Genomic DNA, 1,153,433 nt, shown 5'->3' with positions numbered 1-1,153,433 from the left:
GATGCACAGCAATAATGGCTGCAATAACATATCATTTAACAATATTTATAGACATAAAATTAATAAATGCAATATATGATAGCATGTGATGTTACGTGATAAGAGAGTGTATATTAATAGTGGAGGCATGACTCATAATAATGGCTGTAGAAGGTCGTGTCGAGCAGGATCACGGCATCGGCGCAATCAAGGCCCATAACACAGGCACAGCCTCAGACAGGACCACAGCAACAGCACATCCAAGACAACAATCCAGGCGAGCTGGAGGTACAGCATCAGTGCAGCCACAGCACGAGCGCGACCAAAGACAGAACACAGCAACAGCACAGCTATCACCACGATCCAGGCGCAGCTAAGATCCGGAAAACTACGAAACAAGGGAGCACAAATGCTCCTGAGAAGAAACCAAGTTAGTGTAATGCAGTAAAAAGACATGAGTGTTTGCAGATGGAAGGAGGCAAGAGAAGGAAAGAGGAGCTCAGTGTATCATAGAAAGCCCCATGGCAGACTAAACCTATGTCAGCTTAACTAGGGGCTGGTCCAGGGAACCCGAGCCAGCCCTAATTGTTAGCTTTATCAAAGAGGAAAGTATTAAGTCTACCCTTAAAAGTGGAGCTGGTGTCTGCCTCCTTGACTAAAACTAAGAGTAACAAATGTGTGCACTAATTTTTCAGCGTCTGTTTGAGACAGGATATGCCTAATCTTTGCAATGATACGCATGTGAAAGAAAGCAGTCCTTGAAGTTTGTTTTATATGGGAGGTAAAAGATAAATCTTGATCGGATATAACTCCGAGGTTCCTTACAGTTGTGCTAGAGGCCAAGGCAATGCCATCTGTAGAAATTATATCTTTAGAAAAATAGTTTCTGACTTATTATTTTAACATCAGGAAATTGCAGCTCATCCAGGCTTTTATGTCCTTAAGACATGCTTGTAATCTAAAAAACTGATCAGTTTCATCTAGCTTCATAGACAGATACAGTTGCAGAGGCATAAATAAGGTGAAACTGATTGGTCCAAGCACAGAACCTTGTGGTACTCCAAAGCAGACCTTAGTATGCATGGGGGATTGATTATTAATATGTACAAACTGAGAGTGATCTGACATGTATGATTTAAACCAGCTTAGTGCCATTCCTTTAGGGAAGCGCTGGAATTGAGGTAACACACTTACCGCAGTACGTCAGCATGTCAGCAAAGACACTGTCGACCACTATAATGCATCCATACTGTAGAGCCGTGTTTGATGCGGTTTGGCGTGGTTCGACGTGGATTGACGTGGATCGACATGGATCAACGTGTTGGCGCTTTGTAGTCTCATTTTACCACTTGTTAGCTACGATCTTTTTAAAGACATACAAAAGCTTAAAATTTTGTAAGCAGGGTATTTACATACATTTCATATTGTAAAACAAAATGTGAAAGTCTCTTAATCTTGTGTTAACCACAGACCTTATTTCAGGCTTCTAACCGAAAAAAAAAAAACATTCAAAAAACCCATTGAACCAGAGGTGCTGAAATAGTAATACATTTCTGGGTTTTAGGATTCATTACTGGGGTTCTCTATTAACCAAAAAGTATTTTCCTGTGTTTACACATACATACATAAAGTAAAAAATGTACATTCAGAATTTAAAATTGATGTCATTTGTCTCTATTTAGGCAAATGTACATTTTCAGAAATTCAAAGCCAAGAAAGGATGCCTCTTTACTTAATCCAGCTCTTCCACTTGATTGCCAGGTTGCCATCTATCATACAGCTACTAGGTATGTAAGCAGCATGTGCACAGTTCTCTGTAAGCATGGTCTGTAGTCGTCATGGAGCACAGACAGGGTTTCTCCTCTGAGGCCATGGTGCTAATCTCCTGCAGCCTTAATGTGATTATGGTAATGATCACACAAATGACCCCTGGGCTTTGGGGGATCCGTGGTTCACACATCCTCACACAGCGGCTGCACAGGCGCTGTGACTCCACTGGCCTGCATACGAGACCACCAGACTGAGCCAGTCCTGGTGGCCTGCCCCTGTTCTTCTGTCCTCGCTGGGCTTGGAAGAGTAGAGTGAATGACCAAATAAATTCCAGCCGGCAACAAAAGAGCTGAACCGCCATGAGAGAGATGGATATCTTTTGTTGTCTGACACTCAATGCCGTATTCCAATCCAATTACCTCAGCCTTTTGCAACCCCTCCTATCGCAGTGCATGGCATTGAAGCCTGCCTGAATTCAGACTCGGACTCCTAACAAGAATGTGGTGGATTAGGTGCTTAGTGAGCATTCCCTTCCCCCTACCTTTACTACAATCTGTGGTGCACTCTTTCCTAAAAAGATTTACAACTGCTGGCCTACTATTAAACTTTATCCTATTTATTTTAATGTCATTATTGACTAGCTCCCAACGACAAAGAACAGAATAATTTCCTCCGGTATTCTTATATGCAAAAGTGACTGGACTATGTTGCATCAACAAGGACCTCTATTGTGGACAGTCAACAATGAGAAGCAAGAAAGCACCGTGTGACAGAGTAAAGGAAAATTTATTTTTCTGCATCAGGGCAAGCCGGAAGTGATGTATGTCAGTCGTCACACCTCTTCTGTTCCTAGTTGAAACTTTTGACAGTGAAGTCAATGTGGGGCAAGTTTAATTTCTCTCTGACTCTGGTATGTGTTCTGCTTTTTGTTGCTTCATCTGAATGTTTGAAGTTCACTGTGCAGAGGTATGTGTGTGCAGAGTCTGACATCAAATGAATGTGGTCACATTTATCTACTGAAAGCAGAAGGTTTCTTTGTTCTCAATTTATATCTGAGTTTAACTTGTGGACGCATGAGCTGACTCTGTGACATCACAACTTCTTTGGAAGCTAGTTGTGGTCCATATGCAGTTTACGCAATTGTCATGTGGAAACTTGAAACACATACTCCAAGAATGGACTTTTCAGTGAAGTAGGAGACTTCTTGTGTCCAGGAGTTACACTTGAAATGAAGAATATTCTGCTTATGCATTGATGCATCAGTATTAATTATGTACTTTATTCTAATAATAATATACCAGTCACAGGGCCAGACATTTTGCAAATGGCTACTTTGACTTAAAGGAGCTGGAGGCAGAATTCAGAGCATATCTATAGCTTCTTTTTCACTGCCTGTGCTAGGTGGTTGTATTATGCAATTATACTGCCACACTGTTCTTATTGCGGAATGGGGAGCATGCAAGAAAAAAACTGCATACATACACTATGTATGCATATGCACTACATATTTATGGCTAATAATCATAATTACATATTTAAAATTATGCTACAGAATTATTATAATATTATGTTTTTATTTTTAGACACTAAAAAAAAAATATTTTTTAAGTAAGTCATTTTTGATGAAGACTCCATCCTCACCACATTTGCCTCATAACAACATGAATGAAACATATAATCATCACAGCTTTACAGTGAATGAACGACACAGCCTGGTAATGTACTCATATATCTAGTGTGGTGTTATAATGATCAAAAGCTAAATTCTATGATGAACTACAGTCAAAGTACAATAGTGGGAAAGCCAGAGATGTGAAAGCATTAAGAAATAAAGTGAATTAGAGGATTTACACAGTAAAGTCAGTCTTTCTGCATGAGAGAAAAATGTGTGAGGTGAAGTAACCCATCTGAGGAGGACAGGAGTGTTCAGACCACTGCAGAGAGGGAGGATCTCTCTGTGGCTCAGTGTTCGTCCCATTTTAAAGTATCACAGTGTTTACACGGTGTGTTTATGGGAGCTGCTTTTACAGAACATGTCACAGATGGTATCAGCAATCGGCGCTCGGATAAATATTATTTTCCACTGTTAAAGGTGGCCACTTTGTTATTTTCAACGTTTATTCGAGAGCCCAGTTCTGTGAGGTGATGGTATTTTTTGTGTCTGAGTGTGTTTGTGGTTAAGAACCTCAGTGCGGTGCGTGTGCAAGGAGTCCAGCTGCTATGTGGAGGTTAAGTAAAAATTGGATTATAGAGGTTTTGGAGCATTGGTTTGATTTTTATTGGTTCAAACTGTGCTTAATTGCTGTGGTGATGCTGTGGGTGACTCATTTATGTCATGTTTATTCTAGCTGTCTTTTGTTTTCCTTCCAAAAGTGGTATCATGTATGTCAATGACACCGGGGAGCTACAGGGATTTACTTTTGAGCGTGCACATCAACAGCGTCATAAGAGACGACTGGATCAGCACTCTGCGTTAAGAACCTATGAATGGATCATCAGTCTGTGTGTGTGTCCTTTATGGGCAGGGAGGTGTTTGATCCTCTGAAGGGAGGGGAGGCCAGAGGGCTGCAGTCAGTGAAACAAATCAGATTATCCCCGCTTAGGCTAGTAGCCTACTACTCACCAGCATAGTGTTTCCACCTGGCTAACAATACCAGGTCTGATACTGCTGAGCTGACCCAGGTGATCATGTGATGAAGCAATGTGTGTGTGAGTTTATAATATGTCGTAGCTGTGATCGATTAGATTTGTCGTCACAGTGGAAAAGGCAGCTGGTATGCTGAGGAATGTTTACGGCTTAAATCATTGATCAGTGTGACAGAGTCTCAGGTGGGAGGATGCAAACTATTCAGGCAGGAAGATTAGATCCTTCACCCATCACACCATCCAAGGTGGTCTTCCAAAGTTCGGAGGGCCTGTGTGTGTCGCCCTCTGGGTCAGTGAGTCAGAAGAGTGCTCTCTTCAAACAGGATGTTGGCCCTCGCTTGAGATGAGAGCAACTAATTACCTGAACTTCCTATCTGTAGGAGGTGACACTGATAAAACTCTTCCCCTCTTTTGTCCCTGTTTGTCCAACACTTTGGATCACGTATGGGAGGAAAGAAAGAGAGACAATTATTGTCTTATTGCTCAGAAAATGATCTGCAGACTTGTCGAGAGGAACTTGATTTACATGAGCCCAGTCAAAACGACATCCTCTGCCAGCCTCGAAGGAAAATATTGATGCTGGCAAAGCCTTGACGTCCCTTGCACCATGACGTAGCGGTTTTTCCATGACACATTTGATGATTGCTTCCAAATGGGCCTGTCAGTTTTAATATAGGCGACCTCGGCATTTCACTTTCCTCTAAAGTAAACAAAATCCACCGGCTCTCTCACACACACACACACACACGCGTACAGAATGTGTGATCACACACCAGGAATGAGTCTTGAGATAGAACAGGCATTCACAGGCTGATATATGTTTTCATGTTCAATCTTCTCACTCTTGAGTGAGCGGCTTGAATTGATGTTGTTTTTGTACGTTTGCAGATTGAAAGCCGCAATGTTATTTTTGGAAACTGGATGTATGACATTAAAAAGTAATATGCGGTGTTAGGAGGTAAAAATGTGAGCAACATGAGATTTAAATTCAAAAGAAGAAGCCTGTCAGAATGTTTACTTTGCACATTTCCTCACAGTAATTAATTATTACATCGTCAAAGTGTGCTCTGATAACTTTATACAACAATAAACTCACTTTTTGTCATATTTAGTGCTGGGCTAAGACCCAATGCCAACATTTAGTGAGTCAATATACTGACAATTAGATTATATAGTGTCACAAAGAACATGGAAATAATGTGGTAACAGCTCAATTACAAGACACATGGCAAAGCTGAATATTGGACGGGTCCACTTCACTGGAGCATGTCAACTACCTGTTAATGTTAAACTAATGAGCCCACTTTCATTCTCATTGTGAATGCGCTGCCAGTTTAAATGGTGTAAAACACAATGAAATCAACATGTACAAGTGTAATGGTAGAGCAGAGCTCAGTGTTGCTCTATGCGTTTCCCTCAGTTTCCTTTGTCCCAACTTTAGATAGGCCTCGCTACTACAATCATCCATTACAACTTTATAGAAATAGTTTGATATTTGGGGAAATATGCCTATTTGCTTTTATTGTTGAAGATTAATACTAAATATGAAGCTGGAGCCAGAAGGCGATTAGCTTAGTTTAGCCTTGCTCACTTTAGCTTACCATAAAGAACAGGGAAACAGCTAGCCTGTCGAAAGGTTTGTGTAGGCTACAGACTAAACTAATGAAATGTAATGTGTTAAGTAGCACGTTTTAAAGATGGTGAGTTGATTTAGATACTTTTGGACAGAGCCAGGCAAACTGTTCCAATCTTTTTCAGTCTAATCAACTGCAACCACTAGCTCTCTATGCAAAACAATCCTTATGTGGCCAGCCCTGTGTTCCTTTGGCATCAGAAACAACTTTCTCATAATTGGGGTTATACATTTTACAGTCTGTCTATAACCTTTTTGTGATATCACTCTACTAATATTGATAACAGACAAACAAACAGACAGGATGGGGAACACTACTTAACTGACAGAGGTACTTATCTGAGGGAACATTATATGGTTAAAAAAAAAAAAAAGTCATCCAAAATATCACAAAAAAGTGAGAAAACATAAGGCTGAAGGGAAAATTAGGTCAAGGAAACATAGGGCTTTGAGAGCAAAGCATTGAGGGGACATAGATGCACTCCTCACACATACCCTAACTGATTTTTGGGCCACTTAGGAACAGGAAAAATGATCACTTGCAGTAATAACCTGATACTTGACTCAGTATTTGTGTTCTTGCACTGAAGTGCACTTTTACTTTCAGGATACAGCAACCATAGCTTCCAAGCATGTTGACAAAAGTGTTCATTCAGTAATAATCTGATTTTAATATGACGGCCAAACGTGATAAACAGGCCAATAAGGAAACACTTGATCATTTTATTTAAACTGTGTTTGCAGACAGGCAAAGACGTTAAACAAACTCGCAACTGAATAATGTGCAGCCTCGGCCAAGTTATGAAAGCTGCAATACAAACATTTGAGTATTAATGTTTCTAACTTGAGCTGACAGACTTAGACCGTAGATGTCGTTACCATATTGTGTATCGTAGACAAATTAGATATTTTTTAGACAGTTTGTGAAGACAAAGAAAATGTAATGCCTCTGTTTGGTCTGTACAATAGGATCCTGTGACACACAATCAATGGTAAACCTCAGTATGGTTACATGTCACTATAGCTTAATAGGCAACAGGAGGGTTTTATTGCCATCGCTTTTTTTTTCTTGGCCATGGCTCTCAAAATCCTGTGTGAAGTACTCATAAAGCTGTCAGTCGGAGCAATATTTTCCACACAGCATGATGACAAATGGCATGTAGGCAATGTGCTTGTGGGTGTCATACAGACAACATACTGTACTGTTAAGTGTAATACTTTTTCAAATTATCAGATTGGCTCATAGGGTTGTGGTCTACAGGCTGCTTGTTTTGTCGGTGTAGTAGAAAATAAATAACTATCTGGTTAAACTATCTACTGCATTACTGCAGTTTTTTTTATCTTGCTCTTCTGATCTTACTGGCTGAACTGAGACCAAGGTTATAGTTACTTAATCATAGACTATATAGTTAGCTAAAAAGGCATGTGGTCAAGAGCTAAATATAGGTTAATATAACTTGGTAAACATAGCTTTCCCACCTTTTAGCAGATCACTAGAGGAGACATACACATCCATAATTTTTAGCAGTTTCTGGGTAAAAATAATCTGCACAAAATGTATGAAGAGATATCTGCACACATTTCTTCTTTAATTCTTTTAAGGAAGCCTGGAAATCAGGTCAGCTCTCACTGTTAAAGATGAAAAATGGGTTTTATCCTCAAGCAAATCCTCCATGTTTCTGCAGTTGAACATGTTGGCTACATATTTTTCCCTACATCACGTGAAGGCAGGGAAATTCTGCGCACAACAGCACTGCATCCAAGACACCATGAAAAGTGAGAAATGGGAATGTTCAGGCTCATAATTTCCTTCTTCCTATACCTCACAGTGTTCCAGTGGTTGAAGTGGGAAGAAAATAGACAGAAAAAAAGTTGCATTTATTTGGCTGCTACACAGGTACAAAAAACACATGAAGACTGCAAACCTATTCCAGTATTCCGCTCTATTAATTTATCTTGAATAAAGCCACGCAAAGATGCTCAAACATGTTTAAAACATGCTGCTATTTCTTCCTTTATAGCATTGTCAAGCTAAACATCCGATCACCTTTAAGCGTGAGAGCGACTCATGCCTTTTGAACTCAGGTCAGAAAGAGGATACCTCTGCATGCTTGGCAGACTTGCGGCTCTTTGAAGAGGTGTCAGTTTGCAACAAACTGGCATCTCTGCCTGGTTCTGTCCTCTCGTGGTTACTCCACACTAAATGGTCCAAAACACCAAAGCAAACTGTTCCAATTTGCAGCAAACGGGACAGAGAAAACATCATACTGAAGTATTGATGAGCAAAGGCGAAACGTGACAAGGCCGCACACGTTAATAGAGTGACTCAAAGTTTTAAAATAGTTACACTTTTAAGTGAAAGTAGTTTGGAAAGAGGAACTAAAAAATAAAGGCAGCAGAACAGCCTCACAAACCATTTAACAGTATAGATATATGAATGTGACTGGGCTTGGCAGCTTAGCTGCCTCACAGTTATGATACATATCTCTCTTTTAATACATTGCATATGTTGTCATACATAAGAACATAATGTATATATAAATATGTTTGTGATGTTGAGGGTGACAGTGTAGCTGTGCCTCGCTGCATGCTGTCTGGTGCCGGCTATAGGCTGGCAGCAGCAGACAGTGTTTTGACATGAGGGTGCCTGTCTGTCACTGGCTGAGTCGACTTGTGCTGAAAGAGAGCGAACCGCTGGCAAGTCTCACAGGATCTGCGAATCGAGGTCAGCACAGCAGAAGGGGCCCAGTGTTTTCTTAATTCACTGACAGACACAGCTAACTCTGTTTATGATGACGGCTAAACAAAAACAGTCTGGAAACCATACACCCCAAACCTTGTTTTAATTATTTTCATTTGATAATGCTTTTCATTCTGAACTAATCAGAATCCCAGAGTGCGTTTTAATGTGGTGTGCAAATGCTTGAATGTCTCATCTCCCTCAGTGCATTATGCTTTATGTAAATCAAGGGGGGGAAAGGGAGATCTTTTGTGTCAGCACATCTGACATTCCTTTGTGCGAAGTTAAAGGCTTGTCTTGTGAAATCATGCTTCACTGCTATTGTGGTTTGTGCACGTTCATTACGAGGAGTTTGCGAGTGACATTATGTTAGCTATAGTGTTGAAAGTGAGAGGCTGTGCTCATTAACAGACTCAGAATGAGTCCCAGTCTGGGACCAGTTGGTCCAACCTTAACTGTCATCCACCACAATAATGTCTGCTATGCCAAAGCATAAATGAATGAAGGACAACATGAACATTGATCCATGGTTACTGGATGCCATTAAAAAGTTTCCTTGCCAACTCATAAAAAAACGCTAAAAACTTCATATTAATTCTGGCTCAATTAATACGGACTGCATTCATGTTAACCAGCAATCATTACGCTCCAGTGATCTAAAGGCCATTGTCACACAGGCACTTGAAGAAGTCTTTTGTGTAACAGAAGAATGGCAGAGTGACCCCCGGCAGTGCAGAGCAAGGCCAGGGAGACGTTTCTTCAGCCCCACCGCCGAGTAAAATTTCAGGGTCCGAGTGGCCATGAGTGTTGCTGAGTGATAGGCACAGAGAGGAGACCCTAAACCCAATAGCTTTGATGATTGAAACAAAACACAGAGTCCCCCCAGACTATAGCCTGCAGGTCTGTGACTAAGCACACCGTCATGCTTGTATGAGGGCTGCAGCTCCCAGAGTCTGGGTAGCTGAACCCCTTTTCGTACTGTATGTGTTTAGTCTAGATGTGTGTACATCAACATCTCACTCCCAAAGCTACAAGCACTCTTATATAGAGTGCACTGTCATCAATCATCACATGTTGCAGCAGCTTCATTGATGGCACAGAGAGGACCAGACAGTCTTGACAATGACAGTGATTTTGTGAGGTCAAAGGTGGATCTGCTGGGTCACAATTCTTTGACCCTCTATGAAATAAAAAGCCATTTTTTGTGTATCGGCTCCATCTCCCCCATTCACTATCAGTAAAGCACATCCAGGAGCCACCATGTCTCCTACAAATTAAATGTATGTCCTATGTACAATTGCTCCACTAAACTTAGATTACATTCATGCTACGTATTTTATTTGGTTTCACATGGGACATGATCACTGGTCTCCTGGGCTTAAGTCCTATGTTTGTTTGACCTGCCTGCTCACACGAACATTCACTCTTTATACTACTTCCTTCTTGATCACTTGATAATGTGGGTTATACACACATTCTGGCGCATTACTTTTCATAAGTAAACATACAAAAAGTACATGAGAATAGCCTGCGCTGCATGGCTGTACATGGTTAGATTTAGGCTTCAAAAACTTGAGGATAAGGTTACCCATAATTCAAATCAGCATTGGCTGTTTCTTTATTTAATCAATAGCATGATATTTTCATACCTGACCATTTGCCTGAACATCATTAAAAAATAAATTATGTAACCCTTAGTAGCCAGGAGCAGACATTGTGGGAAAAACAAATAAAAAACATCCTGCAGACTTAGTGTAAACATTTTAGAGCAGCAATGGATGGTCATGATGTACCAAAGTTTCAGATACGCTCAACTTTTTTTGAATATTGAACTGTATAGCTGATGCTTTTTTGGCCACTAAAGTATTTGTTTATGCAACACATGGATGTGGAATAATTTCAATATTTTGAGGGATAAAGCATGTCCTGTGGGAGTGTTTTCTATTGGTGTGGTGACCAGCACTCAGCTGGGCTGTGGCTACTGAGGCTAGCGGCCGCAGAGTTGGGAAACCATTAGGCAATAACACAAGCAGGAAGAAAAAAAATGAAGCAAAAAGATTAGTATGACTTTACCTCAGCCTCATGCTAGATGCTGATTCAAAGTTGACAGCTTATCAAGATAAGTGGTGTGTTGAGGTGGGAAGGGGGAGGGAGAGACGTAATGATAGTAAGGATAAGGATCTTGCTGACTCATAGTGAAAAGTTGCTAAGGAGTCTTGAAAAAAACAAAAAAACTTACCAGTTTTTTGTATGTTTGGTCATTTAAGGTAACAAAAAAACAGTTAAGCTCCTTTAAACATGAGAAATAGGTTTGATTTCATTCAAAAACATGGGTAGAAGGCAACAGCTTTACAACACATGGCACAAAATAAGCAAAAAAAAAAAAAAAAAACAAGTAAGAGAGTTACAAGAAAATGACTGAAAACAGGCAAAAAAGTAAAAAAACAAAAACAAAATTGTGTAAAAAAAAAAAAAAAAAAGGTGCTGAAAATAAAATAAAAAAATATATGTTTGTATTCAATTATATTTTTGGGAACATATTTTTAAATCTAAAATTATTATTACGGTTATTATAAGTATAGTTTTCTGAACATTTTTCCCAATTTTTGGATAGTTTTCTAATAATTCTCCCTTCTTTTATACAACTAATTTGAAGGTAATTTTGTTGCCAAATTGGTCACTGCTTTTTTCCCCATATTTTAGAAAGAAATCAAACCAATGTGCTCAGGTTTCAAAGGGTCAAATAGCTTGTAGAGGCATCTGAACGCAACACAAGAAAACTGACATCAATCCAGGGTTTAAAGGGTTAATATAAATGCTTCCTTGTTATGTCAACAAAATACCTGGGTGGAATTAATGGTTAACAGAATGTATATGATATGCCAATAAGTTTTATTAACACGATTTTAGGGCGTTTATTGAAGGCATCTGTGATTACCAATGTAGCTTTTTCATCTGTAGCTCTCAGTCATGGTTTCAGTCTATAGTCACTGTTACTACATGATGAATGCTGGACATCAAAGGCTCAACAAATCTGAATCTCCTTGAGGGTGGACTCTGCCTTAAAAAGAAAATAATTCTCTGAGTCTTTCAACTCTGTTGCATGCTCAATGTCTTCAGGATGTACGGGACAGAGAAAACTCTGGATGGTAAAATGTTCCAGGATCATGGGATGTGTTTAAATCTGGCGTTGCTCAATCAAAGAGCAGATAGCGGCTCCTTCTCATTTTATTACCCTTTAGAAACATACTCGCAGTATTATGTTATCAAAGTGGGGAAAAGGGAGGGAGTGCACAGACAGCTGAACAAAGGCAATGCAAACAGCTGTGCCAGTGCAAACAGCAGTCAGATTATTTGTAAGTGAAAAGTTAGGCAGGCCTCACGAACACAATACTGCCATCAAATCATAACAGCCATAAAATGTTCTTCAGCTGTGTCTGTTTGTGCTTTAGACATTTTCATTTTGCCTAAACATTTTTCCAGAGTTGACAGTTGCACTGAGTTGTGATTTGTCATCAAACTAGTCTTTGGTTTCAAACCCTGATTAGTTTCTTATCCCTCTCAGCTGAATGACAATGTCTTTGCCTCATGTCTGCTCAACTGCACTCACAGGACGGTTCTCAGACTCGATGGTTTCTCACTTGAGGTGGCTGGCTGCAGTAGGAGGACCAGTGTTGATACAGCTGATCTCTGTTATTCCAAGTGAAATATATGGCCCTGTTTGTTTTCAGAGATAGACCCAACGCTTTGCTTCAAGTTCATATTTATCTATCGAGGGAAATATGTCAGTGCAGATCCAGTTTGTGCTTTTTACACAGTCACTTCCCCTCATTATGCTACCGAACAGGAATGAACCTGTCTTTCTTACAGTACATCCGATTTGGAAGTTTTGCAATGTGTCACATTTCTTAATGGGAAGGATTATATATCCACTCAAACTGTGACTTCTCACCTCTTTCTTCACATCATTTAACTTAAAACATAGAGTAAAAAAGACACACTTACATACAATTATGCGCCATATGATGAGAGGTGGTTGATTTTATGAGCCATGTTCAAACAGATATGAACATTGCTACCCATGATTACGAATTATGCCTCTAAGCACCCCAGAGGTGTTGAAAGAATGCCAGCAACAGTAGATAGCAGTAATTTTAGAGTTGCGTGCAAGAGAATATACCTCGTGGAGCTGCTGCACACCCATGTGATGGATTTTCCCCTTAAGAGGGTTTGATTGGTATCTATCGTGGAAAACACGAAAATGACTAAAAGCATTGTTCGATCCTCTTGGCAGGAGTCAAGGTAATGCTTTCTGTCGGAGAACTCTCAGCAGACTAATGTTACAAACTTTGCTACACAGCACCGTGAGATGCATTTAGATGCAACATTAATCCAAGAGTTATGGAAATGTCATTGCTTTAAAATTTCTTTGGACAAATTGGTCTTTGCATATACTCTCACACAGTGTGGTTTGGACACTTTAGACGATATTCAGGTTAGACTTTGCTGAAGTAATGATATTACCTCAGTGGTGCATGAGGCAATACAGTATTCCTCTACGTCTTTGGAGGGAAAGGGGAAGTCCCCGTGTCTGTGTGCTGTTTGACTGGACTGGTTGAGTAATGCAGCCTGGGATTAGGTGGAGCAGCCTCACAGCAGCAAACCCTCCCTCACACTGATCTGTCTGGACCCACACAAGTGAACGGCTGGATCAGAACCACAGCTGGCCTTCGTCTGTCCACTTTGTCAAACCATTCATGTGCTGGTCTTAAAGCTGAAAAAAGTTTCAAAAAGAAAAGAAGCTATAAATGAACAAATGAGCTTTTACAATACAATATGAACCATTGCCAAATATGTATGAGAGGACATTTGATTTATGATCACTGGCTATGTTTTGTTCCTTTGCAGGAAGTGTAACATTTTTGACAGTCTTGTCAATAAAACATGTAATCACAGCATTATGTGTCCTACAAAATGGCAAAACAAATTAGTTGATTATGAACGTAATTTTTAGGAGACAGAGTTGACATTAACGTGCTGTGCCTCTGTGACTCTGTGTGTACATTTCTAACTCCCCTGTCGACCATAAAATAGAGTGAGTTACCACCTGTTTTATGAGCATTTTAAATTTCATGTAAGAAAGCCTGGCTGGAAATGCTAGAGTGGTTGTGAGGACACAGAGTTTGCATATAACAGAAAAGTGCTTTTGCAAAAACAAAGACTTGCAGAGATAAAAGAGGTGACATGATAGAAGTTTCATATGAGACAAGATGTAGTAGATCAAGTTTTTTGTTTTTTTTTTTACATTTTGCAATATTTTGTTTAACATGGTTTTCCAACAGAAAAAGAAAAAGAACAAAAAAACAGAATCAAATCTATTCTTTCTCCCTGATTGAGAAACCAATGCTGCTGCACTATGTTTCGCTTACCGCTTTCTCCAGCTCTGGCACATTGCTAAAACAAAGTACGGAGATCTGGGTGTAGGAGTCTAGCACTATGTTGATTAGTGAGAGAGCAGTGCACATCAAGATGGCTACCGTTAGCATTAGAGCATTATTACCACCCTCGGGCCAATGGAGGCCCTCTGAAACATTTTGTGGTCCATTTCAATATTTTCACTTTAAATCACTTACATTTAATACACTATACGCAACTGCATCAAAAGCCGTGTTTCCATCAAAGGCTTGGTACAGTACCTGTGGAACTAAAAGTAACACCTACATAGAGGTACCTAGATACTAGATCTGTTCAGCGTTTTCACCACAGACATAATTTTTTTACATGTTTACATGTCTGTCCAGCAGCACTCACTGTATTTCCTTGTTCACCAGTGATACTAAGTGAAGTCTGCACCCTGTTTATTGTCCACACAATGGGGCTGCAGACAAGAGTGTGAGTCTCTCTCAATGGGATATTTCTATATAGCAGGTTTGTGCATTAACTCCTTTTCAGGCAACCATGGAAGGTTTAGTGCTCTGACAGTCCGACATGTTTTTTTCTCCAAGTGAGGATTAGAATATATTTATCTATGACATTAAACATGTGAAGAGCTATCCTTTACTAAAAGTACATGTCATCTAAGAGAGACAATAAACACAGATAGAGTGGTAAATATTGTCATATTGAAATTAAAGGTGTACTGATTCATTCATGTGGTCATCTCATGCACTGAGTAACATTACAAGTAAACGTTTCACCTTTAAAGTTGCCGGCAGTTGGGTCAGAAAATGAAATAATTTTTTTCAGTCGACAGCTTGAGCTAGAGTTTACAAATGTATGTAAAAAAAACCTAAACTAAGATGAGGAGTCTGCCCCCGATTTTGCAAATGTACCTATTATAAGGAACAGCAAGGCGGAATAAAAGTGTAAAATATCTGCCTTGAACAGGCAGCGTTAGGATCAGTCATTTTAAGGGATATAAACATTAGAAAACAAATTCTTGAGTGAAGGATCTTTAACATAAGTTGATGCATTTTTTTGGCCACTTAAATATTTGTTTACCCAACACATGGATGTGGTCAATGTTTTCAATATTTTGAGGCATAAAGCATGTCCTGTGGGAGTGTTTCCTATAGGTGTGGTGACCAGCAGTCAGCTGGGTTGTGGCTTCTGAGGCTAGTGGCCACAGAGTTGGGAAACCATCAGACAATAACACAAGCAGAAAGCAGTACGAAGGGGGAAAAAAGGGCAAGGATTGACATTTCTTTACCTCAGCCTCATGCTGAATGTTAATTCAAAGTTGACAGCTTATCAAGATAAGCGGTGTGTTGCGGTAGGAAAGGGGAGGGGGAGCTAATGATAACAGAGATAAGAATCTTGAACATTCTCTTGTCTTACTCAGCAGTCTGGCCTTTCATTGTGTTTCCTAAATGAAAAGTTTTGCTGTCAATGATTTGGTACTTTACATGTTTTTAGAAACCTAAAACCAAAATTTAGTATAAAAGGCGGTGCATATTTTCTTGGACTGACTCTATGAACAAGCTCCTCACACAATGTGCCTGAGCCTCACCATATCAAATCTAATACGACACGGAGCACTAATTTGGTTAAAATGAATTACAACGCTTCACTGCATCAAAGCATCAGAATATATCAGTGGCAGAAAAACAACTCACTGTGTAATGTGTCAACATTAAATCATTAGACAGATGTTGAGGGTGGCAGTTTAAAGGCACAGTTAAAAAATGATTAATGCTGGGACGTGACAGAATGAGAATTAATGAGCAATCCAATCATATAAGTGGTTAAACAAACTGCCAAAGACAGAAAACACCCCTCGTTTAGTGCTGAAAGACAGCAGCAAATATGTGACAGCCCCCTCCCTCCTTTACCATCTTCATTGCTTTCTTGCAACATCTCAATGGAAAACTAATCAGAGTGTAATGTACAAATGTATAATTGCGTATACAAAGAGCCGTGTTTGTCTAATTAAAAAAGAAACAATGATCAGTCTGTGAGACAAAGGAGCGGGTAGGAGAAATATGCAGAGCATCTTGATGAGAAGCGTCATTACTTGATTGTTTGTACTGTACCGCCGGGACATGTCACATATTCCTCATAAAGTGGTGTGATGCTGAAAGAAGGCGTGCACTGCTGCACTAACTCTGCACCAATCAGCTGTATATATCAGGGTGGAAATTGGCTGTATATTATCAAAAGATTACAATCTAAGCAGTGTGGTGTGTGCATGTAATTCATGCCATATCCTGCGAGGGCCTGGGGTTAAACAGGCAGACTGAAGCTACGAATGAGACTTCAATCAGTGTGAGGCCCCAACAGCATAAAGAGGAAAATTCTCTGCCGGCAGTCTGTTGTGAATGACATGACGTTTAGACGGAAATGGAACCACGTTTATTGAGAAAATGTGTTACAGTTTTAGGGGGTTTTGATAGAGAAATCACATTTTTATATGAGATTTTAGTGTAGTAATGGCAGGATGAATGCACTACACATCAGTGAGAGCAGGGATGTGAAGACTGAGGTGATGGATTGGGTGTGTGTGGCACACAGCTGGTTTGAGTGTTTCTCCTGAGGCGGCAGTGGCAGCCTCTCTGGGGTGTCTACAGCTTAGTGTCCTTGGGAAAGGCACAGATGGACTCCCACGTTCAGGCCCAGGCTTTAGTCCCAGCATGCAGTGGTGTGGAGTGACAGATTGGAACGTTGAGGGAAGTGTTTAACCCCTGCCACCCCTCCAATTAGCCAACTTGTGTCCCATTTCCTAAAAGATCTCGAGAACATATTTATTGGAGGGTGGCTTTATTTGGGCATGAAAGAGTGAGACCTTCCTGTCCCAGCTAAGGTTCACTCACAGTGTTTGGCTGCTAACCACATGCTTTAGCATCTTTTACATCCTCAGTTTTAGGTTTGTAAAGAAGAGTCAAACTTAAATTTGTTGACCTGCTGCAAGTTTTAAAATGATTTAAAAAGCTAAGTTTCAAATCTCTGGGTGTTTGTAAATGACTGTTGCTGATCAACATGTGGGGGCTGCCGCTGATAGAAAAAACTACTGCAAATATTTGTTGTGCACTATTGACTCGAGAACGCCACATGTACGGATGCTACAATTTAAGCTACAAACAATGGATGATGTCTGACTGTTCTTTTCCATCCACAAAATAGAAGCTAGTTAGTACTAGCATTGAATCCCGCTAGCTTTTTACTTTTCATTCATAATATTTTAACTTCTGCTAAGTCATTAACAGATTCTGTACACTCAGCGTTGTCTTTTGCCCTGCACTACAGACAGAGTAGTTTGCTAACATTCTCTCTTTTACGGGTCCAGATATGGTTATAATCAGAATCAGAATCAGAAATACTTTTTTGATCTGACTACTTAAATTTATGAAAATGTATAATGTCCAGCGTGTTTAAGTGTGTAAAAATATAACACTATGTGCCTAATGCTACAAAACATTGTATAAAACTAGAATGTTAAGAAAGAAGAATAGAAATATAAAATATGAAATGACAAGACTGTCATATTTCATCAAGAAATCCTTTCCCTGTAACCTCAGCACCCCTTGATTCAAATCACAGTATGGAGTAAGGTAAACAGTTACAGAGCAGGCTATTCTATGGAGTGTTAAAATCACAGATGGGGCTAAATGAGTCATCAAGATTTTTTTTGCGTTTTCCAGAAAATTACAAACTCTAAAATACCATAAAGAATACCTACAAAATGTCTGTTTTGTCATTGTTGGGTGAAATACTGGCGTTTAGGTTATACGTGTGATAAAAAGGACATAAACATTTTTTATTTTCATAGGATTTTTAAAGAAACAGGAGCTCTGTCCTAGGTGTTCCTAAACTAGGATAAAGATGAAACTGCATCTTTCACCAGATCTCAGTGCTGCCACTGACAACAAGGAGGAAATGCAGTGGTGTTTAGGGATAATGATGCTTTTCTCTACAGGTTTTCCAAACTCTTAAAGGCTCCCAAGCTGCCAATCAGCACCTGATTAACACCAAAGGCCTTCCCTTTCCACTCCCTGCTTTCATCTCTACAGTGATCTACCCTCTGAGTGAAATGGAGACTGTGGACTTGTCAAAACCGAGTCTGTGGACAGTCTGCGTCTTGTTATTAGCACCTCAACAGGTTTTAGTGAAGCCAAGAAGGAATAAAACTTGGAAGAGCTCAGTCACCTTTTTTTTTTCCTTTTCTCCTCAAAGCTTAGAGCGGAAAGGAAATGATCATTATGCTCCATCATAACCCCATCGTGGTTCTTTTGAAAAATGTTCAAACCAGCTCTTAAATTCTATTATTTTCTTGGACCTTTCTGCCTACTCGACATGATTGCTTTGAACTTGAATTTCAGAAAAGGAGAAATTCAATCTGACCCACTCGAATGCTTTTCACTGACAACTGAAGAAAATCCTCACAGGTTAACGATAGGTCAGCACTAAATGGGAGACGGAGGCCTATACATTTACACAGTCTTGAGAGAGGGGCTATCTGATGGTCCATCTGGTTAGAAGGTATAATAGGACTGGGTCACAGGTGAGCCACAGATTGTAGATATATGTGTATCAGTGTGTCTAAATCTTAGTGGCCCCAGTGATTCATTAACTACTGTGGGTATGACGTAGGGTCATATTTAACAAAACCATCTTACAGTATATTACTAGCTTTGTCTTTATTTTCACAAGGATTATGTGTTGATGTCCTTCCGATTACCATACACCTTTTGGTTTCTGGGGTCATTCTGACCCTGCCTGGTTTGAGTTTTTAAACCATATTGTATAAATTGTCAATTGATTCTGTGTTACACCTTTAGTCTTACTTCAGTCCAACCCCTTACCACACATTTTTTCCTTCATTTTGGAATTTAGGGCCAATAGACCGTGTTTACATAAGTAGAAAAAAAAAATAAAATAATAATAATCGTACACAACTTTTACATATAACCACAAATAAAAGGTTGATCTGAGTCCAAGTTTTATGTCTAGCCTCTGAGGTATTATTTTCAATTTTACAATACAATACCATTGACAAAAAAACCCAAAAAAACAAAAACGACAATCTTTGCCCTATAGTCATCATAAATCTGTAAGATTCCGGTTGCTTTGATCCTAAAAGGGGGGCAGTAACAGTACACATCCACAAGTTACAATTATGATATAATGCTATACACTAAAAACAATACGGCTTTTTCATACACATGTGCTGGCTTGACTTTGTTTGAATCAGTGCATTAGCCAGTCACGGCAAGGATTACAGGGCTTTCCAAGTGAAGGTGTGTGTTTAACTAATGATGTGCTTGTGAATCAATGTAACAACATCACAGTTTTCATAATCCGGTTGATATTCAAATCCATTTTTTATGTGACTGAAGAGCCAGTTATCACTAAAGTGCCTGTCATGCAAAAGAGCTGAGGGAAAAAAAAGGAATGATTTGAGTTATCATATTGGCATTCAAAACGTGTTGACTGATTTATGACATTAACTTATGCAGTGAGAAACATGCAAGAAAATGTTCCATCTTAAAAGTTGCCAGTAGACTTTGAGCAGCAAAGTGAATTCATTTTTTTTCGTGTATAGCAGCTAACTTTATATGAAATATGTATCACTTCCTCTGATAGCTTCTTCATTTGTGATGCATTTTATTTTAACATCACTGCACAATTTAACTTAAAATGCACACGTTTTTACTTACAAATTTTACTGGAGTTGCTTGTATGATTTTGTAACAAATAAATTCATTGATTATTGACATGTTACTGAATGTTGGCAATGATTAATGATGATAAAGCCTTTCTGATAGCACCGGAACCGGATTGTCCATCACAACTTGGCACATCTCTGCATGTTTAAATTGGCAATGGAAATGCAAATAGACAAAGCATGGTTTATCTCAGTGTAGCCAAAAACCCTTGTATTGTAACAGTGGCAAAAAAGAAGAGTTACACTGTAGTTAAGTTTGGTAACACTGGCTACTGACCATACTGGCCAACACTGTGGCAGTCCCCCTTAAATTGTGCAATGGAGAGTTTTATCACTTACGGATACAACTTTTCAGCTGGAGGAGGATGAATGTGTCAGCTCTTCTGTCAAAGTTTTCATTGTTTCGGTTTAAAGCAATAAAACAAAATATCAGAGCTACTGTGTTCCAACTTCAGTTGCTCAATATTAATTGCAGGTTTGTTTTTTGCAGCCTCATGCTCCCATGCTGACTTCAAAAGTTAAAAACATAGAAAGTGTAGAAGAAAGGAGTCATGTTCTTTAAGTTGTCTACATTGTAGTATTCCCATATGTGACTTCTCCTTCATAAAAACCTCTTCAAAGCACGTGCGAGGGTGAAGCAACACACACTCACACAGTGTGAGGGATATTTCTGATGACAAGGCACTTTCTGTAGGTTTGCCACACTTTGGTTTATTAGCAGCGTGTTTATTTGAGTCCGGCTCAACAACATATAGTATTTTATTACTAAAGCATCGCCATAGGACTTTCAGGGGAGATTTGGGTGTGCTTTGAGGAAAACACAACCACTTATTAAAGTCTAGACGCAACATAAAACCATCAGAAGTCCTGGAGTAAGCACTCACAGGCTCTCATGGACAGAAGTGTCAGTGTCTGCTCAACCACGTTGGTTTTCTGCAGCTGTCTGTGCAGCTAGGAGAGATTTAGAGTAAACATCAGTACACTGATCATAGTAAATGGTGACAGAACTAAAGGAAGCCACTTCGTTACTATATTATACACAACAAGACGAGACACAACACCTGGGTCATTCTCTTATCCATCAGTTTATGAGTTCTGGTGATAAAAATGTGAATGGTCTTCAAGATTTAACACAAAACAAAGTAGCTTGTGAAAGTCTTTGGCATGCAAACACAGAAGCGAAAGTCAATTTTTCTCAGAGATTACTCATGTTCACTTGTAATACTTACAACTCTAACAGATAGTTTTTTTTTACTAATGGTTTCCTCCGCAGCAGAGCCAAGACATTCCACAATATCCAGAGGTCTCCCACCTGCAGCACAGTGAAGATATCCAGGCTAGATTTACAAGCTCTGACACTGCATTCTGGTGGCTAAACCTGCATGCAGAGGAAAATAAACCTGCAGGCAGGGCTCAAGGGAGGAAGAAAGTTTTAGTTTTAAAACAATTTCCTGTCCTAGTCATATGCTACAGGCAAGTACACGGCGAGCTATATCCTCCACACAACGGATTCTCTCATAAAGATAAACCCACGAGTTTAAACAGATCACCCTAATATCATTAGAATTAGTCACGAAAGCAGGAACTTATTTTGGAGTCTCAGTAGAGGGGTGCAGCCATTAATTTGTGAGCTGCTTATGTAACCAAAACACTTAGGTGTCCTTATTGGTGATGCTACTGCAACCTAAAGTTCAGCCAACAAAGGAGCAAAGAGATTTTACTACAAGTGAAGCGCACGTGATGAGCCTGTAAGTATGAGTCTTGTCATTTTGAACAATGACTCACCAGGGCGATAACCATGACTCGGCGACCTTTTTACAAAAGAGAGAAGAAAATTTGAGGGCTGCCTGGCTCGGCCTCGGGCAGTATCTTGACATTCAAAAGAGAAATCGTGAGCACTTTTGGAATGAAAGCATTTCTCTAATCTTTTAGCGAGACATTGAGATAGAGAACATAGCAAGGTGAAAGGAATGGGGCTGCCTATGTCTGTGCACAGGAACAGGTCTCAGGAGTCCGGAGGTCTGGCCCGCTCTTCAAATGGCACAGTGTTTGTTGGGGAATGTGCAATTATGGAGGCCAGGCCTTTGATCCGGGTTTTCCATCAGGGCTAAATTGTCCTCACATTGAGCGCTGCAGTGTATCCTTGGGCACTCCTTTATATTCTGCTACTCTTTCATGTGCACCCCTCTGGAACTCAAAGCATCCCCTCTTGAAAAGTGAGCTTTGGCCTGTCCATGCTCCAGTGCAGGACGAAAGGAGGGAAAAAAAGGCCAGTGTGCCTCTGTGTGTGTGTGTGTGTGTGTGTCTGTGTGCAAATGACCGTACAGTATGTAACAAGTCATCTTACAGAAAGAGGGGAGAGTTTATTTGTGCAAGAGGAGAGTTGTGCCGTAAAACAGGATATAAAAGTGCTGCCGTATATGGATGCCTTTGGATGGATTGAATTTCATATTGCATGTGTTTAAAGAAGTATTACACTGCTGTGAAGATGGCCTTTTAATAAAACTAGGATGTCTATGCAGTAGAAAGAGGCGAATACTTTTGAAATCGGTGCTACATGACCAGAGAAAACAGAGTAAAAGGGGCTGTAGCATTTGCTTTTACTCGAAAACCTGCGACTACCAAAATGCACTGCGCTGCACCAGGCAAGTTAACGCTCCCGCTGGTGGGTGATGTAATGCAAACTTGTACATGTGAAACAATGGCGACTGGCCCGCAAGAAATTACCTCGTAATACAGTTAAATGGTAAGTTAAGACATGTTTCTGAAAACATCTGAGGTGAGAAGTAGGCAACGCAGTAAAAGAATCTTGGCTTATATTTAATCAGGCACTGCTTAGTTTTACTGATTGCGCTCAGTTTTTTGGCCTCTGTTTTCAATAAGCAGGTAGCAGTATAGGGCCCACTTCCTGTTCGCAAACTGTGAATATCTATGCTCTAGCTAGATGGAGGGAAGTTTATCACAGTTCATTTACACATACAAGCCCAGCTGTTTTGATACAGAGCTGGTTGAAAACCTGCTAAGTATCCCTTTAAGTGTGTGTGCAAGTAGTGTTTGTGACAGGAAGTTTGTGTGCCTATGCTAGCGTGTGTTCGAGTCAGCGATTGTGATTCTTTCCACATGCTCCCATGTGTTATCTGTCCTCATAATAACCACCTCTGTCAGATTAACCAGAGGGACTTTCTCTGTTTCTTTTTTCTCCCAGAGTGACCTCAGTTACTCTTTTTGTTTAAACATCAAGGTCGAATGCTTCTTATGTTTTCCCCTCAAGGATTCCTTCATAAAGTGAACATACTTTGAGGTCTTCTCTGCAATCTCAGCAGCTACTGATACCTCAGATCATTAGAGTGGCTCACTGACAGAATATGTGTTATGTACTGTCCTCTCTGTGTCCTCATGTGACTTAATCGTCGGAGATGACACTACACGTAAGCCTCCATAATAATCAACCCCAAAGTGAGAGCAGATGTTTTAGAAGTAAGTAAAATAACAGTGCCCATAGAGGTGTTAAACTGGAATGTTCTATTTGAAGCCTTAATGTGTTGTACACTTTCATTTCTAATTACAATCATTCGTAGTCTCAACTTGCTGTAACTGTGTGTGCGATGGAATAATTTGCTAGGTCTACACGCATCTGCGAAGGAATAAAAACATTTCTTGAGCTCATCGAGCCGTGAATAATTCAGTTTTATTCAAAGTGTCCCTGAGAGAAATGGAGCATTGGTGTGTTATGTCTTTTCCGCTCAGAAACAGTTCAGAGGAATGATTTAGTCTTTGAGGCAACACTGGCCAAAAGTAATAGCTCTGTAGATGCTGAACTAAAAATCTTGATCACAGTAAAAAAAAAAAAAAAAAAGTACAAATTTAAAAAGTTAAAACATCCAACTTCAGAGATTTTTTTGCCAAATGGTTGACTAGTGGCAAGGCTCTGGGAATGGCACTCTCAACAACTATTCGATGAATAGCCATTTCATTTTGCGCAAACATTCGTGGTCCCCAGTGGATAAATACTGATGCCTTTGGTGATCCGCTGACTTTTACTCTAGATCAGAGATACTCAACTTACTTCCTTTGGGGCCATTTTTTTCAAACTGACAGAAGGCCCGGGGCCAGTGGCTGCAGCCCCATACATGTTTCTAGAATTTGACAACATTTTCATGACTTAAAGACTTTTCTGGGATTTTAGAATGTTTCTATGAATTTAGGACATTTCTAGGATCTCAGGACATTTTTAGCATTTTAGGACATTTCTCGCATTTTAGGACATTTCTCACATTTTAGGACATTCCTCGCATTTTAGGACAATTCAAGTAATTTAGGACATTTCTAGTCTTTTGGGACGCCTCTAAGATTTTAAGACATTTCTAGGATTTCAGGGCATTTCTAGGACTTTAAGACATTTCTAGTTTTTTAGACGTTTCCTGGATTTTAGGACATTAGGGGCTTAGCTAGGACCTCTGTTGGGGGATGAAGACGATCCTCCACTGGCAAACAAGCTCGATTTTGATAATGCTTGTTGCACCCTGGCACCCAATGTATACTAAAAGTACAAAAATAATTCCCAGTGTGAATCACTTCATTTTTCTTTTGAATTAGAAAATGGTTGGGGTGCCAACCGGCACCCTATTGGGGACCAGTTTTTGCCCGTGGGACGCAAGTTGAGTATCACTGCTTTAAATGGTACATGGACTGCACTTGTATAGCCCTTCTCAAGTCTTTCCGACCACTGAAAGTGCTTTCACATTACATGTCACATTCACCCATTTACACACACATTCACACACTGGTGGCCAAGGCTACTGTACAAGGTGCCACCTGCTACTTTGTCACCAGTCACACACACTCACACTCAGATGACGCAGCAACAGGAGCAATTTGGGGTTAAGTATTCTGCCCAAAGAAACTTCGACATGTAACCTAGAGAAGCCGTGGATAGAACTGCTAACCTTCTGATTATGGGACAACCTGCTCTACCTATAAGGCACAGCCACCCCTTTAGATATTACACCACCTGCTCATATGGTTGTTATTACTTTTTTTCCATCAATAAAAAATAAGTCTATTACTGTAATAAGACTCTATCTGATGTACCTGTCTGTGGTATTAGAGAGCATCATCCATCACATTTTCATTGTGGAATAAATTGCACACAACTTGACTGAATATAATGTGCAAAGAAAAGCCTGTGAACCATGATGTTAATCTATAGGTGTGTCAATGTACAGTATATGACTGCAAGGTGAGTACACATGGAACCATGTTTGACAAGCTTGTACTTGTCCTGGACATAAAACTTTTATGCTACCATTCAGATTGCTTACCTCTGCAGTTTTAAAGACAAGGACATCATGTACAAGAGGTAGGGCTAGGAATCAAGAACTGGTTACAAATAAGAACAGGTTCCAACATTTGTTTTTGTTTTGTTAAGACACCATGGGAAGACCAATAACAGCTGTGAGCTCACAGGTCGGGGTAAGGGCGTGAGCCATGGACAGCAGGTTCTGTTCTCTGCTCAGATCGCCAACACGTATTTCCTGCCATCAAAGCAACCTTCTCCCTGTCGCTCAATCACAAACTTGCTACACCCAAAGTATGCACACACTAGTGACACTACGCACTGCTCTATTCCTCAAATCAGCCACATAACTCTTATACCACCAGCCATTATTTTCAACCCAATTTCTAAGACACATTGAATGTTCTTATGAGTTTTAACTCATGTTTTTTATATTTAACATCATTTCGTAAACAAGCCTACCTCTGTCCGTCTTCACAGGACTTTTAATCACATTCCCAGAATTGTGAGTAGAAACTTATGGTCAAAATACATGGGACACGGTCATGCTATGACACATTAGTCGTGGCATGCCCACACAGACCACCGTTATTATAATCAACTGAAGCTGCTACACTTACCAAAGAAGCCACGCTTGCCAGTAGGGGCACCACACTACTCAACTCTAATATTGTGCTGCTGGTCTATTTTTTTCTCCTCTGCCTGGCTCCACATGCCTCCAATGGGTAAAAACTGCATAGAACTGTGTAGAAAATAAGTACAATCTGTTTAAAAATACAAAAAACACCTCATTGTACCAGAGGAAATGCAAAGCATCAGAGCAACCTTGAGGGTGTTTTTACATTTCACGTTAAAATAAATCAATCAAATCAATTCATCCTGTTTTTAAAATAATCTAGTTGATAAATTCAGTATCAGCTGAATGCTTTCAAACTCTCCATACCCAATTGTATTATCACTTGGCAAAATTTTATACACACAGTGAAGCTGGCAGCAGCCACATGCTGCAGTGATGCAGTCTGTGTTGCAGGAAAAAATAAAAACCCACTTCACTCGGAATAAAAAGTTTTGTTTTGTTTTTTCTTTTACTGGCCTGGTCGGGCAACTGATTAACTCTACTTGTCCGACCAACCCCAACCAGAGGGATGGCCTCTCATAATCATGGTTTCTACTAATTTTATATCACTCTTCATCTGATGATTCTTTGCAAGCCTTAGTAAAGAGATGACAGTGATGACTAATGGTGTCAAGAAACTTAGGCAAAAAAGACCTGTGCAGAAACAAACTCACATACTACAACAGGAGGGTTGGTGGAATTCATAGGCATCATGTTTCATCTACTTCCTGTGGTTAAGGTAATAGCTTAATCCCACAGCCCCCCACACTGTATCAACCTTCTGCACCTCGACCCCAACTGGTTCAACTGCTCTCGTTGTTAGAAGACCTCAGCTGTTGAGCTATGTTGAGCCTCTGTGTTAAATAGCTGCAGGAATGTGTTTTAAGTGGTCTCTGCGTTTTGGATGAGGCGAGGCCGGGCTCCGCACTTAAAACCCCCTCTTCCCTCTGCACTGGCGAGGTGCCAGGCTGTGCTGCAGGGTGGTGGGTCCCCTCTGAAGGTGATGGTGTGAGAGTGTGTGTGCCTTACAAGCATGTTGTGTGGGGGCGAGCCTTCGTTAGCGGCTCCCACTGTGGCGAGGGGAGCTCTGACGTGATGTCTCCTGTCTCTGGAGTCTGGGCCTTCGCATTTGTGTTCACTGTCACTCAACTCCAAAATAAACATGTATCTCCTACACACCCAGAGACCACGGGTAACCTGCACCATGTCAGAATATCCACTTGGCCCTTCAATAGATTTTTACTGTGTTTTATCCACCGCCAGCTGCTCATTACACTCTCCAGTACTGCAACAGACGGAGAACTTGGCGTTTTATCTCTCAGGGGAATAAGCTACTCTGAGTATTAAATAACAATTAAATGATTTTGACATCACACAAACTTCAGATGACTGAGACTCATCTTGTTTGGATTTACCGACACAGCCACACAGACCAAAAGAGATCCTTCATGCCTTTGCTGCTGCGCTGAAGGTTTCAGGAAGCCTGAGTGGAAAGAGATATTTCAATCCTATGAGACACATTCCCTTCTGATAAAAGTGCATTACCACAGACAAAGGGAGGCGCTTGGTAGAATTAGATGGGACTGGGACTGGTGCCGATGTGAGCTTGGCTGGCTGCCCTCGAAAGCCACACATGAGCGTATTTAATTGCCAGACAGACCAGAATAATTCTCCCATAATCTGAATTTATACAGTCACTTGAGTGGGGCCATAACACACTGACAGTGTGTGTTGGGTATCAAGACAGAGTGCCTGGCGCACATCAGAAGAGGCAAAGAAGATAGAAAGACGGATAATGTGGGTATTGTGGAGTCGAAAGGCCCCATCACTGTACTCAGCAACTGTAATAGCCATGAACAAGCACTCCTTCAGAGCCGACCTTCCGCGTCTCTGTCAGACAGCGACAGGGAGACATAAAAACAGCCCTCAGCCCTTGACAGAGCACACTTGTCTGGAGACAGCTTTTCAATCTGGTTATCTTGTGAAACGCAGACATGCGTGGGGCCTCTGTGTGCCCTGCAGAGGCCGTGGTAGGAGTAAGAGCAGCGTTGCTTCCTCTCAAGGGTCCTCTGAGTGCCACATTCATTAGAGATCTCCAGTCACGAAAAGAGGATAGACAAGTGTGTGTATGGGTGATATCTCCATGCATGTTCGGGCATGTGTATATGTGTGTGTATGTCTGCTGAGGTGCCAACATCTTCAGTGAGTGATAGGTACCTCCAGTAAGGTCAACACTCTCCCCCCAAGCGTCCCTGTGTTTTTTCCTTGACCTCTCCAAGAGGTCGCCTTGCCTTGTTGCATCTGTCCCACCCTTGAGACACTCAAGGAGAGCGAGTGCTTTTTAAAAGGCAGGATGCAAGGCTAGGCTTCTCTTCCAGTTGTAGATCTTTCATGCCCGCGTGACTCCGTCCTTGAAGAGCAGTGAAGGATTATTCTGTGTGGTCCAAACTTTCTCTGATGACATGTCTGTCAGCGCAACATTTTCTCTTGGTTCCTTGAAGTGCAGCGAGACGAGATTCTTAGGGCAAGATTTTAGAAGAACTTTAAACTAAGGTTTGGCTAAAGGCACATGCTCCTCATTTAGATTAAATGATATTCAATTACAGTCAAACTCCAACCTGCTGGCATTTCCGAAAATCCTGGAACACTTCTTAGAGGGTCTTGGAAACGTTCTTATTTCCTTCTTAACTTCAGCTATTTGCATACAGGGCTGCAGGAGCACATTATAGTCAAAAGTAAACACAATTATTTAATCATTCCTAGTCTGAGTTTGAATTTACTTTTCTTTTAGCAAGCTGACAGGCGAAAGCTGACACTATGATTTTATTTTACCTTACCATTGCTGCTTTAAATTTTTTTTACTTAAATCTTAAAACTTTTTCCTACTATCTGGCTGAAATTAGTTTGTGCCGTACTATTTATTTAATATATGAATCTTACCAATGTTACTATGATGACCAGTACCAGGTTATAGCTTACAGCTAATTCGCATCTGCAGTCCCTTGGCAAGTCAGAACAAAGACATAGTGTAATAATATGACAACATAAAGATGTACATTAAAAAAAAAAAGACAAAAATAAAAACACAAAAGACAAATACTACACGAAATAGCACATAAAGTGATGCAAAGAAGATATGAGACAAACAATGTAACATAAAACTACACAAAAAAGCACATCACACACAAAACACATAATAAAAAGCTAATATTGCCAATCTTCCAAAGGTAATTTCTCTGAACATAGGTTGCTTAACAGTGCAATTGAGAGTTTTGAATCTGTGGGTAAATCCTGTCATCTGGAAAGTACATAATAGAGGTGCATCTGCAGGTCCATCTGCTATCTACATCCAGCCCATGCACGACATTAGATATTATCTTCCGGATGAGGTGGATGTGTTTTGGGTTTAGAGGCAATCTGATGATTTTTTGACTTACTGAATGTATTCTCTCCTTGACCAGGGGGTATGTTTTCATCCATCCCTCTTTTCTGTGTGATGAATGGTTCGGCCCCAAGTGAGTAGTAAGTAGTTTTCATTGCTGAGGGCGGTGCAGAGCACCTACAACCCGGCATAGCTGTTTTTGCTCAACGCCGGGTATTCTGCAGTCTGCATGTTCAACTGAAGGTGAAGGATAAACAAGCATGCATATACCTCCCCCCCATTGCATTTTCAGGACTAATCTGTCCCCCGAGTACCGGTCCTAATTAGAGCTAGCTACCTCAGCTGGCCCATCAGTAACATAATCCCATCCAAAATCACCACAAATTGAAGGTGGGCAACCAGAAGTGACTCCTAAGCTCAGCTTTTCCAATAGAAATTAATTTAGCCCACCATTAAGCAATTGCATAATAACAAACGCAACCTTTCCAGCTCAATAACAAATTCAATTCAAGCTTTCCATTTTCAAATTCTAATGTTATAACTAAGAAAATATCAAATGTACTTGATATTCCTATTATTCTATTATCGTGGTTTGCCATGAAATCGCAAACTGTAACACAGAATTTTCCACAGTTGTACAACTACATTATAAATGTGACCGACACATACAATAGCTTAGCTCTTGGAAACTTCCATGTAACAGCAGAAACTTGAGGCCTCAGTCGTGAAGTGATGAGCAGGATGCTGCAGAGGAACCCCCTGCTTGGAAACAATTAAGGCTGAGGAGATGCACTCTAAATCATCTGTCTGCAACAAAAGAAAAATGGACTCAGTACCGACAACCCTCTCATCTCTGCAGAAATGTTACTGACCTTCTTTCTTAAGCTAATAATAACACAAAGAGATGTTTCTTTCCTGTGTTTGGTCTGTGCATCTGTATGAGTCAGCAGAACTACTAATGTCAGTAGACACTGCAAGGATTTCCAAATACATAATGTAAAGCTCTGCTACCGCGAGACTAATAGCCTCTGTTTGATTTGTTGAATTAAAAGAGAGCTGAGACAAGAATCAACAGCACATGAAGGGAGAAATAACACATAAAGGATTGTGGAATGTTTTAATTACAGTAATTTGGATGAGGAATTACATGTGGCCACTACGCTCTGGGTGAAATGTATTGTACACGCTCCATTGCTAGGCTGTCATTAGTGATGTGTGGGAGGACCTTCACAGCACGGAGCTGACCTCACACTGTAATCACGTGGATCCATAGGTTAATAAATATTCACTGCTGAGGAGCAAAACAAATGTGGTTTGCAAACTTCTGATGCTACTTCTGAATCCCTGCTTTATCATTATGGAAACTGTTGAGTTTTGTCTGCTGCAACACTTTTGCCACAACGTTTTACAGCCCTGATGTGTCGTATGTGACAGTGTCAGGGTTTAAAATTGGTCACAGGATGTTGGGCTGTGAGAAATCTGTGTATGGGTGAATACATGAAAGCAAAGCAGGGTACTGCGGTTCACAAAACTACATATTGTCATAGAGATTGAGAGAATGAGGACACAAGCAAGGAAATTGGAGAGAGGAGGGGAGAGTTCAACAGTGAGGGAGTTAGTGGGGAGGGCAGAGGGAGGGATAAAAGCAGGAGGCCCAGACAGGCTAGAACAAGAAAGCAAAGAAAAATATCTAATTGGAATCAAGTGTCCTGACAGAGTGCGTGGGCGACTGAATTCCGCAAAGCGTGCTGCTTTTCCACTTGCAAAAAAGAGGTAGAAAAGTGTAAGAGAAAAAGGAAGAAAAAAGAAAAAGAAAATCCCCTTGCATTTGAGTAATTTTTATTTTTGGGCGGGTTTGGTCAAGACAAATGATAGAAGGGTGTGGAGGGCTGCCACAACAGTATTTCCATTTCAAACTCCTTTTGGCTAAGAAATGTTAGACACCACTCTGCTTGTGTGGTTGGCCCTCAGACAGAGGAAATGCGACCCAATGACAAACTGAAACCACTAATTAAATTTCCAATTTCTAATGAATCCTAACGGCTAATGAGGGAAAGGAGTGTGTGTTTCTGTGTGTGTTGCTGTGTGGAAGGATGGAAGGGGTCAAAGGGCACTGCTGCCTTTAAAGGGGTCAGTTTTCTCTAATTCTAAACTCTCTGCTGCTCATCTGGACAAAAGCTGAAGAGACAGGATTTGTAGGGTTATTCCTACATTCATACATCTTTGGATGGAATTCAAAACGGCAAGTGGGGCTAGAAAATTAAGTTAAGACAAAAAAGAAGCACTTGACCAGAATTTTGGTAACGAGCCAACTCCTTGCAAACCACTTACTTAAAGGGACAGTTCACCCTAAATTCAAAAATACAAAATTGTTCTCTTTCCTTTACTGCTTTTTATCAGTGTGGGTTGTTTTGGTGTGAGTTGCAGAGAGTTGGAGATATCGGCTGAAGAGATGTCTGCTTTCTCTCTGCAATAATGGAACTAAATGGCACTCAACTTCTGGTTTTCGAAGTGCCAAAAATACATTTGAAAAACTCAACATCAATGTCTCTTTCCAGAAATCATGACCTGGAACTATCTTCTGTCTACTGAACTACACCCTCATGCCATATCACAGCACAGAAAGAAATATGCATCTACTCATGGACGAGAGGGTCCTGCTTGTGACAGCACAAGATGTAAACATTAATGGCGTCCTCCTCAGCTGAGCTGTGATGTTAGCTAGCTCAGTGGTGCTAGGTGAGCTAGCAGAAGATGCTTCTGTCTGCACTGTGAACCATTTAGTGGGTGTAGTCCAGCAGAAGGAAAATAGTTCTTCCATGAAGCTGTTCACATCCAGTTCTGTGGATTATTTTTGAATAAGCGGGTCATGATTTCTGGAAAGAGACATTGCTGTTGAGTTTTTCTCTTTTTTTTCTGCTTTGAGCACCACAAGCTGAGTGTGATCTAGTTCAATTATTTTTGAGAGAAGGCAGACATGTTTGGCAGATATCACCAACACTCAGGAGCAATCTAGATTGATAAATAGCACTACAGGTAAGGTGAAAAAAATGTATTTTTAATCTGGGGTGAACTGTTCCAGTAAAACAAATAATTTAGCATTTTGGTAAATAAGCTTATTTGCTTTCTTCACAAAAGTTAGATGAGAAAATGCATGCCACTGTCCTTTTTGTACATTATATATGAAGTTAGTGCCAGCAGCCAATTAGCTTAGCTTAGCATATAGACTGGAGACACAGGGGAAACGGCTAGCATGGCTCTGTCCATAAGTAACAAAATCTGCCCACCAGTATCCCTAAAGCTCAATAACTAACTATTCCTTACGAGTAATAATGGATGAGCGTTTTAATGTGGGAAGGTGTCAAACTCTTCCATTAGGTCAAAATGATATAAAAGACTCTGACATAAACTTGCAGCCTCGTTTCTGTTTGTTAAAAAAAAAAAGACCTAAGGATGATGTGTATGCAAGGTCACTGCTAAGTATCTGATCCTTCATGGCACATCGATAAGTCTTCATGTATTCCCTCATGTTGTTAAAAGAAGGCTAGATCAAGGCTTGCACTGTGAAGATATCTCAGCCAAAGGGACGACCCCTCCTCTGTCCGTTGACCTTCGCCTGTCCAAGGTAAAGCTTACATTTTGCTTCCAAGTCTTGGTAAGGGATTTGGAGGCCCCCACAGACACTCTGCCTGACCACCAGGCAGAACCACAGGATATAGTTTTACGCATGACATATCACAAAGGAAGCTGGCCAGATTTGAGCATGATATGCATGTCAGTGTTTTTCTTTTTTTTTTCTTCAGAGTTTCTATTATAACTGATGAAAATCAATCTGGGGATGTTTTCCCATCGCGCTGTACTGCACTGTTGTTCCTGCTGTGTGGGCTTCCCCTTTAGAGTCCTCTTGTGAAGCGTCGTGGTTCTCTGGTTTAGGAGTCCAGACACAATGTTCTCTGTCTTTGTCTCTTGCTCTGAGTCTTTTTCTCTTGAACACAAAGCTTCTTGAGAGAGGACTGGTGTTCTAAGTAGGTGGCTCGCTGCCCCCCGAAAAACACATGTAGTACAGATGAGTGTTGAGAGAGAGAAGGGTGGGTGGGACTTATTAATATTGTGTACAGCAAGACCGCCAAAGCAATATGGGGCCACCTGGGTAGATGCCTACCCCAAAGTGACAGAAACTGACAGAAAGAGTGTTTAAAATCCAGTTTAGTTGAGATTATTGAACAACTATGAACTTGTAAACATCATGAAAAATTGCATCAATTTTTGCACTGAGTTCTATATTTACATACAATGTAATGTGTAAGTGTAATATAATGACAGCCAAGTGTATTCTTTGGTTATGCTATGTGTTTATTAGTCTTCTCTCTGATGACGGGCTGAGCTGCTGTAATTAGTGGTTAGAAGCTGAGCAGAGACATTGTTAGTTGGGGGTGACGTTGGCACAGTAGGAGTTACATCTGTGACCATAAAACATTCCAAACAAATCGGGCTCCGAGTCAGTTTTTCCCACATATTTCTTAAATGGAACACCAGGTTTTGCCCCTCCACTTACATCCTACCACCTGTGACAGGGGGAGCGATTGGGGACCACTTTGAGAGTGTAATTGAAAACCTAAGGCTCTCTCTGCGGTGGACACGCTATTTGAGGCTCACAGGGCACAGAGGGAAACTTAACTCCAGTTATTGTTTGCTGTATAACCATAATCAAGGGAACACCCTTTCTCACTATAAAGTCAAAAATAGTGGTATGAAGTGAGAGTCCTCTGCTGATAAAATGCATTAAGTGCAATATATAGTTATTTGTGGACCTTGTGGTTAGTCTGTAAAAATAAACAGAATGGAAAGTGAGTGTTTTAGAGCAGCTCTGTGGGGCCACTTGTGCTCCAGCTGCAGACAGGAGGACATTTTTCATTACAGACGGTGTTGGCGCTGTATTGTTCTGCAGCGTATCTATACTTGACATTCAACTCGAGCTGTGAGGCAGGGTGTACCTTCCTTTCTCTCAAAGAATCTCAGCCTAACACTCTCATCCTGACACACCCCTCAAAGCATAAACATTACGAGATTCCAGGCTGATAGCTAGACAGTCCTTCTCTGGGAAGGCCATCCTTCACAGGTCGTTCATCCTGTTCAGTCAAAAGGTTGAAGCAAAGCCTTTGGAGGCTGGCTGTAGGTCATGTAATTTTAGAAAACTAGCTGGGAGGCTGCTGGGAGAGAAAAAGGAACTGTGCTCAAGGGTATTTAAAGAGAAATGAAACATGCTCCTTATTTATAACTAAATATTTAACACTATGTGAAAGAAGACATTGTTACACTCAATGGCACATTCTTAAATCTGCATAACTGCATGTGCATCTACTGAGCGTTTACGTGCATGTTCATCTTGAGGAAGAAAAACGACTTCCTGCTTCATGTAGACCTGCCTTTGCAAAAAATCCAAAACCAACTCAACTGTGCCTCTGTCACAGATCTAAATTATCCTATACAATGTAATATAACTTTTTATATATTTGACTTAAACTGACAGCACTTTATTTTTGCTGCCATGGGTCTCTTAATTAAAGAAACATAAAAAGACAGGCTTTGATGACATTGTGGGTCAGTGTAGGATCACAGGATCACCATCATCGACGAAAATCTGCCTGACCTGACACAGGCAGAAATCACGTTCATGGACAAGGTCAGGCTGTTTGCATACACTGTTTGTACTCATATCTAAATAAGTAATGCAGCACAATTCGTATATAACACATGAAGCCAGTAATTTGGGTATATCCCATGTAAGGCTGCAATCATGTAACCAATGTGCTAACAGGAGTAAAGAAGGAATTAGTACCCTATAAAGAGTGAAAGTCTATGTAAGGAAGCAGGTTGGGGTGGTGGATTCGTCAAACAAATACAGGACTTTTCCCCATACCCCATTGCGTCGCATATGGGTCTAAACATTGTTGGAAACATTTAGGATAATGTTCCTACACAACTCACAAAAATGTATCTTTTAGAATAGATTTTAAGGCGCCTTTACTTGTTTTTGAAGCTCTTCATGGTTTGGGACTGGCCTACATTGCAGAATCTCTGTTGTTTTATAATCCTTCACGAGCTCTCAAATCTTCTGCTGCTGGGTTTTAAATACACACAACTATTTGCACAAGAAAACAGGCAGTGCAGCTTTTGTTAACTTTGCTCCAACATTATGGAATACCCTTCCAAAAGCTATGAAAGAAGCGTGCTCTGTGAACATTTTTAAACGACAGCTGAAAACCTATTTATTTAGTCTGCCTTTTAATAAATGACGTTTTTGTAAATATTATTTTTTTTTATCAATTCTCTTATTTTTACTGATCTTACTGGTCTCTGTACTTTTTTCTTTGACTTTTATATCTTGTTTATCCTCGCCTGTCTTTTGATTGTCTAATCTTATTTTTGAGTTGCATTTTTTACTGTGAAGCACTTTGAGCTGAATTCCTTTTATGAAAAAAGTTTATTATTGTAAGTTTATTATTATATGTATAACATCATGACATTCTTTCATCTTTTGGCTTTTATTTGGTAAGATAGGGAGTATGAAAGAGGAGGACATGCAGCAAAGGGACACAGGTCACACTTGAACCCAGGCTGCTGCTAAGGTTTCAGTGTCTACAGGCACCCGAGAACTGACTATTTTGAGACATTTTAAAGCAGAAATGTTATATATTATTCCTTTAGACATTTAAGTGTGCCCTCAAGACACACATTTCAGTACACCACAGTTTAATACAGGGTAACACTTATCTGATGTGATAACACATCAGTGACCAGCCCATGTTCAGTGTCTACTATTTTGATGAAGAGAATTTTTCAAATGTTTTTACTTTTAAATGGAGAAAGTGATTGTGAATACCCTTGTTTCGTACAGTAGACCTGTTGCGCGGCCTAATTTACTTTTCCTCCGTTTTCCTGATCACAAACACAGATATGGGAAGTTCTCATTTGATGATCTGACAGCAATCTCACCTTGCAGAAGCACTACTGTATTTTCATAAACAGAAAGGTCCGTTTGAAGTTTTGAACCCATCCTCTACTTTTAAGACATCTTTGTCCAAGCTTATCAAACAATCACACGTCACCTCTTGCGAGCTGTTTACCAGGCTGAACTCATAATCTCCACCATGCCATGGTACATACACAAGTATGATGTTTTATTTTCTGACCTCTGAGGAGAGCTCACGGCGTCTGTTACTGTAACTAATGGCAAAGAACTTGCGCTGCCTTGCGCCCTAACCCTGTCCAGATGGGACGTCTGAACACTGGTTTGGAAAAGTTAAAAATAGTCCACAAAGTAACACTTCATCTATCATTTCTCGGCCCCTGTGGCAACCAGCTGAAAGAGAACAAACCACGTCACTTTTTTTCTCAACAATGGAGGAGATGCTGGAAGAGCTCTGACATTTACAGGGATGTTGTTTTCTTTTTTGTGGAGCAAAGAAAAGAAATTTTTAAAGCTTTTAATTCGGACCATCCCTCGTTTAAAATGTCAGATTCAAGCATGTAGAACATGGCAGCATTTTTTCCAGCACAGTGCAGTGGACTCATTCATTAAATCCAACATGGAACTGGGATTATTTTTCTTTGCTGTTAACACTAGCAGCTTGTAGGGTAAAGCACCGCTGCCAAGCTGATTATATTTAAGTAACTGTTAAATTACATGATACTCTAAAAGGGAATCAGGACCATTTTTGTTCTCAACTTTACATGTAAGATGACTCAGGCAGAAGGTTGTGTGCACAGGAGTTTCACAGAGGCTCTGTTTTAGCTCAGGTGCCATGGTGATATGTGCCTTAGGCCCCGAAAGTATGCTATTTTCAACAGCGTGCATGTCGTGACATATTTTTGATACTTGGTTGGGTGGTTGTACATGCAAAACGGCTGTTGCAGGTGTGTGTGTGTGTGTGTTCCATGTGTGGGTGCGTTTTAACGTGTTATCTTGCAAGAGAGGAGGGAGGAAGAGAAAAAGGAAGTGAGAGAGGAAAAGCAAGAGTCGGCTCGAGCTCAACACGGTTCACCACAGATGGTTATTGTTTAGAATTCCAGGGTCATGATCTCATGCTGCGCTCTCCTTCTATCTCACAGACCCTGTAGGCTATGAATTAATCAAACGAAACACAAGCCTTGATATTGTAAGTACTCTCCTATCAGATTACCTACTACAGCCCCTGTCAACAGAAATCGGATTACTTCAGCAATAGGCAGAGACACTTGTGATTATAGTCGCAGCCAGGAGCGCTTTGCAAAAGAGCGCCAGCCTTGCCAAAGTTTGGGAACTAATCTTTAATACATCCAAGGACATCTGCAAGCATCTCACGTTGAGTCTGTGTTGCAGAGGTAGACTTCCCTTTCTCTCTTTTCTACTGTGTTTACTTTACTGTTAACCAGGGGGGATATCCTGTTGATGCGCGCTCTCTTTCTTCCGTCTCTGTCTTTTCAGCCAATTGCAGCGCGCAGTAAGGATGTCAGCAGGAGAAGCCTCTGATAGATAGCGCTCCAAAAAAGCCTCTTTGTTTGCACAAGGCGACCGGCAAAAAAAGCCTTTGATGGGTTGAAGTGTCCCGCCTGTCACCCACCGCCTCACACCTCCCATTATCTCAGTCTCCTCCTCCCTGTGTGTGATCCCCATGCGAAGCGATGCGGGACTGAAGCGTTTAGCTGCTGTCAGTCAGCGAGAGCGGGGCTGCGGAAGAGGACATAGAGGAGCTGTCTTGGCTGACTGCTGGCAAACGAGCCACAGAGGCCCCATTACTTTCCCTGCTTGTCAGGAAGGAGTTAACCCCAGGGGGGGAGGCCAAACATTAGGCTCAATGGTAACTGAGTGTGTAATTAATGCCGCAATGTGTCCAGTCCCCAGGACCTTCTCAACCTCGGGACCCTTTCTCAGACTCTGGAAGAGAGGGAGAGGTCAGCAGGAGGAGAGGGGGGCATCCGGGCCCCCCTTATGCCACTGCATCTGTCCAGAGAGGGGATATAGTCTCCATCGGAGCCTCAGGCGAATGACCCTTGTCAGCCATAAAGTTATGGGAGACAACAGATTGGTCTCCGATGACGGATGTGTGGAAGGAGGGCATTTCATAGTCCTGAGATTTACACCAATTTCTTGCTAACACTAGTGATTTTTGGAAGAAAATTGATTTAATAGTTTGACCAGAGCATAACTGACCCAAATTAAATCACTTTAGTAATTGTTTTCTTGTTGTTGCTTGTGAAACAATTTTTTAAATTCCATTTGGTGTATAATTTATGCCAGTGTTTATTAAGCTCTGTTTCAAAAAGCTATTTAAGGAACAGGCATCATTTTGAGAATGTACGGTTACAGTATGAATAATGGATCCATAGAAATATTTTGGCACAATTGCAGAGGGTAACAAATTACTTTGGCCCTATCTCTCTAGACTATTGATATTAAAATAACAGACAGCCCAATCAGTGTGACATCAATCAGGACCAATGTTTTTCTTGTTGTTGGGGAAACTGCTATAAAACAGTTTCTGGTGTACATCAATTTACACATCGTAGATATTGTTCGTTTTGTCTGACAGCCAGTTTGATGGAGTAGAGGAGTTTGGATGGGTCTGTTATAGCTTGGGAGGGACAGGTGATGACTTGTCCAGTTCTATCAAAGTACCAGAGGAGGAGTGTAGCAGATGATTAGTTGGCATTATCTGTCAATGGCTGTGGTTGGTTTGGCTGCTTCTGGGCGTAAACGTCTTATTGATGAATGTCCTTACAGCTAAGACCTGATCTTATCATGGCTCATATTATGTTTGGCGTCTTTGCACAGATTCCTAAACTTCTTGCTTGTTTATTTTTTGGCCAAATCCTACATCAGGCCAAACTCGCTGTATCTGAGTTAACTTTGGCCTCATGGAGGTTGTGAGAGCATTTCTGAGTTGTATAAATAAATATGAAAAGACGTTCATAGAATTACACTTGATCTGGGAAATATTGCTGTCGACTGTGTCATTCCATGTTTGTTGCTAACTGGTGATTAAGTACATTTTTTGGCCCCAACCAAGATCAGCCAGCCAGTAAACAATGGCGTGATTGGTTGCTTCGTCAGAGCTTGGAGTAAACAAATAACACGCTTTAGTAAGAGACTTGAGCCAGAAAGGAAACTGGCATCTGCAAACCACGGCCTCAAGTCTTGAAGTCAAATGGCCTCCTATGTAGCTCTCCCCACCAGGAATCTTGATGACCAAAAGCCATCTAACTCTCTTGTCAATGGTGGTGAGAGCCGCTCCGCCACATGTGAGCATTCCTGGGGCACCGCGGCCTCGCCACAAGCTCATATTTATCGTGTGTGGTTAAAACGCCACGGAGGAGCCCACAGCCAACACATAGCTCAAGGAACACACACACATGCTGTATGCTGTCTGGCCTTGCTCTGCTATGTCTGTCCAGCTCATCTGCTCTGTAATATAGTCAGAATCAGCAATATTGTCAAAGTCAGCATTCTAACTCCTGTAAAACAAGTCTGGCAGTCATGAAGTCATGATATGAGCCGCCTCCCATCAAGATCAGTGTGCTGTAACTTCCTCAAAGGGTGACCCACCAGCCCGGTACAGGGTAATTACTGCTCTTCTAAGTCTTTTGTATTTTAATTAACCCAAAGTTAATGGAGTTTAATCACTAACACCAAAAAAGTTCCCCGACTTTACAACGCATGGAGTGTGTGTTACAGGAGATATAACGACTGTCAGATTGGTTGTCTCTGACACACACAGGCCATTAGCAGCCAGTAAGAAGTGCGGGGAGTCCTTCCTCTGGGCCCTTTGATTGTTGACTGTCTTAGTAGTTTTAGTGGTGCTCGGCTATTATCATCCTCCAAGGTAACATGCAATGGTGCTTTTATGTCTTCCCTGAACTTTGGACCCAGCTGGATGTGTTTAGAACTGTTATAATATAACAGAGGTTCAAAAGATTTCACTACCTTCCATTTAGCTCTCCTGCTGACACTGTTGGGCCACTTTAATATGCTTCCACACAGAGTCTGGATCTCATCAAGGCCATATGAGGGAAGGGGGAAAGGTGGGTGGGTTGACAGGGGGGCTGGCTTTACAGGGAAGAATCAATGTGATAAAGTGCGGATCCATTAGCCGCAGTGGTGGTGAAGCCTGACAGACACAGCTGGCTTGTGGGCTGATTAGAACAAGTTGAGAGCGCGACATTACATGATGGACATTGTGATAACTGCTATCAAATGTGGTGCAATCCTTTGTTTTGACTAGGTTTTAGCAACTTATTTCTGATTTTAAAGTGTGATATTTGACGACGGTAACATTTAGAGTCCTTTGAAAGAGACCAGAAACCACAGTCTCACAGTTTCAGGATACCTCAAAGTCCCCGACTCTACTGCACCAGAGTGTCAAGCCAGGCATGAGTACAGAGTATTTTCCTAGGCTATGGCGTCACTTTCCCCTGGCCTCTCTGGAGAGAGTGTGGTGGGATGCTGTAAAACTTTACTGAGGGGAGTAGTGCGACATGGGAGTGTCTCACCTCCATTAAAGTCCTTGCCAGGGTGCTGTGGCATTTAAGCACTCATAAATAAATAACGGTGAGATCTACAAACCCTTAACATGGAGCTACCCAGTCTTAGGGGGAACAGCAGGGGGGACCGCAAGGGGTACGACAGAGCGGGAAGGGTCATTGGAGGCGTACTGGTCTGATACCAAACTAAATTACTCCCAAAAAAACTTTGCAGTAACCACTAATACCCACTGGCCCTCTGTAGTCGCACAGAGCCTCAGCCAAGCCTCCGCTCCCTGGGAGAACGAGGCCACCAATATAGTCATCATAACCAGGGTGTTTTTCTTGCTCTTGTTTTACAGGCGAGGGGTTAAGTCACCAGCATCTGGAGGCCCATGCTGCAATTGAGGGGAGGTCAGTGCAGGAGCAGGCTTTTTCAATACTGTGAAATAAATTGCTGAACCAAATAGTAATGTTGGAGTGGGTGAGGGCAGCTTGCACAATGTAAATGTCAGTCAGGTGTGACATTAATAGCCTATATCCTGCTCTTGGCAGTATGAGTTTGTGGCTGTTGTTTGAAGAGTGATGAGTGCATGGATGGCAGTGGCGGCGGATTAATCTGCTGGCGGAATTGACGTACAGAGTGAGAGGGAGAGCTGGGAGAGAGTGGCAGAAAGCTGTTAGCAGCAGAGCGGGCTGACATCACCCAAACTGATACAATCAAAGTTCTGGTTGTAAACGAACCCACCAGTCCAGAGCGGAGGGGCTGGGCTATGTCAGCCTCCTGAGGTAATGCACACTGCTGTGAGTCCTGCTTGCTCTGCATGAGGAGGATTTGGAGGGATTTTGGGTGGGCCTTTTTTGACGTGGCGTCCCCGTGGTGTCTAGATGGACAGTGCTGGTGAGGTGAGATTGATCTGACAGTGAGCAGAATGAAGAATGAAGACAAACGGAGGCCCAGAGAGAGACACACAGAGAGACAGAGAGCGAACAGGACAAGAGCTAGAGCATAGTGTGTTTACCCAGGTGTGTGTTGTAGCTTGCCAGCTGCTCTGGAACAATATTGAAAGCAGACTGAAAGCTTAGCTGTATGTACAAACCTGAGCGTGTCCTTTACAAAAATGGCTCAGTTTATTATTTTCTGAAGGCAAATCAAGGCTGGGCTCTCCCTCAGTAACATGCTTTCCTCACAACCCCTGCTCTACATTCCCATACTCCTACCTCTCCTTATCTCGGTAAAGAAATTTTCCGCAATTGAGATGATTTAGATATGTATGTTACGAAAGGAATTACAGTAAGTTTGGTCTGACTGTGCACAGGACCTTCAAAGTATTCACGAGAGAGACATAACTGTGTAGTAATTTTAATTAATCCAAGCAGTTTGGCTCCTTATTTTAAAAACCTTTTTTTTTTTTTTCCACAGAACGTGTATTAACACTTCAGTTGAATAGAAGAGATGGCTTTGCAGAAAAGTTTCTGGCTTGCCTACTTAGTGTATATCTGCAAGACTGGATTCATATTCCCAACCCCAAATTTTCACTCTGCATGAGAGAAGTATTGCAACAGCTATTGGCAAAAGATCCTGAATACAAGCTCTTTTTTCACTTCAGTGTATAAAAGTATTAGTATGATAGGCATGCCAGGAAAAGTAAATCCTCAAGAGCTCCATGCATGCACATACAAGCGTGTGCATACACATTTGCACATGCACAAGTGTGTACTCATAGATGTGTGTGCGCAGACGGAGACACAATCAATCTCATCAATTCAGTGGGGTATTTCCAACCAGCCCACTGCTTCTAATTACAATAGACCTTGCAGTCATTGTCTATTTTCTCTTTCTTTCATTGGTCTGCCATCAGCTTCATATGGTTGTAGTTTGCATTAATTCATATGTGGTCCACATTTGTGTTTGTAGCCTCAGTAGTTTAATCTCAGCCCAATCACAACAGAAAGGTATGTTCCAGATGCTTCTAAGAGTCATCCCATTCCTGCCCTCTGGATATAGAAGACTAAGCTATATTCTCACATGCCTATGCAATAATAGCATTGCTCAACGCGGCACAGCATAATCATCAGCACCCCATGCCAGAACACACCCACACATACACACACACACACACACACACACACACACACACACACACACACACACACACACACCCACACACACTGTCTTTACACAACAGAGCATCACAATATAAAATTGTTTAAAACACAAAGATTAGAAATTGAAATTAGAGTAGTCAAGGTTTGCAATCTGAAAAAGTATCCATATGGTACAGGCACTGGTTCTTTGTGTTTAAGAAAACAATGTACAGAATGTTTTTCATTGCAGAGGGGATCTGAAAGCTGCAGACATGCAGGGAGGTCATGCCATCTGCATGCAAAGGAACCTACAAATTAAAAACAAACTTTTGGACAGGCAGTGTAAACTGAAAAGTATCTTTTTTAAGGCACTGCAAACATACATTTAGAGTGTGGTGTTCATAGTTTGTCTTCCATATCCCTGAACACTGTATGTGAGGTCCTGCTGTCCTCGTTCTACTGTATGTCTGGCAGTATGATCTGTTAAACTCTGTATATTGTCCATCTGCCTCAGCACTTAATAGTGCCAAGAGAAATTCCTGTACATTTATTTTTCTTGGCAATTAAAGTGTCTTTGCTCCTTTATTCAGAAAGTGGTTGTCAGTGCAGTGCAGTCCAGAAATGGAATTAATCCCCTGGCCAACAATTGAATTTGACAATGAAAAAGAAAATGCAATATCTGTATGATTAGTGGGATTGTACAGAGTCAGTTCACGTTATTGCTCTCCTAATGAGGACCAATCAGGGTAATAATGAGTGTTACTGGAGCTGGTGTGGTGCCACATGCTGCAAATGTGACAAATTGGCTCTTGTAGTTGGTGTGGTTTTCCACAGAGCTGATGTGACTTGACACTAGAGAGGGTATTCCTTCTTTGGCAGGGACTGTGGAAGATAATGACTGCCATATTACATCAACACAGTGCCATGCCAACTGCTCGACTGATGACACATCCCATGATGCAAAGCCTTAATGCGCTTCCCGTCAATGGTTGTCATACGGCTCTCAATATTGGTTATTTCTCAAACTGTGTTGTAACACAATAGTTACACAATCATTCTTTTTTAACGGGCACAGAGAGAGCTCCAAAAGGATTATAAAGACATTAGTATAGATTTCATATGTCCTTAATTTGTCTTTGTTAAAACAAGTATCAATGTTAATATGTCAGACTTGGAAATCTCATATGACAGTCTGCATATCAATTTACATCATGTGTGGTCCAAAATAAAAAAAGAGGCCATCAGTGATGAGACCCAAAATACATATATCTGACGAAACAGACATCCACATTCTTTAGGAACAGATTTGCATTGTATTGCAGAACTTGTGTGCAGAGTTTTGATTTTCATTTCAGATAGACAGAAAGTATTTGCACAAGGAACCAGGATATGACTAAGTATAAACTGGTGAATATATGGAAGTCTTTTCAAAGCTTTTGAAGTTAATTCATAATCATCATGCCCCAAATGGACATCTGTCTCCTTATCTGCATCCCTAACTAACATTCCCCTGAACTGAATTCATAGTCAACTCTGAAACTAGTGAGCAAAGCGGTTATTCTCTGGAGCCGTATATACTTTAAATCAATTGGATCTAATACAACGTCCTAAAACAGAGCATAAAAGTCCATTGCTTTAGTTCACTTTGTGTACAGTAATTGCACTGCTGTATTGCTGGTTAACAGAATCAGTTTTGAAAAGAGTTTATTCAAGGTCTTTTTCCACCCCAGAAGAACTCTGCAAAAAGAAGATTATTCTATTTACTTTACCACATTAATCCTCCCAGCACCCTTGTGGGATTGATTCTCCTGGAAACTATCTGTCGTTCAGCATTTTGCTTCCCTCCTGAGCCAGACCGCCATACATTGTTTACTATTGTTAGGGCAAAAATAGCCTTCAAACTCTGCGGTGACTTTTCAAGAGTCAGTAAGAAATAAAAAAATAAATTCCCATTTCACATTATGCCTTCTTTTTTTTTATTGGATAGTACCCTGGATTGTCAGGTGTGGGTGGGCTTGGCTGTTCCGCAGCCTATTAGCTTCAAGCCACAGACTCCCATCTTGCCAGTTTCTAAGTCACAGCCAGCCAAGACAAGGTGGTGGTCTAGATTTCCAGAAATCAAAGCAGATTGTTGTAAATCGTGATCATCACTTCCTTTCTGCATCCAAGGAAAGCATTTTGGAGGTGGTAGGAGATTATTCTACCAGACGCTGGTGTAATGCAGTATGTTTGGCTTTACCTATTCATCTGGAACACATTACACAACACAAGGTACACACTGTCATGGCAACATGGGCAACATGGTCCCAGGACCGCAGCCAGATCATCGAGGTTGACGCTCAAAGAAAACAACTGATGTCACTAAAAGTGTGGAACAGAGAGGCCTGCTGAACTTTGCCAGGTACATTTAAGATTTGTGAGAGGATCAACACTTGTGCGCAGCGTTATCTTCGGCTCGCTTATACGGTAAATGCAAGAAGGAACCGAAAAGCTGCATATAGCGACTGCCGACTGCGCTAGCTCAGTGGCTGTGGTGAGTCCCTGCTAGGGCCTGTTGGGAAGGGGCCACTCTGTGGTTAATTAGCGGGCAGTGATTTGGCCCCAAGAGGGCCAGGTCGGCCCACCAGTGAGCTCACTTCCCCTCGTCTTCACACTCACATGCACGGCCGCTCCCCAGCTATGAGTCAGCCCGTGGAGAGGGAGAGAGCGAGAGGGAGAGCGAGAGACAGGAAGTCATTTTACCCACATCGGGCCCATCTCCAGTCTCATCGCCTGCCAACTCTGAGTAGTGTGATTACAGGCGAAACTGATTAAAACAAAACAACTTAGCCTCGTACACCCCCTACTCCTCCACACATATACAGTACACACACACACACACACAGTCAGGAGAAACAGGATGTTAGCAGGATCCTGGACGTGATCTTTTTAGACTCTAATGGCATCCTGATGGAACACAGGTGCCTCCTGAGAGTTGCAGCACTTACGCTGAATACACATGAGATGACTCAGTGCCCGCTTTCCTGGTTTAATCATTTAATGATTATTTTGTCTTTAGGTATTTCCTCATTCTCAAGCTTTGGTACATCTCAGGAGTTGCAGTCTGGTTTCTTACAGATGGAGTTAAAAGAGCTGATAATAAAGTGATGAGAAAGCAGCTCTCTGTGGCAGCCACATAAACATGCCTCTGACTTTTAAAGGATTTTCCCTGAGACATCGGATGCAGGTGCTCTGCAGAGATCAAAGAGGCCAAGTAAAACCTACTTAGTTTGAGAACTCCAAGAGAGCTGATTTATTCAGCCAGTCGCACTGTAAAAAATGCCCTGTAGTTTGGTTGAGGACCTCCAGCTAATGATGTTGTATTCTTTCGGAGCAGTTAAACAGGATGATGCATTTTCTTTCACTGTAATGGAAAAAAAATCCCTTGGCATAAACATAACCTGGTCACCTGTGTTGCATTTCAAATCTTTAATGGCTGTGTATGAAATACACCATAATTTTGGGCGTCAGATCTGATACCTTGTCCTACATTTTCTTTCAAAAAATACAGTGCATCATGGCACATATGGCTTTAATTATAGGTTATGTGGTACTTAGAGCATGCATCAATATACTACAGTACCTATCACTGCCATGTGCTCAAGGCTGGGGAATTTTGCATTTTGGAAAGTAAATGGAATGCACTCAATGAACGCAAAAATGTCAAACACTTCTTTTTTCATTATGTCTCCAATGACCCTGCCACACCAGTTACAGTATGTTTTTTTCAATATGGCATTTCAGCTCACACTGCAGAGCGGAGAATTGGGTCAGAAATGGAGCACTTCCAAAACGCAGTGAACATTTGCTGTTCGCCCATCAAATCCACCAAACATGCGAGTCAAACCCAAAGCAGCGAACCAGTGAGGGTGAGGAAACCATCAGGCAAACAAACAAGGCTTTTACTGGAGAGCCTCACCATTGCCATGGGTACTGTTAGTTTTACTGTGCAAATCAAACATAATAAAGTAGAATAAAGTGGGTTAATACAAATGCACAGCACTGCATCAGACCAGAGTGGAGAGCAGGGCAAAGAATAGGGCAAGGTGACCCAAGAGGGTTTGTGGTTTCAGCACAAAGACAGAGGTTGGGAATCTTCCGTCATTGACTGATTTTTTACTTTTTTTTTTAACAGTGATGGAAAAATTGAAAGGCCGTCCATCACTGTGACAGATGAGAACACTGAGGACAATCTCCCATAACGTTAGGTAATTCACACCCTTGTCCAGTTAGTCATATGTGCACATTATCTAGCTATTATCTAATCTTGTCTTTATCTCACATACATGACCTTGTCGTCTAGCTGGCTTTAGCCAAAGAGGTCACCTCTGGTTAACTCTTTACTTTAGCTCTCATACTGGTTGGTTATATCATTGGTTGGCTATATAGTTACCATTGTAAAATATCACAGCAGCTGAGTGTCCGAAGTTTCTTTAAAAAGCCTAATAATTGTGATAGTATTGATAAATGAGGTGAGAAAAGTAGGGCTGGTCAGTTTAACACCTGTCCTGCTAGCACGAGGTAACACAGCAGCAACGGCTAACATTCACCATTGTGCTGTTAAAATTTACAGCCTATGGTCCCAACAAACGTACAGTTTGACACCTAAAAGGCTTGAGTCTGTCTTTAAATCTTTTAATAACTGTGAGGTAATGTTAGCCATGTGTTGTTAAGAGTTAGCTTTGTCACCATTAATTTGCGGGCAGACTCTCACAAACTGACCCTCTTGCAGAGCTCACACTCCTGCAGCAGTCGCATGATAAACAGAGCAAAACCAGGGCAAGGATGGGCTGAGCAAATCAAAATTCTGCCCACAGCTTCACAATGAAATAAGATTTTACCCACTTTAAATTGCAAAATAAATAAATAAATAGAGCAATCATATTCAGCAACACTTCTGAGGATGCAGCATCAAAAACTTGCTGTTGATTACTAATGTTACTGTCTAAAAAATTGAAAACAGGGAGGCCGATAAGGTGGAGTATGAAGGACAAACATGCAGCTACTGATAAAGTTTATCAGCGAATAGCAACTAAAATTAAAATCATAGGTAAATATAGATTAGGACTTTTTTTTTTTTTACAATCCTTTCCATCAAAATAACAAACAACCGGAAAGTCTAACGCAACCTCTGCAAAGACATATAACTTAACAAGCAAAAATCCACTTGTGTGGGTGTTACCTTTGCCTAAAGTTGGCACATAAAAGGTGCTATGCAGAGGTATCTATGTTGAAATCGTGTGTTGTGAAAGCCTTCTGAGACTTCCAACTAATGTTGCATGAGAAAGTTAAATCCTGAAAATATGATGTCAGCACTTTAATCAAAAGGACCCTGAAGGACATTAATCACCTAATATGATGATCATCTGTTTTTCAGTCCCATCCCTGGGGTGATACTGCCATGCCAGTTGTGACTCTTGGTTTTGGCAAAAGTTGACATGCCATTATTTTTGACCTGTCACTACATGCTTGATTCTCCACTGATTCAGTGGATTTACTGTCTCATTGCATCATAGGCAGGCAGGGTGGCAGAACCAGCCCTGGTGATGGGAACATTTAGGTTCAAGCAATTGTGGCATGCACTAGCACTGCTGGATTTTTTTAACCAGGGCACTGAAAACCTAAACATTACACTGGTGTCGACTGCCACTGTACATACTGTATGCATTTATGTATTTCGGCATTGTGACATCCTCATGTCTGCTTTTTCCAATAATGCATGTTTTCATCATGCTGCCCATTCACAAACTTGCTGTTCAAAGCAAACATTTAAAGTTCCTTGAAATATTCTAAACCATGCTTCTCATTCTCTGCAAAAGAAAAAATCCTCTCACTGTAATGCTAAGCAGCTTTTTGAACTAGGATTTATCCTCTTGGTGTGTTTATGCCAAGCACTTGGAGTTGGCTTCCGTGTGCACAGTTCCTGTATGAGCATCTGTCAAAGTGGCCATAAATAACATTTATTCAGTGCTGAAACAGTTTTTCCTCCTGGAGGCTTCCACTAGGAGATAAATGCCTTGAACAAACTCACAACTCTGAACCAGTGACATGCAGAAACACAAATATGAAAAAACACGTGGTATTCACACACACACATGCACGCACGCGCACACACACACACACGTACCTTTAACCTGCATGTTCACCTGTGTGCTCTCCACCCAACACTATGGTTGCACATTTCACTCAATGTGCTCACAAATCTAGATACACCCTTCTTCACATATAACGATAATGAAGCTGGAAAGATTCCAGACACTCCCTCAACAATGCTTTATATTGTACTCAGTGCTACTATAGAGAGCAGTTGAGAGCAAGAGGATCACAGACCTAAACAGTGCAAACATAAATGAGATCAGTCTCCTATGGATGACATGCACCCAGTCATTACAGAGCTTAAGGATCAGAGCTTTGGCTTTGTTCTCTTGTCATGGTGTTTTAAGGCTGAGATCCTCAAGACCATGAGCTGTGTCTTCTGATGAGGCCTCCTCACCTCAAACACCCACCCAGTCCCATATCATGTCAACATACCACATCTAATGGTCACCCCATGGATGAGTGGATTTTCTGCCTGGTTTGTCCCCAATGCAGCCTCCTGTAACTGCTTGTATCCCCGCTGAGTGAATGTTTCACAGACATCCTCATAGGGAGTTGACACAGGACGACACCAAGCTCGCACTACAACACAAACTGTTTTACAACGAAGGGCGACCCAGAGGTGAAGTGCTGCTGAGAGGATTTGGGGTAAATAGGGGACACAAAGCAGCAGCTAGCAGTGCAAATATTGTGGTAAGAAAGAGAAGAGGCTCGCACGATCATTACCTGCAAGGACTGAGCTTCTTGTTTTGACATGCAGTGCACAATACATACCCCAGAAAGGAATATGCAGACATGAGGGTGATGTTGAAGGCTGGAGTGATTGAGCACCTCCATACAATGTACAGTCACCTGAGCATACACGCTAGAGGGAGGAGTATGCAGTTAGCCATCTATTTACTGTTTTTTGTCTGTCTCTACACATTATACACAAGTTCATGAAGACACAAATAGAGACCACATGTAAATATTTATTCTATGTTTACAAACTGAAATATATCTGGTGATGATGTTCATTCGATACAATCAAAAGCTGAGAAACAGCCACTAAATTTGCAAAAAAAATTGCTTTAAAACTTATCTTTTAAGTCCTTAAAGTGTTCAGAAAGAAAATCTAACATTCCTTGACAACTGAGTGACTCTATCTGCAGATAAAGATGGTGAATGTACATGCACAGCACTTTTCTAGTTGTTCCACAACTATTTGTCCCATTCATCTATTCACACATGCATTCATATGCTGGTGGCTGAGGCTACCATGTCAGGTGTCATATGTTTTGTTTTACATTCATACACAAGCAAAGTAATTTGGTATTCAGCTTCTTGCACAAGAATACTTTTACATGCAGACTGGAAGAGCCGGGGATCAAACAACCAACCTTAGGATTAGACAACGACCTGCTCTACCTCATGAGCCATAGCCACCGGCAAGATCATGTAAAATGATTGAAAGCTCCAGAACAGCCACTAAAAGAACTTTTTGATGAAAATGTTTTGTCAGTATTAGGTAATAATTTACTACAAAGTGGAAGAGCAGTGTTGAGAGGGACACTTAACCCTAGTCTTAAAACATGGCCTAAATAAAATGATATATGTATGATTCATGATACATCTACTTATCCATGTATTGTTGACTGCATCAACGTCATCATGTTTGTACTGTACAGAATAACAAATAACTAGCTTGAAATTGTTATAGTTTGAAAAGATATGCATGAGATGGAAACACTAACTTTTCTAACTTCTTTCCAACACCTCTTATTAAGAAATAATTCATATAGTGCAAGATTGATAAACGGTATAACACGTTGGTTAGAAAAATGCTGATGGTATCTTTCTTCTTAATTTATCACTTTTGATAACTGCTACCTGCGCTATACAGTATGTAACAAACTCTAGCTGCAAATACTTCTACCATATTTATCTATTTAACCTTTATTTAACCAGGAGTAAAATACTCACTGAGATGAAAAAAATCATCTTAAAGAGTCTCCTTTTTTTTCCACGTCAGTACTGAATTTAGAAATAGTTCACAAAAATAAGTGCTAGGAGTGAAGGCAACAATTTCCTATACTTTTTTGTAGGATGTAGATCTGTAAGTAAGAAGGTAGCAGAACAAAATAGCCTTCTTTATAAGAATGTGCCATCTGACAACAATTTAGCTTTACATTAGCTTTTTTGTTATAATTTTATTTGAATACATATGTAGATATGTTTATAGAGAGTAGCTGAAATGACAGCTGAACAAGTGAGGAAATCTTGGTTTGGATACAAGCTTGCTAGACTGGGACCCCCCAAATGTTGGCGATAACCCCAAAAGCTTTTATCATCATCAAACCAATGGATTATGAGATTATGCATACTATGCATATATATGCGTGTATAAACTGCACTGTACCCTGTAATGGTGTCCCGTCTCATGTGTATCTCCTATAATGTGTGTGTGTGTGTGTGTGTGTGTGTGTGTGTGCATGCGTGTTGGTTTGTGTCCGAGCATTAATATCACCAAGTCACATTGCTTGGCGTAAATGCATACACGGCAAATAAAGGTAACTCTGATTCTGCCTCTAATTTATCATATTTTGTAAACAGATTACTGTAATCCAGTTACATTCATTTGACAATTCTGAGAATAAAAGAAAGGGGACTTTATGGCCTGAATGACTAACAGCCTCAAACTGGATGAAATGACAAACACTCGAGCTTGTTCCTCAGTTGTGAAACACAGACTCAGAGGATGCAGAGTCCAGACCTAATAGCCAATGAGACTGGGCTTGGCTACAGCCACTAATTTGTACTATAGTGGTCATTACTGAGAGACAGCAGCCAGCTGCGGTGTACTGCTGCTTATCTGGAGGTAATGAGAGGTAACATGGGTGTAATGTGGTTCCATGCGCGCATACTGTCTCCAGATCCAGAATGTCTCTTGACTCTCCCTCGCTCTCCTTTCTCCCTCTGTTAAATAAATCCTCTGTGGCTGTTTTGAAAAATCCCTCCACCTTTTTTTCTGCCAAACATTCTTTTCTCCCTCTCTTTCTCCGATTTCTCATTAAACTTGCGAAAAAGAAAGCGTGTTTAGTGCGAGCTCGGGGCCCCCCTGGCTCAGTTGTGGGAAGGGAACTGTAACGGTTAATGGAGGGAGGTCTCGCCCAGGGAGAGAAGACACCCACATTTAACACACACACAGATCAGAGAGCAACAATGTTTTCGGGTGATGTCAAAGGCGGCAGATGAACAGAGCATGTTTCGAGGAGCAGCGGGATTCCTGATGGGACTCACGTGATGGAGGGGAGAAGGAGAGAGGAATAGCCCAAGGAGACATGGCGCTTGTCTGGCCTGTTTCCCGGCCTCCCGTGTTGGAGCATGAAAAGGAGCAGGTCGTTTACACCCCAGTGAAAAAAAGCCACCATAGCCACAGCAGCACCTGGATGTTATTTGGGCTAATGGACTCGGGGCTTACTCAATAGTAATCAACTTGGGGGGGCTTGTCGCTTTGTTTCATGCGCCACCTTTCTCCAGCGCTCTTTGTCTTACACTTTTTTCCCTCCTACCTGCTCTCTCCCTGTCCTTATCTCTCCCCACCCTCTCCTTTCTCCCTCTCATGTGTTTATTTTATTTTGGAGAGAGCTGTGTTATGACAAAGACTTCACTCCCCGGATGTATGCACAGTGCTTGTGTCATGCCCTTATGAGGTATGGGGACCCTCACAGCTCTGCCAGCCCCACCCGGCCTGCCCTCCCCAGGCAGAGAGGGCTAGGAGGAGGGGCTGGAGGAGGGTGGAGGGGGTGACTCCTGCCCACACCCTGTCCTGTCCTGCCCGGTGTCGATGGAAACTTTACACACACACAACCACATAAACAGATAGAGGAGATTCACCCTGTAAGATTTCGTTTTTTTCTTTCTCTTTTGTTTTCATGGACAGCTGAAAATGCTGACATGAGACTTCCTGGCACAGTCCGTTTTCCTGTCTCACTGCTATTACCTCATTCATACAAGATTCAGAGAGGCTCAGGATTGTTTACCATCCATCACAAAGTCCTGGAGGGCTAAAACCTTTAGCTGAAGTCATGTAAGGCTCGATAGCAGCGTAGCATAGTTTATCATGCAGCAGTCTCATTTATCCTCTGCCGGCTCTTTTCATTCAAATCACCAGAGGGGTATTTTTAAGGGAGAATGCATGCCTTTTGCCACAGAGTGTTTTCTATTACAGCATTTCATTCTCAATGGCTATCGCTTTCATCCTCCTTGACAAAATGACAAACACATTTCTTTGTTCAGCATGAAATTCACTTCATTTGTCATATCATGTAAGAATCTCTCACCCCGAGACACAAAGAGCAGAGTGAAGGGGGATTTATGATCTCTGCATAAGGCAACTTATGAATGGAGTCAAATGGAAAGTTGAGGTGAAATAATGATATATTAAATTCCTCCAAAATTGTCCTGTAAAAATATTTTGTTTCTCACGTCTTCTTCACTCGAGTGGTGAGACAGTTGGTTGATCTTAAAACCGAAGATGCCACCCAAGACATACCACTCAACACGCACTCTGCAGAGAGCTGTTTAAGGGGAAACAAATGGGACCGTACATGAAAAATAAACTCTGTGTGATAAAAGTTGTCAAATGTGTTTCCATCCGTCTCATCTTCTCTCCCCTTTTTTGCCTGAATGTGAAAAAACCCAAAGCAAAATGTTACATTTCATCATTTTTCCATTCTTTAATTTTCACCACAAAGCCTGACATGTTTTAAGAGGTGCAACCTAATATTGCCTGAACTCCAGGACCTACCACAAAGATCTCTGGGTAAATGGGAGGGAAGGAAGTGCACAGACAGGAGGACGGGCGTGGATGGAAAAGTGCGCAGTAACTTGGCTGCAGCACACCCTTAAGTAACAACACATGGCAATGGAGGAATTCCACATTCGCGGACACTCTACATGAGCAAGAAGGATGGGAAAGGCTGTCCGACTGCTTGCACCGACCGGTTCCGAATGGGAAGCTGATAAGGCTCTGCCATACCTAATTCCTTTCCATGTTCTCATCCTGGGTAGGCATCACAATGGGCATGATTCATGGGTGTAATTCCGCCAGCTACTGACTTGGCTCCTGCCTGCATTTGGGAAGAATGTGACCTCACAATACGCCTCTTTCAGGCCCATCCCTGTCTGACTTCGACCAGCCTCTCCTTGAAGCCCTCTTCTGTTAGAGACAGCAGAGTGAGGACAAGGGAATGCAGCAGAAAGGCAAGGAAGAGAGACTAAGTTGAGGGGAAAAAAAATCTTGCAAACATACTCTTCTTTCCCCATCTACTCTCTTCCTACATCACTCTCTCCTTCCCAAGTCTAATAACTAAATGATGTGCAGTGAGGAAGGGGAATTTAAAACAATGAACTTGAAATTCAACCACCGTGACAACCACAGAGACAAGCTCTGATTGCATGGGGGGAAGTTGTAGGTGTGATGCCTGTTTTATGTTTCCATATATAAGTGGGAGAGACTACCGCAAGTCTAGTCTAAGTGGTGATCTGAACAAGAGCACGTGATGCAAAACAGTGTTTTGTAACATGAGCCCTCTGAAGCGCTCTCTATCTTGTGCTTAAACAAACTGCAATCATCCTGGGTAATTATTTAGCTGTATTAGGCCATTTGAAGCTCGGTTAATTCCTGGTTACATTCCATCTGTCACAGACACAAAGGCCCTTGTCTTTATCTGCAGTCAGTGCTGAAATATAAATTACTCTGCGGAGTGGCTGAAGCAAAAGTAAGCTTACAATGAATGGAACATAAAAGTGCATAATCACAATCGCTGCCAATTGTGAGTTAAGGAAAACATGTGGTCTTAAAAAACGATAAGGCTATAATAGTATAATAGTGTTCTTTAATGGCCTAAACCAGTGCATTCTTCATTTCTAACAAGATTAACTGAACAGCCACGAGACATGTGAAGCTGAACAAGGTATACATTTGTCATTTAATTATTTCAAAGATTAAGGCTAAATGAAAAGAAATCACAAGAAAACCAATTTAAACGGAACCGATATGTGGCGTCTCCGAGGGAAGGAGGGGTGGGGGTTGCTGCATCCATTAGCATAACTATTCTAGTGTCTTGAGCTCTCACCTCAAGATATCTGAATGAAAATGGGTTGTATGAGCACTGACCAAGAAGCAACCTCTGAGGCTGAAAAATGCCAAAAAAGGCAATTTTTTGAATGGCCACTTGAGGCTGGCTCCAGAAGCAAATAAATCCCCAAAGAGACCCATGGTCAAATGCCAAACTTTACAACAGAAATAAATAGGTTTACAGCATGGTACAAACAACAGGTTTGGTCCCTTTTACTAATTTCACCAGTCATGAAAATGTACAGCGGGTGAAATTTCATATAACTCACCCATTTATATTTCATTAAGGCTTGAAGTCATGCATGATTAAGGGCTTGCTTTGAGTGACAGGCTGTCTGCCGATAGTGTCCTCGGCTTCTCAGTCAGATCCACCCCTCACTCCTCCAAAGCATCAGCCTGTTTGCCCAAATATGATCACTTCTGGCTCCGAAGAAACAAAAGGCAAAATGTTGAACTTGAAGCTTGAAAAGTCCACAAACCCATGGGTGATGTCACTTTAGCTACATCCATTATTTTTATAGTGTATAGTACCAGCAAGTCTTCCCTAAACTTCAGACAGCTGGTTCCCTGTAAATGTTTCGTTCCTCAAAATCAATGTACTCCTTTAAATTAAAGTTACGTATTTGTCTTCTAAAGGTATCTGAAGAACAATGAATTGGCTAACATGTAAAGATACACATTAAAAGAGGGTTGTTGTGGAACTCATAATGTTAACTGCACTGGGTTTAGTCTATGTGCATCAGTTAATAACTAATATTAAAAGTAAAATAAGAAATCAAAGTATGTCAGGATACACCTACTTAACTCTTCAATGTCATAACTAGCCTATGAACCTAAACAGCATAAGTGAATTCCTGAAATTTAGTTATGGCTTTTGGTTTTGGTGTGCCGCCCCAACATTTCCAGTGGCCCCATCTGGCCACCCCTTCGAAACACTTTTCAGGGCGCCATTGCCTCCATTGTAGAATGTAATTTGCAAACACACCAGGCATAACCCTAGTCATCAACGGCTCTTTCTTGGAAGTAGATCTCAGAAATATGAGTTATTCTACCTCTTTAAAAAAAGTTCAGAGAAAATAGAATAATGCCTCAGCGGTCCAATAAATCTCTTTTTTATTCCAGCAATTCTCCCCTTCCTCATTTAACTTTGCTACAGAGGAAAGCAGCTTAACAGACCTGCACCACCATCAAACGTCAAACACACATGATCATTAACACGTACAATCTGGCACAAGTAACGGCATGCTCACACTGGCACACACACTCTCACACCGCACACATAAAAAGGGCGTTGACACGTACATGTTCGTAAGCAGAGGTGGTTTTGTCATGTCACCCTCCTTAACATCCTGCTGCAGTCTGCCTCATAGGAGGAGAAAATATGGTGTGATGTCACCTCTGGCATGGCCCTGGTGTCTGAAAACTTTTCATGCGCCGCCCAAACGAATGAGAGGCAGACATTACTCAGAAAAAGAGTGGAGACTATCTGTTCTCCACGGTTAAAGCTGGTATTTGTTAGCGTGGCGCGTTGCCAGAGCTGGGCCACTGTCTGTTGACTGCAGATCAACACAATGCAGATCACATCAATCAGACTCCACAAAACATCCTTAGTATGTAGCTGTGCCACTTTTCCCTGTCACTCTTACTGGCGGGGGTCACACTGCTCCACCATCACCACTGGTACTCCTAAAGCAGCCCGGCGGCACCGTCTGAAAACCACCAAGTGGGGTTAGTCATAATAGACCTTCATCTAGCCATCAATCTTCATGCTCTCCCCCTGTTAGCAGCAGCGACCACGTCTTGTGTTGCAGTTAAAAGCCTTGGCACTGCTCTACCACGCCTGTGATAAATTGATTGCTCTATGAAGCCTGTGGAGAATGTTTGGAGATCCCGATCCATCCTCGCTGTTTGTCACTGTGCATTAGCAGTGAATGAGGGGATTCCTGAACCCTGACTCATAAGATCCCTGAGCAAGAACCTTTCAAATAAATTTTTCAGCAAGGAAAAGTCGACTGGAAATAAAAATTGCAGACTGATTTGGAACGTTTTTGATTTTTTTTTTTTTTTCCAAAGTATGAGTGAAAAACAAAAAGCCAGAGGCATTCTGGGCAAACATTGTGTCAGCAGTTGAAAGAAATAGACTATTGAAGCACCAATAAAATAATAGTTTTTGGACTATTTATCAATTGCACGCACTCCCTGCTTCTCATCTCCCAGAGACGCAAAGGAGAATGCTTGCCCAAGTCTGCTCCTTTCTCTTGTTTCTGCAATCAGTCTGCTTCCAACTATTGTTCCCCAAACTACAGTTTTTAAAGAAGTATTTTGCCAATAAAAAAAAGGACCTCACATAAAACTAGGCTGTCTCTGCAGTAGAAAGGCGCAAATACTTCAAATTGGTGCTACATGACCAGAAAAAACAGAAAAAATATGCTTTTGCTCAAGAGGTAGAAAACCTACAACTACCAGAATGCTACGCTTCCACTTGTGGGTGACGTAATGTGAAAGGATCTGTGTGAAACAGTGACAGCCGGGTGGATCTCGTATTACAAACATTTGAGCTGAGAAATAGGCAACTCAGTAACAGAATTTTGGTTTATATTTGATCAGAGCTGCTTAGTTTTATAGTTTGAATTTCTTTTTTTTTTTGTCCACGGATTTCATTGTTCAGGAAGCTGTGTAGCACCCACTTCCTGTTTACTAACACTCACCATAACATAACCTTAATTTATATTCGATCAGTACTACCGTTTTTTACCATTTGATCGGAGTTTGGTTCAGTTTGGTTTGGTTTGGTCAGAGTTTGAGAAAGGCAGGTTTGTCTCTTGATCAGCTGTATACTCTTTGAGGTGGTGGCTGGTGGGTAGAAATTGCAGCTAATAAAATGCAGAAGTACAGCTTGTAGTCCGAACAACAGCCCCGAGGGCCAACGACCTAAATTATGTAATCTGGAGGGGTTTTGTTGGGGTGAGGAGGGATATCCAGGTACTGGTTAGGTGGAAGAAAGTCTAGCAAAGTTCATCTATACATACTAATCACATTGTTGATACAAAGCTGGTCGAAAACTGGCAAAGTATCCCTTTCACATCCATGTCAACACAAAAAATATGGTGGCAACATTACGCTTGACTCAATTCTTTGCTAACATATTAATTCCATTCCTAAAGCCCACAGGCCTATTATACAATTGCATGAGACCTTTATTGTTTTGTTTATGTGAGCTTTTACTTTGTTTAAATGTTTGAATTTAACATTTCAACATTACTCTATTATCCTCTGTTGTTCAGTGTTGCATGCATGCCTGTAAAATCTGGATCAGATATCACTGTAATCTCGTACGGCTTTATTGCTGTATCAACATTTCTATTCCAGCTGACAGGTCTTTTGAGCTGTGAGGTCAAATAACAGAATGGAAGAATGCTTTTTTTTCTACTCATGAGAAAGTACACTGATCTTGCGGGTAGAGTTGATTCTCAGCTAAATCCATTCAGTGTTTCTATTTTGGTGCGATGTCTAGACATAAAAGCATTTTACTAGGGACCAAAAGCCACAGCATGGGCTCTGCAAAACTGGACTAAACTCTGACCAGCGAGAAAACATTGAGCTACATGGTGGGATGAAGCAAGTGTCTGCTATTGATTTTCTGCCAAGCACCTTGCAGGGTGTATATCTTAACTCCAGAGATAAAATATAGATGATGAAGTCATGTGTTTACCTCCTGTAATGTCTTAGTGCTGGGGGAAAGATTGTCTGCAGTCATAAAATGTTTATATTAGTGCTTTTTATGGGATGTTCCTTGTATATATAATTGTTCGCAGCGTCATAAAAAACAAAGCCGACAAAGTGCAAATTAAGGGGTTTGTGGGGGTACTGACCACCTATTTTCCACACTCCAAGTCACAACATCTGTAAACAAAGTAAATGTGTTCAACCGGCAACACACACCCTTAAGTGTGACCACAGATGATGTAATTTTAGGGTAATGAGCATTTGGAGTTGAGAAACAAAAACTGTGCATTTAATTAAAAATGGAGGTTGCTTATTACAGTACTTCCATGTAAAGTCTGGTCCACTAAAAATCTATTATTGGCACAATAAACGAAGTGTGACAAGAGCCAGAATCCCAAGTGAATGTAGTTTAACTTCAAATTGTATTTTATAAGAAATTTTTATATGAAATTTAAAGATGCATGCAATGTTTTATACTTAAACGAGTTCATAGTTGTAAGATTTATTTTTGATTAAACTCATCAGAAAGAGCAGAAAAAACTATTTAAAAAATGTTCACATTTGAAAGATGATCTCTCCATGATGATGAAATAGTTTGGGTGCTTTATTTAACAGCCTTTGTGAATCATCAGCACGATTATGCCGACTGCAACACTTCCCTTTTGGGGCTTCCTCTGCTTCCTGCAGCTGCTGAGTCAGTTTCAAACCTTGACTGTACACTTCCCCATGTATGCATTCATAAAGTGACCCCATTCATGCCTGATGGACCATGATGGACAGCGGAGCATGGGACACATCAGGGCCTCAGTATGCTTCAAATGGAGTACTTGTCAGATTGTCAGAGAGTGTCTGAAACTGTAAACTGTTCTGAATCTGTTTTTCCCAACACCTCTCTGATGTCAGAGTGCGTGGGTGTAGGTCTCAAACTAACCAAAACCAAACCAAAACTGTCAATCTGACTAACAGCCCCACTTAACAGGGACATCAGGGACGCAGTGTGATGCAAGAGGGGCATAAGAAATGCTTCTCATTCTGCCTTTGAGGCTACATTCACACTTATGCGTTTTTGCTTTAAAATGCACAACTATGGCTATGTTCACACCGTGCATCCACACCACTCCGGTGGGTTCCAGCCCCTAAAAAAAAGACTTGAGAAAAAGCTGCTGACCCCATTTTAGTTTAAAAAGTTCTTTGATTTACAGTTTAACCTTGTAAGTCCAAGCAAACAAATCTCTGGTCTTGCTTTTTGCCATTGCCATTGGTCTTTGCCCCCCACAATAGGATACTCAGTTAAGAAAAATACAAGTATGAATGTTCTTCCTCATTATTTTCTGCAACTAAGCATCCAACCACAGAGTAGACAATCTGCTTCCTGTTCACACCAACATGCCAAGTACATTTTCAAGCATGTGAGTATGGATGGAGACATTATTTCTGAAACAATTCTTGTGTAGCAAGACACTGTGTTAAAATTAAAACATATCGGGGCGTCCGGTGACTTAGTGGATAAAGCAGGTGCCCCATGAATAATGGCACTGTCCTTGCCGCAGCGGCCACAGGTTCAAGTCCAGCTCTTGGCCCTTTGCTGCATGTCATCCCCTCTCTCTCCCCCTTTCACACTGTTGATCTGTCCTATCTAATAAAGGCAAAAATGCCAAAAAAATAATCTTTAAAAAAATTAAAACATATTAGTGTGGATGTAGCCTGAATGTGACCATTTAGAAATGCTTTTGCTCTCTGAAATTATCAAAAGACGTCATATATTGGTCTGTTTTATGCGTACTCAATTATTAAATTTTTAATGCTTGTGTATTAGAGAACTACCTCCTGGAAAAAAGGGCATTTCGTAACAACACACAAAATTATGAATCTACAGCCATGCAAGCAGCTCTGTGAAGCTGTTCATGTTAAATGCTAACCTCAGCATGCTAATATTCTCACCATGACAATGCTAATATGCTGACATTTACCAGGTAATGGTCACCAACATAGTTTAGACTCTTGCTAATTTGTAATAAACATAAGTACAGCAGAGGAAGATAATGACATTTTTGCTTTGCTAATACTTGGTCATATTAGTCAGTCAGTAACCGCTTGTCCTCGTAAGGGTTGCGGGGGGGCTGGAGCCAATCCCAGCTGTCATTGGGCGGAAGGCAGGGTACACCCTGGACAGGTCGCCAGACTACCGCAGGGCCGACACATATAGACAGACAACCATACACGCTCACAGTCACACCTAAGGGCAATTTAGAGTCACCAATCAACCTGAGCTGCATGTCTTTGGACTGTGGGAGGTAGCCGGAGACTCCGGAGAGAACCCACGCAGACACGGGGAGAACATGCAGAAGGCCCAACCAGGATTCGACCAGGGACCCTCTTGCTGTGAGGCAACAGTGCTAACCACAAAGCCACCGTGCCGCCCCTTACTTGGTCATATTAGACTAATTAAATTTAATCTTTTACTAGTCCCAAAATTAATGTCTTGGGATCACAAACAGCATTCAAAACAACACATGATGATCCTTATAAATATTCATTCAGGGAATCAGGACATTAGGATATAACGTATCTTCTGCGAAACAAAAAGATATTCAACATGTTCAAACAGGACTTGTCAAATATATCACCTTGGTCAGTGACCCTACACTTTAAACTATGACGCTCTAGGTGCTAATTTATTGTCAGTTTTGGATGCTCAGAGATGGCCTGCCGGTTTCTACTTGTTACATCCTGGGTGCCTTTTCAAAATAAACTTCCGTGTCCAAAGGAAATGTTGGCTTTGTTACTAATACAACTTTAGGTTTAAGCAACAAAACTACTTGGTTAGCTTAAGAAAAATAAGATCAGAGTTTGAGTTAAAATATCTATGTATGTTACACAAATTGAGAAAGTTAATGACTATGCCACATGATGTATGTGACATATTTCACATTATGTTAACTACGCCTAAATGTTTTACACTGGATATGAACAGTGGTCTCCTAGGTGAAAGAGTGTTTGTTTGACCAATCCATAACCTCTACTTGGACTTTCTTGCTCTTTAAATCATGCCATTGCCGCAAAAGCCTGCTATATCTCAGACCGATGCTAAAGGGTGACTTATGCATTGAAATAAGATGCTGACAGCCAAGCTGCCTTATTTGATGGCCTGGGAATGAAAACAGGCTTAAATATTTCAGTCTGGAACAAAGCGGTGGACCTGAAATTGCTATCCAGTTTTCAGATGCAAATGTGGCTAAATACTAATTCATATTCCTCAAAATTCTTCTTCTTCTTCTCAAAATTTCTTAAAAGTTTTTCTTCTTAGTTTTGTTGTTCAACGCTTTAGTAAGACCTACCATTGTTGAGATCCAAATGCAGGTCATGGAAATTAAACAAATTCTTTGCAGATCCACTGCCACTCCAACATCAAACACACTCAGTTTGACTGATTGCTTTCCTCCAGTAGAACCAATTCTATTTTTTTCTTCTAATCTTCAGGAAACATATTGGTGTGAGCACCCTGGTTCAGCACAACAATAATCACTCAAAATCCGGTCTTGATTAAAAAAGCGACTAAATTAAGCCAAAAGAGTCAGCAGGAAGAAAGGACCTCCATTAGCCTTCACTGCAGCCGCTGATGATTGATATGATAGCGAGCCCATTCAAACTGCAAATTTTACACATGATTGAGGCTCTATTGGATGTAATGAAATGGCCTTCCTGAATATTGCACTTGAGTGACTGTGTGACCACCAGCACAATAGCTGCTATTATAGTTTTGGGCCTTCAACCCATTTTTCATTGTACCAGGTCCACTGTGTTATTATTGCAGAACTCAGAGTGAACCTGAGGCTTTGGTTTCTTGCTGTTACGGATGTGACCGTTCTCTCCACTGGGAGCAATTCACAGAGTGTTAATTGACCACCGCAATCACTCAACAGATTTATGGAAAGTCTGAGGGGTCACCGGAGACTTCCAGAGGAGGCCGTCCAGGGAGCAGGGCCGGCCCCAGAGCTGCAGCTAGAGGACTTCTGGCCTTTGTAACTACACTACAGGTTCATAAACTGAGCCTTCCTACAATGAACTCAGAGGAAATGTAGATTAGATATTAAAATATATATTTAAATGGGCCATAGAGGAAAATCATCTTGTGGGTATTCTTCTGTGAGATTTTACACTGATTATCTTGCAATTGCCCTCTAATAGTTCCACAGTGCTTGTAATGCAGAAATCTGGAAAAAAAAATACAGTACTCACTCAGTCTCATGACCCAGATGTGTATCCTTCACTGAAGAGGGGGGAGGAGGAGGAGGGTGACACAGAATAGGCGTGGACACAGGAGTCCATCTGGCAGACCATAATCAGCTTTGAACAACAGACCTACGGACAGTGAAATGATACAAAGCGCATGTGTAAAAGCAGAGATCCAACTGTTAGCTACAGCAGCCAGCATCCCACGTTATTAAAATGCTTTGAGTTTTGCAGATCCAATGTGCAAATATTTATATGGAATAATGAGAATGGCGTACTGGGTTCTGAGTGATGAGATAATGGTTTTGATCATTGTTTATCCTCCAGTGCAGTGTGTCAGTATGTCGAAGTATTAGTTTGAACGAATGTGCATGTGGCCCTGCATCTGGACACTCTTAATACGGTTTAATCCCTCTCTGTCAGCCAGCCAGACTTGTCCTCATGCCAACGCACTATCTACAGAGTGTCACGGATCTTCAAACAGGGAAAGTCAGGGTTCTTCAGTTTAACTGCATACTTCTGGAATAATGATGCTCGAGAGTCTTTATGTATCAAGGTAAGAGTAAACCTTTGATAATGATGCATTAACCTTTTTTATCCAGTCCTGAGATGCAGAATTGTTTACATTTTTTATGTGCAGAGTGTAATGAAAATAGAAGGAAAAACAATGCGGCCAGTTTTCTAAAGTGGGGTGAAGGCAGTGCACTTCTTCTTGCAATAAGTTTCAAACACTGGCATTATTTTGGATTTAATGGATCGTTTTTGTGGACAGAATGGTTAGGAAATTGCTCCTACGGTTTAACATGAAGCACTTGAGAGTAATTGCCTCGGGCATGCCAATAATTTTACAGTGATTATGTGATAAGCTGTATCATTTCTTTTGATGAAATGCGTAACTGCCTTTTTGTGCGAGTTGCCCAGACCTGATGATTTACGAGGGCTATAAGTCTGTGTTTTGCTGCATGGAGCCTGCATGGTGCATGGAGTCTGAATGCCATGCTTGCTTACACAGAAACGCTGCACTAATGGGTTTGTGTTACACTGCTAAATCAACTCGAGCTGTGAAGCGGCTCCCAGCAAACCTTTATGATCCATTAACCACCAGGCATGGTTTTGCCAGGCCGCCTGTGCCAGCTGGCAGATACTGACAAGCCTGTATCATAAGCAGCCTCTGCCAGCGATAGCTTTACTGAGGTTTGCAGAATTCCCCCCGTTCTCTCAAGCTGATTACATACATGTTGTTTTCTCATTAGCCGAGGCTCCTCGTGGTCCTGTCTTGTGGAAATGCTGGATGGAATGAAGGTGAAGGCAGCGTGTACAATATGTTAGACTTGATGTCTGCAGACAGCTTCGGGAAGAGAGACAAGTCTGTGGAGTGGTTTGAGTTTGGGTGGAGACAGCAGCATTTACTGTAGAACTGCAGACAAATATGCATGGACCCCACCCTAGGCTAGTGATCAACTCCTCTGTCATCAGTGTCTTTATCACGCAGACAGAGATTGATATCCAAGGATCGAATTCCTCGAGATTCCTCTTGCGAAAGAAAAGTCCTATTTTTCAAACATTTGGAAATCTGAACAATCTCTGTAGCGCTGTTTGACTGTTTTATTGTGTTACTCATGAAAGCTGGCAGCGCTCTGCAATATCCACACACAAAATAGGCTCCCGCTTTTCCAAGCTGCCTTTCCTTTCGACAGTTGTCAGTGCATGGCTTATTTCTGAAAATGCATAATGAAATTTTTATGACTCTTTTTGCGACCATGCAGTTATGAGGCTGTTATTGTTAAATATTGCAATGGTATTTGCCAAGCTTTTCTCCTGGGCACACTTGTATCTAAGCGCTTTGTGGATGACTTATGTTTCATGGCTCATGTTTAATGGCCGAGTAAAGGCGGTAAGGAAAGACAATTGAGCCACAAAAGGCATGTATGCAAAGAATGAGAATTTTATAGGCTTTTCTTTACGTTGTAATTGATAATCACTTGGATTACATGCTATCCTGTTCATGTCCGTTATTCCCAAATCCTGCTCCTTCCTCTGGAGTGAATGTAATCTACCTACACACCCATGGTTTCCAAACTGCATTAGTTTTATGACCCTGCAGTCAGATGGATGTAGGGGAATTCCGAGTTGACTTTTATCAGATTAAAAACACCAGTGAGCCAGGGTGAAGGCTGTTGAATCTATGAGTATTCAGCACCGTTATCTAGGTCACAGGTAGACGAGATAGGCAAATCAGTTATTTCCTCCCCCTCTAGAATGAGGCACTTTCACTAAGTTGGATAGTTAGTGAGATATCGGGAGCAGAGGAGGAGCAGAGGGTCGTGGTGGTCATGAGCAATAGAGGGAAAGGGAGTTGCAACAATAGTTCAAAGCCTCTTGGTTTGTATTTGATCCATTGTCCCCGCTGGTCTTTAGAGACCACCACCAACAAGGCATCGTCTTACTCAGGCTGACAGGGTTTTGTATAGCTGAGATGCCCTGTGAGATTAGGTTCAGGTGAAGCCCAGGGTCAGAGGAGAGAGGGAGGAACTGTATTTGAAGCTGTTTCTGTGAGAACAGATGACAGTTTGGTGAGACTACACTTGTTTAAATGATCAATTTAGAGTTTTATCTGCAACAGAAGTTGTAATTACACACATTGTTTTGTTAGAAAAAAAGGTTCTAATGAAAAGGAAGCCAGATAATCAAATGGCTGCGTCTTTATCTGATAGGGATCGTAAATCCCTCCTAGAGGATTATCACAATGGCCCATTTTATTCCTCACCAGATTTCCCTCCTGTGTAATTACTGTTTGCCTCTATCTCTCTCTCCGTGGCAAAATTGATGGGTGGAATATCTTGAGAAATATGTGCGTAAAAGCCAAAGAGGGAAACATCTCAGAGGCACACCACAATGAATGAGAATTTGGAGGATGCTAATTAAACAATGTCGTGATTTATTGTCAGTAACAAAACATTTACTGTTTCAATCCCAAAGGCTTGGTTTCCTGGAAAATGCATAATTTGGTCACAGCTCTGTTAACTTCTTCGCCTCAGTTCGAGTTGTAACTGAGGGTTTAGAAGACCTAGACCAATATTATATGGCCTGTGTCAGGGGACCTACATATACTGTATTTATTTAAACAAAAACTTGGACGTAGATTAAAGCCTCTAGGTATGCTTTTGCCCCATTTCTATGATTTTTTTTTTTACCTTTAAGGTGTGTTTTGATATCGAAAAACAATTCAAGGTTTAGGAAGTCCGACCATTTTAAGCACCCAGTGAGTTATGACAAGCCGTCGAGAAAGTTTTCTTATCTTTTACAACTCTAAACTTGCTACTTTTGGTAAATCCTTTGTCTAGTGTTGCATATTCAAGTTGAATAAACTTCCTAGAAAGCCTCTTTGCATCAACATGAGCAGAAGCCCAGCTTCAGACCAGCCGGCTCATGAATGCACAGGACAGAGATGTTATCTGGCCTTAGGGAGGATGTTTGGGGAGTGGGAGTGGGAGGGCTGTGGGGCTTCAGTGTGCTAATGCAGCTAACAGCCAGGAAGGCAGAGTGTTGACTCTGCAGATTTAAGCCAGCTACTGATGGCTATGGGGCTAAATACTGACCCCATGGACTAATAAAGAAAATCACCTCAGGCACGAGCCGCAGGGGTCAGAGGTAACGGCATGGCTGGGAAAAACACAGGCCGTGGCTTTCGATCACTACTCTGCCTAATTGAAATGACAGTTGAAGACCAGTGGGGGTAACAGTGTTTATTTACGTCTTTGTTACACGATGAGCAAGCACAAAGATATGCCTGGCCCGGCCAGGGATGACATCGCTCCCGTATGCTGTCTGGCTCCGGGATCTCTGCACTAGTACAATAAGGACTTCCTGTCTGCCATCAGATTCCCCTGCATTCCACCCAGGCCCGGGATGAGGCGAGGGGGCTGCTGGGGACAGTGTTTTGTGAAAGAGAAAGAGTCCTAATCAAACTGACAATATGGACCTGTTACCTTCTTTTGACCCCCAAGCAGACCCTCAGTCTGAGCTGCCGTCTGTCAGGGAGCTGGAACAGGCTGTGTTTTGCTGAAAGTGTAGTGAGGTTGGTTTCCTGTGCTTTAACAGATGTTTAGAGGTGGTCGACACCCTGTTTCACACTGCTGACACCGGCTATTTCTATAAAGGCTATATGCGCCTGGTCTTATTGCATGGTACTCGCTTTACATAATGGCAGGATGGTAGAGATTTTGATGACAATTACCGCCAATTAAAAGAATATTTTATGATTTTTTCTGTCCAACCAATGCATTTATTAGTAATATTTAGGTTATTATATTTTCTCTCTTTAATTGTAATTTAGTGTGACACAATATGGTGATATTATATTATTACTGTATATTTTAACATTATATCTATAGGCATCATATTTTATATTGGGAAAAAAGTAGCGCCTGCACACTGACTCCATACCACACAAGTTCAATGAATATAACATTTCCATCCGAATAGGATCTTCAGCAGATCAAAATATTTGAAAAGCTATAATTATACATAATATGCACCACATGTGGATCAATGTCTATGCTGCAATGAGCACATAGCAGCTCCTAATGACCCAAAAGTATATTGCTGATACAACAAACAGTGGGATGTAGGATGGCTACACCGAGCAAGAGGATTAACCCCGTACTGCGCTCAATAACAACCAGGGAAAATATAGAAAAGAGGCAAAGGATACAAAAGAAAGAACAACAAATGATGGAAAGTGATACATATATTGTGATTATATTGAATACACAGAAACAGTTACTTTGCGGTTGCTTTGACCCTACTATACTGGTGTAAGACTAAAAAAAAACCCTGATGTTGCTATTTGAAGATATGGGGGAAGACAGTACTCAAGCTCTCCTGTTTCAGCGGGGTCAAGGTGAGAGAGCAACCTTCAGCAACCTGAGTACTAAAACAGCCTGCCGCTGTCTAGCGTGACTAGACATGCAGCATTAATGGCCTCCTGAGAGGACCGTCAGCACAGGAGGAAAAGAACACAAATACTCCCCTCTCACACCCCAGCACAACAGCAGACAGAGAGGAGTATATGTCTGTGACACGAAAGATTACACCAAGATTTTAGAGAAATGGTCGACTGGTCAACTCTTCATTAAAATTAGAGCATAGACATAAATATTTCCAGTAAATCACTGGTCAGATGCTCCTTTGGCAGAAAATATTTTCAACAAGGTCATTGGAATCAGTGAATCTGGTAAAAACCAACGTAGATCGTTGCCAACACAAAAGATAACCCTTGATGTGATGAGTTACTGGTATTTTTAAATTGATAAACATCAGACAAAGCATTTACATGGATAGTAATTTCCTGTGCGAAAATGACAAGAACGTCATTTCCATGAAAAGGACCATTACAAGTTCCAAACGGGAACAGCACTTTGTGTCATGCTAATTCTGATAATGGTAAAAGGATGAATAAGCTTGAGGTCATTTCAAAAGTCTATTCAGTGCAGGAAATGAGCAACTATTGTATTGCCTTTTTCTAATTTAGCCGCTGAGAAGGTTCAGGTTTCTATCAACACTTCATTCTGTGAAATTAAAGGATCACTGCCCCGGTTCTTCAAATGTTGGCAATCTGCACCAACACTGACGGTTGTCACAGGTGATTAATAAGTATACAGTACATTTGATCCCATTGTGTTTCCAGGTTTTTGTTAAAGCCATTCAAGGCGCTGATTACTACTGATACCATGCTCTCAAAGGTGGCCTTTGTGCCATCCTGCATCAGCACTGCAGGACCTTCATAAACACTAGCTTCCAGTGAGAGATGGAGGGAGGAGAGCAAAATTAAGTGCCCCTTTTCTATTCAGAGACTTATCACATACAGATTTTGTCCATTCTGTTGTTTGTTTCCAGTCTTTAATAGTCTCCCCTCCCCCTGAGATATAAGCAGATCAGCATGCAAACACACACTACAACAAAGTGTGTATGTGTGTTGAATGTAATATGCAAAATTCTAAAAAAAAAAAAAAAAAGCAGTCAAATAAAATACATATTTTTTAGATGTTTTCAATAAACTGAAGTTGCTAATGTTCCAAAGAGAGTAAAAGCAAAATACCACATCAGCTGTCACAGCACGTGCTGTCTTTAATGTTTATGGCATATCGCAGCAATCAGACAGGTTTGTACAGTGAAGTGGATCAACAGGCTCAAACGTCTTACATGAAACGGAGCATTTATTTTTAGTTCTGCTCGGATTTCACTTGTGTGGGAACAAAACAGTGGCAGAGAAAAATCTGCAGTTCACGCCTTACTTTAACTGTAAACACTCCTCTCTGATACTGTTGTGCACCACAACACACACATTTTAATAGTGTTATTTATGTTGGCCCAATTAAAGGGACAATTCACCCCCAAAATCAAAACCACATATTTTCCAATCTTACCAGTAGTGCTACTTATCAGTTTAGATTGTTATAATGCCAATTGCAGAGTGTTGGAACTAGATGGCACTCGACTCGGCACTCAAAGGCAATGTCTCTTTCCAGAAATCATGACTTGGTTACTTAAGATAATCCACATATCTTGTGAGCAGTTTCATGTTGGAACTATTTTCTTTCTACCAACCTACACCCGCCAACCATATCACTGCACAGAAGGAAGCGTGCATCTCCTCATTAACAAGAGGCTCGTGCTTGTGACAGCGGGGTACGTAAACTTTAACGGGGTTCCCTCTGGTTGAGCTGTAATATTATTAAGCTCAGTTGTGCTAGGTGAGCTAGCAGTAGATGCATGCCTCCTTCTGCACAGTGAAAAAGATGACAGGTGCTAGTTCATCTAGCAGCCCTCAGCGAGCACCTCACACTGTCATGATAATCTATGAATGAATGCACACTTCCTTCTGCGCAGTAATACAGTTAGTGTAGTACAAAAGAAAGAAAGTAGGTCCTACATAAAACTGTTTACAGCAAGGTTTGTGGATTATCTTGACTATCCGGGTCATGATTTCTACAAAGAGACATTACTGTCAGACATCTCTATAGCCGATAACTCCAAAACTCGGCAACTCATATAAAAACAAATCTAGATTATTAAATAGCACTACAGCTTGTAGGTAGGAGGAAAATATGCATTTCTATCTTGGTGTGAATTGTCCCTTTAAGGGCAGAGATACAAGGCACAGAGCAGAACTTTGCAAACACTTGAGCATTTTCCTTAAGCACCCCTTTAAAAAATTATAGTGGCAGTGCACATACACTCCCAATGTTGACAATAATGAGTTATGATCCACAATAAGTATTAGACTGAAGAGTGTTGCACAGGCTGCTGTTTACATTCAACCACTGTTTATTACTTAAAGCCCTGGCATCATGTTAAAGCCAAAGACAAAGGGAGCTACACTATTAAAGCAGGGCTAAACACAGCATAATAGCTGCTCTATAAACAGTTGTAACCCACTTAAAAGTCTTTTAGATAACTTGTCTGTTAGAGCCCTTTGAATCTTTCTTTACTTCTTCCTCTATAAAAGTTAAAGTATTTTTCCCAGGTCCCATTTGTTTTATTCGTGGCTATTTCCAAAAAGCAAACACATTCCCTTCTCATTCAGCCATGGCATGAATCTAATTAGGAGTTTAGCCTGTGCTCCCTCAAAAGGGCCACTGCCCTTCCAACAGATCAGATTTGTGTACCCTTAAATGGAGGTCATTTATTTGTGTTAAAAAAACTTGGTCGTCAGTCAAATATGGTTCTCCGCTCTGCTCCCACAGAGGTAGCCAGCAGACAAACTCAGACTTGCCTCCAAGTCTTTGTCTTCATAAATTTCTCCCATGAACTGTATAAACTACAAATTAGTCATCTCATGACCCAATCAATCATCATCACAAAGCCTTGTAACTGGTTAGCGGCTATTTATGCTCCTTTTGTTCATTATTCATAGCATGACATTAGGATATTTTTTTCCTAAATGACCTCCATGTTGACATAAATAAATGTTGGTCAACCATGTCAATAATTACTTAACATGAAATGATATACAGCCAAAGAAGTAACAGCCCATTTCCTGTCCAAAAAAAAAAAATCACTTTCCACCAAAAAGAATCAAACTGACAAAATGCAAGCAGACAAAGCAAATCGTTTATGGAAGGGGTCTGGTGTCAGAGGGAGTTTAGATAAAATATTCTGATGCTTTGGACCTCTGTCATGTCTCTAATGCTATTGACCTGTTGGCAAGCTTCACCTCCTAGTGCTAACACTTCAATGAAAACCTCATGAGGCCATGGTAAATTTGTCCCAAAGAAAAGACGTCCGTGAACTGTGCTGATCGTGGTGAAGCCCGTGACTATTGTTGCCATCTGCTCACTATTTCCTCCAAAGAAGATAATTGAATCTGAAATCACTTTTCTCTTTTGGTTTAAGAGTGAGGGTCGTGTCTGTCACTGAAAGCCTTCACCACAATGGTTTGGGCGCTTGTTTGTGTTCTTTATAGAGCTATTTCCCCCTTGCTGTCTCTTGCAACATCTGCCCCTAACCCTCTAGATCAATACGGACCATCTAATCACCTGCCACACTTAATTAAAACCCCATCACTGCCTTTATGAGACGCATCAAAGGACACCGTACCCAAAGGGGGGGGGTCATGCAGATAAGACTTCAATGGTGTGCTTTGCACGGCCTTTGCACAATAGAGGATACTAAGAAATCTTTAAGCTGTTTTGGTGAAAATAGGTCAGTGTTGGCAGCTGTGGGTAATGTGTCCCAGGCCTGGCCTGTGGTCCAGCATGCTGCTCGCCATATTTAACACCCTTTGTGCCATCCTCTCGGCACTAATCTGTCTTTTCACTGAGTGTTAAAATTAATTTGCAGTGATTTCTATGAGGGCACAGGCATCGTTAGGAAACCTCAAAGGGGCTACAAAATGGACAAGTTGCCAATAGTCGGCCTTTGTCCTTGGTCTGCCCCTTTCTAAATATCCATGACAGCAGCTTTGAAATGCCTGCCTGATGAGGCTCAGATGCTCTGGCAGCGGACATCACAGTGACCATACTTGTCTGGCTGTGAAAAACATCTCATGACAAAGACAAACCCCGAGCAGCAAACAATACCACGGACTGCCCGAGTCAGAGTCCAGCCTGCATTGCTCAGTGATGTATCATGATAATCCTTGTTGGCCCTGAAATTAGAGATAAAACTTAATTTGATTTTGGTTTATTTCCTCAAAGCGATCTCAACAGCGCGAGTCCCAACGGAGAACATCAGTGAGAAAAGATAACCGAATCACTTCAGAGTGCTTGGCATCGACACAAAATGGTGTTCCCATGGGAAAAGTGTAGACACAACTGTTTAGTTGAGGCTTTCCAGTGGTGCTCATAATGCCATTAATTGTGTGCAGGGAGAGTTGGAGAAAGGGCTAGCCATGGAGAGCCCCGGAGGAAGCGGCATCTTGTAAAGCAGGTTTGTGTGAGCCATGTTGAAGGTCTTTTATTCTTTCTTTATTTAATCTTTCTGTCTGTTTATCTCTCTCACTCTCTCCCCCTCACACATAAACTGTCTCTCGCTGTCTTACCCCTGACCATAAAACAAGAGGAGGAGAATTAATGACACAAACATTTCTGACGTCTGCAGGAGTGTGGGCCTCTTTTCTCTGTCAGCCTCACTCTCACTCTATAAAAAAGATAAACCTATAAACTTAAAGGAGAGTGACAGAAGAATCAGAGATGGAGAGAGAAAAGAGAGCGAATGAATAAAAGTGAGAGGAGGCTGGCTGTGGGTGTGGTGGGAGAGTTCCTCTCATCAAATTAAACTTCCATCTCAGTCAAAGACATACTCAGATTCCAGCAAACCAATCAGCCAATCTAAGACAAATGATTTTGTTGAGCTTTCCTGCCACACTGGGCGTGGGAACAGCACAGATTCTCATAAAAAAAAAGAGCCTGTAAATTATGTCCCTCCTGCTTCAAAGACCTGAACAACAAAAAAGGTTTGTGTTTATGTGCGGTGTTTCTGTGTTGTTGTCTTTGAGCCTGTCCGTCTCGGCTGGTTTCTACTGTGCATGTGCGAGTGTAAACAACATTTGGGATCTACAGCTGTCCGCTCACGTGCGACAGTCTGAGAGACAAAATACAAAAGGATGCTGTCTTTCATTCTCATAGATAAATAAAACTGTTCAAGGGTCATTTAAACCAGGGGGGTCCTTTTGCATTACGCTTTTCTCGAGGCAGCATTTTTGATCAAAGCCGTTTGCAGGACCTCTTTCCTCTGCTTTTCCCCCACACGCCAGCCTCCCAGCCTCCCACATCCCACACTCCAACCCCCAAACCACGTCTGCCTTGCTGCTGCTAATCATTGGTGGTCTCCTGACTGCCAACAGTAATTGATTAGGGAGCACAGGACTGGTGGGTAAAGGGGGGGGAAAGTTCAACCCAGAAGTTCTCAAGGTCACTGCCCTCTCCCTCCCCCCGAAAAAAAATCCTTTTCTCATGCTATTAGGTATCAGCCACAGGGGGAAACTGCAAATATTTGGCACACTTGGTCCGACTTCCAAGAGGTTCGGTGGTGGCGTGCACAAACAGGAAGGTCTGTGTAAGCAAAAGGGACGCATCTGTTTAAGAGAAACTCGGTGGTGAAAAGGTCCGGTTTGTGACGTGTTGATTTATCTGTTGAAATGCGGACTCAACATCCACGGGTGAATATGCTTATTTTTGCAGACCCCCCTTGTTGCTCTAAGAATGCCGCCCGGTTGTTTGGCCCTCCGCGGTTGCTCAACATCCTCGACAATATAAAGAAGGTTGTGGATGTTATTCTGCAGTGATAGCTCCCACCAATCCTCCTGGTTTCACAGGAAGAGGTGACATTCCTTGACTCTGGAAAGTGACTCATGCTGCTGTCTTGTTTAGTAAATGCAATTACAGACTGGCTGAAGCATTCTCCTCCTCTGTGAATTAGAGCGGAGGAAAAGCTTTTTTTGTGTGTGTGAGTTCTCTGTATGGCCAAACAGGGTTATGTTCACCACAGAACACGCTGCTGACTATGGACCCTTGATGCCTATGGAAACTTGACTGTCACAGGAAATGTTCAACATGTTTCACTGTGCTGCATAAGAGGTGAGGGTGTTTTAGAGAAGAGCCCTCCCAAAGCTGAGGGCTGCTGTTGATGTTGGCTGCACAGCCGTCTGGGGGCTGTCCAGAATCTACCACTCTCTGGTAGTGAGACCAGTAAAAACACACTCGGAGCATGCTCAAATACTCACAGACCTATGTCTGGACATGTAGAGTAAGTCACCAAGTGCAATGAAGTCCGGTGATATAACTGCACAAATGCACCTTAGTCAAACAAACCCAAGAGGCTACACTGAAGACAAACAATTAGGAGAGATTGAAATTTACATTGTCACTCAGAGAGTGGAGACTGGTGGGTTTCTCTGTCTGCCTCAGTCATCTCTCCCACAGATGGCCCCAGGCTGTGGCAGCTGTGAAACATTCATTTTTGTCTGTCTGTCACTTACGCTGTCTCTCTACATTTATCATAAGGAACTCATTTTTCATAAATCTGCCAGTAAGGTCGCAGATTTTCAGCTAATTTCAAACATATCCTGTATAAAGGAGATGGAACATTAACCCTACATATATCTTTTTGTTCCCCTACTGCTTATGTATATTCAAACAACATGTAAAAAGGATTATGACAAAACTTGATATTCTTGCAAATACCAGATCAAGATATCATAAAAGCCGGCCTCACTAGGCTGCGAATGAAAAGCACTTGTGTGGTTTAACTTTATCCAGACTTGTGAATACCAGAGGAGGTCGTTCTAAGAAGTGGTGGGCTCTGTTTTATGTCCTGTCAGTGCTGCGCATCTGCTCTCTACTGCCCCCCTTTGCTGGGCATGTAGTATTGACCAGGATGATGTCACAGACCCCAACTTTCAATTTATACAATCCTGCAATGTTTTAACAATGGACAAATGTTCTCAAAACTGCACAATCACACAATTTACATACATTATATATATTTTTCTCTTGAACGTTCTACTCTAAAAATGGTTTGCAGCTGTTTTTAAGTGGAGGGCTGGTTTCCTTTTTCTAATGCATGTCCTCCTCACCTCTTTAAATGTGCTGTAACTCTCACCTTGTGTGTGTGTCTTGGCCTTTTAGCTTTGCTGTGTCATGCTCAAATCTGAGGTAAACTGAACCCCAAATTGTTTCTAAGCTGCCATTAATTCTGAGGCCGTGTTATTCACTTCATATTACTTTTTCTCCCAGTGAAAACCATCATGCGGGTCTGTGAGTGACATGGGTATAAAAGCACTTTTCACTGCACTACAAAGAGCCTTCAGCCCTGCACTAAGTCTGTCAATAGTCAGCTGGCCTCCCACTGAAATCACCTTGAGGTGCTGTAATTTGTGCCTAGCAACTGAGTCTCTCAGGAACTTAACCACCTGAAAAGCTCAGGGTATCTAGAAAAATAGAATTTGCTTCTATCTACTGCCAGTGTGCAGAAACTATTCTAGTGCACGCCAACAAATTGTTTATCCTAATTTGAGAGTAGTAACTGTGTCTGAGGTCAGCTTTTATTTGGGAAAAAATAGTCAGTGCTGTTAAAAGCCCAATTAAGGCAACCTTTGTGGTAGATTTTAATTCAAATATAAAGCTGAGTTTTCCATAAGAATGTGGGTAATATATTGCATCTGTGCTTACTTTTATGACAGTAGAAATACATGTAGATTAAGTTTAAAAAAGGTAGGAGGTTAAGATAGATTTTATGCACTTTAGGCAGGTAAATGTCTTGCCTGCTGGAAACTGGCATGTTGACTACATTTCTCAGGAGAACCAAATGCTGATGGGGTTAGAAATGGAAAAGAGTAATGACAGAGTTAAAGAAACAAACAGTAGCAGCTTCCTTTCACTCCAAAGAGAGACTGCAAGATGAGAGGTGGATACTGGCGGAGGAGTAATTATCCTCATCACTCCACTGTCGCTTCATGGGCGTGAGAAAAACACACGGATATCATCTTTTCATGCAAGCCCTCGATGTGGGTGGTGTGGCAAAAAGGTTTTAAGCTGATGCTGGATGACTTATCATGTAGCAGAGAACAGGACTGGGCCTGTGGAATGAAGGAAATGTCATCCGATGCCATAGGGGATGTATGAGCCAAGCATCCGCCAGCCCATATTCTCACCGGTTTCCATACATGCTGTAAGTCCCAGACAGATGACCCACATAGAAATCGAACACTGAGATGTAATAATATAATCACATGTCTTGACACATGCAAGGACACGTGCACAAACACATACAGTATAATCATACAGATATACTTTTCCTGTTATTATTTACATTACATTTGCCAACATTTTATTTTGGCAGGGTGTTACTGTATTATTAGAGCCCTTTGAAACCAGAGCTGAATCTACAATGATGCTGCTTAACATATCAAAGCCTGCTGATTAAGCCCGGCATTCATTTCAAGTGTTCACCTGACCTGGAGCATGAATTGTGCCATTTATTTCACTCCTCTCCTGAGCAACAAGTGTTGCAGATGTGTGTTTGTGTTGTGTGCAGATGCTCACAGGGCTGTGTTATATCTCAGAGGTGCGGATGGTTGTTTAGTCAGTGTACGGTCAGGCCGCTATGGCAAGTGCAAATGCAGAGAAACGGCAGCCTCACAGGAGCCCATGGAGAAAGAGCACTCAGCGACTTTCACGCAGGTTATTCTGCTGCTCGTGTTTTCAAGGCGAGAGGAGCGATCCTCTGCAGGAGCAGAGAGAGAAGATTAATGGGGGCCCTCAGCATCCACACTTGGATCAATGGGGATCAGGTGAGAGGGAGGCTATCCAGATTACAGTAGAGGATCTGGGGATAGTTAACACCAGCTTCAGCGTGTTTGACGAGTACCCCCTGACCTCAAGGAACAGCATGGCTCGCTCAGCCAGCTCTGTGTCTGCCTGCCCGGGGACTCTGAAAAAGAAACGACTGAAGCCTCTATCTTCACTCCCCATAAAGCCCCAGGCCATCACTTCTACCAGTGGAAAAGATGATGAGGAAGAGGAGGAACACTCAATGCTGTTTGAGAGTGGCATCGATATTACACCAACTTCTGCAAGCCTCCTGACACCACCTGTCATTAATCTGATCCCGCCCACTCCCTCTGACGTCATTGACGAAGATCAGTTCTTTGACATTAATTCAGAAGAAAGTGTGGCCCATACATCTGGCAGTGATGGAAGTGTTGTTGCCGGTGACCAGGAGAGTTTTGAGGAAACAATGGAGAGTGTGGAGGTGGAGGAGTCAATGGAGGAATTCAAGCTGACTGAGAATATGGTCAGTGCTGATAAAGCAGTTGAGCCTAAAGATGGCCTCAGAGATGAGTCTGGAGAAGAAAAAGAGGATGTGACAACCAAAGAAGGGCATAAAGAGAAAACAAAGCTCAGGTTCTTGCGTAGCGCCTTCCAGGTGGCTCCTCTTCCTGAATATCCTCAGAAAAGTGAGTCAAACAGTGATAAAATCTCCAGTGCAGTTTCACTGAAATCCACAACTAAAGCAAAGCTCTGGTATTTTGGGAAATATGCTTGTTTGCATTCTTTGTTATGTGTGTTCAATAGCCAGGTATCTCTGTGATGTTTAGCTTTGCTTAGCGGAAACACTGGTAGCAGCTAGCTTAGCTTTGCCATATGTACCCTGTAACAAATCCAAAGCTGCCCTGTTTACTGGTTGTGTGTTTAACTGGTGTAGAAATAGAAAATGAGGCGCTGTGGTTTAACAAGCAATTAGCAGCAGCTGTTCCCTGTGACTGCGCACAACTCCAAAGTCTCACTCTATCTTACATTGTACATTTAAACTATACCCACAGACTGAACAAGACCCAAGAGATTTTATTTTGCAAACAAAAACAAATTAATTAGACAAATTTTGAGCTGTGGGAAAGTATGATTTCTTCTTTATAAGCTAACTGTTATGATGGGATAAACACACCCTGAAACATTGGGCGTTTTTTCACAGGAGGTATTTTGACATGTCACAGCCGGATGTAAATAATTAAGTTAATGATGATTCAGTTTAAGGGTCCTGATATTATCCTGCATTCATGTGGCGTCGAAATAATCGTAAAAATGAGTTTCCCATTGGGAAAATTCATGTGAATGACCCGAGCTGACTTCATATGGGCCGAAATATGGCGGCCGAAAGTAAACGTCTTGTTAATGAAAATAAACTTTTGATTAATTCACAACTTGCACATCAGTTTTTTGCTCATGTGTAATTTGTAATACAGTGTTACCTTGTAACCGCTGATTTCCACATAGAGTGACCTCAATTAGTTGGAAAAGTTATTTACAGCATCAGTCGGTTAAAGCAATATTGCAATAGTTGTTTTTAGGGGATATATGGGTGCGGCAATAAGTGCATGAAATCACTTTCTAATATAAAGCTTCAAACTGTTATCCACCTGTTGTTAAATGCTCTGAGCAAAAAAAAAACTGACATATTTCTTTGTAATGTCCATGTTATTTTCACGTTATGAACATGACACAGTCTGAAAAACAAATTTCCAACTCACTAGGGCACTTAAATACAACTAAGCCATTGATTATATAAGTAACACCTTTGCTTTTACTACTTTGACAAGTCAAAATGTCTGCGATGGAAAAAGGGCCATCTCTTGAACAAATAAAGATATAGATGACACTTTTCTCCTCATCTGACTTGAGGTTAAAAAAACAAGCATATTTGCCAACATTTCTGTTTAATGTTCTTTTGTATATTTAAGAGGAAATTGTCACAGTGGTTGTTCTTGGCTTCTGTCTTTGTCACAGGGAGCTTCAACACTGGAATAAATCTTTTGTCATTTACTGAGCACAATCTGGGTGAGTTTTTTTAAGGCAAATTTAACTTTTCTGTGTCCACTTAGGTAAACTATAGGTGAGAGGTAAATGGCACCAGATGATGGTTTGCTCCATCCTCTTTGCTTCTACGTCCTCTTCGTTTTGATCTCAGTTGCCCAGTCATATGAAATTGCAGTCATTATGTGACATGGCTACAGTACCTCCAACGCCTCCTTTGGGAGTTGCAGAAGTTCCCCCTTTGTTAGAATCCCTTTTTAGCCATTGTGTGTGTATTCCCAGTGCGTGGCTGAGCAGGCGGTTCCCAGGTTTTGGGTTCCTGTGACTCAGCATGCTCTCCTCCCTCGCTCGTCTCTCAAAGAGCTTAATTTCTTTTCAAACCAGAGGAGGACAATAATACTGGAAACGATAAGCATCGCTTTTGCCTATCCATTACATAAATGTGCTGAAAAGTTCTGACTATAGCTTTGCTTTGTCATTAACCCTGTGTGTGTCTGTGTGTGACTGGATGTCAAACTTTGTGGCGCACCGAAGTGTGTTTGTTGGTGTGCGTGCGAGGATCCAATGTGTTTGTATGTGCTAACCAGTCAAGGGTTTAGACAGCTCACTCATGCTTTGACTTGTCCTGACTGAACCAGCTTAGACTGGGAATGATGTCCATCTCTCAGTTGCTGGTGATTTCACCGTTTAAGGCAACATGAGGCTGTGTCCCTAAGCCTGCCCAAAATTTCCTGTCCTTTGTTTTGATTGAGCTTTTCCTGGACGACGCAGGCTGTGTGAAGTCTGAACATGGCTGTGGTAGGGGTGGGTGTGCTGCTACCCTCCATTAGCATTCTCAGACAAATCTCCATCTTATGTCCCTTCTCCCATGCTCGGTGAAAAGAAGTCACGGAGCGAGACTGGAAATGATTTTCTCAGAATTTCATAGACACACTGTTGTGTCTGAGGTCAGTTAGAGGAGGGTGCTCCTACATGTCGTCACGTTGAGCCAAGACTCATCGCTTTCCTCACTTGACTGGTCTCGTCAAGACGGTCGTGTTTTGCATGGAGTGTTCTGAATTTGCTTAGCTGTGGGCCAGACTTTATGATCCTCTCTAGAGTGACTCACAGGCCAGCCAGGTGATGAAGAGAGTGCCAGCTCGCTGCCCCCCCCTCGCTGTACTCCACTGTCTGTCCGGGACCAGACAAGATTCCACTGCTGACACACATAAACCAATTACACCGTCTTATCTGATTCTGCCTCCATCTAAACTCTCATCCACGTCAAACCAGCCTTTCAGAAACAGGCCCCTGAAATGAAAAACATGTGTTTAAGAAATTAGGCTGATTTTTTTTGTTGGGTAAACTATTTGAAAAGACTACTGTTTTAAACTGTAAAGGGGCTTGTTATGCTTTAATCTGTGAAGATATAAAACTTAAAGTAGTTACAACTCAGGACTGCAAACATTCCAACATCTATCTCTGCCACATCACAGTGTTGTGTTGCCTGAGAAAGCCGGGGCCTAGCTTGAATGCCGTATTCTCAGCCTCATTCGTCTTGCTTGTTATGATAGCAGAAAAAAAAGATATCTGCTCGCTGACCAAGTGACATTTGGAAAATGTAAGAATATGGGCTTTCTGTGGGAAAGAACTTGGGTTGTCAGAGAAGTATGTCATCAACCAGACGGACATTAGTGTGCATGACGGGTTGCCAAGCAACCCCATCAAAGCTGCGTCCAGTATCAGCACCAGCTAATGCACTGTAAATAGACCTGGTGACCTGTACGCCAGAAAAAGGCTGAGAAGGCCTGAAACCATAAGAACAGAGTGCCATAAAAGGGTGAAAACAAAGACTTTGCTCAACAGTTTTTTTTTCCCATGCAGTGATGAACTACTATAGGACTAACTGGGATCAATGCCTATTCATTTATTTACTCACTGTCTCTATTACTTTACAGATGACTTGAGCAACAGGGACATGAGCTACTCAGACATGCTGAAAGCTGAACTTTGTCTGCTTCCTCAAGCCGCCAACGGGGACACATTTAATCACCAAAAGGTTTAAAGACTATTAACTTTTGTTCCCATGATCACTTCATGTTTTATATTACATGTTCTATGGCCCATCTTTAATGTGTTTAAAGGTTCAGTGTGTAGGATGTAGGTGCATCTATTGGCAGAAATGGGATATAATATTCATAATTGTTTTCATTAGTTTATAATAACCTGAAAATTAGAAGTGTTGTGTTTTAATTACCTTAGAATGAGCCATTTATGTCTACATACAGAGCAGGTCATTTTCCATGGAGTCCGCCATGTTGTTCTACAGTAGCCCTGAATAACCAAACCAAACACTGGCTCTATATAGGGCAATTAGCATTTTTGTGAGGGTCAGCTTAGTTTCAGCTCAAGTTTCAGTTCTGCAACCTCACCACTATATGCCACTAAATTCTACACACTAGACCTTTAAATGTATCTACAGAGAGTCACTATACATTTCTGGATGATATGAACTTTATCTGATTACTACTGTAGTCCTTTTTACAAAGATCTCACAATAGTGCAGCTATGAAGTCCCTGCTTCATGTCCCCGTCCTGCCGGCGCCGTGTTTTAGCAAGAATTTGGCGCTATCACGATACTGGGTTACGATCCAATATATTGCAATTTGTTGCAGTTTTTTTAGAATCTAATTTAGATACTTGGCAGCTGTGAATTGCTTACTCTAAGCTTGAATTTTTAGTCTGATGTTGACTGCAATCTATGTTATGTGACAGAGGCCAATAACTCGCTCCTGCAGTTTTGGGGATACACTGACCAGGAGCGCCACCTTCCACGCCTTAACCCAGACCACAGACCACCAGGAAGAGGAGGGGTCGCCACGACAAAGACGCAGAACCGTTGGTGAGTGTGGTAATATAGTATCATGGACAAACAGGATTGTTAAACATAATACTACTGTTCCAGTGTATAATTTCTGAAATTGCTTTACATGTTTTTGTTTTCTCTGCCTTCCATGCAGCATCATATATGCCTCAGTCAAAGGATCAGAATGGAAACTTCCCTGAGAAGGTACTGTAAACCATCAAAGCAGGGCCTTCAGGGTGGCATCAGCACACAGCCCAGAGCTGCCGCAATTACAGAATATGCTCTGTTTATATTTCCCAGCTCCCTTGATCTGTCAAAGCAATGACTCTGCAAATAGTCTCAGGATTTTCATCTTTGTGTCCAGGATTTGCCAAGCAAGATTGCTCGTATCCTTAGCGATCCATGTGTTAGCTGAAACACAAAACAGAACGTTTTTTTTTTTTTTTCTCTAAAGCAAATTGCTCACGTCCTGCACTTATTATCTCCATGCATTATCAACTGTTTTATTTCCGTCTGGTAACCCATCAATTACATGTGAGTAATTTATGCATCACATAGCTTAAGCAGCCACGCCTCACACCAGAGTCCCACACTGGGACCCCAAATTAGACAAAATGTCTGAAAATGGCTGTGGATTATTATTTATGTGGTTTTTGTAAAGCGTGATCTAATAAGATTTTTTTTCCGATAGCCTCTCACTCTCTTAAAAGGTAATGGTGAAAACCCTCAAACAAAACAAACCCCTCACCAATCTATCTAATCATTGCACAGTCACCTTGTAAAGCTACTGCTGGCAGCAGGAAACTCTGTAGTTTTCTTCCCAGGAACATCATAAACAGAGAATCTAAGGCAACGATTACATAGAAACCTGCTTTAAACATTTATTCTTCGTCCTTTTTAAACTTTTGTTTACAGTTAAACACACAAATGAGTTTACTTGCTTTGATATGTCGAAACATGGATACCAAACACAGTCATACTTTGATACTTTGAATGAATCAGTGACACAGACAATGACAAAGTGTCTCGGAGTTTAACCACGTTTTGTTTTGATGTCTTGCCATCTACTTAATAGACTTTCTCATGCAGCAGTTTGAGTCTGAATCATCTCTGTGCGTCATGTGCCCAACCTTTGCTTACTTTTTGGATTTAGAGCATTAAAAAAATATCTCAAAACAATGCTTTAAAGAGTATGTTGCTTGTGTGTGGAGAACTATGACATAATGATATAAGACACTACACGCAGAGTTTTTGTAGTGTGGTTTTCCACATGCCACTGTGGTATAAGCAGCAGGTATGTAACCTCTCCTTCTCCTCAGGACGTGGACAGGCAAGTGGCCAAATGTCTTGGGGAGTTCAACACAGATGAAGTCTGCCAGTGGTTTACCAGTATTGGACTGCAGAAATGTCTCCCTTTCATCAGAGGTAAAAAACATTTTTCTGCCAGTCTCCTCTCCCAGCCCTGTGGTTACACAACAAAGACTGACACTGCCAATCTAAGTTATCTTTACCACAGATCAAATTGAAACAGGTTATTTTATGAATGTCATTAACTCAAGAGGAAAGGGAGATGTGGATTAAGATAAACACAATATGAAACCTTTATGCATCATCGATGCATTAATCATATTTTAATTGCAATATGTAAGAGTTTAATTCAATAATAAACTTGTCTAATTGTCTTCAATATGTCTTGAAGGTTAAAATATTAAGCATTTTCATTTTCTTTTTTCACCCTCTGTTACATTTTGGCCTTTCCTCATAAAACAGGTTCAGTCATGTAATATCCCTTCAGTGCAACTCTGACACAAGCAGACGCCCAAGTTTAGATTTATAAAAAGTTTTAAAAAGTTGCCCCTCACTGCACAAACTAACCCTAACTAAACTAAAAGCAAAAATGCTGACATAAAACTTTAAATCTTTATATATTTTTTGTAAAACCTAAATGTTAAATTATAATTTTCAGGCTTGTTTCTGTTTTCTGCTCATATGATGGATGCCTCTTGTGAATTACTACATGTCCAATTTGCATTTACCTTTTTCCACAAAATTATTTTTTAAAAATAATTAGTATTTATCAGTTATATAAAGATTATTGCCTGTGGTGCATCTAGGGTTGCAAAGAGTCAGGATATAGAAGTTGATTTGGAGGAATTTTTGCATAAATTTTAATATGAAATGAATATAAACATTTAAAATTACAACTGAATTGTAACCATGCACTGCATTTAGCAGCACACTCTTCCACTACATGCACAGATCATTTGCCAGATACGAATTTAGTAAAATTACAACCCTCTGCACGTGTAGTGCATTCTCCCATTACATGTGCAATCCACACTACTGCAAATAGTACTGTATATACTATATAATATTTCAGTTAACCAGTAGATGGTTTCTTGTTAACACCTTCAGCTACTTTATGTTAACTCGTTACCATGTGGGATGAAGCTGGTTGAGCATGCTAAATCAAGAGTTTAAATGAATCTATTTCTCATCATTCTTTATTGTAAAACATTCCTTTTAAGTGTTGCTCACTTAAGACCCTACGTTCGCACACAGTCCACATTGTCTGCTTTAATTTTCATAAATACCTTTCCCCATTAGTTTACATGCTAGCTAACTCATCACATGGCACATTTCACACTGTGTATATTTTGTTGTATATGTATTCACAAATTAACAGATTTATTTGTCAGACTAAGGTCTGATTATGGTATGGTAAAACTTTTGTTTCGATCTGCATATGACACGTTGAATACAGCCTGAGGAAATAATCTCTAAAATTTGTCACTTCCCAATAAAAGTTTCCACCTTGAATATTCCTGAAATTTAGCAACCCTACTGCTGGTACATCACTACGACATTTATTAAATGTTTCTCATTCAGAAGCCAAACTGTGTGGAGCAGACATAGCTTCAGTGGACCTGAACACTCTGGACATCCTCCATATCTCCACACTGGAAGATAGGGAGCTGTTACTGTCGGCCATTTATAATGAGCTGCACCCTCCCAGTGCCATCACCCAGAGAATCGACTCTCTGCTCGGTAACCTTTAATCATCACAACATGACGCATGAAAATTTGCCTGGACAGTTTGCAGACAAAGTATGTCGAGGAGGTTAAAGTGAACTGATGTTTCTTTTTTCAACAGAATCCTTAGGCCCTAATAATGTCGAGTCATTCACTGCGACATTAGTGTCGATGAGCAAATCTACGTCCTCTCCTCATGTGAGCTGCCTGAGCATGAATCGGCGTTCCCTTAAGCTCAGGTACAGCCTCTCATATATATATATATATATATATATATATACACACACACACACACAATGAATACAAACAAACAAGCTTTGTTTTAATCTATTTGCCTTTTTCCACTATAGAAACAACTGCCAAAACTACACAGCACAGAGAAATTCTCAACTGATAGAGATTACAATTAATGGTGAGTAACTGAATTATGCAATATGTTATAAATGAGACCCTACAAAGACATTACAAAATGTAAAGTTACATCACACAGTGGATGTAAGTATTCTATATTCATTGATGGCAACATATAGCCACATCATGCACTGTCTGGCCAGTGAGGCCAGAGGGGCTTTCATACTTAAAATGGACCCTTATGTGAGAATAAATTACTCCTCTATACTACATATGATTGTTGTGTCATGTTGTGTTGCAGCATCAGAGCGGATAGTCCATCTCAGAACCCCAAAGGAAACAACAGTGGGAAAAATCATGGATTCATGTATCAAAATGTTGGGAGTGACAGAAGATAAAAGTCTCTTCGTACTGAAAGAAAAGCAAGGTGCACAACACAAAAACAAACGTGTTTTTATACACAGTACATGTGCTTTGGTTTTATGCAAGCAGCATGTGACTATAGGGTCCTCACTAGGGCTGTATCTGCTATATCGGTATCAATAGAGTATTTCACTTGATACCCATCATGTGAATGGAGACATTCAGTTGTGTAAAATGCCACCAGATGCCACAATTGTGCCGTATAGCCATAGTTTTCCATGTTTTGGCGGCATCTTGGCACACTAAACTACCAACTCGCAGCACTCAACTTCACCACAGCACATTCTGTACTGGCTGTAGCTTCTGCGGCAATGGGCTAGTTACACATTGCATTAAGTCGAAGACTGCCTGCTGTGATTGGCTGCAAGCAAAACCATACAGTCTTAATTTTCCCATATCTTGGTAAAAAAGTAACAAGGAACAAATGTAGGCACAAACTGACTGGGGAAGTTTCATTAAAAGTAATTTTGTACCAATACCCACTCCTAGTCCTCACACAAGGCCCAGCTCAAAATAATATGACATGTTTGGATGTAGGGTGTACTCTGTGTGTGTGTGTGTGTGTGCGTGCGTGCGTGCGTGTGTGTTTGCATGGAAAAGGATAGGCGCATTTTTATCAGATGTTGCTTATATCCTATCATGTCTTTTTGTTGATTGCTGAAGGGTGACGTTCCAGATGTTTTTATATTAGTCTATCAATTGTTTGGAGCATACAATGCCAAGCAAATTTCCATGTGAATGGACAGCAAAGTGTCATTTTATCTTATCTTACTATTTAAGATTCATCAGAGGAGCTTCCACCAGATCAGCAGATTGGGAGTTTACTGACTTTGACATCAGAGAACAGACAGTTGGAGCTGCACTTGTGTAAAACGGTAATCATTTGGTCAACATTTCAATGTAATGCTGTCAAGCTTTCCATGACATTTAGCATTTAACATGATACCTCTCTGTATGCTTCTACATAGGACAAGTCATCAGATACTGCTTCACAAAATAATCCAGAGGTCAAAAGCTCTAATGAGAATGGCAACGTCAACAAAATTGTGCAGTTGAACCAGCCAGCTAAAGAAGAGAGGATCAGGGAGCTGAATCAACAGGTGGACTCGCTACAAAATGTCATTCTTCAGGTCAAAATCTCTCTTCAGCTACATCTTTTTTGAGAAAAACTTTCATCTAATGGTGCCATAACTGTAGTGACTGTATTAACTTAGTAGTGAACGCAATCACCACTGAAAACTCATCTTTTGAACTCAAAGGTCCAGGAGCTCCACCACGGCCTGGTAGCATTTTGCTCCGAGATCAAGAACATGGATGGAGATGTGGATGTAGACAGACTTGGCTCTGCTGAACTGAAGCAGAGGCTGGAATCGCTTAAAAGTCGACTGAATGACAAGAGGCAGAGCCTGCAGACCCTCAGAGACAACATTAACAACTCCACTGCTCACAAGAAGAAGTAGGTGAACTGCCTCTGTTAATCAGCAGCTTGTTTAACAGTGCATAAAACTTTCCCTCAACTTTCCAAAGACATAAAAGGCAGTTAGATTAGAGACACCAAAATGCCCACTGATCTGAATAGACTATAAATTTGAGCCACTGTCTAATGTCTTTTGACTGCCATCCAAACAAATATAGAGAAATTAAATAACTAATAATATTTTGTGGGAACATGCTTTTTGTTTGCCTGGAAAGATCATCTTAATGACGTGAGCTCAACACTCTGCTTCACTCTGCATCAGTCTGGACTCTCTGCCACCCCAAACAATTTTCAAGAGCACAAAATCAAAGAGGATCATGTCACATACAAATGGTACATATAAATAAATTGGTTTTTTTTTAGATCATTACTGTCTGATGTATTTGAGTAGTAGAGATTAGTGCAAATGTCAGCATAGGCTGAAGACATTTGTCTGTCAAGTCGATTACTCCCGCCCACTGAAAGTGTTAGGGGCGGCATAGAGTCTAGACGGATACAGAGAGAAACAGAATGTTCAGCTCATGTTATCCGGATGGTCTCCCCAGGCTAGTTTTGTGTTTCACCAAATTAAAAACAAAAAAACAGTAACAATTTGAATCATATCTGCACGTCTCCACAATGTATTAGGGGTGGGGGAAAATATGGATACAGCATGATATTGTGAAATTTTGTGTCAACATCAAGTTGTTTTTGACAAAGTTGTTGACAAAGTTTTACCTTGAGGACATAACCTGCAGTTGGAAAAAGGTAATAAATCGCAATACATGTTATATATTCTCAGCATATATTCAGCATACTGCAATGATACTGTATCGTGATAACAGTGATAGTATTGTATCATGAGGCCTCTGTTATTTACCATCCGTACAATGTATAGCTTAAGTTAAGTTGCGGATATGGTCACCCTACTCTACATAAAATTCAAATATGCTAAAGCATTGCTACTCCAAGTAAAATAAACCATCTGCTATGTTTTTTTAACTCTGTTGAAATTCACATAAAAACCTTAACTACATTTAAACCGCATAGAGTATTTCATAAACCATGTCATGCATGCATGACCTTTTGTAAAATGTGGTCTCTTGCCATTCAGACAGTTGGACGTCCGTCTTTTGGAAAAGATGAAGCTGAACTGCCAAGTGTTTAAGGAGGAAATTTCCATGGTACATCTCAACCGGCAGGTGGCTCACCTCCAAAATGCTTTGCAAGAAAGCTACGTTAAGGTACTACTGATCAGAAATCACTAACACCTTTCATGGCTTATTTGAACTGCAGGAGAATTTAGCCAACAAGTTAAGGGTATGGAGCTCAGTCAGTGGGGGTTAATCAACAGCATGTGAAAAACAGTTACACTAATATGTGGGAAAGCTGTATAATCTGAGTCAGAGAGTGTTTTGATTTGCTAAAAATAAACAATGAGAAACTGAGATTTGCACTGAGAGAAGCATGTGTGGTATGGGATACTAAAATCAAATCTTTGCTGAAGGAAAAACAAAGTCAAATTTACCGTTTTTGGCCAATGCTGTTTCCCTCTTGTCTTTTAACCATATCAGAACAACTTATGCACACACTATAACTGGGCCTTTCTTTCCTGATGAAAGCCACACTGTGATAATCACAGACCTAGAGGATCTATTAATCTACAGAATATGTGAAGTTCATATATCTGTTCGTTAAATTCTCCAACAGTAGAATTGGCACACCCTCAGAGAGGTGATGACAGCTTCCTGATGTTGTAGGTCATTACTTGACACTATTATGTCCATCATCTTTGATCTCCTCCTCACTGTTCTCCTGAGTGACAACACAATGCTCCATTCAATCCACTCTGTTTCGTTAAGCTGTGCAGTTAGCCCCGCTGTGAGAGTGGGTATACAAGGCAGAGTAAAGTCCTTTGCATGAACATGCACTTTTTCTGAGAAAATGATGTTTAGCGCTGACATCCGAGAGCCTGTGACCATACCAACAATGGAATGTGTGTGACAAAAGCCACTGGGAGATTGCAATAGAGAAGTGGGCCAGCATGTGTAAAACTATCTCCATCTATCCCCGGAGGAGCCTACTTCTTTTTTAATGTGGCTCTTTTATCCCGTTGGAGAAGCCCTAACGAGGTGCCATGAAAGGACACACGCGGCTTCAGCTTTGAAAGGTGCCCCGTGTCACGTTGCCGCCCTGGGGCCACGCTTTTTTAGGTGCTGAGTTTGTGGGAAAAGCAGCAGCGCTAATGTTTATCATATGACCTAATCAGAGTTAACACACAGGTCAGAGCTGAGGAGCAGCCTGGGAACTGATGGAGCTGCTGCTCTAATAAGGAGCAGACCGCCCTGTGTTTGGTCTCGTAGGCTGCCCCGCATTACAGACAATAAGGAAATATTTCATCATCGACAGTCTAATCTCTGGGATCTATTGCAACTAGAGAGCATCAATAAAGCAGCCGAGAGGGAAGGAGAAAGAGAAACAGAGGGATAGAGTGAAGGGGAAAGACAACAAATGGCGGAAATGATTTTAAATAAGCAGTTTAGCTTGGACGACTCAAAAACTTCAGACGGACTCTTAAAAAGGGGAAACTGGAAGAATTTGCCCACGCTTAAGTCTCACGTGTCTGTTAAAGATGGATTGAGTTCTGAGAAAAATCTGCCACCTCTTTATCTTTGCCATGGTATGCCCCCTGAGTTTAAGAAACGGATAGGGTGATGCCAGTTGTGGTTGATCAATGTGGTCAGCCTGTCTCTCATTACTATGTCCTCCGTTATCAAGGTTGATTGTGTTAAAGATCCCTGCAGCGGAGCAGCCTAGGCGTCGGCATTCAGAATGACAGCACTGATTTTAGAACTACCAACACCCATCATTATAAATGAAATGCAATCCCTTCCACTTAGCATCTACGTTGTTGGAGCTGTCAGGAAGTCATTTCTCACACTGGCTGAAACCGAGTCCTTTCGCAGATCATGTTTTAGCTTCCTGTAATGGAGGCAAATTATGGTGTTTATAGGATTTGCAACTTAAATCACCTTTTTTTCTCATTATAGAAAAATATGGTGTGCCATTTTCCTGAGTGTCCTCTGTGATCTTGAATAGCAGTGTTTTAATTGTCTACTAGCGTCTGATGAGTATGTGGGATATGTGCCCTGTGTCTGGCCCAGGTAGGTTAGGATTTGATCACATCTTGTGGATAAACAAGAAGAATATGAAAAGAAAATTCCTCTGCCTCTTGGCGTGTGTCCAACATCGAGGCAAACTAAAAGGGAAAACGATGCGCATTAGAGTGACTTTCTCAAGGGGCTTGGGCTGCGTTTCCGTGGATATATCCTGTCTGGCCAACTTGTCTGAGGAGAGAGAAGCCTTAGCTTTGACCCCTGAACCTGGCAAGGCGGCATCTATTGCTGCGAGGCATTCACATGCTGTTCGGGGGAGGGAGGGGGTATGCCAAGAGGCTGGATAAGGGAACATTGGAATTCAGTGGTCAGACTCACAAGTTATTCCTGATCCCTGCAAGCTACTTGTGGTGTGATCTCCTCCAAAGCTAATCATTACATCTTGGTGGTCTTCTGGCTTTGACGCAGCCTCAGTCTTATCTCTTGGGGACCTCCATGTAGTGGTATCTGTAATCCTTTTCCAAGAACTGTTTAAATCTTATATCACGGGAATGATAAAACTTAAATGTTGCAGAGGCACAAAAACACACATTTGAAAGTTTTAAAGATTCCATGTTTAATAAGGTTGTGATAAGGATGAGGATACAAGAAGTTGCACTTTTCAGTATCTTTAACTGCCATTACAGCACCTTAAAGGAATAGTTTAACTTTTTGGAAAACAAACTTGATCGTTTTCTCGCAGAGTTAAATGATAAAGGCTGGAAACAGGGAGAATCAGCAGTCTGGCTCTGTCAAAAGACAAAACACCTGCCTACCAGTAGGGGTGTTGCAATAACCGCAATATTGCAATACCGTGCTTTTGACAAGCCAAATGCATGGGATGGCACGTAACTGCCCCAACTGCTATGCTCATGTTCTTACTGTTTTTTAAAGGAGTGCCATCTTTATACACTCCCCTACAAATGCCTTCAGCGTGACAAGGCAATGAATATCTCCTCTGCGCTGAGCACTGCACTATTGCTGTTCTCTCTTTTCTGTTTTTTTCTGCTTGCCAAGAGTTGTGCAACTTCACACACAATCACAGTGGAGGAACGGCAGGACAACTAGCCTACCACAAAGACCAACCATCACATCGTTGAACAACAACTACAGCGGAGAACAAATTAATACTTAACCCACAAAGGCTGGTGGGTCTTTCCTCTCTCCCTACGTTCTTCAGCCTTCCCTTTATCCAAAGCAAGGTTTTAACTTTGGGCTGGCATTTTTGTCTCTGCAGCTATACTGTATCATAGCAACCAGATGCAACCAAAGCATCTCAGTTGAAAAAATGCTGAGCCCTTTATTGTGCCTCATTGTCCTTAGCTTTCTGCAGTACACCCAATAACAATCTAAAAAAGGGTTGTTTACGAAGCGCTAAACTCAGTATAAATAAAGTAATTTTCAAAGGCAACAAAACATGGTGGTAATGCCGCACATTGTGTTGTTGAGTCACCCTTAATTACTGCAGGGGAAATTCCTACACCATTACAGTCCTACCAGCAGCTCTAAAGATCTCTAATGAACATGGTACGTATTCTTTGTATAATCCCTAAAAAAAATAACATAAAAACAAGAAGTTGTGGTTTTACAGGGGGCTTTGCATTGTCACAGTATTGTTGTCAAACTCAGTTATGACAAGACTTAAGAAAGTCACTGCATGTGGTACATAACTTTTCATGAAGCTACAACTTCGTTTTTGCACTTTATTTTTTGTACTGAACCAACAAATTAGATACAAAGTGTTAATGAGTGCAGCTTTACAGATGATGGTGGTCTTTGGAAAAACCCAGGCGAGCTTTTCCCCCTGTGTTCAGTCTTTATGATAAAGTAACCCCTTTAAGATATAATAGTGGTATTCATCCTTTGATCTAATTCTCAGCAGGAAAATAAATAGGTGTATTTTCCAAAATGCTGAACTAAAATGTATTATAGGTGAACAGTAGAATAGTCTTCATACTATTATATAGGGAGAAAAATATGACATAGGTAAAAAAAAAAAAAAGCATGAAATGGGCCTAAAAAATACTTTATCTTTCACACACACAGTATATTTTCAATGATATTTATATCAATCCACCAAAAACAGGTCATTTCTAAAAATCTGCACAGTTTGCATTGGAGCAGATTTGTCAATATGTTCTTGCCTGTTTCTTCATTTAGGAGAAGGCTCGGAAAAAAAGTTTGGCCATTGGCAGCCTGAGCCAGCTGGTGTCACCACAGTCTCCTGCCATGCTGCTGGTTGTGCAGGAGAGCCCCAACCCTGATGGTCATTACAGCTTTACGTGTCGCTACAGAGAAGGCAGTGGACTAGTGGTGGTGAAGGTGGATGACTCCCACCTCTGTGTGGATGACAGGTAACACATCAATGTAAAAAGGACACCAAGTTATTAACCAGGCTTAATGATGATAATGAAATACTTGGTTAGTGTCCACAGAGGCCACCTAGATAGAGAAAGTACTATTCAGTGTGTCACTCATCCCACCCATTTCTTTCATCACTCTATTTCTCTATGCTTAGTGACTATGGAAACCCATCAGGTATTGGCCCCAAAGCAACCAAACATTGTAACGTAATACTTGGATGCAGAAGAGAGTGAAAAGCGGCAGATAAAAGACCTCATGTAATTAAGCAATTACTGCACAACAAGTACATTCTTAGAAACTCAGCACGCTCAAACCCCTGAGTATTCACACACGGCAGATACACACAGGTAGTGCAGATGACATCCCTCTTGGAGACAGTCCTGCCAAGTAAGAGAAGTCGGCATGACAGTGCAGAGACGGAACCACAGAAGCTGAAAAGAGTCTTTGAGCCTCACTGTGTGTGTTCACTTATCACAGCATCTGTGCCAATGCTCTTTACACAGCTAATCAAAAAATACAAAGGCTTGCTATTTCCCTGTCAGCTTTATCCGCCTGGCTATAAATAAAAACTAATGAAGGGAAATTTTTAATGAGCTCTGTGTAAAGGTGATGTTTTTAATATTTCATGCTCTGTGATTTGTGAATTCTTTGATATTATTTGTTGCTTGTTTAAAAAAAAACATCATACAGGTCCTGCCTTTACCTGTAGGGAGAATCCTGCCAAATAAACAATTTGATATTTTGAAGGTGACAGGGAAAATTTCCTTGTCAGCTTTTGTTTATGCTATTAAGGAAACTCTGAGGAACACTAGAACTTTTTCTCGAACTTGATAACTTGAAATGAGGAGACGCCGGACTGTACATTTTAAGGTCCCTGTTTCTTCATAGTTTTCCTGATGTGTGTATGTGTGTAATTGGCTTTGTAGACTGGTGGAGGTGAATGGTGTGCCAGTGGTCAACTCCACACGGGAAGAGTTGGCTGACATCCTGCTGCAGGGACCCAGCGCTAAAATTGTTGTCCTTCGCCAGCCCCCGCCCTCCCCCACCTACCAGCAGTACCCTGTCCTCCTGCAGCATATGAGCAGCCCTGACCCCATGCAAACAATCTGCCCAGAAAAGGATGTAGTCACCATGGAAACCCCTCCGCAACGGAAGGTGATGGCCATCTGATGATACGAAGGAGAGAAAAGAGACTACAGGCACTGTGAGAAACAGTGGTGCTGAGGTTGGAGCAAAGTGTTGATGATGTCTGACTGTAATCATGATATAAAATGTTATGTCATCTTTTGTAAGTCAGTTTTTTTACCTCCATATCTAAATATTTTTGTCGTGTTGATGAAATGTTCTTCATACCCTATTAGTTAGGAACATCATTAGTAATTTGTGTGTGTTTTTATGTGACTTTTTTCCACTTTAAAGGGAAATCCAAAAATCAATAATACATATTTTCCTCATACGTGTAGGTAGTACTATTTGTCAGTCCAGTGTAAGAAATATCGGCTATAGAGATGTCTGCCATGTCTTGAATGTGATAGAACTACAGGCAATCGGCTTGTGGTGCTCTAAGGGTCAAAAACATAAAATCTGAAAAACTCTACAGCAATGTCTCTTTTTGAGCAGCTTAATGTAGGAACAATTTTTTTTACTGAACTACATCCACCAACCGTATCACCACGCAGAAGGAAGCATGCATCTACTCTTGGATGAGAAGTATAGACGAAATATAAAAATGAATGGTGCCCTCATCTGAAATGTAACATTAGCCAGCTCAGTGGATCAAGGTGAGCTAAAAGTAGATGCATCGCTTCCGCAGCTCAGCCGAGGAAGACGGCATTAATGCTTTCATCTCTTGCAATTCTCGAAAGCGAGTCTCGCATCCATAAGCATATGCTTGCTTCTGTGTAGTGATACAGTTGGTGGGTGTGGTTTGTACAAAGAATAAAGTTCCTACATCAAACTGTTCACAACAAGGTCTATAGATTATCTTGGGTAGCAAGATCATGATTTCTGGAAAGAGACATTGCTGTTGAGTTTTTCCAAGTTTAATTTTGGGCACACTGAGCATCAAAAGCCAAGTGACATCAATATACATTGCATATGGGAGAATGTAGACATCTGTAGTGCCGATATCTCCAGCATTCATGAACTCACACCAAAACAATCTAGACTGACAAATAGCACCACATGCAACAGGGAAAAATATGTATTTTTTATTTTAAGTTGAACTGTCCCTTTAAAGCCTAACTATATGTACAAAATGTTGTTCTTGGTAGACAGTAATGCAAAATCCATATTGTTTCAATGTATGTGCAGAACAATGCCTTTGAAAATCATATTTCCAGAAAAAAACCCATTGTGAACAAAAACGGCATTCACTTCTTTTTTCTTGTTGTTTTATAGCACATTTGTGGCATGGGGGAAAATGAAAAGTAAAAAGAAGAAACACAGAGGCAGATAGAGCTTTGCTCCACTGGATATGTGATAAGCATTTCCTTTTTTTAGAGTCCAGAGTCATTCCTGAGGGTACAACAATGTAAGCCTGATGAGGACACAGCATGCTTCACCTTTTTAAAATGCAGATAGAGCAAGATATAGTCAGAAAATATGTGACGTAGTCTAGAGACACATTCAAAAGCTTAGTGTCTAATCTTTACAGAGAGATTCAGCACACAAAGATGGTCTGGGACTGTGCTCAGAGCAGAATATTTCTTAAAAAATGACTCACGTCTCCCCTTTGTATTTGGTAATGTAATCCACTGTGCTGTAGGAATAAAGCCTTGGGCCCGGAAATGCCTCATTTCTCAGCCTTGTTCTCCCTCTTTAAGTGGCAGTGGATCATGCAAGTCTGACAGAAAGACAGCACAAACACTACCAAACCCCTGACCCAGACCCCTGGGGTCCAAAGAGCCTGAGAGGAGATGTGATGAGACTGGTTTCGCTTGTCATTTGATGAGAAAGGTCACAGGTCAGTCACCAACACATTTGTGCATTAATGGTTTTGCAATCAAAGGCAAATGAGCTCCATATAATCCCAATGATGAGAGAGATGGTATTTTCTGGTTGCCAAAGAGACACACAGGGAGGGAGGAGTATGATACTGGCAAGCTGGAGATTTGGGAGACTTAGTCGCAGACGTGGGAAATTGAAGTTCACCATGCCACAACATGTTCATTTCCCCACTGACATAGATGAACCATAATGACATACCTCAGGAAGTGTAACAATATAGTGAAGAGTTATCCAGAACCACAAAACAATGCAATTGCAGGGTGTAGACACGTAGGGCCGAAGGGAGAGACGGAGAGAGGTAGCGAGGAGAGACACAGAGAAATTGACAAGGATGATGATGCTCATTGTCAAAATAAGCATGCAGCAGTGACTGAGGTCAGTCCGGTCCTTTCTTCTAGTCAGCACAGAGAGACTGGGAGAGAAATTCATAGCTCAGTAAAGTAAAGCCACACAGAGACAGAAGGCAGAGGAGAGAATGTGTCATGGCTGCCTTTATGGAAATAAATTAACACTGGAGAAAATGAGACAAAATCCTATAAACACTGCTGCTGGCATGAGTAGAAAGACACCGTGGGATTCTCAGTGACCAACACACCCCAGAGCACACACTCACACGCTTTGATACTTCGGCTATAAACCACTGCAAGTTGTCAATCTAAAATGCAGAGGAAATCCATCGGGGTGAGTAATTGAAGTGACACCATGAAACCTTCTAAACTTTTCAAAGATGCTGTCGAGTCAAGAGGATGAACCGCAGGACCCTGACACTCTACTGTATGCTTTAGTAAAGAACATCTGCAGTGAGTTTGAACTGTACAGTGGCCTCCTCCTATACTACCAAGGCGCCTCAGGTTGACCCAGGCCGTACCTGACACGTAGTGGCACAGAGCAACCTCCACTGCATCTGGTTTTTCTTAGCAGCCTCGCTAAAGCTACATCCAGCACACACTGATAAGCTCTGAGGCGAGCAGCGGTGTGGCTGGATTTCTCTCTTTCACCCAGCGAGCCCCAGCTCCTCACTCCTCAATCCCCCTCTCCCTCCCACCTCCTTCAACTCTCTAACCACCCCATGACATTTAAGGGTGCCTGGCATCCGTTTGAAGTGGGAGAGGGGGCATTAGCTCTGGTTTCCTGCCCAAATCCCACACAAGCCAATAAAATGCATGCAGGTCTGAAGCGAACCAAAGGAATTCCTGTCCACTAAACGTTAAACAAACAAGACTGGCATTGGCCTTATATTATACTGTACAGTAGAAAGGATTGTTGCTTAATGCAGATACTATTGTATCTTTCCGTTTTTATAATAATCCCTTTGTGCTAGTGTGGCTTCATGCTCAGTGAGACTCGAAATTACAGTTAATGAGGTAGTTAGTGAGATGTTAATTAGAAGATAATTATTAATACATGTAAATCACCTCACATTTTCATGTAGCTCTGTCCTGTAAACCCTTCTGTGCCTACACCTCCTGGCCTCTTATATTTCAGTAATCACTCAGCAGCAGTGAGAGTCAGGAAGGTCAGACTCAAATCCCAGGGGCTTCTGATTTCATTTTGCCGAGGTGGAAATAGGACTTCTGCCTTTTCCTCTGGCAAATCTCACACTAAGTAGCCGTACTAGGCACTTGAGAAAGTCCCCGGAGATATTTATGTGTTGACCCTCTCTTGGTCAACAGCGCTGTGTTATTTGACCTTTGTTCCTGGTACATTCTCACTGCATTCACTGCCAGGCCAGACTAGCTAACATAGTACTGCCATCTACTGGCCCTCTCACAAACCAGTGTGTTGAATTGGTGTACAGATGAGGATGTCTCTTGGGGTTGATTATGAAGTGATTCTGATTAGATCCTATTATTCATACAGAGCAGGCTATGTATCACAATTATCTCTCAAGTCTGGATGAATACCCAAGGTTGGAAAATGCTTCGGACTGTAATCAGTAATGTAATCCTGTGGTAGATTTATCTGATTAATGTGCAAAACACACACAGCTTTCCTGTCCAGGTGCTGAGTCCATAACAGTAATTTCTGCTGACCAAGAATTTACAACACTGTTAAACACTCTTTAAATCTTCTGCTTTATTACATCAGGAAAGGTTTGGAAATTGGCTTTGATTTCTGTGCCTAACATTCATATAAAATGCATTCAAATACTTTAACACTAAAACACTGATATTAATTTATGTTTTTTAACTGCTATTTGTGTTATTGTTATCATTAAGAAACTATATCTATCACTGTTTTAAAAATAAATAAATATGTTTAGCTCATAAAAGTTAAAATATCCAGGAATTGCTGGTTACTGTTGTAAACATACTTGCCAGTTAAAGTCAAAGCCAACCCCAGATTAACTTTTGTTGTTCGATTGTTTCCTCTTGAATACATGCCACTTCCAGTTTGACACCTGGTTAGATCTAGAGATGTTCCCAGCAAACAATATCTTTTATACTAAAGTGTAAACTTAGTTGAGGCTAAAAGTAAGAAAACACCAGAAACAGTCCAAATGAGCACAATTTTATCTATAAGGTTAAACACTGTCCCAAAAAGTATTGTATATATTTTAAGAACCATTTGAAATCGTGAATCACATTTCTGCTGAGCAAACTGTATTTGAGATGCTGCTGATAAGTACACAACACTTATCGTATACAGTTTTCTTAAGGAAAAGAAATCTTTCGGAAATGTGCCTGATTGTTATAATAGCAATCTCACTGGGTGAAAGCAATTGCATAAAGTATTTTGTTTAAAATAAGTTTAATCAACTAGCATTTTTGGTGTCAACCAGCAAATGGAACATTTAATCAATTTGTTGACTAATAAAACACATTTCTAGCCGGTGCATTTTTATACAGTCCCAACCTCACCTGTGGGCTATACCAGGGAATGTCTTGAATGCAAAGGAAAACAAAAAGAAAATAAGAAAATGCAGGCAAAGGGCAGAGTCCCTGCAGATAAATACTCTGCAGCACACTTCTAGTGGGTCATGAGTGATGACTGGAAGGGGTTTCTTCTATATATTTGCATCTTTATATTGTTTCTTTTGGAAAATCCTGCACAGTAAACCTTTAAATCTTAAAGGAAAATTAAACTACCCTAATTCCTAAAGATTTCATCATTTATTAATTCTATCATGCACCATACAATCTAAGCAATTCAGCAATTTTTACAACTTATATTGTTGTGTTTTATGGCAGCTGTACATAAAAACGGTCAGCATTATGTAATTAGATTACTGTTATTAATGTAATTACATTAATTTTCCTCCAGCCCTGTGACACATGTGGCCGATATGTAAATGTGAGCAGACTCGTTTTCATTCAGCAGGTTATTTACTATTTCACACAGTAAGAATAAAGTAGGGAGAACATGCGTGATTGATGACTACACTTGGAGGTTAACGTGAGTTTAACTACCCTAAATGAATGTGTATACGCTGGCTCTGACATGTAGCTACTCTTCAAAAGCAGCTGAGACACGTTATAACACTCTCTACGCTGCTCAATTATAAGGCTAATGAAAAGGCCATTAGGATTAAGTGTAAGGTGTGCTTTGGATGAGATAAATATGTTGGTGAAATTGCTTTGCATAGCCTTGCCAGCAGGCAGCGATTGAGAAAGGTCAGCATAAGGCATTAGTCATTTTCCAATCCATTCTCTCTGAAATATAGAGAGCATAATGGCCCGTGTCTCTGTCCAATAAAAGGTTTAATTAAAGCAAGATGAAAATGGTGATTAGAAAAATCATTGTGGAACACAATCAGCAAAGAGTGGCTGGAATATTTTGAATTGTGTGGTGGAAGCATAGTGCAGACTACAAAGGAAGAAAAATTCATAACAAGAGGAAGAAATCAAATGAAAAAGTGAAGTGGATAATACATCAAAAGAGTTTTAAGCCTCTGATGATCCCTGGCTTTCTCTCTCTTATTCTTCTGGTGGCTGGTGTTGGGTTATTTGTATAATAAAAAGAAAAATCTTCCCACACTCTGAACAACAAGTACTTCATTTATAAACCTCCGGGCAATTTCTGGCACTGGGAACTGTTCTGGCATTACTTCTGTGCTGTGAGGAGTAGGCTTGTCGAGGAAGGAGGCGGAGAGGCAGAGAAAAAGAAAAGTCCACAAAGGAAAAAAAGTCCAAAATCATATTGTCTGTTTCCTGTAAATACTGCTATCACTATATTTTATATTTGGGGTAAATAAATGCAGAATGTAAGGAGATGATGCATGTCTACATTGTGACATAGTATGTGCTAAAATACAATAGAGCTAATTAATTCCATGTATTATGTGCAAATCATTTGACACAGTAAACATGTTTAGAAATCTCTTCTATCCACCCACAGCTCTCCCATGAACCACTTTCAATCGCACGCTAGATGGCAGTAGAAGTCTCCCAGTATTCTCCCTGCCTGAGAAACACTCCTGAAAGTCTCTCAGTGAAACCCACACTTGCTGAAAAGGATGTTTCACAAGCATCCACGTTTGAGAGAGTGCCAGGCAAATCCTCAGCTCGAGCTGATTATTTGCTCCTCGATGGTTTGGAAAGTAGGCCAAGGCACCACTAATTCTGATTTGAAATAAAGGTTTGACACAAGCAACAGACATCAGATGCATCATGCTGAAGAAAACACAAGAACTACATGCAGGATATTCCATTTGATGCCATGTTTGTGGGACTTGAGAAAGGACAACTATGCCAACTTATTCATTTTAGATACATTGCCATCTGCATTAATAGAGCAGCTATACAGAAAATGCTCTTTGCCTTCTGATTCAAGAACATACTTTCACACACAAAAGACAATGGCTCTTACTAACGACAGTGGACGAGAAGTTGTCACGAAAGAAATTTACAGAGAGATGCTTGTTGCTTTCAACACGATGTCTGAAACATTGAATAAAATCTACATTTTTGCTTTGATGTGTACATAAGACAGTTTATTATCATGCCCTGTGTATTTCAAACTGATATTGCAACCTGTTTTACCCCACATCACACGCTGTGACATATCCTTCTTGTTTTGTAATATTGTAATATTATGTATAGTCACGCTGACACACACTTAAACAACAATATGTTGTAGCAGGTTACACATAATAGTATGCATATCAGTATAAACTACAGCTATGCCAATACATACTGAGGCACAAACACACACACACACACACACACACACACACACACACACACAAATAAAAGGGTTTATGGGGAGTGGTTGATGGCGAGTGAACAGGCCAGAGGAGATGGAAGAAGCACACCAGGGGGAATGATGAGAGGAAATGATGCGCATGATGAGTGCTGAATGGTTGGCCAGTGGGACAGACCCTGTCAGACTGTCTGCTAAAGGGGTGGAAGACAGAGAGAAAGAGAGAGAGAGATGACTGCAGAGAGGACAAGAAAGAGAGATAAAGCATGAGAGTGCAGGAGAAAAATGATGATCGATGTCAAAATACTATTACCCTGTGACAACCAAGGTTTTCCCTGTCTTGTTCTTCATGACCACTGCACTTCTCTGTGATTGTGCTGCTTCTCTGCCGCGCGGCTATTGCCGACCAATACGGTGATTACTAACTTGAAGGGTTCAGAGATAGAAAAGCGGGCCAGCAGCATGTTTTATTCAGCTCCTATTACATAAATTCTGTGTTGCAGTTCCGATTCCTCCTTTGCATGAGTATTTCTGTAGCCCAGAAATGTCTAGGGCTCCCGGTGCTGTATTGAGCATCGTTTGCTCCTCTTGTTTTCAAGCTTTTCATCTGCAGAGCGGGCCCTCACACAGAAACAATGATGACCCAGTTCTGAGTTTGTCTCTGTCTTACAGCCAGTTCTCTTCTGTCCTAATCATAGTCCCTCAGCTCCAAGAGCTGCGGCGCTACCAAGACAGGGGAGAGGGAGAGAGAGGGGTGGTGGGGTGGGGGGGACAAGGAAAGATAAAAAGAGAGAGCGAGGCGGAAAGAAAGTCAGCATGAGAGAGCGGAAAGAGACAGAGAGCTAATCTCCGAGGAGGAAGAAGAGAAAGGATGACAAAACATAAGGATGGATGGATAGATCTATTCACAGATAGAAACAGAAAGAGAGAGAAAGACAGAGAAGGTTAAACCACAGCACCTTCACTGATTCATTCCCTATAGAGAGCACATCTAAAGGCAGGATTGATTCCATGACAGGTTGTAGAAGAAGGGAAATGGAGGCCTGATGCACTGCGCTCCTTCATCTGCACAGATGTCTCTGGAGATACAGGAAATCAGGTCATCCTGTTCATCATCAGGTGTGACTATACATTTGCTGGCAGGGTTGAAGAACCTTGTTGTGCTTATGTAATATATAATATAGCACCTTACTTTTCCAGTGGCATGTACTCAGATTTCTCTGAGCTAAGAAAAGAAAATGTTAAGACTGACATGAAAGGTTGAAAGATTATAACACAGAAAGCAAACTAAATGAAATCACAGGATTACGGATTTTCTTGGACGCATTTGGTATGAAAAAGAAACACTTTGTATTAATATCCTGTGATGTATTGAAGTGTTTGGAAACTGAAAAGAAGCACTCATGTATACATGCACTACTGATTTTTAATTTGTCTTAAACCTTCAGTCAAGACTTATTTGTATTTGTTAGAACTTGGTTTTGGAACTAAAGGAATAGTACATCATTTTAGGAAATACACTTAATTGCTTTCCTGTCAAGAGTTATATGAGAAGACTGATACCATACTAATATCAGTCTGTTAAATTTGGGTTACATTAGCTTAGCATTAAGACTGGAGATGAAGGAAATAGCTATCCTGGCTAAGTCCAAAGTAACAAAAAATAATTCCAACCCTCAGCACCTCTAAAGCTAACAAATTAAAGGCATAGTTCAGATTTTCTGAAAAGGGTTCTTGTGAGGTTCTTATTAATAGTCAGTGTATTACAATCAATAGATGTTGGTCAGCACACCCCCAGGTCAGAGCCGCAGGTAGTTGTACCAACACAAGAACAAAGCAAAATGTACTGCTAATGCTCATTAACCTTCTATTCATTTATTATGATACTATAATTTATTATTATATTTTCGCTCACTGCAAATTGCCCCCTCTTTTTGTGTTTTTGTCATTCATGTTTTGTATATGTATTCATGCTGGGACAGCAGAATGAGAGAGATATGTATCTAATACTACTACACATGCATGCTGACCTCCTGACATTATCAGTTGTGTTGTTACACCAAAAAAAAAGTATAAAGAAATGTACCAAAGTGAAAAGGTCAGAAGCAAAACATGTTTTAGCCACATTAAAAAAAGTTGTGCCTAAATAAATAAATATCTACACTTTGAATATTTTTCTTTGAATATATATATTTTTTCCACTGTACCCTGCCATCAGATAACAATTTTTCAATGAAGCCATTATATTGCCCTCTTTAAAGCCAAACTGCATTATGAAAAACAGTGATTTTACCTCACTCATCATTAGTTGCAGGTCTATCACTGCTTCAATCAGTGAATTAGTTTTCTGTTATTGAGTGACTTTGGCATTTAAAAGGATAAGTTCATAGTTTACAATAACACAAACTAACTAACTGATTGAGTCAGTGGGAGACCAGCAGCTCCAATCTTCAGCAAGCTAAAATTACTGTTTTGTCAATGGAGTCTGGTATCTTTGAGTATATGGGAAACTGAAGCCATTAACAGATTCCCCTGCATAAAGGACTGCCTGTGGCAAGGTAAAGCAGTGAAAATATTCTTAATATAGAGTACACTTAAACTGACATTGACTTTTTTTTAATTGGGCCTTGTTATAGGTGCTTAAAATAAGTCTATCTGCTGCTCCCACCCACAGCAGTACATTGTCAGACTTCTGTGGTGGTACTCCATCCTGCTTTTCCAAATTAGGGGGCATGCTGCCCACCATCTACGGTATACACCAACTGCACTTAAGTATCTCATACGACCCCAGTTCCAAAGATCTGAACTAAGAAATTGTGTCTTCTTTTCTTTATCAGTACCAAAAAACCCCCCAAAAAACCACTAAAAGGTCAAGTTGTGGTTTTACAAGTTAAAATTAGAATTGCCGACTCGGAGTTGTTTGCCTCCATAAACAAGTCGAATGTTGCACTTACAGTTTACATCCATGCCTGTCCAGACTCATGTAGCCATGACAGTTAACAAGGATTTAAATATGGCTGTTGCTACAAAGAATCTACCAGTTATGAAACATGAATGCTTCACACACACCTTCAACCCAGCAGCACAGAAGATCACAACAGTTTTAAGCTGGGAACCCAAGATTGGTGTCACCAAATTAGTATGAAACCAAATATCTCCTCTTCAGCCAGAAAACATTTTTTTCAGAACATTAAGACGTCAGAGTGAAAATCACCTTTGAAATCTGTGTGAAATTTTGTCATAACTAGCATGCGAATTCTCGAGTTACTGCCAGAAACAAGTTTTGTGAGGTCACAGTGACCTTGACCTTTGACAGAATGGGACAGGCAACCTGAAAACATAATGCCTCCTGCCACGGCTGTCACTGGCATGGAGGCATAACAACATCGGGTTATTGTACCTTCATGGTGTGTTTTTGGTCTTATTGCTAAGCTAATATTTCCCGAATGGTGAACTATTCCTTTACAATTAAAGTCAGGTCTTGGTTACAGCAGGTTTTTAAGTTAGACATGTAAAGTGGTGATAGTTTACCTTGGAGAGTAGGTGTCATCAATAAAAGGTCTGCGTAATACAAAGATATTGTGCATGTACACGTTTGTACTGTACTTGCATGCCGTGAAATCAGTCATGCATCATGAGCAGAATCTGGTGGAGGATTTACTGTGTAACCAAGAAAAAAAAAAGCAATAGCATTCTGTGTCTGTGGCTTCATGTTGATGTCACTCAGGTCTACAGTTGGTGATGCAAATGGACAGGAGAGTAAACACTAGACAAATTGTTCATCCAGCATGAAAACATCTCCCTCTACCAGACACCCTTGTCACTGGGGTTAGTGCCAGCTGGGGACTGTGGGGATGGATTTGACCTTGCCAGTTTCCTCATATCTGGCACAGTACCAAGCAAAAGGGTGATATTAGATGAAAAAAACTGTGTTTAGTGGAAAAAAGGATAAAAATGTGAGCAATCTGAGAATGCAAGATGCCCCCTTGCACAGCCGTTCTATTAAACTTAAATTGGATGGTAAAAGACAGGAGGGTCAAAGAAGATGTGGACCATACACTGCCACACTGTATCCTGTGTCTGGGGGAGGGGAGGTGTGAATGAGATATAGTCAACGGTCAAGGGTACCAAAGCAGGAAAGGCACAGAGTTGGCTTTGTGCTGGCAACGAGTTGGTTTTTGGGGGAGGGGGATTCCTTGCCTGGCAGCGTCTGCCAATCAGAGTAGAGGGACCACATCTCAATGACTCCTAAGCTGTCTGTATTATGCTAAGACATGTATCCTTGAGGGAGCATGTCTTGGAGTTGAAAGTCACACAAGGACGGAGAATTAGCAAGAAGATACCAACTACAAGTCCAAGATGACATACAGCACCGCATCTGCAAAGATTTATCTGAACAGCTCTGTTTATATTGTGCTTTGCCTTATTAACAAATCAATACTAAATGATACTTTTTATAGAAGATGCAGATAAAAGTGCAACTACAATAAATGATTTATAGGCTAAACAGAGTAGACAGTCTTTAGATGTATGGTTTAACAGGCTCATAAATACAGACATCTGTGCTATGTTTGTGTTTGCGTTATCTGGGAGTTTAACTGCGTGTTTCGATTTCTGCCATGTGATATATATCTCTGACACGAAGAGATGAATTACCACCTCAGCTCATTTCCTCCTCCTTCCCAACCTTTACACAAGGTGACCTTGCATGTAACATAATTTACAACTGAATGACATGTTTGCTGTTCACGGAGCTGCCAGGCCTCACATCAACAGCGCTAGTGTGGTGACACATTGCTTAGACGGTCTGTAGAACTAAATGGTACAATTCAATGAGGGGGGGAATTGTCTTTGCTTCCATATGCCTTCCATCTGCTTTGCTTACACTGATCCTTTCTTTCTACAATGAGACTGCAAACAGTTATGGCATGTTTGGGGGGGATAAACAAAGCACAGATGTCATTTCAGTGTGATCAACAGCCGCCAACTCATCTCGCCGTGAACTGTGAGCCGAACTGCTGCAGAACAGAGTGACAGAATGTAGATTCAGCACTGAAACAGGAAGAAAAGCCCCCTGATGATCCTTGGGTTTTGATTACCTTCACAATACCTTTAATACAAGTGTAAGATGCAACTGCTATTCCCTAACTGGACTTCCTTGACTTCTCTTCTGCGTTCTGAATCAATGACAGTATTGGTCGCGCCTCGTCATCCTGTCCCCGTTCTCCACCAACCAGTGGCTGATGATGTGAAATATTGATTTGCATGTCCACCCATATCACCACGCCTTGGCTTTGCTGTCAAGTTTATTTAAGCGAAGCCTCTTTAATGGCCCTTTGATGCCAAGCTTGTGGCAGTAGCCAGAGCAGAGGTGCAGAAGGAGGGAGAAGAATTCCCTCTGGATAGAAAACACAATGCAAAAATGCATAATGCTGTGTAGAGACTTCATAATCTCTCACCAGGTTTAAAGTCAACAATACGCTGGCTGCGGTGGATAAGAAGCTACGCACACAAGAACTATATTTAGGGTATAAACCTGCAGTTATTCATGCAAAGGGAATAAGTTGCTCAGTGCATCAAATGAGCTTGTTCACTTTATTTCCCAATTAGTCATTTCAGCATGGATACACTCTTCTGCTTCATATAAACAGCCAACAGCCTTGCCTGAACTTGGACACACACACACACACACACACGCACACACACAAACAAACACAAATACATGCATACATGAATACACACAGGCACATACAAAGAGAGAGAGAGAGAGAGTAAGAAACACTGGTTTATGAGTTGCTTAGAGACAGGATGGCCTTTGCAGAAAACATGAGGTTAAAGGTTACTCTCCTGTTACAGAGTGAGGGTCGGCGTTACGTCCTTTCAGTGGTCTATAGACAGATTTCCGGCTGAAGACGAGTACCACGTGAGACCATGTGAGAGATAACGAGGTGACCTTTTTATGTACAGGATTGAAATGACAAATTGATGTTAATGCCTCAACTCCAAACCCCTTTTACTCTTCCCGCAAACAACCAGGGTTTCACTTCTAACAAGAATAACTACCGCAGCCTGAGCTCAACAACTCAGCCTGTGAAAGTTTCACACAAATCAGTCGCTGTTGATGGTTGATGGGTTTGTTTTCCACTCGCTCTCTCTCTCTGTGAATTTTAGAGGCTGCTTCAGTCAGACAGCGACAGTTCATCATGAAGCGAGAGAAAGCAGTGGCCTTTATTTCTCACTGCAATGGTCCCTGACATCATGTGAATGGCAGAGTGAAGAAGAAACCTGAGACAACAGAGGGAGTCAGACAGGGTGGGGTGGTGCGGGGGAGAGGAGCATGAAGAAAGGCAGAAAAAAAGAAGATAGACAGACACAGTCTAGGGACAGAATGAAGGAGAAAGGCCACATCACCGTCAGTAAGACAAAGACTCCAAAAACCACCATGTGTCAATGTCCCGGCACTAGAAAAATACACCGCTACATTAAAGCAAAGGCATTCTCTCTGCAATCCTGAAGAGTGCAGAGAGAGGTGAGTCATAATATACACTTGAACTGGGAGAGGCCAATTCAAACACAGCCATGCTGGGACAGATAGTGCAGGCGGCATTGTGGGATAGACTGATTATTGGCCAAGAGCAAAGGCGGGGGTGAGGGAATGAGTAAGACAGGATTGGTCTCCATTACGCTCTCAGTGTGAAATCTAAAGTCTTATTGTTATAATGTCATTAGCTCATCCTGTGTCCCACTTCTGAAGATTTGCATCATCCTCCCTAAACCCCTGTTTATTTATTTATTTGCATGGAAAATATAGGTCATGCATTCATACAGAACATACATTTTTAATAGTTTTGCAGCCTTAATTCAAATGTCTGCAAGCCGCCCCTGTGAGCCAATCTGCCGCAGACGCTGAGTATGAATTAAGCACAAACAAGGCGCACAATGCACAGCAGTGCAGGTTGTCTTTTCAATAGCTTGAGGTATTTACAAATACCCCAGTTAATACGTCTGTGGCACTGACTAAAAACATCCTTCTCTTCAAAGAGTGTGCTATGATATTGAAGGTGAAGAGAGGACAGAAATCTTAAAACTCTGACTGATTAACAAAGCAAAGATTCTCAGCCCATGGTGGACATGCTTCTCTTAATGTGAGTCACTTCAGATGACAACATCAGGCATGAAGAGCAAGCAGCAACTTCCAAGGCTGAAAAATAACGCCAATGCCAAAGTGCCAAAAAATACAATTTACTGAATAGCCACTTAAAACTGGCTCCAAAACAGAGTAAAGCTTCATAGACCTTCATGTATAAATGTGCAACTTTATAGCAGAAATGAACATGTTAACAGCCTGGTACAAAGAATGGTTTTAGTCACCATTCATAACTACTGTACAGGGAATTAATAATTTTATAACTCACCGTTAACTAATCATTAAGGCCCAAAGTTACCACGGTTCAGTGATGTAAGGTAATGAAGTAAAAATACCTTGTTGGTTACTTGAGTTTTATATTTATGTAAGCTTTCACATTTACTCCACTACATTTCCAATATAAAATGTATCCTTTTACTCCACTGCTTTTATCCTAAATATTTTAGTTACTTACTATAAAATAGGGAAGGAATGAAGGGAGGAGGGGCTCGCCAGCTGAATGAAGGAATGGGAGGGGAGGGAAAAACTGGATTTTATTCTTTAAATCCTTTAAGATGTAAAAAAAAAAAAAAAAGATCCTGTTTTTTTTGTCAAGTGTAATGTGCCTTCCATTGTTAAGGTGGTGTACGTTATGGAGATACAAAGGTCATAATTATCAAAATTCAAATCTTTTTATTATAAGCATTTCTATTCTTTTTCTATTTCTTCTATTTTTGTCCAATACTTTAGTTCATTTTGTATCATAAAATTACTTTTGACACTAAAGTTCAGTAAAATATTAGATACTCTAAGACTTTTACTTCAGTAATATTGTAATAGGTGACCTTAATGTTTACCAAAGTCATGTTCTGGTGAGAAATCTGTACTTTTACTCAAGTAAAGCCTTCAGCCACCACTGAGACTTTTATAGAAATGTAAAATGTCTGTGCAGCTACATCCTTCAAACCTGGCAACCTCCCAGGGATCACCTGGACTAAAAGCACTGATACATATCTAACAGGCTCAAATTTTGGGACACAACCACACATCATTTGATCTAGCTCCATTTCTAGGAGGCATAAGGGAGCCCAGGGGCTGTAACTGGCCTTTTCCCTCCCACAGCATGCTCTATCATTTCCACTCTTATATCAATCACTGAAGGGAAACAGAGAAAGGGCACTTTGTCTGCATCTTCTGTACCAGGCATCACTACTGTGATTATATGAGTCGAACATGGATGCTCAGTCAAATAAGCACCCTGAAACTGACACGCTGAGGATATATAGAGACAGTGTAAAGGAAATATTATCTTTGACTCAAAATTTCACGTGGTTATTAAAATCCTGAAAATCATGGAGACCTCCTCAGGCAGGCTTATATTGTCTGTCTCAACCATAAAAATATGGGCAAGAAGCAAAACTGCACAAACTAATTTCATATGGTAGATCAGGCATAATAACAGCTAAAGCGTGTACGACCAGAGCAACATCTCTGAGGTATTTTTGAGGAAAGAAAGGAGCAGAATTGATATTGTGGTTCCACTGGTTCATTTTAAATCCATTTAAATTTGATTAGACTGTGATCTGAACCCCTCTGTCGGAGAATATGGGAATATTGTCTTCACTTTTAAACAAGGTTTCTTCTGGGAGACAACTAAGCAATAACTGTCTCTTGGATGATGTAACAGGAGATAAAACGAAAGTGAGAGGAAGATGTTAAGAACTATTTGATTCTTCATTTATTAATTTTCTCAGCTCAGCGGTTTGCCAAATGACACTGCATTTCAATTACCACCCATTTTCCCCTAATGGTTAACACCCATTGCTTTAAATGTCTGCCAAGTTGCACAGATTTCTGTTTGTTGCCTTTGATCCCAGTGGACTTGAATTGCATCTGTTTTAAATCTGTTTACCCCAGTGTCTTTTCTAATCATTACTGATTATATCTACTTGCAAATAAGTGATGAAAAAGTCAAATGACAATTAAGGTTGCATTGTGCATATTAACAATTCAGCAGGTTTTTTGACATCTTCATGCAGTCAAGACATAGCCTCCTTTTAGAAAACCATTATCCAAGTGCTGTAAAAATGCTCCAAATGAAATGTAAGCTGTTAGTTATGCTTGATAAGAGAAAGATCGACAGGTTCCTCAGCTGAGTGGAGCCACAATATTATATCTTGAACGCATTAAATGGGCAAAATCAATAAATGTCTGCACTGTCAGCCTGCCAGACCGGAAAAACACATTTTTATTTCACGCTCTGTCTAAAAATGAAATTGCCAAGAGAACAGAATTTAACCATGGTTAAGTTAAGACATTAAGAATGGTTACTCTCTCTGCGAGGCAATGGTCTCTGCCCGCCACTCTGTTTATAGCCCCCAGCTCGGGTCTTTAATGCACAACATAAGAGGACAAGTACAATCGTAAAATCAGGTGGCATTGACCGTCAATGATTTGATTAAAGTTGCATGTCATAAATAGAACTAACCTGCGATACAGTACAAGAAAAGTCATTTAAGTGACATGATGAAAAAAATAATAATCCATTCCACAGTATATGTGACAATGTTTGTTGTTTTCAGTCTCACGAGCAGTGACATGAAGATGCTGGCCAGTTGTACCATCTTATCTTAGCACCAGCAGCAGGACAAACTTTCCTCTTGCTTAACACTTAAATTCAAGATCAAATCTGTAAAACTAATACCCATGTTTCCCACATCCACCAAATTACTTTTGGTAGACAAAGTGTGATGAATAATATTATTATAATTTTTAGATGGTTTAATGCCACTGATACAATGAGAATATAATAGCATAATAATGAAAGTGCACCCTCTCAAAAAAGCAATGAACTTTTAATCCTTAACAACTGTCAGAAATTGGAATGTGAATGTGAATAATAATTTAAAAAAAACAAACAAACCACACAACACAAAAAACAATAATTAAAGTGGACTCTCGGGTCCTGTTTACAGATTTTGCACTCAAATACATATTAACTATTTGGCACAGGGGTAAAGAGAGTCATTCCCTAACAGGCAATATTCTGCCAGTCCAGTTTCTCATTGGTTAGGACCTTTGTTGACATAGTGCAAAGTAACAACATACCTATATGCTAGATATAAGTAAGAACAGGAAGCAGAACAAAGTAACGTGTTTAACATAAGCTTTTAAGTTACTTATTACCAGTGTTTTTAAAGAAAGTGGACATAGCAACGTATTCACGTTAATGGGCTCTCTTGTCTTATTTGGCTTAAACCCAAAATGTTCCCACACCAGAGATGCGGAGTGCAGCTTTGAAACCAAGTCCATTTGAACCTGTTCTACCAAACTTTCCTGCTGGTCAGGAGCTGTCGGGGGAAAAAAATGATCTTTTATCCTGAACATTGTCTGTGCCACTGTGTGAGTGTGACATCGACAGCAGATGAGAAGAGAGAAGCAGCACGACTAGAGATGACAGCAAAACGTTTCTCAGCATAGTTTTTTTTCTGTTTATTCCACTTAGTCACAGTGAAAAAAAATGCTGTGGTGCTGCACCCAAATCTTCGGATGATATCGAAAGCCCTGCTGTTTATTTCTGGCATCATATTGGCTAAATGTTGTTGACATTCTCATTTAAACAAATAAGCATGTAAATGCAAGAGCAAAATCACATGACACATGGACATAACCTCGATAATTTTGCTGACATCGATAAGTCAATAACGTAATTTTCGTTACAGACCTACCTATTGGCCTCACCTGTGATGCTGCCATACCATACTAATATGATACCCCAGGGGCCAGGTTACAACAGGTATGAACTACTTTGTACAACTTGTCTTCCGATCATTGTAAGGCAACAGTGTTTACAGCTGTCCTGGTTAAGCGTCAAAACCCTTTTTAACTCACTAAGGTAAGAATGATATAGTCAGGTAGGTTTTTGTTGTCATGCACTCCTCAGCAGCATGGTGGGTTCCCAGTGCACATAGCATCGCAGCTGTTGTAAAAGCAAAATAAGGTTTAGCCAGCTGGGCTAACAATTCATTGGGTTACAGTATAATGCCATTATATCATAAGTTAGTGGGAGCAGCTGGAGAGGAGATGTCAGGAAAACGGTGGAGAGAGATTGCACTGATGAGGCACAACACTAATGCACTGTTGAGTCAGGGCTCTGATTAGGTGTGCTCTCAGTCTGAAAGTACAACAGAGCGTCATCTTCTAAAAGTCATTCACTGCAGAGGCTTCTCTGAAGTCCCATGTGCAACTACAAAAGTATCAAAAGTGAACTGGAGAGGAGGTATTGTTTTGTTTGCAAAATGAAAAATTAACATCATGTTATATGTAGGAATGTGCCCCAAATGACGTGAAAAAAATGTAGAAATCACATCAGTGCAATGCAATGTAAAATTTGGGATTCAAGATATGGAACATTGATGTCCATGCAGACTAAACACTACATGCACAGTAGAAAGCGCTTGAAGACAGTAAGTGTGGGAATTACTATAAAGGGCACCATGTGATGCAAAAAATAAACAAATAAACAAATAAATAATAATAATAAAAATATTAATATATCTGTATCTTATATACTATTCTTCTACCTGGCTGTGACGTGAATTATTATTTCTCATGTTTCCAATTTTACATATAATAGATCATGATTACAGATCTCATTCCATGAAACAATGGGGAAAGACAATGATGTATTTCATTTGGTGATTGTGTTCGTGGCAGCATGCGTGTCGCCATGTGTGACTGTGTGGGTAAGCATGCATGTGTGTATATGTTTTCGTCTCAGTGAGCGCTGCAGTAAAACAGCAGAGCTGACAAGCGCACCATCGGCCCTTGGTGGCACATCAGGGACAGCTGGATGTTGTCAGGCAGCCATAACGCTGATGGAAATGGGCTGATTGCAGCTCACGGGCCCCTCCCTCTTATAAATCAGCTTCACAGCACTCAGGGGTGGAATACAGCAGCGACAGGCTGCACCACACCTACTGTACAGTACAAGAAACCCTGCAGCAAACACTGTGTGCAAATGTTTGTTTTACTCTCCTGGCAGATGGATAGGAGTTACTGCATCAAGTATTTAAGGTGTCATACTTTTATTTTAAATTGACTTTGAAATATTTTTCTGATGGATATTTTTGGGCTTTCTAAATTGTCATTTTGATTTAATCTATGACATGAAAAACACAAATTTTGTACCATCTTATAATGTGACAAAGATTCTCTTATAATAAGTATGTGCAGTCTTTTCTCTTGGCGTGTTGGATGTGAGCTGCCAGGCATTTACACCACCCACATGGGCTGCGCCACTGTCAGACAAATCTGAAATTAGAAAGTAGCATGCAGCTCCAAAAGCAGTATCATTCTAATTAGTCAGCTCTGGCATTTCTTCCAAAAGAAATGAAGATGTGAAAGGTCTGAATAGAATATTCTGGAGCCATAGCGGCATTAGATTTGATTGACATTAGCACTTTTGAGAATATGAAGGTTTTTCAATCCACAAATATGACATTGCTTCAGGGTGAAATCACTTGTTATCCTGTGTACCAAAATCTTTTTGCAGTCAGGAGTATAAGTCTTTTAATGTGCATCAGTGCAGCAACACATACCTCAGTGAGATGCATACAGCATGAGCAAACAGATCCAAACTATTTAACATTTTGTGTCAAATAAGGAACATGGAGAAAAATGCTCTGCATTTGTGTTGACTCACTATCTCACTTTTAATCGCATCACAGAGGGGGGAAAAATCTTAATTAGAACAAGCCATAATCCATCATTCACTGCTGACCTTTTAACAAAGTTTACTCAAATTAATGGTGCTGAGAAATTACCGGATGCCCTGGGGTTTAGGACATGCAAAAAAGAAGAAAAAACCAAGAATCTTTTAGATGGCAGTCTAATTGGCACTGTGCATATGTTTGATTTGCATGCAAGTAAAGGTTAGTCTATGATTGTCCAAAGTGACATTCCTAACTCTTTCGTTGTGGGTGGTTGGGATTTTGGATCAGAAAAAAATATGCAGACTGGGAAAGGTTTCAGGAAGTATTACACCTCACCAGTAAAAACAACAGCATAAACAATCTATGTTGACATTTACCTGACAGGGGCCTTTCATGGATGAGCCAATTTTTGTCTTTTAGATGCAGCTTTGACCCCAGTATTTCCCAGTTTTGGTACCTAAACCCAGTCCCGGAAACACATGATCTCATATGTCACATGATGTCATATGAATCCTTATTGTGGCAATGGTATGGGTTTTTTTAAGCCACTGACAAAAGATGTCATGCTGCCAATAGGGACCCGGTCTGATAAAACTCACATGGGTCATTTTGGAAGGCGATGACAAATGACCTATTTTAGCAATTAGTCTGGAGGACTTGTTGGGAGATGCTCTCCATCTGGCCCTCAGGACTCTTAAAGTGGCTTTAATAACCTCTGTTTCTAATCCTCCTTGCAGCCCTGCCCCAACTGATTTGCTCACAGTAATTCCACTCTTAACTCAGCCATAAACTGCCATTATGACTGACAACCTTGACTATTAACATAGGCTATTTTCCTGGTAAATAAGGTAGTTATTACATTTATGAAATTCATTTGAAACTTTTTTGTCTGCTCTTCTTGTCACTTACCCTTGTTTTTTTGTGAAATTGTCACATATTACAAGGTTGTCAAGAGCACAGGAGTCCTTTTGTCTAAAATAGCTATTATTTTGTCTTTGCCAGGAGCAACAAACCAAAGGCTGTCTCAAAGATAACAGTGAGTGGCTAGATGGACAGAAAAATCAACAAAAAAATTTCAGTCTTCTACGGCAATCTCTGCAACAGGTTTAGTGCTTCAGTGGTTCAAACCCTGTGAATATAACACACCAGCCAGCTGCTTGATGACAAAAAACAAACAGAAAAAAGTATTCAAGGTTTCTCCTGCTTAGAGAATTACGAGGCTCCCGCCTACAGAAAATTTAATCCCACCTCCACCTCTCAACAAACTCTGACAGGTGTCAACAGGGAAAACACTTTTCTAACAAGCATTGCTATTGGTGGATTTCTATCATTTGTAACTGCAATCACGGCATTATGTCACTGTGGTGCCGCTATTGTAATCTGCCCAGTGCACCCACAAAGGCACCACCAAAACTGCCAAAGAGGAAGAAAAGAGCCATCTGTTGTGGACTGTAGTAAATCAGAAGTCAGCACGGCCACCACCACCACAACAACAATAACAAAAAAAATTAAAAAGACAAAATGGCAGGGAAGAGGAGCACATGCAGGGTTTTTTATCACCAGTTGCAGTTTATAAATGCCGCTGCAAACAGTAGTTCCACTCTGCGTTAGTGAAGATGACTCCATGTGGCTCTGTGCGTGTCTGAATGCTGTTTCTAACTGAGACTACAATGTTTACACTGGTGAAATTTTAGGAGATAAAGTAGGGTTTTTTAAGAAACTTTTCTCCAATTTATCAGAAAAGGTCAGAAAGACATCTGTAAAACCTAGTTATTACAATAGATCTAAAACATGATTTCCACATAAATCCATATAGTTTAGAATACCAGGTAAAAAGGACAGGCTGTATTATAAAAGTGTCTTGTAAAAGTGAGTGAGATTATTTAGAATACATTTTTTTGAATAAATTAATTCTTAAATACTTAGAAAACAGGAGGAGATCTACATTTGTGTAAATAATATTTTGCCAGCAGAATAAAATTATTTTACAAAGTGTTCTTCATATAATTGTTGTCATGTTTTCAGTCTAAAAAAACAAGGTGATGTGATCTACTACTTTAGTTCACACACAGATATGACTGGTACCACAGACACTATAGACACAACTGACAACTAACTTGATCCATGTAAAATTTTGGCCACAATTTTTTTTCAGTCATTTTAGTAGTTCTAGGTATAAAATTGAGGTAGTTGGAGGCATGGTACACATGCTCATGTGTGCACAGGATGGTACCACCTCCACCTCATTTTGAGCCAGGAAAGGGAAAACAGGAAAAAGTATTGAAAATAAAGCCAAAGAAAATAGACCTTTCTACATATGGTCAATCTTCATTATTGTCATCTAAAAAAATGCTACAAATTGAAATGGAATGAAATGCTTTTTAAAGGTGCCATCACATTATCCTGATTAGCGTCATTTTGTTTGTGTTGCCAATAATAAAATAGGAAAAGGTCATATTTTGCCCCTGTGGGGCTGGGTGCGGCTTTGGAGAAATCACGAGAAATTAGCTGTGAGAAGGTTAAACCATCCACTCCCACCCCAGCAGTAGGTAATTAGTGAAAATGAATAAATCTAGGTGGTCATGGCATACACTAGATTCAAATTGCTGTGAAAAATTAAAATGTTAATGCAGTGTCAGAGATTAAACTGAGGGAAGGAGAAGGGAGGAGGTCTGGGGTAGAAAAGGATTAAGAATCAGCTTTGAAGGGCTTTTCCCATGTGCTCCACAGAACCATATCTCACTTTTTGCTTTTCCACAGCTTTCTATAGGGACTGTTTTCACTTAGTTCAGAAAACCCAATCTCCTTCCTGACCTTCTCTTGCCCAGCGGTTTCTGTTGATTAACACTTAGACACACACACGTACACACACACACAATTTCATGTTGCAGTATGGAACATTGGGGTCTCCTGACAGCATGCACATTGCAACAACCTACAGCATCTGACCACAATGCTACAGCATCTTAATAGCAGCCCCTCACTGTGAAATTAGTCCAGTATCTACAACATGCAACATCCACTATATATTCTAGGGAACATTTAGCTAAACAACATGTACAGTATGTTTAGATGTCCCTGTTCTGTGTCACTCACTCCCTCTCTCTCTGTATAAATGCCCTGGGTATGACAGCTGAGCACATCATTACTGTTATCCCAATGTCATTCTCCTCTTGTTTTATTAAGACAGTAAGGAGACGTCCCCACCTCCCTCGACAAAAGGACCGTCATTACAAACTATCTCTATATCTCTTTTCCATCTGTCTGCTGCCTCCCCTTCTCTCTCTTTGTTTTCCCTGCATGTGCGTGGTCAGCACTCTGCTCCTCTGGGGCTCCTTTGGCGCAGCTTTAACACATAAGGAGTCTGTTTAGATGTTCATATAAATATTTATCACAATCCAAGGCAGTACAAGTACCTTGGTAATATGCAGCTCAAAAATGTATAAGCTGAAGACACAGTTAAGTGTACATTATGACTGGATTCTCATAAATACATGAGATTTTCCTGCATCTGCATGGGCTGCAGACATGTTACTGTAAATCACATCACAGGATGAACCATATGGTCAGCCTTTCCAGCATCAGTGGGACTCCTGCCAACACTGAAACAGCTTTGTCAACACCTTGCCTTCCATATTTTAGTTATAGCAGAGCATGGTGCTTAACTGCAGGATTAGGCGCCCATGTGCCATGTAGTCTTAAGAATATGCAGGTTTTAGCTTCTGAAGATCACTATAGAGCATAATTTTTAAAAATATGAAAAGCAGTTTCTATTGTTGACATTTTGTTTATCAGTGAAATCATCTGCTGCGATTACAACCCTGTCTCAAACATTTTACATGTAACAACTGATCTGTGTTGCAGGTGAGTTTATGTGCATCTGATAATAGACCAGAAGTTTGTGAAAGCTGGTGCTGAACCAACTGAAGTTCTGCATACTGGTGGCGGTGGGGGTGAGGTTAAGGTGAGTGCATGATGACAAGCATATGCAGTCCTAGCATACAGTATGAGCAGGGAGGTTGATTTGTTAAATTAGTATAGTAACCACAGAGACAAAGGGATTGCACTGATTGGAAAAAAAAAATTGGAAAGAATGTAATGTAAACTGGCAGTCAAAAGTTATGGAGACCTAAAAGTTGCATGTGGAGCATCAGGGTGATGGTTGAACCCCCGTGTGTCATAATTACTAATTCACTACCAAAACTGGTAATACCATCTTGCGGGTGTATGCTTCTGCGAACCAGTCAAGTTGCAGTAACAGTTTTATGTCTGTGAAAACATGGATGCTTCACATCTTCCCCGGCAGCAAAGAAGATTACTGTTGCAAGTCACTTACTTGGTGACTTTATTATCTGACCAACTGTCTCCCCTTCTGCTCCTGAGCTGTGACATTGAGTGATTGCCAGAAAAATGTTTTGTGGAACATTATGATGTGACCAAAAACATATTTTGTGAGGTCACAAGGACCTTCGAACACAAGATTCGAATCAGTTCATAACTGAATTCAAGTCAATGTTTGCGCCAAATTTGAAGAAATTCCCTCAAGATGTTCTTGAGACATCGCCTTCATGAGAATGAGACGGATACAAGGTCACAGTGACCTTGACCTTTGACCACCAAATTCCAATTAGTTAATCCTTGACTCAAAATGGACTTTTGTGCCAAATTTGAAGGAATTCCCTGAAGGTGTTCTTGAGATATCATGTTTATGAGAATGAGAAAGAAGAGGTCACAGTGGCCTGTGACCACCAAAATCCTAATCAAATCATTGTTAAGTCCAAGTGGACGTTTGTGCCAAATTTGAAGAATCCCCTTCAGTTCTTCTTCAGTTTGTTTCTTCTGCTAATAACAGTTTTTAGTGCTTTTAGTGCTTCATAACTAAAAACAACAGATAAGAGACAGCTCATGGGACCCCAAAAAACATGAAATCCTCAACTTGAGGACTTCCATTTGAGACAGCTGATCCCTCTCCACCTGAGAGGCAAAACAGTACTTTGCACATATGCAATCACAGTCAAATGAGGCTAAAATGGACACTCCAAAACCTTGGCTGCACCTGGATATCTGTTTGTGAAAATCATTTTCTGAAACCGGGACCAACTTTGAACAAGCTCTACTGAAAGCTGAATATTTAAAAGCACCTCTCACTCCAAGTGTAAAAAGAACTGGATAGCTCCCTGCATCAGGCCTGGCACTCACACTTCAGTAGCATCTCTTCGTGGAGATTTCAGGGAACACAGTCCTCATCTGACAGCAAAACTCATGTCAACAGAACATCAAGCATTTCCACTGCAGAGCTCTGGTACTGTCTCAGTGATCTATGCAAAGGAGATAAACTGTGTCCAAACTGGATTAGTATTGCAGCACAATCAATGTTGGTTATGTTATTTAGTGCATTGCACGTCAGTGATTTTAATGAACGATATGGGCTCATAAAGTAGTACTTTATTACTCTCATAAATTAGTGAAGAAGCATATCCTACCAGTAAGACTCTAGAGCAAATCTGCTGCCTAAAGTGTTTGTAATCTATGAATCACATATTGATCTGGATGGTAGTAGAATCAGGAAGAAGATAAGAGAGATCCTAGTAACTGTATGTCCATAGAGGGGCAAGCAATATGTAATAAGTGCAAATAATCTTGATCTTCACAAGACCTGAACTCACTGAAAAGCACCAATAAAAGCCCACAGTGCAATAGTTTTCTACTAGCAATAAATGCCATTCAGAAGGGACTCGTAGTAAAAAGCGCACAGTCATGGAAACCTTACCACCTGATTTAAAATAACAATCACTACATAACTCAGGCACTGGCTTTAACAACAACAGAGATTTGAACAGCAAACAATGTTTGACTGCACTGTTGTATTCACTTGTCAAAGTGATGCTTACATACTGTATTTACACTTAGTTATACACACACACAACTCAATATATATCACAGCTCAATGTATACACAGTCATGTACAACACAAAGACAAGTAGTCAAGAGTCCATACACATGTGCTCTGTTGGTTCGATCTGCCCAGGTGTTTTTATCCTTACTGTTTTATTAGCTCATTTGTTTGTCTGGTTTAATCAAGATTTAAAAGCCTAACCAGGAAAGTGGGCTGCAAATTAGCTTCAGCTAGACAAATAATGAACAAATAAATAAAAAAATAAACCCGTAAGCCCACAAAATAATGTTTGTTTGCTAATTATGCGCTGTTTGGCCCTGGAAATAAGGCTATATTAGCGTTACTACTGCAAACAGCAAGCTAGTTAGGCAGACATGTTTCTAATGTTTGCAGCTTAAACTGGGTAACAGACTTTTTCATCCATTCCTTCCTCTTTTGCTTTTATAAATTGTCAAGTTTAAAGAAATAAAGGTGCCTGACTTTTACTCTGAAGTATTTCTAATCTGATACGGTAAAAATGTTTGATCCTGTGTCTGCATGTGGTTAAAGATATCCTATATGTATAACACAACTGCAACAGTCAACAAATTAAAAAATAAATTAATTTCCCTCAAAAATTAGTGGTATTTTCTTTTTAATTTATAAGAGACACATGTAACATGTTTTATACTTCTTATGAATATATTCCAATACATTCTATTTCTGTCAGCCCTGCAATAGTCTTGCTATCAGTCCAGGGTGTACCCTGCGTCTCGCCCAAGCTCTTCAGCTCTGCTGGAATATAATCAGTTACAAGTCTATCCTTCCTATTGCCTACACTAATATAAATTACCAGGTAGTTTTAGAGAAACTCTGTCATGCTACTGTATGTTTGACACTGATTTATCTATTTATCTCCTTTATTTTTTTTTTTTAGATTCCCCTGTTGAGGGAACTCCTCAGTCTTCAGCCAAAAAAAAAAAAAAAAAAAAAAACAGATCCCATCCCAGGTGACTGATCAACTTAGTTTTGGAGCAGAGCAAAAGTACTCTGAGAGAACAGTGAGTTACTGAGACATATACAAATGGTCCACCACTATACATTGAACTCTCCTCATGTCTCCCCACACTAAGATTACACTGATAATGTAGAGAGTAGCTAAAAAAATAGTCTTTTTGTTGTCTGTTTGAAGGCTTTGGGAGTTAAAAAGGAAATTTGATGAGGAGGAGGCCAAACCTTTGCTGATATTGGTAAGACAATAATCTTTTGAAGACTTACAGTAGCTTGGAGTAAAGTATGCTGATTTTGTTTTCTTAATGTCAAATACCAAAACTGCACTTCATATATAATTCCTTGTTTAAGTTGTGGGCAGTAAACATCAGCAAAAAAAACCCAAAGCTTCTTGACTCCCCCCAAGGCCTTACCTCCAAATTTTCAGGAAGTTACATTTGACACATATTTATAAACAGACTTCAGTGGTTTCAGTGTCTGAAGGGTTTTAAAAATTAGTTTTAATGACTGTGACCCATAGACATCCTGAAGTCCTCAGCGTGTTAAAGATCCTGAAAAGGAAGCAGAAGAAGGCTTCCAACCCCAGACTTCTCTGTCCTAAAGAGGAGGTGTTCCAGGTTGCTCACGGGATCCTGCAAGGCTTCTGGGTGCTTCCAACTTGCACACTTTTATATATGCCATCCCAGAAACTCAGCAAAATGTCTGTTGGGGTGACAAAGGCAGTTCTGGACAGTCTCTGATACTCTCATTAGAGTGGAATGTCAGGCCACCTTCTCTTGCTCCATCAGGGATGACATGGTCCTGTCTGTCCTAACAACAATCAGACAGAGGCTTCCACAAGATAAACTCGTGAAGAGAATCAATAGCTTTTCACCGGAGTTTCTGAGTGAAATTGTTAATGTCGCAGTGAGACAGATTTGTGAGATGTTTCAGCCACAGAGCCCCAAAGAGCCTGCTCATCTGACATCCACTGTTGAGTGCCCTGCCACCACTCCAGTCCAGGATGAGTTAAACCTGGCTTTAGCTGCAAAGCTGCCAACTCTGAGTACGGAGAAAAACTTAGTTGTGGTTCGAGCTTCTCCAACACCCCCTGAGACTCCCTCTATGACTGATGTTGAGGCCAGGGAGGATGACAGTGATAAACCTTGCTTTGAGAAGGACCCAGAACCCATCAGAGAACAAGACTCTGCTATGGATACAGCTACTCTGACACCCCCTTATGAACCTCCGTCTCTTGCTGACGTTGAGGCCAGTGAGGATGACAATGAAAAACCCTGTTTTGACAAGGATCGAGAACCTACCAAAGAACCAGCCACTGCTGTGGTTCTAGTCTCTCCAACATCCAGTGAGCCTTTGCCTATGACTAACATTTAGGCCAGGGAGGATGAAAGTGACAAACCCTGCCTTGAGATAGATCCAGAACCCATCAGAGAACCAAACTCTGCTGTGGTTCCAGCTATGACAATGGCAGCGCATGTAGATGCAGCAGAAAGTAGCTCCTCAAATCATTGCTACTTCTTGCTATATTTTTCTGTTTTTTTATTTTGTTTTTGATTCCATGGCCCCTGTTGCTGTGGCACGACTTTTCTACAATAGAGAAGCACTTATGAACATCGGGAAAAGTTGTGTGGGGTTTGGACTGAATGCAGCAGACGGTGAGAGGATCCCCACCAATGGCAATTGCAGAGTAGCCAGGCAGACCAGAGGGGAGAAGTGAAACTGAAAGTGCCAGACAAAGAGAGGGAAGAGAGCCAGCATCAGGGCGAGGCTGACCCTACTTGGACCGAGAGTTGTTCCTCTACCAAGTCTTCTTCTGGCTAATGTCCGGTCACAGGAGAATGAAGTGGATGAGATGCGATTGAAACTCACTCTGCAATGGGAGATCAGAGACTGCTCTGCGCACATCCTCCCAGAGACACGGTTAACCCCTAACATCCCGGATCAAGCTATTGCACTGGATGAGTGGACCTTGTTCAAAGCCCACAGGACACAAGACTCTGATGCACATTCAAAAAATGCACTGCAGGAATTGCATGATGCCATAAGCAGCAACTTGCCTAGGCAAAGGGATGGAATTTTCTGGTAGATGGTGATTTCAGTCAACTCATCCTTCAACTCCAAAGATGTAGCAGGATCAAGGACTAATTGTAAAACTTTGTTTAAAAAATGACAGATAAATGTACCTTGTGTGTTGTACCTTGTAATTTTAAGGCCAGGGACGATGAGAGTGACAAACCTTGCCTTACGATTGATCCAGAACCCACCAGAGCAAGCATAAATAGTAAAGAGTGGCTCTTTTGAGATATTTTTTTAAATCAACCAAGATGGCTGCAGCCGATGTGGAATTTTCAGTTTTAATATTATGATGTCAAAAACTGGCAACATTTGTTTGCATCCAAGTAGCCAAAACGACCAGGCCCAGCATCAGCCAAAACTCGGCACACCAGAAGAAATTAGACCTGCTGATCCAGTTGCCCAACTTTGCTGAGACTCGGGATGAGTGATGCCACCCAATTGTGTCAAATAAACTGGCCTGATTCTAGCTGCCAACACTGCCATCACTAGGCAGACATATTGATGCTACATCATCACACCTCATCCCTGCACGCTGTAGGTAATAAAAAATAACAGAAGTTCCTAACAAGTTAGTCTGGTGATGTCAGCCTAGGGAAAATAAGAATCTACCTTAAAGACAGACCTATATTTATGTCCAAATAAATATTTGTTAATTATTCAGTTATAACTGAAAACTTAACTCTGCAAATATGTTGAACTGTTTGCTAGCCCACACTGTCACAAAAGAACCAGGATTCCTTTGGGGGGCAACAAACTACTCTCAAATAAATTAACCAAACTGACCGCAAGGCAGATTATTTCATACATCTGCAAAGACCAATTCGTTCTGTGCACAAAGCATTTGATTAAACTGGGAATTATGGCTATCAGGTTTTATATGAGAGGAGAGAGAAGGCTATGAGTGAGCAATGTGTGGGAGTCAGTGTTTGAGCACGTGTTGGGCCATGGTTACATGGTACATGGTCTTCTCTACACTGTCATTATTGTATTCACGCACTCAGCAGCACATACTTATACATGGCTGCAAGATTGGATAGACCGTAGATAGCAGACAAGTAGATAGGTAGACAGATAGACAGACAGACAGATAGATAGATAGATAGATAGATAGATAGATAGATAGATAGCATGTGTGGGGGAAGTGTGCCTTTGTTCAAATGGCTGCTCCAGAGAATTTGGTGGCTCCTGCAGCTCTTGCAGCCCTCCTACAGTCACAGGCTTCTCTGTGCTCTCTAGGTAAGTAAAATTACCTCCATACATCTTGTGACTGTGACATATTGATTGTGAGCCAAAGGAGAGGCTATCATCTCATCTATGGTGTTGTTTTCTTCTCTGGTCAGTTAAAGTGTGTTAGGCCATTTGTTGGACAAGACATTGTTAAAAATTCCTGTCTTTCTTTCTGATTAAATTTTGATTCCATCATTGTTTAAACTCATTATTCAAATTCTTAAAATCTGAGATGGCTGAGTTTATATTGTGGTGGTCTGTGAACAAGCAGAAAAGAAAAATAGAGAAAGAGTGCAGTCTCTTCCAGAGAATTTGGAAAAACCACAAGTTTCTATTTCATAAACTCACATTTAACTTTGGGCACTTCACACATACACACTCACATGCACACACACAAGCTCCACACTGTTCTCGTGCATGACTGCCGGCTCTCTCCCAGACCCCGCTGACTAACAGTTCTCTTTTTCAAGAGTTCTAAGCCCCGTCTCTGGGCAGACGCCATCACTTCCGCCCCTTCCACCTGTCAGGTGCCCTTGCCTGCTTTAATGGCAGCAGTGGAGAGGGCAGGCGGCTGTGGGGGTGGGGGGGTGAACGCTGGACGAGCTGCTGGATCCTGTCCCTGCCTCCGTGTGCCAGGCCAGCATCACAGTTCATTTCCCAACCTCCTCTCTCCTCCGCTGTGCTCCGCCAAGCCTCTCAGCAGGTGTCTCTCTGCAGAGGAGTTCTGCCACTACACACACTTACTGCCACATCTCTGTGCTTAAACTTAGAATGGCAAGCAGTGACTTCCACACCACAACTAAAGACCTCAGTATTCAGGTGGTTTTGGAAAGAAATTTTCCCTGAAAACTTTCTATGAAATTCCATTAAGACTGCACCTCTTGTGATCTCTAATAGGGCTTTTCACACTTCATGTTCTTTGACTTTTTTGTTTGAATTGCAAATTGATGTCTTACAGTACTGTGAGTACAGGCCCGCCATTATATAGTAATTCACTGCCTGAGAGCCACTTATGCATATTTTCTTTTTAACACAATTATTACGTATAATAACATAATTATTTATGAATTATGCCATTATGAATCAATCTTGAAAGAGGAAAACAAGTATGTGCTTGTGTGAACAACAGGAGAGATTAACTGAGAGTAATATTTAAGGATTCCCCTGACATATGAGGTACCTGACTACTTTTTCTACCTTCAGTGGCTTGTATATATTTCCTGCCGGCTGCAGTTACTTCTTAAAAGATGAAGGTGTCCTAGTACAACTACTTTGAAGATAAAGGTTTGCTCTGAGTACTGTCATCAAGAAGCAATCAACAAAGGCACAGCTGGACTCCTGCTGCTTTTTAACTTCACCTTTTGAAGATAATACACAGAGGCTGGAGTTTTGCCAGGCACTGATATGCAAGAGAAATGTTTAAACTTGCATCAGAAAATAAATTGATCTATATTAGTACTACAAGTTCACAGTTTTAGTGCTATTATCTACAAAATGTTATTTAATCATATCATTATTTTAATATATGTTCATTTCTACATTATTCTATCATCAAGGACAAACTAAGGACTAACGGCCTTTGTCGACCACAATGCTGATTGCCATGCTACTACAGCCGTGCAAATGTTATCCATTCCTGTAAAAATGTGTGATTACGTGATGACAAAGTGTGAGACAAAGGTGATGTTGACGCTGTGACAACACCATCATTATTTCCTTCTCTCACTCCTAGCTCTTAATGTGTGAATAACACGATTACATTTTCTGCTGATGAATGGAGAGAAAATGCAATTAAAGAGAGCAGGAAGCCATTTATGGTGACATAACGACGTCCTATTTATCATACAGGCTGCTAGACAAGGATGCCAGATAAATCACAAAATTGTTGGTTTAACGTGTATTCTGTCAGTTTTCTAGGCTGCCTCTTAAACATCACAATCGTGTGATCAGTAATGACACTAGATTACTGTGAAATAGCAGAAATTGATATATAAATTAAGGTTACACTCAAAAGATGCAGAATATTTTGAGGACTCTTCCTTTATGATCATTGTTTTTAAGTCTTTATACTCCAAATCTGACCTGCTCTTGCTTGTGGATGTGGTTACCAAGGTAACATCTCTAGTGGCCTGCAATTTCAGAGTATGGTGCCCTGTAATGCTGGCTCCATGTTACCATAGCAAATTTCTCTGTTTTCCAGTACATACTGTATAAAGGAGCTTAGTGGGCTAACGCTCCTCAGAGCAGCAAACACTAAGACAGTTAATTAGGGTTTATGGTAAAATCAATATTGTGACAGTGGTTCAAAGAAGACAATCTCAATTAATTTATCCACCTCATCCTGCTCTTTATGTCAGGAAGATTTTCACTTTTGCAAATATAATGTGATATAATACGCAAACAAACTACTATTAATAGTAGTAATACAGCTACTATTAGCAATGCAAAGTGCAAAACAGCAGTAGAATTACTAAAGCGCAATGAAATAAAAAACATAAAACATAAAATTACATCAAATATGACAGTATTTCATAATATTTTAAACCACCACCACCAAAACGCTAAATCATCCCAGCGCTTTAAATAGAATACCCACTGTGCACAGGGCCAACTACACAAGAAGAGCAAAGGAACTGTATGCATTATACATTGTGCAAAGAGTGCATTACATTTATAGCCCCATGTACTCCCCTGAAAAGATGACTTAACAAGAAAACTTGAGCGCAAGCACATATTCACATATTGGAATTGGAAGCAAAAAAAGTCTACAGTATTTCACAATAATTTCACATATTTAAAAAGTAAAAATTGGACATTAATTTGAATCTTAAATATTTAAAGATAAAGGATTATTAGCTTTCCACAATATGCTACATTATCATGTTTTAGGAGTATAAAAGTAGCGCGTGTATGATCATTTTGACTCTGTTTTGTCTATAAATCATATGTGGACTTGCATATAAAAATGTTTTGCACTGGCAAAACTGTTTAGAGGTCATAAGTCCAATCAAAGAAGCAAAGACCTATGAATTGCAAATTCTACTGTTTGTATACATTTATGAGAAGCTTATTAAAAACCAAGTTAACTGTCAAGAGGATGCATGAATTAAGCAAATTTTGCCCTTAAAAAGAGCATGCAAGAGCATTTGCATTGCCCTTTTGAAATATAACACAGAGTCTATATTTCCTGTAGTGCAAAGTGAATGCTGTGGCTCCAGGTACAGCAAAACTGTAGATAAATATATCATTCTTATGGGGCATGGCTGTCACTTTAATTGAGACGTTGACTATTGCATATTCAAGTCTGTGCTGCACTAGGCTGCATAGCCAATCATGAATGCTGCGCGCTGCCATTGGCTGAGCGTCGAAGAGAGCCGTGTACTGAGCTGAGAGGGGCGGGGAGGGGGGCTCTCCATCTCCTCTGCGCTCTCCCATTCAACCTCTGTAGTCAGCAGAACGAGTGGCTGAGCGGAGCTACACAGCATCCACGGCTACAGCATCCTGCAGATGACTCTGCTCGGTGGAGGAGAGGGAGGAGAAAAAAACAGAACAAGTGTAGTGAGAAAAAGGCAGATCTGCAGGTAAAGAGAGACTGAGAGAAGAAGAGAAGCACAGAAGGAGTAAGAGTGGGAAATGAAAGGAATTGAGTAAACACCGCTGCCTGCCTGAGGACCACTGCAGCTGTACTAAATCTGGGGCTGTCAGGCCAACCCTCAGCAAAGCAGTGAGTGAGAGAGGCAAGGGAGCAGAGGAGAAAAAGAAGTGATTTAAAGAGCTGATCTCATCACTCCGGACAAGCAGGGATGGGAACCCCAAGAGCCTCACTGTCAGCAGATCAAACTTCACATAGGAAAAGTGCCTTTGGATCACCAGTCTCTTCAGAGGCGTGAAGAAAAGGGGGAAAAAAAAGAGTTATCCTGTTACTTCCCTGTAAGGTGAGACCTCGTACAGGAGCTCTGATTACTCCACTGCTGAGTCCAGCTCAAGTCGCTGCTGTCACCCCTCAGTCCTCCCTCACACCTGCCTGCTCCTGGTGAATGTCTTCTCTGCATGCAATCCCACTGCTCGGCAGTTGAACACACTCATGGTCGATGCCAAGGGAAGGAACATGAAATGTCTGACTTTCTTCTTAATGCTTCCCGAGTCAGTGAAAAGCAAGTCAAGTAAAAGCTCCAAGAAAGGGAATGCCAGTGGCAGCTCCAAGCTGCCCCCTGTCTGTTATGAGATAATCACTCTGAGGAGCAAGAAGAAGAAGAAGATGGCAGCGGACATTTTTCCCACCAAAAAGCCAGCGTCCACCACCACAGTGCAACAGTACCAGCAGCAGAACCTCAACAACAACAACACCATACAGAACTGTAACTGGCAAGGACTTTACTCCACTATAAGAGAAAGGTAGGTACAACCAGCAATACTCTTCCTGAACCGGGATTCATTTGGGATTCTCACAATTGTTTTCATCAACAGGAAAGATAAATCTGAAATGTATTAGTTTTCATAAAGTTAAACAGATAAGAGCTGCAGGTTTCATTGTATTTTAATTGTCAGTTTTCTGAACAGAATCTCCATTAAATTTAAACATGTATCTGAAAACCCCTGAGTACTCTTGTATGTGTACTTAGGTGTGTGCATGTGTGTGTGTGTGTGTGTGTGTTTGTGTGTGCGTGGGTGGGTGTTCCCTCTGCCCTGCCCTCAATCCACTGGGGGTATCTCTGTTTACACCCTCTCCCGCTCCTGCAGACTTTGTCGCTTTGACATAACAGAGGGCGGACAGGCACCGGGTGCGTTTGATATGCACAACAGGCAGAGACTGCTCTGGACTAAAAGCAAAATATTTACTTTGGCCTATCAGTAAAAGACCCCAGCTGTCCGGAGGAAAATGTGCGCTTTCTGACCTGGCTTTGTTGTCTCTCCAGAAACTCACGGGGCTGTTTACCCACCCCTGTGACATGTTCGACTATTCAATAATATATGAATGCAGCTTTATTGTTGGTCCCATTCTTTCACAGTGGGGATTTTCCATTTACTTCATTGTCTTGTTTGCTAGTTTTTATGTAGATCTAAAGAGTTTCAGTGGGTTTACTGTGCAATATAAGAATTTAAAATCAATTCAATGTCTTTGGTGTTGCCAGATGCAATGGGGACACTTTACGCAGAGATAAAACTCTTGTTTTAAGAGTAGCAGAAAGAATTCTGTTTAGTTTGCTAATTTTGTTTGGACTTCTGCCAAAGAATACTTGGTATGATTTAGATTTATATTTATAATAAACATATAAATGTGTTGATGTGCACTGATTCTCCTGTAATCTCAGATATGCTTTTTCTCCCCTAATCGGCCTCTCTTCTAAAACAAATGCACAGGGTAAAACATGTACAATTCATTCTCTCTTTTCTTTCATCTTTTTTAGGAATTCAGTAATGTTCAACAATGAGCTGATGGCAGATGTTCACTTTGTGGTGGGTCAGCCTGGAAGGACTCAGCGGCTGCCAGGACACAGAGTAAGAAACTTCATCAACCAGTAAAATCACGGTAGCAGGGAGGAAATTAGCAAACAAGCAATCAGCCAGCCCGGCCCAGCGTTGTTCATATCATATCAGCATAAAAATAATCTCCCCCATTGCCAGCTGCGATGGAAGTGAAATCCTTTGTCCTCCGCTCTCACTTCCGCACCATGTGTCTTTTCTAGACAGTCCTCAATTATTTATGTAAATGAGGCTGACGGATAGGGGTTCGGAGTGAGCGAAGGAGGAAGGGAGATCCTCTTCAGCAGTCATGTCACACAGAATGGATGGCCTTTGTCTCTGCTTTAGCTCAGAAACAGCTTTGCAATTACTCAATTTATAATCACACACATCCAACAGGGCACAATGATAAAGCATAGATAGAGAAAGGTTCATTCAGCTTTGCATCTCACATCCTAGTTTACTTTTTCACTTATTTACTTGATTAGCTTTTGAATTTTGAACTGACAGCACAATGAATATAGTATAAATAGCTATGATTATTATAATGGGCCCCTCATTGATTCTGTTTATGCCAGCTGTAACGTGCAGGTCGACATGCTTCTTTGTTTAATCCCCCCTCTGACCTCATTGCCTTTTCCAAGATACTCACATGAATGATTAAGGTTTATAGTTGCCTAGACCATGTGCCTCATCTAGAAGCACATCATTACATCTACTCTGTTTAAATATGATTATAACATTCACATTAAATCTGCTGAGCGATTTTGCAGCTAAGAATTTGGCTCGGCTATCCATTCCACATCTGCACCGTCAGATGAGCCCTGCATGGGTCATCTTTTTTTTGTTCTTCACATGGGACCCAAATGTATTATCTATGATTGGTAGCAGTGGTGCACTTCTTCAGGGCATTTATAGAAGCAGTTATGGAAGGGCATTGAGGATGACTCGACTGCACTTTATGCTGAGACATTATGCCAATGAGATATAATGACGCTCAGCGCAGCGATCTTTATTGTGTGCATTTGGCAGGAACTCAGATGTGCATTATGATTTAATTTACAAAGTTATATCTTCACAAGACGGAAGATGCCGTCTGCAGCTAAAAGCAGTAATTTATGGGAATATCTGTAAAATACAAAGGGTCAAGAGGTGGGACTAATCTTTTTCTAATATAGTGCATTTATATACTTGTCTATAAATGTATGTCTAAATGCAATTTTTTTTCTGTCGACCTCTCTTTATGGAAAAAGAAACATGACTTTCAGCATGTACCAACAGCAACAGCATTGTTTTAAAATGCCCTCATTTGCAAGGTTTATTTTAGATTGGAGTCACTGCAATTTTAAGAGAAAGTCTGTGCCTTTTTTGAGAAAATTTATGCCGCCCACATACCCACCTACACATACTTGTGCTTTACACACAAAACACAGACATGCACACACTAAAACATGAATGTACTTGAGTGTAATATAATTCATGGCCTTGTATGCAGCTCTTATCACTGGGATTATTAGTAGCATTGTGTTGCATCTGATTTCATCATAAGTTCAGAAAAGTCATTAATTTCGGTAAATTGAACTTTTGCCGCTCTCTGTTCAGTTGTGCTATTAGGATTTCCTGTTGTTTTTCTTTTCTTTTTTTTTTATCAGAGGCAATCTTGTTCATTAGAAATCTGCCTCCCTGTCCTCAGGGGAAATGGTAACTGGCTGAGCTCTGCTCATTATGTGAGAAACTCAACAGGTTCAGTCTCTCCAGTGATTAGAACTGAGGCATTGTTTAGCATCCACGAAGAGATTTGTGTTTTTATGTAAAGACTAAAAGCTTCATGTGAACTAATTGGATTTAGTCCCATTCCAAATAATCTTTCCTTTATCCCAAATGTTGTTACATGTCATGTGGTTTCCAGAGAAATCATAGAGGAACTGGGGCATGTTTTCATTTTTCTTTTTCACACTTTGTTTTCTCTTCTTCTTCCAACAGTATGTTTTGGCAGTGGGCAGTTCAGTGTTTCACGCCATGTTTTATGGTGAACTGGCAGAGAACAATGATGAAATCCATATTCCAGATGTGGAACCACCAGCATTTCTGGCAATGCTGAAGTAAGGACTCTCCTCTGTTATCACTCTGTGACAAAAAGTACTTCCTTCCACTGGCCCTGTCCTTCTTTGCTTTCTACAGTGCCCTTTTAAAACAAGTAGTGTTCTCTTTATGTTAATAACTGCTATTTCAATTGATGTTGTGGTGGGGAGAAAAGTGAAGTTTGATGAAACTAGTCTAAATTACGTGTGTAATGGTACAAAGAAGTCACAGTGCACTTTATACGGCAGTTAAAGAGTCATGGTTTGGTGGGAGTTATTCACAGTGAAAACAACAAAACCGAGTACCGTACATTTCTTCTCAAGTATTTTGAAGAGACAGTTGTGCAAGTGTCAAAAAAATCGAGAAAATCCTCTTTTTGGGGACTGGGGTAACATTTTGCTCTATGGCAACATTGTTAAAGTATTTTCATCATAAAAATACAGAATATTTCATAAACTTGTGAGTGATGCTGAACACTTTCCCAGAATGTAAGAGATCACAACAGGCCACAAAAGCACCTCTTAAGCTACAAAATTTAAAATACCAAAATGTTGTTGTTATAATTAGTTCCATCATGGTGATAAAGCACCCAAACATTTATCATCCCATTGACTGGAACATCTTGGTGATGCCGCTGAATGTCTGTTAGCATGTTGGATTTATATCCATTCACATATGCTACAAGGGGGGAGCAGCATGACACCTTGTCCTCATCTACTACTCTCTCTGCTGCTGTAGCTGACCAGAAACCCGCAGCCAGGTCTTCCAGCTTCAGTGTTTCATTTGCACTTGTCATAGTGGTACTGACTTGCACATCAATCCGCTTGTTGCTAACCTCAGCACATGTTGCTAACAATGTATGGCTAAAAGTTTGTGGGATGAACTCGTGTGAACTTTTGTTCTACATTACGTGCATCAATTTACATACTGTGCATGTGGCTGCATGTACCTGAAGGTTCAGTACATATTCACAAACCAATGCACCCCTAGTGTATACCCATTTCTGGCACATCTTGGACAAACATGTTTCGCACATATCCTACCAGACAAATTAAATGACGTGTTTCCTCCTCTATCTCAGGGATAGAACGTATATCTGTCTACTTAAATTTCATTCATTTTATTCTACTTCGTACTTTTCACACTTCATATTGTTCTCTACCTCCTTCATGCTGCTCCTCCATCACATTCATTTCTGAGTTCTCTTTGCTGTGTCCTTGCAGGCAAGATACAGTAGGTGGTAGATGAGGGTGTAGGAGGAATACTATTTTTTGTCCTATTTGATTAGTTTGCAGTGATTTCACTGTATTGAACAAACGCAGAGATACTGTTGCTCACAATATTGTAATATCAGTCTGTTTCAACCAACCATTTCAACTTATTTTTGTCATATTCATCTTACCCTCAGCTCCATTTTAACAGTATAATTATCTTCCTTACAAAAATGTTTACACCATCCTATTCCATGTTATTTCTGTAGTGTCTGATCTGTTTTCTAAAGCTGAGAAAGTCACGTTTTATGTCAACAGGTACATTTACTGTGACGAGATTGACCTGAGCGCTGACACAGTGTTGGCTACTCTTTATGCTGCCAAGAAGTACATTGTCCCTCACCTGGCACGTGCCTGCGTCAACTTCCTGGAGACTAGCCTGAGTGCCAAGAATGCCTGCGTGTTACTCTCCCAAAGCTGCCTGTTCGAGGAGCCAGAGCTGACACAGCGCTGCTGGGAGGTGATTGATGCCCAGGCCGAGCTGGCGTTACGCTCGGAGGGCTTCTGCGACATCGACGCCCAGACCCTGGAGAGTATCCTACAGCGAGAGACACTCAATGCTAAAGAGATAGTGGTGTTTGAGGCAGCGCTCAACTGGGCTGAAGCTGAGTGCCAGAGACAGGACCTCAACTCGTCGACTGACAACAGGCGTAAGGTTTTGGGTAAGGCCATGTACCTGATACGAATCCCTACAATGGCGCTGGATGATTTTGCCAATGGAGCAGCCCAGTCGGGCGTGTTGACGCTTAATGAGACCAATGACATCTTCCTGTGGTACACAGCAGCCAAGAAGCCTGAGCTGCAGTTTGTCAGCATGCCTAGGAAGGGCCTGACACCCCAGCGCTGCCACAGATTTCAGTCCTGTGCCTACCGAAGCAATCAGTGGCGTTACCGGGGCCGCTGTGACAGTATACAGTTCGCAGTGGATAAAAGAGTTTTCATCGCTGGCTTTGGACTGTACGGATCTAGCTGTGGCTCAGCAGAGTACAGTGCCAAGATTGAGTTGAAACGTCAGGGAGTACTGCTGGGACAAAACCTCAGCAAATACTTCTCTGATGGTTCCAGCAACACCTTCCCAGTATGGTTTGAGTATCCTGTCCAGATCGAGCCTGACACTTTCTACACTGCCAGCGTGGTTCTGGATGGGAATGAGCTCAGCTACTTTGGACAGGAAGGGATGACGGAGGTGCAGTGTGGGAAGGTGACATTTCAGTTCCAGTGCTCCTCCGATAGCACTAATGGCACTGGGGTGCAGGGGGGACAGATTCCTGAACTCATCTTCTATGCTTGACAACCCTTGTGCACAGATTTGACTGATCTTCGATGCACTTATGAAAAACAGAAATTTATCACTTTGTGCATATTGTCACTTTCTGGTATTTATTTTTGTCACTATTGTGCAAAACAAAAAAAAAAGTTCAGACCTGCATTAGGGTCTTGTGTGGTTTTGGTTTCAGTAATTGGTCCACTTGAGTAGGATCAGATAAATGTCTCAAGGTGTTGGGTTGTCCAAATGTGTGGATGAACATCCTAAAAGATTAAAAATATCTTGCACTAGATGTGCATGTAATGTATATATGAATATATGTAAATTTTGAAATGTATATGATGCCACAATTGTGGCCAATGCTGGCCTCAAAGATATCTTATATGATGAATATGCTACAGTATGTTTATTATTTCTATGCTTGCATAGAATGCACATATATAGCAGCAATACTTCACATTCTATACTCTTCGATGAGCATTTCATGTCACGACTCAGTCTGGACGATCAGCATCAAAAAGGAAGTGAAGAAAGGATGTATAATACTCAACACCAAGACACACTTTCCTTAGGCATTTGTATTTGAGTGATTTCAACTGAATCTGCAGCTTTTTGATACTCTGAATCTAGTAACGGGGCACTTAGAGAGAACGTGAGGGGTCTTAGATTAGGGGGCACTAGATATAATGAGACACAACTCATACAGCATCTCTCTCTGTAGCATGTGGCTCTGCACCTACACTCATCTCAGTCACTCCAGTGAGGTTTAATTTAGATCAATGTAATTATGTTTACAGTGAAATTTAACTTAAAGAGATCACCATTAACAGCTACATAGTAGAGTGAAAGATTTCTTTAGTTTAATCTGTCCGCACTGCAGTGCTTACAGCAGGGGCAGAATCGTTCCATTTTATCTAATGTGTACTACTAATTGTTCTGGCGCCTTGGTTTTGTTTACAGCAAAAAAGATCAATGATTGATTCAGTGTTAGAAGCTGTTTATCTTACGGACTTTTACTTCTCTTTGTTAAAAACTCTGAACTGCTGAGCACTCCCTCCCAATGTGATCATACAGTATCCGTACTTGCATACTGTATATGCTACAGAATTGCACTGATGTTGGTTTGTAATTGAATTTGTCATTTTGTTTTACTTGTTCTTTTAAATGAGGCAGATTCTTTTGATTTACTGTGCTACTGAATATTTTTGTTCTGGTGTAGGATAGACATCCACGGGCTTGTCTGCTGATAACAATTGATGGGCAAACTGGTGTTCATGTCCTGTGTTTACGTGCTACAGTGCTGGGAGACCAACGAATGTGTATGATTGTTGATGATGCAAATAAACAAAACAAGTGGTACATATTGGTTGTTCATCCCATCTGTAAAAAGTGACAATGCTACATTGTGTCGGAAATTAGGAGATGGGGACAGATGATGCCCTTCGGCAATGCAGTGATTTACGATGCCAAGGAGAGCTGTCTGTTGATTGATGATCCCTGCCGTCATGCCACTTATACACCCTGCTTTTTGTCTGTCAAACTCAAACTCTATTCTGCATCCCACTGAACTACACAACATTATACCCCCCCCCGCCCCCAATATGAATTTTAATGGGCTACAACTCTAAAGTATGGCTTTTTGATGTGCAATTACTTCCGCAAAGGTCTGAAGACACCGACAGTGTGGCAAACAACCTCTACAATGTTGAATTTTTAAAGACTGCACTCATAAATAATGGCTCCTTGACATGGCCACATGTTTCAAGAGATAGAGAGAGAATGATATTACAATCTTGAAATGTTGAATTCCCAGAATACCACAATGTTTAACTCATGGTCAATCTTGATGTGTCTGTCTGCTGATAAAAACAAAGGACAGCAAATCTCAAAAGAAGATTTCTACTCTTGAAACAATCTTTAGTAGTGGTTCTCTTGTGTTGTAGATAAAGTTAAAAGTTCCAACCACAGATACAATTGCTCAAGCACTGACAAAACCATGGATTAACAAAGTAACTATGGATTTTTGAGTTTTACTTTCTTAATGCCTGACGTAGTTTACTGTAAAACTCAAAAACAGGATGAGTCATTTGCTTAATCTGGAGACCAATCATATCTCTCCATGAACTGTATGTTCAGAAAGATAATCACTCCTGGGAGCTTATGGCAGGTAGTTGATTACCAAGGCACTCAATAACGCTGAGACCAAGTTTGACATCGCCAATGAGCATGAAGCCCTTGATGAATTGAGCTCAATATGTTGGGGGACTCAGTGCTTCTGTGCGATTTTTCATGATTGTGGCGCTAATGTTGTAAGCAAGATCATTAATTGCACTGGAGGCGGCGGGGGACTGGAATGTGCCAGGAGTCAGAAGCAGGCCTGCTTTCAACAGACACAGAGAGACACTCATAGTTTCATTGTGCAAATGTGACTGCAAAATTACAACCCAGGTATGGGTTACATACAGTAAGCATGCATTTGTTTCTCCTCTGAAGCAAAAACCAAAAGACCATTCCTCATTTTATTTTCCCAGAACAAAATCCACTCAAGCCTATACACCTGACGTTGTTTTGGTGTTGATCACAGTCAGCCAGAAGGCAGGAGTGCTGCCAGAGGCTACCAGCTCACTGCCAAAACTGTGATGGAAACACCTCTGATCTTCATGGAGCACATAAAAAAAACTGTTGGATCAATAGTGATACTTCAATCAGCACTTCTGTTGGCACTTACTATTACACAGTAGATATTCGTCTTCCAAACCCCTTTAAGCTATGAATCTATCATGGACTCATCATGTGATATATACAGTGAAAACATTTTTATTTCATAAGATGTGACAATTATTGTGGTAAACCATTTTGATATTGTGAATGAAATGCAATCAAATCTCAACGGGGCTTAGAATAAAATGCATGGTTAGGCATCTAATTATAATTAGTTTGTCAGTGATGGAAAACATAGGAGTGACTATGTATTACTGATGAGCAAGTCAGTGTGGTGACAACTTCTGTTAAGCATTGCTCACTCATATACACAGTGCTGGCATCCTATTTGATTTTGCCTCGGAAATTTGAATACATAATTCAAATTTTTTACAATCTTTATTAGAGTATAGAGGAAGCTGCCATGTACTATTCATCATTAATCTTAAATGTGAATTCTGTACATAACATAGACACGCTTTGGAATAAACATATGGTTTAGTGGGGGAAGGGAAACAAAGTTGTTGGATACTGACACAGACTGGGCAAATATCGCACAGGAAAGTCTCATTGAGGGTTTAATTACTGTTCAATACGAATTAAGGATGAAAAGATTCAGTCTGACTTGAGGGAGGACTGTGGATTACGACTGATCAAGATTCTTAATGCTCTCTCAGAATGACTGTTCCGAGCGTAGATAAGTGCGTGAACAGAACCAAAAGGTCCTACGGTATCTTTGGAGGGATGGTGTTGTTTCCTTACTCTGCAGTTATAATTCTGCACAAACAATCACATCACTGAATACTAGGCATATTAATGTGGTGCAGGGTTATACTGAATAAAAATGTCTCCTAAATCTACCTTTCAGGAAAAAAACGCCACACAAGGGAAAAGAAAATAGTGAGAGGAACCACATTTTGTTGTCTTACCATATCAAACATGAGCCTGTTCACTGCAGGCAATCACATATCTACTCCTCTACATCCTGATCATTTTCCATCCAAGCAAAATGTCAATGAATTAATAATGGCCAAAGAGAGGAGGGAAACACAGCTGTGGGTTTAAAGAATTCATCAAAGAAAATTATTTAAAAATCTGTTTTTTAATTCAACAAATCTCAAAGGAAATCGCAAAGCCCTTTTCCCCTACATCCCCTTAAACCATATGTTTTCTCTAAAGGTGTACATGTATCTATACAACTGGTGCAATCCAAATTCAAAAACTGCCCAGTAAGTGTTATGCGAGCATCAGGCAAGGGCTGCTGAAGGTTACAATGAATTACTATAATCCTGATAGATGTAAGGGTATCTAACCCCCCCCACTACCCTTATTACGTTAACCTCAGCCTACTGGCAGCCAGTCAAGCAGGAACAAGGCAGAGGGTGAGAGGAGAATGGAAAGGGGGAGACAGGGGTAAGCGACGAGTCTGGTCTGACTAACATTCAGGTGAGTCACTCTTCCCCTTGATAATTATCACATAGATTATTAGTGGACAGCCTGAGTGGCAATTAATCACACGTTAGAATGGCAAAAGGTCACAAAGTTCAGATGCAAGGTGTGGTGCGCAGACGGGAGTTTGACTGATGATAGCCACCTTCTTTGTCAACCTCATTCCCGACCCTGCGGTGCTAAAGACCTGCAAAAATGTACGGGATATTATTCCAAATAATCTCCTATCTTGAGCTGTTGCCTCCAGTCACATGCGGTCGAGACACACTGCAGGATTGAGCCCGATTGTGTGTCTTATTTATCTATTTATTTATTCATTGCTACCAGGCAGAGCTAAATCGTTTCAACAGGCAGGAGCACTGAAAGGCCAGCTTTTATGTTAGATTAGCCCGTTTATAGCGATGTCGCTCAGCTCCAGATGGATCAATATGGCTGGGATTTCTGGAGGTAAGCGCTCCGTGTATCAGGTGAATTATGATTGCTGAAAAGAGTGGAAATGCGCTTTCGGTGGACAATGGGAGCAGCGGGGCCCTATTCAAAGCAGCCAAAAATACCAGACAACATAACGACAGTGTATCGGGTACACACTGGAAGTAAATTATATTACCTTCCAATGGTGCAGAGGTAAATACCCTGTTTACATAATTGTGTGTTTGTCCTATGAAATACGATCCCAGAAGGTATATGAATGCTGTACTCAGGCAAAAAGTAGTTCTTTCACGCGCACTGAAAGCAGAATTTGTTGGTGATGCATTATGCTAATCAAGCTATTTATTCCCACAACCGTGGTCTCGTATACCTGTCACCCACAGCCATTACGGCAAGGCTTGATCAAAACCTTGAATGTTGGCAGCTCCCCACTGAGAGAGGTGATGAGGGCTGAGCATGCTACTTTTTGTATGTACTCTAGAGCCTCTATTCATACTGAAGCATGTCCTCTAAGGCAGCTCCATGGCTTTGATAGTATGTGAGTGAGAGGGTCCTTCTCTCCCCAGGGTCTGATATAATGAGGGCGAGCTTACTAAACATGATCTGCAGCTCTCTCAAATAGGCTACTTGAAACAGCTCGAGCCTGAAACAGTACAACAAACAGCACTGATTCATTTGTACACATGCTCTGGCTCTCTCCCTGTCTCTGTGAGCCGTATAAGGGAGGGCTAATGTGTTTTAATGTGTTGTAGAGAGTGATACTGAGATGGAGAAAGTGCACAGAGAGGCACGGGAACTTTGCGAGCATTCATTCAGAACCGTGAACATAGGAAAATCTGGCTTTCCAGTTTAATAATTTCCTGTGAGCACAAAGAAAAATCTGAAGTGACAGATTTGAAACGATTGCATTCACGACTCTGCATTTGTGACTATGAATAGAAATGTATTGTATAGTTATTGCCAGAATAATGCTTAAACTGTGCCATTTCTCATATTCAGTCTTAATCTACTTTTGGATCTTATCATTTGTCAGCGGGGAGTCCAGTAATCAACAGAGACATTATACTGGGGACAAGGTATTTCTTTTGTCAAACAAATCAGAAATATCAACTAGTCTGGGAGTCAGCATAATTTAACAGTGCCTAAGAAAGAAATGCATTTTATGTCCCTGAATACGCATTAACAACTGCGAATTCTATTTGCTGAATGCCCATTTCCTCTCTATTTAACCTTAAAATGACAAAACATTTCACAACACTGGTAATTTTTGTCTGGATTCTGCCAAGGAGTATAATACCTTATAAAGTGGAGTGATATTGTGCCCAAGTTCTTTGAAATCCAACAGCCTGCTTTTGTGGCCTAATTTAAGAAGTGGAGCGATATCTCCTGCCCTTTTTTCATGTCCTGCTTACCACAGGGGAAACCAGTTACTGGATCTAAAAGTCCATGCAATTAGCATTGTTCTGAAACCCATTACCTAGGCGATTCTGTCCTAATGCATACTGTTAAAGCTAGAGTTGCACAATTCATTATAACATTGAGGCAGAGATTCTATGTGCAATCAAAGAAGGATTGAAAGTAATGCACCTACATTTACAGCAACCCCACATTTCCATAATCTGTCTAAATAAACAATACCACAGCTGCATGATACTGGCCTTATTGTCAAGCTGATGATGAATCTGATGTTGGTGAAGCAAAGAATCTTTTCTCATCTTACCTTTCACTGAGATAATTAGCTGCAGCTGCCTCAACTGTCAAAGAAAAAGCGCGATTCAAAGTTGCTTTTAAGAAGTTATTTCTTTATGTTGAATCAGATAAAGAAAAGCATCAGTCAAGGTTTAAATGCGCAGTAACATGAAAATGATTTCATCTTACCTGGAAAATATAAGAAGGATATCTTGTCTAATTGGCAGGGCAATGTTCTGTTCCTTTATTTCATTTTGGAGATTTATAGTAGCTGCCATCAGTGTTCATCTGACCCAACTAAAACTCTTTCTGCCTATGCTTTTTTGGAGTCGAGCCCCAAACTATTCCCTCACTGCCCTCAATAATGGCCTCAATTTAAGCTCCACCGTGCCTTACCTTCCCCTTATTTTCGCTTTCCTTTGAGATACCAAAGCTTTTCTCACTCTGAGCTGCTGGAAATAATCACAGGACATGAGATGAATAAAAGTGTTGTGTTTTGTGAAAGTTTTCCTAGTTTGACTTGCTGTGTTTTGTATTCTCGTGCAGACAGGCCGGCTTTAACTTGACATATTATACATGCTTTGCAAAGAAGAAAGCCAGGTGACAGCTCTGATAAATAAAGCTGCTTACACTGTTGGTCCGACGAAAATAATGAAATTATATATGAAAGATAGATAAAGACAGCAACAGACCTTTATTTGAAGCGTTCATCCCAAACAGACCCACTGTCTGCACGACTGTGAGTAATGTGTATTTATACAGGCAGGCAATCATACATGCACACAGGCGTGGGATGAACGTTATATATTCATTCAGGGGAGGTGGAATAAATGCTTCACATGTTTTTCACACGGTTGTAAAGGGGGAAGAACACAATATATGATTGTCGATGTGTGGACAGATGCCATTTCAGAGGCATTTCCACTGAACTCATGATGCTGTTATATTTATCTAGTAGATGGTAGTAGATGGATGAGAATAACAACAAAGTGTATAATCATGTTTGTAAACCACAACATAAAAGTGACATTTTCATTTTCGCTATGAAATATTTTATTACATATTTGATTTTGTTAAATTAAGCTTTAAATCTTAATGTGATGGATTTGTAGGGGTGGAAATCACAGTTGGCCCAATGATACAATATCATTTGTATCATTCGTTCATTTCAAATCATTTGTTTCATTTGTATTTGTTATATTCATAATTTATATAATAAAAAAATAAATACTTTGTGTCCACATAATGATACAATATTGCCACACAAAAATATCACAATAATATACTGTATCGACTTTTCCCCATCTCCAATTATTTGGAGTCTGTTATTTGATAAATTTCACCTTAAAAGCAATAAACAGGATAAAACTGGATAAATCCTTTGCATTCTCAGTCATATAACTTGCAGATCTTGACCACCCCAAGGCAAGACAGAGTCATTACAGAGATGTAATATCAACCAACCAGTGGTGCATCTAATTTCAACATAATTTATCTGGCTATCAATTACTATGTTGTCACCCAAAGCAGCACTAAAGCAAGCAGAGCAAGAACAAAACATTTGCTAGGATCCACTGTTAAAATACAACTGTTTGCAAATCTTGCAGAATTAGCATTTGTGAAACAATAGAAAGTAGTTAAATATGCTCAAAATGTGCGAGGTCAGGAAATGTGCATTGATACTGTAAGCAAGATACTATGTGAATAATTAATATCTTTCATCAAGTACTCCTGGCACAGTCTGTAGATTCAGCTCTCACTTCCACATCCACAGAATTCTCAGTTTACAAGGAAGCTGAATTAGCTCTGAATACTGCTCTGAACATGCCCCCTTAGCATCTTCCAGCCCATCCCTCTATTGCACAGAGGAGACACGTGAAATATCAAAAGGCCATGTACGTCAGCTGAACAAGATTGGAGTGGAGGGGATTTTCCTCCAGTGTGTGCGGTGCTGCACCTCCAGCAGCACTTATGACCATGGGGAGGAGGAGGGGCAGCTGGAATTCCATTTCTCAATGATGAAATTCTTTTCATCATCCCTCTTTTGCATAACAAAGGTGCATAAAATGCATTATATATGGCAAAGTGTAACTGTGAACCACCACAAGAAGCCTGTTATTCCAACACAGTCCTCCATTTCCAGGAATAGAAGCAAACTGCACAATATCTGCCATTGCCTTTGAGAGGTTAAAAATATCACCACCCACGCCACCACCTCAACATGACAAGAGTGCACGAGTCACTAACCATACATTTAATGTGATTAGAGTGCTAATGTAATTTCAAAACTAATTCATCCAATGAGTACAATATGCGAGGATTGCAGGCGGTCTGCTGTTTCCTGATGTTATTCATACCTATTTGAATGCATTCTTTTAATTTGCTCCATCATTAAAGCCTCGTGAACCAGCGGCTTGTTTCTTTCGACCCTCCACAGTTCAGTGAAGCACAGAGAAGAAGCTGTAGGTTTGTAATATTTCATCAGCGGCCTATTATGCTGATAAAAAGGATGGGATGAAAAGAAGGGCCATTACAGCTGAGGATCCATGCCAGGTGTCACTCTAATTTAATCGAGCCACTAAAGACAAAGAGACGGCCTGAGGGAAGCCTCTCAATAACAGGCCTGACTGCAGATGACAAGTGCCACAGTAACCTGTGATTGAAGGGACAGACGGGAGGCTTTAGGGCAGCCTCAGCCTGCACAAATGACAAGACTCAGAGGATTATGGGGCTCAAGGATACAAAATGTGTGTGGATATTTACAAATAAGAAATCATTTGATTAATAGTAACAGCTCTGCACTTAAAGAATGCAGTAACTAAGACTGTATACATTTGTCATTCCCTCTGATGTTAGCTCATGCAGCGTCATAGCTTTTAAACAAAGAAGAGGCAGTTTGTTTTCATGCTAAACATTGGAGATGTGGGAGGCAGAGCATATGTGCAGGCTTCACTCAGCTCTTGATAAAGGAGATATTTTACTTTCTCTGTGCCATACTGGATTTGTCTATGGCTGAACCAACTGTGATCAATAGCTTCAGATGTTTCTTAATCTAGCTGTGTACCTTAGGATCAAGCCGATGGCTGATAAGGTCTGAACAGATTAGAGATACCCTGCATACAATAGTCTTGGTAAGCAGCAGATAAAGCTGCACAGGTTCAGAGTTTTGGAACCTCAAACATGAGGTGGACTTAATGTCACATGTTGAATTGAATCTACAAGACAATGGAAAGGTTAAATGTAAATGTAAAAACTATGGTTTCAAAACTGGTAAAAGGAAAAGTTTAAATAAGATTTGAATGTCTGAAGTAATGGCTTCCTTTTACAATTTTCACAGAGATGTTTGCAATGTTACAAATCTGTGTTTCTGAATTTTTACGGACACTAAGTATACTGAGTGTTCGGCATGAATGCTCTTAAAGAGCGTGTCCATTGAACATGTTCATAATTTTGGTGAACATAATGTATCAGTTTACAGCTAATGAATGTTAACATGCCATAAAACTCTAATTGAGCATTGGTAACTGTCACGAGAGGGAATGAGGCTCATGTTAACGACGCTCAAAAAAGGTTTTAAAGTACATGACGATGTACAGCACCCAGCATGCAGACGCAACACCAGCACGGCTAGTGCTAATGAAAGTTCACACAAAGCAGTTACCAGTGCCGCTAAAGCCACTTTTTATGGATATTTTTTAAAAAATCAGACACACAGAAAAAAAATCTCATATTTCTATGCTAATTGTGCCCACCTGTTCTAAAAATCCAAACCTCACATCGGCAAAGAATTTGAAACAGCACATCGAGCTGAAGCATCAGACCCAATCTTGAGATATGTCTGTGAGTGAATGATCACAAAAAATCATTAACACAAGGTAAGACCATGAGCCAACAGCTGCAAGGTCCTGATCATTTTAACCCCATTGTTGCTTTCTCTAAATTATGAGCACTGTATAGCTGAAATAATAATACATCTTTCACTTGGAAGTATATGAATTTTATATTTCTTTCTTTCTTTCTTTCTTTTATTTCCATTTTATTAGTATACCTTAACTGCACCTCTGTTTTACTTTCTGCATAATATGATACATTGTTTAAGTGGTAAAATACATTTATTTTCTTGGCATTTAAAATGAATCTCTGTCCGTGTTTCTATGATAGTATCCAGCAAGTCATTAAGATTTTGAAGTGGGCAGCCACAATGATTGGGGGCTGTTTCAAGGTTAACAGCCTGCCCACAGACAAGTATCTGACCAAATGTCTCCCATTCTGTTCCTGAGTTATGATGTTGAATAATGGACAGAAAAGTGCTTTTGCAGAGCACTATGACGTCACAGTGAAGTTGATCTTTGACCTTTTGAATAAAAAATGTCATCACTTCATCATTTTATCCTATTGGACATTTGTGTGAAATTTTGCCAGAATAAGCACATGTATTATTTAGTAGTGTCCAAAAACATGTAATTTGAGGTCACAGTAACCTTTGAGCACCAAATTCTAATCAGTTCATCCTTGAGTCCAAATGTTTTTGTGGATGTTTGAAGAAATTTCCACAATGCACTCTTGAGATAACCCATTCATGAAAATGGGACAGATGGACCACTGAAAACAAAAGGCCTCCAGTCACGGCTGTCATTGGCATGGAGGCATAACAACGAAAGATATTGATATGACCTAGTCAGGGAGCGGCCTGGGGTGGCATGGGCCACCCCTGAAATTGTCTGGCCACCCCAGGTGTCATTCTGTTGTGTTGTGATTGGTAGGTCTATTTAAAAAAGACAAATGTCTGAACATGCCCCTGGATCTAGTTTATTTTGATCTGTAAAAACTGAACTTTGAGTTAGCCCTTGTGAAGTGTGAACCTGCACAACACTGCACAGTCCTTTCAGAGATTCAACACTCTTTTTATAGAAAATCAAATCTGCTTTTTCAGCTTTTCTTTCTGGGATTTCTAACAGTGTTTCAACAGAGGAAACTGTTTGAAACTGAAAAAAGCCAGAGCCAAAAGACCAAACCAGCCTTGGCAGGAGTTCTTTTTTTTTTAACTAATCACATGTCTTCTTATAGAATGTAAGCCAATCAGCTAACAGCTATCTGTCTAAACAATGAATTCCCACCCACAGTCTTCTTCAGTGTTCATCCTCTTGAAACACTGTCACAAATCCCAGAATGCAAAGCTGAAAGTTTACACAACCTTTCAAATCTTTTTTTTTTGATGTTTGGCTCGTAACAGTAATCTAACCTCATACGCAATGGACACTGCAGCTAAATATATCCTGATGGGAGAAAGGTCGACTGATCTTGAACAATCAGCGGGCACTAGTGGGAATGAATGTGGACACAGGGAGACGCATTACATAAATTATGCTTAAGCAGTGCTCTCCGAGTCATTCAGATATTCAATACAGCACTTCAGGACCTCAAGAAGATTTGCAGGATTAGAGGTTGTAAGCTAGGCCAGCTCGATATATTGATCCCACCCCTCACTGAGAGCTGCATTCAATTTCCCAACAATTAGATGCACCTGAAGGTTAATATGGTGCTTTGTTAATCTGTTGTGTGTTGTGTTGTCTAAAACTAACTCTCTCTCTCTCTCTCCCTCTCTGTCTTTCCCTGTTTTTTTTTTCCCGCACACTGCATACGCTAGTGCCACTCTGCCAATCTGTTTTGCTGAAAGGGTCAAATCTCTGGCAGGGCGCTATCCATACCGGTATCACACAGGTCATTTAGTAATTAGAAATGCCATGATATTAATACATTAGAGGAGAGGCTTTCTCTCTCAACACTGCCAGTTAAGTACTTTAGATCATTTCTAGGCAACATTACTAGCCCAAGTAAATTAGGTTGGTCCCCACTATGACCTTGTAACCACACTAACTCCTCCCATGACCGCAGTATGTTTTTAATAGGTATGGCTATTATACCCGGCAGCAATTTTGTCTCCATGCATCCCTGCTGCGTGATTGCATATTCTGAGGATGTTGCAGGACTTATGGCTGTGTTACAATGAAATTTCTCTCGTGGGATCCTGGGAATGTTTCTCTGGTGTGGCATACATTGAGCTCGGAGAAGTAGAAATGACAGCAACATTACATGGTTGAAATGAAACCCCCATAATGTTATCCATTTTTATTCATAAGAAGCTATGGCATACCTCTCATTGGGGTGTGAATGCAGAGGGGGTGGAGGGGATGCTGTAGCAATTCTCTGTTATAAATCAGGGACAACTGAGAATTATGGGGTCAACAGAAATATAAAGTGATAGTGTATCCGTGGATGTGAAGCACACGTGGCTTGATACAAGGCTCACATGTGTTCATTTTATACCACCACAGCCCCAGCCAGCGCAATGGATTCATACATCCTAATCTCTGCTGAAAGTGAGCGGCAGAGCGAAGAAAAGGCTGATACTGACCAACTAGGAGGGAGGAGATTAGCTACAGAGGTTTTTGCTGCCGTCTGCTATTTTAGGGGGAAACTAATGGCAACTGAACAGGAAAACAATGAGTCCAGATCCAGTAAAAGTAGCTGAAGCGGACACAAGGGAAAGAGTCCTTCATTTGATGTGTTCCCAGGTAAAAATGTAAGATAATGCTTGTAGTTACTGTCACAAATGCTCTTCTCTATAATTCTAAGAATGCATTAAGCTAAGCACGCCTAACTTTTCCCTCAAAGAGCCCTTTTCCATCAATGCTGATATTTTAAGCAGTCAGGACTATTAGAGTGTAATAATTGGCTGTTTTAAAACGGTTTTCCTGTGTTCGGGCACAGTAAAAGGGTTTCAGGCAGCACGGTTAGGGTTCGTCTTGAGCTTCCGTGCTTGCGAACATGCTGGGAAATAATGAATAAATTAGGCCTGATGGAAAATCTATTATACTAGCTATCAATTTTATGTTCTTAAAAGCCTCTGTTTTAGAGTGACTGAGGTATAGCTATTTGTGCTTTCTCGTTCTGCTCAAAAATGCATCTCCAGTGGTCAACCATTTTGAACTGCTTACCTTATACAGAAGTGACAGAACTGCTTACTAGTAAAGCTAGTATTCATGATGTTTTTTTCCCCCAGAACAACAATGACCTCCACTTCAATCAGTGTGAAAAGGTGACAGTAAATCCAAATCACCAGTTCACCCTCCCTGCCAGGTTTCAGTCATTTTCACCTTCACCCTCCTCCCCTCAGCACCAGCTTATTGTCATCTCTGCTACAGCTGATTCGGCAAAACTGAGAAATGAAGTAGAGTGTGAGGGTGGTTTTACGGCGTGTGTGTATGTCTATGTGTGCAAGCGGTAGTGATCGACAATGTGCGTAGGTTGCGGTGGACGTTACAAACTCAGATGTCTCTAATCAGTCAATATTTCAATAAGATTGATATTACTGCTTTGCCATTTAAAGGCCGCTGTCCTCACTGATGACTGATAATCCGTGACGTACAGAATTCAATGACTCATGCAAAGAAGTATAAATCCTATATGGCTGCATGACATCTATATGCTCCGTCAAGGCTACTGATTCACACTTGCTTCAGTTGACGTCACAGCCATTTTCAAGAAGCACAGTGCATGTGAGGGGTCTCTTTGGGGAAATATCCACTGGAGTATATGTCTGTCTATGCGCACTTGGCCAGGAGTAAAAGCAAGGCTTAATGAAGGTTAGCTTTCTTAGGATGCTCACAGGACAGTTTGGTTAGATTTGGTGGGGTCATGTCTATGTATTTTTCATTTGGTTTGGTTAGCGGTAACACTCAAGCGCACCAATCATTGTAAACACACATTGCTCGACTACTGGACAAAATATCCAAGTGAAACTTGCAGACATTTCCTGGTCTCAGAAATGATCAAGCAACACCATATTTATGCAGTCTAGGCTAACTGCGCTAACGACAGGTCGAAAACACACAACATTTTTTTCTGACACCGGATATCAACAAAAGCCAGAGACTGTATCACATTAACTTGCTGTGAGCTGTAAATTCACCATGTCTTCACATTATGGTGCAGCCTCCAATTTGCCGCTGCCTGTCAATAGCTGCAAAAGAGTGGCGTGAAAGTAAAGAGCACTCATTCCGTGCTGTGGACCTAAATGTCCCCAGAGGTGCACTGCACAAAAAAAAAAACGACTGCTCGACTTGAAGCAATTACAGTCGACCGAGGGCTTCCGACTGATGATTTAAGCCTCCGACTTTCAAGGGGCAGCCAGACTGACCAGCATTTCATTCTTCAAATGAGCTGAGTGGAAAGGTACCAAAGGAAAAAAGAGAGCCCTGATGACAGAAAGAGTTTATGATGTCTTTTGGTTCACTTTCTATATTTGGGTTGTGTTGCATTCTCACCTGAAGTGAACCAGGCTCTATAGTGCACTTGGAAGCAAACTGAGACCCAAGAGTTCAGGTAGACCAGAGTTCTCTTCTTTTGTTCCTCACCAAATCTCAAATGAGCTTTTACACCTTTCCAAACCAACTGAACTATGCAACAAAGCACTCCAGGGTGTGGTTAAAATGGAACAAACAGCTCGGGTGTGAAAGCACCCTGTCACTGAAATGTGTATATAGCAGAAGTCACCTCACCTTCAATTTTATTCTATCCTGTAGGACTGTTAATTCAAGTCATTAATTCAACCTCACACTGTTCTCAGAATCCTTCCATTTTCTCATCTCCTCACAAACCCTCCTACTTTCCCCTGTGGTGGCGGATGGAGAAACGGTTGGGGGTACTGCCTCAGTAATTGGGGAAACCTTCTGAAACATGCAGATGAAGCAGGGTGAGACGGAGAGGAGCGAAAGTGGAAAAGGAAAACGGACCTGATTCCTAATTATCCGCCCCTTTTTTTCCCCCTATTCCTCTTGACAGGGTTGGAGTCGTATGGTGGAGGCTCCTTCTACTTCTCATGCTGGCCTCGACATAATTAGGCGCAGTGTACAGGGCTGAACAGGGATTGATGCTCACATAAAGGCCTTAGCAAGGAGGGGGTTCAGAGGAAAGCTGGGGCTTTGATGAGAGGGTTAAGAGCACTGTCAGCACACTCACTCTTACACATGTTACAATGAAACAGCCTGTCAGCTGACACACAAGCTGCCTTACATGGAACTTGGACACAAAGCAGCAAGAAATGTGGACACTAAAGTCACAGCATGCGCAGAATGTGGTCTGAATCATCATTTGCATTTTTGCATAAAGAAACCTTAAGGAAATCAAAGGCCAGTACATTTCAGTGCATTTCCAAAAAGGGGGGGGGGGGCAGCTCCAAATAGCATATAGACATCTGAAATAATATTACTTGCAATGAAAGAATGAAAGAGAGGCAATCTCAATGATGTGACATTCATTTCCTTTCAGGTGGTGAGAGGAGGATGAGATAGGCTGTCTGCTTTTTTAATATATCTAACAGTGTCAGAGCACAGCAGAGGCAAGTACATAGGGAGATATACTGTAGTCAAATGTATTGTTCAAATGACTGCACAGATATTATTGCTATTTGCATGAACATACAGTATAATGTGGGTAATATGTTCTGTGTATTGCGTGTCTTTAAGTTTTGCTGTTTGTGTGCTTGTCTCAGTGTATACAAAGTTTACTCATGCATATGAGGGAATGTTAAATTCAAAAGGTAAATTTTCTTTTGCTTTACGAAGCAATTAGCATGTACAAACTGTTGCTACAGTTCAGTGAGTTTGAAGGAGATGCAATTTGTGCATAAAGCAGGGATGCCAAATTGAATTGTGGTCATAAATAACCCAAATAAGGTTTCCTAATGAGTGTATCTCAATTAAAGTGCAATATGACTTGAAAGTGACAATGAATAGAGGATGCCCCTCTGCAAGTGAGATATGTTTCAACCCAAACTCTTTTTTCAATATGATATTGCATTATTTGTTTTTCTTAAAAGAGGAAATACAGTTTTATTTTCTCCATAGATCAGTCTATTTCCTGCCATATTTTTATGATAATGTCTATTCCAAAGTCTCATGCTACAGATGTTTTGGCAGTCATATTCTGGTATATTTCCCTCCAGGCAATTTCATCTTTAACAAACATACACACCTCTTTGCAAAAGCTAATTCCCACTGAAATGATGAGAGAAAAAGCTCTGTGGAGCATTCTTCCTATGGTTAAGCCACCTACCGCAGCTAAAGGAAGCTCTTGCACAGCGCCGGGCTGCTCTTATCGCCCCACCACGAGGCCGTAGAGGGGTAATAGGATTGTGACTCACAGAGAAAGTGCCATGCTCACCAAGCTAGTTGGGGGGGGGGGGCTGAGGCACAAGTGTGATGGGACTCTGCGGCTGTCCAGCATCATGAAAGCAGAGAAGCAGGTGGGGAGGATGTGTTCTCCTCGCTCCATAAATAACCCTGCTAAATTGCAGGCTTTGGAGGGTCAGTGGGACACTGGTCTGCCAGTGTATATCTGGAGGCCTGAATATAACCTGTAATCCTGCAGCCCAGAAAACGAACAGCACAGCAGTTACAGCAAAATGTCTTTTCTGCAAAATGGAAGCCTGGGTGTTTATGAGACAGAGAGAGAGAGAGAGAGGAAGACTAGAGAGTGAAGGAGAGCAAGTGGAGGCAGAGCCAGGGTGATTTTATAGTTTGTAGTCAGTGTCTGCGTGCTAGACTCCTTCCTTGGCTGGCTGAGTCCCAGCAGCAGCACAGCATTCACTTTGTACTCGAAGGAGGGAGATGAAAGTACCACTGGGTCAAAAAGGCAAAAAGGGATGTTGGGGGGGGGGTTCACTTTGGTTTCGTATGCCGGTCGGGTGCGACTGTTATCATTCAGTGAGAACTTTTGGGTTAAGCAATTATTCAAAGATTAAATACTGCCTTCAGAAGTTGCACTGATTCTCTGTGATGATTTGAAATCTGAATCCTGGGGCACCAAAGTGAAATGCTGGTTTTCCGTTTGCCCCTTTACCATGCGTTTAGTGCTGGAGGGAAAACCATTCCACCTGTCGGCTGTTACGTGAGTGGGTGTGCATTTTAGTTACATCTGCGCCCTGGTGCTCATGGGAAGGGCAGTAAAAGGCACTGCAGGTGGTGGAAGACTGAGATGTCCATGCTGGTTGTTTTGATAGCATGTAAGTGGCCTGAGGCAGTGAGCAGCGGATGGAGGACTATAGTGAAGATTTAGGGTTATTATTGAGAGGCAGGCATGGTGTAACACTCCAAAATGCACACAGGCAGGGGCTTGATATCTGTATCAGATTGGTGAGATAGGAGTCCTCCCCCTCCAGGACTGATTACTTTATCTAGAGGGCCATAAAGCAAACAACAGGCACCATAGAGCATGGTAAGAAATACACAGCCTGCACTAAGATTAGAGGGAAAACACATACAACACGACACAACACAATTTTTAATACATAGACATGATATTTTTTCACTCTCTTTCTTTCTACACCAGATAAGTATGATGAGCTTGGAATGAATGGAAATGATTGGCAATGTTACATACATTCATGTAGTAGCATAGTCATTGGCGAATATGCAAGTGAGAATTTGATTATGTTTAAGTGTCCCCTCCTCTAAATGCTGTATTACACCATAAGCTGTTGCATTGCATGTCTTATTTAGTTTGATTGATGGTACTGTTTACTGCTCACACTCCCATCAAGACAGTTTTCGTTCGTTTCACACACACTGGATGACGGCAATCCACTAGACAATGCTAAGAAAGCTACAAAAGCAGTCAGCGTCTCGCTTTCCTTGTTCTTGGGGATAAAAGGACTTTTTTTTTGGATGAATGTACAAAACACTTCTCTCACAGAGTTGTTTAATAACAAGGATTCAGAAATGCAGAGAAGGAGAGAAGGAAAGAGTTCAACAGTGTGGTTGACCAGGTTGCAGAGCTGCAGAAACAGCAGAAATCTGCATTAGCAAAAGATCACAGAATCTGCACTTTCACCCTCTGCTCATCTGGGATGGAGAAATTCATCTTTCTCAAGAATATTGTCTTGTCATTGATCAACATACTTCTGTGAGTGTGATGACTGATAACTTCAACACTCAACAGCTGGACACTATAGCCTTATTTCCATTGCTTTTTTAATGCAGTGAGAAAGCATACGATCAGCATTTACAAATGGGTCAAATGATTCTGCAGTAGACATGGGTATTTATCGCCTATGGCTCCAATCGGCATTGATGGGAACACACTCAGGTGAACATGGCAATTTCAGCTCTTTACCCAGTGAGTTGCAATGACGCACCAATGGCGCCGTCTCTGATTAATGTTCATCTCCTCCTAAGCAGCGCTAAAACACTGATCCAAATACATCTGCACTGTCTTTAAAAGAGAGACTTAGTAACTAAGAGATATATAAAGAGAAGAAACCACTGAAACATTTTGAAAGACTTCTGTTCTTGCTGTCTACTGTTCTTCTGCCTGTCTGTGACATCACACGGACACACCAACAAAACAACCCGTCCACATACCCACCCACACACACACACACACACACACACACACACACACACACACACAAAAGCTGACAGAAAGACAGACTCATCTGCTCTAGTTGTGTGTTCACTGGCAATGGGAATTCAGGTGCTAATTTGGATTGCAAAAGGGTATATGAAATATGTGCACCACTTTAAAGTGACTTAATCACTCTATCTTGGGGATCCTCCTGACTTTAAGGCGTCTGTCTGTTTCTTATTCCAATGCAAGGACACACAGGTTGGATTAACTAAAGTCCAATAGCCATAATAAATTACAATTAATCTCTTTGACTCCACTGTAAAGCAATCTTGTTCATTCCTTATGAAATCTGACCCAGTGGACCTGCCATACCACACCTGCCCACCAGCTGTTGACATCAAGCTCATCATCTGCAGGTGGTTTCTAAAAACCAATAACACTTTAACAACTGCTTGCTTGCCATAACCCCTCAGTCTGATTCCTTTCTGGTTGGTGACTCTTGCTTTTGAACCTATTACAAACCACACCTGCTGTGCTTCCTGAGTCTAACTTTGGGTACCACATCTGGAATCCAATCTTAAAAGTTGGGGTTCAACTCTTACTGGTGGGAATCTTTGTTTCTATTTTTAAGTTTAACTGATCCAAAGTATCGTAAAACTACAATTTAAAAATCAGCTGTTCAAGAGGTAAAAGATGGCATCTTGAATATTCAGTCAACAGCTACATTCACTGGCATCATTTCTGAAAAAAATTAAAAATTACTTTGAGGAAAAAATCTCAATGTTCCAAAATCATTAATCATCATCAAAAATCAATTCAATTTCATTTTAATTTTAGTTCTACTGCTTTGCAAATTAAGATTTCAGGGGCATTTACATTTGTAATGTGCAGCATACCAACATGATGGAATTTCATTATTCACATTTGTAAGGCAGCAGCATTATACCAACAAACCAGAACTGTGCATCAAACTGTAATCAATCTCAAGATGCACATGCATGAAATTGTGGGAGCATGTGGCAAAACAAGATTGTCAACCAATGTCACGTGTGTCACAAAGGACACGGCTTCTTTTTTCCTTGCGTTTGCTGTATTCTAATTTATTTCCTGACAGGCTTGATGAGATAAAGTGACGAGTGGTAGGAGATGGCTGTCAGGAGGAGACAGGGTCTTTCTTCTCGCTGTCTTTTGGTGGCTATCAGGGCTTCTGATCTGGCTGAGAGCATGTCCGCCACACTGAGAGGGTCAATAGCCCTCACAACGTGACAAAACAAGTTTTTTTCTGTGACTGACTCTAATTCACCACACATATAGATGCTGTTAAGTGTTTAAATATCTCACTGGGGAAAAAAGCTTTGCTGTGATGATCACAATAGTAATACAAAGAGACACAAAGAGCTGGTCGAATCAGAATTGTTATGCATAAAGTAAACTGAGAGATGGTAATCAATGTGGCAATGGTAAAAGAGGTCTCATAAACTTGAAAGCTTAGTGAATCACCGTTATCGGCTAACACACGTGTAGCTGTATGACAGATCTTACAATGCAAGCAGACGGGCGTATGGGCCTTTTGTGTATTATGTCATATCAAAAATATGCACTGCTGCTGGTGGAACTTATAGATTCATGCAATTAGAAGTAAACCAAAATGCGTCAGTGCTGGTTGATATGTTTATTTTTGGACCTTAAATAGGCTATCGTGTGGTAGCTGCTATCACATACTGCATTTGATTATGCAAATATACCAAAGTTTAAGTTTTATGAAAATTCCATTTGTAAAATATGTCTCTATTTTGCACATCTTGCAGTTGTTGATGGTTATTTGACAAGCTCTAGTATTTTTTGTCATTTAAGAATTCATCTTTCTTTGCTCAAAGTTGTTCTCCTCTCTGTTATTATGTATGGATAAATTCAGTCTTTTGATTTATGTCTCCAAACTTGTCACATGAAAGGCTGTTCCTCTTCTAAAGTTTCTATTGTCTAATGTCTGAATGATTCACTGGTCTGATCTGTGGGGTTACAGTCGGACTTTGATCAGTCGGATATTTCCTCTTTAGAGTGATGTTTCACTAGATATACCACATCTTATATGCGTTCTCCTCTTTCTCCTCCTGCTTTGTTTTTCTAGTCTGTCTTTCTGTTTCTCTTTTATCATTTATGTGCAAGAAGTAGACATACTGTACTTTGTCGCTGGGTGAGCTTACGCTTCAGTACACACAATCCTGTTAGGAATTGGCACAGCTATGTCCATTTGATGCCAGTCAAAATATTACAGTCTGTTCACTGATGTAATGAGCAATGGACATAATGCAGTCCATAATGAGGCTTGTTTATATGTCTACCTGGTGTAGTATGTATTGGAACAATGCCACATTGGTTAAGCACCCAAGTCTGTTAACCTTGTTTTAGTCCTGTGTGCGTACACGTTTGCGTGTGTGTGTGAGAGTGTGTGTGTGTGTGTGTGTGTGTGTGTGTGTGTGTAGTTGTTCGTGTTTGAACCTCAGCAGCAACACGCGCATGCTATCGTGACACAGTGATGGGCCTTTACTAATATGAGCCAACAGTCTGATCAGGATTCAGCAGGTGTTCTGCATAGAGGAGACTGACGTCTGCTTGGGACCATCCATCAGAGCTAAATGGCAGATGGCCCTCTCTGTGGCCAGGCAGGAAGTGCACTAACACAATCGCTGCAGAAACACAGGGAGCACTCTACCTGCTGATAATCCACTTACACACAGACAAAGCTGCTTTAATCTGCCTGCTCCTTCTATGCACACCCCCTCGCCACACGACAAGGCCAGGCTCCATGCTGGAGAATCACCATTGATCCACTGCACACATGTACACAGGCTGAGCTCTGACAGGCCATGTTATAATGAATCCCTAATCACTCTCATATGTGATAAGATCACGGATAATGAATACAAATACTTAAAATAAACAGAAAGTTGCAATTTAAAGGTGGGGAGGGCAGTTTTATTTTGGCATCACTGGGCAAAAATCCCATAATAACCTCTCAGCATTTTGTAATTGAAATGATCTGAGAGAAAACTAGACTTCTGCTCCTTGTTTTTGTTCTGTTTTCAGGCATTAGAAAATCTAGCCTATGATAGGAGACTTGGGTCAATCACAGATCATTTCAGAGAGAGAGCGTTCTACTGTATCTTCTACAAATTTAAATGTAACATTTAAATGTACATGCACATCCCTTTGAATGGTGAAAGCCTGACTTAATTTAGAAAAAAAATCATGCAGAAAAAAAATGCTGTTAAAGCATTGGTAACAACTGCCTATACTGCAAAGCAAACCAAAAAAAGGGAGGATGGACTTATCAAAAAGAGAGTCTAAAAGAAAGTCTGAAAATAAAAGTAATAAAACCAGGGCTGTCAGCATTTATGCAGTAATCACTATGCGATTAAGGATCTCACATAACACTTATTTTTTAATCGCCCTAATCGCCGACCAGCATTCACATCTTTAAGAGGCTGTACCAGGCTGAGTTTTAGAGCTATTGTGATGGTAATGGTATCACCTGAAACAAGAAGACCTGGGAAATCCAGTGGCACAAACTATCACACTATTTTCTCAAGATGCCGGCAAAATAAGACTCCAAAGTAAGGCTAAATTTTCGCAATGGTAAAGCAGCATGGTCATTTCACAGAGCCCCTTGACCTCTGACCTCAAGATATCTGAATGAAAATGGGTTTTTTGGGTATCCATGAGTCTCCCATTTACAGACATGCAGACTTCTTGCTAGTCCCATGCAGTTTTTGCTGTCATTTATTTCCTAATGAAGACAATCTAAAAAACCTTGCTTTAAAATGTGAAATAATGGAAATGAAAATGTAATTTAAAAAAAATGCGATTAATCACAATTAACTACAGAAATATTTTTTTTAAAAATCATCATGTAACAACCCTAAATAAAATGTGTAAAACTGCCATAAAAGTATTTTAGAGGTGGAGAGAAAATGTTGTGTATAGATTAGCCTTCTGCTTACCGTAACAAAACTCTTCAATCACACTATATCATTTCAAAGGGCTTTACAGCTTTATAAACCCAAGTGTCAGAGGTCTTATCCCAGTGCCCTGACTACCCATGGGATCAGGAAACTTTCTCTTGCTGCCCTTACACAGGTTAAACCAGGCGCTGGCGCTGGCCACCAGCCCGCTGTGATCACCTGTGCTGGGGTCTGGATTGGCGATATAGGATTTGCAACAGCTGCTTACTTTCTATCTCAAGAGTTGCAGTTGACTCTTCTCTTAGGGAATTAGTCTCCTAGTGGTGACCACAAATCCATCCATGTATCGAAAACACTGAGTTACTGTATAAAGTGCATGCATATGTAAGCATCTGTCTGGTGTGAGGGGCTTAGGACAGAGATGGAAACGGAAAACTGCCAACCCCAGCTTAAAATATTTTTTGCTGATTAATTAATTCTTTTTCTTCAAATTATATGCATCTAGTTCGAGTGATGAAGGGATTGATGGCAGAGATAAATTACATCAGTACTGACAATGAAAAAATGGTAAAAAAAGAGCATGAGCTGGTAGGGACCTAGAACTGGTGTGGGTGGGAGTGAACGGAAGGAGGGTTACAATGGATAAGCTCAGAACACTGATAACACTGCTGCCAATCGTGTGTATTATTATTATTTCTGTGCAAAAGAAATGAGATTTGAAGAAAGAGCAAAGGAAGTTATCAAGTATGATACATATTATTAATTGAATCCTGATTTAATTGTACATCTGCTGTATACAAACGCTACACCCAAATGTTGAAAATCAATTGAGAAAATGTATTTACAAGGAAATGTCTGTCCCCTCAAAGGTTGCGTGTTTTGCTAGGAAGCGGGAGTCACACACTCCTTAAACAATGCTTGGACATGAAAGGCATCTGCATACATAATAAATAACCTATACTATTATATCCTCAGACTCCGATATCAGTGTAAAGCATAACTAAACACAACTCAAACAAACTTAGCTCATTATTTTAAGCCACAGGTAAATATCTTGTTGTATACTTAACTGTAAATGTTATACCATGTACATGTTTTTAAATGTACTGACTGCATTGGATATGAAATATTGTTTGGACCCTGACAACTTCATTTGATCATTTAAGATTTATGTTCATGCTGTATTTATTTAATAAACTTTTGGATGGAGTGCTTCCTGAAGATGGTTGTGGTGAATAAGATTTATTTCTCTAGGAAAGGTTATTGTTTTCTCTCAACAAACAAATGTTTCACTAAAGTTCTCTCTCGGAGTGTACAAACAACCACAAGCCAATGTTTAGTCATTTAAATAACCTTTATCTTTGTAATGTACAATACACCTGCAAATTACTAAACTGCTTTTAAAAGGAACAGCCCAATGAACTGTGATGTAAGTGCAAATAACAGCATGATCTCCACTTTTTGATGAGAAACTGAAATGAACAAAGCCAGCAGCTTTGTTGGCAACTTCTTAATCATCCGTGAAGTATGAAAAATGTAAATAAATAAACTTAATACTTGTGTATTCTCATGATTTAATGGGTACAGACTCACATTTGGGTCCAGGATGCTTATTAGAAAAGCCGGACATGGAGCTAGAGTCCGAGGTGCATCAGGCCAGGACCTGAAAGTCCCAAAGGGAGTCATTAGATAAGGAGATGAAGTGTGATTGAGATCTTTTGCCAAGTTGTTCCCGCTGATTGGGCTTCATTAAACAACACAGACTTATTGAGGGTGAGTGGAGGGATGTTAGGTTTATCATTCTGGCACGAGAAGGGTCTGCTGCGCTGAAGCTCTGTCCAGTTCAAAACGGATTTATGGCAGGTTGCACTGTTTCTGTATCCCGCGGCGCAGAGCTGTTCTTGCTTATGAACTCATCTGTTTAACAGTTTGAATAACGAGTTGTCCTCTTTTCTCAAGGCGTGAGCACTGAAGCTCTACAGGGAGGAGGTGTCAGAGTCGAATAAGAGGGAAAGAGGGAATGAACAATTAGTGTGGAGCGGTGGAACAGTTCCACGGCGAGGCAGAGGCAAAGGGGGGAGGGAGCCATGAAAGAGGCCAGGTGCAATATCGCATCCTTCCTTTCAGAGGGCTTAAGAGAAGAGCAAAGGAAGAGCATTTAGCTCCAAGGGACGCATGTGGAATGCTGACCACAGGTTGAAAGAATCGACTATTCAGAGTGCATCTCCTCCATGTGCCCTATCAGGTCGGGGAGGTATCTGCCAAGTAAAAACTGTTGCCAACAGTTTCTGAGGTGCTTGGAATACCGACAAGGAAAATCAGGTCTGGTGGATGAGAGCTGACCTTGATCACAGCAACTGTGATACTCTGCTGAGACTTCATGCTCGTCAGGAAAAAAACACTTGCCGCAGTTTTCTTTTAGTACTCAATAGATATGAAAATGTTTTTAATGCTCCTTAAAACAAGGATTTTTTAAAAGAAAAAAAACATCTTAAAAGGAAATGAATTGATGTGACTTATTCACACAATACATATTTCATCTATACTCTCTGCAGTGGCTGTTTCTCTATGCGACCTCTCTTGCTTTATTTGCTCTGTGTTTCATGAAAAATCAATACAAATTACATTTCTAGTATGTCAGCAGATATGCTACAAATGTTTTCTAATGCCTCTCAATTGATGGGGTTATTGTAAGCTGCTATGTCCCAATACTGTACATCTCTGCTCCTACTTCCTGCCAAGCTTCACATTCCCAGTTTGGTTTTCATTTGCCAGACATATCTTCATACAACATATGTATCCCTGAAGGAAATGCTGATGTGTTTCTTTCTATATTATATAAAATAATAATCGAATATTTGTGTAAAGGTTGTTATTATTGCTTAAATATGGTCAAAACAACTCACAGATGCTAATATTTGAAAACTGGCAATACCAGATGTGCAAAGGTGAGAGTATAAGGTTACAAAATACAACAGGCAAGGATAATTATTCAACTGTAGACATCTGGTGAGTCAGACTGCATTATTTTTTTTATTAGATACTACCACCTATCTAGACAACTGTTTATTCTTTTGTTCATATATTGACAAGAGCGATGTGTCCTCATGCTTTCCCTTATGATTGAAATAGGGCTCATTAATGCTCTGTTGATTGATACATATCCAGACATGAAGGAAGCCTTCTGTCCCTACTCTGTATTCGTTTTGTCCATAGTTGTGCACATTTTCGGAAAGCTTACAGATATGAAGGAAACACAGCAGTAATACCAGGGATCATGGGGCCAGTGTAGTGCTGTTCAAGCAAGATAAAACCATATGTGATGACAAAGACATTTAAAAAATGGCGGAAAAGGAAGAAATGGTAACATCCAAGAGTGAAAGAATTGTCTGTTCACATGTCGCAATGTATTTAATGGCCACCACTACAGTCTGCAACACTGCCTCCATTAAAAGATACATTATTATGACATCTTCCACTGTTGCCTCATCTGATGTTGTATGAAACTTTCGATTCCGCCCTATAGTGCCATCAGTTGGCTGTTTGAATGCCATCATAAAGCATGCATAGAAGAGCCCTCTTTGTATATGGTTGTGGGCATACATTAATTTGTTTTCCCCTCATACATCGTCAGACATACTGGTATGGCTCCAAATCAAAAGGCACTTTGACGGTTGAGCTAGAAACCTGACCAAAACATTCACTATAACATTTCCTATAAAAACTGTACTTTACTGGCAGACATGGTAAATCTCTCTCCAATCCACTCTGCAATGGCCATGAGTCCAACTAAAGGCTAAAATGTAATGGTCTTTTAATTTCTGATTGCCTGTCTCTTTGATTGGCCTTAAGTGTTACCCAATCTATTTTCAGTGGTGATTACTATGGGAACTTGTCAGACTGGTTAATTGGTTCTTTTGGTCGACTTTTTCTTGAAAGGGCGTCCTGTTTCTCCCAAGGGCAGCAGGTGTTGAAAGAACAACACTGCAGCCTCTTGTTGCTGGTAGGACTGCTTCAAATTACTCTCATTAAGGCAATTCAAATATAAGGACACTTACATAATTATGTGCTATTAAAGAACTCAAACAAGTTTGATATTGGTTTATAAATACCAAGTCAAACTCATTGCTCTATAGAGTTTTAATTGTACTCTCAAGACAGGAAAAGATTTTAACTTGTCCCTCAAATGACAAAGGAGGATTTTTTTGTAATCATCAATGTGCTTTAAAATGTCTGCAGTGTCTTTTGTTTCTGTTCGAAGAGAGACCACGGGATGTCCTTGCTTGGTCCTTTTTTGAAACAGAACAAAGTCCCTGCTGAGAATTCTTGGTGTTTGTCAATCATTGATTAAGAGGTCTGTTAACAGCATGCACTTACATCTGGAGTCTCTGGTGAGATGAGTGCCAGGTTCAATATCCACCCTCTGCTCTCATAGCTGGAGTGTCTTTTTGCTTGTACTTATACTTGTCACAAGTATGCAAAGAATTGTCTTTCAGTCTTCATTGACATTTCTGTTCCAAAGTCAATATCAGCCACTTATTCACTCAGTCACAAGCAAAGAACAGGTCTAGTGGGTGAAAAAAAAAGCAAGGACACAATGTTCTTTTTTTGTGACACAAGTTTTGCCTTTTGAGGCTGCTGAACAGTTCTTGTCATTTCTAAAAAATAAATAAATAAAAAGCTTTCTCTTTCCTTGCAATCTAGGGTGAAAAATAGAAAATGCTATATTCTACAAAAGAAATGTCAGTTTCATGGCACTTGACAACGGAAGAAATAACAACAACAGGCCGACAGATCAGTGGTGCCAAATGAGAAAATGTACTAACTCACATAGCTGCTTATCCTCAGACAGAATCTGTACCTCTATTGATCAGTTGGGGGACCTTAACCAGCTCACCAATGGGGACTGACAAGGCAGAGGGCATGTTCTCTTATCAGACACGGAAGGACACTTGACTCAAGCCTTAATGTATCTCATTAGTCTCCTATTTTGGACAACAAATGTTCTGTTTGTGACACCTCCAGGCGGCCCTGTTTGTCCTTGGAGGACTCTCTCCTCATAAAGTACAACACAGTGAAAACTTTTATTTAGGATGGATGAACTGTGGCTTATTACTATCAAAGCAGGCCATACAGACTAACAACCACACTGATTTGAGGTGAGATGAATTTGAAGCTTAGCTTTGTTGGCTTCTGATTATGAGGAATGTCTCATTGATCTGCAACTTTAAGAGCATTTTTGTCTGAGAAATTAGGACATAGTTTGGACATAATAAGTAAAAGAGCAGATGTGTAAAGCCCAATTAAGCAGTTGTAGTGACTGAGCACAAAGTGAGTGCACTTTGTTTCCTCTGCAGGTAGAGCAAATGGCTTTTAACAGTAAATGAACTGTCGCTCTGGTGTGTGCCTCGAGGATGTGCAGTAGGTATTAAGGACTTATGAGAATCAGTGACACATGTGGTCTACTAATAAAAAGAAAATCAAACTGCATTGTCAATCAAAAACAGCTTGTGTTTGTCTGCAATGGTTCCAATCTGAATGTCAAATATGTGATACAACTCAAGTGCCATTTGGTACCAGATTTAATGAGCAGCAAAACATGAGAGATTTTTTTTCAGCAGCAATTGAGGTGTCTGCGGATGTTCTTTAGGGCTCTCTAATGAATAAATGGCCAGGCAAATGCTGCCTGACTTAGGAACATGCTGCTACCCGGCTCCAGAGTTAAAAGCCCAAAGTAAGATTAATCACTGCGGCTGAGGGGGATGATATTCTTTGTTTCTGTTAATTTATGGTCTCTTTACAACCAAGACCCTGAACCAACATCACGCCTCTCACATACCGTACGTACTCCGCCACTAATCATCGACAGCTCCTTAGGCACCTCTTTAGCAAATGTTCACAGCAACAAGAAGATGAGTTGTACATAAACAAGATATTGGTGCTATTACACAGTTGCCTCTGTGAAAGTAACAGTGCTTAAAGCCTTTCCTCTGCCTTCCGTCTTTCTCCTTTTATATCTACAGTGTGGCTTCTTATTCTATTCGTGAGTTATCTAATGCAAGGTAGGAACTAGTAAATGTTGGAGATCGAGAGAACAAAAGTAGTCTATATGGAACCAGCTTGGCATGTGGAGAGACAGCTTTTAGTCAGGAGGCCCAGCAGAGGATCAAAGTGAACAGCGACTCCTCTTAGCCAGGTCTGATCTGGGAACAGGGTAGTCAGGCACAGCTCTCCCTGCAGTCTGAACATGACTCATGGTATAGTGAATATTTCATGGCAGGCATCTCAGAGCTGACAGTAGTTCTGGCCACAGGGCAGCTCTGATAGACAGAAGAAAGTGTGTATAGAGGGGTGTTGGGGGGCATTAGTATTCATAGAGATGAATACTGTCATATATAGACACACATGTGCACACTATATACTGTTAGTAAGTTTCTTTCAAAGCAGCTGGGATGTCAAGCAGAGACTTACCAATAAACAAAATCCCCCTGCAGGCCTATTAAAGAGCTTCTCCTGAAAACATTCTTCCTATTGAAGGCAGAGCATACAGTACAGTTTACATGTTGTATAACACTAAGCTGTGCCATATTTATCTGGTTAATAAGGTGCTTGGTTATGTACTATTTCATTGTCGCCCACACATTTTCATTTTTGTTTAACACGGCGCTTGCATAACTGCACCACATTAAGCCAAACCATTAAATGCATTGTTGGTCTTCCAATAGTTTTACAGGGCAGCATTCAGCATCGGCTGCTCTGTGACAGGCTCTCAGGAGAGGCCAAATCATGTAGTCTTATTATAGAGGAGACAAATCAAGTGTACCAAAACCCTCCCCTCCAGCCCTACTTTCTCAAGGTTATTTTCAAAGATAGCTCATGTCTTGGTACAGTATGTGGGTTGGGCTTTAAGTAAGCCCTGCCACTGGAGACATGGTGTAACCCTATGCAGTAGAAGTGAGGGGGCTTCAGAGGCCACAGAGAGACATGGGTGTAACTAATTTAAACCCCTGGGAGGCCTGGACCGGCACTGGCTTTTGTCCCGGCAGAATAAAGTCAGGCCACTTTAGTTCTGGCCAAGTCGTGCTTTACACACACCAAAGGCACCGTCAACTTGTGTGTCAGCATTATAGCACTTAAAGGTAATGAGATTTATGCTTTCTGCATCATAAAGTATGACCGCCTTGAGAAACCCTTGAAACAATGGTGCCCGTGTTCTGCCTAGGAGCGCAAAACAGACTTACATCATATCAGAATCGCCACATTCCACAGTGAAATATGATTATGGACTCCAGAGAGGCATGTTCCCTCTGTCAGTGATATTGTAGCCATCCCACAGTATATCTCTCAACAGTGCGCTTACGAGCTCCTCTTCCGCTCGCGGGAAGGAGTGCCACTTTTACAGCTCGCTGAATTTAAAGAGATGAATTCCTGCAAACACCCTGCCCACTCTGATAAGGATGTTCTTATTTACTCAATTCAGGAGCGTGCATCAGCAATATCTCTTAATACAAACAGTCACATTCTCTATTTCTAAACGTATTGCACTGTGGATGTCAGAGTGAGCACACAGCTGCAGCATTGTACAGTATCCCATTTTGGTGGGAAGCCAGGCATCACTGACATTGATTTCTTTTATTTTATAGTGCAGTATAATGAGCTACCTTCAGTCAAGACCTGTCACCATGTATTACTGTCTGACCACACCAAATGAAAGCCATGCTCCCTTTCAGGCACATTTAAATGCATCAGCTAGATGACTACATGCAGACAGGCTGGAAAACAGGCACACTGTGCAATCGGCTTCCACTCACTCATTTGTGTTTCTTTATCTCATGTGATCAACATCTAATGTTTATTCATGTTTATTCATTCCATACGTTCATGCATAAGGAGCTATTTTGAGAGGAAAACCGAGATAAAGGGTAGAACCTCAGGGTAAGATGTATATGGATGTCCTGTTTCTAAAACATGATATCACAAGCTGTGGGACTGAGCCTGACTTCAGTTCTTCTGAAACAGCTTTCCTCCTTGCTGTATTGCACTGCAGTGGCATCAAAATATTGAATTTTGAATTGAGTAGCTCTTCAAACAAGTTATCATCTTGGTCCTTCATTCATTTTTGTAATATCAGCTTCATTTTCCTTAGTAAGTGGACATCATTTCCCTTTAATTTTTCAAGAAAGACTGCGTCAAAGACTTGAGTGATGTAATTACTATAACAATTTAATCATATGACATAAACCTGACCTTATAAAGTTGCATGCTTTTGCACGTCATCAAAATGCACAATGCCAGCGTGCCAAATCGTACTGATTAAGAGCATGAATTGGTGCACAAGAAGTATGTTTAAGAGAAGAAACTTCTCCTAAAAGGTGTGAATACAAAAACAGATGGTTTCAAAATGTGGAAGCAATAAGCATCTCGAGTGCATCTGTTATATAACTCTTACACAAAGAACAAAACCAAACTATACAGCATCTAGATTACAGCAGGGCAGCCCTTCACATCGGCCAATTTTGCCTGAGGCTTAGATCAGGAGACATCCAGATGGCAAGTCTTTTTCTCTTTCTTTCTCTTTACTTCACCCTGTTTGACTCACGACTGCTGTTAAAATCTAATTTTGTCTATCTTGGTTAATAAAAATGCCATGTAAACAAAACGCCAGTGTGAGCAACATTTTCTGAGCTGTAAGAAAGGAAACAGAATAACAAATTTCTACAATGTTGGTCAAAACTTAAAGATATCCATTATGATGCAACTACCCACTAAATGTCTGCTTCTCATATGCTCAGTCCTTGTCCCATGCTCGTGTTATTTAAAAGCAAACACACCACCAACACTCTCTTTAGTATATAAATAACATAAATGACATTCTATGATGAAATATGAGGCATATGACAATGTAAGAAGACACGCTTGACATGCAGTGTGTCTAATGGTTGCTCTATGGTTGATATTGGTGTGTGTAGTACACTGGTGCTAGGCCTCGCAGCAGATGCACTAGCCTCTTCACGTGTATGCACTAAGCAGGAGTAAAGAATCGTCATCCAGGCAGGTAATTGGCTGCTGTTTACATTGCTGTTGGCATACCCCTCCTCCCCTGCTTGACACATCTGTAGTGTTCATTAGAGCTGAGGAGCTCTGTGCTACACTGTGTTATCAAATCTGGCCTCTCAGGCTGTTCACTCTGCAAGTTCAAATTCGAGCCGCCAGATCATTGCTCAGTGCTCACATTCATGTTTGTAAAATCAAAAGTTCAAGTTGAGTAGACCTTTAGATTACTTTTGGGGGTGCAATCATAATTTAGATGCATTAAAATGTGAGAATAAATGCACAATTTGTGTTAAAACTATACAGAAATAGCTTAAGTTCACTGGTGAGCTCCTGTTTTGTTGTTTGTTTCTTTGTTTGTTTTCATTTTAAATATGGTAATGTTTTGGTTGAAATCCACACAGGAGGGTTGGGAACCAGAAGATAACTGAGAAGCAGGAGAAGAGGGAAGAAAAACAAAGCGTACAAGAAAATGGGAAATGGGTTTAGAGAGAGACCTTGGAAAGGCGAGGAAAAGCAGTTTGTAGAGGAAGGCTTACCCCAGGTGCTCGAACGCCAGATGGAGAAACAGCTGAATCAAGTCCAGGGAAATAGACTCGTCATCAGTTCCAGCCTCAAAATCTTCATTAAGACCCTAACCAAAGTGAGATAGACAAAGTGAGGGACGAGGGTAGACGTAAACGCTAACAACAGCTCGTGAAAGGACAAATTAAAATTCAAAGTGGTTTCACGGCACAGTGATTTGACTCTGAAATCCAAGGCTTAATAGATCAAATCACAGAATTATATGCAAGCCAACCTTTCCATTAATTACTGGTTTTGGAACATATTAATTATACAACCACAGTGTATGCAAGTGCAGTAATTCGAAGAGAAAGGGATGAGTGCTCTTCATTACGGAAGTTAGAATATTATTTCGCTAATGCATCCTTTAATGAATTACAGTATGTATATCATATCATTAGGAGAATTTGTCACACCACATTTCCTCTATCCTGTTTGAGAATGCAGATACTGACACTTTAGCCACAGAGGTGGCAGTAATTTGCTTATGAAGAGAGAGAGTTTTGTTTCAATCATATTTAATTTGTACTCTAAGCGCCTTCACTGTTTGCAGTCGTAGTCTGAGTAATGATCATATTGCTACTGAGCTGTTTATTACACATTATCAAATGATTTCTTCATGTTTTTCATACTTACTGCTGTTTATCTGAGCCTCCCGTTCCCAGGCTGTTCACTGTGATTATTACAACCACAAAGGTGATGCAGAAGGTATGTAAGGCAGACAAGTACTATTAAATACATTATGGCTTGTATATGGTTATCTATGACTAAAAAGCAGAACACAAATTGGAAACAAAATATGAGATGCAAAAAAGATTTGCAACAGTAACATTGTCACCAGAATCGGCAAGAGGAGCTAATAAGGCTTAAGCTTAAGAGACTCGATATGTTTGGTAAATATTTTGTACTTGCGCTCACAGTGTCAGTCGTTAACATGCATCCGCATTCTGGGTAACATTAATACCCAATAACAGAATATCTATTTAATTTCAGGCTGAGCAATATCCATCCAATCATCTGCTTATCTAGGGCTTGTTGTCAGGGGCAGCAGGTTGGAGCAAGGTGCTCCAGACATCCAACACAGGTTTTAACAGGCGACATCATATCACCCCAATCCCGGCTTCCCTCCATTGGCTCCCTGTTCGTTTCACTGATTGTTTTTAAAGCTCGTTCGGGTCTGGCCCCAAGTTACATATCAGAAATGTTGACCTCTTATGAGCCATTTCGCAGCCTTAGGTTTTCTGGCCGTCCCAAAGTCGAGGCTTAAAACTAAAGGTGACCGTGCTTTTGCCATCAAAGCCCCTTGGCTTTGGAATGACCTGCCTGAGGAGATAAGGCTGGCAGAATCAGTGACTTCTTTTTTAAATCTCCTCTTAAGACCCATTTAAAGACTTGCTTTTATGTGATGTTGTCTACTTTAATTTCTAATTTAATTTATCTGTCTTAATTAATCTATTTTATTTTGTAGTTATTTTATCTTTTAATTTCTTCTTTTATTCTGCTCCGATCATGTTTAATTCTACTATCAGTACTATTATTTCTGTGTTTACTGCTAATATTCCTCAAACAGCATTTACTCTTCTTGGTATGGGTTGTTGTTGTTATTTTTACTCTGTAATTATTCTCTCTTTTGTATGGTCTTAGATGGTATCATTGTTCGGCTCTTATTGTTATGTTTTTCTTCAAGTAACCCCTCTTGCCTCTGCTTTGCCTTGTTTGTCAAAGCACTTTGTAAACTCTGTTTTTAAAGGTGCTATATAAATAAATAAAATAAATAAAAAGTTGTTATCCCTCTCCCCAGCAATGCTCTCCAGCTCCACTTGAGGGATCCTGATTTTCCCAGCCCAGATGAGATATATAATCCCTCCAGTGTGTTCTGTGTGTATCCTGGGGCCTCCTACCAGTTGGACGAGCCAAGTATACCTCGAGAGCAATATTTTAGTGATAACGTGATATGAGTCTAGATATCGTCTTACATTCACAAGTGTTGTCTTTTCCTGGTTTTAATGACTGCATTACAGTAAAGTTGTATAATTATATGAACTTAGAAATCTTTTCTAGCTCTTCTCTTATTTGCTTTTACCCACTAAGTCATCATATCCACATTAATGATGATTATTTATCAGAATTCTCACTGTGTAAATATTTTTTTGAAAGCTTCAACAGACAACCCTAAAAAATCATCCTAATAGTGATATCAACGTATCCGGTCAAAAATATTGTGATGATTGATTGTGTTTGATTTTCTCCATATCACCCAGCCCTTGTGTAATACATACTAATTATTATCCTTCCTTAATCAAAACACATTTGGTGGTTGCAACTAACTACATTCTTTCTTCTCTTACACTCCTTCTGTAAATAACCACTTTATCTCATTAGCCTCCTCTATAAACATATCTACAGCATTTAATTTGTATCTGAGCTATGGCTGGCATGTTATCAGTTTTTCACTTCACAATGATTGTGGCAGAAAGAATTCAGAGTAATTATATTATTGTAACCATAGAAGTTTTGAAACACAAAATACTATCAGTCAAATCCATCTTTGATGTACATTGTGTCATTTTAGTAAAAATAATTACACTCAAAATAGAAGCACAGGGAGGTGGAGAAAGAGTCAGTAACCATAAACTGTGCAAAAAAAGTACAAAATTACAATAACACTTAATCGATAGTGAAAAGGCAACCAGATGACTTTGGAAGAGGAACACAAAGTGAGAACAGGAAAAAATGTATATGATTTAAGAGGACTATTTACATAATATTATCTAATTTTGACATGATATTAATATTTCATTTTTTAAATATCATGGTTATCGCCAATACTGGTATGTTGCTACACTCCTTATCTGTGTTACCTGGTGAGATTACGGTGGGTTACGTTTTGTATGTGTGATCATTATAGGCATCTTCAATGCAGTTACACCTGTAGCATGTGCTTTTTACACTATTACACTATTTACAAACTGACCACTCATTTTAAAAGGTACCCTGTGTATTTTTAATTGGAAACAAATGGTGTTTCACTGTAAACAAACAAGATTTTTTGACAAGTACTTACATGGTGCACATTTTAAATGGGTGGACTATGATGCCCACCAAGGAACGTTCCTTATCATGTACCTTACAACAGTTTCTTGGCCCACAACACATCCCCATATAATTTCTGCCTCCCTCTACCTCTCTCCTTCAATTTAAGCAAAATCATATGCAACAGACCACAGGGAAATCATTTCACCTCTGTCAGTGGAAACGTAACAATGGACCATAATAACACACGACCTGCAAGGTGTGAGGTGACACAGTCAGTACATGTTTGTGAATGTGAGAGTGTGTGTGTGTGTGTGTGTGTGTGTGTGTGAGTGTGAGTGTGAGTGTGAGTGTGAGTGAGATAGAGAAAGACAGAATGAAGAACAGAAAATAAGTGAAGGGGTAATATTAAAGGTACCATGTGGAGTTTTCATTATAAGCAGCCATATTTTCGTTCACACTTAACGTTTTAAAAAAAAAAAAAAAAAGTGTTGTGTGCGTCTTGAACATCTAACAAACACATTGGATGCTTTTCCTACCTAATAAGGAAAAGCCTTTGCTTTCTGAATACTCTGAGCCCTGCACTGTTTGCACTGGCTTGTGGTCTTCATTTTTATCGTTGTATCACTACTTCTAGAGCACATTACTGCCACCAACTGTTAACACCCTCCACAGCTGGCGGAAATGTGCTGAGTGTTGTTTTGGGATCATGATGTGCACATGCGTTCTTGTCGGTGCTTTGGTGGAAGACACAATATAAACAGTAAATTGTTATAATGAAGTGCTCTAAAGCCTCAGCAGCAGTCAAAATTAGAATTAAATACTAGCTACCTTAAGGAAAATTAGCTTCTAGGGGATACATAATACCATCTGGTATACAAATTAAAGGAAAATTAAAAGAAATGCCCGAATAAATAAGCAGAGTAAAGTAAAGTGATTGAATGGTTTGATGAGAATGAAAATAACCATTTTGATTTGGAGCTTTCACCCATCATCATCAAAACACCAAATGAAGGAACATCTTTTTAAAGAATGGTGTTCATCTCTTTAGTAGAGTTACAGAAACTTGCAGCATCTATGCCAGAGAGCACTGATGTTTTGGCAGCTCATACTGGCCCAACAACACTTTTATGTTTTCTCAACAGTCTGTATCTATTGCATCCAGAAATATCCAAGCAAAAGTCCACTGTTTTCCATTTGAATGACTTTAAAAGTTATTTCCAGGCCCACAAGATATATAAGCCAATGTGTTCCTTGTTCCCTCTCCACAAGGACAGTTTACCTATTTGTGCTCAAATGTTGCTCAGTAGTGTCACCTGGCCCCCAAACAGAAACCAGTATAATCTTGATGCCAGAGATGTCTTGCTTTCATACTGATGTCTACATTTCAATGAATGCAGATATCAGATTAGGTATTATTAATACGTGTTTAAATTTAACCACACATGCTATAGCCGTAATGACATGCATGTGGTCATTTTTACTGTGGATTTCTGGAGACACTTTTAATGCCATTCTGGTGACCAAGTAACTTATAAGAATGTGTGTGTGTGTGTGTGTGTGTGTGTGTGTGTGTGTGTGTGTGTGTGTGTGTGTGTGTGTGTGTGTGTGTGTGTGAGTGTGTGTGTGTGTGTGTGTGTGTGTATGTGTCTGGCCCCATCACCGCGATGTCAGGGCCTGGACAGCCCCACTCAGGGACCTCTCACTCGTTCTATTGCCTCCCTGATTGCCATGGGAGATTAGCTGACCTCAGGACCTGAGAGGAGCTAGTATTACTCACCTTGACCATGCCCTCTCTGCTCTGCAGGTTTCCAATCAGAACTGGCGCCAAGCTCCCATTCCCCAACAACCACACTTGGAGGTCATGGTTCTCTCAACATCTGCTTGTGACAAATAGCTGCTGGAGGGTTGGCCCCTCGGAGACAAGATGAGAAGGTCTGCGTAATGGAGAGAGGGAGAAAAGGTACAGTATGTGAACAGGACAGGCCTACAGAGCAAAGAGAGCCCCCAGGCAGTCTAAGGATCCTCCAGGCAGCCCTCATGCAAAGCGCCAAAAGAGAGGAGGAGTATCACACTGAGCAGTGCTGGCAGATTCAAAGTAAAAAGTAAAACACAGGACGGTGATAAAGTTGTGCTTTTTCAATTGCTACAATCATCAAACATTCATTTTATTTTGGTGGATTTAGGCACTGAAAATGTTTTATTCTAAGCACACAGGCCTATAATTTCAATAACATTAACCAGCATTGAATATCTTTTCTACAGTCCAACCTCCTTACTTTGATCATGCATGCATCGCGTGCTCACTCTAGAGAATTTCTGGTATAGTCCTTTCTGATTACCATCTTAGCGTATGTCTTACCTTCAGTTCACCTCAAAACTTTCAGAAAATACACTCACAGAAGGAAGCAAAGACAGAAAGACAGAGAGGGCGAGAGAGAGAGATGGTGATCATGTTTAAAACATGAGGGGGTTTTGTTGCCTGTGTTTTGCTCTCAGCCATAATTAAATTCTTAATTAGCGAGCCCTCTGGAAGAAATACATGAAGATGGAATTCAATTTAGAGCCCTAACTCATTTGGCCAACAGTAGAGGAGAAAAGAGAGGGGAAGAGACGGTGCAGAGGTAAGGAGGCAAACCCAGCGGCAACAAATGAGCACACTGTTTTAACTTTAACTAGCTGTGTTAATGCTGCTTCTGCAAATATATCTGGATCCACTATGTACTGATGAAGATCTCTGTGAACCACTGCTGCCTGCATCGCCTCCATCTTTACCAGCCCGAAGAGGGATGGAAGACAGGTGGAGAGGCTGATGCTATTTATTTCTTGGTCTTGGACTTACGCCCTTGCACACATTTTTTGTACAAGGATATGAATTTTATCACAGCACTGAGTGGATGGACTACTTCCTGTGCACCAGGCCTGTGCTAGTGTACTTCGGTACAAACTCCATAGATACAGGACATGGTTAAGTAAGCTTTATCAGAAAACTAACTTTGGGCAAAAAAGTAGTCTACAGCTTCAAATTCATTCATTACATCTACCCTGTCATACACATTTCATGATCCAGATCATCTCTCTCCTTAACCCCTCAGACTTAACCATGCCATGCTGGACCAGGACACCATCACGCTATACCCACTGGCTGGCCTGATAACTTTAACTCATCGAAGTGGGAAATAGAGAATCCATTTTTTAATATGTCTGCTAAGGTCTTTAGTCATGCCTGGCCTCTCCCTCTGCCTGTCTGGCCTACCCCAGAACAGCTGTGACATAGCTGTGAGGCTCCAAGGAGGAGTGTGGATTTGCCGTAGCCCTTTGATGTGTCAGCAGTGCGTGGGCGGCACACCTCTGTGCAATATTGAAATGTGATGCAATGACGATAGGTAAGGGTGAAGAACTGCCAGGGGCTAATTGAATATGCTCTGCCCTGTACGGTGTTTCGTGGCTCTAGGTCCTCAATTCACCCCTTGAAATTGCAGATGTGTTGTGTGTTTATGTGGCTGTGGGTGTGAGAGCGTGGTTTTGTACAGACACATGTGTTTTTTCTGCACAGAAGTGTGTCTTCGCATGTGTGCCAGTCTGTGTGGGAGTTCAGTTGCAATGAGCAAAACAATAACTAACTGTTCTTTTGACCCGTTTTCTCCTAAAAATAAACTGATGTATAAAAATAGACGCACTTATTTTGAAAAATCCTCACTGCTGTCAGAGCGTCCGACTCCATTAACTGATGGTGAGCTAGGGGGTCAATTCCCAGGTGATCCAGTGAACACAGAGGCAAGCTGACAAATTTACTCATGGTCCGACCTTCGCGGGCACTGCAGAGCTCCGCTGATCTAGAAGTAAGCAGCCGGCATCCTGGGAGAACGGAGGCCCTATGGCCGGTGGAGTGGAGCTGAGAGTGAGGGGGATGATTGTGCAGTCAGATCAGCTCTGCGGAGGCGAGGGTTTAGAGGCTTTAACGTGTACGCAGCACATGTAATCCCCGAGCCCCAGGGTAGGACTGTGTGCCAGTAGGATTCTCAGCAGTGTTGCCATTCTGATGAGGACTGAGAGAAGATTTTTTTTTTATGATAAATATATTCACTTATTTAATTCTGGGATGTACCAGTCTTCTTCTGTCCCTCCACAAAGTCCAACAGACTCAGGGCTCTGATATTTATCTTTTAGCTATATCATAAATACCCCTGGAGGTGCAGTTTATCTTTTTGCATCTTAACCTATTAATGGATTTGCTATGATTCATCAAAGAAAATCAGCAAATTAAATAAGAGTGTGTGCAGAGCCTCCTCTAACCGCAGTATGCAGCTCTGCATGACAACCCTTTCATCTAATTAACTTTTTAGACATACATACTCAAAATATCAGGGGTACTGGATAATCAATTCTTCAATTCCTCGACAAAAAACTAGAAACTCTGACATCCAGAACAAGAGGATGAGCACTTTTTGCTTATTGAAGTTTACTGCATACTGTGTTCTCCGCCTCCTCTTTCTCCTGTCTACCCTTCCCTTCCCTTGGTTCACACCTCCCACAGGGAGGGTGAGGAAACCACGCATCAGCACTGCCGCATTGTGCAGAAAAAGAGCAGACAGAAAAGGCTCTTTGCAGAATATTGCTGTTTTGTTAGACATAAGCATGGCAAGAGTTAGTCTTTATTTTGTGCAGAATCTGAGACAAAAAAAGACATATCTGATATTTAGTGCCTTTGTTAAAATTGGTCTTAAGAAAAATCAGCATTAGGATAATGGTAGAGCATGGAAGCCCATATCAGATATTCCAACTTTGACACTGAGTTTAAGAATAATAAGCAATATCACTGTTGGAAAGACTGTCTTTCCATAAAACTGGGGTGTCTATGCAATAGAAAGACACAAATACTTTTGAAACTGGTACTACATTACTAGAAAAATGATCGAGAAAAGTGCTGAGGCATTTGCTTTTGCTCATGAGGTAAAAAATCTACAACTAGAATGCACCGCGCCACATCGGACTAATAAACGCCCTGCTGGTGGGTGACATAATGCAAGCCTGGTCGTTTATCAGCAGGAAACAATATGGTGCCCGGCTGGCGACAAACAATCTTCATTTACAGTTAAACGGCAACCAAAAATATGTTTTACTTAAATCATTTAGGAGAGAATGAAGCAATGCTGCAACAGATTCTTGATTCATATTTGATCAGCACTGCTTAGTTTTACCATCTGATCTCAGCTTTTTCAGTCTCCATTCTTACAAAATAGGAAACAGCATGAGGCCCAATTGTTCACAAATCTTTATTCTCACAGCCAATCAGTGCACTAAAACATGTTTCTGAAAACGTTTTAGGCGAGAAATTGACTACACAGCAGCAGAATCTTGGTTTAAATTTCATTTCATTACAGTTTGATCTGAGATTGGTCTGAGTTACAGAAATAGAAATACTGACAGAGAGAAGGGCAGGTCTCTAGGTCTCCATTTCAATCTACTTCTGTACTGTTTGTTTCTACCCACATAGTTATGACACAAGCAAAGAAAATAGGTGAATAACTTCTTAAATACAATGCAATTTATGTTACATTCTGTTAGTGAACAAAAAATCACTATTAAATTCTTTACATTAGGCATGTTAGAAGACCTAATTGTATTAATGTAACTGTAAAAACATCTGTATTTCTCCTCCTACTGTTAAGGTGAGAATATTGTTAAAATTGAGCCAATCAGCCCCCCAGGCAGCATTCATTTTAACCTCGTTGTGGAAAACTAAACGAGAATTTGTACTGTGTAAAAGCAACTGAGAATGCTGCTTGAGATCCAGTTAATTTAACCTTTGTAAGTGTGATTACTCACTGGTGGAGTTGATCATTTCCTTTTCAAAGTAGCATTAATTATCAGTCTCTAATCATATCACTCCTCATTGCATATCCTTGAATTCATTCTCCCTTTTCTGACTAAGCAGCTACTTCATGACATACTGTGAGCATGTGAGCAACAGTTGATGTAGTTCATCATTTATGCAATCAGATACATGCATGAGCTGCTAAGAGGATCTTGATCTTCTAAGAGGCCTACAGAGGAAATCAATCTCATGAAAATGTGAAAAAAGTGAACAAAAAAATGACTGATTTGAACAGATAGAATACACATGGGTTAATGCTGGCCTATTATTATAATAACTGCATCATCCGTAAGTTGCCCCGCCATTTTGAAGAAAATGGTTTGAACGTGTGCTGTATTCCCACAACGATATGCATGAACAAGTCAACAGTCAAATTAAATCAGATTATTAGATTAAAGGCAAAGTGTAATCAGGATCTTACGCGTTAGTGAAGATTCTTAAAGGCGGCGTGTGATGTGTGTGCTCATTCACCTCAAAAGGAGATGAGTGGAGCTGTGCAGCCAACGGAAAATTATACCACATAATGTCTTACAAGTGGCTATCTGAGCAAGAATAAATGAAATTTCAATCCTTTTCAAGCCGCTCTGCGACATGCCACCACACGAGCAAAGGCCACAGTTCAGGGCATTAACTGTTTCTCTGCTATCCAATAAGTAACGCTCATTTCGAAAGCAGCTTATTTTCTCGAATTTCTGTGTTTCCTGTGAAGTACCTGTCAGCCAGGAGACTGCCTTGAGACAAACTTATTCATTCCATCACCTGTCTGCAACATTTCGCTGAGCGCTTGCCTTGTGTGCCGCCAGCTTGACATGCTGCAGGGAGTCCACGATATCTCCCTCTATTAGAAACCCAACTTTAACATGGGGAGCAGCTCCATGCTGACATGCAGAGCAGATTGATGGGCGCTGTGCTACTTTTAAATACAATTTTCTGTTGGTTTGAGGGGGTTAATTATATCTAGGTCACTGTTTTTTGATGAGATCTAAGGATGTGTACCAAACGACACAAGAGGAGAAAAAAAGCTGCACAAATACAAAAAAGAATTTGCATGTATGTGTGCATGCTCAGACAATACACAAATACGCACACACGTGTGCGCGCGCACACACACACACACACACACACACACACAAATACACACACACACACACACACACACACACACACACACACACACACACACACACACACACACACACACACACACACACACACACACATACAGTGCATAGTGAATCCAGAAAATAATACATTCAGAAGCCTCTAGAGCAACTAAGCCACTGGATGGATGCCTGGAAACTGGGTCATCTAAAGCCTTAAATGCAGTCTTTTTTTAAATTCCAAGTAATTCTTTTAATCTTCAACATCTTGCATTTGCATTTGCATTAGATGCTGGAGAATATGTTGAGCAGAGTAACAAGCAAAAACTGTCACAGATTGCAGTCTGAGCAGAACTGGAGGCCATGCCCTCAACAGCAGCGTACTGTGTGACAGAACATTTTGACCTTGCAAAAATCTGATAGAAATTGTTACCAGTAAAGAGTGCAGCCTAAGATCTCAATGTACAGAACATTCAGTGGAGAAAAAAGAGCATATTTGATAGGCATAAATCTACATAATCATCTGATGACTGCACAGTAATCCAGAAATATCGTACATAGACAGAGGCAAAATCAGGACATACCATAGACTGTAAAAGTAACTGACATAGCCACCTTGACGTCACCCACTGGTTTGTGGACATCAGTTTTGAAGCCTAGAGTTTGGTATTTTGGCCATCACCATCTTGTTTTTTGGAGCCAGAAGTGACTCTATTTGGACCATATTTAAGCCCTCAGGGCCAGACACACCAAAGCGACATCAAAGAACTAGCAGTGATGGAGCAAACAATGCATCACCTCACATCACCTGTGTCTCAGCAAAAGTTGCACATAAATACACCACAATGAGTACAACCGACTGCCAACCAGCACTTATGTTCTGCGCCTGTATGAGAGGAAATACCCCCTCATACCAGCAAATGGTGGTAGTCTGTAATCGTCATTCAAAAAGGGAAAAGCAAAGACCGTAAACTTTTCTGCTAAAGTGCTAAATGGCTAAAGGAAAACAATCTTACCTCATAGAACAGGTTTGTTTCAATCTCAATTCATTTTGACTTTAGCTGTTTGTTTATTTTCCTCACTTCCATTTCAATTTTGTGCATGGAGCTGAACTGCCAATCAGTGTGATTTCATACGGTTGGGTTCTGCCATTTTCAAGGTAGACTCAACATGCAGAATGTGAGAGGGGAAACTGACCAGCGCCAACTAGTGCCAGCTAGTGCTGACGAGGGCCAATGGTGTGAGGCACACTCTAGGAACTATGGTGACAGACGTTTACCGACGGCTCAACATTGACTAGCCCAAGTGGCATGTCAGGGTCTTTAATAAACAAAAGAAAAAAACAAACCAGGTGATTCACCCCTCATACAGCTGACATGAGTGTTGACATAAGTGATAGAGGCCAAAACCTTTTTTTTGTACCAAACTGTAAACATGTTTTGTTCTGTTGGCATTTTAACATGGTGGTCTATGGAAATTGATTCACTTTTGGAGCTGGCCTCAACTGGGAATTTGAGTAATTGCAGTTTTTAACACTTCCATGTTTCCTTAACTGTTCAGCCCTGGAGGTTGCCGCTTGGTAAACAAACAGGTGTTCATGTACACTCCTCTTTGCCATCTAAATAATTCTTAAAAACAGAGCTTTCCACGTGCACAAAAAAAGCAATCAGAAATGACATCTGTGGTAAAACCCCTTCTGGTCTCTAAAATCTCACCCCCTCTATGGTCAGCTAATTAGGTCATTCTCAGTAGGGGTTGTTATTATAACCCCTGCCACTGCCACACACTGCAGGCTTAATATTTAATAAAATCAGCATTAATTCTGAACCTTTAAATCTAAAGTAGACGTGAAACATATTCTCCTGCGTTCATAAAATGCATTCCATTGTACCGACCTCTCCCTGTGGCATGCTGCCTGTCTGAATAAACTGGATACATGTTTGTATGGTCTCCGCTGTATAACTAGCACTGTCCTCTTGAGATTAATGTGTTGTCCTGTTCCTGCTACAAAATAAAAACACATATTTTTTATTAGACTTTGTGAGCTATTGCCATGTTCCTGCACTGATGCCACCAAGATAAATCCCAGTACATTTCTCATACTGAGCAAAAAAATGCACATTCTGATTAATGAAAGCCAGTACTTTTATGTTCACTTGAGTAATTTAAAAAAAACATCTCCTGACTTGCAAGTGAGCAATTTTTAGACATAAGAGCAATGAGTACAAAGATCTGTCCTTTTGGGGAGCAAGACGCATTATTCTGGATTGTACCTGATCAAAACAGGAATCATTTCTAAAACTAGTGGTGATAGGATACGCCTTCACCCATCAAACTGTGGGGGAGGACTATGTCAAAATACATTCATTTTGGTCTTGCTGATGGCGGTAAAAGAAAGTTGCGTTACTTTAAAACACAAAGAAAGTTTTGGATAAGTGGACAAGTGCTGTAAGTACTGGTATTGTTTATTCTTTTAACCAAGTAAGTATGTGATGTCTTAAGAGAGATCTTTGAGACACCATTAAATCTGTTGTACAGTTTGTCAGGAGTCCAAACATAATTAGAGCTAAGGTAATTACAGTAGCAGATCATTTAAAGCACAAAGTGTTATGGATATTCTCAGACAATAGACAGATAGCCGTGAGCTTCCCACGTCTGGAAAACTAAATACTGAAATTATACAATTAGCCAAGAGCCAAGTTTCTTCTCACTGTAGTACTGGCCCTGTATGCCAAGAAGCACATTTTCAAACTCCGTGAAAGTGCTTAACTGGCATGAACACCAGCGAAGGTTAATTGGGAGTGCAGACAAATCATTTATTGCCTTTAACCACTGTTTGGTCCAAGGAAAACAAACTGTAAGCACGATTCAGCCATTAGAGAGGCCTAGTCGTACACTCATTCTTCTCACACAGAAACATTTTAGCATTTAACTTCGCAGCAACAATGCACCCCTTCCCAAACACTGATAGCCAACTTCATCAGCTGGAACATCATTATGCAGATACTGTTCTGAATTCCTATCTGCAATTTTCAGACGCACCCTGGAGTGTTGCATTATTAGGCTGCTGCTCTGATTTATTCTCACTGATGCTGTAGATCAATCTAAATGATGCCTTTCATTTCATGGGTTGTTTGGAATGATGCATGTTAGCGCTCTTTAATTGAGATGTTCAGCCCCTCCCCAGTGTCCCCTCCTGACATTTACTGGGGCTTCCGATGAAAAAGAGAATTTGCATATCAAACACTGGTTAAACAGTTCTCCAGAGAAATACTTTTTTTTCCCATATAGCATAGTTATTTTCTCTGTTGTTTGTTTATTATTCCGTGCATCATGATTATTTGATTATGTTAAAATGAATGTGTCAAGAATGCTTACTGCATGAGAGTAGGTGATGTGAAGAGGAGTTAGAGGGATCTGAGGGTTGCTTATGAAGTCCAATATTAGAGCAATGTTAGAGCAGTAATTTAAAATCTACAACTAAGACAAGAATACACATGCAAAGCACAAATTTCACAGCAAAAACATCTGATAATGTCAAACTGGGCCTCAAAGCACACACATGAGTGCGTACTTGTTGGATTAGAACTACACCAACCACAACCTCAATCTTTTCTCTTACAGCAAGATGACCCATCATATGTGGCAACATCCCCCTCTCTTCTCCCATCATCACAACTAGCCTTCATAAATAATTAAAGATTTAATCTGTGATATTTTCAAAAGGTCAGAGGCACAACAAAGAGAGAGAAATGCCAGTCCTTCCTCTGCAGGAGCACATTTGGTAATCACTCCACACTGGGTTTATGGTTTCACCTGAAAGCTCTATCAAGTGGGCCAACAGATATGATGATGTGTGTGGAAGGCGGGTAGAGAGGAAAGAGGAAGGAGAGGTGGGGAGGCCACCATAACCAAACAATGTTGAATCTGTCATTGTCGCAAAGACACCTCATGAATGTTTCATTCTTTTGTCTGGAACTGGGCAGGAGTGATGTCTGGTGGAACTGCTCTGTCCCTGAGACCTCAGCTACTGTACCTGGTGACAACCCAGAGAGGACAGCCCCACTTAGCCCGGCCATAGGTTTGGAGCGAAAGGCCACGCGCACTTTCATGCATAAATGTCTGCTTCATGCATTAAATGGATGTGGTCCTGATGGATTTCTTCTCCTGGTGCATTATCAATGAGACCTGCTCTCTGCATCACAGCCCCAGCCCAGACAGAAAGGGCTCTATCATCTATTTCCCTCCTCAGTGCTTTTCTCCCTTAAGAAGCAATGGAAATCTAAAGAGACGCCTCAAGGTGCAGTGAGGCGTCATTGAGGTGGGCTTTTGTATGTTTTGCAATTTGAAAGGTGCAAATAATAACTTACAGGGCACTTAGAGAGTGCAGCCCCCTGCCGATGCCAAATGCGCTATCTTGCAATGTTAAAGAAAGTGAAAAATCATTTGTGCATCCACCCCATCATTTGGATCCACTCCAAAATTGAATGAGTTTTTTCTCGTCCCATGCTATACCCTTCAACCAAGTTTTATAAAAATCAGGCCATAGGTTTTCTGTAATAATGCTGACAAATAAACAAACTGAACCAAACACATAACCTTCTTGGCAGAGGTAACTAGAAACATTTTTTTTGCCACTTCTCTTAATGTGCATAACGTATAGAAGGTCTATTCAACCGGTGGCCCGTGGGTCACATAGGGTCAAGAGAAAACCTCTGAGTGACCCAACAAACATAAATCTGATATACCCATATGACAAAATATGTACACAACAAACAGTGTCTGGAAGTAGCTAATGAGTGAGCCATCTCATCTCTGTTGAATTACGCAGTACAGATCAGGCAGCATGTACGGATAGCTATAGTGACACTGACTAGAATATCCTGTACATATCGATGTTTTCTCATGTGATGCAATTCCAATCATGCTGAGCAGAGATCCAAAACACCTGGAACCAAATGCATAATACTCTGTGTAGATTCATAACTTAAACTGACTGTACACATAAAGGCAAAAATATGCATACGCATTCTTTTCATCATATTTTCGAAGCTATGTGTATGTCTGATTCTGTTTTATAAATCTCAATAATTGTGGTGGTGGGTGCATGTGCACAAGCCTCATTTTTAATACACAGTTTACCATAAATGTATGACGAAACGCCGTTAAACATACATTTACATATCGATGTGAGCCCCTCCACCACTCATTAGACCTGTCAATGAGAGGGGTACTGTGAAGAAAAACAGAGTGTGTTGTTAGTTACTGCTATCGTCACTCTGTGTCACTCTATCTTCATTCTGTTTCTGCACTTTGTGATGTGTCTGGGTCAAATGTTATTTTAATTTCCAAAGTTACATATTAGAAGATTATTTTTTACATTTATTGGCATTTATCTAAATTTGGCAATACCAAAAACATAAAAACTGTTTAAAATAGCTAAAATGTCAGGCCCATCTACTTTTCCTGTTTGTTTTGGGTTTTTTTAAATATATTAGAATTTGTAATTGAATAACCTTGATGTATAATCATCAGGTACAGCTGATTAAAGTTGCATCTGACCTTTAAATCTCGTCCTCTTTTTCATTGTTTCCCTGCCTTTAGTCAGTGTATTATGCTAAAGTTGTAAAGTTGTCAAACTGAGTGACCATAGTTGGACTCACTGAATATGCAGGAGTTCTAAAGTAGAGAGTTTTTATTAAAATCATATTCATATGCCGTCCACTCTGTTAGTGCAGCTGACTCATCTGCTTGTTCTCTCCCTGAGATTTCAGCACAGAGCTGAAGGTTTTATCTCGTCATGCCACCCTGGCAGTTAAATGTAAGACTTAACTTGAGTAAAAGTTTTCCCTACACTTTGATGGTGCTGAAGGTAGCCTTGGTCTCTCTCTTTTCCCTCTCACACATGCTCACACTTCATGACACAGATGACTAGTATTCTCTTTGTGCTGTCTCCTCCATAAAGCTCGAAGAGTGGGACGCTGTCAGGCAGATATGAGAAGCCGATTGTGTTTATCTTGCAAACAGAGAGTACAAGACTTTGATTTGATGTTGTTTGTGCCTTTACAGTCAAAACATGGCATCAACAAACCGGTGGGATATGATGTGATTTTTGTTTTAATTTTTTTTTTTATAAATTAGGTAAAAGTTATCTCCATTACTGTCCGTCTGCCAAACAAGCACCTCTCCTCCACACATTTTCTAACAATTTCATGTGCAGACTTGATTTACTCTCAAACCTAATTATCTTTCCCATCTAATTTTAATATGATCATTTCTTTCTGCAAACTGTTACTTGCTATTGTCTTCTTTTGTACTCATTTCGAAGTGTTTCGTGACTAAAGAGAAAACGGTGCTAGGTAAAAAAATGGGAGAAAGAAAAGGTGTCAGGGGATGCAAGTTGCTGGCCAGACTGTAAAGAAGATATTGTCACAACGACACCTCACCAGCAGTGTATCTTGTTGTTCCTGTTCTTTACAAAATCCCTCTTTCATTCTCTACTTAGTCCTCACCCATGCTTTTTACCTCTCCCTGTGCTTGTTATTTGTCATTCTAGCCGTTTATTTAAAGTTCTTGATTAACATCTGTTGGCATTAATTTAATATGGGTCACAGCGCCTTTAAGAGGGTCGTTGATCCAATATAAAGAGGTCAAATGTGTCAAATGTGTGTGAGAATCAAAATGTGTAGGTGTTAGAGAGGCAGTGAAAATTGGAGTGTGTGTGTCTTTTTGCATAATTGCATTCCTTCCTCATCTCATACTCACCTGCTTTCTGTGAGTCGGAGGGGTGTTTACTTGTCAGAGGTTATGTCTGTTGTCCTTTGTTTGTAGCACCCACTGTTTTTAACCTCTACTCTGCCTTTGAGTTGGGATGTTTCTGTCAAGCAGCAAACCCACCTTGGCAGGCCCAAAACAGCCAGCCTTTCTATTAAACATTCATGAACTGCAGTGCAATGGCACCAATGCAGAAAGGTCACTCAAGAATGATCGGTTTAGTCGGGTATAGCGCCACGCATCAACACGCCTGTCTATAATAAATAAATACGTTCCCCACAGACATGCACCTGGTAACCCGTTCCTTTTATAATAGAAAAAGAAAATCCCATTGTTGCATGTTGCCCCTTCTGAATATGGTATTGAAGCAAATGATGTTGGCACAGCCAAATATAAGCCACTCACTCCTATCCAACACCTGTGTCTTTGAATAATGAGGTCACTGATTGTACTGTTAAAAGGGGCTGTTTACCCAAAAGAACAACGGAATTAATTTTTTCTCTAATGTAGAGTATGATCTGTCTGTCTATTTTTTTTGATATTCTGAGTTTTGAAGGTAGATCTGTTTTATAATTACACAGTGTTTCGTTGCAATTTTGTGTAAATTTAAATAGCACCATGTCTTTCTTAATGAAATGACACAATCACTGGGAATAAATCAGAAACCTTGTGAATAGTTTTCTCCTTCTACTCAGAGCTAAATAGCTGGCAGACATGGTTTGGTAAAAAGTACTTCTCTCACAATGGGCTCTGTGGATTACTATGAGCAACCATGGCATTGCATTTGAAAAGAGACATGCATGTCGACTATTTCTAATTTAATTCTTTGCTGCTTTGAGCACCAAAAAGGGGCATATTACATTGGTACGAAGTTCTTCTGATAATACCAGAATCCTCCAAGTCACATTGCTGAAGTGTGTAATTATGTTCAGTGGATGATGGTGAATGATGGCTACAGGCATTTAATAAACTGAAAGAGAGGACTTTCACACTGTATGATCTACAAGGAAAGTTCTCTGTGTACTTCTTCCAACTGCAGCTCTTTTTTGGTCACTTCTTCACTCGCACAAGCTTACCTGCAAGTAATTATGTAAGCACGCAAATATGGATGTGCACCAGATGCAAATGGTATTGTGCCAGCATCAGCCCTTTGGCTTTGCATCCGCTTGAAAACAGTCTTTGCGTAGTGGTGCTGTAGAGACAGTCTGTTTAAATGGCTGTTCACTTTGCATAGTGTCATTGCAGCATTAACCTTATCATTTTATCTTCAGCAGTTGTGGGTTGTTTAAAGCACACAGACGTAACTCAGGCCATTAGAGAGTAATCGCAGGGGATCTGATTCAATGGACTGGGAAGGGCTGCTTGAAGGGCCAGCAAAACAAATCACATTACACCTCAATTAACACCAGAGAGGCCTCTGGAGTCCAGTTTCATTCTCAGCAATAAAACTCTGTGTCTCTCTCTAACGCTCTGTCTGCATGCAAATAATCTGCATACTGTACGTCTGATGTAATGACAACAAGAGCAAACAGACTAGGGAGAGGTGACACATTCACTGTACATGTATGATTGCGGATGAGTGGAGCTAGTTACAGTACAGAACTGCAGTGTCTCTCTCTGACCCTGCTCGTCTCACTTGGTTAATTATAAAATGCTGCATCTGGCTCGGAGGGCAGCTAGCTGATAAGTCCACCCTGTGGAGCAGCCGGTGTCCCCATCACGAGACAAGGACAGTCCCACAGAGCGCCCACTGTACAGCTCAGGGCCAATTACCCACCTGCTGCATGACTGCGGCTCAGGGGTGTCACTTCATGCTAATACCAGTCCCATAATTGCTGTTGTTTTCCCAGTTAGAGGGTTATGGAAATGAGATCTTAGCAGGTTTTAAAAGCCACTCAAATTAGATCATATAACTGGGCAGCTTTGTTCGGATCATTAGAGTCAAGAGTGGGAATTACTCCGAAGAGACAATGCCAACTACTAGTATTAACCAGCCATTAGAAAAGAGACTGGGAATTTTTGGTAGAATATTAATCCAATTATATGGTAAATTGAGTTTAATTATACCTGTTGAGACTTAGTTTTGTAGCTACAGTATCTAACAGCAATGTTCAATTCACGTTAAAAAAAAAATGTTATTGTGTAAAATAAAACTTTGCTTTTGAATGTGGCTACAATTAGAGCTACATTGCTATTCCACTGTTCTAATCAGGGAAGACTACAAAAATAAAGAAACTGATAAACACATACAACAGTAGGAAGAGCACTTACTATTTCATTATCTGCTTCGTTATCGCTGTCACTATCTGTTTTTCACACTGGTTAAGCAGTGCGCTGGAGTAACGTGCCTCCTGTTAATTTCACAGTCAATTCCAGAGGCTGCATCTCGCTCTCCATCTCTTTGCCATTATTTCCCTCAGGACATTGCACGAAGGGTTCTGAAAGAAGAGAAAAATTCAAGGTCAGAGAAAAATTATAGATGCTTGAAGGCCAAGACCTGTACTCTATTATGAACATCATCACAATCCATGACATTGCTATTATTGCTGGAGTGGTTCACTGTTGTTCATAAAAAAAAAAGAGGGAAAAAATATCAGTACAGGGCTTGGTCTCACAGGGCTGCTCTCTGAAATTGCCTTGCAAATTAAATGTACAGATGTTCAATAATTAAAGCAGAAGCTTTGTGTTCAGCAGCACAGTGTGGTACCAATCTTATCAGTAAGCCACGTCCAAAAAAGTTGTTTTGAGTGGAAATGCATCCCTCATTCGGCTGGCCCCCGACTCCAGTGACTAATCATTCAGCTCTATGCTTCAGCTGGCTTTTGCCTCCAAACATATTAGTGAAGATGATGATGAGTGACAGGGACTTTTACATCTCGCCCCAATTAGCGAGCCACCCTTGGTCCCTCTCAACATTTACTATAGGAGGAGGGTTGACACATGCCCATCAGTCACTCACCTCTCCTTTTCCCCTCCCTCTGCCTGCACGCAACCCTCCCCCCCCTTGCCTCCAGACTCCCAGGCCTGTTGCCACCAGTGTCACAGCCAGACACCATCATTCTCAATGCTTCTTTTCCCCTTTTCAACTGCAGACTGAGACTCAGCACAGCGAGTCCAATCAGTAATTTCAATACTGGAATATATTTTTATTCATTGGGTTGTTTACAAATGTTTTTGCTGAATTAATTCAATCTTCTCTTTCCATTGGGGGGAGTTTTGAGGAGGTGTTAATCTTAAAGGGATTTCATTTCCACAGTTTCCTGCTCTCCCAAAAATAAAAATAAAAACAGACTGAAAAGCCTCACATTAGTGGCAAGACAAGTTAATATCAGTACAAGGAGTATCAGGGCACAATATTTCTTAGCTTCAACCGCAAAATATCTGTGTGACAGTGTGGTGGATGCCCATGGTGATCATAACATGAGGAGACACTGCAGGAATGCAGTTTCTCAGGTCTGTGCACAAGCAGGACATTACTCAATAAAATTGTGAGGTTTTAGCACTTCAGCTTTTCACACCAAATCAAGAGGAGATTTTCAGAGATTTTGAAAAATATCACCTAATGGTGTGAGTTTGTTCTGCTGTCGCTGTGACACGAACCATTGCGAACCACTGAGGAGTGATGTGATCAGAGAAAGACTTCAATGTTGTTGTTTTTTCCATGGTGTAGTTGAAATTCAAAACTGTACAGATAACATCTCTACACAATTCAAACTGGTAGACTCGCTTCATGCATTAAAAGCAACAAGGCAAGTCCCTACTGTGTTTCTTTAAAGGGCATTCCAGACATTTGAGGAACACTGTGTTAAATGCCTCCATTTGTTTTATTGATCTCTCTTTCATAGGGTGAAAGTGAACCATTAACTTCCTTCTTTGCTCTGGGACTTTCCTGTATTGACCCATTCTTGTCTGGGATTGTTCCAAAGTGAGAGTACAGAGAGAGTGAACTGTAGACACTGGAAAGTCCATAGATGAGTGTAAGATTCACAAAACAGAAGCTTTTAATTGTTAATATAAGACTGATTTTAAAGGGATAGTTCTCCCCAAAATCAAAAAATCCAATTTTCCCTTTACATGTAGTGCTATTTATCACTCTGGATTGTTTTGTTGTGATTTGCAATGAGTGTTGGAGTTATTGGTCACAGAAATTTCTGCTCTCTCAAAGACCCAAAAAATACACTTGCCATACTCAATAGCAATTATTTTCCCAGAACTAATCCTTTAATTCAAGATTTACAGACCTTGCTGTGAGCAGTTCTTTTCCTTTCTACCGAACCACACCCACCCACTGTATTACTGCGCAGAAGGAAGTGTGCATCCACTCATGGACAAGGGGCTCATGCTCATGACAGCGAGCAATGTCAACATTAATGGCATCCCCTATGTGAATGTGTGAATTTTTGGATATCGAAGGACTGACCTGCCTTACTATGCCTCTTTTTGGCTTACCCTGACATTTTTACCCTTACCCTCCTCTGTTGCTTTAAGCTAACCAATCCAAATAGCAGAGGTACTGAGGACTAGTTGCTCAAAGTGAAAGTAGGGCAGGGTCATTCCTTCACAATCTTAGGATTTGCAAATTGTCTCCCCCCACAGCTGAGCTGCATCATCAGCCAGGGTTGAAAATCAGCATTAGCCAACAGCCAAATGCAGGTAAAATATACAATTAGCTGCTAGATCTGCTTTAACCACCAGCCAAACAAACAATGGTAATCTATTGAGTGGCCGGTAGATTTTCGAGTCCACCAGCCAGAGAGGCAGGTGGACAAAAAAGTTTATTTCCAACCCTGATCATTAGCTAGCTCACTGGTGCTGGGTGAGCAGTAGATACACGCTTTATTCTGGGTGGTGATATGGTCGGTGTAGTTTGGTAGAAAGCAGGGTTGGAAATGAACATTTCTGTCCACCTGCCACTTTGGCTGGTGGTTTCAAAAATCTAGGTTCTGCATGAAACTGCTCAAAACAAAGTCTGTGGATTTTCTTGAGTAACTGGGTCATGATTTTTGATGCTGTCTTCATCCTACTGATGGTATGGTATGGCTTCAGGCTCCACCCCCTCTTTTTAAAAATTGCAATAATTACTTGTTTGCAAGCTTGCAGTCCTGGTTAGCACTCACCATTGTATTTGCACCCAGCTTTAAGAAAATAAAAAGCATGGATTTCAAAGCTCTTCCCATGTGTCACCTCACACAAGCAATGATAAAACCTGCAGTGCAGTAACAAGGAGTGAAAGCTCTGTGTGGCTTATAAGGCTTATTAACATTCCTCTCCAATTGAAGCTGGGAGAATAACAAATATTGAATGTGACTTTTAAATACAGTAACTGTGATATTCCCATTTGAGGACTGGCAGCTTGCTGTAAATGAGTGGAACAGCAGTGTGTCGTAATGTGGATTGATACTCTCATAATAACTGTGCTCGACTAAGCAGGCTTTCAAAAAAAAGCCCCTTCAGCTATCTGTCGTGCTCTTTTTATTTCTCTTTCATTTTTCGTACTAATGCAAATTTGATTGCGTGGCAGGCCAGCTCAAAGCACAACCGGTCCTACTTTTCTTGTGGACTGACACACTGATATGCATGGTTGTGAATGACTATACATAATGAGTTTTACCGTATAAGCATGATCATTGCTTTATATTTTTGCATATTGTTTACAGTGTCACTTTATTCTAAACTTTTGTTGAACACACAACTGTGGTTCATTGTAAAATAAACAGCCAACTACCAACCTTTTCCAACAATAAAGGCTTATTTAATCTCAGTTTCAAAAGTCATGCATTGATTTGAAAAGTGTTTAATCTACTTTTGGACAACAACATAAAAACAATTCAATATTTCAGACTAAAGGCACTGAGACAATCAACAACTTTTATCATCAGCCCCTTTCACCCTGCAACAAAGCTCAAAGACATGTTTTACTTCTCAGTCTAAATCATGTCCTTTAGAAAGACCTTTTCAACATGAAGGAAGCACAAAACCCCAAACATCCTTGTAACAATAAACAAAACATATGCCACTAGTCAATTAACCTGCTAATTCAAAACCAGATTGAACACTTGTTTTTTTAAATAGGTGGAAAGAAATGGAAAGTGAAAAATCCACATACCCATAGATTGAGAACATTGATCGCGCTCTGAGCTCTCTATACTCCTTTGTTCCTTTTTCTTACATTTTCCAAGATTGTCTATGAATTATTCTACCTGAAACTACATGTTCTGTTGCAGTATTAACCATGTCCTCCTTGCAAACAAATCATTGATCAAACTATATGTACAATACCTGCACTCACAAAACACAGAGTATACAAGTACAATGCTGAACATCTGAGTTGTAGCTAACACCTCCCACCACATATCCTCATTTATTCCTTCTCTTGACAGCCCAGCTCCCAGCTCGACAAAACTCCTTCCTTTTACAGCAGGAAAATGGTTGTCTGCACCATCTCATCAGCTGTGCGTCCACACAAGACAACATTTTCTCCACCCTATCCTGAACACGGCAAACTCCCATCTATCCTCCCAGACACATTTGCCCAGTGTGACAATGGCTTCAGAACAGCCCCACGTGGGAGGAGACACCATTCGTTAAAATCTGCCCATGACGGATCATACATCAACCACCCTGAGGAGCTAACTTCCAGGAGGCCTTGCCTGTTCCTGGCTGTCCAGCTACCTATCTGGATGGCTGAGTGACGACATCAAGGAGATTTAGTGCCGAGTGATACTCAGTGGGCCTGGTTGTGACAATCCCGGTAGATAGGAAACTGTAATTACAGCTGGGTGGGAGGCTTGCTGGGAGTCTGGAGCCTTGCAGAGATTCGATGTCATAAGGCCAATAGATTCCTTGGTGTTTGGAACAAATGGTCGCTTAAGTTGTCTGAGCAGAAAAAAGAACTATAGAGTTGGGCAAATTTGACTTCAAAGAAGGTGATTTACTGTTTTAGCTTTTTTCTTAGTGACATAATTCTACCCAGATGGGAATATTAAGACTTTAAATTCACATTCTGACTTATGCATGAGCTATTCAACATTAATAACACTTCAGCAAAGCCTATTTCACTTCAACTGACTATGCTAATAAACTTGGATGCCTATATAATTTCTGCAGCATATGAATATTTCAAATTCTCTCATGGTATTAACAATCTGCTTTAAGGATCCACATAGTAATGTTTATAGACCAAGAAGTGGATGGCACAGGGGGGAAACAATGGACATATTAATGCAAGACATACCCTAAGAAGATATTTCCTTGAGCCCTTCAGTGACTCATTCATAATATCTGCAGGATTTAATTAGGGTCAACACAGGCAATAAAGTGCCCACCTGACCTACAGTAACATAGAAATTTACAGCAGGGTCTGCACAGCCTCTGGTGATGTCTGCACCATCATCCATTTCTAAGTCTTCTTGCTTCATCTTTATTTTCCGCCATCTCCCTGCTTCACCCGACAACTCTGTCATTCTGCTGCTCCCTCTTCCTTTAACCTTTCAAGCCACAATCTCACTTTCTCCCACTCTCTCTATAAATATCTGTCTGTCTTTTCCCCCTCTCCCGCTTGCTTTTGAAGAGAACAGGGGAATCTTCCATCCCCCGTGGATGTGAACACCCACTCAAGGTTAGGAGTACTGCAGCTGCAGGAGCTAACAGACCAGGGTTTCTACTGTCATACAGGACTAATTGAAGACATTAGTACCATCCACAGCATTAAAGGCACATCCTGTCAAACACAAACTCACTTATCTGCTAATAAAACTGAAGTCAAATTGAATTTCACAGTCTATAAGGCTCACATACAATATGATATTTCAATCTCCCCCCTCTTTTCCAAAAATAATACGAAACACAATTAAAGTTTTATATCCTATTTAGCTGAGCGAAAAACACAGCCTGTATTCTTATCCCTGTCAAAGCGAGAAACAACAATGCAGTCATTTTATGCATCAACCTTTTATGATTTCCTCATTTCTTTTGGAGGTCCAAATGGATTGCGCGCTTCGCAGAACTATACATAGACACGCTTTCAGCTCTCCCTCCTGGCAGCCAACACAAACAAACACACAACCGTATTACAGCACATAATATCACGCCCCTGCCATCCCAGCATCCAAATGCATTGAATTTCTGCTTATTCTGCTTGTAAGTCTCACACGATAAGAATGTCTGCAAAGGGTTTAAGTATAAAATGTGAATGCAAGATAACACAGTAGATACAAAATTCAATATTCCTCCTCTTTATGTTTTTTTTCTTAATGCTGTCTGATGTGGATATTAAAATGAGGTCAGCCAGGCCTGACGAAGAAATTACATGATTTAATGGCACCCCAGGGGAAGTTTAAATATAGCTCTGCATTACAACTGGCCTCCAACAGCACAGCATGACGTGAGTTCATCCATAAACACTTAAATCCTGGATGGTATTAGAGTGATCAAATACTACATGTTAGTAAAGACCTGTCCATCTGCTTAGGGCAACATATTTGCTTAAAATCAAGTATTTCATTATAGGGAAAACATGGGTGGGGTGTAGGATGTGGCAACTGGGTTGTGTGTGTATGATTATAGGCTGAGGTGCTGTCCCCTGCACTGCCACTAGGTGGAGGGACAACCCATATCTCTTGTAGGCTAATCATCAAAACCATAAGTTTGAGCACCCTCAACTCTACAAAGTGTTTTATGATCACACAAAACCTTGTTTTTAATTTCATAAATATCCAGACAGAAATAAATCCATGAGGTACATGAATTCACAAGAAAAAAAACATTAGTTAAGCTAGCAAAAATGTGAATATATAAATCTATGAAAAACATGCAAGCAGATCAAATATGGATTCATCATGTATTTAAGAGAACCACTTTTACATTACATTCACATGAAAGCAATGTAGATGGAGACATCCCACTGGGCGCTGTGGGCAGCTTATTCCCTATATACACTGTTTCACAATTCATCTGTATTCAAGGTGAGAAATCTCTTTCATGGAGGTTTCAAAATAATTTGCCTAACACATCTTAAAAAGGGGAACTGCATCTAATGATCTTAAATGCAGAGAAGAGAAGTCAGGGCGAGACATACTGAGATCAATCCTGTTAGGAAATTAAAACATCAATCAATATCAAACAGGAAGCAAATAAAATGAAGTCCAATCTTCAGTCACGCTGAAAAACATGAAAGATGCTTGCTGGAGTGTAAAATTGAGAATTTCCCCCTGGAGATGAGCCTAATTTTGTGATCCTCCTTAAGCACTGATCAACTATAGTTAAACTCACAATGAAAGTGTGTTCAACAGCAGGATAAAGTTTGAGTAAAAGTTCAATGCTGCAAACTTCAAGAGCAAATCGGAATTGCCTAAATGTGCAAACTGCACAGAAGAATTTAAAAAAAAATAACATTTGTGAAGCCAAAATGAACAGTGCCATCCAGATTGACATAGCTAATGAAGCCTGACAGATGTAGGTTACATCTGGTCCCACTGGTAGAAAGCAATCCTGTAGCGAAGGCAGGGAGGCACCAGCCGCTGTGACAGCTCCATTCAGGACTCCAAGCTGAGCTAAGAGGAGGTGAGGGCTGAGGATACCTTTAATTTACTAAGACTGCGGTATGCTACCCTCCATTCAATCATTCTCTCTGTAACAGTTGGATGCAAGCCGACTACTCCGGATTCACAATGTGTCTTTTTCTCTCTGCTTCACTCAAACTGCAATACCCATGATCTCCCAGCAGTCTTGTCAGCCTTCCTAGTTTACCCTCATGCAAGTGTCAGCCGGCGCTTCCCCCTCCCTCCCTGACAAGTGGTCTTGAGTTATTAGACAACACCAACCCTCATCAGTTAGCGCGAAGTGAGGGCAGCTCTGAAGTGATGGCGGATGACATGTGTCATCCCACAGGGCCTGGGTGTTTTCAGCCAAAACATCACACGATGCATTCAAAGGCCTGATTCTACAAGCTTTGCAATTCAAATGAAGACTTAAAAACTCTAGACACATGTCAAAGAGACAGCACAATTTCCGATTGTGGTGGGTTGGAAAACGAGGAAATGATGTCTGTCAAGTGGTGAATGGTTGTGAAGGATAGAGTCCCCTACCTATAGTGATAAATGATTTGTGTTAAAATGACATGGAGGTAGAGGATTTTAAGACAGGCTGTAAAATGTCCATCTGGCAGTTCTTCAATCAAATGTGCTCCTTGTCCAAACACACACCGGCAGAATAGCCCAACAGAAAGTATATGGAGAGTGTATAGCAGATACTGTCAATTAAAATGTTTCCTTCTCCTTGGCATAATGTTCAGACATGCACATGCATTCCAAACTCCAGTTTCTCCTTAATGTTATTGTGTGCTTCTCATATTCTGCCTGTGCACGCCCACTAACAGACAAGCCCTCCAAAACAGAAACAAGCCGGTGTCAATATGTAAAGACATACCCTTATTACATTTACAGTCACAATACCGTGCACATTTCAACTTACTGTGTACCCACAATCTAAGTGCACCACAAGACCACTGAGTGGGCGTTGACCTTTTACTAACAAACAATCTCTTTGTGTTTGCCGAAGGGAAATCTCAACAATGCAGGCGGGCAACAAAGTGTCAACAGCCTGCATACAGAAGTAAGTTTACAAGGCAATTTTGATTTGACCTATGCCAATAACACCTCGTCTGATTTATGACACTTCAGTTAATCATCAACCAGGAAGACTAACTGCAGTGATGGCAAATTTTAGCACACCTTCCTGCTCTAAATGTCTGTGTGCTCTGCAAACAATGCCAGAGTGGCTGTAGGGGGTATGGAGTGTATCATTAGGCTGAGCTCGATTGTTACACATTAGTGCTTAAAGCTGGAACCTGAGGCGCAATCTATTTGGCAGCATGTAGTCAATAAAATGTTCTCATTACTTACTGTACATTTAGGCCAGCAGTCCAGCACAGTTTGCATGAGTTCAAGCCCCCAAGATAGCATCTGCCTTCCCGAGGGTGCCTTGAGCCAGACTGAGACACTCTCTCAGCTCCAGATGTTGCTGATCCTGACCTGTGAATGCATAAAAGCAAGTTCAGTATCAAGAGCAAGGACTGCATTACATTACTGCATATTATCATACACCTCAATTTTCAGCAAATCTGTGTTAAATTATATGTTTTTAGCCTTGGATGTATTTGTATATTATCTAGATGCTAGTGCATATTTTTAGAAAAAACTGTAGTATAACTGAGAGGATTATTATTTCTTTGTAATCAGATTATTGTGAGCATAAAATCATGCACACTGCTGATAATGCATTTTGGTGTGTACTCCTACCGAGTCACTGGAGTGGCCATTCTCAAAGATAAGATAAAGCTACGATAGATGACATCAGCAAACAATCACAAGTGCAACAATCACGTTTTCTATACTCTACAACCATGTATTATTGACCTAAAAGGTGAACAAATGATACTACAAACTTTTATCTCAGTAAAAGTACAAATATCTCTGTGTAAATACTCAGTTACACATTAAATATCTGTTTTCATGTTTCATTTCATGTTTGCAAAATGTACTTCAAGTACAAAAGTAAAAGTATTTGTTATGTTATAATTTCTATATCTAAATATAATAATATTTTATTAGTAAATCTGATGCATTAGTTAGAGGAGATCATTCTTACAACACATCATATGTCATTAGATCATCATCTGTTGTTTGATATTAGAAATAACAACTGATTAAAGCTGAATGTAGTTTAGTAGAGAGTGCAATTGGCTCTAAAATGCATTATATTAGAAGTATAAAGTAGCATAACAGTAAGTGAAGTTTTTCAAGTGTAGTAGTCAAAGCTCTGTTTAAGTGCTGTAATTAAGTAAATGCACTTAGTTACTAATAGAAAAGCTTGAATGCCTTTACAAGAGAACTGGTAATAAAATATATTCAACGTTTTTTTTTAGTTTTTTTTTTTAAATTTAATTCTAAAACTCAAATCAGTATAGTAATAGCAAGTTTTGCAAGTTTTGTTTGGGAATAAAGTAAAAAAAAAAAAAAAAAAAGGGGAAGAGAGAGTTGGTACATCTGCAGGATATCGGAGTAGTGCAATAATAACTGAAGTGTGACTTTTTTTTTTTTTTTTGGAGAAGCCCTTAACACAAGCGATGTTCAAACAGCAACAATTCACGAGAGGCTGAACCGAGGCAACAAAAGGAGGAAGTCACCTTTGTAAGTTCAGTAAAGCACACCGGTGGTTACACTACCTGACAGTCAAACAGAGACAGACAGTCGCTGCTGCGCTTTGAGGAATATGGCAAGAACTGAGGCCAACGGCAACTTGAAACCACTTTTGAACCAAAATGGACTAAAATGCGAGGACATCAACATAAATGGCTATCACAACAAGAGAGAGGTATGTCTGTCAGCGGCTGGATTTCCTTACAAAAAGACTTGTGTGCGCCAAGTTATGTCGTGCACCTGCTTTATTAGGGTTCCTGTATGAAGTCAGGTTGGATTTGTTTCTACAATTTTCTTGTAGATAGTCTTGAAACTGAGCAAATGTTATTTATGGGTCTCTTTACCTGAGACGACCTCTGTGACGTGGGCAGACGTAGGCTGCTCACCTACTGTATTTACACACCACAAAATCACATTAATACAACACTCGTAAAAGCTATTTACGTCATTGTGTGTTTTTTAACCTCTTATAGCAGCTCTTCGGTGGCTGCTACTAGTTGTGTCGTGTTATTTAGGCTAACTTAAAGAATATTAAAACCTAACAATTTAAATTGCCCTCTGTCGCTGTTTTTATAAGGTACTGGTTAGTTCCTCTCAAAACTTGCGTGTAAACAGCAATAAATTAACGAACGACCCCGCCCTGAAACTCTTGCAAAAGCAGGTTTCTTTTGCCTGCAGGCTGGGTCTACAAGGTGCAAGAGGTGCACTCACTGTGTGCTTTGGTGCTCACACGCTGTTTGTATACGATGTAAACCTGAAGTGAAACTGTGCATAATTATGAACGGTGTGATACCGATGGGTTTAAACGCAGGTGGTTAGTCTTTGCTTTTCAAGTCACCTGGTTTGAGGTTAAAGACTTTTTTCTAAATGAAAAATTTCCATGTAACTTAGGCTACAAGCTGTAATTTAGAAATTTACCATAACGACACTTGTGACTGTTTTACTTAGTCTAAGAATTTAACTTTTCATCTATACATTTTTTAAAATACTTTTAATGCCTGACAGTAAAGTCATGGATTTACCTTGGACCGTTAGCATCCCAGCATCATTTTTTACGTGAAAGCTAGCATTAACAAGTGTGTTTTAAAACCCAAGACAGCCACGTTAACTTTACGTTAAACAACACTCACCGCTGCTCAAAGACATTTCCACAATTCTCCTTTCGGTACAAATGGTTAAAATATATATTTATAGTCCGTCCCGAGCACAAAAACAACGTTAAAACTCGATATCCAAATCTGCGCGTGCTTCACCAAACACCAGAGTGACAGCCGGAAGTGGCGTATCTCCATGAAGGTGTCACACTAAATATTACCAAAATTACAACACGGGTTCCTTTTATCAAGGCCTATATTATTTACATTTTCCTCAGTATTAAAGTTTTAATATTTTTCGTTCATTCAAAATAAAACTTCACTTCTTTCTGCCACCTTTGGTTGAGGAAAGAGTCTTTGTACAGGTTGCATCTTTTCAATAGGTGGTTTAAATAGTATTTACTTTCACAATTAAAGTATGTAAAGTACAGTCTCTGATACTTAACAGGGTTTTTGTTTTTATTTGGGGATGTTTTTTAACCATTTTAACAGCTTGCTTATGCTGGTTTACACAGTGATTTGTTTACCAAAGACTTGCAACACTTGTTAAATGTTATTTAAAAATATAATGACTTTTAGAAAAGGGACAGCATTTTGAGCCCAAATTGGCTCTTCATCAGGCCCAGTGGTATCATTTCTGCTGGTTTATAGAACCAAAATTATCCCTCACTACAGAGTATTTTATTATTTGAATAACAATGTAAAATTGTGATGTTTTCTATCTTTTATTTAGTATAACACTGAATATTTGGGTTATTATGGGTTCAAGCCCACTGGCTGAGCCCTTCCATGTGGAGTTTGGATGATGTTCTCCCCGTGTTAGCATGGGTTTCCTCCAGTCTCTCCTGCTGCTTCCTCCCACAGTCTAAAGACATGCAGCTTAGGTTAATTGTTGACTCTAGTCAATGTAAGCATTTGTTTTCTGTCTCTTTGTGTCATCCCTGTAAATGACTGGTGACCTGTCAAGACCAGCCCACCAAAGGCTCCAGTCCAGCCCACTGGACGACTCTTTGCATACCTAAGATTGATGCACTTGTTAAAGCCAAGAATTGCCAGGCTTCAGGATCAAGTTATTGAGTAGCCTACTCCATGAAAAATGCAACTTTAGAGGCTTTTTCACCTGACCAGAATATAGTTTTCCAAAAATGCTGCTTTATAGAACCAAAAACTATCCATTACTGCAAATTATTGTCTTATTTGAATAACAAAAATTGTGTTTTTCCATCTTTTATTTAGTGTAACACTGAATATGTGGGTGGCAGTGGGGTACAGTGGTGCACTGTCACCTCACAGCAGGAGTGGTCATATTTGAAGATATTGAGCAATGTGCAAAATGATGTCCATCAGCAGCTTCAGAAACAAAAGAATCTAACAGACTTCTATCTTAAAACAATATTGCTGGTCTCATATTACCAAGGCATTGTCACAACTTTTGGCAGTTTTGGCAGCATCTGACACCCCTGCTGTGAAGGATAAGTGGTTACAGATAATGGATGGAACGGATGGACTGAATAATATGTGTTAGTCTGTAAGTGCAGCAGTAGGCCGCTGCCTCTCCTCCTCCTCTCCTCTCCCAACCCCTTTGTTTGAAATCGAGCCACTTTTATTCAAACGGTATTGTTCTCTCTTGTCTTGTCTGCAATGTAAGAGAGATTATGTGGGTCTCTTGTTGTATAGAAAAATGGCCCAGGGACTGGTGTCGCCTGCAGGCAGCAGAAGCAAGAGTCCTTTGAACAGGCCCCCATGTACGTGGCTGTCATGACATACCTGGGCTTTGGCATTGTCACGCTGTTTGGCTACCTCAGAGATTTCCTCAGAGCTGTGGGCTTAGAGAAGTGCCACCTTGCCCAGGAAAGACAGGAACAGAAGGTATGTAAAATCAGCACAAACATGGGCAAATTGCAAGCATACACACACACACTCTCGACACACACATGCGCCCAGATAGTTGGAATAGTGGGGCATGCATGCCTTGGGTGTCAACACATTTTGTTTCCCCCTAATTATTTCAAATTTTGCTCTTAAGCTCCCTCTCTGCCTCCTTCCTTCATGTTCCTCTGCACTATAATGTTGCCATGGGTGAGACAGGACACCACAGAGAATATCTGTTGAAGACCTAATTAAATCTCAGAGGACTCAAGTTCTTTCTTCGTTACGGTGCTTTAGATCCCAGATAAGGCTTGAACACTGCCACATGAGAGCCATTGTATTACCATAGATTTGATTTCTTGAATCCAAAAAAAACCACACTTACCGTAAGATAAGTTGGTGTGATTTGTTTCGTGTGGCTCATATTAAAAAAAGCTATAACCTTATAAAAACAAATGCTGTGGGCATGTTTTGTCATTATTTTGAGAAGGCGGTATGTCCATAGGCAGAGACAATAAAGCAGTCTCTCTGAGGAATAACTGGGCAGTTTGCTCCCTGTGTTTGACAACAAGCATATACAGTATGAAGAAAAAGAAAGAAGAGCTTTACTATATGTGGGCACTGCAGTAGCTGTTGCTTCAGTGGATCAGATGTACAGAGGGGGATAATGAAGGCAAGAGTTCAAATAATCTTGGTAAATAGCATTGTCAGGGGATCAGTGTGTATGAAAGCATACAGTATGTGTAAAGGCTACAGTGGTGTAGAGCCAACTCTCCAAGCAGGGTAAAAACTGAAAAGTTGATTTGAATGTTTATGAGGTAATAATAAAAGTCACCTGCCGCAAGTACAAAGGTAGACACAATCAAATGAACACCTGTGTGGGCGTCAAGAGTTAGAGCATTACACACAAATCACAGGGGCGGGTAAGAAATAGTATTTGGTAACAAAACTAAAGCAAATATTCTAAGTCTACTCTTCATCTCAAATTGGTTCAACATTGTAAAGATTTGTTTTTCTTTTTCATTCTGTAGCTAAAAGCCACCACTACTTACAACTATGAAACTGCTGTAATTCACCTCAACAACAGCAATCTTTTCTTAATATTTAGTTGTGACATGGATTGTTTGTTTTATTCTAATGCTTGGATAGCTTTCAGTGTACTTCATATTTGAGTAGTTTGTTTTTTCTTGTATTTTTCCATCACTCTGTTACATCCTCCTGGTACTGGCTTACTGTGAAGTTCTTGAGGATGTTTCTCTCTGCTCTCAGGATTTCATACCTCTTTATCAAGATTTCGAAAACTTTTACACACGAAATCTTTACATGAGGGTACGAGACAACTGGAACCGTCCCATATGCAGCCTGCCAGGACCTGTCTTTGACTTGATGGAGAGGGTGTCTGATGACTACAACTGGACATTCAGGTACTACAATACAGTCATCTGTGATAGACATACTGTGGTATAGTATACTAGATATATTCCATACACACTGCTACATATGTTTGTTTTTTTTCATCTTAAAGGGTAATTAAGGTATACCTGGACCCAATATTCCCATGTTTTTGTGTTTAAGTGACTAATGAAGACAACATTTTTTTTTTATTATTTTTTTTTAAAATTGTAAGTGGGTGATTGTGTGCTGTCAATTTATGTCCACTAAAAGTGCTTGTCTGGGCCTCTGACAAGCTCAGATTGTGATTATAAGTGTCTGACAATATTATGGAAAGGGCTTCACAGAGATAGACCTTTTTATTGAAGAGTTGCCCTGAAATTGCTGTTGCCAAACCCACCAGATTACATTAAATAAATGTTACTTTTATTACCGTAAAACACACATGATTTAAAGTCAACAGAAACAAAATAAAACTCACCAAAACAGTCTTGGTTCATCTATTGGAGGCTCAATTATTGGAGTTTGGTGGGTTTGTGGATAGTGATTTTAGGGCTGCTTCTGGTTTAAATAAAATAAGCTTACTTTTTAAAAAAAGAATTCTGTGTCCGTAGGGTCCTTTTGATAATGTTGTCAGATACTTAGAATAATAATTTGAGCGTGTCAGTGGCAAAAACAAGCACTTTTAGGCGATGTCAAATGACAATACATAAATGCTAGTGAGTGCACTGCAAAAATGGCCTGTCAAATTTAAGGCCAAACACCCTAGATTTAAGCATACTTGAACTTAAAAGAAGCAAATTTGGTTGCCAGTGCAGTAAGCAAATTTTGCTTGTTAAGATGTCTTAAAACCAGTAAAACTGTGTGACTCTCATTATAGCCCATAAAATCTTGAAATAAGATCAAAAACACTAATTTCAAGCAATTTATTTAAGCCTAGTTGGACATACTAGTGCATAAAATAAGGTTTCTATACACCTGAAGTGGATGTTTCCAGACTTGTCTCCTGTATCTAGTTAAAAATAACTCAGAAAAAGACAAAGATGCTTAACAAGACCAGGCAAGTGATATTTATTTGAATTAAGTCAAATGATCTTTCCTAGTCAGAACTAGATAATCCATTTATACTTAAAACAAGACTAACTAGATTTTTTTAATCTAAATATAAGATTATTACACTTGGTTAGATCGGCAGTTTTTGCAGTGTGGTATCATTGCAGCCTGTTTTGCTGCAGTCAACTGCAGTGCTCCTGCTCAAAAGTTTAACAGTTTCAAAGAATGGTGTTTCCATTTTCTTAACTTAGCAACAGAAGTGCCATGGGAAAAGAGGGCCCAATGTGAAAAATAACAAAGACAGTCCAGAAAAGTGTTGTTGAATACAACAATTTCTTTTCTAGTAACTACACAACCAAGAATTAATTGGCTCGATCAAGCTCCTCTTCTATGAGCGTTGTGGACATTACAGAGCTGTCGAGATAACTCTTCACCATCGTCTGTTGTGAAGACCACATTTTATTGTGGGATATCTATGTCCAGTGTTTGCACACTGTAATGCTTTACCAGAAATACGCAATTTGCATACTATTGGCTCCAAAATGTAACATATTGTTTAAGGTACTAAAAAGCATGTTAGTGTGGAATTTTGGATGCAGCCCATCTTTCATCAGCAAGGATATGTCAGTCTTGTATTCTTGGATACCGCTGAGATGCCTCTGTGTTGCACAGCAGGGTCAGGGAATATATTATGAATAGGAATATGAACAGAGCCATGGGGAGGGGATGTGACATTATGAATCAGGAAAGAGGGGTAGGCGCGGTGGATTACATGTTTTAAGAGGTTTAATGTGACTGGAAAAAGGAGAAATGGAGCAGTCAGCTTGTCTCCTGTGGTGAAGTGTGGTGATAGGGTAAAGAGACATGAGGAAGGGTTTGTAGTGGTGTGCAGGTTTACATGTGCCGTCAGAGGAAGTAGGTCAGTTGATGAAATGGAGCAGTTCTCCTAAAATACTGATAAAACTCTGATGCTGATGTACAGTGAGGCTGTGCACTCTTGACATGTGAACTTAAATCAACTTGCATATTGCAAGTATTCCTTCCATTTTTCCCAGTTTATTCTCTATGGAGTTGCATGTGTATTTACATGCACATTATAGTATGGTATAATGAGTTGTGAATATTTGATTATATACAAAAAAAAATGTCCAAGGAAATAGGAATAACAAATGCTGGTACACATTCAGCCACTACTGTTTACCTTATATAAACAGTGTTATAATTGCTCCTGAATGATCTGAACTCACTGACAAAGAAACAAGTTTATGATAACCAATTATTTTTAATTGAATTTTGATTACTTTTTAGAATATGTAATTAATTCTCTCAATGCTTGGATAAGAAAAAAACAAACTACAAGGCCATAGAATGTGATACCAAATGTTTACATGCTTGCAGGTTAACCGGGAGGACAATACACAATGTCATCAACATGGGCTCTTACAACTACCTCGGTTTTGCTGAGAACAACGCTGATTTCCTGAAAACAGTGGCAGACAAAACACGCCAGTTTGGGGTGGGAGTTTGCAGCACAAGGCAGGAAATAGGTGAGTCTGTGGTCAATGTGCAGTTGTACATATGCAAAATGTGTGGCACCTGTGTCCTTAAAGGGACAGTTCACCTCAAAATAAAAAATATATATTTTTTCTTTTACCTGTAGTGCTATTTATCATTTTAGGTTTTTTTGGTGTGAGTTGCAGAGTGCTGAAGATATCGGCTGTAGCGATGGCTGTCTTCTTTCCAATATAATGGTGTCACTCTGTCATCAACTATCCTCTAGATGTCACTCATCTTGTGGTGCTTAAAGTACCAAAAACTTAATCTTAAAAACTCAACAGCAAAGTCTATTCCAGAAATCATCATCCAGTTTACTCAAGAAAATCCACAGACCTTATTGTGAGCAGTTTCACGGAGGACCTATTTTATTTCTACCAAACTTCACCTGCTAACTGTATCAATGAGCAGAAAGAAGCATGCATCTACTCATAGACGAGAGGCTTGTGCTTGTGACAGCAGAAGATGTAAACATTCATGGCATCCTCTTCAGCTGAGCTGTCATGTTGGCTATCTCAGTGGTGTGAGCAAGCAGTAGATGCAAGCTTCCGTCTGCATGGTGATATGGTTGGCAGGTGTGGTTCGGGAGAGGAAAATAGTTCCTACATGGAACTGCTCACAACAAGGTCTGTGGATTATCAGAATCAGAATCAGAAATACTTTGTGATCCCCAGAGGAAATTGTGATATGTTGCAATTGCTCTAATGTCTCGCAAAGAAATTTTTAGGACAGTATAAATATAAATAAATATGAAAATAAAGTTTCTTAAATATAGAAAAAGGTGTATTATGCTACAATTTATAACACAATATAACATAAATTGATATAAGATTATGTACAATATGTGTATCATGTTAAATATCTCTCAAGTGTGGTGTTCATAAAAGGAAATCATGATACTGAAAAGAAAATTGCTCAGTTGAATAATTGCACACATTAATATTATGGCAGTTGAATTATTACATGGATTATTGGACAGTTAGGACAGCGTTGCACAGAATTATTGTACTTTTAAACCACTATTGCACAGCTGAAAGATCATAAATAAATTATGGAATTAGAACCACTGACGGGTGAATTAAGTCCAAGTGCCAGTTTATCGACTGGCACTGGACTTCAGTGCCTGACACTCTTAGGGGGGAGTTGAAAAGTTTCATAGCCACAAGCAGGAAAGACTTCCTGTGGCGCTCTATGGTGCATCTCTGGGGAATGAGGTTAGCACTGAATGTGCTCCCGTGTTTGACCGGCACATCATGGAGGGTGTGCGAGACATCGTCCAAGATGACACGAAACATAGACAGCATCCTCCTCTCTGACACTGCCTCCAGCTCCACCCCCACAATGGTACTAGCCTGCAGTTAAGTTTGTTGAGTTTGTTGGCATCCGTTACTCTCAACCTGCTGTCTTAGCACACAACAGCAAACAGGAGAGCATTGGCCTCTACAGACTCATGAACATCCTCAGCACTGTGCAGCAGATCCTGAAGGACCTCCTCAGAAACTAGAGACGGATCTGGCCCTTGTGGTAGAGGACTTCAGTGACCTTAGCCCAGTCAAGTTTATCAAGTTATTATCTTGAGAAATCGGGTCCTAAATTCTGGAAATAAAAATGTCTGCTGAGTTTTTCAAATGTAGTTTTGGGGGGTGCTTTAACCACCACAAGCAGGTTGCTATCTAGGTCCATTACACTCTAGAGAAGGCAGAAATCAGCTGACGGCTGATATCTCCAGCACTCAGCAACTCACACCAAAACAATCAAGACTGATTATTAGCAATACAGGTTAAAGGAAAATATGTTGTTTTTTTTATTTTGGGCTGAACTGCCCCTTTAAGATAGTTTCAACAAGGGTAATTAAGGGCATTTAATCTCATGTGAAAAAGGTCCGCTTCATAATTCAGGTTAAAAGAGCATATGGCTGCTTCTCTTTTAAATCATCCTACAGTGCTTTACATTCCCTACATGCATCTATTTTAAAGTCCCCAGCAGATCCTGATGGCACTGAATAGGTTGAGTATCAAACTGGAAATAAAACTCCATCTCCCTCATCACATATGCCATCATTTATAATCTTTCTTGTGAGTTATACTGCCCGCGTGTTTAATTATCTTTCAGTGACTGCAGTGTAAAATGAATTATTCAACCTTTGTTGAATTATGTACCATTTGGGCATAAGCTGAGATCATTACATAGTTGTCCATGCTGAGGAGTTGGGGGAAATTATATCATAGTGGAGTGCAACATTATGAAACACCCTGGACATTAGGCAGGATGCAAAAGGAATATATGTGATGGAAGTGTTAGAACAGCAAGGATAAGAAAGTGGGATCTATAGCTTCAGAGGAATTTTGAATGACGTTTTATCCTCTGAACTTTTACCTGGCTTCTGATGTTTAAGTGCCTGCAAGTGCCAGGATCTCATGTTCAGGCAGAGCAATTTTGCAGCAGTGAAATCTGATGATCATCATTCAGGTGTGTGTTTAATGGTCAAAACCTTATGGAGCTCACCGAACAGGCCACTCAAAGTTTGCTTGAGAAAAGTAGTTCCTTTTCTCTCTGTCAATGATGTTTAGTTTATGGCACTTACTGACACCCCTGTGCTGTGTATCTACTGAGAGCAGGCTTGCAGAAGGTGAGCTGACATACAAGCTCAGAGCGGCTGCGTAGTGTTTCATGATATCAGCAGTTTGACAAGAACAGAGAAAACCAGAGGAATTAAAGGGCATGTGATCATTACTTATACGTTGGTTTGTCAGAGTGCACATGTACGCACACACACATGCACGCACGCTCACACACACATACACAAACACACACACACACACACACACACACACACAAACACACTCTTCCACACCATCCATTATTCATCTATGTGATTTATTTATATGTTTATTTCTCTTTTAAAATGGGACTGTTTTTCTCTGGGTTTGTAATCCATGTTTCAGCTGGCTCACTGAGAGGGTTAAGGAATAACAAGCATTTCTCCCATGAGACCTTATTAGGCATCAATTATTAAAGACCCAAGTATCTCTGTAGTAGCAGTGACGCTATCACCAGCGTTTTAGTTCACATGCAGCGATTTGTATTGGCGATACACAGGATGTGTTTCTATTGAATCTACCGGCACTCGGTTTATTTAAAAATGATGATGATTTAAGGAATATCTCACAGTCTTCTCTTGCCATTGACATCCTCTCAAGGTTTAAGTGAAAATGTTTTTGATGCAAGGTTCTTTTTCACAATGTTTCATCTCATCCCTTCTTCTACGTTATCTGATATTAAATTCTTTTAGAAACTGCGGTTCAATTTCAGGCTTTTCGGTCAACTGCTAGTGATGATTTCTACGCAATGTCAAGTTCAGTTCAAAAGTTACAAGAAATTCCAAATAATTCCCCTTATAATACTAATTACTGCATAGAGGGTGAGTTTTCTTTATTTTATTGAATAGGCATGTTAAAGTAGATACAAAGTGCTCTGAAAGCACACCCTGTGAGTAAACTGCAATGTCAAACATTCATGGATTTGTATTAATGGATAGCTCACTCATTGCTTTTCCTACAATCATTAACACACAGTATATTAGATAATGATGTCATGCATTCAAATGAATGACAAATTACCAAGACATACTAAGTGCAGCTGCCAAGTACATAATAGTAAGTATTTTAGCACAATGTGTACACCAATATACTAATGTACAGTAATAGGGCTGGCTTTTTTGTGTGTGTACATATTAAAAACGAAGCCATAAATGTTGTACTTGTCTGCTGAGACTCCAGTCGAGGTTAATGATAGAAATGATTAACTCTTCCAGGCATGCCTTTTTTTTAACTTGCCTGGTTGTAAAGCCTTTGATGTGGAGATGTGGAAACACAATCTTTATTGTCTCTCTACAATAATGCTGCCAACCTTGGCAATTGTTATATAGTTTTGTTTTTTTTATGGTTGTGATGGTAGGAAGGTGACCTTGGTAATTCAGAGGACAGGGGACTAAGCTTAATGAGATGCATGTGTATCAAGAGCTAACTCAAGTCAGCAAAGTGAGTGGGATCTAATAAGGACTCTACGCTGTCTCTTACCTGAAGAGTATCCAGACCTCAGGCAGCCTTATGAGGTTAGCATATCAATAAGGAGGCAGGGCAACTCTATGAAGCCACGGCTGAGTAAAATGTTCTATACAGAGAGCAAATGCCGATGCAGTCTGATCAAAAAAGCTGCACATGCCAGCGGGGGCTGTGAGCCTGAGTGGTTCAGGAAATGTTTGAATTGATTTGACTGGGATCACCATAAAGGCAGAGCTGCTTCACTGTATTACGATTTTATACACATCACTCCATTTTTCAACACTTCCTAAAACATTCAGTCTGTTTGAACTTTTTGATGGTTGCTCTCTGTGGTTACTGATTGTTATTGATTGTGATTAATGATAAGTATCCTATATGAAATTCATTCACTATTTTCTTAAGGATTGCCTCAATGGCATTAAAATATCTCAAAACCTGGCTTCATTATTATTTACACTGATGGTAACTAATTTTGCAAAGTACTGCATATAAATGTTTGTTTATACTGACAGTTTTACTGTGTTTTTGTTGTGATGTCGGCAAGTGTCTTTACAATAGTTTTATACATTATTATTAAAACACTCATTAACAGTAAGAAGTTTCACAGTAAGGAGTTTCACTTCTAATGAGTTAGAAGGCGACCCTTGCGAAAACAAGCGGTTATGGACAATGAATGAATGAATGGAAAATAAAAACATTACATTTATAGTGCACAGCTATAGATGTACACAATAAAGGCTAACTGTTACCCATGAATCCTTGTGTAATCATGTGAACTATCTAATGCTAAATCTCTTTGCGGCTCATATCCATAACGGCGAGATGAGCATTTACTTACTATTCCAACATACTGGTCAATTAACTGTATTATTTTTCCAAGCATATAGATATTCTGTGAGCCCCAATGGATCCTATTGTAACTTCTCGAGTAAGAGAATCTGACACACCATCCGCCTCAGAAACCACTGAAAAACTGCAGAAGATGAGGCTAAGTCACTAGCCTGCTAGTGACTTAGCAGCCACATGCGAGCACGAACAAGAGAAGGCTCGAAATATTCATAGAGTTGTCTCAAGTGCAACCCACTTTCATACAATATTTCATATAAAACAACTGTTGTAGGGGGTCCCTGCTCTATCTCTTTTAAAGAAAATGGGTCCTTGGCCTGAAAACATTGAAGACCCCTGCTCTATAACAAGTAACTACTGTAGTAACTCTATAGTGATAGGGTGGGTTCAAATTTACTGAACCTATATGTTGTAGTATATTTCGACCATATATAACACTGCCGAGATCCAGCAGCAATAAAATACAGTATATATGATCCTTTCACTGCCCACCTCTCTCCCTGTAGCTCACAATTATAACAGTAATTCTTTTTTTTATCAGCTGACCACAAGGGCAGCACTGAGAACACCCCAGAGACACCCGAAAATCCCACTTTTATTGCACAAAATAGAAAAACACCATGTCAGGCCACAGATTACAATCTGATCAATTTTCTAAATTAATTCTGGTGCCCCACCTGTCATAGTGGGTTATAATAAACTGCCTCAGACCCAAAATGTGCTGCAGAACCATTCTAGAGTTTGCAGGACTTGCCTTGATATTGCCTGCGATGAAAAAAGGAGGTAATTGAAGTAAATTACAAATCTTGTATCTTTAGAAATCTTTTCAAATGCCCTAAGAGTGTTTTGGCTGCTTTTATTCTGGTGATGTTATATGTGGGTGTGTTGCATTTTATCAGGAGGCACTCATGTCTGTTAAAGCTTGTGATTGAATGACAAAAAAAACGATAAACCATGTACAAGATAAACAGGTATAGTGATCTTGACAGGGTGAGTCATCATTTTGTGATTTTTTTTATCTCGTAGGTAATCTGGGCATCCATGAAGAGCTGGAACAACTTGTAGCTAATTTCCTTGGAGTAGAGTCCTCCATGACTTTTGGGATGGGTTTCGCCACCAACTCAATGAATATCCCAGCACTTGTTGGAAAGGTTTGTGGTTTTACCCACTAAATGCTGCATACTGTGTAAAGGAAATCCTGTTATATATGGGCATCATCTTTGCAGCACAGCAGAAATTAATCTAATTATCTCAGCTTTTGTTCTTTTCTCACATATGGCCTAAATTAATGACTAACAGTCAACTAAACTCAGCTGCGTACAACTCCCGACCCACCCCCATTAATTAAAATCATAATTAAACATTACAGTAGCCAGGAGGATGAGGCTCTGGGCATACATAGCTGCTTTCAGTCACATAGACGAGGAAGGGCAGGTTTTGTTAAGAGCACAACTCAAGGGTATGATTACCCATACTCTGGCCTGTCGGCACACCAGCCTAGCTCACACAGACAGCCACGGGTTACCAGGGGCAACACACAGCATGAATATCTGTGATTGGACTGGACAGGAGGAAGGGGAGGTTGACTGTTTAACTGATGAGAATGGGGTCGTTTAAGCAGCTCAAGAGGTGTAGTAGCCCCTTAGGCTGCAGCCCCCACAGTCACCCTGCCGGGGCTGGGGGTCACACCACTCTGCCAGCTCTATCCTACAGGGACAGGCTGTGCCAGGACGGGCCTCGCTGTGCAGGCAGAGCTACATTAGAGTGACAGCTGCTGGTAGACTAGGGACCAGGCCAGCTGGACCCCGGGCCAAACCGAGGGTATCTGTCACCGAGATGGTGTCAACATACCCTCTACAAGAGTTCATTCAAACTAATGCAGTCAAATGCTTCGAGCTCCAGTGTTAAATATGCTAATGTTGTGGAGAGAATTTCGTGGAACAGCTGAATTAATTTGCATGCTGATTTTTATGGCATATTATGAAGTACCATACTCTCCATGAAAACTGTGATGCGTCTGTTGGTCGAAACTTTCAGACATGAAAGAAATGACTAACCTGAGCAGTACATACAACTATTATCATACACAGAGGACATAGACATAGAGGTTTATGACTGCGGCATGGAGGGCAAGAGGAGCGGGCTGACTTGTAATAGGCTATGTGAATCCTTTTAGAGCAACAGCTGTTATACAGCACATTCTACAAGGACACAGTACAAAGGAACAAAACATGCACTGAAACACATGGGAAAACGAGCAATCTCTCAGAAAACAGATACAATTGTATAGGTGGGCAGCACACACTGCTGTGATTTTCAGCCATACACAGTTAGACTGATGCTAGTGTTTACAAGCCATCTTATTTCTCCTGTTCCCAAGCCTGAATCCAATCGGCCTTCTCACTAAGTAAAGACCACTTAATCTGAAAGAACACTGTACACTATATGGAAATATCATCATCTTATCAATAATTTAAGATCACGACTTTATAGTCAGTGTAATGTACAATGAGTATATACAGGAATGTTGTGGAATTCATGAGAAATTTGGGATTTCAAGAATGTAAAAAAAAGTAAATTAGCTCTTCATTAAATTGGAATTAATAAGCTTTTAGGGGGGAGATTAAATTAATTCTTTTCTCTTTGCTGATTTCCAGGGTTGTTTGATACTGAGCGATGAACTCAATCACACATCACTCATCTTGGGGGCCCGACTGTCAGGAGCGACCATCCGGGTGTTCAAGCACAACAGTGAGTCCAGTAATGTTTTCATTTGAACAAATGTTGTAGTGCTTCTGCCTCACAACTAGCATAGCAGGTCTGGAACATCTCTTTGTTCCTTTTGTATATTTCCGATGGAGATCAGACCAAAATGGCTCTGGACACAATTGGATAGATCAACAACCAGTCGGAGCAACAAAACATGTGACGTAGCGCTGAGCGGCAGACAAATATAAACATACTACAGCATGCAGAGATGAGCTGTGATGGTGTAGCATCAGTATGTCAGTGAACAACTGTTGCAGGTTTTGCCATCAGAATTTGAAGATATTTCAACAGAAAGTTCCACATCAGTTGTAGCCATCTTGGTTGTGTTAAAAAATGCTTCAATGACACTCCTCTCAAAGCTAGGTTTATGCTCCCAGTGGTGTCCCCGCTGTGAGGGTGTTCAAGCCAAAAAGGATATCATCACATATTTAGCACGAAGGCTCAGGAAGTTGTCAGCATAGACGGTATAAATAATGGACGTAGCTTCTGTGATGTCAACCACTGGTTTGAGGACTCCCTTTTTAAAGCTCCAAGTTCGGCTTTTGGCGGTAGCCATCTTGTTATTTTGGAGCCAGAAATGACCATGTTTAGACAAGAGGGTGACACTGTGGAGGAGCGAGGGGTGGAACTGACTGAGGAGCCAAGGACACTATCTGCAGACAGCATGTCACTCAAAATGTCCCGCCCCTAATTATTCGTTACTTTAAGCCTTAATAAATGTAAACATGTGAGCTATATAAAAAAGGGAGAAATTAGCAGGAGACAAAACCTTTCTTTGTACCAGAGCGTAAACATGTTTATTTCTGTTGTAAAGTTGGGCGTTTTAACATGGGGTTTACTGGAATTGATATGCTTCCTGAGCCAGCCTCATGTGGCAATTAGAGGAACTGCAGTTTTTGAAATGTACGCATTGGCATCATTTTTCAGTCCTGGACGTTGCAGCTTGGTTATGGAATCAAACCCACCACATATCAGATAGACGGTTGTGATCGGCCCGAGGGCCAGATCGGCTGGAAATCTGTTTAAACTGGAAGGGGACCACACACATCTGTCAGAGAAAATAAAACACGAGCTCGAAGGTTGTCTGGTTCTCAGGCTACCCGACAACAGGATGCACGGCATTATTTAAGCTATAACAATGTGTTGTTCAGGTTTGCCAACATCTTTAACATTCACTGCTCTGCAAACATTGTTGACAAATCACCATATTGCATTTCGCCATAGATTATCTTTTGATGAAGTTTGAATTTCTGTTTGTGCAGCCACCACCGCACACATTATCTAGTTTTTCTTCTGTTCCTCCCAAACTGTTGCTGCTGTGAGAAAAACACATTACTTTCTGTGCGGTACAGGATTTGCCTTAGGAAAGACCTACTTAACATTCTGTGTTTAGAGTAGCAAATGTAAAAAGCTTTAATGAAATGGGTTGAGTTTACAGTCACGACTGTGTTTTATCCATGAGCAGCAGAGCAGCAAAACACACGTTTATTTATATGAAAATGTCACCTTACTTAAACTAAATGCTCTCAATTATATTGTCAAATTACATACTGTCAATGGATAAAAAGGGAGAACTCTTAGGCATGAAAAGATACAGCATTCATTGTGCTTGCATTGCAGACATCCACTGCTCTTTCAGGAGACAGGACAAATGAGTCGGTCCTCTGGCAGCAAATGTGTCCTGACAGGTACAAGCAGAGTCAGTTATGGGTCCTCCAAGCAGATCCCAGAGGCCTGTCTAAAGGCAAAGAGCCCTCAGGCACCAGAGTCCCTGACCCCTCCCTCCTTTTATCCCTCCAGGACCATGCCCTCACACACTCATTCATTAGTACAAGGCTAATATTTACAAAGAGGGTTAAACCGATCAACTTAGCCACATCAACAGATAAAAATCACTGTCTAAAACGTCCCTTGTTTTTGTTTTTTTAAATGTTTCAGTGGTGTGTGTTTAACATGGAAGAATGGGATTTCATACCAGCGAGTAGATCAACTGGTTTCTCCAGTCTAGCAGTCTAGTTTGTGTGTTATAAGTACTTCAAATAGTCATAGATAGAGGACGCTCATGTTGAAGGTTGGAATTCTCATCACTGAAATAATTACGTGCTGAGTGGAACGTCAGGTAGTGTGTTTTTTTTTTTAGCATGTTAGCATTTGTGCACCCCAAGGGTCTGCAAAGATAATAACATTTTTGCAGATTTCGACAAATGTTTGCTCATTTCTTATAGACGCAAAGACTACCATCCCCCTCGTCACAGTCATACAGTGTCACATATCAGGCGGTGTGGGTTATCTCAAATCAGTGCTTAACTGTGAAATAATCTTTTCCTCATTCTTGTCTGTGCACACAGTCTACCCACAGTGGATTTCTCTTTCACTGTCTGCTATCCTCAGTGTTGATATTGGTGAGGTGAGGCTCCATAGAGCTCTAAGAAGTGATTTTTATCAAAAGAGCTTCTGTTGACTCTTCACTAAACCTGTTTTTTTCTGTTGAGGGAACAATATCGATCATGTATGACAGATAATTAGCTGTGACAGGTTTACTCGCTGCTCGGCTGGAAATGGCTGGATTGCGGTCATACTTTGAATAGTGCTGCTTTGCAAACCACAGCTATTCAATACTGCCATCTGCTGGTTTGCATCAGAGGATCATTAATCGTGGAGACATTGTGTTCTAAACTCTAAATGCTGTTGGGAAATGATTTGGGGGAGCCAGAATCTAAATCCTAATTTTAAGAAACCATGCAGTCTGCACTAAAGAGACCTTTGGCCAAACCCACATTCAGCTCAGTTAGTAATCCACTCAGATACAGACATTGCAGGTGTTCATTTGCATCAGGCTGCAGAGGTATGTGCTGTGTAGCTTGTGGAAGGTGTTTCTGGCAGATAAAGTAGTGCTGTGTGTACTCTGTGAACTGCCCTGCCCTGTGGAAATTATGACTTTACTTACTGTTGTTTGCTTTTATTTGGAGTTTCTCGATCTGATTATTGCGCCACTCTATACAGGATGTATGTGTACATTTAAAGTGTTAAGTTGTATGTGATTTTATTGTGCAAGCCTAAACTACACTTGCAACATTATTGTGTGTTAATGTCTATGTTTTTGCCTTAATAAGATTTATTTTAATTTTAGAGTACAGTGTTGATTTTGTCTTTGTTTGTTCTTTGGTGTTTGTCTTCTTTCACTCTTTTCTCTCAGACATGCACAGTCTGGAGAAGATGCTCAGAGAGGCGGTTTGCTCGGGGCAACCACGCACCCACAGGCCCTGGAAGAAGATCCTCATCATGGTGGAGGGCATCTATAGGTCAGCTGTCATTATGCAACACAAACATGTCAGAGTTGTCACTCTCTTAGAGGCACATATCACAAGTCAGTTACATCAGTCTTTGTAAGTATAGGCTTCCAGGTGGTCTTTAGCAGAGTTTTTGCACAGCCAGGTAGAATTCTTAAATTGTAACCTAAGGAGAGCCTGTGTTTAGTACTCCCTGTAATGGTCTCTTCTTCTCCCTCTGTGTGTGTCTATGGTTGGGTACTGTTTCATTACAAGAGAGAAGGTATTGTGTGTCTCTCGCGGGCCAGCAGTGAGCTATCCTGAGTCTTAGTGACCCTCTCCATCTGCTCATTAGCTCCAAATCAAGGCCAAATGGAGCCACAGAGATTGACTTGGCTACACCCCCAGCTCCAACTGTTTATCACGGTCATTTTCTTCTCTCCTTTCTTCCCTCTTTTTACCCTCAATCGCACCATGCGTTTCAGCCTTTTTGAACCCAAACACCACGTAGTTTTTTTGGTTAAAAAACATAACTATATTTTCCTCCGCACATTTACTCAATCAGTGAAGGTTGCTTAATTGATTTATGACAACTGTCTCATCAAATGAGGAGGAAAATCTTCAACATGGTGAATGAATATGAATATGGCTATTAGTTTCACAAAAGTCCTGTTAATTTGAGAAACAACTTAATTGTGTGTAATCATACTGCAATAATATCTAATGTCAGGCTTGGACATTAAAGAAATGCCGCCTCTCTGTACAGCACCGAAAGAACTAATGCTCCAGCTATCGCCTCCCTGTAACATCAAAAGGCTCAGATAAAGACTAAGCATGCTTAGCTATATCCTGGCCCTGCCTTTGATGTCCATGTCGGTCCTGCTGAAACCCTGTCTTGTGTCATTTGGGCTGCAGACATTCTCAGCCATAGCAAGGAGAGCAGGTCTGGGATTGCTCCATTTTTGCCAGCCATATACTCACTCATGCTGTCTGTTTGTAGCCTTAAAAGGCTCGCATCCGAGGGGAGGAAGAGATGGGAGAGAGGTGGGAGTAAAATGAAAGAGGCCAGAAGAAAGATTCTTGGAAGATTGGAGCATGTCAAATCATGTAATATGCATTTACAGATGTACAGATGCTCTGCAGCGAATAACATTAGGTCAGGGGTCAGGTTCTTTTCCTTTTAAACCCGAATCACATAAGAGTCTGGCTTATTATTGATTAAATGTGCGTGGCCACGTTGTTTCTTTTGAAACTGTATTATTTTGTTTGTGTGATTCTTGTCTCATTAGCATGGAAGGCTCAGTGGTGCGACTTCCTGAGATCATTGCTCTGAAGAAGAAGTATAAAGCGTATCTGTTCCTGGACGAGGCCCACAGCATCGGAGCAGTGGGACCATCAGGGAGGGGTGTGACGGAGCTGTTTAATGTGAACCCAGTCGATGTGGACGTGATGATGGGCACCTTCACTAAGAGCTTCGGGGCTGCTGGAGGCTATATCGCAGGGAAAAAGGTTATTGTGGATTTGGGGGTTTTCTGTGTTAGCTCTCTCTGCTTTATTTATTTTATTGTAGTCAAAATTCATATATTGCATTCGAAATGTAATTTGTAAGATTTTTTTTTTTACAAATTACACACTGCACAGACACTGAAACATTTGGCTCATATGGGAAGTAAATGGGCTAAAAACAATGGGTCCTACATGGGATGGTTCACGGCCCGATATGCCAGTTGTCCAAATAGGTGGTTTACCCATGTGGGCCCTAAATAAAATGCTCATTTCGGGCCCTTACCCACATGGTACACAAGTAGCCTTAGCATAGCCTATGTGGGGCCCACTAGAGTAAACCCACCCATGCAGGCAATTTGCATAGGGCCATTATGGGACCCCTTAAACAATCCAGCCCATTTCCTACCCATGGTCCAACACATACAAATATTGGCTGGGAACTGCTAAGTAATGTTAACCATGTGATGCTAACAGTTAGCTTTGGCACAGTAGGTAAGCAGCCAGGTGGGCTCCCACAACTGTCCCAGCTGTCGAGCTCACACTCCTGCAGCAACAGCTACAACCCAAATAGTCCATGGTGTGGAGAAGTTGAGTGCTGTGCATTTGACAAAGTTGTCAGTTAAGTGTGCTGAGATGCCACAAAATTGAGCGTTTTATCTATACATTTAATCATTTTATATCTATTTTATATCAGAATTTCACTATACACTACACTGTTTTCTTCCACATATTTGTTATAAAGGAAGGCTATACTCAGAACACTTTGTCACCTGACGTCTTCTGCTTACATTACGTAACTGTCAGTAAATAGTGAATGTAAACAACAGGAAAGAAAAACAAGCAAAGGCAAAGTTTTTTGTTGCGTGCATTTCAACATGGCTATTTAGTGATTCAAATAGAGGACAAAAATAAAGCTAAAATAGTCATGTGCACAACATCCCTGTTTTCAGTGATATCCATATCCCCAGGTCATGGCACACCTGTGGAAAACTGCAATTGTAAACACTGCGGTAGACCTGCTGATTCTCCAGTCAGGCAGAAACTAGTTTGGTTGCTATGCAAAAATAATCCCCCTGGACACCAGCAGGGTCAAGATACATTTCAGAATATATGTAGGTGGGATTAATCACACTGAAACTATTCCAACAGCCGTAGGTAAGTCGTCATTCTTAGAAAATCAAATAACCAGGCAGACTTTCTGATACTTTCCTAACATTGTTTAAACAACCCAGCAACCATTATCTGTGTACAGGAACAACATTAACCCATTTGGCTTCAGAGCAGGATAAAACACGTCCTACAAAATATTTATTTCACCCCGCTCTGTTTTTAAAGATGTGTGGGACTCCATCTCACCCCACCTCTCTCACGTGTTCAACAAATGTTCCCCAGGCAGTGACTCTGGGCCTTTGTAATTCCTTTTTAACTCCATTAAAAAGTACACTTTAGTACATAACCACACTGGTTTTGTGGCAGTTGATTAGAAAGCAACAGAGGAAACGGCCATGTTGCTTGAATTAGGTATTCAGAGAGGGACCCTTCCTGCCATTGCCTTCATGTTGGCTCAGCCCTGCTCTGCCATAATAAGAAGGTAAAGCTGGCAGCGGGCCAGCCCCTTCTTGTGGCGGGCGTCGGAACTGCGCTCCAGATTTAACAGGATGACTTTTAACAAGCATGATAATGTTTGAAGTAAGAACACTGCGCCTGGTTTGACAGCTGGCTGTAGTAAACTCCTGGAAGAAACAGGCAGGAAAAGAGAGAGAAAGCGTATTTGTTGTTGTGGTGAAATCTCCCAAATCCTGTATTAAGTGGATTTGGGTTGACCGACAAAAGACTGCAGATGTGTTCTGGAAAACAGTCATGTTATAGCTATTTTATGAGAGTACCAAAAATAAATACTCCCAATAAATACACTTCAAGCTCCTTCTAATTCACTTCAACCTTACACGAAGGAGGATTTATTCATTAACCCTTCACTCAAAGCTGGGGTTGCACTGAGATTACGTTATTAAATGCATCCGTTGACTGTATGCTGCTCTGGCTCTACTCTGTGGCATAGTGCACATGTATCACCACATCAGTATTGCGGCCACCTTGCGGCTGAGGAAACACTCTAAGCTGTCACTCCACACCCACAGACGTGAGATGGATTTCGGACATGTTCTCTTAACTGGTTTATCTTGGTCGCAGCAAAATCCTGCGGGGGCCCTAAAGCGGTGAAAATCCCCCTGCCTTAAACAAAAACAGATGTCAGGTTGTTTCAGGGTTCTTATCCTACGTTTGAGTATTTCCCCTGAAATCCCCTCCCCTTATGTGTGTGAGGAAGCCGCAGCCGCTGCCGCCCAGTGGGGACAGATGGCGGTGAGTGGAAATGGTGGCCAGACAGCATCTCCGGCTACGTGTCATCACCCTGCACCCGCTGGCCACCGCACAGCCACTGAGCAGCAGCCCATCACAGCTCCAGGCCCCGATCCCAACCTCAGACCACTTACACACACGTGCTCCAGGGACCCATGACCGAATCGGTTTCCTGAAATCCTGCTCTTCTCTTGACAACCTCTCGTAGAATTAATCTCCTGCTGACATTTAGGAATAATGAGCATAGCGGTCCTCATTCTGGCTCATTTCAGCATTGGTTCTTTCTCAAATTAGTACGCTGGCTACCTCTGAGTGGAGAGCAGGGACAGGTCCAGAGCTCTTTTCCAGGCAATGCCAAGGTAGTCATAATGACAGAGAAATGACTTGAGGTATTTTAATTGATTCTCAGGTGTTGAGCTCGCTCTAGTGGTGCTGAAATAAAAGTGCAGGGCAACACTTCTGTTTCACTGAAGTTCTGAAATGAACAGTTTAGTTCTGTGAATCTATCCAATGACTTTTTCCAAGTGTTTGAACAAAAATGTCTCTGTGAAACTGTGCCCCGTATTACAGGAGCTGGTGGACTACCTGCGCAGTCACTCTCACAGTGCAGCATATGCCTCGGCCATGTCCCCTCCTGTCACCGAGCAGATCTTACGCGCCATGAAGTGCATCATGGGAAAAGATGGCAGCACAGAGGGTGAGTGCCAGAGCTCACCGTGGCTCCATCCAGTGAATGCCACCCTCAATTTCAGTCTTATTATCCACATGCTCGTCAAACCTGATGTTCTTTACACAGACAAATATTATGTCTGGCTTATAAAAATTTTTACACCTTAATATAATTTTTTATGGAAACAATAGCAAACCAAATCCAGAGGATAGCACCAATGTTAACATTAGGAGTAAGCCCAGACCTGCAGGGAAAGACAAACAGCTGCTTGGTCAGAAAATGTGGTTGCAATTACAGGGGTCTGCAGTGGGAGGAAGAGGGGGGACGTGCAGTCCCTGAGCACACGTGACCTTAACGTGGAGGAAATCATTTTCATGTGTGTGTTGTGAGGAACACTGTACCGCTGAAAAGTTTCTGCTTTAATGGCATCAGACACTGGGACAGGGGAGTAGTCATTACCAGACCAGTTGCAATACTGCCAGAGCAATTCCTCTTGAGTTATTGTAGTTGTAGTTCTGGCAGTAGTTGTAATAGGAGGAGTATTAGTGGTAGTAGAGTTAGTACATATTGTAGTGGTAAGTAAATGGCAGATGGTTACACAGTTTACCCAAATCCAAAGGACTTAAAGGAACAGTTCTCCCAAAAAATTCAAAAATACACATTTCCCCTCCTACCTGCAGTGGTGTTTATAAATCTATATTGTTTTGGTGTGAGCTGCAGAGTGTTGGAGATATTTGCTGTAGAAATGTCTGCCTTTTCTCCAATATAATAGATGGCACTTGACTTGTGGTGCTCAAAGTTCCAAAAAATACATTTGACAAACTCAGCAGCAATGTCTTAATATAATCTACAGACTTTGCTGTGAGCAGTTTCATGTAGTATATCTACTGATATACGGTATCACTGCACAAACAATTCCAATCCAAAACAATATGGTCGGTAGTGTGCATCTACTCATGGATGACATGCTCATGTTTGTGACAGCACAGGGTCGATAGATAGATAGATAGAAACTTTATTAATCCCAAAAGGGAAATTTGATTTTCAAACAACAGCTCAGATGTTCAGACATTAAAAAACGGCACAAAAAAGAGACACAGCAAACTTTGAGGATGTAAACAATAATGGCATCCTCCTTGGTTGAGCTGTAATCTTAGCTAGCTCAATGGTGCTTCTAGCAAAAAATAGAAAAAGAGACATTGCTGTTGAGTTTTTTTAAATATATTTTTGTTTTTGGTGCTTTGAGCACCACAAGCTGAGTGCCATCTAGTTCTATTATACAGGAGAGAATGCAGGCATCTCTTTAGCCAGGACCTCCAACACTTGGGATCTCACACCAAAACAACCTAGACAATTAAATAGCACTAAAATGTATTTGTAGATTTTTGGGTGAACTGTGTATATAAAGTGTGCACCATAAGGCAAAAATACACAGCCATGTAAACCATATGGCATACAAAACTAAAAGTCTGACATGGGGTTTAATGGGTTAATCGTTTCAAGGTTCAAAGCCTTATAGTTGAGGTGTTTTGCAGTTTCATGCAAAGATGAGTAACTTTCTCATCTGGCACTGAACCAGGCATGCTTTGCATCTGACGTAGCCCAGTGAAATAGCTATTGTGGAAAAATGAGTCTTGACCTGTCTTATAGAGGAGCGGAGAACACAGCAAACAGTGCAGTCTTTCACAACATCAGCTCCAACATTCATCACAACACTGTTAAAGCCATCTGAGACAAGAAATACTCTTTGCATATATACCTGATACAGTTTTATTCCTTGTTCTCTCAGCCTTCCTAAGTCACCCTCACCTTTAACATCAATGTTGAATTTCACACTTTGAAGCAAACTGATGGCAACAGCTCTGAAACAGGGAAAAACCCTGACAGACAGCAACATCCACATTCTCACCTACTTATATGATTTCTGAGTCTGGCAGCAGGTTTTTGACCTCCATGCCCTCTATCTAAGCAGAGAGGAACAATTTACAAAATGGGGCCTGTGTTTTTTGGCAGATGCCTGAATGTTGTTGTTTTTTTTCCTCCCTCCCTCTCTCTCTCTCTGCTGAGATAAGGGGATTTAAAGTGCTCTCTTACATCCCCATGAAAGAACTGCCAATCTGTTCCCAGGTAATCAGAGGGAAACAGAGCTGTGTTCCAAGGCGAGGGCCATGCCAAACTGTGCTTCAGCCACAGAGCGTTAGGCTCCCCAGTGATTCACATCATTTGGAAACACAGGGGGTTAGCAGGGCAGGCCGCCTCTGCTGTCTTTGATTTGATTTCTAATACATTTATCTGAAATACATGTGATCCTCAAGTATTATTTGTATTCCGTTTCAGTCGTGGCTACGCTCCAGTGGCGGTCCACAGTCATTCATTTTGTGCGAAATCCATCGTATCCAATTTGCAGACCCTCATTTTGGCAACGCGCGAGTGCGTATACCATGCCGTCAGACGGACAAAACTGAACCATCTGCTGCCGCAGCTGAGTTGTAATCATGAGCAAGTTCATAGCGGAGGCTGGAATGGCCCAGATGGAGGTGCAGGACTCAGGATGAGATGGCACTGCAGAGAACTCACACTACATTAGCTACCACTGACAGGTGATGTCCCTCCCTGCAGGGGACAGGAGAGATATGCATAAAAAAGCAGTGAGTTGGTGTTTTACCCATGTACATCTGGTGGTGTCCTTGTTTTAATTGGAGGCATTAGACGGATCCGCCAACTGGCAGAAAACACCAGATACTTCAGGGCCAGACTGAAGGAGATGGGCTTCATCATCTATGGCAATGATGACTCACCTGTGGTTCCAATCCTGCTCTACATGCCAGGCAAAGTGGTGTAAGTACACTTTAACTCTCACCAAAAACACTTGCCTCTTCAAGAGTAAGATTATCAGGATATCTATTCTTCACAGACCAGTTTTGAAACAATAAATATCAACTTCATTCTCCCTTGTTGGCAAAGGCAATTTCAGGTCAGCTCACTGTGTATCATCTCCAAGTGATTTGGATAGCTGCCATAAAACACACTCCAGAGTTTCCATGAATCAGTACTGTAGTCTGTGTCTGTGTAGACTGGGTTCCTGTAACCACTTAAGAGGCAACATCAGGTATTGATTAGGTATAACCCAGGACTGCTTGAGCCACTAGGGTAAAATCAATTGGGTATAAAGTGTCTTTCAATGCCAGTCAACGTTAATATCCATGAAAAGGCCAGACACACTCAGTAGCTTCTGGTTTTACAATGCACTAATGGTGATTGAGAAAAAAAGTTGAGTTTCACCAGTTTCATCCTTAAATATTATTTCTGAAATAATTTAAAAACAATTTCACAATTTTTTTCCTGAGTTTTCAAGCTCTCTTGAATTTTTTGTCTTGTAATTTATTTTGTCAGAACTTCTATGAAAGTATTCTATCTCTAACTACTTTTCTATATATAAATCTATTTGTGGCCATTTACATTTACACTTTTTGAATTGCCACTGTTCTAATAACATATAGTAGATTAAAGATGCTGTTGTTGGTTTGAGGTTCTGCACTAGCATCTGTGCACACATCAATGATCATCTTAAATATACAAAATGGTCAAAGTTTGCGGTGTCAGATTCACTTAACCACTTTCAGCGCACATTTTAAAGGGACAGTTCAACAACAACAAAAAAAACAACTTATATTCCGTCTTACATTATAGCGCTACTTATGAATCTAGAATATTTTGGTGTGAGTTGCAGAATGTCCGAACCACACCCACTGACCCTAAAACCATGCAGAAGGAAGCATGTATCTAATCATGGAGGAAAGGCCCATGCTCCTGACGGTGAGCATTAATGGCATCCTCCTCCACTGAGCTGTAATGTTAGCAAGCTCAGTGGTGCTAGATGAGCTAGCCATAGAATAATGATTCCTTTTACTCATTGATACGATTGCTAGGTGTAGTTTGGCAGAAATATATAGTTCCTCCATTAAACTGATCACAACGTGTCTGTGGATGATCTTGAGTAACCAGGTCTTGATTCCTGGAAAAAGACGTTGCTGTTGAGGTTTCGAATGTATTTTTTGGTGCTTTGAGCACCACAAGCTGTGTGCCATCTCGCTCCATTATATTGGAGCGAAGGTAAACATCTCTACAGCTGATATCTCCAACCTTCTGCAACTCACACCTAAAAATTGTCCACTGATAAATAGCACAGTTAAGAGGAAGCATATGTATCTTTTGATTTGAGGTTAACTATCCCTTTAAGGTTTGAACTCTCCAAACAATTTGCTTTACCACAAAATGAAGAAATATTCACTGCTTGGACTCATTAAAGTAAAAGCCATTAGAGAGATATGCTGTTTCAAGCCCTTTAACCTTTAAAATTGTAAGTTATGTGTTCTTTTAAATTTATCGATACCACACATCCCAGCTACATAATTAAGGACTTGGAGGGGCTGGAGGACGCAGCATTCCTCATGTATTTTAATGTGATGAGGCAAAGCGGCAAATACTCCATCATTCTTAGGTGGCTTGTGGGGCCTCTGCGGATTTTGGAGACTTCAAACCTTAAAAATGTGAGAAATGTGAGATAAGCTGTTGCACAGTTTTGGCCGCTAATGATGCGCATTTGTACGCAGATTCTCTCATCAATTGCAGTGTGCTGTCATAACGTTTTTTAATTCTGAAAAGACAAACAGAGGACACACTTATAGTGCTACATGTTAAACATTGGTAATTTGAAATGTAATATTTCAATATATATGATCTAATTGATATGGAGAAATTCTTTCTCAAAAATGTCTAAACTAAAACATTCAATCTGGGTGGATTCACCTTTTGTGTCTACAGTCATCTGTGCACCATCAGATATAAAAACTGATAGTGCTTTCTTTCTTTACTGCTGACCAGGGCTTTTGCTCGAGAAATGCTTGCAAGGAAAATTGGTGTAGTGGTAGTCGGCTTTCCAGCCACGCCGATTACAGAGGCCCGAGCTCGCTTCTGTCTGTCTGCAGCGCACACAAGAGCCATGTTGAACCAGGTACTCACACACACGAAGATTACCAACATCAAATTCCTCCCTGTGGTTTAAAACTGCATTTTTCACCTGAATTAAACATATATACGCATGCTTTGAGACTTTTCCTCCGTTCTCAGGTGCTGCACCATCTGAACGAGGTGGGAGACGCTCTCTGTCTGAAGTTCTCACGGCTGAAATATTCTCCTAGCCCTGACCTCTATGATGAGACAGACTCTGAGCTGGCCAGCTGATATGACCCTTGACACTTCATTTCACAGTGTCAATACGAAGTGTCCATGGCGCAGCAGACCCATAAACACACAACGCTGAGTAACACCCACGTCTCACGGCAGAAGGGGGGACAAATGTTTAGCAGCTGCTTTTTATATTTGTAAAACATGATGTGATTTAACACAACACTGTGCTTTTCAACAAGAGACTCCACATGAACTATTTAAATGTTTTATATCTCAGCACATTTATATGTAAATACACACATGGAATTATTGCACAAGCATTGCCGGATTGGTATGAGACTCAAGCATGTTGTAAAATATCTTGAGTCATTTAGATTTATATACAGAGATAAATCACGTATTGTTTGTTAAGTTGAGAGGGCCTTATTACTCAGCTGATGTAATAACTTGTGTATAAATTTAGCACTGAAAACTTTGCCTCTCATAATTTAATATCAGCCACTAATTACTGAAGGTCCAGTGTGTAGAATTTAGGTGAATATACCAGTATTGACAGAAATTTAACACAATATATTAAGTAGGTTTTCTTTTTTGTACTTGTGAATGATTATGAGCAGTGTGCTGCACCAACATGTCTCTACGATAGCCCAAAACTAAACACTGGCTCTAGACAGGACCATTCGGGTGTCTGCTTCAGCCACCATAGTTAGCGGCCCCTTTCTCAACAAGCCAAACAGCATTAGAATAACACAGGTTTTTTTTTATGTGAAACTGCTTTATTCAGTGTTTTTAGTGGTTTAAATGACCGGGCCCATTTGGAGATAAAGACACTTATGCAAATAATTAGTCTCTTAGCAAAAACCTCCTGAACATCTGGATTATAAGTTACCAGAGAAAAAAGGCGAGCTCACATTAGCAGGTATTGGGCTAGCAGACAGTCTTTAATGTGCCAAACAGCATAGGAGAATCATTGATTTGTCATGTGAAACTGCTTTATTCAGTGTTTTCAAGGTTTTAATCACTGGGTCCGTTTGTTTTAGAGATTAGGAGACCTCTGTAGATAATTCGGCTCCCAGTAAAAACCTCTCGAATAATGAACACTGAAGGAATTAGAAGTGGGAGATATTTCAGCTGGTTGCAATCTGCAGTCCACACCACTGGATGACATTAAATCCTACACACTGCTCCTTTAAAAATGCTGGAGGTGGTTATTATTGGAGAATGATGTACAGTCTAAGAGTTTGATGCGAGGAGTCCCACTGGGTTACTGAACATGAAGTGGTATTTATAAGTAATGTAAAGGCATTTGTAGTTTGACATTTCCCCCTGTAGTGTATTGCTGGATTGCTAAAATATTCCCAATAAAAGACAAATACTGCACATGAATACTTCCTGAATGTTTTTGGACTAGAAAGGAAAGGTTAATTATCAAGATGACAGGCCTTTGAAAGTCCTAAACCTTCCCTTTGGAATTGTCCTGACACATGATTATTTACACGACTCAAGGCTGACCCGACTGCGCAAAAGATGACGAAAATGCCTTGGTTCCGCCTCACAGTGAGCTGTTTTTATAAAACCCTCCTCGTTGCAACACCACTTTCATCTCCAAAGCAAATCATAACCCTCCTGTAAATAATAGATCATGCTGAAATTACTTAACAACTGAGTTAAAGCTCAACAGGCCTCGTGCGGAATAAAAAGGTGTTATGGCTTGTTTCGTAGTGAGACTGCTCATATTCACAGAGTCTTAACAGCTTAATTGTTGATGTTTTAAAGACCCGCTGTTCTCTTTCACACACACACTGCGTAACAATCATAAAGGTAAGCATACAGAGTATGCGGCACCTGAGCCAACAGAAACCTAACCTGGCAATTAGCGCTGAACTCTAAATTCTCGTGGTATGGGGTAATCATTTGATTAACACAGGAAGGATTATAGATGGATGATAAATGTGTTTTCACAATGTGTCGGATTGAGTCTAGTCAACACTTGTTTGCCCTCAGGACATTACCATGTTTGTGTTTTTTTCTTCCCTATAAACAGCCTAGTGATGACATTTTACAAGAGAGAACTAAAATGCAATATGCAATACTTGTGGAAAACATGCCGGATGAGCTGCAAACATAGGTGTAGACAGAAAAAAAAGTTAAAGAAACAAAACTCTAAAGGAGAAAAACACTCAAATCAGATCATTTTGTTCTGCAAGGGAATATTCACATCTGGCTCCTATAGCCAGAAACAATAGAAAACAGTTTTGTTAATCCTCAAATCTGTGATGTCATTCCAATGTACTGTTCCATAATGATCTGGAGGAGACGGGGAAAGGTGGCCTCAAATGTTGCACTGATTGTCCTCGGGGATGTCTGTTATTCATTTGAGTTTACTTTCACCTTTTTCGCTGAAATATGAACATTCTGAAAATCGTTGTGGGTTTACAGCAGAAGACAGATGTTTGTGAAAAGAAACTCAAAAGCTTGAATTCATTCTCAGACATAACTCAGCATGTCACAGACGCAGAGTGCCTAAACACTAAACTCCACTGTGATTATGCAGAAAGGCAAACTCTAACTTGCTGAAGTTTTGCCAGCAACATTTTTGTACAGATGCTCAACAGAAAGAATGCTTGTTACAGGAATCTCATTGAGAAAGAAATTACGTTTGAGGAAGATATATTGGCTCCTTTTTAAAAAGTTGTTTTTTGCTTCAGTCAGTATTCAAACTTGACATGGGCTGTGAGTAACCGAATCACAACAGCACAACTCTCGTGGACAAATTTGTATGGTTCAATTGATGGAAGCCTTATTGTGAATGTATAAATGGTATTTTTGGAAAGAAAACCACTGTCACAAAAGTGATACATTTAGTGAAATATATCTTTATCTCAAATTATAACACAGCCCAATCATCAAATGAAAATGTTGTCATTGTACATTTCTGCAATGACCATGCATATGTCAGTTTAACATGTTTCATACATATCATATCAGCATTTCTACACTGATGTAGTATTTGAGCTGACTTTGTTTTCAGTAGGTGGAGAGTAGATGGTGTGTCACCTACACGAGACACCTGCCAAACTTCAGATCACTGTTACAGACTAACAAATAACTGACCGGAGTCTTTTTAGTGAACTATTGCAGTGTTATCAGCAGGTTTTTAGTCACCAATTGTGGATGTTTTTTAAGCGATCCGTAACCGTTTTTTTCCGGTGGAAATTTAGTAGCACAAAAATAGTGGCACAAAAAGCGGTTAATTTTTTACTAAGACACTGCTGCATTTCCAGCCGCATTTTAGTCACCAAATGTGAATGTTTTTTCATGACGTGGCTTTCTTTTTTTTCAAGGGGCTTCAGCTTCGTAGAGTGGGTGTCTTTAGAAACCTATGACAGTGCTCCTTATGGCTTTTGAACCCTAAACATAAGCGTTTTTTTGGTGACCTGCTGTTTTTCCAGCAGGGATATCGCCACCAAAAGTGTGAAGTGTCAGGACACGGCTGCATTTCCTTCTGGGATAGTGGCACAAAAAGTGATTTTTTTTAACTGACTTGTCTGCATTTCCCACAGCTTTTTAGTTACCAAATGTGGGTGTTTTTTAGCGACCCGTGCCTCTGTTTCTAGGGGCTTTTCAGCCCCCAAAAGTGGATTATTTAAGAGACCAGTTGTTCTTTCTCTCTTTCCAGTGGGCATGAAAAGTGATTGTTTTTTACTGAGACATTACTACTTTTACTACAAAGCATGCCAAAACATGATCTTTTCCTTGCCATAATCAAGTGTTTTTAATGCCTTAACGTAACTATATATTAACTACACCAATGTTGAAACATGCCGTTGGGGCTGTATATTAATCATGCTGACAGTCAGGCTTGTTTCATCAGTCTTTAAAAAAAAATCTTTATCTTAAAACTTTCTGTATCTACTCCAGAGGTGTCGATTTCAAACTGGCCAGTGACGCAAAGTAACAAAATGCGGTAACACACATTGGCTGTCAGAGAAGGTGGGAAGCACGTGCCTTGCCAAACTTCCCTCCAGTCACTTCTAACTGCCCTCAGTTTTAGCAGAAGTGGCAAATGGTGTGCACTGGCATTCAAAACATCTGTGCAGCCTGACTACTGGTGGCAAGGCCCCAGAGACCTGCCTGCCTGCACCAGCCTCTTTTGAACTGCAGATCCAAATACACTGCACTTATTGGAATGGCATGTAGCTGCTATTCTGAAGGGGGATCCTCTGCTACGCCTTTGATGTCCACCACTGTGTCCAAAGCAGGCAAGCCATTCTCTCTGCTCTCTGTTTTCCATTTAGACAAGAGATTTTTCTATTCTGGAAAGGGATTTTTGAAGTGAAGCAGACAAAGAGCAGATTTACATGGTTTAGACAGCTATGCTGAGCCTGGAGTAAGTAAGACTGTAACTGAAGACTACAGCATACTGGGAACCACTTGTTAACAGAGAGCATAATGAAGTAGGCCAGTGTGGTGTTTTTCATCAGTAGAGAAGATAATTTGGAGCATTTTCAATATATTTTAAACTGATTCAGACATTTGTTGTCATCATTTCATGTTTGTGAGATAATTTGGGCAGCTTTCTGCAAAATGAAGTGGTATTACTAGCTGAATGAAATATTAGGTTGGTTATATCAAAGGTTTTGAATCACTTCATCCTGCTTATCACTATCTTCTAGCAGTTACTCTCAGACTCCGACCAAATTTACTCTGGCACCCATGGGCATCGGATGGGCACATTGGAGTTACACCTCATCTAAAGTAAGTTCAGGGCCAAAGTCGAGCAAAATTCTCTTGTTTTTCTTTGGCTTGTATTTACCACGTTTAAAACACTGACTGGTTGATATAGAAACTATGTGATGCAGGAATCTTGAAATTAAATGAACAAAACAATGTCAGTCATATAGCATCCCATAATAGAAGTCTAATTTAAGCAATGCTTTGGCTCTGCTCTTTCACTGTCATGGTCCTATTGGAACAGCGTTACGCAATTTGGCCACAACATCAAGGATTATGCATGAATAACTAATATGTGTTTATGTGGTTCTATGTGAGCTGTTATGACACTAACAAATAATCCATGACTCTAATGCGATCATGTTAGTCGTCTCAGTTATATTATGGTTCCACGTGAGCCCAAAGTGAACATATGGACTTAAAAGGTGAAAGGCAATATTAAATGCGCGGTCGTCTCCAGACCTCGATGCTCACTGAGCTGTCACCCATGCTAAAGCAGCAGCATCCCCGCTTGGTGCATAATTTGACACAGCGACCTGTCCTTTGAAGCGGACAATAAAACGTCTCACGAGGGCTAATCACATTACGCACCATTTGTCTCGCTTAAGTGAAGTGTTGCAGCACCTTCCGCAGCAGCGTTTTAATCAACGACTGAGACAAGACTGCTGCTACACACATGTCAACAGGAGACGCAGACCTCCTGCGAGGCGCCACCGGGTGTCTTCCTTCGCGCTATGACGCGCCCGTGTGCCCAGTGCGTCTCCGGGGACCGGGACCACCAAGGGTACTTGAGGTTCTGTCGGGAAGTCCTTAATGTGCCTGTATAGTGGCATTAACTTAAAAATAAAATGACTTAACTTGAAGCGTGATTAACTGTGTATTGAAATTGGCAAACTTTGGGGAATGTGCCATAATGTTCTCTGAGACATTTTGTAATTTTTAAAAGATAAATCTCTGTAATTTTGGTCTTGTGGCGTCAAATTACTGAAGTATGTCTTATATGCAACAGATAAAGTGGTATAATACACTTTTAGGCAGCTGAACTTCCACAAGTATATTTGGTGTTAACCCAGCCGGACACCAATTTGGAGAGGACCGGTTGAAGGGGGACGAAAGAGTTAACCAGGGGGAGGGCGCCTGCACAGGGGCGTATAGTATAAAACCACCTCAAGAGCGTATATCAAGAACAGCGTGTGTTTCACTAAGCCGTAGTTTGATATGGTTTGACTTGTTTCCTCCAACAGGACTGGTCAGAGACGCACGCCTTCATTTTGGTGGGCTCACGCTCCGCAGCATAATGGATGAATACTGTTTTTGAAGAGGTCAGAGCGCACCGCGAAGTCTTAACTGGAGAAGATATATTTTTAACTACCTGTACTTGTTTCTCCAGGGGTAAAGTCGCGTCGAATAAGGCTGGAAGGCGCAGAATGTGGACAAAACAAGAAGTGCGTAAAGCGGCCGAAGTGGAAGAGAGGAGCAGTGAAGTGTGAGGCTGTAGAATGTGGCGGGGACACCGCGGGCCAACTGGGCTGCAAGTTTCCTGAGCTTGGAGATTTGACGAGGGCGCAACAAGGAGGGGACGTGTTAATGCTGGATCAGCCCTGCAGTGTTACAGCAAACTGGCAGATCAGCGCATTAACTTATATCACATTTGGCGTAACATCAAACTATATGAACAATAAAATAAGATAAATCTTGATTTAGCAAAGCCCAACTGGATCCAAATCATTTTACAGCACTTTTTCCAAATTATTCGACTGCCCCTCCTCCGATCCTTTTCCCTTCACTTTTGCAATTCTGATTCCCGAAGTGGCTCCGAAGTGGTGTTGCGGCTCCTCGTCCCCGGCGGATCCGGAGATTGGAGTCTCTGCACCGGGAGGAGGCGGAGTCGGACCTCCGTCCACACCGCAGGCTCCAAAGAGCGGCCGCGTAAAAAGGATGGTGCGACTGGCGGCGGAGCTGCTGCTGCTCCTGGGACTCCTTCTCCTTACCTTGCACATCACGGTGCTGCGGAGCAGTCCGCTACCCCAGGGAAATGACACTCTGATCCTGGATCAGGACTCAGCACTTTCAGAGGTGAGTTAGGAAGTCTATAAGTGAGGTGCTTTGGAGATTTTTTTTTTGGTGGTGGGGGGGGGGGGGAATTTGATGCGAAAGGTGATATCAGAGGGGTCTCATTCGGGCGCAGATGGATTTGATAGCCCAGGTAAAACAAAGCCTCCATTCCTATGCAACCCCGTGAGTCTTTGGGGATTGTTGACATACACACGGATGTGGTCTCCCTGGGGTGTCCCCCGGGAATGGCAGGGAGCCAGCGGAGGGGTGGGAGATGAGGCAGGGTCAGAGATCAGACGCACCTCCCTATTGTTGGGGGTTAAATGCTAGCTGCAGGCACTTCTCTGTCATCATGGGCTCATCACTGTCATCCAGGGTCAGAGCTGCACCCCAGAAGGTGTCCCCACCCCTACCAACACACATGCCCCAGAGTTATGTTTGGAGCAGAGTCTGGCATCAAACTGACTTCTGCCCTGCTGCTGATCTCTGATCCTAAATCCAACTTGTTTTATTTGATTCCTTGCTACACTGTAAAATCTAGTATATTTTACTTAAAGTAATCATGGAAACTGATTGCCTTGAAAAGGGAAAGTAAATATAACTATTAATCTTAATTTATGTTTATTTTATATCTAACTGATAAGTTAACTCAAAATGTAGCTGCATTTACTTAATTGTGTGAGACTGTTGCAAGTCAAAAGGACAAGTGGAATCACCTTGTTCTTCTTACGTGTTTGCAACTTCAGTAAACCAAGTTAGTCTGACTTAACTTGATCATCACAAAGAAGATTTAGCCAATGACGAAGAGAGGAGATCTGCAAGTTCTGTTTTGTTAACTTGCGTAAGGAAATACAAATATGACTGATTAGTTTGCAAGCAGGAGAATACAGATATATAACACAGTAAACTTGGTTTACTTAAGTTGCTAAAACTTCAAAAGGTTGATTCAATAAAATTTGTAATTTTAAGTTGCAACAACTTCACAAAATTAAGTAAATATTTACTTAAAACCAATAGTTACATGTCCTTACATTTTTCAAGGCAATTGTTTCATAGATTTTGTAAAAGTAAATTCAGCTTCAGATTTTACAGATTTCAGATTTTACAGTGTATACTCACATGTGTGGGCAAGGCCACATGGACAGATGTCAGTGTTGAGGAAAAGAAATAGAATGCAATTAATAAATAAACTATTCAAAGGTTTTTAAATCTTTTGACATCAAGTCAAAATACAGTTTTAATGACACCTTTTGGGGGTTGTGTTCCAGTGAAGAGCAGCAAAATTTCACAAGGCAGACATTTGTCAACATGACACCAGGTTTAACAGTTTAACAGCCTTTTTTACATCAGCATAAAGCATACATCCAACAGAGCCACAAATCCTGACTTGAGTGTTAAGACAGGTCTGGGATCAACAGGCTTTTTTAGAGTGTTAAGCATCCTTCAGCTGCTTTTTGATTTATATTTAGCATGCTACTGAAATATGTTCATTATGTCCCAGTGATAAATGAGTATTTATGCTTACTGGTGTCCTTTTATACATTTTTATTAAGGCCTTCAGGGAAATGAATAGAAAGAATTTTAACTCAAGGAAGGTGAGGGTAATTTCTCTTATCTCTACTATCGCTGCCATCTCTGTTCACTGGCCTGCGTATATGCAACAGCAGGCCTGTGTTCAGTTGGATATTAGGGCATGCAAAGCTGAGGAAATATTCCAGGAATTTATTGAATATTTGTCACTCAGCCAAATGTTGGATAGGATGAACAGGATGAGGACCAGGAGGGAGTTTCTCCTGAGAAGACTACAGCAAAAAAAAAAAATACTAAACACATGCCACCCATTACAACCTCCAACATCCCCTTTGTCACTTAATGTACATAGAGATGCTGGCTTGTGATGAAAGAGTCACTCATGCCCCATGTTGAGAAAAGCGCTGATTTTTTTTTTTTTGCTCATGAATGCCCTGACTATGTGCAGATATGCTTCACTGGCCCGCCACTGAAGAGGGTGATGTCATCTTTTTGCCGGGCTTGTCATGGCCCAGGGGGTGTATTGTCATTCCAAGGTGTCATATTTAAAATGCCATTCATAGAAACACAAATGACAGGATGCAGCTTCTTGCACCTGTAGTGGTCCAAGGCACATTGTCATCACTGACCCAGGCAGAGTAAAGTTAGTGTATTTGTCAGCTTAGAACAAACAAATACTAAAAGTCAATAATTAATCATGATTTTCTACCGTTGAGCTTGTTTCACTCTGTTGTTTTCAAGAGTTAAACTCTAAGCAGTTTACTCCTTTATAGCAAGTCTGTTCTCAGTTTGATCCTGTAAATAAACACATACGTAAGCCCAGTATGAGGCGTGTGACAGGGGAAGGATAGTTTTCTCTTCCACCTACATAAGTGTAGTGTTGAAAAGCATCTGGCACAATGTGCACTGCCTTCATTTCCTGCCAGCCTCCCCGGGGGAAGGACCCCTGAGTTGCTCCCAATTGAAAATGGAGTCATGCCCCTTTAAGCAGCCCTCACAAAGTGAAAAAGGGGGAAGCGGGAAAAGAAGAGGAGATACTGTGAGGAGGGAGAAGGGGGTGGCTTGTGTGTGCAAGTGTTCATTCATGGCTTTTGAGTGTGTGTGTGTGTGTGTGTGGGGGGGGTGGGGGCATCCTGGGAGGCCCCAAATGAACTGAGGAATGGTGTGTCACTTTTGATCTCCAAATTAAAGCATGTTCCTTGTTGAGGAAGATCTCAGATGAGTGATAGGGACTGTAAAGCAGCCCCGCCATCATCAAAGAGGTAAACTGCTGATTTTCTAACATCTGATGAGTTACTCCTGTGCACTGTTACAGCCTGGGACATATTAGAGAAAAATGAGCACACAGCATGTTTTTGTCATTACGCTGTGTTAAAAAGCTCCAGAGAGTCACGTGGAAAAGACAGAGAGAGGTGTTTACGTCGACATTATCAGGAACTGATTCATAACTGATACACAACTGCAATTCTTTGCTGATGACTCATTCACATGTTGTGCATTATTTCCATTATTTTCAACTTGACTAATCCCCCTCAGTCCTTCTACCGAAATACTGATGGAGAAAGAACGAAAAAATCTGTTATTAGGGTGTATAAAATGTAATGGTTTGTCCTTCACATTGCTGAGCTGCCAGATGGAAATATAGATTTAGTGAAATCTCAGTGCTTATGGAGGAGAGCAGCTTAGATCTCCCCGTTTCTGTCCAAGTAATGGACTGTTTTCAGCAATACAATGTCACAGTTTTCGTATTTACAATTCAGCTCAAGGCTTTAATCAGCCACATTACATTTAAGGCTGATATTTTTCTATGTTTTGGCAATAATTTATTGTATTTACTGCGGCTGAGAAAATGAGTATATGTCCTGTTGGCAAGACAGCGAGACAGTAAACTGTATGTAAACACTGTGTACACACTCCAGTGACATCCACTGTCTCGGGTTTGACTGTTCACTACCGGGCATCTGCTTATATATATATATATATATATATATATATATAGTTAAAAATTCTATACATATACTGAAAACTGCAATTCACTCATCCGGAGATTTCTGACAGTACCATCTGCAAGATAATCTATGGCTTATACTAAAATAAACCACATTAAACTACCAAAGTTTGCCCATAAACTGACAAATCTTTGTGTATACAAGTACTCCTTTTGAAGTATCATCACAAGTGTTTCCCTAGAATTAATCAAAGTGCATTTAAATTTGACTTTAAATAAACCAAGTTTGTGTCAGGATTATGTATTCTGCCTGCCATGTGTTATACAGCATAATATGACACAACAGAAGATTCAGATAAGATTAGACTGGATAATGAAGGATTAATCTGCCTGCAAACACTGTGATTGGGTTTCACAACCCAACAGTTTGTGTATTCTGAAACATTTGTGGTGGCATGTGATTTCTTTTCATAGTCCAACTTGTGGAGAAAGTGGTAAGTCATAACTCAGTGGCAGTTATTTCTGTGTGTATGTATCCCAATCACCAGAAAAAAAAGGGATTTTAATATAATGACATTTGCATGTTAATATGTAGCTGATTCGTTGAAACGTTATGTTTCAACAAACCCATGGTTAATGTGTGGTTAGGTTTATTCACAAAAAAACGTAATTATGATTAAGAAAAAAATCCTGTTTTTGTTGAAATACCCAGTTTGAGGGTAAAACCCCTGCTGTAAAAGCAGCAATGGCTCAGTAAAAACACAACCGCTGTCTGTGCCGATTTCCCAACAGAAACACAGTAATGTTTCGGTCAAAAATAATTGCTTTCACAGCACAATTCCCGCTCGAAAAACAGAGTTGGGTCGCTACAAAACATCCATGTTTGGTGCCTAAAAAGCTGCTTCAAAAAACAGCCACATGTTGCCACAAAACACCAACATGTGGTGTGTAAAAAGGTGCCATGAAAAAGCAATAGGTTGCCACAAAACACCCATGCTTGGTGTCTAAATAGTTTCTGGAAAAAAGTGGTAGGCTGCTGCAAAACACCCATGTTTGGTGCTTTCAAAGCTGTTGCAAAAACTGGAATGTGTTACGTTTTGTGCATAGAAAGCAACTTTAAACACAGTGACAGATTGCCATAAAACAACTGTGTTTTGTGCATAAAATGCTGCTGGAAACATAGAAAAGACTCGCTAAATCACAACCAGTCTTCTTTTTTGTGGATCTCAAAACGAGGTCCAAAGTTTGCCAGGTGTCTCGCCAAGGTGACACACCATTCACCATCCCACTCCCCTTCCAATGACCAAGTCAGCTCATAAAGTATGTAACTTTTAAAAATGAAACATACACGTGTAATGTATTCATGTTTGCAAAAACGTTCAACGCCAACATTTTCTTCTGTCAACCGCGCTGCTTTGTGTAGCCACAGCATGTTTGGATTCATTTTCTTAAATGACAGGTGCTGTGAATGAAAACACCTCAGAGTCATAGCATGAGGAATCAAAGTAAGTTGTCTTTTGTCAGCAGCCGTGAAATGTGCAGCAGTTGAGATTTTTCTGGCAGCAGATTTAAATAACTGTTTGTGAACAGTGTCATGAAAACAGTCATGTATCTGGACTGAAGAGCAACTTGTGTGGTCTGCAACTAAATGCTAATATAATCCATAAAAATTTAATCCACGCAGAGGAGATCAACCACACCTGTTTACTTTATTTACGATTGTTTGTTCTGTATTTTGTGGCTGAACCTGTAGGTGTTGTGTTGGAGCTCAATTACAGCCACCGAGTGACTTCTGAAGGCAAGGAGCTTGAAGGAGGGGGGTTATCATGTGGGCATCTCAAATCCAGAGTATATGTGATAGACCCAGAGAGGGTCCTGTGATGTTTACATAAAGGCTCTAGAGCTGATGCACAAACTATGGCATTAAAATGACCTTTTTCTGGACTGAGCTCTCAGCCATAATTGTTTCGTTATGGAAAATACATTTGTGGTTTTAATCGGAGCCTACTTTTTCAGAATCATTTTCTTTAAGATTTTATGATTTGGAACATAAATTCTCATCAAAACTCATCTGAAACCTCTCCCTCTTTTTATTTGGTGGCTACAGACATAATCTACCCCCCCCCCTCAAAATTATGGTCACTAGTATAATCATTGTAATTATGGCAGCTCACATTTACGTATTTGATGTGAAAGTTCTGAAATTCTTTGAAATGCATCATATTATCACATTACCTCCATCTGGTGTTTGGTAGTGAATTAAGAAAACAGCACTGAGTGGAATTCGGGAGTCTTTCTGGGCAGCCTCTGTCTCCTTTGTGGTTGAATGCAAGTTACATGTACATTTATAATCCTTCCTCCCTCACTGTGCAGCTCCATTTACAGCTTCTATATTGTCCCAGAGTGCACCTTGGCTGGACACAAACAGCTCCACTGGGGGCTTTTATGCCCACCACAATGTGGCTGAGCTGACACTTTGTCTGTGACTGGCCACCGCAACCGTACAGCACTGCTGCCATATTCTCAGGCCTCAGCCCGGCCACAAAAACACTAGGGAGGATGAAATGGGACATGAAAAAATAAAACAAGGAACATGATTGATGGCTTTCTTTGATCTTATTTTCTGCCACCCCATAAGTATGATTGCTGAATTCTTATTCAGTCTGTCCAATTGAGGAATAATTGTTCCTTCTGTGCATACCTGACAAAGGACATATGTCCTCAACTGTCCTTTTTGGATGAATTCACAACCCCCCCTGTCAAGTCCAAATGTTTTTTCTATCATCAAGAAGGCAAATGTAATTATTTTGCTATGTTTGCTTAGGTTTCTCAGTATAGCCCCAGTGCAGAAAACCCATCAGTCTTACATGCTCTTTTCTCCCAGCATGCTAAAAATGTCCACATCATATAACTACGGTAAAGCAGAAGCATACTGTCAGTTAAAAATGGAAAAAATATACAGTCTAACTGTAACATGGGCTCTGAAGTTATATTTTGGTTGAAGGAGACAGACGCACAGAGCTCAGCGTGATGTTTGTCTGTTTCAGTGGCTCCTTCATTTTGGGCTCCAAGTAGCTGAGAGTCTGCAGGATTTATGACAGAGGTCATGGCCACATGAACCTCTGTCAACATCAATCTAATGTTGCTGAGTGTGCACCCTCTGTAGATACCAAGTGACAGGGCCCTAAAGTCTAAACTTTCACATAGAAGGGAATCAGATGTTTTCTATAAATATGCACAAAATGCACAAATAACACATAAATATTATGTTCTTTTCTCTCCTTAGAAAAATAATATAAATGCAAAAAGCAGCTCTTCTGCCCAGCTGGCTCCTGAAGATCGAACGTCTGGTTCAGAACACCGCTTGGCCCACCGGCCTGCCTCCCTCCCCTGGGCACAAGGCAGCAACGTACACAGGGACGGCCCTGGAGCTTTCCTCCTAGATCTACACAACTTCCCCGACCTCTCCAAAGCCGATATCAATGGACAGAATCCCAACATACAGGTGACCATGTGTGTCTATGCACCTGCTTTGATGCTTTCACTCACTCGTAAGACATGGCTACTCAACCACATAAGGCAGGAAGAGCAAACAGGAAGAAGGAGAATAGTTTTGTGCACATCACTACCCCCTTTTTCTCCTCCTTCCTTCCCCCGTCCCCTTTCACACTTCCTGGCTTGTAGTGAAGCTTAAGATAGACACTGAGGGCTCACGTCCATCATAATGACAGCTGAATGCCAGACAGCAGCGCCTCACTACTAACCCATGTGCAGGAAGACAGACGGCAGCTTATGTAAATGTGTGGCAAGCCCTTGCCCATAAGTCCCTCAGCGGTGCAGATGGCCGAGAAACCGCTGCCATGTTTAAATCATTCTCCTGTCTAATCCAGCAAGGGGGTCTTTCCATTTCTGAGAGCATCACTGCTAAATCCGAGCATGAACAAAGTGTATTAACATCTCAAGATGTGGGAAGAGAGCGGAGCAACCAATTGAGCAAGGGCGTGAGGCTGTGGGAGAGGAGGGGGGGCTGTCTTTGATCCTGGGATTCATCTGGCTTTCATGGTCTGGAGGAGGCTGAGTAGCCCTTTGAACTTTGTGTTTAGGTGGAGAGAGCCCGAGAGGTGGGAGGGTGACTGTGGGGCAGGGGTGGTGGTCCCCCCCGTCATCTGGGAGGCACATGTGTTAGGACAGAAAGAGGGAGGGGGTGATATTGTGTGCAGGGGTATCAGAAAGTGTCACTGCATGGCACCCTATCGACTTATTCAGTCCCAAAAATGCTATATAAGTATTGTCTTTGATGATTCTGTTGATGACTCTTTAAATTGACTTCTGTTCTCAGGTGACCATTGAAGTGGTGGATGGACTGGAGAGCCATGAGCCGGAAAAAGGCCTCCGGAAGGAGAGCAAACCCAACTGGGCGTCTCCTAACTGGAGAAACTGGTGGCCTCACACTTCTTCATCCTCCTCTTCTTCTTCCACCACTCATCAAACAGAAGAGCAAGATCGCACCTACGGGAGCAACAGCGAGGACAGCAACTTCCTCCGGCCGCCAGCAGATTGGGACAGGAGAGGAGGCACCGGGGGAGGAGGCAAAGCTCAAACCGAATATGGTGAGAATGACAGGAGGGTGTGTTTGCGAGGAAATGAGTGCACAATGCACATGGCAGAATATTTAGCTGGGTCCATAGGCTCTCATTTGAGGACCGGTCTCCAGGGTTTTCCACAGTTGGCCATAGTCTGATGTGGAATCTGTAATTTGCAGATTTGCTGATTTAAGCTGTCACCATAATAAGTGTAGTCATCCCAGGCGAGCCCTTGGGAGCCCCTGATTGAAGCCTTTAACACTTTTTTATGAGATGGATTCCTCTGTGGTGCGGAGCGAGCTACATGACACAGTTTAAACGCCTTTGCTACATCAAAGTAGCAACAGGAACGGGGCCAGAAGCTCTGTTAGGCTGCCACACCATCTTCACAGCGCTCTCCAAAACGTAACCCCACAGATAAATCTGCTGCGGAAGAATTTACACTCACTGTCATACAGTATGCGTCCAAGCCGTGTTGTAGCACGCCCAAACCAACATGGTTGCACAGGAATGCATATGCTGTGGAAAATGTCATTTTATCCACTTGCACTACGGTGGTTAGGGGAGGCGATTTCATACTCTTTTTTCGTCAAACCATTGCCCATGTGTAATGTTTTTGGCTTATCGCTGTGGTCAGCTTTCACTCATAATCTATTTCATACCACACTTTGGACAAGAAAATACTTAATCATCATTTCTGTCCTGGTTTTAAACCTAATAATCATAACTGTGGACAGGCGGTGGTCCTCCTCTCCATCATGGACCACTGGTGGTACATTCAGCTGTCTTATCTGTGGGCTGAGGGGAGGCTATTATCAAGTCAGTTCAAGTCAAATTTATTTATAAAGCCTATTATCACAAATCACAATTTGCCCCAGAGGTCTTTACAGCATACAACACCCCTCCATCTTTGGACCCTCACAGCGGATAAGGGAATAGGATTGGTCCAAGCATAGAACTTTGCAGAACTCTGTAACCAACTTAAATATGCACAGAGGACTGATCATTAATATAAACAAACTGAGATCGATCTGATAAATATAAATGAAACCAACTTAGTGCTGTTCACTTAATTCTGAGTTTTGTCAGAGCTGCCACCAGCTCTTTGGCCATAGTACGGAAGGGGGAGGGGAGCAGCGCTAGATGGCTATCTGGCCTGTAGTCATACAAAATGCTCATAATGAGGGGCAGATGGAAGTGGAGGGTTGGGGGGTGGGGGTGTATAGGAAGGTTTGGACCTTGACCAGAAATACTTCCATCTCAGCATGCCCACATTAATTCTCCTCATTGATGGAGTACTGCTTTCAAGATGTGTGTGTGTGTTTGCATGCGATAGCGATGGCGGTGGTGGGTCGAGCCCCGTGTAACTGTTTCCATGTATACCCATTACAATGATCTGCTCAATGATAATTGGAGTTAAAGAGGATTTCTTGCCATTTCACTTCCTATTTTCAAAGCAATGAATCACAGATAGAGCAACTGAATGGTGTCCAGTGCCACTGTGCCAGGGATACTGAGGCAGCGCAGGAAATTTGTATTTGTAAATTCCCCAGTCCCTGTAGCAAAGGCATAGGTTTTGTTTCAACTTAGGCAGTGATGAAACAGGAGGTTTGGGGATCATCTACAAGAGCTTAATTTTTACATTTTTATCAGGTTTCCTACTCATTTTCATGGACAAAATTTCAAAATTTCTCTAACACTTTTCAAAACTCCATAATAAAAAAATATAAAAGCCACTGCCCAGTACCCCAAATATAGCCAACATTGTAAATGTCTTTCATTATTTTATTGGGGTGAACAAATGCACATCTTAGAAATTGAGGGGGACATGTCCCTTGCGTCCCCACCTACGTCTACGCCTTTGGTCCTTTGGTCCTTTGGTCTGTAGTTCTTTTAAAATGAGCAAAACACTCCCCTGTTACTTCACTAACAGAACACACATACTGTGCCCTATGCCATGTACAACATGTGTGCATGTATGTGTAGACAGGCTTGCGTGGTATCTGCTTTGAGGGCCGAAGTCAAAGAGAACTTTGAGCTCCCCCACTTCCCCTTTCATGTCCTCCCCCTACTTATTATTAGTGAGGCATGCTAACAGGCCTGAGTAGGTTCAGCATGTGGCCTGCATCAGAGCTAAGGATCTCTCTCTCTCTTGTTCTCTCTGATCCAGACTATATGGATGGAGAGGGGGACTGGAGTAACTGGACGGCGTGCAGTGTCACCTGTGGAAATGGCAACCAGAAGAGAACCAGGTCATGTGGTTACGCCTGCACAGCCACGGAGTCCAGGACTTGTGATATGCCCAACTGCCCAGGTAAAAGTCTGGATTTTAGATCATAGAATGAAAAAAGTCCACCAGTAAAGACGGATATTAGAGGATAGTTTGTAAGTGCATAAGTTGATTAAGTAGTCTTTCATCTCTGATCCACCTTTCACTGTGCATTCATCTCTCCAAAGGTATTGAAGACGCCTTCAAGACAGCAGCCACTGAAGTGAGCCTGTTAGCTGGAACAGATGAGTTCAATGCCACGGAGCTCTTTGGTGTTGGTACGATTTTACTCTTGTCTTACTGCGGACTATCCCTCATTCAGATGTTCTTACACTATCAAAGACAGTTCATCCATCTGGCAGCAGTGTTCCTGCACACACTTAGCATTCCTCATGCTCGGGTTGCACCCCATTACTGCGCAGAGATGAAAATGTGCAGCAGTGCAGGAAGAGCACAGTATGCCACTGCCCGCTCTCTCTTGGTCTGTCTGTTCTTAATCAAGCCAATGAAAACACACCTTCATGTTAAATGTTGCACCTTCTCACACTTGTGGTTTCATCTTCAATCATCTTTTCTTGCAGACACAGACAGCTGCGAGCGATGGATGAACTGTAAGAGCGACTTCTTGAAGAAGTACATGACCAAGGTGGCAAACGACCTGCCCAGCTGCCCTTGCTCTTACCCAACCGAGGTGGCGTACAGCACAGCAGATGTACATGATGCCCCCACACGCCGGGATTTCCGCTGGAAAGACGCAAGCGGGCCAAAAGAGAAGCTGGAGATCTACAAGCCCACGGCACGGTACTGCATCCGCTCCATGTTGACACTGGAGTCCACCACGCTGGCAGCGCAGCACTGCTGCTATGATGACAACATGAAGCTCATCACTCGAGGCAAAGGGGCCGGTACGCCCAACCTCATCAGCACAGAGTTCTCAGCCGACCTGCACTATAAGGTGGACATTCTACCCTGGATCATCTGCAAAGGAGACTGGAGCCGGTACAACCAGGCCAGGCCGCCAAACAATGGGCAGAAGTGTCCCGACAACCCTCAGGACGAGGACTATTACAAACAGTTTGAAGAAGCAAGGGAATTCTAGTGAAATTACCAAACATACGCTGCTTAAATACTCAGCTAAACCTCAAAAATGGTGCTGAAACCATTTTTTAAATTCTGTTTTTGATTAAATACTAGAAGAACTTTTAGGCTCTGAGGAACAAGACTTACAGAACTGCTCTTTTGACCCAAGAGGAACAATAATCCAACTGAGTCAGAACATTTACTTGCTCACAAGGAACCTCTCTTGACTTCATCAAAACCAGGCGCAAAACATTGCTCTATTTTTTAAACATTTTTATAAATGATGCCTCTGAAAAATGGAAATTGCTTCACCCATTATAACTCTCAGATCTGGTCACCAAAGGGAGAACTGAGTATGTATTCTTAAAAAGGGAAAATTATTATTTTAGGAATGTTCGTTTAGATTGTGTCCGTGTTTGTCTCCTTAGATTGTTTATGTTTGGTGAATCTGAGAGGTCTGTGGTAATAGAATAATGAGATCCTGCAGGAATCTGTTTTGGGGGTGGGCAGGGTAGAGAATAGGGTTATCTAATTTTCTCCCATTTGTCATTCACAATACCCAGGTTCTCATGTAAGCTTGTGAGTTTATATAGCATGCACATTTTTTTTTTTTTACCATTAATTTGCAACCGTGTCCCTTGTGTCTCTGAGGCAGCCTGCATTATTTTTGTAAAGTATTTATTAAGTTGTAGCTGTGTCTGAGTTGGGTGTCTATGACTGTGGTTTCTGATTCACATATGGCTCAATGCTAACTTGAGATTCCTCTCTCGCTCAAACATTAGCATCAATGTCTCAAGTTAGGATTAAACCATAATTGAGCGTAAAGAATGTGTGAATTCAACTGTACGGACAGATTTTTGAGATATAAATCTATAAATAAATTTTTTAAAAGCCATTGAATGTGGTTGCTAGAGAAAAAAATGTTTTGCATGTATTATCTTCATGATAATATCTCTTAAAGGAGCAGCGGGCAAGATTTAGGAGGATTTAGTGCCATCAAGTGGTGAAGATTGCAGATTGTGACCGGCTGAAACTTATCGTGGTTAAAATTCCTTCAGTGTTCATTGTTTAGGTTTTTACCAGGAGCTGAGGTCTTTTCCTCTCCAAAATAAACAGACCAAGTGATTACAACCAGTAAAAGCACCGAATATAGCAGTGTCACATTAGAAATCAGCGTTTTTACAATGCTGATTTGCAAGTTTGAGACAGGCCACTAGCCTAGCACCTGCTAATGTGTGATTTCCTTTTTTCTATGATAATTTAAGATCCAGACATTCAAAAGGTTTTTTATATGAGAGCCAAAATTCTGAAGGGGTCTTTTGCTCTTAAAAACAAACAGACCTGGAAATTGAACCAGTAAAAAGACTGTATAAAGCAGTTTCAGGTTAAAAAATGTATGTATTTCCAATGCTGCTTGTAGCTGAGGTGCTGCACACTACGGTGTCCGACATGAAAACATGAATGGCCTTATCTAGTGTGTTTGATTTGTCTTTCTCTGTGCTACTGTAAAAACATGGACATGTGCAACATGGACTCCATGGACAAGGACCTGCTCCCTGTGTAGACATAAACGACTCATTCCAAGGTAACAAAAACAGAACAATTTTAATTTTCAGGTGATTATAAACTAAAGAAAAACATATTTATTATATTATATTTCTGCCAATATGTCTCCCTAAATCCTACACACTGGACCTTTAAAAGTTGTAAATTAAGAAGATTTTAAGCAAAGTTTCATCAGCTGCTATTAGATTACTCCCTTGCTGTCGAAGGAAATTCATGCCCGGGAAAAATCTCATCAATTAAACCCCTCCAACGGGCTTAAGCCTGTGCACAAGACTTCCATTAGTTCCATCCAGTGTGGCTCTCAGGCCAGGCCTTTTGAAGGGATTGCGATATTTCTTCAGAGGGCGAGGAGGGTAAGGTTCCCTTGAATGCGACTCAAATTCTTTGTCTTTGGCATGTATCCTCACATTCCTGAGTAATTTCTCAGTGTACACACGCACTCACTCACACATACACACACACACACACACACACACACACACATACACAGACTCAATACTGCCTGTCCGTAGCAGGGACCTCTGACCATTCCCTCTCCGCTGAGTGCTGCAGTCATTGTCACACAGAGAAAGCCATTCATGGTGCCCTCATTCCTACAGTCTTGTGTACGGCACAGCTGACCGGGTGCAGGGCTTGTCTTTATAATGCAGCAGGCCCCAGCACGTTCCACACCCCTGAGGCGCTACTTGCAACCGCCTAGTTGCTTCACTATTCATATGAAATTCCTCCACACGCATCCTTCGACCCATTTATGCCCAGACACAGCCTTTTATCAACAACCTATCCTCAAATACTCACTGAAGATACATTCATTTAAAATGAAGTTATGCTCCCTCCCCTGTAGATTTCAGATTTGAGTGTGTAAAACTGTTTTTAAGTATTCTGTCCCTCTCTTCAGTAAAAGCACGGACTGAGGCTAAGATTACAGTAACCGGCATGGATCGTTATCTTAGCAGGCCGTCTGCTGAACAGGCCATGAAGATCAAAGTGAGGTGTTCGTCTTTATTTTGAAACATTAGGGCCGACCTCAAATTGATGGCATACCTCCCCCTCCACCCCCTCCAGTATCTCTTCCCTAGACAGGCTCCACGTGTCTCCAGAGCAGGCAATTACTCCTACACCCTCCTCACTTTTCATCTCGTTTCTTCTCCCCTCCCCTACAAACACTCGAACAGCATGCACACTGATTCATGTGCCAAAGCATAGGTACGAATACAGACACAATGCAGATTTAGAGGCTCAGTATATGTGGTGTGAAAATATAGCAGAGGGCAGACTAACTGCGGATGAGCGAGTGCAGAGAAAACTTGTTGCCTGTGGGGCGTCAGTGAGGCCTCACTTTTTATGTTTCTATTTCCAGGGTTCTACTCTGGTATGTTTCAAAGGATGCAAAGCACCATATTAGTGGTATATTGTCAAGGATCCGAAAGGGCTCATTAAGCATCACCAAGATATGATTGTTGGTATTTTGCCTCTATTTTTGTTATGAGAAGGAAATTATGTCCAACGTATGTATGCTCTTTTAGACCGAGTTTGACAGGGCTGGCTCTGGGATTTCTCAGTAGATCTCCACACAAGCTCATTGTGGGAATAGGAAAACAAGAGGGGTTAAAAGAAGAAGAAGAAAGCAGTGGAAACTTGGATAATGTTGTAATAAATGAAGAATAAGCTCAGTTTTTCTTCAGTTACTTTCTGCAGAAATTTTAAAATAAGTCCAGGTGGCTTGTTGTCCATGCTTGTTGAGCCTCTAGTAGGTAAATAACCGCAGTGCGTGGGGACAATCAGGCATCTCTTTTGTTTGCGGTGTGGTGCACATGTGGCAGAGCCATTTTTAGCCTCTCTTCCTCACTTTCTTTCACTCACTCCCTCACGCTGCTACTTTTTTGGGTGGTGTAGCACAATGCAGGAAGTGTCTGGGCCGCAATACCGCAGGGCCCTAACTGCACGGCAAAGCTAATTAAAAGGTTTTTCTTTGGTCTTGTAATCTGGAATAGCTGACCTGGAGCAGGAGATTGCTTATCTAGCAGCTTTTTTCCCGCCTTTCTTAACCTTCTACCCCAATGTCGTACCAGCTTAACAGGGGCACACAGCTGGCATCTTTGCCATAGTGTGTCAGTGGAGGAGTTGGGGGGAGGGGGGGGGGACAAACATGCGCCTGGGTGTGCAGCTGAACAAACAGGTCAAGTAGCTGTGGAGCATCTGAGAGGCCAGGGCACCTTACTTAACCCCTGCTGCTGCCAGGATGTCGCTGAGATGCTGCAAGGATCTGCAGCCACACTGTCTATCACAGAACAGTGGGAAAGCACATAACTCTAATTCACTCGGACATAGAGAATCAGCATGCAATAAACATCATCATGTTGGATGACCTAGGGCTGTGTAGGTATGGATTTTTTCTTACTGTAATGAAAAAGCAATGTATCAGTACGAATGGCAGTAAACCGCAAGCAAAGTTGCATTTCCTTGGATAGCAAAAGCATGCACACCACTCTACCTCTGATTGGCTTGTATTCGTTGCCTTCACTGGTTGGATTGGTAAGGTTTAGGTAAGAGGAGTGAGACTGGTTGAGCAGTGGATCCCAACTGGTCCAGTCAGGGTCCAGATTTCTCCTTGGTTATTAGTTCAAGGTCCAGACCTGAGATAAATCACTACATATTTGATTTTATTTCACAAAATGTAGACGACACATTGGCTTAAAACACCAAGAAATAACACATAATGTAAGAATAAACAGAATCAGCACTTCTAAATAAAAGCTCTGTCACTTGCGGCCCATTCAGAGTAGACCCATGACCCACTTTTGAACTGCGACCCACTAGTTGGGAACCACTGGTTTAGAGACTGCACTGTGGGTGAGATACTGAGTAGGGCTGCAAAGTAGTGACTGCAGACTTTCATGATTCAAAGTCAGAAAAAAACATTTTTCAATTAATGTATTTTATCAACTCTACAAAAACTGATAAACTCATCACAAAGGTAGTTTAACATGACCTCAGTACTGCGGTGACGCAGTTATTCACAGCCCAGCCCATCATGGGCATAGTGGCTTGACTAGCACCTGTCCCTCTCTCCTTTCCTCTGTACTAGCTGAATCAAAAGCTAATTTAACAAGCACCCGCTCATAAATTCACTCACAAAGCTGTCGGACAAATTAGGACAAACAGGGGGAAAAAAACTCTACTTTCCCCCTAATAAAAAAGTTATTATATTCAGTCAGGCTTTTCACTGAGCTCAGCATATGAGTAATGTAACAGCACGTTTTATATGTTCATGTGCCACTCGAAGTGAGTGCAAATCAGGTTCACTTCAGTGCAAATAGATGATTCTGATGCATAGGTTTAGATGTCTGAATATGTTTAATATTCAGAACATGTGCATTTTTACCCCCCAATAAAAACATGAAAGTACCCTGTAAAATCTGACAAGCTGATCTTATTGAAAGTAATTTGTGAAATCGATTGCCTTGAAAAAGGTAAGTTAATATATAACTATATATAATATATATATATATATATATATATATATATATACTATAAATCATAATTATTGTTTACTTTATATCTAGGTGTTAAGTTTACTAGAAATTGAAGTTGTTGCTACTTTAAAACGACAAGTGAAAATTGCCTTGTTCTTTCTCATGTTAGCAACTTCAGCAATTCTAGTAAGTCTGACTTGGCGTGATTATCACATAGAGGATTTTGCCAGTGATGAAGTTAGGAGATTTATGAGTTCTGTTTTCTTAAAATGTGTAAAAAATTTAAATATGACTGACTAGCTTGCAACCAGCAGCATACAGATACATAGTACAGTAAACTTGGTTTCCTTTGAAAAAATAAGTAAATATAACTTCATTCTGACTTAACAATAAGATAAAAAAAGTAAAAAATAATAACTAATGAAATATATATTTATATTTACTTACATTTTTCAAGGCAATGAGTTTCCTAGTTTTTTATTTTTCCAAGTAAATCAACCTGTCAGATTTTTCAGTGTAGATTTTTATTTTGACAAAACTAAACTTTTTACACCGTAAATAGATGCATAAAAAGCATAAATCTGTGCCTAAAATGTATAAGAATGCAGAAAATGAAGTGTTTGATGCTCAAAGATTTTTGGAAGAAGCCCCTAAAACCCTAACTTGAGTTGTGCATGTGTGACTGTCTAAACGTAACCTACACCCTTGTCCTGATGTGCATAAAGGTAATACATACTGGCTCCTCTGCTGGCTCAGTCTGAGAGAGGCAGTCCTGTACACTGTCTGATTTTAACCCTGTGCGTGTTGATGTCAGACGCTGGCACAGTAGAGCTGTAACATATCGAGAGGGTTGGTGGCCCTTAGGTGGCGAGGGAGGGGGGGGCAGGCAAGCGTGTGCATGGAAGCTGCACAGCCGTGATTCACTGTGACAGCACCGCCTGGCATGTGAGGACAGCAGGCCAAGGCGGGCAAGGCTGCTGCCTTTGATCTTTATTTGCTCCACCGTCTGTTTTGCATTTAAGAGCCTTGCTGAGCGCAAGGCATTGGATACACCTTGAATGGCTCAGGACCCCGTCCACTTTTTAAAGACCCAGGATCCTTTTTCAAAGCTAAGGGGATCCAGGACAGAGAGGGATGATGTTTGAAGAGGAAGGTTCTGCGCTGAATAGGGCCGAGGGTCTCCCGGCAACACAGATTAACCCTGATGAAAAGAGAGTGCTCCATAATAACACATGATCAAGCTAACGGAGAATGGTGTGAGTGTGGGTGAGGGTGAGGGGCAAAGTTACATACATCTCCTTTTAGATTGACCGTCAAGATCAACCCCGGGTCAGGAGGCTGCAGAACAAAAACAAACACGCACCTCCCCAACCAACCCTCTGCTGCTCCTCCTCCTGACCCGTCAAATACATTTTGCACGTTAGTGATGTCGACAGATTGTGACATCTTGCACCTGAGAGGCAAACTGGCTGGATACCATCAATATGTGGTCCTATCCCAAAGCCAGGCACGGTGCACTGACAGGGAGGCATCTCTCTCTTCAAACGGTGCATAAATTTATCTCCTTGAACATCTCTATTGCACATTCCTCTCAGACACTGCAGTGGCTGCGATCCAGAGCCAGCAGCTGGACAAACTCTTGCCCCAGAGACTGATTCAAATGATATAAATAACTGCCCTCTCTAATAAGAGCCTTTATGAGGAATCAAATCGACACAACTCAGAAAAAATAAAGCAGAAACACTTGAGAGTGGAAAATGTTGGTTATGTAATTGACACTCTTTAAATATGAAGAAAAGCTTTAAAAAAAAAACTGGCTCAGGAAAGTAACAGCTTGTGCGTTTGTGTGTGTGTGTGGGTGGGTGGGACGGACAGCACACATTTTTAATAGTCATCGATGTTCCTCAACAAACACAGACTTCAATATTTCCTCTTTCTTGAAAAAATGTTTCAGCATGCTCACGTGTCCTTCTGCAGAATCCTTTCTTTCCACTCTAGGTCCTGTCCAGTGTGTCATTTATTCCCAGACTATACATTTTTGCCAGTCCTCAATTTAGATCACAATATTTGTGATGTCTGTTTGGGCTTAGACAAACTGTTCCTCTTTTCTCGGAGGAATAAAGCGGCACTCTCATTTCAAGCAAAAGAGGCCCAAATCCGATTTTTCTGCTCTCATGTGACACAAATCAGATTTTCTGGGTTTTTTTTGAGTAGTGTGGACGCAGGTATACAATTTTGCGTCTGCTGTGAGAATGGTCATATCAGAATTCATGAGTGTTTTTCTCATACATCTATAGTTTTTCCACATCGTACCTCACTGCGGGACCACATTGCTCACCATAAAGAGTCAGAGTGGTCCATTGAAACTACAGAAAGCTGCTGTTGCGATAAGTTGCCTCTGTCGCCATTCAATAGAGCACAACTGCCAGGCACTTTCTGACAGGGGCAGATTGCCTTAGTGCCGTGACAGAGTTGTCATGGGGCGCCAGTTGTGGCCCAACCACTTCTGATTCCTCTCCCGACCACACCCACACTTCTCTCTCAGCACAACTAGCAACAGCTGCTATTAGAGCTGGTGGACCAAAAGCCTGTCTGTAGGACAGCTTGTTATCCCGAAAACCAACAGCCATTATTCCGAAGGACCATTTCTCTGAAAAATAGGTTACACACTCCCAAAAAGAGGCGCAATTGTTGTCTAATTGTAATGCAGAATTATGTCGCTGAACCTTACTTCCATCATCCAAGAGTAGTGGTGGAAGTACTATTTAGATACTTTACTTAAGTAGAAGTACAAATACCACCCTGCTTTGAAAATGGTATGCAAGTGAACAAATATAAATTTTATATAATATAAAATAAATGTGCTTACATGTAGTAAAAGTCAAACCACCCTGCTTTAAAAATGGTACTTAAGTAAGGAAATATAATATAAAATGTATATAATATAAAATAAATGTGCTTAAATGTACTAAAAGTCAAAATACTCAATGCAGAAAAATCTTTAAAAAGAAAAATAACACACACAAAAACCTTCATCTTTAAAAAAAAAGGGAAGTAGGAATATGCCAAAACTCAAAATTAGTAAATAATAAATATGAAAATAAGCTAGAAAAAGACTCAAATATTTATAAAAATAAGAAAAAAATTCATTAAAAAAAAATCAAGATTAATTTTCAAAAAAGGAAAAAGATTGAAATGTTTATCAAAATAATTGTCTATTAATTCTCTGTGTATCAATAGATTGATTAGTCGACTAAATTGTTGCAGCCGTACCTGTTCCCTTTTCCCTTTTGGGTAATTTAATTAATAACAAAACACATTTTAAAAACTCAAAAATCTCAAACTCAAACACAAAAATCTTAACTTGTAAAGTAACTAAAGCTGTCAGATAAATGTAGTGAAGTAAAAAGTACAAGATTTTCAACTTAAATGTTGTGGAGTAGAGGTATAAAGTTGCATGAAAAGAAAATTTCATACTTAAGTGCAGTACTTAAGTAAATGTTACATTAGTTACATTCCACCAGTGTTAGGGAGATGAAGCTTCCTGGGTACGTCAGTCATTTCCCCCCAAGTGCGTGTTTTTAACGTGATACTTTTGTTGTTCTAATTTGCGTATGTGGGGCATTTAAGGACAGAGATCTGTTCACAGTGATGTCAGATATACGCAGGTCACTTCAAATATGAATGTGAGCAGTCTTGGCAGAATGATCATATCTGGGAAAACCATCTGAACTGAGCACTGAGTCCTGTAAAGTGAACGTAACCCATGTCTCACATCAGAGGGTTTAAAAGACTAAAGATGATACAGAATTGTAGCAACATAGATTTTATTTACTTTTTGAGCACTGTAGAGAGCTGTGCACATATTAACATTTCCATAGCTTATACCGTTTTATATAACTTGCATTCTCAAGTAAAGAATAAACAAGCTCTATTATGGTTTTGTTGAGACTGGCATTCTTAGTTGTTACTGAGAGAAACAGCAAAACCAGAGGAATTGATTATCCCAACAAAAAATTTAGGCCCTTACTTCTTTCAAGTACATTTCTCAACAGCACCAATTCACGGGCTTAATACATAAATTAGTTTATAGCGGTCCTTTTTAATAGCAAGAAAATACATGTCTCTGTCAATGTGACTATACAAATATAAATTGTCATTTTTGAATGATGACTAACAGTCACGTTTGGCGATGGGGTCAAATGCTGCTACCTGAGCACTTTATATATGTATCAGCATCACTCTGGAAGTGCATAGCTTCCTGCTTCTTCATCAACTCTACACCTGTCGCAGAACACAAAGTGGCTTACTGTAGATTTTGCACATGCAATAGCTATGTATTCACATTGTAAAACAATTAAAGCAAAGCATTCTATGGCTGAAATAGAAAAATTCATCATGAGCTAAGATGCACATTATGCTACATTATACATGATGCTGCAGGATTAATAATATGTGTGTACGAGTACATGGAAGTTGATTCGTATGTGTTAGCATTGCTTTTTTGACTCACAGCTGTAAATGCTTCACTCATAACAATTATCTGGAGGAGCAGGCAATCCACAAGGTGCAAATTTGACATCTTTTTTAAACTTGAAAAGTAGTTTAAGAACAAAATAAGGTCTTGCATTTGAAATTCCTAAACATCTGAAAATAGTCACATCTGTCCAGCGGTACAAAACAACATGAACATCCACCCTGTTTCCCTAAATCATAGCTTATATACAAAAGGAAAAAAAGAGTAGGAAAGGAAAAGAGTAACAAGGAAAAATGGTGCATCAAGGCAATGGTGCATCAAGTCTAATCCAGGTGACACTGGAGATTTTGGGGGGGCATAGAGTACATGCTGGAGGCAGCAAAAGGGAAGTTCTGTAAGTGCACTAAGTAGAAGCTAACACCCCTCCCTCCTTCCTGGGCACCTGTTAAAACAGCTAAAGCTTATTACTTCTGGCATCACAAAGGCGGCGGGTAGGTGAGGGCCGTGTGTACGCGTGTGTGGTTGTGGTAGAAGGGTTTGGAGTATTGCTGAAAAGCCCATAAGGAGGGCGAATGCAGCTCACTCCATTATGCTCATCAGTCGACACACACCGCCTTCGATGGCCAAGCACTGTCCAGGAACGGTCCCGGGTGGTAATCTGGATATGTGTGTCTGCAGGTGACAAAAGAAGACACACAGACACACAGACACAGACACACACAGACACACACACACACACACACACACACACACGCTGAAAACATCGCAAAGGAAAAGATATACAAACAGAGGAAAGACTAGAAAGGGAAAAGGAAAATGCTCAGTCTAGTTTGAGGAATACATCCATAAGATTTATGAGAAGGATTTTGGAACTCTCGAAAGTTATCACAATAACAACAGTGACTTTGTGTTAGATTGCAGCTGAAGTAGAGCAGCTTTTTTACTAAACTCTACAAACTAAACTCTACTTTTTTTTTGCTACAGGTTCTGCATTGGACCCTGATGGTGCCAAAATACTGTAGTGTTTTCATTGAAATGAAGGCTGTGGCAGTTTTGTTGTAGTTCTAATATACCCTACACAGCCACAGGCCCTATTCACACGGGACTAGTATTACCTGGGAGCTTCTAGTAATTTGTCATAATTGCAGAGGCTGTCTGTGATCCTAGCAGGATCAAGGATAAATGTAATTTTGTTTTTTAAACTTTGTTTTAAAAAATGACCAATTAATCTACTTTCTACCTTCTACCTTCAACCATGCCTGTAATTTGTAAATAAAAAATAGACTGTGAAATTATGAACCAGATTTTTTGAGAAGAAAAGCCTCTTTCCTGGTCAAAAATGATGGAGGCTGCATTGGCAATTAAGAAATAAAAGTTTTGACAGCATTCAGGGTGCAGGAGGCTCATCTCGCTACATAGCATGGAGACCTACTCACAGACTCCAGAGCACCTTTTTTTCAGGGGGGGTAATGGCTGCACCCTGACATAAACAGAGTCATTTAATGCAGGGATAACCTGACCACCTCTCCCACAGACTCTATTTTAGGTCCAATACAAACTTAAGAAACACCTGGAAGAAGATCAGCTCTGCACTCTGGATTTCTGGTAAGAAGGCTATGATATGGTGCTGTTTATGGTCACTTAGCAACCTCAGACAAAACCTGCCTCTGCGCTCATGAAAGCTGGCACAGAGTGCACACAAGAGAAGCTGTTAAAGACACAGCATGTGTACAGCCCGTTTCTCTCCTACTAGATGCATAGAAAATGTGACATAAACAGAATATATCAATAACAGTGCAAATAGAGCAAAGCTGAGAGTTAACGGCATAACCGTGGCCAAAAGATTCCTTTCCTGTATGATGCACCAGATGAGTCTATTCCTTCATTTTTGCAGCTTAACTTACTAACTTACACCCAAGGGATATCTGACAGTGCAACTGCAACGACTGTGTCAGCCATTAATAACTGGTCAAAGGTGTTCTAGAACCAAGCGCGATTGTGATCAACCTTATTTTCAAACCAGAACAGAAAAACCCCAGAAATAAACTACTGTTCAGGCTCTGACAACAGTGAAGTTTCCCCGGAAGTAGGATGGAGTCTTTTCTCCTGGACCCCACTCAGAGACTCAAAGACCATGGACTAATTGCGAGACAAAACCAAGAGCCACTGCATCTGACAATGCACAGCTCCACAAACACAGAAAGTTTTAACTACTTGCTTGGTAAGTGGATATAGCGTTAAAACAATTGAAATATTATATGACTAATATCAAAGATATGGACAGTAACTACTACACAGCAATATCCTTGTTCCAGAACACACATAGGACTGCTGCTGCTGCATCACGAGCATGTACCCCCAAAGTCCAAAGATGCCAAGCGAGTATTTATAGAGACAGAGTGAGAGGATAAAGTGAACAGACTGCTAGTGTTTTGTGTTTGAGCAGACACAGAGAGGAGTAAGAGGAGGAGGAACGGGGCAAACACAGCTGTGAAGACCAGAGTGATTCTTCAACTGAGGGGATCAAAGGTGACTGACTCTCCCTCTGCCAATAATGGCTGTCATCCTCCTTCCTCTTTCTCTCCACACTGGCTCCAGCCTTGGGGGAAAAGTCCATCCACTTATTGACCAGGCCACTGAATTGGCCTGACATCACTCTTCCAGTCACAGGAGCCTTCATCTCTACTGGCGTTCCTTTTGTGCAGGCTTGGACTGTGGCCCCTGGCACCCCGAGGGCAACTGTCACTACAATGGGACAACAACCAGACAAGGCCATGCACACATGGCAACACTCTCAGGGGCTATTATGCCTCCAGTGCCCCTTTCTGGGTTCATCCTCTTCCCTTCATCTTCTAAAGATGAGGTTAAAGAAAGGCCTTGTTTAAACTGTTTTGACTGAAGGTCCATAGCTGAGACATAATCAACTAATGGTGACATGTTAAATGTTTTGCTTTTGATGTTTGCGTGTCAGAGGGAAAGAGATTTGCGATTTTAAATTCCAACCACATTGAATACACAGCTGAAAATACACTACTGGGCACAGTTAGTGCCGAGCAGTATGACTTCATATATTTTGCAGGAAACTGTGTCTGACAATGACACCAATGTGCCCTAACCCTCACCCCAACACGCAACCTTGCGGCATATGTTAGGACCTTAATTTTTATTTCCATCTGACAGAATGGACAACTTGAGTGAGTAAGCAGGAAGAGTAAAAGGCTTACTAAACCAAACAAGTGAGTCATTACACCACCGCAGTGCTCAGAGCATCGCGTGCCTTTCACAAGCTGCTGCACTCGTTCAGAAGTCCAAGTTACAGGGGCACAGTAGTGAGGTGAGTAGTGCTTTGGGCCCGGAGGTCACAAAGCAGATGTTTTTACACTTCTGTGACATCAAATCTGGTCAGCATCAAGCAAATAATGCTACAGCCTTAAGTGTAAACACTAAATTGCTTATTCACATTCACAGTTTTTGCATCTATGTTGTGCCAACTTAAAAGATCTCTGGTTTTGTATTTGGATTTTTAATCTGCAGCACTTTTAGGAAGTTTTTCACCCCTGGAAAGATGGTCTTTTCATAAAACTGGGCTGTCTTTGGAGTAAAAAGACAGAAATTGGTCCAATATGACTAAAGTAAATGAAGAAAAAGAGCTGTAGAATTAATTTTTGCACACACAAAGATGTCGAAAACCCACATTTAATAGCATGTGCTGTGCAGCACTTGGCCTATTAAAACACTCCCGCTGGTGTGTAAAAGTTTTCTGTCTGGAAACAATATGGCGGCCAGCTGGTACCAAATGATCTCAGATTACAGTTGAGCGGTAAGTTAAAACGTGTTCAAACATTTGAGGCCAGAAACAGCCAGCACAGTAACAGAATCTTGATTGATCAGCGCTGCTTAGTTTTACCATTTGGTCTCAGTTTGTTCAGTCTATGCTTTTACAACATAGCATGTTCAGTCTATGCTTTTACAATACTGGAAACAGTATGGCACCCGCTTCCTGTTCACAAACTCTCATATTACAGCCAAACAGTGCACTAAAGTATGTTTCTGAGGGCATTTTTGTAGTGAGAAATAGGCAATACAGTAGCAGTACCTTGGATTATATTTGCCAAGCACTACCTAAGTTTCTTTTTCTCTCAATCTGCTTCTATTCTCTTTGAGTCCGTAGTGACGGGCATACAAAAATGTGTAAGTACAATCTGTAGTTGGAGCAACAGCCCAAGAGTCAGTAAAATCTGCATTTTGCATCATGCAGCAGATTTAAGTTGAGAGATGAGCAGGGAGATCTGGGCACCTGTAAGATGGATGGAAGTTTACCCAATTTCCCTTACACATACTTCCCACATTGTTATTATACAATGCTGGCTGGAAACCAATGAAGTATCCCTTTAATCTTATGGTGATTCAGAAAATGACTATAGCAATATAACATTGTACAGGACCAAAGTACTTCGACTGACACCTTGTTGTTATACTGGTCCTAATGAATGGGCTGTTACTTAAAAGGCAACTTTTTGGCCATTTCAATAGGAGCTGGTGGCCAAACATGTTGTCACTAATAGGGTACAGATTTACACTGAATTTCACTGAAAATTTAAGATTGTCTGTTTGGGGGTTTGATGTCCATCTCAACAGTGTCTTCATAATGTACTGAAACATAACTCTAAATTTCTCATTTAACAAATTCTTGTGTTGGAATCTATGTTTACATAATCAGAATAAACGTATAATAAAGTCAGTGGGTTTCAAGGTGGAGCAAAGAACTGCTGAATTATACGATAGTTGTGAAAAAAAAGTTTACTTGCAAATGTACAGTGAGCCTGTTGTCAGCTTGATACCCAGTGACTGAAGAGAACACATGACAGAACTACAGCTGAGTTAAAATATAATTTGAAAAACACAGCTCCATTGTATCTGACAGAGAAAAACAACATTCTTCGGTGATATGAATGTGTTTAGGAGCTAGAGAAGCCGCACATTAACACCACAGCGTAGGCCAAAGGATAAATTTAGCTCTATGACTGTGCCGCTGTTTTTCTGTTGTGGTTTTTCACATTCTTGTGTTTTGAAATAAAAAAAACAATCATAAGCTATTTATTCTCCACATGAGATGGATAGTAAAAACAAAATGTACCATAATAAAAGACATTTGTTGTGTGTGATATACAAAGCAGACAATAACCAGGAGGGCTGAATTGCATGCCATTTGATTTTCTCTGGCCTTACACTATTTGAGCAGCAAAAGCTTTATAGTGGTAATGATGTCCAGGAGGAGGGAAGTGAGCCATGGTGGTGGTGCTGTGGATCCTACACATCTCTTTCATCTGCCCAATCATGACAAACAATAAAACAATAGTCTAACTGTTTCAGAAGCGCCGCCACTGGCCTGCCCTTGCAGCTTTGTGCAGCTCTGTAAAACATGGCTCAATGTTCTGATGTCCTGTCCAGTGAAAACACAGGTGAGCGTTTGAATAAAACCAGATGCTCTCCCTCTGCAGAACTTTATAGCTTTTTTTTTTTTACAGTGCAGTGTCAAAAGGATTAGGACTCAACTTTCCTCAAAACAACATCTGATTGAAATGTAAGAAAAACCTCAGAGGAAGTGCCAGTAGAGTGTCTGAGAAACTGCTCTGATGTCCAGCTCATTTTAGAATTTATAGACTGAGCTCTAGCATGCTTCGTTTGTCAGAAAATATATGTACAGCCAAATCCTAGAATTAAAACGCTGTGAAAGAGAAGTAGACTTACAAGAAAAATTCAGTCTGACCTCTGTCCTAAATACTCCTGCTACTGTGTATCAGCCCTTTCATGTTCTTATCACAGAAAGCGGTGGAAGATGGACCCTGGCTGGTTAGAAACGCCCAGTGGGATGCTAATAGAAATGGGAGGAATGTTAGTAGCACAGCAGCTGATGCTGTGGACGGCTCTGGCACTTTATGCAATCTCTGCACCTCAGTGTACTGAAAATTTGTATGTGCCTAAAATGGAATTAGATATTTAGGCCAGTGGTTCCAAACTGGTGGGTTGTGGTCAAAAAGTGCCAGGTCCATTCTCAATGGACCATGACTTGCGAAAATATCACCTTTGCGAAAAACTGTCTGGAAAAAAAAAAACATTTAAGGAAACGAAAAAAACATAAAGAAAGAAAACGCCAAAAAGTTTTAAAGAAAAAAATAATCACCTTTTTTGTTGTTTTTTAAATCACTTTTTTTTTTAACCCCTGGGTTTGAAAGGCATGTGTCCAAGTCCAAGCCCAGTGGTGTATTTCCACATGTTATTTATATTTTGTCATATAAAATTGAATATTTGGTCTTTTGTGTGCGAACTTTAAACTGATGACTAAGGAGAAATCTGGATACAGTGGCTGGACCATTGATTTAGGCAACCTATGGGAACACTAATTTTTAGCATCAAGATGCACCAGCATCAGCCCCAATCTGCAGTGCAAAACTGCAAGATGGCAAAGACTGACATTTCAGGAGGACTTATCTCAACTGAAATTTGCATCAAGCACTACTTCTGCCATTCTTTTCTACTTTGCCTCAACAATTTTGATGTCTGCCATCAAGGCCATGGACATGCAGGTGTCACCGCCTAGGCCTCTATGGCTCATACGCCGATTAACAGATAGACATGACTGGAGCCTGGTCTCATTAAGGTTTCCATCTCTGGCTTTTTGAGCCTTATTCGAGAGAAAACAGATGCTCTCCTATGGAATCCCCTCAATGGATAATATGTTGGCAGTAGGTAGGGGCCAAATCTGAGCCCAGCTGTGATGAGTAAAATCTTGTTTTGGACCCAATTTGGAGACATGAAGGACAGAATGGCCAGATTCTCTGGTATGCTGACGGTGAGAGCCACGAAGGCACATGGGAGCTTCATAGAGCAGTGTGAGGTTTGGTGGAGCAGCTGTGCTCTCGGCTGCACTCTCCAATATCACTGTGTCACCAAAGCCCCGTCGAGAGGAAGTGGATACCATTTCCCATGAGATCCAGAAACCGCAACTGACAGATGATATTCCTGGATGTGCCCCCACTGAGCACAATTTCATAAAGAATATTCTACATGTATATATTAATGAAGTGAAGCTGGACAGCTGGTTCACAACAACAGATTTTACAGGTGTTTCATGCTTTTGGTATTTCGCTAAATAAAAAAAACATTTATACAACTACTTGGGAAAGTACCAGAAGAGATCAAGAAGAAAGATGCTATGCGTTCCTAATCATAAGGGCAGCAATAATTAAACAAATTACAAGGAATTGGTTAAAAAATGACAACTCAATTAATTCTCAATGGAGTGATTTTGTAAATAAAATGTATGCAATGGAAAAAATAACGAGAATTAGAAACCAGGTCCATAGAAATATGGAGAAAATGTATGACATATACATCACACAATAATTTCAATGACTCTCGTCAGATATTATAACTAAGATACATGTACTGATGTCTTTGTGTATGCACATGGACACACACACTTGTTAACATGTGTCTTTATGTGTGTATGCATGTTTTTGGCACCCATTGTGCTGATCAAATGTATCCTCTGACTCCAATTGACTAATCATTAGTAAATTATATCTTATGAATTGAAAGCTGTGTAACCAGTTAAATTTTCATTTGACCTTACATATATGTATCAGTTACTGCTATTATTATTTACTTATTTTTATATCACATGTTCTGTTTTGATTTTGAATTTTCTGTATTTTTTAACTGTTTTTTTCTTTTTTCTTTGCTATTGTGATCAGTAACTCCAGTGTTTCTATGTCATATAATTTCTTAAAATGCAAAAAGAAAAAAAAGCTCTTTTTTGGGGCTCAGACCAGACACTTATCTGCAGTTTTAAGAGATAGCCTGTAAGTGTTAAAGAGTGCTGCTCAGCTTCTATGTTTCAGAGTCTGTGGACAAAGCAGCTTGAGCCACTGTGACAAAAACTGGCAACGAAATTCTCCTCTATTATCTATTGCTTCTGCTTCACCGGTCACAGGATGTTAAATTTGATCCTTTACACCTACATCTGCAAATTATTTTTGTTTGCAGCCTACAAATGCCACAATATGCTCTGCTAGCAGTACACTGTTCACTGTGCTGTGCTCACCTCTTTACGTTGGCACCGGCGTGAAAGGGGAGCTCGCATGCTCACATTCCATCACAGAGCTCAATACACAGAGCGCATCTGACAAATATGCAGATTGATACTGATATCCCCAGTGGTGCATGACTTTCAGTAAATTTTATGGTACTTCAGGACCAGGTAGAGCCAGAGAGGGGGAGTGGCGAGAGAAGGAGGAAAGGACGTGTGAGGGGGCGGGGAGGCGGCACCAAGGACAAACACTTTGAAATCTGACCGAGGCTTTAACAACAGTGCCCCCCCTTTATACAGAGTGACAGAGATACATTAGCCAAACAAATCAGTCTGAGCTGAGACTCCATTAAGAGCCATGAGACCAGAGATGAAGGCTACTTAAAAGAGCTCTGCAAAAAATTTTAGTTGCACAATCCAAAAGCTAAGGTCACCAGCAGACTACATACCAACGAAGACGGCAAGCACAGGTGGTGCAGGAGCAAAATTCCTGACTCAGACCACGGGGACCTGAAGTTTGGCTCAGTTGTGGCCTCCAGTGACACCAAAACCTTCAGCGTTTGCAGGAGGGTGACGCTGCGGGATTATGTAACGGGTTGGGAATGAGGAGTGGGATCTGGTGGACATATCATGAACCTGTCTCTACTGTACATACAAATCTCAAAGTTAACAGTGGGGTTAGCAGAAGGGGGCCTGCAGTTTCTCAGGACTTTTGACATTACAGTGTGAAGGAAAACAGACGGAAAAACTCAGTCCAGCCTGCAGGTGAAGAGACAGGACACAGACAGCTATATGTTGTAAGCCAAATTCCCATCAGGCACAACATATTAGCAACGACTACGTTTAGCACCAAGTTGAATTAACAACTACCAAAAACGAAGTTTTAGACATGCAGTTTGGAACTTTTGTTCTGCACTCCTCTGGTAATTATTACTGTTTATGATATATGCCTGCAGGTGAGCTCACTGCAGGGGGGAGGTCGGCGTGTCCGTGCAAATAAGGGAACAGGGAAGGAACGCCAAGTTTCCCTTTTATCTGAAGCACCCTTTCCAGAAACTTTTCTCAGACACGTTTTAAGATTCATCCATCCATAGCTTCCACTATACTCTTGTTGTTCATGCTGCTCTGTCGCTAAGGTCTCCTTCCCCTTCCTGCCCCCTTTTGTTTTGGCTGGTTGACGTCAAAAAAGCATCACTTCCGGAGTGCCATCATGGGACAGTCACCATAGATACCAGAAATCCGGTACACTGAGAAATGCAGAGAGCTTTACCTGGTGGCGATGGCAAGGGCTTGAATATAACAGACATTGATTCATGTGTAAAAATTCCACATTCTAGCTTTAAATATATCTTTTGGGGATTTTTATGTGTTCAACATGCAACATGTTAGGTACGTGTCAGATGTACACATGAATAAAAGGTATGTTAGTGCTCCTGTTTTGTGGGATCTGAATGGCTGCCTCTGAGATTTGTTGAGTGCCGAGGTGAAAACAACCACATGATATTATGCTCAGCAGTCTCTGAATCGCAGTACAAATACAAAAATGATAGCTAATATATTCCCAATTCACATATCAAATCCATATTGAGTCAGTCACAGTTTTGATAGTGGCCAAGAAAGGCAAGCTGAATGATATATAACACACCTTAATAATACAAAAATATAGAGTGATTTTATCAGGAGAAATGGTCAAACAATAGATAAGAGTCAGGCTAAAAGACAGCTCATTTGGTGCATTCAGAATTCTAATTTAAATTATGTAAAGCAGTCTTCATAAAAGTTAAATCTATGGTTCTAAGTTCAAGTCACAAAGGGAGACAAACTAGTGCCCATAAATAACAAAAATGAGCAGATTCAATTTATAGCCCCTGGCACTGACCAGTGATGTATATGTATCATACAGTACATTTTATGAAATCTATAATATGAGCCAGCACTCACGCCTGCGCTGTCTTAAGGTTTTGCTAATGAGGTAAGGATGGGTATATTATTTATATATAACCCAAATGTATTTGAAACTGACTGCAATACATTCTGCTTGTCAAGCTAATTGGGAAGCTCACCTTTGCTTTGCTATCTTGGGCAGACATGTAGCCAACACACATGCTCTCTGTGGTGTGACTCCAAAGGAACTCCACTGCAGAAACACACAGATAACAAAAGATGAATTACGAAGTGAACATGAGAAAATTAATAATATAAATACATTAATAAATGTAATTATATGAATATAAAGAGCTTGGGGACAGAGCGAGGGCATGGGGAGAGAACAGACCGTTACTGAAGTTCAGTTTCACAAAATGAACAGAAATCAAGAGTTTTTCCATCTGCCGGAGGAAAAAGTTTGGCAGGTGACTCAGCATGCCAAACTGCGGTAAAGTCTGAGCGTGCCTATTATTGTGAATATATTTGACTTGCAGTTCGAACAGAGCTGCAGAGGAAGGTAGAACTTGTGAGTTGGAGTCGAAATTACAGCACCCAAAGGATGTGGTTGACATTCTGTTTATTCTTGTAAATCAACACAAAGCCTTTTGCCGTTCACAGCAAACTGAGGTACTCCACACTGTGCAAGAGGGCTACGCTCCATAAACAGCATCAAACAGGGCCTGTACATCACTGAATAAGTGGTACTCTCTGGAGAATTGCATTATTTATTATTCATACATCATGTTAAAATTACCACAAAGGGCAAAGGGCAACAATCAAACCCAGCGGTAAATCATGTGGCCTCAACTTTGGACAGCCCTCTAATTAAGTTAAATTTAATGATGGTAGTTTTACAAAAGGAAAGATCAGCAGTTCCAGGTAGAGAAACCAGATCGGCCAATACAATCAGCCAAACTGGGAAGTATTCAGAAGGCCTCCACGTAAGCATAGAGTAGTTGATTCCATAGTGGGAGGTCTGTGTTTCAATCGGAGATGAAGGGTGTGAAACCAGAGCCTGATTGTGCAAGTTAAAACACAGACCACCCGCCAGGAAAGCTACAGAGCCTCCTCCCACCCTCCTCCCGCTTATCTGATGATGGATTTTTAAATATTAACAGCCAAAATCTCTGCCTACCATAAGCTGCGGCATGGGTGTTTGAGTGCAATTATTCTTCAAACAATTGATGTCTTACCCAGTATACCCTGAATATTTTGAGATGGTTGAGCTTCGACACATCTGCAGCAGCGCAAGACAATTACTCCACCCAAAACACGATCTTCACTGGCCAGAAAGGGTGAGCCTGTACACACAAAGAAAACACCACACTTGAGATGGCTTAACTAGGTGTAAACATGGTAAAAAAAAAAGTTTCTCCTCAGTCAACAGAGTCTTCTGTATACTTATAGTTCTCCACCCTAACACATCGAACCAAGGATAGCACACGAGAAAACCAGACAAAACACAGCCTCTTAATAGATTTAAGGTGATCTATGAGAAAAAAATCCAAGTTGTTTGCCTTCCTGGCCAAGTTAAACAACTGAAAGCAATTATTCGGATGTATTTATTTCATTTAGCAGACTGTTCAATAAAAAATATATTTTACTCCATTTGTGTGGGCAGGTTTTCAGCACATAATAGGTTAATGACCCATTATTCAAAGAAAAACACCCAGCCGCATTAAAAAGCTCACTTACCAAAAAAGAAATAATAATAATTGTGTGGACTGAGAAATTCTCTTGCTCTCTAACTAAACTTCAAAAAAAGCCTTGAATGAGGTGTTGTGTACACAAAAAAAACTTGAATTGGCTGATTAGTGAGCAGCAATAAAAGAAAAAAGGAGTTTGGAAAAAAACAAACTCAAAACAGCTCCAACATGTTGAAATGTCTCTACACAGCAACAAGAAAAAAACAACAGGGCCAACTGATGTATTTGATGAAAATATTTTTGTGTCTGCATGCCTACGTTTTTTTGTTGCATTTCACACCGATTTGGTTTCATGTCGTAATGTTCTGTTCACTCTATAAAACACTTTTGAGTGCAGCTTGGACACTATTCACACAAAATCCTGGTATTTGTTTTTTTTTTTTTAAAAAAAAGGCTCTTAATTTAATTTTATGTTACACATTACATAATATCTGACATCTCTGCATGTTGTGAACATGAGAGCGGTTCAATTATTGCTTTGATGTTCACCATTATTTTATCCATAACAATAAAAGCGGAATAAATAACTGTGATTTTACTATTTTTAAGTGTATTACTCAAAAGGATCTAAAAATACTGATGGTGTTGTCATTAAAGATTTTCTATTTAGAGAACCTGACTAATGTGTCATGGAAGCTGAATGAGAGGCCTCCACATCACAGACACTGTCATCATTGCTCTTGCTAAAGCAGGATTTACGAAGCTTGTCTGACTTCATGTGCATCTTGAAAGGAAAGAGCAGAAGAATTAACTTCAAATTGACTTCATCCAGCCCGTCCAAACGTCTCGGTGTTACAGATGTCCACGACAAAGCCAAACTGGGAAGGACTTCTAAAGGAGGCCGAAACAAGGCAGAAACCGCTACATGTTTCCACATGTCCTTTCTTCCTCTGCTCTGTCTTCTCTGAGCTATCCCAGTGGTCATTCACAGGCACAGCAAACACAAGTTAACAAGACTTTGTAAAAGTGACCACTTCTGAGAATATGGCAACAAAAAATTACATCCTCACATGAACTTTCAACAAAAAAAATTGTGCCTTCCAAAATTATCCACGGCTGTCAGCTATGATGCGTGGAACATTTGAAGTGTTTAAACAGTGAAAACGATCCATAAATCAAAAGCCGTCTCCTTTGATTCTATTAGTGCCAATGTTTCCAATTGTTAGCTCATTTCTCATGTTATGCAACATCTGTTTGTTAGATTTATCCTCCTGTGCATTATTTTGTTTTCTCACAAACACCTTCTTGGCCATCAAATCTGTATGTACAGAAAGCAGTGGGGCTGCATGTGGGTGACTCACTGATGAACTTGTTTTGCATAGCCTCCAGCAGTGCTTGGTGGGCATCTTCAGACTGCATGGCAGCAGAGCATTCTCGTGCCAGCATGGTGCGAATCAGATGCTCTCCACAGCCTGGCGAAAAAACACACAGACACAGCTGAGCGTGTATCATTGACTTGCATTAACTCATTTCTTTGTTGCAAGCATGCGTGCCTTCAATCGCAATTGCACAAGGTCTCCAGTGAGTTCACTTTGTAAGAGTTGTAGCACATGTAGAACAAAAAACCACTTACGTCAAAGAATCCAAGGCATATTAAAAAAATCTGACTTTTAAAACATTAGCTGCGTATGGTACTAATCACACTCTGATAATTTACATCTTGAGGTTTAAGTGAATTTTGAAGAGATCAATATGTATGAGCACTTCCTTATTACTATTTATAATACTGTGTTTTAATATTCAAAACTTGTCAGAAAGATCACATTTTCCCATTATATCTGGTTATTAAGGTACATAATGAGAAGTATTGCAAAATGAATTCTTAGTTATCACTTTGCACAAAAGATTTTGTGCTGCTGCAGTGGTTTTAGAAAGTTCTCATCAGTGCGATTACTTTAAGCTTAATTAATTAAGGTATATATGACGACAGCACCTATAGGCTGCCAAGTACAGCTGCTTTGCTCAAGGGCACTCTGACAGTAATTGCTGAGGGAGGGTTTGTGTTTCAGATTTCCCTGCACGGATTCCCAGCTGGTCTAGGAATTTGAAACAGCAACCATCCAGTATTAATTCCACTTCTGTAAACTTTGAGCTTGAGCTGGCTCACTGTAACTGCAGTATGTGCATACTTGCATGTATCACCATAACACATTTATGCATACACTTGAGGTTTATCGGTTTTTAATTTCCATCTTGCCAAAAATATGTACTTTGTAACATCATTTTCCCAGTTAGGCTTAAATGGCCGAGCACAAAAAATATTACTCGTTTAAATGTGGAGGGTAAACAAGAAGATTATTCTATTACAGCGTTTTCATTAGACCACTGACTAACAGAGGAGAGCAGCGCATGAAACAGTTGTAGGTAGACATATGTATAGATGGACAACATATGCATTTGTCCTCCTCGATAAGAACATTAAAGTAGAATTTTGAAAAAAATTAGAAATATTTACACCATAAATTGATGCAGAAAATGAACAACTTGGTGCATAAAAATTCACAACAAAACGCTGAAAATTAAGTGCTAGATGCTGAAAATTTTCTGTTGGGAGCCCCACTTTCATATGTGTCCACCTAATCATTCAAATAAAACCTAAGTGATAAATAAAATCAAAGTGCCTGCACACTGCTCTCCAGTTGGCACCAATTAGCAGCTCAAATTGTCTTAAACTCCTCAGTTATGCAAATGGTGTATAGAAAAGTCCAGGGGGAAAACTTTTGTGTTTCAGCAAACCAGGAACCATAAAAACCATAGTCAGCCTGCCTTTCCTTACCCTCTAATACTCCCAAGTCAAAAAATAGCAGGTGTCTTTTTATATATCTTAGATAATATGTACTGCCTAAACGACTAACACTGAAAGCAAAGCTTGTTGTTGTTACAGAAAAGACAGATATTAAATGCAAGCTGCATGATTGCAATATGATATTTCTCAATCATGGAGTCTGACTGCAGTCGGGAAAAAGACAAGAAATGTGAAAGTGAAAACAAAACACATCTGGCAAAGGCTCCTGTGAAACCCCATAAAGACTGAAGAATATAGCATTGTTGTTTCTGTAAACACAAATGAAAGCCTCATAAAATATCAGGTAACTACAACAAAACCGAATTCAGGTCGGTAACTGTGGAGACCAGATGCCTGGAGCGATTTGAAGTTCTTTTTTAACGAGAGCAGACTGTCAGATTGGCCAGGTACTGTGCCTTTTTTGTACTGTGTTTACCGTAAACCACTCTGTCCCATGGGGATCTCGATATTATGGCAGCACAAATACATTTCAATTGAAACTGCAGCTTGACGCCCAGACTAAAGCAACCCAACAGAAGAGAAATGTAGAAAAAAAGAGGCCAACACTCGGAGACGCTGTATGTGACAGCCAACAGAGCAAGCAGTGAAGTTCGTGAGCTGTTCTCTCTCGGGCCACAGCAAAGTGAAGGCCAGACGAAGCAGTCAACACATATAAAACAAAGAGCCACATAAGCCGCATATTACAACACAGACGAGAATGGAGGGGGTGGTGAGGTGAGGGGAAGAAAGAGTGACATATAGGGTGAAGACCGTGCTCCTTGAGTCAGAATGAAAATGATTGTTTTTCTGTTTCTTTTGATGGGAATGCCTTTCATGTTAGGAAATTAAAAACAGGTGTCGTACTGGAACACACATTATGTTCTCCATACCCATACGGAAAGCTTTTTTTTTTTCTTTTTTTTAAGTAACATCAAAGGCAAAGCCACAATGAAGAAAGACAGGATGAGGTGGAAATACATATAGAGCAAACATCTATACTTCATCTACTGGGATAAATGGTGAGCAGTAGACTATTACTAAGATAGCATACTTATACTGCTTGTTTAATGTAATAAGTACAGGATAGATCAGTTATAATGACAATTTTATCACTTTCAAGCTGCAGATTACAGGCAACAGACCTTTTGTACCAAACTTTCATCTGTGTGATATGAAGTTAGAGTTGAAATCATGAATCACTTTTGAGGATATGTCAAAAACAGTAGATAAAGTAATAAACTTGGTATCTAAAAAGAAGTGTATTTATAATTCCAGTCCAAGTCCAAGAAGTTGTTTTCGGCTCACTATAGCTGTTTTTGCTGATACGCTTACCTAAACTTCTCACCCATTGTTGCTTATAATATATTCAGACAAGCTTTAGCGGTGCAAAATGCCGGCTATCTGAACGCTCCGAGTACATATGACTCAAGCTTCAGCCTGTCTGATCGAATCAGCTCGTCTGCACTGACATGCATTAGGCTACAGATCCACATCAAAAGGTTTTAATGTTCCCCAGAAGCTATGTCGCAGACGTCTACACATCTTAAAGAAGTGGGCTAATATAGCCCCTCGACCTTCGGATTCAAAACCATACAGCTCACAGCCAGCAATGTTGCTTTCAGCTAAAAGATGCATGCACTCTCCTTTTTTCAAACACTAAAGCACACTTGTATACGTTGTGTAAATATGTTCAAGAAGAATGCAGCTTGTTTTTGAAATGGCAGATTGGCCCTAAAAGGGAAGGATGTCTTTGTCCAATAGACTCTCTGTATTAGTTTAAACCCTAAAGAGACAGTGCCTCAGGAGATCCCCTCCCTGCTCCTGTGTGTGCTGTCAGCAGAGGACAGCCAGAAGCAGTGAGGTGGTTGCTATTGTTTCTCTACATGCAGACTTGGAAAGGCTGAAGCATTTTAAATCACCAAACTCACAAGGCTTTTGCTGCCAACAGTATATTTTCATCAGACAGACAGTCTGGTGAAATCACTTAGAAGCATATGTTTTTCACTCACCCCTTCATATTTTCTAGTTGTAGTTCTTTTTAGGTAATTCACTTTTACCTCTGGAGACTGTTCTGACAGAGGTTTTCAGTATAATAGTGGTGAATGGATTTTCATGTACAGTGCTCATAGGCATTAAAAATTTACTCTTAAAAAAACAGCAATTTACTCTAAAGGATTCAGGTTACTTCCAAGTGGTGTTAGAAGATTTCCATCCAATCAGCTGACACAATTTGTCATTACTTTGCATTATGTTTCAGTTAAAATTATTCTGCATTGTAAGTAAGTCATTTAAATTACCAGACACAATAGTGAACAGAAATTGGAGACCGGTATTGTAGCATTAACATTAAAGATTTACTGTGTGGGAATTTTGAATACATTAGACATGAATACATTAGTTATTCCCCTAAATCATCACTTATGATCCAGTAGAAGTGTGATGATGTAGTTTTCTGCAGAGACTTGGCCCTCTGTTCGGATTTTCTTACTTTTTAAATATTTTCTGTATTTGGGATGCGCTCAGGTTGAGGTCGAGGCCGGCGAAACACCAAATGAGAGTGAATCTGGGGTTGGCTTTTACTTTGACTTTTGCTGGCAGCGTGTTTACAAAGGGTAACCGCCCATCCTGCATGGTATACCTCTATAATATTGTCTGCTACATCCATGCTGAAAACATAAGAGCAATACTTTTTTTGCACCTATATGAAGTCATTTATATCATCCAACCCAAGGTTGTAGCATGTCCTCCATGTCACTGTCTTTAAGCACCATTCAATTTCTGTTTTTTATTTATTATAAAACTAGCTACTCTTATGGCCTCCTTTACTGTTCACATAATGTGGGGCTCTATTTTGTGAATACATTTGAAATCCCAAAGCAGGGTTAAAAATTAATAAATATCCTCAGAATCTGCGTCTCTGCTGTAGTTGTGAATCTATACATTTTAGGTCATTTTTGTACCTGATAAATGACTAAAAGTGTGTGTAAATGTTTGATAAATGTGACAGCATCTGCGGTAACAAGAGCTGTCTAAATAGTTCTGATTTCTGGTGACTAAGTATTGACAAGGTTTAACAGATTGTCAAACCGTTAACCTTGATGACCTACTCATCACGATGGAGACCATGCAAGAAGATCGCTAGCTGGAGTTGTTAAGCTTTCCAACTCTGCATGATGAGAAACAACAGCAGAAAGAAAGGAGAAAGGAAAAGCAGCATGTGACAGGTGACAACTATGAATCATTTCATGGCTCTCTCCACATTAATAAGGGAGTGCATTAGATCCAGGTGTACTGCACTTAATATACACATGGATATTTTAATTGTTGGCTAAAGCAGTTTTGAAAAATAATATCTGATGCTGAATCTAAGTGAACAGAACTTGTGCATTTAGCGAAGAAAAAAATAGAGAAGTTCAGTGCTTTTCACTTTGTGTTAGCAGAGGCATTTTATGATCTGTCTTTTCTAAGAAGAGAATTTGTTTAGCATTTACTGCAGAAAAAAAAGAGCATTCCGGTAATGGGAACATACCGTGAAATCTGCATGGAGTTAACAGCTTTGAAAATCATATTTTCAGTTAAGATTTGGATCTAATCATTTAAGGCTCCTTACACTGGCAGAAGTAATGACTGTGTATACCTCCCACACAAAATAAAAACCTGGTAGTATCACTGCTTGATTACTTTTGCATGTGCTGTTGTACTTAAAGCTTAATTATTTTAAATGATCAGGAAACATAAATAATACATATTAAACAAAACTACTTTATTTAACTAATAGCATTTGTGCATAATTCTTCATTTTTAACAATAAATTTTAAATACATGGATTTGTGAAAATGTTTTTATAGACCCAAATAGGGTTGCATATAATCAAATTCTAACTCATCTGACTGACAGATATAATTCCACTAGTTTAGACCAGCACAGTTATGATCTGAATATAGATGAATGCACCTGAATGGTGTAAATGTATCATCTTCCTGCTGCGCTTACAGTGGTTCTCCCTTACATGTCTACAGCAGGTGTCCCACGTCAAATGTCATTTTCAAATCCAAAGAGCTCAGCAATGCACCTGGCATGCAGCTGACTAAAAGAGAGTGGAGAATGATGACTCAATCAGCCGAGGAAGTGACTGATGAGAGTCACTCAGCAGGAATGGTCGGAGGTCATCGGAAAGTATTATCAGGCTTTTCGAGGCTTGACTCACAGAGGCTAAATAAGAGGCTCACATCAAATATCCGTTTCTGATTCATATGATCTCCAAAACAAAAGGCGAGGCTTGTGGTAAACATTAACAGTGAGGGGAAAAGTTACACACGCGCACATGCACACAGACACAAACATATACACAACTGGGAATGAGGTTGCAGAGAGTGTGCTGTGGTATACCTGAGGTACTCACTGCTGTAGAGTAAGGGTTCATATTACAGGCATTTTCAGCCCAGCAGCCACATCCATAATGAGCAGCCTGAGAAAAGAGAGGGGAACGGGACATTTTAGATACAAAGGAGTTTTGCTGTTGTATTAGTTTTAACAATTCTGTACTGGAAGTAATGGAAAATGTAAGAAATTCTGAAACTATCACTTTGAGTGAGGCATGCACATGGCTGAATCTGGGAGTTGAAAACTAACACTGGGGAGGTCATTTCAACCTGATTTACATTTTCCACATCATTAACTACACTTGAACAACATGCCATAGTCACGACTCCACAGCTCTGAGCTTTGGGTTTTTAGTGTTAATGAGGTCGAGGCATTAAATCCTACTGATTCATTCATTCTGTTCCCATTGTTAAATTGTTTTTTTTTCCGGTTAAGCTGCTGTTTATGCAGACTCATAACTTCCTGTAGCTCCCTCAAATTAAAAGACTTCCAGCACAGACATGTTTTATTTGCACTGATACTAAAAATGGGTCACATGACATGAGAATGATCAGAACGAGTTCTTCTATAGTAGGCTGTCTTATTCATTTAGACTATTAAGAAGCGAACGTTTAGCTCTATTAAATACATCAAACGGCAGCAATGCCAGATTAACGGAGCGGTAGAAATAAAAGAAGGGAATAAGAAAGCTTTGGGGCTTCACTGGCAACAGCTGCTCACTAATAACTCTTATCTGCTGCTTTCAGACTTTCTAAGGCTGGACTGAATTCATTTTTGGTCACTAGAAAGCATGAAAGCTCCAAAACACAATGCCCTGGCAAATTTTCGCATTACTAAATTGTTAGTGGTTAATGTGTTGTCAAGATATTTGCTGCAATGCTGATTCTATTAAACTAACATTTAAACAATTTTGTCCACTAAATTCATGTCAGCCTGGAGCAGACAGTTTGTCTAGCTGCTGTCTTCTCAGCTACTTAGGAGCTGCTGCTGACAGACGGACAGCTGGTTGTAAGGACGGAGACAGTCTAATGGAGGACAGGGTCAATGAGGATTGAACTCACTGAATGCGATCATAGCTTTTTTGGTAAAATGAACCCCTGCAGAAAACAGGTTTATGAACTGTGGGATGGCATTATACAGAATGTCAGGGCTTTCAAACCAAAAAAATGGGCTAAAAGAGGTGAAAAACTTCTGTATGCTGTAAAGGGGTAATAATTCCCTATGGGTTCTTCACTAACTTCATGCTACACAAAATCAATAATTCAGAGCTATTATAAATACTACTGATTCATACTGTTTTCAGTAGCACTTCCTCTCTTTGGTGCCTTGTGCTCAGGTTTTTTTCCAACTTGGTTTATGCTGTCTGTAGATGGCCCACATCAGAATCAGATAGTTTAGACACAGTTTTCAGTTGCTGTCATTCGCAGCAGCATATCATTATAATTCAACACAAACTTAATGTTGGTATACACTTCATGTAAGATAATACATTGGTGCTGCATTGGAATGCCTGAATTGGATTGGCTTCTTTTGAAAACATCGCTAGAAAGGCAATACGCAACTTAGCAAGACATGTTTCACAAACTGCAAGAAATTAGGACAAGAAAATGACCTGATAGAGAGAGCATTACCTTTTTCTTCTTTTTCTAAATTTCAGGTAATTAATTGTTAATAAAGGCCTGATTCAATACTGTATTTTTCAAGGAAGCTGTTATGTGGGTAAATATATCGACAGAGAATTAAGGAGATGAGCGCCTGTCTACCTGTCCAACCCTGCCGGGATGTTTCATGGCCAGACCTCCACTGGACACCGCTGCAGCTACATTCCCCTCCAGGTCGACCACAACGGCTCCCACTGTGTCGAGGCACCCTGAACCATTTTCCTGCATCACAGTATAAAGAAGAGTAACATGAGCAGAAAAAAATCAAATATATACATAGGGACATTTTCAAATGTGAACTGTTCTCCTTCAGGTTATATAAAGGAGAATCCAGGCTTTTGCATTCTGATGCAGAGACATCATCTTTGTCTGAGGACATTTCCAAAATTAACAGTGCAATGCATGAATTTATGAATCACTCTTCCTTGCCCATCATATTTCATCAAAAATGTGCTGTTGTGATTTCAATCAACTGCTTTCTTTCCTTGATTGCAGTTTGCTTTGGAAGTGACTTGTTTGTGAACCATCATGACTCAGACGGCATGAAAAATAGACTCCCACAGGGTAAATGTGCAAAATGGCATTATGATACATGATCAGAGCTTCCCTTCTACCAGAAACTGAAGATCTTCATTGAACCCTGGACAGAAAGGCAGAGGTTTTTTTGGTTGTTTTTTTTAATGTGTTCTCATCTGTCTCATGCTCTCATAAATTATCCCTGTCTCTGAGCTTTAGAGGCCAAAAAGAACTACAGCCAAGTGTTTCGAAATGCTACAAAGACCATCCTGTCATCCCTTATCAGAGTCCTTAAATGAAAAAAAATCCACATAAATGAGTGACTGTAAAACTTAAGGGCATCTTTGGAGTCAAATTTAAATGCTTTAGATTTTCCTAAACAACACTGCAACTATACACCATCATGAGACAGGTGTCTATACCGCACAGAAAAAAAGAAGGAAAGATTTTATTGCTTGGCAAAAAGACAGAGACATAAAAAGAACACTGTGAACGAAAATTAAAACCAGACTTGCTGCAATCATGCTTTTGTTGAACCCATAAGTCTCTAATAACCATGATACAAAAGCAGGTTATTTTCTGTTAACTGACTTTATATGTCAATGGCAGAGTACACAACTGATGCCAAATCCACGTTAAATAACCGAAAACTCTGAAAATGAAATAAATGTGAGCATTTGCAGTCTGAGTATCTGTTATGTTCAAATCGGTGGTAGGTTTACTGCACCAAGCGGTCACATATTAATCTTTAATAGGTCGAGCAGTTTTGTGTAAACATGTAGCAGACTGATGGGAACATAGGGCAACTCAGACCTTAAACTCTCATTAAGCTAACAAACCATTTGACACAAAAGTCTATCATTTAATAATATATCACTCGACTAAGTCAACAAACAGTCATCTTAGTTGTTAGTCTTTCTTTTTGTGGATATATCATTAATTGAGGATTGATGTAACTGAACTAAATAAACATTTACAGTGTTCAAAAACAGTTCTAATGAAGCGTACGGGGCTGTGGCCGTTTACACGATTTACTCCATTTAACACAATTCCCATCCGAACCAAGATAAACTTTCCCGCCCTCTTCTGCACCACTGCCAGTCTGCTCTCTTTCTACTCAGCTCATCATTGAGCCACTCTCAAGTTATGTTGCTCAGGGCACTGAAACTTTGCACTAACTCTTGTCAACACATTAATTGTTTCTTGGAACCCTCTGTGCAACCTGGTAATGCCATTTCCTTTAATGACCCTGGGAGAATGTGAGATCATAACTGGCAGGATGTATTCCTGATGTCTTAGTTGCAGAGAATTGTTGAACTCCTTTCTTGTGTACAATACCAAATTCAACTTGATGTTTCCTGCCTTTCTTTTTAAATTCAGTTTGATAGCCATATATCTCTCCATGCTTACTGCATACTTTTGAAGGTCCAAAGATACTTATTATTATGTATTTTACTTGCCCTGTGAGACTAAAATTACTTTTTGTGTAATAATTCTAAAGAATTACATAACCGTTTTAATGGCATGGTTTAATTAAAGTGAAGTTGCTTCCTTTTTTAAGTTTATTCGATTTAATTTCAGCACCATATACAGAAACGGTCTCACTTAGTTCCTCCACATAGAGGTATAGCTTTTAACTCATATAAAATTCACTTAAAAATCCTATCAAAGACATACCTAAAGTAAGCTTGCATGGAAACTGCTGATATTATGGACAGTACATGGAAAAATTTGAAACAATGCATCAGTGGATGTAATTATGTGTTTGGACTAAATATTTCACTGTTTTTGGACTGTCTTCGCCTTTGCAAATTTATGACGTATGTTTTTGTTTGAAAATTATAGATTAGTGGATTATCATGAAGCTTAATAGGTGAGTTGTAACTGTATGTTTTTGGGTTGTCTGACAGAAGAATTCATTGTAATAGCAGCAGGGGTGGGGGGGTGGGTCCATTCTGACTCAAGTGAGACAGCTGGGAAAGAATACACTGCTATTAAAATAATTTAGAGTATCTTAACCGATAATACAGTACTCACATTTTCACTTGATTGTCGTCTTTTCTTGGCCTGATTAACTCCTGTGTCCATTTTTTCTGCCAGCTCCATCTTTCGCTTGTTCCTCTTGTACGCAGATAAACTGAACTCTGTGGAGGCAAAAAAAAGTTTCAAGCCAACAAGTACATATATATTAATTAACTACTTCCATAGGTTGTTTCCAGTACTTTGATTTTGCGGTCAGTTCTGCAGCTACAGAAAATACTTTCTTAAATGATGCATATTTCTGAGTCAGTGCAACAAAACTTACTGGTGGCCATTTTCTCTGAAGGACATGGTGGGATTCCATGGCTGACTGCCCAATCGTGTGCTCCTCGCCCTACTAAAAAGCTGACAAACATAAACAAATTAACAAGTGGATATAGTCACATTAATACAACATTGAGTAATAACCATTATAATCACCAGGGTGGTATTCTGCCAGCTGATAGTTTCCCTTTCTGTGCTTCACTCAGCAGACGGTTTGCAACTAAGACTGGGTTCTTAATACCTGAGGGAGAAGTCAGAATCATCACACGGCTAGCAGTTCATTCTGTGATTTTACTGCAGTGTAAACAAGTCAAGATACTTTGCAAGCACACACATCAATATGTTACTCAAATCAAGTTTGGTAGTAGAGGTGAAATGAAAATGGTTTTGATTGTTGTCATATCTGTGCTGACTCTCTGCGTATTGTTAATATTTCTTTTGTTAATTTTCACATGGAATGTATTCAGTGAGTTGACTTTCCATTTCCTTATTTTGCCACTGACACGCCTAGTAGTGCTCAGTTACTTTTAGGCTATTTAAACCTCATGAAAAACACGGGCTGGGAGGTGTGCATTTTTTTTATATCAAAGCCAGCAAAGTTTCACTCATGCACACATTACATGGCTAACAGTTACATGATGCAGATGTGGTAACAAAAGCAATCTATTGTCTTTTGGACTAAATATTAGCTGCCTCCCCTGGCTTATTGTTTACAAAAAAATTGCTTTTGTTCAAAGCCTTCAAGGAAAACTCTCAGAGTATGCGAGCGTGTTCATATTGACATTTCTTGGTGGTTCTCTAGGTGAAAAGTGGATGCCCACCCATTGTTTATGAACCTCTAAAATAAAATCGAAGATCAGAGAAAGTAACTTAGTAAAAAAATGTCAGATAAAGGCTTGACTCATTGCCATTACTTTCAAGTGACTGAACTTCAGTGCCACAACAACACAGCTTCATGACATAAATATCAATACATGTGTAATAACTCACCGCCGATAGCCCCGACAGCACCATAATGCAGCGACTTCCCATCCATGATACTGGCATCACATTCAATTTCCCCTGCCAAATTAAGGTTGGAGCCCATGCCCGCATTTGTAAAAGGAGAGTCCTGAGAACGATTAAAAACATTCAGAGTCTAGAATAAAACTATGTTTGCAATGAACTGAACTGTCAGTGTTAATATGCTGAATAACAGTCATTCTTGTTTTTATACATTTAACCAAAAAAAAAAGGAGCACTCTATTCCTAAATGAGACAAGAGTCAATATCTGTAGTTTGATCTCCTCAGATCAACATCTTACACAATAACTGTACTACATTTATTGAAAACACTACTTTGAAACAGCTTGATTAAAGAAAAAACACTATTATCACCAACTGAAAATCAATTACAGGATGAGATTAGCAGCAGCACAATTATATATGTTACAACATCATCAAAAATTGCAGCTGGTGAACTACTTTAAATAACTAAGTAATAAAAAAAAATCTAATTATGATTCTTCATTTAATTTTGAAGCTTAAGTCTTTGTTTTATTCTCGTTTTATGTGTTTTATCTCCTTCCTCCTTAGGACCTTTGCTGATAAAGTTGTCGGTTTTAGGCAAATGAATATGAAGATTCAAAATAGCTTTGCTGGTCACACTGACATAAAAAAGGCAGTAAGAGAAATGTAAGAAATATTAATTTGTACTTAAGGCCCAATAAGACAAAAGCCCTTTATAAATATTTGTTGTTTTGTTTGTTGCTGGCTTTTGCCTCTTTCTTACTTATCAAGTTTCTTTGTTCATCATATATACTATATGTGCTATGCCATATACATGATTGATTTCTTGCTAATGACCAGATGATGGCTCTAACTTTCTGTGAATTGTATGCATATGTACAGTATATGGGTATTCTAATCCATCTTAATCACGAGTGCTTGCTGGGCTGCATTTCTGTGTACATTTTTGCAGCTGCAGAGAGTTCATCAGAGTCACTGTTCTTTATTCCAAGCCTGCCCTGAGGAAAATCACTTCTTACATCATCCAACAGGATGTGTGTACATGCATCGGAGGCTGGAGTGGAATAAAGCTGTTTTGGATAAACACATACACATGTCAAATTAGGTTTCTTATCCTTGGATGTTGATTTTCAAGTCCAATCTGGGCCTAAAATCAATTTAATCTGAAGCAATGTGTTACTGAACAATGATTTAATGAAGGTTGAATAATCAAATCTGGATCAAAATCAACCAACCTCAAGTTCAACCAGTGCTGCCGCCACTGCTTCCACTGCAAGAGCCCCAGCTTTGAGTCGGTCAACAGCCTGGAGAAGACAGATAGAGAAATCTTGTTGAAAGTGCAACAGCTTTCCAGTTAAAACACAAAAATACTCTACAGATCATTTCAGCCTTTGTACAGTACTTCAATTACCTGCCTTCATTTAAGTCAATTGCTTAACACTATGGTAAGATATGGGCTTAAAATAATTCTTTTAACATTCTCCATAGCACTTATTTTGATTTCTAGCCCTTACATAATAACACTATTATGTATATATTCTTTTATACATCTACGTAACTTAAAACACAAAGAAACATAACTGAAAACATTTACTATTTAGCACAGATAATTAGGATTTAAGCCTCATCAAAAGCTCACATTGAGAGTAAGGACAAGCGTAAAACGCGTAAAGTAAGTATCCTGGGTTGAATTAAATTCTGTATGTATGTGGGGAAAAAAGACACAGACAGCATGAAAGCAAAACCCTTTAAATTAAACCACTTGGCCTTAATTCAAAGTACTACATCCAGCGGAAACTGGGCACAGCTCATCACCCATATAACACCATTCCTATTGTAAATCAAGAGTAATAGCAGCGCCATGAGTTTGTTTTTCAGGCGTATGGATGTAAGGAACTCGTAGGGATGGAAAGAACAATGAATGAAACTAAATACAAAGACATTTTTGAGAAGAACCTGCGTCAGAGTGCCAAAGTACAAAGCCTTCATTCCAACAGCAAAATGATCTTAATAAAGCCAAATGAAAACTGGAAGGACTTCAAAACAAGAACGTTAAAGTGCTTGAATGCTACTGCCAAAAGAAAGACTGGAATCCCACTGAAAATATCTGGAATGACAGCTGTTCACAGATGCTCCCCATCCAACCTGAGCAAACAGAAAGCTTATAAGAAAATCCCAATACCTTATTGATCAAGCTGATAAAACAAGGCACTCTGTGCTCCCTGAAGACATTTGATTTTAGAGTCACATTAAGTACACTGTATACTATTAGACGTGGCAATATTAAACAGTAAAATTGGAGTACTGTCCAAGTGTTTCTTTTTTGATTATCTACATTAAAGGGATACTTCACCCACAAAATGACCATTTGTAAATCAATTAAGTCAAGCCCTGAATTCTGAAAAAAAACATTGTTTTGTTCACATGCCATCACAGAAAATGGCAAACATATCCATTTATTGACTGATTGTATTTAAAGGAATACTTCATCTGCAGAATTACCATTCAAATATCATTTATTTACCATGTGTCACCCTGAATTTGCAAAGAAAACTTTGTTTTTTGCATACCTAAATGGTGAGCAAGGAATCCAAAAAAGGCATAATTTTTTCATAAATTGAAGTCAACATGGTCAACATTTAGCAATTACGAAACTATATTAAAACATCTGACAAAGATACACATTCAACGCTTCCAGTGTAATTCAAATCTCATTTATCTAGTCATACACTCAGTACTTCTAAATCACATGCAGTTTCACAGTGCAACTTTAGCATTGGAGTCTGGCTTTGAAGAGGACATAGACGAGTGTGACTTTCAGTTCAGTTTCATATGGAAGGTTTTTTTTAGTGAAAATGTATGTGTTTGGGATTGAGCATGTGAATGGATAGATGAAACTTGGATTATCCTTCACAAGCTGTGTGAAAAATGTTCTGATATAGTTTTGCAGCTGTTAAAGGTGGTCCCCAATCATTTGAAAAATGAATATGTTTGCTGTTTTTCAGAGAAGCATGCGAGAAAAACAAAGTTGTTTTTTTTTCACAAACTCAAGGTAACACGGCATAATTGATTTACAAGGGGTCATTTTGTGGGTGGAGCATCATTTTAAGGACCCAGTACCCAGTCTTATACGTCTAACTTTGAGTGAGCATATTTTTAACTAAAAATTACAATCAACATTATGGTGCAGGGCCGTTCCTTTGGGCAAACCCTGATTGCTACTTTAATTGCTGATTATTGTCAACCTGTTCTGTTCCTCAGCAATTAATAAAAGTATTTAACAGATTCAATACTGTGAAGTGCCAAATTAACTAGGATTAAGTAATACATTTACTAACATTCCATTAAGAAAAAACAGATTGTGTACAAAGGGTTGAATGGTATGTTGCTTGTGTGCACACACATGAATACAACTTAAAATGGTAATACTCATTTAATAAACGTACTCTCTGGCAGGCTCTTTTGCACACATGTTTATACTCCTTGGCCTTCGATTCAGAATGGTATCCTGCTCCTGAAAGCAAATAATAAGGAAAAACAGTTTGATCATTTATAAAGTGACAATAAAAGTGATGACCTTCTCCAAGCAAAAACCTGTATATATCCTGTCCTACTTATCCTGTTTATAAATGATTTTGCTTATTCCTCAAATATCCTACACAAAATAGTGTTTGCGGATGACACCAATCTGTTTCTATCGCACCAGCGTCCCCTTGTATTACAAGAGACTCTAAACAGAGAGCTTGTGAAAGTGGATATTTGGCTCAAATGTAATCAGCTCTCCGTTAATGTCAGCAAAAAAATAACATAGTATTCCATTCCTACAAAAACACAATTAATGCTGAATATGTATTTATTATTCCTGGGGGTTCACATTGATGAATTTGTTTCTTTCAAATGTCATATCACAGAGATAACTAAAAAATAAGCAAAGTATTTTGGTCTGTTCTTTAAGTTAAAACACTTTCTCCCACTCTCTGCACTCACTTTATACAAACCCTTATTTGAGCATCATTTAAAGTGTTGCAATATAATTTGGTGTAACACTTACCCAAGTCATCTAAAACAATTACAGTCCTTGTAAAAAAAAGTGCCATAACCTGGTCCATAGGCAGCTCTCCATCTTGCCCTCTCTTTCATGGCCTTGGTCTGCTCAAACTTTTATTTATTTATTTGAATTCATATTTTCCACCATGCGTGTACAATGTACCAGGTTGTTCACAAGTTGAAGCTTCGTTTATGTGAGCTTGTTCCTGTTTGCTCTCCTCTACATACATATAACACCAGAACAAAAAACCTCATAACAGGTAAGAAGCGCAAGCTAAAATGCACACGCTTTAGTTTCATGTGCAGAGGGCCACAAATATGGAATGAGCTACATGACAACATTAAAACATCTCATTCCATTTGCATCTTCAAAAAGACCTTAAAGAGACACCTATCACAAACATAATGCTGTTTTGTTTTACTGCTAATTTTTTGTTATGAAATACCCATTTCTGTCTACCAAAGGAACTTTCTCTAACCTTCTGTGCCAGTATTCTTAATCCCTGAGACCATAAGTGGATCAGCCTGTGTTTTTCTTTTCTTTTACTATGGTACTGGAACTGTTATATTGGATCTATGCAGATGTAGCGAATGTTTGGGATCTTCTGTCTGTTTGTTTGTTTAACGGTAGTGTTTCTTTTGTTTTGCTTATTTGTTTTGTCTTTGATGTTACATGTTATAAGGGCCCCACTCAAAAGCTTAGGTAACTTACATGGGATGTCCCTTCACATGATTCTTATATAGAATTATATTGTATTGAACTTTATTTTGTACCATTATGTTATTTTCCTTGACATGTAAAAATAAATGATGATGCTGACGATGAAGCAGAAAAATATATTTGGAGAATTATTGTTTTAGTGCATAATAGTTGCACCACTGCCTGACGGTACTATGAATACTATACTTCTATGAATCATGTTAACTTCTTATGAGGTGCTGCTTCGTATTTCTTTCTAAAATGCTTTTTAGATATATGTATTTTTTCATTTATTTAACCGGGAAAAGCCTGATTTTGAAAATTATAATAATTACAAGAGTGTCCTGGCCGGAGCAGGCAGCAGCACATTTAACAAAGTTTTAGACACATAACATATAACAGTTATGGACTATAAAATGTCAGAATAACAGCATAAGTACACCAAAAATCTGGTCATCATATCCTTGATCACATAGAGATAAATAGCTCAAAGAATCTACAACGTGATACACCTTGCTTTTAGTCCTTCTATGTATTTTTTTAAACAGCAGCACCCCTAGACAAAAATTGGTCTGCAGCAAATTCTAACCAGCATGAGCAGGATACGCAAAAGCCTCTTTTCACATGTCAAGACAGACTTTGGGGAGAGCTAGTTAGGGTGAGTCTGAAATATACTAATCTGTGGTGTGTGCACTTACCTGCATGCACTAATACAAATCCACCAACATGTCTTGGCTTCTGATTCTTGCTTGATTCCTGATTTTTGGACCATGAGTTGGCCAGGAGAGAGGAGGGTTGCTGCTCTTCAGCAGAATTCATTACACTTTCCATAACCCCTGCATAACTTGACAAGCCTATCATGGCCTATCAAACAGTGGTGAGAAAATCATTTTTATGGCACACCTGCAACAGGAAAATAAATACAAACATTACAATTGAAGTATACTACAAGACAAGATATGACATTTTTGTTTGATAATACAGGTGTAAAGAGGCTGCAGCAAAGCACCACAGTGGTTCTCTGCTATGTACCACTGAGACCACAAAGGGGAGTACTAGACAGGTTTTAACACCAAAGCACAAGCTGATTCCACTTGCAATGCATTATGTTGTTGAAGTAATGAATATGCACATTTTCAGTATTTTCGGCACATACAGTCATCACTAACCAACTTCAGTTACCCTTCATCACTATCAGTGGTCTAACAGAGGTGGAGAACCAATAAACGTATATTCAAGTACTAACTCGAGTACAAATAGTGAATGGACATAATCTACGTTGTAGCTAACGTCATCTAAAGATATGCCGTTTATAGGTAGATCAACAATACCACATATCAAAACTTGCACATAACATAAAGCTATCACCAATCTCGTTAACCTGAGTTGACGTTGTCAACTTTCTAAACAGTTGCTACTGTTAATGTAACTTATCGTTACGTCTGTTGGTTAAACGTTTGAGTTATTAAACAAGCATTATTTCATTTTTACCTTTCTGTTTAACTGTTACAGAAGGGCAGCACATCAAATCCAAGTAAGTTGTTTAAGTTAAGCTAACAGCCCTGTGTTTTCGTTAGCTTATTAGCTAACAGTTAGCTAACACACTAAAAAAAAAACAATCTCAACTTACAGTTTTCACTCCTCTCCTACCAACGACACAACTGTCTGCTAACCGCGACGTTACCTGACATGTGTTTAATACACAAATACCCTCGCTGGACCTATAAATCTAACTGAAGCAAACTTTGCTGCCACTCAGTTTCACTCCTCTATGCTAACCGCAGCTAGCTAGCTAAAGCATAGCGAAAGTACTTCCTGGTTCAGATACACGTTGCTAAGGAAGTGCGTTGAGTGCAAACATTAACACACGTGGATAGAGCTGCACAAAATAAAGCGTGGATTTTGCAGCAGGAAAATCGAAAAAAATGCAATTGCAAATGTTTCTTTTTTTTCTTTTACCACTGACTTGCGTACACAAAATACATACACAAAAATAGCCTACGAATTTATTGTGTGGTGGAAAACACGTAAATCACCGATTTAAAACAGCAGTAATTTAGGATATATTTGTGAAGTTATATTACAGCAACTCATCATCAATGCGTGTCTCAAGCAGATGAGTTTAAAAAAAAGAACAAACTAAAGATTGTTTATTTGTTTGTTTTCATGATCTTACCCATCCTTGTTTTTTCAGGGCATCTCCTGGAATCTCCACTAAATTCTCATGTGATTACCGCTCTCTTATTGTACAGTAGCCTATATGGTATAATGGCAATTAATTACTGTTTGGATAAGAAAGCAATTCAAAATAAATTGGGCACACATTGTCCAGGGTAATTTCTCACAATAGTATAGAATGGGCTCTTCCAGGTTAATTCAAGTTTGACTGGATTACAAGATATTTGTGAATCCCTCTAACTTTATCATTATTAAAACATTTAACAGCACATAAAATATTACCATCATGGTCAATATGATTTTACATGTGAAAAAATATGTCGCTAGTACTAGCTGAGTTGCTGTAAGAGTCTGTAGATCCACTTACTTGTTGGAGAGTCCTGTGTTAAAAAATATCATTAATTATCCTAAAGAAAATCAAATAAGTAAGATAATTCAAGTTATACAGTTAAAATTAACTGTGGTTGTGAAACATAATACTCAAATGACTTGTTAGACTTTTTTTAACCAAGAGTAGTTACATAGATTTATTGTGTGTAAATGTATTTATACAGTTTTCAGTTATGCAAAATGACCAAATAATTTCTTATATAGCTGTGTGGCAGCCGTGCAACTTTATTCAAACACAGACTTCTCTCGCAGCAGATATTTCTTCTAGCATGAAGTGCACAGGTCCAGCTAATTTCTTTAATGATTGCTCAGCTCCATTAGGTGTCCAAGGAGCCATTCCAGTGAGCCAGCATACATTATAACATGACTCTGAGACTGACTCACCTAAATGGGATGCAAGTATCGTTAATGTTAAAAATGACTCTTGCATTTTTCAGCTATGGTATGCAAAAATGTCTTCAGAATATCAGCTGTCGATGGAAAGAAAACTGGTGTTCCTTTTATGTTTCAACTCAACATCTCTCCCCATATGAATATGAATGTCACTGAAAATGCATGAGTATAAAGACAAGCTCACACTCTGGATTGGTAGTACAAAAGGCTGAAAACTGTAAATGTTTGAAATTTAGGATTTTTCTCCCATCAGGATATCCAGGTTGCCCGACAGTCTGAGACATTACCATTTAACTTCGACATCTCTAGTTCAAGTCTGGTCATGGGGCTTTGTTGCGTTGCATTCCTTCTCCCTTTTATCCATTTCCCTTAACACTAACAAACAGTCAAATAGCAGACAAGATGTGCCCATCCTGATTTTTTATGTATTTATTTATTTATTTTACTGAACCTGTCAAGCAGCTGATAACTAAACCCTGAAGAAAAGTATTCAGCATTGCTTTAGACAGAGACAAATGTGTAGCCTTCATGAGTACGAACCAGTCAAAACCAAACCAGTCATTGTCTACACATGAAAGATTTCATCATCACAGCCTGTTAAGAAAAACTGCAAGGGGTATGATACATAGAAGTTCTCAATGATGGTGGACATGTACAGAGATTATTGCTCCCTCAAAATACTGTTTGAATAAACTGAAGATCTTTCACTGACATCATAATTCCTATCTCAGAGTCTGTAATAAAAGACAGCTTTATTATTAAAAATTTGAGTTACTACTGGCCTAAACTGTACAACATTTAGCGATATGTAACAAACAACACTTAACTCCAGATCATCTACATTCAACACCAGACTAATATCATCACCGATCTCAAACAGGGCCTTTTATGTTTATGGTCCAAGCAAAAGTTGTATGGGTGGACCAAAACAAGCACATTCTTTAGTCTTAATGTGCAACGTAATGTTGTTTTCTTTGGATCAAGTCAACAGAGATGAAAGAGTGCTGTTGAGCAATTAATGAGGAGAGAGCTGGGACCAGGGTGCAGAGTACTGAAGACGGGCCAGCTAGCCTTTAGGGGCCAGCTTTAGTACCACATGCCATCAGATGTCTGTGTAAACTTGTCTTGCTGTTGTTGAGAGGAAAAGTGCCAATCATGTTTTAATAGATGTGTTATCTGTTATGAATACATAGACATAATTCGTTAGAGGGTTTCATCATCTTGAGACAGAGAATTTTACATTTCTGAAAAAGTCACAGTTGTATAAAAAGGAATTATTGTTCTGGGGAAAAATAGGGGAAATATAACAGACTGATTATATGAGTGGAATTATCCCGCAAAAAATGTTGATACATAGAAGCCATAACAGTTTGGATCACTCTTTCTACATGTCCTTTGAACATCTGAACATGCTGAACATCTATCCACACTAAATCTATTCAACTTGGGTTCAGCCAGCGATCAGGAAGGAATTCCTGCTGCTTTGAGCAGGCAGAGAGCAGGCACGCTCTGGTGTGAAGAGACATGCTGGATGGGGGCTTTATCAAACAGAGTAAAATAAACAGAGGGAGCCGTTGCAACACATTTTGCCAAAGCTACAACCCACAGGAACCCTGCAGGAAAAGAATACTCACAGTGTGATGCCTTTTTAATCCAACCCCAAACCCATTCTAAGGATGTAGACTAAACAAAGTACCACTGAGTAAACCACTTTATTCACATCAGTACATCACAATGCATCTCAAGACAAATTGCTCTTACAGTGGAATTACAGATTGGAGAGGACTGTGATTTTTAACCAAAAAAATGCTTGTAATCATGAATAAAACAGTTGCCAAAACCAGAAATAAGAATTACCTTAGGAAATTAGAGGTATAAGTCTATAATCTTTAAATCTGAGATACAGGGCAGTATATACAGCCTACAGTAAAGCTGCACATAGAAGAGGAGTTTTAAAAAGAAAGGTTTGTAACTGCTCTGAGTATTCTTCACAAATCAATGGGATGGGTTTTTTTTTTGAGGTGGGGTTTTATGGAGTACTTATACACAGTCAGTGTATTACATACAGTAGGTGTCAGTTGGTATGCCCCCAGCTTGGTGAACAGGCTGGAGTCTGACTCAAAAACTAAGCATTGTACTGCTGTTGATGGAAGGAAGTAATAGTATGCATTTAGCCAACCATTTATAAAAAAAATAATATCAGTCTAATTTTGCAGTATACTGAGAATATCTTTACTGCTTTAACTTTCTATCAGGTAGCTCATTTCAACAGGGAAGCTGTTGATGGCTCCAGTTTCCCATCTATGCTCTCACCAAAGACACTATACTACACTGACAAAAGCAATAACTTTACCTCTTTAAACATGGGAGCTGCTGGTCTACAGTTGCTTTAATCCGTTAGTTAGTTTGAGTTTTTGTGTAACTTTGGTGAATTTCAAGCTAACCCTTTTAAATGCTTTAGTCACACAATAAAACAAACAAAATAACTATCCGAGGCAGCAGTACCTCTTGCTTTCAGCAATGTTAAATGACTGTTTTTCTGAATGGAGTCAAACTTTGAGTGATATAACAGCTTCATTTTCTTGTTTAAAATCACTGTTTGACATTAAGGTAAAGCAATGAAAACACTTAATATAGAGCATACTTAAAATAATATTGTAATAATATTATCATAAAGTGTGTTTTTTAAGGTGGCTAAAACACATTTTGTTGCTGACCTCCATCCACAGCAGTAGATTGCTTAGCTTCCATATCAGACTCCAGCCTGCTTCTCCAAACTATGGGTCTGCCGACTGGCATCTACTGTTTGTCTATGGGTAAGTACTCCATACAACTCCACTTCAAATAATCTAAACTATCCCTTTAATGGTGCTGCCATCAGTAACAATGAAAACTGTGCCAACATTTCCAGTGGTTTTTAATCTCTGCCTTTCTTATATACTCAGTGGATACTGAACACATAAACAAACAAAATTAATGTATAGAGGTGTGTATCAGAGTTGTGCAAAGATAAGTTGTTCTCTACTGAGGTGCTTCTTTGGGCTCCTTTCATCACAATAGAAAGCCGCTTCTCACATCTGTGGAACAGATGAGCATAATATAAGACAGGACACAATGGATGATATGGGCAGACACATGTTTGATTGGAAGGTTGAAAAGAACCCACACAAACCACCAAACGATAGTGTTTTCATGTTCAGGGCTGGCATTGCGTCAAAGACAGCACTCAGCAATCCCAGCACAGAATCTGCCAGTGCAAAAGTGCTGCAAAACTATTTCCATCTCTAATGACCATATTAGAACTATTCTGCAAATTATTTTTTTGTACAAATTTGTGTAAAAAATGGTGCATTCTTTACATGTGTATATGGCTCAGGAATTGTTTCGTTTTCCAGAAATCACCTTTACAAACCCTCTACAGGCTTTAACAAGCATTCTCTAGATTAACACTGTCAAATGTCATCTGAGGCTTTCAGTAAGAGACACTTTTGTTGTCATTGGCAAGATATGAAAAACACTAAATAAATGAAGGCCTCAAGGGTCAGTTGAACATTAATGGCTTGAGCCCAGTTTTCAACAGAGCTCCCCACAGAGTAAAAGTATTTAGTGCTACATCTATAGGCGTCAACTAAGCCCCAGAAACCACCAATTACGGCACTAAACAAATCATGTGTTTCATTATAAGCACTGACTGAGAACAGACATGATGATATAATCCCTTCACAGAAATTTACTAAAGCCAAATAGTCACTAAAAACCCATCAAAGGACTTATGGATATTGACATAAGAACACGTATAAACAACAATTGCTGAAATTCTAATTTCTTTAGTCTCGGGGCTCACTTGAAGTTATGGGTAATTTTGTGCATTTCTCTGTAGATAATTCTGTTGCTTGCTGTAATTACGTTGCTATGATTGAATGAAAAACAGCCAACAAGAGATTAGACGATGCATTGTTCTTGCCAGTGGCTTGTAGGTACAGGCATCAGCTTAATCTCCTTGTGCTGTAACCATGACAATAAAAAAATGCCTACGCAGTCCTACACAAATAGATCCTCCAATGTTTGGAATATACAGATTCAGCCCTGCACAATAAACTCATCCCTGGGAAGAGACAGCCAAGGTTGATCTTTTTGCTGCTCATTACACATCATATATTCTGCATTCCACCTTTTGCACAATGACTGAACCAAAATTATCACTAATTAGCAAAATACCAGACGTAATGTATGCTATTACTTTAATCACCCTCTGTTAAAAAGAACCCAAAAGACAGGTATCATTACCAAATCACCAAAAAAAAAGGTAATTTATTATCATATTGAGATCCTCACAGTTGCCTTCAGTTAATCTGACACTTCTACTCTGGTTGAAATAACGTGATCACCAAACTCTATTGACCAAATAGAATAATGACAAGGTAAACTGTCCTGCCCTTACAGGTGCAACAAGAGAGAAGAGAGAGAAGATTGTACATGCAAACACAGTCCCAAGGAGAGTTTTAATCAGGCAACAGAAGTGAAAACACCTGTTTGAGTTGACTGTGGTTGTGCAGAGGCTTTAATCTCATACCAAAAAAATATGACTATAGAATAACAAGTTAGTCAGCATAAACAAAGATACTTCAAGTTTTCAAGTCTTGGGTTTGCTCAGCCCTAACAAACCGTTTATTTAAACAGAAACAGAGATGTGTTGAACACCCTGTTGTGTTACGCAGGCACAGTGCCTTTTGATATGGCAAGGCTGAATTCACTTCAATTCAAAGGAACTTTTATTGACTTGGGAAAACCTGTGTCTACACTGCCAAAGCAAGTATGAAATAAAAACAAAAACTTTATGTACAATTAATAAATATCTAACAGAACTTGGGTAATACACACATCGCTGCTGATTGGATACACCTCTGACACACCCACCAAACCAGAGGAAGAAAGCCATAAAGCCTATAGCATACTGTTTTAAGGTGACATGTTTAGCCTGAAAACCGTAGGAAAACAGTGTACGCCACTCTCAGATTAAACGTACCCCTGGTCAAAACTTTGAATTTAAAGGTCAAAGTAAAAGGTCAGAGGTCAGCACAACACTATGATTCAGCCTCTTTCACAAAGATGCTACACTTGGGTGGGATGCTTGCTGACGAAGAGGTTTTGAAGCCTCTGGTTGAAGTCCATTCTCCTTCTTAACACTTCTCCCTCAGATATAAAAACACCAGAGAGAGCATATTAGATTTACAGCAAGATTGTCTAAAAACAGCAGTGCCTACATGCCTCTGTGAAATATCTGCCAATATTTATAAGTTTGGAATCACAAGCCTCTTTGAAGGTATTGTATGCAATGCCAACTCTGATCACTGGCTTTACTCAGTTTCTCAACAGACTCACTTGCTGCTTCTAATGTTGCAAGACTGACATCTAGCGGTTTGGTTTGATTAGTACAGAGAAAACTGCAATGGCCAATTCCAAGTCAGCCAGTCTTGTCTTTGTTTAAAAATAGATTAAAGAAGATACTTTAATTTGCTATTCCCAGGGCTCTGACTAAAAGTTCTTCAGATGTCCCATTGTGGTTTTAAATAAGCAGGCAATGACATGACATTCTAATATTTTTAAATCCATATTAGACAGTTAGAGTGGAAAAGTAATTAAGATATTACAAGGGCAAATTATGAATTTCTGTGCCAGATGTGAGAGCTGATTACTTTGTCTTAATTTCCTAAAAAGGGCAGCAGCTCAATGAGATAAATATCTTTAATTTGACTGGAATATGAGCTGTCTGGTGAATGCGGTGAGAGAAATTGTCCACCATGGTCCTGGAAAACATAACTCGTTTACACTTTGTAATATGAGTTCGATATAATTAGCACAAATGGGACAGGGACAAAGCGTCCACCTATACTGTCAGTTTTCTGTTAAAGTTATTGATGTAGGCTTTTTATAAGAAAGTATTTTCACTGGGCTGTAACAGCTGAGTGAATGACATACAAACAGGATGTATTTCACTAAAATAACCCTCGATTTAAAATATCTGGATCTGGATCAGAGTACAGCTTGGATGAAATATATTTTCCACTCTCAGATAATGTCAGCGGTCTCAGGAGCAGATGGGTCTGGACCGGAGCAGAGCTAACACAACAGATGACAGACGGTGGTCTCTGGAACCAGCCTCTCACATATGACGGCCGACTTACTGGTCTGATCTGGTCTATCCTGTGAGATACTGTCCTCTTCCATGAACAAGGGCAGGCTATGCATTGCTGTCCTTTTGTGCAGTTAGTCACAATTATTAAAATCACATTATAATAGCTATCTCAGATACTGCTGTTCAAAATGATTATAACGGCTATGATCCAAACAATTACACTACAATTATACTCTAGGGTCACAAGCAAGGCAAGTTCCAGGCATATTAGGAACACATATTGGGGATGCAAATTTTGTCAATTACTCACTCTTTCTTTCTTTTTACATTTTGCATTGCTGAAATTCCATTGAAATGTATCTTGTTTGATTTATTGATTTAGGGTTTTATGATTAAGAATTTTAAGATGCATGATATTACTACTACTATTAAACTGCAATGCCTTCTATGTACTGTATTTTCATATTATTTTTTGTTTTAAAACTTTATTTAAATGCCCTTTAGCACTGAATTGCCTTGCTGGCCTGTCTCTTCTATATATTTTCACGTAAAGCACTGTGCAAACAATGCCCTTATTTTAAAGCACTTTGTGCTACAGTTCTTGTATGTTAGGAGCTATATTAACAAAGTTTCTTCTTATTATTATCATAATCATTATTTTTAATAAATACTCCATCATGAAAACCTGGACATATCATGCAACTAAATCTATCTTAGCACGAGAGTTTATATGGACAGGCAATTTTTACATTTAAATTTTTACATTTGCAACATGTTACGATTTTAATGACAGAGGTTTAGTAGGTAGAAGGTTACTAGACCTATAATGAAGGCTTACAGTACAAATATACTCTATATATCCTATGATATCACTTCATCCAACACTTTTCTTTGCAATGGCATGAAACATTAACTCAAAACACTGCAAATCTTGCTCTCATATATTGCCAAAAATAAACATGAAAAAGAAGACTGATCTCCAAAGACTTTTTGGCACGAACATTTGCTAAATTTAAAATTCATAAAATAACATATTTAAAGAAACTGCCCTTATATAGCCTGCCACTTTTAAAAAAAATCGGCTCTAGATACATATCTTAAACATTATTAAACTTAAAAATATGATAATAAAAAAATCCCCCAAAATATTAATTTACGGTAATATTACAGCTTTATAATATAACTAATTAGGTAAACCCCTGTGAGTTCATACGTATGTCTATTTTATTTTATTTTATTTTATTGTATTTTATTTTATTTCATTCTGTTTGTACCAAGGCCTACTTGTCTTATTATTCTTATTTTTTGTAAATTCTTGTACTTACGGCTGGATGTATGGTTTTCAAAACTGTTGAAATGAAAAATGAAAAGATGAGAAAAACAAAACAAAAAAAAACTGCACTTTGCATCCCAGTGGCCCGGCGTTACTCGCCCATCACCTCACGCGCCAGGAGGATGAACCATAGACTTTAACAACCTACCCTGCCTCCCCGGTGCGTGGACCGTTGTTGATTGACACAACAGCTAAACCAATCGCGTGCCCACTTCCCCGTTCTCGGCAGCCAATCATCTAACCAGGACTCGTACACATAATTTACGGCGCAATCATGGTAGGTTTCGCCGAGTGAGGTCCATAGAAATTTGACAGCTTCACAGGTGAGACAACCGTCCAGAGGCTGTTTCACTCTACATTTCAGTTTTTTCCCGGAGCACTATTCACTGTGAGCCTGGGGTTGACACAGTCAAAAAACAACCATTCGAAGTCAAATCATTCCGGCAGTATGAGCAAAAAGAAAAAGGACTGGAAGACTGAAAAAGGTAAGGCTTGTTTTGGGGGGAATGAGGCTATCATCATCATCTCAATGGCAGACAGCATGAATTCAAGCATGCCAGTAGATTGACAGCCACTCTTTATGTCTCCTCCGTGTTGCTGTGACACTACTTACTATCTAGACTGTTCCGTCATCCCACACGGTGACTGTACAGATGTTATAGTCATGTTGTGCCTCTGTTTGGCTGCCGTAATGCATGTTTGAAATTCGCAACAACACTGTTCACATAGTGCATCTTGCCTGCTTATTAGCTAACATTTAAGGCTGTGGCATATTTTTACCGAGCCGTTATTTCCCTGATAGAGTACTCCTAAGTAACATAGCTCACCTAACACCTGTGTGAACAGCACTGACTTGCAAACAACCTCCTCTGCTGCTAAATAGTCCTGCAGCCAAACAGCAGACACGCCGTTACAACAAAGGAACCGGAGTGTCTAGTGGTTAAACCCGTGTCTACTTGTAATTCATTAGAGGACAAAATGACTCTTTCAAACACAAACGAAAGTTGCATGATGCTACTGCAGCTGCCAAACTTGCCTAGTTGACTCCAAGTGCTTTCAGTTTCGGAGACATGAACTTGTTGTGCTCACAGGGCCGAGAAAGACATGCTAATCTTATCAATATTCACAAGTTATTCATTTCTTGACACCGTTTTAGCGTTTTCGTTAAAGACGTTTTTACTTGCCAAAGCAGGTGCAGCACAGGTGCAGTCAATCACGCTAATTAGTGAATGGCGCCACTGCCTTAAAGCCCCCTTGTCCACACCAAATGGGAGACAGCCATCATTAATGGTATTCATTTCACCTGTGGTCTTTTTGCCACGACATCTTAAGGTGTATGCATTACTGCTGTATGTGATTAAGCTTCATTCCTTATCACATCCAGTGTGTGTGCAAGTTATAAAATTTCTTAAATTCAAATTTGATGAATAATGGAGCCTAAAAGTAATTCGATACTCATCTTAAATTTGTGCATAATGCGGTCACAGTTGCTAAAAACATTTTATATAATTTATTTTATCTATCTTCTAATTTCTTTTTGTCAAAATGAGCCAATGTCCCCTCCACAATTCTGTTATTTCTTAAAAGCTATACACTGAACCTAATACTTTTTCTATTTTACCTGTTGGCAAAATGTAGATCAACCTAACTCACCCTAATAACCATATTTCTCCATTCAAAACCTTGCTTTGCAGGACTACATACAGTATATGCTAATTATCAGCTACGATGCTTGAATAAGAAAAAGAGGATTTGCACCAAAAATTCTGTCTTAAATTTGGTTAAAAATGTCCAATACCTGTAGACACCTTGATATCACATTGGCTAAAAAAGCTTAGACAAATTTGCAGCCCTGGCCGATGTTCAGCATGGATGTGGCCTCAAGTAATAACTGAAACAAGACTTGTTTGGCACCATTGTTGATATTCTTGGCAAGTTATTGATTGGAATTTTCTGGTGGGTAGTTTTTCTTGTAATATACCACGGTTCAATCAATCAGGCCCGTCAAATCACAACTTTTTTTCAAATGCATGGGAAAATTTCTCATCATGGTCATTTAAATTCTCAGAGCAAAGGTAATAATTAATCTTAGCCAGCCGTTTCCAGTTCAAGCAGGTGGCAGCATGGAACGAACATCAAAGTAAATCAGATTTCATATTCTGAGCATACACCCCTCAAGCTCAAATTGCGTTAAGAGGAGATCAAGGCAAGTCAAAATGTTAAAGAAATTCTGAAACTTAAGGAATTTAATGTGATTATTTTTTAAATAGTGGTGTGACCCAGGGCTGGTCCGTAGGATTGGTGAAATGTCTTACCAACAAAGATAAATTATTTTAAGTTGTGTTTGGAAAATCAGCCTTATTTTAAAATAACATGCAGAGTTTTGTCAGGGTGCAGACTGAAGTTGGAGAACTTTCTTAAAAGCCTACATTAAATGATATGTTTTGTGACAGGCAGTCGCATCCCCTTACGTTTTGTTATCACTAGAATTTGGTTCAGGGATGTGATGAGTGACTGGCCTTCCCATCCAGAACTCATCAAGTCCAAAAAAATCAGACTACACTTAGCATCAGTTATGCTGCGTCTCCTGTAACACAGTCTTGTAACTCATATTTAATAAAGAACGTTTTGAGCCCATTCTGTTCTCATGGTATCTAAACTAAGCTGTGGGATTCTTCAACTACTGTGAGTTCAGCAGAGTGACGAAGCGCTTTAGTGTGGTCCAGAGAGCTTTGCTGTGTTCAACCTCAGAACTGCCTTTTTATTCATCCATGTAGAATAAAAGCAGCCTTGGGAATGACAGGAGTGGGCAAGAGAGAGAGAAAGTACATGAGGGATAGAATGGATATCCCCCACTGCGGAAATACCTTTTGATTTAAGCCTGACCCACTGCAGGATGTTGCCAAAAGATGACCTAAGGAGCCCTCTGACCAAAATATAGTCATCTCCTACTGCCTCAATGTTTCAGGCTTTCATTTGTGCAAGAGGCATATCTCATAACTCTTTCTCTCCTTTTAAGAAACAGTACAAATTTCCTTTGGCGTAGGGTATATTCAAAGCATCCAGACATTTTGTCTGTAAGAACCTAATGTAGTAAACTACCAGGATGCTTTTGTGTAGTGTCATATCACATCCTGTTTGCTCAAACTGTTTTATAGTGGGAATGTTTTAATTGACCAAAGTCCTCACTTTGTGCACTGGGGTTTGGTAAAGATTTCATTTCACAGTGAAGCACATAATTAGGATGAAGCTTGTTTTGCAGTGCAACATGAGGACACAAGCTGGGAGTACCTTAGAATGACAGAGCAGTGCAAAGGGTAAGCAGCAGCTTTGTGATGTACTAATGTCCACATTACTACAGGTGGACAGGTTTTGGTTAAACCAAATGAATGAACAACAAGAGATACTGAAGCTTCTTGCTCACAGCATTTTAGATTAACTAGCTGATGCTTTAAGTTTTTTTTTTTAATTGGTGTCACAATTCTCTATACTGAGTTCGCTCCTCCAACACTGTTCACACACTTCTCTTTACGGCCACGCAGCTCAGCACAACGTTTATTGCAACACTTACAAGCACATGCACAGAACCAATTCTTGCACGAGAAAACTGACAACAGTTGTCTGCCAACAGTAACACTTTGTCACTCATTACACAATGACATGAAAACACTAACAGTTAGCTTCACAATATATATAACTGTACCCTCTATGTTTTGATTTGCTGTATGTATGTAACAAACTATTATGCCAGCACAACAATAAAGAAGGACACTTCTTTATTTCATGGATTGTGCCATCTTATACGAAACAAACATGCAATGCTGCATCATGCTTTGGAAGACTTGTTTGCCATTTCTGCACAGAGTAATTTTAAGTTCACAAAATGAAACATACAGTACTTTTTTATTCATTTTAAAATTATTTGACCCAAATTTAGCCAGGCAAATCCTGTTAAGTTTAACAATCTACTTTACAAGGGAAACCTGGCCAAGACAGAAGCATGAAAAAGTTATGATAGACAAAAATGACAACAAGAAAAACATAGATGACATACATTAACATCTTCCAATGTTAAAATACGTAAGGAAAGTGACGACTACCAATTTATTTATTCTTATGAGAGTTTAAAAATTCTTGATGCAAGACAATTTGTATTAAATAACTGTGATCACAATATTGACCAAAATAAGCGTTATAACGATTTCTGCCACAATCTAGCAGCCCTACAATTCTTTTAGTTTCAAGTTTTTTTTAATGCTACTTCATGGGAGGGGTGCAGAGCATATTAAAATTCCCTTTCCAAACTTGTGCTTGGAACACACAACAAGACTGCATCTTGTGACCTCAGACCTTAACTACAGTCAGATTTCAGCGCTGTCAAAGTCCAAATTATTAGGGGAGTTTACCCAGAATGAGTTGATAAAAGACCAAGTACCAATGACTGAGTCTATGAAAGGTCAGAGATAGCCAACCGGTCCTGGTGCTAAGCGTACAATGATAAGTGAGGGCTATATAGTTGAAGTAGTTCTAGTAATGCAATATAGCATAACTTCAGGTATAAAAATACAACAGCGCTAGCCAGCCCTGTCCTCTGCATTTGGCAGTTCTTATCTACATCACACCTTCTGTCCTCTCTTGTAATACACCTTGGAAATAATATTTTTGCATGCCTGATCCATCCCTGGCAAATTATCTTCTGTAGATGTGTCCAGACATCTAGCATTCATTGTTGCCATGAGGGACATACGAGGAGTTCTTGCTTCTTTTTTTTGTCAAATTTCTTTTTAGATGGATTTAAATTTAGACATCTGTGTTATGTACAGAGTTTGAGTGAGAAAACCTGTCATGGAGAGACTAAATGACCATTCAGCATGACTTATACATAGTCTACTGTATATTAACAATGGACTGTTTTAATTATTTTAAGTAGAACTATTTAACAACACAAAGGCTTGTGGTAAGTAGCTTAAGTGGTATGTGAGAATTCTTAAAATAACATCAGTACAGATGTGAAGCCCTGACTAAAGGCTGATCTTCACTCACAGCTGTTGTGTGTTCGACTATAAGGCTGATATTTTTCATTTATTTATGTCTTTTGAGGGTCACGGGTGTGTTCAGCTGATTCATGCAGCTTCAAACTGATATGATGCCGATTTACATGAAAATTCATGTAGACTGAAGCCTGAAACATGAACAGAAATTACGGATTGTCATAATCGATACAATGTTATAATAGGTTACTGTGTCATAATTACAATAATTGGAGACTGTGAACAAACTGAGAAATGGATCGGGCAAGATTTGAATGAATCTGAATCAAATCTAACAGGATGTGGGTGCTTCTGTAACTTCCTGTACAGACGTAAGGCTGCTGGAAAAGTTAGAAAACTGTCTGACTTGATTGCAGCTATTTGTCAGTGCCGTGAGGCGCAGTTCAGCGTGAACGAGCCTATTGTTTTGGGTCTCCATGGCACATGCCTGAGAACCACCGATGAGAAGTGTGGTAGTTACTAGCTTCAGGCGCGCTCTGTCATTGCTCATCCTGCACTTTGACCAGGCAAGGCAAAGGGATATTTTAATGCATGAAGTAGGATCATATTGTCAGATATCACTTTCCGGAGGATCACATTTTTCATAAAGATAATTTAGAGAGTCAGGGGGTGTGGAGCTGGAGCCGTGAGGAGTGGAACATGATTGATGATGATAATCATAAAGGCAGCAACTGTCATGTGGGTGGTTGTCAGGTAAAGTAAAAGTACAGTGGGAGAGAGTTAAGGAAAAAAAAGACACAATGATTAAATTGAGTTTTTGGCTCTTATTGGAATTGAATGGTACATTTGTTATTAGCTGTGCCACTGCCAAGTCTGTTTACCTCTTTATGTCTTTGTTCTTCGATGGGACCACCTTTGTTCTTGCTTAAATGTATGGTGTCTTTTTTCCACAGAGAGGCTGCTTCGTCTAGATCGGGAGGAGAGACGCAAGGAGTATCGTCGTCAAGACTTTATATCTCTGAACAAGATCCCAACCTGGAGAGAGGAAAATAGACGTAAGAGAGACAGCTTACTGTTGCTGAGTGTCTTTTGAGTTGGCTGTGGCTGATAAATGGACACATTATGGCACTGTTTACACGGCCCAGCTTAGAAAATATTATTCAGCAATTTTTATATTTCATCTTAAATAGTTAAAGGGGACCTTTTATGCTCATTTTCAGGTTCATACTTGTATTTCAGATTTCTCATCGAACAGGCTTACATACTTATATAGTCAAAAAACACAGTTTCCTCCTACTATCTGTGCTAGAAAGCCTGAATTCACCCTCTGTCTCAGACACTCGGTTTTAGCTCCTGTCTCTTTAAACTTTCATCCCAGAAAAGCCCAGTCTGCTCTGACTGGTCAGTGTTTTAGGGTCTCCTGTATCTTGGTGTCTCTGCACTGTCATTGCAGCTGTGAAAATGACTGTAACTGAGTAAAGCAGCACTTTCTATCCTGAAAAAAATCCCAGAGGAAAGCTTCTAAACCAAATCTTCACAGCTGAACATGTGCTAACAGGAGTATGATTGAAAATCAGGGAGAAATTAACAACATGGACAACCAAAAATAATTGTTTGCTGATGTAAGCATGTAGCTACATGTAGCAATTTAGGCCAACTAATGTAAACACTTGCAGTAGAGGAGAGTATTCAGAATGGTCAGAAGCGTGACGTTTTTCCTCACATGTATTTACCTAAGTATTTGAAACTTTGGCCACAATTATTAAGAGCATCTCACATTGTCACATTCATGCATAGTGTTACACTACTGTTCAAAAGTTTTGCTTAAGAATTGCCTGCCACAAAAGCTTGATTCAGTACAGTCAGAAAGCTGGAAGGACTACTCAATACTTTTGAATGATCCTCCATGCTTTAGTGTGTAGAAAATCCTCTTTACCAATAGATGTTATTTTATGAAAGGTTTTCAAAAAATTTTTTTTTTTTAAAGCAAAAAATCTGTACAATAGTTTAACCAGACTGACAATTGAAAGGGCAGAAAGAGACAACGATACCAGTGCATCAGTTAAATAGAACTATAAGAAAGTCATTGGTAAAAGACACCGGACAGTTTGCATCAAAATGTGTGAAGATTTCAAGAGGAAAAAGTTCCTGAACATGCTATGTATGGGCTGACAAATCAGAGTAAAAACCTTTTGAATCTAACCACTGAGAAGGCTGCAGAGGGCCAAAAGTAAAACCTTGTTCCTGAAATGATTAGAGCCTAATGTCACTGTAAGGTGTGTGAATATTTCAGTATCTCACAATTCATTTCTATTTCGATTCTTGGGGTCACAATTCAATTCAGAATAGATTCTCGATTCAAAACGATTTCCGATTCAAAATATAGGAGATGTAATTTCAGGATCTACTCCAGTCTGTTTTGCTAGTGGCATATTATGTTATGAAAGCAAAATGTGTATGAAATTATGGAGGAATTGTTATGTACAAGCTTTTTTGTTGTAGGAAACCTTTCTCCCAAGTGTTTTGAATCAGAAAGTGAAAAAATAAACATTGTAATTATTATAGTTAAAGAAAATGGACACACTTTTCCCAAAAAAATCCCATTGTTTTTTGTTTGTTTTTTTTTTTGCAGTTGTTTGTGTATCCCATTATCTGTGCCATTCTGCAAAGCGTTTTCTATCTGTGATGCTGCAGAGGGCCACATCACATTCCTGTCACTTCAGAGAGGGGCCTGATTCTCCTGCCTGCTCTGCCTGCAGTCAACACAGAGTTTACATCCATATGAGGCCCTCCTGCTTGTTAGACCGTCCCCTGATTTACCCTTGTCTCATTAATATTATTATTATAAGGGCTGCCAGCGTTTATTCTAATGCAGGAGGCGCTGCCAATAACACAGAGCGATTGATACAGGAGGATTAGACCAATCACAGTGCAGTTTGCTCCAGATGACGTGTGGCATAAGTAAGCGGATACAAAGCGTCGCATCGTCTTCAGATTGGTGGACAAGACCAAAACAAACCTCTGACCTCTTCATGGAACCATGGGAAACCAATATGGCGTTTAGAGCCATATGCGTACATTTGCAAATGTACTTTTATTATCGAAATATGGATAAAATATGGACGAAAGACACCCAATATCGGATCTATCATTATGTATTTACTGAACAAGATCCCGTAAAAGAGCTCCGATGCGTCGGAGTCATCCCTCTGAACGGCACAGCCGGCAGCTTTTACTAGCGAAAAAAGTAAGACGTTCGGTCTCAAAATTATTAAGACTTTTCTAAATGATACAAATTTTAGAGGGTTAATAATAGATCTTATCTCATGTGAATCGATTTTTTCACCCACCCCTAGTCACCGTATGGTTTAATAATGATTAAGGGGCACTTACAGTTTTCTGGACTGGAAAACAAATTCAACATTGAAGGGGAAAATGGTTACTACAGTATTCTCCCCTGTCATGCCACAGTGTTTACATTGACTAAATGAAAATTTTAATAATTATATCTGAATAGCTGATTGAGATAATGTGAAAAAAAAATGCGAGACTTTCTTTCCTTGAGTGAGATTTGGTTGGACACGATGACAAACAGATTGGATCAAGCGAAAGGTAAAGAAAAATTTCTTTTCTCTCTGTACGGCCCTTTTCATAATGTTATCAGACATTCACAATAACAATATGAGCGTGTCTGTGACAAAAACAAGCGCTTGGATGTAGATTGAGCACTATTGCCCCGAATGGTTACATTGCAGCCTGTTTCACAGCTGCCGGCTATAGTGGTCTCTCTCAATACTGAACCAATTAAAAAAAATTGTTGTGTCCATTAGTCACTTAGACACAAAAAACTTGGGAAAAGGTGTTCAGGTAAAAAAAACAAAACAAAACTTTCTTTTATCATATCAAAACACAAATCAAAACAAGAAAACCCATAAGAGCATACTTCTAAATAAAAGCACTGCTTGCTTAACTGCTGACACTCACAGAGTTTTAGAAAGATTAAAAAGCCATAATCCATTGAAGACTCAAGACTAATAAGTTACAGTGTGTTAGAAAAAAAAAAATTTAAAACCAAGACCTTCAAGTATTTCTGCTTCCTAAATATCATGTTTCATTAGAAAAAGCAGTTTGGTATAGCATAAGTAAACATAACATTGAAGTAAGTATCGAGAAAGAAATAACTGGAAGCCTTAAATAAAGTTGTTGTATTTGGCTTTACATATTCTGTCCTAATTCTACATGTAGGTCCTGTATAGACAAGTATGAGGGAGTTGGTTGTATACAAGTGAGAAGCTCACAAGAGCATGAAAAACAGAGATGCTGATAATGGTATCAACTCATCTGACACTGATATAAAACCAACACAGACCACAATTCATGTTCAGTGAAGTGAGGTAGAATGACAACTTGTTTAGGAGTGCTTGGAGATATGCACACATCTGCCGTAGTATTTTTCTCTACATTAAATAAACAAGGTATAATAATTTTTTATGGCGGTTTGGGGGCTGCTTAGCTGCTGCTGCTAGAAGCTTCTCTCTTCTCTGTTGGAGAAGGTGCACTCTACAATGTAGTCATGGCTTTTTTTTCCTACAATTTGAAACAAGCAAGGTATATGATTGTTGAAGTATGGAAAATACATATTCACAGTATCCATGTTAAGACACTCTCTGGACTTTTGATAATACAGAACATTATTGTCTTATTTTTTAATGTTTACTAACTTTTTTTTAGTTTTCATCAACAACAGTACATCATACAATATATCCTGTAGATTTCTGTACTATTTAAAAAATGTCCTAAATATCAACTGCCTTGCTAAAACAGTATACAGCATAGTAGTTATATTTATACACTGTATATATGGATATATCTGTATAAATATGTCTATAGTAAGAATCAGGCAGGAAGGCTGTCCACCACCAGGTAACAAATGTCATTGTATTAATAAAGTGACTGACAGGGCTCCATTGTTTATTAAAAATTAAACAACCAAAAACATGGATTACCAGAACCATCTAGGATGTCATGTATACATGCACTGCAGCCATTCTGGAAACATGGACAGTTAGAAAGAAGCAGCTTTTTTTTTAAAAAGGCTAAAACAGAATAAATTGCAATGCACAATTAGAGGGAGCTGACAGTATCACACTTCTGCTGAGTTATACCTTGTGTGACTTCATGAAACAAATAATTGCTTGAGTGATTGATTAAAGGTGGGTTTTTGGATCCTTAATGAGTATGTTAAAAGTCTGATAAAGGTCCCTCACTTTTTGGACCCATTTATTGTATGTAGGATGGTCTGGTCTTAGCCATCTAATAGTAATACATTTCAAGGCTGCTGGAAGTAATACATTAAATGATACTTATTGACCCTCCTTTCGAAGCCTGTATTAGTCCCAGTAGTGCCACTGTGCTGTTGTTTTAGAATATCCCATTTGGCATCAAATGCCAATATCCAGAATACACTTATCTTTAGAAATGGCCTGAATATGTAGGTGTGATTTGCACACAGATTATTGTGTTTTAAATGAAAATGAAAAAGTATTGCAATATAGAAAACTGGAATAATGGATGAATTGAATCTTCATCCATCAACATCATCACATTTAACTAAAATGTTGTCTATTTAAGTGCATTTGACAACCTTTCAAGTACCTGCTTTGTATATATATTAAATGGTAAAGTAATGCCTTTACTGAGTGACATCTTAATATTTTATAGGTCTTTTTTAAGTGGAGGCAACAACTTATAGTAATCCTTTTTCATTTTAGCCAATGACAAAGAGGAAGGGAAGGAGCTGGCGGGTGGAGGAGGGCCAAGCGATAAGGTATCTCTCTACAAAGGAGATATCACCGTCCTGGAGGTGGATGCCATAGTCAATGCTGGTAAGGATCTACCCTTTGACCTCTGGGAGCTGTGGGATGGTGTTTGTTGCTTGAAGGCAGCTCGGCTATTAAACAGTCCTTGGCTGCCCTCTACTGTTAAGACACAGGAACTGCTGGTTCTTGTGGGATTACAGAAGTGATGAGTGTGATTGAGGCAAATGTTAAACTGGACATTTGCTCACGTGGATATGACTTCCTGTAGGCTGAAACACAGTGACGAGAATATTTTCTGACCTTTTCTTAACTTTTAATTTTTGGAATTACAGTGCTTTATCGTACCTTGTGCCAGTAAAACACAGGTTAATGACTCAATTAATTCTGATTTGGTTGTCAGTTATATTCATGTCATTTGTCATGATTGTGGTATGTGTGTGCTGTAATGATTAGTGGTCACATATCCAATGCGGCTGTTGGGTAAAGATTTGATATAATGTGTAAAAGAGAGCATGAATCGGAGAAGGTTAGCAGAAATGCCTTTTTTGGGGATTTGTGCTACTGTTATGTAATTTTCTGCAGTCTGCTCACAACCTACACACATAGTCAGAGGTGCTAAAAGACTGCTTTACCTGTTGCTCTGCAGCTGTTGCTCAGGTCCATTTTGCAGCTATAGACTCAGTAGTCCCACACCATAGCTGTATAGCAGGGTGTACGTTGGCTTTCAGCAGTTTTACTTCATAACTTTTTCTACCTCATGCAATATTTGCAAACACACACACATACACACATTACAGTCTACTAAGCAGTGTGCATCTCGTGTGAAATTAATACTCTATAATGTATGCGAGATTAATAGATGTGAAAAACAGACTGCTCTGTTGGATCAGGGTAATGAATTTAATCTATTATGTAAATACCCAGCCTGATGAGGAAAGGGTGACATGACATTCTGAATTATTGACAGCATCATGTAAAAGACAAATATGCGGTTTAGTACACAGACACCTGACACACACCTAAATGTCATGGCAATTGTCTTGCTTTATCCACATTTTGACCTTTTCAAATGTAGCGATTGTAGCTGGTATTATACAGTTCAAGTAGTTTGTTTTTTGAGTTCTGTGATAAATGCTGCATGTCTGAATTGCATTTTTATGTGCTATTTAGATAAATCTAAGCTCTAAGTCTAGATTTGTGTTGCATTTAGGTAAGAGTCATTGAGACCACACCTGGTGTTATAGTATGTATTCCTGTTATTCTATAGACTGATGAAGCCCTCACTTTGTTGTCATATTCTTTATTATCAATATCTAAAACAGATCAAGGCTAAGGCTGTGGATAAGGTGAACAGTGTTTTTATAAAGTGACTAGTAAAATAGGGCATATGAGAATAGGAATAACGATTTAAGGGGGAGCATTGCACACTTTTGTTTTAAACTGTTGAATACTGCTGCAGCAAAGGCAGGCCATTTACTTCAGCAGTTAATGCTGCCAGATGTCCAGCCTCTGATTGAGCTACATGCCGGCCAGGAGGTAATTCACTCTGTTTAGCAGGCTGTCAGAGGGTCTGAAAGGTTGAAGGGATTGCTGAAGCCTTTTATAATTTCCAGAAGGTCTAAGCAGTCGGCCCACTGCTACTCTATTCATACTGCAGTACCAGTTGTCTTTGTACAGGTGCTCGGACTGATAAGAACACATAGTGGTGGACTTTTCCACCCAGTTGTGTTTACCATTGATGACAACTCTGCTCAACAACATAAGCATGCTATTATTGTGTATTTAAATGGAATATTCCAGATCGTGCTCTTTGTCAGTGGTAGCAAAAGACTTTAATTTTATAGTATGACATTAATAATGGTTGCAAATACTTTTAGTTGAATTTCCTGGACATGCTCTGCCTTATAGTGGCTGCTGTCCAGATTTTAGTGACTAACACCGTTCAGAACTGCATGTGAACAAACATTGCGGATGTTGAGCAACGTCGTTTGATAAAATCTATGCCTCTCATCTATTCACTGCTTCCAATCTCTAGCCTGCAGTACTTCCATTTTCTCATGCTGTTTTTCATTCAGGGTTGGCACCAGTAGACTGCGGTCTATGAAGTGTGTGAACTTTTTGAGCATGAAGAAAGTTGAATAAACTGTTGGAAGTTCTTTTTCTCACGAGACAAACATGAAGTTCTAATTATACTAATTGTAAATAAATGCAAACATTTCTGTGCATTATGTAAGGAGGGAATACTTTTTTTGCTCTTCTGAATATCAGACTACATACTGCATCCCTTTATTGTTTTAATGTTTATTTGGATTCCTATTAGTTTCTTCAAAGGCAACAACTACTTTTCCAGGTGTTCATGTAATATATACAGACGCTTTCACATGCTTACATACATTAATACCCCTAAATCAACACCCTCTCCTCTCACCTACCCCAATTAAAACAGTATAAATACAATTACATTGCTCAGTCACATCACATCACCTGACTTAGGTTCACCTGACAGTTCAAACTTTATGAAAAACAAAGAACAAAAATATCCAAATATGATTTAACGAACACAAACTATGAGACTTAATACATCTCTCTCTATATGAATACATATTTAATATGTATTTAAGTATATATGCATACACGCACACACAAATTTACATATGCATACATACACACACACACACACATACTGTATACGAAAGTAGTATCTAACACCAATTGCCAAATGCTTCGAGCCTGAACAAAAAGGGTTTTACAGGCCTCTGCCCAAGAATGACCTCTTCATTTGCTTTTTAAAACTTTCTTTACTTGTTGCTTGAGTCATACTGTAACTATTTCAGTGAGAAATGGCTCTATATGTAACAGTTTTTTTTTCATTGCATTTGTACTTTTGTGTGTCCAGTGGACATGAGCTGTAGTACAATCACAGAGGCAGGTTTTCATAATCCTTTTCTGCCGTGCTTGCCTGCAGAGTTACTTTTGGTTCCTGCTGTTGAGGGAGGCAATTTAGCATGAGGATATAATAGTGATACTACCATAAGCCAAAAATATTGAAATTTTGGTCATGTATTATGACACAGGTTGTTATATATGATGCAACCTAATTTTTGATTTCTTATCTTTAGAAATAAATATTTAACTGTAAAAAAGATGGTCTTTACATGAAACTGGGCTGTCTATGCAGTAGAAAGTAAGAAACAAATACTTATGAAATTGGTACGTCATGGCCAAAGAGCCAATAGCCAATAAGGGCTGAAGCTTTTTTTTGCACAAGAGGTAGAAAACCTACAACTACCAGAATGCACTGGGTTGCAACAGTACAGTAAACGCTCTCATTGGTGGGTGATGTTATGCAAGTTTTTTGTCTATTAACAATATGGTGGTCGACTGGTAACAAACGATCTAGTGTTGAAAGGAAAGAGTAATCTAAAACATAAACATTTGATCTGAGTTTGACAGAGAGAGAGGGGTGGCTTAATTTGAGTGTCCCTCTAAGTGTAGCTCATGGGAATGAAAAATTACTCCAAAATATCAACCTTTCGAAAGTAAGTAAAGCTGCTTCATACTTGTTTGCAGCTGACATGTTATTTTTATTTTTATCATACAACCTTTTAAATATATTTTATGAACCAAAGGTAAAATGTTGTGCAACAAGGTTTTGTCCTGACAGCAGCAATATGTTGGTTGCAAAGGAGAAATGTCTGTAATTTTAGGGGAACCAGGCCAGCTTAGTACTACTGTTAAGGTGGCTGCCTATAGCTTTTAGAGGGTGTCAAGTTGCTTTATGTCCTCCATTAAAGTTTAATTATTAGGCTCATTGAGTTTTTAATTCTTCCTTAATTCTGTTTGGCTGGAGGTTGGACAGAAGGTGCTCAAACTGTCACCTGGGTGAGAGCCTGGAGAGCACAGGACGGGGGGGGGCTGTGGTGACAATCGGTAAACTGCAGGGGGTGGTCGGCAGGATGGCCACATCATGACAAGGTGGCTTTGGCTGCAGCATCTAGCGCTGGCAGATGGCCCAACTCAGCCTACTCTTGCCTTGGTCTGCCACCACTCTGCATAAATAGTGTTGTTAGATCCATACTCAGGCTCTCTGTAGGCCTCTCTCCATTGTCTTTAAGTAGGAAGGTATATATATATATATATATATGACACAACTTTCAGTTGATAATATTTTTTACTCAGTGTACAATCTAGATTGCATTTTAGGAGTGTAGACTGTTTTATTCTGTGTATTGATTCCCTGTGTGTGGTAGACTTTCTGTCCAGGTTCCTGTACAGGATCCATTTTCCCCTTTTGTACAATTGTTCTTGTACAATCAGCTAGCAAGTTACAATCCCGTGTTGTTGAGTAATTTTGACAAATATCCAATAATTTCCCTGATCCTTCTTGGTTTTCTATTACTGAGTAAACTGAAGACACCTGAATAAGTGAAATATTGTATGTATATTTCATAATATATTCAGTCCATGACAGTAACAGTACAGAACAACCAATAACCCAAATAGTGAGTGCAATAATTGCAGGAAGTTTGTATAAAATGAGCAATTTGGATGCATTTTGAGCAGATTATTTTCTGTGAATATTGCATTAGTGACCTTTTTAAATAAAACTTTTTTGTTCTATTTTTTTTAAACAATCATACATACTTGGTAGGCTTTTTGATGCATTCAGTGTTTTCTTCTTTCTGAATTTTGGCATTGTTCTTTTAGCTATTTGGTTGTTTTAACTGTGTACTTTTCTAATGCAGGATGAGGCTGTTTAGCAGTGAGTAAATAGAGTGAATAGTGAAACCTTCCCTTGTGGAGGTTGAGACCCCCAGGTCTGGACCTGGTGCTCTAGTAGCCCATATCTTTGAACAATCGCAGTTAACAAAGGCATGCTTCAAGGAAAATTGCCTTAAAGTCGAAAGGATGCTAAAACTTGGTTTTACATTTAATGCCTGACATTACTGTTTCTTTTACGTGGCAAACACAAGTTCACGTCTTCCACTTTTCTCTTTGTCTTTGTGCATGTAGTTCATATGAGTGTCACCATCCCTCTCAGATCAAAATGAGGTCGTAAAGATAGCGGTGCAGAGTGGAGAGGACTTCTCTTATTATGATGCCTGTGGTAATTATGCGCAGGGGTTGACTCCTAATCCATTACCCGCTGTAAACCTTTCCCATCTTTCTGTATTAGATCATTTTTTACAGGAGCCAATTCAGTGTGCACCAGGAATCTGGTTATGAACGCTATAAAGAACCTGAAGGGGTTGAGATGAGTGTGAGAGAGGCAATTGGTATTCAGTTGTAGGGGGCTGCTCGTACCGCAGTCATCACAGGTTTGATGAGAGCAGTGACCCTCGGAGGGCAGAAAACCACAATCCAGTGGAGATTGACTTTTATACGTTTTTTGATATGCAGTCCATTCAAACATTGTTTGCCTGTGGGACTGCTTGGCACACAGGCAACATTGTTTACCTTCACGGTCATTCATGTGTAATGCACAGTACAGGAGGCTACGTGCCCTGGCCTGGACTCAATAGAATACAGTGTTATTCTGTGGTCAGAGCAAGATATATGTAGAGGTACAATCCTTTCTCATGCTGTGTGGTTAATGTCAGTCATCATTGAATTCAAAATTATATCCTGATTGAATTATTGGCCTATTGAAGGAATCAAGCTTGAATGTGTTGTGCTGTTGAGAATTAAAGAAAAAGAAAATTGGCTACTAGATCACTTACTTGATATTTTTTGCTCTTGAACTACACTTCTTGTCACAGTGTTTAATTATTAGTGGAAATTAAACCAGAACAAGACATAGTTTGTTATTGGGTTATTTGAGGTAAAACATTTGAATAAGAAGAACAATGGAAAAAATGATAAAAATGAAAAATGCAAGACTTGAATCATCCAACATTATTCATGTGTAATGAAAGACAGCAGCTACATGCAGCCAAAAAAAAAAAAAAAAAAAAATCCCAGCCCTGAGCTGCATAGTATTAGCAGAGTGGTAGATTTTTGTTGAAGGCACAAAACTCCTCTTTTTTTTGCATCTCTGAGGGTTACTTTGTTTTAAGGATGAGGGGAGCACGCAGTAATTTCGGTTCATCCCTCCATACTTATTTCAAAACCTCAGTAGTTGTGGCAGCACAGCAACAGTGCAGGATAATGGTGTGTAATGTCCAGAGAATATTATATGCTTCTCTGAGACACAAGCCTTAATGGAGAGCACTGCCTTATTTATTAGGGAATGACTCTCTGAGTGCTCTGGTAATATTTTAGCCTGCAAAGCACAAGGCTCTCCAGAGTGAGAAGTAGATGTGCCATTTTTATTCTCGCTGAGCTCTCAGACTATAGACAGACTCTAAAAAGACAGACTTTTTCATTGTTGCTCTTCCCAACTTTAGAGTTGTTTTAAAGGTCTAGTAGTAATATATGACAACATATTCTCCTTTTCTATTTTGTGAAACTCAGTACTCTCCTGTGAAATTGATTTGCTGTCCAATTTCTCATTTTACAGCACCTGTCTGAAATGTTGTTGGGACACTTCATTACTGTTATGGAACAGGGACATTTTTTTTTAGCTGATACTGAATAGGATGTCTCAACAAGACACCCAGGCTAACACCAGACTCTGGCATGACTTGCCAAAAAAACTGATGTCAAATTTACAATTTACTTTTTACTTTTTCATGTCCCTTAGTGATTGATAAAGCCTATGGCTTTTGGTTTGGCTTCCTACTGTTTGGGGATCTTGTCTGTGTAGACTCTTCATTAGATTTTCTGTCAGGACATGGATGTGCTGCACAACACACTCGGCCCCTGGAGAGTCTGGCTCGATGGGTCTATCTGTCTCTCTGCAGATTCGCACCCTGTGCCATAACCTCCCTGAGTGATGCAGCTATGCTCCCAGCAATATGACTTCAATCCAGGGTCTCTCTCTGTTCTTTCACTCTGGTGCCAGTTGCGTATACATGGAAGTCCACACAGTGACACACACACACACACACACACACACACACACACACACACAGAGTACATTAGAAACCATGGCAGAGGACTGGTAACTTCTTGAGCAAACTTGTGATTGTTGCACTGTCACACCAAGAATGAAAATCAATGCTCCTGGCTGAGAGAGCTTGCTGCTCTGTTGAACAGTGAAATGACTCTGGTGAATGGGTTGCATTGGGTCCTGCACTAAAAGGTCCAGTTAATAGTATCAGCTCTGAGAGAGATACACCACAAGGCCGGGGTTTTCCCTACCATCAGGGTGTAAATGTAAACTGAGGTGACAAACCAGCTGGTGAGCTTCCCCTCCTTCCGACTTCAGCTCCATTTTTCCCCTCCCAGTGTCCAGATTGTGAGCTGCCTCTCGGCCTGCCTTAGTATTTGGTTAACGTCACTGTTGTTTACCTATAATCTCTGTGGCCTACGAGGTGCCAACATGGCCAGATAGAAATAATTTTTCACGAGGTGTAGCTAATGGAAAGTAATCATGGGAATCTGTGCTGTCAGTGTGTATCCGGCTGGCACTTAGAGAAATGTCTCCCTTTGCTTGAACTGTTAATGGTCTATGACCACATTGAGTGTTTTGGGGAACAAGCCTCTCCGTCTTTCCCAGTCATGCATTTTGTGACCCAACCCACAACCCCTTCTCTCTCTCTCTCTCTCTCTCTAAAACAAACAGTCACGCTTGCAAACAAACACCCACACAAAGTGATGTTTGGGCCATGCAACTGACTGTGTCTGTGGAGACAGTTGCCAGTGCTTGTGAAGAAGCCTATCATTCAGGTCAGGTCCTCACTTGTCTCCCCGGTGGACAGAGAACTTCAGTTAATCGTTGTCAAGGTCAGAAAGTCTCTGTTTGCACCCCTGTTTTTCTTCCCTGCCCCTTCGTCTTGCTTCTGTTCCACCACCCCCCTCCCCACCCTGAAACAAACATTTCAAAACACCCAGCCTTATGCTGCACACACGCCAGGTCTCATCCATCAGGTCTGTGAGTAATTGAGAGGCTATTCAGACGGGAACACGGGGAAAGAGTCTCTGAACACCTTCTGTTTCTCTTTTCCTTAGTCAAACACAGTTTGAGGGTTCTTTGATAAAAGTAATTACTGTAGAGGTCATTTATAGAACAAGGAAAGCTTAACAACAAATATGAGCATTGTTTTCATTTAGTGAAAAAAAAATAACCTCATAAGTATTTTAGTGGTTCAAAAAGATTTTTTGTAATAACTGCTTTCTGAGTGGATACTTATAGATGGTGGTTGCAAAGTGACTCATGGTCTAGTTCTATGCCTACAGTACCAGAAGGCCTGCATGCGCATGTGTCTAAGTGTGTGGTACGGGCTACACTCCTTGAAAGCAGATTTGCAAAATGTTTCCTACCAGTATAAAGCAGGTAAAGCTTTCATATAACAGCTAACAAATAGGCAGACCAACAGATGAGTGTGTCCAGTACTCCTGTGTATCTGATGAGCTGTAGGGGGCACTGTGGCTCCATCTAAGTATCGCTGACATCTCTGATAGCAGAGTAAGTTTGAGAAGTGAGATGGCTGGGATGGTGTTGCATTTCAGATGGATAAATCCCCTTTTTCTGCTTCCCCCTCACAGATGTTTCCTTAGAACTGTTTGAGGTGACGACTGGAAATTCCAAGGCATCTTACCGATTTCTGAGCATCTGCTCCTCCAAAAGCCCAGAAAAATATCCAATATAGTGCTGTATTTGGAAAAATGAAACAAATTCTTGGAAAATCATAAAACAGATACTGGTTTTAAAGCTCAGTCAAGGTTTTAGATGTTACACTATATTAGCATAAAGGAAGTGAGAGCGTGGTGGTGCACTTCTTTTTTAGCTGTGGTGCTGATGTGGAGATACAGCATGTGTGCATTTGTGTATGCACAAAGGAGGAAGTGAGTTCTTTTTATCCTGTGAGGGAATGTGGAGACTCTGGGTGAGACTGGTTCTTAACTGGCAGTGTGAAGCACGGGTGAAAGGAGAGGGTTGGAGAAATCAACCCCTGACTGCTGACTGTTTCTCTGCACAATCCCTGGGCAGCATGCCATGCACGGTCGTCAGCAGCCGATTCACTGGTCTTCACAATACCCCTCTTTGAACACCAGTTCATTCTCCCTGCTTCTGTCCCCGTGTTTTCTTCAGTTCCCTCATTTTAGTTTGAGTTAATCTCTACTCGGGTGAATACTGTAGACCTTTCTGGAAACAAACAAATGAAAGGAATGTACACTGAGAGCAAAAAAAGTGTGCACCTTAGCAGAAATACTGATGAGCTACTTGGTTACAGGCCTGCAGTGGCAAGGTTTTCTATAATAGCTTCCTATGTATAATGGCTAGGTAATGGTAATGGCGCAGGTAATGAGCAACATAATGTCACAAGTAAGTAACGGAATATAAAGCACACATTTTGGCGAGACTATTCTCTTTGAGAGATGTCTTTTTTTTACCACTCCAGTTAATAATTTTATGCATAAACAGTCATTATTTCTTCAGAGGGATGCAGTAGCTCAAATATATTCATGCTGTTCAGAATATGTAGTTGTGTTGTAACAGAAATAAAATAATCCAACGCAGCATTACTATGACTAAGTCTCTGTCAGAAATCCACCTAGAACATCAACGCCTAATGGAGATGTGAAATTGTGTCCTCCCTGCTATTACTCAGTTTGCTTATCAGAAAAATAAGTCTGTATAAGAGAGCCTATAAGCAACTCAAATGAAAGACTGTGATGTTTGCTGAGTGGCTTTAAATGAGAATACAATTCCTATAACCCAGGGCAGTTCATTCAATATTTGTGAAGGGGCCGTGTTCATCAAAGTGGCTCTCAACTAGCCATTTGGAATGCATTTTAAAGTAACTGTTGTTTCTCTCCCAGCCTTTAAAAGAAATCTGGCACTGTTACATTTGCAGAAGTTTATTCATGAGTCCTTCTAAGGTGAAGGTTTGTGTCTAGACATTTTACTCCTAAACCACAAAATATTCCTCTCCAAGAATTCAGGAGAGAGAGCCTGAAGTACTCAAGCTTGTACTGATCATTTCAGCAGTTTTAGTAACAATGATTATGATGCTCAGAAGCCATCTGTTGATGTTGTAAACTGCAAAGAGTCATGGCACTGTTAGTGTTTATTCTCTCAAATCCATGATGTTATCAGTCCCACAAACCTAACTTAAGCAAAATGTTCAGTTAGCAACAGTGCCTCTCGTCTTCAATTATTTTAAGACCTAGTTAACAGTTCAGTGTTCACCCAAAGTATTATATTTTGAGTTGCAGTTAATTTAGTTGTTAATGCATAATTAGTCACACAGTGATTATAGATCCACATACACAGAGCAGGTTATCAGCTGTCACCTGCAGGCTGTCTCATATCAGTTCATACTTTTATGCTTGTCATAGGCAGATGTGAGCAGATGCTAACCTTCAACAGCTGCATGTATAAACTAAATTTTCATTTAAAGAATCAGAGACCTGGGAAATTGAACACTTTTCATGACCACTGCTACAATCAGCAATATCACCACTAGACAGCATTTTTTTAGTGTTGATTTTTCAAAAATATATTTCTTGTGCATATGGGGTAATTTTGCAGTGGGTATTTTAGGTATTTTTACAACAAAACTGACAGACAAGTTAGACCTTTACTTCTGAAAATGTCCTTGATAAATATCTTGTAAAGCATATCTATCCATGTGCCTACTGAAATAATTATGCTTGTTGGTAGCTATTTAGAAATAAAAGATGGCCATTAAGTGATATCATGGACAAAAATTATAATTATTGTAAGAGTAATATTTGTATTTTGTATTTAGTTGCATTTTTAAACATTAGGCATACCTTAATCTTATTGGGCCTCCTTAAATAGAGAATAAACATTAAACTAGAAATACTGTAGGTGTCTGCTGCTTGACATACATGATGTCAGCCAACAGTGATCTATTAAAATGTGAAGCCCGTTTTGTCAGAGAAATCTATAGATTGAATAATTTTAGACTAAAATCATGTTTTATAGCAGCACCAGCAGTGCCAAACCACAAAACATAAACATTATCCTGGTGTACTATCAGAGAGACATTTTCCATCCCCCTTAATAAACCTGATTAATAACAACAGCAGCCTTTACCTAGATTAAAACAAGTAAGGTGTAAGTTTAGAAATGACTTTCTGAAACCTTGCGAAAAATACAATAAATGTGAGAAGACAATTTGTTTTTTGTGGGGAAATAATCAGGTAGTTGACAATGACAAAAAGCTCTTACCTATAATGGCCCTGACCTTAAAGAACACTGCTGAATGCTCACTAATAGAAATGAGACTGTCCCAGAGAAAACATGCTGACAGTCGGTGGTTTTATTCGTACATGTGGATGGATACAGAAACTAAATGATTCTTGATCTTATCATAATCTTATAAAGGTCCACATTACTGGCAGAGATTAAGATGAGTTTCAGACATAGACAAAAATAATCTCCCTTTTTTTGTGACATAGCTATTTTTACTTTCTTTACTATAACTCTGAAACACAGGATTACATTGTTATAGTTGTGGTGAACTGCTATGATGCAGTATGTCACTGTGACAAAGTGACCTGTGATGATTTTTAATTGAACATACTTTATCTATAGTACAGTAATAATGAAATTACTCTGTCGGCAAATTCGCAGAACTCCAGCAATCAGCAGCAGCTCTCAGGGGCGACGTGGCTGCACAGTTGTTGCCCTCGTGTATGGTAATGAAGCACTGACTGGACGTCCTGATGAAATGGATTTCCCTTTTGTTGACACAAGTGATTGTGTGGTTACTGTAGGGCTTAGGGAATGTGGACTCATTATAGACAAAGACCTCCATTCTGCATAATGGTAATAGAAATGAGGCTAGGTTCTGTTGGCTATGATGAACAGTAAGCTTTATCTGACATGTCTGGGAGATATGAGTCTATTAGGGATGATGGAGTTATTATTTTGAAAGGTCTCACAACTTACAAGTCAGTGTTTGATGTAACTACCCTGCAAACAATGAGTACTAATGAACTCCATCAGTTTTCCAAAAGCAGAACCCATTTGGGCTCATTTATGACAAAATGAACACAGTTTATTGCAGGCTTCGTTAGGTGAAGGTACTGTATGCTGAAAGATTTTATTCCTTCACTTGGTTTTAAAGACAGTTATTAGGGCAACATCTCCCATACTGAGAATATTCAGTCAGATGCTTGACATTTCATACTGTGTAACAAACTCCCCAGAAGAACAAAGTGATTTTAGGTTGACCCAAGAAGTTAGATTAGATTTTATTTCCATAACAGAGTGAGGCATGGGAAGGAATTTTTGATGAGAGGAGAAGCAGAGGAGACAGAAAAGAGAACTCTTGTGCCTTTAGTGCCAGTGAGTGAAGAGGTGTTTAATGCAGCTGGGTTCAGAGGGGTTGCTTATATAGAGTAGTTATAGACAAGCTGATGATTTGTTGTGATGTACGGGGGGGGGGGGCAGTGAGACCTGACTTGGAGGTAGTGTGACCTCAAACAAACTGCATTTGTTTAACCTCGCTCAGCTGTGGAGCTATAATGGGATGATAGCTTCTGCCATTAGCATGATGAAATGGACAAATAAGTGACTTTAGTGAAACCCATTCAAGTAAGGGGCAGCAATTTGGTTGGCCTTTGATGCTTTGGTTGGCTATGGAAACAATTTAATCTCTTTAATAGAATCTTGGTACCCCCCCTTGTGCACAAACAAAGCAGATTAAGGTTCCCAATAAGGCGAAGACTTCGCAGTCATTGTGATGGTACAGAATTCCCCATACTGTGGGTGGCATTGGTGTTTTTGTCTGTGCATTGAGATAGGTGAGAAACTCCCTCAACACAGAACCAAAACTCCAATTCTGTTCAATTCCACTTATTCAATTTATTTAACCAGGGTTAAGATCTTGGATCTTTGTTTTGAGGGTGACCCAACCAGGACAACAATAGCACATTATGCATCAGAGTCAGTTAGAGGGAATGGTAGGAAGATGTATTTCGTTGAATGAAAGAGGAGATGGCGTGAAAGATAGATTGAATGGCTTGAAATACACCAAACATGAAATATATTTATACATGGATACAAGAAGACATATTACCTTGTCTGCAGAGTGGTGAAATCTCTGTGTACTAAAAGCTATATCTAGGTTTCTGCATTGTTGTGTTGTGCTTCAGCATGATGGTGAAACTAAATATATCTCGAGTGGCTGAAACTGAGATTGAAGTGAATAGTTAGCTCTTAAGCAGCTTCCACACTGTCCTCTCTTTGATATGAATGCTAAGGAAGCAATGCGTCATCTTCCTGCCATTAGCAGGCGTTGATTGATATGTAAGAACGCAATTTGCTGTGGATGAACGTGGAGGAGGGAAAGTAGTATAAAGGAGATTGAGTGTTTTTCATGTGATTTCTTCTTTTTTTAATTTTTTTTTGTCATGGGTTGTGCCACTTAGACAAACGTGAAGACAAGGTGCAAAGAAACTGTATATTTATAGGTATGATTTGAGAAGCTGCCAGGTGAGGGGGGAGAATAAGAAGGAAGAGAGATTGGAGGAAGTTATGACAGGCAGGGGACTCTGAGGAGGTTGTTGTGTACTCTCAACAGATTTAATTTCCCATGTTCCCTGGATAATCAGGCACCACATGGCCATCCTTCAGCCACTGCAGTCCCCCAGGGGCTGTGCTCGGTTGTTGATGAAACACATCACATTTCAGTTGATATAGGTGCGTTTATCATGTCGTAGTTGGTGTCTTGATGAGTGGTGGAAAAGATGGACCAAGGCAGCTACTTACTGTGTGACCAAAGGCTTGGAAAAGTTTTGGCCAGTAGACACAATTACCCTTTGAATCACAGGGTATCTGTTCAGGATATATGGACACAAGGCAGGAGCAAAGATGCTCAGATATGTTGACTAATACATATTTTTCTTGCTAATTAAAGGGGAAATACATTTGACTTTCTCAGCCTCACAGCACAAAAACATTGATTATATATGCTGTTGTAACCAGATTATGCATGCAGGTGAGTAAGATTTTTGATTGAAAACACCACCAATCTCTTTATCTCTCCTACTCCACATGCACTCGTTTTCACAGTTTTCTTTTCCAGCACAACAATGGAGGACAGACTTATAAGTGATTGACTAGCATCAGAAAACCATCAGTTATGGCTAAAAGGCTTTACTGTCAACCTTAAAAAGAAGATGAGAAAGCAGTACTATAATTTTAGCATTTAATGTCATGATATAGGCCATTGACTCCTCAGTTAACATTTTTATTGGATCTCTGCTCTAACGAGCTTCCGTTTTTGTCTCTGCTGTTTTGAGTTTGACTTTATTGTTTAGTTGTGTAATAGACAACAGAAGATCAAGGGAGTTGAGAGAGGGTGACAAATGAGCTCCTGTTGTATAAGAGTATGGAATTAATTTTGCATTCAGTGTCTGTTTGTATGACCACAGTTCACAAAAACATTTGCAACAGCCTCATTTTTTGATGCAAGACCAAAGTGTGAATATAACTAATTCTAATTGTGGATCTGTACAGTAAAATACAGTTATTGCAGGCACCCTTTCCACGTTTACAGCTGTAGGGTATAGGGCATGGGCATTTAATTAGTCATACAATTAGTCATCACTGCACCCACAATCCACACTACACATAAATACAATTCAGCTAAGACTATGAAAACAACTCATCACAGTTTATGCCTTTGAGATTATACCACAGCCCTTAGAGCACAATTCCATGTATTTATGGCAAAAAGCAATTACTTCACCTCAATTTTAAAATATGAATATATTTAATACAGACTGTAGACTCTGTTAATCTTACTGTCATCTCACTGTGCTTTTTAAATTACTCATGAATTGAAAATTGAAATATAATTGTTGAAATAACACAAGGCAGAGTAGTGAATTAGCTGGCTTTTTTATGTATGGACATTTAGTCAAATTCCTTGTATGTGCACACATATTTGGCAAATAATGCAGATTCTGTAAACATTCTAACTGTCATTTGTTTAGCAAAATAACTTCTCAGAGCTTGCCATCTGATGCAAGTCATTGCACATAGTTACACAGCAGGTAAACAATATTTAGGAGGGTGTATCAAACTTGACTGCCCTCTGAGCTTGAATTTTGCAAAATACTAACTGTGAAATCTCCCCGCTGTCTCTTCCACTTACACAAAAAGAACCACTTGTCACATACCGAAAGTCTCTTCAACACAGAATGCGGTATTAGTGTGTGTGTGAGAAAAGAACAGATCATAGTACCACAAATCACAATATAGGTTTCTGAAGTATTGGAGTCGTTTCAAGAGCTATTTTCTGCCTCTTACTGTAGCCAATTGTATTGCACGACACTCAAGCACCAAGTCTCCAGTTTGCAATCTTTATACATTTAACAGAATAGCACTGCAGCAATGCTAATTTGGCACTATTGTTGTATTTTATTGAATTGTATTCAGTAGCCGGTCCAGTAATGGGTATGGACAAAACACTACAAACACGCAGTATGATAAAATCAAAAACAACAGCACCACTGGCTGGAAAAAAACAACAAGAGAGTTTAATCAGCACTTCTCTGATACAACAAAAACTGACCATTAAAATTTAGATGTTTTACTGCATGGCTATATTGCATTTAAGTGTTTAGATGTACCTATTAAAGTACTGCAATAACTTACAGTACCACAGCATTTCTTAACTTAGCTGTGTGGCCTTTGAGATTCATTGTCTCAAAGGGGCGAATAGATAAATCACTCAACATTTTAGGGTGATGTGGACATAGTGACGTGCAATAATTGCTTCTGTAAAGGTGTTTTACATTTCACGGTAACACAAGTATGTTAACAGAGTAAAGTCCTGAAAACAGCTGCACAGTGATTTCCATTTAGAAGACAACTCAATTAACTGTGGGCCAATTAATGCTGCCTGTGCTGCTGAAATTAATGAAGGGACATGTCAGCGCAGGCCAGCAGGATGGAAGGAGAAGCAGAAGGTCAGGCCGTATTTTCATTGATGGTTTTGTCTTGCTTGATGCCCTGTCCATTTATCATTTGTAAGCAGAATGTGTTGAAAGTGAAATCTCAAATCATGCAAAAATCGACTTTAGAAAGATAAGAGGGAGATAGGAGGTCAAAGTGAAGATGTAATTATACCTTAATGTTTGTTGAATGCCCTATCTATCTAGCCATCTCTATGCCCTCCCCTCCCCTGCAGACACGTGTTCAGAGCAATGTGAACTTTCCTAAACCTAACCACAGTGACATTACTTGCCGAAACCTAACAAAACTCAAACCATATTTCTTTTCCTAAACCTAACCATAGCAATTAATATTGTCTAAACCTATGACCGTAACTATAGGTTAACTACATAACTGTATGTCAAGGATCTGCCATTTGTGGGGGACTCATATGTATGACATCACAAAAACTGTTGTCCATGCATTTTTGTAGGATAACATATGACGCGTTCTATGAAAATAGGTTGCACACCATGCCAGTGGTCAGCTGTTGGTCAATGTCAGTGTCAGCAACTGATTCAGCATATCGAATCAATGTTGAGGACAGCAAAATCCATCAGTGAGTGAAATCACTGTGAGTGGCAGTTTATCTCAGTGCATTAGAAAAGAAAATGAAGTGACAAAAAGGAAACATATGGTTAAAGTGAAGAGGGTGTAAATTCAAAAACAAACTTGTTATACAAGTTTAGATTATTTTAGGCCATTGACTTATTTAGCAGAAACAGTTAAATCGTTTGTTATTGTTTGATAGTGCACAGTAAATTTCAATAGTTCTTTCAACATCGGGTTTTGTTGTTAATGTGCTTACTAGCTAACTGGTCTTGATTCCAGTCTGCCCATCTGCCGTTCTTCTGGTTTCACTTTTTGTAACGACATACAGCCGTCTGCTGCCTGCTGGTATGAAGAGTTATTTCCTCTCATGCAGGGGCAGAACATAAGTGTTAGTTGGCCGTTGGCTGTAGTCTATGCAGTGTCTTCAGGTGCAACTTTTTGGCAGAGACAAAGACAACATGAGGTGATGCAAGAGTCGGCTTTCTTGGCCGCCAGTTCTTTAATGTCGGTTTGGTGTGTCCGGGCCTTTAAGGGCAAATGTGATGAGCTGTAAGTAAACACACTGACTATACTTATCTTCCACATAGAGCTGACTGACAGCAGCAGGAATGAAAATAACATATAATTTATCAACAAACACCACTTGTTTTTACCATTAGTAAGTTGTGAATTAGCTTGACCCTCATGCTGTGTCTGTGAAGAAGCAGGATTCCACAGTTTGCCTGAGGCTGCCTCTCTGAGATTCTGTTATGGGATTTGCAAGTACGAAAAACTGAAGAACTGAATTTTGTGTCTTGGGACACAACAACTTAAAGGCATTTTGCTGATCTTGTTAAATTCTTGATCACAAAAACCTATCGATAAGAAGCTTTGACTGACTGGGGGCTATCCCCGAAAATGAGTGGAAATAAAATGTGTGTGATGAAACAGACCTGAAGTGGCCAAAACACATTGGTCAGAGTTGATAGGCAAGTTAAGGCTGTCGGCTGACTGAAGATTGATGTAATACAAAATAACGAGTGCAATCCACTGTCTCTTTGTTGTGAGTCAGTACAGCCTAGAGGCTGTCAGAGAGGACCAGAGTGCCATTGTTTTGGAACAGCTACTGTAATACTTGCTGTTAGCCATAATAAGCACATTTTAATTCAACTTTTTTTTATTCTGTCTTGGAACTGACTATGTCTTCTGAAGAAGCAAGGCATAAACAAACAAATAAACTATGTCCAACAGAGAGAGGGCAAAATTATGTTTACCCATTCTCAGACAACTTGGAACCCCAAAACGAACATTTTTTTGTTGTTTTGTTAGACTCATGCAAGTTGGCATCAAATCGTCAATCATTTGTTTAGCGGAACTCTCTCAAGCTGTGCAAACACACCCAGTGCCACTTTGTAGTAGCGACCAGGGAGATCTCGTGTTTGTCCCAAAAATCCATGTGTGTATGTTTCAGGTTTGGAAGTGTTAAGAAGCCAAGTAAAGCAGCATGGCATGAGGAGTGCATTGCCTCCCTCTGAGAGCTTCATTATGGTAAACTAGATTTAGGCTTTCACTCTAAACACCAGCTGGCGTCTCAATCACAACCGTCTGCTGTGGTATGTCAACATATTTAGACACTTTCTCTTTTTTTTGACAGTTTCATTCCTGTTTTGTATCTAAGACTAAAAAAAGCCTGGTATAGAGTATTGGATTTAGATGATAGTTTTGTATACTGCTGTGGTGTTATATTATTTAGCTTCCCAGCAATCTGTTAGGGGAAGTAGTCAAAGTCAACACAATATGCACAAGGATGAGTAATTGTTTATTTCTCTACAACTTTGGCTAATGAGTTACTATTGAATTTCCTCAAAACTCCAGACAGCACCATTGACAGTACTGACAATATTACTGATGTCGTTAATGCCTGAATCTGCGCAATTACCTCTGCATTGAGAAGGCAATTATCTCGTATGTCATCGAAAGCAAGGCGTAGCACAATCCAATTTTAGTTGATATCCCTCATTTATTCATGGTTTTTCTGTCAGTTAAGGTCAGACAGACCTCTGTTTGTGCCGTGCCTCCTACAGCAATATCTAATATTAGCCTGTTTATCATGAAATAAGTAATGGTGAAAGGAGTCATCTGATATTGATTCTGATGATGACAATAATGCTGTTGTTGGGTTTAATGATAATAACAATAAGCTTTATTTGTATAGCTCCTTTCATGCATAAAATGCAGCTCAAAGTGCTTTACATGCAACAATTCATGAAAAACGTGTCTATAAATCAGAATCAGAATCAGAATCAGAATACATATATAATATATATAACATATAAAATCTCATACAAACACACAACTACAATGTACATATACATGCACCCACATACGTGCAAATCCACAAATAAAATAAGATAAAATAAAATAACATCAAATCATTATACAGCACATGTATACCATAGCCCTGGCAGTGAGTTGCAGTATAGGTCAGGTGTGAGAAACAAATAAAATAAATTAAAAAAAAAAAAAGTATTATCTCTTTTATATATATATATATATATATATATATATATATATATATATATATATATATATATATATATATATATATAAAAAGAGATATTAAACAAAAAGGGTAGAATTATAAAAGCGCATTAAAAGCATAAAACACATATTTGAGAAAGTAAAAGCATAATATATGATTAAATTAATTAGATGATGGTAATAGTTAAGTACAAATTTGGTTCAATAATAACTGTTGATGTCAACAAAACAATTGTTTATTGCTACTCACCTATTATTAGCTTAAGAACTTTTACATTGCATGAATTAGCCTGGTGGCTAGTGGATATTTCCTCCACTCGTATCTGGACAAATTACATGTAGTACTTTTTCTTTCTCACTGTTGATTTAAGTCACCGCATCTACAGACAGATCAGCATAGTTTAATTTCAGCTGGCATCAACATTTTTTTTAGCGGAACATAGTTGAAACAGAGCAGCTAATATTGCTTAAGCATTGCAACAAGTTAGTGGAGTAAGATGCCCAGCTAGGTTCATTGTGTTACGGCATTTTTTACACATTGCATGTGCTTTGTCGGTTGACTCATCTTTTCTCCAAAATACAAAATATTTCTAGTTTCCACATTGCTGCGGTTATTCCTTAGAGGGGAGTAAAGATCCTTATTGACTTTTTCTTGGCTGCTTGCTCTTATCTGCCTAGCGCTGTTTGACAGAGACATAGATGTGCCAGTTCAAAATATAGAAATTGGTCGAAGATTATATAGATCACTGTTTTCCCTTGATGATTGGATCACTGATCATCGATATTTTGATCCAGATCAATGGATTGTTACATCCTAATAAGTAGCTGAGATTAAATTTTGTCTTCACTTTTACCCCTTCTTTCAGATCTGTTTGCTCCTCTCCTCTCTGAAGAATGTACCTAAGACTCTGTTCCTTGTCTGAGACGTGTTTTTCTTTCATAGTTGGGTGTTTGGTGTTCGGAGAGTAAAGTTACATGTACACACATTGTTTTTCAGGCTCATTCCCTGGCTCTTGCAACCAGAGAATTGATGGAGAGGTCTCTAAAAGCTGTGTGCTTGGAGATTAATCATCATAAAAGACAGCAGGCCCATGCTTTATACTGCCAAATGGTGCATGAGAGAACGCACCAGTCCTGCCTGCATTCTCTCGCTGCGTGCTTTCTTCACTTCCTTTTTTGTACCTCGCCAAAGTATATGTAATAAGAGCTTTGTTGGTTAAAAGTTGTGCTAAAAATCAAAACAAAGGAGTATGTTGGCATCTCTCACCAGCAGTCACAGAGGCCAAGAAGCACACATGCCCACACAATGGTTTTGCGCTTATGCAAACATTAGGGTCAGGTCTGGGCTTCATTAGGGGAATGCACTCAATTGCAATTAGCGGTAAACATATTCTTCCGTGCACTTACCCTTTGATTGCATTGTTATTGCACAAAGGCAAAATAGATGGCTGTATATTTGACGCTGTGTACTTTTTCAATTAGCTACAGACCCAGAAAACTTTGCTATGTGTCCCAGGGGCACGGTATGTGAAGCAGACAACCTGAATAGAGCAAAGTTAGGTTTGACTTCATTAACAATTAGCGTAACTAAGAGCACATTGGATGTTACAAATGAAGATTGGATAGTACAAATGGAGGTTTTTTGTGGTTTCTCCCAGTTTGTTGGCATCAAATTCACCAGCACGCTATATAGCCAGCGTTCAGGCCTGAATAAGTTAATGTACAGACTTGTCCTTCAAGAGACTGCAGTGTGGTGGCAAATCTTACAGCTTTTGACAGATGTTACATAATTATTTAATCTTCCGGAGCATGGACAGCAAAAAGCATTCGATATACAGCGTTACCAGCGGTGGCAGTGCTAATAAAACCATTTGTTGGAGTGGTGCTGGGGCGACAGGAGATTTTACCCATTCATCTGTACATTTATGACTGTGAGGCAGTTTCCTCCCAGTCAGGGCCACAGCAAGAGGCCAGGAGGCGGAAGATGAATACCTGATAGCTACACTCCCCAGACATTACCAAATGAGCAAACTGGCAGTTTACAGCTACCCCTCAACGTAACCTGCATGTTTTATAGATGAGAATAATCTGACTAACTGTCAGAGAATGAAAGCACCTCTCAGGATGGTACCATAATGGCCTCTCAGTAAAATGAGACAGGGCTTTATGGGTGTTTATCATTGCACATTTCACCAACTTCCTTTTACAGCCCCAAAGAAGATGGCAACAAAGCTTGAGAGAACGATGAGGCTTTTATTTCATTAGCCAATATGTCAGATTGATCAGAGAGCATGAGGAATGTTCCGGTGTTTTATTATTCAGGCAGCAATTAAAGCGAAAGCACTACTGTAAAAAAGATCAAGTAAATACCTACTGGTGTCTACTAACTGCTGCGTTCCCCCCACAGGACTTTTAATGTTATGCTTGTTTCATGTGCTGTTTACGTGTTCATGATTTGGAGCCTTGGTGCCTCTCTGTTTATATTGTGTTTATCGGCCCTGTCACTCCTCACTTGGCTTTATTTTGCATTTACTAGGGATGAGCAGAAATATTAACCGTGCAAGCAGCATTTCTTTTTAAAGGGTGTTATGCTAATAAAAATGTTTTTAGACTAAATTCAAAGATGGCCAGAGTTTGTTGTCAGTAATTGAAATCTTTTAATTTGTCAAATATGCAGATTTTGTCCCTGAGCTGTTTTCTTCTCAGTGTGGAAAAACAAAGACTGCATCAAACCTTGGGACAAAACTCTGAAGAGCCCTGTCAATCCAAATTAATGAAATTCTGTTTTGGTTAGCTGCTTCCTAAGATGGGGCGTTTCAAAAGAATTGTGTTATTAAAACGTTATTAAACCAATTACACCCATGAACAAAATACAAAAAACATGTTTTTCAGATGGTGTCATGGATATGAAAAAAAAGACTCTTAAAGCACCATTTCATTCACACTCTGGCCGTGTCTGCCTTAGAAACTATGTAGGAAACAGAGGTTACAGGAGACATGGTTACAACTTTCTAGACAAATGACAAGGTTTTGCAAAATTTTTCTCCTTACCACTGTGAGGTCATCAGGAGCTCATATGCCTGAGAAGTGCTGAATTAGCTTAGAGTGGACGTAGATGGAGACTGCAAGGAATTAGCAAGCAGGTGGAACAAAAGGGCTTACTTGGAAGCTAACGGGGCTCATCAGTTTTCTCAATTAGTTGGCTGCTAGGAGACGGTGACTGAAACGACTTTGGCAAAGAGGTTTTATTACAGTGACTTGGAATGGATGACCAAGGAGGCGGAGTCTTTATAATTCCTATATTATAGGGTTCTGGTGCAATTAAAGCATAATAAGTAATCAGTTATGTGGTATCACTGTATTCCAGCACTTGCACAGGTGCTCTGTGCATGCATGACACAATGTAGTCTTCGAAATGCTAATGCCATAACTTTTAATTTTAGGGGCTTAGCTGTTAAACATGTAGCTGTTTTCTTTGTTCGTGTAGACCTCACTGTTATTATTAATTAAACACCCTTAGGGAGGTAAACCCTAACATCTGTCTCCCAATGTTAGTGTTGCATGTGAAGACTGAGATTTGAATCAGTCCTTAAATGTTGTTTCAGAGTCAGGTGTGAGAGGGCAGGTGTCACACGCCTCTGATACAGACCAGGCCCTGGCGAGAGAAAGACGAGAGCTGTTGGCCATCTCATTGCCTTACAAATGCCTCAGGCCATGAAGCAAACATGCACTCCAGCCTTCCCCATCACAGTAACTCAATAGCTCTCTTCACACCCACCCTTCAATGTCTCAACACCTTTCCAAGGTTGAAAAATGCCTCACACCAGTTAGCTCCCCAGGATGTTGACCCGGCAGTGCAGGTCATCACTCTGAGACAAAGAGATTCTTATCAGTCCAGTCGTCCTCTCCTCACCCACCTCCATCCACTGCCCCTCACATGGTGAGCGATGACTTCTCTGAAACTTAATATCAGTGATATCATCAAGGTGCTTCCCTGCCCCTCTCTTAGGATTGAGAGGGGTGATGTGAAAAAATACTATCAGGCACTTGGCTGACGGAGAGCGCCTCCAGGGAGCATTGGTCAGTTTGGTGCCATTAAGCGATGTGTAATACAAGACTGAGACAGAGACAAGCTGACGGGGAGAGAGAGGGAAAGGGAGAGAGAGGAAGAGAGGGAGGCAGAGGGATAATTGTGAATGAAGAGGTTAATGCTCCATAACTCATTTTCCTTTCTTTCCCCCCAGTAATTCAACAGCACAGAGGAATTACAAGCTGCCCTCTTGCTCAATCCATTATGTTTCTCACTTAAACTGTTTTGCATTTTTTAGTATAATGCTAGGCTCTCCATGTTCTTTTTAAGGCAAAAAAAGTGATAGGTGCACATTTCATATGGAGTTCCCCAAAGTGAATTAGGTGAGGCTTGAATATTTGACACATAAACTGCATATGTCCATCATTGGTGGCTATGCCACTGTATTTTGGATAGCTACTGTGCTAAGAAACTGTATAGTATTCCTGTACATAAATTCACAAAGTTGTCTTAATATTACCATGAAATATTACCATGGAAATCATATTTGGCTGATCATAAAACCTAACAGCAAGTGGGCTAAAGTGTTTACATGCCTCAGTCTACTAGATAATAACCCAGCTTTTATATTCAAGCTTCTAGCTACTGGGATATGATCTTAACTGGGTTATTATAATCAGGACATGATGGCTGGCATATACGTGAGCCTCCTAAACATTATAGAAACTCTGCAGTGCATTTAAATGTATCTGCCATGACTTAAATTAAATTGCCTATTTACAAGATTTTTTCCCCTGTGGTGCCACTCAGGTGAAGTTATTCCTAAAAAGAATCTGTGTGGATGTAGAAATCTTGTGATTGAAGGCTGATAAGTCTGACTGCTTTGCTTAGAAAATAGATTGGTGAGGTCCGTTTTAGTGGAGACAATCGTTTGTTCCTCATAGTGATCTGACTTTGTTATGCATGATTAGTGAAGCAAAATGCAGTTTTCCATTTACTTAAATATGAAGATGTTGATGTGAGATGTTACCTGCCTTCGACAGGAACATTTTTTTCCCCCTGTTTTAACAGCTTAACAATGAAATTTCATCTTGCACCAATTAAAATTACAGTTTGCTCTTTTAGTAATGCAGGTGATGCAATCATGGTAATTGTTGGATAATATTCAAAGATGAGGCAAATATTATCAAACAATATTTGTACTCTGAGGCATGTCTGCCTCCACTGTGCATTACCTTCACAGAATATGCACATTTATATTCAGTCCCTCAGAGTGTATTCATAAAGTTTTCATGAGGGGTGAATTAATTTGATCCCTGAATGCTTAGCTATTACAACTTGTGTTGTGGCTGTCAACATGCATCGAAAGATTGACAGAGGAGATGTCTAAGACCGAGGCAACCTCATTACAAACCACTGAAATCTGCTTTCAGATATATTGTTTTTATTACTGTCATTCCCAGCAATTTGATGATAAATCCCTGAGATTGTCAACTAGTTGCTCATCAAAAGCTCAAAGGAACTCTTTTTATCATCTCTGTTCACAACCACTCACCTCCTCTGATGAAGCCACTGTCTTCTAGTCAATCAGCCAAGCTCACAGATTGTGTATCCAATATGCACTCTGTTTATAAACTAATCACAACAGAGTGCTGTAATCAAATAATCGATGAGCCATTTGACCAGAGTCAATGTCCTACCTTCCAAAACTGCCAATTTAGGTGTCCATTTATCAGCCTGATCTGACACTTAGTTCAATACAACATCCTTTCATACCATCCAGCCAGATTACATGATCAGTTTGCTTTAATCTAGCTATGTCTGTTAACAGATAATTGTCATTATGTAATGATTTGTTCTCTGCTTGAAAAAAAGGGCAGTGTGAAAAAATTGACAGACTCTTTGGCTGCCATTTACCCCCGAAGACCAGTGTAATGCATCATGGATGAGCAGCAGAATGAGCATTTAAATTTTTGGTATTAAGCTGCCGCACTTACCTAGAATGATATACAATGAGTAAAACAACAGCATAAGCTCAAATGCCTTGTTTGGCAACAGTATGAGCAGCGCAGTGTAGGGCTGTACCAAATAGTTTTAAGATTTGAAGATTCATTCATAACATTGACATTGAAATTCCAAGTCAACGTTTGAATGCTGCTCAGCTATTTTTTTGCATATCTATTCATTCTGTTTGAACTTCTCATTTCTGCTCTCAGTTGCCGATAAAGATAATATTATTAGTATTAGATTATTGTGGTGGCTGCATAGAATTGTTTCTAACTCTTGAGATCCAAACATTTCCAACATCTCCAGAGCATTGCAAGGCCCAAAAGTCAAAATTAACTGAAATGATGGAATCATTTCTTAGACTGACAATGTTTTTTATTTAACAAAATATTCTGCTTCAGTCCATAGTTGTTGGCTTCTAACCTTTCAAAAACAGCACACATTGGTCAGAAAAACTGGCCTCCAACTTGCTGCACACAACACAAAGGGAGGCTCGCCCTTGTATTAATGAGGTGGTCTTGCAGCAATCTTACAGCACAAGAATGACATGTATTAATTAAAGAAACCTGATTCAATAACTAATTTTCTCAGATGAATCACGTTATTCAAAATGAGGATTTTGCTCAAGGATTTTTTTTTTTTTAATTTTTTTTTTTATGGTTTTATAAAAAGTGACCATGGACATTTGGAGCTTCTTTCATATACCTCAATAGAAGCTTTGAATGTGTGAAAAATGGCATTTTGCACAGCCCGAGTGCAGTGATATGAGAGCAATGGTCAAAGTCACAGTCTGCAAACCACAGATCTAACAAATATATCTGTGTTGCAATATTCATGTATAATAGTACAAGGAGGAATGAATAAGAGCAGGACAGAAAGTGATGTTATTTATTTTCTTTTATCTAAACTGGTTGAGAGAAAAGTGGCACAGGACATCAAAGACATGTCTATTATTTTCCTTGGCTGTAGACAGTTTTATAAATAAAGGAACAAAGAAAGGTTCCCCATGTCATAGAGCCAGCCTCAGCTGTCTTTTTGCATGGCAGGTCATGACACTGGGGTGCTTCCACTCCCTTATAATGAACACGGCTGTCTGCTTTGGTCACGGGCCAGAGGTGGTGTGGCGTGGATGGGGAGCTGGTTTCATTAGCAGGGGTGAATAACCAAATTTCAGGTCTCTGATGGACTGTGACATGGTAGGCCAAGTTTTCCAGAGGACTGAACTCTGTGGAACTAAGCCGCTGTCAGTCCAGATGGGGTCTGGCCACAGCAGATTACCACTCCTTCACTACACTGCTATTGGCTCTGCAAAAATATTCAGAAAGTAATACAGTGTAATCCCTCACTTCACCATGACATTTGCCATTCATGGCACACAATCCCTTTGACACCTGTCAACAGCCCACAAAACACGGCACTATTGTACAGAGTGCAGCTTTTAAAATGGATGTTTTTTTGCGGATGGTTGTTTAAGATGGCAGAAAAAAAATCAGCAAGTAGTCGATTAATGACATTTTGATGTTTTTTATTACAACAAAGCCTTTTTATTTTCAGGACAGGTGCTGTATTAATGGAAGATGAGACGGTATTTAAAGAGTATATAAAGACACTCAAATTACTTTCCCCTATTCCACATCCAATTATCAGTAACAAACAGGCATAAAAACTTGGAAATATGAGTCAGATGAGAACATTACAACCAGCAGAAAAGAGCAAAAAAGGCAGATAAGGTAGATATTTTACCAAAGGGTTGACTCATATGTACATCCTTCATATATGTACAGTTCTGTAAGTTGAAAGTGACAGATGACTCACCATATTTACCCCTTGTTTACAGTGGTACCTAATGCACTAGGCAGAATGTACCAAAGTAAAGCTGAAGCATAAGATGTGACATGTTGATAACCCTTCCTACACACACCTGTACTGAACAAAGTGAGCGAGTTTAATGCTGCATTCAAAAACGAGACCATTTCTGACTCACTGTAAGCCCCTCAGGTTCAGTATGTCACCAGGGAAACTCCCACAACTCCAGATGGCCTGTCCAACTCTATTCAGTACAAAGTGAAACAGGAATTTTGAGACATATGGTTCATCTCTTGTAAATGCACTAAACAAAGATTTAAACAAAAGCTGGACATGCCTGATTGTTCCCTGAGCGAGCGCTCTTCTTTGGTTTTCTTCTTGTCACCATACACATCCAGGCAGTGGAGGACTGTCTGAGGTTAAGCTCTTCAAAACAGATGGCTCAAATCTGCTCAACTCTTGGGGTTAAATACCCTCTTTATTTCCTCAGGTACCCTAAGTGGTATTTGTGTTTTACAGAAAGCTAGTGACATGAGGGTCAAACCGTAGATGAGTTGGGTGTTTGCTTTATTTTGCTGCTTCAAGTTAATCCCTGCATTTACCTCCGCACCTCCTTGTTCCCTGAGCCATATGGCCAGGGAGAAGCATCTGAGCTAAATCCACAAAAATAGGTGAGGATTCCTTTTACCCTGAATAAATACCACCCATAGTCTTGAACGTAGAAGGCATCGACCACATCTTCAGGGAACTGTGGGAAAGTAACTCTTCTTTACAGAGGAGGGAAGCCATGGAAGGGTGGGCAGCTCAGAGCCAGGATGGGAACTAGTTAAAGGGGTTAGTGCACAGGGGAGGAGGGAAGTCACAGAGGGCGTAGATGGACTTTTACACTGCCTGAGCGTAAAGAAAAGAACCTGGAGGATTTCAAAGAAGCTCCTCCACATTGAGCGGTTCAGTGCCTTTCACTGCATCTCCTTGTCATTCACACAGCAGAGCAAACTCGACAGACAGCTGGGCTTCGGCTAAACCAGTAGCTGGGAATGAGATGGGCTGTGAAAGCGATGGGCAGACTCCTAGTCATGGTGCAGCACAGGAAAGAAAAGGAAGATGGGTAGAAGAATCAGAGGATTTGTCAGAATGGCCATTAAGCCCAATTGAACCTTTAGTTTGTCAATAACCATGATTGCTGGCGGGACCCTCAAGCATGTGGGATGACAGGGTCGTGACCTGCGCAAACGCCCTGTCTATCCAACACAAGGAGTGCACAGCAACAGTGCATCCAAAAATGCTTTTTGACTGCCTCCAGTATCAAATTCTATATCTTAAACCATGAATTGCATTGAAACATAAGTTTGTTAGAGTTTTGTTAGTAAAATTAAATTTTTTAGTCAGCAATCTGTGACAAGATTTATCCAGTTTTCCCCTTAAGCCCCTTTTCCACTGCATAAAAGCCCACCAACACCCACTAGTTTCTGGCTTTTGTTGTCTTATGCTCCTGTGACAAACAACTCTGTAGTAGTCACTGGTATTTATCGACTCCAGCTCCGGATTGGCTCCGGTCAGCAGTGATGGAAACACATCCCCCTGGTGGACATGCTCATTTTTCACCCCTTTTCTGGTACAGTACAATGACCTGCAGCACAAAATACCACCTGTCTCCATCCAAGCAGTGCGTGATGATTTTCCAGAATTGGTCTGTACCACGTTTAAAAGAGACTCAATGAGTAACGTATAAACTAAAAAAGAGATAACCAATTTAATATTTTCACTAGCCTCCATGCTGCTTTCTACTTTCTGCTAACCCTCATTTGTAAAGTCAAATGTGACACTGCAGAAAACAAACAAAGCCATACTTGTCTACTGATAAAGGGGAAGGAATTTCTTTCCTATTTTTAGTGTGTGTGTTCTGTTTTCATGTATTTAAGGGGCCTGAAACACCAAGCCAATGGCCGGCTGTCGGACAATGTTGAACTATCGGTGAACGTCTGTTACCTTAGTTTTTGCCGTGTGCCCCGCACTGCTGGCACTAGTCAGGCCTTGTTGCCTGTTTTTATTTGGCAGATTCAGCACACTGCTTCACTCTCACACAGTTGCATGCATTCACACCTGGAAGCAGCACTGTAAAACCACAGTGTTAGTTGGCCGCTGAGGAGTTTGGGGGTTAAGTGAACAATAGTGGTAGTCCTTGCCCAGTTTTATTCTTCCATTGTGGGATCAAAACACTTATAGTGTGGGCACCAGTCTGCTCTTCTAACCAGGAGGTCAAAACTGGATTTCATTGAAAAGTCTGAATCCTCTTTGGAGCTGCAAACTCCCTTTTCAAGGTCATCATTGTAAATGTCCCTGTGATTTGTGTGTGTGTGTGTGTGTTTGCAAGTATATTTTTGTTGGTTTCTACATTTATGTTTGTGGTTCTCCTCGCTCACAATTTGTCCATCACTTATGTCCATAGTGTACAGAGGGAAGTGTGTGCGATGTGGGTGATGCTAATGCTTATCCCCCTTATCAAAGCAGACCCAAGAGAGCGATGCGAATGATGCAGGAGAGTAATCTGTCATGGGACATACATCATGTCCAATGTGGTCCTGACGAATGTCAGACTAGCAGAGCTTGAGTGGGAGAAGTAAAAGGTTGTCAGGAAAGGTCCCTGCCCGGTGAATTAAATAAATGTTTCATGAATTTTAAACAGCTTGCTGTTTGTCCGCCTGCAGTTTTAAAAGACCAAAGGTTTAGGGAAAAAAACAGAGTACAGGCTGATAGAAGGAATCTGCATATATTAGCATTCATTTTGCAACACGTTAATTTTCCTCCTTCTCTTAGAAGTGCATTTACAGTGTCTGTCTCTTGTGCTTCTTTCTCCACCGTGCCTCTGTGTTGGAACAAAATTGTCTTTCGAGCATGTCATTTTCTTCTCTTAATCTCAGATCTTTTAATGTGTTTAGAAAATGAAATCTCTCTACTCTGTCTTTTATTTGTCTGGTTTTGAAAATGTTTTTCTTTCAGTCAAGGTAAAATTGCGTTTTGTTCATGGAAGAGGTGTAGCGTTCTAGTACAAATTAATTCTGTTGTGTCCTATTCTGCTCAGTCTTTTTAATTGCTTGATTTATCACGTTTTGTAGCTCTTATAAGAAATAAACCGTAATTGGATTCAGTTGATAATTGCAAATCCTCGTGATCTACTTGGATGTTTAATTTGAAACAATGATGGTTTAGTTAATAGCTAATGTTCCTTACAGGTAGCACACTGACTGATGAATAAAATGACAAATAACAGATGCTACTGAACTCTGTGCTCATAGAGCCTCCTCCATCTTGTTTATCCTGGTTTATTTTTACTGCATGTTCCTTCTACGGTGCTTTCCATTTCACCTTTACTGAGCAATTTCAGGGTCTGTGACCCAATTTATTTTGAAACATTGCCTGTCAATAGACTTTTCTTTCTGCTTTAATTCAGAGGCTCAGTACTTAGTTTAGCCATTGATTTATTCTCTTAATGGCGAGAGCTAATTATATTATTTGTAATTTTTGTAAAAATTCTTCATTAACTTCGACAGGTTGAGCAGTGAATATAGAGACTGGGGTTAAGGTTAGGAAGTGTTTGCTGAAGTGTCCCTGAGTAAGGCAGTTTTCACTCTTCCACTTTGGATAAGATAGTCAAACCTTAATGAACAGAAATAGCTTAACTAAATAAATACTTTAAAATAATAAATGCATGAGAAGTCATCATGCCTTGTAGTCAGATGTCCGTGGTGACAGCAGGGAGGGGGAGGTCGACACAAAGTTCATAATGATTACTCCTTGATAAGATCTACAGCAGGTGCAGATGAGAGCGCTCATTTTCTGCTTACTTGCATCTCCCTAGAAATGATTTTAATCATTAATAGCTGTATTTAAATGCACAGAGAATTCTAATCTTTAATCCGTCACTTGCTTTTGGTCTAAACGTGTAAATGTTGCAACTCGATTTGAGTTGAAGGAACATTTTTTTATTTGCTGCACATCCAGAGGGACTTCATGTGTTGTTACAATACGCAACAGAAGATTTAATATTTTTTTAGGTTGAGGGCTGATGCAGTAAAATGGTAAACAACCCCATGTTGGCTCTGGTTACTGGCACTGGAAGCTACAGTAGCTTCGCTTTACAGTATGAACACGCTGTCAGGTTCCAGAAACACTTACTCTCAGTAGTTACTATAAATGCTTTGTTGTTCTCTTTGGCAGTGGTTGTTTCTTTTGTTTAATCTTTGAGGAAGAATTCAATTTCTTTCTGTTCTGGCATCAGCAGGACAGCATCATGTTAATTGTTACATCCTGTTAGATTGGAAATGTTTGTTAGGGTTTGATGTCTGAATATATAATTTGATGGTGGAAGGTGATATGCTTATACACTTGAACAAAACATTGACAAGCATTCAAGATATTTTGGAAATGCCACTGCTATTGTTAACATATATAGTATTTTAATTTGAAGAATGTGTTTTTCGGAAGATAGATGAATATTGAGAAGCAGTGTAGTTACATGAGTGCTCAAAAGTGAGACTGAGTTTCATAAATAACAGCGTACTAGGGATATAAGGGATAATATCTGATATTGCAGAATTCATCTTAAAAATGCAATAAGTTGATAGCAGGGAATTTCTGTTATCGCAGTAATTGTGAGCATCATGTCCAGCATCACCAAAAGACTGCCGAGCAACCAACAATGAAAGTACACACCAACTTCCAAAAATTGCAAAAAAATCTTTGGTATATTTCATGTTGAGAGAGATGTTATTTCACTTGAAAAGTCTTTGCTCTTTTTAATTGTTTTTGTTTTGTTTTTTCATTAAAAGAGATGCTAACTAAAATAGATGTGTCCTCTCTGTAAAGTAAGATGTATTTTTCTCATCAAAAAATTAATATGAAATCATTCTAGTTCATTTTCTTGCCATTTTAAGGATAATATTACAGGAGATTACAGGAGAATATCATTAATCATACTTATTTAGAATAATTGTGAAAAGCATTTATACAGTCTGTATCGTAACATAAAATTTTCATATTGTCCAATATCCACAGTCTGTTGCTCACTGATACGGTGAGATGTAATCGTGGCACAAAGTAATTTTTTGCAAAGGGAGAATCATTTTAACGTGACAAAGTATTTCCTAAAGTACTGTGTCAGAAGATTTTCATGTCCTCAGTTGTAGTCATCATAATGTGTCAGAAACATTCATGTGCATGGTATCCTGAAATTGACCTACTGCCCTTTGCAAAGTTTTTCATCAGATAAAATAACATTAATTTAGTTTTGTGGTGAAATAAAATTGAAGCTAAAAATGCTTTATATGAGCTGGTTGGTTTTCACAGTGGATTTAATCTCCATGTCTTTTCCAACAACTGAGGAACAAAGGATAAGTCTGAGCCGGCCACATTGAACCCTGACACATCTTGGTCTTATTGGGTAATGGCTTGAGACAGGCTTTATTGACCTGCCTGACTGATGCAGCTCCACAACGTTTTCATTACGAACCTTCCAGCTTACTAAGAGGTCTTTTATATTAGCTGGGACTCTATCTCGATTTGAGAGACATTCTCGTAATAACTATTTGAGGGGAAATAACATTGCCTTATTGAACCATGGGTTAATTCAATAGCGGAGTGTTGACAGAACCTGTAAATCGTGTGTCTGCTGATGACCTCACACTGAATATGCACTGATGCCAGTATTGCCAGTATTAATATTGTAGTAGCACAGGAAGTAGTTAACCACTTTTGTCGGTCCTTAGTTTTGGCCACATAAATTCTGTTGTCCATTATTAGATTGAGTCAGTTTGTGTCTCAGTTCGTATTCTCAAATGGATTCCTGGAAAGGCAAACTTGTGAGGACTCAATAAGTTTCAATTCAGCTATTGCTCAGAGAGATATGATGAAATTTGATGTGATACATTACAACATGATTTAGTTAAAGCATCTCTGGCGTCCCAAGCAACCTTCACTCACATGCTGTTTTTCAAATCATCTCACTGTCAAATTGGCTCCCTGAAGAGTCAGTGCATCACATGGAGGACTACATTATTGTCTGGGCCAGCTGCGTTCAATGCCCAGATGTTAGAAAAATGGCTATGGCCAAAATAGTGCGCAAACTAATTTGCTATCCATCTATTTTGTTACTGGCCATGTGTATTCTTTCTGTCTCATCTTGTTTTATATTACACAGTAGAGAGCCAACAACCTTGGACCACAACACATGTGCTGTTGCTGTGATCTGTGTTACCACTCAAACATGAGACTTTTAAGAAAGTCTACATTTGATGCAAAGGAATATAAATGCATGAGCATCCAATTATGTTTACAACGAATCTGTCTCATCAGCATTACATTTTATTTGTCAGTTTAGTACTGGCACATTCCTTTTGTCATTTTATTTGCATCATTTCTAGTGTTTAGTGGTCAATTTGAAATGATAACATTTAACACAATATGGTTGGATACTCTCAAAATGGTTTTGTTGCTGCTGAAGTAGAGCAAGCTTCAACATTTTAAAACTGAAAATATGTTCTTTTGCAGAGCAGTAGACTGTTTCTTCAGTTCAAGGAGATGCCAGAGATGAAAGTAAAATGACTTCTGGGGCTTATGGTATAGAAACACCGCAGATGTGAGAGAGGATAACAGTGGAGTGCATGTGGAGTGCAAGTGTGTGTGTGTCTGTGTGTGTGTGCGTGCATGTGTGTGTGAGAGACTGCCAAATAGAGCGGAGGTGGAGGGGGGAATACAACCAAATGCACAGTTCAATAATGTCTTCTGTAGTGCTAGTAAGGTTGATATGTGCGATTTCAATTCTGTTTGTTTCTGACGTTACTTTTCTCGTCTGGTGCATCACTCCACGACTGGAAGTAATGTGGGATTTTTAGCAGTGAAACAACCCCAGACAAATGACATACACTGCAGACGAGGAAAAGACAAAGTCGAACCACCATCTTACTACAAATACCCCATTTGCTTTTATTGAAATGAATGTTTTTTGATAGATGTGTAAACAAGCTGAAGTACAATACCTACATACACGGAGATAGATAAAAAATGCATAACATACCTTTCAGCAACCATCAGATAAATAAAAAAGACAACTATAAAACCACCGACAACAATAACACCTAAAGCAAACAACAGAGCACCTCATTATTATAGACAGATCCACCACATAGCATTTAAGTGCTATGCATATCAAAGTGCCACGGTTTAGTTATGTTTGTTTCACAGAGTTTTCAACAATACTGGTAGGCACAAATGATCTCCGAACCCTGTTGTTTTGGAGGGAAAGCACCCAATACTGTCTGCCTGATTGTCACAGCTCGTATACACTAAATGGAGGGATGTTAAATCTCTCGAGGAATCACCTGCCTTTTCCTCACTGCTTTGGACTCACAGGTCTTTGTCATGCTGTTTTTCTGCTATCTGGTAATTCTGCTAGGCATATTGACTATTTTATGCATTTTTTTTCACTATTTTCAAACAATGAAAAATACCAGGCATCAGAAAGTTAAAAAGCTCTCCACAAAGCAGCGATAAAAAAAGACCAATATATCTGCCCACTGTGAACTGTCTCAGTTTACCACATGAAATATAGATGCTGCAGACCTTTCTTATAGACGGTGTCTGTGTTTGAATTCCATCTGTGAAATCTATTGTTCCAAAATATTTACAGTTATCCCTACTTCAGTACCTTCCCCATCGATGGTCATTTTTTGGTAGGTGTTGTTACCTGTCCTACAGTAAAAGATGATTTCTTTAGTATTCAAATGAAGGAAACTGGACCCTACACAAACCCAGAAACTCATCTGCCCACCAGGGCTAGCCAGTATGACGATATGACATTGATATCCTGATATGATACTAGATATCTTAGATTTTGAATATTGTAGTATCATAAATTTAGTCTTTTCCTGATTTTAAAGGCTATATTTCAAAAAAGTGATGTACTTTTCAGTTTGTTTCAGCTTTCCAACTATTGGCCTTTACCTACTTAACCATTATATCCACATTACTGATGATTATATGACAAAATATCAATATCGAGGTGTTTGGTCAAAAATAGTGTTACATTGATTACCTCCATATCTCACAGCCCACCCACCTATGATAACATGTTTCATCATACTGAATTAAACGGACTAATTTTTTTTTTTTTTTTTTTTTTTTATCATTTCCTTGTGATATGGCTACATCTCTGAATATGTACATCATGCTGCATTGCCTTTATTAACCTAGTGCCAGACTCCTCTGTGGGCTGATCATCTTACATGTGCTCTTTGTTTAAACTCACAACTCCAATGATCTTTGCCGTGACTTTTGATGAACTCAGCAACATGATGCACGTATCAATTTCAACAGTCAAATATATGCATAGAATTGTGAACATGTTTTTGTCACCACATGTATTTCCATTAATTATGCAATTCAGTATAAAATAATAGATATTCAAATCTTACTAATACCTGAAACTAAATATTTAAAATGTTATAGGATGAAAAGTTAGACAGATAAGAGAAATCCGAAAGTGGTCTTTTGCATGAGTAACAGTGGCATTCTCGCTTTTATGGGTTACAACTTTCAGCACACTATGAAAAAATTGGGAACTGCAGTCATGGAGTTCATGTCGGGATGAACTGGTGTGACAGGAGACAGTGTTTTAAGGCACATAAAGGCGAGACACAGCAGGTGTTAATGAGACAGAAATGTGTCTTGTCTCCTCTGCCTCTCAGCACCGTAATTGTAGGAGGCCTTTTGTTGACAATCCCTGGAGGAAAATTGCAGGCACTCTGATGGCTGGGCAGTCTGATCCTATTACCTGACTCCATGCTAACATCAGCTTCAATCAGCAGGTAGAGCACCACCACATACGTCCCTCATTCTACTGCTCTTTTGTCTGAAAGGCCTGATATGCTGTGCAGCGGAATAAGAACAGCCTGCTGCTCAACATTTTACACCATCTGGCATCATTAGGTTCTTGCATATTTGGCACCTGCTAAATTCAGGCAATGTCAGGAAATCCTTTTCCGAAACCACAGTGTTGATCTGATCGCAAACATTTTCCAAGTGTATGTGATAATGGCAAATCAAGCTGATTTTCAGTACACAAATGAAAATAAGCTGCATAAAAACAAGACTGCAATGCTTAAATTCAAAAGCAGGATAACGTAAAGTGTTTCTGATTTCTCTGATGAATTTAAACTCTTTCAAAAAATTTCTCATTGGAATTTGGAGCAGCCAACCCATAGAGCTGCTTGATATGGGTTAGCCTCATATACAAACAAATATTTTTTTCTCCTAAATATAATTTAGCTGCTTGTAATTATATATGGCACTGTTGATGGTCCTATTTTCCAAGTCTATGCCTCTTTGAATGCTTCAGATTTGCTGGATTGGAAAGTTAGAAAAGTTCCTCAGTTGCAGGGCCGCATAACTGTGAGTTAGATGACAGTTTTTCCTCATTTTTCCCCAAGCTGCCACATTTGATTTGTCAGAATACTCAAGAAAAAAAAAAAAAAGACCTCAAAACACTTTCGCTCACGTTACGTAAAGCTTATATAATAGAGGGATGGAAGAGGCTTGTCTGAGTAGGTGACTCCGCTATGGGATAGGGAACAATTTAAATGTCCCTCCTCATGACTCTTCCAAATCCCTCCATTAATCATGAACTCCCTTCTATGAAATATTAAATCTGAATGTAGTTGTGAGTGTTGGAGCAGAACTACCCGGCTTTCCCTGGGCCCTCTCCTTTGTTATCTGCTGCTTACTAGGCTTAGACGTCCGAGATGGTTCAAGACAAATGGACCAAGGGGGAGGCCAAGTAATCAGCCATGAATTTCAGGTTTGAAAGAGTAAGCTCTAATTAAATTTGACTTGGCCTGATAAGAAGTTTAAAGTCCAAGGTTAGCATGAAGAATGAAAGGAGTAAAAATATAACCTCAATTTCTTCCCAAAGCCAAAGGCGACTTTGAACCGAGTGTGAAAGGGCATTTTCTCTCTGATCCTATTAAATAGTTTCAAAAGTGATGGTAATAATACATATTAACTGTTAACACATCTCTCTGTAAGCTTATTGTTAATAAACTGCTTTTTGAGGGCCATGTGCACACATGCATACGCCCAGTCAGCCATGAAACAAATAGCTGCGTTGCGGTTATTAGCTAGACAATGTGCTGTATGTCATGTGAAAAAGCATTTCTCAGATGGGTTGTCTTGGAAATATATGGCTTCTTTCTCTCTGTGCAGCGATGAGTCAGTTAGAACAGTAATGAAGTTATTTTTCCACAGAGTGAGAAATGGGAGAAAGAAAGGGAAATCAATAGTGATATCTTGAAGCTAGAGTCTGCCATCTAATCCCTCAGTGGTACTGGAAGTGCTTCATTTGGCCTTTTTGATGCTTCCCCACCCACACTCAGCTCACAAAAACACCTACTCCCCAGTGTTTCTTATAAGTAAACATGCATAAATGGACCTCATACAAGCCTGAAATATCAGCTTACCCATGCAGTGGAAATTTGGGGAAGTGCAGACAAGTTTCAAATGGAAGTCATGTAAGAACTCGGCACAGACCGGGTGCTAAAATATGAATTCTTTTTCGTCCTCGATTTATCATATTTTATTTAGCTGTCATGGTTCCACTTCATCCATTTTGGTGCCCAACTGCAAAATTACTTATATTGTATTATAAAAGGGTTTTTACACATTCAGGACAAACGTGCAGATAAGTTTGCCGACACAAATGACCTGGCACAAACATGTACCAGTCTTGTCTGCTGTGTGCTGATTAACCCCTTCCCACACATATCATCGGCCGCTTGTGAAGAGGCATCTGCACAGCTCTGGTTACACCACTGTTAGCTGAGGAATGTAAATCAGGAGTAATGGATGAGGGCCCATAAAAGCACCTGCACATGTGATGTTAATGCTCGACTTCACATGATCCAGCATCTGAAAGGGTGAATCTAAAGGCCATGAATAAATCACACGCTTTCCAGGCAGGAAGATCTTTTTGCTTTTCATGTTTGCTGGCCTTTTTCAGTGCAAGAACGGGCAGCATTGGTTCTCCGCTCTCATGCAAACTGTAAAGTGGAACCACAATCTGGGTGCAAATGTCTGGGTTGAGCTGAGGCAGACAGCCAGCACCAATGTAGACTTTAGCTAACATGACAACAGAGAAGCAGATCTTCTCTTAATCTTTATGACAGGGGTGGCTGTGGTGTTGGAAGACATCAACCACCATATCATAATCAAAAAAACATCCTGATAGGCTCTTCATACCTCTGAACTCTGACTCCAAAGCTGAAAACTTTGCAACAGTATAGTGTGGCAATGCTCATTGCTCACATAACAAAAAACATATTACTGCATCTACTTGTTCGTCCCAAAATCCAGAATACATATTTTTCCCTTTACCTGTAGTGCTATTTACCAATTGTTGGAAATATCACCTGTAGAGATTTTTGCACTCTGCTTTTGGTGCTCACAGCACCAAAAACTCAACAGCGAGTGTGCATCTACTCATGGACAAGAGTCTAGTGTTCATGACAGCGTGAGAACAGGATGTCAAGTATGAACCTGCAAAACTCCACTTGGATGAGCTGTAGTGTTAGCTGTCTGGGGTCTGGGTGAGCTAGCAGTAGATGCACATTTCCTTCTGTGCCATGATTTGGTTGGTGGACGTAGTTTAGTAAAAAAAAAAAAAAAAAAAAAATTAGCTCCAACGTGAAACTGCTCACAACAAGGTCTGTAGATAAGCTTGAACAACCTGGTCATGATTTCTGGAGAGAGACGTTGTTGTTGAGTTGTTCAGTTTATCAGGGTTTTTTTTTAAATGCTTTTTAATGCCTTGAGCACCACAAGCCAAATTCCAAGGCAGACATCTCGATCTTCAAAACTTGGCAACCTACACAAAGAGGAAACATATGCATTTTTGATTTTGGGATGAACTGAAGTGACTTTGGACTGCGCTTTTGGATTTTGGAGTATTTTAGTTATTTTACTTGATCCCTCACGTTACAAGCATCTATTATCTATGTAATCTATATTATTATTATTATTATAATTATTATTATTATTGTAGGATGTGCCAAGGGTTTGAATCCTGTTTTTTTAATATGCTGAAACTGGAAAATAGGACAGTTATTTGTTCCACAGTGATGTGACATGGCCACCTGCCCCACTATGTACGTACATTGCCCATAGCGATGATGTGGGTCTACATTGAAAAATATCATCATGTTTAGCCTCTAATAAAATGAAAAGTGACAGAAAAACACATAAATATAATATAAGCAATTAAACTCTTTTCATTGCCTCTACTGCTCTTAATCAGTGTGTCCTTAGATCTGTGCAAACAGGATTGTTTACTCTTACTTCACCTCCCAGCTGTTTTTAGTGGTCATAGTTCATCCTCAGTCCAAACCTTCCTGCTACCACAACCGTTTTGGCTGTACATCCCTTTTTCTGCAGGAAATACTCCTCTTCACAGGAGTAGACTGGTAGACACAAACAGGAAACGCAACTTTTTTTTTGTTTGTTTTTACAGGAGCCAAAAGGGTCCACTGATACTCTCTCTGACAGTCCTTCTACAGAAAAGTTGTGCATTTATGTATAGATCATTTACTTATTTGGAAACAGAGCATTTAAGATTTGGTGCAGATATTTTAGGGAGGGCATCTGTGCAACACCTGGGTCAAGGGCACTGGACTCTTGAGTGTATGGATGTGGGGCGATACTGTATGTTAACTGTAGTTTGATTGTATATGTGAGTGGTTGTGTCGCCTGCGTTCTCTTGAATGTCCAAGACATTTTTTCCTAAGAGAAACAATAAAGGCTAATCTTTTTTTATCTTACTGTAACGATCATGTCCCTCCTTAATCTACTATGTATACAGCACAGTTTGCTGCTGAGGACCTGTTTGGTCCCTGTGTGTTGTGTACAGTTAAATAGTTCCCATTTCTTCACTCACGTAAGGTGATTCTAATTATGTTATCAGGTAAATCTAATTTTCCATTTTTGAAAACAACCTGTGATGGACTGGGGAAAAGGGCAACTTTTAATAATTTTCTCCATCTTACGTTCATTATTATTCTTCACAATTCATCCGATACAGTTGACTCTTGTCACCTGTGTTTCTCATCTCATAACTGTTATTGTTAACCTGACAAACAGGACACATCCTAAAGCCTACGGGAATGTGTTTGTGGATGAGGAGGATTTTCTCTGTTATGATATTCTGAACTGAACCGGAACCGTGCGACTAATTCATTGGCATAATTTAGATTCAGACAGTGACAGTTGGTGTCCACTCATTCATCAGTGGGATACGACACAAGTGAATAATATTAACCGAGGCAGGATTACTCAGCTCAGAAGGGGCGTACTCCAATCAGAACAAAGGCAGCCTCCTCATTACTGATGGGGTCCACTAGCTGTCAGCTACATGTTGTTTTTGGGGGCGTAATGTTCACGTCAGGGTTAGACTAATATATTTGCAATTAATCTGGTGATACTTTAATTTCTCAACTGCCCTTAATGGAAATATCATAATGTTTAATTGATTATACAGTGCAAAGTGCTGCTGTTAAACACAGCCTAATTCAATTCTTTAACAATTGCTGCAGTGAAAAAGGAACAGAGTAAAGTGGGTGAAGCAATCAGCTTGAAGGCTGTACTTTGGCAGTGACTGCCCATGGCAACTTATTAACTTATTTAGAGGAGGAGAGGCTGTCAGGTTTTTCTGTACCTGTCCCACAGACCTGTCGTATCCTGCTCATCATTTCTGAGCCTGCCTTTCCTCTCAAATTGTCAGGACTTGTTTTCAAATCTTAGAGGCATTTCGGTGGCAGAGAAGCTCTTAAATACTCTGTATGTCAAGGTGATGTAGTAATGAATCAAGCAGGGGAAATGAATAGTGTGTAGAGTGGACTACTGCGCATTACTATGTGCCGGTCCTCAGTTAAAACTTCATACCCAAGGGGAGATTTGCAGTGAAGTGAAGTTCTCTGCCTCTCCATCAGCCTCCTTACCTCCTCCTTCCTATGCTCTCTGTCTTCTGCATTTTCACCTACTCCACCTCTTCTCTTCTCTGGTTGCTTGCTCTCACAAAGTCCACACATTCAGGTCAGAGTCTGCCTTTAGCAGCTATTAAAGTAAGGTTCAGCAGATGAAGGCCTCCAAGGAGAGCCATCCATCAGGGAAGGTAAAAGTGGGAGAAGTCCGTTTTGGGCCACCGTCAGGAAGACGTTGTTGGCGATCAGGAAGAATCCAATTGTTCAATTTTAAATGCTTTGACCCCCAGAGTTTTAATACTTCAAGCTTGAAGTCCCACATTTCTCCACTGTCAACCCAGTGGACTATACATTTGAATGTCATTATGGTCCAATCCACTGAGTTCCACACCCCTGTCTCCTAGGGGCTATATGCCTTAGCTGGGGTTCTTGAGGACTTTACATCTCTACCCACGGGACCCAGGTGACTCCTTCTTCTTTTCCTTCAGGCCACATGTTAACTCAGCTTCTCTATCTGACTAAACTCAATTTCCTCCTCCACTGCCTCGAACTGCATCATCAGAATAGGGCGCAGTAGAGCCAGAGCGTATTCCCAATGGCCAGATTTGCATACGTGCCACTGTACAAAAATCCCACTCTCTCAGAGTTTTAGAGAGAGAGGCCTGTACCTCTGCTTCTTTCATTGCCCTAAGCTGCCGTTTTCCTTTCCTCCTTCACTTCCCACGCCTTCAGATTTATCTTATGGGTAGCAGATTGTGCGTGAACTTGCATTTATACATTTTTTGTATTTGAAGCCAATCCATGACTGCATCGCAACGACCTGCATAACAGGAAAGGAGACTGGCAAGCAAACAGCAAAACAGGATGTAAGCCAATATGAGTAAACAGTTTTTGCAGGTGCCGCATTAGACTGAGAATGTCTGCTGGCCACTTGCCTGGGAAAGCACCAATTAACAGCTGCTTTGTGTATGCCTCAAAGTGGCTAAAGTCGACGGGCCTTTTATGGAACAAAAGGAGGCCAGGTTTCTACCAAAGGCAACCTCATACACTGATTCCCTGAGCTGCAGTGTTAGTAAGTCTGAGCTGCTCACTCTGTGGAGCTGATCTGACAGCTAAAACTAAACAACTCCACTTAATCTCAATGAATCATTACAGTAAAGTCTGTTTTTAATATGATTTTAATGGACAGGGGATGACCAACAACAGACAGCGTCTGTAAAGGCATTTGCACTTGATTGTTGTTTTGCTCCTCTCACCTCCACTGCATGTGTCTAATATAATTTCAAAAGGATGCCTCTCCGAGAGGCAAAGATGCATCCTTTGAGGCAAAATATAATTTGATAGAGCATAAAGGGTAATGCGATTTCCGCTAAGGAGCTATCAATTTTTCTTCATCTCTTTGGATTCCCGGTAGTGTTGATCTCCCTTTCAATGGGTGAAGCGGACATCTCCAAATAAAAATGCAGGCTTATACATTTGTGACGGAGCGGAGTGTCTGTGGGAAGTGCTGAGTATCCAGATGAGCACATGAGTGATTGTTTGTGGCCCTTGGTGTTAGACCTCACAGAGTGAATGCATATCTGTATGCAGAAGTAGAGAAAATGGGGGTAGTGACAGGATATGGAGATGGTAGCAACGGGATCAGTCTTTGACTGACTCACAGACACACAAACACACAATGCTTGCTGCATGGGTGGTGGTCCCAGGCGCTCTTGTATTTTTACAGCTGGACCCACATCCCATGGCTTCCACAGATGCTTCAAAGCTCTCTTCAAAGCCTCCATTGAGGACACAGTTGCATGTTTCACTAAAGGGACATTTTATTTTTTTGCCCAACCACACATATAATGCCACAGAGGAATGTGTATTATTTTTGCTGTTAATTGCTGAATATGGATTGTGACCATACAAAAAAATCCTGGCTGAATTAAAGTGTGCATGAGTCAATCTCATATGTGAAAAAAAAGCTGTTGATTTACAGATCTACAGTAACTTACTGTAGGCTTTTTTATTTAGTTACATTTCAGATTGCTTGGCAATGCAACTCGAAAGGACTTGCTCATTGATTCCCCAGAATAATTATGCTGCATCAGGTTCTGTGTGCTTCATGATTTCTGACCGTGGATGTATACCTGGATGTTGCCTGTTGTATTTAACAAACTCCCAGGCTCTCTTCCTCAATGGGATTTGAGCGCAGGCAGGGGAGACTGAGATATGAGCTCATAAGAGATTAAAGTTTAGTATATTTGATTGTTTCCCTTGTGTGGTGGGGCTTCTACAATGGGTCCGGCCAGACGAGTTCAGTCTGAATTAGCCTTAGCAGGAGGGAGAGAAGGGGCGCTGAGAGGGGCCGCAGCTAATCCCAGGATATTGAGCAGGATTCCTAGGATGAGGCTGCGCTCCTTTGCTTTCCCAAGTGTGACGATGGGGAGTGTGGGGGGATGAGGGAAGGGGTGTGGATTTGGGGTCTCTTTCTCTCCTCGGTCCCCATTGTGAGGAGAGTTTTCACAGTTTAGGGGCACAGTGTCTGGGATTCTCTGTCCACTGAAGTGAGTCTTTTTTGGGGGGAAAACGGCCAGGCAGCACCGGCCTCTGAGGATTAGGCCCACTGGGATAATCAGGATCAGTTCACAGTGGCCTCGAAGGGGGTCTTAGTCTATGTCCAACAGAGTAGGAGAAGGGACGCCACTGTCCTGTGTAGTTGCTGGCTCTGCCCACATCCCCCCATACTCTAATGACATCTGCTTCTCTCTTCTCTTCTTCACTGTGTCCAACTCCTCAACTATGACACCTTTTCAGATTCCGCATGACATCAAGTCTGGTTAGATTTAAATCGGGTTTCGTCATATTTGATTTTACCCTTGTTCTCCAGTAAATAAGATACAGTCAAATGCTAAAATATATTAGAAATGGATCCGCTTTTATATTCATTTGCTACCTGAATTGAAATGTGCATTTTCTGAAGGCAAGTTTTCTTTTGCACTGCAATTTTTTGAGTTAATGGGCTTTTTTGCCCCCATAACTTCTTTTTAACTAGCGGAAAGAAAATGTCCAAAATACATATTGAACAGTTTATTTTAGTTCAGATTACTGTTGGAGAAATGTATGCAAAAATCACATTTTAATTATATAATATTGCTTCATTTTTATATTTAAATATACAACTTCAAACAACTTGTAATATGAAAACATAATTGTCTTACAGTAAGCAAGGAAATTCCAGTGATATCTAAATGTTAAATGTTACCTTTGTGTCTTATGTTTGAACTAAAAATGTTGGGACATTACAATATATATCCTTAAACGCTGAGATTAAAAAAAAACAAACTCTTAGCCAAAAATCTCATTTTGAGTAACACTTACATATACTGCACTTTTTGGATTTCTTCCTATCTATATTCTCAAGGCTTTCACCAATGGGTTTAGTGATGTATCATTCAAAGTCTGATTTATACAACATTTTATTCCAAAGACATGGCGGAAATTGATTTTTTTATGGCTGTTGACAGTATTTTCTGATTTATGGAGTGATAAAAAGAGATATCCAAAACCCCCTCTGTAAAAACCTTTGAATCTAATGTATCAACAAAGTGACAATGATTTTGAACCTGGCTTTATAAGATTTTTGTTTCAGAAATAACAACAGAAATAAATACAACTTGTCATATAAAAAAATTCTTTGTCTTACAATAAGTAATCAAATGAGGAAGTTTCACTGTGGTATCTATCAGTTAAAAATGTTTTCCTATTCACCTGGGGAGTCTCCTCTTAAATAACAAGGATCTGTCTCACCTTTGATTCATACAGAGAATGTGAAATCCATGTCAAGTAACGAGGACAGTGGAGTTTTGCAAGTTCATACTTGACATCCTGTTCTTGCCTCTGATAGTGATTACATGTGTTACTTTTCTCTGGGACTTCTGTCTTGCACTAAGGTGTCTGGACCTTAAAAAACAAAAGACATAGCGTGAGTAAAGGATGCCATTTTGTTGGCAGCCACATCTGCTTTTCATATATATCCATACCTTTTTATATCTCTTGCAACAAACTCTACCCAAACAAAAGCCCGGGAAATGGGTGGAACGGAACAAGACACTCGCTGAGCGTGTACAATAAAGGGAACGCTGACGCAAACGGATACCCAGGTGGTGCAACCATTCTCCCTTCATGTAGCACACACAGCTAGAAATAAAGCAGGAAAGTACACCTTTTTGTATAGCACCATTGTTTTTTGTTCTAACCTGAACCATAAACACACCCTACATATAAACTTGTCAGAATCTCACATTTTCAGTGGCTCTCTGCTACATTTTATTAACATTTTTATTTTCTCTGAGATATGCAGCAGGCTTTGTTCTTTGAATATGTTGTCCTTAATTATATCTACTGTAAGACCCTCTGCATATGCTGCTCGCCTTGTGCGGTTACTAAGATACGGGTGTTAACAACCGCAAGTATTCGGGTGAGCTGGTGAGCAACTCCAGCACGAGCGGAGACAGAGCAGTTCACTGCACAAAGGCCAACAAATAAGTGCTTTCATATCTACCCTCCCCCTCCTCTTTAGGACAGTTGTAGGGTTGAATGGAAAGCAGGGTTGAGGGCGCGGGGGGGATCACTGGGTAGTATAGGGGAACCAGTGTTAGGGACATTGTGTTGTCGGATTTCATGGCTCCGTGTTCATCTTCTGTCTTGGGATGCATGTCAAGTTGTCTGTGAAATCTTGTTTATGTGTTTTGCATCTTTATATTCAGTGTTAATGTCATTTTGCAAGAGTCAAGGACTTATTATCTCCATGCTCAGATGTGTTATTTCCTTGCAAGGGCCAACACGTGCAATGTGTGGCACTTTGTTGTAGTATGACTCCACTTTTATTCGATATCTTTTGAATTATTTTAATGAAAAAATGAAACAACCCAAGCAAAAGACTGCTGCATTGAGGAATTTTAAAATCTTAGTCTTTGTGTCTTTAAGCCCTCAGTACACTCCATGGGTGCACTACTTGTTGCTAAAGTCAGTTTGTGTTGCACACTGTGCCAAAATGTCGCAACGGCACATCTTGTGGTGTAATTTCATAGCAGTATAGCTATCCTTTGGGGCAGGTGTAACAATATAAGCAGAAATGGCAGCATGCTATTAGTCTTATGCTCTTCTGGCAGGCACTTTGTCTCAATAGACCCCACTGCAGTCAGACAGTGTAGCTTATGCAGCATTGAGAAAAGGGCTGGTGCTCCCCTAACACAAAACATCTATTCTATTCCCTCTGCACACAAGACCAGACCCACTTACTGGATGTTGTCAGACTCACAACTCAGAGCATTGCAGTTTTTAAATGTGGTACTTTTTCATACTTTTGTATAATTCCATGATAAACAACACTGCCAAGGTCATGAAAGTAAAACATTACATGTATAATGAATTACTTCTCTTTAACCATAATAAATTGAATTACATTAGCAATTTCTCCTTGGGAGAAGTGCTTGTTTCTTTACTTTTTCTTTCACCCTGGAACTAATAATATGCTGCTGTTCCCGCTTGTAACAAATTCAAAAAGATGTCACATACCTGCACCCTTCGATTGTTATCAATCCCGTCTCTGCCACTTCTTGTCCTTTTCATCTCATTGTTTCTCATGTCTTGTATACATCCTATGTGTGTTCTCTGTTGTTTGTGTGTGTAAACAGAAATCAGATTAAAGGAAAGCACAAGCTATATGAAAGCATTGTTTCAGCACAATGTTGATAACATGAACATGAGTGATGTTTTCAAATTAATCTACAGAACAAGTAATGGGACCTTGACATTAGTATGTCTGTTGCTGTAATGTGAAACTGAAATTCTAATGGCAATACCGTTCATTATTCCACTCCAGAAAAGTAATGCAATCACATGGTCTGCATTGTGTCATGTTACCTTCCTTCACTGATAATAACTCTCATCACCACAATAAACAGAAATCTTCTCCCTCACTCCCACATTATGAGATTTCCTATTTTTATATCACTTATTCCCCACATAATATATTTTCAATTATTGTTTTTGGTGTAATCCTCCTCCGTTGGTGACTACATACTGTAGGCAGCAGCATTTGCAACATTTCATCCAGTAAAAGTAGTTTTGGTGCGTGATTCTCATCCGTTCTCCCACAGTGGAAATAACACAGAGGTTCAGCTTAAGCGTTGGCTGGTCCGTGATGCACAGCTGCTGCACCGCCGCTTTATTAATGGGATTCAGGAGCTCATCTGAGCGTTCCGATAATGGAACAATGGAGGACCCTGCTTTGACAATCCTTCATCTCTGAGATGCTACAATTGATCACCAATTCAATTGCTAACTGTAGAAAATTGAATTTCTAGCCCTAACATTGTTCGTTAACCACGGTGCCGATGAGATGGCCATCCAGATTAATGATAATGGGAGGCTGAGATGGCTTCTGAGACGGCCTGTGAATTTGATTAGCTCCAGACGGCTGTGGAGACAAAGAGCAGTCAGTCAGACTCTTATGTGGAAGTACTTAATGAAAACCCTGCATGGAAGGTAATTGGGAAATGTTTGTCTGGCTGCATGCTTCTCAACTTACTGTACGCAGTCTATGAACCTATCTCTCCTCGATCTCGCTCTCACTGTTGCCTTTACACACACACACACACACACACACACACACACACACACACACACACACACACACACACACACACACACACACAAGCAAACTTTATATTCAGTTTTATTTAAGCTCTCTTGTTGCTGATGGGTTTAGTTTTCTTGCTCAGTGGTCAGATTGACTGTGATTCTCTTAAAATGTATACCCCAGTATCAAGATCTCACAGGCTTCTCAAATAGGGGCTATATAGCAACTGCATTCTTAACAAAAATGTGTTTTTATTGTTTGCTAGTAATAACGTCAGCCATAGTCTTGAATAAGGCGTCAATAGATTTTTTTTTCTCTCAGGGCTGACAATATTGCTGTTGTTTCTCGGCAGAAATCATTTTTGGAGCATTTCTGATCTATATGTTTCACTCCAATACAATATCTCTCTAAGCAATCCAAAGTCTTAAACCCAAGGGTATTTAGTTTTCAGTTTTCTCTAAGTAAGACAGAGAAGAGGAGCAAATATTCAAATTGGAGATGTCAAAACCATCAAATGTTTGGTATTTTTGCTAGAATATTGCATATTTTAATCTACATGTTTGACATGTGCTGCTTATGTAACACTTCATCTTTCATAATAATAATCCTTTTCAACCCCTTTCTGTATATTAGACTTATAATCAAAGAGCACTTATGAGAGTTTTCCCCAAGACAGTTTTGTGAAGCTGCCCGTTGTTTTGGTCTGATTTCTTTGCTGCTGTTTAAGTACCATTTTGTGTGTTTGTTTCATATGTGGACTCTTGCTTTTTAATTGCTGTTTAAATTGTTTTCTGGGATGCAGTGGTAGAGCAATAAGGGCAGATAATAAAGGTTTTTATATATGTTTTTATGATGTCCAACTGTGGGGGGGACTCTGAGGCAAAAACAAAACTGATCAAAATAATAACTTTAAACAGACATATACAGTAAAGGACACAAGCATGCAGCCACACACATACACTTTCACATTGCAACCTGAAGATAGTAGTCAATCCATTACCTTCAAATGTGTGGCCTAACTGAATTGAACATGACAGAAATATGCCTTTACTGTTGTGAAGTCCCACTTTAAGAAGCCAGGTCTATGGTTGAGCTTCTTACATTTTATCAGCATTTCTGTGCAAGACAAAAAGTTGAGTTACTCGTGTCGACGACAGTCTCACCCTGTCTCCTTCACAGTCCTACTCGTGTCTCAGCACTGACTGTTCTCGCCTGGTGTCAGCAGTGCTAGTCAAACACTGCCAATTAAGCAGTGGTAGAAATGGCTCGCATTCTCGTCTCCTCTCATCAAAATGAGACTGACTCATTTAGACTTGTGAATAGAAGGATCGTGTTTAGTTTGGTGATTTCTACCACTGTGTTTGACAGGGTAGAGCAGATATCCCCATTTTATTTGATGGGATCTCAGCAGACTGTCATTTCATGGTTATATGTAGAGGGAACTGCTATAATGATGAGCTTCTCTTTCATCATAAGACACCATTAAACATGTATACTTCATTCATGTACAGCTACACCAATACAATATGAAGAGTAATGACATTGAACATACTGCAGCAGAGATAAACAAATTCACAGCTATGGCTTTTACATGCTGCTTTGACCCGTGATTATTACAAGACGGGAGATTCTCTGGATTGCAGATTAATTGTCTTGTTTAATTACACCTTAATGATTAGAGGAGGGAGGAAGTGAAATCCCCGTTGCTGAATCGGTATAATGTGTGCACCCTCAATGTCAAAGTCTGTATTTTCAAGGATACCGTCCACTTACATTTGCAATGGACAGACAAGACTGCAGTCAGCACCTCTGAGGAACATGCAAGTGTGACAAGTAGCATGTAACACTTTGTGTTAATTTTGCGTACTAGAGGTGCAAATGGACACTGCAGAGAGATGATGTGTATGTGTATATTTATGCCTGTAGATGAAAGGACCTTCACTGTGTGATATTTACTCACCAGGGGCATTTGTACATTATTATGTTGTGGATATGTTGAAACTTTTTATATTTCAACAAGGCTGTGGCTTACACGTCGTTATGTTTAGGCACAACTACTTGGTAATGGTTAGGAAAAGATCATGTTTTGTCTTAAAGCACTCAGTTTTGTCAGAACAATCATGGCTGGAAATGCTGCTTTTGTTTTTTCCTCCCAGTGACAAAAGTCAGCTCATGTACAAGTAATCAGAGCTACATTACTTTAGAAACCTTCATATTGCACATATGAAACATACCAATGTAATGTATCTGTGGTTTGCAGAAACGTACGATGCCAACATTTTCTTTGACAATGGATTTGACACACTCTGCGTTGTTACATCTGTGTGCAGCTTCTCCATCACAGGCTGTACGCCAGCTGTGGTTTGACCATTTGGCCAGTTAGCTCCAGGGGCAGAACCAGGGGATGTGTATCCTGACGGTTAAGGAGAAAAGTGTCTTGCGGTTTGGAGATAAGTGTTCAACTACTTTGTTATTAAGGCATTATTCATGTTAAACGTCTTCCCTAAGCTTGTGAATAACATTGTAGAGCCAAAAATTGATTAGAAACCTGTTACATTTTGGGTGCAAGAGGCAGCCAAGGTTAATTTATTGGATGAGGAGGCCGTTATTACCCTCCCCGTAGCGTGTCTCTTCATTGGCCTATTTTAAATCCCTCCTGAAAACAGGAGTTAATTAGGAACACCAACAGAAGAGAAATCCAAGGCAAGACACCAGCTTTTATTTTAGACTGAAAAAGCACAAATGTGTTTGCATGCGCACTCAATTACTTGCCAATACATTTTTGTAAGTGCTTGCCTTGGACAGTGGGTTTTTGTACTAATTCATTTACATGGGGCAATATTATCAAAAAGTAAAAACAAAGGAAGCTCTTTGTGGGGTTAAACCTGCGTCTAATTAACAAAGAGCGAATTTGAAACGGGAATTAGTCTATGAAAGGGAGCTTGTTAATGAAGTGTGTGAATAGAATGAAAGAAGAAAGCATGCAGCCTTCCCTGCTGGAGAAAGGTTAATGACTGTGTGGAGCGGACCAGTGTGTCTCTCCTCTCACTGCTCTGGGTCCTGATCCTCAGGGCCTCTCTGCTTGTTGGACCTTTGTTCTGCATAAGAACACACCACTATGCCCAATTACTATCATCTTAATATTAATAGTATGGCTTCATTATTAAATGTTATGTTTGTTGAGGTTTTCATATACATGTGTTGTATGTGGGTAATGTATGTGCCATGGTAGCACTGTGGCTCTATGGATGGCGATGTTCAGGACAGACTTTGGTAATTCTGTTACCTTTCTAGCAATGCCACCAAATGAATGACATTTTTGTTTTATAGTGAAATGTCTCATTATCGGGCTGATACTGACTCAAATAGCTGGATTGGATATCAGTGACAGTGGGGACAGTTTATTTAATGTTACGTGTAGAGATGGTAAGTTATATAACATTGGAAGTCAAATCCCTATTTCCACTAAATGTTTACAGTGGATTTAGACTTTGTTATATTTGAAATGCTAAGAATTTAGTTTCTGATCTAGTTTTTAATTAATGCCTTCATTTTGTTCATATTTTATAGTGGTACTGTTTTATACTGAAATTTTAATTCCTGTTTAACTTTTGACCAATTTGTTGCTTCATGCACAAGGTTTACACATGAGTGTAATTCCTGTTAATTTAGATTTTTTTTACCAAGTTGGTGGTGCACAGTTCAGTATATTAATCATAAATTTCAATTCAGTAAATGTAAATCTACTTATTTGTCACATTTCATCTTACAGAATTAGAAAAGCATTGTTTAAGTTAAGCCCGATGTAGCTTTTCATAAAAGAGTCACCCAGTCACTAGGCTTAGGTGGTATCCATTTTTTCATACCTCTATACCTTCCTGGAATTTTACCGGGGAAAACAGTATATGTGTGCAGCATCCTTTAGATAGTTAGTCCACTGTTCCAACAGTCACAGTCTCTGCTAATTAGCAGAGTTAGATGTGCAAATCAGCTGTTGTTCCTGCAGTCTCTCTGCTGATGCGGGCACAACACCGGCCTGCTGTTTAGAGTCCTGTAATGTTATCCCCACCACTCGCAGTCAACTGAGCTGTTTGGTGCATCAAACTGACCTATTGTGGTTCGGGATGTGCACTACATGCAGATTGTCCTCATTTCAGCCTCTCCAGAATGAGGGATACCGCCTAAGCCTACCAGTCACTTCCACACATTGAGGTATACAACTCATTAAACACTGGTTTTGGATTGGTACTCAGTGTTGGCTTTTAGCCAATGCCTAGGTATTGGTATTATGACTGAAAAAAGTCGGATGGGTGCATCCCTAGTTTTTGTCTTAGCTGGTTTATGCCCTTGTGTCCTTTCCACTTTTCGCCTGCGCCCTCATCCAGTCAAACAGTAATTTGTCCTTCACCATTTGTACATTAATGTTTAGTGCTGATTAGCAGATGCTAACATGCAATGTGAGATGGTGAACATGGTTAAGATTATACCTGCAAAACATCAGCATCATTGTGACAAGTTTGCATGTTGACGTTCGTTTACAGCTCAAAGCCCAGCTGCACAGCCTCACAGAGCCTCTGAAAAACTCCTGTTTTGAATATGAAATGTGGCAGAACGTTTACCTGTGACTGTCTCAGACTGTATAAACACAAACAGCTGTCACCTGCTTTTGACATACTCCTGTGCACATCAATACATCAGTCTTGCTTCACATACTCACATGTACTCCACGATGAGAGAATGATTCGACACACTCTCATTTCAATTGGTTCATTATGCACATTGTAGCTTGCAACAAATTGTCATTAAGTAAATATGGATTTTTGGAACTATTAAGCTTGTGAATAATACCAGCATCATAAATTAATTACTTAATGGTTCTTGTAAATATGAAAACACCATGTGTGTCACGATAAAACACAATGAACACCGCTGCTCTCTAGTTGTTGTCTCTGTCTGATACTTGGGCTGCTAATACGAGATTATAAAGGGTAAAAGGCTCTTAGAGGAAAACAAAACCAAATCATTACAACTATTGGTAAGACCCGGGGGGTGTTTAGATTTGGAGCTGCATATGAATGGTGGCCATGTGAATAATGTTTCTTTGCTGTCAGCCAGAGAGACCCATTTAGTGACTAACAAAGAGAAACAAGGGACCATTTTAGTGATGACATCTTTTTTTATGTTTTCCTGATGGCAAGATAGGTCCTGCAATTACCCTGTTTATAAGTACTATCATGGCTCACACTTCAACCTTTTCCCCTTCCACTGCATTAATTCTGCATTGCAAATTAAGTTGTTACAGTCACTGTTTCTAATGGATGCTCACTGTCAAAACTTTGCTCATTCTACTCCAGCACTCTGTCTGAAGACAAGGCGATTGATTTTAATTGTCCCTGACTTGGAGATGAAGCTGAACACAGACAAAGTATTGACTTTTCATCCCTCATTTCAAACAATATAGAGCCACTGGGCTGTAGTTTTCATTAGTGTGGTGATTGATTAAGGCCAGGTGCCTCAGGCGTAACAGAGGATTTTAGTTCAACTTGTCCGAGATTTTTGCATTTTTCACTAATTTCACTAACAATGGTTCATATAAATAAAATGTTATGAACGAGTGGCAAACTGCAGTTCATGGTGTGAGGTCGGCTCCAAAAGTGATGCAGTCCCCATAGACCCTCATGTTAAAATGCCTAACTTTACAGCAGAAATTAACATGATTACGGTCTGGTACAAAATATAGTTTTGGTCTCTTTAGCTAATATCCAATTCGTGATAACTTATCGTGGTGTGAATTTTTAAAATGATCTTGTACCATGTGCAATTTTGTGCAATCTTCCTACAGCTTGTTAACTAGTGTGATGGCAGCTGGAACAAAACTGTTTTTATATCGCTAAGTTTTACACCTCTGGACTAGAAACCTTCTTACCAAAGGGGAGAAACTCACTGTGCAAAGGATCATCATTCATCATTGAAAATGGCATTGGCTATCCGCTGTAACTGTAGGCTACAAAATACAATACATTCTATGCACACATTTCTGCAGGTAAGGATGGTGAAGGAAAAAATAAATGCAAACTTTTGAATAAAATTTGGTAAAAAAAAATCCTAGACTTTTGAGATATTACCTTATGACATAACATAGGAATCTTCTGTAATATACCAATGATAGAAGCCAGACCAGGCTTGTTTTTTTTTTTTTGTTTTTTTTTACAGTACGTTTGCCAGTAGGCCCAAATATTTCAATTTAACAGATGTCATTAAAAGATATTCTTGCCCATTCCCACAATCGCCTGATGATAGATCAGTCCTTAACTGGTATTTTACTATTTTTTGTCACATTTCACTTCTTACTGCCAAAGCCTCTTAGATTTTATCCATTGCAAGAATTTTTTTTAAATCTTAATTTTGGCAACTTTTAGCCTTGAGCTTAGTTTCTTTGTCAGAGAGAGTTTGATGTGCACAGCCACTGACTGTGGACTTTGCCTTTCCTACTGTATCCTACAATAATGTGATAATAATACTTTCAGACGGGTAATGCACTCTTAAGTTGGAGCAGTGATTAAGTGGGTTGGAGTCCATCAAAGAGCCCTTTAAGGACAAGGTTTTCATGCCAAAGATTTCATCTTGAGAGACTGGCATAGTCTCCTTTCTGTATTTGTTAGAATAGCTGATAAAACTGCATGCATGCTATTCGCTCACACTCAAATGTAATGCATAAAAGAAGCCACAGTGTTAGTAGGAACACCTGTAAAGCTTTGCTCTGGATCCCTTTTCCCCTCCTCTCTCCAGCTGGCCTTGATGCTCTTGCTGAGGCCAGGCACACTCTCACCCCGGTTTTCCATGTTGGCAGGGACTTCTTGCCTTTTTCAGGAGAACACACTCACAAACTATGGCTTCTGGGGCTCAAGGCTTCTGGGGTTTCACTTGCATCTTGGCCCACCTCCTCATCAACCCCTTTGCAAACCAAAATAGACTCCATAATTCATCCCAGCCAATCCAGCAAGAATGTAAATAAAGAACAAAAGTTGCTTGTTCTACACATATCAGAGGGCCTCTTCGGGAATAGAGCTTTCTTAAAACCGATCCTGCTGCAGGCCTGACCCCGGCCATTTCTCTCCACTCCATTTCTAAAGCAACAGTACAGGGCAGTGCGCCATAGTCTCTGCGCTGGCCTTATCTCACATTGGCAGACACTGGGTCTCCCCGTAGTCTGGATTTCCGTCTGAGCCTGAGCTCGTGTGGCCTAGCTGTACCTCTCTCATCTGCACGGCCATCTCCTCCTTCAGTCCGTCTCAGACTAATTGACTTTAATTTGTCTTTTTTGCCCTCCTACAGCGAAGTGTACCTTCTAAATTCTTTGGCCGTAGCAAGTCTCAATTAAAAAGGCATCACCTAATAAAATCTCTGAACAGCTCATGTTAATTAATATCGGAGGTTTATGGTGTGTGGTACAGGTCCTGGCTGGCTTTTTAGCACTTGATAACCATTTGGCCATGCAGTTCCAGTGCCATTTTAGAGGCTGAGACTAATGAAGCTTGTCGGCTAAAATGAAGCCAGACTGTGAAATGGTCTCATCAGGTACATTATCTTAACACAATCAGAGAATGAGCACCTTCATTTGGACACATTCTCCCTTTCATTTTTTGAATGCTTTTAGAATCACACGACATGTAATTAATAATGAGAATTTAAATGGCGGCTAATCAAATTTGCATAAAACATCATCTAAAAATGTAAAGTGGGCTGAGGGTTGATTGTACTGATGTAATAAGATGAATTTCACAGTTACTTGTCACGCCATTATTTTTGTTTAGTTAGTGTCCCAATGCCATAAAAATCTATTGGCAACAGAAAGTTGCTTATCTTCCATGTCCGACTCCAGCCTGCTTCTCCAAACTGAGGCTGTACTGCCCGCCATTTACTGTATGTAATACATTGACTATGAATAAGTAATGCAGCCTCACTTAAAAAGATCCAAACTAACCTTTTATTAATATCAATAATTCATTATCAGTGATATACTAATCACACCCCCAAATATTACTTTAGTGAGGACCAATGCTACGGTTTCTGAAATGGAGTCAGAATAAGGATTTGTGATTTTATATTTCATGTTACTTTAGAAAGAGAAAAATTAACGATTTGGTCAAATGCTGCTGTTTATCAGTCGATCTCAGCATCAGTCAGCGATGCACAGAGGCACCCTTCGCTTTGTTATGATACTCACTTGGCAGCAGCAGTTTAGGATGCTGCTGTCAACTACCACAGTATAGTATAAAAAGTGTCAGCTAGTGTTAACAGCAAAAGACTCTGCAGCAGGGAGGGGAAGTAGATGTGTCAAACAAACTCTGGACTCTGGCTGCACTAGTCATGTATGTCACATGTCGTATGTCACGTGATATATCATTGCAATAGTAACAATTGTACTTATTTTAAGACAAACTGTGTTTTTTTCTAAACCAACAAACCTACAGCTTACATAGTATGTTAAATTAAAAAAAAGGATGTGTTCATTTAATTAGCAGAAACTGTACCTTTCCTGTAAAAATGAGTGTAAACTGACACGCTGTCCCTGAGTGTCCAAAAGTGACCTAGACCTAGCGCATCATATTTTGATGTTTAGGGCCTCGTCAAAGTGATGATATTTGATGAGTTGGGATGACAAAGTGTTGGATATACCTGAAGCTTTTTTTTTAATTCCAAGTTAAAAATGCTTAACTATTAATTTAACACTCCACAAAGCAATTCATAACATTGTGGGAAACATGATGTACATGTAGAACAATACATAGAACATAATTACCTTTAACCTATTTACAGAATTAAAGCCACCAGAAAATATATACATATATAGATAGAGGGCCCTGACAAAAAAAGTAATTCAGGGAATTCAATCAACTATTTGTATTGAATAACCTCAGAATTATTCATTGGCTCTCATTGTGATGCAACAGCCTCTCTTCTTTTTCTTTTTACATTGGCAGGACACAGCCTTAAAATACTACACTAACGTTAATTAACAGCAACAATTAAATTCAAATATATATACGTAGTCACAAAATGATACTGCACTCTTGTGCATTCACAATCAATGCCAGAGAGTCTGCTAGTAAAGCAAGACACCTCAAGCATTTAACCCAAAGGACAGATGTGAGCCAGCCCTGATCCCGTTCATCAGCTCCTCAACACCAGCCGCACCAGCAATTTTAAAAGATTATCTCAAAAGAATATTTCCATAAACACTGTAGCTTTTAAGAGTTGCATTTTGCATTTTGGATATATAGTATAGTGTGTGTAGGTTGACAATTTTTGTTATGATTCTTCCGTTAGGTTGCACTTTGCACGTTGTAATAAGATTCAGCTGTTTGTGAATAGAATGTACATATGATTTACACAATATAATTATTCTGCTTGAATAGAGATTTTGCTCATAAGTTTTGAAAATGCAGACAGTATTTTTTACTAGATAGATAACACATTTGTGAAATCCTAATCTCTGCAGTCCTGTCCACAATCACAGTCTTGACCACGTATGTTCATAAACCCAGTATCACCTTAATAATGCATACAGCAGCAGCACTAATTACATGTTTCATTATACTTGGATTATTATGATGAATTACGAGTCGGTCACTGAGGGTATAATGAGTAAGTCCATTTGTGAAGTCCAATGTCATCCATAGAAACAAGGTCAACCATTTCTCTTAGCTTAGCGTTCTACTCATTTTCAAGTAAAAGTTGATCTCAGCAGCTTTTTGAATAGGTCAGAACATAGAGGAATAATAAGGGGATAAAAGAGGGAAAGTCTTAGCCAGGAACTCGCCATTTAGGAGATCTCCTAGTGGTAAGATAAACCCCTGGAGTTTAATGTATTGCCGGCTTAACATTTTGAAGTGTACATGCCTTGAGGGTGAAGCCAGAATGACCATCACTGGGGACACGCGGTCTTGTTTCCATTATGATTTGATGTATCACACTTTGCTTCTTAGGCACATCACCTTGTGTGTTTTAAAGGTTTCTATTAACGCTGTATTGCAGCCTCTGTTTTTTCCCACTGGGGCCTACAGAGCATCTCTTATAGTATCCATATTGTTCCTTCCCTTCCTGTGTGTGGCGGCTTCCATGTCTGTTCTCCTCTGTTAACATCTTTTGTCATCCTCCTCACCCGAGCTGAGTGTGTGCTCACTTTTTTTCACACAAGCACACCCACGCAAAATGCACATACACAAACATCCCTCAGTATGTTGTGCATTGTGTCTGTCTCTTGACAGGTAGAGTCAGGAGGCTGTGCATACTGTAGTTGTAAAACTAAATTGTCTGTATTTTAATACTCGGATCGTCTTCTCTCAATGGTTGTTGTTCTCCTGTCTTTGTTGTTAGTCTGTTTGCATGACTGCATCTGTACTTTTTACACACCTCAAGAAAGACACACCACTCTGTGTTATTTTGATTTATAAGAACAGGCAGAGGGCCGTGTCTAAAATGATAATCAACACGACTACCAAAGTTGTGAGTCTTTATGACTTAGCTAATTGCATCACATTATTATCAGATTGGTGGTTTTCACTCCACAAGGTAGATATAGTACTCATTTCATTCTTATATTATATATACATTATATGCAGAAAACTGTATAGCTGTTAGAAATATTAAGTAAAACAGTATTGTTATATTATAATAAATCTTTGCAAAATTGATTGCCTCTTCAAACCTCTTTCACGTAGAAAAATTTAAATGATGTAGTCACAATTTAAAGGATAATACAAAAAAAACTTTACACATAGTTTTGCAAGACAAAAAAATTATAACAATAAGACAATAAAATGTTAAAACAGCTAACAAAATAAACAAAGGAGATAATTAAGAGTGTTCAAAATGAAAATAAAATAAATAAAATAGAGCTAAAAATATATAGCAGGGTTAAAATAAGGTAAAAACCAGTAATTAAAATGTAAAAATTAATACTGTAATGTTACTCAAAATTAAAACACCAGATTTAAAAGATAGCTCTTAATTTATTTTTTTTAAATACCAAGAGAGCTTGTCATTCTTATATGCAGTGAGTTCCACTGACTGAGTTGCTTGTTGTTGAGGTCCTGTTCTTTGTTTTAGTCGGTTGTATTATGTGACTTTTTCCATGCAACAACATACAATACAAACGTTCAACTTTTCTGAATAAATTCTATGTGAACCACCAGTATAGGCGGAGTTTGATGTAAAGAGAATAAACACAATTTCATTTGCAACCCTAACGTTAGTATCAAACAAATTGACATTTGATATTTTTTGTGTGTTTTAGCCCTGCGGCCTTGCCACTTATGCATAAGTTAGCATTTGGTTTTATGCTGTCTTTTTCTATGGTTCATAGTCTATCAATCTTTGTCTTTTTTCCCCCTCTGACAGTTATTTTTCTTTTCTGTCGATCTTTTTCTTGGTCTCTCCCTCTCTCTATTCTTCCATAGCTTAAAATGCCACCATGATCGTGCGCTGGCCCTATGAAAGAAGCACTCTGACTGTATTGTAAACTCAAGTCCTTGAGCCTCAACAAAAGATGCCTTTAGCACAGACATTCCTCCATGTCTCTCTCATTACACAACAGCTAAGTGAAGAACCCTGCTCCTTTTCAGCAGCCTCTGCGATCTGAATTAAACCTGCTAATTGCTGTCTCTTAAATGACAGGCATCCAATGAGGCCCATTGTCTTGGCTGAGTATCCAGTCAATACTTTAGCCATTTGTTCTGCTGATTGGCAGTCTCTGGCAATATTGCCTTGTGCTCTATTATATTGACGTATTTTTCTGTTATTATCGCTGGATTTATTGGATGTGACCCGTGAATATTTTAATCTAAGGCTGAAAGACAGACGGACTGCAGCCTTGGGGGCTGGAGGGGCAGATGTTAGTCATTTGAGTACCCAGTGTGCCGAAGAGAAAAATAGCAATGGCTTTCATGCACTATATTGTAATTACACAACTGAATGCAGAGAAGGCAAAAAAACTACTGTATGTTATTATTATTCCATAGGTCCTTATGTACAGTATGTCTTGTTGTACCTGTTGACCTTACTATGAGTGTGTCTGTAAGTACTGTGCAACCTCCCAGTTTCTCATTTCACCATGCAGAGAAATTTGTCACCATGACAAATTCTTCTGCATTTATCGCACTTATCGATTAAAGCGACTCTCATTTTGACTCTGAAATACCATTTCCTCATCAGGACGTGGTCACACTGTTCACCTTCACAGTGTTTAGTATTCTGGCTGGCCGTGATTAAGCACAGAGGAGCCGGCTCACATTGAGTTTCACCGCCAACGTGTGCAGTCACCCACCCTGGCCCACTCCAGGGCATGAAACAATGGCCGCCACATTAAAGGTTTCAATTAATCACCCTCAAAGAAGATTTGCATTTCTCAAGGATTTCTTTAGATGATGTAAATGTAAGGCCAACTTTATATTCAAATCACACTTAGTGTGAAATGTGAGCTCAAATGGTCATTGAAATGACAAATTTCACAAAGCAAAGAAACCAATGGTGATAATACATCTTCTACGCTCTGTCAAATACACATTAAAGCTGCTCAAATTAACTGCACCTCAGGACAAGACCAGGAGTCAGGGAAATGAGCAAGCAATCTAAGCAAACCACCAAGCGGTACATTTTTACCCTGTAATAGAAGAGGCTCAAACATAAGTAAATGTTTGGTTCTATTGTACTCATTAAAAATTCATCACATTTACCAGAGTCAACTGAGGCCATGTGTTTGTCCGTTTCGGGCCATGCGGGTCGGATCTGTGGTGACAGACGGTGGCTTTGTGTGGTTAGGGAGTTGGCGGGTGACCCCAGAAAGAGCACCTGTCCAAGAGTGGACCTGCTGCTCGCTGTGTTTTGCCTTTTGGTGGGTTTGGCATTAACCCCACTGTCATGTTCCTCTCTCCTCGCTACCCTCTCACCCCTGCCCTAAGACATACATAACCTGCCAGATCTGCTCTGTCATCACGGGATTAATTAAAATGCTACACAGCAAAGCCAGTGGATCCCCTCGGGGCTGTGGTATATGCATGGATGACATACACTCGTGTGAGCGCCCACATAGACACACACATAGTCCCGTCTGAGATAGTGCCAGGTTGTCGTGTTTAGTCACCTCAGGGGACGCATAACCAAATGATCACCTCCAGTGATGGATGGACAGGTCTCACCTCAGCATCCCCTTTTTTGAATGTGTTGTCCAATAATTCTTTGGCCATATTTGTAATGTGAGGCCTTAGTTATGCTTGACTAAGTGAATTTGCCCAAAACTATGACCATCTGTCTCATGCCGACGATTTGCATTTGCATAGTTTTTCTTTCAGTGACAACTAGTCGTCAGAAGTTGCAGATACCTCTCATTGTTGTTTAATTCATGCCTCTCTCACAAGGCACATTATTCATTTGAAGGCATTCAAATAAATTGAGAAGAAAAGGGGGTTACTTATTTATCCCAGACCCCAGTGATGCCCAGGCAGAGAGACAATAGAGGTGAGGGATACTAAATGAATTCTGTTGTCCTGTGTGCTATCCCTGGCTATCAACATAATTTGATTAGTGACCTGGTAACTATGACTGTGTGGGACCTCTTCATTCAAGTCCACTGGGGCTCCTAGGGCAAGAGTCCATGTTACAGGGCTCGACCCCCCTCCATTGCGACCCTGCCCTCGTGTCATGTATACACACAACCAGGCGGCTGGGTGATTAATGACCAAGCTCGTGGTGCCATTGACAACTTCTGGTGACTACACAAAAGCCATCACCCTTGTCACATTAGCACCGATCTGGGAACATTTGGCCGTATGCCTCTGCCTGAAACAAAAGGAATATATGTTGGACAGATGTATGTATATAGAGCATATCTGCCTCAAGCTCAGCATTGTCCTTAGTAAAAAAAAAAAAACCTCATTATTTCAGTATTCTTGTATTTTTTCTTAGACAGGCTAAGCTTTCGGTTGGCCTCTGCACCACAAACAGTAGAATCCCTCTGTATTAACATCATCTGCTCAGCGTGCGCTTCTTGGCATGTCCTGATTTCATTAGCGCACTTCTTCCATCAATGCACGTCTTCTTCGTCAGTTGTGTCTCTTGCTAATAATAATCCAGCATAATTAGAAAATGAAGAATGGGCCTGCCAGCATTCCCAGCAGTGTTTTTCTGAAACTGGAAACTTTCCTCTTCTCCCTAAGTTTTTGTTTAAATGAAATGTCTGCATATTAAAGGAGATGAATAATTAGTAGCCTAAAAGCTTCTGGTTGTATTAAATTTTCATCTGACTCCTGAAGAGCTTTAATTTGTGAGGTGCGCACAATCTTTGGTTTATTAGGTGGAAAGGGGAACAGTAAAAAAAATAAAAAGGATATCATTTTTAAATGTGATTGTTTTCCCCTGATGAAACAGAAGCCAAACCGAGATCATGTACATGAACGTCGATGCTGTCTGTTCTCCCAACATTTCACAGTGTATTATTCACATCTATCTGTCCTCTACAGTGAGAGTGAAGTGTGAATTAATAAGCTCCATCTACTTCGTCTACAGTATCCTGTTTTCACCGTAGATATCACCTTTAATAAGAATTGTTGTTAATGACATCTGTGGTTCAGGTGTAACCTTTAGCACTTCAACACGCTGTCTGTATGCCTCACTCTCACAACACTAAGAACAGGTGGGGTGTCTTTCAAAAATTTCCCAAGACATTTTCATTTTACTTTTCAAGCTTTCTATAAATGCATTCACTGGATCCACAATTAAATCCTCTGACGGTGAAGATATGAGTGCCAGAATCTGTCAACGCCGCATATGGCTGACGCATATACAGGTGTCAGCTGGTTGCTCTGTCTGTCTTTAAAGAGGATGTAAAGTATGATTTCCAGATTGTAAACATTATCAATGCAGCCAAGCTCTGGTTGCAGGGGGATCGTGTGCTGCTTCTACTCAAAAATCAGTTAAAAAAAAAATACTGTTGAGTTGAGTTTAATGCTCGACACTAATGCTACACCTACACGAACCATTTTGACAGCTTGCTTGTTAGCACCTGTAAAACACACACATGGAAATAACTTGAGAAAGAGGGATAAGTCCTAATGATTAATCTAACAATTTGATCTTTATTCCTTTATTGCAATTTGAAGAAAAAACATCCCTACCATCGACCCTCAACAGAGACTGCTTATGCATATGTCCCAGATAATACCAATATTTGACCAAACCCCTTGATCAATATTTTAGGGTTGACAATTTGTGCACAATGAGATTTTTGATAAAAATATATCAGGAATGACTCAGTGGGAAAAGGCAAATACAAGTATGACAGTCCTGTACGTTTAGAAAATTACATCACTTTCCTGTAATGCAGCCACTAAAACCAGGAAAAGACAACACTATGATATCCAAAGACCATCTCTAGACTCATATCACAGTATTGTTATAAGATGCATATACTGCCCAGCCCTAGCTGTAACTAGCCATTATTGATTTTTTAATTTTTTTGGAAAACCGACCAAGGCGATGTCTTCAAATTGCTTGTTTTGTTTGACCAAGTTTCTTAAACCAAAAGATTCATTTGTTTGTTTGTTTGTTTGTTTATTTTAATTATTTTGTAATGATAAAAACAAAATTGATAGAAGCAGCAAATCATCAAATTTTAGATACCTAAACCAGAGAATATTTGACCTTTTTACTTGATAAATGACTTACATTATTAATCCATTTTCAAAAATGTTGACTCGTCATTACTAGTAGACTAGTAGAAGTAGATTACTTCTTGTGTTCAGTATACTATTTGCAACAAAGGGATTACAAAGCATCCCAAGAAATCAGTGGAAAGTTAGATATGGTAGCATTGCCAGATGTTAGTTTAAGCTGCGTGAGTGCCATGGTGTCTATAGTCACACACATCAGCATGTTAACTTGAGCAGGTTTTAAGCAGCAGCAAGCTTAGGATTACAGTGGCTTAGATCCGTTGACCTCTCCCTCTCACCAGGCCAGTGTATGACTGGATTGAAATAGATTCAGCAGACTTTTATTCAAAAACAAAAGAATTTCTCCTTATCCTTCTTTTCCCACCCCCTCCCTTTCCTTCCTTTTTGGATTCTCAAATTCCTTGAAATGAAAAATGATTCTTTCTTTCTTGGTATTTTGTACAACAGACGGGCCCATTTTGCCCCCTCCCTCAATGGGGAGGAAATGAGTTGTGGGAGCAGATTCCTCTCACACAGAGATCTCAGTAATCGCGTGGCTGCGTGTCACCAGCGCACCACAGTGACAGCAGCTTTTAATTAATCCCACATCCCAGCACCCTGCCCTGCCCATTGGTGGCTTCTCCCCCAAACTTTTTCCCTCTTAACTTTCTCTCTGTGTGTTTGACTGTGTGTGTTTGGATGGTGTGGTGGGGGGGCTCTCTGACTGCAGTCTCTCAACCTGCTGCAGCGTTGTGTGCATAACTTGTAAAGTTACAGGATGACACCGCTGTCACTTTTCCACACTTCTGAAAGCGGGAGACAGCCCACTAACTGCGTTCACGTGTTTAAACCCTCCAATGTCAGCTCCACCAACTCTGTCTCCAAGAGTTTGGTTACTCCGACTGAAAATATGCGAGTACACCAAGTTCACATGAAAAGTTAATAACCCTTTGTGGTGGTTGGCCTACACTGGGACAGGGGATGTTACCCCCTTTGCTGCACTGCAGTGATCTCATGTCAAGGTGCTTGAGGACGGCGAAATAATGATGCCTTGAAGTGTCTGTGTTCTCCTTCTGGTGCCCTGATGAATGGTGACAGGTTGTATTTACAATCCTAAAAGATGCTGACACCGCTGAATTCTACACCTCTTGGAGAAGTACCAAAACATTGCTACCCTTGAGCAAATGTCTATGTGTTAGTCCCCGGCTGAGGTGTGGAGGAGCGGCTGTCTGAGTGAATAGGGGGGGATGATGAACTTCTCTGGAGAGATGAACCGAGTTCTCGCCTGAAGGTCAAACTTTCAAAAGGGTAATATCAGACCTGCTGAAGTAGACTTCTGTCCTGCTCAGTCTTCTTCCCCAAAACATCTTGTGGAGAGTCAGGCGTTTGAGTGGAAGAATTGAAGCCTCAGCATGTAATTGATATCATTTACATTGACCTTCTTACTACATCAATATTGTTTAGCAGACTTGGTTAAGACAATAGTATTTGATGGTCAACGTGCAATGCTTCCTGCCATTACTGATTAGCTAATTATGCAAGGTTGCTGCGTTTTCTGTGTATTCCCTCCTGAGAGTGAACAAGAAAGCTGCACACAAACACTGCAGATACAAACCTTGGCTGGCTGTTCAGTATGACTTGACTGTAGCCAGCATTAGGTTAGCAAAGTGGACAGAACTTGCATGCGATTAGGCTGTCAACATCTGAAAATAATGAGCTGCAGACAGATGCACATTGGCATGCAAATACTGTACTGACATTTAAAGCTGGCTTAACATAAATGAGAGAAGAGAATGGATCGAAGAGAAGCGTTGGCCCCCCGCTGCAGATCTACTGGGGGGGTAATGGACAAGTTGGACCCCTAGAAACCTTTTGGAATGAAATAATTATTCCCCTGCATCAGACTTCATGGACAAATGGGACTGAGGGTCGATTAAGTTCTAAGGGGGACGTGGTGTTGATCTCATAAAGGGCATCAGGAGATGTATGGCCTCTTACTAGATCATTTAAACCACTTAATGGAGGACAGGAATTAATGGCTGCCATAGAACAGAGTCAATTATATGGATATTTTCATAACATATTGTGTATAATTCATAGTGTAATGGCACAGACACCAATCAGCCCCTGTGCTTTTGTTTTGGTTATAGCCTGTTTTAAATGAGGTTATTGACTGGATTTTTGGGGTTATAGAATAAGTTGCTGTCTTCATACAGTGATATAGATGTGCTGTCATTGTCCGCCATTGTGGGGTGCACAGTCTTGATGGCGGTGGCTCTTGTTAATTTGCATTAATGTCAGATAATTTAGAGTTGCGATGGATGTATGTGCACGCCTTGTGCTCTCAGGCAAAAAATTGGATTCATTAAGAAGACGGAGGAGCTGGTTAGGTTTTTTGGCCCCGTGGTTTCAGGTCACTGAGTAATGTGAAGAGATGGAGAGGGTCTTGGCCCGCAGGATGGGGAGGGGCTGGTCAGAGACAGAGTGGAGGGGACAATACCCCCACACAGGCGCACATCACTCACACTGACAAGTCTCTCACCGGACACACTGTTTTCGCCTCCGCTCTTTTACAGCTAGAACAGACTGTGCCTGTGACTGAGAGCGACAAAGTCACATGACAGTCTTGGGACGGCTGTGAAGCAGGGAGGCGATGGCTTTAGGTTATTCTGCTTGTACGCATATCAATCAGTGTGATTGTCTGTTTGTGTTAATTAGATGTGTGAACAACATGCAAAGGTTCAGATGAAAAGGCAAGTAGTCACAACTGCTAAAACAGTCATAATTACACATAGACAAAGCACGCTCACTCATGCAGACATTTGCATGGGTTAGCATGAGCGTCTCATTGTCAGATGTAATCATGACTGAGTGATGAAAATGACTTGAATATCAAAAACATCCTGTCCCTTTTGTTTAAGACTCAGGCTGTCAGTTTCCACCTCCTTTAGTTCTCTGCAGAATGTACAGGAAAAGTCAAATGACAGTCACAAGATTTTTTGAGTCTTTGACAATCCCTCCCCAATCTGCACTTCCATCAAACACGCTCATTAGCATGAATCTCTGGGACCACAGTTAGATGTCCACAAGCATGTTTGCATTTCAGCACACTTGAATAAAAAATGGAATTTGATCAAGATGTATGTGACCATAAAATGTGTGCCAGAGGATAAACATAAAGAGCAATTACTTCACATCAGAGCATCAACATTCACTTTCTTTTTTCTTTTTTTTTTATCCCTTGCACACATGAACACACACAGTATGTGCAGATTTAATACACTGGCAAAAGTGCAGACTTTGTGGGAGGCCCCTGAGCCTCGGTTTGGCTTCTGACCTCACCACCACTCCGCACAAGGCCATTAAATCATGGGTCTGTTTGATGTGCAAGCTGTGTGCAGCAGGATGTGAGGGAACAGCAAGCGCCCCTTTTATTTTTGTTTTGAATGTGTGGTCGTTTTTGGCATACTAGTCTATGCGTTAATGAAGCACTTTTTTTAGTTTAAAACCAAAGGGCTCTTACTCTGTGGTAAACCCTTTTTAGAACACGTTTTCTTTTTTTTTCGTCTACATTATGATAGTTAAATAGTGTGTGAACTGGGGACTCACTAAAAACTTTAATATTTCATCTGGATGGGCATGGTTTTGCAGGAGCAGGACACTGCAGTGCATGCTTCATCGAGCTCTGTAACTGTCTCAGCCCGTGAGAGCACACACATACTTTAAATGATAACCTATGTGCACCTTTGTAAGAATTTACAAACAAAATCCTTAATCATTTTGGTTTGATAAAAATATGAATTCTGAGTTAGTGTCAAAGTATGGGGTAGTTTAATTTCTAAAGCTTAGAAAATCAGGCAGACTAAACTGAATAATACACACATACAATATGAGATCATATATGAGATTTACTTGATGTATGTCTTGATGTATTTTTGAATTTCCCCTCTGGGGATCAGTAAAGGATTATCTTATTTTTAGTATGATGGCATACAGAATATATTATTAATGTTTTTCTAAAATTCGTATATTTGGTCTTACACTTATGTACATAGAAATTAATAGTCTGCCTTGTAAGCCCGTTTAAACCGGGTATCAAGATATTACATTGATATCAGAATCCCGACCTCCCATCTTAGTAGATTTTTGTTGTTGGACATAATTAAGTTCATCTGAATATCAATATATTTTAGTACTAATTGTACATATTTTCTATTATAATGTTATGATGGTCAATTTGAGAATTTATCAGCAGCGAGGTAAAAGTAATGAAAATGAAAATCTGTTGCGGTCATGTTGCAGCCGTGCCAGCAGTACAAGGAGCAGATATCTAAGTGTATTTTTTCTTTTATAAATGAATGACCATAAAAAATGAAGAATCATCTCTGTTTGAAGTGACAGTTAGGCACGAGGTCTCCTGTAAATTAAATCTTGGGGTCAAGGAAAAGATTAGAGAAATAAACAAGTGTTTAGGGTACATTTCTCTCGGCTATTTTATCCAAAAAGTGATGAGACAACCCAATGTGAGCCAACGAAATGCTCATCAGGCATACAGCACTTAATGTGATGCAGGAAGTCAGGCTCCGCCCCCGGGTGAAATACAACGTTTTTAGGGAGTCCCATGTGCAGAGTATTTAACCATAAGAATTCAATAACTCTGACACATTGCTGTTTATCTAATTGTTAAATGCGTGCCAAATCCAAGCAATTTCTCTTATTTGTACAATTTCCTGTTTTCTTTGAACCAAATCAAAAGCGCCAATTGGTCCTTTCTGTATTAACTCATTGGTTTAACCTTATGCTGTGAGCCTTTGTGTGATTCTGAGAGTAATTAAGCCATTAGCGAAACACCTGGCCTTTTCTTCGTAGTGTTTTCTCCCATCATTTCTGGCGTCCCTGTTTAGAATGCCCTGTAATGAATGCCAGGGGGGTCTCTCCCGAGCAGAGCATCCTTATGGTGGACAGGTTTCCTATCAGAGTCCCTGATGACTGGCTATGTTTTGCGGGCACTAATATGCATCCATTTTTCATCTCTTGAGATCGTTGAACTGAGTCTGACCTTACCTCACCGACCTCTAATCAGTCAAAGGGTCACATGGCATGAGCTTTTTTTGATGCTACTAATGGTGCTGACGGAGACGAACCATACCCGGCTATGGGCAATGGTGAGGTCATCCAGGGGCACTTTGATACGAGGATCTATAGGAATGCAAATGTGACCGACCGCCTGACCAGTACATTACAATAGGCCTGGAGCAGACAGTGCAGCTGCCACCATTAGTTTTAATCTCTGGGTTACATAAAAGACAAACATAATTAGGTGCTGTGTGTGTCACACAGGAGACAAATGCATGTGGCATCTTGTGTTGTTTGAAGACTTGTCTGACCTCAGTGAGAACATGAGAGTGATTAAGGAACAGTTTAAAAGGACAGATGGGTCAAGGGTCATGAGTGATAAGTGAGGTCACACGGGGTCATCAGAAGTCTGGTTCATCAATTTTGCCTCATACTTGGGTCAGCCAAACTGCACAAAGCTGCTCCGGTTAATCTATTATTTTCAGTGAAAGTCACAACAATAGCATGCTCCTTTCACTATTTGGCTAAACTGTAATTTATCACACAGGTGAGAAAAATGTGAGAGTGGCTTGCTTATTCTCAGAGCCTTATGTGGTCAGCATACTTTAGTCACTACAAACCCCCGCAAGTGATTAACTTCCCAAAGCTCGTCAATAACACATAAAAGATTGCTGTTCCAGTGAAAGAAAATGCAGTGATCTCATTGATACGCTATTTTTTTTTGTAGCCATTCTGGCTCAAAACTAAATCTTGAAACATTTTGAGAGGTTCTTGCAATTAATAAACATATGGACACCCTGCTCACTTTTCCATTTCTCAACATTTGTTGAGCCACCTCATTCATCAGCGAGAGGCTGATGCTGTGAAGCCAGCTGAGATCTGCTTTCTGCTTGGCCGATAATAGCAATGAGAAAACTGTTAGTCTTTCTTGTTGAGTTTAATTTACCTAAAAGCAGATTGTACCAAGTTTTGTTTTTTATGTTTCTGTAGAAGGCCACCATAAAACGTGTGATTAATGTCATTTCTGACAATGATGCTTTGCTCACTTTGGCATTAAATAATAAAAATGACTAACAAGGTTTTATCATGTTTTCTTTTTCATTACGAAAGTAAGATAGGACTAAGGCTAACTATTGACAGCCTTCACATGGAAACTATTACTATTCAGTTTTCTTAAAGTAGACTGGATGTTTACTTTAATTCCAAGTTAATGTGATATATATTTAGTGTAAAGGGCAGGGTTAGTGTATACTTAAGGTTTGGATAGCGTGTGCAGCTTTTAGCGGCTCCTCTAACTGTAATTAAAGCTTTCCCTGTGTTAAGAGCTTGTGGGTGTGTGAATGTGGGGACGCGACATTTTTTGTGATGCACACTGAATACTTATGTGCTTTTGTGTAGGAGTACGGTCAGTGCTCCAGTCTAGTGAGTATAATCCGAAATGCATTAACTTTATGTTAGCTTACACAAGATGGTCCGTTGGATGCATTTGTAAAATGGACTAATAGACTATTTTACTGCTTTTGCATGTGTACCTTTTCATGGGCCCTTGCCCGGGTGAGCTGCAACCATGTCATTAAGTGTGCTGCTTGGAGCCTAGAACAGTGTATATATACTCTGTCCTCTGCAGGGACGGGCATCCCCATCAGGGTCTGCCTGTACTACCCTCCATATGGTGCCACGTCATTAGTTTTGTGTTGCCCTGGTGCCTTGGAGGTTCATCAAACCCCTGAGTCCAATCTCTCCACAGCCTATTTCTACTCTACTGTGACATTTCTCTCTCTGGCCAATCGGATAAGTCACACATGGCTTCACCACACGAAAGAACAACAGCAGCCTCAAGCAGATGTTGCTCTGCAGACTGCCCATGGAGTGGAAAACTGGGTTTCAAGAACAGTATCTTGGTTATTGTTAAAGAGTTCACTGTGTCTTGGAAGGGGAGAATGTGGTCATAGTGCTATGAGCTAATGCCTCAGTTTGGATCGTTGTGAAGGATAAAAATGCAGTAAGTTATATTTTTCATCTCCAAGCATTTTAAGACTGTGCGCTCTAGACAGTAAGATGAGATATGAATGAATAAAACAGCTCCCCTGTAGCCTTCTTTTTTTTTTACTCCAGGGCAGTTCACATTTTACAAAGATATAATTCTCTTGAGTAGAACAAAATAAATTGAGCAATCACAGCAAAGCATGATGGGATAATCGTGATTTAACAGAACAATGAAAAGTATTTTGAGTGGGATTTGGTGTACTCAAGGTAAGAACGAGCAAAGTTATTTTTGTCCACTTTTATTCTGTAATATGACCAATATTTTTCATATTCAAGTGTGTATGAAAAAAGTCACTGGTTTCTTAAAAAGCTAAATACAAGAAGCATTGGATCAAGGCACATACAAGACTGGCCAAAGGGCATACAATGCACTTTGGTTTTCAATTGTTAAGAACAGTTAACTTCAAATTGTGGAAACATAATAGTGTGTTCAGTTGGAAAATAATACAAAATAATACTCATAACAAGGAGTTGCTGACACTGTGGTAATTCTAATGAAAGCCAACATGTTTTGTCTTTTTGGCCTGGTGACTAGAATGACGTATGGTACATGGTACTAAAGAATGCCGCCATTGTCGTTTGGCCATTGTTGGCTTGTACAAATAGAGATAGTGGGGGGTCCTCTGTGTCAGCCTGTCCAGCCTTAATGTTTTGAGGAGCAGAGAGCTCCTTAAGGTCGGTGTGCTTTATCTGCCCTGTGCTGTGGTCTACAATCCTATTAGAAACACTGGAACCCTGCTCGGGCCGCTTTGCTGTGTTTCCTCTTCTTGCAAAACAGAAAGAAAAATTACACACTGAACAAAGCAGAGAAATAAAGCATGGCACCTCATCTTTAGTTATTCATACTCCATATCAGGTGAATACTAGAGCAAGACTCTTGGTCCTTATAATGAGGAAACAGCTACTGACTGCTCACTCTTTCGGAGGGCAACATACCTGCTTTGCGAATTAGTTGATCAGCTGTGCCTTAGTTTACTTCATGTCTTTTTTTTTTGCCTTTTTGTTTGTTTTGTTTGTCAGACAGCCACAAAGTTAAAAGAATGACCTGTGCTTATACTACAAGGTTTTCTAAGGTCTGATTGTTCAACACAGCAATGAAAACCCACTTTCACAGTTGACAAGTCATCATATCTCAGTAGAACACAGAGTTTCTTTTAGTTGGTCGATAACCTTAAGCAAAGGTAATACAGTACAAATTACTACAAATTCCTAAAATATAGAATTGCAGTTAGTTACAATACCCACTGATGGTTCAGTGATGGCCTGCAACTGGAACGTTCTTCCGTCCTCATAAAATGTCCTTAAATATAAATTATATGGCAAATGTACAGAACATTGCTTCCTTAGTCTTATAGATCCAGTGTTTTGTAAAAGTCTTGCCACTCTGTTTATGTCACGCACTCCGTGAATGGCCATGCGCAATATCATGAATGGGAATGATCTGAATCTGGTATTCCACTGTCTCTGTAGCTCCTGTTGTTAATACTGTTGTCGGTGTGTGGGCTTTTGTATAAAGTCAGGCCATTAGGTGGGAAAATCGTGTGTATCACAAACTCCTCCTTGGATACAGGCAGGTGATTTATAGGAATCATTTGAAAAGAAGTCTCTCGTATTTCTAGGATGGAGGTGTCCTTCTTAGTGCCGGCCTCAGCATAGTCATCCTTTCTCCGACGGCCTTTGTTGTAGGTGCAGTTCCTGGAAAAAAGTGAACCGTTCCTGTGGACATACCAACACACCAGTGCCAACATGATTATTGCCAAAAGAGCCACAGCCCCTCCAATGATAGCAGCCAAAGGCAGACTGGAATTTTTGTAAGGCTCCTTCTCCTGCTCTCTGTTTAGAGTCGTAGTTGGGTTGTATGATTTATGAGAACCAGTCTCAGTCTCGATGCAAACAGGGGTCTCATCTGACAGGTAAATGTTGCTAGTCTCCATGGGAACCATGCATATCCTATAGGAAGACTCTGGCTCCAGCGCTGTGAGCAGGTACTCCTTCCTCTCCCCCTGCACAATGGTCTCAGTGATGGAGCCAAAGGCAGGGCTGTGTCCCAGCTTTAGCCAGCTGAGCCGCAGGGCAGTCATGGGCTGCGACACCCTCCATGATATGTGTATTGCATCAGCACTACTTGACTTCACACTGATGGTGATGATCTTTCTGCCCGAAGAGGTGGTAGTGCTGTGGTAATTCTTACCAACGTCAGGCCCTTTTACCACAGGTCTTTTAGTCACAAACGAGGGCCACTGCGGCTGTGTGGGGCGTAAAGTGTTGGAGACTGTGCTTGTTTCATACGTGGGGTTGAGTTCTGAATCCGTGCAGTCAAACATGTCTGTAGTTAGGTCTTTAATTGCCATGCCTTTGACCTTATCAGGACCTTGGCACATGAAGCCACGTACATTCACCTTAGCCGGCAGCGACCGCAGCCAGTCTCGCACCCATTTCATCTTGCAAGTGCATTGCCAGGGGTTGTTGCGTAGCAGGAGCTGTGTGAGATTGTCCAGATCTTCAAATACACCCTGTGGGAGGCTGCTCAGGTTGTTGCCAGACAGGTCCAGGCGATACAGCTGCCTAAGGAAGGCAAATGCCCCAGGCGGGACTCGATTAATGTGATTATCTTGTAGCTGCAGCTTCTCCAAACTGTTGCCGGGCAAGTTGGCTGGCGGCATTGTCAACGAGTTCCTCACTAGTGAAAGCTCAGTCAGGTTGATCAGGTTGATGAGAGCCATCTCCCCAATCCCACGGTTGTTAAGCAGGTTACCATCCAGGATTAGTCGCTTCAGGTTGATGAGATCTTGCAGCGACTGCTCTGAGATGGAGGAAATGCGGTTGTCATCAAAGCGCAGCTCCTCAATGCTCATGGGTAGGCCTAAAGGGATGGTACTTAGGTGGTTTCGGGAGAGAAATAGCAGTCTGAGGTGATTACTGTCCCTGAAGGCCCCCTCCTCTATGCTGACTGCGGATACAGAGTTATCATCCAGGTGTAGTTCCTCAATGTAGGGAATCTGAGCTAAAGAGGCATGGGTAATCATCCGAACATTGTTCTCCTGAAGGTGGAGCTCTTTCAGCCCAAGAGGAAGATTTGTGGGGAACTCATCGAGATTGTTGCAGTAAAGGTAGATCTTCTCCACATATGTCAGCCTGCGGAGCTCTGCAGGAATGCCCGAACTCTTGATGCGATTGTTTTGCAGAAAGAGCACTGTAGCATCCTGGGGTATACCAGTTGGGATGGAAGTCAGGCCACGGTCATTGCAGTAGATGAAGGTCCCATCACAGCGGCAGGCTGAGGGACATGAGGCGGAGGTCACTAGGGGGTTAGCAAGACCCAGCAGCAGCCCAACCCGGGTGAGGAAGAGGATAAAGGCCTTGCATTGACGCACCATCTTGAAGCTGTGTTGCCTGGCAGTCTAATCACTCAAGGGCCCCTGGGGAGAAGACACAAGGGTACATTTAATGCACAAGGCCTTTAAAGGAGAGCCAAATTCCTGTTCTCATAATTGCTGGGTGTTTGAAATGCTGCCTGCAGCACTTTCTAGATTAAATAACTGCTGAAAGAATCAGTTTAAAATCCTCCTATTAAATTCATGTGAATTGATTATTAGGATTGCCAGACAGTAAAAATAAAATGAAACAGTTCTTCCCCTGCAATAATCTGTTTTCTTCAGAACTGTCTTAATGTCACCTATAGATTTCTAGGATTAAAAGTTCAAAAAGTAACCTGCATTAGAAACTGAACTGCTTTTTAAGAAATGTTCCAACTTCAGAGTTTTGTGAATTGAATCTCTGTGTGACTGCTTTTTGGACCCGACTTGTGAAATTTAATAGCTCTCCCTAGTTGTTTTACACATTTCTGTATCTCAAGGCTGCCTTTCATCGCTACAGGCCACGAGAGTGAACAAAGTCAGGCTTTGTTGATGAACTGGTGTGGAACCGACATACTCTTAAGTCCTGTTAGATCATTACCCATGCCTTTCACTATTCAAATTCTGTGGTTTAACTGGCCTCTTACAAGGTAGGGGAAAAATGTTTCTCCTCACAGAAAAGAGGTTTGAGAGGTCTTCAGCACGTTGAGATCTAAGAGGGACTTGTTTTTCTGAGGTTACAAGATGAAATTTGTAAGCCTCATTTATCCTCCCACAGTGCTGTTAATGATCTTTGTTGTAGCTGTGATGTGTTTAAAACGTACCTAATTAAGTAAATCAATCTTATTAAAAAAAGAAGGTATAAAATTTCACAATTCATAAATGTACAACAAGTAGCCTTGAAATTAACAAAACCAAAGTGAAAAGCAGAGGGTCTCTTTTTTCATCATGGATGTTTAGTTCCCCTTTTAATTAGGCTAATACTGATTTATTGCTTTAATTATGCATTCCTGCCATGACCTCTCTTCCTGCACGTCTCATTAGAAATTGTGGTCTAGTCAGTGAAGTGGAAAGAAGCAAAGCCATCCGTATTTGTCATACCTGATTTATACGATGTGGTTAATCCTTTCCAGCCGCCAAAAAATCCAATCAAGATTTCCTCTTGAATTTGCTTTTATCCTTTCTCAAAGGAAAAGTTTGTCCGAGAGGTTTCTGGTGATATCCTGACCTGGTCAGTGTTTGCTGAGCTGATCCTTGTTTGGACGATGACCTCCTCTGTGTAGTCAGAGGCTCATGCTTTCAATGCCTTTACCATGGCAGATAAGCCTGAGGAAAAAGTATCCCCCTCTCACTGACAAAACACGCGCTCTCAGGTAATATTAAAAAAATCCTAATGGCTGCTGAGCTCAACAGCCATAACTGCAAACGAGATTTTTGGGGTGTTGTATAGTGCTCCGCGTGTAGGACGGGGCGAGCTTTAGCAAAGGCTCCTTTCTGCAATCAAGCCCAGCAGGCATGATGAGTTGACACAAAGCTGGTCTGAGCCATGCCAATCCCCTGTGCCACAGGCTCAATGTCGGCCTGTTCACTTGTGTACTCCAGGTCTTCAGGTAACCCAGAATCCTCTGCTCCCTTGTCGAGCTTGTGTACACATTAATCCAGGGCTCTGGTCCCTTTTCCCGAAGCAGATAACCAATGTTCTCCTTTCCTCTAAGGAGCAAAACAGGGCAGGGTGCTTATCCTTCTGGGCCCAGCCTCCCTCACGCATCTGCAGCTCGACTCATACTGTGCACTCCTCACACCTGGGATGCTGAAAAATAACCAGAGAAAAACATATTTAGTGCCCACATTTAGACAGTGCAAAATAATGTTTACAGTATCAGGCAACAAGACAGTAATCTTACAGGATTGATAATACATTTATTTTGCATATTTGTGTTAGTTATACCTCATTTTTTCATTATTTTCTTCTTTAAGTCTGATAAAAAAAAATAAGGATATCACTCTGAAACCTCAAGTGAACTCGATGTTGATGCTGAGGAAATCAGATTAGGTTTAGGAATATGTTTGATACTGATCTTTGACCTTCCTTACATTGTGAATTTTTATTTAGAAATACCCCTTTCTTCTAGTTTATGATTTAGCCTGTTGACCTTTTACAGCCCATTACTCTTAAAGACCACATTTCTGTTCTATGGTGATACAAGAAAGAATGTGTGTGCATACGAAAGACAACAGTGATCTAGACCCCGAACACAATGGCTGAGGGTGGAGTCCCTGGGCCCCCTTTGAGTCCAGTTCATTACCAGAAAACTAGTCCTGCGATTTTAAAAAAAGAAAAAAAAAAGAAAAAGCAGTCTGCTAGTTACGAACATGACTAGTCCAGATTCCACACAGGAGAGGAAACATGGATCCAGCTGATGCTCACTGAATTACTTGTATTGTTAAAAAGCGCCTATGACAAATGAGGCCCATTTGACTTTTTGTCTGGAAAAGAGGACGTATCCATCCCTGTCACTCCCAGCTACTCTCTGTGACCTCTTCCCCCTACCCCATCCTCTATGAATACTGTTTCTGTTTGTAAAAATAGAATTTCCTTTGCCAAAGAAAATGTTATGTATGTCCTCTGACAACACAATAGCTTTGCGCCCTTATATGTTACCATTCCTGTGACCTGCTGGCAGCCAGCGTTTGCTGTAAAACATGTAAAGGTAAATTAGGAACAAGGGGCCCGGCCATTTAACAGTTGTAGCCCATGACAAGGAGAAGATTAGGGAATTGAGAGGCTTGAAACTCGATTACAACTCCTGAGATGCTGTCTAATAATAACACCCCCCCCTTCCTTCTGTTCCATCTAAACACAGCCCCTTAGTCCAGTATTACATTAGTTGTAGATTAGAGTCCGGGGGAAAAGCACCAGATGTGACCTCTACTAACTTCTGCAATAAAGGAGTCTGACAAAGGAGAGAAAAAAAAAGATGAAATTCAGTAATGGAGTTTTAGAAAATGGCGGGATGATAGAGGGATATGTGCTGTCTGTCTGTTGGAATGAACTTTTAATGCAGCACTTAGTCAAGCTATTTCAATTTTAAATAGCCCTTTTCACCTCATTTTGTAAAGTTCTCCATCCTCTGAATATTGTTAAGTGTGTAGTCTTGATTTGAATCCTTGAATTCTTCGCATTACATAAAAGAAAGTAATTGTCTCTGCGTTTCTATCTTATCACAAAAACCCAGCAAGACCTCTCTGCACTTGGAATAATAGGCTTTTAAGGACGTGAGACGGGATGATTCTCTGCATAAATAGCCACATATATGATATTTGATGTTGCCTTTCTGTGGCCACTACAACTCTGTTATCTGCTGAGATCACAAAATCTGACTCAGTGTCTGCTGCAGGGGGCAAGGGACACAAGAATTCATTTATGGACACTGGTGTAAATAACATCAGAAAAAGCAAAAGCAAAACAGGCCTCAGTGTGACGTTATATTGATGGTGATTTATCAGATGTCTGCCTTGAACCAAGCACATCACGTTTACTTTACGAGGAGCCCACTCAGGCCTGGATGCTTGGCTGTTTTTTCCCCCTTTTCTTTTTCCATGCTCATCGGATTTCAGGAGAGTGGCCTCTCTCCATTGTTCGCTACAAGGCAAGCATGTGGACCTTGTAGCCTCAACAGAGGGGGTTTAGGTATTAAAACATTTTATTCGGGCAATTTAGAAATGCCTCTGCTTAACACAGTCTATTTTACAAGCCCATATAATGCATTTACTAATAACGGATACCCACGAAAATGTACGCATCAGCACGCACACACATGCTTTGTTCATGTGCACACAATCATTTTGAGGGCAACGGAGGCTGAGTTTAACATTTTTAGTGATGGATGTCTTTCTCCATCGTTCTAATAGGCTCCGCCGGCCAACAGGAGATTTCTCTTTCAGTCAAAGTGGCTTCTGCTTCATTTAATCTGAACTGGCAAAGTTAAATTGAGCATCCTGGTAAAATTGTGTGTGTGCGTGTGTGTGTGTACAGCTAGTTACCTTTCAGTGCAGAGCGTGGGAGGCTCACACAAAGCTGGACACTGATAGCCATTGTGAGCTCAACATGCATAAATGCACATTAGTCTGCAATAACAGAGCCCAAGACTTTGTGCCCTCTAGTCATACACTGCACAAGAAAGGCTTTGGCAAACCTCAAATAGAAACAATTTCATGCCTGTCAAAAGTATTGCAGATTATAATGACTTTTAGTTCCGTAAAATACAGAATAATATTACATAGGCTGCATTTTGAGGGGGGGAGCCGTAGAAGTAGTAATGGCTGACTGTTAAATTATTCATGAGCCCTGAAATTAATTTTGAACCACAGTAGAGCTCTCCATTGGGAAATCAATGTTGTTTGTATCTGCTGTTGATTATTTATTCTAATTCATAATATAGTTTTGAAATATGATTGATTGCAGACAATATTGCTTTTGTGGCTTTTATATATATATATATATATATATATATATATATATATATATATATATATATATATATATATATAAGATTTTGGTCTTGATTTTTATTTTTTTTTACGATTCAGTGGGTCAGATAAAAACAACAGTATTGTGTTCAAATATTTTGTTTCATGATTTTCTGCTTTTAACCGAGGGCGAGTCTTTATCTGTTTTTGTGTCCCATGTGCCTGCAATTGATTTACATATTAGTAAGTTCTATGTCAAGACACCAGGCAGCGGCCTGCTGTGGTGCCGAGACACAACGAAACATTCATGGTCACTTCTGAATTCACAGACACAGGACACGTTAAAGCCGGAGAGAAAATGGGTAAAAAGCTGTGATAGTTCAACAGATTTGGTATGTGGCCTCCTGGCGCTGTCTTTAGATGGGCTGACCAGATGATACTTTTGCTGGCCCATTAAGAGCACAAGAGAGGCCTGGGACAGGCGGGGGTCTCTCTTTTGTAACAGCCTGAAAGGAGAGATCTGTAGCAGCTGCAGTGGTTTTTTCCCCACATGGGGGTGGTAGGCACTGCAAGATGAAATGTGTGTGTGTGTCTCTATATGTGACAAGTAAACAGCAAAACACTGAATACCTAAGTTTAAGCTGCTCATAGGAGCCCATCTCAGCACAGGCCAGACACCTACCTACAATACAGGGATTTGTTAACCTCCCTACTCGCCCATCTAGTTTTTCCTGAGTCATAGCGATCGCAATGTTTTTTTTTTCCTGCAGTATTTATGCTTTGCAGCCATGTTTACAGCTTCACTTTGAGGAACCAATTTAAAATGATTCGATTTTTATAGCTTGGAAAAGATGGCAAAAGAGACATGTCAGCGATTTAATAAATTATGAAAAGAACAGAATTAGGGCTTCTCGGAGTCCAGTGTCGAATCTGAAATAATGTCTTGGTAGTTATGAAAGTCTTATTATTACTTTTTTTCCCTAACACAGTCATCCATATTTTATGCTTTTACTTTTCTGGCAATAGAAGATTCTGTCTGTAGTGACCTGGTTTGTTTTTAATCTGCAGTGTGAATTCCCTCCGAAAGCAAATGACTGGGGACTTTTGCCTGAGGCAGTCATCAGTGAAGACAATTGGGTCTGTCCTCCTGTCTGCTATTAACAGGCTTTTTATTTCTTTGTTGTTCTGCCTGTTTAAGAGACAAAGAGCTAACATTACACTGCCTGACAATTAAAGTTGAGTTTGGATACCAATACATAGTGATTTACGATAATCAGGCTTTAGGCCTAAATATATACACTGGGGAACGTATCTATATCTATATCTATACATCATGTTTTTGTTTAAAGCCTGGATGACCTTATGTCTCATGAAGATAAAAGGCTATGTTAAATTGGATTAACAACTGTCCCTGCCCTGGTGTTGCCAATAATACTCCCAGCTTAATACAGTGCATGACAATTTAAGGCGCTCACTTTATTGCATGGATATAATAGGATAAATATCAGGTTTGGATGGAGGGAGAAAGAACAGGGTATTTGATTCATTAGCACCATACACTGACATTAGAGTGCCAGTCGTTCATATGATCAGGAGGTATTATCTTACTGTAAACCGCGTTTATTCCTGGATGCCTATTAATACGCCAGTCATAATAGAGCTGCCACTGCACACATCTGTCAAATTATTGGTTTTGAGGCATCGTTAATGTAACATTACAGTATGCTATGTATAAATGAGCCGCTGCTTATGTGCGAAACTTCCATGGATTTGATTTTGTGCATTTTCTGGGGACCTTCATGACTGCGCCCTAAAGATCTCACAACGTATGGTGTTTTTTTAGGGGGGGGTGGGGGTGGGGGGGTCCGTATTATCTGCAGACAAGCTTACAGTTGCACACAGTACATTTCAATGGAGAAGGGCATGAATAGAAGTGATCCGAGGCGTCCAGACAGTGACGCTGGAGACGCATTTAGCGGAGTTTCTTTAGCTGCCCCTTCATGTCCAACTCCGCGGGATCTGCACTGCAATTTCAGATGCACACCGGGGTGTCTTCTCGAGCTGCGACGCCGAGACTAAATCTCACAGCCCCTCTAATCCTATCAAGTTTGCGTATTCAACACTGTTTATTTCCCCACTGGTTTGAAGGAAAACGAGAAGCTGAAATGAAATAAGGAACAGAAAGATTTTAAACGCCCCTGTTGCTCTCTTAAGTGCTTTTTTTTTAAAACCATGTTACTAATGTGAGGCGGAGTGTGAATGTGATCGAGAAGCAAATTTAGAGTGTCACGACACAAAATGTATGTGTACGGACAGAAAAACGGGAGAGAAAGACAGAGATGTGGTGTTTGTGGGGGACGCAGCACAGGACCGAAGCAGCAAGTTGCAGGCACGAGAGGGACTTCAGATGACGAGATAGACGAATAATGTGTTTAAGTAGGATTTTTTTTTTATCTGCCGAGCTGAGCAGAATGACTTGCAGTGCGTAAACTAACAGCTCTATTTGATTATTTGAATGAAAAGTGCGCTCGTGATATTTTTTTTCTCACTATCGCATCGCTTAAAGCGTTACTACGGCTGTGACACATCCACATCAGCGAAAAAAAATCACCTGAGCCGAGGGTTAAAAAACTAAAGAAAAACGAGGGGGGAAAGAGGGCAACTAATTAAGATACAAGCAACTCCTGAGGATCCCGCATGACTTTGAATTCCTTCTGCCAGAAAGACGATCCAAAAAAAGATGAAAAAGATGCATTCCCAACAGGATTGTACCAGCAAAAAAAACAACAACACACTTACCTCTATAATCAACCAAAAAAAATTGGAAAAGTAACAGGTATCCTCATAAATTGGGGTTCGCAACAGGGGAAAAAATAATAATCCAGTCCAGGCTATGAGGATTTAAATTCAGATCCAAAAAAACTCCTCTCACTCTCAAGACTATAGTTATAGTTGGAGTTTATCTTTAGCAGCACTGCTATGTTTACTGGTGCCCCTCACACACATACACAATCTGTAGGCTGTGCAAGGACGTAGGTGCACGGGTAGATCTCAATACAAATGTGGAGTTGTGTTTGCCTCTAGCTTCAATAGAGCACTGATGTCATCTGGAGGAGGGGCCTCTCTCTCTCTCTCTCTCTCTCTCTCTCTCTCTCTCTCTCTCTCTCTCTCTCTCTCTCTCTCTCTGTTTGGGAGAAGCATAGGAAAAAATGCAGTGTTGCATGGATACACTAGGGGGAGTGGAGGAAAGGGGAACTTTGCTCACATCCTTTTCAGATGTGTGCACTTAAGGGAGTGAATAGTCACTGGTTGGAAAACAGTGTTCACTGTCAGAAAAAAGAGGAAGAGGAGGGGAAAAAATTGGAAATGTACAGTATGCTTGTCACCGTTAGTAAGAATGAGAGAAACACAGAGCCTTTTACTCGCTCTGGTTTGTTTTAGACCACATGTGGTGTTTTGTTAGCTCCATTTAAATGATCATTTGCATATTTGTTTGAGATGTGTCAGGATAATTCATGATTAGTTTTTTTTTTGGCATCAGGGGCTTCATTACTGATGTTGTGATTTGTCAATTAGCTCTGTCGCAGGTGTTCTTTTTTTATCTAGACGTCCTAAATGTCTTTTTAGGAAGGAGAAAAAAATGTTCCACGATTGTAAACCCAAATTATTTTGTCCAAGCAAGTGTAAAAAGTCTAATCTAAAATTCTAATAAAAACTTTGCCTTTTTGAAGCAGACTGGCTGCTTAAAAAAAACTTTGACAGGTAATGAATATTTTATGATGTTGTCACAGTTGAACCAGAATAATTAATAACAAGAATTTCGAATTGTGCTATTTTTTTTAATATATGTTGTGTATATATGTGTGTACATTTATACATGATGGACATGTTTGTCGCCCCGCAAACCTGAACCATTCTCACTTTTGCCCCTTTGTGCTCTCTGTTTGACCCTCTTTGGTTTCATGTTTAAATGATTCCAAATAGTGGGTTTGCTCCCTCATAGGCCCAAAGCAGCAGTGAGTCACCCTGTTAGTCAAAGGGGTCGCACAGCAGAGCTGACCCAGCCAACACTCTGCCGCCCTGCGTCATCTCCAGTGTCTCCCCCTCCGGCTACCAGACAAGACAGACACCACAACCCGGTGCATTGAGCTGCAACGGAGCAGCTCTGTTTATCTGTTGTTGAATATCAGCTTCCTGTTGATGTCAGTTGGTCAATGATCGAATCTGTGTGCAGCCGTGAGACTCCTCTCTTACATGTCATTCACTAAATACTACTTTTTGTTAATTACTTCAAGCCTATTATGCCATTCAGTTGTGCATGCCTGAAGGGTCTGCATTCATTTTCAGTAAACAAACAGGTTTGTTAGAGAGGTGTTATTCACTCGTTCTGGGGATACTAAAATATCTAGCTGAAATTCATCATGCTTTCTGTTTGTCGAGAGAGCAGCTGTCATGTTATAATTAATGGCAGTTAGTCACATTTTGTTTGCTGAGACCCAATAATGTTTTACTGACAGCAGGTGAATGAGAAAGCCAGACTTTGACAATTTTCTGCAGATGACCCAACTTAACGCAAATTAATAATTTAACTTACTTAAAGAAGATGTTGGTCATGGATGTAACTTCCTGACATACAAACAACAGCATACCTCATTTAATGTCTCCATTTAGACTGTTTCACTGCTCTCATTGTCTGCTGATGAGCTGATGTGGCCCTCCACTCCTGGCAATTGTTATTGCTTCATTAGGGTGTTGCGTACTGCACAAGAGTGACTGTCTAAGTGTCTTACCACTGTTGACATCCAATGCCCAGTCATTTGCCAGGACAGAGCGCGTTCCAGCTCCAGCCTCAACACATCGGCACACGGTTAAACCATGATTGCCATCTTAACTGGAGTGCCTAATTGAACAGACACTTAAGCTTGGAGCATCTGCCAAAACTACTTAGACCTCCAGTGGAGTTTTTCAGATTTGTTTGCTTTCCAGCTGGAGTGCCTCTCACTTTTGTTTGCAACACAATGGGATTTCTGGACAAATATAAATCGTCTGCTCGTGTGTCATTCACTTGGAGGCAAATCTGTGTGATATAAAATTTCCATTGTGTCGCAAAGTTTCCACTGCAGCTTAATGTTTGGCTAGTTTGTTAATGAGCTTAACTCTGTTATCTTCATCCAGGTGTTGTGTGCCAAAGGGTGCGAGGTGAGAAAAGGTCAGTCTCGGACATCCTGACTTGATCCTTGTCTTCCCTCCAGGGGGACAGAGCAGAGAAACCTATGCTTGACCTCACTGTGCCTTCCTCTCCTAAATCGACAGCAGACACATCTGTCAGCGGCTGCTGATTGACCCTCTCTCAGACGTACAAAGAGCCCCACTGGAGGACGAGGGTGTTGGGTTTCTGTTATCTCAAGACCAGGGAAAATCTGTCACCCTGCTCATTTTTTGTTGAAGGGGATGGGTGCTCTCCTTTTCCCAAGGATGCACTCTAGTCTGTCTGGCCAGTTTCACTGTGTTTAGACAACAGACAGGTTGTTTCCTTCTCTGTTGTGTGTGTGTTTGCAGAGATAACTAAATATATTAAGCCACTTGATTTTGCTAAGTGCTGGCTAAAGTGCCTTTTGGCTCTGGTGGCAACGAAACAACTGTTGAGTGTGCATTTGGTCTTGTTTTTTATCAGACTGTTCTGATCCCAGATTTTGTCTCTTATGACAGACATTCGACCACATAATTGATTTACTTTTTTGCTCTTGCCGTGGTCAATAGATAGAGCTTGCAGTTGGCAGGCTGCTGTGGTGCCCTACTTTCTGGACTGTCTGCCAGAACACGCAGACCCAGTCTGATTGTTGAGATGTAACCTAGGTGTTATGGATATTATTTTATCTCCCTCAGTTTTCCGTTTATCTGTCACTTAAGCTTAGCGTGTGTTCACTGAAAAGCTTGTGTGAAATACAATAGGCCCCAAAACTGCTCAGGGGCTCACAGGGGAAAAATGGAGACTGATTTCCCCTCATGTCTCCTTCCTCGCTCTGACTGGAATTCATTATTGATAGACTTTCCGTGTTCTTAACCAATGCCAAATAAAGGGGAACATGTAAAAAGGCTGCTGCCAAAACCCCCGCTTTGTTTTTCATTTACCTTCTGCTTTATTTGCATATTCATCCTCTACAGGCAATCAGCAGAGATCTTTGCTGTGGGCCTTTCATCTCCGCTCTGCCATCCTGACAGGCAGCTTTTCAGCATCACAACAGTTTAACTAGGATTTGTGGATGAGAGCTGCTGTTGGTTATGCTAGGAAATTCACATTTTTGATTTGTAGAGGGTGTAATGTGTGTGACAGGGATAGAAAGAGGGTTTGTGGAAAAATATATAAATCAGTGAATTGGTAAATATGTAGACAGATGTTGGATTTCATTAGTGTGGGTTTGTAGAGATGTAAATGTAGGCTTCGTGAATTGCCCAAAATGGCTGGCAAGAGAAAGCTCTGACTGATGGAGCTTGTTGGATCTTTTTATGCATGTGAATGCAGATGTCAGTTACATAAAGCAGACGGGCATGATTGCTATTAGGCCATGCAGTAGTCTTTTCTGATGCAGATCCCAGATGTTTCTGGATAGGTTGACCCCTTCATCTCTCGGGACTAGGATGCAGCCCAGAAAAAGACAAGAGCCAACAACGACTGAGACTAAAGGGGCCGACATCCTGCTGCTTAGGCAAATCCGTTGGGCCAGTGGTCATTTGGGGCCTTGTGTTTGTGGAAGAATGACAAGTCATGCAAATAGCCCCGTCGGCTGTTTTTCCCCTTGTCTTTTGTTTTCTTTGCTTGTTTCTGTTGTCTTGTCTGCAGAGACAGAGAAACTGAGGGATGAGCGGGTTCCATAAAAAAGGTAGAGGGGGGTCGGAGCTGACTTGTCAACCTCAGAACCTCCCACAGGTTAATGACCCCAAACACAATGCTCTGTGATCAGATTAGGTGGAGCCCCTCCCCTCCCCACTGCACTAATCAGCAAAATAAAGGAGATAAAAGATAGAATTACCATACAGTGTTTTCACAGTCCTGCATACAACTCTAATGCAGCTAATTGAAGCCCTTCTCTCTTGCTTTGTAACTGCTTTACTATTCCTGCACTAAATCTGTAATTAGCCAATTTAGCTTTTTTTCCGGTCTTAGTTAAATGGTAACATTTATCTTTACAATGGACTCTGTATGCTTGTGTAAGCGCCGACAGGGCCTCAAAGACAAACACACAGCGTTCTGATTCCTAAACTCAGCAGCACATTGGTGAATTTAGTGCTTTAGTCTTTTGAGATTAGGAGTTTGAGTGTCTTATGAAAGGGTCAGTCAGGGTTTAGAGCTGTAAGGAGAGGAAGTCAGGGCTAATGTTATCTAGTGGAACAAACCAAGTTTTTGCTGCTCCAGATAAGATAAGATAGATTGTATAAGACTGCAAGGACTGTAATAGCCCCGTTGATTGGGACAAATACAGGAAGTATGGCTCTTAGGCAACAGCATTTTGGGTTAAGAGAAGGGGGAGTGCTAAAGAAGGGATGTCTCGTCACACAGAGCTGCCATCATCATGATCAAAGTGTTCACTTATCTGTGCCACGCACTAACTCTGACTTTGTTTTCTCTGTGATGTGGATGACTTTGTTTACTCTCATGAGTCATATCTAAAAATTACCCTTTTTGTGATTTCTCAACTTTGTTTATTTTCCACCGCTGAATACAATAAACAACTGCTAGAAAAGTACAAAAGCAATAACAGATTGTTATATGTTCATGCGCTTTAGAGCAAACTTGGTAACAACGGTGCTCTCAACTCTGAGCTTATGCTTTCAATCACTTGCTTAAAAATACATTCTCATTATCCAGTTCCACACTTGCATGCGGTTCTCTGGCACAATATAATTCAGTTTGCATCATTATATTGTTATCTGTCGAAGTCAGGTAGAGTAATGTTGACATTTTGTCATCGTGATGGTGAGAAGCATCTTCGGCAACAGGAGCCTCTTAATTGGGATTAAACTCCACCAGAAAGTGTTTTCAGGCAACACCTCCAACCGCCCGAACAACGAGTAGGTGTCTGCGCCTCAGCGTCTGACACCAGTTCTTCGGCACTCATCTTGAGTGACTTGGATATCAGATGTCCTATTCTTCCACAGCCAGGAGCCATGTTCAAAGGAAGCCTATAGAAAGTGATGATGGGGGAATAAAAGCGGAGGTTGAGTCGAGGGGACATTTATGACTTTCCTGAAAGAAGCGGTCATAGACTGCCCGCCCACCTATTAGCGCAGGAGTGTAAGGTGCTTGTGGTGGAGTTGTGAATGACATGTTTTTGGTAAAACTGGGAGTAACTGGAGTAGACCCTCTTTATCCCGCTCTGTTGCTGAGGTGTTTCTGAGGTTAACCTCCTGCAGGAAGAGGTGTTTGTGGTGGTGTGTATTACACTGGCAGTGATGGGGATGAGGTGTGGGAGGATTTCATTGTGTTGGACTGGGGGTGTTTATGTTGATCTTGGACTTTGACTCACTCTACATGTGCATAAAATCAGTGAAAGTTTGGAATAACTTGTTTGTGACAATGTCGTAGGGTTTGCATTTACATGCACACAATATTCCATATTTATTCAGATGCTGACATCATTCTGGGTCATGTAAAGAGCATATTCTGTTTGGATTTTCAAATTAGGCCTTTCTCCAAATGTAGCATTTTGCGATCAAGACATGAGAGATATGCCAGTATTAATCGGATTTGTTGTACACAAACCAACTCACCATTACGTTGCCAGGCTGGGTATAGAGATGCATGCCCAAAAGAAAAGCCACCATTTCTGCTTGGAAGGAGAAACACAACAACTTTTTTAATACTATGACAGACTTGGATATCAACAGACTTATGGATATGTACAAATGTAGAATTTGGTTGAATGAATGAAAGAGGGAGGCTGTGTGTACATAGTCAAACAGGTCCAGCACTGATGGAAATCTTTGAAAAAAATCCTGACACGAGCCACAGCCATTGCACTTTTTTAATTATGTAAAATGCTTTGTAGAAATGTTGTCTTTTTTTGGAATAAAGGCAAAAACCAGAGTATTTTGTGCATGTGAATGTAGTCAATGATACAAAGCAAGAAACCTTTCATATTATCCCAGTTACTGACATACAAATGAATTCATTCAAAGCATCTTGTATGCTAAAAAAAGTTTGATGTAGTATTTTACTTTAGTTTAAAACTATTTACATAAAAACCATCAAAGCAAAAGTGATAAAAACATTTCCCCAGTCTGTTCTAAAATGGATAAGAAAAAGTTCTCCAAACCCCTTTGACAGGAGAAATGGAGAAAACCTCGGGAAAGGATCACATAAAGGCTTACCCCCCTTTAGGGCTGATAGGTACATGTTGCACAGCATGTCAAAAAGCAGATCATTGATGTAAAGTAAACCTGACAAAAATAGAGCGTGCATAGACATGCTGATAGTGTTTTGCTGCCTACCTGTATCAATTAGCAATAATCACCATTAAGAATTTTTATTGCTTATGAATGCAGGGTTATTTTGAAAGTATTTCAGAAATATCATTTTTCTGAGACAGTGTACTTGAAGGTAAGGGCTCTGGACCCTGGGGCAATTATTTTCGTCTTACAAATCATAGCTTTAAAATGTACCTTTTCCATACTGCAATTTCACAAACGAACAATAAAGACAAAGCTGTGACATTTCACAGGCCAGTAAGAACTCCTTTAAGCTGGCCCATCAAAGACGACCGGTGAAAGGTAGAGGAAGTCAACCAGCAAACCACTGATAGAGGAGATGGGTAGATGTGTTGGGTAAATAGAAGTTGTGCCATTATAACCGACATCAATCACGCAGGCAATAACAGAGATGTGAGTTTATATGGAGCGATAGGGGAAAACACTGGGGGCAGGAACCGGCAGACTTTGGCAGCTGCTGATGCTGTCTTGCTGTTGGTGTGAAAAAGGCTGCGATTTGAAATGGAAATGGTCCCTTTTCTGTGGCGGGTGTTACTGTTGAACAGTCCTGTTGATTGAACCGTAGCTGCTTGCATCAAGTTTCTGCATAACATTGCAATAGGCTCTGAGCAAAGCATTCTTCTCTTTGTAAAGGTCACTGTTAATGTGGAAAATGCCAGCAATCCCTATTTGGAATCATTCATCACTGTGACTGTATCATTTGCAAAAGCTATTCTTTCAATCCCTATTTAAGCAGTTTACAATCCATATATCCACATCTTCTTTTGTGGTCACATGCAGAGCTTATAATGCATTTTTGCACGGGCTATGGCTTTACTGCATGCAATCTTTTATATTCTTTCAAATGCTGTAACTGGTGATATTAACAGCTGCAAACATATGTTTTTGCTCTATTTTTGACTGCATTACTGCTTCTAACCAGCAACACAGATGCAAAATTTGGAATCCTCTGCAGTACTCCACCTATATACTTTTATTGTACTTGTGAATTGTATTGCATTTATGTTTTTATCTATGAGTTCGTTGCTGCTGCTCCGTTGACCCAGTTCCCCACTGTTATCATATAAATTTAATTATCATTATCATCATCAGAAGCGTTTCTCTTATTCATGCTCATCACCTGAGTATCTGTTATGGGAAGCATCGAAATTTAAACAGATATGTACCCCACATGGATTTTCTTTATCACTGTTCCAGGGTTGCATGACTGAGTTTTGAGCAGGAATTTCTTTGCATATAGTTTGTAAAAGTTGAGCCAAAATTCTGCCAAATAGATTAAAGTTCAGTGTGCGCTGCGGCAGCAACCGCCCCCAGCTCTCTCAGGATGGGGAAACCCCAGAGGAGGCTCCATTTAACCCCCAAGGATTAGTGCTCATGCCTACTTTAGCATTGGTAAAAGGGAAAACGTCTCAGCACATTGAGTCAATAGGGATTCAGGCCCACTCTGCCGGCTTCCCACACAAAAACGGTCAAAGAAAAAATAAAAGTGAAGCTTCAGCTCCGACTTGAATAGGGCTAGATGTTTGCCCAGCCTACTTTACCGTTTGCCCTTCCGCTGCCTTCACAGTACATTACCAGACCAAAAACACGAGACTGTAATCCCAACAATATATTCACAGCGAGAAGCTTCCCTTGAATATTTTCTCTGCATCAGTTGGTCGTTTTAAAATGGAAGGAAGATTTCTAATTGTGCTTTTTTCATACTGACAGAATATGGAAATGGACATATTCTAGTTGCACTTCAGTGTGTATTTGGACAGTGTTTACCCCTAGCCATCTTTAATCCTGTATGCTGAGCTGACTCGCCACTGCTTGGAAAAGGGGGAAAAAAAACAGCCTCGCGGTGTTTCTTTATGAGCTTGTTTTTTGTCTCCTCTCTGTCTTTCTCGTTCTCTCTGTCTTATAATCCACATTCTCCTCACATATCTTTACACTGTATCAAAGAGTGTAGTTGAGTATATTTTTGTCTTGCCAGTGGAGGCTGGTTGGAAAGAAGCAGAGTGGAGAGACAGTCCGGTACGGTGTCGGAGGGCGTGCCTCTCTCACAAGGCGTCCCTGGCAGCGACGAGGCTCTTTCTGTTGACTTTAGTCCGCGGTTGACATTCCCTTGTGTTTGTCTAGGCTTTCATCACGGCTCCGTTCAAACAAACGCCAGCAACTGATAAAACACATGCTCTCACAAACTCACAGCCAAGCACACACACACACACACACACACACACACACACACAGTGACACATGGACAGACTTCAGTTTGACTTCATAGCAACAGGTGATGCCCCAAGATGGAGTCACAGCTATAGAAGCCGTATTGTGTATTTCATGGACAGTTCTTGTAAAAATGCCACTTGACATTTAAGTTTGAGTGCATTAACAGCTGTGTTTAATGTGGAATTATATCTATCTCCAGCAGTGTATCCTGCTGCCAGAATACAGTAGCTAAATGTCTCTGCTTGTGAAGTTGATTCTGGAGAGTACTGGAGTAAAATACCAGAGGATGGGTTGTCTCTTTCATTCTCAAGGAAGGGAAAAACAGCTGTGTTTTTACATATGGCTCTGTTACTCTGCCTTGTACATTTCTTTCTGTCTGAGCACAAGAGTTGGAGTCAAGCGGCAGGAATGTATCTGCCAGTCAAGCAAGAGAGCCTTCTCCTGGTGTGGATTGCTGTCTGTCCCCTTGTGTCGATGGCTTCCAAGCCCGCCAAATTTCACGCCTGCACCCAGCGCCTCAGAGGTGCAGTAGGAGGAGAAGAGGAATCGCAGGGTGCCGGGGTTGGTTCGCGGTTAGAGATGTGCGCTGAGAGTGACGTCACAATCGCAGAAAGGGAGAGTGTTCTCATCCCAATGTGGAGAAGCGAGGATTTCAAAAACCAGGTGCAACCCACACCTGCGAGTTCCTTCCACCTTGCTTAATTAGAGTTCAGTATCCTCCTAATGAATATTCACAGTCTTGTCTCTTCTGCTGTTGTGTGTGTGTATGTGTGTGTGGGTGGGAGCCGATGGGCTCAATTGGGAATTATCTGGCTTTCCCTGGAGAAAGCCTCTTTTTTTCCTCCTCTCTGTTTATCCACAAGAGCATACTCACTTCCAAGTAAGCTGTACAGACTCAACAGCCCATTACTGATCTCCTGATCTATTGTTAAGATTGATTCCCTGTGAATATGACTGCATGTCTCCTTTTTACTCTCTTCTTAAAATGCCAGTTTAATCTAAGACTATATTGAGTTAGTAATTAATGCCTGGCATAAGTGAGTTACAGTTGTATAGTCAGAAGGCATTCACTGTTGTTTGCTGTGCCAGCAGGAGATTTCTTGTTCCTGCAGATGCGCAAGTGTAGAGAGAAACAGTGCTTTTCTGTCACCAGATCTGTCAGCGGGGATCAGTCACATCACTCGTCAGATCTGAAGCTGAACGTGTCAGAAGTAACAGAAGACTATTCATTTTTCCCCTTACTGTAATGTAACAGCTCTGTGTATGATGTGCAGTCATCTGCTGGGTTATAATTGGGGCTAAGGCTGCTGAACTCCTGCCTGGTTCCTCTGAATGCAGTGACATGGAGTCCTCCATAGAGACTCAGTGTGTGATTTTTCACACAGCTTGACAGCCATTTGAGGCTTCTCACATATCCAGCCGTCAGTTTACCTGAGCCACTCTTTATGTCTGTTTTTGTCAGTGTGAGACTTGTGTATGGCTGAGGGGATACAAATGTCAAGCATCAGTTTGCACCACATAAGGTCTGCTAGGTGTCCTGCCTGTGATGTCTGTTAACTATAACAAAAGGAAAGTTTTCCTGCAAAAGCTCCCCAGCTCACATTTAGCTGCAACAACACAAGGTTATCAAGTCAAAGAAGTTCTTTGATTAGTTTCATGCGACCTAGTTTGCCCCTCTACCTCTGACTCTGATTGCTGCTGCTACCACCCACATCACATGGCCAGCTGACCTTGCCCCCTCTGTGTTTAACAAACTCTCTGCCTTTGTTCATTCAGTCATGTTTCCACGGTGACCGCGCTGAGTCACCCCAAACAGCATGGAGGTGCGGCCTCAGAAGGCCACGCTGGTCTAGCAAAAGTACAAGGTTTCACAATATTCTTGAGACATGGTATGAAACGCATCAAAGCGTTGTAGCACAGTCTAACAGCGCCAAGCACTCTTTGAGATATCGTTGTGCTTTTGATTGCTCTCTGGAGACCAATAAGATGGTCGGCTCTGTTGTGAGAGAAAGAACAGCGAAAGCCAGTTGTGTTTATGTTTCACCCAGTGAGCAATTGCCAAGCTGTTTGCTTAGAATTGTGGCTGCTTTACTCTAAGACAGGATTTCTTTGGCCATTTGAATGGTACCTTATGGAATATGAAACACGTCAAATTATAAATTTAGAGCCCCACTGGCTCGTCTGTTTACTCATTGCCAATGGGTCTTCCGGTCAAATTGAAATACACATCAGTCTGAGTTTCTCCTGAGCTGGAACTCTGTTTCGGGAATCTGCATTGGCAAGCGTACACACACATATTCAGTTGTTGAGTACAGTTTGTGTGATATTACATTTTGTTCGACAGCCCCTTTTTAAGAATGTTATGCATACCGTCGTGACTAAGCAGACACAGTACACTTTGAGCTTAATACCCCTTTGCCCTTCACTCTGTAAATGTGCTGGCATTGTGATCTTCAGTCGCTTTTTTTCTTTAAGTCATGCAAGCACTTCGACTTCCAAGGACCTTCCACTTCAACGCTTCAAGCCTGAATTGAATGCAGTCATATTAACGAAAGGCTGCTACGGCATGTCATAAGGTTAAATACACACACTATAACAGAGGTGTTAAAAGGGATATTTTGCCTTCCTGCCACAGCACCGTGATAAAGTTCTCATTTGTTATCATTTGGAAAAAAATCAGATTAATAAACCATGAAATACTCTAAATGAGCCAATTTGAAGTTGGAAAAGTTCTGCAGCAGGTGAATCTTTAAAAATGTGTTTCAATTAAGGATTTTTTCCCCTTTGTGCAGCAGGGCTAAAGAGAAAAAAAAACCTAATTAATCCAAGTTCCCCTACATTTCTAACTTTTGTGCATGCCAGCTGCTTTCACTACTTTACATGCATTATAAGAGCAAATGTAGAAATACACCCAGAGCCATAAACTATGCTTAAGCTCTATGTAAATGCCATAATAAATAATAAATCTGTTTTAGGGGTTCAAAAATGTTTTAGTAGTGTGGACATTAGGCATAAACATTAAAAAAAAAAAAAAAAACAGACACGCATTAGTGTGGATGTAGCCGTGTTGTGATCAAGGGTGATCCCCCTACACTGCTGACACTGAACACTGATTGTGGAGATTAACAACTCAACTGCAAAATAAGTTTTCAAATCTGTCACTGTGTGCAGCCTGTGCGAGAACTGAGGTCACTCTTCTTTGATATGATTCTTTTCCAACTCACTGCTGCTCTCCATCACTGCTGCCACTATAGTGAGATCAAAAAAGGGCTTTTGAGCCTCCTCTCGCATGGTAGATGCCAAACGTAGAATAAGTGCCGCAGGACGGTAATATCCAGCTATGCTGCAAAATTACACGTATGAAAAGGGTTATGTGGGTGACTGTTAGCCCACTTCTGGATCCTTCTGTTTTCCCCTTTCTCAAACTAACTCACCAACTAATTTCTTTTTCATGGCCAGTTAGTCAACATTTTGTATCCTCCACCTGCTCAGGTTCATTAATTAGGCTACTGTTTCTTCCATCTCAGCCAACAAAAAGCTGATTATCAATCTCAGTCGAAAAGTTTTCTGAACTTTAATATGAAGTTGTTTCTAACTTTGGTTTTTTAATGATGTTAAAAGACAGACAAACCTAATACGTCCTCTGTTGCTTTTAAAAGTACTCAGTTAGTTGGCAATATGACGACTTACTATAAGAAAGTGATTTTGCATGATGTGATGCATGATATACTGATAGACTATTTGGCGTGTTCAACAATCTTTCCAATTTAACACTTTTGATTGTGATGGTTCTCCGCTTTAATTCCACTTGGATTCACATAGAAATTGCAAAAGAGACCGTTTCTCTCATTAGCTTGTCGGAGTTTGTGCGCCACTAAAGTAGCTGTTTGTTTGTGGCGCTTCTGCAGGTGTGTCTTTGGCTTCGCGGTGGCCATAGTGAGATTGGCTGTGTGACTGTAATTACTAATTTAGCTAAAGTGCGGGGAAAACAAACAGAGCAGGAAAAGCTGGAATGATCAAACGATAGCTCTCTCCAGCTGCCGCCATCTCTAATCTGCTCAGGTAATTCTCCTCAAACCCATTGATTCCACGCAAGTGATTGAATTTCAATGCATCTCTGATGAGATGGGGGGAAAAAAAGAAGACAACCTACCTGAGCACTCAAATGGATTGGCAAGCAGATGCTCGGTCAAAGTGACAGGTGATAAGTGCTTTGGCAAGCTTTAAGTGAAATCTTTATGCATTTCTTGCTGTATGTAGCCGTGCTGTCACTGCCCATCTTTCATACGGTTCCTCTCGTTTGCAGTGCATTTTCTCAGCGACAGAGCAAGCGGCCCTCGCTGTCTGATAAAGCACCTGTGACCTTTCAAATTAAGTGTTCCCTTTATTTAAGTGACTACTTCACAACTGTCTACTTCACAAGATGATGTATAGAGAAACGCTATGAGCAACTCCACTACCTCTACTGCATTGATATCGACCCGCGTGGCCTCATATGGTGATTTCTTGTTGAAATGGATTTTAATTTATACTTTTCAGGTGAAGATAGCGATTCCAATCAAGTAAGTAGTTATTGTCGGAGCGATTGAAGAAAGTAAAGTGCAGTTGGATTGTAAGTCTTTGTATTGGTTGCAAACATTGAATAAAAGGGATACTGAGCTGCTGATACTATTCGGCTTATAATAGCTTCACAGGACTTGCAACTACAGAGCTTTTTTCTTCCCTCAGTTCACACATTATTCCTCAGAAACCTTAATTTGTAGGTGCCCTGGCTTGTATTTACTATCAGGGGCAAATGCAGTCCTTTATCATTGTAGTGGTACAGCTTTATTGCTTGTGCATACACTATACAGCATGTTTCACACTGTGCCTCGGGATTATGTGCAGAACAGGCTGCATTTTATCGTAACTGCTGCATCCCTTTTTATTAGAATGCAGAGCACCTGCCAAATGTTACACCTCTTATGGAAAAGTGGTCAGTTAAGATAGCTCGCTCTCTCTCTGTGGAAGAAACCCCGCAAAGATACACGTTTACTTATTGGCACCCTGGCTGTAATCTTTGAAGTTTAATGTGCTGTATATGTACTCAAACAACCAAACATCTAATAAACAATGCACTCTCTGTCTTCTTTGATTATTCCATTCCTTTTATCTGTGCTTTCCCTGGTTGTGGTAATAGTGGGGTGTTTCGAATAACACCACCGTCAGAAGGCTCATTTCGCAATACTTAATCACCTCTCTGACTGTATTCGCCATGGCACCAGCAGGCTGTGCAGCACATGCAGTGCAGCTCAAGATGCTTTGGCCCCGTGTTTAGCCTGTTGTGTGTGGTAATGTGAAGCCCCCTTAATTGGAGTCCAGGGGAGGATCTCTGGGAGCGCTTTCTAAGTACTGCGCCACAATTGTCTGCAGGTCAGAGGTCAGCTTGGAGATTTGCATGAGGTTGCATGCAAGAAAGAGAGTTTAAGCCGAGCGTTTCGTTTAAATCAGCAGCCGAAGCAGTTGGAATGTGGTGCAATATCTCTTCATTCCCTACACGAAATGGCCTCAGCCACCTTCATTTATTTCCCTCCTCACTTCATCTTACTGTATGCAGGTTTTTTTTTCCTGCCTGTGTGAATCAGTCTGCACTTTGGAGTGGAGAACCCCACAGCAATCACATCATAACAAATCGTTGCAAAATGGACGACTCAAGGCGCTGTCTCAACATCTGAAATTGATGGCAATCAGTAAATTGCTGTCTTAAGTGCGATGGTAGTGCATTAGTGATGGGTTGTGATCAGAACCAGAGAGCTGTGGATCAGAGTAGCTAAGCCTATTGTCTCTAAGGACAAAGCAGGGTTGGAGCAGGCATGGGTGACTATTCTAACTCCTTTCACCTCAGCCCACAAAGTTGAATTTCCCTGAATCAAGGGTCTAATCCCCCTTTAACCAGTTTAGCTCTCGCTCAGTCATCCATCAGGACTTCTTTTTTTTTTTCTTCCTGTGGACACTTGCATAGCATCATTAGCTAAGGCTCAGTCCTCCCCTGTCTTTAGCCCTCTATAAAGCCCCTGTTGCTCTTTTTAGGAATGGTCACCATTTCCAATAGTATTAAGTCTTTGGCTGTTGGACTGTAAAACTCTAATACCAGCATCTTAAGGAGTTTTTAATCCTCTTGAGCAAAGAGCCATAAAACATGGTGATGAGACAGCCCATGCATGTGTCCCACACAATTGCCTACATCCACTACTGTAGCAGCACCATTATTGAGAAGAAATGAAAACCTTTATAGTTATGTCTTCTACGTGTTTCAAATAAGAAATCCAGCAGCCAACCTGTTTCTTTTAAGTCTCCATTAAATGAAAAATACACGTTCCTAGTTTTAATCCTGTGTCACTGTGTTAATTGATAATTTCTCTCTTGTTATAAGCTAAATTTTGTCTGATAAAATAGTTTCAAGTGATTTATGACTCATCCTGCACTTGGGTGTTTACAAAAGTTGATCCAATCAAATGAGACTTTGGGCAACTACCTAGCCATACTGGCCATATAAAACCACCCTTTTGTTTTAGGGTTGTTATAGCTAACAGAGAGATATAGAGAGGGTTAGGAAGAGAAAGGTGCTTGAATATCAGTGGACAAACACCTTTGCTTTTTTTAAATTTCCAAAACAATGTGGCTGAGGTCTAATTCCTTTATCTCCTCCTCTTCCTCCTCCTGATCTGACATCGAAGTGTGTTAACTCCGCTAACAGTCCAATCAAATGCTTCTGATTTAAAGCCCTCTTGTAACTGTACATCACTCAAATATTTTACTGGACAATACATGCCTGATATCAGATAGAAGGGGGAGGGAAATTCCATTTTCTCCAACCAATCACTAGAGGCAAATGTAGCTACCTGAATCTATCATCATTTTAAGTCAGCTAATGTGTTGCCATACCAAAATATCTGTTTTTCTGGGGTCTTAATAGTGGAGCGAAGTGAAGTAAAACTAACTGAGATGTTGGACAATATTGAGAAGACGTGGGTTTAGGACGGCCTCCATAGCAGCATTTATCTTTTAATAGCTTGTTTTTATTACTCCTCGTTGGTTTTGGCACACCACTTGAAAATAGCTCGATAAAAGCTTGACACAAGCTTGACAGCTGTGTTGGTCTCACCACTGGTGCTGATAAGCTAATCAAGTTCAACTATGGTCCTCATTGGTTGCTTTGATTTTAACTAAGAAATTACTGTTTATTATCTCAATGCCAGATGAAAGAGCAGATTCAAAGGTCTGGACCCAGGCAAGAGAAGTACTTCACAATACAAAAGCTAAAGACAATCTATCTTTTTTTTCTTGGGGACTTTACGTTGCATACTGTTAAAAGACAAAGTCAGGTTTATTCAGAATTTATATATAAGGCAGGATACATGAACACTGTCATTGATTTTTTTTAACATGAAAGGCCATGGGAGATTGTATTTTTTCTTGTTGTTATATGCTCTTATTTGCATTGTCCTAAGATCGAGTTATGAGAACACAAATGCAGAAAGGGGAGGCCTAGGAGAGCTGACCTCGATCTTCTACAGTGTTCATGAGGCAAATTAATGGCTCCTTTATGCAAGGTATTTGTTTGAAATAAAAAATACAGTTTCTTACGTGAACAACTTGTGAATTTGCATAATAATAATGATTACTGAGAGATTCAAACTGATGGAAAATTCAAATATAATGTTTAGTCAGAAAAAACAAACAGGCTCTCTCACACACTTTTGGTCTGCTCTTTATGTGGCTTTGCTGTTTTTAACAGCAGAAAGGCAGCAGCTCTCAGAGGGCATTAATGCTAAATAGAAATTGGATTTAACAGCAACACATAGATGTTCTTTCAGGACGATTAGGGCTGCAGCCAGGCATGGTATCCTTCTGCCTGTTTAGTGTGAGTTTAAGCCATCCGGAACCTGCACATTCACGTTCGTTTCCTCCACCAGTGTTTTTGGAATACCTTTTCTCCCTTTACTAAGAGAGGTGAGGTTATCAGGGAGCATGTTTCTATCCACACAAGAGCGAAAATGAAAAGTGCAGTACAGAACACACAATAGCTCCTCGGCCTGTTATCAGATTTAGGCACTTTGCAAAGTGATTCCTTGAATAGTTTAACTGAGAATGGGCACGAGACATATTTTTTGTTGCATGTAACATAGTAGCCATTTAAAAAAAAAAAAAAGTATTTATTTTATTTTATTTATTTATTTTAATTTTTTTATTGCATGATGCAATACAAGACGGGTGAAAGACATGATAGGAACGACAATGTGTGTGAGACAAAAAAGGATAGTGCAAAATGAGACATGTCAGGAGAAGACAAGGCCAATTAATCGAACAAGTAAAAACAAACTGGTACATTGCATTGTGTGTTGAGGGTGTTGAAAAGAATTTTTTTGCGGTGTGTGTGTGTGTGTGTGTGTGCATGTTGGAAATAACTTAACATTTATTTGTTTGTTAATGGTTACTATTATCTCTTTGGTTTTTCCATATTTTCTATCATTCATCTATCATTTTTCTAGGAGCTTTTTTTGTACTAAAATCTGTGTGAACTCTAGTCATATACCTTTACTGCACCGCTTTTTATTGGTACCCATATCTTTTATTTCAGTACTGCGGTTAGAGGCAGGTGTAGTTTTCATGTCACATTTTCACATCTGTTAAACAGTGAAGGTGGTGCACCTACAGTGAGCCGAGCTGTAAATAGCCTGCTCATACTGGAGGTGGAACAAACGTCCTGTTGTACTAATTCGCAATCTGGCCTAAAGCATTATTTATGTAATGTAATCATTTGAGAAACAAGGACATGATGTACGCGGGTGGGGGAGTGCAGAGCACACAAATAATCAAAAGAATATAGCAGAAGTTATTTAGTAATTAGCTGGGCATTTGGAAAGATCAATGGCGTGTTTTAAAAAATGCGCCTAAGATGTGGCAAGTGCATTTTCAATGGACAGAAAATTAGCAAGCATGCAGCCTTATATTGATTGATGAAAAATTACATTTTTATATTCCATTTCTTCTTATCACTGGAGAAATCTAGTTAGGTAGTAATGATTCCTTATGTATTATCATAATGTACACAGTTTTTAAAACAGCTCACATAATTACACTGTGTATGGCATTTTAAATTCATGCACATCTATTGCATAACCACAACTAGTTCGCATGCATTTTGCATTGTAGTGTTCCACATCACACATCATGTCCATCTGAGACTCTTTCATCTAAAATAATAGAAAACACAATGCAACTGCAACTGTTTATCCAAGAGCTGGTATGTTTATCACTGCATGGGAAATGTTGGCTCCATGATATCACTTCCATCTAAGTAGAACCATCTGCAAAAAGAAATACTTCTGACAGTATCACTGTTACTGGTACAACAGAGCTGACTGATTGTACATTACCACAATTTGCCATAACAAATAACAAATATGTCCTTCTGCATACAGAAAGCTGCTGTTGGCTGTTTATTCAAAATTGTGTTGTGGTTTCTTATTGCCCAAAGTAACAACCCCTCTGTCTTTCTATAATCCAGATATGACATGGAATAAACAACCATGCTACACTCAATTTTCCTCCTGCTTTGCATTTAGGAACTATAAGGCCCACTTTCCAAAATGTATAGAACAACGTCCCACAGTGGGAGGATTCAGTAGTTAAGTTTCCCTCACTGAGTAGAGTAAAGGCAGGCTTCTCTCTTGCCCCTGTTACTTGTGCGCTTGTGATGAGAAACTATTTATGTGCTGGATTTTACTCCGACGCTTTCAAGCACAAACCCGGCTCCATCTCCAAATAGACCTTGAGCAAGTGTGTATTTCAAAAATTGAACCCGATGCAGCCAGACGAGGGGAACAAAAAGGGAGAGTGAAAATACCTCCAGTGTTGCCCCACTTTGTCAAAAAATTCTGAGGCAATTAATCTCTGAGGAAATAATTGAGCTTGTTCTGCCAAAAATACTCAAGTAGGACTTGAAAGATGACACAGCTTGCTGGAGATTATGTTCCGCAGAGTAGGGTAAACATGGACACTGATGGCTTGTGCAGTCCTTAATTAGGCAAGGCATTATTAGCAGAAGGCATCTCATAAGCTGAACTCAACATATCAAACAAAATGACATGACTTCTTTTGTTTTGGATTTTGACATCTTATACCGACCATCTCATAACTATACAAACAATGAATACAAAATGTACAAACTTAGTTAAAGAGCAACAAAACAACCAGTTTTAGCTTCCTCGATATTTCAGCTGTTTTCTTAATTATTTATTTTTTTGCTGTTTCCATGCCTAGATATTATAGATGCTGTATAATTTCTGGCAGTTATCCCAAATTCATTGGTGGTATAGAGGACAAAATTACTGGATTTTCTCAGAAAAAGTAAAATGGCTTCTGCTGTCATGAACATTACAGACAGGGAACAAGATCAACTGATAATGCAGTGATTCAACACGCATTTGCTTTAAATGGACATAGTTACTCTTTTCACATTAGTTGTGACACTACCTTATCCTTTGCTGAATGCCTAATATAAATGTGATAACACTGCATCACATGGTTATTTCAGGGTAGTTTTCTGTGCATTGGGTGGTTAAGTAATGCATACTGTTAACCTGTGGCCTGCCTAGCTATTGTTAGAAACTGTAAAATGCTGTGCAGAGATGTGATCTTACCATGTTAACCACATATGACCCTTGGTTCTCTGCCAAAAGCGTTGGAGTCATGTTGGAGCATGTAAACCATGAAAAATCTGGAACTGGCTATTCAGAGTACATCTGTGATCATACCAACCCAACAGGGTCCTTGTTTAAATGTAAATAGTTATTTAATTATTACCCCAGTTAATGAGCAGAATGTTACCAATCCGTGGAAATGTTTAGCAGAGAGATAATGATCTGCTGATAGTCAGGATTCTCGTGTGTCTGCAGACTATAATTATTGACTTGGACTCTGCTGCTTCTTAGAATTTACAAAATATTCCCTTCCTTTCTAAAAAACAATACATGTTATGTGATACATTGTCCCCATTTTTGAAAGCTATTAGATATTTAATATTGAGAGAGACTATTTTGCCATATTTCTTACATTACATAGTTCAATATAAGGGCTGTGTATTGGCAAGAAGCTGGTGATATCCGAGTATCACGATACAGGGGTTATAATTCAATATGGGCAATCACAATATATTGCGATTTAAAAAAAAAAAGAAATCTCATTTTCGGAGGCTCTCTTCTTTCATAGGCCCCTGTCATTTGTGTTCACACCAGTGATATATTAGAGTCAAATCGCTGATAATGTATTAAAAAACAGCTATATGGTGGTCTGGAGTTTAAACAACAGAAAATGAACCACTGCCACAAATCTCTCCATCTGCATTAATAATTTAAAATAATAACCGTGTTTTTGAGAATCAGATCACAAAATGTAATATCCTGATACTCAAGTGTATGGATATTTTCTTGGAACTCTGCTGGATATATGTGACCAGGACAAGTTACAACAACAATGACGAGTCTCTGATAATGCATACAACTCCTTCAGTCTTTCCTCCTCCAAATTTGTTAACTTGGTATTAATTTCATTTCATCCAAAATATAGTGTAAATGTCTTGTTTTGGTGTATTTTGCGGTTTTATATAGGTCATAAATCCAGCCCTAACATATGGAAATTGCACATTTGTGTACATGATAACCTTGATTACCAACACTTTTCCCTAATCTGGGCTACCTGAAAGCTGCTTAGTGTGCATGCGACCAGCTGCTTCCTGCTATTGTTTTTTGATGAGTCAGTGCATGTGTACAGCCATGATAAATCAGGCCCATACATTTGATAATCATCTTTACTCAGTTACTTGAAGTACAGACACCTGTGAAGAAAATTACTTGCAGTTAAGTTTAGCATGCATAGCAAACTTGAACTGCACAGTGTTAAAAAAACAAAAAAAAAAGCTTGGTAGACCCTTGTGCATCCAAGGAGTTGATAGTGGTGGTTTTCAATTCAAGTCAACTGAAATAGATTCATCTTGGTGTAACAGCTGCTCCATCTGCCCCAGGTGGAAATAATGTAAAAAAAAGTTAAATGGAAAGAATGCAAGCTCCACATGCAAAAGTGCCAGTCTCATGAAATTGCTAACCAATTGGAGGAAATGGTGCACTGGGAGTTGGTAGGTGACAATGCAAACATTTCAGCAGGCTCTCAGTGGATGTCTGTGCATATTGTGGTAATTGAATCCCATAGCACGGCTTTTTCCACATAACAAACCTGCAATGAGAGTACACTTATGTGGTTTTCGATTTACAGCGACTTGAAAGTGGGTTTGAGCTGGCGCAAAGAAAGTCACAAGTAGAGACTAGTATTTTAGCTAATTAGAGAACACATCAGAGGAGAGTCTACTGAACAGGTAATATATTACAATCCAAAATACTGCAATAATACTGCTGTGTCATTTACTTTCTTTTGGCTGGAGAACATATTGTGTTCTCAGTTGTGTTGAGATTGTGTGTGTTGGGATGCCAGACGCTAACTCGTAGCACCGCACTCCATCAAAGAGTTGTTGGAAGTGTTTATGGGAAGGAGTTTTTTGGAGGTAGATGGGGAATTAGGAGTGTCTTGAAAATACAATTTGCAGGCAGTGTTTTTGCCAAAACAGAGTAAGGGCTGGAAAGTGGATCTTAAAAAGCCAATAGTCTCTGCAGCTGGCAAAGCAATCATTTATCACTGGTATTGATCAGCAACTCTATCAAGCCCCTCAATATCTTATCAGATGTAAATTGCATGTGGAAATATGTTTATTGCCCATGAATAAAGTCCTCCAAAAGTACTGTAATAGATACATTTACATTAAGGGTCCTTGGTACAAGATCAGGCTGTTTTCTTAAAGTGTTCATATGTTTTTCTACAAAAACATATTTACCCAAACTTGAACATATCTCACACAATCATGAGTCAGCGATTCGTGCATAACCCACATATTTTAAAAGTCTGCGGCCACATGACCAATGTGTCAATTGTATTAAACAAGGAAGCAGTTTGAGTGGTCTCTAAGGAGGCAGGTTGGAGTGGGGGATGGGTCACAAAACCCGAAACTTTGCCCCCGAACACAGATGCATACTCTGAACTGTAAGAACTAGATTCATAGGATATCACATGAAGATTAGGTTAGAATTCCTTCTGACGGGAGCTAAATCATTGGCAGTTTCACATAACAAATCCTTCAGTGTTTGGCTTGTAAGAGACAGGCCGCCAGCCCAACATCTGCTCATATGTGGTCACTTTTCTCTCTGACAACCTAATCAGTGCCCATCTTTGATCCAGGTGTTCAGAAGGTTTTTAACTGGAGCCAGATTATCCGCAGAGGTCTCCTCCTCTCAAATACAAATGGATATGGTGATTAAAAAAAATGTAAAAACACAGTAAAATATCAGTTTTACCTGGAAAAAATATATAAATCAGCATTTTTCTGACACTGCTTCCTGCGAAGGGTCCGCTAAGTACAGTTGCAGACTCGAAAAACGTGAATGACCCATATCTAGAGCCTGTGCTGTTTATTCTTAGTAATTTTAAGATTTTTTAATTTTCAGGTGATTCTACATGTAAGAAAACAAATTCTAGTACATTCCATCACCCTAAATCCTACACACTGGGCCTTTAACATAGTCACAAAGGCACTGTTGCTGTATACTTGATTAGAAAGTGACCTCATGGAGACATGACATAATCGCTGTTTACAGCTCGTTGTGACAGGAGTGATGAACACGCATGGGCATACTTCCCGTTGCAAGCCACTGAACTATGGAATTATCTGATCAGATTTGCTGAAGTGAACATCCTTCCGCTGTCTTCCTAAACAAATAACTGTCATTTCATTTTTTACTGGACCTCCTGTTCTCTCACTTGGCAGCCCATTTCCTGGCTGCATGCACTGCTGTTTCCTGTTCCGTGAATCAGAACGAACAGTGGAGTGTTTCTGTTGGACCGGCAGTAGAGATATCTGAAGGAAGCTACAGGCTGCCGGTTCTCAGAAGTTAAACAAGTAAAATCAAATCATAGCTGAGTTCATTTTAATAGCTCTGGGAAGCTCTCTCTCTCTCTCTCTCTCTCTCTCTCTCTCTCTCTCTCTCTCTCTCTCTCTCTCTCTCTCTCTCTCTCTCTCACACACACACAGACACACACACACACACAGAGTCAACTTGGGCTTTCTGTTTGGTCATTCCATCACATTCAATCAGTTTTCGTTAAAGTGTAGCTCTTTATTTTCACAACCTCAACACGTATTATTTACGTGAGATTATCAATTCATTATATACATAATACCTAATGTTATTACCAATCAAAGCTCTCAAAATACTGTAATCATCTAATTCAATCAGCATCCATTGTGAGTTGGACGATGAAATGTTTCAAGCCAGACATGTTTATTATTGCTGCTGAATAATGGCACTTTGATTGAATGTTTTGAGAGCAGATATTGATGTTTACTGAGCCTTTTGCACCTCCTGTGGTTTTAAAGTTAAGCTTTTTCAATTCCAGTTTGACACTTAGTATATGACGTACATTTCAATGAGCGACTTTTAACAAGGAAATCGATAAAATGTCACCTAATAAATAGTCTTCCTGACCTCAAATAAAGTTTAATAAACACTGAAAGTGAAAGGTGTTCCCTGACTTGAGCAAAAACAATACAAGTGTCAGTTGGTTGTGTGACAGCGTGTTGCTACAACGTTCCAGATGGGCAGGGTTGTATCTGCTGTTAGCGGGCTCGGAGGCACGAGGCCTTGCGTGGAGCCCAAACAGATGCTGCTCTTTAAATGAGACTTCTGACATTAACAGTGGTTAGTGCACTCCTGTGAGGCCTCCCTTTACAGCTGTTCTGAGGCCATTTCGTCTTTTAATTGGGATGGGAGAGATCATAGATTACATTAGTTGAGCAGGAGACACTGCGGGCCAGTGGGCTCCCACGATGGGACCCCTCCTTTTTTTTGTCCTCTGGGCTGCTAGCTTGAATCTAGCCTCCTGCTTAATAAGCCTCCCACACGGATCATTGGCCCTCACAGAACAACCTTACTATTAGTGTGCGAGACAACTGTAAGAGAAGGTTTTGCATGGAGGGCTTGTCTATTAGCTCTTTATGTGTGTACAAGTTGGCAAGAGGATAATATGTGTGTTTTAAAAATGTATCAGGGTTAATTCTGTATTTCCTCTATATTTCTGTTGCAAAATGTCACCCTAAAAGAAAAAAATACATAAATACAGATCATTTTTCTCAAAGCTAGTATGTTGCCTGTCTAGACAGTGTGGCTGTAACCAATACCTGCTGTCTGGCCAGCAGTGACACATTATATATTTGCAGGAGACAATCCCCGTATTTATGTATGAGTTAAATATGCCCAGGAGACACCGCTGGAGATTACCTATCTGCAACCGGAGTTCTTGAAGAGATTGACATACAGCTGTTAACTCGATTCAAACTTGATTAGGGCCAAATTGAAGAATGAATGCTCCCTCTCTTTGAGTGAGGATGGGGGAGGAGAGGCAAAGAGAGGTATTGACAGGGTATCAGTACTCCCTGAGCAGGCCACCGAGCTGGAAGAGTGTGTTTTTATTCCTCAAAGGCTTCAGGGAAAGAGGTTGAGTTTGTAACTAGAACACACAGTATATCCACTGAGGTTGTAAAATGTTTTCACTCGGTGTTAGAAAAAAAAACATGTCCGAAAATATGCACTCCCATCAGTCAAGAGTGTGTCTTTTCCAGTCCTCTTTCACAAAGGTCCAGTCCACACACATGCTTGCTCCATGTAACAGACATACTAACACAACAGGGAACATTGACCAGAGGGCAATAAATTTGGGCCGATCCATTTCGTTTAAGCATAGGGTGTTCGGAGAGGTTAATCCTGCACTACTTGTATTACTCTTGAGATTCCATCTCTGCTGTCTGTGGTCTGCTTCTACTTGAGTTAGTGCTATCTCGCTCTCTCTCTCAAATTCAAATTCAAATCAGCTTTATTGGCATGAATGTTTGTCACATTGTTGCCAAAGCAAAATAACAGATTAAGATTATTACATACATATTATGACACATATTATGTGCATACTGTTTTGGTTACATAGAAATATTTAGTTGTAGAGCTTGTTTCTCTTCGTTTATGACAATATTCTACATATTTTGCAGCTAAAACTGCTTACTGACTTTTCTCCACACATATTCAAAGCAGTTTCTGAAGATTTGGTAAATGGATAAACACTGGATATATGTCGTTTGTTTTTTCAAATAAATGTTCTCTTAAATTGTTGTATTTGTCACAGTGTAGTAGGAAGTGAGATTCAGTCTCGACTTCTCTCGGGTGACAGAGTGAACACAGCCTGTCCTCCCTGAGTCTGTTCTGTCTGTGACAGCCTGTTTCTATGTCCAGGCTGTGTCTACTCAGTGTGTACATCGTCAACATTTTACTTTGTTTTATATGTGTCACGATGGTCAGGTATTCTGCCAGCATGTATTCTCCATTTAGGGTCAAATAAAATTCGAATTTACCTTGTGATGTAGTGATTTCGGTCCAATATCTGATATCATTTTCTTTTTGTTTTGAGATGTTTTGGTTGTGCCGCATTGTTGAGAGTCTGTCCTGAAGCTTCGGCATATTTGGGCAGAGCTTCAGGATCAGCTGGTAAAAGGGACTATATAAATAGCAGATGATCATAAAATTTGATTATTCACTTTTGAATTTTAATTATAAGGGGGAACTGACCAAGTTCTGCTCTGCATGCATTATTGGTGGTGTGTCTGTGAACTCTGAGTATGTTTTTACATAATTCTGCATGCAGGGCTTCTAGTGGGTGTTTTTCCCATTTTGGGAATTCATGGCTGGTAAGTGGACCCCACACTTCACTGCCATGTAATATTATTGGGTCTACTATTGTATTTAGGATTTTGAGACAGGTCTTAATGGGGATGTTGAAAAGAATTTTTCTTTTGATGGCGTAGAAAGCTCTTCTCTTTCAGCTCATTCACAGCAATTCTAAAGTTTCCAGTGGAACTGATGTTCAAACCCGAACATATATATTGTTTCGTATGTTCAATTACACTATTTCCTAATGTGATTCATACTGCAACCCTGTTTTACGACACTATACTGTTGTAATTTGTCCTTTTGTTTCCAATTTTAATTGCACATCTGTTGTTCAAATACATTCTTTTCATTAAATCATAGGAACCACTCTCTAATAATTGATAAAAGAGCCCTTCATGCCAGATACAGTCAAAGGCCTTTGTGAAATCTACAAAAGATGAATACGTTTTATTTTTATTTGGGTGTTCATGTGTGTTAATGAGGGTGGTGAGGGTAAATATATATTGTCAGATGTGTGATGTTTAGGCATAAATCCAATCTGGCTTTTATGGAGGACATTGTTGTCAATGAGGAATTCTAGACAAAAGTTGATAATGCTGCAAAGCAATTTTCCCATACAGCTAGTGACACATATCTCTCTGCAATTCTGAGGGTCAAATGTGTCTCCACTTTTAAATATAGGTGGAATACGACCATTATTCCAACTCTCAGGAAAGTAACCTACACTTGGGATTAGATTGAATAATTTAAGAATGGCCAATAGGATTTTTTCTTTGCTGTGTTTTAGTATTTCATTTAGTATTCCATCAGGGCCACATGCTTATTTGTTTCTGAGGGTCTTCAGTTTTGTTTTCAATTCATTCATAGTGATGGGGAAATCAAGGGGGTTTTGGTTGTCTCTGATTATGGGTTCCATGTTTTGTAGTTTTTCGAGTATTTGTTTGGTTTCTTGGTCAGTTCTGTACATCGTTTAAATTTAGCTTCATTTGCTATTTACTTGAAGATATCATTTATATTTTGGACAGCCTCACTTATGCCTTTAGTAGTTGCAGGCTAGGGGGAATGCAATAAACTCTTCCAGCAATAATTTAATCACTACACTGTCTGGGATCCATCTATATCTCCCAGGTATGTTGAACAAGTTGTTTCTGTTTTTGTGTGTGTGTTATTATTCTGTTTGAGGAAGAGAGTGATTTGGTTGTGGTCTGGTAGAGGGTTTAGGGGCTTTACTGTGAATGCACTGAGAGAGAAGGCGTCTATGTCTGTGATCATATAGTTTACAGTGCTGCTGCCAAGGACTGAACAATACGTGAACCTTCCCAAAAAATCTGCTCTTACTTGACCATTGACAATGTAAAGATTGAGGCTTCTGCAAAGATGTAATAACTCCTTCCCATTTCTGTTGATCACAGTGTCAAAGTTGTTTTGATGAGGCAGATGTAGTTGATTAGTTGGAGCTTGTTGGGTGATGAATTTGCCTCCTTGGCTACTGGTGACTTTAGGATGTGTACAAGTCTGGGCATTAAAATCACCACAGACAATTACATTTCCCTGACCTCATGGAAATTCTCAACAGAAGATGAAATAAAACAAGATAAAACAAAACAAAAAAACTTTTACACAGGTGAACTTTAGGACTATTGGAACGGTCTTTCTTTTGTCCTTTTTTTTCTTCTTTTTAGGTAACTTAGGATTTGTTTCATTTTGAATATGATCTAGATTTTTAAAAAGTAAGTTATGCTACATCTGTCTTACTAGTAGACCATTGCACTGTGTGGCATCGCTTGATCTCTTCCAGTTCTGAGACATGTGGGAGTCCAGGTGGAGGTGCTGGTCTAGCTAGAGCAGCCACATAGGTCATATGTTGTCGAGGGCTGGGCGCTCTGCTGGAGGGAGGGGCTCTCTGGGTGTGGGATGCAGGGAGCATCTCTCTCTCTCGCTCTGTCTCTTCCTTTCTCAGCTTTGTCTAAGGGACTGACACAGCTAACCACAAGAAATAATTTGTTACAGTCCTAATGGTTAGTGTATATCACTTTATCACACGGCATCGATTGTGTTACTCTGTGCAGCTCCCAGGGCCTGCATTGTGTTTTTTAGCAGTGCTGCTTCATCCTGCATCAGATCTCATTAAAGATGGAAGTGAAGATTAAACCACATCCTCTTTTGCACACTGCAGCACTGGGCATGAAGGAGGCTTCCACTTCGCTTGTATTACTCATAAATAAGATTGAACAAGCAGTTCCTGCAGTGGCAAAAGTAATGCTTGTTTTGCCACACAGATGAAGGGTTTATTTCATCGAACAGGCTGACAGATGCTGTGGACACCATTACCAGGAGTTTACAACAGCAACCAAAGAACATAGTTTATTTTGCAGAGAAATTTGAAACAAATCATGGTAAAATATAGGCTTGTGGTGGTAATTATATGAGAGATGCATCTGAAAGCTTTTCAAGAGGTGTCATGCATATTGCACCACATCTCTAAATCTTTTGGGCCTAATTAAGGTTTTGCTCTCGGTTTTTATAAATTATGCTTTTTTTTCTATCAAAAAATGCATCTAAAATATAAAATATCCTGTCTGTCTGATTAATAAAAATATGTGACTTTGCTGTGTGACACCAACCCGTGCGGGTTTGTCAGACAGTGTTCATCTGAGTGGATCTGAAGTTGTGTTTCTTTTGTGTCTGTGTGCAGCAGAAGGAAAGAAAAGCCAATTAAACGCTTTGGAGGGTTGAAACTGTAGTCCAGCTTCATAAATGATGAACACTCGGAGAGCTAGCACTGGTCCTTTACTGGTGGCTCCTCAGTAATTAGAACTTCCATTAATGATCACAAAGTCTGTCTTCTTTGAAGTGGTGCCTTAATACAGACAGTGTCACATTCTTTCAGCATATTCAGGGAGAAAGCTCAAAGACACTAATCTAATGCAAAATCTGAATTTAGCAGTGTGACGGTTATTATGCTGTAAAGAGATGCCTCCGTCTTGGCATTTAATTAAAAAGATTGAAAGAATTTGGCTCTGCTTTCAGCAATCTTATCAGACTTTGTTAATATTTTGTGGTTTCCGTTTGTAACTGAATTCTCCATGTACAATGCGAAATCCATGCACGGTAATTGCATCCTCGGTCTAATCATCAGAACTTTTTTTTATTTTCTTTTTTCAGATTTGTTAACTGGTGGCAACTATGACAGTGTGAGAGGAATAAAACCCACCAATGTTCACCTGTTTAGTCAGAGTCAGTCTACCTGTGCAGCTGCCAATTCCATTTAGGTCATTCATCTATCTCACCCTCCTAACTGAATTGCATTTTAATCATGTATGCTTTTAGCCATCTGTGGCTTCAGTTTTTTTCTTTCGTCTCCACAATGCACTCACATTTACTATTTGGAGACACATAGACAGGAGCTCTTTCGCTTGCCGACTGGACTGTCTCGCGTTTGAGGTAACCTTGGAATACAGATAGATCTCTGCCTCTAATAGAGGTCGCAGAGACATTTCCATCCTTCACGTGTACAAAAAATATTTTTTCCAAACAAATGTTTCACAATCAGATTGGATTTGTCAAGCATGTGGCTGACTGACCCACAAGATCTTTCAAGCTATTTGTCATGTTTTTTCCTCTTGCCCTACGAGCTGGTAAACATACAAAAGCCGGAGCGAGAAGTGCGCGGGGTTTGTTTGTCGGGACTTGGGACCTGTCCCCACTCATACTCCCTGATTGGTTGGTGACAGGAAAGACTAGCTGAGGTTAATTCTGGGAAAAGGATATATCACACCAGCGTGGCACCCAATGCATTTCAAATGATGTGTCCTTGGGATGCAAGGTTACTGCTGAGTCCTTCTCTTGTTAGAAACAGCCCTTGTAACTATAGGTATTATTGGATGGGCCTGACAGCAAAAAGGTCTTGTTGAGTGTGTGGTTACACAGAAGGTCTGTCTGCCCTCTGACATTATTGTTTGGATGAATTTTTCCAAAGCTCATTTCTTTGTAGGGACTCAACTGATTAAGACTGCCACTGCAACAGCTTTCATGTTCCCCATAACAGCTCTCAGAGCAGAAGTCTTAGGGACAGCTGGTTGATTTAGTGACAAACAACACGGAGGATCAAACTGCTTCTTCAGCCATATTGGATACTGGGAAATGGTGGAGCAGTGCAGTAACTAAATTAGCACAACTGATCTTGGATTTTATGAAGCAATATCACCAGGACAAGGCTTATAGCTAGAGATGCCCTGATTGGTCGGCTGGTGGCTGGACTCAGCCGTTTTCAGCTGGATCAGCCATGCATAGTGACCAGCTGGTCAGCCTCAGATATGGCCGATCCCGTGCTGATCAAATTTACATCCATGCGCTGCACAATGGTGAACGTCACAAACAGCAGTACAAATAACTGAGAGTTGTCAGAGTCCCTGCAACCCATTCTCAAAAGTTGTGATTCATTCCCATTCATGCTTCACTTTGTTTGAAAGCTAGTGTAATAAGCTAACTAGCAGATGGGGGCATACCAACCAAATCTGTATTAATAACAGAATGAATAAGTAGCTCAAAGGAGAGGCATGGTAAAGCTAATGCTAACCGCTTCACGTAAGTGCTAAACACACAGCCTCTTAGTCTGGGAGGTACAACTCAATAAAAACACAAATATTGGCGGTTTACCTGAGTATACTCATTAGCTTTTTAGTCAAGATAACTAGCAGACTACTGGGGTAGTTAAATCAGTTCAAAAGTTTCACATTGAAAAGCTAATGCTAATGCTAAATTGTTTCATATAAATTAATAGAAAATGCTAAAACAATTAACCCCATATTGCAAGAGGCATAGTTAAATAAAAAGACAGATTTTGGTGGTCTAATCAAGTTTTTTAGTTAGCCTAGTTAGCTAACTTGCAAAGAAGGGTCCATTTGATAGATTGTTCTGTGGCAGCAAAAAGTCTCAATGTAGACTCAAAGGAAAATAACACCAATGTTACCTGAGCTGAAAGTAGGCTGCCAGTAAGGTGTGATCTGATCACACCTCTACAATCAAATGGTTTGAGTAGATAATTGAGTTATGACCATTTATTGTATCTCAGATTTTTACGGATGCTTAATGAGACTCATTTTTGACATCGTATTTGCATTTTTACTATTTCACATCAACTTAACTGTAGCCCTAAACAAACGTTTCAAATATATCTTTGTATGCTGTCCATTGTAGTTCGTACTAAGAATCAGAATCAGCAGGTCAGGCTTTTAAAAAAATTAAAGTCGGAATAGACCAAGAAAATTGCAGTTGGTGCATCTCCACTTACAGCCCGCCAAAAAGTGAGTTTCCAGATTAATCATATTCTGCAGCTACTGTCTTAAAGCTGCTCTTACCTGTCTGTAAATGTCACTGCCTTTTTTGATCTTCCAATATTAAAATGAGTATGGTGTTTTACATTGGATAACAAGATATGGGTCTTTTTTCCCTTTTTGCCTTGTAAATCTTTACAAAGTTGAGAAGACTTGGCATTGTATATATTTTTTTTCTCACCGAGTTCGTCTCGACAAAACGTGAGAATTAATCCTCTGCCTGTTGTCAGTTTCTTCTTCCATCTTTGGCTTCCCAATCTGAATAACAAACAAATCCTGTACACCTCGCTTAGCTTTTATTTTATCACTTCTTGTTTGATTTTATGCAGAATTCCTTTACGGGCTGTCTGGAGCTTTCATTTCATCCTTCCCCATATCTTCTTGCTTTCTTTTCTTCATTCCCAGACTCCCACCTGCTGGAGATTTTTGTTAGCTGAGTGTGAGGGTCAGGTTGGATTTATATTATTTTACACTGAGATCTACGTCTTCAGGAAATGTCCAGTCAAGGCCATTAAAACTGAGTGTCAATGCTGATTTAAGTTGCACAATATATGCAAGGCATAGGGATTATAAAGAGTAGCGAGTTAAATAAATCTTGGAGGGGTGCCTCCTCCCTGTGCTCTCCTCTCCTTTAACATTCTGCTCTACAGTCAGCCTCACAGTTAGTCGCAGTTTGTGTGCCTCAAAAAAACGTCATTTTCTTCACCATGTGTAAAAGCCACATAAATTGGCTCTCCAGAAGTGACAGGCCCCTCACAATGTAACTAGTGTGCTGGCATGATTTAGTGTTTGATTGGTGTTTTGGAGCTGCCAGAGTGAGGCAGCTCTCTGTTCACTGCCCCGCCTCCTATTGTTGAGGCTCTAACACAGGAACACTAAAGCTGACAGTCTTGTGCAAAACTGGCCCAGTTTGGCCAGAAGTGCCGCAGGGTTTGCTTCTCGTTATTACCCACATTCTTCGGCTGCTCACCCCTAATATTAGATGTGAACTGTTGAGTTAGTGCTATTTGAGAAGGACACTTTGGAGTCCTGTGCTGCACCTTCCTGAGAAAACTCCCGTCATCTTTCAGAGCACTTACGGGGCTTCTGACTGACTGTTTTGTCGCTTTGTGCAAGCGTTTTTGGATACAGAGCTACTAAATTTTATAGGTACCACCAGTGCGACTTTCAAAATATGCCGACTTTTTTGTTTTGCGACATTTGTAAACACTAGAGGTATTAACATTTGTAAGTTTATCTATATTACCAACAAACAACTTGAGCAGTGAATAGCTAAAAGTTTGTGACTTTTTCCTCTTTCTCTCTTGGTATAAAACAGCACTTTGTTATTTCTGTTAACTGTCATTAAGTGTTGAATGTGTTGCATTGCATGTAGAAAGAAGTTGTGCTCTTGAAATTTTCAGTTGGAAGCACCACTGCTACTAGGGGATAAAATTTAGTCTGGTGCCCTGACTTAAACCCCCCTGGTGGGAAAGCCGCTGGCTGTCACAGGGGTTTTTATAAACCAGCAGGGAACCCTTAGGTTTGCTCATGCAAGTTCGTTTATTTCCCACGCAATGGTTAATGTATATCCTCTACATGGGTACCTCAGTGGGAGAAAATCTTATGTAAATCTTGGCTTTAGCACATAACCCAACATTAAGTTGGCTACAGAGCATGTGTGTTGGGGTTCAGCAATGAAATAAAGAGCTTGGAGGCAAGCCAATTAACGGCTGCAATTAAGCAGTACTGCAAAGTTCAGCAGGAGGACGGCAATATCATTTAGAGAGATATAACCATTGTCAATCTATTCTCCTAGTTAAGTATTCCCAAGATAACTATTTCAGTCTCTCAGTTTGCAACATATCTGACAATTATTTAGTTTGATGTGGTTTATTATGTGTCCCATCCTCTTGTGTATGTAAAAGGGAACACTTTATGATACAAAAACAGATGTGAGCATTATGTTCTGAAGCAATATGCAATGTGCTTATTAAAGGGTTATGGTACCTTAAGCCAGTGAAAATGATGTGTAACTAGCAGTTCCTGCTCATGCCTACTTTTTCAAACATAGGTGACTAAAGAGTCTGATCAGTACTTTCAGCGGATCATTTCAGTTGCTCTCACAACTAAAGGACGACTTCACATAATTCTGGGGTTAGTATCCTCTGATGAGTTAGAGAGGCTCTATTAAGCCAGACCATGTCCTCTGTTTAAATATCATTAAAAGTTTGTCAAATGACGACATCAGACTGGATGATGAAGCAAATAGAAATTCTAAAACAGGATGAGTGTTGGCCAGGCAGGAAGACCAGTGAGAGGTGCTGTGAACTCCATTTGAGAAAATGAATGGATTGTATCAATTCAATTGACATAAACAAACAACAGTGCTCAAAACTGGGCACCACAGTAGAAAAAAACAACAACCAAAAAACCCCTTTTTTCTGCTCTTCATCTTGCCAACTGTTTTTATTCAAGCTCAGATTTTATTGGTGACACTGCCAAGAGGAAAACACTCTGCCTGTCTGGTTGTATAACTCTCATAGTGTCAGCACTGCGTTTCACCATTTCTTTCTGTAGGGTGCCTTTTTTTTTAAACCTCCTTGAATAAGCAATTGGAACAGGTTGTCTTTTTGTTTTGTTTTAACAAAAGGCTGCAATACCAGTGAGCAGGAAATTATCTGTTGGGATTCTGTGTGAATGTGTTTGTTGGGGGGAAAAAAGATGCTTGTTTGAAGATGCACTGAAGTGAACACTGTGTGATCCATAGGTGCTATAAAAGAAGGAAGCTCAAAACAATATTACGCTAATGTTGCAGTCCATGACATTTCTGTGCCTGAGCTAAATCCACTGTTCAAACGGCAGGAATTGCTAGGTATTTATGTATGTTTATAAAAGCACCCTTTTATTGCAGTGCTGTACACGCTAACAAGGAGAGTGTGATATCAATGCACAGTTATCAGGCCTGTTTATATACCTGCGATGTTTCTGTTTTCTCTTAAATGTGGCCTGTGATTGGGACAACTGTGAGTTGAGCTGGCAATGGAAGACGTTATCTTTGAGGTGCAAAACGTTTTTTCATTTCCATTACAAAGTATGGGAAATAAATAACAGTCTCAAAGTAAATACCTCCCATTATGATCAAACCATTACAACTAGCTATTAATGTTAATACAGGTATGATTATTTATGAGATCATCTCCCATCCGAAAAGGATTGACTTATCTTTGTAAGAGCTTTCATCATGTAACTTCAGTAGACTGAACTGACGTGTCTTCATTTAGACTCTTGATTTCGGAGCTTCGGTCTCTACAAGTCATGTGTATTTAGACAAAAGAAATGTCTGATATCTTTGCAGTTGCTTTAAGATGTAAAACCGTAATATAATATAGTATAATTTAGTATAATTTGTCTAAAATTTGTCATTTGTTATTGTGTGTTAGAGTCAGTGTGTCTCCCCTAATTGCACCTATTAACTTTGCTATGCTCTACACAAAGAAATATAGCTGTACAAGTATAGCAATTTTCACCGTTCTGATAAACTGTCTCCTTTAATTAACTCAAAATCCATTTTAGCTTCCATGCTCAATAAACAGCAAGGGAGATGCCTTCATGGAAATATTTTGGGTTTTTTTTCACCGTGGTAACATGAATAATATGGCATATCTCTCCTGGACTTATGATTGAGTTGTTTTAGTCAGATTGCAGTTGGTGGTTGAGGGAGATGAGCCTCTGTGACATAAATAAAGTACTTCTGGAGCCAAGGCTCACTTCACACATCACCTCGACACTTACACCTCTGTGATCAAATAGACGCTGGTATGAATGGATTCTCTTAAGTGCCAGTTAAGTGCATTTTGCTAAGGAAGTAAGAGAAGTTAAAATACATTTAGTGTTAAAAAAAGACAATGCACTCTTCCTTAATGCAATGTTCTGCACTTAGGCGATATGTGGTCTAATTCAGAGTGTATACACCGTGACCTGACTATCAAGGGCAAGGCACTCATTTCCAGCCTTCTATTTTCTGCAAAGAGAAGGCAGTGATATGTAAGGAAGTCGATTCAGAAACCACACTTCAGTAGCTGAGAATCTCCAATTTAATGCTGTCCTGGCTCTCCCGTGTGGTGGAATCTCAGCCATGTTATTTTGGATATAGTGAGGGGAACTGTCTGGCTGCTTGGTGGGTACCTAGCTGGAGGTAGTGGACTGTGAAGGCCCTGAGGAGCCATGCGGGTCTTTAACATACCAACAGGTCTGATCGCCAGTAAGGAAGAGGCTGCATTAATGCGCGGCTGATAAATCCAGAAATGGGTCTGGATAAATCCATAATATGCAGCTGCTGGCCCAAATCCTGCCCGAGCTCCGCAGTGACACTGGGCCCTGTGAAGTTTGCAGATAACCCAATTCATCTCAACCAGAAAATGATGGTACCTCTTCAAAGTTGGCACACATGCACAGGGTTGGTGGATATCACTTGAAATATCTTGCTGTGTTATATAACATATGCATATTAAAATGAAATTTTTGCCCAGTGTACAGAGTTTAATGTTGAACACTCAGCCTGGCTTAATTTCTCTATGGATTTCTTTTCAGTACGCATTAGTCATCTGCACTTAAACTGTAAATGCTTCATCTATTAATAGTGTTCTGCAGGATCACCTAAGGCATGTGAGCAATGAGGTGCACTGAAATGTCAAGACATACATTAGAAAATTTGAGAATATGCCACTGTAAGCATTTGCATGTGTCATTAACTGCTTTAATTTGTGTACTTTAACTTGAGCATTTATATGGATATTCGTGGCACGTTGCTGTCTCTTCTAAGCATTATTTAACATCATGTTTTAAGTTAGCGTCGCTGTAAACAGCCCTTTCTTATCAATAATATACGAACTTAGTGTCGCCTCTTTCAAATTCTCTCAGTTCAACTAGTCCCACTGTAAAATGTGGCTAAAATAGAAAAGGGCAAATAAATAACTGAATGTGTTGTTTTTCTGAGATTGTGCTTGTGGTTTTTCTCACAAACCACAGACACTATTTTTTTGTTGTTTTGACAACCACAGTGCATTTGTGATTAAAATAGTGGGAACGGATCGAAACAACTTCATCTAATGAACCCTGTTCTCTCCGCTGCCCCCCTGCATTGTGCCATCAGAGCCCTTGCAGTGAGTGCTTCTCGTTCATGTTAATAGGCTGCGTCTTTAGTGTTGGAAACAATTATTAAGTAGCACTTCAATCGTTAGAAAGTTGTTTTCTGTGTCTAACTTTGGTGGCATTGACTTTCCCTTGGTGTCAACTTCAGAAGAAATACAAACTCGCGCTTTGCCGAGCCCACCTACAGCTTTATTTTCTTGTAATTTTTCCAAGCTCCCTTCTCAGGATTGGGGGTTGAGCAGATGCAGGTAGATGTATATTTATGAGGGGGATGTGTATTTCAGGGAGAAGCAGTGTTGTGAAAGGTGACCTTGTTAGATAAAAGGAGGGCTCGGAAGCCAAATGATGAAAGAGAATGGGATCATCCTGGGCTCATTAATGTGGATTTGAAGGTCAGGTAATTATAACAATAGACGTGTGGGCTGGCTTTGGCATCTGGTATTGTTGCTTTGTTATGAAGGTGACAAGCCTGCGGAGGAAAGGGATTAATCACTGTGACACCACCCTGTTGTCACATTGATACATTCAGACATCACAACACTATTGCTATAGTTCTTAAAGGAAGCTGCAAAAAACAACATAATTTCAGCTATCAAAACAGCATATGACAAGTACTGTTAAGAATATGAATAGGTTTAAGAAGCAACCTACGGTCGCCTGATATTGTAATGAGTATTTCAAAATAAATCCAACCAAAAATAGAATTCACATCATTATTATTGCATTGATTTGAGCAGTAAAGCCTTGTTTTTTCACACAAAATCAAGTCTTTTCCAGAGCTAGTGACACTTTCACGTGTCAAATTCTGCTTCACATCACAACAAATCCACATGGCTTAGGTTGGTATGGTAACACATAACCCACTGTATGCAGCAGTGAAGGTAGCCAAGGAATCCCACAGCAATGGCCTGTGTGTTTGAAGCAGTTGAGCTTTTAACAGCTTGAGCTGAAAATACTGCAGAGCAGCTGAAAGTTCAGCCCATAATCTGACTTCATGGAAATTTTTGTTTGTGCTGAATGCTGACTGACTATCAATGCTCATGAGATATGAAACCCGCTTAATGTTACCGGAACAAAATCAACTTATTATAACAACCCAGTGAATGGCAAACAAGGTCTGCAACAAGGTGCTCCTAAAATTTTACAGCGCTGAAAAGCCCTATAACTTACTGTAAGCAAGTGTGGAAGAAAGAGGATATAAAGCTGGCAGTTAAGTCTAAGTTCAATTTAAATTGGTGTTGTGTTTCACAGCAGAGGCAGACATAACTTCAAAGTTTTTCAAAACAAGAAATTAAAGGACAGTTCAGCCCAAAATAGAAAATATACTCTTTTCCTCTTACCTGTAGTGCCTTTTATCAGTCTAGTTTTTTTTGGTGTGAGTTGTGGAGTCTTGGAGATATAAGCTGTAGAGATGTTTGCCTTCGCTCCAATATAATGGAACTAGATGGCACTCAGCCTGTGGTGCGTCAGAAAATACATTTTAAGAACTCAACAGCAATGTTTCTTTACAGAAATCATGATTGGATTACTCATGATAATCCACAGACCTTGTGTTGAGCAGTTTCATGTAGACATGATTTTCTTTCTACTGAACAACACCCACCAACCAGACCTGCAAAAACAATCCAGATTGATAAATCACTAGGTACGATTTTGGTGTTAGCTGTCCCTTTAACAATAATTAAACTAGCACAATTATCTGTGCAGTTTCGCCAAAATATCGAAACCCAAACCGATCACATGTCAGTGCCAACTGACTGCTGTTTGAGAAATGTTCAATGAGTTCGCTTATACAACCCGCAAATAGTTATGCCAAATGCAGTACCTCTGTCCTGCCAAATACCACAGTGTTTGGAGTAGACTTTAAGATCTATGCTTTTACACTTTGGCTATAAATTGATGTGCACAGGCATCATATCAATGTTGTTTTTGTGTATCTTTATTGTTTTTGGCATTACCCCCACCAATGTAACCTGAAACTTAAGTCACATCAATGACGTGGTGAAAATTTCAGTAAATACTTTAAATGTTAATAAATGGGCTCTATCTGATATTTGGAGTGTATCTCTATTTCAGAGGTTGTATGCACATGGCTCTCAACATGGAGGTGGCTGAGTTGGTGGCTAGCAGCTAACCTTGCTTACACCATGGACAGTGCTAACAACCGCAAAGTGTTGACAGTGCTAACAGTGCTAACTGGGGGGGAACCTGAGTGCGCGATGGAGACTAGATAGCTGGTAGGATACACAAAGGGACTCCCATCACATTGTCGGGCCGTCTACCTCAACAACAAACAGAGAAGCTCGGATTACATCACACACACAGGGAGCATGACTTTGTCCTCTGCTCAGGATGCCATTGTCTGTAAATAGCAAATAGTGGTTTGCTACTATATTAATGCTCTGAATGTTGTATACAGCTTCGATAACGTGTCCACATTGCGCACTCTTTCATGGAGTACAACCTTGCATACTGTGTTGTGCTGTTTCAGCCACAGTTGCGTCATGTTGACTGGAGCATGAGTCCGGCTTTTTTTTGTGTGTGTGAACGTGTTGCTGGGATCGTGCCACCTCTACCACAAGTTTGTCTGGCTCAGTCAGGCTCTTTAGGGACCGCTAGAAGCTATAAAGAACAAAAATGCCAACCAGTATCATCAGTCGAGGCAGCATGTGTGGTGTAGCATGCATTTTTAATGTGCCACAAATAAGAAATACCACTGTTGCCTCTTCTCTCTCATCCCACAACTTGTGGCTCATTTAAGTTTTATTTTTTATTTGTGTGAATTTCGGCAGCTACTAAAAGAAAAAAAGAGCCCTCATCATTAAAGGTTACAATTGCCTCAGTTTAACACAGAGCTCCACAGACATGGCACTGGTTGCTCTAGATATTAAACCCTAGCCTGAATATTTCCTGTTGAGTTGGGTTGTCTTATTCCGCAAGTGCACCCACATGCATGTGTACTTGTGCATGCAATTGTGTGTGTGTTAGTGTGTACAGGCTCAGTGGCAGTGCTTGTTAGGAAGGCTGGCGGAGTGGAAAAATGTCAGTGTGTGGAGCAGCATATTATTCCACTCAAAAAGAATTTGCCAAAGTCCTTCACTTCACTGACTCTTTGAACATCGACATTCAGAGCTGACATGTTAAACATCTGAGTACTATGAAGAGGAACGTCTAATGACCATCTAAGTGTCAACCGACTCTACAAATGATCGGCTTTTTGTTTCTCTGAACTTTTTTCTTCATTATTTCCGGACTCCCATTTGCAGTTCATTGTGTTGCAGATGCTAATTTGTGCCCATCAAATTAGCTGTGAATATGATTTCTAATTAAAGCAGAAGAATAGAGAAAAAAAGAAGTGACACCCAGTTACAAAGAGCAGCTGTATTGACCTGGTTTGCACTTTTTATCTGGGACAGTTTGTGTGCTTGGAATCATATTTGCTAAAATCAGAATTCCTTCTTTGTGGACAGGTAAAAAGCAGCAGTAAGTAATAGTAAACTCTGCTGATATGAAGCAACATACTCTACTACTTGTAATGGAACATAGCATAGATTGTCCCCTTCACAGTTAATTTGACTTGGATATATTTACTGAAAATGCTGCAGAAATGCCTGTATTTGCAGAAAGGCCGGTATAGCTTTACATTGCAGTGGCCGCCCTGGTTACTTTGAAAAATTGCACCAAGATTTTTTTTGACTCATCTATTTGCAACAGAGCAGGCAACCTGAGCCATAAAACTTTTTTTATTAGTTTCTTTACCCCACCTTTTATCCCAGAGTCACAGCAGAGTACACTATTAACCTCTGAGCTTATTGAGAAGCGTGCAAGAGGCTGCTAAGGATAAGGTGAGTGTGTATCCGATGGAGCATATTTAAAGGGTTCAGTTAAGGTGGCAGAGACCAGAAGGTAGACAGTGAATCTGTTTACTGCCTTGAGGTTTTGTGGTTATGCACTAGCACTTCCCATTTAACTGCATGATCTAGGGCTCTGCTGACGCCACCAAACACACAACCCAGATCCATGCCTCACTGCCCTGTGCACACACAGGACTCGCACACTGAAGTGCACATAAGCCATTTTTATGAATGCTCTGCAAATATATGGACACACTGAGACAAGAGGGTGGTTTCACCATTCCTTTTTTTCGCTGTGTGTCTGCGTCGACTTCTTGACGCAGTGCCACAATCCATAAACTGTGCTTGTCACACGCTCCGGCTCGGGTTCTGTTATCAATATTTTCTTGCTGTGAAAATACACAGCAGCGGCTCCGCTCCATTGTCATTGGCTGAGGGATAAATGAGGTTGCCGCGGAGGTTAAGAGTTCAAAGGGCAGACAGGAAGTGGGTCCTCCCACACTGACAGTTGAGGCATATGTTTGATGGGCCAGCCTAATGCCGTGGACCAGCAGTTCCTAATGACCTGCCATCTCCAGGCAGTCTGAGCCCTTCCACTGAGATTTATGACCCATGTTGTGGTTACTACTGGGACGACTCTCAGCAGTGCTCCTGACAAACTCCAAGTCATAGCCTCCCACGTTGACTTCACTCTTTCTTCTCATTTACTGGGTCATTGCAAATCTTCAAGGCTTATCTTTACTACTACAAGAAATATTCAGGTTCTCTGAAATATTAAAGCTGGAAGACCACTGCTGTATTTTGTCTAATGTGATGGGATCGTTGTAGTTGTTTTATGGATGGAGATGTGGTCTGTTCTGCCCTTGGAACTAAATTGATGAATTGATTCATGCAATTCTCAAGGGGGCACACACACAGGCGGACGTTGAAGAGAGGATGGCAAAATCAAAAACCCATTAAATATACATTCAAAGAGACAACTCTGCATGTACGCGCTCAGCTAGAAGAACCAGATAATGGTCTTCTGATAATACTAATTGTTGGCTCTCCCACTGCTTCCCTAAAGGCAGAAATGTGTTGATCTACCACAAGATAGCCAGACTGAGCCCAGGGCAGGCACAAACAGCAAGGAGAGCTAGTTTATAATTAATACACACTCTATAAAATATGCATTATGGGGTGGATGTGGCCAAATATGGATTTCTGTTTTGATTTTCACTCAGGATAATTGAAGCACTTCGCAGACAAGTCATACTGAATGAGGCACAAGCTCATAGCGTTTGCTGCCAAGAGTGCAGGGCTGCTCTGTGAGTGTGCTGCTGTAGGTTAGCTCCTCCACCAGCTGTTTCCTATTTGTCTCGTGCATGAAGACAGAGTTTTAAAGCGAGTCCCCATCCACTTTGGGATTTTAATGTCTCCCTTGATATGTATCGCTGTGGGCTGCTGAGCTCACTGACTCTGTAGGTTACAGATATTTTGTGTGCATAAACAGCACAGTGTGCTTTAAGATAAACTGCCAAAACATGTTTCATGACATTCTGATCATTAAAGGACAGGATGCGGAGAGAAGGGGGAGGGAAAAGGCATAAAGCAGCATTTTTTTTTTTTTTTCCCTCCCTGCTTACATATTTATCAGAACCCACTGCAGAGATGAGATGGCTGTCGAACGCTCTTCATTTTCCAGTAGGCTATTGCTGTGATCACACCAAGTCACATGGTTAGAAAGCATCCAACACATCAACCCTCCAGACTAGGCTGTTCACTAGCCCCACGACCCCACAACACACACGCAGGAGAGTTGTGTCAGACTGATTAGCAGCCACATCTCCCATCTCTGATTAGGTGTGGAGTAAATGAAGCGCCCCCCTCAGGTATGCATTTCCATAATGTAAGGTAATTAAACCCCAGTGTTTTAATAGCTCAGGAATAGGAAGACTCCCCAGGAGACTAGACAATGATGATAGACTTTGCTGAAAACTAGCATACTCTTAGCTGGCCTTTAACTAGCGCTGAACTATTCCTTCATTTTGCTGATAATAGATAAATAACAACAAACTTTATATCACAAGAAAAGTTACATACACTACACGCCCGAAGATTCTAAACAGCGCTCTTAGGTACCGACATTTGGCAACGATGGATTTAACATGAATCACAACTCTTTAGTACAGATGTAAAAAAGTAGCAATTCAGTACCCAACCCTAATCTCTTAGGGGTGTTGCAATATACTGGTATTGATGCTTACTGTGATATTTAAAAAGGAAATATTAATATTGTTGTAAGTGCCATCTAGTTGCCTTTTCACCTAAGTGCAGTTGCTCTTTTTGTCCAGTTTTGTATAGTTACGGATACAGACTCATTCTCCACCTCCTTATACTCATTTTTTAAGTGTGATTCATTTGCTAAATAAAAAAAAAGTTAAAGATGAATTTTACTGATTTTTTTTATCATATATCCTATAGATAAGGTGATAATAACGGTATCATGAAATATTTTACCCATGATACCTGTGTAGTAAAAATCTGATATCATGCCAGCCCTAGATCTCTGGTAATAAAGCCTTCATTTTATTTTCACTGATCTTTTCCATGCTTTTGAAATATGAACAGAACATTTTCTGTTCTGGAAATGCACGTTTGAGTTGTGTGCTTGCTGTTGATAGATTCCAGAGCTAAACAAAGGCTCGGAGAGCACAAGCATCTTTTTCATCACAGAAAAACCTGGAGAGGTGCTATTGTAAACATGACAGTGGATTGTCAGTACATCCCTGTTTGAGTTGCTGTTTCTTGTGTGTGTATGTTATGCTCATACTGTATGCACGCACTCAAACACACTCAATCACACACACAACAAAAGCCTTTTGATGAAACAAATTCTGCAGTGGGAGAGCTTTCTTTGTCCCTGTGCCCACTCATATGTGTGGTGCTCAAATGAGAACAATGAAAAGCCATAATGGTGCCACAGAAAGGTGTGGAAACTGTGTGAACTCCAGAAGTCCCCTTCATACACGTAATCAGACACACACACACGCGCGCACTCACACCCACACACACAAAACAGCCACAGGACTGTGCTGTGATTGGAGATCTCTCCCTTCTACCACATGTTCATTATCTGTCGTTTGGGCACCAAAACGTTTTCGAGAAATAATAAGCTTTTAATGGGGTAGTGTTCACTGCTAATGATAGCCAATGCTGTAGCTGGAACTAAAGATCATTAAAGGCATGTTGCAGTGTATGATTCTTGCAATGCCCGCTGGATGAACTACACTTCAAACACATAGGCTACCTACTTTCAGTAACACCCAAATTAACAGATGTACTTTAAATCCCCTCTAATCTTTCTCCTCTCATGTGCAACGGATGTCTCCAACTGACAGATAGGTTCATTTTTAATGATACACTCTCCACTGAGATAGCACTCTGACGTTACCTTATGCTGAACCACTAAACTATGGTTAATGTTGGAGATTCACACGAATGGCACGGGTCATACTAAAAGTGTTTGAGAACTAAACGGTCTCAAAGCTGACAACATAATAACAGTGAGCTAGACTTTATGCTGATGGCGTTTCACATGTTTATGTCACACATGAGAATGAAACCTCAATCATTAAGATCATATGAAGGAGCTTGTCTCAGCTCACGTATAACTATTTATTTCCATAAAGAAACTATAAGAGCACGCTTTGATGTACACCTCCATCAATGCAGTGTTAAAGGTGCAATATACGACATTCACAATATTAATTTGCCAGCAAACTACATATACTATTCATGTCTTTACTGGCTTGCTAATCGCCACTGACTACTAGTGACTGACTACTGACTACCACAGACTAGTGCTCATATGGTGGTGCGCATACTGACCCATTTGAGCACCACTGTATGATGAAACGGTAAATCTGTCATCACTTTTGCTGTTGTTTACACTGTTAGGCTGCAAGCAATGCTGATAATGCCGACCCGCCACTGTGGGTCGTCGCAGAAGCTTAACTCCCACCCCCTGATAATCACATCTACACCTTCATGTTTGCTTTTATTGACCCAGGAAAGAGCTGTGTGTAATCCTGGCCCAGACCATAAATGTTCTTTATTGAAATAATTAGTGTGTCCACCCCATGATTCAGATCCGCTGCAAAATTTAATGGGTTCTTCCTTTACCCATGCTATGCCCTTCAACCAAGTTTCATGAAACTCTAGCCTGTAGTTTTTCTGTAATCCTGCTGACAAAAAGACACATGCACAGACAAATGCCCAAACCTAGCCGAATATATGACCTCCTTGGCGGAGGCAACAACCAGGCCGTATAAAGCCATGGTGAAATCTGAACTGTGCAGCAGTAGATACAAATGTCTTAAACTTCAAGCCATTGTTAATTACTTTTAATGAACCACATGTTTTATTGAGCATAACCTCCGTCCTGTTGCCAAAGGAGAAATCTGCCAAGGAGTGTATATTGAAATTAGCTGCTGACTGAATCACACGTTTGTTGCCAAATTTAGCATTCAAAGAAAACCACTGCCACACACAATGATCACTTCTGTCTATTGGAGAAGTGATAAACAACGTGCTGGATGACAGTCTTGTTGCTTGTTACCTTTAGATGTGTTTGTGGTGTTGTTGGAAGATGCCATGAAAAAAATGTTAAATTTTGCTTTGCCAGGTACAGCTATTCAAATGTGTGATTACAGGTTTAACTGAGAAAACGATACAAGAAAATATGTAGCATAATCATTCAAGCCAATTTCAGGCTCTTCTTGGCACTTTATAGCAACTGTTTTTCTTCTGAGTGCTGTGAAATTATAATGAGTCTTTTCAAGAATCATTCTGTTCTGTTCTCATCTGTATTAGGTGATATAAGTGATACATTTGATAATTATCTAAGGGTTTAGATCAAAAAGGTGTATTTCTGAATAATCAAGATTGTGCAATTAAAGGCACTAAATACTAATGTTGAAATATTGCTGACTGTATAGAACGATCCATATTTGCTTACTCTTTGAATTTTACTGACTAATTTTTTTTTTCTCTTTTCAGCAAACTCCAGTCTTCTGGGAGGAGGGGGAGGTGAGTGAACACCTTTGTTTTTCTTTATATCATCTCATTGTTTTTTTTCCCACGGTATTGAAGCAATTAAAGTTGCACTCATCAGATCTTATGTGGTGCATCTATATATTTTTTCCTGGGTTCATTGCAGACTTTAGTGTCTGTTTTGCTCCAAGTGTCAAATGTGGCAGAATGTAAGGCTAAAACATTAGAGCGCAGTGCAGCGCAACCTTGCACTGTGCCACACTGAGAGACAGTCATTACTACAGCGGACTGCCGAAGAACATTATCATCAAAGCAATGGAGGAAATCTGAGGCAGCCGACCGTGGTGTGGGAATAATGGGTTGGGAACTCCAGTAGGATGCTACTGCCCAATCCAACTGTTCTGCTTTTCTGAAATTTGACTTTTACAGTGACATGATTGAAATAATCATTCTTCCCCACAGTAAGATGAGGTTGGGGTAAAATGCACCCAGTTAGATGAGGAATATTAATTTTTAGTCCGAAGGGGAATTTTTGATGATATGTCGGAATAATATGACAGTGAAATAAGGTCACTGCTTTAGCTTTATCTGTTTATCCATCTGTGTTGGATGTCTCTTTAAATGTTTCATTGTTTCCTGACAGGCTTCAGTTGTACCATTATGTCCTCAATCAAGACATAAGACATTAGTATATTTGATGTTATATAATGTAATGTACATCATTTGATGGTTTACATCTCTAAAAAATGTTTATAGTGATGTAGGGTTGTATATTTCCATCACAGTTACTATTTTAGGAGTTAATCTTAAAGGGACAGTTCACCCCCAAAATAAAAATAAAAAGTATTTTCCCTGTTACTTGTAGTACTATTTATCAGTCGTAATTATTTTTGTGTTAGTTGGCCAGCGATGGAGATATTGGCCGTCCAATGTAATGGAACTATATGGCGCTCAGCTTATGGTGCTCAAAGTGCCAAAAATAAATAAATACATAAGAAATACATTTGAAAAGCTCAACAGCAATGTCTCTTTCCAGAAATCATGACTTGGTTACTCAAGATATGCCACAGACCTTGTTGGGAGCATGTAGGAACTACTTTTTTTCTACGGAATTACACCCTCAAACCGTATCACTGCACAAAATAATGCATCTACTGCAGCACCACTGAGCTAAATAAGTAAACAGCTCAGCCAAGGAGGATGCTATTGATGTTTCCATCTCATACTGTCACAAGCACGAGCTTCTCGTCCATGAGTAGATGCACGCTTGCTTTCGCACACTGACATAGATGGCCGATATAGATCAATAGAAAGAAAATGAAGTCAAATGTAAGAGTGGACACACATCTATATGGCTGATGTCACCAACGCTTGGCCACTCACGCCAGTGCAATCTAGAGACTGATGAATAGCACTACAGGTAATAAGAGAAATGTATATTTCTGATTTGGGGGTGAGCTGTCTCTTTAAGAGCTTTCTTTAATGCAACTAATGTGACTAATAAACAAGACCTTCACTGACATTTACAGTGTGCCAGATATTCCCTGTTTATCCACAGTGCATGTTGTCTTGTGTTTTAGTCCTTTTTTTTATGGAACTAAAAAATAATGATGTTGATGGCTTTTTAAAAAGTTATATTCAGTACAATTTTATCTGTCAAAACTCTTCCTCCAAATTACATTGTCCTTCTATAAAGCGGTTTCAGAAAGTGGTTTAGCAGAAAGCAGCACATAAGACAGAATTATGCACTTTGCAGGATGGCACTTCTTTCTGTTTTTATTTATTTATTTATTAGGATTTGAACACCTGGTGTGAAACATGAGTCATCAGAAGTGAGGGATGTTCATAAAGCAACATCAAAGCCACAGCATAGTTAACTGCTCCGCGCACATGGTGTCCATTAGAGTGTACACAGTGCTGTGAAATCTTATTCACATCTAATCACGCAGTCTGGAGTGGCTCTCATCTTGTCTGATACACTGCACACAGCCATCGAAAAAACTTCAGTGATTGAGATCAGAGGTCACGAAGAAGCATCTCTATAACAAAGCCCAGGCCTGTAAAGCAGGTATACTGTCCTCCTGATTGGCATCTGTCTCCGCCGCAGTGGACTCTCAGTATTCATTCATCACATACGGCGAAACACAAGAAGCAATTTTCTTTGCCATTATGTTTTCATTATTGTCATTTTTTGGCAAATCACCTCTTACAGTTCGCAGAATCTTAGAGCATGCAGCCTTGTTGATTGATCCAGGTCCTTCTTCAACTAGTAATAGGAGTTATTACAGATTGCTCCGTTTCAAGGCAGCAGCGATAAAAATGAAGCCGACTTTGTGGCTGTCAACACTGGAACGTGAGATCTCGTGTCAATTAATGTCACACTTTGCAAGAAAACATTTTGGTTGATTGTGACCTGCAGCTGTGCTTATTAACTCCAGAGGAATTCTAATTGTAGCGAGTGCCATTTTTTTGAGAGCAAAGCCTCCTTTCATTCCTAATTGACTTCCAGCGATGCTATTCCTGCCAAGTTACTGGCACAAGATACAAGGTCAATTAACTGCAAAATGCTAAGACTCACATTTTTTCGTGTTAATAATGACCACAACAAGTCTATGTGACTTTATTATTTTCTATGTATATGTGCTCTTGTGGAGCTGGTTTTTGTTATTTTGGCCTTGGTGGTTATAACCAGCGAGAGATTACCATTATCTACCAGAGAGCTGCGAATGTTACTTTCTCCAAAACAAAGCTCCACTACGTGTGTCTTTTATCTGCATGAGGCCAAGAGGGGGTTTATCTTCCAGTGTCTTTATCACTAGAGAGTGGCTGCTAAACCTGCAAAACTGTTCTCTCTGTTCTCACCCTGGCCCTCCCTCTACCCCTATCTGCGGTTTGGCATGTGAAGACCTCCTGCCTTGGTGGCGGCGAGGATCGATGTGGAGGGGAGATGTGCTCTCATATAGGCCCTGCCTTATCTCCCACCTGTCTTCTCAGGGCTCTGCGGAGGGGCAGCTTCACAACAGGATGATCCATCATGTTGGCCTCACGCACCTGAGCCATGTTTAGTTCTCACAGTTCTGGAGGTGGGCCTCCCGCCAGTATGTGAAAACTGGACAAAGTCTTTACTTTATGTAAGAAAAGTTAGTTTACCACCTACACACTTTTAGGAGTTCTTCCAGCTTAACATGGTTGTGAGGATTTTTTTTTGTTATTCCCCCTACATGTGGAGCTATCTTTTGGGAGAAAAGTTTCACCTCTCTGTGTATCTTTATCATTAATTCAAGTGTGATGTGTGGTCACAGCAAAGTAGACGTGTTTTGGTGATAGTGTTTCATGAGCTTGCAGCCAGAGCTGTGTAAATAGGGTGGAAATAAGTGAAAAGAAAAGCCCAGGGTAAGATTGGTCCTTTGCCAAAAAAACCCCTACATTATTATTATTATTATTTTCCTAGTATTAGTTATGGAGACAAAAAAAATCTAGAAAAGATTGTTCTGCCCTGATGCTCTATTAAATTCTTAGAAATCACTGATGGGAATTCTCTCCGGGTTGTGTGTCTTCAGTGTTGTGTACACAATGGGGTTAACTGAAATAGCGCTGTTATCTACGTGAGACATGTTGGTCTCACTGGGACTCCATACATACATAGAGGGAAATAACAATGATCTCTGATAATAGGATGCCAAATGAGGCCTCTGTGAATAGAGGGTAATTATGAATGGTACCAGGTTGCTTGTGTGATGTGTGTCACAGCATGGCTGGATGCTGGCACAGTCCCAAAAGAAAAGGCCTAATGTAAACATGATGTTGTCTATCCCCCGTCTGTGGCTCTCTCTCTCACACACACTCACACACACACACACACTCACACACACACACACACACACACACACACACACACACACACACCGCAAACACATGGATGCAAACACACACTGAGCCATGTAATGATACTATGAAGCCCTGTGTAGCCAGAGAGAGGGAGCTCCATTTGCCTTTGATGTCTCCATCCAGGAGGGGAATGGGCTCATTAGTATTCTAACCAGAACCATTGCCCATTTAGCACTAGGTCTTTAACTAGACCACCCAAACAAATCGTTCCTCTCAGGTTGGTCCTCCTTTCTCTGCTCGAGTCAAGCAGCAGGACACATGCATGGCTGTTTTTGTGTGGCCTGACTCGGGCTAATTTGGCCACGGGCGGCTAACGCTCAGTGAACTCACCAGCCTTTGTCATTGCTTGCATAACACAGGCTGTAGCGCTGTGTGCCCTCAGCTCTCCTCCCTCATAAGTTTCCTAAACAGTTGTGTGAGTCATAGCAAGTACCGACACATTCTAATGTATGAGATTAATTATGCTTGCTGTGATTATGCCTGGCTGTGGTGGTGCTCGTGTGGTTCTTTGCCCTCCTCTGCAACTAAAGATTTGATCGGAGTTAGACTCACAATGACGTGACAAGGAACTGCTTAGTGTCTCTGCTGAGAAAATGATGAAGCCCTGTAAATTACTAATGGAGTTAGAAGAAGGAGTATAATGTGAGGGTTCCCACAGTCATGGAATGAAATTGTCAGTCATTCTGCATGGATAGCTTTCAGCATAATGTAAAATAACAGCAAGTTAATTTTCTTAGCTGTCGACATACCTTAGCTTTAATATGCGTCGATGTGTGACATTTCGTTTACCATCATGTACGTTTTTTCATTTTCTGCTTGTGCTCTGTTTCTCCCCTCATGTACTCCAGTTGAAATTATGTGTGAAGACAGTTTTATTAGGATATGTTAGAAAAATGCCGCGCAACTAGAGCAAGAAAAAAAAAGTTAGAAAGGGTCCTTGAAAAGTCATGGAAAAGTTTTGAAACTTTGCCCATGAAAATGTGTGGAAACCCTGTAATGTCCTTGCACTGAGCTTTGTGTGAAATGTGAGAACTTCTGCTGCTAGTACCTGACCTCAGAAGCACAGCATCACCAATGCAATATCAGCAGGACAAAAACTGCAGCACTGTCTCTTCCAAAAGTCTGTTTCAGCATGCTTAAAAGAAGAAAATGTATCCAGTTTCGGACATGTTTGGATAATCCTTTATCAAGATTCTTAAGTGCTTCACCATGCTTATCTCCATCTGCATTCGTTATGCAAAGAGCTCTGTTTTCTTTTCCTGTCACCTCCAGGTGAACCATTATCCTCTGTCTGGGTCCTGCCCTAGGCTTGTTTATTGAGTAGATTGGAGGGGACCGGGGCATGGCGCTCTGTGCAGGGGGGAGGGATACAGGTCGAGATATAGGCTAGTGTTTTGTGACGGCCTGGGTTAGATGGCCTAATGTCCCTGTCACAACCGTATCAGCACACTGGAAACCCCAAAACTCCCCCCATATGATTAATCACTCAAAGATGACATATTATTCTCATAACTCATGGATTGCACACCATGCTTGACTGATGGTCCGCAGTTCACAGATGGTAGTACCAGCCATTAGCATAACTTATGACAGAGATACGGTATTTCCCTGTGGAGTAGCCTAAATAATGTAAAATGATAAATTGAATGCAAAGATTCCTCAGTCGCTACCCTCGGGATTTACTTATCTGCTCATATTTAACGGGCAGTTAGTTACACTCTGATCTAGGTCCACCTTTTATTTGTGTTGTGATGTTCCCTGTGCTTTTTTAAAGAGTATCTGAGGCAGCACTGATATAAATGAGTGTCTGTTCTCTGCGGAATTAGCCCTGCTGTTAGGGACTATTTACGAGGTAAACTCACAGCGTAAAGACATCTGTGTTCCCTCCTTTAGTCTTTATTTGATTTAAATATGTAAATAAATACATTTACCTCTCATTTATTTAGGTTGTGTTCATGACAGGGCTTTGCATTTATTTTCTTCATGTGTTCTTTTTATAGCACTATCCAAATCTGGGAGTGCCCTCTTGTATTGGCTTGAGCCAGTGATATTCATTTAAATAATTAAAAAAAAAAATCCTTATTTGAATTGGCCTCATTCTTGCATAAGCAGAGAAGTCATTTTGTAAATTGCTCTTACTTAGTAAAATTATAAAACAACTTCACGCTACATATCCCAAGTGTAATGCACTTCTAAGTGAGTTTATGCATTAACATTGTACTGTATGCTACCACTCAAGTGTTGCCTTGCTTTATTAAATATGTAACCCAGTATACTGGCTGCATAATATGCAGGGAAGCCTTAACACTCCACTTAACCCCCATTTATTTATTGTTGCTGTTAACAAAGTTTATTCCATGTTTTACAGGAAGAGTTTGATCTATCACGTTAAGCAGTCTCTTTTTAAAAGTATGTTTAATAAAACCATATATACAGTTATGTCACGCATAGTGACATCTGAGTAGAAACATCGGTCATTATGATGAGAAATCATCATGTAAGGAGTACTGTACCCCCACGCTGTCAGATCACTTCACCCAATTATTACAGAGATGACGTAATTTAGAGGGCATCCCAGTGAAATTAGCAGGACAAGGTCATTGTGTGGACGGCAGTTTGCAGTACCCAAATGGTAATAGAAATTACATTTCAGTGTGAAAGCTCTCTCTAATGCCATCTCTGTCTCCCTGCTGCCACCACAGAGCACAGTCACCACCAACACCCCCTCCTCCTCCTCCTCCAATCAGCAATGATGGATGGACTAATTGATGCAGAATGATTGGGCCATTCATTTTAGCCTACAACAGTGGGTTCCATATTTAGGATTAGCATTGCATTATAATGGGAAGGGAAGAAGAAACGGTCAGTGAGTCAATGAACACTAGAGGGAAAGAGGGACAGCATGAGGAAGAGTTGTAAAAAAATGTAGAGACAAAAGAAGGCAGAGGGAAAACACACAGAGCCATTTTGAGCAGTGGACAGTTGTGTAATGTTAAGCTTATGAGACATAAAGTGTTCCAAGGCATTTATGGAGAGGTGTGTATCAGCGAATAAGAGCTAGCGAGAGGGGCATATAGCTGCCACGTGTCCTGGTATCCCTCTCTTAGCCTATGAATCATTCAACTCTGTCCCCATGTATAAATCAAGCTGCCGGCCGTCGCCTGCAGCAGTCATGTCATTAGCTAGTTGACGGCATCACTTGATCTCTGGCACTGCAGTGCGGGTAAGGGAAAAGGCCTAACTTTAGACAGCACACATATCAGCGTATCAGACTATAGGACTGTTCTGTGTCTGGCTGTGGTGTGACCAGCTTTGTTGAGCTAACCAGGATCATTTCGCAACACTTGCTCAAAGAGACGAATCACAGTTTACACTTCACTGTTAAATTGACAGTTTCCTTTAAGAGTGTATGTGTAATGTAGGACTCTCAGAAAGTGTCTGTGTAATGCAGATTGTATTTTTAGTTTGTTGCTGATCATTCTTGACAGCTGGGTTTGCCTGCATGTGTAAAGCGGATTTTTTTTAAGGCTATGATTTGAATGAATTAGTAATAATGCATATTCCAGATGCTTTTTATTTGTGAAAATATAAGCTGATTACAATAAATGTACATTTTTTTCCCTTTTTCTTAAGCTTTAAAGAGTATTAAACAATGCAGTTTTCAGCCTGTCTTAGCTTGCAGTGGATTTAAAACTTTTAAAGGCCGAGGGGAATATGTGGTTGTATCTCTGTGATGGAGAATTGCACCAGCGATTCTCAGATCCCTACCTGCCTATTTTCGTTGTAATTTTCAGAGTGATGCAGACTCTTATTGCTTTTTGCCACCAAGGCGTCATTTGGGGTGGAGGACTTCACTCCTCTAGAATCTCCCCCATCATATATTGAACCAGAGGACTGGGAAAGTCTGGAGCTTTATCAGTTTGAAATGCTAGCTCTGCCAGCTGCAGCTCAAAACCTCGGGGCAGTAGCCAAGCCTCGAGGCAGCTGGGGCTAGGGACTCTCTGACTGCTGGTACATTTTGGCTGGGTAAAGTACAGTGTTTGAAACGATCATGAAACTATTGTATAAGCTTTTTTTTGTTTGGAAAGTTCTGGCATGTACATTTTGCATGCATTTTTCTGCATTAGCACATGTTTGCCTGCAAGGGAGCAACACAAGCATAGAGTAGGCCATCTTGACTTCTCGGAATCATTTAGTTAAAAATAAATATATGCGATATTGTGGCTGGGTCCTCTCCTTCCCTCAGGGCTGCTGCCGTAAACATATTGCAGCTGCTTGTTTTCCTTTGTGTTTGACCTCTGCAGCCTCTCCCTCTCTGTGTTGTGCTCTCTCTCTCCTTTTCTCGGAGAGGAAACGAAGGCGGCCTTTGACTTCAATCAGGGGACAGGAAGAGTGATATTCTGCAATCCCACAGCATGTTGTACCTCTTATGTGTATTTCAACCACCTACTGATGCTCATGCTTCTCAGCAACAAAGGACTTGCACCCTGTTTTAAGGATCCACCTTATTCTGTCTCCCCTTATTGTACATGAAGTGAGAATACCACCAAAGGGCTCAAGAAGTGGGCAAGAAAGTGTCTATTTAGTTCTCTTCCACACTGCATCACACATGACCTCCCCCCGCACCCCAAACCCCCCTCTGTGCACCAGCATTTCTGGGTCAGTTGTTGAGATTTTAGACAACTCAAAGCATTACCAACCTCAATGTCAAAGCACATTTGTGTCCCGCACAGGCTTTGTTGTGGCTGTTTTGGGGGTAGATCCTGCACTTGGCCGGTCCATGTTCTTTTGCGTGCATGTGTCTTTGTGTATTATGTGACTGTGCGACTTCCATGCCAGTGTATATGTGTGTGTGTGTGTGTGTGTGCGTGTGCGTGTGTGTGTGTGTGTATGTATGTGTGTGTGTATGTGTGTTTGTGTGTGTGTGTGTGTGTGTGTGTGTGAATGCATTTGCTTGCATGATGGCTTCTCTGTGTGTCTGTCTGAATTTGCAAGTGTGTGTGAGTGTGTGTTTGTTTCTTCTTCTGGGATAACTGGATGCTGAGCTGTCTTGTCAGTTGACTCAGTGGTCAGTTTTGGTCCCGTAGCCCCCCAGCGATGCAGGATGGAGTGATGAGATCTGACAGACGGGGACAGTTCTTAGCAGGGCACTACCCCATCTCATAGTCTCACCAATCATGGCAAGGCTACTACAAGGACATCACAAGAGGCTCAGAGAGCTTCGGCACATGCTCACACATGATTCAGAGACGGCCAACGTGCCAATATACCAATCACATGAAGCCCTGTTATTTTCAAAACATTTATTCTCGATTGCACACTATAGAAAGTCTCGAAAAGTATATATCAGGAAGTAAGGACACTTAGAAAGTACTATTGAGACATACTCATCGCAACACCAAACAAAATCAGGTTTTGATGTACAGCCCGAACTGAGTACTCGTGTACTGAGGCGCTGTAAAAATAGAAAAATTAGCCCAGTATTAAAACTGCTGCTTCTTTTTGCTTTGCAAGAAAGTATAGGGAACCAATTATGCTTTCCCTTATAGTCTGTCCTATGTATAATTTTTCAGTGTCGGATTTTCATATTAAATGTGGGCACCATTTTAAATAATAAGGTAACTATATGTAAAAATAATCAGTCTGAGCAAAATTATCCGGTTTCAGACCACTCTGAATACGCTGTTTCTTTTTTTTAATATATCTACTTTTGATACGCTACCGCAGATGTTTATAGTCTACACTGCTAATGTAGCTACACGCTAACATCAGGAAACATGTAATCTTCCTTGCCGGTGTTTGTTGATTTCTTCCCTAATTTCAAATCATATTTCCTATTGAAACATGTCCGGTTGAGTTTATGAACTTTTATTTGTCATTTTTCACAGTAGAGAGTGATGCTATTTTTGTTTCATTCCTTGACTACAATGACTGTGCAGAGACGCTGAGACATGGATGACCCAGAAATGCTGACCAATCACAGCAGACTGGGCTTTTCATTAGGGCCTTAAAAAGGCAGGTGTGTTTCAGACAGAGTTAATACAGGTGTTCCAGCACAGACTGTTTGAGGACAATAAAGTGTTTTTTAAGCATTAAAGCATGTAAACATATTGGAAATGAACATAACACTGTAGGTCCCTTTTACATAATTTAATTTAGGTTTTCCCTACATGCCATCTACTCTCTTATTTTAACAGTGGTGAAGGTAAGTGATGAACCACCAGAGATCAATGGAAGAAATTAGAAGGACATTGCCATTAAGCAGAGCCGTTAAATCAATAAACAGCCACCAGGCTGGGCTGAACCAGCGTGTCCTGACAGCCATGTAGCCTGGACAAACCAATAGTTTTTTTTATATGAAAACTGTATGCAGTTCATATTACAGGTATTTTATTAAAGATAAATAACACATGTTTTGTTTAATCAAAGCAGTTACTAAATTACTCTACATTTTGTGATGACAATGCACTGCGTATCATAATCTCTAGCTGTCTCATGGTCCTTTACATTTGTGCTTGCTTTACAGCATAGGTTCAAGTGCGCACTGCAGGGCTCCCGGGGGTTTTGTACTGCTGAAACAGGGCATGCCATAATTCCACTAACCGCTATGCATCACGAAAGCACAACACAGAGCGCTGATTGCTCTCAAGTACCTAATGTTTACAGTAGTGTTGGTATGGTACATAGATCTGAGGTTTTGAGTATGTGACAGTTCACTGATAATGATGGGTCTTTGAACTAGCTGTGGGCATAGAGGAAGGATAACATTAACGTGAGCGTCTCTGAAGAGCCGGTCAGTAGCTGATTAGTGGCACTTCTTTGACACTTTCTGTGCAGAGACTGACCTGCGACGGTGGCCTTTTGCCAACTAGTAACAAACTGTCAAGCTTTCTGCATCTCTCATGGGGCAGCCTAGTTAGCTGTGTCTGACAGGCCGCTCGCCTACAAGTGAGGTTTCAGCCCAGGGAGGGCAGAGCAAGCTCCAGAGGAAAGCTGTCATCTTTTTGTCAGACCACAGGGAAGAGGAGGAGTTTGTCTCTCTCTCTCTTAGTCCGTCTCTCTCTCTCACTCTCTATCTATCTTTCTCACTGTGTCAGCCTGTTCCCCTGGTGAAGATCTTCACTTTCCCAGTGCCAGTGTTATGCTCCTCTCAGCCTGGCTGTGCAAAATAAACAGGCGGGTGTCAGAGGATGAAACGGCAAGCGTCCCCTAGGTGCCGGGTCCGCCGTTGCGTTAGCCCCCCCTCACTGTCGCCTCCTGAGGGCCACAGCAGCCGTCCTAGTATGCTAGCTGAGAGTGACACAGGGACAGCCAGTTGGACTGAAGTGAAAGACGCTCCATGTGTCCTTCCTTAGGGAGAGATGAGCGTTTATGCCGCAGGGATGATGCCCACCAGTCCACCAAATCCTCTTTTCTCAGACACTTCATTATCACCCTCACACTGTTGCCACAGTATGTGTGTACAGACAGATCTTTGAAGATAGCCATAGAGGCTAAAAGGTAGAGAGAGAGAGAGAGAAAGAGAGAGAGAGAGAAGAGATGTTAAAGAAGAGGGAAAAGGGTGAGGAAAATGAGAGAGGAGGAAGGTGGTATGAAGAATGCCAGAGGGATACGCAGGGTAAAGCGTGTGGTGGAGGTGGAGAACAGATGTCAGACGTAGTGGGTGGTAGTGAGAGGAAAACAGTTTGCGTAATATCTTCTCATTTTCTGTTACATATTCATGTATTTTCACGACAGAAGCAAGTAGCAGGAAAATCTGCAAAGGAGTCAGGGGAAAACAAGTCCTCTCTGCATCAAACACACCACACTTTATGAAATATATTACAGACTGTTTGACTAGCGTAGTTAAATAATGAGTATATTTTGTAGGGTGAAAAAAATTGTCAAAACAATTATGACAAACATGCCATCTATGTGTAAAACTCTGTGTATTTGAGAGGATTCAGATAGAAATTGAGTTTTCGGTTTGCACAAACCAATTAATATTGGTATATGCGTTCCTTTCTGTGTCGGGCATGTGCAGAGGTGTCTGCTGGGAAGAAGATTAATTTCTGAGTGGGAGAGTGCAGCAAAGCTATTTGAGCCCACTGAAACATGTTGGCTCTCTACTGTGAGACTCGCATTAGCACATGCCATACTTGATGGAGGAGCATACTTAGCAGTAATAATGGGCATTATAGGGGGTGGTATCAAGACATTATTTTCAGAAAGCTCTAATTAAGCTTTTTGCTATGGCTTTGGCGTAGCACTGACTGTCCGGTATCATCGGGAATGCTTTTCTAAGCTTCTGATAAACACGCCGCTTGCCAATCAGTTTGTTCTGTGCCTCCCATGCGCAGGGAAAATAAACAAGTTCATCAAACAGAGTGAGACAGAGCTCCTCTCCACTGACTTCAGTCCTGGCCCTGATGAAACAGCAATCAGCTCAGTACCATAGGGAGCCATTGTGTTTACAGTCGGTGGGTGGATGGACTGCTGCTTGCTGTGGGAGATTAGACCTTTGAGACCAGCTGGGACATTCCCACCAGCAGCTTGCTCCACCTGTGAAATTGCAAACAAGACCCTGTCTCTTCCCGTCAACCTTCACGACAGCAGGAGTCATCAACACCACAATGATACTTTCCCAAGCCCCTTCAATCATCAGAGTATTGGGGGGATGGTGGGTCAAATAAAATGGAGAGCCTGTATACATGTGGGAGTGTGACTGCATTGGTAGTGGAGGTAAGATGAGGCACGCACAGCTGTGGTACTGATTGTATCTAAAGTGTGTGTTTGACCTTTTTTAGCAGAAGGTCAAGACGTGGGTGGGTTAGTGGTAGAGGAAGCAGTTGACCTTGGTGCCGTTTCTCCCGCAACTTTACCTACACCTTCCAAGTTCACTTCCTCTCTGGTTTTATTAACTTCTTCAAAATTCGTTGGCAATGCCCCAATGATGAGGCACACATGCCTCTCCACAGTGGCTGTTTTCAGACACAGTGCTCTGTGCACTACATGAAAAAGTAAGCCGGTAGGAAATACTGCAGAATAAAGTGTGAATGTGAGCCTCAGCTGACAGCCCCTGGAACGTGTTTCTCCCCCCTCGGTGGGCAGCGGAGAACCTCACCAAGCGTGACAATAACAGAATGCCAAAACATGGATTGGGCCAAATGAGCTGTGAACGCAAACAAAGTAGTGAATTTGTTCTGTAGCGTTTGGGGTGGACATGTGTCCCCTCAGCATGTTAAATACCGCACACAGTCTCACTGACAGACATGCAGACAGTGGGAAAAAGGAAGAATAATGAAGGAGATAAAAGACAAGACAGAAAGACAGAAGGTAAAGAGAGCAAAACAAAGCGGTAATGATGATGTCAGCCCAAGGATGTGTATGTTAATCTTTGTAGCGCTTTGAAAGCAATTGTGTGGGTATGCTATTTGTCTGGAGCCCACCTGAGATTTGTCATGCCTTATGGTAAATTTTTGAAGCGTGAGCTGTGCCAGTGGAGTGGCTGTTCTTTTTCGTTGTACCCCTGAGAATCTGTCTTTTTTGAGTCTGTTTATAACTTCAAATTAACTCATGAGTATAAATGTAAGTTTGTGCCTCACTTCTCTTTGGGTGTCTGTGTTTCTGTGTGCTCTTCGTGTTATTCCTGGTGCAGGCTGGATGCCCACACTGTCTCTGCAATGCTGAGTCTGGCGCAGCTGTTAAATGTTTTATTTACTGAGCCTTGATGAGATAAGAGCCGAGTGTTTTGGAATGTCTGTCTGAGGACATCAGCATGCCTCTCTGTGTGTGCATGCTTCTTTTAAGTGCTGATTGGTCATTTGGCATCCATCCCCCAACACCTAAATGGACTCTTAGAGAAACTCTGAAAGGCTATAAACATAAGCAGCTGATGGCAGGGCTAGTCTGAAATGAAAAAAAAAATAATAATAAAAAAAAATCCTAATAATACACAACTCTTTTGAATCATTCCGCTGGGCTATTCTACAAATGGATTTTCAAACTTTTAAGTGTGTTGCAGTTTAGCTATGAGCTTCTCATTTTGTACGGCCGAGCTGCTGTGTATATATTACATTGTTTTACTCCCTCTCTTTCACCATGTGAGACTCAGGCAGACCAGTTAAGGAATCAAAAGGGCCAAACTGCATGGAAAATGGATCTGTGCTGGGTGGCTTGTTAATTCCCCGGCGTGCCTCCTGAGGTGAATCGCTCTCGTTGCGGACGCTGCCTTTGATCATTCACAAAGCATGTCGCAGCAAGGTCTGCACCGGCTCCCAACAGATGGTCATTAAATCATGCGTTTTATTTTACTGGCGCTTTTACATTCTTGCAAGATCTGTGTGCTTTTATTGCTGCCATTTAGGATTGCTACCACACTGATTAGAAACATGCAGAGGCCTTTTTTGTGAGTGTGCCAATAGACCTGATGGAAAAACAATGTTCATACCAACATTGCATTAATTCTAATTCGACACTCTTTCTCCTGTTCAGGCTTTCTTTTACTCTCAGAGCACACAGAGGCGTAGGTGTTAGACAGGATTAGCTTGTGAATTTCTATTGATTACCCGAGGTGTTCTGAGTAAGTTAGTTTGAGTTCTTAACAGTTTTTATTCTTCAGTATGCATAGAAATGTGTTTAAATTGTACCAAAAATGTAAGTGGTGTGTAGTGTAGTGTGGTCTTCTCTGCGGGGGGCCACAGTTTCAATGCCATTGAACCCTGCAGAACCTGGTTCATCATCTAGGCAATAATGGCAGATTTCTCACCTCCAGTCAACTGTGCTCCTTAAGCTTGTTAATCTTAGTGTCAGTCAGCGTCACAGAGACAGAAATGCCTAATTACCTTTGCATGATTGGCTACTGAGCAGAATAGGAAATCCACCCTAATGATATATGTCATCTGGTCGGCATTTGAAGTCGCTGACCTCCGGCGGCTACCTCAGTGAGGCAAGAAACAAATGATCAAATCTCCTCAAGTTGATTGTGGTTTGAGTCTGTAGGCATACAAGTGGAAAACTTGAGAGTACAACTAGCACAATTATAGGAGATAATGAAAAAATGTCAACACAGAAGTTGCAACAATTTGTGTGCTATGTGCAAACTGATGCAGTGGGTTTAAGCATTTTATAGGATCAAACTTCCAATTGGTTTTTCAACATAGCTTTTTACCTCAGCATATATCCAAAGACGTGTCTTCATCTACTGCCGAGTGTCATCATGAAGCAGAACTCAGACATCTACTCAATTCATTTCAAATATTTTGCATTGGCTGTTTGTAAATGCGGTTTATAACCATCTGTTTATATTCTTCTCATCTAAAGGCAGATACATGTGTGCCTCCCTCCTTTAACCCGCGCCAGTTTGAATATGCATTCATTTGCATCAAATGTAAATCTTTATTGCAGTTCAAACTGCTGCAAATCGAATGTTCTGAAGCAAACACCCACACAAACTCCTACATTAAATCACACTGTTGTTATTTTGTAGCGAGAATTGAGCCACACCATATACCCTTTGCGACTCCTTTTATATTAACAGGCTAGATGAGGGACAAAGGCTGTGTATTATATTGGCGTTGGGGCCAAAGTTCCTGACATGGCAATTTGCTGTCTTTTCTTTTGGGTGAGTGGTGACAATAGGCTGCTGTAGGCTCATTCGGGTCCCCGTGTACTGCAGTGTGAAAGCGGCTTGGCTTTTTGCCCCTAGGGTCAGAACGGGGATCTAACACCACGACTGATGAGCACTAATCTGGCCTCCTTGGCAAACACAAGCCTTTCTCTGTAACCTTCAAGCCGTGAAACACAATTTACAGAGGTGGCAGGGGGTCGAGGGGACCCTGATGTCAACAATCATACGGGGGAGGGGGTTCAGAGTGTACACAACTCCCAATCGCAACATTTATGTACACTGTTGCAGTCTAACTCTAGGGATCCACCAATATTAAAATTCAGAGCCAATACCACTCCAGTCCTTCATTACTACACCTTTGAATGAGCACAAATTCAAACATACACATTTATAAAACAACCTTTACAATGATCTTTTTTCAAATGTGAAACAGTTTTTCAAACTGCTTTATAAATTTTTTTACTATATGTAATACCTAATAATTCCCTCTCTAATATCTATTTTATGTTGCTGTGAAAGCATCAACACATTTCTCCTTCAAACAGTTGTATTGTGCCATTATAATTTACCATCAGCTAATTCCAATTTTTACTAAGTAGAGCAGTTAGTTTTGGCCACCAGCTGCTAACCGCTAATGTTAAGTAGTTCTCCTCATGCAGATGTCAATGAATTTGTTGTTCACAATGTAGCATAATCAGAGGGACAATATTGTGGATCCCCTGACACATTGACCGTGAGTTCACGGTGTCCTCTTATCCCAACGGCATCCCGGGGAAGATCTGTGTTCATCCCTAAAACATTTCATATTATCTGCAGGACAATGGCGCAACACTGGTCTAATGCCCTGCTTGTTATCCTGTGCAAAATTGATGTGACACAACGGCAAACCATTGGCTACAGCCATTGGTGAGTGTCGTTTTATCGCCAATAGGCTGATGGCATCCTGGTGTTGGCATTGGCTGCAAGAATATCAGCTGATACCAATGTGTAGCCGATAAATAGGTGCATCCCTAGAAGATTCTCAACCGCATTCATATTACAAAAAAATGTCAATTTAAAAACAAACCTATTTTTCCTTTTTTCCCAATGTACCAGCCTTTCGATTAATACAAATGTGTAAATCTGATCCAGTGTTGTTTGTCCAGTTGTTTTTAGATTTTGCTAATCTGTATGGTAATTCTTAAGGTTGTTGATTGCGTTGATATTGCATTATATTATACTGTAAGATATTTCTAATTTTCTCTTCCTCCACATATGCAAATTAACTTTGAAAACTTAGAAAAACTTCCTTTTAGTAAAATGCAGTTCCATACATCCCCATTGTATAAGTTTCAGGAATGTAGTATTTATTGCAGATCTTTTGTATAGATTGTATCCCCTGTGCATTGTAAGTGAATTGTGTTTTTACCAGTGTCAGTTAACATAACAAATTAATACAGAATTAGAAAGAGATGGACCAAATAGTTTCACTGAAAGGAAATGTTTTTAAAAACTTTCCAGATAGTTAATCACCACTGTTCTTATTCTTCCAAAATATCTGTTTATTAGAGGAACAGATATGCCCTTTATAAATATTTATAATTTAAATGCAACCTATTATGTGTTCGGAGAAGCACTAATTAAAGGTAAAAATATTCATGTTTTAGGTTTTACAATTTTGGCACTGACAGATAATCTTCAACTTGTCTGTTTTGTCTTTTTTGTACTCTCCATTTTGGCAAGGGATTTGTGTTAACTCCTTATTTGATATTCATGGAAATGCATGCACCTGCATATATCTGTTAGGAGCTGCACTCCCTTCATGCAGCTAATACTGAAGTTGATTAAAGAATTTAAATGGTCCATTTAACCCCTCACGCAGGCGAGGCCTACCTGTGTGATAGTACCATTACATTGCAGTAATTCCTGCAGGCAGCAGCTCGAATTGATCCCCTCTCAGCCATCAGGAAGTTTTAGTGCTGCTATGTGTGTGCTCAAAGCCCAGTTTAATAAAGGCAGCCGGTCACGAGCCGTTAAAGCAGAGGAGAACAATAAATAAACAGACTGGCTCTACTCCGTCCTCCCACTTTCTTCTCCAACCACACGGTGGATGTGCTTCATGCAAAGAGTCCAGCATCTCGTCATTACTGGCAAACATCCGCAAGGAGGGTACTGAACCACAAAGTGCTAGCATTCGGATAACACAGCAGGGTGCTCAGCCTTTAAGAGAACTTGATTGTCTCCCTTGTGAAACAAGATACACATCATATTATAATAAACATTTTAATGTAAAATAGCACACTGCATGGAATATCAAGCTTTTTATTATTATTATGCATAAGCAGGGTGGTGGGAGTGTTTTATGAGGCTGCCGCCACAACGCAGGCCATCAGCGAGGCAGATTGATGTTTAGGGGCCTGGACGATAGAGATAGAGTTTATCTGCTGCGGGCTGGGATATGAAATCTAATCACATGAGTGCCAGGTGAGGAAGTGCAGCCACAGATGAGCCGCTAACACACCATCACACTTGTATTCAACAAATGGCGAGGAATTTCTCTCTGCAGGGTTGAGACAGGAGATAAGACAGCCTCAGACAAGAAGTCTCTCGCTCCATAGATCTGTCTTTCAGGGAGAGCAAAGAGAAATGGAATGAAAAGAGACGGTGGGAGAAAGCATTCAAGAGGACCGGGAGAAGGTTAGCTGTGGGAATTTGAGAATTATCTGAAATAAAAGCACTCAAAATACTCTCAGCAGCCAAAATAATGAATCTTCTTGGCCTATTTTTTCTGCATTGTTGATTCTCCATACTGTGATTGGAGTCCTGACCTGATGATCTGTTTTCCTCACTGCGCTTGGCTGTGGTCAGTGTGTGGCCTTCAAAATTACAACGCTATGAAAGATAAGTGAGACTTACAAAATACTTTTCATTGTTGAATAATGGATTTTTTTTGTTTTGCATAGTTCTTCCTCTCCAACACTCACAAAACCCCCCTATACATATGCGTTAACCTAAGGTTCACCCTCAGCTCAGCACCACTGCAGCTGGCAGGGCTTGAGTCCTGTGCACTTCAGTTGTATTAACAGACACCACAAATGAGATGTTAGTACTCTTCAGTCTCTCAAGTACTGCCTACACACATATGATTTAAATCAAGCAATGGGAAAGATCTCAGTTTTCCTCATCACCTGCTTGATTTTGCTGCATATATATTTGTAAAACCCCATGATGTCTTAACTGAGATACTTATTAAAGGTACAGTCCATTGTCCTGCAGAGAGCTTCTGCTTCTTTGTCTAAATTAATTGTTTAGAATTTTGATGTAAGTTGACGGGAAACTGACATGTGATTTATGCATGAACATAAGCTCATGCAAGTAGTTCAAACATTAAAGAAAAAATGCTGCTTAACAATACCCTAAATTCAGTTTAGTTCACTGAGTGAGACTAACCTCTTGAGAACTGTTCAGGGGCTTAAAGAGTTTTTTTCTGTGGCAACAGCGCTATCTTGCACCTTATTTTGTGTCAAAGAACCACTAAGGAACCAACATTTTACTGTGTGTGGTTGAAAATCTTTTCAGACAGAAATTTGAAGCAGCATACACACAAAAAACCCAGCAACCCCGAACCGCTACACATGCACATATACACGCAGAAGGGTTTTTTTTGGGTTGGTTGTTTGGTTTTTACCTACCAAAATAGAAATGGAGAACTACATTTCCTGTTGCTGCTAACTCCTACCGTTGACCTGTGCAGATTGTTTAAACCACCACGTGTTTGGTCTGGTACACATGGAGCCGCCAGCTGCTTTAGCTTCACCAGAAGGGAGTATGCGTACAGAGGTTCACAATATTGCCCCAAGAGTCCAACGCACTCTGCACAGAAGTCTTGACCAGCCAGTGAAAGACACAGCGCAGTGCCAAGGACATGATCCCTAGTTGGCTTCCCACCCACAAATACTGCCAATTGTATTTGACAGTGCACTCAGCGATGCCAGAGGCAAGAAAACAACATTTTAACCCCTGATTCTTGATACCCCTCCTAAAAGTTTCTGTTTCTTGAAACTTTGTTATTTTTGAGTGTACCAGTTTCTAATCACACAGTGTAGCCCCTGCCCTATAAGCCTGATAGTGAGTCCTGAGAGGAAAATAAAGCATTGGAAACATAATATAGAAGTTTTGTTCTCTTGTGGATGGTGGAAACATTTTGTAGCTCAGAATGTTGCTCTTGTCTTGCTAATTTGTACTTACCAAGTTCATTTGGAGATTACTTAGTTCACCCCAAAATTAAAAGTACGTATTTTAACTGTTACCTGTAGTGCTGTTTATCAGTCTAGGTTTGTGTGTGTGAGTCGCCGGGTATTGGAGATGTCTCTTTCCATAAGTCACGACCCAGTCACTCTGGATAATCCAGAGACCCTGTAAGCGGGGTATATGGGTTTTTTTGTTTGTTTTTTTGGGTGAATTGTCCCTTTAACACAGGACTGCTGGTTTGTCCAGGCAAACAAATATGATTAATGGACACTACCCAGTCCTCCTTTAACTGAAAAAATAAATCAGATTTTTGAGCCGTCCTTTTACCCAGTTTTTTAATTTACTGAAGTCCTTTTTTTCATGAACATATTCTCACTTTTTGATGATGCAATAGGCTGTTTTTTTTGTAATGTGCAGCTTTTCCCAAGGCATCACCATTGTACACCCAATCACAACAGAAACAACATATTCTCATTTAATGGTGCAATAAATCACTGCCAATTTGCCTTCCGTAATTTGATCATAACACAGACTTAGCACATTTTTCTGAATTGTAAAAGAGCCTGGAGATTATAAATAACAAGATAAACAGTAGCATTGCCTTATGTAAAGGCCACATATTGCCTGGTCTTTATTTGGATGTTACAACACCAATATGTACACATGAAACACCTGGGAGTAGCCATAATCAAATATACTTCCATTCAATAATTGCACTTCTTACCGAGGTTTCTATTTCTGTATTACACGTTTTGAATCTGATCCTATGAATATGATAGTAGGGCTATTTATACCGCAAGGCTATTAAAATGCTGGAGGCACTTATATAATATGAAACTGGGTGGAAAAAACCTAATGTCCAAGGACAGTGGTTTTTAAAATCTAAACTTTGTACCAGTTGGTGAAAAGCTGGCTACCGGGTTGCAGAGATGTTATGTAATAAATTCAGACTCCTCAGTTAATGACAGAATAATCATTTTGACAGGACTTTGAGACAGAGCAGGGAGAGAGAGGGCTACAAAGTTGTGAGAGATGATCAGCAAAGGGAAGAAATCAGCTCTACAAAGCCACCATTTTAACTTCTCCTAAATCTTAGACCTGCATTTTAGTGCTTCTAAAAGGAATTATTTAACAGTGTTGAAAGGCTACCCTAAAACTTAACTCGGGATTGAAGCGCAGTAACTGTGGCTGGCTCAGAGTTGTGATGTTTCATGCTCTATGTGTAGTCCTCCTGTCACTTTCTCACCTTCTGTTCACAGTGTTATAGATGGTTGTAAATCTCTACAGAAAAAAAAGTTAAGGGTCCTTAATCTAAGGTATTTGTTGAAATATGTCACTCTGTTATGCTGTTTTTAAGCACAGGACACTGACACGTAACAATCCCACTTGTCCTGTGCGACTCTATACGGAGTGTACAAAATGAGTTATCGTTAGAGGTCGTGAGAGTTACGCTGACCCCTTTACCTGGTCGGAGACGGAGCCATCAGATCTCTCCAGGGAGGGCCTGCTGGACACATCTCTATCTCCTCTGACTGTCCAACATTCCTACTCTGCACCACATGTCCACACGTCCCCCAGGCTCCCGCTGAACTGTCAACCCCAATGCTCAGGGTGCTTTGCCATCCATTTGCCAACAGGGAGATTGTTTTTCAGCCCTTGAAATTTTAGCCTGGAAGATCAATGTTGCAGCTGGCCTGAACGATCCCTGTTCAGGGCGCAGAGGGCCAGAAGGGTGGTGAGGTCAGGGTCTTCTCCCAGGCTCCCTGTGGTGTGTTTAGGGAAAGATAGGACACTCTGGCATCACTCTTTTCTCTGACAGCCAGGGTTTAGTCTTTACCCAGGGCCTGATAAGGCCAACTATTATTTTTAGATCCCTCTAGCTATCAACTGTTAGCTTTAAATGTTGGCTCATGGAAAACTCAGATAACGACTGTCTTGGCCTGCAAAGAAACAAGTTAATATAATATAACATAGATTTTACTTTGTGTCTGCTCTGTATTTTCTAACCAATTACCTCATCCTCCCGTTCTCATTAACTAGTCTTCATTGCAGGAGACGAAATTTGAGAATCTGTTTTTGCCAGGCTATATTATGGCCACAACACACCCGTCCCCCATATGTGCTCTTATATACACGCACACACACACACACACACACACACACATTTACTCGCCTTTACGAAACTGAACTGAAGCACAGCGATTTCATGCTTTCAGCTTAGTAAAGGCATTATGCAAAATACCATTACCCTGGAAAGGACACTCCAATGTGTGGAAGCAGGTCAAGTGCTCATTTTAAAAGGGGGGAAATCTGTGGAGTTGCACAAAACAACACAAACAGCCATGTCGTCCTTACTCTGGGCTTTGAGAGCCATTTATGAGGGGAGACATTTTAGCTTGAATGACGGTGAGCAAAGGTGTCTTGTAACTAATGGTCATTGTTAGTTTTGTTTAAGAAGCACACTAGACTGGAACATCTAGAGCTCCCATACAATATTTCCCTTTCTCCTTTCACTCTCCTCCCTCGTCTCAGTCTCACACTCTCAGCGTGTAAAGGTGCTGTCGAGATTTTGGTGAATATGGCATAATAGAGGGTCTTTGTTTGCTCAGGTGCCGGCCCTTCACAATGGGTGGACAATGGAGGGGCACTTAAGAGACAGATGCTTCCTCTTCATTACACTCTTTAGTGTGACCCTCTCAGGAAGCAAAGAGAGGGAAAGGGAGCCCAAGATCACTTTAAAAAGCTAGACTGTCCTCAATTCTTTTGCACTAAAATTAGCTGGTTTACAGGTGGAAACTTTAATATGGCATAGTTGGACACATGTTCAGAAGGACCAGAAGACCTTATATATGTCACAAGAATATTTGTTGCTCTCGGCGACCACGCTGTTTTTGCATAAATCAATCAACCTTTGTTTGACATAGTACACAAAAGGTATCTCCACAGCTCGATAAATGCTCAATAACATAAGCATAAATATCAACAGCCACATAGACGCAGACGACAGCAGCAAACAGAGGCACATTTTTAGGTTGCTGCATGGCACACTTTTTGAGAAGTGTTTATTAGTTATGGGTCACCTTGAAGGCAGAAGAGTGGATGGAGGGCAATCAATAGCTAAGCCAATAAGGAAGCAAGAGGCTAAGGTTAAGAGGGTAATCCTTGATGGTAAAGCAGAAAATCTATAAAATAAATGATTTTTCCACTCCTGCAGGGCAGAGGAAGCTATTTATTGGGACAAGTTTCAGCACACACACTCAGTTACACCAAAGTGAAGAAGGAAATAGACAAAAAAACTATGCAATTCAACCTGAACACATAGCAATTTGCAGGGAGCAGTACACAAGCCATTACGCCATGTCTTTCTAAATCCCTCACAAAAGTTTCAACAACAGCCATAAGATAGTCAGATAGTTGGAACTGGAGGGCGGTTGGCTCTAGGGTGGGTTGATGTGGGAGACATCGCCTATGATTCTGGAGGGAACAATTTTAAGCTGCATGACAGCTTAGTTGCTTTTTACCGAACAGAAGTCTCAGTAGAAAAAAAGTTTTTCTATTTGTGAAACAAAACATTGAACCTAATTTTCCTCTCAACTTGAGTCTCAGCCACAATTCTTATACACTAATAAATTCATGTTTACTAGCAGGCGACACGGTGGTGAAGTGGTCAGCGCTTTCGCCTCACGGCAAGAGGGTCCCTCGAACCTTGGGTGGGGGGGCCCTTCTGTGCAGATTTAGCATGTTCTCCTTGTGTCATCATGGGTTAACACAGGTTCTCCAGCTTCCTCCCACAGTCCAAACACATACAGGTTAAGTTAACTGGTGACTCCAAATTGTGCAGAGGTGTGAATGTGAACATGAATAGTTGTTTGTCTCTATGTGTCAGTCCTGTGATAGTCTTTCCAGGGTATACCCTGCCTTTCTCCCAAATGTCAGCTGGGACAGGCCCCAGCCCCCGACCCTTGAGAGGGTAAGCAGTAATAGCTAATGAATGAACGAATGAAAGAATGAATGTTTACTAGCAAGTATGAGAAATCTACAATTTATACAAGCAGCATCAATTTATCCATGCTAAATATCTGTGTCGGGAAGTTTATGTTTTTACTTTAAAGAAGCTATAATTTATATTTTAACAATAACAGTATAGCAAATGATTATGAAAATACTCGAGCTGTGAAGAATAATAGATTAGTTATCAACAGTCATTGGCAACTGGTTTGATCATTGATTAATTGGTCTGAGTACCAAAAAATAAAAAGAGAGAGCCCAAACTCTCCAATTCCAGCTTCTTAAATGTAAATGTTTTCTGGTTTCAGTCCTCCTCTACAATAGTAACCTGAACATCTTTGGGTTGTGGACAAAGCAAGACATTTAAGGATGTCGTCTCGAGCTTTGGGAAACACTGATCAACATTTTTCACCATTTTCTAACATTTTTTCGATTGATTAATTGAGAAAATAAACATCAGATTAACCAACAATGAAAATAATCATTGGTTGCAGTCCAAGTAAAGACAATGTGAGCCACTCGTGATAAACCTACAGAGGAATATCACTTGAATCTGGGACTCCCTTTGGCTTCAATGTGAGTTTCATCTCATTTTTATTCAGCTGTTCGGCCCACAACTCTACTGTTTTGGTTCACTCTCACTGCACAGCAGGCAGCTGTTTTTAGAGAAGAATCTCTAAAAACCAACTGCATACTGTCCAGCAGACGAGCAGACAAATTAAGCAACTTGCTGGTGAACGTAGTGGAAAATTTAGAATCTATAGAACCAGAGATTTCCTTCAGGAGTTGGTAAAGACCAAAAAGACCTGAAAGAGAGTGAAAATTGGACTTACACTCAGCAGGTAGCCAGAAACAAAACTCCAAATGAATGATAATCTGAAGCAGCTGGGTGTCAGCTTGAACCTCACAGAGATATAATTCCCAGTAGCACCCAATAACATGCATGTAGCAAACCAATACAAGGCCACTCTTCTGATGCTGACCTCTGAACAGCCCTACAAATTCGACTGGGGGTGAATGCCTCCCTCAAGGATAACGACGAGAAGGTAATTATTGACAGAGAGCTAACCATTACTCATTTATGTTGCTATATTTTGCCATTTAGTCGGACAATGTGACCTGGACACAATTGTGCTCCTCAAGCTCTGAGAGGGCTTTCTGCTATGCTACAAAATGTGCATGTTTTACTGAAATTAGGCAGTTTATCCAAGTGATGATATGAGTTACAATGAAACCTTCCTGTCCAAAAGTAACGTCCTCTTTTTTTTTTTTTTAGTGTGGATGTTGTTATCTTGGGTTTTTAATTGAGCAGCAGGCATGAGGCGCTAATGGCTTTTTCGGCAGCATACGTTAGGCGTCTCAGCATTTGAAGTCTGACCTGTCAGTGAAAGCAACAGGGCAACATTTTCCTCAGTAAATAATTAACATCGCCATTCTCTCTTTCGCTGTGCTTGATGCATATTGATACAGGCAATTTGTTCCCTCATCTAAGCACTCAGGTTTCTTCTGTTTGAGGAACGCATGGCATACTGGATGCATAATGGCCACAGCAACAGCTTGTTAGAGAAGCTACAGAATCTGTTTTTCCCTCATTTTCTCATGAGACATTTTTGCAAACGTTCTGTGACAAGCGTATACGGCAGCCATCGTCACTCTACAGGCTAGAAATAACTGTAACTTTTCACTGTATACGAACAGCTTTGTACTAACAGTATTGATGTGGAATGACCACAGGATGACTAACAATGTCTTTTCAGGACACAGAGAGAAATCATGAGTCACAGCAGCTCATGGTTGGTTAAATAATCAAAACACTACAAAAAATGCCATATCTGGCCATATCAGCGCAGGGACACCAGAAACTGGGTGGAGGCTCTGGACGTCAGAAATGATTCATTTCCTTTGATAAGGATGTGCACAGTGTGATCCACAACCATTTTATTATAATTTTTTTTTTCATTTTATCCTGTCACAATCCCACAACGGCACTCTGAAAATTATTTTTGCCATCAACATTTCCTGTAACTGAAAGAAATCCTCAGATACCAGCATGCCGGCATCGATTTCAATTCTCCAGATAGTAATTAACGACTCTGAAATTACAACTCTCGCACAAAAGAACCGCAGCTTTCTTCTGTCTCTGTCAGCAGCGGATGACACATGCTAGACAAGCCTTGTCTCTCTGCTGTTTTAAAAAATTTGCTGTCATTGTGGCCAGTGGCATGCGTTTTCCATTTTACTTCTAGAGAAGTGTTTTGTTCTGCAGGCTGAGTGACCGGTCTGGAGCTGACTGTCAGCTCGTGTCAGTCGCAGCATCAGTGAGTGGCTGGGTGTCTTTTCGTGCTCCAGTCAGCTCACTGCCTGCGATGGTTGCTTCCACTCCACGAAGCCTAAGCTCTCAAACATCCTATTAGCACCTGCTAAGTCAACCCGAAACTTTTTGAGGCCAGTCTGACTTTGTGCATGTAATTATTCTCTGTCTTGCTGTTTAAACCCAAAGACCTTGTATTCCTTGTAAAGGCAACTGACGAGGTCATATAATATTACTGACTTAACTTCCTTTCTCATTCATTAGCAAAGTCATTCGCATGAAACAATGCCTTAGACTTTCGGCCGACACAAACTCCAATTTTGTTTTCCTGGTCATTCCATAAAAAAATTAATTCAGTGCCTGATTTATTCAGACATATTTTAGGCTGTCTACTGCTTTTACAGCTTGTATCTGTTTGAATATAAACACTGTGTGGTATCTAACAGGATGCCTCAGATGTTGTGTAGATTTGTTGGCTGTTATCTTTTAGTTACACAGCTCCTTTGCAATACTGTAGAGGAACATCTTCCTCACCGCAGCCCTCAGGGATTTGCACCTGTCAAATCAGCCTCTCCATCAATTGAAAAAAGATAAAAAATGCTTGTTGGCACCTCGCAATGTTGTGATAGTACAGATTTATACTGCATAGGATATGCAGGATGCAAGTTGTAAAGGTTATTGTTTTATTGTAATGCTATAAATATTGAGTGACATGAAATGTTAACAAAGCATTTGAAGAAAACTCAGTTTGTGAGGTAGCCTGCCCTCTTGAGATAATAATAATAATAATAATAATAGGCATGTAGTTAAGTGTTGTCCAGACAGCATTATAAAGTTGCTAAAACATTCACAAATGTGGCCACTGTAGAGTACTATCATACTACATTTGAATATTTAGGAATGAGTCCTAAAACCCAATATTAGTTTGCATTTTTAGCACTTCCGGTTTCTCTTTCTTGAAGCCAATGGGTTTTATGAATGGTATTTTGGTTAGATGCCTGGAATAAGGTCTGTGTTTAACACAAGCTGAAGAGACTTTCAGTTTTTGTTCTACAGCATAAAACATGTCAGTAAATACTCTGAGGCTTTTATGTGTGATTCCTAAAAAGTGGCTATATGACACAGAACATCATCTCGCCGAACACAGCTTTACAGTTTGGTTGTGATAGAGATGTGAAGTTAAGCAACTGTGGTGTACTTCGTCATCAAAATTAGAACAAAACTCATGGTGAAGCATCTTTTTATTGCTATGGTCCACGTCTGTGGAACAGCCTGCCTGAAGACCTGAGGGCTGTAGTGGGGGTTGATATTTTTTAAAAGCAAACTCAAAACCTACCTTTTTAGTTTGGCTTTCAACTGAACATTTATTTTTTATGAACTTTTATTCTATTTTATTTCCTTTTATAGTTTATTTATTTTTTTCGTTAATACATTTTAATCTGTTCCACAATTTTAATATTTCATGTATAATTTTGTTGTTTTTAACATATTTACTTATTTTACTTTGTGCTGTTATCTTGTCATTTGCCTCTTATCTACAGCTTGAGTATTTTAGTTATTTATCTTTTATTATTACTGTTCGCATTTTATCTATATCTTCACCTATTTATTCTTTATTTACCAGTTGTTTAGTTATTTTATATTATTTTATTTCTTTTCTTCATAGGTTTATTCTACCTCTGGTATTTCCTCACTTATGGTAGTGCTTCCTCAGTTCTGTGATTTCTGGTTTAAATGAGTACTTCAATGCTTTAATGTTTTATTTAATCACAATGTCTTGCTGTTATATATGCATGTGTGTATTTGAATGTGTGTGTGTGTGTGTGTGTGTGTGTATATATATATATATATATATATATATACACACACATATATACATATATATACATTTAAATACATTTAAATATTAGAGCAATACTTTGGGCTTTTTGACGAGGGGAACAAGGGCGACGAGAACTTCCATGTACGTCTCCAGAAAGACATCATCCCTGTAGCACTCTTTTAAAAGTATGCTATGCAGGAATTGTTGGTTACTGTTTGATTAGGTTTGGTTTATTTCAAACAGGTAAAAAAGGAAATAGAGAAATTATTATACAACACAACTTTCAAGCTAAGTCCCTCCTCCCTGCACTGCTTGTATGTACACTGCAAGCTACTATCATAGCAACGTTACATTTGTATAAATGGAAAAGCCAATACTCTAGCATGCCAATTTAGCTAACCACTGGCACCTACCTGTCCAACAGAAAACAGGCATACTCCACGTCACTCTTCATCATCTCCTTCAGTGCTCGCCAGTAAAAGTGAAAACAAACCCCAGATTCACTCTCGTTTTAGAAGAAGCCCTATCCACTTGGCGCTTCACCTTGCTATATTTGCGTTTTTTTGGCATGTGTCCACAATTTTCATAGCTTCCTCATGGAGTTGTGTTGCTACTACCTTGTCATTACCTTTTTTTAAAGAAAAAATAACTCCTGACCTCACCTGTGCGCTGTTATTGCCTTGGGGCTACACACCACAAAGGTTGTAGCCTAAAACATCCTGAACAAAGCAAAATAAGGACGAAAAAAAAAAAAAACAGCCAAAGGACAGGGTCTCTGCAGATAAATACACCGCCACACAGTTCTAGTGATCATAAGAGATGATTTAGAGGAATAACTTTTGTATGAGTCTATACATTGTTTTTTTTAGAAAACCCTGCACAGTATGCCTCTAAGCAGTAAGAATGATGAAGTGAGAAAGAACGTTTATGTAAATGAAGATTCCTGTCTGTATGCACAGGAACATTTCCCTTTTAGCCTACATCTTCGGATAGTTTTCTGCCACCGTGCTTTGGGTTCTTCAGAATACCTTTGTCTGCGAGGGGACAACCAATCTACTTGTCACCGCAAATTTTTCCCTCATTTCAGTCTCATTGAAAGGAGAAAAAAAAAGCTTTCCAGATGCTAACAGTCTTTGACACACTATTTAAAAATGATGCTAAATGACCTCATGTGCTGATGTATCCAGGGGTTAAGCAGGGTTGTCCTTATCAACCTCTGACATCAGGGTCATTCATGAGGTTGTGCTCCAGGCACCGCTCCATTGATAAGGGTCAGTGAAAGGGTCATCCTCTAACCCTCTTTAGTTCTATCCAATTAAAGCCTCAGCTGCTGAATCACTGCCCCGTGTTCACTGGAACATTAATTGCGCTCATTGATTGGCATGTAGATCAACTAAGTGTCCGACGAGCGCAACACAATGACGGTGTTGTTTTCTCATCTCGACCAGCCATCATTGTGTTGTCAGCTCTGATGCAAAGGCTTTATAACATGGATACTAGAAAAAAAGTGCACTTCAAATCAGGTGGGCGTCACACTGACTGCAAAATGTGAGGACACACTCAGCTTTTCTATGTGCCTTTAGCCTACTATTATATCCCACATCCTGGCAGTGACACTGTCTTCAGTGCAGGTGAGGGGTGCTCTGGCATCACTTTGGAGTGATTTCCAATCATCCGCTCGATTTACAGGCCATGGGGGAGGCATAGCCTGTTATTTTTACCCTTCACTACAGCACACATTGAAACAGAGGCATGGTCTGTGTTTTGTGAAAGCATTTAGCTCAATCACTTTTGAAACACAACAATGCAAAATCTAGCAGATTCATAAACTGATTTGAATTACGTTATGTCATATTTCATTTGGAACCCGATAACCTTTCTATCAACTCTGAACGTTTAACTCCTGTCAATTTTCAAATGAATGACATCATATCACGAGCGGATAAGTCATTACAAACTATGTGCCGAGTAGGTAAACGAAAAACTCCCCGAAAATCTGAGCTGTAAAGCTTTATAAATGCTAACTATAAAACCATGTGATTAAATAACCTTGACTTTTGCTACTCTATAATGTGCAAAGCTTCATGGTTTCGGCATGACATTACAAAAAGATGTGACCGATGCATCTCATTGTTCATGCAGATGGGATTTCGCTTGTTTTGCCTCACACTTCTTAAGCTTATTAAAATGCACAGTTATCATGTATTTTAGAGTAGCCCATGTACCCAAGCTTTTAAATGCAACTTCACAAAGAGTGTTCCTTTCCAGAACTGGGACAACACCCCCACCCGTTTGAAAATCTAATTAAACTAAACTAGTTTTTATCTGTTCTAAATGACTTCAGAGAACCCATTCATTACGCCTGCCCTCCAGTCCTGTCACAAATACACTCCAATATTACATTTATTTAATAAATAGGTTACTAAATGTTTTTTTTTTTTTTGTTGTCCTCTCTTGTGTGTGCTTCATTGCTGTGAATAACATATTTTATCCATTATAAACACATGGGCAGTGGAGACTCACCTTTTATGTCTCCATTTTTATTGAACCTTTTAATAAAGCTTGTTGTGAGGCCACCAATCCAATAACACATTTCACCTTAACCACCAGCTATGATGAAAGTATAACCAAGTGATCAATGAAGGCATTTACACTTTGCCTCCCGTTCTTTCTACTGCACTGCAACCATAGCAACAGGACCAGGATAAATCTACTATTTAGTGAAACGACACAAGAATCATCTTTGGATTTGATCATCTGCGCTTTGCTCCGTTCCTCCATTTCCCCTTTGCCAGGCTTCAGCAGAAATGATCTTAGAGACAGATAGAAGGAAAGGAGAAATGAATCGCTTGCCTCATACCTGGTTTTAGTAAATGCAAAGTGAATGGAAATAGGAATGATTACCTGACTCCTGGCTCATCTTTTGCTCTGCTGAGATGGAGGAAGGATATGCACATCATTTCTCAGGATAAGAATGCTAAAGTGGGGTTCAGCGGCAGGTGTTTCAACTTTGTTGCAATGCTATGCATATTACTTGAGTGGCAGATGTTTGTGAGAGGCCATTTTAACAGTAAATGAGCATATATAGTTATTTAAATCATCTTTCTTGCAACTGAGTTGAATATCAACATGGTTTAGTCTCAAAGAACCAGAAGCCATATTCACTTTCTGTAAAACTGGTCTGTTCACAGTGTTCACTTCATTTCAGCATCTGGACGTATTGTATTAACACACACAATAAATATTAATATTTATCTTAATATTTGTCTTAATAGTGATGTTTTTGTTTTACAGTGACTGCAGCGGTTCAGGAATGCTTGGTCTTAGGGCTGAATATTGTCATTTTACATATAATTACTTATGATTAATAACCTTTAAAGGGACAGTTCACTCCAAAATCAAAAGTACATGTTTTTCCTCTTATCTGTGGTGCTGTATATATCAGTCTAGATTGGTTTTGTGCAAGTTGCTGAGTTTTGGAGATATGGGCCACAGTGCTTAAAGTGCCAAAAAAACAGAAAAGGAAAACACATTAAACAAACTCAACATCAATGTCTCATGACCAAGTTACCTAAAATCCACAGACCTTGTTCTGAGCAATTTTAATGTAGGAACTATTTTTCTTCTACACCTGCCAGCAATATTACAGTGCAGAAGGGAGAGTGCATCTACTCATGGCCGAGAGGTTTGTACTCACGACTGCACACAATGTAAACATTCACCTTTGCCTGAGCTGTAGCGTTACCTCGCTCAGTGGTTTTAGGCGGGAAGCAGTAGATGTACTGTGATACAGTAAGCAGGTGTAGTTCGGCATAATGAAAATAGTTCCTACATGAAACTGTTCATAACAAGGTCTGTGCTATATGAAACCAGGTTTTATATGGGATTTTTTGGTAGAAAAGGATGGTAGGGTGAGCACCAAAACAATCTAGATTGATCAATACAAATTGATTTGGGGTCAACTGTCCCTTTAAGACGTATAGAATATACTCTATTTGACTGCCTAACAAGGTAAATAAATGTCATTAAATAAATGAAATAGCCTAATCTAAGAAGTGTATATTGACAATAGCAAAACAACTTATCAGTTATGGAGCTGTTGAAGCAAAAAACATAATAAATGAAAGTGATGGCCTACAACTTTTACAAATTTTCTCTGATTGAGATGAGCTGGTATATTGGTGTCTTCCATTGCCTGCCTGCTCTGGGGATCTCCGTCTAATTAGAGCGATGGCGATGAGATGGCCTTGGCACCTGACAGAGAGGGATGGCTACTCAGGAAAAAAGAGATCATTTCAACACCGACTGCTCACAGTCAGGCTGTTCTGCAGTGCTGCTGCACCGGCCACACACTGTTGATTGATTTGCATTGCAGACTGCATAGACTTGGAGAGGACCTGGCTAGCTTTCCAGGCTGTCGCTGTCTTAAACCCAGCATAATGCCTGGCTGCAGGCCCAGTATGTTGCTCACCCTTTCATTAATTTCATTAATATGGAGATGTCAGTATACCTGACCACCAGAGAATTATCTGAGGCAGCCTCATTGCATGTCACTGGGAAATAAACTGCTGACTAGCTGGTGACTTTTGTTAAAGTATCTTTTTTTTCCCCCACAGAAACTATTTTGCTGTACTTGCTTAGAGTTTTTTTTTTCCCTGGCAAATTCAAAGTAATACCGAGGATGGCATCATCATTGGCTTTGACTTTACAACTTGAGATACTACTGCTGTACACTATGACGTCTGTTGTTACTACAAACATTCATAAAAGTAAAATAAACCAGCACTCAGTTTGATTAGTACAAGAGTCTACAGAGTTGGATTAAAAGAGTAAACACATTAAAAAATTAACAAAAAACAACATAAGAAAGAACAACAATGCAGGCACACAACACAGCAAGTTGCAGATAACCGAGTGCAGGAGAGGAAAACATAAATATTATTTATTGTTTGTGATGAATAGATGTTTTTTAGACAGACTTTTCTTCAGGTTTTTTTTTGGGTGGAGTGGCATAGGATTGCTGAGCTGAAAGTTGATGCACTCTTTGCACTGAGATAGATCATAGGGATGGGAGACCAGCTGAGGAGGAGTGCAGAGGGATAGGGATGAATCTCACATATTTTGATCTGCGACATCTATAATGTACAGTAAAAGGATAAAAACCGGCATGATGTAACATTTTGTTTGGGGCAATTTATTCATGTATATACACATTATACAGCATATTGCAGTTATTATCAGAGCAGTATCAAACGTTCCTTTGTATTGTCTGTCTTCAGATGTGGCACTGCTGTGAAGCAGTGTATTCTTATGTTACTCTCTCCCACTACACTTAATTCAAAGGAATGTAATTACACAATTTATATGAGAGTTTTGGCATACATACTCACTCTGAAAATACTGCCCAGTTTTGTTCTCTGCAGGAGGTAAATTCTGGATAAGAGGAAAAAACAACTTCTGCCCCAGTTGTACAACAGTAAAGTACAGCAAGGCACAAATATCACTGTTAGGATTGAAACTGAACTGTTTTTAACCTAGAAACAAAGCTTGGATGTATTGGTAAATAGATTTTTATTCCCTCCTCCTGGCAACAGCCGTGGCCAGAAGCAATATGATTTCGGGTTGACCAGGTTGTCAGTCTTGTTTTCTTGAACATGATATCTCAGGTGTGCCTAAAGGGAATTTCTCCAAATTTGGTGTAAAAGTCCACTTGGTCTCAAGGATGAAATGATCAAAATTTGGTGGTCAAAGGTCAAGGTAGATTTGACCTCACAGAACATGTTTTTGGCCATAACTCAAGAATTAATGTGGTAATTATGACAAAATTTCACAAAACTGTCTTAGCTTCACTGTGGCATCATGTCCTGCGAAAACACTTTTCTGGCTATTACTCAGTGCTTTAACTCAGGAGCAGAAGGAGACACATTTGGTCTGATACTGAATTGGTGACACAAATCTTGGGTGTCCACCTGGGACTGTGCTGACTGTGTAGATCTTCTGTGCTGCTGGGTTGAAGATGTGTGGAAAGCATCCATGTTTCAGAATATGCAGCTTCTTTGCAGCAACATCCACATTTGGCTACTTGACAATAAATTGATTACTTTCATTTGGCCAAGAAAAAAAAATTCACAAAAATAAATTCAGCCAGAGTCTGGACAGACATAGATGTGAACTGCAGCTTTGCTGAGGCATACAAAGACAAGCCGGTGATTTGAGTTTTATGCAGCTCCAACAGACATTTTATTAGTATATATATAAAAAGTACGGCTGGGGACTCATTGCATTTTGTGAGTGAAGAAAAAAATGGTTGAAATACAAAAGAATTGTTGGACAAATGAAAAATGGTGACACTTCAAATGCTTTATTTGCATTTTTGAGCACTCTAGTAAAGTATGTCATCTTTGAGTGGTGACATTGACATGGTTATTTTTGTGGGTTTTTTTTAGCTTTTTTTTTAATCCTCATCCTTACACAAAAACATGAAGCAGATTACAAACAAGAATTGCAAAACATCAGGCATATCTGATGGTCACAGCACAAAAAGGCCTCTAAGTGAAGATATTTATTGAAAATGACACCTGTTACATTTCTTAGATGCCTTTGATCAAATCAATTATTAAAAATATTTTTTTATACATAAAGTAGTTCTGGGTCTTACTCTTGTCGTATCAGTTATGGCGTAGGCATGGTGAGTTATCATCTTAATACTTGCTCAGTCTGGCCTAGATCTCAGAGGGGTTAAATTCTTGTTTTTCATATATATAATTCATATATTTATGCAGATGTGGCAGTGCTAGTCTTTTGAAAGTGTTGAGCATGCAGCATAGTATTTGCACTGTATGCTTTACATACTGTTGAACATACAGTATGTGTACTTCCTACATGGTGCAGACTTTGACATCAGATTTAGTGCCAAAAGCCAACCCACTCACTTCACCTGAGCTTAAGTGATGTCCAGGTCTGGCTGTTCTTACTGCATGACCCAGTATGCTGTTTACCTGTGCTAAAGTGACATAAAAACAGCAGTATGGAAAGAGGGTCGCCTACAATGACCCCCTGTGGGTGTCTTTTTGTGTGCCAAAATTTGATTGTGCTAGTGATATTTTTCAGCAGCACAAATGTCTCCATATATCCGGCAGAGATAAGTGACCTAATGTGTGAATGTATGAACAGATTAGATAAAATAGAATTTATCAACACATGCGTAATGTTGTTTTTTAACAGCTTTAACGGTTTACACCAGAGAGGTTGAAACTCAGAAGTCTATTTTTGCATTTTCAGATTTTGAAAGGATTTTTTATATAGTGCTGCCAGCTTAAAGGCCAGTTTCTGCTCTCTGAGTTTCCTTACTGTTTTACTGCTTAGTGATGACTCTAGTTTCTCTTGCTTTTTATGTTAAGAGTTTTTTTTCTACTCTTTTTTACTGAATAAATATTTTGAAATGTCACTGTATGAATATAGGAAATTGCTCCCAGTAACGAAAACGGCACCAATTTTGAGCCATAACTGTGTAGAATTGAGGTTTATTTTCTGTCTAATTTCACGGACTAAAGCCGGCCGAGGTGGCTTGCTTTGGTATGCACATTGTCTTGAATGGGTTGTGATTACCAGAAGGCAAGTCCTAACATAACAGCAGAGAAGCTTAATATCAGCATTCTGGTGCTCCCGCAAAGTGCTATTGTTAGACTCTCGTTCATACTGACTAATTAACTTTACAGCTGACATCTCTGGAGTCAGTGCCATGGTGAATTGAGTGAGACAGAGACAGCTCATCATGTGTGGAAAAGTGCAAGCCTTTAATGTCCTTGCAGAGGATCAAAGATGATCTGAATTGGTGCCCATCCAGGATTTGTTTTTTGTTAAAGGTCTCTGCTCAGAGTTTTGCTCATGTTGTATTTCCTATAGTAATGTGACATATTTCAAAGATACCATATGATGAGTAGCGTTAATGCAAAGTTGACCAACAGCTCATTTTTTTGACTCTCAAGCCCATTTTTTTGTGCATCCAAGCATAATTGCAAGTGACAGAGTCTTAAAAAGGAAGCTTATTTTAGACACACAGATTTTGTGATTTTGTGATGCTGTTGGAGAAGAGTTTGATTAACTAGTTATAAAAAGCCAGTCGGTGTTGTAGCGCCTGGCATCAGTTATGATGAAATAACATCCTGCCATTCCCTTTGAAAGCTGGAAACTCACCTCAGTGCTACTAGTTTTGTAGCAACACTGCCCTCCACTCCACTCACCACTTATTTTAAGTCCAAAAACAGTATGTAATGGATATCACTTGAGCCCAAGTAAATTACAGTTTTACTTCCCTGTGTCTGGGCTATTATAAGAATTGGACCCATAACTGACCTTTCAGCCAAAGGAGCCATCTCCCAAGTCCTTATTCTGTTTGAACAACAGTTAAATAAACCAGTGGTATTCAGTTTATCAGTGGCAGTGTTTTTTTTAAATACTGCACCTTTTTTTCAGGCAACTCAAACCAGCATCCCCAGAGGGAGAAAAAGCCAAACCTCTGTTCTCCGTCTGTGAGCTGCACTGGCACTTTCAGTCTGATTGGTGTTTACCAAGGCTGTGCCAGATCTCTCTGCTGGCCAGCCTTGTGTTTGCCCCTTTGTCTATTGACTAAATCCCCAGTTGTGATGTTAAATGCCAAGATCGTACTCTGGGAAGGCTTGTTGCCTTTGCATTAAGAAGCAAATGGATTTCACTTCAGTGGATCTGTGTTTGGAATCCAAGAGTTTACATACTACAGCAGGACACGTGACCACCGTCTGTTTCCAATTTGATGCTTGGAGTTGCATTAAAGATTAAACAATGGCTTGATTTTAGTAATAAAATGTAACCCGTGGGTGCATATTATATCTGTAAAGGAAAACATTAGTGTTTATGCAAGGTATAAAGTCTGTGTGATCTGAATATTATTCAATCAGCCTGATTGCTTCCAGAGATTTTCTGGTTTACATAGCTAGGATCCCTGCCAGGTGTAAATTCAGTCTTGTGCAGTGTGTTTGTAATTGTATATAACTGTAATATCATGCAAGGGATGAAAATACAGTGACTCATTGTGAAGTTGACTCATTGTGAGTTGCATCCACTCAGCTACTGTATACAGTGGATATCCTGCACTATTGTCTCCCACAAGCTCTTACTGTAAGCATGTTCTCTACAATGGAACATGGGAGTAATTACTTTTTTCTCCTCTCATTTTCCATATAAGTACAGGCTAGACATTATCTTGTATCAGATGTCCCAGTGGTCACTTTATCTGTCAGTAGGTGGGTTTCCATTAACCTTCAGATTTAGCAAATTGAAACTGCGAATATAAAATACGCCCTAAATACGTCAATTTCGAAAACTCCCATTTATGCAAAAAAGTTTTTATGCTCGCATGAGGTGGTATTTCAGACAATTCCAAAAAGCCATATTTCACAAAACTGCAACGGCAACATTTTTTTTCACTTTTATAGGTCACATGATTCTTTGCTATGTGCTTTTCAGTAGGAACTGTCTCCCTTGGGCATGATGCAGCAGGCGCTGCAAGAGGTGTTACTGCATTACATAACTCTTCAAAAGTTGAGCGGAACATCCGGTAGTTTTGAATCCACAATTCCTCTGTGAAATCGTGGACTGTCACCTCCCAGAAATCCCTCATACCCACGTATAATAAGCTTGCCTTTTCAGTGTCGCTCGCATAATATGCATTGCCTTCGAATGGAAATATTGACTGCTACCATGGTGGCTGCAATAAAAATAAACCTGCTAATTCTACATTGCATTGCAAGTCTCATGACATCACTCAGTGGAAATGCAGCCATCTCACGTGTTTCATCGACATTTCGAAAATACCACTTAAGTTTTGTACAAATCTGTAACAGAAACCCGCCTACTGTTGACTGTTTCTTTCTACCACCTACTTGCCTGCCTTTTACTTCCAGGAAAACTTAACCCACAAAATGACAATATGTATATCAGTCATTCATATTGTGTTACCTTGAATTTGTGAAAAAAAAAACGTTCTTTATTTTCATGCCTCAATGGTGAAGGAAGAATCTGAAAACCGGCAAGCATTCTTGATGAATTAATGTTGTAGGGGGTCACATTTAATAACAATAAAACTATATCAAAACATCTCATTACATACTCTGACACAACCCGTCAAGTATAATCCAAGTCTTATTATCCAGCTGAATGCAGTACTTCCACAACAGATGCATTTTCGCCCAAACCTTGCTATTCAAAAGACTTCTGCATGAACTGTTGAAACACACGTGATTGCCCATGTGCGTTTTACTCTCATGGGTTAATAAATGTTTAAGTTGTAAAATTGTAATGAAAATGCATGTGTCTTGGAAGTACTGAGCATATTGGATTAAGCTATAACAGATGTGTGAGAACTGTAAACAGATGTTTTGATATAGTTTGCTGTTGTTAAATGCAGCCCGATTTACTTCAAATCATCAAGAATGTTTGCCATTCTTGGATTCTTTGTTCTCCATGGAGGCATGCAGGAAAAACAGAGTTTTCTTCATTAATTCAGCGTAACACAGAATGAGTAATTAATATGCAGATGATAATTTTGTGAGTGAAGTATTCCTTTAAGCGTGACCAGGCCTTATTTTGGCATCACAACACCACAGCAGCAAATGCAGATTATCAGATGGTGTTGCACAGCGATGATTATAAATTGATCATTGGCCAAACAGTGTGTTTGGATACAGAATAATATTTCATTGCCAAATTTCCATAGTTTAAAACCCATCTTTTACCCGTCAGACATACATTTAGTTATTAAATTGGCAGTCTTTATTTGGCTGATTTCTAGCTTCTTGGTGTATTACACCACGCTGACCAAAAACCACTGCACTCTGGAAACTTTCCAGCCTAACATATGGCTTATAGAATTATAAACTTTACTGCAAAAGAAAAGAAATGCAAAGTAACAAACACTTGTATACCCCCACTGACATAAAGTCGCTCATCAGCGTTTTCCAGTTTCCCTTTTTTCCACCTCTTGTGTGTGTCTTACTTTCAGAAGTTCAGTTTGCCTTCATATGCAAAATAATCAGTTTTTAATAATATCTTAATCTCCTCTTTAATGGCATCAGCAATTATGCCATAAATGGATTTAATATATCCTGTCTTAGTATAAAGCATGAAAAATGGATCATAACCTGCTTAAGAGGCTGTGAGGAAATCATCAGATTAGCTTCAAAACAAAGAATGTAGCCTGCCATCCTTTTAACATCCATCACCGCAGCTCCACCGCTCAGATGACATCAATGCTGACCTGAGAGATTTAAAGTCAGAATTGATAACTAATATTCTCAGAGGTGACAGTGCACTGTATTGTAAGTCCACATATCATCTCTGGAAGGTCAATGGCTTCCATCATAGCCTCAATAACTGATATCTAGCTCTGCCGGTTTGTGATACACAAAGTGGAGTATGATGGTACTTTCTCGGGAAAGTAATGTTTAAACGCAACAATAACTCATCCGTAATCCCCAAACCATAAAGTTCTGACACGTGTTTTATTATTTTAGCTTTTCTCTAGATTGATAGTAAGCGCTCAAGCTGAGTGGAAGATCTAAAAATATGTCGACTCATCATGCTTTTTTTTTTTTTTTGGCCAGGAGAATATTTTGTCTCCACATGACTATATCCACTGCTGTTTCTGTTCATCCTGGTGAACGTCATAAAAACCTTGGACGTTGCATATGTGGGGGGGGTTTAAAATGAATGGGCAGTAATCCAAGCTGTGAACAAGCAGCTATCTGAATGCTGTCAGCAGAGGCCATTATAGCGTTCCATTTGAATTATAAAACCTCCCCAGAGCAAGGTGGGTGCTGCATGGGTGCGTGACTGCCCACCGGATAGCAGAGATAGGTCCCTTCAGTGAAATGGTTGAACGGGAGGGTGACCAGCCATCTCCTTCGTTATTAGACTTGTCGCTGTCACTCACATGAGGTGTGAGTGACAGAAGACCCTATTACCCTCCAAGGCTCACCTCCATCCTTCAGAGATGGGCTTTTACAGTCATTACTGTGGAAATGGCGACAAAGAAAACGCTTCAGTGGTCACATTAAAATACCCCACATCGATGAATTTTTGTTCTTATCACATGTCACTCTGACTCGCCCACAAATGGGATTTTATGTATCAGTCACAACAAAATAATAGTTTTGATTAAGGAGATCTTTGCCACATTCTGGGAAAAGTCCGCTTTTGAAATAGCCGGTAAGTATGTTAAAGCTGGTCTTCCCCAGAGAAAAATTATCTACTTAATTAAAAGGACCAGCAGGAAAGGCCTGGAATCATGACAGTATAATTATAAAAGACCCATTTCTGTTAATCCTTGGCTCTGCAGCAAGGAGCCTCACATGGTGGAGCCAGGCCATGGCCACTAGTTAAGCACTGAGACCACACAGGGCTCTTACAAGTACAGGCAGTGGGAGGACGACGGGCCTTTAGCTGAGGATGTGGGGAGCTGAGAGCGAGCCCAGAGGTCTACTAGAGGCTTTTTATTTATTTTTTTTTTCTTGACTGCAACCAAGCCTAGGGACAAAAAAACAAAGCAAGATCATTTCTGAAGGACAGGGAGTCAAGAGGCACATCATACGCAAGTTTACAAGTCAAGCCAGTGAAAAGCGTGCCAAGCGTTGATGCATTGTTTGACCCTTAGTGGAGCAGAGGTGTTGTACTGCAGCCTGGTTGTTGTGGGTTTTTAAAGCATATTTCTTGTATTAATCAACTCAGTTATCTGATCTGAATACATCAGTTATGTGTCAGTATCAGATTTGGGTAACAGTCATGAGTAGACATTTGGCTGGAAATATTTACCAAACAATGAATCATGGCAGGACATTAGTGCTGAGCTTTTCGTTTGAATGGAGGTGGGCTCCGTGTTCGTCTCGGTGCCGGGGCCTTTGATTTGTGTCTCACAGCTGGGCCTGGGGAAGACGTTTCAGTGGGCAGCTGCGGACGCTTAATCTCCCCTGCGCTGACACAGGCTCAATTAGTAGATAGCACACTTTGGGATTCTGCAAGAAAGTTGTCAGGGCCCCATCAGATAAATCACTGAAGAGGATTCCACGCTGGCTTTTGCAAGCCTCGGCCCCAGTGGCCTGTTTCTCTGTTTGTTTAGTTTGAGTTACAGAGGGGTAATGATTTTCTTGCAGCACGGCACACTGGGGCTTTTTTTGACAAGTGTTCTGATTACCCTGAATTATAGGTTAAAGGAATCTCCATAATTGTGTATTTGTTTTGCGATACAAAAGCAATCAGTGTAATTGTTGAGTAACGCTTAAAAACTTAATACAGTTTGAATTTAAACTTTAATGCAGTCATTTTAGACTTTCATACTTCTGAAGTCAACATATTAATTTGGAAAGATCATAAAATCCACTCACCCCTAAAATAAATTTTACTTGAGGATCATAAAAGGCAAACAATTATTTTGCACCCACCAGCAGTTTTTACTGATTTTATTCAATTCTCACTCCTTTTAATCATCTTGTTTACAGTTTTGCCTCAATGGAGAATGGATAATCATCCGGAGAACTCTCCGATAATCTCTTTGGAAAGAAACGAAAAACACTTACCTGTGATTGTATTTTTGTGATTGATTTTGATGCTTAGCCTTAATTCTTCCAGGGTTCTTCCTTCTCCAGGCAGACATCAGTGATGTTTATGAAATGTATTTAAAACTGGAGCTACATGAAAGGACTAAATAAATGTAAGAAGGCATGTGGAGAACATAGTCCTTAACTTAACGTGTATTTTGCATATTCTCATGTAAGATTGCCATTGATGAACACACTGCATGTCTCATTTAGTACTTTTTAGCATGACTTTCATTTTTTAGCCGTCTGTACAAAAAGATTTGGTGTCTTTGACACAGAAGGACTGCAAGAAGTTCTTCTAATATGTATTATATTATAATGGATTTATGTGTCTAACTTTTATCAAAAAAATGTAAAACATTGATTTTACTAAGTTATTTAAAGTCCCTCTCCTGGCATTGATTAAACTCCTAACAATCATCTCTGTTCATCAAAATTACATGTTGAGAAGCTTTTTCCATGAAAAAAACCCATCTTATCTGAAAATGGCTTAGATGTGACTCTACACCTTTGAGTCCTGCTTCTGAACCGAAAACCGCAACGTGCAATACCACATGCACCCCTCCACCAGCACATCAGACCATCTGCTGACGCAAGATCCATGACCCAAACCCAAAACCACAAATCCTGTAATAACCATACACTGTTCAAATAAATTGGCAAAGTAGCACAATTTAAGTTTATAATAAAATTAAGGTAATTTTAGAAATACAAATTAAATGATTTTTTTTTTTTGCTGAATCTCATAATATTGAGCAGCACATCTCCATAGTTGATGTGACTGGTGGTAACGCACCTAACTCTAGTGTGCTTTCATATTCCGTATTCCAGTAGGCGCAGAAGACAAACCGACACAGTCAGCAGTTACAGTATTCAATTCAGTTATTATTATCCTCATTTTATTTTGATATATTTATCATCTAACACCCATGATCTGAACCGCATGTTTTTTTTCTCCCCTGACTCACAACTATACCCAGAAATAGAATTAGGACAAAATGCCACCTGCAAATCACGTTTTTTGTGGATCACCCATGGGGTACCCGAACTAATGTAGGATTCAGCTATGTATATGCTAATAAGTCCCGCCCCTCACCCACTCACCTTCAGCTCAAGAACACCTGCTCGCTTTAGACTCTGCTCACCAAACAAACAAACCTCTGCTTCTAAACAGTAGAAGATAACATGCTTTCGGCTTGACTATGTTATCAAAAAGCTAATAATGCATTGCTATTGGTGGCAAAACACAGCTTCCCCTCTGATATCCCTAATTTTGCTGTAGTGTTTTGGGATTGGCTCCTTAGGTTTGTGATGTAACAAACCGCAAATGTCGTAATCTGTACTTTTGAGACTGTCACTGGTACACTGCACAGCCATGGCGTTGACTGCTTATTTCGCTCATGATATGTTTATAGCATTAAAAGACATACGGACATGTTTACAAGGTTAAAAACTTGATTTTCACTGACTGTGCAGAAACAAGATACCAAATTGCCCTCCTCTCCAATTAAGATAGCTCTGGCATTAGCTCTTATCACAGACAGGTATATCAGCCTGAATTTGCTGTGTCTTGTAACAGTAAACTCTTGAGCTGCAGGTATCTCATCAAGTTAGGAATTCAATAAAGACAGCCACCTGACCTCTTGTCCAGACACACTGCACAAGCTGCAGTAGAAAATGCTGTTGTTTTTTTTACTATTACCCAAATGTTTATTGCTCCTGGTTTAACAGTAACAGATATATAATATCTCAAATATCTGGAATCAAAGCTTTTGAAAACAAAACAAAAACATGTTTATCACATTGTTTGAGCCCTTTATTTGCTGCATTTTAACTGAATTCAAACAGCCTCTCTTTTCACAGGTAAAATAAGGTTAATGATCAAGAAATACAAAACTATGATGACCTTTTAATTCCATAGCTCTCATTGGTTTAGACATGCCTTGTGCGCTACTTTGCAAATGTTAATGTATTGTACAAGGCTAGAGGCTTTGCTGAAGAAGCGCCTTGCACCAGCAAACTCAAAGAACCATGTATAATAGCAACAGCTGTTCATGCATTTTAATCCAAAGCAGTGGCCTTTCACTGAATGGCTCCATCTTTCTTCATTTCCGCAATTACGGACTTGCCAGAGAGTTTGGCCTGAAGATCCGAGAGTCTAAAGCAGTCGCCATGCTTGCTTCCTGTCCTCACCAGCCTTAAAGCTGGCTATTCAGATTTCTCAGTAATTACATGCATTTGTCTCGTCCTGTTCGCTGTTGTTGCTTCTTTGAGCTGTGCGCGCATCGAACAAAGTGCTCCTGTTCCAGCTTTCACCTCTAGCCAGTTTGTTCTTAGAGACGCCATCCTTTACCATCATGCAGCAGGCTCTCTTGGGTAACTCGAAGATGAACTTTGTGCAGGGAAGTAATTTATGATGAAATTGGCCAGGTTCGCTCTGGGGGTTGTGTTTTCTAGCCGTGTTTTCTCAACATTAGTGTGTCCCTTATTAGCCTAACTTCTCAAAGAGGGCAATTTCTGCAGGAGGCGACATTTAATTACGTCTGGATGAAAATGTGTGTGTGTTCTATTGATTCCAAACAGAGCCGACCATATGTTGTTAAGACACAAAAAAAAGATGTGTCAGCCTGATGCAGCTTCCTGCCCTTAATATGATGCTAATGCACACTAAAAAAACATGAAAGGCTCCACAAGGCAGTAGTGATGGAAGTGGTAGGTCTCCTGTAATGTTAAGTAAAAGCATGCTGTATCTGATCAATAATTCACATCTGGTTCTGACTCTTGATGTAGTCCAAGGGGAGCCCTTACTGGTCAGCAGCGGGATCATACTTTGAAATCAGGGAAACACATATTTCATGTTATCTTCTCTGGCAGCTGATTTGCTCCTCACCCACTGAGATAGGTGGCGCGCTTATTGATAGGAGATGCTTCCTGGTGGTTGTGGGTTCATGTTGACTACCTTTGTACCAGAGATGCACGGCTCTGGTAAACCCCCGCTATGAGAGCTCTTTGATGTCAGAATCCCTTACAAGGAGGAATTAACTGCATGTCATGTTGTTCTTGTTAATAATGTTTCAAGTTGTTCAGAAATGCTTTGATTCTTTCCAGGAAGCCAAAGAACTAACGGATATGTGTTAAATTCTATAAGCAATGTAATTCACAGACAATTATGACATGAAAGACATGAGTGAGAAATGGTCATTTTTTATTTACATTGTGGCTTTAAGCTGCATTTACAGGAGCTTTAATGACTTAAGGTTAGTCTGCAAGCAAAAGTAAAATGTGACAATGCACACACACCCACACACACGCATTACACTTCTGATTGGTTTTGCTGGAAGAGAGAGATCTGAGAAAGCCTCACATACAATACTTTCTACTGACACTCTCCTTCACTCCCCCTCTCTCCTGTGGCAGTAATAGTAAAGCTGCGGTGCCAGAGGTAATCTAACCTAGGAGACGAGGCGTTAATAGCCACATTGACAGAGTGCTTGTTCGTAATAAGAGACTGGATGAGGAGTCAAAGGTGAAAAATGAGTGTGATATTGAAGCAGGGAGAGGAAGCTGTTGGAAAAGGGTTTGTGTTTATCTGTGATTATTAGGGCACCACACACCCAGAAATGAAAGAATGTTGTGAGACTGAGATAGAGTTGTGGAAGACGCAAATGGTGGGTTTCATTCGGGTGGGATGCCATTCGGTGAGCAGCTGTAATCACAGTCAGTGATATAGGGACGACTGTGTTTCCAAACGACAGGACTGGTATCTTGGTGTTGCTTACAGTGGTGCCTCGATGACATGCTGGCACCTTTTAGCTGGACACCTGCATGTCCACTGATATTGGGAAAACAGGTATGTCCATGTGGGCCTGTTGTTTCTCAGTGCTGTGAGGAAATAGAAATCATTCTAGCCAAGGCATGCAACCTACAAAAGAGACCTGGAAACCACACTGGGCAGCTTGTCACACCTAATTTGGATAATCCTTTGTTGATACTCCATGTCCTATCAACCCTGTATAATTTGTCATGTGTGGTGTTTAAAGTAAAACTCATGTCTGTTGATAGTCAATGTCTGGGCTCATTTTAGGGTTGGATTTAGGATTGAAAATGGGGTCAAGTTTATTAGTTACACTTGGGGGATAAAAATGTTTGAGCATTTATTTGATAGCTGCAGCACAGGAGACTCTAGAGTTGCTGTCAGGAAGCATAAGCAGAGCCCCAGCCATGTAAAGAATGCAGACAGTGCACACTTCAGATTGTTTAAGACGGAGTGACTCCGCTACCTCAGACAGGGAATGCTACAACAACAAGACAGAGTGGTTAAAAAAACATCTTTAAATGTAAGGGATGGGGCCATCAGGATTGTCCAAGGGAGTTCAGCACGGCCGGGGTTTGGCACCGAGTTGTCCGCAGCTGTTGGACTCCAGGTTTCCAACAACGGTGTCACATGAGCAGTGGTAACCTAACCTGGCATGCCTTTACGGCCCTGGGAACAACAGCGTAAAGAGTGTGTGCTCCTAACTTGTGAAACTTCAGCTCCCACTCCACAATCCGACTCTAGTTTTTAAATGCAGTTTTAAGTAGTATTTATACAGTCATGAATCCATATGTTGTGCTTCACTCCCCATAATGCTCATAAATGATAAAATAATTCTTTACTAAATCAGTCTACAGCAAGCTGGCTTAATCTCAGCATGATCAACACATCTACATATGGCATAAAATGCAAAGTAGAAAGGTTAAATGGGTGCCATGGAAACATTAGCACAACTATGTTTTAAGTTATTGGAAATGAACAGAAGTGCATATGTGTTATGGTACACAGGAATACATTCTGACTAAGATACGATCCATGAAGTACAGGGTCAGCAGGAGGTTGAAAGGTGCTGTGAATGTTGCCAGAGGCTGTCTTTTTTTTTTTAAAGCAGCTGCAATATTTGTGGCCATGTTACTGTAATATATCAATGATGTGATATAGAAATAATGAATAGGAATGGAGGAGAAGAGAGAGGCTGTGAAATGGAATCAGATCCATTTATTGTTTGTATTCATTATCTCACAAGCTTATTTCAGTGAATATTGTTTCATTTTTTTCCCTTTGCTCATGGTGAAATGCAACCTAATTAAAATCACCTTTGAGAGTCGTTTTTAGGTCATAAAATATTTCTATATTTTTCTCTTAAGCATTAATTTTAAGCACACATATCCTTTCTTCAGGAGAGAGCTGCTCGTCACTTATAAATTTAGACACATTCACATCTGGGACGTGCGCGGCACAATCCTCGACAGTGGATTGCTGTGCTTTTTAACAGCTAAAGATGAAGTGCCTTGCTTAAGGGCACCTCAGTTAAGGTCTCTCTTTCATCCCTTAAGATGTCTTGTCAGCGTATTCAAAGTGTCAAACCATCAGCTGCATGTCTAGTTTTCTAAATAAGCCTCAAACTGCTCTGTTATTGATGTGACCCACACTATGTTATAATAGTTAAGGCTGGAACTGCAACCCGCTGGGTTCCTTTATGCCATTTCTGAGAAAGCGCTTCCAATCGTTACTGACATATTTGTCAACTTGGGCTGAACTGTAACAATAATAACAACAGGGTTTCCACATCGTCGCAGTGGAACCTGTGATTGGTGTGTCATTTATTCTGGTTCCTGCTTGCATAGCGATGCCAGGGGAATTGTGAATCGTGTGAGCCTGAGGTATTTTATGTCACTTCGGAGAGTAACGTCTAGAACTATCTGCCTGGCATTCTATTAGCCCAAATCCCTTGTTTACTTGGGTATTATAGGTAAAATGGAGATTATTATCCGTTTCCTGGGAACTTGGTTACAGTAGAGACGGAACGCTGGCTCCTGTTGCATCCAAAATTGCTGTGATTAGGACACATAATCCAGGATCACAAGGGAGTAACCACAATGGTTTGAACATATTCCACCTGACATTTAGTTCAGCCAGATCTCTGATTGGCACTTGATTAGCAACTAATCCATGTCATTATCTCCTTCAGTGAAATTAGTTGAGTAGAAAATGGTGTCGTAAATCACAGAGGTGGAATTGTGGAGGGGCTTTGATCAGTGTACAGCTCTGGAAAAAAAAAAGTGCTGCGAGGAGAGAGGAAATATGCTGTTGCCATGGATACTACAAAAAATAGGTGAGAGAGAATATATGGCTTAATAGATTTAGGAATACGTTTGGTTTTGTGTGGAAACTGCAACTCCCAGTGTGAGAGAGTATTGATAAAAGTTTTAGTTCCTATAGCCCGGCGCGTCCACAAGAAGTATTGGCGTTTGAGATCTCTGCAGATCAGCAGGTAGGCAAGAGGTGGAAGTTTATGCCCGTCTCGATATGAATTCCCTTCTGTTAGATTATGGACTGATATTCAGACTACTCCATATATCCTGCCAGGTAGAATCCAGCTCACCCCCCTCCCTCCTGCCCAGCCCGTGCTGCCTCCTCTGGCTCTAGTCCTGAACCCAACCCTCAGAGGAGCGGAAAATAATTAGGAGAGAAAATTGCAGCTGACACTATTTCTGAAAAGCAGGGTATTGTAATGAGAGCAGAGCAGGTATTCATTGTGTCTGAGGGAGCGATTGAAAGCCCTTGGTTTTCGGGCTGCCTGGGAGAAGCCCCGGGAGAGTAAGCAGAGCTTTGCTGAGTCCCTTAATGCATGTGGGAACGGAGCCTTGAGAGGACAAGGCAGAGGTGTCTTCAACAATGGCAGGAGCCAAGGTTACAGCTGAGTAACTAATTCAAACTGCTCGAGACTGACACACACACTGACACACACACACACACCCGTCTCCTTTGTCTCTCTCAATATGGCTCCCCCTCTGTCTCTTGCTCTCTCCTTGTTCCCATTATGAGTTCAGAGGGATGCCGTCCAGCCACCGCTCAAAGTTATCTTCATTAGCTGCGCGGACTTGCTGGAGTGGCTGCTTGGGGAAGCTTTCTCTGAGCAAGGCACTCAGAGAAGATGAATAAATGTTTTGTCCCACATAGGCTCAGCCTAAAGCAGTCGCAGGGCTGCAAGGAGAGATAGATGAGGTATTAACTGTTATATTTTTCAACGGGGGCTGAGGCAGCCCAGGAGTGGGGTGGACAGAAGCAGATGCTGCCGCCTGAATATTAAGCCTGTTAAATGAAATGTCCTCCATAAAGAAGTCTTAACAGGAGCTGAAATATAGCACTGGGCGCCGTTGATTGTGCATCACATAGCCGAGCACATGTTCATCTCAGGGCTTCTGCCTGACGTGATTCAGACTGAGAGCTTGGAGATGAAAGCGAGAGGTCGCTTTGATCACCTTTCAATGCTGTGATGCAGGTGCATCATCAGGATGGGCACACTGTCTTTTTTTTAGCATTTGAATATGATTATTGCATAAGTATAATGGAATAGGGACACAGACATAATGAAGTACTTTGCAAACTACTCAAACACATGGGTGGATGATAAGACGAGCAGTTCACTTACTGTGAGGTTTTTACAGCAAACTTTTCGTTGAACACCTGATAATTGAATTAAATTTGAAGATTATCTGTGAAACTTGTTACCATAACACAGCATTGTTTAGGAATCGTGGATGGTGTTTCATTGTGAGCAACAGGAGAGTGAGCTGACATGTCCTCCTTTCTGAAGTGAATGTTAATGCCAGTCTTAGTTAATGAGAATCTGAGGCCTCCTTTGTGATGTTGCAAGCATCCATAATGTAGAAATCTTGAGGGAATAATGCAGAAATCCCACTCAAATGAGAAAATAAATTGGTGGCCAAATTACATGTGGGTCAAATCTCCACTTGCAAAAAACCTCAGATCTACTTTAAGTTGCCTAAATAACGGACACGGACACATTTATTCACAATCAAGTTTTGATTGCCTCCCGACCCGCTCTGCAATTGGATTTGAAATTACAAAGTACATTTTGAAACCTCTACCATCTCTGTGCTCCCCTACCCATCTCTCTCTATATATATCTTTCTGCAACACACATATTACCCGCCATGCATCTGTGGCACTCCACCCCTTCCGTGAAGCAGGTAAATTAAATCTGTAGCCGTAGCATCCAAGACTCTGGCAATCAGTCAGATCAGTTCAGCATCTTCTTCTCTATTTACGGGCACTGTGAACAGATTTCCAGGCTTGTAGGGACTCGCTGACACTAGATGCACAGTGACACACACAGTAGCATCAGAAAAAAAAAAAAAACGAGTTTCACACTCACTGTAGCTTATGCAACCATGAACAGGGGGAGCAGCGAAATGGAAGCTGAAACTATTATCTACAATCTTACTCTTCAGTTACTGAGATGAAACACAGAACCCAGTGTGCTTTTGCTCGGTGGGCTCCCAAGGTGCTCATAGGTAAGAGATCAGCCATGCCTGGTAGTGATGAGAGGAAGTGTCTGGGGAGGATGAACTCCTGCGGGAACACTGCAAACTGGAGGAGGGCGTTATTAAATTTTCCTAACCTGTCTGGCCTTATATGACCATGAAACGATCATAGTTTCCTTTACACCCCTTCTGGTGGGATATTTTCCTGCTTTTGAAGTGTCTCTCCTACCTGATTTCAGGCTGTAACAAAGTGTGTGCACACTTTAATTCATTAGGATAAACACCTTGAGACGAACTATATTGTTTTCGAGGGAGACAAAGGAAAAGCCCAATTACTTTGCATTATATTAGATAAATACAGATCTTTGTATTAGTCAGTCCTTAAAGATGTTGTCCCATTACTTTTCTTTAATTGTCTTTTCTGCTGACTGATGTAGTACAGCACCTGAATGACAGCATCAAAGACAGAATCCAGTTTGTGCAATTATCCAGATGTATGAAATGACTGAGAATCCCAGAGCAATTAATGCCAAAGGGAAAGTTTTCACCTGCACTTTAAAAGTGATGTGCAACTGCAATGTCCCATTTCCTTTTCTCTTTCTGACCTTGTTCGCTTCCATTTAGGAGACAAAATATCATTGATGAAATAAAAGTAGTGCAATACACTTACAGAGAGAAGTAGCAGCAAGATCGCCTGCAAAAAATTTTAAAAACTGCTAAAACCCACAGAACACTTTATGACTTCATCATAGCCCTTATGTGAACTTTCCCTTAGTGCCTTGGGACTCCTTTTTCATGTTCCATATCACACTAGGAAGGGAAAACTGCACTTAGATGATATATCCAGAAGCACAAAAAATGAATGCTGTTAATGCATGGATTATATATATATATATATATATATATATATATATATATATATATATATATATATATATATATAAATATATATATACACACACATATATAGTGTAATGCAAAGACTATATACAAAACATGACAGCAAGAAAAGAAAGTATTAATGTAGACTATACTTAAAGACAATTTCCATTTTTTATCAGCTGCTCACTGCATATTACCTTGAATTCATGAGGAAAACATTTTTCTCATGCTTCTACTGTGAATGCAGAATCCAAAAAAGTCAAAAATTGAAGTCATTCGGGATCAAACTATGTGAAAACATCTGTAAACAAACTCTGACACAACTCATGCAGTATAATTAAAGTCTCATTTATCTAGTCAAATGCATAGTACCTCTCAAACACATTCATTTTTGCTAAAAAATGTTACAATGTTAAAAGCCTCCACCTATGAGAAGCATGCCCTGAGCATGCCAGAGCACATGAGTGTGTAAAGTTATGAGTGCTACGTGAGCAGCGTTCAAACACACACACACATGTCCATGCCTGCTACTGAGTCTTGCAGGAGACTGTTTGTACTGACGTGTTTTAAATCATAATGGTTTAGCCAAATTGCATGTGTTTGGGAAGTACTAAGCATATGACTGGATAAATAAGACTGGATGTTCTGATTTAGTTGTGCTGATGTTAAACGCAGTTCACATTTATTTCAATTTATGAAGAGTGTTCACCTTTTTGGATTCTCCATTCGCCATGGAGATGTGAGAAAACGTTTTTTCAATAATTCATGAAACTGATATACAAATGGACATTTTGCGGGTGAAGTATTTCTTTAAAGATTAAAATTAAAACACCACAGCTATATTATAACTCCACATGAAGGGTTTTAAAACTTTAATGACGCTGAAGCCTGGGGGAAGCTTCATCAATGCACGTCAACAGACAAGCCCTAAATATGAAGCCTGTCGGGAGGAAATATTGACTGGCCTGTCTCTGCTGTGATGCAGATGTAACATCAGGTGAACACATTCAGGGGCTTAAATGTTATTCACTCAGTGCCATTGTAAAACACAAGGCCAAGATGATATTTTGTCAGTGTATATGGCAGGAGCGACTTTATGAGTAGATAGATGAGAGGCGTGCTTAGAGTCCCAGAGCTTTCAGTTCAGCCTGTGCTTTTAGCAGTTCGTGTTTGCGAGATATTACAAAGCAATTATGATGCAAATAAGCATGGCTGATGATCATGGGCAATCTTGTTTGCACAGTGAATATTCTATACATGCCCAGCCTACAGCCAGTGCTACATCCACTCTGTGTTGTGTTAAGTGGCTTTCATTGTCACCAGAGCGATACCTCCTCATATCCACATCACTGTCAGACTCATGTTACTTTTTCGAAAAGCCATCAGGATTCGTCTCTGTCAACTGCCTGTCCCTCAGTCCATTAAAGATGATTGATAGAGCTAGAAAATCTTCCGCCCAGCTGTTGTCGTTGACTCATCCCTGAGAAATTGAAAGGAGCTCAGAAAAGGACCATCCCTCATCAAAAGACCTTTTGTCTGTGTTGACGATGTGAAGCAAAGTACATTTTTGAAGATAGTGTATAACTAATGTTCAGCCTTTTTTCACAGTTTTTTTTTTTTTTTTTTTTCCCTGGCGCTGTATGTGAATAATTATTACATTAGGAGATGAAGATAGTGATAAGAGTCACATTTGGTCGTTTATCAGGAATATGAATTCAGATTTTTTTTATCTGTTCCCAAGTTCTTTCTTCTTCATCAGTTCAGAATATGTAAACAGTGGTTATCCTGCAGGCTATCTTAACTCCCAACCGTTTAAGCTTTGATGGATAAAGCCAGTTTGAGAGACTTGTTCTCTCCATCGGCCAAGTCTTTACAAAGAGAAACTTAAGAAAAGACACGGCTGTTTTTCCAACTGCTACTGTTCCTCCTCCTGGCTCTGTTATCCTCTAATGGCTTGTGAGGATTTTTACAGGACAACTTGAGGAGGATTTTATGATGTTTCAGTGTGATTGATAACATGCTCTTGGAGGGATGTCAGGCTTTCAGAGACGGATAATGTGGATTTCTATCTCTCTGCCTTCTCGTGTAAGACGTGCCATCAATCAAGTGTATCGCGGCCTTAACCCGGTAAAATTAAAACCTTAGGGGGGCGGGGGGCCCGGGGTCTCTGTGGAACCAGGACACACACATCAACAGGGAGCGCGACAGAATCAGAACACAGATCCACATCATAACAGGCTCACCGCAGAGAACAGGACAGCTATAAGATTCCCTCCACAGGGCAGAAAAATACAGTTAATGATCTGACTGTATATCGCTGTTGACAGTGGAGAGGGATTACAGGAAGAACAGTCTCATTTTCACTGTGTGTGGAGGCGTTATTAGATCCTAGCCCAGCTAATTTCATTCCTAAGCTCGTCAATATTTACCAGCAACAGGCGCAGCACACTATGGCAGACCCGATGTCTCTACAGAGATACAGAGCTAAGGAGTTAATTTGACAATGTCAGGATTTCCAGAATCAAACTCATGATCATAATTTTCATGTTCTTGTAAACGCTTATTTGTTTTGACATGATAAATCACACAAACTGCTAATTAGCCCTGCTAGTTTGAGATATGCCGTGCGCTTGTGTGCTTCTCCTCAGGTAGACCTTACCTCTCATTGCATGTCTGTTTGTGTTTCAGTGGATGGCTGCATACACAAGGCGGCGGGGTCCTGTCTGTATGATGAGTGCCACTCACTAAACGGCTGCGAAACCGGCAAAGCCAAGATCACCTGCGGCTATGATCTCCCTGCAAAATGTGAGTATCAGTTAATTAATATGTTTTTTTTGTTGTTGTTTTGTTCTGTAATGTGTGGTCGGGTGCCTTGCAGGAATACTCTCTAATCAAAACTGCTGCCATTGAGGGCTACATCACCTGACAGTTAGTGAACATTAAGATTTAGTGGTACACATTAAAGCAGTGAAACATTGTGCAATCCAGCATTAATCTATATTGTTTTTATAAAATAGCCTCATTTATTTAAACCTACGGCTCCCGAACCAGCTGGTGGACTGCACTGGCATTGCATTAATGCAGAAAATCCCCGAAAAATATTGTGCTTTTGCATAGCCGTTTGATTTTACAGACGATTTTGCAATTCATGCGTGCACATGCATCATTTGAACTGAGGTCATAGTCTGTATGGTTTGTATAAACATGGTCACCCTGCAAATGAAACTATAAATCCACACACACACATGCCCACACATATGTGCACGCTTGCATACCTGCACATAATGACTGGGGTCATTAGCCTCCACTCCAAAAGCAGAGTGGGATGCTTTTAATGTCTAGAATAAAAAACATTTTAATCATAATTTATTAGTTTTGAAAACTAATTTGTAATAAATGGGGAGTTGTTATTTGGAGGATAATTAATATGATTGGTGCTTGTTGTATGGCTGGATGGGAGCATCGTCTGCACACAAACAAAGACATTAAGGGAGCTATTAGTTGCTTAATTTGATTGATTTTTCATCCCTGATTTATTCTGTTAACTTATCACATAACTCTTACTGTCATGTCATAAATGATCAGAGGAGGGACTGCACTGTTTTCTTTGTTTTTATTTCTTTCTTCAACTTGATTACAAAACATTACATAAATGATAGTTTGTGTGTGTGTGTGTGTGTGTGTGTGCGTGTGTGTGTATGTGTATGTGTGCGTGCACGCGTGTGCACGTGTGTGATGCTACACATATCTGAGCTAATTTCCTCTGATAATTGTCTAGGTGTGTCACTTTTAAAGTTTGTCACAAGCTTCTCCCCTTGCTAACTTGGAATGGAAAACACGATAGGATGGAAGAAATGTCACTTGGTGTAATTCGGTCGAGACAAACGTCCCAGCAGTCCTAACCTAACCCTGAAGGATTTCCATGAGACAGCCAAGAGAAGACATTGAGGCCCAGATGAAATTAGGTTGTGTTAATATGGTATGTCGTAAAGATGTCAAACAAATGGAGCAGATAAACTGTGAGTCAGTCTTGTGGGCAGCCAGTTCAAGTGTCTGCAGCGCCAAAACAGGGTGCACCATGACAATTTAATAACCTGCAATGTCACCTGGGAGCAGTCACACTGCCATCGGGTGCTGTTATTGTAATTATCTTTGGGCAAAACACCTTCTCTGTGCTGATAAATCGTAAAAGATTGTGTAGTTCTTTACCGGGGACAGCCAGTTCTTTTTTTGTACGTGATGTTATTTCATATTAGAGCTATCTTTACTCCCAGCCGGTATCATCTTCTTATCTTCCAACTCTGATCACTGTCATCATCTGCGTTGTCTCTCCCGTCTGCTCTTGGAAAATGACAACCGCTTGACTTTTCTTTGTGCGCGCTCTGCGCTGACAAGAGATCTCACTCCTTCCCAAAGTCTATCCACTGTTTGGATTTTGTTCGCCTTCCATTAATTTCCGTCTCCGAATTATTTGTTCCACCTACACGCACATTATAAAGCTGCCACGACTGCAAACAACAATCTATTCGGTTTACGAAATCTCAAATAATAGTCTGTCCACCCCCTCACCACTGAACAAAGTAAACAAACAAGACAACACACAATTTTCACATTTTTGAATTTCTCCAAATTATGGGACGTTACATGTAGGCGTAGCAAGAAAGGATAAAAGCCTGCAGTGAAATGTCAGTGAATATTACTTTAATTGAAAGTTAATGTTATGTTAATGGCCTGCTGCTGTGGCTAAAGCTAAATGCATAAAATGATTAAAATTGACATAAAATTAATTTCAGTATTTGTGTAATGAAATGATTAACTTCAGCCTCATGTCATTACTCAGAGTAGATGGATCATCGGGATAATTGACAGAGGTGGCTACTGAAACTATGCAAACGTAGTGTTACATTCATAGGCAATTAAAAAAAACTACAGACCAGCTTTTCTATTCATGAACTAAAATAGAGCATGTTTTTGAGAGAAAATCAGTCTAATTAAAACTACATTGAAAGTCGTTTGTGGAGTTGGTTTTCCAGTCTCATTGTCTTGTCTGTCAAAACAGTTAGCCAGCTGAGATATTATTATGGTCATAGTGGGTGTTTGGAAAATAAAGCAGTTGGCGTTGTAGTTAGTGCTTTCACAGATTGATTTCTGTAGGCTGTCAGATGTCAAATGCAAAGCCTTTTAAGCTGTTAAACGATACCATTAGATACTGAAGTGACAAATAAAACAAGTTGACCAACTTGGTCAAGAAATGTCAACTCTAACACACAAACTTACATTTATTCTAATTAAAAGTATTGTTAGCGGTACATTTTTAAAACACACACACACACACACACACACACACACACACACACATATACAGCATGTATATGTATATATATATAAATATATATATATATAGATATATATATATATTTGCAGAGTTGCCTCTGCTGAGGCATATCTGCAGATGGTGGCTCGTCAACTCTTCCAAGACTGAAAAGAGTGCAGACAGATGGACCATTTACCGTTTACATCTTGGCAATCCCAAGTATTTCCAATTTGGACATTCTCTTCCCAGTTTTGCCTGAGCATTAGGCTGCTTTTCACATTTTTCTGTAAACACATAAATCTCTCAGAGGATTGTGCTCGTCTTTGGGGCCGCCCTCCTCTGAAATCCAGTCCACTGCATATAATTGGAAATAAGGAAATCTAAACCCTGAATAATGCAGAACAAACTGTAAATCACTTTGCTTTTAATTAAATTTTTAGGGATTTAGACTTGGCTTCATGCTGAACCCCCAGCAGTCATCCAACGACTTTGCCGACAATGCATGGAAATAAGCGATCCATTATACTACGGTATGAATTCAGCTATTTCTCTTGATCTCGCAGAATTGACGGAGTCTTAAGCGTTATTTGGAGATATCACCCACGCTGTATTGCATTACATTCAACAAAGGATTACGCTGGTCAATTTGTTATTTTTTCTGGAAATGGAGAAATTGCAATTCAAACATAATACTCAAAATAACCGGTAAAGCAATAAAATGCTTCCTTGTGTTCTGGAAAACTACTTATTGCCCGCAGGGAGAAGAGCAGTTGATCTGAAATCAGAGTTGTCCTTGTTTGGAGATTTGATGTGCTGAGGCAATGGAAAATGACCGGGCTAACCCACCCCATCCCATTTTTTTTTTTCTTCTTCTCAAGACAAGAAAATTGCTCTCCATTACATCCCACTAAGCAGTTTAGGCTGTGAATCCCAGTGGCAAATGAGCCTTTCCTTTAAGAGGGCCAAGCACATGTGGGACTGATTATTATGGGGCTGGCCCAGGATTATTAATCAATGACAGTAATTACCCACCTACCATAGCGGAAAGACTCCAAAAAAACAGCCTGTTACATCAATATGACAGGGAAATTATCTATTTGCCCTGATGTTAGACAAGTTACTCATCTGCTCATAGATTAATGATTAAATGCAAATATGATGTCAAGTGTAACAAGCTAAGTCACATATTTATGACTATACTAATAGAGAATCTGTTGCAACATTGTCCATAATTGTTCCATCATTATAACATTTAAGTTTGCAATATGCTTTAAAACTGACCGTATTTCAAGTTTGGATGGGGTTTGCCCACCGCACATACACAGTGAGTGCAATATACTCAAAGATAAATAATAGATACATTTGGTCCATTTAAGCTGTCAGAAAACAGATTATTTGAAAGGCTGAACTGAATAGAGATGTTGTGGATTGTACTCATTTTTGTATTCAGAATGGCTGCCATTGTTGCTGCTTGAATCTCTTTACCACCTGCAGTTGTTTTGTGCCACTTCAACTTGCTGAAGTCTTTAAAAAAGTGTTTATTATACCGCGTTTCTGTAGCCTTGTCCTTTGTTGATATAGACATCATTAAGTCACCTGTGAACATTTGCTTCAGGATATGTTTTTCAAGTCTTGTAAAGTGCATTAGCATTGCTGTGTCTGACGAGGATATTGAATGGCTCATAGAAAGCATGTTTCTAACTTTCACCTGATGGGATGATGAATGAGTTGAGATCTGTCCAGTATGGTGCCTTTTCTGGCCATCATACTCCATCTGAGAGCACAAAAAACATTTTGTGTGTTGTTGTTATATTTGGTATTATTTCATTTTGTGCTTTCAGGCCAGGGATGAGAGAACGTTTAACAAACAGGAAGAGTGGGCACTAAGGATGTTGATGCTGTGATATCACAGCTTTCAGTATTTTCTCCAAAGAAAGGAAAGAAGAATCAAAAGTATCTCTTTACATAATCACCCTGAATATTAACATAGATTTGGTGGATAATATATTTTAAACTTAGGTAGTTAGTATGTTCCCCTTTGTTGTTTTTTAATCAAAAAAGCACCATTAAATACCTCATCATTGATAAGGATTGTATGTTCTGTTGCAAACACAGTTGTTTAAAGTCAAGATTAAAAACATTCATAAAAGTTAAGTAATAACTCTCCAACATAAAATCAAAAAGAGTGACTGTGCATCTGCATGTGTATTTTCTTTGATTTTGTTTAGTGTACATAGTTAATGCCCTATTCTTCTTTGGACCTGATGGTTATAACACATTTCACAAAACATGACATCTAAGAAAATACAACGTTCCAGTAAACATGACATATCATAAAAAAAAACCATTTTACACAATACAAAATTTCAGAAAACACATTTCAAAGAAACATGACTTTTTATAAAACACAACATTGTGCAAAAATTACATTTAACAAAACACATTATTTTTAAAAAAACATTTCACAACATAATACAACTTTCAAGAAACATGACAATTCAGAAAATGACATTTTAGAAAAAAAGATTTCAGAAACACGACACTTAACACATTTCACAACCTTTCATAAAAGATGACATTTCATAAAACATGACATTTCAGAAAAACAATATTTTACAAAACACATTATTTAAAAAAAAAAAAAAAACATGACATTTTATCACACATTACACATATACACAAACACAATTTCACCAAACACAGTTCACCAAACTCAACATTTCAGGGAACACAACAACATCCTAGTTGACTTGACATCTCACAAAACAAAAGATTTCAGCAAACGCTACACAGTAACATTTCACAAAACACAACAGCGAAAGAGAAAGCACAGCAGCGTTTTGTGAAACTCAAACTGGTAGACATGTATTTTAACAATGGTTCATCATTGCTGATTGGCTGTACTGTTTGTCAATCTGGTGTTGTGATTTCTGATATGTTGTTGTGTTTTGACCCTCAGGGCCACCATACTATTCAGTGTGTGTGACAAGAGTATTATTATAATTTAAATGTGTGACACATCTGAGGGTGATCTGCAGTGACTGCACTCTAAAATAGACTTGTCTGAATCTCATCATTATTATGCTGCTCCACAGGTCCACACTAATAACGTTTAGCAAAGACCTTGCGGGTTAATCTGCACTTGCACATTTCAGCCCTACCTGTCACACTAGACCTAGAAGGTATTTAGAGTTCAAACCAGAGGTCTGCCTGAGAAAGTTAACGTCCCAAAGGAACTTTTTAGATAGACGTCGGGTGTTTTCACTCTCCAGTTTCATCTGCAATCCTTTACCCAGTTTTGTTTTCCTCCCTAGGGCTACTTCGGATTGACATTTCAAAACGTTTTACTGTTTATTGTTTTGCTCCCCCCCCACCCATTATTCTATGAGCTCTAAGTATATGCTTTAAATAATAAATCGTATTTGAATAAAAGAAAGAAGGGCCAACATTTTGTTGTAGCGTGTTGCTGTCACAACAGTGGCCTCTTTCTATTTTAGTATTTGTTAATTATATGGGGAAAAAAATCTTTCTTGAGCTTCAACCTTTATAATGAAGAATCAGCTTCATTTTTACATGGAACAATTCATACAGCACGTACCGTGTGAATACTCCATTGGTTTTTATCTCTAAAGTGTGTCTAATCTCATTGAGCAGAGAAATAGTTTGGTCTGCTATTTTGCTAACTGGTCCCTCTAGAGAAATAGTGCTCATTGGGATTCATATGGAAGTGCTTTTCACTCTGACTTATCAGTTGTAAGGTTATATATTTCAGAGTATTGCCTCCACCCAGCTCACTCTGATAGTGTGGAGACACAGTCTTATCCACGCAGGATCGAGACGCTGGCAGACCTTTGATTACGCTCTAATCTAAAACTGGATGCTAACTGTTTGGAGCGCACTCAGCCAGCTCTCTGTCTCTACATTGACCGGGCGCTTCTTCGCACTCCTCCAGTGTACACTCGAGCTTCATTAGAACAACACACAGCTCTGACACTTATTTAGGTTTTGCTTGCTGCTGCCACAAATGCCTATGAATCCATACACTGTCTACAACTGCAATTACAAACAGGCTTGTGTCCCCTTTATTATAGTATCCGAAGTCTCTGCTTAACCTCGTGCACAAGGTGTTGTGAATCAGTATCATTTTAGTCTGCAGCAATTGTGGATGCACAATATGGATTTTTTTTGAGCTGATAGCGATAACTGATAATTGCCTACTTCACATGGCCAATACTCATAACATAACTGATCATTACTTTTTTTATTACTTTTTTTTATTTTAAAAAAGGAGTTAATAAGCTGTAGTTTATGCACACATGAGGGTATAAAGGTGCAGATGAAGTGAATAAATATGTATAATTCAATATTCTATAGCCCTGACCTCAGCAAATCTAACTGACATCACTATTGTCAACTCAGCAAAAACAAGGAACGTTTTGGGCTCTTCATTATATACAAGTAATTGAAGCAGAAAGTTAAGTCTCTCATCTCACCATGGAGACACTAGGAGACTTTTGCTGTGGGTAAAGGAGCTCTGTATTGGGGACAGGTAGTAAGAGTCTGCCGCACACACACATTGACAGGGCTAACTGTAGCAGCGCATGCCTAGTACTACTTTTAAAGGCTCTGTGTTGAATGTGAGCTGCTGCTGCTGCTGTGTTATATACTGGCCTTATTAATCAGCTATAAATTCATCATCAGAATAATACATAATAATATAAATTTGCCATTGCTGGCTGATAATATAGCTGCCAGATATATATTGCACATCCCTAGAAGCAATGCAGTTCCACTGAGAGGTCCCTAAACTCCCATTGGGTCTTTAGATAGACAGACAGACCAGATTTCTAGATAAACAGATATATAGATGTTTCTTATCTGTAGACAGGTGTTGCATTATTGCATTGCATTATATACTATTAGCATTTCGCTCTAAACACTAAACACAGGGCATCTAGTTCTTGTGCATAAATGTACATTTCTAATGCTACTGTGATGTCCATATCAAATAAATTAACTATAATTTCCCTTGTCATGGTCCATGGTTTATGCTTTTATTAAGGAGAAATAGGTTTAGATTATACTCTTATCTCCTTTGAGACTACAACATATGTGCAAACTGTTAATTATGTTTATTGTAAATGACAGTATGCTTTTGTTATAAACTATAGCCTTAGTGTTCTTGAGGTATTTTATATAAGCTGCTGAAACAATCATGCACTAATGACTACAACATTTGCCGGTCTTACTAGTCTAAAATGAAGGTTATCATTGTAATCAATCAAGGTCGTGCAAATCCACTCATAGCAAGTGATGAATCAAGGACTCATGAGGCTTTATGTCATCAGATTTCTTTCATAATTTCACTGAGCAGTAGGCTGTTTAACACTTCCAAGGATCTAATTTTTGAGAGATCATAACTTTGGTTTATATTATATGAACAAGTACTGGACAAGTCTCTCTTTGTTTGTGCTATTTCTATCCCTGATTTTCCTATTTATAAATTATTGCCACAGTGAAAGATAGTACCAAACAGCCCGAGACCCAGAGCTGTTTTCGATGGGTTGAAGCGACTTCAAGTGTTTGTTTTTAGCGATAAATTTTCAGAAGTAGTACTTTAAGTAGTGAGCATCAGTGGAACTTACAGGACGATAGTTAGACAAAACACCTTTGGGAGATGCAGATGCAGTTCAGTTCACCTCCTTCTTTATCTGCTGCTCCCTTTCAGTACATAATGGGAGTCTCTGGTGTTTACTGTAACTGCACCTGTGCTAATAATACTAATCATCAGCCTGTGATAAATTCTTCTCCCTGATAGCGTGAGGAATCTTTCCCATGCCCTATTTAATCTGGGAGACCAGGCCGTCTGTTCCATCTCTCTCCACTCGGCAAACACAGATAAATCACAGCAAAGTGCCCACTATTAGTAAGTGACATATAGCCCATTCTGATTAAATTACCCCCGAGAACATTATCATTCTGCCGAGCATGTTTATCAAAGCAGTCTCCGCCCAATCACATACAGCGCAGCTTACACTATCAGAGGGCCATCCAACAACCTGTGATTTGTTAATTTAGGTACAACTTGTTAACAAGGAAACTTTTGGTCTTGTTTAGGAAGTCCTTTAAACAAGATGACTTTAATGTTGTGCTTCAAGTTTGAATTCTGTTGTTAATGCTTTTTAATGTATGCTGCAGTGTTAGTAATAGAAATGTAATCAAAAAATGAACTCGGTCACGGCCATTTGAACGTCTTCTGATTGTTTATTGTCACACTTCACTATGTTAGGAACAAATTGAAATGCTTTATTTTTAGATGAATCACCATACAGTTTTTACTTTATCAACAATTTTTTTTAAAGGGTCCCATAATTCCAGGGCTTCATTGAATTTTCTCAGGCCACAGAAGGGCTGTAATCCCAAAATATAAAAAATAACACATTTTATGAGATTTTCATGTAACAGCAGTGCATTGTTAACATTTTTAGCCTCGCTTTCTCACAAATGAAATGGCTAACATGGCAGACGGCTGAACAGACTGTACTCTATCTCTGCATAATGGATCAAATAGACACAGTGTGACTGCTTTCAAGGTGTTTTTTTCTGATTTTAGATTTGAGGCTCGAGTGAAAGAAATCCTTTGTTGTAGCAGATAAATTAGCTGGACTTAACTCAACCCTGGTGGCCATCACAGTTTCAACCAGACACAGTGCTAAGTCAACATCTTCTCCACTGCTCACTGTTAGCACTCACATCATAAATGTCACCTCATCACTTCATGCACACTCCATTTACCAGACGGGGGCTACTTCAGACTTTCTCAGACAGTTTTGATTGTTTTGTCTGGTACCTCACTCATTCAGTCTGTCACTTATTATGGTATTAAGCAGTAATGGTTTTAAATGAGAAAGTTATACTTTGTTAATGGTAATCTTTCATTTATTAAAACTGCAAATCAACAAAGAATTAAATCAAGGAAAAGGTAGCAATATTTCTCAGATAAACTTTTTTGGAAAAAAACTAATAAACCTCTGATGCATAAAAGATAATGGTCAGACCTTGCTGCTGGGATGAAATTTTAAGCTCTTTTGATTATAATCTCCAAAATTTCAAGATGAATTAATGATTGAATAAATTGGGAATGAAAAGGAAGATCGGATATCAAGGAGAGGCCAGATGTTTTCTCGCATTATTTATGAGCGAAAAAGTGCCTCTGCCTCTCCAGACTAATCAACTCGCTCTCCGGTTTCTCATTGGCTGTAATGGGTGCACTCTCAAGGAACAGAACAAACCTAATATCACTGCTCGCCTGCAAAGGCCCAAGTAGTCCTCCGTGTCCCTCTCTTTTCAGATATTTGTGTTTCCTTTGTTGGCTGGCCTGTCAGTCTTCCAGGCCTCTTGAGGACTGGGGTAATTTGGTAATTTTGCCTAAACGGTGATACTGTAATTATGTGGCATCAGCTGCCTAGCTGTCAGTGAGACGGCCAGCGGTCATTCATCACCAGGAAACTACAAGGAGGGGGGTGGCATCTTGAGTGATCGGGTAAACACTAGCAGAAAGAAAGTGTGGTGGTCTCACCCAAAAAATGGCTGAAAATAGGAGGTGAGAGGCCTTTGGAGTAATGGGGTGCAGGAGCCGCTACAGCCTGTGTGGCGGGCTGGTTGTTTCGCCGAGATAGGGGGGTCAGCAAGGCATGCCTGAGCCCCAGAATGACAGTGATGCATCAGGAGGGGGCTTTTGGGTGGCAGATGAAGTGAGACCACTGGAAGGTCAGGTTTGAAGTGGAATGTGGCAGCAGCTCTAATGCAGTCCTGCCTTCCCATCTGTCCGTGAGTAAGCCTGGTCTAATGAAGGCTGTCGCTATAAAGGGCTCATCACCCAGCGGTGGCACATTTACACATACACACACACACGGAGAGAACCGTCACTACTGAATTGTGTCGGCTGCCAAAATCTATTACATTTAAAAATACATATATATTTATCTTGAACAGTATTTTGTCATTATACATTAACATGACATATTCTAGCTACACCGCATTTGGGGATCAGAAAATACCTTTTAAAAATCCTGCAATTTTTCCTATATGAATGTTTAATGTTGGCATCAGATTAAAGGGTGATTGCACTTTTTTTTTTGTTTTGTTTTTTGCCTGATTTTCAGCTTTACTTTCCCAGAATCATGCAACTGATAATGATGCAATCGCAGTGCTATATGACACAAGGAAACAGATTTGTCAGCCAGGAAGAAAACTTATAGGAGAAACGCAAAGGGAGAAACACAACAATAACGGTGCCATTCCATATTTGGCTTAGAAACTTAAGGGGATCCTTTTTTTCTAGATAATTATTGTTATTTTATTTTGTAACTTAGTCCCATGTTTCAGAGTCTCTCCATTTTATTTTTGTAAGGACTATGACTAAAATGGATCATTCTTCCTACTGCCCATGCATGCATCATTAGGTGAAGGATCTGGGGGCTATGAGGGGTTCTGAATAGGCAAGCCATGAGGAATTATGCACAGATGGCCAAATTTTCCAAAGTGGGCCTGTCATCCACAACCCACTCCAGCACCACCACCACCCACCCACCCACCCAACTCTTGGCGTGGCTGTACCCCAGCACATGGGGACTTGGAAACTGGAAGGTCGCTGGTTTAAATCCCTGTATGGAACAAAATCATTAGCTGGAGAGATGCCAGCCTTGCTTCCTCAGTGCCCTTGAGCAAGGCACCAAAGACCCAACTGCTGGGAGCACCTGTCCATGGGTAAGCCCCTTGCTCCAGTTAATGCATGTGTAGAGGTGTGTGTATTTCAGGCCTGCGTGTATATAACATGTAAATTACAACAAAGAAAAAAAATGTTTTTCCCTTTGGGGATTAATAAAATATGCCTTCTTCTTCCTCTAATACCAACATGGGCAATTTCAAATGATCTAACTGCAATGACACGGCTACTAGAAACTAACATCATCAAACATAAATACAATTGGGCTCATTGAATCCACAGGAGTCTCAGTTTTCCAGTCATACTCAATTTATGCAATTCCAAGAGTGTTGAAGAACCCCAGTATGCAGAAATATTCAAATAGATTTTGAAAAATGGTAATGCCACTTTTTCCCTCGCCAATATCTAGCCTTACTTCAAGATAGCATTTTTAATACACATTCAGTCATATAGTATTATACCAGTATCTTTACTATGGCTTTAAACCTGAGCCTGCTACAGTGGGTTTGTTTGCTAGTGCTCCTACCATATGCTTCTTCACACTTTTTGGGCCAGAAATGTGGCCATTGCCTCTGTGCTCCTTTAAATTTTCTTGTCTTTGTTCTCTGGCTTCTGTTTTTTTTTTTTTTGAGCCCCTCATTTAGGTGAGGCATTTGTTTTGTGTTTTAATTATAACAATAAATGTGTTAATAATGTAAAATCATATGTGTTGTCAGTGATGTAAATCAGTAAGTAAATTGTTGTAGATCCCTGTTTGCTTTGGGCTGGAAGCATCTGTTCCCTTTCACCCCTCCCACTTTGATCTTAAAGAGCTATTTCAGTTTTATTTGACATTTTTTGCCACCATTTATAGCCTCATAGAAGCTCCTGCGCAGTTTCATCTCAAATGGATCAATGGCAAAGTCTTTCACAAACAGCTGCTGAGTTAGGAAGCATGACGTGATGCTACCCCAGAAGTTGACATTTAAACCAACGTGGTTGCACAATGTATTCAGTGTAGATAGAAGGAGAGTGAGGCGTCACACTGCCTCAACAAAGAATTAGTGCCTGAATTATTTTTCTTGTTAGGTGAGGAGCTTTTTTTTTTAAACACCAATCCCTTTAAACATCTAGTTGTCTTTATTCAAATTTAATTATATGCTCTATTTTAGAGGTTGACTGTCTCACTACAACAACAGCACTGTGGTGTTAAGCAGGGCTTCAGGCTCCCTGATACGGTGACTAAGACCAATACAGAACACTGCCACTCTTTCCCCAGGGATAATATAGTGCACAGTTTATGGGTAACACTAGCATGTCTCCAGTGTTGACAGTGTTGTTGTCTCAAGAAGAAAAGCAAAGTTTTAATCTGATGGCTTTGTTTACCTCTCATCCAAGACTTAGGATAAAAACTAATTAAGAACAGGGAGTAACAGACTCCTGTAGTGCCATTTTCACAGCTAATTATGCATGAATACTGCCTGCCTAAATAGTTGCTCCCTAGTCTTTGATGTTCTTTTCACTAAATTGCTATGGTTACTTCCGCTCATTAGGCTTTTAAGATTGTAAGCGTTGACAGGTTTTGTCTTTTTTTTCTCACTTCACATCCCAGAAATCCTCTGCGGAAGACGTGGGGATGGAGTAACATGTTGGTGGCTAGTCAGTAAAGTCTGAGCTGCGTTCTTAAGTATATAATCATGTGACCTGTGTGTATATCCCAGGTTGCCATTCTAGGGTTTAATGCTGTGGATTTAGGCCTGCACTGCGGCCCTTAAAAACCATTAACCTTCCCATAAAAGTGCATATGGCTCTCTATAAACCCTAATGGGGAATGGGACCAATACACAAGAGCCTATGTCTGCTTTCAGGGGCACCTCTTTTGAGAAATACGGAAATGAGACTCCATAAAAACAGCAAATAAAACTTCTTTTTGCGTGCATTATGGTATTGGGGGGTTTCCCAGATTTGCGTGCACCTTGGTTTAAGTGCTGTCTCGATCAATATTTTCCCAGGAAATTAAAGTTTGTATATTTGTGTGTAGATTTTATGGCCCAAGGCTGTTTGAATTTCTAACCTTTAACTCATTACTTATTTATTTCCTTGACCCTTTTTTCAACACCTCATGGAATAACACAAAATGTGGCATCTGCGTAGCTTCATGTCTTGAAGCAGTTCGGTTTTAAGAGTAGACAAGTAACTCCCCTCTACAATAAGTAAGTTCTGCAATTTGACAACAAAAAACACCATATTGAAAATAATCAGACATGACAAGGAGGTTTCACACTGTATAGAATAAATGTGTAATATCATACTTTCTAGTCAGTATTTAAAATAGATTAGATATAATATCCAGCAATAATAACAGATCTTCAGAAAGACATCATGTAGGCTGTTTAATTACACTCAGCAACAATCAAGGGAAAATAGAGAAAATAGTCCACTTTTTAAAATTGCTTCTCTGCCTACAGCGGTTATTCAAGTAATTGTTTCTTTATGTAATCACATATATCACAGATTTATTTTGTAACGGCATTAAACTGACTATTGACCGCAGTAAACCAGGACATGTTTGCTTATACCTTTTTATGACATATGTTGGCCTGAGGTGCTCGTGTTCCTGCCATCATGCTGCTTCTGTTTCCCAGGTTGTTTTAAAGGCATTGCAAGGTGAGAAACGGCTCTGTGGCAAGTAGTTTTATGGTGATCACCTTGAGTCGTTGCTCTGGCCAGGAGACCAGTGAGTGTAATGGATCTGCTGGGAACCCTCAGTATGGATTTATGAAAGTGCAGGGCTGCAGGGAAGGATCAGTCACTTGCCTCTGTTTTCCACAGGCCGAGAGACACCAATGAATAACGTCAGAGAGCTAATCCAAGGCGACAAGGTTTTGACAAACAATACACAGAGACTCTTTCTGGCAGTTGTTACTGATTCTCAAAGTTTACTTATCCAGCACTTCTAGGAACTTTAAAGTCCGGGTAAAACAAATATGAGGGTGTTTTAAAAAAAAATTTAAACACATTATAAATGTTATAAAGTACTTGGTGAAAAAATGTGAAAATTCTGGGAACTATGTCATTCCTGCTTTGTGGCATTAGATCATTAAACTGTTTTTCATCATTTCTATGTCCAGGATTTTTTTAAGAGGCCATAAAAGCATGCTTGGTGATGCACTATAGCCATCCTTAACATAATCCCTCCCCCACTCTATAACAACAAAGAGCGAGCCGCTGTGAAGCAACAGACTAGAAGCTAACTCAGTTAACCAGTAGCACAGTAACACTCTGTGAGCTGAAGAACAAGAGAGACACTGTACGGTGACCAACTCTCATTCAGCAGCTACTAGCTGGTAACGTTAGCACAAAGCAATAAGCCATAACTGCTGGTGGTTCAGGTTGCTATTTTAGGCTAAAACGACTGACAGGTACGTTAGTGATGGATATTCTGCTTGTGGTTATCTAACCTATAAGTTTATTTGTGGATTTATTAGACTTATAGAGCTAAGATGGCTTGTATATAATATAAAGCTCTAACATTAGTAGTGAGTCTTGTGGCTGTGATGTAGTTTCAGCTCCATCAGCGGATACTCCCCTGGTTTTCCACGATTTTGAAACCTAATTTTATATACTTGTCAATTCTTTTCTTTTTTTTTAATTCAAATTTTGCTGGGTGGATAACAACACATTTTTCTGTTCTGACAAACTCATTATACATATTTACATTTTATTTCATAAGAAGTCTAAACCTTACAACATAGAATTTTTAATTGGGATCACTGCTACTGCACAATTTCCTGAGAAATGATTGCTTCATGAAAGTTTGCAATCTCCTCTCTGAGTAATTGCACACAGAGGCACGCATTAACACATACACACATAATCCAGCATGTTATTCAGCACGTGGCTGTGCACCATGGGGGACCAGGACGTGTCGGTAAAGGTCCCCTCCATGTGCGTGGTGGTTAGGTTGGCAGGGCAAGCAGGGGAGCGTCCGGATCAAGTTTCCCCCTCCTGCTGTCTAATTATTGACCCATCTGGTATTGTCTTTTCAATTGTTTCAATTATGATGGCACTGGTGTTGCTCAGCACCCTGGCGTCAAGACATGCATAATTCATGTGCAACACCCTGGACTCCACTCAGAGCTGTGGGCTTGAGCTGAATGTCAATACCGCCCCATGCCCCCGGTGGAGCAGAGGGTTGTCTGTATTGACAGCGAGGCAGATAAGGAGAGCAAAAGCAAGTGCTGCCAAAGACAGTGGATAGCGATGCTATCATAAAGCGTGTAGGTGAGAGGAATTTTCTGCTTGTGTGTGTCGGTGTCATCGTGAAGTAAGCTGTCTTCACAGCCTGTGTTTGCTGTTGCCTGATATGTGACCTCATTATTGTCACCCCCAGACCTTCAAATCAATAATGTTCAATTACTCATGAACCACGACACAGCACTATTTACTAGGAAATCAAAGCCAACCAAGGGTTAACTCTCATCAGGGATTTGACTTCATGGGCCCATCCACCGATTCCATCATGGTACAGTGCAAAGGCTGAGAAAAGGTAAAAGTCAATCACGAGGAAAAAGTTCAGGGAGTGCGACTGTTCATTAAGAGGTGTGAAGATGAAAGAGAGAAGGGGTCACAGTTTTGACACCCTGCTGTAATGGGGGGGCGCTTCTGGGAAGGCAGTACATGACATCTGTAAAATGTGTCATTACTAGATGCCAGTGGCAATTGTTTACCCACAGATTGGATCGCAGCAGATGATCAAAAGAATCTCATATTGTTCACAGTAGCAGTCTTATCCACCACTGTCTTCTGTTCTGACAAGACATTTTGTTGTGACACATGAGACGTAGGATGAATTCATGTTTATGCAGTCTGCATGGGCACTCAAGAGCACAGACACCATCTGTATTGCTCTTAAAACATTACTTAGAATTTTAAGGTTGTTATTTTTGTATTTTCTCCCAGATGGTTTGGAGGTTTCTTTGCATATCCATTTTTCATATCTGCCATCACAGTTGTGAAAAACTCATTGATTCAGTACTTGTGGGCCCATGTGACTCATTTAGTATTCATGCAGTGACCGCTCACAACAACTCACCTTCAATTGCAGAGGTGCTCTCATTCACACTGGCCTACTGACCTCCAGCTCTATCTCTGGTCCCCCTGCAGTCACACTGGATGTGCGCAGAATAAGCTGTCAGAGCCATAACAAGACGGAGATTTCACTCCGCTAAAGACCTCAGCCTTCAAGAGCTAAACGATGCCTCTGCCTTTAGGGACAAACTCCACACTGGGAATATTAACCCCCTGCACCTCATTCAAGGGCATTTGTTTAAGTGAAAAATTCCATTTTCTAGTGTGCCGACATCAACACACATCAGTATCAGTGATAATGGAAATGAGGAATGCAAATGTGTGTATGTCAGCTTATTATGAAACATTCCTGCTGTTAAGAAAAATGTAACAATTGTTTTGAGATTTGAGTTGTTTTTTATTTCAGCAGCAGATCCAAGCTGACACCAATTATGAAACTGACTAGAAGGGTACTTCGAGAGCACAGACCTCTGCCAAGGCCAAACACCTTATCTTGCAATGATAACAAAAGTTAAAAATTATTTTTGTACATCCGCCCCATGATTTGTATCTGCTCCAAAACTGAATGGGTTCTTCCTTGGCCCATGCTACACCCTGCCACCAAGTTTCATGGAAGTCAAGCCAGTTCCCCAGCTGACAGAAAACAGACAAAGCCAACCAAAAACATACAATACAGGAATACAGCAGAAGAATTGCATTAATACAATATATTAATTCAGTAGGGACATTATGTGTATTTTTAAAAAAAAAAATGTTATCAGTTTTTTTGCTGTTTGTCAGGTTAGATGCCCATCTTGCCTATAGGGCCTTTGTGGCTACTGTTGTACAGGGATGTCAGGGACCTTGTTGCCCTGAATTAAACCTCTCCTAAAGCTCTTGCTGCAAAGCTGTTGACTCGTTGAGGAAACACACAGCCTGAGAGGAAGTGCAGCCTGAGAGGCTCAACTCAGGTCAAAACTGTTCAGTGTACTGTCCAAGACACACTGGAGTTTGAGGACCCAGACTGCAACAGTGCTGTGACAAGCAGATGTGTTAGAAAGGTAAAAATTAGTAGTTGAGTAAAAATGTTGGTTTTTAAATTAAGAAAAAAATCTTTAAAATTGAGGCCATCTTGGATTTTTGTCAATTTTTTGCCAGAATCAAAAAACTTAAAAAATGACCTTCAATTGTTTCAATTTTGCACATTTCACATCGTAAAAAAATCTTTTACTCTTTTAACATCCTTCAACCCCAACAGAAGAATCCATTTCTCCTCTTTTGACATCGTTCTGTGGGATGTTGAGATCAGAGCTTTGTCTTTTGATTTGTAGTCAAAGTTTTGATGTGGGCAAGAGCTGATAGGTGTGGATTTTTCAGAATTAAACTGACTGTCAGTCTGTTTATTCTCTGTCTCCAAAGGTTTGTCCCGTTTAAATTTGAGGCAGAATGTTGTATGAATTGCAACAAGAGGGGGATATTTTTATCTTTTCCCTTGTTTGAAAATTGAAAAAAGGTTTTTTCTCACAGATATGTGAAAGACACATACTTTAGTCGGTGTGACATTTACTGCATGGACTGTGTGTTCATGGAAGAAATGACAGAAAAGCATCCTGCTTGTGACGAGGCTTCTGAATGGATCTACCAGTGCAGACTCTAATAAGCTTTACCTCAGTAGTTACTCATGACAGCGAGGCTCAGACACACCACAGGAAGCAGAAATAGTTAAAATATGGAGACAAGACAACCATTCCTCAAACCATTGTGCTCACTCCTGTGGAAACATTATTTTTCTGTTGATGTAGGACACAAAGCCAGGCTGTTGTCACCCTCTCCTGGCATGGCGACACACGCACAGCTGCACACCCCACCCCTGTACTCATCTGCCTCCTGCTCCGGGGCCATCGATCGGGAGCTGTCATGCTCTCAGGGGGGGTTGTACGGGCTTCTCCCCTGGCACAGCACTGCCCTTCCTAGGTAGAGTCACAAAGCGGCAGGGGGGCAGGGGGAATGGAGGTTGCAGCGGGTTGTGGAGGTGGGAAGGGTGGTGGTGGGGGTTTATGCGGGGAGCAGCTGCTTTCCTATGGATCACTTCATTAATATCCCAGGGCAGAAATTTGAGGGGCCGCAGCAGACTAATTAGCCCTGTCTGACCCTTGCGTCTCATAGAAGTCGCTCTTTTCCAGTTCCTGCAGACGCAATGCAAAGCCAAGTAACCCCCACCACCTACACCCATTCACCGAAACTGTCAGCCCTTTTTTTTTAAAAAAAAAAGAATACGCTGTTGTAACACAAAAGTCTACCCCACCATTGTCTGCTGCACTCCGACATGTTGAAGTTAAGCATTTTTGCTGCCTCTTGTTTCATGATAAAGCATAAAAAAACTCTTCTCATGCTGTTAAACTACTTCATGTCATCGCGTACCTGTCTTTTGTCCATCACTGTGTGTATGTTTGTGTAATGAGCGGTGTCTGTGACTCCCAGGGGGCAGCAGGGACAGTGTAGCACAATGGGAGCAGTGTGTGTGTGTTGGGTGCCAGGAGACAAGGAGCCATCCCTCATTAGTATCATCTGCTTTTCCAGATGGCAGGGTCAGAGTAAGAGGGAAGCTTGATGAAAGGACTCGTCCTGCAGGGTGACACTCATTCTGCCATGCAACACTCACTACGGCTCCTGGAGCCAAGTTCCCAGCTCTTACAGGTGATACCAGGGCTTTAGTGGGATTCGCAGTCAGAGAGAAAGAGAGCTTCATGTTCTCAATCCGGCTATGCAGCCGTGTACCCACGCTGCAACCTGATGAGTTTAACAATGATACAGAGAAAAGGAGAAAAGTTAACTCAAGAAGGTGACATTTCAAGTTGTTACTTGAAAAGCGAAAAAAAGAGAATGCAATTACTTTGACACCTGCTTTTCTCAAACACAACTTTACTTCTCACCTAGAATATTTCACTCCAACATGCTCTAATGTTTTCTGAAAGGCTCATTAGAGTGGAGCCTGGGTCCAACAAAAAGGCCACGAAGCCTTGTGTCATGGCTCAACACAGTGAATGAAGGCGGACGCTATCTCTGCTGTGGCCTGCGAGGCAGCGTCAGCGTCTGCGAGACGGAAAGGATAATGAGTGCTTTCACATTTTACCTTGAAAACTCACCAAGCAGCCCTTATACCAATTAAGAGCTTGTTTTTCACTGGAGTGGCCATTATCAAATCTGACCTTCCAATTATTTTTCTCATTTTCCTCCTGATACTGTCACCCCGGTGTGCCTGGTCAGCCCTCAGAGCCTCAGAGGATGGACAAGGAATGGGTAATGGTTCCCCAAGCTGAGATCTAAAGACCCCAGACACTGCCACCATAGTGCTACTTTCTCCCTGCCTTGTTATCTTTATTTTCTCACTATTGTCAATTGAAAAAACACATTACACGTATCTTTTCTTAAACTTGATGCTCAGAAATGTTTTTTTTTTCCTTCTTTCATTCTTTCTAAGCTCAACCCAAGATTTGGAAAAGCTGCACTCAAAGCAAAATGTAGAGTACTCAGATAACTGTTGGGACCTTTTAAATGGTCCCATTTTGTGCAGGATGAATGCATTTTGGATCCACAGTGAAATGTTCAGTAAGTGCCCCTACACACTGCATTTTTTCTCTCCCTCAAATCCATTGTTGTCAATCTAAATACGCGGAAAGCATGCTCAAAAGTGAAACGATGCTGGTGCACAAGCATTCCCCAGCGCATATTTTTCAGGACATGAGAGCTGCACCCTGAAATAAACAAATTCAACTTTTGGGTTGCAACTGCTTAGACCGCATGTCATGTGATGAGGAACAATCAGTCAGAGCTGGCGGATATCTTTCCTTTCTTCTATTAAAATCGCTATGGAGAAGTTGATGATGTTAGTGCAGCTGTACCCAGAGCTTTACATACGACCCATGGATAATGTGTTGAAGGCCTAGTACACAACACCCCAGTGGAAGAAGATCCCTAAGAGAATAAGCCCTTTGTTTAAGATCTGTGTGTTTTTTTACCTTTCATGCATGTCTTATGTCTGGAGTCATGTCGGTGTGCTCACCTGACGGTGACGGTTGTTGAACAGCTGCAGCAGGGTCACAAATAAACACACACACACACACACACACACACACACACACACACATTGCATATGACTCTACTTGTTGGCAAGATAGCATTGGGGAAATAGAACTGTTAAAAAAGGGTTAAAGACTTTGGGGTTAAGTGAAAGCAGTGCTGGGATTTCAGTTATTTGGCAAAGCTTTTGCTACTCACATATTAATTTTGATTCAATAACACACTGATCATAGCAGGATGTCTTGCTGAGGGGTTGATGGCACCTTTTCATCTCTCGTTAACATTTCTGCCAATCTTATAATGTCATCCCCCAGTTAATTATTTATTTATTCTAGAGTGGAAAAAAACAGGGAATTTGAGAGCAGTGGTTTCAGGATCATCTAAATGTCCAGCGACTTTCACTCATGAATAGTGAAATAGACCACAGACTTAAATGACAGGAAAAATGATTAAATGCCTTCATGAAATGAGATTAAACTGAAATGAATGATATTCATAGATCAACTGAATATGAAAAAATACCTTTTGAAACAAAGCTGTGAGAATTCTATAGGAACTTGCAGTGAGCCAATAATGAGCAGGTTGCCTTTCAAAAGCTGCAATTAAAACCAACCACAAAGGCTTTTACAAAGCTAAACTACCTCCGCCACCCCCCACCCCCCCGGAATTCAGATCGGGACACAGGACTTTTAAACTTTTCTCTCACCCTGCTCTGTGAAATAATACGGTAAATTTGAACTTAGATGACCCCTGGCTGTGTTTCCAGTGCTTTAGAGGTTATCTCAAGTCCCACTACAAGAGAGGACATTGTTTAATTCATCATCCCTGGAACATTGTTTCTGTCAGACTGCAAGTAATGACTCCATTAGCATTTTCAGCAGAGCACTGGGTACAACCTGGGACCAAAATGCATAAAACGGAGATTCCATAAAATGATTCAGAGTAATTATGATGTCTACAGAACAGCATGTAAGAAGATGGAAACAGTCATTACAAACAACAAAGTGAACAGGGACATTAGAAGAGACTGATCAAACCAACTATGTGTAACATTGAAAATATTTGTATTTAACAGTGGAGGTGAAGTTTCACTGACTAAACTATCAGCGTGGTTTAATATTATAGAGCACTGATATCCATAAAACAGGATGACAAAGGACCTTAAGTACTGTATGATACATTTTTAGCAGCACTGACATAGCCAATGACATCACGGTTTCAACAAACCCTCAAAGCATCATTTTAAGATTTAGATTCCACCATATTTGTGGCTTTCACTTTTTAATCCTCTGGGCCAAAGTTGCTCAAAAGAAATTAATCATTCTGATCCAGATTTGAAAATCCCATGTTTTGCTATGGAGGACCAGCTAATCCATCCTACTTTTGTGCCAGTGTGTTAAAGCAACATTGGATTGGGACACCCTGATCAAGACACAAACTTACCAAATCCAGGTAATGTCCTAAATCATGTCCAAAATAGAAATAAATGCATATTAATTTAACCAATTTAAAAGTTTTGTTACAATTTGTTCCTGAAATCCAACCTAAATCCAGCCTTTTGCTAGGATGAGGTTTATCCTGTTTTTTTGGTTCAAAGAAAGCCTAATCCTACCAACAACTTTTGAACAACACAGACTGAACATTTGTTCCAGTTCAGAATCAAGACTGTGATGTAATCCAATTTCTTAATCCTTTTTTTCCTTTTGAACAACCTACATTTTTAAGATTTGATCCAATCTGGTAGCCCAAATCCAATCAGATTTCTTCTGGACATCTGGGCTGTGGAGCCTCATTTAGGATGCATATATGTAGATGTAAAGTGTTCTGAAAAAGTCTCAACGACTCTTTTCATGTCATCTTGATTGGTGCCTGTCATGCATATTCTTTACAGATTGCCTCAGGTTTTCTCAAGTTCACTGTGAATGTTGTTTTAGCCTTTAACTGTTTCTTCTCCAAGATAAAACCAGCATTCAAGTCTTATATTCACAGCCTTTGAGAAAAAATGTATTCAGCCTTAAGGTGCCCATCATGTGGAATCTTAATGTCAAGGCAGGTAATAGAATTAAAGATACAGTCAAGATATGTCAATACAGTTGAATATCAAAGGACTTAATGTACATTTGAAAAGAATGTAGCAGTGGTTGGCAAGTTGAGTGCCTGCGGTCCTGATTGTGGTGCGTGGGATGAGGAGGAGATTAAATGAAAAGATCTGAGGTCACTGAAAGACATGTATGCACAAAGAAGTTCCTGGAGGTATTTTTATTGATTTCTTTCAAGGTAAACAGGGCTGTCTCATTTTGCGTGGCTGCTTGGGCTTATTGTGAGACAGTAAAGGAAATTTAGGAGAGGCAATGTTTCTGGTTGTCTGTTGTTGTTGTTGTTGTTGTTGTTGTTGTTGTTGTTGTTGTTGTTGTTGTTGTTGTTGATCGTGAGGAGGACTTTAAGAAGAACTGGCCTCTGTGTGTTTGTTTATGTCACCCTTTCTGAAATGCACACTGCACAGAAAATACAGTATCCTGTATTTTATTTCATTTACCTGTCATCACTTAACACGTAGGACACTTATGATTGAATAGTTGTGCAATAGTACTCTTTATAGAATGCATAATTGAACAATAGCACTTTTTAAAAATATGTATAGTTAAACACATGCGATATGTAGGCAAAGATAATGTGTATCAGATGGATGAACACCAAACAGCCGAGCTTGTTCTTTTCTTTTTAAAAGGAAGTAATGGACTAGCTTCTCCATAAACCACTGCATGTGAACCATCTGCTGTTGGAAAAATACCAAACAAAAAAAGAGGCATTGATGCTACATGTGTTCGGACGACAAAATAATCATCCTAGTTGGAAGGAGGTTCATTGCATTCACAATCTATTTGCTTATTTTTGTTTCGTTTTTGCATTTGACAAAACCCCAGTGCATTATTTTTGATTAACACTTGAAATATTTTAAAGCTAAGCGCCCAGATTCGGGCATCTTTATAATCCTGTTGCATATGCAACAGAATTGCAATCCAGCGGAGTACATTATGAAACAGATGGTCCCTTAGCAACCAGACACTTTGATGTTTGATGATGTCTGGGCTCTGACTGGCTGTGTCACGTCAGTAAATCTACCTCATTCAGACGGATCGTTCCTTATTTTTGACAAAGAGGGGAAGTAACTCATAGCCAATGAGTTGATGTGCACACTGCACATAATTACTCTCAATCCTAATACACACATTGCCCCTACCATTTAGCCCTAACCCCACCGTTTTGTGAGTTCACACTCAGGGGTAGGGTGTCTTGATTATTGTTGGAATAGCAGGGTAAGATAAAGTGAAGAGTTTTTGCAGAGGCACATTCCAAATCAAGTGTTACGAGAAATCGTCAACAAGAAACAAAAGAGATATTTTCTTTGTTAACAAAGATTTAGGAATTACATTGACAATCTTATTATCAAAGTTTACCGTCATTTCAATGTGCTATGGTCCTTTTTCTTTGTAACTAAAGAATTTGCTGTTATGACAATGTCTAGGTAGCTAACTAGCTAGCTATCTAACATTACATTGTTATTGCTGATTTGTACATGAAAATACCATATTTTAACATGTTCCTATGTCCCCTCTCCCCCTTGATGGCATATTATACCCAAAATCTAACTTAAGTCCAGCAGCAAAGTTGCTGCACTTTTCTAATATTGGTGTAGACTAACAGGGTCAGAGCACTGACTGCTAACATTAACCTACAGAACCATGTCAGTATGTTCAGGATTGCTAATTTTCATGCATGTCAGGAAAAATATGAGCACAAGAAATCATGTCATAAATGTTAGAGTTGTACATCTTTCTGCTGGGACTCAGTGATGCGTTGTAATGATCCTGGTTTTACAAGAAAAGTCATTGAAACCACAAAGAACACAGTGACATGAAAAGGCAGTCTTTGCAGGTTAGGGTTTGTGTGCAAATAAAAAGATCACGGTACTGGTGTATAAATTTCACAGCATGGTGCCTGGATAGTTGAGAATATGTCAATATTTATTCATCCAACAAGAGTCATTTCAGGCACATTTTCAATGAGAGTTCCATATTTAGGTGTCTTATTTAAAAGAAGATCATGAAAGAGCAAAGTGATACTCAGTATGGATTTTTTTTTTTTTTACAGAACACTGTTTTGCTTGTATTATTTTGTAAGTGGATATTTTGTGCCATTGAATGGGCCAGCAGCCACAGAGGATGAATCATTCCAAGGTGAAGTAGTCCTGGTGGCTCTCAGCTTGTCACGTATTTAGCAGTGACAACATTATCCCCCTTTACTAAACTGGCTGGATGGAGATCAACATTATTGCTGGTCAGAGCACTTCTCAAGAACTTTTATTTCATTTCCGTTCAGTTTTATTGTGTTATTGATAGAATTATATGAAAGCAATATTGCTCCCTGACTCCTTGTGCGGTCTTTGTGAAAGATGAGATTCTGGCATTAAACCCACCTGTTTGGCCTCAAGTCAGCGGCTGTGGGTGCGTGCTTTTCTTCTTTCGCACACATGCATTCGTATCTATTTGTATGTGTTAGTAGACATCAGAGCAGGCGGGAGTGTGAAATTGACCTCAGCCACAGGGAGCAAAGCGTGGATTATTTGCCCCTAGAGAGATGGAGTGGCCACCCACATGTCGGCCCACGCCAGCATGTGTATTCAGTTGACAACAAAATTAGCTGTTTAGTTTCAGTCTCTGATTCAACACATCCACTTTCCCCCTACCTTATCATTGTTATGGGATTGCTATTGTTAGAAGGGTTTATTTGTTTAGACTTGTTTTCATGTGTTTATTTTTGGATTGAATTTTTCTACCTCTCTCAGGATCTTTGATGCATTGTTTTTCAATTACCTCCATTAATGAGACAATTGTAAGCCGCTAAAATTGCTTCAAAAAGAGAAGAAGTGGAGAGTTTGAAGTGTGAATAATAATTCATTTTCCCATTCCCATATGCTTATTCATAAAGAAAACCAATAGGCGCATAAAGAAACAAGCACGTTGAAGGAGAAGTGCCCTCAAGCAAAAAAAGCCATTCATGCCTCGCCAGACATGCAAAAGGAGAAGCTTATTGACCCTGTTTGCCTTTTGTTTTCTCATCATTTTGTTGCAGCGGCTCAAGGTAGAACAGCTTTATCTGTCACTGACAAAACTGACATCAAATGGATTTCTTTCATGTATTAGCAGACAGCCTCAATCTGGATTGGCAGATGGTGGATAGCTTGATTACACGTTTGAAGCACTTTCTAAGAGGAATTAAAGGAATACTGTCTCATCTGCGACTTCTCCTCTCTACGCAAAAGGTCTCCAGTTTAAAGACCTTTGAAGCTGGTCAGAATGATCAATGCACTGCAGTCAAATATCCTTGTTGTTGCTAATTATTGTTGTTGACGTGCATTGCTATCGCACATGCTTTTTCTCTTGTTTAGATGATACAAGCAGCTCTTTAAAATGAAGCGTCATTGTATCAAGATGCTCTTTGAAAGCACCGCTGGCATGTGTGGATTAATGTAAAATTTGTTCGGTGAAGTCGGCTTGTTCAGTCACAGAAGAGCAATGGAGGTGTGTGTGTGTGTGTGTGTCTGCTTCTTCTGTGTTGATTGCATGTGATATTTATCAACTGTTAATGAGATGGCATTGACCTTTCATTAATCCTTGAAATTAAACATTTTACCTCAAGTGGTTGATGTGGCCTTAAATCTTTGTAGTTTTAATATTAATTTAACATGAAGCTGCTGTGATAGAATTGTAATACACACACATACACAGACATACACAACTTCAAAACTTTGTTTCGCGAGGCAGGGTTTTTACCAACAGTTGTAGTGAGTGATTCAATAATTAATTATGTGCAATGTGCCTGAAGCAGAGCTCATTTAGAGAGCATTCATGTTCGCCATATATTTTTGTGTATATATGTATGCATCCTTTTTGTGTTTGTCTATGTGTGTGTGTTTGTAAATGAACTGCACAATACATATGTAAGGCCCTCATGATTCTCATAAATGGATTTGCATATCCATGTAGCTGCATAAGATTTATCTATTAATTTCTTTATGCATAAGTATTTTAGACACTCAGTTCCGTATTGCACATTTCTCACTCAGTTCAGTTGGGTACATACCTGAGGTAATAAGCTTTTTACAATATTGACTGAATTTCTCTCATTTCCTTTCAACAAAAATTAAAGCAATTCATACGGCCAACTTCGTATTTGTCGCTATAGCAATCTTCAGGTTGGCTATTTCTTCGAGTTTCAGTCTAAGTGTTCTACATGTTGTTTTCAGCCTTTACATTTTTGGTTCATATCCAGTCTTTTGCGATTTATTAAAATTCTCCAACTGAAATTCTCATCCACATCCCTTTTAAAGTTACATAACAATTCATCATCTTTAGGTGCAGGGTATCCATCATCACCAATCCGAGGAGGCATTCAGCTAGCTATTTTTCCGCTAGATTGCCGTAAAGATTATATATTTTTCATCAGCGGCTCTCATGGAGCATATTAAGGCAGCATCCCAAAGGGGTGGAATCGCTTATTTCTCTGGTGCTATTTTGAACGCAGTAGGATTGGACACGTGGCATGTTTCTGGTTAAAGAGGCGGATTACCCATGGAGGTATTTCTGTGTTGATTTCTCCTCCATGAGAAGCCATTAGCCTCCGGGGGCAGCGACGAGGTCTGCCCATTATTCAGGGACAAGGTGGTGGAAATGGAGAGGGATAAGACACAATGTGCTCAGGGCCAAGCTGCTCACTCCTCTGACCTGCTTCTCAGATGGCTTTTCCACACTCTCATGAAAGCCATTGCGCTGCATTTTAAAGAATAATAGAATCGCTGCCTCCTCCCTGAGAAACTATTTTAGCTTTGTAATTCCTTGGCACCGGGGCATTTCTTTGAAGGTGACTTCACAGCAAGTTTTCTTTTTACACCTCACAAATGCCTATAAGAAAAATCAAATGCTCCCTTAAACAAGGGCAGCGTGAGCATAGCTGCTTTTGTCGCTACATCAAGCTATGAGTATGAGGTTGTGGAGAAAAACGAATTGCGTCGATGTCTTTGAAGCGCAGAGGTCTGCGAGGGGCATGTTGAGGAGTTCTGCATCTCTGTGATGCTTTCATCACTGTTACACTTGATCTTTGCTTCCCAGTATCCTGTGTGCTTCAACACCTTTAATTCATGCTATTTTAACCAGTCTCCCCACTACTGCAACATGCAGGGAATGGTCTAGAGATACAAAATTTAGGAATACTTGTGCTTCGGGATCTCTGTAAGGTTACCAGTGAATCTGAAAAGGCTTAGATCTCCCTGCTACTCTCGGAACAAAACTCAGCCAAAACGCTTACTGGCTCTCCTGGGTTATTGCTTAGACTATAGAGCTTTACTTATGGATTTTCATATTGCCCACCACCCATGCTGCCACCACGGACACAATGAGTATAGAAGTGGATCAAGAGACAGACCTGCTCCTCTCTCTCTCTCTCTCTCTCTCTCTCTCTCTCGAACTCAGACGATACATCTAATAAAACTCGATAGTGCTGATTGAACATAAACCAAGATTCTGTAACTGCATTGCCTATTTCTTATATAACATTTCTTCATTAAACATATTGTGGTGTCCTGTTTAATTGTACAGAAAGTGGAAGCCATACTGTTTCCTGCATAATAAAAACAGAGGATGAAAAAAATGAAAGCAAGAAAGATAAACAAAGCAGCACTGATCAAATATAAACCAAGATACTGTAGCTACATTGCCTCTTTCTCAAATGTTTTAAGAAACAGGTTTTAGCTTACCGTTTAACTGTAATATTACCATTACCATATTAACGTTACCAGTAGCCCCGTGCATTCTGGTAGTTGTAGGTTTTTGACGTCCTGAGCAAACAGCCGTTTTCCTTTTTTTGTCTAGTCAATTTTAAAAGCGTTTTTGAATTTCTACTGCATTGACATACTAGTTTTGAAAAATGGAAATTTAAAAAAATGAAAAAATGAAATGAAAGTACCATCTCCTAGCAGTAAAATACTTGTTTAAAGCCACCAGCTTATTTTCAAGAACACTATTTAAGTTAATTAAAGAGCAACACTGTTTTTTCCCTTCTTTTCCGTGTTACAGATCTGTGTCTTAGCAGTAATAGCACAGACATTACAACAGCAAACTCATTGCTTTAAATTACTTGCAGTCCATGTATATGTTTTTTATTGTTTATTAATATATTGTGTGTGCAATACTTGGTCAAATCAGAAAACCTCATTTCCCACATGACTGTTTGACCACAGTCAGAACAGTATACAGCCTCCAGCCACATAAACTGTGTGAGCCATTCCTGCTGGGAAGAATAACATTTGGTCTCTGCCTTTTTCATGGCATCGTCTGCTGCTGACTGCTGACCTGAACTGGCCCGCTCATCAGAATTTTGGGAGAGCTTTGGCACCGGAGAGTTGCTTTTTTCAGCGAGAGTCGACAGTTCGTTTTATTGTCACCACAGGACTATACGAGGGAGAGAGTGTTGGACAGCACTGACCATCAGTGGTAACAGGTAGAAGGCTGTCTGCACAGTGGGTGCTGTTATATGCTTATGTAAGACCCGATCGTTGTGATACTGAAGCTCTGTAGTCTTTCACACAAACTTTCTCACAAACAGGCAAGCTGGCTCTCTCCCTTCTGGTCATTAATAATTGAGAAATTAAGGGGATATATAAAAAAGGGGACACATTTAAAAGCTGCACTGGTATGCACCATCTCCAAAAATAGTCTGAAATCGTGAATAAATTGTTTCGCTCAGGGGTTATGTGAAGAAATGCTGTGAAGCATCTCACACCTGAGTGGAAGATTACATACCTGGTTCAATTTATTGTCAAGTACAGGTTGGTCTTGACCAGTTCTTGACCACTGAGATATGTTTTCTTATTTATTGAGAAATGATTGTGAAATCCTTGCCCCCTTAAGCTGCAGGCGCTTAGATAAGGAGCTTAGGCAAATATCACCTGCTGCTTTCCCTCCTTCTTTCTATTCTAAGTAGCACACTCACTGTGTTTATAACAGAAAACACACCACTCCTTTTTTCCGCTCTAATACCAGGGGACCCTGAAATTGCTCTTATTAATCAGAGCAGTGATAATGAGCAGTGAATAATAACCATGGGTGGAGGCCTGGTGAATGCAATGAGATGGAAAAAGAAAAAAAAAATCCACCCAACTCCCCCCAGAGAGGTGTTTATTTGAGATTTGAGGATTTGAATGTTTCTGCGGTTGTCCCTGGAGACTCAGTGTTGGTATTTCTGCCACTGACCTTATCCCTCACAAGTGTAGTACCAGCTGCCATTACCTTCCTCCCCCAGTCCTCCCCCTTTTTCTTCAGTAATGCAGTTTCTTTATTCCCGCACTGAAAAAGTAAGTTAAAAGGTTTTTACAAGTAGACTTTCATGCCTTTAACCTTTCAGCTTTAATAGGCCAGCATAAGCCTGCATTATAGAAGCCCTGACAGGCAAGATGTGATTAAAAAAAAAAGTCAGTATCATACAGTATGTATAACTGTCCTATTTATGAGTATAAGTTGAACAGTTTCTGGTTTCATTCAGATTTAGGACTGGTTAGCATCGGTTATTAAATTCATCTGGTCAAAGAGTGAGTGAAAAGAAAAAGTAAGAATTTGGTGCCAAAATGCAAGTTTTTAATGTTATGCCCATTAATCACAGTTCCTTAATTGCTCAAAAAGTGCCAAAGTTCAGTGCCCAAATTTATAAAGGATATACATATGATTATTAATTACTGTAAGTGTAATTTTGTGGAGGGCAGTGTTTACACATTGAATTTGTATTTTCACAATTGTCTAATGGAATTTATATATAGCCTAAAGCTGGCAACCATTTCTATCAAAAGAGCCATTTTGAACCAACAATAATTTTAAAATCTGTGCAGCGCTGCATCAACATTACTCAGGTCTAAATTAGCTTTCATACATATGTTTTACCTCAAGAGCTACTCTGCAGACTTTTCCTCAGAGACTCACTAGGCAGACTCAAGACTACTGCAGCCACCGCTATTGAGATTGAGCAAAATTTAGAGGCAAAGGTGCTAGGCTGTAGATATATGATGCACATTTTTAGTTGTTGAAATGTTAAAAAATATACATGTTTTAATATGGTATATAGGCTCCACATTTTTTACATTCGGAAAATGTAAGAATTTCTTTAGGCCTTCAATATTAATAAACAAAAATGAAAATGTAAAAAAATATATATATATATATATATAACTGTCATGTATTTCCATATAAATTTGGGGTCAAAGCCACAAGAAGCAACTGTGAGGAATAAACAGCCACATGTGGCTCCAGAACTACTGGTTGCCTAACCCTGGCCTGAAGGTATTTGATTTGATATTAAAATAAAAACATGTCAGATTTTGGCACTTGCCTGTTGTACCTGCACAGTATTTTATCTCAGATACACAGTGTTGTTCTTAATCATTGCATTGTACCTATGAATGTATTAACTACATTTACATACACACCAATATTCTTCTGTTAGTCTGAATATGACTATATTTAGAATTTCAGTGTGGGTCAGGTATAAAGCATATTCCATGTGGACATTCTGAATGAGACATTTTTTGTGATTAAGACGTGCAATATGTCAGTATTAGTTGGGTTTCAGAAATATTATTTTTACATGTATATAGCGCATATTATATTCAGTAATATCAGCCATGTGTACAGCTTAGGAGGAATATTGTCTTCTCCGGAATATGACCAAATACCAGAGCATTTTGTGCATGTAAATCTAGTTAGATTCATAAACTAAGGTATATTTTCACACTGAATGGGATAAGCTTCCTATTTTAATAGTTTAAATAACAATAAGGTCTGAGGTGCATTATATAAACATCAACCTTTGCCATCATAAGTTGCTCTTTTGCCAGATTTCTTCACCAAGAGATTCATCAGTGCAAAGTTTACTTGGCTTCAGAGTTCTGGAGAGCAGTGTGGAATAATGGTGTTAGGCTACTCATGGATGATATTTCTTTCCAACTCCTGAGGTTTCAAAGCAAAATACATTATCCTTTCTCTATCACCCAATGTGAGTGCGTGAGAGGACTTTCAATTCCCTTTTTACACTCCATAGTTTTTTTTCCTATTGTAGAAGAACAAAAGCCCAAATAGAGAAAGTGCTGCCCACAATATGTGTTTTCACATGTTGGGAGTGAGAGGGGCAGAAAGACAGTCATACAGGGCTCTTGTCTAAGCCATTATTGCAGACCTTTGCCTGGGCTTGGCTCCAGTCTCCTTCAGACTGGAGCTTCAGAGATGATAATTGTTATAAAAGCCACTTAGAGCAGGTGAACAGCTGAACCACTTTCTCATCAACTGAATATTTAACCTTCTACATAAAATCATACATTTAGAAAATCATCTGGAATCCTTCTGTTATATTAGCTTTTGACTGAATTCAAAACCCATATGTGCTATACACTAAGTGGCCCCTTTATTACTCACACCTGTACAGTATAATGCCATACAAGTAGCTCTGCCACGTCATCTATCTTAAAGCTACAGTCGGTAACTTTTATGAAAAGGACTTGGGGACTGTGGGGGTGAAGTAGCTCACCTCACTGCAGTGATCACAGGTTTGTCTCCAACCTGTGGCCCTTTGCTGCATGTCATCCCATCTCTCTCCCCCTTTCATGCTTAAAGCTGTCCTATATAACAAAGGCAAGAACTGAAAAAAATAATCTTAAAAAATGACAAGAAATTGATTGTGTGTCATAATTGCTGAAACTGTCACTATATTCTAAAGGAAATACAAGAGATCTGTAAAATGATGACTTCTGTTCTCCTCTTCCTGCTTCTAATGGCATTTGCTACTGCCACACCTAAAACGACAAATCAGAGCTGAAGAGTCTCCAACACGGCTGTCAGTCTCTGCTCATGTGTGGTCAAACTGCCAAATTAAGCAGCGCTGATCAAATACGAATCAAGATTATATGCCTACGTGTCTATCACTCACCTCAGATGTTGTCAGGAATGTATTTAAGTGTAATGTTTAGCTGTAAAATGAAACGTTTGTGACGCAGCCGCCATGCTGTATACAGCTGACCAAGTTATATGCTTTTTTAAATTCATAAACATAAGACATTTTACTGGATTCTTTTTATAAGAGGTGTTATAGAGAGGTAGCATATCCCTCCCTCATGTATGTAAATACAGAGCAGGAAAAATAAAAATAGCCCCAAGTTTAATGCCTCCACTTACTGTGACCTCAGTTGTCAGAGAAAAGTAATTAACACCTCTATTACAGCGTAAACAAGATGGCAGAGCAGTTGCATTTGATTGCATAGCCTTTTGGCTAACACTGGCACATTCACAGTAATGTATCAATGTGCATTGTCCCTGAAAATGAATGAATGAAACCAACAAACAAAAAAAACTGTAAAGATGTACCTAAAAAGTGAACAATAGGTATATAATATGACAGCATTACAGGGATTTTGACTGTAAAATGCTTGACTAAATACAAAACAGCTATTTTCAGAAAGACTCATAATATGTCTCATTAGGCCTTTATGACACTAACTTGTTGCACCAGCTTGTACTTCATCCACCTGTTTAGGGACACATGTTTAGGGACATTTCTGGTGTAAAAGCTCCCCGTGTGACCATCGGCAACTAGTCAAAACTGTGACATAACTGTGTGTTATCTCAGACAGAAGCCTCTTCTATCATATTTTGATTCGTTTGCTTTTGTTGAATCTTTAAAGTGGTTTCTAAATCCTAAATTGCCCTCGGCTATTTCTTTTTCTTATTCATTATGGCCAGTATTGTTGTTTGCCGTCATCAACACCACTTCTTGTTGGTTACGGTTGCCTCCTTCATAATGCACCCCCACTGGTGTGAAGTGTGAAGAAATAAACAAAACAAAGCTGCTGTCAAAGTTATATGTGGCAGCATATGTGCTTCTCGTACAGTCAGTTGAGAGTGTGACTAACAACACACACACACACACACACACACACACACACACACACACACACACACACACACACACACACACCATTGAGCTATTTTAATATATTTTATGGGGCATATTAACATTTGTTTAACTTTGTATTTACTTCCATACAGCCTCTGTATTTAATACTCTTAATTTAATTCTCCTGTCAGGTCGTAGCTTGTAATTGTTATCCAGGTTGTTTTATTTTTGTGTGTTTTTTTCTTGCGTTTTTTGTTTTTTTTCTCAGCTACAGAATTATTCTTAATAACTGCATTTCATCAGTGTGCACTCTTTTTTTATCTCTTTGCTTCAGCTCTTTATCACAACAAATAAACTACAGCTGAAAGTTTATTAGAAATGTAGAAATGTGTGATTCATATGCTCATCCCCTTTATGTTCCCCTCTTCCAATAGTCTGCTTTGATCTGCTATCAGCTAAACTGGCTCATCCCGATGACTGCAGTGATGGGGTTCAGTAAACTGCAGGTTTTCTGTGGGGCTCCGTCTTTATCCCTGCAGCGTGTTTGTTTTTGATAGCACATGATTAAATTTAGCTCAGGTTTACACCCCGGCTCCCTCCTTTCACCTTTTCCCACCACGAGCAGCGAGTGCGTGAGGCTTTTTTAGATGCAAGTTGTGATTGATGAGCTTTTGATTGGAATCGCGAATGAGACACTTTCATTACTGTCTGTCGAAGTGCATCCTGTTAGGGGCAGTAAAGTCTATGGGTGTCTGTCTATGTGCATGTTTGTGTGTGTGCACATGCCGAGCTTGTGTTAGTGTAAGAGAGAGAGAGAGAATGGCATCACTTGATGATGAGACCCACTTAATGACATTTCTCATTTGGTCCCTACCAAAGCCACGGCTGCTCAGAGCCTGGGGATCTGGAGGCCCAGATCACTTCCCGTAAATGAGGTGCCTGATGACTGACTTCTGACTGGCTTATCCTCTCGCTTATGTAGACAGAAATCTGGCCAATAATCCGCCCTTCACTCACATTGAATAAAACCATTAGTCAAAATTGTATACACAGCAGGTGGATGGGTGGGGACTGGGTCTGTGAGCTGGGTGTGTGTATGTACTGAAAGAATCAACAGCAGATTGCATGAAGGGAGCTGTGAAGTAGCAACAGTACAAGCAGATAGAGCTGTCTTTACATGTTGTTGCCTTTGCCGTGTTAGCAATTAGTTTTTGACTTAATAACTTAAGCCAACTTGAGGAGCCAAGTAAGTTTATTTTTGATCTAAAAGGACACTTTGAAAAGTGTAACTTCATAAGCCAAGTTGCATGACCAAAACCAAGAGAGGAGAGATTGTAATGAGATGGAAAACTTTTTCCGGTCTATATGATCAGTAATATGGTTATGCTTTGTAATTAAATTAAGATATAATGCAAAGGTCCCTTGGTGTTCTTCTAAGTTTGTATAACACATTTATCAAGCTTCCCGCTGAGATCAATTAGGTCGTCAAGACAAGTTTTATGAGATGCACTCACCTCATAATCACCACGACGGGAAACGGTGTGCATCAGCTCGCTCATCTATTCCGAGAGCAGTTGCTAGTTAGCAGTGACACAAATGCATTGTGGGAAAGCTATTTATTGTTTTCCACCTTTTTAATAGTAGTGATGCCAGATTTATTTGCAAAATAGCACTCATCATTTCCTCATATTGAGGAAGCGTGACAGGCCATTTTGCTCCTGGCAGCGTCCCTATTTCATGTCACATTATTTCGTGTTTTGTTCGGGTCACCTTGGCACTAAACAGGGAAGCGGTGCCTGCAGCAGCTGTGATTAGAAAAATGTTTATCAGCAAATGATGTTTCTTCAACAGAAACAAACGGCACACACGATTACTGCTCAATTAGTAGGAGCCAACTCATTTATTTTCAGGTTTAGCCTTAGGTTCTCTTCTTCGTCTAAGTCGCTTATTGAAAAAAGAGAACAAAAGGCAACATCTCCAGCATGAGAAGACAACGAGTGTGTTCCAGCTCCTTGTTATAAACTAATACTATAAAGTGTCATCATGCTTTGTGATTATCTCCATTTTGGCAGTTAGTATTCAAGAAATTAGCCTACAACCTATCTCTTCGTACCACGAGAAATGATGTAATAATGTGCTATTGAACTCAGTACCAAACAAAACAGATTTTATTGAAACACTATCATAATTTATGTATCTGTTTGCAACAATTGGTGGATTTTATCAAGTAATTTAGTTAATGTGCTGATGTAACCAAGCCACCAGGTTGAAATTGGCAGTATTTTTTCAAATTTAACTTTACCTTCCTTTTCATGTCCAATAACACTTTCATTAAAAGTCCTGCAATTTAAGTAGCAATTCTGGCAGTTTATCACTCATTTTCTTTTTGTGCTTGAATACATTTTCAAAACATGGTTAATATTAACTTGGATGCAATGAAAACCCTTTTCTACAGATACAACTGCCAGTCTCTGCAGTCTGTTGAATGCTAAAATGGAGTAAAAAAAAAAAACATTATGATTCTCAGTTGTGCTGTGAAAAATGACTGCTAGAGACTGTTTTCCTTAATTGTCACTCAGTTAATAATCATCACATTCTGATGTCACTCATCTCTGTTGTACAAGCAACTATCTTTTGTTCAGAAGTGGGAAAAAAGATTATCAGCATATCTTTTCAGTTAGGCAGTACTGGGAGTTGGTTTTTATGCGAGCAGCTTGGCACCAGCTTTTCATAAGACTCCAATCAACAGAGGATTGCCCACTGCAAAAGGCACAATGCCCTCATTGCTAAATGATACCTGCAGCATGATTGGATCTGTTGATTTAGATTAGACTAATGCTGTGGGTCAGATTACACACACACTTGCAGTCAAACGCATTCAAACACACACACACACACACACACACACACACACACACACACACACACACACACACAGCTCCACTCACTGTGTTCCAGTGTAATTCATGTGAAAATGAAATAGTACAATTTGACAGATTTTCATCTTGACGCTCCCTTGGCCTGCTCTCATCCCGTTTCATTGATTACTTTTTCTAGAAGCTTCCTCTTTGTGTTTTTTGTACTCTGTGTCGGGTTTGTGTGGGAAACAACATTCAATATTTACACTAGATTTGTGAACCTGGCATCCAGCCATGTTTCTCTGTATCGGATACAGGTGCTTTTGGGGGTGTGTTTCGGTGATTCATTTTGCCAAAAGGTGCAGTGTACAACCCGTATCTGTGTCTGCAAAACACAAGCAGCATCCCTGTGGCTGTGTCATCCCCGCCCCGCTCTCTGCACTAAAAAATGAAAGCACATCTCTCCTGCTATCACTCCACAATGACAGAGCATAAGGTAATCCCTGTCCGTGAATGCTAGATCCCCTTGCGTCATGTGCATAAAAATGATTTCATTCTCCATTTTTCTCCATGTCTTTCTCCTCTGATGAATTGTATGACTGCAGGCTTCTATATCTGCCTCTTGTCATGTTGGAGTGATGCAATTAGGTTTGTATTCTCTGTGGTCTCTGCTCTTTCACAAAAGAGGATTGCCTATAAAATACCTGTCTGCGCAGGCCGCCCGCTCTGTCTAATGAGCTGACACCAGTGTTGGTCTGAGATCGGGGACGTTTTGAGCAAAGCAGACATCTCAGTAACAGATTTATTGCATATCTGTTAGTAGAAATAAAGAGTTAAAAAAGTGTGTGAATTTTTGGTTTGGGGTGGATGGATAACAGATAAAAACAAGGCCACAAATAGCTTTGCTTTATGTGGCTGCTCCTATAAAACTCAAATCCACTAAAGTCTCAGTATACCTCTTTCCCCCTTCCCTGCTCCCTGCCTTAATAATGTGTAGAGTGGCTCCTGAACTAGCCTTATCAGAAGGATCCTGCCGGTGGAGGTCAGGGCTGAGGGGCAGAGTGTCAGAGTTTAACTAGCTCATGTCCTAATGGGTCTTCTCTGTGACTTGACCTTAGAGTTTTGGTGTGTTTAGCATTCCCTGCATGTCGGGGTACAAATCCACCTCCACGGCCAAAAAAGGCAGTGGCAGTTAAAAAGACAGAGTGCTCTGCCGTAGCGCTGCAGGGTCACTGACTACATCAGTGTGCAGAGATTAGACACTTGCAGATTACTCTGTAAACAGCTGATGACATTGCTTCTGACAAGTAATGATATAAGGACTGAAATACAACTGTTTTTAAAGAGATTTTGAGTTCACCTGCGCCGTGGCTTTGTGAAATGCCAGCTTCAGTTGTTGGAGTGAAGCATTGTTTATTAACTGATCTGTAGCACAAAAACAATATGACTTGAGTTGTCACACTCCACCTGAACTGGCAAGAAAAAAAAAACATGTTCTTTTTTTTCTTTACCAAGTGGTGATATATTGTATAACGAGAGCGGCATTTGTGCCCCTGCTGAGTTTTCCCTATGACTCTAATTCTTCAGATCTACAGGAGGTTGGTACCCACTGTGAACTCTCTCATGCATGTGAACTTTCTCTCGCATGTGTCCTCTGCCTGCTTCTCCCCTTTTTCCTCTCTCTATCCATCTCCCTAGATTGATTTTTTTTTCTTTTAACCTGTATGCGGCACCATTTTTCTCTTGTTCTGTCACTTTTTTCAATAGATGCATTGCATTATGTGGTCAGATGGATCAAGATCTGAGTCAATCTGAGTCATCAGTTTCTTGCTAGTATATACTGTATGTATAAATAGCTACATCTGAAACGATTACCAGAAGCTTCTTAATCATCTACCAAACTCATTCAGAATAGTACCATTATTTGTATTTTTTTTTCCCCCAAAGCCTGTTTCAGGCTATGTTTTATATAACGTACCCTGTTTTGCCACATGTGTCAGCTATATATGTAAAAATTATGAAAAATGAATAACAGTTTTTCAAAACAGCCACTATAAAGTATGCTTTTGCAAAAACGTTCTATTTATATGTATATTTTAGTCTTTATTTATTTACATTTTATCAACCTTGACCATGCACATTTACCTTGGCGGATCTGCGAAAAGCATATAGTTAACTATTAATAAGTGCACAATAAAGGATTTATCAACCTTCAGTTGACAGTTTAATTCAGTATTTTTCAGCCTGGACTATATTTTCCCATGTTTTTATTTTGTGTCTAAGTGACTAATGGAGACAACTATTTTTGAAATTGGTCCAGTATTTAGCGAGAGTGCTGCAGCTGCAACGGCAAAAAAAAGGGTTGGAATGTAAAGTTAATGGGCAATTGTGCACCGTCAATGTACATCCGCTAAAGTGCTTGGTTTTGTTATACTGACAGGGTCAGATTGTAATTCTAAGTGTCTGACAGCATTACAGTCTAGACCCTGCAGAGATGTGAAACGTCTTTCCTTACCTCTAGCTGATCTGTTTGTTATTGTGACCAAGACTCGCTCAAGGAGATGTCTCGCTCTGAAATCTCGAGAAAGGTGACTTCTTGTAGGAAAAAACGATAGTTGAAGAACAGAGAACAATAGATAAGTGCCAGGAGGAGTTTAATAAGCAAATCTGTGAGAGGGTAGGAAAAACCTTAAACTTATCCATATGGGTCTTTTCCATAATGTTGTCACAGACAAAATCTGAGCCTGTCGGTGACAAAACCAAGCACTTTTAATGGATGGAAACTGATAGCGCACAATTACCACGGGGATTACATTGCATCCTGTTTCACCTCTCTACATACTGGACCAATGTCATAAGTAGTTATCTTGATTGTTTAGATCACTTAAGCACAAAAACATGGGAAAAAAAGGTTAAGGTTTTAAAATAAGGAAGTTTCCCTCTAATAAGGATTTTTTCTCACTTTAGATTTGGTAGCTGCAGAAAGCATGTCTAACAGTTAATAAGTGAAAGTGAAAAGATTTATCAAAACTTATAAGGCATGGCTTTTGCTTTTAATGTGGTAGCTGAAAAAAAGCATGGTTAACTGTTAATAAATGCAAAATGAAGTATTTATTACACTTAATCAAGCAACAAAAAGCATTGGAAAGGTTTAATTACATAGTAGGTATGTTAGTAAGACTCAATAGATAGTTTGTAATGCTGTTATGAACTATTGTAAGAAACTCAAGGCTTTTATTAACGTATTAATTCCTAAGCAGTCTTAAATCATTATCAAGTTTCTTTTAAGTGCTCATAGATATCAAACAAACATATTTATGACACATTATATACACTTTTATAGTCGTATTAACACTTAATAATGTGTGTGAGTATCCTCTAAGGGCTTATAAGGCTTATTAACTCTTATTAGGGCCTTATTACCTGTTAACTCATGGTTACAAGAACCTTAACATAAAGTGCTCCCATTCATGGGGATAAAGATGTTTCTTTCCTCCCTAAATAAGAAATAAATCTATGACTCATATCTCCTAAGCTGTCTTCTTTCCTCAATCTTGCAACACAAGGTCCTGGTCCAAAGCCCTCGCTCTGATAGTGTTGATTCCCCAAATCCTCTAAATGATATCATCCTGACTGGCCCACTTACAACCTTTTTCTCCTGGTCAGCACTTTGCTCTTTGCCCAGAGTGGAAGAAGCCATTCTGCCGGCTGTCACTGCACAGACAGATTCTGTGCTGCTCTTGTCTGGATGATGGATCTGGAGTAGTCAAAGAGTGCTGACTCCTCACTGACCACCTCTCCCTCACCACCACGTGTCGGCTCCTTAGCCCACCAGCAAGGGCCGCCATGATGGATAGGGCATCCATCGCTCAGCTCATCCCACCCCCACCCCCTCCACCCTGCCGGGTCTTTGTCAGTCAGGCCTCCGGTGGCAGCTCACGGCTTGACACGGCAGGAAAAGACAGGCAGGTAAACACGGCAGCCATATTGTTCTCGGCTTACACGCTGTCATCATTCGGAGGTCATTTACAGTTTACCAGCAGGTTCAGAAAGAGGATTGCAGATGCCTGGTGATGGATGCCGTTTTGCCTTCTCTATTCTCATGCGTATCTTCCATGAACTTTTTATAGATAAGACTCTTGAAAGGATTTCTATTAGTTTTATAATATGGCTCTGATTTGTGTCATGTTTAGATAGCAGAGGGCTTAATGAATTTCATGGTGCATCTGAGGTCTCCTGCCCTTGTGGTGCCCTTAATTATTTAAACTGAGCTCAGTCTTTACATCAGTCCTATTAGGACCAGGCTTTTTTCTTTAATGTCTCTTCCTTCCTAACCCTAACACGCCCAGCAACACATCAAACACTCAGGATTTTGTTGTTGTTGTGCCCACTAACTTGAAACCATGCAAGGTGGTAAATTGATTCAGGTTGTTTCAGTTTCCATCAGGAAAGTCGGAAGAGGGAAAATACAAAGAGAGGCCTGGATGAAACAAACCTGGAGCAATTAAGTGCTGCCGGTGGCCTGATAAGCTGGTTGAAGTGGCTGATTTCCATTGGAATTGGAAAAGACCAGCAGCTATCACGGTGTTTGTAACAACTAAGTAGATAATGTGCGTATTTTTCCTCACAGACTGGTGCTAAGAGGAGCTGTGATACAATAGCTCTTTTCACCTGTCTATCAGTGTAAGCTACATTAACACTCATGTTCACAAACATGACAGACAAAGTTCACTGCATCTCAGTCCTGATTCTCTTTGTGTGGAGTTTGCATATTTTTAAAGTACACCAGACCATACTTCCCACCATGCTATTATAAGTTTACTCCAGCACCTTATGTTACATTTAGAGTGTATTTTTTCCTGTCATGGCTTCAGAGAGCATTTATTACTTGATGATGTGTGTTGTAGCTGCTCATGTGGGCAGGTGAGGCTGCACATGTGGCCTGATTTTATATGAGTCTTTCCAAGCCACAGCCAGACTGCAGACCTGCCAACATTTGATGGAAACCTGAAACAGAATTTGAACTAGTCCTGTAGCCAATGGCAAAAGTTACAACAGAGGAGATACAGAATTTGCTCCATTGCAAGTTAACTTTATGACTTTACATACTGGACATCTTGTAATGTATAGAATTAAAGATTTTTTGCTAGCACAGAGTATAGGAGCAGATCAAGAGAGAGACCCACCTCTCCCTCTCTCTCTCCCTCTCTCTCTCTCCCTCTCTCCCTCTCTCTCCCTGTCTCTCTCTCCCTCTCTCCCTCTCTCTCTCTCTCTCTCCCTCTCCCTCCCTCTCTCTCCCCCTCTCTCTCTCTCCCTCTCTCCCTCTCTCTCTGTCTCAAAGTTAGACCAGACTTTTATCAAACTATAAAGTCATGCAGTGCAAAACAAATATAAACCAAGATTCTGTTATCTTTTTGTGTATTGTTTTTAACCTAAATGTCTTCCGAACCCCATATTAGTTGTGATGGCTATTCCATCCATGTGTGGGTACATGTGAATGGTTACTGAGTAGCAGGTAGCACCTTGTATGGTGCTCTCGGCCAACAGTGTGTGAATGGGTGAGTGTGACATGTCGTTTAAAAATCGGTTTGAGTGACTTGGAAGGTGCTATAAAAGTGCAGGTTCATCCATTTACCACATTTTAGTGCATCGTTCAGCTTTAATACGAGAGTTTAGGAACAGAGAGTGGGTGCCTTATTGTTTCTGTAAATAAAATAAGGCTGAGAATACTGAGAGCAAATGATGAAACTAAAAAGTGCTGATCAAATACAAATCAAGATTCTGTTACTTAATTGCCTATGTCTTGCCTAAAATGTTTACAGAAACATGTTGACGTGCAGTCTTTAACTGTAATTTAAGGAATGTTTGTAACTAGCCGGCTGTGATGGACAAGTAAGTATTATGTCATCTACCAACAGGAGCATTTATTGGCCCTTTTCTTCTGTTTTCTCTGGTCATGTAGCACCAATGTCAAGTATTTGGGTCTTTCTACTGCATAGACAGCCTAATTTTTTGAAAAGATCATCTTTCCAGCACTGAAAGGCGTTCATAAAAGTGCACATAATGCATATGTGTTCATGTGTGTGCATATTGTCTAAGTGCATAAGTGCGTCTGCATTGGGATATATTTTCTGTTTTGACTCTGCAGTACAATGCAGCCTTGAAAATGAATGGGCTGGTTTGTAGCCGACTGGACATCAATTTAGTTTAACTTGGCCCTGCAATGACCACTGGATGTTAGAGTGATATATACTACAATTAAAAGATTGGGCTCAATCTTTTGCCAGATTACACATTATAGTCTCTTAATACATCTTATACGCACTTGAAATGTGTCCCATTTATAGAGATAAGATGATAGCATAAAGCAGAATGCCCTTTTAGCTTTCGACAGAGCCCCCCTGGGTGTCTCACTGGGAGATGTTATTCTGCAGAGGCGAGGTAATTCTCACTTGTAGCACATCCAGTCTCTTGGTTTAATACAGGCAGCTCTGTCACACTGGCTGTTGATCACTCACGATTTCTTATCCCACTGAAACAATTAATGTGGAAGTTAAAGTGACACTTAATTGGTCTGTTACCAATTTATGGCAGTCAGCGTCAATTACCAGCCAAGTATCAAGACTGACTGGTGCTGTCTTTGATTTTTCAAAGCCGACATAAAAGTGGAACAGCCAATGACGGCTACATTTGTCTTTTTCTGAGAAACACAATTGCAGTCCAGTCCAAGCAAAACAGGTACAGAACATTTTGTTCAAGAATTGCCACAGATAACAGAAATCTTGCAGTAAACATTTTAAAACTTAAGTATAAGGACAAAATTGGGCCCACACAATTGTGGTTATTCAATAATCCATCTTGGTGTTTTCAGTTTGGGCTCTATTGTTGTAGTTTTAGTAATCATGCTAAAAGTGTTCAAAATGTAACCAATTAATGCTTCATAGATTTGTACCTGAGCTGCAGTCGCTGCTGCTCTTCAAAACACACCCACTGTGTCAATGTCCATCTCAGCAGTCAGCTCCACAGTGAAGTCAGTGACATAATCCTGAATGCAGTAAACACGATGATTGCAAAATTAGACCGGAATTAGAAATACAACTCAAACACCTGAATAAATGTTGGCATTGTTATTCACATTGTAATTTCATCTTATCACAATGCTGTGATCAGCATTTGGTTAGGTTTAGACACAAAAACTGCTTGGTTAGAGTTGGAAAAACATCATGTTTTTTTCCTGTAAATGGTTAGATTTCTACAAACATAGCTGGACATGTCTCAAACGCAAAATTCATCTGCTTTTGTTAGTCTTGAACTGCTGCTGTTTGCTACTTGGACTACTTCAAACTTATAAAACATGTTGTCAGTGGTTTTGGTGACTGGGCTGAGGAAAAATGGTTTTATTACAAGATTAAGGAAGTCAACCTCTGTCGTTAATGGCAAAGTAAACTGTTAAAATCTATCAGTCCTTTTACATTTAGATTTTCTGGGTTACCAGGTCATCGTCAATCTAGCCTGAAGCTCTGCAAGAAGGAGGATATAAAGACAGATAACGATAGGCAGAGAAAGATAGCATAGGGAAGGGTTTGCAAACTCATCAGTATATGTTTTAAAAATAATTTAACCATTGCATATTTGATTAGAAAAAAATCCATCATAGAGCAATACTAATCTCATTGATTCAGTTTGAAGGATCGCCCTTCTGCATAGCACTGAAGAAAATATGATGGTATTCGTCAGCTCCAGTTGTCCATGATATGACAGTTGAGAATCTCAGTTTGGTCTCTGAATAAAATCTCTTTCACATTTCATATTGAGTAAATTATTCCCCTTTTAAACTGGACAATTTCACCAAGTGTTTTTATGTAAAAGGCAACCCATTTAATGGCAGATAAAGCCAGACCCTTCAAACCGATTCTGTATTTGCTGCAGCCCCGTGAAAACTGAATGGAGCTCTATTAATGATATCCCACCAAAAAAAGAGAAATAAAAAAACACTATTCAGTTTTTCAGTCAGACTTTTTTGGATAGGCTTATTATTTGGAGAGAAACTAAACCACAAAATCATAAAACAAAAACAAAATGTAACTTACTTTTATTAAAGAAAGTTGATGCAACCATAAAATAACACCCAACCAACTGCTGATGCTTTGGCAGGAAAGTCAAACTAAAAGCTTTCTGATGAAATTCGTATTCTACATAAGCAATGTTTTTTAGGTTGTTTTGGAGCTGCCTCAGTTATTCCAATCAGAGGAGGTAACATTGGAAGTTGAAAAAGTCTATGAAGTGTGTAATGAGGTGACACCTGATATTCTCTTGGGTCTGTGTTGCATCGGGCTGTAAGGTCTGCATCTGTCAGGGGCCACCAGTGGCTAATCTCCCCTTGCATACTAGGAACCGATCCCACTCACCTCCAACCTGAATTATTCATTATACACACAGACTTTAGCCCACACTGAACTCTATTTAGTCAGAGGAAAATGTCCTGTTCTGCAAGACAAACAGGAAGGCTTACTTAAGTGTGAGGTAGTGGTTTTGGCTGTCCCTGTCTGACTGCCCTTCTTTACATCTCTTTGATAATTCACACCTTCTGCTGCTCCTTTGTGCTGTTCAGATGACTAAGTGGGGAAATGGGCTGTGGAAAATGATCATCAATGCAGCTGGCCCACTGACAAGAAAGGAGCATTTTCTCTTCTGGTCTCGAGAAAAAGGAACATGTATTCATACCCTGCACGATTCATTGCGCTCTTTATTTATGACTTTCTTTTCGCTACGATTGTTTAGATTTCTAAAGATTTGATGTTTTTGGTCACTTATGCATGTTTTTTTTTGCCTTCAAGGCTTTCATGGCTATCATGTCTCATGTCTTATTGAACAAAAGTACAATTAATTAATGGTTTCATGAATCATGGCAAAAATACTAATTGTTTAGTCACTCTGGCATATGAATATTGCATTCTGTTTCACTGCTGGATTTCCCCCTCCAGCGATTCATGAGAAATTACACATGAATATACACTCTCTCTGTCATACTTAACACCAGATCCCATCGCTGGTGGTTGGACAGTGCTGTTGAGGATGTTATGGAACCACACTTTACTTTTCAGCTTTATTGCCACTGCTGTTTGTTACCAGAAACAAAAGGAGCAATTTAAAATGATAATGAAGCGTTTATTGTCTTATGGGGATGGGAAATGTGGCGTGTGGCACGCACTGGCTCGTAAATCTCTGGATGTCACCCGCGGCGTGTAGATGGATCTCCTCTCCTGTGGTTGTCTCCAGCCCCATAGAGCGCAGCTTCGGCAGACTAATGAACACGGAGAGCCTTGAGAATGGTAAACAAGTGCCTGATTAATTGGCCCTCTGCTTCCATTATTTTAGCAGTGGAATACAAAATGTTCTACAGTGGAATATTCTGATCAGTTTTCATTTTTTGTTCTTTACTGTGTCTGCCGTGCACTCCTGGAAATGAGGGTGGCCTGTCTGTGAAGAATAGTATGTCCCGGTATGCTCTGTCCCCACTCAAAGAATGGAAAATACACATAAACTATTGCCACTTAATTAAATTGCAAGAACAGCCTTGGCATTTTAAGCTGTATGAAACTTACCCCATTTAGAAAAACAGGCAATCTCAGAAAACAGCCAATTGATTGTAGTTCATTTATCAGGAGTCCTTTAATCAGTGCTGGACTTTTTTTTTCCAAAGGCAGCACTTGTTACTAAATTAAGGAATGAAGAAGTATTTGAACCCTGCAATGTCTACTGCAATTATTTAGGATATCAGTCAAGCACGGCAACTTTGAAACAGTTGACAGATTGATCAAAAGATGAACCACATCGGATGTCTTTGGCTGTCAGAAAACTCTGTGGATCATAATTTATTAAATTATCTTTTGATTTGAATCTCATGAAAATGTTATATAACTATCTTTTTGCCAAAAAAGATCCAGACTTTTCCTTGTAGTGCCTACATGCGTGGCCAGGGACACATACTCAGCAATTGCGCATATTCCACCCAGACATTTATGTCTTGCTACCTTATCAGTAATTTGAATGACTTCGGATACAGTGAAGCATTTCAGGAGATCAGGTTAAGGAGGTGAAGATAGTGAGTGTCTGCAAAGGCCCCTGCTGTTCCAAATCCTGCTTTAGTTTACTGAAATTTTAAAAAGGCCCAAAGAGCTTGAGCTCTTGGCTGCCTCTCCCCACACTGCTTGCTGAATCATTGAAGGGCCATTGGATTATCAATGCATGAGAAAGTCCTCAGTACCAGCACTTTAGAGAAAGCCTTTAAAAAAAAAAAGTCATTCAACATCCAAACAAGTGCGACTCCACTGAATGTGTCTCCAAGAATACGAGTGTACTTCTCTGAGCTTTAAGGGTGCTTCTGTGTCACAGTGATCTGACAGCGCCTGTCACTGTGAAGCCTACAGCACGCAGATATTATTCCAGTCTTGCTTAGGAGTGCCTCTTTATTCTATTCGTCCTTGGGTCTTCTTTAAATGTTGTTCTTTTTAACTTCACATCTCAGTTCCCTGCAGCCATTGATTAGTTGAACTCATTCTCAGTGGTTAAAACATGAATGCTTTTGCAGACAGATGAGGTGAATTGGCTTGAACTTTCATGAGCTGCTTGCTAGGCTGCAACAGGTGGTCAGAGTTGACCTTTCATGCACTACCTAATAAGTGTTATGTCTTCATCTCTGATTGGAAGAGAATGTGAGCCCGCTCCAGATAGATCATTTTACGGCTTTATGACTTTGACACTCTGGAAAGTAAATTATACTCTTCCATATGGACATGACAACTCAAAATCTTTACTATTTTTTTTGCTCTGCAAAAGCAGCTGGAACATTGTGAATAGTTAACAGGTTGTCTGTGGTACAAAGGATTGATGTTGAAAGAAAGAATGATCAAAATGCAGGCTTTCGTTCAAACCTCTCATATTCATTTTGCCAAGAATATTTTGGCACAGAGGAGACATTGTATTTTGAATGTGCTGCTCCCCCTCAACAATATTACCCACTGTTACGAAAACCCACACAATGTTACAAAAAAAATCACACTATTCCTCTAATTTTCCATGTCCATCATTTATTTGAGTAGGCAATGGGCTGTAAATGTCATACTGCATCATGTTTTTACTTTTTCTGATGAGACACCTCATAACGCGTTGCTTGAATCCTATGCCACTGATTTGCTGTTTTCTCACGCTTTCCGTTAATGTGAGATGATTGTTAAAGTAGACATTTTAATTTTGTGATTAAAGTTAATGCATCTCCAAGTCTTATCAGATTGTTTGCAAAGAGCGCACCACTTCTTTTGATTATTATGTGTCTCGTCCATTCGGAGGAGAAAAGAATGAGCATATATTTTGGTTTAACAAGAAGCTTTTCACCACAGTGATCCAGGGTGGCACGAAGCCTGCATTTTTATCTCTTATACCTCTCCCTGCAAAAGCACTGCTACATCAAAATCACAGCAGACAGGCTATGTATATCAAATGTATCCAGCAAGCCCTAATGATAAAATCATAAATCTCCTCAGGCTTATAGATAGCCTAGTTAGGCAGCAGTTTGAATTCATTTTGTCTTGGGACCCATCCTTCTTCAACCTACCTTGCTGTGTCTCTATTATACTGAAGACTTACTTGTTCACACTGAGTTAAACATATTGTAAGACAGTGATAATTTTGTGAATTCCTGGTGGTTCTGTGAGGTTGAGAGCTCTACTGGGTATACTCCAGCACTCAACAAAGCCAACAGAACAAAGATTTCTTGAATATGTTGAATATGAATATGCTTGCTCTGATGGGATTGCTCTTATCGTTTGTAGAACCACAGAAAAGTATTCCTCAGGGGATCTATCTTTTTCATGATCAGAACCAACATCTGAACGTGACACTGAACGGAAAGGTGAAGTCTGACTGTAATGCAACATTTGTGTAGCAGGTACAGTGTCTTGTGCTGCAGTTCTTTGCAAACACAAACTCGACTGCTGAACATCTGATGGATGGAGAACAGAAGGTTTCTCTCTTGCTTCCTCACTCTTTTGCTGAGAGTTTGGGAGCAATGTTTGTAATGCAAATAAGGACACTTCAAAGAATGCCTTATTAGCATTTTCAATGGGAGAAATGCTCCATTCTGTGGAAAGTTCGATAATTCGTTTTTTCCTCTTCATTGTATTTTAGAATGAACCGTATGAAGCTTGTGTTTTCAGGTGCTTGTGAACCAGGCAGAGACACACAGTACAAGACTTTGTTGAATGTTAATTGTACGACCTTGTTAACTCTTATCTCATTCTTTTGCTCATGCACAAGCATTGGTGCAGGAGGGATAATCGGCCATGTCTGATTTGGAAGCACAGAGATTGATTGGTGCTGTGTTTTATTCAGTGTTTTGGCACCCCGGGCCATGTCTCTCCCTTTATGCTGTGGGATTCAGCAGCCCAGGCTTAGTATCATTATTTAGTTCTATATTAAGACTATTGATTGCACTGTAACTGAGGCAGTGAGGCTGAAGCACAGGCTGGTGGTGTTACTGTTCTGTTTTTTTTGGTCAGGCGTAGTCTGATGGGTGAGCAAATGACAATCATCAATGGCACTCCAGTTTCCTGTGAGTGTGACAATATTGTGTACAAATATACAGTAATGTCACACAGTTGTCCTCTGTCTCTCCCTCTTAAATCACCCCGAATGAGCCAAATAACTCAAACATTTGGTGTAATTGCAGTAACCTGTATGGAATATTGGGCATTGACAGCGTTGCCTTGTCCGCCTGTGCTGAACAGATGCCGATATTCCCTGCAGCCCCGTTGATTATTGCGGGCATCATAGTAATTCAGCTGCTGTCACACTGTTGTGTCTTTGCTGAACTTCACGGGCCTGCCTCGAGCCCGACTCTGTCAAAAAGCCTTGGGCTTGGGGGGGGTCTGACAGCTGACAGAAAGGACAGAACAACCACAGCGGCACATCAAAGGGCACCAATTAGACTCTTCTGTAACATCTGAGATCCCTATTGTTTTCTGAGGAAATCTGAAAAACTCGCTTCATATCCTCTCGACTGTATTTTTTCTTCCCTGAGTGTAACCTGAGAGGCCTGGCCAAAGATGTCATCCTCTCCATCAGTGCCGCTCTTCTCTCTTGTCCTTCAAACAGGTGCCTCGGAGTAAGTCACCCTCTCGTGTGCTAGAACAAATTGTGAGGGGGGAGTAATGGGGGTTAAGAGCTTCACAAACATATGCAATGCAATTACGCTCAATTATGGGTGATCAGCATTTGCATAATCTTTATCCCAGCTAGTCCTTAAGAACCAATCAGATGCTGTTTTTCAGAATGAAAGTCGCATGAATAATTTATGTAGGTAAAATATATCTATTCAGTGGGTCTCGGTGATCTCAGTGGCTATTCAGCCTCCTCAGTCATCTATCATTTATGATGGAGAGAGTTAGGAAGGCTCCCTGATTGAGCTAATGAATGCAAATGCAGTGCGAGACTAGCATGGGTCAATGGCCACACTCCCTCCTCCCCGTACCTGTTTTCTTCACTATCAATTCACTCAGAGCCCATAAACAAATGTGGCATGTCATTTACTGTGGCCGTGAAACGATTAATTTTCATAAAGAAGGGAAGAAATGGCCATCTCTTAGGTACTTGGGGCACCTGGTTTTGTTTTGACAGTGATGATAAGTGTACATGGCAGCTCAATTACGTTCTCAACACTCGTTTTCTGTTTTATTTAGGTGATGGGAATCCTCCCTCCAAGCGACTCCTGTGGTTAAACACATGGAAAGCTGCATTTATGGTAGCATCTGTGCTATTGCTTTTTTTCATTTGGCACCCCAGTGTGTCACATGATACTGTGGCTTTTGCCCACATAAAGAACATCTATGATAAATAGAAGGCACATGCGCACCCTGCACTGTGGGTGCCTCATGCATATATGCTGTCATTTGTCTGTTTATGTAGTTGCTATGGCTCACGGAGGAGTTAACAGAATACTGACTAAACCAAAGAAATTATTTTAATTCAATAAAATACATCAACATAAAATGAGTAGCAAAAAGTCCTTTCAGAGTTGAAAGTAGTATTTTGCATGTCAGCTGCATGTTGTTGAGTTACACTGTTTGAAACCCGTAGCATAGAGCATCAAACTTTTTTCTGATTTGAAATGAATTACCTTTGAAGATACTTTGCTGATTTTCAACTAGCTTTGTATCACAACAATTTGGGTAGTATGTGTAAACAAACTAGAAAACTTCCCTCCCTTACCAGCATTCATATTTCCCTGCTCAAATCCGCTGGATAACGGGAATCTAATTTTTGCTGGCGTTGGGGCTGTTGTTCCAACTACAGATTGTACGTCCATGTTTTTGAATGCCCTCCTCCACAGACACAAACGGTTTAGAAGTGGATCAAGAGAGAGAGACCCTCCCCTTTCAAACTACAATCAGACAGTAAAGCTAGGCAGCGCTGATGAAATATAAACCAAGATTCTGTTACTGCTTGCCTATTTTTTGCCTCAGATGTTTTCACAAACACATTTTAGTGCAATGTTTAATTGTAATTTGAGTTTGGTTGTTACCAGTTGACTGACTGGTTTAGAACAGCTGTACAGTGGAGTGATATAAACATGGTAAAAAGTCATGGTGATGTTGTACTCTATATCAGCACTCATGAGATAGCCAATCAAAATACTTGTTCGGAACTGACTGTTAAGACACATTATAATCAACATCACATAATGCATGACATCAGATACTCTTCAATATGACTTGACTTGACTTAAAAGAAACGTTTTGAATAGTTATTTGGCTTTTGCGCATTAACAGTATTTGTATTTTAAGCATGAGATGTTTGATACTTTATAAAGTATTTGCTGCCTGTTTAAGTTGTTTCTGTTTGTCAACATGTAATGTGTCTGTAGCTGCTGCATGGTGTTTTCTATCCTAATCTTCTAAAAGCTTCATTTCTCAATCACTATTGCGTATTTTATCTTTTTACAAAGCAAGTAAGATGGAAGCTGAGAGACTTTAAACAAAGAAATCGTGCTGCTCTTGTTTGTTTATCTCAAACCCTCTGGACATCTGTGTCGTGCTGTCTGTGTTTTTGTTGCTAGTGTGCCGACTGTGTTTATAATTCTAATTCCATTTATCGATAATTTCAGATAATTGTGATATTCAAGAAAATACACCTTGTGTCAGGTATTCTTTCAGTTTAGTTACATTGTAGTAAAACACTATAAATTCAGATTTATTTATCATGTCGTTCTTTAAACTTTGATTTAGTATTGTATTGCCCTGAAGTAACACAAAGGCTCAGAATCAAAGTGTAGAAAACGTGGGAGGACCAAGGTCTTGTTGTGAAATTGCATCTCAAATTGTAGATCCCGAGTGGAATATGGTCAGTGAGATAAGATGCAGTCCTCACCGTCACAACTGATGAGGCACATTACTGTGATGACAGCACTGGGAGAGGTAATGGTAGATGGATAGGGAGATTATTTGTACTTAAAGAAATGTCCTCCTTGAGGACAAAATATCTATCTATCTGTCTGTCTGTCTGTCTATCGTCGTCACAGTAATATGTCTCGTGTCTGTTTCATATGATCGTTGTGGATTTTGAGGTATTATCTACTGTCCATCTAGGTTTTTTACTTAGATCAAAGGAATGATCAGAGACTCAACTGCTTTGTCTGCTACGGAAAACACACATCTAGAGTATTTTCAGGGACCGGTTTTATTGCCCTTGCTTATTATGGAAAGGACACATAATGGACCACTCGTGGACATTTCATTCTTCACTCTACACTGCAGCGCTTTTATGCACTGTATTCATATATTTTAGCCAGCACTGAAACACCCATTTCTAAATACAAAGACTGAGTGACATTATCTGCTGGCAGTGGTTATATGTTTTTTTTTTCCATCCCAAGCTTTCACAGCTTTGACAGCACAAAGCACCCCCACTCCACAGAAAAACACACATACACGCTACCAGCTCCTTTTCCTAGTGTCCAAATGTGAAGCTCTACCAGGGTTGTCAACTATTGCCAACATGGCCCGACTTTTTTTTTTCTCTTCGCATCAGCAGGCAGCCATCACAGCCTGTTCTGACAGCTCCGCTTTTGATATTTATATTGCCACAGAATTTTAATCACTTTGTGCTTCATCTTTCATTCATCTTTCATTGTCAGCACGCCCATGGCCACGTGCAGTTGTGTTGTTTTACAATGTGGCTCTCAGATATCGACTTTTTACCCAACACATGCGTCCCTCTCTAAGTGTTTTCCTCAGGGTATTAGTGTGTTGTGTTCACCTGGCTAACAGAACGAGGCACGGTGGACTGTAGACATAACATGCACAGCTTACTCTTTGATATTATTTGTTGTTGTTCATTTCCTGTCTCTCCAGCTGGCATACATGTAGAAGACGTGCAGACGCTGTTTAGTGCAGCAACACTGTAAATCTCATTTTTACATCTATTTATATTTATTTGTTCAATTTTGTTGTTTATTTGTCAGTCTAAGAACTTTGTATATTATTATATTACTGCTTTAAGACAGGGATAATCCACAATCCATTCAATGCACAATGCAAAGAGGCAATCCAGTGTGAAGCAGAGTGTGCTTCTTTTAGTGTGTTATACAGTATTGCATCTTTGAGTGTATCATTTAATCCTTTAACGCATGTCTCAGAATGGATTATCCAGCTTACACCCTGGACACTTGGCCAAAACCCAAAAATAAGCACCCTCACTTACTTCTGTTGAACATTTTAGATTTGGAAGGTAATGAAACAAAATCTCCTGTTTCCAAAGATTTAAATGTTTTTTCATGATTGCATTTTTATTTGCATCACTATACTGAGCCCTTCTCGATCACATGGTAGGAAAAAAACTCGTGACTGTCTGAACGGATTTGTAAACTGTATCACTGGATCTGCAGGCAGTGCGTCATGTCGTGCCCCTCTGATGAGGTCATGGACATTTGTCCACAAAAAACACTTCCAAACGTATAATAACAGAGAGTAACATGTAAAGCAATTGTATTCACTAGTTTTGGGATATTTATTTAGCAATTTTTGGCTCTCTGTAAAAGTCAAATATGTTTGTTTTGGTGTCACTGGAAAGGTAAACTTCATTTCTTTTATTTGAAAACAAATGTCACTGGTTTGCTTTTGCCTTGCCTAAACTAAAACATGTAAATAAGTCCAACTGTGATACTTTCAGCACCCTAATAGCCTTTCTCACATCAGGTAAAGTAGAAACATGTTGTAACATGCTACAGCTTATTTTGAGGCTTAAAATTCCTTTGAACCTTTTCTTTTCGCCCTATCTATCCCAATGCCTTATAAAATGGGTTGCTGCTGTATTGACAACATGAAAATCACATCCTGATATAAAGCTGTATTATAAAACTGTGCAAATGGTTTGTGAATCTGAAGCAGAGTTGACACATCTGTTAGTTTTATTTTACATATCTTTTTTTCCCATGTGACCCCAGAGGGGCTTCATAGCATCACAGTGATTCTCACAACATGATCAGTGTTTATCATAGACCTGAGCTAAAAGTAAAGGGAAAAAAAAGCTGTAAAAAAAATTTAAAATAAATAAATGAGAAAATATTTTTTTAAAAAATGCAAATTATTAATTTACCACACGCTTTGATTCAATATCCCACGTTTGCTATCATGCATAGGCAAATCCTCCTCTGATGTGTTACACGGAAGTGTCATGAACCCTCCGATTCCGTGTGCAGTTTCTTCACGTTACTATGGTTACACATAATGATTTTTCCCATATGGCTGATGAATGGAGTTAAAAGAGTGATTCAACTTGAGCGCAGTGTTAAGTGGTCACAACCTTCAGCCGATCAAAAACAAACTCACAGTATGAGCTGGATTGCCTTTTGCCTTAACTGACCCAAGAACATTAATGACTTCACTGTTTTTCCCTGAGGTCTTGGGCAGGATAATACTCTGTTTTATTTATTTATTTATTTATGTATTTGGTTTTGACCAACTCAGCCTGACAAAAACATGTCTCAGTGAGAGCCTGTATCAGTGAGGTAGTGCTTGTATTTGTCCTTTTTTGTGTGTTTTTAATCATTTTTGCATGACCAAATTCTATGGCACAAGTGCATAAGCTACAGTACAATACATCTAGATAATAGCACTGCCCAAACCAGACAAAAAATAATTGTTGGTTTTGGTCTGTAGGGGAATTGTTGGTAAAATCAAAAATGAAATCTGCATCATCCTTCAGTTAAAGTTGGCTGAAATTCAGTTCTAAGACTCAGTAAACAAGGCATACGAAATTGCAAGACACACACATCATGTATACATATGTATCCAAGTAGTGCTGTCCTTAAACAGTAAACCACATTGCAAGCATGAAAACACAATGACGATAACAAAACACTGGCAACATTACAGGAAAAAGCTTTAATTTTAGGTTTATTTTGATTGCTTCACTTATCTGTTGATACGCAGTTTATAGTTTGTTGAATTCAGCTCTGTGTTTTCAGTAATTGCAGCAAACCGTAATCACAACAAGCCAATTTATGATTTTTGTCGGCTGTCTGTGTGCTGATGCGATCAATCTTTACACTTTACCAATGAGTGAAAAACAAACATAATTGAACCAACACTTTAGTAGCACATCAATCCCAGCTATGTTCCCCTATAAAGCCATCCGTATGAGAAACCACTTTATGAGCCCAGTTCATTTCCCTCAGATTGTCATTTTTGTCACCTGGCTTTTATTCTTTGTAAATTTCAATCAGTTGCTTGAAATTTAGTCTCTAGCTTTTTTTGCATCATCATTGCCACATTTTTGTGGCATTACATAGCCTGGCAGAGCCATAATGCTCAGTGACAATCAGTTCAAAATCAGAGTTGCACAGATTGACTTTTTTTTTTAAGATAAATCCTGTCTCCCAAGAGTGACACTAATGTTCTACTTTACTGAATGCAAAACTGTAATGTACAGTAGTGAAAAAGCATCAAGTAATTTTGAGTGGAAATTGGTGAGTGGCATTTTTCATGTGATCATATTTGCTTGGCTTTCAAAATGCTTATTATACAGTGTAAAGTAGAAGAATGTTTTGTTCTCGTGTCTGGCATTTATATCTGCCTGTGGTTTGAGCTGTGTTAAAAACTTTAAAACAGCGCTTATCTAATCACATGCATGGTTTAGAAATATGATATGTTTGTCAGTCAGCCGTGGTATGATGGTTTGTTTTTAGATACTACATTTCCTGACAGTCCTGTGGGTGGACATAATGGGCACTCAAGTTAGGCGTGCATAGTATCCGGTCCGTCATGTCAGAGTTCATTGTTTGTGGCAGCTCAGAGAGCAACTCTCACTACATGGCTGAACTCGATCCTTTGCTCAGTCCCTGGTGAAATGTTCAGGCTACCTCCCAGGGGAAAACTATCAGGAGTATATTCAGGTTTTCCATGGTGCTGCATTTCTGTCCTGATTGTGTGACTTTACTTGTTTCTACCTGCTTGTTTGTTTTGCATGTGACCTGTGAAATTATGTAGATGCTAATAGAGGATTTATTTAACTTAGTGCTATTTAAATTGGAATTCTATCTTTATGCAAAATCCTGTCATCAGGTCATGATTAACAAGGACTTGTGTAGCAGAAGAGATCAGTTCAGCCAGCAGGCATACTGGTTGTGAGTTCACAGTGTCCTGCAGGAATTTTAGACAAGTTGGTACCTGGGCTCAAGGTGAAAAGAACAAGATGACTGACCTTGGGTTACATTTTGGCTCCGTTTGCACAGCTCCCTGCAGAAAGGAACACTCTGTATTACTGCTTTAGGAGTAAAAGCGAGGCCATTTTCTCCTTCCCTGACAACTTAAGCAGAAACATTAAAGATTCATTAACCACTGTCAACTTGCAGCTTATTTTAGAGTGGCACTCTGATGTCTCTCAATACTGCTTCATCCAGAAATAAATTCATATTCTCCTTTGTTCATCAGTGTCATGGATTGAAATATATACTGCGCAGTAGTGTCACACAGACAGCTATGTCGACTGCACTTGGCAATGTGATAAAATGCTTATCAACCAAAATGTATTCTGTGCATCAAGTCACTGCACATACATATAATGTGATACCATGTACATGTAAATGTTCAAATCAGTGATTTTAAAGTGATTTTTTAATTTTATTTTTTATTCATCCTTGCAACAGTAACTTAGTAACTGCGCCAGAGCAGTCAAATACCTGCACATGCCGATAAGAGGTTCTTTTTTGATATGAGTTGTGTTCAGAAACAAAACACTGCTGTTGTTGCATCTCCATAATCTCATGTCCTTCAAAAGTTAGTTAGAATTTCAAAGCATGCATAAGCCCCTGGTTTTAATCACAGATGAGAACTTTCTTTTTGATTCATGCAACCAGCTACAGTCAGTGTCTTCACATTATGCAGACAAATGAGGATTTGGATACAGAAAGCTGTTTTTTAATTTTATTTTACTGGCAGTGTTACCAATCTCCAGCCTGTTTACCCTCTGTGTAGATAAAGCTTTTTGATCCTATTTTCCAAAACCTTCACTTGCATTTTCTTCTGCTTTTGTCCCTCACATGGATGACAACCTAAACTTTTAATTTTTTATCTATTTTTTGCTTTTGTATTAATTAATAAAAATTAGGCATGGATGCTTCCATTTGCCTCTCTGTCAGCTTTGCTAAATTTGTGCTAAATTTAGGCTCTTATGTTTGTTTTACAAGTCTTAGTGATGCTTTTTGTGGTTGACTTTGGAAGATGGCGGGGTGTGGCTGCGAGTAGGGATGAGGAAATCAACTCACATATTTGTACACTCTCCTCCTGCTACTTCTGTGAGCGAGCCGGGTCAAGTTTTTTGAAATGTAAATATCGGTAAACACAGCGCCATTCAAACAGGAGGCTGCTTTTCTATGTGCTGATGTGACAAAGCAGAGGACTTTGGCGAGAGAAGGAGAGCAGGCATGTGCTTTGTGATGAATAAGGACTGGCGTGATGGTGGGAATGTGAGGTGCTGTCCTTGTCCTGCTGCTAATTACTGCTATAAGCCATGCAGTGGTGGCTGCAGAGGCAGTTGCATAGCGGCGCTGCCTGTGTTGGGGAGGAGCAACCATGCAGCCGTCTTGTTAAGGTCAAAATATGTGGACAGTTAAATCAATCCGGAAACCATCCGAAAACATGGACAGTTATAAAGCAGCACCCAACAACACAAGAAGACGCAAAAAAAGGGCTAATTTATTGTGTACAAGTTGAAGGGATCACATGTCTCTGCAGTTGTATAATTCAATGTCAGGGTTCCCCACAAATTCATTCAAAACATCTGCCACCACAAATAGATTTTCTAGCGCTGTTGAAACATATGGCCTATTGTGTGATTATTTATAGCACCACACTCTTTGAGTGCAGAGCATACTGTTGTCACAGACGGAGCAGTGGAACACCACACGCAGCAAAAAGTTTGCATCCACTCACTCTGCACTACGCTCTCATCCATCGATCTGATCAGCTCTGACTGAAACCACTGACTCTGAGTGCTGCTGAGAGATAAAAAATAACTCATGATGAGTTTTGCCTGTGCTGCGTTCACAGATCTGGGGTTTGGCAAGCAGGAAGTTTGCTGAACCTTGAACCAAATTCCTCTGACCCTTCAATTTCCTGAGGCATTTGTGCCATTCAGGGAATGAAAGCTAAAAAAATGAAAAAATAATTATGAGCTTGCTCATAGTTGCACTTAGTACAATTTTCTGTCCTTTTTTTTGCATTCTGTAAGCAGCTCCTCTCCTCTGTTTCTAAGGGGAGCACAGACCTCTTTGACACCTCACTCAGAGACCACTAAGACACAATGTGGAAAAGGGAAACATGGAAAGACTTTTGTGGCAAAACATCTCATCAGCTCTTCCCCGTCATCCAAGTCATTTTGCATCTGGGGCCTCTCGGGTGCGCAGGAGAACACACTTTGCATTATTTAGATGGGCAATCACTCAGAAATCCCTCTGTGTTTGGCCCAGCAGAGGAGCACGGCTCTAAAAATATCACCCCACAGCAAATGTGTGATTTTCTGTGTCATATCAATGGGACCTCCAGGTATGTACATTTGTCTCTGAAGCCATATTTCAGTGTGAAGGTGGCAAAGGGATAAATGTCTGCGTGTTGTGTGCGAGAGGATTTGCCGTAGGTTTCCTCAGGAGGTGCCCTAGATTCCCCCACGCTACCACAGTCATTTGTTTGATGGACACAAAGACAATTATCCGTGAAAGAATTGTCAAAATCACTGATGCTGATAGGCGGAATCGTTTGTGCTAGGTCAGCATTATCACGTGATTGTCACCGTCATTCACTGTCAGTCTTTTGTGATGTGGAGTCAAGATGAAAAATGGCGTCCTAAATATGTAAGCACAGGATAATTTTGGATAAAGCATGCACCACAGCTAAATGTCAGCAGCTTGCATATTCATTCAAGAATTTATTATCCTCATCAGCATCATCATCACAAAGCCATTTTCCTGGCATATTTGAATGCACTTGTGTCGCAAGTACTAATAACTTGGCAGGGTAAGTCGCACAAGTCGACCAAAATACATGTTTCCTGGTGTCATCTGTAATTCATTAACACAGAAACACTCTAATCCAAACCCCTCAGGAATTAAAGCTGTTCGAGCTGGATGAGTTGAAATGAATAGCTGTTAAAATTAAGTATCAACAAAAACAAAATGACACACAAGGAACTAAAAAAATGTTATTCTTGCAGTTTTATGCATTTTGCCTGTTTGGTCAATCATTCATTTTTTTTATTCTGAAATAAAACTTTGAAGGTTCAGTGTGTGGGTTTTGGGGGGATATATTGGCAGTGTATAATCACTTAAATAATAAGAATCGTTGGGTTTTTTGTCAACTTGGAATGAGCCATTTATATCTTTGTAGGGAGCAGGTCCTTGTTGATGGAGATCGCTATGTTGCACCTCAGTGTACAGGGATGCACGATTTGGGATTTTTTGCCGATATCCAATATACTAATATATAACAACTCATTTGGCCGATGATTAGTACCGTTATTGATATACCCACTTATTCCCCCACTTAATTTTAGTGATAACTAAAATCCCTAAGTCCCTAAAAGTCCCGATGCAGTGGAATTAACATCATATAATGCATGCTCTTATCACGATAGACCACCAGCAGATGAAGTAAAGAAATACACTACTTTTCAATTTATGTGATATTCATTGATTGTGCAAAATGAGAAAAATATTTTAACTTTGGGTTGATGTTTTAAACATGTTCACTTTGTCAGTAAAAAAATAAAATAAAATGAGAAATATTGGTTTGTCAAACTGACAGGATCAGCATGTTTGCTGATTCTGATATGTCATTTTAAAGCCTATATTGGCTGATACCAAAGCTTAGAATGAAAAAACCAAACACTGGCTCTAGATAGGGCCATTCACATTGTTTTTGCATTTTCCACTTTGGCCACCGTAGTGACTGTAGTGCAAGAGCATCTGAAAAGCACAGGTTATTGTTTCTTTTTTTTCCTTAACAGCTTCATTTACTTTTTTTTTCTTTTTGGAGAGGATGAGACCTCGGCAGATAATTCAGTTCTCGCTAAAAACCTCCTGAACATCCGGATCAGATAAAGGTTGAGCACACAATAGCATGTGGTGGGTGAGCTCCTGTCTCAGAGTTGCCAAACAGCCTAGAAGATGTGCTCATTTGTAACGTGAAACTGCTTTATACAAGGTTTTCAGCAGTATAAATAACCTGGTGTGTTTGTTATGCAGAGGAGGAGACCTCTGTGGATAATTCATGTCCCAGTTAAAACCTCCTCGACAATGAACACTGGTGGAATTGTAACCAGGAGAAGTTTTAGCTGATTGGAATTTGCAATTCACCACTAGATGCCACTAAATCCTTCAGAAACTTCACCTCTAATTGCTCTTAAAAATGATACAAAATGGAGATAACACATTTAAATGACAATGAACTAATGGATGGCTACCACATCTTTAATGTGAATTTCTTCCCGTGTTTCCATTGAAAGTGACATGGGAGGATGAACAGAGCTCATTCAAGCAGAAGTGTGCGTGGGATTAGAGAGAGCCATGTAGCCCCAACTGAGTTGTTTTTTTTTTTTTTTCCATGGATAACAAGCTCCACAGCCGTGAGGACCACATCTCCAGACTCTGTGGAGGCTTTCAAAGAGCAACCATCTCTTTCCCCCCCCCCGAGCCCAATCTGGCCTTAGTCGTAGTACCCTCTGGCATGTCCCCCGCTGCTTCAACCCCCCTGTGATCTTGATGGAGCTGTAGCCGCTGCCCTCCACTTCGAATGTCTGAAAATAAGGGAGGAAAAATGCAAAGGGAAATGTATGCAAGAGGGAGCAGAAAAGGAACATGAAATGATCAACAGTGAGAGAGAGAGTCGAAGTAAACAACATCATTACGACTCCCTTGGCTCTGGCCTTGTGAACTGGTCCAAAGCGTTTTTGCAGATGGTTGTTATGGTTGCTGCTGTAGTGTTTAGACAAGGTAATTATGGCGCACAGCTACAAACTTAGTCAAGCAGGCTCCCGCCGAGTGTGCGGTCTTGATGAGGGCAGAGGTAGAAGAAGACGGGCAGCGTTCTCAGATGTTGTAGTTTACAGTTATGTTTAATGCCTGAGCAGCATGATGGTACAAATTAACACGTTTCAGGGCACAGCTGTCATCTGTGATATCAGTGAGAAATGAAGATTCTTCTGTTGCACCTTCTCCTGCTTCAGGGTCTATAGTGTCTATAGTAGTATCTATAGTACATTTGTCATCAAGTCTGCACATATGCATATATTGACTCGCAAAGAAAAAGCAAGCGATGTGTCTACTAGGGCTGTATCCAATGTCTTTCTTCACATTTGAAGCTTCTGTTGAGATTTTCAAATGAAGCTTTGATTGTTTGTCCTCATATTTTACACCTCATTCTTAAAAAAATATTCCCCAAACAAAATCCTCAATTTGAATAAAGCCATTCATAAGGTTTAGAGTCTTTTTAATTAAATAGATTTTTTAATGAATAAATCTACGTAATGGTGCTGTTAGGTTGATGATGGACCATTCTGTTAATAAAGCTGCTTACCTCCCTTAATGTGCAGCAAGCAAAAGAGAAAACATTTTATGAAGGCAATGACAAATATGCTTTTGAAAGGCTAAGCTCCAACAAATATGTGTTGAAGCAGAATATTTTGTTAGATAAAAACATGTCAGTTTTGAGAATTATTATATCTATCTTTTTTCAATAAATGTTGAATTTTGGACTTAACTCTGGAGTAGGGTGGAATAGAAATGTTTAGATCACAAGAGTCGGAAACAATCCTTCTCAGCCAAAACTGGAATCTAATTTTAAAAACATCTTTATGTGCAACTGTGCAGAAATCCCAGGTTTAAATACAATGAATAGACATGAACAAAACAAAAGAAAGAAAAAAGCTGTGCAGCACTGAAATTTTGATTTAGAATTCAAATGTCAGTGTTGCAATGTTAGCTTCAAAGCTTCAAGCTATTTGGTAGGAGCCCTAGCGTCTAAATAGCCTTCAGAAACAGAGAGGCACGTGCTTTTAAATTTCCATGACAGAAGTGAAGCTTGAGAACATGCTAACTTTATCCAAAAATCCTGAGAGAGGTTAGAGTGCAGAGGTGGTGAGGAGCAATGCCTGCAGGGCAAGAAGGGCTTTGGTATCTTTGTCAGGACAAAGCAACTATGAGAAATAATCAGAAATGACAAAATTGTATCTATACTATACAATCACACTTGGCCTGATATTGTCAAGAAAAAAAAATGCCAATTTAGAGCTGTGGCAACAGATCCTATTTTTTCACAGGGGAAAGAGGAGGCAACGAATCCCCAACATCTCACTTGGGGTGCCAGACTAAGATATTCTGCTTTCTATGGGTCACTATTACCATTCTCACACTGCTCTCGCCCGTTGGCGTGGGTGGGCCAGTTTAATGAGACTTTTTAATTAGCACAGGCATTTCATGGGTCTGCGCAACATTTAGGGTGCGCTGTTCAGGGTGCATCCCCGTCTTTCTTACCCCTCGGCCGCCAGGCAGATGGTCAGTTATTAGCAGTAATTAAATCTCCATCATTGATCATGGTTTGTAATTGTGTTTAATTTGAAATGTATTAATGATTAAAAGCAGCAGCTGCATGGTGTGCATGCTAATGGGGTTGGGGACCAACACAGGGACACACAGTGTCAGTGGAAACATCTCATAGGGCTCACCCTCTCTGTTACCAGCAGACTCTTCCAATTACGTGAGCAGGTAGTGCTGCTCGTGGCGTTGCCTTCGTTTTAGAGACGGCAATACTCATTAGCCGAGGCTCATTTCATCACTCCTCATTTGTTTATTTGTGTAGCTGATTTTGAATTAAGGTGGTAAACACATTGTAAACAAAGCTAATATCATTTAGAGGCAAACTGCATGCAATGACATTTTCTGGATCTAATGAAGACAAAATGGTGTCTTTGTTGTGGAGGGGTTCTTGAGGGAGCCGCGAGACCTTACAGAGAATAAAGTAGGTCAGCCGACTGACATAGGGTGCCTGTGGACATGTTCTTTATGCTGCTACTGCTTTGCACACAGCAGCCTTGCACAGAGAGGAAGGAACCAGAGTTAGCATTGGTAACAGCTTGTCATTAGAGGAAAACAGCCTGGAGGTATTTATTTGATCATCTTAGTGGTTCTTGTCCATCTTATTGTGGAGTAAAACAGATAACGACAACGTGCTGCATCTGACGGGGCAGAGTATAATTGTGTTTGTGTATCGGCATGTTTCTTGGCTTCTGATATGATGCAATTCTCAGTGGTAGAATGTAACTAGTGCGTTTACTCAAGTACTTAAGTATGAATTTCAGGTACTTTACTTGAGTATTTTCTCTTCACTACATGTCAAAGGAGAATATTGTACTTTTTACTTCACAAGATTTATCTGAAAGCTTAAGTAACTTTTTGCATAAAAAATATAAGAAGAGTTAATAGAATATGATGTTTTGTCACAAATTAAACTACCCAGTAGTAGAGCAGCGATTATTAGTCAATTATAATAATCATTAGTCATTAGTCAATATTAATCAAGCAGCTGACTGACAAAAATTATATCTGTTTTGATAAACACTGAAGTAATTTTCTTGTTTGTCTTTCTTCGTTTTTAGTTTTTTGACAGTTTGTTATTTTTCCTGAATGGGGCACTTTAGCAGTTATTTAAATAAACATTTAAGTCATTTTCTTTTATTTTTTCTTTTGGTCGATAGTTCTGAACTTTTGGGTGGCATTAGTTCTTTCACTTAAGTGTAGGAAATGTATACTTAGTCCAGCACTGGCCATGCTATGCAGAAGATGAATGTAATTCCCATCTTATTTCAGATCACAAACAGTACTTAAAACATATTAAACAGGGTCCATACAGACAGGGGCAAGTCAAATTCAAGGTCCTTCAAGCACTTTTTCAAGCACAATTTTTATTTTTAAGGATGAAATAGTTTTTTTCTAGAACCGTCTGTTGCAAGAAAATTGTGCAAATTCGTAAGTAGAGCAAACACATGCCACCGGGGTCGAAAATCAATTTATTATTAATTAACTGCTGCTTATTTAGTGTCAAATTACAGATCAAAAATTGCACTAATGGCTGACGCTTCTCTGGTGTGAGTGCTTTGCAGGCTGGCGAAACATCCTGGTGCAGACTGTTTACTGGGGGATTAGTAAATAGTTGCAGCCATGTTCTTTGTTTCATAGTTAAAACAATTATCCACTACATTTTATGAAATAGTTTATCATTATGCTCTCTTAATTTGATTCAGGTACTGTCACATGGATTGAATTAAAAGATTTCTCATTTTCAAGGTATTCAAGTACTTCAGCTGTGACAAATTTAAGTACTTAAGCACCTTAAGCACCTTGTATGAACCGTGGTCACAGCAAAACTTAAAGTGATGATGGGATCTGTTTCCAGTCATCCTGCCATCTTTTCCTGGTTATTTGTGTCCCAGAGGCTGTTGTCTATTTTCATTGCAAATTTTATTTTCATCAATACCATGGCACGCTATCAGCAGTGTATCAGTCATGGAGGTCCTGTCTCTCTGGGAAAAAAAAAAAAAGATTTCTGATTTAGGCTCGTGGTGCTTATTTTAAACACAGTCTGTTCAGCAAAATAAAAATATAGTTTGTAGAATAAGATACAGGAGAAAGAGATAGCCAACTAACTTTTAACAACCTTGCGTAGGCTTATTCCTGCATCATTATTTATTGCATGTTGAGAAGTTTAATCAGCAAGTTAAAAGACTAAAAAAAAATCCACAACAAAATGTGTGTGGTTTGCCACTGCCAGCAGGAGGAATCATGAACAGGGCTCATTCTAAGAAGAGACAGATTGACAGCTACAGTTAATGACAGGAAATCTCTCCTACTGCTCAGACTCTTGTTTATTGATTTGTTGTCAAGAATGTTATAAAGGAATCTGCAAAATCCTAGTGTTACTGTTGACCGCACGTTATGAGTGACAGTCAATTAAAATAGGAATGGGATCCTTGGAGCGACACTATCCAGATGAAGGCTCTGTGTGCCAAGAGCAGCAGTCTCCAGAGTTAACAACAAAACGGATACTTGGACTCTCTCTGAAACTGTTAAAAGAAAAGAGCTTAATTCCTCGGCTGCTGAAATATGGGGGGGTTTCATATTTGTCCTTATAATTTTGTATAACTAAGCCTAGTCATTTCCCACTAGAGGACTGTTGCATGATTTTCTATTTTTTCTCCTTTTAATTGCTGTGTTGTTAGTCTCAGTATTATATTACTGCACTGTCTTCAGACTGAGGTTTCTGTAGATCAGGGCTGACATTGATCGTGTGTATTAGGTCATACACATATCAAAGCTGGTAGGAAATAATTATCTTGTTTTCAGGAATATATATTTTTTTAATTTCCAAAAAGACACAGAGCTGAGGTTGTTTATATGCTAACACCAAGTGTCAACATGCACTTAAAGTGCTCAGCAGTAGAGTTCGGTGGAGGAAGCAAAGTATCCTTTCACCCCTGTGGATTTCTGAGGAGAGGCGAGGCAAACGTAATGCAAGCCTTTTCTCGTCTTCTGATATCTCTAACAGCCACATGTTTGTATTGAAAATTATTCGTAATTTTTTTCTCCCCTCTCTCAAAACACTTGCTTCTGAAAAGCAGCAATCCCCTTTACAGCCTAGTTCTCCACCGTGCAGCACTAGTGCTTTTGTGTGTCGATAAGAGTTTGTGAGTGCACGCGTCTTTGATCTGCCCTACCGGAGAAGATGTTGACGGTTTAGTGGGGAGATGCCGGTGTTTACTGTTGAGCTTAGATATTCCCCCCCCCGCATACTCCACATTGAGCGGCTCTGTGTGCTGCTGTACTGTGGTTAGCCCTTTTCAAGCATGCATCCAAATTCTGTCAACTAGCTTGTTCTCTGTAAAGAGACGGCTTTAAACACAGGCAGGCGCAACGTGAGAATAAAATGATTTAATGCAAAGTAACACTGCTTGGTAATTGAAAAGTGATGAGCCCTTTCCAGTAGGCTCTGCAAGGATGCCGGTCAGTGAACTACAGTGCGCGCGCACGCACACACACACACACACACACACACACACACACAAACACACATGAGTCCTCATTTCACACAGGGATATTAATTAATATCTATTTATACATTGTTTTCCATAATCGCATAGAAAGAAATGCATTTGTTGTTTTCTTTAGCCTCACGCTTGATGTGAAGTAATTGAACAAATTGTGAAAGCGTAAATTAATGGTTTTGAGTAAAAGTCATTTGATATGCCAGTGAGTGAACAAGAATCCTTCTTAGAGAGCGTACAGAGACACATTTACAAGAACAACAGGAGCTCACAAATTGTGGAGGCTGCAGGGGATAAATTCCTTGCTGTTTGATTGCAGTCTGCAATGTCGCTATATGAATATGACAGCCATTTCACCCAGTTACTCACGGGGGTTATACCACATTGATCCCCATCGATGATTTCCTTGTGTTCCCTGTGCTTTGCACCATGTGACCTTTGGATGACTCAGGCACACACAAAGACAAAAGGGCACGTCACAGCAAATGAGATATAGATTCTTTGCAAATGTGCAGAGCATGGCATGGATTATTGTTGTGCATCGGGTTGCCATAGTTCTAATGTCCGTTTTTGTGGAAAGATTACTGACCACAAGTTAATGTGACCTTCACAAGGATTACAGAATGAAGGGATCATTTCCAACATTTTGACAAGTCGGTTGGCTTATCGCGATTTATATAGCCTTGTGGCGACAGCGAGATATGTCGGATGTGAAGAGCTCCCGTTACAGTCATGTCAAGGTCCTGAGTAAATAATGTTTGATATGATGCATCTTTCACCTTGACCCTTGAACTACAATCATCAATTAGTGGTTTGAATCTCACGCCCCCCCGGGTTACTCTATTTCCTTGCCTTTTGAGTTTTACAGATAAGGAGAGAGAGAGGATGCAGCAAACTTCCTTAGCGCTCATTTTTTGCTGTGCCCATGATAATCATTGCAAAGAAGCTTCAGTAGTTAAAAAGTGTGCCCATCTGGTGAGGAAACTGGGACAAAGTGTACTTTAGAGGGAACAGAGGATATCTCTCCTGGCCTTTAGGGCTGGAGCTGGGGAGAGCCAAGTACTCTGAAATAGTTAGGTAGAGATGCTTATTTTTTCATTCTTTTTTTTTTTATTTTTAGATATTCCTCTGGGAAGTTGCATTTGTGAGGTTGCAAAGGTCATCAATTTATGTTTCCCTTTCACTTGTTAATGAACACTTGCACCATGAAGAGAGATGAAACTTTGCATACCTCTGGTCAAGATGCAGTGACCCATCTTGAGAGACTGTACAGGGTCCCAGTGGATGTCGACACTGTTCAATACTAATGACGTACCGCCATCAGGAGAGCACTCCAGAAATTGGCTTTTTCACTCCTAACCCAGCCCCTCTTGCACTGCCTTCCCTGCCCAATCTCCATGGATTCGGGCCATCCCAGCTCAAGCGTTCAGAGCATCATTATTCTCGCATCTCTTATCTAGAGATGGGATCAATAAATCTATGGATCCAGCCCTGACTGGACTCTGGTGTCCACCTGCCTCCTATTTTTCCTCTTGTCAATCCACAAGAACACTTATCTGCTGGAACACGCTGATGCATTGTGCAACGCCTTGGCGAATGTTCATTAAGTTGTTTTTCAATAAGAAGCAGGGATCAATAGCAGACCATGGTGATTCATGCATACCCAGCCCTATGCATCTGTGCCGATCTCTCTTAAGGATTAGCATGCCGGAAGACACAGATAATATGAAGGAGTCAATTAGTGGCTCATGAAATATAAATGATTATGCAGGTAAAAGCTAAAACTGCTCTTGGATTTTTTTTTCCGATTGCAATTAAAAGTTTCTCATTCAAAAGCCTGAATAGCACTATAGTAATAATCTTGCACTTACAATTTTAAAAGTGTTGGAATCAATGAATAATGCATCCTCATCCTCACTCATTATAAATGAGATAATCCTTTGGAACTGACATCTCTTTTTTTGTTGTGACTGGCTTGTTATAAGCTCCCAAACAATATTCAGCTTTGGCTGCTATCAAATGTCTGCACATAAATATAGTGGACAGCTAATTTACAGGCTTGGCAGGCTTTACAAGGTTGTCTCCTGTTATATTGTGAACATAGTACACACCCATGGGGCTTCAAACTGAAATGCCCACATCCTGCATTGTTTCCTTCTCTTTTTTTTTTCTTTTTCAAAATCACATTTGAAATGTTACCAAGGTGAACCAATCGATACTTTGCCAGCTCTGCCGTACAGGGTCGTTGGTTTGAGGATATAACCTTCGGAAAATCCACGATTGACAAAATTCTGTTCTTTTTTTGTCAAATAATAAAGTGTAGGCTTATGTACATGTTTTTTTTTCTTACTGACTCACCTGTATCATACTTAAATTGCCAGGAGGAATATTTGTCTTTCATCAAAGCAGACGCCATTACAGCCTCATTACATCACCCTCAAGATGCACTTCTTTTAACCTCCCACATGCAGTCTTTTTCAATGCACAAACACTATAAACATCCTGACAGAGATGTTTTGGTCTCTCAAGCTATGACCAGCAAATAGAATAAGTCTTTTTGTCAGCTGGATCACAGGTGCTATTTAAATCCAAAACATCATATATGTCATTCTTAGTCTAGCTTGGGTTATTAAACACATGTTTGCAGTCATTGAAATTTAGTTTCAAACCCCAAATGAATTTAATAAGCAGCATGCTGGTAACATTTTTCATATCTGTGGGCTTAATTGCAATTGTGACTGAAAATGAGCAGTAAAGTATCAAGAACTGCATTGAGAATCTGTTTAATTGCTGCATTCAAGAGAAATCACAACAATTATCACACTAATAAGCTGCAATTTTATATTGCTTTTATAGCAGCTCAAGGTAGATTGATAGGTACAGTTCTGTCTGTTTTATTGTTGTTGAGTCACTGTAGGTAAGAAAACATCAAACAAAATGTTCATGCTGAGATTGTTAGAAAATGAACAGCAACATGGAGCTGTTTTCCACTTTTGTTTGACTATGGCTGATATGATTCCACACAAGTCCTCACATGGTTTACATGCCATGCCAGTTGCAATATGTGTGTTTTTCAGTGAGGACGGCTGACTCCATCTGTCAAATGTTATGAAGCTGGGACATACTGCTTACCTCGCGGTCTGAGATGCATTTCATGTCACTGTGAGGTGGAGAGTTTGAATCAGGCCATAAACCTTTGGCATATGTCATCCCACTCTTTCTTCCTCCACATTTCCTGTCCCTTACCACTGTCAGCCTAGCAGCTGAGGCCAAAAGCCATAAAAATAATCTTCAAAAAATATAATGAATCTCAGCAACATTAGTGATGTCTGTAAATCAAAATGATGCTGTTTGGTCCTCTGGATTATTACTGTACATGGAGACTTACATGCAGTATTTGCATAATTTTGTTAATGTTAAAGGGATGCTTCAACCCCAAAATAAAAATATATATTTTTCCCATTACTCGTAATACTATTTATTAATCTGGACTGTTTTGGTGTGAGTTGGTGTGAGTGTTGGAGATATCAACAGTATAGATGTCTGCTTTTTCTCCAATATAATGGAACTAGGTTTCCCTCAGCTTGTGGTGCTCAAAGCACTAAATATATACATTTAAAGACTCCAGAAATCATTACCCAGTTATTCATGACAATCCACAGAACGTATTGTGAGCAGTTTCATGAACAAACTATTTTCTTTCCTCTGAACCACACTTGCTAACTGTAAGACCGGACTGAAGGATAAAAAATGTTTATGAGGATATATAAACAGCGAGCTCTCTTTATTTTACAACTGTTAATTGTTACTTTTTTCCATTTTTTATCTTTTGGAAATCACTTGCAGCATCATGTTGTGGAATTATTTTTTAACGTTATTACATTAGTCCTGTGCATAACTTTTTATAGAAGAACTGATCATCTGTAAATTGATAGCTGTTAGTTGTGCTGCACAGGTTTATCAATATGTCTGCCGCTGGAAGCTGTCATGACTGGTACGTGGTAGGAGATATTGTCTACATGTAGATATAAACATTCATTTGATAGATAAAATCTCTTTTTTTCTGAAAGGGTAAATTATTTTTCCATATTTTTTTGTTTTCAGTCAGTGAATATTATTTTATGTAACAATGAATCCCTTCTGAAATTTGCTCAAAATGCAGCTGCACTTTGCTCCTCACCTAACCTTAGATGGATCCTGGTGTGATGGACCAGTAAGGTGGTGATGTATGGGGACTAGCAAGGCTGCTGGAACAGATGGGCTTTCAGTACAGCAGTGGACCAGCGAGGGTGGAGATCCACAGATTGCTCTTTGTTGCAACATTGGCGTGGCACTTCCTAATCTAGTGTAACTGATGACAGAGGACGTCTTCCTCAGCTGCTCTCTCTCAGGGGCTTATCATTCTCTCCTTCCCTGTATCAATCACCTCACAGTCAGGCCATTTGGTCATGCTACATAGCCTTAGCTATACCTCCCATGGTGTCTCCAACTGTACTACATTATACTGTATGCTGTCCACATCAATCCTATATCCCTCTTCTGCATACTGAGTTTAAATCTCTGTGCAAAAAGGGAAGAAAGAGAACAGCAGGTGGAAGTTTAAGGGAAAAAAAAAGTTCTTAGTTAATATAACTTTCACTTGTAACCTTTCCTAACAATGAAGAAGGACAACCCATTGTCTGATCAGCTCTGCTGTGGTCGTGTTTCCTATTCATGCGCTAATTTGTACATCCCACTCACCTCTGGCTCAGTTCAGCAGGAACAGGAAATGATCGACCTCCTGTAGCTCACCCTGTGGGACACTGCTGACCACAGCACTCAGCTCTAACCAGCATTACAAAGACATCAGTACGAACAACATATGTGTGACTGATGGAGACCAACTGCCTTTGCTCAAAGGAAACAGCAACATCGACAACAGAGAGCATCTTTGAAGCAACACTGTAGTCTTGTGACAGTAGCGGAGGCCCTTGGGGCAAGCTGGAAATGCTCTTCAGTGAAAGGGATGAAAGGTTGAGGGGTGAGGGAGGTGACTGAATGCTGTCAGAGAAAGGGTGGAAAGATTGACGGTATGATCTAATGCTCTGTCAATTTATGGATCCGGCTTTAATGGAAAAGCTTGATTTTTTATAATCTCACAGCCAGGATAACCACATGTATAGCTGTTCGAAACTGTGATTACACTTACATATCAATGACATTTTTATGTGTTGCAGAGCTAAAGGAGGTACTCTGAGAAACTGCAATATGGAGTCTAACCTTTGAATGAGAGGCGTCTTGCCTTTTGCAGGTGGCTGTTTAAGATTTATGAGGTCTCTCACGTATCTTGTTCATCATGAGTAGATATTGACTCGGAGTGCCAGCAGAGCGAGTGGGGTTTTTGGACTGCAGCTTGAGAGCTGGTAAATTATTACATTTGGTAAATAATTTGTAGTGGCTGACATCTGATAAAATGTATTATTAGCCCTGTCTCCAGTGACAGAGAATAAGGTGTTCATTTTCACTGTTTGTCTTTATCGACCATATCATCTTTATTCTAGAAAATATAAATAATGCTTCATATTGATGAAGTGGAGCAGAAATGTTCATCTTATTAATATATGTGGGTATTTTATTGAACCTGCTTGCACCCACTCCTTCAAAAACACAATGCTATTAGAAAAATTAATATTTTGTCTCAGTGCAGTGTCCTGGCCTCAATCAATGAGGTCTTTTTCTGGAATCACTCAGGGTATTGGAAATGTCATATCCATCTTGGCGGCCTCTGTAATGAGTAGAGGGGTGCTGGCTTAAAGTCATTCATTTTGTTTTATTGACCATTGGATTCCATAAGGAAAATCACACACTGAGGCCTCAGTCACATGTTAATGAAAATACGGTGGACCTTGAATATATTGCTAGAGGTCCTTCCAGAATCATAGCCATAGAGCATATTTGGACATGGCTGAGCTAAATCACATCAACAGCGATGTCATGCACCGGCCGTATCAAGTTGGTTTTGCACAGAAATAATTCGAATACGTGTAACCTCCCTGCAATTTTCCTTTTTGGATTCCTGCTGTGGTGTAACCGTTCCTGTGACTGAACATCTGCTGGTACCTAAATCCTTTTTCTTCCTACTCTCACATTACATTTAAAGGGATGCTTTGTTCATTTTTAGCCAGCTTTTTATCCTAACAATGCGGGAAGTATGTGAAAATGGACGGTGTTAAATTTTCCTCCCTCTTACCAACGCCCAGATCTCCCATCTCAAAAAGACTTGTTTTGGAGCATTTAGTGGATGTGCCTTTGTTCTAGGACTGCTGCTCAAAGTACAGATAGTACGTCTGATTTTTTGTATGCCAGCTACCACAGATTCAAAGCGTATAGAAGAGGATCGAGAGAGAGACCCCCCCCACCCCACCCCGGGCCAAACTCAGATCAAACAGTAAAACTAGGCCGTGTGGATCAAATATAAACTAAGTCTCTGTTACTGCATTGCCTATTTCTCACCTGAAATGTCTTTCATGACATATTTTAGTATAATGTTTGGCTGTAATACAAGAATTTGTGCACAAGTAGAGGGCGCCATATTGTTTCCCGTATTCTTCATTGGAGGCTGAAAATACTGAGATAAAATAATAAAAAATAATACTGAGATCAAATTATTAAAAAAGTGCTTATAAAATATGAACCCAGACTTTTTTCACTGCATTGCTTATTTCTTGTCTAAAATGCCTTCATTTTAGTGCACAATTTCCCTGTAATTTGAGAAGCGTTGTTCTACTGTTTCTTCTGTTGTTAAAAATTGAAGCTGAAAATGTTGGGATCAACTGACCAAACAGTGTTGAGAAAATATGAACCAAGATTTTGTTTCTGCTTGGCTTATTTCTCACGTAAAATGTATTCAGAGACATATTTCAGCTTAACGTATAACGTAATTCTGGGGCACCCAGTAGCTCACCTGGTAGAGCAGGCGCCACATGAACAAAAGCTTCATCCCTGCCATGGTGGTACAAGGTAGTGCATTCTGGTAGTTGTATGTTTTCTACCTCCTGCATAAACATGAATGTCACAGCCCCTTTGCTATGTTTTCTCTGGTCATGTAGCATCAGCTACAAAAGTATTAATATCTTGACACTCGTGAAAAGACCATCTCTCCAGCAGTGAAATACTTCTTCAAATCAGAAAGCCTAAATATGAAATAAGAGGAAACTAAGTATGAGTGGCACTGCAGTATCTCTGCTATCTTTCCTAAAGGGGCTCTGCAAGTAAAAGGGAATAAGGTGATATAAGTGCCTATGACCTGGTGAAAATAGATAACAGTAATGCTGTTGTTGTAGATATCAATGCAGTTGAACCAGTTCCTTTGATGCCTCTAATATACTTGTGGAGCCCACCTCTTATTTAATAGAGAAGCTTGATTATCAGTAATTCACATGTGGGCCTTCTCTCCACAGAGGCATGATTAAAGGTAAATATACTTAAGTGCCCCCTGGGCCAAGGACTTCATTGGACCAAGGGGTACACTTTCTAAAGCTCACTGTTGGTCCAGCATATGGTTTCGGCATGTGGAGAAAGGAAAAGCTGTGCACACAATGAAAGAGTCGGGGTAATTCCATTTGCAATTGGACGTAACACTTTGCAACAAGATACATGGACAGAGAGGGGATTGAGTGTGTATTCAGCAATAATCGTAGAGAGGGGGGGAGGGCAAGAGTATTCAAGCTGTGCAATTACAAGGAAAAAAAGAAACAACGTAGGGTTCTTCACATCTGCTCTGAACAGCACAGTTATTTCTTAATTTCCTAATTCAGCACAACAAGCAGACTCAATGTTCCCTGAAAGAAGGCTCTCCTTCTGGATGAATCATTGCCGTATGTGCCTGTCACTCTGCGATGCTTGCAGCTGCATGCTAGAGAGATGATTTGATATGTACAGCATGTTGACTGAGCTGTGCTTCATTAAGTGCAAACCACACTTGTTTCAGGGAAGTTTAATGCTCAGCCAGCTATGTGTAAGGTATACAACTGTGTTGTCGTTTGCCTCTTCCTGTGACCCTGTTTTCTAAAGCCTGAGGCGATACCCAAGCTGTCCCTTAGATTTCATTTTGCCACAAAGGAGTCCAGTCAGGAACCTGAGTCCTGGTGGGGAAGCAGGCAGCGAGGCCTAAAGATGAGAGAAGGGGATTTGGGGCCAGCAGTATCAAACCTCCCTCCATAACACACAGAGTACACAAACCTCTCTATAGCAGCACGGTGACAGTGGGAAGGCCCTGGAGTGTCAACCCAGTTGTCTCTGAAGTCTGTCTACAGAGCCATGGATACAGTATACAGGTCAACATGGCGGCTGCAGTCTCACTCATGATGATACTCTTCATCAAACAAAACTGAATCTGAGTAGAAGACACTGATTAAAAAAAAAGAAAAGAACTGTGTCCAAAAGTATTCACCATACAGTTGTCCAAACTGTAATATGTGAACCTTGAGTCCATTTCTTGAAATCTTTAAGATTACACATTTTAAAAAAACAATAACTCCCAGATCTCAAATTCTCTTGTTTTTTAGTTCCAAGCAGGACATGGAGGGTATATACCAAAATCCTAGAAAATACAAAACACCACAATTCATATTTCTTTGTTTACTTAGCAGAAAAAGGAGTGTGTCTTCAATGGCTTTGCCTTTGCTTACCTCAGATTTAGCATAGCAATAAACAGAGAGAAATTTGTCATGTCTGATTTATGTAGTCGGCTGATAGTAAAGCTTAGGTAGGAGATGGTTTTGTATGGAATTCTGTAGTAATAAAACAGCAACATGAGAAATGTGTATGTTAATCTTGTGTTGCCAAGAGACTGAGTCTATTCCTACTGTATATAATAAAATTTTATTTGGCATTTCACCAACTCTCTTAAGATTTAGATTTTACCTATGTGGCATATGTGGGCTGGATGTGGTGATTTGTTCCCTTTTTCCTCTTTTTATATTTAAAAAATGAAAAAATGACTTTATCCATGTTGAGTAAATACTTAATCTCTAATATTTCCATGACAGAATTAAGCACTACTTTTCCCCTGCCTTGGGTATGTAATAGTTAACAGACAAGAACAGGCGAGAATTCTTTGTTTCACATCACTGTCACTCTTATTCCTGCGGGCAGCTTGACAGCATCTTAGTGTCAGGATTTCGAGAGTCCCTGGCTTTTAACCATCTTAGCTGACAATACCTCCATTTCTTGACAGCTTAAATTCATCCATTCCATTGCCATGTGACAACAGGAATTTTCTCCTGCCTGCCCCTTCACTCCTCACTCTACTTTCCGTTTCTTCTCTTACGTGGTTGTGCTTTCCTGTATTCCACAATCAATTATGTTTAATGGCATTTGATGGGCAAAATGAGACATGTCAGAAAATGTTGAGTCACTTCCAGTTTTTGGTGTCATTTCATTTAATTCCCACTGCGGACTGGAAAGAGTTCAAGTTTCCACTGTCACCAGGAAGGGACAAGGCTGGATTTGGAGGATGGCAGGCGTGGAAGCATTATTATGATTAAAGTCTTTGCAGAAGCTGTCCTGCCTATCTCTGGACTACAGTCTTAATATAGGCTCTAGCTGTTAGTATTGTGTTTGCACAAAAGAACTCGTCTGGCACCAGAGACAAATGGCAGCTGCTGGTAATGTGTAATAGTGAGAAAATATTCTGCTGCAACCTCTTTTCACCTCAACTTGCTTCAGCTGCTGACACTTTCCTGTCCATCATTAAAGGCTCAGAGCCTCACCCCCACCCCCCCTCCCGGCTCTGCAGGTGTATAATTTCCATTGATGGCACAGGAATAGTATTTTGAATATAGCCTACAAAATGGAATGCCATGTGGTGTCAATATTGCTTTTCTGGTGCAGAGGAGAGAGCGTAAGCTTCCCTGCAGATCCACGTCTAATTGGCTTGCTCCATAGTTTGTCGAGTCCTGTCCTGTGGCTGTTCTTCAGTGCCCATTCACACCTTTCCCCGGCATCCCTGCAGGTGGAGTGTATAATCCATTTGTTTCAAGGCAGGAACCAAAGTGCTCTCTGCCCCGTGACAGACCATTTTGTCTGCAGCTTCAGACAGTTCCTATTGAGTTAAACAGGTATAACTCAACACTATAAGTCGAGCAGCTAATAGAGAGTCATTAGAGAAACTTCAACCTGAACCCAAAGCGAGTGTCTCTGCCTTGGTGTGATGACCACCCATTGTTCCCACATTGTTCCAGTGATAAGCAGACAATTAGTGGTTCAACCAAGCATCAGCAGAGGTCATGAATCATGAAGTCGCATCATGTCAACCTGCTTCAACCTAGGCAGTACAGAACCAACCCCTTAAGAAGCCAGTTTATTAGCAGTGATTCCACCATGTGCTTTAGCTCTCTAACAGCGTCACCACTGGCAGTGACATAAATAGGTCTTCACCCAATAGTGAAGAAGGGGCACTTAAGTGGTGTTCTGTTCTTATGGCATGGTTAATGACTGACCTTTTGAAAGTGTGCACAGGGATAGCCCTGAGAAATGAGTCTGCCATCCAGAACCACTGATAACCTGCACACTGACCTTGACTGCAGGTAAACACCAAGTTTGTTTGTGACTCTTTGTAATGGCCATGACCATTAGCATGTTCTGAAGGCAACTGGGATCTGCCATTCCTCAGGGGCTCCATGTGAAGATTTAGTGCCCAGCGCCACAAAGTTTACTTCCTGACTGAGGAATAGTACAGGCCTAATGAGAGCGAGAAATTCAAAATGCTAAATCACCACAGTTAGGGCACCACCTGTCTCTGGTGTGCCCTGGTAATTATCTTGCATCACTACATTCTCATTTCTGCCCACTGAGATGACATTAGCATAGAACAGGAATGGCTGTGCATAAGCGAGATGAGGCACTTGGCTGATTGCGTGCCTGTCCTGACCCGCATGTCCAACACACATCTAGCGGAAGCTCTCCAGATCATAATGAACCCATAGGATGTTTTTTGGCTTCTCACAAATAAACAAAGGGCTCAAATGTTAGACTTTGTATAAATTAGCATTAATGACTTCATTATGTTTCTGGACACTGCTCTGTTCTCACAATCAGCACTTCATTAAGTGGTGTCGGACACTTAATTGAAGTTCCTGTTCTGTTTAAAAGGTAGTTTGACAAGTTGCACAAGTGAACACCTGGCCCCATTTAGAGCAGACATAACGGATGAATGTTTATGAGCACCATGTGTCAGCTTAATCTGCTTGAACCAAGGCAAGGTCTTTTAGTTGCATTCAAAACGTGACTTGTAATCTCATTATATATATATATATATATATATATATATACATATACATACATACATACATATATACATACATATATATATATATATATATATATATCTGTATGTTGACTTCAGCATTGTGCAAGTGTGTATTCATGCTACATTTCAATGTGTTGTTTCATCCAAAGTATTCTGTAAGTAGCCTAAGGCACAATGAGTAGCTTGAGGACTGTCTGAGATTGCAGATCAGATTTTGATCCGTCTTTGAAATACAAAATATTTAAATGTGTTCCATGGACTTGCAAGTTTTGTAAATTAATCCTGGGTGCGGTATTCACTGCTTAAAGAAGTATTTCACCAATATAAAGAGGGACCTCACTTAAAACTAGTCTTTGCAGTAGATAGACACACAAATACTTTTGAAATTGGTGCTTCATGACCAGAGAATACAGAGAAAAAGGGCTGTAGAGTTGGCTTTTGTTCAAGAACACTTACAACTACCAGAATGCAATGTGCCATGGGAGACCAATAGATGCTCCTGCTGGTGGTGATGTAATGCAAACTCGTCAGTTTGACACGATGGCGGCAGGATAGTAACAAACAATGTTGTATTACAGTTCAGCAGTAAGCCAAAACTTGTTTCTGAAAACCTTTTTTGGAGAAAAATGAGCAAGTCAATTATAGAATCTTGGTTTATATTTGATCAGAGCTGCTTAATTTTACCATTTGATCTCAGTTTTTTCAGCCTCTGCTTTCACAGTGTAAGAAACCCACTTCCTGTTGAAAAAACTCAGTGTTACAGGTAAAAAAAATCATTAAAAGATGTTTCTGAGAAAAACATAAAGAAAGAAATGGGCAGTGCAGTAACATAATCTGATCAGATTAGTTTGATAGTCTGATCAGATTTCGATCCGTGTTTGTGGGAGAGAGAAAGAGAGAGAGAGGGGGGTGAGTCTGCCTCTTGATCTGCTTCTATACTCCCCGATGGTGGCATGGGTTGTGGGCAATGTGAAAATGTAGAACTACAGCCGGTAATTCAAGCAGCAGTCTGGAAGAGCCAGCGAAACTCAGGCAAATGACATATTTTGCGTCATTTACGACATCCAGCTGAGTTTCATAGGAGGAGAGGAGGGTTATCCAGGCACACGTTAGATGGAGGGAGGTTTACCACAGTTCATTTACACATGCTAACCACATTGATTTGATACAAAGCTGGTTGACAATTTGGCGAAGTATCCCTTAATACCATTGATTCATGTATGTCTACACATGAATTGTGTTTATCTCAACTGACTGAACATATTTTCTCTGCTTTTGGATGAATAAAGACCATGAAGTAGATGGACTTAGGCATTGTCATTGAGGATATTTCAGTCCTCACTGCCTTGTTTCACAGCCTGCCAATGATGTTGGCATTAGCTGTCAACATTAGGAAGTTGTCAATCTCAAACCACTGTGAAACAAATCACCCTGTGATGGTGAGACAGCGGAGGAGTGAGGTGCAGATGAGACAGCTGATTATAGGAACACCTGTGATGAGAATAAATCATATGACAGGATTTATAAATAGTGGCAAATATGAGTAGTGGTGTTAGAGTACAGCGCACCATCATGTGTCTTAATGAAATGAAAAGAAAAGAAAAGTAAACCTTTTAAGGCCTTAAACATATACAGGGATGTGGGCTATCTAAAATTAACTATCGTGTACCGTAACTCTCTTTGTTCTAATTCACTGCAAAACGAAAATAAAAGATTTATGACATCATGGACACATTTACATGCTTGGCGGCTGTCAGCAGATTGTTCAGATGTAAAAAAGAACAGAGAAACAGACACTGTTTCCATGGTATTGGTAGCACTACAGGAGCACCAGGACTATTCATATGTGTCTATTATTATTTATCCAGACTCTGAATGAATTACCTGGACAGTTTTTTGGCCTCTTTGGTCTTTTCTGGACCTGAGTTCTGTCAGATGTGCCGCAGGGACTTGGACCTAATAGCCTTTATCGATTCAGGCAATAGCCGTATGAAAACCTTCTTTTCCCAGGTCTCATTTTTATGTGGCTTTTGCACCCATGCCCACCAAACTGTCGATTGGTTTCTGCATCTTTATGGAGCTGTAGGGGAGAGTTAGTTAATGATATCACCACAGTGTGAAGATTAGAACTCAATTATCTGCCTGTGCCATGGACCTGGGTTCTGGTCCAACATATTAATCATATTTCTTGATAGAGTTGCAGCAAGGTGGAAAATAGGCTCACATCCACATGAAAAGGAACTACTGTGCAAAGAAGAACATACGGTAGAGACGAAAAAAAACCATTTATTTTTCCTTTTTACACTTTTTTCTTTTTCCACAGTTCTGTATTTAGAACGTTTTTCTCTATGCAAAAAAAATAAATAAATAAATAAAATTGCAATGTTGCATACATACTGTCATTTCTTCAGTCCTGTCCTTTGCAGTTTAAGCTCTCGGATCAAAAGCTTTTAATTATTGTAAGTCTTCTCGAAACCTGCGTGAACTAATTGAGCCCTGTAGTCCAGATATAAAGTTCCATTTAAATATTCAAATCACTAAACCGTCCTGAGGCTCCTTATATTGTTCATTCACGTTAAAGTTGCTGCTTTGAAAAGAGTCTGAGAATAGAAATGCACTACTTTTCAAAGCAAGCTTAAAAAGCACTTGCTCAAAGAGACTAAACGGTAACATTTGTGCCTTGCTGAATACCAGGGGATGCAGTCATTGTGGATGATATCTGTGAATGCTGGAAAATAAAAAAAATGTACTTTCTACAAACATTAATGTCTGCTACTGAGGTGAAATGTAATTACAGATGTTTTCAATACAAATCAAGCTGTCTGAGAATTATGCAGAATTAGATGTTATTTTCTTGATGTGAGTGCATCAACATGCCTTTTTCTGTTTTCGTATGAGATATTGGCTTTCATTTGTTAAAAAAAAAACTGCGAACTGTGAACAAGTGGAAATAATTCACCCTACCAGCCAAATATTCTCTGAATATTCTCCGATTCTCTGTTTTATTGCTGAATATTTTTTAAGTGGATTGTTAAGATGTTGCACTAAATACTGATTGACGTAATAATAAGACATGATTGAGACAACAAAATATTTGGCAGTTTTGTTATTGCATCATTGTAACACTAAATATTGCAGAAATTGAAGCCGAAAAGCATAACATTTCTATTCTATTCTATTCCGCTACTTTATTCCTCATTCTCTGTCTACAGATGCCTTTGTTTTGCGTTCACCTTGTTGTTTTCTTTAATCATGTAGGATCATGTAGAAAACCTTTGCATCTTGTGAAGGTCAGTATCTGTAGCAGTCCGCAGTCAGGGTCTGCTTAATAGAGGTGTGTTTCATCAGAAGACTCTGGCACGTCCTGCAAGGCACATACAAGAAGCACTTTTGATGTGGTTTTCTTTTGAGAAAAAATACAAGACTGGTGATAGTAATGACATCGCCTGCAGTCCGCTGCAGACGCTGATTGAAGAGTCTATTTTGGCTTCAGGAGTTCTGTCAGTGGGACGCTCGCTCCTGGAGCAGGTCACTGTGATCTTTCTGGCGCCCACTGGAGCTCACAAACAGCCCCCCCTCCCTCATCTCACACTCCTCCACCACATGTCCTGGTAGAGCGATGTGAGTCCCCAAGGGAGGCTTCTTTCCCAGCCAGATGCCAGCCAACGCTGCCTCCTACTGCTACAGCACCTTCATTAACATACTGACAGACTTGACAAGGATAAGAGAGCTTTATAAAGCAGTCATCATACTCGAGACACCAACAGAATTGCTTCTGTTGAGACCCAACTCTTCCAGTGTTACATTACTTTTTCTGATGTTTTCTTTCTAATGTGTCCGCCTTGCCTCCTTTCCTCTCTGGCTGGGATGAGATCAGACCAGAAAATCAATAAAGAAAACATTGTGGTTTGACAGTGACATGAAACACCCAAGCTCATGCATGTCCGTAAAGTGCCAGTTGTCAGGAGAGCTTTGCTTGATAAAGTAGCTGTTTTTATTTGTGCTTTTTGGAAGAAAAACAATTGACTGGCCAGTCAGAGTGGCTGGATCAGATGCAGATCATCAGTAACATTCATGTCAAATAGAGACTGATTATAATTTAGATGTAATAAAAGAAATACAGTGATTTAAAAACACTACAACACAGCAAGTGGTAATGCATGACAAGAGCAATGGCAATCACGTCATGCTGCTGTCAACATCCAGGGCATGCGACATCTTCCATACCATTCATGCCTTCTCCATTGTTTATCCATTTTTACAAATGTTTGTGCCCCTGCCAGTTTGTTAAATCACACATGAAGAACCAAAACGCTCTGACTGCTTAACATTTTTGTCTTGTTCTAACAGGTGTGCAGTGTACTGCAGTGTTGCCAACAAAGAAAGTAAAAGCTTCCCACCCACACAACAGGGTGACTTTCAGCGCCACGTTGCTTTGAAGTCGGATTCAAAGTATAAAACACAGAGGTTGGGAGAAGATAAGGGAGTGATTTCCCCTATTTTTCAACCATCCTTTTCTTCTTTTTGAGTGAGTGCAAGTTCAGTCTCTTTGTGGTCAGCTCAAGTTCACTTTTCATCACAAAGCCAGTCTTGCCTCTCTCATCTGCCAGGGTAAAAAAAAAAAAAAAAAAAAAAATGGATTTTTACCAGCGGCATAGTATGCGTTTTGATTTTGGATTTTGGTAACTTTTAATAAAACTGTGCTTATTTGAATAAAACTCTGCAGACAACTTATTCAAATCAAGTAATATACTGTGGATGCGAGCGCTGCACACTTGAACACATTGTCCAGTTTGAATTCAGTGTGACCATCTAGCGCTGGCGTGGAGATGGTTTATATTCAGCTGAGTGGCTGAGTGCCTCTGTGTCAGGAGGTGAGGACAGTAAGAGGTTTGTCAGGAGGAGCACCTGTAAATAATTTAACTAGTCAGGGAGTAAGGGGTCAGGGCGCCTGCATACATTGGAAGATCCTGAAGGCACTGTTGGGGCTATGGGCAGGCTGCATACTTTTATACTTGTCTGAAAAACCTAGACTGAGCATTATTTCTCACCGGCACAAACCCTCTCATCGATTTGTGTTTTCTTATAGTCCCAACAGAATCTAGATCCTATTCATGACTGAATTGATCGATCGTTTTGGCATGATTGTCAGGTTGAAGATTTAAAACTCACATATATCCTGGAGCACACTGATGTGACACAGAAGTGCCATCATGAGAGAAAAAGCTCTTACAGACTTAACAATGCTCAACATTTTATATGCTGCATCCTAATGATGCAAAAGTAGTGATGTCTCCATTATCCGAGTAATTACTTTAGATGTACAGATTTAATAAACACACTGCTGGTTTGTCGGAGTGTTGCAGAAAGCCTTTTGAAGGCTATTATTAGAGAGCTATAGTCTACATTAGTGGCATCTGTTATTCCCATGCTCTCTTGCTACTATCTGTGCAGGCTAATAAATCACATAGCAGTCTACAGCATCGTGCCACAGGCGGGGATATAACAACACCAGTGTTGATACAGACACACACCTATGTAGCAAGCTCCAGCTCCCTATGATCTCTTTCATTTCACTCCAAACCTCTACCCTGCAGCACTCAGGCTTACACAGAGGACACTATCAAAGCATCAGCCATGAAAAAAAAGGAGACAAGCACGAGCACATATATTTAGGAAATGCTGCAGTGTTCAGAGCTGTGGCAAATTGGTATTGTTACAGTTCCTCATTTTAGTCCGCTCTGCTTCACTGTGCCATTGCATTACCCTGGTGGACTTTGATGGTGGAAAAGAAAGGATGAGGCTAGGATTAGTTTAATGCTACTAATTAACAAAAGACAGAGGAGAGGAACATACTATCTGGTGCTGGATGTCATGCAGCCCTTCAGCACCTCAGCTGCTGTTAATTACCTCTGGCGTTTCACCGTCTCTCCCAGGAATGGACAGGGCTTGCATCTCTTGAGCTGCTGCCTGCATGGTCATTAGAAAGACTAGATTTAGCCCAACCAACTGGTAGCACATGTGCTGTTTTTCCAGTTGGCTGTCAGGATTAAGGCAAGTGTCAGTCCTGTGGTGACCTGTGTAATTGAAAAAAAAAAAAACCCAAAACATCTGTAATGGTTATTATTTCAGTTTTAACGTGCTTTTTCTTTGACATTTCAGATTTTTTAGAATCCTTTATACTGACAAGTAATGTGAAGTCATTCTGACAGAGAATCTCTGCATGTTATCATTATTTCCAAGTTCACTATTTTAGTGCCAGGCATGACAATTAGTCTGTCTCTTATCAGCGTCGCTCACATTTGTTAAATGGATGATCTATCAAACACTTGATATCCAATTAAGATAGTAACTGTATGGGACTTAGCAGATGAATAGTGTTAAGAAGTCAGCCTCTCCACTGTAGAATAAGTGGAAACAGCCAAGATTTTGTATTGTCCAGCAGAGCTTAGTTTAGTCCTGCTATGCAGTTGTTCTGCTGTGCTGGAGGCTCTAATGCTACTTCTCCTCTCCTGCTGTTGACCAAATGGAACTATTTGCTGATACATTTCTTCATGTATCCTAAACAACAGCGCTTCTATCTCCGAAGGCAAAAGACAACTGCGTATATAGATCAGCAAAAAATACACTCTCTCACACTAAGTTTCTACATAACTAAGATAATAATTTGGGCACAAATATGCATTGGTGTGTATCTCCTTCAGCATGTGTTGCCATCAACTGAATGTAAATTACCAGAAGCTGCTAAAAGCTAAAGTCAAGACTTTAAAACAGAGTGTCTGTGCTAATTGGTGGCTGAGGCATTTGCATCTGTTTCCTAGCCTCATGTGTTGTGCCAACAACAGGAACATCTGACTTTTAATAAGTGCAAAACTTTCTAATCGCCACCTTCAGACTGTTCCTTTGAAGGTGTAAAACATCCTTGGCAGCACCATGCCAGTGTTTCACAGCTCTGACTCATATTTCTGTGGCAATGAATTCTCTGCATGCTGACCTCCAGAGAATACCGTGTGGCCAGAGGGCCTAATCCAGTTACAATGTGTGCACCAACTGTACTTTATCACAGGCAACAGTATCTACCTCTCCTCAGGCTGTGGGACCACACTCTTGAGAAAAGATACCTCGGAGCTCCACTGTAGTTTTGGATCACGTCGTCCTAATCCATTCCAAAGCGTAACCACTACATCCAAGGAAAACAAAACTTGCCCTTGGCCAGGGCTGAGGGGTAGCTCAAACCTGTCTTCTTGCTATGGCCTCTGTGAGAATTAAATAAACAAAGGCAAGGTTTTTTTAGACTACTGTTGTTGCCATCTGCCACTCAGTGATTTTTGATAATCAAAGTGTGATGTGATACTGAATGAGAAACCCTTTCATATTAGTCTGCTACTACAATAAAAGCAAGTGCGCCTGGACACCAGTGTGGGTGTTTATCTTCAAAGCTGATATGATTCATGACCTCAGCAACAGCTTTTTATATATTTTAAAATGAAATATATTCTGCTTAGTCGTGCTGTCCTTGTTCATAATACATTGCCCGGAACCAGATCTCACAAAATAGAGAGCAGCCTATTCTGTTTGAAATATGCAGCACAAAAAATACAGCTTATAACTAAATAAATAAATATAGCTATCGTGATAGCATTGGTCTGTTTTTTCTAACTGTTTGTGACATTTTCATTGATAACACTTCAACATATTGATTTTTTGAATTGTATGTTCTTGTCACTGCAACACAGAAATCAGAGTGCATGGTATCCCCCAGTCCCTATTTAAAACCAAGGCTGGTTTCAGGTGACAGGAAATGATCAGAAATTAAGGGCAAAAAGCCTGATTAGTCCTCCATCTGTGTTGAATTTAACGCTTATCACAGTGGACGTCGATCTCAGTGTCTGTGCCGGCCAGACATCATGGGGTAGATGGTACTCAATCACATTGGCTCATTTTAGGATTTGTTTTTCCTCCCTCGGGCATCTGGTGCCAATTTTCAGAAGGGTTTGGACCAAATTGCGGCTGGAACGTGGATCATCATTCAGCGCACTTATCTGGCCAGTCATGTCCTAAAAAAACAACAACCTGTACAGTAAATACTGAAATATTTTCCTCCTGAGCTTGTTAAAAACATTGCTCTAATGTTGACTGTGGTTCACACATTCTCCTAATAACGACTCACAGTGAAAACATGAAATATACTCTCTCCGTATTTTTCCTCAGTCTCACTAATGTCTGTCCTTCTCTTTTTTTTCATGCTGTCTCCCCTTTGGTCCAATCAACTGGTATCACCATGCAGGTAAGTCATATACTAGCTGCAGTGTTTCTGTCTGTTACTGTGTTTTTGATTTCACGTTGAAATTATTGGAGGAACAGCTCATATCCTCTAGCTGTCTTTAGCAGGTTGAAGCAATCACTTCTGTTGCCTTCTTGTGGCTCCTTTTTATCGATTGAGTGTCTGTATGATTCCCTGCTCTGCACTCAGAAATTACCTGTGCTAGAAGATACAGATAAATTAAAGGGCAGGCTTTTTAAAGTAATGCAATTGCAGGGGAAAAGAGCTGCTCGGAATCTGAAAGAGTCATCTTCTTCTCTTTTCTCCTGTCATCTCCTCTATTCTCCTCTCGTCTCCTCTCCTCTCTTCTTTCCTCTCTTCTCCCTTCTCCTCCCCTCTCTTCTCCTCTCTTCTCTTCTCTTCTCTTCTCTTCTCTTCTCTTCTCTTCTCTCCTCCCTTCTCCTCCCCTCTCTTCTCTTCTCTTCTCTTCTCTTCTCTTCTCTTCTCTTCTCCTCTCCTCTCCTCTCCTCTCCTCTCTTCTCCCTTCTCTTCTCTTCTCTTCTCTTCTCTTCTCTTCTCTTCTCTTCTCTTCTCTTCTCTTCTCTTCTCTTCTCTTCTCCTCTCCTCTCCTCTCCTCTCCTCTCCTCTCCTCTCCTCTTTTCTGCTCCACTGAAGTTTTGTAATTAGATCGTCATAGCACAGACTGCTCTTGGGCTCGCTGCTGTTTTATATTCAGATGACTGAAATGATTTGTCTCATGATTTCATTGTCACTGTTTACTTGACTTTGACTATGTTGATGTGACAGCTTTGTGGCTCAGGAGGTAAGAAAGGCTTAGGGGAAGTGCAAATCAGAGAAAAAAAAAAACAGTGTTTACACGAGAGTGCTCCTGGTGAATAATTAGTCCTTTTTGTGTTCTTGGAAGATAATCCAATTAGAGTAACCAATAATGATTAACTCTCTGTATATTAATCAGTTGCTGACACAATGGCACTCCAATTCCTAAACTGATTGCCAGTGGGACTCATAACATATCAGTGTGATACAAAGGATTGTGGAGGGGTGCAATCTCTCATTTCACCAAGTCAACTTTTTTCTTTAATATAGGCTTGGGCGGTATCTAATTTTTTTTTTTTAATTTAAAATCTTATCTCTCCAGCACAATCCCTGCTATGTTTTTATTTACTTGTTTTTATCACATCTTGTTTGCTAATAAAAGTCAGAAATTCAGAATTCAAGGGTACTGGGGTATATGGTAATGCGCGATATGACGGTGTCAACAAAAGTAATATTCTCACACGTTTCCCTATTAAATATAGAAATACAACCGTACACCTTTTGAATTCAAGTTTCTCTTGGTCACAGAGGACTGGCTTGGCTTAACTGCATTGTTAACTCATCATAAGACAAACTTCATTCAAACTGGAGAGAAACAAAATAGAACCCACTTGGTTACTCTTGTTAGTAAGTCCACAGTTCCAACAATCACCAGCTCTGGTTTGGTCAAAACAATTCCTTAATTCACCAAGATGGATGTAAAAAAAAAAAAAAAAAAATACATGCTGTTAATCCCCATAGTCTCTCCATGCCTCCTTGGTCAGTCCTCTTACTTATCCCTCCACCATTAGATGTCATGGTGTCTCAGCTGCCAGTTCCATCTTGCCCAAAATCAGAATTGTCAACTCATTACACGCCGTCAGGTTGCATTCAGTAGAATGGGCGGATTCAAAAGTCTGGACCCAGGTAATGTTCCACCAGTAGAGACTGGAGAATGAGCTCTGGTGGTGCATGCTGTGCACTACACATAATGGGTGTGACAGAAAAAAGGAGCACCTGTACTTATGACGGTATTGAAAAACAGAACTTTGGGATTTCTAAATATCCTGGAAGACCATAGTACTGTGATACTGCCCAGATCTACTTTAATATATGCTCAACTAAATGTCCTTACTTGTGCATCGTATCAGAAAGGCATCAGAGGAACACAGTTCTCCAGGGGAGGGTCATTAATAGAATTTATGGGATGTTAATATCGTGGGAATGATCTTTTCTCAATGTTTTCACCATCCCACTGTCCAGAGCCCAAACTTCCACTTCCATTCCCACATTTAATTGCTGCCGACAGTACTTACAGAAAAGTCCTGTGTAAAGTGGTCTGGCTGCTGTACAAGCGTGTTTGCTAAACCCTGGCCAGATCTGTGCTGTGGTCCAAAGGAGTGGGCCAAAACCAACAGATGGGTAGAGCAGAGGAAACGCTGCTGCAGTGTTTGTCCCGAGCACCATGCCGGGCGGGTGTCCCTCCTCAGAGACTGACCACTTGGCCCTGCATCCACTGGGCCAATGCCAGGGGAGACAGAGGGAGAGGGAGAAAGGGGCAAATAATAGGAATGTGAGATAAGAGGGGACCTCAGGTCTCAGATAAGTCATATAACCTTGTGGTTAACCTCTCTAAATCCGTGTACCTGCAAAATTATGCAAAGGTATGCAACACACAAACATATTGAGTCAAACAAGTGTCAGATTTTGCCCGGCAGCGTTTGCTTACTGATGTCATGATTCAGCCTCTGAGATGCAGCCTTCTTAGTATGCGTCATTCTTGTTCCACCTACCACAGCCTACTGTTAGCCAATGTCTGCAGGTCGATGTTGAGCCAGGGGCATGCTGCCCTCTCAGCGAGTGGGTGGAAGTAGTGCAAGGGGAGCGCTAATGCTTAATATGAGCTGCCTCCCTTCTCCCTGTAAACAGGATATAATATCTGCTCTTCATTAATGATGCAGGGCCCAGCCCCACGCAGCAGAATGCATTAGAGCTTTAATCAGCAGATATGATTGCTTTGTACTCCGTCTGACTGCACTAGGGGGACTCGTGGGGGTTCGGTGGCGGTTTATGACAACTAGCTGTCGACAGAAGAAAAGAGAAATGAAAAGAAATAAAAAGGTTTAATGATATTCAATCCGACAGCGCCTAAGAATGGTTTTAAAGGGATGTGGAGAATATAATCTTTTTTTTTCTCTCCCCTTAACTTTTGGAATTTGGAGGCAAGGGTGTGAAGAATTGCTTAGTCAGGACTAGCATCTGTTTGTTCCCTTCACTGGTAGAAACCCTACTAGTGTGGCCTAAGAAAGCATGTAGTCAAAGCAAAAAGCAATAAAAACTTGATGGAAGGAAAAAGTGGACACTTAGCAAAGCCCTAAAAACCTCTCCCCAACTTGTCCAAGCCGCTGTGCTTGATTTTCAAATGGTATTCTTCTTTTTCTTTTTCATGCCAAAATAATCAAACACAAATATTTCTCATCAGCTCCCTGGGAGCAGCCTTGTCACTAATTAGAGATGGTTTCTGGGATGTTAAGAATCCAACAAGGGACTGGATTTTTTTTTTCCCTTTTGGGACTCATCTGGTTCCCACTGTTATTCTTGTATGGCATGCACACTGGAGGATGACTTTGATGTATTTTTTTTTTCTGGGTAAAATGAGCCCCAGCTGTCATTGCTGCATATATTACACAGTATCTATAGCATATGTTCACTCCAGCAGTTGACACATTACTATCCCTTGTTATAAGGTTTGACGGCAGTTTCCATATCTCCTGATATGTGAGGAGGTGATAAAATGTGATGTTTAAAGAAATTGTGACCATCAGGCACCAGTATGTCTCTATAACACATCAGCAACCAATGCTTGTTTTTATTGTCTGCTTGATGACTGCAGAGGTAACTCTCACATGCCTCGTGACCAACTAAGTGTTTTCTGAAAGAAGGAAATCTAGTTAGGTTTAAGTGGGTCTATTTTGAACTGCATTTTACTGTCACAAATTAAACAGCACACATGTTGCAATAATTGGGTTGTGCAAACAAACTACCAAATAATGAACTGCTATCACTGTCTCTTTAATTTAGTATTATATGCTTCAATTTGCAGTAAAAAGAATATGGAAAACAGTCAGATTACATTTTTTTATTATTATAAAGCAGGTATTGGCAGGTATATAAATACTGCAGTGAGTATTAGTACCCCATGAATAAGTCCTAAAACCCAGAAATGAGTTAGCATTTCAGCACGCCTGGTTCCCTCCTCTTGAGGTCAATTCATTATTTGTACGGATATTTTGTTAGATGCTTAATATAAGGTCTGTGGTTAAAAGACTTTATTTAAAAAAACTGTCATTTTTTTTAACAACATAAAATTAGTAAGTAAACATTCCACTCATGAACTCTGATGCTTTTATGTGTCTTGAAAAGGCGGTTGCTTAAAGGTGGGTAAATGAAACTACAGTGTCATCCCGCTGTGCTGTGTCGAACAAAATTTGCCTTGTTGTGGTGGCGACATTAAGTAGTATATAGCTTAACGTCAGGTTTTTACTTACATTTAGGCTTCAAAAATCACATAAGTGGTGTCTCTTTGTGAAGATTGTCTTGATTAACAAAATTTTTGAGTATCATAAACGTTTGTTTGTTCCAGACCTTATTTTCTGCAATAATTCAAATGGGTGTTTAGCTGGATGCCTGAAAGTCGAACTCTAGAAAATGTGACTTTAAATAAGCCATAAGGATTTTTGTGGAGTTGTGATGTCACAACTATACTACATAACGGTAGAAAGTGCAGCTGCAATAATGTTACAGTCATTCCCTGGCTACAGTGAGGGTGCAGACACACCAAGTGCACAGATTTGGAAGATTTGTAAACACTGAGTAGCCTAAACTTTTTTGGGAAGGGGACTTATAGAGACAGATACTTAAACAGAGCGTTTCAGACAGAGGGTGAATACAAATATAATGATGGAAACTTAATAAGAAAATAATGTGGTTTTTTTTTAATTAAAGTATGATCATACTTTTTACCCAAAATAAAGTACAAGCCTGAAAATGAGCATAGTATGGGACCTTTAAAAGAATTTAAATGTTAAATACTTCTATGATGTGTCCATCCTCAAACTGCGTCAGTAATAGCTGAAAATATCTTGGTAAAGGTTAAATGTTCTCTCACAGTACACAAACACACACAACTCATGCTCCTCTCACACTATTTTACTTGTGGTTTTATTGAGCTGTAGTTACATAAGCGTCTGACGTTTGCAATACCTTTTTGGACTCACTTGCAATGGTAGTTTTTGGCTTGTGTGAATGAATCCGCCATCTGCTAAATGTGCGGGGATACTCTCATCGTCATCATTCTTGAATCCCAGTCAAAGGACTGGTGATGCAGGCGTTTGGGCAAATTTGTGTCCTGGAGTGAAATTCAATATAAAAAAAATGCTGAGACGGTGAACTGATTCAGAATTATTTTGCAATACTGGGGTCTAAAGCTTGGGTTCAGGTGACAGATCAGAGCTGCCAAGTGTGGAGCTTATGCACCTTCTGTCTGTCTTAACACAGATCAGCCTCGCCTTAACCCTGTCAGTACGTCTCACACTTCATTCATATTGTCTGTGTCCCTAGCTTTCCTTTTAAACTAATATCTATGAACAGGAAGGGTGATTGAGTGTTGTGAATGAACTGCAATTCTTGAGCCTTGTATCATGGCTGTGGCTATTGATGAAGTATCATACTGTAGACTAGATAGTACAAAAAAGTGTCAAAGTACCAAGGTGAAGTCTGCAGTGTAGCTGTTATTTTTTATACCTGAAAAATCTCACTGTTATTGCAAGTGGTATTAGAATGTGACTATGAAAAAATGAAAAAAAAAAAAAACATCATGACTAAGTAAGGACAAATGCAGCTTGGAACTCATTTTGTTATTTTAATCAAAAAAAGAAAATGTGCAGTTTCTGCTAGTAGAGACATTTTTTCCAGTCAAAAAAATCACCTCAAATGGAAACAACTAACTTATTATGACTAAGTGCAAGCAAAGTACACTTTTATTGAAGCTTGAGTTTTGGCAAAAGTCACCGTTGCAGACTCAGTTATTAATTTTCTGGGGAGAAAAAGAACAAAACCTTTTGATTGACTGTTGTATTTTTAATAAAATCAAATTTAGGAGGAAAGGAAGGATTTTACAGACATCCATCATCTGTAAATGGACTTAGTATCAGCTGGAGATGTAACTGTGTCCAGAGGGTGTGATTGTGTATTTGTTTAATCTGGAGGTACTGGATGGCTCACAGTGTATAATTTGAATCAGTCCAGTAAACTGAGACGATCTGTTTTCCATCTGCTGCTCCGTCAGGACTTCTCACCTACATTAGGTAACAATATTTACCATTACCGTACTTCAGTGCTGACAGACTCTGCTGTAGCTGAAGCTGTTGCAGGTGCTTCTGCTTGTCATTATAAAACTTTTTTTTAAACTAATGCATCATATGTTATTTTCTCACCCTGCCACTATATCAAAATTGAAGGCATTTACAAAAAAGGAGCTCTTGTACCCACAACATGGCTCACACTTTGTGTTCATGCCACCTGTACCTGAGACATTTGGGATAGGGTACAGGATGTCCTCTCCTTGATCTCTTTTAGGATGGAAATTATGCAGAGGGGCTGTTTTGATTTATAGCGTAGGTCTTAATCCATGTCAGGAAGCTGCATAGGTCAAGACACTGATGTTCCCTCCTCTATTGTGCAGGACATGCTTCTTATTGAGATATCACCCACAGGTGAGGTAATAGCCCCTCAAGGCTCCCCTCTTAAAACTCCCTGCTGTCAAGCCCATGGCTTTAATAGCACTTCTCGACAAGATTCATAAAACACCTATGAAGTTTTTTCATTGGAGCCATTACTCTGTAGTGTCTTGACCTCATGGCAGTTGTCCTTTTTTAGGTGGACACTGCAGGTATGAGGTGCAGGGTAGAAGTTAAGTGCATTAATGACTACTTCTGAATCTCCAAAGGCAGAATTAAATTCATTCTTACACTTAGCGCATTGACTTAGCACAGTGATGTCAGCTAGCCCTTTGCAGAGGTGGCAGTTTGCCTGGCAACATAAAACTGTGTTTGTTTAAGAGCTCATCAGGGATTATTGGCTGTTATTATGTCAGTGGAAATCATCAGCGTGCTGTGGAAATTGCCTAAATGGATTTTGTGCATTAGCCATCATGAGGGATTTACGTAGTTGAGATATGATAGGTATGGTCAACATACTTTTAAGCAAAGGGTTACTCCGTCTTATGAGAGAGCTGCCTGCAGCAGTTCAGATAACAGTTAACACAACAATCCCTCACATGTCCATGCTACTCTATCCCTTTTGCTTTCTTTGCTTTTAAAAATGGATCTATAGTTGTTTGTTGGCTCTACGCATGTGGCCTACATCATTGTGAGTATTTATACTTGTACAGTGGTGTGTTTGTGCTGCTCTGCAGTTACTCCTTCAACGTGCTAGTCGGCAGTGGGGTTTCTGTGAAGTGCTGTAAAGTTTGGAGGATTCAAATCACACCTAAAACACACATTAGACATGGCTTTATAGTAACACAAGTACACAAATCAGCTTCATTAAAACTCGCAAGTTTTCACAGACAAATCACTTGTCTTTTTCTGGGCACATTTCCGCTACAGATACAACATGCTAACATTATTAGCACAAGCCTATGACATTTTACATTGCATAAATTAGCCAAGCTGTAAAGCCTGGAACATTAACAACATTTAACAAAGGTAAAGCTTCAAAATTTGACTCCATTATAACTCAGAAAGTTCATAGACAAAAAACAATAGTGTATGCATATTCCCCACACATATAATGTGCTAACTTAGCATGAGCCAACAACACTTTGCATTGCATGATTTAGCCAAGTGGCTGGTGGACTTTTCCCGACTCATATGAAGCTTGGATAAATCACACACTGGAAGTAAATGGCATTGTGTGGGGGCTTTATTGTCTTGCCATTTATGGTTTCTTATCTGTGAAATAAAAGTAAATGCAAGTTATTTTTTTATCACTGGAGGACATTTTTGCTGTGTTTATGGTACAGTGTGGATTTGATGCATAAGTAAAAATCCCTGTGAAGTAGTCCTGTTGCCCTTTTTGAAAAAAATAAAGAAAAACACTTTCTAAGCTCTATAAACTCACAAAAGGTGAATGTGCCTCCCACACATTATCCACAAAGGTGGATCAAACTGCTTCTGCCACAGGTAGAAGTCAGATGTTGTTGAAGGCTGTAACATTGAAATGCAGTTCATTGTATGTGCCTGTGGCATTTCCTCGCACCCTGTCAATCAAACAGTTGGAAACATGTTCTTAAATACTGCTTAGTGCTTCCACTGCATGGGTCACTAATAGCAGGCTTTTAGGAGTCAATGCGGGGCCGAGTGGCGCCCTGCCCTCCCTGTAATTCACCTGCAGAGGCCCAGCGGAGAGCTGACTCCTTCCCTTCATGGCGTCAGAACTTTGACTGACAGGGAGATGTACTGATGTGGAGGTATAGCCAGAATAAACAGGCGCAGCTCACTGAACACTTGAAACCTTACAGGGCTTCCCTGCCCTCGGGACATGGCTGCCTCCACATTCAGGGGAATGAACGTCAATCATGCAATTTAAAAATCCCCGGCATCAAAAAATGCCTTTGGAGCCCCCCTTCCTGTTTACTGTAACGCAAGCACACAAGAGCTCGCTGTCTCTGTCAGTCTATGATGCACAGACACACACAGAGTATTGTACAGTGCTGTATTTTATTTATTTTTGTTTATGAGACTCCTCTGTTTTCCTGAATGCTAAATGTAGATAAGCTAATTTTCCTGAGCCGATTATCAGCTTCAGAAACAAGTGGGTAGACCACAGTGAACATTCAAACAGAGAATAAATTGAAAGAGCAGAAGAGAGGGGAAGAGGACTGTTTAGTTCCCCTCCTACGTAGCTGGAAATGGATCTCAGCAGTGGCATTTCTCTCTGGCTCAGTCCTGAGATCCCCCCGGCTTTAAGAGACACTGCTGTTTGCCACACTAAATGGCCAGTTATTCATTTGTCCTGTAACTCAATAGGAACGCAGCAGATATGATGGCTTTTAGAGAATTTCATTGTAAACAAAAGGAAAGTCCCCTCTCTGTGGGGACTTTGGGCGGTAACTTCAGCTGTTTGGATCAACAGTCAGTTCTTCTTCTGCATGCTTTATGCTACTGGTTAGGTCCTCTGTTTATGAATGCACACCATTAGAATGTTGTTGTGAAGCTAATGTTTTTATAGCTTGTGTATACAGTGCAATTTCCAGTGTGTGGAGACTAAGACTTGTAAGACAGCACAGGAATATTTCTCTTAAGTCGCCTTATTAGATTAAGCAGGACTGAAAAGTTAGACTTTGCACTGACTGTTTTCATAAGAGGCTTCTGGACTTGTATCAACTTCTCTGTCATTAAAGGAGGTTCATATTCTTTAAAGTGAGGTTTTTATGGAGCACTTATCCATAAACAGAATTTTACCGACAGTAGATGTCAGTCAGCACCAGAGCATATGACCCGAGTGGAGCAATGAGAATTCCCGCTCCTCGCGAACAGAGCTGTACGTTCTGTCCGCTCAGAGGCGATGCAGGCCGCTCTGCTAATTATCGCTCCACCCGTCACTCAGATTTCACCCTCCTCCACTCAAATCGCTCAGCGCTCACTCCAGAAAAAGAGAAAAAACAAACAAACATCTGCCTTATCTTAATTTTAGCTAGTTTGACTTGTGAGAGCGCAGGTGGTCCCTCATCGTCCTCTTCCTCATGGTCAGCGCTGCTGCTGCTGCCGCTGGCACCCGTGGCCACCTCAATGTCCTCTTCCTCAGTGCCAGGGAGGAGGGTAAACGCCATCATGTGGCTGGCATTGTCAGTCAAACCCAAATCACATATGCCATTGACATTCCAATTTTTCAGTACACTTTCGTACTTTTGGTAAATGCAATTCCAGAGTGAATCTTTACTGACTGAAACAATTTCGACACATTGTTTTTCTTGTACCATATCATTTTCATTTGTTACTATTACAGGAATAGTACACCTGTATGTACATATGACGTCATCAACTTCCTTTTTTAAAGTGCTTTCTGGGTCAGATATGCTTCAGATACATGGTGTGAGCGGTACCAGAATGAAATTGGAGCGGGATGGAGCTCAAGATAAGATGATGCGTCAGCTTTTTATACAAGACGCTCTGTGCTTCAGCCAAAATCCTCCCGCTGGTCGCTCTGACGAAAGCATAGAAGGAGAACTGAAGCAATTAAAGGTTTCCCGGTTAGAACTGGCTCTCTGACGGAAAGGCAAAGTAGTGGAAATGCTCTCAATATAGCATACACTTAAACTGATATAGTTTTTACAGGTGAGACTTTTTGACTTGGCTAAAATACATTTTGTTGCTGACCCCCACCCTCAGCAGTAAATTTCTTAGCTTTTGTGTCGGTACTCCAGCCTGCTTCTCCAAACTGGGGGCGTACTGACTGACACCTTCTGTATGTAACACACTGACTATGGATTCGTAGCCTACCCCATACAACCCCACTTAAAAAAAAACAACTATCCCTTTAAGACTCATGAACTTTGTAATAGAGTTGTTTTTTTTACAAGGTAAGGCAGGCATTTTAATACATATTGTCTAGAGGTTATCACGACCTTCAACTACTTTTGCAGAGTAGGTATTTAAATCTATGCAGTGTGGACACAAATTTGACTGGAAGTGGCTACGCTCGCCTGTTTTCCTGTCATAGCAAGGGTATGCCTGACGATGACTTCATTCGGGGGACATTTACATTAGTAAATAGCACAAAACTGACAGGCTTTGCTATAAATGAGCGAGTATGCTGTCCTATCAAACAGCAGAATGGCTACTGGTGGGGAAATGGGACGTGTTAGGGGCATATGAACTGTATATGCCCGCTGACAATGATGAATGTTGGTTCCGAAATACAGTATAAGTGATTTCCTCAGCTTTATTTATTTATATATTCGCTGAAATTGGGGCCGTATTTGACCAATCTGATTAGGAGGCTACAGTATGGGGAGAGGAGGGGAGGAGGAGGAGAGAAAGCTGCAGCGAAGGACACTCACCCCATGTGATAGGTCTTTTACAAATGGATATTGGCTTCCATCAGAGTGCCTCTAACAGCTCAGGTAAAGTGTAAACAGTGACCCTCTGCACCACCTGGCAAACTCCTCCGGAGTCATTACATGGGAAATGTAGAGTGAGGAGACACCGTGTTAAACTGCTCTGGCTCACAGTGAACAGAATGATAACTAAATACTGAGACGCTCTTTTTGTGCAAGGATATTACAAAAAGATTAACAAAAGAGACACGTGATCTTTACTTAAGATATCTAAACCAATTTCCCCCACCATTCTCTACCACAAATACATTTCTGGTGTTAAATTGTGAGTGAAGGTTGTCACGGTCTAGTCTCCCAGTTGTTCTCATTCAGGCGGCAGCGTTAGGAACAGCATACATTTTAGGAGCCGTAGTACAAAACCTGTAAAGATGCCTCTTTACTTCATAAAAGTGTTTTATAGGCCCTGATGTTTTAATGGTGTTTACAAGGTTTGGATTAAGCTTTCTGTCAAAGACACATGACTGGTGCTTCCGAGCCTTTGCAGTCTGGCACCCAACTTTTTTCAAACCTGTTTTATGCCATGATAAAACATGCCAATTATTTACATATTGCACAGTTTCAGGGAGTTTGCAGCCAAGACAGAGCAGTGAGGAAGCTGTGTTATGTTAAGGTGGGGGTGTGATGAATTGAAATATGCTCTTTCTCAATACATTCTCATTTTTGTACCATGGAGGCGTTTTATTTGCTTGTTAAACTGATGGCAAAAAGGTTTCAGTCTCCCCTTGGAATACCACACTGTGGAACGTTTTTGTAAGGGAGTAATTATTAGTACTTTTTTGGGTTTTTTTTGGTATGTTTTGTCTAACATTCTTAGCTTTGAGTTAATAGAAAACTACTCTTAATTTTGCATGAAATAGATTTTGGGGAAATGCTCAACTTCATTGGTAAAAGCTGCAGTGATCAGTGATTCTCCATCTTAATCTGCTGTGATTTTTCAATATATTCAATGATTGACAGCACAGTTACTGTAATTGTGTCCAGGGTTTTCTTTTTAACATATTGACTCCTTTCCCATTGCCAGTAGACCAGTATGCCTTTCTTTTTATTCATTTATTTATTTATTTGTCTGGTGTGGCACATTCGATGCAAGGACAAGGGATAGTAAAAAGTAGCAGCCTTGATTCTAGTAAATGTCACAGTGGTTGCATGGTTATATATCTCTTACTTATTCAGTCCCACTTTCAAACTCGGTGCAGACTGATTTGAGATGATGTTCTTCTGCTGCTTTTACAGCACTTTCGACAGACAGTATTTGGTGGCAGCGGGTTATTGCATTGTACCGGGAAAGGGGAGAAAATTAGGGTGTCCACCTGAATGTCGTTTTTTCATCACTGCCAATGGAGGCAAATCAGAGATGGAGATGATAATGTCCATCGGAAATGGATGCCTATTGTAACCTTTACTATTAAATACAAAAGCCAGATGTAAGTGGATGTTAGTGGGGTTTTTGGTCCAGTGAGGCAGGGGCTTAAGAGTCAAATGTACTGATTTGATGTAAAAACATTGATCTCCATTTAAAGAGTTGCCATCTTAATCCAGTCTGTATCATATACAATGTAAAAGTAATGACAGTTTTCTGTTAGATTAAAGATGAATGAATATTTATGATAAATGATCTCTATATGGAGCAAAAAAACTGTTTATCATTTCATCCATATCCATGCAGCCTTCTAATTTGTTCATTTTTATATTCTTTTCAGTGCCAAACCAATCGCTTGTTGACCCTGCATTTTCTAAAACGTACTAGCATTGGAGCGTATGCACATGATGTAGACAAACACATGAAAGCCTGCATCCTAAATTGTTTATCCATATGGAAAAAAAACATGGAAAGCACTGCTAAAACGGCAAAGAGCTCTGCAGTTTACGGCACAAACATTATATTTTATACAAGCCTGACCACAGAAAAGCTGAGTATACTTTGAAGTCTTCCTGATTTAGTCAGCCAGAATCACCCTGCTTTACAATCAGGTCAGGTGTCTTTTTTAGTGCCTTCAGGCTTAGTTTAATGTAACTTCTTCTGTGTCCAGCCTCTCATATTGTCTCAGTCAGTGTCTGTTTTACCTTAATGACACCTACAGGCAAGCATATCTACATCCCACAGACCACTGACTGTCTAATATGTCATACTGTTCACTTCTGATGCCCTTAACCTTTTCAGGATATTAATTCCTCCCATTTTTTTATCAATTTAGTTTAGCCAGGGGCTGCTAAAGGGGGTAACAAAGTTTTCATCACATTTAAAAGTCAATGCATACCCTCTATATTGGAAGAATCTAAATTTTATTGATATTTATCAAGCCTGGACACAGTTGCCATGTCTGTTTTTGAAATAAAAGGGTACCATACCCATGCTGTTCTTAACCTTTCTCCCCTGTCTTTCTCCCTGTTCTCCTGCTGTGCTGTATTAATATGTCTGTTTGCGACGTACGTCACCAGTGGCCTATTCATCCTTTAACAGAAGCCGACACTGGGCCCTGTGTTTATAGACATCCGAAACGCTGTCAGTCACAGCAATGATGTGTTGTGCTTGCTCTGAGAAGCTGCCGTGGAGCATATCCATCCCATACCTGGGATGGATATGCTCCATAGGCCCAGTCCATTAACACATCCACCACTGACCCATAAATCACTGTCCAAGGCCTCCTCAGACAGCCCCAGCCTGTTGGAACATTCTGGCCTCCTCCACTATTCACATGTGAACCCCTGCAGATAAATCAGCTCCTTCTCTCCAACAACTTTCATTCCTTTTCCTCTCCTCCTATTTTTCTCTTTTGACAGATTTGCATTTTCCCACCATGCATGATTAAAAGTCTGCCTCTTAAGAAGTTTCTTTGTTTTTCCTTTGAATATTTGTTCATGGTAAAACAAAAACAAGTGTGATAATCAGCGTGACTGGCTTTTTGTGGCACACAGAACATCATCTCAGGGAGGTCAGAAATGAGAATATGAAATGACTCTCTGCTATGGCCTTTGCAAGAAAAGCAGGATGCTGTTAATTACCGCACAAGGTTCACAGCCGTGTCAGCATGTCTCTTGAAGTGTTACACATGCGGTTCTGAGCCGACGAAGCTGCCGAACCCTCTTACACTCATGAAGAGGCAGCCAGCCAGCCGTCCCCCGAAGTCTGCTCTCCCTGTCAAAGAAATATAGTCATTGTGGTCTGTGTGATGAAGCTTTATTCCACCCCCTCGACAAATTAACTCATTAATGATTGATTTAGATTGAACATGTATGAAGAAACCATTCATCTATTCATGGAATCTCATTTGTCCTGTTTTATGGAGTGATGCTTTTGACAGGAAGTAGCAAAATGGAAAAACCCAATCGTCCAGGAAAGATAGGCTTTTTTTTTTTTTATTAATGCCTTTCTCTCCATCTGCCTCACAATTCCCTAACACAAAGAATTAATTTTAGGTTTTTTTATACGGCACAAAATGATGATGGGAGCTGATTAAAACTATTCTTGCACTTAAATTGAAATGCAAGACATGCTATTTTATGCAATTATCATTTTTACATGCGCACAGGTCTGTGAACCTGGACTGCGGCAAAGTCTTCTTACGTGTTCATTCACCCCATTGTTACTCCTGCTAAAATGGGACAGTGAATATCAGCACCAAGAATGTGAAGTACTTCATAGCAAAGGATGGTGCTTTCTCAGTCCCTTCTGGAGCAGTTTGAATGCCAGCAGGAAGAACATTGGATGAAGAAGAAAAAGAGATACAAGAAAAAGTGAGCAAAGGCACGGAGGGAAAGATGGAGTAGAGGAGTGTGTGTGGGGGGGTCGGGGGATGATATGAAAACTGAAAGAAAAGATGCCAGCTCATTAAACATGTACAGTGGAGAGACAGGGAGTGAAGAAAGGGGTAAGGAAAAGGGAAAAGTTTTCTCTCTCCTGGGCGTAGAAGCAGCCTGGCTGTGCATGGCCGTACCCCGTTGGCCTCACGCAGAGCAACAACCCTCTGTTCTGTCAACACTAGTACACAGTATGTCATCATTGATAAAAAACCCTCAGTGAAAACGAATACAGTCTCGTTCACAGGGAAACCAGATAATGTGGTGTTGTGCAAGATCAGAGAAGAAAAGGCTTTGGCTTTGGAGCATTTTCATGCGGTGGCACTGATTACTTTTCTCCTCTCATGTGTTTCTAAAATATACATTAACAAGAAACGCTGTAGCATGTGGATGTGGTCTTTTAATGGAGAGGGCCCCATTATTTCTTGCTACAGAGGCAATGTGAGATAATATCAGCTATTACATTTTCTCAGAAGTCATGGAGGCCTCTGCACAAAGAAAAGTGCCTCCTTTTTGCAGACTGAGGGTGTGTAAGGGCGCTATTGTGCAGTTTTGGTTTTTACAGCAGCCGTAATAGCTGCAGAAAAAAATTTCGTTTATATGGAAGTTAGGGGATTTAATATAGTTTAGTAATTCTTTTAGTTTTTTTTTAATAGTAATTTTGTACGTCTTTCATTTATCCTCCTTCACTCTGAATGTATCAGTGTAGTATTAGTGTTTTCTGATAGTTCGCAAGGACAAGTTAATCATTATAATTTTGAGGATTTAGACTTGATGGGTCTGACAGTCTGAAGCCTGTTTAATAGCTTATTCACAGAATGGAGCAGACTCTTTTTGAAGCAAAATGTGTTCTCATAAGTCTGTGAAATAACTGCCCTGATAGGACTCTAATTACATTACGAAGCCATTATCAGTTGGCAGGTTTCCTAAGCAACTGTCCATGATATGATCCACTATGTTGCCCTGTATTCCAGCGAGCACAGCGCTGTGCTTTGTGAGGCAAACATTACATCACTGAACTGAGTGTTGAATTCTCATCAGACCAGTGTTGCAAGGATCAAATGTTGTCAGCGGCAATTAATGGGAATGATTGATTTCAGGATTGGATGTCATCAGGTATCTTCAAAGCACTTTTACCTTTGCAGTAACTAGATCGGTGAATGCCTCTGCATACTGGAAGTGAGTCAGGAGTTTTCTCAGGTGGCTTGAAGACTACAAGGTATCCAGAGTTTAACGTATACTAATACAACAATTGTATTTGCGCCCAATGTTAGACATTATGTCCTTAGCATAAAGTTATGCACATAACTTTAGAGATAGATAGATAGATACATTATTGATCCTTAAGGAAATTACTAGTGACTAGTGTGCAATGTGGCTTCTCTAGCATTATAAAAAGTAAATACATACAATACATATAAATATGATATAAGTATACACAAAAGCATTCCTAAAAGTATAAAATAAAATAAAAATAAATTTTAAAAAGTAGCCACATTAATATATGTACACACACATCTACACAGTTACTGTAGTTGGGTCTAAGAAAAGAAACAAGGTTACGCATCTTTTGGCAAGTTAAGTTACTGGGGTTTGGCTTAGGAAAAGAAACATGGTGAGGACCGCTATGGGCTGCTTCCTTCTTTACTATATTCAGGACATTGGTTCATTCCAAAATTTGTGAGTTATATATCAATTACTGGCTCATCATTACATGGGATATGAACAAATTTTAGTGCATAAGAACAGCCTGCAAAGTTGAGTGTACAAAATATATTTCTCTGTGCTTGATATGTGATGTTGTCTTCCTGCCTTTCACCTAATTCACAATGAAGTAGCCCCCACCCCCCGTGACCCCTGATGACCGAGTCGCTGCCAAGCTGACTGCCTGTTATCGTCTATATCTGCTTTTTTTTGGCATTGGCATTTCCCTCCTCTGGTGCTGTTTCTGTGGCTATCATAATGAAGGAATGAGTAGAAGATAGGATTCCCTGTATCCTTGTTTAAGCATGATATGCGGCTGCATGGGCTGAAGAATGTGTGTTTGAATGAGTTTTGACATTCACTTTGCTGCATGTCCAACCTGGTAGCACAGTGCATTATTCACTCATAATGCACTCTTTGTGTAATGCTAATGCCTTCTCCCCTGTTTGAAATGCCAATGACATTTTAGCACACTTGTCACTGCATAACCCAATTTAATGCAAGCCTACTTTCCCAACACTCAGTGACAATCCAAATGTTGCAACAAGATTGTTGGTAACATTACTGTGTATGTGATAGTGTGTGTGTTATTTTTTTGTATATCTTGCAGAAAAGCACCAAAAACTTTTGAGTAAATAGCAGTAAACATCCCCTGATGAACTCTCCTAGAGAAGTAAACATCCGTCACTATGCTCCATCTCCGTGTGAATTCCTGTGACACATCCTTTGAGTGTCCAGTATAATTTATCTTTTTGCATTCCTTGATGTGAGTCAGAGCACTGACTTAAGTGCTTTTCATTCCATCTGGGGCAGTTTCCAAATAAGTAATGTTAACCATGGGACATAAAGTTTCACTCCTCGCTGATTGCTAGGTCAATGACAGTGATGCAGGGGGCATCAAACAGATGCTAGTGGCCAGAAAACACTGGGATCTCTCATTGTGAGGAGAAGACTTGCTTCTCACATTATCAGCATTCACATTACAGGCTCATTAACAAGAATAATGGAGCTCAATAAAAGCAATCAGGCTCTGAAATAAACTACAATTAAACAACCTTATTTTTCCCCATTAGAGGAAGAGCACCCCTCTGGGCTGAAGAAGAAGAAGGACATTGCTTCAGTCTTTTCCCATCTGCTGCAGACAGACATTATTACTGTGCACTCGTGACAGACGCGTACTGTCAACATCAGATGAAGGCAAACAGGACAAAGAGGATTTTTGAGTGTTCCTGTTGTTTGAAGGCTTCATAATGCTTCTGCCATGCTAAACAAACACATCCCAAAGCTTTTAATGTCTAGTTACACTGCACAAACACATTGTGTACTGTTGTCTTTCTGCAGAGTATCATTCCCTCCATAAATCCATCCAAAGCCCCAGCATGAAGTGTGGACTGTAGTGCGCAAACATGTCGCAGGGCTTTGCTTTCGGAGCTGCAGCGCCAGGAAAGGCCTGTCTGCTTAGGGGCTATAATTTAATTGAGGGATTAGCATTACTGTGCAGGGTATAATATACTTCTTTCAGCACCTGCCATTTAACCTTGCTGGTGGTGAGCAGGACTTGCAGGAACAGAGAGAGGGGTTAGCTTTAATCGTCAACATGCTGGAGCCCTGAACGGCGGCTGGGGGTTTCAAGCCCCCCTTATTGATTCCAACAGATGGCAGAACCAGAGAGAGAGTTTTTCCGCTGACTCAATGCCCAGATGAACAGCAGTGGAGAGCTTGCCATGGCTTCATTAAATATTCACTCGCAGTGACAACACACCAAACATTAAGCACACACAGACAAGACACAAAAGAACCACAATAAAAGTGCCACTGTGCAGATATGTGAACAGAACATGGAGCCATATCCATGGAGGACATTTACCTCACTTCCATGCCTTTTGAAATATTGAACGGTCAGTAACAATAGCTTCCATAGCTCAGTAAGCTCTGAATTATATTAAATATTCATTCTGAGCTTATTGCTTATTTTTTTTCCTTTCAACTAGAGATATTGGATTTTTTTTGATATGCCGATATATATAAACAGCCCGTTTGGCTGATAACTGATGTCAAAATATGTACTTTTTTTCCCCCACCAAATATTAGTTATCATCAAGTCTCTTCTGTGGTGGATTTAATTTCATATTAGGCTTACTCTTATATTGATGTCCCGCTAGCAGATGGAGACATGAAATAAAATGATTTTCAATGTATGTAACAATTCATTCATTTTGCAAAATGAGAAAAATACTTCAACTTAGGGTTGATGTTTACCTGCTCAAAAAAAAAAATCATATTTGTTATATTTGCAGAAATCAGCATTTTGGCCAAAAGCAAAATTTAATTTTAAAGCCAATATCAGCTGATACTGATAATATGCCAACATTATTGTGCATCCCTATTTTCAATATACTTTTATGTGAAGCATCATACATTTGCCATCATATCTTCACCAATTATCAGTCTTCAGTCGTGCTGCTTCAGAGGAACTGTAATCTAGCACTTCATAAACAGCAACAGAACAAGTTGTGATCAGTCTTGGAAGGATTTGTAGTTGTGTAGTTCTTGGCTGCAAGACTATCGTTATGCATGCAAAAAACTCCCTGTGAGCTTAGACCACCTGAGGATTTGTTTATGTTGGCAATTAATTGGAGGAAAGATGATTGTTGGGCAGGTTGGGAAAATAATTACAGGGCTTAGGCAATGTCAGGCGTCACATTAGGCCACATCAAGACCTGTCTCTGCTGTCCAGAATTAAATATGAAAACATGCAAATGAGGCTTCAATGCTTGGTAGGGATGCACTTCCTGTAGCACTTCAATAACAAGCTCATTGAGATGCAGTGCTACTCGTACGTGATAGCTTCTATTTATTCTTGTAAAATGCCTATATTAATATGTGCTGAGATTCCCAGACCTGCTCTGAAGCAATAAAATGCTGTTAAAGCTCTTAATTGCAGTAATTATTTGAGTCTTACAATTTTTGTCAGAGTTCAAGGAAACTCAATGGGTTAGCAGTTTGATTCCCACTGTGTCCATGCATTTTAAGTATTTATTCACTTACAATGTAATAAAGCACACCAGGTGAGTCCATTCACCAAATTGCACATTACATTTGTGAGTATTGAAAATGCAAGTTTTCCCATGGATGAAAACACAATATCAACTAACAAGTACTACTCTTAAACACTAAAGAACAGCACGTCCTTGATCTCTATTTCTTATTCAGTGATATTAAAGGGGAGAAGAAGATGTGAAGTTGAAATTTTACGGTTTGTGTTTTGTGATGTCTTTTATTTGGCAGATGCGGTTAAACAGAGCTCGGAGCTAAACTAATTGTGCATATCTGTTCATGCTTGGTTTTCAGTGTGTGCTCGAGAGAAGGAGTGGGAGAGGGAGCTTTAGGAGACGCGAGCTTTGTAAACATGTACATCTGTATCCTCTTAAAGCAGGCCCTGTGGCTGTCCCCTCTTCTTCTCTGTGTGTAAGCTATCATGTACTTCTGTCATGATAGGGGGCAATGAAACTCAGGGCTCAAACGGCAGTTATTAGTTATGTGCAGCAGTTTCCTCTCCCTCACTGTTCCCCATTTACACTACTTTGTTTGGCTGTGGGGAGATCATTGTGGTCGTTTGCTGAATATGATTAGTTTCTGTTTTGGTTTTCCTTAAGTGTGTTTTGTTTCTACTTAAATTCATTGCACTGAGGGAGCAAAGAATAGAGCAGAACCCACAAATCAATGTGCTCTATTGAAATGCCTGGTCAATGGTTATTGTTTGATGCTCATTATTTTGAGTTGTGTCTCTCTGTGTTTATTCAAAGCCAGGACTTTGTCATGCTGTACTGGATTCTGTACAAGCAGGTCTTAGCGTAGAGCTCGTCTCTATCTCTTCCTCTTTGTTTGGATGTCTCCCTTTCCAGGATCACCAGACTGTGCAGCATAAATCTGATTGGCAATGCATCACCGCAGCAATGTGTTTTTCTTTCACGCAGAGATACTAAGTGTAAACCGCTAACAGAGACACATTGCGATGGCAAATGTGAGGAAAGAGATGGAAAGAGATGTTAGAATTAGTGAGGCGTCTTTGGAAACAGTTGCACTGTAGGCAAATACTGAAACTGAACTTTATTTACTTAGCTTTTTCCATGTTGTGAGACCAGACAGGAATGGCTCAGGAAGTTGTTTCAGAGACCTCAAAGGTCAGAAGCGTAAGCACCGTTTCCACTATGCTGTAGCTGAACACATTTTACAAGCCTCCAGTGAGTTATTTTCAAATCTGTAATAAGCTATTCTAAACTCAAACACAGCACAACAGAACTTTTAGTTTACAATGGATTTATCAAGTTATCACTAACATGTCAGCAAAAACTGCCTACGTGTGAATCCAACTGATAGAGAGCAGTTTTGATGAGCACACTGTCTGATACCAGATGGGATGGCATTTCGAGAGCGTCTAACTTCAGTACCGTGATGTATTATTAAGTGAAACAAGATAACTTTGATTTGATCGGTGAGAAGTGGGCATGGCATAATAGTCAACATTTATTTATTTATGTATTTATTTATCTGGGACAGTGCATATTAATAAACAATTCTGTAAATATGCCAGAATTAGCCAGTTAGTTTAAATTTGTATTCCTTGGCCAGCTTAACATTGCGAGCCAGTTCAAGAACAATAATCATAATAAAAAGCGTATCAATTACAGTAAAAACAAAGACAGACATAAACTATACACAGACACGGGCAGCTATAAGGCAGAATAAATCACAGTTCAACAAAGCATAAACAAACAGTACTGAACATCTTAATAATAGTGAGACCCCAATGATGTAACACTGATGGGATAGCAGTATCCATCAGGGACAGAGATAGACAGAGTGCATTGTTTGTTTTATGTAACATTAGTTGCTTAAGCAATCCACTCTTAAATGTCTGGAGCTGTTATGGAGACTACTTTCCTCAAAGTGAATGAATTCTAGCCAGTGTAACAACTGTATTTTGGGGAAACGAAGACAAACCAATTTAGTATGCCTGCTAGCTAGCTAATTTAATCTTGGCTTTGTGTGGCCAAAAGCTGAAGACTGATTGATGGTCGCATGTCTTGATATTATTGGTCGAACTCATAGATTGTGCAGTATATAAAGATGGATGACATGACCGCTCCACAAAAATGAAGCCAAAACATCCGTATCGCCCCCTGGTGGCTGGCTGCAGTATATGTCATAAACCCCGCCCCATTCATGTTAGCACATGGGACATGAGTCAAACTGAAATCTCAAAGTACACATCAAATATTTTTTTCCAAAATATGGTTTCTGTCATTTTAGGTAGTTCCTATCACACTGCTATATCATCATCTGTGTGTTTTCTTATAAGATTGTTTTTAATTGGTTATTTGATGCAATAAAAAGGGGGATTTGACACGATGGTTGATCAGTGGGACTGGTGTGTGGGTTGAAACTTGGTACTGCAGAGATCTCTACTGTGTCAACTCTAAATGACATCACCAGCGCAAGATGAAGGGCTATATTAGGGACATTTTGGCTTCATTTTTGTACTTTGTGTACAATCTGTGGTTGAAAGCAGTTGGTATTAGCAAATCATATTTTGTTTTACAGGAAGAGAATATAAGAAATAGATTTTAAGTGATTGAACAAAGAAATAGATTTTTTTTTGTATGTTTTTTGGTATAAATTATTTAATAGGTGTACATATGGCTGAGGATGTGATGTGATCCAAAAGGGTAAGGCATTTTTAATCCTAACTGTAAGCACAGTAATAACTTTCAAAACTGGGAATGTTTGACACATCATAAGAAACATCCTTTTGACATGTGAGACATTTGATTCAAAGTTAAATTTCAAATAGAGCTTTAAGTAGATATTTTAATTTTACAGATCTGTAGTAGCTATGATCACTGACTAATTAATTCCTACACTGAGTACTTGCACAATATATTTTTTTACTGTTTTTTAAACATGAGTTTAATGCTAACTTGCTATGCTGTTCCCACAAAAGTTAAAATGCGTTGGTAGAATGTCATTTATTTGTTTTGTTCTTAATTTAACTGCATAAAATTTAATTGTTGTTGAGCTGCTGCCTGTTTTAGTCAAGTCCATTAGATGTTTTTTATATAGCATTACATCACAAATGTACCATAAACGTGTAAATCTGTACAACATATGCCAGGTGCTATCTCTTTATCTTTTGGCCCCTCGGTTGTGTGTGCAATAGTAGATTTGTCTTGCACAGATGTCCTCTGCGAAGGCTACTGTGGGCTTGTCCACTACAGTTATTCTCCAGGGTAATTAGACTCCCAACAGAACCTAACAGAGCTACTTTTTTTGCATGGGATACAATTGTCTAACACTTCTTTTTTTTTATCCTGGCTTAAATAGAGAGATGGTGTCCTCTTTTTCAACGCTTCATTTGTCCTAATGCTCTTTTAAACGGGCTCCGGCTATAGAGATGGACAAGTATTCTTGTGGAACTGCTATGTGCGATAAGTAGCCTCTCATTTGACCGCCCTTGCAGGCCAATTATAAAGCTGTAACAGGGCAACACCTCCTCAGCCTTTCTGTTATTAAACCTCTCCGGTCTCTCCCTCCGTTTCTCTTTTTGTCTCTGTCATTTTGCCTCTTGTCCCTCCTTCCCTCTCTGTCTTTCTCGCTCTCCCCCTGCGGCACCAAGTAGAGAGGGCAGGCGTGGTGCTGGCCAGCCCTAGTGTCCTTTAGTGTCCGATAACAGAGCCTTCCCATCAGCTGCCTGCCTCAGCCAAGCAAGGCCTGGCTAATGGATTTGGCTGGCAGGCATACATCCCTTCATCCCAATTCAGCCACCCTGCTCTCTCCCACACCTCTCAATTATTCAGTCTCCACTTCTATGCAAATGGTTTCCTATTGAGGAAAAACCTGCCATCGCTTTCATCTGGTTGTTATGTGTGCTGATGCGTGGGACTCAGGAGACTTGTCGGCTATGACATATGGTATAGCCTGTGAGATGGAGCATGCTGCCTGCTTGCCGATCCCTCATCTCCTTCTAGCCGAAGCTCCATCAGACCTGAACCATTAGAGTCTGATCTATCGAAGTGCCGTTCACAAGTGGTAACACTCTCTAGCAGTTCCCTAGCAACCGCCGCAAGCGCTGGTCTCTTTCACTGTAATGCTCAGTTGCTTAGCTACAGAGACTGACAAAACTACACATGGGCTGGTCTCCCCATGGAGTCAAGGGCCAAAAACCAGATGTATCATTCAGAAACTGGATCAATGAATAGCAGCACCCGGGAATAGATGTCACAACACACTATTCTCTAGCTCTCTGTGTGGATATTACAGACGTGATGTTGAATATTCTCTGCCACCGTCTCACTCACGTTGCCATGTTACAGTGTATTAACCCAACACCTGACATTTGAACTGAAACGATCACATAGATGGTGGAAAGCTAGCATGTGCTCGACTGCGTTTGTGTGTTGCTCATTTGAGTCAGAGAGTGTATCAAGGGCAGTGGGTGCAGGAGAAGACAGGATGAGGGTGAAGGTTTTGGAGGACTGTGTAATTAAGGCACATAAAACAGCCAGCCCCGTCGGCAGCAGGAAGGTGTGCTGCTGATTTAGCCCTTCCCCTCCATGCTGGCCACCTGTTAAAGGATTTATTTCCCAGGTCAGTGGTGGGCGCCTGCCATCATCAGGCAACCTGCTTCTTCTCTCAGCTCAGCGGGAGGCCAGCAGAGGAGAAAGGGGAGGAAAGTATGGCAAAGAAAAACCTAAAGCAATAACCTTTGTTTCCCCCTTTTCTCATTTGGGGCTGCAGCTGCCGGTAAGCACGGGGAAAAGAAAGGAAAACAAACAAGTTTTGTCTTGAGATACATTTGTGAGCGGTGTTGAAAGTTCTAGGAAATATATAGTTTCCCACGGCTCTTTCCCGACTGAATGGAGACCAATGTGCTAGTGAGAGAAACTTCCTCCTTAAGTCATCTGGGAGACATTGTGCCCTTCCAGTAGCCTACCTCAGCAATGTCACACCCCACCTTAGCAGATGCTTAAAGAAAACACCAGCAAGCGCATTTACCCCCATTTCACACTCTCATATTTCATTTTCACGTCCACTGAGGTTACCTTTCCATTTTCTTCTCCACTGCAGATACCGCAAGGTGAAAATGGTATGTTATCTGTTTATTTATGAGAACTGCAGCGAGGGCAATGTATTTACCATAGCCACAGATCTGTGTGTATTTTGAAGACGTCTCAGAGGTAATTTCATGAATCTGTAGTTAGGTTTATGCTAACAAGGGCTGGGTAGACACACCCCCAGATGGCGGCATCTCTCTGCCCCCCTGAGAGGCAGGCACCGCTGGGCATCACCAGGCAGTGGCAGGGCCTGCTACAGCCAAAAATAATTAAGCACGCTGTCACAGGCTTTTTGCTGTATTCGCACAAAATTTTCATCCAAGTCTCAACATGGGAGAAGGCCCCTGCCTCCAGTCTTTTTCTTCCACACACACACACACACACACACACACACACACAGACAAACACCCACACACACCCACTGCAGCACTCACTGTTTACACATGATGTCACTGCCAGAGAAGAAGAAGAAGTAGGCTTTGATCAAGTGTCTCAGAGGAACAGTGCTTTGTAAACAACCAATAAGATTAGATCCTCATAGGGCCGTAATTCCTCATTTGTTATTGTATACTTTATCAGGCGCTGCATCATGATAGAAATTATGTTTGTACCTGCTCAGCCTGCAAAGGCTGAACATACAGTACAATTCATTTTACTGTGCAATATATATAATTACATGTATATGGTTGCATCTTTGCAGCTATGTGCAATTCTACATTAATGATCATGTTGTATTGTGCAGCAACCCACATGAGGTATGAATCCCATTTTTTGCTCAATGTTGGCAGACTGTGATTTCTGTGGCCACTGTTTCTATGACAACATGGTAATCAGTGCGAGGTAGATCATGCAGTTAAATGCTAAGCAGGTATATATTGACGTGTACGTTTTTTTTCCGAAGCATTAACTGTGATTTGGAAGATGGTTATAGAAGCAAAGGAAACAGAAGGAGATTTTGCCTTTTCAGCTGCTTCTATACTAAACAATTAAAGCTGCCTCAAGCCTTTGGTTTATCTTCATTGTTTATGTTGCATTGTATAAAGGCAATACAATTTCACACAAAGTATCAAAGTGCTGTAGACAATGAAGCATGTTGTATAGAGTCTTTTAAACAATATGTCTCTTTAGAGGTCTGCTATATGTGCAGATCTGTAAAGTTCATCCATGCTTTTATCTCCTTCAGGCTTGACTATTGCATCGACTCTGGTTTAAGCAGGCAAAACGTCCAAAGACCACAACTTATGTGAAATACAGCTGCCAGCCTTTTTACATGTTCTAAGAGGAGCAACCACAGCACACCAATCTGTGATGCCCTTCACTGGTTAGTTTTGGAATTGATTATAAAATTTTACTGCTTGTTTTTAAGCTTTCCATGGTCACACTCCTGTCCATATTTATTATCTGCTAATTCCCCGATAAGCCTGGTCACTACCTAAGATCAGGCCAGTTATAGTTAGAATATTTCAGGATGTGTACATATCTGTAATCTACAGATATGCTACATTTGTGTGTTATTATAGCAAATATGTTGAAACTCAATGTTTCAACAACAATGTAGTTCATGTGTGATTAGGTTTATACACAAAAAACACTTATGCTTAGGAAGAGGTCCAGTTTTGGCTGAAAGCTCCAGTGTGTAGGACTATATATATATATATATATATATATATATATATATATATATATATATATATATATATATATATATATATATATATATATATATATATATATATATATATATATATATATATATATATATATATCTAGGCAGAAATGAACTTTACTATAATAAGCATATTTTCTTTAATGTTTAATCACCTGAAAATAAGAATAATTGTATTTTCCCTTCCTTAGACTGAGCTGTTTATAGCTACATGAACAAGCTTTGGCCCCAGATAGAGCAATTTTTCCCTCTGCAGCAAGCAGCGTTGTAGATACACTGATTTGCCTTATCTATTGTTTTTACCAGTTTTAGTCACCTGGTCTGTTTGTTTTGGAGATGAAGAGACCTATGTGGATAAACTGGCTTCCGCTAAAAATTTCCTGAACAATGAACACCGAAGGAATTTTACCCGGGAGAAGTTTAAGCTGGTTGCAACAGGAAACTCATGGCTAGACACCACCAAATCCCCCTAAATCTTACACACTTCACCTTCAAAATACACAGTTTTGGGGGCACAATCCCCACTGGGAAAAACACCCGCAAGTGAGAGCTTAGAAAAGCTGCTGGAAACACAGCAATAACTTAATGAAACACAACCAGGTTTGTTGTTTGTTGGTCTAGAATAGTGGTCTGCAGTTTGGCACACGTCTCGTCTAGGTGCCATGACATTCACTATCCCCTCCTAAAGTCAGCTCATATACTAGATCACTTTAGAAACGGTGATGTGAGACATATGAAACATGCAAAAGTAATGTAATAGTGCTTTGCAGAAATTTACAATGTCAAGATTTTCCTATGGCATCTGGGCTGCTGGCATCTTGTAGCAGGACCCCATTAATGATTACACAATCTTGACTTGTCACTTAGGGTGACCGGGTCCCACAGCTGTGGAGTTGCCTGCCCACGCATTTTAATCAGGCAGTGTCCTCTTACAAATTTCCTCTTAAAACTCACTTTAACTATATGACTTTTTCTATACTGATGGTATTTGTTGTAATTGTTAAAATTGTTATCTTGTTTTATATTTTGGATTTAATTTGGTTTGGGGTTTTTTTCCTGTTAAGCACAGTTGTTGAAATGTGTTATATATGTTATTATTATTAGTAGTAGTAAAAGTAGTAGTAGTTTATGAGGTAAACACAAATGCGAATACTAAAGATTTAGAGATGTGTTGTGTGGCTGCCGTGTTTCTACATAGCACTCATTTATCTGATGTTGTATTTATTTCTTTTCAGTGGTGAGGATTGGGTGAAAGATATGTATTTATGTTGATATTTTACTTTGCATTGTGCTGTATTTTTCAGCTTTTTGTATATTTTATACTTTTTTAGCTGAGGTCCCCAGAAAAGCCCATTGTGGGTTTCTACCTCACCTGCACATGTTAAGTGATTTATACCCTTTTCTTTAGATCTAAATATCCAAATAAGTAAAGTAAACTAATACTTAATACTAGTTGCAGTGGTTCCTTAAGACTTATGATTACAACATTTTTTGCTGTTCCATATGTAGAGCGATTAAACCAGATGAAAGAACGATAGTGAGTGAATCATGTGGCAGACTACTGAAGGTACTGTAGGTAGACAGATGCTTCGACAGCCTGAGCTTTGGGATATGCTTCACATATCCCACAGACAATTTACACTGCCAGTAACTCTTAGAGTTTAATGAAGTTATAAAAGTATCCATATCTTACTTGCATCATCTTTACCTCACCTTACTGAGTTATATAATTGTCTGCTATGGGGCTTTGGAGTGTAAAACTCATCTGCTTCTATCATTTATCCTGAAGTGTACAGGCAAACCGACAGCAGCCCCGAATTGCTGTCCATCCTTTAGATTCTCTCTGTCTCTCCAGTCAGGTGTGGAGAACTATTTTCAGCTCTGTCTGAGCCGCAGCACTGATGTGTGCAATGTTTTTCACCTGCTCTTCATCATTTCATTTCATATCCTGAGCAGGTTTACTTTGAAGAAGTGCTATCTGGCTGATGTGTCTGTGTGTTTTTGGCTGCTTTGGGGTGGATTTAAGAGGTTGTTTTTATTTTTTGCCTCTGCGCTAAAAGAGAATCCTCCCGGCTTTTACAAGCCTTCTGTTCCGCACGGTCTGACTGCCCAGACGTACCCGAATGGAAAACAGTGTTTGTTCGACTGTTCTCTGATACCTGAAAAATAAAGGTTTTTATAAACTTCTATGGTCCTGTTTGGAAGCAGAAGTTTCTGATAACATGAATCTCAATTGATTTTCCCCAGATAAGAAAAGCAGTGACTGCTATGTATAACTGAATAACCTGGATTTTTTTCCTCTCTCTTTTCTGCACCTCTTTCTATTGGTGGCTCCTTACATTGGGCTTAAAACTGAAATCAGATGGTGAGGCATATTTTAAAAGCCACTATGTTAGCAATAGGCATCTGCTGGGTCTGGCAGAAAGGGAGACCTGCTCCTGTGCTTCAAGGCTCCAGGCTAAATGATTTCTCTTAACTGGGGTGAGGCTGATGGCTGATTGCTCGGCTCACCTTGTGCAACTTGGAGCTAAAAACATTTCCCTTCAGTCCTACTGTGTCTTCCATCCACCACAAAGGTCCCACAGTGAATTCTCTTGCCCTCTAGTGTATGCGTCAGCTAAGAGAGCCAGCCTGTGCCATTTACTGTGCACATCTAACAAGTTCTCATAGCCCTGACCTGCACTCTGCTTGTATGGAGACCACACATTGAAGCTCTTCTGCCACGTCAATCTAGCATAGTAACCCAAATTATCTCATTAAGCCCACATTCTTGTGAAAGTAAGATAAATGCTCGTGCAGCATGTGGCTCTGATTGCCAAAATACTCTGAAGAACAAGAGACTGTTGTGCAAAAATGCTGGACTGCTATGAATTATGGGGGCTGGGGGAGGATAGCCTCCCGTCCATCACGCTGCTGCACTCGGGGGCGGACACTGCTCACAGTACTTGTGTTTGACCCAGCTAAATGGGGCCTCCTGTGTTTGTTGAACATATGAAAACATCAGCCTGTGTCATCTCAGGCTCACCCTAAAGTGCACTGTGCCATTAGTAGCATTAACGCAGGCCTGCTGAGAGATCTCGCCTCGCTCTGTTATCTGCTGTTTTCTTTCATTATCTGATGGCTTTGACCGGTGCAGCTGGAAGGCCAACAAGTTACTGCTCTGCTTCCCTTCACCAAAGATGAAACCACTCCAGCAAATGTTTCCCTTTTCCTCTAAATTTCCCACCCAAACTCCCTTTTTGTATTGTGTGAAAGTAATTTTTTGTATTTGTTAATGTACCCTGTCTGATGACATGAGCAGATATGGAAACCCCTCCTAGGAATGGAGAAAAGAACATTAATTATCCATTGTTTAAAACAGTCTCCTCTGCATTTTTTGACTGTGCAAAGCAGTGGCAAGGTCAAACTCTGAGTTTAGTACAGCGCTCAGAAACAGACCCCATAAATGTATGTATTCCAGCATTTCCCATGCCACTAAAAGGAAAGAGTTTATATGTGCTCTACTAAAGGCTTCTCCCTGGTGAGGCATTTCTGTCGGGGGTAACAAAGTGAGCGTATGCACAGCGTGGCACATCCCCTCAGTGCAGAAATGGCTGCATCTGTGATAAATACACACACACACACACACACACACACACACACACAAAGCAAACGAATTGCAGTAAAGCAGGTGGGGAGCCGACCGATGCTACGCGTGACCTTGCGTTTTCCAGACATAAACCTTTGCTGAATTCAGTAGTTCAACAAATTTCATTTACAGCACCACTAAGAGACAGATAGACGGAGAGATACAGGGAGAATCAGAGGGAAAGAGAGTGAGAGAGATTGACAGAGGCAAAGAGAAAAAGACAAAAAGGAAAGAGAATTGAAAACGAGACAGCACTGGGCCAGGCTCCAGCACTGCACCTAATGAGATTTTACTATACCATCAATCCAAAGCATCAGCACCCAGCCCATATGTGCTCACTGTGTGGTATCTTCAACTGTTTTCCAACATGTTTGATCTGTGGGGCGCCATGTGGCCATCTATTGTACTATGAGAAATGTATTCCCAGAAGAGTATGTTCTTATAGCTTATGCTCGTGTTGCACAAGCAGCCGTTCGGCACACTGTGTATGTGTGTTCTCTGTCCTTTGAAGTATCATGTGGCAGGTGTACCACTGCTAGGTAGGTGCATCCTTTTTTGTCGAGTCTCCCTCCCTGGAGGAGTTTGGTCACAGTTCCTCTTCATCCACATGGGGCCCTGAAACTGTCTCCTTGGGTGTCTGGAGGGAGTGCTGGGAGAAGAGAGTAGTGTGAGAATGACCTCTATTTATTTCGATGGGGCCCTCTCACAAAAGTTGTCAGTGCTGCCTCACACTGATGTGCAAGTTTTGTCGTTGTTGTAGATAACCCGTCTTTGTGTGTGGAGGAGTGTATCGTATGGGACCTAGGTCCTGTGAGACTGCACTGGCTGGATGGGTCCTTGTCACAGCTTTTTCAGTGGAGGTACCTGGGCACAGATAAGAGCCTGCTCTGGTGGCCCTCACAGATGGAGCAGTAATGGGGCCATACCCCAGTTCCACTGGCTGAAGTCTCCAGGAAAAATGGGACCGCCGTAGTCATTCTACTGTCATTTCAGGGAGGTCATACTCTGAACTAGGAAAGTGCCCACAGGTGATGCAGAAAAAAGATATAAGATTTTTCTGAATGCTGCTATTGTGATGGGCTGGCATGGCAGCTCGATGGTTTGCTACGTCTCTTTCCTTGAATTCATGTCTTATCTGTGTGGAGTTTGCAATGTTATCATGTCTGTGTTTGTACTAGTTTCTGCCCTGGAAATGTAAGAATGCTGTGAAAATGAATGTTTATTAATAAATCAGTTGACAGCACATTGTCTTTCTAAAAATACATGAATGGTTTTACTTCTCTTAATTGTTGGTAGTCACACAATTGTAGCCACCATGCAGAACATATTTTAAAAGTGGACTTTGTTTTATGTATTTTGTGTCTGGGATGTTTGTAATAAACATGGCTGAAATTTGGAAATAAAGTTAATGTATGTATAAGTAAACCCTGTGGGCAAAAACCTCAGGTTTCCCACATTTTTAACATTATGTTCCCAACAGTTTTTGCTACTCTGGCTACAGTGCAGTGGTTCCTAACTGGTGTGTCACAGTCCAAAAGTGAGTTGCGAGTCCATTCTGAATTGACCGCAAGTGACTTGTGAACATGTCAACTTTGTAAAAACCCTCTATTGTGAAGCACAGTGAATTTTCAGCCCAGAGCTTTCATTTTGAAGAGCTGTTTCCTGCTGTAGAATGATCATACTCCTGCTGGAACATGTGCGGCTGTGTTTAGAATATTTTATAATTGACTTTTCCCAGTAGAAAGTGTCACTACTCTCTGTAACAGTCATTCTCCAGCTGCAAGTACACTGCCAACATACATGTAGCTACATGCTAACGTCAGAGAAACATGGAAACTTGTTAATTCATTTCAATGCTAATTTCTCATTTCCCCTCGATTTTTGGATCGTATTCCTGCTGGAACATGTCGGCTTGTGATTAGAAGCTTTTATTTGTGATTTTTCAGGGTAGAGAGGATCACACCATTGCAGTCATTTCCCAGTTGCTATGACGGTGCAGAGATATTAAAAATCACAAATGCATTACCAATCAGAGCAGACTGGGCTTAAAGAGACAGGCACTAAACAGAGCGTGAGGCGAATTCAGGTGCTCCAGTAAAGACAATATGAGGAAAATAAAGTTTTTGGGCTGTTAAACTATGTAAACATTTTCTGATAGAAACCAAGATGACACGTATGAGCCTGAAAATGAGCATAATAGTTCCTCTAATACATGACAGTCTTCTTCAGGGTGTCAAGCAAAAATTTTGTTAAGTTTATCTTTATCCATACCTGTACTGTCATTGTGATTATTACCTCTCCAACACTGGTTTAAGTTCCTTCTCTCTCTCACAGAATTATTTGTCAAAATGAGATAATACGTACAAACTAAGTAGTATGTAGCTGCAGTGGTAATCTGAAGAAAACAACGAACATCGAACAGATTAGCTGCACTGACTCCCCCGGGCCGGGCTGCTGGTTCAGTAGTGAAGGAGATAGTTTGTTGTGATTAGTCTTGTAATTAAACTGCACAGGCTATGAATACATGAGTAATGAGTGGCAACCTGGATGCAAAAGGAGGTGATAAGTGGGCTGTCTATTTGGTGGAGCTTCGGGCTGAGAGGAACCTAAGTGTCGCCCAGACAGGGAAAAGGAAAAGGGCTGACCCATCTCGCTGTGACTCAAAAATTGCTCCCGAAGGTCACAGCCCACTACTGCCATTTTACCCACACCTACCCGTGGAAAGGTCACGTTTTCTAAAATGCATGGAGCTGTGTGTGTGTTAGTGGCAGATATATTAACATCACTAACTGATCAATCGATTTTTTTACGGTTCCAAAATATGTCAATAAATGACCAACACATGAATAATGTATCCTGTAAAAAGGAGCAGACATGTGAGTAATGCACGCTTTCTGCTATCTCTACTGATACACACAAGGCTGATAAGTATAAGATCCATTGTTATTTATACAAAGAAAACGCACAAGTGTTTTCCAGAACAACCGTTTCACATTCGTAGGAAGACGGGCCTCAGTCCAGCCCCAGGGAAATAGCAGCTCTTTCAGCATGAGATGATGCAGCCCCCCTGCAGTTTTTTTGTTATTGCAGCCTTATGAATGTCAGCATGTTAGCAACTGTCTGACATTTTTTTTGATATGTAGTCACACGATTTTCAAAGGCCTTGTGGCATTATCATTTTACTTTGAACTCTAAAAATAAGAGAGAGCAAAAAAAAAAAAAAAAAAAAAGGAAACGTCCTCGTTCTTAGTGCTTCTGGGCCACACTTAGGTCTGCACTTGCCAAGTTTGGAGAGTTCATCATTCATTTGAAAGAGCAGAAGGTCAAAAGTTATTATCTGATTAACAAAAATATTTATTTGCTTGGGGCTATAATATAAAGCGACCCATTTTTGCGAGTCTTTCAGAAGCAAATGGGAGCATAGAAGTCGACAGAGTTGAAAGCACAAAGACAGCAAAAGCTAGCGGATCGTTTTGGTAATTCTGAGCTCCATTTGTGAATAAACAAACTTGTCATCCAAAAAATACAGTTTCATTTTCAGATGTTACTGAACTGTGTAAAAACACACTGTAGCCTAGATACTCATTTCGCTTCATCAACACTAAAAAAAAGCAAATAAGGTGAACATATAGTCATGAGCACGATATCAAAATAATCAAAATATTAACTTATTGAATCATACATACTGTACTTTTTATGGATTCATATGTACAGTATCTACAGGGGGAATCGCAGTTGAATTTTGATTGTTTACTGGTTTTACGACTGCTGGTGCAACACTGTCCCTTAGAAATTACAATTCTATGTTGCTCTCTTAACTGCTTTGTTGTGGCAACGTAATCACCTGGAATATGTTTAGAGACAATGTTTCTCTCACAAATGAAACACTAGATTCATGTACCGTGTAGGCATCTCATGGAGGCGGTTGGGTAGGATGGCGGGTATACAAAGTGCAGGATCTTGGGGTCAGAATGTCAGGTTGATGTCAGGTTCATTCTCCTGTCTCTAGTTAAGGTTCGGAAAAGACAGTGATTGTGGTTTAATTTTAATGACAAAAAGATGGAAAAAATAATAATGCCATTGTGACTACAAATTAATTGGATAATTGCCCCAACTCCAACCCCTATTAGAAAACCCTTGCAATTTTTGCAACCTGCCACATATAAAAATCAGCAACATTTCTTCATTATGTTAATAGAAAACCTAAATTGGCCAGCATTACGTTTCTCTCACAGTGTTTTTGCTCTTTTGAATTAGTTGTTTATAACTGTAATTTCGAGGACACAGGGCTGGCTGCTGGGGTTGAAATACAAAAGTGCCAAACGATACTATTTATTCTTATTTCCTAACCCTTACTTAACCAAACACAGACTTGAATGTGCCTTTGTAATTAATGTCATTAGGATAATTTGGAAAGCGTGAGGCACATGTTGCTGGAATGAGAGCGTGCTTAATCTCTCCACCGGTAGTGTCTTTCTCCATCAAATCCATGTCAGGTGCATATGTCTTAATTGAAATGACGGGTAACAGCATCTGTGAAGGCCACATCGCTTTCAGTCTCCCTGCAGCTGTGCTCCACAACTGTGCCTGAGTGCGTGGGTGCGTGCGTGGGTGTATGTGTGTGTAAACCTTACTTACGTTTGGAAGATTAAGCACCAGCTCAAGGACCTGCTAGCACCGACCCCCCATAGAATCATGATGTATGGCCGTGGCTGTTTGGTGCACTAATCAGAGAAAAGATGAGATGCGGTTGATGTCAGGTATAACAGGGCATTCTAATGTTTAAGTGGCAGAGATGAAAGGCTATACTGACTGTATGTGGTTTGTTTTGTACATTTAATACAAAGCAAACAGACCAGGTTGCTTTTGAAGCTCCACCACTACAGGGCTCCTGGCTGCTGGGGAACCGGCAACTGAACGATAGATATTGTCAATCCTTGCTGTATGTGATTGTATAGATACCATCTTCCTGTTGAAATCAGATTTTGCCAACCTGCCTGTTGTTTGCCAGCCCCATCAGACTCATCAGCAGCATCTCTCAAAGGTGTTTCAAAGGGGGTCTGTGTTGTACAGGAAAATCAAAACATGTATTTTCATCACTACATGAATGTGGTTGATGTTACCCAGCGGGGCTGCTTCCTCTTACTTCCTCTTACACACCGACCATGTCACTGCATGCTGGCTCTCAGCTGCACCATCACACAGCCAAGCCCTGCCTGCAGAGACCTTACGAACAAATTGATACCTGTGGATGCAGAGTAAGTGAAACCTGGTAGATGTGACAGTATGGCCAAAATGGACTACACAATTTCCTCAACAAAGGTATGATTATATGTCAGGAAGGGATGTCCTGATCCATTTTTTTTTACTTTGATCTCAATCTGAGTTATTTAATATATTGAGTATCTGCCGATACCGAGTCCTGATCCAATACTTCTGTTTTCCTAGATAATGCAACTGCATGGTGCACACTTCAAGTGTTTAAAAGTTATTAAAATCATACAAGTTTATATCCTTACAATTGACTAACTCTGCAATGCATTAAGAAAAAACCCCCGCATCTCAGCTGTTCCTTTATGTAGTTTTTTATTTAAATTATTTAAAAATGACAAAGAATTAAATAAAAGACCCTGTCATTGATCTTTTTGGCCTTGTCGCTGACACAATATTATATTATTCACTTGATACCTGTATACATTTCTACACTTCAAATGGTATTGTCTTGGTGTTCTCTTAAAGTCAACAAATTGAGGGTGTTTGACTTGTTTTGTACATCCTCAGTGTTGCCTCATGCATGGCAAAACTACTCCCATATTCACACTTTATTCAAAGCATCCGCAAAATGCTTTGAAAAACTGTGAGCAAACAGCCAAACTAGCGAGTGTTGTTGAGAGCAGTGTCACCTGGCAGCTCATTCAAGCTTAGAGGAATGTTATAGGAAGCCCAGAGCAGTGGAAACAGCTGGCTGTGCTACGCTGTGACTTTCTCTCTTTGTCTTTACTGTGTGCCTGTCGTCCCTGTAGACACAACCAGGGCCGCTCTTTCAGCATGTGTACAGCAAAACAGTCATCACACCCCCAATGTTCATGTCCTTCAGTATGATGCTAATGCATACTCACTCACACACATCTACATCACCCTCTGTTCAGTAAAGTAAAGCAGTAAATAAAAAAATAAAAGTGTGCCAACAGGCTGAGAGATGGCTTTCCAATTAAGTGCTCTTGTCTTTCATTGGAAGAGCTTCTTGACATTTGAAGGCAGCCTGGGTTGTATTGTAATGTATTTCACACTTGCTTTTGTGTGTGTGTGCTGTATGTGTATGTCTGTAGTGAGACTTTGGAAGATTGAAAAATTCCATGTGTGTAATAATAGTGTGGGGAAGTTCTGATTAGTACTTCATGAAAATGTCATGCTTTTTTTTGAGTCACTCAAAGGGTCACCTGCTGTTACAGTGGAAAAAATAGCACTGTGGGGGCCCAAGCTTCCTGTAAACTGAAGTCTACTTATTTATGTAACATACAGTAAGAACTAAATGCATAAAACATGTCAGTCCAATCTTAGCTATTCTTGTTCTGTATGAACTCCTGTTTAATAATTATTGGTCACAATCGTCTGTCTTGACTGCTCCTCTCTTGCTCTTTACCTCTTCGTCTGTTAAAGTGTGACAGAATCTCAGTGACACTCACAATGGAAAAGCTCTTTGAAAACCAAGTGTATGAATAATCAGTAAGACATCCGTAATCCATTTTTAAAGACGGGAATATTAATGCACTAACAACTGCATCTGCTCGGCATGCAGCAGACAATTCCAGGTCTGCAAAAAAAAAAGCCCCCCCTCCTCTCTCAGACTGAAGCTTCAGCGAGCGTTGGGGGATCACTCTGCACTCTCTGTCACCATGACAACACCAGTTCCATGTCCGAGTGGGTGTACACACTTCATTTAGTAATCCTCAGCGACCAACATGGGAACAGCTGTGTGCGTGCTGAGAGGGTCCAGGCTAGCAATCACGCCAAAATACACTTAATTATTGGTCACTCTTGTGGGTATTATGGAATTAGAATTTGAGTGGCGGCGGCTTGCATTCACTGTATACAGTACTTACATTTTTATCGGGAAGTCATTTGGCCTTTACCTGAACTGACACACTTGCGCTAGTTGTTGTTTGGGTTTAACAGTACAAGCAGCAATGTGTTCACTGAGGTATGTCAGAGATGAGGAATACAAATACACTCACCTGATTAGTGTTGAAATGTATTACCACTGAGCCATCAAAGAACCATCAGGGAGCTGTGTTAACCTGCCTTAAGTGCCAAGACTTCAACACTGTCACACACAGCCACAAAAAACACTGCACACATACACACTCTGTAACAATAGAAACTGTCTCTTATGATTTAATTGTAATGTGGTTAAAAGCTAAGTTACATCATTTAATAGAAGAAAATCTTACCACTCATTAACCCCGCCCAACCCTTTCTCTCTCTGACCATTCATACTGGCTTGTATATTTAATTTGCACAGTTGGTTAAGAGAAACCTAAACTGGCTGCAGATTTACAGAATAAATCTGCACCCTGGTTGTAGCCCTGAGTTTACGAAGGTGGATCCTCACCTGCCAAAACTCTAACACACTGTACACCGCTCTGACACACTGACAGTGAGTTACATGTACAGATGAAGGAATGGGAAACACCGGAGAGCCCTTCTGAGCGCATGCCATCTCTCTTTTTTTTCATCTTCATGGGCCGTTGGACGCTTTGAAGAGGCAGCTTCATGATTGACAAAAGATAGATGTGTCCTCTCAGTTCACAATGACTGGCACTTATTTGCTGTCATGTTTGGATGTGTGGAACGCAGTCATTAATTAAAACGGGCATGTATAGAAAAGGATAGACGCTTTATTTTGACTGGTTTGCTATATGTTAAACAATGTTTGTAAGAGGATGAAATTATAGAGCACTGAGATAACTGTGGTATGTGGGATTATCACAATAATGATATAATGATAAAAAAAATAGCTGTCTTCAACTCTGTATGCTTCATGCAGGTAACAAAAAGTCCTCATACCTAAATTACTAAATGCATAGGTCATTTGACAAGGATTCCCCAAAAGATATATATGATAGTTGGAGAATACCAGCAACATTTGCACAACCCTAACCCTACACATACAAGTGGAGTTACGCCCAGTAGCCACTATTTTAAAGCAGTGAAATGGCCACAGATGGAATAGGTTTAGGCACCTAAACAACTTGAAAAGGTTGAGGACAAGATTATGGTTTCGGTTAAAATAAATACATTAATTATGTATATTTAATTCCGTATGTAGGATAAGTTAAGTTAATTAATTAGTTAATTAATTATTAGATAAGTTAGTTAATTAAATGTAAATGGGTGAGTTACATAAAATATCACCCCATATAGTTGTTGTGAAAGCTGAAATTAACAATGGAGACCAAATCCATTTTTGATACCAGGCTGTAAGCATGTTTATGTCTGCTGTAAAGTTAGACATTTTAACATGTTGCTGACCTTGTAGCCATCATAATTACCACGATCATTAGATGTAAATGTGGGTGGCAATTAGCACCTTGCACAGTTGACTTATTTACGCAAGATGGTCAGAGTCAACGGTTTAAATAAAAGTGTTATGCTTTGTCACAGTTTATATTGTCCATAAGCTGTTATAGAGGAAATACATGCGTTGACATCACAGATTAGGGTGTGGCTGGAAAGTGAAACATTACTGAAAAGTTTGAACCCATAGACAGCTGTATAGATATGGATTTTTTTTTCCCTCTGTGCTTCAACATTGAATTACCCTTTAAATGATACTCCCTCTTCTGCTCTCTTGTGTTTTGGTTTCTTTTTTTGTTTTGTTTAGGTTTTTTGGGGAGGAGAAAAAACAACAAAAGAAATTCAATATTAATGGCACACAGACAAGAGGTTTCAGCGCTGTGTTACTTTATTGATCTTCTTTCGTCAATTTACTCTGATGCATTACACTGTAAAGTCTTTGTAAATCAAGTCTTATTACACAAGACAGTAAGTTGTTGCAAAACCAAGCTTCTTCTCATAGATTAATAAAAACACACACTATAGCCAGCTAGAGTTCAGTTAGAGTTAAAACTGTATATGTCAATACATTTAATTTACTTTTATTATGCTTATCTACCCTTAACAGTGTAACCTCAATATACATTGAGACACTTTAGCTTTTGACTTTGAGATGATCTGATTTCCAGCATCAATCAGAACTTTTGTAGACACTTTTCACCCTCATGAACTAATCAGCCCACCATCCACCTTCAAAACAAAATCTGTCTCACCCCATGAAAATAGGGACTGCAGTTAGATTAAATTTTAGCTGAATTTCTTAATGGACTCAAAGTCATTATGTGCTTTGTTGATTCTTAAGTGTGGAGGATAATTGCCCTGGACAGCACAAAAGTGGTTTGATTATTGTCTGCTGGCTCTTTTGAATTATAATAGATATAAATGAGGCTCCCATATCCACACACAGCATCTCTCTGGCACCAACAGTTGTTGGCGAGAATGGGACTATTCAGGAACAGTCACACTACAGTAAACGTGTTCAAGCCTTTTTTGGAATTTATATTATGTGGAATGGTAAAGCAACCTCAAAGTCAGTGCAGGCAAGTAGAAATGAAAGATTGATTAGGCTGTGAAGTGCTGGTCCCTCTCTGAAATAGCACAGCACTTCTCTTCTAAATGAAGTCTAGATATTTCAAAAGATTTTTTAGTTGCTAAGAAAGTGGCGTCTTTGAAGTGAGCATGTCCCCTTGGTAGTTATTCAGCTGAGGAATATTTTAGTAGGCTTGTCTAAGATGTTCACATACTCGCTTCAAAGTTGGTGTGGTAAGGGGTCATTTCATGTCCAGTCCATCCCCGAACAGACCAGGCTTACCGAAAATCACTTGCCACCAGGGATGTCTCTATCAGGAACTTATTTTTTTATTTTTTTATTCTTAAGCTCCCGATCTGAGCCTTTCTCTCTCAAGAATGTGTCAACATTGAGTCACAATCTGATATGTATATGTTTAAACGTAATGCAGCTACACATAAAGGCCCATGCAAGTTCGAGGAATCTGTCAACATTAGATCTGCATAAAGATAATGTATACTGCATCACAGATTTCTTTTGATGGTTCTCTATAGTGTTTTGTATAGTGTCCTTTAGTGTTTTCTTTATATGTGTTTAAATCAACTGTGACACATTGAGGTATGGTGTCTCTGCTAATCATTCAAAATCGGGCTTTATACGAACCAATGGAAACTGTTTAAATATGCCCATGATCCCTGATGCCTTTTATTAATGCAGACGATGTAACAATATATATTTAATATATATATATATATTAGAATTGTGCTGTGACGCCAGCTCTTTCAGTGAATAATGTCCATGAGTGCTGGTTTCTACCCTATAACAGTACAATAGTTTGCTGTATTAGAGAACAACGCTGACTATGTTTACATGAACAACATATTTCAGTTTTTGATCTTGTTCTAAGAAAGGCAATTCTCCTACTTATACCTGTTTACATGGCTAATGAAAATTAACATTATACTAATGTTTCTGTTTACACACAGTCATGAATGCCATTATTAAAGTGTCCTGACATGATGTTCAAATTATATAGAAAAGTGGAACAAATGAAGCAGCTTGTCAGTTTGCTTCTTTCTGACAGTGAACGCAGCCTCCCTTTTCATTTGTTCAACCACTTTCTTCGAAAAGTCAGCATTGAGATATTTGCACATTATCAAAAAACTGTTATCCAAATCTTTCATGATGTTTAAAAGTAGATGTGTTTCTTCTAACAATCACAAATGTGGGCAAGCATTTGTACCCGAGGCTTGCAACCTGTTGGTGCGTTGCTTTATTAGCAACATGTCCATGACAATGCACAGAGCTGTCCATAAACAGACAAGAAGCTGTGTGCCAAAAACTGCTGTAAAAAACAAAACTGGTTCAGATATTCTAAATGTGCTGTATGCATGTCCAAAGAATGCAATTAAAACCCAAATAATACCAGAATATCCCACATGTATTTATCAGAAAATGCTAAGTTCAGAAAGAGGTCAAAACATTCAAAGGGAATATGCTGTTTACATGACCCATTTAAATTTAAAAATATTGTCATAACTGAAATAATAGTGGATAATTGCAAGCATGTACTAAATGTAGCCATTGTCACCTCCTCCATTCTTTCCAGTTTAAAGTAGAAATAAATACAGGTTTTGCTTTTACTTATCATTACAACATCAAATATTGATTGCACAATGTAATGGCTATGAAATAATCACAACCCTTGCTGTTACCATACAGTTGTGTCCGTGACAGGCAATATCAGGAAAAAAATGGCTCAATTTATAATATAAAGGGAGTGCATCAACCATTGTGCAACCAAAACAGGCAGAGGGTAGCACTTTTGTTTTCCCAAGTAGCTATCGTTAGCTATTCCTATTACCATTGATTATTGTGAGCTATTTTGTCTAGTTCATTAGTAATGAATGTAAGTTACCTCTTGTAGGCAGTGATGCAGTGTATATGTTTAGTGCTTTGATTGTGAAAGTTAAGAACGGAAGGAGTCGAGCTGACGTGGAAAGCAATAATGAGTTTGCAATCTTGGTTCAAACTGAGGAGCCTCCATGTTGTTATTTTGCGACCCTAAAAGCATAGATCCTCAGCGCTGAAAATAGCGAACTTGTTGCAAGGCTCTAAGGTAAATGAAGAGTGATTTGGTTGTCATAGCAACTGCCACGCCAACAATAATACCACTTGGTGAGATCAAGGTGGGAAAAGTTGAAAAGTTGTCTGTTTCCACTTTAAATAGAGTTGATATTCAGTCTGATGTGAGAAGTGCACATGAGAATTATGCATTGCACTTGCACTCTTTTTGTTATTATTGCACTCTGCACCATAAGCGCAATTTTTCCTTTTATTCGTGCCCCATTAATCTCCAGGATCCCTCTTGTACAGAAACATGACACTTTCCCAAACAAACTAAAGGACAAGATCAGTCACACACTGAAGGCGCTGAGCGTATTCAGACGTATTCTTTTCTGTATAATCGCAACCTACGATGGATTTTTGCTGCGATTTATTGATAGGGACGATAATGAACAAAAAAAGATAAAAACAACCTTTGTTGACTCTGCATCTTGCTACACACTTTCCCATTTCAGTGTTTTTTTTTATTGACTTTCAAAAATTGATGGGAGAGGCAGGTGCTAATCATGGCACATTAGAAGCCTAGAACAAGCAGGCATAATGCATGCACTGTGGCACATTTTCTCCATTTAGAATGAAAACGACTGAGCAAGGATTTTAAAGACTCCGCTGAGTCTTGGTTAAGGTAGTTTGCAGTCAGCAACAAACCTGCCCATGCTGTGTGATCATAGCAACAGAAAGGATTCATGTTCAGAGGGATGCTGAGGAAAATACATTTTAGACCTTTTAGAGATGGTATTTATGTTACATTATGTTATTTAGCTTGGTCTACGAATGTGGAGTTTAACACACAATTCTCCTTATAAAAAACAACAAATCTGCAGGATTGTTTTGATTTTGTTTTGTTGTTCTTTTTGTTTGTTTTTCTTGGCAGAGCCTGTGGACTCATGGGGAAAGTGTGGTCTGAATGGCAATCATCAGTCTTTGCTGGTTCAATTGTGTTACTGACCTTGTAGCCCCAAGCAAGAGACCACAATGAACAAATCCAGTGAAGATATTGGGAGGAAAAAAAAAAGCTAAAAAACATTGGTGGGAATGGAAGCTCATTAACTACTGGTGGAATTGGCAAGGCGAGGGTCTTGAAGGAGGTGTGTGCAGTGGGGATTTTGTGGTACGTGTGATAAAGAAGTGTTCCGTTAAATTCCTTAATGACTTATTTTGTATGCTCGGAGCAAACTATGCTCGGCTGTGTTGTAATTCTGCAGTTTCTTAACAGGTTAATTTTGAAATGATTGGGTTTTTTTATTATCCTGTCATTGGCTTTTTTGCAAGCGAATTCATCTTCATTGTAACAGGCCAGTGCTGCAGTGTGTGAAGATATTGGAGTTTTCTCATATTGACTGAGTAATTTGCCTTCAACATACTAAATGAAAGCATCCTTTTAATGTGTTTGATCAGGACATGTCTCTTGATGTTTTTCTGCATCCGTTATCATCCCTGCAATCAAGCCCAGCCCCCCTGAAGTGTAAGAGGGCAGCTAGTAATCTCTTCAACCCCACTAAGATAGATTTATGTGACTCTTGTCCGTAGGTTGCGTGGATATAATGGTATACATGTGTCAGTATGTGCGTCTGAGCCACGCAGAAACACTGATACACTGAAATGTGTCTGTCGGCTAATGGATGTAAATAATGATGAGAGCTGAGGGTTCTACCAGGAGGAAAGGAACAATTATGATAAAGACCCATGTTGGATGGATTATCTGCCAGAGCTGCTCAAACTCTTATTGTTAAGAGCATGTTTGTATAATTTATGTATTGAAAAACACTGCGGTCATAAATAACTTTCCTGATTTTTCAATCACATTGGAAAAAATAAGAAATATTGCATCCATAGAGGGAGTCGTAACCTTAGTATCTTCAAGGTTAAATTGCCGAAAGCTAATGCACTCCACTGAAATGCCTCTTTTTTTCACTAATATTACTGAGCTAATTAGAGTTATTTGTATTTCAGTGTAGACTTTGTTGTGTACAAACTCACAACTCAAAGAAATTATGATTCGATAATATCAGCTTAATGGCCTGTAACACCTCATTGAAAGCAATTATTGGATTTTGTTAGATTTCGCGTATTACTGCCTTTTCCTTTAAGCAAAAAAAAAGGGGAAAAAAAAGTCTCAGTTCTTCCAAGACCAAGGGTAAAGAGGTCATTTGTGTTTAAGTTTGCAGAGATCCTAAAGCAGATGCCAGTGTTTTGGAGCTCTACAGCAACTAACTGTCCTTCCTGTAATATCCCTGCTTAGTTACAAAGTGAAATACAGTATGCCTTTCACCTTACAGAAACACAGCTGTATAAATATTTATTTGATGTGGAAGTGTTGAGGATGCGAGTGGAGACATCGGTACTGGTGAGATAAGAACTGTTTAAATTTTCATGAATTCACCAGTAGTCTGGTTTTTGGCGCTTGCCCACACTCTAATTGGCATGTTGCCGTTGTAGTGAAGAACTTCATGAATTATGCACGAAAAACAACTTACCACGTGTCCCATTATAACCACATTGTGCTGTGCAATTTTCGGCCTGCTATTCTGGAAAAAGACAATACTTCAGACAGCTCCATTCTCATTACAGCACAGCCTTGGCTTAGCTGGGGGATCACCTTGTTTCTTACCTCTTGCAAACACAAAATCTCACCCCTTAAGCAACACCAGTGAAAGCCACTTGATTACAGTGGTTCCCCATGTGTTTTTATCATCCTGACCTATTAAGCAACCAGACATACAACTGAGAACTAAATTTAATCTATAAATGATTTATGGTCAAGTAGAGTAGTAATATAGCTAACATTAATTCAGCAGGAAAGTGAGGCTAAGTGTTTCCTATTAGAAGTAAACGGTGAGGTTAGGTGTTAAAGAACACATGAGATTGCTGTGTTTTCTGCACATGCCCTCACCTGAACCAAGTCTGATTCCTCAGTATTCATACTTCACCAGAGGTTTAATATTTAAGCACATAGAAATGGGGACTTGATAACGTTAAATTGCAAATTTTTGAGTCATAGTTGATCTATATTTAATGGGCCATGAATTGCGATTCACCAGCCAATACTGCTGAATGAAGTAAAAGACAGAAACAGTCTGCTTTTGAATAAACAGGGAAAAAAAACATTAATGGCTTCATGAATTATAGTTCACAAGGGCATGGTATTGCATTAAAACCTTGCTGACTCTTTTTTGAGGAATTCTCAGGTGTATCACATTTTTATACAGTTGTGTTTAGTTCCACTGTGTCATTGAACTCCTTGCAGTTTGTGTAAATGCAACACCTGTGCTGGGCCTCTGTGGAATGCTGTGGGCAGTTACCTCTCGTTCGTTGATGTTGTCCTGTCCGGCACTGAAAAGGCCGAGGGTAGTCAGGCAGAATGCGGAAGATCATGTTTCTGTCAAGTCACTGCTTAGATTCTCTTATTTTTCTGTCATCACTCCTATGATTCAATTAAGAAGCTGCATTCCTCCGTCTGGCCAGGCCAGAGAAGGAGACCAGTGATTGACAGGTAAAGACATTACTATGCGAAGGGAAGGAGAGCACTGGGAGAGATATGAATATTTGAGTAGATGGCATAAAAGAATCTTGTAATTGATTTTCTATCTAAGCTGCCGTTTCATTTACTGAATAAATGCATTCATTTTAGGCAGTGGGTTGTTCATGCCGTCCCCATTGTCTCATTGTGAAGACAAACTTCATCGTATTTTGTATTTGATGATGATTTCGCAGATTCAAATAACTTTGGCTCGACTTCTCAGCTGCATGGCGGCATTGTACTTATCCTTACACTGTTAGAAACGTCGCCATCCATGTCACCTTGCTGGAACTAGGCTGTGCCGAAATGAGCTCTGTGTGTTGTCCCCTCTCGACAGATGTGATCCACACCGTGGGTCCGGTGGCCAGAGGTCATGTGGGCCCTACCGAGACCAATGACCTCACCTCCTGCTACCAGAACTCCCTCAGGCTGATGAAGGAGCACGACTTGAGCACTGTGGTGAGTACAGTACGCTTCTATGCTCGCAATCATCTGAGGAGAGAATGGTCTCTGTTCTGTGCAGCTTGAAAGACATAAATAATGTGCTTCTGTATTTTTGTTTGACAGTGAATAAGCCTTCCGTGAGAAAAGCTGTGTTTGAAATTTTTTTAGGAATTTTGGAAAAGGTACAAGAACAAAAGGATTTAGCATCTTTCATTTCAGATACAGTTCTGAAAAAGGCCTTAATCTCCTTTATTTAAACAAAAGCAACAGAGAACACAACAAAATGGTAATGTTTCATGTTTGTCAAATGAAGGCTTTTCATGTAGACTACTCTGGCTTGCGATTAAATGAAAGGCGGGTCTTTGTATCCACCACTGTATATTGCCACTGTGTACAACTCCACAGTTTTACCTTTATCATCATTTTGGAAGCCACTTTTAGGTTAAAAACTGTGACTTTTCATAAATTTTCTAAAAGTCTTAATGTAGATATTTTGGTTCATCATTTTTTATTTCCGCTAAATTAAATCTAGCACCAAAGAGTCATTTCAGATGCTTTGATTCATGTGTTTTACTGCGCCACCTCTGCAAGAAGCTTCTTCTTTTAAACACCAGAAAAGCACAAGGTTTAGTGAATGTGGCTGAATCATAGGGCTTTAGAAGAGACAATGCCCACACAATCCACAGCTGGCAGCGGCCGATCATTCACACACCATCCCTGCTTCTGGCCTGTTCTGGACCGTATGCTTCAGTCTGGTCCACGTGATATATGGATTTGCCCTGCCCACAGAGGGTAAACAAATCAGTATCACACCAAATAGCCACAAATCACATTTTCTGCACCAGCCTACTGCCCTGCAGCCTCATCAGAGGCCAATCAATGCAAGTACTCACCAACAGTGAGAGGAGGCAAAGCTGAGTGCCAGTTTCATTAAAGATGATTGTGACAAATTCCTGCTCTGTTGATGACTTATTATGAGTGCGACAGACACCTCTAGGTAGCAATTAAATGGATTGTGAAGCCAAATGACTGAAGTTGTTGTGGTAAGTGTTTTTAAAGTTTTATCAGAATCAGCAGCATGCCTGCAGAAAAGTCCGATCTACAAAGATATGACGTGCCACAAGCATGACATTACATGAGACTGTCATTTAAAGAATTAAGTAATTTACTGCGTTGGGCTCAAAGGCTTCATGGGCAGAGGTGAGGCCCCTCAGGCTTCATTGCAGGGGCACACCACCAACTCATCTGCTGTCATCCACAAATGCTCCAATCCTTACTTTGTTTTTGGCACATTCCACAGATTTATTCAGTTTAGGCCTATCTCCTGATTTATTTATCCAATAATCCATTTATTTATGAGAAACAGAGTTTCTGTTTTTATTGGGAGCTGCCTGGATTCTGTCTAATGTATTTATACAGCTGCTCTGTGTTGAGCAGGCCTTCAGTGAAAACACTGGTGTTCTGTGACTGACTGGCCTTGTAGGATGAGCCACGAGCCTAGTCCTTACATTATCTTAGCCACAGTCCATTTAGTCTCTCCTTGCTTCAAGGACAACAGAAAGCCTTTTTACTAAAACTAAAAGGGAAATAGTTGTTTCTTCAAGCAAGGATGTGGCCTTGATTTTGTTTTACTCTAGCCTGCCTTGATATGCAAGACTTGCATGAATAGAAACTCTGGGCTCTCTAGTCCTCATTCTTTCTTAACAGAGTCTTGCGGTCTCTTGGTACAGAGCACAATGAGTCCAAGTTTTTGGTTAGCTGATCAGAACTAAGCTCACTTTGACTCATCTGAAAGGGGCTCACTATGAGTTTTGCCATGTGAGAGAAACAAGAGATCCCACCGACGACGGGCACCCCGCCAAGTGGGTCTACAAAGTGGGCAAAAGAGGAGGGGGTCTACATTTGGGAATCCAAGACGGCTGGCTCTCTAATGGGGATTCCAGGGCATTACAAAGGAATAGGAGTCAAAACAAAGCCTAACACAAAATAAACTTGAGCATAAAAGATTAAAAAGAAGCAGAGCTTGGTAGTTAATCCCTGTTTCTTAGAGCTCAAAGCCACGCTTTAGGCTACGAAACAGTTGGGCTACCACAGCCGTCTCATCAAACTGTTTTTGTGACTGTAGCATGTCACAGTTTACTGGGAATAGGACAGAATTTCAGGACTGGAAATGCATTTCCTTTACCTTAGGGCAGCTCAGTGTGTATTACTGAACATTTACTAGAATCCCCAGAAGTCAAGAGTTAGATAGAAGAGCTTTTCCTGTCCTTCAGTGATGTGCATTTCCTGTCCCAGGGTGATCAGTGTTGCACTGATTTAAAGCTCTATTGGGACAGAACTGGTGAAGATGGAAAATGTGACTTTTTGGCAACCTAAGGCAATTCCTGGCTGTGTTTAGTTGTTGTTTCTTAGTTCCTAGGTTGTATTTTTTACCATTAAAATAAGACTAATTGGAAAGTAGCAGCTTGAGTGAATATTCTTAAGTCCATAATGTCTGCCCTTGTGGGGCAGCTCACACAGTGGATCATGAGGGCATTAGAATTAGACCCTTGTTCCATTGTTTTAGTTTTCAGAGATAATTAGGAAAATGTGCAAAATTATGTAAAGTGTCCCAGGCCAAAAACATTTTTAATTAAATTTTTTTGATAACACTCAAGGCATTTAGCATTTAGTGTCACACAAGGAAAATAATTATCTTGACACAAAATTGTAGTAGCTTATTTTTTATGTAAAGTCTTGAAACTCCTACTCATGCATACTTCGCCAAGGCAATATTGGCTGCAATCTAAAGACAGATGTGCACATTTTGTTTATATGACTACTTCTGGCCCACAGGGCAAACAGTAAATACAGGATGCAGTTCTAAGCCATACTGAGGGATGGCCTTCAGATGAAAAATGACGATCAACCGGAGCCAAGAAACCTGCCGTTTAACCCCCACACTGATGTTGAGAGCTATGTGGAACGGTCCAAGCTTTAACACCCTCGCTCTGTCTTAGTCCCTGGATAAATATCCGATGGCTGGATGGCCCATTGAGTTGTGCTCTCCAAGTCATTTGGCTGCTGTGCATGCTGGAAAGTGATAGCGTGTATTTGTGCCCATGTTCATGCATGCACTATGTCTTACGTGCATCTTCCTGGGGCATATGAATGTGCAATGTTCTTTGCTCATCCCTTCCCTGCCTAGAGGACTCTTATGCTTCAGTGCCTTTTTTTTTTTTTTTTCTTTTTTGCTGCGGCTGAAAGAGCAGCAGGCTGTCACAGCTCCCGGGGCTCTGACTGACCACAGCCCACAGCTAGGATGCCAGTTTTGCCGGCTGGGCTCTGCAACATCACACAGGGGAGCTGTGGGAGCTGTGCAGCCTGTAAGTACAGAGTTGCAGCTCTGGGCTGATGAGCAGCACGTTGTCAAACAGCCCCCTCCTCTGCTCAGTGCTTGTTACACTACAGTATGTTGTTTGGCTCAGGTGAGGAGCAAAAAGGAAATATCGCTAGAAATATGGATTTTTTGTGGATTGATTCGAGACATGAATTGTGATAATAACACTTCCTCGCGGGTCGATAGGAGTAAAGATGCTGTAGCAGACTATTCAATATTTGCTTGAGCCAGGACATATTAAATAGGTCTCATCATGGCTTCTCTGATATACAGAGCATGCCATTATTATAGTCCATTTGGAAACAGCTGAAATTGTTGGGGAAACTTGCTACTCAGCAGTACCACACTATTGCATTGGCAGAATTTTCAGAAAACAAATGGGGGGAAAAGATTTTCTCTGATTTGTTTGTGTGTTAAGGTGCCATGCAGTGCATACAACATGCAGATTTTTAACCACTGACTGAGACCTGCCAATCACATCATCTTCTAACTGAAAGAGTAATTTCTTGCAATCAAGAGTAGGCTTTTATTATCTGGTGAAAGACAAATCATTCACCCCTGTGTGTGTGAGTGCATTTTAACAATGCACACGTGTTTCTACTGTATCTGTGTACAGTCAGACCCCGGGGGGGCTTCTCTCCAAAGAGCTCGAAAGCCATACAGTACATGGAACTGAGGAGACGGTTAATGCAGGTCCCCTGTCTTGGTTAGTCATGGAAGGCTGCTCAGATTCTTCCCTGGAAGCGAGCGTAGCATCTGTCAGGCAGAAACAGACAGACTGTGTGGAGGGGGACGCCACCATCTGGAAGCCATTCAGCCTTAGACTCTGTTTTGTTTTAGAGACCATATTAAAAACCCCTTAGACTGTGACCTTTAGAATAAAAGAATAAACCGTGTTTACCCAAAACATCATTATTGTTTCATTTAATTTGGCCTTCCTTTTGAGTCTTTGGGGAGTGTTCTGTTGAGACAAAATAACTAGGATGTAAGTCTCAAGGGTAAGTGGCATAAAGATACAACGTGCATTTTAGTTGTTGACTAATGATCTCGTGGGTAACCAAGCCTACTTTTTGTTCATAATTTGACATTGACAGGCCACAATTTGATGCTTTTCGAAAGTATCTGTCATTAAGCTATTTCTGGAGGCGTGCAGTGGGCTGGCAGCTGTCAGTGTGGACAGTGACAGGGTCGCAGACTGCATTTAGTGGCCTCCTCTCTGACTCCCAGGCGGTGCTGGAAGTGTTTTGTAGTCATAACACACTGGCTTCGAGGAGATCCAGCAGGGAAGCCACAAATTGCCCGTTGAGAAAAACGCTGAAAGCCAAGTGGATTGGAGATGAATGGTGTAGAATGATAGGATTAGCCACCCTTCTCTGTGGGCTCATTCCAAGGCTGCTAGGAGCATTAGCTCCCATTCATTTTGCCCGACAGTGTTACCAAAATGCATTCCTGCAAACAATATCTTATGGTGACAAATCAGCATGCACACACTACTTGAAGATGACAGCTGATAGCCTCTACTAGATAATCTGTTCAACCTGACGGGGACAGCAAGAGAGGAACAAACAAACACTGTATCACTGGGAGAAGTGACCGTGCCCCTAAGGTGTCTTCAGGATAGACAACACACTGGGGTTTGGAGCGCAGGTTGACTTCAGCCTCATCTAAGAATCTGTTTTAGCCAACCAGTTTTAAAAGCAGCCTCTTTTCTCAGGAATCATATGAAATGTGCTGTAAATAACTTTTACTGTTCGGTTTTTATTAATGTAGGTCACTGGTGATATTTGAAAATGTGTTTTTTTACTGCTGTATTTAAGTGCACTGGAGGGTCTTTGTCATTATTTATGTTTCCAAATACCACCATATCAAACTTAACGACTTTGTACTCCACCCTATTCCATTTTGGTTTGCAGACTCCCCAAGTGATTAATTAATTTTCATTTATGCACTGAACAGATCGTGCACAAACTTTTCCTCTATCCACTTCTCTACCCTTCCTCGTAAATTATTGTCCGCGAGTGCAGGCGACTCCACATTTAATTACATAATGGCTGAGAAAAGGATAGAGGCCTGATTGTGCACATACTTGGCTTCTGATCATAGCAAAGTAAACTGTGCCATTAATTGGGATAGAAGAATCAGAGGTTTACTGCTGATCTGCTTACACAACACACTTGGTCTTTGTGTCTACATCACCCAGAATTCCATGTAGTTCATACTTTAAATTCCTCCAGAAGTGAATCTGAGGTCTTTATGGCAATATTTGAAGAACTTAATTTGCAGATAAACTGTGGACTCAATAGATTTTTACAGCCGGTTGCAATTATGTAGCACGGTTTTCAAAATGAAGGAAATACAGGTTTGACTGATGTTCCCCACAGATCCGTGTTCATGTTTTTGCAAGACTCTACTAAATATCAGTTTTTAGCAGCCTTTGCACTTCTGCCAAGTACCTTTGACTGCTGCACTGCTTTATGAAGGCTACATGCTGTGAAAGAAAGAGACAATGCCAACACATCTTGCTTCTAATGTACACTGAATATTTTTGTCTTCAAAACTTTTTTCCCCACATCTAAAAGTAAGCATACTTGCAATAAGTTGAGCTTTACTCTAAGATAGTGGAGATATATTTTTTGGGAACACATCTTTGCCATGCTTAACCTTAAAAATGAGAATTTTGTTGTCAGACGAAAAAAAATGGAGTATTTGACTTGTGTGCCAGGATGTCAACTGACAAAAATAAACATAATTCAGAAAAATACAAAACAACGTTTAACAAAACAACAAAACCGTTCTACAAACGCTACAAATCACATCAGACATTACAAAAGGTGGATGCAGTGTAACAAACTACTCATTCCTAATATGTTCAACCCAGGCGCACTGATGCTACGTAAAAGCCATACTCTGAATAAGGAGGTTGACAGACTGAGGAAAAAAAGAATTCCTCAACCTGTTCAGTTGAGCCTGTGGGACTCTAAATCTTTTGCGTGATGGCATATGCAGATATACTTCAAATCAAGTGTGAGAGGGGTTGGATATAATACAACCATCCAGAGGCAACATTTTTTTGTATACACAATTTGAGAATTTGATTCAACCTTTGAGCAGATACGGTGGATGTAATTCCTTACTTATTAGCTTTGTTTTAGTTTCTTCTTTCAAAATGTGTGCATTCTAGCCAGTGCTCGAACTTAGCCGATACTCTCATTCTACGTTTTCCACGTTGGTATTCTTTAAAGATATGTTTTTTGGGGGGGGTTTATGCCTTAATCGATAGGACAGCACAAGTGTAAAATGGGGAGAGAGAGAGAGGGAATGACATGCAGCAAAAGGCCGAGGCCGGAGTCGAACCCCGAGCCGCTGCGGCGAGGACACAGCCTCTATATATGGGGCGCTGCTCACTGAGCCACCAGGTGCCTCATGTTGGTATACTTTGACTTTTTCTTGCAAGCCGGCATTTTCCACAAGCTGCTGGTGCTTTTTTTCTGCCTTCTCCATGTCAGGTTCTTTTCGTGCTGTATAACAGCTCTAAACAAACTTCAATTCCCATGAGGCACTGGGGGCGCTAAGCACCTTGAGGGCACTATGTGATGCTAACCCGTTTCTCTTCTTGCCTGCCTGCTTTTCTCTGCTTAACTCTAACCATAAGCATAATCATAACATTACGTTACAATAATGTTGGCTCAGCTCCAAAAGGGGAACACAAAGAGAACATGAACAAGTCAGACGATGACTTGACAGACCTTTGAAAGTCATATCCTAGCCTGGAGCAGCAAGCTAAGGCTTGGAGCCACTCATAGCATAAAACGCTAGCATCAGCAAAACCACTGCTGTCACTGCTAGTGATGAGGAGATCGGCTCTTTTAATTAACCTGGTTCCTGCAGTTCACTCGTATCGAGCAAACCAACACCTGGGCAGACTTTTTTAGTTCACCAACATTGTCTGAAACCCCTATAACACCACCTTACACCCAAAAGCACTGGCGATGTTAGGCCTTGGTGTCTGAAGCTTCAGCCCCAAATGTTTAATAAATAGCCTTGGATCTAAATATGTAGGCTATACATATGTTTAAAAAAATGAGAGTAGGCCAAATTCTAATAAAAAGCCCTGGATCTAATAATCTGTCATTCTGTTCATGCTTCCACCAGTGTTTACATACACTGATACATTTAACTATTTTCTCAAGTCTACTCAATACATTTTCAATAATAGCACTTGTAAAGTATTCTGTTTTTACTCAATATGAATTACTTACAACTACTAATATTTGTTACATTAAAATGAATAGTTCTTCTGTCAAGAAAAAAAGTTTTAATAGTGCTGTCAGTGTCAGTGTGGTGATACGATTAAGGTTCATACAAAGCGTGGGGTTTTGGGGTTTTTTTTTTAAACTGCATAAATTTCTGGCTGACAATCCTGTTTTTAAAAGGCTGTACTAGGCTGAGTTTTAAAGTTCAAGTGATGATACCAGTATTATATGAAACAAGAGGACTAGAGGAGTCCAGTGGTACCAAATGTCATGCTAACTTCTCAATAGGGGAGTTGAATAGCACTCCAGATAGGCTATTGGCAATAGAAAATGGACATTGCCCTTGACCTCTGACCTCAAGATATTTGAATGAAAACGGGTTCTGTGGGTACCCATGATTCTCCCCTTTACAGACATGCCCACTAATAAGTCCAATCAAGATAGATAAAAATTGTTTCACCTTGACAAAATGGACCTCAGAACTGTTTTGAAACCCAGAGTAATGGCATTGAAAACGTGATAAGGTGCGAAAGTGCATTAAAAAGCAGTAAAATTTAGCTTATTCATAGAAAAAAAAATAATTCCCTGGGGATGATTCTCCCTGACCACTTTACAGAGGCTAAGCCTCCAGTGTCTACAAATCAGAACGCCCCTGTCTGAGAGCAATGCCAACATGTAAATAAGTACAAGTACTTATTCTTTTCTACTTCAAGCCCTGATTCAGGATTTGTTTATCGCTGTGAAATCCAGTTGAATCACCTATAGCTTGAATGAGCTGGAAAAAAAACTAGTACAATATGTATTGCGAAGAATTTCACTGATTGTAATCCCCCAATCAGCGATTAGCTGCATTATGTGATTATAACCCAGCCTTCTTTGTGACCAGTCAGCCAGTTGCTGCTCCTAGCCCGCTGACACATACAGTACCTGCATGCAACGCAAAGGTTAATTAGACTGAAGCTTTCAAAAGGTCATGCCGCCATTTAAATTACCCAGTGCTATTTGTCTGATCCGAATCATTGGCAACACAGGGCCAATTAGATCCAATTACACTGATAGTGGTTGTGGTGGTCTGCCACCTAGTCTAAGTTAATGGCCATTGGAACCCCAATTACCCCAATGCCCTGATTCAGAGGGAGGCGACCACAGCAGGAGGTGCCTCAGGTCTGGGTAAAGGGGACAGCTCTGTCGTATCGCCTTCCCTTGACATTCCCTTCACTTCAGGGAATACTGCAAAACTTTATGTGAGGTGAAATATTAGGATATGTAAAATGTGACATTTCAGCACACCTCGAGAGGGGTAATCACAGTTGATGGGGATTGAAGAGGTAATCTCCTGAGTGCCTATGTGGAGTGGGCTGATGTGAGCACGCTAGTGTCTTGATTACAAGCACAGGAAGCCCATAGCAATCATCAGAGAGACTAAACCCCGTCTCCTACAAAGGCTACTCTACCTAGATGTTCTATGAAGGAAATGGCAGCAGTTCGGTTCTAGATTAATGCGCTCTGACAATAATAAAGGCTCTTCAAATAATTTAAGTACTAAAGCACAGTCAAGCAATATAAGACTCAGGCTCGGCACCTGGGCTGGTTTCACTTCATGTTTTTCTCTGCCGCTGTACCTGGCTGTGAGGAGCTCCTGGAGACGGTCTCCTGAATTTCTATGAGGTTCATATCCCTCTGCGGTACCATCTGAGAATAGAAGCGACAGCTCGCACCCAACTGAGGGACTGTCGGAGGAAGTTGTTGATTAAACAGATGTCTTTCCTGCCATTCGCCATGAGACAAGAACACCACAATAAGCATGCATTAATTAAACATACCTGAAGAATGTGGGCAATACAGGAGAACAAAAGGCATTTCTATCCATCTTTGTCTCTGCTTTTAAAACCGGGAAGAGAGAGTGACTCTTTTCTTGCCTCTGGTTTGATGCATAGAGAATACAAGCAGAAGAAGAGCTTCAGAATCTACCCAAGGAAAGAAAAGTTGAATGACAATTAGATCTGATTAGCAACATCTCATTCAGAGTCATTTGCAACAATGCTGATTTTCAAAGCAAGCCTCAAGTCGTTCGCCTGAGAGAGGCTATTTTTTGAATTCTTTCCGACAAGAGAAAAACTCAGTACATGGACAGTGGCATCTTGTTTGCTTTGAAGCCTCCTCAGCTATACAAAATCTTAACAAAAATAACCTAGTCCTTGCTGTACACCTGAAAGCCTGTTTTTCCTCTAGTAAGCTCCCATCTGTTATGAGTTGTGCTTGAGTCTGAAACACTAGTGTCATCAAACATTTCCTCCACCACCTGATAAATGCTTCTCCCTTGATCAAAGGAGCCTGGCAGAAAAGGAGGATGTGAAATACATTACGTGCAAAGCAGCCGTCTCTCAAAGCCTGACAGTGGTTCTTCAACTGAGCAAATCTCAGCCATCTCACAGATACTGTAACAGATTGCTGTTCATGGGCAGCGGACCTTGGTGGAATGAGTTCTTGTTTACATCATTATGGTTAATTACCATGCAGAATCAGTCCAGCCAAAAGCGCCTGTACTGTGCGTGTGTGTGTGTGTGTGTGTGTCAGTCAATGAAGCCGGACAGAGCTGTCACGCTCCCAGTCATCTCATTACTAATGCAGCACTATCCCCAAGGTAATGCCTCGTGCTGCTCCGGAGCGTTTGGTCATCCTTGAGTCCATGCCAGTGGGTGAGACTTATTCAAACAGCGTGTGTAAATGAATAACTAGGGAAACCCTTTGTATCTGGTCATGTACAAAATCATCAAAGTCGTCTTCTACCGACAACCGGTCCACAAACCTTGGCAATACATTATGCCGCTATTGTGACACGCATGGCGACATTTTCAATTTAACACTCGCAGATGGATATTTTAATTATTATTGAGTGAATAGTAATGAGAACGCTGAATCTGTGCGTTCCTCTTAATGCACTTAATTAAAGTTACGAGGCGAGACATTTAACATGACTCTGCATCAGAAAATAACCTCTTCGGCCGGTTTTAGCATTAACACTCAACATGATAAAGCAAGCAACTGCTAACATGCAATGTACTGTATTACCACTAATCAAGTAGCTCTGCCACACATGTGAGTTTCACTCTTGGATCAAGTTCCACAAAGCTCTCTCTCTCTCGCCATCTTTCATTTGTGGCTTTTATGAAGCCAGGTGTTTGAACCCAGCGGCGACCTTGCCAGGGCCGTGTCCATGAAACTGGAATTTCCTGGTCTATCACAGGGTTCCATTTCAACAAGCTTGCACCCAATTATCCTTCAATCATAGTCCCCGGTCATACAGATGTGTTTGGTCGGAGTACAAGGTCTCTCTATCGTGGTTTGACACACGGGGGACATTTTCTCTTGCTCTGACTGTGCACATGAAATGTTTTCAAGGGTAGAAGTCAGATGGCGTTTCAGATAAAGATGAATGTCATCAGAAAGGTTTTTTATATAGTTATTTGTAGCTTTTACACCGAATTAGTAGCAATTATGAGCATGGCAACAAAAATACAGATACAGCCAAGTACATTACATGAACACCTTCAGACATACAAATTAGTGGTCTGTCATGCTGCTAAAGGGCTTGCTAAGTGATTCACTCCTAAGTTTCTCTTTTCTCCTAGTGTTTTGTTTATGCACAATAAACACACAAGGTTATAAAAACTGCAAGAATAGCTCTTTATTAGACTCCCCATTGTACTGGTATTAAATGCTACCCACATCGTAATTAATGCAAGGTAGTTATTGCTTTTGCATGATTAAAAGAAATGATCTGCAGAGAAAGATGAATTATATACAGACTGTGAAATCCTTAGATGATATTTTGTGTTGAGCGATGAGCGATGGTTTAATAAAAAAAAAAAAAAAAAAGGGAGGGTACAAAGACTCGTCTTCGCTCCCCTTTGGAAAAGAGGAGATAACATTTTGTTCAGTCACACCGCCTTAAATAAGTTCTTCCTAAACTTTATCTTGTAGCTGGCATTTTGTTCTCTCTAACTTATTTTGGATCAGTTTGTTCATTTTCTTCCTTTTTCTTACTTATTTCTTGTCAAGCACAAACTGGGACCTGAATCCTGATGCCATACAGCCAGCTTGAGTCTCTGCTCTGAGATTATTTACAGTTATTCACAGCGAGTTCTTTTCAGATTTCTCATAACAAGCCTTTTCCTAACCTTAAAACGTACCGAGCACAACTCGTTCCTGTGTTTTGTTAATGCATTGGTTCCCATGTGTTTTATCAAAGAGAATGCATAAGGCAGAGAGCTGACAGGTATTGGGAGCCTTGGGAATGTTTGTAGTTCTTTGTGTGGTTCAGAAGTGCACAATTGCATGTCTACATCCAGGGTATGTATAAAGTCAGAGATGAATATTTATAATAGTCCCCATCTGCTTGGCACATAATTTGGATCAGCATTGTTTGGTTTGACGACAGCAAACTGAGAGTAGTGCATATTGTGTTGACCAACTGGCCAGCCCGAATTTATGAATATTGATGAGAGGATCAGGACAAACTAAATACTCCACACACATTTTTTAAGACTTAAGTTGTCTCCACAAATGTACACAAGTACCAACATTTTGTAATCGAAAGCACAGCACTCTTCCCGCAGGCTCAGGTGAATGACTGTGTGCATTGGCAGACACGCCAATGTTTATGCTCTCCTACATAATTCTTTAATCACGGCGCTATTACCCCACACATACACCCAGTTTAGTGCCATTATTATCTCCCAAGGTCACAGCTAACGAGGGCTGCCGCGCCGTGCCTGGCCTGTGCTGATTGACTCGCAATTTTTAAACTGGCTCAATCTAGGCCTACTCAGCAATTTAGGAGGCAGTGCAGCACCTTGCACAAGTTTATGACTGCGATATATTAGCTCTAACAGTGCAGGATTGTCTTGCTTTGATACTGGAGATCGCCATAGAGGTGCAAGATACATATTTCTACCCCTAGCCAATGTTTTATCCCGTCTACTGGCTGTGACATTTGTGTTATGGCCACAGATGTACTTACTCTATTGGTTAATAATATGTGAAAAACAAAAAGCATGGTCTTGTTGTTGACCGTGTACTTAACATTTACCTGAATGATCTGCAGAGTGCAAAAAACAGGCTATTCACTAGTGGGCACGTGTTATTATTTCTGTGATTTAATTTGTGATAGAAAAGGCAGTTAGCAGCTGAATATGGGACACCTGATTTTGAATGAGCAGCTAGTCCTTGAGTTATGCCCCCTCCCCACTCTCCCCTGTTCCAAGTTAATTAAAAATTATACGACATGTTAGCATTAAATCATTATGAAGAAGGCCTACTGAAGTAATCATTTCATAGGGTAATTTAGCGGGTTAAACATTTCTTCCATTGTCAACCAGCGACCTTGGTACTGTAAATGTCACACCTCGCCTTTTATGAATGACGCCGCAACTGTCAGGATCGTAGAACAAATTTGAATTTAAATCACTGTACCTATATCCACCTTTTTTAATTCCCATACACATGAATCTGGAAAGCCCAAAGGTTTAGTCACCATGCCTGTATGCTGAATAACGAGCCTGCTGGAGCGAACTCAGGGGTGAATCTTGTTTCATGGTTTGACTTTTTTGCACACGGCTTTGAATGCCTGATAACCTCCAAATCTCACTTGACTTAATATCTAATGTCACATCCATAAAATTCTGATCACAATATGCGTGGAATCAAATCCAGGGCTCTTTATCCTTAAGGTAAGGCAAAGAGCATAAGATAAACATGGTATAAGTGCAATGTTTTTTTAGATATGTATAGAAGAAAACCAGAGATGAACATTCTTAACTTTGTTTTAACTGATTTTATTGGGCTGCTATAAGCATTTTATTTTATTTTATCTTATTTTATTTTATTTCTACCTCTAAGGAGCTAGAGTCAAAGGTGAAGGCAAGAATTTCAAGCGGTCATGAGACTTTTCAGCTCACAGCATTTCTTGGACACTGTGAGGATCCAATTGTATGGCTGTAATTGCTAAATGTTTATTTTTGTTGTTATAGATATGTGCATTTGCAACAGGCATTTTAATTTTGTATAACTAAAGGACATCTGTTCACATTCAAATAAATACAAATTTACAAAAAAAAGAGCACCAAAAATGTTTTAAAAGATTTTTTCTCCTGAATGGAAGAGAAGTTTTTATTTTACACAGCCTTCAAAGTATTTCCCAAGTATTTCGGAGCTGCAGTGAAGAGGCTCCATTATGATACTGGAGAGAAGTGATTTGAGATAAATATACACATCAGATCACTTTGGCGTAATCATGGCTCCAGATTCTTAACGTGAGGAATTATTGGCTCCCCACCCGAGACCGGTCCTGTGGAGTCCTTGGCTTTTCCGGAAGGAGGCTGACTCATGAAGAAATGTGTATGTGTTTGGCACAGAGCTCCATCAGCCATAATGATGATGACCTACATGATGGTCTCTTTCCCAAGCATAATTATGATCTACTCTAAATACTAATCAATCTTCTTATTATTGATAAAGAGATGATATAGAAAAACATAGCATAGGCTGCTTGTCCTCATTTCTATAGTGATGCAGTACATTTTTGCTCCAAAAACATGTGATGTATTTGGTGCAGAGAAAATGGTTTTCCAGTTTTAGTAACTAATTAATGCTTTATCAATATTCATGATGAACTCCACATTTAGAAAGCTGTAATTAGCTGTATTATCCTCTGGCCATTTGTGAGCGGGGAAAAAAAGCGATCCATATAGTTCAAATCAAAGCACAGCAACAACTCTGACCAAACGGTAGTACACTCTACAGTCAGATGTTACCTTGCATAGAAATCAGATATTATTCCAGAGGCAGGCTGCAAACGACAGGACCACTTCAACCAGCACTTAGTCTGCATGGGAGATAGAAAGAGCTGGATGGACGGTTTCATAATTCACGGGAGCCACCTGGTGATTCCCTCAGTCACCTTCCTGTTTTCCTCTCAGCCAGCTGCTCCCTGCACTCCCAATCAATCTGCAGTGCCAGTGTTCCTGCAATTCACCGTGACCTTGAGTGGCGTGTCCCCTCCTCTCTTTGGTTTGGGATGTCGCTGGGCTTTGGGTCCCTCCTCATTCCTCCTCATTTAGAGATGCACCTGTGCTCAGACAAAGATAGCACCACTTTGCAATGTGGTGCTGGGATTTGACTGCTTTTAACAAAAAAAAAAAAAAAATCTCATATACACAGATAGCAGCAGCTCTTTTTGCTTTCTCTTTTTGTAACTTCTGTTGCATATATTTATAGCACTTCTTCCAACATTTCCTGTGGTTGCTCACATTGCATCTTTATTTGAGTTAAAGATAAAAAAGACACCTACATGTTTTGGTTGTATCCAGTTGTTTTTCTGCAGTAGAAATGTTTTCACATGTTGAAAATCAAGAAACATAATTGTGTTTAAGTATCCATGAGCCTATGTGCACTTCCATGTTTGCAGCAAGAAATTATACTGTTACCTCACGAAGCAGCTTGGAAGAACTATTTTTATCCACTGCCTAAATTCTCTCTGTTCAGAGTCTGTTTCTTTTTTTTGTTGAAGTCTAGAAGAGGTGGGGGATTTGTTGTTCTGCTTGGCTGGCCATAGACATGTATTGTTTGGGCCAGGCTCGGGTGGCAGAGTGGCTCCCTTCATGGCCCCAGTGTGACAGAGCTGTCTCTACATGAAGGTGACCCTCTCTCTCTGGATCCTCCACTCTGCCCAGCGTGCCTGTCAGGTCCTACAGGCGACATGGTCTATTAAGCACCTTAATGATGACCACCGCCTCATGCACTCAAATCATAGACCCTTACTCCTTCATATCTCTGTATATACTTTCAATGCTGAATGTTTGTGAGTGTAGTGTGTGTTTTTATGTCCCACCATCCTTGTGCAAAGGAGTCTAACTTTTACCCAGCTAGTGTCTGAGAGGAGATTTTGATTAGTCCTGGACGCGGTTAAATAAATCTCCGACAGGATTTAAAGATGGATACTTTGAACAGGCAATCCTTCAGAAGGCTTTTACACTCAATAAATCCACTAACGCCCCAATGTTTCAAAACACTGCTTTTACAGCCTCATACTTTATATCCATATCCTGCACTGTAGTGTAAAAGTGACAGGAGTACTTGAAGATGGCAACAAGCCTTGGGGAGCACTCCTACCAACACTTTCACATCTGTTGATCCCCCATATCCCTGTACCTGCCATGAATAAGGGAAGTTTGCTACGTGACAAGGCAGGTGTATTATGTACTCTCCCCCTTGAGGTTGGCAAAAAGAGACCATGAGGTTCTGTCGGCAGCTGCTGTGCTTGTTGTGAGTACAGTTTCAGATGAGTGAAAATGTGGAGACAGAGGGAGATGTTAGGCATTCTTGTAGCAGATCATCTCATCGTAACTACCTTTATCAAGAGTTTGCATCCCGTGACTAACGGGAGTCTCTGTCCACCTGATTCTGAGGGGGGGGGTTAACAGGGCAACACTGCCACCTTAGTGACTCTGTAGGTCCAGACATGTGAATGTGCATAATAAAACTGCATATATGTTATATGTTATACAAACATCCTGTTTTTGAAAACATATGTAGCCTATGTGTGCATACATATGTTTTCAACAACAGGGGATTCATATGTACTGCAGCCTAAAAAAACACGTAAACGAATTTATTTTTTGTAACATCAGATGTGCATTTCATGTAATTTCAGAAGTATTGAAGTGTCCAGAATGTTATTGGTTTCATATCTTTCCAACACACATTTCTATACTGTCCTCTATAATAGAGCTGCAATGATTAGTCGATGTACAGAGTACTTGTCAACTATTAAATTGGACTAATTCCATTATCGATTAATCAATTTTGTAAATTTCTTAAGAGAAAAAATATGACTCTTCTCTTGTTTCTTTGCTCCTCTATGACTCTAAATTAAATATCTTTGGGTTGCGTACAAAACAAGACATTTTAGGATGTCATGTTGGGCTAAGGGAAATAACTGATCAACATTTTTCATCATTTTATAGAACAAACATCCTTAAACCTTAAAAAAATCCTTCATAAAAACGATTTTTAGATGCAGCCCTATTGTGAAATCCATAGTAAGTTTGAATTTCTGTCTAAAGAAAGGATTGAGGGAAACCTGGATTAGCTTGTATCACAGTTTTCTTTCAAACATGTATTCTGACTTTGGTATGCTGCATGTAACAACCCAGTCACCAGAATAAACTTTAGCATTGTATGTTTTAGCAAACCAAGGATATGCACCATTTATGTTTCGTTATGTAACGGCTATATTGAAACTTAACATGTCTTGAGGCTTCAGCATTGCTGTGTTGTAGTTTCAGTGTGTTTCGGCACAGAAACAACTTGGTTATAGCTGTTCTGGCTGAAAACACCAGTTTTGGTGCCACAATCAAGGCTGAAAATGTTGCCAATGTCTCACTGAAAAACACCAGCTTTTGATGGCACAATCACAGCTAGAAATGCTGCCGATGTGCCATGAAAAAAAACCCACCTAGTTTTGTTGTTTGTTGGTCTCAAACAGTTCTCTGCAGCTTGGCTGCTGTTTCACCTAGTCCTCATGCCTTTCACCATCCCGTCCCTCTTCCAGTGACAAAATCAGCTCTTATACATGAAATCAGAATCATGCCTCTTCAGAAATGTTGATATGAAACATTGTTTGCAGGAACATGCAATGCCAACTTTTACTTCTGGCGTCCGGGCTGTATATAAACTCCTTATTTCTGTGGTTTCTGATAGGAGTTCCATTACAGGGAGTCAGTAAAACAAAAACTATGGCAGATACATGATATCATGGTGATCAACATGCTAAAAGAAAATCATTGATCACACATTGTATCATTGCTTGTTTTTCATTTGGGGTAATCAGATGGAGCTCAGACAGCCAGAAACCAATTTATTCATATTTGTTGAGGTAACGTTGTTGCTTCAGGAATAAATAGCTGGATTGTGTTATGATCATGTGTGCAGGGGTAGGAATAACCCAGATTCTCATGTTCATAGCGGGCTTCAAAGTTGCTCGGGAGCAGGATGTCAGCACTGCCGAGACTAGACAAAGCATGTTTTTTTTGCCAAGTATTTGTTCTTGTGACATTCTTTGTCAACTTGCATAAAATATGTCTGCATTACTGAATTCAAAGTCAGTCTTTAATAATCATAATGTCTGGGATGTAGCTTTATATTGTTCCAGACAAGCCGGGCTAAAAGCTCATCAAAGAAAGACGCACAAAACTGAATGTGCTTTCACACTGTCACCTTTCAAGAGCCTTTTCATATGGAGACAAAGAGATACAAGGCCCTTTGTTTTTGCCGTAGGTGTGAATATCATTAGATCTGCCGTGAGTGCAATAAATGCGAGGAGGTGCAGTAGCCTTTGCCCATGAGACAATAAAACACATATGGAAATGAGGCGACAGCATGACTAATAGCTTGCAGTTTGAACCACGCGCCCATCTCGGCGAAATGCCTGTTCTCTTTAAGTGAGCCATTATACAGTTATCAATGAGCCTGCTTCGCCTTTGATCTCTCTTTTAAGAGTTGAGGATTTCACACCCCCCAAAAAAGAAACACCTTAGAGGAGCCATTGGTGTGCATGCTGTCTGCCGTTATGCACAAAATGAGGATAAAACGAATACAAAGGAAGCTGTCACTCCCCGTGTCCCTCCTGTCCCTAATCCTTCCACTCCTGAGTCTGTGCCTGCCACGCCATCATCAGAGCTCAGATCAAAGTGTGAGAGAATGGCCCACAGGTCTGCGCAGAGGGAGCGCAGACCTCCTCAGAGCTTACTGTGTCCTTGGACCAAAGTCCTTTTACGGGCTACACATATTCAATGAAAACCAATTCTGTGCAGTATGCCTCAATTGAGCTTTTACTTTGGATCAGCAATCTGGCTTTGTGAACATTCCCCGAGGCAGTCATCGTATCTTGAGTGTCAGTTTGTTAAAGACAATTTAGTCATCTCATTTGAAAGGCCTTCATAGAGCTTGAATAAACTGAGGTCAGAAACATGCATTATTGTGAATATATTTGTATTCATGCCCACGCTCCTGCGAGCTTAAACCTTCTTTCTTTACTTAATGCGCACCAGACCAGTATATACTGTAAATTGAAAAATAGTGTTTTCTCACGCTAATACGACACAGGCCTTGACCTCTCATCCGGTTGCTGTTAATTAGTGTTGGTTGCTCTTACCTCTGGGCAAGCTCAGATTTATGGCTTTATGTTGTGGGGAGCTTTAAAGTGAAAGTGCGCTGCAAAGGCCCACTCTGTCCACGGACTACATGAATAAACAGGTTTTCATACTTTGAAGCGAAGCTCTGTTATGCTTTATCCTCGTACATATGTACATTCTGAACTCAACCTATAGTTAAACAGTATTGTTCAAATAAGCCAATAGACTTTGACATTAACTATGTGATCATGTTCTAGTGTTGCAGTATAGTCACTGCTGGAAGAAGTATTCAGATCCCAAATAAAGAAATAAATACCACACTGAAAATACTCCAATAAAAGTCCTGCATTTAAAACGTACTCAGATTAAAGTATGTTTATTTTTATTTGACAAGGATAAATGCATAAAACATGTGTCATATGTAAAATACAAAGTAAATGCAATGCATACAGGTTTGTAGCTGAGGCTAATTTGCAACTCCTGTCCCTGGTTAGGCTTACAAATGAAACAAGAGATTACTAACCTTGTAATAATACAATACAGTAATACAGTGCAACATCTGCAATAAAACACAGGCAAAGACTAAGTGAGAGTGGTTATAATGTAAGAATTAACCGCAAATTTTAAGTAAAATGTTCCTTGTCAGTGTTTTACTCTTATATGTCATGCTTTTGAATTTATATTACTGCTGCATTAATATGTGTGTTGTGCTCATTTGTGGTCCCTGATATGCCTTTGGGTAATTTAATATACAGCAATGCATCATATTCTATAAGATCATCATATGTAGCATGGCTATCCAGTGAGAAACATGTATCTTTAAAATATATACTTTTAATAAGGGCTGCACAATTAATTGAAATATTATCTAAATTGCAATATAGCCAAGTGCAATATCCAAATCAGATGAGCTGCAATTATTGATTAAGGTAAAATGTTTTACAACATAGCATTATAAATGAAGCGACATGATGCTACAGAGATTCTCCAGCATACAAATCATATTCCAGATGTAAAGGAGCAAGATTATTTGGAGCAAAATCCAGCAAAAAAATCACATCATTATCGTTTTTATACATTTGCTTGGGAAAATTACATGAAATAATGACAGATTCCTACCCATTCCTACCAAAGTCGTATCGCAATCCAAATGTCTGTCAAATGATATTTGTGACATTGCATTTTCCAGCTGATCCCAAAGGGTTTTCAAAGTTTATTTATTTTAAGAAGTATCATAATTTTGATAATTAAATTAAAATATAATATAAATGAGCACACATGTAGAAACATGGTTTTCACTGGACAAGAACGTGATAAAAAACGATCATCTAAAAAGTAACTGTTGTCAGACAAATGAAGTGGAGAGAAAAGTACAGTATTTAGGCGATCTTTGAAATCTTGAGGAGTTGACATACAAAGCTGCTTAAAATGGAAATACTCAGGAGTACTCTTGAATTTGTACTTAAGTTCAGTACTTGAGTATATGCACTTACATTCCACCACAGTATAGTATAGTTTTGTAGATGCTGCATTATTGCTATTGTTTATTTTTTTGCCCTGTAGTTTGCAATCCAACCTCTATACAGTATAATCTATGACATGATGCTTTCAATCTCTGAAGGGATACTTGAACATTCTGGGATTATTTGCTGACATTCCGAGCATTACATAAGGAGATCAATATTAATTTCATCCCTGCACATCCAGTACAGAGATAGATCAGTCATGTGTTTAGCCTATCCTTGCACAAACACTGGCAGCACAGGGAAATAGCTAGCCTCCAACAGACGTTTAAAAAAAAAAAAAAAAAAGCCTTCAAGTCATCCAGGGTTCTCCGTCTGCTGACAGAAGCTGCACTTTTTTTTTTCTCAGGCCCATTCGTCTCATCCCAGCCTACCTTGGCTCATAAACATACTGCAGCCTGGCTTTTATTCCCCCACAACATTGCATCACAGGAGTTCACACAGGCTATGTATCACTGGAGTTGTGCAAATGGGATCAGCTATCATCAGTGTTGCGGAACTGAGTGTGATGAAGGCAATCGCAGAGCACCCTGAGCTTCCGTTAACAAAGAGTTCATTAAGTCCAATAAATTCCCAGTTGACCAAAACATCCCAGGCTTCAAGTCTTGGAGTAATTATTCCTAAAGCACAAGGCCAATGAAGAAATCAGAAGAAACAGACTCACCCAGTGGTATACTGTATGTTTTGCCTTAAAGTACACAAGAAAAAGACAAACATTCCCTCTTCTAATTGGAAAATGTGTTCCTATAATAATTATGTACTTACCATGCTTCCAAGAGGTCACAGCTACACCAGTGCAGAGAGCTCAGTTCGATTTGCAGTTAATGAGGTTGAGTCTCTTAACGAATGTTAGTTTTTATTTTGTATGTAGTGCTTTGGGAAATGTGGTTATGGCCTATTTTATCATCTCTTATGATTCTGTGCAAATCTCACTTTCATCTGGGTAATATATTACTTAGCTTTTCCATATTCTAACATTAGACTGAACTGAACAAAGCTATAAGTTATAAGAGGCCTCTTATTTACCTGTAACATTAGCAACTTTCTATAATTCCTGAGGATCATTTTTAGATAAACATACGTATCTTATTATCTGCAGGAAGTCTATGTTGCTGTCTTGTAATTGTAGCTGTGCTAATAAACTCTGACTTTGTCACTTAGTCAACCTTCAAAGCCTGCACACAGTTGAGAATGCTCAATGAGGGATATCCTCCAATGACAGTCCCTCCCTTTATCTCAGTTACCATTGGGCTGCAGCTAAAAATAATCCTTACATCAGCCTAATAATTCTAGCCATGTGGCTGACCTCTAGTATTGAGTATTGTTTAGTTTTTTCTCCTTTGTTGGTGCTAAAACAACACTTAAAAAGTGCTGTTGCCTCAGCTGCACCTAAACTAATACTTAAAAAAAAAGGACAAAACAACAATCAATGTCATTACAAAGCAGCATGTTTTATTTCAAAGGCAAATTTGAACTGAAATTTAACAATATAGTAACGCTTAACAGTTTTTAAATTATCATGTAAATATGAAAAAATACAAACACTGACAATTTTACTTGATGAATAAAACCTAACTGAAATACAATCATTGAACACAAAATATCAGTTATAGTACTATTAACAGCAAAAAAACGAGTTTGGATCACTTTGGATAATTTTCAGGAGAGACTCTGCAGCCAGATGTTTCTCCATTATCTGTTTAGGAGTGACTGAATGAGAAATTGGACCATGCGCAGCTTGCTATACAGTCCACATGGTCACAAAAATGGGCTGCACGTGGACATCCACATAGGGCCCATGCAGAAGTTGGCGGACAAAATTGGATAATGACATTTACTTCATATGGACCATAGTGGGCCCTCGCGGACATGTAAATGTGGAAACTATGATTGGTCTTAAAGGAGGCTAACTTTGCCTGCTTACTTCAGAGCTAACCTCCTAAATATGCACATGTTCTCTCTCTCTCCTTCTCTCTCATAGCATAACCGGGTTTCGGCAGCAAACCGTACAGACCACATGATGCTGTATTGCCTTTTCTCTGTTTTGCCATGTTACACTAAGTCTGCTACAACCCCTTTCACAATCGCTCTTAGCCCACCTCATGTAGTGCCTATGTACTAGCACACCCCTTACCACACAGTGGCTCATCAATAAACCTTTAATGTTATAAATAATGCAGGGCAGCAACATAAAGGTCAGTTTAAAGCATCAGTCATCCATGTTTCCTTTAGATGTCAGTGGCGGATGCTTAGTAGCTCAGTTCAAACACCTTAGGTCAGTTGGAGGATGCTTGCAAGGCTTTTGTCACTGAACACAGCTTGCTTATACCCAAGCTTTTATTTTTTAGGTTTTCTGGTGGCAGTCATTAGTATGCACCATGCAGAAGACATGATTTTTGTCTCACATTGGTTGTGCCACAAAGACAGGGGCCATGCAGTAAGACTTCATATGTATGCAGTTCTGTCACCTCAGAATTCAGAGTGGGGTTTTGACTTTGAAGCCCCTTTGATATGGTGCTTTGAAAAATGTTGAAGGACGCCTTGAAAGGAAAAAAAAAATGTCTAATTAGTAGCCTTACATTGGAAGGGTACCATAGGCTGGCTTTCACATTGCAGGACCAGAAACCCCTTTTTTCCTTTCTCTGATTAAATGTGCTGTTGAAGTTGATTTATGAATGGAAATTAAAGTAACGTCTCATGAAAAATGCTCCCTAATTATTATTTTACTATTCATTTACATCAACCACTTGGAAGTCGTCTGCTCTTTCGGTACAAATCACTGTCTATATTTTAGGATTACTGATAATTCTAACCTCGCTGCTCCATATGCTGCTAATCTCTGCTGAGACAGTTTGACATGGGGTATGGATATTTGAGAATCCACATCTGCCCTGGTTTTACCTTCCACACAGGGATATATGGCTTGGCTTGTCTCTTTTGCTGCATTTTATCTTCAGCATTTCAGAGGCTCTCTCGCTTTGAGATACCTCATGAAACAGCAGTTTGATAGATTCAGACAGAATCCTCCTTTTCCTTGCTTTGATCATGTCTTTGTGCCCACCTGTAATTTAGGCCTCCAAAATGCAAATGACTTCTAATGCTACACAACATGCTCTACATTTCTTAAGCACTCATTGGAATAATCACAAGCTTTGGGGGCCCCGAGGCATATTGAATGATGTCTTCTACACTGCTGAGTGTTGAGGTTCAAATATTCATATCAAACGTTTTGCTCTGAATTACCACAGATACATTTTCTCTCCATTTACTGCTTTCTTTGCTTCCATCTCAGGATCAAAATGCCTCCTAGAGTTTATAATGTCATGGCTCTTGTGATTCATACAATAAAAAAATCACAAGACCATTCTAATCATGCCAGGACCTTAAAGTAAAGTTCAAGGCTTTAAAAGAAGCAGAAGTTAGATACCATAAATTGTTGAATAAAAGCCAAAAATCAAATAATAGTTGTTGCTTAGATAATTTAGGTTGTAGATCTGGTCAATAAAGAACAAAAAAATATCGCCTATAATATAATGGCTCACCTGGTAATTAGTACAGGATTTTGCTTCAATATTTCCTTTTTTCTGCTACAATGTAGTCATACTACACTCTCCATTTGTTTTTGCAGGAATATTGTTTTTGATTGATAGATAACATTTTGAGTTTCCATTAACAGCAAATTACCCCAGCAAGCAGGAGATAGTTCAAAAACAGTGAGGCTTCTTGAGAAAATATCATAATAATAAGCTGTCTCCAATAAAGGGTCTATTACCCCAACTATCAGGCTGAGGCTCTCTTCGGTGTTTCAGCCTGCAGAGAAATTTTGAATTTACCCACCGCAGGTATGCTAATCTAATCAATAAGTCATATTTGAAAAATAAAGAAAGTATCTAACAAGAAGTATGCCTGCAGCTGTACAGAGTACAGGGGAGTAGTAGGAATACAGTTTGTTATTGAGTTTACCTGACATGCTCTTTGCTCACTCATTTAAATTCTGTCAATCATGTGCAGGTTACGCTAAGGTCAGTCAGTTTGTCTCACCAGTGTGAACTCCTGTCTTTGTCTTTGTCTTTCCCGATCCGTTGCTCACTGGTCAGTAATATTATTTCAACTGATACTGAACCAGAGTACTCATACATAAATATGAGCCGGTGTGTATGTGTGTGCCCTCAGTTCAGAGTGGTATCATTTTTATGCCGTTTCTAAATGCTCCCTCTTTAACACTAAGGGAATCAGAGTCACCAGCAGACCTTTGTGGGTAATCACGCTGATATGAATAATAAAGAGAAACGTTTTCTACTGACACTGGATAGTATTTGCACATTCAATGTACCGGTTTGCTTAAGTTTTGCATGTACCTTACAGTTTCATGTTAAAAGTAGCTTTCTAGTCCCTATGTAATGACCATATTGTATCAGAGAAGATTCTTAGTGTACCTGTACACTGTGGTTTTTTGGGCTTCAGGGTAAACTGTGCTTGATCAACCGCACAGCTGGTCATGGGCCAATGAATCAAGCAGCCATCAGTTCAGTAGCTGCTTGTATTTGCTCCACCGCTCTGCCCTATCCAGAGGCTGCAGCATTTACACCTTTTTCTGGCCATTCATCTCACCTCTGTCATGTGTTAGGCTGACGGACACGCTGCAGACTCTTTTGCTCCCCCCGCAGCACCGAATCCATCGTATGTGCAGATGCGATCAGTGCTGTGGAACTGAGTGTGATAAATGCAATCATAGAACACCCTGAGCTTCATTAAGACCAAAAAGAGTTCATTATGCCCAACTACTGTATCTATCTCTGGTCCAATCGCAACGTCTGCCCCCACTTGTCCCACTGTAGAAGTGGCAAGCACTTAAGAGCTCTCTTGTAAACGTTTTGAGCCGTTGATGCACACCTTCCTAATGTCTGGAGTCCTACACACTGCTTGACTGAATAACCTGTAGTTTCTAACATTATACTGTTACATAAAGTGGAAAAAGGGAGGGTGGGTGCCCATAACCAGCAAAAAAAGCATTATATACCGCTGTTTCTTGTAACGTATCAAATTGTGCACAGTGTCAATACATAACAAAGTTTGTTTAGCAAGAACTCTAGTAATCCTTAGTTAAAGGTCATATATTGTAAAGAGTCAGATTTCAATGTCGTTTTTTATTTTTATTTTTTTTTACAATAAAGCAGCTAAAGGCATATACAGTATAAAAAGTGTAAAAGTATCAAACGCTCAGTCCATATTCACAAACTGTGACTTTTAAGAAGCTGTCAGGACTGGGGGGGGGGTGCTACAACTAAGTGTTTCAGACAGAGGGTGAATACAGGTGTATTCAGGCAGACAGTGTGAAGAAGATAGATTAAAAGATTAAAGCATGTAAACATGTCCTTGTACAAGTACGAACCTGAATATCAGCATAATATGGGACCTTTAAGTAATCTTGCTTCAGAATGATTCAAAGTAAACTTCATGTTGGGATTAGACAAACAAACCTCACACAGTGATTATAAACGACCAAGTTAGGCTGGCATATTTCAATATTTAATATTTTTGCTTTGAGGTGGGAACATCTTACAGCTTGCACTGTTTGTTTTCATTGCTGCGACAGACTCACACAGCACGATAGATAGGCTACATGTTGTTGTCAACAAAAACATTGTGCTAAGCACTATTTACAATTTCTATAGACTGGATTGTCATTTCTTTCCTCGGTATCAGACGTTACCAACTGTTGCTTAGGGAAAGGATTTATTTGGTAGTGGCACATTTTCATACTTTATTGCTGACAGGGCTCTATAGAGGAGGACGGGAATGTTCTGTTCTGGTTTATTCACAACAGCACAGATTCTGCATCACAAGGGGAAACGTGCAAATAGCTTATCCATAACAAGCTGTTTACCAGGGTATCATGGCCAGCAAGTTAGTCCCAGCATGTAAACACAGCCAGTGATGCTGTGTCCTTAATGGGCACTCAGATATTATTGTGATAATAGTTATACTTGATTACGGCACATATAAAAATGGGTGGTGGGCCTCGGGCCATTAGGTTCCAGGTTTCTCACCCTCTGCATTTCTCCATCCTCCATTTAGCATAATGACACTCAAACAATCAGCGCTCACATTAGAATATGGAGTGTGGCATTATGCAGAATAAAAGGGTGTTAATGTGTCATATTTGAATATCCTGATCTGTAACCATTGCATGCTCTTCCCAGCAGCAGCAGCAGGTAGCCGATTCAGACAGAGAAACCAGGCATGACCTACATGCTTAAAGAATTACAGCAGTCAACAAAGAGGATTCTCTTCATGTTCTGATACTCTGATGTAAGCCCACACTGTGGCAACAGTGGTGAATAATAACATACTTGTGGTCGCATTTGCACAAGGTCTCCCCTTGCCGCTGTGATTTATAAGCAGAGCTTCCATCTGCAAACAGGCTAGGAGGCTTCAAGCTATGGGGGCAGCACCCTGTGTCCATTGCTATTTACTCAGCCAGCCGAGACGAGTGGCTCCCCCGGCAGGATCCTGCAGTCACAGTGCCTGTGCATGGTATCTTACCTTTACCTGTCTGCTCATGGGAAGGTGACAGCTACAGCAGGATGGTTGCAATTTGCCACAGGTTGAGCCATCTTTACTGTGTCATTTCCTGCTGCTTAACAAATGACCGAAAGCTGCAGGCTATCATGCTCTCAGTGGAATAACAGTGACTTAGTTTTATGAGCACTGTCTTTTCAAAACTCTAGTCACACTTTAAAGTGAATAAATCATTTCTTTCAATAAGCCCTGGTTGCGTCAATTTAAAAAAAAACAAAAAGCTCCTTTTGTAAATATTACAGTTAATACATTTAGACTTTAATTAACACCATCTCCATTAAAAGGATGCATGAATGTAACACAAGTTTTCCAACAAAAATCACTGCAGCCACTCTGTGCTGTACTTAATATACTGCGAGCTGAATAAGTGTTGAGAGATGCCGAGAGGAAAGGTGCTCCACTTTAAAGTGATGTGATAGATTAGGGAGGAGCCGCAGCAACAGAATAATTTCCCTGGTGACCAATTTCTGAACACTCCCTAAGCAAAGAAAATCAGCAACAAGCCAACATGTCAGACACAGCCTTGTGCCAGAGTTCGGCCAACATGCTGACTCACATCTAATGAGCATCCAGAGATAGAAATAATAACCTAAAGCAGGAATCATAGGTCATGACTGCATATATCCTGACTGACTGTCCTAATTAACACAGGACCTTATATAGTGTAAGCAGATGCGCAGGTATGTACGCTAACAACTATCAAAATAGCTTCTACGGTGGCCCGGTGTTGATGTGGGAAGAAAAATGAGCTCTGCTGCTCTTAACGTGTTGCTCACTTTGGCTGCTTCTGAAATCTACCGTAGTTCTTTACTGCATCCTGTTCTTGGCTATCATGCAGTTCTAACAAACTAAAGTACTCTGGCAATCATTTGTTTTCTGTCTGTAAAAGAGCTAAAGCATATTTAGATTTAACATTTCCATTAGGACTGACCGTCACCACTCATCTACTCTGCATGGGAATAATTGCGATACTAAAGCAGGTGCTACTTCAGTAAACAGGTCAGGGTCGGAAATTAGCACCCACCACCAGCCAAATGCTGGTAGATTGTTGTCAGTGGCATGTAAAATCAGCAGGCTATCCGCCACTTTGGCAGATGGAGAAAATGCACAACAGAAAGACATGTTTAGTAAGGTCAGCGTATGATGCTTTATAAAACCATCTTATTGACTGTCCAGCCTTTGCTGTGGAAAATCACAGCAGAGTCACCTGACTTAGACTTTTGTCAGACTAAAGTCACAAATTCAATGACTTTAGACGAAATCAAAAACAGACTTGCAACTAATATTGGAGTTTAACAACAATGTCTTGTGACTTCATTTGGACTTGAGCCTTTTGACTTGAAAAATATTTGATACCTTTCTTAAAGCCCAAAGATGAATAAGTATGTTCTTTAATAAGTGTGCCTCAAATCACATTATTTTTGCTTCATTTCCTGAACCAGCTGATGTTAACATTAATCCCTTCTATGCAACAACACACTTTAAAGGTAGAAATTTGGGAAGAGAAAGTCATAGACATCATTTTAAAATGTGATGAGTTAAGTACAACAAGACAGAACAAAAACATACAAAATTCATTCAGTTGTGGTTTTATAACCACTAAGCAGGATGTCATGATCAACAGTGTCAAATGCAGCACTTATGTCTAACAGTACAAGAATAGAGACTTTATTCTCATCGCTGTTGATTTTATGATCATTGACTATTTTGACCAGAACTGTTTCGGTACTGGGATTTACTCTAAAACCCGACTGGTACAAATCATACAGGTTGTGGAGGGTGAGGTAACAGTGCAATTGTTGGTAGACAAGCTTTTCAATGACTTTACTAAAAACAGGAAGGTTGGAGATTGGTCTATAGTTGCAAGTCATAGATGGGTCTAGATTGCTCTTTTGAAATAATGGAGTATTAACAGCACATTTGAGAGAAGTTTGAAAAACACCAGACTGTAGGGAGGCATTAACAGTGTTCAGAAGTTCATCTGATAAGCAACTACAGTGATGTTTAAGCAGGGTCAAGAGTACAAGTGGAATTTTTAAGTTGATGGAACACCTCATCAAGATCATCAGAAGTAATCAGTGAAGAATTACTCATAGTAATCTGGCTGGAATGCTGATGTGAGGGTAAAAAAAAGGTTAGATTCAACTCTATGTGATATAGAAATACTGTTTCTGATGCTGATGATTTTTTCTTGAAAATAGGTGGCAAACTCATTACATTTGCCTGAAGGAGAGGAGTTGAGCAGGAATTGATCCATTAAGATTTACCAGTTTATCTATCGCAGAAAACAAAAACCAGGCACTATTTTTATTGTCATTTATCATTTGTGAGATATGGTTCTGTCTTGCAATCTTAATTTCTTTATTATAGCAGTTCAGAGCATTTTTGTAGATTTCATATTCTACCTGGAGCTTTGTCTTTCACCATTTACGTTCAACCCTGCGGCAGGATCTTTTTAGCAGCCTCACCTTTTCCCCAGTTCTCCAGGGAGTTTTGTGTTTCCCAGTCGTCTTTTTAGTTCTTATGGGAGCAATGCTGTCCATGATCTGACTCACAACAGAGGTGAAATGGTCCATCATCTCATCACATGACGACATGACGGGCAGTGTGTGCTTTTTGTATTCAGAAATAAACATATTTGGAGTATTGTCATCAATATAATATATTATATATATATAATATTAATAACATATATTAATATTGTCAGTTAAATGCTTACTTATAAATCTGACATGTTTTCGTTCACAGGTCATATTAAAAAAGATACAAAAGTGTTCTGAAAAAAACAAGATCCAGAGTGGCAGTTACAGCAATGCCTTTAGAGATAACAAGGTCAATTGTGTGTCCTTGTTTATGTGTAGGCCATGTAACATGCTGTGCAAAACCAAATGTTTCCAGCATATTAAGAAAGAGTTTTGTGTCTGAGTTAGCAAGATTGTCAGTGTGAATATTGAAGTCACCACAGATGACACTGTAGTCACAGTCGATCAAAAATTTTGACAGCAGCTCACCAAATTCATCTAAAAAAACTTTTTTTGAGCTTTGGGGGTGATATACTGTAAGCTGTAGAATGGGGAAAAGTGATTTAACAACCATAGCTAAACATTCAAAAGTTGAGAAATCACCAAGAGAAACAGTTGTACATTTTAAATAGTTCATATAGAGAGCAGCTATCCCCTCGCCTTTCCTATCGTTTCATGTGAAATGTGAAAATTTGAAATTAGCTGGTGCTGTTTCTATAAGCTCTTTGTTGTCTGTATTAAGCCAGGTCTCAGTGAGCTGAAAAAAGTCAAGCTTATCGGCACATTTGATGTCATTAACAATAAAGGTTTTGTTAACTAAGGATCTCACATTGAGCAGTGCCATTTTAGTATACAGAGATATTGGTGGAGGATTTGACAGTGGCAGATTTAATATAAATAAGATTTGCAACATGAATGCCATGATGGTTCATGGATTGCATAGAATTTGGAAGCTGTCGGCTGCTTATCCCGACTGGGATCAGTGCATGCGGAGAACAGTCAGGCTGAATGGGTAAATGGACTGGTGAAAGTGGTAATGCATGGGGAGGACAGTAGGGGGAGCTAATGCGAGAGACAGTGACCTGAGATGACAAAGATAAAACAAGTGAGGAAGAGTGTGTTGTTTACATGGTCATGCAGGTGAAGACGACAGGATCACATGCTGCATGTCAGCCGAAAGCATTTGGCTCCCACGCTAGTTAAGATGAATCCCATCTCTTTTAAAGAACATGGCTAAAACGATCAGCTCCACGACCCAGAGTGGGGATGGGGCCAGAAATATAAAACCAGCTTTCTTACAGTCCTTTAAAAAATAGTTAAAAGGGAGCTCAATATCATTTATGGTGAGCTTGGAATCACCATGGGATGCTCATTAGTCCCCACATGCACCACTATTCTGCTGATGGAGGTCCAGAGTGTAGGTAGCAAGTCTGGGGTTTCAAGATGGCGGGGACTGTGGCACCAGGAAAACAGTGCGTGAATGTGCATGGTAAGTGTATGTCCGTGGTTATGGGGGAGCTGCAGGAGCCGGGGCTGCAGGTGCATCGCCAGGATGGCCGGGGGCCAAGTCCACATGAGAGGTGAAGCAATTGGAGAGGTTTAAAGGAGAATAAGGGCTCTAATAGGCTCTTTCTTTTGGCCACAGCGCACCACGAGCTCAGTTCCTGAGCTGGCCTCCCGATCATCTGGCAGCATCAACGTTGTGGTGCTTGCGTTCAGTGGAGCAGTGCTGATGGTAGTGGCTGGTTCCTCACCTGCTGGACTCTCCGGGCAGACGGTCTCATTACTGGCATGTGTTGGAGGCAGCCAGGGAAGCCGAGACAATCGCTGACACCGGGGACGGAGGCGATTCGGGGGGTTGAAAAGACTGTAAGACCAGAAGTAGGAAATGTGTTTTGCTTGTGCAGCGCCTATGCCTCCTATGCCCTTGCTGATGTTTGAGGGCTCCAGCAGAGGCAAGTCCGTAAAACAAGTTAAAATCTAAGTCCAATGACTAAAATCCTTTGTACAGTTAAAATTAATTGTTAAAACGACCAAGATCTTGAAGTGAATTGCATAGATTTGGTCTAAAACTTGATAAAAGTGGATGAAAAGTCAAGTTAGGACAGAGGCTCTGACAGGAGCATACAGAAGCTGACACATGCGCAGTGTAGGTGAGTGCATTCCTGCATGTGCATGTGTACAGTATCTCCCAACCCCCTGAAAAATAGGGTTCCCCTCAAAGCCAGAGTGTTGTCCAAACACTGGTATTGACCATGCATGTATTAGTTTTTGTGTGAATATCAAACATTGAATCACATAATTCCTTATCTTATCTTAATGACCTAAATGCTAGTCCTCCATTTTAGTACATCGTTTTATTTAATAGCTGAAGCTTTTAATGGATTTTAACATAACTTGCAGCTCATAAATAATAATATTGTGCATGTTTACGGATATTGATTATCAGTAAGATTTATAATTTGTGCACAGCTTGGTGTTATTTATTGCAGTGTGTTGCTGATTTATAGATGAAAAGGAGATGCTAAAATGCATCTCCAGGCTTTATAGTTTTAGTGGATAGATACCTCCCTTTGCTTTTTGCAATAACCGTCCTTTAAAAAAGTAAAGTGACATCTGTGTGTGCCACAAAGGTGTCAGATCTTTACAGCAACCCTTTAAGTGATTACCCGATGCATTTTCACTGCAGGAAGATCAATACCCTTTAATGGATCAGCCGGGGAACTAATAAAAAAGATTTCAATTGATTATGCTGGTTGTATGTCATTGCCACAGCCCAGGGTGTGTTCAGGTTTAGTTGCCGTCGGAGCAGAAGTTAAAGTTGAAGAGAGTGACACTGCGGCCTTTCAGCTGAGAGAAGATAACAAGGCTTCTGGCTCAGGATCAGTTTGGCAGCTGAGACCGTCTGGAGGCATTGACAGGAAATAATGCTCATCTCGTCTGAAGATTAAATTCATTTTACTTCCTTTTTATTATTATTACGCAGCTTCAAATAGGTTCTTACTGCTGAAGTGAATCTTCATGCCTGATTGTATTGACTGTTGCCAAATGCAGAATTGGCATAATTTATCTTCAGGTATTGAGATTCACTAGTTTAAATGCCAACATGTTGCCAATGAGTCCATGGATTACAAGTACAAATATATGAAGCCCTGCATTTAGTTTGCACAGTTATTAATTTTGACATCCTCTGGGGTTTTCAGACACAGATTTGTTTAAATATGACATCTAATTTGCACACAGTTATTATTTCCTTCTGATGTCATTAATCCATTTTAGATATTTGACCATTTTGTGTCTTAGTCTCAATCTGCCTGCGTATGTGCCATGGGCAGTGTTTGGCACAGACTAAAAATGGCCTTGCTTTTCCACGCTTCATCATCTGTGGTTTGTGTCAGACCCAGACAGTCATCTGGAAAGGTCAAAGCTTCGGTAAAAGATTTAAATCATCCCACAGAAGAAAGATTCACCTTGACAGGCGGAACCTGAAAACTGGTAAATAAGAATACAAACAGAGACTCATTCCTCTTTGCTTAAAGCAAGGACAAACGGACCATTGCATTTCAAAGCGGGTGTCATAGGTTGTGATGCTTTAGAGGAAAAGAAGTCTACATATTTTATCAGTCTTTTTAATCAATTATTTACTTTTAAAATGCGTTTATTTCCTCTCTCAGTTGAAAAGACTTTACGGATGGATTAGAACCCCGACCACTTATTTGTATAATCATCATACGAGCAGACATGTATTTGCTATCTGTCTCTTTCAGATCTATTAATTGTGTTTTCAGTTCTAAAATGAAGTGATCTTGGCACAGCTGCTAGCAACAGCGTGTTTCTAAATACAACTTGACAGGGTCAGTGTGGCAAAACAAACTGTTGGGCTTAGTTTTGGCACGGGGAGAATTTGACATATGCGTATTATTCTTTGATGAATCTCTGTAGTGTTTTGTTGTTCTATATTCATCCAGTTGTGAGCTGCTAGTGGAAATGTTTCCTTTTTTTTTCATTTGTCACGCCGTTATATTAATGCCGTGGCCACGCCTTTTGATGAATGCTGGAACTAAAGCCCGTATTCAGCTGCTTTTGAGGACAAATGGGTCCTTTGAAAAAATCCTTTCTCTTTACTGTTTATTAATATACTTAAAAAGATGAATGTGAAATAGGGAAGCTTACAGCAAGAGCTATGTATCATAATATATTTGCTCACAGAAGTAAAGAATAATGAAACTATTTTCAGCTATAAAGCCATGCTTGAATAATATGTCTGCTGCAAAGTGCTACAAAGCAAGAACTATTACAAGGTGGTTACTTTTTATAATCTTTTTGGAAAAGACAGCCATAAATATATGTAGGTTTTTGCTCTTAAGCTTATGAAAATATGTATATTTACAACATGCATTCTGATTCTATGCGTGGCTGTTTGGTTTTGTCTGTGTGCCTCTACACTTAAGTGGTTGGTGAGATGTTATTGATTCCTGCTATTGATCCAAATGTGGCAGCAATGACTTTGTGATTTTGTCTTTAGCTTTCTCATCATTTGAGTGAAAAATACCAAAAAGCCTCCCGCTGTGATGTCCTCTTTGTTATTGAGACCCAGCTGAGTTTGCATCAATTTTACGCAGAATGAAATCCATCTTTCTAAATTCATTAAATTAAAGACATATATCAAAAGGCTCAAACTAAATTTGATGTGCAAAGCAGCCTTAGTCCTTAAGTTCCATAAACATTAATGAAAGAAAAAGTCTGTGAGTTTTGGCTGTAGGCGACAGACAGGATCAGCCGACCTTATTTGGATATTCATGTGCTGGAGATTATTAAGCACGAGCTCTACGTGTACCTATGAATTCACATGAGTCCGATCCACCGTTCCCTCAAGCAACATATGCAAACTACGACTGTTATGGACTGTAATGGGCATTAAGTACTAATAGGCCTTCACGATCATTGGCGCAACGGTGCATGATGGGATTTCCAACAGGCTCTTTTATGCAGCAGTGTTATTGCAATAATCGATCTAATGTGCGTGTGAATAGGGGCGTTCAAGTCCAAGATGAATTTAATGTGCCTGTGTTTTTTGGAAATCAAGAAAAGTACACTGTATAAGTGTGTGTGTGTGTGTGTGTGTGTTGGGAGCTAGCGTTTGGTTTATAATACGATTCTGCATTAACTTGAAGGATTTTGGGCAAATGGTTCTGTAAATAGCTCCTCTTGGGAATGAACAAGTGAAGGTAAACAACAAACAGAAGTAAACAGTAGGTGCGCTTCAGTCTAATGCAGATGTAGTGCTAATGCTCAGTGAGACTGATAAAAGTTATTGCTGTTTTGTCCCATTTATTTCTTCATTGTGAATCTGTTTTGACTTTTATTTCTCTCTTTTCTGCACAGGCCTTCCCATGTATATCCACAGGCATCTATGGTAAGTTTAATCTCTCTTTATTTACATGTTGTATCATAACAATTGCACACATTAACACTGTGCACCTGCCTTACACTGCAAACATCATCATTATAGTGCAAACATCATTTCAGTGGCTGTATATGCAAAATTCTGCATCAAGGGAAGTATGTGAGGTGCAGGTTTTGTCTTTGAAGAAGAATACAGTTTGTTGAAACATACCAACAAGTTCACCTTACACCATGTTGCACAAAGACACAACCTAGTATAAGGTGAACAAAACGCACACCCTGAACAATGCTTATGCTCTCTCACGGGACAAGGCCTGATATGCAGCAAGGCATCGCTGGCGAAGAGCTGTTGTGCTAATTAGACTTAAACAAAGTCACACTGAAAACATGCCAAACTCGGTGATATAAGCAGGCTTTGAAGTTAGGATGGCAAAAGATGTTTGATGCAGGGAAACTACTGGAGTTTGTATATAACTATAGCAAATTGCCTCTGCTGAGAAGAAATAATTACAGTATTTATATACATACTGTATACAGGATATGCCTTCCACTGAACTTGCACACAAGCTCTAATAATCACAGGGGGGTGCCATAAGGATGAATTAACATGCTAATTTTCATTTACTGTCACTGACAACATGTCAGCAGCAATATGGTTCTACAAAAGCAGTAATAACTCTAGTATGCTTATGAATAATAATTTTACCTAGCTCGTTCTCATTCCAAACTCATCAGATATGTCCGCTCGTTCGACGTACAAAAGTGATGCCAAAAGTGCCCTCCGCATCTGCCTGGAGTGTTGCTGGACAGCATTAGCTGAGAACATGGCCGGGGAGAACCGGTGGCATTGTTATTATACCTTCCTACCTATTTTACCTTATACCTATACCATCCACATGATCATGCACAGGCGGCGTCACTTGAGAATCTGTCTGGACGAAACCAGTAACGTGCATATGAAAAACTGAAGGATGACGTCAGATTGCAACGCTTCCAGTGATCATTTGATATAAGACCTGCGAGCGCTAACAGGGCAGGTGGGAGGGATGGTGGATGGGTCCTACAAACAACAGACTTTCTTGCAGGAATCTGGTGTTTGCTTTCTGTGTGGATGTGAGGTTTTTTTTCTACACTTAAACACTCTTTTGCCTAAACCTAACCATCTGTGTCTTTGTTGCCTAATCCTAACCATCGTGACAGTCTGCGTTGATTGCCATGTGCTCATGTTGTGTAAAAACATAATGACATGCTGCATCATTGTGCATATGTTGACATCAGCTGTATCCAGGAGCATAAACAGCTGACGCAGAAGGATATCTAAAACATCATAAGTAGGTGCAGAAGGTCACTGACAAAGCGGCACCACGTGACAAACTGGGATGAGAACGTGTTCTTTTACCACAGTGCTTTTGCCATAAATAAAGGCCAATGTGAACTAGTAGTTGTTATATATGGTCAGGTATCTGTGATTGGCTGTCATCTTGTGAGATCACTCTGCACAGTCATATTATAGCCATGGAAATTAAAACCATTTTACAAGACTCTATGGTGCAAACACTGTTCCCTCAAGATGTTCCTGTATATTGTATGTACATTGTGATGATAATGCAACTGGGCTCAATGTAAAACAAATTCAAAAGTGGTTTCTCAGATACTAAAGTGAATTCATAACCTGTCCGTGGCCTCTACAGTCACCAAAGCTAAATCCTTTATGGGTTTCCAACTACATCATCACAGAGAGAGCTGGAGGCTTTCCTAGAAAAAGAATGATGCAATCTACCTCTGAAACACAGAAAAGAAAGAGACAGACTGATCCGGGTCAGATGTTTGACAATTCATACAATTTGATGTGTTTTTTCCACCCTGCATACATTTCTTGGCTGTATTATTTGTGCAATATGTCTGCATAAGGTTTATATGTTGAATATTTTGTGATATCTAATCTAATCTAATCTTGTAACTGATTTTCTATATATAGCTGATGTTTTATTAACTGAATTAATGCATAGATTCATTGTCTTATTTTGAAGAAGAGGTTTGGTTATAAACTATGTTGCCAACCTTTTAAAAAACACAATACCTAGGTGTTAATTCGCTGTTTTCAGTTTTAGCAGAGTGCCTTCTAACACTGATGGTGTAAATGAGCACAGCCTCAGTTATTTGTATGCACTGCTGCTAATGAAGACTTGATGCCGGGCTGTTAAACTGTACACGCAGACATTTGCAGCTGAACTGCAAAATTCAAGCGAAGCATGAACCATCATTGATTTTCATTTAATTTTTCTCAAATATCGCATTATATTATGAAGCTTTGCCTCTGTGAGTTGCATTTCTCCTTGTGGCTAGAAAAAAAAATGCAGTGCCATGTCTTATTTCTGTGATGCAACCAGCCTGTCACAGCCCTACATGAAAAGAAACTGCAATTTATTTTTAAAAAATAGGTGAAAATCAGAGACATTTGAGCACCTGACTTGTGGTTTGCTGTGCCTGTCACCCCCAAATGTCTGCATAGTGCTGAACAGACACTGCCAATCGTAACATATTTGTTGAACACATTTTGCAAATGAGATTGTGCACTCCTCTTTCCAAAAGAAGGAAGTTCCAAAAGGCTTTAGCTTAAGAGAAATATACAGTCCCAGAACATGACTGAGAGCATGAATTGGGAAACCTCTAAACTTCAGTTAGCATATATAAAAATAGACATGCCAGAATGTTTGGTGTAAAACAAAAAGATTTATTAAGTAAGTAGTTTGGAAATGTGTATACAGACTTTTAAAAAGTACAAGAATTTATGAGCAACAAAAAAGCCTCTTTGCATATGTGAATTAACTACCTTACGTCTGTTTTTCTCTGAAATGTCAGAACAAAGTGATCCATTCAAAGCCATCACTCTTCCTGATTTATCAACCCTTACGACTAACTGACAGCTGTCATCAAGTTGCACACCGAAAACATTACTACACACACGTACTGATTGGAGATTGCAAAGTACCTACCTCAAACTTTTACTTTCCGCGCTATTTTCTGGCAATGAGCATCTTTCACATTATTAACATCCAGGGTGCTGAAAAACAAAAAGAATAGCTAATTATGGTGTAGTTGTAGGAGTTCAACAAGCTGTCCATTTATTCAACACAGATTAAAAGAAAAACTTTGCCCAGCTGGCCCCATTAAACTTTCATTCATGTGACTTGGTACTAGAGTCCAAGTGGTCACACATCCTGATACACAGCATAGCATACACTTGTAAGCGAAGCCCAGCGCGAGTACTAAAGAGAGCCTTCAGTTGTTTGTTTATAATTATACTGAGTTTTCCACCCATCACATTCACAATCTGCACAGTTAACTGCACAACTCCTCATCATTTCCTCTCACCGTCTCTCTCTGCAATAATGTCTGTTTTCTGCCACCTGTCTATGCACGCATCCTGAAATGGCTATTACTGAGGTGTTAATGATAAGAAGGGCGAAAGTTGTAATTTCTTTCTCACTCTTTTCCCCTCACTCTCTCCCTCCTCTTCCTCCCTTGCTGGTTATTTCACTTCAGATTTTACAGTCAGTGATGATAGGTTCAGCAGACATTTCTGCAAAATTCATTCCATCTCGTATCTTTCTGTCTTGCATAGTAAATTCCAGCCACACATTCTGCATTAATATGAGCATGCATTATGTTGCATTTCCACTTTTTTTGTTATTTTGCCAGCAGAGAAAACTTTGGTGTAGCTCTATAGTCAAGTCGAGGCAATTCATTTTCATTAATTTAGTTCAAAATCACAAATATGCCTCAAGGGGCTTAACAATCTGAAGGGCAACACAGCCTGAAATTCCCATCTAACTTGTTAGTTTCTGACAAGTGACAGACTTGTTAATATCTGTCCTGTTAGCAACAGTGTTATTTGTCTCCAACTTGTTGCTGACTCATTGGTTTCTGATTTGGTGGTGTCTGACTCGTCAGTGACTAACTCTTCTGTGACTGACTCATTAGCATCTGACACATTGGTGTCTTACCTGTTAGCAACTGACTTGTTATTGACTGATACTTTAGTGACCAATTAATAGTGTCTGACTCGTTGATGACTGACTTGTTGGTGACTCCTCAGTTTCTAACTCATTAGTGACTGACTTGTTAGTGACTGACTCATTAGTGACTGACTTGTTAGTGACTGACTCGTTAGTGTCTAACTCTTTGGACTGAGTCGTTGGTGTCTTACTTTTTAGTTACTGACTTGCCAGCTTTTGACTCATTAGTTTCTGATTCGTTGGTAACTGACTCATTAGTGTCAGACTTGCTTATGTTTGACTTGTTGGTGACAGACTTGTTAGTGTTGGACTTGTTAGTGTCTGACTCATTAGTGATTGACTCAACGCTGTCTGACTTGCTGGTGGCTGAATCATTAGTGTCGGACTCTTTGGTGACTGACTTGTTAGTGACTGAAGAACTGTTTTTTCAATTTCTCAGTAAATGAACCCAAATGATGGACAGAACAAAATTCCGAAGTGTTACTTTAATATGTTAAAGTAAATTCCAGTTTTTGCTTTTATAAATTAAGAAATAAAATGTCAAGTAGTGGACACATACAAGCCTATTTTCAAAATGGATATGTGGCATTTTGGAGTAAAACAGCTCTATTGTAGTGACACAAAGGCAGACCGAATGCATGCAGGAGGGAGAGAGTCACTGTTTGTACTGTATGCCGCTGACGAGGGCACTGATTATTGCTTTTTACTCTGGTGCCGTGTGCTGCATTGCCAGTAGGAGCCCTTCATAGCACCCCACCAACAGCCCCCTTCACATCAAAGAGGTAGGCTGTGCAGAGCCAAGCATGCAGCAGAGGGGGGAGAATTAAACAGCCTGTTCAATAAATAAACAGCTTAGCGCTTCCCATAACTGCATCTCTACAGAACAATACGGCTGATTAAGACTGAAGATCTTCACACAGCAGAGGGCAAATAGAGGAGGGACTTTCAAAGGAACTACAGTCTAGTGCAGCGCTGTGGTGTTATTCTGTATGACTTTTCCCTGTGCCCCCTGAGTACTGCCATGTTCTGAAAGGGGCCCTGCTCTCTTGTCAGGCGTTTTGACATTTTCTGTACATTTTAGATAACCTTTAAGGTCAACTTCCATTTCAGCAATGTAAACACAAGCTTTTTAGTGTGGAAGGCACATCTTCCCAATCTCTCTTTCTCTCTGTCTGTGTGTGTGCCTCTTTCCATCCCTCTGTCCCTGTAGAATACACATAGATAGAGCCATAATCGTATATGTGCACATAGTCATGCACACAGGTACCATGCACATGTGCTTGACCCATTTTCACTTTTGAATGGTTGCAGACAAAACAAATGCTGCGCCCCCAACATTGTGACAGAGAGGAATCAGGAACAAGTTATCCAAGGCCTTTGTGGCGAGAAAAATAGATTTGTCAGGAAAGCTAATGCTAATTGACACTCTCTCTCACGCCTCCATATTCCAGGAGACTCAGTCACCATTGACAGATGATGGCAGAACAGGGAGGTTGGGTGTTGCAGGGGTGCACAGGGGGTACCTTAGACGCTTGGAAAGAAAAATGAGGGCTCACACTGCGCTGACAGTCCAATCCCTCAGTCCGGCCCATTAGCCACAACAGAATTTCTGCACGGATAGTGTGTCGGAGGTACCACCCATAAACAAACTGGTGCCCACCGTGGGCCACGAGGTCACCCAGCATGATAGAGGTTATTAAGTGCTGCTCCTGTTTGCACATCAATCACAGCCGTGCAACCTAAGTTTAAATAGATTATTCCTTCCAAAGAGGAGACACCTCTCAATGTCTCACAAGATCAGTGCCAAGAGTCCAACTACCTAGACTTAGAGAGGTCATATTTTGCATCTCTTTCTCTCCTGTCTCCATACATTCTTGCCGTATTTCTCCCTCGCACATCTTTCTTACACACATGCTCACACACAGGCTGAGATACTCACTCGAGCAAAGCCACATACATAAAAATCCCATTTCAAGATGCGCCGTGGACAATTTAGCCTTGTGGAGATCGCATCTTAGCTGGCGCTGAAAGAGCACTTTCCAAAAGCCTTGTAATGAGCTGTACAGTTTAGGAGGCGTCTACTAAGATCAATCTTAGCACGGAGCAGAGAGCTCACGGGCACAACGTGAAAGCAAGGACACGAACATTAAGTCTACTACTTACCTGACAGATGCCGTCGCATACGTGCATTTATAACCCTATCAAAACAATCAGAGGCCCACAACACAGCAACGCCACTACTCAGGACAAATATCTCCCTGTTTACTGCTTGCCCTCCACACCTTTGGCTCATCTGTCTCTGTGACGGATCTGAGGATTGTTGACAGAGGAGTTTTTGCACTGACTGGTGGCTGTGGAAGATATGCGGGTGTAATCCACCACAAGCTCTACTGGTATGTCCACGCTGCCATTCTACTGTCCCGTCCAGATCAAAGGTGTCAAGCTGCTAAGAATTTTTTCCTCCAGCCAGCATCATGCCCTGGCTCTCTTCATCCCTGTCTGGGATTAGGCAGGTTGGAGACATTCATGGCACCTTATCTCTCAACAGTGATGGCTTGCTGCTGGCTTGCCAGAGATGGCCAGGGTGAGTTCCCCCTTCTCTTAAAACCCAGGGTTTACTACAGGGAGCTTAGCCCAGCTGGGTTGGGAATTTCAAGGTACATAGAAGCAACGTGCTGTATCAGTGGGTAGCAGAGTGTGTGCTCAGAGGGAACAGGAGCTTCGTAGCCCATTTAACTGAGTCACACAGCATGCATTGTGCTCAACACTAGCCTTGCTCTACCATTTTCATGGATGATAAGCCAAATGTAAAAATACTTCCCACCCACAGGACAATAGATATAGGCCTTTGAGAAACTTGGTTGAGCATTAAACTTTTGCATTTCAAACACTCTTTGGGATGTTTTTAAAAAGTTAATTTTAGCATGTAGGACAAAGCGTGGCATCACCTATATGGAACGTTTCCAAGGAAGGTCATCATCTGTTGTGCCACGGAGGCTGCTCTCTTTCTTCCTGCCTCTTTTTCTGCCTGTCTTCCTCACGTAGCACCCTCCCATCCCTCTTTGTCTCTGTCTCCTTCTGCGGGCTGCAAAGTCGGTCATGGTCACAGCCCTGCCGCGTCCCACTGTTGGTGTAGAGAGGAGCTCCGGGCCATTTGACACCCACGCTTTGGCGTCTAGAGTCCTGGGGCGCTACTCTGTCCTCCACCCCGGGTCACCTCACCTCTCCTCTGGGCCCTGATGGGGTGACAGCGCCCCCCCCCCCCTTTCCAGATGAACACACAGGACTGCTGCCCTCAACTAGAGCAGCCCTCCACTGTGCTGCACTTAATGATTTCCTCCTTCTGCCCAAACCACAATCAACTAATCTACTTTGTATAATATTATGCTTAAGTGATACACTCTGAATGTCTATTACAATAAGGGTCTTTAGAGGCAGCAGTCAGACTCTCTGGGCCCCATCAACATTTTATTAAAAAGGGGATTTCTTTATGAAACTATTTTGAAGATGTTTCTGAGCTACAATCGTAAAAAAGAAATTTGATGCTAAATCTTTGTTAAAGACCTTTCAAAATCAGATAAACATTGGCTTTTTATGTTTTTGTTGTTGCCATTTTTTTATTTCCTGTAGCAAATTTCCTGTTTACCGTTTGCCATTTCAACACCTGTGGTGAATTTATGAGTGCCAGATACATCAGCCTCGGGCTATATGCTGCTTCAAGGTAGACAGCTCATCAAAATGAATGACGAGTGTTGAGACGTGAACTTGACCAACTACAACTGAGGGGTAGAAAAGTGGGACCAACAATACGATTCTTGCCTCAAGGGTAGAAAAGCTGTACTTTGTATTTTTCAAGAATGCAGCCAGCATATGTTTATCAAACCAAGGCCACATACTCTTACAAAAAAAAAATCAGTATGTGCTCCAAAACAAAAAAAAAACAAAGAAGAAAAGAAAGGAAATATAAAGCACTAAAAATAACAGCAAGTTGTGGTATCCTCCTCACAATATAAGCTCACTCAGGAAAAACAAAACTGGTGTGGTCTGCACTATATGCCTACAGCATACATTTGCAAACAAAGGATGGGAATGTATCATAGTCCAGACGTGTATTCAACCTGTTGATTTCCCTTTTCTGGCTTTATCAGGTTATGCAGTTACTTCTCACTCCTTCTCACCAGAGCAAAACACCTTAGCTACACAAGTTTGTTGTGAAGTTAACTCTGTAAATTTAGGATACAAGAGAGTTGCCACACTGGCAAAAGAGAGAGCAATGGGCTTGCCTGTTCCTTAAGCAGAAATCCCCCCTAAGGCAGAGTGCACATTTATATTATTTTCTTGTGTTCCAGTTCAGTGGATATTTTTGAACATGAACTTTCCAACTTTCACAGTCAAGACAGAGTTTTCTATGATGTAAACTGGGAACTGTTTCATTATGAATTAAGTAACTGTGTGTTTTTTTTTATCTTTAACATCCAAAGTAGCTGCTTTTCTCTGGTTTCTAGTTTTACAAAATACATAAAACAGTAACCCTTAAAAGTCACCAATGGTCCGGCACAAGTGTTCATTAAGGTGTTTTACATATGCCTAAGAGAGGGGCCAGAGACTCTGTCTCCTGGTTGCATCAGAGATTAGAGTCGGCTCTCTTTTTTTCTTCATATTAACAAAGGTCCTACATGCCCGAGATCATAGGAATAAAATGTGTGAATTCTGTTTTAAGATGAATCTTCCCCTTGGCCTAGCTCACTGGGCTGATGTGGAGACATGGATGAAAACGTACCTTTCATTTAAAAGAAAATTAAATCAAGTCTCCTTTTAATATAAACTAATTATGCTTTGTAATTGTGGCTTAAAGTCAATAAAAGGGAATTGGAAGAACGCTAACTGAAAAGACCTGCTGCAGTCTTCTCAGGTCAGATTCAGTGTTTGCCTTAACTTAATTCTCCCTGGTCACTTGTCCAAATTAGTCGAGGTCACTGAACCCATAACTACTGTTGCCATCAACATCACTGGATGTACTATGCAGATGTTATGTAAGCACACAATGCCACCGTAACCCTTTGTCCACATGGCACGTGCCATAGTCTCTCCCCCTCTCTCTGTCTGGATGCTGCGCTCCACCTGGTGATGAAGTAGAGGAGCCTTCAGCAGAAATAACACTGCACCACCTGAGTCCTCATCAGCGGCGCTGCGCTGCACATATCCCATCAGTGCGCCTCACTAAGACAAATCTCCCTGAGCCGGCCATATTCCCAGCATAGGAGAGAGCCGAGCCAAGCAGAGCAGGGACCCTGGAGGGCCCACCATCACTGCGCCTGACGCCAGCTCTCCACCTCCTGACAGATTAGCTTTCACTGAACCCTCCACACAGCAAATGGAGCAAAAGAGAATGAGAAGGAAGTATTGAGGGGAGAAGATGTAGAAGTAAAACACAGAACTTTTTCATTTTGTGTGCACTTGAGCATATGAAAGAGTCAGCCCACTCAGTCCTTTTCTGAACATCCTTGTCTGAGCTCCTGTAAGTGGATTTTGCACTTCCAACAGGGCTGTGACTCCTGTGGCCACGAGAGGTGATGGAAGTGATGATTGAGGGTATTTTATTGTAGCTGTTTTTAAGCATATAAACATACTTGGCTACGCTGACAGGGGGACAGAGAGGCAAAGAGCTTAAGGTAGTGGATGCTGTGAAAGAGACAAATGATGAGAGAGAGCAGCCGATGCACTCAAACTGCTGCTGTTGACCTTGGGCCGTTGATGTTCCTGCCGAGCAGGGTTCGTCTGGCATGCTGCTCCGAGCTGAACTGACCCTGTTTCCTCAGCTTTCCATCTTACTCTCTTTATGCCATTTCTTTTTCCAACATTTGTTTACATCTGTCATTCTACTTTCCTGCTATCTTCTTCACTGGTTCTATAGCTCACCTCTTTTCACCTGTCTCCCCCTTCAGCTCTGCTATGATTAATAGGTACAGCTCTCAAATCAATAGAGCATTTGTACAAACTCCACACTGAATAGATTAAATGGACTCAATGCCGTCCACCCACTGCTGGGCTCAGCCCAATGTTATGATTAAAAGATTTTTTAGCTTTATTTTTTACATAATTAAAGTTTTTATTAATTTGAATATACACAGTAGTTCTACAATATCCAAAGGCCCGTGATAATGCAAATATTTAGGTCAACCAAAATAAACATTAAGCAATTACACAGTAGCAATACAACCTGATCATCAGTGTCCCAGGGGTGCTATGAGTGAAAAAGCATCCCATGATCTCCTAAAGGTCTTACCTTAATCAGTGACTACCATTTGTTCATATGAAACCATTGCTAACATGGACGCCATACATTTTTTTGCGAGCCGGGGCCTCATTTGTAGAAGTCTGTGGAGAATCCATACTAAATGTTTGTGTACGTACAAATAAAGACATTTACATAAGCCAAAGAATATTCTGGTTTATAAAACTGTGGATATGCCTGTCTGTACACTATTTACTTTTATAAATTCCAAATCAATTTGGAAGAGCCTCATATTCCGCCCTCTACATGCCCACATGCAACCATGAACAGTGGAAAGCAACTCATGGATGCTGAAGCATAGCAGTGGGCCTGCTGATCTATGGTTCTTTGTGGTGAATCATGGCAACAACTGACATTTAAGGCCCTCTTGAGATGTGGTGTTCATGACAATTAAACGGATGTAATGTTTGTCTGCCAAATTCTAAATAGTTCATCACTGAGTGCAAGAGGATGTTTGTGCCAAATGTGAAGAAATTCCCTTAAGATGTTCTTGAGATGTCACATTCACAAGAACAGGGCAGACGTTCAGACATATGGACAGCCCGAAAACAACATGACAGCAGTATATAAATTGAAAAACAAAAAAACCTACACAGAAAACACAGGTGGTCAGATCTAAACGCGGAGGCACATCTAAAAAAAAAAAAAAAAGAAAAGAAAAGAATTGCACCCCTCTGTCTTTGCTAATTTACACAATCCATATGTGCAGATGGTGAAGATGTGTCAAGTGGAGCGTCTGGAGCAGGCAGAATAAATGTGTGACAGTCACCGCGGTGTCTCCTGTGCGCTCGGTGTGCCTGACAGCACAGTCGTGTTCACTGCAGCATTTTTACACAGAAAAACTATATGAAAACTGAAATTGTACTTGGTGATATATACACGGTCTTAGAAGATACAGCTGAGACTGTTGCTGCTGTGTTCTGCAATTCTTTGATGCTGTGTAGGATTTTTACAGCCAACAATGATAATCTTTTCATTTTGATATATTAAGAAATTCTGTTTGGTCCTCCTGTTGTTGTGGTATTGGTGATAAAAATGCTATTGCACCGAACCTCCTCCCTGTGTTTTCCAGTACTTATTTCCAAAAATTATTTAAAAAGTTTGCACCCTGCAATTGCATGTAAAATGTTTGTTTTCCACTTTCTTGACTTGGCATAGTAAGAGCACAAAGACAGGTCCTGACTCCTTACAATAATTGTCTAATTTATTTAATTTGTGAATTTGCTGACTTCTTTGACACCACTCTCATTGTGCGTGCATTTCCTCAACAGCTGGTCCTATCTCCGTGGATCTGTTTTTCTCAGCTTTCCTGTCTTCCACACATCTGTTTGCCTATGATACTTGACATGCCATTTGAAGTGTTGGTACACCTTTATATGTGTGGAAACAGATTTTAAAAAGGAAACATCAGCAGACAAAGTGATATCGCTGAAAAGGTTAAGTGTGTCTGGGGAGACAAGAGGAGTCAGGTGACCTGCAAACTGATTTGGCATGCTGGATTAGGTTCTGAGCACACAGCTCTGGGGGCAGCTTTTGAAGGGCAGGAGCCGTGAACGGGCCATGCACTGTCTGCAGACACTGCCTAACAGAGCCATAGGAGCAGACCGGCTGTCATTGCTGGCTGGTATGCAGCTCACATCTCGCTCCACCCAGGGCTTGAACAGGAGCTCAGCTCGGGCTCGGCAGTGCTTCAGCCCTTCTCCTCTCCTCAGTGTAACTCAGCCACTCCTGTCAGGCTGAGAAGGGGGAGGAGAAGAAAAACAGAGAGAAAGAGACATCAACAGTAGTGAGAAAGGTGAGAGTGGTGTGGATAAAGCCTCATACAGTATATCTCAACTGTCAAGGCAGTTGATTTAAAGCATTTACAGGGAAGTTATTGAGAGGCTTTGACAGCAGGTGGTCCGACTCAGAGATGAAAGAATTCCAGAAACGTAAGGCTGATTTTTCATTTTTTTCTTTACATCCAACATAAAGGGGAAGGGGTCGTTGCAGTACTTGTAAGCCTGTTTCATAGGTCATAGGATGTTATAGTCGTAGCAATGACCCGGAAAAGAAAAATATTTGAGATTGTGACCCAAGCAATAACCAACAGGCTGATACTGTGGCATGGCCCTTGTATCCGTTGATATGGGTTGAAATTGAGGTCTTGACCTCTGTCGCTAAAGGATGACAGTGCCTGCTGCAACCTGTGGTCCCTTATGGAGGTCAGGGGTTATAATATGGAAGAGCGTGGAGTTTTAAATCGTGAGCCGAGTCACTAAGGACTGAAAAAAATTGTGCATGTTGTATAGCTGGCCTCTGGGTGTAACTTTGCATATGTCATGCAGTATTTGGTCCTATGTTATGTAAAACTATAGAAAATGCCAGTGGTTAAAGAAGTACTCAGATCCTTTACGAAAGTAAAAATACTAATACCACCCTATGAAAATACTCTGTTACAAGTAAAAGACTTGCATTGAAAAATGTTATTTAAGTAAACGCACATAAAGTATTAAAAGGAAAGTACCCAATTCAGAAAAATCTTAAACTCACATACAAATAAAAAAAAAGTTATTAGGAAATAAAGAAAACAAAAAGCATCTAAATAATTAAAATTATATTTAAAAAAAAAAATAAGAAAACAATTCCAAAAAAACACCCAAAAACTTAAAATTATCTTTTTAAAGAAGAAAAAACATACCCCCCCTCCCCCCAATTATGAATAAAATTGACAATAACACTCCCTGAAACTCAAAACCATTAAAACATAGAAAAAAACTTTTATGTGTATCAAAATAGTTATAAGGATAGTCAATTAATTTTCTGTGAATAGACTGACTAATCAACTAAATGTTAAAGCTTTACATGTGTAAATCACAGGCTGATTTAATAAATAACAAAACATCATAATTTATGAACTCTTCTTATGTTTTTTCATGCAAAAATCTTAATTTATGAAGTAACTAAAGCTGTCAGATAACCTGTAACAGTTTGTAGCGTAGCATAATTACAAAGCGCTCCTAAAACGCTGGCCTCGGAGAAAAACACTGTGGTGGACACAGCCCCTTTAAGGTTGCACCAGCAAGGTGACTTCAAACTGGCTCTACAGATTTGTACAGAGGATTTAGAGTCAAATGCTTTTGTCAAGTTTTGTGAAAGGCACAGAAGACCAAACTCAGCTATAATTACTTTGAAATGAAGACAACTGAAACACTACTCTGTGACAGAGTAGAAGATTGTCAGCGCTTTTGCTAATGGCTTATATACTCTCAAGCTGTAGCAAGGCTAGCCCAAGGGCTTTTATAGTCAATAGCTCACTCTTAAGTGTTGGGTCTTGGGAAGTTCTCTATAGTGGCAGCAAATGATCTTGAGATCAGCATCCTGCAGAGTCCTCCCTCAGCTGGCCTTATTAAAAATTAATCATACTGCAATCTGTGTGTTGAGATCGATACCTTATGTTAACGCAGTGTTAGGGCTCCTTAGCAGGCACAACTGTTGTGAGTAATGCTGTAGTTAGCCACATTGCTTCTCAGCCACACTGCCTTTACTACATGTTTGTTGTGGTAAACTGAAAAAATAAGGAAGTGTGAATGATCACACATGAGGTTTATTTTTCCTTCTTTAGACAAAACGATCAATTACCCTGAGGTGAGTGACGGTGTGATGTATATATATATGCGGTTTGTATCCACACTTTGCACCCCGGAATATGTATGTGTATGTGTTTTCGCATCACTGTGCATCTGGCAACACACATCTACAGCAGTTTATCAGGCAGCTGTTCCCATCTACCAGAGACAAGCAGCTTGTGCTGCTTTCCATTGATTTAGGAGAAACGCTGTAACCTGTGGAGATATCGGTTTGTCTGTCTGTTGGCCTGTCTGTTTTTGTCTCCACCTTACATCTGCATGTTGGATACAACTGGTATTGACACTGTTTTTTCTCCCTCCTTTCCAGGCTTTCCGAATGAGCCTGCTGCTGACATCGCTCTGAACACAGTAAAGAGCTGGATCGAAGAGAATCCTGATAAGGTAGTACCCGGCAGGGTAATGCATGTTCAAAACAAATAGCTGTCAGTCTGAAGCCACGTATGGATTCATGCAGACACTGCCTTTTTTGTGCTATTGATGAGTTGCTGTGAGTGAAGATGATTGGACCACAGCAGAAACACAGAACACTAATTATCATGCATCTCTGTATCAGACAGACATCTTACCCACCTGCCCCGCTTGATCAGCTGTTTAGTTCGTGGTCTGAATGCATATCAAATTAAAAGCCAGTCTGAGACTAATCAGGCCTTAAATGGTCTGTTGACTGTTTAATTGGTCTATGCTAGGGAGAGCTATTAAACCCAGAAGAACATAAACACATCATATGAAATAATCTGAAATTGGTTTCTGTATTAGATGAATTATAGTAATGCCTTCCAAGGACTGAAGGCTCAAATAGTAATTCATGTTATGATCCATTGTACCATCACAGTTTATTTCGTAGAAAACATGCATAAACACAGTCATCTTGAGCGAAAACAACAAAGAATTGTACACTCTGAAAAACAGACGATCATGTTTAATTTCAGTTATTAGGTGAGAGCCAAAATAGTCATTGTTGAAATGACCATCACAAAGAGACATAATATATCCATCTCTCCCTGTGGGAGAAGGAAATAGATGTGGACATTTTAATTTCAAAGCGGCTTTTACTGAAGATTGAGCTGCATGCTGCTGTAAGGATCGTTACCACAGAGAAGCCGACATTACTGTTTTATTATCCAGTGAGAAAAACAAATACAGTGTGTGCTACTTTACAAAGCTACTTCTATATACTGATATCTACTGTATGTGCCTTTGGTGTCAGAAGGGAACTAATTTTCAGGTATTACTCTGCTTCACCCAGTGTGTTCAAACCTTTATATGTGTCGATCTTGTAATGTGACAGCACTAATTAACCAGGTCAAACTCTGTGTGAAAATGTGATATCTAGACTAATGTCAAAATGCAATTATGAAATCATGAGCAACATTATCATATGACATGCATTTAAAAAAGGGGGTGTTTATCACTTTAATATTTTCATTAACAGTTCATGTTGATAGAATTTCATCCACTTGTCAGGAGGTTGTTTGTACAGAACATACATCAGCTCGAGAGTCAGTGAGTGATGATAACCTTCGGGGGTCATCTCTGTTTACTGTGGCACTGTTTATATCTGTCACTGTGGATTGAGGTGTTTTATAAAGCTCACAGCTTGATGTGCTACAACATCTCTCAGCTGGTGTTATGGATGTTGCTAACAGGCAGCCAAATGATACCGAGCTGCTGGATTACTTTGCAGTTGATGTGCTATATTTGCGGCGCTTGTTCACCGCCTGATGATTGCTGTAACATGTACTTGGGGAATCCATCAACGCTCTGGCAGAAAGAAGGTTTGATATAGCTTATTGCCTGACTGTAAATAACGAGCTAATGTGCAAAGCTGACTTTTGTGGTGGTGTTGTTCCACATCCGGGAGTGCTGCTTGCAGTGCGGAGGGGCTGCACTGGCGCACAGAGGAGACAATTTTGTGGTGCATTGACTGATAGCTATCTCTGGTGTGGGTAGATCAAGTGGAAAATATTACAATTCATGGAGAGGAGCAGACGTCTACGGAGGCTTCCCTGAGCACTGTTTGGCAAGGCTCTGCATGCACAAGCAGTGGATCTTCAACTCTAACTAGACCAAGAGTAAGTAAGCTTTTAACGAGATCAGAGAGAATAAAGTGATACATTTTACCCAGAAGCACAGCAGCATTACATCGGAAAGTCTTCCAATCAAACCGCAGAACAACATGCACTGAAGCAGGAGGTCTTCCCTTACTTTTCAATTCATTCACCGTTGCTTGGTGCTTAGTTGCTCTTGGTGCATCCCCAAACAGATTTTTGAAAGGATACATGATGTAAAAAAAAAAAAACATCCCTTTTTAAAAGTAATTATGTCAGTTTAGTTTTTACCACAGAGAAATAAAGAATTTAAGCAGAAGTCAAATAAATGTCTGATGGAATTTCATAGTGCCTGAAGGAATGACATGATGTCTTTCCTGTTGGCTGCGTTAGCATGTCTTGCGCATTAAATGTTGCCTGTGTTGTCTCATATTTTGAGCAATTTCTCACTGCAGCTACTGACACTGTCAGGCTGATTGATAACTGACATGCTTCTGTTTCAGGCTTTGAGTCAACTTCTAAGAAAATTATGAGCTGACTGCATGTCTTGCACAGAACATACTGTCAATAAAGATGTTGGGAACTGGAAGGCAACTTAGAGAGCACAGACTTCCACCAAGGCCAATAGTCAAGTCTTCTGTTGTTCATGTCTCTAAATTTGGACATTTTTGCATGTCCATGAACAAAGCGCAGCCATAACTGCCTTTTTTTTTCTCACACCATGCAATTTGTCACTTGCAGGATGGACAATTTATCTGTCGATCCATTCACAGCTGATTAGATCACATGGATGGGTGAGAGGAGCAGTTTGTAAGTGAAATTAAATTTTAAGACCCATCAGAATGAACGGTTAAATTTCACTTTCAATGTGCCTGACATTCTGCTGCGCGGTCTCTGCCCCCAGTGCACTATAAACCCAGCGGTTTTAGATATTCCAATGCGCTCCTAATCATTCATTCATTCATTCATTTGCCATAATCACTTATCTTCTCAAGGGTAGCAGGGGGCGCTGGAACCTACCTAATATCTTGCAGTGTTAACAACAGTGAAAAAAGTGTGTGCATCCGCCCCGTGATTCTAATCTACTCCATGCTACAACTTCCACAAAGTGTCATGACCAGTCATTTTCCCATAATCCTGCTAAAAAAAAACAAACCGAACCAAAAAACGTACCCTCTTGGTGGAGATAATTAAAGCTTTGAATGTGCTTTACAATATTTCGGAGGTTGTTACAACACGTTGTTTTATTCATTTTCTCTGTCTCTCTGCAAAGACTAGGAAAAAGATTGTGTTCTGTGCTATACCATCAGAAGAGCGCAGAAGTTCAGCATCCCTGCAGTAGCTCATATAACAGATTGCAACCAGCTATTCCAAAGATAGAGCGAGAATGAGAGGTTTGAAGCTCAGTTTATCATGCACGGAACAATGGCGCTAGATTGCTCCGCTCGCTCACCTCCAGCTCTGTGCTTTGGGCCCCGAGGAGCCTGTGTTGTGGGCGTCCACAGAGACGAGTCATTTCAGGGCCATGATAAGGACTCTGCTTTGGGGAAGATACTGTGCTATTGTGGCTGAATTTCAGTACAATGGGCTGGCTGAGGATCTAACACAGTAAGGGTGGCAGAGTACAGGCCACAGCCCCCCACCGCAACTCCCGTCCACCGACACAAACACCCTCTCACTTGATAGCATTGTTTGTGTTTGTCCAGCTCCGTATGTGTGTGCCTGTTATCCACAGTGGTGGAAAGTTAAAAGAACATTTATTCAAGTACTGTAGTTAAATAGTATTTTGAGGTAATTGTACTTACTTGAGTATTTTCTTTTTTAGCTACTTAATACTTACACTTGACAACATTTAGAAGGAAATATTGTACTTTTGACTTTTTCACTTCATTTATGAGTTACTGCTAAATACCAGATTTAGATTGATACAACATATAATTAAGAAATACATAAGATAAGACTTATAAGTAAAAAAAAAAATAATAAAAAATTAGCCCACCTTTATCAGCTGCATTAAAGTGAAATACACATTAATGCATCAATACAGGGCGAGGTGATATGTCTTAAAAATAATATTGCAATATTTTTAGGCTGTATTGCGATACCCAATATATATCTTGATAATGGGAAAGCTCCTCTAACTATTGTAGACTACTAAAACACAAAATTATTCAGTTAACTACAGATACAATAAATTTAAAATAAGTAGCTACTGTTATAGTCAAGCTAAATATACCAAATTTGAATAACGTACTATTATAATAAAGGTAAATAAATTCTTGTTATAATTAAAATAACTCAAGCAGAGCCACTGGTCACCAGAAATGTTAATGCTTTTTGCTTTTAACTTGAAGATTTCGGTCAACAGTTAGCTTTTAGCTGTTAGCAGGAAGTCAAGTTTTACCATGGCACCTTTAAACATTAAGATTTATTCACTGTGAGCAGGAAACAAGCTAACAGCTCTCCAGTCCATATAATTATATTGTGGGTTTTGCAGTGGTGCTCCATGGCCCTACAAATACAAAAACACACATGCAATAAGTCCCATATGGAACAAGCAATATTAAATCATATCGCCCACCCCTACATCAATAATTATAATCTCATTATTCATTATTCTACATTAGAATTTTATATTTTATGAGTACTATATATATATATATATATATAGGGGGGCTTTTATTTATTTATTTATTTATCTATTTATTTATTATTATTATCTCTTTTTTCTCTTCCTTATTTATTTATTACTTTTTTTATTTTTATCTTGATTTATTTATTTTGGGTAACCAATTAACAAATCCATTCATATATTTTTTTGGGGACATCCACACTGTCATTATCACTAACCCTAATGCCCCCTTAGTGATATATGCTCTTGTTCAGTACTGTTACTGTTCATGTATGTTATTGCACTATATCACCAATAAAAAAAAATGTAGGACTTTTATTTGTACCAGAATATTTCTGCTCTGCCATATGTAGTTTTACTTAATGTTAAGACGTGAGTACTTCTGCGACTGCTGGTTATTCAGTTGAGATACATGTGAGTTGGTCAGGTTGTGGTCACACAGAGCAATTGGACTGTAATTGTCCACTGATTGAAATGTGCACCCCAGTGGGTCTGAAGTCTCATGATACTGTTGCATCAAATAGCACAAGGATTTTGTCCATACTGTGTGTGTGTGTGTGTGTGTGTGTGTGTGTGTGTGTGTGTGTGTGTGTGTGTGTGTGTGTGTAGGACAGGGAGAGAGGGAGAAAAAGGACACTGCGTGATTGATTAGCAGTGAGTTTATCTCTCAGGCCAGCACGCTGAAGCCCTGATGCACTCACTTGCACACAAAGAGCCGCAATGCCAGCATGAAATTCACTCTTAAAAGCACCTAGACTTCCATTGTAGAAGAATAAACAGCCTTTCCGTGGTCAGGGGGAGCGGATCCTTTAATCTAGAGAGACTCGAGTGCAGGAATGATCCTTTAGATCACCATAGATGAAAGAATGAGGGAGGTCAGCCTCCCTGTAACCACCACATGGAAAAATATAAAACAGAATATATGGGTATGTATAAACAGCAGACCAGAAGGCTCTAATTTCTTGAAAAATGCATAAGGGGTTGCAGACACAGAGGCAGTGACAACCCAACACAACCAGTTCTCCATATGGTATTGGAGCCGTTTCCTCCTGCTCACAGCGCACACAGCGCTCCACTCATCTGGCTTTGGTTTATTTCTCATTTTCAGATCTAATTTGGTTTAATTCAGGCTTACATAGGTTTAATCTGCAGATGAAAAATGTGGTCTGACACTTTATTTGGCTGCCACGGATGTGCTCTGGATGGCCAAGCTTTTTAATGAAGCTTTTCGAGGGCCCAGCAGCCCTGCATTACTGACACACTCAACACTTGAGACAGATTGGGAGTCTGTAATAAGCTCTGCTGCGCTGCGCTGCTCAGGACAAAATTGATGTGTAGAGATTTCACCTTTCAACATCACTCTGGTTTGGGCTTTGGTATTAAGCACTCCACTGTGCCGGAGACGCTCCCAAAACAGGTGTTTACATCCCTTTTCCTGTTCTGTGAATGATCTGTTTACCTTAGTAGCATTTGTCATTGAAGACACCTGATAATAAATTCCATCTCAAGCCAAAGCCCGAGATTTAACACTGATTTGTGACGAATGTCAAGTGACTATTAGGAATGAATACAGTATGGTGTATGTCTTGTATGATTGTGTTTTTCTATGTAAGTGGATATCAGTTTAGGAGGCTGCCTAGGTTTTGGCAGATGGAGCTACAACATGAGGCACTCATTGTCATTCAGCTGAATACGATGGATGGTTGCCGTTATCATGGCTATATTGTTCCGTTCACCTTTGGAAAATGTGAATTACATTTTCAAGTATTGTGACCAGCTTTATCAAACAGGCATATGGTTACAGACAGTGAATTACATTCGTATGTGCCTGTTTATCACCGTCTATACATGCTGGTTAGAATGATGATGAATCGCCTCAGGAAACACAGAGAGAATACAAACACACAGTCCCAACGCTTTTTTCAAGCTAGCCTCTGGTCCATTAGCCTTGACCAGACTATGTTTTCAAGACAGGGTTTCTTTCATAAGTTGTTCTAAGAGGCTGATGATAATGCAAGTTAAAGCTGAGAGACAATCTGAGCACCTCCTCATTATAACCAAAATAGATGAGACTATTTTGTTGGTATGAAACAACATCTCTCATGAGATTCAGTTGCAACATGCAACTTGGGCAAAGTTTATAGAGCTGTATATGAAAAGTTTACTCATGTTTCTAGTCTCAGGTCCTCACACAGTCACACAAAATCTTTTAATGCTCCAATCATCCGGGGGCTAAGACGTGTGCTGCTGGGTATTAATGAAGAGTTACCACAGAACGTTCAAGGAGCACATTACTGCATTTTTTGTTGTACTGCAACTGATTATGTTTATCAAGCCTCTGGTATACAGATGAAAGCCTACCTTGAATCAATGGCTGCAAACAATTCGTATTCAAGACTAGGCTTTTTATTCAGCTCTGAAGGACAAAACTCTTCTTATTCTTACAGTAAGAGAGCAGCTCTTGGACTACATGGGCACTGAGATGGCCTCAAGACTGATATTAAGGCTAAGGGATGTAGCCTTTAAAAGAATCTGTAGTATGTTCATACAGAGTTCATAGCCACATTTTAGGACCCATAAAGCTACAAGTAAGGATAATTTTCATTACAGACTCATCTGTAAATTAGGTAAGATCCTTTGTTTACATCCGCCATGACATACATGACATAAACACAGAGCACGATTTGCAGCAGATATTCAGATTTTTTTAAATGCCTCTATTCCAATAAGAAGAAACTGATTTTTTTTCATATTCAACTTAGGCTGCTACACCACAATAAGTGCAACTGACATTTTGGTTGTTTATTTGTGGCTGTATAAAGGTGCAATAAGAGGAATTGTGACTGATTTTTATTCGTTGTGACTATCGCACTACTTTGAATTGGAATTGTGATTATTTTACTCATTTATAGTGTTCTGTACTTTCATAACAATTCTACACTAAGTGCATTTGAGAACAATATCTGAAGACACATTTAAGTTTGTTTACTTTGTTATTTTGTCAAAAAAACAAATGCTGTATTAAGTGGGTTTATGGTAAGAGCCATATAAGAATATTTGTTGTTTGTTTACCTTGTTATTCTGTCAAAATAAAATGATAAACCCTTTAGGAGCTGTTTGGATGCAGATATTGTTCTTAGATTGCATTGGAGAGCTATTAAACTCTCAAGCAAATGCACCGGACTGATTTTAATAACTTTAAAGTACATAAAGAGTACATTGCGCGGCTGTATTATCCAGGTAAATACAAGTATCAGATATTTTCTCTCACAAAAATGTTTCTATGTTTTTTTTTTCATGTAAAAGTGTAGTATTTAGGGAAATATATTGGCAGAAATTGAAAATAATATTCATAACTATGATGTCATTGGCATATAATCCCTTAAAATAAGAATTATTTTTGTCTTACCATAGACTGAGCTGTTTGTATCTACATATACGGCCAGTCCTCTTCGACAGAGTCTGCCATGTCGTTTCCACAGTAGCCCGTAACGAACAAACCAAACACTGATACTTGATTGGGCTATTCACGTTTCAGCATTGGCCGTCGTCGTTTTCCTCCACTAATGGCACTAGAGAGAATTTTCTGTTCTGCAACCTCACCACTAAGTGCCACAAGACCTTTAATTAACTTGTTATCAAAATAGTTATCAAGTGATTAACAATCTAAGTTAAACAATATATGTTTAGAGATAAGTTGGACATGTGACTTCTCTTCAGTTCATCGATGATTAGATGATTCTTCCATTGTCCTTATTTTTCTTGTATGCATTTATGTTTTCCTTCTAACTCCCTCTGTTACATCAAAATGTAACAGAAAATGCAGTGAAAATCTATATATATAAATCTAATAAAAACATCAGTGCTTTATCTTGGTTTACATGACAATGTGAATGTGTTTAAATGTTACTATCCAGCACAGTGGCAGGCACAGATTTAGATTTGTGTATGGACTGCAAACCCAGTAAAATCAGCTTCAAGTGATGAAATTAGCTCTTTATTGGAAAACACTTTGAGAGCCCGAAAGCTAGCGGAACAGAAGCTAACACTAAGTGGGGTGGTGCTTTAGCTCCCTGTTGCTGCATTGCCTCTTCACGGTGTTTTTATTGTTTGGTATCCAGTGAAAAGACTTTGCCAAGTGTCGCATCTGCAGCCGAGAGAGGCACAAATTTGCTCCGTGCGTGCCTTGAGGATGCTGATGTGCTGCTGATGGCTTGTGCAACTGGCATGGTGTTCAAAGACAGCACTGGGCTTTTGAAGTCAGTGTCTAGCCCCTTTGCATCGTTTGCTGTGACTGAGAGCATCAGGGAGATACGGCCAGATCAGGAGCTGTGAGCATGACTAAACACTCGACTCTGCATCCACATACTGTACCGTCTGGATAGAGACACACAGTTTGACCTGAGATAACTGTATTCTCTCTTCAGCATCTCTGTCAAACACCTGCAGTTTTGGCTGTGGCAATGCTTTAGAGAGAGTGTGTGAATGCCTTATTAGTTTTCTCTGTCAGAGAATTACTTTTCTGGCACCAGTGCTAATGCATGCCATGTAGTCTAATACATTAGTGGGAGCCATTTGGCCCAAGGCAGTAGAATGGGGATTTTATGGCTTTTATGATCTGAGGATTTTATTATCTGGCTCACTCTGGATAATATGATGTGTGCTCTTTGATTCCCCTGACCTCAGGTTGGTGTAGTTAAATACTACTAGTTTCAGTGTTTAAATAGATTTAAGATATGGATCCAATTTCTGAATTGACACTAGCCAAAGTTATTTTCCTAAATGTTTAACTTTTAGCGCTTTATCTGCGGTAGGAAAAGCAGTTTTGATTAAGCGCTCCCGCTGCCCAAGATAAAGAGAAGTTTATCGCAAGCAGGGAAATGCTACAGTATTTTTAATGTTTATCTGAATGGTTTTGATTGAGCTCTTGCCTTCTGAGAGAAATCCTCTCTGCACAAATGGGGATTAAGCCTATCATCTCTCTATCTTGTCCAAAGACCAAGGTGTTGCTATACTCCTGGTAATTGCAGAATGATCACCTTATTCTCTGATGTGAGGTGACTTTGAGTCCTCTTTTCTGAGGCGGATGAATATTTAATGTTCTGATAATGCTCTGTCCCTACTTAGAACGAAAAGAATAAATAAAGTGCACTCATATGATTGATTAAATCTCTCTCTCAGAAATAAGTAAATAATTTAAAAGCTGTTTGTGATTGCAGAGTACTTAAATAAAGATTTGAGTGTAATTGCTATGGCTGTTATTGGGGATTTCAGAGAACAAGAAAATAAAACCATAAGACATATCAGGTATGCATAATTTATCTTTATGCATAATACAGATCACTGCTACTTGTTTGAGACTTCGTAACACAGCTTTTTTTTCATGCTGAGAAAGACCTCGATGTTTTATTGTTAAAGACTGATATCTCCTCCACATCCAGGTGCTCTTGTACACATGCAGTGAGCCACCAATAAATATAGCCCACTGCACTCTAACACATGGACGCTGAGATACGATGCCCTCTGAGTTCAGCTCTCTCCGTTCGTGCAGATACTGTAGTCCCACCTCCATGCTTACTGTGCTGGAACAAGCTATCTTAATGACATGCTAATTGATTTAGTGTAGCAGAGATAGCGGTAGGCTGGCACACCGTGATAAAGCGAGAGTGGGTCGAGCTATTGGTTCAGAAGAGGACAGGCGTCTCATCAAACTCTGACTAGCTCATTCACTCCCATTTTGAGCACAATTTTACACTGCGGTATTCATGCTGAATCATGGACACCTTTACTTTGGAGGTGTTTGGTGAGTGTGTGTGTGTTCAGACCATTTAGTGTATGGTCTTGTAAGTACAGCACATGACTCAGTGAGCTCCTTTTTAAGACTGCTGCAAGTTCAGACAACACACACACAACAGGATGCTCATCACAGCCATTAATTATGTCGTCTATCTATGGCCTGCAGAAAAAGATAGTGGTTGAAAAAACATTATGACCACTCCACTGTCCTCTCACTCACTTGTGCTGATATTAAGCCATAAAGTCTGGGACACACAATAACCTTGGTTAGCATTGTCAGTGTAATGAACTTCTTATTGATGTGCACAGCAAAAGAAAAACATGCTCAGTTGTTTGTGAAGTGAATATGTGCAGGTAAAGGAGCTATTTACAACATTCAGAGCATTAATATAGCAGCAAACCACTGTTTGCTATGTAAACGTATAGTGGAGTAATGTCGTCTTGAACAGACAATAAAGTCATGCTCCCTCTGTGTGTGTTGTAGTCTGAGCTTCTCTGTTTGTTGTTTTGGTAGATGGTCCTGCAGTGCATGAGTGTGAGTCGCTGTGTGTGTATGCCACTGGCACACAGTTAGCAGTGATGTATGTAGCACCCCCCCTTCTGGTTTCCCCCATGTTAACATGTTAGTTCAGTCAGCATTGTTGCTGTTTTTCAGGGCTGGTAACACCATAAGCTGCTAACCACCAGCTCAGCCAACTCTATGTTGAGAATTGCCTTCACTGAATCCTTGTCTCATGTTGAGTATATTAAAGTTTAGCCATTTACACTTAAGAAACAACTAAATATTTATGCACCTAAAAGTAGGCTGCAAATCTTGATATATTTATAGAGTGGTAACAATACATCCTGGGTATTCTGCTAGGAGAGAGCGTGTTACTGCAACCCACCCAAACTCTCTTAACACTTTATTTTATTTTTATTTTTTATTTTTTTAAACAGGCATATTTTTTTTCACAGCTTTCACCTCATCTGCTAATTACTCATTTCTGTGGATGAAACATATGCACAGTTGTTTAGCTTTGGTCGTGTCCCTGTCCCAGCAAATCCCTCTTTTTTCATTACGCACACATCTGTAAGATGTATTGAATTTTTTATTTACACCTGAACTACTCATTATATTTGCATTATTCATCCCATTTGCACAATAATCATTCACTGCATAATAGAAATGATCACGCACTCCCCATTACTTGAAGTTAATGCTCTATACTTGAAGTTTAAACTGTAATTTTATTATTTTTATTTAGTACTTACCTACTTTTTTTCCCTATTCTTTTGTTTGTGTACTTGCATCTTTACAACGGGCGTCAGGGAGAAACGGCATTTCAGTCCATCTACTGCTTGTACATATGGCAGAATTGACAGTAAAGTTAACTTTGACTTATTATTGTTTTAACAGTTTAAAATATTTTGCCACTTAGCAGGGCTAAAGTATTCAATGTAATAGGCAAATTGATATACAGTGAAAATAGTCATTTTTTTTGTTTAAACTTATGATTATGAAATAAATATTGATTGCACAGTGTAATAGCTGTAGAATAATGACACCATCTGCATTTATATTGTCCTCTGTAAGCCTCACTTTCACTTTGCAGTTCTCTCTGCCTCATGGTATGATCTCTTGGGAAAATGAAGCTTAATTTAAAGCACAAAAAAGTGCGTCAAACATTATGCAACCAAACCAGGAAGAGAATAGTGCTTGTTGTTTTTTATGGTAGCTATGAGTAGCGATTCCCTGTTACCATGAGTATCATCAGTGTAAGTTCTTTGCAGTTACTATCCAAAGCAGCGGAAATGGCAGACGGTGTATCAACTGAAGTAACTGTGTAAATTACCCAGAAAAAGAAAAAGAAAAGAAACCTTTTTGCAAGGCTCTTAGGAAAACTGAAAAGTCGAAAAGTTTTCCTTTTTTTTAATGTGCGGGTTTGTTACCAGCCATAGATGGTTGTTGTTTGTTGTCAGATTCTCGCTTTTTCTTGTCTCCCAACTAGTGTATTATTTTCTCCAAACAAAAGCTTTGCTTTGTATCTGCTAAATAAACAAGAGCTTTCAACAAAGTTCCTTAAAAGTTATATCTAAAAAGTTCCAAGTAGAAATATCTCAAAAATAAAGGTGAGGATTGGTTGCATTGACCATTTGGGCATCATATGTGGCAATGTACTGTAACTTAATGAAAAGCAATACCTAAGCAGCACAAAAATGCTTCACCTTCTTGCTCAAAATGTTGTTTCTGCATGAGGTCACCACTCATGCAGCAGCAGCCTCTCTCACAGTTCACAGTTGGTCATTAACGGCCACCTCATCAACAAACTTGCTTACAGTGTGAATATTGGGCTGCGGTGCCGCAGGCAGCGTGTCTGTTTGTGTATGGAGAGCACATATGCAGGACTTCCCGGTGCTACCGATGTTGAAGGGTTGATTCTCGGTTCAGGGAGGAGGGGTGGGGACCACCGCAGTGATTACTTTAGCTGTTGCCGTGTGATTGCACAGTCTCTGGCATGTGATTAGGGGGAATGGGCCGTATCTCTCACCATCTCAAAGGGGGATCAAATCAGCCTCAAAGCCTGGCTTCGGGCGGTGGTGCATTTGAAAGTCAATGTTTTATTTCTAAGCATAAATTACTTGATCAGGGCACTTTTTTGCCCAAGGTTGTATTCAGAAGTAAGGGTTGCCACAGTTAGAGGGGCTCTAGTATTTGCATATGTCATGTCACACATGTCCCCATCAAATTGATTTTTTATTTCTGCACGAATTTTAAAAATTAGCTGGAATTAATGACATGCAAACGTTTTCCGTCTGTTATTAGTTAGTCACTTGCCTCTCCCTAATTATATGATTGGATGTGCCATACAAGTGCAAGTCCATATAAATCTTTCCTCTGTTTATCTACATTGAACCATATAATAAGCTATTAAACTTTGTCTCTGCACAAACCGGCAGTTTACTGAGAGTAAAGAGATGTGGAGATGGAGATGCTCATATTTCTAGTGATGTCCATTTGATTCAGTGAACCATAAATGGGTGTAAATGCTCTTCAAAGTTGTGTTAAAGGTTGAGGCTGTGGTTCAGTTCGAGTCATGCTGAGTTCTGAAGAGCTAATCCCCCATGCAGTTTGCCTTTTCTAAGGGAGCTTTCTTTTGAGCTGCAGGAAGAGAGATGTTGAAAGCTGTGGGTCAGTGTGCGTCTTTACCAGGTGACATTATGGCCAAATGTAAGCAACACTGTCACTCGCAGCCTCCGCCTTACCACCTCAGCATCTAGCAAGCCTTTAGATTATGTCATTGTTTGACTGTTACCGTTACTGACGAATGATTTCCACAGTGCTGATTGACAAGAGCGTCTATCTCTGTGGGACACAGCTCGCACGGCTGGCACAGTAGGAAAGGTACATGTTGTAACTCAACAGGGCTTCAGAGATAAGGTTGGCCACTGAGGGCTGGCTACATGGTAGAGGAGGGTGATGGATAAAACTGAAAGCACTCGCTGTGCAGCAGCACCCCCAGAAATGTTTCATAGGGTTGGGCAGATGGGGCTAGTGAAAATCTTGGGGTGGCACCAGAACCAAAAGCCTTAACTGAATTTCATTCATCATTCATGCTGTTAAAATATGTACTGTAGGCAAGATGAAAACTGTGTTGATATGGAAAGTTAAGGAATAACATGCTTATATACTTTGGTGTCTTATTTTACAGTTAATATTACTCATTATCTATTACAGCATTGTTGTGAGACATTTTAAGTCTCACAAAAATGCTGTTGTAATGTCTTATGTATTTAAATATATATCCTGGTTTTCCTTTTCCTTAAAGAAGTATATCACCGATATAAAGAGGCATTCACATAAACTGAGGTGAGATATATGCTACTCAGTAACAGACTCTTGGTTTGTATTTGATCAGTGCTGCTTAGTTTTCTTATGTGATGTGTTTATTAGGCCTCCGTTTTCACTCTTCAGTAAGCAGCGTGGCACCCACTTCCTGTTCAAAAAGTCTCACCATTGTGGGGAAACAAGGCTTAAAAATAAGTTTCGGAAAACATTTTAGGTTAGAAATAGGCAGTGCGGTAACATAATCTTGATGCCAGTTGTTCCCTAAACAAAATTTAGCCAAACTTGGAGCATTATTTAGCCCCCTTCCCAGCAAACCATGCTTTAATTGTTGGTACCAATTGATGCCTTAGTTTGTCTTGTTTCACAAGATACCACTACCTTTGTGTAGCTTCATTAACTCATTTCAAATGCAACCTCTCAAAGACAGTAATATTGGCCTCCAAAACTTTTGCCGCGGAGGCTCCCTCTGGCCCCCTCTTGGGTGCACTACTGTTGCTGTGTGAAGGCTAGAATTCAGATAGTAGATGCTTTAGTGCTCTACTTACTATTATCATTGTCTGACAGGATAAATGTAATTGAAAAAAGAAAACACATCCTCACAGCCCGACTCCTGGTATCAACTGCTGTATGAAAAGTTTTTAGACCCTTTTTCATCTCTGCGAATTGTAATATTATCTGAACAGGTTGGTGAAGCAGTAGGCAGGAGTGACAAGGCCTAGAGACAACCGAGTGTGTTTACGCCGCATTACTATGCAAATGCAAAAATAAATAAGCAAAGCGGCTTACTTTTTCTGATGTTTATAACGGCTGTGTATGTTAACAATGCGACCCAAGCTTGAACCTTCGTCAGAGCTGTCTCCTCTCTGCCTTGTGCGATGTTTCCGGACCAGACATTATCTGCTGGCCCGCTGTATCCCCAGGCTGTCCGAAGTAATCAAAGGAGGGAAGCATTAATTGCTCGACCCTGGCAGGAAGCCAGGTGGTCTGGCACGGGTCATCACCTGCCCGGGGAAAGGTCGCCTCTCATCCTCTCATGCACCATCCTCCTTCTCCTTTCTTTCCCTTCACCTTCTGCCACAACCGAGCAACAAGAAGTTACAGCACCTTTCTCTCGAGGGGTGCTGCAAAGTCACCCCAGCCAAATGCCCATCTTATTTTCCAAGCAGCAATGCGTCGTAACCTAAAAGAGTAATAACATTCCATTTGAAATAATAGCTGGAATTGGAATTGGACCCGCCCGCTTTCCATAAACCTATTTCAGACAATGGTCCCATTCCTATTACACAATGTCTGTCTCTATACCGCAGCATAAACATCTTAGAAGGTGCTGTTCCAGGAAGGGCAGGGGTTTGTCTGACTTATGGCTGATACATTCATCAAGCTTGTGCCAAGCCAATATCACACTGTCAGAAGGGAGCATGTGGCATTCTATCACCATGAGAGGCTGTGACAGAACAAGTCCTTTTCCATTACGCTCTCTCAGGGCAATCTCTGATATTGCCTCTCAGCTCCTCCGTAATGCTGTTTATTTCAGTTGTTTGCACTGGTGGATTCCATATTGCTGGGTATCCCTCTCTGGACCTTCATCAGTGTGAAGCTAACTGAATTTCAGCATTACTGTGTCAGTAATGTATTGAAGAGTGTGGAGCTGCTCCTTTCAGTTTTCTAAATGACTGTGGGCCACGTTGCGAATTTATTGCCAAACCTGTATTTCAGTGTGAAATATTTTAATGGAGCGATAAACTGTATTTCAGTTTCAAATCGATAAACAGGCAAAACATCAATCTCACACTCACCTGCGTTCTTGTTACAGACAGACTGAAGTGCAGGGCTCAAGGTTCTTCGATCTGTAACTGCCTAAATTCCTCTTTCCCATTTACTAGGCTGACAAACGCTTCTTCCTCCTTATCCCAGACATATTAAAGGGAGCCGTTGATGCACCCAGACTTTCCTATCACTCTGTATGCCCTGTGTTTCCTATTTTTTATTCAGTGGAGGACGTTAAGAAGCTGTCGCCCTGCAGAGTAGTCTCTAGTAACCTCCTGTGTTCTCCTCGCCTGGAGCACTGAATTACTATTTACGTGCTGAACTTTGACAGTACACCAGAGTCTGTCCCTGCTCAACCAGCATAGCTAAAGCAGTGTTCCTATGAAGTTGTACTTGTCTGCTGCTTTTATGATTTCCTCTTGGGTGAGCAGAAGCCGGACTAGAGTGGACTGGGGAAGAGCGAAGTGTATGAAAACTGTATGCTTATGAGAAGCTGTGGCTTGCAGAAACTGCATGATGTAGTCAAAATATATCTATTTTTCATGCGAACTTTCTCCCTTTTTCTAAGCTTCAACAATCTTTAAATCTGGTGTCCAGTCCCTGCTTGTTTCTTCAACTGACACAAATCAATGGGATTTGTGGCTATTTTTTAATCACTGTTAACAGTCTCTCCTGAGTGCTGAAATGAAAATGTACCCCTTTCATGAAGTCATCGGATTAGATTTGTCCACAGTTATGGGATAAAGAGCACTCTCACTGTGTAATGTGAACACCACAGATAGAGTTTTTCATAAAAGCTTTGATGGACATCAAATCTAATCTGAAGGATACAGAGCCAAAGTATTCTGGCAAATCTGGTACGATTTTCTGCCTTTGATGCGCAGTAATTCAGCCTTCTCATCTGGAGAGGGCAAACCTCAAACTGAGCAGACAAGATTTTCTCAGAGAATGAGGTTACACTGCAGACATTCGTTCTCCAATGGGAACTATTGATTATTTCACATGTCTGTCTGGCTGTGGGATTTTTCACCACTTTCATGCCCGACTTTTCTGTCAGATATTTGTCCTTACTCGTAAAAGCAAGAAAGTTCATGTTGTAAGCTGAAAGTCGATTGGCTTTTTTTTTCTTCGTTGCTTAGGGCCATAATGAAATATGGCTGTATTTTTATCCAACTGTCTCATAAAGTTTGGAAATGTCACAAAAAATAAAATGCAAATGAGACGAATTCCCCTCCGCTGCGTTAAAGAGAATAAAAGGGCCCTTTAAATATGTGAAATCACAACCTTTGTGAAAATGGCAGCCTTTGAAGAAAATATATTCTATTAATTGCATTGGGGAATCTTTAATGATGCTTGAATGTGTGTTCATTTACATACGTCCCATCAGAATTCCTAAAGACCCTTTCTATCTATTGTGCGTTGTGATTTTATATTTAATTATGTCAAACTATAAATAATACTTCTTAAAAAGCTGTGTTTTGAAGAATCCAAAGGATTTTTCCGCACTTTTTAAAAAGCAGTCAAAGGAGTGAGGTAGAAAATCACGTATTCTGTGATCATTGTTGTGCTGTAAATTGTTGGCTTGTTAGGAGACAGGATTGTACTGCACTGCGGGCTTTGAATAACAAGCTTTTGATAAAGGAGGTTCATCATGACAAACAAAGGCGGTTGAAATAAATGGACTCCACTGAGCCAAATGGGATAATGAGTTATCTTGGATATAGTGATAATCATACTGATACTGAGCACGGAAATTATTAATTCATTGGAAGTGCCTGTAGTACCCGCAATCAGCAGGTAAAAAGCTATTGTCAAGCTGGTATGCTAATACAATAGTTACCAATGCTGCATTGCAATGTGACTGATATCAATGCAGAGACGTGTAATCAGCCATATGCCCATGTCTAATATTGTTATTGAAGTGTAGTGAAGATCCCTGTCAACACCTGTGCTGTTGTTTGTGAGCATCTCACTCTAATGGCCTCTTAATGCACACTTATGAAATACTGTATGAGGTTTAGCTGATGTTGGCTTCTGGCAGGAAGGCTGAATGCAGCCTGTGCTGTATTTCAATGCATAACAATTATTAAATATGCTGTCAGCCTGGCTCTCACGCTCCCAGCCAGGCTCTTGGTCTGAGATGTTGTCCTGTATATCATAAAACAAGACAGGATGTAATGAAGATCGACAGACTGTCTGAGCCATGACCTTCATAACACACAGAGTACACTTGAGCTCTGCTTCCCTCTCCAAACACTGTGTTTAGAGGAGCTCCTCTCTCCATCTCTGACACATCCTCTTTGCGTCTAGTATCCCTCAGATGTTTTCGTAGCGCGCTGTTTATGTAACACTGGCTCCAGACTGCGGAGAAACAATTTGCACAAGCCTTGTTTAAAAAAAACAAACTACAATGCAAAATAATTACCCACTTTGTGTCTGCCGCTGTCATGGCAAACTGAATGACATTAAAGCATGAGCACTGGGTAGCTTCAGCATAGGGACTTTTCATCCACATCTGACAGACGGATTGAGAGAGATCTCTAGAAGGCTTTGAGCTTTTTTTTGCCCGTTTGAGGTCTCTCAACACGACCTGATGAGACCCCATTTATTCTGTCTGCCTTCATCAGCCAGTCAGAGGTTGGACCATGACCAAATTCATCCTGTCACATCATCACCTTGACTTTAGACATGCTATTGTCTATGTGGTGCTGACAGAGAGCTCAGCGGCAGTTCGTGGTCTGGCGTTAGCAGGGAGATGATTTCTTAATGGAGCTAACAAAGACATCTTTCAAGGTTAAGCATGGCCTGTCCCTGCATGTACAATATGTGCCTGTATATGTGGTGTTTATGTGCAGTGCAGCAGGGCGCTGCAATAAATGGCATTTATCGATCTCCATTTGCAATAGGAGTCGATTCTAAATTGGCTCCAGCTAGCGTAGCGTCAATTTGAGCCATACAAACAAATAGTTTTTTTTTCCTCTAGTTGCATGCTGGGCCTTGTATTGTAGGCCTGAGAGGGCTGCATCATCTGACAGCTTTGTGGTTTCTCCTGACAGAGCAGACTTATTTATGTCTCTCATCCTGTGTGCAGCCTCTCTGAAGGCCCATGCACCAAACCACAGAGACTGCACTGTTCTTGACAGGGTATCACACTACAAAGCCCTCACACTCATTTTTGACTGGCAGCAGCCAACCTCCAATTTCCCTGTTTCTGCCGCCATGAAATCTGGCTCTTAGCAGGTTCTTGACATGTTTGATGTAGGGGTTTTATGGTTTATTATGAGTCTGCAACTAGTGGGGACTAATGTTTCAGTCTGTGCCCTTGAATTTAGTAACGGCATTTTGGATCAGCAGGGGATACGTCTCTTTGATTTGACTTTGAAAACATGCTTTTTAATTTTTTTGTCTAATATTGACTTTACAGCAGAGAGAAAACAGCAACAGTAACATTGCAATTCAGTGACCAGAGTATTTTATGTTTGTAGATATAGTAAGTATTGGCTGATACGGGTATCAAAGTCTAATATTTCAGGCAAAACACAGGTTTCGTTAAAACAGTTTCACAGTCCACTAATAATGGTCTCACAAAAGGGCTCTAAGATGACACACTGAATGACTTAAGAGTAATAAAATTCGTATCACAGTCATACTTCAGTCGACCATTCATCTCTGGGTTGCAATTCCAGGAGGGGTTTGAGGAGAAAATTAAAAAGAAAATTAAAAGAATTTCAATTAAGTGATTTGCTGAATTGGAGGGAAAATGGCAGTGATGTGGAAAAGGCTTTTAATCTTGGTGAGCCACCTCTTGTTCCATTAAGCTCATATCCCCTGCTTATCTCACTAATCATTCCTCCCAATGCCAGCAGTCTTGGCGATTTTTAATGAACCCATTATGTCCTGATTCAGTCCACCAGGACTGGCAGGCACACCATACGCTCATGAAGTGGGCTGGAAACAATCAAAGTACAATCAGGCCCTGGTGATGATGCTCCGGCCCAGTTAAAGACGGAGAAAAATTGCTCACAAGGTCCCCAATGTGTTTTTTGGGGGGTCAAAAAGCCTGCAGCCATGACCGAAAAATAAATACTGTGTTCAGAAAACACTGTAGAGTTTCTCTGCCTGCGAGAGGAAGCATGGCCTCAGAGTCGTCTGTGTCAAGCTGTTTGCATCATTACAGTGTCGTAACTGGAGGATTGTCAGTCCTAGAGAGGGTGAGTGAAACAGACATAACTGTAAGACAGTAGTTCAGAAGCACAAAGAGAAGCAAACTGTTGTCTACGGTGCACAACTGCCCTTTACTGTGTCATAATAGTGTAGTGTGTTGTATAGATATTACCGGAACAGCAGTAAATAATGATGACATCTGACACACCGCCCTCTTTCCAGTGCATTTTCAGCATCTCCACCTCTGTGCACGTTCTGCTCTCCGGCTCTGATGTGGAGCTCTGAGCTGCTGTGTGGGCTAGCACACTTCAGCCTCACCGCCCGCAGTAAAAAGCTAAATACATTCTTTATTTTATTCATGTAGTTCTTGTCTCACCAGACATTCTGTTTGTGAGTTTTTCTTTGTGGTTTTGGATGTGAATTCAACATGTTTAATGCCTTCCTGATATCAAGAGATAAGTATGGCAAACTTCAAAAGGCTTTAGATGAAGCATGCTGTCTCGCCAGCACGAGCTAGAACACACATGCGCTCCTTTTTGGTTTTAGGGCTCAATAATTAAGGAGGTGCTTTAAGAAAATAAAGGCTGTGTTTTATTCAGGTCACACAGGAAAAGATAAAGCAGTCCGTGTGATGACTCAAAGCAGTTGTTCTCACCTCATGAACCCTCAGCAGCTATTTTAATAACTGGCTGTGTAGCTGCATACACAATATAGAGCCCCTCTTACATATTTATGTATGATGAATTAGATGTCTTAAATTGTATATGTGTGTGTGCTTTTGCTAGAATCATGAACTATAGTAGACTGAAAGAAGACATTCTAACTATTGTTCCATTTTAATTTATAAAGTAATAAATAATAGATGACAAAAAATGCATTTAATAATGAGATTCTGTTCAAGGATGTTAAAACAAAATGTAATTGGCTTTCTTTTTATTTATTTTCTGGTCTCTCTGGTCATCTAAGTCTCCAATATTCATTAGTGATGGTTAAATTTGTTCTGTAGCATCTCACTATTTTGAGGATTTTAAGACAATTCTGTCTGAGTAGATGGAAACAAAAGATACAAATTTGCATTTACACTGAGTTAAAGGAGTAGTAGATGGATGTACTACATTGGAAATGGTATCAATAATTTTGGGGAGCAGTTGGACGACATATGAAGTGTTTTGGGTGCAAAACATGCATTAAAACATTCAAAGACTCTAAAAAGCACATATTTTACCCTCAACCTTTTTGAGTTGCGGTGCCACCTTTTTGACATGATTACCCTTTTTCCTCCTGGGTAAAATGACTTGCATTTTATGGGAGAATGTATTTGTAGAAACTGATCTCTGATCATCTGCATTTGACAAGGCCATTAAATTGCTACAAATGTTCCAGCATGCAATGCAATGGAGTCGTTATTTGCTGTGCCACATATTGAGATTAATATGGTTTTGGAGCTGTGATAAGAAGTGGTGCTGTGCCTTTTGTCATTATCCACGCTTCCCAATCGATTCTCCACTATCCCATCCAATCGGGTAACTTGACTTTTATTCATAATTAAAGCTATCTAGATGCAAATCAGGGAACGTAAGAGGGCATATTGTGCTATATGCGTATCAAGTCATACTATCTAAGGATGCTTTTAATTTTTGCTGCCAAGTAATAAAACGTATACACACATACAGTCAAAGTCCATTATGTAATTGTCAAGAGATCAAACAATCATAGTGCTGATTAAGACTTAATGTAAATTGCAAATGTTAATGCGATCGTGTTTATGTTAATGTTGTATTTTTTTGCCCATTTCCATGTTAAATAGTTTTCATTTAAATATTATATCCGTCATTTTCTAGGTGTTTCTAGGGGTTTTCCTGTTTATCGACCCACAGCTCTGTAGCGGTAAACATTATCAGTGTGAAGTATGTTTTTTTTCTCTCTCATGTGTCTCGTAATGACAGTTAATGACTGTAAGTGTATCTCCAGCGGCAAAAAGCTGTGAATTGAAATTTAATTGAATTTCCGATTCAGAAACTTTTTTTTTTAAATCAAGGGGTGCAACATCTGCCTACCCAAACAAAACGTACAATACGTGCTGTTTCTTTCAGAGGAAAGTCCTCTAAATACAGCATTGATAACTAGAGGCTCTGAGGTCACCATTTATGTTTAGTATTTGCATATTTTCCACATGCTTTTAAATGTAAGAATTTTAAACTGTCAACATGTAACATTAGCTCTAGCCATCTTATAAACAACTACTCAAATACAGGTGTATATTTGAACAATGATATATTCACAGTATTTTGTTATTGCCAGGCTGGCAAGGCATCAGCTTTTTGTTGCCAAAACCAGCCATTTTCATTACCTTATATTTCTAGTACTTAAGATACTATGCAGTTCTACATTTACCTTGCCATTGTCTCTAAATCTAATGCCTCTGCACAAAGTCAATGCACCAACACATTTGCAGCATTGTATTTTGTAATTTTTAATTAATTAATTAATTTATTTATTTAAGAAGGCCCAGTTTACATTAATCCACAAATGAAAATACATCCAAGTTAGCTGAGGAGATAGATTTTCTTGGTAGTCCCCTGCCTGGTGTTCATAAGCGTCCTAAAATACTACTTCTACTACTAATAATAATAATAAAACCAAACATACAGCAATGTTGAAATATTACTTACATAATAAATATTAACAATTAACTTGTTTTTTTTAGTGCAAATTTTGCTGTTCGTCAACACATTCTCACTCTCAACTCATCTAATACTGATGCTTGGTCAGTGGCCCTACACATCAAATTATGACCCCTCATGCATCAGTTTTGGACATTTAGGGATGGCGTGCCAAAATTCCATAGTTTTATATATATAGTATCACATACTACACATACCAGCACATTATGGGGTAAATAAAATAACTTAATCAACTTTTGGTTTCACACAAACAGCGGGCCCTTCGTTGAAATTTACTCTTTTTTTTTTTTGACAAAAGGCATGAAACACCACTGGCAACCATTACATATCGTATGAGTAAACATGATGACATGGAGATGATTTCGATTTTTTGAAAGGCAAAGAATGTTTTCTTGCTGGCAGTAGAGCTTACTTGATTTGTTTAGAGATGCAAGATTGTGCAGTGAAGAATGAACAAAACTCACCAAGCAGCCAAGTGTGATTGGCAAGTAAGAACCGCACGTGCAAAATCATGCAGTTGTGTCAGTCGCGAGTGTGATTGATTATTTTGACAAGTGCATCTATTTCTTACTGTTTCACACCGAGAATGTTCTGCCTGCTTAATGGACAACAAGACACTTGCCATGCTACATGTTCCAGCTTTGAGACACCAGCTCCATGTCAATGTATTCTTCCTCACATGAAAACAGGCTTTACGCCTTTTCAGTTACGTTCCACTTTGTAAAGCCACAGCCTTGTTTTCATCCTCGACATCAGTAATAAACTGTGTGTTTTGACCAGCATGTTGATGGTAGACTGTTGTGCCAGCACTCACATCACAGAAATGTTACGAGGCTACTTAGAATGTTTTAAATTTTAAATATGATACTTTCACATTTTAATGTGAAAGCTTATCTTGTAATGAAGAGAAAAGTAATTGATTTTCTTGCTCATGATCTCATAATGCAGTCAAGGGAAAAGTAACCTGGAACCTCTGAAACCTCTGCAGTGTTCACAGTCCAATATAGTCGCTAGTGTTACCTGAATATGAAAGTTTATTGTATGATCTGTATCTTCCCCAGTGTGTGTGTGTGTGTGTGTGTGTGTGTGTGTGTGTGTGTGCAGCTTTTATATTTTTTATTATTTGTGTGTCTGCCTTATCAAGTGTTTACTGTCTGCTTTATCCATATTAATTTTTGGTAGCTGTTATTGCAGCTCATTTGAGATTGTGGCAGGAGAAAAGGTGTAGGAGGCGATGTATGTGTGTCTGTGTGTGTGTGTGTGTGTAGCTCTAATATTAAGCTCTACAACACACACATCATTAGAAGCATCTAAATAGCACAACATGAGTGCAGAAAAGACAGTCATTATGCGTGACATACGAGTGGATTAATGAGTCATTTTTCCTTGCTGTTGTGGTATTGTAATTGTAGTGCCGGTCTGAAATCTGTCCTTTGTCGAAAGTCTTCTCATATGTGTGACAGCCCCTGCCTAGTCTGCCCGTGTGTGTGTGTCACTTACTCTGTTTTCCCCTGTTGTCTTAAAGGTGCCACTGATTGCAGTGTCCAGCCAGATCTGAAGCAGCATAGGATAATTAAGTCCCAGCTAGAAGCATAGCTCTCTCTTTTCCCTGTTGACACATGCAACCCTTTTTTCTTTTGTTTGGGTTATGTTTATATATTTACTTCACAATACCTTACACCACATTTACACTGCAGATGCCATCCACTAACACGCCTCACAGTTGAATTTACCTTTCAATTTATTTTCTTTACTCCGGTAAATCACTTAAATTTGTTGGCATTTGCGTGTCCTTTTCCTGATTTTGTCGCCAGTGGTGCGGAACGTGGCCTCCTTAACACAATTGCTGTTCCCCTCCGCAGTCGCCCGCCCCTGGCGAAAGTAATTGGAGGCTGTTATTACCGTCTTTAAGAGACTGAGGCATGCTCACTCTATAAGCTGGAACAAAGGTAGCATCTTTTGAAAGTAGACCATCTAAGGCATCTTTTGGTACCAACTAGGGATGAGTGAGTACATAATTATCTGTACTTTTATCAGTACAACCAACTAAATTATCTGTGCCCGTATCTGAACTCGTAGTGGGTGTGGCTTGAAGTAGAAAGGGGTGGGACCGAACCAGTAGTCGTTATTTTAAACCAAATGTTGTTATGGTTTGATCAAGAGTTGCAATATTTCCATTATTTATTAGAAAACTACTTACAGAACAATCTCAGGATTAAGAGTAAAGGATTTAACACCGATAGCCAAATGAGCAATTTTCTTCATCAGGATTGCGGATATTAATATTTTACACAGATGATACTCGTCAACAGTAAATTATAGGTTCAGGATATTCATATTATCCAATCACTTGGCTCAACCCCAGTGCCAGCCATATTGGCATAAGTTGTCAGGAAGGGGGCTAAATAATTCTCCAAAGTTAGGCTGAATTTTTGCAAGGGGACCAACTGGTATGGCGATTTTCAAAAGGGTCCTTTGAGCTCTCATTTTAAGATATCTGACTAAAAATGGGTAGCCATGAGTCTTCCTTAAACTCAAGAAGGCTTGTTCCAAGTAAATGTTTTGCTCCTTACAATAAGTGTACAACCTAAGGCACACATTGTTACCAACCATGATGGCATGACTTTCTTGGAAGAGGGCTAAATAGCATTTCAAAGTATGGTTAAAGCTTGACCAAATTTTAGCAAATGAACAACTAGCACGGACATTTTTAAAGGGTCCCTTGAACTCTCATCACAAGATATCTGAATGAAATTGGGCTCTACCCACAAGTCTCCCCTAAACATGGGAAAGAAATGTTTTTGGGAAACAAATGGAAATTGGAAACAAATGTTTTGTTCCTTCAAGTCAGTGTACTCCTTTAAAATAAATCTTTATATTTGTCTTTTTAAGGAAAGGGATAACCAGCCTATTTACTAACCTATTTACAGCATAAACAAATTTCTTAAATTCAGTCATGGCTTTTGATTTTTGTGTGCCACCCCAAAATTTCAATGGCCCCATCTGGCCACCTCTAGAAAAAAATTCTGTGGTCGTCACTGTTTATAGTGGTCGAGTTGACAGGGTAATAACTAAATGTGCTCCAGCAGGAAGCAAATGCAGTGCCCCTCATTTATTCATTTTAAAGAAACTGTGTGTGCTTGTTACAGCTTGACTCCTGTCCACACCACATCAGCGTTTCCCCACCCTGCAAAGCTAGTGTGAAGAAATGTTTTAAGAGGTCTCTGACCTGAGATGAATTGCTATGAGGGCCTGAATTAACAAGGCAGAGGTTAATGTTATTGTAATTATCAGTGTGGCGTCTTATGAGAGATGATTTCCTCATCACTGAAGAGCCTGTGTGATCACATCTAATGCATTGGATCAATAATTAGATTCAAACGCTACCTTTTTCATACTTTGTTAATACCAGTGCCACCCAGTTTGTTATTGCTATGCCTATTTCAAGGGGGTCAAAAATGTTAGCGCCCAGCTAAATGGGGATTGAGTAATGACAGACACATAAACACAGACGTGCACGCGGAAGCGGCGTGCTTACTTAACAGCGTCCCTGCAGCTTGTTGAGTCACACGTAATTATCATGCATGGTTTGTCTCATCAGGCCAAGGTGTCGAGGTGTGAAAATGGCCTTTGGTGAGTCACAGCAGAGAGGCTGAGACTTCCCATTTGCCCCAGGGGAGATGGAGAGGAACTAGAATTACTGTCCAACACAATACATCATCTTGTTATGTTTACCCATCACCTACAACCAGTGTGTATGTTTTTGGGACATGCCAGACCCACACTGAGAAGTATAATGGGATATTCTTGGACATATCTGCCACCGCAAAAAAATTATGTCAAGGAGTTCTTTTAAAGGTAGCTGTACGAGATGGAATTACACCTCGATATTTATTTGACAGTCTTTGGCCAAGCCAATCTTTTTTGTAGCGGGAACAATACTAGTGGTACACATATATCAGTCTCGGGATGGGAGTGTGACTGGCCCCTCTGGCACTGCTCTCTCCGCCGCTGACTACAGCCAGATGGGCACTATGCGTTCGTCAGAGTTTGTGTGTCAGAGCAGTGCTGTCAGGGAAACCAACCCTGACTGGATGGCTCGGGGTGTGTTTGCCGCAGATGCCCTGACTGGTGCGTCCATCATCGCCTCCTCTCCTCATAGGGCAACTTAAAATGCAGAGTCTGCAGAAAAAAAGCCCCGCTGTGATCCAGATCAGCAGACAGAAGCAGCTGTGATGAATGAGGCCTGGGGGCTCAGACCTCAGTAGTGACCGAGACCAGAGACGTTGCTCTGGACCTGCTGCTGGGATTCTGGGACTAGCCTAAAAATGTGTGGTTGTGTGTGTGTGTGTGTGTGTGTGTGTGTGTGTGTGTGCATACGTGTGCCTGTATGTGTGTTCATAAATTCAAATCAGAATGTCACTTATGTCTGATGGAGTGTCAGAGAGTGTGTGGTAATGTTTGCTATTAGACCAACAATCCTATTAAAAGGCGTCTCACCGAGCATCTATCAATACAGCTCAGAGCTGTTATTGGGAAGCAAAATTTATTGTACCATAATTCAGAGGAGGTGGTACACTATAGTGAAAATAATCTCATACACTGTTTTAATTTGCACCACGCTGGGATTTGTCACTGTTACAGATGATGCTGTGTGAAACCGCTAGAGTCTTGTTAGGTGGAGTTGTGTGCGGGCTGACATGATTTGCATTATTCAGAGCATGCTGCATAAGTGTGTGTTAGCTCCTGTCACTCCACAAGGGCCCAAGGTGCTCTCCCACGGTGCACAAGGGGCTCCCAATACAGAGCCTCCACCAAGGCCCTGCTCCGCTCTGCTAGACAATTAGAGATGGCTACTGTTGACCGTGGAAGGAAAAGATCAATTCCCCTGCCTCTTACTGGTCCTTCACAGCGTTACTGAAATGCGAGGTGGAGGAGAATGTTCATGGATCCCCTCAATGCTGCTTTCATTTCTATTTTCCCTCATCATAAGAAGTGATTTCCACCTGCTCATTTAGGCTCTATTCAACATAAGAAGTGAAGCTAACTGCAAAGGGCAATTGTTTCATCATTTCACAATTAAATTTTTCTTCCAGAAGAAAAAAGTCAAGGGAAAGGCACTCTGCTGGCATCATCTAGTCTGTCTTTTCTAATTGAATCGCTGCATTAGCATGACAGCTGTGAGATGAACCAATCCCTGCTTCTTATCAGTATGACCCAGAAGTCAGTGGTGGCCCTGGGGCCTGATCAGGCCCGAGTTTGTCTCAAGATTGTGACAGAAGGTGCTGCCTCCGCCTTGCTAAACCATCCGCTGTTCACACCATCCTCTGCTCCACCTGTTCACACGAGTAGCCCATAGCTGGAACATATGCCACATCACATACCTGCAAATTTGGTGAGAAACTGGGCCAATCAGGGTGTGTGTGTGTTTGTATTTATGTATGTGTGTTCACATGTGAGAGAAATCATGGGTTGGTCCTTTTTCCCCCACGATGCTTACCCACTTAACATGACTAAATTGAAACTGGAGCGATGGCGGTGTGCCCTCCTTGATGTGACTCACAGTTGATAGTCATAATTACAACAACTAGAAATCAATTAACACAAATGAAAGTGATTTGTTGCTACCTTTGCCAGGGTAATTGCATTGTTAAAAGGCAGCCAACATAAGCATTAACCCCTCTTTGAACAAAATCCATATGACTAACAGAGGAAATAGGTTAAGGCAAACATGTCTTTCATCAATAGTGAGGCATCAGCCTTTTTTTTTCCTCTGTGTTTTAGCCGAAGCATCTGCATATAGACTCTCCAAGGACTTAACAACAGCTGCTAATGACTTATTTACCACAGTTTCTTCTGAACTACTGTTTGTCGTAAAACATCCCATGATGTCTCTTGTTGTGTGTGTAGACAGAACTTTAAAAGCTGACCAAGGTCATTCCCCTGTCTGTTGCTAAGGGTATACAGCCTACCCCTGCACACGTATATGTTGACTTAGGGCTGGGTAATATGTAGACATTATATCGGTGGCGTGATAAGAGACTATAAATCGTTTCAGATTTTGGGTAGGCCTATTGTAATATTCCAAGTGTTGTTTTATCCTGGTTTTAACAGCTGTGTTACAGTAAAGTGATTTACATTTCTAAACTTAGCAGACTTTTGTTATTTGCTTTTACTCACCTACGCTACTCTCTACAACTGTGGACATTCAGGCAGTGGCATTGTAGAGAGAGAGAGACCACACCATAAGGTGAAGAAATTGTTAATTTTTCAGCTCACAGATACAGTCTCTGGCTTTTGTTGATATCCAGTGTCAGAAAAAATGTTGTTGTGCATTTGCGAGCCATTGTTAGCGCTGTAAGCTTGTGCACTATATGACGGGAATGCTGCTGTCACACTGAATGTCCCACAGACCCCATTCAGACTAACCCTAACCCTAACTTTGTTTGGAAAACATAATGAATCGTCGAATGTTCATATTGAACAGCCAAATCTGATTCGACTGACAAAATTCTGAGTCAAGTACAGCCCTAGCATAAATTCTGTGTCCCCCTCCAGTAGCCTACGTCCTGGTGAGTAAGCCAGTTTTGAGCAGCAAAACCCTTTAAGCATTGTAAACTATGTTATCACTAACAGTAATGACCCAGTCAACAATGCCACTTTTTCACCAGGATGAGCTGGTAGGGGACCAGAGGAGCATTACTAGAGCTAATCACTAATTGAGCAGTGCTGCTCATAATCTAGCTCTTACCACACCTGAGTGGTGTGCAGTGACGTAAACTGAAGATTAGCAAAATTAACCTATGGACCGACATGTAGCAGGTCAATAATATCCACTGCGATTAACCTATAATATCCACATTACTGATGATTATTTATCTAAAATCTCATTGCGTTAATATTTTGCAAAAGCACCAAAAGTCAACTCAACAATATCATTGCAAAAATAGGATTTGATAAAAAAAATGTCATGATATTTAATTTTCTACATGTCAGCCAGCCCTATGTTAAATTATTTGTGTTGTCAACCTGGCAATGGCATCATGGTTACTTGTTTCGCCTTGAACTAACCTCAGACTACATCTTGGTCGCTCACCCTGACACAAGGGGGGAAAAAAAGAGGCCTTGAAGCAATACTGTTTCTAATTGGGCCACTAATCGAATGTCACTCTGGCAAGCCACAAGGAGCTGGATGGATTAAATTGTCCAGGACACAGGTGAGACTGAGATAAAGAGACGATGGCTGCCATGACAGCAGGACCTGCAGGCCTGCTCTCGTCTTGTCCTTTACTGTTCCTCTAACTGTCTCCAGCCCAGAGTACAGAGTAATGTTTCCTGTATGCTGTTAGTGCACACAGTATGTAAAATACACCTGGGACTGCAAGCTGAAACTACAGACTGGACAAATCTTGCACCAACTATTTGCTTCAAGCTTTCTCCACTTCTTGCACTCTAATCATTATCCTCCTCACCTCATCTGCCTTTTGTGCTTCATCCAAAACAGCCTCACAAACTGATAATTAAAAATAAGAATCAGCACGCTATACACAGTTTACTTCAGAATAATGAAGGGTTTGAAGATAATAGCCTTTGTAACCAGAATACAAGTTCTAATATTGATTTTTATGAATCTTTTGTCTGTATCAAAAATAAAACAGAAAAAGGTGCAGTTAAGAGTTAATGAAAAAGAGAACACAAGCAATTAGATTTGCTACTTGAAATACAAGGTCACTGAATACAATGAGTCTACAACAATGACTAATCATGACTGTATTTATTTTTTCAATGAACAAGTCTCCATTTCAGAAAACAATTCGATACACAACAACGTTCTTAAATGTATGAAGGTGTTTGTTGTGACACAGTTTTTGTTGGACATGAAGTTGTTAGAACCTAGCGGCTGTTACGGGGTCTGTAAGTAAAGCCAATGCAGAAGTGCCTTAAACCTGCTTTTTTTGCATTGGCCGGCAGGAGTTGCAAGCATAGACCGTATAAAATAATGGACATAGTTGCCTTTAGATTACCCATCCATTTGTGTTTTGAAACCATATTTGGACAAGAAGCTGGTGCTGTGGAGGAGCAAGGGGTGGATCTGACTGAGGAGCTGTCTCTCTGACTCTCATCATCTGACAGCACTTAATATGTGTAACTTTAAGCCTAAATAAAATGAAAATGGGTAAGGTATATAAAAGTTCACCGTCCGTACAGTTAACATGAATATTGAAATTACCTATAGAGACCAAAACCATTTTTGTACCGGGCTGTTCAGATATTTTTGCTGCTGTCAAGTCGGGCGTTTGAACATGGGGGTCTTTGGGGATAGACTCGATTCTGGAGCCAGCCTCAAGAGGCCATTCAAAGAACTGCAGTTTTTTGGACTTCCACATTGGCACTAGCCCCAGAGGTTCAATACAGCATGATGTTAATTTTTAACATTTTCAACATTTTCAATTTAGAGTTAAATAGATGATAGAGCAGGTTTTGCTTTGGGGCATGGCTACTCTATTATTGACATGTCGATACTATTATGGCGTCCTTGGGTTCTCAGTCAGATCTTCCTCTTGCTCCTCCACAGCTCCATCCTCTCATTCAGATATGCTCACTTCTGGCTCCATAAAACAAAGATGGCAATGGCAAAAATGCCAAACTCTAGGCTTCAAACTGGGAGACTGGGTGATTAAAAAATTATTATGAGGTGAATTCGACAACGTATTGTATGATGAATAGGATTTGCAGTCATGTTTCCCTGCTAAGCATGATGTGAATGTTAAGTCCTGTTTAAAATACAGAACACGCTACATTACTGCATCTGTTGTACATGTGTCCATGAGATTATGCACAGGTTTACCAGTCACTTGTCTTTGAATACAAATAGAACATGCTTGTAGACATGTCTCTTCACAATGATGTCATTTTACACAGCTACAAAAAGCCAGCCTGATTTTCATTCCACCTTCACTTCATTTAATGGGCAAATTGGGCAAAATGGAGTGCATATAAAAGTCAGTCACTGAGTTGAATGTCAAGAGTGACGAATGCGATTTAAAATATCATCTCCTGCCTTCATCACAGTAAATGCTTTTTCCCGTGAATGTCATTTTATTCCTAAAGTTTGCCTTTTGCTCAGTGTGACTCGAACAAAGCGATACATTTTGCAATGTTGTTGTTTTCCTCTCTGCCATTCTCCGTGTCGTGGCACGCAGTGTTAATGTAATGTCAGTTCAACTGCCCTGGGAGCCGAGCCACTCAATCAGACAGTACATTCCTCCCAGAGCTGGAGAGTCTGTTCAGCCGGCTTCTAGCATTACTGCTGATAACTGTATCAGAGCAACGACGCTGCTTAATCACGGCAATATCAGAGATAGAGTGACAGATGACATCTTTCACTGCCCCCCTTTATAGCTGTGGAAAGTCTGATAGAGAGAATATGAATCTCATCTGCTGTAGCTGACAGGATACAGTTGTTTTTCCCTTTCCGTCTAGATCGACATCCAATCATACCTTGCAAAACAAATCACCTGTAATTCTTTGGATCTTTGTGACATTTTAGAAGAATCCTATTTTTAAGTGTAGCACAGGCAAAGCCAATGCATTTAAGGAGCTGTGTGTAAAATTTAGTGTCATCTAGTAGTGAAGATTGCAGATTTCAACCAGCTGAAACGTCTCCCATGTGCCAAGCGTGTGCTCCTGGTTAGGATTTCTTAAATGTTCTTTGTTCAACAGGTTTTTACCTGGAGTCAAATAATCTGCAGTGATGTCTTCCTCTCCAAAACAAGCCGACCAAGTGATTTCAACTTGTGGAAACATTAAATAAAGCAATTTTACATGAAATACCATTTTTTTTCCGGTGCTGTTTGGCTCATCGCAGACCTAAAATACAGATGTTTAGAAGGATTTTACTGGCAGCTGAGTTATCTACAGAGGTCTCCCCCTTTAAAAAAAAACAAAAACAGACCAGATAATTAAAACAGGTGAAAACACAAAAGGGGTCAGTTTCATATTACTAGTCAGTTTTTCTCTAGCGCTGTTCTGCTCTTTACGGAGGAGCTCCTAAGTACAGTGGCCGACCCGACAACACAAATGGCCCCATTCAGAGCCAGTGTTTGGTTTGTCCTTTCTGGAGAATCATCCAATGTAGATAGAAATGCCCCATTCTGTGCTAATGAAAACATAACCATTCTTATTTTGAGGTGATGATACACTAAAGAAAACATTATGTAGTATTCCATTTCTGCCAATATAACCCCCTACACACTTTAAAATGTGTTTTTTTTCTTCTGGCAAATGGTCATAGTCAAATGTAGGATATTCCTGAATTAACCTTGACTAGAAAACGTCTTTGGAGGCGGCATCAGAGAAATGTTGTTTTTTTTCTTAGGTCTTTGAATTTGGTGTGTTTCCTAGAAAGAGTTGTTGTATGTGTGGTGCTTATAGAGATAAAGGGAAATATGTAGACAGTAAATCTATACATTTCTCCAGCCAGTGTAATTGTTCTCTTTAAACTCAAGCTTTAAATAGCAAGAATAAACACAGTATAAAGCAGACTGAATGCAAAAAAACATAATATACAGAGTGACCTTTGCTTAGAGTTTGTTCTAGTTACATGGAAGATAGAGATGTTAGAGACATGAAGAACGCTATGTACCTCCAGTATTTCAGTAGCTTTATTTCGGAGCTGACCCAGAACAGTAATTCTCTAACCCTCCACAGCTACGAGACATTTACAAGCAAACAATGTCTCTAGTTCAAACCTAATATTCTAGTGGGCACAGAGCCTAGAAGTGTGCATGTTGTTAAGTGTTGTCAGTTTGTCTGAATGTTTATTTAGCTGTTTTCAGTCCTAATAGAAAGATTTTAGAAGTTGTGTTCACATATTGCTAACATTTTCGCTGCCTTAACTGATTACAGCATTATATACCAGCAGACAATGTAAGCTGACTTTTTGAATAAAAAAGTCATGCTGTAGTGTAGTAAGTAATAGTCTGTGAAAAGCTAAGTGATACAGGGTGTGAGCCACAGGGCTTTAAATATTCTGTTTCTTTCTGCTGGCTAATGTCAGAGTTAGTCTTCTCTGGCCTGCTTCCATGTTAGCAGTTAGGCATGAGTAGCCTCTTTGGCCTCAACACAGTTACAGATGAGCTTTTACCACAGCGATCAAGGGACCAGTAACTCAGTCCTGCTGCGGTGCCCAGGGCGGAATGGCAGTGATGACAGCCCCTTCAGCAGCAGCAGCCCAGCTGGGAACCAGTCTGCCTGACATCCCCTAGACATCCCACACTAGTGGCTGGCACTGCTCTCACACTCAGAAGGGAAGGAGAGAAGAGAAAGATGCTCCTCAGGCAGAATATGCTCCGAGGAGCATGTTGTAGAAAAGTGGGGCAACTTGGTCACATCTGCAAGAGTCAGTCTGCCTGCTAATGTTCCGTGTTCATCCTCTCCTGCAGTGCTGATCGCAGCTCAGTATCAGGACAATACCTCCGACTTAATGAATAAAACGGCAGGTATTCAATACCAATTTATGAGGAAAATTTAGAGGCTGATTTCTTCTGACTCCGGCTCTGTGAAATTGCAACGCTCTCATCGCCGTTTCAGCGATTCAAAGGTGAAGAGGGAAAAGGTAGGGATGATTCATCCCGTTTGTGCCGTGTTGTTGTCGTCCTCTGGCGGGCAGTCCTGTCAGAGGGTTGTAAATCTGCGACAGCAGGGAGGGTTATTTGTTTGGATTTTGTTCAGGCTGACCAGCCAGGTCTGTGTGGACTGTCCTTGGGTGTTGATGTGTTTCTGAATGGTGGATGCTGTATTGACAAAGTGCTGTGACCGGAGCAAAAAGGAGTAAATCAAGAGGTCACCCTCACTGTGAGAGGGCACAACACCATTGCCTCGTGGGGAGACACTCACTCATAGAAGCCTTTTTTGAGCACATTCAATTCTGCAGTAATTTTCTTGATATGGTCAATTTATTTGCGGAGGCTGTTGTATTTGGCCTCCTGTGCAAAGTGAAGTAAAGATCCCGGCTCGCAAACAAATAGAAAATCAAACAATCTACAATGAAATGTATGATTGTGTGTACACTTGGAGTGTTTCAATCCTTTGTGTCTTTCATACACACACACACACACACACACACACACACACATGCATGGACACTCACACACACATATATATATAAAAAGACAGCCGTCCTACAGAGAGGGAATTGCTCGCTGTCACAGTCACAGCTCCATGAAGGTCAGGGAAAAAGGCACAGATGGCCTTTTGCACAAAATCAGCAACTTTTCCAAAGTGTGGTCAAACCACTCACACATGGAGTTGATTCACACACTAACCCACTTACACTTTGTTCCCCCAACGTCATGTTCAGTCAAACACATACATCAAGAGCCCCTGAGCAACATGCCCACGGACACCCGGACACAGCATTACGGCCTTTGGCTTTTTGACTCTTACCGTACTTTTATAATGACAGACACAGTGACAGTTTTTATTGGACAGCTGTTGGAGAGGATTTTAAAAAATTGCAGAGACAAAATGTCCTAATCACAGGCTGATATTGACATTACAAGTCAAAATTTATTTTGGCTGAAATTTTGTTTTTAAGGCCAGAATTATTCATGTTTTGAAATAATTGAAATTGTTTATTCATTTGACGAAAATCCTTAATTTCTGTTTAACTATAGCTACAGATAATTCTTCTGATATGTCAGCAGGAGTCCTTCAAATATGTTAAGATTAAAATCGAATTAAAATAAGGACACATCAAACATTTCTTCATATCAGCCACTTAAACACATGATTATACGTTATGCACTATACTGAAATCATTAAAAAATATTCAAATGATATTCAATTGAATATTCAAATATTCAATGACTTAAAAGATTTAAAGATTCACAGCAATGACTGTCACATGCTCATATTTCACTGTGTGCATCGAAATGCGAGGGTGGCATACTGAAGTAGGAATGCTGAAACGCAAACGTAATATATAGAAATATAGTAAAAGAATATATATACATATATATATTGTATATAATCGTATAAAATTGCCACAGTGTATATTTTCATCATAGGAAATATAATATATATTTATATATTTAATATTATATAATATAATAGTAGAATGTACATTTTTTGCGCTACATGTTTTGGTAAAAAGCCTCATTCTTTTCTCGGTAGAGATAAATAATGTGTATCATTCATTTTAATCTGTGTGGAGTACAGCTTTACCACTGGATGTGGTTATAGGTTGTGTACTAATAATTTCCAATAATGCGTGAATCACATAGAAGCATGGTAAATTATCTTTTGAATACACACGTGAATTATGGGTCAAAGGTTCCTCAGAGCTTTTTGAATTGTCATGCTGTGTATGTTGCCTCGCCCATCTGCCACATAATTACGACTAAACAAACCAAAACATTGTGGGTGCTTTTTAAAAAAAAAAAAAGAAAAAAAAATCTGAGCCTGATCATCTCTCCATCAGCAAAGTGATGTGGGTGTAAATAATCAACCTGTTTTGATTTGAGCATGCTGAGGTCCTGCGAGGCCTGCAGGTGAGGAGCCCAGGCGCTGTGGCTGAGTGCTGGTGTCAGGGGAGGAAGCGTCGCGGCATCATGGTGGTGAAGTGAGGTGAAGAAATGAAGTGTGACTTGGCGGATATGACAGAAAGTCTAACTGTCACCTGGGGTCTCTGAGGCCCAGCTGCTCCACAGCCGTAGTTTAGGAGAGAGAAACAGTCATTAACCCTGTCACATTGATTCAGCGCTGTTAGCTTGTTTTTTCTGACCCATACTGTGGAATAAAGCGACTGAAGGGCTGTAATGATATCCTTTTTGCTATTGCAGTCGCATCTACACTCTCTTTTGCTCAGCGTGCTTGTTTATTGTGTCGTCAAAAGCCCAATATATGGTGTTTTGTTATTACTGTGACATATTTGATTTTCTCCTCCCTGCATGGCTGCTCAGCTGCCTTTTGATTTTCTGACACCTGGGATTGTTAGGAAATACTGATGGAAACCAGTGTTGTGTGATAATGAACGAATCTCCTGTCAGTCAGCGTTGGATCTTTCTGCTTTTGTCGTATTGTATGTCAGTCAGGATGCAAACACACACACACACACACACACACACACAAACACACATTTGCTCTTCCTCTCTTTGACTATACTGCTTCCATATATTTTTTGGGGCACTCTCGATTCTTTCCGCCTCTCTGTCCGCATGCTGTTTGTTCATCAGACAAACCATCTGCTGAAGTTGTGTGTTTTTCTCCGCACGCCGTCCCCTTGGCACACCGCTTCACATGGCGGTGCTCTACCAATTATCTGATGCGCGCGGGACGCCCAGCGTGAGCCGCTGCCCACTGCACAGGCATGAAGTCTGTGTGTTCACACCAGGTAGCCTCTCTGCATGTCGCCAGATAATGGGCAGAGCTAGAGGGAGTCCTCTCTTCAGCTCTCTCCTCATCATTCATTTGGCGAGCTGATTAGCTCCTCTCTGTGACCGGCAATAATCTACAGTCCTCTGTATTTCATGGCCCATTTCAGAATTAGTGCATCTTTATATGTTCAAGCCAATCTACACAGTGTTTGTACAGCGTAATAAGCGTTGCCCCTCTGTTGTTGTGCAGCGTACCATGTAAAACAATAAGGCCGGAGCTGTGAGCAGTTGTAATTACACTCATTCCTCGTTGTTTTATTGTGTAACATTTGGGTAGCTGCTGTAATATTCGTTGAGAGGAAATGCGGCTCAATTTAATGAGGATAAATTAGCAAAAATAGAACGTGACCACAAAAATTTCACTCAGATTTATAGCCAATAATAATAGAAAAGCATAGAAATTAATGTGCGGCAATTTAGCACGCCCAGATAGACAAAAACAATTAATTTTTTCATAAAGAATTCACATGCAGATCTTTCAGTCTGGCAGTCATGCAGGGCAGCAGACCTTCACAGATTCCTTTGTGTCAGAAGATGAAAAACATCCCTCCTTCATCTGCTGCAATACTCTCTTATGCCCTCTGTATATCTGTCACCTCTTTTCTCCCCGCGCCAAACCGGATCCTTATCAATACTTCATCTAAATTGATTTAGCTTTTGCTTTAAAGTCGTGCGAGTGTGTTGTGTCAAGCCTGTCGTAAAGCATGTCAGTAATATTATTTTGGGGATTGATCTTTTATTTAGTAATAATTGGGAGAATTGAATGAGGAGATAAGCTGTGTTTTTCAGAGGCTTTATCTGGCGTGCAGTGCTGCTGCCCCAGTCAGTGCACATGTGGTAAGAGTTAGAGGAGTGAGCCCATGCAGCCCACTGAACACTGACTGAAACATACAAGTGTTCCTGCAGGGGATGGGGGGGTATTAGAAAAAAAGCCTGAAATTGAGAAATGTGATATGGAGGGGGCGGCTCTGTGGAAGAAAAACAAAGTTATTTAAGCCGCGAGCCTTTCCTCTTATTAAAACAGTATCAAGCTTTTATTGAATTTAACATGTTTATGGTCGGGGGCAACATTAACGGCCTGCGTGAGTGTGGTTGTAGCCTTGCCACTGAGATAGTCATCTTCACATATTCATGCAAAACGTGACTTACCTCGCGTGGGTGTGCATTTATGACTTTGCCCTTGTTTGAATGTGCGTGAACATATGTTAGCGAAGTTTGTGTTTTCCCCTCTCACACAGAAAGCTTTCCAGAGAGGTGTTCCTGTTATTTTGTTGGCATTTTTGAAGGCGCTGTCAGCAAGCCCTTTCTTTTGGCACTCCATTACATTCTCACTCTGTATCTAATAATCTTGTCATTTTCCACCACATTTCCTCCACTAAGCAGTCAATTAGTGATGCAATACTTAGCCGCCTTCAAAATCCTCCGAAAATTGTGTCTAAAAAGGTTAATGTAATTTCAAAGAGCATAAAGTGGATGGAATAGCTTGGATGTAAGTGTGTCTTGCTCATTAGAATTCATCTCCACGCCAACCATCCCAGACTGGAATCTGATGGAAAAAAACAGGCATTGAAAGAGTCAAACTAGTGTGAACTAGATAGCATTTGCCCCCTGCATAATTTACATTCCAAGAAACATTGATGTGGTAATTAAAAATATATGGATTTAAATGGTGGATTGTAAAAATGCATGTAGCAGTTCTCGGGTTAACGTGTGCTCTGGCACCATCTCATCTTGTCAGGATGTTCTGTTGTCTCAGCAGAGCCTGAGCAACTGCAGCCATTATGTTCTCTGTAGTTTATGTGACATTTATCAACATCACTTCTGACAATAAAAGTCGAGATGTTATCAGGATATATAATTGAAAGGTTATGAGGTAACACACAAGAGAAGCCATGTCTCACATCTTATTTGAAAGTATCTATCAACTGTATGATACCTCTGCTATGGTTGCTACAGTTTACAGTAAAATCTTGGGGTCCCTGTAGGCTCTGTCTCTGTATTTGTTATTTTTAAATTGGCACAGTTGTTCCAACTTGGAGATTCCATGGATTCAGCTTCCATGAAGTGAGGCGTTTATTTTCTGTTGCAGCAGCCTCGTTTTGTACTCTGCAGCATTCGTAAATGTTGGCAGATTCATTGTGATGTCAAGGATGTCAATCAGAGCCTTCAAGTGGTCTATACTGTGAAATATATTGCGCCCCATCACACAAAATTAACTGCAGCATTCAGAAAGCAAACATGTTGTAATTATTCGGGTCATGTGCGGTGACACCCTGTATCATCTCAGTCACTTCATTTTGTCAAAGAGCACTTGTGAGAGTTCACACAGGGAGCACTTTGAATGTTTTTCAGATGGAGAATGCACTTTTCAAAAGGTTAACTCTCAAACTGAGTTGGAAAAAAAAACTGTAAGGCAAGGTTATTTTCATAGAAATCTATACTGTACCTCTCAGCACAAGACGCACGAGCCGAGCTGTATGAACAAAACCACATGAACTGCCAGCTGCACATATTTACATCAGGTCCACCCCCCCACAATCCACTTCTAAGGACTGCGCTCGCGGCCATCTCTCAAGGAACTGGTTTGTGATTCGTGGCATACAGGAGGGATCTAAAATACAACTAAAACATTCGGGTTGTGGGGCCAAGAACAGAGGCAGAACCAGAATCTCCCCTTAATCTTTGGAGTCACTGGTATATGTCTGAATGTGACAGGTCACAAAGCCCAGACCTCGGCTGATTCACCACATCCAGCTCATGTTATCATCAGTATTGATTCATCTCCTATGTGTGTCTTTGTACTCTTCTCGAAAGCCCATTGGCTCAAGGGGTCCAACCTATTATCCATTGCTAGCAAGAGAATAAATATTTCCATCCTCTGGGCTCACATGTATATCCAAACAGTAGAGATAAAGGCAAGACATTTGTGATAGGTTTATATAGCTTCAGAGGGAAACTGATAATAAAACAAACTTGCATTTGGCATGTTCTAAATGTATCTTGAACCTTTGACCCGTTGTGGCCCTCCTCCTACCTCCCTCACTGGAGAATAGCGATAAGAGGTCTCATTTCCGTTCGGCATTATTCACGGTTATGGAGGTGTTTTGTAGTTTTGTTCCCAGTGCATCCTTCAATATGTCTGTGCTAAAAGCTCCAGAGCCACATGCCTTGATCTCAGAAATAATAATTTTCTGGTAAATACTGCATTTTTGATATTATCTTTTGAATTATACATGCAGACTTTGATTTATAGCTGCTAACTTACATCCTACATAAAGCAGAATATTACAAAAAAAATACTACTTAAGTCAGTGGCGTATTTCATCAGACATCACATGCGATTAGATGGATGCCCGTTCACCTAGTGACCTCAGTTGCTGGGTGAGACATTAGTGGTGCTGGACGGATTTGGTGTGTCACAGATGTTTCCCAGACTGGAAAACAGGGATGAGTTTTAGGGAGTTTGAAAGATCCTAATGAGGTCCCTGATGTAGATGTGTCCAAGCAGATGAAAGTAGTGACACCTCGTGTTGCTGCAGTACCCAAATTCAGACTGGTGCTGACAGTTTGGGTTTGATTTCTCTGCATATTGAGGGATGTTCAGCTTATTAGTATTTTTTCCTCAGATTGTAGAGAAACATCAAAAAGTAGTCCCATTTTGATCTCATGCCGACTGCAGCGAGTCGGCGAGGCAGGCACATGGGAGTCACTCTCTCCTCAACAGAGCAATAAAGACCTGTGTTACATCCATGAGGCGTATAAAGTGATATGAGGCAGCAGCTCGTCTCAGATAAATTAGTTACCAAATTAACCCATACAGGGTTCACAGTAGACGTGTGATTGATGTGATCCCAGGTCTGACCTCTGCCCCCCTAAGCCTGAGGCTGTTGTGGGGACTGTAGATAGGATGCCTACCTCTCATCAGCACACAGCCAATCAGAGGCAAAGCGCCAGCATCAGCCACAGCCTGGCTCACCTCATGCTGAAACAGCACGATGGTGCTTTTATTAGCTTTTAACGGATTATAATTGTCTTGCTAAGTACTCGTCTGTCCGTCACACAGATGGAAGTTGAACCTTAATCCTCATTCTGGAAGCTTTCCTGCAGTTTTAGGTGAAGAGGTTTTCATGCACGTTTTCATGTCTTTGCATGAAACTTCCAAATCCTCTTTTCCCTTGCAAAGCCTCTGGGAGTCCAGTAAATGTCTCCTGACACCTGGATAGCTGGGCATTTTTATAACAGGCCGTAACCTGGGATGTTTAAATGACACTGTCCGAAGCACATCAACCGTCGACTTTGGAAATGTCTTACAGATGTGTGTGTGTGTGTTTTTTTTTCTTGGGAATGTTGGCAAGCAAATCCACTAAGCGCCAAGGCTGAACAACCTCGAAGTGTAAAACATGTGAGACGATTTATTATTCCTACAAAACACACACAGTCTCACATATGGGCTCGTAGCCTTGTGCCGATGGGACGTCCACAGCTCTTTACACTTAATCTGAGCCTCTCATATAAACCAGCTAATTAGAATTAGTTTGACTACACTTAAGCTCGCAAAAAGCACATCATGGACGTTTATCCAATGCTTAATTGACGCCGTAAAAGGAATACATATTCATAAACACACACCACTGGCTGCTCAAAGCTGCCTGATACAGAATGTCAAATTTAATTGGTGCTTGCTGAAAGATAGATGTGCTTGCTGATTTGAAATATAGTATCATACTATGGGAGTTTCGTTCATTCATATTCATACAGTCGCCACAGATTACTTAACTGTGGCAATTATGGTATACCACTGAGGAAAGATGAATTTCAATAAGTAAAAAAAAATGTAAATCTGTGTTATCATTCTAGGCAGTTGCAGTTTATACTTCTGCAGCACTAATGTATTTTAATGTTAATGCCAAAGTCAAGTTTCTTTCTCCCTAAATGTTCAGATTACACACGCAGCCTCCCGTCTATTGTGGCATAGGTTACTTTTTTACTTCCTTTTGGTTTTACAGAAACCACCTCAGCCACCTCTTTGTCAACTTTGTGTATTTCATAGGTGTTTTGCTTCTTCAAAGTGAATATGCCAAAGAAAACAAGGATTTTTCAATCTCAGCCAAGCAGCACGCAGGAAGAAGTGAGACGTTGCGTTTGTAGTTTGAAAGATCAATGAGAAACTAAATTCCTTCCTGATGGTTACCCTCCTGTTCACAAAAGCTCGGTTTCATTTTTTTTCAATAGGCTGGCGCTACAAAAACAAGAGGACTTCAACGTGTCATACTGAATCTTAATTAGAAAAAATACAGTGGAAAACAAAGGGATGTTATCCACAGAAACCCATTAAAGCTCAATCAAATGAAATAAGCAAGTGGCAAAAATGAAAGTGCTGTCAGGCGCAGGGCCTTATCTGGGAAAGTGAAAGCTGGAGAGATATACCTCTTGGGTCTGCGTTCCCCCTGTGCCTCTGTGATCTTTTTCTCAGCTGCTTTTTCAATATGTCTCGGTGATAAAAGTGTGACCCGCTCTCTTCCTGTGTGCGCAGCATGAGCTGCGACGGCAAAGCTGGCTTGACCCTGCCAACCTACGGGCACCGCAAAGCAGGAAGTGAAGTCTCTATTTGAAACTCTCACATCCTGCCATCTGCCTCAGTTTTTTAATGCACCTATCCCCGCCTACAGCAACACCCCCACCCCTCGACCACTGCACCCCTCTGTCAGACAGGCAGCTATCGGCCAAAACAAGGCGAGGACCGGGCACGGACACAGCACATGAATTAAAGATTTAGTCGCAGGACAGGATGCACACAGGACAGCATGTTAGCGCTGTGTGCGCACCATTGTCAACATGTGCCTCTGTATGTTTAGGTCGCAGAGACAGTAGGACACTGATACAACTGTATGTCAAAACAGAGCCACAGCCACATCCCTGTGGAGAGAAACATATCACAGCACGCCACTGTTACTCTGAGCTATAAATATCTGATAAAGAGCCGCGCCGCTGTCACTTTATGCCCGTCGGAGTTCCACTGTTTATTTAACCTACTTACGTTTTCTAGAAACCTCTATTTTTAATCATTAAAATGGAATTGCATTGTGTCTCTGTCTTGGAAGAATTAACAATGAGATTGGAGTGGAGATGAGCAGATGAGATAGGGCAGGCGAAACAAAACCATTCCAGGAGAGAAAAGGATATCAGACTTGAGATGCATTTGTGGAAATAATTCCATTTTCCCAGTGCGCAAAGATAAAGCGCCAGAGTGTTTAGAGTACAAATGTGTCATAGCCCTCTCATTAGCTTGCCATGGTTCCAGTAAGTATCTTAATTAGATTATTGGAGGAATTATGGGGAACTTGTGGCTCAGTTTGCCTTGGGCTTCTTTACTCTTGGTTACAGAGTGTTTGCAGCTAATTGTTTTTGTTGTGTTGCTAAATCAGAGTCGCCTCATATGATGTGGCCTCCTCTGTGGTCAACTGTGACTTGAAAACAAAAGTTATTTTCTGTTCTAATGGTTTTATTTGCTTACATGAAAGTGCTTCCCATTTTGAGGGAAGTTTTGAGGCTCTTTTTCACTCAATCCAGAAATAACAGAAAACTATTTTTGTTCACAGCACACTAGGATTTTGGGCTGAGAGCTGGCAGTAGAGGTGCTATTTGGGAAGATTACTACACACGTAAGATTAGATAATTCTAGCCTGTGTGGTTAACAATTCATCCTTACCTCTGCTTTACAGCCTTATCCGGAGCACCTGTAAAGGGCCTCATCATCTGCCAGCCTGACAGCTTTAGTTGTAGTGTGAAAAGATGAAAAAAATTGAAGGCTGAAAGGCCAAGCTCGCAGTATAGCCCCTCAGGTTAACCCTTCATCCTCAGGCCTTCCCTCTGGCTCAAGGTACAACCTTTTTGTCAGCACTCTGTCAGTATTTCTTCAACACATGCTTTTAAATATGCACCTCTAGAGTCGGGGTCTTTGATGTTTTCAAGGCCAAGGACCCCTTACTACATGTATGGTATACAACTGGATTGCACTTGGGATAATTCTCTGAATATTTTTGGGTCTTCCCTCATTTGCGCTTGCCTGTAGCTGCTAAGTCAGCCGCTGTAGTATGGCATGGCGTGTTAGCCTTTCCTCTCTGCTGCTTTGCTGGTGGTTTCTGAGGTGGATGATATGTGAGGGTCTCTTGCTCAAAAAATTACAAAATAGTACATGGTGGCTCAAGAGAATCTCTCAACACTTGACATGATACCACTAATTAGCCAAAATGTTCCAATAGTATGTAAATGTTAGCTAACTACTTCAAGCTAACTTGTTCACCTCACTGTTATGAATAAGTGCAGCACAGTGATTCGGCGTTAACTAGCTCACGATTGCACAAGGATTGATGGGTAACCATTTACAGTCAGTACACATCACCTGTAAAGATTCTGCAATTTTTTTTAGATAATCACAACAAATGGAGATTGAATGAAAAGCGGTTCATAATTGAAATCAGTGACCAATCTTGGCCTGCACTATTTCAGCCCGGTGTTTCTAGCAACCTCGCACCAGACTGATTAAACTTTCAGTGGCTGCTGAATACCATTTTCACCTCTCAAAGCAGCCAAGCGATGGGCTTCCTTTTCAGAGATCCCTCTAACCAATCGTGCCTAAAAAGCTTTTCAAAGTGCTGAGTGGAGGAGCACTTGAGTTTGAGGAAGGGTTATGTTCTCCGTTGCAGCAGGTAGGACAGAGTGGCGTGGAGAGCGGTAATAAATACGGTTCTTTTAATACAATAGCTTTGTAGGTCACTCTGTGGAGAGGCGAGGTGCACTCACTCAGCCGGCTGCTCCTGCAGAGCCTGCGCAGCCCACAGACACAGGAACACGCAACCTTTAAAGAGGGATTTGAAAAGGTCAAAGCACAGGCATGCAGAATGGTAATATAGGAGTGCTTCTCTAGAGGTCACAGGGTCAACGTGGGCTTTATACCTTCATGTTTCTCCCAACCTGGAGAGATGGTTTTAGGGCGTATGTTGAGACTTTAAAAGATCCATTTTAGCAGTGTTTGCAGTTGCTGTGTTACATGGTCAATAGCATCTTTGTCGATTGCATTCAATTATCCTTGAGAGTTTTTTTCCTCTCTGGTGCTGCGTTGACCCACTTCTGAGGATCTGGCAGTGAAAAGAGAGTAAGAGCGTCCACCTGGACCTGGTTAGAGGTGTGGTTAAGACAGGCTTACTGGGGGCCGCTCTGTCCCAACACACCAAGCTGATGTTCTTCTTCACTCCCTTAAAGGCCCCGTCCCTGCTCCTCTTTACAGCTCAGATCCTGTTTTAAGTGGCTGTTTGCCACATTAAATCAAATCACATTTCGTTTTTTTGCCGTGGGTTTTTCCGTTGCTTGTTACTTATGGATCTCGAGGTATTATATTAGCCCGTGGTTTCCTCTTGATGGAGCAGGGAGGATTTCCTTAAGACTGAGCCGGCTAGGTTTCTGCCACATGACAGAGTGGGTGCTCTCCCTTTTTACTCCTCAGTCCCATGTGATATCACTGCGTGCTTAGCGACTCTTCTTCCACTGATCTAATTAGTCCCTCGACACTTCTTTAACGGTCCATATTTATCAGGAACATTAATTAGTACCTAGACTGGATATATTACTTTGAAAATAGTGGATGTCCTTGTTTATTAAAGTATTAACAACAGGGGGGAAATACTCTCTCTTATCCCCTGGTATTAGTCACTTAGTGAGCCTGTTCATTCATCATACACTTTCTGCAGTGTGTTTTCTTCTCCTGCTTATCCTTGTTTGTCTTTTTCTAAGTGCACATATAAAGTGATGTTGGATTAGCATTATTAATTACAGCAGCACTCTGTGCCCCCGTGTTACACAGTTGTCGCATTAACAAATTGTCACCCATCTCTTGTGAATAGTCACAGAGGTACCAGGCTGGGAGATAACTAGCTCTTGCTTTGGTTCCAGTCAGGTTTAAGGAAGCTTACAAGAGACAGTGTGGAAAACAGTGCTAGAAACGGCGAGGTCATTGATTTTTCTAAGCGACAGCTAGACCGAAACAGATACTGTATTGATCGGAGACTTCCTCGGGATGGTTGTAGTAAGCTGGAGGAGAGTTCGGAGCCTGGGAAACATTAGTCTGTGGAGCTGCGCGGTGTGGCCGTCCATCATGCACGACACAGACTACCTCAGCACCCTGAGCTAATGTGGTCGCTGCATAGAAATAAACCATTTTCTGCGCTGCAGATCTTTTCCTTCCAATAAAAGCACCTTGCTATGCGGTGGTTCTTTTTCAAAAGGCCATCCTGTCTCTTAAGCATGACCTCCTGAAACTCCCAGCATGATAAAAATCATGCCCAGTCTCACCAATATTGTTGGCAACACTCTCCCTCTGCAGCAGCTCACATCTCGTTTATTTGTTTCATACTAGCCCACAGTTATCCCACTAAAGTCAACAAGTCATTGGATGTGTTTTTACATTTTTGATGTTTTTATTTGATCTGCCAACAAGTGGAACGGTTTGATTCATATTCAAGAGTTGCGCACAGAGCTTTCTTCCACTAACCATGCTAATTAGACCCACTTTAACAATTTTATTGTTACTCAGGGGGGATCTTTTGAATGGTCTTTTTGTTGTGGATTGGTGTTTGAAAAAAGCACAGTGCTGCCTATTTTAGTAACACTCCACTCTTATGAGCTCTCTGATCAGGCAGCCTGAATTTTGTCTCAGGCGTTGTTGGCCTGGAAGGTCCTTATGGGGATCCCTCCTTGTTTCTGAGAGTTAGTAGTCTGCAGCTTTACCCTGAGGTGCAGCACGGCAAACATACATAAGGACACTGACACTAATATAGATGTATTACAGTCTCTCTGAGAGAAATCATGCAAATCAGGGAGACTGTAGAGAATTACCTCTCTCACCCTTTCCCCGCTGCTCTAATACGACTGTGCTGCACTTTATGATTACAAAATTTTGCCTTCGTTTGGCTTCTTCTCAGATTCAGTCCAAGATTGTTGTTATTATTAAGAGACTTTTTTTCACATTAAACTTTGTGTTAAACTCTTCAAAATTTAAGTCCATGCAGTTCAGCGTGATGTGTTTTGTTCCCATTAGTTCCATCACACTGATCACTTTTTGACGTTTTTGGTTTTTTATAACTAGTTGGGAGCTTCTCTCAGCATATAACAAAACTACTTGCATTGCAGAGCTTGGCTAATTAGAAACCTTCCTCCTCCCACTACAAACCCTAATCCTGATTTAGATGATCTTCCTCGTACATGATTTTTGATCCTCGTTGCACCTCGCATCAATACCAAAAAGGGTAATCAGATTATTTTTGAATAGAGCTGAGACACAGTAAATCCGATTGTGAATGAGATGAAGGTTGGTCTGGAGGCTGCCAGTGACACATTTGGGTGCATTAACACCCAACTAAAAATGACAAGAATCTTCAAATGACATTTAATAGCACTTGTAATAATATTAATTAATTAATATAATTAATAGCACAGTGCAATAAACACAAATACAACAGATGTTGCAATCAGAGATGTTGTCATGTAAAGATCATTGTAATACATACCAATAGTGAAGAAGCTAAAAAGATATAAGGAATAAATATTCTAAAAGAAAATCTGCCTTCAGCAATCTATGTTATGTTCAGGTAAGGTTATTATACATCAGGTTTGGTGAGTATGCAAAGGTAGAGTTTTTAATTTCAGATTCTACTCAAAATGAATTTCAGGGACCAGATCTATAAACTATGTGTACGCACAAAAACAGTGCATATGCCCTTTCCTACACATAAACTGGCATTTATAAAGGGAGTGTGCAATTTGAATGTGCGCACCTTTCTGTTATGTTAGTTTTTACTCATTTTTTAATTTGCGCTTTGTCTTGTTAGTCACCTGTTGGATTTTTTGTGGATTTTCTTCAGCATTAAAGCTCACTTTTTGTTTGTACTTCTGGCTGCCTTTTTGTGTTTCCGCTTTTTGGGTTCTCGTGCTGCCTCAAACCTGATACTTACACATAGTCTACTTCAGAAGAGACATACACACGGTTTTAGCTGAGACAGCTGCAGGCGATATGATAAGAAAGAGATTGACTTTAAGTTAATGGACGGGTAATATTGTTTTTAGGGTTTTATTGCCACTAATTGTTATTTTGCAGTTTTGATACATGTCAAGCATTGTTAATCTCAATCATTTGTAAAACCGCATGCAGTATGATATACCTGCGCAATGCTCAGGTGAGGTCGGGGCTATATTAAAGGTAGCAACCATGCCACACTGTAAGCAGCAGGCATCCAAGAGACATAGTGCCAAAAAAAATGCAAATATAGCGAGGCGAAACGCCAAATGCAAGTGAATCTGGGGTCACCCTCTAGTTTAACTTTACCTGGCAAGCAAGTTCACAGCCAGTAACAGATAGTCCTGTGTAGAATACCTTTAATTTTATCATCAATTATTAAGCACCTTGTAAGGTCAGTTTTCACATAAGCACAATGAATGAATCATAGATCAGTCTTTTAGCATTTAATAATAATGATGATTGAGATTTTACGGCAATGATGGTTTGGAGAAACGCGATGAATTAGTGGTACAGACGCTACAAATAGGCACAGCAGTGCGTAATGATTGCTGTGCGGGCACCGTTGGAGAGTGTCCCCGATGCGTCACACCACTCATTAGACCTGTCAAAGAGTGGTGGAGCTGGCACAAGTACTGGTGTGCAAACAGATGTTTAAAGGCGTGTTTACATCTTATTATGGCTAACTGGAAATAGGGTTTGTACCCTCCTCCACAATGACTGAGATATATAAAAACAAAACATGCACCACTTTATAAATCTGATTAAAAAATGCATATGCATTCTTCTTTCAGTGTGCAAACACATGGTTTTAGTCGTGAAACTATGCAGCTGTTTGCATCTGGCCATAGATATCCAGATGTGAGATATGTGTGTGAAGGCCAGCTTTAAAGATATCCATTGTGTCATAATAATATAACAGCCCATAACTGGGCTGATGAGTGACTAGATCTGCTATTACACAGCTGTTTGTCATCAAAATAAAGCAAAGACTACAGTGGGTGAAACTCATTTACCGAAATCTCCTTGGTTTGACTCTATTTTAGTTGATGAACCTGCTATAAACCTTGTGAGCCACTTACATGTACAATATCTAATCAGCCTCCCATCTCCAGAGCAAACACCTTCAGGCGCCTCCTGTCAGTCTGCTGCTGCCAGTTACAGCAACACAGAGGAAACCAAACCCAGACAATTTTATCTTAATCACTGCTTTCAAAGACTCTGATTTGGGAACTCTCTGTGAGAACTTATTTACTAAGCAGGTACAACATCTGTGCCTCTCTACTTTGGCTTTTGATATTGTTTTTATACTGTTTTCCTGTCCTATGACTGAGTAGTAATCCTGTAACATGTGTCGTTTTCAACAAATACTCGGCTGTGTTGACTCTATTTATACATGATTTATGTGTCTTGTAATGTTCAACTGTTTCCTACTTCATGGTAATCCCAGTCCACTAGCCCCTCAAAAAGCATTTTACCTTCTGCCAGTCTGTCACTGTAAATAAATAGCCCCCGCACTCTCTACAATTCACATTGAACACGAGGCTGTAAATTTGCCTGACACACCTGACAAAGTCCAGATCAGATCTTCATTCCACTTTGTAAGTTATGTCAAACAGCACCTCTGCTTTGAGGCTCGATTCCCTGTTTGATGTCGCCCACACAGCCATATGGTATCGCTCTCAGGATCAGTTTTTCTGTTTTTTATTTCCTGCCTTTACACTCATCCTCTGTACTATTCAGCAGTGTGTAAATCTGCCACGACCTCACAGTGGCTATTGTGGCATTTTAATGTGCAAAGGATCACCTTTTTGCTGTAGCACATGTTCACATAGCCTATGTTTAATTTGGGGGGTATTTCTTTATCCTTTTTTAATGCCTTGTAAGTATAGACACCTGAAACCTCCAGTAACTTTAGCCATCACAGGGTAGTTTTCGTTCTTTAATGAGGAGATTTAAATTTTGAGTGTGCTTCTATATGGGTGGAAAATGGTAGACTGGGAAAAAAAATAAGTTCATTTCTACAATAGAGATGAAATAATGAGTAGTGCTCAGCTGATTGTTCTGTTTGGATTTGAAAGTGAAGAGGGATTTAATGAACCTTTTCTTCAAGGGGTTCGGTGCCAGCTCTAATGCAGATGGTGGATGAGCTGGAAGAAAGAAAAGAATATTAATATTTCTACCTAGAATTGTGTTGGCATCTTGTGTGGGCTCTGTTATGAAAGTAACAAAGGGGTAATAACTCTAGCTAGACGTGTATGTGAAGCAGAGTACTTTCTAATGAGTGTTCTTCCTGACCTTTTGGCATCACCCTCCACAGGAAGAAAAAAAAAAAAAAACAAAACACCACATGTGGGTTAAACCTCAGAGAGCTGACAAAGTTATTAGCATTTCTATGTAGCGAGGGGATAGCACAGCCCACGCTCTCTCTCACTCATATGCATTATCACCTTCAAGTACTGACTGGGTTACAGGGCTTTATTCATAAGCATGCTCATGAAGAAGACACAGCTTTATTCCGAGCGGCCTTAGCACATTCGTTTTGCCAAAGAAACAAGGACATGTTTGTAAGATAAATTACAGGTCACTGGTGCCTCTCCAGATCCGGGCTTGTCTGCAGTTCAGGCAATTTTGCCATAGGGAGCTGTGATTGGATTCCCATTCGTCTGGCAGCTTTTGTGTAACATTCAAACCAGGGAGGACCTGGCTGGATCACACCACATATTTCCTCCCAGGAAACCCTCTCAGAACCAGTCAGGCCCGGACAGGGCAAACATGCAGCTGAAAAGGAGAAGCTGGACGTGCCAAACAAGCACACAGAGACATGCATTGACTGCTCCAGGTCCTGCATACACGAGAGGGAAACATCAAAAATGATTTATCTGAGAAATAGAGAGGAGACATTTGTATTCTTTTATTTTTCTCAGTGCACATCGGTGGATTTCATTTGTCTAAGACGGTGTTCTCCCTGCTCTGTCTCTCCTGATGGACCTAAAATGCTTTGCCGTTGTTGTGTGAAAACTGTTTCCATCTGACAAGAAACACACGTTTTGTAATGACTTCATCAACATGAGCTAGGCGTAACGGGTTCAGCTTAGAAGATGTACCTGGCTGCACACGCCGGCCTCCCTCAGATGACTCTTATTGGCCTCAGCCTAGAGACTGAGCAGGTATTGACTAAATAGAAACTGGAAAAATGAAAATATGAGTGGATCTGACAACCAAGCAGGATAGCCTCGGGGTGATCCTGGAGAGCAGATGAGCAGACAGAGAGCATGACACATCTGCACCAAGCACCAATCCTTCAATTTGACATGTAATACTGCCTATTGGTGGTCAATATGGGAATTGGGAATGCAGCAAAGGTGTCATAGGCCAGTCATTGTTTTAAAAGAGCTCAACAGGAGGGATGAACTCATGCAGAGGAGGGTTGCAAGACAATGTAGGGCAATGGCATATACCACTTCTGTTATAATTTGAGTTTAGTTTTGAGATACACAATAAATATAGTTTCTAGACCTTGTTCAGGTCCTGAGAAGTAGTACTTTGTTCCCCACTTCCAGTGTAGACCTCTAGTAGCGCTGAAGAGCAATGTTTTGGTGATAACGTCCCCATAATGCTCTTATCTCAAATTTTACATGCAAGTGCTCGAGGACACATACACATACCATGAGCACGGAGAGACATGCTAATGCCAAATGCAGAAGGAGATCGGACAGCAATTTCCAACGCTGTTATATCACTGTCTTGAAAACTAGACTCCACTGAGAAAAATAGTAATAATAGCTCACAGAGCACAGGAGCTGCTGGTCTACCACTGCCTCAATCAGTTAGTTAGCTTGTGTTATTGTGTGACTTTGGGGTTTAAAGGGTTTAGTTCGGACACACAAGTCACACAATAACACAAACAAACGACCAGCAGCTCCCGTGTTAAGTGAGCTGAAATTAAATTTGCTTTGACGGGAGTATAGATGTGAAACTGAAGCCGTGAAAAGCTTTCCTGTCAGAGAGGGCTGTGTGCTGGTAAAATGGTGAAAATATTTAGCGTACACATGAATATTGATTTTTTTTTTTTTTTAGGTGGCTGAAATATGTTGCTTCTGTGGTGGCTCTCCTGCCTGTTTCTTCAAACTGGAGGTGTGCTGATCGCCACCTACTCTATGTAATACGCTGACTATGGATAAGTACCTCATACAACTTCAATTCAAAAGATCCAAACTATCCCCTTAACAGTTGGTGGGCTGTAAAAAAAAAACAGCAACGAATGGATAAAATTGTAGAAACAGAACAGTCAAACAAAGGTTTTACGATGTAGGAAATGCATTCAACATGTTTATCACCGTAGGGAGACAAACAGTGTATTTAAGTGGGGAATTTAACCAAACTGTTTATTGGAAACGCCTCTATACCTTTAACCAGAGGCGGAGGACTTTTTCATGTCTCTACATTCAGTGAGAAGTAAGGTGACAATTACATAGCTGAGGTATTGGACCTAGATCTATTTGACCATGTAGCAAGTTCTCTTATAGGTAAGGAAACATGCAGTAACATTTTTCTACTCTTAGCAAGAGAGAAAATACTATATTTCTGTTTTAGAGTCCAACACAAAGCTTGGAACTTATATATGTTTCTCCTACATTTGAACAAGTTATCCTGAGTTGTCCCTCCACACACACACACACACACACACCCACACACACACATAAACAGACACACACGCTGTGCCTCATCAGCAGAGGTTGTTATAGGCCAGTGGCTGTCCAGAGGTCAGATCATTACCAATGCAGCCATGGATCATAGATACAGCCCTCATATTAGTCCTTCCTTCATCATTCCCCTCTGACCTCGTCCGCAGCTGCACCACCTCTCATCTTTATGATTAGAAAATGGCCCTATCCTTCTCCTTCACACTCACACCACTCCCTACAGACTCAACACAAGTATTCCATCATTATAATTGTTTGACCGTCCATATCAATTGATGCATTTGTCACTGGAGTCTGTTGCCCCATCGGTCACATGCCAAAAAGATGCAGTTTGTGTTGTTGACCCAAAATCTCCGGAGGCACTGGTGGTGCTGACATTTCCTAAGAGCTCCTCTAAGGTACTTACAGGTCCTCATGCTGATGGGGAAGGATTTCTATTACTGTCATTGGTTATGTACTGCTAAACATTTAGTTGCAGTCAGGTAATGTCAGTTACTGTTCCCGTGGGAGATTATTGACATTTTACTTTACTCTGCTGGAACAAGCTCGCTGAGGTAAAACAGTCACTTCAGAACATTTTCTGCCAGTGTGTTTGGCATTCTTATTGGCAAAGTTTAATGGAGAATTTAAAATCCATAAAGTCTGCTGTCCTCTTTCAGACAGATTAACTATGAAAATAATATGAAATGAAATACAAGGAATGAATTGTGAGGTTTTCCCGCTGAAATTGTGTCTGGCCTTTTTTTTTTTTTTTTTTTTTAATCAGATAGCACAGTGCTTCTGCTGCTGGCAGCGAGAGCTGGCAGGAACAGCTCAAAGCCTGTGAAAGTCAAATGCTGTCTCTTTCACTTTGAGAGAACAATTTTTGAGAATGTGAGCTAAAATGCTAAATGCCTCAAGCATGCTGTACTCCAATTTTTGTCTACAGTACCATGCAGCAATAAAGCCTGAATAATACAGTAGTAGGAACTATTTGTTCAGCTCTAATGTGTGAAAAATGTGAGGCACACGCAGCATTTGTTGAATTAACATACAAATTGCTGATATATTATCTTCCGGATTTTTTCAAATCTAGCAAGACAGCATTTTGCTGTCAAAATGTTTTATATTCTGCACTGCTGTACAGCCTTAGAAGCAGCACAGTGATGTTTTACACTGATGAAATAACCAGGCAGCTTACCAGAATGTTATCACTTCTACTTAGTCACACTGTTCTGAGCACTCATGCATAATTGTGTACATAAGCATTTACCAAATCTGTCGTCTGTTTAGCAATATTAAGTTGACTCCATTGACTATCCTACAGCCCTTATCGTGATATAGCTTCAGAAAGTAAGAACTTGAGCTCAGCACTTTCTTCCAGGCTTTGGTCGTAACCATGCCTTCTCAAAGCCCAATGTCAGGCTTCTCCTTTGATGTATGGATGGAGGCGTTTTGTTCAAAGGGATAACCTTTTCTGGGCACTTCTTTGAAATGATAATTCACCAGCTTGCTGCAGGTGGAGCTGCAGCTCTCCCGGCAGACAGGGTCAATCAAAGTCAAATGGAGGAGCTGCTCACAGCTTCACCCGAGTAGTCAGTGCCAGTGCTTTGGCTGCAGCTGTCATCCCTGCCACAGACATAATCCCCACCGCTGGTAAAGGCGGTGGACACGAGGTATGTCACAGTAGCGAGCAGGTTTTAAGCAGAAGAACGTGGACTGGGTGGTTGTGCTGTCATGGTCACGAAGGATCTGGGAATGTTTATGTGTGTATGAGTGTTTACACAGCTCTGACAATAGATGTCTGTCAGAGTTTTTCCGAGATGCAGGCTGTGTGTTCTAGTGGTGAGGGGGGACGCAGGTGTGTGTAATTACATCAGTAATAGGGCCTGGATATGGTCCACCTGCCTCAATGTGAACCCTCTATCCAATCCAGCGCTGCTGACAACAAAGGAGACGGCCACTCACTGATTGTGGCTTTGATGATGCAGATAGAAGGTTGTGTTTTATGGGGAGATATTTCTGGCTCAGGAATAATTCACTGGAATTATTCAATCTGTCTAGAACAATGACAATGTACTATCAGTGTATGATCACATGCACAACACAGTATGTCATATATTTCATGTCAGAGATGAATAAATCCTAAACAAAACAAGCACAATATGTATGTATGTGGGAATGCATGATACATACAGTTCATTATGTTCAGCCACTGAGATGGATTGGTGATGTGCCCAGGTTTCCTTCCATTCACTGCATGCTGGTGTTTACTCACTTCGACCTTGGTCATAAGCAAATAAAGCGAATGAATGAATAGAGCCAGTGTTAATTTTGTCTATCAGTCTCCTGTCGCTGTTGTCCATCTGGATGCAGCCATTCAGGATCCTGCATGAGCCGCTGCCTCGGTAACGAGGCAGTGCAGGACACATAGACACAGTTCTCCCTTGGGTTTGGGCTCCAGCTGGAACAGACATGCTAGGGCAACCTGTCCCTATTATTGTTTGTGACAGAATCAAGAAGGAAATGCAAGTAGCAAAAGTGCGTGCGTTGTGCCTGCACGTCAGATTCTGCTGGCAGTGCCCCCAATGTAATTATGGGCATGGGTGGCCAGCTATGACAGCTCATCTGTCAGCCAGCCAATAGGAGTCTGGGGCACCTGGTGAGCCCTGCACCAAAATGAGGAGCCACAGATACACACAAATTAAAAATCACATGCAGTATTTCATGAAATACAAAATGTGGATAAAGGACGCATTCATAATGTTTCATGCTAATCATTAACACCATGGCACATACATCTGCAGCAAACTGACATAACCAGCCGATCCCAAATCTTGTTGTTCTGCATTTCACGTGCCATGCAAATGAGCTGCAAAGGCGTAGTTTGCACCCCTGGCAATATCATTTTAATTAGTCTCATCTTATGGTATATGCAGAACTCAATATCAACTAAGAGGCATTGGTTTTGAACTGATTAGTCTAGATGAACAATGTGTTCTACCAGAGTGTTTAAATTAAATGATTGATATAAGATATCTTACCTGTCTCATTAAATATTCCACAGTACAGCATGTTAACAAATAACGTCTGCATCATGAACGAACATTGTTACTGTCTGATAGAAACTTCCTGAGAGCCTCAGCAGCTTCAAGTTTTCACATATTTTCTAGGACTCATTAGGGATGAAATAATTGGACATATTTGTATACTAATTACTCTCACAGTGTTAAACTGAATTTTGAGGAAAACTTTATTTCACTCGCATGCTTTCTCAATGAACGAATACTCAGAAAATGAGAAATTTCTTGAGGAGTTACTGGGGAGCACAACTCGTGCAATATGCTCCAAGTCTTATGCAGTAGTATGCTCAGTACTTTCCAAACAGACAGCCCTCTCTGACAGGGAACTAAACTAAAAGTAACACTTATCTATGCTCTCTTCAGAGCCAGACTCCACTGACAAAAACAGTCATTTTACCTCACTGAACACTGGAGCTGCTGGTCTACCGCTGCTTCAATCAGTTAGTTTGTTTGTGTTATTTTGTGTGTGTTTTAAAGGGTTAGTTCAGAGTCAACAAAGTCAATAACACAAATAAACTACCAATTGAGGCAAGAAGTATTACTTTGCTTTATTGTTTTTAGAATATTTAAATATTAACTTATTGTGTTAATTGTTTACTTTTACTATATTTCTATTTTTACATTTTATTTTTATTTACTTGTGCTTGTACTTATTCCTACCTGGATAATTCTCTATGTTGGCATCAGGGCGATTCAGATTCTGATTTAAGTTTTTTTTTAAAGTCTTGAATTGCAGGTTATACATTTTAATATTCCTTTTTAGAGGAAACACTGTTTTTCCTCAAAAGCTCATTGAACTCTCAGCTTTTCCCTGAGTTGGCTTGGTCTCAAAGAGTGACAGGTCATGCCAACTACACCGTCTTGCACCTTATTGTGCAGAACACATTTCTGTCAGGACGACCATCCCTCTCATATGCAACCAGGGGACCCAATCATATTGTGCTCACCCTTTGGCAACGGCCCTCCAATCAGGGATGAGTAATGACTAGGCAGGCTTGCATGCAGTGATCCCAGCTTTCTAATTAGTCTTCCATTAACTTTTTCAACCTTGGCGGCTGCGGGGTGCACGCTCAACACACTCAGAAACGATCATACACACACCTCGCAGCCTCAGACCAAAATATTGGATGTCTTTTCCAGAATCTCAAATCTCAAATAAAGTATTTAGTAATATTTTCTGTTCCGCAGTGCTCATTTAAATCATGCTCACTTTCACGCTAATTGGCCAAAAGAGTACGTTTTTATATCCTGTGGTGCTCATTTATATGATTACACTCATACAGTATAAATCCATTTTTTTTGTATCATCTTTTCTCTTGTATGCATAATCATAAATATACAGCAGGCATGAATGTAGTGAGTTTGTGTGTCATCACTAATCCACATGATAACAAACACACTGTGTTTTAAAGTGATTAAAAACGTCTTGTGTGTGTGTGCGATTTTGGTTCAGACTGCTATTCAGAGAAAAGCTCTCAAACTACTCTCAGATTCTTCATCTATGACTATACAACACTGTGAGTGTGCATGCAGAAGATAAGCCGTCGCCGGTTGACTTTAAAAGAACAAGCTTTTTTAAGCACAGACTGTTGGAATTTAGTTTTACAAAGAAAATGTCGCAGATCACCTTCTCTGGTACATTTGATTCATTTTTACCTTTCAGAAGCCTTGGCCAGCAGCGTTTGTTTGGATATAGACAGAATGTCAATGCTCTACACTTGCATTTCTGGTTTTTATTTGGCATCCTGATCTGGCTGATATCTGTCAAAGACCATACGATGTGTTTCTGATCTGTGGAATAAAAGAAGTTGCCCAAGCCTTCTGCAGAGTGTGAACATGCTGTAACAGAAACTACACAAAGAGACTGACAGAGAGGAAGAGGGAGAGAAGAGTCTACATGACACGGATACTAAGATTTTCTGTTTTGTTTTGTTTCAGCACAAGTTGTTAACTCGGGGTAATATTTCTTTTTTCTTTTATCACATCAAACGTAACATAAGAGAAATGTAATCAACGTTGATGGTGTGTGTGTGTGTGTGTGTGTGTGTGTGTGTGTGTGTGTGTGTGTGCATGAATGCGTGCATCGGTATTTCTGTGTGTTCCAAGGCATGAATTCATGATTCATCCTGTTTCACAGTGGGCAGTCAGTTTTAGAATAGAGCTCCATAAAAGAGTAATGGAAATTCCTGGGGAGCTGCTGTCCTGTGGCCTTCCAGCTCCCAGTGGTATGCACTATCTTGGCGTATTATCACTTTTCTCACAATCTGTTTGTCAGCGAGCCCATGACTTCAAAGGAGACTTAAAGCTTTCTTTCATTTTCTGTCGGGGTTGAGGGGTTGAGAAAGTGAGTCTACATTTTATGAACAAAGCCCCCTTCTCCAAGAATTTGAGCAAAATAAAATGTTACCATCCTGGATGCAGCTCCTAACATTTACTCCAAAGCGTGGATCATAAACTATTAATAGTCATATGTCTGTATGAGCACCAGAAGGGTGCCTCTTTGAATCAGATCCTTGTGTTAGGCAGGGTCAGGAATGGGGGTGAAGCTAGTGAGCTCCCTTTTTTCCACCATAACATCACCATCCTGCATGGAGGAGGACGGGGGGACGGATAGCCACCATTATGGCTGTTGTGTAAAATTGCCATTATTCAGTCAAGCGATTATCTACTGCTGCAGTGTGTAATGCATCTCTGTGACTGTGACTGATGCCTGCACATCTAAGACTCCACTGGAGAAGAGTGAAAGTGAGAGGTGACCTCTTTCACTGCAATCTTTTAAAAGCTCCACGTATGACTCACTTTAGACTTAATGTTACAGTATGGAAAGTGTACATGGCCGGTGGGTATCTTTACATTTTATGATCCATCAGTGTAGACCCCATGTTTATAGTTTGATTTGCAACACACAAACTGAAAGAAACTTCATCATCCTCTTTGGCATTTAGGGAAGTAAATCCCTTACATACTAAACTGAACACTTGAATGATAATGGTCCTGAGGGTAAAAAAACAAAATGATTATCAGATTTCTACTGAGCCAACAAGTAAAAGTAAAATACAGAAATATGTTGGAATAAATAATGTGTAACAATCTGTCATGATAAACTCCATGTCAAATCTGAGAGACAGTGAGTGTGTTTGGAGTTTTGTTTTGTTCTGCTCATCAAACAGAGAGGAACTTCTGCTTTTTAATCTGTTCCTCTGGGAGATGCTGATGGATGGTGCTGTGCTGTTGCTAGGTACACATCCTGCGGCTCTAATGCATTAAAATCTAAAAGGATGCAGTAAACTCAACACCAACATGACCAACCACTCACCATTTTTTTCTGTTTGTGCTCAAAGAAACTTAATGCTTTTGCTGCAATAAGGCCAATCTTCTTCGCACAGATTTCATCTCTCAATCAAGGCTACTAACTTCGCACTAGTAAATAAACTCATGTGACCACTGATTGATGCTGTATTCACTCATGTCAATGATGACCCAATGATGATTTACCATCCGGGGGATGCACCGTGTTAAAACAATGTTTTCACCAGTAGCCACCATTTTTGTACTGTCTTTGTATATATTTCATGCAAGACAAGATCCTTCAAATATAGTCTCAATGAGTGAAAGGAAAATATATTTAAAAATTGTCAAAAGGAAGGTGAATAATTATATTAGTCAAAATGTGCTCTCCATGCTCAACTCAGGATGCAGCATTTATGTAATGATATGTAAATAAAGTTTTCAATTTTTTTTTCCAGATATATTTTCAACATACAATATAATCATAAATATAACCATATAACAACTACAGTTTGTCAAAAAACAAATTTTGTTGGGGAGTCATCCAATTTCCCGCTTAAATGACCACTTGTGGGTCCTTAAATAAGTTATCAGCACCTTTGTCTCTGTGTCATCATCTTATGGAGGCCTTTGCTGTGCTGCATCAACATTTTACCCAAGCTTTCATGGTGTTAGGTCTGATTATCTGTACCAAAAAAGAATTATGCCAACACTGAGCAACAGTGTTTGGAGTGTGATGCTGCAGCTTTCAAAGAATGCACAAATGAATCAGTGCACAGTTGGTAGTTTGGGAGCATCGGCAGCAAATACAGAAAGTCAGGTCGTCCTGAGTGATTAGAAAGTTTAAAATCTGAGTAGGCAGTGAGGAAACACAGAAGTGACTGGCATTGATCATCAGCACCCACTGAGCTATTGAGGTTATGTTGCGTTCAGAGCCTCTGAAATGAAACGGATTTCACCTTTACAGAGTTTTATAGACTTTTATTCACAAACACACTGTAGCAGACAGTTGTCATAGCAGCCATTGCACACTGTATATAGATGTCTTTTCAACACTGTTAAAAAAAGGTGAACCTGTCACCTCTGCATCTGTCTGTAACAAATATAAACATTTAGATAATAACTGTAGTTAGTTAGTTGCTGTTACACAACTCCTTGTTTTTTTAGGAGCTGTTAAGTTTAATTTCAAATGGTAAACAACCTAGCAACATATTTTTAGATGTCTGTATTGTTTGGGGGTTTTTTTTGTTACATTTCATTGACATTGAAAATAAGTCAATTTCTTGTTTTCTGTTACAGGTTTTCAATTTTACAAAAGGTTTTTATATCAAATTTTATTTCATGTTGTTTTTCTTTTCAACATTTGATGATGTCTTTAAGGTCCTTAATTGTAGAGAAAAATACTTGATTTGCTATTCTATTTTGTAATTTTCAATCCGGATGAGCACATTTTCCATTGCTCATCTTTAATGTTGCAATTTTGTGTCGTTGCGCTTTGTTTGATACTGAGCTGTATTGCTCTGCTCAGATAGTGCACCCATTCAATAATACTTATTCTGATGTAATGTGCTGTAATATTCTCTAAAAGCTGTCTCGGAGGGTCTTGTTTGGGTGGTCCTGATAGGGAGGGTAACTAATTAGATTTCTGAATGGCTCAGATTGTGGTGCAGACTATCATCAGATCTAAACGTGTCCAGTTAGTTTTTCTGTCACAAAATTTACCAGAGAGACTTTTTTGCAATAACACTTTTTGTTCCTCTATCTCTTTTTCTTTCTATGCAGATCACACGGGTCATTTTCTGTGTCTTCCTCGAGACTGACTTTGCCATCTACAAGAAGAAAATGTCTGTCATTTTTCCAGGTATGTGTGTTTACCTGCAGTTGCTTGGACTGCATATCAGTAAAAACAAATCATTACATTTCTTCTATTTTTGCTATCTTGAGTTGAACTAATGGGTAGATGAATGATTTATATGCTGTGTTTTTCCAAGGCCTCCTTTTGCAGATTGTGTGTAAAACACAATGTCACCACCTACCTAATTGACCATCTGTATGGAGCGAGGCAGCTTTGCCACCTTGTTTATCCTAGAAAACATCTGTAGTCAGAGATATGTTGTTTCTAGAGGCAGTAGTGTAAGGACCTGTCAGGTTTGGGTGACATCTTCAAATGCAAACAAAGTCAATGCGCCCGCATGGCCATTTTCAGAGATTAACTGTGGGAATTTATGCTGACAGCTGGTAAAACAAATGTCAGGTTTTCTATGGATTGCTTTAATAGGATTAGAATAGTTAGACTTCTTGTCAGTGAACCAGCAAGCTGATAATTTACATAATTGTTGATATTCTGATGAGACTTAATGTCAGATTTGATTGACTGTAATAACAGTCCACAGCAGTAAATGTCTCCTGCAAAGAGCTAAAAAATTCAGGGATGCATAGCAACTACTGATTGTCCTTGGTTACTGATCCTCAGTTCTATATGTGAAATAAACAAACATCCATTAACTTCTACTTCCACTTTCTTTTCTGTGTCTATCTCAACTCCCTCCCCCCTTTTCACACCATCATGTTTTTTGGGGGGCTGGGAGCAGTCACCAGCTCTGATGGGGGCTCCACGGAGAATTGAGTTTAATAGCTGGGGAGCTGAAGGAGGCTGGCTGGCTTCACCAGCCTAGCATTACCTCCCATTTACCTCACTTTCCCCTCCCCACCTCCCCAACGGAATACCGGCTCTCAGGCCTTCATCTCGCTGCTCCCAGATGGAGAGTGTTTTGTTCCCCCTGCGCTCCCCGTCATCTGTACCGCTCCCCGCCCAGGCTCTACCCTGAAAGATTACATTCTGGGGAGAGACCTTAATTATAATGCCTGCCCCCGTACACCCAGCACCCGTCTCATCATATTAGTGCTCTGAGATGAGAATCTGGAGCTGTTGTTCTCCAGTTATCACTCTCGCCATTTACAAGTGCTGTCAGCGGATAAATGCCCTATATCTCTCTACACGACTGGGAACAGAGAGGAGACAAAACAACAGGCTCTGTGCGTGCCACTGAGGGAAATCAGAAAAGTTCTAGAGAGCTACATTATTAGAAGATAACTCCTCAAAAACTATTGTTTACCATCACACAATGAGTTGCTGATGAGGGAGGCAGAGGTCAGTCTTTAATTAAATGTGGGGTCGTTCCAGAAGTCTACCAGAGCATGCACCATGATGCCCGCCCGAGTGTTTTCCCTCATCACAGTGTCTCACCTGTCACATGCTCTTTGACCTCTGGGGTCAGAGCCACCTTTATCATTGCTCTGTGTGTATGTGTGGGATAGAGAGGATATTAATTCCATTATAGACCAACTGGTTAAATGAGTGTGACATTCCCACTAAGGGTCATAGTCTGGAGAGAGGCAAACATGTTTTTTTTTAACCACCTACACCCACACCTGCTCCAGTCTTTCACCTTGTGTGCTTGTTCAAAGCTTTCACCATCCTCTCTATGAAAACAACAGCTCGTTTAAGATGTTCCACGAGGATGATTCAAAGATAACATAATTACTGGTGCCGTGATTGTAGACTCGACGCTCAAGCAAGGGAGTGAATTTGTATATTTTATCCATCCCGGCTGCACCACGTAGATGAGTTTAACAGTAGGTGTGCTTTAAAGAAAGAAATGCTGATTGGTATGATTGCACCATGTAGGGAATGCATAACCCTGTAGTGTGAAAAGACTTACATTTAGCCCGCACGGAGTGGCAGTAGTGAATCAGAGGCTGTGAATTAGCTCTGCAGGTGTGCTCATACGCTTTCTGAACATCCCATCATCCTCACTGCTAGAGACAGACAGTCAGGTAGATCTTGCGGCAACGCTGACTGCATCACACAGAGGCTTGAGACCATCCTGTCTCCTGCAACATGCTACCGCTTTTAATAACCCTCTGTCACATCGATCCCCCATATTCTCTCTCTTCCGCACTCATTCTCACTTACAAGTCTCCTCGTTCCCGTGCCACAAGCCCATTACCTCATCCCTCCACTTTCTATCAGTCTTCCTCATCATATCACAGAGAGGCTTCTCGCTGCCTCCTCTATCAGCAAGCTGTTAAAGAGCTGTTGTGAATAGTGGCCTTGATCCCTCTGTAATTTGTATGTGTGGCCATGTGAAACTCAAGATCGTCCCTGTGACATCAGTTTCAACCATGTCTCAAGCTGAGAATGAGCACAATAGATTTTTTATTGAAGTTTTACTATTCTCATTTTTCATTGTATAGCTGCTTTCCTCATATTCAAGCAATCTGTCAAGTGACAATGACTGGAGCAGGAACATGTAAACAGGACATTTGCATACAGGAAATTGCTTTATTACAATGTGCATTCCCACAAGCTGTCACTATGAGAGAGCCAAAATATGGTTACATCTCGGCAGAAGGAGGAAACTGAAAAATAGCCCGCGCTGACAAGAATACTCATACAGACCAGCGCACAAGCACATCAGCCACCATGCACAAACACATTCATATACAACAGGAAGTTTCACCTACCTGAGTATTGAATATTAGAAAACTGATATCAGGGTGAAACATTAAAACAAATTTATGCCGATTGTTTATCAGAGGAGCTTCTGTTTTATGAGTAATGGGACCGTCAGTCAATATCCTAAATTTGATCATAATCGAATTGTAAACAGACATTTGATTGTAGGAAATAAAGCAGCCCTACTGCAGCTGTCTGCCAACATCAAAGTGCAAAAAATGGCAGTTCCTTAAATGGTCACTTGAGTCCAAAAGTGAGTCCACCTCCATAGACTCCCATGTTGAAATAACTGCCTCTACAGCAGAGATAAACATGTTTACAGTCTGGTTTTGGTCTTTATAGCTAATTTCTCCATGTATTACATCTGTACAGGGGAGAATTTTTATATAATTAATCAATTTAAAATTTATTAGGGCTTAACCCTTTGAAACCTTAGCAACATGACTCTGGCCCAAATATATGAATACCTATATCAAGCAAGGTGTTTTTAATGTATACCAGCTTGCGGAGTCATAAGCTTTGTAAAAGAAGCCTCTCAAACACACTGAAATATGCAAATAGACTAACGAGCCAATGCACACAGCAACTATACATAAAGCTGTTGCCTCTGTGGTACCATTCACCATCCATTACCCACCTCACCAACTGAGCTCATAACCCGTGATATAATGACCTATTCATTACATTGAAAAGCCATAAACTGTATACATCTCAAAGGTGCCATGACAACCTCGCTATCTGGTTAAGCGGACCATCAGTGTTTGAGTCATTTGAAGTAATCATACACCCACCTAGAAACAGCAGCCAGAAAATGTCAAGGAATTACCGTGGTTGTATTTTTAGGTTGTCTTTTTATTTATTTATTTATTTATTTTTTTAGAAAGTATAAACATAAATTGACAGACATTAATCAGTGCAGTGCAATCATGTGACATGATTCTATTAAGCATTCAGATTGGTTCATAGATCGTGATTGACCACATGCTTGCCTTGGCACGCATTATTTGCGAGCATGGAAGCAGTCAGGCAGCTGTGGTTGTAGAGAGTAAAAGCATGTTGAAATTGATTCTGGGTACACTTCTTCACTAATATGATCCGGGTGGCTGCCCACAAGCTGGGCTCCATCTCTTCTTCTCCTCAATCAGCCACGGTGCTGACAATATTAACACAGCCCACAGATCTGCAGGGGCTGCTGCATTCTCCCCAACTGTCTCACTGACTTTCCAATTGACATTTGTTTACATGGCTCTTAATACACTCCATAGTCCCAGCCCTACAACCCACACACCCCCCACTGCTTTGGAAGAAGTAAAGCTGTGATATGCACACACTTCTATCCTACACATTATACATGGACAGAGGATATGAAGTGCTACAGCAACCCTGAGAGGGGTGTAAATGACGTCTGTGTTGCCGTCGGGGGGCCCTCCCTTGGTGCCGGGAAATAAGGAGACCATGGTGTGTTAGTGATGTGATTGTCAAAAAACGCAGTGGCCCAGAGTGAGTCAGTCAGCTTTGGCAGACATGAGGATTTGGTTTAGCTTATCATATGTGAACATGTCACATGTATGTGTATAAATCATAGACATGTAGAAAATGTACCAATGACATCCTGCTTCTGGCTTGTCAGCATATAGAGCATTGGCTGGTTACTTTTTCATAATATAGAGAGTTTGAATTTGCTTGAACAGTTTCAAACTTTGAAGCCAACTGTGTCCTAACCATCGCTCACATAATGGCAAGCTAAGCCAATATGTGAGTAAAAAAAAAGTAACTTGGAGGAATAGTTCTCTCACTTGCTTGTCAAGAATTTGATGAAGTCAATATGTCTTTCCAAGAGTTAGATGTAAGGATCAATAGCACTACTAGACAGTTTGCTTAGCTTAGCATAAAGACTTGAAGCAGAGAGAAGCAGCTACACTGGCTCTGTCAGAAATGAAAACAAAAAAAATGCCTGAAAACACCTATAGAGCTCACTAATTCATGTTATAGAGACCAAACAGGGATAGAAAGGGGGATAGAAAGCCTGAGATCCTATAGATGTCAATTTGAGGTTTTTGTATTATAATTTTGACAAGTTTGTATTTATTTATTGTTAAGCTAACTTTTGTTTCATAGACATGTCTAATAATTGTTTTGTGACCTTGCCTGAGCATTCATTATACCTTCATGAAAGAAGGTTGATGGGTGTCATGCCACTTCAGTCTTCCCCCGTCCAAGTGGATCAATATCCAACACAGTGTCAGGATTGCTTATCTTGACGTGTACACATATTTGATCTAATCACCGGTTCTCATGAGGCTCAATGTTTTCTGTAAATAAGCGACTTGTTAATAGCCAACTGTCTGTTCTACAAGCTGCTTTTGTAGGAGACGACAGTCTGATGCTGCTGTACCATACGACATTACTGCAGCAGCCTCCCGCTCAAGCTCACATGAGCTATCCATCAGTGTGTACTGTCACCAGCATCATGTAGCCATTTAACTCACTGACAGTGAAAATTTCAGTATTGCGTGTGTGCTTCAAATCTCATGTGATAGCAGAGGTGCGATAAAGTTGTTTTGCACGTAACGAGTAAGTCTCAAGTCTTTGCACTCAAGTCCCAAGTCAATGCAAATTTTGAGTTTTAAGTCCTACACAAGTCATAATGCACTCATAAACAAATGTAATGTCATTTTTTTTTAAAGGATGTTTGTTAAAATGTTATTCAACTGTTGAATTGCCACAGTGCAATTAAATAACTGTTAGTGATTTAACTGTTCTTTGTGCAACTTTAAATGTTGAATGGAGGCTGAGTTTCTTCTGTCTCCACTTGTGATTTTGAGCCCACATATTTTCAATCTACTAGTCATTTTTTGAACAAAATAGTCCCTGGCATAATTTACTTCAGCTGGTGCTTAGTAACGTAATGCTAGCTATTCATGGCAACTTGACTAGGTGTTACCGGATTGGTGCAAGCAAAGCGGATCATCTGGGAAATAAAGTGTCGACGTGTAGGGATTGAATAGCATGAATGGATTTTGAATAAAATACTTTTTAATCTTTGGACTTGGGGGAAGGTGTCAAGTATTTTCAGGTCAAAAGGCTCAAGTTAAACTGAAGTCACGAGTTATTGGTCTTGAAAACCAAGTCCCGTTGCAAGTCAAATCTAAAGTTATCAAAGGTATGACTCTAGTTCTCTGTGTGAGAGCCTTGATTAACCCGCTTCATGACAAAGGGGGCGCAGCCTGGTCTACTGCATTATATAGTTTGTATAATCCACACATAAACCAAAGAGAAAAAACAGTTGTAGTTTTACAGGGTTTGATGTGTTGGACCATTTCTTGGCCGGGAGCAGTGACTTCCTGGATTTTTGTCATTCCTGAAAGGTTGCCAGGCAACCAGTGGAGAAGCCAGACTATGTAAAGTTAATTAGTAAGCTTTTGAGCTACTGATGCTCTAGTTTCATATTTAGCGCACAGAAATGAGAGTGGCATTGATCCTTTCATCTAAGCCTCGGAAAGACAGCAAATGAGCACTTTCCCCTAAAATGTCAAACTATTGAACAGTTTTAAGTTTCTCATCTGTTTCATATAATAGCTTTGGTTTATGTAAAGATCAAGAAAGCCATCGAGCAAGAATCCCACATGTGAATCTAACCGCACGGTTGTGTCGTGTTTACCCCTAGATGGAAAGAAATAAAGGTGTCACATACTGTTATCCAAGACTAAGTCACATACATTTCCTGTGGTGACAGCAGTGTTGAGCAGTGGTAATAATGTTATAGCATGTGGCAGTTGCTGAGACACCGCATGTTTCCATTCTTGCACTATTGTTATACTGTATCAGCGGGCTGTGCTTTGTTTCCCCAAGCAGGGTTAGATTAATGCACTGTACCCTTTTATTCAGTGTTATACAAAAGAAAAGTCTGTCGCTGGATCCACTGGGAGCTCTGATGGTTACACTTCTACAGAACAGATGACAACAGCCTTTCATCAAAGCTAAGGCTTGCCTTTGCTTGTTAACCAAAGCGCAATCATTGCTCAGACTCCTGCACAGCCATACACCCACAGTCATGTATGTGCCCAAACACATCTGAGCGTGCATATTAAAACGCAAGCTCACACATACTACTGTACATATGTATTTATATATAGTGGCTTGACTCAAAGAATGTTGAGGCATGCTGAGATCTGAGTGTGTTTGTATGATGGGAGCCGGGATCTGCGAGCAGGCAGCCACAGTTCCCTCTCTCCCCGTCTCTTGCACTGCAGTTTCTCCTGAAGCAGCATCCAACGGTTCCCTCTCATCTCCCACTGTGCAGCTCAACTCATCCACCCAGAAACACCTTTGGTTCACACAGTCTGTCTCACACAATAGACGTATAGAGAAAAGAAGAGAAAATCAAAGGGATTTCTTTTAAAGTTGTCCACCCCAGCCTGCAGTCATGTAATTTGAGGAAATGGGAGGTTTTGTGTCATTTATGCTGAGCCTACCAGTATAGGTTTAATTGAAAAAGGATGTTTCATGAATGTGACCCCCCGAAACCCACACCCACATACACAGTCATTTGGTGTAATAACTCACTAGATCCAAGGCCGTCTGGTGGGGGGATCAAGGGAGGCTGTGAGGGGTTGCTGGTAAGATTTTGGGATGGGATGGAAGGAGTAGGTGAAAGAGTTTCAACAGCCAGCTTTTAGGCATTATAATTTTTTTTCTCTCGTACCAAAAGCAAAATATTTCAGTCACATTCTGAGGAAACACTGCAGGTTCTATTTTCATTGGGTGGCTGGTTTAAGCAGAGACGCAGCAGTACAGCATCAAAATACAGTGCTCTAACATTATAATCAAGGAGACGGGCTGTGATGACTCGCTGTATCGTATTTTATAAAATAGCATGGTTTGACACGCTGTCTTTTTCCCCCTCTGCCAGACAATGACATGGAGGTTACAGAGGAGCAGCTGAAGGGAGGTGAGTGACAGAATATTTCATGGTTGCCTTTTCACCTTAACACCTCCATTAAAGCACACAGAGGCTGAGTGAGTGGCGTAGCTTCAACTGGTGACAGTGATTTGCCAGGTTTTATGCAGCAGATGAAATTGAATGTTTATTCATTTGGTGACAAGTTGAATCCCGGGCCTGACACATCACAGTTAAAAATACTCCATGTCAGGTACATTACATTACAAGAGCTTATATCCACAGCTAATTCCCAACACCATTCTTATCATCCGGCTTACGGGCACAATGCCTTCAGACCACCTAAAGCGAGTGACAAAAAAACAGCAGAGCAGCATCCCTCCACAGCATGCGCCAGGCGATGGCACAAACATAACTGTCAACGCATAATGCTTTTATCACCGCACCATCTTGGCACACGGCCTGAAACTCCCAGATACTGCTTATCGGGATAAACTATTGACATTTGTCTGTGCACTGATGTCCTGAATAAGCAATGGCCAACAAAAGGCCTAATGGAAGTATGTGTATTATATGAATAATGGGAACAATAGCAGCAGTTACTCATTTTTCTCCTTAGTTGACAAAAAAAATATAATTTTTATGAAATGTTTGATGTACTGCCTAAAGCAGTTTCCTCCAAGGCACAGTAGGTCATAGAAAGCACCTGATGGCAAGTTGTCTTTATGAGTACAAGGGGATCTAATGGATGTGGCCCAAGAAGACGTCATAGTGCACGTGCAGCCAACTAAGCAGAGAGCAATGTTAGTTTTACTGTCTTTTGAAGGGAAGTGTTCAGATTACTGCAGATGTAGAACCCAGGGTGCTATCAAAATGTTTTTCCTCCCAAAGTTACCCCCATGATTTGCCAATTACACGCATCTGTGTTTTCAATGAGATTCCATTTTGGGTGAACATAAAAGGGCTGTTTTATAAGTGCACTGTAAAATGTGATATTCCAAAGTGAAACAATGTGCACGTAATGGCTGAATCATAAAGACTTGGCTGAAAGGAGCTGCATTTGAGAGTTTGTCCTGTTGTTAGCGCCTGAGCGACCACGCTGTTTTCGCTCACCAGCTATTTTACACTGCATACTCTATAATAACATAGCACCAGACCACATCAAGCCAACTGGAAAAACCCCTGATAATTCTTAGCTCTGTTGTATCATCATGCCAGCCCTGCCCCGGTCCAGTTTGGCCTTGTTTGATGGGCCTGTGCGCCGGTGCCAGGGACTGGCCTTTTATTCTGCTCCATCAGCCAGAGTTTGAATCAGTGCAGCTTGGAGCCTATTCAAAGGTTCGAATGACTGCCATTCTCACATGGAATGGCGCTTTTGTCTCAGACTGTGCTCTGGAGTTGGTCTCAAAGCCGCACATTCTTCCTTTTCTCTCCCTCAGGAGTCATTTTTTTTGTCAGGCAGGTATAAAACAAAACAGTGTAAGAGCCATTGAGTTCCCCCACAGGCTCTTGTAGCATGGTCGGCTGAGGCAGGATGGCCAAGTTAGAATAATCACTGCTGGGATGAGTTTTGCATGCCAAAAGTCTTTCGCTGTCTCTCATCTAAGACTTCAAATTGACAAGACGTCACACCCCTCGCATCCTGATGGTGTTCAGGGATAACGCCGAGTCACTCCCCTGTCTGTAAATCACCATTTATTTTTGTTTTATTTATAGATAACACACCACCATCTACAAAATCCACAACCAAGGAGGAAAATGAAGACGGTAACAGAGGTAAGCCTATTTGTGAGTGTGTGTTTGTATTTTATTAATGATGACCACCAGTTTCAGACATGCCAAGTAGCTGGTAGAGGGAGCATCTACACTGACATGTGTTTACATAATAATTTGTTTTGTGTGCATGAAGTAATGGAGTGTGTTCCTGGTCAGTAATCTCTTGCTCTCTGGTGCCAAGTTCCTCTTTGGGGAAATGAATACAAGATGAAGCTTGGTCGTTTTTAAAGGAATGTTTTCTTTGAGGCAAACTTGTTTAAGAAGCCATTATCTGGCTATTCTGCAGTTTCAGCCCCCTTGGATGTGTAATATTGAAACAGTTATAGGCTTCTCCGATACGATGGACCAAAGATAATTAGATTCTTACACTGGAGGGTGTTAGTAGGCAATTAAAATCGTACACCATCCATTTGTCTCCAAGCCTTAAGGTTGCGGGGAATTTTTGAAGATAGCAGTCATGGTTGTTTTCTTTGGGGAAACGGGTCCTCTGCTGATTGCAAGAGACTGGACTAGATAGTGCAGACACTTCAAGGGCGTCAATACGTTCTGTGTTGTTAAACAAAGCACAATAAGTCATTTCTTCCCGCCTATTCAACATACCTTTCCCTAATCCACAGCAGTAATTCAATATGATTCACAAATTCAATCACCAGCATTAGGAGGGCATAAGTATTTTGTAATAATCTTTATAAATCCTAATTTATCAGGCCCAGCAGCTTAATAGTAACTAATCCATTCACAAAAGGCCTTGGCACAGCTCTCTAGCATGGGAACACTCAGTCCTTGAGACAACCTCTCTCACAGGAAAGGAATAAAATGATTTTGTTCTGCCTGCACTGTAAAGGTTAGGTCTGGTTCGATGTAGCACATAGAAAGGATTAATCTTAGAAAACACTCCGATGTCAAGATAGCACGGAGCGGAGGAAACATGAGCTGCAGAAACAGACATATGTGAGAGACAGACACGAGATGCTTAAGAGTCGACCGCCTCCTTACACCAGTGTTCGAACAAAAACACAATTTTTCACCGTCTTGTCTGTAGAGCCAGCAAAGCAGGTCACCTGTTTGGTGTAGTCGATATAATATGTGGAGCACTTTTTTAGAATAAATTATGCTGCAGCACAGTTGGTGGAGTGTGTCTGTCAATATGTCTCAGTGTGATCCATCACAGCCATCACTCTCCTCAGGGGATTCACTTCTCTCAGTTCATGGGTCAGACATGAGAGGGTTTTAGCCACAGCGCAGGATAAAGAGAAAGCACTCTTTGAAAGGCTTTCTCCACTGTTGTTCAGTGATAAATACACTGCTTTACCCCACACACAACAACTGCTACAACTGTAACTTTGCACCAGTAAAATGCTCCTTCAGGCTTGTTGGACTGAAGGAATAAAACAGTAAAAAGCATACAATTAACACTCTATCTTATTTACAGATATTAAAAAAGCATTGAATATAATACTTTGTAGTATGGTTTTTAGACTTATATATTCATATTTTTAAAAAGATTAATTCAGTACTTATTGCTTTTTTCACTTAATTTCTTGTGATCTTTTTTTAGCACTTCCGTCATAAATCTATGTCCTACTTTTATTTCAGTGTTAAATGCTATATGATTTAAGTTTAACTTTCACCCTAAAATCAAAAATACTTCTTCTTACTTGTAGTTCTATGTATCAATCTAGATTGTTTTGGTGTGAGTTGCCAAGTGTTCGAGATAATGGCTGTAGGAATGTCTGCCTTCTTTTGAATATAATGGAACTTGGCTTGTGGTGCTCAAAGCATGAAAAAATACATTTGAAAAACCCAACAGCAATGACTCTTTCCAGAAATCATGACCTGGTTACTCAAGATAATTCACAGACCTGCTTGTGAACAGTTTCCTGTAGGAACTTTTTCCTTTCAATGCAACTACCAACCTCATCACTGAGCACAAGGAAAAATGCATGTGCTCATGGACGAGAGGCTTATACTTGTGGCAGTGTAAGATTTAGAGAATAATGGCAGGAATAATTGATAATTAGCACTACAGGTACAAGGAAAAATATGTATTTTTGATTTTTGGGATGACCTGCCCCTTTTAAGACCAACAGTTTTTCAGATTTAAGAAACAGTATTTGGACTCGCCAACACGCGATCCCTCGTTAACTACAAACAACCCTCGAAGTGTATTTGCAAAAAAGGGTCACAGATTAACTTGTGTCTGTGATGAGCTGTGTTGTGATGTAACCCACATGAAACATAGGCACAGCATGCAGATGCTGCGAGCTATAGAGAGAAGAAAGACAAGAGTGGGAAAGGGTTGGTGAGACACAGAGACGAATGCTGGCACAGAGGTTCAGGGCAGAGTACAGCCTCTTTAGAGCACACCTGAGTTGGCAAGCAGCCCCGCAGTGTCTATTATTTGATATCAGACCGGTATTAGTGAGATTAGTGGATGTCACAGGGCACAACATGTGAACACTGAGCCAGGAATCAATGCCTGGCTGGGTCTGTTTGCCTGGCATGCTCGAGCTTTCTGGAAAAGACTGGAGAAAGAGAGGGAGAGATGCTGAGAGATGGGACTGAGCAGGGATGGACATGCAGATTAATAACGCTGTGTGTGGACAGACAGCGAGCCTCTCCACGGGATGCCATCTTTTACACCGTGGCACCCCATCAAGCATCGCTCCCGAGCACACTTGCACTTTGCTAGCAGACACACATTTCACATGCAAAAGGTCTTTGAATGATAGCTGTTGGTCATCTCAGAGCCCTTTTTCCTTTACACATGTCTCATGAATTTTTCACGTTTTCCCTTTTTTTTAATCTTTTCTGTCCTTTGCTCCAGTCGGCTTTAATGGAAGCAATAGGAGACAGGGCTGAGGGAGGAGATAGAGCAAAGCTAGGGTGTATGTGCGTGTGTGTGTGTGTGTGTGTGTGTGTGTGTGTGTGTGTGCAAGTTAACTTCACATTTCTATTCATGCCCAAACATGAGATACTGCCTTTACTTCCAAGGAAATATCATCTGTAGTTGGTGTTTACTCAACGGTCATGCAAGTAGGACACACAGGAAAGGTTGCATATCAACATCTAAATAGTTTATGTATTTGTGATACAGTGCTTCCGAATCTGATGTTGACATGAATAAATCATTTAAGTGTGTGTGAGACTACCATTTTATTCAAGAAAAAAATACAGCACTATCGCTCATTCAACTCCAGTTCAGGTGAGTGGCTAAAATTGCTTTATATTGATGACTATATTTCTGAAAGTGGAATTCATAAAGGTATTGACACTAACAGTCTTGAGGTGGTGACTTTGGCCGGAGCCGTTCTGTGTGGAGAAAGCTAGACTCAGAGTGAAGACTAAAGCACAGTGAGGTGTCAAAAGGAAAGCTGTGACAATGCTGCCACCTGCTGTTTGGAGGACATGAGTGAGCAACCCTGGTGGAAGTGCTGGCTTGGTTTTTACTTTGAGGGAGAGACAGTGTTCTAATTGAACTTAACTTGAATCCATTGGAAATCACATCTGCCCTACATAGAATCTTTGGTTGTCTCGTTTGTGTGTCTGTATACGTGCGTACATCCACAATCTGTCCCTTAACATCCTTTATCACAAATTGAATACTGTTCCATCCAATAAGCCAAATACGAATGATCAAATAACAGGGAGGAAATTACATTCAGCCTTTTGTCGTATCTGATATATTGTTGTTTGGGATCACTTTAGACAGACACAACACGCATGCATAATTTTTAAACGCAGAAGAAAGGTTTAGGGTGACCTCATGGCCAGCGAGGCATTCATCTTAACCTGCTTTTCCCAGTGAAGTATTCTTCTCAGTCCTGTCTGTGGCTCCATCTCAGAATGCCATTCATGATTAATAGAAAGGATTGCCATCTACTGTGTGTCACCAGCGTTCTGCGTGATGGACAGAGGCACTTGAGCAAAACATGCAGCACTGGTAGAACTGGCCTTTTCCCCATTTAATAGAGGGTGGCATTTTTATTGTTCTGAGTGCAGGGCAAAATTGCATAGATATGAAAAAATGGTTTCTCTCTACAGCTTGTTAAAAAAGCAATTATAGAAGCTGCACAATGGCCATTGTATAGCATGTTCCCTTATTGGTGTCATGGCTTTCATTTACTCAATTTGTCCCAAATGTCATTGGTTTATGTGTGTGTCTGTGTGTGTGCCTAAGAATGTGTGAGAGCAAGAAAAGGGGTGAGAAGCGTGGGGGTGGGGCAGATATGATGCAGGGATTAAAGTTCTTTCATGTCACTACTGAAATCTGCCTTTTGTGCATAAATTGGACATATTTTGTCACAGTGTTGAAGGTAGATGCAGTCCTGCAGATGACCTCATGACAGTTTGAAATTGATTAGCAAGTATGATGTCTGTATTTACAGTATGATGAAGGTCATTCTCTAGTGACGTGTAAAAAGCAGAACCTTCCAGTATGGTTATTTCATGGATCAAATGAAACATAGTAGTATTCATAGTATCACAGTAATACTACTTACTATGTGAATACTACTATTAATCACTATACTGTAATTATGGTATGATAGTGACAGGCAAATTTAATTTTCTGTACTTTGTGTTAAACGCAAAGTAGCTGAAATTAGCATCGTGAGATGCTAAACTGCAATGGTTAACATTGCAATGTTACCTGCTAACAACATGCTAAAATTGTCATTGTGTGCATTTAAGCGTGCTTATGTTAACATTTATCTCAAAGCACTGCTGTGCTTAATTATGGCCTGACAGAGCCACTAGCATGTTTGTAGACTTTTTTTAATGCTCGGACACACCTAACCGACATAAAAGCAGGGACAAAAGCCAACCCGGCCAGAAAGTTGCACCAGAACACACTGCAAAGCCAGCTCGCACTCTGCATCTGCATGAGAGAAAATAACTCTCCATACCAGCAGGTGGCAGAATTCTGTATTCATCTTTCAAGAATGGGAACCAGAAGACTGACAGGACAGGTTCAAAGAGCTGGTTAGCCAGTCAGTACATTCACAACACAAACCAATGTGGAAAGAAAGAATATTTACTGTGCACAAGCGAACAATAACTCAAACAATTACGAAGGAATTCTGCTAAAGAGCTAAATGGCGTAAAAGATAATCTTGGCGAATACAGCAATTTTGTTTCAATCTCACGCCCTCTCGTCTTTAGTTGTCTGTTTGCTTTTCTCATTTCCATTTCTTTTCTCATGCACTGAGCTGAGCTGCCAGTCAGAGTGATTTCACTCTCTAACTGGCTCCGTCGGCTATAACAATTTAACATGCTAAAAAACGGCAAAAAGGGGTGGACCAGTATAAACTGTGCAGGACAATGTGCAAAAACTAGTTTGATAGTTGCTCACTGACGGCCTGACGTTGGCCAACAGCTGACCACACCTTGGGCCATTAGTCTGGTTCTGTATAAAGATCTAATGATACACATTTGAAACCCTTTTCTTAGTATCAATGATAAATTTGCAAGCAAACAACTGAAGTCCAAAGCTGGCTATGTCAAAGACTAGTAAAGGTAACAAATTAATTCTTATATTTCAGACAAAATAAGAAGTTGCTATTAGTGAATACAGTAGAAGGTTTTATCACCAGTAAACTAGACCTTTGACAGAATTCCCTATGTAAAAACACACTATGAAAGTAAGGCGAATGAGGTATGAGACAGGAGGTACCTATTTTAAAATGTGATGCCAGCTCTCACAAGATGAATCTTTTGCCTAGAGATGAGCAGTTTGTGATCATTAGTGTGACTGGTAGCTTTGTTTCTCAAATTTGAACTGTCTGGCATTACTCTCATGCATGTATGTGTTTGGCTGATGATTCCTCTCCCCTTTTTTTCAGGTAAAGAGGAAATAGGTGATGAAGAAGAGGGTGACAATGGTAATGTAGCTCTACGCACCATTAACACATGTTCTGAGCCCCTCGGCTCTACTAGTGCTTCTTGATGTCATTTGTCATCAAAAATTGAATTTTCTAGTCGCTCCAGTTCAGTCTTTCCATCCTGTGTGCCACCACTAACAAAAAAAAAAAACAAAAAACTCTCTTATCGCAGAAGCTTGGAACAAAGAAATCCCTTAATTATGTATGGTTTTAGAAGTGACATTCTTTTCCCCTTCTTTTTTGTCACTTAATTTATGCATGTCTTTGTGGTTCCATTGCTCTCATACTGCGGTACAAAGAAAAAGCTACACAAAGAGATGGAATGAAAAGGCTGTTTGAGGTGATATCAAAAGCCAAGTCAATTCAACTCCAGGCACCAGCACTGAACTCAAATGTTTTCCACTCTTTTGAATTCCTCTTCTGTTTCTAGATGCTGCGGGAAACGAAGATGTGGAGATGGCGAGTCAAAACCCAGGTATAGTACTGCAACAGGCCAAGGCTCTGGCATGGACCGGGCTGTGATTATGTGTTATTGTCAATGTGCAGACAACTCTACGCATCACTCACTGAGAGGAAAGGAGAGCACATTGATCTGACTCTTATCTGCAGAGGAGATGGGAATTGTACGAGCTGACCGACGTGCTGCTCATTGCTCTGGTTTTTACTTTGGCTCTAGATCTAACCTGATCATTCTTGTTAGCAGGAGAGAATAACTAGTATACAAAGCTCTAAATGCATGTGTACAGGCTGGTTGAACAGACCCTGACACTCCGATATGTTTTGTTGTTCTGACAGCAAGAGCCTTAAGTGAATTGAGAGTGTGTGTGTGAACATGTGTGTGCGTTACACAGAGGCAACCATTAACTTTGAGCAAGAACCATTTCTCTTTCTCCGAATATCCTCTGCGCTGCTGGTATATAATTAAGATTCTGCATTTGCATATTGGCAGTGAGCAGCGCCTCGCCTCTCTTCTGTTTTTGTTTTATTCAAATCCCATCCCATTGACAAAGATTTGACAGATAGAGCCTCTCTGAACATGAATTTTGTAGATATTCTATGAGAGAGAGTTATACCAAATGCAGCCCTGGGATGCTTTCCAAAACCTGAGATATGTAATTACTTTCTCATGAGACACAAACGGAGAGGTGGGAGCTAGGAGGAGCAAAGATATACAATTTAAAACAACACCTGCAGACTAATTCAGCCACAAATACAGCAGTTGCATCATTCCGGTCTCTTTTTGTGTGTTTGTGAAGACCAAACACCACAGATCAATACATTATTCAATAATGTGGTCTTAGTTAATTTGTAAAATATAACCTTTGCGCACAGACATTTGTTAGCACATTCATTTATCGCGCTCCCTCTGCTTTGTATTATTCCTTTTACACACATTTTGTTCTTTATCTACTATGCATATTTTAGAGCCACTTTCTCTTCAAACCACACCCCAGCAAATGCTATCAGTCGAGTGACACCCTCATAACATACACTCCCAACTCACTCCCAGCTCGTCAAATACTGAGGCTTGGTCAGTTGCCCATCTGCTTCAGACACTGACAAACAGACGCACCATTTAATGGTGGTCTGAGATTACCTGGGCAGCTGAATTTGTTGACACTCTGGGCAACTACTGTGTTATAAACAGCAAGAAAGTCTGCATAGGGCAGGGATTTGTTTCAAGTTTGTTTTGAAAAAGCCTGAATGCATGTAACAAGCAGAAATTTACAGGCCATCCCTGAGTATCCAAAACCAATGCATGAAGGGTCAGAAGGAAGACAAAAAACTTCTCATAATGTTGCACTTACTTTATGGCTACATATGTATGTACCATCAGCAACTTATTATGCTCACTTTCCCAGAGCTGTTGCCAGTGATATCGTTTTTCTTACAAATTAATTCGGTAGCAATTGAGATACAAGTTACATTGTTAACTTAATATAGATCGTTGGTATAGTTTGCCCTCTTTGGAAAGGGGTTAAAAGGCCTGTGGGTCAGACGGGAGAATAACAGGTATTTCTCCAATCATGTGACAGGACACAGATGGCTCCCTGGGTTGCTCAAACATAAATTCCCATAAGCTGCTTTTGTTTAGTTTGGCGGCATTTTGGTGGGGTTATTTTTGTGCATTTATTGAGTAACAGTGTTGCGTATTTCTGACTGTTCTCTTCCTAGGGGATTATAAATGATTCGGTCTTCAGTTAGCGGTTACCCTCTTTATCTCTGTATCCTTTATGACAATAGGTGACTAATTGTTGCAGTAATACTGTAACTGCAATGCAATCCAAGCTGTGTATTTAAAGAGTATTTTACAATGGCCTTGAATGCGATGTAGCTAATCATGATCAAGGACTGGAACTATCAGTTTTGTAAATCTACATTTAAACTAGCTTATTCAGCCTAAAGCACTTTTTCTTCAGAAAATGTGTCTTTTTTAAAGTTTCTGACAGTTTTTTCATTATTTCCTGTCAACCCCCCGAGCCTTTCAAACTGGAAAAGAGTGACCTGTTGGTGTGAAAATGTTTCTGAGAGATTTCTGTCAGCATTCATGACGTATGTGCTTGTTTTCTGTCATGTGTTACAGGATTTAATGTGAAGGCTTTGATTCCCTGTGCCTGAATTAATCCTTCAAAATGTATTTCTTTTTACGTTTCAATGTTTGTGTGCCTCCAGATGAAAATTCAGGAAACGAGGAGCCAAATCAAGAAAAGGATAAAGATGAAAACGAAAACCAAGACAAAGATGAAGATGCAGGAATTGACAATGACGAAGAGAAAGAAGAAGACAAAGGTGCCGACAACGATAAAGATGATGACAAAGGTATATTCTTAGGTGTTAGTTTTTATGCTTTCACATCAAACACTCTGAGAAAGCAGAGATGACAGTCACAAAGATTCACACCAAAGAGAAAATGGTTCTGGTGATGGTCTGATTTCCTGATAGTAATTGTATTTTATCACCGTATGCAGCAAAAATATCCACGGGGCACTGAGGCGGTCAGATATGAATAAGTCAGTTGAAGGCTAACATAATGACATCATAACAAAATGGAAACATCGATGTTTACATTTTTGGTTTACCAGCAGTGTAAAATTACACAGTTGGGAGATGGAACACTACAAATGCACAGTAAGGTTGCTTTTTATTTGTGGTTGTCAGTGTTTGAGTATATGCTAATTCATCTCTCACACAACACCACAGAATGAGCAGAACCAAGCAGGGAGGAATGGGCTCAGAATTTGTGCACTTTTATAGATTGGACATACAATATTCCATCATTTGAGCCTCATAGTACACACACTGAGCATAACACGTACACACAGCTGATCCTAATGACTATATTTACATGCTAACTATTATTCCAAATTTGATGCCGGTCGTGTAAACGGTATATTCCATTTGGATCTTCTAAATTAGGCTTTTTTCCAAATTAAGCATTTTGCTATGAAGACGTGTGGAATATGACAGAATAAATTCAGGTTTAAGCAGCATTCTTTCGACATGTACACAGTGCATTCAGAATACGCATCATAAATGGGGTTTTTACTGCAGTTCGTCATGTATTGGATAAGTTGTACACAAACCAACAAATCCACAGTTTGCAAGGCTCGGGTAGAAAGAAACATTTCTTGTTGAAAGAAGAAACACCTACTTTTAAACAGTTGGAAAGACTTAAATATCAACAAGTTTTTCCAGATGCACAAATATTGCAACACAGCCCTTTTCAAGGTGTTTGGAAGAGTGAAAGAAGGAGGCTTTGTTCGTGTGGTGGAATAAGTCCGTCACCAGTGACAAACTTTGAAAAAATTATATGTTGATGCATAAAGCAAAATGGTACAAGTGACTCCACTTATGTTCTACTTTTCCATTATTTTGGCATGATGAATGTCATGTTAAAACACATAATTGGGTGTATGCACAGCTGCATGTAAAAAGGAATATTAGTGTGACAATCATTTGCATTTGCCATGTAAACAACATAGTAAGAATACTGTCTTTTTCAGAATAAGGGCTAAAAATGGAAAGTTTGTCGCATGTAAAAATATAATTGAAGACATGGCAGGTCAAGTTTCTTTTTTTTTTGCAGACATATAGGTGCAACCACCTGCTTACAATGCTAATATTGCATAAATATATAGTGTAACCAACATCAGATTTTTGTTTCCTTCATCCAGCAGAGGAAGAGCAGCCTGCTGCAAAAGCAGAAGATGACGACACAGCAAAGTCCACTGTAGAGATGGAAGGTAAGATCTGATTTGCTTGGATTTGATTTGATATGATTTGATTCAGTCTGATTGAGAGTCTCACTGACTGACTTTCCATCAATGCGATTTTCTCGTCCAGTCCTCTGTATTTGTATTCGAGACAATTGAATTAGTATGGTCAGCGCTGTTTTTGTTGTCTGGTGTTTGTCAAACTAGTTTTCCCTTGGAATCAATCTCTGGCCATCTAAAATCTGTTTCTCACCCATGTTACATCACTTTTTAGGCTTTGCAGCATGCCTCACATCTCTGGTAGACACGATGGAGGTGCTGAGAACTGTCAATCACAACTGAAAATTACGACTGACCATCGAAAGGCGTTGTTCTTTTCTGAGCAAAATTAGGCTGGCAGTGTTCAATATTTCTTTCAAAACTTAAACACAAAATGTGTTTTGTGTGTGCATCTAAGAGGCGTGTAAGTAACAAGTACATTACAGTATGAAATACCGCATTTTTGGACAAAGATAGAAATTTGCTGAATCCACAATGTTTGTTATGATACAGTTTCAGTTTGAATCAATTCAGAGGCCTTTGATTCATGTGAGACGATTTCAGTAAATATTTGCATGGTCTTTTTCTTTGCTGCTTACCATTATCGGCCTGGCACTCGGCCACAAGCACCGTTTAAATTTTTGCAAAGCAGATGCGCTTGGATGGAGATGATGACACAGATGTGCCATAGGAATTTCATCCTCAAGATGATGATATGTATCGAGGGTTCTTTTTGACAACTAAATCAATATATTGTAGCGTGTTGGGGTATGTGGGTGGAGTTTTCCTAGCATGCGTATAGAGATTGTGTTTGGATGTGTTCAGGGTCACCCAGGTCTTGCCGATCTTGTATTGTTTTGTGTTGGTGTTCTTTGTGTGTGTTTCTGTTGAGTTATTGTTGTTCGGTTGTATGACACTTTCATTTTGTACCATGAATTGGGTCCGTTTCATGGTTGGAGATTTCTCGCCTATGTAATAATAATTTGTGGAATGAATAAATGTGCCGTATTGAAAGAGCAATTCCTAGATCAGGATTCATCTTTCTGCCTCTTCTTTGCCATTAGAGATCCAAGTTTGTTACAATATTGACATATCGTTACACCCCTAGAGTCCAAAGCCTGAGCCTGTTCTACTGTGCCATGGGGCGACTGTGGCTCAGAGGTAGAGTGGGTTGTCCTCTAATTGGAGGGTCAGCATTTCAATCCCCCGCTCCTCCGGGCAACATGCGGAAGTATCCTTGGGCAAGATACTGAACCCCAAACTGCTCCCGATGCTGTGTCATTGGAGTGTGAGTGCGTGTGAATGATTACTGAGTAGCAAGTGGCACCTTGTACGGTAGCTTCAGTGTGTGAATGGGTGAATGTGACAATGTAGTGTGCAAGCGGCTTGAGTAGTCAATAAGACTAGAAAAGCACTATACAAGTACAGTCCATTTACCATTTACCTCAAGTAAAACGGTCAGTTTATTTAGAGTCAATTCCACATACACCAACTTGTTGCATTGTAGTACTCACTGAAGCACCAAATGTGTGTTAATCCACTGATTGCATGCAGTATCATTTGTTTAAAATTAAAGTGCACAGCTATTTAAGGGCAATTAATTTTAATTTCTTTTTTTTGGGACCATATATATTATCTTTGTGACCTGATTAAAAAGATTTCCATTTTCAGTAAGAACAAACCAGCTCAAGGCTCAGTGTCACAGACAGGGTAGGAAAATCAGAAAGTATTGACAGATGGACGTACACATTGTTGGTTTTGGTTTAGTTGACAATAATAAAAATGTTGAATTATTTTGGAAAAAGACAGACAGTATTTAGAGGAAGTAAATTCAACTTTTTTTAATGCAGTCAACTTTAAATGAGGTAATTTCAGTCTCGCTCCGTTTAAGCCAGGTTGCCATAAATTTAGCCTTTATCTGCATTTAGCCACTGCAGCTGAGCTCCATGTTGAGGCTGGCCATTTTGTTTGGATCTATTTTATTTCTGAGTGGTCCATATTTATGTACATTCCTTGACCTCTTTTTTCTTTATTTATCCCCATTTTTCTCTGGCTCACGTCGTCACTGGTCAAGGGGTTTTTCCTGGTAAAGTTGAGGGTTAGATTTGTGAGCCCCAGCCACCTTTCTCCCATCACTGCACTAACACAAAGGTCTGAGTCGCTCCCTCACCTCCATTTCACTTTCTTGTTGACTGACATTCAATTAATTTAGGGTGAGAGAGAACATTCCAGATAGATTTATCCAAGATAGCCTCCTCCATCCTCTCTGAAAAGCCATTGGAATACGTCCCACAAACACTGCAGGCTTTCCATCACTGGAAAGCTTCACTCCAGCCTGTTGATTGTGTCTTGCCTGGGCCCGCCATTGTCTGTCACTGTCTAGGGTTACCATGGCCCGTGTACTGTGTGGTGGCACTGTCAAGCCGTAAACAGCTGTGTCATTCCTGATTGCAGGCAGATTGCATTTTGTATAGAGGAGCGGGGCCTTTGACAGAGTGCAGACTCAAACTGTCTCGGATATTGAATCTCATGCAGGCCAACACAGCCCGGCTTAGCCACGCGTAACCAGCTATTCACAGGACAAGACCAAATGATTCCCGAGCCAATACCCTTTATTAAAAATAATAACTGTAATCAGGCTGCCTGCTCATGGCCATAGAGGTTAAATCTGCTTCATTGAAAGGAGTAATAAAATGCCTCATAATGATGGGAGGAATGAGTAATGAATCAAACAATTTGAAGACAGCTGAATGTGAGGTTGCTACACTAACATATGCATACACCTAATCAAAAGTCAGCGTGCCTGCATGGGGGTCTTACCTATTGCCTTATTTTCTGTGATTTTGACAGTCTTATACTTATAATCAAGTGGTAATTTGCAAGCACAAATAACTCAGAGGTGGTGATATAATGTGTTTTGTATTCAAGATAGAAAATTGTTAAGCTTTGGCAAACTTGTACATTTTCTAAACAGATTAATAAATTTGAGCAAAACCACACCAGTCACATGAACAAATATTGCAGCAACCTTATTCACCTCGCTAAGCTTAACTTCTCCACAATGATACACCTGTCCGATTAAAAATTAGAAATATGTGAAACATAATTTTTCCCTTTCCCTTGCCATATTGCTCACAAAATGTGCTGCCTCTTTAATCATAGAGTAAATGCTGTTATAATGATTCTTTCTAATTATTTGTTAGGTTATTCATTCAGTTGTACACATTTCTTCATAGTATCTAGGCTACCAGAGGTGTAGACTTACATCACATGACTTGGACTTGAGTTGGACTTGAGTCATAAATTTGATGACTTTAGCCCAGGGCTGTATCCGACTCAAATCAGTCAATGTATATTAACATTGCAGTTGTGTGATATAGTAAACAACCTAATGGTGCTAACAATAGATCACAAAATGTCCAGCAGTATTTTTTACTGAAACTTAATATCAACAAAAGCCAGAGAGTGTATGGTATTAACCAACCGAAGCTGCAAAGAGTATCATGAAAGTCAAGAGCACTCACTCTGCAGCAAAATCTGGGGACCAAAACATCCCCAGAAGTACACTCCAGGGGAAAAAAATGACTGCTCGACTTGAAGCAATCTCATTTGACTGAGGAACTCTGACTGATGATTCGAGCATCTGACTGTCAAGGGGCAGCCCTACTTTAGACCTAACAAAAACAAAAAAGACTTGCATGAAAATTGGACTTTAACACCAGTGACCCATGACCTCATTTTAGCTTTTTGAGCATCGATGGCTGTGGCTCAGGAGGTAGAGCGGGTCATCCACTAATCAGAAAGTTGGCGGTTCAATTCATGGCTCCTCCAGTCTGTTGAAATATCCTTGTGCATGATACTGAACCTGAATTGCATGATTGAGAATATATGTGTGAATCTGTGAATGAACCATATAAGTGCTTAGAGTTGTCAAACGACCAGAAAAGTGCAGGTCCATTTAACCATTCACCTAAAAATAGATTTATAGCTTCTCCTAAGCCAATTTAGGAACTGAAAGTTGAGGACATCAATCTATCAATTCTGTCCTGTCTTCTAAATACAAGACAGAATAGAATCAGACACAATTCATTCTGTTGTGGTAGGCCACTGTGTTGCTATATGCTATAAAAGTGCAATGTCAGCTCTATTTTTTTTGATCATGTTCAGTCACACTGCTTTTGTTAAAATTGCCTTATATTTGAAGAAGAGCGCATTATGACTTGTTCAGTACTCAAAGCTCAAAGTCTAGGATTTGTGAATTGTCAGTCTTGTCTGAGGACTTGGGACTTACTTGTGACTTGAAAGCCATGACTTGGCCCCACCTCTGCTATCTACAATATCATAGCTGAAGTTATCTCTGCTATACTATACCTTGGTTTCAAAATTACCAGCTTCATTCCTGCTACTCTTTTGACTCGTCAAATATGGCGTTAATCAGCAAAGCCTCGAGTATGACGTTATTCACACTCCACATATTATCGTTCCCACATTGTGCGATGTGTTCTAGACAGACATGTTGCTACAGCGTTCTCAAATACCACCCTTTGCCTCTGTACATTTATACCCATGTGCTCCCAGTTGTTGGCGATGTCTGTTGACAGCCTGCTGTTCTCACACAGCTCAATATTGCACATATGGGAGTGTTTATCACAGCTAAGCATCTCAGTCCCGGCTCAGTCACACTAAATAATACAAAGCTTTGTGTTTTATTCATTTTCACTATCGTCATCATTATCACTTGTTAATGTAAGAATCTATTTACACATTCCCTTATATAACATAAAGATGTCGGATACTGCAGCAAAGGTCATTCGCTTATGTCTTTACCGTTTATATTACCGAATTCTACCAGCTGTTGTTTACATTGCAGGTCTAACTGTGCAGTTTAAGCATTTATTGTTGTTGCTCTTTGCTTTACAAATGACTTTAATTTAATGCAACATTATAAGCAACCAAGATCCAGAAATGCCAAACAGTATATATTCTATGGATTTTATCTCTCTTGAGTATCTGTGTGGCATAGAGCTATGCAAGGAGGCAGGCAGAGGAGAGGTTTTGTATTTTAAATCAGAATTTATTAGATATCTCCCAGCACCGGCAATGAGATTCTCAGTCTGATATCTGGGATTTTATAAAGGCTCCCCAAATTGAATCAGAATCCAAGCAGCCTTTATTTATGAATATTCATAACCTACTTTAAAATGGAAACGGGGGCTATATTGTTATTGTGTTTTGAAATATCTATCCGGCAAGCCTTGTTCTGGTGACTTGTGAGAGTGGGCACCCGCTTCAGTAAGCTCACGGAACGTCCATAAATTAAAATGAGACTGTCTTTGCCTAAAGCTAGGAATAAATAAATCTGAGTTGTGAACAGAAATTGTTTCCCTTCATGCATGTGTGATTCTCCCTACAAGAGTCGATAGCTATCGTCTTAGCTCCAAAGGTAAGATTTAATAGCTGCACAGATTCAGTGCCACCAAGTCAACAGCGGCTCATCCTTCTTTCCAATCAAACTTTTAATAAGTTTTGCCTGTAAAGCATTTGAATGTCATGCAATACAACAGCACAAACCTCAAAAAGGTGCACAAGACTGTTCTGTAATAATATCTCCCATTACCAGTCAGTTTAGCTTGTGCCTATTATTGACAAAGCCTTTTTAAATGTGACCAAAGGGCAGTGCCGCTCTTATAATTCTGCTCTTCAATATATCGCTGAATATAAAGCACAGACAACCTTGCAATCGAGGGAGCCTGAATGTACTTTATATTTTTCTGCCTTTGATAAAGCTGGCCCTGGTAGAGGCCAACTGTGGGATGAAAGCAGCTTCTTGACGATGGAAGGATGCTACAGAGAATACTTTAGAGGGGTGGTCTCTACCTAAGCATGGCTGGGTGCAGACCAGACAGGCGAGTACAGACTGTAATGGCACACTAAAGCCAAGCAAAAAGGACCCTGCAGGGGAGATGGAGAGAAAGAGGATGGAGAGACAGACAGACCCAGCAGGCCATCACAACAATCTCAGTCTCAACACCACAGAGAGACGAGGCACCATTACATCAGCCCAGAGGCTGTCAGAGCTGACATTCCCACTGCTCATCTCTCCCTTGATTTTTCTTTGTTTCTCTTCCTCTCCGTAGACCTGTTGTGTTGTTAAAGAAAAACACATCATAGCAAAACAAGTAAACTCAAGTTCACACTCATTATCCAAGTTTTCACTTCTTTATGGTTACTTTATTGTCTTGATTTCATGGCTTTCTATCTCCAAATGTTTTTTTTTCCCCCCATGGTGGCCGGGGTGTTTTAAGTATAGATGGCTGTGAGTGCTTTATTTAGCACTGTGACTCTGCCACAACCGCTCGCAGCACACTGCATGTGAGGCTCTGAGCAGAAAGCCCAGCTGCATCCACAAGTGCCATATGGTGCCCAAAAACCACATGCACATCATGTACCCACCTCTCTCCCTTGTAAGATCCAAAAACAAAAGAAAAAAAAAAGCATCAAAGTGGAGGTGCAACAAATCCCTTTCTAACAACTGTTATGAGAATTGGTGTTATTCTCTTGTTTGTGAATGTTATTTGGGGGACGTTATTGATTTCTATGTATTTTTGTCCCTTGGTGGTACAGCTTGAGTATAACAGAACAACAAGCCAGAAATCCGGCAGTCTTGCCATTGGCAATATCAAGGTACACACAAAGCAATCACAGCACAGTGACCCTGTGTGGTCGCCCTTTTATGTTAAAGCATCAAGTACAAAGAGTGGCATTTCTTAGTAATCCACTGCAAATCAAAACACTTTTTTCTGTCTTTTTTCTTCTTTTTAATAGCTTGAATAATTTATCCCAGAATTCAATGATATATCCCTCTCAGAATTTGTTGTTGCTGAAGTGTGCTTTGCATTTATACTCCTTCGTCTTAGCAAAAAGGATTTGAAGCTTTGCCTAATTGGTTGTTTTGTGCCCTTTTGTCTTTGCCTTTTGTGAACAATGGGATACTGGTGATGTAAATCTAATTCTGGAGAGCAATGCGGTTTTTCCTGTGGCTAAGGGTTGTCAGCACACAATTAACTTTTGGCATAACATTGTATACGGTAACACTGAGTGGCTCCTCAGGGAGCAAGCTGCCACTGGTTGAAGACATTAGGCTATGCTTGTGTTTTATAGCTTTTTACGCTTACTGTTAAAGTCCAGGAACAGCAGCTACACCAATCACAGACCTGCTGAGGCATTGTGTGCTATTGCCTATTACAGTCTTTATCCGTATTAATGCAGCTTTTATCACTGAAATCCATTTTCTTTGCTCCTCATTTTTAAACTCAGTATGATTCAAGTTTTGATTTTACTTTGTTTAATACCAAAACAAATTGTTGGATATTGAGTCAAGCCTGTTATCTGGTCATCGGAGTCTGGGGGCTCATTCACACCTACCACGTTTAGTTCAGACTTTTCACTCCTATCCGAACCAAAATTACTGGTGTGACTGGACCAAACAGCTGCGATTTGGTACTGCAAAAAGAGGTGATTTGTTTCTGGTGTGAAAACATTTTTTTTGGATGGTTTGGACTTTTGGACCTATTACAGGACATTTTGGCAGGCTATCCCCAAGTGATAAGAGTAGTGTAGCGCTTCTGTGTGTCGTGTGTGGGGTTTAGTGACAGAGAGAGTGACGGTGGCTGTGCTCAGAGCAGGTTTTGGGGATCAGAGCAAAGGAGAAATTAGCAGTTAGGTTGCCAAGTGGTAGTAAATGTACAATGTAGGTGTCAGGTTGTCCATGAACAAAATAACATAGCAAAATGGGCTGCAGTAGCACACGGAGTGAGGAGGCGACGACACGCTCCAACACATTCCGATTATTTTCCAAGTGGATGGCAGTGAGGGAATCAAGAGGACGTGAGAGCCTGTCTGCAAACCAATCAATGTCAAGTAGGGAGACGTAGCTAATGAAGGTGATGATGACAGGACATAGGTATGTCTTGTATAGATCTTTAGTGTGCTTGTCTCATTGCAATGTGAAACCAAAACTTACCGAATCAAATAACAAAAAGTGCTCAGTCTGACTCAGGCTTTCAGAAAAAAAACCTAAGTGAATTTGGTTCTTTGCAATCATTCCCTCAACACGACAGTATCCTCCATCGTCTTGTAATGTCTCCTTGTTGACGAGATATATAGAACACAGGTCGTTTGGCTGGAGATGTGGAATAGACCAACAATGTGCAAAATGTCCATTTTGTTGGTCACCTCTGGCCCAGAAGCCTGCCTAAAAGAAAGGGGGCCTCATCTAACAAGCTACAAGGGACACACTTTTTCTGTCCTCCTTTGAAGCTCCTCTTTTGATCAGCTCTATTATCATGTCCCCATCCCTCTGTTTGCTGCACAAAAATGGCAAATGAATCAGCTCAGAGCAGAGGGAGAATTTGTCAGCCAGGAGAGATGCAACAAATGTGTTCGAAAAGTCTCGAACACATTTGAATCTCTGTCACACACAGGTACTTTAAAAACGGCCACACATACGCATAAAGACACTGTTATTGTGATGAGGGATCTCTGTACGAGTTGCCTGTCTCCTGGAGGCAGTGAGGACAATTTGATGGTAGAGCTACTTTGGTTAGAAAAGGGAGCAGTGAGATACTGACAACAACGGTCTTTGAGCCTCAAACTTGACAGTTGGGATTTTAAGTCTATGGATTGCAAATGTCACTTGCTCCTGTTTTTCAGAAATTGACCCCTTTCTGTGATCTCTCCAAGTTCACCCTCATTGCACAGCAGGTATGATGCAACAAGAAAATAATTGTTGGCTACAGCCTAGGGATGTCAGTTTTGCTTATGATAGCCTGACATCCATTAACCAGTAATTAAACTGTTAACTTTTTGTTAGCTTTATCTTGCTTTATGTTTGCAGTTGAAGAATGAGTTGATTACAATCACCAGCTACTATGAAAATTCCAATTATATGAAAATTCAGCAAAGATGTGCGCAGAGAAGTCCCCAGTCTCCTGCCGCTGTGCGAGACCTAATCGCATCCCATCCACCTCAGTCTCCCACGACCGGACATCAACTACAACAAGGATTGGTAGAGGAACAGCCCTCAGTCCGAGTTGGATCAGCCTCGCCCTGATTACGGCTCTTCTCCTCCTTTTCGTCCGGGGCTTATGGTTTAGTTTCTTCCCTCTGGTCTGACTGCCCGCTCACCATATGCTGTTGTTAGGGATCCTCTTGCAGTCTTTTGCATTCAGTCCTACACCACCCACACAACTTTTCCCGATGTTGATAGGTGCTTCTCTATCATAGAAAAGTCATGCTTCAGCAGACGGGGCCATATAGTTAACAAAATATGTATATATATATATATATCAAGGATCATCAAGGATTTGAGGAGCTACTGGCTGCTACATCTACATGCGTTGCCGTCGTCATAACAAACCCACCATCGTCACAACAATGAGCGGCACTGAAGGGCACTGCTAGCTAGCTCACACCAGACTAAGGTGGTCCACAGAGCAGCAAAATATACCTATAGGCCGACATGATTAACTGGTCAAAAATATTCTCGGTCAACAGCTGACATCCCTATTGCAGCCCTTATAGTGTATGATACAGTTAAGTACATTATGTCATACCATGATTACAAAGTAATATGTTAAATGAGTCATCACAGACAACTCTTAATTGAACAGTATTGAGGGAAAAAACAGCAGCCAACAGTGAAGTAAAATCATGTAAAAAATTGTCACATTAGCAACATCTGATGCAACACCTTCGTTTGTGATAATAATGTCTCTATCAGTCCCTCACTTCACTGCTGACATATATACTCTGTGCTCCTTCTGAGGTCTACCAATCAAGCTTCTCTCTTGCTGACCTTTCAGAGTTAGACAGCTGCTCTGCCAGCTATCCCAGCTTTCACTGCAGTCTAGACAAGCACTTTGATTATATTGACCAGTCCGATCCATGATCTCCGGCGGAAGACCTTGAGCTGCCCAGAAAAGGCATCACTTCATAACTGCAAATCAGTCAGCTGCCCCAAACCCTGTCTTCAGAGGCACACAAACATCCAGACCTGCTGCCTCTACACCTCCGCTGTGGTGTGCTCCATTTCAATGTATCGCGGGGGTTAGCTAGATCGGCTCGTGTCAGATTCACCAGTCCCCTGCAAGTCTGTCTGTCTGTGCCTTGATATACTAAGTTGCAATAGGTGCTGAAGCCGGAGGTGGGCAGCTTCCTGCAGCAGGCCCACTAGCAGTGCAGGGAGAGTCTAAAGATTATGTAAAGTAATTCAGGGAGTGATGAGAGAGGAGCAGGCCACCACTGACAGCAGGTTTAGCAGGTATGTAGGTCACACAGGGGGAGGCCTCTTTTGCATTTTTCCCCTTCCATGTCTATTTTTGTTTTGTCTCCCTCTCTCAAGTCTTCACTTAATCAGTTATTCACTTACTCCTTTCATCTCACGGTATCTCTGTGTTCTCGCTCTTTTTATCTCCGCTTTTTTGTCTTGCGACAGATCACTGTGTGATTGTCTCACACTTACTTGGACAAAGTGGGGAATGGAAAAAGAGAAAAAAGATGAAGAGTGAGGGACGTTGCCAGTGGAGCAACACTTTTACTGGCTTTCCCGTTTCTTTCAAACCTTGTTGTGTCTTATCAATGGGTTGCCAGCGGTCATTTTCTCTTCATTTTTTGCAACATATGTTATCAACTGTGCCCCGTCTTTTCTCGTGCCATCTCTCTCTGCCCTCTAATCATCTTCACTTTCTCTGAGTTGTAGCGTAACCCCAAAGCAGATGGCGTCCTGTTCTCTTTTCAGTCATTCAGAGTACTCAGTGTTTTCTCATCTTGTCAAGCATGGCCCAAGCCTGTGTAATGAGCTTGGGCCTTTTCAGCCTGTTTAGGGGACCCTGACCCAACTTGGAGCCGCCCCACTACAGCCACCAGTGCAAGGTTACCCAAACCCGCAGGGGAAGCACAATACTACTTAGTGTCCACAAGCCCTCGGCCTCTTCTTAGGGAGAAGAAAGGCGGAATATTAATGAAGACTCTTGGCTTTTCAGGAGGATAGCAGTATAGAGGGGCGGTCGCAGAGTTTATTGAGCAGGCTTGTTTTCGTCTCCCTCGCCTGCAGGTCACAGCTCAGTGCTCTTTAATTGGCTCAGATTGTCAGACAGTGTTCCATCTCATAGAAAAGAAAACTCCAGCTATCAAACGCTGCCCCCCTCCCCCCAAAAAATCTTTCTCTTCCTGTTTTGAGAGTGGCAGCTCATGCAGCTAAGCTATTTCCACAAGCCTGCACTACAAACTTAACATTAACATATGAAAATGGGCTGCTTTCCACATTTACCAGCTCATTAGTTCTTTTGGTCAGACACTTGTTGAGTTCCACCCGCTCTTGTTTTGCTAGAGCAGGGAGATGCCTTTAATTATCTTTGCAGTAGGCATATCAGCCCCGAAGCTATTAGTCCATGCAAAGTTCAATGAGGGCCTCTTTGATACTTGTTTAATGTACACGGCCCGATGCAGACAAGGCCCAAGTCCCACACAGACCACCCAGTTAACATGCCGAAATGAATTCTGCTCTCGTCTCCTGAAAGAAATGGAGCTCCTCAATAGATACTGGTTTTGACCTTGACATTTTCCTATGTTATTCTCTCAAGATGAATGCTTTTAAGTAAGCAGCGGCCCTGCGGCAGCAACACAAACCAAAGCACTTTCCAGATATTTGATCAACTCAAGCAAAATAGAAATACTTAATGCGTTCGATGAAAGAGCTTTAGTCAGTTGATGTTTTTCAGTTTTGGTGCACAAACTGGCTTGTTTAGCAAAAGTCAGTGAGGAAGTATTGGGAAGCAAAAGACCGGTTTTAATGGTTTTCAGCAGCTCCCAGACTGAGATGGGTCATGTTTATTGTTTGAGGGGGGACAGCTGGACACCTGTGTGAGCTGTCTGCGATCAAAGCTCCAGGACCTGTTCAGACACAGCAGACCAGCCCATCCCACCGCGCCATGGTTTGGGGATCAAATGAACAGAACAAATTCTCCTGGGGAACTGACACCATAGGGCACAGACACTTCTACACCTCCACACCTCCATCGATTTTTATTCTTTCACTGCTCAAGAAAAGAGGATTTGAATTAAAAGACAGTGAGATGTCCTGTGGCTGAGCCACAAAAGGAACCTCCTGTTCTGCCCAAGGCTCCTGTCTGGAACATTAAGCAGAGACGGCTTCCCATGCTGCCATGTGGGTGACCCACAGGGACTGCCTCCCCTGTGGGCTGACCGAGCTGGAATGACAAAAACATTAAAAGTGGTGCGGAGGCAGAACTGCTGCTGATTGTGACAAATGCTTTTGGAGGAAAAATAATGAGAAAACATATGCAAAAGCTACAGCGGATCAAATATCTATTTCATTCATTAATACAGTGTTTTTAAATCTTAACTTGCCACTGCTGTCCAGTTCAAACACATTTGCTATCACGGCTGAATATTGTGGTGCAGTACACTAATGCTGACCAACAAAACGCTAACTACCTCTTGTCTAATAAATGAATGGAAGGTGGGGGGATGTAATTTTCTGCTTGTCTGCATACGAGGGTGACTTATGCCCAACTCTCTTCCTTCCTCTCCCCTCTCTGATGTGTGTAGACCTGAGCACACACATACACACACTCACATATGCTCATCCTCCCACTTGAGCTACTGACGTTTTTTTTTTTTTTTTCTTCAGGATGTTTTCACTGAACTTCTGAAAGGCTGAAGTGACAAGAAAAGTTAAAGAATAGAAAAGTTTAGCAAATGTTGATGTAAATGTTTTTGATCTCCCGCGTGGCCTCTGTTCACTTGTAAATTAATATGTCATGAAACATCATCGTGATTACAGATTGCAATTCAATAACATGTTAAGAATGCAGATCAGATGCCGTTTAAATCCTCATTACCAGGCGCCCTTGCTGAGGTTGCTTATCTTCATGAAGAAATTTCATGAACATTTAAGTGTAACTGGGAGACACATAGAGCCCTGCTATCTCCGATACTGATACTAATAAAAGTAGAATCAACTGTAAAAAGCAGGATTTTGAGGAATTTCCCTTCCTTTATAAGCATTTTTTTCACAACACCTGTTTTTGTGTCAATTACAGGCAGGCCGCTTCTGCCCCCTACTCAGTGTGTGTTGGTGTTTCAGCAAGGACTGGCTCAGCTCCCCCATACACACACCAGGGCCAGTAAAGTTGCGCTGGGACTGTAAATACAATCAACCAGTTGATAGGAACAGTACTCAAAAAAAAAAAATCATTTTTCCTTTAATAATTTTCCAGCTATTGTGACATCTGGTCTTCTCTCCGAGACTTCGCTGTGCTCTGTCTGTGTTGTCTTCAACTTTAGCAGCGGCTGGTTTGACCACAGTGATGCTAGTGACACTAGCTTGGCTGCAGTCTTTTTCTTATTCAGTCAAGCTGCGTCAAATATGTCCTCATGTTTTTCTTGGGTTGAGCCGGCGTCAGATGGTGTAGCCGTCACTTGTATCTCTGTGGTCAAACCAGCTGCTGCTAAATTGAGAGTGCCCTCATCATTCTCACAGTATTCATGATGCATATGGAAATGCAATTAATTACGCTAGATTCTGTTCACAGGAATTGCAAAAAAACGTTACCTTCATCCCTTTTAAATCAAGAAATCCCTCTAAATTGTCTTGTGGAAGATGCCCTCTGAGACAAGTCCTCCGAAAAAAAAAAGAAAACTAGGAATTGGACACTAACTGTATTGAAGCACTTTCTTTGATTAAAAAACATAGTGCATTGTTGCATTAAATCAGATTCAACAATATTCATTAGATTGTGAACATTTTTAATGTTTTTTTTTTAAAATTCATCCACTATGTGATGAGACACTCTTTCTGATGAAAACATGTGCTTAAATCTTAAAACATAAAACTGAAAAAATTGAAATGAAAAACACACAATTTGGGAAAATAGGGCCCTTGATATAGAAACTGTAATGTTTTCTTTAGACACCCACAGTAACCTATGCAGTATACAAATTGTGTTGCCATGCATACTAGTAATTTACATATCAAAACTGAGGGTGGGAGACACTGTAAAGGACCCCTCAGGGTCCCAAGCTTTAAGAACCACTGGTGTAAGCTGTCTTGTTTCCTGCTGAGGGAGTCAATTCGGTCGACTGTTTTTCTCTTTTCCTTATCAGCCCTCTGTGGACTGCGCCTCTCCTTCACCAGAACCTTGACAGAGGCCCGTTTTTCTCTCTACCCCCATCTTGTTTATGTGTTTACCACAGCAGACTCACATCCTCCCCTAAATGATAGCCCCTCGACTGTCAGCACACAGGAGTCAAATTAGAGAGCAAGACATACCCGCGAAGCTGTTCCCTCTGAGCCTCAGGCAGGCTGGGGAGGCTGGGGCCACAAACAATTGAAATTCTAAGCTTTATGCTTTTGTCTTGATCAGTGCTGGATATTAGAGGAAGAGGATGTTTCACTAGTCCTCAGAATGTGTTGTTTTTTACCTGAGAGAGAGGAAGAAAGGAGCATCTGGAATGAGGCCAGTGTTTCAGTGAGCTCCATGCTATGCTAGCTGGTATAAAAATGCAGACATGATGGAGGCTCTGTTCCAAGCCGAGTTGCAACATCAGGCACGTCCACATGTCCCGCCATCAGCTTTAATAACTGTACCATGATCATGTGCAATGCAGACCCTATCATTTTGTGTGTATGCATAATTTATTACATTACTTGACGCCATGCGCCTGGCTCTCGAACATATGTGGTGCATCGTGTGCGTACACGTTTCCTTTCAGTTTATTCCATTACAGTGATGATCGGAATCTGTTGGTAAATCTGCTTCTTTGACTAATAATGAAGCAGAATATATTAAGGGATAACTCAGGGTTATCATGACTTGGTTCTTATTCTCATGGTTTTGGACAATTCTGCCAGTTATGATAACATTTTACTCAAAGTAACTGCTGATAGCTGGAAATGACAGAGAAACACAAATGTTAAGGTTCAGACCAGCTCATCTAATCCAAATAAAAACAATAGTGAGAGGACTTTTAAAATCTATAATAAAGAAAAGAAAAGAAAAGAAAGAATTTCATTATCGAATAGTTGGGTCTATGTTATAAGGCGTGACACACAGTGTGGCAACATCACTGTGTCCGGCAAGGGAGCATTCATCTGTTGCACATGAATACTGTCTGTCCACACACTCTTTTTAATGCCCTTCTGTTAGGAAATGTAAACAAACCAGACACCTATCAGTTGTGCACTTGAAATAAGAGAGTTGAGTACTTGCAATCTTACTATGTTTTTACTTTTTAAATAGAAAATGCATGTTTTATGTTTTCATGTTTACTAGAAATGACTAGTATGAAAATTGTTACAGGCAATGGTCATTTACTAGAAACTTCAAGCTCCCAGGCATCTCCCTCTTAGCAAGATGCCACATAAGTTTTTTTGGTTTTTTTTTTTTGGTAGTGAAATGCAGAGGTATGATACAGATAAATCCTCAATTAGACTTTATGAAACAGCCGTTCCTCATCCACCTCAATGCTTTTTAAAGCGAGCAGTAGGAGTAAATAGAAACAGGGCATCCAACAGGAGTTCAGCTCCAAACGCCATGCTGCATTGCTTGTGGCCAATTAGGACATTTTAATGGAACACAGTGTTATCACACTAATTCTGTTGCTGATGAACGGAGGGCATCACATTCAGTTATAACGTGGTGTATACTTAGGTTGGAAAAACACTGGCGTATCGTACAACATTGTGGAGTTTTTGGAATAATTCACGCAATTAGTAAGTGACTCTGCAATTAGCTTGGTAATCACTAATCCAAGCTAAAACTACAGAAATACAATAATAACTGCAATTACCATAAAAATTCTTTAAATAGTTTTACAAAAAGGAAATAAATGTCATGTCCCCTTCCCTGGACAGTTCTAAGCCTCACTTAAAAAATGAGGATGAGATTGTTGTTGCTTCATCCCTCCTGCTTTTCAACAAGTCCCGGTGGAGTCTCAGGAAGGAGAAATTTTATTCCACATTGTTGCAACAGATTAAATCAGTTCTATGTTGAAGCAGTGTAATGTATTTTTTCCATAGTAGGCAGCCTACAGGTCCAAATCACAAAGCAAAGGTAGAATGCTCAAGCTCTCTGCATGCTTTAAGAACCCTTGCAATCCTGCACATGTATCAAAACCTGTAACTACACCCAAGGAACGTGCAGTTCTGTAGGTAATTAAATTACCTTGACCACAGAGTTGTTAGTGTACATCCAGAGCACTGAAACCACTCTGGATTTTCCATGTTCTATCACGCCTAAGCAGCTGTATTTGTTTACATCATCACTGGACTGCCTGGGGACAGCGGTTATTTTTATGGTGTGCTTTGTTTGGTTGATTGTTGTTGTAAAGGGGAAAGCGGAAAGGTTTGCTCTGGGAGTGAAGAAGAAGGAGTTGTGTGCCTACAGAGGTAACTGGGAGGATAGAGGGGGAGATGGTTGCATGTGGGGGATGGGGGGTGTCTCAGGCTGCCTTACAGGGATGGCAGTCTGTAATTAATTTTGCATGCGTCTCTCTCCCTACTCGCATTTGTTGTGTTCTTTTTTGAAGAATAACTCTTTAGGAAGGCACTGAATTTCCAGGCAAAAGAGACTGTTAAACGTTACGACAAATGTAAGTGTGAGGCCAAGAAGTTACTCTTAAATTCTTGGAGTTGTTTTTTGGATGATCTACTTACATGAGCAGAGAGTAATTTGACTATACTATACTATAGCCTTGCTTTTTGGGTCATTTTTTCAACATGCCATATTATGGTGTTTTTGGCCATTTTAACAAGATTATTTGCCATGATGTGCCTCTGCACGCTATTTTATGTGTTTTTCAGCTGTTTTCAGCTGTTTTCGGAACATGTCATTTTTTGACTTTTTTACCATACTATAGCCTTGGTTTTCGGCTCATTTTTTCATCATGCCATATTATGCCGTTTTTGTAAATTTTTGCAACATTCTTTGCAATGATGTGCCTTGGCACCCTATTTTATGCGTTTTCCACCTGTTTGGAGTTGTTTTTGGGACATTTCATTTTTTGACTTATTTCACCATACTATAGCCTTGCTTTTTGGGTCATTTTTTCAACATGCCATATTATGGTGTTTTTGGCCATTTTAACAAGATTATTTGCCATGATGTGCCTTGGCAGGCTATTTTATGTGTTTTTCAGCTGTTTTCGGAACATGTCATTTTTGACTTTTTTCGCCATACTATAGCCTTGCTTTTTGGCTCATTTTTTCAACATGCCATATTATGGTATTTTCGGCCATTTTAACAACATTCTTTGCCATGCTGTGCCTTGGCACTCTATTTTGTATGTTTTTCAGCTGTTTTCAGCTGTTTTCGGGACATGTCATTTATTTTACTATTTTGCCATACTATAAACTTGGTTTTCGGCTCATTTTTTCATCATGCCATATTATTGTATTTTTGGTCATTTTAACAACATTCTATGCCATGGCATGTTATTTTATGTGTTTTTCAGCTGTTTTTGGGACATATCATTTTTGACTTTTCTCGCCATATTATAGCCTTGCTTTACGGCTCATTTTTTCAACATCCCATATTATGCCATTTTTGTAAATTTTTGCAACATTCTTTGCCATGATGTGCCTTGGCACGCTATTTTATGTGTTTTTCAGCTGTTTTCAGCTGTTTTCGGAACATGTCATTTTTTACTTTTTTCGCCATACTATAGCCTTGCTTTTTGGCTCATTTTTTCAACATGCCATATTATGGTATTTTCGGCCATTTTAACAACATTCTTTGCCATGCTGTGCCTTGGCACTCTATTTTGTATGTTTTTCAGCTGTTTTCAGCTGTTTTCGGGACATGTCATTTATTTTACTATTTTGCCATACTATAAACTTGGTTTTCGGCTCATTTTTTCATCATGCCATATTATTGTATTTTTGGTCATTTTAACAACATTCTATGCCATGGCATGCCATGGCATGTTATTTTATGTGTTTTTCAGCTGTTTTTGGGACATATCATTTTTGACTTTTCTCGCCATATTATAGCCTTGCTTTACGGCTCATTTTTTCAACATCCCATATTATGCCATTTTTGTAAATTTTTGCAACATTCTTTGCCATGATGTGCCTTGGCACGCTATTTTATGTGTTTTTCAGCTGTTTTCAGCTGTTTTCGGAACATGTCATTTTTTACTTTTTTCGCCATACTATAGCCTTGGTTTTTGGGTCATTTTTTCAGCATCCCATATTATGGTGTTTTTGGTCATTTTAACAAGATTCTTTGCAATGATGTGCCTTGGCACGCTATTTTATGTGTTTTTCAACTGTTTTCAGCTGTTTTCGGGAAATGTCATTTTTTGACTATTTTGCCATACTATTGCCTTGCTTTTCAGCTAATTTTTTATATGTGCCATATTATGGTGTTTTTGGCCATTTTAACAACATTCTATGCCATGGCATGTTATTTTATCTGTTTTTCAGCTGTTTTCAACTGTTTTTGGGACATGTCATTTTTTGACTATTTTGCCATACTATAGCCTTGCTTTTTGGGTCATCTTTTCAACATGCCATATTATGGTGTTTTTGGTCATTTTAACAATATTCTGTGCCATGGCACGTTATTTTATGTGTGTTTCATCTGTTTTCAGCTGTTTTCGGGACATGTCAATTTTGACTTTTTTCGCCATACTATAGCCTTGCTCTTTGGGCCATTTTTTCAACATGCCATATTATGGTGTTTTTGGCCATTTTAACAACATTCTATGCCATGGCATGTTATTTTAGGTGTTTTTCAGCTGTTTTCAGCTGTTTTTGGGACATGTCATTTTTTGACTATTTTGCCATGCTATAGCCTTGCTTTTCGGCTCATTTTTTCAATGTGCCATATTATGGTGTTTTTGGCCATTTTAATAACATTCTTTGCCATGCTGTGCCTTGGCACGCTATTTTACGTGTTTTTCAGCTGTTTTCAGCAGTTTTTGGGACATTTCATTTTTGACTTTTTTCGCCATACTATAGCCTTGGTTTTCGGCTCATTTTTTCAACATCCCATATTATCGTGTTTTTGTTCATTTTAACAAGATTCTTTGCCATGATGTGCCTTGGCACGCTATTTTATGTGTTTTTCAGCTGTTTTCAGCTGTTTTCGGAACATGTCACTTTTGACTTTTTTTGCCATACTATAGCCTTGCTTTTTGGGTCATTTTTTCAACATACCACATGATGGTGGTTTTTTTTGCTGTTTTTGCAACATTCTATGGTATGGCACGTTTTGACAGAATTCTTTTCCAAAAAGAATTAATATTGCCAGTTCTTTGAAGAAAATGCAACTGCGATGTGATGCATGAAAAACCTTTAATACATGGAAAGAAGACAAACAGTAGTTTTCTGATGACAGTGAGGCTTGGACTTACTCATATACCTGGTAATCTTCCACAACCACCACAAGGAACAAGATATTAATGAACATTCCATATGAACAATAAAACAATGAAACATGAAACCGATAGAAAGAACAGTACCCCTTTAGGACAAACAGATAACCAAACAGCGATGGACACTCCCAGGTGGGAACATCTCGAAAGAACAATCACCACACCATAAAATCGTATTGACAGTCTGTACAGCTGTACTTTTCACAGAAATAAAACTTTCCTAAAAGTCTCTCACATTGTTTTATCATACTATATTATGTTTTTCAGCACTTTTTGGAAAATGTCATTTTTGGACTTTTTTCGCCATACTATAACCTTGGTTTTTGGGTCATTTTTTCAACATGCCATATTATGGTGTTTTTGGTCATTTTAACAACATTCTATGCCATGGCATGCCATGGCACGTTATTTCATGTGTTTTTCAGCTGTTTTCAGCTGTTTTCGGGACATTCGATTTTTTTACTTTTTCACCATACTATAGCCTTGGTTTTCGGCTCATTTTTTCAACATGCCATATTATGGTGTTTTTGGCCATTTTAACAACAGTTTATGCCATGGCATGCCTCTGCACACTATTTTATGTGTTTTTCAGCTGTTTTCAGCAGTTTTCGGGACATGTCATTTTTTGACTATTTTGCCATACTATAGCCTTGCTTTTCGGCTCATTTTTTATATGTGACATATTATGTTGTTTTTGGCCATTTTAACAACATTCTATGCCATGATGTGCCATGGCACGCTATTTTATGTGTTTTTCAGCTATTTTCAGCTGTTTTCGGGACATGTCATTTTTTGACTTTTTTTGCCATACTATAGCCTTGCTTTTTGGGTCATTTTTTCAACATGCCATATTACGCTGTTTTTGTTCATTTTTGCAACATTCTTTGCCATGATGTGCCTTGGCAGGCTATTTTATGTGTTTTTCAGCTGTTTTCAGCTGTTTTCGGGACAAGTCAATTTTGACTATTTTGCCATACTATAGCCTTGCTTTTCGGCTAATTTTTTCAATGTGCCATATTATGGTGTTTTTGGCCATTTTAATATAATTCTTTGCCATGCTGTGCCTTGGCACGCTATTTTATGTGTTTTTCAACTGTTTTCAGCTGTTTTCGGGGACATTCGATTTTTCGACTTTTTCGCTATACTATAGCCTTGGTTTTCGGCTCATTTTTTCAACATGCCATATTATGGTGTTTTTGGTCATTTTAACAACATTCTATGCCATGGCATGCCATGGCACATTATTTCATGTGTTTTTCAGCTGTTTTCAGCTGTTTTCGGGACATTCAATTTTTTGACTTTTTCGCCATACTATAGCCTTGCTTTTTGGCTCATTTTTTCAATGTGCCATATTATGGTGTTTTTGGCCATTTTAACAACATTCTATACCATAGCATGCCATGGCACGTTATTTTAGGTGTTTTTCAGCTGTTTTCAGCTGTTTTCGGGACATTCGATTTTTTGACTTTTTCGCCATACTATAGCCTTGGTTTTCGGCTCATTTTTTCAACATGCCATATTATGGTGTTTTTGTTCATTTTTGCAACATTCTTTGCCATGGCATGCCATGGCACGTTATTTCATGTGTTTTTCAGCTGTTTTCAGCTGTTTTCGGGACATTCGATTTTTTGACTTTTTCGCCATACTATAGCCTTGCTTTTTGGCTCATTTTTTCAATGTGCCATATTATGTTGTTTTTGGCCATTTTAACAACATTCTTTACCATAGCATGCCATGGCACGTTATTTTAGGTGTTTTTCAGCTGTTTTCAGCTGTTTTTGGGACATGTCATTTTTTGACTATTTTGCCATACTATAGCCTTGCTTTTTGGCTCATTTTTTCAACATGCCATATTATGGTGTTTTTGGCCATTTCAACAACATTCTATGCCATGGCATGCCATGACACGTTATTTTAGGTGTTTTTCAGCTGTTTTCAGCTGTTTTCGGGACATGTCAATTTTGACTTTTTTCGCCATACTATAGCCTTGCTCTTTGGGCCATTTTTTCAACATGCCATATTATGGTGTTTTTGGCCATTTTAACAACATTCTATGCCATGGCATGCCATGGCACGTTATTTTAGGTGTTTTTCAGCTGTTTTCAGCTGTTTTTGGGACATGTCATTTTTTGACTATTTTGCCATGCTATAGCCTTGCTTTTCGGGTCATTTTTTCAACATGCCATATTATGGTGTTTTTCGTAATTTTGACAACAGTTTATGCCATGGCATGCCTCTGCACACTATTTTATGTGTTTTTCAGCTGTTTTCAGCAGTTTTCGGGACATGTCATTTTTTGACTTTTTTGCCATACTATAGCCTTGGTTTTCAGCTCATTTTTTCAACATGCCATATTGTGGTGTTTTTGGTCATTTTAACAACGTTCTATGCCATGGCATGCCATGGCACGCTATTTTATGTGTGTTTCATCTGTTTTCAGCTGTTTTCGGGACATGTCAATTTTGACTTTTTTCGCCATACTATAGCCTTGCTCTTTGGGCCATTTTTTCAACATGCCATATTATGGTGTTTTTGGCCATTTTAATAACATTCTTTGCCATGCTGTGCCTTAGCACGCTATTTTATGTGTTTGTCAGCTGTTTTCAGCTGTTTTCGGGACATGTCATTTTTTGACTATTTTGCCATACTATAGCCTTGCTTTTCGGGTCATTTTTTCAGCATGCCATATTATGCTGTTTTTGTTCATTTTTGCAACAGTTTATGCCATGGCATGCCTCTGCATACTATTTTATGTGTTTTTCAGCTGTTTTCAGCTGTTTTTGGGACATGTCATTTGTTGACTATTTTGCCATACTATAGCCTTGCTTTTCGGCTCATTTTTTATATGTGACATATTATGTTGTTTTTGGCCATTTTAACAACATTCTTTGCCATGATGTGCCATGGCACGCTATTTTATGTGTTTTTCAGCTGTTTTCATCTGTTTTTAGAACATTCGATTTTTTGACTTTTTTGCCATACTATAGCCTTGGTTTTCAGCTCATTTTTTCAACATGCCATATTATGGTGTTTTTGGTCATTTTAACAACATTCTATGCCATGACGTGCCTCTGCACACTATTTTATGTGTTTTTCAGCTGTTTTCAGCTGTTTTCGGAACATGTCATTTTTTGACTATTTTGCCATACTATAGCCTTGCTTTTCGGCTCATTTTTTCAATGTGCCATATTATGGTGTTTTTGGCCATTTTAACAAGATTCTTTGCCATGATGTGCCTTGGCACGCTATTTTATGTGTTTTTCAGCTGTTTTCAGCTGTTTTCGGAACATGTCACTTTTGACTTTTTTCGCCATACTATAGCCTTGCTTTTTGGGTCATTTTTTCAACATGCCACATGATGGTGTTTTTTTTTGCTGTTTTTGCAACATTCTTTGGTATGGCACGTTTTGACAGAATTCTTTTCCAAAAAGAATTAATATTGCCAGTTCTTTGAAGAAAATGCAACTGCGATGTGATGCATGAAAAACCTTTAATACATGGAAAGAAGACAAACAGTAGTTTTCTGATGACAGTGAGGCTTGGACTTACTCATATACCTGGTAATCTTCCACAACCACCACAAGGAACAAGATATTAATGAACATTCCATATGAACAATAAAACAATGAAACATGAAACCGATAGAAAGAACAGTACCCCTTTAGGACAAACAGATAACCAAACAGCGATGGACACTCCCAGGTGGGAACATCTCGAAAGAACAATCACCACACCATAAAATCGTATTGACAGTCTGTACAGCTGTACTTTTCACAGAAATAAAACTTTCCTAAAAGTCTCTCACATTGTTTTATCATACTATATTATGTTTTTCAGCAGTTTTTGGAAAATGTCATTTTTGGACTTTTTTCGCTATACTATAGCCTTGGTTTTCGGCTCATTTTTTCAACATGCCATATTATGGTGTTTTTGGCCATTTTAACAACATTCTATGCCATGATGTGCCATGGCACGCTATTTTATGTGTTTTTCAGCTATTTTCAGCTGTTTTCGGGACATGTCATTTTTTGACTTTTTTTGCCATACTATAGCCTTGCTTTTTGGGTCATTTTTTCAACATGCCATATTACGCTGTTTTTGTTCATTTTTGCAACATTCTTTGCCATGATGTGCCTTGGCAGGCTATTTTATGTGTTTTTCAGCTGTTTTCAGCTGTTTTCGGGACATTCAATTTTTTGACTATTTTGCCATACTATAGCCTTGCTTTTCGGGTAATTTTTTCAACATGCCATATTATGGTGTTTTTGGCCATTTTAACAACATTCTTTGCCATGATGTGCCTTGGCACGCTATTTTATGTATTTTTCAGCTGTTTTCAGCTGTTTTCGGGACATTCGATTTTTTGACTTTTTTGCCATACTATAGCCTTGGTTTTCGGCTCATTTTTTCAACATGCCATATTGTGGTGTTTTTGGTCATTTTAACAACATTCTATGCCATGGCATGCCATGGCACGCTATTTTATGTGTTTTTCAGCTATTTTCAGCTGTTTTCGGGACATGTCATTTTTTGACTTTTTTGCCATACTATAGCCTTGCTTTTTGGGTCATTTTTTCAACATGCCATATTACGCTGTTTTTGTTCATTTTTGCAACATTCTTTGCCATGATGTGCCTTGGCAGGCTATTTTATGTGTTTTTCAGCTGTTTTCAGCTGTTTTTGGGACATGTCATTTTTTGACTATTTTGCCATACTATAGCCTTGCTTTTCGGCTCATTTTTTCAATGTGCCATATTATGGTGTTTTTGGCCATTTTAATAACATTCTTTGCCATGCTGTGCCTTAGCACGCTATTTTATGTGTTTGTCAGCTGTTTTCAGCTGTTTTTGGGATATTCGATTTTTTGACTTTTTCGCCATACTATAGCCTTGGTTTTCGGCTCATTTTTTCAACATGCCATATTATGGTGTTTTTGGCCATTTTAACAACATTCTATGCCATGGCATGCCATGGCACGTTATTGTAGGTGTTTTTCAGCTGTTTTCAGCTGTTTTTGGGACATTCGATTTTTTGACTATTTTGCCATACTATAGCCTTGGTTTTCGGCTCATTTTTTCAACATGCCATATTATGGTGTTTTTGGCCATTTTAACAACATTCTATGCCATGGCATGCCATGGCACGTTATTTTAGGTGTTTTTCAGCTGTTTTCAGCTGTTTTTGGGACATGTCATTTTTTGACTATTTTGCCATACTATAGCCTTGCTTTTCGGCTCATTTTTTCAATGTGCCATATTATGGTGTTTTTGGCCATTTTAATAACATTCTTTGCCATGCTGTGCCTTGGCACGCTATTTTATGTGTTTGTCAGCTGTTTTCAGCTGTTTTTGGGACATGTCATTTTTTGACTTTTTTGCCATACTATAGCCTTGCTATTCGGGTCATTTTTTCAACATGCCATATTATGGTGTTTATCGTAATTTTGACAACATTTTATGCCATGGCATGCCTCTGCACACTATTTTATGTGTTTTTCAGCTGTTTTCAGCTGTTTTCGGGACATGTCAATTTTGACTATTTTGCCATACTATAGCCTTGCTTTTCGGCTCATTTTTTCAACATCCCATATATTGCCGTTTTTGCAAATTTTTGCAACATTCTTTGCAATGATGTGCCTTGGCATGCTATTTTATGTGTTTTTCAACTGTTTTCAGCTGTTTTCGGGGACATTCGATTTTTTGACTTTTTCGCTATACTATAGCCTTGGTTTTCGGCTCAACATGCCATATTATGGTGTTTTTGGTCATTTTAACAACATTCTATGCCATGGCATGCCATGGCACGTTATTTCATGTGTTTTTCAGCTGTTTTCAGCTGTTTTCGGGACATTCGATTTTTTAACTTTTTCGCCATACTATAGCCTTGGTTTTCGGCTCATTTTTTCAACATGCCATATTATGGTGTTTTTGGCCATTTTAACAACATTCTATGCCATGGCATGCCATGGCACGTTATTTTATGTGTTTTTCAGCTGTTTTCAGCTGTTTTCGGGACATGTCATTTTTTGACTATTTTGCCATACTATAGCCTTGCTTTTTGGCTCATTTTTTCAATGTGCCATATTATGGTGTTTTTGGCCATTTTAATAACATTCTTTGCCATGATGTGCCTTGGCACGCTATTTTATATGTTTTTCAACTGTTTTCAGCTGTTTTCGGGACATGTCATTTTTTGACTATTTTGCCATACTATAGCCTTGCTTTTCGGGTAATTTTTTCAACATGCCATATTATGGTGTTTTTGGCCATTTTAACAACATTCTATGCCATGGCATGCCATGGCACGTTATTTTAGGTGTTTTTCAGCTGTTTTCAGCTGTTTTCGGGACATGTCATTTTTTGACTATTTTGCCATACTATAGCCTTGGTTTTCGGCTCATTTTTTCAACATGCCATATTGTGGTGTTTTTGGTCATTTTAACAACATTCTATGCCATGGCATGCCATGGCACGCTATTTTATGTGTGTTTCATCTGTTTTCAGCTGTTTTCGGGACATGTCAATTTTGACTTTTTTCGCCATACTATAGCCTTGCTCTTTGGGCCATTTTTTCAACATGCCATATTATGGTGTTTTTGGCCATTTTAATAACATTCTTTGCCATGCTGTGCCTTAGCACGCTATTTTATGTGTTTGTCAGCTGTTTTCAGCTGTTTTCGGGACATGTCATTTTTTGACTATTTTGCCATACTATAGCCTTGCTTTTCGGGTCATTTTTTCAGCATGCCATATTATGCTGTTTTTGTTCATTTTTGCAACAGTTTATGCCATGGCATGCCTCTGCATACTATTTTATGTGTTTTTCAGCTGTTTTCAGCTGTTTTTGGGACATGTCATTTGTTGACTATTTTGCCATACTATAGCCTTGCTTTTCGGCTCATTTTTTATATGTGACATATTATGTTGTTTTTGGCCATTTTAACAACATTCTTTGCCATGATGTGCCATGGCACGCTATTTTATGTGTTTTTCAGCTGTTTTCATCTGTTTTTAGAACATTCGATTTTTTGACTTTTTTGCCATACTATAGCCTTGGTTTTCAGCTCATTTTTTCAACATGCCATATTATGGTGTTTTTGGTCATTTTAACAACATTCTATGCCATGACGTGCCTCTGCACACTATTTTATGTGTTTTTCAGCTGTTTTCAGCTGTTTTCGGAACATGTCATTTTTTGACTATTTTGCCATACTATAGCCTTGCTTTTCGGCTCATTTTTTCAATGTGCCATATTATGGTGTTTTTGGCCATTTTAACAAGATTCTTTGCCATGATGTGCCTTGGCACGCTATTTTATGTGTTTTTCAGCTGTTTTCAGCTGTTTTCGGAACATGTCACTTTTGACTTTTTTCGCCATACTATAGCCTTGCTTTTTGGGTCATTTTTTCAACATGCCACATGATGGTGTTTTTTTTTGCTGTTTTTGCAACATTCTTTGGTATGGCACGTTTTGACAGAATTCTTTTCCAAAAAGAATTAATATTGCCAGTTCTTTGAAGAAAATGCAACTGCGATGTGATGCATGAAAAACCTTTAATACATGGAAAGAAGACAAACAGTAGTTTTCTGATGACAGTGAGGCTTGGACTTACTCATATACCTGGTAATCTTCCACAACCACCACAAGGAACAAGATATTAATGAACATTCCATATGAACAATAAAACAATGAAACATGAAACCGATAGAAAGAACAGTACCCCTTTAGGACAAACAGATAACCAAACAGCGATGGACACTCCCAGGTGGGAACATCTCGAAAGAACAATCACCACACCATAAAATCGTATTGACAGTCTGTACAGCTGTACTTTTCACAGAAATAAAACTTTCCTAAAAGTCTCTCACATTGTTTTATCATACTATATTATGTTTTTCAGCAGTTTTTGGAAAATGTCATTTTTGGACTTTTTTCGCTATACTATAGCCTTGGTTTTCGGCTCATTTTTTCAACATGCCATATTATGGTGTTTTTGGCCATTTTAACAACATTCTATGCTATGATGTGCCATGGCACGCTATTTTATGTGTTTTTCAGCTATTTTCAGCTGTTTTCGGGACATGTCATTTTTTGACTTTTTTTGCCATACTATAGCCTTGCTTTTTGGGTCATTTTTTCAACATGCCATATTACGCTGTTTTTGTTCATTTTTGCAACATTCTTTGCCATGATGTGCCTTGGCAGGCTATTTTATGTGTTTTTCAGCTGTTTTCAGCTGTTTTCGGGACATTCAATTTTTTTACTTTTTTGCCATACTATAGCCTTGCTTTTTGGGTCATCTTTTCAACATCCCATCTTATGCCGTTTTTGTAAATTTTTGCAACATTCTTTGCCATGATGTGCCTTGGCACGCTATTTTATGTATTTTTCAGCTGTTTTCAGCTGTTTTCGGGACATTCGATTTTTTGACTTTTTTGCCATACTATAGCCTTGGTTTTCGGCTCATTTTTTCAACATGCCATATTGTGGTGTTTTTGGTCATTTTAACAACATTCTATGCCATGGCATGCCATGGCACGCTATTTTATGTGTGTTTCATCTGTTTTCAGCTGTTTTCGGGACATGTCAATTTTGACTTTTTTGCCATACTATAGCCTTGCTTTTCGGCTCATTTTTTATATGTGACATATTATGTTGTTTTTGGCCATTTTAACAACATTCTTTGCCATGATGTGCCATGGCACGCTATTTTATGTGTTTTTCAGCTGTTTTCATCTGTTTTTAGAACATTCGATTTTTTGACTTTTTTGCCATACTATAGCCTTGGTTTTCAGCTCATTTTTTCAACATGCCATATTATGGTGTTTTTGGTCATTTTAACAACATTCTATGCCATGATGTGCCATGGCACGCTATTTTATGTGTTTTTCAGCTATTTTCAGCTGTTTTCGGGACATGTCATTTTTTGACTTTTTTGCCATACTATAGCCTTGCTTTTTGGGTCATTTTTTCAACATGCCATATTACGCTGTTTTTGTTCATTTTTGCAACATTCTTTGCCATGATGTGCCTTGGCAGGCTATTTTATGTGTTTTTCAGCTGTTTTCAGCTGTTTTTGGGACATGTCATTTTTTGACTATTTTGCCATACTATAGCCTTGCTTTTCGGCTCATTTTTTCAATGTGCCATATTATGGTGTTTTTGGCCATTTTAATAACATTCTTTGCCATGCTGTGCCTTAGCACGCTATTTTATGTGTTTGTCAGCTGTTTTCAGCTGTTTTTGGGATATTCGATTTTTTGACTTTTTCGCCATACTATAGCCTTGGTTTTCGGCTCATTTTTTCAACATGCCATATTATGGTGTTTTTGGCCATTTTAACAACATTCTATGCCATGGCATGCCATGGCACGTTATTGTAGGTGTTTTTCAGCTGTTTTCAGCTGTTTTTGGGACATTCGATTTTTTGACTATTTTGCCATACTATAGCCTTGGTTTTCGGCTCATTTTTTCAACATGCCATATTATGGTGTTTTTGGCCATTTTAACAACATTCTATGCCATGGCATGCCATGACACGTTATTTTAGGTGTTTTTCAGCTGTTTTCAGCTGTTTTCGGGACATGTCAATTTTGACTTTTTTCGCCATACTATAGCCTTGCTCTTTGGGCCATTTTTTCAACATGCCATATTATGGTGTTTTTGGCCATTTTAACAACATTCTATGCCATGGCATGCCATGGCACGTTATTTTAGGTGTTTTTCAGCTGTTTTCAGCTGTTTTTGGGACATTCGATTTTTTGACTATTTTGCCATACTATAGCCTTGGTTTTCGGCTCATTTTTTCAACATGCCATATTATGGTGTTTTTGGCCATTTTAACAACATTCTATGCCATGGCATGCCATGGCACGTTATTTTAGGTGTTTTTCAGCTGTTTTCAGCTGTTTTTGGGACATGTCATTTTTTGACTATTTTGCCATACTATAGCCTTGCTTTTCGGCTCATTTTTTCAATGTGCCATATTATGGTGTTTTTGGCCATTTTAATAACATTCTTTGCCATGCTGTGCCTTGGCACGCTATTTTATGTGTTTGTCAGCTGTTTTCAGCTGTTTTTGGGACATGTCATTTTTTGACTTTTTTGCCATACTATAGCCTTGCTATTCGGGTCATTTTTTCAACATGCCATATTATGGTGTTTATCGTAATTTTGACAACATTTTATGCCATGGCATGCCTCTGCACACTATTTTATGTGTTTTTCAGCTGTTTTCAGCTGTTTTCGGGACATGTCAATTTTGACTATTTTGCCATACTATAGCCTTGCTTTTCCGCTCATTTTTTCAACATCCCATATATTGCCGTTTTTGCAAATTTTTGCAACATTCTTTGCAATGATGTGCCTTGGCATGCTATTTTATGTGTTTTTCAACTGTTTTCAGCTGTTTTCGGGGACATTCGATTTTTTGACTTTTTCGCTATACTATAGCCTTGGTTTTCGGCTCAACATGCCATATTATGGTGTTTTTGGTCATTTTAACAACATTCTATGCCATGGCATGCCATGGCACGTTATTTCATGTGTTTTTCAGCTGTTTTCGGGACATTCGATTTTTTAACTTTTTCGCCATACTATAGCCTTGGTTTTCGGCTCATTTTTTCAACATGCCATATTATGGTGTTTTTGGCCATTTTAACAACATTCTATGCCATGGCATGCCATGGCACGTTATTTTATGTGTTTTTCAGCTGTTTTCAGCTGTTTTCGGGACATGTCATTTTTTGACTATTTTGCCATACTATAGCCTTGCTTTTTGGCTCATTTTTTCAATGTGCCATATTATGGTGTTTTTGGCCATTTTAATAACATTCTTTGCCATGATGTGCCTTGGCACGCTATTTTATATGTTTTTCAACTGTTTTCAGCTGTTTTCGGGACATGTCATTTTTTGACTATTTTGCCATACTATAGCCTTGCTTTTCGGGTAATTTTTTCAACATGCCATATTATGGTGTTTTTGGCCATTTTAACAACATTCTATGCCATGGCATGCCATGGCACGTTATTTTAGGTGTTTTTCAGCTGTTTTCAGCTGTTTTCGGGACATGTCATTTTTTGACTATTTTGCCATACTATAGCCTTGCTTTTCGGGTAATTTTTTCAACATGCCATATTATGGTGTTTTTGGCCATTTTAACAACATTCTATGCCATGGCATGCCATGGCACGTTATTTTAGGTGTTTTTCAGCTGTTTTCAGCTGTTTTCGGGACATGTCATTTTTTGACTATTTTGCCATACTATAGCCTTGGTTTTCGGCTCATTTTTTCAACATGCCATATTGTGGTGTTTTTGGTCATTTTAACAACATTCTATGCCATGGCATGCCTCTGCACGCTATTTTATGTGTGTTTCATCTGTTTTCAGCTGTTTTCGGGACATGTCAATTTTGACTTTTTTCGCCATACTATAGCCTTGCTCTTTGGGCCATTTTTTCAACATGCCATATTATGGTGTTTTTGGCCATTTTAACAACATTCTATGCCATGGCATGCCATGGCACGTTATTTTAGGTGTTTTTCAGCTGTTTTCAGCTGTTTTTGGGACATGTCATTTTTTGACTATTTTGCCATACTATAGCCTTGCTTTTTGGCTCATTTTTTCAATGTGCCATATTATGGTGTTTTTGGTCATTTTAACAACATTCTTTGCCATGGCATGCCATGGCACGTTATTTCATGTGTTTTTCAGCTGTTTTCATCTGTTTTTGGGACATTCGATTTTTTGACTTTTTGCCATACTATAGCCTTGCTTTTTGGGTCATTTTTTCAACATGCCATATTACGCTGTTTTTGTTCATTTTTGCAACATTCTTTGCCATGATGTGCCTTGGCAGGCTATTTTATGTGTTTTTCAGCTGTTTTCAGCTGTTTTCGGGACATTCAATTTTTTTACTTTTTTGCCATACTATAGCCTTGCTTTTTGGGTCATCTTTTCAACATCCCATCTTATGCCGTTTTGGTAAATGTTTGCAACATTCTTTGCCATGATGTGCCTTGGCACGCTATTTTATGTATTTTTCAGCTGTTTTCAGCTGTTTTCGGGACATTCGATTTTTTGACTTTTTCGCCATACTATAGCCTTGGTTTTCGGCTCATTTTTTCAACATGCCATATTATGGTGTTTTTGGCCATTTTAACAACATTCTATGCCATGGCACGTTATTTTAGGTGTTTTTCAGCTGTTTTCAGCGGTTTTTGGGACATGTCATTTTTTGACTATTTTGCCATACTATAGCCTTGCTTTTTGGCTCATTTCTTCAATGTGCCATATTATGGTGGTTTTGGTCATTTTAACAACATTCTTTGCCATGGCATGCCATGGCACGTTATTTCATGTGTTTTTCAGCTGTTTTCAGCTGTTTTCGACATTCGATTTTTTGACTTTTTTCGCCATACTATAGCCTTGGTTTTCGGCTCATTTTTCAACATGCCATATTATGGTGTTTTTGGCCATTTTAACAACATTCTATGCCATGGCATGCCATGGCACGTTATTTTAGGTGTTTTTCAGCTGTTTTCAGCTGTTTTTGGGACATGTCATTTTTTGACTATTTTGCCATACTATAGCCTTGCTTTTTGGCTCATTTTTTTCAATGTGCCATATTATGGTGTTTTTGGCCATTTTAACAACATTCTATGCCATGGCATGCCATGACACGTTATTTTAGGTGTTTTTCAGCTGTTTTCAGCTGTTTTCGGGACATGTCAATTTTGACTTTTTTTGCCATACTATAGCCTTGCTCTTTGGGCCATTTTTTCAACATGCCATATTATGGTGTTTTTGGCCATTTTAACAACATTCTATGCCATGGCATGCCATGGCATGTTATTTTAGGTGTTTTTCAACTGTTTTCAGCTGTTTTCGGGATATGTCATTTTTCACTATTTTGCCATACTATAGCCTTTGCTTTTCAGCTCATTTTTTATATGTGCCATATTATGGTGTTTTTGGCCATTTTAACAACATTCGTTGCCATGATGTGCCATGGCACGCTATTTTATGTGTGTTTCATCTGTTTTCAGCTGTTTTCGGGACATGTCATTTTTGACTTTTTTCGCCATACTATAGCCTTGCTCTTTGGGCCATTTTTTCAACATGCCATATTATGGTGTTTTTGGCCATTTTAACAACATTCTATGCCATGGCATGCCATGGCACGTTATTTTAGGTGTTTTTCAGCTGTTTTCAGCTGTTTTTGGGACATGTCATTTTTTGACTATTTTGCCATGCTATAGCCTTGCTTTTCGGGTCATTTTTTCAACATGCCATATTATGGTGTTTTTCGTAATTTTGACAACAGTTTATGCCATGGCATGCCTCTGCACACTATTTTATGTGTTTTTCAGCTGTTTTCAGCTGTTTTCGGGACATATCATTTGTTGACTATTTTGCCATACTATAGCCTTGCTTTTCGGCTCATTTTTTATATGTGACATATTATGTTGTTTTTGGCCATTTTAACAACATTCTTTGCCATGATGTGCCATGGCACGCTATTTTATGTGTTTTTCAGCTGTTTTCATCTGTTTTTAGAACATTCGATTTTTTGACTTTTTTGCCATACTATAGCCTTGGTTTTCAGCTCATTTTTTCAACATGCCATATTGTGGTGTTTTTGGTCATTTTAACAACGTTCTATGCCATGGCATGCCATGGCGCGCTATTTTATGTGTGTTTCATCTGTTTTCAGCTGTTTTCGGGACATGTCAATTTTGACTTTTTTCGCCATACTATAGCCTTGCTCTTTGGGCCATTTTTTCAACATGCCATATTATGGTGTTTTTGGCCATTTTAATAACATTCTTTGCCATGCTGTGCCTTAGCACGCTATTTTATGTGTTTGTCAGCTGTTTTCAGCTGTTTTCGGGACATGTCATTTTTTGACTATTTTGCCATACTATAGCCTTGCTTTTCGGGTCATTTTTTCAGCATGCCATATTATGCTGTTTTTGTTCATTTTTGCAACAGTTTATGCCATGGCATGCCTCTGCATACTATTTTATGTGTTTTTCAGCTGTTTTCAGCTGTTTTTGGGACATGTCATTTGTTGACTATTTTGCCATACTATAGCCTTGCTTTTCGGCTCATTTTTTATATGTGACATATTATGTTGTTTTTGGCCATTTTAACAACATTCTTTGCCATGATGTGCCATGGCACGCTATTTTATGTGTTTTTCAGCTGTTTTCATCTGTTTTTAGAACATTCGATTTTTTGACTTTTTTGCCATACTATAGCCTTGGTTTTCAGCTCATTTTTTCAACATGCCATATTGTGGTGTTTTGGTCATTTTAACAACGTTCTATGCCATGGCATGCCATGGCGCTTATTTTATGTGTGTTTCATCTGTTTTCAGCTGTTTTCGACATGTCAATTTTGACTTTTTTCGCCATACTATAGCCTTGCTCTTTGGGCCATTTTTTCAACATGCCATATTATGGTGTTTTTGGCCATTTTAATAACATTCTTTGCCATGCTGTGCCTTAGCACGCTATTTTATGTGTTTTTCAGCTGTTTTCAGCTGTTTTCGGGACATTCGATTTTTTGACTTTTTCGCCATACTATAGCCTTGGTTTTCGGCTCATTTTTTCAACATGCCATATTATGGTGTTTTTGGCCATTTTAACAACATTCTATGCCATGGCATGCCATGGCACGTTATTTTAGGTGTTTTTCAGCTGTTTTCAGCTGTTTTTGGGACATTCGATTTTTTGACTATTTTGCCATACTATAGCCTTGGTTTTCGGCTCATTTTTTCAACATGCCATATTATGGTGTTTTTGGCCATTTTAACAACATTCTATGCCATGGCATGCCATGGCACGTTATTTTAGGTGTTTTTCAGCTGTTTTCAGCTGTGTTTGGGACATGTCATTTTTGACTATTTTGCCATACTATAGCCTTGCTTTTCGCTCATTTTTTCAATGTGCCATATTATGGTGTTTTTGGCCATTTTAATAACATTCTTTGCCATGCTGTGCCTTGCACGCTTATTTTATGTTTTTGTCAGCTGTTTTCAGCTGTTTTTGGGACATGTCATTTTTTGACTTTTTTGCCATACTATAGCCTTGCTATTCGGGTCATTTTTTCAACATGCCATATTATGGTGTTTATCGTAATTTTGACAACATTTTATGCCATGGCATGCCTCTGCACACTATTTTATGTGTTTTTCAGCTGTTTTCAGCTGTTTTCGGGACATGTCAATTTTGACTATTTTGCCATACTATAGCCTTGCTTTTCCGCTCATTTTTTCAACATCCCATATATTGCCGTTTTTGCAAATTTTTGCAACATTCTTTGCAATGATGTGCCTTGGCATGCTATTTTATGTGTTTTTCAACTGTTTTCAGCTGTTTTCGGGGACATTCGATTTTTTGACTTTTTCGCTATACTATAGCCTTGGTTTTCGGCTCAACATGCCATATTATGGTGTTTTTGGTCATTTTAACAACATTCTATGCCATGGCATGCCATGGCACGTTATTTCATGTGTTTTTCAGCTGTTTTCGGGACATTCGATTTTTTAACTTTTTCGCCATACTATAGCCTTGGTTTTCGGCTCATTTTTTCAACATGCAATATTATGGTGTTTTTGGCCATTTAACAACATTCTATGCCATGGCATGCCATGGCACGTTATTTTATGTGTTTTTCAGCTGTTTTCAGCTGTTTTCGGGACATGTCATTTTTTGACTATTTTGCCATACTATAGCCTTGCTTTTTGGCTCATTTTTTCAATGTGCCATATTATGGTGTTTTTGGCCATTTTAATAACATTCTTTGCCATGATGTGCCTTGTACGTTATTTTATATGTTTTTCAACTGTTTTCAGCTGTTTTCGGGACATGTCATTTTTTGACTATTTTGCCATACTATAGCCTTGCTTTTCGGGTAATTTTTTCAACATGCCATATTATGGTGTTTTTGGCCATTTTAACAACATTCTATGCCATGGCATGCCATGGCACGTTATTTTAGGTGTTTTTCAGCTGTTTTCAGCTGTTTTCGAACATGTCATTTTTGACTATTTTGCCATACTATAGCCTTGCTTTTCGGGTAATTTTTTCAACATGCCATATTATGGTGTTTTTGGCCATTTTAACAACATTCTATGCCATGGCATGCCATGGCACGTTATTTTAGGTGTTTTTCAGCTGTTTTCAGCTGTTTTCGGGACATGTCATTTTTTGACTATTTTGCCATACTATAGCCTTGGTTTTCGGCTCATTTTTTCAACATGCCATATTGTGGTGTTTTTGGTCATTTTAACAACATTCTATGCCATGGCATGCCTCTGCACGCTATTTTATGTGTGTTTCATCTGTTTTCAGCTGTTTTCGGGACATGTCAATTTTGACTTTTTTCGCCATACTATAGCCTTGCTCTTTGGGCCATTTTTTCAACATGCCATATTATGGTGTTTTTGGCCATTTTAACAACATTCTATGCCATGGCATGCCATGGCACGTTATTTTAGGTGTTTTTCAGCTGTTTTCAGCTGTTTTTGGGACATGTCATTTTTTGACTATTTTGCCATACTATAGCCTTGCTTTTTGGCTCATTTTTTCAATGTGCCATATTATGGTGTTTTTGGTCATTTTAACAACATTCTTTGCCATGGCATGCCATGGCACGTTATTTCATGTGTTTTTCAGCTGTTTTCATCTGTTTTTGGGACATTCGATTTTTTGACTTTTTTGCCATACTATAGCCTTGCTTTTTGGGTCATTTTTTCAACATGCCATATTACGCTGTTTTTGTTCATTTTTGCAACATTCTTTGCCATGATGTGCCTTGGCAGGCTATTTTATGTGTTTTTCAGCTGTTTTCAGCTGTTTTCGGGACATTCAATTTTTTTACTTTTTTGCCATACTATAGCCTTGCTTTTTGGGTCATCTTTTCAACATCCCATCTTATGCCGTTTTGGTAAATGTTTGCAACATTCTTTGCCATGATGTGCCTTGGCACGCTATTTTATGTATTTTTCAGCTGTTTTCAGCTGTTTTCGACATTCGATTTTTTGACTTTTTCGCCATACTATAGCCTTGGTTTTCGGCTCATTTTTTCAACATGCCATATTATGGTGTTTTTGGCCATTTTAACAACATTCTATGCCATGGCACGTTATTTTAGGTGTTTTTCAGCTGTTTTCAGCGGTTTTTGGGACATGTCATTTTTTGACTATTTTGCCATACTATAGCCTTGCTTTTTGGCTCATTTCTTCAATGTGCCATATTATGGTGGTTTTGGTCATTTTAACAACATTCTTTGCCATGGCATGCCATGGCACGTTATTTCATGTGTTTTTCAGCTGTTTTCAGCTGTTTTCGGGACATTCGATTTTTTGACTTTTTCGCCATACTATAGCCTTGGTTTTCGGCTCATTTTTTCAACATGCCATATTATGGTGTTTTTGGCCATTTTAACAACATTCTATGCCATGGCATGCCATGGCACGTTATTTTAGGTGTTTTTCAGCTGTTTTCAGCTGTTTTTGGGACATGTCATTTTTGACTATTTTGCCATACTATAGCCTTGCTTTTTGGCTCATTTTGTCATTGTTCCATATTATGGTGTTTTTGGCCATTTTAACAACATTCTATGCCATGGCATGCCATGACACGTTATTTTAGGTGTTTTTCAGCTGTTTTCAGCTGTTTTCGGGACATGTCAATTTTGACTTTTTTTGCCATACTATAGCCTTGCTCTTTGGGCCATTTTTTCAACATGCCATATTATGGTGTTTTTGGCCATTTTAACAACATTCTATGCCATGGCATGCCATGGCATGTTATTTTAGGTGTTTTTCAACTGTTTTCAGCTGTTTTCGGGATATGTCATTTTTTCACTATTTTGCCATACTATAGCCTTGCTTTTCAGCTCATTTTTTATATGTGCCATATTATGGTGTTTTTGGCCATTTTAACAACATTCGTTGCCATGATGTGCCATGGCACGCTATTTTATGTGTGTTTCATCTGTTTTCAGCTGTTTTCGGGACATGTCATTTTTGACTTTTTTCGCCATACTATAGCCTTGCTCTTTGGGCCATTTTTTCAACATGCCATATTATGGTGTTTTTGGCCATTTTAACAACATTCTATGCCATGGCATGCCATGGCACGTTATTTTAGGTGTTTTTCAGCTGTTTTCAGCTGTTTTTGGGACATGTCATTTTTTGACTATTTTGCCATGCTATAGCCTTGCTTTTCGGGTCATTTTTTCAACATGCCATATTATGGTGTTTTTCGTAATTTTGACAACAGTTTATGCCATGGCATGCCTCTGCACACTATTTTATGTGTTTTTCAGCTGTTTTCAGCTGTTTTCGGGACATATCATTTGTTGACTATTTTGCCATACTATAGCCTTGCTTTTCGGCTCATTTTTTATATGTGACATATTATGTTGTTTTTGGCCATTTTAACAACATTCTTTGCCATGATGTGCCATGGCACGCTATTTTATGTGTTTTTCAGCTGTTTTCATCTGTTTTTAGAACATTCGATTTTTTGACTTTTTTGCCATACTATAGCCTTGGTTTTCAGCTCATTTTTTCAACATGCCATATTGTGGTGTTTTTGGTCATTTTAACAACGTTCTATGCCATGGCATGCCATGGCGCGCTATTTTATGTGTGTTTCATCTGTTTTCAGCTGTTTTCGGGACATGTCAATTTTGACTTTTTTCGCCATACTATAGCCTTGCTCTTTGGGCCATTTTTTCAACATGCCATATTATGGTGTTTTTGGCCATTTTAATAACATTCTTTGCCATGCTGTGCCTTAGCACGCTATTTTATGTGTTTGTCAGCTGTTTTCAGCTGTTTTCGGGACATGTCATTTTTTGACTATTTTGCCATACTATAGCCTTGCTTTTCGGGTCATTTTTTCAGCATGCCATATTATGCTGTTTTTGTTCATTTTTGCAACAGTTTATGCCATGGCATGCCTCTGCATACTATTTTATGTGTTTTTCAGCTGTTTTCAGCTGTTTTTGGGACATGTCATTTGTTGACTATTTTGCCATACTATAGCCTTGCTTTTCGGCTCATTTTTTATATGTGACATATTATGTTGTTTTTGGCCATTTTAACAACATTCTTTGCCATGATGTGCCATGGCACGCTATTTTATGTGTTTTTCAGCTGTTTTCATCTGTTTTTAGAACATTCGATTTTTTGACTTTTTTGCCATACTATAGCCTTGGTTTTCAGCTCATTTTTTCAACATGCCATATTGTGGTGTTTTTGGTCATTTTAACAACGTTCTATGCCATGGCATGCCATGGCGCGCTATTTTATGTGTGTTTCATCTGTTTTCAGCTGTTTTCGGGACATGTCAATTTTGACTTTTTTCGCCATACTATAGCCTTGCTCTTTGGGCCATTTTTTCAACATGCCATATTATGGTGTTTTTGGCCATTTTAATAACATTCTTTGCCATGCTGTGCCTTAGCACGCTATTTTATGTGTTTTTCAGCTGTTTTCAGCTGTTTTCGGGACATTCGATTTTTTGACTTTTTCGCCATACTATAGCCTTGGTTTTCGGCTCATTTTTCAACATGCCATATTATGGTGTTTTTGGCCATTTTAACAACATTCTATGCCATGGCATGCCATGGCACGTTATTTTAGGTGTTTTTCAGCTGTTTTCAGCTGTTTTTGGGACATTCGATTTTTTGACTATTTTGCCATACTATAGCCTTGGTTTTCGCTCATTTTTCAACATGCCATATTATGGTGTTTTTGGCCATTTTAACAACATTCTATGCCATGGCATGCCATGGCACGTTATTTTAGGTGTTTTTCAGCTGTTTTCAGCTGTTTTTGGGACATGTCATTTTTTGACTATTTTGCCATACTATAGCCTTGCTTTTCGGCTCATTTTTTCAATGTGCCATATTATGGTGTTTTTGGCCATTTTAATAACATTCTTTGCCATGCTGTGCCTTGGCACGCTATTTTATGTGTTTGTCAGCTGTTTTCAGCTGTTTTTGGGACATGTCATTTTTTGACTTTTTTGCCATACTATAGCCTTGCTATTCGGGTCATTTTTTCAACATGCCATATTATGGTGTTTATCGTAATTTTGACAACATTTTATGCCATGGCATGCCTCTGCACACTATTTTATGTGTTTTTCAGCTGTTTTCAGCTGTTTTCGGGACATGTCAATTTTGACTATTTTGCCATACTATAGCCTTGCTTTTCCGCTCATTTTTTCAACATCCCATATATTGCCGTTTTTGCAAATTTTTGCAACATTCTTTGCAATGATGTGCCTTGGCATGCTATTTTATGTGTTTTTCAACTGTTTTCAGCTGTTTTCGGGGACATTCGATTTTTTGACTTTTTCGCTATACTATAGCCTTGGTTTTCGGCTCAACATGCCATATTATGGTGTTTTTGGTCATTTTAACAACATTCTATGCCATGGCATGCCATGGCACGTTATTTCATGTGTTTTTCAGCTGTTTTCGGACATTCGATTTTTAACTTTTTCGCCATACTATAGCCTTGGTTTTCGCTCATTTTTTCAACATGCCATATTATGGTGTTTTTGGCCATTTTAACAACATTCTATGCCATGGCATGCCATGGCACGTTATTTTATGTGTTTTTCAGCTGTTTTCAGCTGTTTTCGGGACATGTCATTTTTTGACTATTTTGCCATACTATAGCCTTGCTTTTTGGCTCATTTTTTCAATGTGCCATATTATGGTGTTTTTGGCCATTTTAATAACATTCTTTGCCATGATGTGCCTTTGGCACGCTTATTTTATATGTTTTTCAACTGTTTTCAGCTGTTTTCGGACATGTCATTTTTTGACTATTTTGCCATACTATAGCCTTGCTTTTCGGGTAATTTTTTCAACATGCCATATTATGGTGTTTTTGGCCATTTTAACAACATTCTATGCCATGGCATGCCATGGCACGTTATTTTAGGTGTTTTTCAGCTGTTTTCAGCTGTTTTCGGGACATGTCATTTTTTGACTATTTTGCCATACTATAGCCTTGCTTTTCGGGTAATTTTTTCAACATGCCATATTATGGTGTTTTTGGCCATTTTAACAACATTCTATGCCATGGCATGCCATGGCACGTTATTTTGGGTGTTTTTCAGCTGTTTTCAGCTGTTTTCGACATGTCATTTTTTGACTATTTTGCCATACTATAGCCTTGGTTTTCGGCTCATTTTTTCAACATGCCATATTGTGGTGTTTTTGGTCATTTTAACAACATTCTATGCCATGGCATGCCTCTGCACGCTATTTTATGTGTGTTTCATCTGTTTTCAGCTGTTTTCGGGACATGTCAATTTTGACTTTTTTCGCCATACTATAGCCTTGCTCTTTGGGCCATTTTTCAACATGCCATATTATGGTGTTTTTGGCCATTTTAACAACATTCTATGCCATGGCATGCCATGGCACGTTATTTTAGGTGTTTTTCAGCTGTTTTCAGCTGTTTTTGGGACATGTCATTTTTGACTATTTTGCCATACTATAGCCTTGCTTTTTGGCTCATTTTTTCAATGTGCCATATTATGGTGTTTTTGGTCATTTTAACAACATTCTTTGCCATGGCATGCCATGGCACGTTATTTCATGTGTTTTTCAGCTGTTTTCATCTGTTTTTGGGACATTCGATTTTTTGACTTTTTTGCCATACTATAGCCTTGCTTTTTGGGTCATTTTTTCAACATGCCATATTACGCTGTTTTTGTTCATTTTTGCAACATTCTTTGCCATGATGTGCCTTGGCAGGCTATTTTATGTGTTTTTCAGCTGTTTTCAGCTGTTTTCGGGACATTCAATTTTTTTACTTTTTTGCCATACTATAGCCTTGCTTTTTGGGTCATCTTTTCAACATCCCATCTTATGCCGTTTTGGTAAATGTTTGCAACATTCTTTGCCATGATGTGCCTTGGCACGCTATTTTATGTATTTTTCAGCTGTTTTCAGCTGTTTTCGGGACATTCGATTTTTTGACTTTTTCGCCATACTATAGCCTTGGTTTTCGGCTCATTTTTTCAACATGCCATATTATGGTGTTTTTGGCCATTTTAACAACATTCTATGCCATGGCACGTTATTTTAGGTGTTTTTCAGCTGTTTTCAGCGGTTTTTGGGACATGTCATTTTTTGACTATTTTGCCATACTATAGCCTTGCTTTTCGGCTCATTTTTTCAATGTGCCATATTATGGTGTTTTTGGCCTTTTTAACAAGATTCTTTGCCATGATGTGCCTTGGCACGCTATTTTATGTGTTTTTCAGCTGTTTTCAGCTGTTTTCGGAACATGTCACTTTTGACTTTTTTCGCCATACTATAGCCTTGCTTTTTGGGTCATTTTTTCAACATGCCACATGATGGTGTTTTTTTTTGCTGTTTTTGCAACATTCTTTGGTATGGCACGTTTTGACAGAATTCTTTTCCAAAAAGAATTAATATTGCCAGTTCTTTGAAGAAAATGCAACTGCGATGTGATGCATGAAAAACCTTTAATACATGGAAAGAAGACAAACAGTAGTTTTCTGATGACAGTGAGGCTTGGACTTACTCATATACCTGGTAATCTTCCACAACCACCACAAGGAACAAGATATTAATGAACATTCCATATGAACAATAAAACAATGAAACATGAAACCGATAGAAAGAACAGTACCCCTTTAGGACAAACAGATAACCAAACAGCGATGGACACTCCCAGGTGGGAACATCTCGAAAGAACAATCACCACACCATAAAATCGTATTGACAGTCTGTACAGCTGTACTTTTCACAGAAATAAAACTTTCCTAAAAGTCTCTCACATTGTTTTATCATACTATATTATGTTTTTCAGCAGTTTTTGGAAAATGTCATTTTTGGACTTTTTTCGCCATACTATAGCCTTGGTTTTCGGCTCATTTTTTCAACATGCCATATTATGGTGTTTTTGGCCATTTTAACAACATTCTATGCCATGGCATGCCATGACACGTTATTTTAGGTGTTTTTCAGCTGTTTTCAGCTGTTTTCGGGACATGTCAATTTTGACTTTTTTCGCCATACTATAGCCTTGCTCTTTGGGCCATTTTTTCAACATGCCATATTATGGTGTTTTTTGTAATTTTGACAACAGTTTATGCCATGGCATGCCTCTGCACACTATTTTATGTGTTTTTCAGCTGTTTTCAGCAGTTTTCGGGACATGTCATTTTTTGACTATTTTGCCATACTATAGCCTTGCTTTTCGGCTCATTTTCTATATGTGACATATTATGTTGTTTTTAGCCATTTTAACAACATTCTATGCCATGATGTGCCATGGCACGCTATTTTATGTGTTTTTCAGCTATTTTCAGCTGTTTTCGGGACATGTCATTTTTTGACTTTTTTTGCCATACTATAGCCTTGCTTTTTGGGTCATTTTTTCAACATGCCATATTACGCTGTTTTTGTTCATTTTTGCAACATTCTTTGCCATGATGTGCCTTGGCAGGCTATTTTATGTGTTTTTCAGCTGTTTTCAGCTGTTTTCGGGACATTCAATTTTTTTACTTTTTTTCCATACTATAGCCTTGCTTTTTGGGTCATCTTTTCAACATCCCATCTTATGCCGTTTTTGTAAATTTTTGCAACATTCTTTGCCATGATGTGCCTTGGCACGCTATTTTATGTATTTTTCAGCTGTTTTCAGCTGTTTTCGGGACATTCGATTTTTTGACTTTTTTGCCATACTATAGCCTTGGTTTTCGGCTCATTTTTTCAACATGCCATATTGTGGTGTTTTTGGTCATTTTAACAACATTCTATGCCATGGCATGCCATGGCACGCTATTTTATGTGTGTTTCATCTGTTTTCAGCTGTTTTCGGGACATGTCAATTTTGACTTTTTTCGCCATACTATAGCCTTGCTCTTTGGGCCATTTTTTCAACATGCCATATTATGGTGTTTTTGGCCATTTTAACAACATTCTATGCCATGGCATGCCATGGCACGTTATTTTATGTGTTTTTCAACTGTTTTCAGCTGTTTTCGGGACATGTCATTTTTTGACTATTTTGCCATACTATAGCCTTGCTTTTCGGCTCATTTTTTCAACATGCCATATTATGGTGTTTTTGGCCATTTTAACAACATTCTATGCCATGGCATGCCATGGCACGTTATTGTAGGTGTTTTTCAGCTGTTTTCAGCGGTTTTTGGGACATGTCATTTTTTGACTATTTTGCCATACTATAGCCTTGCTTCTCGGCTCATTTTTTCAACATCCCATATTATCGTGTTTTTGTTCATTTTAACAAGATTCTTTGCCATGATGTGCCTTGGCACGTTATTTTAGGTGTTTTTCAGCTGTTTTCAGCTGTTTTTGGGACATGTCAATTTTGACTTTTTTCGCCATACTATAGCCTTGCTCTTTGGGCCATTTTTTCAACATGCCATATTATGGTGTTTTTGGTCATTTTAACAACATTCTATGCCATGGCATGCCATGGCACGTTATTTCATGTGTTTTTCAGCTGTTTTCAGCTGTTTTCGGGACATTCGATTTTTTGACTTTTTCGCCATACTATAGCCTTGGTTTTCGGCTCATTTTTCAACATGCCATATTATGGTGTTTTTGGCCATTTTAACAACATTCTATGCCATGGCATGCCATGACACGTTATTTTAGGTGTTTTTCAGCTGTTTTCAGCTGTTTTTAGGACATGTCATTTTTTGACTATTTTGCCATGCTATAGCCTTGCTTTTCGGGTCATTTTTTCAACATGCCATATTATGGTGTTTTTCGTAATTTTGACAACAGTTTATGCCATGGCATGCCTCTGCACACTATTTTATGTGTTTTTCAGCTGTTTTCAGCTGTTTTCGGGACATTCGATTTTTTGACTTTTTCGCCATACTATAGCCTTGGTTTTCGGCTCATTTTTTCAACATGCCATATTATGGTGTTTTTGGCCATTTTAACAACATTCTATGCCATGGCATGCCATGGCACGTTATTTTAGGTGTTTTTCAGCTGTTTTCAGCTGTTTTTGGGACATTCGATTTTTTGACTATTTTGCCATACTATAGCCTTGCTTTTCGGCTCATTTTTTCAACATGCCATATTATGGTGTTTTTGGCCATTTTAACAACATTCTATGCCATGGCATGCCATGACACGTTATTTTAGGTGTTTTTCAGCTGTTTTCAGCTGTTTTTGGGACATGTCATTTTTTGACTATTTTGCCATACTATAGCCTTGCTTTTTGGCTCATTTTTTCAATGTGCCATATTATGGTGTTTTTGGCCATTTTTATAACATTCTTTGCCATGCTGTGCCTTGGCACGCTATTTTATGTGTTTTTCAACTGTTTTCAGCTGTTTTCGGGACATGTCATTTTTTGACTATTTTGCCATACTATAGCCTTGCTTTTCGGCTCATTTTTTCAACATGCCATATTATGGTGTTTTTGGCCATTTTAACAACATTCTATGCCATGGCATGCCATGGCACGTTATTGTAGGTGTTTTTCAGCTGTTTTCAGCGGTTTTTGGGACATGTCATTTTTTGACTATTTTGCCATACTATAGCCTTGCTTCTCGGCTCATTTTTTCAACATCCCATATTATCGTGTTTTTGTTCATTTTAACAAGATTCTTTGCCATGATGTGCCTTGGCACGTTATTTTAGGTGTTTTTCAGCTGTTTTCAGCTGTTTTTGGGACATGTCAATTTTGACTTTTTTCGCCATACTATAGCCTTGCTCTTTGGGCCATTTTTTCAACATGCCATATTATGGTGTTTTTGGTCATTTTAACAACATTCTATGCCATGGCATGCCATGGCACGTTATTTCATGTGTTTTTCAGCTGTTTTCAGCTGTTTTCGGGACATTCGATTTTTTGACTTTTTCGCCATACTATAGCCTTGGTTTTCGGCTCATTTTTCAACATGCCATATTATGGTGTTTTTGGCCATTTTAACAACATTCTATGCCATGGCATGCCATGACACGTTATTTTAGGTGTTTTTCAGCTGTTTTCAGCTGTTTTTAGGACATGTCATTTTTTGACTATTTTGCCATGCTATAGCCTTGCTTTTCGGGTCATTTTTTCAACATGCCATATTATGGTGTTTTTCGTAATTTTGACAACAGTTTATGCCATGGCATGCCTCTGCACACTATTTTATGTGTTTTTCAGCTGTTTTCAGCTGTTTTCGGGACATTCAATTTTTTTACTTTTTTGCCATACTATAGCCTTGCTTTTTGGGTCATCTTTTCAACATCCCATCTTATGCCGTTTTTGTGAATTTTTGCAACATTCTATGCCATGGCATGCCATGGCACGTTATTTTATGTGTTTGTCAGCTGTTTTCAGCTGTTTTCGGGACATTCGATTTTTTGACTTTTTCGCCATACTATAGCCTTGGTTTTCGGCTCATTTTTTCAACATGCCATATTATGGTGTTTTTGGCCATTTTAACAACATTCTATGCCATGGCATGCCATGGCACGTTATTTTAGGTGTTTTTCAGCTGTTTTCAGCTGTTTTTGGGACATTCGATTTTTTGACTATTTTGCCATACTATAGCCTTGCTTTTCGGCTCATTTTTTCAACATGCCATATTATGGTGTTTTTGGCCATTTTAACAACATTCTATGCCATGGCATGCCATGACACGTTATTTTAGGTGTTTTTCAGCTGTTTTCAGCTGTTTTTGGGACATGTCATTTTTTGACTATTTTGCCATACTATAGCCTTGCTTTTTGGCTCATTTTTTCAATGTGCCATATTATGGTGTTTTTGGCCATTTTTATAACATTCTTTGCCATGCTGTGCCTTGGCACGCTATTTTATGTGTTTTTCAACTGTTTTCAGCTGTTTTCGGGACATGTCATTTTTTGACTATTTTGCCATACTATAGCCTTGCTTTTCGGCTCATTTTTTCAACATGCCATATTATGGTGTTTTTGGCCATTTTAACAACATTCTATGCCATGGCATGCCATGGCACGTTATTGTAGGTGTTTTTCAGCTGTTTTCAGCGGTTTTTGGGACATGTCATTTTTTGACTATTTTGCCATACTATAGCCTTGCTTCTCGGCTCATTTTTTCAACATCCCATATTATCGTGTTTTTGTTCATTTTAACAAGATTCTTTGCCATGATGTGCCTTGGCACGTTATTTTAGGTGTTTTTCAGCTGTTTTCAGCTGTTTTCGGGACATGTCAATTTTGACTTTTTTCGCCATACTATAGCCTTGCTCTTTGGGCCATTTTTTCAACATGCCATATTATGGTGTTTTTGGCCATTTTAACAACATTCTATGCCATGGCATGCCATGGCATGTTATTTTAGGTGTTTTTCAGCTGTTTTCAGCTGTTTTTGGGACATTCGATTTTTTGACTATTTTTCCATACTATAGCCTTGCTTTTTGGCTCATTTTTTCAACATGCCATATTATGGTGTTTTTGGCCATTTTAACAACATTCTATGCCATGGCATGCCATGGCACGTTATTTTAGGTGTTTTTCAGCTGTTTTCAGCTGTTTTTGGGACATTCGATTTTTTGACTATTTTGCCATACTATAGCCTTGCTTTTCGGGTAATTTTTTCAACATGCCATATTATGGTGTTTTTGGCCATTTTAACAACATTCTATGCCATGGCATGCCATGGCACGTTATTGTAGGTGTTTTTCAGCTGTTTTCAGCTGTTTTCGGGACATGTCATTTTTTGACTATTTTGCCATACTATAGCCTTGCTTCTCGGCTCATTTTTTCAACATCCCATATTATCGTGTTTTTGTTCATTTTAACAAGATTCTTTGCCATGATGTGCCTTGGCACGTTATTTTAGGTGTTTTTCAGCTGTTTTCAGCTGTTTTCGGGACATGTCAATTTTGACTTTTTTCGCCATACTATAGCCTTGCTCTTTGGGCCATTTTTTCAATGTGCCATATTATGGTGTTTTTGGTCATTTTAACAACATTCTATGCCATGGCATGCCATGGCACGTTATTTCATGTGTTTTTCAGCTGTTTTCAGCTGTTTTCGGGACATTCGATTTTTTGACTTTTTCGCCATACTATAGCCTTGGTTTTCGGCTCATTTTTTCAACATGCCATATTATGGTGTTTTTGGCCATTTTAACAACATTCTATGCCATGGCATGCCATGACACGTTATTTTAGGTGTTTTTCAGCTGTTTTCAGCTGTTTTCGGGACATTCAATTTTTTTTACTTTTTTGCCATACTATAGCCTTGCTTTTTGGGTCATCTTTTCAACATCCCATCTTATGCCGTTTTTGTAAATTTTTGCAACATTCTATGCCATGGCATGCCATGGCACGTTATTTTAGGTGTTTGTCAGCTGTTTTCAGCTGTTTTCGGGACATTCGATTTTTTGACTTTTTCGCCATACTATAGCCTTGGTTTTCGGCTCATTTTTTCAACATGCCATATTATGGTGTTTTTGGCCATTTTAACAACATTCTATGCCATGGCATGCCATGGCACGTTATTTTAGGTGTTTTTCAGCTGTTTTCAGCTGTTTTTGGGACATTCGATTTTTTGACTATTTTGCCATACTATAGCCTTGGTTTTCGGCTCATTTTTTCAACATGCCATATTATGGTGTTTTTCGTAATTTTGACAACATTTTATGCCATGGCATGCCTCTGCACACTATTTTATGTGTTTTTCAGCTGTTTTCAGCTGTTTTCGGGACATGTCAATTTTGACTATTTTGCCATACTATAGCCTTGCTTTGCGGCTGATTTTTTCAACATCCCATATATTGCCGTTTTTGCAAATTTTTGCAACATTCTTTGCAATGATGTGCCTTGGCATGCTATTTTATGTGTTTTTCAACTGTTTTCAGCTGTTTTCGGGGACATTCGATTTTTTGACTTTTTCGCTATACTATAGCCTTGGTTTTCGGCTCATTTTTTCAACATGCCATATTATGGTGTTTTTGGTCATTTTAATAACATTCTATGCCATGGCATGCCATGGCACGTTATTTCATGTGTTTTTCAGCTGTTTTCAGCTGTTTTCGGGACATTCGATTTTTTAACTTTTTCGCCATACTATAGCCTTGGTTTTCGGCTCATTTTTTCAACATGCCATATTATGGTGTTTTTGGCCATTTTAACAACATTCTATGCCATGGCATGCCATGGCACGTTATTTTAGGTGTTTTTCAGCTGTTTTCAGTTGTTTTCGGGACATGTCATTTTTTGACTATTTTGCCATACTATAGCCTTGCTTCTCGGCTCATTTTTTCAACATCCCATATTATCGTGTTTTTGTTCATTTTAACAAGATTCTTTGCCATGATGTGCCTTGGCACGCTATTTTATGTGTTTTTCAGCTGTTTTCAGCTGTTTTCGGGACATTCGATTTTTTGACTTTTTTGCCATACTATAGCCTTGGTTTTCGGCTCATTTTTTCAACATGCCATATTGTGGTGTTTTTGGTCATTTTAACAACATTCTATGCCATGGCATGCCATGGCACGCTATTTTATCTGTGTTTCAGCTGTTTTCAGCTGTTTTCGGGACATGTCAATTTTGACTTTTTTCGCCATACTATAGCCTTGCTCTTTGGGCCATTTTTTCAACACGCCATATTATGGTGTTATTGGCCATTTTAACAACATTTTTTGCCATGATGTGCCTTGGCAGGCTATTTTATGTGTTTTCCAGCTGTTTTCAGCTGTTTTCAGGACATTCGATTTTTTGACTTTTTCGCCATACTATAGCCTTGGTTTTCGGGTCATTTTTTCAACATGCCATATTGTGGTGTTTTTGGTCATTTTAACAACATTCTATGCCATGGCATGCCATGGCACGCTATTTTATGTGTGTTTCATCTGTTTTCAGCTGTTTTCGGGACATGTCAATTTTGACTTTTTTCGCCATACTATAGCCTTGCTTTTTGGGTAATTTTTTCAGCATGCCATATTATGGTGTTTTTGGCCATTTAAAAAAATTCTATGCCATGGCATGCCTCTGCACGCTATTTTATGTGTTTGTCAGCTGTTTTCAGCTGTTTTCGGGACATGTCATTTTTTGACTTTTTTTGCCATACTATAGCCTTGGTTTTTGGGTCATTTTTTCAATATGCCATATTACGCTGTTTTTGTTCATTTTTGCAACATTCTTTGCAATGATGTGCCTTGGCAGGCTATTTTATGTGTTTTTCAGCTGTTTTCAGCTGTTTTCGGGACATTCAATTTTTTTTACTTTTTTGCCATACTATAGCCTTGCTTTTTGGGTCATCTTTTCAACATCCCATCTTATGCCGTTTTTGTAAATTTTTGCAACATTCTTTGCCATGATGTGCCTTGGCACGCTATTTTATGTGTTTTTCAGCTATTTTCAGCTGTTTTCGGGACATGTCATTTTTTTTTACTTTTTTCGCCATACTATAGCCTTGCTTTTTGGGTCATTTTTTCAGCATGCCATATTGTGGTGTTTTTGGTCATTTTAACAACATTCTATGCCATGGCATGCCATGGCACGCTATTTTATGTGTGTTTCATCTGTTTTCAGCTGCTTTCGGGACATGTCAATTTTGACTTTTTTCGCCATACTATAGCCTTGCTCTTTGGGCCATTTTTTCAACATGCCATATTATGGTGTTTTTGGTCATTTTAAAAACATTCTATGCCATGGCATGCCATGGCACGTTATTTTAGGTGTTTTTCAGCTGTTTTCAGGACATGTCATTTTTTGACTTTTTTTGCCATACTATAGCCTTGGTTTTTGGGTCATTTTTTCAACATGCCATATTATGGTGTTTTTGGCCATTTTAACAACATTCTATGCCACGGCATGCCATGGCACGCTATTTTAGGTGTTTTTCACCTGTTTTCAGCTGTTTTTGGGACATGTCATTTTTTGACTATTTTGCCATGCTATAGCCTTGCTTTTCGGCTCATTTTTTCAATGTGCCATATTATGGTGTTTTTGGCCATTTTAATAACATTCTTTGCCATGATGTGCCTTGGCAGGCTATTTTATGTGTTTTTCAGCTGTTTTCAGCTGTTTTCGGGACATTCAATTTTTTTTACTTTTTTGCCATACTATAGCCTTGCTTTTTGGGTCATCTTTTCAACATCCCATCTTATGCCGTTTTTGTAAATTTTTGCAACATTCTTTGCCATGATGTGCCTTGGCATGCTATTTTATGTGTTTTTCAGCTATTTTCAGCTGTTTTCGGGACATGTCATTTTTTTTTTACTTTTTTCGCCATACTATAGCCTTGCTTTTTGGGTCATTTTTTCAGCATGCCATATTGTGGTGTTTTTGGTCATTTTAACAACATTCTATGCCATGGCATGCCATGGCACGTTATTTTAGGTGTTTTTCATCTGTTTTCAGCTGCTTTCGGGACATGTCAATTTTGACTTTTTTCGCCATACTATAGCCTTGCTCTTTGGGCCATTTTTTCAACACGCCATATTATGGTGTTTTTGGTCATTTTAACAACATTCTATGCCATGGCACGTTATTTTAGGTGTTTTTCAGCTGTTTTCAGCTGTTTTCAGGACATGTCATTTTTTGACTTTTTTTGCCATACTATAGCCTTGGTTTTTGGGTCATTTTTTCAACATGCCATATTATGGTGTTTTTCGTAATTTTGACAACAGTTTATGCCATGGCATGCCTCTGCACACTATTTTATGTGTTTTTCAGCTGTTTTCAGCAGTTTTCGGGACATGTCATTTTTTGACTATTTTGCCATACTATAGCCTTGCTTTTCGGCTCATTTTTTATATGTGACATATTATGTTGTTTTTGGCCATTTTAACAACATTCTTTGCCATGATGTGCCATGGCACGCTATTTTATGTGTTTTTCAGCTGTTTTCAGCTGTTTTTAGAACATTCAATTTTTTGACTTTTTTGCCATACTATAGCCTTGCTTTTTGGGTCATTTTTTCAATATGCCATATTACGCTGTTTTTGTAAATTTTTGCAACATTCTTTGCCATGATGTGCCTTGGCACGTTATTTCATGTGTTTTTCAGCTGTTTTCAGCTGTTTTCGGGACATTCAATTTGTTTTACTTTTTCGCCATACTATAGCCTTGCTTTTTGGCTCATTTTTTCAACATGCCATATTATGGTGTTTTTGGCCATTTTAACAACATTCTATGCCATGGCATGCCATGGCACGTTATTTTAGGTGTTTTTCAGCTGTTTTCAGCGGTTTTTGGGACATGTCATTTTTTGACTATTTTGCCATACTATAGTCTTGCTTTTCGGCTCATTTTTTCAACATCCCATATTATGCCGTTTTTGTAAATTTTTGCAACATTCTTTGGCATGACGTGCCTTGGCACGCTATTTTATGTGTTTTTCAACTGTTTTCAGCTGTTTTCGGGACATGTCATTTTTTGACTATTTTGCCATACTATAGCCTTGCTTTTCAGCTCATTTTTTATATGTGCCATATTATGGTGTTTTTAGCCATTTTAACAACATTCTTTGCCATGATGTGCCATGGCACCCTATGTTATGTGTTTTTCAGCTATTTTCAGCTGTTTTCGGGACATGTCATTTTTTTACTTTTTTCGCCATACTATAGCCTTGCTTTTCGGGTCATTTTTTCAACATGCCATATTATGGTGTTTTTCGTAATTTTGACAACATTTTATGCCATGGCATGCCTCTGCACACTATTTTATGTGTTTTTCAGCTGTTTTCAGGACATGTCATTTTTTGACTATTTTGCCATACTATAGTCTTGCTTTTCGGCTCATTTTTTCAACATCCCATATTATGCCGTTTTTGTAAATTTTTGCAACATTCTTTGCAATGATGTGCCATGGCACGCTATTTTATGTGTTTTTCAACTGTTTTCAGCTGTTTTCGGGACATTCGATTTTTTGACTTTTTTGCCATACTATAGCCTTGGTTTTCGGCTCATTTTTTCAACATGCCATATTATGGTGTTTTGGGTCATTTTAACAACATTCTATGCCATGATGTGCCATGGCACGTTATTTTAGGTGTTTTTCAGCTGTTTTCAGCTGTTTTTGGGACATGTCATTTTTTGACTATTTTGCCATACTATAGCCTTGCTTTTCGGCTCATTTTTTCAATGTGCCATATTATGGTGTTTTTGGCCATTTTAATAACATTCTTTGCCATGATGTGCCTTGGCACGCTATTTTATGTGTTTGTCAGCTGTTTTCAGCTGTTTTCGGGACATGTCATTTCTTAGTTTTTTCGCCATACTATAGCCTTGCTTTTCGGGTCATTTTTTCAACTTGCCATATTATGGTGTTTTTGGTAATGTTTACAACATTCTATGCCATGGCACACTATTTCATGTGTTTTTCAGCTGTTTTTGGAACATGTCATTTTTTGACTTTTTTCGCCATACTATAGCCTTGCTTGTTGGGTCATTTTTCCAACATGCCATATTATGTTGTTTTTGGCAATTTTAACAACATTCTATGCCATGGCATGGCTATTATATGTGTTTTTCAGCAGTTTTCAGGTGTTTTTGGGACATTTAATTTTTCAGCTTTTCTCGTCATACTACAGCCTTGATTTTCGGGCCATTTTTTCAACATTCCATGCTATGGTGTATCTAGGCAGGCTATTTGCTTTGTTTTTCAGCTGTCTTCAGCTCTTTTTAGGCCGTTGCATTTTTGACTTTTTTCGCCATACTTTAGGCTTGCTTTTTTGGTCATTTATTCAACATGCCATATTATGTTGTTTTTTTTTAACCATTTTTCAACATTCTATACTATGACATGTCTCAACATGCTATTTTATGTGGTTTTCAGCTGGGTTTTTTTCAGCTCACCAATCTTTGCTTTAAGACATGACTTCTTTCTTTCTTTCTTCTTTATGGTATTTTGGACAACATGCTATGACATTTTTAAGCTATACTTGAAGACATGCTATCATATGCTATTTTAGACAAAATACTATAGTTTCACATTTTTAGGCCATTTTTTATGACATGCTACAGTGTGATTTTTTATGCTATTTTGGACATGCTATAGCATTAGTTTTCTATGCTATTTTGGACAATACTGTATAGTATGACCTTTTTATGCTATTTTTGAGGACATGCCATAGTATGACTTTTTTATGCCATGTCGGATGACAATATACTATGACAATTTTGTGCTTTTTTGGACAACATACTGTCATGTGACATTTTAGGCCATTTTTGAAGACATGCTATAGTATTACTTTTCCTGCTATTTTGGACAGCACACTACAATATGACTTTTTTAATGCTATTCTATCCTTTGACTTTTTAGGCTTTTTTTGATGACATATGATGACAAATTTTGACATTTTAAGTTTAATGATACAGATTAGTGGCCATATGAAATCAGGTGCTTCCCTTTGTAAATCTGGGAAGGGGTAAGTGACAACCTGAAAAATAATAATCTTGTTTAGTCTTGCCGAACTCAACAAACTGGAATCAGCATTGGTGAGTGAATCAAAGTTAGCGATTGTCAACACATCCAACAGTCAATCAGATTTCTGCTACAGGCATAGTCTCTCATCACTTGCACAGCCAGATAAGCAGCAGTGCAGATTTATTTCCTTTGCTTGTTGACATCTTTTGATGTCCATGACAAACTTTTCCTCTTTCGCAAGGCTTGTTCTGTCGTTCAGAAGTGCAACAATAGGTTAGATGTACAGTAAAATGGCTGCACGGGGACATTACTCCAATCACAATCGCTTTTGACACCATCCATGTCCTTGTTTACCCCACATCTGGATGTCTCCTACACCTTGTGGCATAGATCCATTCGCTTTCCTTCCACTTTCACTCTCCGTCTAAGAGATGAAGAGAAATAACACAACACAGATACAAAAAATTAATTGAAGAAAGAAAAAAAACAGAAAACCAAACACAAAACATTTTGGCTTATAAAAGGATCTAGATGGCCTGTGAATCCTGTAAGTGAAAATTTTGTCAGAGTCGAATTTGGTCAGTTTCATCAGAGAATGAAAATTTGTGTTAATGGTGGCTAGGGTTAGCACATAGTCATCCAGCATTTCAGTTCAAATCATGGTGACTGTGAGGGGTCAACAATACCTTTGGACTTTGACAGCACTTCATGTAAACTTGGCAATCTTTCAGGAATAAATCTTACATCACTGAGGACAAAGCATCTGGCTACATTAAGCCTGTTATCTACATTGCTTACAGCACATTTTTAAAATGCCAATTGTGAAGACAAGAATCAATGATAGATCATCAGATTGGACTCCAAGATGAAGTCAGAAAATCGGACTCAAATGTCAATTGTTGCAATCTCAGCTAAAACAGAGACACGTGTTAAAGTTTACAAATAAGCTCATTAAACAGATGTACTAGGTGGCAAAGCATACATCTCCAATGCGCTGAGTCAGAAGTGACAGCAAATCAAATCTACATTTGGAAAAGGGACTGGAATTTACCAGGTGTTGTAACACTACCTACTAATGCTTCAGATTCTTGTATAATTAGCTTATCATCCATGTCAATCAATGGGAGCAATGCATCTGGCTGTGATGGGGATGCTTATGAACCTATATGTTAGCACTAGACAGAATCAGTGCATTGTAGCCAGATCTTCATACAGCTCTTACGTTTTGGATACCAGAGGTGTTCAGAATGTGCATTACAGCATAGGGAGCAAAGCTCGCAATTAGAGCCCAAATCAAGGCTTATTTCTCAATTAGAATACCCAACAGCTTTGAAGCATGCTGACATCTCCTAGAGTACAGGAGGCAGCTTAAAAGAATAGAAAGCCATGACGCAGTAATGAGATCCACTTTTCTTAACTAAGACAAAAACACAGATCATAGTCTGGCAAGCCCAGCGCTGGTGCTGATGTGAAAGCAACCCTTTCTCTTTTCAGTCTCTGAGTGTGGATGGCATGCTTTCAGTTCCCTGAGTAGGTCCAGGTGTAGAGTCCATAATAGCAGTTGGTCATAACAGATAAAGGAGGTCTATTGCAGTGTCACTATCAGTCACATGTGATATAATTTGTCCTGCCTATAACTAAGCATATTTTATCAACATAACATACATATCTTAATGTGTTCCTCATTGCAGATGTCTCTGAGATCAACAACACTGGCACCAGCAATGGAGGTGAGTACAGATGATGTTTTTCTGCATGAACTATTCAGTCTGGGTGCTGAGATGCATCACTGAAATCCTGTCACTTAAGAGAAACCTCCCTGCTGTCTGCTCTACACTTCCTTTCCTCCATTTCTTGCTTTCCTGCGCCTGCTACGCACGAGTTAACATACCTGCCTACATCCATAAAATATCACAGTGCATATTAGTGTTCTGCTTATATGTTGGATGCATATTTTATTGAAAGAAGCACCAGCCAGTGTAAGAAGTCAGTGCTGTAATGCAGATTGTTATTGACGCTACTATTAGAGCATTTTCATACACATTTTAAAGTGGATCCGAGCATGGATCAACCAAGCCTGTCTAGGTGAAATGCCCAGTGTTCAAACTGATAAGACAAACCAGACATTACATTCGAGTGAACTTGGATCCGGGCATGGGTCCCTGATGTAAAAGCCTCTATAGATACTCACATCCAGTTAAATCCTGATGTCAAAAAGTTTGCTACATTCTAACAATAAAGCCTAACAAGCTCGATTCACAAGCTTTACTTTGTTTAGGTAAATTGATGCTTTTCTGCACAAACCAGGGCGAACAGATTTCTTGATTATCACTGCCTCTCCTCACATTTTCCCTCTCTATTCTTATTATTTCTCTGCTCTACTCTTATCTAGAGGAGATGAAAGATCCTGTCGAGAGCTCAGAAGAACGTGATTCCATTCTAACTGACAGCATTCAGTCCAAAGGTAAGGGCACAGGGAAAGCACCCACACTAAATTGCTCACATACAATTTCTATTTATACACAGAGTCTTAGGTTCTTATTAGTGGCCACAGCTGCTGAATTAAAATTCACTTTATTTGGAGAATCCTCAGTGCAGTGACTCTTAGTGTTAGCCAGTTTCACCCTCTGATCTTTGTCTTTTTCCCCCTCCGTCCGTCTCCATCTCCTTCTCTCTGTAGGGGCTGTATTGTAGGATATTTTGGTAAAACGTGTCAGCACGTCTTTGGAGATTGAGTGTGATGAATTGCCTGCAAACTCAACTATCAGACATTTAATAAATCAAGTGTGCAAAGCATATCATTTTAACATGCAGCCAACACAGACTGTAGGAGCAATAATCATGCCAATAAATCATATTTGATAAGGATACCACACTGCTGTTATTTCCAGGTCTCTGTTGAGATTTAGGTAATAATTTAGCATGTAATTTGAATGTACGCATTTGTGGAGAATGCTATGAATTCACATGTCTGCATTTGTCTGTGGCTCTATAGAGTTGTTGAGGCAAAGAATGGGACGTTTCCAGGTGGAAAAAAAAAATCATTAAGCAACTGTTGTGAACAGATTGTCAGGGTTGAATAAATAGGACAGGCAAGCAGCATATGAAATAATTTGGCAGAGGCAAACGGGTTGGTGTAGAAAGGAGAGAGCTTAAACAATGCCAGACAAAGCGCCAGAGAAGAAAAAGCTTGTTGTCGAACAAGCGTGTGGATCAGGGTGGGATGGTGTAAAAGGGAGCTAGCGAGGGCATCGTATGCAGTTAAAATTAGCCATAGTACAGTATCAAAACAACTGACACTGGGCCATCACAACAAACTGCCCTTGTTTACTGAAAAAAAGATGGAGCGTTGTTTTATCTTTACTAAAGATTCACATCAGAACAGAGAAAATGGATCAGTCTCAGTGTCTAAACGTCTGTTGGTCCATCTGTCCGTCGCACACAATTTCTGGAACATCACAGATCAAATTTTAGACAAAACTTTTGGTAATAATGCATGTCACTGCCCTTTATTGGCTTTTACAGATAGATGCTACAAGTTCTGTTTATTGTTAGTTAATTACTAAGAGACACTTTGACACTGGGGTCCAGTCTGTCCACCAGTGTCAGATGTCTTTCTCTGGACCTAACCATCTAGTAAAAACAATACTGGCACCCAGAAAATGTCTCCAAATGACCTTGTGACCTTGGGAAATTTTTTACCAATATCTCAATATTAATATAGAGACAATTTTTGCATTGGGCGTACCCTGTGCATATTGTGTGACATCAGTCCAGGGTTTCCGGCTGCCACAACTAAATTAAAAAAGGCCAAATTTCACAGAATGATTTAAGAAAAGAAGGGACACTCTTTTTACAACTAGGGTTGGGTACCGAAAACAATATATACAGGACCGAATCATAACGCAGATTTCAGTGCCTCATTTTGGTGCCATATTGTGTGATTAGCGAGAGAGAGCGAGCATGAAAGATAGAGTGTGTGCGTGCGTGCGTGCGTGCGTGCGTGCCAGAGACAGTGAGACTAGAGAGTGAGAGTAGAGAGTATGAAGTTAAGAAGCAGTGCAGCGTGCAAACAGTGAAAGGGGTTAGCACCTCAGTTAGTGCGCTAAGTTAGCCTCCCAGGCTCCCTTAAGGTGGACTGTTTAGGTGGACCAGCTGTTCTCATTGTAGTGACAGTCTCAGCCTCTCGCAAACACATAAAAGAGAAATGTCTGTCTGCTGAGTCTCTCCTTAGGTAGTGAGGCATTTACAGATCCCAAATCAAAATTAATTTACTGTGAGCAGTCCTATAACTATTATTTAGCCTTAAATTATTATAGTTGGGCGTGTTTTTATTTATAAGGTGAATGTGTTGGTAATGTTTTGTGTTTATCCATATTTATATATTTAAGTAGGCTATACTTTAAACTGTAAGTATACTATAACTATTTTAAATTTAAATTTGCAAAACACAAGCCATTCTTAACCATTTTTGCTTTATTCTTTAAAAGTATTAGTTCAATGGCATCATATTAAAAGTATCATTTTGGCACCAGTATTGATAAACCCTATTTAGAATTGAAAATGAAGCATACCTACTCTCTCTTCAAAGTGTCCAATTTGAGGTTTTAGCAAAAAGTTCATGTGTTTGTGAAGTCCTGAGCCTATGACTGTATAAACCAGACTTGGATTATACTGCACGAGTTGTGAGACGGTTTGTAAACAGATGTTTTGATAAACGTTTACTGCTGTTAATTGTGAACCCCGGTCAATCAATAAATCTACACGTTCCCCATTCACAGAGGCATGCAAGAAAAAAAAGGTTTTCTTTAGAAATTCGAGGTAACATGGCATGACTGATCGATTTACAAAAGTCACTGTGTGGGTGTAAAATTCCTTTGAGTCAGAAATACATCCAGCAATAAGAGTCATTTAATGACACAGTATTGTTTACTAAATGTAAGAACCAGATACTCAGCCATGCAAAATCTAAATTCAGACTATGAACTTGTTCTCCATCCAGACACTGTTGAGAAGAAAGAATGACCAGCTGAGGGATGGACAATCAACCTCATCTGACAGCCAGCAAAACTGTGCGGAAGCCAACCACACTGGTGTCAGACTGGCCCATGTCAGTATGGGCTCTGACACTGGCCCAGGACAACCAGTTACTCACAAGATGCTCACATTCCCAACTTTATTTAGCCTCCTTCCTCTTTGTTAAGAAACTACTCATCCCTAAAGTATGTATGTACTGTATGTATATGTATGTATGTGCAAAACCTTACTATAGGACTTGAACATATCAACCAGAAAAGATGAGCCATACCTCACTGTGTGTTAGAGTCGTACATCATTTTTGCCAGCAGGGTGCGATGAGATAAACCAGGTTCAAGTCTCTTTATTTGATCTCTACCCACTGTGAGAGCATGGTGAAGCTGTCAGAGGACAACAGCCGTAGCACCGACATGTTGACACTCCAGGCTGGGTGATGCTTAACATCAACCATCCTTTTGTTCATACAGCGCCACTCTCATGGTGACATTCAACAGCGGAGCACCTGACAACACCCTGCATTTGTAAGCCTCTGTGGAGTGCAACACACTGACGCCTGCCATGTCTACTCACACACTTGCAGCTCGAGCACCATTGTTTAGTCAAATCAGCCAAAACCCTTGATTCAGACCACAGTCTGTAAGGCACAACCCCGGCCTTTTATCTATGAACATCGCTGATCGTATCTGATCTCCACCACTGCTGTAACTGCAACTCGTTTTACCAAGAAACTGTTCATCAAGGCCCACGTACACTAAAAAGGATATGAGTGTCTTTTAACAAATCAAGTAATTCTTGTCCCCTATTTTTCTTTGCTGTTTCCAGTGCATGCCAGAAAATTACTTTGAACTTCATCAACATAAACATGAATTACAGTCCTCTTTGCTTTCGCTTGTCTCCTTACCAGATTGTCTCTAATTGTATTGAAGGAATCTGCCTTATTTCATATCAAACTACACAATCACAATCATAATCACAGACCTGAGGAGGTGGTCCAAGTATGACTTCTTGGTTGTGTATTGCTTGCAGATGATTTGTAATTCTAAGTACATGATAACATCATGTAATGGCTAATACCTGTTGTTAATGGTTTCCTGTTTTTTTTTTTCATAAGTTGATTTAAAAAAAAAAAAAATGGTTTTGGTTTCTTTTAAATGTCGGTATGATTCATGAATTATTTTCAGTGGTGCCATACTAAAGATCAGATTAATTACAGTTCTATGAAATGATGCCTTCATACTTTGATGTTTGCTTTGCTAAACTATAACAGAAACAACTAATAAAATTTAAAGGTGGAAGCCATGTCTCAGCTTTTAATGTACCCTGTCATGTGTCTTGTTTTTACTTCTGTCAAAACAGTAACTAGTATTATATTTATTTCTCCTCACAGCCGGTACGGTTCATTTCCCCCTCAATTCACACGAGTGAAATTGAACAACTGTAACAGAGCGATCAGTTGTGTGTCTCTAGGTCGACAGAAACAATTAGTCTGTCCTGTGATCTCTAGCATGCTGCCTCTCTGGCCCTCAGGCTCTCTCTCGTATCAAATGAGAAGGGATATAACTCTCTTACCCCAGAGCCCTCCCTCCTTCTGGGAAACTCACTAATGGCCGAATACCTCACAAGGAGTTTGTTATCAAAGACTCAGTAGCTCTCCAGAGCAGAGCCACTTTATCAATCACTTCTCTGATCTGGGAAGATAGTGTCAGCTTAGCAACTTTTCAAATCTTTGGTAAATGTTTACTGATGTTTTTAATTCCTAAAGTCACACTCTGTGAGTTAGACTGCCATAAAACCACTTTACATATTTTAACAACTAGAAACTAAAACCATTGCATAGAACTTGAAAAGTGGCAACTGTGGTGCCCCCAGTGGCAATGTTAGAAATCAACAATCTGCACTAGTTTCCACAAGATTTGTCTCATCATTTAATGAAAATTTCATCAGAATAAAGCCAAAAATAAACCACCAGACAAGCAAAACTCCATAAGGACTGGACAATACATGTTACAACCTTCTGTTAGTCTTCACAACCAGAGAGAGCACATATTAAATGTCTGTTGTAAACAGCAAGGCAACACACTTAGCAAGATAACAGACACCTTGAATGGCATCTCCTACGGGGACAGGAAAGAGTTTGCCTTGCTAATTTACACCGTAATCTATGCGGAAAATGAACAAACTGAAGAAAAACATGATAAGTTGGTGAATGGAGAGATGAAAACAACAATGGCTGTACACTCGCCAAACATCTGAAGGTGAGAGAACTTGATCAGGTGCTGCATCTCTGCAAAAACACCTGAAGTGGAGTTTAAAACAATAAAAACTCTTTTACTCACAGCACACCATACTAAATAGTTTGTTCTGTGCTTAAAGCTGTAATTGGTCATTTTTATTCAATTAAAAAAAAAATGATGAAATTGTCCCTAAATGAAAGATAATCTGTAAAGCAAACCATTTTCCCCTGCCTTCTTTATTGCCTTGTAGTTCTTACAATGGCTTTACCACATGTGAATGAAAACAACAAATCAGAACCGACAAGTCTCTAAAACAGCTGTCAATCATATCAATCACTGCTCATGATCTGCGGTCGAACTGTCAAACTAGGCGGCACTGATCAAACATGAATCACAATTATGTTACCACATTGCCTATTTCTCATCTTAATTGAAACATATTTTAGTGCACTGTTTAGCTGTAAAATGAGAAAAACTGTGACGCGGCAGGCAGGACTTGGCACTTTGGTCAAACACTGACAATATGGCGATCAGATCACAAATTTCCTTTAACAGCAAAATAGTACATTAAAATATTTTTGATAATTTTTTAGATTTTTGACCACACGGAAACAGTTACTGACATGATTGACAGATTGGAGGCTCCTCGGCTCTGACTGTTTTTTGGTGTGCAGCGGAAGATTCTAGCAAATGCCTTTAATGGCAGTAAGAGGGGAGGAGGGATTTTTTTTTTTTTCATAGGCTATTTGTCTAATGTACTTATTTCAGATTATAGCGACAGTTTCAGCAAATAAAAGTTACCAACTATAGCTTTAATCTTTTTGGCCTGTTTTGTTGATATAATTATTTCTCCCACTTGAGTATATGATGTCAATGGTCCCAAATCCAAAATATCAAACACTTAAAAAGACTGTACTGAGAAGATGGGCAGCAACTGAATCAGAAGACAAATGAATTAGTCTCCTTCAACAACCCTAACTGTATACTTTTGTCTCCATGCTGTCAACACCAAACGACCCAGATTGGAACAGACTTGGTCTTTACTCCCAAATCAGATTCATTATGGGTTAACACTAAAAATGCATTTACACATGCACAATGAACCATCAGAAATTAAAAGGCTACTCCACCAATTCAGCATTGCACTCCTTTAAAATTGTCACACTAACAACGAACAGCTAAAACAAGGACAAAAATCAATGAGCACAACCAGCTTATCACCTTTTTTAAAATTACCCATTATGCAACTCAAGTACTGACAGCTAAGTGTGTTAAACTGGTATTGGCCAATGCAGCCTCAGGACGACAAGCAGACTACAGACGTCTGGTAACGCCACATTTCCAGATGACTTTTGTTCATTTTCAAACTTGTCATCTTCAGCACCAACCAAAGCTGTCAAAGTGACATTACTTTAGGCTGTTTTTCTGGGTGTTTTTGAGGGAGGCGGGCACATTTGCCTTTAATTGATGGCTTACAGTTAAGAGATGGACATGGTGAGAGGGAGGGAGAGCGGGGTACGACTCGCAAGAAAGAACCCCAACTGGAATCAAGTTGGGAAAGTTTTGATTTCATGGTGTTTGTTTTAACCGCAAGGCTACAAGGACACCCCGAGACTTCTAATTCATAACACTGTAAATTCACATCAACACAGACAAGACAAAGAAAAGGCATGCACAGCATGTTCCTGTTCATCCCAGCATTGCAAAAATACCAACACGTATCCTGGGTTTTTTTTCTCCAGAGAAGCACATGCTGTTTTAAACATCATCCTGCCAGGAGAGGTCTTTGTTATTAAGTTAAAGATAACAATAGTCAGCCTTTGTTATCATTTTTGGATATCATAATGGCAAAAAAAAAAGCATCAACAACAGGTTTCACATCTGTTGGTGTGAAAAGCCAATGATAAACAACTTTCGAATCGCTTTAACAGCTACCATGTTTACGTTCCATTAACTTGTCGCATGCCAAGCGGATGTCAGGAGTGATTGTCCCTGGAACGGAGACGGTTTAAATTTTAATGACTTCATTTAAATGTTGCATGTCAGAGCGGAGGGTTCCCTGAACTTGAGCAGTAGGCAGTGTCAAGGGAGACAGCTTAATCGCACAGGCTTGCTGCCACGCACTAGCTCCCTGGCATACAAAACACTTCAGCTCTAAAATAACAAACCGCCTTTTCCACAAAAACAGCTAAAAAACAACAATGGTTTACAGCTAACTATGTTGGATTTTCTGGCTTACATCGGAGTTGTGAGGCTAAAATTGTTGACTTACACTGCAAAAACATCACACAGGCACTACATCTGTATCTTTACATTTAAATAAAGCACAGAGTATTTAAGCATGTGCCAGAAATGTTGATAGACCTGTGTCGTTGCCATGTTTTTGTCAGTTTCCATCTTATCAAGCAGCTGTGGGCTCATAAGATGTGATGTGCCCCGTTTATTCAATTTTCTGGATGAAAGCTCTGTGGACCTCTTCTTATATAAACATGCATTACCATGTTCTTCTTTCAACGTCCCCTCTACTCTGCTTCCTCCTAACTCCTCCCACTGTCTTCGACCCTCCTGCCACACTACGACGACCCGTTACCACGCTGGCTGTTAACACAGCAATAACAAATTGGAGAAAAATAATTCCAGCGCTAAAGCTTTAAATCCCAACACTAGATAAGCTGTTTTTATCTGAAGTACAGTGTTTGTCCTTCATGAAAATTCATCGCCCCCACAAGAGGCAAAGGCAACACTATAGGTGAACTAAGCTGAGATAAACACTCTAATTGGGATGAAAATTGACGCCATTCATTATAGATGCCTGTCTTCAAAGGCTGCGAGAGCCACTGAAATGTTGAAAGGAAATTGACTTGCAGCATTACTAGTTTGCTTTGAACAAGTGAGAATACGTCGATTAAGCTCCAGCAGCACAAGACAGTTATGGAGATTACTTTTGTTGTCAGACTAAAAAAAGCACACTCATCTCATGCTGATAGCCCCTCATGACAAGAGAGCAGAAGAGAAAGAGGATTAATAAACTTATTCTATCTCTCACTCCGTTGTTGCTCATATTATCAACTTGATAATTTGCTTTTTCAGGTGATATAAGAAATTCTCACCTTACTGCAGCTACAGCACAGATAGGACCAGTGTCTCTAATATTCTGTATAAAGTTATCCATTGCAAGTCAAAGTCTGCTTTCTAATCACTAAGCAGTAAATTAGTGTTGCGGAGAGCAGTCCTCTTTTTTTTCCACCGTCATCTTGCTCAGAATAACAACTTAGTAATAATTCACATGAGCGACATCCACCCTGGAATTCATTTCACTGCTGTTTTCCAAACAAAACACAGCTTGGTTCAGTGTAAAATAAGAAATTTCAGTGGGTTATGAAGCTAATGTGTGCTGTGAATTTATTTTGCTGCTTTATGGGTTGAACTGCTTACCACAAAGACTGATGACGAGCAGCTGAGACCAACATAGGGTCTTGTGTTAAAGACCCATCAACACTATCTGTTGATAAACCTCAGTTAAATTGGCATCATTAGCTCCGAATTGTGCTCATTATCCAATAGGTCAAAGCTTTTATGTTAGTGAGCAAGGTTCCATTTGGATGACATCTAAATAAATGCACAAGCTCGTGCTCTTTTGGGGGAAAGATAAACTGAAACAACAGATTTAATGATAACATCTCTACAGAACGCTAATAAACTGAGTGCACGAAGACTCAACGTGTTGTGCTGGTTGTTAACAAATTCACTTCAGAAGTCATTAAAAACTTTCCATGTTGTTTTTCCAACAGAAGAAAAAAAAAAAAACACAACACCGAGAAAGCCTAATGAAAGAAAATGAAAAACGACGGCTTCAAAATGCTCAGTAATTAAATCGGACATTAATAAATGCATTAGCCTTATTTGGCTGTATCTTTGTGAGCAGTTTGGTTATGCTGATGTTCTCTGACTCATTAAAGCTAAATGTCACCTGGATCTCACTTTCCGGGGATTCAGGGAATAAACTAGCAATGCATTTAAAAGATCAAGAATTTACAAGTCAAGCTGAGGGGAGTGCAAGGTTTCTCCTGGAGCCCTGCTGCAAATGCACTTAAGCAAACAGAATCAAGCAGTAGGGAAGTTGGAGTCAAATGTAAAAATGTTTTTAGTTTTTATAAAATCAGTAGGAGACTATTTTTAAAAAATAAATGACAGGTGGATTTTATATATCCAAATGGTCAAGATCAGATATGTTCTGACACCATTCTCTCCTGACCAGCTGATACCAAGCACTGATCCAATACCATTGTGGTAAAAATGAATAAAGCTGAAATACAAAAATAACAGCGGTATACTGATAAACCTGTATGGATGTAAAATGATTGCTATGATTGTATGGCATTGCAGGTTAAACCCTGAACTGGTGGGACTTTCCAGTGTAAAATGTTGCCAAATTGCTACATTTTTGCTAATCACTAACATCACACTTTTTACTGGAAATCAATTGTTCTTTGCCACTTGAAAACAGAAGTTACCAGTGGCCGCACAACTCTTCATGTAGGCTACTGCTTTAGAGCAGCGAAGAAGAATTGATTTCTTTATCTGTGAGTGAAACTAATTTAAAGTTCATCAATAAAGCGTGGTATAGGATCAGTGCGTAGACACGAATACTCTCCAATACCTTGCATTTTCTGCAGTATCAGAGGCATTTCAAATACTGGTATCAGTATCAAAACAACTTAAATAAAGATACAAAATGGAATATGTATTTTTAAAACCAAAATTATAACTTGCCAGAGGGCAACAGCACAAACACAAAAACCTTAATCTTAACAAGACTGCATTAGCTGTCAAATGATCAATTGTGTGTTACAAACCAACAGTTTAAGCCTGCGCAGTTTACTTTGCCTCTGAGAGTCAGCAGGTGTTCTTTCTCACAATGATGATTTATTGCTGAAAAACATGCCAACAGTTTCTAAGTTACCACATGAGAAAAGGTTAACAAGTTTATTAATTACTCATCAAAGAGAAGAACTTGAATGTGTCCGTCTGCAGCTTTGTGATGAAGCCTCTCTACCTTTTGTCACCTCATGCTGAAAATATATTCATTTTTACAGCTTCAGACATGACACCATGTGCTCGCCAATCACACCACATGGCACAAGCTAAGGGCAGCAGCAACACCACTCGTCATCCACTCTGTCATCTACAGAGACGCTGACACCAGACGACCTGACTCAGTGTTAGCACGACTTCTTATTTGGCTACGACTCTTATTCTATCTCATTTGTGTTTGTGTGTCAGGACCTGTTGTGAGAAAAATCTACTGACAAAAGCAAATTTCAAACGTTTTTTCTGTTTGTCTTGACATCTAAATCTGAGTTTGACCTTCCTTCCTGTGGAATAAATATGTGATAAATATATCTGTGATAGGTCTCAGATTCTCAGTCAGTCAACAATAAGGCCCATGACCCAAATCAAACTGACTAGCAACGTTGTTTAGTCTACTATCTCAACAGTGCATTTTTGGCTGTCTGTGCATATATGTGATGCCAGAAAACTAAAGCAAAGAGAAATACTGTGTGAACAGACATTTGCACATGTGAGTCTGATGATCTGAGTCTGAGTTTATCTGCTCACCTATGAGTTGCAGCCATAGACTGTATCGTAAAGATGGACAACCTGACAGCTTCCAAAAAGTGAAGCCAAAACATCTTGATGGCCCCCTGGTGGGTGGCTGCAGTATACATCATAAACCCCGCCCCCCTCCAGGTCCGCAGATACCAAACGCAACTTAACTAGTAAAGCACACATCAAATAAAATGACAGAAATTTTCTTTGGGAAAAATTCAGGTAGCTGAACAAGTTTAATTTTTCTGATAAGACTGTTTCTAGTTATTTGATGCTTTCAAATAGGGGGTTGGGAGTCACGATTAAGAGCGATGTGTTTACAATCAATGGCGCTGCTCTTGATTGGTCGGATGGAAAGACGTCGACACTGCACAGGCTCTGTCTCCAAAAGACTTCGCCAGCACAAGCTGGCAAAGACCTTTTCTGGGATATTTTGACCTTATTTTTGCATCCATGCTTGTAATATCCAGTCATTAGCTGCAACACATATGTGTTTTGGTGCACTTTATTTCTTTTCTTTTTTTTCCTCCATTTGGCAATACCAAAAGCATGCATCATGGGAATATAATACCATTAGGTTGGCAACACTAAATTCCACTTAGTATTTCTAAACTGTCATGAGGGGGAAAAAAAGGTTTTAATGGATCATATTTTTGCCAAAACTCCACAATTTGCCAGGCACCTTCTGGGAATGGTGCCTATTTTCTTTGGAGTATTTTTATTTAAAAGTGAAGAATCATCAGCATAGCTTATATACTGCATTAATTTGTTGTAGCGATTTATCCTGCGATGCACAATTCTCAGCAGAATAGCTGCATTGAATAAGTTTGTCCAAAATAATGAAAGGAGCATCACCAATTCAAATGCATGTGTGTTTACTGAGTTTATATTGTGCGTTTTGCTGCAGACTGGCAAACTCACAGCACTGTGCAACAAAATGACTCACTGTCTTAAGAGCTGGGCTATTCAAATTAATCCTGGCAGCAGCTTCTGCCTGTGTGATTAACCTCACCACTCTTGGCAACTTCATGGCCACTGTCACTAATTACTGTGGCCAAAAAAGTTGCCACAAACTTGCAAATATGAAAAATGTGCTGAAATTCAACACATATTCCTGCAAATATAAAATCTACTGGTAGGTTTTCTGCTGTCATTGTTGTTGTTGTTGTTGATTGTTGACAATGCTGAGAAGAATTACATTCACTTGATTATTTTCCAAAACAAATTTGAGATCACATCTTCACCAGAAAACAGATAAGCTTGATTGCTTTCTGCATTTCGGCATCTTGTCTGTCAGCGCTGACAGAGCCTTCGGGGTCCTCCAGTGCTTCTGAGAAGTGTTGCCGTGGCAACAGGATGTAGTAAATGAGGCCTTGTGCGCATTCATTATCAGCTGAATGGAATTCAGCCATTGAGCAGAAAAAAAGTGAATGGGGCATCCCAACCACTGTGTCCAATTTAGCTCGGCCCATTTGCTCAATAAGTGTATGAGAGGTGAAGTTATGATGACTTGATTTAATAATGACATATTTACAGTGTAAGATAGAAAGCAGGCACAGCTGTGATGATGGACTACAAAACATTTTACAGGTGAGCAACAATGAAGCCATGATGTTTCAACTGATCTTGGTTATGGTAGCTGCTACTAGGTGGTCTTGTTACCATCCTATTATCTATGCTGATTTGCCTGCTGAGAAAGCAAGAATATGGATATCAGATCATTAGGTGTCTGAGGTGACATGCACCTTTCACAGGCCTCTGCCTGCAAACCACCTTTTTCTTTTACATGTGTGCCGGTAGTTTCATCTCCCACCAAGGAAAGCCTTGAGTTAACAATGAGGAACGGCAATCAAGAGCGGTAAGCATTTGTTGGAGTGTACATGGTGTGACCCTAAGGTGCATACTGTATGTGTGTTTATTAATTCACAGATAAGGGTGGAGAGCGCTGCTCCTTCCCACCAGGATTCATTATTTTCTGTTCCGAACTCCTGCTGGTTATGTTAATGTATCATGAATTTCCATAACAAAATAGGCATCAAGGTAGGCAGGAAAATCACTTCAACACAGCATGCAATTTAAATGTGCCATTTCACAACCAATCATTCAGCGCTGAAGTGTGAATGGTTAAGTATAGACACGCTAGTCATCCCTGCAAGCTACTGCAGGGCAGGTGGAGGGTACAGGGCAACATGTAAGGATACTTTAAATGTCCCTGTCGTTGTTTTGACTGTCATCTGTCCCTCTGCTTTCTCCTCTTTATACCCTTCAATTTCATTAAAAGGTGAATAACTCAAAATATTCCACATGACTCATTAAAACAGCATTTTTTATTTACTGTGAAAACAGTTGAGAATTTATTTTCGTGATACCTGTAGGAGCTCCATTAATAAATATAATTCATTTAGCATTATTGTCAAATTGCCTGAGCCAGGCGGAGAGGTGCTAACAATTCAAACAAGCTGATAGAGATTATTAAAATGATACCCAACACCAATTTTTAGGCTTTCCTGTCACACGACGCCACAGCCTCTCTGCAAGATGCAGCTCACAAAACACCTCATACTGCATATACGGGGAGAATTTCTCATTCACTGTTAATTGGCTCATTTATTCCTGCGTGCAGTCGGGGGAAGAAAAGCAGAGATTAAGCAAACTTGGCTAACAAAGTTTTGGAGCATGTCTGAGGCAAGCTGTCTGGATTGGAACAGACACCGACATTAATGGAGAGAGGCTAGAGCGTCTGTAGACAGTCAATGCCACCCGTCCCTCTAGTCTCCAGGCTAAACGCCTCTTGTCACAGCTGACAACTTCTGCAATTGATTAAGTCAGTCTTGCTGACAGGAAGACACAAGGTCACAATTATGATGAATGCTTTGTTGATTCTTTTGATATTACAGACTTAGGAAAAAAAAAAAGACTATTTTCTTTTGTTGAGCTCATAATAATTAGACTGGTCAGTCAGGAAGAGACAATACTGTTGTTCACAGCAAATTCAAAAATTCATTTCTGCGAGATTCACTTGGATGAGTCTCAAACACGACACTGCAACAACTTCTCCCACTGGCTGTAGCGAAAGGAATGAAAATTCAATTTCTGAGGCTGAATCAGTTTATTCATCGCACCATTCCACTGTGCATCTATCAGTTCACCAATCTATTAATGTAGCCTGTCAGATCTGAGCTTAGGTCCTCCTCACCTTCAGCGTTTGCGCGCCTCAATATCTCCCATCTCTCCAGCTCTTCACGGCTCAATACTCTCTGCTCTAATATATATGACCGATCCTTTCAGAAGCCAATTCAGAAGCTAACCACCACATTCCGGACTTCTATCGGGCTCTGATAACGTGAGGTTTGACCATCTGTCAGAGCTGTGACTGTTGGCTATAAACTTCACGCTCTGTCTTTTTATTCATCTGTTTCTCAGAGGAGAGATGCAGCCAGCGCCTCAGAGCCACAGGCGGAATCAGAGAGGAGAGAGAAATCAATTACTGCCTTTGCCTCTGCCTAAAACAAGCCGTGTCGGAGACCATCTACAAAAGGAGGACAAAAGGGGCTGGTAGCCCCTCAAACTCACAAACCTCAGGAGACGGGGCGGAGAGCATCCTGTCATGAGCTCTGACACACAGCCATCACTGCCACCAGTGCAAAATAGGCCCCTGTCACACCTCAAAATGGGATCCAGCCACTTCATGTGCAATCAGGCCTAAATCAGTGATTGATGACCCCAAAGAAGAATATGAGTGAAGACAGCAGAGAAGCAGCTAAGGCAGAAAAGTGAAACAATTTTGAGTAGTAACCTTTCCAAAGCCTATGTAATTTAGAAACCCTTATAGTACAATAGTGAATCAAAACTTTGTGTTTGAAGCATGCAGGTTAAAAAAATAAAGCATTATAGGAGGTATTATTTACAGTCCATCTCAGGAAAATATGGCTTTGGGTTCTTAAAACACAACAAATGTACACATATTCATTATTAAAAAATAGGACTGTACCCAACCCAGAATTATGTCAATCAAAAGATATTTGGCTGGTGAATATGAATATTTGACGATTCTTTTCTTCTTTATATAATGTTTTTAAAGTTTGAGCAGGGCTCAGTGGGACATTCTGTGTGACAGCGGCATTCACACATAGCAAACAAGCAACCAACAGATACAAATAACAGTTTTTGCCGGCACTAGATATCAAACAAAAGCCAGAGTATGTTTCATATTAAGGTGATGTGAGATGTAAATAAGGGATGCACAATATTGGCATTTTGCTGATATCTGATATGCCGATATATAGAAACTCATTTGGCTGACAACTGATACCGGCATTGACATATCAACTTTTTCCCCATCTAATTTTAGTAAGAATCAAGTCTTTTCTGCATTGAAATTACATTGTATTACACCTACTTTTATTGTGATAGCCCACCAGCAGATGAAGACATAAAATAAAATAAAATGCTTTTCAGTGACACGCGTTATTCATTTACTGTGCAAAATAAGAAATATTTTAATGTATGGCTGATTTTTGTGCATGTTCACTTTGGCAAAAAAAAATATAATATCAGTTTGTACATATATATATATATATATATATATATATATATATATATATATATATATATATCAGCATGAAATCAGCATGTTGGCCGATTGTAGTATTTCATTTTAAAGGCAATATTGGCTGATACCGATGACATGCCGATATTATCATGCGTCCCTACTGTACATTCGCCACTTCTTAGCAGAAGAGAGAGGATAAAGTTAACTCATACAGTGCAAATCCTCTCCTCTTGCATGCTGCAGCATCGTATGTGCAGCATGGATGTATTAAGAGATGTGCAGCCATCAGTACCAAAGAAAATCATGAAAGTTAAGAGCACTCACTCCACAGCAAAATCTGGGAACCAAAACGTCTTCAGAAAGTGCACTGACTAGCAAATACTATAAAAAAAAAAAAACTTCTATAGGACTTGAAGCAATCTCAGTCGACTGGGGGGGTCTCTGAATGATGATTCGAATCTCCGACTATAAAGGGGCAGCCCTATTAAAAACGAAAACAAAACTAAAAATAAAAATATACATTACATAAGATAAAAGAATGCAATAAGGCAAGTAGCAGTAGCAATCTGCCAATGTTAAATAAATAATAAAAGAGGTCACATCTTATCAAATAACAGTATTCCCTCATGTAATCCTTCAGTGGTCAATGCCTGTATGCCATAGGAAATAAAGGACTTCTTACAAATGTTCCCACTGGTCCTTGGGACCTTACCAGTAACATGCTGGCACAAGAGAAATTAATATGGTTGTGTGTGTAGTACGTGTGACCCCTCTTTCTGAAATGATCAATCGCATGTTCAATAATTTAAACTACAATACATTTACCTTGAGAAAGATTATCTGTCAGAACCGCAGCCTATTTCTCTTTCCCATGGCCAATAATTCTGATATGTCTGAATGCAAATGACATCCTGTTGAACTCCAAGAGCAAGGTTTGACATTTATCTGTTAAGTAATGGCTTTTTTATATGATAGGAAATTCTCATGAGTCACTCTCAATTTTGCATTACATAAAATCTTGTGTTTATGCTATGTCTTTCTCTATAAGTCCCTGAACTGCAGGTGAGGCAACTGAAAATTAACTAAAAGCAATTAAAGAGTCTTCAAAACACTAATCTTTCTTGCTGAAAAGAATCTCTCAAACTCAAGAAATGACTCTGGGCTGTCAGTATTTACTGAAAGACTTTCCATATCATATTCCCATGGATGAAATGAAAGTGATGAATAATATGAAGCCAGAATGCGAAACTATTTCAATAATACAAGAAATCCATATTGAAAAAGTGAATACCCTTATTCCACAGTTAATAGCGAGCCCTGATTGCTCCCGACATTGTGAATGATAACCAATTCCTCCAGCCACCTTGTCTATAAAGCCAGAATGTGCTTTGAGGGGCTGAGAGTTAAGCAGAGCCATCATCGCTATAGTCCAGCCACTGAGATATGAACTGAGTAACACACTGCTTTATTTTCTCCGGCCATTTGGTCCAAACCAGCTGGTGAGGCCAGAGACAAAACACAGCATCTGACAGGGGGCGGCTGTGGACCCTTCGTCATGGCGTGCATGTGTGCGGCTGTTCATGTGTCGATGTAATAGCGTGGATGTGCGTGCGTGGTGTCTGCAGAGAGAAGATGTGTCACAAATCGCTGCTTCCATCCACACGCCAGGGACAGTGTGCCCATCAGCTTGGCATGATTATGGCCGTGAGAGAGGCTCTGATTGTGGGATGGTGGAGCGTGAAACCACTGGAGAGGAACAGAGAGGGAGGTGGCTAGGCCAGAGAGGAGGGATGGAAGAATGGATGAGAAGCCCAGCTGGCGGCTGCTTCTAATTGGGCTGAGCAGGTTTCCATGGCTGACCAGACCCATATGCAGTGCGGATCTAAAGAGAGAGAGGGCCACAAGCAAAGTAGCAGGGCAGGCCAGCCTGTAGGGGTGGGGGTGGGGGGGGTGTAAGGCGGGCAGGCGGGCGAGAGGCTGGTCACACTCCAGCAGTCACAGCCTCTTTGTGACAGGGGGCAGAGAGAGCCAGCTGTCATCCCCTGACAGGAACACACACACTCCTCCATGTGTACTGATAACACAGACTCAGCGAACACACAAAAACAGAGGCATAATAAAAAAGCCACTTATGAAACAACTACTTTAATCAAAGCATCCGGCACTCGCTGAGGGAGGGGATGAATCGGTCAAAAGAAGAAAAAAAAAAAAAGCATGACAGACAGAAAGAGACCTGATGAGAAGAACCAGGGGGTACGGCTGTATTGAATTATTCCCGCCGGATATTTACTGCATGCCATTGGAAACAATTAGAAGTCATTAAAATGGAGGTGAACTGACAAGGGGAGTGTGGATTCCCTCACCGCCACCCCAGCTACCCCCCACCATGCCTGTTAGATGGGGGTGTTAGTGCGTGTCGTGCTCAGGGGGCGAATCGATTCACTTCACACTCTCGGCAGCATTAATTAATGATCTGTTCTCTGTATTGTACAGTGACTGGCTCTCACGCTATACTTTCTTTCCCAACTTCACTCCATCCTTACTCCTCTCTCGCTCAACTCGCCCAGCTCTCCTGGGGCCTCTCCTCTCCCTGTGCGTTTGTTTTTTCATTTTACTAAGACATAACACAACAACACGAATGCACTTAAACATAAACGCTGACACCAACAATAAATGTACCAATAAGGATTATAATATTGAAACAGAATATATGTTTGCATGGAACATAAATTCTTGGAACGTCATTCATAGGCCTTTGTTTTTATTTATTCATTCTCTTTACAACCGAGCAGATGTCTGGAGGGCAGACCACAATCCCGTTTATGAGAAAAGAGAGCGGGAGAAGAGGAAAGGTAGGAAGTCAAACCTGATGCAAAAGCCACGGCTCACTGCTGCCCCCTACTGTAAGAACGACAGTACTCAACAAACGATGCACTACACAGATTTATCCTCGAAAAAGCTTCAATACCGTCAGTAGGACTAAAAGTGTTTTCTTCATATTTTAACGTTTCCTAAGGTTTCAATTGTGATTTCCCTCTGTGCATAAATCTATCAACACTTTTTGTGTGTGTGTGCAGAAAATATAACGCATATGGTCTGAATGTCTAACAGTGGTCTTCGGACTTGTGTACTTGATGATGTCATGTTTATTCTGTTAGTTTGACATTTTCAGTGGGATTTCTAAAATGTCAGTAAACTCCCTGAACAATTTAAAACCATTGCTCAAGAGGCTGGATTAAGTAAAACACTTGTATTACTTCATATCCAATGCCCACTCCCACCAACATGTCTGTGTGTGCAGGGAGTTGGAGCGATTGGAGTGACTGCAGGAGTCTCCAGGGGGCTGAGGGAGACAGTAAACTAAGCCATGAGAAAAATCAGATCACCTTGAATTTGCATAAACAGCCTTCAAATGGCTGCGCGGAGGGTATAAGTGTTAGCCATCCAAGCCTGAATAACTCCCAGCCGCGGATTAGTATTGGGTTCACCCAGGTCATTTAACACTTAAGACAGTCTCCAGGGAGCCTATTCATGTTGGACAAATTGTTTTGCCTTTACGGCAGCTCTGCGCTGCACAGGGGTGTTAGTGGAGTTCTGAGGAGTAATTTGCCGCCTGTAGTGAGGGACACTTTGCACCCTGTTCCTTCCCTTCAGAAAGCGGGGCCATATCGAAAATACTAAATGGCAACAGGAGCAACACCAGCACCAATTACATGGAAATAGTCTCTGTCTGGGTTAAGGTCCCGAGGATGGGCTAAAGACACGGGGAATAATGAGCGAATACTTCGTGCTTCCTTCTTTTTGCTTTAAGCAGAACAGAGATGAAATATGGAACGAAAGGAACTTTATGAACCAGCGTGGAAACACAAAAACTTTGCAACGGTGGACATAGATTGTCAAGTTATGAAGGGAAGCAGAAGGTCATCAAGAAACTCAGAGTGTGTCCGTGTGTGTGTGTGTGTGTGTGTGTGTGTGTGTGTGTGTGTGTGTAAGCTAGAGAAAATTACTTTTGCTGGCTAGGAGTCAGTTGTCTGTCGTTGTGACACTGAGGAAAAGAGCATGCTCACAGCATTGTGCCAAGTGGAATCACTGCTTGTAAACATCCTTCCTGTTCTATATATGATGCAGCTATTTACACACATGAAGGACAAGCTCGACAATCAAACGTGTGTTATTCCACTTCTCTGCTTTTCATCGTCTCCCATAAGACTAAAAAGTACTTTTTGGTCTCACTTGCATCAGGTGAGCCAGCAGTACTTCTGGTCCAAAGCAGTGATTATTATCCCTGCAGAAAAGCTATTGGAACAAAATGCATCCCCAACTGAATACAGTATGACTGTAAAATAGATTTGTTGCTAACTAATTATGCATTTCCCATGCAATTTATAACACAGCAATGCCTCCAGTAACACTTAACTTCTGGAACTTGATTAATAGCACCATGCTGGATGCTGGAAGCCTAGAAATAGGAGGTTTTGGAAGAAGGAGCTCAACATCGGCAACATCAGCAGTCTGGACCCGCTCCTTCTGTCACAACTCTCACCCGCTTCCCATAAAAGTAAAATGCAGCAGGTTTGGAAAACAGCCGTGCCCCATTTGTCAGAGGGCTTGTCGTAAATGTAGTGTTTGTCAAGCCCCAGAGGAGAAAGCTTTGGTGATAGCACTCATCACCACCGAGGCACTTCATCTGCTAGTGCCAGCCAAATGTAGTGCTACATAGGATTGTTTCGGAGAGAGCTAATTTGTTGCACTGTGGGGGGATAAGCTTCAATGAGTTTGATTTTTTTTTTTTTTCAGTCCTACTGCACAAATGATCATGCTATATCAGCAATGCTTTGATGGGGTTGTTGATCAATAGCAATTAGGAATGATTACTTTGGGTTCTGGTATTTCAGGCGTTCATAAGTTGCTTTGTAATTCTGTTTTGTTTTCTGCTTTGGTACAAAAGTTCCAGCTAATTCACCTGCTCAGCGATGGAGGACGGTGCCACAGTAGAAGCAAACAATCAGCATCACAAGCTAAATGACAAATTACTATTATTACAGTGAATTGCATTTGTGATATATTACCTCTATTTCTTTTGGATCTCTAATTAAGTGGCCTACTCATCTCTGTTGTGAATATATGGCTTTATTATTTGTTTCAGTTACTGGCCTCAGTAAGCCATGGCAGAGATTTATCAGTGTTGTTGCAATTTGTTGGTTAGAGGTTGATTACTTGATGACCCTTAATGATAAATGATGCTTCTTTTCTTGTATATTTATTGGAACATGCAGATCAGGTAAATGCCTAAGCACACAATGTCTGGTTTAAATCACATTATTAAACAATATCTATACAACAACACTGCGGTGCTCACTCATTGATGTTCCCTCTCCATCATACACAAACTAGGTCATTTACGTTCTATTTATATATATATATATATATATATATATATATATATATATATATATATATATATATATATATATGAAATTGATGGCCTCTAATCCTCATCAATTATTGTCATCATGCATAAAACATTCAACTATATGGTACAACAGAGAGTTGAGAAATATTTTATTTTGCGTCAAATACTGCGCTCATCACTGTCACCAGCCGTCCAATCACAGTGAAGAAGAAACGCTAAAAACACAGCTAAGGCTGACCATCAAAGAAGACTAACACAAATGCTGAACAACACCAACAAGTGTTTATCAGCTGGAGAAGAAATGCTTTTGTGGACTCACTGCCTAACTAATGCAACATCAGCGACTGTCCGGCCAATGAGAACTTGTTCGGACAAGAGCATAACAAACCAAACAATTGACCGACCAACCAAACCAAAAGTTTACAGCCCTACAATGGAGTATATGTGAATGTCTAAACTGAAATGCAACGCTTATGGTTTTCATTGTTTATGGTGTATACAATGAGCAGCTACTCCCATCCATTTCTCGGGCCATGAAATTGTGAATATGTAGCCTATTAACAGGTATGACAGGTATGTAAAAGGTTCTGCTCTCCAAGCAGGTGCTAAGGGAGCAAATCCAGCCTTGCTAGAAGATACTGCAGCCAGTGCCTTCAGGGGAGAGCGCATCTTCAGAGACCGACATAAAATGTTTGAAGAGAATGACGAATGCTTATCAGCTGTTTCCAATTGCAGAGGCATTCACGAAAATGTGCATAGAAACAACTTGGATACACCTCTGGGCAAATGTATTGTCCTTTGGTTGGTCCATGGTTCGAAGAACAACATGCGTCGTGAATCCTACGGGCAATTTTGCATGCACACTTATTTTGTGCCCAAAGTCATCATTTCTATACACATATTAGTGGATGAAGCCGATTGTGAGCCCACTTAAGATTCATACAAACAGTCCTGTGTTAACCTCATGCTTCCAACCTCAGACATAGAGCAACAATGGAACCTATGAGAATTGAGGAAGTGAAAAGAGGACAACTTGGACTATTCTTACTGACAATTTACTAATCTAATTTAACGGTGCTCCAGTGACTTTAGCCCTAATTGAATCAGCATTAGCATAGCGATGGCACAATCATTTGCTTCATAATGAAGTGAGAAGTTGAAACCCAGCTGCTACCAAAATAGAAGTGTGCCAGAGTCTTTCTAAATGAACCCTGCTGACACGAGGTGCATATACAAGTAGGCACACCACCTGACTATCAACCATACTTATCATATAAGAGTCCCTCAGCGTGGTTACAATGACTTGACTTTTTGACCGGACACCTATAAATAACAGTCAAGGGACCGAGGTTTACTGAATGGCACATTACTACAAAATGCTAACATCTTTCAGCTGGTGGCAAACCACAAAAAAGGCACGTCCTACAAAAAAAGAGTAGAAAACATTAACACTTCAAAAGTGAAGCATTTATGATGGTTGTAAACCAATATAATTCAGTGAACCAAAACATTGTGCGGTTCTTCTTTATGGAATAAGCTGTCTTTAACTCTTTTACAAGTTTACTTTGTGGAATATGTGGAGAGCTTTTCGGTTAAGCACTACTCATGAATATTTGAAGTTTCATCTTTCTCCAACTTTTATGGGAGTCTTAAGAAAACCATGTAAAAGCACTTCCACTCAGAGCACCTACTCTTCTGTGCAACATGCTGCACAGCACCTCCATCTCCTTTTATTACAACATAATCAAAAATACTTCTCAGGTCTCAAAGGACTGCGGGGCCCTGCCAGCAGCATAAACACAAACTGGGCTGCCTTTTCAAGGTGTTAGTTTGTAAGCTGCACATTCAATTTATGAATAAAAGAATTACACAAAAGCAGCTACACGGGCGAGTTGAAAGCTAATTACCAGTGAGTGTCACTGAAACAAACTTTTTATGTCAGTTCTTAAAACAAAATGGATGTAATTAAGAAAGCTGTGCCCACGAGCAATGTAAAACAGTGTTGTGGTTGAATATCTTAACAAACTTGGTCAAAGTTCCGTCGTAAATAACACTTGATTTTTAAGTCTCTCTTTACTCGTTGAGTTTCACAACTTCCTCTTAATCTCCACTCTATTTACATATTTTTCCGTCTCCACATATTATCCCATCAGAATTCAAGATGTCTTAAAACCATCAAATAAGCTCAAAGCTCACATTCTTACAACCTACAGGAATCAGTCAGTTGTTAGTGGGCTTTTTGTTAAACCAATCAGCAACTCCCATGTAACATCTCACATCTCAAGCTTAACCCAGTCTGCATAAGACTGCATCCACACTGTGCAGTAGTGGTCAAGCTCGGGCAGTTTTGTGTTTGGCCGACAAGTGTGTTCTTCCCTACGTTCCGTCTACAGCATAATTCAAACAATATTATATGTTATACTCTTATGAAGACCCTTTGTGACAAAACACGATTACGACGGTCAACCAATACCATGGATTTCTGCATTAAAGGGACACTTTTAACCAGCTTTGCATCATACCAATGTGGTTAGTGTGTGTAAATTAACTGTGGTAAACTTCCCTCCATCTTAATGGGGCCCAGATCTCCCTGCTCATCTCCCAGCTAAAATCAGTCAGATTTGCATCATCCGGCAGATTTTCACTGGCTCTCGGGCTGTTGCTTGAACTACAGTTTGTATTTCCGCAAATTATATGCCCGCCACAATGGACGCAAAGAGTATAGACGTGGATCAACCAAATAGACCAAACTGTAAAATTAGACAGTGTTGATTAAATATAAACCAAGATTTTGTTATTTTGTTATTTTATTGACCTGTTCTTGCCTTAATGTCTTCATAAACATATTGTGGTGCACTGTCTGGCTCTAATATGATAAAGAGTGGACAGGAAGTGGGTGCCATACCATTTTCAGAACTGTAAAAACAGAGGGTGAAAAAAATTTGATCAAACAGTAGAACTAAGCAGCTCATCAAGCTGATCAAAAATAAACCAAGATTCTGTTACTGTGTTGTCTCTTTCTCGCCTCAAATGTTTTCAGAGACATATTTTACAGTACCGTTTAACTTTAATCTGGAATTGTTGTCTACCATAGTGTTTCCTGTGTGAAAACAGACAAGCTTGCATTACGTCCCTCACAAGCAGGAGCGTTTATTGGTCTGCTTCAGTGCAAAGTAATGTGGTAGTTGTACGTTTTCTACCTCCTCCTTAGAAAAAACAAAAACCACAGCCCTTTCTCATATTTTCTCTGGTCACATAGAAACACTTTAAAAAGTCTTGCAATATTTCTACGACAGAGACAGCCCAAGTTCATGAAAAGAGCATCTTTCCAGCTGTAAATCATTATGTTTTATTCTTACTCAACCCCTTGCCCTATTCTTAAAGAGCACCTGATTTTTTACTAACTAAGTCCTTTGACCCAAGGCAGCACTCCCAATTTTTCCTTCAAAACTTAACAATATAAGCCAATATACACACTGGTAAACACAACACAAAACTTCATCCAACAGCCATTTCATAAAAATCAAAATGAAATCAAAAGTCTTCACTTGGCTGCCAATTTTCCAGACTTTAAACATTAAAGTTCTGGAGTGCAACTTAAAATGGAGGCTTTAACAACAAAGTTCAGATGAAGTTTGATACTGACACATTGTTAAAAAACAAAGAACTTTAAAACTAACTTCCATGAAATAACTTTGTTATGCATGGCAAAGAAATACTCAGATTTTAAATGTAGTGATTTCTTTAACCTCTTGGACAATCATATTACAATTTAAGTATTAATTTCTTGTGTATAAATGTATGTTTAATCATAAAGAGTATATTTCAGTGAAGTAAATAAATTTGAATTGTCATAGGACTTTAAGCAATGGCAGAAATAAGCCTCTCATGGAAGTGCCACGTACAGTCACAATCAACAGATGGTGAGCACTGCCTCTTCCCCCCCAGGGCAACAGTAAAATTGAGCTTGTGAAATCTGTCACAATCCATGGTGGTAAATGTCTCGCAGTTCCTGAAAATGCTAACGAAGCTCATGTGAGGTCCAAAACTGAACAGGGATGGGCAGGGAGAGACGGAGTCCAATTTAAAAATGACACTGGGTGACAAACACATCCTTCTAGAGGCCAGAGAGTTTTCTCTGGCCCGTGGACAGAAATTCACAAATAAGCGCTGCTCAAAAGATGCCAGTGACATTCAGGCCGCCATTGTGTCCATCTCCTTTCCATCAGAGGTCTGGATAAAACCTGCCATCTCTGGCAAACACCAGCCTTCATTAGATGGGAGTATAGCAATGAAATTAATTACGCTCTGCTGCTTTTGAGTGAAATGAATTTAAAACAGTGGGGATGCAGATACTGGACATTTAAAAAAAACTCCACTCTGCTGGAACTGAACTTGAAAAAGTGTCCTTGACACGAAGCCTTCAAAAAGAGAGTGCTGGTGTGACTTTGGTTTTTTATCTACTAATGAACATATCCAGGAGCCCTACTGTTTCACATCACACATACACACTCTTTAATTACTAGCACCAATGTTTCAGTCACTGCTTCTAAAGTTTCAGAAATGCATGAAAGTTCATTTCTGTAAACAAAATAATCAAAACTGATCATTAGATGAACATATATGAAGTTAACACTTTATCTATGTATATTCTAACAATTATACCTTTCACCCCGAAACCACATTAGATGCAGAGCAAACAACCAATATATGGAGTCTATAGCTGCATTCACACTGCCTGATCAAGGTGGGAATATCACACCGTTATGCCGCCTCGTTGTTCTGTATATAACATCCAATTGTAGAAAGGGGGACAGAGTGGTCTTGCCTCTGAGCCGGAAACGGAGGTAGTAACAGCTACTATTACTTTATTATTATTATTAATATTATTATTATAATTATGCAGCATTAGTACATGGGTATATAAGCTTCAATTGGGAATTGGTGCAGCTGAGCGTAACAGCAGCAAAGACCAAAGAGCAGGGGCTCAGCAGTTAAGATGTAATTGAGGTATGTGGAGAAAATGTAGATACTTATGAGTCAAAAGCCATAATGACTTCACCAGGTAATAATTACACGATTGTGCACAACGATGATGTTTAGTCGATTGATCTAGCAGTCAATCAATAGAAAATGAATTAGCAACTCTTCTGATGAACAAGTAATCGTTTTGGTAAATATTTAAGCAAAAAAGCAAACCATTTTGCTGGTTTCATGCTGCTTAACTGGGAGAATTTGGTGCTTTTTTTTTAACATTTGATTATATACTGAATAGTTCCAGATCTTTGCAGTGGACTACACACAAAGCCCACTCAATAATGCCTAATGCAATAGTCCACTGGATAAAGATCATCATAATTTACGTCTACCAAGAAAAACTAGTTTAGCCAGAAGAACTTGCAACATCCTAATTCACAATCAACACCATACTTGTAGTCATCTATGCCACATAGCTAATTAGAACTCAAGAGAGGAAAGTAGCCGCCAGGATACATCATGGCAATGCCAACAAGAAAATAAGCAGGGCAGCAATTAACTCTTTGAGACCTCAGTAACATGGCTTGATGTTTCTCAAACATTTAGGTGAAGAGCAATGAGTAACTTCAGAAGAAATGATCCAAAAATTTGCAGAAAAAGAAATAAAAATCTAAAAAAGGTCAAGGAAAGTACCTAAGAATGAGAAAAAATAAACAAAAAAAATAAAATAAAAGTAAAAAAGAAACAAAAAACGGAAATTATATTAAAAAGTGCTTAAAAATAATAATCGGTCTGTAAAATAATTCCAAATATAGAATCATAATAATTATAAATATAGTTGCCCATTGCCTTTTTTTCCCCATGTTTTCAAAAGGAAGCATACAATTCGCTCACATTTTGAAGGTGTTTGAATGCAGCACAAGAAAAGTGATGTCAATCCAGGTTTCACTAATTAGAACAGACAGCAGCACTGGAAAAATCAATGCCTGATGAACTGGGGTTTATGGCAGGAGCCCCTCCAAAGTGTCATTAGTGGCAACTAAGAGCGATTGTGTTAAATGACATAACGTTGAGCATTGTAGCAAACACAGAAACACTGGATAACGTTAGACCTCTTTCATAACACATACATTTACCAGTGGGAGCAAGAAAAAGTAGGGGTGTAATTAACCCTTTGAAACCTGAGCAAACTGGCTTTACTTCTTTCAAAAACATGGGAAGCAAGCAATGAGCTAGAGAAAATGTCTAGAAAACTATATTTAATAATTGTCATAATTACATTTAAACTTATGTGATAATATTATTATAATTTTGAAGCACTTTTTAATGTATTTCCCTTGTTTGTTTGTTTGTTTGTTTAACTCTCTTTTTCTTTTTACTAATTTTCAGGTAATTTTCTTGGATTTTTTACTAATTTCTTGCTAAGTTTTGGATCTTGTTAAAATAAAAAAAAAAAAGTCTACTAATTACTTGGAATTGGTGGAACGTTTCTTCCACATTATTCATTGGATTATTATTTTTTTGTTTGTTTGTTTGTTTTTTTCATTTTTTGCTCAAGGTATAAAGGTTTAAATACTTGTGAAAGGCATCTGAAAGCAGCACAAGACAAGTGATGATGATCCAAAGATGAATCGTATAACGACTTCCAACCATTTAGATAATCCAACTCCAGACCTACTTTTGAGTTTAAAAGTCACTTAACTGAAGGGTGTCATCATTAATGATATTCTATACAACTGTGCTTTCCCTGCCATGACAAGTCAGAAAAAATGGGTCTAAAATCACCATAAAGACACAGTACCAGCTACCAGTGCCACAAAAGACATAAAAGTTAACAAGAAAACTTTCTCCATTCATACCAGAAGGCGCTTAAATAGCAAGAGCAGCTCATTAACACTGTGAAAAACATTGAATATCTGGCTGCAAGCACCTCCAGCTAACTGTTCACCGTCACTGCCGCACCAGCACCACGGAGCCAAGAATAAACATGTTAGCAAAAGCAGCTATCACTTAGCTTGTTGAAGTGAAGCAGCGGTCCCCCGGCGTCTCCACCGACGGAGGAAGAATACAGCTGTGGTCACACATCCCGAAATGTCTGCTGCCAACGTGCACTGTGGCCTAAAGGTGTTTCGACACCTTTAGAGGCTGCTGGGCAGGCAGAAAAAAACATCTCTCCTCCATACTTCTGTCCATGGTAGCTGAGCTGTTGGCAGTCAAACATGCCGATAGCAGCGGGATGTTTTGGTAGTTTCTGCAGAGTTTGCAGCCAGCTCGGTCTGGTGAGAAGAGAGGCCTGAATACACCAGATAACAGAGGGGCGTTAGATTTGACTTACAGCTTATAGAGTATATCATGTGAGTAAAGGTGGCTCCTTTGCATTTACATTTGCTAGCAAATGATACAGAAATGGCCGAAAGCTGCTATATGTTGGGATGCACTACCAACAGTACGTGATGGGGGGCCATAAGGTGCTAAAATAATCGTTTATCATGTAGATATGTAATGTTTTTAGTTGGCTACAGGTATTTGTTTGTATTCTGGCGTTTGTTTGCTCGATGTGGCGCCAATAGTTGTCCCCTCCTCGCGCTCCCGATGGGCGTGGCTTCCGGAATATGACGCATGCGCTTTGCGCTCTGGCATCCTTGAAGTGGCATTACTGCCATTACTTATTATAGGGAAGTCTATTACTCTAAAGACTATTATCTATCTAAAGTCTATTACTCTAATAGACTACTATAGATATATATATATAAACACACATTTTTTCTCAATGCATTTACACCAGAAAGGTGTGGATTCATGTTGCCAGCTTTCTAAAGAATAAACTTATCATAAATGTTCCAAACAATATATTTGATGTGGTGTTATACCATAGGGAGGATAAGATGAAGAAGAAATGGTCAGACACTAAACCAACTTTCCTGCACACTATTCTTTTGGCAATATAGTACCCTGTTAGCTAAGAAAAAAATTAAAAAAAAAAAAACTATTAACACTTTTAAGTTATTAAAGTATTATAATATGATGTAATCTGGCATCATTAAATGTAAATGTAATTATTTTTTGTTTGCTTTTTAGTTTTTGTATTTTCATGGTATGTATTGCTATTTATTTATCTTATTTATTTACTTGTTTATTCATTCATTGTACATTTTGTCCCAATATGTATCTGTATGTATTTTTGTAATGATCTTGTATTCAATAAAGAAATAATTAAAATATAAAAAAAAAAAGTCTGAATTTACAGGCTGCACTTTTTTGTTTTTTGTTTTGTTTTGGCATGGTTTGGTTTGGTTTTTCTGTTGTTTTGTTTTTGTTTTTTGTTTTTTGAATAGCCTACTGGAAATATACTGCAAGATGTAACAATATCAACATTCACAGACATCCTCAAAACATTTTGCACTTTGTTTAACTTCAATTAATTAGCTGTGTGTAAGATTTTAGGGGATTTAGTGGCATTTAAAGGTGATGTTTGCAGATTGTAACCAGCTGTTATATTCTGTTATGTCTGTCTGTTCCGCCAATATATTACCCTTAAACCTACACATGTAATATTTAAGTTACAATATTATATAGGCTTATAGTCAATTGCATTTTAAACGCCAGCAGCATTTAGTCCAAGCTTCAAGGTGCAACGTGCCTTTATCCCCACAGGGGTTTGTCTTTGCAAGCATCAAAATGCCCTTTGCTGATCTGCCGGCCTCTTCCAAATTCACCACCGGGTTAAATTAGGAACCTGGCCTGTCTGAAACACTACAGTAGTTCTTGGTTTAACAAGATTTTTTTTATTCTAGAGCAAAGCCTAATTTGTAGTCAGCAAACAGACTCTACAAGCAAAAGAAACTCAAGTAGATGGGGTGATTTAGGTTTACCAGTGTAGTCCTTATCAGACTGATCTGATTATAAAATTACAAAAAAACATCATCAGGAACAATTTACACCTCAGCAGTACGTTGTGGATTATCCTTCAAAACTTCACAAGTAAGCATATAAGTGAATCATTGAATTTTTGTGGATGCTGCAGGCAGGCAGAACCATCAGGACTGATGCAAGAAATATTTAGCCCATCACCGGCTAAGCAATGAGGGAACTGACTGGGTCACGTTCACATGCTTCCAAAGAAGGAGGTAAACAAATTATCCTGTTATGTGCTGTCAATGACGCTGCGTATTAGGGCCAGAGAACCCAGTGGGAAATCATACAGAGTAATGATTAGAGATTCAGAGCCTGCCAGTGGGTTTGTGTGTCTGCTGTCTGAGAGTGAGCACTTCCCTTTAACCAGGCTGTGCCCAACAAGAGCTGTTGTCTATTTCAGACACAAACCAGCCGCTAAACTGATGGGAAAGAAGATCTGCAGTGTTTTCCCATTTGAACAGATGAATAGTGTCCTTACATTTGATTTTTGAGGGTTGTTGTTGAGAAATAATTCACTGATACCATTAAAGCTTACTCACAAAGTCCTCGATTTGCACTCCCAAATTATTCTTCCACCCAAAAAAAGCAGAGGGCGAGCAGGGGCGAGTCTAGGGATGGGCCTGGTCGGCTACCTCTGGAATCTAACTGGCTATACCCCATTATGATTGCCTGTCTGACCAGTCAGTTTGGCCTGCTTGACAAGTGAAGTGAATTTCATTAATTGGTGCAATTCCGTCTTAAATCAAGATAGCCTTTACTGATCCACACACCGGGGAAATTCACTTGTTACAGTGGCTCACTGCAACATTAAAGATAGAATAAAATAAATAAAATAAAATAAAATAGAATACAAAATATTTTAAAAGGGGAATATAGAACACAGAAAATATAGAAGAGAATAGTGATACATTTAAAAAAAAAACCTTAATTAAGCAGTAATGTCTAGCCTAATTTTACATACAAATAAACTGATATAACTGCTAACAGGTTTGCTCCAACACTTTATATTTGCTATTGTACCATTTACTTTTGAAAGAACAATTTCTTTACAATATTTTACATTTGTGTGGTGTCACTCTGTTGTGTTGTAAGCAGTAGGTCTGTTTATCTTTTAAACAAAACTATAAACAGGAATGTAAAACACTGGTAGTGGAGGCAAAAGGGAAAATTAAAGCTATGCTGACGTGTGTACCTGCAGTAGCAGGTCACCGCTTACGTCAGTGCCCCGCAATAAAAAAAAAGTCTGGACATACCACTGCACTGAAGACGTCACATATAATACAGGCTGCTTCAAGAATGAACAAACACAACAGCCCACATTTAACGTGGTTGGCCAAAACAGCCAATACTACTTCTCAATCCCTGATTATCATTTTTTATGACAGTGGGTGGCCTGCTGAACCTTCTGTTTCCAAATACTGACACAATTTATGTTCTTATCTGCAGAAGGACACTCTCTCATTTTGCTTATATTAGTCTAGCCTCATTTCAATTTATCAGGTTATGATTTGTCTGCCTTTTGTGTTTTATTCACAGGAGGGAATGATACACAGGAGGTGGTTTGAATGTTAATTAACTGTCTTGAGCAAAAAGGAAGAAAAACAACCCTTTCACAACCCTGAACTTTCATCCTGGCTCAAACCTCGCCGCAACGAGGTGTGATGTGTTTCCTCTTTCGAGGCCAAATCTCCATCCTTCATGCCGGAGCAGACAAGAGGACTGATTGCACTATATTGCCCCTGTAATTTTCCATGCTGGATGGGGTCACTCAGTCAAGACAAGGAGCAAACAGTCTTTGGCTCCAACTCTCGAGATGTGAATCAGACTGGAGTTCTTTCTCCGAGATGCAGCATGATCAACCTTTTCGAAATTTAAAGCACTGAACAAGTCTTGTCCTGGGCTGAGACAATGTTGACTGGCAGGGATAAATCCAATGAGCAATTGTGCAGGTAGTAACTCTGTGGAAGGGGTTCACCTTGACCTCAGATACTAAGAGTGTATCTTTCCAGTGGCGAATTCGGTGATACGGGTGGAATACAGATCCATGCAGAGTCCTAGACAGTGAGGAAGCGGCTAAAAGGAGAGAAAAGGAGTCTGTGCCAAAGCTAACAAAAGAGAGGAGGGTAGGAAGAGAAAGAAAGCCTGACCGAGATGATAGGAAGACAAAATATTAGACATCAGACAAAGCAGTGAAATGCATCAGACTCTGAATTCTTTGTTTTCCCAAGTTAAAACCTCGACTATCAGAGCTGATCTGCATTCTAAGTGGTAAACAGGACAGAGCAGCAGTGGATTTACCTTCCTTTTATTGTTTCAAATACATTCACACATACTCGTTTCAATAGATCTATCTGTATAAAAAATATTTAAATTGGCGACAACTTGACATACATATACTATTAAATGAACAATGACAGTGAAATAATTTGATTACATTGGTAATCTAAAATCATTTTAAAATATGACAATGCCCATGAAACAACTGAAATTGGTACAAACATGTTTCTAATCCTCAATGTTGAACCTTCAACCCCTAATTATTTCAAACATCCCACATTAAGCTGACAACCACTTTGACACAATAATAATGGGAGGCTAGTTGTTAAGAGCAATGACAATGCAAGAACAAAGAAATTCAAGGGTTTTTAAGATAAAAGTATGAAAGCCATGCAATAATAAAATGACAAAAACTTCTAGAAAAACAAATGAAAACAGAAACTTCAAAATGGGTCATAGTTTTCACTGTCATTTACCAGTGAAGCTGTCCTTTGCATCGTCAGGTTGGGATGCACTTTTGCTCCCTGTGAGTGAGAGTTTTCAAGCTGGGCCGTTCATTACTGGCTGCTCAGTCCTTGATCAGACATTTGACAAGTGATTAATCAGGCAGGCGGCCTCAGAGGAGCAACTGAAAGTTAATTTCCACACTTCTGCATGCGGAGATGAATTTGAAGCTTGTGCAGGCGGGGTAGCTGCCTTAGTCACGCTTTCAGGGTGACCCCTGCCCCTCACATTTGCTAGGATTACATCTAGTCTGACAGCCCGGTGCTCGTCTTCATCATGCAGCAGCACGCAGCGCACATCTGAGCGCCGATAGAGAGTTAAGTCATTGAATTGGGAACGGCAGTTTGCTGTGGTGACGGAGCGTGAGGTTGGGTGAAAGACAGCATCCTCATGCACCAGGCCAAGGTGGGTATCAGTGAGTAGAAGTTGGGCCAGAGTCTCAGTGCGGGTACTGGAGCTGATGCACACCCTTACACCTGTGTACATTAGTAACTGCACCTCTCCCAGAGTTATCGTTTCCTGATCCATATTAGAATGAAGAAGGTAAACCAGATCAGCAAGACTTTTCTGAAACTGGCAGCAAAACCTTAAACCAGCATCCAGCAGCAGGTCCGGCACACAAGCCTGCCAGTCTAAAGACAACGTCATCAAGTCTCCATGGAGCAGTGGGTGCTGAGAGACCCTCTTGTCCCGTGGGCAGATGACACCAAGTATAGCCCAGCAAAGCTCTTTGGTAAGCTTCTGGCTGAAGGTGTAGACCCCCAGGATGCTCTCCTCTGTAGTGCCTATCAAACGCAGATTGTGGCCTGCGAAACCTACCTGCACCTCTTTCAGCTGCAGCCAGGGGAGGTGATGGAACAAAACCAGGAGCCCAGAGTCAGTGGTTAGGGTATAGAGGCCAGTCTCTGCAAGGATCAGGAGGGCAGGACAGGGCTCAGGTTGGCTGCATTTAGCAACATTCAGCCAATAGAGAGCTACAATATTGTGAGAGTTCGGCACAGAGGTGGAGGTGACAGACTTTAACGCGTCCATCATGTCTTGCAAAGGCAGAGTTTGTAGTTTCAAAAGGGAATCGGGAAATTCTATCAATGTTTGACTAAAGATTTGGACATCCTTTTTGTTGATGGAAGTCCTTGAGTCCTCATATGCCTGATCTTTGTCCCCAGGTGCACGGGCAACCTCTGACTCGATGATGTGTTTCACTGGTGACAGCTCTGTAATCAGTTTGTCTCCTTGTTTTAAAGGAATATCAGCCATGTCTTGCTCTTGCAGCAACCCGAAATTCTCAATACTCATACACCTTGGCAAGGTATCTTCTGGGATTGGTGGTATGTCATCTGGCCATTCTGCCTTGCTAAAGTTTTGTGTTGGTGTCAGGACTCGTAGCTGTGTGGTGTTAGGATTAATGCAGCCCTGAATAATCTGAGCTGCCTCCTCAGGTTGGAGATTTTGTGTTATCTCCATCTGGATGTGCTGCATGAGAGGTAGCTCTTTCACCATTGAAAACATGTGACTGTCCTTCAACAGAGAGAAGACAAAGCTCCCTTTAACCATGGAGAAGACATGGCTGTCCTTTACTATCGACAGAACTTCACTTTCCCTGACCAGAGACACAACATGACTGGACCAGCGGGCCCCAACATGCTGTAGTCCCTCTTCCCTGACTTGCTGGATTAATGTCGGAGAGCTCCAAAGGAGACGCCCTGCATCCTGGACAACCCAGGAAACTCTGCTGACCAAGGAGCCCAGTCCTGAGTTTTGATCTGTGGCTGCTGCCGTCTCCATCATACACACTCTTGGGATTTCCTCCAAACCTCCAGATTCATCCATCTCTCCACAGCCAAACTGGCCCTCGAAGGCAGTTCCCTCAGGCGGACAGCAGGCTGCTTGACTGCTGAGAGGCTTTCTGTCGAGTGGGGAAGGAGTGCTGGTCTGTGGGAGGACGGGCGTGGAGTGAGTTCCTCTACAGCTCTGCAGGTGGGACATGCTGCCTAATGAGCTCCCACCAGAGCCAGGTCTCTCCTCGTAGCAGTCTAACATGACGCCTTTGATCTCGTTAGCATCCCCCTCTGGCTTCGTGCCACATCCATCACCTGGGCCCAGGACACTTGTCTGCTGGAGGCTGGCATCCCCTGACCAAACCTCCCCTCCCTTATAACTTGCAGCTCCAGCCCCACTCTGAGCTCTCCTTCGCGGCCTCTCAGACATGAGCCCCGGCCCTGATTTATGACACGGGTCCCTCTCCTGCTCCTGGCCATCCCTGGTGCTTATCCCACCCTGCAGAGTCTCTCCATCCAACTCAAAACTAATGTGACGGACAGGATATTTTCCAGGTATGGCCTAGTTTATATTGGAGGAGAAAAGGAGAAACAATGAGAAGAAAAATATTTTATAGAGTGATTCAAAAATCATGTTTGTTTTATGCAATTTGCTACAAAGTCAGCACTGCCATTGCTGTTGAGAGGGAACTAAAATAACTATTTTACCCAGGCTACCTTAAAAAGTATCTTTATTTATGTATTCAATTGTATTTGAATACATAAATACATGCATGCGAAAATGGAGTGAAGAATAACAAGGTACGCGTATAAACAGAAATACTTCAAAAGTGCTCTCATTGCAATAAGCTTTCACAAAATGAGTGTCATTTAAACGCTATTACACTTTCCTGTAGGGCTTTCAAAGAAAATATGTGCATAATAAACAAACACAACAAACCAAGGGAAAAAGTATTTCATGCCTCATAAAAATCTGTATTGGGCCTGGCTGTAGAGGGGGGGTAGGTATTGACATTTGCTCTGTTTTGCAAAGACAAAAGGGACTCGTACTTCAGTTGCACAGCGGCAACACAGAGGCTCAATAAACATAAATTGTGGAACAAAGTCCCACTTCTTGCACACTGTTTCAGATTGATTCAATTTCTTAAAAGCAATTAAATTTTTCATTTAATTCAGAAACTACACTTGGCTTATTTGTCACAACCTTATTTCTATTAGATTTAATCAGAGTCTGATTTGTTGTAACAAAAAAAGTAAATACATACTGTAGTCATGAGCGTCTCTATTGTGGCAGAGGTAAGACAGCTGCCTGGCACTCTGGACTCAGCTGTCTCTGCAAGCGTATCCATCTGGCTGAAAAAGGACACAATGAGGAGACATGAATGAAATAATACATTTCATATTCTATCAGAAAACAAAAATTGCGTCTTGATATGAGGAGGCGTGCGCACAATACAGCTGTGTTTATATGCTTATACATGCTGCCAGGCTCTTTGTTTTCAAAAGCAAAATTTAATTATTTGCTGTGGTGTGACACTGGAGACTTCAAACAGTGTGCAGGCAAAAGACAAGACTCCAGTAACCCCAGAACCCCCCCTTCACAAAAAAAAAAAAAAAAAAACATCCATTAGATTTGAAAAGCAAACACCCCAAATGGCTGGATGAGATTAGAGCCACTCTACTAGCTGTGAAATTAAATAGAATCTGTGCATGTTGATTTGAGGATTTACATACAATACTCAGCACTCTAGAGGGGGGAGCAGAAATCAAATATACAGCTCAGAATGATTTCTGACAGTAAACAGAGGCTTTGGCTGAGCTTTGTGTGTTGCAGGAGGTTGACGAGGAGGGAAAGCGGGAGCGCTAAAGCATTGACAACATCAACAAGAGGGATCACAGAGCAGGTCCTCGTGACGATTAAAGGATTTTTGCAGATCTTACGGATCAGCACAGAGGATGTCCTGTACTCAGCGATGGTTGTCTATGTGCATGAATAAATGGAGGAACACTGATCTGGGATTCCCAAGTCTAAAGCGCTGACCACATTTTCTTTCTACCATTTTTTTCTGTCACACACTTTGTTCACATGCACGGTTTACAGCGTTCTCGCTGTGGACTGACTGCGAGCAAAATGCACACAAGCAACAGAGTCATTAACATCACCATAGAGAGCACAGTTCGCCTTCCTCTAACTTACCCATTGCCAGTCTCTTCCATCTCTGCCCCCATTGTCTTCTCTTCTCTGTGTTGATGGGGAGTCCCGCTGTTTTCCTTTGAAAGTCTTTTGATGTCCCGGTTGCGTCTGTTCAGGTTTTCTTGGACCTGCTGCCATTCCGCCTCCTGCTGGTTAAGCTTCAATTCCGTCCTAATCATCACATTGTACACACACACCAACGCACACAGATTTTCTTGAGAAGTCCTGCATCCTTTCATATGCACCATTTAACACATCTCATACTGATATTTTCAGAAATTTACAGTTCATTTTGTGGATGTTTTATGGAACTTCAACCCAAGATTTTTGAAAGAGGCACCTGGGATGTTGACTTAAAAAAACAGCTTCAAGTAAAGTAACACAAAATGAAAAAAAAATAAATCATAGCCTTCAGAGCTAGATAGGTTTAAAGGTAAGATTGTTCTAGCTGCACTAAAGCTAGTGGCAGGAGGTGTTAAGTGGCACAGCAGCTCCTGGAGTGATTGACGTTAACCAGTGCAAAAACACCATTTCAGGAGATTCAAGCTCCTGATAACAGCCTGTCGGTGGCCAGAAGAGGAAAATAGTAAAGTTGCCACTTGGCCTTGTGGCCAGAGATGGAAGATACTGAGAGGGTTGTCAGATGAGGGACTTTCAAAAATAAGGTGGCCATTAAAAGCCGCATGGGTCACACAGCAGCTGGCCCGCTCCATCACTGAGAGCTCTCAGAGTCCAGACTTGCTGCGTTTGAAAGAGTTGCATTTCAACTTGTTTTCAACATACCATCTCCCTGTTACACAGTCCATTTAATGCAGAACGAATCAAACACAGTGGGACAACTTTTACTTGAAGTTCATGAGTGGGTTTTGGGGACAGTCATGAATTAATACACAATACAAAAGCATGTGACCTTGCCATAAGAGACAGACTCAGCCCTTTTTTGGCTTTCCAACAAAATATGAAGAGTATTAGGGCAATGCATAAGGGGAAAAAATGAGGAGCAATTTTTTTATTTTTCAGGAATGTTGGAGCTCATGTATGCCTTCAATAACTTGTATACAAGCGCGTATGAAGAAAACGTCCATAGGGTAAGAGAATTCCTGCACACTACCCTAATATTTGCAATAAACTATTTACATGTATTTAAATAATAACTAAAAAGTGTAAATAAAGTTAAATAAATGTAAATAAAGTAGTATCGCAAGGAGGACAATTTGCAGGAATTCTTTTATCGTGCTCAAAATGTTCAGAATCAAGTCAAACTTTCAGTATTGGTGATGGCAGACAATAAGCCTCTTGTATGTACAGAAGAGTATATGGGCCAGGCATAAGGAAAAGATGAGGAGGGGGTTGCAAGTTGAGAGCATTGTTGAAAAGTGAAGTCCTCTGGACCATCAAATTATGTCTTGTGATAAAACATACCCACTGTGTATTGCACACAGGTATAACAATCAATACCACTGCATCTGTCCAGTAATCTATTTCAGTTTGCTGTCATCTCTTAAAGGTTTATGTGGGTTCTCCTCATATTTATTACCCAACTCTGTGTATGTGCTAAAAGAAAAATAATTTCCTTATTACTCAAACCAGTTCTGAAGAACAATTTCACCAGTTCATCTACACAAGGGATTTTGTAGAGAGAGACATATTTGCTAATGCGAGTAGTTTGATTTATTCTCTAAAGACAAAAGAAAAATTCCCCTCCTCGGATTTTTTTTTCTTATACCTGAGTCTAATACTGAATGCCTGACTTTATTCTCAATAATGCATAATAAATAAAACTTCCCCCTCCTTTCTTCCCTTATGCATTGCACTAACACTCTTCCCTACCAAGGAGTATCCATCTTGTGTGTGCAAACTAAAAGCTCAGTTTGATTGATTTTCTACTCCTCACGCTTGGAGGAGAGGCTAGATGAGAGATCTGCATTCAGCTGACAAAAATGCACTTTGACATTGCATCCATAAAACTCCATGAATCAAAGATCTGGATAAATACAAAAGTGTGAAGTGTTCCCATGCTGTAAGGAGCAGGTCCGACGTTTTGTTAATGCAGTTTAGCCTCCTCCTGCCCGAATTCTCCTGTGAGAAAATCTGTGATCTAACTGATGTATCTGATAATGGGGAGGTTGCTTCTGTTGCAAAGGAGCACCCCCCTCAAGCAGCAGCAGGTCAGTTCATTGATATCTGGTGTCAATCCCAGAGCTGAACGGATATCCACAGCCACAGTTTGAATTCTAATTATTTGCTCTTATTTACCACTGAGGGTTATTTCCAAGATGATTGGGAAAACTTAGAGATCAATTCTGTCCTTGCTGGAGGGAGTTTATGCTACACCAACAACAAGCAGAATAAGGATGGAATAAATATCTAAGCAATGAGAGAAGAAAAAGACCTTTTTTGCACTGCCCATCAACAGATGACGGCTCAGTACGCCAGGTGAAAAAAACCCAAAAAAAACAGTATCAGTTGAATGTACCCTTTAATATTTAATGATCCATGTTCAGAGGAATCAAATAACTAAACGGTATTTTACAATGTGTTACAGTGTCATATTCTCCTCTGTGTGCTGTAAAAAAGCAGGTGTCAGTCCTGCTGCTAATCTGCCATTAACACCTACAGACTTCAATCAAGCTGTCCAACTTTCCCTCCGCCACACACTCACACTGACTTCCATTCTTCTGCCCACTCTGTAACACCACCTTCACACACAAAAAGTGTTTCTGACTCAGACTGATGAGGACAGTAGCTGTGTGGTCGACTAATTGCAGCCTTGAAGTAAGTAATCCCATATTTACTCATGTAATCACGCTTTCGCATCCAAGTAGTGTCAGACCAGCGGACTGGGAACAATGGTTGGACTGAAAGCAGCATGAATCACCTGAGCGGATGCGCTGCTTTTTGGGGATACTGCACTGTGAGGGAAATTACATGTCAGACAGCTCCACATGCTGTAAAACATCAGGGTTATCAGATCATGTGAGACTGGGGTGTGTCTCAAATTGTTCACTACTTCAGTAGGTTGTGAATCACTAGAGAGTGGATTGGATTTTGGGCACTAATTCAATGAACACTGAGACACTGACAGATCGATAAACTGTCGCACACATCCAAGGCAATGGCAGCGGGTTAAAGATTAGTCACATTAACATAATGTCTCTGAGTTTGGGGGGTTATAGTGTAAAAAAGGTGCACAACTGCTGCTAATGCAAACACCAACAAAAGGATTACTGTCACCGTTTGTTAAAAGCAATGTGCACATTTATGTACTTATAGTATCTTTTAAATTGTCATCATTATCAGTGTTACGTAGTGGTTTTAATTGGCCTGAATCTGATATCAGCCGACCTGAATTAAACTTACTGTTGCTGTATTATTCGCGGCTGTGTCTACTTGAAGTGACAGTTGTCCCCCCTCAATTCAGAGTACACAAAGTTTGAATTCTGGTCCTTGGGAGTTTGAACAGTGTCGTGACTCTTCAACGTAACCTTGTAGACTGGCTGTGTGACAAAATAATCTCAAATCGAAAAAGGCCCACTTAACAAGCTTTTACAGAGCTGCCATCTGCGTTGACTGTGACAACAGATGCATCTTTTATGCCCACTTTAATGCCTTTTTTTTACAATAGCACAACATTTTATATCATACGCTGCACTGCCCCTTTTATTTTCATTTGTGTATATTAGGGCTGTACCCAACTCAGAATTGTCAGTCAAATCAGATTTGACCGTTCAATATGAATATTCAACTATTTTGTATTCTTTTTTTTTAGTTTGATACGATGTTCAGGGTGACCATGATATAGTGGCCCTCTCAGCCAATACATGCTAACTACACTAACGACAGATTAAACATTTGCAACATTTTTTGCCTACAAGTATAATCAAACATATTAACTTTCTGTGAGCTGTAAATTTGAGCGTTATCTCAGAGCATGACCAGGCAAAGCCTCTCTTACATTCTCTGACTTTCAGGGAGCAGCCCTAATCTATATTTACTTACAGTTATTAAAAATGTGTCACAACTTTACATATAAGGAGTTAAATATGCTGCACACAGAGGTGGTGCTATTGTTTAACAGCCCAATACAAAATATGAACCTTAAACTTTACCTTCAAGACAAGCTACAAATATTAGATTGAGACTCTGAGACCAAAGTTAGTGAAGCATTATGTTATGATTAAAGCACTACAGAAACATCAGTGCCATTACTAAATTGACAAAAGACCTTTTCCCCAGTGTGACCACAGACATTGTTGCCCACCTTGCAGGTTTGATACCTTAAAAAAAAAAGATAGAGCACATTTTCAATTTTATGATATATTGACCACATAATCAAAATCTAAATGGAACGATTCAAAAACTTAATTTGCTGACACAATAACAGCTTCAGGACAAAAAATTATAACAGCCATCGCCGCCAAATACATGCTGGGACACTTGTTTATCCCAAGACTGTACTTGGTAAATGTGGACTTTGAGCTGGGACACTACTTGAGCCATGTCTAATGACATTTCACAAATACAGACAAGAGCGTATACTAAGAAAGACCTACTGTGAAAGAGAAGTGTAGCACAGTAAAATGATGGCGCTTACTTAATTTTTTTTTACAGTGCATTCTGGGGAATTTTGGGGAGCTGAACTGAAAGTGCACTGCAGGGATTTTGGAAATGTGAACACGGGGTAGTTCACTACCTACAGAATCAGAGGCCGTTTTGGGACACACCCTTGGGCTGCAGAAGACTTTCTTGCTGTGATTTCCACTGGCTCAGCATGAAGCACTTCAGCATGGCTTTTTGCATGTTCCCACCTCGCCTCACAGAAATGCTGCCATGATTTATGGGTTTGATTTGGTCTACGTGCACGATGAACGCTGCTCAATAAGCAGGCACGATGTGGAGATTGAGGTGGACTGGGTTCAGTTATGCTCGGGTCACTGAGTGTAGAGAGCTATTACACGTGTCTGCGTGAGTCTCACCCTGGGTTTTGCAGCATCACCTTGGACAGATTTGCAGTAGATTTGGACATGTCAGTCAAGGGCAGGCTGAAGGCAGACAGCAGCCGGCTCTGCAGACAACAGAATGAGACAGCACTGTGAAATGAAAATCTGCTGGAGTGTGAGGAATGAGTGACAGCTGCCTGTGGTGAATTTGCAATTGTGCAATGGTTTAATTATAGTATATGCTGTATGTCATCAGTATTCATGACACTGTTTTTCACTAAACATAAGAGGGTAGACTGAAGAGCTTTGACAGCATTTAAAAAAAAGTGTCAAACTAATATCTGGTACACCAAAGCCCATCCAAAAAATTAGGGTAATCAGGATGAAACTCACATATTTCTAAAATGAAAGGGTTGTGCATCAGTAATGTATAGCTTGTGGTTCCATATAGTTCACAGTTCATCTTCAGTACCATTCAGTTATAATTTGCTGCCATTGAAACATTGAAAACCATTTAAATTGCCACTTCCTTTCACAACAGTTACACACTGAATTTTAGGTGTGGTAGCATATTTAGAGACTGAGCGAAGGCAGAACTCGTGAGACCATCTCATTTGGAATCGATGTTAAAAATAAATGGCAAAGACATTTCTTGGAACCACAGCGGGACCTGGATGTCTGTGCTTTACTTGGCTGTAATGGTGTGCAATTTTCAATAATGCAGAGAGCAGAAAGCTGTCAAAAACCAGAAGTACAGCTGTGTCTATAAAATGGTGTGTGAATCAATTTTACAACATAAAATGTTATAAAGCACAGGAGGAAATGCCTAAAGGGGACTCAATTTGAGTTGCAGGCAAATGGATATTTGACCGGAACTTATTTTTAAAAAACTGAGTGTGAATATTGAAGCAATATTTTCTGATTCTGTCATTATCAATGCTCATTCATCATTGTTTATAAAAAAAAAGTTTTCATCCCCTTGGGCTGTTCTATTTGCCTTCTGACAAACACTAAGCTACACGTCAGAGTAGATGTCCCTATTGAAAAAGTGTATATGCGATGAGTAGTGAACCACCAAGGCAACAGTATTTGTATGCGCACAGTGTCTATCATATCAGGAGTGGAAGCCTGCAGCTCTCTCAGACTGTCTTTGGGTCTCTCAGTAGCCGGCTTCACTGGTGCTCCTCTCACTCAGACCATAAGTTTTTGTTGGCTGAAGCAGATTTTAGACTGACATCTCACAGCACTTTTCTTGTCCTTCCCCTGATTGGCTTGTCTTCCATAAATCTGGCAAGATTTTGTTTGGAATATTCCTTTATCCTCATGATGTAGGTGTGGCTAATAAATTGACTACCATACAGATACTAGTGTATTAAATATAAAATCATTCAGACATAAAGTCCCACTTCCACTATAATAAAAGCCCCAGAGGTGGGGCCAAGTCATTGTTTTGCAAGTCACAAGTTAGCATAAAAACCATGTCAAGCCCCAAGTCAAGACAGTCAAATCCCAAATCCTAAACTTATTTTTGAGTCCTAAAAAAGTCATAATGAATTCTTCATCAAATGCGATACCATTTTAACAATGGAGTAATAATATATTCAGTCTACAAAAATTATGAATACTTTTAAGAACTTGTTAAACTTGTTAAAATAGGTTTGTTGAAGGTTGTTGCATCTACTCATTTTCAATCGGCATGCTTCACATACTGTAACTGGATTTTACTAAACCACACTTTTTAAAAATAGCATGCTTTTTTTAATCTTTGGGCTATGGGGAAGGTATCAAGTATTGTCAAGTCAAGAGGCTCAAGTCCAAGTTAAGTAATGAGTAGTTGACATTAAAGTCGAGTTGCAAGTCTTATTTGATTTGTCAAGTGAAGTCTGAAGTCATCAAATTTGTATCTCTGGTCTGACTCGAGTCTGTGCCTCTGCAGGACTTTACTCAGCTTATATTGTAATTTCTAAAGACAAATGGCTGCACAAGAGATTTATCATTACTTTGACATTAGAGATTTTGTTTTGTTGATCCATGAAAAAAATCCTACATCTGTGATTCCATGCTGTGAAACAATAAATCATGAAGTTGAAGGGACAATCATTTTTCATAAGCACTGCTCATAAACAGACTAGATGTCGATATGGAAAAAAAGAAATATGTCAAATATTATATGGATATGTTATGATAATCTGAAGGAGTAATTCTTGGTTGAGGTAAACTATCACCAGAAGCAAACAGTGACGTTTGACACTACAAAAATCTTTTAAACTTTCCACTTAAGATTTAACATTTGACATTTTCAGCCATTGTTTGCCAAATTCAAAGTGATTTACTTAATTTTGCCGAGCACATAAACATCTGCACCCACTCAGGTTTTAACAACCCAATCTTCTTCAGAATACTTAAACAATCAGAAATGGTTGGAGAGAAACACTGGTTGCAGTTTCCTTTGGAGAAAGGGTGTGTTCACACAATGCTTCTTTAAAAACACATGAAAGTGAATCAAAGCCGAGAGGGAGCCGTTGAAAGCTGGACCAAAAGGCAGCCAATTTTGAAAGCCGCTGCACCTGGCCTCCTTTCAGGAACAGCAGAGCGCTTCTCTATGGTTGAAAACAGTTCAATATTGCGGAGAGATTGTTCATGATGTGGAGGTCTGGCGCCTTTTTGTGAGCCAATTAATCAAAGCATAGAAGGAGAGTTTCATACTAAACAGGCAAAAACAAGCAGCAGCCGAAAAGCCGCCAATAAGTTCCCATCCTGATCAGAAAGAATCTGCATGGATCACACTCTCCTGGTGGTGTTGTTGAGTTTTGGAAGTAGAGTGAAGTGTGAATTAGAGTTCACAATGAGCAATGTCTGCTGATGGAAGCAGAAATCACAGCTGGTAGTTATGGAAACAAAGTGTACGATGCTGACTTGCTTTTACAAAAGTACCAGGAGAAAACACAGTTGTGGTGGCAGCATCTATTTTTCTGACAGAGGCTCCCTCAGTTTTACAGCAGCAGCAGAACAGTATAGTAAAACAATAGCACTCATCTGTGCAGGTTTCAGGTGCCGTCTGTACCTGGCGTTCCTCCCTGAGCTGGGCAGCTTCAGTTGGGTGGTTAAACCGAAGTATGGTTCCTCTTCCTAGCTGAGTGATGGCACCTAGAGGGAACCGAAAAGAGGCAAAGCATGGATAAGTGGCAAATCCACAACTTACTTACCAGCTTAAACTTCACTATTTGGTAGAAATGCTGCACCGAGCACTAAATTATGCAATATAGGGCAAGAAAGACTGGCAGAGACAGTATATGATGTGTTTCAAGACTGATGCAAGTGACAGTAATGGTGCTGAGAGTTTGCCAGGTAACCTTTGGAGGTGTGGCACAGTATCTATAATGCATTAAAAAGGTGAGTAGCAAAGGGCTTTAGCCATGGAATCATCCTGTCATTGTGGGATTGCAGGTGAACTGTCTCTGCACTGAATTCGGGGGGTAAAGTTGATGAATGGCACAAAAAGTTCTCCAACATTTTCCTCTGCTGAGGTAAAGTGAACAAATTGCCACGAAGAACACAATCCCCAACATGATTGGCAGTGACCTAGACCAGGAGGATGAAAATGGTCCAAGGAAACTTGAGAAGTCTTGTAAAGCTATAGAAATGGAAGTGATATTAGGGTTTATATATCAGACTCTCGCTCATATGGCCATATCCGCAGATTTTCTCGAGGTCTCCTCTTCATTCCTCCTTCTCCTCTCTCAGCACAGCAAATACTAATCTTGCTACTACTAATGACTTCTGACGAGTGACAAAGCACCTGAGAGGCCAGCCTGTGATGGATTCCAGTTGCTGTTGGACTGAAAATTACTATCATTTGTTCAAGAAAATAGCTTCAGATGCAGCCGTTTCTGAAGGGGATATTGGATAAATTGAAATGGTTATAAAAGAGACTAGCGTAGCCGGGGCTCTGCGCTGCCTGGTTCTGTGTGCAGTTATTATCTCTGGAAAGCAAAGCAGTGTGGATGAGGACCTAGTAAGTGGTGAAAGCTCCCAGCCCCGGCAAGCATGGCCTGCTCAGGGGGGCAGGAGTTTCAGCTCCGCTTGGCTCTGTCCTTTGAAAGGTTAATGCCCCGGCCCACTTCAAACCTGTCGGCCCTATCAACTCCATCTGCCAATTAAATGGAGGGCCTGGGGCTTTGTCTGGAGCTTTGTCTGGGGTCCCTCGCCCTTCAAAATGTTTAGTAAGAGAAATGGCATCTGCCCTGTGGAGAGCTGTGTTCACAATCCACTCCTGCCCTGAGTGCGCTGCCGTGGTGGTGCCAGGGACATAAAGTGGTTTTCATTTGCAGATGTGATGAAGTGATCTCATATAACTGCATTCAGGATGGATCAGCGTGTTATTGCCGCCTGCTAGCCAAATAATTGGGAATCTGAGACAGAAATCTTCATTATTACAGACGTGCCTTGCTCCTTTTTTTTTTCCTCCTCCCCACTGTTCATTAAGGAATATCAGGAGTACATTAATCTTTGCAGAAATGCTTACCCTGAGTCAGCTGGCAGGGATCAGTTACCACAGAGCCATTGACTGAACACAGTGCGCCATCCTGAGGGATCAGAGTCACGGTCCCAGCACGGTTCTCCAGCACACAATGTTCGCTGAGGAGCCCTGGCCCATGAAGCACTACAACACAATTCAATATGAAAGTGTAAAAAGAAATACTGCTTACTTTCACTCCAATAGATAACACAGCAGCTGGGAGTTGAGTGTTGTGACCTTGACTCACCAATATCCTGACTGCACGATGCTTCGTCACTCCCGATCAGGGTTCTGCCCTCCTAGAGCGAAGATTAAAAGGTCATGATACAATATGCAAGCTGTTGTTTGGCAATTAACAAAAGCAACGGGCCTTGGCTGGTAATGATTTGAGACAAATAAAGAGTAATGTGTGAATTAGATGAAGTTCAAATTCACTTTCAAATAATACAGGACAACTCCAGTGCTGAGCAGGTCTTCATCAATGCCTATCAGATGAGGTAACTGACAGTCCAGGACCACTCCGCTCCCTTTCTTCCTCAGAGCCAAAGCCTCCTCCTATAAACACCAGGGAGCATACAATGAGCGATATTCAATAGCCTGTATCTGGAGTGGCACATAATATAAAACAAAAAATGCTGACAGACATTTAATGGCAACCAGCAGAAAACTGAATTCTTTATGACTGCTCTTCCTAGCCTGAAGGCCGAGCAGAATAGCGGCGTTCCAACCATGTGTCACCATGAAGCGGCAGAGTGGCTAACGGCAAGAGAGACGCCATAAATCATTCAGATTATCGTGGCGAGAGTCAAACTGTACATTGTGTTCACAAGACGAAGCGGACGTGGTGCCGCCGCTTACACTCACATGCAAGGTGGGTTGAATAGCATGCACCATTGTCTTTATTGATACATAGCTATTAACAGTGTATGTTGTTATATACTCTTGAGTTTGTAAAGTATGTCAACTTCAGATAACAACAAACTTTAGGTGGCTCCACTTCATTTACAATGTGTGTGAGAGGAGTATCGTATAGAAGGTCAAACTAAAGTGATTTGTGGAAAACAAGGCTTGAACATAAAGCATTTATTTTCCATAAATTGAGCAAGACTTGTTGAGGAATGTGAATAAATGCAGTAAGTAAGTCCTTTTAAGACCATTCATAGGGGAATTTTACATTTATTCCATAAAACATGCCATGTGTTTGCATAAATCTCAAAAGCAGATGATGAAAAACCCTTCAATGCCCATATTTCACACATAGGCTATTGATTAATACTGCATTACAGCGACACACAAAGCAACACCGCAGTTGCATCACAACTCAAAAATTCAGACAGAAATTATTGTCCGCATGAAAAAAAAAAAATCCATTCTGCTTGTCCAGAAATCCCTGATGACTATGCATTTAAATGGTGTTACGGCACCTCTTTACAGAAATGCGATAAGAAGTAGAGAAATTGATTTAATCCTTGAAAGCCATTTCTAAAGCACAGGACAGCTACACTTAAACCTCTGATCTGCTCCACACACCGCTTCACTGCCTCCAACTATTGTTGCTGGGAAAATGTAAAAGCATGAGTCACACCACCTTACAGCGCGTGTCTGTCAAAGGGGCGATATTCATTTAACTTTGTATAAAAAATGTCATTTTGTATTATTTCGTTTCTAACTTGTGAGTTGCGCTTTTAGAAAAGGCCAGACAGGCTGCAGACAGAATGAGTCCGTTGAGCAGTTAATTTGCCAATTATTCAACAAGAAATGAAATACTTAGCCTAAGATGACCTGCTGGGTTCAAAAGACACACTGAATTAAGCCATAAAGAGAAACTTAACTCTCTTGGCAAAGTGTTCGAGGCCACTAACCTTTTCCTCCCAGGGCAATGGCTGTGGTTCAATAACCCAGAGTCTACCCAAGCATGAGTGGCCCTATCAGTATTCTTCTGTTAAGCTGGTGGACTAATGCCTCACATTGCCATGGATTATCATAAGTACCTCCCCAAGAGGCAGAGCAGAAAATCTCACATATGGAGGATTCAGAGGCAACACTCTGCATAAACTAGTTCCCCTCTCTTTCAACCTCCTCCTACTCTCTCTCTCGTATAGATTGAACGGCGAAGTGAGAGACGTGTCCACCACCGGCACCACCTCGCTCATTGGCAGCTGCGAGATGGGAGAAATCCTTTTTTTCTAATGAAGAAGGAGAGGCATCGACCCCAGCCCCTGTACTTAATTAAAAGGGATTCTTCACAGACTTCATTAGGAGGTGAGGAGCAGCCTGGCAGATTAATGCACTGTGTCACTTTCCACAGACAACAGCAGCAGAGGAGATCCTCTTATTTTCTCCTGACATTCGCACACATAAAACAGAGAAAGTTGCTCCTCGCCACACCCATTCAGTCTGCGTGTGTATGCTGTGAGGACAAAATAAAAAAAAGTCTGCTTTCAGAATGAGGCAGCTGGTGAACATACTGTAATTAACTGTGGCCCGGACCAGCAGCCAGGCTCGGGCAGCATTTAGACTTCCATTAAAAGCCATCATCTGTGGTTGGGCAGAATTCTTAATGGATTTTTCGCAGCACTTTGACAGTTCAGGTTCCCGACTTGGTTAATATGCATTTCAAAACACTTCCATACTGGGGCCAACCAATCCTTCTTTGCTGACTGCCCATCAGCCTTGTCAAGTGGAGCAACTTGCCAAAAGAACAGATAAGCAAGTACTGAATCCAGGCCAGGAATAAAAAAAAAAAAAAAAAAACTGCATTCCAACTGCTCAGTTACATTAAAAAGGTTAATTTCCTAGAAAGAGCTGCATTTATATCCAAGATTACTGCTCTTTATAAAAGTTCAAATGAATAACGCATGAAGGGAAAGGCAATGGCCAGTCTTTTTTTTAAATCGCATGAAGCCTTTTATTTGATTGGTTATATTCCATTAAGCTAACTAGTAGAAAAGAATTAGCATCTTATTAATAATCATTTCCATTTCTTGATTTTCTCTTTATTATTTGTTTGTGTGCTACATGTAAAAATTGAATTTTAACCAGAGAGTTGTTGTGTTCTGGAGTTGTTGTTTGTTCTGGTTGTAATATAAAGTATTGTGCAATTATCTTTATATGCACTACAGCTATAGGCGTAGATTTCACAGGGTGACCCAGGGGTCACACCCCCCTCAAAATTTAGAACATGTACAAAATAAACCCCATTAAAATAGCAGAGGACTTTAATTTTGATGAAACTGATATGTCCATCATAAACTGATGCAGAAAAGGCACAAATTGGCATATTAAAAAATCACCAGAATACAAGTAATTAACTACCCATTCCAATACTGGCAAAACCGTACTATTTAGTATGGCAGAAAAAGACTTAGTATGTCCAAACACGTAAAGTCAAATGCAGCATGCCAAAAAAATACCAGGATGTTCTGCTGCATTCACTATAATTTTTTGTATGAAAGCCAGCATGCTTTTCTGTCTCTTCTGATGATTATGAGCCACAATGCTCTGCACTGCAGAGAGTATGTCACATTGACTGAGCGGCATATGACAGCTCGACAGCTCATTGACTGCTTAAGAATAATCATGACAAGCAACAACAGGACATAGCTGTGAACGACAACAGAAATGCATTTTTAATTTAACTGCAGTGAATATATAAGAATTTACTATGTATGCAGTTATAACTTTAAGTTTAAAGTACACATTGCAAACTAAGAACAGCAGAGCTCTACAGGAGGCTGTCCATTTCTGGAGAGCTCAGCTGTTTTCATCTTCAGAGTAACAAAGCCAGATGGACAAAGTTCATGGTAATGTTAGAACTAAGCAGTATGTGCTGATTGTGTGCAGACTACATGCAGGAGTACGTTCTTTGTAGAGACAGCTGCTGTACTTGGTAAGACTGTGGTCACACCTGGTATTAACATGCATTTTGGGCGATCGGATCACAAGTGATCAGCGTTAAATACAAGTGTAAAATAATACCAAGACACACTGTGATCCCATCATTCAGACCACTTGCTAAGGTGGTCAAGCCGCATCTGATCACATCTTTTCTAGTGTAAATGCTAATGCATCCTGATGCTTCCCTGACAAGGTCTACATCATCAGTGCAGAGTGTGACTGTTGCTTGTGACTGGTGCATCTTGGTGCTAACTCGCTAATGTGCTTTAACGTAACCATTTCATGTCACATTGGTGGAAGTGTTGCATGTTGAATCCAGCTGACAGCGATATTTCCAGCTGTACTGACAAAGCCACTAACGTGACTATCGAGCATGCTACAGAGCAGCGAGCAAAAGTGCAGACAAAATAGCTGTGCAGTAGGATAAAATGCACACAAGATAGACACGGATGTGAACAGCAATGTGTCCTGGCTGTCCACTTGTGTTTGGATCACCAAACGCATGTTAATACCAGGTCTAAACAGGCTCTAAAAAAGAAAAAGAAAAAGTTTAATTTGCTATGCAGGAGGACTCCTAAAAGCCCAGTTTTCAATGTTAAAACAAAACCGCCACCCCTAACTCCAGCCATCTGCATGTTGCCATGCATGCAGCTTGTGGTTAAAACTAGAGAGTGATTCAATCTGATAAAAGCACTTCTGGGCTTCCCAACAGTCCGCAAACTCTCCTGCCAAGTGTCCTGTTGCAATCATGTCAGTTAATGGTTGAAATTTTAACATCTATTGTGCAAAATCCTCATTATTGTGTCATTCCTTTGTTAAAAGAATGTGAAACTGGAATGTCATTAGTGCAGTCCCCAGTAGGAGATTTGTTGGCATGAATGACACCTATAACACATGTGCTCGCCATGTGTGCTTCAAACATGGCTAGATAATAACCAATTCTCCTGAATTAAATTAAGAAAAGAAAGTCAACCTAGTTTGGAGCCAAGCTTTACTGGAATGTGAAGAATCAAAGGCAAGCTGCTGATAAGAATATGTAAAGGTCATGAAATGCTATAACGACATACTATGATGTAACTGCTGACAGTACGAGCTAAATTGACATTAAACAGAGCCAGCAGGCTCGGAGCATTCGAGGCTTAAGTTGTTTCTTTGTGCTGATTGCAGCATGTTTGGGAAATACAAAGACCACTAGGATCAAAGAAATACGGTGGTTCATTTTATCTTACTGAAATGGAGGTTCCTCCCACCACTGTGTTACAAGGGGACCTGTGAGGCTGGCTGGGGAGAACAACTCCACAAGTGAAGTACACCTACTCACAAATCTGTGCGTGGTTGTGTGCGCGCGCATGTGTGCATATACATATACCCCTGAAGTGGAACAACATTTCACTTTACCCGCTTCCTGCCTTTTTTGTTCTCTCAATCTGTTGCTGTCTCTGTCTGGTAAGAGGCTGCTGTGGAATCCATCTCATATTAATTACTTTCTCTTTCCCACATGCCCTGTAACCAATCTGGGAAGCTGACGATGAATAACTTTGCATTCTAAATCTGCTTTGAATACAGAATTCAAAATTCTGTTTACACCGCTCTTGGTCAACTCGTCTCCTTACGGCCCGAGCAGAAATTCTCATCTAGTTCTCAGCAACGGCATCAATGGAATTAAAACACAAAATATATGAGACTTGAGGAGTTCGAGAAGTTTGCTTGTAATTTGAAAACCATGTGCTAGAGATAGAGAACGTGCACTATGTATAAAGCTGTACACTTTGGATTATATCAGAACTGTTATATATAAAATGCAGCATGTTGACAAGCCATTTGTTAAAAAAAGAAAAGAAAAAAGTACTCGAAATAAATTCTACGAACGTGATTAGGTTTTTGTTTGTAAAGTATGTGTGCTCAATTTTGAAACGGCTAACTTTGAAACTGGGGCTGAATGTGCTTCTCTGTACTCAACTGAGCAAAGACACCTCCTCTAACGTCTGAGCTGAATGCAAATGCACAAGAAGACAAATGTCAAATCCATAAAGTCATTCATCAAACACTTAGAGCTTCGGCAACAACAGTGAGCCTGCCGGTCACCGGTACAGTGGCCTTTTCTCCTATGTGTCAGGTTGCATCATGCATCATAACAGGTGCTCCTACATGAATGGGCCCGGCTCTAAATAAAGCATATTTTTTCAGCTCTGCCAGCAGAGATGGACCGTGTTGCCTCTGAGCATAAAGCCATCACTGCTTGACCATGCAAACAGATTTACAACACTGTAACTTTAATTAATATGCCGGATAGTGAGAAACGAAAGTGCCATATGTCAATAATCAAGACCTCTTAATTAGGAGCGGTGACAGCTGCTAATGAGTTCCAATACACTGTCATGAATAAAAGGGCTGTCGAGCCACTAAATGTCACCTGCTAACAGCCGTGCAGATTCAGAATGTTAATTATCCAACACACATATAGCCAACATTCATGTGTATGGTATTCAAAATTACAGTCTTCTTAAATGTGCAGCTTTACTTTGGTATACTGGTAGAGGACCTAACAAGTTGGAAACACACAAATCTTTCAAAAGAAGATCAACACAACAGTTTAAAGTGTGCTAGAATGTACTGCTAAGCATGTACAACAGCAACAAAAAACAAGCGCATACTTTTCATGAGTGGCACGCTTTGCAATTCAATGCATAATGCAACAGGCTGCTTGGCTGAGAACGGTGAGTCCCAAACAGATGACATTTGGTGTTATTTGGGAGGTTGGGCACAAATTCAACAGAGGAAAAATGTTCAGTGTAAACTCTGGGGTTGGCATACTGGGGCTTTTGTTTTTTGTTGTGTTTTTTTGTGGCAGCTTGGGGTCTTGTAAAGGATGCTGCCATCTTGTCCAAGCCTCAGAGAAACCGTATTGGGTTGAAGGAGATAGGCTGTTCTGTTTCTTTTTTGTCAGACTCCACAAACACTGTCACACACACACTTACTTCACGATCATTACGAGAACTCAGCTTCTGGATGCCATTTAAACCTAAATAGATGGAAAATTAAATTTAAATGTCAGGTTGACTCTACTCTCATTACCCTCTCCACTTCCATGAAGTGGCTGTGGACTGTTCTCAAGACTTGCAGTGACACCAGCTGGCAGAATGTCTTTACTGCAAGTTGTAATGTCAGTCAAAACTGCGGCTGGGAGCTTTGTTTACCATTTTTGTTAAAATTAATAAAGCAAACCTTCACACTCTATGAACTCTTCTATTTTATTTTCATATATTCCTTCTGTAACAAGCTTGGCATCATTTTACATTATTCTTCACAAAATAATGCATTCGATTTTGGGCTTGAAAATGAAACTGGTTGTGACATAATACTAAATTGAAAATAGGGTTATAGAAAATAAGGCAGGTGACAAAAGCATAAGCAACAAAGGCACCTAAAAAACTGTTCTCTGTCTAGAAACAACAAAGCTCTTGTGAACAAGGCTATCTCACATTTTATTCTGAAATGTTTACCCAAATCTGTACTCAAGCAAAGCCTCTAGATGTCAAACTACAGAGTTCTGCTGCTCTCCTTTGGTTGTCTTTATAGCACCGTCTAATTAAATGAAAGCACAACACCAAACTGGATTACAGGAATAAGGTAATTCATCTATCAGTTCTCTGCAGTTATTCCCCTGTTATCCTCTTGCTTATGTCCAAGAATCAAACACCCAGTACCGGGCTTCTGTGAGTCAAACTAACCACTGTCAAATTGGCCCCAGGAAATTTGCACAGAAGCTCACTTAGCCTCTTTTATCAGTGGGTTGTAAGTATAGTTTATTAAAACAAATGTTTGACTCTAACTCCTTTTGCTTCTTGGTAACAGTACTGTGGAGGTGGCTGAATGTTCTGGGGGGCTTTAATCAGACAGTAAGGGACGCAGAATAACTACAGAAGACATCTCAGTTTTTGCGGTGAATCCTTGAATGTTAAAACAATCAAAAACTTGCACAGCCTCTGTACAATGGTGTATGTTTTGTGGAAGGCAATGTCTGGATTCACTATATGTAAAGACCCTTTGAATACATGAATTAACCATCGCTGTACCTGCAAAACACTCTGAGTCTCGCCCCATTTGTTGGTCCACTCCTTGGTCAGCGCTTGGACCTGAGGGAGAAAAGCAGGTGTATTGTTTACACAGGAGCACATCAAACCTCCCCCCCGTTTTCCATTTGGCAGGGGATGACTCACCCTTGCCTCATTCTGATGCAGCTCCTCCTCTACCTTCACTGAGGAAGATGGCTCCCCACGGGAAACCTGGAGTAGTAGTAAAAAGACAGGCCAACCTACAGTGTAACCTTTGAATAAGACTGTCAACGTATATATTGTAGTAGCCTTGACGGCCTTTTATGTGAGCTTGAACACATGCAGGACCTGACTGGCTTCTTCTAGTAGCCCTCGGAGCCTGGTAACCTCTGCCTGCAGCTCTCTGATCACCTTCACGCTGTCGTCTTCGTTCACCGTCGGAGAGTTCACTATGTTTTTAGCTCGGCTGGCGTAGCGCAAAGTGCTCAGGGTCTCCCCGTAGTTCACATCAGCAGGAGAGATTGCTGCCGTGAGAGGCCCCCCAGGGAGGAGAGCACACAGGTGGATGAGCAGTGGTGAGATAAAATGTAAAAAAACAAAAAAAAAAGGACTATGTGGTTAACATTATCTATATCAGTGTTATTAAAGGCAACAAAGGGGTGGAAAAAAACTTTCTGGAAATAGCCTGAAATATATCTGGCTGTCAGCTGATTTACAGAACATACTTGCTATCATAGTAGTGACAGAGTTTCCACCCAGGCTGTCTTTCAGCAGCCATGTCAGCACAGAGTCTCTGTAAGGAATGAAGAGCTGCTTCTTCTTTTTTGTTGACAGTCCTCCCACGCTAAGGTCAGCTGCGAGATCACACAGAGAGAAAACACTGACTCAGAGAAACACGAGAGTTTCAGTAACAGTTATTGATTGATTAATCCCAAATCTCTAAAGATTGTGATAGTGGTGGCGGGGGGAAGGGCCAATAATAATCCTTATAAAGTGTGACTAGTTGATACTCAAGATTCAATTTAAAAAAACGGCAAACTATTCAGTACAGAGGTCCAGTTATATTGAGCAACTTTTTCTGCTTTACTTCGCAGTCACAATTTACTAAATTTGATCATAAGGCACCTCTCTTGAACGAATATAGTACTATGTAAAGGAGTTGTGATGACTGTCTCTGTAATCCTTGTTTCATTTTTTTCTCATTTGGTTTTTATCTCTAGTATTTCTTGTTTGTAATTTTTTTTTCTCCCTTGGTCTTTTTTTATCAGTAGTACTAACAGTTTTTTGGAAATCTCATTATTTTTGTTTCATTACTTATTTATTTAGACATTTAAAAAAAATATTAATGTTTGAATTTCAATGCTAGGTGAGATCCTTTTAACTTTTTAGTCCCCTGGCTTTTTTCACCCCACCTTTGCATTTTCCTCAGTTATTGTATTTTTCTTTTTTGTTTCATTTTATCATTAGCACAAATTGAGGGGTGAGAACCAGAGGAGCATAAGTGACATTTTAGTCCCCCCAAAATATATATATATATATACACACATATATACACACACACACACACACACACACATACATATATACATATGTATATATATATATAAAATTTTATTTTATTTTTTCTCAAATGAAAGCTCTTGATGAGCTCATTCTGCCACCAAACGGGCAGTTGTGAATTCTAAACCAATCTCCAGTTATTAATCAAAATCTAAGACTTACTACTGAACACTACTACTGAACTATTTGAGGCCAAAAATTATACATGCACTTATTCACTTTAAAATATGTTTTTTCAACATATTAAAAATATTGCCCACTAAGTATATTGTCACCCACATGTTTGTTTAAATATTAAAGGTAAAATTCAATAAACAAACTTGGAATTAGTGGGGTTATTTTTCTCTTTTGGCCGTCCTGTTGGTCAAAGTTAACATTTTCCTTCAAATGATAAAAAGTAATTTGGAATGACACCAAACATCTATCCTGTAATAAAAATCCTTATACTACATTTTATTTGGAAAAATTCCACAGAAAATAGAATCAATGCCCTCTCATTGACCACAATCATTTATCACTTTCTATTATCAAGCTGACCGGCTCAATACAAATAAAGATGTGGTGTCATGGCGTGTAAGTCATACTGTAACTGCCATTTACCCAGAGCTGAGATCACACTGCCCAGGGTGACCAGGGATTTGTTGATGTTGGAACCTTCCTTCAGCCTGGTGCCTGTGGCGTGCGTGGCATCGGCTCTCTCGCTGCCTGCCAGGTCCACCAGGTGGATCTTACTCAGTGTCTCACGTGGCAACTCCGCATCAAAATACGCCTGTGGCATGAAAAAGCATTACTGAGCAATCTCTGTCTAGTTCAAAAGAGGCAACATCACAGAGGAATACTTATAGGCGGGCATTACAACAAAAGTGCTACTTAAGATGGGGAAAAAAACGAAAAAGTCTTTGAAGAAGAAATGCTGAAAATGATCATTAAACAAAACGGATAAACAAGGCTAATTAGAGCTCTTGAGGGATGGCCTTTGCTAACACCCAAACAGTTTGCAGGGAAACTTTAAAAAAATGTTTACCCCAGTTCCGGCAACATGAAACATGGCAGCAGGGATGCGTGTTAAGCCTTGCGGCTCACCTGTGTGAAGCTGATGGTGAAAATGGCATGAGAGCGGCTGCTGAGGTCATTCATGCCGGTGCTGGCTGTAGTGCGGTTGGCATTACCGAGAGTGATCAGGTCCTCCATGTCTCTGTGGTTGTGTGCCAAGTGCTTGGACAGATCTACACACAATTCGCAGTCTATTAGATTTTCTGTAGTTTATACAAGCCGAAAGACTCATATGATGGAGAATAAAGTCTTACTCTCTACATAGGGTCCGTCTCTGGGGTGCTCCCTCACTCTCAAGCCTCCATCTGTGGGTGTACTTTTCCTCTTGAGAAGGTCCTGCACACGTTCATTGTAGATCTCTAAATAGCTGGTGCCAAGACAGAAACACAGATTTGGTCCGAGATTACACACGAGGCCACAGAGGCACATAATAATGAAGGGTTTCAGCGTTGATGTGTGAGTGGCACAGCACCAAATGAGAACAAAACAAGTAGCTATTCAGTGTCTACTATGAAAAGGGATGCACAGGAGGTTTAAAGCCAAATTATTGTGCATATTGTGCATGCATTGCTCAGCTTGCATTGGCAATGAATAAACAAACATATGCAAAGTAGGTTTCAGCAGAGCACTTCAAATCAATAACTGGGTGTGTGCAAGAAGCAAAAGGACTAGTCTGAGTGGCTGATTCAAAAACAATGCAAGGCATGGAGCAATTAGGCTTTACGAGAGCGTGACAGTGATAAAATGGCAAAGACCGTATCCGGTGGATGGAGCCATTCAGGGTGTTTTCTGGCACAGTGTTGAGAACTCAAACTGGATACGATATTAGATGGTTTCTAAATGACTGGAGGCATAGTTGCCGTTATTACAATAACAACACAGGGAGGATTAATAAGCCATGCTGTTTGATTCCTCCATTACCTCCTTATGAATACAAACTGTATGTTTTATAATGTAGGGATGAATGTGGAGCTACCTACACAACAAAGAGGCAAGAGATTTCATTCATGGGCAAGTGATGGACATTATAACCATAGGTCATGACAGAAAACCTGACGAGTGAAAGATGACCAACATTACTCTATTGAGAGCGAAAGAAAGAACTAGAATGAGTCAAGTTGCAGTCACAGTCTACGCACATAAGATCCATACAATCAGTTTCAAGGTGGACACCCAAGATTTAGTGTCACCAATTTAGCATCTGACTGAATGTCTCCTCCTCTGTTTCTGAGATATGATGTTGAGTAATTCGCCAGAAACATGTTTTTGAAGAACATGACAACATAACAGTGAAGCTGACCTTTGACCTTTTAGATATGAAATGTCAGAACTTCATCACTGTATCCCATGAGACATTTTCTTGAGATATGGCAATAATTATCGTATGTATTCTTGATAATGGCCAAAAACGAATTTTTAGTGTGAAATTCAAGGACACTCACTCGAGGCCTGCACAAGATATCACGTTTAAAAGAATGAGACAGATGCATGTTCACAGTGACCTTAATTTTGCCAAAATCTAATCATTTCATTGTTGAAACACAGTGAACTTTGTGCTAAATTTGAAGAAATACCCTCAATGCATTTTTGAGATACTGAGCTCACAAGAATGGAACATACAAAGAACACAATTCCTCCAGCCTATTGTCTGTGCATAAAAATAAAAAAACAATAAACAACAATACAACAATAAAAAGGCCTAATAAACAAGTTCATGCCAATAATCTCAAATATATCCTATCATATATTCCTATCAAATGAATGACTCAAAATATTTACTAAATCATGAACCTCACCAAATTGGCTGAGAATTTGTAGATCAATCAAGTTGTGACTGATGAACTAATGAATGAAGCCTTACACTGCTACTTGTGGTCACTAAATCTGTCATGTTTGTATCAGGAATGTCAAAGCCTTTTTAATAATTACCATATCTCAAACCAAACATTTGAAACACATCTGTGTTTTTCTGTTATTCTGCAAGAAAAAAAGAAGGCAAGGATATTTTAATTTCACTGGCGATCACACTTTTTGGAAAATGTATTTGGAAAGCAATGTGTCCCTAACACCTCCACTGACTACCTACCAAAAAAAAAACACACACAGTACAAATGTGTTATCTGTCAGAAGCCATCCCATGGTCATTTTCAAGCTATTCAACATTTCTAAAGCAAAACCCGGCAGAGACGGTCACATAAAATCCAATTCTAGAGTTGAATTAAACCCAAATAATGTGCCAGCAGCACACATGATACCAAATGGCTAAATAATGGTTTCACAGTATCTTGATGGACTTAAAACCGGCAATTTTATCTCCAAATATAATCATTTGGAGCAGAGCTGGGACATGTAATCATGAAGCAGATATTGTGCTGAGCCTGGATATCATCTGGGACTTTGATTACAGTAATAAAGACTTAATGTTGTCTTTTTCTAGTTTTAAAAGACTTCATCACAGCAAGGTCATACAATATTCTGAAGTTACATGACCATTCTAACTACATGAAATGAAAATTGAGGGACTTTACCTGCGTGACCATCATATCTAAATTGAGAACAAATCCCTGACCACTGAAAAATGCTAACAAAAGCAACAACCCAAAAAAAAAAACAAAACCAGACTAAAAGTCATTAGCTGTGATGTCATGTCATGCTTAGTCATGCTTAATTCTGACCGCAGGCCTGGTCACTGTCAGCTGGGAGCAGAAAGCAGCATAGGGAGTGCACTTGTTTTTTCCATGTGCGCACTTCCATGTGAAGTCACGATGCCTTTGGTTACACCTATGAAATGTACTGCAGTTCTGTTATTGCAATACTAAAAATAAGACGTGCTTATTTTTTATTAGTATTATTTATTTTTGCAATTGCATTGTTTTCTGACTGTTGCTGTCAAAATTGCATCACAGGTATCAGAGACAAACTGAAGCTTTGCCTTCATATTGAAGTGATAAAGCAGATGACTCAACATCATGTTAGATTGCCTCTTCACATTTGTCACATGAAGAAAAAGTGTTGAGTTTGTCTTGCGTGTCTTGAACTTGTCAAATCCAATAACAACAAATTGATTTCTTTGAAGTCTTGACCCCAACATGGATCATGGATTCTTTGTGGAGTGACATTTTCATTGTAGCACAGTTGTAGTCTCTTAATCATTAAATGTAAAGATATGTGGTTGAAGGTTTTTCTTAATTATTATTAATAAATGCAAAAACAACTCAGTGTCACATCAACATAAGCGACAGTAGCTTTGGATTCAGTGGCGTTACTGGCAAATTTGCCATGAAACAGTTTTTCTTAATGTTATATGCTAAATGCCAAAAAGTTTACTGGTAATCCCCTGCTACTAGTTTCTAATCTAATGAGCAAAATACTAAAATCTTAAAGGACAAAATATATGTATGAAGGTCCCTTACCTGACCTCTGTGCGGAATGACACGGCATCACTCTTTCCTCTACGAGATATCTCGGAGAACAGGCCTTCACAGATCCGTGGGATCAGACCTTTATCTTCCTGGCACATTTAAAGGAAGAAAATGTTGCATTTAGAACTTCTTGGAACTCAAAATGATGGTGTTACTTTCAAATGACAATATCATTTTTGCCCCTATTATGTACTCTTAATTTAGGTGTCTAAGCTACACCGTGACCACAACTCAGCACATGCAAAGACTGCTGAACAACACAAACAACAGCTCATCTGATATGAAGTTACTGAAGCATAAAAGCAATTCCACTCTGAGCTGCATGCCCTCTTGTTTTAATTACAAAGTAACAGATAGTAAGCATTAAGAGCCATATATAATTATCTGGAATGTTGACAGCAGCTTTGCTGATGACCTTGCACAAGTCTCCTGGTAGACAAGCAGAAAGCTCGCTGGTAATGTGAAATTTCCATTGCTGTGCAAGGTGAGCAGAGAAAAGCTGTGGGCTGCTGGCCTCATCACATTTTCTGATTAGTGGGGAGAAACATGGAGATAAATGGGAAAGACGGGGAGGGACGTGTGATGAGGCTGCCATCAGTCAGTTTCTAATGTGGCGAGGAGTCGGTGCTACGTGCACAGGGTTAGCACTGTATTCTGCAATGTAAGCTCTACAGTGTGGTGAATATTGTGACATCCTGGGTGTCCCTTTTGACAGAGGGGCTAATTTACAGAGCACGTTTGCGATGCAAGTTGGAAACGACCCACGGATGTTTAAAGGATATCTACCTCTCAAGATAAATTTAAAACTTTAAGCTTAGTAAGACTGCTGAGAAAGCTGATAGACGGCCTTACTGCATGACCCATCATGGTGTACGATTTTCCTGAGCCCGTTTGGCCGTAGGCAAAAACACAGGCATTAAAACCCTCAAATGCAGCCTTCAGGACATCAGAGCCCAAATCCTGAAAAATCTGAAGCAGCAGAGAGAAAGTTAGTTAAAATATCAGCTCATTTTTCTACAACACAATACAAAAAAGTTACGCAAAATGTTTAAACAGATATTAGGGGGAACGGGGTTGGTCACCACACTTTTTACTTTCATTTGAATCCCCCCAAAACAGTGTCCTTTATAGATACAGTTTTAATATGTAACTGAAGCCTTAAGTGTCAGATAGGACTTAATAAGTGACCTTATTCCCCTTAAGCTTACTCTGTTCAAAAGATGTGAACTGTCAAATACTTATTGTGTATTTATGACATCCATCTCCATCATGGGGTTGGTTGTCACATACAATGGGATTGTTGTTTAATGTGGACAAATAAATATGAAAGAAATTTATAAAAAGCATATAATTAGCTCATAAATCGAGAGAACATGAGCAGGAGAAATATTTCCTATAAGTGCATTTTCCATCCTTACATAACACTATAAAAGAACAATACATTAAACAGCTAACCTCAAAGAGAACAGCTGTGTTCAAATGGGGTTGAGTTTTTAGTGTTTCAGTGTATTCATGACCTCCTAAATGGAAATGTTCTGAGAGCTGCAAGTTCACAAATTTGCGTACATGACCTCCCACGTAGTAAACAAGAGCTCATTTGAACTCTGCAAACGCGACAAGCACCTGCAATTGTGAATTGTTGCAAGCGACTAAGCGAACAACCAAAAGTTGTAGCTTAGTTGAAAAAAAATCTAAACTATAAGCTCACCCTAAATACTGTTTAACGGTAGGCCTACTTGTTCACCCTAAAAACCAATTCAGTTCCTTGAAGTGAAACACAGAAGAGGGAGATATTTAGCCTCCATTCAAAACACTACAAGTCCTGTCACCTCAATGTCAAGTGTCCTACTCCTGAAATACTCCTGTGCGGCACTTCTTCTGCCACTAGACGGCAATACCTGTGACCAATCACACCTGAAGCACTTTTTGCACTTACTAAGGGTTTTTTCCTTAAGTCTAAATTCTTGCTTGTGTTGTACGTCTACAATGAAATTGTAGAAATTATCTCATACATGAGTCGAATTCTGGAAATTTCACTTCCAGCATTTTGTAACAGGACCCTCTAAGGACCAACCAACCCCGTGCTCCCCTAAACCCAAGAAAACAGCTACCCTCTCCTGGGATATGAATGTGGGTCTTCCTCTGTCGGCTGAATCATATGAGAAGTCATAGGAGAAGGTCTTCCCTTTGCCCTTCAGCTCGTCCCCTCGAACAGGTGACGGCTACAATTAAAAATGCATAACCCACTCTTAATAAAAACTTCATTCATTTTAGCATGATGAAGTTTTGGGGTGATAAAATACCTTGTGAATAGTTGTAGAGTTCCCCTTCATGTGAATGATCACCTTGGACGATAGCTGCTTCTCTCTGTGGAAAAGTGAACGTGAGTGGCAGGAGAGTTCATTCAGAGGGAAAATAAAAGCGGTCGCTCTACCTACCTTTTGTTCAACGGACGGACTCGGACGGCTACTCGCACTGAAGCCATTATTAATCAAAATCTGACAGAGCACATCAAACGGACGCTTTCCCCGGTCTGTTTTCTCCTGCTTTGACAGAGAAATCTTCCTTCCGCGTGAAGGCATCCGCGTGAACATCAATGCAGCGCGTTTTCACGCCTAATTATCACACCTGAGGCCTGAGCCGCCTCCCTGATGCACTACACAAACCAGCCACTGGGCTGTAAAACCCTAAGACTTATATGGTTTTGTTTTTAATCATTCCCTTTTATTTTTCAGCTCTGAGTTGAAAACTTTTTTTTTTTTTTTTTTACTTTTTAACTTAGATAAATTAAAGGCAAATGACTTAGGTTTTTGTAAATAAAAACATGAAAGAGACAACCAAACTTTACACACTTTGCCTAATTAAACATTACATTGTATTTTGACTTTCTAAACGATTTTATGTTATTGAAATGCACATGTATTTAATGTGTTTACTATACAACGTTTTTATTATTGCACAGTCAAACAGACACGTCATATGAAACTATGAATACAGGTTACTATTTACATAGCCTAACTGAGAGATCTACAGGACAGAAATAAATAATAATGAAAGACAAACAGAAATGAAAAAAAATTAGCCTACAACATTTAGGAATTAAGGTACACAGATATTCATAAGACATCGGGCCTTTTTACACATTTTTGTATAGAATTATCTAAGTTATCTGAAGACTTATCTGAGATCAGTTAAACAAAAAAAAAACATATTTAAATAAAAAAAAATACATATATATAAAATACATATATAAATACAATTTTTGTTTTGCCAAATCTTGAAAATAAGTAAATGATATATATTTTTAAAACATCATAACTCAATTCAACTATTATGAACACCAGACTCTGCATTTTGTCCTCAAATAGGACACAAGACTGTATATTTTCATAATATAGAATCATAATACTTTGATTATATATTGATTATCAGTCAAAGAATGTTGGGAAAAAAAGTCCCCAAAATCCTACTTACAAGAGAAAAACATTCAAACATCTGTGTTTCACAGTTTGGCTTTTTTCTCTCCTATTTTTCTTTTTTTATTTGTTTAATTTTTTTGATTTGTCAAATTAAAAAAAAAAAATACTAAACAAAATTTCTATACTTTTTCTTTTGTTTTTCTTTCTTTCATTTCCTTTCTTTTTTCCCATGTCAATTTGAACGTCTGAGTCAATATGCTGCATTTGCGGCTCACGGGGAAACCCGACAACAATACTTCATCTCTTAACAATGTCGTTTATCGATGTCATGGTCAAACCGAGTTAGGCCGTCAAATGATGACTAAAATTATCAGAAAAGTTGTGTTCGCTTATGTTGTGCGAAGTTACATTAGCTAAGCTTTTGTAGTACTGTTACTGGCACAAAATGACACAATTAAAGTGCAAAATTCAAAGTCTCACTCCAGTTAACTTTTTTTCAGCCAGTGATATTCAAAATTCAGCAAGCCATAAATAGCCAAAAATATAATTCTTTACGCCCACAAGAATAAACGCGTTTTGCGTATTTATCGGTATTCGTGTGAGTACAAAATGACCGGTTGAAAAGTATTTTGTTAAGGGAAAGTTGTTTTCCCGATCTTTCCATGTACCCTGAACACAGCATTGAAGTCGTTCCACGTTTCCCATGATGCATTGCGAAAAAAAAGACCCGGCGGGGACATTCAAAACTATGGCAGAAAACTCCACCATATTAAAGCTAACATCAAACTCAGAAGACACGCAACATACCTCCATTATCAACAGCAGAGACAACGTGTTTACGGGATGCCTGTCGTTGTCTTCAGAGCCGAATATGACACGTAAAGTCCAAACGATACAAAGTGTTACCGACGACTCCAACTCATGCCGACCGTCTGCGGAAGTAGCCGAGCAGCTCACACCGCAGGCCGTAAACACACGCTTAAAGGCGAAAAGTGAAACAGAAGAGAAAGAAGTCTCCACTGAACATCGACTTCAGTTAAAACTGCATAGTGCGAACAACACCGAAGACAAGGAAAACATCGTCATGTCCTCCACAAGCAGCCCTACAGGTAGGTCACATCAGCGGTGGGTACCCATGTTTCTACACGGGGGCATCACAGCAAGGACACACACGTCTAATACGTTTCTGAGAGCCAACAAGATTAGTTTAAAACTGGCAGGTTTTGATTTAATTGTGACGAATTTTGGTTTCTGTGTTTTTACAGTGGTGGAAGAAGTCCTCAGATATTTTACTCCCCCTTAACTACAGTGTAATAATCTCTTACAAGTAAAAGTCCTGCATTCGAAATGTAATTCAGGTAAAAGTACATATGTATTAGCATAGAAATACACTTAAAGTACAAAAGTAGTAGTGATATATATATGAATAGTTGAATAATAATTATTGATGCATTAACCCTTAAAAAACGGGGCAAATTGGTTTAATTTATTTTAAATGATGGGAAGGAAGCGGAAAAAAATGACCCAAACATTAACAAAAAATTAGGGGAGAATAAAAGGTACGAGAAAATTGCCTGGGAAAAAAACAGTTAAAAATAAAACAAAAGTAAAAAAAAACACACAAGGAAATTCTTTGGAAAAAAACTAATAATAATAATGATATTTCTACAGCAGATTTTTCAATATATTGAAACTTTTCTTGAGCTACTTTAAAGACATAGATTTGTCTTCTAGCTGCCTTTTCCTACAGCCTGCTGCTGAAGCTTAAATACAAACAGGTTTTTGTGAACAAAGCATTACTATCAACAAAAATATTATGACACTAACCAGCAGTATATAAAGTAGATAAAATTATGCCTATACTAACCAGCTGCATAAAAAACCTGCTTGCACATTAAGGCGTCAATAATCATAATGCAGTAACTTTATAGATATATATATATATATAAATATCAAGTTTGAATGTGGGACTTTCACTGACAAAAGATTATTATCTACTAATGCTTAAATAGAGGATCTGAGTAATGCTTCCACCTCAGCCAGGCGGGAACTATATGTTAAGATAAAGGGGGAAATATTGACAATGACTGTATTATAACACTGACCTCGCTAAATTTCCTTATCTAACTAAAATTGAACAAGACAGGTCCATTGCTCACCCTAATGACATTACTCTGGTCTTTATTGGGACAGATAACGCCCAAGATGAGGACACTTCTGGTCAGAGGAGTTTGCCAGATGCCAGCGTGACTGCCAGTAAACAACACAGTAACACAGAGGACAGTGATTTGGAGGTGATGAGGAGAGCGCGGGAGGAAGGCCGTGTGAACGTGGTCTTCCCTGGCACTGTAACTCAGGACGGCTGCTGCCGCTTCGTTAGTGAGATCCTCAAGTGCATCCTCTATCAGAGACAGCAACTACCCATGACGTATGACCAGCTGGTGTACTCCCAGAAGAAACAGCAAGCTACAATGCAGGTGAACAGTAACAAAAATAAAAGTGTACACGCATGTGCACATCAAATGCTACCGAATGAATACTGTAAATTTTAGATAAACTAAAAGTGTTTGCTGAATGTTTTGCTTTTCAGGATAAAGACACAGTGAGTCGGAGGCCGGTGCAGTCTGCAGACATGGACTGGCGTAAGTGTCAACAGACCCTTCAGGAGCTAGAAGAGGTGCTGCAGCAGCTGGAGGTGCTTTTTTCTCTTAGCAGGGTGCCGCGTGTGCTGCTGCTAATGGGGGGCTCCCTCATCCTCCCTAAAGAGCTATATGAGATCAACATGGAGGCTCTGGTATTGGCTGCTGGTGATCAATGTCTACGGGTGTCCTCTTGCTTAAGGCAAATCTTCCGCACTCTTTTCGTGGCTGACCTTTTGTCTGACACCAGACCTGTTCGTTTAATGCCCACCACAGTCTTGGCACTGGCTCACAGGGATTGCGGTGTAGGTTGGTTTCGCCCTAAACTGCAATTTAAAGTGCCAACCCGTGTAAAGAACCAAATTATTGCTCTGTCTACTGATCCCAGCACCTGTAAGGAGCCGAGGGCACAGGGGTCAGACTGGCAGGATTATGTATGGTTTCAGGCTCCAATGACTATCAAGGGCTTTGGCAAATGACCCAAAAAGTTGGGCAGCACATAATCTTAAAGTGGAGTTTTCTTTCTGTAGCATGTGTACTACAATAACATTTTAATGGTGGTTAAAATACATTTTGAACTTGAATTTTGAATTGTCCGTATTTTAATGAATTATGAGTTACAGTTTTTCTACTTGTGATTAAAAGTATGTCACTTAAAACAATAGTGGGTTTTATTGATACTCAAACAGTATGGTGTATTATGCCTTTTTATAGTCCAAAAAAATGTTATAAAGGGGATCTGTTAATGAAATCTGTTAGACAACACTGTGCATTGTTTACATTTATAAAGAATGTTTTACCTGTTTTGCATAACCTATCACTAATTTTAAAGATGTTAAACACAGAACATTACACATATTATTAGTGCAATATGATTTTAATGAGCATAACTTGAAAGGTTTAATGCATTATACTGCTTTCTTTGATCCAATCTTTGGATAAATTGGAGTGCCAGTATCATCTATGTTTACATTTATTAAAAGCTGACAGGGATTTTGATATTGATGCAATTTTGGAGGCAATCAGTCAACAAAATATATTAAAGTGGGAAAACGATCTCAGTAGCGGGTATTTGTTTTAAAAATCAAAATCAAACACAATTGCAATAATAAAAAAGAGATTTACCATAATTACATTGGTCTGTGAGTGCAGGACTGCTCCACTTTTTTCACAAACTGGAAAATGTCGTCGGCTAGCAGCTGGGGCTCCTCAAATGCAGCAAAGTGACCGCCTCGAGACATGAAAGTGTAGGAGTAGATGTGTCGAAACCTAAGTTGTGCCCATGATTTAGGGCAGTGTATCAGCTCCCCAGGGAAGGCGGCAAGTCCAGTGGGCACAAATATTCCTGTCCTAAAACAAAAGAGGAAACTGTCAGGGTTGAGACATGATAGCATAATAAGGTAATCAAATCTTTTAAAAACAAAAGTCATAATCTTGACACATTTGTGCGTATTTGGCTACATACTTTCCATCCACTCTATTGTCAGGGTTACTCTTAAAGTTCTCCTTGTAGAAACGCATGGAGGAGACCATGGAGCCTGTGGTCCAGTAGATCATCACATTTGTCAAGAGGTCATCCAGGCTGAATTTCCTGCACAGATGCAAACATTGATAATAAACTACAGCAAGCAACCTTGTTGAATATCATATTTATACATTGTGAATTACAAGAAGACAAAAATATACCTCTCCAGCCCACCATCCACCAGATCTCTGTTCTTTAGATCAGTCCAGGAGGAGAACTTCTCCAGTATGTAGGCCGCCAAGCCAACAGGAGAGTCGTTCACTCCACAGCCTGTTATTTAAGGTGTATTAAGAGCATAATGAGATTTCAAAATGCAAGAGTTGGTTTGTTTCAGGTGGTTCGTCTTTGGCCTATCATCAGTGTCAATAGAGAACCCCAGAAATGAGTTTCAAAACCCAGAGATGAAGTAACATTGTAGCATCTCCAGTTCTCTCGTATCAAAGGCAATGGGTTATTTTAAATGATGTTTATAGTTAGAAGCCTTAAATAAGGTCTGTGGTTAACACAAGCTTAAGAGACTTTAACATTTTACTCTAAGACATAAAAAACATCAGTAAATACCCCACTTGCAAAGTCTGAAGCTTTTATGTGTCTTAAAAAATACTAAATAAGACTACAGAACATCATCACGCCAAACACATTTTAAAGCCTCATAATGGTGGTAAGGTTACTGTAATGTAGTTTGTTTTAGCCTTACAGCAGCTTTTTGTTTCTGGCGATTGCATTTAGGCCTAAAAAATCCTGACACTGGCGTCGATTTGTGAATATGATGGTGTTGAACAAACGTGCAAGTACAGAGCTTATTTTCTGCAATGATGCAAAATCCAACGGAAAAGTCCCATAGGCTTTTTGACGAAGGAAGCTGTGCAACATTAGCTTCTGGGTTGGCCTACAGTAAAACATCATCCCTGGGGCACTCTAAGGTTTCTTGGTTGTGTATGTCCCCACCTGCAGTGTCCGGTTTAGTGGCCTGGATGTGAAAGTAGCCTGATTCCCTCAGGATGTCCCACACGTTCTTCTCAAAGTAAGGGAACAACCGGCGAACATCTTCCCGTGTTAAGCCCACCAGGAAGGGCAGATAGGGACCAATCATTAGGGAAAACAACACTTTGAGCCCCCTTCTTGAAGGAAACATGTTTAAGTGGAGACCTTTTACACACCTGGAAAAGATTACAAAAGACAATTTTACCAGAGATAACAGGTTGTACAACATTTTATCTGTATTAAAGGTATACTTTGCAGGATTGTCAGTTAGTGTTTGTAAACAAGCTCGCCAGGGAAAGATAAAACCAGTAAAAACCCAAATTCACTCCCGTATGGCGTTTTAACAGGCTTGGACGGTATCTATTTTTTTCATTCGGTATGTGACGGTATCAGTGTGTGGCGCTAACAGTTGTCAACACAAGGCATTTTACTGTGAAACATTTGCAGGACTGTGTGGCTTCATAAATGAGTAGAATGTGTGCTCTTAATTCAGGAAATACAATAGTTAAAACAGCAGGCAGGTCTGAAGCAGCCCCGCAACAACAAACACTGTCAATGTGAGCATGCATAAAGTGTGGCCTGGGTGTAACCTTCAGGGCACGCACTGCAAGCACAACATCGTCTTACAGCCTCTCCACAATGAAGTTCAAAGAAAGGTGAGGATCCATATTTCTGATTTTATTTAACATCACACCACCGGGATTTCTAAATTTCTTGGTATACCGTAGTATCACCCAGGCCTACATTAGACTTCCCTGTTTATATGTTTTTTTCAGCACTTTTTTTGAATGCCTGCTGCTTACAGTCTGGCACCTGGTCACAACCTTTTTATAAAGCCCCAAACTGATCTGAGCACTGTGAGGGTACATGCCCATAAATGTCCTGAGCACAGACAATAAGACTATCCAAGCAGAGGGCAGAGTCTCTGTAGAAAATACACCACACACTTCTTGTGGGTCATAAGATTGAGGGGAATTACTCTTGTGTGAGTCATATGTTGTTGTTTTTTAAGAAAATCTTGCTTAGTATATCTTTAAGTGCAGATTTATAGCTAAAAGTGCAAGTTTTCTTTCGGTGAGATGTCCTTTTTCTCCGCCAGTCATCCAGGAATTTGTAGTGTCAGTACTTTTGGTCATTTTTGCCCTTTGCACACAGCGGGCATTGTTTCGCAATATTAGCAAGAATGACACAACGTTCCCTTTTAAAAAACAAGGGGGAGGTGGAAATTCCATTGCAGTGATACAGTGATTCAGAGGCTTGTTGTTGCTGTCTTACTGAGGCTTCATCTGTGCCATGTTGGTGGTGATTAGTGAGCCCCAGTCTCCTCCTTGCAGGTAAAACTGGGAGAATCCCAAACGCTCCATCAGTGTGAGGAAAACTCGAGCAGCAGCAAGACTGTCAAATCCTGAAAAGACACAGGAAGCACATCTGTGAACATATGGCCCCAGTTGTTCAAAAGTAATCCCACTGGATTTCAGCTACAAGATCAGATCAAATATTGAAAATGGGTTGTTCAAAAGTTAAAAAAAAAAAGATTCTGTATTCGGATTAGATCACATAATCCAATCTCAGTTTTGATCTGGATCAGACCCTCAGTTTGTGTTCAAAATGTACCTGGGATCCAAAAAAATCAGGATTATCCTGTTCCCAGCAGAAGGCTGGATTCAGGGTGAATTTAAGAGACAAAATGGTCAGTGCAATCATGTAGTATATATACATTAATTCATATTTTGGACTTAATTTGTCTGAGCATTACAGTGATAAAATACATGTTATGATATTTATTAAGCTTTTCAGTACAGTGAAGGAAAATAAGAAAGGATTTTGTCCCCAATTAGCGAACAATATCCCACAAAATTTATTTCGTTTTGATTTTCATTTATCACTTTACATTAATTACACTGAAGCAATCAAAAGTCATTTCTAACAAGTGGAGTTGTTCAAAACAACCACAATGCATTTGTGTATATGCTTTGTGTGTGTGTGTGTGTGTGTGTGTGTGTGTGTGTGTGTGTGTGTGTGTGTGTGTGGGTGGGTGGGGTGTCTCACTGTTATTACAGATGTGGTAATCTTGAAATGTCTGTATCCGGATCAAGGTGATCCGACCTAATTTTGCTTTGAAAACAGTAAGATTGATTATTTGATCCTGGATCACAAAACATTGGATTCCCAAATGTGAATCATTTTGATCCCGGTTAAAAAAAATTTTGAACTACTGCAGCTCAAATTTATCTGCATACAGATGTATTAAGAATTATCTACCTTGTTTATGAGGGGCCTCTGAGAAACCGTAGCCAGGGATGGACGGGCATATGACCTCAAACACGACACCGCTCTTGTTCTCTGTGAGGAGAGGCATAATCTTGTAGAACTCATAGAAGGAGCCCGGCCAGCCGTGAACGAGCATGAGCGGCAGAACCTTCTGGTTCTCTCGGTGTGGTGGTCGCACGTGGATGAAGTGCACATCCAGTCCTGCATTGAAGGAAAAGCATTAATGTGAGAAAAAAAGAAAAGAGTGTATGTCGTGATTACTGGGCAAATGTCAAAATCATTTCTCTAAAGCAAAGCAAACTCTTTGATGCCGCCCGGTGCTGTGTACCTTCTATTTTAGTTTTGAAGTGAGGATACTTGTTAAGCACTGCCACCTGCTTTTTCCAGTCAAACTCATGTCTCCAGTAAGAAACCACTTTCTTAAGGTGTGTGGAATTGAAGCCATAGTGGAAGCGGCTATCTTCTAAAGGGTCAGTGTAGCGGGTCCTGTCAATGCGCTCATGAAGATCCTGTTAAATAAAAGCACTGCTAGGTTACTACATACTTTTAACCATTTGAAACCTGAGCAAACTGATTTGAGATCTTTCAAAAACAGGAGAAGGCAATTAGCAGCTTAAGAACACAGGCCCAAAAACTAGCGAGAAATTAGTAAATTTAAGAGAAAATGAACAGAAAATATGCACACTCCAAAAAAAAAAAATGAAAAACCTAAAAAATTAAAACAAACAAAAACAACAAGAAAATGACCTGTAAAAGTGCAAAAAAATTAAATATATATACATATATGTATTATTTTTCTGTAACATGATTTTAAACAAATCATTTTAATAATGATAAATAGAATTTTCAGATATTTTTTTCAGTAGTTTCTTGATAATTTTCTAATAATTCTCTCCACTTATTAAAATTGAATTTCAGGTCTTTTTTTTTTTTTTTAGGACATTTTCTTTGTCAGCTTTTACTAATTTATTGCAATATGAGGAACATTTCTTGCCAAGTTGGTCATTGCTTTTTTCCCCATGTTTTTAAGAGAAAACTAACCTGTTTGCTCAGGTTGGTTATCAGAAATCAGAATCAGAATCAGAAATACTTTATTGATCCCCGAGGGGAAATTGCCTTAAGGGTTAAGGGTTAAATAGCTTGTGAAAAAGCATATGAAGACAACATAAGAAAACTGATTTTGAAACCGGTTTTAAAGGGTTAGTTTGGTAATTGATGACAAAAACTTTAACAACTCCAAAGGACCTTGATCTCTTCATGGGATGTTTGCACTTTAAAAGGATAGATTTTGTTATCCTCTAACAGTGGCTTCTCTCCTGCTCCCCACCATCCTTCACCAAGAGGGATGCTTTTGACTTGTCTTCTCTTGTACATCATGTACGCCAGTATCCCCCCTGCTGCCACGGCTGAGCCTATTAGGAGCCGCTGTTGGACGACATCCAATCCACAGAAAGTTTGCCTGTAAAGTGTGGGAAAATGTGAGGGAAAACTCAATGGAGATAATTACAGCTTTGGTATCATTAGAGATATTTACAGTAGGCCTACTGTGCAAAAGTCTTAGGCCACCATAGATTTGTTGTTTTTTTGTAATAAGGTAATATGTATATTTTATTATTCCTCAGTCTCAACAATTCAGAGAACATTAAAACACAAATAAAAAGTCTGAACAAAACAAACTTCTTCATACTGAAGTCAATATAATGTGAAACATGGAATCGTACAGCCATAACAAAAAAGTAGATCAAACAATCAATATTGAGCTTTGGACTTAGATGCAACCTGATGTAACTACACCAGAAGATTAGCAATGTAAATCTCAAACTGTCTGGCCAAGAGAGTTCAAAACATGCTGAGTGGAAAATGAGGTCACTTGCAACTTTAGCATGTTGAAGTTGTTGTATTCTGAAATATTTTCATACATTCCCTGTAATGTTCTGGTTGTATTTCAGCAAAGACACTACTGAGACATAAAAAAAAAATGTATGATCATTATAACCTTGCTAAAACAACAAAGTTTAATATGGCCAAAGACTTCTGCACAGTGCTGTAGATCTAAATAAACTTTGAGTAAAAGCTCATGAAGGCCTACTTACTTCAGAGCCTGCAGCTTTTGCATTTTGCAATTCCAAAGGTAGTAAGCGCCCACGCAGGTAATTTATTTACACCTGCGCCAGAGCAAAGGTCAGAAATATTTTCCGCACTTCAACAGTTGTGTATAAACACGTTAAAAACACAACCACCACGCGTTTCGACATACCTTGTTTGTCTCCTTTTAGTGTGCCTTCAGATAATGTTAGAATTGCAACAAATGTTAGGGGCAACTACGGGGTCTAGCGGTGTACAAAACGAACACACCCGCGACTGGCAGCTAAGGCTTGATCCGCTGGGCGGGTTTGTGCATCAGAGATCGTTGATTGGCTGTAGGAGGTGCCACTCCTCGCGCACAAAACAGCCGTGACGTGGTTGTTTATATAACAGGGAGGAAACATCGAGCTCGTTGTTTTGTTGTGGTGAACTCTTGTTACTGGACAATATGTGGAAGATTATCCTCCCGCTTCTAGCGACGGTTTTCGCCGTCGGGTCAGCATCTTTGGTCGGGGGGTTTCGAGATACAGATATCAACAACGACCAAGGGGCTCAAGAGGCCCTCAACTTCTCCGTCATCCAACACAACAGGGGCACCAACGACCTGTACCTCAGACAGGTGACAGAGGTGGTCAAGGTTGAGAAACAGGTCAGTGACATCTCAGTTGGATTAATGAATGTCTGCAGTTTACCTCACAGACTCCGTGAAAACATTACACGACGGTCTATGTAGGTCGCGGTGGGATACAGTAGGCCCGTGTCGCCTTTACACGTCCCATGTTTCATTTGTACTCCTCAACGACCTAAAGTAACATTCATGTAGTGATTCATCTTACCATTAATACAATGTTTATATTCTCTATTCAGGGATTGGCTATTAGTGCACTAGAATAGAGGGTTTAAAGGGCTCGGTTAGCAATGAAGTAATGTCTCGCCCTTTGAAATATACATACGTACATGAGAATATTTCTTGAGTAAAAGGCTTATGGAATCTGTTAATAACTGTGCTTAGGTATTGAAAGTAAAAGTATGAGTAAATAGGCCTAATGTGACTTTTTAAAAAAAAAAAAAAAAAAAAAAAGCAAGCGGTCAGAATTTTGAATTTTAGAAATTATTTTTTTTGTAACATACCTTAACAATGGAGTCTATGATACACTTGAAAAAATACTACAGCTCTTACACAATAATGATTAAAAGAGCATAATCCACTTTTTCCTTCCCTCCCATTCCTTCATTCATATGTCCATCTGTCCCTTCATAATTCCTTCCCTCTTTAAGCAAGTAACTAAAATGCTATGGGGGAAAATAGTGGGGTAAAAGTGAAAGTTGACAGAAACAAGTAAAGTACAAATACTTCCCAAAAAACACAAGTACTGTAACAAAAAATTATTCGCTGAGTGTTGAAGATACTGGTTCCAAGGATGTCTGCATCTTCTCACATACATCTGTGTCTGTTTACATCATATTGATGAGAAGGCAGATATCTCTACCTCTGACACTCTGCAACTCACACCAAAACAAAAGCACTACAGGATTTGGGGTTGATTTGTCCCTTTTGAAATGGTGTTAATATTTGTCTTCATTAAAAGTTAAACTTGGAATGTAATGTCTGTCGCATTTGCCTTAATTTGTGTTGTCCTGAAATCTGCGGTATGTTTGCTATTGTGCTTTATCATAAATTGTTTACTGTGATCTGTATTTTTACCACTCTCCCTCTTCTCCTTACAGATGGTTGCTGGCATCAAGTACATCATCACTGTGAAAATGGCCAGGACCTCCTGCAGAAGGGACAGGATAAATGAAGAGTGCAGCGTCCACCAATCACCAGCACAGGCTCAGGTAATGCCTTTCTGTCTTTTAGAGGCTATAACCTCAGCTTCCAGAGGAAAAAAACTCCCTATTAGACATAATGTTTAAATGTCATACAGCTGACTTTCACTTCTCAGTTCAATTGTAGAACACAAATTATGAGATTGTGAAACAACTGTATACTTCCCCTCTTGAACCATCGAGCTTTGTTTATCACTGTTACCACCATGACAGGTTAATGTTTGAAGAAAGGGGAAGTAGCTAGCAAGTATGTTAAACCATGGTCACTTTGATCAGAAGACCAAGTTTAACAACATTCACCTATTAACAATGTTAGTCACTTGAAAGAGGATTTTTAAAAAAATGACATATTGTCTTGAAATGATCATAACTATTGAAACTTTTTTCTTTCTCAGCCTTACCAGTGCGAATTCACAGTGTGGAGCAAACCATGGGAGAATTTCATCACGGTGCTGAAGGAGAACTGCCAGAAAGAGAACAACACGGGAAATCTTTAGTGGTGGCATTGTTTGCAGAATAACCTTCATACAGAGCAACATGTATTTTCCTGTAGACAAACTACAAAAGTATTAACATATTCACTTTTTGTTACTTTCACTGTATGCTAGACTGGATAACAGTGGTCACAGTGTTTCAGAATAACCTATACAGTGTAGCAATGTAGAGGTTCATTTACTTTTAAAGGAGCACCTCTGCAATGCGTAAGCACTACACCTAGCAACTAACAAATAAATGTACCGAATTGTTGATTAGAGTATTAAACACGCTGCTTTTTGAAATAAAATGAAAATTAAAGTAACATGATTTTAAATGAACGTGTCCATGTGGTAAATGCATATGGGTATTAAAATTTTCTATCGCAACCTCAGTTTAATATTTTGTTATTTTTGGAAAAAGCAAAGAAAAGCTTGTTTTGTGTGTGTGTGTGTGTGTGTGTGTTGTATTTATCTTTGGGGGAGGTTTAACATTCCTGTCCATCGTGTAAGATTGGCCGATAAGGGTAGGAATGCTGTGAAAGGTATGATTTTACAGGGAGGAAAAATTTCATTTATGTTATTTTAATAATTACATAACATTTAAAAAAATTATCATTTTAAATACTTGGTTTCACTTATGCTCATTATAAGTTTAATGATATAAAAGTGACAGGGAGGAGACAAAATATATAAATTGAATCCCTGAAGTCTTTAAACATTTGTGGACATGTTCATGATCTTTTACATACTGTGTATATGTAATTAATAGTGGATGTCCCCACTGCCATCACACAATCACCAGTAGAGCTTCTTTGGTTATTAAGTACAAGTTGGGTTTAAAGAAATATAACAAAAGTTTTTTTTAAGGCAAGAAGTAGCCTATACTTTTCTGTTTGCGTAGCAGACACCATAGGTAAATAATCCAAGTAGGTCTCATAGAAAGGTAAAGGTTTTGTTTCAACAATAAGGGGTACACATGAAATGAGCGTTTGTCAGAAAACACCTAAAGGTTCAGTGTGCAGGATTAAGGAGGATATACTGGTAGAAATTGATTATTATATATTAAGTGTGTTTTCTTTAGTAGTTATCACCTGAAAATAAGAATTATTGTGTTTCTGTTACCTTAAAATGAGACATTTTTATCAACACAAGGAAGAGAGTCCTTATCTACAGAAATTGCCATGTTGCACCACCATGTTTCTACAGTAGCCCAGAATGGACAAACCAAACACAGACTTTAGATAGGGCTATTTGTGTTCTTGCATTGGCCTTCGTCGTCAGGAGCCACTCCGCAACAAGCAGCTTTGAAAAACAATTATTTTTTATTTAAACATAAAACACTTTATTGAGTGTTTTTACTGGTTTAAATCAGCGGCTCCATTCATTTTAAAGAGGACAAGACCTCTGCAGATAGTTCGGGCCCTGTTAAAAACCTCCTGAATGTCTGGGTCTGACATTATCAAGGGAAAAAGGTGAGCACACTTGCACAAGTGCTGGGCTAATGGCTGATCTCTGACGTGACAGACAGTGTAGAAGAAATACTGAATTGTAATGTGAAACTGCTCTATTCAGTGTCCTGAATAGTGTCCTGTTTTGTAGGGGAGAAGATGTCTGCAGAAAATTCAACTCCCAGTGAAAACACCCTTAACAATGAACACGGAAGTAATTCTAACCTGGAGAACTTTTACCTACTTTCAATCTGCAATTGCTGCATGCCACTACAGTGTCATTCCTGTTGCACACACACACACAAAGAACAAATGCTAAAACCTGCCACCATCTGGCTTTTTAATGCAATGGGAATGTGTACAATCACCATTTACACCCGGGTCAAATTACTCTACAGTAGTAACAGGTTTCATCACCTCCAGCTCCAATTGGCATTGATGGGAGCCCAACACCTGGATGAACATAATTTCAGCTCCTTAACCCGTGAGATGCAATGATGTGGCTTCACTAATTACTGTCTGTCTCCTCCTAAGCTGCTAAAATATCAACCCAGATCAGACTGCACCAAGTTTAAAAGTGAGACTAAATAAGTAAGAGACATATAGAGAGAAGTAACCATCATAGAGTTTTCACAGACTTCTGTTCATGCTGCTGTCTAGTGTGTACCTGTTTTCCGGCCTGTCTATAGCATTGCATGGACACAATAACAAAAAAACCCACACGCACACACAAGCTGACAGTGAGGCACTTGTCTGCTGCAGCACTGAGGTCACAGGTCTGATACAGGCAGCGGGAATGCAGTCCATAGCCTATTTTTAGCAGGTTTTTTTTGTTTTAAAAAAAAAAAACATTACATACAGTAATCACGCATGCACCACCTGCCTCGCTGTGAGCGATCATCAGATTTCTTATCTGAAGGCATCCTGTGACATGCAATGGTCCACTATCACTGATCTATAAAAGCGGAGACCATTTTCATTGGAACAGAGCAGTTTGACAGACAGGATAAACTGCACGATTACAGAAGCATTACTCCTGAAACATGAAGGTCCTAAACGAAGACGAGCTGCAGATCGCTGAAGGAGTTCTGCTGAAACACCTCCCCAAGAGTTTAAAGGTATAAACACCTCTAAACCATTTCATATGCAGTCCTCAGCATGTACTTATTGTCTCCTGTAAGCCACTGTAACTCTGAACGTTTCGTGCTTTCAGGTTTATGGTTTCCTTCATGGGATCAACAGAGGCAAACCAACCACACTGGAGGTAATCGTTGATGCGTGGCCCGATTTTAGGGTCATTATTTGCCGACCTGACCCCAATGTGAGTTCAAATCCCACCGGAGAGTTGTTTATATCCAGTTTTTGTGTGTCACGATCGCTGAATGGAGCGTTTGCTTTGCAGAACAAGCGCGCCCTGGAGTTCATGAAAAAGGTGACATACTTCAGCACCAATGAACAGATTTTAAGAAGAATGCTGAAAGATGAGAATGCAATCGACTGGAGCACTTATTTTCGTATTGTGGGTGAGTTTAGATCACGGTATAATAATAGGGTTAATAGTTTGTAGCTCTGTGATGAAGCTAATATAAGCCTACTCATGTAAAGGTCCTGTACTTCAAGGAAAACACAACTCGAAGCTTTAGGTGGTTAGGGACTGTTCGTTATGTATGAGAGGGAAGGGGGTGGTACAAAACATAAAATATATGTTTAATTATTTAATAATTAATAATTTAATAGGTACTGGGAAGGGAGTTATGATTTTTGATTTAGCTTAGTGGAGAGGCGTTTGACCTTAAATGGTAGTATTTTGTATTTGTTTAAACTCAGAACCCCAAAATTTACATTGGGATTCGCAAAGCAAGTTTTCTTTAAAAATCTTTGAACTCTAACCATTTTTCACAACCAGAAACTGTGAAATATGGTCATTAATGGTGGATGGCGGTTCATGATTTTTTACCCCAGTCACTATGGGAGGCTCAAGAAAAAAAATATTACAATAAGACACACCCCAGTTACACCAAGTACAGTCCCTGCTTTTTTTTTTAAAAAAAAACAACTGTATTCATATTTGCTGAAACGGACACTCTAACACAGCTGTCAGTTATGTCAGTCGCTACATATATCAAGATTATATTACTGCATTGCCTATTTCTCACCTCAAATGTTTACAGAAACATAATTTGGTGCAGGTCTATACTGTTTACCAGAAAATGAGAAAGTTTGTCCGGCCGCTGTGCTTGGTACCTCAGTCGACAATTTCCAACATAGCAAACTCCTTGCAAAGAAAAGTACCAGAATGGTACTAACGTGAATCATTTTTGGCCCACAGGAGTTGACATTTCCCACGCCCCCCTGCTCAAAGAGGTGTCCTCTGACAGAGACGTCAACAACCAATACTATACTCCGGTGCATCTTTTGTATTTACAAGACATCAACCGTCTGCTCACACCAGCAACTGAGAGGTGCAGTCAGATCATTAAAATGTGCTTTAAGGTTATGTTCACATATTTCATAAATCTGCATTAATGAAAAGTGAAGTAATATTGTTTCTCGGCTCAGATGAAATGTTATCATAATCTGTTTCTCTATAAATCTGCTTCTCTGCAGTGAGGTAAAATCAAGGATTTCATCTCTTAACCTTTCCCACGTCGGCTTGGTGAATAACAACTGGAAGTTTGGAGGGAAGGCACAGGGATACAGTAACATTACAAACCTCATCAGTAACTTCCCATCATGCTGCATCACTGACGGCCAGGGTCAGCCAGTGTCCTGGATTCTGGTGTACGATTACTTTGCTATGGGCTTATTGTACACTCTGCCAGAGCACAGAGGAAAAGGCTACGCTAAAGTCCTGATCAGCACCATGGCCAAGAGACTCCACGCTGAGGGCTACCCAGTGTACTGCTTTACAGAAGAGAACAACGAAGTCTCCTATAAGCTCTTTAAAAGCCTGGGCTTCACTGAGGACCCCTCATACAGGGCAATGTGGATGGAGTTCAACTTTTGATTTTGCAACCCTTGTGATAAAACGTATACCTGCCATAGTGATAAATAAATCTGGAATGTAATAATGATAGTGAAGGAGGCATTAACTGATGCAAAATTAAACACTAATAATGTCACCTTTTTCATAGTAGGCGCAGATAAGATAGCCAGTAATTTAATTAAATATTTTTAACATTTAATTAATATTGAACATTTGGTCATTTGTATTTTGCTGGACAGAACATATAATATGTGATTTTTAACAAAATATTCCGACACCTTGTATTTGTGTATTTGAAATACACTAAATTAAACTAATAATAATAATAATACTAAATTAATCATTCAAATGAGACATATTTTTATCCAGAAGTTTGAATTAAATAAAAAACAACAACTGTACAACAGTTAGTCTTATCAGTCTTTGGCGAAATGCAACAGAATCACATGAGATGTAATGTTGACCGCAGTAATGTGCTCATTGTGAACTGCTGTATTTCCTTTGTGTTTCCCTGTGCTGCAGTGTTAGAGGACACACAAAGAAGGTTACTTTTTCTTTTAGGTTGTTTTAGGTTGGTCTTGGGTGAAGGGAAGGCGGGCGCTCAGTATTCTCCTTTACTATTTTGTACTGTATTATTCTCTGCGGTAATGGTACTATTTTGTGTTGTTTGCCCTCATTCAGTTGATTGCGTGCCAAGTTACAGATTTTAGATATGGACTCACTCCATTGCACTTCCCTGTTCCAACGTATCTCGACGGCCATTTTATTATAATTTAGGAGAGGTCATTTTTTCCATGTAGAGAGGTGACCTCAGACACATATTGATGCTACCAAATGCCTAAAGTGTGTTAAAAGCAGTATGGATAAAGTTTATTTTTGTATTTTAATGAAATGCATTTTTGTCATACCAGCATTTTCTATTTTCTATTGATACAATTGATGAACAATTGTATTTTTATATGGTTTTTTTTTTTGTGTGTGTGTGTGTGTGTGTGTGTGTGTGTGTGTGTGTCCATATTCTGTATGTGTGTTTGGAGGAGAGATTCAAATTAAACAGCTGTGTTGATTCATGCTCTGTCTGCAATTATCCAGTTATGTAGTTTATCCTATATAGAGTTGCTCTATACATAGAGGCTACCTAATTATATACACACCAATACAGTTATTACTAATCACGGTTTACCAAAATTAAGATATTTTTGCATACTTCGTTATTTTCATGTGTCAGAGAGAGTTTGTTCTCCTTTTCACATTATGCTCAAAACTCCAGTAGGTCCCACATAAGTGGAAATTTTGAGGTACCTTTATTTTAATTGAGTATTATCCTCATATTATTCGCTATACTTGTAAGCCACTTCATTGTGGAGGTAAATATTCTCATTCCACCACATGTGTTTGACAACCCTAGTCACTTGCAATGTTGTAGGCTACAATAATTAAATGACAAAATGTAAATGTAAACATTACAGTTATTGAGGAAAAAAATCAATTTACAGTTACTAATCAAAATGTAATCAAAACATATCTTAATATTTTTTTTTGGTACTACATTTACATAACATCCATTCTGTTCATCCATCAATTTTTCCGCTTTATGTGTAAAAGTAATCAAGTATATTTAGCACATATTTTGAATACAAGAGTTTGACTTATTTCGAGAATTAAAAAAAACAAAACAATAATATATATATATATATATATATATATATATACACACACACACACACACACATATATATATACATATATATATACATAGATAGATATTGCAATTTGTATGTTAAAAATATATATAGGTATTAAGATTTTCTACCACAACCTCAGTTTAATATTTTGTTATTTTTGGAAAAAGCAAAAAGCAAAGAAAGGTTGTTTTGTGTGTGTGTGTGTGTGTGTGTGTGTGTGTGTGTGCGTTTGTGTGTTATTTATCTTTGGGGGAGGTTTTTAACATTCCTGTCCATCGTGTAAGATTGGCCGATAAGGGTAGGAATGCTGTGAAAGGTATGATTTTACAGGGAGGAAAAATTTCATTGTCAGAAGTAGTGACAATAACATGACATTAAAAAATTCTCATTTTAAATACTTGGTTTCACTTATGCTCATTATAAGTTTAATGATCTAAAAGTGACGGGGAGGAGACAAAATATATAAAATGAATCCCTGAAGTCTTTAAACATTTGTGGACATGTTCATGATCTTTTACATACTGTACATATAGTTAATAGTGGATGTCCCCACTGCCATCACACAATCACCAGTAGAGCTTTTGTTGTTTGAAAAACCCACATGCAGGCGCTGATTTTGTTGGAAAGGGTTAAAAATCTCCCGAAACCTTTCACACTAACTTTTATTTCCTGCATTCTGGTGATTTTTTTATGCACCATTATTTCTGCCTTTTCTTCATTAAATCATCATACATTTTCTGAAGTCCTCATGCTTTTACTAGGGGGAGACAAATGCAGATGTTTTAAATCTTGAGGGGGACGTGTAGCCTGCGTCCCCCCTAAATCTACACCCATGGTCTAAATACAGTAATCATGCATGCACCGCCTGCATCATCAGATTTCTAATCTGAAGGCAACCTGTGACCTGTGATGGTCCACTATCAGTGATCTATAAAGGCAGAGACAATTTTTATCGAAAAAGAGCAGTCTGACCCGACAGACCGGATAAACTGCACTATTACAGAAGTGTCACTCCCAAAACATGAAGGTCCTAAACAAAGACGAGCTGCGTATAGCAGAAGGAGTTCTGCTGAAACACCTCCCCAAGAGTTTAAAGGTATATACACCTCTAAACCGTATCATATGCAGTCCTCAGCATGTACTTATTGTCTCCTGTAAGCCACTGTAACTCTGAACGTTTCGTTCTTTCAGGTTTACGGTTTCCTTCATGGGATCAACAGAGGCAAACCAAGCACACTGGACGTAATCGTTGATGCGTGGCCCGATTTTAGGGTCATTATTTGCCGACCTGACCCCAATGTGAGTTCAAATCCCACTGGAGAGTTGTTTACATCCAGTTTTTGTGTGTCACGATCGCTGAATGGAGCGTTTGCTTTGCAGAACAAGCGCGCCCTGGAGTTCATGAAAAGGTGACATACTTCAGCACCAATGAACAGATTTTAAGAAGAATGCTGAAAGATGAGAATGCAATCGACTGGAGCACTTATTTTCGTATTGTGGGTGAGTTTAGATCACGGTATAATAATAGGGTTAATAGTTTGTAGCTCTGTAATGAAGCCTAATATAAGCCTACTCATGTAAAGGTCCTGTACTTCAAGGGGAACACCACTCGAAGCTTTTGGCGGTTAGGGACTGTTCGTTATGTATGAGAGGGAAGGGGGTGGTACAAAACAAAATATATTTTAAAATTATTTAATAATTACTGATTTCATTTAATCATTTAATAGGTACTGGGAAAGGAGTAATGAATTTTGATTTAGCTTAGTGGAGAGGCGTTTGACCTTAAATGGTAGTGTTTTGTATTTATTTAACCTCAGAACCCCAAAATCTACATTCGCAAAGCATGTTTTGTTTAAAAATCTTTGAACTCTAACCATTTTTCACAGCCAGAAACTATGAAATATGGTCATTAATAGTGGATGGCGGTTCATGATTTTTTACCCCAGTCACTATGGGAGGCTCAAGAAAAAATATTACAATAAGACACACCCCAGTTACACCAAGTACAGTCCCTGCTTTTTTTTTTAATACAACTGTATTCATATTTGCTGAAACGGACACTCTAACACAGCTGTCAGTTATGTCAGTCACTACATATATCAAGATTATATTACAGCATTGCCTGTTTCTCACCTCAAATGTTTACAGAAGCATAATTTGGTGCAGGTCTATAGTGTTTACTAGAAAATGAGAAAGTTGGTCCGGCCGCTGTGCTTGGTACCTCAGTCAACAATTTCCAACATAGCAAACTCCTTGCAAAGAAAAGTACCAGAATGGTACTAACGTGAATCATTTTTGGCCCACAGGAGCTGACATTTCCCACGCCCCCCTGCTCAAAGAGGTGTCCTCTGACAGAGATGTCAACAACCAATACTATACTCCGGTGCATCTTTTGTATTTACAAGACATCAACCGTCTGCTCACACCAGCAACTGAGAGGTGCAGTCAGATCATTAAAATGTGCTTTAAGGTTATGTTCACATATTTCACAAATCTGCATTAATGAAAAGTGAAGTAATATTGTTTCTCGGCTCAGATGAAATGTTATCATAATCTGTTTCTCTATAAATCTGCTTCTCTGCAGTGAGGTAAAATCAAGGATTTCATCTCTTAACCTTTCCCACGTCGGCTTGGTGAACAAGAACTGGAAGTTTGGAGGGAACGCACAGGGATACAGGAGAATTACAAACCTCATCAGTAACTTCCCATCATGCTGCATCACTGACGGCCAGGGTCAGCCAGTGTCCTGGATTCTGGTGTACGATTACTTTGCTATGGGCTTATTGTACACTCTGCCAGAGCACAGAGGAAAAGGCTACGCTAAAGTCCTGATCAGCACCATGGCCAAGAGACTCCACGCTGAGGGCTACCCAGTGTACTGCTTTATAGAAGAGAACAACGAAGTCTCCTATAAGCTCTTTAAAAGCCTGGGCTTCACTGAGGACCCCTCATACAGGGCAATGTGGATGGAGTTCAACTTTTGATTTTGCAACCCTTGTGATAAAACGTATACCTGCCATAGTGATAAATAAATCTGGAATGTAATAATGATAGTGAAGGAGGCATTAACTGATGCAAAATTAAACACTAATAATGTCACCTTTTTCATAGTAGGCGCAGATAAGATAGCCAGTAATTTAATTAAATATTTTTAACATTTAATTAATATTGAACATTTGGTCATTTGTATTTTGCTGGACAGAACATATAATATGTAATTTGTAACAAAATATTCCGACACCTTGTATTTGTGCATTTGAAATACACTAAATTAAACTAATAATAATAATACTAAATTAATCACTCAAATGAGACATATTTTTATCCAGAAGTTTAAATTAAATAAAAAACAACAACTGTACAACAGTTAGTCTTATCAGTCTTTGGCGAAATGCAACAGAATTACATGAGATGTAATGTTGACCGCAGTAATGTGCTCATTGTGAACTGCTGTATTTCCTTTGTGTTTCCCTGTGCTGCAGTGTTAGAGGACACACAAAGAAGGTTAATTTTTTCTTTTAGGTTGTTTTTAGGTTGGTCTTCGGTGAAGGGAAGGCAGGCGCTCAGTATTCTCCTTTACTATTTTGTACTGTATTATTCTCTGCGGTAATGGTACTATTTTGTGTTGTTTGCCCTCATTCAGTTGATTGTGTGCCAAGTTACAGATTTTAGATATGGACTCACTCCATTGCACTTCCCTGTTCCAACGTATCTTGATGGCCATTTTATTATAATTTAGGAGAGGTCATTTTTTCCATGTAGAGAGGTGACCTCAGACACATATTGATGCTACCAAATGCCTAAAGTGTGTTAAAAGCAGTATGGATAAAGTTTATTTTTGTATTTTAATGAAATGCATTTTTGTCATACCAGCATTTTCTATTTTCTATTGATACAATTGATGAACAATTGTATTTTTATATGGTTTTTTTATGTGTGTGTGTGTGTGTGTGTGTGTGTGTGTGTCCATATTCTGTATGTGTGTTTGGAGGAGAGATTCAAATTAAACAGCTGTGTTGATTCATGCTCTGTCTGCAATTATCCAGTTATGTAGTTTATCCTATATAGAGTTGCTCTATACATAGAGGCTACCTAATTATATACACACCAATACAGTTATTACTAATCACGGTTTACCAAAATTAAGATATTTTTTGCATACTTCGTTATTTTCATGTGTCAGAGAGAGTTTGTTCTCCTTTTCACATTATGCTCAAAACTCCAGTAGGTCCCACATAAGTGGAAATTTTGAGGTACCTTTATTCTAATTGAGTATTATCCTCATATTATTCGCTATACTTGTAAGCCACTTCATTGTGGAGGTAAATATTCTCATTCCACCACATGTGTTTGACAACCCTAGTCACTTGCAATGTTGTAGGCTACAATAATTAAATGACAAAATGTAAATGTAAACATTACAGTTATTGAGGAAAAAAATCAATTTACAGTTACTAATCAAAATGTAATCAAAACATATCTTAATATTTTTTTTTTGGTACTACATTTACATAACATCCATTCTGTTCATCCATCAATTTTTCCGCTTTATGTGTAAAAGTAATCAAGTATATTTAGCACATATTTTGAATACAAGAGTTTGACTTATTTCGAGAATTAAAAAAAACAAAACAATAATATATATATATATATATACACACACACACACACACACACACACACACACACACACATATATACATATATATATACATAGATAGATATTGCAATTTGTATGTTAAAAATATATATAGGTATTAAGATTTTCTACCACAACCTCAGTTTAATATTTTGTTATTTTTGGAAAAAGCAAAAAGCAAAGAAAGGTTGTTTTGTGTGTGTGTGTGTGTGTGTGTGTGTGTGTGTGCGTTTGTGTGTTATCTATCTTTGGGGGAGGTTTTTAACATTCCTGTCCATCGTGTAAGATTGGCCGATAAGGGTAGGAATGCTGTGAAAGGTATGATTTTACAGGGAGGAAAAATTTCATTGTCAGAAGTAGTGACAATAACATGACATTAAAAAATTCTCATTTTAAATACTTGGTTTCACTTATGCTCATTATAAGTTTAATGATCTAAAAGTGACGGGGAGGAGACAAAATATATAAAATGAATCCCTGAAGTCTTTAAACATTTGTGGACATGTTCATGATCTTTTACATACTGTACATATAGTTAATAGTGGATGTCCCCACTGCCATCACACAATCACCAGTAGAGCTTTTGTTGTTTGAAAAACCCACATGCAGGCGCTGATTTTGTTGGAAAGGGTTAAAAATCTCCCGAAACCTTTCACACTAACTTTTATTTCCTGCATTCTGGTGATTTTTTTATGCACCATTATTTCTGCCTTTTCTTCATTAAATCATCATACATTTTCTGAAGTCCTCATGCTTTTACTAGGGGGAGACAAATGCAGATGTTTTAAATCTTGAGGGGGACGTGTAGCCTGCGTCCCCCCTAAATCTACACCCATGGTCTAAATACAGTAATCATGCATGCACCGCCTGCATCATCAGATTTCTTATCTGAAGGCAACCTGTGACCTGTGATGGTCCACTATCAGTGATCTATAAAGGCAGAGACAATTTTTATCGAAAAAGAGCAGTCTGACCCGACAGACCGGATAAACTGCACTATTACAGAAGTGTCACTCCCAAAACATGAAGGTCCTGAACAAAGACGAGCTGCGTATAGCAGAAGGAGTTCTGCTGAAACACCTCCCCAAGAGTTTAAAGGTATATACACCTCTAAACCGTATCATATGCAGTTCTCAGCATGTACTTATTGTCTCCTGTAAGCCACTGTAACTCTGAACGTTTCGTGCTTTCAGGTTTACGGTTTCCTTCATGGGATCAACAGAGGCAAACCAAGCACACTGGACGTAATCGTTGATGCGTGGCCCGATTTTAGGGTCATTATTTGCCGACCTGACCCCAATGTGAGTTCAAATCCCACTGGAGAGTTGTTTACATCCAGTTTTGTGTGTCACGATCGCTGAATGGAGCGTTTGCTTTGCAGAACAAGCGCGCCCTGGAGTTCATGAAAAAGGTGACATACTTCAGCACCAATGAACAGATTTTAAGAAGAATGCTGAAAGATGAGAATGCAATCGACTGGAGCACTTATTTTCGTATTGTGGGTGAGTTTAGATCACGGTAAAATAATAGGGTTAATAGTTTGTAGCTCTGTAATGAAGCCTAATATAAGCCTACTCATGTAAAGGTCCTGTACTTCAAGGGGAACACCACTCGAAGCTTTAGGTGGTTAGGGACTGTTCGTTATGTATGAGAGGGAAGGGGGTGGTACAAAACAAAATATATTTTAAAATTATTTAATAATTACTGATTTCATTTAATCATTTAATAGGTACTGGGAAAGGAGTAATGAATTTTGATTTAGCTTAGTGGAGAGGCGTTTGACCTTAAATGGTCATGTTTTGTATTTGTTTAACCTCAGAACCCCAAAATCTACATTCGCAAAGCATGTTTTGTTTAAAAATCTTTGAACTCTAACCATTTTTCACAGCCAGAAACTATGAAATATGGTCATTAATAGTGGGTGGCGGTTCATGATTTTTTACCCCAGTCACTATGGGAGGCTCAAGAAAAAAATATTACAATAAGACACACCCCAGTTACACCAAGTACAGTCCCTGCTTTTTTTTTTTTTTAATACAACTGTATTCATATTTGCTGAAACGGACACTCTAACACAGCTGTCAGTTATGTCAGTCACTACATATATCAAGATTATATTACTGCATTGCCTGTTTCTCACCTCAAATGTTTACAGAAGCATAATTTGGTGCAGGTCTATAGTGTTTACTAGAAAATGAGAAAGTTTGTCCGGCCGCTGTGCTTGGTACCTCAGTCGACAATTTCCAACATAGCAAACTCCTTGCAAAGAAAAGTACCAGAATGGTACTAACGTGAATCATTTTTGGCCCACAGGAGCTGACATTTCCCACGCCCCCCTGCTCAAAGAGGTGTCCTCTGACAGAGATGTCAACAACCAATACTATACTCTGGTGCATCTTCTGTATTTACAAGACATCAACCGTCTACTCACACCAGCAACTGAGAGGTGCAGTCAGATCATTAAAATGTGCTTTAAGGTTATGTTCACATATTTCACAAATCTGCATTAATGAAAAGTGAAGTAATATTGTTTCTCGGCTCAGATGAAATGTTATCATAATCTGTTTCTCTATAAATCTGCTTCTCTGCAGTGAGGTAAAATCAAGGATTTCATCTCTTAACCTTTCCCACGTCGACTTGGTGAATAACAACTGGAAGTTTGGAGGGAACGCACAGGGATACAGGAACATTACAAACCTCATCAGTAACTTCCCATCATGCTGCATCACTGACGGCCAGGGTCAGCCGGTGTCCTGGATTCTGGTGTACGATTACTTTGCTATGGGCTTATTGTACACTCTGCCAGAGCACAGAGGAAAAGGCTACGCTAAAGTCCTGATCAGCACCATGGCCAAGAGACTCCACGCTGAGGGCTACCCAGTGTACTGCTTTATAGAAGAGAACAACGAAGTCTCCTATAAGCTCTTTAAAAGCCTGGGCTTCACTGAGGACCCCTCATACAGGGCAATGTGGATGGAGTTCAACTTTTGATTTTGCAACCCTTGTGATAAAACGTATACCTGCCATAGTGATAAATAAATCTGGAATGTAATAATGATAGTGAAGGAGGCATTAACTGATGCAAAATTAAACACTAATAATGTCACCTTTTTCATAGTAGGCGCAGATAAGATAGCCAGTAATTTAATTAAATATTTTTAACATTTAATTAATATTGAACATTTGGTCATTTGTATTTTGCTGGACAGAACATATAATATGTAATTTGTAACAAAATATTCCGACACCTTGTATTTGTGTATTTGAAATACACTAAATTAAACTAATAATAATAATACTAAATTAATCATTCAAACGAGACATATTTTTATCCAGAAGTTTGAATTAAATAAAAAACAACAACTGTACAACAGTTAGTCTTATCAGTCTTTGGCGAAATGCAACAGAATCACATGAGATGTAATGTTGACCGCAGTAATGTGCTCATTGTGAACTGCTGTATTTCCTTTGTGTTTCCCTGTGCTGCAGTGTTAGAGGACACACAAAGAAGGTTACTTTTTTTCTTTTAGGTTGTTTTTAGGTTGGTCTTCGGGTGAAGGGAAGGCGGGGCGCTCAGTATTCTCCTTTACTATTTTGTACTGTATTATTCTCTGCGGTAATGGTACTATTTTGTGTTGTTTGCCCTCATTCAGTTGATTGCGTGCCAAGTTACAGATTTTAGATATGGACTCACTCCATTGCACTTCCCTGTTCCAACGTATCTCGACGGCCATTTTATTATAATTTAGGAGAGGTCATTTTTTCCATGTAGAGAGGTGACCTCAGACACATATTGATGCTACCAAATGCCTAAAGTGTGTTAAAAGCAGTATGGATAAAGTTTATTTTTGTATTTTAATGAAATGCATTTTTGTCATACCAGCATTTTCTATTTTCTATTGATACAATTGATGAACAATTGTATTTTTATATGTTTTTTTTTTTTGTGTGTGTGTGTTTGTGTGTGTGTGTGTGTGTGTCCATATTCTGTATGTGTGTTTGGAGGAGAGATTCAAATTAAACAGCTGTGTTGATTCATGCTCTGTCTGCAATTATCCAGTTATGTAGTTTATCCTATATAGAGTTGCTCTATACATAGAGGCTACCTAATTATATACACACCAATACAGTTATTACTAATCACGGTTTACCAAAATTAAGATATTTTTTGCATACTTCATTATTTTCATGTGTCAGAGAGAGTTTGTTCTCCTTTTCACATTATGCTCAAAACTCCAGTAGGTCCCACATAAGTGGAAATTTTGAGGTACCTTTATTCTAATTGAGTATTATCCTCATATTATTCGCTATACTTGTAAGCCACTTCATTGTGGAGGTAAATATTCTCATTCCACCACATGTGTTTGACAACCCTAGTCACTTGCAATGTTGTAGGCTACAATAATTAAATGACAAAATGTAAATGTAAACATTACAGTTATTGAGGAAAAAAATCAATTTACAGTTACTAATCAAAATGTAATCAAAACATATCTTAATATTTTTTTTTTGGTACTACATTTACATAACATCCATTCTGTTCATCCATCAATTTTTCCGCTTTATGTGTAAAAGTAATCAAGTATATTTAGCACATATTTTGAATACAAGAGTTTGACTTATTTCGAGAATTAAAAAAAACAAAACAATAATATATATATATATATATATATATATACACACACACACACACACACACACACACACATATATACATATATATATACATAGATAGATATTGCAATTTGTATGTTAAAAATATATATAGGTATTAAGATTTTCTACCACAACCTCAGTTTAATATTTTGTTATTTTTGGAAAAAGCAAAAAGCAAAGAAAGGTTGTTTTGTGTGTGTGTGTGTGTGTGTGTGTGTGTGTGTGTGCGTTTGTGTGTTATCTATCTTTGGGGGAGGTTTTTAACATTCCTGTCCATCGTGTAAGATTGGCCGATAAGGGTAGGAATGCTGTGAAAGGTATGATTTTACAGGGAGGAAAAATTTCATTGTCAGAAGTAGTGACAATAACATGACATTAAAAAATTCTCATTTTAAATACTTGGTTTCACTTATGCTCATTATAAGTTTAATGATCTAAAAGTGACGGGGAGGAGACAAAATATATAAAATGAATCCCTGAAGTCTTTAAACATTTGTGGACATGTTCATGATCTTTTACATACTGTACATATAGTTAATAGTGGATGTCCCCACTGCCATCACACAATCACCAGTAGAGCTTTTGTTGTTTGAAAAACCCACATGCAGGCGCTGATTTTGTTGGAAAGGGTTAAAAATCTCCCGAAACCTTTCACACTAACTTTTATTTCCTGCATTCTGGTGATTTTTTTATGCACCATTATTTCTGCCTTTTCTTCATTAAATCATCATACATTTTCTGAAGTCCTCATGCTTTTACTAGGGGGAGACAAATGCAGATGTTTTAAATCTTGAGGGGGACGTGTAGCCTGCGTCCCCCCTAAATCTACACCCATGGTCTAAATACAGTAATCATGCATGCACCGCCTGCATCATCAGATTTCTTATCTGAAGGCAACCTGTGACCTGTGATGGTCCACTATCAGTGATCTATAAAGGCAGAGACAATTTTTATCGAAAAAGAGCAGTCTGACCCGACAGACCGGATAAACTGCACTATTACAGAAGTGTCACTCCCAAAACATGAAGGTCCTGAACAAAGACGAGCTGCGTATAGCAGAAGGAGTTCTGCTGAAACACCTCCCCAAGAGTTTAAAGGTATATACACCTCTAAACCGTATCATATGCAGTCCTCAGCATGTACTTATTGTCTCCTGTAAGCCACTGTAACTCTGAACGTTTCGTGCTTTCAGGTTTACGGTTTCCTTCATGGGATCAACAGAGGCAAACCAAGCACACTGGACGTAATCGTTGATGCGTGGCCCGATTTTAGGGTCATTATTTGCCGACCTGACCCCAATGTGAGTTCAAATCCCACTGGAGAGTTGTTTACATCCAGTTTTTGTGTGTCACGATCGCTGAATGGAGCGTTTGCTTTGCAGAACAAGCGCGCCCTGGAGTTCATGAAAAAGGTGACATACTTCAGCACCAATGAACAGATTTTAAGAAGAATGCTGAAAGATGAGAATGCAATCGACTGGAGCACTTATTTTCGTATTGTGGGTGAGTTTAGATCACGGTATAATAATAGGGTTAATAGTTTGTAGCTCTGTGATGAAGCCTAATATAAGCCTACTCATGTAAAGGTCCTGTACTTCAAGGGGAACACCACTCGAAGCTTTAGGCGGTTAGGGACTGTTCGTTATGTATGAGAGGGAAGGGGGTGGTACAAAACAAAATATATTTTAAAATTATTTAATAATTACTGATTTCATTTAATCATTTAATAGGTACTGGGAAAGGAGTAATGAATTTTGATTTAGCTTAGTGGAGAGGCGTTTGACCTTAAATGGTCATGTTTTGTATTTGTTTAACCTCAGAACCCCAAAATCTACATTCGCAAAGCATGTTTTGTTTAAAATCTTTGAACTCTAACCATTTTTCACAGCCAGAAACTATGAAATATGGTCATTAATAGTGGATGGCGGTTCATGATTTTTTACCCCAGTCACTATGGGAGGCTCAAGAAAAAAATATTACAATAAGACACACCCCAGTTACACCAAGTACAGTCCCTGCTTTTTTTTTTTTTTAATACAACTGTATTCATATTTGCTGAAACGGACACTCTAACACAGCTGTCAGTTATGTCAGTCACTACATATATCAAGATTATATTACTGCATTGCCTGTTTCTCACCTCAAATGTTTACAGAAGCATAATTTGGTGCAGGTCTATAGTGTTTACTAGAAAATGAGAAAGTTTGTCCGGCCGCTGTGCTTGGTACCTCAGTCAACAATTTCCAACATAGCAAACTCCTTGCAAAGAAAAGTACCAGAATGGTACTAACGTGAATCATTTTTGGCCCACAGGAGTTGACATTTCCCACGCCCCCCTGCTCAAAGAGGTGTCCTCTGACAGAGATGTCAACAACCAATACTATACTCCGGTGCATCTTTTGTATTTACAAGACATCAACCGTCTGCTCACACCAGCAACTGAGAGGTGCAGTCAGATCATTAAAATGTGCTTTAAGGTTATGTTCACATATTTCACAAATCTGCATTAATGAAAAGTGAAGTAATATTGTTTCTCGGCTCAGATGAAATGTTATCATAATCTGTTTCTCTATAAATCTGCTTCTCTGCAGTGAGGTAAAATCAAGGATTTCATCTCTTAACCTTTCCCACGTCGGCTTGGTGAACAAGAACTGGAAGTTTGGAGGGAACGCACAGGGATACAGGAGAATTACAAACCTCATCAGTAACTTCCCATCATGCTGCATCACTGACGGCCAGGGTCAGCCGGTGTCCTGGATTCTGGTGTACGATTACTTTGCTATGGGCTTATTGTACACTCTGCCAGAGCACAGAGGAAAAGGCTACGCTAAAGTCCTGATCAGCACCATGGCCAAGAGACTCCACGCTGAGGGCTACCCAGTGTACTGCTTTATAGAAGAGAACAACGAAGTCTCCTATAAGCTCTTTAAAAGCCTGGGCTTCACTGAGGACCCCTCATACAGGGCAATGTGGATGGAGTTCAACTTTTGATTTTGCAACCCTTGTGATAAAACGTATACCTGCCATAGTGATAAATAAATCTGGAATGTAATAATGATAGTGAAGGAGGCATTAACTGATGCAAAATTAAACACTAATAATGTCACCTTTTTCATAGTAGGCGCAGATAAGATAGCCAGTAATTTAATTAAATATTTTTAACATTTAATTAATATTGAACATTTGGTCATTTGTATTTTGCTGGACAGAACATATAATATGTAATTTGTAACAAAATATTCCGACACCTTGTATTTGTGTATTTGAAATACACTAAATTAAACTAATAATAATAATACTAAATTAATCACTCAAACGAGACATATTTTTATCCAGAAGTTTAAATTAAATAAAAAACAACAACTGTACAACAGTTAGTCTTATCAGTCTTTGGCGAAATGCAACAGAATCACATGAGATGTAATGTTGACCGCAGTAATGTGCTCATTGTGAACTGCTGTATTTCCTTTGTGTTTCCCTGTGCTGCAGTGTTAGAGGACACACAAAGGAGGTTAATTTTTTCTTTTAGGTTGTTTTTAGGTTGGTCTTCGGGTGAAGGGAAGGCGGGGCGCTCAGTATTCTCCTTTACTATTTTGTACTGTATTATTCTCTGCGGTAATGGTACTATTTTGTGTTGTTTGCCCTCATTCAGTTGATTGCGTGCCAAGTTACAGATTTTAGATATGGACTCACTCCATTGCACTTCCCTGTTCCAACGTATCTTGACGGCCATTTTATTATAATTTAGGAGAGGTCATTTTTTCCATGTAGAGAGGTGACCTCAGACACATATTGATGCTACCAAATGCCTAAAGTGTGTTAAAAGCAGTATGGATAAAGTTTATTTTTGTATTTTAATGAAATGCATTTTTGTCATACCAGCATTTTCTATTTTCTATTGATACAATTGATGAACAATTGTATTTTTATATGGTTTTTTTATGTGTGTGTGTGTGTGTGTGTGTGTGTGTGTCCATATTCTGTATGTGTGTTTGGAGGAGAGATTCAAATTAAACAGCTGTGTTGATTCATGCTCTGTCTGCAATTATCCAGTTATGTAGTTTATCCTATATAGAGTTGCTCTATACATAGAGGCTACCTAATTATATACACACCAATACAGTTATTACTAATCACGGTTTACCAAAATTAAGATATTTTTTGCATACTTCGTTATTTTCATGTGTCAGAGAGAGTTTGTTCTCCTTTTCACATTATGCTCAAAACTCCAGTAGGTCCCACATAAGTGGAAATTTTGAGGTACCTTTATTCTAATTGAGTATTATCCTCATATTATTCGCTATACTTGTAAGCCACTTCATTGTGGAGGTAAATATTCTCATTCCACCACATGTGTTTGACAACCCTAGTCACTTGCAATGTTGTAGGCTACAATAATTAAATGACAAAATGTAAATGTAAACATTACAGTTATTGAGAAAAAAAATCAATTTACAGTTACTAATCAAAATGTAATCAAAACATATCTTCATATTTTTTTTTGGTACTACATTTACATAACATCCATTCTGTTCATCCATCAATTTTTCCGCTTTATGTGTAAAAGTAATCAAGTATATTTAGCACATATTTTGAATACAAGAGTTTGACTTATTTCGAGAATTAAAAAAAACAAAACAATAATATATATATATATATATATATATATATATATACACACACACACACACACACACACACACACATATATACATATATATATATACATAGATAGATATTGCAATTTGTATGTTAAAAATGTATATAGGTATTAAGATTTTCTACCACAACCTCAGTTTAATATTTTGTTATTTTTGGAAAAAGCAAAAAGCAAAGAAAGGTTGTTTTGTGTGTGTGTGTGTGTGTGTGTGTGTGTGTGTGTGTGTGTTTGTGTGCGTTTGTGTGTTATTTATCTTTGGGGGAGGTTTTTAACATTCCTGTCCATCGTGTAAGATTGGCCGATAAGGGTAGGAATGCTGTGAAAGGTATGATTTTACAGGGAGGAAAAATTTCATTGTCAGAAGTAGTGACAATAACATGACATTAAAAAATTCTCATTTTAAATACTTGGTTTCACTTATGCTCATTATAAGTTTAATGATCTAAAAGTGACGGGGAGGAGACAAAATATATAAAATGAATCCCTGAAGTCTTTAAACATTTGTGGACATGTTCATGATCTTTTACATACTGTACATATAGTTAATAGTGGATGTCCCCACTGCCATCACACAATCACCAGTAGAGCTTTTGTTGTTTGAAAAACCCACATGCAGGCGCTGATTTTGTTGGAAAGGGTTAAAAATCTCCCGAAACCTTTCACACTAACTTTTATTTCCTGCATTCTGGTGATTTTTTTATGCACCATTATTTCTGCCTTTTCTTCATTAAATCATCATACATTTTCTGAAGTCCTCATGCTTTTACTAGGGGGAGACAAATGCAGATGTTTTAAATCTTGAGGGGGACGTGTAGCCTGCGTCCCCCCTAAATCTACACCCATGGTCTAAATACAGTAATCATACATGCACCGCCCTCCCTCGCGGTGAGCGATCGTCAGATTTCTTATCTGAAGGCAACCTGTGACCTGTGATGGTCCACTATCAGTGATCTATAAAGGCAGAAACCATTTTTATCGGAGCAGAGCAGTCTGACCCGACAGACCGGATAAACTGCACTATTACAGAAGCGTCACTCCGGAAACATGAAGGTCCTAAACAAAGACGAGCTGCAGATCGCTGAAGGAGTTCTGCTGAAACACCTCCCCAAGAGTTTAAAGGTATATACACCTTTAAACCATTTCATATGCAGTTCTCAGCATGTACTTATTGTCTCCTGTAAGCCACTGTAACTCTGAGCGTTTCGTGCTTTCAGGTTTACGGTTTCCTTCATGGGATCAACAGAGGCAAACCAACCACACTGGACGTAATCGTTGATACGTGGCCCGATTTTAAGGTCATTATTTGCCGACCTGACCCCAATGTGAGTTCAAATCCCACTGGAGAGTTGTTTACATCCAGTTTTTGTGTGTCACGATCGCTGAATGGAGCGTTTGCTTTGCAGAACAAGCGCGCCCTGGAGTTCATGAAAAAGGTGACATACTTCAGCACCAATGAACAGATTTTAAGAAGAATGCTGAAAGATGAGAATGCAATCGACTGGAGCACTTATTTTCTTATTGCGGGTGAGTTTAGATCACGGTAAAATAATAGGGTTAACAGTTTGTAGCTCTGTGATGAAGCCTAATATAAGCCTACTCATGTAAAGGTCCTGTACTTCAAGGAAAACACAACTCGAAGCTTTAGGTGGTTAGGGACTGTTCGTTATGTATGAGAGGGAAGGGGGTGGTACAAAACATAAAATATATTTTTAATTATTTAATAATTAATATTTTCATTTAATAATTTAATAGGTACTGGGAAGGGAGTAATGAATTTTGATTTGGCTTAGTGGAGAGGCATTTTACCTTAAATGGTTGTGTTTTGTATTTATTTAACCGCAGAACCTCAAAATCTACATTCGCAAAGCATGTTTTCTTTAAAAATCTTTGAAATCACACATTTTTTTTAAACAACTGTATTCATATTTGCTGAAACGGACACTCTAACACAGCTGTCAGTTATGTCAGTCGCTACATATATCAAGATTATATTACTGCATTGCCTGTTTCTCACCTCAAATGTTTACAGAAACATAATTTGGTGCAGGTCTATACTGTTTACCAGAAAATGAGAAAGTTGGTCCGGCCGCTGTGCTTGGTACCTCAGTCGACAATTTCCAACATAGCAAACTCCTTGCAAAGAAAAGTACCAGAATGGTACTAACGTGAATCATTTTTGGCCCACAGGAGCTGACATTTCCCACGCCCCCCTGCTCAAAGAGGTGTCCTCTGACAGAGACGTCAACAACCAATACTATACTCTGGTGCATCTTCTGTATTTACAAGACATCAACCGTCTGCTCACACCAGCAACTGAGAGGTGCAGTCAGATCATTAAAATGTGCTTTAAGGTTATGTTCACATATTTCACAAATCTGCATTAATGAAAAGTGAAGTAATATTGTTTCTCGGCTCAGATGAAATGTTATCATAATCTGTTTCTCTATAAATCTGCTTCTCTGCAGTGAGGTAAAATCAAGGATTTCATCTCTTAACCTTTCCCACGTCGACTTGGTGAATAACAACTGGAAGTTTGGAGGGAACGCACAGGGATACAGTAACATTACAAACCTCATCAGTAACTTCCCATCATGCTGCATCACTGACGGCCAGGGTCAGCCGGTGTCCTGGATTCTGGTGTACGATTACTGTGCTATGGGCTTATTGTACACTCTGCCAGAGCACAGAGGAAAAGGCTACGCTAAAGTCCTGATCAGCACCATGGCCAAGAGACTCCACGCTGAGGGCTACCCAGTGTACTGCTTTATAGAAGAGAACAACGAAGTCTCCTATAAGCTCTTTAAAAGCCTGGGCTTCACTGAGGACCCCTCATACAGGGCAATGTGGATGGAGTTCAACTTTTGATTTTGCAACCCTTGTGATAAAACGTATACCTGCCATAGTGATAAATAAATCTGGAATGTAATAATGATAGTGAAGGAGGCATTAACTGATGCAAAATTAAACACTAATAATGTCACCTTTTTCATAGTAGGCGCAGATAAGATAGCCAGTAATTTAATTAAATATTTTTAACATTTAATTAATATTAAGCATTTGGTCATTTGTATTTTGCTGGACAGAACATATAATATGTAATTTTTAACAAAATATTCCGACACCTTGTATTTGTGTATTTGAAATACACTAAATTAAACTAATAATAATAATAATACTAAATAAATAATTCAAGTGAGACATATTTTTATCCAGAAGTTTAAATTAAAAAACTGTACAACAATTAGTCTTATCAGTCTTTGGCGAAATGACTTTTACTATTTTGTACTGTATTATTCTCTGCCGTAATGGTACTATTTTGTGTTGTTTGCCCTCATTTAGTTGATTGCGTGCCAAGTTACAGATTTTAGATATGGACTCACTCCATTGCACTTCCCTGTTCCAACATATCCTGATGGCCACTTAATTATAATTTAGGAGAGGTCATTTTTTCCATGTAGAGAGGTGACCTCAGATACATATTGATGCTACCAAATGCCTAAAATGTGTTAAAAGCAGTATGGATAAAGTTTATTTTTGTATTTTAATGAAATGCATTTTTGTCATACCAGCATTTTCTATTTTCTATTGATACAATTGATGAACAATTGTATTTTTATGGGGGTTTTTTTTTATGTGTGTGTGTGTCCATATTCTGTATGTGTGTTTGGAGGAGAGATTCAAATTAAACAGCTGTGTTGATTCATGCTCTGTCTGCAATTATCCAGTTATGTAGTTTATCCTTCGTCATTTTCATGTGTCAGAGAGAGTTTGTTCTCCTTTTCACATTATGCTCAAAACTCCAGTAGGTCCCACATCAGTGGAAATTTTGAGGTACCTTTATTTTAATTGAGTATTATCCTCATATTATTCGCTATACTTGTAAGCCACTTCATTGTGGAGGTAAATATTCTCATTCCACCACATGTGTTTGACAACTCGAGTCACTTGCAATGTTGTAGGCTACAATAATTAAATGACAAAATGTAAATGTAAACGTTACAGTTATTGAGAAAAAAAGTAATTCAAATTACAGTTACTAATCAAAATGTAAACAAAACATATGTTAATATTTTCTTTTCGGTATCACGTACATAACATCCATTCTGTTCATCCACTTATTTTTCAGCTTCATGTGTAAAAGTAATTATAGGCCTATATTTAGCAGATTTTGAATGCAAGGGTCCTCGACTTATTTTGAGAATTAATAATAATAATACTTATAATAATAATACTAATAATTTAAAATTTATAAAAAATATGGGAATACATCTTCTGCTAATGGAGGATATTTTCTTCAACTTAACCTGATCGATAGCTCGGACCTCACGCGTCGAAAGTGCGAAACTGAATTGAAGCCTGGAGAAAAAAAAATAAACGATCGCCTTACTGTTTCCTTTCCTTCCTTATAATTCATCCACGTTTCCTTCATTAACAGTAAAAACGTAGTAGTTTTCCTTCATCAGAAATGGCCGTGCAACTGACCGGAGACCAGCTGAAAAGGATTGAAATCCAGCTGAAAAGATTTTTACCTCGATCGCAACAGGTTCGCCCAGCCAGATGAAATACATGACAGTTTGATAAGTCTTCTTTCTGTCGCCTAATGCAAGTCAGTGACTCATATTAGCTTAGTTTGTCGACATAATCACTGCCTTAATAACTTTTTGAAATACTCTTTGATCGCAGTTATTAACTGTACAAGATTACAGTGTAACTACGGCTTTCTTTTTTCAGGTTTATGGTTGCCTGGTCCTCATAAACAGAGTCAGATCAGATCCTGTGAGGATCTTTGTGGACAAATGGCCAGAGTTCAGTGTCGTTGTCTGCAAACCAGAATGTAAAGAGGTAACTACTTATCTGTGTGTATTAGTTGTACAAATATGCGTCTATGCATAAGCAGTATCTTCACATCTCATGGTTCCTACAGAGGGGAGATCTCTTCAAAGACACACTGGTCTTTGCAAATGATGAAGCCATCCTGGAGGGAACCATGCGGGAGTCCTCCATTATTGACTGGACCCAGGGCTTTTGTATTGGTAAGAGCAATAAGCACTTCTGTTCTTTTCATTGTCTCTTGAATAATAACGTTGACATAAGTGCATTTGTCTTTTATGCTATTCTTTTGCTACTAGTACTACTACTACTACTACTACTAATAATAATAATAATAATAATGAACATGTTATTAAATAGTACTTCCCACATCACTCAATAACAGGTGTGATTTTCCACTGCTGTATTTCAGATATAAATTCAGCTGTGCATTTTATTATCTTTTATTTTATTGTGTCCAAAGTCCTCCCATAATTATGGCATATCATTTAGTGATCTGATTACAATGTGCCACCATTTCATTTCATGCCATAAAAACCACAAGAAGTTATGAGCGCAAAGATCACAACCTTAGTGCCATTACAGTATCTGATTGATTATAGGGCCATCCTGTGAGAGCGAAGTGCCAGTGAAACAAACACATGTAAATTAGACAAAATGTAATGAGGAGATTATATTTATCATGAGAACAGACTCTCTATATATATTAGAGTAACGTTGTGATGTTTTGTCTCCAAACACATCAAATTTTTTTACATTTATGGTTTCAAATCTAGGTTAAATAACACAAATCTTTAATCATGTTGATCACTGATGCCCAAAGTGTGGCCGCTGGGCCAAAATTGGTCCACTATAATGTTTGATTTGGTCCACCAAAGGTTTCTAGCAAAAAAAAAAAAAAAAAAAGCTGTTAATACCGTTTTTTTGTTCGTTAAACACATAGGATCCCTAAATTTGAATTATTTTTCATAATCTTGAACATGGCGGGCAGGGTGACACTGCAGGAAGTCAGCCTGGCACGAGTAAGCTAAGGAAAAAAAATGCAGAAATAGAGACAGTGGCACGATTCAGAGGATTCATTTCAATTAAGATGATTTGGGATCCTAGTGGCATTTTGCATCTTAAAAGAACAATACAATAAGTGTTTGCTTTTGAGCCCTTTAGCCCACCATTAAGTCTCATTTTTATTGTTTGGGCACCCCTGATGCAGATCACACAATTTCTCAGAATTAAAAAGAAATACAAATACCAGGTTAAATTTCACACATTTATTAAAAGCTTTTCAGTTACAAAAGAAATAATTCCTTTACATCTGTGCAAGGAATCAATCGTCGTCACATGGAGGTATTCAAAGCACTTGCATCAGAAAAAGACGTGCCCTACAGAGAGGTGGATGTGTGTCACATGATGACACTGCAGGATGTATCCAGCCTTCCCTCTATAGACAGGTAACACCTAACTATGCTGTGATATCTTAAGTGTCTAGTGTGTGACAAGAACTGTTATCTAATGTTTAATAGTTTGTGAATGAAGCAGGGTTTTGCTCTGTTCTGCGGCAGCTCTGGGATCTCATTAGGCTCTCTGGATGAATCACACACTGACTTGGTGAATCAGACGTGGAAGTTTGGTAAGGATGAAATTGCTGTCAGGATGATCCAGAACATGCTCAAACACTTCCCGTCCTGCTGTGTGCTGGACGCAGAGGGAAAGCCGGTGTCCTGGATCTTGACCTACTCGTCCTGTTCAATGGGCGTGTTGTACACTCTGCCAGAGCACAGAGGGAAAGGCTACGCCAAAGTCGTGATCAGCACTCTGGCCAAGAAGCTCCACGCTGAAGGCTACCCAACTTTCTGCTTTATAGAGGAGGAGAACGAGGTCTCCTACAGGCTCTTTAAAAGCCTGGGCTTCACTGAGGACTCCTCGTACAGGGAAACCTGGTTTAAATTCAACGGTTTGTAAATGCTGCAAAGATCACAAGTTTCGCTTCATAGAGTAAAGGGGGAAAAATGCTAGTCAGGAATAAGGGTTAAAAAGCTTTCGTTTTTACCACGTGTTATTTTTTAAGTTCAGGGTCAGTTGCCTTAAACTGAAATAACCTGCTTCATGGAAATGCCCTTACAGATCTCCTGTCACGCTTTTCATCTCTTTTCCACAATTGAAGTCGAGGCATTACTGGATCTGAAATTAAACAAACAAAACAAACGTAACATGACAACAATGACTTTTTTTCTTGATAGCAGAGAACAGCATAACTGTGGTAAACCTTATCAATAGCAAGTAAGCACAGCTGGTATCAGTGTATTGATAGTATGGAAAAAGAGTATTGAGCCATTTCGATATTCAGATTATGCACTAAAAAATCCATGTTTGACAGCACTAGTGTCTTGTGAGCACATGCGGGCTGCGCAGCCTAATCAAGCAGTACTACTGTATTTATTTCTGAAAAAAATCCACGGCAAAAAATAGATATTAAAAGGTCTGACTGCTTTTACCTTTGTTCTGTGAACTCCTCGAGACGAATCAGCCAAGTTTTCCAGTACTTCCACATCAGCTCGGAGCTCAGCTGATGAGCATGGGCAGGTGAGCCGTCCTTGTAGGCGACTACAATGAGTCCATTTTGAACCTGAAGCCGGAAGAGATCAGTTGGATATGAGGGTGTTATATTGTGTGATGCACCTTGGCAGTAATGGGGAGGATTAAACGTTTTATTACGATTAGAATCTGACATCAGATGGAGAGACGGATAAACAATCTGGGTGGAAAACAAAAGAATTAAAAAAGTCACACTTCCCATGTGATCATCATTATGTCAGAAATGTAGAACATAGCTGAGGTACTTAAAACCATCTAATGTGGTTGTGCCCTAAAATTGTAAATTGCTGACTGTCAGTCCAAAGTGAGATTACTTGACTAACATTTGTAACTGAAATATCATTAAATCCACAGAATTTTGCACTGAGTTCAGATTTCAATTTTGAGCATAGGTCCAGGCACATTCATAGAACTGCATTATATGTTGCACGCTTTGCAATTTTACAAAAATGGTTCGATGAGGACCCTCTCATTTCACGGTATGCTTATGGCCAGCAATTTATGAAAGAGTTATAAATATGGGGGTATTAAATATAACTGAATAAATATATAAAAGACCATAATTTGTACATTTCAATGGCTGAGATTACTGCTATTGCTGATATTATTTGTGCTATTTAATTAGTTTTATTTGTATGTGCTTGTGTATGTGCTTATTTTGTGTCGTGTGTGTTCATTATGGCTTGTCTTTACTGTGAATTAAAAGAAAAGAGAGAAAGAGAAAAAAAGGCTCACATTGTTAATCTCAGTAGCTCACCTGGTATTTGTAGTTGCCGTCATTGTTCAGCGCTCCGGCGTAGGCTGCCACCTGAATGGGGTTGTCATATGTGTTGCTCAGGAATGGTTTGGGCTTCTCTGAAGTCTTCCAGTCAATAACACACAGTACACCCCTGTGGACAGAAACAGGCAGTCAAGTCAAGTCTGTGTGGACAAAGTAGAGTTAATCTTTGTCTGCGTATCAGAACGTTCACCTATAGCGAGCGACACAATCCACAATTCCCAGATAGTTCAGTGTATCGTGCTGCACGGTGCTTTCAGTAGCTCTCACGGCGCTGACGTCCTCCAGGACATGAGAGATGCTCCTCATGTATCCCTGGACCTCAGGTGGATACTCTGGTGTCTCTGGAAGATTTCTGTTCTCCCATGATGCATCTGAGGTTAGGATGTCCTCCAAAGCTGAATGGAAAAGCTTCCCTTGCCTAAATAAATCTGATAAAATACAACAATTTTGGTCACTTTTCAGTTTTGTCAGTCTCCAATAAACCTCAAATGATGCAAGATATAATTCAATAGCAGCTTGTATTGAAGACTAGAAATATTATCGGCCTGGCCAATTATTGGGGCTGATATTTGGCATTTTGCCGATTATCTGTATCTAAAAAAAATGTTGCACTCAACCAACACCAGGGAAGGCTGCAATAAATGCAAAGAAAGCTTTACTTTGTAAAACCTCAATTTTTATTCAAATTTTCACTGAACTTTATAAAGAAATTCTGGCTGTAAAGTTCAGTTTTTATGAAACATTTACTAATGGCATTTAAACCAGGTTTTGTGTTGAGAGTTTAATATATATTCTAAATTTTCTTTCATTTCAAATCGGCTCCAAATTTGAAAACTTACTCAGACTGTATTCCTTGAAGCCCTCCTCTCCGAGCTCTGCGACCATCCTCCTCTTCCATCTCTCCAAATAAAAGATCTGCTCTGGGGAAAGGGTCTGCTGAAGGATGCGGGTCACACTCGGTACAGGTGACCTCTCCTTGCCCCGTTTGAACAAAATCCGGGTTGGAGGTCCTGCCTCTTGCTCCTCTGTTTCAGGAGTCTCTTCACAGTGTGAGAAGGGATGAAGAGTTTTAGGTTCCTTCTTCTCTGGTCTCGGGGGCGTCTGGGCTTTGACAACGGGTCCATAGATGTGCTCGTCCTCCACCTGCAGGGTCTCTGGAGTTTGGGAACTGACCCTGGATGACATGACTGACTTCACTAGAGAAGAGTAGCGCTCACTGTCCACTGAGCTGTATGGGTTGTGTTTCTTTGGGGATGTTAGGCAATGACAAGCAGAGAAATTGCTCGTAAAGAGGGAGGTGCACTGAGGGACAATGATGCCCCCCACGCACACCACCCGCTTCAAAGTGAACATTGTGTCGACTTCCGCACAACAATTGTGAAAGACAATGAGTTTTTAGCTATCCAAAAGTTACGTGTCTAGTGTTTTTAACAGTACGTCTAAGATTTTTGCCTTCATTTTGGTGACGGTACTTGCCCAAACATGTTCCTGAAAGACTCGTGAGGATGTATTATAGGGAAGTCCAAACGCACCAAACACACTCGACTGTTTCCGTACGACTTCCCTACTCGGTTGCAAATGCTTCCGTGGCTGGGAATTGTAGTTCTCAGGTGTCACTCGTTTTACCGCATTTGTGAAGGTAGAAACTACATTACCCATATTGTGCAGTGTATCGTTGAAATACACTCGTGTGTTTACTGTGCAGGCGATACTGATTGGTTTTAGTTAATGTAATATTTCTCATTTTTGTAATTGTGAAGGAGAAACGATTTAGCATGTTTTGGTAGATTGTTTTTATGTCACCTCTTCTTGGTTTGATTCATAAAAGTACCCCCCCCCCCCCAATACGCTAATCAAAAAGGATAACAAAACGAAGCGTCTGATTGGGTTACAAATTAATCGTGGCATTTAGAAATTTTAGGTTGCCCAGTCAAATTAATTTCAAGGCGAAATTTAATCTGACATCATTCATTATTTATACATTCCTATGAGATTTATTATACATACATATATTATATTTAACATGTCTTTTATTACATTATTTTCCAGTGTATGTATTCTGCTACCTTTTGCACTGATATACATGACTGACTTCCCCTAAATCATTTTCAACTTGAAAACTTTTCTTGAAATAACATTATTTACGTTTAATAACATTCTAATACTGGGAACATTTTATCTATAAGAAAAAAGTGTATGAATGACCTAGATTTAGTGTGTTTCATAAAATACTCCTTCTTGTTTGAAAGCCCTTAAATGCATGATACTTAAGTAATGAAACTGTGAAGCATAATACATGAATATGATTTACAACAAAAGCCCCCTCATTCATTTTATCACCATTTATTTTCGTTATAAATATGTTTATTTTTGTACATTTGACACTCAAACTTAATTTTGTAAAAAAAAAAAAATCTGACATCATCCAGATGGGGGCGAAAAAAACGGTTTGACAGCTCGGCAGCTAACCAGCCAGCCGAGAGGGAGAGCTTCCTGTATATACTTGTAGTTTAGTTATTTGGGTTGTTGGCCTGTCCTTGCCGTCCCGTCGATAAGAACCATCATGACATCCACTATAGACGAAAGCAACAAAGAAAAGGTAAGTTAAATGTGTCTCGGCATTTAAACTGCACCAAATCCCAGCCCAGGTAGCATTAAGCTAGCTAACATTAACGGTTGCTTTTTGGCTAACTTACTGCCGCTAACTTGTGTTGTTTTCTGTCCGCACAACGCTAGCCTCTGGCTAAAGCTAGCGAACGCTTGATCGATAAAGCTATCAAGAAGTGTTCAGTGTCAAATTGCATTTATGCAGGGAGTAAAATTGGTGTTACTCAACACACTGGACGTGTTGAAACACGCGACCGTTAACGCTAATTGTTTAGCACAGCAGACGCCGTAAAAGTGACAGAAAAGTGACATGGCCTGAATGGCATTAAATGATCTTTCCCCCCCTTTACCACTGCGTTTTAACTCCGTTAAATGACTCCATTGCAGAGCTGTGCAGCACACTGGTCTGAGACAACTCAATGGACTTGTATTGAGTTAAAATAAACAACATGCTGACAGGTGTCTTACTAACTTTATCGTGTCCCTCTTGGTTAAATTTAGCATATTATGTTTCTGAGAGGTGTTAATTCAGCTGTATGTGTATTTTGGAGGATGCAGTTTGCGGTGCTGTTGAATTGTGTAGAGCAATACTGAGAGGAGTTTCTAATATTTTGATCATCGCAACCATATAAAGGAGGCAAGATAGCAAACTATACCCTCTAAAGCGCCCATTAAGTTGTATCAACACATCTCTAAAATGGTTACAACAAGAATAAACATTATATCCTTCGTGATGGATGTACTTAATAAGCTGAGAAAATTAGACCTTCTCTATGTCACAAAACTGTTTGTCTGATGAAGATCTAGCAGCGAAACATGACATTAAAATAATGAGTTTTATGAGTTAGACAGTGTGTGGGAGTTTCTCTCCAAATTGCATCTAATTAACTGACAACTGAATGTAAGGTGTATATGTTTATCAGCAGCAGAGGGAGTAGTAGAGACAATGTTTTATGTTTATTTTATGCCATCATCATGTAACAGATCAACAAGGGTGTGAAACTAGGCCCAAAGCCAAAGCGGGGCTGGAGTCTGTGTCTACAGGCAAACTGCCTTGAGACCTTTACCCAACACTACCTATACTCTTCAAGCTTTTCTCACGGATGAATGATTTCTAAGGGCCCCAATGCACATTAGGAATTAAAAAAACAAACATACCAATGTACTCTGGAGTGAGTTTGACCCCTCGAGCTCTATGGATTAAGACTGTTCCCATTCTGTCTTATTTTCCTGTGGTGTATCAAGCCTCCAATCTCAGTTTGTCCTCACTGTAAAGTTGTAGCAACTCAGGGTTGGTGGCTGAATAAGACAGAGGGTGATGACTTTGGGCTCTTAATATTATAGCTGCTAACATTACATTCTTCTGTCCTAAATGTATTGTCAAGCTAAGAAAGACTCCAGAAACTGAGGATTGTTATTGCTGCATTACTGGTTACAACTTTGATGATATTGATATATGTTACTTATGAACAATTGCTTATTTTTTTTTTGTTTTGTTGAACCAGTATTCAAAAATGCAGCAGTTATGAGCTGTGTTTGATTAGCGTCTCTGCAACATGAAGTCCCACGTTTTTAGTTTTCACTCTAAATCCTCAGTACTGTACAGAAATGCCAAAGAGGCAATGCTGTAAATTTACTGTCGAATCAAACCAAATAGAAATTAATTTAACTATGATATATGTTTATGATTAGTCAAGAGGCCTGTTTTTACATGACATGATATTTTTGCATAACCTTGGTGTATTCCTTCTTTTTAGATGCGCTCTGTGTCTGTGGATCTAAACCATGATGCCTCTCTTATCATTGACATTCCTGATGCTCTCTGTGAAAGGGACAAAGTCAAGTTTACTGTCCATACAAAGGTAAAAAAAAAAAAATTGTACCCCAACACATTTACCTACTCAGTATCGAAAAATATTCTACAATGGTATTTGCTGATATGTTGACAGTTTTTTTGTTTATTCCCAGACCACACTTAGCTCTTTCCAGAAGCCAGAGTTCTCCGTTCCCAGGCAGCACGAAGACTTCATCTGGCTACATGACACTCTGGTTGAGACAGAGGAATATGCTGGCCTAATAGTAAGTTGGACTATGTGCAGACATGACTCACATATATAGACACAGACTGTAATATTGTCTTTGGCATCTGTACACTCAGTGACAAAAGAGGAAATTTAAACACATGACACAGAAAAATGTTCTTTTACAGAAGTGTATTAGTATATAACGCATCAAGATCATTTAACCTTTCATGAATCTTAAGTCATTTTTTTCCTGATTTATCAATCATAGATTCCTCCAGCGCCTCCAAAGCCTGACTTTGAGAGCCCAAGAGAGAAGATGCACAAGCTGGGGGAAGGTGAAGCCACTATGACAAAGGAGGAGTACACTAAAATGAAGCAGGAGCTGGAGGCGTGAGTGTGACACTACAACAAAACACCTTATATTAGACAGTGTTGTGTTATATCCCTTAGAAAAGTCAGTAAAATGTTGTTTAATAAACATCCTCTTGCTGTGTCTTTTTTTCTCTTTAGTGAGTACCTGGCTGTGTTCAAGAAAACTGTCCAAGTGCACGAAGTCTTCCTGCAGAGATTGTCCTCTCACCCCGTTTTAAGCAAAGACAGAAACTTCCAGATTTTCTTAGAGTATGATCAGGATGTGAGTTCCCCATAATGCTGACTTCCTTTCCTGAACTGTCAGTTGGAAAGAGAGGAAGTAGAGTTTACTGGAGCACTTGTGACACATGGCTTACATCCTGCTGTGATCAGCAGTTATGCTTATCTATGTCGTCTTTGTTAGTCAGTAGCTGTGGTGTTTGCTAAGAGTTAAAGAGAATTCTCATCTACTCAGATTTCACTTGCACTGTAGGTTGCTTAAGATAAAACCGTCCGCTACACAAGTGTAATATAAAGTAGTTAAACTCTTTATACGCTCAGGTGCTAGTCTGATAAAAGAGCATAGGCCACATGTCTTTATGGACCATATTATGACAACTAATAATAAATTCAAAACGTACAATCATAAACAGTATTTCTAGTTTCTACTTACTTCTTGCAGCAGCATATAATAAATCAAATTCCTCTCACAGATTTTTTATGTGTTCTCTCTTAATCTCTGTCGTTTTAGCTCACTGTGAGAAGAAAGAATGCCAAGGAAATGTTTGGAGGATTCTTTAAAAACATGGTGAAGTCAGCTGATGAGGTCCTTATCTCAGGAATAAAGGTGAGGCCCATCCATGATCTGCTCACATTATATGTACGACAGCATTACAGATGCTGTGTCGTAGCCGCTTCCCCATTGACTGTTGTGTCTTTGATACCTACACAGGAAGTGGATGACTTTTTCGAGCAGGAGAAGACGTTCCTGCTCGACTACTACAGCAAGATAAAAGATTCCACTGCCAAAGCGGAGAAAATGACCCGCTCGCACAAAAGTACTGCAGCGTTTTGACATTGCCACATTTAGTTTGATTTTGAGATGAGTATAAAAAATGAATTACTGTTTGGAATTCGCTTAGTTTTTTGACTGCTAATTTCTTTCATTACAGATATTGCGGATGATTACATTCACATCTCTGCTACTCTGAACAGTCTCTCTGCTGATGATACCACAGCAAATAAAAAGTGAGTTTAATGTATAATTCAATTGTTTTCATGCAGAGACACACTTTCTGTCGAAGATTGTAAGCGCTTGTTCTCTTTCGACCTCATATTTCGCGACAAATCCCTGCTTATATTGATGATTTTGAAAAGATAGATTGTGATTATATTTGCACTCTTATATTAAATCACATCATTAGCAAGACATAACTACAGAGTTTTCCATGATAATATCTGTACTTTTTTCTCAGGCACCTGGAGAAGTTGTCGGACCTGTTTGAGAAGCTCAGAGTAAGTGCAGCCGCCATTGTAAATATTTGTTCTTATTTCTACATATGTTGCGGTAGCTGCTACATGTATTTATTTGTGTCCCTGCAGAAAGTGGAGGGAAGAGTCGCATCTGACCAGGAGCTGAAACTCACAGAGCTGCTCAGATATTACATGAGAGACATCCAGGCTGCCAAGGTTAGACATGTTACCTCCGCCTTCATAAGAGATGTAGAGATTCACAGATGTGTTGCTTGTTTTATGAAGTTCACATGTTGCTGTGTTTCAAATACTATGCAACCATTCCACCCTAACAGAACTATACTTGTTGAAATAAGAAACACTGCTATGTGCAACCAGTTGAACCTCGTTGTCGTAAATCTCATGAAAATTTCTGGAGTTAAGATGAAGAGAAAAATCTGCATTACTCAGAAGGCAAAGCAGCCATTTTCCAGTCAACATAGGATGGGAGATAATAGTTGTATTCAGCGTAAGGACTAATTGAGTATTTATTCAAAATAAATAATTGCACCTGAAGCGTAATAAGAAACCATGTTTTGAAAAACAGAAGTGTGTGAAAGCACATGGTATGTCAAAATCCATCTTTTGCGAACATGAAAGTGTAGGCAAGTCGTCTCAGTTAAAATATTTCAAGTGCACTTGTCTTAGTTTCCTCATTCCTTCTTTTATTTCTCATGTTAAACTCTCTGCAACATGTCAGGACCTTCTGTACAGGCGAGCCCGGGCGTTAGTCGACTACGAGAACTCTAATAAGGCCTTGGATAAGGCTCGACTGAAGAGCAAGGACATTCCCCAGGCAGAGGAGCACCAGCAGCAGTGCCTGCAGAAATTTGACAAGCTCTCAGAGTCTGGAAAGAAAGGTTTGTGCATCCGTGCATGTGAAACGCAGGCTCATTCTGTACTTGTTTCTTCGTGTGTAAAGCAGTATGCGCGGTGCATGCCCTTTTCTAATCGGATGCTGTTATTCTCAGAACTGACCAGTTTCAAGGGCAGGCGTGTTGTGGCCTTCAGGAAGAACCTCATAGAGATGGCTGAGCTGGAGATAAAACATGCCAAGGTGAGCAGCAAAATACAGCCGACTGATTATAAATTACTATTAAACACCCAAAGTGCCATTAATTAATCTCAGATACCCCTCTAAACCTCATCAGCAGTAAAATCTCAATCATCATCTTCAGATATGAAAGGTAATGAATATAAAAAATATTATACATTTATATGTATTAAAAGTAAAATACATAAACTGAAAATGCAAAAGAAGTTTGTCAAAATAAAGTTTATAGATGTAGCTTTGAATAGCATGTTATAAATGTAATTACTGCAAAAAGTCATACAAGCCGTAAGACTGGCACAAAACTAAAAGAATAAGTGCATATATTTTGTCACCTTATGTTTCCTTTCACACGACCTTTTCCCTCTTCGCTTGTTCCAGGAGAAAGGATGAACTTTTAAATCAGAAATGAAATCTAAATATATTTATCCTTTTCCCTGGCCGAAGCCCAATATGTGTGATAATAGTATTATCCAGGTTTATAATCGCTGTCTTTTCAGCCTCATCTTCAACTCTTAATCCTTTCAGTAAGTCTGCTCTGTGGGGTTGACTTGACTTTGATTTATGCTCACCTTGATACTCATGCACTTGAGGGCCTTCTTGTAGATTTGTCTGTGTCAAGGTCATGGCGGTCCTCCCTGTTTCTTTACAAAATCATCCAGCAGCGTTTAAATGGAATCAGGCAGACGGTAAACAACAAACCGTGTATCAGTTCATTGGATGAGAGCTTGACAGTGAAATTAGGTGAGGCCAGCAAATAATTCCATTAGCAGTTTTGCTAGACATCATTGCTGTCCAGAGTTAAAATATTTTAACTTTTTGCTACCCTCCATGACAGAATTTACAACAGGAATTTACGTAGCTCCCTCATAATGAGAAAACATGGGCAATCTGGACAATTGCTTGACATTGCTAGAGTAAGTAAAGACAGAAAGAAAAGAAACTAAAGAAATAATAAACACGAACTCATTTTATATATTCTATGTCATTCTTTATAAACAATAAAACATCACCATTGCAACATATTGTCTTGTATGTTTCTTTTTATCGTCCTGCCATTTTTAGTTATTTTCCCCTTGCCATCCAGAAGCTTCTGCTGTCTAACATCTGCCTGATTCTTTGTGAATGTTCATCATTCAGTTTAATTAAAAATGAAAAAACAACTTTTTAAAGTTTCCATTAGTGAAATATGTTGCTTGCACTTGCAGATGCATGAAATAGAATACCTAAAAACCTGTTTGTAACCAGGATACATGTGTGCATTTACATGTTTTATTTGGTGAGATGTTGGATGTCCTCATGACTTAGAACAGAACAGACTCTTTGCTTCGGGAGTATTCCTACTGTTTTTTTTCTGTCTCCACAGAACAACGTGACTCTATTGCAGGGATGCATTGACCTGCTCAAGAGCAACTGACAAGTATTCAAGTATTCCTGTCCTACCATCACCAAGTGACCAGTCATAGAAAATGGAAACCTGGCATCCCCGGGGCCTTGCATGGACATGAATCCCTATCTCTGCTCCCACCCATGGGTCTGATGCCACTCAAAAACCCTGCACGAGACTAAGTGTCTTGTAAGCAGAATGTCTTCATGTTTACAGAGTCCCTGCCCTCTGGTCCAAGGTCCATCCTTTTCCATTATTTATGGAAGTCTCGATGTGAATGCCTCCAGAGAAATGAGGCTGCCAACATTAAGGTCTTCCATTCCTTTGCAGCACCAATAGAGGTGATTATCCTTTTTTCCTAATTAATTTCTCCACTCTTTATTCACATTATGCACATAGTACACATCTTGCCTTTTGATCATATTTTTGCCTCATAAATTCTGACTCTAAGCTTGTCTCTCATGTACACTTTTACTTTTTTTTATTAAGGCTTAGTGCATGTTTTTCGCATAGCCGTAACCTAAGTTTTATGATTCTTTTGGGACTTTTTTGTTTGCTAATGGAACAGTTATACAGAAGCAAAAATAGTGCCTGAAAAAAACATCCTAATGATCTGCATTCCTGGGCTCTGAGATTAGTGTACAAACCAACCAACCCTCTATTAAGAAAAAAACCTCTTGACTGACTTATAAGATGAGACAGATCGTCTTCTGGTGTTCTAAAATAGCTGCTCTTCACCTCAGGAATGGACAGTTGGATCAGTCCCCACATTCTTGTTTGTAAGAAGTGACCTGAGATCACACAGTTATCAAAGATGCACATTGCTTTTGCAAATGTGGATGAATCACAGAAGATCAATGAAAAGAAAAATTCAATCGGCAGGTTATCTGAACATCTAGCGTGCAAAATCAACATCTGCATTTTAGTTCTGTTTGCACAAGGCACTCATAATACCCCTGCACTACATTTATCATGTCCCCAGCAGCTTATTTACCCAAACCACCTCTGCCCAGTCACTTTTTGGTGTGTAATTATTGTTTTTTCTTTTTTTTTTTTTACTTTTCCCCTTTCTTATTAATGGGGTCTCATGTATCAGACCTGACATATTGACCAGATCCTCTAAACATTTTATTTAAAGCAGTTATGAAAAAAAAGATGCACTAAAAAGATGGAAAAATACTTTACAATCATGACCAGGCTCAGTGGAGTGTTAAAATACATTATAGTTTTTTAAGAAATTGAATGTATTTCTAATGGATTCCAACTGTGTGAATTCCTTTACATTATGCTTTTCTTACAGAACATTAGCATTTTTATAAATTTGTGATAATGGCATTGAATAAATCCTACTTTCCCAAGATTGATCTGTGCCATTCTGTATTTGTTTGTGGGGTTTGTAGCCTATTTTGATAGTTTAGTATTCCTTATAGTTCCTTACGGTTTTCTGTTGTGTGGAAAAGCACTAAATCTCCATTTTAAAGAATGCTCTATCATACCACTAGGTGGCGGTATCTATCTGTCCACTGCATCCTGTTTCTACTAAGTTTAATGTGTTGGCCCTCAACTTTTCACCGCAGCAGTATGCACATTTGTGTTAAATCCATTGACTACAGTGGATCCTGTGATGGGACTGTGTGCTGTAAGCTTTGAGGAAATGCCAGAGTGCCCAAGAGAATCAACACCAGCAGAGTGCACATTTCATGTCCTTCATGAGTAGCACTACAGCCCATGTGAAACTCTTGTGAGATTAATCTTTATCCATGTAGTATGTAAAAACTAGCAAACATATAGTTTGCCCCAAAATTAAAAATACTAAAAATACATATTTTTCCTCTTACCTGCAGTACTATTTATCAGTCTAGTTTGTTTTGGTGTGAGCCGCTTAGAAATATCGTCGATTGAGATGTCTGCCTTCTTTCGATTATAATGGAACTAGATGGCACTTGGCTTGTGGTGCTGAAAGTGCCAAAAACATACATCAAAGAAAAACAACACAACAGCAATGAGTGAAATCCAGAAACCACGAGCTGGTTACCCATAGACTTTGTTGTGAGCAGTTTCATGCAGGAACAATTTTCTTTCTAACAAACTGCACCAGCCAACCATATCAATGTGCAGAAGGAAGCGCACCTATACTGCTAGCCAAGGAGGAAGCCATCGATGTTTACATCTCAAGCTGTCACGGGCACAAGCCTCTTGTCTATGAGTAGATGCCTGCTTCCTTGTTCGCTGTGATGCTTTTGGTGGGTGTACTTCAGCAGAGAGAAAATAGTTCCTACATGAAACTGCTCCCAACCGGGTCATAATTTCTAGAAAAAGTCATTGCAATTGAGTTTTTCAAATGTATTTTTTGGCACTTTTTTAAGCACCTCAAGCTGAGTCCCATCTTGTTCCATTATACAGTATTTGAGTGAAGGCAGATGATATCTCCAACACTCTACAGCCTACACCAAAACAGTTGAGACTGATAAATAACACTGCAGGTAAGAGGAAAAATATGTATTTTTGATTTTGGGGTGAACTATCCCTTTAAGCAATTGCTTTTTGCATTACTCCACATTATTGCAAAAGAAATTCTTAATCTACAAGTTGACTATCAAAAAATTATACTAACTGTTAAATAAGGCTTCATTTACCAGCACTGGAGTAAGTCCGCACATACAGTGGTGAAAGGTTACCCCGAAAGAGACGTGGAGAAGTGAGATTATAATGAACATGTGCAGAAAACAAACTTTACCTGCCCATGATAGATTTGTCAATATTGACCTCAGCAGTAGCGTAGTCACAGTGACCTGTTTTGGACGATTCAGTGATTGGGTGCAACAACAGACTACAGCCAATGAGATTAGAACACACTATCAGTGCAAATAGGTTAGTTTCCCAACTGAGATCAGAGCAAATAGTGTTTAAAAGCACGACATTGAGGAATTATGAACAAGGCGTCTTTTGGAACATGAAGAGGAGCAAATATTATATGGCCCAGACATAAAGCTGAGATTTCTATTTAAAGGGGCCTTATTCTCGGCATGTACTTACAGAAAGCTTTATTTCACTCCACTGTATGAAATTATGCAGTCACTGATGTGAGAATATCAGTGTGAAAAAGAGAAGTATCATTGCTAAAATTAGTTGTTTTCATGTTCCCTTTGTGTCGCGGCTGTGTGATTATGATAAAGTATTTCCTCAGTTCTTTCTCTAAATGCAGAAATATAACTTCAGAGGCGCTGTGTAACGTTTGTCTGCATTGGTGTAAAGGAACAAATCTGTCCGCTTCAAAGAGTTAGTTTGCTGATTTTATTAATTTCCTTATCTGCTTTTATGCATGCATAGATAATTTTAAGGCTCCAAATGTATGATAAGGAGTAGGATTTTTCACATTCTCTGTACTTTTGGAGATACTATCAGTAATTGGCCATTAATAATTAATTTGACACAATTTTTATGGTTCCAACTGTATTGTAATTCTCAGTCACACACACACACACACACACACACACACACACACACACACACACACACACACACACACACTAACACATACAATCAAGACCAGGAATATGAGGAAGCATATTCCTTCATTACTTCATAATGAAGTACAGGTGTTATTGAGTCTTTTACCGTTTTGGTTAAGGTTATGAATAGGTGAACTGCAAAGAACCAACATGCCAACATCTTATTTTCGCTGACTGAGCCTCTGAAAGCACCTGCCTCATGTCCCGCAGCTCTACACTGATCATCTGCAAAGTCGTGATAAATGCAGACAGAAGCCGTGGAGCATGAGGCATGAAGACCTCCTCAAATAGAAACCGTGTCCTCTGAAGGGACTCACTTTAAAAATCTGCACCTGCAGGGCTCGCTGATGTAACCAAACTGTCTGTGCTTCCTTAGTGAAAGAGAACAGGAGGCGGCTTCCGGCTGCCCATCAGGTAAATTTGCACAAAGATACAGATTTTAAAAATCCTTTCCCCTCACTTTGTGCTTCTTGAGTTACATGATGTACAGTAAATGTAAAGACAGACCACCAGGTCTGAGGGGGATTGGGCTGTATATCTGATAGTCAACCCTCCATCCTAGAGACCCACAACACAAGTGGCCATACAAAATTTTTCTTCTTTACTGGGAAACATTGCACATTGCAAGTTTCACTAAATGTCCCATTGCGGTGTCAGTATTCAAGATTTACAGCAATATGTGCAGTGACAAATGAGCAGCTTTCTTTGTTCATGACATGTATATAGTAGCTTATTGGGAATTTTTATTAATGGCCTAATAAGGAAAATCACATCAAGTTTTTGTGATTGTCAGGGAATCTTACAGTAATATAATGGCAAAAGTAAGTTTTGTAGAATTTAGGAGTTACAATTATTTTATTTCTTCAATACTGCATCTGTCATTAACACATCACTAAAAAGCTCCAAGGACCAAAGGCCAAACATTTTCTGGGTTAGTGTGCCCTGCCCTGCGCAGGCACTCTCTTGCTTTCATACACACAATACAAACACAATCACAAATTCTGAATAATTAACACATGTAAGCCAACAAGATAAGTATTTCATCTCATCACATAACATAAATACTTTGAGTGTGATCAATTATTTATATTTAATAGCAGATCATGCAATGGTGTTTAAGTATAGGGGGGAGGAATCATTGAATTTATCACAATATACAAATACCAGCACAAGACAGAGCTTAGTGTACATATTTGGTCGATGCTGAACTTTTGATCGCTGGCACAATGCAGTGTGAGAAAAGGGAGTGAAAATTCCACACATCAGTTACAGCAGAGATGCAAAGTGACAGCAAAATCACTGACTGTGGTTTATGTGCAACAGATGAAAAACACAAGCAGCGAGTTTTGAGAAACCAGTGGCCGGACAAAGTGTTATATGGTTATTGTTTTGTTACCAGAGAGACCATTTCATCCCAGGGTACAGCCAGGGTTCATAAACAAGAAATTATATAACCCAGGACACCAGCTGAATGTCATTATTTTGTTGTAGGATAGAAAACAAGCAGTAATCTAAGTTGTCAGTTGAAAGACGGTTGAGCAGAGCTTGGTTTAACACAGTGTCGGTCACATTAAGTTGGTGCATGCTATATTTTTTTGAAGTAAAACAGACCATTTCATCTTTTTTATATTAGAAATGCAGTGTATTGTTATGACAGTATTGTGTGTTTTTGTGTTTATGAGGTATTATGAGGTTAATGTGAGGTTCTTTACAATACAGTTCAGTGATGGCGGACGAGGACATTCTGTGACCAGACTTGAGCAACAAGTGCGTCCACTTAACATCCTGTTTTATTAAGCCGTTTGAGGAGAGGTTGTGTCAAGGATACCTATGAAAACAGTTTCCAACGAGTGATCCAGTGTGTGGACAGAGAAATGTCCTATTACTGGTGCAGAACTGCAACACATTTCATGATCCGTCATCTTATATATCAAAGCCTGCTAAATGATTGACTTACACAGGCACACAACGCCTTCACATTGTGTTAATTCATCACTTTAATACAATATTATTATTATGATTGCATTAACTTTATTGATATAACACCTTTGTGTGGCAGCACAGAGTGTTAAGTGTAATCTCCCTGTGCTAGTTTTTTGGGCGGTCAAATAATGTAGGGTGTGGTAAACAAGCCCTCAAAGAAGGATTTTCAGAACTTGAACGTCACTAGTACGAACAATGTTGTCCTGCAGTTTGCAGTTGACCTTTCCGAACATTCAGGTGTGGCCAATGATGTTTATTTCTGGGAGTAGCCTTGTTTTAAAGGTTTACTTTGGGGTGTGAAATGATCCTGATGTTCTAGTCTAATTAGTAATGAAAAACAAAACAAAACAAAACAAAGAACAGATGCTAAATGTAAAGTGGTGAGCCTATAATGGAAAATAGTAAATAAAAGTAGAAGACGTGCTTTCAACAAATTACCAAATTACATAAGTAAAAATACAAGTATTAACTTAAAAATAAAATTTAGGTATCTCATAATGGTGATATTTGAAAAATAATTCAAGTATCAGGAGTAAAAGAGCTCACAGTGCATAATACAGAACTCACAATACAGTGTGTGTGTGTGTGTTTCTGTGTCTTGGGCTTTTAATTAAACTTAACAATTAGATATAAAGTTAACTTAAATCAAGACTAATTTATTGGCTTTATAATTACAAACATTTTTCAAGGCAATCGGTTCCCTAGATTTTTCAAAGTAAAATCAACTTGTCAGATTTTACAGTGTACACGTAATGGAGTGGAAAAAGAGAAAACACTGTGTTCTCTAAGGTATTAAGTACGTATAAAGCGAAATAACTACAAAAGAAAAGCTCAGTCGGCTACTTGGAAAGATTTCTTTCTGCGCTGTTCTTGAGTAAAACATACTTTCTATTCCAAGCAAACCCTTTGTTTGACTGAAAACGGTCCAACTGGATGAGCCCGGTGGCCTACATAAAAGACTACAAGTCCCAGTGTTCTCATTTCCGGTTTTAGCGCACTGCAGCCAATCAGAAGCCTTCTGGATTTATGGCAGCTATCTGGGGCACGGGGCCAGCGCGTCTAGCCAGCTCGAAGTGCCACGACTTCACAGCAGACCACGGATTCTCCAGCGGAGCGAGTGAGGGGGAAGAGCACTGGAAAAAAGCTAGTTAGCTAGATAGCTGGATAAACAGGTAGCTTTGCACATTAGTGACTTCATTTAACAGTTTAAACCTTTTTGTCCTCTCCATTCCCTTTGAAGCAAGCAGACGTAGCCACATCACCAGCGAGGTAAGAGTGGGAGTCTTGGAATTTTTTATTCATTGAGCCAGCCGCTAGCTAGGGATGGGAAGCTATCTGCTGCTAACTCCTGGGCTAACTAGTAGTACGGAAAGACAGCCGATTAAAGTTATCTAAAATCATTTTAGTTTTTTTTCGCTTCGCCAGGTGTTTAGTTTACATTTTTATTACAGCATCTGTAACACTGTTCTGCAACGTTAAGCGACACTTTGTACCACAATGTGCAGGATGGTAGCCAAGTTCATTGATTCATAGTGTTAGCGACAATGCTAGCTCGCAAGTAATGATTGAAAGCATTTCACATAAAAGTAATTCCAAGATTAGACAAGATTGTTTGAATGTATGCTTGAATGTGAAAGGATGCAAGTTGTCTTCATGTATCATACATCTTTGAGGTATTTTTACTTGTGGCCTCAGTGTTGTAATTGTAGTATTAGTGTGATTTTTAAACTATCTTGGAAGTTCTTCGAAGTGGATCCGATTTTTTTTTTTATCAATGTAATGTATGGAGTAAAGAGTGAGCACGTTTGTGGAAAGTCTGCACGATTTTTTATCATACTTAAAAGTATCTGAAAACTTCAAGTAATGAAAGACGAGCACTTACTTTCAAAGGAAAGAAAATGTGTGCATTTACATGTTTTTGCATCCATGGCTCAAAAAAGTTAATAGATTTTAATTTTGGCTAAAGACTAACCCATGTGCTTATGCACCCCCTGTAGGTATGCTATATAGTTGAGACTTCAGGGCTATAAACTATAGAAAGTTGACACCTTTGTAGGTTTCATCTTGAATTTATATCTCTTACAGACCCTGAGATGCACATAAATGATCTCCAGAAAGTCACCCTTAATCAGTTTTCTTGAGGTCCTCTTTTTCAGTTTGGTCTGAATGGAGATGGACTGTGTGACATCACAGATAAGGAGGCAGTACAAACTCGTCCCTGTTGCTTGCAGCTAGTAGACCCTGCACTGAGCAGGGACTCTGGACTCGGTTTTGATTACACTAAAATAGCTCAGCACTTTTCTTCTACCATGTCGCAACCTTAGTTTGTTTTAAAACAACAAAGCTCAACATTGGTCTTTTGTTTTATGAATTTATATATTTTTTTATTACATAAAAATAACTTTATCCATAACATCAACAAAGATATAACTGATAGTACTGCAAGAATAAATAAATCAAAGAAGGGGGTTTTAGTGTCCCTAAGCTGCAAACCACACTCAGCCAACTTTTCTCCCCTGCAGGCTCAACATTTGGTTTGTGAGGAGAGCCTTAAAGGGGTAGTTGGAGATCCCTTAAAGGGCTGTTATTTTTTATACAGGGCAGGAAATGAATGCAAACCACCAGCCAACTGCTGGAATTTTTTGCAGTTCCTGGTAATGTACTTTTTGTCTGAATCCCCTTTTGCCTCTATGGTTTGGGTTTTGCTCCCTGCCTTAAATTCATATTTAGGTTGTTTTAAAGTAAGCAGTTAATTTGTATCAGGCAAGGCAGCTTTATTTCTACAGCACATTTTATATAACAAGGCAATTCAAAGTGCTTTACAAAGCAATATAATATAAAACTTAATAAAAGATACAGATTTACAATAAAAAAGGAGAGAAAAAGAGAAAATATTTGAAAGGTCAATTTAATTACTAGATGATTTGCATTTTTCAAAAAAGATCACCATTAAAAATAGCAAAAGTGCAGAAAAGAGGTGCATGAATGAAAAGATCATTTGAAACTGAGTTAAAAGATAAGTTGATTGCCCTTTTCAAACATGCACTTAACTTCATAAGCTTTGATAATTTAAGCAGCATTCATTAAATGAGGAAAAAAGTGACATTTGTGACAAAGTCATTTTTGTGTAATAGTAGTTTTGTAAGTAGCCCACACAGGATCCAGCAGCCTTTCCATAATTCTTGTCTATGGCTGAACACAGCAGCCGCATTAGAAGAAACAGCAGGTATGATGTTTGTATGTGCAAATTAAATAATATTTACTGAATGCTTACTCCTTACACTGAAACTGACATTTTTCAAGAATGTGATCTTTTGTGAAAAAATATTTTCAGTGCTTTTCTGTGTATATTACAACCAAAATAATGTGTCTTTTTCTTGATGAGTGAGATTATATTTTCATATAGGACCTACTGTATTTTAGTTCATCCTGCGCCCCCCTGAAACAGCAGTGTAAGAATCCAAAATTATCATTGAAGAATACAAAGAAATTAAAAATGTCAAATAAGCCACTTTTTAGATAAAGTACTATGAATTTGACATTTCAAGTTAAAAACCATATTTTTAAAGAAATGTTTCCTCGAGGATTTTCTTTATTGTATGTTGGGGGGAGGTGATTCTTAGACTGGAGCTGATATTTTGTTTGGTGCTTGAACTTACCCAGAAAGCTTAGTGCTGGCCGTAAAAATGAACTAGTCAGTGTATGAGAATTAACTATGAGGGTGAATTTGAGTTGCATGAATACACGTTTGACCCAAGATGACAGGCTATATGGCAACTGGGACACAGTTTGCTAGTCTGTATCATGTAGCCTGCCTCAAGGCAAAGGTTTATGGGGAAAACAGCGACACCTTGAGGTGTTTAAAAGAAAGGCTGAGGTTGTTCTTTGGGCAGCACTGATATATAATCTCTCCATAAACTGCTCTGTTAATTCAAAACCTGCTAATTCAGTTTCATTTTGCAAAGGCACAACGTGGGAATTGGTATGTAAACGTATGTCTCCTCTCGTTAGAAATCTTTGGTTGTTCACACAGCCAGCAATTTCTTTTAGAAAAATAATATTTTTCGTCGTTAACTGTATTGACAAGTCTGCCACTCTCTTTTCAGGTGAACTGAAATTGAACCATGGATATCTATGACCCCCAGACCCTTGGGATAATGGTGTTTGGTGGATTCATGGTGATCTCTGCTCTAGGGATTGCTCTTGTCTCCACCTTCTCCATGAAGGAGACCTCTTATGAGGAGGCCCTGGCTAAACAACGCAGAGAGTTGGGTAAAATACAGTCTACTCGCTCTGAGAAGAAGAAGAAAGACAAAGTATCTGAGAAGAAGGGCCGCGGAAAGAAGAAAGAAGAAAAGCCCAATGGAAAAATCCCGGAGCCTGAAAAAAATCAAGAGGAAGTTGAAGCTGATGCAGTCATCGAGGCTGCTGCTGCTCCAGTGGTAGCTGCTGCTCCTGCCCCTGAACCTGTCCCCGCTGTAGAGGCTAAACCAGCTGCAGCACCTGCACCAGCAGAAGCCCAGCCAAAGACTGCTGCTGAACCAAGCCCCGCTCTCACCGAGCCCTCACCTGCACCCTCACCTAAAGAGAAAAAGAAGAAGAAGGTGGCTAAGGTCGAGCCGGCCTCTGCCCAAACAGCTCCACTCGTGGCTGCCGCTGCACCAGTCAAGTCCTCCGCGGCCCCTGCAACAACCCAGGCCCCCGTGTCTGCCCCAACTAAAGCAACCGCCCCATCCTCTGCATCTGCCCCACCCAAGTCCGCCCCTGCACCTGCCAAGTCTGCCCCTGCTAAGTCTGCCCCTGCACCAGCCAAAGCTGCCGCGGCTCCAACCAAGTCCACTGCAGCCCCGGTCAAATCTTCACCTGCTCCATCCAAGACCGCCCCGGTGCTGGAAGCTGTCACTAAAGACGTCCCAGTGATGGCTGTGCCCCCGGTGGGCTCCCAGCAGGCTCCTGCTGCCGCAGGAAAAGTACAGGAGCCCAAGAAGAAGGCCTCCAAGAAAAAGGCAGAGCCTGGTAAGTAGACGTGTTTCAGATATATGTTTATATATCTGTTTGTCATCTTTTAGTTGAAATTGTATATTTTATTTAAGTAAATAAACTACTACTACTGCTACTACTAATTATTATAACTTTATTTATACAGCAGCTTTAAAAACTGAGTTTACAAAGTGCTTTAACAAGGAAAGCAAAAGCAGAAATGAGATTTATCAAAGGCAAAACAACAACAAAAAGCCAAGCAGTCCTGCTGAACACAAACGAGACGAAACAAGGGTAGCGTTAGCACAAAAAATGGAAAAAGAAGACAAAAAATGCAGGATGCAGGACACAAAAAAGGTATTACATAACCTGCAGTTACAAGTGTGGCCACTATGCCAAAATCACTGCACAGGTCTGCTCCATCTGTAGGTTTTTGGTAACCCTTTTGGTAGCTTTCCCTCTGTCAAAAATAATATTCTTTCACTGATTTTTTTGGGCTTATCAAACTAATGATTAAACTGCTTTTCAAAGAAACGTATAAAAGTTGCCCGTTGTTTGGTCTTGGCTAAGTCCACTGCCAGATATTTCTTTCCTGTTTCCTGTTAAACCAGTCATCGTTTGTTCGGTGCATTGTTCAGGGACTGCTTTTGTGCTAAGTGTGTAGTTGGGACCTCGCTGGTGTCCACATCAAGTCTCTAAAAACTTAAATGAACCACAAACCCTTTATCTGCATATTAAGGATCAAAGCCATTGTAGTCTTATCAATATGTTGTTACACTATTTTAGCTCATCACTGTTAAAATTAGCCTCCTCCTTTTGAAGTGGAAATTATCGTCTAGGCAGGAACTCCATTAGCCATAACACTGGTGAAAGCACTCGATCTTGAATGTTCAGAGCTGGTGTGGAGGCACGTCTGTAGAGTTGAGTCGCACGTGCGTACAGTCACAATCTACGGCAGTAATACCCTGTCAGTAGTGATGAACTTCTTGCTGTGTACCCATGGAAAGCAGTGCCAATGGCAGTTGTGGGTAATGTCTGGCACTCAGCTCTGGAGGGCATAGAGCACGCCAGCCTGTCCAAACACCACTGCCCTGTTTTGTTAGCTGACAAAGGCTCTCAGTGCCCTGACAATGGGTCGGGAGGGGAGACGGGTTCTCCCTTGCCTGAGGCTTGTCTCCGCCTGGTGCCACAGTGCCCCATCATTTTGCCATCCGAAGCTGCCCATGGGCCCCAGACCCAAAGGACAAGTCTCAACCTTGTTCTTTTCCCGAGGCAGTGTGGGAATTCGGACTTTACTGTGACGACCTAATGAGCTTTACAGGGTTCCCACACATTGTTGTGGACAAAACTTCAAAACTTTTCCATGACTTTTCAAAGAGACAAATGATTATTTTTCCTTTACCCACCTGCGCAGTGTTTTTCAGATATATAAGATTCAAACTCTATTCAGACAGAATTTCAGCAATTTGTGTTTTTACAGTTTCTGTCCATTATATATATATAAAAAAAACTTTTCTATAACACCCCCCCCCCCAAAAAAAAGTAAATGAAAATTGCAAAAATTGCCAAGAATTAAAAGGAGAAAAAAAAATCTGCCACAGTTGTGAAAGAAAACACACCTTCCAAACCCATTCTCTTAAAAATAAATTTAGAAAAGTTTTCTTTTTTAGAAAAAAAAATCATCCAAAAAAAAAAAGATTAGAATGCAATTATCTGTAAAATTAACACAAAATACAGCCATTTAAAGTTGTATGCCCCTTCCCTGAGCCAAAAGTGCTTAAAAATTATTTGACTTGCATAGTGGGCATAAATGAAGGGAAAGATGGAACACAAGGAAAACAAAGAATCTAAATTACATTTATGTAACTTTATTTAACACAACACATTTCCATGATTTTCCCCAAACTTTCAATGATTTCTACTAGTTCCCTGACTTGTCCGAGCCCGGAAAATGTAATTGTAAATTATTATGATTATCATGACTTTTCCAGGTTTTCCATGACCATGGGAACCCTTGCGTTAGAACTGTCTGGTTGTTGCTTTTCACTGAAATGTTTTGTGTTTGCCTCTTTAGTGGCAGCGGTGGACTCTGCGGATGCTCCTCTGTACCTGCCCTACAAGGCTCTGGTGTCCACCATCAGTAGCATGGTGTTCAGCGAGGGAGAGGCTCATAGGCTTATCGAGATCCTGTCTGAGAAAGTCGGCATCATTCAGGACACCTGGCACACGGTAATGGACACTGCAGTCATTGATGACGAAATGACAACCGTTAAGAATAGATGCTTGAGGCACTGGATTGTTCACTGGATGCATATGAGACCTAAAAGTAGACCCACTTTATTTTTGTTTTCTTTATGTGTGCGTATGTGTTTTCAGGCCACGCAGAAAGGAGACCCAGTGGCCATGCTGAAAAAACAACTGGAGGAGAGGGAGAAACAGCTGGCAGCAGAACAAGAGGATGCTTCTGCAGCAAAGAACCGTCTCAGAGAACTCACCAAGGTTAGACAAACAAGTGTCTCTCAGGTCAATGATGCTGCTCAGGTGCTGTATTCCTACCACAATGCATCAGCCGGTGTGTAGTCCTGCTGGCAGCCCCATGAGACACTAAATACTCATTACAGCAGAAAACAAGTTGTTGAATGGATTCTTAGGTCATTTTAGTGAGGCAAAGCGTGCAGATTAGTCTGAAGGCGAAATATAAAGAAAAAGCCTTCTAAATTAAAAGGATTAAATCACAAGATCATATACTTGTACATGGATGCAGCCCTCTTTATCTTTTGTCCTGAAGGTGGCACTACAGGAGAATTAACCAGGTGACTAAAGTATGAAGGGATGACCCAATTTCAGTGTATGTCATGAAATACTTATTTCAGCAGATGGGTGGCAGTACAAGGTGACAAGTCCATCCTTAGGTTTACAGCAAATTTTGCAGAAACTAACTTTTTACATTGCTTTTCACGTTTTCATACCCATAACCAAGTTTTGAATGAGAAATTGTGTCTACATGTTGGCGCTTGAGGAAAACCCAAGGTATAATAAATGTTTAAATTTGTCCTCTGGTGTCTGTCTGTACTAAATTAATAATCAGCAATGAATCTAAATCTGCTCTCTGACTGTGGTGTACGTGTAACAGGAGCTGTCTGCTGAGAAGTCCAAGGTGGCCAGTGTGGAGACGAGACTGAGCTCCCAGCTGAGCAAGAGGGAGCAAGAAATGATTGCTCTGCAAGCTCGCATGCAGGCCAGTTACCAGGACCATATAGCCCAGACCCAGGGCCTCAATGCAAAGGTCAGTTCTCATTAACAATAATGACACTGGTGGATGAAGTACCTGAAAGCCACACATGAGTAAAAGTACAGATATCTTACCAGAAAATGACTTTGCTACAAGTTAAAAACAAAAAAACGTTTTTACAGATCGCCAGCCTGCAGGACCAGCTGGAGAAAGGCCCCAACGCCCAGCTGGCCCGTCTACAGCAGGAGAACTCCATTCTCCGTGACGCCCTGAACCAAGCCACCAGTCAGGCTGAGAGCAAGTGAGTGTTTCCCTTTAACAGTAATGAGCAGCAGTGATCCATAATGACGTGCATCTTACCTCTTTGTAATACTACTCATTCGAGTGACAGTTGAGTACGCTGTGTACATGTCAAAGGAACAAGAACAAAGAGAGCAAAGCCCGAAGATCAGCTCATATATTTGCAAGGAGTGCTTCCCTCACTTCTCTCTCTGTCTCTCTACTTCTGTCTTGTATTATGCCCTCAGACAAAATGCAGAGCTGGCCAAGCTGCGTCAGGAATGCACAAAGTTAACCAAGGAACTTGGAGAGAAGACAGAAAGTCTGCTTGCCGATGAGCACATCAGGAAAGGGCTGGAGGCCAAGGTCTCCGCCACTGAGAAGCAGCTCTCCATGCTGCAGGTTGGCCTGGCTTGTGGGAGCACCACATCATCTCTCGTTATGCATTACACTGGAAGTGATCATGTTTCCACAAGGAAACAAATTTATTCCATCTTTTTTAAAAAAAAAAAAAAAAAAAGCTGTTTCTTGTTTGAGCATCCCATTAGTTAGAGTCTTCCCAAAATGTAAGCCTTCACTTTTCCCACCTATCCCCAAACCTCTGATGTTGTGGGAAGTTTAATTGCCTTGTAATCACAGAGCTAAGGGGTGAGCTGGAATGCGGCCATAAAGAAACGGCGCTGCAGGCAAAATGTGTCTCAGCACCAGCTGGAATGTGTGCATGTCAGAGCACCTCTCCTCTCCGGCCCCTCTGTTACGTGCTGTGAACGAGCAGGAACAGTCTGATGGTATTTACAGCACATGACTCTCAGACTTTAAGTATATCCCTGCCGCACAGTCTCTGCTCATTTGCTGTTCTTATATCAGCCTGCGCCGTCACTCACTGACGGAATGCTGTTGTGGCGGTCTGAACTATTACGTGTTGTGTGGAGCGAGTGAGTCAGCGTGTCCTGACAGTCGAGTGTTCCTTTGGTTTAATCATTTACAAACATGCGTCCTAACAATTAAAGGTCCTCAAACATGTTATGTAATAGCTACAGCATGTCACTAGACATGCTAAAATCATGCAAGATGGTTCTTTTTCTAATATCTTTGACTTGAGATGCATTTTGCTCCCATAGTTAAATGTGTTTCTGCGCTGTGAGCAGCCTTCAGTCGTCACAAACAATCGGCTGCTTTGACTGAGACCGTCACAGAAGCACAGACAAGCTTATTATCTCAAATCCCCTCAAGTTCAAAGCACTTCCTGCAAGACACTTCCTTAAAAATTTCCAAACAAAAGACTTGACTGTTAAAATATGTATTTTTTATTTTCTTGCCACACAACCTTAAGCCAAATCATATTCTGATAGTGGATTATCTGTGAATATTCAATAATGTTTTTTTCTCTTATTGCGTCGCATTATGATATTTTAACAGAACGGCACTGATATTTCCTTGTGAATCAACCCTGCATGTAGGATACTTTTCTGAATCTCTGCTGCCCCCTGCTGTTTTTCTCATCATCTGTGCTGTTGTCAGGCCAGCCATGGGGAGAGCGAGCAGGCGCTGCAGAGGAGGTTGGAGGAGGTGTGCGAGGAGCTCAGAGCAACACAGAGTAAAAACAACAGCCTGCAGGCCACTTTGGAAAATGCCCAGCAGGACAGCAGCGCCCTCTCAGGTCAGAGAATGGAGGAAGGACCTCTTTATGGTTACCAGATGTGCATCTTGATAGTAAAATAAAAAAGGGATCCAGTGGCTGTATCACAAAATACAAAATGATGAATAAGTCCTAAGCGCTGTGTTTTGTCCCTGTAGAGTTTCAGGTGCGTATTGGGAAATTGGAGGCTGAGATCAGTGAGCGTTCTGCTCAGGTGGACACCCTCACTGCGCAGCTGGAGGAGACACAGGCAGAGAAAGGCCAGCTCGTACAGCAGGTGGCCACCATCAACTCACTGCTGGAGGCCAGCCAGAGCAAAAAGGAGGAAGATAACAATCAGGTAGGATGCACACTGTCAGTTTGAGTTTTCTGAAACATCCAGACGCTTGACCACACATAGTCACCCACTAATGATGTTTGTTATGTGCAATTCAGCAGGTGAACGCTGCAGAAGTGGAACAGCTAAAGCTCAGGTAAGTGTTTGAGCGGCCTTTCCTTAGAGCTGTTACGACAGGCTCGAATGCTGCAACATAAGAGGGCACGCAACGCCAGGTCAGATGCAAAAAGAGAGCATTTATATACAGGAAGAACAAAAACAAATGATACAAACACAAAAAGCTGGGTGCTGGTGCAGGGAGTCAGAGAGAGTGTGAGCAGAGCATGCAGACACTGATACAGGCTCAGCCCACAGCTTCACACAGGTGCTCTCACACAGCTCTCAACCAGTCACCACTTAGTAATAAGCTGCTCCTGAAACAGAGAGAGCAGGCACACATACACACGCAAAATAAAGCATGACAGGAAATGTAAAACACATAATGACATGTAACATGAGTCAACATCAGAATCAGAGCAGTTTCATTCATTTATTGATTGAAGTGCAATGCCCCCCTGCAGCCTTCAGGAAAGAGACAACCAGTTGAGCGCGCTCCATGAGGAACTGAAGCAACTCCAGATAAAGCAGGAAGCTGATGTAAGTTTTGCAAACATCCGTTGTTAAGATCTATTACCAAATAGTATCACTTCTTGATTTTTAAAGGATTTTTTACTCTTATTTAATGCATACTAATGTGCACAGGGGCTCTACTAATCACAAACAATGTGCTGTTCTTACAGGAGAACACTATTGTTGAGCTGGAGCAAAAAAGTAAGAGGTATGGTGCTTTTTTACACTCCATGTATTTGACACAAATCCCATGAATTTCCCACACCTTTGTTTGCTTTCTGCTTAATTATAGTTTATCCAAATTGTGTTTTCAGTGAGGATGTCGGCCTCATTGCTTCACTTCAGGATGAACTTAAAAACCTCAAAGAAGAAATGGTGCAACTTAAAAACACACCAGTAAGTGTACTTCTCGATTGTTCTTTTAGAGCTGCCCTGCACAACCAAAAAAAAAAAAAAAAAAGCACTCAGTGACTTATTTGCATGTCCTCTCTGTTTCAGCAGTCAGATAGCTCCACAGAGCTGGAACTGCTACAGAACAGGTAAATGAGTCTTGGCATGTGAAAAAAGTTCAGTCCCACAGTTTTTTGGTCTGTCATAGATCTCACTTTTGACTGTTTTGGTTCTAGCCTGACTGAGAAGGATGCCCTAGTCACGTCACTACAAGAGGAGTTGAGAGAAGTGAGAGAAAAGACGACCAATGACGCAGTAAGGCTCCTTTTACATGCTAGTGGCCTATCTGCTTTCAAATGAATCACCTTCCTGATTATGTCATCCTTTGTTTGAGCAGAACGTCACGGCAGAACTGACAGCTTTTCAAACTGAAGCCAAAGAAACTCTCCAGACACTCTTCCCACAGATCCCCTTAGAGACAGAGCAGGTAGGAAAAGGGGGATTTCACAAGAGTTGCTGAATGATCGTTGTTATGTAAAATAACGTGCACGTGAATTATTTACATCTGTTTTTCTCTTCACTTAGTCCAACTGGTTACAAGTATTTACACAGAAAGCGCAGGAGGCTCTCAGCCAGCAGAGCCAGGAGTCCCAGTCGAGCACAGCGTCGCCTGTAAGCCGCAGTTTTATACGGTTACCGTATACTGGTTTAAGATTAGCCCGGCAGAAGAAGTTCTGAATGTTTTTGCTTTGTTTCAGGAGTTGCTCGAAAAACTGAAGGAGGCCGAGGAGAGCCATGGCTCACTGCAGGCCGAATGTGACCAGTACAGGACAGTCCTGGCTGAAACAGTGAGTGCTTTGGAGATGGAGTTGTGTGAATATGGGGTACATTTAGGCAGTTCATCTAATCTGGCTTCCCTTTCCCTTTTAGGAAGGAATGCTGAAACATCTGCAGATGAGTGTGGAGGAGGAAGAGCTGGTATGGAAGTCCAAGATGGCAAACTCAGAGGAACAGCTGAGGGTGGTATGTTACAACAGGGCTCCCACAGATCCTGAGAGACTCTTCAAAGGCACTGAATTCAACAATAAAAGTCTTGATTGGTATTAAAATGTCTTAAATAAATCTTTCAAAAGTCCTAACATTGCCAAGACACGGGACGTAGAATTTTCTGAATCTTTTTTTTGTTTAACGTTGCAATGCAAATTCTCAAAATAATTGGTGACATCTATTTTTAATGTTTTTCTTTTTATAATTGGTAACATCTATTTTTAATGTTTTTCTTTTTCTTTTTTTGTTACAATAATCATTTAGACAAAATTGTTCCCAATTGCTGGTTTGTGTTGTTATTTAATTACTGTGGTTATTATTTAAATCGGTCTTAATTCAGTTCTGACTGGTGTTAAAAGAAGTCTTAAATCTAATTTGCCTTAAGCTGTAAAAACATGTACACGACCTTCTTGAAATCACTGTGATTTGAACATTTTTTTTCCACCATATGTGGATCCCACTTGCTTATTGTTTTCTTTTTTTGTTTGTTTGGTTTTTCAAAAAAAAAACTTACAATAGTCCCTCTCTCACATTACCAGGCTCTGGAGAAGATCAGCCAACTGGAGGCAGAAACCATAAGTGTAGAACAGGTGAGCGCTTTCTACACACTGTTGAAATTGCCCCTCGATTGTAAGCTAGCAGGTCAGAAATGTGTGATTGTAAGTAAACCGGTTTGACTCGGCTCTCGCTGCAGTTGAAGGAGCAGATGATGCTTCTGGAAGCCCAGCTGGAGAAGCAGACAGACAACCAGGGGATTTCAGAGGAGATGGAGCAGGTACATGAGCACCGTAATCTGCAGATCACTGTAACAGTGCTGATTATTTTTTTGTTGTTGTGTAAATTCCCTTATTAAAGAGGTGGACTTAAGCGTTATATACATTTAAAATTGCATTAAAAAATACATTAAGGGGTAAAAATTCTACTTATTTTTCTGATATTTTAACACCACAATTAATCAGCCCGTAGTCCTTTTTGTTGTTTTAGTTTTTGAGATAAATGTTCAGATTCAGACATTTCAAGGTAATCTTCTATCTTTTTATATATTAGGGCTGGGAAATATATGATATTTATTATGTTGATATTACGGAGACTGTATATCTTCTTAGAATCCGGATGTTTTGATATCATAAGTTTTCTGGTTTTAAAGGCTGTTTTAGGTAAAGTGATGTAATTTTCTGAATGAACCAGACTGTTGTCACTGATGATTATTTATAAAAATGTCATTGTATAAATATTTTCTGAAATCACCAATAGTCAATACTACAGTATTGTCACAATACTTTATTGGAAATATTTGGTCAAAAATATTTTTCTATTCCATTTTCTTCATATCCCCCAGCCCTATTATGGACTGAATAATATAAAAAGTTAAATTAAGGAAATAGTATAGAAAAAGGAGTCAGCGTAAAGAATTTGCGATCCTTACCTGATATATAACTCTGTATGGGAGTTTTTCACATGCGAAACACATTTCACATATTTAAAGGTATCAGCCTCCTGCGCTGCATTCAAACTAAACCTGTCTGACATCTGTTCCTGTCTGTGCTGTGCTCTGTATTCAGCTGAAGCTGCAGCTGTCGGAGTGTCAGCTCCAGCTGGATTTGGCCCAGAAGGAGGCCCAGGCACACAAGGAGGAGCTTGCACAGGTGACTTTACTGATTTAACCTACATTCCCATGCTTCCGGCGACAATATTTACACATTCACTTGCTAGTGCAACAGAGGTGAGACGTCACGTGTCAAGGAATTTATGGGAGCCTGTGTTTAACCTGCACAACCAACAAGGCGAGGTGTCGGTGGCATGCAGCACGAGGGGGATCCATGGATAAGAGGTTATGTAACCAGTGACGGCTTCCTGTTTCAGGTCAGAGAGCAGCTGGGCGAGATCACGATGCGGGCTCAGCGAGAACAGAACGGCCCAACTGAGGCTCAACCCAGTCAGGTCAGGGTGCAAAGGTCACAGGGCACCCTTCGCTTCCTGTCAGAGAGTACTGGACAGTGACAAACACTTCTCCGAGATCTCTTTATTTGTTTTTTATATACCACTCAAATGAGCCTCATTTCATTTAGTAGAAATTCCCCAAAATAAACATGTTACCAATTTGCCTTTGTGTATTTAGTGAGACGTGTTCTTTTGTGATCTGACTCAGCACGTGTCAAACTCTTGTCCTAAATAAAGGATGTGGGCATGGTACACGGATGCTAAGTAGCACATGACTTAAACAAAGAAGTATTTCCAGTTTGTCCAGTATTCCTCAGACATAGCGGCTGTTTACGCTAACCACTGTTTGCACATAACTCTAACTACTGCTTTTCCTCACCTTTTTCAGCATGCTCACTTCTCCCTTTTTTGTTTTCAGATATTTGTTTGTACGATTCTAACATAAATAGACAGCCAATTTGTCTTTAGCCTTTCACCTTAAATAGTCTGAGAGGAAACTAACAAGTCGAGCAGCTTTGGTGCGCCTGTGTGTGTGTGTGTGTGTGCGCGGTGCTGCGGCTTATGCACATGAATGTTTGCATACACACGTATGTGCCAGCTCTTTGTCTACGTGTGTATTTATTGTGGAGGTTTTTTTTCTTCCATCAGATCCAGAACGAGTTGAGTCAGACAACTGAGAAGCTGCACGGAGAGGTGGCCCAGAGACAGCAGCTCTCAGAAGAAATTGAGCAGGTAGCAGCCGTTGTTGATGCACAGTTCTTTTTTTTTTTAGCCTTTTCACACCAGAGAGTGACAAATAAACTCTCAGTGGATGACATCATTATGTATACGTGTGTGTGTTTGTTTACACCTCCAGGCCCAGAAGACTATAACAGAACTTCAGGCTCAGTTGGATCTCGTAAAAGATTCAGCGGAGTCCCCACAGGCTGACATGGAAGATGTTGCTCAGCTCAAGGTGCAGAAACTAATTACACCCAGAATCCAAACATTTAACTGTTAGTGGTTTGTTTTTATGAATCTCATAACCAGCAGAGTATTTCAGAGTGACAGGTGGTCCCACTTACTGTATAGAGGCCCAAGTGTTCAATATTAAATAAGACCTTGTGACGTGGTCATTTACTTCACTGGCACTGCCCTTTTCTTGATTGACAGATAAGACTTTGTGATGAAAATTAGTATAATCAGGGTTCATACAAGGTGCTTGAGGTGTAAAGTACTTGAATTCGACACTCAGAAACTTTTAGAATACCTTGAAAATCTTACATTTTTCAACTTGGTCCTTGAAAAAACTACTTCAATATAAATTAGAGGAGAACAGAATGATGTAGTGGTTTATGATTTATATTAGATAGATGTTTTCAAGTAGAAAGCAAACAACAGCTGTGGTTGGTAAACACCAGTAAATAGTCAGAACCAGGACGTTTTGCTAACCTGCAAGACCACTCACATTGGAGCAGCATCAGCCATTTTGTGCTGTAATTCAGCAAAAAATAAGCAGCAGTTGCAAATTGATTTTCGATCCTTGTGGCATCCTGTTGTGCTTTAAAGTATCGTTTGCTCCTGCTGCTTGAACAGGAGCGCCTGGAGAAGGAGAAGAAGCTATCCAAAGACCTGGGCCAGGCGGCCACCAAGCTCCAGCAGCTTCTCAAAGCCACTCAGGAGCAGCTGACCAAAGAGAGAGACACAGTGAGAACACTACAGGAGCACCTGGAGGGCAAGGTGAGACAACCGAGGCAGCAAAACTACACATACACACCTCTAAGCTCATTGTTTCAGTATGCTGGTCAGTTTTGACACAATATTTGTGTTTTCAAGGGAGAATATGTGGAGCTAAAGGAAGGAACGTCCGTCTGAGAGGAAGTTCACTGCTGACACTACAAAATAAACTGCCAAATATGCCTTATGATTACCATAGTTATGCATTCCAAAACTATTTCTTTCTTGTACTGTAGCTGATTGCATTTGTTGCAAATGTAGGAATCAAATGTTTGATATTATGAACATTACAAAATAAGATTAGAGGAGATGATCCTGCTACAATCTTTATTGATACCCACATTCCATCAACAATTCTGGCTATGTCAGAAGTTATTTATCCCCCTGCCTTATATTCCAAACATTTCCCCATAGTTCAGTGTTAAAAAGGGAAACCGATTGTACGTCAAACGTGCATCAACCTGTGCAATTACTTTGTATGTCTTTTCTATGTGGTTGAATGATGGAAACATTTTATGGGTCAATGTTTCATTACCTTTAGGGCCTGCTTTCCTCTGTAGCTGGCTGCCAATTACACGCATCGAATTTGTATGAATGAATAAACTACAGTGTAGCTCTATAATTCTGTTCAGTGTCTTTTTCCGAGTTGCTGCATAGGTGCAGTGGGTGCAGACAGGAAGCAATGTTGGTTGTTATATTTTGACATAGTTTCATATCCGGACTGAATCAAATGGCAAATATGTGCGCTGTGCATCCATTTCATGAGACTTTAAAACTTCAGAGTTGGCTTAGGGGGACTATACTTTCAACTTAGAACTAGAGCCATACTGCCTGGGGTAAGACGCTGCTCACAGAAACCTGTTACAGCCCTGCTGCATAGAGAACAGTCTTGGTTTCAGACAGGAAGTTTTACCACGCAGGAACATCCGCACTGTGTGCCATCATAGAGCGAAATGGAGGGTTGAAAATTAACTATATAGTTGCTCACTTTTGTTATCCTTAAAAAAGTGACTAGCGTGTTTCTTTTTTTTTTAAAAAAAAAAAAGCCTGATAAAAATGTGGCATTGCATTAGATAAAGCTTTACACACGGGAAGATCCAGAATGCATCAGCTGTTACAAACACAAGGAAGTATTGTACAAAATGGAGTTTATTTGCGGGACTCTTCAAGAGCCATGTATGGTTTTGTTTTAGGCATGATCTCTGTCATCCTCCCCTTCCCCCCCAACACACCCACAGTCAGTGGTGGATGAAGTGCCTAAGAGCCACACCTAGGTAAAAGTACAGATTTGTAGGAGAAAAGACTTTGGAAGACGTTAGTCACCTGTGAGAATATTGCCTGAGTAAAAAGTATTAAAAGTATTTTTGTTGAAAGTAAAAGTAACAACGGTAGTAACAGTTACTGTTAACAATGACAAAAACGAGGTTGTCTTCACAGGATTTAAAGAACAAATCCAGGTTACCTCCCCTCCCCCTCCTTTTTTAGATGTTTAGGGGACGTGTTGAAGTAAATGTATACATTTTATTTAGGGATTTTGTAGAATAAAAGTAAAGGTTGACAGAAATATTAACAGTCAGGTAAAATACAGATGCCCAAACACACAACCTGAACGAGACAATGGTGTGTGGGAGAGCAAAACAAGTGAAACTTTAATTAACCTTGATTAACTTGAAAAAAACAACAACAAAAAAAAAACTGAGGCAGCTAAGCTAACTGCTTGCAAACTCCAGCAACATATTAAGCAAACAATCACAGGTATGATATCGATTCTCTCACCCGACTCTCGCCAAGAAAGTGAAATAATCATCAAACTGAATGGTACAGCTGGTTGTGTTGCAAGCATGAAATGGGCAAAGGCATGAATATAAAATGTGTGTGAAGGTGTGATCATTAAAGGCAAATTACTGCCCGTCTTTGAGCTTTATTTATGGTATTGGTATATCACTGACTCCATAAACATGGCTGTAGTAATGGAATATGAATAAAGAGTAGCATTTGTGTAAGAAATTTCTTTTTTTATGCAACTGCAAATTTCATTTACAACTCTAAACTCATGCTTCCTGCTTTTTATGGGCCCATAAGAATCTATTATACTTTCAATATACACATTTATAATAATTAATAATAATTTTTATTTGTATAGCACTTTTTATAAATAAAATGCAACCTGCTTAACATGCAAGAGTGCCAAAATTTAAAACCTAACATGTATAAGACTAGATATGTATAATTTAGATAAGTAAAATAAAATCATTATACAGCACTTGGATACCATAATGCAGATACACACAATGCAAATCAATGATGTGTAATATTTGTAATGTTGTCAGAGAGGATTGTTCAGATAAATGATCGACTGTGAAGAGAAACAGTATCTTTCAGATGAGGGTGAGTTCAGGTAAAGTGGGACATCAGGTTAAGTTGCTTAGATAAGCATTTTAAGGATTTGATATGTGCAAAATCAATAGCCAGTCACCAAAACTGATCTTGGAATTGCTGCAAGTAGTTTAAACACTGGCTGAAACAACAACAAAAAAAGTTTAATAAAAAAGCTTTGTTTTTGAAATAAAATGTTTCATGTTGTGTTTCACTGTCCCAAGTACCTGAACATGTCAGTTGAAGTGTGACAGCTTTGTTCAGGTAAACATTTTCAATGAATTGTTCCTCCTCCACTGAATTACATAGATGTTTACTGTTTTAAAAATGTTTTGCATTTACTTAGTAGCGAGGAGGCCTGTTTGTTTTTTGTTTTTTTTATGTAAAAATGACTGTCCCCGTTTAAAAAAAGCTGTCCCACTTGCTGCCTGAGTGAGAGAGAGGGTCACAGTATGTTTGATTGTGTGTAGCTTCTAAAAGATTGTGTACTTGCATTTTATATTTACAGGATAAAATATCTGCAAAGCCTAAAATGCTTTATGAAAACATCACTTGACTGAGTTTTTGTTTTTAAGTGTTCTGTGGCTTATACCAAAAAGTGTCCCACATTACCTAAATTCCACCTAGATACTTCCCCCGGGAACGATAGGACATCCAAATGGGGTCCAATCACCCTGTACTGATGCAACAGCCTTTGAATTATTTGTGCTAACGTAGATTACTGTTTTGTTAAAAAAAAAAAAAAAAAAAAAAAAAAGTCATGGCACAAATAAAAGCCAGTACAAGTACAATTTTATCATTCATGAAATGAAGTTTAAAAATGGAAATTTGTTAGATTAACACTAAAAAAAAAAAGTGTGGCTGCATAATTACCTCAGGACTAACCATTGATCTGTGGATCAACGCTGACACCTATAATTAAGAGGAAAAACAGAACGTTTCTGCAGTGATTGCTAAATCGATAAACCAACACCATCTCATTTCAGCAGTAAATTTAGAACCACAGGTTTTTTTCTGTCTGTGGAAAAAGAAAAAGAAAACACTGGCAAATTTGGTTGCATTGAATTTATTTGACAATATTCAGACATTGGAGCATTTCTTAGAAAAAACTTTGTTTCTTTGTAAAAGTTGGACAATTTTTTAAATCTTTATTAGGTATTCGTAAATGTGTAACAGTCTAGGAAAAACAGATTCACGTCAAAACACACAGGCTGTGCCATTTTAACCTCGTAAACTCATAGGGATATTTTACAGGATACAGTGAACATACACACAAGGTACAATGGTATGGTGGGATCTTAAACAGTGTGTATGGAAATAAAAACAGGAAATTATTGAGATGAGAAGTATAAATGTACTAAGAGTCAAGAAACAGAAAATAGCCCCATCTCAAAAAAAAAAAAAAGGAATAAAATTACATCTGAATAAGACTGATTTCACAGCCCGGAGTGACTTGAGAGTTCAGTAGGGGACAAACGTCAGGGGTTTGTGTAAAAGGAGTCCAATCCCATCAAGAGCCCAAACCTTCCCTTTAAGCCCCCTTCCCCTCCAAATATCCCTCTAGATTTCTTATGCTATGAAACAGGGGAAAGATGGTTTGTTTAATTAACCCTCTGTTGAGAACAACCTTGACCCGTGGGCTTGCCCTCAAGTGAGATGATGACTTTTCCAGTAGCACACTCAAGCAATTCTGTGAAACTACCCCTTTCAATTTCTGCAGAGTCATTGATGTTCTTATTAACCTTGACACCTGTTGGAGACAAAAGAGGGACTTTGAGAGACTGAACATTATTCAATATGAACTAATATTATCACTGTCACAATAATAAATGTGATGAAACCAAATTGAACAAGCAAAAAGAAAGAAAAAACAACAACATAAACTCACCATCAAAGCACTTTGAAAGAGCGACCTTTGAGCTGGCGTAGCTCATTTTCTGTCTGACCCCTGCACAATCAGCAGCCCTGATGGGAAGTGAAGTCACCATTTAACTGTAGTATTCATCCAAAAAGAATAAGCCTCCTCCAAAAAAGATGAGCTCCTGACTACATGTGAGAATGTAACTAAGACAATATTGGACAGCCTTCTCAATAGTCTGCTGTCAGCTAAGGATGCAGAAAAATAATCAAGTAATTTAAGTAAAGGAGTAATTTTGCTTCAACTGCAATACAATGACCTACCACATTAGGAAGACCAGGTCCTCCTTTACGGTTTCAGTGGTTTCGTAGTGGCAGTCGTACAGTACGTAGCGGCACTGCTTGTCGTCCAGCTGATTCTTAAAGTGCTTGAAGTGATCATCCACTCCACACAGGTCTTTCTGAAGGATTTTTAGATCCGGTACAATTTCGCCCTTTGCTTCGTCGATTAGAAATGTAACGAATCTCAGACGGTCTTCCTCACAAGTATCACCTGTACGCACTTTCATTTTTTGGAAGAGGTCCTTCACACAATCATGAACCTTTACTCCAGACGCCTATTTAAAGAGAACACAAAACATGGCAGACATTAAGTACAAAAAACCATAAGACAACCAAAACCTGTGGTCACATTCACATCACAACACACTATGTTGGTTAACTTTTAAGAATTAAAACTTATTTACTGTTCCAAACAACTTAAGAAATGCAAAGCCTTAAGTCAGCTACATTATAACAGAAACACACAAAGACAAAAAAATTGCAGTTGCAAAAGATTTTGTGTTTTGAATGACAATAAGAAACATGACTTAAAAGTGGATGCAAATAGACTAAATTAATTAATTTCATTAGAAAAAAGTGATACCTCTTTTCTACTCCCTTGTTTTAATCATGGGATTTAGTTAGTTCAGCTTCAAGTCTAATTTTCCAGTTAAGTGCTCAAATTCCTGTAAAACGACAACATGATAAAAGACTATCATAGCATGCACACGAAGGTGAGATTTTGGGCTTTGTCTCATTTTTAAGCAGACTTTGTTCACTTGTACTTAGGTCTGGTGACAGAAAGCAGAACTGCAAGATGTTGAAACAGGAAGTTCTTCAAAACTAGACTTGGGAGAGATGTGTTGAGACTTTTAAAGCAATTCAATGTGGAAATGTTCAAGCAGCTTTTCAGCAGTAACATGCCATGGGCGTAGCTTCCCTATTGGGTTTTTTTTTCAAGGCCTCGGCTCTGTCACATTCCAGTCATTGTGGAACAAGTTAGCACAAGAACGACCGCCCCGAGGGATTCTCTCAGAACAAGTTTGAAGCACGAACAAAGCTCCCTCCATTTTGGAGGCAAAACCACACCTTGAACAAGCCCTTTCAGACACTGAGCTCTTTTCACTGCGCAAACCATTTCCTCAAAGAAACATCAAACGGAAGCCTTTCGCTCTAAAAATAATCACAACCAGACTTCACTGAGTTTACAGTTTTTACACATGTTGTTAAAATGAGGACATGGCAGTTCAAAGTTACATCCTCTCTACATTGCACGTTCTGTGGGGCACGCAAATCACGGAGAAGAAGTTGCAAGTTGACGCAGTGCAAATCAGTTCAGCCAAATTCTTTGAGAAAGTTACTCACCATTTTTCTTCAGATGTGTGAAGGAACAGGCAGCAGAGAAAAATGGCAGCAGCAGTCAAAATGCTGAAGGGTTATGAGGAAGGAGAGCAGGTTGACTCATAGAGGAGGAGCCGGGCTAAATGAGCACACCTCCAAAACCAGGCCCTTCCCCCTCCTCCCAGGTGTGACAGTTTCAGCTGCAACCTCGGCATTTGCATTTAATCACATTACATTTGAAGCCTAAATCACAATGGATTTATGTGCTTCATTGCCTGGCACAATATTAACAATTTTGATACCCTTGCCATAAACAAATTTGACATAGAGAGAGACTTTTCTTTTTAGGTGAAACCCCAGGTGAGCTTGAGTCAGTGATAGGTGGGAGCGGCACATATACCCTTATATGGAGAACAAACCTGTGCACATGTTCCACTCATCTGCCTTTGACATGCAGTTCAGTGGCCTTATAAGGTAAAAGACAGGATAAGTGTAGAGTTATGTCAAAGGGATTTATCCATCTACCTGCGAAAAGTGAGACGTTACGCCTCCATCAGATTCCAATAGTCACAGTCATTAGATAAATGCACAAAAACATGACTGTTTTTGATCCAGTCCTGCACAGTGAGCATTAGGTTTACCAACTAAAAGGCTTTATCTGGACAGAATTAACTTCAAGTCTAAGATTTAATTTGCCAACTGAGTTTCTTAGATGTTTTTTTTCTCCAGTTATGCTCTGTGAAGACTGATGAGTCAGGGCACTTCAGATGATTCACAAAAAGTGACTCTGGTGCATGTAAAATTAGAGCGTAGACTCAATGCGAGGCCTGTATTTCTCTGTTTCATTGCCATATAGTCACATATACAGTAGAGGGAGCGTAATTATATGTACATGACACTTCTCTGCAAGGCTTTTGGAAAACTGCATCAATTTTGAGAGTGAACAGACGTGTAAATGTTCCTTCTCTGTAGTCCAGGGGTGTAGCTAGGAAGTAGGAGCCCAGTCCACCCCCCCCTTTCCTCCTTTCCTCCAATGGTGGAAAATAACAATGTACCTTTACTCCAGTGCTGTGCTTAAGTACAATTCTCATGTACTTGACTTGGGTATTTCAATTCTCTGCTGCTTTATACTTCTACTCCACAACAATTCTTAGGCAAATATTGTTTTGTTTTTTGTATTTAACTACATTTATGTGATAAATGTAGTTGCTGTACTTTGCAGATTCAGATTACAATGTGCTATTATGGGTTAAAGGGATAGTTCATCCCCAAATCAAAAGTTTATATTTTTCCTCTTACCTCTAGTGCTATTTATCAGTCTATATTGTTTTGGCATGAGTGGCCAAGTGTTGGAGATATTGGTCATAAAGATGTCTGCCTTCTCTCCAATATAATGGAAGAACATGGCACTTGGCTTGTGGTGCTCAAAGCGTCAAAAATACATTTAAAAAACTCAACAAAAATGTCTCTCCAGAAATCCTGACCCAGTTACTCAAGATGATCCACAGACCTTGTTGTGAGCAGTTTCATGTAGGAACTATTTTCTTTCTAAAGAACCATACTAGCCAACCATATCCGTAAGATGCTGGCAGTAGTCTTTTTTTACACTGTGATCACCATAAATACCTTCAACAGTATATTATTGTTAAATTTATTAGAGTATTCTACAGTAGAATTTGAGGTTCACTGTGTAATAATCCAAAAAGGATAAAGATTTACAGTGTTTTACTATATTTAAAAAGGCTCTTAATTGCTGGTAAAATTTGCGCTGTTTTTACAGCAATAATTTGGGCTCTAAAAAGTTTCAAGATGTTGTCTGCAGTGTTTTGATGTATTTTGAAAAAAATACAGCAAAACAAAAAAATCCTCGACATTACTGTTAGCAGTATTTTTTACAGTAATTTGTTACAGTCTACAGGGGAGAGGAAAAATATGTATTTTCATTCAGAAAAGACTTGACTGATCTCCAGGGATGGAATTCCCTAAACTACCCAGCTCAAAATTTGCCCAGTCTTTACCAAATTATATACTCATTAATGTATCAGTAGTTAAAATCCAATACGATAAATATTTGTGCTGTATAATTTAAAATGCAGCATGTCAGTCTGATGAGAAAACTTATGAGTCAAGATTTTAGAATATTTAAGGACCAAACACAGGGACTGGGGATTTTTCTTAGCTCTTTTGTGAGGCAAAATGTTTAGGTCAAAATGTGCAATACAATGCTGCTGTCTGCTCTGACAACATATGCTGGGCACACTCAGTGAGAAATACTACAGTTACCAATGACAAAAAAGCTGTTTATTGTGCAATCTACTGAACTGCACCATTGGCAAAAGAATGATGTTAATCTTGTCTAGATGATACATTGTTTTTGTCCTCTTTCTCAAAACTCCTCCCTTTGAATGATCATTTAATGCATAATAAAATCTTCTTCCACAGCGACTAAACATACTCTGCTTCAACATCACGGGGGCTTTGCTTCTTCTGTGTGGACTGGTGGTTTACAGAGAGTCAGAGTCCTGTCCCACATCCGGCCTAGCTTCTGTTCCAAAAAGCAGAGCACCCTACTGTCAGCACATGTCATAGCTTGCCTACATTGCAATCACTAGAATCTGTGACTTGTAGAGAAGAACAGAAATACAGTTCATACATGTTAAAGAGTCTGTTAAGCAAACAGAGAAACAGAGGTGGAGTTAGCCACAGAGCACTCTTTTGGTGGCTTGGGGGATATTTATTTTAGGTTTTTATCACAGCTGTGCTAAGACCAGCCTACCAGAGCTAATAACAGCCAGCAGCAGCATCTCTAAGTAGTAAAAGGGGAAATACAACCCTAAACCACACAGAGCAGGAAATGGCTGCTGCATAACTTCGTGTCAGTTGAAAACTTCATGCTGCTGCAAGCACTTTGAAAGTTTGGGCGCAACCCAGTCAGTGACGTCCGAGCAGCAAACCCAAATCTATGAGAACTCTGACATCTACTGGTAAATTAGATACTGATTCTGCATTTTTGTTGCGTTGCATTAAATGTCCAAATCTGCTGCACTCTGTTGGAAAGTGACACCAGAGCAGTGCTAGTGTATGAATTATTATTTTATTGGAAAAGAGTTTTTAAAGAGAGAAAAGTAATAAGAAAAAAATAAAAAAATATATCAATTACACTTTTTAATGGAAGGATTCATTTTTCAATTCAATTTTTAATCTCTATAGGATTAAAAATGTATACATACAGATCTACTACACTACAAACATTTTAGTACGAACTTGAGCCGTTTACATCTACATAGGGAGCGGATACTTGTCTACGGAGATCATCATGTTGCACCGCCATGTTTCCACAGTAGCCCAGAACAAACAACCTAACACTGGTTTTAGATGGGGCCATTTAGTTTTGCAATTTTACATCAGCCAGTGTAGTTAGCTGCTACTCAGCAACGAGAGCTTTGGAAACACTGATTTTTTTTAATGTAAAATTGCTTTACTCATATTTTTTTTTACTGGTTTAAATCACCTGGTCAGTTTGTTTTGGAGAGGAAGATACCTCTCAAAAAAATGTTATCTGCAATCCTCACCATTAGATGCTGCTAAATCCCTGTAAATCTCACACACTTTCCTCTTGTGTGCTGTTGAAGCCATTTGGATACAATTCATTTTAATCATGTTAAAGTTTGCACAAAGCTACAATCACACATGATAAATCACTTTCATTAACTGATGTTGGCTGATTCAGAGCCTGAGTGTCATTCTGGGCCTTTTTTTTTTTACACTTATGAGTCACTGTAGTCAGCACTTATTTATCCCACTTTGCTAAAGTTGCTATCTGCTTTTTGTGAGCTTTTAAGTCCTTCTTTACACTAAGATTTTTTTTAACTATAGGACAAACTACGACCAGGCCATTTCTTAGAAGTTTTAGACATGTCGGGACAGTGGAAAACCCTGCCCTAACCTGTAGATGTTGTGCTTCACACAGATTTGGGTTGTTCTGTAAGACGTAATTCTACACTAAATATTGTATGGAGAAGAACTATTGTTATTCTGACCTCAGTTCAAGTTTCAGGTCTGTTGCACTGGGCGTGGCTTATCATATTTTTGTCAGTTGAGAATTACAATTTGACTCAAAATGATTCCTCCAAAACAAAAACCTATAGTAGTCTCAACAGCAGTGTTTCTTTTCAATAGTTACGATTAATATACATTGTCAACATTGAAGACAGTTTGCTAAGGGGAAAAATGGATACGTTGATGTGGTAATGTAATGTAAAATTAAAGCTGCAAGCAGCAATGAACGGGCCCTCGCACTCCCATGCATATCGGGGTACTGGTGGGACTCCAGCTAAACTGGTCATTCATTTCTGTGAAAGTCGAATAATGTACGCAGAGAGTTTGGACCCTGGAGTGAGCTATTTCACATGGTGTAGTACTTCCAGCAGCCACTAGGTGGAGTCAAAGGGGAGACAAATTTCATGTCATCTTTGTGTAGATCATTTGTAGACCAAACTATGTAAATATCAACTAAATCCAATGATAATTGTCCCTCGAGGCTTACTTCCTGTTTCCAGTAGGTGGTGCTATTATGACAAGTGGATATTGTCATACAGACGTGTTCAGGGCGGGACCTTATCCAACCTATGATGTGATGGACCTGTGATAACTTTTCATCACCAAGGGGTTGAGTATGGACACACCACTTTTGAAGATGATCAGATTAATCCTGTAGGACAAGATGACAAAAGTATGAGGCCCTAAAGAGTCAAAAAAATAGCACAAAATTCAAAATGGCTGACTTCCTGTTGGGTTTGGGGGAAGGGTCCAAGAGGTATTTTTGTGCGTCTGGGCATTATGTATAAGTGTAGAATGTAAAAATGAAAAGTTGTGGTTTTATGGAGGGCAATGTAAACACTTTGTTGGGTTTTTGGGGTTTTTTTTTTTACATACAAAAATGGGATCTAATGTATTAATAATTGAGGTTCAGAAACTTTAGAGGTCCCAACAAAAAAGGAAGTAAAACCAAAAAAGAAAAAGCACCTAAAGATTATGATAATCCTGTAACATAATTTTAAATATGTAATTATGATTATTAGAAATATAATTTTCCATAGCTTTTTCCTTTTCCAGGAAAATACTTTTCTAAATCTACTAGTTTCTTGCAATTTGTGGAACATTTCTTACCAAGTTGCTCATTGCCTTTTTTCCCTTAGGTTTTGGAAAGAAATCAAACGAATTTACTTAGGGTTTTGGGTTTAAATATTTATAAAAGGCATCTGAAAGCAACACAAAAAAGTAATGTTGCTACAGGTTTCAAATAGTTAATATGGACATTCTCATATCTTCAGTCGTAAACTAGGATGGTGGATCATTTTTATAGCCGACTGTTTTAATTATGACAATAGTTGAGAATGAAAAACTAATTTCATAGTTATTTAGTACACATGGCCAATGTATTAGTTATTAAAAGTTTGAAATATTGTTGTCTATTAAAGCCTTTTTGCATGGATGTGGTTTTAATATGCAATGCATTTAGTTAAAAGGGTTGTGTTTCCATTTTCTGAAATAACTTCATCATTTGTGTGTACACAGTCTGGAGCACTCAAAATGTGTTTGCAGATTACGATAGCATTCCGTTTAGATGCTCTTATGAGCCTCTCTGCAAGAAAACAAAAAGGCGTATTGCCTAAAACACTTTCTTGAAGTGACTTGAAAAAACAGACATAATAAACAAATTCTCATTTTTGGGACACTGTGGTTTTATTATGTTAGTGTATAATAATCAAACTCATAGACATTATTTTCCCCCAAGATCAGAAATCCACTGATTAAGTTCACCAAAAAACAAAAACTGAACAATAACTAAAGTCCAACTGAAAACATGCAAATAATCAGATATGACGATTCTTCAATAGTGAGAGCTCCTCTACAACATTGCCAGATCAATCCACTGTGGATGAAAACACAAGCACAAGTCACTGTGTAGTCCATACAGCATTGTTTTATTTTGTGTAATTCTCACAGATGGACTCTTACCTCCATAAAATGCAACTCTATCCTGCCAGACTCCTTCTCGTCCAGGGACTTGAAGGTGTCTGTTATACATTAAAAAAAAAAACAACAAGAAAAAAACCATCAATACTCCACATAATGTCTGCATGGCTTTACAATAAAAATGTGGTCACGATGTCAAAAACTCACTGAAGAGTGACTCCAAGCGGATCATGCAGCACACAAAGTTGTCGAAGTCAATGGTGAGGTTTGGTTCACTGTAGCGGGCCACAATTATCTGATGCAGAGCATTGTTGAGAGAGAAACCTGCCAAATTGCAAAAAAAGAGGTAATGTCTAACAGCACACAATAAAGACACACAAAGGTGAAGGTATTCACACACCTGTGAATGTGCACAAAATTCTCTAAATTTGCATGTGAAACACACTTCTCACCTGCAGCCTGAACAGCCATCCGCATCTCAGAGGAGCTCATACAGCCACTTTGGTCTGCGTCTCTCTCTTTGTACAGATCCTAACGGAAATGCGAACAAGTTATTACGTGCTATCACCACTCGACTATGCTAATGTTAGTGCAAAAATAAAAGAAACACACCAGGAACTTCTCAATCTTTGTCCACAAGATCTTGAATTCCACCAATCCCAGCTTGCCACTTCCATCTTTCTTTAAAGAGGATGTCAAGGAAAACTTTAACATGCTCCACACAGACAATGAAACAGCTGATATTTTTGGCGTTGACCTCCCTGGTCGATGAATCAGTTCACTTATGCTGTGCAGCCAAACTTTGTTAAAACACACTATCACAATTGTAAATCATAGTGGAAATCCAGAAATACAAAGACGTTCTCAAATATATCAAAATATGCAAGACTTAATATGGGGAAAATATGTATAAAAGCACTTCTAAAATATTTCAATTTGATGACAGCAAATGAATTTTCCAGTTTGAATATTTCAACCATCATACAAATCACATACAGTGTCAATGAAAGTTTGGAACATGCTAATACAGAAAATACTATCAGTGTCACAACCGGCCCTGGGTGAGTCATGATTTTTTAGTGTGATTTTTGTTTATTTTTTGCAGTTACTTTTGTGTGTTTGGTGTGTGTTTTTGGTTTTGTCTCTCCTTTGTTCTCTCCCCACCTCCTGTCTGTGCTCATCACTCTGCACACCTGCCTGCAATTAAGCCTGCAACCTACAAGAGAGCCAGCTCCACAATCATTCCCTGCTGAAATTGTTGCCGTGTACAGTCTGTTGTGACACTAGTCCAGTTTCTCATCTTTTCCATTATTTTGCCTGCTTGCCTGTTTGCTTTTTTTTTTTTTTTTGCAAAGACCAATTTTGTAATCTCTGTCATGATTCCCTGCCAGCCCTGTCCACAAGAAAACCACAGACACACGATCACCCCTCACCTCAGCCAGGCAGCCTGTCCATCATTCTCCTGCACAATCCACTATTATAATAAAGATCAGGTTTTTTCTAACATCCGTTTGTCTGTCTGCTTTTGGGTCCTTAGTCCCAAGCGTGACAGTCAGACTGTAAAGAATAAGATGATGTGTCCAACCTTGAAGGAATACTTTGGCATTTTGGAAACTTTGCTTCTGCTTCTGATCCATTTTCTTGCCAAAATTATAAAATGGAAAAAAAATGTATACCACTTCCATGTGTGCATGCTAAATACACAGCTACAGTGAACAGCTGGTTAGCCTACAGTGTTACATCCATGTCTGTCTGGAGTCATATGTAGCAAAGAAGGACTCACACACAGAACAAAAAAGATTCAGACTAAAGTCTGGATTTCAAATATCTCTGTTTTACAAGTTGCAGGGCTGCACAGACTGTGACAGAATGTGCAAATGTACATAAAGTGCAAACTTTTTTGGTCATATTGGACTTTTACAATGCATGACTTTCTGGCTTCCACACCAGAAAAGAAGACTGTGGACAGTTTTCAAGCTGTAGCTTATTGCATGCCTACTAGAGTCATTAGTGTTTTTGAAGAACCTCATGCTGTCACAGTAGAGCTGACCTTTTTCATTTAAAATGTCATCTTTTCATTATTTAAGTAGGCCTATTATAGAAAATTGTGTGAAATTTCTCCTAATTATCACATGAATCCTTGATTTATGGCCAAAAATGTCTTTTGTAAGCTTAGAGTGATGTTTGTCCACCAAATTGAAAGTAATTCATCCTTGACTCCATGTGGACATTTGTGCCAAATTTCAATAAATTTCCTCAAGTTGTCCATTAGTTACTGTGTTTGTGAAAATGGGATGACAGGCAAGCTAAAAACATTATGGTCACAGCTGTCATCGGCGCAAAGGCATAATAAAAGAGGGAAACAGGATGTTAAAAGGCGAATGGTTTTAGTGGATTTTTCATACCATAACTAGATAAGAAGGAAGGATACATCCAGCAGATTGACCATGTTGCGGCAAGTTGACAGGCTAAACCCAGTGGTTTTGATGTCATCTCCTGAAAATGAACAGAACACAGGGATAAATTGCTGTGAGTGTCAGATGCACATAAATGCACATATTGAACTTGTCTGAAAGAGGAGACAGAGGAAATTTCTCTTACTCCGCACAATCACTCTGTTGAGGATTCTCTGCAGCTCGAACGCAGAAATTTCCACATCCTACAAAGCATTTCACACAAACAGTGGATCATCGTAAGAATGAGGATTTGACACCACAAGATAATGTATCTAATCTTTAGCAAACTTACATGTCCAGCAAGTTGTCCAAACAGTCTTTTGAATCTGTCGCTGATGTCATCTTCATCAATGTCAATCTAGATGTGTCAAAAAAATATTTTTTCTTCTTTGTCAAAATATTAGAACCAATATTGATGTTCAATAGCACATACATTAAAGAACATGATTTTACCTTCTCAACGTGGCAGTCAACAGGATCATCAATCTCTCTAAAAGCAGCGAAAAGTTATATGATCATTTCAGTGATTATGAATACTATTTGTCATTATGAGATCACATTTATTTATGAAGGACCATACTGGAAATCAGCCGGCTTCTCAGAGAAAACCCGCACGTAAAAGTCTCCGTCATGGTTGGGCTCAAAGGTGGAGGGGATGATGAGGTATTCTCCAGGGGGAAGACAAAAGCGGTTGCATACTTCTCGCAGGTTGATGAATGTCTCAGAGCGCGCCTTTGAGCAGTTGCGTAAGAAGAAGTTTTTATCCAGGTGCACTTGCCTTTGTCCGTGGAACTGGAAAATGACACACATGCTGCACTGTCACATGAGGTTTCCCCATACCATCCAATTATGGTCTCCTATGGCATACAAAGTCTAATTACAGAGAATTTTCAGGACTGAAAATTGAACAATAATGCAGCAATTTCTTTAAATACTCATTCTTCTTTCCAGCAACAAGTTCATGAAGCGCCTTCATCTTTGTGTACGTACCTCCTCAGGCAGCTAGATAAACAAAAAAGAGCAAATGTGAAATACAATCACTACTGACATGCAAATTATCATTCAATTATCACTTCTGTTTCCAGATCTTACCTCATAGATAGCAAAGCCGATGGTGTCCATGTCCTGCCCCATTTTCCTATTACGGCGCTTGTTCTTTTGCATCAAGCCCACAATGAAGGTGCAGCCATCCTCACCGTCATCAGGGTCATCATCGGCCTCCTCCAGCTTTATGGCAAATTGTGGATTCATCCAGAAGGAATCTAGAAAGAGAAGCAAGGGTTAACTGGAAGCTGGTCAACAGTCAGACAGCAGTCAAGGCACACTGTAAATGGGTACATGACACATGGCTAGAGGGAAGATTGAGAAACCGGTCATACGTGGATAATTTCTGCAACCACCAGCTGACACGCCCCTTCTCCATGTCTCCTCAAACTCTATCTCTGCCCATTTCTTGAACTCATCGCCCGTGAGAGCATCAGGGGTGAGGTTGCAGATCTCAAGGCGAGAATATTGGCGCAGGAATTCGTTAAATGACATCCTGTGGACAAAAACAGTGAGGAAAGTAAGTAAGAAGAAGAAACTATCGCATCCTTTACTTTCTTTCAGTGTCTCTTCACTGAGAATCTAGAAGAGGAAGACATGTAGTTTCAGCGAGGTTTACCAGAACTCCCCATCCTCACAACGGTCGTGCAGCCTCTCCAGGTCATCGCTGCTCACATATCTCCACTCAGACGACCTAGAAAAAGTGCAGATACGTTCTGAGTTAGAGAGAGACTCTGTGATGAAATGAAAACATGTAAGACATAAACCACAGGCCAGTGCCTTTAACTGAATCACACACACACTCCACCCTCGCTGTGCACAATAGAGCCAGAGTCTAACAACTTTTTTACCACAGGATTTACCAGCTGTTCCACTGGGTGTGTATGTCTCTTTTGCATTACAGAAACACACACCTTACATCATTGTCCAAACAAAGCATGTAAAAATTTATTTGAGGCTAGGTCATCTTTTGAACAACACAAGGCATAATTGGAAAGGCCCATTTACAAGAAGCAGCTGAAAGCAGTTCAGTTTAAATTGAATTTATCTTAGTTTTTAAACCTTGATTCCATATTCTATTAACAAGATTGGACAGTCCACATTTCGTATATTCTCTGAAATTAAATGTTTTCTCAGTGAGGACACACAGAGAGGTGATAGAGATTGCTTCATAATTTATTTCCATGCTTGCAGGCACTTAGGCATACTGATGTGTTTAACTAACTGCTAATATCAGCATGCTAACATCCTCACAATGGCAATACCGATGTTTTCCAAGATCATCGTCTAAATATAGTATGCATGCTAACATTTGAACTAAACACAAAGTAGGCCTACAGCTGATGGAAATATCATTACTTTTGCAGGTATTTGATTCCAAAACAAAGTTTTGAAAAAATACAAATGTTTAATGATAATGTTGGTGCTCATTGCAAAGTTAATGAACATGATTACAGTTAATTCTGCGGGGAACATGAATGTCTGAACCAAATTTAACTGTTATCATCCAACAGTTGTCAAAATACTGCAGACATAAACCTCATAGAGTTCTCCAGGCGTGAGCCCTAAAATCTGTAAATGAATTAGCATTTTAACACACCCGTTCATGTCAATCAGTGGGTTTTTGGTTGAATGCCTGAAATAAGGTCTGTGGTTAAAACAAGTCTAAATTGCAAATTGTATTCTACAAAACAAAATACATCAGTAAATACCCCACTTGCGAACTTTGAAGATTTAATGTGTCTTTAAAAACAGTATTGCTAGTAAGTGGTTAACCTGCAGAGCACCAACTGTAGTTTTATTGTGGTGGGGATGTTAAGTCATGCGACCATGGTGTAGATTGTTCATAGCGCAACAGAAGCTTTTTTCCTTCAGCGATTGCATTTAAGCTTCGAAAATCAGAAATGCGGTGTTCATATGTGAAGATAATCTTGCAGAACAAAATGTGTAAATATCAGAAATGTTTGTTTGCCACAGAGCTTATTATTTTACAGCATTTCAGGATCTAATGGGAAAAGCCCATAGGCCTTTGACGAGTGAACCAGGGCAATGCTTACTTCTGTATTGACCTACAGAAAAACGTCATCCCTGGAGCACTCTATGGTGGTGCTTGGGGAAGTACATCAACCCAACCTACATCATCACCCCCGATATTGTTCATGCAGCTTTAAGCCAAAGAATTGCCCTTGAGTAGCTCCCAATGATAACCAGTGAAGCTTGTTACATAGAGCTAATAGGAGAATATTCATTGCATTTTCTGCCCTTAAAACTCAGAAGTGCTCAGTACTCACGTGTCACTCCAGGCTCCATTCCACTCCACCTGACCCCATGGGTTTCTAATCCTGATCAGTTTCTCCATGTCTCCTCTGAAGCTCACCTGATACAGAATAAAATGTCAATTACTGAAGATGAAGGTGAGACCCCTAAAACAAAATAAATATTTTTTAAAAAAGGGGTAGAATTAGCAAATAAATCCAATTGTGACACCTGTTACAGTCTTCAGCATACATTGTTGCAACTGTACCTGGATGATCTGTGTAGTATCAAGACATGAACTTAATGTAGATAAAGAGCTTGCGCCTTAACAAGGGATTGTCACTTGAGTGCTAAAACCAAAATCCAGTGAGCTTATTCCAAAAAATATAAAAGGTCACACATTTCAAGTTTTCATATCAAGGAGTACAAAATACTCACATTTCACTCATTTTTTTGGCTCACATCCCTATAAACAAACACTTACGCGTTTCGGCAAAAAGCCTTGATCAGAGTGTTTGCAGTACCAAGACTTTTTTAACATTTCCTCACCTGCTCCGCTCCGGTCACAGAGTAGGCATGGCCCTTCACCAGTTTGCGATATGTGACAGCTTCTGAGTCAGAGGCGCTGGTAATCTGTGATGGAGAGGAAAGGCTTGTAAACTAAAGACGGCCAGATATTATAAAGACACCAACAACATGAGAGTGAAATAAAAAGCTCAAACAAACATCGATGGAGCATCCCAGTAGTGAACCTCTATCCAAAGCCTTCTGAATGATATGGAAGAGGTGGGGATCTGCCCTGTTCAGATCATGCCTCTCAGCAATGCCTCCAGTAAAGTCCTCAAAACCCTCAGTGGTGGTGCCTCCAGAAAGAGCCTCGTAGCATCCGTTTAGCCTAAAGAGAAAAGAGAGTTTAAGAATTATTACACCAGAAAAAGTAGATACTGAAACAAACAGAGGGTATCCAGATGTTCCTTTTCATCCATACTTGGCATAGGCCTTCTCCAGCAGTGCGCTCCAAAACTCTGAGCCCTCTGCTGAGTGAACAAACAGCAGCTCTCCATCTCTGGTAGGCAAGCGGTCATCAACCACCACATCCACCCACTCACCAAACTGCCAGAACTGTGAGACACAGAGAAGGCACCTTTAGTAAAAGTCAAACCTAACTTGTAAAGAATGAGGCTTTTGGGGGCATGTCAAAGTACCATACCTCAAAGTGAAAGATGCCAGCGTACTCTTCATCAAAGCTTTGGTCATGGTGGACAACACGAGACAAAACCTGTTTGTTGAGGGTCAAAGAGGCGATAGCTGCCAGGAGCCAGCAGTCACCTGAGCACGAGTTGACAGCGTTAGAATGAAAGAAACTCCGGTTTAAGGCCACAACCCACAGAGGATTATTATGACGCATCTCCAAAACATACCAGGTATGCAGTGGGTGAGAGGTTTGCACACACACCGTTGTTGTGCAAAGTCATAGCTATTGTTTTGGTCTCTAATTTGCTGACAACCCAACTCAGTCTCACCCATACATGTGTTCTTTCTGCCAGACTGGGTAGGGACAGAGAAGACCGACAGAGTTGTTTTAAGATGTTTTTTACATAGTGACAGCTGAGGCTTTCCCAGGGGTATGGATTTTATTTCACTGGTATGTGGTATGTGCAAAAGGCAGTTTCTTGAGAGGAAACTAAGCAAGACTGACGCACAAAGTAACAGTGTCACAGCAGTCAGCATGAGCAGATCAGTAAGTTACTTCATCCACGTCTGCCAACTGTGACAGTCTAAGATAAACATGCAAAGTCATCTATTCAAATAGCTGAAGATGCAAATCAATGTGTTGTTTGTCAAATTAAATAAAAATGTAATTGTGCCATCAAAAGGCATTTGAAGGTGATTCAATGGGAAAATAAATGTTTGAAAGGTAAAAAACAGACATTGAACAATTTGAAAGAATTATATTGTGTGTGTGTGTGTGTGTGTGTGTGTGTGTCTTACCAAGTGCTCCTTGGCAAATGTCAGTCCTGGTTGCATTTTTAACTATGAACTTTGGATTGTTGCACAATTGCTGAAGGAAGACAAAAATAAAAAAGGAGACAATTTGTAATGCATCCGAACATTAGCAATATAATGTTTATGCTATGTATCAAATGTACTCATATATATACTGTACAAAATGTAACTCTTTGGATCTTTGCACACTGGAGAAAAACAGCATCCAATTTGCATGTGGGATCACACCCATACTTAGTCTGTGAGAAGTCAGTCACTTTTTATAATGAGAGACAGCATGTTGGTTTATACAATCAACATAAAAACCTCAATATCTGGTATGTGGACAAGCAGGAACAAGCTTAAATACTACTTCTACACAAAATAATTCAAAATAAGATGGAATAGACAGACACAAAAGATAAAAATAATTAATAATCTAATCTACTATAGCCGAGGGGTTGTATTTTTCGAGCATGTAAAAAAACTGCAGCCACATCCAACCAGCCTATACTTTCAGCAAATGTTTTCAGTTACTTATTGTACCCACCGTGGGCCTTTTCCAGGTGACGCCCCGTATTTTGTAGGAGTTTGGTCCAAGGTCTTTGAAGCCTAAGGATGAGGGAAAAGCCTCAAAGTACTCATCCTCAAATAGCCGCCCTTGCTCCAGACAGCATCTCTTCAGCTCTTCATAGTCCTGGTTGAGGTATTTCACCGCCTGGCTGTTGGATCCTATCCCATGTGATTTGTCTCGGTTGTGCTTAAGTCGATTTGCCATTCCAGACATATCAAGAAACTATAAAACTTTCTGTCCCACTACGACCGTCTCCCAGTGTGTGCGTGCGTTTGTTAGACAAGCTCTCTGTCGAATGAGCGGCTCAACTTTCACCACACCCTTTATTGTTCATACCAGACAGCAAACCTGCTCTGGCTCACCTGTTATATCCAGCCTACTTTCCATCTGGCTTTAGTTTATGGCCCATAAGCTGCTCAGATGTGGTTCACATTGGTGGATGTGTGAAACTTTGGGCTGGGCCACGAAATGTGATCAGTGGAATAAATTCTTGGGTATATTTCTATCTAATTGGGCTCTGCTGAGCACCACACTTACTGTGGTGCATCACAAAATTATCATAAATAATCATAAACAGTTAAAAAAAAAAAGTAAACTGATGCACAGACTGTATGAATATTTCTTGATATATCTACTATTTTAACCATTTAATTTGTCTGATTTGTGCAAGATATTTAGATTAAAAATAATCCAGAAGCCATTGTTTCTTTATTATTTTTGTATATAACATGCGACAGAATTAATAGGACAAAAGTTCACTGCTGCAAAAACAACTACAAAAAAAAAAAAAACAAGAAAAATTGGAAAAATACATGTATGTGATACAACATATGTGTAGTAAATATCATTTACATGTACCAATGCAAATACTATTCAAATTTAAAAATACATTTTATCCATTTGCATTATTTGGAATGATATAGCAGGTATATATGAAATGTAACTGTTTAATTAATTAATTGGTAATCGTTCTGCACATACTGCAAAAAAATCCCCGCTAAACTTGTATCCAGAGTTAGTAGATCGCCAAGCACAGCCACTGTAAAAGAAAACAAAATTATATAACAAGCAGTCTAAACTAGAAGTGCCAAGACACCAGCAGCTTTTGTTATTCTCTCACACACCTGTTGCATATCCAGCTCAATCTTCCCTGTGTCAGCTTTCTCCAGAGTCTTAAACATTTCTGATTGAGGAACAGAAAAAAAAAAAAATTACTGGTCATGTTAACACGCCAACAGCTCTCAGATCCTGCAGATCAATATGAGGTACACTGATGGGGTATGGCTGTGTTTGCTGATACTTACTGAAGAGCATTTCCAGTTTAATGAGACAGCCGACAAAACTGTCAAAATCTATGGCGTACTGAGCATCGGCATAACGACTGACAATGGCCTGCAGCACGGTACTGTTGACGTGGAAACCTGGGGACAAAAAACAGGCGTCACTTATCGCTTCTTTTTTTTTTTTTTTAGCTTGTAGGGTCAATTTCATAGAAGTGGATTATTTCTGATCCTGTGGGAGTAAAGTCTTACAAAGGTGTCAGTTATTAGGAGGGTAATGATGGAAGAGTTATGTTTCCAAGCCTCACCCATGCTTGTTTTGTTCCTGTGGCAAAGAATATACGAATAATATTTATGTGCAGGGAGGAAGTCCTCTAACTGGCTTGTCCAGTAAGCCAGTAACTGCCTTGTCAAGAAACACACACACACACCCCATCAGGTGTGACAACATGCTGTTATTTCTTCCTGCAGGGCTCAGTGGTCAGATGCAGACCAGAAAAATAAGAAACACAGGTTAAGTAGGTTACTGTGTTTAAAAAGCTGTAATCCCCCCCCCACCCACAATGCTTTTTTACAAGCATGTCATATTTCAAACCGTATGTCAACTGCAGTGGTATGCTTTCCTCAAAAATACAATAACCCTAAGAAAATCTGCAGGCAAAATATCTAAATTGCTACATTTGAAAAAGGAAAAGCAAATATTATCAGAGCACCCTAGGTTAGCTGCCCCTGCCACTCCTCCACAGTGGCTGTAAATGTCCGCAAATTTGGAAAACAATAAGAACTGGCAGTTCCCTGCTCTCAGAGCAGAGGCTGTAATAGATAGGAGAGATAAATGACTATGATTGAGATGTTCTGCCATTAAAAAGTGCTGCAGACACATAATTGTCACATGTAGTTCTGTGTGCTTCTGTGTAAAAATTGAGGGGCGGTACAAAAAGACGACTCCGCTGCAGCCCTATAGCGTGATCTCTGTGTAAAAGCGGCTATGGTATTTTGGAGACAAAAGTGACAATATTTGGATGACAGGGTGGAGCTGTGGATGAGCGAGGAGTGGATCTGACTCATAGACAACACCTTGCAGACAACCAATCACGGCCCCGCCCTAAGTATGCTTAATGAAATGTAAACAGGGGAGCTGCATAAAAATTCCCTCCCTGGGCAGTTGTCACCAACGAACGAAGAAATTAGCCATATAGATGTGTGTATATGTATGTATGTGTGTTTTTGTGTGTGTGTGTGTGTGTGTTTGTGTGTGTGTGTGTGTGTTTGTGTAGAGGGGTGGGAGGATCCTGTGTCAACTGTAGGGAGATCAGCCACAGTTGTAGACATAACATGAAATGAATCAAATGGAAATAGTTTGTCTTTTTGAAATAGGGTTTAGTGCATGAAATTTTCCTAAAGTGATAATGTGTGTTACCTGCTTCAGTGGCAGCGCCTCTCATTTCGTGGGAGCTCATGGTGCCTGAGTTGTCTGTGTCGTGATTCTTGAAGATCTTCTGTATAACCCAGGCATCGATGAGTTGCTTTAAAAAAAATTCTAGCCAGGTAGTCCAGCATGACCAACACTGATTTCAAAACATGCAAATCAAAATTTACCAGGTATTTCTGGATTTTGCTCCAAAGCAAGTGGAATTCCATCAGGCCCAGCATGGCACTCTCATCTTTCTGAGAAAAGTTATGGTTCATGTAAAAGTTCATCCTGGTTTATGAATTTAGTTATCATTTACAGATCTTAATTTCCCAGTGATGACACATCTAAATCCCCATATTTCAAAATTAAGTCTATAAGCTGCTCGTTTTCTAAAAAAGGATACATCCAGCAGACTGACAATGAGACGGCCTGTCTCGAGGCTGAAGCCGTCTGTTTTGATGTCAGACCCTGCGGGAAAGTGACAAGTCAAGTGTTCAAGTCAACAAAAATAAAAGGCTACACATCAGTATATGTAAGAGTATATGTAAGAGTTTAGTATACTCACGGTGAGAGACGACATTGTTCAAAATTCGAACCAGTTCAAAGACTGATACCTCCATGTCCTATTTGTGAAATGCATGTTACAACATGAGTTATAATTTAAGATTTAACGCTGTTTGTGCATTTCATTTACTGTCAGATACCATGTTATTCTACCTACATTGCCAGCAATTTGCTTGAAGAGGTGCTTGAAATGAGGATCCACATCACTCTCAGACACCTCCTCCTGTCAGAGGGAGACACAGATAGGTCTTTGTCACTATTGCAAAATAAAGGCACTGGCTGCTCGGTTTTTAGGCATTTTTAAACAATGATGAATGTTGAGTCTAAGATGCTTAAAGGTCTAGTGCGTAGGACTTAGTGGCATCTAATGGTGAAATTGTAGATTGAAACCAAGTGACATTGCCCCGTGTGCCACACATGTAGAAAGACTACTACGGATGCAAAAACATGAATGGCCTAGAACCAGAATGTTTAGTATGTCCATTCTGGGCAACTGTACAAACAACATGGCAAACTCTCTACATAGATATACAGTAGATGGCTTATTTTAAGGTAACAACACACAATGATTCGTTTTATCAGGTGATTATACACTAATTTAAACACAGCTAAGAGAATCATATATCATTTCTGCCAATAGATGCTCCTAAATTCTGCACACTTGGCCTTTGAAGCATTTAAATTTTAACATGACTCACACAATCTTAATGCTGAAGAGGAAAGACTATCTTAAAAAGTGACCATAACCATTTCACATCAATTCATGCAGATAATCAATATTTGTGGTTTTGTTTTTATTACCTCCTCTATTTGAGCTTCAATGTTCTCCTCCACTGGACTGAAAAAAAGAAAAATAAATCCATAGCTTGAGCACACTCTGTTGGTGTGCAAGAGAATGACATTCATGGTAATTTTTGATTGTAATTTCAAAGATGTTCTAAGGAGGGAGCTGGCCACTAGATGGCTGTCGAAGTAAAGGCTCTGATCTCTACACGGCCCTGCAGGCACCATCAGTCTGTGTGTTGCTGTAACTCAGATACCTGGTTGCAGCCTGTTTCTCTGAGAACACTCTGAGAAGAAAGCTGCCATTCTTGTGAGGCTCAAAGGTGGAGGGGACTATGGCGTATTCTCCTGGAGGAAGTTTAAAGCGGTCACACACTTCCCGTGTGTTGATGAAAGTGCTGCTCCTGGCCACAGCTCTCTGTAGCAGCAGCACGTCTGGACCCAGGTGAACATTGCTGCAGCCTTTGTACTGTACATTAAGAGGAGAAAAGGGCTTTTCTTACTGGAAAGCCAAACAGCCATACCAGCAATTCACAATGCAATCAAGCAATGCTCGTGACACTTTTGATGTCTGTTTTACATGTAAGAATTAGTTTTGAGTAAGAGATCATTTCTGGCATGTATAAATACAAATACAAACCTGATCTGGGACCTGTGAAAAGGAAACAGACAGAAGAAGTGTTTTAGAAATTTAGGCAAATACAGGATACTATTACAATTGAAATATCGAATTGCATAGCTGCAACAATTGATCGATTAAATTAAAATGAATCGCCAAATAATTTGATCATCAATTAATCAGTCTGAGTTTTTTTTTTTTAAGAAAGAAAAGGTCAAAATTCTCTGATTCCAGCCCTTTAAATGTGAATATTTTCCTGTTTCTTTACTCCTCTATGACAGTAAACTGGATATCTTTGGGTCGTGGACTAAAAAAGACTTTTGCAAATGTCATCTTAGGTCATCTTTGGTTAATACTGGTTTACATTTTTCACCATTTTCTGTTATTTACTATTGAAAATCTGTTATATAGGTCCACTGTTATTTTTACTTTATATATTTATCTATGTATTTATTATTTTCATTTTAATGTTCGAAATGAAGTATATTAATTTCACTTCGTTGTATGGACCAAACAACTAATTAATCAATCAAGAAAATAATCAACAGATTAGTCAACAATAAAAATCATCATGAGTTGCAGCCCTGTGAAATCATTCATAGACACCTCATAAATGGCATAACCAATGGTCTGAAGATTGCGGTTAAGCCTCCTCTGCTGTCGACCGTCCTTTTGCATCAGCCCCACCAGAAAGGTGCACCCATCCTCTCCGTCCAGTGGGTCATCATCCACATCCTCCAGACGCACCATGAACTGAGGGTTGGATGAGAACGTGGCTGGAAAACACCAATATGTGAACCTTTATATGAAGTTGTGTAGCCAAACTTCTTGACAGACACATGGTGTGTCTTGGTGTGGTTTCTGTCATACCTGTGTAATTGCGGCAGCCGCCAGCGGTGGAGCCCACCCTCCACATCCCTTCAAACTGGTAGTTGTTCCAGTGGCCCACATCGTCGCTCATCAGCGTGTCTGGGGTCAAGTTACAGATCTCCAGACTGGAGAACTGCCTCATGAAGTCTGAATAAGACATCCTGAGGAGGGTACACATTCTTTTCACACCCTCTTATACTCACGTGAATCTGAGACTCAGTCGTTGCTCTGGTGATGTTGGACAGTGGTTCCGAAACATTTTCCTGAAGTAGCCCCTTTTCTTTCATTGAGTAAACTGACAACTACATGACATACTTTATGAATATTTCATAATGAATAACAATAACAGTACAGTATGAAACTTTTATATGATTCTTTGCATTATGAATTTTTATATTTTAAACAGTCATACATCCTTAAGGCTTGTTTTAACGTTTCTAATGTAGGATGGGGCCTTTAGCAGAGAGTGAAAGCGCTGTGAAAATAACATGTGCATGTAAAAATGTGATTTTTTTCCCAGAGTTCTACACCTCTTAAAATCAAGAAGGCCTTGCATCCCCCTGTGAAGCTTTCACAACCCTTATTGGAGGTCAGGGCTCCAAGTCTGGGAACCAGTGTGGTAGGGGATTACCATATTACAGCTGAAACAAAACATCGAAATTATTTCATTTATTGAATGGTTAAAGACAATAAGCTTACCAGAACTCTCCATCCTCAGCCACGTGGTTCAACTTTGATTTCTGATCTTCACTAATATGGCTCCATTCGCTGGATCTAATTGTGAATCGTTTTTTAAATCAAGCTTTTATGAGAATTGTGTAATTGATCAGTGGTAGCTGATGGTTAATGAATCTAGAACGTAAGTATTTACCGATCACTCCAAGACCCAGTCCACTCCACCTGACCCCATGGGTTCCTGAGGCGGACCAGTTGAACTGGCCTTCCACGATAATCAACCTTGGACAAAGAGCAATGTAGGCAATGCAATTTACATGCAATAAACAGGAAAACCACCTAATTATTGATAGTCTAAATAAACCATAATATACCTCCTCTGCACCAGTGACTGAGTACGCATGTCCTTTGACAAGTTTGCGAACTGTCACTGCCTCTGTCTCATAGGCATTGGTGATCTGAAAACCCCAAGAACAACACTTTGAATAAGATGACGTCCTTGTGCCACGGTTGGTGTCTGCACACCAGCATGCAAATCAGTATGAAAATAACACTTACATTGATAGAGCAACCCATCAGTGATCCCAGTTTCAGGGCTCTCTGCATACGTTGGAAGAGGTTTGATGGAGCGTTGCCTAAGGTGTAGACTTCTGCGATCCCTCCTGTGAAATCTTCAAAACCCTCAATAGTGTTTCCTCCTGACAGGGCCTCATAGCAGCCATTCACCCTGTCAGACGCAAAGGCATGTGAATAGATGGTACATTTTCAATTCATTAATATTTTGATTAAAAGATATACGATCCATACTTGGCGTAGGCCTTCTCGAGCAGCGCGCTCCAAAACTCTGCGCCCTCCGCTGAGTGAACGAACAGCAGCTTTCCCTCTCTGGTAGGTAAACGGTCATCGACCACAACGTCCACCCACTCACCAAACTGCCAAAACTGACATTGATATAAGGGATGTGGCATTGAGATTCAACATTTACAGTGCTAAATGTTTGTTGAAATTCTGGCTGATGTTGCACTTAAGTATCATGTGTATAAGGCACAAAAGAATGCAAGTTTTCATTAAAATAATTGATCATTTAAAGTTTGGACATGGCAGTAAAAAAACGGGGAAAAAAAGACAAAAATCCTTCTCGAAGGTCACAGTTGGCGGTGAGATGAGAAAGGCCTTTGTCTGACCTGGAAGTGAAATATCCCAGCATAACCTTCAGTGAAACTCTGTCCATGGGGAACCACGCGAGTCAGGATCCGCTGGTCTAGAGTCAGAGAGGCGATTGCAGCCAGAAGCCAGCAGTCACCTGCACAGTAGGAGCAGATACAGAGATTGGGCAATATGTGTCATTCACCGCAGTGCAGCTGTGATGAAAACAACATGTGCCAACAAACCACCTCTGTGAGGATTTCTTCTTACAGACAGAATGGGTGGAGGGTATGAATTACTGATGTTTGTGGTTCCCCTCTAAAGAAAAACACACACAAAGCAACCCAGCAACCACCCATTCATCTGTCCATTCAATCATCCACTTATCCACCTACCCAGAGCTCCCTGGCAAATGTCCGTTCTTGTGGCTCCATCATCAATGAACTTTGGGTTTGAGCACAGCTCCTATAAAGAAACATACCAAAAGTTGAACATTTGAGGGCAGTTTTGAGAAACCTTTGTGGGATTGTCCAGTATCATACTGCGGAAGCAGTAACAGGAAGTGTCATTCAGTGATTGTTATATGATGACTGTTAAAAATAAAATTATGCCCATGAAAATAAATCACACAAACCATAATATTACAGTGATCCAAAATATTTAATAAAATTCTCTCCAGGGATTATTACTATGGTGAATGAAGTATTTAGCACTTTTTTATTTGATAGTACAGTATTTGGGGCATAAGTTTAACTTTCTGCTGATTTCAAGTTTGTGATGCAACCAGGGGTGTTAATGTGAAACTAATTACCCAGGAGAGAGGGGCCCTGGAAAAACCTGGAATGAAAAGTTTGTTTTGCTTGCAGTTTTTTGTTTCTAATTGAGTCTTTCCATAACGTAGTTAAAATTGAATAAATACATCAGCTAAAAGACTGAATTTTGCATTATAAAAAATAGTGGAAACTCTCCCCTCTTACTCCTTAAAGGTGCAAAATGGTTTAGCCCACTTCTACACCAGGAGCTGTGTCTAACTGCAGCTAAAGTGACTGCTTATGTTGTTGGAGCACCAAAGTACACTGTTAAGCCTTACCACAAAAAAGGGAAATCTAGGTTCTAAAAACAGAAAAAAGACGGAAATGACGGGAAGAAAATAATCTGTATGACAGACTTTAAAAAAGGAAAAGAAAAAAAAAGGAACACCAAAATGTGCACCTGAGAGACATGGATCAAGAGAGGAATTGTGTTGCCCCACAGACTGTTTACGCATAGGGCCCAGAATTTGGTGCTACGCCCCTGTTTACAACTATTCTTTCAATTGCCTTTTGCCTCTGCTTTCACAAGTCTTTGTTTAAAAAGGATTAAGTTGTTGCATTTTCAGTTTTTTAAAAAAGTCGTATAATACTGACAAGTCATTGTGCAAAGAGTGTTGATTTTGTCTTTCTGTTTTTTCCATTTCTGCTCAGTGGCTTCTTACCGTTGGCCTTTTCCAGACAATGCCCCTGGTTTTGGGTGAGTATGGTCCCAGCTCATTGTAGCCCAGTGATTTACGCTCAGCTGGAAAGCAGCTGTCCTCAAACAGGCATCCACGCTCCAGACACTGCTGGCGCAGAGTCTCATAATCCTGTTGGGAGAACTTCACTGCCTTCTGGTTAGTGCCAGCGCCTTGTTCCCTGTCCTGCTGATGGGCCAGTCGGTCTGCCGTGGAAGTCATCCTCACCCTTCAAGTATTTAAAGACTGCCTGGATGTTGATTCCTCTCTTTGAGTTGGGTCAACGTTTTCTGTCTTTGTGCCAGTCTCCTTTATAGCTGCCACAGCTGAGGAAAAAACAGGGTGGTATCATAGACAGGGAGGGGCCTTCAATGGGCAGGTGAGCAAAATAGACAGCAGCAACCCTAAGCAAATCTGAGAAACAGCTGTGGCCACAGCCAAAATACAAATAGGGACACACCTAAAGGCAAATTGAGGAACCACTCTCATTGTCTCATTTGATTTTGTGTTTGAGTCTGTGTGATGGGAGCGGCTAATGTATTGCAATCATTGTCTCCCACTTCCTGATGTCAGAGGATGCAATTATTTTGATTTAAATTTGCCTAAAATGTAATGATATTAGACAATATTAACATTTTAACATTCAAGCGCTTAAAAAAAAATAAAACAAATGTTGAGGCGTTTTCCTCAAACAGAGTTATTGTGACAGATTAAATGCATTGCATACAGCTGAGAGTTGTGAAAGGAAAGCTTAAACGTATGAAAGTAAGCAAGCGTTAAATTGAGCGAGAATAAGAATGGGATTTAAACAAAATTGCAACACTGGGATGTCTGCCAGGTCCTGTCTGCTTTTGAGCATATCATACATTATGCTCTTACATCATCTTATATCCTCATTCTGTACTTACATCCTCTGTGCAAAGTACAGCAAAGCTAATCCTTAGTCAAACAGTTTTTGTTCAGTGATCGGCTGGCTTACTCTGGAGCTTCACTGTTGTTTCAGCTGTTAAATAAAAAACTGTTTGCTTTATGAAAGGATGATTCATGTGGAAGCCACTGAAGTGCCCCATAACAATATGCATAATAAGTATTGAATGGTAGTGAGTCCACCCTTGTTTAGATTACCTCAGAAAAGAGAGCAGAGAGGACAATGAATATAACTGATACTTTTAGAGAACCTAGTAAACGGCAGACCAGTGCCAGTGGTGCAGAGTGACTGCTAGAGCTTCTGATGCTGTGTCAAGGCAAACATGATGAGCTGCATGTGTTACTGCTGCAGGTAGAGAAGCAGTCCATCTCTGGATTACACAGAAGAGTGCATTCTGCAGACAAATCCTTTAATTTCAGCAGATTTTCTGGACTTTTCTTGACGTCTGAGCTGAAATATTTGCCTCTGTACCACACACATGCCATATTACATGCCATGTTTCCAAATGTCAACCGTCCACGCCCAGTATGTGCATGGATGGATTACTGAACGGGCCTAAAGGCACAGGCCCAACAACCACAGAGAGACACAACACTGCCACAAAGACACACAAAAAACATACAAAAGACACTACAAAGTCCATGTGCCCATGTGTGCTCTTATGCCGAAAAGGGGGTGGGGCCCATTGCACATCTGTGCCCAAGGGCCCATTGTCTGCTAATCTGTCCATGGACATGTGGAGTGTCCTCTTAGATAGCAATTCTGAGGTTATTCACAGTGCCTTCAAAACTCGCTGGCTTTACTATTGTGGGAAGCTGGAGGAAGTGCTTGTCGCACACCACTGAATGTCGCGTGCACACGACACAGTCTTGTTTGTGAACACTGACATGACAAATGAGAGCCAATAAAAAACACACCCCTTCTTTTTTCATGAGACACACAAACTACATCAGTTGTTTAATTTGAATAACTCAACTAACATTGCACTTAAATGGGGGCCAAGCTCTAAAAAAAACCCAAAACACGTCTTTTGAGTTTCTTGGTTATTGATCTTTTGGGGCAGTTTGCTGACATACTGAACAACAGCTTCAAGTAGTGGATAATTGATCAACACACTCTGATAAAAGTATAATGAAATGTTATGTTGTATGAGCCGTTACAAATGTTCTTAACAGTCTTATAATGATTTATGTCTCTTCTAATGTTAGCAACTGCTTCACTGTGGCTCTAATGTATTGACAGAGTGTATTTGTGGTATTGCGAATGATTAATTATGCATGTACTGTTGTTTTTACCAAACATCTAATAGACATCGCCCATTGTCATGAGCTTGTGTAAGTAAAAGCTATTGTTACCCTGAATGCAACATTGCTCTGACCTCTACATTTACTAACTATTCTAGATAAGGTAAGTCATACTCAGCAGAATTAAACATGTTAATACTGATTTTTTTTTGCATCACACACTGTATGGTGAATAAAATTCAGACATCCTGATGCAGAGGCACAGAGAGACACTCTCTGCTCCTCTGACTGTAGCGACACTTTTCTTCTGATTCAGTCATCACAAGACATGTTCTATTAACCCCTTGAAACCTAAGCAAGGCTATAAGCAACTTTACAGGAAATTACCTCACATTAGTGGGAAATCAGTAAAGAAAGAGTTATAAGAAAAATTACCTGAAAATAAGCACACAAAAAATAAAAGGAAATTGTAAAGACACAATCAAGAAAAATAGTCAAGGAAATGGCTTTAAAAAGTTCTAAAAATGTAAATGTAATTAACTTTAAATATAGAATTATAATCTTTTTTATACTAATTTTTAGTTAATCTTTTTATCACCTTTCTAGCAGTTTTAGGGACATTTTTTTCATGTTGCTCATGCTTTTTGAGCCATGTTTTCAACAGAAATCCAACCAGTTTGCTCAGGTTTCAGAGATTTAAACACTTGTAAAAGGCATCTGAACATAAAGCAAGAACCTGATGTCCATCCAGGTTTCAAAGGCTTAAACCATTTACTGAATAAAGTGCTAATGAAGTGACACAAAATCTGTTATAACCAAAGGACAAAGTATTGTAACATCTGTAGCTGCATATCTTCGAATTGACCTTTAACCTTTGCAGTAATTTACTGCACGTTATCTCTCAGGTGACACACAATTGTTTCAGGTTATCAAGAGGACTGATAAAGATAGGAGTCAATTGACACAATTATTAATTTAAAAATGATAATATTTTATACTGACCTGACCATAGTGATGTTTCTATTTTAACACTTTCCATGGTTTTGTTTTCTAATGCGTTCATGAAAACGGAAGACATAAATACTCTTCAGCCAGCTCTTGTTTACCTGTGACATTTGCTACTTAGGAAGGCTGTTTTTGTTTGTTAAATGCATTTTTTAATTAGCCTATACTTATAACTAAAATAATTTGCTCTACTGTTTGGGGTTTTATAACTAAAATTCAATATCACTTTGAATTGAGGCAGAGTATTTTTTTGATTGAAAATTATTTCCTTTTACCAAAACATATTTGGTATCTTGTATACATTTATAGAATGTTCATCTTCTACATTATTCTTTGATTCATGTTGTCCCATGTGTTGATGATTTGGGCTTTTTGTTGATGTATGCAGTGTGTTTTTGCTTTTAATGTGCACCTAAGTGTCAACTGCATTTCTCCGTTTTTTTGTAGTGTATACTGTGGTGTGCCTGTGTTGCTTTTACATGTAATGCAATCAGGGCATCCTTGCTCTCAATGGGGTTTAAATAAAGGTTATATAAAAATGAACAGGCTAAATGCAACACTATTAAAAAAAATCTATATTTTTTTAAAGCTAATTTTAGTCTTACATTGTCTCATACTATAATCTTTGTGAATTAATCTTTATTCATTATTTTATTGTTGAAGTTATGTAAGTTTAAAGGCATGCGTTTGATTTGATCATCACCACTAACTGGAGCACCTCTAGCGGCCGTGTGTGTGCGGTGCCGGGTGTGAGCAGTGGCCCCTCCTCCTGCAGGGGCTGGTCTTTCCTGCAGTGTGTACAGCGGAGAGGGCTGGACCTGGACCTGCGCTTCAGACTACCAAACCACTGCCCCCTTTCCACAGATTTACACGATCGCCTCTATCAGACCTATTCAGAAGGAGCCTTAAATTGCCTTTAAAGCGGTGGTGAGTGTAATCGCTTCATTTCTTTCATGTCATTGAATGTGTTGAATTAGCCAGCTTGAGGTAACGGTGCCTTGTGGTTTTATTATAGTGCAGGCAATCGTGCGGTTTGTTGGATTTAATACACTGTACGCTGTAGCACTAATAATAGTCCTCACAGCTGTTATATTTAGGCCCTCAGATTTAATTCAGATGCAGTGTTGGAGTGAGTTTTGTAAAGGATCTATTGTTTCCTGCAGTATTTGAAGCAGGCTGCAGGCCATAAAAAACACAGGCCTGCTTGTGCTATTGAACAGGTGCTGTAAACAGTCTGCATTACATATCTGACACGCTGAGACTTTTCCATAGTAACAACCAGGCCTGTGATTTCACATTGCAGCCGACATATGTGCAGCATTACAGAGGGGACCCCACACTGTTTTGACACAGAGGCTGTTGGTTGTTTAAGGGCATTGTTTAGGTTAAAGTCCTATAGATGACATCATTACAGGAATGCATGGATCAGCTTTTCAGAGCCCATTGGGGAGAAAAATAGAGATATCCTTTTGGTCATTAGCCAGCAGTAGTCTCTCTTTAGCAGTTAGACAGAGCAGGGGGACATTCCTGCAGACTCTAAGGGCATGGGGGGCCTCAGGGCCGGGGGGCTGTCACTACAAACAATTACCTCGCCTGCAGAATTGTTTCTATGAAAAGCAAAGCCTGTTTTTCCACAGCAACACTTTTTTTTTCCGTCCAACTCATTATAAAAACTAAACTAAATCCTGTTATCTCATAGATTCTCTGTTCCCTCACCACTGCAGCTCCATCCAAGTTTCCACTTTTACTTTCAATGGACTGTTTACTGAACTGAGCTCATTAAGATTCCTTTCCAGTAGAGCTGAGTGTTGAAGTGATCATTTACTGTCCTGGTTTTTGTGGCACAAATTCAGAAAGGAATAGCTGGGTAACAGCATTAAATCTAACAACTTCTTAGTTTTTTTGTTTTTAACTCTTAGTTTCCTCTCAAAGCTTTTATATCCTCCCTGGAGACTTGACTAAAAGTTGTGAAAGTCTCTGAAAAATGCATTAAAAAACTACAACAAGTGCATTCAGGAAGGAGACAAAAACACCCTGCTGAGTGGCAAACACAAAAGTCCATTAGGGCTGTGCAAGCTTCTCATACTCAGTGCAATCCAAATTATTTGAAAGAAAAAACACTTTATCTTTCCCAATGCCAAAACTTGAGTTAATGACCTTTCTCTCCCTCTTTTTTTGTCTCATTTCCCCTCTCAGCCTGCCTATACAGACAAGGTATCATATTTCTTCATGTTTCAAGTTCTTTTGTTATTCCTGGGTTTGTTGTGTTTCAGGTGGTGTCTTGTCTCACATTCCTCAGTAATCACTTTACTTCTGATCGATTTTCTTATGTCCATAAATTCTCTGCTGGGCTTTTATGTATATCAGCGTCTAACTGAAGTTTCCATCGCAGCACTTTTACATTGATTTCACATACTATTGACTTGGTAAAGTGAGTTGGATTTAAAAAAAATAAAAATTCCAGTACATTTCTATTAAGGATCTGAATTATTTAGTTGCAGAATTTACTTTCGTAGGGCTGTAGCTACAACATTAGGAATACTGAGTTTACAGGTCCTGCCAACGCACCCCCACCACTCTGAGAAAAGTTTAAAGGTATGCTATGCAGGATTTTTTTAGATACTGTTTGCAAATGGAATCACTGCCGAAAGTGAAAATCACCCCCTGATTCACTCTTGTTGTGGAACCAGCTTTGCCCGCTCTGCGTTTCCTCTTACTATATTTGTGTGGGATTTTTCGGACCTGTGTCCATAATTTTTGTACCCTCCTCTGGGATGCGTGCTGCTTCAATTTGGCACCTTTTTTTTTTTTTTTTTATTAAAGGTCCCATGTCATGCTCATTTTCAGGTACATACTTGTATTTTGGGTATTGACCAGAAATTTTTTACATGCTTTTAATGTTCAAAAACCACATTATTTTTCACGATTATTTCATTATTTTTTTAGGATCTATCTGAATGTAACTGTATTCACCATCTGTCTGAAAGCTCAGTTTTAGTGCCTGTCTGGTTATGTACTCATCCTGAAAAAGCCCAGTGTGCTCTGATTGGTCGGTGTTTCTGGGTCTTTCACATCTGCACTCTCCGCGTCTCTGCACCGTCATTGCAGCCGAGGAATGACTGTATTGGCATCGTGGCAGCACTTTCCACCTTTATACAGTGTACTTGTGACATCACAACTTCACGAAGTCCTGACAGCTCATTTTAAAGCAAATATTTCTGAATACAGACGCTGTGCATTTCTCTGACATGACATTGAGTGTTTTGATGCCTCCACAGTATTTATATAGTACCATTAACCTGCTTTATCATTTTTAAAGACATGTTAATCTGACTTTGGGACCTTTCAGTCTCGATCTCAACTGCATGATGTACCCGAAAAGTCCTAAACAAAGCAAAATAATTAGAAAATAGGAAAATACAGTTAGACAGCAGGGTCTCTGGAGATAAATACACTGTCACACCCTTATAATGGGCCATGAATGATTATTGAGAGTAATTAAGTCTATACATTTTTTTGTCTTTAAATCCTTTGAAACCTGAGCAAGTTGAAGTTATTTCTTGCAAAAACATGAAAAGATGCCAGTGAGTAATGAAATAAGAAATGACCCCAAAATTAGCAAGAAATTAGTAAAAAAAAAAAATCCAGAAAACTACATGAATTTTTAATTTTTTTATTTTTTAAAAAAACGACAAAATGAAAACAAGGCAAGTCCGACTTGGTGAAAAGTAAGAAAAAAAGAAAAAAATATTATTCAGTGACACAGTTTCAAATATGTAATCATGAAAATAATACACATATTTTTTCGCTCTAGCTTTTTTCATTTTTCCCTTGACATATTTTCCTAGACATTTTCCCAAAACAATTTTCTCCAGCTTCTTTTAAAAATATTTTTTTCTAAATGTACTAATTTCTTGCACTTTGTGGAACATTTCCTGCCAAGCTGCTTATTGCCTTTTTTCCCATGTTTTGGAAAGACATCGCACCAATTTGCTCAGCATTCAAAGGTTTAATTACTTGTGTAAGGTGTCTGAAAGCAGAACAAGAAAAATGAAGTCGCTCTAGGTTCCAAAGGGTTAAGGAAAATCCTGCATAGTATATCTTTAACCACATGGGGTCTGACTAATCCGTTGAAGGTACATTCAATCCAATCACCAGAAAAAAAACAACAATCTTTTTCACTAGTATAAATGTTATTTTTTTACACACGCGCCTTCATCTGATTGCTGTGCTGTAACCCTTACACAAGAGTGTGCTGCCGATTAGTTCTCTGCTATTTTTAGACAGCACCATGCATACCCACCCAGTGCCATATTTTTATCTCATGCCAGTATGTATCCGTTTGGAGGGATATCTGCAACCATACAGGCCAACAGGCTGCGGGCAGAAGGCATGGGCTCCAAGGATCAGGCTGTGAAATTCTCCAACCAGGACTACGAGGCACTGAAGCAGGAATGTGTGGAGTCGGGCTGCCTGTTTGAAGACCCCTGTTTCCCTGCTGAGCCTCCATCCCTGGGCTTCAAGGAGCTTGCCCCTTATTCCTCCAAAACTAGGGATGTGGAGTGGAAAAGGCCCACGGTGAGGGGTTACTAGTAATGCATAAAACTGATGTATTTAATATAAATAGGACACAGGATATTAGACACGTTTCATACACCATATACACATGAAAAGACTCCAGACATAAATCTGGACATATTATTCTCTGGATTGCCACTCATGTAATATTTCACAACGGGCATGTGTTTCTGAGTCTTGCTGGTGTTGTCAGAAGCTCAACAGAGAAAAATATATAAACAACATATCATATGACACAGTGTTATTTCATGTCTGCAAACTCAGACAGAATTGGGACAAGTAGGGACAGGAGCTTCTCAGACCACTGCAGCTGTTGGCATCACATGGCATTCCCTGTCTACTCCCTCACTCTGACATTTGTTTACAGCGTTCATTAAAACACAGGAAGTTGACGCATAGATGCAATAATAGCAATGGTTTCAACGTTCAATGACGCGGCTTTAAAGTAGATTGAAAAATGTGCGATTAGTCTGAATTCTGAGTGTTTGATCAAGTTGAATGTCTTCATTCAGACATTTTATTTCTCCATAGGAACTGACAGACGACCCTCAGTTCATTGTGGACGGTGCCACCAGGACGGACATCTGTCAGGGAGCGCTGGGTGAGCCCTTGTTAATTTTAAAAGGTCCCATATAGTAAAATGTAAGATTTCCATGTATTTTTTAAATATAAGCAGGTGAAGGTGCTATATAAGTACTGTAAAAGGTAAACTGTTCCTTTACGTGGGATTTCCTTTACTCAGGATTTCTGTGATGCTGTGATGTCACAAATGCACTATATAGACTGTTTCAGACTTGAAACAAAGATTGGGGCCCTTTGAATTTCAGGCAGACAATATAAAAATAATGGGGTTTTTTGTGTTGTTTTTCAATTAAAGCATACAAAGATGTTTTCAGAAACCTTGAAACAAACATGAACGTAAAAGTGATCATAATATGGGAGCTTTAACCCTTAAAAACCTTTAACCCTTAAAAAGGCACCTTTCAGCAAGTATTAATACCTTTGAAATGTGGTATGATTTCTTTCAAAAACATGAGAGAAAAAAGCAATTGGCTGCTTGGCATGAACCGTTCTGCAAATTGTAATTTAGTTAGTAATTCATTTAGTAAAAGGTGATAAGAAAAGGACCTGAAAATTAGCCAAAAAACAGGAGAGGGGTAGAGAGTCATCAGAAAATTATGAAATTACAATGTCATATATCAAGACTATTAATTAATTAATCAACTATATAATTATTGTAATTATATAATTAAAATTAGGTTACAAAAAAATCTTTATTTTATTATTCATATATGTTATTTTATCTTACCACTTTTTTCCAGGTCATTTCCTATTATTGTACTTTTTCCTTTCTTTCTTTCTTTCTTTCTTTCTTTCTTTTTTTCTTTTTATTTATTTATTGCTAATTTCACATCATTTTCTTGAAACTTTTCACTAATTTTGTGCTTATTTCTTGATAAGTTGCTCATTGCTTTTTTTTCCATATTTTCAAAAGAAATCAAGCCAATTTGTTCAGGTTTCAAAAGGTTAAATCTGGCCATAAAAAATAGACAGAATTAGACAAACATTGTTAAATACTTCCTCTCAATTGCAGGTGACTGCTGGCTCTTAGCAGCCATCGGCTCTCTCACCCTGAATGAGAAGCTTCTTCATCGTGTTGTCCCACATGGGCAGTCCTTCCAAGACGACTACGCTGGAATCTTCCACTTTCAGGTACTGTACGAACATCCACCACGTTGTCCATTTCCCATCATCTGTACAGCAAGCAATTTAGATTGATGGAGTCGCTGATTATTGCTCTGTGTTGCAGTTCTGGCAGTTCGGCGAGTGGGTGGATGTTGTGATAGATGACAGACTGCCTGTCAAGGATGGGGAGCTTATGTTTGTCCATTCTGCAGAGGGCAATGAATTCTGGAGTGCACTGTTGGAGAAGGCATATGCCAAGTGGGTATTGAAAGCCCAGTTGCTAAATTATTTAACTTGAGTACTTAGTAGGAAATTGTAAATCACATTCTGCAGTGCTGCTGTTAATGACATGTGTGGTTGGTGTCAGGCTGAATGGCTCCTATGAGGCTCTGTCAGGAGGAAGCACCACTGAAGGGTTTGAGGACTTCACAGGAGGTGTGTCTGAGATGTACGAGCTCCGCAGTGCTCCCAGAGATCTGTACAGGATAATTGCAAAAGCCTTGGAGAGAGGCTCTCTGCTGGGCTGCTCCATCGATGTAAGTGCTGCATACATTGGCACAGCACCAAGGCATGCAGATCAATGTTGCAGCATCTTGAGAAAGCCAATAACATTAAAAGCACTTCTATTTATTTCTGTACCAGACAATTCATATTCGGATGCAGTAATCGTGCTTTCATGTTATTACAGATCACCAGTGCCTTCGACATGGAGGCTGTTACATTCAAGAAGCTTGTGAAGGGCCACGCCTACTCAGTTACTGGACTGAAGGAGGTCTGTCTGTATATGACTCTGTTGTTCTTAATAGATTACTAGTATGAATAATTTTAATAATAAGCTGCCAATAACTTTGTGTGTTTTTTAGGTTGATTTCCGCGGCAACATGGAACGCCTGATCCGAATACGCAACCCTTGGGGTCAGGTGGAGTGGACTGGAGCCTGGAGTGACAAGTGAGTGAGTCAAAGCATATTAAATATCCCTGTGTACTTAAATAATCTCCCTCTTTTGATGGGTTAATTTCTTCCTTTATGAATGTTATATCTCATACTGAATGTTAATTCCTGCCTGATTGCCTTGTTGTGTGTAGTTCTCCTGAATGGGATGAGATTGACCCTTCAGAACGGGAAGACCTGCATCTGAAGATGGAAGATGGCGAGTTTTGGTAAGATGTCCAAGGCTTTGCAGTACTGTATGGCAGTTTTATGTACTGTAGGTATTTTATGGTAGAGGAAGAAGACAGAGGGTAGATTTGTTGTTTTTTAAACAACATTTAAATTCAAACAAAAACAACAACAATTTGCATCAGAGTCTTGTGTCCTTATTGCTCTTAACAAGGTCTGCCCATCCAGTGCAACAGCTTGATCCGGGATGTTAGGGGTTAACCCTGTCTCTGTGAACATGTGCACAGAGCAGTCTCTAATCTCCTGTTGCTGAGTGAGCCTTAATCACATCTCATCCAATTTATACTCCTGCGACCAGACATTAGCCAGAAGAAGGCTTGGTAGCAGAACAACTCTCGGTCCAAGTAGGGCCAGCCTCGCCCTGATGATGGCTCTCCTCCCTCTCTTTGTCCTGCACTTTCGGTTTCGTTTCTCCCCTCTGGTCTGATTGTCTGCTTAGCGTATGCCATTTGTGGGGATCCTCTCTTGGTCTGCTGCATTCAGTCCAAACCCACACAACGTTTACTGATGTTGATAAGTGCTTCTCCATCGTGGAAAAGTTGTGCTTCAGCAGACGGGGCCATGATATTGAAAAAATATAAAAATACATTAGAAGATTGATCCCCCTCTCTTATTTGTCTGTTATGTATTAAAGGGGAATGCCACCAACTATATACATCAGATTATGTTTACAGGTCTTGGGGATATATATCTACATATTCTATATGTGTAAAAAGATATGTATTTTTATTTAACATGGCCAAAACAAAATGAACGCTGGTGATGGCTTTGAGCTGATTCACGTTTGTTTTTATTTTGCCCACGTAAATAAGAAAATGTAAATGTGAGTGCAGCTGGTCTGTTTGTTTTGATCCCCACAATAACCATCCACATGATACATGATATATATATATAGAGCTGTGTGTGATGCTCCTCCTCATTAGAAACATTCTTTATTAAAAGCTGGATTCATGTTTCTAAAGCAGAACTTTATTTTGATCCTCCAGGATGTCCTTCAGTGAATTCAAGAGGCAGTTTTCCCGGTTAGAGATCTGTAACTTGACTCCTGATGCTCTGAGCGATGATAGTCTCAGCCACTGGAACACCATCAAGTTTTACGGCACGTGGAGGAGAGGCAGCACCGCTGGAGGCTGCAGGAACCATCCCAGTGAGTCCAAACTGCACCGTCGCAAAGACAAATGCCTGTTATGTAAAAGTCTACACATTGACTTAAATTAGATACCGTGTGAAACAGGCTAACACAAATGCACCGTCTGTGTAGACACATTCTGGATCAACCCTCAGTACAAGATCACATTGCTGGAGGAGGATGACGACCCAGAGGACGATGAGGTGGCGTGCAGTTTTTTAGTAGCTCTCATGCAGAAGGACCGCCGCAGATATAGGCGCCATGGTCAGGACATGCACACCATTGGCTTTGCTCTCTATGAGGTGAGAAGAGAGATGGAAAATCAGTATTGTCCCTTTGCTTTTCTTATGGTTGTATTACATTATTTTTAAAAGCTTGCCTCAGCTCATTTATGTTTTTCTCCCCCGTCTTCTTTTGTGCAGATCCCAGAAGAGGTAAGCAGAGCATTAATTACTACCACTTTTTACTATGCCAAACAATTTAGAACACAACCATACTGTTGATGTTTCATGTTTTAGGCCAGTTACTATGAAAGATGTATATTTTACAGTATTGCTTATCAGAGGTGTAGTCAGAGCTTTAAGGGGCATTTCCCTCCATTCCAGGTTTAATTGAAATGCAGTTACACGTTAAAAAAAAAGTAGTCCAACATATTTGTGATTTAAATTAAATGGACCTAAAAACACACAACTAAGTCTCAACCCATGCTGTGTTTCCTTCTGCCCTTAGTACAGAGGCTGCCAGAATGTCCATTTGAAGAAAAACTTCTTTTTGTCACATTCATCGTGCGCTCGCTCAGAGACCTTCATCAACCTGAGAGAGGTGAGCACACGGCTCCGTCTGCCGCCTGGAGAGTACCTCATCGTCCCCTCCACCTTTGAGCCCAGCAAGGAGGCTGACTTTGTCCTCAGAGTCTTTACTGAGAAGCAATCAGAAACAGAGTAAGTGATCTTCTGCATCTGATATTAACCCCAGTTTATGTATTTGTATTGCGCAAACATTCAATCTCATGATATTTTTTATCCATTGCAGAGAACTGGATGATGAAATCTCTGCTGATTTAGATGATGAGGTATGTATCAGTAACAGAAAATGTACTTAAAATATTTTACGAATAGCAGGATATAACCCTGATTGTAATCCATTTCCTATCATATATCTATGATTTCCTACAGGATGAAATAACCGAAGACGACATTGACGACTCTTTCAAGTCCATGTTCGCTCAGCTAGCAGGAGAGGTAAGTTTTGAAAAACACATCTGTCTTTATGTTTTGCATCTTTGTTTGCTTTTTGTATTTTCATCAGCATTTTAGATCATTTCTAAAGATGTAACGTCTAAAATGTTATCACCTTTATTATGGTAGGAAAATATAGTCAGGAAAGTCATTCTTTGTCTTTTCTCTGTCTCCAGGACATGGAGATTTCTATTCACGAGCTGAAGACCATTCTAAACAGAGTCATCTCCCGCCGTGAGTTTCCTATTTATTTTTAGTCAACAATTAATAGCTTCTGGAAATTTTACATATTGGTAACAAATCTCCCACTAATGTATTAGATTCCACTGTACAGTGAATACCACCCATCTGTATGACTGAGTCTTTGTCATACAGACTGTTTTAGATGAGTGTTTTTGCTATTTCAGACAAAGATCTGAAGACAGATGGCTTCAGTACAGACTCATGCAGGACCATGGTCAACCTGATGGACGTATCCTCTTGAGTTATCAGCCATGAATAGATCAAAAACATAATAACAAGGATTTTTAATAGAAACGCTAAAATTCTGTTGTTTCACCCCTTGACACTTTGCTTACCAGAAAGATGGGAGTGCACGTTTAGGGCTGGTGGAGTTTCAGATCCTCTGGAATAAGATCAGAAAGTGGCTGGTAAGGACAAATAAAAGAATGAGAAAGGATTCCAATGATCTGTATCCCTTTTCATATTTCTATCTGCGTCTCCCAGGTCATTTTTAGAGATTTTGACCTCGACAAGTCAGGAGCAATGAGCTCATATGAGATGCGTCTCGCTGTGGAGGCAGCAGGTATAATGCTCTTGATTATGATTTCCAGAAAATGTACTGTATGCTAACTCATAAAAAAGAAGTGTAAAGCTTTCTTTTATTTTTATGTTTGTTCTGTGCAGGTTTTAAACTGAATAACAGACTGAACCAGATTCTGGTAGCGCGGTATGCAGAGGATGAGATGGTTGACTTCGACAACTTCATTTGCTGCTTGGTCAAGCTCGAAGCCATGTTCAGTGAGTATTGCAACAGCTGTTGTTTTTAATGTATGCTGTATGTTTGCAGACTGTTAACTGTTCATTGTGAAACCTTAACAGGGTCTTTCAAGCAGCTCGACAAGGAGGGATCAGGAGAGGCTGAGATGAATGTAACAGAGGTGAGTTCAGTTTACAAAGAAAATCTCAACACATTTTGTCTTTTCCGTCCCTATAAAATAATAATAAAATAATAATAATAATAATAATAATAATAATAATAATAACTTTATTTATACAGCACCTTTAAACACAGATGTTTACAAAGTATGTTAACAGACAAAGCAAAGGCAGGCATCTAACCTTATTTCACATATTTCCAGTGGCTTTACCTGACAATGTGTGGTTGAAGAGGGCATATTTGTTGGAGCGAGGTGTAGAGCAAAGGTGTAGTGCCTGCAGAGTGCCACGAACCCGGAGAACTGAAGACCCCTCAGCCTTAGCCACCCAATGATCCTTTTACACATCCCACCTCAGCGTACATAAAGTAGTCAAATAACCGTCTAAACGGGAAACCAAAGTCCAATCAAGCCAAGTGTCTCCCTGTCGAATTTTAGAAACTATGCAAACCTACATTATGAAGCAGTCACTGTGCCACTTAGATGTGTCGTCTCTGTTAAAACAGCATGAGTCTGAGCATGACAAAACTAGCTTGTAACGTGGATTGTAGGTTTAGTTTAGTTTTGCTGTTTGTATTAATGTCAGCTGATTTGCTAAGTGTCACTGCTCATATTATTTCAAAATCTCAGTAAAAGTTGTTTTGCTAAGGAACACAAAAGAAATCTGAATTAGTCTGTTACTGTTAATGCATTAAAAGGTGAAGTCTTATAGTTTCTCTTAATCATTCTGCAATCGTTTCTTTTTTTAATTGCCTGAGAACAAAAGGATATTTAACAGGAAATGATCACCTCAGTGTCGTTTCATTCTTGCACCAGTAGATGGCAGTACAGACTTGATGTAATGTCAATGATTTTTTTTTTTTTTTAATGTTTTGGTATTTGATACAAGCCTGTTTATATATTACGTTAATCTTTTTCTTTAATTGAAGTCAAGCAACTGAATTTTTAGTTTTACTAATTTTTTTCACTTTGCACTGAGATTTTAGAGAATCTGCTACTGAAGTTGCCTCACAATGGTGAGAAATACTGTATTTCAGTCTACTCAAGTGACATTTACAGGGATCACGATACTAAATGCCTTCACACATGACACCACAATGTTAAACAGCTATTACAAATATACCAGTCATGTGTTTTGTGTTGTGAATGTATGTTGTGCCTTCAATAAATATTTCCCTCATGAGTCATGCTTTCTGTTTGTTCATGAAAACATGACTTTGACCCAGATTTGGCTACTTAAACTGAACACAGACTCCTATGCCACGCCTTTAAGGTAAAGGTTATGTTTAATGTAAGCACAGAGAGGCCTCAGTAAAATGTCAAACATGTAGAGAAAGACTTGAGTCTATTACATACATTACATAACAGACTACAGAATTGGGTCTGCACTGGTGTATGCTCCTTTAGAGTTTACAGAAAACAAAAACACACACAAGCAATATGTTCATTTACTCCCAGCCAATGTGAAATATACAGCACAAATATCAAAAATATTAGCTGAATGAAGCTGCAATTACACAAATGAACTAGCAATTGCAAGGACTTTAGAGTAATCTCCCTCCACTTTACGTAAATGTGTGGGTATAGGGACCCTAATTCTTGTTCCTGTAGGGTTTCCATTCTCCTCAATCAGGACAACATTGTTCGAATCAAAGCGTGGATTCATACGCTGCCCAGGCATTTTGTGTCCAACGATTAGTGCTTTCTTCTTTTGTCCTTTAATTGCAAGCAACACCTTGTCACCAACTTTTCCTATACCATTCTTGTTGTAGACATGGATCACTCTCGGTGCACGGTGATATGGTGCAGTTCCGAGAGTGCTGTTGTCCACCACACGCACTCTTGTCATCTTCTGAATGGCTGCTGCAACAGCAGATACACTGTCAAGACAAAAAAGCAAATTGATTTACAGCTGTTCTCAAGAGACTAATCACTCAGCAGTCTTCCTCTTTTTGTAGAAATCCTGAACAAGTTAATCCTTAAGAGGAATTTACAAGTTATTGGTGATCATGTCATGTGGAGACATGCTTTACACTGCTCCATACACAGTGAATAAAGTGTAATGTAAAGTGAAATCACAAAATTAAAATACAATTATGTCATGGGTACAGAGACACACCCTCTACTGTTGTAGTCAGCTGATAAATTAAATAATTTGGCTTCAGTCGACCTTAATATCTAGCACCAGCCTAATTTTTGATGGCCTTAGTACAGCTCTACCATGCAACCAGGACTGAGAGAAATCAAAGTAACTGCTGAGAGCATCCATGTTGACTTTACTGATGTTATTTGTGTGGACTGACAATGTCAAACTAATTTTTCAGCCCCTATTGATACACAGCACTGACAATAAAGTTCCCCTGCAGAAATGTTTTAAATATGCAAGTATGATTTATTTAACATTTAACAGCTGTTTCACTGAAAAGTCCGTTCTCAGTTTATGTGTACTGGAGGCTTAAGGTTTTTTACATCACACATGTTTATGCGATATATTGATGCATGACTGGCTTCCCAAAAAAGGTGTGAAGTAATCAAATCAGGCTGGTACATGCCATGGGCGTAGTAAGAACATCCACCCGTCTCAAAAGAGCACTACCATCTAGATTTTATATCAAGTAAACGTTAAAAAAAAGCCTTCTGCTTATGCGTTATTCTGCATAATGAAAGAAAAACACCCATGAGAAGCTACAATAATCAAAACTATTTTATTGGAAGGGGACTTTACTAAATGACTCGGCTACGCTGAAGCACACCTCTGCTTTATTAGTGACTCTGTCAGCAAATGATTAATTGATTTCGTTAGATTGACAGGAAAATGTCTCACCTAAAAGTCCTCTGATGAACACTGGACGATGACTCTACGAGGAGCCCGGTAAGTGCTCGTGGAAGCAGGGAGAGAGCCATGATTGCCGCTATCACTGCTGGAAACACAAGTTATGGTTAGCAGCTAATCAGCTAATGGTGTCGCTAGCATTAGGTAAACATCACATGGCAACCGGACGACTTCTAATAACAGAGCTGATTTATTTCGGATTATAGCCTTTGCCCCAGATACACATATACATGGATAATTATGATAAAGGTGTCAGGTTTTAGGTGTAAAGCGTGTATCTCGTTGATGTTACCCGTGTTTCACGCTTCATGCCAATGTCAAAAGTGTAGCGTCAACAACACGCGACCAACCGCCTATAGCCGAGCTAGCTTTTAAACACAACATGCATGAGCATATAAGAAACGAATAACTACAACTTAAGTATGACAGCTGTTAAACAAATGCTGTTAAATGTCAATTATGTGTGCTCGTGAAAGCTACAGTACCTGAAGAAACCGTAAAAGTGGCTAGCGACCACAGTTAGCTTATTTGCTACTTTCTGGGACGTCATACACACGCGCCGGGGAAAACATAGAAATAGAAGAGTATAGAAGTTGGACAGTGGTATATAGATCAGACAATTTGTTAATACAAAGTAAGATTCTGGCGTATAATGAACTCCTCTCCAAAATCAGCAAACCAGTTTTGCCCGAACAACATGTAATACTTTTTGCTGCTTTGCCAAAGGGGTTGCTGCTGCTTCTGAGAGATTAAATGCTAAAATATATACTTTAGATACTACACACAAGCTGTAATTCTGCCCCGGTAAGATCCTCTTGGGCTTTGCTTATTAACTGGCAGAAAGTTTTCCTTGTTGGGGAAAAATTTAGTCTTAATAACTAGTTAAAGAGGTTTCTTTTAAAATGTTGCATCATATATATTCAGAAAAAAAAGACACTTTTGTAAATGAGAAAAAAGAAACAATTTGCCATTTGTTTTTATAACTGTATGTTTACCAGAATACTTTGGGTAGATGTTTAACTTTCTATAAGAAGGAAAACTGGACAAACAATTCAACTGCAGGATACATTTAATATTTTTCAAAAGCCATGATGTGGAGAATGACAATATTATTGTTGGTGGGATTTTTTTGTTGTAGTTGTATTTTTATGCAAGTGCTGTAATTGTTGAGATGAAAAGAGACAAAAAGAGATGGGCGAACCTCAGACCAGATTTTGAACTCTTCTTACAAGTCCTTCAACAACATGGCACAACAATAGGAGGGCGTAATATAAAAAGACAGTACAGACAAACAATTTGATTGATGAATTCCATATAGATTGAAGTGGCAATATTTTGATTTTACATTACTTTTTCGATTATTTCTGTTCTTTATTTTTCTTAATTTCTTGTCTGTTAACATATACCCCTGGTATATTGAGTTTGTTGTGTATATAATCAGCAGGGGAAGATCCTTACTTTAAGTAAAAGTACTAATATCACCATGTGAAAATACTCTGTTACAAATAAGAAACCTGGTAAATGGTACTTAAGTAAAAGTGTATCAGGAAAATGAACTGAAAAGTAATATATCCAATACAGACACACCCCAAAATTCAGAATTATGAAAAAAAAACCAAGAAACTCAAAATTATTTTTTAACAATAAAAGAAAAAACAAACCCTAAAACTCATATGTATTCTAAAAAAGATGAAAAAACATCAAAAGTACTGAAAAAGTGTAAGTAATACAAAGAAGAAGTACAAAATAGTAGGCAGTCCATTCTCTGTAAATCAGCTGATTGAATAATTAACCTATTGCTGCAGCTGTACTTTATTTACAACAAAACATCATATTTTATAACCTCCTCTTATGTTTTCTGAATGCAAAAATCTTAATATGTAAAGTAACTAAAGCTGTCAGATAAATGTAGTGAAGTAAAAAAGTACAATATTTCCCTCTGAAATGTAAAGTAAAAGTATGCATTTGAAGCCAGACGAAAGGAAAATACTCGAGTAAAGTACAATTACCTCAAACTCATTCTAAAGTACAGTATTTGAGTAAATGTACTTAGTTACATTCCACCACTGTATGTAATGTCACTAAGTGTGCATGTGTAGCAGAGAGAATCTGAGTTAGAGGCTGCAGACTGCAGCCTCTCCAAAAAGTAGGTCAGCTCGTCCCCCTTCCCTTTTTTTGATAGTTTTAATAATTCACTTTTGAAGTGTTTTTATTAACTGAAAAGAGTTATTATTAAGAGAATAAATTGTAATACATTTTCATACATCCTACCGTAATTTTTACCCGCATTCATTGCTCATTACTAATTCCTTTTTTTCCCTCCACAGACACTTCCAGTTTAAAATTATTTTTGCTTAAATAATTATTAATAAATAAATCCTGATTTGCTTTTGAACCACGTCTCTGTCTTGTAGTGCTTGAACCTGTGTTTGCTTAGAACTGGGTAAAACTCCTTGGGTGAAAGTCCCTAAGGTGGCGTTGTCTGGCTTGCAATTTGTATCATTCTGTTACAGCCCCTTTATAATATAAAAGTACCCACCACCACGTTGCCACACATGCATTTATTCTTTGCAAGCTGCACAGTGAAGCTGCGGCGATGGCGCACAGTACAAAGACGTGTCGCCTCTCTATGTGGTATATTTCTGTTGACGTCACGCAGTAAGCCTCCCGTCGGACTGGTCGGTTTAGCGATAGTTGTCCAACTGGCTGACAGACACAACCACAGCAACTCAGACTTGTCTATCACTACTGCAAGCAAGACCATTTAACTGACTAGCTCTGGCTGGTTAGCTTTCGTGTTATGACCAGGGAAGTTGAACGAAACCCACTTTAATGTGAAAATCAGCCGACAGTCGTCAGAGAGCGTCCACCTGTTATTTGCTATATCGAGGAGCTAAGTTAGCTAACGTTACGGTTGACTGTTAGCTCACGTTAGCCAATTGTATTTCTTTCTCCTCCTGCTGCGTATCATAGCAAGGTAAGTTGTTTTTTTTTTTAGTTATTTATGTATTATCTCTGCGTATTTCATGACAAGGGGTTTTTGCGGCAGCTAACCGTTAGCAACTTCGCCGGTAAACTTAATAATTGCTGTCCGAACAATAACCGAGTAAACACACCCCGTTACCATTAGCGGCGAGCTTACTGACAGACTGTTAACGAGCTCAGACAGCAAAAAGTATCATAACTGAGCTAATATGCCAGTCATTGGTGGTGAGTCTTGTTTTGTTTTGAAAGGGCAAAGTGGCATTCATTATTATTTTATCGGTTTCGACTCTCGAGCCACAAGCCCCAGATTAAGTTCGCCAGCTGGTCGTCATCCGACACTTTAATGTTTGGTTTGTTGTTCAGACATCGTTCGTGTTCTTCTATTCATGGCAGATCAATAATGAGAAGTTTTAATATTTTTCACAGAGATCAGCTGCAGGGAGATTGTCTGTCATGGGCGTAAAGAAACTGATATTAGACAATGCCGTTACAGTTTTAATGTTTGTCTACTTAGCTATTTGGAGAAAGAAGTAGAAGTTATGTTCCGATTCAGAAGTTAAAGGGAGAGTACAGGGAAGTTTGCAATGCTTAATGACCGATTCTGACCATGTGCACCTCCTACTGTGGTAAAGGCATGTTTTATTTTAAGCCATAACGTTGTTTAAAAACCTATTTTAAAATTTGTGAAGCTTTCATGTCCTATTTGTGAAAATGCCTAAAAGGGAGATTTCACTGCCCTTTTCACATGTAGACCACACTGAACCAGGCCCAGATATAAAACTACTGCACTTGGATAGGTCAAATCTGGACTACATTAGTCCAGAGAGGCTACATATTATGTAAAACACAGTGTCAGATTAATGAAACCTTTATTCTCTCTGAGAAAATGTAAGAAAAAAATGGAGATTTTATTGCATTTTTCAGATGTAGACCATATAAAACCAGCTCTAGATTAAAAATAATTAGATGGGCCAGATCTTGACTAGATTAGAGAGGCTAGAGATGATTTAATACAGTTTCAGATTTGTGAAACCTGCGTTTTTACACAAATAGAATAAAGGTTTCACAAATCTGAAACTGTGTTTTAAACATATTTAGCCTCTCTGGGATAATCTCATCCTCTCATCCAGATTTGACCCATGCAAGAATAGTGGTTTTCAAGAGACCTGGTTCAGTGTGGTCAAAATGTAAAAAAAAAAAAATGGTGGGTGGGTGGGTTCAAACATCCAACATGATTTCATCACAGCAGGAGGTCCAAAAAGCTGAGAATTGGTTGTTAAGCATTGCAAATTACATTTCCCTTAACTCTCCCTGTAACTGCAGAATTTGAAGCTAACTTCAGCGTTGTGTTTTTGACACACCTGTAGATATCCAGCACAAGATCAGTAATTCCTTACATATCTTCACCATCTAAAACTTGAAGTTGAGCAACGCTGTATTGAGAGAATCTCTCGACAGGTTACACAGTGTTACACTGACATCGGCTTCATCATGGACTGATGACTACACGCAGCTTGGCTGTGACAGCTAATGCTGTAAGTGTTTCCTTGTGCGTAGCCTGTAAAGGGATGAACATGAGCTAACTGCTAGCAGTTTTCATATTTTATCCATGAGCCTTGCTGTGGTTCAGTGACATTAATGAATATTGATGGAAAACCTGTCAAAGAGAAATATCAGTCTGACATCCTTGTGTTCACCGATTTCGTACACAAGAAAGCCATTGAGCCTCATAGCTTAACTCTGGTCATACATATGTGGTATTATTAATTTATAAATCACCCAAACAATTAATTGATTGAAAAGCTTTGACAGTTTGTGGTACGGATCCACAGTATTGGATTTTTTGCTGGTATCCAATATTTTGACATACAATATAACAACTCAGTTAGCCACTAACCAATACTGATATTGGTATCCATTTTTTTCCCACCTAATGATGATCACCAAGTCTCTTCTGTAGTGGCATTAACATCATATATAAACATACTCTTATCGTAATCAGCCATCAGCAGATGGAGACATGAAATACAATGCTTTTCAGTGTACGTAATATTCATTCATTTTTCAAAATAAGACAACACTTCAAGTTAGGGCTGATGTTTTTGCACATGTTCACTTTGTCCAAAAAAAAAAATGGTTTGTGAAAATCAGCATGTTGGCCAGTTCTGATATTTCATTTTTAAAGCCAATAGCAGCTGATACTAATACATGCCGATATTGTCATGCATTTCTAGTTTGTGGTCTTTTAGATTTAAATCAGTTCAGGATTCCCTTTACAATCAACAGTTAAAAGAGAAAATGAAACACACAACTCCTGTCTTTTTAAGGTAGAAATCAATCAGTAACAGTTGTCAGATTACTTTTACAGAGATACTGTGATAAGTTAGATTTAAACTGACTTAATGCTGTTGACTTTGAGATGAGAAGCTAGGAGCACTTGTGTTCTGTTTAGTATAATAGTCCTTTATCATATAGCGGCATCTTTAATTTGTTGTCTATCAAATGTTAATGTTGGTATGATCTCCTCTCTATTGTTAATTTTTCAAAATTTTTGCCATAAACAAGTGATGATTGTATACGTGGGGGAGGAGGCTCCAATATTTAATATTATTCCTTATTTCCTATTTTTCCTTCTGCTTGTGGTTACAAACTTGCTGTGACACGATTACGAAACCGTACTCTGATATCGTCATAATCTGTGATAATCAAAGCTCAGGCGCCGTGCAGCTGTCAATGATTTACAAGCTAATACCAACAAGGCTACTATGTACAAATCTGCATTATCAGCCTTCAGAAGTGTCAGAGAATTCATGCATAAGCATAAGTATGACATTGTTGTGAAGCAGGTGAATAAAGCAGTCAGTGTTAAGCAGGTTTGTGAATGGCCTCATAATGTATTCAAAACAGTGTTTAGATAAAGCAGTAGTACTTTAAAATGCAAGTAGAGAAAGATTTCATTTTAACAAATGTATTTTGAAATATGTAGTTATTGTTTACACAGGCCAGGTATTTTTGGCACCTTCCCTCCTACCTATTCTTTGTTTCTTGTTTTCACATTACTGATAAGTTTATCAATAGGGCTGGGTATCGGTACAGAGTAACAATTAATATTGAAACATCACCAGTCAAATGATACCTGCATGTGATCCTTATTGTACCCAGATCTAGAAAAAGACTCTTTTTATGTTTTTTTCTTCATCGCAAGTGTTCTTCAGTTTATTGAGATGTGTGATTGGCACACTAGTGCAGAGGCTGCAACCATACAGTCTGTGGTGTGGTGAAATCGAGCGTGGTGTATTTGATGGTGTTGGCAGTTCAACTCGCCAAGAGGCCACCAAAGAACTCAAAAACATGGCTATACTACAGCCTGTGTCATCTGGCAGCCTGTTAGGCAACCAAATGCTTCCATCAACATGTAGGATACTAAATGAAGGAGAAAAAAGGTATCAAATAAAGTGCTGTATCACTTTAACGGCTCCCATGGATCCTTAAAAAGTCTTAAAGTCATTGAATTAATTAGTCTAAAAATAAGCCCTTAATTGGCATTAAAATGTCTTAAATGAATCTTTTCAAAGTCTTAAAAATGCTCAGACATAGCATGGGAAATGGGTTTTAAGGTTTTTTTTTCTGTAAAATTTAAAAATAACGGGTAACATCTTTTATTTTATTTCATTTTATTTTAGATTTATTATATTTTATATAAATAAAATCTGCCAAGTTCCTTTCACAGAGACATCCCCAAAAAAGTGTTTTTTTTATGTTACAATAAAAATTTGTGCTAAATTGTTCCAAAGAAATTTATGTCAATTTTGGTTGTCAAACCTTGCCTAAAGCTGTAGGTACCCTGTTTAAGGGTACTCTTACTGGAACTGTTATTGTTATTCCCGTTAAAAGGTGATGATGGAGACTTGATCAGGGTACGTATTTTTAATGATGTATAAGGTTCCCCAATTTCTCAGTTTTGAGATCAATAAAGTATATCTATCTATTTATATCTATCTATAAGTATGTGGTGTGTATTGTAAAAAAAAAAGAATGTGCCATCTTGCTGTCAGAGGTTTTATTAGATGATTGTTTTTAACCACTGGCTGTAAAAATCTGTCACATGTTTGTTTTCCTTGGCCACGAGTGAACATCTTAGTTGTTAGTGGAAGGGTTTAAGGGCTGCTTATATGTTTTTTGCAGGGAGGACACAGCTGTTTTCTTTTTTAATGGAATGGTCAACCACATAATCATAAATAACATTACACTGAATGTTTCTGTGCATTATCTGGATTATAGGTTAGTTTTTCGAACTTGATTAAAGAAAAAGTTTAACAAAATAGACTGAATTTACTGTCAGCACCCAATGTTTGTCTCTACTTTGTTTAATTTGATTTTATTTAATTGGGAAAAACAAGGTAAAGCATCTCAAGTTGCTGTTGATTGACAGTTGCTTACCTAATTTCTAGCCCACCGTTATAAAACATTAAGCAAAATCTGCTCAAATAATTAACTTATGAAGATTAAACGAATAATGACTCACATTGTGCAGAATTAAATACACGAGGTCATACGTGTGCTGTTGTGAATTGTAGATGAAAAGCATTTAGTGTTGTGCATTTCAGGGGCCAATTTCTCCACGCATTAAGGTAGAGGTACACAGTAAAAAAAACATTAGGATATTATCAGCATATAACATACAACACGTGGCTTCCTGAATGAACTTTAATAAGGCACTGTATTATATGGCATTTTCATTTCATTTGTCTTGGTAGACATTTGACTCCGATATTGTTTGTATAACTGGAAAAAAAATCCCTGACAATTTGACAAACCACATTGTTTTGCCTGTTTAAGCTGCAGAGCAAACAGTCCTCTCGATTCAAATGGACAAGCATGGGATTTTCTCCCCAGCTGCCTTCATCCCCTTTGTTTATTTGTATTTTGAGAAAGTGTGCCAGACTGATGGTACCATAGCAACTAGCATCAGGTGGAAAGGTGGCACAGTATTTCTGTTCCACTGAGTCATGCAAACAGTTACAAAACTGTTGCTGACACTGAGATAAGAAAAATTAAAAACAAGTTTTAGTCTAAAATACTTATTCTTTTTTCTTGTTCACCATATGTGCTCCTCTCTCTTACACCCTGAAAGTTTCAGGGAACCTTAACAGTCATACTTTAAAGACTGATCTAACCTCTGCTTATGAAAAAAACATAACAAACCAAAGCAAGAGAATCTGCAGTGTGATCAGAATATGCAATCCGATTATATACGTATATTTTGCCACAGTCTGTTTTTTCTTATCGCCCTATATGTTTAATTTTCCAAATACATTAGTGCAATGCATTTCAGCGGCTGACTCAGCTCTTGGATGCCAGATGTTCTCACAGTCTATTTCAGTTTTAAACTAAGGCTCAACAGAAAAAGAAAAGTAAAACCGGGCACTTTCCCTTCCCTTTATTGCAGTATTTAGTTACGTAACAAGTTAACACTGAACTTGTGTGATGCTGATTGACCCATAGTTTGCCTTCAGTGCTTTGCGCGAATATTCTCATCCTTGATTCCCGATTCCTGGCATTTATACCATATACGTTTTTAAATACTGACTACATAACTAAAGAAGATGCACAATGTACTGTACCAAAAGTAACATCTACAAGTGTTGTCATGAGCTGAAATGTGCTAAAGTCGTTTTCAAGATGTTGGTGTTGAATGTTAAACAGTCTGAACCGTGGCAATGGGTCCAGGATGTGCAGCAGTGTTGTTGAAGGCACAGGGGGGTATGTTGTGTCCTCCTTGGGTTGAGACCGATCCATTTGAACCCTGCGGTCTCTATCGGCTTATTGTTCGGCTCTGGCTGCGTCCCTCTCCAGTGATGTCACAGCATTCCAGGGAGCGGATAAATGAGTTAGTGTTAGGGCAGATGAGCAGCATCATGAATGCTGCTGGTAATAGTGGGTCGAAGGGCACAAGTATAGCAGCATAACTGTGTAAACACTTTTGCCCGCACTTACCAGACCACCTAGCACCTTCTCTAAGCCCTTCGTTCATTCAGTCTGTGTGTAACTTGAAACCGTTTTCAGTGTGACAGCCTGTAGATCAGGATGGGTCTATTTTTATAGGATGGAGGAGGCACTTGAGTTTAGAGGTTATTTGTACTCAACATCTCAAACCAATACGTTTTTGTATCACTTCTGCTCCACTTACTGTAAGCCAGTCAGAACTTTCTTATGTTTTGCAACTCCACGGCCACTGTATATGGTGTTGGGTATTTTGAAAGCTTATTTTATGACATGTATTGACATGGATGCAAGATAATATCGGCACATGATCAGCGGGTAGGATCAGCGAATATTTTTATGTATTTATTTAAATATTGCTAAGTGAACATGCACAAAACATTAAACCTAAGTTGAAGTATTTTTCTTAACTATCTTCTTATTCCTCTTATTCTTTCTGCTTTAATTATTAAATCCATTGAAAATCATTGTATTTCATCATGTCTCCATCTACTGGTGGGGCCATCACGATAAGAGTATGCATAAAATGATGCTATTTCCACTACAGAAAAGACCTGATGATCTCTAAAATCAGGTAGGGAAAAAGTGACTATATTGATATTGGTTATCGGCCAAATGAGTTGTTATGTATCAGCATATCGGATATTGGCAAAAACGCATCATCACCATGTATTGACAGTATTTTATCTAAGCAATACATTTTGCCTGCACTTAATATTTTCTCGGGAGTTTAAATGATCATTTAAGTCAGTTTCCTAAACCAAGAGCATCCCTTTCTGAGTCAATGAATGTGAACCTTAGTGTTAGGAGGACTCACCAGAGAGTCATTAATAAACCTGGGGATCGAGTTAATCACACTTCATTTGTGCTGCTTATCAGGGCAGGAGAAAGGACTATCTGGATTCACTGTTATTTTGGGATTATTTTACAACCACTCTGAATACTTGAGGTAAAGAGTGCACTGCTAAGATCAGTGGGGCTCTCACTTTGCTGCGATCAGGAAGTTATACATTTTTCATAGGACTTACTACACCTCATACACTATTCATGCTTTGTCAGTGTTTCCCATCATTATCCTTTAGGTAGCTTGCATCAGAGATAGGGCTGTATGGCCCAAAAATAATACCACAATATTTCATGGTATTTTTGCAAAAACAATATTCTTGGAAGATATGACAAAATACAAAAAATATATACAAATATTTTATTGATAATTTCAAGAGCATACAGTTGCAAGAGAATATGTGTATAGGTCTACATGTTGGCATAAATGTAACAGTTTGCCTTCAAATATTCAGTAAAAAATAAATTTAAAAAATGTTTTAATTTCTTAAGCTTGGCAAAAACAACAATAACCACTAACAAATACGCTCTCAGCCACGTTTGTTGTTGTAATGCACGATGGTATTACAAGATTATGTAATAAAGTTGTAATATTGCCATTATCATGATATGAATTTTTCTTATCATATTAAAAAGTATACTGGCAATATTGTGAATGGTATGATATGGCACATCCCCTAATCAGAGACTGGAAGGAAAAGTGTAAATTACCAGAAAGAAAGCCAATGTTAGGCTCAATCCAACAGGCCACTTCTCTTGAGCCTGGCTTGTCAGGGTTAGACACCTGGCTCCTAACCTTTTGACAATAAATGACACAACGCAATGTCATTGTAATGTCTCCAACCTTTCAGCAGCTGTCTGCAGCTTTTAGCTCTTTGTTCTCTGACTCGAACAGACTGTATGGATGAGTCACTGTTCTCATCAAACCCCAACACATGACTGTGCACAGCAGCATCTCAAACAAGCTCAGGCAAGCTTAGTGTGCGCTACCTGCCTAAGATAAAATAATTAGTAAACAAGTGACTGCTGAAGTTGAACATCTTGTATGTTAACCCTTTTTAAACCTGGGCAAATTAGTTTAAATGCTTGCAGAAACATGGGGAGAAGGCAATGAGTTACTTAACAAGACATGGCCCCAAAAAAAGCAAAAAAGGTAAGAAACAAATGAGAAATTACCCCAGAAAGTGCTAAATATATCATAACACCTTCGACACCTTTTAATAATTTGTAATAATAATTTGCCAAGTCCCCCCCCCCCGTCTGAATGCATCACAATAAAACTATCATCCATCCAAGTGTCAAACGGCTCAGAACTAACAGGACAGTAAATATTGAAATATTTTTTTCAGTTAGCTAGAAATCTCTTTAGTGTCGTTGCACTGGATGTTAATAGGTATTGGGAAGTGCTGGCTGGCACTGAATGTCTGTGTATGAACTTTGTAACAGTTATTTTTCTTGAACTCAGAACAAGTTAAACTATGCCATTTTCACAGAGTGGCCACAAATAAGGAACAGAAAGAGTACAGTGGTTTAAAACATGCAGGTTTCAAAATGCATGTCGTCAAAACGTGACTAATGACAAGACAGAAATTTCAGCCTCGGGACAGAATATCTGAATTGCATTGTTACTATTATGGTAGACTGTCATGTGATGTATGTTTGCTAGTGCTTCTTTGTGTCTAAGCACTTGGTGAAGATATTCCCCAGAATTTTTCCATGGTAGATATATACAGTGTGTGAGCAATAACACTACAATGTAATAGTAATAATCACCATATTAAGTGCTCTACGACTTTTGTATGTTCTTTACAGGTTATCAACATGTTGCAGTGAGTAATGATTCAAGTGTTGATATTAATGATGGCCATGTGGGCGGCGCAAGGATGCCCAAATTCAGAGAGCTGCCCAACGCCGAATCCAAATGTCACCTCCAAGGAGTATTGTTACACTGCCCGAATTCGCAGTACAGTGCTCCAGGGCTTGCCTTTCGGCGGGGTGCCTACTGTCCTTGCCCTTGACTTTATGTGCTTCTTGGTGAGTACTTTTCTTCTCAGCTGTCAAAACTGAGGTAAAATACTTCCAGAAATGTGTTTTTAAGTGATAAACAGTTCTGTTACTGTTGCGCTCTCTTAAATGTAAATAAAGGGACCAGAGGTGTTGATGGACACTGTTTATCTTTCTGTAGGGGCTGCTGGTTGTGTTCTCCTTCTTGAGAAAAGTAGCATGGGACTATGGGCGCCTCGCTCTGGTGACTGACGCTGACAGGTAAGTAAAATTCATTGGTCCGGACTGGACCAGTATCAAGACTATCAAGACTATCCAAAGCTTCCAAATTGTTTAGTACAGGGTGCTAACCTAAATAACCATCCAAAAATTGTTGTCAGCTAAAATAATTAATCATACATTTTTGATGTCTCTCAATTTTATTTTATTTTTTTACCTAAAATTGACTCTCTTTTTTACAAAGTAGTTTGAAATCTGTTGTGAAGCACAAAATAATTAATGTTGCAATTTTGGAAAACGCACTGTTCAACATCTTGATAACTGTTCCTCATGTGATGTCAGGCTGGTTACACACAGTTTTAGGAGAAATAAGCATGTAACTTTAACCAAGGATTAGATGTGTGTATTAAGCAGTAAGTCAGGGACCTGCACTTAACGCCCCTGCTTGATACAGCTCCAGTGTTAGCTAGATATGATTTGTCTACAGTCATAAAATGGTCAAAAGAGTCAAAATGTGACAAAGGACTTGTCAGCATTTACACGTTAGCATCTCAGAGGCTATAAGCCATTCGGGCTGGTGACCCTTAGTGATTTATCTGCAAAAGACACATTTTATCAGGATTTGCTGCTTGGTGGTTATTTATTCTAGATTCTAGTTGAGACTGAAAATTTCAGTATCCTTGCTCTTAGGGTGGTGTTGGTTTTCTGACGGAAGCCGACATCACAAGGATGGTACTCCAGACAGGAAGTTAGCGTCAGCATTTCCCCTATAATGCACTCCTACACAGCCATGCTTTGTCACGTGTTACATGGTTTGTTCACTTTGAGATAAAAAGACCAGACTCCAGTTGGAATAAAACTGAAATGGATGAAAAAGAAACAAATGATTAGTGTTTATTATTGATTTAAATATACCTTTAGATCCATTTCCCAGAACACTTTAAAGACACTGTTTGCATAGAAGCCCCATGGACTGTCATTATTATATGATGATATTCAGACAGATATATTGGGATAATTTGACACTGACGTCTGCACACTGATTGAATAGTGAGAATTGTTGTGGAAGCAGCCAAAGAGGAGCCTGTCAACAAGGACTTATTCCACTGCTGCTTTTAAACTGAATGAATCTGGAGGTGAATCAAGAGGGCCGATAAAGTTAGGGAGAGAGGGAGTTAGACGTTGCCACAGACCTCTTTAAATGTGAACTCAGAAAGTACATGACACAGTGCTCCATCACCTACATCCCCCCGCTGCGTTTGTGTGATGTTGCAGCTTCACTATTTTTGCAGCTGAGCTGTGAGCAGAGAATGGGGTTGCAGCGTGGTGGGAGGATGGGAGGGGGGTGGCAGCATGGGACACTTTTGTAACGGACAGGAAATGTATTTTGTTGGATGTGTTAGAGTTAAGCAATATCACTACTTTGAAGTGGAATAATAATTATAACGCTCATGTATCCTTTGTACTTTTATTACAGTGCTACACAAAGTGGATTTAGGTGCAATTTCTGAAGACTTATATTAGTTTGTTTACTTTGTAATTTTGTTGGAAAAACAAGTGCTGCACAAAGTTGAATTAGAAGCAATTTCTAAAGACATTTTAGTCTATTTACCTTGTTATTAAATTTAAAAAAAAAAAACAAAACAAATGCTTCACTAAGAGGAATTGTGATAACAGCCATATAAAAATAATTTAAGTTTGTTAATTTTTTTTATATAGAAAAGAAAAACCCCTATTGGAGACATCGCTCTTGTATTGCATTTCAGAGCTAATAAATTGTCAAGCGCGTACACTGGGTTGATTTTAATAACTAAAGTGTTGAATTTTGAATAATTCAGCTGTATCATCCAGGTAAATACAAGTATTTGGTACTGGCAGACGCTCAATATCAAATGACTCAGACTGGAATCAGGGGCAAAAAAACTTGATCAGCACATCCCTACCATAGGCCATAAGTGCTTGACTGTATAATGTATACCAGAGTGAATAGAAACCTTCATTGGTATGCCTCTGGTGTAATATGCCTCCCCAGTTTTTCTCTAAACCAGCACCCTAACTGGCCAACAGGGCCGTTTCCTCTAAACTAAGCTGAATGGCTTTGTTTTGCTTCTCTTTTCACCAGGAGAATGGATCAGCGATACAGTCGCCTGGATGATCGGGAATAGTATGTTATCTCTCCATACCGTAGACTCACCGCCTTCCACTTCTCTCCTTTCCCCTCTCTGCAGTTCACCTAACTCATAACTCTTGTCCACTCTGCCCAGGCCGCTGTGGGTTTCAGCCTGTTTTTCACTCTTGATGTTTTTTCCCCTCCTCCTCCAGGCGTTTCCCAGTGCCAGGCTCCTAATTATTCTCCCTCTCCTTGTCACTCTTATACTTCTGCTGTTGAGTTTGCCTGTCCTCTGTCACTGTCCTAATCAGATCTGTGTGTTCTAATCTGTGTATTGACCTCTTTATGAAGCACGGACTTCTTCTGTGTGAGCGCACCGCATGAGCCGCACAGAGAGGATGCTTACAGGGAGAGGTAATGCTTCCCTGATCTGCTGTTGTTCATAGACAGGCCCTGACATGGTGCAGCTACAGTACATCCTGTCTGCTAGAGCTCAGAGGAGCCATTCTGACTTCTCACAGGAATGTGCGAGAGGAAGACTGCCGGTGCTTTACAGCCGCAGGCTCTCTACTCATTCCATTAGAGATCTCTTAGAGCCCTGGGTGATATCATCCTTTCATTTAGTATTGGACACTGAACCAGAGTTGGGATTCCAGCAGAGCCTGGGTCCTCTTGATATTTTCAAGTTACATATAAATGGACACGACCTTCCTAGGGAGCACAATCGAATGTGTATACAGTATAAAATGAAGTTTGAATGTTGTGTTTTATACACGGGAGTTCCTGTGGCTCTGCTGGACAAACCTCCATCAATCCGCCTCTTCGTTATCTCTGGGTTTCTGATGTTTCATGTGAATGTTCTTCTCTGTAGAGCTTTACCTTCTAACTTTTTATAGCAACCTTCCCTCTGACAGTGATGGTGTACTCATCTTGTGTAAAGTAGACTTCTAATGGTGCATGAAATGTGGCTGCAGAGATTGTTCCTGTGGTTTGACTGTGGTAAACCAACCCAAATCCTGTGTCCCACCCACAGAGGATAAACAGGGGGGAATCTCCTCAGCCCATTTCAGGGCATGTGTTTGTATGTGTTTTGTGTTGACATCTTTTTCCCAACTGTTGGTAAACCCACTGTCCCAAGGCACAAAGAGCTAACATCCTGTTATGCTGCACGGTGACGCTAGGTAGTTATGTAATCTCATGCAGATACTATGTGTTGTTCTCTCTGCACACAGCGTGGCTTCTGCCTTGACTTCGGATACGACAGAACGGTATGAGCGCCTCACTTCAGTTTCCAGCTCTGTGGACATTGATCAGAGAGACACAGTAAGTGTGCCGTCATTCTTACAGGATAAAATATTGTCATTTTACACAGGGTATACTGTATGTTGCGTGTGATAACCGGTACACCTTCTTTTATAGGGCTTCTGCTCCTGGCTGACTGCCATCTTCCGCATCAAGTGAGTCACCCTCCTCGAAACATTTTGGACATAGATGGAAATTTCACTTTAAGTTTAGTAAGCATTTCACTATTTTTTCTTGTTTTCTCTCAAGTAGTTGACTTTGTTGGTGTGTTTTCTCTGTAGGGATGAGGAGATACGGGAGAAGTGTGGGGAGGATGCAGTACATTACTTGTCCTTTCAGCGCCACATTATTGGCCTGCTGGTAGTGGTGGGCGTGTTGTCTGTGGGCATCATCTTACCCGTTAACTTCTCGGGAAACCTACTTGGTGAGTCGATTGGAATTAACTACCAGGGGACCCCGGGGAATTTCGAAAATTATAATGTTAAGCTCCTGTCATTGTTTGACTAAGTAATGCTGCTCTTTTTTCCCATTCTCCTGTTACCTGTTTTGAGGCATTTTCCTTTCTACTTACTCAAATAACCTTCCCATGAACAGAAGTAAACAAAGCTTTGCAACTTTCGGTAGCACATATGCCCAAAAAATTTCACAAAATGGTGTTACCTGAAGTACTGTGTTTTTATTCTGTAAAACAAATAAGAACAGATAAAGTTAATATGTTAAATAAATTATATTTATTATTTTATTATTTCTGAGAAATTGGGCTGCGTCCATATAAAAATGTTCATTTGTCATTTGTGTCTAAATGGCTCGACATGGAGCCTGGGCGCTGCACTCCTGCTTGTTTCTATACATGGTTCCCACGGTCATGGAAAACCTGGAAAAGTCACTGAATCTCACAATCAGATTTTCAAAGCTTGGAAGTCATGGAATTAGTAAAAATCACTGACAGATTTGGAAAAGTCATGGAATATTTAGTGTGTAACAGTAATGTTCTGAACATAACGTGACACTTTTTTTCTGTATCTTTCAATGTAAGGTAGCTCTGATATGTGTCTATGTGACAACATTATGTTTGTTTCACCCCCTGTTCCATCTATCCCTTCATGTTTGCCCGTTAGCAGACATTATGTGTGAAGAGAGTTTGATTCTAACATGCAAGAAAAAAAAGTATTATGGGTCCTTGAGAAGTCATGGAAAAGTTTTGAAATTTTGTCCATGAAAATGTATTGGAGCCCTGTCTATAAACCACGTTTTTTACTTGTGCAGTGCTGCAGATTAACTAGAGTCATTGATTAATGGATGCTCAGTGTCAGCGATTATTCATTGCTTCTCTTTTGCTATGAAGCATGTTAGCTGAAGTGACTCCTAGTGATTAACAAGTGAATACATTTCTTTTATTTTTTTCTACAGAAAATAATGCCTATAGTTTTGGGCGAACCACTATAGCAAATTTGGATGCAGAGTAAGTAATTCTTTTACTGTCACTTTTATATACTGTACTCTGAAGTCTTACGTTGAGTCTTCACTTTCTGATGCTATCACTGAATTCCTTTTACCCTTTACTTCCTCAGTAATACACTACTGTGGCTGCACACCACCTTTGCATTTCTCTACCTGTTACTGACGGTGTACAGCATGCGACGGCACACCTCAAAGATGCACTACAAAGAGGACGACCTGGTGAGCTTCATGGTTTCATAAAGTGGCTGTTTCATACACTCCTGGTTATTGTACACACAATGTGAATGACGATGATAATTACTTCCCTATCTTCATTTCCCTGCAGGTGAAACGCACTTTATTTGTCAACGGAATCTCCAAATACGCAGAGGAGACTGAGATAAAGCAACACTTTGAGTAAGCACTTACTGTTGTCCTGGCTTCACAGGTAATATCTCACAATGCTTAAATCGGTCTGCTTGTGAAAATGGTACACTGCTCTGTTGACACGGCCAGTAAACAGTGTGGTAACTGTATTAAGGTGTATGAGAGCCGTGCCTTTTCCTGTTAAAAGCAGCCGTCTTGTGGTGGCCCATATGGCTGGGATCAGACAATGACAGGCCTATATGTGCAATTGTCTATAATAGAAGCCATATGAGCCAGATCATGTGAGTCATGTGTCAAGATGGTCAAAGACTGAGGAGGGGTGTTTGGCTCAACTCCTACTCAGCTAAACAGTATGAATCAAAATCTTGTCTTTGCGCTTGAACTGCAAAAAGACCTCCACGCTTGAGTAAAAAACAAAAAAACTGCAGTGAAGAAGAAAGAAAGCCCTTTACTGTTGTAGCTGTTGCATTCATACCTGTTTTTCAGATGTAAGTGTTATTGTGATGTGGTAGAGATACATCACCTACTGTTCATACCCTTTGCTGTTGTCAAGAGTGTGTAAGTTTAACCCTTTAACATCTGGATCAACATCAGTTTTCTTGTGCTGCTTTCAAGCTCCGAAACCTTAGAAATGTTGTTTTATTATTCTTGGAAACATGGGAAAAAAAAACATTACGAACAACTCGGCAAGAAATTTCCCACAAATTGCAAAAAATTTGTAAAAGGTCACAATGAAATGAAAGGACCTGAAACTTAGCTGTAAGGGATTGTTGAATATTATCATCAACAAGGGAAAACATTCCAGAAAACATCATTTATAATTCTTATAATGATATATTTAAAGTTATGTTACAGGCAAAAGAAGTAGTTTTTAGAACTCTTTAAAGGTAATTTTCTTTCTTTTTTTCTTTTCATTTTGCTTTTTTTCACATATTTTTCTTGTAACTTTTTCTTTTGCTTATTTTTGGGCGATCTCTTGTTAAGTCGTTTGTTGCCTTCTTCACATGCTTTTGAGAGGAATCAAGCCAGTTTGCTCAGATTACAAAGGGCTAAACTAAACTGACTTTCTCCCTTCCCACTCGTTTTGTTATAGGCAGGCGTATGAAAACTGTTCTGTACTGGAAGCTCGGATCTGTTACAATGTAGCAAGGCTGATGTATCTCAACTCTGAAAGGTAACAGTGTTTTAACCTTAAGTGTGTCGGTGTTTTATTTGCTTACTCTTTTATGGAATTTTGTGGTGGTATGAAGAGTCTTATTGGCTCCAAGATCAGAGCTTGTCTCGGTGAAGTAGTCCTCCCTCAGTCTGACACAGCTGACGTCTTGTCTGCAGGAAGAAGGCAGAACGCAGCAAGAAATTCTTCATTGACCTGCAGGCCAAGGAGCACATTACCACCATGATCAATCCAAAACCCTGCGGACACCTTTGCTGTTGCATCATCAAAGGCTGTGAGCAGGTCAGACTGATATATCGAAGCTTTATCTCAGATCAACACACTCCTGAAATGTGCTTACAAGGTGACACAGCCTTTTTTTCAGGGGAAGATAAAGAAAGTATCTATCTAATGGATACAATGGATTTAAAGAGTTTTGTGGAGAGTCAGGGCTAAACTGGAAAAACAAATGATGAGTAGTGTAACATGCAGGTACCTGCTCCTAGAAAAGCCATCAAGCCATATATTTCCACATCATCACTAAACTCCATCTGCAAATAATTTTGTGTATGGTAGCCAGTGTTTTTATTTTAAAAATGACTCGCCTTGTGCCAAGTGTTACATATATAGCTGAACTTTAAAGCTTCAGTTTTGTGTTTCTGATGTACATTAAGAGTAACAACAAAATGGCAATAAAAACAAATATTTACATTACATTTAATGTCTAAGTTTGAGTTGGTATATATAAAATTACATTAAGAGATAATTCTACAGCTGACCTTGTGTAGTGAGTGATATTCACTTTTCACTGCAATGTAAAATAATGCCAGTTAGGATTCAACTAAATGGAACATCATTTGTTTTCCTTGTCCTTCACAGGAAGAGGCAGTGAGCTACTATACCAAGCTGGAGGCACAATTAAAAGATGACTACAGGAAAGAGAGAGAAAAGGTTAACAGGAAGCCTTTAGGAATGGCCTTTGTCACTTTCCAGAATGAATCCATAACTGCCATGTAAGTACATTTGCATGTGGTATAGTTTTTGAATGTAAATGTGTAGATAATTTACTGTAGCTCTTGAACCACTGTAACCTGTGTTCAATGTTTTGGTGGATGTTTTCGTTTCAGAATCTTGAAAGACTTCAATGCTTGCAAGTGTCAGGGCTGTAAATGTCGCCGGGAACCTAAGAGCTCTCAGTTCAGCCCCAAACTCCACACACACAACTGGACTGTCAGCTACGCCCCTGATCCACAAAATGTCTACTGGTAAGAATACATTCAGGTCACATATTCTGTCCACAAACTGGGCCCAGTACACATTTATTTTTATGCCTCCGTGCCAGAGATAGCCGAGGACAGAGGCATTATGTTTTCTAATTGTCCGTTCAGCCAACCGGCGCAACCTGATGAACCTGATATCTCAAGGACACTTTGAGAGAATTTCTTCAAATTTAGCACAAACGTCCACTTGATGAGTGGACACATGATGAGCCGATTGGATTTTTGTGGTTAAAGGTCAAAGTTTAGGGTCACTGTAAACTGCCTGTCTGTCTCATCCTTGTGAACACATTATCTCATGGACACCTTCAGCAATTTTTTTTCAAATTTGGCACAAATGATCACTTGGGCTCAAGAATAAACTGATTTGATTTTGGTGGTCAGAGGTCAGAGTCACCTTGAATTCGTCTCATTCTTGTTAAAGCGTTTTCTCAAAAACACTTTGGGAATATTTCTTTAAATTCGACACAAACTTTCACCTTGACTCAACGTCTCATTTTCGTGAATGCAGTGTCTGAAGATGGACTTACGGGAGTTTCCTCGCTTAAAGTTCTGACAATTTATATTTAAGAGGTCAAAGTTCAACTGTGACATCATTATGTCCTGCAAAAACACTTTTCTGTCCATTACTTAGCATTATAACTCAGGAGCATAAGGGGAGACATTTGGTTAGACTGAACAGGTGACACTAATCTTGGGTATTCACCTTAAAACTGTGTTGATTGTTATTGATATAAATTGTAAGTGCAGCTTAACTGGTGTGCGTGGACATACAATCATATTGCAGTATTTCTAGTTTTCATTATTCATTACATAACTGCACCAGTTGAAAAGGGTAGATACATTTTGACAGAACAGAAGTACTTCATACAAATACCCAAAGGGAATTCTACAAACACAGACTTGTCTATTTGTGATACTCTTTATATCACATGAGACTTCACGCTACATTGAAGAGAGTTTCTCACTCCAGATGACGAACAGGTTTTTGAGCTGCAGTATCAGTTTACTGGCCAGCTGTGTCCATAACTGCGGGTCATCGCCCGGAGTCAATCTAACCGCTACATAACCTTCATCCCACAGGGAGCATCTGTCAGTGGGAGGATTCTCCTGGTGGATCCGCTGCTTGATCATCAACCTTGTCCTCTTCATCCTCCTCTTCTTCCTCACCACCCCGGCCATAATCATCTCCACCATGGACAAGTTTAATGTTACCAAACCAGTGGAGTACCTAAATGTGAGTGTTTCTTTCTTTCTTTCTTTCCTTTTGTTGAAAGAAGTGTGTCTTTATCATTGACATTCTGAGCGTTTTAGTCCAAGTCATCACAAGTCTGTGTACTGTTGCAGAGGTACAGGAATTCACTTCCCAATTCTTGACACAACATGTTTACCTCTCCTTAATCTGTCCTCAATGATAATCGGCAGAATCCGATTATCACCCAGTTCTTCCCCACCCTCCTCCTGTGGTCCTTCTCAGCGTTACTTCCTACCATCGTCTACTACTCTGCCTTCTTCGAAGCCCACTGGACCCGGTATGGTTTACACTATCTGCAGTTAATAATTAAGAGTCTTGTTGCCTTTGTTTTCATTTGAGGTTCAGGTTGTTTGAGTGTGTTCTGTCTGTGTTTTTGAACAGGTCAGGAGAGAACAGGACCACTATGCATAAGTGCTACACTTTCTTGATCTTTATGGTCCTGTTGCTGCCCTCTCTAGGACTCAGCAGGTACAGGATGTTTTCGATTTCTGCCCTGAAACACAGTGAAATGCGAAGCTGTACATGAATGCATTTTGTCAACCTAGAAACTTGAGCTGATTTCATCTTTTTCTTGTATTTTTGCAGTTTGGATGTTTTCTTCCGCTGGCTTTTTGACAAAAGATTCTTGGCAGATGCTAAAGTGAGATTTGAGTAAGTTGCATCATTTTATGGACATTTTCAATACAACTCTGTGGCGCTCGGAACAAAGCAGAACAGGATGAAAGGTTTAAGCTAAAGTTACCTACCAGTTATTAATGAATGTAACGTGAAAATCGAGTCATTTTGCAGTCAGTACAAGTTTGTTGGGGCCATTATATGACTCTGTTTCGTATGTTAGCTCTTGTGCTAATTTGACAGACCGGGAGGATAGTGACTCATAGACAATCCCTCCTTGCTGTGTCTAATCTATTAAATGCAGATACCAAAACAAATTCTTAGTTTTCTAATGTTAACTTTGAGTTAATAGTGTAATAATAATACTAATAATACATTTAAAATTGCAATTGTTTTCCATGTTTAATTCCTATTCTAATGTTTGTTTGTTTGTTGTTGCGATTACTCTATAATAATTTAATGTGAGTACTCAAATATGGAAGTTAATTAAAATGCCTTTGTTTAGCAAATACATAATGTAAGCAGTCCAGTTTCTTCACTGCCGTAACTCATTTAAATGTTGCTTAATTCATTCATATCGCAATACCCCAACTAGGTGTCATATGCCTATTTTGGACTTAGTAATTAATGCTTTTTAAACTTCAGTGTGAGTGTGACTTCAGTCTGATTCCACTTTTAGTGATGCTGACTTTTTTTGTTCACTCTTTAGGTGCGTGTTCCTTCCTGACAATGGAGCTTTCTTCGTGAACTATGTCATTGCGTCTGCATTTATTGGTAATGCCATGGACCTGCTGAGGATCCCCGGTCTACTTATGTACATGATCCGCCTCTGCCTGGCTCGCTCTGCGGCAGAGAGGAGGAATGTAAAGAGGGTAAGTGTGTCCCCTGCTTACCAAGTTAACATCATTTACCATGATAGAATAAGTAGTTTAGTTTAAGAATTAAAGGGATACTTTACCAATTTTCTAACCAGCTTTGTATCATAACAATGTGGGTAGTATGTGTAGATGAACTGTAGTAAACTCTCTAACATCTTACCAGTGCATAGAACTCTGCCAGATGACACAAAATGCAAAATCCAGCGTAGTTTCGCTGACTTGTGATGTTGCTCAAACATAAGGCTGTACTTCTGCATTTTCATGTGGCCACCCACCCATGCTACCACCACAGACATGAGTATAGAAGAGGATCAAGAGACAGACCCGCCCATCTCGCTGTCTCTCAAACTCCATTCGAAAGGTCAAACTAGGCATTGCTGGTTGAATATGCATATATGAGTTTGTGAACAGGAAATGGGCGCCACACTGATTCCCACATAGGGAAAATTGAGTCTGAAAAAATTAGATCAAACATTAAGCAGAGCGGATCAAATATAAACCAAGATTCTGTTACCGCATTCAATAGTTCTCGCCTCAAATGTTTTCAGAAACATGTTGTAGCTCACTGTTTAACTGCAGTACCAGACAGTTTGTTACCAGCCGGCTGCTATTGTGTCAAACGAAAGAGTGTGCATTATGTAACCCACAAACAGGAGTGTTTATCGCTCCAGTGCGGCGCAGTGTGTTCTTGTAGTTGTAGGTTTTCTGCCCTGCAAAATGCCATGGTAAGTTTCCTCGCCAAGACTTTGTCTTAAAAAATCTCTGCAATGATTTTAGGCTGTAAATATATTTTTTGCCTTTCAGCTTCACGTTATGTAGATATTAAAGTTAGGATGTTTCGAATTTCTTTAATATCCCATCATTGTGTCTTTATAGCACCAGGCCTATGAGTTCCAGTTTGGGGCGGCTTATGCCTGGATGATGTGTGTCTTCACTGTCGTTATGACCTACAGCATCACCTGCCCGATCATCGTACCTTTCGGTGAGTTCTGCCGTTTATCACCCCCACCTGCTGCTGTTACTGCTGTTTCACATCAGGTCGTGTGCTTATTACATTACTGCAGGAGGAACGTGCTGTAGGCAGGGAGCATTCAGTGGATCTGCTCTCTATACAGGAGCTTATCAGCAGGCCTAATTGGATTAGTTCCACTAATGGTTTTGTCTCCCTTCTCTGTGCAGGGCTGATGTACATGCTTCTGAAACATCTAGCAGACAGGTACAACATGTACTACGCCTATCTGCCCTCCAAACTGGACAAAAAGATCCATTCTGGAGCGGTCAACCAAGTGGTGGCTGCTCCTATTCTCTGTCTCTTTTGGCTTCTGTTCTTCTCCACTGTTCGCTCGGGTAAGACAAGGACTCCACCTACTGGCCACTCATGTCCCGACACACGGCCAAATTTATTTCCAGTGTGTCTGACACTTGTACCTGTTAAGTGTCCCTCCTTTTTCTTTCCCCAGGGTTTTCAGCTGCAACATCCATGTTCACATTCATAGTTTTGATCATCACAATCATTATCTGCCTCTCTCATGTCTGCTTCGGACACTTTAAATATCTCAGTGCTCACAACTACAAGGTAACAAGATAGTCACCATCGTGTGCACATTATGCTTCCTAAATTTACCAGTATTACAGACAAGCATCAGTTTCAGATGCTCATGTTAAATGCCTGTTTTCGGTCCTAGATTGACTTCCAGGATGTGGATGGGTTGGAGAATGGGCGTCCAGTGTGCATGTCTGCCGCCAACAAGGCAGGAGTACGTATTCAATCATTTTTATTTTATAACGGTATGAGCCTCAAGATCAAACGGTGGAAAGAGATGTCCATAGAGTCAAGATTTTATTGTGCGGAGAACTTATCCTGACACATAAAATATCAGACTTTGATGTTGTGTCTTTTTTCCCCTACAGCAAATGTACATTGCACTGGTACTTCAAGACCGAAATTCAGAGGAGGCTGGTTCAGGCAGCGGTGAGGACGACGGCCAGGGGTCCTCGCAGGACGAGGAAATAATCAATGTCGAAAATGGCCTGAATGAGGACTTCCAGTCTGGTGAGGACAGCCTCATTGATAATGAAGTGCGGCACTGATCCTGAACAGAAAAAAAATCCCCTAAGTTTAACTTAAGGAGTGCACTGAATATGTGAATTAAACTAGGAACTGAACCAACAGTTCTCCAAAGCATCTCAACCTCCATCGAGGGACTTTACACTAACATAAGCACACTGTCTACTAAGGATTTAATGGATTGTCGCTCAAGGATTCTTGCGTTTCCTTCCCTGGGTCTCAACAAACCACATTTTCTATCTGTGCAGAGGGAATCTACTCTGAGAAAGCACGGGCAGCGTCATCCTTCTGCCCTAATATAGCAGAGGCAAACCCCCAATACACTGCACATGGGCTCATGAAAGAAAGACACTAAATGCACAAATGAAGAATAGTTTGCCTTGTTTTGTAAGGGGAGTGTTATTCTGTCCGTATTTCCTTAACGTTATTGCACTTGAAAGAGAGGATCTGTCCTATAAGCTCAAGTTTCGCTAAGGTACTGTAGTACAGCATGCCTTCAAGTCCAAAGGATGGACTGATTGTCCTACATCCTTTGTATCTTTAATTGTCTGCACTAAATGCTTTCCCTGAATAAGCAGCTGGTGTGATAAAGGACGAGAGTTTTCCACCCCACCAGACAGCTCGGTCTGTGCAGACGTGATGGTCACAAAATAGTTCTTCCAAATCCATAAAAGCCTTTAAAAAAAAAAAACAAAGATGAAAAAAAAATCATTGCTACTAACACTCCTGATGCAATACAGCTATAAAACTCTGGATTTGTAAAATAGCCTTTTTCGACATGATATTTATTTTGGATTTTAAATGCTATCAAGCTTGATACATCCCTAAACTGTGGAAGAAGATAGTTCGTATCATGGCACACTACACGGATGGTGGATCTTTTTGGCGTTGAGTCTCTGAGCCTGTGTTGGGACTGCTGTTGGACTGCTGCTACTGATGCTATCCCCAGCAGGGGGAATTCCTTGCACAGCTGCTGCAGGAGGACAGGAGGCCAGGAGCCTGCTGATCCTGTTGTGTTGCTCAGCAGATGGAGAGAAAGGCCTTTTGTTTGGTTTTTTTTCTGGGTCAGCTTCATATGATACTCAGTGTGACTGGTTCTCTTTATCTGTTGTTTTTCCTCGTATCTTTTTTGTCCATATGTTTACCTCTTTAAGTAGAGATTTTCAAATTCAGTGTAGGTGGCTACTGAAAAACTTACAAATAAGCTAATCTATATCTTATTACTCAGTCTTCTGCCAGGTCAGCGTCAGTGTTTGTCATCTAAGTAGCATATTGTTCCAGTGGTCACTAAGCATTGTTACACTTTACCATTTGCAACTACTCAATGCTGAGTTGTAGATTGTTTAGCTCAAATTGTGCAATTTCGGTGATAACATATCAGCTCTTACGCCAGGCCACTTGAGAGAGTTACACTAGTAAATGAGGTGCACATCTATTTAAAGTCACTCATTTTTGAACCTCAACTTTATGCTATTGAATACAACTACGCCTTCCAACCAAAAGCAAAATGGAAAATATAGGCCTCTTCATTATGTTGCTTCTCAAATTGTTATCAAATAAACCTCCCCCCCCACAACCCCACTCTTGATTGTCAAACACGCTGATTTAATGTTTGTTCCTAATTTGCGACGGCCATATGAATCCACTTCTTTTCAGGTATCATACATATTTCAACAATACAAACATCAAGTCAAGTTCTTGATGTGAAACAAAGTGCCCTCACAGTTAAGACCTTACTCAGGATTTATAAGGCTTCTTTCTTAGTCAGACGACACTATGAGCTGCCCTTTAAACGTAAAGACGATTGTTGGTAAAGCAAGGCAAAGAGCTGCAGACAAAGTTCCACTAACAGCCTGCCACTATGGACCATTTATTGTTAATGGAATAACATAACATGAAAAATGTATTATCAGCTGCTCAGAGAACCATTGTGGGAAATGTGCACTAATCTTACTTTCACTTATATGATTGACGGAGAGAAGTGCGCCCCCTGTGGGTGTAATGACGACAATGGTGAGCCTACACTGTTTCCATAAATTGTCCATGGGTATAGCGGTACCACATATGGGCATACTATTATGGTACTAGAGAGAATCGTTCAACACCATAGAGTCTGGTGCTCTTCTAGTCATGATAAGGTGATTTTATTTTTTTATACCTCTTCATTTTTATACCTCTGAGATATCTTGAAGTCTCTGAATGTGTCCTGTCAAAATAACACTATACTAATATACTGTCCAACTCTGAAGGAGATGCCTAAAATCTCATCTTGTCTAATAACTCCAATGTATAAATGCTGAATGTAGGTTAATTCCCCAACTTTTGGTGGCTAAAGTACTTGTGTGATTGCTGTGTTTACACAGCTTCAAAAGGACGGTTCACCAGCTAACCATGAATTTTAAGTTTTATACTATAACAACTTGTGTCCAGTCCCATGTCATGGCATTTCATTTGACAACAGATCTGTTTGTCAGTCTGATGGTTATCAAGTTTTTCCTGTACTCTTTTGCTCATTCCAAGTCTAGGATCCTTGTGGTAATGATAGTTTATCTTTATAAGGTCTGTGTAGACAGTGGGACTCAATTAAAATAAATGGGCTTTTTTTGCAAACAGCCAAGCACTTTCTAATAGAAGTTCTCAGTTTGTTTCTAAAATGTATTCAGAATGGGTAGGAAAATGTCTCTGCGTCTCATAACTGTGCACAATTAGAATGTGTTTTTGTGTGCTTTGCCTTTTTATAGTTTTACATTTTTCTAGGTAGCAAGAGTAACAATAGCAGATCTCAGCATTTGACCATTTCATTTTCTAATTCTTTCCAAAGGGCCATCTGTACAACAGATATATACTGTGTATATCTGTACTTCTCCCTCTTTGAACAATAAATCTGTATTTAATCAAATTTGTTGAAAGTTTATTTTTGAACTATCCCCTGGTACAGTCACTTAAATCGAAAATGCATTTTACCCTCACATAAAACAAACAATTAAGCAATAGAATGTCTAATTTAATACATTGCTGCTACATACTGGTGCAGTACAATCAGTAGTTTATGGTGGTTAATGTAAGCAATCTGAAAGAGCTTAATTTTGCTTGTGACTTCTTCAAGCAATATTTGTGTTCCAAATCCCTACTTAAAATTATTTTACAGAGGAATATATATATATATATATATATATATATATATATATATTCTGTTGTTGCTTATTTTCTGGAAATTTTCTTGTAACTTTTTTTTTTTTTTTTCACTTATTTTTTTCATATCTTCTTAGGTTGGCAGTCATGTGTTTGGAAGAAATAATGCCAAGTTGCTCAGGTTTTAAAGGGTTAACTATCTTTATCATGCTACCTCTCTTCTTTGGGAAACACTCGCGTAAACTCAATCGTAGGTTGTAACGTGAAACATGTTATCAGAAAAGACATATGCGTAGTTAGGGCCGTATTTAGTTGGGGGGGGGGCGGAGGCAGGTGATTGGAGGAGCGGAGGCTGTGGGGGCGGGAGGTGCAGTTCTCACTGTCCGCCTCTGGGTGCTGCTCAGAGGGAGGCGCTGCAGTGGTGCAAAGGGGAGACCGAGGTGCGACGTGGAACAGCAGAATGACACTAATGTCTTCAATAATGCAACAACTGAAGTCCGGCGACACAGTGAGAATAAAGTGTAAGCTTCCGGAAGTATCTAAAATGTAGCAAACTGAGTCAGCACTTGTGGAAAGGAGAAGTCGTCGTCATGGACGGCGGGTTGACTATCACTTTTTTATCGGTTGCGATGTTTGTAGGTTGTTTTCTACTTGGCTTCATCCCACTGTTGTTCAGACTCTCTGAGGTAAGTGTTTGTTTGCTTTTGTTTAGCCTATTTAAACTCCCTAGTGAAGTCCTGAAAAATGTCCAAACAGTCCTCAAATTAGTCACAAGAGAGTAATGTTTGTTTCTATATATGACCCCATCCACGTGACTGCATTATGAGGATTTATGCCTTTATATCATGTTGATTGATGAGTGTTTTTCACTAATATTTTATTGTCACCTGCGGTCAGCAAATCAAATGACTCATGAAAAACAACTAGATGAAATAATGTAAAAATATGACACAAATAAAAAATAGAAGTACTTTATAAAAAGAAAACAACGAAAGAAAAAGGGGAACACATATAAATCCAATCTACATTCCCACGCTGTTGTGAATTTTAACCATTGAAATGTATGTTTTTTTTTACATGTGGTCCCTTTTAAAAAAGCTTGCAAATGTCTCATGAACCTTTATCATGATATGAACAAGCACACAACGATATTGCAAACTCCCCATGGTGCACAGTATGCAAAATTAAATAAATCAAAAAAAAAAAAAAAATGTAAGTTGTCACTTATTGACACTTATGGTTAAATGGGCACGATACAATAAATGATATGCACAACATTAATAATAATATATAATAATGAGTAGCATTTCTTATAATCATGAAAATCGGAGAACTTGCAGCAGCTGTTTTGCCTGTCACATGATCTGGGGAAGAAATCCATTGAGATCAGCTGAAATCATGCACTGATCCCCAGAAAAGCCTCCAGTTTGTCTCCATCCTGGGAGCGGGACTCCTGTGTGGGACAGCACTGGCGATCACCATCCCTGAGGGAGTGGGCTTACTGGAGGAGTCATGGAGAGGTGAGCAGGGCCGACAAACATGAAACTTACAGTCTATTATGACACCTCCTTCCAACCCTTTGTCCTTGTTTGTCTTGCCAACTGCCATCACGCACAATCCACGCCATCCTCGCCCGCTGAATGTACGCCTGATTGTTTGATGAAGCGCACGGGGATGAAAGCAGCAAATGTGTGCTGCTCTGCCTTGTTGTTTTTGATGTGGATTTGATCAAAAGCTCTTCATCTCTCCTCTGCAGCGTCCTCCTCCTCGGATGTGCCATCCGATCTGAATGCCAGTGAAAAAAATGAAAATGCAACCTCACCAGAGATAGGCCCTCCGCCTCGGTTCATCATTGGGGTGGCTTTAACTTTGGGGTTCACCTTAATGTTTGTAGTGGATCAGATTGGAAGTTACCTCTCCATGCGTGGCAAGTTAACAGAACTCTCGCACCAGCTTCATTTTGCAGAATGTCGTCATATCTTCATACTTATCACCACAACATGTTCAATGTCTCATTTCAGACCAGACCACTCGTTTGCCTAACAGTGTCGGCATCACGGCCACTCTGGGACTGGTTATTCATGCTGCAGGTATGTATGCAGCACACACTGTTTCTACTAGCTTGTGTTTGTTTAAGGTACACAAGATGTTTCAAGGAATTCTGGGCCACAGAGCACTGGAGTTTCCACATGTGACTCAGCATGTGATTGCTTCACTGTTTGAGCCTTTTATGTGTTAAATGACCTAATTTTTCTGTGTCTATAGCACAGCCTGGAGGCTCAAGCTTCAACTTTATTGTCCTTTATTGTTGGACACTTTGCATGACAAAAACAGACACATAAAACCACCAGACTCATCTACGTGATGTGTAGATTGTTGTGACTGTTAACAAGATTTTTGTTTGCATATAGCTGATGGATTCGCTGTGGGTGCAGCTGTGGCCACGGGTCAAGTGACAGTGCAAGTTATAGTATTTTTAGCTGTGATTCTACACAAGGTGAGTTTCCCTGAGAGAACATCTCAGTTAAAGGTCCAGTGTGTAGTATTTAGGGGGATGGCATTTTGTTTTGTTTTCCTGAAACCTCCTTTATTCAGTCTTTTTAGTGGTTTAAATCATCAAATTAGTTTGTTTTTGAGAGGAAGAGACCTCTGGGGACAATTTCGGGTCCCAGTAAAAACCTCCTGAGCATCCAGATCTGAAGTTATCAGGAAAAAAGATGAGCACACATTAGCAGGTGTTAGTCTAACCCTCTCTGACATGCCATACAGCATGGGAGAAACATTGAATTGAAGCAAAGAACAAATTTATTCTCCATTTTAAGGGTTTCAATGATCCGGTTTATTTGTTTTGAAGAGTAAGAGACCTCTTCGGATAATTCGGCACCTGGAAAAAAAGAAATAAGGTGAGCACACATTAGCAGGTGCTAGGCTAGTACACCAAACTGCATAGGATAAACATGGATTTGTTGCAAGAAACTGCTTCATGTAGTGGTTTTAGCAGTTTTAATCACACGGTCTGTTTTGCAAAGAGGGAGATCTCTGAAGGCTCTGGTTGAAAATCTCCTGAACAATGAATGCTGAAGGAATTTTAACCAGGAGCAATTTCAGCTGGTTGCAATCTGCAATCCTCAATGCTAGATGCCACTGAATCTGCCTGAATCTTAAACACTGTTCCCATAGTCGATATAGTATTACCAACTGCATGCAATCTGTAAGAGAAACGATAAAACGACCTGACCAGCTGTCTTGTCTCCTAGGCACCTGCAGCTTTTGGTTTGGTCTCCTTTCTGATGCATGCAGGCCTTGAAAAAAAGTACATTCAGGGACACTTACTGGCCTTTTCAGCTGCAGCGCCGATACTCGCCATCGCCACCTACTTCATAATATACGCAGTAAGAAAGCACACATCAGCCATAATGTGCGTGCTGTGTTTCAGAGGTCGGGTATTGTCTGATTTGGCGTGTTTGTGTCCACAGTCTGGCAGCTCATCTCAGAACCAGCTCAGTGCGACAGGTGTGGGGATGCTCTTCTCAGCCGGGACTTTCCTCTATGTGGCCACGGTGCACGTTCTCCCCGAGATCAGCAGCAGCAGGTCGAGCCAGCCCCCCTCTGACCCCCAGCAGCACACCGGAGCCGAGGCCCACCATCAGCGACATCTGGGGCTCCTGGAGAGCCTCACTCTGATCCTCGGGGTCGGGCTCCCGATGGTGCTGGCTCTGGGGCTGAGGGACGACTGAGAGAGAGACATCCGGCCAGATAAGTGTAGTGCAAAGATCACCACGCCTGAAAGGAAAACACCTCCCAAAGATACTGTGCTGCGTTGACTTCCTGTATGGCGTCTGATGGAGTAAACAAAATGTGCTGTGGATTAGAGTTTACCTCGGCGTGTTTTAGTCTGTGAAACTGGTTTTTGGGTCCAGCTATTGTTTGCGTTTCAAAAGAGCTCTCCAGTGGGTGTGAAGAATCAGATAGGTAACATATTGTCCTCAGTGGACTGAGTTTCTATTCCAAGACTGACAAAAAGAGCTATAAGTTGCCAAGTCTGAATTCAATAAGCCTTCTCGAGGCGCTTTCATCATGTCAGGTTAAGGAAATGGCAAGTTCAGTGGTGAAATCCTAGTAACTGGATAGATTTACAGGAACAACCAAATAATCTGATACTGTAAGAGATCTAGGATGCACTTTTTAAAATAATGTCCTGTTTTTTGTTGTATAGTCCAGAGTTTGAAAATAGAACCAGACTTTCAGTCTATCAGTGTGCAATGGTACAAATGACCAAGTCTTAGGATGTGAATTAGTTTCATATGGAAGTTTTTAAGCTGAGTTTTTATCAGCACGACTGCCAAAGCCTCTTCTATATGAGGTCGAACACCAGCAGCAATTTGTAGAAGTAAACCCTTAATAATAATAAGCTCTTAATAATAAAAGAGTCACAGAAACAAGTGGCTGACAGTAGGCTTTGTACAACTGAGGTTATTAAGAGGTTTATTTCCAACTACAAATAATTTGCTGAATTTACTGTGTGTCTGTCACTTTAAGGGTCAAGGCTATCTCTCTTTCGGTTCCTTCTTTATCACACCGATATGCAGAAATCAGCATGGGATAAAAACATGTCAGCTCATGTTTTATGGTGTCTAGGACTGCTTCATGACTTGCACATTTTAGCTTCCTCACAAAACATTTTTTTTCATTGCAGAGGTGAACTAGAGAACCACACCAGTCTCTTAAATATACATAAGGAAACAAGCTTTAAATATCAAGGCATTATACACTTTGAATTGTGATGTATTTGATATGGTTTAATAAAACATTTGAACACTACAAAGTGATAAATGCGCACACATTTCTTATGGTCCGGAAGTGAAATAACATTTTAAAATCAGATACCAGATCAGTCAAAGCATCTGTGTTCATATCATACATTTACTTGAGTCCATGGACTCCAGTTTTGCCTCAATATTGTAATCTAATTTTCTCAATCTACCCTAATTTATACAAAGAAAATGTAAAGAAAATCCATATAATAAGACATGGTGATATGGTAAGACACTGATGGCCATAAGAGGATGAGAAAAGAGGAAAAAAACAAACACAATGCTGGTAAGCATTAAACAGTGTTACGACCTCAGCTCACCCGCAGCGCTGCAGCCTGTCTCATCTTCAACCTCCCCAAATTCCCCCATAACTCCTCTCTTATCTGCACTCCACAGGCTGCTAATAGCTGCTCATATCAAATACAAAACACTGATGTCAACCTTCAAAAACCCCAGTGGCTACGAGCCACGCTTTAACCCTCTACTCTCAGGTCTGCGGCCTTCACTGGTTTATAAGTTAAGCTAAACAATTCTGTGCTTTGGCTCAAATAGCAGAGATGTTTTTCGTTACTAAATATGGAAGCTGGTTATCAAATAAAGCATTTGGGGCCAAACATCAGGGTCAGTAGCCCTCAAGGGGTCCAACAAAGAGCACTGGAAAAATGCTTTTTTAAAAAACAACATGAAACTGCTTTTTTTTAAAGTGGTTTTTTTACTGATTTTAATCACCTGGCGCATTTGTTTTGGAGAAGAAGAGACCTCTGCCATTAATACAGCTCCCAATAAAAACCCCCTAAACAACCAGCATTAAATGGATCCTAAATGGGAACAGTTTCAACATGTTGCAATCTGCAATCCTCACTGCCACTAAATACCCCCCATATCCAATCACACTGTTCCTTCAGTTGTCATTATAAACGTATAATATTGAAAACATATGGCACAATCTCAGGGACGCTGGCACTTTGGCATCATATCAAAAAGAAACTGTGACTTAGGAGACATGACATCACTAAAAGCAAAGCTCTAACACGATGATGATCCGTGGGGTGATCCAGGGATCCCGCAGTGGCACCGCGGTTATAACACACTCACACACACACGTATGGCATGTCCTCATTACATTTCTAGATTGCAGAGTTTTCTCTGAATTCATTTATTTTAATACTGATTCTAATGTAAGCAGCTCTGGATGAGTGTGTCCTTTAATGCTTAAGCCCATGTATGCCAGCGTATTGCTGCCATGCCTGAAAAATTTACTTTTGTTGTAACAAGTAATGGCTCTGGTTCTAACAAGAAACTTATCACATTATTAAAAGATGTTTTTTTTTAAACTCTAACAAGATATTTTCTTGATTTAACAAGAAACTTAACACGTATAACATGATAACACTGTTGCAGTGTTGGAGATCAGCTAAAATGAGGAATATAACTCCTCTACAGGACTTGATTAAGTTGTGCTTTATTCTTTGGCTGAAACATGTCAATATTTTCGCTGTAATTGAGCTCGGTGGATGAAATTGTGATATGTCTGCGTATATCATCCACTGTGCTATATAACAGTAAAAATGAAGCAGAACTTAATCAAGTCCTGTAGATGAGTCATACTCCCCATTTTAGCCGATCTCCAACACTGTTTCCTCATTTAAACATGAGTTTTTACGTTATAACAATGTGTTATCACGACATGACGTGATAAGTGATTATCATGTCATACATTTTTGTTAAAACTAACATGAAAATATCTTGTTAAATCAAGAAAAGTTTCTCGGTAGAAAATGAAAATATCCTGTTACAAGAAGCAGATTTCTTGTTTGAAAATGAAAATGTTCTTGTTAAAACAAGAAAATATCCTGATAGAACAGGAAGATATCCTGCTTGAAAATGAAAATGTTTTTATTTTAACAATGAACTTTTCTTGTTAGGACTACATGCCGGTTTCTTTTTTCTGGCATGGCAGCATTCTGCCTCTGTTCTTATGAGAGGAGGTGCTGATGTGTTTCTGGAGTCAGGATGGGAGTTTTTGGTTTCTTTCACAGTTTGAGGCGGCTCATGGGGGCATTCAGCTGAGCCTCCAGAGCCATCTGATCAAAAGTTCGTCTGTGTGTCTGCTGTCTCACTCTCTCCCTCATGTGAAAGGAGGCCCGAGCCAGCCTGTGCGCCTCCTCCTGCATCTGCTCCCTCTGTCTCCGCAGCCTCTCCCTCCTCCACTCCTTCATGAAGATGCGGCTCTCTCTGACCCTCCTCGCGGCCTCCTCCTCTCTCTGTATCCTCTCCCTCAGCCTCTGGTGGCAGAGCTGCCTGTGTTTGTTGTGCTGCTGTGTCTGCAGAGCTCTGCTCCTCTGCTGGGCGGAGGCGTGCTCAGTGGCTCTCTCTGTGCGCCTCCTGCTCAGCTCCACCAGGATCTGTTTTTGTGTCAGCTGCTGGTTGCTCTGCAGCTCGGCCCTCTGCCGCGCTCTCCTCATCTGAGCCTCCTCCCGGGCCGCCCGCTCCTGCATCTCCATCAGCCTCGCCTCCACAACCTGGACCCGTTTCTTACAGGAGTGCAGCAGCTTCTTCTCAAGTGTGCTCCTCATCTGTGCTTCGACCTCCTCCGCCCGCTGCTCTACCTGCTGTTTCAGCAGGATGTGTCTTAGCAGCTCCCTGCGGTTCTCCTCCTGCAGCCTCTGCCTCTCTTTCTTCTCCTGCAACACTCTGCTCCTCCTGGCCCTCTGCTCCTTCTCCTCTGCCACCTGCCTCTCCTTCTCTCGCTCCCTTTCCTCCACCTCCTCCTTCTCTCTCAGCAGCTTCTCCTGGTAGCGTTTGCGCCCCCCTGCCTCCTTCTGTGCAGCCTTTATCTTCTCTCTGCGTTGTCCATCCACCTCCTCAATCAGCCTCTTCCTGCGGTCCTCCTGCAGCAGCACCTCCATCTCAAGTTGGACCGCTTTCTCTTTGGCCCGTTGCTCCCTCAGCCTTTTGCGGGCCTCCAGCTCCTCATGCCAGCGTTGCATGCTCTGCTTCAGTTTCTTCCTCCTGTTTTTCTCATCCTGAGCTCGCTGGGCCTCCTCCAGTCTGCGGGCCTCCTTACGCTGCTGTTCCTCCTGGTAACTGAGCTTGAGGAGAGCCTGCTCCTCCTGGTGCTTCACTAGCATGAGTGCTGCTATCTTGCGGTCTCTCTCTGACACCTTGACACACATCTCCTTGTTGATGTCATTGGTGAGCCTGTCCAGCAGCAGCTCAGTAGCCGGGGTGTGTCTGAGGTCTCCCAGGCTGAAGCTGCACACTGTGCTGCTGTCCGGCTCTCTGTTAGAGCACGTGCTTACTGATTTCCCCTTAGAGCACAGATCTGCATAGGGGATGGTCCTTGTTTTCAGTCTCCTGTCCCTTGAGTGATCCTTGAGTTTAGTTTCAGGCACCGCTTCCAGGCCTGACACCTTATCACCGGCCGGCCACCTGTCCCCGGCCGCCTGGATAATCCTCTCCCTCTCCTCTCGGCACATTTGTAAAAGCTTCAGTCTCTCTTTCTCGTAGGATTCATGCACGACTCTCATCGAATCAAAGGGCAAATCACGCCGCTCAGCAATCAAGTCGTTTAGCGATTTGATCAGAAGTTCAACAGGTTTGATGCCGAGACGCGCGCACGACTCCAGAGAGCGCGGGCTCGTAAGCACGTACCGACTCCTCTCCGCGTCCGCCGAGTCGAAGTTGTTCAGGTCCAGACGAGGCCCCGGAGCGGCGGACCTCAGCTCCCCCATGATTCACACAAACGTTAAAGTACCTGGATGCTAATGTCCGGTGTTTAAAATGTGCCTGCGGGCTCATCCGGTGCAGACGGGACTCTGCAGCGCGGAGAGGTCACGGAGGGATTAGCTGCGTCCTTCCACACAAGCGGCGCTCACTGCGTCTCAGCTGTGATAAATAACAGGCAGAGAGATACAGGCTTTAAACGTTTCCTCTCAATAATTAAATATAGCTTTATTTATACAAATATGAGATATTAAATGATAAATAAAGTACAATAAAAATAATAAATAAATAACAGCCTTTTAGAAAACATGTTTTGCTTGAAGCCAAATCTTGTAAATAACCAGCAGTGCCTCAAATGATAAATGATAAATACATAAACAAACAAATAAATAAATAAATGAAAGCCTTTTAGAATCCGGAAAATGGTTATCCCTTGTTTTTGTTTGAAGCCAAATATAACTTATAATTTAACATTTTAACAGGTGTAACAGGTAAAACACATTTTTGGGATCTGAGGATGTTTTAAATAAATACAAAACACAATAATTTAAAGTTGAATGTCCCTCCCCTGAATGTCCCTACCAAATAAAAAAAAAACATAATTCCCTTTCCAGTGCTTAAAAAAAAAAAAAAAAAAAAAATGAACTACCTTCGCCGTTTTGCACCACACCCTCTTCTTTTTATAAGTAACGAACAGTCCCTTAAAAAGGAAACAACAGTTTTTATACAATGATTTTAAGCTAAAATACTCTATACTATATATACCAAACGTTATGACGTAAATGATTTTAGTAAAAATAACACAGTAATAATATCAAAAAAAGAACAACACTAACCACTTGTCCCTTTGTAAAGAAACCATAAACAGCAGTCAGCTGGTTGTGTCAGTCAGCTGATGACTCTTCTGGTTACTTTGACAACAGGGACAATAAGTTTATAGAAGGGCGACTCTCGCGTTAAATAGCTACGTACAATATTAGCGCGCCATCTGCCGGTGAGTTATCGCGGGATGACCATCTCACTGCTGACGTTTGTTCACTGCTGGAGCTCTTCACTGACGAAGTCAGTTTCATATCCGTCAGACGATTTTAAATAGGGAATTTTGACGAAAAATTTGATTGGATACCTCGGCAAGCTTGCTTCAAAAAATCAAATCAAATAAAAATATGTTGCATGTGTTGATTTTGGATCTTGTGTAATTGTAATTTAATGTATTTGTAAGTCAAAACAGTGTCATCTCTACTCATTGATGTTATTAATGTGTCAGTTTTGTATGGCAGACTACTCGTCAAGATCAGTTAGGCTGTAATTGATGTTTTCATTTTTGAACAATTTAAAATACACGACATGACAAACATAATAAATAATGCACAGTGCAGGGAGAGGGAGAAAACGGAGTAGGCTTATTTGAAGCCTCCACCACCTAATAAAAAAGGAAAAATGTCAATGTTTTAAGCCTTTTTAAGCAATGACTTTTTACATGCATTAGTAGAATATGTTTAGAGGTTAGGAATCTGATAACATCAAATGTTTTTTTTAATCTTGAAAGTAAAGAATAAATGTTAATCCTTAGGCCTATTTATGTTTCCACACACACATCCCCAGTGACATTGCTGTTTACAAACACATTTCAGATTTAGCATTGTTGTTCTTAATCTGAAATGTCTTGAGTCTTGAAATTTGGCAACATAATTACGTTTACCATTCAAGTGTTATTTGTTGTTTCAATATGCTTTTGCATTTGAGAGTTTAATTTAAGATTTTAAAAAAGTAATAATTGTGATTTATATGTACATTTTCATTGTTTCATTTATTTTGTGAGGCAGGAGTTACTTTTTAAAAATTGAATTACATTAGTAATATTCTAGATTTAATTCCGAGTTTCCGTCTCTCTTAGTCAAGAAAGTACCAATACGAAACTGACTTCGCCGTCGTCAACAGTGCTGGAATGCTCCTGGCGCGGTCTGCCGCACGCAGGTAGCGATATTAAAGTTATCTAAATCAATATGGATCGATCTAGTTCAACAGTTAGCGTATTTCAGTTATGATTTCACTTTTAGCATGACGATTGCAGTGGTAAGTGAGAAAACAGTATAAAAGTTCAGCTCCGTTGCTAACCCAGCTGATTTAGCTAGTTAGCATCAGCTAAGGTTTGCCTGAAACGAACGGAAACGAGATGGTTAATTGTTCAGTACTTCCGTGTTTGAGTGAACCGCCAGACACTGATCCGCCCGGCAGCAGCCTGCTTCTGGTTTGTCTGATAGCTGATCAGAGTTTGGGATATTTACGTGTATTTTAGCTGCTTTAGTGTGTTTTTAAACTTTGTATAAGCATATTTGCACTAACGCCACGGCTGTGGTTCGTTGAGATATAATGTAATAATGTAATGCTAGCATAAAGTACTTATGTCGCTGTGCTGTAGCTAACGTCGGTAATGTGTAGTTGTCATTTAGCACGCCTGCAACACGACACCGGTTATCCAATACATTGAATTCACCGCTTTGTGTTGATTGTATTTAATCTGATGCTAGCAGCGTTTTGCATTAGGACTACCTTGTACATTAGCTTCAGTGAGGGATTTTTATCTTGACTTTCATAACGTCTTTGGCTAATTTTTTAACGTCGCGAAATAACGTTAAAGAACTCAACAGCTGCATCCAGCCTCGGGTTGTTTTAATTATCTAATATCAAGAATTGATGATAAGGTAATGGATTAGCTATAACACTCTCAAACAGAAACACGATTTGTTTATATTGCTGTTGTTTTGCATCAACGTGGTTCCCTCTCGCAACATGCAGCTCGTGCACTAACTGAGTGATTATGAGGAGAGCCGCAGGCGGCGAGGAGGAGGCTCCCCGGCACAACGGCACCGCCGGCCGCCGGAGAGGAGACCAGCACCAGGGAGACGGGGACGACGGTGGCTTCGGCGCAGCAGACCTGCAGGACGACGACAATGACCCGGGACTCCGGAGAGAGATACGGAGCAAGTACAGAGACCTCATCAACTCAGTGCAGCGTAAGTGACAGCATGGTGACGGCTTTAGTTGTTGTTGTTTATTGTTTATTGTACCTGTTTGATGTATAATAATAATAATAATAATAATAAACTTTATTACAGACTCAATGGTCCAGATAAGAGGAAGACAATACATACAAAAGATATAAAAGACACATAGAAGTACCATACACATCATATTCACAATGCAATAAGATCACTTAATAAAAAAAATTTAAAAAAATCCCCAATACAATATGTACAGATCACTTAAAAAACAATTAAAAAAGTCAATGACCACAGAGGAGACTACTATACCAATGCTTCCATATCCTGGACATATAGCGTGTAGTGCTCAATTTGATGCTTGTCAAAGCCATGATTATACAGTTCTCTGAGTTGTTCAGCCGACCTATAAATTTATACATCAAATTTCTCAACAAGGCTTGCAGTGTATTAAGACCTGCAGACACGAACATCTCGCTGGCGCTACACCAACGTGGTCTCCTCAGCAGAAGTCTCAAAGCATCATTGTAAGCTACCTGAATTTTACGCAGGCTTGCTTTGCTGTAATTAGACCACAAGTGGGAAGTATAGAGAGGAGTGCGGTGTGCTCTGAACAAAGCCACCTTCACTCCATCTGTACATGCACCAAACTTGCGAAGCAAACTGTTTGCTTGAGCATATAGAGAACGGCATTGCCTGTAAATGTATAATGTATGTCATTGTATGTCATCCTTTTGTCTTTTTCCTCCAGAGAATAGGGAAGATATGCTGAGTCCCTCCAACAACAAGCTCACAGAAGTTTTGGAAGAGGCAAACAAACTTTTTAAAGATGGTAGGTGTGATGTTTGCACTCATTTACATTAACAGCATGGAGGCCAGCTACAGTGCTGCACTACATAACACAATACATATTTTCTTTATTAAGAGAGATTTCTTTATGTCAGCACCTGCACTGACATAAATATTACAGTACTGTGCAAAAGTCATAGGCCACCATAGATTTGTTGATTTTGTTATGTGTGTGTGTGTGTTTTGCTTGTAGGAAAGGGTTTTACTTAAAATGTAAAATTATAAGTTATATTTGGCTTCGAGCTAAATTAATGGCAACCATTTTTTCAAAGGGGATTCTAAAAGGCTGTTAATTAATTCATTTATTTATTTACTTATGTAATATCTCATATTCTTATCAATAAAGCTGCATTTAAGTGTTTAGTGAGGAAATATTTTTAAAAATCCCTCAGTCTCTTTATTAAGATACAATCAAAGAATACAGATAACATGTACAGTGATTTAAAACACCCAAAAAGTCAGAACAAAAAATGAAGTCAGTATTTAGTGTGAAACATGGAACTGTACAACCATAACAAAAAAGTAGCTCAAACAATGAATATTGAGCTTTGGACGTGTCACAATACACCAGATGATTAGTATTGTAAATCTCACATTGTCTGGCCAAGAGAGATCAGTACATGCTGAGTGGAAAGGGAGATCACTTTCAAATTTAGCCTTTTGAAGTAGTTTTATTTTGAAATATTTGCGTTTGTAATACTGTATACATATTTCCTGTATGTGCTGGTTGTATTTTAGTAAAGACACTACTGAGAAATAAATATGGATGATTATTATAACCTTGTTAGAATAACAAAATTTCAAGGTGGCCTCAGACTTGTGTACATTGCTGTACAAGAGGTTGCATGTTCTCCCCGTGTTTCCCCCGGTGTTCCTGTTTCATCCCACAGTCCAGAGACATGCAGGTCACGTTAACTGGTGACTCAAAATTGCCTTTTTTAAATTGCTCAATTAAATTTAGTGCAATGGTACATTGTAGTATCCAGAGTCATACCTAAATCTTGTGAAAAATATTGCGTCACCAATACATATTGATTTGAAACGGTGTCAGTACTCATTTTCTGCAGTATAGATACGCCAGTACCGGCTGCTCAAGTGTTAATGTTTACCACTGTAATTCAGCTGTTCTCTGCTGCTAATTAAGAACAGAAAAGTCATTGTTGCCACTATATCATTTATGATGTCAATGTTAACTTTTCCCCGCAGTATTGAAAACAGAATTGACTATCAATATTTTTTGAAGGTATGGTGTCCAAGTTAGAAATTCCAGTATCTTGACAACATTACCTGAATCACGGCTCATCGTCATCACTCAGTCCTATATTTTGGCCACTTCACTTTCACTGTGTTCCCCGGCAGTCCGGCAGGCGAGAGAAGCAGCTCTGGATGCTCAGCTCCTCGTTGTGGCCACGGACCTCGGAAAGGAGAAAGCCAGCCAACTGTTCTCCGAGGGCACAACTTTTGATCCCACTGCTTTTGCTGAGCATCTTGTGAGTGAGTTTATTGTGTACACACTATCATCAAAAAGATAACATAATCGCTGCATTGTTTAACAACATTTACAGATGGTCTTCAGCCGGTATACTCATTAATTGTCCTCAAACTTAATTCCGGGTGGCATTAAAAAAGTCTTAAAGTATTAAATTTAACTTCCCCTAAGCTGTTGAAACCCTGAAGTGGCCACATTTATTTACAGAGAAGTGTCACAGCTTTAACACAATTAATACAAAGTGCTTTACTGTCAAACACGGAGAGAAATGTGATAGAGGAGGGAAAAAACATTAAGAAAATAGGACATAGAAAGCAACATGATAATCTTATAACAATATACGATGTAGAAAATCTGAGTATGTGTGTAATGGGAATACGCTCATGAGGAGATGTCTCTTCTTTCCTGCCAGCTGACTTTCATGGGACTCAACCGACTAGAAGACGGCGAGGAGGAGCAGCAGAACGGAGATGGCTACCTGCCCGAGGACGCTTGGCAGAGATTGGCCAGGAGAGCAGAGTGCTGTTTCAGGACGGCGCCCTCCTTCCACTACATGTGAGTGCATCAGGATGTTATGTGTCAGCTGGGGTGACTTCAGTGCCGGGACACTTACCCGCTTATTCAAACAACCACTTATGATGACAAAACAGCATATTGTAATCAAACAAATGTACAGTGCACCTACAAGTAAATAATGCAGATTGGAAATTTACACAGAGTTTAAACGGGTTTATTATTCATATTCTTATTTTTAGGTTCATTTTTGCATTTTGCTTGGTTTGTTTCTGTCCTCAGCACTATTTTCTCTCTTTGACCTTTTCATTCCCGTCGTTCTGCATTAGGATGGGATCCTTCCATGCAGAGCCGCCACCTCCAAAGCAAAGGATAGAGCGGCAAAGGAAGGCACCGAGCAAAGAAGCCAAAAGGATAATGCCTACTCAGGTACCTAAACTTAACCCATATTTCCATATTAAAGAGGGTCAAGTCAAACTTTATTTATAGAGCACAATGAAAAACAACCGCAGTTGAACCAAAGCGCTTGACAGTCATAAAATACAAAACAGATAAATACAGAAGCAAACGGCAATAGGACATAAGAGAGAATAAACATAATAAAGCAAATTACTGCACAACAAAGGACGAGGCGCAACAAAAGATCCAATCATTTTAAGTTGCAAATGAAAAAAGATGGGTGTTCAGTTGCAACTCAAAAGTTTCTATTGTTTGAGCAGTTTATATTTGCATTGGTTAGCTTTTTCGGAGTTTAGGGGCAGCCATGCAAAGGCTCGGTCGTTGCTGGTTTTGTGCCTATTTCTGAGAACGTCCAGGAGCATCTGATGAGTCGACATCGGTGCTCTAACTGGAGTATGCCGATACAGTAATCAGTGGATGGAGGCCAATACTGGTGTCATGTGATCCATTCTCCTTTTTCAGTTAGCAGAAGAGTGGCTGCATTTTGAACTAACTTCAGACGATGCAGAGTCGACTGATGTGTTCCCACAGAGAAAACTCCACTTCTCTACATGCATGTGACTTTGCAGACAGTTACGAGTGACTGTCTGCAAAGAAGGTTTTCAAATTAGGCTTCAGATGTCTGTCGTCATATTTAATAACATCTCCCCCTCAGTAAATCCTCAATTTGAATAATTCATCGGATTAAATGACTTTTTTAAATTGAACAATTGAGTTTAGTGAGTAAATGTAATTTATGTTGCTGTTAGATTGCTGCGAGACTGCCCTGTTTACTCAGGTAAACACCAACAAATAAGGACCAAAGCAGGATATGTAATCAGAGAAAAACAAAGTGAATTTTGGAAATTACTGAATCGATCTCGATCTTCTTTTTTCTTTTTCTTTTTTTTTATGTGACTTTTGCACTTAACCATCTGAAGTTATTGAAAATGTTTGGCTCATACAAGTTTGAGATAATCCTATGCAGCCACCACTGTAATCTAATTCTACAAATAGTGTAATATTCCTAATGTTATTGTCGCCTCATCTTTATTTGCAACTGTGCAGAAATATTGGTTTTAAACAAAATGAATAGACACGCGAAAAAGAAGAAAAAAAACCATCTGCACAGCATTTGAAAGCTGATTTATGAATTCTGATCTCAGTGTTAAAAATAAAGCTTTGTACTGTTTGGTGCAGCCTCGGGGCCTTTGCACAGCGAGTCAATTTTGTTTTGTCAGAAAGAGTTTTGTCATTGTTCGCACACTGACCCCAGAAACTTTGTCCATCATAATTATTAAAAAAAAAAGTTGGGGTTCCTGCATTTTTTTTTTTTTTTTTTACAAAAAGCCATTGGAGAGTTGTGTGGTGTTTCTCTCCATTTTGCAATTTTTTCAAAACAAGTAGAACAATAAAATGCATCGGAGTGAGTGTGTAATGTTTCAAAATTGACAAACTGAGTCAGTTGTCTTTCAGAACATGTCCTGTCTGAGAGGATTTTGATGTCTCACATACTTACTTCATTATGTCCCTGATGTCTCTCAGCTGAAGAAAATGGAAGACTCCCATCAAGAAGCGACAGAGAAAGAGGTGGAGAGGATCCTGGGATACCTGAAGAGTTATTACCAAGATGATCGTGAGTGTAACGTCGACTTCACAGACACAAACATCTCATTATCTTTTTCACTATTATTTCCTCACGTGTCTCTGCTTCTATCGCAGCAACATCGCCGATATCCTATTACGAGTTTGTCATTGACCCCAACTCGTTTTCTCGGACGGTAGAAAACATTTTCCACACGTCTTTTCTAATCAGGGTGAGCTCAAGTGTGTTTATACTGAGTTTTTCTGCCCTCTAGTGACCGTTTTCAGGTGTGACCGTGTTGTTTGTGTTTCAGGATGGGTTAGCACGGATGTATTTTGATAGTGACAAACTGCCTTGTATAGGTAAGGAGTTGCAATATTTAGTTGTATTATTCTGACTGGGGACTGACATAAAAATGTCTGTTTTACCAGCGTTGTATGTTTTTGTGTCTCAGCACCTGTAGAGGAGGGAGAGGTGGAGGCTGGAGGATCATACAGCCGTAAACAGTGCATCGTCTCCATCAGCCCAAAGACGTGGAAGGTTAGCAAGTCTTGGCCTGAAAACATTTTACTTAATGTAGCAACAATACAAGATGTACATTAAAAAAATATCTTTATTTGTGTCTTTGATCATGATGTTATTGTCACAACTGTTCTTTCCTAGGAGCTCATAGAAGCCTTCGACATCAGAGACACGTTGATTCAGCCTCCAAACACGCAGAATGAGTGACGAACCCCGCCACTGTGTTAGCTGAAACCAAACAATGTTTTTAGGTGTGTTACTATTTTCATTTTAAAAAAATTAATTTCTAAATAACAAAAACAAACTGTCAAAAGGCCAAATTCCAGTGGTCACTGACTTAAGGTCCTATTTACTCAACTGTACATTTTGCTGTAATTTTTTTACTTTTTACTGGTTTTAGAAGTTTGAATAATAAAAGTGAAAGAGGAGAAGGCTAGTACTGTTAACTTTTAAGAAATATGAGTGGGAGCTGTCATATTATTGGTTGCATAATGTAGGTTGTTACATCCTGGTTGTGAATGTCATGAGTTAAAGGAACTGTATGCATCATTCAGAGCTCATCTATGAGTTAGAGTCTGAGCTGTGATTGTCTGCACACGGCTCTCAACATGGAGGAGGCCGAGCTGGGGGCTAGCAGCTAACGGTGCTAACAGCATGAACATTGCAAAAATGGCAACAGTGCAGATTGAGCTAACACAGTAAATTTACCTGATGGTAGCAAAAGTTGAATTATTGTGTTCATCCAGTTAAAACTAGACTTTCAAAATACATGTTAACGTGTTAGACTGAAATCATACTAAGTCGAATTTCTTGAAGTCAGACTATCACACAAAGATAATGCGGTTGGGGGTTGATTTATTCTTTAGTGTACACGCCTCAACCAGACCTGAACTACTGCATGCTGTAGTCCCTGCGCTGGGCTTTGACATGGAAGTCCAACAGCATCAATTCATAGACAAACAGGAAAAACAAAGAAGAATTAAAGAGAAAAACAAAATGAGACAAAAGTACCAACAAAAGGTACTAGAGTACATACAAAATGTACAGCACAGAAAGGTTATCCTTGTGTTCATCGTTCCACTTGCAAAAAAAAAAAAAAAAATTCCACGAATTGCAAAAAAATTGGTAGATTTAAATATTTTTTAAAACTAGGGAAAATGTCTGGAAAAAAGCTAGGGGAAAAATAATATAATATAATAATAATAGATATAATTATATATTTAGATTTATGTTACAGAATTATGTTTTTAACTAATTTGTGGGTAATATTCTTTAACTAATTTTGCTAATTCTTTGGTCATTCGGTCACCTCGTTTCTACTGTAATTGTACAAATATACGGGAAACAAATAATGTTTTCTATCAAGCAATTCACAAAGTTATTCTTCTGCTTTTTTTTTTTTTTGCTGTATGTTTTTCCTCCTGCTCTATATTGACTGAGTGATTTTGATCTGATTCAGTTGGATGCACACACTGATATCACTGTGCGCTCGCATCCTGACGATGTTGCCATCTCCTGTATCTTTTAAAGAGACAGGCACCCTTTGTGCTGCCTCCCATCTCTTCCTCTCTGAGCATTTTTTTTTCCCTCCAAAGCTTCAGTCACACCCGTGCAGTGATGTGATGCTGAGCTGCATGTGAAGCTGGAGAGAGAAGCTCCCTTTTTTCACACTCATTTGATTAGCTTGGATTCCTTATGTAATGTGGATTTTTTTTATTTTTTATATAACAATGGCTTGAGAATATATGTCACAGGCGCACCACGGGCAATGCGGTGCAGAGCATTTATTAGTCACTGAGGCACACACTCACACAGACACAGAGGCGTGCACACGCTCACTCTGTAGCTCCAGCAGAGATCTGCCTGCCCTGGCGATGCTCACTCTGACTGATAACGATGCAGTTCTGCAGGAAGGTGCTCTGCAAGCCGTGTAGTGCCAGAGTCACTTCACCAGAGGAGGACATGGAATACAAGATGGGGAGCTGCATCGGAATCTCACACAGACAGGTAAACAGAGGAGGAGAGGGAGGACGCTGAGCTGAGGCTGCCTGCAGTGTAGCATCAATGCCTGTCAGACTGAGCAGAGAGAGCGTGGAAGAGGCATCAGAATAGGTTTTACTGTTCAACAGCTGAGTCTTTACACTAGAGAGAAGGTGCACTCTATGGTTGGAGGAGGGGCGACGGCATGGAAAAGGAGCTGTGGAGATGTTGAGAAAGGGAGGAGTATAAAAGTGAGAGGATGGTGCTGATTGTAGGGAGGCAGGTTGACGAGAAAATGGAGTATGTGTGTGTGTTTTAGATTCATGTTTGCCAGTTGAGATTGGTCAAACCTGCAAGGCAACAAGAGTGTTTAAAGTACGCTTTGAGAACCAGAGCTGATCAAATCAGTGTTATTTATAGGGATGATAATAAGCCTGCTGTACCCACAGGCTGGGCACTCAGCTGATGATGGCCTGTGATGATGGCAGATAAAACAGGACCCAAAATACATCTCAAACCCTCTGAAAATGTGGCTCCTGCTCACATGGTTGCTTTGTTATTCTTGCCATTAGTGGTTTTTGCTTCAGCAGGTTTGTGGTTGTGTTTGAACATGTCAATCAGTGCCAAATGACAGAAGGGAGACACAGAAAGAGCTTTACCACATTTATCTTAAGAGGATGAATACATGCAGAAGAAATGGAGATAAATGAAAGCTACAGGTGGGATGAATTAAAAGCATCAGTCAGGAAGTCTGACACCTCATCCTCCTGTCCATGTGCCTGTTTGTTTACAGTGTTGCCGTAGGACTAGTGTCCCCTCCAGCTGACTGCCAGTCTGCCCTCCCCTCCCTCCACCACCCAGATCAGACATGGCTTCCCCAGCTCCAGTTCAGCCCTGTCCCCTCTCCTGTCCCTGTCCTGTGTGTCCACCCTCTGTCCTCTCCTCCCACTCAGCGTGCAATACAAAAATAGCAACAGAGGGACCAGGGCTCCTCAGAGAAGAGGACAGAAACAAACATTGGCCTTGAGTCCGACAGTAAACACAGACTGGATTTTGGTTAAAAGCTTGACACTGTTGAGTGGGAAAGTCTCGTGTTTGCAGTGGTGAGTAGTTCATGAGTTGCAGCAGTGGTACATATTTTAGATGATTTGATTGGTATATAGTAGTCTTATGTCAATATGTGAAAATGGGAGGGACACAGGCTGAAGGGTGATGATTGTGCAAGTTTGTATTGACATTTGTGTGACTTTGTTTGGCTTTACCTATCATCTCATTTAAATCTAGTATGAGGATTTGAGTGTCGCTGTCTTTGCCAGGTGGATAAACATTGTTTGCAGTGTGTTCACCTGCTTCCCTAACCTTTCTGAATTATCCAGTATCATGAGTATTATCTGAGAAATACAATACTGAATTATGTTAACCCTTTGAAGGCTGCATCAACATCACTTTTTTTTCAGATGCCTTTTATGAGTAATTAAACCTTTGAACCCTGAGCAAAGAGGTTGAATTATTTCAAACATGGGAAAAAAAGGCAGTAAGAACTAAGCAAGAGCTGTCCTTCACATTGCAAGAATTTAGTAGATTAAGACATTTTTTTTAGTAAGTTACAGATTATATTAACTAACTATATTATTATTACTATTATTATTATTGTTATTGTTATTATTAATTTCACAGAATTATTTTAATTTTTAAGCAGTTTTTTTTCCAGATCACTTCCTTTTTAAAAAAAAAAAACAAAACAAAAACTTTCCAGTTTTTTGTTTGTTTATTTGTGTGCATTTTATTTGTTTGTTTGTTGTTGTTTTTTGTGCTAATTTTCAGGTTATTTTCTTGGACTTTTTAGTAATTTCTTGCTAACTTCTGGGTCACTTTTCTTCAGTTGCTCATTGCCTTCTTCCCATGAAAGAATTCAAGCCATTTTGCCCAGGTTTCAAAGGGTTAAATAGTACTTTAGAAATACAGCATTGTGTTCAGTTTGGAGGTCGTGTTCCTGCTGGGTTTTCTTGTACCTGTGTAAGGGTCAGATATGGGGCAGGAAACAGTAACCCCATACTGTAGGTGTCCAAGCACAGACACAGGGAGCTCATCCAAACCCAAGAGCTTAAATAATGGCTCATGTTGAGAGATTGACAGGCCAAAGATGAGGTGCAAAGAGACCTGGCAACAGTCTAATCATATGATTTGCCCCAGTGCACTCTGCGCTGCCAAAAAGCCCTGAGACACAGCTATCGGTTAAAGTGCACACGCGTCCACACAGCTCGAGGGCTGAAATTACACCCCATTCACACAAATAGCAAGCAGGCAAGATGGAAGACGAGTTGTCACACTGCAGAATAAAGAACTCAGATGTAAAGGGGAAATCCAGATATTACATTTCACAATGAGATAACCACAGGGAATGTATAGGACAAAAATTAATCATTTGCATACTCAGAACTGGAATTCACATTGGTTTTAAAATGAAGTGATCATGACAAATTGTGCACGAGGCTGGAATAAAGTCTAACAGCAGTGGACAGGGCAGATCTCTATTTATAAAGTCTTGCATATCCAGGTCAGTGCTTTCTGACTATACACGTACAGTCCCTGCAGTCATACGAGGAATGCACAAACAACATTTCTGTTTGCACGAGTGTTTACTGCTCAGCTGCAAGTCATACAACTGAAAAATGAGAAAGGCAGAGAATATATGTTGAGGTTATCAAAGCTGTTCTTTCGTGATTTGATATAAAATCATACCAAGGTTAAAGGCTTTTGGCCTTTTTGTGAAATAATTAAAATATCTTAACATTTCTTTTCTAGAATATACTGTTTATGTGTTGATGACAAATTGGATAAGAGATGCTCTTGGATGATTTTAATAGCCTCAGCTCTTCCTCCTGTGCATTAACAGACTGAACACTGCTGGAAACCAAGAGACACCACAATCTGTTATTTACCACATGGATTACTTTTCTGAGCCTCCGTCACTGTGTCAGTGCGCTACAGTCACATCATGAGCACCAAGTCACAGATCGCATCTGAAGATATTCTCATTTTAGGAGGCTATTTGTTTGAGGTAATTCCAAGCAGAGGGGGCCAGCTGGTTATAGTTAGCCCTTTAAAACCTAGTTCGACATCAGTTGTCTTGTGCTGAGGACACCTCTCACAAGCTATTTAACCCTTTGAAACCTCAGCACATTGGTTTGATTTTTTTTCCTGACCGACTTGGCAAGAAATGTGCCACAAATTGCAAAAAAAAAAAAAAAGAAGAAATAAAAGATGACAAAGAAAATGACCTGACAAGTAGTTTTTAAAAGTGGGGGTGGGGGGTAGGGTGATCAGAAAATTGTCAAAAACTAGGGAAAATGTTGAGAAAACTTGATTCAAAATCATCCTAATTCTATATTTAATATCATGTCACAGAAAAAAAACCATGTATTTTTTAATTTTCTGCTTTTTTTTTCTGGATAATTTTTTTTTTTTTTTTTTTTTTTTACTTTTTTGTGCTTATTTTCTGGTAATTTTCGTATGTCTTCTTAATAATTTCTTGCTATTTCTGGGGCCATATGTTGTTAAATTACTCATTACCTTCTCCTTGTGTTTTTGAAAGAAATCAAACCAATTTGCTGAGGGTTCAAAGGGTTAAAGTCATCTCTAGAATCAACTTCTATAATTACAAGATGCTGTGAGGATGCTGCTCCTGCTCTTAAGCCCACACCAGCTGAGGTAAAGCCTGCACTTTGGTCTGAGAGGGAGGTCTTGCATCACAGGTCCCTAATCTCCAAAACAACGCACACTTAACCATTCTCCCTCCCTGCTACCTCATACCAGAGACCTTTAATCCTGTGCAGCATGAGTCTGACTCCTGAGGGACCACAGACCCCCTGATCACTTTGTGTGTCTCAGTGGGAATAGCCGTCTGCTGATGGTCCTTCTGTCTTTCAGCCAGCTGATGTGAGAGGCTGCAGGTTTGGGCGGTTGTGGCCCCCCAACTGGATGAGCCATGGGGAACGAGAGCAGCACAACTGAGGTGTTGGTAAGGGTGAGCTTGCTGGCATTGTGTGGCTGGGACTGCTACTTGCTGCCCCTGTGCTGCTATATATACCTAGGACTAACAAAACTAACACTTGCTGGCATGATTACTAACTGCTGGCTTCAGTAAAACATGTGGTATTTGCACAGGATGGGCTGTAGACTTTGCGTACATTGCTTTGTTGTGGCTTGTCCAATAAGCATTTAGATAACATGCCTGGTTCTCCTGTGTTGTTAACTGGCGTTTACTGCTGCTCACCTTGATACCTCCAAGCTTGATTTCTTGCAGCTTGTAATATCCATTATTTCAAACACAGCTGGAAAGCTATTATGTGTGCCTCTGATGTGCATGAAGAGTTTTTCCTATGATTACCCCCCTTTAAGAGTACTTTTTTGCTGAAATTCTTAATTACATAAAAAGCTACAGAAAAAAGTAGTATCCACATGTGACAGGATTTCAGCCGTGGAATTTAGGATTACCTTAATCGGATTAACGTTAAACATTTGTATCATGAGCTATAGACTCTACAAACCATGCACTGGACCTCATTAGATGTGATTGCAAAGTGAGGCTTAACGTTGTTACTTTTGCCTTGAAAACTATAGTGATTTGTTTTCAGTGCATTAGTGCATACCACCTCTGCTTTATGCTGCACTGTAGGTTTTCACTCCTTAAAGATGTGTTGTTGAATTCTGTCATTCCCCATCACAGCCAGAAGAGGGCACTCCAGAAAATGTTGTACTGTTTCCACCTCAGGAAAATCAAAATGACTCGCCTCAGCAGGTACAATGTTTGTGTGTGTGTATGTGTGTGTGTGTCTATGTGCGGAAGTCTGAAAGACTCATAAACTGGTGGGTGAGATATTTTAGTGCATTTTTTCTAAAGTAAACATGAAATCTTAAAAATACTCTTCCAGATTTTGATATAGTGCTTAATAATCCCTGTTTGCTGTTGATATTGACACTTAGTTATAGTGCAGTTACATTTAAAGGGTAAGTTTGGTATTTTCCATCTTGGATCCTATTTCCTCATGTTTTTGTGTCTAAGTGACTAATTGGAACAACAGTATTTGAAACTGGTTGAATATTGAGCAGAGCGCTGCACACAGCAGCAACAAAACAGGCTGCAATGAAACCAGTCGGGGACGTTCGCATGGTCATTTTATGTCCTCTAAAAGCTATCTTTGCTGTTGACATGTTCAGATTATTATTCTAAGTGTGTTATACCATTATAGAATGTATTGAAGGTAGATTTTTTTTAGAGTATGATCCTTTTTTTTAATTTATCCAGAAACAGCCCTAAAATCTCTATTGCCAATTCCACCAGACTGCATTTAAATATACAGTTATTTTATCATCATAAAACACACTTCATTCAAAGTCAGAGAAGCAAAATTAAATTCACAGAGCTATCTTGATTTCCATCATTCCAACAGTAACTAACTCTAATTTGGTTAAAATGAGCTCTTTATTCACATGGCTTATTTAAAAGGAGTCTGGTTGGTTTGCTGATGGTAATGTCTGGTTAAATAAAAAGGATCGTAAAGGGTCTATCTCTGTAAGGATCACTTCCATAATGTCGTCAGACACTTAGAATGATAATCTAATGTTTGAGTGTAAATTGACAGTGCGGATGTTCCCTGAGTGTTTACACTGCAGCCTGTTTTACCACCGCTGACCTCAGCCCTCGTGCTCAATACTGGGCCACATTTTAAAAGATCTTTTGTTCCCATCAGTCATTTAGACACAAAAACATGGGAAAATGGGGTCCAGGTGGGAAAATACCAGATTAACCCTTGAAGTTCTCACTTTTAAAGTTCCATAAGGTGAAAATGAGCAGATTTCAAACCTCTTATATTCCACATTTATGACATTATCCCTGTTGCATATTTTTTTTGGTTATACACATGCACTGCAATTATATGTGGTTTACCTTAAGAAGGGACAGTGCAAAAATAATAAATACACAATGTATAAAATTGCCAGAATTAGCCAGGAAGCTATTTTTGATCTGTAGTCCCTTGGCCATAGTGTTGCAGAAGGCTTCCTGAAATACAACAAAGCAAAAGAACAAAGAAATGTGACATACAATTTAAAAAGATTTCTTTTAACACATCAGCAAGAGAAAGAAAGACAAACAAAGCAGACCAAAAATAACAACCAAAAAAGACATAACATGCAATTTAAATATTTAAGAATAATATACAATTTTTAAAGGCACTAAAAATGGCAGTGATATAGGTATTTGTTCTGTTTTTATACTTCCTACTCAAGATCCATACAGTGTTTAACCCTTTGAGACAACATCACTTTGCCTGTGCTGCTTTCAGACACCTTTTACAAGTATTGAACTCTCTGAAACCTGAGCAAACTGGTGCAATTTCTTTTAGAGACATGGGGAAAAAGCAATTAACAAATTCACTGAAATGTTACAAAGATTGCACAAAAAAATAGAAGATTTAGAAAATTACTTTTTCAAAAGCTAGTGAAAAATATCGAGGGATTAAATTAAGTAGCCAGAGAAAAACTCTATTTATATTATGCATTATTACATATTTAAATTAATGTTAACAAAATAATCATTTTCCAGGGCATTTCTTTGATTTTGTTGATTTTTTTTTACTTGGCTTTTATTTAAAAAAAATGAACACATACAAAATACATAAAATATGGGTCACATAGCAAATAAAAACATCGACCATCTTACTCAGATTTAATCCATAAAGGTATTACAGACACAGGCAATCACTGTGACTGTAGAAGCACAGTCATTCCTGTATATGTTAAGTGCCACAGTCTTTCACGATGTTCTTTCTCTCTTTTTTAAAATTAATTTTCAGGTAATTTCTTGTACTTTTGACTTATTTCTTGATCATTTTTGGGTCATTTCGTCTTTCGTCATTCATTGGCACCGTCCCATGTTTTTGAAAGAAATCAAGCCAATTTGCTAAAGGTTAAAATCTTTATTAAATGGCATGGGGGAGTTTGATAATTGAGTGTCAAGGCCAAAATGATCACAATGATGATGTCACACCTTAGCAACACTTTGAGGTCAAAGTTCGAGCTTTATTAATGCAGGAGGTTGCTATGTGTCTCAGTGTATATGTGTGCATGTAACCAAAGCTTCTTGGAGTGTAACCTGATCCTCTCTCAGGGGGTCACTGCAGCCCGACCCTTGGCCTAATTCCCAGCATTCACCTGCAGAGGCACTGTCAGTCAATGCAACCAGCTAGCAGCAAGAGAGAGAGAGGGGGAGGAGGAAGGAGCAGAGGTGGATAGGGAAGGACAGGATAGAGAAAAGAGGGAAGGGAGACATAGGAGGAGGAGGAGGAGGAGGGAGTAAAAGGAGAGCTGAGTGGAAAGAGTAGAGGGGGAGGAGAATTCTCTGCACTTCCTTGTGACCAGCCCCATCAAGTCAGTCAGTCTCAGCAGCAAGCACTGTGTGTATCAGTGCGTGGTAGTGTAGTGTTTCTAGACTTCTGACACACACACACACACACACACTGCAGGAGCCTGAGGAGGCTCATGGAAATTTAACAGGGGAGCGGCACAGCAGAGGAGAGGACAGGATTGTGGAGAGGAGGAGGAGGAGGAAGTTAGCTGAGTCAGTGCAAGAGAGGAGAGGGAGCGTCAGCAGCATGTGTTGCAGCATGTTTATGTCGTCCCCTGCCCCCTTCAAAACACACAGCCCTGCAGAGGCTGTGAGCAAGGTAGAGGGGTAGCAGAGGAGCTGCACTGCACTGTGGAGTCACCTTCAGCACAGAGAGCACACGGCCGGGTGAGTGCAGCACAGGGATGGTGGGATGAAACTTGATAGAAAGAGTAGAGGTGTTGAATCTGTGCAGTGTTTCTGGTTGTGGCTTCAGTGAGGGTCTGGTTCTGCTTAAGCTGTGTCTCCTCCATGTTTACAGCAGTCATGTGTAAAGCATTAAAGTTGAGTTAGCACATGGGCTCTGACAGATTGAATTAACAGTAAGGGGGCATTTAATGACTGTTGGACAAGTTTCCAGGCAACCTCAGCTTGCTTTCTGTTTTGTTCCTGCCGGTTAATTAATAACAGACAGTGCTTTCTGCACGGGGGTCAAACTAACTGAAACAAGGGCTGTGCTTTTCCAACTCAGTGAGCTTCCACTTCTTCATACAATGGCCAATGATATTGTGAATGAGCAATGGCTGTAAACTTGGACATGCTATGCCATATGGTGCTGTTTTAGCTGTTCTGTTTTTGACATTTTCTGCTCTTGACGGCGAGGTGAAAAAGTTCAGGCAGGAAACAGGAAACCAAAGACAGGTCAACAAACAAGCATCTCATGTGAAAACTGTGTTTGCATCTGTGTGCATGACTGTTAAGGTTTGGAAGAACTGTATTTTTAAATCCTACCATGCGACATTAATGCAGAAAATAACAGCAGCGTGGAGATCACAGGCATCCAGAGTGGCACTCTTACCTGCAGCAGCGCTTTTTTTGGGTTCAGTCTCACTCTTTTGTTCTTTCATGTTTGCAGGAGTAGTCAAAATTAGTACATTTAAAAATAACCTAATATGGATGCAGCCTCGCATGCGCCGATGTGAAGAGAGAGGCTACATAATTGGCTGACATTCTTCTAAAATGAGCTTTAAAGGCAGAGTACAGTCATGATTTTAACTTTGTTATTCTTGTGTTTGTGTGAGCAACCCTCATGTTTGTGATCCACCTGTGCTGAATGTGTCACCACTACAAAGAAGGCTCTTTGTAGTGGTGACACAGGTGAGGCCAGTGACTCAGAGCCTCCCAAAAACACACAAAGCTTTAGTTGTTTACCTGTCTCCAGTCTCCGCTTCCAGAAAGTACACTATCTCTGAGATGAGAGGTGGCTTAAGTAAATCTTGAAGCAGGAGTACAACATACATTTTTTTTTCAATCAGTGAAACACAAATTTGGCTTGACAATGTTATGCTGCAAAATGTATTTAGGTACAAACTAATTTACATATCTGTCTCCAGAAAGATGTAACCGTCATTTCCGTCTTGTCGGTCACCTCTGCTTGTGTGCAGCCATGCTGTCTACTACTGGCTCATAAATAATGCATGTACAGATTCAATTCTGAATCTCAGCTGAACCTCAATGGACAGCATTATCACAGTAGCTTCAGTAGTGTATCCTTTTATATGCACACTGTTAAATCAACTCTCCACTCACTAAATACAGGATCTCCCTGGAAGAAACATGTTGCAAACACACTCAGTGTTAAAGGTTTTTGTTATATCTGTGTGTTTGTACGTGTCTGAGCAAGTGCATATTTGTTTGCCTGCACCTGTACACCTCAGTTTAAATCCGAGTGTTTGTAATCATGGAAACTTTCCTCTCTGTAAACTGAGGCAGTCATGTGGGAGAAATTCCACCACATAGTGGGTCTGCTGTTTAGCATTGTGTGTAGTGAGTGCTATGTTGCTGCAATATGATGCCTCAGCCAAGTGCTGTGGTGTGTGGCTTTGGTTGGATTCTGTCAGTCTGTCTGTCAAGCAGTGGGACAGACAAAGATGAAAAACAGCGACTGGCTATACATGAGAGTTCAAGACAGATAAAGTCAAATTTTAGAAGCACTTTTTTCTTCTACTTCTTAATTTATTTATTTATTTTTTCGATAAAAGAAATAATTAAATTATCATTGAAAATGTCATTCTAGAGGTACAGTGGAAGATTTAGGTGAATATATTGGCAGAAATGGAATAGAATATAAGTATGTTTTTGTATATAATTACCTGAAAATAAGAATCGTGTGTTTTTCGTTACCTTAGAATAAACCATTTATAGTTACATAGGAGGCGGGTCCTCATCCGTGGGGATTGCCATGTTGCACCTCCATGTTTCTACAGAAGCCCAGTATGGACAAACCAGACAATAGGGCCATCCGCATTTTTTTTGTTTTCTTGTTATTGTGTTTTTGTGTTGGCCACCATAGTTGGCAGCCCTGCTGTGACAAGAGAAAATTTCTTAACGTGAAACTGTTTTATTTAGTATTTTTACCAGTTAAAGAATCACCGAATCTGTATGTTTTGAAGAGGATTAGACCTCTGCGCACAGTTCGGCTACTGTTAAAAAACCTCAAGTTATCAGAGAAAATCAGTGAGCACACATAAGCAGGTGCTGGGCTAGCTGCCTGTCTGCTACGTGTCAAAGAGTGCTGGAGAAACAATGATTTTTAACATGAAACTGCTTTCATGTTAAAAAGAGAATGATCCGCAGAGGTCTTTTTCATGGAAAAGATCATTCATTTCCTGGTAAAAACCTCTTGAAAAATGAACACTGAAGGAATTCTGACTGGGATCAGTTTCAACTGGCACACACACTGTTCCTTTAATAATACTTAGATGATGATTAAACCTCATGTAATTCTACTTGTCACAGTGCAGCAGGACTGGTTTGTCTCTAATGATTATTCTTAGTCACTGGGTAAAAATGTTTTATCATAGTAGACTTCCTTGTGAGATTTTTCTTAGATGTAAAACATCAGACTGCATTGAAACTTGCAGTTAATTTGATTACTTTCTTTCACAGTGGTACAGTTATGTGATGCTAAATAGTACAGTGTAAACAAAGTTGCAGAGATTAGGCACACACTGAGCCATAAACTCTAGGCTTTAACACTGTAATAATAATTTAATAGTATAATCAAAGCAAGAAGAGAGACAAAGATAACACCAGTTAATATGACCTTTGCATTACTATACAAACATTACTTTACCTAATAGCTTAACACAGGGGTGGAGTTATTTGTTTGGCCTTGTACATTGAATCTGAAGGTGTTCCCATGTTTGCCTGCAACGTGCTCACACTTGTTTAACAACACACTGAATCATGTACAGTGCAGAGGAGACTCCAGCATGTCGCTCACCTCGATTATGTTTCACTGTCCCACAGCCTGAAACTCACTCTGAGACTTTGACCAAGAAGGACGACCGAGCGCTTCTGACTGAAGCCTCGACCAGCCAGCAGAGTCTGCTGTCTCAACCAGTGCTCCCAGACGTCCCAGTCATCACTGGAGTGGAGGAAGACAGAGCTGCAGCTGGAGAGCAGGACGAACTGGAGTTTCCTCATGACCTGCTACCCAGTCTAGACTTCAGCAGTGAGCTCAACATCTGGGAGTCCTCGCTGGGGTAAGTTGAGGGGTTACACACACACACACACACACACACACACATATATACAAGCACGCATGCAGTCACACATTCATATATACACATTTATACAGGTATCCCAGTTTGTATCATAATGTCAAGATAAAACCATGACTTGATTTAGAGTAGAAATACAAGTTCTTGCTTGGGTGGTGACTGTTAAAACTTCTGAGGAAATGTGAATCATGTCTATAACTACACTTTGTGTTCCGTGTCTATTTCAGTAGGTATTCTTGAATTCTCTTATTATTTGGCCCCCAAAAACACCAAATATACACAGTGTAGTGAACTACTTTTAAAGGCCCTTAAAAGCAATTTTGTATTTAAGCTTATTATTATGAGCAACTGGTTACATGAATAACAATTTCTACTGCAGTTTAGCAAATATCTGTAAATTTTAGTTTCTATCCGTACTTTTCTCACAAATTTAAAGTGGGCTGAACTCAGTAGGAGAAAGGTGAACTTACATACTTCTCAAACTACAGCAACTTTTGCATTACAATATGATGACAGTTGTGGGGCTATGGTCCTCTAACCACCCACACCACAGTCTTGAAGCAGATAAGCCAATTTTTTGTGTGCTAAACCCAGAGGTGAGGACTTGAGTCACATGACTTGGACTTGAGTCAAACTCGAGTGACAAATTTGATGACTTTAGACTTGACTTGACAAAATCAAAAACAACTTTCTAATAAATTGTGATGTCACTTGAGCCTTTTGACTTGAAAATTCTTGAAAATGTGTTACTTAACCTTTTAAAACCTGGATGGACATCAGCTTTCTTGCACAGTGAAATTCTTTCAAAACCACAGAAAAAAGGACAAGTAGAAACTTGCAAAAAAAAAGAAAGAATAGAAAAAAATATATTAAAAGGTTACAAGAAAGTAACCTAAAACTTAGAAAAAGAAAAAAGAAACTGAGAAAGAAAGAAAAATCATCAAATGATTAGAAAAAAATATCAGGAAAGCTCCATTTATAATTAGCATAATTATATATTTAGAATTATATTACAGACAACACAGACATAACTACTGATATTCATATTTATTATTATTATTATTTTTTTTATTTTTTTTTGGGGGGGGGGGGTATTTCAAGTAATTTTCTTGCTCTTTTTTGCAAATTTATTGCCAATTTTTGGCTAATTTCTCGTCAAGTTGCTCATTGCCCTCTTTCCATGTTTTTGAAAGAAATCAAGCTAATTTTCCCAGCTTTCAAAGAGTTAAAAAAGTGTGCCAAGAATTAGTTCATTTCCCTTCATTTCCAGAATTAGTTAACGTTAACGCCATCATTCCCAGCAAGTAGACACTTAATTTCCTTTTGTTTCAGTCAGTTTACAGCAAGTTGAAGTTGTAGTCAAGTTGCAGGAGAGAACCATGAAGAACTAACGTTAAGTCACGGAGCTCCAGCTGGAAAAAAAATGATACGAAAGATAATTTCATTTGGGCACAAAAACTACACGGAACATGAACTGCAGTATCCAAAGCATGCGGGTTGAAAATAAGGACAGACACGCAACAACTTTCATTTGAATTTGCCCAGAGAGGTAAGATAAGGCTAATAATAACCTAGCTAGCAAGCTAATGCTTAGTTAACGTGAGCTTAACAGCTAAGCAACTTCTTTAGCAAACTTAAATACTAAATACAAATTGTAAAAATAATTCATGTTTTTTCTTAATTTAACATGTTATTCTGTAGTTGAAAATGCATTACATTTGATGAAAAATAAAGTATGACTTTTTTAGGACTCTAAACCGTATGCTAGGAGTTGATACTTGACTTAGTCAGTCTTGACTCTGGACTTTAGTGCAAAGACTTGAAACTTTTTTGTAACTTGCAAAACAATGACTTGGTTGCATGTCTAGCTAAACTCTTTATTAGGGATAGTACAATAACTTTTACTGTCTATTTAATATAAATAATGGTAACTTTATTTGGATAGTCTGCCTACAGACTAGAGTTTAGAGTATTTCAACCGCATAGTTGAGATTCATCAGTTTAACTGTTTCTCCTTATTCTGTCGGTTTACATATTCTCTGAATAATTTAATCGAACTTGAACTATTAACTCAACCGGTGAAAAGTTCACACTGCTAAATTATTCTGAGCATGATTTGTGAATTGTCAAATATTATGTATAGATAAGCATCTAGAGACAGTTGAATTGTTGACTCTCAAATAATAAGCTGTTGAAATGTTACTAATACTCTACAAACTATCTGGAAGTTGACTATCCAAATAAAGGGTTACAGAAATATTAATGTTATAGAGACTGACGTGATGTTAGAAATCTGCCCAGTCAGACAGACCCATTCCCATAAGTCTGCACTTTTTTCAAACCATTCATGCATCTGTTTTCTGGCTTTAGTTACTGTGGGTAGCTTAAGTTTTTACAGGCATTTAAAAATCTTAACTTTGATCAAACTTGCCCATATTTAATGTCAATATTACAAAGGTTATTTCCCCAGTTATAAAGTATATTATACAGTGATTAGATACAGTAGCCTTCACTGGAAGTTTATGATCAATACTTTGTCATATTTGTCATATTGTTATTGCACTTACTGGATAATGATGTATTAGATTTTGCTTGATTTATGGCTGTAAGGGAACAAATTTGTCAAGGTGAAAGCTAATTTGATATTATTTTGTTTTGAATTTGTGTATGTGTTTTTGTGTGTGGTGTGGGTTTGTGTTAGCAGAGCTCAGACGAGCTCAGGTGAGAGGACATGTGAGCAGGTGAACCCCCTGCTGGCGGGCCTGCAGCACCGCATGGAAGTCAGTGGACCATTGGTGGTTCTAGATACAAGGTACCACACAGGCTCAGCATGACGGGGGATAGTGGGGAGTCTGCTGCGGGAGTGTGGTCAGCAGGGATGATGAAAAGTGAAAGCAGGGAGCATGGAGTGGAACAAAAAGATGACGGGATGATTGAATGTTTCTAACATACACTGGAGTGTGATTGATATGGCTGTTTGGTTGTTGCCTGTCTAAGCAGACTCTGCCTGAGGTGTGGTCATTTGTTTTCATGCTTTGGTGAATAGTCTGCTGAAAGACTGTTCAGTTTTGGTTGTTGCCTGGCATTCTGCTATTGTGCTGAGGTTAATTGCGCTAATTCGTCTGAGGTGTTGGTGTGTTCTGACAACCTCACTCAACGCAGTAGTATAATTATTATTGTTCAGTGTGAATGAGTAAATGTATGAATCTTTTAAAAAAGCTTAACACGGGAACAATTAAGAAATGTCAGAAAACCATGAAGAAATGAAGGAATACTTAGTAAGAATCTGCAACTTTATTTTGGGTTGCGCAAAAAAACAAAAAAATGATTAAGTAGTAAGAAATAAATTGTGAATTTATAGTGAAGAAAGTGGTCAATATACTGATTCATGAACTAATAAAGTATCTCCCAGTCGGTTCTCTAGTAATTATAAACTAATTAACTATTAGTAATTATTTGCAATTCATCAGATTTTTGTGTACTATATTGTGAGGTGTTACCAAAATAGGTGCTGTGCAAACTTTTGCTGGATAGATTCAAATTCCCCAATTGCAGAAAGTGTGAATAAATAAGATAAGGTTCCAGCTTTTTTAAGCAAATAACTACATCACAGGATGTGCACTTAAAATGCAACACTGTGAGAAGCACCTGGTCCAACAGCTTGTACATAGTAAAACTTTCCAGCTGCCAACTGTTAAGTCTGTGTTGCTGCTCCTCCTTTTAGTAGGGAGTGCCAAGGGAATTAAATGCGGGCTTGAGTGGCAGGTTGGCGAGGTGGGTGAGTAATGTCTTCTTAAGGCAGAGGTTTTGTTTACAAGGAAATGACAAAGCCTCCAATGGCAAGACTGTGCCAACCGATCACACGCAGTGACGCTTAGTGACGTTATTTCTTTAGTTATTTACTGGTCATCTGGACATGAATAAATGCTGTCATAGTGGCTGCTGCATGTATTAAAAAATAGATAAGAACTCACATGAGTAGGGATGGAGCTAACAGTATATGATGATTAAATAATGATGGTTGATCTATACACTCAGTGAGGAGATGAAAATGGTCCCACAGCATTTTCCTGTACTGCTGGCTAATGGTTTAGCAGTGACTCAGCAGTTACAAGTGAATGGCACAAAGCTACTCTAATTGTTGAAGGCATTATATTATTTTTAGATTATATATTATATTCAAGGTGCTCTCACATTATGATGCTGGCTGTGCACTTCAGGGATTGTTTTTCAGTGTCACGGGTTTGAACTCCTTTGAAACACATGATGAAGCGGTGCTTGTTTTAATGCATAAGTATGAACATGTGTAAGGTTGTTTATCTGGATTTGATTTATTACCATCATTTAAGGCATTAATAATAAAGCTGTCATGGAGCATGTAAAATGTGACAGTCACAGTTAAAGTTAAATAACATGAAATAAATCAAAAGAGTATTCCTTACAGTGGAGGATGATGAGATAGACAGCACTGCTCGGTAGGCAAAACAACCATGAATAGAATACACTTTTCATTATTGTTACTATTGTACATGACATGGGTGCTTATACAATTCTAGTAGCTTCCACTAGTATTATTGTTACATTTACAATACTAGTGGGTTAATAGAAAATATAGGCATAGTTCCAATGTATAACAAGCCCAAATATTTAGATAAAACCACTTTTTTACGTTGAATTCATGAAGAAAAGTTTTTTTTCAACAACAGCAAAATGATATCAAAAGAACAGTTTACAAACTGTTACAACTCATGCAGTATAATCCAAGTCTAATTTATTTAGTTGTATGCTCAGTAATTCCTAAACAGACAGCCCTATCTGATGGGGAGCTGAACTAAAATTTAAATCTATGCTCTCTTCAGGGTCAGACTCCCCTGACAAAACCAGTAATTTCACTTCACTGAACACTGGAGCTGCTGGGCTAACACTGTCTCAATCGGTTTAGTGTGTTTGAGTCATGGTGTGACTTTTGAGAATCCTTACTAACCTTTTAATACACTAAAGCCACACAATAACACAAACAAACTACAGATAGAGGCAGTGGTAGATATCAGCTCCTGTGTTCAGTGAGTTAACATTACCATCAGAAAAAGCAGTCTACGTGGGAACTGCTGAGCATACACTTGAGGCTCAATACTGTGTGAGTCGTGTGAGATTTTGTAAATAGATGTTTTGATATGGTTTTGCTGTACTTTAACACAGACCCGAATTACTTCAATTTATCAAGAATTTACTCAATTTTTAGATTCTTCCTGAATCCTTCCTGAGTTTTCTTCATGAAATGAATGTAATGTGAGTGATTAATTGACATACAAATGATCATTACGGGGTTGAAGTATTCCTTCAAGCTTTGGGTAAAATTAAAATGTTAGGCAGTCACATCAAAATACGGAAATTACATTTGAAAGCTTGTTGCTTGGGGCTTCTTAAAATAACATGTTTTGGTGTGACTGGTGTGTTGTGGTGTATGAACAGACCTGCATGTTAATTAACAATCATGCGCTTAGAGACAGCTGGTATCATTTCTTGCAGGGGAATGTACATCTCAGAATAGGCATCCTGAGTGCAGTTGTGTGTTGAGTTGTGTGTGTGCATATCATCGAGTGCAGTGTCTGAGCATGTGCCTCTGCTCTGCCAATAGTAGCACTTTGTGGCATCGTGGAATGACCAGCTGTCTGCCTGCCAGACTCTTAACTGTGTCACCCTACCCTCGTCTCAGGCCTCATGACAGCGACCCAGTTCTCACAGATGCTCAGCCATCCCCTCGGCCTGCTGCCACACCTTACCCGGGTGACAGACCCCTGACCCCTCCCCTGTCCGTGCTGCTAGACCGGGAACTCCAAGAGGCCTTCCAGGAATGTGAAGAACAAATGGCCTCATTGGGGATACTTAATCCCACAGGGCCTCACAGCACCACGCCTGAGACGGTTAAGGATGTAGCAGAGAAAACTGGAGAAGTAATGGTTAATAGATCCAATGAGTCATCGTCATTGCCTCCAATCACAGTCCAGCCAGGACATAGCAACGGAGGCCATGGAAACAAGAGTACACACGGAAACAGTGAGGCAGCAAACACTCAGACGGATACAGTTGTGTTTAGTTTCAGGAATTACATACTGGGCACTGGGAATAGTGTTGGGACGGCAGAGACGGAGAGTGAAATAAAAGCATCACAGAGCCAGGATAAATGTCCAGAGACTAAGACAGAAGAAGAAACAAAGATCGATGAGCAGAAGGAAACACCCACACATTCACATTTAGAAGCAGATTTATTTAAAGAAACCCCCAAAAAAGCTGAGTTCACTGAGCGGAAAGGAGATAAAAAGGAACATGTTGATCCTAATGCAGCCACAGAACAAAATGGCACATTAGATTGTAGTGCAGTGATTAGGGAGAAAGTCACAGAGGCAATAACAAAGAATTTAGACATAAAGACAGAAAATGACAGTGATGGGTCAAGTATTAACGTTTGTAAAGATGCAACAGGAAAGACAGAGGGCAGCAATCTTCATTTAAAGGATAAAGATGCATTATCAGAGACACAGACGGGAGCAAAGAATCACAGTGTGGAGGATCAGGAGTCTAAGTCAGACAAATGGATGAACTCACCAGATGATAAACAGGCTGGGCAGGAGAAAAAGGCAAAGAAGAAAAAGAAGCAAAGGAAAAAGAACAAAATAGAAGACAAGAGCCCAGAGATGGAAGAGAAAGCAAAGACAGGAGCACAACCTGAACATGATTTACTGGCTGTGTGTCTCGTAAATGCAGGTAATGACACAGATTCAATGGCAAATGTTGTGTCACAGGCAGATGCTCAGACTGTGATTTGTGGGGAACAGCCTGATAATGGGTTTGACTCCAAACAACAGCTGATTCTCGAGGGAAAGCCCAGCCCCAGCCCCCCACTATCATTCTCTCGTAGCTGGCAGGATTGTCTTACTGTCTCACCTGCGTCCAACCAGGCTGTTTCGCAGGGGGCTCATCAGTCAGAAAACCACAGCCATACGGATGCCCCATGTGGCATGAATCACAGCTCAGATGAAAACCCACAGCGGAACCAACATGCAACTGTAGATGTCAACCAAAATACACCCGTGACACATGTCCAAACTACAGTTATCAATCTGGCTGCTTCTGCCGATAAGAGATCAGATGCACACACACTGGAGGCTGCAGTTACCTCAGAGGCAGTGATACTCACACACGATATTCAGAGCCCACTCTCCAACAGCCCAACTTGTGTGGGAGAGAGCGGTGTGGAGAGTGCCCTTGAAGAGGCTTTAGTGGTGGTTGCTGCGTTGCCACTGGCAACGCCCACGATGCCAGAAGTGATAGAAAGCGAGGGAGAGGGAGAAAGCGTGAGGCGTGATTCACTGGAGAGAGTAGCTTCTGTAGCGATCACAGAGAGTGAAAAAGCAGTAGAAGAGAAAGATTTTGGAGGCACAGAAAAGTGCCTCAGCTCTGCAGACGGAGAAAAAGACCTGGACAGCCTTCCTCAGCTCACATTAATCTGTTCACGGGGAGAATGCTCACTTGCTTCCTCAGCCAAAGAGGGACAGGCTGCATCTGAGGAAAGCTGCAGCAGCAAAATGCCACACAACTCGGCAGAGACTGAAATGAAGGGACCAGGAGAGACGAGCGTTCGCAGTGCAGACACAGAGATCTCACCAGCTGAGGAGGGAGACAGAGAAAAGGAGCCACTCCGGATAGAAGCTTATATCAATACTTCTCCCTTTGGGCCACTCACTGGTCCTGATTGTCAGGATCACAGTGCTGCGGGATTGGAGGGAGGAGGAGGAGGAGGAGGAGAGGAGGGGGGAGAGAAAGGAGGGCTGGCTAGAGAGCACAGTTCATTCAGCCAGCCAGAAGGCTCTGCTAGTGGGGTGTCATCAGCCGGGACTGAGACGTGTCCGCCCACCGATGTTGCCGAGTCACAGCTGAAGTCACAGAGCTGGAGTGAGCCGAATGCAACCATCTCTGAGAGCATCTGCACCGAACAGGACCGTCTCTCTCACCCCTGCCAGGAGCAGCATGGCGCAGCAATTTCACCTCTCCCCGCTCACCCTGAACAGAGCTCCAGCAACACAAACGGAGGGCTGAGGGCTGATCACAAACAGAATTTAGAAGAAGCACTGTCTTTGGGACACACTTTTGAGAGGTCATCCATCACAGAGACAGAGAAAAACTGCAGCCAAGTCGTCTTGCCTTTAATCTCACCTCAGCCTCTGACTACTTCACAACATATCCCAGGCGAACAACAAGCGAGCAGCAATCAACAGGTCCAGCCTGAAAGTAGCACAACAGACACCAGGACAGCCGAAAGTGCAGCTGAGTTCAAAGTCAAAGCCCAAAGCAAAAGAGAAAACGGCAGAGCCAACAACAGAGTTCACTTTGCAGACACTGTGAAACAAGAAGGCAGCTCCTCCGTGGATCTCAGAAATATGCCGGTGCCAGGTATGGACTGCGCCTCTTTACCTCCACTGACTGTGCATGAAAGTTTGCACCATCCCGTGGTTGAGGCCAGCTACACCTTTACAGACTTCCTCAGCTTGAAGAAGCCAGAAATTGCCACAAATGCAGCGTCTACCAAGGATGAACCAGCAATACGGAGCTCAGACGACTCTGCAAAGCCACAGAAGGATGCCCAGTTGGGGGCTAAAGAGAACATTGGCATAGATCAGTCTCTTAACTTGGAGAAAAACACTGTGGATTTACAGTCGATGACCAAGGCCTGCTCAAAACAGCCACCATATCCCAGTGAGAGGAATCAGACTGGTGACCTTTTACAAACAGAAAGTGCCACCTCTGAGGCAGAAAGGAACCCAGCAGATGAGGAGCAGGTGTCAGCAAAGGTGACAAAGCAATTAGAGGCGGAAACTGAGAAGGGTGCTGTAAGCCCGTCGTCGACTGAGAAAGAGCTAGATGAGTTACACGCTGACTCTAAAGGCTCGGTCAAGCCTCAGGAGTCGCCTTTAATACGTGATGCTACTGAAGGTAACCAACCTCTCTCATGTTTGCTGCTTCCTGCTGATGATGTCACCTGCAAGCTCTCTACAGAAACAGTGATCCCGACCTGCACAGCCGCTCCTCAGACTTGTGACCCCCTTTATCAGCCTCCCACACAATTAGATCAAACACCTCCTTGTGGACTAGTTACTATAGATCCCACGACAGCTAGTGAGGAGCCCACGGTTGACTCTGCTGATCTGACAAAGGATGAATCAGCGACTTCACAAGTGACAGCCTCTGACCAGTCAATTCCTGTTACAGAGCAATGTGCCAGTAATTCTTCTTTTGTGTGGCAGCCTCCTGGCCCGATGTTGAGTCACTTGGAGTTCATTAGTGACTGTGATATCTCTTTTCCTGAGCAGACTGGTAACAGCGGTGCTGATGGTGACAGCAGCAAAGTCTTTGGGGAAGTGGATGGCAACAAGAGTGGGGACATGACACAAACGTCTAAAGCACAGGACCTGAAGCATGGGGATGTCAGCGTTAAAATAAATGAGACTAGTTTGAAACTGGAGGATAGAAATGATGCTATGGAGTCTGGCGTTGAAGTTGAGAATTCTGTGATTACCAGTGTAGATGTTTCAACCCAGTCTCCTGGTACAGCGGTTGTACTGGCAAAGGGTGGGTCTGATAATGTAATTTCTCTATCTCACGCTGAGCCAGGCCCTACTAGCATTGGACCTGTTATTTGTGAAGCATCCATTAAGGATGACCTCATCAATATCAGCTGCCCACTCAGCTCTGACCTGCCCATCAGCAAAGCTAATGATGAAATTAAAAAAGACAATATGAAAGAGAAAATGGGCGATGAGACCTCTGTGCTGTTTGCAGAGGGAAATAAAATAGTTGAAGAGGCAACAATAGACAATCAAAAGGAAACAGCGGACAGCAGCAAGCTGAAGACAGGAAAGACAGGCACAGCGTCACAACAGAGTAATGGGCCAGATAAAGAGGCTGGAGAGAGAATTGGAGGCCTGAAGCCAGCACATGAGCATAAAATTCAGAAGACTGAATCACCAATAAGGGACATAAAGGAGCTAAGGAAGAGTGGCATTGCATCTAAAAGCCAGACAGAGATGTCTTCTTTATCTCCTGACAGACCTGCAGAGCCATTTGAGTCCATGCTAAGTGCTGAGGCAGAGTCTCGTTGTGATCCGCAGACTGTTTATGACGAGAGTTTGAGCCAAACTCCGATATTGGAACGCAGCCCTGATAGGGACACTTCACCAGATTTGAGTGCAGCTCTCGGCCAATCACAGTCCACACCAGAGCCAAACTGTTTTGCTCAGCAACAGGAGCAACAGCAGAAGCGTCTGGGATCCACACATCCCACAGAGGGATTGTCAGGTGGCGGTCTAGAGGGTGGAGAAAAGACTAACAGTCAGGTCAGGCAGACCCAGACACTGGTTCCAGGGCTGAATGGGGTAGGGGAGGGAGGAGGCGCCTCTGTGGGGAGTTCTTGTCTGTCAGGGAGCAGGGATAAGTTGACAGGTGATGACAGCAGTGGCAATGAGCGATTGATAGGTCCAGAGAAAGCCAAGGGAGAGGAAGCGCAAGCTGCGGTTGACAGGGTTTATGCACTGTCTCACCTTGCCAGTGATTTAAATGAGAGTGGAAGGGCTGCTGAGAGAAATGCCTCGGCTGACATTGTGAGCGTTACAGCTTGCTCTCATGTAGGTGAGACAAAACAGGGGATAGATGACAATAAAAGCCCCGTGTTATGGGGAGTTGGGCCAGATACAGATCTAATGCCAGAGTTTGTGAGTGATGTGGGTTGCAAAGGTCAGCAAAAAATCAATCTATCAGCTGCCTGTGAAGACCAAGGAGTAAAACTGGAGATCTCAAAGAACACTGCTGTGTCTGTTGAGTCACAGGCATCACAGGAACACGAGACTTCACCTTTCCCAATCTCTGTTTCATCAAAGGTCATCACAGATAGTCCCGGCATTCACACTGCGGCTATTCCAAGTGCAATCCAGGCTGAAGAAATGCACACAAAAGTATCCTGTGCTTCCACTGAGCATCCAGAAACTGTGGAAAATGGCTTCAGTGCAGCTGTACAAAACAACAGTAGTGAGGCTGAGGAGTGTGAAATTCAGGGTACAGTGTGTGAGTCTGTCTTGCTACAAACATCCGATAAAACCTCAGCAGCACAAAGCAGCCCAGTAGTACAAACAGCCATAAAAGGCCCTGATGGAGAGGAGATCACAAAGGAAGATAAAGCAGCTTTGGATGAAGGGAAAGCTAGCAGCCAGGGGACGGGACGAAGTGAGATAAAAGCAATGAACAATGAAACAATGAAAAAACAGGAGGTCATAAATCAAACTGAGAGTGCCTCAATCGGTCTTTCTGAGGCGACAGAAGAGGACAATAATATAACAGATGTAATAACTCCTGATGTTATCACAGTCCCATCTTTCCTTTCATCAAAGCACCCAGAAGATATTACATCGACCCCTCCCTCAGTCCCGAACCAGTCAGAGAAGCCACAGGAGCAGATGTCAAAGCCCCAAAATGGTATTGTGGTAAACCCTGTTGTTGCTGCCTTCCATTGTGAAAGATCACTTGAAAAAGCTCCTGTTGAACAAGTGTCTGTGAAAGCAAAATCCACTGATGTTTCAGAGAGTCCTGCTCCTGGATTAACAGCCAGAGAACCTGAAACAAACTGGATACAAGCTCTAAAAGAAGCTGCATCCCTCACTCAGTGTAAACAAGAGAACTCAAGGTAAACACAGCCGTGTGTGTGTGTGTGTGTGTGTGTGTGTGTGTGTGTGTGTGTGTGTGTTTGACATTATCAAAAAATGCCTCAGAGGGACAGTTCACCTCTGAATTAAAAATGCTAGTCAGCATGGTAACATGCTGATGTTCAGAAATAATGTGGACCATGTTTTACCATTTTAGCTTAGTGTACTAGCATGCTACAATTAGCACTTTGTATAAAGTGCAGTTGAGGCTACTGTGAATTATTTTGTCATAAACCAAAGTATTATACATATCACAATTTTTATGTCCTGAAGCATAAGGTAAAAATCAAAGGGATCCCTGAAATCCTAAAATCAAAAATAAATATTTTTCCTCTTACCTGTAGTGCTATGTATTGCTGTAGATAGTTTTGGTGTGAGTTGCAGAGTGTTGGAGATAACAGCTGTAGAGATTTATAAATTCCCTTGAATATAATGGAACCATATGGCTCTCAGCTTGTGTTGCTCAAAATGCCAAACAAATACATTAAAAAAAACTCAACAGCAAGCGTTCATCTACTCATGGACCAGAAGCTCATGCTCATGACATTGCAAGATGTAAATATTAATGACATCCTCCACAGCTGAGCTGTAACATTAGCTAGCTCAGTGGTGTTAAGTGATCAAGCAGTAGAGGTACTCTTCCTCCTGAGTGGTGATACGGTTGGTAAGTGTAGTTCGTCATAATTACAATAGTTCCTAGATGAAACTGCTCAAAACAAGGTCTTTGGGTTATCATGAGTAACTGGGTCATGATTTCTGGTTATTGCTTTTGAGTTTTTCAGATGTACTTCTGTTTGGCACTTTGAGCACCACAAGGCAAGTGCATCTAGTTCCATTATGGTGGAGAGACACATCTCTACAGCCGACATCTCCAACCTTCGGCTATTTGCATCAAAACAATCTAGATTAAAAAATAGCACCACAGATAAGAGGAAAAATATGTATTTTTGATTTTGGGTAGATCTGTTCCTTTAAGAAACAGAGATTAGAGGAGCACACATGAGACTTCACACTGATTAAACTATGTTAATGGCAAAGAACTGCTGTGTATCTACATGTGTCTGTGAGGTCAGTGAAGGTCATCATGGGCTCCCTGTTAATGTTTCACACAAGTAGTATGTTAGCGTGCTGCCACATATCATGTGTTCAAGTACATCACAGAGAGAAAGGCACATGTGTAGCCTTAATTGCGTCACCAGTTATGACGAAAGAGTAATGGATTTGGTAAGCAAATATGCATGTTTATATTAATATTTCCATGGGTAGTAAATCTGTGACGTTCACTCTATTTACCAGTTTTAAGTATTTGTAGATTTCTGCAGTTTTATTCAATTCAGCATTCCAGTAACACCATGTCCAGCCCTTGTTTGGAGTGATATTACAGAGAGCAGCGTGACAATGAATATGAATGAGGAGGTAAACACAGAGCTGCACTTTGTTTTGACTCGAGCTTGGATCCGATGACTGTGCCTGTTCAAGTCTAATGGAAGTAATGCAGTCCTTTATATTCAAAGGATGACATCAGCTGTGACATCGTCCCTGCTCTCCAGGGCAAGAATGAGCCTTTTCTCACACTGCTAAACACACTGCAACAATAACACACACACAAATGCAGCCACAGTAGTCCTACACACACACACACACACACACATACACACATACACACACACACACACACACACACACACACACACACACACACACACACACACACTCAAGCCCCCCATAACCACACAAACACACACATTTGTCATTTGTCAGTCATTCCTTGTGCATGTGCTGTAAACTAAACAACAAATCCTCCAACCCCCTCCTCTTTTGCATTGTTTTTCCAGACCACTCCCATCCCTGGAGTCTCCTCAACTAGAGTTTCATACTCCAACTGAGGAGATAGCTGCTCCGCAGAGACAGGAGGAGACCCCACCACCAGAGCGAGCAACAGAAAAGACAACAGAGATCCCTCCTCCGAATCTTGTGAAGAAGCCAGTGGATCTTCCTAAACCTTTGAAGAAGACAACAGAGCTCCTAGAACCAGCACAGAGCACAAAAAAAGAAGAGCTCTTGGAAGAAACAAAGAAAGTAGAGCTCTTGGAAGAAATAAAGAAAGTAGAGCTCTTGGAAGAAATAAAGAAAGTAGAGCTCTTGGAAGAAACAAAGAAAGTAGAGCTCTTGGAAGAAACAAAGAAAGTAGAGCTCTCGGAAGAAAAGAAGGAAGTAGAGGTCCTAGATGAAATAAATAAAGTTGATCTCTGGGAAGAAACAAAAAAAGAAGAGCTCTCAGAGAAAACAAAGAAAGAAGAGCACACAGAACCAACCAAGAAAAAAGAAGAGCCTCCAGTAGAGCTCCCAGAATCATCACAGAGCACAAAAGTAGAGCTTTTGGAGGATAGAAATATAGTAGAGCTCTCAAAAAAAATACAGCCCTTAGAACCAATCAAGAAAGAAGAAGAAGAGACTTTAGAAGAGCTTCATGAACCAAAAAGAGAGGCAGTAACTTCAGAAGTTGTGAAGGAGCCAGTTGGGCTCCCAGAACCAACAATAAGCCCAGAAGAGCTCCAAGAACCAACAAAAAATGAATTAGAGCTCCAAGAACCAACAAAAAATGAATTAGAGCTCCCAGAACCAACAAAAAATGAATTAGAGCTCCCAGAACCAACAAAAAATGAATTAGAGCTCCTAGAACCAAAAGAGAATGAGGAACCAGAACCAACAGAGACAACAACAGAGCCTTCATATCCAGAGAAGAAGCTGACCAGTGAGCTGCCAGAAGAGCGAGTGGAAAAACCTGCCGAGATCCCACCTGAGGAGCCATTTAAAGAGCCAACAGTCCAGGATCGTGCAGAGGAGTTACCAGACAGCGGGTGAGTGTCTCTTTAAAATCATAGGATCAAATCATCATTAATTACAATAATAATAAAAAACACCACTTTTTTTTTTAAATAGAAATTTGTTTTCCCGACCATAAAAAACAAATGGTTTACAGTCTGTACAGTTTCCAGCGAAGGCCTACATTACTATAAAAGAAAGAAGCCAAAATAATTCACACTGACAGTATTATTGTGCTATTTATAGAAAATTGAAAAATAACAATGAGACTTTCAGTCAGATTAGTATCAAAAGGTCCAGTGTGCAAGATTGAGTAGCATCTAGTGGTGAGGTTGCAAAACTAAAAACTTCTCTGGGTGCTACAACGGCCAACGCAAAAACACAAATGATCCTATCTAGAGGCAATGTTTGATTTGATCACTGTGGGCTACTTTAGAAACAACATGGCTGGCTCCGTGGAAGAGGACCAGCTTCGTATGTAGATATAGATGGCTCATTCTAATTGAATTGAATTGAACTGAATACCTTTATTGTCACTGCATGTTCACATACAACAAGATTTACTGTCTCAGAAAAAAAAAATGTTTCTATTCACTCTGAAAACAGTTTTTTTAATGAGACAGTAAATCTCGTTGTATGTAGACATGCAATGACAATAAAGGCATCCAATTCAGTTCAGTTCAATTCTCTTAGTTAATAATCATGTGAAACTATGAAACTAAGAATAATTGTGTAATCTAAACATATTATATTTCATTTTGCCATACCTGTATGCGTTTTGTTTTGGGGGGTTACACTCATTCAAATTGGTTACACTCATAACACTATTGCACAGAGATGAAGAGAGTCTGTAACCATTATTAGACAAAGCATACAAACAGAGCAATTTGGAAATAGTAAAAAGGCTACCAGATGGAGGTGTGGGAGGGAGACAAAGTGAGAATGGAAACAAACGGAAATCATGTAAGAGGTGCTGGACTATTTACATGACATTATCATATTTGTATTATTAACATGTTAACGGTATTTCATTTGTAAATGTCACGGTTTCCGTTGATACTGGTACATTGTGACACCCCTACTGTGGAGTTATGTTTCCAAATAAGGTTGCTACCGAGGGATTGTTGAGTCAGAGTCTAGATTTAAAAAAAAAAAAAACATGTCCTTGTAATCTTTAATTGACAAAATCTGAGGATCATTTCCTTTTACCATAAAGAACAAAAGTTTACAGGCAGAATGGTAATTTTGTGGTTGACTGGTTTTCCAACAGGAAACCAGGCATCAGAATGATTTGTGTATGACCTTTAAGACCTCATAGTTTTCCTGAAACTTATCATAACATTTCCATTGCAGTGACGTGCCCGAAACATTTTATTGCAACTAATTTATTTGTAAGAAGAGGGAATCTCAGGGGGACCTAGGCTTTACAGCTCAGCAGCTCTGCCTGTCACACATGTAAAATGGATTTTCATGTGCTGTGAGAGTCCCCTCAGTGGCTTTGTTTGGCTTTCAGACACCTCGAGGGCGTCTGGTTGGTTGTTGCTGTCTGCTGTGGTTTAACGGTGTCTGATCGGGTGAATGAAACACAACCTCACAGATTTGGTGAAATGGCAGTGAACCGTTTATGTTGTTAAAGCTCCTGACAAAGTTAAATACACACTGTAAACCAGTGTGTCGTTCACTTTGACCTCCATGTGGGCATTCAATATTTACTGAAATTTTAACAGCTCTTGCTAGACTAACTTTCCATTTATATCATTTTTTTTACTGATGTCATTCTTTTGTTCACTGTGGACCTAAGGATGCACTGTTTGAAAGTAGTGTTGTACTTGTTTATTTACTTTGTAAGAAATATTTATCTTAATTCAATTAAAGGAGAGGTGTATAAGATTTAGTGGCATCTAGTGGTGAGGAAAGAAATCAGCTTAAACATCGTTCATGTGCCAAGAATGAACTCCACAGTAGTCTCTTCCTCTCCAAAATAAGCGCATAAGGTGATTAAAACTGGTAAGAACACAAAATAAAGAAGTTTCAGGTTAAAAATCAGTGTCTCCTGGGGCACCCAGTAGTTCACCTGATAGAGCGCGCCCCACATACAAGGCTGTGTCCTCGTCGCAGCGAGTTCGACTCCAACCTGCGGGCCTTTGCTGCATGTCTTGCCCTCTCTCTCTCTCTCTCTCTCTCTCTCTCCCTTTCCTGTTTAAGCTGTCTTTTCTCTAATACAGGAAAAAGCCAAAATCTTATCTTAAAAAAAAGCACATGCTGCTGTGTGCTCATATTTTTTTCTCTGATAACTTAAGATCCAGACATTCAGGAGATTTTTACAGTTTGACATTAAAAATTTGTGTTTTTTTAGATGATTTAATCTAGTTGCTAACTACTGTGTTACCTGCAAAACAAAGTGAGAACTTGAAAACACAAACGGCCCTATCGAGAGCCATTGTTTGGTTTGCCAGTTCTGGACTACTGTGGAAACATGGCGGTGCAACGGTCCTCGTCTATCTCTGTATCTCCCTATGTAGATATAAACGGCTCATTCTAAAGTGATAAAAAAACATGACTTATGTTCAGATGATCGTACACCAAAGAAAACATATTTGTTATATTATATTCCATTTCTGACAATATATTCCCCCTAAATCTTACACACTGGACCTTTAAATCTCCCCTTCTAATATCTTTTCACTTAGCTCAATTTTTCTCAGCTTTCTCAGTTATCTCCCTTAGTTGTCACTCTCTCCTGCCGTTTGCTGCACGCCCAGGAGCCACCCCACATGCCAGAGTAGCACTTGCTCCCTGTCACTCACAACACTTGTCCCATCACTGCTGTTGGAGACATAAGACATAAAGGTTTGTTCAAAAGTAGGAGGGAGGAGGAATGACAGCGCTATTTCCACTATAGGTCTCATCAATAGATAAGGTTACACTTGAGGACGTGTGTTAGAAACAGAAATGTGACTGCATGGTCGGTGATGTGTGTGTGTGTGTGTGTGTACATATGCTTTTCTCCCCGCCCCCCGGGGCTGTCCTAGCTGTCAGTCCTGCTCAGTCTGTGCGGCTTTGTGAACTGAAGCCTGTAGTGGGAGGAATTTGGGCAGGCACTCAGCCCCACTGAAGTCATTTGTACAGACCAGACAGAGTGGAACAAAAGCCAGAGTCAAGAGAAACACTTGAGCATGTGCTGCGGCGTGAGTGTGTATGACAGAGTCACAGACAGAGGAGAGGACTGGGACATACAAACTGCGCTGTTTTGGAGTTCAGCAGCAGAAATCATTTTCATCACTTACGTGTATTTAGCTGTGTGTGATGGATTCCTCCATGGCTGAAACTTGGGTGAGTTGACAAGAAGTAGGCGCCCTATTTTTTTTTCTGTGTGTCTACAGTAGGTGTTTAAATCCGTCCAGGTGGAAGCAGCAGATGGTCTGTAGGTAACCAGTGCTAATTACGTTCTGTCTGTCTCTGCTGACCTCACCAGATGGGAGGAGGGAAGGGACAAATAGACAGACGAAGGGACAGAAGGCGGAAAAGAAGTTGCAAAGTTACGAAATGAACAGTATACTTCAAAAAAATGTTACAGGTTGGAGCATGTTGGGCTCCCCTCCTTACTTGATGTGGAGGCTGCCTGATTGATGGTTAGCGAGACCTCTCAGTAGCAGTAAAAGTGATCATCAACTGCTGTCTGTGAGTTTTTCCAGAAATCCTTCTGGCATGGTAAAATGAGGGGTTAATAAGTTATGTTAGACCTAGCAGGGATTATAAAGGGCCTCTGACGGATTTGCTGTTTGACATATGGTGCAAAATGTTACACCAGTTTTAATCAAATTTAATAAAAATGATTTAGTTACTCAACACCATAAGGAATGACTGGGACTCTTTAGCTTGCTTTGTAGGATATTTCTCATCTATGTTTTCGGAGTGAAAGGGAAATAGCATGTGCTGTAACCCACATTGTACTGTAAATAGACTAGTTGCCATGGCAATTGTAGGTTCATGTGTCTTCGCTGGCACAAGTGGAGTAGATAATCTCATGTCTGTCATTCTTTCAACCACACTGGACTTCCTTTAAGTAATAATTTGATTTTTGTAGTGGCAGAAAAGAATAGGATTATTTATGAACCATATGTTTGTGTTCTTGAATGTGCAGTGAAGTGGTGTATGTGTGTGGTAGCTGTTGGCTGCAGGACAGAAATGGTCCTCCCATCATTACAGCGTTAAAAAAGTTCAGAACGAGTCAGCTGGCTTTATTTACAACTCTCTATTTATCATTAAACACCCTGCCTGGACATGCTGTCTTCTGCGTCCAGCTGTTTCCCGTAGATTACACTAAATGCGTGTGTGTCATGAAAGTGTTGGTTTTAGAATCAGATGTGCTATCTGGACTGATTACTATGTATCCCTGGACTGGCCTTGTAAAATTTGTTTTCTGAAAAAACTGCTTATATGAGGTGCCGTTGAGTAACGCCCTGCACACTGCTGCATTACCATCAGTAAAAACCTGTATTGGATGGCCTCCAGGTGTTAATGCAAACTGTAAAACTACACTGATGTAAGAAGTGTGCTGCTGAAAAAGAGCACATGTGCTGTCTCTAACGTATTGCATTCATTCTATTATAAATCCTCTGGGAGATCATAGACATTATATCTGGAAGTAGCTCCAGCTGTTAACCTGAATGGGTCAGCTGCTGCTATTATCTGCACATAAAAGCCACTGAACCAGTGAATACTCTTGTGTCCAGGGTAATCTTATTTTCTGACTATTTTCTCTTCTCTATATGCCTGATGTATTTTCTATCTGCTCGGTGGCTGTTTTGTCCATCTTTGTCTTATGACAGCTTGCTGAGATATGTTGTGACTCGGTTGTTTCTATTTCCAGGCTGCATGTGCCAAGTTGGCCGCAGATGCTGACATATGTATAGCTTTGGCCTGCTGCTGGTTAAAGTCACTGACTGACAATTTGTAATGAGCGGAATGGGGCCAAACAAAAAGCATATATAGATTTGCAGGAAGTTTCCTCTTCATGCAGCCATCCTGCAAAATTCTATACTTTAATAATGATAACAACCAGACCAGTCAGATGTAAACTTGCTACGCCCTTAAGAAAAGCACACGCCCTCATTAAACGTTATTAAGTTCTGACTTTACTGGAGAGAAAAACAGAGCTCGGTTTCAGTCCGAAACGAGCTGGAAGGGATGTTTGGAAAGTGCAGCTCAGCAGACAGTTGACTCGATGCTTGATGGAGTTATTGTGAAACTTTTTCTGCAAAAGAGGCTACTGGGGTATTTTTAGAGCTAAACAGCAGGCATGCCCCAAGTGGGAAACAGCTGCATGGGTGTCCATCGCGTCGCCTGTCAGATTAGAGAGCCTACCACTCCTGATAAGACGAGCCTGGATCTGGGCCAAATCCACTCCACCAGGTGGCCGATGATGACAGAGCCAGACGTCCTCAAGTCGGCCACTTCACTGCAGAGGGCAAGTGGAGCAAGCAAGAGAAACATGGACTATTGTGTAAGCGCACTAATGAGGAGAGTTTCATGTAATTTAAACAACAAAGCGTTCTTAGGATGGTTGGAGTGAGCTTTTTGTTTTTCAAGTCGCTGCTAGGTTTAGGTGATGACACAGAGCGGCGTGCTCCATCTTGCTCTCCTTTGAGGTAAGTCATGGTTCATTTATGTCGAGGAAAGCGTCTCCTCAGAGAGGTGTCTGAATCGCCATACTTGGCCTTCGTGTTTCGGTCTCTCTGTTGATTTTTCATGTTCCCTCCCCTGCAGGCCCTCCCTCGCTGAGCGGGCAGAGAGAGGTGACCGTGCCCCTGCATCTCCCCCACCTCCTTCTTCCGAATACCACATCCCGCCTGCCCTCCCTCCTCCCCTTCAAGACACCACAGAGTTCCCCACTCCTCCTCCCACACCCCCGGAGAGACACGCTCCTGAAGCTCTACCGACCCCACCTGCATCTCCCTGCCTCCCTCCTCCTCCTGCCCCTGCCTCCCCTCCTGCACCTCCTTCTCATTGCGAGGACCGCAGCCCTGCTCCTGCACCCCGCCACCCCCCTTTAAGGTAGGAACATGAACTCTGCCTGACTGTCACTGCTCCTAAGCTGGTTCATCAAGTCATTTCCCATTTTGCTGTGTTGAAAAAAACGTGATGTGAATGTGTGTCAGCTCTCGTTCGTGCCTCTGCTCTGCTTCATTTCTAAGACCTCACAGATTTGTGCATGCTGACACTAGTCCCTTTAGCCCGCTTGATGAAAAGTAGCCAAGTCCTTATCCTTTCAACCCCACTTCAGGTCAATTTACAGCATTAAATGGACATCTGGTGCACCAAATTACCTTGTAGTTGTTGACTCACAGAGCTCATGGATAGTAAGATAAGCTACAGGAAATGCAGACATCAATGTCAGTTACAGTTCTCATTCTGACCTCAAGGAGCAATTCAACATTTTAGGAATTATTCTGAATCCTGCAGAGATTAAGATGAGAAAACTGATACTATCTCACGTCTTCACTGTAAATATTCAGGTAGGGCATAGACTGTATAAAAGATGTTGATGTAGCCTTGTGATGTTACCCTGATTTATGAATTGCTGTTTTGAAACTACAAGTTTGGCATTTTGGCCATAGCCATCTTGGTTTTTGGGAGACAGAGGTGACCATATTTGGACAGAAGGGTGCAGCTGTATGGGAGCGAGATGTGGATCTGACTGAGATCCTGTGGACACCGCCGTGGTACTGAATTTCAGGCCAAGGGCCCCTCAGCTGAAAGAAAGGCGCAGCAGCGGCATCCCTATGACATACATTGTATATATTGGGGTTTTCTCTCATTTGGACATGCTTGCAGCTGCCAATCAGCAGCAGTTGTACCATGGCTAGGTCTGTTAGCCTCACCCTCTGTACTTTAGCTGGTTGTTTCTGAGGTGGATGGTAAGTCTGAGTCTTCTGCTCGAAAAGTTAAACACTTAATCGGGGCTCACAAGAATGTCTGTACACTTGACACACTGGTAATAATACAGCTAATTGACCAATATATGAAAAAAGGTGCCACACAGTGATTTAGCCTTAGCTAGCTCACATGATTGCACAAGGATTCATGGGTAACGATCAGCCTATCATTAATACTTGTAATATTAAGTATATACATTTTATTAAAAGTCTACTTTATCTTTGTCAATAGTCAAGACAAGTCAGTTTTTTTTATAAAGCCTTTTATCACAAATCACAATTTACCTCTTTATACCTCTTTACAGCATACGACATCCCTCTGTCCTTTGACCCTCGCTTCGACTGAGGAAAAACTTCCCCACAAAACCCTGATAACGGGATAAAATGGTAGAAACCCCAAGAAGAGTGTATATTTTCCGACACATTTTACTAGTTGAAAAAAAAAGAAAACGGAAGTTTGGCAGCCCTCCCTGCAGTAACTCTGAGGACCCCCGAAGTGGCCATGGACCCCCCCGTGTTGAAGACTCAGCCCCTAAAGCGTACCCTGCTTTATTGTCTTAATGGGACCACAATTTTAAAAAGTTATTATCATGCTGTATTGACGCAGACATGAAACTAGCAATTGAGACCATGTACTTATTAGGTAAATGCTAACTTATAAATAAAGTGAAATGTAAAGTAATTTTCTCATGGATTTGTATTCAGTCAGACTTGCCCCCTGCTGGCCATTAGAAAAATAAAATGCAGGTTTGAGGTATTGTAACATTGGCTTTACTTTGAGATGCGGAGATAACCCCTTGAGCTGGGGCAAGCAGGTGTTACGCTTACCTTAGTATAAAGAATAGAAATGGGGTGGGGGGTAGCTAGCCTGGCTCTATCTGGACAAACTCCCCCTACCTGCATCTCCATGTGCTGGACTATCTTAAATTATAGGGAATAAGCATACTGTCATTAAATTATAATTCATACAGTGGTCACCTTCTACAGATACATCACATACAGCGTCATTGCCATTTTCTAAGTAAAATCCAGAGTCTGCTATTACAGCAACTTGTGTTACCACCTCATAAAATTACAGATTAGCGTTGCTATGCACATCCACCACATGAATTCATAAGAAACAGGATTTGCTAATGTATGAACTTAGTGGTCATGGAAACTCAAATGTATACTGTATAATTGTGGCTTGTAAATGGTTGATATAGCAAAAATATCACTGCGATCTTTTAAACACTAAAACACAAGCTTCTTCACATCAAGCATAACACGCCCCATCAGACTTGTTCTGCCTGACTTCTTGCCATTTCAGCTGCTTGTGTAGCACCCTCGTCATGGCACGGCACACACTGATTTCCATTCACAACGCCGATGCTGATTACATTTAAATGCTGCTCATTATTTTGCTTTCAGCGCAGTTCCCCTGCTGATAATACTTGACATTCCTCTGCAATAATTTTTGGCTTTTTCAGTTTATTTCAGCAACTTACTTTTCTGAGAGGGAATGACTCAGCCTCTTTCATGGTGCACTGTCATTTACAACCAGCAGAGGGTGTTTTCCATTCACAGAGTCCAGTGTTCATGTTGTACTGCCAGCCTGTGTCTGCACTCTGCTGTCTGAGTGCTGCAGGTATATGAGCAGTAACACAAGGAGACACGACAGCTCTCCTGTATCTCATTATGCATTGGTGTAAATAGGAAAATACTTATTTTTTTCTGCGTAGAATTATACATATTTGCTTTTGACTTGATTGTATTTGGCTTTCTACATGCCTCCCTTGGTCAGAAAAGACCAGAATTTTGAGAGGGTGAGGCTAGCATAGTGTTGTTTTATTATTTATGATATCTGAGAGGACTGTTAGGTAGCAGTGGAGAGGAGTACCAACATAGTAACACATGGATGCTATATTCTGATTGGATGTGACAGATTGTCGTGTTTGCGTGCAGACACACAAAGTGTGACTATGGCAACATATATACAGGCAGAAACTATGCTCTTATCTATTTCGTTACAGTTTGAGTATGGAGGTCATATTCAAGGTCAAGGACAGTAAAACATGCAATCTTAATAAATGATAAAATGTCCCCATAAGGACAAAGCATCCCATGAAGCTGCTAGACATTTATTATCTTGCTAAAAGGCTCTTCAGCTTGGCAAAAGCTTGCCAGCACAAGGCCTTGAACCCTCCGCCTCCAAATTGAAAATGAGCCAACTTCACCATGTCGTCATCAAAATGTTAGTCATGCAAAAACAAACATGTTCTTTTTTTCCCTGAATGATTCATTGAGTGTTAAATGAGTAGTAATTGAAATCCTCTTGTGAAATAAAAAAACACAAGTCAGGCTTCCTTTTTTTTGAGTTAATCATTATTCATAATAATTAATCTGTCAGTGAGTCCCACACATTTTGTACTCATGGTTTTTTGTCGTCAAGACAGTCCCTGACGGCCAAAATTTTTTTTTTGTTTTTCTTGAAATCCCCTCAAACTAATCAGCTCCTCTTGTCTGCTTAATTTGCGGTTCTTCCAGCGCTCTCTTTGTTGTATTTGTTACTATAGATAAAGTCAGATATAAAACACTGCATTGTGCTGAATTTAAATGCCAACCTCCTCATTTACTTGTATTTGTGACATATGTGCTCTCCATATTATCTTGTGCCCACAACACATGTCTGTAATTAGAGATAATGGATCGGTGGGTATCTTTCTTTTTGAAGTTCACATTGAAGTGCCCTAATTACTCCTCTGATTGCTTCTATAATATACTTGGATGAAAAAGAGAAGGAATGCCACAGAATCTCAAAAATACCGTAAGAAGACGTACTGTAAATGCAGACAGATGAAGTCTGAGGGTGGATGTTTTGTAGACACAGCTTTGGAAAATTGATCCCACAAGTAATTGTTTATGGGAGCAATGCAGCCTTTTCTTGGCATATGAGAATAACAGCTCCAGGCTCTCACTTTGTCAGATCAGCAGCTGTTCAGTAGGAGGATCAGAGGGGCAGAATACAGTCCTGTCACAGATATCTAAAACCACGATTCCCCGAAACACATAGTTGAACTGCATGTCACTTGCAGAGCTGCTATATTTTGATCGATAACAGACAAAAAGCATTTGAATATTTCCGCCTTATAGTGTATTTCAGCTTTTGTGCATACACAAAGATCTGTCCTATAAATTTGGAATAAGTGGCCCACTTTGTGTACTATGTGATGTATGACTTATGTCAAAACGTATATAATTGCTTCAAAGTCAGAAACAGAACCATATTTTTAGTTTAGCTTTAGCACTGTTACAAGCTGTTGGGCTCATCAGATCTTTTTCATGAATCATTCAGTTTTGGTTCTGCTCTATTACACTGTCATAATATATCTTTAATTTGCTATTTTGTTCGCACCCACTTAATCTATACCTATAATTTGCTATGAAGAGCGTGTCCTGTCTTTTGTGGTCCTTTGGTCTTTGACTTTAGCAGTGCCAAATTAAGGGGTATGCTGTTCATTTTCCTTGTTTAATTTAAGGCTGAACCCGTGATTATGGTACACACTTAAGCATGAAGTGGCTTGACAATCACAAGCCACATTTTGCTTCAACACTTCTGAAAATTCTCTTAAGACCCCTTTCTTTAGTCACACATATCATATATAATTCTGACTAAACATGTTTTTTTTTTTTTAACACAACTAAAAACAGTTTCTCAGTTACATTGAAGTTAAATCTTTTCCACATCCCATAAAGAAGATTTTCCCACTAAGCTTCAGCCCACACCCATGAAACCACAATTGTTGTCTTCTTAGAAGCTACCCTATGCCATTGAATTTCAGGCTACACATATGTGGATGGCAGTGACCTTGATTCCTCCTGAGCGCCGTTATGAATCTTTCAGAAAAAACTGCCACAGCCATATCTTCCAGTGCTTGAGTTTGTTGAATTTTTTATTTCTTCATTTTCTTCAATGTGCAGTTGAAACAGCCCTTCAAGGCCATGCTTTAAAACTGGAAACACAGAGAGGACGCTAGTTACAGTCATTTAATAGAACAGGAACTTGTACTTCACACATACATCCTCTGCTGCCCCAGATACATCTTTGAGCTGGTATGGGGGTAGGGATGGCAGCAGCAATCAATATTTTTGCTTCCACGGGGGTCTTTGTTGGGAGTTGTGAGTGGGCTGCTTTTTTACTTGCCCCCTCAGGCTGCGAAACATCGATCGACAGACCCATCCGAGACTGGAATCACATCAATATTCTTTGTGAACATCGGTTAATGGACTTCATGTTTACATGCAAACACTCCCCTTTTCAAAAGTGGAGATTGTTTGGACATTAACACTGGATTTGGTGTCCTGTGGAACTGGAGATTCTGTCTTTTTAGGCAGAGGCGCGACACCTGAAACCTGCATACAAGCAAGTTACAAGTGCTTCAGGCTGGAGTTGCTATAGTAGCGAGCCCTCATTTCCTCACTTTCCCATGAGCGCACAATAGATTTATTCTTCTCATATTTCCAACACCTTTCCCATTGCTCCTCGACAATGAATGGGAAATGTGCAGAACCTGTTCCTGCTCTTATTTTCATCCCACAGGACACATTCTCTGTGTCTGTCACACACACAGATGTCTTAAAGAAAAGAGACATTGGATCGACAAGGCTAGACAGAATAGCATCATTGCTTTTCCGGTCTTTGATGCAATTCATGGTTTGATGAGAGTGCCAGTAAATTAGATCACCAACCGAGCCTGCTGTCCAGGGAGTTAAACACAGAGAGCGTATTCATTCATTCAGCTTAGCGTATGCTCCTGCCTCTTTTGCACAGAGTGACACCTCTGGGTTAAGCTCCTATAGTTAAAATATCTATATACTATCTTGAACATTCTGGAAAAAAAACTAACTAAACTAAAATTAACATCGACAGCCCACTGGCTGTCGATGTTAATTTTTTTTTAACTCTCTTTGTTGAGTTTTCAAAACATACAATTGTACAAAATAATATACAAAATCAACATCTGTAGAGAGAACAAAAATCACCTTCTTCCTTCTCAACCCATGAATTTTCCCAATTTATCCCCCAATCCCCCCACCCCTCAGCCCCACACTGGTATGCTACTACTGTCAATAATAAAAATAAAGCAGTACACAAGCAAGGCACAACAAAATAAATAGAATAAAGATATATTTATAGAAATAGATAAATAAAAAAGAGCGAAAGAAAAGAAAAACTAAACATTATGCCTGTTGCTCCAAACTCCCACACACCCAAGCCATTGACATGCCTGTGACTCATTCCACTTTATCCCAGTAATAGCTGGGACATAAATGGGATCCACTACCAAATTACCACATTCATTCTTCTTTCCCTTTAAAGGAATAATGTTTTCAAGCTCTAGATGGAACACGACATCCCTTAGTCACCCTGCATGGGAGGGAGGTTTGGGATTTTTCCAATTGAGTAAAGTGAGAAAGCGAGCTAGCCAACAGGTAAAAGCAATCACATAACAGAAATTCCTCAACCAGGCAGAAGCCTGTGGTTTTACACTACAAATGGCAGTCAGAGGGTCTGGATCAACTACCATGTTGTAAGCTTTGCTCAGGGATTTACAAATTGAACCCCAAAAGGAACTTAAACTGGTGCACGACCAAAACATATGAATCAATGTGGCTGGCGCAGATGTTACTTTTTCATAACATCATTTTAAAAGTTCGATTTTTGTCTATTTATTGTCTCATACTGCTTGTTATGTTAATGTGTGCTGCTACAGAGCTGTTGTTGAATGAAAGAGAATAAAATAGGGTCAGAGTTGAATCCTACACACACACATACTAGTTTCCCAGAGTCTTTTGTTTACCTCAGGCATCACTCTGGTTGGCCACGCTGAGTGCTGGAAGCTTCCATTGTGTCAAAAGGAGGCGCAAAAATGATGTTTTTTTTCTTGCAAGTCCCTGGGTGAGAGAGGGGGGGATCATGGCAGGGGAAAGGCAGAGTGGAGAGGTAGAAGAGGTTGATGTTGGAGGGAGGAAGATGAAGACAGAGTAAAGGAGAAAGCGTCTGTTAATCAGTGGGGTTTTGGAGGGTCTGCTATTGTTTGGCTCCCCTGCATAGTCGTGGTAGCGGACAAGAAAAAGCTGCTTGTCTTTTTAAAGGCACAGGAGGCTGGAGTCAGGGGAATGAGTGGAGGAGAGAGGGGGGAGGAGGCAGCCAGAGCAGCAACACAGCTCAGCAATATCAGCAGCCAAACAGAGAGCAGACAACCTCAGACACAAGACGGCAAGAACGCAGGATCATTTCATTTGTTCTGGATTATTCCCTTCTTGACATTTTTGCTCTTGGAGATTTTATTCCTCTCGGTGTTGCATCATTTGAGATGAGAAACAGGAATATTCCCAGTCTGTGAGCGGCCGAGGCTTAGCGATGCTGTGCACAAAGTGAGGAGCCCTTAATCATCCAGCGCTTTGCTCCTGATGTGAGCAAGACTTGCTCATCCTCTGCACTGCAGCACTGAAAGCTCAGCCGGTGCTCACCTTCACTGACACAGGCTGCCTGCCTCCTCCTGCAGGGATCAGACTGAAAAGGAGAGGTAGTTTTGGAGGTGTGGGGCGAGCAGGTGGATGTGGAGGGTGGCTGGGGAGCAGGAGCAGGCAGGGGAGCAGGGGGGAGGCTGGCAGAGCTAGCTGAGGATGGGAGCCAACGAGTCCATGGAGCAAGGAGAGACCCCCTGTCCCTCTCAAGAACACATGTGAGTTTTACCTAACCTGCGTTCCTGCTTAGTGCTGTTGTCGCCTGGAAATTTTAGGAAGTGTGATCAAAATCACTTTATTTTGAAAAGCTGAAAGTCTGGAGAGCAGCTCCACCTGCTTCTGCTTTATTGTTTCTTTTTATTAGTGGCTTTAAACTGCCCCTTAATACAACATAAATGTTCATTTAGGGGAATTTCTTGTGCAGAATGCAATCACCTGTGAGTAAAACATGGTTAGGGTTGCCACTGACTGTGACCACATGATGCCTGTCAAACAGCTCTGTGAGACATAGTGTTCTGTTTTGTTTGTGTCAGTTTTTGATGTATTTTTGCTTCCCCTTACGCTGTCTTTTCACACGTATTGCCGTTCAGCTGTCTCTGACCATAAAATCCAAAGCAACAGAGCACTTCATCACTGTTGTTGTTTGCTTTTGTGATGTAAATAAGGATCTGAGAATTGCAGCATGTGCTGCACATGTGCATCAGTGTGCCTCAACTACAGTATGGATGAATCTTAATAGTCGTTCAGGGGAGCCTGTGGAGCCTGTGGGAACCAGAATTAGGCAACGAGTACAGTAGGTGCCGCTGGGAGGCTGGTGGGGTGATGTTTTGTTCTGCGTGAAGGAGGACGTGGCTGATGCGTTGGGAGCAGAAGCTGGTGACGGTGACGGTGAAACAGAGCGTGCTGTGTGAGGGGGGGTGAAAGAAGATAATATATAGGAATATCAGAGGATGAGAGGAAGCGTTAGCGAGGGAGAGAGACGGAGGGAAAGTGCTCCACTTTGCTGGGTTTTATTTATATCTCAGACACACTACTGCACAGGGGAAGAAGAATCAGGGGAGAAACGAAGGAGAGGGATAAGGGAACTAGAGTGACTGTGTGTGTGTGTGTGTGTGTGTGTGTGTGTGTGTGTGTATGCTGTCTGTAATGTAGAAATGAATGATTTATAGCATAATACATAAGTTATTTTTCAGCACAGAGCTCTGCTGAACTCAGACCACAGAGGGCTGAATAATTTGCTAAAGCAAAGTACAGGCTCTCACTGCATTGGATTAGTAACTGTTTTCCTACAGGTGTGCACAACAGCAGCACTGTGCCCGACATCCCAACCATTAATAATAAGGCTATTACTGAGCTCACTCCCTGAGTTATGTAACACTGTCAAAAGTACTTACAATATATAAAGCACACACACATCAAAGCGCTGTAGGCCTCTGATCTGGAAATGTTAAGCGTTAGGTCATGGACTATGTTTATGCTCAAAGGACGGAAGGAAAAAGTTGATTGAAATAAATAAGGAAAAAAATAAATAACGCAAAAAAAACAAAAACAAAACAATAGTATAGTACTACTTCTTCTACTTCTACTACTACTACTACTACTACTACTACTACTACTACTACTACTACTACTACTAATAATAATAATAATAATAATAATAAAGATAAATGACTGTAATAACTATAAAAAGATAAATACAAAATACAAATGAAATAGCTTTACATCAGATACTCAATGTTCTAAATAAGATGCATTCAGTCATCTCTCTCATCTCAGGTACCAAGCTCAGGGACATGCAGTAAAAAGGACCATGTACAAATACACTGTTAGTGGTCATTTCTATTCTGAAATCCAAAATGAGTGGCCAGTTTGTTCATGTGTGCCTCGATGGGGGGTTGGGATACGACTGAATGAACCTAGCACGTGATCTCATCCTCAAAATGGATATTTTAACCCCCTCCTTGCTGGTGCTGTGATTCACAGACCTGGCCCGTTGTTGTTTAATGTGCCATCTGCTTTCAGGCAGAGTCTCAGATTAGGCTCGATGAGGTATTACACATTGAGGTAATCCTGGTCTGACACTCTTTTTTTCTCAGTGGCTTCTTTGTTTTTGAGTGGATTTCTTGGACAAAGGGACACTACACTAGAGATGAGACCTCTGCTCTGTTTACACGACCTGGCGAAGGTACAGAGTGATTTTTCATAACATTTTATTTCCTGAAATTGAAGAATCATTTGTAGAGGACAAGAGCCTCTTTGCGCCCTTTTCTCATTACAAAGCCTCTTTCAGTTGCTCCCTGCTCAGTGTAGAAACTGGAGAGGCTCTTGTAAAATGTAAAATCTGATGTTGTGGTGTTTCACAGGTTTGGTGTCTGTGATGTAATACTATAATATCCAGACATTCATTCATCAAGAGGATAAAAGAACAGGAGCTCCCTCTGTTGGTGTCTCATTTCTACCTCAGAGGAGAGAAATGAGACACAGTATTGTTCTTTTACGTTTCTAAGGCCAAGCATCCCTGAGCTGAAGGAGAGATGGAGCAGAGACCCCATACTTTGTTTATTGTATAAAATTGAGTTTCATATTAAACTTGGCCTACAATAACGTGTAGGACGGCCTAAAGAGCCGTGTAGAAACATACCCCTTGTGGTGCATAAAGTAATAGGTTATTAAAAAATAATATTAGAAGATTCTTATATTTAGACATCATGTTTATTTCAGAGTCTCTTGCTGAAAAAGTTAGAAAACAGTCCATTGCGGTTCTTAAAAACACCCATATACTTGGAAAACTAATACAGCTAATAAGCCAGTATGTTTCAATAGTATGTAATTGTTAGCTAACTATTTTTACCTCGCTCTTATAGACAGGTACCAACCAGTGATTTAGTGTCACTTAACATGATTGCACAAAGATTCGTGGGTAACAACAACATCATCAATGTTGTGGACTGTTTTTTTTTTTACTAATAACAAGTAATAATAACAAGTTTATTTTCAATTTAAAACCAACCTTAAATTAAAACTTGAAACAAATTACCAAACGATAATTTGGCAGCTCCCCTGCAATAACTCTGAGGACCCCTCAGGGGTCGCAGACTCCATGGCATAGAACACTGATATGCAATTTATTGCCTCCAATAGTGTGTAGGTGGCCCCCAAACATTTTCTAATTCACAATAAAGATAAAGTGCTTTCATTTAGCAAAAGTGACCCTCAAAGCACGTCGAGTGTTCCTGGTACAGAGTGTAATGAGGGACAAAGTCATAGTATGATTTCATATTTAATTTTAACACAAGCTCCGAGCAGCCGAGAGGGGAGGGATCGCTAAACGAGGAGAAGCTAATAAAGGGATGATGGTTTGTAGGGAAGGAGCAGGAGGCAAGGGTAAGTGAGGGAGTTAAAGGTAAAGGAGAAGTGAAATGGAAAGAGATGGATGATGGTCGAGTCCAGGGAGGGCTAAAAGGTGTTTGACAGCAGAAAGACGATGAAGGGAGCATGAGGCAGCTAATCCATTGATGCTAATCACACAGCTGCTTGGAGACCAGCAGCCTGCCTCCATTCATCCCTCCTTTCTTCTTTATTTTCCCATCAGCTTTCATCTAATCATATTGAAATCACTATTGATTTGTGACATCAAATTTAGCGTTTTGAGAGCAGATATGTGCTTCATTTGCATTGCCAATATCATTTTTAAAAGAATGTGTGTATATATAGGACAGGCAGGTGGTGATAGGTTTACATGTCGGTGTAGCCCAGTTTCCCCATCTTCCCAGTGGCGATGGCTCTCCCTCCAGCACTGTGAAAGCTGTTTAGATAGGCTGTGCTTGCTTTAAGCAGAGATACGTCTCGCTGTCTAAAATGCAGCGTCTCCCTGCTTCGCGCTGCAGAGTTTCTGTCTCCAGGCAGTCGTCTCAGCCTGTGAGAGGCTGCTATTAACTGCTGCTCTCTTTGTTTCTATTCGCCCCCATACCCTGACTGCTCACCCACACGCTGCCTTTTCCTCTTTCTATGTTTTGTCTGCAACCAGATCACATAAGTGCTATAGAAAATAAGATTGCATTAACACAGAAGACACTCCCAGATTGATCTTTATCCACCTTATTAATAGTTTTAATTAAAGATCTTCTTCCACCGTGTATGATTTCAAGTCGATTAGCCTCCATCTGTTTAAATTTGAACAAATAGGATCAATAGTAATCATTCTGCAAGGAATAGGACAGTAGAATAAAGAATCAAAAAATATATATTTTTTAATTTTTTAGTTAAACCAATTTGTGGGTTGTGAATATAGTGTAATGTTGATGCTGCTTCATACATCATATAAAACACTTCACTGGACCTCATTGGTTAGGCAAGCCTCAGTTGTGTGTGTTGGACTGTGTGCATCCAACGTGTTTCCTTCCAACGTGGAACATATGGCGGCAGCAACCTCCCGTTACCATAGCAACACAGTGTTTGCAGTCACATGAAAAATGTCCTCTGCAGGACGTAAACGGAGCGCTGAAATGAGCCCTAATTACCTCATTGTGTCTCTGTTTTCAGTTTTATTTTCAACCGTCCTCAAAGAAGCAGCTTTTAATTTTAATACTACACATCAAAACAGAATCTCCAGAGAGTGGCATTTCGTACAGCTTTTCATAGAAGAGTTTGTTTGCCGTATGCTTTTTTGGTCTTTGCATATTGCACTCTGTAAGTGGGTCTTGTCTGTGTCAATGCCTGTCAGACCATCTGACACTATGATCCCGGTTCCCAGTGACTGATCCAGATGGATCTCCAGGCAGACCAGTCTTATCCTGCTGGGACACACGGGGCCCCTCACAGAGATTACAGCTCTGGCTCCTGTCTTTGCCATGTGTTGTCTCATTTTTGCATCCTACCTACCTCCAATGTGTCTGAGGTGTTTTTAAGGCTTTTGATTAGCCTTTTTAAGGCTTTTGATTAGAGAATTTCAATAATGTAAAAATGTTATAAACAGGCACCACTTACCATTTTATACCCCACTGGAGCTTTAACATGCAGTGTAATGCTTTTGTGTAGCCGGATGAATTGTTCAGTGGAGCACATTGTAGTGCATGTACAACATGTAACTCCCATCACATTGATGGCAGAGAAGAATCTGTGCTGTAATGTGACCCCGGGGGGTAGTGGACATATTGACCATGACAGAAAAGGCCTTCTCCATATCACTAGCTAACTCAGCTCTGAATTTTTGATGTGCTGGCCATATTGACCACATTGATGGCTCGATGTTGTCTTTCATGCTACTCTATTTGAACCATGTTTGTGAGCATCTGTGACAAAAGACTCCCACAGGACGCTGAATGGCTTCAGAAATGCCTCGAGGTGAATCCTTATAGATTTGCTAGATCAATATAGTGCATGGACTTGGAGGTGTCGTTATATGGCGGGGGTTCTTGTCTCTTCTACCGTCTTGTATTTGTGTGTTAAGGAGGCATACAGGGGTCCACAATAATGGCACCATTTCCTCTAGGCGTTGCATTTTTCATTACTGTTGTATACTTTGCACTGCAAAAGAAGATGCAAGGATTATGGAGAAGCTATCTCCTGCACATGCACACAATAATATCTTTTAAGGTATCATTAGTTATTAGATGGTGTTTCTTTAGTTTCACTATATTTGTGAAAATGACCTGCTGGATTTGTACAGCAAAATCTGGCTGTGTCTATGCACTGACCAAAAGATGTGTGAATTTTCTAACTGATCTAGGCAGAGATGACACTACAGTTCAGCTAAAGGTTCAGGAAATATATATCAGATCCTCAGCTTCATCAGAGCAGGTTACACTGGTAGGCAATGAGCTTTTTCTTCTGTGTGGATACAGCAACATGGTTCAGGAGCACTAGAGAGAGAGAGAGAGGGGGGTAGAGGGAGGGAGGAAGGTAGAGAGAGTAGGGCTAGCAGAGAGGGAGGGAGAGAGTACCAGAATATACAGTATGCAGGCAGTGGGCTTCTGCAGCCAGTCTCGTTCAGATTGGGAGGCATCATCTCCTACTGGGGAGGAGAGGAGACAGACTGATGTGGCTACAGATGATAAAGAGGAGCAACGTGAAAGGACTCAGATTGTAGACTGGAAACAAAGAGATATCAAACTACAGATAAAAATAAAAAAGTGGTGGAAAGGCTGGATCTGGTGGTCATCATCTGAGGAGGAGACGGTGAGCGTCCACCTGTGTGTCAGGCAGTAGCATCGCGGTGCGAAGAGGTATAACCCGCCGGCAGCCATGGCTGTGAGTACGTGGCAGGCTCTGTCTCCACTGCAGTGGGCTCGCTGGGGCTGGGACACACTGCTGGGAGGGGCAGGCGACGGGGACAGCCCGGGCTCGGATCCGGCTCTGGGGCTCCTTCGCAGTCTCTCCTGGGGCTCACGTCATGACAGCATGATCAGTGCTGCTGGGGAGCCAGTCAGACAGAGGTGAGACAGGACAGGAGGCTGCTGCCACTCCGTCAGGTTATAATACTATGATCAACGGAGCATGGACATTTGTATTCAGGTTGTCTGATGAGCTTCGCTTCGTGTGTGTGTCTGGTGTTATGAAAAACCAATCAATACTGCTTTTGCTTTGGATGATAACACTGTGAATTTTATTTCTAGCCTATTGCTGTGCAGAAATTGGTCTCTGTTTTCGGCTCAGTCCCTCCCTATCTTTTTCATAGAGGTGATATCTAAAGATCTCTCGAGGGGGTCTTGTGTGTGTATGGGTGTTGCATGTGTGTGTTGAGTTGGGGGTAATCCTGTGTCTCAGATGTGTCATTATCTGTCAGCTCACTGCAGATTCAGCGTTTTCATTAGCAGCCATAAAAGACTACAAGGAATAAAAACAGAAACACATACTAGCCTGGGGGGGCTTTTAAAAAAAATAGCACTTGCTGCCCCGACAACCTGATACACATTTATTTGGTTTGTTAACACATTTACACTATATATTGCATTAAACACTATTGAAACCATTTTCTTGGGAAGTATATGTATTCTTAATGAAGTCTTGTGTCTTGAGGAGAGAAGTTAAGCTCATCCTCACTTGACGTCAAAGATGGTGCTACAGTCACTCGAGTCATTACAGTTCAAGTGATATCAGTCTGACGTGTTCTCATCTTTTGTTATAGGAGCTCAGACTCTGATGGAGCATTTGAGACCCCTGAATCCACAACTCCAGTGAAGGCTGTTTCTCCTGTAGATCCCCCAGCACAGCAACTAACATCTGAAAACAAAGGTACAGTGAGTAAATTATGCCACCATATGTGCTTAGCTCTAATATGGTGTGATGCTCTATAACACATTTGTAAAAAAGGAAGTGCAGAAAAGTGTTGTGCACCATCTAGTGGAATAAAGCAGCACTTCTCATCTGGCTTTGTTTGCTGAGACAAGCATCTCCACTGCACAAACCTGGAGCTGTTTGAGGCTGAGCAGTCAGTTCTCTCTCATGTGGTAATTTTATTACGACTTTCTGTCCAACTGTGAGACTCTTATTGAATTATTTATAGCACATTCATCCTTATAATTGGATGTGTCAGAAGCCAACTGCAGTTTTCATCTCCATGCGGGCTTCCTCGATCACATTTGCATCTCCTCCTTAAACCAGTTAAAAAACATGATGGTCCCAATTTTATTTCATTTTGATGTTAAGCTCCTTTCGTAGCTAAAACCCTTTTCTGTTCTGTCTCTCCTTCTTTTGCAGTAGAAGACACCTCCGTCAATGATCCTGCCTCTGAATTGCCTTCAGCTGATCGACCATGCCGTTCCCCATCCATTGTTTTTGATGAGAACAGGCCCATTGCAGCCAGTGGCCAATACAACATAGAGTTATTGGCTGGAGATTCAAGTCACACTCTTACCCGTTCACTTAGCTTCCAGGGAGGAGAACTAGACAGTGGTGGTCTGTTGGACGGATCAACAGCGGGAGGCTTCCGTCCACATTCTGAATCCTTCAGCGTAGGCACCGACAGCGCCCCAGGGACGCTCCACAGACCCAAGAAAGTCCGTCCTGGGTCTTTGAAGAAGAAGCCTCTCCTCAGACAGAACTCTAACCCAGAGAGTCCAAGGCCAGCGTCATCCAGCAGCACCCCAGAGGTCAAGAAGCGGGCGAAGCCTCGAACTGCCAGCCCTCTCCAGGCTCAGGAGGAAGCAGAGGGAGGATCTGCAACTCCGAGTCCTGGAGGAACTCTTCGCAGGACCAGGAAGAGCCGTGTGGTGACTCCTCCTCCTCTGCCGGAGGAGACCAATCATACCAGCCAAGAGGAGAGCCTTGTTATCCCTACCTTACCCCTGTGCCACGAGGAGACCCCACTCCCTGGTAGTCCACCGGTCAGAGACGAATCCCCCATCCCTCCTAGTACCTCTTACAAATGGGATCCAGATAATTTTGAGAACATCGACCCTTTCAAGACTGGAGGTAGTAAAATTGCCAATTCCCCTGTCCTTGGTCGTAAAGATCCTGTGTCTGCCCCCATTACAACACCTCCAAAGAGTCCCCCTGTCCTGGCTGTGGAGCCGTGTCCCCCAGCTCCTCTTGAAACGCCGATCAACAACCCCGAAGAGCAACCCATCCTCCCAAAGCGTCAGTCCGTAAGGCTGGAGTTTGACTACTCTGAGGAGGGCAGCGAGGCACCACACCAGGCCTCTCCCCCACCCAAGAAATTGGGCAAGAAGCCCGGTGCCAAGATGCCTCTGAGGAAACCAAAGCTCGGGCTGAAGAAGGCCCCCCCAATGCAGACAGAGCACCTGGACAACAATCCGCCAGAATCTCACAATGGCAATGAGAATGAAATCTCTGTTCCTGCTGCCTCTTACAACATTCAACCTGACAAATGGGATGATCCGAACTTCAATCCATTTACTACAAAGAGAGGCATCGCCAACTCCCCCAAACTGTCCCGGCCGTCTTATTCCTTTGACCCCAATAACTTTGATGACTCCGTAGACCCTTTCAAATCTTCCAATAAGATGGCCAACTCCCCTCCAAAGGCCTCTGCCTCCTTTGAACTGTCATCCAATGACTATGACAATGAAAATGACAATGACAATGTCGGAGAACTGGAGGACCAAAACCAGAACAAACCGGCCAAGAAGAAGAAAACTCCGATCAAATCGTAAGTTCATAGATTATTACCATATGACTGTACTTTAATGGGATGGTCCACGCTCCTTTTTAAAGAACATTGTATTCATGTGTAGGCATGTCTGCGTCTCTGTTGGTGAGGTCGGTCTGTGTTCGTATAGTCTCTTGTCTATTATGCCAGTGTCCTCTGTCTGTCTCTCTGTCACCTGTGTCTGTGTATTCTCATATGTCACAGGAAGTCCAGGGGTGTGTCCTCTCTATGTTGTCTGTTGTAAGTACAGGGACAACACAACCATCCATCCCCTTTAAAAGCAGCATGTTGCCCCTCTTCCTGTAAACAGAAACATCACGATCCATTGTGCTCACTATCAAACAGATCCATTTAAACTTTTTTTAATCCTGCTCATTTTAACAGGAAGGACCTGTTCTCAGTTTTCCTTTAAATTCTGTATTATGTCTGGTACAATCCCATCTATAACGTGGCCAGTAAAAAACATCATAGTACAATTCTGCCCCACAAAGGCTAAATGCAGCAACTACAATTTTGGTCAAAATTCAGTTAGGATTGAAATTGAACATTTGGATACTTGTTCTATCTTGTGACAACATTTTCTGGTTCAGTCAGTTCTTTTAAAGAGGAATTAGGGTGTAAAATTTGCAGTAACCACAATATGTAAATAAAATCCAAGGCAAAGCAGAGTAAATGTACTGCGTTACTGCGCTCTGCCTTTGACTCTATTGGGCTAAAGAAAACTGTAGTAAAGGTAATACAGTGAGTTGAGAATGTGAGAATGAGGATGATGCCAATGACAAAAAACTGATAACATGACGATGACTATAGAAAGATAAGGGAAGAAGAAGTTGATTATGTCAGGTAATCTTAATTTAGGTCAAACTTGATGATGTGACTATTGCAGCAAAATAATACTTGGGGGTTGCTTTCAATTCTCTCTGTTACTACTTTTAAACCGGACATTTAAAATATGAACAAAACAAACAAAAAAATATATACAAGTTCTAGTAAGTAAATGATTTAGAAATAAATGACAAAAGTTTCACTAAAAAAAAAAAAGATACTAAGATTGTAACATTTTGCCATTTCATTACCTTTTGTTGTGTTGGTTGTGTAAGGTTATACAAAGGCAGAGCACTGAACACTGTAGCTACAATTTTAGGTCATTTTTGGGGTCAAATCATTGCTTTTGACTTTTAGGCATAAAAATTTCTTTGTGAATACTTATTTAACAAGGGTGTCACCACTTTTACAGCCATAACACAATTGGCTGGATGGTCAAACTACTTTGTATTTTTCTCTTTTTCAGTGTTAACTCAGCTATTTTTAGTCAGCACTTGAAGGGGGAGAATTATTATAACCAGACTCCACCATTTAACCAGTTAAATCAGTGTAATGTGCATTCAAATATATATTTTTTAAAAGTTACTACATATGCACACACTAGCCACAACATTGAACTTATGCAACCATTTGGTGCAAAACACCACAGTGCAAAAAAGTGCGACAGTACAACACAGTTGCATAAAATGCTTGAAACCGTCTTCCAGTAGAGGTCAGTGCAACAGTGCTCAATGAGGTTCTATTGAATGACAAACTTGCTTATTATGCTTAGTTATATGTGCTATGCTGCCTTTAGCAGTTACTCTTTAAAACATTTCAGACAGTTTCTAATATTTTTTTATTCACATGTTTTCCAAAACAAAAGTGTCAGTAGTGGAAAAAAGTATTTTATGGTAAAATGTTCAAGTACCTTTTTGTTCTGAAGCTATAACTGCTTTGGAGGTTTGTGGTTACTGCCTGTGTAGCAAAGGAGGTGCATGTGCTCCCTCTTGTGTTCATTGTTGGTTATTGTCGAAAAAACTAAACTACACAGTAATGATTATGCTATTGTAGAGAAGTATCATATTTGGGGGGTTATTTATTATTATTTGTCTTAATTATATACTTAAATTCAGTCATAATGACTTTGGTGAGTAAATACAACCAGGAAACACTGAGTCTAAAAAGGTTTATTAAAGACCATTTGCAGAAATTTTCAGTTATTATCGATCAGACATGTCATTAACATTAAATTTAGAGGATGATAGTTGTTGTATGTTGCTTTCCAAGGACTTTGACCCTATAAAACCTTTGCAGAATCCGCTCCATTTACAAAATCTATAAATTTAAAACTGGAGTAACAAAAATAAAAATCTTCCACGAACAGTTAATCTGCAGTAATAGATTATATCTGCATCAGTGTCCTAACTAATATGCTGCTTTACCAAGTACATACTAGGAGCTGTGTGATTTGTGTGAAAAGTAAACTATTCATAACATTCATTAACCTCTGCTCTTCACTGTGCAGTTACTAACTATGGATCAAACCCTTTCCACAAACATTTCACTCTTCTGTTCATTTCAGCCACACATAGACTACAGTAAGTGGTAATGCTACATGTATGGTAATGCTTCTCAATGCAAATTATGTTGTGAGTTTATGCAAAAGCAGATGCACCCAACCAGTTTTACATTTTAGGATTTGTGACTTCAAACACACATGAGATATGTAACAAATACGTAATATCTGGTGTCAGACAGCGACTGTTGGATCCAATGAAGCTGAAAGACTCTTGATCTTGATTTTTCTTTTTCTCAGTAATACTTTCAGAGTGAAGAGGTCGCCAAAGAAATCCCCATTGTCTGACCCATCCGAGGTGCGTACTTCTCCATATCTCTACTGTATGCCTCTTTCTCTTCCCTCTGACTCTGACACTGCCACCTCTATTTCAGGATCCTTCGCCGGCAGATGAAACACCCTCCATCCACCAACAGGATGACCACGCCACAGACGAGGAGAAGCTGGCCTCCTCCACCAGTCATAAGTGGACAGCCCTGCACGATGCAGATTTGAACTCCGAACAGCAAGACTTTCCTCAGCCGTGCGACCTTACGTCCTTTGTTAACGAGAACAGTCTTCCTCATCAGACTCCAGGTGAGGCTTAGCTGTCTGACTCTATTGGCTCCGTCTTTGTACCTCCAGCAGCCACCTGCGTCCAAATAAATGAGAGATCAAAGCATACCACAGACAGGCGGCGCTCAGAGGAAATTCAAAGCTTATGTTTGGATAAACAGTCGTGTACAGTACAGCAACCATCCACTTTACTCTCCATTCATCCAGCAATGTTATTGATTTTTGATGTGGCAGTGAAATAAGCCTGCTGGCCCAGTTCTCTATGAACTCTGACCTCCAGAAGAGGAGCCTCTTCCCAGAGGCTGTGTGGCTCAACTCATCTGGGTCAGAGATGCAAACAGACAGTCCCGCCTCTGCTTCTGATTCCAACAGTCCAGAGCTCAACATTTACTAGAAATGTCTCTCCATTTCCTCCTCTGCATCTAAAACTTTGTCTTTCTGTGTCAGCGCAAGACTATGAAATTGAGTACATGGAGAAGCTTGGCTCCGCTTCACCCGTGAGTATCTGATGTTATTCAAAGAAATTATCAAACATTTGCTGCTTTCTTTATTTGCACTGGTATGTTTTATATGTAACATGTTATTATGCCTCCGCGCTGGCGACAGTAGTGGCCAGAAGGATTATGTTTTTGAGTTGGAGGTATGTTCATGTGTCCGTCTGTCTCATTATTGCGAACGCAGTATTTTAAGAACACCTTGAGGGAATTTATTCAAATTTGTCACAAACTTCTACCTTGACCCATGAACTGATCAGATTTTGGTGGTCCAAGGTCAAGATCACTGTGACCACGTAAAACATGTATAACAATGTATAACAATTCATACACTAATTATGACAAAATTTCACATAAATGTCTAAAAAGATAAAATAATGAAGTGGTGACATTTTATAATGTCACTGTGACATCATAATGTTCTTCAAAAACACTTCTCCAACCATTACTCAGCGTCATATCATATAGGATCAAATGATTACAGATGAAATCTTTTGTGCCCAAAACTGTGCTGATTGTATCGACCTTATGTGCTGCCGATGGATGTAAACTGTAACCACGACTTGATGTGTTTGCAGAGGCGTACAACTGTAATGTGGTAATTCTACGTTAAAATCAGGATTCAGACTTAAAACATTTTCTTGTATGTTGTAGCCACTGTCTGTGAAGAAGCCATCTTTGTACCTGAAGTTGGATTCTGTGTCTGACAACTTGACCAAGAATACGTGTGCGCATGGATCTGAACCCAGCTCCCCCTGCACTGGGTACAACACACTCTACTACTACTCTACTGCATGTGTTTACTGTAATATGTTTGTTTGTTTGTTTGTTAATATCCCCATTAGCTTCTGTTTTAAACTGCAGCTACTCTTCCTGGGGTCTCCATTATTTCCATTAACTAAATTTTTTCAGATTCATACTCACAGTTCGACTAAACACATTACAACACCATTACAAAACACAATAATCAACACAAACTCACAGCCTGTCTAATATATACAGTAGCTCTACATAATGATGCATCTCCTCAATAGTTGAGAAAATAAAATACCTGGAAACTTATTGAATAAATCACAAGAAAAACTAGACAGGTAGCTCATATTCAATTTCATATCTGGAAGATCATCAAAAGTATTCATCATATATGTGCAATTACTTTGCAGTATTTCACTGTTTTCTGTAGAAAGTCTTACAGTGCAATTGTCAGTACTTTGCTGGTGTATCCAGTGTAAATCATAATGATTTGGATTGCATAATGCATGCCGGTCAGCAGCTCCAGCAGCGTGTTTCATTACTACTCACATCCATCATATACAGGCCACTATGTGCCGTGTCACTTTCTCCCCCCTCTTTCTCTCACTCTGTGCAGGAGTTTTGAGGAGATGGAAGCCCAGATAACAGCGGGCATGAAGACACCCGTGCTGAGCTCCCGGCCTGGTCCCGAGGGCTCTGTTGGGGACAAGGGCAGGAAGAGAGAGAGCGAGGCACTCAGCCGAACGCAGAGCACAGAGAGAGATGAGCAGGTAAGCAGGATGCCTTTCTGTTGAGATTCAAAGTTCACTGTCATTTCTGTGTCTTGTCACCATCACATTTGGAGAATCTGTCTTGATTTTGGAACATTTACAACACATCATTGTTTAGTCACAAGGAGGAGGGTGCCACACTGCACATGCTTTTACATAGGCCGTGACTTTACCCTCCAACATGAGCGCCATCAGTCATAGTGATTCTCATTAAAGCCTTGTCACTGATGATAACACATAGCCAGTCGGCCACACTAGCTTCCCAGCTTGTGCTCAGTGACTCAGCTCCCAATGCTGCCACTCAAACACTCAGCGCTTTGCTTTGCCATGCTGACCCCTGCCCTCCTCCCTGCCCTCTGCCTACTCCTCCCGGTGCCCCTTTAGCCCCCTAGTGAGGGCCCCGTGGAGGCCCCTGCTCCAGCCCTGGCCATGCCCCTGTTAGACAGGCTGTCTGAGTGTGATGACCTCCTGCAGTACCTGGAGCCTGACCTGGCTGAGACCAACCCCACAGCATTCGCCCAAAAACTACAGGTGTGTTGACAGACCACACATGACCCCTCTTGATGAACCTTATTGGCAGTGCCCCTGGTGGCCATTTTTTTGACTCTATGTGATTGTGTGTGTTTTCACATTATTCATTGTTCCACTTTACTTCATCCTGCCTTTTCATTTTCACATATTTCATCTCTTCTTACCTCAGTTGCAGTTTTTAGCTCACTATGTGAAAAAGGCGTGTGAAATGTACACAGCAGCAAGTGTGTGCACTCTACTCAAGTTTCTATGTTTTCCTTTTGCTCTCTCATCCTTGGGCCGCAACCCCCCTTCTTTACCCCCGAAACCCATCAAATCCCCCCACCCCCCATGTGTGCGGCCCAGGAGGAGCTGGTGCTTGCCGCCCTGAGGATAGAGGCTCTGCAGGTAGCCAAAAACATCTCTCAGTGCCCCTCCCTCTCCACTGTAACCCCCCAGGTACTGCGCTGAGTCCTGCACCTGCTGTATGCAAGAGTGTGTGTGTGTGCGTGTGTGTGAGAGAGAGAGGGAAGATGCATCATGAATGAGCGATTATGGAGAAGCAGGTGTGTGTGGCTGCAGTGTGCGTGCATGAGTGTGTCTCACCCTGCCTCTCCCTCCCCTAAACACACCATACTGAGTGTGACTGTGAACTCATGGCCTTATCAACATGGTGGCTGCACCACTACATCCGCAGTCCTCTTCAGTCCCCTTCTCGATCTCTAACATGGCTTAACACGTCCAGCTCCCACCCTGACTAGCAGCAAGCTCCTCAAGGTCGTGTCCTCTCCTCAGGGACAGAGTGCCGTGCCTTCTTAGTCCCTTGCCTTTATTATGCATGTTGGGCAACATGCATGTTGCCTGTTCATGAGAGGCTTACATGAGCATGAATGTGACTGGCAATGTCTCATGCTAGACTTAATATGAGCAGTGGAGAAGTTATATTGAGATAACTCTCCCAGATGTATTTGTTGATGCTTTGCCGTCATCACCTCAAATCCCAGTCACATTCTTGTTTTGTGGTTTGGTCCTTTTCCCAGACTAACAGCACTAACAAACAGTACATCAGGTAGGTGTCAGTATTCAGTTTGGCAGTAATTTCAGGTAGAAGGTGTCAATTTTGCCGGTTAGGGGGCTGGAGCTGAAACAGCACATGCTTACAGTTAAGAGTAGTGATATTTTATGGTTAGTGGAAAAACTCTCAAGAGTCGGAGTCTGGCAGACACTTCCCAGTCGTCTCTACCTCCATATCTCATGCTGTTGTCCCACACATTTCACAGTCTCGACTCAAGAAACCCAGCACACGGCGATGGAATATCAACGGTTCACCCTTACTCAAAGTAAGAGTAAAATTATATCCCCATGTGATCTGTCCTCGTCTTAATCCAACAACAGTGCAGTCCAAGTATTTGGTCCTAAAAACATTTTTCATTGTCTTGGGCTCAGTGCTCCAGCATGCTAGATTTGAAGTAACTATGAGGTTAAAGGGACACTCTGCAAAAACAATGTTTGGGGGGCACCCAGTAGCTCAGTTGGTAGAGTGGGCGCCCCATGTACAGGGGGCCACATCTCCCGTTGCTCTCCCCCATTCACGCTTAAGCTGTCTCATCTCCAATAAAGGCAAAAGACAAAAAAATAATCTTGAAAAAAAAAGTATAGACTCATACAAAAGTAATCCCTCTCAGTAATCTTATGAACCACCAGGGTGTTCATCTGAAGAGACTCTGCCTGTATGTGTTTATTTTCCTCTAATTGCTGTGTTCTGTGCCCAGTGCACAGGTGAGGTTGGGACTTTATAAAAAGGTATCAACCAGGTGGACAGTAAGCAGCACACATCCAAAGGGAAGCTATTAAAACTGTGGACACAGGGCAGAAAAAAATATGCAAATATAGCAAGGCAAAACACTAAGTAGACAAAGCTTGTTTCAATAGTGAACCTGAGGTTGTTCAAACAGTAACTGACAATTTCTGAGTAGTGTACCTTTGAAGTGCTGAAGATGAATAAAAGTGGTCACATCTAAATCGGTTAAGAGTGTAGGAATCACAGTCCTTTAAAACATACTGCTCACAGTTTTTATTGAGTGTAGCAAACAATAGAACTACTATTCCTATGTTATTTATCCAATTTGGATGTAAACGTCCTCTAATTAAAGCTGAAATTCAGCACTTTACCCTCTTAGTGCTGGAGCACAGAGCATAAAAAACAGTTGTCCTCATACCTACAGACTGCACTGTATACACTTACTCCTGTAGACCCCACAAGTCCAGAAGTCTGAGACATTTTTTGAGGTCTTTCTACATTTTAGCTTCTGTCGCTGTACTTTGTTCCTGTGAGCGAATTTGTCTGAGATGTGTTTTCTGCAGTTCTATCTAGTATTCCTTTTGTAGTCTTTGTACATCTACTGCTGGGTTTTTGTGTTTGAAGTAGTATTTGTCTTGTAGTTTCAACATGTGTGTCCAGATTTTTGTTCACATTAGTAGTTCTTCCTAAATTCTACAGTATGTGGTTTTTTTGCATACAGCACTCCTGCAAGAGAAGCTAAAATGCTGCTGTTTTCTTGACATTTGATCCGGGATGATCTGCTGAAGGTGCTATTAGCACATGACTGAATTACCAACAGGGCAAAGCAGGCAAATGCCCAAGACTTTTGGGGCCACTAAGACTAAAGGTTTGTTTACATAGCATTTACTTTGTGCTAATTTCTATCATCACAAATTCTAAACAATAATAAATAAAAGTAACACCAAAGCACAATTACAAATAGTATCCAAAAGAGGCTTCTGCATTTTTATCCGATCTTAAAGCCTTCATCAAGCTCTATACAATGTTTAGGGCATATGTATGATTCAGAGGTAGGCAGCAGCTAATGGTGCTAACAGTGCAAACAGTGGTAACACTGGCAACAGACAGGGCTAACAGTGTTAACTGGGGTAAAACCCAGAGGCTGGGCACTATATTTCTGCAACATCTCGATATCAACAGTCACCATCATATAAGCACCAGTGGGCCACACAGAAAAACTGAGATTTCAATACACAGAGAGTGTGACTTCATTCTTTGCTCAGGACGCCATTACGCTACTATATCTTTACATAGCAACTATTTGTTTGCCCTGAATATTTGAAAGAGCTCATTCTGTTTCATTGAGTTATTAATACATATAGCATAGAGACATACAGCAAACCTGTGGCAGAATATTGCAATGTAGAAATGGTGGTTGGTTTCTTAGATTATTTTTGTCACAAACCCCCCTAAAGCAGCAGCAAACGTACAGTCAGTAAGGACACATATTCTTCTGAGCACATGCTGTTTTACTTCACTTTATCCCATTTATGGTACTGGTTTTTTATGGGTATTTTCATTGGCCTCTGTAAAACAGAGCTTTAAGTTAAAGTTACAATGAGTCACACCACCACAGGACAGGTTTGGGCTGAGCTGTTTTAAGTGTTTGCTTAAATCTCACTGAAGTGAAAGGGTAAGCCCAATCAGTACCTGACTAAAAGCAAAAAGTTCATGGTTACCTAAACCTGACCGGTCTTTGCCTTCAGCGGAATAATGGAATTACTGCTCCAGACAGACCAAACACTTCACTCTCTTTTCTGCGTATTAGTGGATCTCAGTCTTCTTGTCCCCTTTGAGCCCCCACCATTTCATCAAATCCAACCGTAATCCGGCTCTCCCAAGGATAACTAAATCCCTTTCACAGCAGAGTTTTAGGGGACCAAAAATGGTACTAGGATTGTTTTTGTGTTCTGTAATGATGGTCTGTGTGAGGAATTGTTGCTGGTAGGGGATTGTCTTAGGTTGCAATGGTGAGATGTGCACGTGCATATTTACTGTGGTGTGCGGTGTCTAACTCGTCAAACTCTTTCGAACGAGAAATCCTTGTAATTTTCCGGTTCATCTCACGTCTTAGTTTTTGAAAGAATTGGGCAAACGCTATAACAGGTGACACTAGCCACAACAGGTAAGACCACTATGTTATAATAAGCTTTAACATGAGACTAACATCTCTTTCCCATGCTGCCCAGTCCGCTACCCTCTCCTCCCTCTCCTGTATATGATGCAGCCTCTGCTGTATTAGCTGCTGCCCTCCTTCCTATGTGCCTTGCTTGGACCCAATCACATTCAAGCTACTGCGATGAGCAGGTGATCATGACCGCTCAGCTAGGGGCAGCATCAGCCAAATTTGGCTAATACTGTGGCAATGAAGACTGTTTCATCCAATCATACGGCGGCTGAAGTCTTCAGGAACATCATAAGCCTGCCTCATTTACACATTGATTTTGCTGTGTGGTAGATTTTGACGTAGTTTGATGCTACCTTGCCGTTTGGTTGCAGGCCTGAGGGTGAGGGCGTCCCATCTGTAGCTCGATTTGGTTTGTAAACGGTTATGTTTCCTTTCCTCTCCCCCCTCTCCGTTGGCTCCTGGAAGCAGCACAGAGACGTGTCATCTCCAGTAGAGAGTGGAGTGTCCAAGAATTCACTGTACGCCAGGACCACCAGCAGCAGCAGCTACATCGAAGGGGAGAGCCCCCACCTGCCCAGAGAACTGGACCACTCCCTGGGAATTGCACGAGAGGAGGTGCCCCCCAAAATGTTTCTTTTTATCCTGTAAGTCATAAATACTGTCTTTACTTCACTTCAACATCTCACATTGAATGGTTTTCTTGCCCTCCTCAGATTGTGACAAAGGAGAAAGAAGTGCTGGAGTGGCAGAGGAAGTATGAAGACAGCCGACAGGAAGTGGTGGAGATGAGGTAAGAAGTAACACCTTGGGTTGTCATCACTGACATCACAGTGGGGTCCGCCCACACACCACAGCGTGGATTTAATGCCTACCTGTCTTTCTGTTAAATGGTTATGTAGTCACAATACTGGCATTTCAAACTTCAATACAACACTTTGAAAAATACTGATATGTGATACCATCACATGGAAAAACTAATATTGAGGGTATACAATTTAAATTTTTGATTTAAAGATAAACATAAAAAGGCTACAATGTGACAACAACAATTATTATTATTTTCTATTTAGAAGCAGAGGAAAACAGAATGACTGTGGTAAACAGAATACAACAGAAGAGATTGAGTAAGAGCAGCTGGTGCCAATATATATTGATTTATTGAAACAGTGTCAGATATTCAGAATCTATATCTTTTGATATTTCTGACACATGGTGTCACAGTGCTGATGGACAGTATGAATACGCTGCTTTTTGCTGGTGCTAAACTTGCACAAATTGGACAAAAAGAAACTGTGTAATTCTCCCTGTCAAGCAAATAGAGTCTCAGTGCTCCTGTGCTATTTGCATGCATTTAAATGAGGTAATATGCACACATTTGGGGCAAAATTGGCCCGTTTTTATGCAAAGGAGCCTCAAATAAATGAGTTATATATCCCAAATATGGTCTCTATTTCACATTTAAAGCCCTTGAGCCTGAAAAAAATAAAGATCATGCACAATGCTCTTGCTCAGCATCATAAAACATAAATATAAACATAATTTAGATTATGAGATCCAAGACACAATTGGCTCTCCGTGGCACCTGCACCTGAAATAGTTGGATGTAAGAAAAAAAAAAATCTCCTTTAAATTTTAAGGAACGCCTGTACACCTTGTCGGTCTGGACTTGTAGCTTGCAACCTGAAAATTCCAGTTGTCTTTCTCTCTTTGCCATTTTTGGTGCAAAGGCAACACCCATAGACCTGCTTTGCCACATGGATGATTACAATCAAATATAAAAAAAAGATCAAATTATGCTTCGGTGCAAAACTTTATGGATATTTTTGCGCTGTAATATCATTAACACAACATTTTAAGTGAAACTGACGTTGAGACGAGGCAGATAGCGGTTGCAAGTCATGCACAGTTCATCATGCCATCAATGGCCACAATCTTTTCTTTGTGAGTTCCCCCCTTTAGTTTCTTCAGACTCCAACCATCACAGCACAACCAGCTACCAGACAGTGTGGAAAGAGGTGCTTTAGCTTTAGGTATCGTTTGGATAATACACAGCCAACTGCCTGACAACAGCTCAAAACAGGGATTGCCTGCACTCATATTTACGTCTGCAGATGATCTATCTATGCCCTGACAAACGTGAGTTACAGGAGATAGAGATATGCGGCACAGAGACCTTGTTCTCTACCAGCAGGTGGTGGATGTGGGTCCAGCTGGCCACTGGTCAGTTAGTGTGGATAAGACAGAGCTTACTTCATTTGACTGATTGGGCTCAGGATAAGGAGGGGCTAAGAGGCTAAGGGGGGGCACGGCTAATCAATCCTCTTACCGCTGGCAACCTGCTTTTCCCAAAACGAGGCTTCCTATTGGGCTCCGCTGCTCCTTGGTTTGGAGTGAGGGGGAACTCCCAGCAACAAGTACCATGGAAACAGGACACACAGCAGCTAAATAAAATATAAAAAAGGGTATCTGCAGGTCCTTAAAATGTCTTAAACTCAATTTTTAAAATTAATATTAGGCCTTAAAAAGCATTAGTCATAAATATTTATTTGTGACGTCTAGATTGCCACCAACATTTTTTTCCTAATTTCATTTATCCACATTTTCTTTTTTTTGCCATAATGAGTTAATCTCTTCTGCATCAAAGTCCACATTTCTGATGTTACAAATCTTTAAACCTACCACTGAACCTAATGCTATCTTTTTTACTTTTTACTTGCATGTACCTGTTGGCAAAACTTAGATGAACTCAACTCACTAATATAGCCATATTTCAAAATATGCATACCTCTGTACAGGACCACATATATACCACTTACCTTTATATTTAACTTTATAAGCAAAAGATGATTTGTCCAAAAATCAGTCTTAAACCTTGAACATCTTGATTTTCTTGTGCCACATTCAGAAGCCTTTCACCCGCAATTGAAACTCTGAAAAGCGAGAAAATTGGTTTGATTTCTTTTAGAAACATAGGAAAAACATGATGAGCAAATTGCAAAAGATAAGTAAAAGGTGACAAGGAAACTGAAAATTATCTGGATGGGATTATTAGATATGACCAAAAAATTAGGAAAAAGCACTTTTGTGAGGCAGTTTTTTTTTTTCTTTTTGTGTGTGTGAGTGTGTGCCTACTTTTAGGTAATTTTCTTGTAACTTTTAACGAATATCTTGCTTATTTTGGGCCATTTTCTGTTAAGTTGCTCGTCACCCTCTTCCCATGTTTCTAAAGAAATCAAGCCAATTAGCTCAGGTATCAAAGGGTTAACAGGCTTCTGTAACACAATAATCCTATCATCTAAAGTTGTGGGCTGAAAAACAGTTGTTGTTGTGTGTTTGTCGTTCTCCAAACATCTAAGAAAATACCTCAAAAAAGCAACGTTTTCACTTAGCTTGGACTTTTTTCAATATCAGTGACAGAAAGCTTAAATCAGAAGTACAAAATCTACAGCTATCTGACTAATATCCACCCACTTCCAGCTACATTTTTATTTTTACATCTTGCTAACAAACAGACAGGTGTGTAAAAGAAACCTGTATTTTCATTGGTGGAGACAAATGTTTGTTATACTCAAATAATCCATTCCTTATACTCATGATTTACAACTTCTCATCCATAGGAGGATTGTTGCTGAGTATGAGAAGACGATTGCACAGATGATAGGTAAGTTCAGTGTGTTTTCAATTGCTTACAGATGACTGGACCTTCGATCTTCTCAGTACAATTTTATTTCAAACCAATTGCTTTCGTTCCCCAACCTCTGCCACTTCTTTTTGCTGCACTTGTTTATTTTCAAATTGAGTGAAATATACTCTGTGTCCTACTCCATCGCCACTGATTTCAGAATTAAGTATTTTTTTTACCCTCTGACACAAGCTAGCTTTGCTATGTGCTTGCTTTCATGTTTGATTGATATAAAATTAATACTGATGTCATCGGAGGGAGAAGTGCTCACCTCTCGCCCACGCGCGTCTGGCTCCTCTGGACTCATAAAGTCTCGCTGCAGGTTCACTCTCTGCATTATTCTTGCTCTCACCTACATCCTCTCGGCCACCTGAAAATTTGATTTTTGCTGCTGTCTAATTTCATTTCTTGATCCCATTAAAGCACCGTCACATACAGGAACAGTCTGTCTCTGCTCGTGTCTAACACTCGGCTCTCTCATGTGTCTTGCCCTCCCAGCTTGACTTAACACAGTCCCTTCTTTTCTGTTCTGCTCCCATCTTTGCTCCCCTTACTATTTGATAACTCTGACAGGCATGCCAGGTGAGTAACGAGGAATTGTCCCTCACTTGTTTGTGTTTGCTCACATCTTGCCACCCGTCCTTCAGAGAGGAGAGCAGAAGTGCTCACTTTCTTCACCTCATCTAGTGACATTTGTTTGTCCATTTTTGTTGCATTTTATCTTGTATGTTGAGACCCTGTATTTTTTTAAATTAATAGAAATCTCCTTTATGTTATCTCTCAGTTGCTGACATTAAAGGGATAGTTTAGATTTTTTGAAGTAAGGTTGTATGAAGTACTTATCCATAGAAAGTATATTACATACAGTAGATGGCGGTCGGCATGCCCCAGTTTAGAGAAGCAGGCTGAAGTCTGACATGAAAGCTAAGCAATCTACTGCTGTGGAGGTAGCAGCAACAAAACGTATTTTAGCCCCCTTAAAAAGTCCAACTTGAAAAAGTCAATAACTGTTTAAGTATATGCTATGTTTAGAATATTTTACATTGCTTTTCTTTAATGTCAGACGGTGATTTCCAACAGGAAAATGAAGCCGTTATATCGCTGTCCTCAAAGCAAGACTCCATTGAGAAAAACAGCGATTTCACATCGCTGAACACAAGAGCTGCTGGTCTGCCACTGCTTTGTTCAGTTTGTTTGTAAAAGGGTTTGTTTGGAGTCTCCAAAGTCGCACAATAACACAAAATAACTTACTGATCAAAGTAATGGTACGCCAGCAGCTCACCTCATTGCCAAGCTAAAATTACTGTTTTTCTCAATAAAGTCTGGTGGCTTTGATAAGAGCATAGATGGAGAGCTGAAGCCTTTAACAGCTTCCCCCGTGGACACAGGCCGTCTGACAGGCAGGTAAAGCAGTGAAAATGCTTTCAATATACCGTACACTTCAAGTATTATTCATTTTTTAGGTGGCTAAAATACGTCTTGTTGCTGAACCCCATCCACGGCAGATTTCCATTTTTTCTAGGTATTATACTGACTATGGAAAAGTACCCCATACAACCCCACTTCAAAAAAACAGAACTTTCCAACAACATCATAAAACTCATTTAGATGTATGGGAAACCTTTAAACACACATCTGCACTTTGCTTCTGTGCTGTAGATGGTTCAAAAGTCATTCCTGCAGAATTAGCGAGTTAAGCAGGTCAGCCATCTAAGCTTGTGACAGGAAAGGAAAGTGAAAGCAGGGAGGGACCTGCAATACGGCGGGAACTTTGTCATTTAACTATGAAGGGTCTGGAAGCCTCTCAAAGCAAACCAGCTCTGTTTCTATAGTTTTACAGGTCTCTTTGTTTTCTCATTGTTGAGTGTTTTTGTTTGCATGCTGGAGAAATACTCATATAGTGTAGCACAAAATGCTGTTAAATCATACTAACCCACAAATCCATTTTGATAAATTTGTAAAGTGATTGTTTGTATGTATTTGTTGGTATCTGAGTTCACGACAGCAGACGTTGCGGTACACAGGCTGATGATCTAATCTCCAGTATACTTGTGTGTGTGTCCATCAGAGGATGACCAGAAAGAGAAGTCTCTGTCTCATCACACCATCCAGCAGCTGATCATGGAGAAGGACCAGGCCTTGGCTGACCTCAACTCCGTGGAGAAGTCTCTTGCCGACCTCTTCCGACGCTACGAGAAGATGAAAGACGTACTGGAGGGCTTTCGCAAGGTGACAAATTACTCACAACTATTGAGTGTTTTCAGCATGACGTGGCCTTGCAACTCATCTAAAATTGAGCTTGACAATCCTTTTGACAAGTAATTCAAATCTTTTTTACTCTGTTCAGAATGAAGAGGTTCTGAAGAAGTGCGCTCAGGAGTATCTGTCCAGGGTCCGTAAGGAGGAGCAGCGCTATCAAGCCCTGAAGATTCACGCAGAGGAGAAACTAGACAAGTGAGACTCATTATCTCGAGTTTATTCCACCATAACTTTGTTATTCTCCCCAAAGGGAAAACATCACAGTATACTCACAATAACTCAATGCCCAGCTGAGATATGTCTGTATGTAAGCTGTTTAAAATGTCTTTTAAACCTTTATTCACAACTTGGGAAATAAACAGAGGGAGACCATCATTTTCAATGATGCAGAGCATGAACCACAACAAGAAAACAATACGTTAAGATAAACAGAAAATCAATATGTGAACCAGTTTAAAAAGAAAGAAAATAATACAAAACAACAAACAATATTAACAATGTGTTATAGCTAAATGTTCAAATACACCATAGCCTGATATAGATGCTATAGAGAAGATGCATAGGTGGAAGCAATTACAAAAAGGCATTGACAGTAATGCATTTTAACAGCTATAATGGTGGCAGAGTCCAAGTTTACGGCCTTTTGCAGATTATTCAAAATTATTTACAGGTGCACTGCAAAGGCCCAGACACACCAAACCGACATCAAAGAAATAGTGGCGACAAAAGCCAACTGTTGCAACGCCTCACGCCACCTGTGTTTTGGCCAGAAAGTTGCACATGTACATGTTACCACACATGGACAAGCAGCATATATGGTCTGTGCCTGCGTGAGAGGAAATAACTCAAAAAGGGAAATGGGAAACTGTCATGATGCCATTTAGCATATTTATAACACAACGTTGAAAGAACACAGTATGTATACCGTGCGCTAGTAAATAACAGCACAGACCACCAGGAAACAGAGCTCAGTGACCACAGAAAAAAAATCTTACCTCGTATAAAAAGTTCGCTTTGACCTCACTGCCTCTTGACTTTACCTTTGTGTTTACTTTCCTCACCTCCGTTTCTCTTTTCCTGCGCTGAGCTGAACTGCCAATAAGTGTTTTTTTTTTTTTTTTTTATCGACAAGCTCCGCTGTTGCCAACGCTGATTTAACATGATGAGTCAGCTGAAAAAAGCCCACAAGGTCTACCAAAGGTGCACACACACTGTAAAGACTAGGGCAACGAATGCTCAGAGACGGCCCAAAATTGAGTGTGTCAAGGCCTTTAAGATAATTTTTCGAAGTTCAGTTCTTAATAGAGGGAACTGGTTCTGTGAGTGAGTGCCAAGATTTTGTGAGTTCAGCGTTAAAAGGGATAAAATATTGTGTTAAAGATAAATAAAAACCAACGCTGCTCCTGTCTGGCAGCCAAATAAGGCCAGCCGACAAAGGTGGAGTGAGGATCAACAGTTATGAACTTTGGGGTTTAGTGGTAGACTGACAGCATTTCTGAAGATTATTTCTGTATTGGCTTTGCAAACGTGCGGTTGAGCTTAAGACCGTCCAGGCTTATTGGGGTCATAGAGAGGTGACTTGATTCTCATTTTATGACGTGTGTGTGTTACCAGGGCCAACGCAGACATAGCTCAGGTGCGGGCCAAGGCCAAGCAGGAGCAGGCCGCCTACCAGGCCAGTCTGAGGAAAGAGCAGATGAAGGTGGATTCTCTGGAGCGCACTTTGGAGCAAAAGGTCAGTCATTACTCCTGGGGTATATGTGAAATCGTAGAAAAAATATTTAAAAATATAACTATAATTGTAACAATTGTTTTACAGAATAAAGAGATCGAGGAGTTGACAAAGATCTGCGATGAGCTGATCGCTAAGATGGGGAAGAGTTAGCGACCACACCCAGGCCAAATCTCACAGAGAAGAGAAAAATCTACCACTCTTCTAAGAAATGATGGACAATTAAGGCCAAAATGGTCTCCTACTGACTTTGTGTATAGAAGATCCACAGGAATGACTTCCCTTCCAATCACTCTGTACATTTTTGATGTGTCAGTGTAACGTACTGTATCAGGGGTCTGGTTTAAAGTTTTAGAAAATGTATCATATCACTAATGAGTGCGTCTGTGCGTGCGAGTGCGTGTCTGAGAAAGCGAGAGCATTGTTTGTGGGGTTAAATTAATTATAACGATGTTGCCATGACAGCCACTGAGGAGGAAGACTGTTTACCCGTTCCTGTTGTTGTCTCCTCTTGATAAAAGAGAAAGATAGACTTTGAAAAAGAGTCACAGAGATTTAGTTTCATTCATTCAAATGTCGATACACCACTAAGAGAACACGAACCATCACGATATCTTACTGCATGTGGGAGAGAAAGGAGAACTTGTAATGGTATATGTTTGTAAATACTGTAGGAAATTCCAAAAAAACTGACTGATCTGCATTTTTGATAGTTACTCCGTCATCCTCAGCCCGCGTCCCTCATGTAACCTTGTAGATATTTGTCATACTTGTCATAGCTTTCTCAACGAAATTGTGCGACTATTTTTTTGGATTTTATTTTGATATAAAGCAAACTAATCGTTACTGTATTCAGTTGTGACCAGGAGTAATTTAATTTTGGATGGGTTATGTCCTAGTTCTGCTATGGTTCGTTGTGTCACACTGAGGTATAACTCCCTCTGCACAGCTGCTGTACAGCATCTGCTTATAAAGTGCAATAAAAGATGGCAATACAGCACGCTAGGTTCACACCAGTTCTTTCCGTGCATGACTCGTCTTCTCATGCATTTAGGCGACCTGGAACAACCACTGATTAATAAGGATTAAGATGTAATTAGGATTATTTAACATTGTTCTGTTTCCAGTCAGTGTTTCAGAAAACAACGCACACATTCGCGAGTCATCTTTCTTACATGCATGGGATTCCCAAAAAGGGGAAGTGCAGTTGCCAACAGACATATTTAAAGATGCCCATTTGAAAGAAAAAACAAAACAAAACAAATTTTGTTAGTTATCCTCATATTTGTGTTTATGAGAAATATAAACACAGAAATAAGGATAAAAATATCTGTGAGGCTGAAATTCAGTATAACCAGTACCTATCAGCTAACTGCAAACATGCTTTCAAATCAAAGTTGTGATCATTTAATTTAGAGAAGTTAAAATACATACATAGATGAACAAAAATTCATCATAATACAGCAAATGTAGTGTTTAACACTCAAAATGTCTGTGGGAAGAACCCCCAGACCCTTGCTTAATGTGTGTTAATCAAAGAAAAAAACAAAACACCATGGCCTTGACCTAAAGTAATGGATAACTGGTTCAGAGTCAAACTCCTTCACTCAAGGTGGCAGCAGTAGGAATGTACAGTCCGTGGGTTTGACTCCAGCCTGTAGCTCTTTGCTGCATGTTATCCCCTCTCTCAGCCCCTTTCACACTTAAGCTATCCTCTTGAAATAAAGGAATAAAGAATTTAAAAAATAATCTTAACAAGTATTTAAACCTTTAGACTCTCAGGAAACTGGTGCGGTTTCTTCTACAAACGTGGGAATAAGGCAATGAGCATGAGCATCACAAAAGTTCCACAAATTGCAGCTGATAAATAGATTCAGAAAATTATTTTAATAAAGGTAGGAGAGAATATGGAGGGTAAAAAGAAATAAACTAGGGGAAAAATACTGAAATAATATTTTTTTTAGCTAATTATCACAATTATGTATTTAAAATTGTGTTCCAGAATTATTATATTTTAAGCACCTTTTCTAGGTCATTTGCTTTTTTTCTTCGTCTTCTTCTTTCCTTCTTCCTATGCTTTTGAAAGCAATTGAGCTAATTTGCCCAGGTTTCAAAGGGTTAAAATCCATTTGAAAGGACGTGTTTAGAACATGGTAAGCGGAGTCACTGAAGTTGACTTCATCTGATAGGATTTTGCGTAGTTCAGTAAACTATTGTATTGTATAATGGCAGCAACAAGTAAGACATCTTTAAAACAGCAGTGTTATGGGCCAGATTACAGCCAGTCCTAAACGATTTACTGCAATTCTGGGAACTTAAATGAAGGCTATCTGATCTGTAACTCTAAACACAGAGTTAATCTTTGCAAATACCCAACTGAAGCAGACACATTTCTATCAGTACCAATGGAATTAAGGCATCCTCTAAAGCAGTAACAAAAGCTTGCACGAGCAAACATGCATCACGGGACAACAAGCATCCCGTGTCATGAAAGCTCAGAGATCTGTTTCGTGCAGGGTGATGTAAGGGCTGGACCAGGTGGAAACACGGACAAGAAAGGGAAGAGCCCGTCTCAGGATGGGTGTGGCTTGAGTGGAGAGGTGCAGGACGAGTCCTTTTGCCCAGCCAGGCAGAAGAAGCAACAGTTGACACTCAGCGCAGAGCTGTGGGCCCCAGTGGAGGGGCTGCTAATCTGCTGGTCAAGTACAGGAGGGGATATCAACTCATCCAATAGCTCAGATTAAGCTCAGGGGGCTTTAGGGGCAAACAACCTGCTTTTCATTGTGTGATCGGGACGAGCGAGGACCACCAGCGCCATGAGAGCTGTCCAGTACTGTCCGCTGCTCCTGCTTTCTCTGGTCCTGATAGCAACCAACAGTAAGAGCTACTTTTCTATCTTCACCTTATCCTTTCCATTTTTTAGATGTCTTCGTCCACCTGTTTTTTGGACTTGGTTGGTGTCTTCCTTTAGTTGCTTGTCTTTCTTGAATCGCTTGAATTTCCCAAAAACAGTGTGCAATTGTTGTTTTTCTGTCTTTTCCAGAGAGACAGGAACCTGTTGGGTGAATATCTGTCCAAACTATCTTTGCTCTCAGATATCAGGACAGGAAAACTTGGACAAAACATCACTACAGTTATCTTTATTTTGCAGAAAAATGCCTTGCATGCCTTGCATAAAACAATTTTACAGTCACACCTTCTAATGACACTTTATATTACTGCGTCAGCTTTGATAACTGCTGTTAATTTCTCTCCTGAGTTTTGCCTTTCTTCAGTCTGTCATCCTCCTCTGTAACTATCCTGCAATCCCAGCAGCTAATCTCTTAATAGGCCTGGAGGCTAATACTTCTAGCATGTGTGGGGAGCGGCTGTGGTGTGGGGATAGATTGGGGTCAACTAAGACAACAGGGGGCATTTACATGCCATGTCAACATAGAGGGTCACACAGGAAGCAAAGAAATTAGAACAAGCTTAAAATCATAAATATTGGCTTGTTCTTTTCATAGTGTCACTGTTATAGAGTGCCTCTATCAGTAAATGTCTGATATCTGAGTAATGTTTAATCTATGTCCTTCAGGCAATTTTCTTCTTTTATAAGTATACCATTTCATCTGGTCTTAACCCTAACCTTTTAAAACCTGGATCCACGTCACTTTTCTTGGCCTGCGTTCAGACACCTCGCACAAGCATTTAAACCTATGAAACCTGAGCAAATTAGTTTGAGTTCTGTCAAAAAAAAAAAGAAGAAAAGCACGGGGGAAAGGCAAAAAGCAACTTAGCAAGAAAATTGCAAGAAATTAGTAGAGTTAGAAAACTATTTTTAGAGAAGCTAGGGGAAAATGTCCAAAGACCTATATTTATATTAATCATAATTATATATTTTAAACTATTTTCACAGAATTGTTGTATTTTTAAGCATTTTTTTCCAGGTCATTTCCTTTTTTGGCTGTTTATGTTTCCAAGTTGTTTTTTTTTCTCTATCTCTAATCTTCAGGTCATTTTTTTGTTCTTTTTCTGGAAGAGGGATCCCTCATCATCCTCTGCTGCTCTTTCTGAGGTTTTTCTCCCCGTTACAGGGGTTCTTTTTCGTGAGTTTTTCCTTAGGTTATGTGAGGGCCTAAGGGCAGAGCGATGTTGTATGTTGTAAAGCCCTCCGAGGCAAACCGTGTTTTGTGATAATGGGCTTTATAAATAAAACTGACTTGAAAATTGACTTTACTATTTTCTTGCTATTTTCTGGGTCCTTTCTGGTCCTTTTAAGTTGCTCATTGCCTTCTTCCCATGTTTATTTGGGTTTCTTTTTGTGTGTGTTTGTTCTGTTCTAATTTTCAGGCAATTTTCTTGTCCTTTTTACTATTTTTTCTTGCTAATTATTGGGTTATTTCTTATAAAGTTGCTCATTACCTTCTTCCCATGTTTTTGAAAAAATAAGCCAATTTTCCCAGGTTTCAAAGGGTAAATGGAGGCATTACTTTGTGAGCAACTTTTCTGTCCCCCCTCCATCATAACTGGAAGATAAAAGGCTCATCCTGTGTGTTAAAGGAGGTTATTTTGATGGCCAAGACAAGAGATGTGCTGCGGCAAAGAATGTTTAAAGCGTTTGGTGATTCCTACAAGTCCAGCTCGATTTGATCCTCTTAGGAAACAGCATTAAACGCTGTTTCTGAAGGGCCGTTTTAGAATTTAGGAGACGGATGGAGGTTTTCAAAAGGTAGCGTTAAAGTGATATTTCAAAGGTCAGCTATTTCTCAAATAAGCACTCCTTCCTCCAGAGAGCTTTAGAGAGACATTTTAAGTGTTTTATGTGCTGAAGTGGGCCCCTGAAGCTTTAGCTGAAGGTTAGAGCGATGTGTTTTTAAATCGCTGGTTTAATTCTTTGCTTGATTTAAGGACGACTCCTGCGAAGGAAGCGATTAATGAGTGCTCTCTCTTCACTTTACTCTACTCTCAGTGTGCCTGTGGGACAACGTCACACATCAGTGTCACCCAGATGTGAATTAAACACTCCTGTGTATACATGCCCATCAAACCGGCAGATTCTGTGTTGATAAAGGGTAAAAATATCAAGAGTTTAGGCCTTTGTAGACACTTCATGATCTTGACTTACAATGGACTGCATATTTTGATAAATGGGACTGAGTGAGCATGAGTGTGTCACAGAGTGAGCTGCAGATGGCTGTCCTTAGAACCACTTCTTGTCTAAATGTTTTTTTTTTTTTAAAGGACACGCGGCAGCAGCAACAATAGCATTAGTAAGTAGCCTATTCGCGCCTTGAGAAAAGTCAATACATGTGACACAGGGCATTTTTTATTCATTCAGTTCAGATATTTACTCAAAAAAAACCTACATTTGCATCACAATTATTTCCTGTCAACTGAAGCTATAACACCACGTCAGTGAAAAATAACACGAGGCTGGCATTTAAAAACCGTACTCCTGCATTTTGTGTCTAAATGGCCTCCCTGCCATTTACCTGCTGTTATATAAAAAGTATATGAGCATATTTTCTTCATGTGTAAACATCTTTGATGCTCTCTACACACACCAAGATAAAAACCGTGCTTTAGAGATGACTAAACTCTTTTCTCTCATCATGCCATGGTTTGATTGTGCTTCAGTAAGTGTGCACTGCTGCAGTGTTTCTTCTCTGTTTCCTTCAGGCGAGGCTCTGCGATGTTACACCTGTATGGGCTCAAATAACGAAGACTGCAACCGGCAAGGCTCCAAATCTTGTCCCAGCTATTCTGATGCCTGCGCTACGGTGGTGGGCCACAACAGTGAGTCCAACAGTGACAGTGTAGTAGCCTTTCTTTTACTAGTTTTCTTTGCACCAACAATGAAGATACTGAATTTGTATCTGTATGTGAGGATGTGTGCATGTGTGTGTTTGTGTGTGTTTAGCGGCGGACAGGCTGCTGTCTGGAGACACATCCCAGTCAGCAGGGGGTCCAAGGCTTTTAAGGAAATGAAGAGCTTTGCTGCTCGTACTCGATCAATATCCTTAATTAGGACACCATGTGTTTATGGCACAGAGACAATTCCTCTCCACAAAATTGAGTTAACTCACAGTGTACTCATTTAACCCTTCACAAGGCAAGAGTTTTATTAAGAATGTACTTCATAAATTATCAAAAAGGTGGGCAACAGGAGAGACCATAATCCTTTCTGTAAATGACACATTGTAGATACAAAACTTTCCCCAAATTAAACTCTGGTGTCAGGTACATAGTGTGTACTGACATGGCTGCACATAAGGGGGGGAAATAGGGCAAACACTCTGAGCCACTCATAGAGGGCCATGAGGGCAAGCAATAACTGTGTTCATCCTGAAGAAAAACAATAACCACATTTTTTGTTTTTAACCAACATATTCATCATTATTTATCGAAACAACAAAATAAATGTTGAATTTATTGTTTTTTTTAGTAAATTTGTGGCCTGTTTCATAATAAACACTCTTTTTTTATGTACGCACCTGTTGAGAAAAAAAACTGTGGGTGGTTGGCAGTCCCTCAAGAAGTGTGCCAGCTTTGAAGCAAATTTTACACAGTGGCCAAAAGTGGAACTACACTGGCTGCTTCGGTCACATGATGCGATGGAGCCCAAAAAGACTCCTTTCCATTGACTTACATTGGGAAAGAGGTGTCTGTAAATCAGTGGATACATTTTTGTGAGCACCAAAACTTCAAAATATATCTTTTCACTATTAAAATTTAATTCATTCACTTCGATAACATTTGGGAAGTCTGACAGAGCTGCAAGATTGAATTATTTGATCACCATTCAAGCAAGTGGAACGCTGAACTGGAAGTCTATAGTGCGCATGCTCTATGGTCCCAGTAATGCTCAAGATCCAGGTACTTTCAACCCGCAGAAATGAGGTATTTTTTGCTTCATGCGCCACTGAGTAGCTCTTATAGGAATGAATGGGGCCCCACCTTCATGCTGTATCCAGGTGTTCTTTATACATCCATGGCAGCTGGCCACACAAAAAAATATAAAAATATACTAAACTAAGAGAGAGAGAGCATGTGCATGCTGTGATATAAGCAAAGCAGATTTCGGGAGGGCTCATTCATTCGACTGTTTTAGGGAAACTGTCAGCAAAGGCTAACCATGCAAATGATTGGTCCCCAAAAAATTTTTTGGTAAATGGGTCCCCAATGGCCTCTCATATGGGCACATTTTGCAGTGACGACCATAAACCCCTTAAAACAGTCCCACTAAGGAGCCCTTTGTGGCTAACATATGACAGCTGGATACCGTTAGTTAGGACTGTAACTGTCATACATTCGATAGGTGCAACCATTGCCTAATGTGCAACCATCAGGGCTTCAGGGCAACTGGACACACATAGACAAAGTGACAAAATCCAAAAATTTGGAATGAAAAAAAAAGATTAAAGCTTTAAAGCCTGGCTGAATCAGCAGCAAGTTCAATCCAATATATGCTGGTTGGTCCGTGCGAAACAGCTGCCACACCAGTGTAACTAACTTGTATTTCTGTTTGTTTTGTCAGGTGGGGTGATGAAGTCGTGCTCCTACAGGTCTTTCTGTAGTCAGGCCAACAGCCAGGGCTACAGAGCACCAGGTGTCAGAGTTCACTGCTGCTACAGTGATGACTGCAATGTGACGAGCTTCGCCTCCGGGCTGCCAGGACTCAACTATCTGCTGCTGTTCCTGCCTCTGTTGTTCCACTGCTTTTTCAAGTAGACTTTCAGCCCGACTTCAAAATGCCAACAAGCATCCATCTGCAACATGAATGCCAACTACTGTTATTCTCATTAACTCCGAAAAAAATGCCAAATAGCTCTGCCTAATTTTACACTTCATGCTTTTCTAGTATTCCACTTGATTTACATTATTCATCTAAATAGAAGCGTAGACATCAAGGAGTTTGAACATAGAAGAGGTGCTAGGTGTGACTGCTGCTGGATACATCATGTTGGATTCAATCCATTAAGCAGTGCTCAAGTAGATGCTTCTTTCAGTGGATTTCACTAAGCCAATAACTAGAGGATCCTAAGAGAAGTGCTGGAATAACAGGCAGAGATCATTTATTATGTGCTTCCTACATTAAAGAGGAAGATATGTTTTCCAGTTTCAACACCCTGGTTTGATGCTCAGCACGCAGCTGAGGATAATAGGAACAAGACTATCTCTTTGAGTTCTTACTAATCATCTTTCAAGGTACGTTGCAGCAGATGTTCCTGAGGGCTAAATATGGCACTAAGAGTTCAATCAGCTGGTGTGTCCTCACTTCTTCCTGTCAATCACACATCTGACGAGCTGTGTGAGATATTTTGGAAGGTGAGAAAACACGTCTCACACTTCACAAATCCACATAAACCTTTTACATGCTCCAGGCCAGGTGCGTTACACGGATGAGGTTAATCCACTGCGTTTGAAGTCACTTAAAGAATTATCAGGTTTATAAAAAGCACACCTCAATGAAGGAAGCCTATAGGTAGAGGCTGCTGTATATACTGTATACAAAACGTCCATTTGGTGACAAATACTTTTGATTGTGTAATTTCATTTTGCAGTTATTCTGTTGGAGCTCATGTTAGGATTTTTTTTTTCTGGTGTGAATGTATTTTAAATACAAAATCTTCAGCTGCTGGTGTCTTTAAACATTACATTAGTTGTAACATTAAAAATGCACAAGGGAGAAGTTACAGTAATTACAATAAGACCTAGCAAACTGCAGTCATGTCTTTTGTGGATTCTTGTACTTATTTTCTATGCAATTCTTATCACATATGGAAAAAATACAATTTAAATGTAATTGAATCTAAAGAAATTAGGGATGTCGATCCTTTCTTACCTGTATATAGGCTAACATAATAAGGAAGTATTCTACCATTGAATGGCACAGCGTAACAAACACAGGATTTACAGACCAAATGAAAAAATGTCAACATTCATAATTCAGTGTAAATACAACTAATGCACACGTCTTTCTGTTACTGACTCTTTGTGTATGTCATCATTTCAGCCCTAAAATGAAAATGTCCTTGAAACCTGCAGAAAAGTGAGTGACCTCATTTCACTCATCTTTTCTTGCCATGCTATAAATGTTGTAAGACATGTTTGAGTGCATGTACGAAAGTGTTTTGTGTGAGTGTGTCCTGTAGGCTTTTAATATACAGTATGTGTCCTGTATTCATATGTGATGGGGAAATGTGGAATTTCATTAACTTTTGTTAGTGTATCAAAGTCGCTTTTGTTCACTCATAGCCTATTTTTTTAAAAGTATTTCTTAACATTAGTAATTCTACTTTTACTTAACTCTTTAAACATGAGTAACATGGCTTGATATTTTCAACATGGATTAAAGGCACTGAACAACCTAAAAAGAAATGACCCAAAAAATTTTTCAATAAATTGGTAAAATGTAAAAAAGAAAAACCCTCTGTCTCACCAGGTAGAGAGTGTGCCCCACGAATGCTGAGTCCTCTGCAGCGGGCCAGGTTTGATTCCAGCCTGTGGCACTTTTACCACTCTGTCTCCCATGTATCTATCTGAGGTGTCCTATCAATAAAGCCAAAAAAAAAAAAAAGCCAAAAAATAATCTAAAAATAAAAGTACAAGAAATTACCTGAAAATTATTATTAAAAAAGAGGGAAAATAAAAGTTAGTATAAAAAAGCAAGCAAGCAAACAAAAACAAACAAACAAGAAAATGAACTGCAAAAAAAGTGAGTGAAGAGTAAAAAACTTTTTTTTTTTTTTTCATTTTTAGCTTTAAAAAATGTTTTCCAAATCAACTAACTTCTTGCAATTTGCATTTGCAATGACATTTCTTGACAAGCTGCTTGTTGACAACTATTGTCAATTCAGGTTTCAAAGGGTTAAGTAATATACTTTATGTCTTTACACTTTGGTTTTGCATCTTTTGCAAGTTGGCCAAATAATAAGGACATATCATCAGCGACTCCATCATTATGGATTAAAGTTTGGCCTATTGTACAGTGGCACTGGTAGACTAAAAAAGGTTGCGTTCACTTTAATTAATCACGCGTTCAATGCGTCACGTGGTCAGCACGGTCGGCGTTTCAAACCAAACACACCCAACAGGTGCATGCTGGGTGTGACTAACATGCTAAACGCTAAAATGCTCATGGTGGACCTCCAGCGGTGCGGAGTGTGAACCCTTTCTGTTTGTTTGGAAACTCGGTGTGACAGAGGGACTGGGTGTGGGACTGGGACTGGATATACTGGGACAGAGTGGCTGAGGGAACTGGACACACCAGCCACACTTTGAGAGTGAACGAGCTGTGCACGAGACTTTTTACACAGGTGAGTAACGGTGAGTGTGTGTGTGTGTGTGTGTGTGTGTGTGTGTGTGTGTGTGTGTGTGTGTGTGTGCGTGTGCGTGTGCGCACGCTCCAAAAGTAGTTGTGTCTTTTGCTTTAATTTGTTGGTTTGTTTGTGGCTGCAGCTGTTGTGGAGTTTAAACATCTTCACGGTCTGTCATGGCGATTGTTTTATTCTAGTGTCGAGGTATTTAAATTGCGTCATCTAAAGAGGCATTTTTGTATGTTTCAGTTGTGTCTCTTTTTTGGTTAGTTCCGTCGTCCTTTAGTGAGGACGGAGCTTGTTGATGATCAGTTGTGTGCACAGTACCGTGATTTCTATAGGAAGTTTGATTTGGCCGTAAGGGCTCCATGGTGTGATTTGTAAGACTTGAATTTGCGCATCTTTTGCAGCATCACGAGGAGTTTTACATTTGAGATTTGACTAAAAATATCAACAGCTTTTGGATGGATCGCCAGGAAATTTAGTGTCCACTTTCATGTCCCCCATCATGGTGAATTGTAGTAAATTTGTTGGACGTCTGACTTTTCTTATAGCGCCATCACCAGGTCAAAATATGAAGCCTACATAGGTTTATGACCAAATACCTACAGAACCAATGACATGGCCATCAGTTTCAAGTCTGTCCTACCTTGCATTTTGTGCTATTTAGTAAATGTTAACATGCTAAGTTAAAAATAATTTTCCATTTCGAAAGAAGCTTATCAAGCAAGAAAAGCTCCACTGGAGTGGTTCAGCCCCTCTCGTACAATTTATTTGCCTGAAAATAAGTCTGTTTGAGCAGAAATAATTTCCTGTGTGCTTTTCACATTCTTACTAACCAGTCATGCAATTGAGTAAAAACAAAAGAGGATAACTCCACAGTATCACATAAAAAATATTTATCAAACTAATGGTAATTATCAGTTTATAGCATATTACAATAAAATGTTCAAATAAGCTATATAGGCCCAGTGATTCTCAAATGGTGTCAGCAATACAACCTAAAGTTACTTTGGTTTACTGAAATACTTAAGCTTAATTTCTTATTTTTTTAAATGCTTGGCAACGCAATAACATGAACGTGACCAACTGAACCAAACAGGAAAGAGAGCAACAGGAAAACATGTAGCCTGCATTTAAATTATAGTAATTTCCATGAAGAATTTGAGATAGTGTCAAGAAAAGCTATAAAAGTGAAAAGATGAGTGAATATATATTAAAGAGATAATGTTAAATGTCATATTAAACTACAAGACTTGTGAAGTTTTTGGCTGGACCTGACTTCATGGCAATAAAATGAGAGCTTTTTATGTAAATTGAATAAAACCAAGGCAATGCTTGAAGCAAAAAAAAAAAAAAAATCTGAATTCTTCCAGTGAATTTTTTTTTTTTTTTTATGCACATAACAATTGATGGAGCACACTCACCCACATGAGGTGGCACATTTAAATGCGTCTTCACACTACCACAATATTTGCAAACCCAACTATAACAGCTGGCATACGACAGCTGCTCTCAGGCTGAGCCATGTTGACATATTATGATCATGATCGTAACATGTATGAATACTTTGAGGACACTGACATCTGTTGCGCTGATCATATTCACTGCTCACAGAATGGCTCACTGAGAAACATTAGTAAAATGAAGATGCATAAACTGCCAATATAATAAACACGAATAGACTGAAGATACTAGCAGCATGTTAGACATTTGAGTTAACATGGAAAATGGGTTCTTAGATAATGGATAAGAGTCACACTTTCTCCCATAACATAACTTTATCTATGTATTTATGTGTGAGTGTGTACCATAGAGAGTCTATGGCAGGCATGTCAAACTGGTCCACAGGGGGGCCGGTGTGGCTGCAGGTTTTGTTTCCAACCAAGTAGCAGCACACCAGACTTGACTCATTTAATCAACTGAGCTCCGTCTTCAGACAGTTGATTGGTCAAACTGTGTGCTCTTGGTCGGTTGGCACAAAAACCTGCAGCCACACCGGCCCCCCCGTGGACCAGTTTGACATGCCTGGTCTATGGTGTGTACACCTGCAGCAGCATCTTACTCCCAGCATATCTGCTCTTGTAGTTCCCTCTGCCTCCACCGCAGGGCAGTCCAGCCACACTTTTGACTCCAGCAGCTGCTGTCAAATCCACAAGACTGTTGCAATTCATATTGACCAACCACGCCTCAAGGGTACTGCTGAGATTGGCTTGAGTCGATAGTGATAATAATTGCACTGTTTTATTGCTCTCTGCTGGGGTCTGTACTTTATTTAAAAATGCGAAAACTCTCTCCCCTTGCTTCTTGTTGCTTCCGCCTCTCTTTCCGTTCCTCTCTTTCTCCTGCTGCTCTCACCTATGACAGGCAGGTGTGAGAGTGTGAACAGACTGCCCTGGAGGGGGATAGGCAATGACCCCAAACCGTGAGTCTCCAGGCCCGTTCAGCCGGAGCCCCGCTCTGGGTGCTCACATCCTCAGACAGCCAAGAGAAACGGCCCCACGTCAGCCCTCATCAGCTTTATTTGAAAGGCTTCTTTCACCTTAATTAGGACGGGAGGGGAAGGTTTGCATAAACCTTAAGGGCTGACGGAGGGTCATTGGGTCAAGGTGCTGCTGAGGTGTAGGCGGGGGTGTCTGAAGTTTATCTTTTAGGGCTCATAGTTCAAGTCAGACTGTTCAACAGTGTTACGGTCATGATTCACATGAGTGGCAATGTTTGCGCGCTGTGCAATTTCCCTTTCTCTGAGGTGTGAAATGTCATCCGCGCTTTGCATCACATGTTGTAGGACAATGTTTCTAATTTGATGGGAGGATTTGAAAGTGCAATCATGGCCAAAGCCCCCCGCTGAATTGGGAGCGTCTCTGGACAATAACACCAGCCGCTGTATTCCCTGTGTACTGAACTAAAACTGAAGGTCATCGCCATGGCAACTTTGCTGTTTAAATTGGAGTATGTTTAATCCCAATCCTCTGGCACCTGAAGACATTATCACCGCAAATCCCACCGTCAGTCATCAAAGGGATGAGCCGGCTGCCCTTTAAGGGAGGCTGTGCGAAGGCAGCGAGGCTGTAGAAAACTTGTGCCTACAGTGGTTTCTAAAGTAAAGCCGACAGGTTTCGCTTCTTGTGAATGCCACCGAATGTCTCGCACACTGACACATCCGTGATTATTTTTGGTGTGCGTGCAGATTTGTCTGTGTTTTCACTGTTATCAGAGAGGATTTATCAGTTGTGGAGTGTGTGCCCTGGAAAGATTGACGTCTTTCTGAGAAACTTGCCGGCTGTCACAAACCGTCACGCTTCCACATTTGTGATGAGAGATTGTCTGTTGTATTAAAAAAAATAATAATAATTTGCTTGGTGTATTGATTGCGTGGCCTGTTTGTCTGCAGCAGAACTGATTAGTCCGGTCAATACGAGAGGCAAAAAAGCATACTCAATTGTGTTTTTCAGTGATGATCAGTTTTTTGTTGTGCCCAGATCACCTCTGCGTAAATTAGGATGATGACATCAAGCAGATAGCTGTGGTGGGAGACTCCTCCCAAACAGGGAAATGAACTTATGAACCATTGGTGGAATCCAGGTCTGGCCCACATAAGCAAACCAGTTCATCTAGGACAGTCCCCCCCCTCCGCCTGGAGAAAAAGCAGTTTTCAGTTGTCCCAGAACGGGTCAGACTATCTTGGCAACACCGAGCTTTGGATGCAGTCCCTCAAATAACCAACAGCGGGAAAAAAAAAAAGAAAAAAAAAAGGAATGAGTTGTGTGTCCAGAGCAACAATCTACCTTTAAATCATTGATCAGCTGCTCTCGGCTAAGTGACAGCCGTTATAACTGACGCGGACGGACACGCTGACCAGCGGTGGCAAAAACAAACAAACACATGCGAGCTAAAAAGAACACACTCTGCTCAACTTCAATTGCTTGTGCCATTGTGGGGAGGGAACAAAAGCGCTCGGGGGGGAGATGAGAGCGTGTGAGACGTTGGCTGTGTTTACAAGCGCCTGAGTCCTGGCTGGTCGGTCCAGGTTCACCAAGCGGTCACCGGTTCTGAGGTCTCCGGGTCTCGGGTCTTTTTGAAAAAGATCCGTGAAGCAGAATTAAAGTGATCTACCTCCGGAGTCCGGACGGAGGACTGTGAGGGCTTTTGGTCTGTCAAACAGGGAGGAGGAGAGAAACAGAGAGCGAGAGTGGGTGAGGGGGGGACCAAAGAGGGAGCCAGGGGGGAAAGAGGAGAAGAAGAATTATGTGTAATGAGTGTGTTCCCCTGCCTGAGCTACTTTGAAATGTGACTAAATAGCCCACCTTCTGTGAGGCCGGTCCCTGGCTTGAGGGCAGCGCGGAGCCCACCGAGAGAACCTGAAGCCGACCGGAAACACAGTGCATCGACTCCAAAAGGTGTGCAGCATATTTGGATATTTCTTTTATTAAACCTTGTCAAAAAATGTAGGAGAAAGTGATTAGAATGGGAGTAAAGTGTTTGAGATGAAAGAAAATTAAGCCCGTCTGTTCAATTTAATCCCTGCTACGTGAATTTCACAGTTTCTCCTGTTTTCGCCCTCCGTTTCTGCACTGATTAACTCGGTTAACCAGCTGAACCACTGGCTATTAAGATGTTTTAGCATAATTGCAGGATGTACACAGTATGATAATTATCTGAGCCTATTATTGCCTCCTTTTTAATTCAAAGAAAATCAGCAACACAAAGGACACTGTTGTGCAAACAAATTCCATGAGCAATCTTCCTTATAAACAACATATTTCAGTTGTCATGGCTGTTCATTAGTGGATGCTTTCCAAGTAAACATGCTTTGAGCCAATATACGGCATTAAGCATCTTCACCATATGTTCTCTGCAGTTTTCACCTCCTTCCCAGTCCCCTCTCTTGAGAAGACAGTGTTTGCACCATTTCTGTTTCAGCTATAGCTGCGGTAGGAGCTGTCTATTTATGCTATCCCCCACAGGATGCCATTATATAGAGAGGGGGCTCCTGTGATGAGCTTTTTGTAGAATTACCACAGTTCTGCTAATTCGGTGTGTCTTACAGGAGGAATAAGATCTGCATCCACATGCACAGGCGCTTAGTTTTAATGGTAAAATGCTTCATGAAAGACTTTAAATAGAGGGCCAAAAAGTATCATTGAAAGGGAAAAGGGGCTATACTGAGGTGGGAGTGCTGACTGTGTTGAATGAGTGTAGAGGGAAAGGAGGATAACAAAAGAGAGGAGTGGAAAGCAGACCTTGGAGCCAAAACCAAATCACATCAGTAACCGCTGCGCCCCGGGGTGAGGGCAGGCTCAGTCAGCCGTACCATGCAACTGGGATAATTAGTTTTGGAAAGGAATATCAACTGATATAATTGAGCATTCTCCGCTAATGAAGATCCTCTGTGTTGTCACTGGTGAGGCGCTAATTGACGGGAGAGGGATGGGGCGGGTGCAGGGAAGGGGGGCTGTGCAGGATATGATGGTGCAAGTGCTGCCCGCGCTGGCAAAAAAAAAAAAAAGAAAAGTTTTTCAGGTTCGTTGATCTCTATTAGACAGGTTTTATTTAGTAGTCGGTGACTCACTGTCTGCTTTCATTCTCACAAAGGCCTGTTAGTGTGTATGTGTGTGTGTGACGGACTCATTCACCACCGTTTGCTGTGCTCCTTCCAAAGGTTCGCTCAGAGATGAAAGAAAACTCTCCGCAGCGTTTAGACAGATAAGAGTGGTACAGAGGAGGTCGCAGGCTAAAAAAAATTTCACAGGAGTCCACAGGACGGGGGCGGAGGGAGTTTAGGGGTTGTGCAGGTCGTGTTGGGAGTTTCGATTGAGGGAAGCAGAGGGTCGAGGATTTGTGGAGGGAGGGCTGCGAGGAGGGGTCATGGTGGAATCAGTTGAGGGAATAATAGGAAAGCAAATTGGTTTTGACAAGTTTGGGGAGCTGGAAGTAATGCGGCCCTTTTAAAGAGGAGATGAGGGAATATCCAGCAAAACTATGAGATAATCAGGGGTACCATTCAGGAGCGGGGTGAGGGGAGGGACCTGAGCCAGAACTGCTGATGACCCTGAAAGGCCCGTGGAGCAGGGTCATGTGCGGCCTACAGGGGGCGACAGGTTGAAAGCGGAGTTTTGTGGAAAAGTGAAAGTTGTGTTGAATCTTTGAATCCTAAGCATATTGGTTTGTTTTCTTTCAAAAACTTGGAAAAACAAAAGCTTAAAAAAAAAAGCAAATAAAGAAAAGGAAAAAACTAAAACTAAACTAAAAATAGAAGAAAATAAACCAAACATAATTTGACATGTAACATCATTTTAAATATATAGTTGTAATGATTATAAATATTTTTTTTGACACTTTTTCCCTTTTTTGGGGGATAATTTTCTAATAATTCTCTCCCCTTTTTTAAAACATATTTTTCTCTTACTAATTTTTTGCAGTTTGTCGGACGTTTCCTTGCCAAGTTGGTCATTGCCTTTTCCCCCCAATTGTTTTGAAAGAAATCAAACCAATTTGCTCAATTTCAAAGGGCAAAATAGCTTGTGAAAGGCATCTGATTGCAGCACAAGAAAAACTTATGTCCATCCAGGTTTTAAAGGTTCAGGCTTCTAGAGAGTCTTGAAAACCTTTCAGGAAAAGATTTTTGTATTGATTAAATATATTTTCATGTCATGAATAAATCAAACAAAGGAAAGCTTGCCAAATGAATAATGCTTTTTATGAAGACTTCCTTGTTAACTCGGAGACGGACAGGCAGGCAGACGGATGGAGAGACAGAGAAGTAGACGTGCACAGTAACTCATAGACAAATATTCAGACAGACAGATGAACAGAAAGGCAGCAGGGCAGACAGACAATACTGATCCACTATCCACTGTCACACATCTCTGAAATCAGGCATCGTCCCCAACAGCAGGCCGCCTGCCAGATCAGCTCCACTGGCAGCTACACAGACCGCTCACAGCAGCCAGCATGGAGACGGACTGACGCAGAGCAACCAGCTAAGGTGTTTGAACACAAACAGAGGATTAACAGAGTTCTGGGCACGGAGGTGACGGTAAATAAAACACCAAACAGGCCCACTCCACAGGGCAGCAGGTCCAAACAGACAAATGATTTTACACTCATTTCAAATTAATGTTGGTGGGTAATGGAGTCATGGTTCAGATTTATGCCGTCCAGTTTGCTGGAGTTGATTAAATATGAATGCATCCAGTTTGGATTGTGCTTTTACAAAAAAGGAATATTGTACTTCCCCCCCAGGCGAAAAGGGAAAGGCAGAGGATGATCTTTTGTTGGGCTGAAATTGAAAATTCCTGAAGGTGTCAACATAGAAGTAAACGGTTGAGATAAAGTCAAATATTCTCCCCACGCCTGCTGACACCTGCATTGCTTGATCTCTCTTTTCAGATAACATCACATATATACAGCAAGAAAAACACACGCACACACAGATCTGATGCAAGAATGCTGCCTCAACCCTTCAACCCCTACGCATCTGATCCAGAATGCAATTTGTTGTTGTTGTCAACCTTGACAATTTCTGAATGCAAATAAAACACACACACACACACACACACACACACACACACACACACACACACACACACACACACACACACACACTCTCCTCCTATGCGAGGACAGACACCCCCTAACATCCTGTTGCATCTTATCCAGATCTCAGCTGTCAAAAGTGTTTGTCTTAAGCATGGACCAGATTTTCATGGTCTGCTGCATCTCAGTAGTTCATACACTGTCAAATAAGTTAGAAATCAGAAACAATTAACGAAACAGTATTAAATTTATTTCATTCATTTGGGCTTTATCATTCATTTAGTGTGCCAAGCAGGTAAGAAGAAATGCAGGAACTTACTTGAAATGATATGACCCAGGTCAGCATCTCTGCCTGCTACTAACAGCTCAATATGTTATTATTTAGCTGCAGCAAAAAATATTATTGCTATTATTTTATTTCAAAGGAACCACTTGACATCGTCTGGGTGATTTGACTGCAGGTCAATTCTGAGAAACAAAATTATTATCTATGTATGGCGGTAGCTGGTGATAGCGGACTTTTTTTTGTGTGTGTTTTTTTTCCTTTTGTGAACAGTCTGTCTTCCCTCTGTGAATCCAGAACTCTTTGTGGGAGGTTTTACCCTCAGCAGCAGTTTGTTAAATTCGAGTTGTGGGGTGGAGAACTGGTCTGATGATCAGTTTGTGGTCAGATCGATGAGAGGGGCAGCTGCACCGTCAGGTTAGAGCCAGCGCCGGGCAACAGGGTGCACGGTTTCCATCTTAGAGAAAAAAAAAAGGTTGGAAAAATGATAGAAAACACTAACATGAGAGTACTGTTGTTCTAAGAAGTAGAGTGTTCAATTTCTGTGTGAATTAATGAACAGTTAAGTTTCATTTTCACTGTGCCTCACGTTATGCTGCTCCGTCTGTACTAAGAGTATACTCCCTGCTCTCCGAGAGTATGGTGCTCTGATTAATTGAATAGTTCACATATTCCAACACTCTAAATAAACAGTCATGCTTCAAAATATAAAGAAATTACATGGCGACAATTTTGATATTGTGACAGGCTGTCACAAATAAATCGACGTGTGGGAAACTCAGGTCTGCAGAGAAATCTTCAAGATTTGGGAGTGCAAAGTCTTTTTTTGTTCTTTTTTAAAGATTATTTTTGTAGCTTTTTTGCCTTTTAATAGACAGGACAGATGAAGCGTGAAAGGGAGGAGAGAGAGAGGGGATGACATGCAGCAAAGGGCCACGGGCTGGAATTGAACCCATGGCTGCTGCAGCGAAAACACAGCCTCTGTACACATTTTGAGTTTTATAGCTCCAGCAGCGCAGCAAAGTTCGCTACCAAATGAACCGTGGTTTTTCTCAACTTTTGCAACAATATTGATCTGAGATTTTATTTTCAACGATACAAAATAGGATCAGATATCATATGGTGCAATGACAGCTGCTCTCAACACTCAGGAGATAGTTGCTCCTCACTTTCGGGGCACCAGCCTCCTTCTCCATGTTTTCCATGTGACTCCATATCCCTTCACATTAGTGCAGTCCGCCGCAAAGTAGCTGCAAGAATCAGCACGCGGTCAACTGTGACAGGGGAAAAAAGAAGGGAAGAAAGAGGAAAATATTTAAGGCCTTGCTCCCTCTGTCAGCTTTCACCTCCTTTCCCTCCTTGTTCTTGTTTTCACAGCCCTTAATCCTGGCGGCTCCAACGCGGAGCGGTCACAGGTTTTGACAGCACACTGTAATGACCTAAGCTGTTCTCTGCAGGGGGTGAGGAGGGTAGCTGGGGTGGTTGGTTTGGGAGGGATGGAGGAATGTTTAATGAGAGGTTACTTGGCATTTATTTTTAGGTCTAATGCAGTATCTCATCTCGGCCACCAGGGGCTGAGCAGATGTACGAAACCTGTGTGGAAATAGTTTGTCCTGGGAGTACTATTGATAAATTAAACACTCCACCAGAGAGCACAAGAGCTGATGTTACACATAATAATGAGCTAATGCAAAGTCTACATTGATATAGTACATATTTAAGTAACACTGTATTGTAACTGTGCAAATGACAGACTAAACAATACTTATTATTACATGAGTACTTTTATCAACTGTAATTTATGATAAACCTGATGAGTACCACAACAAATCAATAGATGATGAATGGATTTTATCTATTTATTGTTAGAAAACTGATAGAAACACTGCTCTGCAACATTGGTTTAAGTGTGTGTTAACTAATGTGTCAGCAAACAAATGCCAACTTCCATTCAGTAAACCATCGGCATCTTTGAGTCATGTATTTGGCCATTTTATGAGAATAAATCCAATATTCATTGACCTGTCAGCTCTAGTTTGATCTACCAACAGTTCAGTAGGAAAATGATGCACTATCTTCAATAGGCACCTGTTTGCTTCTCTGATGTTTCATATTGGGCAGGTAAGAGTACAATCAACTTTTCTGAGCTTATTTCCGAAGAAATCGCTGGCAATTTTATAACAATTTTCAATAAGGGGTTTGTTATATAAGTGACACTCAACTATTATCTTTGTTTTGGATATAATACCAAACAATGAGTTAAAAGAGGCTGAAAACTTTATAGATCTACAAAGTTGAAGGTTGGCATTGCGTGTTTCTGCAAACCATGGATATATTACATTTGCATTTAATTTTGTAGCAGATATCTTGAAATCTTATGTTTTAACAATGCTTCAGTTAAAGCGTGGTTAGGTTTAGATGCAAAAAACACTGGCTTTGGTTAAGAAAATTTTGTTTTGGCTCAAAATACCCTGTTTTGCTGTTTTGGGGACATAATACTGTCTATAAATGCAGCAATGTTATGAACCAACCCCTTTCACTTAGCACTGTCTCCGCTGAATTACAGCAACAGGTCGCTACAAAACAACCATGTCACCGAAGAAAAAACTGCAATGACTCGATAAATCACAACGTCCGCAGAGGTCTGCTGCTTGCCAGGTGTCTTTCCTAAGTGACATGCCGTTCACCATCCCCTCCACCTTCCGATGAAAAATCAGTTCATAAGCTATTTAAGAAACTTTGATATTATTCATGTGAAATGAGCAAATGTAACATATTTGTGCTTTGCGGTACTGTGCAATACCAGCATTTTCTTCTGGTGTCTGGCTGGTAATTGTTAGTCGGTTTGGCAACCAACAAGCAATTGTTAGTATTTCTACAGGGGGCACTTGGTCAAAAGCAGAGTTTTTTTTTTTTTTAGTTTATTTTATGTATGTGTCAGGAACCATATTAAACAACATCAATCTCACTCGCTACCTGTTGCTTTTAGAATTGATCTCATGGCATTATTAATTACTTACAAAGCCCCGCGAGGCCTCGATCCAAGTTACTTATCTGATCTCCTACTGCCCTGTGTCCCTTCCTGCACCCTGAGATCTTCGGATATGTTGCGTCTTGTTGTTCCAAGGTCCAGATTAATTCACAAAGGTGATAAAGCCTTTGCGGTCAGAGCTCTTAGACTTTGGCCGAGAAGAACCGAGACATTTGAGGAGATCAGGGCTGCAAACTCTCACTTTAAAAGAAAAGCTTTTTTAAAAAAGGCTTCATGGTGATTTCCTTTACGCTTTATAACTTTTTTTCTCTGTGCTTTCCTTTATGCTTAGCTTTGGCTCTTAGTTTGTCTAATTCTCTCTGTGCTTTAGTTATGCTCTGCATTGTGTTTGCAATGAAAAGCACTTTGTTAGTGATTTTTGAAAGGTACTTTATAAATAAAGTTTATTATTATAATTGTTAATATTAATAGTATTGACATTGTTGTTATTATTATTATTATTATTGTGAGGAAAAGAAATGTATTGTTCCAAATTTAGCTAATGTATGCCCTTGTAATGCCCTTGAGCACTTCAACATAACCACTAATGTAAAAATATAATAGAAACATTTGATGAATTTCCATCCTGTGAGGAAGACGGAATTTCCCATTGTTGTAGCCAAATTGACGTGAAACGTTTTGCCCATCATTTAAAATAGTGGAACTTTACGTTTTAACAGTGCTTTGGTTATCATGTGGTTAGATTTAGGCACAAAAACCCTCAGTTATGGTTTGGAAAAGATCATATTATGGGATGTTCATAAAAGAAGCACCAGTTGCTGTACAGAAGCAGGGTTGAAACAATCAACAGATAAAGGGAAAAGGAGTGCACAGTGTGATAGGTCTTGAGACATTTGCACACTTAAGATCAAGTTGTTCCAAAAAATTTTACAGTTTGTGTCTTCAGCATATGAAACACTAGATAACCGTGTCTTTGAAGAAACTGTCTGCTAAACTTATCAGGAGATGAATTTTGTTTGCTGCTCATTAAAATAGTTTTTAGTCATGAATAAATCAAATGTAGACACCCTGCCAAATAAGTAGTGTTTTTTTCTTTTTTACAAAGATGCTCACAGCAAATTTTGTTAACACAGACAGACGCAAAAGTTAAATTGAACTCCGTGTTAATATAAAAGTATTGTTGGGAGATTGAGTTTTCTGATTCTGGCAAAAGTTTATTAGTAATTTGTGTAAACACAGTGATAAAACATTCCTCTAATTTATAAAACAACCAGGTGAAACATGCATGAGATTCTTATTTATATGCAAATGCACCTGAAACCTAATAGCTGAAAATATACCTGTTAGTATTTGATGAACAAAATGACTCAGATACAGCTTTTTTGTTAACATTTGTTTAATTGTGTATATTTGAGACCACCCCTCTTAGCTGGGAAGCCATTTTTAGGGGTCAATATCTTCAGACATATAACTCTTAGAGCTATGAAATTTAGTAGGACCGACGAAACTGTGCAACAGATCCAAATGATTGAGTGGCACAAGCTGAGATCATATTTTTAGTAGTGCAAAAAGTGCAAAATGGGTGATTTGGGGTGTTGTTCCAGGCATTCCCCCAAAGTATAGCCCATGAATATGGGTATAAACATTAACAGAATCCGATATATGGAAAGTATATGACACAGGTCCATGGAAATTTGTGTGAAAAGGGGTCTATTTGTGGCCATTCTGAATGTGTAAATTTGCAGGTGTCTTCCATGTTGTCTTCATGTTTCAAATGAACTACGGAGCTATGGTAATAGCGGTTTCTTGAATCTATTTGCCTTGTTGTTGTTACATGAACCTAACTGTAAAGTGAAATTAGTTGGTAAATTAGTTTAAACTATCCAACAAAAAAGGGAGACGTTAGCTGAGCTGCAACATGAAAACGCCTCTAACAGGTTAGGGCTGTGAACATGTAAGAAGCAATTTTCTCCTTCTCAAATGCAAGGCGAGGATGTGAATGTCGCTGGCAACCCTGACAACCCAATAGGAGCATGATGAACTTGATGCCCTGCCGCCCCCCCACAAAAAAAAAAAAAATTGCATTAACCGTATTTAAAGAATAAGAGAACCCAATTCACAAACCATGTAAGAACATTTAATTATATCACAGGTTATATAGGGTAAAATGCTGCTGTTAGGTGGTTTTGAAAAATGCTGCACTTCTGGCCACACTTCAATCACTGATGTGACAGCAGGTGTTTTTCGATCAGCTGTAATTGCAAAGCACCTGCTGCGACGTGTGGCTAGACAAAGAGCACGTTTAAAACAGAAAGCCGTACAGTTTTTTGCTCTGTGAAATTTAATGTTGTTGTAATGTCCAGGTGTGGGTATTTTTTTCTCCATGTGACACCAGTGTTACTGTGTGTTGAAACAGGAGTAAAGTGGACAAAATACAATAAATCCAAAGCTGCACATGTACAAGCAATTTACATAAAGCAAAATAAACATATCCAAAAAATGCATTCTGTGCAGTTGAGACCTACATCAACAATTTACCTCACAATGAGTACTTTTAGTTTTGAGGTATAAGTACACTTAAAGCAGCTCATTCAATATTTTTATATTAGCAATGGGTCAGATGAATTGATGTGATGCAAAAGAAGACATGAAGACGCGGTACAAAATCCATGAAGAATTAGCACCTACCTCTGCATTTCTGCCCACTGCACTCTCTCTGTGCAACAACAAACACATTTAGCAACTAGCTGGTCAATATAGTGTAGTGGAGCCAGAGCCACGTATTTCCTTCAGGATTTGGTGGGAACTAAAACAGAGCGAAAAATAGAGAGATAAATGGACTTTATCATTATCACCAAAAAAATGGACTCCATACAAACAATAATGTTGCACCATGAGTGGATGTGCAAATAAGCCATATCAGTTTTATAAGGTGATAATATGTCAATGGGGGACGAAAGGATGGGTATATGATGGGCTAAGCTTGGGTGATTTACCAAAGAATTGGTAGTTACCAAAGAATTAAAACATTTTGATGGTACAATTGTCAATACTGTCAAAAACAGACACCCTTCTATTAAATTCAGACTAAGGTAAGGAATGATTGTTCGAAGTGGGGATAACGTCACAGGGCTGTAAGCAGCTGGCCAGCACTGACAGAGAGGCTGTGGGGAAAAACGACATAATTTCACATTTAACTTGACTTAACTGAATTAAGGGTTTATTGCAGAGATAGGGATTATTCGAACAATAGACTAAGTAGAAGACTAACAAGACTAACCAAGACTGTTTTGGTGAAGATGTGTTTTAACATGAATTAACAAGGCAGTTAAGCTGGTTGTTTTGTGAAAGAGAGAAAGTTGAATTCAGAAGGTGCACGGTTGTATTTCTCTGTTTAATAAGGAAAAATAGGCATAATGACATAGCTTTTTTGACATTTTGTGATTTTGTATCTTTCTTTATCTAACTGAAAAAGAGCTTGCGTAACATAGGGGTTGTTCCCCTGTTGGTCAGGGGTTGCTCTTCACACGAATACCATCAAATTCCATATACCCCAGTGAAATATCAGATATTAAGGTGTAAAAAACATATACAGTCCAAGACTAGTGTATCTAATCACCACCACCCAGAGTGGTGGTGATTAGCTAGCTAGTGGGATACAGACACATCGCATGCACTAACGTGCACACACTGCCAGACCGTCTAGCAGAACAAAGAACAGAGAAGCTCAGATTACAACAAACACAGAGGGGGCGTAACTTCATTCCCTGCTCAGGATGCCATTACTCTACTATATCTTGCTGTATACAGAACCTTTAATGCAGGTTGAATGTAAATTTCTTTAAGTACTTTGACTTCAAAACTTAAATGGTAGTATTTTTCAGTTAAAACCTTGACGAAAAATTGTTTCACCCCGGAAAGCTTATTTGCCCAATTTCCCAGTCTCTCTGCTGCTGTTGTTTTTAGATTATGCATTCACTTTGTGCAGTTTCTCTGGAAGATTGAAATTCTCCCGTAAGCTTTGAGGCAACCTGTGACCCTCCACTGATGGTCAAACATGATGATCAAGGTAAAATAAATTGAGGTGAAATTTAGCAAACTGCAAAGCAGCAATTTGTGCAGTCTAGTCACATAATTTTGCCAACTGACCCAACAACAAAAGTCCTGAGAACTGAGCCAATAAGTGGTGACGTTTGATGCATATTTCATACAAGGGCTAAAAGTTCTAAATGAAAAAAATACATCACACCCAAACTCCTGAGTGCTGAACAAATATTCCAATATTGAAATTTAGCTAGTGTTGTTCACCTTAGGAAGATTTGTTCTTCACTGCTGTTAGTGTAATTGCTTTCTGCCCCACAGCCCCACTGAAATAAAACGTCCAAGGTAATACAGCTTGCTTTTCTTCCATAGTACGCTCGTGTGAAGGCACCATGACTCAGCCCCAGACTGATGCATTTTTGCATTATTTCATCTTGTAGGAAAAAAACCCACAAAAAAACCCCAATAGAATCTTTATCAGGTCTGAATTACTCTGTTGTGTTTATCATTTTCATTCTACCTTCTGTTCCTCTACCCCCTCCTCTGTTTCACAAACCCCAGCTCATTAGTTTCCATCCCTCCACAGGATGACTGGCTGTCTCACCTCCTTATTATTAAGCCCCTATCTTACACGCCTATGCAAACTATAGCTCTCTGTGGGCCTGATGTTGAAATTATAAAGACCTATTCCCTCGGGGCTGAAACCAGTCAAGTCCCAATATAAGATAGAGAATGTCAGACTTAACCCCGTCCCCTCTTATATACCAATCAAGTAGATAAATAAAGGTTTAATTAAGAAATGCACCTCAATGGGGTTATGGGGCTCGGGGCTGGTGACTGAACGGGGGAGGGGGATATGAAGGGCACACGAGGCAATACTTAACCTATGGAGTAAAGCACAATAAAAGGATATTTATTAAATATCTGCAAGCCCACAGGCTATTGAACAACAAAGACCACATAGGCAGCTCATGATGGAAGAAACACCATTAAAAAGAGAAAACCATCACAGCTTAGTGATTATAAAAATATATTAAATAATCAATTCAATTATTTTGCATTTTATCACCTCTTTCAAAGAGCAGAGCACATATTATAGGTGAGGCATCAAGATTAATTGCTGTGGAAATGAATTTGGAGAGTAATTCTCATCATATACAAAATTAAATTTTTTATTTTTTTTTTTTGCTTTATCAGGATGAGTCAGAGTAGCAATGTTTGTTGTGTGGATGTCCTCTCTCCGCCGCTGCTACAACTCTGTGGGCAGAAAGACAGAATCCAATCTGTTATAAGCTTGCTATTAATTTTGGTGATTTGAAATGCCTGGATTAAATGACTCAGTCAGTCATGCACATTTAATGATAAAATATAGAAAAGCATGCAAACTAAAAAAAAAAAACCATGTAAGAAACAAATCACCAGTGTGTTATAAATACTTAACATCCAGCTGCTGTTAAACCAACTATAGATGGTTGTTACAAATAAACCACTTTATCATAAATTTAGTGAAGTTAGATAGTTTGCATGTTTACTGTTGCTTTCTGCTGAGACAATCCTCTGCAAAACATTGTCCTCTAAACTTACTTGGAATCATGCGATCAAACCTACATGAAACTTCTTCTCTCCACAAAACGGTTTCAAGGTTATCTGACAGATTTTATTTATTCTTTTTTTTTCCGTCTCCGTAAAGGTTAGCATGGCAACCATCTTATCAAAACTTAATGGCAGACTTTGCCAACCTCTTTCTCAACCGTTTTACAGTACTTTCCATAAGTAGAGGCTTTCTGCTCTAATGCGCTCTGTGATTATAGTGCCTGCGCAGCTGAAAAGATGCAGTTCTTCTCTACTGATTTAACTATTGTCTACAGCTATTTGAATTGCAACAGAAAAAAGTGGTTTTCTAAGTACTGTGTCCTTCTTTTCCTCCTAGGAAACTTAGAATAAGTAGGACATGCATGTCAGACGTCTGAGCCGTTATGGATCTATCTATGTAGCCAAGGTGAGAATAACTTCCTTCTTCCATCATCACACATCCAACCGTACCCGCCTATTTCCAATCTGGTGGCTATTGGAAAATATACCCTGAGCGAGGCGACAACACAAGCGAAATGGTGAAGTCTTGCTCACAAATACACTCACACCTTTTCCACCACCTATGTGTGTGTCTCGTTCTCTCTCCCTCCATATCTCCAGCACACACACACACACCACCGTGCAGTCAGTAACTAAAATGAGTATTGTGTGGTCAGATCCCACTGCTGTGTGTCACGCAGTTTATGGGCCTGCTAGCTTTTAAGTGGCCTTTTAAGATGTTCTGCTGAGCCATTAGTAGCACTTCACCATTAAACTACATCATTTAGGGAGCTGAATCGCTGAGCTGTGCCCTGAAAGACTGGGGTTACTAGTCGGACTAAAAGTAGGTCTGTCCTTTCTGAAGTGTGCCTCTTCATGCACTCTCGTCTGCATGTGTTGTGTGTCCAAGCCTGTGAGTGTGCAAGCGAGTAGCAGATACAAAGGGATATTTTTTATTTATATATTTAAGAGTAGAGGAAGTGAACAAATGGCCCGGCTGCTCTTTGCCTGAGGTAACTGTGGACCTCCATATGTAGCATGCCCATCTCCTGGCCCCATATCATCTCCACGAGTGGGCCTCTCGGGTCCAACTGACCCACCTCCATCCTCCATTCTCTGTCCCTCCATCTCCGTCCAAAGCCACACTACGAGAAGTACACTCCCGCCCGAGGCCACGGCTGACTTTCTCTGCAGTTTTCCATGATACAGCATGCAGCTCAGACAAGCCCTCTCCTCCGTCCCCTCAGAGAGGGGAGCGTGCTAAGGTTGACCGATTTAACAGCTGCTGGGTAATACACAGAAAGTCATTTGTTAAAATCTAATTGATCGCTCCATTTCCACCTCTACACTCACTGGATGTTCTCTCTGCTGTATGAGCGTGGCTGAACAACAGATGCTGTCTGTCCTGTGGAGGCAGGAAAAAAAAGAGCATAGAAGTGGTAGGGAAGCACGATGAGATGAGACGAGATTCTGTGTACATTGTAATCCTGTGTGGCCCCATTGCAGCCCGAGCCCGCAAGTATGAACTCGTTTTATGAAGGCAATAATATAGCTGAAGTTGAACAGCTTGCAACAAAAGGCTTGTAGAACCAAGTCAATATTGAAAAGAATAGAAATAAAACAACAGAAACAGGAGATTTCACTTACTTCTGGAGTTCGCTTTTCTCCCCACAGTCTGATATTTCTTACCATTTCATACCACTTGAGTTTCACGTACCAGACAGTCCTCTTGCTCTATACGCTGAGTTGAAGGGCCCTGTTCTTAAGGGACTGAACTTGTTAACCCTTCCCAGAGAGACTTTTTTTCCCTTTTTCATTTTCACCTCTTTGCTTGGACCATGCTCTTTTACCTTGAGGCATTATCTGGAGATGCAACCTGCAGCTGAGTTCTCATTCCCTGTATCACATGTATGTACCAACAGCTACATCAGCCCCCGGCCCTCTGGACCCGTGAGGTGCAACTCAGGCTAACCTGAGCCGGACTGACCATGTGACAACAAGACCAGGGCTGTGCCTGTGGTCTGTGCACCTCCAGAGCCATGTGAAACACATTTCGCATCAAAGCAATCAGCCACCAGCCCCAGGCACAATTCTCACCCGCTGAGCATCGAGACGACGAACGCTATCTAAACACCATCGCAACCCAGCCCGCCTCCGTCTCTCACCTCTCTCCAGCCTGTCACTGCGACCTCAGTCAACATATACCCCCATACACCTACTTATTATCATCAGCGGTGGCCTGCACATGTTGAGTACCTGCCGACCATGCACACTCAGAAGGAGGCTCTTGCTCCATGTACATTAGTGGCAGAGAGCAAGTAGCTAATTATAAAACCACTCTGGGTGCCTGGTTGTTCCTCGGCATTGCTGCTGTGCTGCTCCATGCAGAGTGGGGAAAATGAGCCTGTCAACTCAGTCCCAAGTTGCTGTGATGAGTGCAAATGAGGTAAGGCCCTGGAAGCCTCTTGGGGGAGCTCCGTGAGGAGAGGTGGCGCTTGAGGGTGTGTATAACACACACATAGATAGGACTGAACCGCATAGTTCGAAGCTTATTGACATTGACATTCGAAATCAACGTTTGAATGCTGCACAGGTTTTTTTCTTATGCATGTCTTCTTTTTTGTTCAGACAGTACAAGACTTATCCACGATGGCGCCACAACAGAAGCTCTCAATTGACTTGTAATGGTACACAAAAGAGCTCTTACTCGGAACAAATCTTACTGGCACACGCCCAAAGTCCGGGCCTGCTGTGATGGATCAACCTCTGGTAAGCAGGTTAGGTAGCTGTGGTTTCCTCCTGGTTGTTTGTGTAGGTGGAGATAAACAGAGGTGATATTATCTGCTGTCCCTGTTTGCAAGTCAGCTCCATGCTAAAAACAAGCCAGTTATGCTCGCAGCAGATCCATTTGCAGCAGCCAGCACCATAAATTACATTTGATTCATTAAGAAAGTTGATTTAATTAAAAAAAAAAAAGACAAACTTATTTAATCAGATGAATCACTTCATTCAATATGGGGAAGTTATTGTTGAGGATTTTTTTAAAATCTTCTTTTCAGGTGAAGACCAGGCCGCCAGGAAAGCTTCGAAGCCTTGCAGCCAATGTTTCAGTGAAAAAAATCCCCTGCAGCCCAAAAAGGATTTTCCCCAGAGGCCACCGTTGTAAAAAAGATATCTGTAAAACTCTTGCCAGGACACCTCGAACTGCAAACAAGGTAATTCATGACTTTCTGTTACAAATTTTTGATACATGGAAGTTTTGTATTTCTAAAACTTTCCTGGAGTTGGGAAAAGGGGTTTAAAAATGAAGATGTCATCACAATGTAAGTCTACGCGTCGAGCGGGAGCTCCTGGGTGGGGCCAGTAGGAGAAACACGGCTGTGCATATTCAGTGAGTTGCTTACCATGAAACAAACCCAGAAGCTATAAACTCTATTTGGTGTATGTGCCAGGTTCGCAGTTCCATTTGAATGAATAGGTGCCATGTTGGCATCCGGTATCTAGTTATTATAATAAATCTATGGTGATGACTTTAAAAAAAATATATGTAGACAGACATTTGAAGCTCCATTGGAAAAACCTCAACAGAAGCTTTGAATGTCGAAAAATGACATTTGGTTGAGCCCCACACATAGAAACACATGGCACATAGACTGATGGCTCTGATTTGTAAGCTGTCAGGCAAAGTGGGTCAATATGTGACAAACAAGAGGGACTTTCAGATCCTCGTGCCAGCCTGCACAGTGTGATTGACCCGCAGGGCTGCAACACACTGTGGCTGGGTTCAGACACCCAAATACCCACAGAACTTCAGGTACATTTATGCTGTAAATAGATATTTGTCCCCTCTTCATATAGAATGTGTGATATTAACTTTCTGCTGAATGCCTTTACTGTGCTTCTGTTGTTAAAAAAGTAACTGTCTGAGGGACCCGATTAATAAAAAGCAGCACTTTGTTCCTGTGTGAACCGCGCTGCATAATGATGGTCGGGTGCAGCTTGCCATTATGGAAATGCACAAAGAATTCACTACTCTCTTCCACGGAGACCAGTGCTGGAATGTAAAGTACATTTACTAATGTACTTCAGCACATTTTTCACATACTTCTGTATGCATATTTTTTCTATAATTTAATCTTAAATATGAAATTATATTAAATATAAATGAAGTTTTCCCTATGTTTTTCTGCCCCACCTCCCTTTTTTAAACTAATTTTGAGGGCATTTTCTTGTCAACTTCATTCTAATTTGTGGGACATTTCTTGCCAAGTTTGTTATTGCCTTTTTCCTCGTGTTTTTTGCTCAGGTTAGGGTTAAATAGATCCTGAAAGGTTGATCACGGTTTAGTAGAGAAGTCACTAGAATCAAATAGAGCAGTCTATAGAATTAGTAAAGGCCTGTAACACATGTAATACACACCACTATATTCCCACTTTTACTTAAAGACCAGAGAACGTCTTCTGCTGTTTGAGGAGACAAACTGGTGACAGCAGACATCAACGCACCTCTGATGATAAGGAGTGTCCTGGCATCCAAGCCCTTCCTGTCATTAGCTCACGACAGTGTCGGAGCTCATTTCACACAGACTGCCTGAACGCCTGCGACGATCACAGCTTCACATGTGCGCGGGCCAGCCGGCTTTGATTCCACACTGCTTTCTTTTATCCTCTCTCCTTTCCCCCGTCTCTCTTCATCTGCATTCCTCCACTCCCTCCCCCTGGTGAGGTATTATTAGCGGCCGCACAGAATATATTTTTTTTTTTTTTTCATTTTGGTGATTGACAGCTAAGGTGATGCCTTCCCTTCATTTGCATATTATGCCGTTTACTCTCTATACCTGCCACTAATGGCGGTGATTCCCAGACTGCCGTTCCTGAATTAGCATGCTCCAGCCTGGGAGTCAGGGCTGCTAATCAGAAGCTGTGGTGAGAGGAGAAGGACAGCTTCAAATTACATCCTTCACAGTCAACAGGAGGTGCACATGAAAGTGCGACGTCCCGTCGTTTTTCTCCGAGCGGAGGAAGTTTGCAGATCGACAGTGACAGCACCCCGCTTACCTCTGAGACACCGACTAGAGCATCTCCAATTAAAAGCCTCCTATGATTCCCTCTATTAATAATAAATGCCTCTGAGCTTGGCAGAGCTGTGATTGGTAGGTGTCTGTGAGGCATTTTAGTGCACACACACATTAGTGGGAGCAGTATATTTGCAGTATACTCGCAGTTTTGGTTGCATGTGTGCACATGCATTTTTTTTTCTAGGAGAGCATCCACGTGCTGTCATATTCTAATGTACATTCAGTGCAGTGTTGGGTTTCCTGTGGTCTTCACCTCCTGTCTGTGGTGGTGGTTACCTCATAATCACGCCTGAAAAGCCGTAACGCGCCTCTCTGGAAACTGAAGATGCCACATTGGATTTCAGCAGGAAATCTGAAGAGGTGCCTCTCTCCTCACTGCTGAGGTAGATGCCGGGAAGCCAGAGACAGTTTTCCTGAAAAAATGTGTTGCTGCAAACACTGTCTGTCCCCGTGACTTCTGCACAAACATTGGTCCGGCTCCAGAACACCTGGAGTGCTGCAGCTCTTTATTAAAGGCATGACTTCACTATTGTCACAATCATTACAGATTATGGGCTTCATAACCGCCTCAGACTTATATAAAAAGGGCATCATACAGTAGGTGGAAGCGCACCAATAGCCGCAGCACACCACACCTCATCATAATAACAATAATTGAAGAAACGCTGACATCTAAATGGAGGGCAAGCCTTTTTCGGGGTAATTTGCAAAAGTGAAGTTAGCCAATGAAGTGGATAGAAACTTTCCCATAAATAAGTCTTGAAAATGTTTTCACAGAGGACAATGAGGCCGTCTGGTGAGGGCATGACTTCGAAATGACTCATCCACCTGGTTGCTCTGTTTCTCATTTAACGAACACAGTCAATCACAGTGGTGTATCGTTGCTTCTCCGGCTGAAGCTAATGCATCCTGATGGCTGCTTTATTTACATCTCCTATCACTTCGGCACAGCCCTTTGTATTCAAATGTCTTTAAATGTCTTTCACTCGCTGTTGCAGCGTTCATTCCTCCTCTCCATTCTGCAGATTCAACTGATTTTGCTAATGCCTCCAGGACGTAATCAATATGCATGACTTAAGGTGTCAGTTATCAACACACGAGTGGTTTTTCAGGAAACATTATCCTTCTCCGCCTCCTGCTTTGTACCTGAATAATGTCGTCTATGGATCGGTGGCGAGTGCATGTGGCGGGTAATCAGCAGACATTCGCTGTGGCCTGTCATGCTAACAGAAAAAGTCGTCCCAGAGGCACAGGGGGCAAGATGACCATAGCATGCTGTAGGACATGGAGACCATTGTGACAAACACTGGTGATAAATGGAGAAGGTGTGACCTTGGAGGAGGTCTTTGCCCTTCTCCTCCTCTCCTTTCATTTGACAATTCCTCTTTTATTCCGTCTCTCCTGTGGTCACTGTTCTTTGTACCAGCCACGAGGAAAATATCCTATCCTCATATCGTTTGTATCACTTTGCCATTACACTGCTTATTTTTACGCTGGAATTTCCATTTCTTTCAAATCAGATACCATACACACACCTAACACCTGAGCAAGTAACAGCTGCAGTTCAGTGCAGTGCACAGACACACTTTTCATCAGTAACACAAACAAATCTCTAACTCTGAAAAAAACAGACATCCCTTTTTTTGCCAACATCCACTCTCAGTTTTTCTGAGAGATGCAGAAATGTGACTTTCCAGACCTCAATTACAGGCAGATGATTCGAGAGAGGCTGGATATAACCAGAGAAATGAAGAAATTGCAGATCAGGCTATTGTTGCTTGTGTTTATTGCCACACCGTGTGTATATAGACCTTGGACAGATTTAATCCTGAGTGTCACTGCTGATCTGCGTTAACAGGAAAACACTCTCAGCTGTGCAATGCCACAGTCAGCTGGGATCTTTGTTTTTGTTTGAGCCAGACCGGGCTGGTCGAGCTGCCATATGTGGACATTAGACATAGCTGGATTGCAAAGTGGATTGCACAAACAGAGAATACTGAAGCAACTGCACAGCAGCGACATGAGGGATGTTGTTGCTGTTTGCACGGTAGACTCTCTTTCACTTTACCAATTAGGATGTTTGCACAAAAAGATTTTGAAACTGACTATTTTGCCATGATTGAAACACTTACATCATCATGGTTGGCTTAAGGCAAAGTTGCATACATTTCTGATTAAGGCAGCATTCCTCATTAATGTCATAACTCAAAATCTCCTTTTCACTGATGACAAATGTCCCGCTGCAGCTGTCAGCCATGTACTGATGACGCCCTACTTAAATCATTAGCTAGGAAGTGAGCCTGAGGTCTCCATGACTCCGTTATGGCTGGTATGATGATGCGAAAATACTTGTGTGCATGCACACACGCGTACACACACACACTCACATGTGCAAAGAGGGAGGGAGAGCAGGAATAATTTATTTAATACATGCATTTTTGACTTTATAACCAGTGCTTACCTATTTACTTAAAAATCATTTATTTTGCACAAGGGTACTTTTTTCACTAAACACAGCTTTGTCAAAGCTCCCTTTTTAAAAGTTCTGTACGCAACATTCAGAGCATTAATATGATAGCAAAGCTCTATTCGCTATGTAAAAATAGTGGTGTAATAGCATCCTGAGCAAAGAATGAAGTAATGCTACCTCTCTGTGTGTTTGTTGTAATTGGAGCCTTTCTTTAGTCTGTGGTGTTAAGCCAGTCCAGCTGTGCGTGCATGTCAGTGCATGTGTGTATCCAGCTGATTAGCTCATCGCTGCCACTTTGCAATGCAACCATACAGCGCACACACAGGTCTCATACGACACTCATACAACGGTTACTACTGATATCGGGACGGTGTTATTGTGCAAGCGTAGCGCCCACCCTCCAGTTCTCCCCTGGTTAACACTGTTAGCTCTGTCAGCACTGCTACTGTTGTTTAGTCCTATTTATGGTGTTAGCACCATTAGGTGCTAGCTGCTGGCTCAGCTACCTCCATGTTGAAAACCATGTCGAGACAACTCGTACTCTCTGAATTATACGTAGAGCCTCTTTAAATAATCCAGAGTCAACACTCACATGTGAAATAGTATGCATTTAATATGTGGGTCTGTGGGTTTTTGGCATTTAGGTTTTCATTTTTCAGCCCCAAAGTTGCCACTAGGAAGGAAGAGGGGACCTGTACCCCTTCGATATTTAGAACATGTGCATTTGTCACTACCGATATAAACATGAAAGTAGCGGAGAACTTTTTTTTTTACCAAATTAAAAACATTTGCATCATAAACTGTTCGTAATTGGTGCATAAAAAAATCCCCAGAATGCAGGAGACTAAGTTTGACATCCTAAATTTTCTAGTGGTGGAGCCCCAAACCCCTGGTTTCATATGTGTCTATGCCATTGCTTTAGACCCGTAAACTGGAGCTGTGGTTTAAGAGGTAGAGCAGGTCGCCCTTTAGTCAGAAGTCGGCCCAGTCAGCATGTCAAAGGATCCTTTGGCAAGACAATTGCCCGATGTCGGTTCCACCGGTGTGTGATTGTGTATGAAGGTTTAGAACCTAGCAGGGGGCACCTTGCACAGTAGCCTCTGCAACAAGTGTATGAATGTATGCGTAAATTGGTGAATTTGACTCATAGTGTGAAAGCTTTGAGTGTTTGAACGACTTGAAAAGCTCTGTGCAAGCACAGTTCCATTTACCATCCATAGAAACCTTGAATTGCAGATGTGTGTTTTGGTCACTTCCTTGATGGTACAGTATTGTGCATCATTCAATAGACAAAATGCTCCCACACTCTTAGTTTGAGCAGCTATTTAACACTGATAGTGACAGAGTTTACTTAGCTGACAAAGTGAACATTTGTGGATGATATAACATCACATTTAGATATTTCCAGAAGCCTGTACTCCACAGTCAAACATTAGAACAGCGTGAGCAGGAAGTTGATGACTGTGCCTCAGAATGAAAGCAACTGCACTAATTTTCTGTAATCATACAGTGAGAAAAGGTCTATTGTACAAGAGGCAGAGAAACATTTTCTGAGCTGAAAGAGCCTCAGTAGACCAGAAACAGCACAGCTACAGGATATAAGTAAGGGCCACAGCTCTCAGCTGCTCTTACTACTTAAAAAAAAAAAACTTTCCACATGCTAAATGCCTCAGGTTCACACTCCCTTGTCTTGGGGACGCTGAATTTACCTTGTCCACCACTAGTTTTAGAGGAAGAGGGTAGTCCAGAAAAGTAAATTACAAAAGTTATCATAAAACTCCTGCAATGTTAACTGCATGAACTTAAGAAATGGATAGTATCTAGGGCAGATTTATCCTGTAAGGCTTACCTAAAACTTCCACAAGCTCCAATTATTTGCTTCTTTATGGTACTAAAAGAGATTTAGCAATTAAAAATGACAGCGCTGAATCTTTTTCTTCCAAAAAGAAAAACATCACTGACACAAGAACGCCAGAGGTCAATAGCGAGTGTTTTCAGTGTTAAACCACACAAATACATCGCCACATACATAGGCTTTATTTGGTCGACTGAGCCTTCACAATGCTGCCGGGTTCCCGCAAGCCACAATAGATTAATTAAATTCATTTCATTTCTTAATTAGCTCCATTTTTCTCCCTGCCCCGATATAGCAAAATGTAAATGTCAAAAATTAAAGCATTCAGATTAATCTCATGCTGCTTTGCGTCGTTCTCTAAAATGTTTTGGACAAACGGATTTTCATTAACATCATGATTATCTTACTTTTACGTATATACACTTTTAAATATTACACTTTTAACCACAAATCAAGTGAGCAGTAAAATAAACAATAAAACTACTTTATGAACTCTTTTGCACATGCACATTGAAGAAACATCACAGACTTCTAAGTATTCTGTTGAAGGAATTTGGGTATTCAAATTTATAGCATGTTTATTAAATTGTATATATACTGACTGTTATGACTAAAGAGAAAAAAAGTGTGCCGCAAACTTTATTTGCTCCTTCAATTAAAATATTTTAAAATGCCAGAATTATGACAGCTTTCTACTTCTGACAAACATCTTTAGTCTGTGTTTTCTTTTTTTTTCAAAGCACTCAAAAGAAGAAAAAAATCAATACGGGTGTTAAAAAAATATGTCGTTTTAGCTTTGATTTTGTCTATTGGTTAAAAGAATGTTAACCCCTTCTTTTTCTCTTAAAAGATGCGTCTTCGCTCTTAAGCAACGGCAAGAGGAGGGGTGGAGCAGGGGTTTGAGTGGTCGGCTTCAGGGGCTACAGCCCTGAATGTTTCTCAAAAGTCATGACTGTGTTGTACTAATGTGTTTTTAATGCCTTTAAATAATAATATATTCCCATGTTGTTTATCCTACTGAGCTGCTCTAAAGAAATCTAATATAAATGAGTAAATGATCTTCTGTTGGCCAGATATTCTGTTCAAAGTACTGAAGATCACATTTACTTGGCAGCGTAGGGGATCCTTGGTTTGCAGTTAGAGCAGCCCAGATTATTATGGGATGGATTCAAATGTAGCATATTTGTCAGGTAAACATTCATTCTGTGAACTCTACTGCATAGCACAATGAAAATAGGTGTTAAGATTAGTAATGTGTGTTTACGCCAAACTCCTCCCTTACTGTTGTTATTTAACTTCGAAATAGTAACATCAGAAAAGCTCTGACTCTTTGTAGTTGGAAGTGGCAAGAATGAAAATGAGTCATCCTCAGCATTTGTTTATGTTTTCAGAATAATGAAAACAGTTTGAGAACAATTATAGATTCAAAACAGGATGAATGTGCTACAGGAAGATATTTTCCTTGCCAACTATCATGTTTTTTTCCCCAAAATAATGTACAGATATTCAGACATTCTATTATGTTAAATGGCTTGAAAAATAGTGCATATAGCTGACGTAAATGGAGGAAAAATCTCCCACAGAGCATGTTACCAGAACCCCTAGGTTTAGGCTGGGCCTAGATGTTTGCAGTGTCTGTCTCTGCACCTATTAAAAAATCAACAACAACTAAACAAACAAAAACAACCCACAACAACTTCACTAAAATAACCATTATGAGGTACTGAGGCACATATTTAGATGCTCAAAACATAATGTACATGGTGTACCTGTGTCTCTTATTTGACAGGTTTTAAAGAATTAAAAACAACATCATTTCATGATAGCTGATGTCACTTACTTACTATAAAAATACTGGTACGATTTAAAGGCTTCAGATTGTGATCATGTAATGAAAAACAGGATTTTAGGGTGAACTCTTGAGCTGCGGTGACTTTAATCACTTCGCTGACTGTGGGACAAACCTTTATATCTGATCGACACGGTGTTGAGAGAGCTCGCTGTGAAGTCGGTACGACAGCATGTAGTATAATAGAAGTGTCCGCTCTTGTGGCCCTTGTTAGATGAAGAATGGTCCCCTCCACACAGAGCCCTTTGCCATCTTTTTGTCTGCAGGAGAGTAGTATGATGTGACCTTTAATGGCTGGCAGGCCAGAGGAGAGCACAGGACTTATAAGAACTGGCAGATCTGCAGCTGACCTTTAAAAAGCCCTCATATTGCATTAACACCCTTTCATCACTTGGATTATCTACTTCAGTGTGACCTCACTGGATCATTCTGACTTGTCAGCCTGTGACAAGTTGTAAAGAAAATGAAATTACGCATATTATTAAAAGAACACAAACTATTGTCTTAAAGCATAATTTGTAGTCTTCACCAGGTATGAAATGTTCTGTATGTTCCTGAGACTTTATAAAACTAAAAGCATTTTGAACATACACAAACATGACAACACCAGACACCTCAGCGATTAATGTGTCCATTTCTGGCTAAATGGACAGTTCTCAGGATTAGAGATGGCTATTTCAAGATGTTTATTGTGCAACTTTGTTCTTATAAGTCAGTTGAAGTTGTGATGGTCGACAGCTGATCAAGTCTGATCACACTTGCCCTGTTGCAGTTGCTGGCAATATAATTGACTTTTATGAAAGAAAAAAAAGTTAAAGGTCATTCACAATGACGTTTACGTAAGCCACTCAACTTTCTTTTAACTTAGTCAGTTACTTGAAAAGCCCAGTTTCCTTTTTTATAAGAAGAAAATATGTCAACCTTGTCACTCGGCTGAATTTATCTCCTAAGTTTTTCTTTATTCATGTACAGAAAAAATATTAAAATCTGAGCTCTGTGGACAAGAAAATACCCTTTTACCATTTTATATGCCTTTACTGTACTGGGTTTATATGTGTGAACAAGTGCATATCTTTTTATTGAATAAGAGGTCAAATGGTCATTTTATCAACCAAGACCGTAATGTTCCTGCTAACCTGACATGTCATTATTAACATTTTCAGGTATGGTGGTGATGGATATTTGGCATTTTGGAATGAAGCTCTTTGCATACCTTACTTTAATGTCCCAAAACGGACCATTTGTCGCATCACCACATGTAGCTGCAAAATACAGCACATCTTCTCATTAAACCTGCAACAAGCAGCGGACACAAGTTATCAACACATCACTGACATCTTGTAAGTTGACATGTTGCAACATTTGCATTCATGTGTTTTTTTTCTTTTCTAAATTTACCTGCAGGCGTGCAGAATCATATTTTCGCCGAGTGGTGCTGCACAGTGTAAATGTGATTACATGATTATGTATGTGCATGTGCTTACACAAGAGTGACAGGAAAACTGCTCACATGTACTTTCATCATTTCTTCAGTCAGCCGTTAGTCCAAAGAATCCGTGCACCCTCGCCTCAGGCACAATTGTTCTCTTTACAGCATGCGCCAAAATTACAAAAAGTTTAGCCGACGCATAAGCGGGCTTCGACACTTGCACTTTGACCTGCCGTAATGATGATGTCATATCAGATTTGAGGCGTCAATTAAATTAGCACATTTTAAACATCTTTTTTTCTGACACCTTTTTATATTCAAATCAAAATTTAAAACACATTAGTCTGTTAGTTATGGTAAAAGCGCCAACTATTTACAGCGTTATTTTACCCCTGAAGTTCTGCAGCACCCTCAGGACCCACCCACCTTCACCTGGTGAATAGACGTTTATTTTTAGGCCAACCAAAGAGATTAAAAAAAGGAGAAACCATGATGAAGTATTGCGTCATATCATTGGGGTACAACACATGCACAGTAAAATCTGGTCTGCATTTCCCAAAAGGCTCAATAGCTGGCGCACTATCACGGAACAAGGGGATGTTTGATTTGTTTCACTGAGGCGTCCGCTGTCAGCCTTGGGTTGAAATATGTTTACAAACATATGGGTGAGAATTGCAATAGTGAAATTATTTTTAAAAATCCCTCATCAAAGAACATTAACAAATGCTGTCTGTATGAAAACATTTGATCGCCATCCATTTAAGCGTACCCAAAAAGCTCTGTCAGGCACAGCGCACTCAAAGAGGCTAAAAAATGGCGCACTCAAAGAGCAACTTAGGAGACACCGTCTCTTTATTTCTAGTACCTTCTGCTGTAACCCTCCTACATTGCATCTACAGTCACACTGTGCATGTGTCATACCTCATAGCTCCCATCCGGTTACAGAGCATTTCCCAGCCCACTTTGCATAGCCTTAAAGCCAATCCAGAATCTAAGATCAACCTTGTTCCCTCAACAAAAATCCAGTGGGATTTTTCCCATTGACGGCACAACAAGGCTGTAAAACTGTGGTCTGCATGCTGACGTTGTGTTGTCTCATGTAGCCATTTGCTCGCAACATTTTTTTTTTTAAAGACAGTGTAAATCTTTTCATTAATTAGTAGGATATTTACTGACGTATTTTGTTTTGTCGAACAAAATGTGAAAATTTCTAAAGCTCGATTTAACAAAAGGCGTAATTTTTTAGGCACCTCACCAAAACCCTATAGATTTTGAAAAGAGGTTTTAGGTGCAGGTTTTAGGATTCATTTCTGCAGCAAGTTATTTAAGTTGAATATTGTCTCTTTTTTGGTTTTCACCGGCTCCTGCGGGAACTATCTTGCTCCTTACCTGCTGAATATTTCACTCACCAGCTGGTTGCTAATGTTCCTCTTGTGTATTTGGTGTTGGACATAGTGCACTATGGATTTTTAAAGCTTTTTTTTTTTTTTTTGCTTAAAACAGCTGCCTGCTCCAGCCAAAAATGTGACAGTGAACTAACACAGTAAAATTTCTGGCTGGACAACAAAAACAATGAGCTGATGGAAGCCATAATACTCCGTAGAGAGCTGAGAGGAGCAGCAGAGTCCGGTGATAATTCTGTGTTGGTGCACTTTAATGAGCGACTCCTTTCACATCACTGTAAATAACATGTCTTTTGATAAACTGAATCACGAAGATATCGATTATAGCTTCATGTATGGAATGTCTAAAATTACATCAAAAAATTGTTAATGTGCAGATTTCAGTTATGCTACAATTCCAATGCTATAAATATATTTTGTCATAGTATTAACGCTTTTCACTCTCAGCAACTAATACCCAAATTAAAATAAACATAAACAACTATATACAGAATTTCTCAAAAATACTCTTTTTCATGCTGCATTTTCCTGTATGCTTATAATTGTATCTTACTTAAAAAGATCCTGTAACATCCATCATGAGCATACTTTTTCTTCCACAACACAACATGTGAATATGTGTAAAATATTAACCGTTGGTGTAAATGTGCTGCCAGACACAGAGGCGCTATGATGTGAATCTGACGCTAATTATGAGAATCCCTGGAGATGTTAACGGATGTTCTCGGACCAGGTGCCACATCTTGCGTCTCATCTCAACCTGCTACAGCTGCCAAAGCTATCACAACTAGCACAGCCCCGAATCAGAGTCAGTCAGGTGTTCATAAGTACAGCCTCAAGGGACAAAAGATAGCTTGGGGAGACCCTTTTGATACAGCCCCTTCACTCTCAACTCCGCCCGTCTTTAATATACAAATCACCCCTGTCCCATATGGACAAGGTAATTGACTCAGTGATTTAAAGGCAACTTGACCACCTCAATTCTCTGCATGCGTCTCGGAGATAAAACATAAAAGATTGTTCTGGTAATCAGTTCAAAGACCTCCTCACTCTCGCCGTAGAAATCCAGCGACCCGTCAGCAATTCTAGATTACCGTAATGTGAAAATCTTCCCATCTGCCATAATTACCATGTTACAAAGGGCTGTCTTAAATTACACCAGGAATAATGGCTTTGTGCAGCTGGAGTCAGAGCTAGATACTTTTGTGTGAATGTGTAGCTCTTTGGTCACAGACATATATGTATGACATGCACACAGCGATGATTTGGCCAAGATGGCTTTGAAATACATGCAAATAACCCAAAAGCAGCTAATAAGGCCAATTTATGAATATACTATTTCTTGAAAACTTATCAAAGTCCAATTAATGGTATGCAGCCAGGTTTTTTTCTGATGACAGACCGATACCTGGCTGAGTCACACATTTCAAAATGGGGGGCAAAAAAGCCAAATACACAGTGCCAAAACACGTATTTTTGAGAGATGTAAAGTTAAGAAAATCCCACGTCTCATTAACAGATATGTCTTTTGACTGAAAGAGTGTCATTTGTCGTATATGTCTGTCTAATTTTAATAAAAATCGATTCCTCTGCAGCTGAAAGCCTGTGATTTGAAAGTCCCTGTCCGTTGTTCGTCCTCCAATGATTTATGTGCTCCCTGTTTAATTGCAGGTTTGGGAAATGCCCAGTGCTCGTGGCAAGTGGCATATTCTGACCTGGACAGAAATTACAGCCATTCAAAAGCAATGAATTTCAATCACCTTTCTTGTCCGCTCTCTAGATTGGCTCTGTGTCAAACTGTCATTAGGCTCACCTAAACATTTCACAAAAAGTGGGTGTTGACATCATTCATGTGGACCCGATTAATCAATCATTTGATATGATGTAAAATAGAACGAGAGCACGGATACAAATACGGACATGATTTTCTGGGGAGGCACACATTAACTATAAATGTGTGTATGTGTGCCACAGTAGTACCTACATATAGTGTTTTATCAGTTTGTTAATACTTCTGGCTGAAGCAAGATTAGGCATGATGCTGTAAAAAAGTCAACATTTTTAGCGTTTTTCATAACAACCTTAAATAGTTATTGATAAAACATGATAAATGATGTCATGCACTGAGATTCGGGGTGCATGTTGTCTAATTTCAAAGTAACGACTAAGAGGCATATCATGTGATGCTGTACTCCGGCACAGTAGGCGGGTTTCCATTAACCCTCGAATTGCGCAGGAACAAGAAAAAAGAAGGAAGAAGAAAGACTATGGAAAATGGGTTCTGTGATCTCACTGTTGTTTGACAAGATGGCTGGTAGCAGCTGTCGTCCATTTTAGTGTCGATTTATTTGTTTCCCCAGCACAAAAGGGGAAAGTTGTGACTGTTTCCAGCAGTTACAACAGAATTTGCAAAAACAGAAAACAATTCAATTATCTAAAACTATTAAAATGGGCTTTTTAATAGACTCATAATTATATTCCATTGTACAAGAACCATAAAAGCTTGGTCGTAAAAGAAATGGATTTTAGCATCTCCGCTTGATAGTATGTAATGATAATAACACCATGCAGCCACAAGACATGCTGTGTTTTATTAAGGTATAGTTACTTTTGCTAGACTCACTTCTTCGCCCTCACTGCACTTGCTTTTTCACTCAGGTCATCATTTTTTCTGTATGAACATGCAGTCCAAACTGCTGTAGCTAAATGCTGCAAACTTGGGTTTCAGAAAATTTGCCTCAGAAGGGCGTACTGAGTTCAAACTGTGAGATTCAAATAAAAGATTTTCCTTTATTAAGAAGTTGGAGATGCAATAGAGAGCTGGAAAGTGCAAAGCTGCAATCTCAATTTCTGTGACAACACAGCGAAATGTCCAAAATCTTTGTTGAACTTAGACTGTGTACATTTTTGCATATGCATAAAACAAAGAATCCATAGCAACCGCGGACTCTTCTCACACTCACAGCATTAAATGTGTATCCATTGTGCATCCACTCAGGTGGGTGTCTGGCCTCAGGAAGAAAAGGGCAATCTAGCAGCTTCTAACTTGTGTTGTTTATGCTGACCCCCCACCTGTGAGATTCTGCCAAACATGACAGAATAAAGCTGCCTCTAAGCTCTTAATATATGTCCCTCCTGCTCGCAGATCTGTCTGGAAAGAATGACCCTCTGTGCACAGTGGGCAGTAAAGCCAGGAGGAAATCTCTGCCTCGACTGTTAATGGCACTGCTTAGATAAATCCCCTATGGAGCTCTGTATTTTTCTCCTTTACTCTCTCTCATTCGATGTTTCTCTCTCTCTGACTTCTCTTTCTTCCCCCTCCCTCTCCTGATTCCTTGTCTGTGTGCACCACACTACAAAAACGTGTCCTGTTGACCTGCACTGTCCTTTTTGCTGTTTGCAGTTCTTTACAATTACACCAGGTCTGTCTCCAGACAGATCGAATGGGCCAGCTTGTCTCTCTGACTGTGTGCAGTGCTGACCGATCGATGGGCATCACAGTTAATACCCCCTCTTGTTTTTGTCAAGTTGTTGAATGTTTGTTGCCGATGGACACGCCCATTGGCTGCTCTCTTCTCCGCCAGATGAAGGCTTTGCTCTTCGCCTGGGGACGGCTTGTCGATCCCAGGCTGTTCAATGTGATCAGAGTCACTGTTCACAAAATCAATAGGCTTCTCCCGCTCCCCCTACCTCTCTGTTTACTACTTCCTTACAGGACGGAGCAAAGTTTTCCTGTATGTCTTAATGGAAAGAATGGTTGCATCAATAAATTAGATAATCAATGGACTCAGGGGAGCGGGCAAGATAGAGTCCCAGAGAGGAAGGTGGGACTCAGGGCTCAGGTTCTTTGTCTGGAAAGGCCTCAGGACGGCAGGTCATTAGAGACAACAAGATCGTTATTGGCAAACGGATACATTTTTCATAAGCAATGTCCAATCTTTTGCCTTTTCATTTTCTCTTGCTCTAATGCTCTCCGCTTACACCTAACATCACCATATGCATCCACGCTCTAGCATGTTCTGACTGTGAGGTATGACAGAGCTAAGTATCCTTGGGCCGAAATTGCTTCCAATGGCTATTCCAATGTTGTGTGAGTGTTTCAAAAACTGAGTAGCACGTGGCATGTTGCATGGTAGCCTTGGCCATGAGTGTGTGAATGTGTGAATTTGACTCGAGGAGTGGTCGAACAACTGTACAAGCACTGTACAGACTGACTGTTAGCATTAGAGCATTTTATCATTTGAATGTAAAAAAAAAAAAAATGTGTATCTTCTTTTTGATGCCCCAAGCAGCTGCCTGTTTCACCGGTAGAAAGATCCACCACTTGCATGGTCACACAGAAAATGACAAAACCCAATGGGTCATCACATATTGCCGCTTTGCAGTCGACTTCTTTGTCTACATATTACGTTTTAGGTATCCCTCTGCATCTGCTATTAATGTTCCCGGATGCCGCTACCATGATGTCAACTCAAGCACATGGTGGGATGACACAGCACGTGGTTAATGTTAGGCAACAAAAGCACATGGCAGCCAACGCCAGGATGTCAACAAACGCACATGCTGGCACAGATGGCTAGGATAATGGGGAAGGAGGCACATGGTAAGGTGTAGAAAAAAAAATCAAAACATTTGTTCATTCAGATACCACTCTGGTATTAATTTGAATGCCAGAACTCTGCATAAAAGTCCAGTGTTTGTTGGACCTATCGACTGCCCCTCCCACCTGCCCTATAGGCACCCCCGTGCTCCTTATAGTACTTTGTTACCGGCAGTGTTTCAACATGACGCCAGCCAGCAGCATAATGAGTGGATGTGACAAGTTCTATCCGAACGTGTTTTTGATTGATTTGATTTTTTTGTTTTGATATAACAACACAGTGAAACCATGAACGTCGGGTCTTTATGGCTGCGTTGTCAGCTAAGGCCGTCATGCGGACGTGAAAAGTTGCTTTTGGCGTCAAGATCTTATGCCAAAATCGCTGGAAAAGCTATGGTATTTGATGACTTTGGACTAAGAACTGCCCGCAAAAGCACACACAAATTTGTTAAATTCCAATTCATTCAGCATTCACGCTGCTCATGGGTCAGGCGTTGGTTTGTCGACGAGAGTATAGATTCATACATACTCCAAAGATAGCTGTATCATTTGTTGTTGAAGCAACAGCACTAAGTTGCACTGCCCAGTTTCATATATATGTGACAAATCATCTTTCCAGGATTCTAAATAATTTTTTGAAAGATAATCCATTACCTTGTGTACTATTGGTACCATCCAAACACATAAACACAACTCAACACACAAGCAGTCATCTGTTTAGGATGAGACCAAAGAGGCTGAGGCAGGAAAAAATATAATGGCCTGTTCAAAAGTGATATCAAACCTAAATGGGCAGAGGTGGTGTGACCTTTTTTTCCTCCTCTTGGCCTGCAACCCCGCTGTACAGTGGTCACTTCAGAGATGCAAGTTTGTTCAGACACTGAAAGCAAATGCTGCACTTAATCTCATTGTGCTCAATGCTTTGAACACCTTCAAAGGTTCACAGAGTTGATTATGTTAAGTGATTTTTTGGTATGTGACTTTTGCTACCTTGGTTTAGTTTTCTGATTGTATATACACTTCTAATCATAAACAACAGCTTTCTCGTGAAATCTCAATGTCTGTAGCTGAAAATCCAATGTTACTATTAAAATCAGAAAACATAATGAATCAATTATAGTCAGTGTTAAGGAAGTGAAGATTTTTTTTAGTCCATTTGAATTAGCATCAGGCATTTGTTGCAATCAATTCGACTGCTGTCTGTGTGTTTTTAACACAAAGGATCAACCAGGTGACCTTTCTAGTATAACTTTCTTTAATAAAGCACCAATAAAGAGCCCCATTAGGACCTGAAAGCTTCCAAATCAATAGGTCCACACATTTAGGTCTTTGGTAAAAACACTCAGTAGTCTTCACGGGGGGCCAGTGACAGCTCAGCAGAGAAAAGGCGAGCTATTTTTACTCTGAGGAAAGAAAGTATTGTCTTACAGGGAAACTGACAACAAACTTAAAGTATCTTTGAGCACTGCGGCTTAGACTTCCAAATGTATCTGGAAACTGGGGCGAACTCAGATCAAAAAAGGTCTCGCAGACCTGCTGTATGTTAACAAGGTCTAAAACAACAACTAGAGGCTGCAGCAAAGTTCATTATACAAAAGTTTTGGATGATGCAAAATTTGACCTTAGGACATCTACTAAACAGATCATGTAATCATCACATTCTTCCTCTGGAGATCATGAATTTACAGAGTTATTTTTGTGGCAATTTACCCATTTAAAGTAAAAGTAGAAATGTTGGCCTGAAGATGATGGCAGAGAAAAGATCCACAAATATCAATAAGACTTCATCTTGGATTTATGAATATTCACAGTAAATTCCATAGGAATCAGGTCATGTGCTGTTGAGATATTTTGGACTAAATGGACTTTGGACTAAATGCCCTTTTCTCAATTATTTTTTCATCATTGATTCAAATTATAGTTACACAGCATCTGCAAAGAATTTATGTATGTATACATGTGCCTCCTAATGAGTATCTTAATAGACAGACTAACCGACCAACTAAATCTGAATATCCACTAACATCCCCCCCTTCTGTGATGGGGCAAAAATATGTAGATAATATTAGGAACAATTGTAAACCAAATACACAGGATGTTGTCTGCTGAGTGGGCCTCATTAAAGTAATCAATATCTAGGCCATTTCCATACGCCATAAAAAAGACGGTCTTTAAAATTTCTCATTTCACTCAGTCTGGAGGCTGCTCTGCTCTCTCTCTCTGGCTGCGCTCCACCTGCTGCTTGTTACTTAGCAGCAAAGGTGTGGAAATGGAGTGCAGGTGGCAGGTATGATGCTCATTCTCTCTCAGCTGATAATCAAACAGCAGCAGGTGTTAGAAATGCCGCAAACATTCATCTTTTTACAGCTTTTAAGTGTTTGCATCCTACAAGTCATGTGAAATACAGTATGTGTTTAGACTGTGTTTGTGAACGTGTGGAAGAATCTAGAAATGTCTACTGAGATATGCTAAAGTGTGCACTCATTTGTAAATGTGAACATTTGTGCATGTGAAAAAGAATTTGCTAATATATACAGTATATACCAAAAAAATGATATGACTTTTAACAGTGAGTGAAAGGTGTAATTCTTTAGCTTTAAGAGCTGGAAAACAGACAAGAGTGTTTCATTTCCACATCAAGTCTTTTGTCGTGAGACTTATGCCACACTCCTATAGTACCTGAAATATATAAATGTGTGCTGCATTTTGTCTGTGGCTCAACGTTTTCTTTCCCTAACTCAGGCTCACAGCCTCTCGTTACCCCTCGCTCACAACGGGCCCCAGTAACTATAGAGCCTACGCACCACCAGTGGCAACAGTTTTGAGGCAAGGCAGATCAATGATGGAGTGGCGATTACCTGTTGTAAGTATGTTAGTTTTTTTTCCCGTGCACCAGCTGTGGCAAGAGGCGTAATGTTTTCAGGTAGTCCGTTGTCTCATTCTCGTGAACGTGATATATTGAACGCCTTAAGGGAATTCCTTAAAATTCGATACGAATGTCAGCGTGGACTCAGTGCAATGATGAGTTACTTTTGATGGTCATAGTTCAAAGGTCAAGGTCACCTCTGTAATTCTTGTGAATATGATTTCAAGCTTTCAAGGAATTCCTCAAATTTGGCTCAGATGTTCACTTAAAATCAACAATGAACTGATTAGATTTTGGTGATCAAAGGTCAAGGTCACTTTGACCTTGCATCCATCTTATTCTTGTAAAAGTGATATCTCAAGAACACCGTGAGAGAATTTCTTCAAATTTGGCACAAACGTCCACTTAAACTCAACTTTAAACTGATTAGATTTTGGTAGTCAAAGGTCACCGTGACCTCACAAGACATGTTTTTGTCCATAACCAAAGATTTCATACCCTAATTATGATCACATTTCACATGCATGTCTGATGGAATATAATGATGAAGTAATGACTTTTTGTATCCAAAAGGTCAAAGATCAACCTCACTGTGACATCATAATGTTCTGCAAAAACACTTTTCTGACAGCTAACTTAGTAGCTCAAAGTGCACGCACACACACACACACACACACACACACCAATAGCACACCTCCCAAATCTAAGAATGAGTTGCTGCTCAGTGACAGACACTCATTAGCAGCTCACCCAGTTACACAGTAACAAACACAACCCCTGAGCCGACGATCTAACTGCTGCACAGTGACAGACTCTTGTCTGTGAATAACACCAAAAAAAAATGCTATGCGCTCTAATAATAGTAATAACATAGTTTTTACATAGAAGGGGAGGGGCTCAATATGGATGGCTCCAGTGCGTCATCGAGACAAAATTCCAGGCCTGACCAAAAATGCTAGACTCAGAAATGGTGAAAAACAGTTTTACAGTCTAACTCAATGATACACTACTACACAGCTCCCACACAGTCGTTCCACATGTTTTCAACAAGTATTTTCTAACATGTATAATCTCTGTAGAAAGAATATACTTTTTTATTTGCTTTACCCAGACTTTATAGGGGAATGTAAGTGTACGTGAGCATGTAACATTTTGTTAACTAGCTTAGGTGTATGTGTCACCGAGCCAAATGAAACATAAAGTGGCAAATACTGGCTAACGCACCAATTATCTGAAAAGAACTGAGGAAGTGAAAACAGCGGAAACTGTTTCCTCGCTACTTATGCCAACAACTGCAGAAACTGAGTTCTACAGTACATGAATGTGTAAATTGTTCTCTGTAGCTTCCTGATGTGCACAAACCTTATTTGTTAATGAGGATTGACACCTTGCTTAGGCAGATCTCGCCGTTGTTTTCATGTTTAACAATCTTAACGCTAAAAATGATACACCTCCACAAGTATGAGGTGATTATTTATCAGTACACATCTATTTCAGCGTCTCTTAGAAGGTACTGCTTTAGAATATGTACAACACCTATCTGCTCACTTGTTTTGCACTGTGTTTTGCAGATTACATTAAGAGAACAGAGGTGCTGTTGCGTTAAGGGCTGGATTTAAAAAGTCTTATAAGTCCGAGAGGGTTGACAACAACACAAGACCCCTATGTCCTTATTAGAATGAAGTAAGGACTGCTAATGCATCAGATTAAAGAAACCAGCAGAGCCTGCAAATGCTCAGGGATTTAGGGCACACACTGAACTTTACACTGCAAAAAACACATTATATCTCCACAAACAAACAGCGAAACACCATCATTCACATCAGTCTTTCCCACTGGATTTGCTGTAGTAATTCTTTCATCTCTTTATTGTTCCTGCACATCTGAGCAGCTTCATTCGTAGAGTAAAGAGGGAATCCATCTGTGGTGGTTTGGATGTGAAAAAAAAGCAATATCGCTCATGCTCGTGCAGCTTACCTTGCTGCTACCTTTTTTCTAAAATAAAACATTACTCACGCTAAAAGCAGCTTAGAGAAATTAAATCACCATGTGTCCTGACAGCTCAATAGATTTGCGTCTTCACTTGGATACACAAGAAGACACGATTAATCCTCTGGTGTTTTGGTGCAGCACAGAACTCTAAATCACAGTAATTACTATCATTTATGGCAATTTGCACATGACAATAGAAATCCCCCAAAAAACTAAACAAGTCAAGTAATTACACAACATTCCCGTCATGCACACAAGTCTTCCACGTTGTAGTATTTTTATTAGTGCATAGGTTTTTGTTTGTTCCAGTCTGCAGGCGCTACTAGCGTCTGTGGTATGTTCAGGTTTATGTCTTTGTTTCTAGTGTGTGTTGACAGTCACCCTACCTTAGTGACATTCTCAGTGTCAGTGTTGTAGTCATTCTGGCTACAGGCATCCTGTCGCTGCGGTGGATTTACTGGCAACATGCCCCCCTCCCTCCCCGGTCAGCTCTTTAATTACCCTGGCCTATTGATCCACCCAGGGACACGGCACTCTGGAGCTGAAGCTGGACCTGCACCAGTTAATGACTGATTATTCCTCCGTGGGCCCTTGGGAGGAGGCAGGCGGCGTGGGGGACAGAGGGAGAGAGCACCAGGCCTGTTCTGCTCTGCAGCAGCATTCGTACTTTTCACCGGCTCACCTGATTGCAGAACAGGCTCAAAATAGCATTTTATTCTTCTTGCTCTGCAAGCTTTACCAATGAGGACGATAGATTGAGAAAGTTTTTTACAACTTTATCTGATGAAGTTATCACATATAGTATGCAGCGTAGTGAGCAGTGGTGCCCCCAGTAATTATTCATAGGGGCCACTAAAAATCTTGAGGTGGTACACCAAAGCCAAAAGCCATAACTGAATTTCAGGAATTTGCTTATGCTGTTGTAGGTAATAGTCATTCTGGGGAAATGAGGAATCACCGTAGCCTGTGTAAACAATAGCCTCTGTGACGTCAGCCATTTGTTTGTGGACTGCTGTTATGATGCCTTAAGGTTCGGTGTTTTGGCCATCGCCATCTTTTTTTTTTTGGCCAAAAGTCACTAAGAGGTTGGAGCTATTGAGGAGTGAGAGGTGGATCAGCCTCACAGACTATAGCGACTCCTCCCATATAACCTGTCACTGAAGTGGCTAGCAAAAGTGTGCCCTAAGGATGACGTTTTCCTGAAGGTCAACCCAGAAGCTAACGTTGCCCTGGTTCCCTCTTCAAAAATCCAATGGGATTTTTCCATTGGATATTTGATCATTGCAGAAAATAACGTCTGTGATAAACTTGACTTTTCAGTGTAAACTGCAGCATTTTTTTACAGGAATAAACACTTGTATTTCCGTAGGTGCAGTTCCACAGAGAGACAAGTGAGACAGAAAGACATGGAAGCTAATGATGACAGTTTTTTCAGTATGTGAAAAGACGGAAAAATGGCTGTGAGACAGTAAGGCGTGGATGCTAATGTAAAGGGTCCTATGAGGCCATAACATTAATTTATTTTTCCTGATAATCACCTTACACTGTTCGCACCCAGACACCTTCATCATACTTGTCTTGTGCCTCAGTGTGCAAAGTACATTTGAAGCCAGAGAAAGCAGTTATTGTCGGCATCTTTAATGCTCAGCACTATTAAAGGCCTTCACTTTATGTTCGCTTACCTGTCCATTTTCTCTTCTCGACGAGTCATATCAGCTTGATGTCTCCTGAAATGGGATTTGGAGTTCGAGTGGTGAAATGAAAGGATTGGAGAAAACCTGGTTCCCTTTCATGAGGGTTGATGATGAGCAGTGGATGGGGCTCTCTGTCACTTTGAAACATGTCTTAAGAGGAGACAGTTGTTGGATGAAGTTGACGTTTTACCTTTTTGCCGCTGGAAGAGGAACCAGTGCATGACGTCTGACTCTTTTTGCTCTCTTCCTTTCTCATTCATATCCCCCTTTGTCCCTCTCTGAGGCCAACAGCCATCTATATTCTGCAACTTTTGTCTGGGGAAACACCTGAGGGTAAATTTGGTCGTGTTCACCAGGATTGATCACTCTTCTGGGACTGACTCCTGAGTCATATTTCAGAGAAGAAGAAAGAGAAATTAACATACCAGAGTCACAGAAACGGCGGGTTGGATGAGCCTGTGAGCTGACCTGATCCCATCCTCTGTAACCCCCGCTGCTATCATAATACCATGAACTTCAGTGCTTCAATGATAAAAACCAGGGGCACATTATCTTTCTGTTACAAAAAAATGTTAATGCATTTTATTCATTTCATTTATTCACTAAGCTCATGCTGACCAATCAAAGTACTTGCAGTCTCTGCATGGTATCTTCCTCTCTACCTTAGCCTCAGCATGTCAGTTTTTTTTAACTTAACTTTAATTTTCAATGTCATTAACTTATCGATCATATTATTGATATAAAAAAGCAAATGCATGTATCTTTGCTTTTTAATGACAGTGTTTTGTTGGTAATTTATTTGGATGTGAAATGGTTGTGGTGAGACAGCCACAGTATGCATTCCACTCACAAAGACTGGTATTACTTGATATACATTTTTGAAAATGTAAAGCCATTTATGTCAGTCTTCATGTAAATTATGTTTACAACAATCAACAGTCTTTATCCTAGCTGTCTTTGATCGCACATGATAGAAGAAGACTCCTGGACTTTCTGCAGGTGACATTGAGTGACAGAGAGGGTCCACATAGGGAGGAAATTGTAGTGGCTGAACTGATCAAACACCGGACTTTCACCCAGGAGACAGGGGTGTGTGTCCCGTGAGAGTTTAGTTTGGTTCATGATTTGTGCGCATTAATTTCGTATTTCGATGTTGCTAGGACACCTGGGTAATTTCCGTTTTGGAACTATCTTTAAACCATTATGGGATGTCTTTATTGGACTTTCAGTGTACGGCCATTCAACATCTCAATGTTTGCTGGGATAGCAAGCAGGAATGAGTTGACCACCCTGTCAGTCTTTGCTCATGCACTCAGGCCAGAGCTCCTGCTCACAAGCCGTACTTGTCTATCTGTTCTAAACCAATAACATTTCAGACAAGTCGCCTGGTGAAATGGATAATCAGAAGAATTTCTCTGACGTAGCTGTACAGTGACTGAGCTGGCTTTCTAACAAGAATGAGAGAGTGGTTTGCACAATCCCGTTTTTTATTTTCATTTTTTTACTTTGGTATCATAGTTAGTTATGTTGTTGAACTTCAGTTCAGTTGACTTAGTGTATATGTGTACACACACAATCATTTGGCCACTTTATTGCTGTTTACATCGATGAATAAACATGTTTGATTGTTGTAGCTTATGTACACTTTTACTGAATGTGTGTACACACAATAAAATATGACTGGATAAAGATGAACATTTGCTGTGATTTAAAAAAAATTGAGAAAACAGTTTGACCCGTTTCATCAACAAAAAGGGTGAGCATATGCAGTTAGTGGTTCATGTGGACAGGGTGGCCAGAGAGGAAGTCACATTCCTGACCTGACCTAATATTTTAGTCTGCCCCTGGTTACAGGACTATCCTTTGCCGTTAGTTTTGGCAATTTTGTCATTTGCCTTTACTACAACATGATTTATATTTGGATACACCTAAGACTAGTAGTGTGAGGATTGCACAGGAGTTACCAGTCAGCAGGTGTTGAAGTAACATTTACTGGGAATAAGTGTTAATGTCAGCAGGCTAGGATAATTTGCTCACAGACCTGAATATTGGCTAGTTTGATATTTGTTTGTTTGGTAGGTGTTCGGTTTTCAATTTTGAGATTGGCTTTTATTTTTTGCAGGGTTTATCTTCCACAGTGCTTAGTCAGGCGTTGTCTCAGATTCAGAGCCTGTTGTCATGAGCATTTATGTAGGTCTATAATTTATCCATGGTGAGAACAATTGTCAGAAGCAGTTATTATGTCAACAAACCTTACTCAACCAAATCCCTTGTGATTACAAACATGAATAAAACACACAAACTGTTTTGAAAAAATGGTCTCTATTATTCATTCATTCAGACCTTTATTTAAGACTTGGGGAGTCAATTGCGGGAGACCATCCTCTTCTGTGTTAATAACAAATAACAAAAACAACAATGCTAGAGAATAACCTTAATAATCCTTAATAATTCATTCCTTTAATTAGAGCAACAGGGCTCTACTAGCTTATATATTGTAACACAAACACAGCAGCACAGCAGATTCTCCCAAATGTTGAATATTGTATGGGGACAGACAGCTTGAACTGATAACATTTAAAAAAATAAATATATGGAAAAATGTGTAGCTGATAGCTTTACTATCATTTTTTACATGAAAGTCAGGAGAATTCAAATTTCTGTTTAACTTTAACACCTTTATGGGTGAGTCCATCACAAGGCTGTAACAACTAGACTGACAGACTGTTATATTCATACTGACAGTGAAGAGTATCCAATCCACCGTCACGACTGTGAGAGGAAATCTTAACACAGAAACCAGCAAGATATCATCAAGGTATTGATCATGTTTCCTTCTTGCTGAGAGGCAACAGTGCTGCCATATATAAGGGCCACAAGGATGGTCTCCTGGGGTTTTAATACCATAAAGACGTCAAAGTTGACTGGGGTCAGCAGCTCCGAGGTGGCAGGGAGCCAGATCACTGAAACTGTCCCCAGCATGGGAAAAAAGTCAGATCTTTATGTGTTTTTTTTGGTCTATGTGGTCATTTTGTGTTTTTTGGTTGTTGTGTGTATCTTTGTCGTTGTTTCGTGTCTCTTTTTTTGGTGTATCTTTGTTGTTGTTGTTTTGTGTCTCTTTTTTTGGTGTATCTTTGTTGTTGTTGTTTTGTGTCTCTTTTTTTGGTGTATCTTTGTTGTTGTTGTTTTGTGTCTCTTTTTTTGGTGTATCTTTGTTGTCATTTTGTGTCTCATTGTAATTATTTTGTGTCTCCTTGTGGTTGTTTTGTGTCTCTTTGTAGTCTTTTTATGTTTCTTTGTATTTTTTTGTATCTCTCTAGTTATTTTGTGTCTCCTTGTGATTGTTTTGTGTCTCTTTGAGTTATTTTTGTGTCTCATTGGGATAACTGTATATCTCTTTGAGGACATTTTGTAAATTTTATGTAGTTTGTGTCTCTTTGTAGTTGTTTTGCATGTTTTTGTAGCTATTTATGTCTCTGCAGTTCCTTTGCATCTGTGTCAGTACGTGTTAACTTGAGTGACATTTTGGGACCCTGAGCCTGTCTATACATCCAAGATAGACATTTCTAGATCTCTCATTTTGTTTTACTTTGAGGTATTTCTGCTTTATTGTATTGATCGTTCTGTTGTTTCTATTCTGCAAAAAAGACGCAAACCATGTATGAATGAAAGTGTGAGCAGCTGAGCGCTCATGTGGCCAGCTCCTTGCTGACTCTGTACGATGCTGCCCTTGTTCAGTTGCACCTCCGCTTGCCTGTGACTAAGAAGCAAAAGTAAAGCAGGCATAGCAGCCCGGCGGCACAAACAAAAGGAGAACATTTTGCAAACACATGCATATGATTAATGTTCCCACACATATCATCCATCCCTGCCTCCCGCCGCCGTGTGCTATATTACCAAAAAACCAAGGCCTCACAAGATGGAGCATTCTGTGGCGAGGAAATACATCTTTGAGTCATACACCGAGGGAATATTATTAGAGTAAAGAATTAACAAGCTTTGATAATTACTTAAACACGTTTATAACATTTTCATTTAGTCATAATGCATAAAGCTATGAAGAGCATGTTCTTTTCATCAGCCAGCACAGTTTGTTACCAGTGCACTAGGTTGCAATGTGAATTATGTGATAAGCAAACAGTGGTTTGCTGTGCTGTTAATTGTTGATTACAAGATATATACTGCTGTGTTAAAACAGTTTGTTTGCTCCCATGTCTACGATTTTGTAATTATTGTGCGCTATTCCTAATCATCATTAGTCACAAACAACAACAGAGATTAAATAATTGTCTGTCTAATCTTGCTTTTCTTCTCTATCTCTTATTTTCTCTCTTTCAGTTCCTTGCTTTATACTGGCACACCCTTTTCTTTGTCCCCTGATTATATGAAATACTAATCAAAAGTAATCATCTGCCATCAGTTAAGCCAACTCATTTTAATGTTTATTCTTACAACCCCCTTAATATGGTAACCACTTTATTTAGTTGTAAGAGCAAAGTGGGGAAAAAAAGTTGCTAAATTAAATAAAGCTGCCGTTCAACTTGTCATGACATTTTAGGCAAAGTGACTCATAAACTCTATTACCAAGCACAGAAGCATTGTGCTGTTTAATTTCTCAACCATTTGAAGAACCTGTAATCTGTTTGACAAGGGTATAAACAAAGGAAATTATGATTCATTGTATGTTTGTGTAGACTCACACAAATTAACTGTGACGCTCTCTACACATTAAACATAACAATTTAAATTGAATATAAAAATAAATCTGAAAGCAGACTTAATCACTCATTTTCATCAGAATAATCAAAACTTTTGAAATTACTTTCTGTTTGAATTAACAGTTAAATGAATATTGAATAAAAACAATGTAAAATTATAAAAGTCACTGTATAATATCCATTCCAGATAAAAATAGTTCAATCCATGTAGCTCTTTCTTGTGCTCTCCTAGGAGAAACAGTAGAGTGATATGTTCAGTTTCTACAGTGTGCTTGTCTGTGACTGCCTCTCTCTCCTCTCCCACAATGACCCCAGGGGAAGCGATAGAGACAGTCTGTGCAGATGGATAGACTTTTAACGATGCTCGGTGTCTGCTGTCTGAGTGATGTGCAGCTTGACAGTGTGTGCAGACGACCCTGCAGAGGCTAACTGGACCAGCCTGGGCTGCAACATGTGTCAGTCCCCACTGACAGCTGTCAGCCTGTAGTAATGTAACCAGTGAGGAGAGTAGAAATACTGCGTTACTTAAGTTGCTTTTGTTGTAGTTGTTTATTTTCCCCTGCAAATTAGTGCAAATTGTCACCTTAACTGCACTGACAAAAAGGTCTTTGGCAAATTCCTTCAGTACTTTTTCTTCCACCTATTTCTTTAATCAAAGAAAAGAACCTTTGCTGGTTTGCGCGTGAAAAAGGGCATGCAATACAGTACAGAATGTGCCTCTTGTGTGCATTCAGTCTTCGATCAATCTGACAAATCTGCACTGTCATCAGAACGGAGGCTATGATGACCAACCAGTGGATTCAAACTTTGTCTATGGTGAAAAAGTCTTTTTTTTTTTTGCTTTGGAAGGTTCTGAACCGAGTGAAATGACACCAGAACAATCTAAGCGGCAGTCATGATAAGACCTGATTGAATTCTCTAAATGCTGAGCAAAGAAGCTTCAATGCTTTTTTCTTATCTCCTTTAGTATAGGATACCCTGGACCATCTTTTACCAAAGGGAAGGAGATAATGCCATACCACAATTCTTTGCAGCAGCAGCATTTAAAGTGATGCACCATTGACTGATCACAAAAAAAACCCTTATACCTTACTTCCATAAATTAAACAGTTATTTTCATAGTCACACTCATTTGGATTCATGCCAATAACTATGAGTGGACAGGAGGGTGAGCAGCCATAATACAGCCATTCTCAACGAGACAACCACGTGGTTTCCCTTTTGGGACTTGTAGCCTTTATTCCTTAATAATTTAAGTTCTAAACTTGGTAGTGTAGTAATATTATTTACCAGGGACAACAGTGCATAACATAGTTTGCATGATATTCAACAAATTAGTGCTCCACAAATGACATTACATCCTTAACGTTTAGTTTGGTAGTTATGGAAGATAGGTTTAAGCAAGTAACGTTACTGTGTGTAGGTTTAGGAAGAGAAATGTTCTCATCCCAACTCGTCACATGTTGCCACTTTGCAGTGGACTTCTGCATCTACGTTATATGTTCTAGGTATTCTTCTACGTCTGCTCTCTATATTCCGGGATGATTTCTACCAGGATGTCAACAAATGTACATGATGGGATGACGGGGCATGTGGTTATACAACACAAGCACACAGCAACCGATGCTGGAGTGTCAACAAAAGCACATGCTGGCATGGATGGTTAGGATTAGGAGAAGGAGGCACATGAAAAGGTGTAGAAAACATTTAGATTCAGACGGGAAGTGAACGCTGGAATCCTGCACGAAAGCCCAGGGTTTGTTGGACTCATCCACCACTCCTACCCTCCTTTGTGCTCCTTATAATATATTGTCACCAACAGTGTTTTAACCTGACGCCATTCTGTGGCATGTCGTGCAGCGACAGGTTCCATCTGGCTGTGTTCTCAAGTGGTGCCACTCGTCCGCATGCGGCAGGTGTCGACTGTCCGTCTGCTGGCGTACAATAAGACCCTGACCGGTTCTGTCCAGGCGCATTCTCAACTGATGCTGTCCGGGGCGTTTAATGCGATGCGAAACGTGTCTTTTGGCGTGGGGATAGTAAGCTGAAAGGCTGGAGGTTCAGAACAATAGTTGCATGTGTCAGATGTAAACAACATTATGCCATAATGTCTGAACTGTATCAGAAAAGAGTAAAATGTGGACGCAGCAGAAACTCGCTAACAAAGGCAGACAGACACATGCAGTAATGTGACAATTGTTTAACAGTGCAGCCCCCAATATTACCACAGTATTCAGTAAACATTGCTCTGACTCAGCCTACAAAACCTGTACACTGTGAGTTTCACAAAGCTGGTATTTGTGGCAAGGCTGCTGTTAGAAAGCACACTGTATCCAAGGCCAACAAATAAACACCTGCTGTAAACCTGAACCCTGAGCAACAGCAAGAAGCAATATTATCTAATGAGTCATCTTTCACCCTCTTTAGGTCCCGAGGAAAGCTAAATGACGCTTTCAACCCACAATGTCTGTTGCCGACTGTTAAACATGGCAGCGGAGCTGTAATAGTAGGGGCAGCCATCTACTGGGGACCATTAGGTCTCATGATTGCTCTACATGATTGCATAACCAAAGAATATGAAGCTATTTCACACAACCAAGTGCACCCTGTGGTGCAGGCGCTGTTCCCTCGTGATGTTCCCATATACCAAGATGATAACGCCACAATGCATGCTGCTAAATAAATTAAAAAGTGGTTTCATGAACACCAGGAAGAAGTCACAAGTCTTTTAATTTCAAACATCTAAACATCATTGGAGCTTTGGGATTTTTTTGAGGAGCAGTGTGTAAAGTATTCACCTTCGTCATCCCTCTAAGACTGGATCCTGTTGTCGTTGAAGAATGGTTTAATATTGCACCATATGCGGTGTAGGTTACCTTATGACATCATTTCAAGGAGGCTCTAAGCTGCTCTGAAGGCTAGCTGCCCTCCTTACCGCACTTTCATACATAGTTTTGTGTTTCATTTATTCCTTTTTGACCTTCTATATGTCAGAGGCATGTTGTGAGCTTTAGTTTGTAATTGAGTGGTGGCAGCTTATTCCACAAACAACAGTCCTCCTATGCTCCTACAGTCTGCATCTGCCCCCAGAGTCTAAATATGAGTAGGTACCTGTCTGCTATAGGTGCATGATTTATGATAGTGAAGTCTCATTTGTGCTCTCTATGCAGAACAGGTGCGCTTTGTTTGTAGCTCTGTACTTTCTTGGACTTGTCTTTTGGCAGTTCTACTCTTTCCCTTATTTTCCATTAAGCTGCCACTCTGCCTATGGAAAGCTGCAAGTCACCCAGCCGCTTCATATTCCCATCTCTCGCTGCGAAAAGGCTTGGAGTTATCATGAGCAAGAACTCTGTGTTTCATCTTTGACCCGTGAGTGTTACTCAAAAAATCCTGATTTACCTTAATTTTTTTGATATTGCTCAGTCAAATCTGTATCTTTATATATTAAAATAATAAACCACATCTGAAAGCTAATCACATATCTCAGAAACAGCAGTAGCTCATTTTACCTGCTGTTTCTGTTTGGAAGTGAATTATGTGTAAAAACCCATCCTGCCATTTAGGAGTCTAAAGGAAAAGGTCTGACTGCTACTATCAATCATTCCCAGTCAGATGTCTTTGGGGTTGGATCCATAGAAGTAATCAGAGGGTGTCATTATTTGTCTTGGTTTGAAATTTTGATACTCTTCTTTATAAAGCTAAACACTTCAATTATTTCTTTTTAATAGGCTGGCATTATTCTATATTTTCTATTGGAGACATTTCCCAACTTCCCCTCCCTGTCTGTTGCACTCAGCCCAAAGTACATGTGTTTCTACTGTAGACCTAAATGTTGAAGTCCCCCTCCTCTCAAAAATGTTTTTCTTCTGTTTATGTCCCCTAAAATGTGTGACCTTGACTAAACTGACTTGTATGTGTACAGGGTTTTCACATTCCTTAAATCTGAGATTCAAAAGTACGCCATGCCATTAGATTAGATATGTCATTTAAATGAAGCCTATCGCTATATTTTGCAGAAAACACATATCGAAAGGGAAACAGACCTCCAGCCGGGAGATAACTTGTAAAGTCAGCTACATTAGCATTAGCATAGTGAAATTTTAATGGCAAATGTGGTAAAGTGTGAAGTTTTTTTGATGTAAAGTGGACCCTGGAGCTTCCCTCGACTATTTACCAAAAACACTATTATAGCAGATATTATTGCATTTCTGACTGATGTTTTGAAGCACTGAATTTTGCATTTCGACAATTTGGCCTTATGGTCTTTCTTTTTCACCATCAACCTATTTCTTGTCTCCTATGGCCAGACCTATTACCAAACTTTGCATTACTAATGTGTCAGGGCTGGAGAAAACCACTGCAGCAGCGGCTGAGGAAGGGGTGAAGACTAGATCCAAAATTTCTCAGTAGGAGAGAAAGAGTGGACCTGCCTCCAGCAACTTGTCAGAAAGTTATGAAAACCGTGTTAAGGAATATATAAATCATTGTGATTATTTTTTACAAACTTTAAAACATGTCTGGAGGTGGCACAAATATGGTGTTTCATCTCAAGAAAATATTTAATTATTTCCTAAAACAGCTGGGCACTTTAGAAAATGCAACTCAAACTGGAGTAATGCATTTTTGGAACTATTTCTAGCTGCAGAATAATATACATTTGTTGCTGTAATGAGTATTTACAGCAGCAGGGCGGTGTAAGTTGGATTTAGTCAAAATGCCCATGTTCATATTAATGAAGGAGCATGTTGCTAGGTGCAACAGTGTGGCACATAAATGTGTTTTTAAAAATGTTTTTTACAACAATGGAGCTTTTGCTACTTCATTTCTTAGGAGGATCAATTTAATGTTGGTGTATGTGGAATTTGTTTACAAAAATAAAAATACAGAGTATTCCCACCCTTACTTTTTAACTGGCTTTACAGATTTATGTAATTATTAAATTAATATTTTATGGGGTTTTACACCTGAGTCATAGTTCGGCAGTTTTTTTTTTCAGCAGTGGTAATTCTTCCTACACAATGAATGTCCAGACACTGTGGCTGCTCTGAAATATGGGGCTACTTTTTTGGAGGTCTCTGCTGCTGTACATTGCAGGGGGCGTGGGTCCTGGCATGGCTGCACTGCCTCCTAACAGGAACTTATCATGTTCAGACAAAGTGCTGCTGACAGGCAGTTCAGGGTTTAGCAGCAGCCTTGCTGTGCCATGTCTCCCCTGGGGTATTTCATCAATGCCTCCCATAGAGACACCCAGCGCCACACAGCCCGGTACCATACTCTAATGATGGCACACACTGCCCTCTGATTGGCTGCAAGGAGGCTGAGGTGAGCCTGCCAAGGTCCAAGATAGAGCGGCGTGGGCGCAGTATAGGGTTCTGATAGGGAGGGGGGTGGATGTTGGGAGTGGGCATAATTAGACTGTTGGGAGCCATGGTGATAATGGCCATGCTCCGAGCTAGGGAGCACAGGGAAAGCACTTTAATTGAGATATAAAAGACTTGGTTCCAAGGGCACTTCGCAGGAAAAGAGATGCCAGCTACAAATGCTTGCTCAGTATAAATACTAAACAATGACGCACGGCCCTGTGGTCTCTATTGAGAACATTGTTTACAAGGCAGCACGTAATTAATTCCTAATTGATGTTAACAACGAATGCTAACTTTCGTAATGTTTCGAGGGGGGAAGGAAGCAAACAAAACATGATTCATCGCAGATCGTTTACATAAGCCCATTTGCCTGCCTTCTTAATCCAAATATTGTTGCCAATTGTGCATGACCACAGTCTCAAAACCTGCTCTGGATTTGACTGAGAAAGTCATGAATGTGTCTGGTGAAAGGTGCACCAATCAATGGTTATATCACAGTGTTTTCTAGCGTGTCTTGAGGTGGCAGATGGGCCATGGCTTTCACAGCAGGACAGTGGGTGAGGTGTGCCTACTCCTCCTCCTCCAAACGCACAGCTGCAGTCCATATGAGTCATGACATGACGGAGGAAACTAAGAAACTTACGGCAGGTACATTTGAAAGTTCACCTAATCTCTATTAAAAACATTCAAATCAAGTGATTTTGCAAATGCTGATGACAAATATTTGATTGTTTAGTTGGAGGTTTTTGCATTTGTCTTTAGGCTGAGAGAAAAAGAATCCTTACTGCGTCCCTGTTTAGCATTTTCCGGCAGTGCGGTTTTGTTTTTCTGCATTTGCATACAAATATTGTCTTGTACTGCCTGGGCACAGTTTTTGGTAATCAAAGCCTAATATTACTTAATTCCTGAAATAAATGCGTGTAGCCTAATGTATTCCAGCTGATTTCATTCTGACATCAAAAGCCAGCAGAAAGATGCAGCTGAATATAGTGTTAGCTGACAGAAATTAACATAGAGTGCACATGTTGCTTAGATACAAACATGGAGGTTTGGTACATTTCCAAGCTAATATCATAAGATCAAATCTCATAGGTATTCTCTGTGTCTTTCTGCGCCTTTCTCTCTCTCTCTCTCTCTCTCTCTCTCTCTCTCTCTCTCTCTCTCTCTCTCTGTCTCTCTCTCTCTTCCTGTACACGAATACACACTCTGAACACCCCTAAACCACATGCCCTTTTAACCCGCATTAACACTTGCAATCACAAGCTCTCTTGTCCTCCTTGTCTGTCTCTCTCTCTCACACACACATGCACTTACCCTCACTTTTCTCTGAGTCACTTTGGTTCAGGACTTTGTTGTTCCATTGATTGAACAAGGCCATCAATAGCTTTCAAATACAGCTACCTGTCTGAAGAGGAGCTATGGAGCATGAACAGCGGCACCTCAAAAGATTTCCTGCTAATACTCTCCTTCTCCAGGTACAGAAGGCGCCCCTACTATTATTTCCAGCCTTTTGCCTTAGGCGATTTCTCTCTGTTCTGAGGTGAGAGGGCTTTGTCGCCACACGACACATGGAGCCGCCAAGACACCTCGCAAAGTCAAGGTAGAAATGTTTCCATGGCACTCAGCTCAAGGTCATCCGGACAACAATACGAAATTAGCCCCTGCGGGACTGAACCTCCTCTGACACTTTCGCTTACGAGTCCCATTTTGCCACCAGTGCTCTTTCACATTTCAGTTCCACTCCCCCCACTGCTTGCACACGCACGCATACGCACACACACACACACACACACACACACACACACACACGAGGGGGGGGGGACGGGGTTGACTGGATGGATTTTTTCCGTGTACTCCAGTGGGATCTGGCTGAGCAGAAGAGTTGGCACCTGCAGGGGGAAGAGAGGAGGAGGGGCTCGTGGCTGAGGTGGGCAGAGTAGTTTGAAGCTTGAAGGAGAGTGGAGCAGCTTGGCATTGGTGGCTGCACGGGTCTCCCAGGTCTGGTCTAATGGCCCCACTTGGCCCAACCTACTGCTGGTGGTCAGATGGACCGCTCCACTATGAGGCGACAAGGCCAGGGGCACGCTTTCACATTCACTTCAGCCTGTCTTTGACAAAGACTCTCAATGACTTTCCAAAAAAGAGGCAAGTGGGAATTGAACAGAGGGGGAGCAGAGTGTGCAATAGAGGGAAAAAGGGTGAAATAAAAGCCAGTCTGAAGTGAGGTGCAAAGGAGCAGCATATGTTGTTTTAATGCGCTCATTACAGACCCCCTTTTTTCTTCCCCCAATGCCCTCAGAAGGGTTCTTCAATTTACAACAGGCTCCAAAATGACAAAAGAGGCCTGCTTTTGTGTGGGCAGCAGAAGGGAGCATTAACACTTTCAACAGCAGCATCAGTGACCGGCGATGTGGCCAAGGATTCAGAATAAAACAAAAGGAGATAAGCAGCAGGGTGTTCTTAAACCAGTCACATGAAACGA

At 40.1% G+C, this 1,153,433-nt stretch overlaps 30 protein-coding genes, 2 long non-coding RNA genes and 2 pseudogenes across 58 annotated transcripts; 23 read left to right on the top strand and 11 right to left on the bottom strand.

The window, feature by feature from the left end:
- Nucleotides 1–76,633: 76,633 nt before the first annotated feature.
- LOC148187713 (uncharacterized) lies at nt 76,634–95,264 on the top strand. Its single transcript, XM_088086804.1, has 16 exons — nt 76,634–77,486; nt 78,814–78,864; nt 80,778–80,878; nt 81,595–81,721; nt 81,840–81,889; nt 83,005–83,110; nt 84,575–84,733; nt 84,840–84,957; nt 85,069–85,130; nt 85,371–85,496; nt 86,273–86,367; nt 86,461–86,622; nt 86,752–86,948; nt 88,063–88,192; nt 92,264–92,457; nt 93,394–95,264. The coding sequence occupies exons 1-16, from the start codon at nt 76,634–76,636 to the stop codon at nt 93,635–93,637; spliced, it is 2,775 nt and encodes a 924-aa protein (XP_087942930.1). The 3' UTR covers nt 93,638–95,264.
- A 25,583-nt stretch (nt 95,265–120,847) lies between these two features.
- LOC148187712 (uncharacterized) lies at nt 120,848–122,848 on the top strand (annotated as a pseudogene).
- Nucleotides 122,849–126,976: 4,128 nt separating this feature from the next.
- Nucleotides 126,977–135,089, top strand: btbd3b (BTB domain containing 3b). The gene is made up of 4 exons (XM_042502195.2): nt 126,977–128,042; nt 129,056–129,146; nt 131,094–131,212; nt 132,722–135,089. Exons 1-4 carry the CDS (start codon nt 127,732–127,734, stop codon nt 133,752–133,754), a joined length of 1,554 nt encoding a protein of 517 aa, XP_042358129.1. The 5' UTR covers nt 126,977–127,731; the 3' UTR covers nt 133,755–135,089.
- Nucleotides 135,090–184,988: 49,899 nt separating this feature from the next.
- LOC148187711 (uncharacterized) lies at nt 184,989–196,229 on the bottom strand. The gene is made up of 3 exons (XR_015778427.1): nt 196,095–196,229; nt 193,669–193,797; nt 184,989–185,205 (listed from the first exon to the last, which is right to left on the bottom strand). It is a non-coding gene; the product is annotated as an uncharacterized LOC148187711 (long non-coding RNA).
- sptlc3 (serine palmitoyltransferase, long chain base subunit 3) lies at nt 194,928–223,984 on the top strand. The gene is made up of 12 exons (XM_042502199.2): nt 194,928–195,139; nt 197,736–197,927; nt 199,197–199,351; nt 201,771–201,919; nt 207,863–207,987; nt 209,494–209,587; nt 212,802–212,907; nt 214,164–214,383; nt 217,309–217,435; nt 220,111–220,246; nt 222,293–222,422; nt 222,539–223,984. The coding sequence occupies exons 1-12, from the start codon at nt 195,038–195,040 to the stop codon at nt 222,650–222,652; spliced, it is 1,650 nt and encodes a 549-aa protein (XP_042358133.1). The 5' UTR covers nt 194,928–195,037; the 3' UTR covers nt 222,653–223,984.
- Nucleotides 223,985–228,494: 4,510 nt separating this feature from the next.
- ism1 (isthmin 1) lies at nt 228,495–241,692 on the top strand. Its single transcript, XM_042502133.2, has 6 exons — nt 228,495–229,408; nt 236,152–236,370; nt 237,205–237,475; nt 239,619–239,762; nt 239,906–239,995; nt 240,299–241,692. The coding sequence occupies exons 1-6, from the start codon at nt 229,271–229,273 to the stop codon at nt 240,814–240,816; spliced, it is 1,380 nt and encodes a 459-aa protein (XP_042358067.1). The 5' UTR covers nt 228,495–229,270; the 3' UTR covers nt 240,817–241,692.
- Nucleotides 241,693–249,649: 7,957 nt separating this feature from the next.
- On the bottom strand, nt 249,650–281,273 carry tasp1 (taspase, threonine aspartase, 1). Of its 2 annotated transcripts, none has more exons than XM_042502486.2 (14): nt 281,075–281,273; nt 280,143–280,347; nt 278,144–278,211; nt 275,933–276,001; nt 274,680–274,800; nt 273,846–273,930; nt 273,691–273,770; nt 273,423–273,529; nt 270,972–271,091; nt 269,215–269,293; nt 263,342–263,452; nt 261,528–261,635; nt 260,472–260,545; nt 249,650–250,988 (listed from the first exon to the last, which is right to left on the bottom strand). In XM_042502486.2, exons 2-14 carry the CDS (start codon nt 280,303–280,305, stop codon nt 250,896–250,898), a joined length of 1,278 nt encoding a protein of 425 aa, XP_042358420.1. In that variant the 5' UTR covers nt 280,306–280,347; nt 281,075–281,273; the 3' UTR covers nt 249,650–250,895. The 2 variants fall into 2 exon arrangements, with proteins under 2 accessions (XP_042358420.1, XP_042358421.1); XM_042502487.2 differs by lacking the exon at nt 281,075–281,273 and adding an exon at nt 280,936–281,074.
- An 8,868-nt stretch (nt 281,274–290,141) lies between these two features.
- On the top strand, nt 290,142–801,189 carry macrod2 (mono-ADP ribosylhydrolase 2). Of its 3 annotated transcripts, none has more exons than XM_042501834.2 (18): nt 290,142–290,359; nt 295,819–295,920; nt 300,637–300,750; nt 426,844–426,873; nt 480,228–480,344; nt 611,264–611,385; nt 646,210–646,240; nt 660,481–660,554; nt 721,438–721,516; nt 729,087–729,125; nt 730,791–730,850; nt 736,694–736,732; nt 737,163–737,207; nt 739,406–739,552; nt 740,911–740,976; nt 796,549–796,587; nt 797,250–797,321; nt 799,860–801,189. In XM_042501834.2, the coding sequence occupies exons 1-18, from the start codon at nt 290,323–290,325 to the stop codon at nt 799,880–799,882; spliced, it is 1,236 nt and encodes a 411-aa protein (XP_042357768.2). In that variant the 5' UTR covers nt 290,142–290,322; the 3' UTR covers nt 799,883–801,189. The 3 variants fall into 3 exon arrangements, with proteins under 3 accessions (XP_042357768.2, XP_042357767.2, XP_087942774.1); XM_042501833.2 differs by having other exon boundaries at nt 740,908–740,976; XM_088086648.1 differs by lacking the exon at nt 736,694–736,732 and having other exon boundaries at nt 740,908–740,976.
- Nucleotides 371,322–381,992, bottom strand: flrt3 (fibronectin leucine rich transmembrane 3). The gene is made up of 3 exons (XM_042501832.2): nt 381,724–381,992; nt 375,556–376,264; nt 371,322–374,517 (listed from the first exon to the last, which is right to left on the bottom strand). Exon 3 carries the CDS (start codon nt 374,473–374,475, stop codon nt 372,523–372,525), a length of 1,953 nt encoding a protein of 650 aa, XP_042357766.1. The 5' UTR covers nt 374,476–374,517; nt 375,556–376,264; nt 381,724–381,992; the 3' UTR covers nt 371,322–372,522.
- Nucleotides 801,190–828,884: 27,695 nt separating the features above from the next.
- kif16bb (kinesin family member 16Bb) lies at nt 828,885–859,448 on the bottom strand. Of its 2 annotated transcripts, XM_042502845.2 has the most exons (20): nt 859,233–859,447; nt 859,098–859,161; nt 858,906–859,016; nt 857,647–857,763; nt 856,786–856,883; nt 853,627–853,739; nt 853,403–853,545; nt 852,920–853,088; nt 851,485–851,613; nt 851,108–851,283; nt 850,925–850,990; nt 850,781–850,840; nt 843,243–843,362; nt 843,055–843,106; nt 842,814–842,951; nt 841,353–841,435; nt 838,325–838,413; nt 833,352–833,519; nt 832,420–832,507; nt 828,885–831,716 (listed from the first exon to the last, which is right to left on the bottom strand). In XM_042502845.2, exons 1-20 carry the CDS (start codon nt 859,277–859,279, stop codon nt 829,452–829,454), a joined length of 4,296 nt encoding a protein of 1,431 aa, XP_042358779.2. In that variant the 5' UTR covers nt 859,280–859,447; the 3' UTR covers nt 828,885–829,451. The 2 variants fall into 2 exon arrangements, with proteins under 2 accessions (XP_042358779.2, XP_087942266.1); XM_088086140.1 differs by lacking the exon at nt 858,906–859,016 and having other exon boundaries at nt 859,233–859,448.
- Nucleotides 859,449–860,922: 1,474 nt separating this feature from the next.
- Nucleotides 860,923–863,908, top strand: mad2l1bp (MAD2L1 binding protein). Its single transcript, XM_042501920.2, has 3 exons — nt 860,923–861,322; nt 862,407–862,690; nt 862,804–863,908. The coding sequence occupies exons 1-3, from the start codon at nt 860,962–860,964 to the stop codon at nt 863,329–863,331; spliced, it is 1,173 nt and encodes a 390-aa protein (XP_042357854.2). The 5' UTR covers nt 860,923–860,961; the 3' UTR covers nt 863,332–863,908.
- ephx5 (epoxide hydrolase 5) lies at nt 863,711–870,018 on the bottom strand. 2 transcript variants are annotated; one of them, XM_042501918.2, is made up of 10 exons: nt 869,890–870,018; nt 869,726–869,797; nt 868,878–869,091; nt 867,961–868,141; nt 867,624–867,833; nt 866,637–866,766; nt 865,326–865,537; nt 864,539–864,647; nt 864,318–864,443; nt 863,711–864,202 (listed from the first exon to the last, which is right to left on the bottom strand). In XM_042501918.2, exons 2-10 carry the CDS (start codon nt 869,746–869,748, stop codon nt 863,983–863,985), a joined length of 1,425 nt encoding a protein of 474 aa, XP_042357852.2. In that variant the 5' UTR covers nt 869,749–869,797; nt 869,890–870,018; the 3' UTR covers nt 863,711–863,982. The 2 variants fall into 2 exon arrangements, with proteins under 2 accessions (XP_042357852.2, XP_087942267.1); XM_088086141.1 differs by lacking the exon at nt 869,726–869,797 and having other exon boundaries at nt 869,890–870,006.
- Nucleotides 870,019–870,079: 61 nt separating this feature from the next.
- cst3 (cystatin C (amyloid angiopathy and cerebral hemorrhage)) lies at nt 870,080–872,415 on the top strand. Its single transcript, XM_042501921.2, has 3 exons — nt 870,080–870,366; nt 871,446–871,556; nt 871,943–872,415. The coding sequence occupies exons 1-3, from the start codon at nt 870,166–870,168 to the stop codon at nt 872,042–872,044; spliced, it is 414 nt and encodes a 137-aa protein (XP_042357855.1). The 5' UTR covers nt 870,080–870,165; the 3' UTR covers nt 872,045–872,415.
- Nucleotides 872,416–874,416: 2,001 nt separating this feature from the next.
- Nucleotides 874,417–876,999, top strand: LOC121954438 (glycine N-acyltransferase-like protein 3). Its single transcript, XM_088086830.1, has 5 exons — nt 874,417–874,589; nt 874,685–874,792; nt 874,874–874,994; nt 875,801–875,933; nt 876,079–876,999. Exons 1-5 carry the CDS (start codon nt 874,515–874,517, stop codon nt 876,476–876,478), a joined length of 837 nt encoding a protein of 278 aa, XP_087942956.1. The 5' UTR covers nt 874,417–874,514; the 3' UTR covers nt 876,479–876,999.
- A 2,108-nt stretch (nt 877,000–879,107) lies between these two features.
- On the top strand, nt 879,108–881,691 carry LOC148187710 (glycine N-acyltransferase-like protein 3; annotated as a pseudogene). The gene is made up of 5 exons (XR_015778543.1): nt 879,108–879,238; nt 879,334–879,441; nt 879,523–879,642; nt 880,449–880,581; nt 880,727–881,691. The product of XR_015778543.1 is annotated as a glycine N-acyltransferase-like protein 3 (transcript).
- Nucleotides 881,692–883,750: 2,059 nt separating this feature from the next.
- On the top strand, nt 883,751–886,819 carry LOC148187709 (glycine N-acyltransferase-like protein 3). The gene is made up of 5 exons (XM_088086421.1): nt 883,751–883,879; nt 883,975–884,082; nt 884,163–884,283; nt 885,095–885,227; nt 885,373–886,819. The coding sequence occupies exons 1-5, from the start codon at nt 883,805–883,807 to the stop codon at nt 885,770–885,772; spliced, it is 837 nt and encodes a 278-aa protein (XP_087942547.1). The 5' UTR covers nt 883,751–883,804; the 3' UTR covers nt 885,773–886,819.
- Nucleotides 886,820–888,403: 1,584 nt separating this feature from the next.
- Nucleotides 888,404–891,467, top strand: LOC148187708 (glycine N-acyltransferase-like protein 3). Its single transcript, XM_088086410.1, has 5 exons — nt 888,404–888,534; nt 888,630–888,737; nt 888,819–888,939; nt 889,750–889,882; nt 890,028–891,467. Exons 1-5 carry the CDS (start codon nt 888,460–888,462, stop codon nt 890,425–890,427), a joined length of 837 nt encoding a protein of 278 aa, XP_087942536.1. The 5' UTR covers nt 888,404–888,459; the 3' UTR covers nt 890,428–891,467.
- Nucleotides 891,468–892,956: 1,489 nt separating this feature from the next.
- LOC121954437 (glycine N-acyltransferase-like protein 3) lies at nt 892,957–895,801 on the top strand. The gene is made up of 5 exons (XM_088086857.1): nt 892,957–893,215; nt 893,311–893,418; nt 893,500–893,620; nt 894,284–894,416; nt 894,562–895,801. The coding sequence occupies exons 1-5, from the start codon at nt 893,141–893,143 to the stop codon at nt 894,959–894,961; spliced, it is 837 nt and encodes a 278-aa protein (XP_087942983.1). The 5' UTR covers nt 892,957–893,140; the 3' UTR covers nt 894,962–895,801.
- A 678-nt stretch (nt 895,802–896,479) lies between these two features.
- Nucleotides 896,480–898,933, top strand: LOC121954439 (glycine N-acyltransferase-like protein 3). Its single transcript, XM_042501936.2, has 5 exons — nt 896,480–896,639; nt 896,828–896,938; nt 897,021–897,129; nt 898,248–898,374; nt 898,486–898,933. Exons 1-5 carry the CDS (start codon nt 896,562–896,564, stop codon nt 898,883–898,885), a joined length of 825 nt encoding a protein of 274 aa, XP_042357870.1. The 5' UTR covers nt 896,480–896,561; the 3' UTR covers nt 898,886–898,933.
- On the bottom strand, nt 898,180–901,863 carry mgme1 (mitochondrial genome maintenance exonuclease 1). Its single transcript, XM_042501934.2, has 5 exons — nt 901,139–901,863; nt 900,490–900,727; nt 900,276–900,408; nt 899,419–899,549; nt 898,180–899,104 (listed from the first exon to the last, which is right to left on the bottom strand). The coding sequence occupies exons 1-5, from the start codon at nt 901,650–901,652 to the stop codon at nt 899,065–899,067; spliced, it is 1,056 nt and encodes a 351-aa protein (XP_042357868.1). The 5' UTR covers nt 901,653–901,863; the 3' UTR covers nt 898,180–899,064.
- An 873-nt stretch (nt 901,864–902,736) lies between these two features.
- snx5 (sorting nexin 5) lies at nt 902,737–910,591 on the top strand. Its single transcript, XM_042502708.2, has 13 exons — nt 902,737–902,898; nt 904,664–904,768; nt 904,875–904,985; nt 905,199–905,320; nt 905,441–905,564; nt 906,033–906,128; nt 906,234–906,339; nt 906,454–906,529; nt 906,757–906,796; nt 906,884–906,970; nt 907,494–907,653; nt 907,765–907,850; nt 909,211–910,591. The coding sequence occupies exons 1-13, from the start codon at nt 902,863–902,865 to the stop codon at nt 909,259–909,261; spliced, it is 1,200 nt and encodes a 399-aa protein (XP_042358642.1). The 5' UTR covers nt 902,737–902,862; the 3' UTR covers nt 909,262–910,591.
- Nucleotides 910,592–915,773: 5,182 nt separating this feature from the next.
- On the top strand, nt 915,774–934,686 carry rrbp1a (ribosome binding protein 1a). 4 transcript variants are annotated; one of them, XM_042502048.2, is made up of 27 exons: nt 915,774–915,995; nt 918,833–919,742; nt 921,781–921,935; nt 922,083–922,205; nt 922,840–922,992; nt 923,121–923,239; nt 923,466–923,619; nt 924,739–924,877; nt 925,015–925,196; nt 925,295–925,329; nt 925,754–925,829; nt 925,973–926,010; nt 926,117–926,198; nt 926,301–926,341; nt 926,429–926,507; nt 926,590–926,679; nt 926,778–926,864; nt 926,951–927,040; nt 927,123–927,215; nt 927,779–927,829; nt 927,934–928,014; nt 928,802–928,885; nt 929,103–929,180; nt 929,829–929,912; nt 930,037–930,135; nt 930,756–930,899; nt 930,996–934,686. In XM_042502048.2, exons 2-27 carry the CDS (start codon nt 918,851–918,853, stop codon nt 931,032–931,034), a joined length of 3,288 nt encoding a protein of 1,095 aa, XP_042357982.2. In that variant the 5' UTR covers nt 915,774–915,995; nt 918,833–918,850; the 3' UTR covers nt 931,035–934,686. The 4 variants fall into 4 exon arrangements, with proteins under 4 accessions (XP_042357982.2, XP_042357983.2, XP_042357985.1 ...); XM_042502049.2 differs by having other exon boundaries at nt 925,292–925,329; nt 926,304–926,341; XM_042502047.2 differs by having other exon boundaries at nt 915,775–915,995; nt 925,292–925,329.
- On the bottom strand, nt 934,323–936,973 carry cfl1l (cofilin 1 (non-muscle), like). Its single transcript, XM_042502146.2, has 4 exons — nt 936,816–936,973; nt 935,454–935,746; nt 935,161–935,237; nt 934,323–935,022 (listed from the first exon to the last, which is right to left on the bottom strand). Exons 1-4 carry the CDS (start codon nt 936,816–936,818, stop codon nt 934,874–934,876), a joined length of 522 nt encoding a protein of 173 aa, XP_042358080.1. The 5' UTR covers nt 936,819–936,973; the 3' UTR covers nt 934,323–934,873.
- A 5,538-nt stretch (nt 936,974–942,511) lies between these two features.
- On the bottom strand, nt 942,512–951,393 carry LOC148187707 (calpain-2 catalytic subunit-like). Its single transcript, XM_088086670.1, has 21 exons — nt 951,063–951,393; nt 950,519–950,588; nt 949,737–949,855; nt 949,515–949,648; nt 949,253–949,421; nt 949,076–949,159; nt 948,562–948,647; nt 946,890–946,964; nt 946,606–946,766; nt 946,319–946,488; nt 946,217–946,228; nt 945,807–946,018; nt 945,680–945,716; nt 945,519–945,584; nt 945,372–945,429; nt 945,202–945,266; nt 943,383–943,451; nt 943,223–943,301; nt 942,978–943,094; nt 942,813–942,871; nt 942,512–942,726 (listed from the first exon to the last, which is right to left on the bottom strand). Exons 1-21 carry the CDS (start codon nt 951,297–951,299, stop codon nt 942,703–942,705), a joined length of 2,103 nt encoding a protein of 700 aa, XP_087942796.1. The 5' UTR covers nt 951,300–951,393; the 3' UTR covers nt 942,512–942,702.
- A 382-nt stretch (nt 951,394–951,775) lies between these two features.
- Nucleotides 951,776–960,245, bottom strand: LOC121954876 (calpain-2 catalytic subunit-like). Its single transcript, XM_042502612.2, has 21 exons — nt 959,912–960,245; nt 958,833–958,902; nt 958,476–958,594; nt 958,099–958,232; nt 957,850–958,018; nt 957,666–957,749; nt 957,488–957,573; nt 957,316–957,390; nt 956,617–956,777; nt 956,353–956,522; nt 955,768–955,779; nt 955,385–955,596; nt 955,146–955,182; nt 954,502–954,567; nt 954,346–954,403; nt 954,184–954,248; nt 953,966–954,034; nt 953,787–953,865; nt 952,391–952,507; nt 952,211–952,269; nt 951,776–952,125 (listed from the first exon to the last, which is right to left on the bottom strand). The coding sequence occupies exons 1-21, from the start codon at nt 960,146–960,148 to the stop codon at nt 952,102–952,104; spliced, it is 2,103 nt and encodes a 700-aa protein (XP_042358546.2). The 5' UTR covers nt 960,149–960,245; the 3' UTR covers nt 951,776–952,101.
- A 3,857-nt stretch (nt 960,246–964,102) lies between these two features.
- Nucleotides 964,103–975,254, top strand: LOC121954410 (calpain-1 catalytic subunit). Its single transcript, XM_042501896.2, has 22 exons — nt 964,103–965,317; nt 967,435–967,681; nt 968,213–968,282; nt 969,276–969,394; nt 969,492–969,625; nt 969,735–969,903; nt 970,056–970,139; nt 970,231–970,316; nt 970,454–970,528; nt 971,534–971,694; nt 971,809–971,978; nt 972,099–972,110; nt 972,406–972,617; nt 972,709–972,748; nt 972,852–972,917; nt 973,091–973,148; nt 973,322–973,386; nt 973,496–973,564; nt 973,641–973,719; nt 973,821–973,934; nt 974,016–974,074; nt 974,276–975,254. Exons 1-22 carry the CDS (start codon nt 965,238–965,240, stop codon nt 974,300–974,302), a joined length of 2,196 nt encoding a protein of 731 aa, XP_042357830.2. The 5' UTR covers nt 964,103–965,237; the 3' UTR covers nt 974,303–975,254.
- An 84-nt stretch (nt 975,255–975,338) lies between these two features.
- Nucleotides 975,339–977,522, bottom strand: mrpl14 (mitochondrial ribosomal protein L14). Of its 4 annotated transcripts, none has more exons than XM_042502578.2 (3): nt 977,390–977,522; nt 976,896–976,992; nt 975,339–975,951 (listed from the first exon to the last, which is right to left on the bottom strand). In XM_042502578.2, exons 2-3 carry the CDS (start codon nt 976,973–976,975, stop codon nt 975,585–975,587), a joined length of 447 nt encoding a protein of 148 aa, XP_042358512.1. In that variant the 5' UTR covers nt 976,976–976,992; nt 977,390–977,522; the 3' UTR covers nt 975,339–975,584. The 4 variants fall into 4 exon arrangements, with proteins under 4 accessions (XP_042358512.1, XP_042358514.1, XP_042358511.1 ...); XM_042502580.2 differs by having other exon boundaries at nt 976,896–976,989; nt 977,390–977,476; XM_042502577.2 differs by lacking the exon at nt 977,390–977,522 and adding an exon at nt 977,197–977,352.
- Nucleotides 977,523–979,564: 2,042 nt separating this feature from the next.
- On the top strand, nt 979,565–1,004,342 carry tmem63ba (transmembrane protein 63Ba). 4 transcript variants are annotated; one of them, XM_088086120.1, is made up of 25 exons: nt 979,565–979,881; nt 988,548–988,769; nt 988,921–989,000; nt 991,081–991,122; nt 991,420–991,482; nt 992,301–992,391; nt 992,488–992,525; nt 992,652–992,794; nt 993,781–993,832; nt 993,942–994,050; nt 994,157–994,227; nt 995,291–995,371; nt 995,530–995,653; nt 996,230–996,363; nt 996,478–996,615; nt 997,711–997,864; nt 998,053–998,159; nt 998,264–998,350; nt 998,468–998,533; nt 999,207–999,369; nt 1,000,252–1,000,357; nt 1,000,555–1,000,722; nt 1,000,836–1,000,951; nt 1,001,061–1,001,132; nt 1,001,287–1,004,342. In XM_088086120.1, the coding sequence occupies exons 2-25, from the start codon at nt 988,572–988,574 to the stop codon at nt 1,001,464–1,001,466; spliced, it is 2,583 nt and encodes an 860-aa protein (XP_087942246.1). In that variant the 5' UTR covers nt 979,565–979,881; nt 988,548–988,571; the 3' UTR covers nt 1,001,467–1,004,342. The 4 variants fall into 4 exon arrangements, with proteins under 4 accessions (XP_087942246.1, XP_042357615.1, XP_087942245.1 ...); XM_042501681.2 differs by lacking the exon at nt 991,420–991,482 and having other exon boundaries at nt 979,566–979,881; XM_042501682.2 differs by lacking the exons at nt 979,565–979,881; nt 991,420–991,482 and adding an exon at nt 981,134–981,424.
- A 632-nt stretch (nt 1,004,343–1,004,974) lies between these two features.
- Nucleotides 1,004,975–1,009,400, top strand: unm_sa35587 (un-named sa35587). Of its 2 annotated transcripts, XM_088086122.1 has the most exons (8): nt 1,004,987–1,005,096; nt 1,005,215–1,005,261; nt 1,005,990–1,006,095; nt 1,006,332–1,006,502; nt 1,006,597–1,006,665; nt 1,006,987–1,007,072; nt 1,007,833–1,007,967; nt 1,008,052–1,009,400. In XM_088086122.1, exons 1-8 carry the CDS (start codon nt 1,005,036–1,005,038, stop codon nt 1,008,310–1,008,312), a joined length of 936 nt encoding a protein of 311 aa, XP_087942248.1. In that variant the 5' UTR covers nt 1,004,987–1,005,035; the 3' UTR covers nt 1,008,313–1,009,400. The 2 variants fall into 2 exon arrangements, with proteins under 2 accessions (XP_042358715.2, XP_087942248.1); XM_042502781.2 differs by having other exon boundaries at nt 1,004,975–1,005,261.
- LOC121955032 (uncharacterized) lies at nt 1,009,354–1,014,027 on the bottom strand. 2 transcript variants are annotated; one of them, XM_088086121.1, is made up of 3 exons: nt 1,013,952–1,014,027; nt 1,013,765–1,013,815; nt 1,009,354–1,013,277 (listed from the first exon to the last, which is right to left on the bottom strand). In XM_088086121.1, exon 3 carries the CDS (start codon nt 1,013,121–1,013,123, stop codon nt 1,011,423–1,011,425), a length of 1,701 nt encoding a protein of 566 aa, XP_087942247.1. In that variant the 5' UTR covers nt 1,013,124–1,013,277; nt 1,013,765–1,013,815; nt 1,013,952–1,014,027; the 3' UTR covers nt 1,009,354–1,011,422. The 2 variants fall into 2 exon arrangements, with proteins under 2 accessions (XP_087942247.1, XP_042358751.2); XM_042502817.2 differs by lacking the exon at nt 1,013,765–1,013,815 and having other exon boundaries at nt 1,013,952–1,014,015.
- Nucleotides 1,014,028–1,014,971: 944 nt separating this feature from the next.
- On the top strand, nt 1,014,972–1,021,944 carry nsmce4a (NSE4A component of SMC5/6 complex). Of its 4 annotated transcripts, none has more exons than XM_042501841.2 (11): nt 1,014,972–1,015,092; nt 1,015,915–1,016,132; nt 1,016,869–1,016,949; nt 1,018,326–1,018,456; nt 1,018,868–1,019,010; nt 1,019,298–1,019,397; nt 1,020,952–1,021,042; nt 1,021,129–1,021,223; nt 1,021,305–1,021,353; nt 1,021,446–1,021,531; nt 1,021,655–1,021,944. In XM_042501841.2, exons 2-11 carry the CDS (start codon nt 1,015,937–1,015,939, stop codon nt 1,021,718–1,021,720), a joined length of 1,038 nt encoding a protein of 345 aa, XP_042357775.1. In that variant the 5' UTR covers nt 1,014,972–1,015,092; nt 1,015,915–1,015,936; the 3' UTR covers nt 1,021,721–1,021,944. The 4 variants fall into 4 exon arrangements, with proteins under 4 accessions (XP_042357775.1, XP_042357776.1, XP_042357777.1 ...); XM_042501842.2 differs by having other exon boundaries at nt 1,015,043–1,015,191; XM_042501843.2 differs by lacking the exon at nt 1,014,972–1,015,092 and adding an exon at nt 1,015,259–1,015,366.
- A 1,156-nt stretch (nt 1,021,945–1,023,100) lies between these two features.
- tacc2 (transforming, acidic coiled-coil containing protein 2) lies at nt 1,023,101–1,089,907 on the top strand. 6 transcript variants are annotated; one of them, XM_088086657.1, is made up of 26 exons: nt 1,024,353–1,024,596; nt 1,027,424–1,027,514; nt 1,028,223–1,028,294; nt 1,034,412–1,034,647; nt 1,037,370–1,037,477; nt 1,040,382–1,046,396; nt 1,048,251–1,049,276; nt 1,055,011–1,055,298; nt 1,069,816–1,069,922; nt 1,070,388–1,071,798; nt 1,072,003–1,072,038; nt 1,074,422–1,074,479; nt 1,074,556–1,074,757; nt 1,075,184–1,075,233; nt 1,075,885–1,075,994; nt 1,076,600–1,076,753; nt 1,077,138–1,077,284; nt 1,077,630–1,077,671; nt 1,078,544–1,078,603; nt 1,081,703–1,081,849; nt 1,081,948–1,082,024; nt 1,084,852–1,084,895; nt 1,086,985–1,087,145; nt 1,087,264–1,087,370; nt 1,088,790–1,088,910; nt 1,088,995–1,089,907. In XM_088086657.1, the coding sequence occupies exons 2-26, from the start codon at nt 1,027,482–1,027,484 to the stop codon at nt 1,089,058–1,089,060; spliced, it is 10,878 nt and encodes a 3,625-aa protein (XP_087942783.1). In that variant the 5' UTR covers nt 1,024,353–1,024,596; nt 1,027,424–1,027,481; the 3' UTR covers nt 1,089,061–1,089,907. The 6 variants fall into 6 exon arrangements, with proteins under 6 accessions (XP_087942784.1, XP_087942787.1, XP_087942785.1 ...); XM_088086658.1 differs by lacking the exons at nt 1,024,353–1,024,596; nt 1,027,424–1,027,514; nt 1,028,223–1,028,294; nt 1,078,544–1,078,603 and adding an exon at nt 1,023,101–1,023,520 and having other exon boundaries at nt 1,077,630–1,077,722; XM_088086659.1 differs by lacking the exons at nt 1,024,353–1,024,596; nt 1,027,424–1,027,514; nt 1,028,223–1,028,294; nt 1,078,544–1,078,603 and adding an exon at nt 1,023,102–1,023,520.
- A 134-nt stretch (nt 1,089,908–1,090,041) lies between these two features.
- ly6pge (lymphocyte antigen 6 family member pge) lies at nt 1,090,042–1,098,546 on the top strand. Its single transcript, XM_042501568.2, has 3 exons — nt 1,090,042–1,091,784; nt 1,094,569–1,094,685; nt 1,096,427–1,098,546. Exons 1-3 carry the CDS (start codon nt 1,091,724–1,091,726, stop codon nt 1,096,618–1,096,620), a joined length of 372 nt encoding a protein of 123 aa, XP_042357502.1. The 5' UTR covers nt 1,090,042–1,091,723; the 3' UTR covers nt 1,096,621–1,098,546.
- Nucleotides 1,098,547–1,098,967: 421 nt separating this feature from the next.
- On the top strand, nt 1,098,968–1,131,302 carry LOC121954276 (uncharacterized). 2 transcript variants are annotated; one of them, XR_015778409.1, is made up of 5 exons: nt 1,098,968–1,099,208; nt 1,115,994–1,116,062; nt 1,118,264–1,118,404; nt 1,118,695–1,118,850; nt 1,129,819–1,131,302. It is a non-coding gene; the product is annotated as an uncharacterized LOC121954276 (long non-coding RNA). The 2 variants fall into 2 exon arrangements; XR_006106559.2 differs by lacking the exon at nt 1,115,994–1,116,062 and having other exon boundaries at nt 1,098,969–1,099,208.
- Nucleotides 1,131,303–1,153,433: the final 22,131 nt, after the last annotated feature.

This window comes from Plectropomus leopardus, chromosome 13, assembly GCF_026936395.1.
Source record: "Plectropomus leopardus strain MGB_pleo_1.0 chromosome 13, ASM2693639v1, whole genome shotgun sequence".
NCBI classification, from domain to species: Eukaryota; Metazoa; Chordata; class Actinopteri; order Perciformes; family Serranidae; genus Plectropomus; species Plectropomus leopardus.
Note: the sequence above shows the minus strand (reverse complement) of the source record. Positions and strands in the feature narration are given on the sequence as shown.

Excerpts from the sequence above, each read along its gene's own strand:
- tmem63ba (XM_088086120.1), top strand. The coding sequence starts at position 988,572 with ATGATTCAAGTGTTGATATTAATGATGGCCATGTGGGCGGCGCAAGGA. Across the intron at positions 998,351-998,467 it reads CCCTCTCTAGGACTCAGCAG|TTTGGATGTTTTCTTCCGCT; the intron begins GTACAGGATGTT and ends GTATTTTTGCAG. Across the intron at positions 999,370-1,000,251 it reads AGAGGAGGAATGTAAAGAGG|CACCAGGCCTATGAGTTCCA; the intron begins GTAAGTGTGTCC and ends GTGTCTTTATAG.
- LOC121954438 (XM_088086830.1), top strand. The coding sequence starts at position 874,515 with ATGAAGGTCCTAAACGAAGACGAGCTGCAGATCGCTGAAGGAGTTCTG. Across the intron at positions 874,793-874,873 it reads TTTGCCGACCTGACCCCAAT|AACAAGCGCGCCCTGGAGTT; the intron begins GTGAGTTCAAAT and ends TTTGCTTTGCAG. Across the intron at positions 875,934-876,078 it reads CTCACACCAGCAACTGAGAG|TGAGGTAAAATCAAGGATTT; the intron begins GTGCAGTCAGAT and ends GCTTCTCTGCAG.
- unm_sa35587 (XM_088086122.1), top strand. The coding sequence starts at position 1,005,036 with ATGACACTAATGTCTTCAATAATGCAACAACTGAAGTCCGGCGACACA. Across the intron at positions 1,005,262-1,005,989 it reads TGTTGTTCAGACTCTCTGAG|AAAAGCCTCCAGTTTGTCTC; the intron begins GTAAGTGTTTGT and ends ACTGATCCCCAG. Across the intron at positions 1,006,503-1,006,596 it reads AAGTTACCTCTCCATGCGTG|ACCAGACCACTCGTTTGCCT; the intron begins GCAAGTTAACAG and ends GTCTCATTTCAG.
- mad2l1bp (XM_042501920.2), top strand. The coding sequence starts at position 860,962 with ATGGCAGAAAACTCCACCATATTAAAGCTAACATCAAACTCAGAAGAC. Across the intron at positions 861,323-862,406 it reads CTCCACAAGCAGCCCTACAG|ATAACGCCCAAGATGAGGAC; the intron begins GTAGGTCACATC and ends TTATTGGGACAG. Across the intron at positions 862,691-862,803 it reads AACAGCAAGCTACAATGCAG|GATAAAGACACAGTGAGTCG; the intron begins GTGAACAGTAAC and ends TTTGCTTTTCAG.
- cfl1l (XM_042502146.2), bottom strand. Across the intron at positions 935,238-935,453 it reads GACCTGGTCTTCCTAATGTG|GGCTGCTGATTGTGCAGGGG; the intron begins GTAGGTCATTGT and ends ACTTCCCATCAG. Across the intron at positions 935,023-935,160 it reads TCTTTCAAAGTGCTTTGATG|GTGTCAAGGTTAATAAGAAC; the intron begins GTGAGTTTATGT and ends TGTCTCCAACAG.
- tasp1 (XM_042502486.2), bottom strand. The coding sequence starts at position 280,305 with ATGATAGGCTTGTCAAGTTATGCAGGGGTTATGGAAAGTGTAATGAAT. Across the intron at positions 274,801-275,932 it reads CAGCACTGGTTGAACTTGAG|GACTCTCCTTTTACAAATGC; the intron begins GTTGGTTGATTT and ends AATCGTTCTCAG. Across the intron at positions 273,771-273,845 it reads GCTGGCAGAATACCACCCTG|CTTTTTAGTAGGGCGAGGAG; the intron begins GTGATTATAATG and ends TATGTTTGTCAG.
- ism1 (XM_042502133.2), top strand. The coding sequence starts at position 229,271 with ATGGTGCGACTGGCGGCGGAGCTGCTGCTGCTCCTGGGACTCCTTCTC. Across the intron at positions 236,371-237,204 it reads GACAGAATCCCAACATACAG|GTGACCATTGAAGTGGTGGA; the intron begins GTGACCATGTGT and ends TTCTGTTCTCAG. Across the intron at positions 237,476-239,618 it reads CAAAGCTCAAACCGAATATG|ACTATATGGATGGAGAGGGG; the intron begins GTGAGAATGACA and ends TCTCTGATCCAG.
- ly6pge (XM_042501568.2), top strand. The coding sequence starts at position 1,091,724 with ATGAGAGCTGTCCAGTACTGTCCGCTGCTCCTGCTTTCTCTGGTCCTG. Across the intron at positions 1,091,785-1,094,568 it reads GGTCCTGATAGCAACCAACA|GCGAGGCTCTGCGATGTTAC; the intron begins GTAAGAGCTACT and ends TGTTTCCTTCAG. Across the intron at positions 1,094,686-1,096,426 it reads TACGGTGGTGGGCCACAACA|GTGGGGTGATGAAGTCGTGC; the intron begins GTGAGTCCAACA and ends TTGTTTTGTCAG.
- mrpl14 (XM_042502578.2), bottom strand. The coding sequence starts at position 976,975 with ATGGCTCTCTCCCTGCTTCCACGAGCACTTACCGGGCTCCTCGTAGAG. Across the intron at positions 975,952-976,895 it reads GTTCATCAGAGGACTTTTAG|TGTATCTGCTGTTGCAGCAG; the intron begins GTGAGACATTTT and ends TTGTCTTGACAG.
- LOC148187709 (XM_088086421.1), top strand. The coding sequence starts at position 883,805 with ATGAAGGTCCTGAACAAAGACGAGCTGCGTATAGCAGAAGGAGTTCTG. Across the intron at positions 884,083-884,162 it reads TTTGCCGACCTGACCCCAAT|AACAAGCGCGCCCTGGAGTT; the intron begins GTGAGTTCAAAT and ends TTTGCTTTGCAG. Across the intron at positions 885,228-885,372 it reads CTCACACCAGCAACTGAGAG|TGAGGTAAAATCAAGGATTT; the intron begins GTGCAGTCAGAT and ends GCTTCTCTGCAG.
- sptlc3 (XM_042502199.2), top strand. The coding sequence starts at position 195,038 with ATGGCAAGAACTGAGGCCAACGGCAACTTGAAACCACTTTTGAACCAA. Across the intron at positions 195,140-197,735 it reads GCTATCACAACAAGAGAGAG|AAAAATGGCCCAGGGACTGG; the intron begins GTATGTCTGTCA and ends CTTGTTGTATAG. Across the intron at positions 197,928-199,196 it reads AGGAAAGACAGGAACAGAAG|GATTTCATACCTCTTTATCA; the intron begins GTATGTAAAATC and ends CTCTGCTCTCAG.
- btbd3b (XM_042502195.2), top strand. The coding sequence starts at position 127,732 with ATGGTCGATGCCAAGGGAAGGAACATGAAATGTCTGACTTTCTTCTTA. Across the intron at positions 129,147-131,093 it reads AGCGGCTGCCAGGACACAGA|TATGTTTTGGCAGTGGGCAG; the intron begins GTAAGAAACTTC and ends TTCTTCCAACAG. Across the intron at positions 131,213-132,721 it reads GCATTTCTGGCAATGCTGAA|GTACATTTACTGTGACGAGA; the intron begins GTAAGGACTCTC and ends TTATGTCAACAG.
- mgme1 (XM_042501934.2), bottom strand. The coding sequence starts at position 901,652 with ATGTTCACTTTGAAGCGGGTGGTGTGCGTGGGGGGCATCATTGTCCCT. Across the intron at positions 900,728-901,138 it reads CTTCAAGGAATACAGTCTGA|ATTTATTTAGGCAAGGGAAG; the intron begins GTAAGTTTTCAA and ends GTATTTTATCAG. Across the intron at positions 899,550-900,275 it reads ACGGCAACTACAAATACCAG|GTTCAAAATGGACTCATTGT; the intron begins GTGAGCTACTGA and ends TTCCGGCTTCAG.
- kif16bb (XM_042502845.2), bottom strand. The coding sequence starts at position 859,279 with ATGGCTTCAGTGCGAGTAGCCGTCCGAGTCCGTCCGTTGAACAAAAG. Across the intron at positions 859,017-859,097 it reads ACTCTACAACTATTCACAAG|CCGTCACCTGTTCGAGGGGA; the intron begins GTATTTTATCAC and ends TTTTAATTGTAG. Across the intron at positions 850,841-850,924 it reads TGCATCAGAATGAGGCAAGG|GTCCAAGCGCTGACCAAGGA; the intron begins GTGAGTCATCCC and ends TTTCTCCCTCAG.
- tacc2 (XM_088086657.1), top strand. The coding sequence starts at position 1,027,482 with ATGGGGAACGAGAGCAGCACAACTGAGGTGTTG. Across the intron at positions 1,075,995-1,076,599 it reads CCCAGCTCCCCCTGCACTGG|GAGTTTTGAGGAGATGGAAG; the intron begins GTACAACACACT and ends CACTCTGTGCAG. Across the intron at positions 1,076,754-1,077,137 it reads GCACAGAGAGAGATGAGCAG|CCCCCTAGTGAGGGCCCCGT; the intron begins GTAAGCAGGATG and ends GTGCCCCTTTAG.
- nsmce4a (XM_042501841.2), top strand. The coding sequence starts at position 1,015,937 with ATGAGGAGAGCCGCAGGCGGCGAGGAGGAGGCTCCCCGGCACAACGGC. Across the intron at positions 1,019,398-1,020,951 it reads AAAGGATAATGCCTACTCAG|CTGAAGAAAATGGAAGACTC; the intron begins GTACCTAAACTT and ends GATGTCTCTCAG. Across the intron at positions 1,021,043-1,021,128 it reads GAGTTATTACCAAGATGATC|CAACATCGCCGATATCCTAT; the intron begins GTGAGTGTAACG and ends CTTCTATCGCAG.
- rrbp1a (XM_042502047.2), top strand. The coding sequence starts at position 918,851 with ATGGATATCTATGACCCCCAGACCCTTGGGATAATGGTGTTTGGTGGA. Across the intron at positions 919,743-921,780 it reads CAAGAAAAAGGCAGAGCCTG|TGGCAGCGGTGGACTCTGCG; the intron begins GTAAGTAGACGT and ends TTGCCTCTTTAG. Across the intron at positions 930,900-930,995 it reads AGGAGCACCTGGAGGGCAAG|GGAGAATATGTGGAGCTAAA; the intron begins GTGAGACAACCG and ends TGTGTTTTCAAG.
- LOC121954437 (XM_088086857.1), top strand. The coding sequence starts at position 893,141 with ATGAAGGTCCTAAACAAAGACGAGCTGCAGATCGCTGAAGGAGTTCTG. Across the intron at positions 893,419-893,499 it reads TTTGCCGACCTGACCCCAAT|AACAAGCGCGCCCTGGAGTT; the intron begins GTGAGTTCAAAT and ends TTTGCTTTGCAG. Across the intron at positions 893,621-894,283 it reads CACTTATTTTCTTATTGCGG|GAGCTGACATTTCCCACGCC; the intron begins GTGAGTTTAGAT and ends TTTGGCCCACAG.
- cst3 (XM_042501921.2), top strand. The coding sequence starts at position 870,166 with ATGTGGAAGATTATCCTCCCGCTTCTAGCGACGGTTTTCGCCGTCGGG. Across the intron at positions 870,367-871,445 it reads TGGTCAAGGTTGAGAAACAG|ATGGTTGCTGGCATCAAGTA; the intron begins GTCAGTGACATC and ends TTCTCCTTACAG. Across the intron at positions 871,557-871,942 it reads AATCACCAGCACAGGCTCAG|CCTTACCAGTGCGAATTCAC; the intron begins GTAATGCCTTTC and ends TTTCTTTCTCAG.
- macrod2 (XM_042501833.2), top strand. The coding sequence starts at position 290,323 with ATGAGCAAAAAGAAAAAGGACTGGAAGACTGAAAAAG. Across the intron at positions 729,126-730,790 it reads AGAGGAGCAGCTGAAGGGAG|ATAACACACCACCATCTACA; the intron begins GTGAGTGACAGA and ends TTTTATTTATAG. Across the intron at positions 736,733-737,162 it reads TGAAGAAGAGGGTGACAATG|ATGCTGCGGGAAACGAAGAT; the intron begins GTAATGTAGCTC and ends TTCTGTTTCTAG.
- LOC121954439 (XM_042501936.2), top strand. The coding sequence starts at position 896,562 with ATGGCCGTGCAACTGACCGGAGACCAGCTGAAAAGGATTGAAATCCAG. Across the intron at positions 896,640-896,827 it reads TTTTACCTCGATCGCAACAG|GTTTATGGTTGCCTGGTCCT; the intron begins GTTCGCCCAGCC and ends TTCTTTTTTCAG. Across the intron at positions 897,130-898,247 it reads GACCCAGGGCTTTTGTATTG|GAATCAATCGTCGTCACATG; the intron begins GTAAGAGCAATA and ends CATCTGTGCAAG.
- flrt3 (XM_042501832.2), bottom strand. The coding sequence starts at position 374,475 with ATGGTGCGTCAATGCAAGGCCTTTATCCTCTTCCTCACCCGGGTTGGG.
- LOC121954410 (XM_042501896.2), top strand. The coding sequence starts at position 965,238 with ATGCCAAAACTTGAGTTAATGACCTTTCTCTCCCTCTTTTTTTGTCTC. Across the intron at positions 969,626-969,734 it reads TTGGAGAAGGCATATGCCAA|GCTGAATGGCTCCTATGAGG; the intron begins GTGGGTATTGAA and ends GGTTGGTGTCAG. Across the intron at positions 973,149-973,321 it reads AAACAGAGTCATCTCCCGCC|ACAAAGATCTGAAGACAGAT; the intron begins GTGAGTTTCCTA and ends TTGCTATTTCAG.
- LOC121955032 (XM_088086121.1), bottom strand. The coding sequence starts at position 1,013,123 with ATGGGGGAGCTGAGGTCCGCCGCTCCGGGGCCTCGTCTGGACCTGAAC.
- LOC148187713 (XM_088086804.1), top strand. The coding sequence starts at position 76,634 with ATGGCAAGTGCAAATGCAGAGAAACGGCAGCCTCACAGGAGCCCATGG. Across the intron at positions 80,879-81,594 it reads ACACATTTAATCACCAAAAG|AGGCCAATAACTCGCTCCTG; the intron begins GTTTAAAGACTA and ends GTTATGTGACAG. Across the intron at positions 84,734-84,839 it reads GAGAATCGACTCTCTGCTCG|AATCCTTAGGCCCTAATAAT; the intron begins GTAACCTTTAAT and ends TTTTTTCAACAG.
- snx5 (XM_042502708.2), top strand. The coding sequence starts at position 902,863 with ATGACATCCACTATAGACGAAAGCAACAAAGAAAAG. Across the intron at positions 905,565-906,032 it reads TCTTAGAGTATGATCAGGAT|CTCACTGTGAGAAGAAAGAA; the intron begins GTGAGTTCCCCA and ends CTGTCGTTTTAG. Across the intron at positions 906,530-906,756 it reads GATACCACAGCAAATAAAAA|GCACCTGGAGAAGTTGTCGG; the intron begins GTGAGTTTAATG and ends CTTTTTTCTCAG.
- LOC148187707 (XM_088086670.1), bottom strand. The coding sequence starts at position 951,299 with ATGTCTGGAATGGCAAATCGACTTAAGCACAACCGAGACAAATCACAT. Across the intron at positions 950,589-951,062 it reads TCACCTGGAAAAGGCCCACG|CAATTGTGCAACAATCCAAA; the intron begins GTGGGTACAATA and ends GTCTTCCTTCAG. Across the intron at positions 945,430-945,518 it reads TTGGACAACTTGCTGGACAT|GATGTGGAAATTTCTGCGTT; the intron begins GTAAGTTTGCTA and ends AATGCTTTGTAG.
- ephx5 (XM_042501918.2), bottom strand. The coding sequence starts at position 869,748 with ATGCAAAAGCTGCAGGCTCTGAA. Across the intron at positions 864,648-865,325 it reads CACTAAACCGGACACTGCAG|GCTGTGGAGTGAACGACTCT; the intron begins GTGGGGACATAC and ends CTTAAATAACAG. Across the intron at positions 864,444-864,538 it reads GTGGATGGTGGGCTGGAGAG|GAAATTCAGCCTGGATGACC; the intron begins GTATATTTTTGT and ends GCATCTGTGCAG.
- LOC121954876 (XM_042502612.2), bottom strand. The coding sequence starts at position 960,148 with ATGACTTCCACGGCAGACCGACTGGCCCATCAGCAGGACAGGGAACAA. Across the intron at positions 955,183-955,384 it reads GAGAAACAGGCTGCAACCAG|TCCAGTGGAGGAGAACATTG; the intron begins GTATCTGAGTTA and ends TCTTTTTTTCAG. Across the intron at positions 952,508-953,786 it reads AGGCGCTGCCACTGAAGCAG|GTTTCCACGTCAACAGTACC; the intron begins GTAACACACATT and ends TTTTGTCCCCAG.
- LOC148187708 (XM_088086410.1), top strand. The coding sequence starts at position 888,460 with ATGAAGGTCCTGAACAAAGACGAGCTGCGTATAGCAGAAGGAGTTCTG. Across the intron at positions 888,535-888,629 it reads ACCTCCCCAAGAGTTTAAAG|GTTTACGGTTTCCTTCATGG; the intron begins GTATATACACCT and ends TCGTGCTTTCAG. Across the intron at positions 888,940-889,749 it reads CACTTATTTTCGTATTGTGG|GAGTTGACATTTCCCACGCC; the intron begins GTGAGTTTAGAT and ends TTTGGCCCACAG.